Genomic DNA, 1,153,433 nt, shown 5'->3' with positions numbered 1-1,153,433 from the left:
ATCCCCTTAAAATTGTACCCTGTAGTTTACATTATCTGTCTATTTTCTTCCTACTAAAATGCCGAATTGCATTCTTATTGGTAATCAACTTCATCTTTCATCTACCTACCACTCCACCAACTTCTCAAAATCCCCTTGAAGTTCTGCATTACTCTCCTCATTGTTCACAATAGATCATATAGAAACTTTGAAGTTGTTCCTTGCACTGGAAGTTCTAGATCATTAATATATGATCAGGAAAAACAACGATCCCAATATGAATCTTGCAAAACTGCACTCCAAGTCTCCCCTCTCCAACATTAAAAATATCCACCTACCATTACTGGGGCCTCAACGCTTTACAATTTGTGTAAAAGTTTGGATGAAGGGATTGAAGGGAAGGTAGCTAAATTTGCTAACGGCACAAAGACAGGTAGGAAAGAGAATTGTGAATCAGACTTAGGAGTCTACAAAACAGATATAGATAGGTTAAGTAAGCAAGCAAAGATCTGACAAATGGAATACAATGTAGAAAAGTATAAAATCGTCAATTTGGTAGAAAGAATAAAAAAGCAAATATCTAAGTAGTAAGAAGTTGCAGGGATTTGAGATATTTTCATTATTCATTCACAGGATGTGGCCTGTGCTGGATAGGCTAGTATTTATTGCCCATCCCTAATTGCCCAGAGTGCAGTTAAGAGTCCACCACAATTCTGTAGGTCTAGAGTCACATGGAGGCCAGACCATGTAAGGATAGCCATTTCCTTCCCGAAAGAATATTAGTGAATCCGAAGTTTTTTTTCTGACAATCAGCAATGGATTCATCATTACCATTAAACTCTAAATTCCAATATTTTATTGAACTCAAATGCCACCATCAGCTGTGGTAGAATGTGAACTCAGATCCCCAAAATATTATGCAGTTCCTGGAATAACAGCCCATTGATAATACCACTAGGCTACCACTTCCCCCTTAAATGCGCAGAGATCTGGGTGCCCAACTGAATGAATCACACAAGGTCATTACGCAGATACAGCAAATAATCAGAAAAGCTAATAGAATGTTATGGCTTATTGCAAGGAGAATTGAATGTAAAAGTGGGGACGTTATGCTTCAGTTATGCAGGGCTTTGGCAAGACTACATCTGGATTATGGTGTCTAGTTTTGGTCACTGTACACAAAGGAATGTTAATGTGTTGGAAGTAGTTCACAGAAGTTTCATTATACTATTACCTGGAATGAGTGGATTTCTTCATGGAGGAAAAGTTGGACAGATTCGGCCTGTATTCTCTAGAGATTAGAATAACCATAAGTGGATTAATTGAAACAACATTCTGAGGGTAATTGACCAGGTGGATGTTGAAAGCATGTTTCCTCCTGCAGGAATATTGAGAACTCGGGGTCATAGTTTTAAAATAAAGATGAGCCCATTCAAAACAAAAGATGGGGAAACTTCTTTTTCTCTCTCAGAACATTAAAGTGTCTATGTAAATCTCTTTCTATCCTCTATTTCCAATCACTCAGCCAATTTTGTATCCATATTACTCTCATTAATGTTTTTCTTACCTTTTCAAAAAACATCATATTCATTCAATATGATTTCCCCTTTAGAAATCTATGCTGGTACTTCCTAGTCACCCCACCTTTTCTCTATGTGACTACTAATTCTATCCCAAATAACTGTTTCTAGAAGCTTCCACACGACTAAAGTTAAACTGACTGGTTTGTAATTGCTGGGCATCTCCTCACAATTGTTTTTGAACAGGGCAAGTCCCCATTGCAATTTTCTAGTCTTCTTGCACCTTCCCACAGTTTAGAAAAGTCTGGAATATCATAGTCAGTGTGCTGTAATTTCCACTCATTTCTTTCAATAACTTTGGATGCATCTTATGCAGTCCTGTGCCTTGTCAACTTTTGTACCTACATTCTGTCAAACATTTCCTTCCTATCCATTTTGAACCTTTCTAATGACAAAGTTTCCTTCTCTGTCATCATGGCCTGAACAGTGTCCGTCTTTGATAGTGAGAGATATAAAATATTTATTTAATACCTCAACTATACTCCTGCTTCCATGTGTAAATTCTTTTTATTGTTCCTAATTGATCCTACCACCTCTTATTCCAATCTATCCTGCCAATCTCTTCCTGCTACATTGAGGTTGGCTCTTGCCGATTGATTTTTCCTACTCTGATTGACCATCATCCTAAACTATATGATAAAATGACCACTGTTTCTAAATGCTTCCCTATTAACTTTTGATCCATTTAATCATTTCCCAGGAATAAGTCCAACAGTGCAACCTCTCTTGTTGGACTTAATGCATTCTACTCTGGAGAATTCTGCTGAATATAATCTAGGAACACTTGATCCTTACTATTCCTTACGATATCTGTATCCAAGTTTTTATATGGGTAATTAAAGTCCCCTATTATAACTACTGTTGCATCTTTCTGTAATTTCCCTGCAGATTTCCTTCTCTAAATCTTTCGTCCAGATGGTGATCTATAAACTTGGCCTAGTAATGTAATTGTACCCTTTTTGTTCATTAGTTCTAGCCAAATTGATTCACTCCTTTGAAACATCCTCTTTCTTCAAAGCACTCCTTACTCAATATTGCCATCACTCCTCTTTTCCTATCTTTTCTGAAAACTTTACATCCAAGAATATTTAACACCCAGTCTTGCCCATCCTTGAATCGCATCCCTTTTATTGCCACAACAACATATTTACACATGGTAATCTGCAGTTGTAACCCTCCAGTCTTATTTATTCCCCTCATATACCTGCACAGTAATCCTGATTTAGATTTCAGTACTTTCACCTTTTAATCCGACTTCACCCTTTGACTTACCATTCTCTATGTTAGTACTACCTATTGCTTCAATATTTTTTGAACCCTGGTATTTTTCTCTAATATTCTTAGTTCCCACATGCCTACCACATAAGGTTAAAGCCCTCCCAACAGCATGAGTAAAATACTATGAGAAACTCAGCTCCAGCTATGCAATCTTCCCCAGAGCCAGTCCCAGTATCCCAAGAATCTAAAACTCTCTCTCCTGCACTTTCATTCGAATCACATATTCATCTGCCACCTGCAGGTCCGAACGTGATCCACGTGACATTTAAATGTCACAATGCATTCAAATAATGTGATGGCGAAAATTCCATCCACTCAGAATGTATCCTTCATTCAGCAGGAATGAGCCATAAACTTCTATGCAGTTATTAAAGGGTTACAGCACGTATTAGCTCTATGATACCAGCTTTACAATACATTATTCATTTTTATTTTGTCATTTGAACAAACATTGAGATTCTTGCTGCTAAGCACCTGATTCAGAGCTGCAAGTATTATTGGTACCAAGTAAAATTCAGGTATAGAATCCAGTACACCTTGCATAATCACTTGTTTATTCATCAAAAGCTTCTATGTATAGTGATCTGGAATTAGGATTAATGTTAGAACTTGTATTATCACCATTTCATTTATCAAATAGCACGAGTTGAAATAAGGCATGTTAAAGAGCTTAGTGTTCACCAGAATAGCAAGACACAGACAACACGATGCCACATATCTTATCTACAGGCCACACTAACACATAATGACTGTGGTAACTAGTTTGGCAGAACTGTTCCCTCAGCTGGAGGGACACCTGTTGCTGCTTTGCACTCATAGGGGTTAAACACACATGTATCAAATAAATACTTGATGCAAGTCGCAACTGCCACTACCTTTATCTACTTACCCATTGAATAGCAAAGCAACAATGACAAAGCAATTTACTGTATTGTTAAAAGCAGCACAATAGTTCATAGCAACCACGCAGTCCATTCTATGCATCAGTGAGTGATCATGTATTATGCAGATTGTTTGTTACAATGATTTAATTTGGGAACCTCTTTGCTCATCTAAGTGTACGAAGACTTGCAGTTGCAGCTTATATATGATTATGCATGAGTGGTAATGAAAAATGCTGCCAAGTGTAATGCACATCAAACTGGCAGGCAACACCTTGTGGTATGCAAGCTTGGAGCATCTACTTAGTAGATGGTACTGTGCAGTGATTAGGCACTGAAAGGTTTCTGAAGGTATCCATCATTTTTCATTCAAGTTGCTACATTGGCTGTGTGTGCTGTCCATAACATTGACCATAATTTCTGATCAGATATGCTGCATCGCTTTAAATTTGAGAGGGTTATAGGATGATAAACAAAAAAACTGTCTTGGCCTAGTTGTATGCTGCAACACATCTACCTTACCAGTCATCAAATGGTGTTGAGAGTGTGTGAGGTAAGGATATATTTTAGGTAAAGCACTGCTTCATTATTCAGCCACAGATTCCAAATTTTGCCTTCATATTCATTCCCTTTCATGACTTTGTTTTTAAACTGAAATGAGTGAAAATGCAGATTGGACACATGCAGGTTTACACCCTCTATGAAACTGAAAATTGCTCCTCCCCCAGAATGAAGCTCAAAATGATATCAATGAGTGTCCATTACACTGCTCTGTGGTCTTTCAATATTAGCGTTCATTCCTCACCTTCTCAACATTACTCTTAATTAATTAATTGTTCAGGTAACTTGGCACTCACCAATAGTCTAAAATGGGTGACAAGCCAGTTGTTCCCTCCTGAGTTTTATTTATGATAGTGTTTTCAGTGATCTGTAGAATAGATTTTATTAATTCACATTTCTGATGCAGATTTATTTCCACTGAGAACTTAGGTGCAAAAAGCACTGACCCCATGGGTGAAGCTTCACTGCTGAGTGCACGAAATGGTTTGAGGAGCTAACACATATTTCATATTCCTTGTGTGAAGTAGGTCTGCAGAATTTGCTGTTTACTCATCAATCTCTCACATTATCTGTTACTTTTGTCAGTGTGAACAACTAGTTTGGATCAACTTTATCAATCTATCTTCATCGCCATGACAGCTGCCACCTGCATAGAGCAAACATCTCATTGAAAATGCAACAAATGTTATTCCACCTGAATAGTTAGTGTGTTTGAAAGACATATAATATATCTTGGAGCTTAGATGATGGTTTCTGGCATCATTGGTGTTCTATTCCAGAAACTTCAGAGAGATAGAACTGGACTCCAATTTCTAACAAAGAACAAAGAACATTTTTAGCCCAGGAACAGGCCCTTCAGCCCTTCAAGCCTGAGCCAATTCAAATATACTGTCTAAATGTGTATCCCTCTGCCTCCCATCTATCCAGACGCATCTTAAATGAATCTACCGTGCCTGCCTCTACCACCTCTGCTGGCAACTCGTTCCAAACGCCCACCACCCTTTGTGTGAAGTACTTACCGCGTGTGTCCCCGTTAAACTTTCCACCTCTCACTTTGAAAGCATGACATCTCGTTATTGATACAGATACTTTATATCTTTTAGCTACAGAGATATGTGTTACAAACATGCACCATCTAATCCAGAAGCGACAACTTCAGTCTTTTCCTATAAGCAGGAGCGCAAGTGAATTCCCAGTAAATGTCCACTATGAGAATACAATTGAACACCCAATCAATATTAAATCGAATCCTTCATTGAGCTGTAGTGTAGTAGTACACTCCAACCTTTGTGGTGAGCTGTCAGCATAGAACAAATTCCAGATTTTGATATATATGACATGTGAAAATTAAAGTACACATTAAAACCAAATCATAATTGCACCTGTATTTTTACTAACTGTCTCATTTTCCCCTTATCAATTTATTTCTTTACAGCTGTTTGGCTATTGGATTAAAAGCTACATTTGCCAAATGAGGATTGTTCAGCAGCCATTATGGTTACAAAAGCCTTCTATTAAATGTATTGTGACTATAAATTCTGTTCTATCCACTCACCACCCAATAACAGCATCTTGTTTTCTCTTATTCCCCAGAAAGAAGAATGTGAGTCATTACTGGCACAGGCTGCACACATCAGAGATCACAACTCTTAGATCAAAGGATGGGAGCATAATCTCCCATGTGAAATTGCTGCCAAATGCAAGAAGACTGGCAATCAGCTTTATTCTTTACACAAGGATCTCTCCTCTGTTCGTTTTGCTGTATCTGTTCTTGTTAATGCCAAGAAACTTCATAATTGACCAGTAAATGCTATTGATAAAGTATGTGATTAACTAGCATTGCAGTAAAAGTAAGAGAAGTTCAGGAGGGTAGGTGTTACTTTAATCAAACAAGCTAATGGCCAAGCAGTTCCCAGAAGAGGCTTGTGCTGTGCGCAAATGTCCTTCAAAGGCATCACTTTAGGCAGAAATAAAACAAAAAAGAAACAGTGAAGTAATCTGTTGGATGGCTTCCTGCTGTGAAAAATCACCTGATGTGACATTTCCTTCAATCTATGTGATAACTCCATGGATCAGTTCTCCAACAAACCACATTTTCTTTACTTCCTTATGTTTTGGGCAGAAAATGAAAATCACTCCATTTGAAATGTTAGAATGCTTTATTTTAAAGAAAAAGCTGCAGGTGGATTGAATGGTGCAGAATCCCAAAAGGGTTCAGGTAAGAGATATTCTTTAGGCAGGCTTACGTTGTGTGTTATAGCTGCATTTTTAAAGCTACTTGAAATTCGTGGTGAGGCCAGGATCAATATTCTAATCCTAGTTACCATGATCAATTGATATAATAGACTTGACAAAGTGGAGGTCCTGTCTTTCGACACTCTTGAAAGCCTACAACCAATGGTGCTACCTCCTGGCAGGGTAGGGGCAGGACTACTTTGCCAGGTGTATGCTGAGAACATAATCAGTATTGTGAAACATAGCTGGGTAAAAGAAACCTGTTCTCAATGAGCATGACCAAGTCTCATTCTCTATTATAAGAGATTTGAATAGGCATAAATAACCAAGACTACAAGCCGGTAAAACCCATTGGTTTTAACCACTGCTTGCAATGTTGCAACTGTTTGTGCATTTGAACGGTGATTCAGTGGTTAGCACTGCTGCCTCACAGCTCCATGGATCTAGGTTCAATTCCAGCCTTGGGTGACTGTCGGTGTGGAGATTGCACGTTCTCCCATTGTCTGTGGGTTTGCTCTGGTTTTCTCCCACTGTCCAAGGAAGTGCAGGTCAGGTGGAATAGCAATGGAAAATGCAGGGTTAAACGTGATAGGGTCTGGGTGGGATGCCCTTTAGAGGGTCAGTGCTGACCTAATGGGTTGAATGACCTCCTTCTGCTTACAGGGATTCTATTTTTCTAAGAAAGTATGAAGCAAAAGTGTTAGACGATGACCAATACCACTAATACCAACCCCAACCCCAATCCCTCCGACAGGCTTGCAACTTCTGGGTCCGAAGGAATGTGGATGAATTTCTAAACTTCAAAGGATGCAGTGGAGAGCTGGGAAGTAGTTTTACACCGTTACTGTGAGGGTGTGAGGAGCAGCTCCCTTGCATAGTTGTGCTGCCCCTGGGTTGATCTACACATGCCAGTCGACGTGCCAACCATTGGCTTCCACATACAGAATCTGCTGCCATGCACTGACCTCTGAATTCTGCATAGCAGAAAAAGTAATGAGAGGGAACATTGATAGGGTCTGCAGGGAGTGGGGAGGGATACCTCAGGGGACTGATGGCATGGTCAGGCTTTTTAATTCCCCCTGACAGTGGCTACCTCCATGCTTTCCATCTGTTGCTCTAATTACTACCAAATTGAATATTTCAATTGGTAAGGCATAGAATATGGCCTAGCTTATGAGATGAGCTTGATGAGATAGGAAGTTGAGCATTATTAAGGTGAAATGCGTTTTTAATAAGGCATTTAGCAAGTTGTAGTCCTCTGTGAAAGATAATCCTCTGCTATGTAGCAAGTAACTCACCATGCCACTCGGCAAAACCATAAAAGGTAGAACGAGATATTCCCGAAATTGAATTGGCCTTGCCAAACTTCTCATTTGATTCTGCCAAACATATCGCATCACATCATTCACACCCCTATAGGATTTCACCCAAAAATGTCTGATGCATTTTGAAAACTTGGCACAATGCAAATGATCAAATTTCAGAATTCGAATTCCGCTCATATGAACTTCTAACAATAAAAAAGGGATAAGTTTTAAAAATAATTACAATGGAGCAAAAGAGACCAAGGAGCTATAATACCAGGGTGCAGAAAGATGCAGACAATATTTAACTCCACACTGTCTTGTGTTAGAGGCAAGAGAGTCACAGCTCACTCATGAAAAACAAGTTCAGGAGAGCTACCAAATTTTGGAACATATAAAATCACTGTTAAAGTTTAAATAAACAATAAAAAGGAATTTTATTTCAAAAGACCTTGACCTGTTTATTTCAAAACATATCTTTTCTATTACATTAGCCAACTGCATGACACAACAAGGTGATTCTGTGATAGATATAATGAACAGACACACTGAACATTGAAAACTCCAGACACTTACTTTGAATGAGAGAATTCCAATATCCTACAGTGTGAAAGTGAAAAGAAAAGTTTCCTGATTTCATTCCTAATTGGCCAAATTCTACTTTTAATTTTGATAACAGTACATACTGTTCACCATCCAAGGAATTGGTTTCTCTTAAGCTACCTTTCCCAATTGTATTATTACTTTAAATACCTCAATCAGATCATTCCACATGCTCTAATCATTAGAAAATTAAAAAAAACTAAGTTTACGCAACATGAGAGATGTAAGTAATTTAGAAGCTTGCATTCATTTATTGTTGAGAAAGAAATGAGTGCAATATTCATAACAGAATCCTGGCTCAGTGATTACCTGAGACTCCTCATTGTTTCAGGTCACACGTTATGATTGTTAGAAGAACGAGTGAGGAATGTCACAGGAAACTATAAAATTCCAAAAATATGTGACACAGTAAGTGCAGGAAAGATGTTCTCAATGGCAAAGGAGTCAAGAATCAAGGGTTACAATCTAAGGATACATGATAGGACATTTAAGACTAAGATGAAGAGAAATTTCTTCATCGAAAGATGATAGGCCTATGGAATCCTTGAGCACTAGAAGTTGTTAAGGCCAAATCTTTGAGTGTTTCAAGGAGAAGTTAGAAATAGTTCTTAGGGCCAAAGGGATTAAAGAGTAGAAAACAGGAACAGGGTGCTGAGTGGCCTTCGCCTGCTTCCATTTTCTACATTTCTACAACAAAGTCAAACCGTTAGTAACCAGTTACATTGATAGTAACTCAGTGGCAGGCTTGTCATCCATGGACATGACAAGGAAACCTGTGTAGGGTTTCTGGCAGGCTCCTGGAAAGGTCCCTTCTTTACTGATACTCAATGCTCACTGAGACACAGTCTGCCTGCCCATAATTCCCATCCACCTCCCATCCTCACATTGTTGTACAAGATAATGATTTTGAATGGGCTAATGTGGGAGATTGTATTAGCCTCTACACAATCTGAAGATCTCACAAGTTTAATTGAAGAAACTGATGGAATCTGACGTGTCATCTCTGGCTCCAAATGTGTTTTGGCATTATCCTAAAAAAGTCAATAACACTTGTGCCTGTTGCTGTCATGCTATAAACTCCACCTCACTGTTAAGATTCATTTGTGGTATGTCCTCTGCCATTGTTAATCAAATAGACCCTTAAACATGTATAAAAAGGAGGTTTGGTGGCAGCAATCAAATTGTCAATATAATAGGTACCGTCACATATAACAATACGTGTCATAATAACAGAAGCAGGAGTAAGTCATTTGGCCCATTGAACCTGCTTCGCCATTCATCAAGATCTTGGCTGATCTATCCATTGTTTCAGTTCCTCCCACCTCCATTACCTTCATAACTCTTAATTCCTCCCTACCATGCAAAAACCCATTCAACTGTGTCTTGAATATATTTAATGAAACTGCCTCCCACTGCTTCTTTGGGCAGAGAATTCGATAGATGTACTTCTCTCTGGGAAAAGCAGTTCCTCCTCACCTCTGCCCTAAATTTACTCCCCTAATCTTGAGGCCATGTCCCCTCATCCTAGTCTCACCCACCTGCTTTATGCATCTGTAGCCTGGGATTCAGCAATAGTACCAGGCCCTGGATGATTGTTATAAAGAATGTTACCACTTCATGAGTTGTACTGCTGTTCAATAGAGCTGTCAGCCTGTAGTGGTTGGCAGTTCTCAACAGGTGAGATTTCTATCCTGGATCCTTCATTGCAGGAAGACCCACAGATGCCCAAGTTAAATGCCCAAATAGCACTTAATGTAGCCAGCAGATGAGGTTCCTACTGCTGCCTTGAAATGCTGCCCCTTAAGAGGGTGTGGAGTAAATTTAGTGAAATGGTTCAGGGATGAGGATTACAAGACCAGGTTGGAGGTATTGAGATTACTCTCCTTGAGTAAAAGATTTTGAGGAGAGATTTGATAGAGACTTACACCATTATGAGCTTTTTTTAAGTAAAAAGGAAAAAGCTATTCACATCAACTGATGGTGCAAGGATTAGGCATCAAAAGTGTGTAGAATTGGGAAGAGAAATGTAGGAGGGAGGGGAGATTTGACAAGAAAGTTTTTACACAGCAAGTGGTCATGACCTGGAATTCACTGACTGAAAAGGTTGGAGTAAGCAGCGATGCTGGTTTCAAACAGAAACAGGACGAGTGAAATAGACATAACATCTGTCCAGGAATACATCAGCAGAATGGGTCTCAATGAGTTGCCCTACTGACAGCCCACCTGGATTTGAAGGGCTAAATGGCCTCGAGCTGTGCTGTTAAAACTCACAGATCTGATCAGTCCATTTCTAGACAGCTGTCTCAATGTGTGAGTGAGAACTGGCACATCTTCCCATCCCAGACATTACTCATTCTGTGCAAATTTTATTCGAAAGTTCCTATTACACAGGATTGGTATTTCCAAATCGAGCCTACCTTGAAAATGAATGGTCCGGCAACTGAAAGCATTCACTGCCAGAGCTATGAAAGTTGAGCTGCAGGATTGCCCATCTTTCTAATTTACTTCCATTAGCATCACAAGATCATTTTTGTTTTTATTCTTTATATAAGGCTTAATTCAAAGCATCTAAGTTATGAGAGTATGTATTTTGGAAACAGTTGTATTTCTATTATTATTAAATAGAAAACAACTACATATTAGAATACAGCAAGAAATTTAAAAAAAAATGCTTTATGCTGAAAATTACCTGACCTGTTAGATACTTACAAGAGTTTGTGTTTATATTTCAGATTTCCAGAATACATAGTATTTTGATAGAGTATAGAATGAGAAACAATATTTGATTACTCATGTCTCCTACTATAGAAAAAATATTTCTCGGGAAAAATATTGATATGCTATTAGGTGTCACTAAACTTGGGTTTGTTTCATCATCTGCACTTTTTAAGAGGATTGAAGGACTGTGTGAAGTAAGGAAATATTTTTCACTGTTGGAAAAGAGTGGCCAAATTGATCCTTTTTTATTCAATTTACACTATGTTTTATAGTTCACCTCAGGTTTTAATTGTCACAGAAGTATTATGGCTTGCATTCCCTCACTGGGGTAATTTAACTTTTATCTTTGAGGGAGAAACAATGACCATGAAGTGCCTCCCTCTTTTTTTTCTAACAATTTGTGCAAGAGAGTAGATTGGCATTATTGAAATCAGTTGCTCATTTGTTATCACCTAATAGTTGTCCAACCATAAAAGCTAGAATTATTCCCAATTTCTGCTGCTCAACTGTTTTCTTAATACCTCAAAACTATTAGATTCCTTGCTTCACTCAGTCTTTCCTTCCTAGAGTCACAGAGTCACACAGCATGAAAACAGGCTCTTCAGCCCAACTTGTCCGTGCTGACCAGGTTTCCAAAACTGAACTAGTCCCATTTGCCTGCAGTTGGCCCATATCCCTCGAAACCTTTCCTATCCATGAATTTGTCCAGATATCTTTTAAATGACTCTACCAGTCTCTCTGGCAGTTCATTCCATATATGCACCACCCTCTGTGTGAAAAGGTCGGTCCTCAGGTTCCTTTTAAATCTTTCACCTCTCACCTTAAACCCATGCCCTCTAAATTTGGACTCCCCTACCCTGGGGAAAGGACCTTGGCTATTCACCTCATTTATGTTCCACATGATTTTATAAACCTCTCAGGTCACCCCTTAGTCTCCTGTGCTCCAGGGAAATAAGTACACTCCAGCCTAATAAGGTCTTTTTTTTGTAAGCTTTCCAGTTTAATAACATCCTTCCTATAGTATGGCCTACTATATTCCAAATGTAACTTTACCAATGTCTTGTAGAGCTGTAACATGATGTCCTAACTCTTGTATTCAATGCTCTGACAGATAAAGGCAAATGTGCCAAATGCCTTCTTCATCTAGATGTCTAGGTGTGATGCCACTTTCAAGGAACTATGTACCTGCACTCCTATTCTCTCAGTTTGATAACACGCCTCCCTAAAAAACATGATGGAACAAACCCAATTTTGGTGTCACCTAACCATGAATTCTTGATTTAGTTCACCCTCCCTTGTAGTCTTTCCTAACTTGATACTGTATTACACACATCATTTACATTTCTGGATGAGTTATCACAGCATACCTGATGCCAAAAGAACTACTTGATGTCAAATAACTATACACTGACATGACTAAGTGTTGCCATGAGATGAAGAGAAAAGAAAAGGGTCAGAGGAGAATCTGAAAGAAAAGGATCTGGATTATACTGAATAAAAACAATTTAAAAAACACTGAGAATGATGTCTGGTAACTAATTTGTAGAATATTCCTTCCTGATATTCAAATGACAAGCAGCAGTCTTATTTCCAATGCCTCAGAGCTCAGGTAATATCCATATATTGCTTATACAGAGCATCAAAGTGTTTTAATCTGTAATATTATATTAGAACATGAATCCATTGTGAAAGCAATTCTACTCAGAAAGTTAACCTCCTAAAAGAAAGCTAAATACTGGTGGGAATTTTCTCAGGGTTTCATCCCATCCACTTCTACATTGGAGGTGTAAATGGGATTTCAGTGGAATAGGAAGACCTCTCTGAATATCAACTTTGGTTTTTGTCTGCAATTCTATATATAGTAATGCTCAGTTGTTCAACATGTAGTCGTAAAACATTGTTTTTTTTCATGAAGATTGTACCTTTACTGTCCAAATTATACTGAAATTTGATAATCTGAAGTGCCTCAGACAATCCAAAATGTGGGGGATACATTGAAAATAACAATAATAATGCGTGAATATAGTACCATTACTACAGAAAAACATCCACGAGGCACAACCACAAACAAATGAATACTGGGCCAAAGAAAGAAATATCAGGAGGGTGAGCAAAAGCTTGTAGAAGACAGTGAGGTTTGAAAACAATCTGATCAAGCAAGATGAACTGGATTTGGCAAACAGTTCCATATTGTGGAGATCGAGCCATTGAAGAAATGGCTGCCAATTGTGGGGTGGGATGGAGGAATATAAAAGGCCAGAGACAAAGGAACAGAGAATTCAGGTGGGATATGCGTTGGAGAAAGATTACCACTTTCTTCTCCTAAGTCAGCGAAGTGAAAATTAAAAAGCATCCTTGCTCCAGACTATTGTCCAGATTCTGTACAAAATTATATAGCTGTAAAGACTAAGTGAGGATAGGATTGAACTCAGCTATATTATTCCTGAAGAAGGGCTCATGCCCAAAACGTCAATTCTCCTACTCCTTGGATGCTGCCTGACCTGCTGCGCTTTTCCAGCAACACATTTTTCAGCTCTGATCTCCAGCATCTATAGTCCTCACTTTCTCCTCAGCTATATTATTGTCAATATTGAAATATCACAGTCATGACTCATACATAAACAATCTTTACCTGGATGAGCTACCAATGCCCCGTGGCTGAACACTTCACCAGCCCCTCGCACTCCACCAAGGACATCTATCGTCAAACCCTAACCACCCAACACCTGGAGGAAGAACACTTCATCTTCTGCCTTAGCACCCTGCAATCACACAGGATTAATGTGGATTTTAACAGTTTCCTCATTCCCCCCTGCCAACTTACCCGAGTCCCAAACCTCCAACTCGGCACCACCCCCTTGACCTGTCCATTGCCTTTCCCATCCATCTGCTCCACCCTTCTTTCCAACCTATCAACTTGGCCCCTACTTTCATCTACCTATTGTGTTCTCAGCTAACCTTCCCCCCAGCCCCACCCCCTCCCGTTGATCGGTCAGCGCCCCCCCCCCCCAAGTCCACAAGCCTCATTCCTGATGAAGGGCTTATGCCCAAAGTGTTGATTCTCCTGCTTCGCGGGTTCTGCCTGACCTGCTGTGCCTTTCTAGCACCACACTCTCGACAGCATGCCTGATGCCAAAGGAACCACCTGATGCCAAAGAACTATACATCAACATGGCTGAGTGCTTTCAGGGATTGAGATGAAGACAACAGTAAAGGTGGGATGGGGGGTGGTGTGGGGAAGGAGGGAAGAATGTCAAAGGAAAGGAATTGGATATATTTCTTAAAATCTTGTTAACTTCTTTGGAAGTCTACTTACTGTCACTAGTCATGCATTTCTTTGCTAATTTCAAATTGAAAATGGAGAACTCTAAAAATGGATATTTTATAAACCGTGGAAATACAGAAATCAAAACAGAAATAAATAACTGGTTGGTTAACCATGTCATTGCCTGCCACAAAAGATTCACATTAATGCTTTATCTGTAACCTTCATTAGAACATTCAGTTGTAAAACAATTGCTCAACAGTAATTAATATAATTCATTCCAAAGTTGCAAAGAGTTTTCTTTTATTTACATGTAAAAGCAGAATATGGTTTTCCATCAGATTTAGATTGATGTGAAAATTATACATTAAGAACAAGGTATAATGTGTTGATATTGAACACATTATTATTAAAGAAAAATCCTATTTTAATGCAGCCTCACAGAGGGTACTACCGCCAAAACACTAACCTCTTCTCTCTTCTCGGACTAATCTACTGTCCATATTTTACACTTTCTGGCTGTGGTGGGGCATTCTAAAACTATTTTCCATTGAAGAGTTATTTCTAAAATTATTTCAGAAATATTTTGTGTTTGGTTGCTATATTAATTTACTCTATCTGACTCACAGTCTCCTCCCACTTACCAAGTACTCAATGTTTTTTTTTCCCATTTTCAATGATCTTTCAGCAATTTTTCATGCTATTGAACAGCTTTCTAAAATTTCTGTTTTAATGCCACCATTGATTTCATTGCATTCTGCAGTAGCAGTAGTCTTTTCTTTAATGTATTTGCAGCATGTTCTATTTTTAATTAAAGGACAACTTCATCCTAATTACAATAGAATAAACTGAAAGAAAGGTCACTTTAGACAGGGTTATTATTATTTTTTTGCTCTCTATCATCCAACTGAGCAAAGCTGCAGATGACAGAAATTAAGTTCAACTCCTTGATTTATAGATGAAGTTTTAATCTGTAATTGTAATTGGGCATCTTTGCTGTCCTATTTCATTCTGTATCAAATCGTCATTGGCTTTTTCTGTTCCTCAAGTTTCTGGCCATCTACTGATGATGTCACCATTGTATTTCATTATTAATCTGCTTCTCAGTTTAGGTCCAGAATAAAGCTTCTGGCCTCATTTCACAAACATGTGGTAACATATCAATTTAAAACCATTTGTCTTCCCAATATCAGACTGTTTATAAATGTTGGGGTGTGGAAGTGAGGACAGCGTAAGAAAGGTAATCATAGCTGCAATGGCCTGCAGGAAAACAATGGATATAATTAACTTATTTTTTTTAACTGAAAATTTAATATTTTTGAGTCAGAATTAGTTCCTGCCTTTAGCCCTAATCCCAGAAACAGAAGCTGCAGACAGACCTTGACAATTGAAGTTTCTGAGTTGTTAATTCAGCACACAAATTCGGATTTACACAAGTCAATGCACACAATACTTGGAAACTGAAGCACTGCAAAAGCTTGTACTTTTGTTCTTCTGCAAAAAAATATAAATTGAAAAATAGTTGCATGGAAACATGGCAACAAAAAAGTAGACTGGCTTCATGAACTTGCTGCGACACTCAATTTTTATGAGTTCAGGTTAAAAGATTATTTCTGAGGCATTGATGGATGGAAAAATTAATATTATAATATAATTTACACAGGGATGTAAGCACAGCTGTATACTTCAATGTGAATGAACAAATATTAAATTATATTTTTTCACACCACCAGACACTGGATAGATGTAAAATCCAAAAACACCAGAACAATGCCGATGGCCAATAAAAAAATTGATAGATGTCAAACCACTCTCTGGCTGAAGGAACGTCTCCGCATTTCTGTTCTGAATTGACCCCCTCTAATTCTAAGGCTGTGTCCACGGGTCCTAGTCTCCTCGCCTAACAGAAACAATTTCCTAGCATCCACCTTTTCCAAGCCATGTATTATCTTATAAATTTCTATTAAATCTCCCCTTAATCTTCTAAACTCCAATGAATACAATCCCAGGAAATTCAGCCGTTCCTCGTATATTAGACCAACCATTCCCGGGATCATCCATGTGAATCTCCGCTGGACACGCTCCAGTGCCAGTATGTCCTTCTTGAGGTGTGGGGACCAAAACTGGACACAGTACTCCAAATGGGGCCTAACCAGAGCTTTATAAAGAGTTATAAAGAGCACAGAAGAGTTATAAAGTGCAATTTTGCTTTGATGTTACTGCACTAAAAATGCATTCGCATTACAGCATTGCTGTGACAATCAGCATTGAATCCTAACTCTAAATACAACAGCTTACAACCTTCAATATGGCAATGCTCTTTAAGAAAACTGATGTTTATTTCAATACTGACTTTAAAAGAGATCAAATTGTAGGGTCTTAGAGTTTTGTATCAGCCTCAATGAATGAATGCACTCCCAGTGACACTAAGCTATTCATGCCAATAAGTTATCAACTTTGAGAATCAATCTGTGTTCAGGAGTAGTTGACTGAGTGGCTGAAAAGGACACTATGACGGGCTTCAGCAGGGCAAAAATAAGTCTGGTTCCCAGCTCTTCTTACAATCACCGATCCTTGGTAGAGACTGTATACAATTTTGAGAAAAGCAGACAAAACAATTTCACTCACACATGGGAGAGACTCTTCTGGACTTGCTTATGTCAAGCTTGAAGCCAGGAAATGGAAGGAGATAGATGGGATGGTGGCATAATTGATTCCTTCAACCTTTTCAGCTTCTAGTGTGATTATGTTCTGGGTGAGAAAGCCCTTGATCTTGCATCTTTTCACTCCCCTCCAAACTCTCCCACCTTCACCACCATGACACTACTCGCCAGAATTTAGCCTCAGGTGGATAATTAGATGATCACTCAGGGGCCTCACCCCTACATCTCTGGTATTAATCCACTTATAGACAGGTTGGACATTGGGAAGGGGGTGACTGGAAACTGAGAGCTAAGCCCCTGTGTTTGCTGCTGACTCCCCTAACCTCCCTACAGGCCATACACCACAAACTACCTGCCAAGATTACTAATCCATGGCCTGGGTCATTCCACGATCCTGGGGACTCCAGTGCCTATCCTTCGTGTTGCAGCTACAGCCTCCCTAGTGGCATTGCTAGGCACATGAGCCACTGGCCTCTGACTAGCCAAAGCTCTTCATATGGGACACTACTGTCTGTTGGGTCTTGAATCCAGAGTAAGGTCTACCAGTGATCTCACTACTGTTTGATGATGGGCTCATGGTTAAGCAGTCAAACCAAGCCAGCGCAAGTCACTCAAAGCTCTGCAGTTAGCAGGCAAGACCTCGATCACCATAACAAGATTCCTGCAAATGTGGTTGTGATATGCATAGAACCATTATTTTGATCTTGTCCAGCTGTAGATCTGAGAAGCATAAAAAATGCTCATAAGTTCAAAGCTGTTTATCCATATTATAATCGTTTCCATCAGACTGTGTTTTATATAAATGACACAGTGCATATGTCTGTAGCAGACTGACATGACGTAAGTATAAATTGTGATTGTTACTGTTGCACCAGGAGTTTTAAGAAACTTTTTCAGAAACATTACCACAAGGCCTCAGATGGAAAATACAAGAGTGGAATAAGCAACTGCTTCATTTGACTGTGACATTCATATAAACAAGAGCATAATATTTTTGCTCAAGACTGTGACATATCTTGTGAAATAGCCTGCTGGAGAGGAATAAAGGGACAAAGAGCAACTGCTGAATTCGTAGCATTCAGTAAAAAACAATTATCCAAATACGAGTTAACACAATTTCTTGTAAAATGGTAATTGCTAAATTATAGCAGAATATCTATTGTTTTCTGAAACACTATTTTTTAAGAAGAAAGAGATCATGTTTTGTATGCCAATACAAAATTATGACATTAAAACAATATATGTTATACTCAAACTGCAATTAAAACATAATATTCTGAACAGGCTGCCATGAAGGCTTTCATTGAAGCATTAAGTTTCTTTCTTTAGCAGTTCTACATTTTCAAACAAATCTTCCTTTGATATAATTTTTTTGAGTTTATTGCTCTCCTTTTCCAGGTGCTATCTTCTTAGCTGTGACCTTCCTCCCAGCCTCCCCATGCAGCTCACTCTTCTCCCATGCTGCACTGCGCTACTGCCTTTCCTGTATGCATGTCAGGTAGGGTCTAAAATGAAATATTTGACAAGTTGAGAAAGAAATTCCTTTTGCAAAATTTATCGATGCCAAAATTAATCTTTTTATTTTCAAATCCTCCATGACACTTATTCTAGTAATCTCAGTAAAATTACATTTGTATTTCAGTAAATTTTAAAAAGACGTATCGTACATCCATAATCACCATAAATTAGAGTTATAAATCTGTGTCCTTGCTTCAGGTGCCTACTTCATTTTACATTTTTTATTTCTTTGTTGTCTAATACACAGACGTTGATACCTCTCATTAAAAGTCTGTCTGTATTAAAATGTTTTAATTGAAAATTATAACCAATGTTTAAAATCCAGACGCAATTAAAATAAAACATGTTACTTCTACAACTGGTTTCAGTTGCACTATAGATGGGAATTTAATGCTCTGCCTTGCAGAGGGTGAGGGCTGTTCAGTTATAGAGTTGTGCTGAATCAAGCTCATTTCCCTCTCTTTTTCTCCCCAAGTTAGAACACACTGCTTCCTCTCCCTTTCTTTTCTGGCATTGCTTCATCACAGTCAAGAGTTGTAAAAGCGTTCTCTTTAGAAACAGATCAGAAAGCACTCAGTAATAGGAGAGTAAAATATTAAAAATATGGGATGATACAGGAAAAAACAAATCATTGTTTATATTAATGGTATTTCCTCTTGTAGACTCTGTATATAAAGTACACAGTGCTACAGGCACTTGTAAGTACCACATAACATGGTCCTATTACGATGAGGGCTTTTTACTCAAGGCTTAGTTATTAAAAATATACATGTTCAATTTGAGGTAATACTAAATCAGAGAGCCCTTTCAGGAGTTTACATTTATGATGTGATATTAAAATTGCTTCTTCTTTGTCAGAATCCTATTAATAACAACATTCATTTAAAAGGAATGAATTGAAGTATTTTACAGTTTAGGTGACAAGAGCACGTTATTCTCCACGAATCTCCTCCTGTACTGAAATAATACCATAGCTCCATATTCTTAATTTGAACAAGTACAGAAGCACAAAGCTTGCTGAGTTACATGAGAAGTCACATCCATCCTTGAGTGCCCTTTATCCATGAGACTTAAGGTCAAAAGGTTTTGTTACTTTAAGTCATTAATTATAATCCATGTCTCTCATCAAGAAAAGTGGTATTTGCTTTTTAAAGCTTTGCTCAAATAGCTTTCCTTTACCAATTCATTGAGATTTCCCGATCATTTCTATTCCCAGATCAGAGCTCAGATGTATGAAAGACACTGATTAGGCCCCTCTCACTCCCCCGTAAGGCCCCTATACCTCCCCCCAAGGCTACTCTCACTCCTCCCTAAGGCACCTATAACTCCTCTTAAGGTCCTTCTCACTCCCCCCAAGGCCCCTATAACTCCCTCCTAAGGACCCTCTCAATCCCCCCCCCCCCCCCCCCCCCCCAGGTCCCTCTCACTTCCCGCCAATGGCCCTCTCATTCCCTCCCCAAACCCTGAAGAAGTCCTCCCTAAGGCCCCTATAACTCCCTTCTAAGGCCCCTCTCACTCTCCCCTAAGGCCTGTCTCATTCCCCCCCAAGGGCCTTCTCACTCCCCACCCAAGGGCCTTCTCACTCCCCCCTGAGGGCCCTCCCACTCCCCCCAAGAGCCTTCTCACTCCCCCCCAGGGCCTTCTCACTCCCCACCAAGGGTCCTCCCACTCCCCCCTAAGGCCACTCTCATTATGCCCCCAAGGTCCATCTCACTCCCTCCGAAGGCCGCAATAACTCCCTCTAAGGACCCTATAACTTCCCTCTAAGGCCCCGTTCACATCCCTAAGGCCCCTATAACTCCCTCCCCCCAGGCCCCTCTCACTCCCCACTCAGACCCCACTCACTCCCCCCACAGCCCTTCTCACTCCCCCCAAACCCCCCCCAAGGCTGCTCTCATTCCCCACTAACTCCCCACTCACTCTCCCCAAGGTCCCTCTCACCCCCCCCAGACTCCTCTCACTCCCCCCAACTGCCCTCTCACACCACTCAAAGGCCTCTATAACCCCTCCCTAAGGTCCCTCTCACTCCCCCAAGGGCCCATAACTCCCCCTCTAAGTCTGGTTTTATCTTTACTTTCAGAATCTGGGAGATAAAACAAAGAAATCTTTTCCCCCACCTCTTTTCTTTAAGCTGGACCTTCAAGCTGCACTCTTTCTTTTAACTTTTGGGCTGGGAAATAAACTAGTGCTGGGCCAAACACATAGACGTTTGCCATTAGTTTAGAAAATTATATTGAATTACATAAACGTTTCAGCAGATAAATGGGTCATTTGTGCCAAATAGTCAATGTCAGTGTTATCCTGTCTATAATTAAAAAAGAGACGTCTCTGCTCGTGGTTGGGTGGCGGGGGGAGTATGTTTGTGTGCGTTATTCCTGTACTCAACCACCAGGCAGTGCTCTACCCATGACTACTGATCTAGTGATGCTTCAGGCAGGAAAGGATGCTTGGTCTCGGACGAGATTCTTAATAGCGCACCCCAAAGTTTGACAGACCAATGCTTTCCTGCTTAAAAATACTGGGCTTTTCAAGCAACCTTATCTAACAGGTGGTATTACCTTCACTCGCAGAAGATGGAGTATGTCATTACTGACAAGTCACATTTCGTTTCTCTGACACAGCAGTTCATATTCACTGCACCTGCTATTGTGTGTTTACATGAAGCAGGTAGTATTATTTGTATCCATCTGTAATCTATCATTTTCTCCCTTTCAGTCATTTCTTTCTTTCCTTCATCTCGGCTTTATCTACAGCACAGCTGCACCATTTAACTCTTTGAAGGTTGCAGTGACACCTCTTAAAGGCAACCTTTTTTTAAAAAAAAACTAATTTATGCAGAGAGCACTGTGAAAAAGCAGTCCTGCTGGGAAACTCCAGACAGCTCTTTAAGTGTTACTTGGTACTGCTCCTCATTAAAAATTTACTCAGCATTTTCTACACATGCATGTGGCTAAAAATATTTTGAAAGCTGCAAAGCACATCCTGTACTCCAGGGGTTTATTTGCATATAGTATATAAAGGAGTGTTATTAGGTATCTCGACAATAGAGCATTACTATTTAAGGAAAACCCTATTTTTTGGGTGACCTTATTATCACATTGAAGTCATGCCATAGTGTTTCAAAATATTCCTCTTCCTGTCAGCTGTTGTAGAACCACACATGAAAATTCAGGAGTGAGATAAACAGTGCCTTGATGAAAACAATCTTGCACTTTGTGAGGACACACTCTCTAAAAAGAATTGATGACTGCCTCTCAAGAAATATTTTTGCTCCAATATTCTTCTCCTTGCCCATCCTTTGTTTGACTATTAGACTGGCCCAGTCCATCTTAAAATTCTAGCGCACTTCAGGATCAGTGAAAACTAGTTCTGTGGTCGGATCTCACTTTGGAAATCAGTGGTAAGAACACAGTTGTTCAACCCCATCTTCTCAAGACCCTGACCAGTTACTTACACATGGCAGGACCTAAACATGGCAGTCATCCTTATCTGAAGCTTCTGGTTCTAACTAGACCCATTCTCTCATACTTGGCTCAAACATCTCAGGCTATTGAAAAGCTGCAGGAGATCCATTGCAAATGAACATTGTGTAACCACTGAAATTTTATTTGAACATGTGATAATATTGAAATTTGGATGCCATGTGTTACTCAAGCTTTCTGCTCATGATTTACGTCTCCCAGTCCCCATAGTGATTCTGCATCCTCATGACTAACTCATAGCTGTCTATTACTCCTCTGGGTATAGCATTAGTCCAACAGTAGAACCACCAGGCTGTTGTCATTGACTACTGCAGGCAGAGGATACAAACCTCCTTTGACTAGTTACAACAGCCAAGCTCATTAATGTTAAGCCACTCTGCCAATACTATTCACAAGTTAATTCAAGGATAAATGTTTATGAATATAACAATAAAGGTCTAAAGATTATCAGGACAATTATATATTAATGTTTTTACACTGTCAGACATATTGCACTGGCATAACATTCCATTGCCATGATTCTGAGGAGATAAATTTGTTATGAGCTGTGTGTTACTTTATTTATTTCTCATATTATGATCTGCTAATGTTTAAGAAATGTGAGGCACATAGGTACAGGGTAAAGACCTATTACGGAAAAGGTTCTATCTGTTGCAGCTTGGATGAAGCTTATTATAGCTGTTGTAAGGATGAGCTATTTAGTATGTTTTATGAAGACTAAATTGTTCACGCACTGGCTGACTCACACAGATCCCATTGGCAATATTCAGATAGATTATTGAAATTTTCCCCGAAGCACCAGTTGGAAGGGTTGCCTGAAATATTTGCCAAATAACACGGAGGTATGGTGGCTTATCAAGTAGATTATGTTTGAAAATATATTCAACCAAATGCATGGAAAAATTATCAGACAAATCACATGGAATGTTAGCAAGCTGATTATGTGGTTGTGCTTTTGACATATTATTAAGTAGATTATGAAGAGGGAGCTGTCAATATAACACCTGAAAAGGTTATCAAACAGACACATGGAAGGTATCTTGCAAAATATGGAAATGAGAGTTCAACCAAACAGAAACCTTATAGGGTTATAAAATATGCCATTCTCAGCTATTAGAAAAATAACATTTGACAGTTATCTGAAGAAATTATCAGGGAGAATCATGGATGACTCAACCTTTAGAATTTATGTCATGCAATATATTGAAGGCGGGGATAAAGACAGAATGAGAAAGAAAGAAAAATGTGAAATTGTCTTATCTCACGTTTTGCTGTACAATAGATGTGAACTCCTATATCGAGATCAAAACATTTGAATGCAGAGTTCTAAACTTTCTTTCATTAGTAGAGCAGAAACTCCATAACTGTTGTTTATTTAAATAAAACTTTGCCCTTCTCTGATATATGTTTGTATCAGACTATAAAATACAACTCTTCGACAAAAGAGTTGGGGTGAAATAATAAATTACTTTTGTCTTTTAAATGCTGAAGGTAAAACCTTTGGATGTCACCAGCTAGATGAATAACCAATCTCTCTTATTGCTTTGGTATAAACACGAGATAACGTGTATCGCTTGTTAAATTGACAGACTGACACAAGCATTTCTTTCATTCATTGTTTCATAGCAATAGATATAAAATACTTTGTTTTTTCAGATAACGTTATATGAATCCACTGTATTTATAAAGTTAAATTAGTGTCTTTCCTTATAGTTACATAGTCTTGCTTGCCATTTTCATTTGTCATTTATATTTTTTCTTATTTTTGCTGTTTGCTGTCTGACTTCAAAATTCATTCCATTCATTATTAGAGTTTTAAAATTTTTATACAGTGGGCCTCAGTCAAAATTAGCAGATGGTCATAATCAGTGTCAGGACAAGTAATAATCAAGACATGTTATAATATTCATAAACCCAATACAATAACTCATCTGGTTATGAAAATTGTGAATGTAGCCTATTACATTCAAACTAATACTTATCATCTTTGGTTGCAACTTTGTAAATGATTCAATAACACAAACTATGAAAATATCATGCACTATAATGTGGTCCTTTATATGTTTTAGTATGAATATCCTTACCACATGGAAATACTGACCACATTGCACTTCTTTACATGTTGGATTAATTTTCCTTCACCATTCATTTGACACCAGAAATAAAATGTGTATGAACCATTGTTCTAACAAAATTTACAAAATGTGAAGCTGATCCTTGTCTTCTTCTCTGTGCAAAGAAGATTTAATGTGAGCAAAGTAATCTTTTGAGATCAAAATCTTGCTTCACAAATGAAAAGACAGACCTACGGCTCTAACTTGATGTGAATGTCTTTGCTCTACATATTCTAACAGTGACAATAATTTTACATCACTGTAAGAAAGAATAGTATCCTTAGTAATCAGTTACACCCTTCTTTATTTTACCTCCAAAAAAACTTATGACTAAAGAAAACATTCTACTTGGCAATTCTACTTCATAGCATTTTTCTCCATATTTTGGTCTCAGAGGTACAATATATCATAATTTTAAATGAACTGATGTAAACCTTGTTGATGGAAGGCAGGATGGTAAATGCTAATTTCTGCTGTCTAGGCTAAGCATTTCTCCCAGCGCGAAACCACGCTATCCAGTCGTATAGTCAGGGATTAGAAAACTTAATATATTGCAAGATAATAGAATCTTAGTGTCAGGCATCACTGAGATGAGAACCTGAAGACATCGAATATAGAACAAATATGATACATGTTTCACTGCTGCATTGCCTAGTCTTCTAATATCCATCTTTTTGTATTCCTTATTTTTATCTGTGCCAGGTGTCTGCTTGAGAATGAACTTAAATGCTTGGCAACACAAAAGAGATATCTCTAGAGTGCAGCATGCTCACTTCCAACCCCCACCCCCAAAACTCTCATTATTGTGCGACACCATGTGCTCTGCAGCAGCCTGTTAATGAGACATGGCAGATACAGCAGGCTCACAACTCTCATCCTCTTCTGAAAGGAAGCATTTCCTTATTAAGCTCCATCTCATTACTTTCAGCTTCAGCCATTCAATAGACAATAATGAGGAAGTGTAAGTGCTTGCTCGCTTGCACTCTCTGACTCAGATGGAACAACATGTGTAATCATCCCAGCATACATTTTTGCACACATCTTGCACCTCCCATTGGACATTCTTACTGGATCTTCCCTTTTTTATAAAAAAGGCTGCAATTCCTCACAATGCCCCTGAGTTTCTAGCAGGTCAACAAAGACCAAACTATCTCCAATTCATGCAATCAGTCTCTTATTTCTCTGTTATCACACATTCACTCATGCATTAACTTCACACAATATTGTCTTGTTTGTAATCTAATGCACACCGTGTAATGAGATTTCTAATACAAAAATATTGCTGACAAATAGTTCAAACATTGTGAACATGCTCAAAAGATCTGACAAACATGCATTGGGTCTAAGAATTAATTCAAGGAATCATGTGTTCATTTCCTATGTCAGTATTAAATATGCTCTCAGATTAGTCCAAACAAACTCCAACAAGTCAATGAAAGTTAGAAACTGGTCATTTGGATAGTCTCTGCAGTAAGACTGAAAGCTGTATCATGTATAAACCACCTCTAAATGAAATGAAGCCTTTATTGTTTTATATAATCCTCATTAATTCAGGATGCCAACAATATTAGATGTAGATGCCTAAGGTTGCAGCATCACTTTTCTCGATAATTTACTTACCAACTTGAAAATTGATTTCATAACTTCAAAACCAACCAACCAGCCAAACATTGCTAAACAATGAGGAAATGGATCTACAGAAATTAAGTTAGCACTCTTCTCTCATCCTTTTCTTTCTAAATGTCACTACAAGTATACAAGAACCTAAACTTGCAATATCCATGATCTTAATTCAGTTTTCTTTCACTGATATCAAATTGATAATATATAAGAGGTTTTGATTTTAATAACTGTTTTGCAATGTATCTGCATTTGCTGTTTAGTATTTATTGGTGAGCTGAATAAGCTGATGCCATTAATGGTTCTAAAAATGCTTTAGTCACAATGACAAGATACTCATCAAACAATACCTATTCTGATCACTGTAAATGAACAGTATTAACCTTTAGCATGCTAACAAAGATAGCAAGTTGTCAGATTCTATTTTTGATGTGCCATGTAGCTATGAAAAGTAGATGGCAACTGAAAGTCCACAAAAGGATGGTACAGCTTTTGCTTTACACACATGCATGCACAAAGACTGGTCTTTCGGGTCTTAATTATTTGTATCTAATGGCCACCAATTACTGCATAAACTAATAATATTGCCTAACAATATAACAGTGAAGTGCCTGGTGGCCAAACCTCCCCCATCCACCCAGTTGCAAATGTAATTAGGTTTTGGAAGATTTGAGAATGACAGACTATTACATCCAATGAAGAGGCTAAATAAGGAGGTTGTGGGTTGGGGGGAGGGTGTGGGGAAGGAATGCTTTCTAAAAAAAATACTGGGAGGGCTGCTTCATAGCAGTGACAGCTGTTGACTTAAATACATCTCTACAATGGAAATGAAGTAGGCCATGGGAAAGCTGAAGGCTTCTGTATGATAATAAGTTTTGACAAAAGCCACACAGCCCCATGACAGTAGGTGGTTACACACTGAATACATAACGATTCTCACTACAGCTACCAAGTATAAATCTCTGACTCGGTATTTATACACATTTTTAATCAGTACTAACACAGTTTAAACACAGATTGAATCAGAAGTGGCACATGTATGATATTAGTCTTAAAAACTTCAATCACAATTTATTCTTCCCATTGTTACTCTGATGGGGATAACTCTAATACAGTTTTGCCTTTTGCTATTTATATATTTCATTCAGCACGAAACATTATTTCATTATCTATCCGCGCATATATAAAACGTACATGTATGTAAAGTGTACACATATATACATACACATATATATGTATAAACCTATACATGCAATAGACATCGTGGGAGGGATAGGGAGGGGAATTATAAAGGTGACTTAAGGCGCGGGATAGAAGAATTAAAGGATTTGGTAAAGTTTGCATTGGGTGGCATTGAAAATGTTCGAAGTTACGTTACCCTCCAATTAATGAAAAGAAAGGTTATGGAACAATGATCAAGTGCAGAGCGTTTCTTGCAAAGCTTGCATGGCCCGCGTTCCCTCTCAACCCCAAACCGCGCTGGTTTGTAACACGGCTGCTTGGATTTGTCAGCTTGTTATAAAATATGTATTTCCAGCAGCAGAGTTAATCGATGAGAGAGGATGTCACAGCTGATTGCATAAATGATTTTGAAAGCCAATCTTAAAAATGTCCATAATCACACTACAATCTTCCCTTAGCTACATCTTTTAAAAAAAAATACACCCCGTACTGTCAAAGGAAGACAGTCTCAGCTCTTTAAATAGAAAATAACATGCCCATTGTCATCCACGTGGCTCATCTGTACTTGAATATCCTCCTACCTTTTTTAAAAGCTGTCATGTACTCCACCTAAATATAGACATAACATTTAAATACACATCAAAATGACTAGAGGCTGCCTGTGATGCAGATGACGGGTTACACACCCGTGAAACGATGACCATTCCAGAACTAAAAAAAACCTTTCTCTGTTCTCTCTCAAAGCAGTACCATAGTAGAATCCAGGTTCCACTCACACACTCCCATACAACTTGAAACAAATGTATAAATAAATAAAACGTTCAGCACTGCCAATAATACGATGAACGACTTTCATTTTAAAGTTTTATTACTCAAAATCTAAACAGCGCCTGAGGAGATGCGGCAACTTTTGTTTTTGCATGGGAGAGGTAATGGCGCGGATCCATTACTAAGGTAAGAAACTTGAAAGAATTGCATGAACTTACCCCAGGTAATGTCTTCTGTTCATGCAATGCACTCTGGGCCTTCAGAGCAGATTCCCTGGCACAGTACGTTAGGAAGGCACAACCTAATCATTTAATTAGAAACACACACAAAAGACACTGTGTTTAGACTTTTGCCGTCATCCTTTCTGAAATGGTTTTGCTGTTTATCGTCCCAATGTCGTAAATATTGGGCACATGCTACGCTGGTGTCACTAATAGCAATGTGTCTAAATCATTTGCATGTTGTCGAGTACTTTTTTGACTTACATCATTTGCCAGATTTGTCTTGGAATATAAAATACACAAAAGTATAACCACTTTTGAAAATGCTGTCCTCTTGCATCATTGATGCCTGAAGAGTTGATTATAGTAACACAACTGTATGAAACGATACTATTTAATTCCAAAACATACTTCAGCACAGATACAATATACACGTTATATGCACCTTCAGACTTAGCTCAAAGATACCACACAGGACTCATATACTTGTTCACTCTTGGAGATGCTTTAGTACGTTTGACGCACATTTGGAGCAATGTGTTAATTTCATTTAAAAAGGGACACTGGATGCAATTCGATGGTATGGGACGGGTCTTTGACATTAACTATTGAGACTGCGACAGTTACTTGAACAGAGGTCTGGGCTGCCTTGCACAGAGGTCTGCCAGTGGAAGTTAACCCGCAGGAGAGTTGTCACTGATGATACACAGCACACCCCTAGCAACTTCTCCTCTGCAGTTCCAACCCAGCCGTATAGAGTGGACACAACAGAGAAAAAAGGGTCTGTACAAGGAGTTCTCGCCCTGTGACCTGGCTTCTGTGCAGCAGACACCAATAATGTATTTCTTTTTTAAAAAAAATAACTATATTCTGGAAATATTTCAAAGTCTAATATCTGACTGCTCTCAGAAATAAGCTTCAATACTTTTATTTTCCTTAAAATATCTTAATCTGGAAAAGAACAATGTAAAATCATAATATGAGCAGTAATTAATGATCTAAAGCTTTAGAGGAGACTAGTGCTTGGAATCCCACTCCTCAGATCATTGAAATGCTATCCTAGCTTATTGAAAGGAATAAGTAGTCTTATCCGCGCCTGAGTATGCGGCCGGTGAGCTCATAAATATTGCATTTTAAATTACAGATAACCCAAGGCTTTTTTCATATCTTACCTATAACATCTCCCTCTCCCCTCCATAACCTCCCCACCTCATCGCCCTCTCCCCACCACGCAGACTGACTGTGCACCTGCACACTCTTGTGAGCTTTTCTTCATTACACAGCTTCATGTCACTTCGCTTCTAAAATGAACAGTGTAAGTCCTGCAAGTTATTATTGTGTGTGTGTGTGTGGCTGGCGTTTATCACCAGCCGTGTTCACCACCATATGCACTCACACCCCCCTCGCCAACCCCACCGCCCCATGCTCCGCACTCCTCACATAGTTTCAATCGCCACTCATCCCAATCCAAGTCTTGCTAATCATTAAATAAATATTAAAAATAAAAGTTGTCTTCTTTTGACATGAAGACTGTTCGAGCCGGAACAGCTATTCTCCTGAACTGTTAACTCGCAGGGAGTTTCTTTCAACTGGGGGAGAGGGAGAGACTGAAATTATCTAAAGACAAAAAGAAACGGGAGGGTGGCGGGGACAGACAGCTACACTGTTCACCGAGTGCTTTGAAATCTCAAGTTCTATCATTCTGTGCGAAGTGTGCAGAGAGAAAGCAGACTAAAAAGCTCGCCTTCAGCACCCATCAGTTACCGGGCTTCTTTTTTACACTGATTCCGGACCGCTCCTGCTCTTTAACGCGCGCTTTCTTTTTTTATCAGGAAAACTAAATAAGGAGTTGGTGCCTCTCATGTTCTCGCCTGTCACGCAATTCCTCAGCGCCCATTACTAACTGGCCAGACCCTAACGTGAAAAAATAAAGCAGTGAAGAGACAGACTTAGCAACACCAGCCCAGTCAGAAACGCAGCGAGTTTGGGGAAAGACCCGAGTGGCTTTCAGGAGCAGGGGGGTGAAGCAAGTGTGTACAGACCCTTGTGCATGCCAGTGAAGCGATCCTTCAGCACCGTCAGCTCGTAGATCTTGCCAAATTCCTCGAAGAGGGGCTTGAGGTCCTTCTCCTCCAGGTTGCGGGGGATCTGGCCGATGAAAAGTTTGATGGCGTCGTGGTCCTTCATGGGGATGGTGCTGTTCTGGCTGTGGCTGAGTCCGTTCATAGGCCCGTTGGCAGTGCTGATCTGGATGGTGGTGCTGAGACTGACTGCTGCCTGCTGCTGCTGCTGCTGCACGCCGTTCGTTAACGTGGCCATCTTTCTCCCACACTGCGTGACGTCAGGCAACTTTCCTTCAGATTGACTCGGCCGCTTAAACAGAACTGGATGGGCTCAAGGTCGGCGCAGAGCCGGGGTGGGGAAAGCAGCCTGCCTCTCCCCTCCCCCCCTGCACCACCCCTAGCCCACCCCAGCTCACACCCACCCACCCACCGCCCCCCTCCCAAGCTCCCACTCCCCCCCAGCCTCACCACTCCCCTCCCCTCCGCCTCCCTCTTTCTCCACACACAGCAGCACCCCAGACAGTGGTAGCTCCCAACCATAAAAACCCGGCTGGAGCATGTTCCTCCCCCTCTCCACCTCCATCTCATCATCAAGCCCTTCTCTCTTTACTACCAAATTAAAACAAAAACAAAATCACGGAGGAGACACAAAGCGCTCCTTCCATTCCTGTGAGTTCACGGCTTGCTTTAGCTACATTATATATACATACATATATATATTATATATAGATGTGCAAAGACGGAATACAGTTTGGGAGCAGGGCCACGCATTCGGAATGAAATTGTGTTGAAAGGATAATGTAGCGAGATTCCTGACTAGTTGGAGCTGTCTATTGCATGACACCACATTTTTATTTTTCTCTCTCTCTCGTTGTGCCCTGGATCATCACGTTGCAAGAGAGAGTTTCCGAGTGCCGTTCAGAAAACATGCGATCGGGAACAAAGGGAGTCGGTCCCTGCCGGGCAGAAAGCGCCCGGCTTGGGAAGGGGAGGGGACGGGGGTAGCCGGGTTCAAAAGATGTCCATATCAGTTGCTGAGGAGGAGACTTCAAAGATGACAGCATTTTGTTTTACACTTTTTGGCATTGGAAGAGGCGGACTGTCTGCTGTGGGAGCTAGTTATGGGGAGGGGGTGCGGTGATTGGTAATCAATGGCCGGGAGAGAAACAGTCAAGAAACGGGTCTTTTTTGTTTGAAATCTACCGTGCGACTAACGGGTACCTCACATTGACACAGAACGCCTCAATAATTCCCCGCTCCTTCTCCACAAATCAGGCACGTCTCACAGTTACTGTGTCCAACTACAGTACGGTTCATGGGGAGCGGGACTCAGGTGCAGCCAGCAAAAATCGGTGGTTTCGCCCCCGGAACTCTAGTTCCCGATTTTCTCTTGCTTGGATTTGCGTTTTGGGGCGGGGGTTGGGGGGAGAGATTTTGTGACCCGCGTGCTCCCGCTTCCCTGAGTTTATTTTTAGACCAAAAAAAAATCAAACAAGCCGACTGGAACGATCAACGTGCATAGCCCACAGTATGAGAAACGCTCCAAGTCAGATCAGATCATGCCCCAGAAGTCACCTCATACCTCCATGCAAAACTATTACACAATGTTTTTTTTTAAAAGAAACTTTCCAGCTGCACCATGCTGATTATCTGTGTTCCAACAGATTGGCATAGGGGCTAAGGTAAGCATAGACGCACTACAGTTTAAAGTCAATCTATTGTTAAACAATATTAAAAGGGACTGGCTGTGCCAGAGCGAAGAGATGCAAAGCTTTCAGGGTGTAGTGTAGAAATAAACCAATAACAACCAACGCGAACTAGAGGAGCCCTGAAATAACAGCGTCCATCAAAAAGCTTAGAAGGTGGTGTTTGCTTCAGAGGTCTCACATTATAAAAGATATGCTCTTGGTATTGACCACAATCAATCCAAGACCAAATTTGCTTCTTGATAAAAATCTGTTTTCATTCCGGGGAATGGGCGGTCTGAAATACTATGTTAGGCTGGGCGGGTAGATAAATCGGATACTTGCAGCTTTTCCCTATTTCCCTATTCAAAAGACGCCCCTTCTGCCCACCTTCCCGCGCCAAATGAAACGCACAATGGTTGGTTTTATCATTGATTGCCTTCAAGTAAAAGTGTATTTGACTCGTTCCTGAAACCTCAGCAAAGCACAGCTATAAAGCGCTGTCGGGTGGTTTGACGGTACGATCGGGGCGTAGCTAGAAACATTCGTTCTGTCACTTGGTGCTTGGCTACTTAAAAAAAATAAAAAATACAACATGGGGAAATAAAAGTGTGGACTTCCACGAGCTGCCCAACCAGTGGAGGGCTGGTGTTGTCTCTATCCAAGGTGCTGAAACAGAGCCACACGAGTGAAAGCTGTTAGCAAACAGTTTGCTGTTTCGCACATACACGCGGGTTGCTAAGAAACGCAGTCTCTCATACTTTATCTTCCTTTTGTGACCAGCACTGTACACACAAATTATTAAGAACAATTACTCCTGTTATTCATCCGAGTTTCTTGACGTCAAATCTGTTCAAGTTTCATTTGCAGAGAAGGGGGGTGAAGAGAGAGGGTCCCCGAGCACAGATCTAGCTAACTACAGGTCTCTGGGAAGAATAGAAAGCTGTCTTGCTCGGATACAATCTAGGATCATCTTTAAAAAAAAACACATTCCAAGGCGGCAATACATTTTAAAGAGCTCGCTTATTTCATTTTTTGTAGTATACCAGTTTATTTTTAGCAAATGATACTAAATCGCGAATTTCGCCCGAAAGGCAGTCTTTGGGGGGTGGGTGGGTGGGTGCCGTGGAGGGAAACTATGCTTGCCTGCAGGTAATGGGCTGTGTACAGTCTTTGATGTTAACACGCTGTTTTATTTTAACTGATAAAATCACCTTGATGGTTAAATCTAACGCGCCTGTGTTTCCTCCCTCAGTACAATTCACCTTCGTACAGGGCAGCAAGAGGCTTATTCAACTGGGTGAAAATTTTAAGGGAACAATTTGAAGGCGACCATTGTTAACAGGGTCTCTTGGTCAGAGGAAACGGGACCCGGCTTGAAGTGGTGAAACAGATAGATTCACATTTAAAAGCAATGCTTTGAGCAGAAGAAACGGCCGACCATCGGTTTAACTGATTACAAGTCTCTTTCCTCTCAAGATGATCTCTGGAAGACGAACCAAGTAAGCAAGCCCTTAGCAAGTGTCCAAACGCGAGCTCTCTCCAAACTGAGGAACATGTATAAAAGACGCACAGCCGTGTGTACTCATTCTAAATCGACCAAGTTCTTTTTTCCCCATACAACCAAAAGTGTATACTGTTCGCGATTAATCGCAAACTTTGATTTCAAGGTGGGGAATTAAATGACGACTGAAACGTCATTGATTTATTTGCATAACGCTCACCGCTGAACTTACACACAATAGTTTCAAAAATGTTTATTTTGCGTCGTTAAACTTTGAACACGAGTGTGTATTCTAACCAGGGTAATGTAAATCTGCGATAATGAACACTGTTTAATGCTGATCATAAACAAAGTGTAGAATTGTTTTATAGGATTATTAGTCCATGAACGTTAAGCGTATACCACATAGTGTAAGACAGGATCAGCACCTTGTAAAGCAACTTTACATGCCTACACGTGGGATTTCTTCTTTGCAGTTCAAGGTTTTTTTTTACCATGAAAAATACCTTTTATTCAAACATGCATCACATTAAACCGCTAACAACTGATTTATCAATTTGATGTGTGACTACTTTTGCGATTCTGTAGGAAAGTTCCTTTGTGAACACTACAATGCTCCTCGCATTCCGAAGAGCAAATGCTGAGCTTTTCTGTGTTTATTGAATAACATTGGATAGAATTGAAAACATTGCTGGAATATAGTGATGACGATCCTGACCTTGAATTGAAAACTACTTGGAATAAATATTGTGAAAGTGGGTTTCTATGGCATCGTTCAACAACGCGAAAAGAGGGACTGCAGTTTGTGTTCCAAAGCAACTGAGGTAAAACAAAAAAGGCAAAAATAAAAAAAATATGCACTAGAAAACACTTCAACTGACCAACAGTGAAACTCTTATCATTCACCTCAGATTTTCAAAAAATATAACACCACCCAATATACATTATACCAAGGACAAATGCTAATCCAGCATTCACTGTTCGGGAAAGGCTAGAAATAGGGAATGACATCTTTATCCCTATTACCTAGAACTCACTTTCCTTTAAAAAAAAAGCAAACTCGAGTTTTCCATGATAATAATTAAAATCTATAAAGGGAAGTGTTGATTATTTTTATAATTCAGAGTTTTATTCTTCAATCAAGTTATTCCAATTTGATTTTTTAAATAGACACTGTCATATGCAAATATATTACATACTAATGCAGCTAAAAAAAATTTAATCGTTTGATAAATACAGAATTTGTACGCAAATTCCAGTGATTGAAAATGTTAGATGAGTGCAAAAATCAAATCTTCAATTTATGGCTTTTCCCTATATCTTTAAGGCAGCTAAAAGACAAGTGTTCATTTAGTTGCAAAGCAAACAAAATAAAACAGTAGTTTGAGTGCAGTACAATAAAATCAACTAATTTTTTTCTTAACTCAACTTGTAAACTTAGGTTGACTCCTTTATTTTGGTAAAAGCTAACTTTTGAATTTTTATAACTCATCTAATATTAGTATTCATGTTGTCAGAGTGACCGGTGTAAGACTATAAACATTTGAACATGCCTGAATGATGCTATTTTTACTTTCCTTCCTTCGATCTTGCACTTCATCTCAATTTCAAACAAAAAGTGGACAGAATAGTAACCTGTTCCCAGGTTTTGGGATATCTATATTTTTGAGCTGACCCCAATGACATCTTTAAAACAGTACCATGTTTATTTAGATTGAGCAGTTCAATTACGTTCATTTTTTCCCTACAGACTATGGATTGGTAGACATTCAAATATTCTCTGTGCTGGCATTTCCCATTTGATTCTGACTAACAATTTACCATACTATAGTAATTACAGCATTACAAAATCCTATTTATCATTTCTGGAAATAGTTGGAGTGGAGAATTCTATAGTGGCTTTATACCATTTCTGTGTCTGGTTGAGTCATAAAGTTATAATTCTGACCAAATAATTTTGAACAAATTAATTAATTCAGGTCAGTTTAAGGAAATCTGTTTCGAGCAATATTTTAAATAGGTCAATATATTTCTTAAGGTTCCCATGTTGAGAAATTGACATTGTGTTGATATTATTCCAAAAATCTCAAAATTTCTTAAAAATGTTTTTTCCCCAAATTACTTGTGTAGCTAAATAGAAACACAAATATTGAAATGTTCCATAAACAGCCAGATCATAAATAACAAATTTCTAATGGCATTTATTGGGCAAATAGTGTCCCAGTGTCCAAGTCAATCACAGACAGAAAGATCGTCAGCTCAAAGCTTCACTTGAACATCCAAAAACTCTACTCTTTACATATGGCACTGGATTGCATCATTCTAGATTATATATTTATGCCACGGAAGAATGGTTGAGCATGTTTTCTCTGATGGTAATGATCTAGCTTCTGGTTCAGTCAGTTTTGGCTCACTGGTAGCTCTATATCTAAGAAGATCATGGGTTCAAGACACATGAGACATTTAAGCACAATGTAGATTTACTTAAAAATGCACAACACTGAAGTAGTGCTGCTTTGTATGTTTTAGATAAAATGCAACAACATTAACTTCCCTCAGGTGAATACAAAAAGATCCCATGACACTAGAGGAGTTGGCAAATCCTCCCAATGTGCTTGCTAATATTTACATCTCAAATCAAAAACAAATAATTTGATTGTTTACGTGCTATTTTTGGACCTTGCTGACCTTTGCAGTCCCATATTCTATATTAATGACTACACTACAAAAAAACCCCTTGATTTGCTATATATAACTTTGAGATATCCTGAAATTATAAAATAAACTTTCTGAATACAATATGTTTCAATTTTCCAACTGAATCCAGCTGGTACTTAGCACTAACAAAAACATTAAAGTTGTTCTCAAAAGGCCTGAAAAAGTGATGAGGCAAGAACAGCCAATTTCCACTGTTGATTATTATCCAAAAGTTGTGTTTTAGAATGCAAAGTAGATGTTAGGCCATTCTACATTTGGAGACTTGCTATTATTGTGCTTGCATACAAGACTAGCTGTTTGAATTAGATACTGACCAATGTTAGGTATAATCCAAATACATGAGGAAAATTGGAGAGGAAACAACTTTTTAGATTTGCTGGATATTCAACCTGTATTGATAAATTATGCCTGAGGTTGTGTATAGAAGAGTGATATCATTCAAATGTTCCAGTAAACTGTCTCAATACTTCATTTAGTCAATCTGACAAGGCTCAGAAGATGAGAATATAAAAAGGAATTTACAATTTTAGGGGTCAGTATTCTGGACCTGTGTTTAGTATACCATTTACAAGTATCTAAAATAATTTGGTTTGAGAAACCAACAAAGAATGCAAGATTTTCTGCCCATTGTCTCTTTAGTGTGGAGAAAATGCAAATTATATCCCTCATTCATGACAAAAAAAACTTAATTCTTCTTCAATGGAATCAAAGCATCGTCGCCAGCTAATGTTTGTTGCCCATCCTTAATTCACCTTTAGCCTGTTAAACCATTACAGACAGCAAAAAAGAGTTAACCATTTTCTTGTAGGTCTGGTATATAAGTCAGATTAAGGATAATGGATTTTTCCTCTGAAAAGAGTAAGGATTATATTGTGGTTATTAATGAAACCAGCTTTCAATTTTATAGATTCTATTAGTTGAATTTAATTTCCACCAACTTCCTTGGTTGAACTTAAACCCAAGTCCCAAAGTATTAGTCTGGAGCATTCCTGGAACCTTAAGTTTTAGTAAGACCACAGCAGAAGTGTTGGAGGAACTCTGGTCTGGCAGTAGCATTGAACAAGATTCATATGAGACTTGAAACACTAACTATTGCTCTCTCTACAGGTGCTGCCAGACTTGCTGGGTTTCTCTAACACTTGGATTTTGCTTTTGTTTGAATAACCGGTTGAAGACTGTAACTTATCTTATACAACTGAATTGCAGCAATCAAGAAGACCTAGTGAACTTTAAGCTAATAGAAATCATTGGGATGTCTCTCTTCTGATTGTAGTCATGGCTGTTGCCAGACAGTGCATGAAGGAAGATGGTGGTGTTGTGTCTGGAGACCAATCATCTCAGTCCCATGACATCACTGCAGGAGTTTTTTGATATTCATAAACAACTTCTATAGAACCAAATCTAAGCTACATTGTTTATGATGGGAGCCTTCACTAAAAATGGTTTTGTTTCTCTTGATGTGCAGACTTTCAATACTTTTTAATGTAGAGAAACTGCTTTGTCCACTTTAGTACTGTTAATATAGTTTAGTTGTATTTGTATGGACCTTACATGTCCAATTGTTTTCACCTCCTCATCAGTAACAATTGTCACAGGTCCAGAATACTGACCCCTAAAATTGTAAATTCTTTCTATAAAGTTAGAAGGAGGAATGTTCATTGGTGATGGCACAATGTTCAGTTGTCATTATAACTCTTTTGATGATGAATCAACCCATGTGGCAAAATTTGGGCAACATTCAGGTTTAGGCTGATAATTTGAAAGTACCAGTCCTGCCATTCAAGTGCCACTTAATGACCAGTTCCAACAAGATGTATTCTTTTCACATTCAACGGTATTAACATTCTTAAATCCCCACTATGGGCATCCCATTGGACAGAAACTTAACAAATCCAGACATCCATTGTTAAAAGAGCAGGTCAGAGGCAAAAAGTTTGCAATGAGAGATTAATTGGTCTCTCCATAGCCTGTCAATCTTGTACAAGGCACAGATCAGGGGAATGCTACACCTGTCATGTGGAGAGTAAAGCTCCAAAGGCAGCAGACACATAAAAACCACAATTTCGCCTCAAGGTGACATCATACCAATTTGAAATTATCACTTCTCTCTCAGCTTCTGAATTAAAATACTGGATCTCCTTACAGTATAGGACTGTGTATACCTCCACTAAGTGGTTCAAGATGATTGCTCATTACTATTTGCTCTAGGGTATTAGTAATCAGCAATGAATGCTGACTTGTCCTGTGATATCCACATGCCATGAATGAATAAAAATCTGATCATTTAATCCTTTCAGTCGTTTCATGATGAACACTCAGTTTGTTAGCAAATTGCTTTCATGTTTCATTTGCAGACAATTGTTACTGATGAGGAGGTGAAAACAATTGGACATGTAAGGTCCATACAAATACAACTAGACTATATTAACAGAACTAAAGTGGACAAAGCAGTTTCTCTACATTAAAAAGTATTGAAAGTCTACACATCAAGAGAAACAAAACCATTTTTAGTGAAGGCTTCCATCACAAACAATATAGCTTAGATTTGGTTCAAGACCATGTGATTAAACCAATATTGCTCAATCACCACAATTTCGTTTTGTAATCCAGCCACTGTCAGCAATACTACAGTTACCTGAAATGCAATAGCAAGGGACCAATGTGATGTGTGGCGAGTAACACAAAGCTGGCACATTCTGCTTAAACATATACAGCCATTCCTGATGAAGGGCTTCTGCTTGAAACATCAGCTCTCCTGTTCCTCGGATGCTGCCTGACCTGCTGTGCTTCTCCAGCACCATACTCCCAACATACTGCTTAAAGTTAACCTTAGAGGTGCTTTACAACATGAGAAGTGCTGCCAGTTGTACAGATAGTTAACCTCAGCTGGGAGCTTGAAGAGTGGTGTGACATGGGAAAGAATGCATCTGTTTTCTACCTCATCTCCCTGTATCCTACATTGTGCAAATCTTGTTTTGGATGCCCAAAAGTTTCTGCACTGTCAAAGTCTCTCCTGATCAATATTGCAAGTTTGTTTACAGCACTACCACTGGACTGCTGTGGTTTGGAAAGGCAACTCAGCAGCACTTTCTCAAGGGCAACTAGGGGCGAGCAGTAAATAAATGCTGGCCCAACTAGAGATACTCAGCTCATGAGTGAATTAAAAAAAAACTATAAGTTACTGAGCATGGAGAAAAAACAATGGGTGCCCAAAAATATCACACTCGCAATCTTCATATTACATTCTGATTCACCATGTAATTTAGAAAATAGCATGGGAGGTAAGGTCTGGACAATGGACAACATATGGACTGCAGCCAGGGAAAGGTGTAAGAGAGTACAGCTGTCAGCTTACTCAAGGAAAGTATCTGCTGCAGAGCATTGTGGTGAAATAGTCTACAGGAAATTGCTAAAGTGTGTGCAGAGAGGTTTCTGTTTTGAATAAACAAATTAACCAGTTGAGAATATTTAAAATCTTTGTCTTTTATGAATGGAAGTTTATTAACCATATTAGACTTTGGGGCAGAGTTTGTGTGCATACTTAAGGCTGAGATAGGTTCTTAATCTGTCAGGGACTTAACGGTTACAGGGAAAGGACAGGAAAGTGGACGCAAGGAATGTTGGATTACTCATGATCCTATTGAATGGCAGAGTAGACTCAAAGGCTGAATGGTCTATTCCTATTTCTTGCAGTCTTATTCTCTCAGTGGAAGTATGTAGGAATGAGGGTTGCAATAGATTGTTAGAGCAAGGCAGGTTTTCTAGAGAAGAGGAGTCAGTGAGGTCTGCAGATGCTAGAGATTAGAGTTGAGAGTGTGTTACTGGAAAAGCACAGCAGATCTGGCAGCATCCAACGAGCAGGAAAATTGACGTTTTGGGCCAGAGCCCTTTATCAGGAATGAGGCTGGGAGCCTCGGGAGTGGAGAGATCAATGGGGGGGTGGGGGCGGGGGGGAGTGGTGGGGGGGGGTGGGGAAGGGGGGCAGGGGAAAAGGGTACTGAGAGTGCAATAGGTAGATGGAAGTGGGGGCAAAGGTGATTGGTTGGAGAGGAGGTTGGAACGGATAGGTAAGAAGGAGGATTGACAGGTGGGACAGGTCATGTGGACAGTGCTGAGCTGGAAGGTTTGAACTGGGTCAGGTGGTGAGGGAGTGGTGATGGAGGAGGCCCAGGACCTGCATGTTCTTGGCAGAGTGGGAGGGTTTCTAGACAGCCCACCTTAGAAACCCTGTGACTGTTAAGTTCAGCAACGTGCTTGCCTCTATTTTGCACCCACCTCAGACAGAAAGCCATGGCTTTGGGGTATCTTTACGGAGGCTGGCCCAGCAAATCAGGAAATTTCCTGATATGAGCTACTTGGCACAGCAGCCGAAATCTGACCCATTGAGTTTCTCAGTCTCTGGGTCTAATACTATGAGAAGAAAAAGAACCCACCTCAGATGCTGCTATGCCAAGCAGCAGAAAAAGACTGATTTACGTGCCCAATGAAGGACTGGCAAAGAAGGGATTCACATTTGAAGGAGCAAGGCTTAGAAACCATGGAATCACTAGACAATCGTTACCCTTGATTACGTTCAAGGGTAGACTTGTTGAAAAGGACATTGAAAGACTCACTCTGTCAAAGTGTGGAAAATGGGACACTGATAAAAATTCAACTCCTCCTGGCTTAGTTTCAGACTAGATGTCTGCAGGCAGAATTATGCATATACACTCAATGGAGTTTTCTGTTATATCATTGACATAATGGTTCAGGAGACCCCAGGACAAATGGTTTAAGAAAAGGTGTTCAAAGCCCACCCCAGTAGATGGCAGAATTTAAAATTTTGAATACAAAGCTAAATTTGGGAATGGTGATCATGATTATTAATTATTATAAAAATCCATCTGGTTCACTAATGGGAAGGAAATCTGCTATGATTACCTGGTCTGGCCTACATGTTGAAGAGGGTCTCCAGTCACATGGTTCACTCTTAACTATCCTCAAATGGTTTTCAAAGTCAAATCACTTCAAGGACAATTAGGAATAGGCAACAAATGGTGCACACACATCTGAATGAAAGGGATTGATAACTCTTCTGAAACTTAATGCATTACTTGCATATAAAGTAACATACAGTTGGTTGAGTCTTAAAATGTGGAATTCTTCTTTGCATCGGTCACTGGGAATTCACATTTCTTTTCAAAATGTTATCCATCTCTATGTGGATCATGATGTCACATAGACTAGACAAGTAAAGTTGGCAAAGGTAGTCTCGAAGAGAAGTTTGCAGAGAGTTCACACAATAACTTCCTTGAACAATATGAAGAAATCAAACTTGGTGTAAGACTTTATAAACATTTCATATAATGAGGAGTGATTAGTAATTAATTAATAAACCCATTTTAAAAATTCACTGAGAAATAGTTATTATATCCCACTGAATACTGTATTAAAAAGCTTGAAATTAACAAAGCCAAAATTTAAGCCTAGACATAAGGGGACAGTTATGGATAATAAATAGGATTATTGTATTTTAAAAATAAGGAAGTCTGGGTTTTAGAAGATTTTTCAGAAACAAGCAAATGGGAACAAAAAAAATTATTAAAAACTGACTGGGAATAAATGAGCATGTTGAGAGCATTTTCAACTATTTAAAATGAAGAGTAGCTCACATACAGTTAGCTCTTTAGAGCCAAAAGGCTTAGGAAATTATCATGGGAATAAGGGAACAGCAGAGGCATTGAACAAATTGTCTGTTGTTTTGCACTGGAAGATAAGTTGCATACTAGAAGTGGAGTTGGTCTAGAGGCTAAAAAGTGTGAGCGAGCTGATTGAGGTAATTTATTTCAGACAAAAGTACTAAAGAGCCCTTGCAGGGAGTGCAAGCTCAACATAGCTAAGCACTTCAAAAAGCCTGTTGAACTTTTAGCTTTGATTCTTTATTTTTCTACTTTGTACTAAAGATTTTGTACCAAGGTATCTTTATACCCAAGATGATGTCAGAAATGGCAACATTATACATTTTTCACTGTACTTGGAGATAGTGAGGACTGCAGATGCTGGAAAGTTGGAGTTGATAAAATGTGGAGCTGGAAAAAGCATAGCAGGTCAAGCAGAGGAGCAGGGGAGTTGACGTTTCAGGTCAGAACCTTTCATGAGGATTGGGGAGAGGGAAGGCGGATGAGAAATAAATGGGGTGGGGGGGAGTGGGAAAGATAGGTGGTATTGCGATAGGTGGGTGCAGTTAGGAGGTGATTTTGATTGGTCAGTGTGAAGGATGGGCATGGATAGGTGGGAAGGAAGATGCACATGTAGGTCAGGTCAAGGGGCTGGGGTGGAGAGGGAGGGTTGGACTTGGGATGAGGTGATGGGTGGGGAAATTGGGAAGCTGGTGAATTCCACCCCACTAATCTCCAAATTCAGTGATTCATCCTCTGCCATTTCCACCACCTGCAGTCTGACTCTACCCTAACCACTTTCTGCGGGGACCTTTCCCTCTGCTACTCCTTTGTTAGGTCCACTACCCCCCCCCCCACCCCCCCCAACCTCTCCTCCATACCTGGCATCTTTCTCTGTGGCTGCAGAGATCTTGCCCCTACACCTCTCCCCTCATTTCCATCCAAAGCCCCAAAGAATCATTCCAAGTCCAGCAGAGGTTCATCTGCATTTCCTCAAACCTAGTTTATTGCATCAATTGCTCCCGATGTGCTCTCCTCTACATCGAAAAAATCAAGCACAAACTTGGGGACCTGTTCAGGAAATATCTATGGTCCATATGCTTCAATCAACCTCACCTTCCAGTTGCCAGCCATTTCAGTTCGCCCTCCCACTCTCCTGATGACATGTCTATCCTAGGTCTTCTCCACCAACAAACTTAAGGCCACACGCAAGCTGGAGGAAGAGCACCTCATCTTCCACCTCTAGAACTTACAACCATACAGCCTTAAATAGAATTCACCAGCTTTCTACCCATACCCATTTTATCGCAGGTCCAGGTGTCCCTCTCTATCCCGTCCACCCTTGACCTGACCTAACCTGTCCATCTTCTATTCTACTATCTGCTCCACACTTCCCACTGACCAATCACAATCTGCATCCTACCTGCATCCACCAATTGTCATCCTACCTACCCTTCCCCCCTCCATTTATTTGCTGCCTTCCCCCTCCCCAGTCCTGATGAAAAGGTTTGAACATTTTGAGTTTATAATCAGATCAGTTGTAATCTTTTGTTGAATGGTAGAGCAGTCTTTGGCTTGAGGGCATAAATGACAACCCCTGCTCCTCCTTGTGTATGTTCATGTGAGTATTTTGGGAACAATATAGATTGGATAAACTATTCCAATTAATGGAAGGGTCTAGAAGTAGAGCTGAGATTTAAGATAATTGGCCAACGAAACATTTTGCAAAGAAACTAATTTTCACATTCTAAAAATCTGGAACGTACAACTTGAGTAGTGGAGTGAAGTTCAATTGTGATATTCATGGGGAAAATGAATAACTATCTAGAATGGAAGAATGTGCAGGGTTACTGGTGGAAGATGGAGGAATGGTATTAGATGATTCTTCAGCAAGCTAGTATAGACATACTTATCTCGATCAATTCTCTTTTTTAATCACCTACCAGTTGTATCCTTAAACTCTTCAGGAAATACTTGGGAACAGAGAGTCAAGCATGAAGGAGGAACTGAAGGAAATCCTTATTCGCCAAGAAATGGTATTGGGAAAATTGATGGGATGAAAACTCAAGATTTCCTCAGATTGAATACATTGCATTCCAGAGTGCTTAAAGAAATGGCCCCAGAAATAGCAGATGCATTGGTGATCATTTTCCAGCATTCTATACATTATAGAAGAGCTCCAAAAGCTAAAGTAACTCCATTCTTTAAAAAGGGAAGGAGAGAATATGGGGAATTATAGGCCGGTTAGCCTGACATTTGTGGTGGGGAAAATGCTGGAGTCGATCATTAAGGATGTAATAACTGAGCATTTAGAAAGCGGTAACAAAAATGGTCCTTGTTAGCCTGGATTTACTAAAAGGAAACCATGCTTGACAAATCTTATGAATTTGTTTGAGCATGTGACCACTTGTCAAAAGCCTTTTGAAAATCCAGATACACATTATCTGTGACTAGTAAGGAAAATTAAAACTCATGGTATCAAAAGTGACTTATTGACATGGACAGAGAACTGGTTAGCAGGGAGGAAGCAGAGATTTGCAATAAGTGGATCCTTTTCAGAGTGGCCAACAGTGATGAGTGGGGTGCTGCAGGGTTCAGTGCTGGGTCCTTAGCTGTTCAGAATATACATTAAATGATTTGGATGAAGGAATTGAATGCAATATCTTTACATTTGCAGATGACACTAAGCTGGGTGGCAGTGTGTGCTGTGAGGAGGATGCTAACAGGCTGCAGGGTAACTTGGACACACTGGCTGAGCAGGCAAATACTTGGCAAATGCAATATAATGTGAGGTTATCCACTTTGGTGGCTAAAACAGGAAGGCAAATTATTTGAATGATGGCAATTTCGGAAAAGGTGAGGTGCAGCAAGACCTGGACGTCATGGCAGGTCAGTTACTGAAGGTTGTCATGCAGGTACAGCAGGCAGTGAGGAAAGCTGATGGCAAGCTAGCCTTCATCGCAAGAGGATTTGAGTATCCGAGAATATCGTGTTGCAGTTATACAGGGCTATGGTGAGGTCACACCTTGAGTTTTATGTACAGTTTTGCTTTTCTAGTCTGAGGAAGGACATTCTTGCTATTGAGAGAGTCTTGCAAAGATTTACCAGACTTTTTTCCAGGATAGCTGGACTGAAATATGAGGAAAGATTGGAATGACCAAGCTTATATTTGCTGGAATTCAGAGGAAGTCGTGGTGGTGATGTGGGGATGGGGGTGGGGGAATCTCATAGAAACATATAAAATCCTGATGGGACTGGACAGGTTAGATGCAGGAAGAATTTTCCCAATGCTGGGGAAGTTGATAACAAAGGGACCACAGTCTGAGAATAAGAGTTAAGGCATTCAGGACTAGTTCTTCATTCAGTTGTGAAGCTGTGGAATTCTCTCCCACAAGTTGGGGCCAGTTATAGAATCATAGAATCCCTCCAGTGTGGAAACAGGCCATTTGGCCCAATAAGTCCACACCAACTCCCTGAAGGGTATCCCACCCAAATCCATTCTACTACCCTAATTACTCTACACATCCCCTGACTAACGGGCCTAACCTATATTCAAAAGGGAGCTGGCTATGGCCCTAAAGGCTAAAGGGATCAAGGAACATGGGGAAAGGACAGGATGGAATACCGAGATTATATGATCAGCCATGATCATATTGGATGGTGGTGCAGACTTGAACAGCTGAATGACCTACTCCTGCACCAATTATCTATGTTTCTATCTGTATTTCAATCAAGTTTCAAATCAGTGCCTCTATTAAGTCTTCTGTCAAATTTCCCTTCTGCAAGGAAAACTACCCCAACTCTCTAATCTACATAAACTACAATTTATTCATTTAATTCTACCAGCTGTTGTGAGACTTACTCATGTCTCCAGTGTATGCCTCAGGCTCTAGATTACTAGTCTAGTGACACTAATTCCCTGCCTCTGCCTTCCATTAGGATGGGTACATTGATCAATTCACAAGTGAATTGGACTAAAAGAATAAAGACGCCTTGTTCCAGTTGTACAAAAGGCAAGACCATATCCAAAGTATCGATATCTAAAGAGCATTTATGTGCCTTAGAGGTATTAAAGCAAAAGAAAAGATGTAAACTAGAGATTATTATGCTCAAAGACATTGATTGATCGGCGATCTGGTACAGCTTAAAGAAAAATACATCTTGCCACCTGTTCCTCTATTTCAATAGAATTTATTGTTGACATTTACTACAGTTGAATCTATTATGAATGGTTGGCTGAGTTTCAGAAGGCACATCTTGAGCAAACTATCAGTTGAGGCTATTTGTAGGATTGTCTGTCTTGATGCCTTTAATGACTACAAGTTTGTTTCTGTAACAGACTGATCACTGGAAATGGCTTTAAAATCTTCAAATATATTTCATGAATAAAAATGATTTTTTATATATTAAACGCAAGCGTATGAGAGAGAGAGCTCGATTTGATGTTTGGAAGTTTATTTCCTTAATCACTGTAAGGATTTTAAAGTTGACCCACAGAAGACAATAGGTGAGCAGCTATGAAGGTTATGTGATGGCTGGAGGCAGTATGGAGACATGGCTGGTAAGTGTTGAAGATAAGAGCATAGTTCAAATAGCTTTTTAATGTAACTGATTCAAAGTCTCAAAACTGATGTGAGACTTCTAACCACTCACCTCAGCAATAAGTTGCCTCTATAACCACTTTCAAACTAGAGGAAGCAAGTCCAATTTAAATTAAGACCCACCCTTTCATACTACAATAACTGGAATGGCTATCTGGAAATTTTCAGTGGTTCTTTAACTCTATCTTTGCTTGTACCATCATGGCAGCTTTCTTTGTAAGTACTGGTTTCAGGAGAAGACAACATTCTCAGTCAAATTACATATCAACCTAAAATTAGAATCTTGAAGGGAACAGCAAGTTCTGGACATAATCTTGAGCAGACTGGAAGAAAATCTTAGCAGCTCAACCAATTATAATTGTAAAAGCTATTTGAGGGAAATTGTGACATGACAATCTCATATGTAGATTCTAGACATTTAGAGTGCTGCTTAAAGAGGAGATGTAAGGGCAATCCTGTACAAATCAGCACAAAAAGGTAGATACACCCCAGTGAGATCCCAGCTGAACTGCTCGAAGCAATGATTATGGTATGTTAGTTAAGTTAGTTAGTTAACAATTCTAATAGGTTGTGTGAGTTGTTCATGAGTAGATGATACCAAAATCATATTACTAATATTCCTTGGTATTTAGGACAATTAAAAAAATAATTATAGGAGAAAGAAGTAGACTTGACCAACACAGTCTTTCTGAACTGTAGAGTATTCTAAAGCACTAACTCTAAATAGCTGGAGATAATTTTGAAGCAGACTCATGGTAGTAATATAGGAGGAGGAACACAAACAACTTGCTTTTCTATTTAAAAGACAAAAGATCAGTGAATCATAATCAGTTACAAAACAGAAAGTAGTCAGTTGAGTTCACGTCAACTTCCCAGTTAATTTCTTGCCTGCATGGCCTCCTTCCCCTGCAAGTTTCTCTTTCAAGTGGCCATCACTTTCCTCTTGACATCATTGATTCTTCCTGTTTACACCACTCTCATGGGGAGTGGAGTCCCTGTCATTAGCATACCTTCCTCATTCTCCATGCACCTTTTATCTAAAATCTTACATGTCTATACAACATTTAGGGGACAATCAGCTATTGGAAAAAAATATCCTGTCGACTTTCTTACCTTGTGATAATCTCACCCATCAAATATCCCTTCAATTTTCCTGCAAGGAGACCATCCCTGACTTTAATAGGTAAAATCCATCTTTTCACATTTTTCTGAACAAAGTGCAATCACCAGAATTGGATGCAATATTGTGGCTGGGAACTAGGTTCAGTGCAATAAATGTAATATTCTGTTCACTGTTTCTATTTAATCCACAACCCAATATACTTTGATTTATAATGTTGTGCCACTTTCAAAGATTGAGGCACCCTCAGGTTTCTTTGTAAAGATTGCAAGAACAATCATGCTATTAAGTTTACATTGCATCTCCGCATCCCTTCTGCCAAAATGTACCACCTCTCATTTCAGTCAAAAATTACATGTGTGACTTGTCTGCTCATTATGATATTTATCTATGTCATGTCACAGGCAACTTATACCTTTTTGCACCCAGTTTGAGCTTTTTCAAGTTTGGTACCATTGGCAAATTTCAGAAGTTTTACACCAATTACAGACAAAGGAAAGTAGCAATCTTAGCACTGATGGGAACACTAACAGCCTCCAGTTCAAACAAATTACTGTTTTTTCTCCTTAAACTAATTTATTTTAAAAATAAATGCAGTTTGCACACTGGGAATCCAAACAACAGCCTCTGGAATCAGTCTTTTTTTGCAGACCTTGTCAATTCCTTTTATCATATCCATAGATTTAACATATTCTCTTCAAAATTTTGTTACTTCATTAAATCAATCTTGCTCTGTCTTTTAGAAATCTGTGCTGCCTCTCCTTAATTGGCCTAAAGTTTTATAATTTCATACGGATTTTCTTGATTAAAAGCGGTTCTAAAACTTTATCCACCATTGTTTGGCCAGTTAGTTCACAGATTCTTGAACTATTCTTGCAACCTTTCTTCAATAAGGGTCTCACATTTTCCATCCTGGCTCTCGCTGACCCAACTGCCTTTTGCAAACTGGGATGCAAATACTCCAGACCAAGTGACTCACCTATCCTAAGCACAGTCATCTTGTCTCGAATCATTTCCTTTTTGCACATTATCCATTGCTTCCACTACATTGAATACTTCATTAGATTCTGGTTGATGAGTCATTCTTACTTAAACCACTTCTCCAACATCACCAGTGCCAGCCCTTCAGCCTATTCAAATTCCATTGATGGTGCCACATTCCATAGTAGTGGGGGGAAGGGGTGGGGTGGTAGTGGGGAAGCAATGGGCTTCATTAAATGTCCAACTTTTTCCTCAACTGAGAATTCATAACCAGGGTCACAGGGACGATTATCCCCGGGGCACTCTGCTCAAGTCAACTCCCACTGCTTCCCCACAACCCGACAGCACCTTCCCATGCAACTTCAGACGGTTAAAATCTGGATATTTACCTCATCTGTCTTCACTGTCCAATACTCCAACACACTTCCCAGCCAAATCATTGATTTGCCTACACTTTATTAATTTGTATTCACTGCTTATAATGTGGTCTCCTCTACACTGGGCAGATGAAACAGACTCGGTGACCACTTTGTAGAACACCTATGTTTTAGCCACAAAAACGACCAAGCCTGCACTTCAAAACAGATTTGGCTGGGTAAACCGTCTTGGGCTTGCTCCAATGCTCCAATGAGGCTAAGCGAAAGATGGAAGAACAGTACTTCATTTGACACTTGAGAACATTGCAGCTTCTGGACTCAAGGTAGAGTTCAATAATTTTAGGGCCTGACCACCTTCTTCATTGACCTTCCCCTCACCCACACTCTAGGCCTTATCACCACATGAGCTGCTGCATCCAAGCTATTTTCATCCGCTGATGTTCGCCATTCGTACCTTTTCCTTTATCTCAGTTCATTACATTCCTTTTCTTTGTACCCAACTGCTGTTTTCTCTCTATGCTCCATTTTCACCTATCGTTTACATCTTCCCCTCATCCCAAACTTCAGCATATTCTGAGTTACAATCTGTTCTGAACAAAGGTTACTGAACTTTAAATTTGTCTCTCCTCTCGCTCCACAGATGCTGCCAGACCTGTTGAGTTTCTCCAAAATTATTCAGTGCCTTGCTTTCTTCCCTTGGCAAAAAAAAGTACAAAGCTTCAATTATCTGAAAACTAAAAAGATCGATACTTCAACTGTGCACTGTGACAATGCATTCCATGCTCCAAGTCTTGATATCAATAGGTTGTTCCTAACTGCTTTTGTATAATTTTAACTAGATGACCCCAAACAATATTCATTATTTACCATTAAGAAAATCATTCATAAAACATTTTCTTTCACTTTCTAAATCTCATCCACTCCAGAGAAAATATCCACTAACATTTCAATTTTCTCTTCATACATTCTCTCAACTCTGGCATCTTTGTAGTTTTTGTGTTTCGCATCATCCAGTACTCTGAGCCATTAGGAAGGCTCTATGATATGTCAACTTTTATTTTATATCCATAGTAACTTGTGAATGCAGTCGGGGGTGATGACAGCTGTAGGTCAAGTACATTAATCACATTTAGTTGTGTTTCATCATTGGCCTTTCTGCTTGTTGACAGACTGCATTATAAGCTCAGCTTTAAGTGTGTGTGGTCACTCAAAGTGATTAAGCTGTAGGTCATGCATGGCTGCACTGCAAGTATAGATTTCAAAAAAAAAATCAGTCTACTTTGCAAATGACATCTGTAGATTATTAACAAGGTTACATGCTTGGAGAATATTTACTTTTGGTTGGCCATCTATCCTCCACATTTTGATTCATAAAATTGTGGAAATAACTTACTACTTTGATCAAAAGCCATTTCCGTGGGATTTTAAAACTGTAGACCATCTTAAAGGCCTTCCAGGTAGTGGGCAGTTTATAGGAAAACTGCAGGCATATCAGTCACTGGTTGACTCTTCCATTGCAGTAGACATTGTACTGTGGTCAGATACCTCATCTACATGTATGTTCTACTGACTCAAGTACTGTGACAGGACTTTTTTTTTACATGTATGATTGTACATACCTTTGTAAAACCACACTATTAATTGCCTGGAGATCAGGCTAACTTGTTCACATTGACGTTTTCCGACATTTTCAAACCCTGTTTTGACCAATTCCCCTGTGAACATTTTCCATTGTAAAAGGTGAGAAGTTAATGAAGATTTTTAGAGTCAGTGTTGTACAGCATGGAAATAGGCCCTTCAGTACAATTCACCTGACCAGATATCCTAAATTGATCTTTACCATTTGCCATTACTTAGCCCATATCCTCTAAACCCTTCCTATTCATGTACCCTTCCAGGTAGCTTTTAAATGGTGTAATTGTACCAGCCTCCACCACTTCTTCTGGCAGCTCATTCCAAACATGCATCACCGTCTGTGTGAAAAGGTTGCCTTCTAGGTCCCTTTTAAATCTTTCCGCTATCACCTTAAACCAATATCCTCTAGTTTTGGACTTCCCTATCTTGGGGAAAAGAGCTTGGCTAGTTGCCCTATCCACGCCGCTTGTGATTTTATAAACCTCTATAAGAACACCCCTCAGTCTCCGACTGGGAAAAAAGCCCCATATAACTCAAACCCTCCAAATTTGGCAATATCCTTGTAAATTTTTTCTGAACCTTTTCAAGTTTCACAACAACTCTCCCATCGCAGGAAAACCAGAATTAAACACAATATTCCAAAAGTGGCCTCAATGTCCAGGACAGCTGATACTTGACATCTGAACTCCTATATTTGATGCACTGAGCAATGAAAGCATGTGTACCAAATGCATGTTTAGATATTACCGTGAACTAAAGGAGCACTCTTACAGTGTTGCAATATTATCACTACTTCAAGAGTGTAATATTACAAAGGTATGTACAATTATACAGGTAACTTAAAATCCTGCCACAGCACTTGAATCAATATATATAATATACACACACAATATACATGAGGTGTCTGGCTACAATATGATACCTGCTGCAATGAAAGGGTCAACCACTGACTGACGTGTCTGCAATTTTCCTATAAACTACCCACTACCTGCAAGGCCTTCAAGATGGTCTACAGTTTTAAAATCCTATGTTAACTGTTTTTGATTAAAGTGTTCAGTTATTTCTACCATTTTGAAAATACTAAAAATCTTGAAGAACTGTCCCTTTCAGGAAAGTCTAAAACTTTGGCTCATTCCCTTTCTCAATGCATACATGCACAGTCAAGTCATTGCTCTAACTGATCCTGAATGACCCAGAATTTCCACATCAACACATGCATTTTGGGAAAGTGCATTTTAACAGTTCAGCATTATAGCAACATAGTTTACACTACTAAGAAGAAAGTTGAAATTGAAAATGGTATTTTCTGATATTTTTGGCATAGATGTCCATAGATAACTTTTATGCTGATTACAGAAGTTCATTTCAGGAATTTATTAGTCATGGAGCTAACTAAGTTAGGCTCAGGAACATTGCATCAAGTATTTAGCTCCCAGAAAATACATATTTCATAAAGAGCATAAGACTGTAAGATGTAGGAGCAGTAAGATGGCCATTCAACCCATCGAGTCTTGAATCACCTTCCAATGAGATTATTCCGATAACCTGTAATTCTCCATTCTTGCCTTCTTGAGGAAAAGGAGTAAGTCCCTCAGCCCATCAAACTTTCACCCCAAATTCCCCTCTTAAGCTTCAAGATCTTATCTGGAAATATTTGTCCCTTGTTAATTGGTCACTCAGGGTTATAGATAAAAGATGTAAGATCAATCTTATAATCTTCACTAAGGTAAACAACCATAACCCTTTCCAATCTTTCTTCATAGTTCACAGTAAATCTTATGAAACCCCTTTTGTGCAATCACATCTTTCCTAGAATGTGCAGTCTAGCTGTGGTCTAACCAGGATTTTATCCAGTTCCAGTATCACCTCCTTGGTTTTTGTATTCTATACTTTAGCTAATAAATGCAAGTATGCCATATTGTTCCCGAACCACCTACCAGCTACCTTTGATACATACACTAAGATCCTTCTTATCTTCAGTACTTTCCAGGGTCCTATCATTCATAGTATAACCCCTTGCCTTGACCACCTATCCTAGGCCCATAACCTCATTTTTGAAATTAGCAAATTCTTAAGCCATCCTTGCATTGTAACATCATGATTCATGTCTGATGTCCAACATGCTCTACACCATTTCAAACCCAATGTTCTCTTTTAAAAATGTGCCCCTCTTTATATCTTGAACAAAAACAATTCTGAATACACTATATTATTCAGGATCGTAGATCTGAAATTCATTATCCCCTCAGACTGTGTTTCTACTCCATAAAACAAAGTAATACAAAAAACAAAAACGTCTTAGCAACTACTAGCCATTTACTTATCCCATAGCCTCCTAACTTTACTAAAGCCCTCCATTTTGGGACTCAGCCTTTTACAAACGCCTTTTAAATATTCAGAAAGTTCCACTTCGTTTTGAGCTATTTTCTATATACATCATTTTAGCCATGTACTTGGTGCAAGACTTTTATTCCATTATATGCACAAGATTCTATCAGCTTACAAAATGATGCTCCTGCAGGTTTCCTCTCACTACATAATTATCTAACAGTAATTAACATTGAAAAAAAACTAACATTTCTAACACTGGCAACTATGAGGGCTGCTCAGTCACAACTATTACAATCACCAGATTTAACATCTGGGCAAATTGTTTCATGTCACATTCTTCCCTCCATCATTCAAATCAAATTGACCCAATATAAAGTTACTATCATTCATGGTGGCAGGTTATTTTTCTAGACATCCTTAATCACACACAATTACTGCGAGTGATATTAGTGTCTCAACTAAATTGCAGTTTCTGGCATTTAGAGTAGGTCATTCAACCCTTCATGTCTGTACCAGTTCTTTGATGGAACAATACAAACCGAGCGACTTATCTGTTCCCTCGAACTCTTTGAATCAATCACTACCTAAATTATTTAATAATTTTCACAAATGACACTGTCCACTGGAAAATCATCGGGTGAACAGAAAAATGAGGTTGGAACTGGAGTCAGCCTTTTGCAGCAAGGGTAGCCCAGCTAATTACAGACTAGTTAGCCTCATGTCAGTGGTAGGGAAATTATTGGACAGAAGTTCTGAAGGACAGGGTTAATCAATATTTGGAAAGGCAGGGATTGATCAGGAATAGTCAGCTTGGATCTTTTAGAAGGAGATTCTGTCTGACTAATTAAATTATGTTTGTTGAAAAGATGACAAAATATATTGACTAGGGTAGTGCAGTTGATGTGCTTTATATGGACCTCAATAAGGTTTCAGATACATTGAAGACCAGTCGAAAAGGTAAGACCCCATGGGATCTAACACAAGATGGTAGACTGGATCCAAGATAGAAGGCAAAAGGTGATGGAGGGTTGGTTTTATAACTGAAACTATAACCAAGTGGTGCACATAGGCATTGCTGTTGGAATCTCTTCTGTGCTGTTTGTGTACATTAAAGATCTGGATCTAAACAGAGAAGGCTTAGTCAGTTTGTGGATAAGAAAAACTGGTGGCATTGTTGATAACAATGAAGATGGTCTCAGGCTACAGTCTGATGTTTGATCAGTTGTTGAATTCAGCAAAGCAAATGGAACAGTATTTAATCCTAATAAGTGAGATGATACATTTTGGGAGATCTAATAAAGGGAAAGATATGCACAATGAAATTAGAGAGGCAAGTTGTTTGTTTTTTAGAAAACAGAGGGTAAGTGCCTGGACTGTGCTGCCAGAGTCTGATACAATATCAACATTTAAGAGGCATCATGACAGATATGAATAGACAGGGAATACGATGATACAAACCATGTCAAGGCAATAACAGTTTTAAAGTATTAGGAAGGCATCATGTTTCAATGCAGTCTTGGTAGGCCAAAGGGCCTATCCTTGTGCTGTGCTGTTCTTCGTTCAAGTAGAGAGGATTTTTACATGAAACAAATAATACTGGTGGTAACTTCCAGATCGTTTCCTCCGCTACATCGATGACTGTATCGTTTCCTCCGCTACATTGATGACTGTATCGGTGTTTCCTCCGCTACATCGATGACTGTATCGGCGCTGCCTCGTGCTCCCACGAGGAGGTTGAACAGCTCATCAACTTTACTAACACCTTCCACCCCGACCTGAAATTCACCTGGACTGTCTCAGACTCCTCCCTCCCCTTCCTAGACCTTTCCATCTCTATCTCGGGCGACCGACTCAACACAGACATCTACTATAAACCAACTGACTCCCACAGCTACCTGGACTACACCTCCTCCCACCCTGCCCCCTGCAAAAACTCCATCCCATATTCCCAATTCCTTCGTCTCCGCCGCATCTGCTCCCAGGAGGACCAGTTCCAACACCGCACAGCCCAGATGGCCTCCTTCTTCAAGGACCGCAGATTCCCCCCAGACGTGATCGACGATGCCCTCCACCGCATCTCCTCCACTTCCCGCTCCTCCGCCCTTGAGCCCCGCTCCTCCAACCGCCACCAAGACAGAACCCCACTGGTTCTCACCTACCACCCCACCAACCTCCGCATACAACGTATCATCCGCCGTCATTTCCGCCACCTCCAAACGGACCCCACCACCAAGGATATATTTCCCTCCCCTCCCCTATCAGCGTTCCACAAGGACCACTCCCTTCCTGACTCCCTTGTCAGATCCACACACCCCCACCAACCCAACCTCCACCCCCGGCACCTTCCCCTGCAACCACAGGAAATGTAAAACTTGAGCCCACACCTCCACACTCACTTCCCTCCAAGGCCCCAAGGGATCCTTCCATATCCGCCACAAGTTCACCTGTACCTCCACACACATCATCTATTGCATCCGCTGCACCCGATGTGGCCTCCTCTATATTGGGGAGACAGGCCGCTTACTTGCGGAACGCTTCAGAGAACACCTCTGGGCCGCCCGGACCAACCAACCCAACCACCCCGTGGCTCAACACTTTAACTCTCCCTCCCACTCCACCGAGGACATGCAGGTCCTTGGACTCCTCCACCGGCAGAACATAACAACACGACGGCTGGAGGAGGAGCGCCTCACCTTCACCCTGGGAACCCTCCAACCACAAGGTATGAATTCAGATTTCTCCAGTTTCCTCATTTCCCCTCCCCCCACCTTGTCTCAGTCGGTTCCCTCAACTCAGCACCGCCCTCCTAACCTGCAATCTCCCTACTGACCTCTCCGCCCCCACCCCACTCCGGCCTATCACCCTCACCTTGACCTCCTTCCACCTATTCCACCTCCATCGCCCCTCCCCCAAGTCCCTCCTCCCTACCTTTTATCTTAGCCTGCTTGGCTACTCTTTCTCATTCCTGATGAAGGGCTTATGCTCGAAACGTCGAATTCCCTATTCCTGAGATGCTGCCTAACCTGCTGTGCTTTAACCAGCAACACATTTGCAGCCAGATTCTCTTCAAACATCATCAGTTGTTGCTGACTGAACATTTGATACAGAAGTAGTTTGCGACAGTAATCATTTAACTGAAGTAGTAAACCAGAAGCTGAAAATGTGTCGCTGGAAAAGCGCAGCAGGTCAGGCAGCATCCAAGGAACAGGAAATTCGACGTTTCGGGCATAAGCCCTTCATCAGGAATCAGATTCCTGATGAAGGGCTTATGCCCGAAACGTCGAATTTCCTGTTCCTTGGATACTGCCTGACCTGCTGCGCTTTTCCAGCAACAGATTTTCAGCTCTGATACTCCAGCATCTGCAGACCTCACTTTCTCCTAGTAAACCGGAAGCCCATTATGAGGCTCTGGGAAAAGAAGTTTGTGATGATGCTGCTCCTTTAACAAGCTTATGTGGTCCTTGGTATTTTTTTCCCAGAGGTCATAAAGAAGCAGGTTCCAAAACACCTGGGATGGGTTTTTAGGGCCAATTTGATTGTAGCTAATAGATGTTGCCTTGGGCAAAAAGCTTTAAAGTTTAAAAAAAACACTTGTGCAATGAACAGGGTGTGGCCACTTCTCCCAGCTCAGCTTTGATTTGGGTTTTCGCAGTCTGGCTATTCACTGAAAGTAGTCAAGCAGTTTTGAGGCTGCTAGACCCAAAGAAGCAAATCCATGCTGATCCTCCTCGCTCTGACACATCTCCTGTAAGATGCTGTGTTTGATTTTACCTTTTGTGCCAAGGGATGTTTCTGGGGAATGTTGCAAGTATTTGGAACAGCACCATTAAGTTGGTAGCATCTGTTGGGTTTTTGGGTAGGTTATTCTATATTCTGTTCTCTTTTGTTTGTGTTTATTTAGTAATCTTGTAAATAAATCCTGTTTTGTTTAAAACTAAGTGGTTTGATCAGTGGCATTTGTCTTGGAATATCCATTTAACACCGGTTTAAAACAACTAGCAAAGTTAGGCTTTGGGCGACTTTCTTGAAATTTTTGGAGGGAGTCTGGCCTGGTCCATAACAAGTTCAAATCCCAGCAAGGCGGCCTGATGGAATTTAAGTTTACTTAATAACTGAAATAAAACAATAGTCTTCCGTGGTAACCATGAAAGGATCACTGGACATCCTTAAAACCCACTATTATGTGTGTCTCCAGATGCACAGCAATAAGGTTGACACTCAATTGCCCTCTGCTATGGCTGACCAAGCCACTCAGTTCAAGTGCAATTGTCTATAAGCTGTCACTTTAAGAAGGTATTTTGTCCTGGGCTTTTTGAAGAGAGGTCGTAAGTTAGAGATACCTTGCTGGTTACCAGACCACTTGTAGAAAGACCTAGTGGCCTCTTTTTTTTAAAAAAAAGAAACAGCCTGAATGGGTGTGGCCAGCTCTCACAAACCAGGATTTCTGAGCAGCATCAGAAGCCTTTGGGGTTTCAAAAATGTTGGAAGTTTCAGTGAATGTCTCCTGGCTGCTACACTCTCAATTTTCTCTTGATTTTTTTTTCCCCTCCTGGATTGGAGAACTGCATGTGAGAATCTGTGTCTAAATTTGCCTTTTTGCCAAGGGGTGTGTTTATAGGATGTTACTATTTTGAAGCAGTTAATTAGTAGTTACTGTATCTAGTATTTGGTTAAGTTTTCCAATGGAGCTGTTATTTAAAATTCCTCTTCCTTTTGTTTGTATTTTAAATAATTTGTACTTTGCTTAATGCTGTAGTTTGACCAGTCACATTACATCTGGAATATGACACTTCACAACTATGTTTGAAGTAAAAAATGTTCTGGGCTCGGCTGCCTTCTTAAATTGTTTTAGGGGGTGGGAGGAGTTCTGGTCTGATTCCTAATAAGAAAACAAATGTCAATAACATCCACATCATAAATGACAGACTAAAGAAAATATACAATTTGCAGAGCACCTGAAGATTTAGCTAACTAACTTTGGCAGTATTTGGCCAGAGAACACACAGCAGGCAATTGATTGGTCCACGTATTGAGCCAAATTTGCGGTTGTCTATTTTATGTGTGACGGAACGTTCCTTTGAAAAGGATTAAAAAATTACCAAAACAAGGAATTTACTTGTCATTTAAAGTCAATATTCACAACAATAGTATCTGATTGAAAATTCAGGCTGATTGATCTTTTCCAGCTCAAGATTTATGGAATGGAAGCAATTGGTGTTAAAGGACACATGAATTGAGGTTTAATCACTTCTGTTTATAGCTGCACAATTTACATTTAAAGATGCAAGCATTATTCAGAACAAGAATATTACAAAGAAAGCAAATTGAAAACTTTGATTCGACTTGAGCAGATCAGTTTAGTTTCTTCATTGTTACTGTGGTAACAAATCACCACATCCAAATATTATCTTCACTCCTGGAATAAGAAGTTTTCAGCCTCTACGTATTTTTTTTCCCCAAAAAGCTGAGAAAAAGATTTGTCTTCTGCTTTTTAAAGGTCTTTTTAAAAGGTCTATTTGCTTTTTAAATACCAACTTCAGTTTATCTGGGGATATTTGAAATCATTTTGATAAATCAAAGATGTGTTGTTTGGTTTCTGTCATTGACCAGTTTATGAGGAAGAGGGGTAATGTTAGAAGGAAGTAGGCTTGATAGCCCTCAGTTATGCCAGTGACTTCTTTGTTACTATTTCTGCCAGTTGGTGGTGCAAAGCCTGTTTCAGATTTATAAGATCAGGCGAGGAACCAAAATATTCAGATTACATTCACAATCTGCAACAGACACAGCACTCAGTATGCCCATCTCCCTCTCTAAATAGGCAGGTTGCTGAAGGAGGAGAATCATTTATATTGTCAAATGAAGGGGCACATCAAGAATGCTCCACTTCAAATTATCGCAGAGACTTCACTCCTGCATGTTGTATGATTAGAAGATTGACTAAATAGTCAGAAATGAGTGAAGTTAACAGAATTTAAACAGAATTATTAATTGGTAATTATTGTTCGGATTTAATTTATTTAGTCACACATACCTAAGTACAGTGAAAAGCTTTGTTTGTAAGCAGTACAGGCAGTAAGCAAGGACATACAGATCATAGGGAGAAACAAAACTCGCACAGATAGGTACAGGTTACATTGCACAGGGCGCACACTAGGCAAGATCAACATTAACAAGATCAGCCTTATTTGAGGCTAGATTGCACTTTCAGCCTAATCACGGCCAGGAAGAAGCTCTTCCTGAACTTGCTGGTTCAGCTTCTATTTCTTCTTCCCGACAGAGGTTGTAGGAGATCATTACCAGTGTGCGATGAGTGTTTGAAGATGTTAGCAACCTTTCTGTGGCAGCGAGACATGTAAGTGAAGTCCATGGATGGAAGGTTGGCTTCCATGAGAGTTTGGCCTGTGCACACAACCTCCTGCAGTTTCTTCCTGTCCTGGGCAGAGCAGATGTCATACCAGGCCGCCACACACCTGTGCAGTATGGTCTCAATGGTGCATTTGTAAAAGATGGGGAGAGTCCTTATGGACATGTCAAAAATTCCAGAGCCACCTAAAGGAAGAAGATGCATTGTTGTGCTTTCTTGTATGTTGCAGCTATGTGGGAAGTCCAGGTCAGGTTGTCGGTTATCATCACTCCTTGAAACTTGACCTTTTCCACCATCTCAATCTCAGCTCCATTGATATAGATGGGGATATGTTCTCTTTTTTTGAAGGCAATGATCTGTTCTTTAGTTTTGTTTTGTTGGCACCACTTCATGCTCTCTCTCTTATTTCTATCAAATCAGAGGGCAGTAGAAACATCATTGAGGGGAATTCGAGGAGATGGCACTGCAGTCACCATGGCAGTAAATAGACAAGTCTTTTCCCTGGCTTGGGGGATGGGCCCAGAAGAAGAGGGCATAGGTTTAGGGTGAAAGATTTCTGAAGGACCTAAGGGGCAACTACTTCAAGCAGATGGTAGTGCATGTATGGAATGAACTGCCAGAGGAAGAGGAGGCAGATGGTACAATCACAACAGCTAAAAGGAATCTGGATAGATATATATGATTAGGAATGATTTACAGGGATATGGGCCAAGTGCTAGAAAATGGGACTGGATTAATTTAGAATATCTGGTCGGCATGGATGCGTTGGTCTGTTTCCGTGCTGTATGTATCTGTGATATTCAGACCAGTCCTAAAGTGACAAGGAGTAGTTAAACCTGAAACACCACATTAGTAGAGTGTTTCACCTCCTCCTAACCAAAGGAAAAACTCCTGCAAGGAGGACAGGCAAGGTACGATTTTTAATCATTTTTTTAAAGTGTACAAGGATGGAGATGGCAGTTAGGGTAGTGGTATGCTCCTCCTGCCAGATGTGAGAAATCAGAGAATGTCTAGTGTCCCTGACAATGACATTTGCAGCTCCTCACAGACCATGTGATTCAGCTGGAGAATCAGTTGGACACATTGAGGTGCATACAGGGGACAGAGAGTGTGATAGACACTAGCTTTAGGGAGGTGGTCACATTAGAATTCCAGACAGATAGATGGGTGACCATCAGGAGGGACAGACAGTTGGAGTCTCCTGGGGCTATTCCCCTTTCAGACAGGTATACTATTCTGGATACTATTGGGCAAATAGTACAAGCAGCAATCAGGCCTGTGGCACCAAAACTGGTTCTGCTGGAGAGCAGGGTGGGACAAGGTCCAGGCTAGCATAAGTAGGAGGTAATTCAATAGTCAGGGGCACAGATGGGTATTTCTATGGTCATGAGCGAAACTCTAGGTGCATTGCCTCCCTGGTGCCAGGTCATGGAGTGGGTTCAGAACATCCTAAAATGGGAGGGGAAAAACAGACAAAGTCATTGTCCATGTTGGCACAAATGACAGACTGGAAGAAGGAAGAGGTCTTGCCAAGATAATCCAGGGAATTACATAGGGAGCTAATAAACAGGACTACCACTGTAGCAATCTCAGGATTACAATCATGCCACAGACTAGTGAGACTAGGCACACAGTGTGCCTTTGAACATGTGCCTACAGATCTGGTTAGGAGGGAGGGATCTAGATATATGGATCATTGGGATGTCTTCTGGGGAAGATGAGATCTGTACAAGAAAGATGGGTTGCATTTCAACTGGAGAGGCACCAATATCCTGGCCAGGAGGTTTGCTAGAGCTCTTCAGGAGGATGTAAACTTGTGTGGCAGAGAAATGGGAACCCAGAACAACAGGTCAGTAAGTGCAGAGATTGGGGACAAAGTGAGGCTGAGATAGACACAGTGTAGAGTAAGAGCAAGCAGAAGGAAGTCACAGGCCTGAAAGGTACTGGAGGTCTGGAATGCATTAACTTCATTGCAAGAAGTAGAACTGGTACGAGAAATGAACTAAGAACATGGATTATTGTATGAGATTATAATGCTATTGCCATCATAGAGACATGGTTAATGGAGGGTCAGGACTGGCAGCTTAACATTCCACGATGACACATTCCTCCCAGATCACCTCAACACTTTCAATGATCGCTTTGAGCAGAATTTCGGTGGAGTGGTAACACCCATTCCAACAAGTCCTGACAAACCCATCAAAATAGTCACTGCATCAGAGGTCAGATTGATTTTTCTTCATGTGAATCCAAGGAAAGCGATGGGGCCAGATGGAGTACCAGGCCATGCACTCAGAACAAGCACAGATCAACTGGCAGAGGTCTTCTCAGACATCTTCAACCTTTCCATGCAGCAGGTCACTGTCCCTGCCTGTTTCAAGAGAACCATATCACCCCTGTGCCTAAGAGAGCTCATGCAGCATGTCTCAATGACTACTGCCAAGTGATCTTAACTTTGGTGGTCATGAAGTGCTTTGAAAGGCTGGTCATGGCATTAATCAACTCCAGCCTCTCCATTACTTTTGACCCACTCCAATTTGCCTATCGGACCATGTCAGATGCCATATCACTTGCCCTTCACTCCTCCCTAGAACATCTTGACATTAAGAACAGCTACATAAGAATCATACTCATTGACTACAGTTCAGCCTTCAACTTTATTATCCCCTCGAGACTGATTACGAAACTTAGTGATGTCAGACTAAGCCCCACTCTCTACAATTGGATCTTCAGTTTCCTGACCCACAGGCCACAATCAGTTAAGATTGGGGACAATATTTCATCCTTAGTAACACTCAACACTGGAGCCCCCTGGGGCACATACTCAGCCCTCGACTGTATTCACTGTATACCCATGACTGCATTGCCAAACACCAGACTAATGTCATTTACAAGCTTGCTGATGACACCACCATAGTTGGCCAAATCTCAGATGGCATTGAAACAGACTACAGCTGGAAGGTGGAAGACCTGGAAAAATGGTGCACTGAGAGTAACCTAGTTCTCAATACCAGCAAAACCAAGGAACTGAATGTTGACTTTCAATGGGATGTTACTCATGTCCCCCCCCTACACATTAGCAAGACAGAGGTGGAATGAGTGGAGAGTGTCAAGCTCCTGGGAGTGGTCATTCACAACAAGTGCTCTTGGATTCTTCATGTGGATGCATTGGTTACAAAGGCCCAGCAACATCTCTTCTTCCTCAGGCAGCTGAGAAAATTTGGCATGATGGCAAATACCCTTGCCAACTTTTATAGGTGCACCATCGAGAGCATTCTGTCTGGATGTATCACTACCTGGTATGACAACTGTGTCTTTCAAGATCGGAGACGGATATAGAGAATGGTGAATTCAGTGCGGACAATCACAAAGCCCAACCTCCCATCTATAGAATCTATCTACCAGGCCTGCTGTTAAGGAAAGGCTGCCAGCATTCTCAAAGATCCATCCCACCCTGACAATGCCTTTCTACATCCTCTATCATCAGTGAAAAGGTAGGGAAGCCTGAACACATGCAGCAGCCAATTTTGAAACAGTTCCTACCCCATTGTTGTTAAAATACTGAACGGACTTACAAACTCTTAACATTCGCCTGCACCTGTGTTTTTGTTTTTGCCGCTGTTTTGTATTATTTACTTATCTATGTTACTTAACTATGATCTGCTTGTTTGCTCACAAGACAAACCTTTTCACTGTGCCTCGGTACACGTGACAATAGATTCAATTTAATTTGATTCTGAATATTGAGTTTTTAAGGTTGCACAGAAAGGGAAACAAAGAAGGGAGGAAGGGGTGGGGTGAATTTCTGATTAGGGATCACATCACAGCTGTGTTGAGGGATGACATATTGGAGGGATCTTACAGTGTGGCATTATGGGTGGAATTCAGGAATAGAAAGGGTGAAATCACTCTATAGACCTCCCAAAAGCTCACGGGAGAGAGAGGAGCCGATATGTCATCAGACACTGGAAAGTTGTGAGGAAAAAGCAGAGTAGTTGTGGTGGGTAACTTCATCTTTCCTCTTATGGACTGGAGCAATTTGTTAGATGTGTCCAGGAGGACCTTTTTTGACAGTATGTTGACAATCCAACCAGACAGGAGGCCACTGTAGACTTGGGATTAGGCAATGAATCAAGACAGGTAATCAATGTTTCAGTAGGAGAGCACTTTGGGCTAAGTTACCACAACTCCATGAGATTTTGAGTAGTCATGTACAAGGACGAGTGTGGCCATTAGGTGAGGATGTTTAATTGGCAAGGGCTAATTATGTCCAAACTAGACAGAAACTGGGGAATGTGAATTGGGAGCAGCTATTGGAGGGCAAATATATGTCTGGCATGTTGGAGTCTTTTAAAGACCAGTTGTTTATACAATGTTGGTAAATGTGAGGTTATCCACTTTGGAAAAATAGTAGGTCAGAGTATTATTTAAAATTTGAAAAATTGCAGCATGCAGTTGTACAGAGAGACTTAGGAGTGCTTGTGGATTAAGTTGATTTGCAGGTGCAACAGGTGGTCAGGAGGGCAAACAGAATATTGGCTTTCATTGCTAGAGGGATTAAATTTAAGAGCAGTTGTACAAGGTGTTGGTGAGGCCGCACCTGGAGTATTGTGTGCGGTTCTGGTCTCCTTACTTGGAGGCGGTGCAGAGGAGATTCACCAGGTTATTTCGGAGATGAAGGGACTACCCTGTGAGGAGAGGTTGAGCCGTCTGTGACTGTACTTGAGAAAATATAGAAGAATGAGATGGGATCTTATCTATCCCTTTCATACTTTTTAATGTCACTATAAGATAGAGGCAGGCAAGTTGTTTCTGCTGGTGGGTGAGACTAGGGCTAGAGGACAAGGCTTGCAAAACTGAAAAGATAGGAATGGATGACAAAGGAAATGGTAAGCTTCGTCAAAAGGAAGAGGAAGCATAGGTCAAGGTAGCTACAAACTGATGAAATCCTTCAGGAGTATAAAGAAATTAGGAAACAACGTAAATGCAGAATTGGGAAGGATAAAAGGGGTCATGAAACATCTTTAGCAAATGGGATCAAGGAGAATCCCAAGGCTTTTTCTGCATCTATTAGTAGAACGAGGTTAGCAAGGGAAAGTGTATGCCCATTCAAAGGACAAAGGGAAGTTTTGTGTGGAGTCACAGGAAGTGGAGAGATACTTAATGATTACTTTGTATCTGTATTCACCAAGGAAAAGGACATGAATAATGTTGAGGTCAGGTATACGTCTGTGAATGATCTGGAGAATGTTCATATATCAGAGGAGATCCTAAATTGCATTAAGGTGGATAAGTCCCCAGGACCAGGTTAAAGCAAGAGCAAGGGAATAAATAGCCAGGGCAAGAGCAGATATCTTTATATCCTCTTTGACTATGGGTGAGGTTCCAGAGGACTGGAGATTAGCCAATATTGTTCCCTTGTTTAGGAAAGGAAGCAGGGACTTTGCAGGAAATTATAGATCAGTGAGCCTGATGTCTGTGGTGGGGAAGCTCTTAGAGAAGATTCTGATGGACAAGATATATAATGGACTAGTTTGTGACAGGCAGCATCGGGAAGGTCATGGTTCACTAACCTGTTTGACTTTCTTGAAGAGGTGACAAAGATAATTGATGAGGGAAGGGCTATTGCTGCAGTTTATTTGGACTTCAGTAAGGCATTTGATAAAGTCCCACATGGCAGATTGGTATGGGATTCCAGCTGGACTGGCTAAATGGATACAAGGAGAAAGTGAGGACTGCAGATGCTGGAGATCAGAGCTGAAAATGTTACCTGGAAAAGCGCAGCAGGTCAGGCAGCATCCAAGGAGCAGGAGAATCGATGTTTCGGGCATGAGCCCTTCTTCAGAAATGGGGCAGAGGAATCAGTCTTAGGTTCTCTGTTTGTAGTATATATAAATGATTGAGGAAAATGTAGATGGCTGATTAGTAACTTCATCAGATGACCTGAAGATTGGTAGAGTTGTTAATAGAGCTAATTGTGAAAGGATACAACAGGTTATAGATTGGCGGCTTTGATGCAAAGGGCAGATAGAGTTTAATCCAGACAAATGCCATGTGATGCATTTTGGAGAATCAAATTTATATGTGAATTATACTGTAAATGGCAGAACCCTTAGGAACATCAATATACAGATAGATCTGGGCATACAGGCCCACAGTTCCCTAAAAGTGGCAACACAGATGACCAAAGGTGATTAAGAAAGTATTATGCATTCTTGCCTTCATTGGCCAAGGCATGGAGTTCAGGAGTTGGCCAATGATGTTGCATTTATATTCAACCATCATTAGGCTGCATTTAGAGTATTGTGTACAATTTTGATTGCCACACCACCAGAAAGATGTGGAAGCTTTGGAGAGAGTGCAGAGAAGGTTCACCAGGATGTTGCCTGGTTTCAAGGTTATTGGCTATGAGGAAAGGTTAAAAAGACTAGGACTGTTTTCAGCAGAAAAACAGTGGCTGAAAAGAGACTGATGGAGGTCTACAAAATGAGTGGCATAGATAGCCTCTGACTAGCCACCCTTTCTCCTAGTTTTGAAGTTTCAATTACAAGGGGGCAAGTTTATGGGAGATGAGGTTTTTCACAGAGTGGTAAGAGTCTGTAATACACTGCCAGAAGAGGTGGTGGAAACAGGCATGTTGGTGACATTAAAGGGGCATCTGGAAGATTATATGAATGGGGAGGGAGGAGAGAGATATGGAATGAATAAGGGCAGAAGGAGATTTGTTTTTTTAAATCGAGTTGGGAGATGATGATCGGCTCAGGCTTGGAGGGTCAAAGGGCCTGTTCTTGTACTTCTCTTCTGTATTTTTGTTCTGTATTCTGACTATTAGTTGTTAGATATCCATCCCACTAGGTCAGGGTACTGAGGTTTGTGTTATGTTGTGATTTTATCGATAAATAATCTTTAGTTTTCACTTCACGTATTTAGGAAAACCCAAAGCAAATTTTAAAAGGATGGTTCTATACCAACATTACAATGCCAATAAAAATAATGCAATGTCAGATATTATTGGGACAGGGCCTGTGACTAGGGAGTTGTAATTCTAGAGCTCCAGCACAATGTTGCATGATTATTAGCATGAAAGTTTAATTAATGAGCATCTCCCAGTGTACCCATCATGGCCATGGGTAAATTTCATAATGTGGAACACAAAATAGCAGCTCTTTGAAATGGGATCTAATGTTTCTTCCATTCAATTATTTCTGGAAAGAGGAGACTCATGTCATCTAATTTCAGTTTTTAAATGCACTTCTTGATGTATACATCACCTCTACAGTTTGAAATTTAAACCTAAAATCCCAAAAGGGTAACTTTGTATGACAGAACTTAACTATTATGAAAAAAATGCATTGTGACAGAACTTTTCATCTGATTCTCAGGACAATTTGTAACGAGAACCACTGTAAAAGAGAAAACATTAAAAACGAGAAGCTAGCACTTGTTGGTTAGCATGTGGACTCTGATAGAGGTATTGTTTTGAAAATTGCACCAGTTGATGACAACTGACCAGTATTGTTTAAATTTTAAGCTAAACAGTTTTACTGATTGCTTTAACTAGAGAATAGTGGTTATATACAGGCAGTGTACATATTGGCTGTCTCTGCAAAGAGCAGGGCCCTATGCATTTATAGGTGTAACTTCCAGTATACATAACTGCATTATACTGAGAGCTCAACTGAAAGTCAAATTGGTTGTGGGTGTAATTCTTCACACTCTGCATTTAGCAGATGTTATCCACTTATTGAATCAAATCTAATGAGCACACTATGCTTTGAAGTTTAAGCATGCTCTTAGTACACAATATTTTTCTTGTTGCTAACAACTGAAGGGATATGTTGATTAATACAAGCCTCCAGATTTTGGACGTACAGCCTACATAACTAACACCAGTGTGGAAATGCAGTATGGATGTCATACAGTACAAAATGTTGTTTTCCCTGTATATTGGGATGATGAAGGGCTCTGGCCCGAAACGTCGAATTTCCTGTTCCTTGGATGCTGCCTGACCTGCTGTGCTTTAACCAGCAACACATTTTCAGCTCTGTATATTGGGATGTCTTGCACATTGTTCCAATGAAAGTAAGCCAAAGAGTTTTGGCAAAATTGGTGGAATTTTCTAAGAGTGGTAATCTCATGTAGGTGGTAACTCCAGCCCTTAAATTTTAAAGAAAAAAAAAAGAAGGGAGCTTTGCATTTTTTAAGAGAAGATTCAATCAGGGCTCCTTCAGAAATGAAGAGCTATACTTCCATCCTGACAATTTTTTTTGTAAGGCTGAACTGTTAGGGTCAAGCCCAACCATGGTCTCTTTTCGCAGCAATCAGCAGCTGTATTCTGAAATTTACAGAGTCCTAACAACCACATTGACAGCTACAGTTAAAGCTCAAGTATGCAAGACAACGATGATGTTAGGGTACTGGGAGGGTAGAGTGTCAGGAGGATACTTATAGAGTGTCAGCAACAGCAGGGTTTGGGTTAGGTTGGGGGGTTGTATTTGAGGGTAAAAAATGAGGTCTGCAGAGGCTGGAGATCACAGCTGAAAATGTGTTGCTGGTTAAAGCACAGCAGGTTAGGCAGCATCCAAGGAATAGGAAATTCAACGTTTCGGGCATAAGCCCTTCATCAGGAATGATTCCTGATGAAGGGCTTATGCCCGAAACGTCGAATTTCCTATTCTTTGGATGCTGCCTAACCTGCTGTGCTTTAACCAGCAACACATTTTCAGGGCTGTATTTGAGGGTGAGTGTGGTGATTATGGGGTCTGTTGAACAGTTACTCAAGATTTGAGCATGCATTGAATAGCGTAAACTTTTCCTGAGTAACTATTTTACATAACTGTATCAGAACCCTAATTCTTAGATTTAATTGAGACTTTGAGGGTTCCAGCTATCAAGGAATTTCTGACAATACCTTCAGAGGCTGTTACAATATGGATTCCACAGGTTATTATGTGCGACTCCCATGAACAATGACTGGCCAATGGAAAATCTTGACCACTGTCTTTTTAGAAATCTAAATTTTCAATTTGTTAATTTCCAAAAGTTAACAGTACCATAATACATATATTTTCATTAAAATTCACTTAAGATATTTAACCATCGCGCTTAATTTCAGGATGAGAAGTTCTACGCAGACAGGTGGAATGTGGGTGGCAGAGTTGAAGAAGGTCCCTCGAGCTGAAGAGGGATTTGGTGACAGGCATTGAACCACTGCAGTGGTCTTTACATTTAAACCCTATCTCCCGGTCACCTAGCTATCCTACACCTGGGCCCGTTTAAAAAAAAACATAGAGGTTTCAGCTAGAAGTGGAGAGTATCAGTGTAACTCATCCTTCAGGCCAGTAAGACTGAAAGACATTAATAAGTTGATTGATAAGACAAGAAAAAGCCAAGCCCTCAATACTATTTACATGGATATCCAGTGTGAAATGTTTAACCACTAACAGTGTTGTAGTGAAAGTACAAAACAATCACCGGAAATTTCCAACTGGCAAATCCAAAATCCCTGTCACTGGTGGAGTAAGCGAGTTTTGATGACATGGGTATGAAGATGCTCAGGTGCTTTCAAGACCCTCTTGGTGTTTCTCACTTAGCCTCTAACTGGGTTTGTTGGAAATGCTAAAAATGGTTGACATCTTTGTGAAGCTTCCACATGTTTGGATGATCTTGAACAAGAGATTCCTATGAGTCAGGTGTAATATTGCAATTTTTCAGGGACACTGAGGATATCCTTGAAATTTTACTTGGACTTTAGTAAAGCCTTTGATAGGGTTCAGCATGGTAGACTAATTAGTAAAGTTTCATCATATAGGATTTAGGATGAGCTTGCTAACTGGATACAAAATTGGCTTTAGGGTAGGAAATGGAGGGTGCTGAGGGAGGGTTGTTTTTCAGAAATGTGAAATATTGTCTTTAGGTAAAACAAACATACAATTAAAAGAACCTTTTGTAGTGTTGCAGAATAGAGACATTTAGAGGTTCAGGTAATAATTCTTTGAAATTTACATTATGGACAGACAGGATGGTTAAGAAGGTGTTTAGCACTCTTGTCTTCATTGCTCAGACCATTGAATATAGGAAAGTTATATCGTGAAGTTATATGGGACGTTGGTGTCTGGAATGCTGTATACGGTTCTGGTCACCCTATTACAGGAAATATGAACCCTCTTCAATTTATTAATATAAGACATTTATCGGGATGTTGGTGAGAATGGAAGGCTGAGTTATAAAAAGTAGGCCAGGACTTTCTTCACTGGAGTATAGGAGGTGGAGAGGTTACCTTACAGAAGTTTATAAAATCATGAGGAGCATTGATAAGCTAAATAGCAAAGATCTTTTCCCTAAGGTGGGGGGAGTTCAAAACTAGTGGCTGTATTTTTAAAAAGGCGAGAGGAGAAGGATTTTAAAATACATGACAACTTTTGTTTTAAGAGACGCAATGAGTGGTTAGTGTGTGGAATGAACTGTCAGAGGAAACAATGGACATGGGTACAGTTACAACTGTTAAGACATTTGGATCTGTACATGAATAGGAAGGGCTGAAGTATCTGGGCCAGAAGCAGGCAAGTGGAACTAGTTTAGGAACATGGTCAGCATGGACAAGTTGGACAGTAACTGTTTTCATGCTGTATGACTGATAGTCCTTCCATTCTAGTAATCACTTGTCCTGATGGATCTAGAAGTATGGAGCTTGTTTTGTTTGTCTCATATTAAACATGCAGGCAATATGGCCTAAACAATGCAACTAATTGACAATAGCCAATACCCTGATATTGGTGACGTGGTCTGAGAAGGTACACTGAAAGTACACTATCCTTCCAGTGGATTGATAGGATTTTACAGAGGCATCATCGCTACCTCAAATCCTTAATATATTTCCTGTACATTGTCAAGGTTTCTGACATATACAAAAGAGAAAATAACACTGCTACCCTGTAAATCATTAATTTGGTGTGGGACTTTAGGTCTTTGCCCAGTTTGTACAACAGTGTTGGATCATAAAGTCTGTGCTGGTACACTGAAGGAGATGTGGAATTTCATAAGTGAGGTCTTCCATCACTGAGTGAGGAGGATCCCAAGGTGTGACAATTCATTCACATTGCTCATTGACTCACCAGGAATCTTCCAGTTGGGGAATAATATTTCATGGCTAAGGCAGTCTAGATTAAAAACTTTTGCCTTCCAATTGCTGAAGTCCCATTCTCCATTACACCTCCACAAATAAGTCAGTGGTGGGTTGGAGCTCTCAACATCAGCTCAAGAGAGAGAGATTGGGGTGAGGTTGGTTGATCTTTTCTAAAAAGGAACAGCAAGGATCTGTCCAATTCATTGCATGTTGGGCCAAAAATCTTGATTCTGGACTGAAAGCAGAGTTAAATGCCACCAGTCAATATGTTATCCAGTTCAATGACATTTCTAAAATCTTTACAAATTTTATTGCTGTCAATTAATCTAGTTGTAAATCATGCACAGATTTTGGTGTCATTTGTAAACATACTTGCCAGATTGCTGTACCTATCACCCAGATCATTAATAAGGCATGATGAGTATTGAGCCTTGCACTGACACCTAGGACATTCCATTGGGAACAGGTTTTGAAGTATTGATTGACTGGCTTTGTTTCTAGTCAGCTGAGAATAACACTGAATAAACTTGGCCTTCAATCCATGGAAAGGTTGGTAGGATTTTCTTGTCCCTGCAGGGAGGGCAGCCGTCCAATCCCTGATCTGACTGGGAATAGGCTTGAAGCTCTGTGTAGCAGAGAGATGTTATTGAAAAAAGCTCATTCATAGGATGAGGATATTTCTGGCAAAGTGAGCACTTATTGCCCAAAGGATTGTTAAGAGTCAACCACATTGCTGTCGGCCTAGAGTCACATGCAAACCAGACCAGGTAAGAATGGCAATTTCCTTCCCTCAAGGACATTAGTGAACCAGATGGGCTTTTCCAGCCTATCAGCAATGGTTTCATGGTCATTGGACTCTACATTCCAGATTTTTATTGAACTCAAATTTCACCACCTGCCATGGCAGGATTTGAACCCACGTCTCCATAACATTACTTTAGTCTCTGGATTAACAGTCCTGCAACGATGCCACTAGGCTATCACCTCTCATTAAATGCAGCTTGCATATTAACTTTACATTCAACACCATTGGCAATAATTCATCCCATTCCAAGGTGATGAAAGTGCAACAAAGTCTCTAGCACATGGTCCAGAACTACATGGCCCTTGTCTTATTCTGCAAGAAGTCATTGGTACAAATTAACATCAGGTTTCCTAGATTCACAGATTAAACATTTTCATCTTTATATTCCTAGACATAAGTGGCCTATTCAATGATCATTTCAAGTGTAACAACCATAAACAGTCCATTATCTTGGAAGGCCTCTTGTGTTCTCCAATTAATTTTGGTCTCCTTTTTAAAATATTTACTCATTCTATTTTAGAACATTACTATTGAATCTATTGTTTCCAACACCTATTCAGACAAAACAGTCCAGATTTTAATAGCTTGCTGTGTGAAAATTCCCCCCTATTTCACCTCTGGTTCTTTTGTCTATTACTTTAAATAGGTATCTTCCAGTTACTACTGACCTTCTGCTATGGGAAAGGAATTTTCTTACCTACTGTATTAAAAGCTGTCATTTTGAACATTTAGATTTAATCTTTCCTTTGCCTTAGACTGCATTAAAATTGCTGATCTGGAAGAAAACAGTTTACATACACCTAGCAAAGTTTGTGGTCGATATTCCTCTTTTCCAACACAATTGGGTTTCTGATGCTCAAGGGATCTCCAGGCATCCACCTGTGATGCTGCCAATCATCTTGAAGCATTCACACAAATGGCAAGTCAGGATGTTAAATCTCTGTTATTCCTTAAACAGATGGCCGAACAACTCAGTACTTATATAAAAGATTAAGACATAGAAGCTTGAACACCTGCACCAACAGTTCACAAACAGCTTCTTCCCTGCTGTTAGACTGATAAATGGACTTTGTAATTTTAAATAATGCTGATCTTGTTAATGTTGATCCCCCGCCTATGCAGTGTAACCCAAATACCTCACTCTGACCAAGCATTCTATGATCTGTATATCCTTGCTTACTATGATCTGCTTGTAAACAAAGCTTTTCATAGTACTTAAGGCCTAAATTGGAGCAGATAGGCTGTCACTGAGTCTTCCTCACTGCATTTAAACAGGCAGAGGCTGGAATACAGAAAAGCGCCAACTCAATCCCCTTCTTCCAACTTTGCTTTGTTGACACATGACAAAGCAAATTAAAAATAAAATGTGCATTTGATCAGTAAATTTGACGTGTAAATACAAAATAAATCTCTTAGACCCAGTGAGTGAGGTCAGAGGTAATTATGACATTGGCGCGGAGTTGCATCTCATTCAAACTGCTTCTTTTTCAAGGATTTTTGCAACAAGACTAAGAGTTTAGAGTAGAGTAATGGTTCACACTAGTTCAGTCATTTCAAAAGGATTGAAGACATGAGGACATGTTAACAGTATAATCAGTTGAAGCATTACAAACAGCAACTTCTATTTTTTACTGACTACCATAACTCTTAGAAGAACAGTGATGATACCTCAACTTAAAGTAGAAGTTCCTTGCTCTCTAATGGTGGGTGGAACTTTATGCCCTCCACTAAGGCAAAGTTGGAGGAAGAGGGGGGAGTTAAGAGCACTTTGCTGCATTCCAGCCTTTGTCTGTTTAAGTGCAGCGAGGAAGGCTCCGTGACAGCTTATTTTCTTACCAGTTAAGGTCTTAAGTAGGCAATTAATGCATACTTCAGTGGCTCACCCTGCTACCTTACTCAGTGGTAGTTGGTATGCAGGAAGCCTGATGGGCAAAACAACTGGGTCCAAGGGTAATTTTGGGCTTCCAGAAGGTGGTGCTGCTCATTCAAAAAACACTAAGGGACCCTGCATTGGGAAAAAGGGTGACGACTGGCTGACAGCTGCCCCACTGTCTTTGGTGAGACTCCCTCTGCCACCCCTCTGTGACCTCCCACTCCAAAGCCTTCACTTACCAGTGGTCTGGTTTCACAGCTAATCAGAGGCTTCCGTTCTGTATATCAGCAGCTGCTCCAGCTCCTATGACAATGTCTGCAATGTTTGGCAGACAGCTCGAGTCAGGCAGGGTATTGGCTTTCCACTGCCACCCCCCAACTGGATCCTTGATCTGGGGTAAGCCTGCTGCTCACCAGAAGCCTCAGATTCATAGTAGTGGCAAACCTTTCTCTAAAAGACAGTGACATGGGCACTTGCAGCTTACCTGGGGAGTAGGCATTCCCAGCACCAGCATTAAACATTACCCTGCCAGTCAATCATAAAGCCAAGGATGTGTCTGCTTTTTAAACAAGCTTAACTTGTCCTTTTGCCTTCAAAAAGCAATGTTTTGCATGTAGTGAATCGCAAGATTGTTCTCAATCTGACCTCTCTTAACATTTGTGCAGCTTAATTCATATTGCTTCTCATTCATCCCAGCAAAGCAAATCACTTCACAATCCTCCACAGGGAAAATAAAATCCAACTCCATGAATTCCTGGGATGGTATCTACACAAAAGGCCAGCAGCATTTGAGCCAGTGTGCTGACAGACTCCCTCCACAGTATTTGAGCCAGTGTGCAGGTGGACTTTGGCAAATAGAATTAAGGCGAATCAAAAGAGTTTTTACAAATACACTAAGGACAAAAGGGTAATGAGGGAGAGAATAGTGCCCCTCAAAGATCAGCAAGGCAGTCTTTGTGTGGAGCTACAGAAAATGGGGGAGATACTGAATGAGTATTTAGCATCAGTATTCACTGTGGAAAAGGATATGGAAGATATAGACTGCAGGGAAATAGGTGGTGACATCTTGCAAAATATCCATATTATAGAGGAGGAAGTGCTGGATGTCTTAAATCCCCATACCTGATCAGGTATAGCCTAGAACACTGTGGGAGCTAGAGAAGTGATTGCTGGGCCTCTTGCGGAGATATTTGTATCATTGATAGTCACAGATGAAGTGCCAGAAGACTGGAGGTTGGCAAACGTGATGCCACTGTTTAAGAATAGTGATAAGGACAAGCCAGGGAACTATAGACCGGTGAACTCAGTCTTTCCAATTAATTTCAACCTAACTGGGATACTTGCTGCTTCAATTACTCAACAGCATACAAGAGGCATCCAAAAAGCAGGCCGTTTGCCATTTGTCCTGATGGCAAAATATTTTAAGCGTTCAATGTCTTCCCTTTCACTGCAAACTCTATAGCAGCATTCGACACTTGCAAAGGGACTAATGCAGATGTCTCTCTGGTCTAAAGATCTTAAATGAACAACAGCAACACAACAACTTGTGGTTCGGATATGGCAATAGAGTTCGGAAGGAAAGACAGCAGTATCTGGTTCAGAGTGGACAACCTAGTGCTGGAGGTTACACAAAAGCCAGAGGCCCAGCTTAGTGTAACAGCATGATGTTTGTAGGAGATAGTTGAGAATCTACATGAAAATGGGAAGGATGCAGTTACCCAAGGCTAATAGACATGGTTTTGAGTCAGCTAACAAAGTGACATTTGTGGCAAGTCCAATTAATGTGGATAAAAGGGCATGGTGATGTGTAATTCAGAAAGCAGAGGAATGAAGGGTGAGGCAAGAATGGGCACCTAGTAGAGAGGGAAACCACGTCAGCTCATCCAGGGACTGGGTCATTTCTATTCTCAATGCTGGCCATAAATCAGTCAATTGGTCCAATTCAGGTTGGCATGCTTCCAGTGTGGAGCTTGGGCCACAGTTAATCCTGGAAGTCAAGGAAATCATTCAGGCCTTGCTGGTCAGCAAAGTCAAGGATGCTTTGCAAAGTCAAAGTCAATCAGAGATGGATCACAGTAAGGTACAGGGAGGAGGGTGCTTGGTTGGGTTAGTATGTGGAAAGTATGAGGACGCTGTGAATGCTTCAGAGCAAGTCAATCACTCTTTGCGCAATGTCTGTGCAATCTCAGGGTTGGGCTGAATAATGTCCCTGTGAGTCGGAGTGCAGACAGAATAAATAGTGCTTGCAGAGCACAACAAAATCAATTATTTCCTTCCTGCTCTGTACCAGGGTTCACTCATGATGTCCATTTGTGCTGACCTGCACGGCTTTGGGACAAGGCTAGACTGAAGATGGCAGCAGAAACTATTAGTGCCATTCAATGGGAAGAGGTTACTATTTTCTGGGAGAAACCCAGTAAAAACTCAGACATCACTCCCTAGTATTTTTTCCTCCAAGTGTGTTTAGGGTTGAGCAACAAAGACTCCTGTGATACTCTATGTTCACTTGGAATTCAGTTATATCCAAGTGTTTTTAAATAGGTCACCAGAAGCTTAAAACTCAAAAAACATTCTATTAACTTTCTGCATGCTTACCCGAAATGGTGTATTGTTCCCAACATCTCATCTTCATCTATAGAATGAAGTGAAAAGCACATTGGGTCAGATAAATTGACCCATGCCATCACAGGGTAATGATCTCTAACACACTTGATGTTATTCTTTAACTTCAGAATGGGAAAATCCCAACCATAGGATTAGTTAGCAGACAAGAGCAGTTTCTCCCTATTGTTTTACGCAATTGTTAATGAAGATACATTTACAACAAAGTAAGTAAGTTGGCTGCCTTCTATAGATGTCACCTGGTTTATTGCTACTATAACCAGACACAGGAAAAAGATAGGGTGCTTGGTGCTGTGGTGTAAAGATAACAATCTCTCTTTCAACATCAAAACTCAAAAGCTGACTATTGACTGCAGGAAGCAAGGAATAGAGTATGCCCCCAATCTACAACAGAATTTTGGGGGGGGGGGGGGTGGGGGAGGAGGTAAAGAGGTGGGGGAAAGAGATGGTTGAAAGCATCAAGTTCCTAGGAGAAATGCTCACCAATAAACCTGTCATGGACCACCCATGTTGATGCAGTGATCAAGAAAGCAGAACAAAGTATCCTAAGGAAAAAAAGAGAGAGGCAAAGGAAATTCACATGTCCATTAGAACCATCACCAACTTTATAAACACACCATAGAAAGCATTCTATTTGACGCATCATCGCGTAGTATGGCAACTGCTCTGTGCAGGACTGTAGGAAACTACAGAAAGTTGGGAACAGTTCAGTCTATCACACAAGCCAACTTTCCATTCACTGACTCCATCTATGCTTCTCACTGTCTTGGAAAAGCAAACGAATGTCAAAGACTCCACCCACCCAGTTATAAGCTCATCCAACCTCTTTCATTAGGGAGAGTCACAAAAGCTTAAGCTTGTGTACCAAAAGATTCAAGAGCAGCTTCTTCCCCACCATTATTAGATTTCTGAATGGGCCTCTTAAATTCCAAATCTAACGTTGATCTTTCTTTTCAGGCACCTTCTTTGCAGCCATAATTTTGTTTTACTTGCTCTGTTCTATCACCCGAAAATCTTTACATAGTATGATGGCAGCATGGTGGTTAGCACTGCTGCCTCACAGCGCCAGAGACCCAGGTTAAATCACACCTCAGGTGACTGTGTGGAGTTTACACATTCACCCCGTGTCTGTGTGGGTTTCCTCCGGTTTCCTCCCACAGTCCAAAAGATGTGCAGATTAGGTTAATTGGACATGCTAAATTGCCCGTAGTGTTAGGTGAAGGGGTGAATGTAGGGGAATGGGTCTGGGTGGGTTGCTCTTTTGATGGTCGGTGTGGATTTGTTGGGCCAAAGAGCCTGTTTCCTCACTAAGTAATCTAAAAAAATTTAAAATGATCTGCCTGTACTGCATGTAAAACAAAAAAACTTCACTGTATCTATGTTGATGTGACAATAATAAATAAAATGCTACTCTTGATATTATCTGCCTGAGGAAGCTGGAATATACAACCTTCATTTGAACAATCTAATCTACATCACTATGGGAATGAAACATGTAAAATGGGAAAACATCCTGTGAAAAATAACAGGGATGTACAAAGTTAAAAATCACAGCACCAGGTTATAGTCTAACAGGTTTAGTTGGAAGCAAGCTAGCTTTTGGAGCGATACTCCATCAAGTGGTTGTGGAGAACATAATTGTCAGACAATTTATAACAAAAGTTTACAGTGTGATGTAACTGATATTATACATTTAATAAAGAGGGTGGTAAGGACAAGCCAGGGAATGATAGACCAGTGAGCCTGACGTCGGTGGTGGGCAAGTTGTTGGAGAGAATCCGGAGGGACAGGATGTACATGTATTTGAAAAGGCAAGGACTGATTAGGGATGGTCAACATAGCTTTGGCATGGGAAATCATGTCTCACAAACTTGATTGAGTTTTTTGAAGAAGTAACAAAGAAGATTGATGAGGGCAGAGCAGTAGATGCGATCTACATGAATTCAGTAAGGCATTCGACAAGGCTCCCCATGGGAGACTGATTAGCAAGGTTTGATCTCATGGATTAAAGGGAGAACTAGCTATCTGGATACAGAACTGGCTCAAAGTTAGAAGACAGAGGGTGGTGGTGGAGGGTTGTTTTTCAGACTGGAGGTCTGTGGCCAGTGCAGTGCCACAAGGATCGGTGCTGGGTCCACTACTTTTTGTCATTTACATAAATGATTTGGATGCGAGCATAAAAGGTACAGTTAGTAAGTTTGCAGATGACACTAAAATTGGAGGTGTAGTGGACAGGGAAGAGGGTTACCTCAGATAACAGGATCTGGACCAGATAGGCCAATGGACTGAGAATTGGCAGATGGAGTTTAGATTAGATTAGACTTACAGTGTGGAAACAGGCCCTTCTGCCCAACAAGTCCACACCGACCCGCCGAAGCGCAACCCACCCATACCCCTACATTTACCCCTACCTAACAATACTGGCAATTTAGCATGGCCAATTCACCTGACCCGCACATCTTTGGACTGTGGGAGGAAACCGGAGCACCCGGAGGAAACCCACGCAGACACGGGGAGAACGTGCAAACTCCACACAGTCAGTCGCCTGAGTCGGGAATTGAACCCGGGTCTCAGGCGCTGTGAGGCAGCAGTGCTAACCACTGTGCCACCGTGCCGCCCATTTAATTCAGATAAATGCGAGCTGCTGCATTTTGGGAAAGCAAATCTTAGCAGGACTTATACACTTAATGGTAAGGTCCTAGGGAGTGTTGCTGAACAAAGAGACCTTGGAGTGCAGGTTCATAGCTCCTTAAAAGTGGAGTCGCAGTTAGATAGGATAGTGAAAGCGGCGTTTGGTATGTTTTCTTTCTTGGACAGAGTAATGAGTACAGGAGTTGGGAGGTCATGTTGGGGCTGTACAGGACATTGGTTAGGCCACTGTTGGAATATTGCATGCAATTCTGGTCTCCTTCCTATCGGAAAGATGTTGTGAAACTTGAAAGGGCTCAGAAAAGATGTACATGGTTGGAAGATCTGAGCTACAGGGAGAGGCTGAACAGGTTGGGACTGTTTTCCCTGGAGCGTTGGAGGCTGAGGGGCGACCTTATAGAGGTTTATAAAATTATGAGGGGCATAGACAGGATAAATAGACAAAGTCTTTTCCCTGGGATAGGGGAGTCCAGAACTAGAGGGCATAGGTTTAGGGTGAGAGGGGAAAGATATAAAAGAGACATAATGGGCAACTTTTTCACACAGAAGGTGGTACGTGTATGGAATAAGCTGCCAGAGGAAGTGGTGGAGGCTGGTTCAATTACAACATTTAAGAGGCATTTGGATGGGTATATGAATAGGAAGGGTTTGGAGGGGTATGGGCCGGGCTCTGGCAGGTGGGACTAGATTGGGTTGGGATATCTGGTCGGCATGGACGGGTCTGTTTCCATGCTGTACATCTCTATGACACTATGACTTTAATTGTTTGTTGAGGCTCTCGTCTGTTCAAAGACCATGATAGTTTCATTTCTTTCACCACTTGTCTAGCTAACACCAATTGTTATAGTTAACCTGAGAATGCCAGTTTTAAACAAAAGTTTTGCCATTTACACATCCCAGGGAAACTGTCATGGTATTCGAACAGATGAAAGCCTCAACAAAATAGTTAAGGTAGTATTCAATGTATAATTTCAGTTACATCATCCTGTAAACTTTTGCTATAAATTCTGTGTTTGACAATTATGTCGTCCACAACCACCTGATGAAGGAGCAGCACTCTGAAAGCTTGTGCTTCCAATTAAATCTGTTGGACTATAACCTGGTGTTGAGATTTTTAAACTTTGTCCACCCCAGTCCAACACCAGCATCTCCAAATCCCAAGGGATGTAGGTTGGGAAGTTCATAACGTTTAGAAAAAACACGAGGAGAAAAATCTTTTGGAGTTCTTTAACTTCACTGAAAAGGTGAGTGGAGCCGGAGCTGAAAAAAATCTTAAAAATTTGAGTTTGAGTTTAATTGACTCAACAACTTGAAGTTAAATGATAAAATAGTATTTCATTTGCCCGAAATAAAATGTCTAGGAAAACTAATGATGCAAGATAAATAACAAAGAAAATTTACAGCCCAGGAACAGGCCCTTTGGCCCTCCAAGCCTGAGCCGATCCAAACCGGTCTAAATTGGTCAGTCAATTCCGAAGTATCTGTATCCCTCTACTCCCCACCTACTCATGCATCTATCCAGACACATCTTAAATGATTTTATTGTGCCTGTCTCTACCACCTCTGCTGGCAATGCGTGCCACCCTATGTGAAATATTGCCATGTGTAACCCCCTTAACTTTCCACTTCTCACCTTGAAAGTGTAACCTCCTGTCATTGAATCATTCACCCTGGGAAAAAGCTCGTCTCTATCCATCCTGTCTATACCCTTCATGATTTTGTAAACCTCAATCAGGTCCTCCCTCAATCTCCTTTTTTCTTATGAAAATAAACCTAATCTACTCAACCTCTCTTCGTAGCTAGCACCTTCCATACCAGGCAACATTGTTGTAAAAGTTCTCTGCACCCTCTCCAAAGTATCCACATCCTTTTGGTAATGTGGTGACCAGAACTGTACACAATATTCTAAATGCAGCCAAATCAATGACTTGCCAGCTCTTATACTCAATACCCCATCCAATGAAGGCAAGCCTTCTTGACCATGCTATCCACTTTTGCAGCAACATCAGGGTTGAATGGACCTGCACTCCCAGATCTCTCTGCCCATCTACTTTTCCCAAGGCTCTTCCGTTCATTGCATAATTCGCTCTAAAATTAGTCTTGCCTAAATGCATCACCTCACATTTGTCTGGATTGAAATCCATCTGCCACTTTTCCGCCCAACTCTCCAGTCTATCTATATCCTCCTGTATTCGGACGGTCCCTTATGCTTTCTGCTACTCCACCAATCTTTGTGTCATCTGTAAACTTGTTGATCATACCAACACAGTACCCTCTTCGAGCTCATTTATTTATATTACAAACAACGGTGGCCACAACACTGACCCCTATGGAACACCACTGGTCACCTTTTCCATTTCGAGAAGCTCCCTTCAACTACTACTGTCTCCTGTTGCTCAACCAGTTCTTTATCCACCTAGCTAGAACATCCTGTACACCATATGATTTCACTTTCTCCATTAGTCTACCATGGGGAACCTTATCAAGCGCCTTACTAAAGTCCATGTATATGACATCAACAGCCCTTCCTTCATCTATTAATTGAGCTCTTTGAGGAAGTGACCAAGTTAAGTTGGTAAGGCACGATCTCCCCCAAACAAAACTATGTTGCCTATCCCTCAGTACCTTCTCCAGCAACTTTCCCACCACCCACGTCAGGCTCACTGGTCTGTAGTTACCTGGAAAATCCTTATTACCCTTCTTGTACAGGGGAACATCATGAGCAACCTTCCAGTCCTAAGGCACTTCTCCTGTATTTAACGATGCCACAAAGATATCTGTCAGGTCCCCAGCTATTTCCTCTCTCGCCTCCCTCAACAACCTGGGATAGATCCCATCCTGTCCTGGGGATTTGTCCACCTTAAACTCTAGCCTACCCAACTCCTCTTCCCTACTTATGTCAACGTGATCCAGACTAATCAAACTTCTACTTCTAATCTCAACATTCATCATGTTCCTCTCCTCAGTGAACACTGATGCAAAGTGATCATTCAGAACCTCACCCATTCTCTCTGGTTCGACACACAGCCTTCCTTCATTATCCTTTAGTGGACCTTTCTCTAGTTACCTGCTTGCTTCTTACGTAAGAATAAAATGCTTTGGGAATCTCCTTAATTCTGCTCGCTAAAGCTATGTCATGACCCATTTTAGCCCACTTGATTCCTCATTTAAGATTTGTCCTATTCTTCCGACATTCTTCCAGGGCCAGTCCTGTTCTTAGCTGCCTAGACCTTGTATATGCTTCCCTTCTCCTCTTGGCTAGTCGTACAATTTCTCCTGTCATCCACAGTTCACGAATCTTGCCCTTCCTATCCTTTGCTTCAACGGAACATGTCTGCCTTCTATGGAAGAGGTCTATCCTGCACTATTTTTAACATATTTTTGAAAGCTTCCCATATCTTAAATGTGGACTTCCCTTCAAATAGCTGTATCAAATCCACATTTCTCAGTTCCTGCCTAATTTTGATATAATTGGCCTTAGCCCAGTTTAGTACTCTTCCCTTAGGACCACTCCCTTCTTTATCTATGAGTATTCTAAAACTTACAGAATTGTCACTGTTTCCAAAAGAAATCCCCCACCGCACCTTCTACCACCTGTCCTAGCTCGTTTCCAGTACCAGGTCCAATATGGTCCCTTTCTTAGTCAGCCTATTGACATACTGCTCTAGAAAACGTTTCTGGATGCTTCTTACAAATTGTACTCCATCCAGACCGCTGATGCTAAACATATCCCAGTCAATGTTGAGAAAATTAAAATCTCCCATCACCACTACCCTATTGCCTCTACATCTTTCCATAATCTGTTTACCTATTTGTTCTTCTACCTCATGCTCACTGTTGGAGGCCTGTAATACAGCCCCAGTGTGACTGCACCCTTATTTCTCAGCTTCACCCATAATGTCTCACTACCCAAGACCTCCATAGTGTGCTCCTTTAGCACAGCCGTGATTTTGTCCTTAACCAATAATGCAACTCCACCCCCCCCCCCCACTTCTATTTCCCTCCTTGTCCTGTCTGAAGCATCTATATCCTGGAACATTTAATTGGCAATCATTATGCTCTTCCTTCAACCAAGTCTGTTTGCAATCACATCATACTCCCAGGCACCAATCCAAGCCCTAAGTTCATCTGCCTTACACACTATACTCCTTGCATTAAAGTAGATGCATTTCATGCCACCAATTCTTTTACCCTCATTTGCTCTCTGCCTACTCTTCCCTTTATTAAGGCTTTCTTCATAATTCTTACAGTGTCCAGTCTCCACCTCACTGCCTACTTGTTTTTTCTTCTGGTTCCTAGCCCCCCGCCACATTAGTTAAAAAGCTCCCCAACAGTAGTAGCAAAAACTCCCCCAAAGACATTTGTTCCGGTCTGGTTCAGATGTAGACTGTCCATTTTGTAATTGTCCCACCTTCCCCAGAACCGGTCCCAATGTCCAACAAATCTGAACCCTTCCCTCCTACACCATCTCTCAAGCCACGTGTTCATCCTACCTATTTTTTCATTTCTGCTGGCTAGCACGTGGCACTGGTAGTAATCCTGAGATCACTACCTTTGAGGTCCTTCTTTTTAACTTCTCCCCTAGCTCCCTGAATTCTTTTGCATCAAGCAAACTGGTTGTTCACCCTCCCCTTTTAGAATGCTCTGCAGCCGATCAGTGACATCCCTGATCAGAGTACCTGGGAAACAACATACTATCCGTGAGTCCCATTTTCAGCCACAGAACCACCTATCTACTCCCCTTACAATAGAATCTCCTATGACTATGGCCCTATGAATCTTTCTCCCACCCTTCTGAACAGTAGTGCCCACCATGATGCCATGATCCTGGCAACTGCTGCCCTCCCCTGGTGAGCCATCCTCCCCAACAGTATCCAAAACGGTATACCTGTTTTGGAGGGAGATGACAGCAGGGGACACCTGCACTGCCTTCCTACTCTTTTTCTGTCTTTTGGTCACCCATTCACTATCTCCCTCAACAATTCTAACCTGCGGTATGACCTAAATATGCTATCCACGACCTCCTCAGCATCGAGGATGCTCCACAGTGAGTCCATCCGCAGCTCCAGAGTCGTCATGTGGTCAAACAAGAGCTGCAGCTGGACACACTTCTTGCAAATGAAAGTCAGGAATGTCAGACATGTTCCTAAGCTCCCACATCAAGAGGCACATGCTATGGGTCGGAGTTCGCCTGCCATTGTAAGCTTAGCTTTAAGTGAACTAAACCCAACAATTCACTTAAAATATATGAAAAAGAAAGATAAAGAAAAAAAATAGAATCCATACCTTACTGCGTCTTTTTCTTTTGGTTGTTGGGGGGGTGGGGCGGTGGCGGGGGGCGGAGATACTACACGTGTAGTATCTCGGGTTTAGCCACTGTCCAAATATAAATTAAGCCCTTATCTTCCCAGCAGCTTCACTCCACCTTCTCTCCTCGCCGCTCTGTCAAAGATAAAGGAGTAAAATCTACTATGACGTTATATCCGGAAGATAATCACACAATCTCAAACCTGGTGCTGCAATGTAATTGTTTTAGTTTTCTGAACCAATTACTGCTCACGTAGTATAAATTGTGTTTATAATGTTAATAAGTAAATAACTTCTAGTAAAGCGAGAAATCTGGTGCCAAGTCAATTTTAAAAAAATATTTGCTGAAATACTTTTTTACCCTTTTGCGAAATAAGGGTAATTTTCAAACTAGGATCCACGGGGAATATTTTGAGGTCAACAAAAATATGCAATTCAAGATGTTTGTATAGTCATTATATCAGCCAGCCTTGCACTACACTTTTTCTCCATGAAAGCAACTGAGGTCGAAGTGTCTACACTGAGGTGTGGGCATGCAAAGTAGAAACCTGTTGTCTTCGGTATTGTTGAAGCATTTATTGCATGTAACAGCTTCTTATTGTGCATTCAATAGTATTGATGTGGGGTGGAGTCTATGATTACAAATCCATTTCAAAATGAGTCCTTCAATCAAAAGATTTGAGAACCAGTAGCGTTGGATATTTTAGCACAATACAGGTAAAGATTGAAAATGATGGAAATTTGTTACAAAGTATTTTGGAATCAGAAATTTTGTATTCTATGGCAGCTAAAACTCTGACCACCAGCAATTTGACAAGCCATTTTTTTAAAAAAAAACTCATTTGACTATAATTAAAATTTGGCTACACTTAGCCAGATCATTTTAATTTTATTTGACAAACTATGTTCACATTTGGAAAAATATAGTATTTGATTTATTTGGTACACGTGTTTAAGCTTTTGTATGGATTTCTTTATTGAACATAGTGAAGACATGCAAAATCACTGACTCAAAAAGGTTGGAAGTTGTACTGAGAACAATTGACTAAATGCCATATTGAAGTGCACTGACCCAAGGAGGAATATGCAACAGCTAAAGTTGAAACAGTGGTTGAAGTTCAACTTTGGGTGATGACAACTTAGGCGACGTAGAATTAGCTAGCCATTGTGTACTCAGCCGGATATTCCTAAATATTTGTCTCATGCTTCTGAAAGAATCACTATGGTTGGATTATGAGCAATTACTGACATTTAATTTAACTTCAGTGGTGGGAAAGATTCTAGAGGCAATTATTCAGGATAGAATTAAAAAAGTTATCTTTTAAAAAGTCATTAATTAGGAACAGACAGCATGCATTTCCAAGGGGCAATTGTGTTAACTACCTTGGAGATTTTTTGAAGAGATAACAGAAAAAAAACATTGAGGACAACATTAGCAAAATGGACTACATGGACTTATAGAAATTGTTTGATACAGAGCCACATAACTTATAATGTTCAAGTCTGTTGTTATGGAATAAAAGGGGCAGTAGCAATGCCAAACTGGCTTAGTGAAATGAAACAAAACAATTGTCAATGGATATTTTTCAGGCTGGAGGAAATAGTGGACTTCCTCAGGGGTCAGTATTGAAAGCCTTGTTTTGCACAATATGTTAATGATCTAGTAACTTGGAGAGAACAGGGATTAATCAATAACAGTGAGCATAGTCTTGTGAAGGGGATGTCATGTCTGAAAATATTGAGTTTTTCCAAAAATTATGTTGGCTTATTTTACAAACTTAATTGGTTTTTAATACATTATATTTGCTCTGTTTGTTGGAGTGACAAATATATCCACCAAATAATTTAACAATCCCTTGACTTTTCAATTCTCATATCTCAGATGGTGCTGAGTTGAAACTGCTTCTGCCTCAAATCGAAAAGATACCCCTGAAAAGGGAAGTGCAGACAGCTCTCCAGCTAATATCAACACTAACTTGGAGAACTTGGCTAAATCCACAATTACAGAATTCTATTAATTGTGACCATTAAGCAAGTTCTTTTACAATAAAGAAATTAAAAGCTGACACTTCACCTAATGAAGGAACAACACTCTGAAAGCTTGTTATTTTAAATTTGTTGGACCATAACCTTGTGTCATATGACTTCTGACTTTGTCCACCCCAGTATCTCCATATCATAATTAAACCACTTTCAATAAGAACCAGCAACAACTGGATCCTTATTATCTCACAGCTAGTAAGCATTGTCTATATGGTGATGTCTAAGTCGACTATTTAATGCTATGTGCACCAGAGTTCGGGAGTGGAGCAGCAATGAACTTAATGGAAGGAGGATGACGTTTGGTTGCTTTTGTTGAAATAAAAGTAACTGATTAGGCAGTATTTCTAGTCTTTAATGTCAAAGTGAAGACTTCAGTTTGTTTAGGTCTCCAGTCAAATTTCCCTCTTTCTTACAAGTAACTTGATTGGTGTCAAAGTGTTCAGAACAGGAATTCTTCAGTTCTGGGAAAAGGTCACTCAATCTGAAACATTAACTAGTTTCTTTCCATAGAAGCTGCCAGAACTGCAGAGCTATTCCAGCAATTTCAATGGTTGCAGGTGAAGCACATATGGGGATAATTGATAACACAAATTTATGGTAAAAAAAATGGCAGGTCAATTGTGTTGCAGCTGCAGCATATCAAGGTGGACCACAGGAAATACATCGGAAGCAAATGGCTGCTATTTGAGCAATTTTGGATCGAAGTTGAGGAGTTCTTTTTGCTGTATCATGAAGGAAATGGCTACTTAGAAACTTTACTCCAGAGGTTTTGCTGCAGCTCTATAACACCCTAGTTAGGCCACACTTGGAATATTGGATTCACTTCTGATCACCTCATTATTGGAAGGATGTAGATGCTTTAGAGGAGATTCACGAGGATGCTGCCAGGATTGGAGGGCTTGTCTAATGAAGAGAAGTTGAGTGAGCTTGGGCTTTTCACACTAGAAAAAAAAGAGGAAGAGAGGTGACTTGATAGAAGTGTACAAGGTAATGAGAGGCAGAGATAGAGTAGATAGATAGATGGAGACTCTTTCCCAGGGCAGATATGGCTGTCACAAGGGTTCATCATTAAGGTGATTGGAGGAAGGTATAGAGCAGATGTTAGAAGTACATGGTGGTGTATGGAATGCACTGCCAGCAGTGGTAGTAGAGTCAGAGACATTACAGACATTTAGACAACTGCTGGACAAGCACACGGATGGCAGTAAATGGAGGGGTGTGTAGGTTAGGTTGATATTAGATTAAGATAAGTGTCTAGCATAACATCATGGGCTAAAGGGCCTCTACAGTTATATATTCTCAATTCTGTTCAGCCATTCAACAGGATCATGGCTGATTGGACATTTCTCATCCACTTTTTTGCCCTTTCCGCAAAACCCTTGATCTTCCTTCTCAAAAATACACAAGGACTTGACCCCTCCAGATGTGTCAAGGAATTCCAAAGGCACTCAATCTTCAGAAAAAAATCGTTCCTCAGTCTTAAATTGGCATTGACCCCTTTATTCTAAAACTATGTTCTCTGGTCCTCGACATTCCAATAAGGGGAAGCATTGTGGCAGCATTTACCCATCAAACCACTTAAGAATTCCAAAAGTTTCAATGAGATCACCTCTTTCTTCCAAACTCCAGTGAATAGAATCCCAGCCTGCTTAGCTTTTGCTTATAAGACAATCCCTCCTCATCAGGCATCATCCTTTTAAACCTTCTGAACTGCCTTCAATGAAATGATGTCTTTCCTTTAAATAAACTCTCGAAAACTATCCCTAATGAACTATGAATTTGGTTGTCATAGCTACCTTTTGCAATTTGATCAATCCAATCAATATGAAGATCAAGGTCAATTATTACTGTAGTCTTTTTAGATTCTCTTATTTGTTGATTTATAGCATTTCCCACAGAGTGACCATTTGGGCATTTGTACACTATCCCTCTGAATGTCTTCTTTACCTTGTTTTATTTTAAACCTCTGCCAAAATTCAAAAGCCAGCTGGATGGGTATAAGAAGAGGAAGGAAGGGTTTGGAGGGATATGGGCCAGGTGCTGGCAGGTGAGACTAGACTGGATTAGGATATCTGGTTGGCATGGACGAGTTGGATTGAAGGATCTGTTTCCATGTTGTACATCTCTATGACGATTTGTTACTGAATTGTCCTGGTCTAGATCACGTCACAGCTGCCCTCATTTCCATACTGAGACTCCAACAGAGCTACCCCATCTCTTCCATCCTTCCTGTCGCTCTTAAAAAGGCCAATATCCTTGGTTTTCATCTTTGGAACCATGTTTCCAAAATGGCTATGACATATTCATCCGACTTATTCAAAATACTTTGCTCTTTAAAATATCAGTCCTGTAAGTTTTTTTAAATAAATTTTTTAAATTAAAAACCCTTTCCAAATCTTTTATCAAATATAAAAAAGGTAGTACAGCAATGTCATATCACAATACTATGATAACTACCTACTATTCTACCAGAACATACATATCTACTTAACTTAAACTAAACTGCAATCAAATTAAATAAACATTAAATTAAGCTGAATTCAGCTTATCTTAAAGTAATGTGATATAACTTAAATTATCTATTTCACTCACCACACCTCCACTAAAACTCCCACACCTGAGGGAACCAGTCATTGTACTTTTGTAATTATTTTCACCAACTTCCCCCTTCCAATGCCCCATGGGCATCCAAACTGATTCCCACAGCTACACCACTGTCTTAATTAATATTGCCGATAAGTCTGCATCAAAATAATTTAAAAAGGGCCGCCACATCTTACAAGACTGCTCAATTTTGTGGTGCACCATATTTGAGGTAGTCTTGGGGGAGATGCTCCATCACCAGCCCGCCCCACACCATAAGACCTGGGGGTTTTCCAATGTCCAACTCATTAAAAAATGTTCTTCCTCGCACAGTGGGTAAGAATGTTATAGTCTCTTCCAGCATTCCCCCAGAGAATGCAAGTATGGCAACCCCAGAAGTTGGATTACTGGGTCCAATTTGACTTCAATTCCCAGGATTTCCTTCAGCTCCCTTACTATAGCACGCCAGTATCTCTGGATCTTGTAACATGACCAGCAGCCTATACTAATTTTACATTTGGGACATGCTGGAGATGCTCTTTTCTTGAATTTAGCTAGCTTCTCTGGTGCCATATTAGCCCTGTATAAAATCTTCAATTGCTTCAATGGCCTCTGCTTTGTTACATATATGGGAAAATGTAAAGAAAATCTCCATCTTTCCATATTTCCAATGAAATACCCTCTCGTAATTCCAAGTCCTACAGAGTCTCTCCACAACTCCTAAGGCATGTCCTTTCTGTAAAGGATGCAAAGTACTAACTGAAAGAGTGCCTGTGCACTGGAGCTTTCTTCTCCACATCTACTTCAGCTGAGCCAGGAGCGTGGTCTTCATCTGTACATAATCCCTTATCTGAAAGTACTGGGAAAGGTCCCTATTAGACAATCCACATTTCTGAATTAGTTGGCTGACTGACACCAAGACCTCCCCCTTGAATAAATCTCCCAAACAAGAGATTCCTTTATTCTTCCATAGCTTTAAGCCATTGCCCCAGGTATATATTCTTGGACTCCCACCAATGGGGTACATGCCAAGGACTTAAGACAATTGCGCTTGCCTTGCTTCTATATTCTCTGGGCGTTCATCGTATTTAAAATGATTGACTGCTCGATCACAGATTTCATCTTATTCATAAATAATAAATTAACTAGGGGACATTTTGACTGCAGAGTTTCAACAGCAGGCCAAAAAAACTCCAAATCCCCCCATACCCAGTCACCCTCATATGCTAATAGGGCACTTATTTGATATCTCCTCAAATCCGGAAGATCGAACTTCTCTCCCTTTCGTCCCCCCCACCCCTCCCCCCGCCAACTTCAGGGCCAGCACCTTTAACAGAATTTTAAAGGCTACATTCAGCAAAGAAATTGGTCTACATAAGGCACATTCTTCAGGGTCTTTTCCCATCTTTAAAATGAGGGGGATATTAACCTCTCTAAGAGAGGGCAGAAGACAATCCTGTGTATATGAATAGTTATACATCTCCAAAATTGGCTCCACCAACCTGTTTATGAATTCCTTATAAAACTCACTTGGGAATCCATTTGGTCCTGGTGCTTTGCCACCCTGGAAATGCTTTATTGCTTCCTGCACCTCTTGTATCATCAGAAGCACATTTAACAGGGAGACTTAATGGGCAGCACGGTGGCACAGTGGTTAGCACTGCTGCCTCACAGCGCCAGGGACCTGGGTTCAATTCCCGCCTCAGGCGACTGACTGTGTGGAGTTTGCACATTCTCCCCGTGTCTGCATGGGTTTCCTCCGGGTGCTCCGGTTTCCTCCCACAGTCAAAGATGTGCGGGTCAGGTGAATTGGCCATGCTAAATTGCCCGTAGTGTTAGGTAAGGGGTAAATGTAGGGGTATGGGTGGGTTGCGCTTCGACGGGTCGGTGTGGACTTGTTGGGCCGAAGAGCCTGTTTCCATACTGTAAGTAATCTAATCTTAAAAAAAAAACCTGTTCTGCATTTTTACTGTGGAGATCCAGGTTCTCAAACAAGGACTCAGTTCTCACTGCAGTCTTCACTGCCCTCTGACCGGTATAACTCTGCAAAGTATTTCATATGTCTAACATTGATCTTCAACTCATAGGTAACCCTGCCAACCTTCTCTCTAACAGAAATAATGGATTGAGAGGCATTTTTCGTTTTAGCCAGATATGTCTGGCATATCTCCAAATTCAAACAATCTTTGTTTAGCAAAGGAGATCTCATTTTTTGCCACCCATATGTGCAATGAGTCGAGAGTAGCCTGGAGCGCTGTGACCTGCTGCAGCTTGACCAAAGAAGGCCTATTATAATAAGCTTCCTCAGTTACCTTCAGCCAGGTCTCCAGCATCTGTTGCAGCTCCTCCCTCTGCCTCCTTCTAGTCGCAAAATATGAAGTGATCAGGCCTCGTAAATATGCCTTAGTGGCCTCCCAAAGTATTGTTGGATTACTGGCTGTACCGGAGTCGATATCCCAGAAGGCTCCAAACTCTCTTGTAATGTACTCAACAAATTTGCTATCCCTTAACAGGAATGGGTCCATACTCTAGTGCCATTTAATACCTAAATACACCGGCACAGAATTATATTCCCAATTTTGCAAGCCAATATTCTGTCAAAAGAAGCCAATGGCATCAGGAACATGTCAATTTATGTGTGGCACTTGTGTGGGTTGGAATAAAAAGTAAAGTCTCTTATGGAAGAGTGGAGATGCCTCCACACGTCCACTAATCCCAACTCCTCACACCCAGTCCACCAACTGTCCAGACTACTGGGCTGCTTGGCATCCAGTCTACCCTGGGATTCATTAGGCGGTTAAAATCCCCTCCTCTCCCCTCATTCCCCTTCATGAATTTAGCAACTGCATTAGAAATTTAAGAGTGTGTGCCGGGGACAATAAGCATTCAGGACACCATACCCTTCTCCATAAATGAGAGCTGTAAGACTAATGAACCATCCATGTTCATCCTTCATATGCTCAGTTACCTGGAATGTGATGTCCTTTTTTACTAGTATAACCACTCTACTCTTGGAGCTAAAAAGGAGGAGAAGAATACCCTATCATAAGGAACAGCTGAAGCTGCAGTTATCAGTTAAATGCATCTTCTGCAGCAGGGCGATGTCTAACCTTGCCTTTCTAATGCTTACCAGATTCTTTTTAATGGGAGAATGGCTCCCTTTTACATTCCAGATGCACCAGCTGAAAAAAAATATTAGCCATGGTCATCCAGGGCAGCCCACGGTTTCCCAAGAGGAGGAATCTTATTGGAGATGCAGCAAATTAAAAAGATATTAGCTCTGTAAAAAGAGTAAAAACTGCTTCAATAAAAACTACCACAACTAAAAAACTAACCACCGCATTTAATTTAAACATACACCCAAATAAAAGCCAATTTACACGAGATGTCCCCCTTTGCCCATAGGAGGAAATCCTTGCTACCATCCTGGTTCCTTCCAGCTGAGGCCGTGCCCTAGTCCCAAGCAATGCACAGATAAAGACGACATGTTATTTACATTCTGAGGGTTAACAATGGACACCCACCACCACCTTAACCACAGGTATAGCCACCCCCAAATCCAAAAAAAGACAGCAGCAAAAAAATCTGGACAATAACCAACTGACTGAAAGTGATAAATCAATCAGGTTTTATACAGGTAGTACAAAAGCTATAAAACCAACAACCACAGTAAAGGGAGGGAAAGAAAAGAAAGAAAAGGAAAAGGAAAAAGAAAAAAGGAAAAGGACATAACGAAAAACTGTACCACAGTCCATAACAGTGCCCGTTCTCCTCCCCCACTCCCAGAGTCCTCTTTCAAAGAGTACAAAGTCCTTTGCTTTTTCAGCAAAAAAAAACAATTATATAACATCCCTCCATGAGCGAAACAATACCGCCACATACCTCAAGGAATACTGAATGTTCAGATCCCTTAATTTTCTCTTAAGATTATATTGGCATTTGATGAAGTTAACTATGGATCTGGAGTCTTGAAAAAAAAAACATTATTCTTGAGCCTCTGTATGTTAAAGCCTGTGGATCTCTTCATAGTCTTCTTGCTATTTCAATTATTAATAGTTTTTCTTTATAAATGTTAGACTCACACTTGGATTGGGCAGGGGTGTGTGTCTGGCCCAGACCTGTGCATTGCGATCCAGTGGGTCTGCTCTACACTCACCAGGCCCGACTCCAACTCCAGACACAGGAACTTTAGGAGCTACTTCTCCAGGAACCCAACAAAGTCCTTGCCTTCCTCAAATTCTGGGAAACCCACGAGCTGTAAGCTTTGTCTTCTACTTCTGTTTTCCAGGTTGTCCACTTGTTTCCGAAGGACCCGAACCTGATTTTCCACTATTCAGATCCATCCTTCTGAGACCTCCGCCATGGTCTCCTATGCCATGGTCCTCTGCTCCACTGCTTCTACTCTTTGGTCCAGTGTTTGAATCTCCTGCTCATGCTTTCTCAGCAAGGCAGATATCTGCACCATTGTTGCTTCAACCTTCTCTCAGAGTTTGGCAAGCTTAAGAGTAAATGCGGCTGCCCCATTAAATCCAAAGGGGCTATCCTGGGAGTTGGAGTAATGGCAGTAGGAGAATGCCCAGCTTGCTGTACTCCTTTTGCCACTTTTCCTTTATTTGCCTTCATCCTGATGTTAGAGATGTCAAACCACAATTTTAGCAGTTCCAGGTGTTCATTAGCTTTATATTATCAATTTTTCTCCTAGTGATGGTTAACCAGGAGGTGGTGTGGGTGAAGATCCACCTTGCTAGGGTTTGCTACAAAGCCCAGCACAGCAGACCATTCAGACCGCCGCCATCTTGGATCAAGTTTGTTTCAATAAAATTGTATTTCACGACACTTGTGGTTCCTTGGTCAAATATAACATTCATGTTCTGTCCCTTCCTTATTTTATTTTCTGGTAACATTCAACCTCATCACAAACCTGTTATCCTACCTTTTCCGAGGAGAAAGTGAGGTCTGCAGATGCTGGAGATCAAAGCTGAAAATGTGTTGCTGGAAAAGCACAGCAGGTCAGGCAGCATCCAAGGAACAGGGCTTATGCCCGAAACGTCAAGTCTCCTTCTTCAGGAATGAAGGGCTTATTCCTGAGGAAGGGCTTATGCCTGAAACATCGAGTCTCCTGTTCCTTGGATGCTGCCTGACCTGCTGCACTTTTCCAGCAACACATTTTCAGATCCTACCTTTTCCTTTAACTTTGATTTTTATAATCGTTTCCATGCAATTGAACCTAACCCCACTTTATTTCATCTAATGCTCTATCTACAGTCCTAGTCTCGTGATTTGCTTGGACTCTAGTTTCAAGAGGCAAATACACCCTTAGATTAGAGGATTCCAAGTCAAAGTCAACGTCAAAGTCAAAGTCAATCTGTAATCAAGGATAACAAGGTAGGACTGTAGATGAAAAAAGGCACGAAAGAACTCCTGATGCTGGAAATCAAAAAACAGAAACTGCTGGAAAAAACTCAGCAGGTGTGGCAGCATCTATGGGGATAAATCAGTTCATGTTTCAGGTTGAGTGACCCTTCCTCAGGATTGATTCTGAGGAAGTGTCACTCAATCCAAAACATTACCTGATTTCTTTTCATAGATGCTGCCAGACTAGCTGAGCTTTTCCAGCAATTTCTGTGATTGTAGGTGAAACAGGCATGGGATCAGGAGGCTCGAGGAGTCTCGGTCCCTGCAATCACCCACCGGGTGAGGTTCTTGCAACTTATGGGGACAAGAGTGGAATTGGAAGGGGAGATGAGTGAATCGATTGTGACTATTTAGGTGGAGGAAATGGGAACATGCAGTAGTAGTAGGGACACTATACTTAGTGGGACAGTTATGCTCATGGCTGCAGAGTGCGCAGAATCTCAAAAGGTCATGTTGCCTTCCTGGAGAAGGAGTTAAGGACATCTCAAGAGAGACAGGAATGGAGTGAAAAGAGGGACCCAATTATCCCTGGTGGAACTAGTAGCAGTGACAGGACTGGAAGCAAGGTTTTGCTGAAATAATTTGAACAGTTAGGAGCTGTACTAAAGATACAACTCCCAAGGTAATCAGCTCAGGTTTAATTATAATTTGATATGATGAAGCAGGAAAATGGAGCCGAGAATCGTCAGATCAGCCACAGTGTAATTGAATGGCAGAGAAGACTCAACAGACTGAACAGCCTACTTCTGCTCCTGCATTTTCTTGTATTCCTTTCAAAATATGAGCACCGTTTTCTGTTTCTCATCCTTCTCTCACATCCTTAGGTCCTGTCATATTTTAGAATGTCTTGTGAAGTTTGCTCCCAGTGCAGCCAATCCATCTTCAACTATTCTTGTTAGTAGGCAAGAGTGAGGATTGCAGATGCTGGAAACCAGAGTTTAAATTAGAGTGGTGCTGGAAAAGCACAGCAGGATAGGTAACATCCAAGGAGCAGGAAAATCCACATTACGGGCAAAAGCCCTTCATCAGGAATGAAAGTAGCCTACTGAGCATTGAACCTCTTCCAGTTTGTTAGCAATAATCGGTTTGCCTCTTCCTTCTGAGCGATGTCCATGTACTCTCTTAGCTCTCCCCATCCCATCATCAGCATAGATAATCACACTTTCTCAACCGCTTTCAGTTCTGACAATGGGTCACTGGAGTTGAAATGTTAACTGTTCTTTTCTCCTCAGATCCTCACTAACCTGCTGAGTTTCTCCAGCGTTTCCAATTTGTGCTGCAGATTGGGTTTCTTGACAAAGTTTGCTGGTTGGGGCTTTGGATTGTCAGTGGAGTATCCAACCATGACCCAGGTTCTTCTGTGGCTTTCAAAGACCATGAGGGAGAATTTCCACAGGTACATTACGTATCTGCCATAATAGTGGTTGTAGATCATGGAAATCTCAGTGAAACGTTCGCAATAGCCACACCTCAATCAGATCACCTCCAAGTTTCTCTGCTCTAAAGAAAAAAAAACACCCAAACATATCCAACCTTTCATCAACTTAAAAAATCCATCCTTGGCAGGATCCTAGTGAATCTCCTTTGCACCCCTCTCCAGTCCAATCACATCTTTCCGGTAACATGATGACCAGAATTGCACACAGTACTATAGCAATGATCTCAGTAAAGTCCTTATAACTCCAATAAGACCTCCCTGCTTTAAAATCTAAAATCGTGATTGATAAAGGCAAGTGTCCCATATACGTTTTCACCATCCTATTAACAACACTTCAGAGATCTATGGACAAATACTCAAAGATCCCTTTGTTTCACAGAATGTCCTAGAGTCATGTCATTCATTCCTTGTCAAGTTATTCCTTCCAAAGTGTATCACCTCACTTTTCAGAGTTAAATTCAGAGCCACTTACCTGCCCATTTGACCAGTTATATGTTCTTATAGGAGAAAGTGAGGACTGCAGATGCTAGAGGTCAGAGCTGAAAATGTGTTGCTGGAAAAGCGCAGGTCAGGCAGCATCCAAGGAGCAGGAGAATTGACATTTCGGGCATGAACCCTTCTTCAGGAATGTATTTTATATCGCCCAAGACACACAAGCTCACTTCTAATAATCTGCTGAATCTTTGTATAATCCACAAACTTGCTTATCCAAAACCCCTCAAACACAGTCATCTATGTCATTTACATAAAAATGATAAAGAATAGGGGACTCAGTACAGATCCCACAAATTACTTGATCAAATTACATTGTGTCCCATGTACATTTGCCTTCTTGATAAGTCTCCGATATGGAACCTTGTCAAAGACTCTGCAGAAATCCATATAAATGGCATCAACTGCATTATCCTCATCTATACATGCCTGGTCACCTCAAAAAATTATTTCAAATTTGTTAGGCATGACCACCCTCTGATAAAGCTATGCTGACTATCCCTGAGCAAGCCTTGCCTCTAAAGTGGAGATGGACGCTTTCCTTCAGAATTTTCTCCAATAGTTTCCATGCTACTGTGATGCATCACTTGAACATGTTTCTACCTTAGATATTGCTCAGTGGTAGCACTTCAATTTTAAAGACCAGAATCCACTTGGTAACACAATTTTCACAAAATAAAGGATGATCAGTTAAATAAAAACATGCCAAAGTACAAAGTCTATGGATAATTGAAAAAAAAACTTTCAACCATTGTGCATTGGCACAAATAGCATGAAAAGCTACATAACGAACACTCCAGTCTTCCTTATTGAGGGGTACAGGGATTGCCCTCATGATGTTTCAAAATCAGACTCTTGTATTGATCTTGAATGTGTGTTGCTGGAAAAGCACAGACCAGGCAGCATATGAGGAGCAGGAGATTATGTTTCAGGCAAAAGCCCTTGATCAAGATTCAGGCTTATGCCTGAAACATCAATTCTCCTGCTCCTTGGATGCTACCTGATCTGCTGTGCTTTTCCAGCAATACACTCAACTCTGATCTCCAGCATCTGCAGTCTTTCAAAAGATATTCAATCCACATTTACTATCTGCTATTCCATGTTGAAAGGAGTGGCATCAAATGACAATCCACAATACACATATCTATTATTTCAAAGAGATTTATTTGTTAGTAGAAACTGAAACTGTACAAAATCTGTTTGTACAATCTTCTCCAGAGAAGGAACTAGCTCACCTTTTCACATTCAGGAGTTAGCTTCCAGTTCAGAACCAATTTCATGAGTGCAAAATAACACACAAAAAGAAATCATCAGACAGTGTGGCTATTTTATGTCTTACCATAGAAACCAGTGCTTATTTGACCAACAGCTCAGTTTGGCTTTACCAACATTGACTCCCCCCTCCTTTTCTCTTCTTAATAACTACAATTCTTCCAAAGTATGAACACCTGGATGACTGCCTGCCTCAATTTGCAATGCCACAGCTGCATTTGGTTAATAGATTATACTTCAAATTATATGTTTCTTGCAACAAAGAATTTAGTAAAGGCAGTCTATATAATTATTTCCAACCAAACATGTTTTAATTCTCATTCATACACATAAACAGAAATGCTTGAATATTTTGGTAAATTACTATAAAAAGCCTATTTTATTTCAGCCAATTTAACTAAGGCTTTAATGAGGCTCAGCTTAAAATGGTAAAGTTTGCACATGTCACAAACTAATGTACAAGATCAGGTGTCATTTGCATACATTTGTTTTTTATTCTAAATGAAATGTGTAGTTTTAATCTCTCTGAAGTTGAGTTTTATTGCTGATGAGAAGACTTTGGATTTTCCAAATATTTATTGGATCAGCTGCATCAAAATCAAGAAAAAACATGATTAAAACATATTTTATTTGTCATACTGTGAGAACTCAATACACAAAGAATTCATATAAACAAACCATAAAAATTACTACAGAGTGCAATCATCTAACACCAAATGAAAATACGAAGGCAGAGCAACAACAATTTAGAGTGATTAATTTCTGTTTTGTTGGTGCATTAAGATAGTTGACCCTGGCAGCTTCTGCTTTATGGAACAAATAGCATTATTTGTGATGGGTGGGTGGAGATGAGATTTCCAATCACCCCTCACCCAGAGGACCATTTGAGGCCATTGCTGGACAGCTCTGGGAATTCTGCCTCTTGTACTTGCCCCAGGCCCAGTGCAAAAGCTAACAGCTTGGAACTGGTACTCTTATTGTGAGCCCAACAGCATGAATTTATGTAAAACTCTGTTATCTCACTTTTTAGATTAGAATCAATCTAAACATCAGGTCATAGACAGAGAACACAGGGGGCTAACATCTTCAACATATTGTCTAGCTATCGCCATTGTTAACAGCTAACCTGAGAATGCAACTTTTAAAAAAAAGGTTTTGTAATTTACACATGAAAGAAGTGAAACTATCACTATATTCTAACAGATGAAAGGCTTAACAGACAATCAATTTTTCAATGTATAATTTCAGTTACATCATACTGCAAATATTTGCTATAAATTCTGTGTTACGATCGAGCCCCTCCACTATCACCCGATGAAGGAGCGTCGCTCTGAAAGCTAGTGTGCTTCCAATTAAACCAGTTGGACTATAACCTGGTGTTGTGTGATTTTTAACTTTGTACACCCCCGTCCAACACCAGCATCCCCAAATCATTCTCAGGAGGATGTACAGGTTGAATGTGCTCCTTTTTCTTTGAGGAGAGGTGAATCTAGATTAATATCTCTTCTACAGACAGGAGCAATTCCAAATCTCTATAATTGATACCAGCTGTTCATGAAATCTTTGGACAATTAGCAATAAAATGGTGTATCTTGCTTGAATTCCAAACGTTACTGGTTAATGTAAACAGTTCAGCAGACTTCATGACATAGTTACATACTTTTTTACAGACTGGGATCCTTCTGTCAGAACATTCAACAACTTGGTAACTGTGGAGAAACTAGACAGAGAGCAAAACCAAGTACTATCATCCTTAGCAGGCACCAAAAATCACACTTACCTCCCACTAACCCGGACAGAACCAGTTCTCTCTTTATTTTTTCTCTTTTTAATCAGCATTCCCTGTGGTGTGTTGGTTAGAATCGGAACTCCCTTGATTGACTAATTCAACATCCAACCAGCTGCCAGCGCTGCACATAACAGCTCGGTCCTTATTCATCTATGGTATTCTTTGATCAGTAATTAAGTTGCATTAGATTTCCAGGCCACTCCCAAAACATCTGTCTCCTTTTGTTTAGAACAAGCTGCTGTTTCAGGTTCAATTCTTAACTTCAACTCACTGTTGCAAAGCAAAAAGAAATGAGTAAAATTAAACAAAGAATGGTAATGGTCTCCACAATATACTGAATGTTTCTGTGAAGGAGACACTTTCTCTTTCATCAGTGTGTTGCTCTATTTTGTCAAGTGTGTGAGAACATTACCTGCCTCAACTCAGGAATTTTGGATATCTTCTGTAAGCTTTCCTTTTTCAGTTTTGATTGCACTGTGTGACTGCTAATAACCTAGTTTTTGGATCAGCTGTCTCTTTAAGGTAATTTGATTGTTCCAATTCTTTTAGAACTTCTATTTGTTTGAGTTTCTTCCAATGCTCAACTTCAAGCTTAGCCAAGGCATTCGGCATTGCTAAAAGCTCTCCAGTTTCATTCTTTTTCTCCTTATTCATGGAAGCTATGAGTTTTTTTTCCATTAAGTCCTGAAAGGACTCAACAGACAACTGTCAGCTTTTTTGCAGATTAACAATTTTTGAATATTGAAGATGGGTATGATTCAATTTTCTTTTATCTGTTTTAATCCTTTTCACAATATCCCTTAATGTGGGTGGCTTTTTAATTAGTTACTTGCTGCTATTGAATTACCACATCTTCCAAGGAGAATGTCTGGGTCCTCAGTATTTTCTACTTCTTGGACAGGAGTAGGATGTTTTTAATCTGCAGTTTGAAATCATCTCATGCTGCCTTGGCAAGTGACCTGAATGTGGATTGTTTTATTGCATAGCATTTAGAATTGCTGGTTGGGCATGATTTTTCCATCTCAATCTATCCCACGACACTGTGGGCAAGAAGCAATGGCAGGGTGCACTTTCATACCCTGTGTTCGCTGTCTTCATAGTCAAAAGCCATTTGATCAACAAAATGAGTTGAGTTGCAGTAGGCAGCTCCTTAGACAATACTCAGTTCCTCTGATAAGAATTTGGTTTAGCTTGCAATGTACAGCTTGACTCATGCACTGCACTGTATCTGATGATGTAAGGTCTACTTTCGACTGAAAAATATCTGGTTGTGTTTCATTCTGTACCCCTCCTAAGTATTGTACCATATGTATCCTTCTTTTGAGGCTTCATGTTGACAATTATCTACAACATGTTGATGAAAGAATCAATGACCATCCTTCACTCCTGTGCCCCTGTGTGTCATAAATTGGGCTTTTGCTGTAGACTGAAATTGGAGTGGAAGGATTTAATTATATTGTTTTGTAGGCATTGTAGTTTCTTGTATTGGGCTGTGCCTTGTCTGGCGAGAATGACTTTGGCATCTTGCTGATTCCATAAACAATCTGGCATTTCAATGGACCTGAAGCAGTGTATTAGCTGGGAAAACATTGGTGTCATTGTAATCATTACCTGGCTTGTTCAAAACCCTTCTTATTCTCCAGAGACTCTGGTAAAGGCAAGGTTTTCTCCATCATTTGTTTATTTACCATATGCTTATGGGACCAAAGTAATTATTTTCTTCTCTAGCCCTGTAAAGGTTTCTGATTCACACTAATTCTGTAATTGCTATGAGCAACTAATGGTCTTGCTTGTACATACTGTGGATGTTTCTCCCCTTGTTTTTTTCACGTAGGTCCAGGCATTCATTTTGCTTCTCATTGGGCCTTGAAATTCATCACTTGCTACTTCCTATCACTTCTACCATTTCCAGGATCAGATCACTGAGCTGGCCTCATTTCTGAAAAGTGCTGACTCTGGGCTTTAATTCAGGCACTCCTTGTCACTTTTTTCTTCTCTTGATCATCTTCCTGAATCCTCTGCCTGAACAGAGTACTGATTCACAGTACCACGATCTCCAACATTGGTAGGGCAAGGGGTCTGGACCCGAATCCATCTCTGTTAGAACAAGGATCAAACTTCGTGCTGATAACACCAGTCCAATGATACAACCAATACTTTTGATCCTCAATATCTTGTGTAAAATAACTGTGTGTTATTGTCACGGTGGTCAAGCGGAAAGGGCGGTAAAATGATGTTAGCATTTTAATCATGACACTTGAGCCCTTATTTCTTGTCAGGTCCTTGCCTGTTTGGGCAGATACATTTAGCCATCACCAATAGTATGTGTTAGAAAATTATAGCAGCCAATGCAACAGTATGTGAAGAGGACAAAAGCAATCATTTTACTTCCCATCCGAACACAATCCATCAGCAGAGAGACAAAAATCATACCTAAAAATGTGTGAAACACAGAGCTACGTAGAATATTTCAGCACAGAAATGAAATCTTCAGTCCAATAAATCTATCCAAATGTTTATGCTCCACACAAACCTTAATCTGCTATATTTTATCTCACTATATACAAATATTATAATCCTTTCATCCTCATAAGTTTATGGAACTGACTGCATCGAAGCTAATTGACGTTATCACTCCAAGTGGTAGAAAATTAAGACAACATTATTGCAGCATGTACACTAATGTGGAGTGAATCTAAACAAAGTTTCTCTGGATCAACTGCCACAGTTTTATCAGAAGCGTCATGGAAATGCCAGTGAAATTGTACATTTTTTTCAAATCTTTAGCTTATATCTACCCAGAGACTGAAGGTCGCTGCTGGAGAAAACCAGAGGTGAGTCTCAGGCCAGGCTAGTGTGGATGGAGAGTCAAGGTGAGTCCCAGGTCAGGCCGCGGACATTGAGTCCAGGTGAGTCCCAGGCCAGGACGGCAGAGGGACGGTGAGTCCAGACGAGTCCAATGTCAGGCCGACACAGGGACAGTGAGTCTCAGGTAACTCCCAGGCCAGGACGGTGTGGAGACAGTGAGTCCATGTGAATCCCAGTCCAAGCCAGGGACGGTGAGCCAGGGCAAGTCCCAGGTCAGTACAGCATGAAGTTGCTGAGTCCATTTGAGTCCCAGGCCAGGCCAGATCAGTGCAGGGTTGGTGAGTCCAGGTGAGTCCCAGTCCAGGCCAGAACAGGGATGGTGAGTACAGGTGAGTCCCAGGCCAGGATGACGTGGCAAATGTGAGTTCAGGTGAGTCCTATGCCAGGCCGGTATAGGGATGGTGATTCCAGGTGAGACCCAGGCCAGGATGGTACAGGGACAGTGAGTCTCAGGCGAGGCTGTGGGCAGTGATTCCGGGTGAGTCCCAGGCCAGGGTGGCATGGTGGCAGTGAGTCCAGGTGAGCCCACATCAGATTGCTACTGGTTCAGTGACTCCAGGTAAGCCCCAGGCCAGGCTGACACAGGGACAGTGTATCCAAGTGAGCCCCAGGCCAGACTGTTACAGGGACGGTGACTCCAGTTGAGTCCCAAGCCAGGACGGCATGGAAACTGTGAGTCCAGGCTAGTCCCAGGCCAGGCAGGTACAGGGAAGGTGAGTCTCAGGTGAATCCTGGGCCAGGACAGTTCAGGGACAGTGAGTCTCAGGCGAGTACCAGGCTCGGCCGACACAAGGACAGTGAGTCCAGGCTAATCCCAGACCAGGCTGACACAGGGATGGTGAGTCGAGGCTAGTCCCAGGCCAGGTTGATACAGGGATGGTGAGTCTCAGGTGAATCCCAGGCCAGGACGGTACGGGGACAGTGAATCTCCGAGGCAGGTCCTGAAGCGAGGACAGTGGGATGGGTGGGGCCTGGAGGTGGCGGGTCCCTGAGTGGAGGTTTGGTCCTTGTGGACTGAAAATGAGGCATTGAGATTTGAAGCCCAGCGTTTCCTAAATACTTGATCTGGGTGATCTGAAGGCCTGGTGCAGGAATGGACTTGGTGAAAAGACTATGTCTTGTGTACTTTTTCAGAAGAAAACTACTTTTTTTCTTTATTCTTTATCTGAATGTTTATGTCTTTCAAGTCTGTAACACATACTTAAGTATTCTGTACCTCGGTACTCTGTACTTAAGATAATGCTAAAGTGACGACATTGCAAACCTTTCAGTGCACTTACTTGAGTGCATGTGACAATAAAGGCTACTTCAAGTCAATATTTAATAAATGCACCCCTTCTGAATGCTTAGACAATAGCATAGCTGTTGCTTCTAGACTGTGAGAGATGGAAATTTGCTCTGAATCTTTAAGAACTTGCCCAATAAAATAATTGGAATTTCAGGAGATACAAATGATGCCACCCAAAGCATGAAGGCAATCTTCACAATTACAGAAAATCATAGCCAGAGGTATACATTTTAGAATACTGCATACCTTCCTGATTTCCCTGCTATAGGAAGGTCTATAAGGCAACTTTTTCATGCAGAGGGTGGTGCATGTACGGAAGGAGCTGCCAGAGGAAGTGGTGGAGGCTGGTACAATTGCAATATTTAAAAAGCATCTGGATAAGTAATGTTTAGGAAAGATTTCGAGGAATGTGGGCCAAATGTTGGCAAATGTGATTAGACTTGCATGGTCAACATGGATGAGTTGGACTGAAGGACCTGCTGTCATACTGTGCAGTCTCTGATTCTATGGATTGGGAATGACATCAGAATGGCCTTTACACCATGACATGTGTACTGTTGTCAATCCAATGTTTATGTACAACCTGATTTTAAACATTTTTTGAGACTGTTCACAATTTTATTAATTTAATAAAGGGAAACATTTGGAAATTGTGCTGAATTATATTTAGTGATCTTGCTTTTACAATAGAATGCAAAATCTTCATAAATAAATGTAAATTTTATTAAAATTCAAAGATTTATATAAATCTGCATCAATTGGATTAGTTAAAATATTCATGTATAATTTGGATCACTGCTGAAGTGGACTATCGCATAATTAAAAATAGTGGCAGAATCATCTGGATTGCAGTGATACTGACATCCCTTTCCACTTCCCGTACTCTGATTATTTGGTTGTAATTACTGTACACTCGGGTTGAATTAAACACAGTTTTAATGGATTAACACAATAACAAAACTGCCGATTAATCCAATTAGCAAGAGGTAAGCTAGATTAAACAGAATCATGACTATTGAATACTCTGTCATGTTGTGATGCTGTTTGCCCAAGAGATTGGCAAAATTCAGGCACAAATATTTTGCTGTTTTTACTGTTTTTGAGACAATGCTATGCACAGATTTTGAAGTTACTGTTAGCTTTTGAAGTCAATTTTGTTTTGCAAGTGTAAAACTATGTTCATCATGATGTTCAACTAAAAATTCAATGCAGTTAATTTCTTGTAGAATGGTTTTATTTAAAGTATGCTTGGAAAGAACTGAAAGATAGCAGGAAATTCAAACTAGAGGAGATAACATAGCAAGACAGGCATGATAGATCAAACTGTCCTCTTTATGGGATTAAATTTCAATGATCTATTCTGTCAGCTGTGGGCCAGTGGTGGCACTTCTACATCTGAGACAATAGGTTGTAGATTCAAACCCTATTCTCACAAATAGTTTTGTCTGTGCTTTATTACTGTGTTCAAGATGTTGACTTGTGGATGAGAAGATAAACCAAGGCCCTGTCTGTTTCCCCAGGTGAGTGTGAAATATCTATATCGTTATTTTGAAGAAGATGAGGAAAGTCCTGGAGCCCTGATCAGTATTTACCCATAGACCATCATCAAAAGAGATTACCAGGGGACTGTCACATTACTGTTTGTGAAACATTGCCATTATTATGGCCATTCAATCCATTGAGTCCACCCCTGCTTTCTGTACAGCAATGTAATCAATTCCAATCACCTGCTCTAACCCAGCAGCCCTGGAAGGATATTAGCTTCATTAAAGGTACAGCAAGCAATTATGAAAGAAGAGAATATTATCATTTATTTGAATACAAAGCTACAAGATTATTCTTCAGTAATAAAGGGCACCAGTGAGATTACATGCCCGTACAGTAGTAATCATCATATTTATGGTGTAACTGTTGGAAGAAGGTTTAACTAGACTTCAACTCCCCCTCCCACTCCCCGGGACATGCAAATTCTGGCTCTCCATCACTGCCAAATCAAAGCCACCCACCGACTGGAGAAAGAATGCCTCATCTTCCACCTCGGAACCCTCCAACCATATGGCATCAACATCGACTTCACTAGTTTCCGAATCTTCCCTTTCCCAACCTCATCCCAGACTCAACCCTCCAAATCGCCACCACCCTTTTGACCTGTCCTACCTGTCCATCTTCCTTCCCTCACCACCGACTTATTACCATCACTTCCTACCTGCATCCACCTATTGCCATCCCACCCATTTCTATCCCCTCACCCCACCCCACCCCACTCCCTATTTATCTCTCAGCCCCATTTCCCTCCACATTCCTGATGAAAGGCTTATGCCCGAAATGTTGACTGTCCTGGTCTTCTGATGCTGCCTGATCTGCTGTGCTTTTCCAGTGCCACAATTTTCAACCTGTAAAAGGCAGTTTGTTTTATGAGGAATGATTGGACAGGTTAGGCTTATATGTGCTGAAGTATTGAAAAGTAAGGAGCAACTTGATTGAAGCACCTAAGATCCTGAGGTGTCATGAGCAGATGGATGCGGACAGACTGTTTCTTCTTATGGAAGAATCAAGAAATAAAATCAGGGGTAACCCAGTCAAAACAAACCTGAGGTGAAACTTCTTCACTCAGAGGTTTGTGATTATTTGGAACTCTATTCCCGAAAAGGTGGTGGTAAAACAGTCCTTGAATATTCCAAGCAGAGATAGAGCAATTCTTGTTCAACAAGGTTTGTGAATGGTGATCAACAACAGACAGGCAGCTGTTTTTGATTTACAAACAGATCAGCCATGACACTTTTAAATGGCGGAGCAGGCTGGAGGGGTCAACACTTGATCCTTTTTCCTATGATATAACTATCATAGGGAGAAGGTAGTAAAGGTTCATCAGGCTGACAACTGGGATGGCAGGACAGTTCTATGAAGAGATGGTTTGGCTGGGCTTGCATTGACCTGCTTTTAGAAGGATGTGGGTGAGCTTGACTGAAATATCAAAGAATTCTCCCGAGGTTGTACAGACTGGATGCAAGGAGAATGTTTTCACTAGTTGCAGAGTCTGGAACCAGAGAACACAGTTTCTGAATATGGTGTAGACTATTTAGGACTGAGATCGGAAAGAGTTTTTCATTCAAGGGGTAGTGAACCTATGAAATTCTGTACCACAGGAGGATGTCATGGCCAAGTTGTTGAATATGGTCAAAAGCAAATAGTACTTTTTTTTATTTTAAAAGCATTAAGGTTTTGAGATAGTGGATCATCCATGATCACACTGAATGGCACAGCAGGACTAAGGGCTGAATCGCCTACTATTGGTCCTAATTTCTCAGCTCCTATGTTTGATTTATTGAAAATAAGCATTTTTGGCATTTGCATACATTTGTCAATGGTATATTACTTTGTTGTCATTTTGCTTTTTTTTAACCAATATAAACAGTGGGAAGAGAGGAAGGACAGTGGGATGAGATTCCACAGAATTTGACAACATTTGATCAGGTTCCTTCACGGAGGAAAGGATAGAGAAACACATTGCTGCACAATTTGAAACCTTTCAGCACTTTGACCTATCCCCACCCCTCCCTTTGAAAAGTGACCTAGAAAATGAGCAGAAATACTTCTGGGATCTGATCTTCAAGGCCTCAATAGCTGTCCTCAGATACTGTAAACACAAAAACCATGACTAACTTGCTGAGAATGATGAAAACAATTACCTATCTTCTCAATTGGAGTCAGCTTGCACATGGAAGTCTTCCAACAGCCCCACACTCAATATAAAGATCAAATCCAAGGAGACATTGTGCATAGCTCTAACCTAAAGGTTGAAGTCTAAAAGATATAAAAGAAAATGGGTAATAATTGGTGGAACATAAAAGCTGCTGAGCTGCAACATCCACTTCAGTGGCAAGATCCGTGTTTCAGAATGTGTTGAGGATTGTACTTGGCCCAACCTGCAAAACCTTTACTACTGTCCTAACAATTGTGGAAATGAACTAATCATTGGTAAGGTAGCTGCAGTAGCTTTAATGAGAGCACTTTGCTGAACTCCTCAACAGAGAATGGGTATATGAATAGGAAGGGTTTGGAGGGATATAAGCCGGGTGCTGGCAGGTGGGACTAGATTGGGTTTGGGGATATCTGGTCGGCATGGACAGGCTGGACTGAAGGGTCTGTTTCCATGCTGTACACCTCTATGACTCTATGAGAAGCTCCCACATTCCAGAAGATTCTTTGTTTCAATTTGAGCAATTACCTCAGAGGAAAACTTACTTGTTCCTCCTTCCACTGAGGTGTTAGTAAAAGCTATTGAAGCACCCAAACAATGCAAAACCCCAGGTCCAGATGATATTCCTGCAGAGACTTGGCATTTTCATGGCACAGAGCATGTTAACAAACACCACCTTCAGGCAAATCTGGGACCAGGATCAAATTCCATATGATGCTGGAGGATGTCCATATGGTCAGCATTTGGAAGCAGAAAGAATCTAAATGTGTCTGCAACAGCTAATGAGGCATTAGTCTTCTCTAAATCATGGAAAGACCTTCATTAGGGTCCCATTAAACCTTTCACTAGTTATCCTTATATAAAATACCCAGAATCATTGTGTGGTTTTAGTTATTATTATGGGGCAGCCAAATTGGTATTTGTAAGAAAACAGCTATAAGAAAGCCTCCTGATGCTGGTTGGCTTGCTGTGTTCATCCAGCCTCCTGCTTATCTGCATAAGGAGTATGAAGACATAAATATCAGGATCTATATATACTGCTTTTTAGATATAGGTAAATCTTTTCACAGACTGAGTTGCCTTGGTCTATAGCACTTAACACATACCACAGGGTACCACGTAATGCCATGCATGGAAATGTTGATGCCTAGCTGAGATATCTGATGTCCTCATTATGATAATAACCAAGCTAAACTAAAGATCCCAAACCCTTCATTCATTTCTTTGCTGCAATGTCTGAACATGTCACCTGAGAATAGATGGCCAGGATTATCATTAGGTTGCCTTGAGGAAACTCTCTTCAATTTCTCCAGAATGTATGCTTCCACTAACATCACAAAGGCAGTACTTTGAGAGCTCCTGGATACAGGGTGTCAAGCTGTTCACACCAGAAATACATCTGGACTATGGACAAGCCAATTCTGAAGTGATTCTCAACATAACCATTTGTCTTGTGGCTGCAGATAAACATTTATACCTTGATCGTGTGCTCCCAAGTAGTGATGAAGATATTCCTGTGCACACCTAGGAAGGAATTCCTGCCTGTGTCCAGCTCCATGCTGACATATGGCGTGGTGTTACACTGAAGACTAAAAGAAAACTATCAGGCCATTGGCAATGACATACTGCTAAATAACACAGGATTCTGAGTCAGCGATAGGTGACACATCAAAGCTCTGGAACTCTTCTACCAAAGGCATGCGAGGTTCATCATAAGAATTCGATGGCAATGCAAAATCACAAATAATAAGGCCCTTCATTGTGCTGGGCTTAACAGCTTAAAGAGCATCTAGAAAATGCTACTTAGTTAGGCAGGCCTGGTCTCCTGCAATACTGAACACTGAATCCCCAAGCAGATCTTCAATGTGAAACTATCTCAGAGCGAACAAAATCAACATGGTCAGCACAAATGATACAAAAACGAACCTTACAAACTTCTGCTATGCAATCCTGTATCGGGAAAACACTGCAGCGAAATAGAGTGAAGCTCTGAAATTTAAGTCAGTATATGTCAAGACTAACTCTCAACATCTGATGTACTTGAAGGAAGGTGATACAACTGCAAAAGACCCTCCAGCGACAACAACAACAATGAACTTCTGGTTCTGTGGACGTCCATGTCAAACTTGTATTAGACTCTCCACTTACAAGAGAACCTACAGAAGCCGATGAAATCATTTGCAGCTTGGACATATTCAAACTACAAGGAGTCTATTACGAGCTTTGAACAAGCAGGATAGTTCAATGTTTAGGGTTTTCATTTCCTGAAACTATTTCTGTCGTAAATTATTCAGAATAGATAAAGGTTCTTAATAACATAAGAGCACAAAGTGTTGAATGGCATTCAATCAAAATTTGTCATTTCAACAGACCACAAGCAATTTTACTGCCAATGTATCAAAGCCCCTGGGCAAAATGATGAACAAATATGATTCCAAGAAAATAAGCTCAATAAATGTCTCACAGGTAAGAGTATATCCATTTGACAGTATCATTCCCTTTGGCATGACAACACTAATACCAGATTGCTCTAAGTATTTGATCATCAATGTCAACAGAACATTAAATCCTCTCTTAGCCAAATATCTGTCTTTCTCTTATTTAAAATAATTAACCTATATAGCAGCAGTGATTTTTGTTTAAAAAGTTTCAACATTTAAATTTTTAGTTCTCATGATTCTTATAGTGCCTTCAACATTATCATTATTATGTCAGTGATAACATCAATGAAAATCTCGGCAACTGACTGCACAGGGAAAATTTTCTTCAAATCACCAGTGCCACTGTTAATCTTTTTGTCCCTCAAATGACACTTCCTAGTTTAGTTTGGATAAATTAAAACATAAAGTTTTGGGCAAACAGTACATCTGACACTTTAATTTAGAAACGAAGTAGTGCTGCACTGCCCGACATGCTTTCTTTTTAGATGAATATAAAAAAATCCTATGGCACTATACAAGAATTTGCAAAGCGTTCACCTTTTTGTCCTGGCCAAATATATCCCTCGCAGACTAACAGGAGGCTGGAAGATCACAGCAAAACAGATAGCATCAGGAGATGGAGAAGTCAATGTTTCCGGGATAACCCTTCGTCAAAACTGGATGTGGGGGTAGGGGAAGCTACATATCACATTTGAGTGAGGCAGAGAACTTCTTTAAAGTGGACAGTGGTTTAAACTTGTTGGAGACAGAACAACTGCAGATGCTGGAATCGAAGGTAGACAAACAGAGGGCTAGAAGAACACAGCAAGCCAGGAGGTGGACAAGTCAATGTTTTGGGTATAACTCTTTTTCAGGACTGAATGTGGCGGTAGTGGGGGCTACATCCTTCAACTTACATCATTAAAACGGAACAGAATTGGCTGTTGTATTTCTAAATTAGAACAGTACTGAAGTTCTAAACATTAATAGCCATCCAATGTTTCTAAGGTCCTGAGGTAAAGAAAGTTTTTTTTGTTTGCATTCAGAATGTCAAGTTTTCAACGCTTTGCAAATTTGAAGCCAGTACCTCTAATGAAAACAAGGAAAACATGTTATTAAACTAGATTGTACTAGACCAGACTATTGGTTCAAGTTCTCTATCCTAGATAGGCTTGCAATCTATTTTGCAACATAACATCATATTTCAAGTTTTCAAACTGAAAGAGCACACATTCTTCTACTCTCATAAAGTCAAAAAAAGTATTAACAGCCATCATTATGAAGTTCAATAGCACAGTACTTTTTTTATTGAGGGAAAATTCCCTTTTACTCCCAAAGTACTCAGCTAATGACTTAAAAAATTCAAATAAGCTATTAAGAATATGATCATGTTCTTAAGATACCTCACAGCACTTCACCATAGTTCTTGACAATAGTTTTGAATTAATTGGATATTTTCTATGAATGGTAGATAATAATTTCCAAATTATTTTGCTTTTCATCTTTGCTAACGGGAATCTTTTGCACATTTTGAACTTTACCAATTTATATTATCAGCCATTCATTCAAATGAATTCCCTCAAGAAATCTTCATCTTACCTACTGAGTTTTCTCGATTCTTTTGTTCCTTGTCAGTTTTTCCTTTGCTAATGATGCCATTATCAGACTGATATGTCTGAAATATCCTTTTCAGATCCGAATCATGGTGACAGTAGTAAATTTAACTTTGTAATGGTGACTCTCACACATTGGTTCAATTCCTTACTATTTTAAATAATATTGATAATGAATTTCTGCAATACTGCAGCACATTAGCACCATACTGTGGACCCCTCACAATAATCAAATTGGTGAATTGGATTTACATTTTGTCTCAGACAAAAACTTGCCCATTTGTCATAGCTTGTTGACTATTCAGTTAGACAGAAGTTGATCTGCACCTTAACTTAATTTTTCCACCTTTCTCTACATCCCTTGACTTTCAAAATGAATAAAAGCTTGTCACAAAGATTGAAGTATTCTTTTTGAGAAAAAGATTTTTATCTTTCCTGTACCCTTACCGAGGATATACAATGGGTTTTCTGATTTTATTCCTGCGCTTCCTAACTCCATATTTATGATCAAGACTCCTTTTCCTTGACTCCCGTGTCAAAGACATAGCTTCCTTGGGATTGTTTTGTTGAATCCTTTTATCAAATCAACTGCTTCCAAATCCATCATTTTTCAGTATCCTACATTCAAGGGAAGATAAGCTAAGTTCACATAAATAAGCTCTCATAATTTAATACATCAAATTTGGTAGAATTCTGTTAAACTTCCCCATTACCTTCCAGGGCCAATATATACAGTTTGAGGTATGATGTCTAAGACTTAGTGTTGTGTTTCAGATTGAATCGGATCAAGATTCTGTTCAACTGACATATTTAGATTCCAACATGTATCCAAAATAGGAACTGGGTGAAAATGAGGACTGCAGATGCTGGAGACGAGAAACAAGATTAGAATGGTGGTGGAAAAGCACAACAGGCAGGCAGCATCTGACGAACAGGAAAATCGACGTTTCCGGCAGGAGCCTGATGAAGGGCTCCTGCCCGAAACGTCGATTTTCCTGCTCTTCGGATGCTGCCCAACCTGCCGTGCTTTTCCAGCACCACTTTAATCTTGTCTTCAAAGAGGAAACTGTTCATTTACCAGAATTTGTCCACTCACCTAATAGGTCAACTTGATTGCCCATAAGAATGAAAGTCATGGGTTCAAAGTCCCAATTCAGAGATGAGAGCACAACATTTAGGCTGACGTTACGGTGTACTACTGAGGGACTGCTGCACTATCAGCAATACAGTCTTTTGAATGAGACATTAAGGAAAAGCTCCATATGTCTGTAAAGTGAATGTAGACAAGTCGATGGCACTGTTTTGTGCAAGACTATCGGGATGTATCCCTGTTGTCTGGCGAACATCAATTGCTAAAACAATGCCTCCAAAACAAGTGACAACAGCATAATTATAATTAATTTTTAATGTGGGAATTTTCAGTGTGCAAAATGGCTGCTGTACTTCTAACATTATGAACAGTGACTGACTTTAAATGCACTTAATTGGCATCAAAGCTTTTTAGAATGCCTTGAGATTCTGACGGCACAATATAAAACAAATCTGTCACAAGTTGTTTGTAACATCTTGTTCCTGTTTACACAATGTACAGTGCCTCTCATCTTAATGTCATTTGCAAACTGGTATACACAGTTCATGTTCCATAATCAAGTAATGTATATGCATAATGGATATCCCGCTAGTCAGAGTATATTTTCTTCATCCTTACACTTTGTCAGTGATCTCACAACTAGGTTTGTTCGTATTTACAGAGGGAGAAGGGGTATTCAGGACTCTGCTGCTCTTGAAATCAATTTATAATTAATGTCAGTACGTGGGGACAGTACTTCCCAATGATACCTGCACAGGTATCTTCATTAATGTTACTGAAGAAACCCATGCCTGCGCCACAGGTGATTCAAGGTCACGTGGACTGCCCCGTGGGGCGTTGCTGCCATCTGTCTCAGAGCAGCTCTACATTCATGTGTTTTAGCCAAGGATTTTTCATTTTCATGTAACCTCACTGCCTTATCAAAGGACTGTGTCCTCAGAATTGAACTAAGTGACTGTCTTAGACTACATACTCAAGGTTTCAGAACAGGGTTTAGATCCAATGGCCACCAATTCAAAAATGAGAATGCTCCCATTAAGCATCACTGACATTTCTTGACATTTTTCAGTTTTTCTCCTCAGAATCTCTTCTGCAAGCTGTTCACCTCTTTCTCTTGAAATATCTCAAAATTATAAATCACTTAGTTAAAGATGCCCTCTTCCAACACAAATCATTTACAAGAATTGAGTCCTCAGTTTCTAACTAGTTAAACCATTAAATATACAAATTGAAAGCCATTTTAATTAGTAGTTTAATTTACTATTTGAAAGAATTTTCATTTTATTCATTCACAGTTTTTATTGTCATTGCTTTATTGTCCAGAGATGAGTTTAGCAGTCAACTGCATTGCTGTGAGTCTGGAATTAGACGAGGTAAGGTAGACAGTTTCATTCTCTAAAGGACATCAGTGAACCAGATTGGTCAGAGTTCATGTGTTACTGAGGATTATATCTGCAATAAATGCCGTTCATTGTGAATTCTATCAGATCGAATGGATCAGTTGGAATGCTAGTTAGCGGCAATGAGGAATTTACAAGAGCAAGGGGTTGTGATGGATGGCAGTTATAGGAAGGGAGAAAAGTTGCAGATCCAGTCACATTGATGAGTTAACTCGACGAAAGGTAAGAGAGGTAGGCAGGTAATGCAGGAGTCTTCTATGGCAATCCTCATTTCAAACAAGTATACTGTTTTGGAAAATGTAGGAGGTGATGAATTCTCAGGGAAATGTAGCACAGCAGCTAAGTTTCTGCTATTGAGTCTGCCTCTAATGCAATGAGAGGTGAGTTGGGTTCGAAATGATCAATTGTGTTAGGGGATTCTCTTGTCCAAGGCACAGAGAGACTTTTTTGTGGCCAGCAATGAAAAAGCAGAATGGTGTGTTGACTATCTGGTGCCAGGATCAAGGATGTCTCAGAGAGGGTGCAGAATTCTCTCAAGGGGGAGAGGCCCAGCAGGAAGTCATTGTACACATTGGAACCAACAAAATGTGAAGGGAAAAGGATGCAGTTCTGAACGGAGAATATAGAGAGTTCGGCAGGAATTTAAAATGGAGGTCCTCGAGGGTAGATCTTTCATTAAGAACAGGAAGGTGGTAAAAGAGGGGGAGGTGTGGACTTGTTAGTCAAGGATAGTATAACGGTGGCTGAAAGAACTTTTGACGAGGATTCGTCTACTGAGATAGTGTGGGCTGAGGTTAGAAACAGGAGAGGAGAGGTCACACTGCTTGGAGTTTTTTAAATAGGCCTTCGTAGAGTTCCAGGGACATAGAAGAGAGGATTGGCAAAATTATTCTGGGCAGTATCGAAAGGAACAAGGTGGTCATTATGGGGGACTTTAACTTCCCCAACATTTTGAAGATTAGATTAGATTACTTACACAGTGGAAACAGGCCCTTCGGCCCAACAAGTCCACACCGAGCCGCCGAAGCGCAACCCACCCATACCCCTACATTTACCCCTTACCTAACACTACGGGCAATTTAGCATGGCCAATTCACCTGACCCGCACATCTTTGGACTGTGGGAGGAAACCGGAGCACCCGGAGGAAACCCACGCAGACACGGGGAGAACGTGCAAACTCCACACAGTCAGTCGCCTGAGTCGGGAATTGAACCCGGGTCTCTGGTGCTGTGAGGCAGCAGTGCTAACCACTGTGCCACCGTGCCGCCATTGACTGGGAATGTTATAAATCTCGTACCTCAGATGGATCAGTTTTTGTCCAAGGTGTACAGGCGGATTTCCTGACACAGTATGTCGAAGGGCCGACAATAGGAGAGGCCACACTGGCCCTGGTGCTTGGTAATGAACCAGACCAGGTGTTAGTTGTAGGTGAGCACTTTGGAGAGAGTGACCATACTTCAGTTACATTTAGTTTAGCGATGAAAAAGGATAGGTACATGCCACAGGTCAAGAGTTACCGATGGGGTGAGAGCAATTATAACGCAATTAGGCAAGAATTAAGATGCATATTGGGATAACAAAATGCGGGGGATGCAGACAATGGAAATGTGGAGCAGGTTTAAGTAACAGATATTATGTGTCCTTGATAGGTATGTCCCTGCCAGAGAGAAAGCGATAAGGTAAGGGAACCGTGGTTTATTACAGAAATTGCATCTCTTGTTAAGCAGAAGAAGGAGGCTTATGTGCTGATAAGGCAAGATAGTTCAGATGAGGCGATGGAGAGTTACAGATTAGCCAGGAAGGATTTAAAGAGAGAGCTAAGAAGAGCAAAGAGATGACATGAATAGTCTTGAGCAAATAGAATAAAGGAGAACCCTAAAGCTTTCTACAGGTGTTGAGGAATAAGAGGATGACTAGGGTATGAATAGGCCCAGTCAAAGACAGAAGTAGGAAGTTGAGTGTGGACCCTATAGAGATTGGAGAGGTGCTAAACAAACATTTCTTATTGGTTTTTACTCAGGAAAAGGAGAATATTGTAGAGAAGAAGAATGAGGTACGCGATATTAGACGAGATAGGACCGAGGTTAGTTATGAACAGGTGTTATCAATCCTAGAAGGGTGAAAGTAGACAAGTCCCCTGGGCCGGATGGGATTTATCCAAGGATTCTATGGGAAGCTAGGGAGGAGATAGCAGAGCATTTGGCTTTGATATTTGAGTCATCACTGTCTACAGATTTAGTATGAGACGACTGGAGGATTGCAAATGTTGTGCCCTTTTTCAAGAAGGGCAGTAGAGATGACCCAGTAATTATAGACCAGTGAGCCTTAGTTCTGTTATAGGAAAGGTTTTGGAAAGGATAATAAGAAATGAGATTTATAATCATCTAGCAAGTAACAATTTGATTTCAAATAGTCAACATGATTTTGTCAAGGACATGTTGTGTCTCACAAACCTCATTGAGCTTTTTGAGAATGTAACCAAGCATGTAGATGAAGGTAGGGCAGTTGGTGTGATTTACATGGACTTCAGTAAAATCTTTGATAAGGTTCCACATGGTAGGCTGTTGGAAAAAATGCAGAGGCATGGGTTTGAGGATAATTTAGCAGTTTGGAATAGAAACTGGCTTTCTGAAAGAAAGCAGCAAGTGGTATTTAATGGAAAATATTCAGCCTGGAGTCCAGTTACTAGTGGTATGACACAAGGATCTGTTTTGGGACCACTACTGTTTGTCATTTTTATAAATGATTTAGATGCAGATTAGTAAATCTGCAGATGACACGAAAGTTGGTATAGTGGACAGTTTGGAAGAATGTTACAGATTGCAGGGGGACTTAGATAAACTGCAGGATTGGGCTGAGAAGTGGCAAATGGAGTTCAATGCAGCTAAATGTGAGGTGATGCACTTTGGGAAGAATAACAGGAAGGCAGAGTACTGGGTCAATGGAAAGATTCTTGGTAGTGTGGATGTGTAGAGGGATCTTGCAGTCCATGTACACAGATCCCTGAAAGTTGCCACCCAGGTTGATAGTGCTGCTAAGAAGGCATACAGTGTATTAGGTTTCATTTGTCGAGGAATTGAGTTCTGGAGCCTTAATATTATGCTGCAACTAGACAAAACACTAGTGCAGCCAGACTTGGAATATTGTGTACAGTTCTGGTCACCTTATTTCAGGAAGAATGTGGAAGCATTGGAAAAGGTGCAGAGGATATTTACAAGGATGTTGCCTAGTCTGCAGGGAAGGTCTAATGAGGAAAGGCTGAGACTTGGGTCTGTTTACATTGGAAAGAAGAAGGCTAAGAGGGAATTTGACACACAAGATGATCAGAGGATTAGATAGGATAGATAGTGAAAGTCTTTTTCCGAGGATGATGATGTACGAGGGGGCGTAACTGCAAATTGGGTGTGTGATAGATTTAAGACAAATGTCGAAGGCAGGTTCTTTACTCAGAGAGTGCTAAGGGCATGGAATGCCCTACCTGCAAATGTAGTTAACTCAGCCACATTAGGGAGATTTAAGCAATCCTTGGATGAGCACATGGATGATGATGGGATAGTGTAGGGAGACAAGCTGAGAATAGTTCACGGGCCGACGCAACATCGAGGGTTGAATGGCCTGTTCTGCGCTGTATTGTTCTATGTTCGATGTTCTATATTCTAATACCTGGATTACTCCTGATGCTTCGAGCTAGTGAGGGTAGGAATAGGAGGATAGAGCAGATGAATGCATGGCTGAGGAGCTGGTGTATGGGAGAAGGATACACATGTTTGGATCATTGGAATCGCTTTTGGGGTAGAAGTGACCTGTACAAGAAGGACAGACAGGGACAAAGCAGAGAATAAGGTAGGACTGATGAATTAAACTGTATTTATTTCAATGCAAGAGGCCTAACAGGGAAGACAGATGAACTCATGGCATAGTTTGGAACATGAGACTGGGATATCATAGCGATTACAGAAATATGGCTCAGGAATGTGCAGGACTGACAGCTTAATGTTCCAGGTTACAAATGCTACAGGAAGGACAGAAAAGGAGGTAAGAGAGGAGGGGAAGTGGCGTTTTTGATTAGGGATAGCATTACAGTTATTCGGAGGGAGGATATACCTGGAAATGCATTCAGGGAAGTCATTTGGTGGAACTGAGAACATAAGAATGGGGTGATCACCTTGTTGGGATTGTATTGTAGACCCCTTAATAGTCAGTGGGAAATTGAGAAACAAATTTATAAGGAGATTTCAGTTATCTGTAAGAATAATAGGGTGATTATTGTAGGGAATTTTAACTTTCCAAACATAGACTGGGACTGCAATAGTGTTAACGGTTTAGATGGACAGGAATTTGTTAAGTGTGTACAAGAAATTTTTCTGATTCAGTCTGTGGATGTACTGACTAGAGAAAGTGCAAAACTTGACCTACGCTTGGGAAATAAGGCAAGGCAGCTGACTGAGGTGTCAGTTGAGGAGCACTTTGGGGCTAGTGACTATAATTCTATTAGTTTTAAAATAGTGATGGAAAAGGATAGACCAGATCTAACAGTTGAAGTTCTAAATTGGAGAAAGGCCAATTTAGACGGTATTAGGCAAGGACTTACAAAAGCTAATTTGGTGCAAATGTTTGCAGGTAAAGGGATGGCTGAAAAATAGGGAGTATCCAGATATGAGATAACAAGAATCCAGAGACTCTTGTTAGGGTGAAAGGAAAGGCTGGTAATTGTAGGGAATGCTGGTTGACTAGAAAAATTGAAGGTTTGGTAAGAAAATGAAGGAGGCATATGTCAGGTATAGGCAAAAGTGAGGACTGCAGATGCTGGAAATCAGAGTCTAGATTAGAGTGGTGCTGGAAAAGCACAGCAGGTCAGGCAGCATCCGAGGAGCAGGAAACTCAACATTTCGCGCAAAAGTCCTTCATTAGGAATGTCAGGTATAGACAGGATAGATTGAGTGAATCCTTAGAAGAGTATAAAGCCAGTAGGAATATACTTAAAAGAGGAATCAGGAGAGCAAAAAAGGGGACATGGGATAGCATTGGTAAATAGAGTTTCAGAGTAACTAGGGAGAGAATAGAGACCCTCAAAGATCAGCAAGGCGGCCTCTGTGTGGTACCACGGAGGATGGGGGAGACACTGAAGGATTTTGCATCAGTGTTTCCTGTGGAAAAGGACATGAAAGATATAGAATGTAGGGAAATAGTTGGTGACATCTTGCAAAATGTCCATATTACAGAGGAGGAAGTGCTGGATGTGTTGAAATGCAGAAAGGTGGATAAATCCCCAGGAGCTGATCAGGTGTACCCTAGAACTCTGTGGAAAGCTAGGGAAGTGATTGCTTGGCCTCTTACTGAGACATTTGTATCATCAGTAGTCACAGGTGAGATGCTGGAAGACTGAAGGTTGGCTAACGTGGTGCCAATATTTAGGAAAGGTGGTAAGGACAAGCCAGGAAACTATAGAACAATGAGCCTGACATCAGTAGTGGGCAAGTTATAGAGTCATAGAGATGTACAGCATGGAAACAGACCCTTCGGTCCAACCCGTCCATGCTGACCAGATACCTGATGAAGGAGCGTCGCTCGGAAATTCCAATTAAACCTGTTGGACTATAACCTGGAGTTGTGTGATTTGTGACTTTATAGAGGTTTATAAATCATGAGGGAGATGGATAGGATAAATAGACAAAGTATTTTACCTGAGGTTGGGCAGTCCAGAACTAGTGGGTATAGGTTTAGGGTGAGAGGGGAAAGATATAAAAGAAACCTAAGGGAACACTTTTTCACGCAGAGGGTGGTACTTGTATGGAATAAGCTGCCAGAGGAAGTGGTGAAGGCTACTACAATTGCAGCATTTAAAAGACATCTGGATGGGTATATAAATAGGAAGGGTTTGGAGGGATATGAGCCGGGTGCTGGCAGGTGGGACTAGATTGTTTTGGGAGATCTAGTCAGCATGGACGTGTTGGACTCAAGGGTCTGTTTCCATGCTGCACATCTCTATGACTCTCTGGCCCTAATTGAAACGGATTTGTGGTCATCATCAGACTCTTAATTCCAGATTTCTTTAAAAAATTGAATTCAGATTTCACCATCTGGAAAGACATTACCCAGGTCTTAATAGTTGAATGATAATGCCACTTTGTTATTGGCTCCCTTAATGCAGAGCTATATAGATTACAAACTATTTAGCAATAACTAAGTATGACTACAGTGTAGATGTCACAGAAAAAGTAGTCTCACAATGACAGCAAGCACAATTACAATGTAAAACCTATTATGGGAGTTTCAACTCTCTCTGATAAATTGTTACTTCATTTATTCATTCATGGGATGAGGGCTTTGCTTTCCCAGAAGGCAGGTAAGACTCCTGACCACATTGCTTTAGATCTGGAGTCACATTGGGCCAGACTAGGTAAGAATAGTTGTTTCCTTCCCTGAAGGAATAAGTAAACCAGGTGACTTGATTTATTATTGTCACATGTGCCAAGATGCAGTGAAAAATATTGGTTTGCGTGCTAATCAGAGAAATCATACCTATATAAGTACAACAGGGTAATAGAACAGACTGCAAACGTAGTCTTACAGCAAAAGAGAAGCTGCACAGAAAGATAATCTCTAATACATGAAGGATCCATTCATAAGTCTGATAACTGTGGATAAGAAGCTGTTCTTAAATCTGTTGGTCCAGGTTTTTAAACTTTTGTGTCTTCTGTCCAAAGGAAAAGGGTGGAAGAGGATATACCCGGGTTGGGATGGATCTTTGATTATGTTGGCTGCTTTCCTGAGGCAGCAGGAAGTATAGATTGAGTCAATGAGAGGAAGGTTGGTTTTTGTGATGTGGGCTGTGTTCATACCTCTCTGTAGCCTCTTGTGGTCTTGGGAAGATCAGTTGCCATATTAAACTGTGATACATCCAGATAGGATGCTTTGTATGGTTCTCTGATAAAAAATGGTCAGAGTCATTATGGACAGGTCACATTTCCTTAGCCTTTTGATGTGCTTTCTTGACAGTAGTGTCAATGTGGATGGAGCAGGACATACTATTGGTGATATTTACTTCGACCACCTCAACCTCAACATCATTGATACAGACAGGACAGTGTCCTCCACTGTGTTTTCTGTTCATGCTGAATTTGGTTACACAGTTGAGTGTGTAAGGAGTATAGAAATGGGCTGAGTGTGCAGCCTTGTGGGGCATGGTTTTGAGAATTATTGTGGAGGCGGTGTTGTCATATATCCTTACTGGTGTTTTTTTCCAACAATTAACAATGGATTCATGGTCATCATGAGTCTCTTAATTCCACATTTTTAGTGAATTCAAATTTTACCATCTGCAGTGGTGAGATAATGAACCTGGGTCCCCAGAACATTACCTGAGCCCAACGATAATGCCACAAGGCCATTATCCTCCCCCAAGGTGACAAGGAGCAAGGTGAGCAATATTGTTGATGCTTTCACCAATTCAACATTTTCATGCTATTGGTTTGATAATGGATGAGGCTTCCTCTCGACTCCCAAAAGAACCTCATTAAAAAAGACAAAATGGAATCTCAGGACATTATAAGAGCAACAAGTTTGAGTGTGAGTACAGCTCCTAATCCTTTCATCTGTTTCAACAACTGCACTTCTTTTATTTCCTCGCAACACTGTCAACAACTCCCTCCAATCATCGCACCCTTCAGCTTTTAATCAGAATGCACACTGTCACATTTCTCTTTCTTCTTTCAAAAACTAAATCAAAGATCAATATCGTTGGTTCCTCTTAGGGGAACTAACAGCAGTGACCTGGATAGAACTACAATCTTCATTGTACACAATGTAGCACTAATACTATGTGAGATGTCACTACAAAAGCATTGTGGACTCCTCCATATCTGGAGCCACAGTCTTAAAACTCCTTGGTAGACATATGCAAAAGAAGGTCAGGCAGCATCCAAGGAGCAGGAGAATCGATGTTTCGAGCATAAACTCTTCAGCTCAAAGCATCAATTCTCCTGCTCCTCAGATACTGCCTGACCGGCTGTGCTTTTCCAGCACCACACTCTTCGGCTCTGATTTTGAGCATCTGCAGTCCTCACTTTCCCCCACATTGTAAAGTATCTTTGGGAATGCTTCTGTAGTTGCTGGACAGCAGTACCTTCCTCTATACCCTGACTTTCTCCACTAGGACAACCAGTAAGAAATAAGTAATCTGGCGACTGCCCTCAGTCTGTGTGTGTGCTGAGAATAAGCGAGTGTTGCTACTGCAAGTGAGTGGTCAGCTCATTATTCAAAATGGGACCCCACCAGTCTCACATTGGCAATGTCATTGGGATTTCTACTGACCTCTGCCCTTTGCTCCACCCATAAAAATTCCTTGTGGCCTATTCCCACTATAACTAATATCATGCCTCGACTGCCTGCTAACTGCTGCTGGCTGAGCAAATTGCAAGCAGTTAACGAGCATTATTCAATTGAAATGCAACAGTTAAAACCTTCTAGGCATTCAATGATTACTCCTGGGTGGATTGGTACCTACTTCTGCCAGTTGTCTATGAGGAGTTAAAATTGGCCTTTATATTTTTCACACAAACCAAAGTACAAAAATGGGTGAAGGACACCAAGGCTCAAAGGTGGCAATTATGAATATTTAAGTATTTAGAGTGTGAATAAATAAATCCAAATCATTTGGATTTCCTTCACAAATGCTAAAGCTGTGCTGAATTTATATAAATTGTAAGAATATGAATATAGATTAATATTATGCCAGCTAATTATTCAATGTATCTTTGAGGGCATTTGAGTTAATATATTACAAATGCAGAAATAATGATCAGATTTATGTCAAACATCTGTGAATAAAATTTCAGAAACCATTAATGGAGTTAACATTCTAAGCAAGTCAGTCCATTTGAGAACGAGTGACAATCCATCAGGACAATCATGTTTCTTTTATACAATTCCGCTATTGGCAGGATGTGACTAATTACGTCCCACAAGGATCTGTGTTGGGACCTCAAATATTCGCCGGATTCATTAATGACTTAGGTAATGGGATATAAAGTCACATCTGAGTTTGCCGATGGTGCAAAGATAGGCATTGTAAGCAACACAATTGAAGTGGAGAATTAGAGTAAGTAAACGTACAATACTGTGGCAAATGAACTTCAACATGGGCAAATATAAGACCAACCAGTTTAGTCTACCGATAGAACACTTTCTAAATAGTGAAATGCTAGAAACAGTAGCGACACTAAAAAGACTTCCAGCTGTAGAGATTAATAAAATGTTATGAACAATAGGATCAAAAAATGAATAGGCTAATAGAATGCTGACATTTAGATCTGGAGGACTGAAATATAAGAGAGTGGAAGTTGTTTTGCAAGACTTTTACTAACCTGAAAGGGTTAACTGGCAGCATGAAATAATCTCCGCTCATTGGGATGTAAAGGACTCTTCCTCAGAGGAGCTAATTAGTTTCTTACTGATAAAATTGCTGTTCTGGTATTGCATTCAATGTATTTACATAGTAATATACATTTACTCTTAAGTCTAATTTCTAGCAAGAGATCATCATGCAACTCAGATGTAATGTAACTAGTCATTAAGTACTATGTAATAAATGTACAAGATCAAATCTCTCTTCTGAGATTGAATGAGCATATTCAGCACTTAGTGTGAGTAACTTAAACTCTTATAAATAAAGAAGACTGGTGGCTGTGAATTCAACCACAGTGTCAGGTTATTCCAGTAGAAAAGAACGAGACATTTTGCTTTTTAATTCAAATGGGCTTCTCTGGCTAGGCCTAAATTTATTACCTATCTCTAGGTCTTCTTGGGAAAGTGGTGATGAGCTGTTTTCTTGAACCATAGTGTCCATTTGGTATAGATAGATCTGCAATGCTCTTAGGGAAGAGTTCAAGGACTTTGATCCAGTGATACTGAAGGAATGACAATATATTTTGAAGTCAGGATGGTGAGTGCCTTGGAGAGGAACTCACAGTGTTAGCAATCCATGCATCTGCTGCCTTATTCTTCCAAATAGTAACTGCCAAGTGTCAGAGAGAAATCTTTAGAAGCTTTATCAAGGATGTTACAACAAGGTATTTGGATATAGAATCAATATAGTTTTGACAAAGGGAAATCATGTTCAACTAATTTATTTCAGTTCTTTTATGCAGTAACTTGTGCTATAGATAAAGGTGAACCAGTGGATGTATTGTATTTAGATTTCCAGAAGTCATAAAGTCATAGAGATGTACAGCATGGAAACAGACGCTTAGGTCCAACCTGTCCACGCTAACCAGATAAACCAACCCAATCTAGTCCCACCTGCCAGCACTTGGCCCATATCTCTCAAAACCCTTCCTAATCATATACCCATCCTAATGCCTCTTAAATGTTGCAATTGTACTAGCCTCCACCACATCCTCTGGCAGCTCATTCCATACATGTATCACCGTCTGCGTGAAAACGTTGCCCCATAGGTCTCTCTTATATCTTTCCCCTCTCACCCTAAACCTATACCCTCTAGTTCTGGACTCCCTAACCTCAGGGAAACGACTTTGTCTATTTATCCTATGCATGCCCCACATAATTTTGTAAACCTCCATAAGGTCACCCCTCAGCCTCCGATGCTCCATGGAAAACAGCCCCAGCCTGTTCAGCCTCTCCCTGTAGCTCAGATCCTCCAACCTTGACAACATCCTTGTAAATCTTTTCTGAACCCTTTCAAGTTTCACAACATCTTTCCGATAGAAAGGACACCAGAATTGCATGCAATATTCCAACAAAAGGCATTTGATAAATTGCTACGTAAAAGCTGATGGTTTGTGGGGGCAGGGATGTTGTAACATATTGACATAGGCAGAAGATTGGCTTCATAGCAGGAAGCAGAAAATAGTAATAAATGGGTCTTTTTCAGTTTGGAAGGGTATCATGAGTGGTGTGCCACAGAAGTCAGTTTTGGGGCTTTAACCTTTTACATTTCAAATCATTATTTGAATGAAGAGTTTGAAAATATGTTGATAAACATGCTAATGATACAAAGACAGTTAAGAAAGTGAGGACATAAGAAGCTCACAAAACAATTTGGATAGGTGATGTGAGTAGGCATAGCAATGTGCCATTTTAGCAGAAAGAATAAACCAGCAGCATGTTATCTCAATAGTCAGAGGATGCAGAGCTTTGGGATCAGAGTGATCTGAGTGTTCATCATGCATTAATTGCAAAAGGTTAGTATCTAGGTACCGCAAATAATCAGGAAAGCTAACAGAATGTTATGGTTAATTAGAAGGGGAATTAGATGCAAAAGTTAGGAGGTTCTGCAGGGTTTTAGCGAGAGCATATCTGGAGTACACTGGCCACTGTGCTTATGGAAGAATGTTAATGCATTTGAAACAGTTCAGAGAAGGTTTATTCAATTAATAGATGGAATGAGCAGATTGACTTACGAGGAAAGGCTAGACAGCTAGGCCTATATCCTCTGGAGTTTAGAACATTCAAAGGTGACTTAATTAAAGCATAAGAGGTCCTGAGGTGTCTTGACCTGGTGAATGTTGAAAGGATATTTCCTCTTGTGGGAGAATCTGGAACTAGGGTCCATAGTTTAAAAATAAGGGATTTCCATTTAAAACAGAGACGATAAAACATTATTTCTCTCATAGGATTGTGAATCTTCTTCAAAAGGAAGAGGATGCAAAATCGTTATATAATTATTGGGCAAAGGCCAAAAGACTTCATATTGAGGTGATGACAGATAATTGGAGATATGCAGGAATGTAGAATTGAGGTGCAAATCAGATCAGCCATGATTGTATTGAATGGCAAAGCAAGCTGAAAGTGGCTGAATGGCCTACTCTTTCTTCTTGCTCCTATTTTGTATTACATGGGTTTAAAAGGAGATGCTTGGAGAATTTCTGCAGCCCATCCTGTAAATGGTGCAGACAGCTTCTGCATGTGAATGTTTGAGCTTCTGGTGCCAACCAAGTGGGGTGCTTTGTTCTGGAAGGTGTAGAATATTCCATCGCCTTGTGCCTTGTGAATATGAGACCAAATTTAGGAAGTCAGCAGGTGAGCTCTTTGTTGCAACATTCCTAACCTTTGACCTGCTCTCGTAGCCATGGTATTTATATGACTTTATGAGTTCAGTTTTTGCTCAATAGGAATGGAGGAATTAATGATGGCAATGCCATTGAAAGTTAAAGGGTGATTTTGATTTTCTCTTGTGTTGGAGATGGTCTTTGCCTGGTAATTGAGTGGAATGAATGTTACTTGCCACTTGTCAGCCCAGGTCTGGATATTGTCATTCTGATTTTGCCATATTTGGATATGGAGTGCTTCAGTCTCTGAGGAATTGCATTTAGAGCTGTACATTGTCCAATCATCTGCACATATACCCAGTTCTGATCTTATGATAGAAGGAAGTCACTATTAAAGCAGCTTAAAATTATTGGATATCATGCACTACTCTGAGGTGTGATGTACTGGAGTTGAGATGACTGACCTCCAACAACCTTAATCATCCTTCTTTGAGCCAGGTTTGACTTCAATGAGTAGAGAGGCTTCTCAATGAGTTTAATTTCCATTGAGTCTAGTTTTGTTCAAGCTCATTGATGCCACACATCAACAAATGCAGCTTCGATGTCAAGGGTAGTCACTGTCACCTCAACTCTGGAGATCAGCTAGTTTCTCCATGTTTGATCCAAGGCTCAATGAGATCAGGAACTGAGTGGTTCTGATGGAATCTAAGCTGAGTGTCATTGAAGGGTTTTATTGCAAAACATGTGATTCTTAATAGCACTTAATAATGACCCTTTCCATCACTTTGCTGATAGTGCAGAGTAAAATGCTGGGTGGTATTTGACAGGGATGGATATGTCCTGTTTTTATGTGCACAGGACATTATTGGGCAATTTTTGACACTTTCAAGTAAATTCCAGTGTTGTGGTCATATTGGAAAGTTTTGGAATGGCAGAAGTACTTCAGTGCTGTTGTCAGAATGTTCCCATAGCCTTTGTAATATCCAGTGTTGATATACATTTGTTGATGAGACGTGGAATGAATCAACGAGATCTGTGATGCAGGATCTTTGGAGGAGACTAAGCAATTCTGGTCTCCTATAGGAAGGATGTTGTGAAACTTGAAACTGTTCAGAGAAGATTTATAAGGATGTTATCAGGGTTGGAGGGTTAAAGCTATAGGAAGAGGCTGAATATGCTGGAGCTATTTTCCCTGGAGTTTGGAGGCTGAGGGGTGACCTTGTAGAGGTTTATAAAATCATGAAGGGTATGGATAGAGTGAGTGGTTAAAGTCTGATTCCCAGGGCAAGAGAGTCCAAAATTAGAGGACAAAGGTTTAATCTTCTAATTTTGGAGAGGGGCAAGATTTAAAATGGCCATAAGGGGCACTATTTTCACACAGAGGGTGATGCATGCGTGGAATGAGTTGCCAAAGGGAGTGGTGGATGCTGCTATAATTACACATTTAAATATATGTGGATGGGTACATGGATAGGAAGGGTTTAGGGGGATTTGGGCCAAATGCTTACAAATAGGACTAGATTAATTTAGGATATCTGGTCAGCATGGATAAGTTGGATCAAAGGGTTTGTTTCCATGCTGTAAATCTCTATGACTATGACTCTAAGCTGAATCATCTAGTACGCGATTCTTGCAAATGTTTCAGTTTTATCTTTCAAATTGACAAAGAGCGTTTAGTCATCATTCAAGATGGGATTATTGTGGTGCCTTCTCCTGCCATGAGTTGTTTAGTTGTCCACCACTTTTCATAACTGGATGAGGCAGGGCTGTGGAGCTTAGTACTAATCTTTTGGTTGTGGTATCACTGAGCCCTGTCTATTACTAGTTGCCTAGCATGTAAGTAACCCTGTGGGATTTATATCTGGGCTTCTGGAACATTACTTGGATTACTAATCCATTGACAATACCACTAGGCCATTGCCTCCCCATATCCTGGAAGTCATGCTCCAGATGTACTAAAACACTGACTGACCACACCTGAAGTACAGTGGACAATTTTGGAACAGCACACTTCATTGTCCTCTGAGGGTGTGCAAAGCAGATGAACAAGACTGAAACCTGGATTTGAAGGGTTCAGTTACAAGAAGAGATTAAACAAGCTGCAGATGTATTGCCAAGAACATAGATCATCGAATATAGAACATTACAGCACACAATAGGCCCCTCGGCTCTCGATGTTGCGTCGCCCTGTCATACTAATCTGAAGCCCATCCCACCTACACTGTTCCATGTACGTCCATATGCTTGTCCAATGACAACTTAAATGCACTTAAACTTGGTGAATCTACTATCGCTGCAAGCAAAGCATTCCATACCCTTACTACTCTCTGAGTAAAGAAACTACCTCTGACATCTGTCTTACACCTATCTCCCCTCACTTTAAAGTTGTGTCCCCTTGTGTTTGCTGTCCCCATACTTGGAAAAAGGCGCTCCCTGTCCACCCTATCTAACCCTCTGATTATCTTGTATGTCTCTATTAAGTCACCTCTCAACCTTCTTCTCTCTAACGAGAACAGCCTCAAGGCCCTCAGCCTTTCCTCGTAGGACATTCCTTCCATATCAGGCAGCATCCTAGTAAATCTCCTTTGCACCCTTCCCAAAGCTTCCACATCCTTCTTATAATGCGGTGACCAGAACTGTACACAATACTCCAAGTGCGGCCATACCAGAACTTTGTACAGCTGCAGCATAACCACCTGGTTCCAGAACTCAATCCCTCTATTAATAAAGGCCAAAACACTGTGTGCCTTCTTAACAACCCTGTCAATCTGGGTGGCAACTTTCAGGGATCTGTGTACATGGACACCGAGATCTCTCTGCTCATCTGCACTCCCAAGAATCTTACCATTAGCCCAGTACTTTGCATTCTGATTACTCCATCCAAAGTGTATCACCTCACACTTGTCCACATGCAACTCCATTTGTCACCTCTCAGCCCAGCTCTGCATCCTATCTATGTCTCTCTTCAACCTACTACATCCTTCATTACTATCCACAACTCCACTGACCTTAGTGTCATCCGCAAATTTACTAACCCACCCTTCTAAGCCCTCATCCAGGTCATTTATAAAAATGGACCCAACACCGACCCTTGCGGTAAGCCGCCAGTAACTGGACACCAAGATGAACATGTTCCGTCAACCACAACCCTCTGTTTTCTTTCAGCAAGTCAATTACTGATCCAAACTGCTATGTCTCCCACAATCCCATTCCTCTGCATTTTGTATAATAGCCTACTGTGGGGAACTTTATCGAACGCCTTGCTGAAATCCATATTCACCACATCGACCAGTTTACTCTCATCTACCTGTTTGGTCACTTTGTCAAAAAACTCAGTAAGATTTGTTAGGTACGACCTACCCTTCACAGAAGCGTGCTGACTGTCTCTGATCAGATTATTCTTTTCTAGATGGTTATAAATCCTATCTCTTATAACCTTTTCCAACACTTTACCAACACCTGAGGTGAGACTCACTGGTCTATAATTATCAGGGTTGTCTGTACTACCCTTTTTGAACAAGGGAACCACATTTGCTATCCTCCAGTCCTCAGGCACAATTCCTGTAGACAATGATGATCTGAAGATCAATGCCAAAGGCTCGGCAATCTCTTCCCTTGCTTCCCAGAGGATCCTAGGATAGATCCCATCCAGCCCAGGGGACTTGTCTATTTTCACACTCTGCAGTATTTCTAATACTTCTTCCTTGTGAACCTCAATCTCTTCTATTCGAGATGCAAGTATCTCTATATCTTCCTCGCCAACATTTTCATTTTCTATTGTGGACACTGTTGACAAATATTTATTTAGTGCTTCCCCTATCTCCTCTGACTCCGCACACAACTTTCCACTATTATCCTTGATTGGCCTTAATTTAACTCTCGTCATTCTTTTATTCCTGACATACCTATGGAAAGCCTTAGGGTTAACCCTGATCCTATCTGTCACCAACTTCTCATGTCTCCTCCTGACTCTTCTGAGCTCTCGTTTTAGGTCTTTCCTGACTTCCTTGTTACCCTCAAGCGCCATAACTGAGTTTTCACATTTTGTCCTAACATAAGCCTTCTTCTTCTTCTTGACCAGGGATTCCACTTCCTTAGTAAACCACGGCTCACGCATTCTATATCTTCCTCCCTGCCTGACAGGTATATACTTATCTAGGGCACACAGGAGCTCCACATTTTTAATGTGCTCATCCCCTGCAGTTTCCTTCTCCATTCTACGCTTCCTAAATCTTTCCTAATTGCATCGTAATTTCCCTTCCCCCAGCTGTAACTCTTGCTCGGTGGAGTACACCTATCCCTTTCCATCACTAAAGTAAACCTGACAGAGTTGTGATCGCTGTCTCCAAAATGCTCACCTACTTCCAAATCTAACACCTGGCCAGGCTCATTACCCAGTACTAAATCTAAAGTGGCTTCGTCCCTTGTAGGCCTGTCTACATACTGTGTCAGGAAGCCCTCCTGCACACACTGGACAAAAACTGACCCATCTAAACTACTCATACTGTAGTGATCCCAGTCAATATTTGGATAGTTGAAGTCCCCCATGACAACTACCCTGCCTCTCTTACTCCTATCGAGAATCATCTATGCTATCCTTTTCTCTACATCTCTCGGACTATTCGGAGGCTGATAGAAAACTCCCAGCATGGTGACTTCTCCTTTCCTGTTTCTAACCTCAGCCCATACTACCTCAGTTAACGAGTCCCCAAACATCCTTTCTACAACTGTAATATTGTCTCTGATCTACAATGCCACACCTCCCCCTCTTTTACCATCTTCTCTGTTCTTACTGAAAGATCTGAATCCCGGAACCTGCAACAGCCATTCCTGTCCCTGCTCTATCCATGTCTCTGTAATGGCCACAACATCGAAGTCCCAGGTACCAACCCACGCTGCCAGTTCACCCACTTTATTTCGGATGCTCCTCGCGTTAAAGTGCACCCACTTCAAACCAGGTTCTCACTTGCCAGTGTCAGGTACTTGATTTTGAAACTCCCTACTCTCATCCTCTTCTGTACCTGTCCTACAATTTTGGTTCCCATCCCCCTGCTGTATTAGTTTAATCCACCTTAATAGCTTTAGCAAATTTCCCACCAGGATATTGGTACCCCTCTGGTTTAGATGAAGACCATCCTGCTTGTAGAGGTCCCACCTACCCCAGAAAGAGCTCCAATTATCCAAAATCCCAAAACGCTCCTTCCTGCACCATCCCTGCAGCCACGTGTTCAACTCCTTTCTCTCCCTATTCCTCACCTCACTAGCACGTGGCAAGGGTGGCAAACCAGAGAAAACAACTCTGTTTGTCCTAGCTCTAAGCTTCCATCCTAGCCCCCTGAATTTCTGCCTCAAATCCCCATTTCTCTTCCGACCTATGTCGTTGGTGCCAATGTGGACCACGACTTGGGGCTGCTCTCCCTCTCCCCGAAGGATCCCAAAAACACGATCAGAGACATCATGGACCCTGGCACTTGGAAGGCAACACACCAACCGTGAGTCTCTCTCGTCCCCACAGAACCTCCTATCTGTCTCCCTAACTATTGAGTCCCCAATGACTACTGCTCTGCTCGTCTTCCTCCTTCCCTTCTGAGCAGCAGGTGCCCCAGTGCTTTTCCCTGGTAAGTCATCCCCCCAACAGTGTCCAAAACGGTATACTTATTGTTGAGGGGAATGGCCACAGGGGATCCCTGCACTGCCTGCCGGTCCCCTTTCTGTCTTTTTCTTTTATCTGGGGAGTGACTGCCTCTCTTTAAGTCCTGTCAATAACCCCCTCTGCCTTCCGAATGATCCGAAGTTCATCCAACTCCAGCCCCAGTTCCCAAACGCAGTTTTCGAGGAGCTGGTGTTGGGTGCACTTCCCACAGCTGTAGTCAGCAGGGACACTAGTGGTGACCCTTACTTCACACATTCTGCAGGAGGAACATTCCACTGCCCTAAACTCCATTCCCACTATTCTAACTCCCGATGTGACTCCTAAAAAAAAGGATTAGGAAATAAACTAGTTACCTTACCTTGTCAATCAGGCTCCCACAACTTTTTTTTAGGTTAGAGGAGGAAGATAGGTGAGAGACAAGTCCCAAATTCACCCTAACTGGATTGGACATGAAGCCCCATGCTGTTATCACCAATCTTATCCAGCCAACTGAGCCAATCTGTCACCAGAGAAGTTTCTGTGGCAACGTGCACTTTTACATATTATTGCCTGGCATTGACATCTCAAAAGGATTTGCAAGTTTAAACTCAATCTATTTCTCATGTCATGAATATACCTTATTTGTCACCAAATGCTGGAGTGAGACTTGAACTTAGAGGTTCTGGTTCAGAGACACTACTCCTTCAACTCTAGACACCCACACTGCAGTCCTAAATGGAACAGATTCAAAATAGATCAAGCAAATCAAAATTGGTCATTCCTGAGGAGCTGTGACCATTAGCTACAGCAGGATTTTGTTCAAAAATAATCTGTAACCCTATGACCCGGAAGACCAATGCAGAGTGCAGAAGGGCACACAGAAGCAGCACCAAGCATAACTAAAAATGAGGTGGCAACCTTGTGCAGCTACTACAGAGGACTATATTCATGTCAAACTCAGAAGCAACATTTGATAAAAGGAACTAGATTATCTCAAAATGTGAGGCCTGAAGACCAGCCACAGCCAATACAGGTGCAGTACTTAAACTCTTATAATTTTGGTTATGCAAAATTTTGGAATTTCAAGGTACAGTTCAGCCATGGGCAATTGGAATCGAGGAAGATCAGATTGGATCAAGGATCACTTCAATGTCGGTCAGACTAGCACATCTTCTAAACATTGTCCAGCTAATTTATCTTATAAAAAAAGATTTACTCGATCACAATGGATGTATGAAGAATTTAAAAGAAGCCCAGTTTTCAGATGCAGCTCATTTTGGTACAGCTGGATTTGAGGCATTCTGCCTGCAATGAATGTTGATAGACCAGTAGTTGAAGGAGAAGTCTTCATAAAAATCCAAACCTCAGTGCCAGGGGAGACAGCACATCTGTGCAAAAGATGGGATTGAAGCATTTGCAACCATTTTCAAGAATCCAACTTCATCAATGCCAGTTTTCAGCCAATTTGATTCACTTCAAATTGATTCACTAATGTCAAAAATAACTGAAGGCATTGGATACAAGAAAAGTTATGGGCCCTGATATGTTTGCACCATAGTACTGAAGGCTTTGGACTGGCAGCACCCCAAGCTAAGATGCAAAATTAGCATTTGTCCAACAATGTAGAAAATTACTCATTTATGTCTTTTCCACAAAAATGCTGCACAAACTTAATTCAGAAAATAGCGCTCCATCAGTCTGCTCTTGAACATTGGCAAAATGATAGAAGCTGACACTGACAATGTTATCACAAAGTGCTTGCACAGCTATAATCTGCTCATGCTGCTCAGTTTGGTTTCTGCTTCGGTCATTTGGCTCCTGACCTTATTGTAGCCTTTGTCTGAACATGAATAAGGAGCTAACTCAAGCAAAGACTTGTGTTATTTCGCAGAGTATGGCAGCAATGTGCCCTGGCAGGATTGTTGTCAATGGGAATCAGGGGAAGCTCTTCACTAGTAGATGTTATACTTAAATTGGAGGCCAATGGTCAGAGTTCCAGATCAGTGCTACAGGTATTTCTCAGGGCAGCATCCTGGACCAAAATCTTCAGCTGCTTCATCAAAGACTTTCCCTCTATCATAAGATTAGAAGTTGGAATTTCATTAATGATTGCACAATGTTCAGCACTAAAGTGGTTTAATTCCACATGGAAGAAATGGATGACATACCTTGATAATTAACAAGTAACATTGTGCCACTTGAGTACCATGCAACAAAAAGGTCTAGCAAGAGAGAATTTAACAATTTCCTGGCTGAAGGGTGACATTGTAGAGGTTTATAAAATCATGAGGGGTATGGATAGGATAAATAGACAAAGTCTTTTCCCTGGAGTGGGGTAGTCCAGAACTAGAGGGCATAGGTTTAGGGTGAGAGGGGAAAAATATAAGGGACCTAAGGGGCAACAATTTCACTCAGAGGGTGGTACATGTATGGAATGAGCTGCCAGATGGAGTGGTAGAGACTGATATAATTGCAACATTTAAAAGGCATCTGGATGGGTATATGAATAGATAAAAACAATGACTGCAGATGCTGGAAACTAGATTCTGGATCAGTGGGGCTGAAAAAGCACAGCAGACTTTCCAGCCCCACTAATCCAGAATCTGGTTTCCAGCATCTGTAGTCATTGCTTTTACCTGTGTATTTGAATAGGAAGAGTTTGGAGTGTATGGGCCAGGTGTTTGCAGGTGGGACTAGATTGGGTTGTGATAGCTGGTCGGCATGGACGAGTTGGGTCTGTTTCGGTGCTGTACATCTTTATGACTCTTGACTGTGTACCTTCAATGGCATCATTGTTGCTGACTTCCCCACTATCAATATCCTGGGTGTTGCCATTGGCCAGAAACTGAACTGGGTGGGCAATTTGAAAACTTGGCTACAAGAGCAGGTCAGAGGCTAGAAATTCTGTGGTGAGCAACTCATTCCTGCCTACCCAAATGCTACCCATCATGCGTAAGACGCAAGTTTGGTGTGTGATGGAATATACAAATTCTCCACTTTCTGAATCAATGCAGCTCCAACAACAGTCAAACAGCTTGACACAATTCAAGAGAAGGCAGCTGACTTGATCGTTAACCCATCCACTAACTTGATCATTCACTCCCCCTACTACTGGTGGCAGTAATGTATATACTGTGTTCAAAACGCACTGCAGCAACTTCTCAAACTTTTTTGTGGCACTTACCAAACGTCAACCACTTTGTAAGACAAAGGCAGCAAATGCATGGAAACAAAAACACCTGTAAATTCCCCTTGAAGTCACACTCCATTCAGGACTTTGTACAAATTGGCCATTCCTTCACTGTAAAAATATTAAAATCCTGGAACTCCTTTCCCTGCAGCATTGTGTGTCCATAAACCCGATGGATGGCAGTGAGCAAATAAAAACAGTTTGCCACCACTCTCTGGGGGCAGTTAGTGATAGGCAACACATCCAAATGAATAAAATTGGAAGAATGTTTCTCAGCTTTCTTCAGTGGACCAATAGCAGTCAATGAACCTATCTGCCCTCAGCTCAATCTGTCACCTTCTCTAACAATCCAAACCTCTTTCTCAACTTTGTTGATGGCCTCTAAAAATAAGGCAGACAGCTCAGAATTGATGCCAACCTTTGGAAGAGCTAGTTGTGATGGTGCAACTAGTATTTGACACTTAGCCATTCATAACATCCGTCAGGCTAGAGGAGTAATACCAGCCTGTCTGTTTCAGCACTGCATCCTTCCTCTTGAACCTTTTTCAAAGGTCTGTTTTCTTTATTTCAGAGACTACATTGATAAATATTTTCCTGCATGAGATCTCAGGGATAAATGTGTGAGGCAGGACTGCAGTCTTCTCGTTTGAATGCAGATTGAACAATGTCGAGTTCAAGAGTAGGACACAATAAAAAGTGAGTCACCTTCCAAATATGTGGGAGTTGAAAATCTATTTTTGTTTCAAGCAATCAGTGCAGTCATTGAATGATTGACAAGGCAATAGCCATTCTAGTAAAAAGTGAGGTCTGCAGATGCTGGAGATCAGAGCTGAAAATGTGTTGCTGGTTAAAGCACAGCAGGTCAGGCAGCATCCAAGGAACAGGAAATTTCACGTTTCGGGCCAGAGCCCTTCATCAGGAATGAGGAGAGGGTGCCAGGCAGGCTAAGATAAAAGGTAGGGAGGAGGGACTTGGGGGGGGGCGATGGAGATGTGATAGGTGGAAGGAGGTCAAGGTGAGGGTGATAGGCCGGAGTGGGGTGGGGGCGGAGAGGTCAGGAAGAGGATTGCAGGTTAGGAGGGCGGTGCTGAGTTCAAGGGAATCGACTGAGACAAGGTGGGGGGAGGTGAAATGAGGAAACTGGAGAAATCTGAATTCATCCCTTGTGGCTGGAGGGTTCCCAGGTGGAAGATGAGGCGCTCTTCCTCCAACCGTCGTGTTGTTATGTTCTGGCGATGGAGGAGTCCAAGGACCTGCATGTCTTCGGTGGAGTGGGAGGGAGAGTTAAAGTGTTGAGCCACGGGGTGGTTGGGTTGGTTGGTTCGAGCGTGCCAGAGGTGTTCCCTGAAGCGTTCTGCAAGTAGGCGGCCTGTCTCCCCAATATAGAGGAGGCCACATCGGGTGCAGCGGATGCAATAGATGATGTGTGTGGATGTGCAGGTGAATTTGTGGTGGATATGGAAGGATCCCTTGGGGCCTTGGAGAGAAGTAAGGGAGGAGGTGTGGGCGCAAGTTTTGCATTTCCTGCGGTTGCAGGGGAAGGTGCCGGGAGTGGAGGTTAGGTTGGTGGGGGGTGTGGACCTGACGAGGGAGTCACGAAGGGAGTGGTCTTTGCGGAACGCTGATAGGGGAGGGAAGGGAAATATATCCCTGGTGGTGGGGTCCGTTTGGAGTTGGCGGAAATGACGGCGGATGATACGTTGTATACGGAGGTTGGTGGGGTGGAAGGTGAGAACCAGTGGGGTTCTGTCTTGGTGGCGGTTGGAGGGGCGGGGCTGGTCTCACCTACCACCCCACCAACCTCCGTATACAGCGTATCATCCGCTGTCATTTCCGCTTAATTCTGGTCTTACTGATAAGTGGTTTCACCACATCTGCCCTGTCAATCTTGAACATAATTTTAACATATTTTATTAGATCTCGTTTTAGTTTAATCTTTTGAAGAGAAAAGAAGCACAGCTTTCTCAATTTTCTCCAGTTAGTTGCATCATGTCATATTGCCAGAAATCAGGTGAAACAATTAAACAATTCGTAGACAGATGTTGACACAAATGCACAGAATGTGGTTTTAATGAAGGTAACTTAACTGAAAGATGTCTGGAACAGGTCGTTTTGTCTATACCTATCAAATCCTTCAGAAAAGGTCCTCTGGGCAAACGGAAAGATTATAGCATTGAATCTGCACTAAAAGAAGGAGGAAAAGTTTTAAGCATTTGGAACAGGTCAGCAACATCTGCAAAAGCTTGCTTCAGAACAATTATTGCAGGCATTAACAGGTTCAATGGGATAGCCAAATCTTTTATGAGGTGTGGTTTATCTCACTCAATTAAAAAGTGTGCAGTATTACATGACAATATGAAAGTGATGTTCTATGAGAGGATGTTAGACTAAAATGTGTAAGGGGTTGACCAGAGAAACACAAAGTGCATATTGACAAAGAGCAGTACAGCACAGGAACAGGCCCTTTGGCCCATTAAGCCTATGCCAACACATGACACTTTTCTAAACTAAAAACCTTTTGCCTCTACATGGTCAATAGCTCTCTATTCCCTATTTATTCATTTATCTGTCAAGATGTCTCTTAAATGTTGCTCTTGTTATCTGGTTCCATCACCTCCTCAGACCTTGCATTCCAGGCACTTACCACCCTCTGTGTAAAAGAACATGCCTCACATCTCCTTCAAATTTTCTCCTTTGTACTTTAAACAATGTCCCCTTGTGATAGACATTTCTGCCCTGGGAAAAAAAACTCTGACTATCCATTTTATCCATGACTCTCATAATTTTGTAAACTTCTACCTGACTTAGTTTGTAAACTTCTTTCAGTTCAACCTGAGCCTCTGATGTTCAATTGGAAATAAACCAGTCACCCCTCATAGCTAATATGCTCCAAACTAAATAAGATCCTGGTAAACCTTTTCTGTACTCTCTCTAAAGCCTCCACCTCTTTCTGGTAGTGTGGTGACCGGAACTGTATACAAAGCCCAGCAAAAGTTTTATACAACTGTAATATGACTTGCCAATTTTATTGTCTATGCCTGACCGATGAAGATTACCGTGCTATATAACGTCTGGGCCATCTTATCCACTTGCGTTGCCACTTTCAGGGAACTGTGGACCTGTATGCTTTGATCCCTCTATATCCTTATGTTCCATCTATTGTATATTGCCCTCTTGCTTGAGATTTTCCAAAATGCATCATCTTGCATTTAGAACATAGAAAATAGAATGTGACAGCGCAGTACAGGCCCTTCGGCCCTCGATATTACACCGAGTTGTGAAATAAGTCTGATGTCCATCTAACCTACACCATTCCATTATCATCCATATGTATGTCCAATGCCCATTTAAATACTCTTAATGTTGGCGAGTCTACTACTGTTGCAGGCAGGCTATTTCACACCTTTACTACTCTCTGAATAAAGAAACTATCCCTGACGCCTGTCCTAAATCTAGCACCCCTCAATTTAAAGCTATGTCGCCTCTTGTTAGCCTTCACCATCTGAGGAAAAAGGCTCTCACTGTCCACCCTACCTGACCCTCTGATTATCTTATATGTCTCAATTAAGTCGCCATTCAACATTCTTCTCTCCAATGAAAATAGCCTCAGTTCCTTCAGCATTTTTTCATAAGGCCTTCCTTCCATACCATGCAACATCCTAGTAAATCTCTTCCAAACCCTTTCCAAAGCTTCCACACCCTTCCTATAATACAGTGACCAGAATTACACGCAATACTCCAGGTGCGGCTGCACCAATGTCTTGTACAGCTGAATCATGACCTTGTGGCTTCGAAGCTCAATCCCCCGACCAATAAATGCCAATATATCATAAGCCTTCTTAACAACCCTATCAACCTGGGAGGCAACTTCCAGGGATTTATGCATCTCGATACTAAGATCTCTCTGTTCATCTACAATAACAAGAGTTTTAACATTAGCCCAGAACTCTGCATTCCTGTTATTTCTTCCCTTCGGCCCAACAAGTCCACACCGACCCGCCGAAGCACAACCCACCCATACCCCTACATTTACCCCTTACCTAACACTACGGGCAATTTAGCATGGCCAATTCACCTGACCCGCACATCTTTGGACTGTGGGAGGAAACCGGAGCACCCGGAGGAAACCCACGCAGACACGGGGAGAACGTGCAAACTCCACACAGTCAGTCGCCTGAGTCGGGAATTGAACCCAGGTCTCAGGCGCTGTGAGGCAGCAGTGCTAACCACTGTGCCACCGTGCCGCCCACAAGGGAATTTAACTTCCCTAATATTGAGTAGGAATATGATAGTTAAAGTAATTTAATGGGACAGTATTTGTTCAATGTGTGCAGGAGGGTTTTTTTGACGCAGTATGTCGACAAGCCAACAAGTGGCGATGCTGGAATTAAATTCCAGCTACCACTTCTCCACTCAGCTCTGCATCCTACCTATGTTTCCATGTAATGCACAACATCCTTTGGCATTATCCACAACTCTGCCTACCTTTGTGTCATCCGCAGATTTACTAACCCATCCTTCTATGGCCACATCCAGATCATTTATAAAGATGACAAACAGCAGTGGCCCCAAAATAGATCCTTGTGGCACACCACTAGTAACTGAGTTCCAGGATGAACATTTCCATCAACCACCAACCTCCGTCTTCTTTCAGCTAGCCAATTTCTGATTCAATTCGCTAAATCGCCTTCAATCTCGAAACTCTGTATTTTGTGCAATAGTTTACTGTGTGGAACCTTATCAAATGCCTTTTTGAAGTCCATATACACCACATCAACCACTTTACTTTCATCCACCTGTTTTGTCACCTTCTTGAAAAACTCAATAAGGTTAGTTATGCACGACCTAACCGTCACAAAACCATGTTGTCTATCTCTAATCAAATTATTTCTTTACAGATGACTATAAATCCTATCTCTTATAATGTTTTCCAACACCTTACCCACAACCAAAGTAAGGCTCACTGGCCTATGATTCCCAGGGTTGTCTCAACTCTCCTTTTTAAACAAGGAAACAACATCTGCTAACCTCCAGTCTTCTGGCACTACTCCTGCCGACAATGATGACCGAAAGATCAAAGCCAAAGGTTGTGCAATCTCCTCCCTGACTTCTCAGAGAATCCAAGGATCAATCCCAATCCGGCCCAGGGGTCTTATCTATTTTCAGATATTCCAAAATGGTTAAAACCTCCTCAGTGTCAACCGCTATCCCATCTAATCTCGTAGTCTGTATCACCATGTTCTCACTAACATATTATTTTCCAATAAGAATACTGATGAAAAATAATCATTAAGCTCTTCCCCTATCTCCTCAGATTCCACACGCAACTTTCCACTACTATCTTTGATTGCCCCTAATCTTACTCTTGTCATTCTTTCATTCCTGATATACCTATGAAAGGCCTTAAGGTTTTCCATGATCCTTCTCATGTCCCCTGCTGACTCTGTTTAGATCTTTTCTGGCTAACTTAACACTCGCAAGCCCCCTAACTAAGCCTTCATGCTCCATCCTCACATAAGCCTTCTTCTTCCTCTTGACAAGAGCTTCAACTTCTTTAGTAAACCATGGCTTCCTCTCTCGAGAACTACCTCCCTGCCTGATAGGTATATACTTATTAAAGATCTGCAGTAGCTGATACTTGAATAAGCTCCACATTTCAAGTGTGTCCGCCCCCTGCAATTTTCTTCCCCATCCTATGCATCCGAAATTTTGCCTAATTGCATCATAATTGTCTTTCCCCAAGTTATACCTCTTTCCCTGTGGTATATACCCATCCAGCCCATTGCTATTGTAAACATAACCGAACTGTAGTCACTATTGTCAAATTGCTCACCTACCTCCAAATCTAATACCTGGCCAAGTTCATTCTCCAGTATCAAATCCAATATGGCATCGCCACTTGTTGGCTTGTCGACATACTGCGTCAAAAAAACCCTCCTGCACACATTGAACAAATACTGTCCCATTAAATTACTTTAACTATCGTATTCCTACTCAATATTAGGGAAGTTAAAGTCCCCTATAACAACTACCCTGTTACTCTTGCTTCTATCAACAATCATCTTTGCTATCTTTTCCTCTACAGCCCTGGAACAATTCAGAGGCCTAGAGTAAACTTCCAACAGAGTGACTTCTCCTTTCCTGTTTCTAACTTCTGCCCAAACTATCTTAGTGGATGAGTCCTCAATGTTATCTCAGCTGCTGTAGTACTACCCTTGATTTAATAATGCCATCCATCCACCGCCAACATTGTCCCATCTTCTCTGTTCTTAATGAAACATCTAAATCCCAGAATATGCAACAACCATTCCTGTCCGTCATCTAGCCATGTCTCTACACCGAAACCGCATGCCTCAAGTTCACCCACCTTATTCCGGATGCTCCTGGCAAGGAAGTGCACACATTTCAAACCAATATTCTGATTGCTGGTGCCCTCTCGCGACCTTGTAAACCTATCCCTGACCACCCTACCCTCAACCTACTGTGCATTGGAATTACAACTCCCTCCTCCACCATCCTGTAGCCACGTGTTCAGCTCTGCTCTCTCCCTCTTCCTCGCTTCACTAACATATGGCATTGGCAACAAACCAAAGATAACAGCTCTGCTTGTTCTAATTCTAAGCTTCCATCCTAAATCCCTGAACTTTTGCCTTAGATCCCCACCTTTCTTCCTACCAATGTCACTGGTACTTATGTGGACCACAACTTGGAGCTGCTCCCCCTCCACCTCAAGGATCCTGAAAACACAATGAGAGACATCACAAACCTTGGCACTTGGGAGGCAACATACCATTGGTGAGTCTCTCTCATTCCCACAAAACCCCTCCTATCTGTCCCCCTAGCTATGGAGTCCCCAATGATTAAAGCTCCGCTCCTTTTCCCCCTTCCCTTTTGAGCAACAGGGACAAACTGCACCAGAGACCTGTGCCCCATTGCTTACCCCTGGTAGGTCATGCCCCCCCCAGCAGTATCCAAAATGGTATACTTGTTGTTGAGGGGAAGCACTACAGGAGTTCCCTGCACTACCTGCCAGTTCCCTTTCCCACCCTTGATGGTAATCCATCTACCTTCTTCATGTCACTGTGGAGTAACTACTTCCCTGTAACTTCTCATTAACCCTCTCTGCCTCCTGAATGATCCCAAGTTCAACCAGCTCCAGCATCAGTTCCCTAACATGGTTCTCGATGAGTTGGAATTGGGTGCACTTCCCACAAATGAGGGCAGTAGTCACACCAGAGATGACCCTTACCTCCCACATACTGCAGGAGGAATGTTCTACTGCCCTAACCTCCATTCCAACTATTCTAAATTCCCAAATAGACTGCTGAAAAAAGGAATTGTCTGGATTAAACTTCCATTTTTCTGCAAAAGTCTCTAGCCTAAATATATCCTGCTGTATCTTCTGGCAATTCTCACTGTCCTCAGCTCCCTCAATCTTTCTGTTGTCTGCAAACTTAGGAACCATACCACCTAAATTCTCCCCATATCATTTATATACATTGTAAACAACAAGAGTCCCAGCACTGATCCCTGTGGAACAGCACTGGTCATAGATCTCCAGGCAAAAAGAACACTTTTCCACTGCTACTGTCTGTCTTTTATGACTAAGCCAGTTCTATATGCATCTTACCAGTTCATCATGGATCAGTTAGGACTTCACCTTCTCTATCAGCCTGCCATGACAAAGGGCTTGTTAAAATTGATGTTGACATAATGCATAATAATCATTATTAACCATCTTCACTGTCAATGAGCATCCTTTGGATCTTTTACATAATTGAAATAAATGAACCATCTATAATCAGTCTGCCAGTATGCGTGGACTTCCACACTCTTATAAAACACCAAAACTTCCAAACTGCACCAGTATGGCTACAGCTAAGCATAGCAAATCCAGAAAGCTATACCTCGTGATGGTTAATTGCAAAGCTCAAAATGATCATCACCTGAACATATCTAGCTGTCTGTGAGCAAGTAGGTTTCATACCATTCATTGAGGAAGTAATATTCCCAAAGAATGACATCTTCAAAGTCCTCACTTCTACCAGTCTGCTCAAATTTCATAGTCCATCTTCTTGAATTCAGTACTTGCACCTTCCTTCTCCCAAATAAAGACAGATGTGAAGTACTCAATTAGAAGGCTCCCAATGTCCTCTGGCTTCTTAGACAGGTTGCCCCCCCCCACCCCCCCCCTTGCTCCTTAATAGACCATCCCCTTTCCATCATTATTCTCTTCCCATTGATAAACTTGTAAGATATACTTCAAAATGAGTTGAATGTAGTTCTTTGGGCTAAAATGATCAAAGGGTATGGGAAGAAAACAGGAACAGGTAACCGAGTTGGGTGATCAGCCAGAGTCATACTGAATGGTGGAGCAGGCTCAAATGAGTGATTGGCCCACTGCTTCTCCTATTTTCTATGTTTCTGTGTTTCACTTACTGCTACATCATTGATTTTGACACAAATAAGTTAGAGAAAAAGCATTTGTCTCATATCCTCAAGCTTCTTTGTACATTGCTATTTGCCAGCCAAGGGAAACAATGAATGTCCAAAGGCCTACCTCACTTATACAGAGTACAGCTGCTCAGGAAACTTCCTTCAGTGCTGCCTGATCCAGTGGGTTGATATCTTATTCAGAAAATCATAGAGCTGGGAATGTCTATGTCTCTTTGCTGCTGGTTTGGTGTGGCATAGGAATGGGTGAAGAAGAATAGTCAATATATGTCTTCACCTTGTGTGGAATTCATCTTTAGTTTGGAATATTGTCAGAATAGCAAGGGGCTGATGGGTTCTGCTTTGAATACAGTGAAGAGTTTGCCATGTGTTAGCTCGGTGACCTTATTTTTGCTGTGTGAATGGCAACATGGCAATTTGTTATTGCGCAGTAATGTTCTGGAGGGGCTAGTTTCCTTCGGGGCAACTTTGACTAGCTTTCAAATTTCTCTCTTGTTAATGCATACGAAGAGAAGACAGCACAGAAAAATATTGCAAGAATGTCTGTTTGTTTAGCTAGATATTCAAACCTGGTCATTCCTTAAAGATGAGATTTGTAAACCTTTCCAAGGTCACTTGTTGAAATGGGAGTAAGGATGAGGAAGAAATATGAGAGAGGAGTCCCTTTGTGCAGTTCTCAAGTACTCCTCCAAACAGATCGGCCAATGATGCATTTTGCATAATTTGGTTTGGAGACAATGTCATAAATTTTACGATTTATACAATTTGTAGGATCTGATTTCCAAATATGTGGGTGTTAATGGATTATAGGGAGTAACAAGGCAATTAATGCTTTAATAGATTGGAATTTATCATCAATGATATTGTAAAACATCCAATTAAAACTTAGCTTGAATCATTCAACTTTATTTCTTCAAGTACTAATAAGATGTGTTACTTATCCTGATGTATAACGAAAATGACATCCCACTTGGATGACAGCATAGCCTGGAAAATGAAGGTAAAGTGCAAAATCAAAGGGTAAATCTCTTTTATAGAAGGTAACTGCTTATTTTTGTCAAAGAATTTCTGAAATAATGCTGCCTTTTTCAGCATTCCTGACAAAGGGCTTACCCCCCAAAACATTGATTCTCCTGCTCCTCAGATGCTGCCTGACCTGCTGTGCTTTTCCAGCACCACACTTTTCGATTCTGCTTTCTTCAGCGTACAGCTGATGAGAACAACACAGAAAGGAAAATATATGCCTGCTGCATGAGAGTACAGAAAGTCAACAAACTTTGCAAAGCCTTCACTCCTCCCTAGAACATCTCGCCACTAAGAACAGCTACGTAAGAATCCTACTCATTGACTACAGTTCAACACTGTTATCCCCTTGAGACTGATTACCAAACTTAGTGATCTCGGACTAAGCCCCACTCTCTGCAATTGGATCCTCAGTTTCCTGACCCACAGGCTGCAATCAATGAAGATTGGGGCAATATTTCATCCTCACTAACACTCAACACTGGAATCCCCCAGGGGTGCATACTCAACCCCTACTGTACTCATTGTATACCCATGACTGCATCACCAGACTAATGCCATTTACAAGTTCGCTGATGACACCACCATAGTTGGTTTAATTTCAGATGGTGATGAAACAGATTACAAATGGGAGGTGGAAAACCTGGAAAAATGGTGCACCGAGAACAACCTAACTCTCAATGCCGGCAAAACCAAGGAACTGATCATTGACCTTTGATGGGATGTTACTCATGCCCCCCTACACATTAACAGCACAGAGGTGGAATGAGTGGAGAGTGTCAAGCTCCTAGGAGTGGTCATCAACAACAAACATTCTTGGACTCTTCATGTGGACGCACTGGTTTCAAAGGCCCAAAAATGTCTCTTCCTCAGGCAGCTGAGAAAATTTGGTATGATGGTGAATACCCTTACCAACTTTTATAGTTGCACCATCAAGAGCATTCTATCTGAATGTTTCATTACCTGATATGGCAACTGTACCGTTCAAGATCGGAAACAGTTACAGACAGTGGTGAACTTGGCCGGACAACCACAAAGGCCAATTTCCCATCATTAGAATCCATCTACCAGGCCCACAGTCAAAGAGAGGACGCCAGCATTCTCAAAGATCCATCCCATCCTGGCAATGCTTTTCCACAGAGTCTAGATTAGAGTGGTGCTGGAAAAGCACAGCAGGTCAGGCAGCATCTGAGAAGCAGGAAAATCAATGTTTCAGGCAGGAGACTTTCATCAGAACTCAGCATCTACAGTCCTCACTTTTGCCTAATGCTTTTCTACAACTTCTCCCATCGGGGAGAGGTTACAGAAGCCTGAACACACATCAGCTGGTTTCAAAACAATTTCTACCCTACTATTGTTAGAATAATGTATGGATTCACAAACTCTTAGCATTCGCCTGTACCTGTGTTTTTGTTTTTGTCGTTGTTTGTCTATTATTTACTTATGTATGCAATTTAACTATGTGATCTGCCTGTGTTGCTCGCAAGACAAAGCTTTTCACTGTGCCTTGGTACATGGGACAATAAATTCAATTCAATTCACTGGCACAACCGAATTGTAAATCTGTATTTGGACCTCAAATTATTGAAATGGTCGAGAAAACTAAAGAGTTCCAAACATTAGACATTGGGAAGTTACTAGAAGATCATGAAGGATGGTAATGAAATTGAAAAAGGGCAAAATTAACAGAAAGAGATAATGAACAAATGAAGAGCATTGTAACTGGACTATTCAGCTTAGTGGTGTATCCCCTTGATGCAATATTAGAAGAAGCAAAATCTATGCAATGATGTAAAGGGATCATCAAACAATTGAAAACTGACTTAATTAAAAATTAAGCAATTGGATAGAATGAAATCTAAACAGTTGACTACAGGAATTCCTCAGGTTATGAATGCGTTCTGTTTTTTTCTGCTATTTGCAAGCTAAATTTGTGCGTAAGTTGGAAATCATATGGGTTAATTAGTCACCTGTTCGTTAGGACGAAACATTGTCAGTAAGTCAGATTTTTAAAAAATAATTTTTAAAAATGAGAAGTCGGAGGCCAGTTCAAAAGTATGGGGTGCTCATAGGTCAGGCATTCATAACTCGGGGACTTCATGTAGTGAACATGATGTAGAGTAGAATATTTGCAGGCAAAATGCGAGATGAGCTACAGATGTTAATAATATAAATGACTGCATTAATCAGAATGCAGATTGAGATACTAATAGTATAAAGTACAGAGATTGGGAAGTGTTTCTGCAGTGTGTTCAGGAGAACTTTCTATACCAGTATATCACAAGCCACCCAAGGAAGTAGACACAGCTGAATCTGATTCTGCAGAATGAGATAGTATATATGGCTCATGTGTCATTTGAGGGACACTGAGAAAACAGTAACAATTATATTGTAAGTTTTAGGTTCACTGTCAAAAATTTCACAGGGCAATATAGAATAAAAATAACTGGAGGGTGCAATTTTAATGAGTTTAGAATGGATCAATCCTGATAAATTGAAATGAAAGATTGGCAGGCACAACTGACATGGAGAAATGGGTGACCTTTAAAGGGACTATAGTTAGATGTGGTTGAAGTGCAATCCTATGAGGATAAATAGTGGACCAATCAAAGTCCTTTTGGAATCCCTGGATGACAAAGGAAACAGAAAGTAAGATGAAATAAAGAAACTGTGACTAGAAGAAATGTCAAATTGATAATAGAAGTGAGAACCAGGGTGTATATAGAGACTTCAGAGAGAAAATGAAAAAGCTATAAAAAAACTAAAACGTGATTGTGATGACGCATTTTCTATTGAGAAACACGTACTTTCTTTTTGTGCCGTGTCCTGTTGAGAAAAAAAAGTGGGCTGAGGTATGTTCTGAAAATTGATTTCCTGATTATGATAGAATTAGGTTCTGAGAAATGGCCATGTAATCTGTAGTTGTGCACCTTGTCAGTGATAACTGTGTCTAGGGACTTGAGATAGAATTTGTTTGCTGGTAAATGTGAGTCATCGATTGAAATAAATGGATGGAAAATGGGAAATCCTGTGTTGGATGCGTTGGATAGCACATGGTCCACATTTGTGCAGGAAGTAATGTGCCTGCTGGTATTGTGTATCTTTGTTGTATCAACCATTTAAAGCTAAATGTGACAATATCTGAAACATCCTTCAGCTGCTACTCCATGTTTGAATTTTGTTGATATTAATTAGCTTGTTAAAGAAGTTAAACTTAAAAATAAACATACTGTAACAATGTTATTTGCATTAGTATTATTGGGTTTCATTTTTTTTTCTAATGAAGTTATCAGTCCCTTGAAGGTCATGTCATAAGTATGGAATGAAACAGGAAGTTTACATGATGAAGAATCCAAAAGTCTTCAATAGTCATAAAATTAGTGAACAATTTGGCAATGATAGCTGGTGCTAATTAGGAATCAGAAAGGGGATGTGGATATGGAAACCCAGGGCACAGCTAAGCTTCTAAATGAATACTCTACATCTGTCTTTAGCAATGAAGAGCTTCGGTGTGGATTGGTTGGGCCGAAGGGTCTGTTTCCTCATTGTAGGGAGTCTAATCTTAAAAGATGTAAGGGCAGAAATTGTAAAGACATTGGTCATAATCTTCCAATTCTCCTTAGATATGGTTAGGAATGGGATGGCAGGGTGGGGGCAAGGGAGGTTATCTGCGGAATGACTGGAGGATTGCTTCCATTACAACCTTGCTTAACCCAATAACTTAAGCCAGTCAGTTTATTCTCACTGGTCGGAAAACTGTCAGATATGATAATGAAGGATAAAGTGACTATGCATTTGGATAAATGCAGATTAATTAAAGAAAGTCAGCATGGATTTTTTTAAAAGATAAGTCACGCCTAAGTAGATGGATATTTTTGCCAAGGTAATATATTAGTTTGGTTGTAATTTTCTGACACAGTTCATTTCACTATTCACTAATGCAGGTAAGAAGTTCAAAGAAGCTATTTTAATTTTAATCAAAAACTTAAAATGTTACAGATAAGATATGGTATTAGAAAGTATAGTTTCAACCAAAGAAATATTTCTAATTCTTTTAGTAGCTAACAGAATAACTTGCATTTCCAAATTCTGGCCAAATGTTAGGCCTTTTGTTTGCAAATTAATTAAAATTATGTCATTAGAAATTTTTAAGTTTTAAATAACGATAAGAATAGTCCTTGGTGAAAGTACTGAACTGGAGGAAGGCTATCTATGACAATGTTAGGCAGGAACTGGGAATATAGATTGAGAGCAGCTACTTGAGGGTAAATCCGCATATTTCATTCAGGAATCTTCTAAAGGCCAGTTGATTAGAGTTTAGCACCAGCCTGTTCCTATGAAAATAAAAGTTAAGGATGGCAAGATTAAGGAATCATAAATGACAAGATGACTAATTGTGAGCTTAGTCAAAAAGGAAAAGTAAGTATATGTAAGGTTTAGGAAACTGAAGATAGATGAAACCCTCAAAAAAATTAAAGAAAGCAGGAAAGAGCTTAAAGAGAGCATTAGGAGAGCTAAAAAGAAAGACATGAAATGTTCTTGGCAAACATGATTAAGGAAGATGGCAGGGCATTTTATCATTATATATCAAGCAAGAGGGTAGGTATGGAAAGGATAGGTCCACTTCAGGACAAACACAGGAATTTATGCATGAAACCAGAGAAAGTGGGTGAGGTCCCCAACGGATACTTAGCACTGGTATTCACAAAGGAGAAGGACATGGTAAATGATGAGTCTCAAGAAGAATATGTTGATCTTCTAGGGTATCTGGATATAAAAAAGGGAGAGCTATTGTATGTTCATAAAAGCATTAAGATAGGTAAGTCCCCAGGACATGATGGGATCTATCACACACTATTGAGGAAGACAAAGGAGGAATTTGCTGGTGCCTTGTGTGAAATCTTTTTATCCTCTTTAATCATAGGAGAGGTTCCAGAAGACGGCAAAGTAGCCAGTGGTGTTCCTTTGTTTAAAAGCAACAATGAAGATAATCCAAGAAATTATAGACAGTGAGCCTCAGATAAGTGCTAGTGAAATTGTTGGAGAAAATTCTTAGGGACAAGAATTACTCCTGTTTGGAAGAATATGGAACTATTAGCAATAGGCAGCATGGCTTTATGTGGATCATGTCTGACAAACTTGATTACATTTTTTGACAGAGTGACAAAGATGATTGATGAGGCAGGGTGATGGATGTTGTTTACACGGACTTTAGCAAGGCCTAAATCAAGGTCCCTCATGGCAGGCTGATACAGAACTTGAAGTCACATGGGATACACAAGGTAAGATGGATACGGAATTGTGTCGATCACAGAAGACAAAGTAATGGTGGCACGATGTGTTTTCTGACAGGAGATCTGTGACCAATGCTGTTTTGTAAAATTAGTGATGGGACCTCTGTTGTTTGTGATATATATAAATGATTAGGAGGAGAATATAGGTGGGAGGGTTAATAAGTTTGTGGATGTCATAAATTTAGGGGAGCTGCGGATAGTGAGGAGGATTGCCAAAGGAAACAGCAGGACACAATAGATGGCAGAACTCTTAGAACCATTAACATACAGAGACATCTAGGTTTACAGGTCCACATTTCTCTGAAAATGGCAACACAAGGTGGTCAAGAAATGCTTGCCTTAATCACTCAGGGCACAGAGTATAAAATTGACAAGTCATGTTGCAGCTATTTAGGACTTTAGTTAGGCACATTTGCGATATTGCATACAGTTCTGATTGCCACACTAGAAGAATATGGAGGGCTTTGAAGAGGGTAGAGAAAATGTTTATGAGGATGTTGCCTGGTTTGGAGCAAACAGTTGAATTAACCTAATAAACACCACAACCAAAAAATGATCTAGCAATTGAAAGTCTGACATGGTGTGATGTTTACTGAAGAGGATAAAATGGGTGCTAGCCTCATTCTAGTCAAAGAATATCTCTTGACTAAGAATAGGATTCAAGGAAGTTACATTTTTATATCTTCTTCACCAATTGGACTTTATAAATATTCTGTTTCTGGAATTGATAAATCTATTTATTTCCCTTTAGTATTAATTATTTTTGTGTGGCACTGCAACCATATAAAATGGAATGGATTTTGAACAAACCTAGCATTTCAAAATTGGGTATATGCAATCCCCTAGTGGGCATCAGAAGCATCAGGGCTGCATGCAATTCCAATATGGACTGTCACAGTCTACAATATCCACAATTCTACTATTATATCAGCCCAGGCAATAAATTTTCTTTAAACAATTGCAGGAGTGTATTCCAGGAACAGCACTGGACACACCTAAAAAGGAGGAGTCACCTTGGAGAAGCTACAACACAGCACTGCATGTGTGCCAGACATCAGAAACAAGATCCAATAGACAGACCTAAGTGACCTCACAATCAATGGAACAGACCTAAACTCTGGAGTCCTTCCACACTCAGTTTGAAATGGAGCTGGACAACAAAAATAAACTAAAGTAAGGAGGACTTCCTACAAATATTTGCATCCTCAATTTAAAAAAAAGCAAAAGAACTAAGAATGCTGGAAATCGGGGGACAAAACAGAAACTGCTGGATAAACTCAGGAGGGTCTGGAGTCATCTGTGGAGAGAAACCAGAGTTAATATTGCAGGTCCAGTAACTCTTCTTCAGAATCTTCATCAACAAAACTTCCACAAGGTCACCCCTCAGCCTCCGATGCTCCAGGGTAAACAGCCCCAGCCTATTCATCCTCTCCTTATAGCTCAAACCTTCATGCTTGTAAATCTTTTCTGAACTCTTTCAAGTTTCACAACATCCTTTCTTTAGGAGGAAGATCAGAATTGCACAGACTATTCCAAAAGTGGCTTAATCAGTGTCCTGTACAACTGCAACATGACCTCCCAATTCCTACACTCAATGCTCTGACTAATAAAGAAAAGCATACTAAAGACCTTCTTCACTATGCTATCTACCTGAGACTCCACTTTCAAGGAAATATGAACTTGCGCTTTAAGGTCTCTTTGTTCAGCAACACTCCCCAGAACTTTACCATTAAGTGTATAAGTCTTTTGAGATTTTGGCAAAGATTTGTATAAGTCCTGCCCTAATTTGCCTTTCCAAAATGCAGCACCTCCCATTTATGTAAACTAAACTCCATCTGCCACTGCTCGCCCATTTGAACACTCGTTCAAGATCCTATTGTACTCTAAAGTAACCTTCTTTGCTGTCCACTACTCCTCCAATTTTGGTGTCACCTGCTAACTTACTAACCGGACATCCTATGTTCACATCCAAATCATTTATATAAATAGAATATAGAAAGGTATAGCACAGAACAGGCCCTTTGGCCCATGGTGTTGTGCTGAGGATTAATCATATTGTAAAATATTACAACTTAGCCTACTCACCCCTCAATTCACTGCTAACCACATGCATATCCAGCAGTCACTTAAATGTCCCTAATGGCTTCCACCACCATAGGATAGGATCAATGGACAAAGTCTCTTCCCCAGGTGGGGGAGTCCAGAACTAGAGGGCATAGGTTTAGAGTAAGAGGCAAAAGATATAAATGAGACTTAAGGGAACACTTTTTCATGTAGAGGGTGGTCCGTGAATGGAATGAGCTGCCAAAGAAAGTTGTGGAGGCTGGTACAATTGCAATATTTAAAAGGCATCTGGGTGGGATATGAATAGGAAAGGTTTAGAGGGTTATGGGCCAAGTGCTGGCAAATGGGACTAGATTAGGTCGGGATATCTGGTTGGCATGGACAAGTTGGACTGAAGGGTCTGTTTCCATGCTGTACATCTCTGTGATACTAAGTGCATTTGGATTACATCCAGCACTCTGCCCTCATCAATAATCTTCGCTACTTCTTTAAAAATCTCAATCAAGTTTGTGAGACGTGATTTCCCATGTACATAGCCATGTGGTCTATTCCTAACCAGTCCTTGTCTGTCTAAATACATGTAAATCCTGTCCTTCAGGAATCCCTCCAAAAACCTGCCCACCACTGACATTAGGCTCACTGGTCTATATATCCCTGAATTTTCCTTATTACCTTTCCTAAACATTGGCACCACTTTAGCCAACCTCCAGTGTTCAGGCATCGCACCTGTGACTAGCTGCCCACAGAGTTCTAGGGTACACCTGATCAGTTTCAAGACATAAAATGATCTGCCAGAGGAAGTGGTGGAGACTGGTACAATTACACCATTTAAAATATATCTGACTGGGTACATGAATAGGAAGGGTTTTGAGGGATTTGGGCCAAGTGCTGACAATGGGTCTGGATTAATTTAGGATATCTGGTCGGCATTGACGAGTTGGACTGGTGGGTCTATTCCGTGCTGTACATCTCTGTGACTCTAAGTGGAAATTTATTTGCATACCACACAAATGAAAGAGAGGCTCCATCTCTAACAATCTAACCATCTCCCCTGATATTCAATGGCACTACCATCACTGATTCCTCCAATATCAACATTCTGGGAGTTATCAATGACCAGAAACAGAATTTGGCCACCTAAGTATTATGGCCTTAAGAGAAGATCAGAGGCTGGGATTTCTGCGGCAGGTAATTCATCTCCTTCCCAAATCCTGTCCAATATGTGTAAAGCATAGTCAGGCATATGTTTGATTACTGACTATTTGCCTAGTTGAGTGGAGCTCTGCTCAACATCATTCAGGACAAATCATCCCATATGATTGATCAGTGATCAAAATCTTCAGCATTCAGTCCATCTTCCACTGATGCACAGTGGCAGCAGGTGTTGCTATCTACAAGATGCTCAAAGTTAAAAATCACACAACATCAGGTTATAGTCCAAAAGGTTTAATTGGAAGCACACTAGCTTTCGGATCGACGCTCCTTCAAGATGCTCAGTAGCAATAAACCTTTCAATGGCACACAATCCAACCCCATGTTCTCTACAACCAAGAAGTTCAAGATCAGCTGATGTATAGGAGCACCACTACTTGCAATCTCTCTGCCAAACCAGACACCATCTGGCTTGGAGCGAAAGACCTTCTCTTTCAGTCTCACAGGGTCAAAATTCTGAAACCCCTCCATAACATCATCATCACAGGTCTACCTACACCATATAAACTGAATTTTTCAAGATGATAGCTTGCCATCCCTTCCTCAGAGGCAATTATGGATGGGCATAAGTGATGATCAAGACAGCAATGCTACATCCTGTGAACGAAGAAAAGATGTTTACAGTTAAAATTTTTTCCATGCAGAAAGAAGGTTGTGAACTGTTCAAAATTATAAATGTTTACTCTAGTTTCATTAAATTAGGAGACCTTGTCTGTAGAATAAACAAACCCCCATACATTTGGACGTAAGTAATTCTGTATTTCTATTCTGGGTTAACAAAAAAAATCAATGTTAAATAAATTCCTTTTCATTCACCCTACAAAGTGCCTATCCTAGCTTATTCCAACCTGTTTGTGTTAAAACTAATCTCTGGTGAGTTTTATTTTGACTTGTTTGCTGACAGCTAGAAAGATATGGACAAGTAGTGATATCTCCCATATATATCTTTAAATAGAGAGTGACAAATAACGAGCAATGACAAAAATTAAATGAAAGAGTACATTGGTTAATAAAATTAAAATGTCAAACAGAGGAGAATTTTAATTTTAATTTTCAAAAATCAGCTTACTATTCTGCATGTGCACTGTCAAAAATAGTTGGAGGTGAGCATGCAGAATTAGCAATTATCAATGGATCATTGGTGTGAACAAACATACTGTTTGGTTCATTACAATTAGACACCAATTCAAATGCCTACAATATTAGAAAGGGTTGGCGAGGGCAATAGAATTGGTGTAATGTATATGGACTTTGAAGATATTTTGATTATTTGCAAAATAAATTGCAGCAAATTTGAAGTCCATAGCATGAAAGCAACAGTGGCAACATGGATATAATGTTGGATGAGCGGCAGTAAATTGACAGCAATGAAGAATGGCAGTTTTCTGTTGGCATCAAGAAAGGTAGACAGCAAGGTTTGCCAGGTGTTGATATGAGAATATAAAATCAGAAAATGTTGCCCATATGCAATACGTCAGCTAGCAGCATGAAGAGAAACAGAAGTGATAGCCAGAATCTAGTATTCTCTGCTTTTGGTTGGGTTTTTAAAGAGCTGCACTTGGTAGAAGTATTTTTTTTAATCTCCCCAGGGAGGGTGGGGTTTTGTAAGGTTTGTGGCTGGGCTATGGGAGTGGGGTTAGTAGGGCTGGTGTTGGGAGTCGAAAGCAAGGAATAGAGATGGCCTTCAGAATTTACACCCTGCCCCCATCCATGCTTCTGGTTGCTCCTCCCAGCTTGGAGCAATGCCTCAATGGGAAAAAAAATAACAGAAACTGGTATTAAATAAAACCAAATGTAATGAAGCAATGAAGGTAAGAAAAGGAATGATTGATTATAAAGAATTTAATAACTTAATTCAGTACTGAGGACAAGTTAATTTATGATGTGTTATTAGTTATCATATTGTTTTAATTTATGCAATTGAAGTCAGAAATGAATTTAATTTTGTTGTTGCTTTTATCTTCAATAAAGCACTAATTTGTCAGTTGTAATAATAAGTTGGCATATGAGGCATAAGGAAATGTTTTGGAGCTGTCAGAGGAAAAATTGTTGAATAAAGTCAATAAATAGAAAGCTACTCAACTTGGACAAGTTCTTAACTAATAAGGTGAATTTATTCATGTTTTGTATCTTGTTAATATGCTCCAAAATGTTTTGTGCTAAATCTTTCTACTGGACGAACAGGAGTAAAAACAGAGTTTTAGTGAAAGGGCTGTGACTGATGAAAGTCAGAGAAGAAAACAGTAGAAAGTACTCAGTCTGATGATTCAGATATCAAAGCTATGTGCAATTCACAATCAAACAATTCCGGTTGTCTCTACCCCTTGATTTATTGCCATAAGCTTCATATCCTTACTGCTCTAATGATTCCAGTGGCTGTACTAGTAGTATTTATCTTATGGGGAAGGAGCCTGTACAATGTAACATTTAAGACCGAAGTTAAATTCTAAACCAGTTAGTATGAAGAAGTAGATTTCTGAACTTTCTGTTCCATTGTTCCCAAATATATTAGGTCCTTGTAACCTTCATCAGATTGAAACGGTTAGTGAAAGGCGATTGACGCAGATTAAATTATCAATAATAATAATAAAAAAAAGATAAATTGCTGCGAAATCAAGTGCATTTGTTTTAATAAGCAGGTTATTAAGTCATCAATAATTATTTACCTTTGAATAGTCAGTGATTTATGTTGCTTATACCTTATTGAATTGATCAAATTAAATTGCCATGAATATCTGAAAATGACCTTCGATAGTTCAGGTCAATGGAAGGTGGATGGATGGTGCTCACATTGCAAAATCTGTTTCTTTAGACCATTTTATATTTCCAAAGTCTCACATTTCAAAGAGCTTTGCTTCGTGTCTAGCTCCTGGATGGTCAGTTGGATTGCTATGTCAATTCTACAGCGCCCATATGGCCCAGTTGCATTGTTGGCCTCATTAAGCAGTTTCAGCAATAATCCATTGATGTCGAAACAGTACAGGTCACAACAGTGAATAAAAATTATTGCATAGACAAATTTAATTTTTGTCGACCCTTAAAATTAAAATAATTGTTCATGATTTATCATTAGCAGAGCAAGGATAATCCTTACTGTGGTACCCCTAGCTCGGAGAGGCAACAACATACATAAACTATATTCAAGACAAGTTGCAGAAGTCAATGTTCCATAAAGTGATGAAAGAGGCTTAAGATCCAATCTAGAATTTCAATACTTCGAATAAAGAACATGATGCTCAAATCTTTGCTCTGAGGTGAGAGCTGAAATTTCACAGATTCACAATTGATTATATTTTCTCTTAACCTGCTTGCTACTTGTTGGAGTGTGTGGAAGGGAATGATTTGAAAAATTGCCATTTACCAAGATAAATTAAGGACAGAATTCTTATTCCTGTATTTTGCTCCTTGTTCAAATTCAGCAAAGAAATTCTACAGCACAACATGAACACTCACTCTCATGCCGTTTTATATTTAAAATATCATCATGGCCATCAAATGATTTTTCAATAAAACCTTCTTGTGTCCAATATCCCAAAACTGATAGAAAACTGTTCAGACTTGCTCACTTGGGATTCAAAGTAAAAGGCATGTCGAGTTCCCATCAGAGAATTGTTCTATACTGACAATGCTTGGTATTCAGCAATTTTGGTGATTTATTGTGATAAAATGTTGATTCTCCTGCTCTTCGGATGTTGCTTGACCTGTTGTGCTTTTCCAGCACCACAGTCTCAACTCAGATAGAAACTAGACAAAGATAATTCCTGATGTGAAAGTCAGAGTGGGTGCTGGTGACTCCAGTTGAGTGTTTGTTTCTCCACGCCTCCACCAACATCTCAGGGAGTGCTCCATGGGCAGCAACTGAATGCACCCACTGTCCAAAAATGTTGGTAATGGGCACTTGATTGGACACATCAGCTTTATCACACTCTCACTGCACATCTCTGATCTACTCACAATGTGGCTTTGCATTTTGCAGGTGTATGTTGGAGCACACTGGCTTTATGGGAATGTAGTTGACAGGAGAATTTTGCATGTAGAGTCAACCTTTAAAGCATTTCTGCCTTGTCTTGTCCTTTTGTGCTTTGTCATGGTTGTCAACAATCAAAGGGATGGACATATTTCTGTTTGAGATTGTGCTCTCTATTGTGTATGCAAATACACAACATGTGATTCAACCAAATGTCCACGTCTCATAGTCTAGGGCAAATAATCTTTAGTCAGGTCAAGGGAGAGGGTCTTCAGTCAGGGGTTCCAGCACAGTAAGTCAAGGCTTGCATCCATTTTCAATCCAGGGGCTTGCGGAAGGTCAATTGGCTGCTTGGGATGGTTGTGGGAAAGGGGTCTGTACCTTCACAACTTAGGCCATGGTCAGCCCTTTAGGTCCAATGTAACCAGGCTGGATATCCAGTAAGTCAGTCAGGGACCTGTACAGCAATCATTCAGAGCTCTGGTTAGTCATCTTTCAATGGTGAGGAAATGAATAGCAGGCAGGACTTCAGCAGGTGTCCTGGCTCCCTCTGCTCTACTGTGGGACATTGTATCATTTCTGGGAAAAAAAGGGAAGAATTAAATTAAATTAAAGTGGCTGGAACCGCTGTGCTGATGAGGTGGGTGGTGATGTATCCTGTGTGAGTGAGAAGACAGAGCAGATAACATTGCAAGGTTAGTAGGCTGGGGAGTTGGGGTTGACACCAAGTGAGGAAAGATTCTGTAATCTCAGTGGGACTTGGGTGCAGTAGCAGACATAGTGTGGGTGAAAGTTAACAGAGATAAGATACTTATCCTTGCAGCGAGCAGAAGGTTGTTCACTTTCTTGCAGCATTGCTGGGTGTAATCTGAACCATGGCCATAGCATTGACCTGGGTGGCAGCCTCAGAGAGGCTGGCAGGATCTGTTGGCATGATCTCCTCTGCCAATCTTTGGAGAAAAGGATTGCCTTCCACTGTACCACCCTTTCCACAAAGTCCTTCAAGTTCCTGTTGGCAAATCAGAATGCGAACTTGCCTCTGTCTCCATTTCTGGGGCAATTCTTCAGATGAATGAACCATGTAGGGCAGCTTCAGATGGACATCACTTGGCCAATACAACAAATTGTGGACTACCTCTACCTCTGGCAACAGAGAAGATGGGATGACTGGGCACCAAGACAGTGTTATGTATTGGAAATGAGGAAAATTTGGGAGAACAGCATGAGTCATCTTGTAAGACTACGGGAGAAAAACACTCGATAAAACCATTTAAAAGACTTAGCTCAGGTGTCGGGCTTCCATTTGCCAAGAGGTATGAGCAAAGGGATTCTGGGAAGTCTTTAAGTGGGTGAGCTCTAAACCCGAGACCCCAGACCGTAGGGCGTCCTTCCACCCACCCACCTCCTCTAACCTTATTAAGAATCTGTAAACTAGGTAAGTTTGCAGATTGCTTTTTTTTTTCTTCTCTTCCTTTGTTTAGTTTTGTGTGGGCTTTCAGAGTAGAGGGATATGGATGTTAGGGCAGTTGCATGTTCCTCCTGCAGAATATGGCAGGTGAGAGACACTTCATATGTCTCTGCCGACTACATCTGCTGGAAGTGCACCCAACTCCAGCTCCTCGAAAACCGAGTTAGGAAACTGGAGCAGGAGCTGAATGAATTATGGATCATCAGGAGGCTGAGGGGGAAATTGAGAGGATGTATAGGGAAGTGGTCACTCCCCAGACACAGGATAAGTACAGCTGGGTTACTGTCAGGAGAAGGAAAGGGAACCGACGATCAGAGCAGGGATCCCCTGTGGCCGTTCCCCTCAACAATAAATATACCATTTTGGATATTGCTAGTGGGGACAGCCTACCAAGGGAAAGCCATAGTTGTCAGGTCTCTGACGCTGAGCCTGACACTGTGGCTCAGAAGGGAAGGAGGGATAATAGAAAAGCACTACTGGTAGGGGACTCAATAGTTAGACTTATTGACAAGAGATTTTGTGGTCAGGAATGAGACACCTGGAAGGTATGTTGCCTCCCTCGTGCCAGGGTCTGAGATGTCGGCGATCGGGTTTACAAGATTCTGAAGGGAAAGGGTAAACAGCCAGAACTTGTGGTAGATATTGACACCAATGATATAGCCAGGAAAGGGATTGAGGATCTAAAAAGTGACTACAGAGAGTTAGTTTGGAACCTGAAGAGCAGGATGGGTAGAGTAGTGATCTCAGGTTTGCTACCGGTGCCACGAGATAGTGAGATGAGTAACAGTCAGCGAATGCAGCTTAACACATGGCTGTGAGGCTGGTGCAGGAGGCAGGGCTTCAGATATCTTGACCATTGGGATACCTTCTGGGGAAGGTGGGACCTGTACATGAAGGGCATGTTGCACCTGAACTGGAGGGGCACAAATGTCCTGGGTGGGACATTCGCTCGTATGATTCGGGAGGGTTTAAACTAGTTGGACAGGGGAGAGGGACTCAGAACCACATGTCTGAGAGGTGGTCAGTTGCAGATGGGGCAGTGACTGGATATATTGAATCTATCAGGAAGGTTGCTCACACGATGAAACAAAGGGATCAGTTAAAGCGTGTCTGCTTTAATGCAAGGAGTGTCCGAAATAAGAGTGATAACTTAGAGCATGGATCAATACTTGGGGATATGATGTTGTGGCCATGACAGAGATGTGTGTTTCACAGGGATAGAAATGGTTGCTTGATGTTCCAGGGTTTAGAACATTTAGAAAGAACAGGGTGGGTGTAAAGAGAGGAGCAGGTGTCGCATTGCTAATTAGAGAGCACATCACAACTACAGAAACAAAGGTTGTTGAGGAAGGTTTGTCTACTGAGTCAGTATGGGTGGGAGTTAGAAACAGCAAGGGAACTGCCAACGCATTGGGGGTTTTCTACAGACAACTATTAGCAGTAGAGAGATTGAAGATCTCATAGGCAAGCAGATTCTGGGAAAATGCAAAAGTAACAGCATTGTTGTTATGGGTGATTTCAACTTTCCCAATATCGACTGGAACCTTCTAATTGCAGATGGTTTGGCTGGAGCCGTTTTTGTTTGGTCGTGTGTTCAGGAAGGTTTCCTTACTCAGTATGTAGACATATCGATGAGGGGAGAGGCCATTTTGAATTTGGTGCTTGGCAATGAGCCAGGACAGGTATCAGATCTCATGGTGGGAGAGCACTTTGGTGAAAGTGATCACAACTGCCTCACATTTAGCATAGCCTTGGAGAGTGAAACGAGCAGTTACTGAGGGAAGATATTTAATTGGGGAAAAGGAAATTATGACGCTATCAGCCAGGAGTTGGGAAGTACAGACTGGGACTAATTGTTCCACAGAAAAGGCACAGTAGACATGTGGAGACTATTTAAGGAGCAGTTGTTGTGAGTGATGCACAAATTTGTTCCTCTGAGACAGGTAAGAAGGGGTAAGATTAAGGAACCTTGGATGACGAGAATAGAGGAACTTCTCATCATAAGGAAGAAGGCAGCTTATGTCAGGTGGAGGAAGCAAGGATCTAGCAGAGCTTTAGGGGATTACATGCTTGCTAGAAAGGAGCTCAGAATTGGAACTGAGAAGAGCCAGGAGAGGGCACGAAAAAGCCTTGGCAAGAAGGATTAGGGAGAACCCAAAAGTGTTTTACTTATACGTGAGGAATAAGAGCATGATCAGGGAGAAGGTAGGGCTGATCAGGGATAGCGTAGGGAACTTGTGTGTGGAGTCTGAGCAGATAGGGGAAGGCCTAAATGAGTTTTTTGCTTTGGTTTTCACCATGTAAAGGGAACCTGTTGTAAATGAAAACTTAGAGGAGCTGAGATACAGTCTTGAACAGATCAAAATTGATGAAGATGATGTGCTAGAAATTTTGGAAAACATTAAAATTGCTAAGTCTCCAGGGACAGGCAAGATTTATCTTTGGCTGCTCCGGGAAGTGAGAAAGGAGGTTGTTAAGCCACTGGTGAGGATATTTGCCTCCTCACTCTCCACGGGAGTCGTACCAGAGGATTGGAAGGAGATGAATGTTGTTCCACTTTTCAAAAAGGGTAATAGAGAAATCCCTGGTAATTACAGACCAATCAGTCTCACGTCTGTGGTCAGCAAAGTTCTGGAAAGAATTCTGAGAGATAGGATTTATGACTATTTGGCAAAGCATAGTGTGATTAAAGGTAGTCAGCATGGCTTTGTGAGGGGCAGGTCATGCCTCACAAATCCTATTGAGTTCTTTGAGGAGGTGTCAAGAAAGGTTGACGATGGTCGAGCAGTGGATGTGATGTATATGGATTTCAGCAAGGCATTTGATAGGGTTCCCCATGGTAGGCTCACTTATAAAATCAGGAAGTATGGGATACAGGGAGATTTGGCTATCTGGAGTCAGAATTGGCTGACTGACAAAAGGCAGAGAGTGGTTGTAGATGGGAAGTATTCTGCCTGGAGGTCAGAATCGAGTGGGGTCCCGTAGGGCTCTGTTCTTGGGCCTCTGCTCTTTGTAGTTTTTATAAATGACTTGGATGAGGAGGTTGAGGGGTGGGTTAGTAAATTTGCAGATGACATAAAGGTTGGAGGTGTCGTTGATAGCTGCAGCGCAACACAGACAGGATGCAGAGCTGGGCTTAGAAATGGAATTCAACTTGGATAAATGTGAAGTGATGCATTTTGGAAGGTTGAACTCAAATGCTGAATATAGGATTAAAGACAGGATTCTTGGCAGTGTGAAGGAACAGATGGATCTGAGTGTGCAAGTACATAGATCCCTCCAAGTTGCCACCCAAGTGAATAGGGTTGTTAAGAAAGCATATGGTATTTTGGCTTTCATTAATAAGGGGATCGAGTTTAAGAGCCGTGAGGTTTTGCTGCAGCTCTACGAGTCCCTGGTGAGGCCACACTTGGAATATTGTGTCCAGTTCTGGTTGCCCTACTATAGAAAAGATGCAGAGACTTTGGAGAGGGTGCAAAGAAGGTTTACCAGGATGCTGCCTGGACTTGGAGGACTTGCCTAATGAAGAAAGTTTGAATAAGCTCAGACTTTTCTCTCTGGAGAGAAGGATGAAGAGAGGAGACCTGATCGAAGTATACAAAATAATGAGAGGAATAGGTAGAGTCAATAGCCAGAGACTTTTCCCCAGGGCAGGATTGACTGGTACGAGAATTCATAGTTTGAAGATATTAGGAGGAAGGTATAAAGGAGACGTCAGAGGTAGGTTTTTTACACAGAGGTGTGAATGCATGGAATGCTTTGCCAGCTGTGGTGGTGGAAGCAGAGTCATCAGGGACATTTAAGCGACTGCTGGACATGCACATGGATAGAATTGAGTTGAGGGGTGCATAGGTTAAGTTACTCTGTTTTACATTAGGATTAAATCTGGCACAACATTGTGGGCCAAAGGGCTTGTTCTGAGCTGTACCTTTCTATGTTCTATGTTCTAGTATTCCCTGGTGTTTCACTGTTCCCTGATGTTTCATTATTCCCAGGTGTTTCACTTTTCTGTGTGATTCATTATTCCCTGCGGATTCACTGTTCCCTGGTGTATCCTTGTTCCCTGGTGTTTCACTGTTATCTGGTAGTTCACTGTTCCTTGGTGTTCCACTATTTCCTGGTGTTTCATTATTCCTTTGTGTTTCACTGTTCCCTGGCATTTCATTATTCTCTCTGTTTCTCTGGTCCCTGGTGAATCACTGTTCTGTGGTGTTTCATAATTCCTAGGTGTTTCACTGTTCCCAGTGTTATATTATTCCCTGGTGTTTAACTGTTCCCTGGTGTTTCATTATTCCCTGGTGTTTCACCATTCCCTGGTGTTCCATTATTCCCTAGTGTTTCATTGTTCCCTGGTGTTTCATTTTTTCCTGGTGTTTCATTATTCCCAGTGTTTAACTGTTTGCTCGTCTTTCACGGTTCCCTGGTGTTCCACTATTGCCTGATGTTCTAGTATTCCCATGTGTTTCACTTTTCCCTGGTGTTGCATTATTGCCTGGTGTTTCACTGTTCCCTGGTGTTTCACTGTTGCCTGGTGATTCATTATTCCCTGGTGTTTCACTCTTCCCTGGTGTTTAATTGTTCCCTGGTGTTTCACTGTGCCTTGGTCTTCCACTATTCCCTAGTGTTTCATTATTCTCTGCTGTTTCTCTGTTCCCTGGTAAATCACTGTTCTCTGGTGTGTGTTTATTCCCTGGCGTTTCATTGTTCGCTGGTGATTCACTGTTCGTTCATGTTTCATGGGTCCCTGGTGTTTCACTGTTGCCTGGCGTTTCACTTTTCCCTGGGGATTCATTTTTCCCTGTTGTTTCGCAGTTCCCTAGTTTTTCAATATTCCCTGTTGCGTCACTCTTCCCTGGTGTTTCATTATTCCCTGGTGTTTCACAGTTCCCTGGTGTTTCACTGTTCCCTGGTGTGTCATTGTTCCCTGGTGTTTCAATATTTCTTGGTGTATCATTATTCCCTGGAGATTCATTATTCCTTGCTGTTTCACTGTTCCCTGCCCTTTTGTTTTTCCCTGCTGTTTCTCTGTTCCCTGGTGAATCACTGTTCTCAGATATGTCATTATTCCCTGGAGTTTCATTATTCCCTGATGTTTCATTGTCCCCTGGTGATTCACTGTTACCTTGTGTTTCATTATTCCTTGATGTTTCACTGTTCTCTGGTATTTAATTATTCCCTGGTGTTTCACTGTTCTCTGGTATTTAATTATTCCCTGGTGTTTCACTGTTCACTGATATTTCGTTCTTCCTGGTATTTCACTTTTTCCTGCTGATTCACTGCTCCTTGTTGTTTTGCTGTTCCCTGGTGTTTCTTTGTTCCCTGGGGATGCACTGTTCCCTTGTCTTTTACTGTTACCTTGTGGTTCACTATTCCTTGGTGTTTTTCTGTTGCCAGGTGTATCAGTATTCCCTGGTGCTTCACTCTTTTCTGGCATTTCAGTATTCGTAGGTGTTTCATTATTCCCTGGTGTTTTGCTGTTCCCTGGTGTTCCTTTATTCCTAGAGGTTTCACTGTTCCTTGGTGTTTAACTGTTCTCTGGTGATTCATTATTCCCTGTTGTTTCCTGTTCCCTGGTGTTTCACTGTTTCCTGGAGTTTTGTTGTTCCATGGATTTTCACTGTTCCGTAGTGTTTCATTATTCCCTCGTGATATACTCTTCCGTACTATTTCACTGTTTTCTAGTGTTTCAGTCTTCCTTGGGGTTTCAGTATTCCCTGGTGTTTCATTATTCCATGATGTTTAATTATACCCTGGTGCTTCACTGTTCCCTGTTGTTTCCTGGTTTTCTTTGTTCCCTGATTATTCCCTGGGGGTTCAGTATTCTTTGTTGTTTCGCTGTTCACTGCGTTTCATCATTCCTCTGTGTTTCACCGTTCTTGGTGTTTCATTGCTCCCTGGTCTTTCAATATTCCCTGGTGTTTCATTATTCCCTGGTGTTTCATTATTCCCTGGTGTTTCACTGTTATCATGTTGTTCACTGTTCCCTGGTATTTTTCTGTTGCCAGATATATCAGTATTCCCTGGTGCTTCTCTGTTTCCTGGTATTTCAATCTTCGTTGGTGTTTCATTATTCCATGTTGTTTAATTATTCCCTGGTGTTTCACTTTACTCTGGTGTTTCACTTTTCCCTTTCGTTTCATTATAGCCTGGTATATTGGTGTTCCCCAGTGTTCTTTATTCCCAAATATTTCACTTTCATCGGTGTTTCATTATTCCCACATGTTTCACCTTTCTCTGATGGTTCACTTTTCCCTGGTGTTACACTATTCTCTGGTGTTTCACTGCTCTTTGGTGTTTCGCTGTTCCCCAGTGTTTCATTATTCCCTGTTTCATTATTCCCGGTGTTTCATTATTCCCGGTGTTTCATTACTCCATGATGTTTAATTATTCCCTGGGGTTCCATTATTCCCTCATAGTGTCATAGAGATGTACAGAATGTAAACAGACCCTTCGGTCCAACCTGTCCATGCCGACCAGATATCCCAACCCAAGCTAGTCCCACCTGCCAGCACCTGGCCCATATCCCTCCAAACCCTTCCTATTCATATACCCATCCAAATGCCTCTTAAATGTTGCAATTGTACCAGCCTCTACCACATCCTCTGGCAGCTCATTTCATACACATACCACCCTCTGTGTGAAAACATTGCCCCTTAGGTCTCTTTTATATCTTTCCCCTCTCACCCTAAACCTATGCCCTCTATTTCTGGACTCCCTGACCCCAGGGAAAAGATTTTGTCTATTTATCCTATGCATGCCCCTCATAATTTTGTAAACCTCATAAGGTCACCCCTCAGCCTTCAATGCTCCAGGGAAAACAGCCCCAACCTGTTCAGCCTCTGCCTGTAGCTCAGACCCTCCAACCCTGGCAACATCCTTGTAAATCTTTTCTTAACCCTTTCAAGTTTCACAACATCTTTCCGATAGGAAGGAGACCAGAATTGCAAGCAATATTCCAACACTGTTCCTGGTGATTCATTCTTCCCTGATGTTTCACTGTTCCCTCGTATATAATTATTCCTTGCTCTTTCACTGCTTCCTATTGATTCATTATTCCCTGGTGTTTCACAGTTCCCTGTTGATTCATTATTTCTTGATTATTCACTGTTCCCTGGTGGTATAGCATTCCCTGGTGTTTCTATGTTGCCTGGTTTTCCATTATTCACTGCTGTTTCACTGTTCCCTGGTGTTTCACCATTCCCTGATGTCTCAATATTCCCTGGTTTTTCCTGTTCCCTGTTATTTAATTGTTCCTGGTGATTCCTTGTTCCTTGGTGTTTCTCTGTTCTCTCGTGTTAAATTATTACCTGGTGTTTCACAGTCCCCTGGCTTTTCATTATTCCTTGGTATCTTTTTGTTCCCTGCTGTTTTGTTATACCCTGTTGTTTCCTGTTCTCTGGTGTTTCACTGTTTCCTGGTGTTTCATTGTTCCCTGGATTTTCATTGTTCTGTAGTGTTTCATTATTCCCTCATGATATACCATTCCGTAGTGTTTCACTGTTTCCTAGCATTTCACTCTTCCTTGTGGTTTCATTATTCCCTGTGTTTCACTGTTCCCTAGTATTTCACTCTTTCCTGGTGATTCATTACTCACTGGTGTTTTCCTGTTCCCCAGTGAATCAGTGTTCCCCGGTGTTTCATTTTTCTCTGGTGTTTAATTATTCCCTGGTGTTTCATTGTTCCCTGTTGTTTCACTGTTCCCTGGTGTTTCACTGTCGTCTTGTGGTTCACTGTTCCCTGGTGTTTTTCTGTTGCCAGGTGTATCATTATTCCCTGGTGTTTCACTGTTTCCTGGTATTTCATTATTCCCTGATATTTCATTATTCCATGATGTTTAATTATTCCCTGGTGTTTCACTGTTCCCTGGTGTTTCATTGTTCCCTGGTGTTTTATTATTCTCTGGGGTTTTACTGTTCCCTATTGTTTCAGTATTCCCTGGTGTTTCACTGCCTTCTGGTGTTTGATTAATCCCCAGTGTTTCAGTGTTCCTTGGTGTTTCATTATTCCCTGGTGTTTCACTGTTTCCTGGTGTTTCTCTGTTTCCTGGTGTTTTATTGTTCCCTGGTGTTTCACTGTTCCCTAGGGATTCAGTATTCCTTGTTGTTTCACTGTTCCCTGTGTTTCATCATTCCTCTGTGTTTCACCGTTCCTTGGTGTTTTACTGTTCTCTGGCCTTTCAATATTCCCTGGTGTTTCATCATTTCCCGGTGTTTCCTAATTGGCTGGTGTTTCACTGTCCCTTGCTATTTCATTCTTCCCTGATTTATCACTGATCCCTGATGTTTCATTATTCCCTGTGATTCATTAATACCTGTTGTTTTGCTGTTCCCTGGTCTTTCATTACTCCCTGGTGTTTCATTGTTCCCTGGGGATTCACTGTTCCCCTGTGTTTTACTCTTATCTGGTGGTTGTCTATTTCCCTGGTGTTTTTTTGTTGCCAGGTGTATCAGTATTCCCTGGTGTTTCACTTTTCCATTTTGTTTCATTATTGCCTGGTATTTTGCTGTTCCCCGGTGTTCCTTTATTCCCAAGTGCTTCACTTTCACTGGTGTTTCATTATTCCCAGGTTTTTCACCTTTCTCTGGTGATTAATTATTCCCTGATGGTTCACTGCTCCTTGGTGTTACACTGTTCCCTGGTGTTAAATTATTCCCTGTTGTTTCATTATTCCCTGAAGTTTCATTATTCCCTGGTGTTTCATTGTTCCCTGTTGTTTCACATTTCCCTGATGATTCATTATTTCCTGATGGTTCACTTTTCCCTGGTGTTACATAATTCCCTGGTGTTTCACTGTTCCCTGGTGTTTCATTATTCACATGTGTTTGACTGTTCCCCAGTGTTTCACTGTTCCCTGGGGTTTTGCTGTTCGCTGGTGTTTCATTATTCCCCGGTGTTTCAGTTTCCCTGGTGTTTCACTTTTCCCTGTTGTTTCATTATTCCCCAGTGTTCCATTATTCCCAGGTGTTTCACTGTTCCTGCTGTTTCATTATTCCCCGGTGTTTCACTTTTCCGTGGTGATTCATTATTCCCTGATGTTTCACTGCTCCTTGGAGTTTCTCTGTTCCCTGGTGTATATTTATTCCCAGTTCTTTCACAGTTTCACAGTTGATTCATTGTTCCCTGATGATTCACTGTTCCTGGTATTATATTATTCCCTGGTGGTTCATTATTGCCTGGTGTTTCACTGTCCCCTGGTTTTTCATTATTCCCTGGTATCTCATTGTTCCCTAGTATTTTGCTGTTCCCAGTGTTCCTTTATTCCCAAATGTTTCACTTTCACTGGTGTTTCATTATTCCCAGGTTTTTCACCTTTCTCTGGTGATTAATTATTCCCTGATGGTTCACTGCTCCTTGGTGTTTCACTGTTCTCCGGTGTTAAATTATTCCCTGGTGTTACATTATTCCCTGGTGTTTCACTGTACTCTAGCGTTTCATTATTTCCTGGTGTTGCACTCTTTCCTTGTGTTTTGTTATTCCTTGCTGTTTCACTGTTTCCTATTGTTTCAGTATTCCCCGGTGTTTCACTGTCATCTGGCATTTCATTATTTCCTGGTGTTTCAGTGTTCCCTGGTTTTTCATTTTTCCCTGGTATTTCACTCTTCCCTGGTGATTCACTGTTCACTGGTGTTTTCTTGTTTCCCAGTGAATCCGTGTTTCCCGGTACTTCATTTTTCGCTGGAGTTTCACTGTTCCCAGGTGTTTCATTATTCCCTGGGGAATTATTGTTCCCTGTTGTTTCTCTGTTCCCTGGTGTTTCATTATTCACTTGTGTTTGACTGTTCCCCAGTGATTCACTGTTCCCTGGGGTTTTGCTGTTCCCTGGTGTTTCAATATTCTCCGGTGTTTTACTGTTTCCTGTTGTATCGCTGTTCCCTGTGTTTCATTATACCCTGGTGTTTTCCTTTTCCCTGATGTTTCATTGCTCCTTGGTCCTTAGCTGTCCCCTGGTGTTTCACTGTTGCCTGATGTTTCATTATTCCCTGTTGTTTCGGCATTCCCTGGTCTTTGTTTATCCCTGGTGTTTCATTATTGTCCGGTGTTTCATTGTTCCCCGCCATTTCATTATTCCCCTGTGTTGCACTGATCCGTAGTGTTTCATTATTCTCTGGTGTTTCACTGTTCCTTGTTGTTTTGCTGTTCCCTTGTGTTTCAATATTCCCTGGTGTTTCACTTTTTCCCTGATGTATCATTGTTCCGTGGTCATTCACTTTCCCCTGGTGCTTCACTGTTCCCTGGTGTTACATTATTCCCTGTTGTTTAATTGTTCTGTGCTGTTTCATTATTCCCTGGCATTTCACCATTCCCTGGTGTTTCATTATTCCCTGGTGTTTCTCCATTTCCTGGTGTTTCACCATTCCCTGGTGTTTTACTTTTCCCTGATGTTTCATTATTCCCTGGTCCTTAACTGTCCCCTGGTGCTTCACGCTTCCCTGGTGTTACATTATTCCCTGGTGTTTCACTGTTCGCTGGTGTTTCAATTTTTCCCTGGCGTTGAATTTTTCCTGGAGTTTCACTTTTCACTGCTGTTTTACTGTTCCCTGGAGTTTGATTTTTCCCTGCTGCTTCAGTATTCCCTTTTGTTTCACTCTTCCCTAGTGATTCATTGTTCCCTGGTGTTTCATTATTCCCTGGCATTTCAGTATTCCATGGTGTTTCACTGATTCCTGGTGTTTCACTGATTCCTGGTGTTTCATTGTTCCCTGTTGTTTTTTTATTCCCTGGTGTTTTACTGTTCCCTGGTGTTTCACAGTTACTTTGTGTTTCGTTATTCCTTGCTTTTTCACTGTTCCCTTATGTTTCAGTATTCCCCACTGTTTCTCTATCCTCTGGTGTTTCATTAATCCCCGGTGTTTTACTGTTCCCTGGTGTTTCACTATTTCCTGGTGTTTCACTATATCCTGGTGTTCCATTAATCCTTGATGTTTCACTGTTCCCTGGTGTTTTCGTTATTCCCTGGCCTTTCTCTCTTCCCTGTGTTTTGTTACTCCCTGGTGTTTCATCTTTCTCTGGTGCTCCACCATTCCCTGGTGTTTCACTGTTCCCTCATGATTCATTATTCAACGGGTGTCTTATTATTCCCAAGTGTTTCACTGTCCCCTGTTGTTTCGTTGTCCCCTGGTGTTTCATTATTCCCTTTTTTTTCACTGTTCTCTGGTGTTTCATTGTTCCCTGTTGTCTCATTATTCCTTGGATATTCATTATTCCCTGGTGTTTCATTATTCCCTGGAGATTCATTATTTCCTGGTGTTTAAGTGTTCCCTTGTGTTTCATTATTCTCTGGTGTTTCACTGTTCCCTGGTGTTTCACTATTCCCAATGTTTCATTGTTCACTCGTGTTTCTCTTTTCCTTGGTGTTTCATCTTTCCTTGGTGTTTCAGTGTTCCCTGGTGTTTCACTGTTTCCTAGTGTTTTCACTGTTTCCTAGTGTTTCACTCTTCCTCAGTGTTTCATTATTCCATGGTGTTCACTGTTCCCGGCTGATTTAATATTCCCTGGTATTTCACTGTTCCCTGGTGTTTCACCTTTCATGGCTGACTCATTATTCCCTTGTGTTTTACTGCTTACTGGTGATTCACTGTTTCCGAGTGTTGCATTATTCCCAAGTGTTTCGCTGTTCCCTGATGTTTCATCACTCCCTGGTCTGACACTGTTTTACACTGTTTCACTGTTCCCAACTAATTAATTACTCCCTGGTGTTTTACTGTTCACTGGTGATTCACTGCTCCCTGATATTTCATTATTCCCTAGTATTTCATTATTGCCTCATGTTTCATTATTCCCTGGTTTTTCACTCTTCCCTGTTCTTTTTATCATTTCCTATTGTTACACTGTTCCCTGGTGTTTCACTTTTCCCTGATGTTTCATTATTCCGTGTTGTTTTGGTATTCGCTGGTGTTTCATTGTTCCCTGGTGCTTCATCTTTCCCTGATGATCCACCATTCCCTGGTGTTTCATTATTCACTGGTTTCTCACTGTTCCCTGTTTTCTCACTGTTCACTGGTATTTCACAGTTCCCTGGTGTTCCAATGTTTCCTGATGTTTCTTTATTCCCTATTCTTTCACTGTTCCCTGTTTATTATTATCCGATGTTTAACTTTTCCCTGGTGTATCACAGTTCCCTGGTATTTCGTTATTCTCTGGAATTTCATTATTCCCAGTGTTTCATTGTTCCCCCATGTTTTACTGTTCCCTGGTGATTCATTATTCCCTGGTGTTTTGCTATTCCATTTTCTTTCATTATTCCTATGTGTTTCATTGTTCCCTAGTGTTTCATTATTCCCTGGTCTTTCTCTGTTCCCTGTGTTTCACTGGCTTCCTGGTATTTCATTAATCCCTGATATTTCATTATTCCCAGGTGTAACTTTATTCTCTGTTGTTTCGCTGTCCCCTGTTGATTCACTGTTCCCTGGTGATTCATTATTTCCTGGTGATTTATTATTTCCTGGTAATTCGTTGGTCCCTGATGTTTTTATTCCATGATGTTTCACTGTTCCCTGGTCTTTCACTGTTATCTGGTGGTTCATGGTTTGCTGGTGTTTCACTGTTCCCAGCTGTATCATTATTCTCTGGTCCTTCACAGTTCCATGGTGTTTCATTATTCCTGTTGTCTCACTATTCCCTGGAGATTCATTATTCCTTGGTGTGTCATTATTCCCTACTGTTTCACTGTTCCCTGATGATTTGTTATTTCCTGGTATTTCACTATTCCCAGTGTTTCATTGTTCCCTAGAGTTTCACTGTTTGCTGCTGTTGCACTGTGCCCTGGTGTTTCACTGCACCTGGTGTTTCATTACCACCCTCCTGGGTGGCACGGTGGCTAGTACTGCTGCCTTACAGTGCCAGAGACCTGGGTTCAATTCCTGCCTCAGGTGACTGACTGTGTGGAGTTTTCACATTGTCTGTGTGGGTTTCCTTCGGGTGTTCCAGTTTCCTCCCACAGTCCAAAAATGTGCAGGGCTGGTGAATTAACCATGCTAAATTGCCCATAGTGTTCGGTGTAGGGGAATGGGTCTGGGTGGGTTGCGGATCGGTGTGGACTTGTTGGGCCAAAGGGCCTGTTTCCACACTGTAAGTAATCTAATCTAATTATTTTATCGTATTTCATTATTCCACTGTTTCCTGGTGTTTCATTATTCCCTAATGTTTCATTATTCTCTGGTGTTTTGTTGTTCTCTGGTACCTCACTGTTCCCTCGTGTTTCCCTCTTCCCCAGTGATTAACTGTTACCTGTTCTTTCATTGTCCCTGATGTTTCACTGTTCTCTGTTTTTTATTGTTCGCTGGTGAATCAATACTCCCCGATGTTTCACTATTCTCAGGTGTTTCATTATTCCTGAGTGTTTCACTGTTCCCCTGTGTTGTAGTGTTCACGGGTCTTTCACTGTTCCCGTGTGTTTCCCTGATCCCTGTTGTTTGACGTTTAACTGTTTCCTGGTGATTCATTGTTTCCTGGTGTGTCATTATCCCCTGATGTTTCATTGTTCCCTGGCATTTCATTATCCCCTGGTGTTTCATTGTTCCCTAGACTTTCACTATTCTCTGGTGTTTCACTGTTACCTTGTGTTACCCTCTTCCCCAATGATTCATTGATTCCCAGTGTTTCATTGTTCCTGGTATTGTAATATTCCCTGGCGTTTCATTATTCCCTAGTCTTTCATTGTTCCCTGCTATTTTACCATTCTCTGGTATTTCATTATTCCCTGGTGTTTCGTTAATCCGTGGTGTTTCATTATTCCCTGGTGTTTTGGTGTCCTGTGATGTTTCATTATTCCCTGGTTTTTCAGTGTTCCTGGTATTTCAGTATTCCCTGGTCTTTCACTTTTCCATGGTGTTTCAATTATTCCCTTGTCTTTCATTTTTCCCTGATGTTGCCCTGTTCCCTGGTCTTTCATTAATCCTTGCTGTTTCAATATTGCCTTGTTTTCCACTGTTCCCTGGCGTTTCATTATTCCCTGGTGTTTTGCTGTTCACTGCTCCTTGGTGTTTCGTTATTCCTAAGTGTTTCAGTGTTCCCAGGTGTTGCAGTGTTCGTGGGTCTTTTACTGTTCCTGTGTGTTTCACTGATCCCTGCTTTGCATTGTTCCCTGGTGATTCATTATTCTCTGGTGTTTCATTGTTCTTTGGTGATTCATTATTCCCTAGTGTTTCACTGTTTCCTGGTGTGTCATTAGTCCCTTGTGTTTCATTATTCCCTGGTATTTCAGTATTCCCTGGTGTTTCACTGTTCCCTGGTATTTCATTGTTCCCTAGAGTTTCATTATTTAAAACAGATTCGATTACTTACTTACAGTGTGGAAACAAGCCCTTTGGCCCAACAAGTCCACACCGACCCGCAACACACCCAGACCCATTCCCCTACAGCATGGGCAATTTAGTATTGCAAATTAACCCAATTTGCACACTTTTGGAATGTGGGAGGAAACCAGATGGAAACCCACGCAGACACAGAAAGAATGTGCAAACTCCACCCAGTCGGTAGCCTGAGGCAGGAATTGAACCCAAGTTCTGGCGCTGTAAGGCAGCAGTGCTAACCACTGTGCCACCGTGCCGCCCTTATTTGCTGGTGCCTCACTGTTCCCTTGCGTTTCCCTCTTCCCCAGTGATTCATTGATTTCCGGTGTTTCATTGTACCCTGATGCTTCACTGTTCCCTGGTATTTCACTGTTCCCTGGTGTTGCATTATTCTCTGGCGTTTCATTATTCCCTCGTGTTTCATTGTTCCCTGATGTTTTACCATTCTCTGGCATTTCATTATTCCCTGGTGTTTCACTGTACCCCGTTCTTTCACTGTTCCCTGGTGTTTCATTATTCTCTGGTGTTTCATTATTCTCTGGTGTTTAATTTTTCCTTGGTATTTCACTATTTGCTGGTGTTTCACCTTTCCCTGGTGTTTCAGCATTCCCTGGTATTTTACTATTCCCTGGTGTTTCATTATTTCCTGGTCTTTCATTTTTCCCTGGGTTCCATTTTCCCCTGGTGATTGACTGTTCTGTGGTGTTTCACTGTTCCATGGTGTTTCAATTATTCCCTTGTGTTTTATTATTCCCTGATGTTGCACTGTTCCCTGGTGTTTCACTGTTTTCTGGTGTTTCATTATTCCCTGGTGTTTCACTGTTCCCTGGTGTTTCAATTCTGCTTTTGTTTTTCATTACTCCCTGGTGTTTTACCATTTCCTGGAATTTCACTGTTCTCTCATGATTCACTGTTCCCTGGTTTTTCACTCTTCCCTGGTGTTGCACTGTTCCCTGGTGTTTTAGTTTTCCCTGGTGTTTCACTGTTCCCTGGTGTTTAGTTGTTCCCTCGTCTTTCATTAATCCCTGTTGGATCATTATTCCTTTGTTTTCCACTGTTTCCTGGCGTTTCATTGTTCCCATGTGTTTCATTATTCACTGACGTTTCATTATTCCTTGGTGTTTCATTGTTCCCTGTTGTTTCACTGTTCCCTGGTGTTCCATTATTCACTGGTGTTTTACTGTTCACTGGTGTTTTATCATTCTCTGGTGTTTCATCATTCCCTGGTCTTTCATCGCTCTCTTGTTCCTGACTGTTCCCTGGTGTTTCCCTCTTCCCCAGTGATTCACTGTTCCCCTGTGTTTCACTTTTCCCTGATGTTTCATTATTCCCGAGCCTTCCATTGTTGCCTGGTGTTTCATTATTCCCTGGTGTTTCACTGTTCCTGGAGTTTCAATATTCCCTGATGTTTCATTATTCCCTAGTGTTCCATTATTCCCTATTGTTTTACTGTTCCCTGGTGTTTCATTAATCTCTGGTGTTCCATTATTCACTGGTGTTTCACTGTTCTGTGTTGTTTCACTGTACCCCGGTGTTTCACTGCACCCTGGTGTTTCACTGTTCCCTGGTGTTGCATTAATCCCTGCTGTTTCAATATTCCCTACTGTTCCAGTATTCCCTAGTGTTCCAGTATTCCCTGGTGTTTCACTGTTCTGAGTTGTTGCATTGTTCTGTGGTGTTTTATTATTCCTCGGGCATTCATTATTCCTTGGTGTTTCACTGTTCCCTGGTGATTCATTATTCCTTGGTATTTCATTATTCCCTGGTGATTCACTATTCCCAGTGTTTCATTGTTCCCTAGAGTTTTGCTTTTCGCCGGGTGTTGCACTGTTCCCTGGTGTTTTACCATTCTCTGGTGTTTCATTATTCCCTGGTGTTTCAGTGTTCCTGGTTTTTTCATTATTCCCTGGTGTTTCGTTATTCCCTGGTGATTCACTATTCCCAGTGTTTCATTGTTCCCTAGAGTTTCACTTTTCGCTGGTGTTGCACTGTTCCCTGGTGTTGCATTATTCACTGTTCATTCACTGTTCCCAGGTGTTTCACTGCTCCTGGAGTTTTATTACTCCTTCCTGATTCATTATTCCCCGGTGTTTCACTGTCCCCTGGTGTTTCAGTGTTCCCTGGTGATTCATTATTCCCCAGTGTTTAACTATTCCCTGGTGTTTCAGTGTTCCCTGGTGTTTTATTATTCCCTGGTGCTTCACTGTTCCGTGGTGTTTCATTATTCCGTCGTGATTCATTATTCCGTGATGTTTATATTTCATGATATTTCACTGTTGCCTGCTGTTTCACTGTTCCATGGTGTTTCACTGTTACCTGATATTTTATTATTCCCTAGTCCTTCATTATTCCCTGATGCTTCATTATTCTCTGGTGTTTCATTGTTCTCTGGTACGTCACTGTTCCCTCATATTTCCCTCTTCCACCGTGATTCACTGTTCCTTGTTATTTCATTGTTCCCTGGTGTTTTACTGTTCTCTGTTTTTTTTTATTTTTCCCTGATGTTTCACAGTTCTCAGGTGTATCATTATTCCCTGGTGTTTCATTATTTCCTAGTGTTTCATTGTTCCCTGGTGTTTTACCATTCTCTGGTGTTTCACTGTCCCCTGGTGTTTCATTGCTCCCTAGTGATTCATTGTTCCCTGGAGTTTCGTTATTCCCCGGAGTTTCACTGTTTCCTGGTGTTTCATTATTCTCCGGTCTTTCACTATTCTCTCGTGCTTCACAGTTCCCTTGTGTTTCCCACTTGCCCAATAATTCATTGATTCCCGGTATTTCATTGTTCCCTGATATTTCACTGTTCCCTGGTGTTTCACTGTTCCCTGGTGTTGTATTATTCCCTGGTGTTGTATTATTCCCTGGTGTTTCATTGTTCCCTGTTATTTCACTGTTCCCTGGTGTTTTACCATTCCCTGGTGTTTCATTAATCCCTGTTGTTTCATTTTTCACCCTTGTTTTCCACTGTTCCCTGGCATTTCATTGTTCCCTTGTGTTTCATTATTCCCTGATGTTTTACCATTCTCTGGTGTTTCATTATTCCCTGGTATTTCACTATTCTCTGGTGCCTCGCTATTCCCTTGTGTTTCCCTCTTCCCCAATAATTCATTGATTCCCGGTGTTTAATTGTTCCTTGATATTTCACTGTTCCCTGGTGTTCCACTGTTCCCTGGTGTTGCATTATTCCCTGGTGTTTCATTAATCCCTGCTGATCAAGGTGAGGGCCCATGGTGTCTGCTGAACAAGGTGAGGGCCCATGGTGTTTGAGGTGATCTGCTGGGATGGATTGAGGATTGGCTGTCTAACAGAAGGCAGAGAGTTGGGATAAAAGGTTCTTTTTCGGAATGGCAGCCGGTGACGAGCGGTGTCCCAAAGGGTTCAGTGCTGGGGCCACAGCTATTCGCATCATATATTAATGATTTGGATGAGGGGACTGGGGGCATTCTAATGAAGTTTGCAGATGATACGAAGTTAGGTGGACAAGCAGGTAGTACTGAGGAAGTGGGGAGGCTACGGAAGGATCTAGACAGTTTGGGAGAGTGGTCCAGGAAATGGCTGATGGAATTCAACATGAGCAAGTGCGAGGTCTTGCACTTTGGCAAAAAGAATAAAAGCATAGACTACTTTCTAAATGGTGAGAAAATTAGTAAAGCCAAAGTACAAAGGGATCTGGGAGTGCTAGTCGAAGATTCTCTAAAGGTAAACATGCAGGTTGTGTCCGTGATTAAGAAAGCGAATGCAATGTTGTCACTTATCTCAAGAGGGTTGGCATATAAAAGCAGAGATGTGCTACTGAGACTTTATAAAGCTCTGGTTAGGCCCCATTTGGAGTACTGTGTCCTGGTTTGGTCCCCACACCTCAGGAAGGACATACTGGCACTGGAACGTGTCCAGCGGAGATTCACACGGATGATCCCTGGAATGGTAGGTCTAACATATGAGGAACGGCTGAGGATCCTGGGATTGTATTCATTGGAGTTTAGAAGATTAAGGGGAGACTTAATAGAGACGTACAAGATAATACATGGCTTGGAAAGGGTGGACGGTAGGAAATTGTTTCCATTAGGCGAGGAGACTAGGACCCGTGGACACAGCCTTAGAATTAGAGGTGGTCAATTCAGAACAGAAATGCGGAGATATTTCTTCAGCCGGAGGGTGGTGGGCCTGTGGAATTCATTGCCACGGAGTGCAGTGGAGGCCGGGACGCTAAATGTCTTCAAGGCAGAGGTTGATAGATTCTTGTTGTCTCGAGGAATTAAGGGCTACGGGGAGAATGCTGGTAAGTGGAGTTGAAATGCCCATCAGCCATTATTGAATGGCGGAGTGGATTCGATGGGCCGAATGGCCTTACTTCCACTCCTATGTCTTATGGTCTTATGGTCTTATTGTTCCCTGGTGTTTTACCATTCCCTGGTGTTTCATTATTTCCTGGTGTTGCACTGTTCCCTGCTGTTTCTCTGTTCTGGTTGTTTCAGTGTTCTCTGGATATTCATTATTCCCTGGATTTTCACTGTTCCTGGGACATTCATTATTCCCTGGTGTTTTACTGTTCCCTGGTGTTTCATTGTTCCTGGTGTTACACTGTTACCTGGTGTTTCACTGTTCCTTGGTCTTTCGTTATTCCCTAGTGTTCAGTGTTCACTGGCGTTTTATCATTCTCTGGTGTTTCATCATTCCCTGGCCTTTCACTGTTCTCTGGTTCCTGAATGTTCCCTGGTATTTCCCTCTTCCCCAGTGATTCACTGTTCCTCTGTGTTTCATTGTTCCCTAGTGTTTCATTATTCCTTGGGGTTTCATTATTCCCTGGTGTTTCATTGTTCACTGGATATTCACTATTCCCCGGAGTTTCATTATTCCCTGGTGTTTCACTGTTCTGTGCTTTTTCAGTGTTCCCTGGTGTTTCAGTGTTCCCCGGTGTTTCATTATTCCCTGGCATTTCATTATTCCCTGGTATTGCTTGTTCCCTGGTGTTTCATTATTCCCTGTTGTTTTACTGTTCCATGGTGTTTCAGTGTTCCCTGGTGTTCTATTATTCCCTGGTGTTTCATTATTCCCTGGTGTTCCATTATTCCCTGTTGTTTCATTATTCTCTGGTGTTTCAGTGTTCCCTGATGTTTCATTATTCCCTATTGTTTTACTGTTCCCTGGTGTTCCATTATTCCCTGTTGTTTTACTGTTCCCTGTGTTTCATTATTCTCTGGTGTTCCATTATTCCCTGGCGTTTCATTATTTCCTGGTGTTTCATTATTCCCTGTTATTTTACTGTTCCCTGCTGTTTCGTTATTCCCTGGTATTCCATTATTCACTGGCATTTCACTGTTTTGTGTTGTTGCACTATTCTGTGGTGTTTCATTGCTCCTTGGACAATTATCATTTCCTGGTTTTTCACTGTTCACCTGCGTTGCATTAACCCTCCTGTTTCACTGTTTCCTGGTGATTCATTATTCCCTGGTGTTTCATTATTTCCTGGTGATTCACTATTCCCAGTGTTTCATTGCTCCCTAGAGTTTCGCTTTTCACTGGTGTTGCACTGTTCCCTGGTGTTGCGTTATTCACTGTTCATTCACTGTTTCCGGGTGTTTCACTGCTCCTGGAGTTTTATTACTCCTTCCTGATTCATTCCCTGGTGTTTCACCATTTCCTGTTCTTTCATTATTCCCTGGTGTTTTACTATTCCCTGATATTTCACTGTTCTCTGATGTCTCAGTATTCCTTGGTGTTACATTATACACAGGTTTTTCCCTATTCCCTGGTGTTTCACTGTTCTCTGGTCTTTCACTGTCCATGGTGTCTCATTATTCCCTAGTGTTTCACTGTTCACTTGTGTTTAATTATTCCTTGGTGTTTCACTGTTCCCGGGTGCCTCATTATTCCCTGATTTTTTTTCATCATTCCCTGGCCTTTCACTGTTTGCTTGTGTTACATTGTTCCCTGGTGTTTCACTGTTACCTGGTGTTTTATTATTCCCTGGTGTTTCAGTGTTCCTGGTCTTTCTCTGCTTCCCTGGTGTTTCATTATTCCCAGGTGTTTCATTATTTCCTGGTCTTTCATTATTCCTTCGTGTTTCAGTGTTCCCTGGAGTTTTACCATTCTCTGGTGTTTCATTATTCTGTGGTGTTTGACTGTTCTCAGTGTTTCATTGATTCCTGGGGTTTCACTGATCCCTGGGTTTTTACAATTCTCTGGTGTTTCACTGTACTCAGTGTTTATTATTCCTTGGTATTTCACTGTTCCCTGGCTTTTCACTATTTCCTGGAGTTTCACTGATCCCCAGTGTTTCATTATTCTGTGGGGATCACTGATCCCAGCTGATTCATTGTTCCCTGGTACTTCACTGTTCCCTGGTATTTCACAGTTCACCGCTGATTCATTATTTCCTGGTGTTTTGCTGTTCCCTGCTGATTCACTGTTCCCTGGTGTTTCATTATGCCTGAGTGTTTCACTGTTCCCAGGTTTTGCAGTGTCCGTGGGTCTTTCACTGTTCCCTGGTGTTTCACTGTTCTGGATGTTTCATTATTCCCTGGTATTTCACTGTTCCCTGGTGTCTCAATATTCCTTGGTGTTACATTATACCCAGGTGTTCCACTATTCACTGGTGTTTCATTATTCCCTGGTGTTTCACTATTCCCTGGTGATTCAATGTTTTCTGGTGTTTTATTATTCCCTGGTGTTTCATTGTTGCCTGGTGTTTCGCTGTTCCTTGTTTCACCGTTCCCTGGTCTTTCACTGTATCCTTCTTTTTCATTATTCCCTGGTGTTTCACTGTTTGCTTGTGTTTAATTATTCCCTGGTGTTTCACTTTTCCCAGGTGCCTCATTATTCCCTGTTTTTTTTCATTATTCCCTGGCCTTTCACTGTTTGCTTGTGTTACATTGTTCCCTGGTGTTTCAATCTTCCCTGGGTGTTTCAGTCTTCCCTGGTGATTCACTGTTCCTGTTGTCTCAGTGTTTCCTGGTGTGTCATTAATCCCTGGTGTTTCATTATTCCCTGGTGTTTCACTGTTCTCTAGTGATTCATTGTTCCCTGGAGTTTCATTATTCCCTGGTGTTTCACCATTCCTTGGAGTTTCACTATTTTCTGGTGCCTCACAGTTCCCTTGTGTTTCCCTCTTCACCAATGATTCATTGATTCCCGGTGTTTCATTGTTCCCTGATGTTTCACTGTACCCCGGTGTTTCATTGTTCCCTGATGTTTCACTGTACCCCGGTGTTTCATTGTTCCCTGATGTTTCACTGTACCCCGGTGTTTCATTGTTCCCTGATGTTTCACTGTACCCCGGTGTTTCATTGTTCCCTGATGTTTCACTGTACCCCGGTGTTTTACTGTTCCCTGATGTTTCACTGTACCCCGGTGTTTTACTGTTCCCTGGTGTTTCATTGCTGCCTTGTGTTTCATTTCCCTGGTGTTTCCTTATTCCCTGGTGTTTCACTGTTTGCTGTTGTTTCACCTTTCCATGGTGTTTCAGTATTCCCTGGTATTTCACTATTCCCTGGTGTTTCATTACTTTCTGGTCTTTCACTTTTCCCTGGGTTCCATTTTCCCCTGGGGATTCACTGTTCTGTGGTGTGTCACTGTTCCCTGGTGTTTCAAGTACTCCCTTGTGTTTTATTATTCCTGGTGTTTCACTATTCCCTGGTGTTTCATTGTTCCCTGGTGTTTCACTGCTTTGTGTTGTTTCAGTGTTCCCTGGACATTCATTATTCCCTGGTGTTTGACTGTTCCCTGGCGTTTCATTATTCCCTGGTGATTCATTATTCCCTGGTGTTGCATTGTTCCCTGGTGTTTCATTATTCCCTAGTGTTCCACTGTTCCCCATTATTTCAGTGTTCCCTGGTATTTCATTGTTCCCTGGTGTTTCACTGTTCCTTGGTGTTTCCCTCTTCCTCAGTGATTCACTGTTCCCTGGTGTTTAATTTTTCCCTGGTGTTTCATTATTCCCTGGTGTTTCATTTTTCCCTGGTGTTTCATTATTCCCTAGCATTTCATTATTGCTTGATCTTTCACTGTTCCTTGGTGTTTCACTGTTCCATTGGGTTGCATTATTCCCTTGCATTTCATTATTCCCTATTGTTTTACTGTTCCCTGGTGTTTCATTATTCCTTGGTCTTTCATTATTCCCTGGTGTTTCATTGTTCCTTGATGTTTCATTATTCCCTGGTGTTTCACTTTTCCCTGGTGTTTCATTATTCCCTGGTGTTTCATTATTCCATGATGTTTCACTTTTCCCTGGTGTTTCATTATTCCTTGGTGTTTCATTATTCCCTGGTGTTTCACTGTTCTGTGTTGTTTCAGTGTTCCCTGGTGTTTTTTTTGTTCCTGGTCATTCATTATTCCCTGGTGTTGCATTATTCCCTGGTATTTCACTGTTCCCATGGTGTTTCACTGTTTGCTGGTGTTTCGTTATTTCCTGGTCTTTCACTTTTCCCTGGTGTTTCCCTGTTTTCTGGTGTTTCATTGTTTTCTGGTGTTTCATTATTCCCTGGTGTTTCACTGTTCTCTCGTGATCCAATGTTCCTGGTTTTTCACTCTTCCCTGGTATTGCACTGTTCCTTTGTCTTTCATTAATCCTTGTTGTTTCATTATTCCCTTTTTTCCCACTGTTCCCTGGTGTTTCGTTGTTTCCTTGTTTTCATTAGTCCTTGATGTTTCACATTTCTCTGGTGGTTCACTGTTCTCTGGTGTTGCATTGCTTCCTGGTATTTCAGATTTCCCTGATGATTCACTGCTTGCCGGTCATTTGTTGTTTTCTGGTGATTTATTGTTTACTCATCTCAGCCTGGCTCTCTCCCTGCAGTTGCCAGTGTTGGCTTCATATGCATTTAGCTTTCCATCACAATTAGAAATCTCCTTTCATGTTTCTGCTTTCCAACCCAGTGGTACTGTGGTCCAACTGAATTATTAAGCTATTTATGTTAAATGGTTTTTCTCTGCCATTGAAAGTAAATCAAGGAATTGACATTAAGTAAGATAAACTAATTGGTCTGTGGAAAAACTTCAAGATGCTGTGTTTTGGGTTTTCTAGTCACAGACAATAGGATCTTTCAGCCTTGTCAGTTTATTCGAACTATATATTTCTCCGAATGCCAAACATAAAGCAATCACATTTAGAAATTTCAGTATCAACTGGGTGGTACTGACAACTGGACAAGTGACTACATTTTTAACTTTACTTTAAAAGGAGAACTATCTTGTATTCAACCTCAGATTGGCTGCACCTCCATTTGTCCTTTCTCTCCATCTGAGTACAACACTGAATCTAAACATGTCGTCAATCTACATTTCCATTTAAATGCTCAGAAGTGACTGGAGTTGCATAACTTGACTGCATGTGAGGAAAACACCATGGCCCAAATTTTCCTGATTCCCCTGATATCACGAACTCAGATTTATGAGTTTCCAACCTAAGATTTATGACCCTGAACCACCCATGGGATGGGAAAGAAATGGCAAATCCATTGTCTAAATGACCCAGTTTCTGGAACTCTGAGGGAATTAAAACCCTTCTACACATTCTTTGCACATTAATCTCCTATCAATGCATTTTCAAGTCTAAAATAATAAAAATATTTATCTGCTGTGATTATTTCTGGATTTATTTCCACTAAAACATGGATTGCCACCATATATACAGCTTTGTTAACAATACTTATTTAATCTTATCTTTTCAGAATTTCCTCCGGAAATTTTCCTACTTGACCTGTTTCTCAGAAGATTAAGTTTCCTGGGCTTAATGTTTTGTTTGTAAGCTTTTCCAGCATTTATCACTCCTTCGTTGAATAAAGTGGGATTTTCTTATTGGTGTGGATGGGGAAGCATGAATTCCAAGAAGGGTTATTCCACTTTAACTTGGTTGAAATAATTGCAAAAATACTGAAGAAGTGACATAAATGCCAAGTGTACAGAAGAAGACCTGTAACAATAAATCACTCCTTTGGTATATTAATCCAATGTTCCTATGTTGTTAAACCAGTTTTGTGCCATTACTGATGTCACCTTTGTATTCATCTGTGACAATAAAACGAGATCCTGTCTTATTTGTTTTGTTTTTCTAAAGGGATACATTTTGAATTTTACAAAGTGTCTTTCAAACCTTGAGGAACCAGATTCAAAATCCGAGATATGCACCTTCAGTTTAAAATAGAGTTAATGTGAATGAAGACTGACGGCTTAATATCTTCTTATTATATTGCAATATCAGGGATGCTTTAACTATAAAATGCAGATCCCTTGAAAAAAATAGCTGATGTAAAATTCTCTTCACCTAATTTGCAAATGATTGTATCAACTGTGTTATTCCTTTGTTAAGAAGGTCAGGCCATTAGTTTTCACTCAGACGTATTTTCAATATTTGGCACAATGCAGCAAATTGTTGTACAAATTGTTCATCATCAGCTATATTCTTCCTTCCAGCAGAAGAAATCTATCAGTTTGGTTTCTGGTATTTACAATTTCATTTGAGACTCTTAAGTCTCACTGAATGCTTCTTACTTAGTTATGAGTAAGCACCAGTGTGCTAATGCTGTGTTTCTAAAGCTTGTCTGCTTCTGGCTATAAAATTTGCCACTGTGAACATCATGATATAATGACAGGCTTGTTTTCTTGATAGCTATCCAATTTAAGTTGAAAATGTGCATAGATTGTAGGGTTATGTATCTGTACACTTTATATCTGATGCCATCTCTTAAGGCTTTGTCCTTGGCCCATTTCTATTTTGTGTTATACATAAACTATATCCATTATATTTCTGTTAAAGGAAAAAAAAAATTTATGTATGCAGACAATGTTGTCTCTCTAGATAGTAACCCATCTATATCTGTTGTGTCTGATGTTCTTTCCACTGAAAAGTCCTCGGTCTCTCAGTGGCTATCTTAGCACTCCTTACTGTTAACCTTGAGGAAAGAACACAACAGATTCTTTTATAAAATGATCATTGTAAATAGTTTGCTTTTATTGATGGTTACCGCTCAGCTAAATATCTACAAGAACAATTGCATCTTCTCTAGGAGCTTATGTACATGACCCAAGCATCGCGTAGGTATTCAAAACAAATATTATTTCTTTCTGAGTGCTCAGTCTTGTTTCAGTGTACAATTATAATAGTAATCTTCAACTCAGTTATATAACCTGGTTTGGCATCTTGTGATGAAGAATGTGAACCTGAACCAAACTGTTCTTTAACTTTTGATTCTGTGAGCGAATAGGTACTTGAACAGCTGATCGAGAAGCTAAAGTCTTCAATTAGTCAGAAGCAGTGTGAATGGGGAGCAGATCCAGAATCCTAAAACAGAAAAATATAACAGAGCTTGAAGAAACAGCAGTCACAGGGCTCCAAATGATAACAACATCATCACTATCACTTCCAGAGCTGTTCCTGAGTGTTCAAGGCCCACATGCTCACTGAGAGAACTGGTGAAAATATTTTGTCAGAATTGAATAAAAAGGACCAGTGCATTCTGGTTGGTATTCTGTTCTATCAGAAGCATCTTTAGTAATATTTGACCAAACAAAGAGCGAATGAGACTTATCCTCTCACTACTGAGTCCTGGAAGTCTTTGATGGATATTTCAGCCTCCAAAAAGATTGACTGCTACAGTCATAAAGTCATAAAGGAAATGGAAATAGGCCTTTCGACCCAACTTGTCCATGATGCCCTGTTTTCATAATGAGTCTAATCCCATTTGCCTATATATGGTCCCTATCCCTCCATACCTATCCCATCCACATACTTGTCCAAATGTTTCTTAAATGACAAAATTGTTCTCACCTCACCATTACTTCTGGCAGCCTATTCCAGACATTCACCACCCTCTGCATTAAAATGTCCCCTCTGGATCCTTTTGAATCTCTCTCCTCTCACCTCTCACCTTAAACATGTGTCCTTTAGTTTTAGGCTCCACTATCATGGGGAATAGCAGTTGGCTTTCTACCTTATCTATGTCACTCATGATGTTATAATTTTTTATAAGGTCACCCCTCAGTTTCCTACACACCAGCAAAAAAAAAGTTCCAGCCTATCCAATCTCTCCTTATAACTCAAAGCTTCCAGTCCAGGGAGCATCCTAGTAAATTTTTTCTGCACTCTTTCTAGTTGAATTATATCCTTTCTATAGTAGGGCACCCAGAACTGCATGCAGTAATCCAAATGTGACTTCACCCATGTCTTACACAGCCTCAATAAGACATCCTAGCTCTTATACTCAATACTCTGATCGATGAAAGCAAGTATGCCAAAAACCTTTTTCACCAACTGTTGACTATTACAGAGGAAGAGATCAGGAAACTGTTTTCTTTCTCAATGACCTTGACAGAGCAGCTAGAAAGTATGTGTATGATGATCTAAAGAATGAATTACTCTGGGATCTCATAGTCACTGGAAGGATAGATGAGGTATTGTCTGACTTTTTGCAATCAAAGGAGGATCCAATATTCACAAAGTGTTACAGCTCATGAGACAATTAAAGAAACAACATTGCAGATAATTCACAGAAAGTCTGAGGGTCGGTGGAAGAAGCAAGAGAGTCTGTTCAATTTGTGGGCCTAAAAGCAGAAAAGATGCCAAAGTAAAAGCACACCAACAGTAACGAAAGAATGTGATCTGCCATTTTGAAAGCCTTCAGAGTCAACGGAAATAAGACTGTCCAGCAGGGGGAGCTGAATACCACAATTATGGCAAATGAACTCATTTTAAAATAATCTGTCATTTCCACCTGCGACTAATGAATGTAAACTGCAACAAAATGTAACCAGATCCAGGAAGTTGGAGAATCACACTCACGTAAGCTAAACATCCCAGGAACAATCAATGACCTAATCAGTAAATACTGGTCATGAAATCTTGAGGTGGAGAGGGAGCTTCTGTTGAGTTTAAACTAGACCCTGGATCAATTGTTTTCATACTGCCTGGTTTATTACAATGGTTACAACACATCAAGTTCAACCTTCAACCTAACTGCAGGGTTCAGGAAGATCAAGCTTAAATACAGAGGTTTAGATCATGACAAGATTAAAATATAAAGACATTGAAATAAGACATGATAGTTGGAGTTTTATCAGGGTCTCAGCAACATAGGCTATGGTTTGTGGCAGAATCCTGTGATAGATGTCCAGCAAGACATATCTTGATGTCATTACATTTTTATGTTTTGCTGAGTGGTAAGGTGAGTTTCTAACGAGGCAGTGTTGAGTTGCCAATTAGAGGGGGTTTTAGCCTTATCTTATTAGCACAGCAATTCACCTCATTAATATGTAGTTGCCTATCTACTAAATGTGCGGAGTAAGCTAGACACTGAGAACTCTCGACATGGAACTCAGTGTGGGTACCTGGTGACATCAGTTCACCACTGGCTGCAAGGTTCCTCCATGTTGCTCAGCACCAAACAGCAGCTCAGGGCATGATGCACAGGCACCAACCACACACACTGTACCCTCAGTTCATGGACATTGGCAGTGACATCTTTCAATACTCATGATCAACCTGGCACATCTCTGAATTACTTGCAGGCCATTTAGGAAGCACACAACTGCATTGCAGGACACACCAGCCACAAGCACCCCAGTTCATGGATTAGATCAGGCTGCAACTCAGAATGGCTTACTTGGTCTCTTAGTGCTCAGTCACTTAGCACCTACCTACATGCTTCCAGCTTACCTTGCCATGTTTAGAGATGTGTTGGCATTTCAAACAGAACCAAAAGCTATTGGTAATGCTGTTTGATGTGTTGTTCAGCTCAAACATACAGCCAAGCTGCTTGTGAGGCTTGCCTGTGGGGATCTGCCTAGTGGGATGTTGAGGTTGTCTTTATGAATGCTACACCAACAGTCAGCCATATGTGCCATGAGCAGCTTGGCTTTGAGACTGCTGTGCCACTATGTTAGTGATGAGGACAACGCCAGATTGCCAACGCTGGTCCAAGTGTGCAGTAGTCATTTAAACAGGGTTTGATTGCAAGAAATGCCAGTCTTTTGGTAGATATATTATAACTAGCTCCAGGAATGGTTTGTGGTAAGATGGTAAAAACAATGACTGCAGATGCTGGAAACCAGATTCTGGATCAGTGGTGCTGGAAGAGTACAGCAGTTCAGGCAGCATCCGAGGAGCAGTGAAATCGACGTTTCGGGCAAAAGCCCTTCAATAGGAATAAAGGCAGTGAGCCTGAAGCGTAGAGAGGTAAGCTAGAGGAGGGCGGGGGTGTGGAGAAAGTAGCATAGAGTACAGTAGGTAGGGGATGAAGGTGATAGGTCAGGGAGGAGAGGGTGGAGTGGATAGGTGGAAAAGGAGGCAGGCAGGTAGGATAAGTCCGGACAAGTCGGGTTTAGTGTTAGGCTGTGAAGAATGCCAGAAGGATTGGCGTCAATAGTTAATGAGCCAAATTTGGTAAGAAATGGTGAGCCTTCCTCCGAATACTCACTGCATTTTAAACAATTTATCTTTTTTCTTCAAGAATAGTATTACACACACTAATGAATAAAGTGAAGGCAGAGATTGAAGAAATGCAATACTGTTGGATTACTTGTTTGATAGAACTGCCACTAATGTGTTTAGGTTACTGTTTCTAAATCCAAGGGAAGATATTGGGATCTACATTGTCCTGACCCAACTCAATAAACCAGTACAACAGACTAATAAACCATCCATAATCATAAGATGTTTTTATTGCTAATCCGTATGTCTATATGGCACATTCATGAATACAGAATGCTATCTTTATTAATAAATAGTGCTCTGCTCTTTGCAGAAAGGAATAATATGTACACACATTATACTGTTATAGCTCAACAAAATATGCAAGTCATTCTCTGGTTCATGTTTTAGGGCTATGCCTTGACCAATCAATGTCAATCTATGTAGTTTGCATTTAAACAAAGCTTGGCAGTTAACTGGCTGTCAGCAACTGATGCATTCTCCACTACAATGCCTGTGCAAATTGGAGCTCACTTTCCAACCAATTAGTACTCTCCTCTCATACAGTATAAATTGTTGCTCCCCTGTATAATGGTATTCTTCTGAATGTCCTGATGAGTGCAAAGTGAAACGTATTGACAAAATATGTCAAGTCTCAGCAATATTCAAGTTCCCAGCTGCCCAATGACTATTTAATATCTAACTGTCAAATCTATGCTCTCAGCAATCGAGAAAGGAAAGAAAGTTTACTACCACTATTGTTTCCATCAATGCCTCAGGAAGATTTGAAATTTTAATCTTATTATCAATGCATATAGGGTAAATTGTCTACATGATGTTATAGGGTAAAAAATGAGGTCTGCAGATGCTGGAGATCACAGTTGAAAATGTGTTGCTGGTTAAAGCACAGCAGGTTAGGCAGCATCCAAGGAACAGGAAATTCGACGTTTCGGGCATAAGCCCTTCATCAGGATTCCTGATGAAGGGCTTATGCCCGAAACGCCGAATTTCCTGTTCCTTGGATGCTGCCTAACCTGCTGTGCTTTAACCAGCAACACATTTTCAACTATATGATGTTATAGCTGATAAAAGCATTAAACAATTCTATTCAACTCAAAGTGTTCTCGATATGCTTTCAATAGATCAGAGTTCACAAATTTGCCTTTTAGATAATTTGCCAGGAAGTGTAACTTCATTTATATAAGGATTATACCTTACTACCGAGAAGCAAATGATGAATCAGGGAGAAGAGTTTGGACTTTTACAGAAATTCTGAAGAAAAACAATGACATTATTTGGCTCTAATGAGATATAGCTGGTCAACGTTGCAAAATGGATTAACTCCAATAGAATTATTGATGGGAGGAAGGCTGTGAGTGTGATTTCTATAGCTATCTGGAAAATTGAAACCCCATTTTACTATGGAAGACCATGTCAGAATGATAAAAAGTGAGGAAATCTAGAGAGAAAAACAAAGGAAGATTAGACACTAGCATCTAACAAGAGACTGACCAGTTCTTCAACCAGAGAAGGAGTATGGATCCAAGACCAACACCAAGATGGAAAAGAGAAGAGCCAAGATCATATTCAGAATATATATCACAACGTATTATGGGGGAAATCAAACAGCTTTAGCATCTTTGAAAGGAAAACTGATACAAACATGGACGTGCTATTCTGACCTTGAAGGGAGTGGAGACCTGCCGGAAACTACAATTTCCCAAGAATTGCACAGTCAAGATAAAAGAAAAGAGAACACACTGGATAATTAACCTTAGAGACCTTTTTTTTAACAAGGTCAGAGAGAATTGTAAAACTGCTTCAGAGACTAAGTCTAACATTGGAGACTATGGGGTTGGAGACAGGGGAAAATCTAAATAATGATGACAAAGACTTTGGGAGAAATGAGTAAATATGGGTTAACAGCATGAATTTAATGATGATATTATGAATATGTAAAGTTATGTAACCAGTAGAAGAGATTCTGGAAAAAGCTCTCATGGAGGAGACATTCCGAGCAGATATAGAATTCTACTGTGTTAATAGTAAGTCTGTAAATAACAAGGTTCTTGTTGAAATGAATTCAGGCTGTAGTTTGAAAGATGATTAGACCCCCTCTTATCCCAACCAAAAGTCAAAACAATTGCTTCAGCTTCAGCTTCTTTAGGTAAAACAGGTTCAGTCGGACAGGGTGGTATAAATTTTCATTTTTAATTTTCATTATCAAGTGTTTTCACTAGCTTGGAGCAGAATACCTTTATGCATACTCTCTCTGGGCTCCTCTAGTTCTTACGCAAAAAAAAAATCAAATTTAGTGCCAGCCTTAATTGCCTGTTTCCCAAAGTGCATGGTAATTACAATGTTCGCCTCTGCATTTTCTGCTCCAATATATGCAATCTACTATCCACTGGTATCAGTCAGTTCTCATCAGTATTCAAATGGTTACTGTATAGTCACTTACTGTTGAACCATTCCTCTAATCATGACAACTTTATTGGCACTTGTTATAATCATCATACTGTTTACTCTGCTGTACTTTTTTCTTCTCATATTTGTTTTCAATATTTCATTCTTGCTGCGTAATGTTTTATTTATACTTCCCTTACAGTGTTATTATCACATCTGTAAGATCTTATTGTGTGCTATCAGCTGTCAACTAAATATGCTGTGCCATATAAATAAATAACTGTGAAGGCATATAGCATATCTATAATAACAAAAAAAAACTATTCTTAAAAGTGCTGGTTCCTTTCTCAAGCTTAGGTCTTCAACTTGACTTTCAGTCCTTGTTTACCCCCTTCAGCTGAGGAGAGAGAGAGATAGTAATAAGTTGACAAGAGATTTTGTATGTTACTTTTCTTGTCCTTACAGCTAAATAATCCATATGGAGCTCTATCTACCAATCTGATCAAGACACTGCTAGTTTTCAGGAAAAGTTGGGAGCCTAAACTTGTCCCTGAAACCAGTTTAGTTTCAAATGCACTAATCCATCTCTGAAACAATCTCACCTGCCATATTCGTATGAGTATTAGAACAAATTATCATTTTCCAAAAGATGAAACTAATTATTTTGTCTCACTTTACTCCTCCAACTCTAATCTTAATGAAAGCAGTCAACAGTTGCCCCTCATCACAACATGTTCTATCATATACCCAAATATATGTCTGGTCTTCCACTTTTAGATTCCATTAAAAATTCTTACCCTGAACTTAACAATTTTATTATCTTCAAGATGTTTCGATTTGCATTTTTCCATTACAGTCTAATATCAGAATAAGATATAGACCATTTGAGACTGGAATGAAGAAGATTTTCTTCACTCCGAGGGAGATATATCTTTGGAATGTCAGCTCCCAGAAACTACAGAGGCCCATTCATTGAGTATATTGCAGAAAAAAAATCGATAAAATTCTAGATATTAAACACATTAAGATAAATTGAGATTGCATTATAGAATGGCATTAAGGTTGAAGTTAGTTAAGATTTGATGGAGTAGACTTGAGAGACTGAATGGGTTACTCCTGTCCTTATTGCTTATGTTTCTCTGTTCCTATGTCTCAATGTCTACCTGTCCTACTCCATCTTCCTTCTTGTTTGAAAATGTGTCTCTATTCTTCAGAAAAATAATCACCTTTATTCTCCAAAGGACCTCATTTTGATCTGGCATGACTCAAATTCTAAAGTTATGGAGACCATCATCAATTTCAAAATTGTGCATAAAATTGAAAGGTCTGCTCTTAATCTTTGAAATATATTTATGACCTTCATTGGCATTGCCATTTCACTTTCCATTTTCCATTCCTATAATCGCCAATTTCTGGAACTTTGTTCCTGAATATTATTCAATCATCTCTAACTCAGAGTCCGGCACCTTTCTCTGGCCTCAAACAGAAATAATATTCATGGCTAATGAGTGTCTTCTCAAATCCTCCTACTCCACTGCGCTAATGTTTATGGATGACAGTCTGATGATTTTTCAATCAATCTAGTATTCCTCAAGCCCCTCCTAACTTGCTCATTTTGTTTCTTTCACACTGATGACATAATTCACTTTTCACCGAACCTAATCAATCTTTGACTGATGATTCTATTCTGTTTTAGCCAACATCTTTCAGATCATATAACATTAAGCACATGACAACAGCTTTCCTTTTAAAGTGGTGACTGTCTCTTAGAAATGAATGTTATTTAACTACTGGGAAGCTGAATGGTGAATGTTTTTAAGAGGCCCACTCCATTCTAAGGACATGTACGGTCTGCGAGTAAGAAACAGGGCCATATTCGGCAGCAGTTCACACTATTCTGTTGACCTAGAACTTTTCTATTTTGTAATCACACATAACTAACTTTAATAATTGCTTTTTCAGTCTCTTCATACTGCCAGATTTTACTGAGCACAGTGTCCATTGGACTTGACTAAGCCAGTGGATAGTCAAAATAACAGGTCAGGCAGCATCCAAGGAGCAGGAGAATCGACGTTTCGGGCCTGAGCCCTTCTTCAGGGCTCATGCCCGAAACGTCGATTCTCCTGCTCATTGGATGCTGCCTGACCTGCTGCGTTTTTCAGCAACACATTTTTAGCTCTGATCGCCAGCATCTGCAGTCCTCACTTTCTCCTAGATAGTCAAAGTAGCATCAGGCTTCTCGGCATGTTGAGAGTTCTGATGTACATTGGTGAGGATGGGCAGCTTAGCTCCCCAATGGATAAGGCAGCATGTTCTAACTTGCAGGGCATCAGTGGATCAGCTGAGCTTTTTTTTAAATGATATTTTGGCAGATTTGTGTTCTTTTTGCAGCTGCCTATATATACAATGTTAAAATTGATTCATTTTCTTATCCTGTCATGTGTGCATTTGCTCAGTGAAATTACCACTAGGCTAAGCAAAGAGCATAAGTGCTTAATTCTGGGTTGTGTTATACTTTTGGAGATGTTTGCCAAACTTTATGCAGACAGCTGAATTCCCGACACCAACTGCCAGAGCTGAGAGCAGGACTAATCTGAGAGTGAGATGCAGTGAGACACATTGCTGTTAGTGACCACCCCTAAGATTGTGCTCCTGTTTAGTCACAGTTCACTTACTCCCAACCTTCCCCTCTTCTTTCTTCTGTCCCCCGCACAATTGCCACACCTCCGTCACCCCTCCCCAATACCCAACTCATCTCCTGAAAGTGATCCCCATCCAATCAAAAAGGCTGACAGCTCTACATCACCACAAATACAAATGGCTGCAGATGAGGCAGCAAATACAAGGCAAGAATATGACCGTCACTTAGGCATCTTGAAGAGGCATCATTGGAGTTGGGGGTAGCTGGGATCTGACCAGAAAGCCTGAATAAACAGGGCAAGTTGACTGACCTTTTGAGAACATCCTGTTTTCTATTTTCAAATTTCTGTTAGAAGTTTAAGCTTTTCTCAGTCCAGTGTAATTGGGTTTTTAACAGTGATCTCCTGCTGAACAATTGATCTGACCTTGTAAAAGAATTTAATTTTGTGGTTGTTGTTGCATTGACTTCATTATGACTAATTGCAGACTTCTTGAAAATGTTTTTTTTAAGTGCTAAAGTTGGAATATTTGCTGATAATATTTCAGTTTCTTCCTTAACCTCATGTGAATACTTTAATTATTATGTCACTCACCAAAAACTTCTGGAAAAAAAATCTGATTAGTTGTGTTTTTCATTTCCTGGTTGGAATCTGGATACTTTAGTGTGATTGGGTGCATGGTCAGATAGATGATATCATAGGAGAGTGACTTTTCAATTGATTAGATTGGATTCCCTACATTATGGAAACAGGCCCTTCAGCCCAACAAGTCCACACTGACCCTCCGAACAGTAACCCACCCAGACCCATTCCTCGATCCTACATTTATCCCTGACTAATGCACCTAACACTATGGGGCAATTTAGCATAGCCAATTCACCTAACCTGCACATCTTTAGACTGTGGGAGGAAACCAGAGTACCCGGGGGAAACCCACGCAGACACGGGGAGACTCCACACAGATAGTCGCCCGAGGCCAGAATTGAACCCGGGTCCCTGGCGCTGTGAGGCCACTGAGCCCCCACAATTAGCCGCATGTCAGACAAAAATGTTTTTTCCACAGGGATCACTAAATCTCTTGGTGCAGTTTTACTGCAAGTTCAAGAGTGAGGGCTCCTGTTTCATCCCTACTGCATTCCTGACTGCAAAACCTGAGCCCTTAAGCTAGGGCCTCATTTCTCTCTTCAGGAGGATGTAAAAGATTCAAAGGAACAATTTGAAATAGAGTAGATAGTTCTCTCAATATCCTGGCCAACCTTTATCCTTAAATGGCAATATGAAAGTAGATTACTTACTCAATTATCTCAGTGATATTTGTGGAGTCTTGCTATGCCTAGTTTTGGTCTCCATACATAATGCGTGACATCACAGCTTTGAAAAAGGCACAAAGACAGAAAATTAATAATAAACAATGGACAATAAACAATAGGTGCAGGAGTAGGCCATTCTGCCCTTCAAGCCTGCACCACCATTCAATATGATCATGGCTGATCATCCTTAATCAGTATCCTATTCCTGCCTTATCTCCATAACCCTTGATTCCACTATTCTTGAGAGCTTTATCCAACTCTTTCTTCAATGAATCCAGAGACTGGGCCTCCACTGCCCTCTGGGGCAGAGCATTCCACACAGCCACCACTCTCTGGGTGAAGAAGTTTCTCCTCATCTCTGTCCTAAATGGTCTACCCCGTATTTTTAAGCTGTGTCCTCTGGTTCAGCACTCACCCATCAGCGGAAACATGTTTCTTGCCTCCAGAGTGTCCATCCTTTAATAATCTTATATGTCTCAATCAGATCTCATCTCAGTCTTCTAAATCAAAGGTATACAAGCCCAGTAGCTCCAGTCTTTCAGCGTAAGGTAGTCTCGCCATTCCAGGATTTGACCTCGTGGACTTACGCTGCACTCCTCAATAGCCAGAATGTCTTTCCTCAAATTTGGAGACCAGAACTGCACACAATACTCTAGGTGTGGTCTCACCAGGGTTTTGTACAGCTGCAGAAGAACCTCTTTGCTTCGATACTCAATTTCTCTTGTTATGAAGGCCAGCATGCTATTAGCCTTCTTCACTACCTGCTGTACCTGCATGCTTACCTTCATTGACTGGTGTACAAGAACACCCAGATCTCTTTGTACTGCCCCTTTACTTAACTTGACTCCATTTAGGTAGTAATCTGCCTTCCTGTTCTTGCCATCAAAGTGGATAACCATACATTTATCCACATTAAACTGCATCTGCCATGCATCTGACCACTCACCTAATCTGTCCAGGTCACCCTGTAATCTCCTAACATCCTCCTCACATTTCACCCTGCCACCCAGCTTAGTATCATCAGCAAATTTGCTAATGTTATTACTAATACCATCTTCTATATCATTAATATATATTGTAAAAAGCTGCGGTCCCAGCACTGATCCCTGCGGTACCCCACTGGTCACTGCCTGCCAATCTGAAATGAAGCCGTTTATCACTACTTTGTTTCCTATCAGCCAACCAACTTTCAATCCAAGTTAGTACTTTGCCCCCAATACCATGCGTCCTAATTTTGCTCATTAACCTCCTATGTGAGACTTTATCAAAAGCTTTCTGAAAGTCCACGTACACTATATCTACATCTACTGGATCTCCCTCATCTATCTTCAGAGTTACATCCTCAAAAAATTGTAGAAGATTAGTCAAGCATCATTTCCCCTTCATAAATCCATGCTGACTCTGACCAACAGTTCAACTATCTAGTCAACCAAAGAACAGGGGTATTACACTTAAGGGTGACTTGTCCAGAATTACCAGGTAATGAAGTGAATAGAATGAGATGATGCAGACAGTGTGTTTTACCAAAATAAATTAAGGAGTACCAAAGCCATATATGGGAAGAAAGCTATATATAGGTTAGGAGATGATTATTTTCTCACAGAATATTGGAAGCATGGGCAAACCACAATCTCATGTTGTATTCTCACAGATTCATAATGCTGTGGACTAGATTTATCAATTTCCTTACTGTTTCCTTATCTGTGGAGTGTGGGATCCAATTAAATAATCTCAACATTATGGGCGACACAGTGGCACAATGGGTGGCATGGTGGCACAGTGGTTGGCACTGCTGCTTCACATTGCCAGAGACCTGGGTTCAATTCCCACCTCAGGCGACTGACTGTGTGGAGCTTGCACATTCTCCCCATGTCTGCGTGGGTTTCCTCCAGTCCAAAGATGTGCAGATCAGGTGAATTGGCCATGCTAAATCGCCCATAGTGTTAGGTGTAGGGGTATGGGTGGGTTGCGTGTCAGCAGGTCGGTGTGGACTTGTTGGGCCTAAGGGCCTGTTTCCACACTGTAAGTAATCTATTAAAATTTATTGAGTTACAAATAAATGGGTTATTTTTCTCACACATTTATTTTTAATTAAACACAATGTCCCTTGCATTCATTCTCATGCATACAAAAAATTAGATAAAAGTGGCTTATTACACAGTTACAGATTATAATTATCTCAGAACCTGATTTTCTATCTCCAGTCTCCTTTTTGGCAGGCCTATAACTTCTTAGGAGGTTTTGATTATTTATAGTTAAACAGTAGCATTGTAAAATGAAAGGTCCTCAATAGTTTTAAGGCTTTGTGCAGTTGTTTATTCAGGAAGGTGAATTTGAAGTTGGAAAAGGTTGGGAGAGTCCTTCTCTCTATTAGATTCCAAAGATGTGTAGATGAGATGGACTAGCCATGTTTGTAGTGTCCAGGGATGTGCAGGCTCGGTGGGTTACACATGGTAAATTAAAGGTTATAGGGATGGGGTGGAAGCTGCATTTGGGTGGGATAGGTTTTGGAGGATCATTGCATATTGAAAGGGCTGAATGGCCTCTTTCCACACTACAGGGATTCTATTCCATGAGATTAGCATTTCTCACTTCCAAGGTATTACTGTTTATTAAAGTCAAGTCCTGCTACTCATGTGTCACCTTTCTGAAATTTGCTTATTTATGCAAAACATTCTAAGCACGTGTTTGCACATTATGAATCTAACTTTCACTTACCAATGAATTTAACCTTTAATAGAAAACTCACTTTCTGGAATAGAAAGTGTGCACTGTACTCTGTGCATGCGTCTTGCACTGCTCTGCTCATGCACTGTCTGCCATAATCTCCATTCACAAAAATCATTGTTAATGAGGTTTTTGCAGATCATAACCTTCACGGAAGGTGGACCATTTCTGAGCCTTGGCTGATTGGTAACTTGCAGTTAATCATGTTCTGGCTTTCTGACCACTGAATTGTTGATTTAATGGCTTTCTGGTTTAGTTTTGTGTGCAAAACAGGCTGCAGCTCATTTTAAAAGCAAGCAACAACTCTGTCGTGTAAGTCTTTACGTTGCCAATGTCCTTTTCCAGATAAGGAGGTGTATAAATGCTGATTCCAACATTCTATCCTGCTCTTTCACAAGTGGAGAGTTTAGGACAGCCGGGAGCTTTCATTCTGAATGAGACATCCAAAATGATAATAATAACTTTTGAATCATTTCCAAGGGAAGGCATTGATTCGTATAAGTCCATAATGTTAATGTTGTTCCTTTTACAGATTAAGGAGTGGTTTCAATCCAGAAAAGAATTCAGGTAACCCTTAGATGGCCATTTATTCCAGCCTCTGTGTCCAGCTTTAAAGTGTATAAGTATGAACTCAAAATTAATGGTATACTGGGCCATCACAATAAAATACTTCAAGTGAGAGCTGACCTCTTTCAGGCTGGGGAGAAAATTAGATTAGATTCCCTACAGTGTGGAAACAGGCCATTTGGCCCAACAAGTCCACACCGACCCATCAAAGAGTAACCCACCCAGACCCATTTCCCTCTGATTAAAGTATCTAACACTATGGGCAGTTTAGCACGGCCAATTCATCTGACCCGCACATCTTTGGATTGTAGGAAGAAACCGGAGCACCTGGGGGAAACCCATGCAGACTCAGGGAGAATGTGCAAACTCCACACAGTCACCCAAGGCGGGAATCAAACCCGGGTCCCTGGTGCAATGAACTTGCACAAATGGTAGGTGCTGGAGAGTACTTATTAGGGCATAAAGAGTTTGGGGAGGAATGTTTCAGCTTATTTTCTCCTAGCTACATATCATAAATTAGCCTAGTTTCATGCTAGCCTAAAATATAATCAAAACTTTGTTAGAAATACTCAGCATGTCAAGTTGGATCTGCAGAGGATAAGAGTTAAAATTTTATGTTGAGATTACCTGAACTAAAATGTAATGTTTTCAGCCAATGAAAGGAGGGAGGGTGAAGGATGACCAAAAGGGAAAGTAAATAATTCAGTTAATGGCATGTGATATGGGATGTGTTTGGGTATTGACAGTAGATAACATACTTTCCATTTTGACGAAGAGTTCATACAAAATGTTACCTAACTTCTGCTATACATGGGAGCTGCCTCATCTGCTGAATGTTCCAATATCGGTTAGTGGCAAAAAAAAGCGCAGCTGCAAAAATCCAAAATAGACAGACAGGCGCTAGAAGAACACAGCAAGCCAGGCAGCATCAGGAGGTGGAGAAGTCAATGTTTTTTGGGCATAATCCTTCTACAGCTTCTGCTTTTGTTGTATATGCCTCCAAAGGCATCTTTGATTACAGAAAGACTCATGAAATGGACTCTTTTCATTAAACTCATGCCACAGTGGGAGGCAGCCACAGGGATTCTTATCCACCAATCCCGTTAGTTGTAACTCCCAAGGCTAGAGCTCCAGGACTTCAAAAGCTGAAGGCTTTTTGGAAAATTGCTAATTTAGAGTGGCAAATAAAAACAGGTTTAATGAACAAGTTGCAAAATGCTCATTACAAAATGTCGAAGATTGATGTTTAAGAAACAGCACCAACCTTTATTTTCTTATCAAATTGGCACAAGATATACAAGAGGTGTTCTGGCACAAAGCCCTCTCCTTAAGCTTATGATACATTGCTGTTTGTTTGTCCCGGCATTGCACCTTGGAAAAGTAGTTGTGCCACAAAGTAAGTATGTGAAGCAAGATGCCTTATTTTCTGACTCATAGCTACTGGTAGGGATGCTCTGACATGCGGGGACTCGAAGAACTATGCTTATAATATAATCATGATCATACATGCTGAAAAATAAGTACATGTAGTTGCAACCTAGTGCATATTCTTTGCAAAGGCTCAGAACATTTGAAGTAGATTTATGATTAAACATGAATGCCATACATTCTTATTAAAATATATCTTAACTGTTCATGTTTATTATTGATTATTTTTACTCAGTTTATTTCTTATATTGGTCCAAGTGGATTTTTTTCCTACGATGTGTTAATTCTACAAAATGTAGTAAAATGAATCAAGTCTTGGAAAGGTTATTAAATAATTTGGGAGATTTTCACATTAATGACATTTAGTGAAATTTAGTTTATTCAGTTTTATGCCTGAAAATTGTTTTTGTCATTTGTTTTCATTTTGTTGTCACTCTATGGTGCATCTTTTCTATATGGTCATTTTTGAAATATAAAGCAAGGCACATTTTTAAAATTTAGTCATGGGATGCACGTTTTTCTGGCTAGACCAGTATTTATTGCCCAACCATAATTGCTCTGGATATTGTGGTGAGTTACATTCTTTGTTGGATGTAGGGATACCCACACTGCTGTTATGAATGGAGATCAATATGACTTTATAGGGCATGATCGCCCTCACCCAATGCATGCACTTTTTTTCCGGGAGTATTGGACAATAATTGTAAGTTGGAATTCAGACTGATTTCCCATTCTTCTTTCACTCCCAGAAGCAGAGAGATTATTTGCATCACTCAAATGAGGGTTCCAGCTGAGATCAGTTAACACACCATGTATCAGGGATCAAATGTGGAAACACGTCGTTCTATAGCTCTGCACTACACTAGGTGGTCCATTCATATAAAGGGTAGTTTTCCATAACATTTTAAAAATTGTTTGTAACTTGAACTGAGACACACCAGGAAATGCAGAGTTTGCTGCACCACTGTTATATCCAATTTCAGTATATTCAGAACCAGCAGTTTGAAGTAATGGTGAAAACAATGCACCAGTCCTGCTGAAAAAATATCAAATGATTTAATGAGTGTAATTACAGGGGTACGGGGAAGAACTGAAAAGGCAAAGGTAATTTGTTTAGGAGCGCCTCTAAACTGTTATTCATCAATATTCATTCTCTTGAAATGCATTCTGCAAACATTAGAGGAAATTGACACTCCCTGCAGACAAATAAACTGTACAGCTTTGCATGTGACTAGAGGTTACCAATACAGCCATGGTATAGCATGTAGCTGCAGCCAGCATCATTATGATTATGATCCATGAAACCACTTATAGCTTTAACAGATATTGGAGGAGAGTGGATGTTCAATCTGCTCAGATAAAGTGAATTGGACATGTAAGTATTGTCATGAATCTTCTCTTTTGTTCCTATGTTCTAATTTTTAGTCATTCTGGTTTTAAATAATTTGCATAAGGATGGGAGAGGCTTTTCCTCCGACTTTGAAGCTTGGCTGATGTTCCAGGATCTGCCGTCATTGATTTGGGCTTCCCTTCCCGTCCAGGGCTGGTTATGGTCTTCCAGTTCTCTCACCGCAATAGTCTCTCTGGGTCTAGTCAGTCTGATGTCACCACAAGGTACCTGGAGCAGGAGGTGCAGTGCAGTTCAGCTTTGGTCGAAGGTTCTCTCTGGGGATGTTGTTGAAGAAGGTTCAACTGAGAAAGCTGTGGGTCCCCTTTGCCCCTTTTATCCCGCTCATTGCATCCTTCCTGATGATTCGGTGGCCTGTGTCCAATTCTAGCGTAAGGCAGCCGCAGGAAGATCCAGCATGGTGACTATTTTCCATATTTGGAGATCTCAGAACATGTTTTGGAACTTTCAATTGTCAGCTGCTGTATTTGTCAAGCTTTGCCTCAAGGGTGCCAGCAAGTCTGTGTGATGTTCTTGTAACAAAGCAGGTTCATTGTAGAGGTAAGCAATAGTTCATTCTGAAACAGTGTGGTCATTTTCACCAGACCAGGCCTTCCTGGTTTTGAGGGGCAGTCGATTATCTCAGACCCTGCTGCATGAATACTGTATGTTCCAGCTCTGCAGTTTGCAAATTGCACAGTCCAGCTAGGTTTAAATTTGGCTTCTACATTTTGAGTTTTTTATCCATGCTCATGAAAAAATGTCAATATTTCTGTGATAATCTTGGAGTTCATGGGTCACCTGACCATACAGTCTCCTTGGAGATATCTATCCAGCTGAACTTTCACTACTCCATTCCCTTCATTGTGTGAAAGGGGGAAATTTTAGGGGAGAACTGTGGGGAAAACCTTTCACACAGAAGGTGATGGCTGTCTAGAATGCACTACTAGTGGAGGTGGCAACATTTAAGCCACATCTTGATAGAGACATGAATGGAAGGTAATCAGAGGGATAGAAACCTTAGGGTACTGAGTAGTGTGTCTAAATAAGGACTATGAATGGTTGATGGGCCATAGGGCTTCTTCCTGTGCTGTATTATATTGTATTGTATCATGTATTATTGCATTCTATTGTATTTCAGGATGCACTCGCAAGTCACATTGAATTGCTCCTGCAAGGACACTGCACACAAAGGTGTGATCCCAATTCACAGGTTGGACCAGGCTGCATCTCAGGGCTGCATGTTTTCACTGTTTGTGATCAATCACTTCACCCTTGTGCTCACAGAATCCCTAGCTTACTGTGCCTTGTTGTGTTATGCCTTTCAGCACATTGGTGCTTCTGCCAGAACCGAAATGCTCACAATGCGGCTGCATTAACTGCTGTTCAACACAGGCACAGAGTCAGGCTGCTTTTCATACTTCTCAGTACTGATTATTCCATGGATGGGCATATTGCTGTATGGCACTGTTAATCATTAATCTCACACCTATATGCTTATGAATTGCCTGCATGACAAAAACATGGCATGATTTTGTATGGCAATGTGGGAAAATATGAAGTGGGGGGGGTATAGTCTGTCAAGTTGTGGATGCCTGTTGTCATTCAAGGATGGAGTCTGCATACAGTTCAGATGGCTTAACTGAGGTCAGCCATCTTCTTGAGCTGGTCATGGTCAGGTCATACGTCAGACTACAGTCTGGGGAATGGCCTATGATCAGTCCTGTAGGGATATTGCAACCCATCCTGGGAATCGCATACTGTCAGACAAGGTGATGGAAGGACAGTGGTCGGGGTCTGATTGTCCTTTCATGGAGTTGTCCCTCAATGTTGGTCAGATGATTGGAGAACAGTCAATGCTGAAGGTCTGTAGGTTGAAGTGGGGGACGAAGGCGAAAGGGGCATCATGTGTTGATAGGTGGTGGGGTCATTCTAGGCAGGAAGAAAAAGCAAAAGCATGTGTTGAAGTAGGAACAAGGATGGTGACAGGAACATCAAGGTATAAGGGGCAAAGGTCCCTCTGAGCTGTGGAGCCTCCCTTAGAGTTCCTGCTGGCTCATTGGCATGCCAATGCATTGACTTTAAGTTTTTACAGCCACTGCTGTACAGACATCTGAGTCCACAAAGCAGCTGAAGGAATTAGAGGGATGGTTGATGAGGAACTAAATGATATAGAATAGGAGGGCTGGAAGGCCATGGGAATGGAATTGGTAGAAATATCCATCATCATGGCCTCCACAGGGAGAGTTTCCAGGACTATAGTGGCATCATTAAACTGTAATGTTGCGTGTCAGGAGGCAGGAGGAAAGTTGGAGGTGGACCTTTGTGTAGTGGTGATGACATGGGGCAGGGCGAGGATCAATAGAAATGAACAATTCCGGCACAGAAAGGTAAAAGGGCATGTGGAGGCTCAAGGTGACCAGGCCAAGTCTGTTGAGGTGTCCACTGCAAGCTGCATCCCAGCCTTCATTTGCCATTTGCTGGAAATGGCTTGCAAATAGAAAATGACTGTGACAGCAGCCAGTGAGGCTGGAGTCAATGCAGTTTGATCGGCAAAGCATGGACTTTATTGAACAGGGGGAAACTGAGGGGGCCAAGGCATCAATCATGCACTTGTGAGATCCTATAAAAACAGAGCAGACCTGATGGGATGAATAACCTACTTCTACTTCTATTTCTTACTTTCTCATAGTCTTATGGACATGACATACCTGGGTATGTTCTACTGGACGAGCTGGTTTAAGGTGTGGTTAGTCCTGAAGCATGGATTTTCTATGTTAGCATAAGGGAGGTGGTAGTGTGGTGGTAATGACACTATGTTAGTTCCCCAGAGATGTATGTGAATGATCTGTGTACATGGTTTCAAATCCCATCATAGCAACTTTGAAATTTGAATTCAATCAAAATCTGGAAGGAAATACTGGTCTATTTGTTGATTGTTGTAAAAACTCATTTGGATCATTAATGTATTTCAGAGAAGGGAAATCTGCTGTCCTTACCTGGTCTGGCCTGCATATAACTCAAGATCCACAGTAATGATGCCCTCTGAAATGGACTGGAGACCCAATCAATTCTTGGGCAACAAATGCTAAACTTACTGGCATCAGTTATATCCCATACAAGAATGTTGTCTTTGTGATTGGTCCAGAGACTTTAGTCATTTCATGATCTCATGGAATGAATCAAATTAGGTGAAGGCGAGACTCAATAATGTAGCTACTTCAGGAAGAGGCTGCGAGGGACCCTCTACTTGACATTTCTGGCTGAAGTTGCTATAAATGCTTCTGCCTTACTTTTGCATTGATGCGATAGACTCCCTCATCATTGAGAAGAATGGTATGAAGGGAGTCTTCTCTTGTTAGTTGTTTCATTGTCTACCATCAATTGATGACTGGAAAGGGCAGGATTGCAGATCTTAGCCCTGATAATTGGTTTTGGAATCATTTGTGTCAGTCCATTATTCTACCTGGCATGTAACCTGCTGTTTTGTAGCCTCATTAGATTGACAGCTCATTTTTAGGTACCCTTGTTCTTCAGGTACCCCCTACTGCACTCTTCATTGAACCATGGTGGATATCCTGACTTGGTATTAATAGTTGAATGGAGGTATAGTGAGTCCTAATGTTATAGATCATAATTGAATACAGTTCTCCTGCTACTTGTGGCCCACATCACCTCATAGCTGCAGAGTGTTGAATTGCTATATCAGTTTGAAATCTATTCTAGTAAACACAGGGGCAATGCAACATAATACAACTCCTTGCGAGATATCCTGAATGTGAAGGAAGGACTTCAACTCTACAAGAGCTGTGCAGTGGTCTTTCGTATTAATATTGCATTTTCTACAGGTAGATTGGTGAGAATTAGATCAGGTACATTTTTCCCTTCACCATCTGCTGCAGACTGAGTCAACCAGTTATGCCCTTGAGGACTTGAGAAGCTCATTTAGTAAAGGTGCTACTACGCCACCCTTGGTGATGGACATTGAAGTCCCCCATCCCGAGTCTAATCTATCTGTTGTCACCTCTTGGACAGTTTTGCAATCCATTTCCAATCATGTTCTTCAGGGACTTCTTTCACACATCTATTTTTCTTGAAAGTGAACAGATTGGTATGGCACTCATGTCAGAAAGTCTTTTTCTAAAATCATCAATCATTTCAAAGTGCTTGGTATCAATAGAATCTTACTGTTTTATTTTACAATATTATTTTTTTTTAAATTCAAATGAAATAAAGTCTGAACACATGCTAATATAATTTATAACATCAATGAAACAAAACAAAGGACTATGTTGGAACAGTTAATGTACATGCTGTCCAGTGTCAATATTTGTCGGACAATATCCCTGTGAATATTTTACTACCTTAATAGTTTCTGAATGGATGCTCGTTGATAAGAATGAGATGATGATATAAATAGATTTTAAAGACAAAGAGACTTTCAATTTTCCCATTTTCACAAGGAATTATGATATTTTAGCCATTAGATATAATTATTACATCATGTGTAAATGTTTGTAGAGGAGAATGTCGTGGAAATAGTACTTAATATATTGATATGATTATATTATTTAATGATTAATGAACATCATGGAACAGAATAAAAAAGGCAGGGAGTGGACTATAATTATAGCATAAACCTTCAACCTAGTGGATTGCATGGAATCTGAAGCCATGCAAATTAGTTGTGCTTCATCAGTGATTGCAATCAATGTGCATTCTGAGATACAACCTGCACAGCTGAACAAGAAAATTATTGGTGTACATCTCAATACAACAAAGAATTACAGTTGTAATTTATTGTATACAATAAGCTAGAGCAGACAAAAATAAGTGTGAACAATCTGACTGATCATACAATCAGTGACAGTGTGCTGACTGAATACATTTTAGTTTCTATTTCTTACTTATACAATATTACATAAATATGCACTTATTTACTGAAGATTTGATTGGTTTTGTAAAACAAAAAAAACCCTTAATATTACGAATAAATTAAAGACATACAGCCACTTATAAAACATCATTCTGACTTGAAAATATGTTATTGATCTTCAGTGTTGCTGGTCAAAATCTTGAAATTCCTCAACTAACAGTATTGTGGGACTACCAAAACCACACGCAGGCTTCAACTCTTCATGAAGAAGGTGCACCATCACCTTAAAAGGGACCTCATTATAAGGAATAAATGCAGCCTTTCCGGCATTGCTCAGATCACAAGAACTGCCACAAACGACATCATGTAAATGGATTTAATCTATTTTACAAAAGCATACCATAATAAAAAAATGAGCTGTCATTATCATAAAACATGCCTTTCTTTTATAATTTGGCACCATTGGAATGTGACAACTCCTAACTGACCAAAATAACTTCTGTGAACATTAATGATTTCTGAATGATGTTTGATCTTTGAAAGATGATAGACATGATGCATGACATACATATGGTGACCTCAAGGTCCAGCAGGCACAAGCAGTACAGCATCTTCAGTGAAGATATATATATATAGCATCCAATACTGAGTTTTGAAACAGATTATGTGAGCATTCACATAGCATGTTTAAAGTGGCAAAATTATTTGTTTTGATTCACTTAATCCAAAATGGAAATTTTAAAGAGTGGATGTATAATATTTCTGAACTTCATGTGATTCATTTTATATGTCTGCATTTTGCATTTAAAAGCATTTTGTTATGCTCCCCTTTCAATGTCAGTTTCAGCAACATTTGTTTGAAGTCATGAAATTGGCTTCAAATCAACAAGTATTTTTTATATCATTGGTAGTACATATCTAGTAGCTTTAATATCTGTGTTAAAAATCACACAACACCAGGTTATAGTCCAACAGGTTTAATTGGAAGCACACTAGCTTTTGGAGCGCTGCTCCTTCATCAGGTGGTTGTGGAGGACACAATTGTAAGATACAGAATTTACAGCAAAAATATACAGTGTGATGTAACTGAAATTATACATTGAAAAATACCTTGATTGTTTGTTGAGTGTTTCATCTGTTTGAATACCATGATGGTTTCACTTCTTTCATGTGTAAATCACAAGACTTTTTTAAAAACTTGCATTCTCAGGTTGACTGTAACAACTGGTGTTCGCTAGAAAATGTGTTGAAGGTGTTGGCCCCCTGTATTCTCTGTCTGTGCCATAATGTTTAGATCGGTGTTGTATGATTTTTAACTTTGTACACCCCAGTCCAACACCGGCATCTCCAAATCATTAATAGCTTGGGGTGTCATGGTGGCTCAGTGCTGCCTCACAGCACCGGGGACCCAGGTTCAATTCTAGCCTCGGGTGACTGTCTGTGTGGGGTTTACACATTCTCACTGTGTCTGTGTGGGTTTCCTCCCACAATTCAAAGATGTGCTGGTTGGGTGAATTGGCCATGCTAAATTGCCCATAGTGTTCAAGGATGTGTAGGTTAGGTGCATTAGTCAGGGGTAAATATAGGAGAATGGGTCTGGGTAGGTTACTGTTCGGAGGGTCAGTGTGGACTTGTTGGGCTGAAGGGCCTGTTTCCACACTGTTGGGATTCTATAACAAAAAATAGAAAGCAATGTTTAGGACATGGCTAATAACTTGGAAGTTTGGCACAGCTTTACACTTGCAAGCTGCTTTTAGTATTAATTCCACAGGATTAACCATCAGCTTTGTAAATGTGTCGTAATTCAAGAGAGATGTTCAGAGTTCCACATTATTAATTAGTAGTGTTGTAGCCCAGGCAGACGGAGACAACATATGTGATTCACTGCACAGTCCAACTGGTAGTAAATAACAAGCATTAATCATATCAACAAAGTCAACAAAAGGGAGCATTGAGAAGCACCTTGTAGGCAAATGGTAATCACTCAGACATATTGTTACCAAGGAAAAGACAAAGGGGATTAGAAGTAGACAACGACAGTTTAAAACCTTAGAAAGTATTGCAAATTGAAATCTTCTGGCAAATAGGATGTGTGCATTTTTGTTATTATTTAAAGTGAGAATAATTTGAACTTTAAGACCCTTTATTTTGTGCTCTTTTCATAGTCTTCCCTGTTCTAGAGATAAGAAAATGCCAACTGTTCAAAAATGTGCTGATACATAAAATAAAAACAAATAGTAATTCAGCTGGTCCCATTTCTATGTATAATGTCTGGGCATTGTAAGTGTATTGTTTGTAATTATACTGTTAATGTCTTCATAATGGTGCTGAACACTGGAGAAGTGATTGACTTCTGATTCCTCCTGCAAGATTTCACGAATTAAGTGCTCTAACTTCTGGGTACTATTTCTGACCCACAATTCCTCTGGACATTATGTTGGTTACTGAGCAGGATGGCACTGATATTCAAGTCCTTATCAAACCAAGCATTGGGTCAGTTGAATATGTTAATTAGGTCCCCATTTGCCTGATTTGGGGTCATAAAGGTCCATAGCAGAAAATAAAAGGTGCTGCAGCAATCGATCCTGATGTTATATCTGTTGAAAATATGAGTAGGTATTTCTTGTTTTCAGGTCTGCATTGCCTGAAGTACCTCAGTCCTGAAAGGAAGTGCTGAAGTGTGCCAAAGGACAGGTACATTTTTTTTTGTCTTTTCATTTCCCTGGATATGAGGCCAGCCAGTTTAAGGGAGTAACTGCTTCTGCCTTCAGCTTGTATCCCTTCTAGTTTCCTCACCCAACTAGTCAAGAAACCAGTGTGCAGTTATAGCAAACTGTTGAAGGATCCTCAGAAAACACAAGTAATATTTAATCCTGAACTCCTGCCGGTGCCTGGGCTTGCAAACGATGGGTCTGCTTACATTCAATAGAGTCATAGAGTCATAGAGATGTACAGCACAGAAACAGACCCTTAGGTCCACCTCATCAATGCTGGCAAGATATCCCAACCTAATGCAGTCCCATTTGCCAGGACTTGGCCATATCCCTCTAAACCTTTCCTATTCATATATCCATCCAGATGCCTTTTAAAATAGTCTAATTGTACCACCCTCCAACATTTCCTCTGACTGCTCATTCGATACATGCACCACCCTCTGCATGAAAAGGGTCCCTTAAGTCCCTTTTATATCTTTCCTCTATCACCCGAAACCTATGCCCTCTAGTTCTGGACTCCACCACCCCAGAGAAAAGACCTTGTCTATTTATCCTATCCATGCCCCTAATGCCCCTAATCCTCTCTCTATAGCTCAAATCCTTCAACCCTGACAACATCCTTGTAAATCTTTTCTGAACCCTTTCAAATTTCACAACATCCTTCTGATAGGAAGGAGACCAGAATTGCATGCAATCTTCCAAAAGTGGTCTAACCAATGACCTGTACAGGTGCAACATGACCTCCCAATTCTGATGCTCAATATTCTGACCAATAAAGGAAAGCATACCAAACACCTTCTTCACTATCCTATCTACCTATGACTTGTAGTTGAACAATGCTGTACACCAAACATTTGTGGAGATGTGTAAGCAGATAACCATCTTCGATTACAAGTTTATCGAGCAGTGGTCAGAACATAATGCCCTTGAAGACCACTTGGAAAAGGAACAGGCAACCCTGTTAACTGGTTTATAAGCAAGCACCAAGACACAACCTGGCTAAGAGAAAGGCCCTTCCCATCAAATCCTTCCAACATGCCCAGCATCTGACCTCTTCCCCACATGGGTTGTCTGCAGTAAGAAGAACTCATCACCCATGCATTTATGGAATGTACCTTTGCAAAGAAGCTCTGGAGAATGATGCAGTAGTTTTTTCAGGTTCTTCCTGCACAGCTCCATGATGCACTGCAAATTGTTCCAGTATATGTCGTAAATAAGTATTGGCTCTCTCATGAGCATTTTTACTTAATGCCAATGTCTTCCCTTTTCTCTGTTCACTTGCACATTGTATCTATTCATATAATTATCTTGTGGTCTCCTGAATACTTCTATTGAATTTGCCTCCAGTACACTTCCAAATAATCCATTCCAATTATTGATTTTGGTTGAAAATTGGAGAGAGGTAATTTAAAATAAGGCATATGGTTCTAAATAGTGTGTGGGAGCAGAGGAACCTGAGTGTATATATACCATAAGTCATTGAAGGTGGCACCTCAAGTGGATAAAAGTGCACACAGCACAGAGTATTCTCAGCTTCATCATAGGGGCTTAAATTTCAAGAGCAGAAAGATTGCTGACCTTGTATAAATTACTCAGCTGGAGTGTTGTATACAGTTTTTCCTCATTTTCATTAACATTTTTTAAAGATGTGAACGCATTGGAGAGAGTACAGAAAATGTTTATGAGAATAGCTCCACAGATGAGAAATGTCAGTAATAAGGATAGATGGCTGGTGTAGTGGTAGTGACATAGTGGGATTTGAATCCAAGTATAATTTGGACTAATAGAGACTGTGTAACCATTATCAATTGCTGCAAGTGAGTAACTTTTCTAGCACATTAGTAATAATCCTTACCTCTGAACCTGGAAGCCATGGTTCAAGTCCCATGTGGTCTAGAGATGTGTAATAACATTTCTGAGAATATTGATATCGAAAAGTGATTCAAGAATTGGGCTGGTATGAAAGTTGCAGCAACCTGTCTCAGACTGGTTACTGTAGAATGTTTTTTTTTTATTCATTCATGAGACATGGACATCATTGGCTGGGCCAGAATGTTTTGTCCAACTCTAGTTGTCCTTGAGCTGCCTTCTTGAACCACTGCAGTCCATGTGCCTTTAGGGAGGGAATTCATGGATTTTGACCCAGTGACAGTGAAAGAATGCGATGTATTTCTAGGTCAGGATGATAAGTCATGTGGAGGGAAACTTGAAGGTGGTGCTATTGCCCTTGTCCTTCTAGATGGAAGTGGACGTGGTTTTGGAAGGTGCTGTCTGAGGATCTTTGGTGGATTTTTGCAGAATATCATGTAGATAATACATATTGCTGCTACTGAGTGTCAGTGGTGGCGGGAGTATATACTTTTGGGCATAGTGCCAGTCAAGCAGCCACTTTATCCTGGGATGATGTCAAGCTTCTTGAGTGTTGTTGGAACTGCACTCATCCAAGCAAGTGAGGAGTATTTCATTATACTTCTTGTAGATGGTGGGCAGGCTTTGGAGATTGAGAGTCATAGGGTCATAGAGACAGCACGGAAACAGACCCTTCAGTGCAACCTATTCATGCTGACCAGATATCCTAAATTAATCTAGTCCCATTTGCCAGAACTTGGCCAATATCCCTCTAAATCTCCTTCTTCATCTACCTATCTCGATGTCTTTTAAATGTTATAATTGTGCCAGCCTCCACCACTTCCTCTGGCAGCTCATTCCATACTCACACCACTCTCTGTGTGAAAACATTACTACTTAGGTCCCTTTTAAATCTTTCCCCTCACACCTTAAATCTATGCACACTAAGTTTGAACTCTCACACCTGGGTAAAAGATTTTGTCTATTCACCCTACCCATGCTACTCATGATTTTAAAAACCTCAATAAACTCCAATGCTCCAGGGAAAACAGCTCCAGCCTATGCAGCCTCTCCCTATAGCTCAAACCCTCCAACCTGGCAACACTCTTGTAAATCTTTTCTGAACCTTTTCAAGTTTCACGACATCCTTCCTATAGCTGGGAGACCGGAACTGTATGCAGTATTCCAAAAGGGGCCTAAGCAATGTCCTTACAGCTGCAGCATGACCTCCCAAATCCTATACTCAATGCACTGGCCAATAAGGGCAAGCATAATAAACACTTTCTTCATTATCCTATTTATCTGTGACTCAACTTTTAAGGAACTATGAACCTGCACTCCAAGGTCTCTCTGTTCAACAACAATCCCCAGGACCTTATCATTAAGTGTGTAAGTCCTGCTCTGATTTGCCTTTCCAAAATGCAACACCTCACACTTATCTAAATTAAACCCCATCTGCCACTCCACAGCCATTTTAGGAGGTGAATTACTCACCATAATACCCCTCACCTCTGTCTGCTCTTGTAGCCACTGTGTTAATGTGGCAAGTCCAGTTGAGTTTCTGATCAATGGTAACTCTAGAGATGTTGATAGTGAGGGATGCAGTGATGGTAATGCCATTGAATGTTGAGGGCTGGTAGTTAAATTGTGTCTTATTGGAAATCGTCATTGCCTGACATTTGCACGCTGCGAATATTACTTGCCACTTCACAGCCCAAGCCTGGATATTGTCCAGATTTTGTTACATTTAAACATGGACTGCTTCAGCATCTGAGGAATCACAAATGGTGCTGAACATTGTGCAATCATCGAATTAGGACATTGTTGTCATTTTGTACAAGCAAGAGAGAGAGAGAAAATAAACAGAAGGAAAGTTTAAATAAAAATAGATCTCCAACAATACAACTGGAAGGAATGAAACTAGTACTGGTTAATTTTTGATACCAAAGAAATTGATTGACAGTAATAAACAACTAACACATAATTTAAACAATTCTTATATTGAAATGATAAACACTACAGGAGCAGGATTTGATCATTCAGCCCCTTGAGATTGTTCCTCCATTCAAGAGAACGGCTGACCATTTATTTGAACTATTCTTATATCCACTGAGGTCATCATTAGCTAAAACATTGTTAATTTCTATTTCAAACCTATTCAATGACTGAATTTCCACAGTTCTCGGAGGTGGGGGGCACAAAATCTCAAAGCTACACCACATTCTGAGAGAAGAAATTTCTCTTCTACTCAGTCTTAAATAATTTGTCTCTTATTCTGAAACTGGAATATCTGAGTCTAGACCACCCAGCCAGTGGAAATATCTTTCCTGTACTGAACCTTCTTAGTTCATTAAATTCAGATCTATTATGGAAATGCAGTGGCTTTGTAGCATTCAAAGCATTTCGGTAGTGCTCCCAGACAATGCAAAGCTACGTTTGCAAAGCTAACAGCAGAGTGATACATCTAGGGAGCAATATTTGGATTTCTGAGTTTAATTACAGACCTGTCTTTCGCCTGCAGTTACTCTACTGTTTATATGTAAATAACAGTGAATATAATTCATGCTGTTGAAATTTGACAGGAATATCTGAGTTTTTTAAAAACACCAGAAATTGAATTGCTGGTATATGCTCTTTGAGATTGCAGCACTAACTAAACATAAATCAAATTGGTCTAATAAAGACAAGATAAATAGAAAATGTTATCATCACGATCTCCTAATCCAAACTTCCTCATCCTTTCTCTACACCTCTGTCTACATCACACTTTATACTGAATTTGATCATGCTCATTTATGCTTTCTTTCACTTCTTAAGTTGTCAATTTCACAAGTGCTAACAGTTTATTGAGCAGGTCCCTGGGGGAGCAGAGGGACAGCAGCAAATGATTAAAGAGTTAATCTGAGAGGGACTAGTCAGATGAGGCAAGAGCTAATATCATGAGTCTGATAGACAGCAGTGAGATGGGGTGAGAGTTTAAACTGTGAGTCTGAGAGGGAGCATTGAGACAATGGTGAGAGATTTAAGAGCTAGAGTGAGACGATGGTCTCAGAGACAACTCTATTCTAAAATCAAACTGGCATGAAACAAAAAAAATGGAAAATGTTTGGTTGAACAATATTCTTTTTACTTTCTCTAAAATAAATCACCTCAAATTAGAACCTGGAAATATTGATACCTAAAATAAAACGTACCAAGAATGTTGGAGAAGGTGATTATGTTGCAGTTGAAGCATGTGGGAACTGATGGATGCTGGTGTGATTGCCAGTGACCATATCTGCTGTAAGTAATTGCAATTCCAATATTATTGGTTCAGAGTTGAAGAGCTGGAATTGGGGATTAGATTCTGAGAAATAGTTTCTTGAACACTTATGGTGTGAAGGTTTGAGACATCTTCCTGTGGCTGCAGATGAACTTGGTATGGAAGGGAAAGAATCCAATTGAATTGATTTGAATTTATTTATTGTCACATGTACCGGGGCAAAGTGAAAAGCTTTGCCTTGCAAGCAGTACAGGCAGATCACATAGTTAAATAGCATAGATAATGATAAAAATAGGTAAACAGTGGCAAAAACAAAAACACAGGTGCAGGCGAATGTTAAGAGTTTGTGAGTCCATTCAATATTCTAACAACAGTCGGGTAGAAACTATTTCAAAATTGGCTGGCGCATGTGTTCAGGTTTTTGTATTGTCTCCCCGATGACAGAGGTTATAGAAAAACATTGCCAGAGTGGGATGTATCTTTGAGAATGCTGGTGGTCTTTCCTTGACAGCGGGCCTGGTAAATGGATTCTATAGATGGGAGGTTGACCTTTGTGATTGTCCAGGGCGAGTTCACCACTCTTTGTAATCGTCTCCGATCTTGAATGGTACAGCTGCCATACCAGATAGTGATAGATCCAGATAGAATACTTTTGATGGCGCACCTATAAAATTTGGCAAGGGTATTCGTCATCAAGTCAAATTTCCTCAGCTGCCCGAGGAATAAGAGATGTTGTTGGGCCTTTGTAGCTAGTGCATCCACATGATGGTCCAAGGAAGCTTGTGGTGGATGACCACACCCAGGAGCTTGACACTCTCCATTCGTTAATGTGTAGGGGGGTATAAGTAACATCCTGCCGAAATTCAATAATGAGTTCCTTGGTTTTGCTGATAGGCAAATTGGAGTGGCTCAAGCATAGTGGGGAGGCTGGAGTTGATTAATGCCATCACCAGCCTTTCAAAGCACTTCATGACCACTGAAGTTAGGGCCAGTGGGCGGTAATCATTGAGATGTGCTACATGAACCTTCTTTGGCACAGGGATGATGTTGACACTCTTGAAACAGGAAGGGACATTGGCCTGCTGCAGGGAGAGGTTGAAGATGTCCGAGAAGATGTCTGCCAATTGATCTGCGCATGCTCTGAGTGCACAGCTTGGTACTCCGTCTGGTCCCATCGCTTTTCTGGAAAACTGATCTGACCTCTGATGCAGTAACTGTTGGGATAAGTCCGTCAGGACTTGTTGGAACAGGTGTTACCTCTCCACTGAGGTTCTGCTCAAAGTAAGCAGAGAAGGCGTTGAGATGATTTGGGAGAGATAGGTCATCATCTGCTATCTTGCACCTTCTCTTTTTAGACCTGAGATGTCATTCAGTCCTTGCCATAGTTGCCGGGAGTCTGTCTGAGCATAGCCAGAGCTAGGAACGAAGTTCTTCTTCAGGATTACAAGCAGCTGGTGCTAAATTAAAAAGCATAAGCACCAGTTAATAATCTTTGGATTATTACCTGAGCCATGAGTGAATTGTCTTGGGATAAATAAGATAAGGTATATGAACTATAATTTTTAAGATTACAAAATGGATAACATTGATCCAGGCAAATTATTCATTCGAATGAAAGATTGAATATTGTATATTTGGTTGAAACTTGCAAGAAACCATTGATATATATAAATCCCAATTATTATTGGGTTGCTACAGACTACCAGGTCAGCACAAGAATACGTGAGCTCCCAGTGCAGAGAGAGGATTGAGAAAACAAGAAAATTGTTTCAAGGGGGGATGCTTAAATGAATGCAACATAAAATTAGAAAGCCCAAGTAGCTTACAGCTGGAGTCAACAAATTTGATATATGACTGTTCTGTGGTTGAGTGTCTAAAGGAAGCTATGTGTTTCAATGCTTTGGTCGAATGCTAGTTGAAAATGGCATTGATATTTACGAAATTAAACCAGCAGCATCACTAGAAGGAGATTGGCAGTATCTGAGATACAAGAGTGTAGAAATTAGTCTGGACCTGTTCTTGTCCAATTCTGTGGAGGTAGTGATTTACCTACGGAGGATTCAAGGATCAATAAAAATTGGTCCAACAGCCTCACCTGCATTACTGAACTGATTTTGCTACTCATGTCTATCCAGGCAGCTCTCCTGATGGGAGACAGCAGGTTTGAGCCCTCTGCCTGACCTAATTTGAAACTTTGATATAAATGAGATTGCAATCCTAAAAATCTTGAAAGGGTTCAGAGCAGATAATTTCCCAAGGTTAGATGGTACTTAACATAGAGCATTGTGAGGCTTGACACTTATTATGCAAGAGTCACTGGACAATGGAGATGTACCAGCAGATTGGAAACAGGTTACGTGGCACCCATACTGAACAATGATGATAAAATACAGACGACTATGGACCCATTAATCTTGTTTCTATTCGATCTAACTAGTGGAATTGATTATCAGGAGCAAGTTTGAGAATTGTTTGTTCAAAACCTAATACTATTCAGCTTGACCTTTGGATGAATCACTGATCGACCTTGTTGATTTCCTTGAGAAAATGACAACCCAGGTGAAGAGTTGCAACCCCTAAAAAGAAAGGTTCAAACAAATTGGATTAAGTCTTTTTCTGCTAAATAGAGAACTTAACCTTTTTACTAAAAAGGTGCCAACAATATAGACCAGTTTAACTGGCACAGGTGGTGAAACAAGAATTCTTGATGAGTTTCAAAAAGCAATTGGACAGGTTCTTTTTAATGGATGCAATTCAGGATTACTAGAAATTTATTAAGGAAGTAGCATGTATGGGTGCACTGCAGAGTGTAAAATATTATACGTAGGAAGTGCAAATAAACAACTTATATGTTTCACAAAAGAAATTGAAATAGTGACGGATAAATTTGAAAGAAACCACATTGGCTATAATATTTGCTTATAAGGCCTCTCTTAATATAACAATCCATGTTATATTTTGATGTGTCAGTGGACAGAACATGCACCACTGATGGTCCTGAAATTATACTGAAATTGATTTTCTCAATATATAGTTCTGAAATGAACTGTTGTTTAGACTGCTTAAAAAAACAGACTATCAGGTCAACTTTCATTTATGCATTCTTGTTCTTCCTAGCCACATAGTAAAACTTTGACCAGCTTATAGCTCCATTGACAACCATTTAATCCTCTCTTGGCTCCAAACTGCAGCTGGCCAAACCTTGAAATGAAAACATAAGCAGGCCACCAATTATGCAACGCTATAATTAATTGTTTATACATGTGAAGGAACTTACTGCAAAATGGCTTGTGATTTTTGCTTCACAGGCTGAGGGGCGTCCTTGTAAAGGCTTATCAAATCATGAGGGGCATGGATAGGATAAATAGACAAGTTCTTTTTCCAAGGGTAAGGGAGTCCAAAACTAGATATAGGTTTAAGGTGAGAGGTGAAAGATTGAAAAGGGACTTAAGAGGCAACTTTTTCATGCAAAAGGTGGTGCATGTATGGAACAAACTGCTAGTGGAAGTAGTAAAGGCTGGTACAATTACATTTAAAAGGCATCTGGATGGGTATATGGATAGGTAGTGTTTAGAGGGATATGGGCCAAATGCTGACAAATAGGGCTAGATCAGTTTAGGATGGATGAGTTGGACCGAAAGTTTTGTTTTTTTTATTGCATAGCTATAATAACTCTATAACTGTAAAAATTAAAGTGCCTGTTAATAACAGACGGATTCCACAAAGAAAAATATTTACTTCAAGGTTATGGTTATTGAGTATTGGATTTTTTTAGATATTTATTTTACTTAGAATTTTCAAAAGAAGGTTCAACTGGTGTAGAGGAAAATTTACTTCAGTCAGATTATGCCATTTTAAGAAAATAATTTTATTGATTGTGATGAGATGATTATTGCCCTTCTTGAAAGTATTAGTTTTTCAAAGTTCAGTAATGAAAGTCAGCCAAAGAATGTCACCTTTATCTTTCTAACATACCTATAAACTCTTTGAACACTGCTATACTATTTGGACTAACTTCAACAACTCATTGGTTGTGCGTATTGCAAATGACTGTATCTGTGAATAAACATGTTTGGTAGTTTAATTTGCAACAAATGTATCTGTGTTGACTGCTATTAATTCTTCTCTTAAGTGACATGGCACATAATAGAGATCACATATGTAATTCAAAAACAATAAATAGTTTATTGCTTGCCCAGGGCATGTTAGCCTAGATTATTTTGCACTCAAGCTACATTCTGTAGAAGGTGCACACTTGACTGTCTGACACAGCTTTTGTTTTGGACATGAGAAAAATAATTTTGTAAAGCTTCTATCATAACCACATAGAGTGAAGGTACAGGAAAGTATGTAAACAGTTCAATTGTTTCTAAATTTATTCGATGTGTTTGCACTAACATATTTGCTGTAATGTAAAACACAAGGAAACGTGATGATGTGACTGATTGAGAAAATGCACAGAAGAAAATTTACTTTTTACTTCAACATTCAGAGAAAATCACAAATTTTGTGAGGAAATAACTTGCATTTGAGGGAGAGACATAGAGTCATAAAGTTTTAGAACATAGTAAGAGACACTTTGGCCTATCATGTCCATGACCTTCAAAATTTTGTGCACTTAAAAGGATTCCCTCCTCGGTCCTCCTTGCTGTAAATAAATCAACCACAGCCTATCTAGTCTTTCTTCAAAACTGAAATTGTTGAGCTCATGTAGCATTCCAGTACACCAGCTGTGACCTAATTAACATCTTATAAAGTTCCATCAAGGCCTCCCTGCTGTTGTGTGCATTGCCTTGACAAATAAAGACAAGTATCCCATGAGCCTTCTTTGCCATTTTATCCACCTGTTGTTTTGTCTTCAAGGATTTGAGGTCATGCACACCAAGGTCCTTTTGATCCTCTATACTTTCTGGCGTCCTACCATTCATCACATACTCGTTTGCCTTATTGGTTCACCCAAAATGCATCAACTTTCACTTTTCAGGATTATCTTGAATTTGCCATTGTTCTGCACATCTGACCAGTCCATCTCGGTCATCCTGTACGCCAAGATTTTTCTCCTCGCTACTTACCAAACCACCAATTTTCATGTCACCAACAAAACAGACAAAAAATGCAAAATCTACATGAGGGGTAGTAAAATAACCCAAGAAGCTGGGAATGGACAAATGAGAGAGGAAGCAATGCATCCATATATCTCAGAAAACCTCTAATATTTTGGGTTGCATAATATGAATAAGGCAGGCAATTGTGCATTTTCCATGAAACATAACCACTGAACTTGTAGTGTCGATGCTCAAGTTCTTTGCAAATGAGAACTCTGGGATTAATTTTTGGAAGACCTGTTTTATTCATTGCTCAACCTTTGTCAGGATCCTCAGGAGTAAAAGTTAAAATACAGCAAATATGCATGGGCAAAAAGACACAGCTGCTTGCCTTTCTTCATTCATTCAATTCATGGGATGTGACATTGTGTGCTAGGCCAGCATTGTTTACCGTCTTCCATTTGTCCTTAAAAACGTGATCAGCCTTCTCAATTCACTAGAGTCCGTGATTAGTTAGATACACTAACAGTGCAGTTAGGGAAATCCAGAATTTTGATTCAGCTTTGCTGAAGAAACAATGATATGTTTCCAAGTTAGGATGGTAAGTGCCTTCGAGGTCGAGGGTTCAGATGCGTAGATCTTTTAAATACCACAAACAGATGCAGAAAATAATCATGAAAACTAATGGCCTTTACATGTCGAGGACTGGTGTACAAGGATGCAGACGTTGTGCTGCAGCTATACAAAATCCTGGTTAGACATCACTTGGAGCACTGTGAGCAGGTCTGGGCACCACACCTTAGCAAGAATACATTGGCCTTGGACAGAATCCAGTGCAGGAGTGCAATATAAGTTTACAAGAATAATATCTAGACTTCAGGGATTAAGTTACCATTTTTTACCAATGTAACATAGAAAGCATCCTATCTGGGTGCATCGCGGATTGGTATGTCAGAGCTCTGCCCCACAATGCAAGAAATCACAAGAGAATAGTGAATGCAGCCCGCACTATGACAAAATCCGGCCTTCCTTCCATTGACTCCATCTACACTTCCTCCTGCCACTGGAAAGCAGCCAATATAATCTAAGATCCCTCCCACCTTGTTATACTCTCTTCTACCCTCTTCCATTGGCAGAAGATACGAAAGTTTGAAAACATTTACCAACAGATCCTCTCATATATTAGAGTTGATCTTTCTTTGCACCTTCTCTGGAGATGTAACGTTACATTCTGCATTCTGTTCCCTTACCCTGATGTATTTATGTAAGGAATGATTTGTCTGGTTTGTCTGCAACACAATACTTTTCACTGTATCTCGGTACATGTAACAATAATAACTCAAATCAAATCAAATGAGGAGAGGTTCATTATACATGTATTCACAATAATAACAGGAAAATACCTGGTAGATAAAGTGAAACTATTTACACTTTTTAAAGATTCTGGAACCTGGAGGCTTTGTCTGTGAATGAGGGGCAGAATGTTCAGGAGAGATGTTAAGAAGCACTGCTGCACTCAAAGGATGAGAGTGGTTTGCAACTGTCTTCCACAAATGACAGTTTTTGCTAGATCAGTTGTTAATTTCAAATCTGAGACAGATAAATGTTTGTAAAGCAAAGGTTTTCCGGGTTGTGGGTTAAAGGCATATGTATGGAGTTAGGTCACAGATCAGCCATGATCTCATTAAATAGTGGAAGAGCTCAAAGGGCTGAATGGCTTCCTCATATTCCTATGAAGGGAATTTGCATACAACTGCTGACCTTGTTCTTCTGACTGATGAAGGTTATGGATTTGGACAGTGTTGTCCAAGCCTTGGTAAATTTCTGCAGAGTATCATGAGGTAGTTGACCCTGCTGCCACAGTATAGTGTGGGTGAATGTTGAATATGGTGAATGACATCCCATTTTACCTACTTTTAAAGGCACAGTCTTTATCTGTCTGTTTCAAGTTCAAATTGCTGGTCAATGACAACCCCCAAGATATTGACGGTGTGGATTCGGCAAATGTGACGTCATTGAATGTCAATGGGCAATTCTTTCTTGTTTGGAGGTGGACAACATCTGGCATAAATGTGATTTAACAGTTATCAAGCCAAGCCAGGATATTGTCCAAGTTTTGTTATGTATGGATATGGGTTGCTTCAGTTTCTGAAGAGTAGCAAATGGTTTTGAATATTATGCAATCATCAACTAACATCTCCACTTTTGAGCTTAAGAGAGAGGGAGAGTCAGTATTGAAGTAGCTGAAGGCTGTTGAAACTGAGATGATTGACCTCCAACAACCAAAATGATCTTCCTTTGTGAGAGATATCATTCCAGAATTTTCAACCTGATTCCCTTTGATTCCAGTTTTGTAAAGGCTACTTGATATCATACTCAATTAATTGCTGCCTTCATCTCAAGAATGACTACTCTAGATTTTCATTCTGCTGTTTTAACTCAGGCTATATTGAGGTCATGAGCTGAGTAGTGACTTGAGTGAACCCAAACTGAGCATCAGTGAGAAGGTTATTGCCAAGCAAGTACAGATTAATAGCACAGACAACAACCCCTTCCGTCACTTAGCTGATGATTGATAGGTTGTTGATGGAGTATAATGTAGGAAAATGCAAAATTGCTCATTTTGGAAGGGAGAGAAAAGAACTGAATATTACTTAAATGTAGAATAACTGCGGGAAGCTTCAACATAAGAGACATGGGGTACTTGTGCTTGAAACATAGAAAGCTAACATACAGATGTAGCAGGAAGTCTAATAGAATGTTGACATTTATTTCAAGCAAGTTGGTGTATAACTGTAGGGAAGTCTTTCTGCAACTGTACTAGGTGCTGGTCTGGAGTACTGTGTACAGTTTTTGTTCTCCTACTTAAAGAAAGATATTAATTCATTGGAGGCAGTTCAAAGTAGGTTCTGTCGATGATCTCTGGCATGGAGGGCTCAGCTTATGAGCAAAAGCTAAACAAGTTGGGACTCTTTTCACTGATGTTTGGAAAAATTAAAAATGATCTCATTGAAATATCTCAGATTCTTAAAGGTCAATGCTTCAGTGAAGAATCTGGGACCAGAAGACAGAGGCTCAGAATATTAGGGCTCTAATTTAGGACTGAGACAAGGAGGGATTTCTTTTCTCAGAAGGTGATGAGTCTTTGGAACCCCTTGTCACAGAGAGGTCTGGGGCAGACTCCTTCTGTATATTTAAGACTGAGATAGATTTTTGATCAGTAGGGGGAGTCAAGAATTACAGGTAAAATGCAGGAAAGTGCACATGAGGAATGTCAGATCAGTTAGGATCCTGTTAAATGGCAGAGCAGGCTTAAAGGGCTAATAGGAATGTTCCCATTTCTTATGGTGTTATGGTCTTTTTATTGACATAAGACTGATAAGTTGGTAATTAATTGGGCTGTATTTGTCCTGATTTTTGTCGGTAGAACATTTCCAACATGTGGATGACTTGAGTGATAAATACATTCACAGGATTCCAAATCTTTTCTATACCCTGGTCAGTTTTATCAGCAATTGGTTTCAATACCCTAGAGTAAGGTAGGGGTGCTATTTTTAACATAGTTGCTAAAAGGCACCATTCCTTTAAGGCTGGTAGTTGACATCACAACATGTGATGCTATATTATAAAAGGCCTTCACCATCCACTCTATATTGTCAACAGTGAGTTTGACAGACATTCAGTCTGCTAATCAGCCTGTTAGTCAATTACTCATCTATGGAAATCATGTTAACTGTAATCTAAATCAGCATATAACCTAAATCTGACAATACATATTAATGGACAATTAGTTATTAGTAAACTTCCAGACATCTGATTCAGTAAGAACTCAACTTTCTGTGATTATATATTCCTTATAGAAAACCACATTCATACAAAGGAGTAAAATCAATTGCTGATATGGACTGACATCAGTGTGCGTTTTGGCTGACTACAAAAATCTGGTGCTCTTTTTGTTTACATCTTGAAATATTTCACTGTCTATTATCATGAATGTGACCATTGATGTCATAGGTTTTTGAGAAAGACATGTTAAAAGGAAACACTTTTGCTTTAAAAATTTGTACATTGGGAGTCAATTTAAAAAAAAGCCTACAAGGTAGGGATCAGAACAGGTCATGTCAGATCTGCAACACAGATCTAAACAGGGGAGCATTTCAGAAAGTACCTCACTCTAAGCTATGCATGGGTTCCTTCAGAAGTACAAAACTGTGCCTCAATAGATCTCAAGTTAGGAACAATTCAAATTAATAAATATGGCATTTTCAAAGCTGATTACTGCAGCAATGGCTGGGTCTTATCTAAAAATGCACCATATTCATCCTCACATTTGGAAAGATGAGTCTCAGTGTAAAAAGCGAGGTCTGCAGATGCTGGAGATCAGAGCTGAAAATGTGTTGTTGGTTAAAGCACAGCAGGTCAGGCAGCATCCAAGGAACAGGAAATTCGACGTTTCGGGCCAGAGCCCTTCATCAGGAATGAGGAGGGGGTGCCAGGCAGGCTAAGATAAAAGGTAGGGAGGAGGGACTTGGGGGAGGGGCGATGGAGATGTGATAGGTGGAAGGAGGTCAAGGTGAGGGTGATAGGCCGGAGTGGGGTGGGGGCGGAGAGGTCAGGAAGAGGATTGCAGGTTAGGAGGGCGGTGCTGAGTTCAAGGGAATTGACTGAGACAAGGTGGGGAGAGGGGAAATGAGGAAACTGGAGAAATCTGAGTTCATTCCTTGTGGTTGGAGGGTTCCCAGGCGGAAGATGAGGCGCTCTTCCTCCAACCGTCGTGTTGTTACGTTCTGGCGATGGAGGAGTCCAAGGAGTCCTGCAGTCTTCGGTGGAGTGGGAGGGAGAGTTAAAGTATTGAGCCACGTGGTGATTGGGTTGGTTGGTCCGGGCGTCCCAGAGGTGTTCCCTGAAGCATTCCGCAAGTAGGCGGCCCATCTCCCCAATATAGAGGAGGCCACATCGGGTGCAGCGGATGCAATAGATGATGTGTGTGGAGGTGCAGGTGAATTTGTGGCGGATATGGAAGGATCCCTTGGGGCCTTGGAGCCCCTCCCCTATCAGCGTATATTTCCCTCCCCTCCCCTATCAGCGTTCCGCAAAGACCACTCCCTTCGTGACTCCCTCGTCAGGTCCAATCCCCCCACCAACCCAACCTCCACTCCCGGCACCTTCCCATGCAACCGCAGGAAATGCAAAACTTGCGTCCACACCTCCTCCCTTACTTCTCTCCAAGGCCCCAAGGGATCCTTCCATGTCCGCCACAAATTCACCTGCACCTCCACACACATCATCAATTGCATCCGCTGCACCCGATGTGGCCTCCTCTATATTGGGGAGACGGGCCGCCTACTTACGGAATGCTTCAGGGAACACCTCTGGGACGCCCGGACCAACCAACCCAACCACCCCGTGGCTCAACACTTTAACTCTCCCTCCCACTCCACCGAAGACATGCAGGTCCTTGGACTCATCCATCGCCAGAACATAACAACACGATGGTTGGAGGAAGAGCGCCTCATCTTCCGCCTGGGAACCCTCCAACCACAAGGGATGAACTCAGATTTCTCCAGTTTCCTCATTTCCCCTCTCCCCACCTTGTCTCAGTCGGTTCCCTTGAACTCAGCACCGCCTTCCTAACCTGCAATCCTCTTCCTGACCTCTCCGCCCCCACCCCACTCCGGCCTATCACCCTCACCTTGACCTCCTTCCACCTATCACATCTCCATCGCCCCTCCCCCAAGTCCCTCCACCCTACATTTTATCTTAGCCTGCCTGGCACCCTCTCCTCATTCCTGATGAAGGGCTGTGGCCCGAAACGTCGAATTTCCTGTTCCTTGGATGCTGCCTGACCTGCTGTGCTTTAACCAGCAATACATTCTCAGCAAAGATGACTCTCAGCCTGGAATGGCCACTATTAAATTGACTGTACAGAGGAGCCTCAATTATCCAAACGACATGGGCGAGGAGTATTTCATTCAGTTAATAGAATTCTGGATAATCAAATACCAGATAACATAGTTTAGCCAACATCAGGGCCTTGCGATCTTGCTGGACAATCTGATTTTCAGATAATGGAATGCCGGATAATTGAGGTTCCTCTGTATACCTATCTTGGCGAGCAGAACTCCAAGAAGAAAACTTTCAAAATCATGCTCAGAGGGAAGTTTTAACTAAGGGAGAATAAGGGAAAAAAACATAAGAAAGCGCATATGTAACACCTGTAACCATGGGGAATACGTTCTAAGACCTACTGCAGAAACCCAAAATCACGGATAGTAGCGAACCCATTCATTTAAATGGGAAAATTACCTGCCTGGCAGCCCCCTGTTCCCTGGTTCTGGAATGTTCCATGTTATAAGTTCGGGCCGCAGTAAACCACAGGTAACTGAAATCGCAGTAAATAGACCTGCAGATCCCTTCTTCGGTCATTTCTCTATTAGCCGATCAAAGTATGGTTGGTCGAGTTGGATTTGATCTGATTATCGCACAAGTTGGGAAGAAAGACAAAATTATGAGCAAGGAAATACGCTGTGCATCATATTTGCCATGGTACTTGATTGGAAAAGGTTTGTTGAATGTAAGCACAAACACACTCAAATTCTCTGGTGAAGCAATTCAGGATATGTTACAATTGAAGTATGAAAATGATGACTGGGTTGCCACTTGCTGGAGAAGTCATCCTAGATATTTGCATAGAGTGAATGTTATTTGGCATTTTTCAAACCAAATCAATTAATACCTAGTTATTGTTGTATGTAAGCATGGGCTGCTTCAGTGTATGAGGAGCTGATTGCAATGCAATCATCAGCAAATGTCTGAACCTTATGATAGAGGGAAGTTCAATATTGGAGTAGTTGAAGATAATTTGAATTTGGACACCACTCTGAGAAACTCCTTTTGTGATATATTGTACTAGAAGGGCGCTTTAGAGGCAGGAAATGGCATAGATGGCATACATAGCTTATCAGGTTCTGCTACTATGCTACACAATAAACCTACTATACCATAGGTGGGCATCTGCTATCAACATGATAACCAAAAATAGAAGTTCTTAAATCTCATAATTGACATTGTCTATTCAGTTTAGCACAGAGTTATACAGGTCAAGGACTGTTTCTGCAGAAACTCTCAGATCTCAACTCTGTCACTCTTAGCTGAAAATGAATAATAAATGCAAGCATGTCATCAAAGGAACCAAAGTGACCCGATAGTAGTCATGGTCCATGATACCCATTTGCCAACCAAAGATTCCAAGAGCAGATGTAATGAAGCTCAGACCAGATCAGGCACAGAGTTGGAGACGAGGTTGGGGTAGACAGATTCCCAGCAGAGCAGCTCTTAAAGACGGCTACTGTATATATTTAAATTGAATTAGCAGAAAATGCTATAATACACTTTTCAATTGGTAGAACAATTGAGGGAAGAATATAGGAAGCAGGGTCTCACTGGAAACTTTTACTTTTGCTGTAACATCTCTGCAGCTCCCTCTGAATATCAACTGCATCCAAAATGCTTGATTGGAGTTGCTGGAGCCTGTGAATGCAATATCTCATGTTCATTGGTTGTGAGAGTGAGTGTGATAAACCTTTCATGACTCAGAAAGACTGCCAAGGTGAGAGCACCCACAATTTGTCTACTTTAAATATATGCCAGTGGATGTATGCCGCAAGAGTTTACTATGAACTTGATGTAGTTTTACTAAGACACTATGTAAACATTCAGACATCCTTGCACAAAAAATCATTTGGAACAGCTATCTAATGAAAACGTATGAAATATTTTCATTTTTTGTTGGTCCCTTGAAAACTGTGTGCATTATATTACATTATTGTCAAACTTAGTGACAAAAATCCTTAAATTACATTGACATGGCATTCAGATTAATAGCTGACTTATTCAAATTCTAAGTCTTCTCATGAATTGCGCTTAGGAGCAAGGAATGTTTGTTGCTGGAATTTCTGTTCTTATCTGTTTGGGAACTGCCTTATTGACCAACACGACCACCTCATGTTTCTAGAATAATTGTCTTTTCTTTATTTGCAGAGTGTGGGCATTGTTACATTTACTTACCACCCCTACTGAAAAAATGGTGAAAGACATTCCCCTATTAACTTTGCACTTCTGAATTAACAATATGGTGTGCAAAATTAGTCTTATGTAGCTCCAGAATGCAATGGATAGTGAGATTCTTTCCCCAGTCATTGGCTTCCTGAACACCAAAACTGTTTTCACCCCACAGTTACCAGGCATTTAACAACTTTCCATGATGGGAATTAAACTTGTGAGCATTGGATATCGAGCTAAGATTGCTATACCACTGTATTTTATTCTGGGGTTGCTCATTTCATGTTCCATAACTACTTATTTGTTAGAAGTAACACCATTCAAGAGTATGGAGAATATGGATTTAGCATGGGAACAGAAATTCAGCAAAGGATACTGAAATGCTTGTCACAAATTCTGGAAATAACATAGCAGCACTATTTCTTAAAAGAACAAACCACAAATGCAAAGTACTTTGTAATCACATCTACATTAAAGAATATTATTTTGATTTGATTTATTTATTGTTGTACTGAGATACAGTGAAATGTGTTGTTTTGCATGCTCTACAGGCAGATTGCACCATACTGTCTGTAGGTAGCTGAGCAGAGTGCTGCATACTGTGCTTTGGCTGAGAAGCTGCAGAGAGAGATATCAGCATTTGAGAGGTCTGTTCAAAGGTCTGATGACAGTGAGGAAAAGGCTGTTCGTGAATCTGTTCATGCATGCATTCAAGCACTTATATCTTTTGCTCATGGAAGAGAGTGTAATTGAGATGGGAAGGGTCTTTGATTTTGTTGGTTGCTTTCCTGAGGCAGCAGGAAGTATAGCTAGAGTCAATAGATGGAAGGCTGGTTTGTGTGATGGACTGGTCTGTGTTCCTGACTCTCTATAGCTACTTGTAGTCTTGGACGGAGCAATTGCCATATCATACCATGATGCACCCAGATAGGATGCTTTCTAAGGTGAATGCCAAATTTCCTTGGCCTCCTGAGGATACAGAGGTGTTGCTGTGCTTTCTGTAGGTTTATGTAGGTAATCAAGACAGGTTGTTGGTGACATTTACTCCCAGGAACTTGATGCTCTTAATCATCTCCACATCTACATCATTGATACAGACAGGACCAAGCCCTCCCCTCCACTTCCTGAAGTCAATGACCAGTTCCTTCATTTTGCTGACATTGATGGAGAGATTGTTGTCTTTGCAACATACCACTAAACCCTCAATTTCTTTCCTGTATTCTGTCTCGTCATTGTTTGAGATCCAGCCTAAGTGGTGGTGTCATCAGTAAACTTTTAAATGGAGTTGGATGGTATTTGGAAACATAGTCATGAGTGCATAAGGAATACAGCAGGGGGCTGAGTACGCAGCCTTGTGGGACACTGGTGTTGAGGATTATCATGGATGAGGTGATGTCATCTACTCTTACTGATTGCAGTCTATGGGCCAAGATGCTTAGGATCCAGTTATCTGGTAGTGGTGGTGGTGGGGTAAGGGCGGAGTGATGTTGGAACTGAGACCTAGGTCTCAGAGTTTAAGATGAGTTTTTTTGGAATTATGGTGTTGAAGGTGAAGCTGTCATCAATAAGTAGAAGTCTAACATGGGTATCCTTGCTATCCAGATGTTTCGGGGATGAGTGTAGGGCCAGAGAGATTGCATCTACTGTGGATATGTTGCACCAGTAGGTGAATTGTAAAGGATCGAGGCAATCTGATAGGCTGGTGTTGATGTGATCCATGACCAACCTCTTGAAGCACTTCATCATTACAGTGGTCAGAGTCACTGGGCAGTAGGCATTGAGGCACGCTGAATGATTTTTGTTTGGTATCATGATGATGGTTGTCTTTTTGAAGCAAGTGGGGACTTCTGAACATAGTAAGCAGAGGTTAATGAATACTCCCTCCAGTTGATCCACACAGGATCTGAGTGTACGGCCTGAGACTCCAGCCGGGCCAGTCGCTTTCCATAGGTTCACTCTCAAGAAGGCTGATCTGACGCATGGTGACCATGGGTATAAGTACAGCTGATGCTTTTGAAATGTGACATAGTTTCACTGAGCTTCTCTTAAAAACAAGGGTCAAATGTATTGAGCTCATCGGGTAGGAATGTGATGTTGCCTGTGGTTCTGATGGCTTCACTTCGTAGCTCATTATGTCGTATAAGCCTTGCCACAAACCATCAATATTTGTGCTGTTATTCGGGGTCTCAATCTTAGTTTGGTGTTGCTTTTTGGCATCGCTGATGGCCTTGTGAAATTTCCAATAGGACTTCCTGTAGAGATCAGGGTCATCCCACTTGAACATCTCAGTCCTGGACTTAGTAAGGAGTTTATCCATGATTTCCAGTTGGGGAATATTAAGCTTAACTTCTCTGAGATGCAGCCTTCTACACACTTATTAATGAAGTCTGTGATGGAAGTTCTTGACTATGGGCCAGTCCACTGACTCTAAACAAGATCTTCCATTGCCTCAGACTAACACTGCATTACTTTCTGTACTCGTGCATCAATTTCTGCTTGTAAGCCAGGACAAGCACAGCATTATGATCTAATTTTCCAAAATGCAGCAGGGGCATGAAGCAATAGGGATCCTTGATGGTAGTACAGCAATGATCAAAAATGTTTGAACCTCTGATGGGATGGGGAGATGTGTTAATGATATTTTGGTAGCATGTTGGTTGGCCTGGTTGAAGTCACCAGCTATAATGAACAAGGCCTTAGGGTAATTTGTCTCAAGATTGTTTGTAGCCTTGTATACTACATTAAATGAAGTCTTCAGTTCCACCTGGGGTGGTATGTAGACTGCTGTCAGGATGCTGGAGGTGAATTTGAATGGCAGGTAGTAGGGATGGCACTTCACCATTAGATAGTCTAGATCTGGGGAGCTTGCCGGGGCACCAGGAGGAGTTGATTAGGAGCAGACTCCACTCGCCTTGTCTTGCTGAATCCTTAGGTTAGAAGGCACACTCAGGTGCAGCAGGAGTGAGTTATATATCTTTAAAACAGAGAACACAGCAGTCTCTCAATTGTCTTTAAAAGTTGAGTTTAGCTTTAAGGTCAATTGCTTGGACATTTACCAGGACTGTGCTGGGGATAGGACTGTATGAAACAGTATTGTTTCAATCTCACCTGCAGGTCAGCATCTCGCCCACCTCTCCTGGGTAGGTCACTGCTCCTAGCCAACCCTGAGCATACTGATAGGAAGTCTGTTACACCGACAGATAAGTATGTGTTCCTGATGGGGTCTTGCGCACCAGCTGCCGCCATGAGCCTTCCAGAGGGTCTTGTGGTCGGTTCTGTCAAGCCTCCTCAATGTTGGGTCACCATGCGGTCAGGTCTTGATCTCGCGCTGGTCAGGTCTTGAATCTGAGTTTCCACAAGATTGGGAAGGTCAGGCCTACAAGAGGCTGGAAGGCCTCTGATCCCTTGGGCTTGTGGTTCCAGCATGAGCAAGGTACATGGGTGTGTCCGATGGGGTCTTGGGCACTAGTCACATTCACAAGCGTTCCAGCGGATCTTGTAGACAGTATGGTCAGGCCTCCTTGACGTCAGGTCATTGTGGGTTCAGGTCTTGTTCCAGCGCTGGTTGGACATCGGCCAAAGAATCTTCAAATCTCAAAGTAGTTTTAAGAGAGCATTGTTTGTAATTCTGACAGACTTGGAATTGAGGTTTAGAACAATTATAAGATATGGAAGAATAAGATCTGCTGTGATCAGAGTCACCATGCTCCGGGGCCATCTTGATGAAGAATTGATGCTACCTCCTGGTCTTTTCCAAGTCTTGATTTTTTTTTTCCTTTTCTTAATGTGGAGGTGCCAGAGTTGGACTGGAGTAGACAAGGTGGACACGGTCAAAAGTCATACGACACCAGGTAATAGACCGACAGTTTACTTGAAATCCCAAGCCTGAAAGCTTGGACGATAACCTGGTATCTTGTGACTTTTGGTCTTTTTGTTTTCTTAGCAATCCATCAGTATCTCTACCACTTTGGAGTTATGAGGTGATTTGTCAGACTGGTACTGGATGTGTAAAGAAAAACTGGAAGAACTGTGGATCTTGTAAATCAAAATCAAAAATAGAAGTTGCAGGAAATGCTAGGCAGGTCTGGCAGCATCTGTGAAGAGAAATCAGAGTTAACGTTTCAAATCCGGTGATCCTTCCTTAGAACTGTTAGTAGCTAGGAAAAATAGGCAGAAGATAGGGTGGGGGGTAGGGAACAAGGAGTAAATGATAGGTGGGGACAGAGCCCAAAGAGAGAGAAAAACAGTTGGACTGACAAAGGAGTGGATAACAATCTGGCTGGGAGGGTGAATAGCTATTAATAGACACTGCTAGTGGCTAACAATAAGTAGTGTGTAATGGCAGACTATGTGATAATAAGGCCTGGTGTGTGGGAGAAGGTTAGGACATGGGAGAATTCAGGCCCTAAAATTATTGAACTTGATGTTCAGTTTAGAGGGTTGCAGGAACCCCAAGTCGAAAATGGGGTGTTGTTCATCTAGTTTGCACTGAGATTTGCTGGAGCACTGCAGTAAGCCTGAGACAAATGTTGGCCAGGGAACAGGATGGTGTATTAAAGAAGCAGGCAAATCAAAGCTCAAGGTCTTGTTTTGCGAACAGAATGTAAATGTTCTGTGAAGTGGTCACCCAGTCTAAGCTTTGATTCCCTAATGTAGAGGAGACCACATTGTGAGTAGTGAATACAGTGAATATTGTGAGAAGTGCAGATAAAGTGCTGCTTCACCAGAAGGTACATTTGGGCCCTTGGATACTAAGAAGGGAGGAAGTAAATGGGCAGGTATTACATCTTCTGTGGTCGCAGAGGAAGGTGCCATGGGCTGTGAAGGGATGTTGGAATTGACATAAAAATGGACCACGGTGTCCTGAAGGGAACGGTTCCTGTGGAAGGCGGACAAGGGAGGGGAGGGGAATATGTGTTTGGTGGTGACATCACCTGGAGGTGGCAGAAATGGGGGCTGATGATCTACTGGATGTGGATGCTGGAGGGATGGTAGATGAGGACAAAGGGAGTTCCATCGTTGTTGTGGAAAGGAAGAGAGATGGTGGGGGCAGATGTACGGGAGATGTATCAGACCGGCTGAGGACCCTGTTGACAACAGTGCTTGGGAATCCTCAGTTGAGGGAAAAGGTGTACATTTCAAAGGCTCCCATGTTGAAGCTGGCCTCATTGGAACATCTCTGATGGAGGAACTGGGAAAAAGGAACTGAGAGAAAGGAATGGAGTCTTTACAGAAAACAGGGTGTGAGGATGTACAGTGCAGGTAGCTGTGGGAGTTGGTGGGTTTATAGTGGCGATTAGTGGCCAGTCTATCCCCAGAAATGGAAACAGAGATGTCAAGGAAGGGAGGGGAGGAGTCAGACCAGGTGAAAGTGAGGTGGGGGGAGGGGGTTAAAATTGGAAGTGAAATTAATGAACTTTTCCAATTCCAGACAAGAAAGGAAGCAGCATCAATGAAAGAGTTGTGGCTGGGGCCTGGAATAGGATCGGAAAAAGGAATGTTCAACATACCCCACAAAGAGACAGGCATAACTAGGGCCCATGCAGGTCCCTATGGCCAAGCTTGGCCTCACCCTCAACAACTTCACTTTTACCTCCTCTCATTTTCTTCAGGTCAGAAAAATATCTGAGCTTTTCCAGCAATTGCCATTTTTGTACTGGATGTAAAAACCCTGCCACAACGCACCAGGTGTTATTCACTGAAGTTTGTAGATGGAATGCTCAAGACTTCATCCATTTCTTCTGCTGTCTGTAATTGGCCTCTGAGTCGGATATACTCAAAATGTTTGTCAACTTTGCAGATGTTTCTTCTCTAGTTTGTGTGGTCTTCAGCTAGTGTCCAATGATTTGGCAGGAATGTTACACTTTTTCAGAGAAGTTCTAAGGAGAACCCTGAAGTTCTTCCTCTCCCTCCTAGAAACTTCTTGTCATGATGAAGCTCAGAGCAGAGAGCTCGTTGATTCATTCCCATTGCTGTCTCACTGTGTTCTGTGCAGAAGTGCTTATAGTTTCTTGTTGTAAAATTGGCTTTGCACATTGAGTATTCTCTATTCCCCACAGCTTCCCTTTCTTGTGCTATTGCATAACTGCCTTCTAATTTCAGTTTCCATTTGTAGATTATTTTAGAGGATTGGTTTTGATCCTTGTTTGTTGGCTGGCCTTGCGCAGGATCGAGAGGGCCATGTTGAAGTGCACAGACTGAATAATCACATGGGAAACACTTCTGAATAAGTTGTCAGAAATCTTCGCAACCTGTAATTAGACTTGAATAGTTCATTATTGGTCTTAATCAATAGTACGTTGGGCTGTAATTTAGCCTGCAGTTATGAGAAAGACAGAAAAATAAAGGCACAGAGTTAAAACCTACCAAATTTATTACCTGATTGTCACTGGGAGGATCTTCAGCCTGGGTTCAATTTGTGTTTACAATGCCTTCACTGCAGCCACCATTGTGCCCAACCTTAACTGTTGAAACAAAACTGAAGTTGTCAGAAAAACCCAGCAGGTCCAACAACATCTGTGGAGAGAAAGCCGAGTTAAAGCTCTGGGTCCAGTGTTTCTTCTTCAGACCCTTCAAATCCTTTTGTTATTAATATAGGTGCGGTGGTACGACAACTTATATACTTTACTTTTCTTTTTGTAAAAAATTAAAGTGACAACAAATAATTGATGGATTGTCACATAGTGAAGTACAGTGAAAAGCTTTGTTGATGAGCAGTCAAGGTAGATCACAGTTAGCAAGGATGTACAGATCAAAAATACCTAGAGAGAAGCATCTTGGTTATATTGCACAGGGCATTTACTCAGCATGATCAATGTTAGCAACATCAGCATGATTTGAGGCTAGAGAGTCCATTCATCAGTCTAATAATGGCCCAGAAGAAGATGTTCCTGAACCTGCTTCTGCATATGTTCAGGCTCCTGTAGCTTCTGCCTGATGGAAGAGATTGTAGGTGTGATGGGTGAGTGGGTGAGTATTCTTATATGTTGCAGGACCTGTTCAGCTTTCTGTGTTTATTTTGGATTTCCAGCATCCGCAATTCTTTTGTGTTTTATTCACTCAAATGTTGATTGCTAGTCCCAACTGCAACCATGCATTGCTCTCATTCTCACTAATCTTTTTGCCATTTCTGCTGCACTAACAACTTTGACAACTTGTATTTATATAGGGCATGTGATGTCATGAAACATTGCAAGATGATTCAGATGAGTATTGCAAAACAAAAAAAAATGATACTGAACCAATTGGAATATATCAGATGACCAAAAATATAGTCAAGGAGGTCGATTTTATGGAGCATTTGCAAGTGTTACAAATATCTGGTTCATAAAGGAGGAATTTGTGGCAGGGAGATGTAATCGTGGAATTCCAGAACTTATTTTGGTAAAGACGAGGACAACCACTAATGGTAGAGCAGTTATAGAGCCATCTAATAGAACCATAGAAATGATACGGCACAGAAAGGGGTATTCAGCCCACCTTGTCCATGTTGACTAAAAGACACCCAGATGCCTTTTCTGATCCCGCCCTTTCTGATCCCATTGTGCTGCACACAGCTCATACCCCTGCAGCTCACAGCACTTAAGGTGCAGATCCAAGTACTTTTTAAGAGTTTCGGGTCCCTGCCTCCATCACCAACTCAGGCAGTGAGTTCCAGATACCCATCACCCTCTGAGTAAAACAATTTTTCCTCATGTTCCTCTAATCTATCTGCCATTTAGCTCGAATCTAGGACATCTGGTCTTTGAACCCTTTGCAAAAAGTAACAGATTTCTCTTGTATACTCTATCTCTACCCTTACAATCTTGTATATCTCAATCGGGTCCCACCTCAGCCTTCACTATTCCAAGGAAATCAACCACCAACCTCTCCAATCTCTCTTCATAGCAACAATTCTTCAGTCCTGGCAACATTCTAGTCAATCATCACTGCACTCTCTCCAGAGCAATTATGTCCTTCCTGTAATGCAGTGACCAGAACTGCACACAGTACTCCAGTGGTGGTCTCACCGGTGTCTTTTACAGTTTTATCATGACATCCTACTTTTGCATTCTATATCTCTACCAATGAAGGAGGCATTCCATATGTCTTGCTTATCGTCTTATTTACCTGCACTGCTAACTTTTGGGATATGTGCACTTGTGTACTAAGATCTCTCACTTCATCTATCCCTCTCAATGTATTCCCATTCATTGCATATTCTCTTTTACTGTTGACTTCCCTAAGTTCATTACCTCTTACTTATCAGAGTTGAACTCCATCTGCAACTTTCCTGCCCACTCTTCTAATCCCACAATATCATTTTGGAGCTTACAGCTATCCTCTATATTCATCAATACACGGCCAATCTTTGTGTCATTTGCAAATTTTCCAATTGTGCATTCCATGATCAAGTCCAAATTGTTAATATATAAAACAAACAACAGGAATTCCAATACTGAGTCCTGTGGAACACCACTTAAAACAACTTTCCATTTCCAAGGGCAGCCATCCAACATTGTTCTTTGTTTCCTGTTACTAAGTCAAATTTGGATCCAATTTGACACATTACCCTGTATCCCATCACCTTTTACTTTTTGACCAGTCTGCCTATGGAACGTGGTCAAATGCCTTACTAAAAGCTATGTAGACAACATCCACTGTTTTACATTCATCGATCCTCTTTGTCACTTCCTCTAAGAATTCAATCAAATTTGTAAGGCATGACTTTCTCTTAACAAAGCTATGTTGACTGTCCCTGACTAGTCCATGCCTTTCTAAGTGACAGTTTATTCAATCTCTCAGGCTTGATCCTATCGGTTTTCCCATCACCAAAAAAAAGGCTAACTGACCTTTATTTGTTTGGCATTTCCTTTGTATCCTTTTTAAAACAACAGAAGCACATTTGCATTCCTCCAGCACCTCACCTGTGTCTAGTGAAGATTATAATTAGGAATGAACAACGGACAAGAATTAGTGAAGCACAGATACCCCAGAAAGTTGTAAAGGTTGGAGGAGATGACAAAGATCAGGACAGGCATTCACCTGAATTCCTGATGAAGGGCTTATTCCCAAAACATTGAGTCTCCTGCTCCTCGGATGTTGCCTGACTGCTGTGCTTTTCCAGTGCCACACTTTTTGACTCATTCATTTGAATTATTACAATCTGAAAGAGTAAGTGTTCTACTGGGAACAAAAGATGAAAAATGAAAATGAGAGATTGGTTGAACAGATTAAAAGTTGCAGAAAAGTCATTGTAAGTGGAACTTCACATAAGTAGATAGTGCCTGGCCTGATGAGTATATGAGTATTTCCAGCACATTTTGTTCTCATTGTCTTAGTTTCACTAATCTCATCTTATAATTTATGCCTTTCAGTCCAAGTTTCATTGTGATAAATTTGTGTTGGCCATCCTCCTAGGTCACTATATCTTTCCTAATACAGAAGCAATATATAGCCGATGATGGAAAATTGATAAAAGCAGAAAATATTCAAAATACCCAACATGTCAGGTAACATCTTTGGAAAGAGAGAGTTGATGGTGCAGAGCCAAAGCAGGTGGTAATAGGATAGAAGTGAAAATATATATTCAGAAGAGGAATGGATAGCAAATTAATAAATACCTACAAATCCAAATGGCAGAGCAGGAGAAAAACAAGATTATGACCAAAATACTCAAAATAAACAAAATTTTGGCAGAGAATATGATCTGAAATGGTTGCGCTTAATGTCGTGTCAAGAATATTGTAAATGATCTAATCAGAAGATGAGGTGTTGTTTCTGGAGCTTGTATTGATCTTCATTGGAACACTGCCGCTGCTGCATAACCTTACATATTCAAATGGGAAATGACATGCAAGAGCTTGGTTTTAAACAAGTAAATAACTTTTAATACCTACCCACTAAACTTCTGCCTGGCAGATAAGGTTAAAATTAACTCTATTTCAGCAGTTGAACTGCCTAAGTATGATTATTACCTTTGCAGACAATCATATTGTATCAAACACAGGAATAACTCAAAGGAATAACTTCTGTTCATAGTCAAGCATCAGGCAGAAAAATATGAAGTCCTAATGTCAGCCTTCAGAAAGATTGGGGTCTTAAACGGAGGAATTAATGAAGGAGATAGAAGATGTTGTAAGACAAATTTAATCACATGTACTGTGAATGTTACTTTTATTATGTTGTAACTTAAAACTGGAAAGCTATTATGAGATTTATTCAAACTTTTCTTTCTTCCAATACACTGGGGGCATTGAAGATTATATATCACAACTGTAATACTGATAATGTGATACTTTGGGAAGACTGAAATTTCCATTTCTCCTTCACCAATTATCCTTGTTCCACTGGAACTGAACCATGAAAATTAGTGCCCTGCACATTCCTGCAAGCGAGCATCTCTCCTGCCTTTCTAGGTTTTGCAGGAAAGATTAATTTCCAAACTCTCAGCGTGACTAAACTTTTTGTCCACAATAAATCATTTCGCTGCAAATTTCATTAGAAAATGAAATACAATTATTTGTTATTGATGGACTATATCCCTGAGGAATTGAACTGATATCAATTGCAGAAATGTGCAGCATTATATAATTCATTAAATGGAGATTTCCAAACAAACAGCTATTGATCCAAATTTAAGTTTCTTCACCGATTGATTCTGTGGGCTTTTGAGAGAGAGTTATTGGATCAAGGCTGAATGAAATGAATTGCTGGGTTCTCTTCTTTGGTTTGGTGTTCTGGCAGAGAATCACGATCCCATTCCCTGGTTAAGGTTCAGGAGTAACCATGTAGTCGAGCAATGCTACTGTGCAGTATTACCATCTATTTAGTCCTGGAAGAGGTAGCTCGGTTGTTAGCTGGGACAGAAGCATCTTAAAGATCAATGCAGCAGCTGCCAATCAGGACTCAAGGGAAACTTAAGGCAATGTAGACTGCAATCTATTTTGAGAGGAAGAGCATATTACAAAGCCCTCTAGCTTCACTGGAGGAAATTGGCTGAGTGTACATGCAGTAGGTTCATGTTCCGCAGTGTTACTGTTCCTACCTCTAGGATAGAAGGACGGGGTTCAAGTCCCATCTTCTCCAGAGATGTGACATAACTTGCTTGAATAGGTTGATTAAAAACAGATATAGTTACATTTATAAAGTGCTCTTGAGGTACAGAGATAGTCTTTGTACCTCTGGGGAAGACTGTCCAAGTTTAAGTTCCACTTGCTTCAGTTTATCATAACATGACTGAACCAAAGTGATCAAAAATATCAATATGAGTGGTGAACAAGTGACCAGTGTTGTTGGATTTTTGTCTTCTATAAACTGGAATGAAGTCTGACCAGGAAAGTCTGACCATCTTATCCCAGTTTCAACTTTCCAGCTTGGCACTGCTCTTATGACCTGTCCTACCTGTCCTACCCACCTGTCCGCTCCACCCTCCTCTCTGACTGATCACCATTACCCCCACCTCCTTCCACCTATCACACTCTCAGCTACCTTCCCCCCAGCCTCACTTTTTTCCCATTTATCTCTCCACCCCCAAGGCTCCCAGCCTCAGTCCTGATGAAGGACTTTTGCCTGAAGCATCGATTTTCCTGCTCCTCAGATGCTTCCTGACCTGCCGTGCTTTTTCAGCACCACACTCTCGACTCAGAAAAGTAGATGCCTAGACTCAGTCTAACCAACTTTTAACCTCTGGTGTTTTAACATTTGCAGCAGCAGATTGTTAACTGTTTATGAGACAAAGAGAGATTAGGAGAAACCTTTAGAAGGGTGACCGAATCTGTGCATGAAGTGTGAGAATGTGATTACCCACATGCTTTTTGAAGGTTACCTCAGGACCAATGGAAAAATAGAGAAACTGTGCGGATCTGAGTTACCATTTGTTTAACCAAGAAGCAGTTTGGGATTTTCATGACTGTACCAAAGCAAGATAAGTAACAACCTTTTTTTCCTCAGAATTGGATCCTAGGTTTGGACAACTTACATTCATGGCTAAAATTTCTCAACAAATTATTTAATTTTAAGGCATGGTCAGATACTGGCAAATCTGAAAGAATGAAGCATGTTCAGTCGGAGAAAGCAAAATGAAATTGAATAGATTCTAGAGGTTGCTTACAAAGGAAATTAGGAGGGCAAAGAGGGGCCACAAAATATCTTTGCCAAATGGGATCAAGGAAAACCTCAAGGCTTTCTATAACTATATTAAGAGTAGGATGATTATCAGTGAAAAAACAGGGCCTATTATAGACCAATCTGTGCATGGAGCCAGTGAACATAGGTGTGAACCTAACTGAATACTTCTCATTTGTATTCAGAGGAGAAAGGCATTGTAGCAATAATGGTGAGGTTCTAAAATATGTTCAGATTAGTAAGCTGGAAGTATTGGATGCTTGAGCAGGAATACAGGGCCTGATGTGATATGTCCCAGGCTGCTGTGGGAGGTAAGGGAGGAAATTTACAGCATCCTGCCAGCTATATTTAATATTTCACTGGCTACAGGTAAAAGCCAGATGACTGGAGCATATAACAATGACTGGAGCAAAGTAACATGGTTATTTTGAACAAGAAGGGCATAGGGAGAGGCCAGGTAATTACAGAGCAATTAGCTGATGTCAGTGGTAGGGAAATAATTGGAAAAAGTTCTGAAAGAATTAAGGATTATGAAGGATTAATCAATATTTGGAAAGATAGGGATTGATCAGGGATAGTCAGCATGGATTTAATGGAGGGAGATCCTGTCTGACTAATTTAATTGAACTTTTTGAATAAGTAACTAAATATATTGATGAAAGCAAGCGGTTGATGTGGCTGACATGGGCTTCAGTAAGGTCTTTGACAAGGTCCCATATGGAAGGCTGTTCCAAAAGATAAGAGCCCACATAATCCAAGGTCAATTGGCAAACTGGATCCAAAATTGGCTTATAAATAGGAAGCAAAGGGTGATGGTGGAGGGTTGTTTTTGTAATTGGAAGCCTGTGAGCAACAGTGTACCACAAGCAATAGTGCAAGGACCCTTGCTGTTTGTTATATACTTTAATAGCTTGGATGCAAATGTAGAAGGATTAATTAGTAACTTTACAGATGACACAAAATTTGGGGATGTTGCTGGTAGTGAAGAGAATGGTCTCAAGCCAGTCTGATATTGATCCATTGGTAAATGTAATGTAATCCTGATAATTGTGAGGTGATGCCTTTTGAGAGGTCAAATGATGGAAAATGTAAACAATGAATGGTAGGACCTTAGGGAGTACTGAGGAACAAACGGGATCTTGGTGTACAAGTCCATGGATCACCAAAGGTGTCAGCGCAGGTAGACAGGTTGGTGAAGAAGGTATAAGGGATGCTTACCTTCATCAGCTGGGGCATAGAATTTTAGAAGCAAGAAAGTCTTGTTACTATTTTATAAAATATTGGTTAGGCAACAGATGGAATACTGTGTACGGTTCTGGTCACTATACTATCAGAAGGATGCGATTGCACTGGAGATGATGTGGAGGAGATTCACCAGGATATTGTCTGGGATGAAAAGTCTCAGTTATGAGGATAGGCTGAGTTTTTTTTTCCATTTGCATCAGAGGATGCTGAAGGAAATCTGACTCAGGTGTATAAAATTTTGAGAGGCATGGACAGGGTAGATCGTGAGAATGTCTTCCCCATTGGCAGATATGTCCAAGAACAGAGGCCATAAATTTGCAATGAGGACCAAGTGGTGGAGAATTTTTTTTTTAACCTATGTAGATATATGAGAACGTGTTGCCTGAGATAATGATGGAAGCAGGTAGTCTTGCAAAATTTAAGAAGCATCTAAATAATCACTTAAAATGCTGGAGTATAGCAGGTTATGGACCAAGTGCAGGTGAATTGAATATGTGTAGTTTGGTACTTGTAGGTTCAAATAGACATGGTGGGCCGATGGCCCTGCTTCTATGCTTCTGACTCTGTGATTCTAAATGTAGGATTTCAAAAATTTCAATCGAGAATTCCCTGATGAGTGCTTGTGTTTAAGCTTTAGACAGTGCCAAAGTATGAGTTCAGACAGGCTTCCAATTTTGAAAGAAGTTATCTTGCAAATAAGCACACACTGCAGGAATAAGTAAGTAAATCACTGAAAAAAAAACCTTCATTGGATAGTATTCCTTTCCACTAACGTTTGTTGACAAATGGAGAAAACAGTGATCCAACTAAAAATGGCAAACACGATGAGTTTAGATACAGGTCACATACTTTTCCAAAGTGAAATATGGACATAAATATTTTTGCCAATTCTGTGAAGGAAAGAGAATTGGGACTTGCAATAAAATATTGAACCCCAGAAATGCCCAGGGTGTGGTCAGTCAATCTTTTAGGTATGATTCAAAGGACTATTACACTATGAATTGACTCAACTGGTTGAATGGAAAAATCAAAATGAAATACAAAATGGAAGATTCAGAGGAAGAAGCTGGAGATATGGATCAAATAAAGAGAATGGTTTTGGTGAGAAGAACTTTCAGGCCAGTGATGAATGTACTCATGGTTGAAACTTTCAATTGTACTGTATTACTCAGTCAATGAAACTTTACACTGCTTCGAACAGACTGACAAGAAAGCTACTTAGACTCTGAGTAATAAGCGTTACAATAAAATCTAAGGATGTTGAGAGGTCCACAACTTTCAGATTTTGTGTGATAACACATTAACTTTTTTTAAAAAGAGAGTTGACAGGGAAATACCATTGATGGCCTACCATGTTAGGCCATCAATGAAAAATATGCAGATTAACCGGTCTCTGGAGAAGGACAAAACCATTGTATTTGGAAAGTCCGTGAAATTACAAGTTATACAGTCACTCTACTATTGCATTTCTTTAATGAAATACAATTTATCCATTAAAGAAATTAAAGTATTACTGGAATTGGGGCTAGAAATTTTGAAGGCAAAACATTAATTCTGTTAACTTGTCAATCTGAAAGTTGAAACGTTTCAGCAAAGGATCTATGAATAAGAGTGAAGGAGTACAATAAAGAACGAACTACGGATACTGTAATTCAGAAACAAAAACAGAAGTTGCTGGAAAAGCTCAACAGGTCTGGAAGCATCTGATTTCTCTTCACAGAGTTAAGGTTTCGGGTCTGGTGATCCGTCCTCAGACCTGAAATGTTAACTCTGATTTCTCTTTACAGATGCTGCCAGACCTGCTGAGCTTTCCAGTAACTTCTTCATTTTATGAATTACATGTGTGAGATAAGGAAAAAAAAATTACTTATTGTACTTATTCTGCAACCAGGCAACAAAAATTCATTGTTTTGATAAGAAAATAATTGTGCATACGATAAAGGATAGAGACCAAATATGGACCACCCGCAAAACTTTCTCACTAATAATGGAGGCAGTTTTCTTAACCTGAATTGAGAGATATGTGTGCAAATCTGAACATAATAGTCATAAACACGGCAGTAGAACTGGGATTGATAAATGAATCTCGCAGTAATAGACGAAGTGATTCCTTTCTTTTTGGAAAATCAGCTAAACTGTAAAATAATTGACTTCATTAGCATGGACTGTTAATTGGTTAATTAGTTAAAACAGTTTATTAAGAATTAACAGGATATAGTTCATACAAATTAGTTTTCAGTAGAAATCTCAAAATTCTATCAATTCCACACTGTAGAGAATCTAATTGAATCTAATATCAAGAGATCAGTACCCAATTTGGGAAGGGTTCCAATTCGCTTGAATATTTCAGAATATTTGAGTGCATTGCAGATGAAAAAGTTTTTAATAAAGTCAACATTTCAGAATTTGATAAGGTTTATGATAGAAGTTTAAGGCCTTTGGAAACCAGTTTAAATAAGGGAAGCTTTTTTTGTGTATAAAAGGGAAGGTCCTAAAGACTAAAAGGTGTTTTATTGGTAGAGATTGGAAAAAAATAAACATGGGAATCAAATGTTTAAATATATTCTTCAAGATTGTTAAGTATGCATTATAGATTTGCAGACTCTAAATGAGTTATGGAAGATTAAAAAGCAAGATATCCCTCATAACTCTATGTTGCACAGCTAAGAGGATCAAACAGTTTGCTAGGTAAATGACATATCAGTTCTGATAATCAAAATGAGGGTATCAGTTACAAAGGATAATTCACCAAAAAGTCAGGACTATAATCAAATATTTATCAGAAGGACCTAGTCAATGAGGATATATGACTATTATAAGTAAACAAGGGAAAGCCAGGAGAAGATCTACTAACAGGATGATAGGTGGGAGGATAAGTCCATGGATGAAGTGCAAAAGTTGAAGGCATGAAAATTTAGTGTAAGCTCAGGTTGTGGCTTTGGGAGAGAACATGCCCATAGAAAGAGCCCACAAATTGGAGAAAGAAATGTTATTAATAGGATGAGGAGAATTAAGAGTTTTGAAGACAATCTTGGGGATTACCATGTCGGAGTAGATACAGCTTCAGCACCAAAAACCAGTTGAAAGATTTATGTTAAAAGCAAAATACAGTGGATGCTGGAAATCTGAAACAAAGAGATAGAACACTTGGAGAAACACAACAGGACCTGTGCAGAGAGTGAAACAGAAGTAATGTTTCAAATCTGACATAACTTTTCTTTAAAACTGAAATGGTATTCATAAATAGATCTCTTTGAATATCAAGTAAAAATGGAAGGAACTTTGGATGCTGTGAATCAGAAACAAAACCATGAATTTCTGGAAAAGCTCAGCAGATCTGGCAGCATCTGTGCAGAGAAATCAGAATTAATATTTCAGGTCCAGTGACCCTTGGTCAGAATTTCTGTTAACTCTGATTCTCTTCACAGATGCTGCCAGCAACTTCTGCTTTTGTTTCTTCCTGTAGGACCTTTGATAGAGGTAGAGAATCATACTTGAGGTGCCCTTAGTTTCAAAGCAACAACTAGGCTGTTCACAGTCAGCAGGGAGCTGAAGTTGCCAAGTACCCGCTCCGACTTCCACGTTGAGATTTGTTGACATCTAGATTATTTGGTCCATTTGGCTAGATAAGAAACGCGATACTAATGAGGTGAGTTGGGCCATTAATAAGGCAATTAACAGGCAATAACTCCCTTTAATTGGCATCTTATCAATGCCCAGTGAGAAATTTACTTCGCCATTTGGTCAGCCATTGAAATGAATAGTGGGATACGGAAAGAAAAACAAGTAAAAAGATATTATTTTAATTTTCAGGATGGGTAGGGGTAGATGAAGTAGTAACGGGAAAAGAATATTAAAAGATGGAAAAGAACAATGACAAAGAAAATCTGGTCAAATGACAAGGAGAAAAGTGAAAGAAATAGAATTTTATTTGAGTAGCTTAGTTCAGTTCTCGGATTCACACTTTAGAAAGACTGTGAAGTAATGGTTAATGTAGAGAATGGTTCTTAAGATTAGGGACATCAGCTTTGAGAAGATCAAGTTGTAAGTAGATTTTACAATGATGTTCTAAATCATTTACATTTACTTAATGATTGCAAATCCCTGAAGGCAAATAATAGTTCCCTCATTTGCTGAGTTTAAGGTGATAAGTCTGTCATTTGGTCACCAGAGGGATGTATCTCAGTGCAGCACTGTTTGTATCACTCCACAAATGTCTAAGGAATTTATAATGAGGCTCCAGTGATAGAGGTTTGCTGCACAGCGGTCTTGGTCAGTGCAGAACTTGTTTAGAGAGAATTGTAGTAGTTCAAAGCCTTCCAATTAGCAGATAAAGTTTGTTACAAGGAACTTGTTGATGATTTTCCAGTTTTTTCTACTGCTTCCTCCAGAGGAAGATCAAAGGATTATGAGGCACCCCGACAAAGTAGATAAGAAAAAGCACTGGAAGGATTAAGAGATGTAGAACACAGATCTAAGGTGCAAAAACAAAAGTTGCTGGTGAAACACAGCAGGTCTGGCAGCATTTGTGGAGAGAAAGCAGATTTAGCATTTTTGGTCAAGTGAGAGTGAGAGTGAGAGCCCTTGACATCCAGAAGCCTGATTGAAACTGGAATCAATGGGTTTCAGGGGCAAATTTCACTGGTTGGAGTCATACCTGGCACATAGGAGGATGGTTATGATTGTTGGTGGTCAGTCATCTCAGTTCCAGAATATCTCTGTAGGAGTTCCTTAGCATAGTGTCCTCAGCCCAATCATCTTCAGCTGCTTCATCAATGATATTCTGGCCATCATAAGGTCAGAACACACCACCTTGTTCCCTAGCTAATTTCCACATTTCATTTTCCATTTGGGGACCGTGAGTCTTCAGGACTTAATATCTAATTCTTTAATTTTAGGTCCTGAGCACCTTTTTCCATGTCCTTACCCCAATCCCCACACACCAGGCCTGGCCATCACATGGACCGCAATCACAATCATCCCATTGTTGGCTACTAATGATCCTCATTAGCAGCTACTGATTCACCCAGGCTGAACTTTGCCTACTCCTTTGTCTGGCAAACTGTGTGTTTCTCTCACTGGGCTCCAGCTTCACATATCGTTGACTCCTCCCCCTCTCCTTCTTCAACATACATATCAACTTTCTCCTAGTTACAATCAGTTTTGAAGAAGGGTCATTTGACCCAAAATGTGAACTCTTTTTTTCTCTACACATATGCTGCCTGGCCTGCTGAGTTTTCCCAGCAATTTCTGTTTTTCTTTCTGATCTGCAGGGTTTTTTTTGTTACAAATTAAAGGTGATTGACAAAAGAACCAAAAACAACACTAGCAAATATATTTCACGTTGAGACTGGTTAGAATCTTGACTGCTCTAGTACAGAATCTGACGAAGATAGTGTTGAATGGAGCTACATGGCTACAAGGAAGAGTCAGATGAGTAAAACTAGTTGAGTTGTTCTTACAGGGAGCAGCCGAGGGCACAAAAGGCTAAATAGTCTCCTTCTGTAAAGTAAGTATTCAATAATTCTCTGTGGCAACTCACCATTTTCATCTCTATGTCCTTGGGTTTGGTATCTGATAAGAGAAAGTAGGCGTACCCAGAATTGACCTCTTTCATGTACTCATGACACTCCCACAGTAGTTATAGCAGTTGTTGATGAAGCCTGAAGGAAATGGAAGACCATCGCTTCTAAACAGCCGAACAAATTGGACCCAACTTCTAATGTGAGAACAATTTATTGCAGACAGAGCTGCAATATGGCCTTGATCCAAAAAAATATTTTATGAAGAAATGAATTAAAATTAGCACCAGGTACACAGATTGAAAATTGAAGTTGAAATAGATAATAGTCATGGGTTAAGCTAGAATTATGAGGACAGGTTTGAAGGAAGAGGTCATCGTCATAGAGCCACAGACATCTATGGCACAGAAAAAGGCTCTCCGACTTATCAAGCCTGTGCCAGTCAAAAACAGCCACTTAACTATTTTAATTCCATTTTCCAGTGCTTGGCCCATAGCCTTGAATGCCTTCTCAAAAGACTTGAGACCAAATAGTCTCTTCCAGTACTATAACTGTCCAGCCTTCAATTCTTATATTGTCCTGGTTTCTGAGGAATGTAAAAGCACGTCTTGCACATAAGATGCATGTAAGCTTTCGTGTAAAGATAATAATGAAGCTGTGTCAGGAGAACAGGTTAATCCTGCTTAATAAAAAAAAGTTCCATTCTTCCTTATCACAAAGGAGGTAGAGTGTGGGATGAACCCAAATGATGCATCTTGTTTCATATCATAAGCATCTTTGCAGTACGTTTCTGTTATTGCTTTGGTAGCTTGCCAATTCTGCTGCAACTTAAAAATGGCCCCTGCCATTGCAATCTGAGAGAGTTTGTCTGCTGTGTTTGTCTCTTTGTACTGGAACAAGGTAAAAAAAACTACATTCCTGGTTATTATGTAGTTGCCTGTAGGCACTCTGCTGTCAGAACAAATGGTTTGATTGTTTCCTTAGACAGATATGTGAGTTGGCTACTGCAAGAAAGCATCAGAGCTATTACCTGAGATGTCTGTCTCAACAAGGAGCCCTGTTTACCAGATTGACAGGTGGAGAGCTGTGCGTCTGGTACCCAAGAGGCCGCCCTGTTACCTGTGAAAACAAGATTTGATTGATGAGATTTTGACTGCACAGAATGTTTCACGTTGAGTTAGCTTTGATTAATTGTGGATGATATCTTTCTGTCTTCCAATAAGAAGGAAAAGAAAACTGCAAATGTAGCAATCTGAAAATGAAACCAAAAATGCTGGAAAATACATTTCCAATAAATCAGTATCTGTAGCAGGAAATGACAAATTAATGTTTTAAGTAATTTCCATGGAAATCCATGCCCCTCATATACAATCAGCAACTTATTGGTGTTTAGAATTTCAAGGCTGAGTCAGAAGATATATCAGGGAGATTATTCCAGCTGCTGATGACTTTTTGTGTGAAGTATTTCCCTATATTAACCAAATACTTTATTAATATAAGTGCTAATCTGACTATATGTAACATATTTTGATATAATGTGAATATCTTCTTTTCCTGTATTTCATGGAACATGGGAAGTGTTGCAATAGCACTAAAAGGTCATGCATTCTTAATTGTGCCTGAATGAAATGGCTATTTGCTAGGCCACTCGGAGTCACTCATACTGCTGTGGTCCAGAGTTACATGTGGGCTGAACTGGGTAAGGATAGCAGATTTCCTTCTTTTACAGATGACAGTGAAACAGATGGACTTTTACAACAACAAATCAAAGTCACCATTTCTGAAATCAGCTTTATATGTCCGATGGACTAACTGACTTTAAATGTTACTAGCTGCCTTGTAGAAGTTGAATCCAACTCACTACCTCTTGGTTACAATGTCAGTGACATTACTAGTATGCTACCATCTCCACAAATGTACATTGATGAAGGTTTTATAACATGTGACATTGTGTTACGCAGCTACAAGAGTTAGAAGCTATCATAATAAGGCATAGATAAACTCATGATGATGGTTTGTTTTATTGTCACGTGTACCTAAATACAGTGAAAATCTTCATTTCAGAGCTGTACCGGCAAATAATAGTAAGCAAGGACATACAGAACATAGGGTGCTTAGACAGAGCGAGGCATACAGGTTACATCACACAGGAGATGCACAATGCAAGATCAACATTACAAGATCAACATTATCAAGACCAACATTATTTGAAGTTAGAAAGCCCATTCATCAGCCTAATAAAAGTAGGGAAGAAGCTGTTCTTGAACCTCTTGGTGCGTGTGTTCAAACTTCTAGATCTTCTGCCTGACAGAAGAAGTTGGAGGAGATCATTACCGGGGTGTGAGGGGTCTTTGATGATGTTGGCAGCCTTCCCACAACAACATGAAGTGTAAATGGAGTCCATGGATGGAAGGTTGGCTTCCGTGATTGTCTGGGCTGTGCACGCAACCTTCTATAGTTTCTTATGGTCCTGGGCCGAGCAGTTGTCATACCAGGCCGATATGCACTCTGAAAGTATACTCTCAATGGTGCATCTGTAGAAGTTGGTGAAGGTTCTTATGGGCATGCAAATTTCCTTAGCCACCTGAGGAAGAAGGGATGTTGTGCTTTCTTGACCATCACATCTACATGGGAAGTCTAGGACAGGTTGCCAGTTATCTCCACCCTCTCAACCTTTGATGTAGATGGGGATATGTTCTGCTACATTCTTTCTGAAGTCAATGATCATTTCTATAGTTTTGCCAACATTGAGAGAGAGGTCATTATCATTGTATCACAAAAACGAGCCCTCAGTCTCCTTTCTGTATTCTGACTCAACATTGTTTGATATCCATAGAATCACAGTTGTATCTTTTAGAAGGCATTCATTCCAAATTTGACTACAGAGTTGAGGATGTACAGGGAGTACAGTTAGGGGCTGAGAATGCATCTTTGGGGAGCACCAGTGTTGAGGGTTATTTTGGAGGAGGTGCAGTTGTTTATCTTCACTACTTACTGTCTGTGGGTCAGAAAGGTGAGGATCCCATTGCAGAAGCCAGAGCCGAGAGCTAGGTTTCGGAGTTTTGAGATCAGTCTGGGGGAGTTAATAGTGTTGAAGGTGGAGCTGTAGTTGATGAGCAGGAGTCTAACTGAGGGTCCTTGTTATCTAGATGTTCCAAAGATGAATGCAGGGCTAGGGATTGCACTGGTAGGCAAATCGCAGGGGATGGAGGCAGGCTGGGAGACTGGAGTTGATGTGGGCTGAGACCAGCCTCTCGAAGCATTTCGTGGTTATGGAGGTCATTCAGTGTAATCAGTCAGAGCCAACATGGTTTTGTCAAAGGGAAATTATGTTTAACTAATTTATTCACTAGAGAATTAACTTATGCTGTAGATAAAGGGATGGTGTTACTTTTCCAGAAGGCACTTAATATGGGATGGAGATGGGTTAACTGTGTGGGAAAGATATGGCAAATGGAGTATACTCGGGGAAATTATGAAATTGCCCAATTTGGCATCAAGTTTATCAAAGAAGCATATTATTTAACTGATGAGAGACTGCAAATCTTTGAGATGCAGAGGGATCTGAGTGTCCTAGTGCATGTATCAGAGAAGGATAGCATGTAGATGCTATAAGTTATCAGGAAAGCTGATAGTGTGTTATGGTTTATTACAAGTGGAAATGATTGCAGGAGCAGAGAGGATATGCTTCAGTTATGTAAGACATTGGTAAGACTAGAGCTGGAATATTGTGTACAGTACAAGTCACAGTACTTAATGGAAGAATTCTAATATATTGGAAACATTTCAGAGAAGGTTCTTGAGACTAATATCTGGAATGAGCAGATTATCTTGTAATTAATGACTAGACAGACTAACCCTATATCTCCAGAGTTTAGAATAGTCAGAGGTGAATTAATTGGAACATATAAAATCCTGAGGGGGCTTGACCAAGTATATGTGGAAGCTAGGTTTCCTCTTGTTGTAAAATCTAGAACTAGGTGGTTATAGTTTAAAAACAAGGTGCTCTCCCCCTTTAAACCAAAGTTGAGGAAGTACTTGTTCTCTCTGGGGTTTGAGTCTTTGGAATTCCTTTCCTCAAAAAGCAGTAGATGGAGAATCTTTAAATATTTTTAAGGCTGAGGTAGATAGATTCTTATTGACTGAGCAACTGAAAGAGAATTGGGATGTGCAAAAATGTAGAGTTGAGTCTAAACTCAGACCTGCCATAATCTTAATGAATGGAAGAGCATTCAAAGGGCTGAGTGGCCTACACTATTCCTTATTCATATGTTCATAATGCAAAGTTACTGAGCAGCCACAACGAACTGATCCAATTTGTAGTCCTGTGAAATCTAATTAAGAATGGATGTGGACAATTAAACAACCAACAGGAGGAATCCACCAATATCCTTCTCCTCAACAATGGGGGAGTCCAGCATATCAGTGTAAAAGACAAGGCTGAATTATGTGTATTCAGAATTTTCATCTGTTTAGCCAAAAGAGCCAAGTGGATGATTCATCTTAGCCTCCACCTGAGGCCTCCTACATGACCGATTCTTCACTCCAACATGATATCAATAAATGGCTGAAGACATGGAATATTCCAAAGATCTTGAGTTCCAACAAAATTCCAGCAATAATACTAAAATGCTCTCCTTGAATAATAATATGAGTAATAGCCATACATTTAGCCAAACGAGAATCTAATTGTTTGTTGATGTTCATTGCCATGGCTGAATCTCACACTATAAACATTGTAGAGGTTAAGATTGACTAGGAACTGAACTGAATTACACATATAAATACTGTGCTACAACAGCAAATCAAAGGCGAGGAATTCTGCAGTGATTAACTCACCATTTCTCTTCTCAACGCTTCTAAGATACCTGTAAGGTAGAAGTCAGGTACATGATAGTATACTTCCCACTTGCCTGGATGGGTGCAGCTCCAATACCACTCAAGCAGCTTGACATCATCCAGGATAAAGTAGCCCTCAGGATTAACACCACAACTAGCATCTTGATCTTTCACTTCCTTCACTACTGATATGCCACAGCAGCAGCATGCATTATGTGATACTGCAAAACGTACTCAAAATTCCTGATGAAGGGCTTATGCCTGAAAAGTCAACTCTCCTGCTCCTTGGATGCTGCCTGACCAGCTCTGAATTTCCAGCACCACACTCTTTGACTCTAAGACTCTTAATCAACACTTTCCAAACTCCCAGAAACTTCCAGCTAGAAGGACAAGGGCAGTAGATACATGGGCACATCACTTTAAGATTCTACCCCCTTTCTGACTTGGAAATATATGACCATTTCTTCACTGTCACTGGGTCAAAATCCTGGAATTCCCTCTCTGATCGCATTGTTGGTCAATCTACAGCATGTGAACTGCAGCGGTTCAAGTTGCCAGCTCACCACCACCTCCTCAAGGGCAACTAGGTATTGGCAATAAATGTTGGCCAGTCAGCAATGCCCACATCCCTGGAGTGAATAAAAAATAAAGCAGTCAAGCTCTTCTGATACCACCTTCAAAACCCCTGACCTTTATCACAAAGAAGGACAAAAGTGGCAGATGCATGGGAAAATCTATATGATCCCCCACCCCTGAAGCCACATACATCCTTATGTTGAGATATCCTGCCATTACTTCACTAATGCTGTGTAAAAATCCTGGAAATCCCTTCCTCACATTTAACACACACCCATGTGGTGTGTGTGCGTAACACTACCATTCCTGGCTCTTAGGCTGCTTTGGGTATATAAGCTTCACACACAGATATAAGGTAGCTAGCTGTAAAGTCTGATTGATAGTTTAAATACTTCTTTAACTTATCCACTGCGTTAATCAATATAACATGTGTGATAGATTATTAGACCTTTATTATTTTGATTTGATTTGATTTATTATTATCATGTACCATACTCTACTCTGCTTCCTGAAGTTGATGACCAGCTGTTTCATTTTGTTGACATTGAAGGAAAAAAATTGTTGTCTTTGCGCCATGCCACTAACCTGTCTATCTCATCATTGTTTTAGATCTGACCCACCACGGTGGTGTCATCAGTAAACTTGGAAATGGAGATGAAGCAGAATTTGTCCACATAGTCATGAGTATATAAACATATGAGTGAATGTATTAACACAAAATGGTGAACTGTAGTGGAAAATATCATGCTGATGATGTCTAACATGCCCAAGCAAGCATCATGCATGCTAATCTGCAGGCAAAATATATGATCAACATCATTAAACTTTGCAAAATGATGGAAAAGCAAACTTTACAAACTTTGACGTATATGTTCATTATAACATTGGTGAGTTTTGAATGCTTGGGTTGTTGCTAAGCAAATCAATCCTTCTTGAGAGACCATTTCAGAATAACAAGTGACCAGGGGGGTTGCTAGCGAGTAAGAGAAGGTCAAAGGCATGTTATCAAAATATTCACAAAAATTCTTCATTGCAAATTGGGACCCAACAAACCTCTTCAGAGAATGTAAAATGTTTTAAACAGCATTCAGAAGTCTCTGGTTTTTGGATTCAGATTTGTCAGGTGCAGAAATGCAAGCCTAGCTTTGGTACTTAATAGATTTAAAGACTCAACATTGAATTCCATGATTTCAGAAGCTAACTGCATTATTTCTGTTTTCCATTTTTCTCACAGACTGTCCTCCCTCCCAGAACCTGTCTTGTTTATGACTTACTTACTTCACTCTTAGTAAAGAGGTCACATTCACTCCCTTTCAAACACTAATTCATACCCATTTTACATTCTTTTTCTCTTTCATCATCGTTAACAATCATTTCTGTCTTTTGCAATGAGCATCTGCACAAGCAGCCCTTGTCCCTTCTCTCTGCCTTAGTAAAAATGTTTTTCAACTCCTTTGCATCTGAAGAAGAGTCAGACTGAACTTCAAACAGTAGCTGTGTCTCTCTCTTCCCAGATGCTGTCAGACCAGCTGAGATTCTCCTGCATCCCCTGTTTGTTTCAGATTTCCAGCTTCCACAGTATTTTGCTTTTCATTAGCTATTAATACTGATGTGTAAAAGATCCTCAAAAAGACATGAACTACTTTAGAAGACTAATTCAGAGTCAGACTAAACTTTTGTATCCATTGACTAGAATTTATGTCATGTTGCCAGAAGGCTACAGAATCCATAAACAATGTTATGAACAGATGAAGAGAGAAAGACTCATTATATGATTTTTCAGATGGTGAACTCGCAAAAGAATTGCTGAGTTGGTAATGGCATCGACCCCATGGAAGCCTTCCAGATAGATTTGATAGAGAAACCAAAGTCTTAAAACATTGAAGAGTTGCTGAAGGATAGATACAAGTTTGAAGCAAATCACCCAAGTCCTAAATACAAACCCAACTCATTTGAACACTAAATGTAGTGAGATATTTGGAAGGCATGGCCTTCTGAGTGCGCCAAGGAAATGTTGATCTTTCAAATAGGTTTGTGAGGTATGTAGCAAAAAAGGAAATTAGCACAGACAGAGAATTAAGCAAGTGCTGATGAAGCTACAAAGAACCGTGTACTAACAGCATTCATTCCACAAACAAGGAGTATGGTCCAGCCATCATAAAGACCACCTGGTATCCCACCAGTGGTATATACGTGAGTTTTTCAGTAACCTAAAAGTTGATGATGTACACAATGAGACAGATTTTAAACATGTTTCACATTGTTAATCTCGTGAAAATGATCAAAGCAATCCCATCATCCAAAGTATTTGCACACATTCAAATAATCAGTTTAGAGCAAGCTGATGACTATCCAATAATGGCTAAGATTGAAACAGACACTTTAAACATACTTTCCCTGCAAATTTAAGAAACGAAGCCATGACAAAACCTGTAAATGCATTCTGTAAGTTTTACAATGATTCACCAATTTTATATGCAGGATTAATAGTGGGGATACAATGGCCTTGTGGTATTACTGCTACACAATTCATCTAGAGACCCAGGTAATATCTTGGGAGACACAGGTTGGAATTCCACCATGGCAGATGATGGAATTTGATTTTTTTCTTAAATCTGGATTTAAGAGTCTAATGATTACCATGAATCCATTGCTTGTTGTCAGGATAATCCCATTTGGTTTCCTAATGTGAAACTGCCATCCTTATCTGGTCTGGCTTACATGTGACTCCACAGAAATATGGTTGACCTCAAACAATAACTGCCCTCTGGGCCTTTACGGATTGACAACAATGATGACTGAGCCAACAATACCCATATACTATAAATGAATTACAAAAAAGTTGGCAGACAAGTTGCAGATCCTTTCACTGGTGGATCTGTCAAGATGGGATTCTCATGAGAAATGGTTGAGATGTCAGTTTGGTGATTTACTGCCCTGATTAATGTCATTTTTCACCTCATTATAATGTAGCTTCCTAATTTTCCTACCAAATCAGTCAGAAGCAAAGTTCCAAGAATTCCCAAAACAATGTCCGAACGGGTACCTGATGACACCAGCTGGCCACTTCCCTCCTCCTGAATTCCATCTTGGAAACCCAGCACCAGCACTTTGAAGACAGTCTGGAGCATGGCTGCACATACTCTGTTTCCACAGATCATCCAAAAGAATGCCACCCTTTCTGAACCATTTTGGGACATCACTGATCCATTTACATTACAATTCTGGACTCGAATGCTGCACTTTGGATTGCACTGACTCATTTCATGGAAATACTGTTGTGAAAATTCTTTCCACGCAGGGACAGATTTTGGCCCGCAGATTGAATGACACTGCAACTTACGGATTCTCACATGGTCTTTTAGCACAAACTAATTTAACATTGACTTGGCTACTCACAGCTTCTCTGCCTTGCTTTGCTTTGGACACAGTATTCTTACATGAATATGAATAGCTTTTTTTGAGAAAGGATGGAACTAAGGGTTTAAGGGATGCTATAGCATAAGGAAGACAGCAGAGATGAGAAGAGTATAAAGGCAGTAGGAGTATACTGCAGAGGGAATTCAGGAGGGCAAAAAGGGGATATGGAATAGCTTTGGCAAATAAGGTTAAGGAAAATCTAAAGGGATTCTACAAATACAGTGAGGACAAAAGGGTAACTAGGGAGAGAATAAAGCTCCTTACAGGGAGGCTACCTCTGCGTGGAACTGCAGTAGTTCGGGGAGGTATTAAATGAGTATTTTGCATCAGTGTTTACTGTGGAGAAGAATATGGAAAATAGCGAACATGGAGAACCAAACAGTGACATCTTGAAAAAAATGCCCATATTACAGAAAATGCGTAAAGGTGGATTAATCCCCAAAACCTGATCAAATCTACCCTAGAACTCTGTGGGAAGCTAGGGAAACAGTTGCTAGGTCCCTTGCTGAAATATTTGCACCACAGGTGAGGTGCCAGAAGACTGGAGGTTGGCTTATATGGTGCCAATATTTAAGAAAGGTATAAGGAAAAGCCAGGGAACTGTAGAACAGTGAGCCTAACATTGGTGGTGGCCAAGTTGTTGGACAGAATTCTGAGGGACAGGATTTACATATATTTGGAAAGGTAAAGATTGATTAGGGATAGTCAATATGACTTTGTGCGTGGGAAATTGTGTCTCACTACCTTGAGTTTCTTGAAGACGTAACAAAGAGGGTTGATGAGGGCAGAGTGGTGGATGTAATCTATATGGACTTCAGTAAGGTGTTCAACAAGGTTCCTCATGGTAGACTGGTTAGCCAGGTTAGATCACATGGAATACTGGGAGAGCTAGCCACTTGGATACGAACTGGCTCAAACTCAGAAGACAGAGTGTGGTTGTGGATGGTTGCTGTTTAGATTGGAGAACAGTGACCAGTGGTGTGTCACAAGGATTGGTGCTGGGTCCACTGCTCTTTGTCATTTAAATAAGTGATTTTAATCTGAATTTAGGAGTTATGTTTGGTAAATTTGCAGATGACACTAGAATTGGTGGTGTAGTGGACAGCAAAGAGAGTTACCTCAGATTAGAACAAGATCTTGATTAGATGGGCCAATGGGCCAAGGGGTGGCAGATGGAACTTAAATTACATAAATGTGAGTGTTGCATTTTAGAAAGACAAATCAGTGCAGGACTCATACATTTAATGATAAGGTCCTGGGGAATGTTGCTGAAGAAAGAGATCTTAGAGTGCAGGTTCATTCTTCCTTGAAAAGTGGAGCCACAGTAAGACAGGATACTGAAGAAAGTGTTTGGTATGTTTACCTTTATTGGTCAGTACATTGAATGTAGGAGTTGGGAGATCATGCTACAGAACATTGGTTAGGCCACTTTTGGAACATTATGGGCAATTCCGATCTCCGTCCTACAGGAAGTATGATGTGAAACTTGAAAAGGTTCAGAAAAGATATGCAACAACGTTGCCAGGGTTGGAGGGTTTGTGCTATGGAGAGAGGCTGAATAGGCTGGGGCTATTTTCCCTGAAGCATCAGAGGCTGAGGAATGACCTTATAGAGATTTTGAAAATCATGAGGGGCATGGATGGGGTGAATAGTCAAGATCTTTTCCCTAGATTGGGGAGTCCAAACTAGAGGTCATAGGTTTAAGGTCAGAGGAGAAAGACTTAAAAGAGACGTAAGGGGCAACCTTTTCATGCAGAGGGTTGTGCGTGTATGGAATGGCCGGCCAGAGGAAGTCATAATCATAGAGATGTACAGCACGGAAACAGACCCTTTGGTCCAACTCATCCATGCTGACCAGATATCCTAACCTAATCAAATCCCATTTGCCAGCATCCGGCCCATATCCCTCTAAACCCATCCAGATGCCTTTGAAATGCTGTAATTGTACCAGCCTCCATGACTTTCTCTGGCAGCTTATACTATATATGCACCACCCTTTGTGTGAAAAAAATGCTCCTTAGGTCCCTTTTATATCTTTCCCCTCTGTCCCTAAACCTTTGCTCTCTAGTTCTGGACTCCCCCATCCCCAGGAAAAGACTTTATCTATTTATCCTATTCTTGCCTCTCATGATTTTACAAACCTCTATAAGGTCATCCTTCAGCCTCTGACGCTACAGGGAAAACAGCTCCGTCCTATTCAGCCTCTCCCTATAGTTCAATTCCTCCAACCTTGGCAACATCCTTGTAAATCTTTTCTGAACACTTTCAGGTTTCACAAAATCCTTCAGATAGGAAGGAGACCAAAATTGCTTGCAATACTCCAAAAGTGACCTAACCAATGTCCAGTATAGCCGCAGCATGACTTCCAACTCCTGTTCTCAATACTCTGACCAATAAAGGAATGCATACCAAATTTATTCTTCATTATCCTATCTACCTACGACTCTACTTTCAAGGAACTACAAATTTGCACTCCAAGGTCTCTTTTTTAGCAACGCTACCTAGGAACTTATCATGAAGTGTATAAGTCCTGCTAAGATTTGCTTTCCCAAAATGCAACATCTCGCATTTATCTAAATTAAACTCCATCTGCCACTTCTCAGTCCATTTGCCCATCTGATCAAGATCCTGCTGAACTCTGAGTTAACCTTCTTCGTTATACATTACACCTCCAATTTTGGTGTCGTCTGTAAACTTACTAACTATACCTCCTATGTTCACATCCAAATAATTTATAGTGGTGGAAGCTGGTATAATAACAACATATAATAGGCTTTGAGCTGAGTAGATTAGATTAGATTCCCTACAGTATGGAAACAGGCCCTTTAGCCCAACAATCATCTGAAGAGTAACCCACCCAGATCCATTCCCCTATCCTATATTTACCCCTGACTAATGCACATAACAATATGGGCAATTTAGCATGATCAATTCACCTGGAGAATGTGCAAACTCCACACATACAGTCACTCAAGGCGGGAATCGAACCTGGGTCCCTGGCGGTGTGAGGCAGTGCAGTTAAACACTGAGCTGCCCATATGTATACAAATAGCAAGCATTTATAGGGATATGGGCCAAATGCAGGCAAATGGGGCTAGATTAATTGAAGATAGCTGGTCATCATGGATGAATTGTCTGTTTCTGAGCTTCACATCCCCATGACTCTACAACTTTCACTTAAGATATGCTCCTCCTGTGCTGTGTGGAAAATCATGGAAGATTCAGTTGTCCCTGGTGACCATGTATGCAGAGAGTGTGTCTAGTTGCAATTATTGTTTAACCACATTTTGCAGCTGAATTCACATTGAGAATCTGCGATGTTGAGCATGTCATGTATTACATGCTCAGTGAGGTGGTTATACCACAGCTGAGGACAGAATAGGCACAAAAGGCATGGAGAGCCACCGGAGGGGTAGTGGAAAACAAGTGGTGAATCTCCCATTCTGACAGATATGCCATTATGGATATTGTTGGAGGAGATACCTGTGCAGAGGAAAAGAGTGCGAGGCAATTTCATGACACCATGGGTGAGTCTGCTGCACAAAATGATCTGAGGAAGAATGACAGGGCTACAGTGATAGGGGGTTCAATTGTAAGGAGAACAGATAGGCATACTTGCAGTTTCTAAAGAGACTTGAGAATGTTATGTTGTCTCCTTGTTATCAGGATCAGGAATATTACTGAAAGGCTGTTGGCCATTCTGAAGGAGGAGGGCAAACAGACAGAAATTGTGGTACATATCTGTGCCAATGAAAAAGGCAAAAAAGAGATGAGAACCTGCAAACAAAAGTTAGTGAGCTAGGAAGTAGATGTTAAAAATCCCAAAGGGTAGTAAAATTTGGAATATTTGTGGTGCCATGTGATTGTGCTTCTAGAAATAAAAAGCTAGTTGAGATGAATGCATGGCTAGAGAGTTTGGACAGGAAGGAGGCCTTTAAATTTCTGAGACATTTGGTCCATTTTGAGAGCCATGGGATCTATACAAGGTCAACAGATTGGACCTGAACAAGATCGGGACTCAAAATGGCAGAAGCGCTGGAGATGTACAGAATATGCCAGGGAACCTTAAAAAAGGAAATCAGGACAGTGAATTGGGAGAAAGAATGAATAATTGCAGGTAAAATGAAGGAAAACCCTGAGTAATTTTACAAGTATGTTAAGTGTAAAAGATTAACTGAGGAAAGAGTACTGTCCATTAAGGACTACAGTGATAATTTGTGCGTAGGTAGTGTTCTAAATGAATATTTTTAATCTGTGTTCACTAGTGAAGGGGATGGTGTGGGCACAGACAGTAGGAAGAAGGACTCTGATATACTTATAGAAATTAGTATAGATAGAGAGGAAGTTCTAAATGAGCTTGCCTGCATAAAAGTAGATAAATCACCAGGATTGGATGGAATTTATCTCAGGCTGCTGAGTATGGCAAGAAAGGAAAACACAGATGCTGGCAATAACTTTCAATTCCTCTCTGGCCATTGGAGAGGTGCCAGATAATTTGAGGACAGTTAATATGGTACCATTATTCAAGAGGGGAGCAAGGGATAAACCAAGAAATAACAGGCCAGTCAGTTTAACTTCAGTGGTGGGGGAACTGTTGGAATAAATTCTGAGGGACTTAATTAATCTGCACTTGGAGAGGCACAGTTTTGTTAAGAAGACATTATGTCTTCATTGAATTTTTCAAAGAGGTGATCAGGTGTGTAGATGAGGACAATGCTTTTGATTTGGTCTACTAGAACTTCAGCAAGTCTTCTGATAAAGTTCTTCATGGGAGACAAGTAGCAAATCTAAGAGCCCATGGGATCAAAGGAAATTTGGCTAGTTGGATCCAGCATTTGGTGATTAGCAGGAAGCAGAAGATAATAGTTGAGGGATATATTTGTGACTGGAAGTCTGTGTCCAAGTGGGATTCCACAAGGGTCAATGTTGGGGCTATTGCTGTTTGTGTTATACAAAGAATGATTCAAAATCCCTATAGCTCAGAAAGAGACCATTCTGCCCATCAAATCTACACCAGCCCTCCAAATAGCTTCCCATTCAGAACCAGCCCTAGCCCCAGCCCCCTATGCTATCCCTGTAACCTCTCATTTATCACAGCTAATTGACCGCATCTAGATATACCTGAACACAATGGACAATATACCATGGCCAATCTATCTAACCTGCATTTCTTTGAACTGTGAGAGGAAAATGGAGCACCCAAAAAAAACCCATGCAGACATGACGTGAATGTGCAAACTCCACACAGCCATTTGCCCAAGGTTTGGATTGAACACAAGTCCCTGACATTGTGAAGCAGCAGTGCTAACCATTGAGCCACCGTGCCACCCTAAAAACATAGGAGGGAATGATCAGTAAGTTTGCAGATAACGTTAAAATTGGTGGGGTGGGAAATAATGGGGAGGGTAGCCTTAGCTTAAGGGAGGATAAAATTGGGCTAGTCAAATGAGCAGATTACTGGCAAATAAAATTCAACCTGAATGAGTTGTGGTGATGCACTTGGACAGGTCAAACAAGATAAGGCAACACATGATGAATGGAAGGACCCTGGGCAGCACCAAGAGTCAGTGAGGACCTGCTATGCATTTCCTCCAGTCCCTTAAGATTGCATGACACATAGATAAAGTGGTTAAGAAGGCATATGGGATATTTGTCTTTACTAGCAAAGGCACAGAGTTTAAGAGCAGGGAACATATGATGGAATTGTATTAAAAAGTTGATTCAGCCATAGCTGTAGTATTATGTGCAGTTTTGGGAGAGATGTGTTAGCACTGGAGAGGATGCAAGGAAGATTTACCAGGATGTTGCCTGGGTGGAGAGTTTTAGTTTTGAAAAGCAGTTGGATAGTCTGGGATTGTTTTCTGTATAGTAGGGGATTATGATTGATATATATTGAATTATGAGGGGCATAAACTAGGTAGAGAGGAAAGAACTTTTCCCATTTGTAGAAGGAACAATAACAGGAAGTATTGAATTAAAGTAAGGGGGAGAAAGTTCAGAGGTGATGTGAGAAAAAGCTTTATCACCTAGAGGGTAGAGGGAAACTGGAACCCACTGTCTGTAAGGTTAGGAGAGGCTGAGAGCCTCAGAACATTTAAGTATTTAGATGTACCACTTGTGATGCAAATGCACACAAGGCCATGGGCCAAGCCCTGGAAAATGGAATTAGAATAATTAGATGCTTGTTTTTCACTGGCACAGACTCGATGGGTTGATGGGCCTTTTATTGTAGACGTCTCTGACTCGATGATTCTTTTTACGTAGTTAATGAGACAGGTTTACAGTGCTACCAAGAGAAAACATGGTTGTTCTAGCAATGAGAAACTCTCCATGAAACGTGACAAAAATTACACTTCAGTAAAATTTGATCTAGGTCAACTGTTTGTGCTTGAAGAAGAATGGAATTATATGGTCAATTTCCAATGTCCAGTTGAAAGACTAAGTAAAGTTCAAGGTAAATATGATGCAGTGAGATGGAATCTTACAAAGAGTACAGGAACACTTAGAAATGGTACAGCTCAATATCATGAGTCAAAGGGTGGATGAATCTTTGAGAAAATGCTCTGGTCCATGACACCAAAATGCAGCTTTGGAGTGGTGTCCTTAAAAAGTACCCAGTTTCAAAGACCTAAATCCCACACTTGCATGTAACACTTCCTTCTTGAAAGATGATGTCAAAGATGGTTATTAGTCAATGTATCTTGCAGAGGATCCCCAAAAGCTCACAGCATTCCATAATCTATTTAGACAATACAGTTTTTAACAGCACCCTTTCATCTATTTATTAGTCCAGATTTATTTCAAGCATACATGGAGCTCATTATGTCCACTGTATGAGGATAAATCTGTAAGATCATTGCTGTGGTATGAAGAACAAAATGCACTTAATGATGCAACCTGCACGAAACACATAGATTACCTTTATTTTGACCCATTCATTCCAGTATATTCTTGCTCCTGATCCATGTCAGAACAGAGAACATAAAAGCTACACCAACTCCTCAAGACAAAGCTGCTCACTGAAGATGTCTCAGTCACTTTAATATTTTGTTGCAATACATCTTCAAATATCACTCATAAATCTTCATCACTTAGACAATTGTTGACAAAGAACATGCCTTTCCTCCAGAACGAGAACCACTAAGAACGACACATTGGTTCAGTGGTTCATGCTACTGCCTCAAAATACCAGGGACCCAGGTTTGATTCTCATCTCAGGTGACTGTCTGTGCTCTGCTTTCCTCTCATAGTCCAATTATGTGCAGGTTAAATGGATTGGCCATGCTAAATTGCCCATAGTTGTCCGAGATGTGCAGGTCAAATCAATTAGCCATGAGAAATATAGGGTTACAAGGATAGGTGGGGGTAGATGTTCTTTGGAGAGTTGGTATGGATTTAATGGGTTGAATGGTCTGCTCCCACACTGTTGGGGGTCTATGATTTTAAGCACAGAAATGGTGATTTTTATGACGCTAGGGAGTTAATCAATCTCTGGTTTATAATTGACTTGAGACCATTATCATTATCACAACAACAACCAAGTGAGGAGAGGTGCTCATCTCCTCTTTTTAATCCCCTCTCAGTTCATTATAACAAGTATTTTTATTGCTTTTACACTTCAGTTGAAACTTAATTAACTAGATCAAAATGAAGGAACTTAATTCTGTTTCATGAAAGAAAGAGGAAATCTATTATCTGCTAACACCCCCCCAACCAAACCAAACTGAATGGTGGTGGGCAGAAGGATAAGGGTGGAAAGTTGACAACATAGAAAGATAAAGGCAGTTGTAGTTTAAAGTTCTCATTAACCCTTGAGTTACAAGAGTGAAAGTGAATCTAAGCAATTTCATGATTGTCCTATTGCATCAGGATTGGCGACACTTGCAGATGACTTTTTTTATCTAAATAGTGTTTCTTTTTTAAGTTGAAGTTTGATTGATGCTGGTTTCTGAGTTTGAGAGAGAAAGGGAAAGAGGAGCTTTCAGTATCTTCACTGTTATTTGTCCATGTTATATTCTCCTTCCTTTGCTATACTGTAGTTGGTTTACAGTTCCTTTGCATCTCCTTGATTGTGTATTGTTGTTTCATTTCAATTTGGTTGCTGATAGCAAACCTTCTTCTCTCAAGGTTTGAATCTATCATGCATGAGATATGTATTTCCAGACACTTCACTGACATTTGTAACTCTGAAGATGGACGAGGGAGATCCAGTAGATGTACCTGGACTTTCAGAAAGCTTTTGATAAAGTCCCACACAGGAGGTTAGTGAGTAAAATTAGGGCGCATGGTATTGGGGACAAAGAATTAGATTGGATTGAAAATTGGTTGGCTGATAGGAAACAAAGGGTAGTGATAAACAGCTCCATTTCGGAATGGCAGGCAGTGACCAGTGGGGTACCGCAGGGATCCGTGCTGGGACCGCAGCTTTTTACAATATATGTTAATGATATAGCAGATGGTATCAGCAATAACATTAGCAAATTTGCTGATGATACAAAGCTGGGTGGCAGGGTGAAATGTAATGAGGATGTTAGGAGATTACAGGGTGACCTGGACAAGTTAGGTGAGTGGGCAGATGCATGGCAGATGCAGTTTAATGTGGATAAATGTATGGTTATTCACTTTGGTGGCAAGAACAGGAAGGCAGATTACTACCTCAATGGAATCAATTTAGGTAAAGGGGCAGTACAAAGAGATCTGGGTGTTCTTGTACACCAGTCAATGAAGGCAAGCATGTAGTGAAGAAGGCTAATAGCATGCTGGCCTTCATAACAAGAAGAATTGATTATAGAAGCAAAGAGGTGCTTCTGCAGCTGTACAGGGCCCTGGTGAGACCACACCTGGAGTACTGTGTGCAGTTCTGGTCTCCAAATTTGAGGAAAGACATTCTGGCTATTGAGGGAGTGCAGCGTAGGTTCACGAGGTCAATTCCTGGAATGGAGGGATTACCTTACACTGAAAAACTGGAGCGACTGGGCTTGTATATCCTTGAGTTTAGAAGACTGAGATGGGATCTGATTGAGACATATAAGATTATGAAAGGATTGGACACTCTGGAGGCAGGAAACATGTTTCCACTGATGGGTGAGTGCCGAACCAGAGGACACAGCTTAAAAATACCGGGTAGACCATTTAGGACAGAGATGAGGAGAAACTTCTTCACCCAGAGAGTGGTGGCTGTGTGGAATGCTCTGCCCCAAAGGGCAGTGGAGGCCCAGTCTCTGGATTAATTTAAGAAAGAGTTGAATAGAGCTCTCAAAGATAGTGGAAACAAGGGTTATGGAGATAAGTCAGGACAAGGATACTGATTAGGAATGATCAGCCATGATCATATTGAATGGCAGTGCAGGCTCAAAGGGCAGAATGGCCTACTCCTGCACCTGTTGTCTATTGTCCATTGTCTATTTAATGCCTCTTGATTAAAGTAATAATTCTGACTCAGTCAGTTTTGTACACTCCATGTAGATTGTTTGGACTGTACAGATGATGGCAGTGACCACCTTAGATCAAGGGTTATTTTTAATCTATTAAAATTCCAGATATTTAAAATCAAATGTTGTAATTTGAACACTGATATTTATTGATATTTTCATTGAAATTATAGCGCAACCAAATACAGAAAATGTGGACCGATAGCAGAGGAAAAGGTGATAAAATAATGTATCTCACAAAAATGTGGCAGATTAAATAGTTAATACTGAGTTGTTGTCCACATGCATACTTAAGAGTGTTTGGGTTGAATGAGGTGTTTTTGTGAGCACAAGGATTTCACTGCAGCTGATCTCAAATTTAACACTTTCAGCCTTTTATATTCCTCCTCTGAAGGTCAGTTCTTCCTGCTAAACAATCACCTTTTCAAACCTGCCAGGTTGCAGACACAGCATGGTAACTCTTTCACAAGTGGGGAAGAGTCAATTCATGCATATAATGACTCCTAATTGCCTTTTTAAGTGCTTCATTTGGCATCCTGCCAGACTCATCAGGGGTTGGGGGATTGCTGCCGTACTTGCAACTCAAATTCCAATTCATCTTAGCATTTTACAGCTTCTCAATAGTGAAAGTTTTATTTCTATTTGGGTAATTGTCCACCTCATCCATCTTCAAGTCCACTTCGAATTTTCTGTGAAAATTCTGCATTACCTATCTGTGAAGAAGATACTCCTCACATTTTTCTGCCATCTTTTTTTAATGCATTCATGGTAGGTGGGCATTGCTGGCTGGGCCAGCATGTATCATCTATCCCTAGGTGCTCTTGATAAGGTGGTGGTGTGCTGTCTTCATGAACCAGTGCAATCTATGTATAATACGTCAATCTACAATGCCATGGAGCTGAGACGACTGACCCCCATCCACCACAACCATCTTCACCCTACACAGAATCCCAAATGTGTAGAAATAGGCCACACTGACCCTCTGAAGAGAAACCCACCTGGACTCATTCCCTTACCCTATTATTCTACATTTACCCCTGACTAATATACATAACTACACATCCCTGAACACTATGGACAATTTAGCATGGCCAATTCTCCTAACATGCACATCTTTGGTTTGCAGGAGGAAACTGAAGCACCCTGAGGAAGCCCATGCAGACATGGGGAGAATGTACAAACTCCACATAGACAGTCACCCAATGCTGCAATCAAACCCGGATCCCTGGTGCTGTGAGGTAGGAGTGCTAACCACTGAGCTACCATACCAGGTGTGACTCCAACCAGAAGAGAGATTTCCCTCCAATTCCTATTGACTCCAGTCTGCATGAGCCTTGAACTTCACTAACAATCTCAAATCTATTCTTCAAGTTTGTATCTGTGAGGTTAAATCTTACTGCTTTTGGTAAAGTATGATGGATCCTTGCCATGTTGCCCAGCAAGATTTCTCATCTAATATTTTTTTTGTAAAAATGCATCATTAACTATCTACACCAACCCTTGGTGTACTTCATATCAAATTCTTGCGATCTTACCACATACCATTCCCAGAACTACTCACCACTCAGCAGGTACTTGCTAAAAGAACAGCAACCCTTCCACCCGCACATTCTTTGAGAGGTCTCTGTGTGCCTGAGCAAGAGAGGCAACTGAGCACTGTCACTCATTGTCAATGTATTGGCACTTCAGCAACAACGTCATGCTGTACACCATTACAAGTCAGCATGGTTGATGCTTTCAGTTATGAGGATGGTGGTGTTGAGGTAATGTCACTGGACTAGTAATCCAGAATACCGCACTAATGTTCTATGAGACCTGTGCTCAAATCCCATTATGGCAGATGGTGAAATTTGAATGTTAAAATTCTCAAATCAACAGTTGGTCTCATGGTGACCACGTAGCCACTGCTGACAATTGCAAAAGCCCATCTGGTTCATTCAAGTGGGATGAAGATCTGCTGTTCTTATTAGACTGTTTTGCATTTTATACCAGATACACATTTGGTTGAATTTTAACTATCCTCTGGGCAATTAATAACGGAAATTAATGCTGACATAGCTAGCAATATGCACATCCCATGGATAAATAGTAAACATGACTTTTCAACTTAGTCATGGTGGGTGGCACAGTGCCAGAGACCTGGGTTCAATTCCCACCTCAGGTGACTGACTGTGTGGAGTTTGCACATTCCCCCTGTGTCTGCATGGATTTCCTCCCACAGTCCAAAAACGTGCAGGTTAGGTGAATTGGCCATGCTAAATTGCTCGTAGTGTTAGGTGAAGGGATAAATGTAGGGGAATGGGTCTGGGTGGGTTGCACTTTGGACGGTCGGTGTGGACTTGTTGGTCCGAAGGGCCTGTTTCCATACTGTAAGTAATCATTTAAACCCATACCACACCCTTTAACTGTTCCAAGATAGATCCCATCTGAAGACCCTCTTTGAGATCTGCTACATTTTTTTCTCCTAATGCCTGGTGGACACTTATATCCTGTCTGACCTGACACCTCTACCTAGTCCTAAGGAAGGGTCACTGGACTTGAAATGTTAATTCTGATTTCTCTCCACAGAAGCTGCCAGACTTGCTGAGTTTTTCTGATGATTCCTGTGTTTGCTTCCTCTATCCTGACATTGTCCAGTTGGGGAAATCACATACAGTCAATATGTTTGGACAAGTCCGAACATGACCTTTTACTGACAGCCAGTGAAAGGGAACACAAAGGAAACAAATCCAAATTACATTTCACCAGAAGCAAATGCTGGCATTTTGACCTTGACAATCCATGATGTTTTTTCAGCGTTCAGCTGGATCTGTTAGAGTTGGGCACTGATCAGGTCCTGAATTCTTGTGGGGATGAAAAGCAGCTGATCTTTGTCAATGATAAGGAAGGCTTCTTCCTCCTCAATGTCCTCATGCTTCCCTTCAAAAGGCAGCTCCCATTCCTTCAGTTGCTCCGCTTTTATCATATTGTCTTGCTGCCTGCAAACAGCATGCGGGGATGATGTGGCATACTCTGTCAGGATGATACTGGCAAGGAGCACGGTCAGATACAAGCTGTGGAAATGGACCTACTGCAGACCTATCATCTTTTCCACCATGGCCCTTGTTGTACCCTGTGCACTGACAGCATTGGCTAAGTGACTAATACATAATATCCAAAAAAGCATACTTACTCAGATCCCCTTCCCATCCCAGGACCACTTCAATCATTCCACTTTCCATTTCATTCATTAGAGGCATTATCATGCTGACATAACATGTGATGCAGCAATGTTTCTCCTGTCCCACAGTACCCTTGGAAGTTTCACAAATAACAGGGTGCTTTTTCCAGCACTGGGTTCCTTTTAAGTGATTCCTACTAATCGCCACTTCACTGAATTGACAATGTTGATTTGGCCCGCATCAATAGTATGGTGCGAACCATCTTTGACCAGCATTTGATGCATAAAAATTTTCGCCTCGCATTCATCACATTTATGTAAATAAATACCTTAGATTGAAATGTAACTGGAATTTGTGTATTTTCCATTGAAATATCCTAAGGTTCTGATATCCTTTAAGCGCTAGGGAAGAGGGCGCTGTTGGTACAATCAGCAAGTTTGCAGATGACACAAAGATTGGTGGAGCAGCAGAAAGCATAAGGGTCTGTCAAAGAATACGGGAGGATATAGCTAGACTGGAGAGTTGGGCAGAAAAGTGGCAGATGGATTTCAATCCAGATAAATGTGAGGTGATACCTAATTCTAAAGTGAAGTATGCAATGAATGGAAGAGCTTTGGGAGCAGAGAGATCTGGGAGTGCAGGTCCATTGTACCCTAAAAGTTGCTGCACAGGTGGATAGAGTGGTCAAGAAGGTATATAGTATGCTTGCCTTCAATGGACAGGGTATTGAGTATAAGAGCTGGTAAGTCATGTTAAAATTGTAGAAGACATTGCTTCGGCCGCATTTAGAATATTGTGTACAATTCTGGTCGCCACATTACCAAAAGGATGTGGACGCTTTGGAGAGGGTGCATAGAAGATTTACGAGGATGTTGCCGGTATGGAAGGTGCTAGCTATGAAGACAGGTTGAGTAGGTTAGGTTTATTTTCATTAGAAAAAAGGAAATTGAGGGGTGACCTGATTGAGGTTTATAAAATCATGAAGGGTATAGACAGGATAGATAGCAATAAGCTTTTTCCCCGGGTGAAGGATTCAATAATGACATGTCATGCTTTCAAAGTGAGAGGTGGAAAGTCTAAGGGGGATACACATGGCAAGTACTTCACACAGAGGCAGGTACAGTAGATTCATTTAAGATGTGTCTGGACAGCTGCATGAGTAGGTGGGGAGCAGAGGGATACAGATGCTTGGGAATTGGGCGACAGGTTTATACAGTACATTTGGATTGGCTCAGGGTTGGAGGACTGAAGGGACTGTTCCTGGGCTGTAAATTTTATTTATTCTTTGTTTAATCATAGCTGATACCATTAGCACTGAGTCCTGCCTAATCACATAGTTTCTGGGTCCCCTTTTGCCTCAACCCATTTTCACCTAACCCCCAATGTATCCTTCTTGCCCTCCCCAATGTGTCCTCCTTGCCCTCCAAATCCTGACATTACACTTTAGTGGTGCTCGCCCTGATCATTTATGGTCTTCCTGTGGTGTCTAGAATGCTGAATACTGTCAAAACAACCACCTTCTCTGTAGCCTATTGTTCAATTCGATGATCTCCCACATATCTTCATATAATGTGTGTTTCCCCTTCCCTCAAATCCTTGTTCTCTCCTCTGCAAATGCTTCTTCTTTGCAACACCCCAGCCTTGACTCCCTCATTCCTGTTGACAATGATCCTCTTCTGCTTCCATTGCAGCACCCTCCTTAACAATCACAGATACAACCAATGGACTTTCTTCATCTCTGACTTCTGACTGATTTTAAGCAGCGTCAAGATTAGAGTGGTGCTGGAAAAACGCAGCAGGTCAGGCAGCATTGGAGGAGCAGGAAATTTCAGGCATCCTAATTCCTGATGAAGGGCTTTTTCCTGAAACATTGATTTTCCTTCTCCTCGGATTCTGCCTGACCTGCTATACTTTTCCAGCGCCACTCTAATCTTGACTCTAATCTCCAGCATCTGTAGTACCCACTTCGGCCTGCCTGATTTTGAGCAGCCACCTGTGATGACTGACCAGAACCCGTCAACTGTCTTTGCAGTTCCACAACTAACATACAACTATCCCCGGCTGCTGTTTCTGGTTACCAGGTCTGGCTGACCGACTGCTGCAGGACTGAATGTTGCTCACTCTCCAACTGTAGTTGGACAGATGTACTGATGGTGTGCATCCCAACCTAATGACCTTGGTCTGTGCCCACGACTGACTGTATCAGGATGCTCTGATGCACAACACCACACTCCTTCCCCCCCAACGTCTTTGAATAGACTGAGGACAAGACTTCCAGCCACTTTTCTTCATGACCATTTGGTTGAATAAATGTGCAGTATATTTTCCATACTGGCTAGAAATCTGAATATTAATGTGGGAAGTAGGGTCATTAACAAGGCATTTAACAAGCAATAATGTCTTGAGAGAAACACAACATGCTGCTTTACAAAAGCATAAAAGAGGGAGCAAGATGTTCCTGATTTCAAATTAGGCCTTGCCAAACATCTCATGTAATTCTGCCAGGTTCTGCTCATTATCCTTCATTGAGTCATGACTTTCCTCAGTATGAACTATCTCCTCAATATACCGTTATTCACAAATTTTGAAAATGTACTTTGGATTCTCAATATCATATCATTTGTGTAAATAGTGTATTGCACAAAAATGGTCCCAGCACTGATCCATGTGAAGCATCATTTCTAATATTTTTCATGCTGTGTAGCCAGTCTTAACCCCTGACATGTGTTCTGGTCTGTGTGCTTTTACCTATTTAGAAATATTCATGCATCAACTTGATCTGCAATGACATGACCCCAAAAAAACCTAAGCATTTACCCTTCACCTCCAAATAGACTTCCAGATCATTACAAGCATATTTTCTCATCAAAGTTAAGCCAATATACTGCCAATTTTTGCATTGTTCTAATGGCTTTTCCAGGTACATTTTTATATATTGTTTTGTAACTAATGGTATAGCTGGTGCTGATTTTCATGGGTACATTGGAGTCAGTGTTGCTAACTGAAAACCTCAGGTAAAATCCTTAACCGGAGAAAAATCTGAACAACAGCCAGATGACTGTAATAGAAGACCACGTGATATTGAAATGGAAGGTTTTCTCCTACAATTTAGAATGTCGGGAGGTAACTTTTCTCCAGTTTTACAGTGTTGACATGTATTCTGTGCCAAGAACGTTTCGATAATGTTAATCTCAGTCTGCTGCTGTAGCTGCCAGAAAGAGTTATAGTACTGACAATATAAAGGTAATTTTACAAGTCCACAGTACCAGTTCTGAACCTTGCCTCACACAAGCACATTTTGGAATTATGGCCTTGCATTACACATGATTGAAAAACCTTAATTTCAGTTGAAAACTTTGGGGGGGGGGGGGGGAGGGGCAGTGGGGATGGGGGCTGTGTCCTCCAGATTTTCAGATATTATACCAGACTGCTAAATAAGCCTCTATGCTGTTGGTAAAGAGACATAAAATGACCGACATCATTGTTTTTTAAACTGAGTATTGAAGGGTTTAAGGAACAATTGAGTTGTATAATAAAAAAATTCACAACACAAACACTGATTTGGAGATTGATTCTTAACATTTTGCTCATAATTCAATAACTGCTATTTCACTTTGTTTTGATTTATTGTACTCATCAATTCCAATAAAAGAGTGCACTGCAGAGTAATAAAATAAACCTCGAAATAGTTAGCAATGTTGTCATGAGTGAATAATCTGCACAATCAGTGAATCATCTCTGGATTGTTGACTGAGCAGAGCTGTGCTCAAGAACCAGGGCTGTCAGGATGCTTGTGGTGCTCTTCAGCTCATGTCTCATTGAGATACTGGCCCTGAAATCAGATCATGGAACATTAAATTATGCATGCATAATGATTAGTCTGAATTATTTTCTGCATCTTTTTTAGCAGAACCATTAAACCATTCACGATAAACAGGATAAAATTACAGAGACAAAAATCACAGGCAAAGCACTAAGTGTTTGAATATTAGAATCTCAATTGTGGCCCACTGTCTTTATAGATAGCAGTTTGAAGACTTTAATCTTTATTTCCAAAACATTATGATGTGACAATCCTGTTCCTATTTTTAATGAAATATATAATAACAATGTTTTTTTTCTAAGAAACTTGTTCATATCCTGGGGGTTGAATTAGAATGCATGTTACATTGAAACATTCACATATTGTGCATATATATGTATGTAAGATTTTAGAATTTTGTTATATTGTGACATATTTCTGGAACTCCTAAGGTTGATTTTGAGAAGGAATGGGCAATTTTAAAGATTGTTGTGCATGCATCTCATATTCAGCACATATTGAGTTTGAAAAAATACACAACTGAAAAATAAATGGCACTGAAGACGAGTTCAGGCACAATCTCGTTACTGTGCACTTTGAGAAATCAACTTTAGACACACAGTTATTGGAGACTGGATGAATAATAAAATGCAGGCCAAGCTGATAGAACATAGAAGATGGAATACTACAGCGTAGTACAGGCCTTTCATCCCTCGATGTTGCACCCACTTGTGAAACCAATCTGAAGCCTATCTAATCTACACTATTCCATTCTCATCCATATGTCCATTTAAATGCTCTGAAAGTTGTTGGTGAGGGGAATGTTTACTGGAGTTTGGAGCTGTCATCTAGAGTTGTCAATATGCTGCACTGGTATTTGTAAGTTAGGCAACAACATGATGAGCTAAGACTCCTAGTCATGCTATTTGTCCTTTACCTCCTTGAAAATTGCTTCTCTGCTCCTCTAGGGTATTGACATTCAGGCCTTTGGATATAGCCATTTTCTGGATGTGCTGAACTTCAAGCCTCCAACCCACCAATTATGTCACATGGGGAAATACAGAAGGCAACAAAAAATGAAGCAAGTATGACTGTAATTGTTGTAATGCTCAGATTAGCAAGCTATATATTGTTAGCAAATATGTTTATGCTAGATTGGCAGTGATTATCATATTTGAACGCTGAAATGAATTAAATGTTCCAACTTACTCTTTTTCTAACTGAACTAAATGTCTTTCTATTAAGTATCAACCAATAGCAGGAACTAGAGGTTCCTTGTAAACTGGCTGGTGGTCTGGCTGATTCCAAATATTTAACAACAGAAAAGCTGCTGACTTTTTAAAATCAGTTCTCCAGAATCTTTTGCTTCCAAATAGATAATGATATACAATGGAATTAATTAAAGAGAATGACATACAATGGTATTAAGCAGAGAAGTATTGTAAATGCAGCCCAAATTGTGCATGATTCTATTGTTAGAGATGACTACCATATAGAAAGGTGCAGGAGTGGACCACTTGGCCTTTCAAGCTTATTCCATTATTCAATATGATTGGAATTAAAATAAAACAAAGATCTGCTGGAGATCTGAGACAAAACCAGAAATTGCTGGTTAAATTCAGCAGCTCAGGCAGCATCTGTGGAAAGAAAGAGTTAACATTTTGAGTCCAGTAATTCTTCATTAGAGGATTGGAGCTAATCCTTTATCTTAATGCCATATTCATGCTTTCTCCCCCTAACTACTGGTACCTTTAAAATCTAAAAGAAAGTATCTCTTTCTTGAATATGTTCAGTACCTTGGCCTCCTCAGTATTTTCTGCTCGAGAATTCCCCAGGTTCACTACCTTTTGAGTGAAGAAATGTTTTCTGATCTCAGTCCTAAATGATTTACCCTGTATCCTGAGACTTTCCTCCCTGATTCTAGATTCTCCAGCCAGGGAAACCATCCAATCTGCCCAACCCTATTAGAATTGTATACATTTCAATCATATCCCTTCTCATCCTTCTAAATTCTAGTGAATACTCCAGTCAAACCAATCTCTTCTCATAGGACTGTCTTGCCATGCCTTGTGTGGCAAGTACATCCTTTCTTGATGTCACTAAAGCCTGGTTTACTGCAGCAAGATATCCCTCATTCTGAATTCAAATCTTCTTGTAATGAAGGCTAATGTCCCTTGCTTTCTTAATTGCTTGCTGCACCAACTTTAATCCCAGATCCCTTTGTATATTCACCCTTCCCAAAGTATCACCATTTAAATATCATTAAAAATCACACAACACCAGGTTATAGTCAAACAGGTTTAATTGGAAGCACACTAGCTTTCAGTGCGACGCTCCTTCATCGGGTGAAAGAGCGTCGCTCTGAAAGCTAGTGTGCTTCGAATTAAACCTGTTGGACTATAACCTGGTGTTGTGTGATTTTTAACTTTGTACACTCCAGTCCAACACCAGCATCTCTAAATCATGACCATTTAAATAGTACTCTTCCTAGTTTGTGAGAAGATTTGTAGCTCGGGTGCTCGTTGTTGTGGTTCTGTTCGCTGAGCTGGGAATTTTTGTTGCAAACGTTTCGTCCCCTTTCTAGGTGACATCTACAATGCTTGGGAGCCTCCTCTGAAGTGCTTCTGTGCTGATTCCTCCAGCATTTATACTGGTTTGACTCTGCCGCTTCCAGTTGTCAGTTGCTGTCCGCTGCAGTGGCCGGTATATAGGGTCTAGGTCGATGTGTCTGTTGATAGAATTTGTAGATGAGTGCCATGCCTCTAGGAATTCCCTGGCTGTTCTCTGTTTGGCCTGCCCTATAATAGTGGTGTTGTCCCAATCGAATTTGTGTTGTTTGTCATCTGAGTGTTTGGCTACTAGGGATAGCTGGTCGTGTCGTTTCATGGCTAGTTGGTGTTCATGGATGCGGGTTGTTAGCTGTCTTCCTGTTTGTCCTGTGTAGTGTTTTGTGCAGTCCTTGCATGGGATTTTGAACACTATCCCATTTAGTGTACAAATCCCATGCAAGGACTGCACAAAACACTACATAGGACAAACAGGATGACAGCTAACAACCCGCATCCATGAACACCAATTAGCCACGAAAAGACACGACCAGCTATCCCTAGTAGCCATACACTCAGATGACAAACAACACGAATTCGATTGGGACAACACCACTATTATAGGGCAGGCCAAACAGAGAACAGCCAGGGAATTCCTAGAGGCATGGCACTCATCCACAAATTCTATCAACAGACACATCGACCTAGACCCTATACACCAGCCACTGCAGCGGACAGCAACTGACAACCGGAAGCGGCAGATTCAAACCAGTATAAATGCCGGAGGAATCAGCACGGAAGCGCTTCACAGGAGGCTCCCAAGCACTGAAGATGTCACCTAGAAAGGGGACGAAACGTTTGCAACAAAAACTCCCAGCTCGGCGAACAGAACCACAACAGTACTCTTCCATTCCGTTTTTCACACTGAAGTGAAAAAAATGAACTTCACATTTAGTCATCTGCCAAGTGCTTACTCACTCATTCAATGTGTCTAAAGTATCTTGAAGTGTCCTTGCATCTAATTCACAAATCACAACCCCACCCAGGTTTGAGTTGTCAGCAGACTTGGAAAATTTAGTTCCCTCATCCAAGCCATTTGTATACTGTGAATAGCTGGGACCAAAGCACTTTGTAGTAATCTGCTTATCACTGTCTGCCTCTCAGAAAAAGATCCTTTTGGTTTTATCCAATCCCATTAACACTTTTCAAATCTTCTGTTATCACGTCTTTTATAATAGACTCTAGAATTTTCCCATGTTAGGCTCACATGTCTGTAATATTATGTTTATTTTTACCTCCTTCCCTTTTTAAATAGTGTGGTTACATTTTCCATCCTTCAAACTGTAGAGACTGCTGTAGCTTTCATAGAATTTTGGAAGATGACCACCAATGCATCCAACATTTTCAGGGCCACTTCATTTATTACTCTGAGATGGAGATTATCAGGTTTTGGTGATTTGTTAGTCTTTAATCCCATTAACTTACTCAGTCCATTTTTTTACTGTAATGGTTTTCCTTTAATTCAACCCTTTGTTTCTCTTCTTTCTTTGTTCCTCATCATTATTTTCATTTCTTCTGACTGTAACGACTTCCATTTATTTTAGCTAAACACATTTTCTTCAAGTTTTATAGAAGTTTTTAATGGTACATGTTGATGATCTTTGTGGAGCTGGAGTCCCATCTTCACCTTGAGGGTACCCTCCAGCATGCTCTCTCGTCCAAAATGTTATAGTTTTGATAGAGATCTAGCAACCCAAAGCTAAAATTCCATAAGGCTTCATGGGCTTTAGCAAAAGCAACATTGCATTCAACCACAATCTGTAACTTCATGGCCTTGCAATCTCCCACTTTACCATTGCCATCAATATGGCGACTGCAGGAGGATGTTATGAGAATAGCATCTGGCATCCCAAAAAATGTCAACTGAAACTATGACACAGGGCTGCTTGCATACCAAAAGGCAGAACCAGCAAGAGATAGACAGGGTTAACTCATCCTACAACAAATAAATCAGATCTCGGTTCTGTAAAATCCTGCCACTTCTAGTCATGAATTAAATAACTAATAGGACAAGACTCTACAAATATTCCCATTCTCAACATTAAGGAAATCCAGCACTTCGGTGAGAAGAAAAGGCTAAAGCATTTGCATTCACATTGAGCCACCTATCTGAGAGGTCCCCAGCAAATTTCAGCCAATTTCATTCATTTAACATGATATCAAGGAATGTCTGAAGTTTGAAAAAAGATTGTTGCTAATAAATATTAGAAGTATTTTACAGATTCCAATTGGCACTGAGGGAGAGATATGCATAGATAGAATCCCTACAGTGTGGGAACAGGCCATTATGCCCAACAGGTCCACACCAACCCTCTGAAGAGCAACCCACCCAGACCCATTGCCCTACCCTATTACTCTACAGTTATCCCCGACTAATGCACCTAACCTACACATCCCTGAATGTTATGCGCAATTTAGCATGACCAATTTGCCTAACCTGGACATCTTTGGACTGTGGGAGGAAATCCAAGAAGACACTTGGAGAATGTACAAATGCCACACAGTCACCCAAGGCTGGAATCAAACCTGGCTCCCTGGCACTGTGAGGAAGCAATGCTAACCAATGAGCCATTATGCAGTCCTAACCTTGCAAGATGATCCTTGCAAGAATAGGGTCCCAGAAAGAACCATGCAGAGAGTATAAAATCTCTTCCCTTATCTTTTTTTTAAAATTTGGAACTTTGTTTGTAAAATCCTTAGTTTACTTCTTACCACACCATCCATTGTCCACATTGTTTATGTGCAGTGTGAGTATTACTGTGAAGAGGACAGAAACCATCCATAGTTTAAAAACTAAACTATTTTCTGATATATTGATAAGAAAATGCTCTTTTGACAGCTCCTGTCTACTTGAACCATCTGAATTCAGAACTTTGTGTGTAACACATTTTAATTATACTCCCTTAAATAGAAATTCTCCTCTTCCAATGTAAGCAAGTTAGTGAGAGTCCACTGTGGACAACTGAGTAAGTACTGTGTTTTCCAATCCCCTCCATATGGAAATGTGGTTAACCTTCATTTTTTATATTCCTGCAAGCAATGAAGTTAAGATGGAGAACACAATGATAGTAAGAATGATTGGCAAATTGTGCATCTGAATATGCTGCTTGTTTATAAATAACTTATTCATCAGTATCTGTCCCTTGCACTATTTTTCTGCAGTTTTCACACTCCAGGTATGGATATTTTATCTGTTTGGAGCAGCCCCTGGGATCAAATACTTTTGCTTGTAATCTGCTACTTTCCAAGCCACTGTTTATTTTACTGGAACCATGAAAGGATGTACAGTACTGCCTGCTTCATTGCTGATGTCCTATTTTGTACTCGGGTAGAAAGGTTACTCATGTATCCCAAGCAAACATTTAGATTCTACACTTGGTTTGCTTCTCTGTTTAGTAATCTTTTCCCCTGAGTCTTCCTTAAAGAGCAGGGAATTCTCTTCCCTTGTGCGAGAGCACAGTTAGTGACTGTGAGCAATAGCTAATCTCCTGTCCTCTGCCTGTGGTCTGAGGATTTGTAGCTAATTGATGAAAGTAAGTCAGAGGCAGCTGTAAAACTCTGGAGAATGCTGATATCTGTTTGTAGAATTATCAGAAATGTTGTGTCTAATATTTTGCTGTAATGTTATTTGCTTTTATTTCTAAATATGTATGTATTTGTTTGTGTGCATGTTTTTGAACCATTTAGTTTCTACAAGCAGCTGAGTTATTTCGGCAAAGAGTTTTGGGCCCCAATTTACAAATAAATGAGAAATATATTTGTGTAATGTTCCTGATGGGAGTAAATTAACAGTAAATATCAAAGCAAATTAGATGCATCTGTACTGAACTACTTTGGATCTTCTGAAATTGGCAGGAATGCATTCACATTGCACCTCTATGGTCAGATAATTATTATCCCATTATTAATCCTGAATAATTCAGTGGAGTTTGACCATTTTCTAAGCCAATATCTGTTCCAAACCCATTTATAGTGGCTGCCTAATTCATGTTGTTGTTACAATACTTGGATTGGTTGATGAATTTTAGTCATTGAGTTTGAAAGAGAACTTTTAAATTAAAGCAATGAAATGTTTCAACAAAGAAGCAGCAAATATGGCAAATATCTTAAATTAATGTATCATGGTCTTATGTAGGCCAATTTAGTGTTCATGCAAAATCTTCCTCCTACCCTTCATTTAATCCCACCAAACATCTCTCCATCCCTTTTTCCCTAATGTGTTTATTTAGCTTCCTCTTAAATGAATCTATGCTTGTCAACTCAGTTGGTTAGTTCCACATTTTAACAACTCTCTAGGTAAAGAATTTTCTCCTAAGTTCCCTATTTGAATCTTTGATGACTATCTTTTCCTTTTGGGTCCTGGTTCTAGTTTCTGAAGTGGAAGCCTCTGGATACCGATGTATCAAATAGTTTCAATATTTTAAAGACTCACTCAGGTCAGTCTATCAGAATTCTGTTGTGTAAACAATGAGCCTTGACTGCTCAATCTTTCCGAATGGTTACTGACTTTCAATTCTGGCATTACCTTTATTAATTTGCACTTCCCCAGTGTATCTATAACCTATTCATAATATGGAGACTGGAACTGTTTGTTGTAGTACAAGTATGATCTTCAGCATGATCTAATCAAGGCTACATGTAAATGTAGCATAGCTTTTCTATTTTTCAATTCTACATAGTTGCAAAATATGAAAATACAAATCAAGCTAAGAATTTAACCACTGTTCACAGCTATCATTTATAAATTGGCTTCTGCCTGATATAGTGAATGCAAATTTAAAGAAGCATTCATAAATTGAATTAATATATTTTCCAAATTTAGTTCTGACAGGGCTATTGTTTTTGCACCAAGTCAGACTCAGGTAAAAACTGCCAGAGTGGTTCTTGAGAACCGGCCTGCATATGAACTGAAATAAATGAGCTATAGGTTTGATATTTTGTTCATATGTTCTTACATTCTCATGAGAAGACAATGAATTGAGTTATGTTCACAGAAAGTGTCTATAAAATGTGGAGGTGAGCACAAATATTGTAAGCATGCATACATCTCCCAACAATAATGAATTTTACAGGATTAAGCAAAAGAGTTACTTTAAAAGCAACAAATGGGCAAACAACAAAGGAAGAGGTAGAACACTACATAGTATGTTTGCTTCGATTATATTGAGGTGAAGGAGTGAAAGGATTCTGCTATGTATCAGTAATGAACTCAACAGTTTCAATAAACTTTGATGAAAAAATTCAAAACACGTATGCAGAAAGAAATATGACAATATTTTATGGTTCTGCAACACAGCAATGACTGTGCGATTCCACTGTGTGGTGCTGTCAATGCTTTCAGCAGTAGGTTACAATATGCCCATTTTCACGTTATTAGTGAAACCTTGTCAATACTTTCCTGCAACGCGAGGATTGATGCAAAAAAAAGTATGTCCTTGGGGCATTGCTTCTCAAAGCATGGTTACTGCACAGAACGCAAGAACATGGTCAATGTCTAGAAAATGAATTAGCACAATGAGCTGCAAAATCGCTTCATAGCAAACAGCAGACTTCCAGTGGAACGCAGGAAAAAATCTTCTCCTGCCACCAAATTAAATGATAGTTGATCTGCATCTGAATTCCATTTGCCTACTTTTGATCCATTATCCCTAATCACTGGCAGAGTGGAGGTAGAAGAATCAGAATGGAACAGGCTTGGTGACTCCATACCTGCACAAGCTATTGGAATAAATGGCCCAGTCGATGTCCAGGTTTTCATTTCTCTTTGGATGAGAAAGGTCCACACATTGTCAAAACACACTGTAGGCAGACAAGGAATAAACTACTGCCCAATATCCTACAGTATCCTGTTTTTTGTTTTCTTCCCTTCTTAAATAAAGATGCTATATTGGCAGATTTCCAATCTTCTGAATTTTTTCCAAAAACTAAGGATTCCTGAAGCTTGCTAATTATGTCTGTGGTTACTTCCTTAAATATCCTGGGACGCATTCCACTAGATCTAGGTGACTACTCAAACTTTAGTCCCATTAGCTTCCCTAGCACTTTTCGTCCAGTGATAATTTAAAGAAACTCTAGCTGTTCATCTTGATATTATATGAAACTTTACCCTCAAAGTGGCCTTTCCAATTATTAGGTCATCATCTAACCATTGAAGATAGTTTTTTTATTGTTAATTTCAGTTTATTTCAACCAACTCAATAAATTTTAATTACCTACATCTGATTTTCCTTAAACCTACCCCATTTCAAGACACTGCACTCCCCTCACCTATCTTATCAGACCCCACCCTGTTACATCCAATTGTCCCCACAACCGAAAACATTTCCTCAAATAGCCAATGTAACAAGAGTCTAGCTGTCCGCAGCCTCAATGACAACTTTGACAGGTGCTAAAGCCCACCCAGGTTATGTATCAGGCTTTGATTGGCCATGGTCCATCCCCCAGACTGGTTTTGCAGGAAGTCCCAACTCAATTAACATCCCAGATTGATTTCAGTTGGCTTCCACAACTGACCATTGCCCAATCCAAGGACTGAAACATTGCTGATCCCGAGAATTGTGTTGGACCAACCACCTTAGGGACTGTGACCAATCCTCTTGTCTGACAGGAGTCCATCCTGGTCCCATTAATCATGGTTCCCCCTTCCTAGTGAAACATTGCCATGAGATCTATAGGAGAACCAACTACTTTAAGAAACAGAGAGTAATTAGAGCTGCAGGTTGCAAATCTGTCCTATAATTGTCCCTTCCTAATTGGTACCCTCTAGCATGGCAACCTTTATGGTCTGATATCTGCTGTATATTCAGTTTTCCAAAATCTCATAATGCTTTTGGTTTAAAAAAAAATGCATTTCACAAGACAACAAGGACGATTTACAGGCATTTAGTTGTTGCAAAAGCAGTTTAAAAGCAAGCAGATTTTTTAAAAAATTACAAGAGATCTGGGGTCGCTGTGAAGGTCAGCATTTATTGCTCATCCCTAATTGCTTTTGACTCGAATGAATCTATAGAACATTTCAGAGGGCTGTACAGAGCCCACCACACTTCATTGTTTCTGGAGTCACATGTCAGCCAGAATGGGTAAGGATGATAAGTCTCCTTCCTAAAAGGCAGTAGATGGGTTTTTATGCTAATCAATAATAGTTACATGGTCAGCATTAGGCTGGCTTCCAAAACTGGACTCTGTTTTATTGAATTCATCAGCCAGGGCATGGTTTGAACTATGATCCTAATCCAACTTTAACTTTTTTTATTCTGGAGTTATTACAGTATGTCGACAGCAGTTGTTTCGATGAATAAAGATTTGAGAGAGGAAGATATACAACACCAGATGGATAGGTCCAGTACATAAGCCTGGGGCTTTGGATTCCTGTTCAGTGAAATTACCGCAATGTCACTGCCTGTCCATCACTTTTGTCAGTGGCCAACTTTACTGAGGATATTCTGATGCAGCTCCAGAAACTGACTTCACTGGATTCAGACTGACTCGATACATCAAATTGATCCTTAGTTGCTGGAGTATATCAACTTTATATCCAGTCCTGAAGTGCTTGAGGCAATTAAAGGTTGGTGAGAGAAAGATTTACACGACACGATGAATGTTGACAAAGACGCACTTATTATGAATAGACTGAGTGATGTTGAGATTGTGCAAATGGTACAACATAGAAAATAAAAATAAATAAGAGAGTGATGATGAAGAGGATGCAAAAAGGATTTCCATTGATAAATGTATACAGCTGTCCATAGTTTTAAGAACTGCACTGAATCAAAGAAGTTTCGCATTTGTACACATGATACAAGAGAAATTCTTCAAAGAAGATTAGACAAATCAAGCCATAGGATTGTTTCAATAAGACGAACAGAAGCCCTTGACAAATTTTTGTCCAAGAGTGATATTCCTATAGATGAATAGCCTAACAAGTCCCACCATCAGAAATTCTTGTCAAGGAAATGCCTTCAGATCAGTCAGCACCTTCAGTATTGGAGTAGAGAAGGAGTAGAGAAAGAAATAGTTGAAGAACTGCTGTGCTGATCCAGACATGTATCCTCCTGTGGCCTGATGAATTCTTAGGCCAGCAAAGACCACATCCCAAGGTTGTTGATTAGGGAGGCATTACCTGTATTGCTTGAGTCAAGATTGGTTTGAATTTTTCAATAACTGTGTGAAGATGAAAGATGATGGAAGATAAACTGAAAACTTCTTCCAATCTTAATGGCAAAATTATGGAGTAGCCATAGGGTTAAGCAGAAAACCTGAACAAATCAGAGCAACAACACTATTAGTAGTGCTGAAGAAAGAGTGCTACATATGACATTGCACTCTAGACCTCACTGAACAGCAGAAAAGCCAGATAAAGAAATATTGAAGACCTTGAAGATCCATTTTGGATCCTCTACTAACTTTACTCATGAGCAATATATCAAAGTTCAGAAAGAGAGGAAGATTATTGACCATATGTGACTGCACTGACACATCTAGCAGAATTGTCCATATTTTGATAACTAAAAAGCGATCTCGTCCAATACATAGAATTTTCCTACTCAAAAGAAATTCTGCCAGTGTAGTCAGCAGCTATACATCTCTTACTTTGAGTTTTAAACTTTTCAATGGATGCCAGTGAATTACAGTCAGTGTAAATTAATGTTTCCTTGTTCCCATGTCAGATGTAGAATTCAAAGTGCTGAAGAGCCAATAATAATCCAAAAGTGTCTTTTGTTATGATAGAGCACTTTTTCAGATACTGGCTTAGTTTCGTCGAGAAGTACCCCACTGGCTTTTCTGTTCCATCATCCTGTAAAAAGATTGCTCTTAACATGTCACCAGCATCAATCGCCATTTTGAAATGTCAGGAAAAATCAGAGATGGCCAACATAAAAGTTCATTTATTAGAACTGCCCTCAGTTTCTCAAACCCGGCCTGGCTTTCTGCTAGGAGGTCATGTTGCGGCTGTAGAAGACATTGGTTAGGCCACTTTTTGAATATTGTGTTGAATTCTGATCTCCTTCCTATCTGAAGAATGTTGTGAAACTTGAAAGGGTTCAGCAAAGATTTACAAGGATGTTGCCAGAGTTGGATGGTTGAGCTGTAGGGAGAGGTTGAATAGGCTGGGGCTGTTGGAGCTGAGGGGTGACCTTATAGATGTTTATAAAATCATGAGGGCATAGATACGATAAGTAGACAATGTCTCTTTCCTGGGATGAGCGAGTCCAGAACTAGAGGGAATAGGTTTAGAGTGAGAGGGGCAAGGTGTAAGACCATAAGATCATAAGACATAGGAGTGGAAGCAAGGACATTCAGGCCATTGAGTCCACTCTGCCATTTAATCATGGCTGATGGGTGTTTCAATTTCACTTACCCGCACTTTCCCAGTATCCCTTAATTCCTTGCGAGGTCAAGAATTTATCAATCTCTGCCTTGAAGATACGCAACATCCCAGCCTCCACTGTGCTCTGTGGCAATGAATTCGACAGGCCCACCATTCTCTGGCTGAAGAAATGTCTCCTCTTTTCCATTCTAAATTGACCCCTTAATTTTAAGGCTGTGCCCATAAGTCCAAGACTCCCCACGTAATGGAAACAAATTCCCAGCATCCACCCTTTCTAAACCATGCATTATCTTGTAAGTTTCTATTAGATCACCCCTCAACCTTCTAAACTTTAATGAATACAATCCAAGAATCCTCAGCTGAACATCACATGTTAGGCCTACCATTCCAGGGATCATCTGTATGAATCTCTGCTGGACACACTCCAGTGCCAGTGTGTCCTTCCTGAGGTGTGGGACCCAAAATTAGACACAGTATTCTAAATGAGGCCTAACTAGAGCTTTGCAAAGTCTCAGAAGCACGTTGCTGCTTTTATATCCCAACTCTCTTGCGATAAATGACAATATTACATTTGCTTTCTTAATCATGGACTCGACCTGCACATTACTCATTAGAGAAACCTGGACTAGCATTCCCAGATCCTTTTGTACTTTGTCTTTATAAATGTTTTCACTGTTTAAACTATAGTCCATACCAGTATTCTTTTTTCTAAAGTGCAAGACCTTGTACTTGTTCATGTTGAATTTCATCAGCCATTTCCTGGACCACTCTCCTAAACTCTCTAAATCTTTCTGCAGCCTCCCCACCTCCTCAGTACTACCTAACTGTCCATCTAACTTTGTATCATCAACAAACTTCTCCAGAAGTCCTCCAGTCCCTTCATCCAGATCATTAATATATAAAGTGAACAGCTGCCCCAACAGTGAACCCTGCGGGACCTCACTTGTCACCAGCTGCCATTCCAAAAAAGAACATTTTATCCAACTCTCTGCCTTCTGCCAGACAGCCAATTCCCAATCCTTGCCAGTAACTCACTTCGAACACCATGGGCACTTACCTTACTCAGCAACCTCCCGTGAAGCACCTTATTAAAGGCTTTTTGGAAGTCTAGATAGATAACATCTACTGGGTTTCCCTAGTCTAATCTACTTATTACCACTTCAAAGAATTTTAACGGGTTTGTCAGGCATGACCTGTCCTTACTAAATCCATGCTGATTTGTTCTAATCCAACCCTGCACTTTAGAAATCTCATCCTTAATGATGGATTCTAGAATTTTACCGACAACTGAAGTTAGATTAGATTAGATTACTTACAGTGTGGAAACAGGCCCTTCGGCCCAACAAGTCCACACCGACCCGCCAAAGCGCAACCCACCCATACCCCTACATTTACCCCCTACCTAACACTACAGACAATTTAGCATGGCCAATTCACCTGACCCCGCACATTTTTGGACTGTGGGAGGAAACCCACGCAGACACAGGGAGAACGTGCAAACTGCACACAGTCAGTCGCCTGAGGCGGGAATTGAACCCGGGTCTCTGGCGCTGTGAGGCAGCAGTGCTAACTGCTGTGCCACCGTGCCTCCCACTAATTAGTTAGGCTAATTGGCCTATAATTATCCATCTTTTGTCTTAATCCTTTTTGAACAAAGGGTTACAACAGTGATTTTCCAATTATCTGGGACTTTCCCTGACTCCAGTAGTTTTTGAAAAATTGCAACCAAAACATCTCCTATTTTTTCAGCCATTTCCCTCAGAACTCTAGGATGTAGTCCATTGGGGTCAGGATATTTATCAATTTTTAGACCTTACAGCTTATCAAATGCTTTCTCCTTTGTAATGGCCACCATAATCAACTCTGTCCCTTGACTCTTCTTCCATATTGGGGGATATTAATCATGTCTTCCACTGTGAAGATTGACACAAAGTATTTATTATACTCTTCAAGTATTTCCTTATCTCCCAGCACTAGCCTCCTTGCATTAATTTGGAGCGGCCCAATCTCTACTATTGCCTCTTGTTTGTTTCCTATGTGTTGTATTTTATCAATTCCAACTCTTCCATGTCCACATCCTGCCTAGCTAACATAGTAATCCAGATACATCGCTACTGATATTTTTTTCAATAGGTTTCAAAGATCTCTGTTTTCCTTTCATTAAATGAGAACACAGTGACTACCTGTTTCAGTATGACTGTGTGAGCTAATAAAATTGGAAGAGTTTCACTTTGAGTATTTCAACTCATTCTTATTTTTTCTGTCACTATTTCATGACTCTTACCACCTGAAACACTTGTTCCACCTTATCCACTTCCTTACAGTGATACCTTTTCAACATGTTTTTGTGACAATCACAGATTCTTCTTCCTATGATCAGGAGCATCTATCAGGTTGGCAATTCAACAAACCATTCTAACTACTATATATAAACTAATGAATTTTGCTTTCAGAGGTTCATCGCGAAAAAGCAACAATATCAACATTTAATCTCTAACTTGTTTATCTGTTTGTTTATCTGCCCATTCTTTCATTTTGCTCATGAAAATTTTAAATGCTGTCATGCAACTGTACGTGCTCCTGTTAGTCTTTCTAGAAACATAACCATTTAATCCAACACTGAGGAATGATATTTTTGTTATTTTGAATAATTCAGGTATGACTTTGGAAGGTAGCATTAATATCCCTTAAAATCAGGCCAGATTTTCACAGGGAGATGATCTCACATCAAAGGAAAAACAGATCAGTTAATGTGTGATTGGACAGTTAAACAAGTTGTGTGCACTCAAATTAGACTGAGTACCAGTTACAATCTATTGAAGTTGATACTGAAATAAGGTACTGCTGAGGAAGTATTGAAGGCAAGTTAAAACATTGTAAAAAAAAAAAATTCTGAAGTGTACACACACAAGGTTCCAGCCTTGGATGACTCAGAACATAGGAACCTAATTTTTTATAGCAATACTTCACATGACAGTCATCATGACATGTATAAACATTTGAAAGGTGTCATCAGGACTGCCATTTGAGTACAACAAGTATGTAAGGAAAGAATAATGAATGCCATCCATTGGGCATGGGATGCCAAGAAAACAAATAAAAAATGTTTGTCAAAAGCACATTAGCTGGTGTAGTATTAGTGCTGGTAGAAGCTATGGATTCTAGGATATATTATCAAATATTTGAAATGAAATGCTATGGAAAGGACAATCTGTCAAATGTCCATAGGATGTGGATAATCATTCTCTGTGGGGCAATATATATCTGACAAATGGTATCTGAGAAAAGCTTGAGAATTGATCTTGCTGGCATAACACAACTGTTAGGCGGAAAAGAGATTTCCAAAAAGTACTGGGTTGGCACAAGTAACAAGATATAGAGTCATAGTTGTCCGACTGTGTTACTAAAAAACAGAGCTTGCACCAAGAAATTATTGGCGATTCTTGAAGGGGTACTCCTGGTGGTTCGAGGTCATATTAAAAATAACATGAAAAGTCCAATTATTGTGAGTCGCTTTGTAATTTAACTTTTTTTTTGTTCAAAGAAAGAGAAATGCAGGATTGTGTTACATGGAATTTGTTAAAAAAATATTATTCATCAGATGTATTTTAAGTTGAAGATATAGAATATGAAAATAATTCATTATGGTTGCTTTTCATTAGTTTTTAAGGGATAGTTAATATTTTCAAATAAAACTTTCTTATAAAGATGAATCTATTAGTCTCGCAAGTAGTTAAGCAGCTGATGAGTTTAATTCAATGACTGTGTAGATTAAAAAGAAGCAAATAGGACAGGCAGGTACACCCCAGATGGAAATACCAGTGAAATTGATGAACGAATTGCACTGGTCTGATTCATTTTGTATATTTCAAATGGAGGTTCTACACTACCGGCATGCTCATTTCCAGTATAACTCTTTTTATTCTGTCTGGGAAGGATCTCTAAAATGAATAGTTCATAAACTGTATCAACGAAGACATCTATCCTGAGTTCTATCTCACCAGTTGGCTTTTATCTGAAAAGAAAAATGCAACTTCAGACTCTAGTTGCTATTACTCTACCCCTGATCTCTATTGATGACAGTGGAGGAATCAGAGAGTCAGTGAAGTCAAACTCTGTTTTAGAGTGCTACTATAATATACATTTATTTCTCATTAACTTCCACAGAAGTAGATTATTTCTTTCTTTCTTTACAATTACTGGACTTCATAGTATATTGCAGCCATTGATTGTTCACTTTCAATCAGTTGTTATTTTTTTTCTCTATTGTCAATTCAGAGAAAACAATGACATTGTTTTTGAAAAGCACCAGCTGTGATTTTCCAGCACTACACTCTTCAACATTACTTTTGAAGACTGAAAATACTTAATTCAATATCCAGGTGCCATATAATGATTTGAAAACAAGAGAAAATATATTAACCACCTTACTGCTCATAGTAAAGCTTCTTCACCTTCCCTGAATTATCATTAGGTGGAGGGATTATCAGCAGATTGCTGTCTGACATCTGAATTCTTGGCGTGTAATCATACTTATTGCGCATATATACTGAATAAATTGTTCATGCATGCACTTAAGATTTTTTCACAGAAGATACGAATCTTGATGGGTCTAAATTCTGGTGCCAAAATCAAAATTCAAGCAAAGTTAAAATTTAATCAAGAGATCAATTGCTTAACACCAGTGTGCACATTTGAGTCACAAAAAGGATGATTTCATTACCCAGATTGTTATTAAATTATATTTTCAGGATGATATTAATAAGTTCTGCCAAATCTTTATTATGCTTGTATTTTATATGAGATTACAACTATCCATGGAAATGACATCTTGTAGAAAAAGGCAATGAGTGGAGATTTTCAGAGAAAGAAAATAATATGGAGGGTAAGCATAATGCAGGAAATTGTGCAATTTGGAGCATTTGGAATAACTTGACATGGAATGAACTTGACATAACACGACAGCTGGCAGTTCTGCATTGGATGTGCCAAAGTCTTATAGTTATGATGTTTATATTGCCATCTGTCCTGTGAATTTATACTAAAGTGAAGCACATTTGAGTAACTTGAATCATTCTGCTATAATAAATTAAAATCCTCTTAATTTTGTATGCCATATAGAGTCATAGAGTCAGAGAAATGCACAGCATAGAAATAGACCAATTAATTGATTCATTTCTAAAAAATGAATGAATACTACCGTAGGAACAATTTTTCAGATGGGAAAATTACAAAACAACAGAGCTTAGTCTTGAAATTTGAGTTGGATAATGTAGGAGTGAAATCAAGTTCAGCACTGGGACCTTTATTGTTTGTCATATATATAAATTTGGATGAAAATGTTGGTGGTTTGATTTATAGGTTTGCAGATGACACAGAATTGGTAAAGGCATGAATAGTGCTACAGGTTATCAAAGGATACCAAAGGATGAAGACAAATTGGAAAATTGAGTGGAGAAATGGCTAATAAAGTTTAATTTGGACAGGTGGGAGGTGACGCATCTTAGGATCTCAAATATAAGAGAAAAACATGCAGTAACTGGTAGGTTCCTTAGGTGTATCAATACACGGAGGGGTCTTGGGATGCAAGTCCATAACTTCATGAAAGTGGATAAGGTTGTAAAGAGGTGTACTACATGCTTGAATTTATTGGTCAAGCCAGCGATATAAAATTGGCAACTAATGTTGTAGCTGTATAAACATAAGTTAGCCCACATTTGGAGTATTGTGTGCAGTTCTGATCACCACGCTATAGGAAGAATGTAGACGTTTTGGAAAGTGTGCAAAAGAGGTTTCCCATGATATGCCTAGATTGGATTAGCTACAAGGATCGTTTTTTTTTCTGGAGCATTGCAGGTTGAGGGCGACCTGATAGAAGTATAAAAAACTATGAGAAGTATGGATAGAGTGGATAATTGAAGACTTTTCCCAGGGTGGAAATATCAAATACTAGGGAGCATTAGTTTAAGTTGAGAGGAGAAAAGTTTAAAGGAATTATTTTGACACAGACCATGGTAGGCGCCTGGAATGCATTGCCAAGGGAGGTGGTAGAAGTAGATACAATAGCAACATTTAAGAGGCATTTAGATAGATGCAAGAACAGGCAGGGAATAGATGGATTTGGGCCAGATGCAAATGGATTTAGTTTCGAATGGCATCATAGTTCAGCACAAAATTGGTGGGCTAAAGAGCCTGTTCCTGTCCTGTATGGTTCTACATTCTTTCGTCACAGCTACTGTTCAACTTTGTGGCTTTTAGTTGGTCTTAAAGTGACATCTGTGATTTTTGGGGAAAAATTCCTCCAGAAAATTTTGCAGTTTCTTAATCTTCCACGCAGCCATAATTTTCCTGGCAGTGAATCACATCAATGCAACCATCTTTTAACATATAGTTTCATGCCACTCTATGAGATTGGCCTCATTGGTTAAGAAGACTGGTTAAGGCAAAGGCAAAGCCAAGGACCATCTTCAGGCTTAGACTTGAAGATAACACTATTTATTAAACATTAATGCTAAATGTTGAATTAAATGATAATCAAAGACATACAAGCTTCTAATTTATAGTTACACTAGTTAAATACTAATTGAACTTCTTTTTGTGTTTATTCCATTAGCTCTCTGTGTTTCTTCCAAAGTGTTCATTCTTTTTGAGTGCTCTTTATAGGTCTTTATAACTGTCCCTGTACTGTTATATTTATACACCATGATGTGCAGCTCCATGACATCATTACAACGTTGCTTCAAAGTCGTGAAGTTTTTGCATACCAGAACTCATCCTTTACAAACTTATTGATGACTTTGCTTTTGTTAAAAAATTTGTTCGTGGGATGTGGAGTTACTAGTTAGACCAGCATTGACTGTCAAATTTTAATTGTCCACAGAACTATTTCAAGTCAACCACATTGCTGTGGGTCTGGAGTCACATGTACGTCAGACCATGTTGCGATGGCAGATGGATTTTTATAACAATTGATAGAGATTACATGGCCAGCATTAGGCTGGCTTTTTTTAGTTCTCAATTTCTTTTCATTGAATTTAAATTTCACCATCTGCCATACTAGAATTAAAACCCATGGCCTGAAAATGATAGCCTGACTCTTTAGATTACTAATCCAGTGACGTTACCACAATACTTCTTATCACCCTTTATTCTCAGCGCACAGACAAAATCTCAAACCACACTCCCACATATCAAGTCAAGGGATAAACAAGTACATAAAGAGAGGTTTTCACCATCAGTATCAAAGTGAACTTCATAATTGAATGTAACAGAAAGGCAGTAAGAGGTATAATTTTTGCATGTCAAAATAATATTATGTAATGCTGCGTGACCACCTTTCAAGTGATAGTTAATATTTCTGCACACTGTAAAAATATAAACTGCCAGAATCCAATCTCACCCCTTCAAAATAAGGTTACTAATTTTATTTGTGGACTTTTCTTAGTTGACTTGGCTAGATCTCAATTCCATATGAAATGCTGAAGTACTAATTAGTCATTTTCTGGACTATGCTTTGTAGTGGTGATAGAGGTAAGTTCTTCTGTGGCTACAGATGAAATGGCAGTAGAAAAGAAAAGGCCTCTAGCATTGAAAAATTGCCAGTGGCACTAAAAATGCAAGTAACAACACTGTAATAATGATACAACCTGCTGACATAGAATGTAAACAAAGTACTTTTAATCAGAACATTCCCTATGTCATTGCTTTTTCATTTTAGAATAAGGATTCCATTGTAAAATATAATCCAGTTCTACAACAAATTCCCATTGCTTGATGAACTATCAAACAATATAGGTCTGAGAATATGAACAGTAAATCTCTGTGATTTGTCAGTGTCTCACATTCAAAGTTCCTAAGTATTCTTCCGTTCTTACTTCCATAATTTTTTCTAGGTTAATCAACCTTTCTAAATTCTTCAATCCCATGACTGTCTTTTTTTAAAATACACTTGCCCAATCAAGTGGTGCCTGCTTTTCATCCAATTTTCCAAATATATCCAACCTCTCTGCTTCTTTTTCTTCTTTGTCTCTTAAATCCTACTTCTTTCCTGAAGCATTTACCCACTTTTTAGTCTGTTTCTTCTCCTCATCAGGCTTCTATGAAAAACATGTGGATATTCCGCTACATGAAATGAGCAATAAAAATCAAAGTTGTTTGTCCTTGCAACTGTAATGTTTGGGACAAGTTTAGCTACAATGTTTGAATGCTTCAACAAAACTTGTACATGTTAACTTTAATTATCCTAATTTATGTATCTCTCAAGCTAATTGCTGTACATGTAGAAATTCATTTGAGGTTTACTAGTCACTAAATCATGATCAAAAAAGAAACGACAGACAAAATTCTCAGACCAGGTTAGGACTAATCTCATGCCTCTCTTGTTATTGCCTTTATTCTGTGCTTAGTCCCTTGTCCAAGGTCACACAACAAGGACAATCTTATGCTAAGGCATCAAGTATACAGTATTTTAAGAGATTTTTTGCAAGCAACACTTCAGTGTCTCTTTAAAATGAAACAAAATTCTGGACATGATATGTAGGCCATCAGCATATATATCTTTCGTCAGAACTTAAAATTAAATATAAGCAGTCAATTTATGGAAAGAAAGTGAGAGAAAGGGGTGGGGAGTGACAGCAGGAGTTCATATAGGGGAAAAAAGAAGTTAAGGCTGAATGATTCATTTATCAATTAATAGTTAATTATTAAATGATATAACTTATTACCTAAATCAAACATTGGAGAGACATTAAAATGCCAAAACATTGCAGAAGTTACAGGTTAAAAATTTGCAATAAAGACCACAGCAAGGAAAAGTACAGCAAATGGGTGATGTTGGTGATTTTGTTAGCGAAAAATATAATTGTCAACTTGGTGGAAAGTAGAATTATATACTTTTAAAGTGTTTGTGTGGAAACAGACCTCTGGCCAGCTCTGAGATCAGTCAAAAATCCTCAAAGTATTCTGACTCCAATCCCTAAAGAGCTGTTCTGGCAGTCTGCCTTCACCTTCAGATGGGGCTGACAGCGATGATTGTTTTAGAATGAAAGAATCATGACTGTTTGCTGGGAAAGGGACATTGACCTGCATAATGTGGTGCTGATCATCACTGGCCTAGTGCACATTGTTGGAGCAGATTTCAGAAATAGAAATAACTTGCATTTTTATGGCACCTTTAACAAATACAAATGTCCCAAGGCAGGTCACAAAAGCATAATCGGATATAAATAGGCACAAAGCCAAAGGGGGAGGTTTCATTTTTCAGTTTATGCAGGAAAAGGCACTGAATCATGAGGACTTGATCAATAATGCTGTTCACTTTGGAAAATTCAGCAATGGGAATATATTTAGAAGTTTTCTCATACACTTGTGCCTGGTCAATGAAAAAAAATAGTATTAAGTGAGTTAGTCCTTAAAAAGTAATTGGTTTGATGCTGATTTTTTTTTTGTCTGGAGTACTGATTGATATTTTTCAGATGTCCCTTGTAGGACTTTGGAGGGAGTTAACCTCATTAAAGAGCAATAAGAAAAATCATTACAGTCACTGTGGATTCAGTTATTTTTGTGGAGTAACACTTACCTTTACCTTTGCTCACAGGATACTTATTGAGCATATACAAGGAACTAAGTCATAATAACATCTGATCACATGGAAGTGGAGCCTGACTCCATAGGACTCCAGCAGGACTTTCTCTCTCTTTGTTATATTCAATCAAACCTGGTGGAGTTCATTCACAAGTAGTGTAGACCTGGTCTTACCACAATCTTCATGTCTGTTGGCGATCAGCACAACTTTAAACTATCTCCTTACTGAAGAACACCCCATGAAAGCAGATCTCCAATATTACTGGATACTTGTGTCTGAGTCTAGGTGTAGAGTTAAGCACATAAATGAAACTATAAGATCATCTGATATAGGAGCAGAATTAGGGCATTCAGCTCATTGAATCTGTTCTGCCACTTGATTATGGCTGATATGTTTCTCAACCCATTCTTCTGCATTTCAAGAGGGTTAGAATACAAGAGCAGAGATGTACTGCAGAGGCTGTATGGCTCTGATCAGATGTAACCCTTTATCTGCTTTACCAATTAAGAACCTACTTATCTCTGTCTCAAATACACTGAATCACTTGGCCTCCACAGCATTCTGCAGCGATATGTGTCACAGATTCACCACCCTCTGGCTGAAGAAATTCCTCCTTATCTCATTTCTAAATGGTCATCCCTTCATTTGAGGCTGTACACTTGTGTCCTCGTCTCTCCCACTAGCTGAAACATCTTCTCCAAATCCATTCTATTTGGGCCTTTCAGTATTCTGTAAATTTCAATAAAGATCCATCCATTATCCTTTTAAGCTCCATCCTGTATGAGCCAGAGTCCTCAACTGCTCCTCATATGACAAACCTTTCATCCCCAGGACCATTTTTTAAACCTCTTCTGGGCCTCCTTTGAAGCCATGACATCCTGCCTTAGTTATGGACCCAGAACTGCTCAGAATATTCCAAATGCCAACTGATCAGAGCCATACAGCCTCTGCAGTACATCTCTGCTCTTGTATTCTAACCGCCTTGAAATTAATGCTAACATTATGTTTTGCCTTCCCAACTACCGACTGAACCTTAAGAGAATCCTGAGCTAGAATTCCAAGTTCCCTGTGTTTCACATTTTGAAGTCTTTTCCTATTTAGAAAATAGTCTACACCTCTATACTTCCTACCAAAATGCATAACCTCATACTATCCCACACTCTATTCCATCTGTGACTTCTTTGCCCACTCTTCCACTCTGCCTGGGTCTTCTTCAGTCTCTCCTCTTCCTCAACACTCGATCCTTCAACCTTTCTTTGTATCATCTGCAAACATAGAAAGTGCACACTAAAGATTAAACTTTATGATTAAGAAGGGGAGGGATTACTTGTCTCACAACTATATCACTCTGCCTAGTGGAGTTGGCCCTCAGTAACAATATGCTGGGCTAGCTTTATTGTGGGACACTTGCTTCTTAAGGAAAGGAAGCTGACACCAGAAAGAGCAGACAGCTAATTTGGTTGGCTCACAGCTAAGCAATGCTCCTTATTGACCATACTCAGACAACAAGAGAAAATTCATGGTGACTGAACTGAGATGGAAGTCTATGTTTCTTGGTTAACGGGGCTCAAGGAACCCTTGGGGGTTTGAGTGGGAAGAATGTGGGGAAGTTATTCCTTGGAGTGACAGAGGTGGAGGGTAGGGGTGTGAAGTAGAAAGGTTTCACTGATGTGGCCCAATAGGTAACAGGGTTACACACCACGTTTTATCCTTTCACTTCACCTGAAATGATGAAGTAACAGGCTGTTATCATTCATTCTCTCTTCTTCAGCACCAAGTCAAGAAGGAAATAGGCACTGAGCTTCCCATTCAATGGACCCAATGGTTGGCTTGCTGGTATATGCATTTCTTGTGCACTATATACTGGCGCCAAGTTGGTGAGTGGGTGGAAGGTACTGGGCTAGTCAACTGTTTCATTTTATTTGCTTTGAGTAAAAAGTGAGGTCTGCAGATGCTGGAGATCAGAGCTGAAAATGTGTTGCTGGTGAAGGGCTTTTGCCCGAAACATCGAATTTCCTGTTCCTTGGATGCTGCCTGACCTGCTGCGCTTTAACCAGCAACACATTTTCAGCTCATTTTATTTGATGCCACCACCCGCTACCAATCTAGAGATATCTTTCCTGTATTCAATACCCTCCCAGGTGAATGCACATCCCCCCTCCCTCCCAGTGCTGCTAATCCTTAGCTTCTCCATCCAGCCACTTTCTTCTTACCACTCAGCCTCTGAGCTTCATTTCCCCTCTGCAGTTTGAAACATTTCCACACTGACCTGGTCTTACACTCCACGACTTAAACTCTGGGGGCTGCTTGTAGTCCTAATCTTGCAGAATTCAAGGGTTGCTAGCCAATTAGAATGGTTGGCAGCTCTCAGAGGCAGGATTTCTATCTGAATAGTGTTCAGGGGTCCTGCCTCCAATTAATGCTTTCTAAAAACTTAAATAGCTGCAGGGTTGTTGCAAATGGTGAGTTGCATCCTGACTGATTCTTCTGGTGGTTACCTAGGAAAACCCATTGAAGTAACTCCATGATGTCTGGTATTCTGTCACCAAGTCACTCTTTATTTAAACATGCATAGTACATGACATTCACCCAGCTAGCTCAGAGCTGGTTCCTAGATTGAACAGGACCCCATAAGCTCCTGATTTATCTGTCAGCCAGAGCTCCCTGATTGGACAGGATAAACTGCTCCCATCATGGAACTCATATTCTTTGAGATCCACCTGGCTGACATTTTTCCAATCACTGCATCCACCATTCAAATAATCCTAGCTCATGACTCTGGAACTGTTGCTACTGACTAATATTTATGTTGTCTACTTTCTTCTTCTCCTAACTGTACATTTGTTTATTTTTATTATTTTGTAATTTTGCAATCATTTGCATTGTTCATTAGCAACCAACGTATTGCATAGATTAGATTAGATTCCCTACAGTGTGACCATAATGAGCATAAAATCATGAGATATAGAAACAGCAGTAGACCATTCAATCCATTGGATCTGCTTAGTCATTCATTTAGATTATGACTGATATGATATTTCTCAACTCCTCTTTCATTCTTTTTCCCTTTAATTACAGAGGTCTGTGGAAATAGGACTGGAGAATGGGACTAACTGGATTGCTGTTTGGGAGCTAGTATAGACATAAAGGGTCAAATGGCCTCTTTTTGTGTTGTAAAATTCTTTCTTTCCATGATTCTATAACCCTTGGTTCCCTTACTTCTTAAAAATCTGTCCGTCTCAGCTTTGATTATATTTAATACCCCAACCTTTACGCTCCTCTGAGGTAAAGAGTTGTACAGATTCACTACCCTCTGAGAGAAGAGATTCCTCTTCATCTCTGTCCTAAATGTATGAATCCTATTCAGAGATCATGCTGTCTGGTTCTAGACTCTTCCACAGGTAGAAGTAATCATTCCGCATCTACCCTATATGTTCCCTAATGTCTGTTTAAATAAGGCTACTTCTCATTCTTCTATGTTCGAATGAGTACATGGCCAATCCACACAACTGCTCCTCATAAGACAGTCCCTCAATATCTGGTATCTTCCTAGTGAACCTTCTCTGGACTTATTCCAATGACAGTGCATCTTTCCTTAGATAAGTAACCCAAAATTGCTCACAGTTGCACCTTTGGTCTGATTTCTACCTTTCATAGTTTTAACAGAATCATCATAATTTCACACTTCAATCACTTGGAAATAAAAACCAATATTTAATTTTCCCTTAGAACTTGGAAGCTAATTTTTTGTGATTCATGGATGAGGACTCTCTAATCCTTCTGAACTGTAACTTCTGATAATCCTTCTCCAGTTAGGTAATGCTCAGCTTCTCTATTTTTCCTGCCCATGTATAAAACATCACATTTCCCCACATTATGTTCAATTTTCCAAGTTTTTGCCTGTTGTTTAACCTGTCAATATTAAAATCTTTTTCTATCCTCAGTACTTGCCTTCCCACCTACTTGTGGCATTCATAAACTTCTGGGTTAGTGGTGCCGGCAGAGCACAGCAGTTCAGGCAGCATCCAAGGAGCAGCGAAATCGACGTTTCAGGCAAAAGAAAGGCTTTTGACCGAAATGTCGATTTCGCTGCTCCTTGGAATGCTGCCTGAACTGCTGTGCTCTGCCAGCACCACTAATCCAGAATCTGGTTTCCAGCATCTACAGTCATTGCTTTTACCTCATTCATAAACTTGGCTGTCGTCCATTCACTTTCCTCTTCCAAGTAATTGCATATTTGTGTTCTTAGCATTAATTCCTAAAGCACACTACTAGTTACAGGTTGCCATCTTGAAAATGCCCCTCTTACTCTAAGTATTTTCTTCTATTAGTAAACCAATTTTCTTTCCATTCTAATATACCACCTCCAACATCATAGGTTCTTATCGTATTAAGTTGCCCAAATTACAAAATCACATTTCTACTGGAGTTCAGACATATTCAAACGCAAGAAGAATATAAACTGCACATGGGAAATACAGTTTAATATATCTCTCAGCATGTTACAACAGTGTCTTATGATGCAATTGAGTACAATCTTTCATCCTTTCCATTTCTAAAAGAAAGTGCCTGTCTTTCAATCCAGTCCAAATGATCTTGCAACTGAATAAAAATGCAGCATTGCAAAAACAATCGTTCCAATTCTGTAAAACAAAAAGAACTTCTTAGCCTAAACGTGATTCCATTTGAATCTGCCAGAATGTTCTCTTCATGCAGAGCCAAAAAGTACATGGTTAAGTGAAATATGGAAAAGTAGGGGATTACTCAAGAATATGGAGATTGTTCTGATGATTCTAAATAAGTAATGGTGGCCGAATTGTCATTTAAAACCCTATCATTCTAACCCTGAAATCAATGGTATTGAATATCAATGCTGTCATTTACCACTAGCAATCACACTTAAAGAAAACAGTGTTCAACAGCTTATGCATCTTGTTATGATAATGCATTAAAACTCCACAGTATTTATAGACATTTTGTACTTTCCATTCCAAAATGTGTTGTTAAGAAAAACTGCAGATTTAAATCAGCCACCGTCTGGCAAAGTTTTGTGTGAAGCTCACGGAATGGTGCACATGCGAATTGTCAGGGAAACTGTAAACAGGGAGAGATTTAACAAGAAGAGATCATTAGGGAGACAATGTCTCCCTTCTCAGCTCAAAGCCATGTCTCATTTATCACCATAGAATACATAAGGAAAGGGGTTAAAAAGCCTGTTTCAGCTGTACTGAAGGAATTAGTGGGACCAAACACTCTCAAGTATATTGGGCTGGGTTTGAGAATTAGCATGCTTTGAAAGTCACAGTTGAAAAACTATCTTCTGAATAGTTATCACCTTTGTGCCACTCTCTCTAACTCCACATGCTAAAAACCAGTTAAAAAAAACAGAACAACCATGGGCTCTTTCTTATCCTGAACAATGGAAGTCAATCATAGTAGAAAGGCCCCAGAAATACAGAATCTCAAGCAATCTGTAAAACTGAGGACTGTATTACTGGTAACCTCCACTGCAATAACTAGAACTGAACCTATTTACTCCTCAAGAACAACTCAGAGACTGATTTGTATCTCTGTAGTTTAACTTTTTAGACTCACCTCTTACTCAAATCTGTTCAAGCATGTGTTGTCATTAATTCTTTGTGTGTTCAGCAATTAATCTTTGTTAATTTAAGAAAATCTGGTTTAATTAGCTCCTTTTTCTATTCATTCATGAAATGTGGGCTTGCTGGCTGGACCACCATTTATTGCCCATTCCTAATCCATTTGGAACTTAAGTTCCTTTGTTTCTGAAAGATAGATATCCACTGATAAGGGATCCTGTTAAATTAACTTTATTGTAATCAACAAGGGGAGGGGTGAATAAAGAAAGGGGAGCAAGATCATTCCTCCTTTTCTGAGAGCTTAATGTTTTGGGATATTCCATCTGAATTGGGAGACCTTATCCTCTCTTTGACAATAACAATCTCTTCTCAACTCACAAATATTATTGTTAGTATTATTATTGTCACAGGGAACAGTTGTTTTCCTGCAGCAATTTTCAGCATGTCATTCATTATTATTGAATCAAGAGGACATTGCATTGGTAATTACTGAATTATTCTCTCTTAATAAGGCAGACAAAGTCATGATCAGAACAGTCATGATCTTATCACGTGAAGGAGGTAGGTTGGAGGGGTTGAATGGCCTACATCCTACTTCAAAGTTTTATGTCGTTATGTTCACTGTGATTCAGAAATTTTGATCATTGCATTTTACCTTTCTTTTATTGTCTTTTTAAAATCATTTTACAGTGAAATGGCACAAATGCTGTATTTCATCAAAATGTGAAATATTTTCTTAAAGTCTCTCATGTAAATGTTTGAGTTGGGAAGGAATAAAATCAGAAAACATTAAACATACTTAACAGGTCTGGCAGCGTCTGTGGAGATAGAAACAGTATTAATATTTAAGTCTGTGACTTTTCCAGTAAAATTAGAAAAATCATAGACTTTAAACAAGTGAAGTGGGGCAGTGCAGGGAGAAAGTGTCTGTGTTTGGGTAGAAACTAGTGGAGGTTAAATTGCAATATTTCATGGTAAAAGGCAAAGCGGGGTAGTAGAACATAGAACATTACAGTGCAGTACAGGCCCTTTGGCCCTCGACATTGTACCACCCTGTGAAATCAGTCTGAAACCCATCAACCCATTCTCGTCCATATGCCTATCCAATTACCATTTAAATGCCCGTAAAGTTGACGAGTCTACTGCTGTTGCAGGCAGGGTAAGGAAACTGCCTCTGACATCTGTCCTATATCCATCACCCCTCAATTTGAAGCCATGCCCCCTCGTGCTAGCCATCACCATCCGAGGAAAAGTACTAATGGGATAAAGAAAGTCACAAACAGTTTCTTTAGAGAAAGTACGACTGTCAGGATTCTGGATAGTTCTCATCTACAATTAATGAACAGAAAATTGTAGAGAAAGCCAAATGGCAGTGAAATGGGGGTAATAATCCATATCGCTCCAAGTCTGGCCATCTAAACTTGCATCAAAATCACCTTTAAGGTTTGCTGGGAGCCTGTTCTACCACACTGAGCTGGAATATATGGGTCGACATTAATATTACTCCAATGCTCAGTTGGTACAATCCCCAAAGATGCTGATACTTTTTTTTAAAAAAAGAAATAAATGCCTGTGACACCAAGAGAAAGAAACCAATGGTTGAGATTTCACCTTTTAAATCCTTTACTCTCTCAAAGGAGTTAAAATCTGCATAGATCAAATATTGATTAAGAGGAAATTAATATATCAAGATAAGATTGATTTACATTAACTAATTAATTAACAAAAATAAACTTTAGGGTAAGACTTTTACTCCATTGCACACTTCTAGTGAATATCTAGCATTGAAGGAACAGTCTCACTGTCAGCTCTTGGACAAAGGTTCACCTCTCTCTGCTATATCAAGCTGAAATTGTCAGTGTCCTATAATAATTATTGCACATTTAATTATCATTCGCAAAGCACCCTTTGAAGTATCCCTACTCCTGACATTATCAAGTGCCTCAGCTTTGCTGCTATCTTTCTTTTGAAATAGAAACTGAACACTCAAAAATATACTGTTGATTCTTTAAGACAAATAGCTTTTCTTACTTTTGCCCAGTGTACTGCCCAGTGAGACATGTTAAACCAACCACTGAACATTTTAATGGGCTTTATTTGATTTTCTCTCCTCCATGGCAACCTGATATCATATGGACATTTCTTAGAACTGAGGAGTTTACCATAAATCCAAATTACACCCTTTCCAAGTCACTCTTTTATTTTGAAGTTAAAGAGACATTTTGAAACCTAAGTGATTTACAAAATTCAATGATTATGACTCCACATCAAATTATTGCTGCCACTTCAAGTGATGGTAAGTTGAGATCCTGTTTGCTGAACACAAAATTATCAATCTCACACGAGTATGATAAACATAGATTCTATTTATTTGATGAGGTATTACAGGATTGTTTAGCAGGCAGATTAATTATAAATGTTCAACAACCATATTGTTACAGAGAAACTGTGCTCTCTCAGACTTCCTTGCTGTCAGCTAGACTGCATTGGATGCAGGAGACATGTTCGGTATCAATGTTACTTATTCACTTACATATTTTCTCTTAAAGAGATAACACAACAACACTCCTTTCTCCTCAAGAAAATATTCATTACATTAAGAAAGTACGTGATCCTGACTAATGTTCTGAGGAACATGGTCTTGAATCCCATTGTGGCAGATGGTGAAATTTTAATCCGGTAAAAAATTGAGTAAAATACCTAGCCAGTTGGTGACCGTATGTGAGGTTATGCACTTTGGTAGGAAGGATTGACATGTGTTTTCTAAATTTGTAAAGAGTTCAGAAGTGTGAAGTACAAAGGGATTGGGTAGTCCGAGTTCAGGATTTTCTTGAACGTGCAGGTTCAATTGGCAGTTAGGAAGGCAGATGCAATGTTAGCATTCATGTGAAGAGGGCTAACATAGAAAAGCAGAAATGTACTGCTGAGGCTGTACAAGGCTTTGATCAGACTGCATTTGGAATATTGTATGCAGTTTTGGGTCTTACATGTAAGGAGGGATGTGCTGGCATTGGAGGGGGTCCAGAGGAGGTTTACAAGCATGATCCAGGGGATGATGAGCTTTTAATATGAGAAGTGGTTGAGGACTCTGGGTCAGTATAAGACAGAGTTTAGAAGGATGAGGGGGGAATCTGATTGAAACTTACAAAATTCTGAGAGGCTGGACAGAGTGGACATGGAGAAGATGCTTCTGTTAGTAGGAGAGATAAGGACTGAAGGGCACAGCCTCACAGCAAAGGGGCAAGCCTTTAGAACTGAAATGAAGGAGACGTGTTTCAGTCAGAGGATGGTGAATCTGTGGAACTCACTGCTGCAAAAGGCTGTGTATTTAAGATAAGGAGAGCAAGGCCCACAAGGACAAGTAGAGAATGTGGTTGAGAGTGAAAGAAATGTGACATCCTTACGGGCCTGGTTTACACATGACTCCATGAAACAACAATGTCATTGACTTTTAACGGCCAACGTATGCTGAGCTAGATGATGATGCCTAAATTGGCACGGTGGCACAGGTGTTAGCACTGTTACCTCACAGCACCAGGGTCTTGGGTTCGACTCCAGCCTCGGGCGACTGTCTGTGTGGAGTTTGCACATTCTCTGTGCGGGTTTCCTCCAGGTGCTCTGTTTTCCTCCCACACTCCACAGATGTGCTGGGTAAGTGAATTGGCCATGCTAAATTGCCCATAATGTTAGGTGCATTGGTCAGAGGTAAATGGGTCTGCGTGGGTTACTCTTCAGAGGGTCAGTGTGGACTTCTTGGGCCAAATGGCCTGTTTCCATACTGTAGGGAATTTACTCTAAATCTCAAAAAGGAAAGAAAAAAGTTTTAAAACTGATAAGATTTTGGTAAGATTATCCATTTGCAAAATCACAGCAGTTGATACAACTTTTCAGAAGGGGTTGTTGATGGCACTTTGGAAAATGATAGAAATAACATCCAGGGAGAGTAACACTGACAATATCAGCAAGTATGGTCAGCCAGAGGTGTGCCTGGCTGGTCAGCAGTTAAGTTCAAATGGAGCAAAGGAAATAAGAGGTGGTGCTGATAGATGAGAAGATTGCAGAGAAAGTATGATAAGAAGAAAAGAACACCTTTAGTCCTAGGATAAGGAAAGCAGTTTTACAAATGGTCTCAGCTTCAGTAATTTAAAATTTTATGAACTCCTTGAACCACAGAGACAACAGTTGAAAGGGAAAGAGTTAAAAACCTATTTGACAGAAGAGAAAGAATGTTTGCATTACAATTGCTCTCCAGGATGATCTTGGTGTTTCAAGCAATTTTGCCAAAATAATGATATCAATGGTCAGAGTGGGATTTAGATTACATTGGAATGAGAAACATTGTAAAGGGCAGGTGAAACAAGCAAGCAATAAGGGGGAAATTATTATTGGTGATAGTTCTGAATTAAAGATTAAATATTGAACAATTGTATGATATAGTTTCACTTCAGACATATGAGAAAATGATGTCATGCAGGGTGTCCTTGCAAAAAATATCAAGTGAGATGAAATAAAAAAATTTAAAATTCTATTGATAGAGGTTGTTGCTCGGTGTAGTAACATCATCACTTTTCATAATCGCTGCTAAATCACACAAGGATGCTTCTCTATTCTGAAGTAATTTTCTCCTTTTGTTTCCTCTCCCCCCCCCATCTGCCTCATGCTTGTACCATCTCTCTCTCTCTTAAAAAAACACAGCCCTAACCTTGTTGTTGCTTAATGTGTTTATCGGATATTTTTCTTTCCAGAATTTTAACATGAACACCAATCCATTTATCAAGGATTACCATCACCAGTTAAATACTGGACAAAAGAGCACCAGGCAAGAAATCAGTCCACTCCGTCTATGATAGCAGCAGTGAATAAAATGTCTATTTGCATGCCTTCAAAAACGCTTTGTACAAAAAAAACCCAAATAAAATATGTAAAATGACATTCGCTTAGAGCTCTGGCATTATTGAAAAATGATGGGATGGTACAAAAAAAAGTGCCTCATGCATAAACAGGCTTTGCATTAACTGGTAGCATTCATGCACTTCCAATATAATAATTCTGCTTATGATTTTTATGTCTCAAAAATTACCATGATTATTGAGTTTGTATGCATATTCCTGAGAGTTATTTTACATGGTAACACCCAGAGTAGTTTTCTTATTCCAGTCAAGCAGATGACATTTCATAAACTTTTTTAGCTCTAATGCCAGCAATATATTACTATCTTCAGAGGAAACGTCCTGAAACATTTACATAATAATATCACCGGCATGCAGTGACAGATGGAACTCATTGATGTAGAGACACATTGTGTAAAGGTTTTCAATATATTAAAATATCAATATTGTGTTGAATGATATGAATTTATTGCATTACTGTTTCTGACCAAGGTTGAAGCCCAGTCAGAAAAAAAGATTTTATTTGAGATGTGTGAGTCTGATTTGTTTTTTAATCAAATTTATTCATAACGTTCTCTCAAAGGCTCAATTTGCTGCCCAATGTGGAACTGAGCTGCACAAAATAAGACAAACCCAGGTTCTTTCCCCATTCTCTTTTTTTGATTGAGAACTGCAAAGCTTATGAGGTCTGAAAACATTCTGGCAATATTCTGAAGACTTACATTCTAGAACTAACCACATTCGTAGCCAAGCTGTTCCAGTACAGCTACAACACTGGCATTTACCTGACAATGTAAACAAATGTTCAGGTATGTTGTTTATACAAAAAGAAGCTGAAAATGTGTTGCTGGTTAAAGCACAACAGGTCAGGCAGCATCCAAGAAACAGGAAATTCAACGTTTCAGGCCAGAGCCCTTCATCAGGAATGAGGAGAGTGAGCCAGGCAGGCTAAGATAAAAAGTAGGGAGGAGGGACTTGGGGGAGGGGCGATGGAGATGTGATAGGTGGAAGGAGGTCAAGATGAGGGTGATAGGCCGGAGTGGGGTGGGGGTGGAGAGGTCAGGAAGAAGATTGCAGATTAGGAGGGCGGTGCTGAGTTCGAGGGAATCGACTGAGACAAGGTGGGGGGAGGGGAAATGAGGAAACTGGAGAAATCTGAGTTCATCCCTTGTGGTTGGAGGGTTCCCAGGCGGAAGATGAGGCGCTCTTCCTCCAACCGTCGTATTGTTATGTTCTGGCGATGGAGGAGTCCAAGGACCTGCATGTCCTCGGTGGAGTGGGAGGGAGAGTTAAAGTGTTGAGCCACGGGGTGGTTGGGTTGGTTGGTCCGGGCATCCCAAAGGTGTTCCCTGAAGCGTTCCGCAAGTAGGCAGCCTGTCTCTTCAATATAGAGGAGGCCACATCGGGTGCAGCGGATGCAATAGATGTTGCGTGTGGAGGTGCAGGTGAATTTGTAGCGGATATGGAAGGATCCCTTGGGGCCTTGGAGAGAAGTAAGGGAGGAGGTGTGGGCGCAAGTTTTGCATTTCCTGTGATTGCAGGGGAAAGTGCCAGGAGTGGAGGTTGGTGGGGGGTGTGGACCTGATGAGGGAGTCACGAAGGGAGTGGTCTTTGCGGAATGCTGATAGGGGAGGGGCGGGAAATATATCCCTGGTGGTGGGGTCCGTTTGGAGGTGGCAGAAATGACGGCGGATGATACGCTGTATACGGAGGTTGGTGGAGTGGTAGGTGAGAACCAGTGGGGTTCTGTCTTGGGGGCGGTTGGAGGGGCGGGGCTCAAGGGCGGAGGAGCGGGAAGTGGAGGAGATGCGGTGGAGGGCATCGTCGATCACGTCTGGGGGAATCTGCGGTCCTTGAAGAAGGAGGCCATCTGGGCTGTACGGTATTGGAACTGGTCCTCCTGGGAGCAGATGCGGCGGATACGGTATTGGAATTGGTCCTCCTGTACGGTATTGGAACTGGTCCTCCTGTATACTATACAAAAAGAAGAACAAATCCAAACCAGTCAATTCCTAGTCGACCAGTCTCCTTGCGATCAACAGTAAAGTGATGGAAGGTGTCATCAACAGTGATCTCAAGCAGTACCTGCTCAGCAATGACCTGCTCAACGAGTTTGGGTTCTACTTTGATTCAAACATGGACAAAAGAACTGCAGTTCAGAAGTGTGAGTGACAGCCTTTGATATCAAAGTCACTGAGCATTGCATCAAGGAGCCCAAACAAAACTGGAATCAATGGGTATAAGAAGGCAATGGGTTGAAGTCATACCTGGCACCCAGGAACATGGTTGTGATTTTTGGAGGCCAGTCATCTCAGCTGCATGTCATCTAGTAGGAGTTCAACAAGGTTGAGTCATAGATCCAACTACCGTTGATTGCTTCATCAATGACCTCCCTTCCATCATAAAATGAAAAGTGGGGATGTTTGCTGATTATTGGACACCGTCAGCATCATTCATGACTTCTCAGAAAGTGAAGTAGTCCACATCTAAATGGAAGAAGATCTGGACAGCATCCAGGTTTGGACTGACAAGTAGGAAGTAACATCCGTGTCACACAAATGCCAGGCTATAACCATCACAGACAATGTAACAACCACCTCTTGACATTTCCCACTATAAAAATCCTGGGAGTTACCATTGACCAAGTGGACTTGCTGTAAAAATAGAGCAACAACAAGAATAGGTAAGATCTTAAGAACATTGCAGCGAGTAATTCACCTTCTGACTCCCCCCAAGTCTGTCCACGATTTTAAGTCACAAGTCAGGAGTATGATGAAATACTTCCAATTTGCCTGGATGAATGCAGCATCAACAACACCCAAGAAACTTGACACCATCCAGGGTACAGCAGCCAACTTGATTGGCACCACATCCACAAACATCTATTCCCTCTACCAATAATACTCAGTGTCAGCAGTGTGTACCATCTACAAGATGTACTGCAGAAATTCACCAAAGACTCTCAGATATCATCTTCTAAACCTCCTATCACTTTCATCTAAAAGAACAAGGGCACCACCACTTTCAAGTTCTTCTCCAAGCCACTCATCATCCTGACTTGGAAGCATATTGCATTTCTTCACTGTCGCTGTATCAAAAACCTGAAATTCCCTCATTAATGGCATTGTGTACCAACCCACAGCAGGTGTTCTGCAGCGATTCAAGAAAGCACTCACAACCACCTTCTCAAGGGTAACCAGGGAACAGCAAAAAATGCTAGCAATGTCCATTAACCAAGAGTAAAATTAAACATTCTTAGCTGACAAGAGGGAGAACAGGAGATGTCTAAATTATTTCCCTGCCTCATAGCGCCAGGACCTGGATTCAATTCCTGCCTTGGGTGACTGTCTGTGTGGAGTTTGCACATTCTCCCTGTGTCTGCGTGGATTTCCGTTGGGTGTTCGGGTTTTCTCCTACAATCCAAAGATGAGCAGATTAGGTGAATTGGCCATGCTAAACTGTCGATAGTTTTTTGCAAGGTTTGTAGCTCAGGTTGGGGTTTAGGGTGTAGGTTTGCTCGCTGAGCTGTAGGTTTGATATCCAGATGTTTCATGACCTGGCTAGGTAACATCATCAGTGGTGACCTCCAAGTGAAGCGAAGCTGTTGTCTCCTGCTTTCTATTTACTTCCAGCTTCACTTGGAGGTCACCACTGATGATGTTACTTAGCCAGGTAATGAAACGTCTGGATATCAAACCTACAGCTCAGCTAGCAATCCTACATCCTACTGCTATAGTGTTCGGAGATGTGTATGTTAGGTGCATTAGTTAGGAACAAATGGAAGGGAATGGATCTGGATGGGTTTTTTTTGGAGGGTCGGTGTAGACTTGTTGGGCTGAATGGCCTGTTTCCATACTTTAGGGATTCTATGAAAAATTCCATACATTTTTGATTGCAATGTTGGAGGTCTTCACACAGCAGTTTGACATGAGAAGGGAAATGTTGTTCCTACCCAGATGGTGGAAAATTCTCTCCCAGCTGAGTCTTTCAAAGAAATTGAGAACAAAAATGGAGCAAAAGGTTAATGCTGGAAATATTGCATGCGTATCCTGGATACGATATAGAAAGAAGTTGAATAACTCTCTAGGTTTTTCAAGGTAAGACTCACAAATCTTAGCTTTATTACTGTGTTCAGGCAAACATCACTGCCCATCACCCTTCCCTCTCTTGCATTTCCTTATTTTCTGCAGTCACTCAGTCACATTTGACTGAACACTTCTTTCTGTCTTAATGTCTCTCAGCAGCTCCTACTGCCTTCATTTTGGCCTGCATTTTCTCACACTGCTGTCTGTTTCCAAATAACGTGCACAATAATCTAGCTCGCCATACACAATTTCAAGATATCTCGTAAAAATATTCCAAATGTGTTCCCTTTATTATTGTCTGAGAAGATGGCAAAGAAAATCAGGCATATATCATGACACAATCAAGACAAAGTCACCTTCATGACCTGTACCCAGTGAACAAGGCAATGTATGGCATTTTGTGCAGCAGGGGCATCATTAAAGTATGACTTCTGCACAGCTTGGAGAATATATCTTTTATTTCACTTTTTATTGCTATTTCAATAAGTACTCTTTATCAACAGTTATACAGTCTCTCTGACTCTAAAAGCCTAACACATCTCCATCGCTTCCATTTTCAGCACAGAAAAATACATCATGTTCTGAGGGAACAGAGGAAAAAGAGAACAACAGCACCAAAAATGGCATTTCTGTCAATATGGCGTGCACCAGTTTCAAGACTGGCAGGGTACAGAGTTTGGAGAGTGGACAACAAGGGTCTTTGCACCACTGTGCATCAACTAGAGCTTGGGAAAAGTACACACAAAAACAAGATTGATGGAGATTGACAATAAACATGACCCTGCTACCGAGCATTGAAATGCAATCTTTGGAGTCCAGATTACAAAAGAAGACCCATAGTAAGAGATGTAGTAAGAGATACTTTCTCTTAGATGGCTGTCAAATAACTTGTGTCAAGTTTTCATGAAAGACAAAAGACCATGCTGTCAAACATGGCGTGAATTGTTAGCTCCTGAACTACTGTGGAAGGTCCATGAAGGTGGATTAGTTTGTGTCTGCTTAGACATCTGCCATGGATGTTCTGTTATAATAAAACAAAAATAATGTAGATGCTGGCTATTGAAAACAATCAGAAAGTGATTGAAAAAATAAGTTGGCAACTGTAGATTTCAAATATGTATGTATGCATCAGGTGCTGAACCCTTGGTCAATATTTCTATTTGAGGTTCAGTACATTGGAACCATTTATGTAACTTTGGGCCCTAATTTTCTAATTCAGCAAATATTAAGGATTGAATGACGGACTTTCCAGTATGACTGGCTCTGTTTCAAACTGGAAAAACTCTATGAACTATTGAAGCAAACCCTGATGACCTGATATTAAAAAAAAAGGTTGAGTGCACTGGGCCTGAATCAATAAATGTGACAAGAGCAGAAAAGGTCTTCTCACAAAATTATCATACTTTTTATTCTTTCATTGCATGTCAACATTGCTGCCAACATCTGTTGTCCATTCCTAATTGCTCTTGAGAAGGTGATGGTGAGTTGACTTCTTGAACTGCTGCAAACCTTGCCTTGTCAGGACACCCACAGTGCTTTTGGGAAGAAAGTTCCAGGATTTTGATCTTATGCCAGTAAAAGACAAAGATAAAGTTCTGAATCAAGGTGGTGCGAGGCTTGGAGGGAAACTTGTAGATGGTGGTGTTCTCGTTTATCTGTTAGCCTTGACCTTCTGGTTGCAGAGATTGGAGATTTAAAAAGTGCTATTGAAATAGGCTTCCTGAGTTGCTGCAGTGAATAGTGAGAATTGGCAAGTTAACTCACCTTTGAAACCAAGAATAACCTTCTTGATCCAAGCGTAACAATAGTAACTTTAACTATGTATCATTTCCCTACTTTAAAATTGGTTAGAAAATTGTGCCTATCTTCACACAATTCAACTGGGACCACAACTTTATGATCTTGCTGAGCTCAGTGGCTGAGATCCATGTACCAGGCTCTATGGTTACCAGGTGGCCTATCGCAAGAGCACATTATTTTGTTTTTTAAAATCATTCTGCATATGAAAGGAATGCTTAGAACTGGATTCTGTTGCTATTTATAGGAAAAGCAGTTGCCAGGGCAATGCAGCCAGCAATCCATTGTTTCAGGTGGAGAATTAAAGAAATGAAAAGATAATATTGATGATAAATCTTGTTCCTATTCTAAGTCCATTTACTGTGAGGAATGGGGAAGTTAAATATATTAAGCATGTAGCATTACAAATATTCCAGATTGATTAACATTTGTATAGATTGTTGTTACCATTAACCACCTGATTGTTCTGCATTTTCCTTGAAAGGGGCTGTAATGCAGGAATGTAGGGTATGGAATTTACATGGAGTTGCTATGGAATACAATTTAACTGCTGAATTATGTTTGCATTGTGTTGTCGGTGCAGAATGGTTGTACTATATCCTTAAATCAAGTTTCCATGTTTAAACTTTCACAAAGGGGAAAATCAAAGACTGATCTGAAGCCTGTGGATCTTTTACAGAAAACACGGAGCAATGTAAGAGGAGCACTAGGGACAGCTGCTTTTGAAAGAGAAAAAAAAAATTGTAATTTGGAAATTGTTTCAAAAGGGTGCCCAAAATGATACTGGAACAAGAATAGATTTATACTCATATGTCATATTTATGCTGTCGTTTTATTCAACATTTCAGTGCAGAGTTTTGATCAATGTTGTTGTCTGTTGCCATTCCAAAACACAATATTCTTGGCATAATAGCAGTTTATCGCATAGTTTACATAGTTGTTGAAAAGGAATAATTTGTCCTGGAATTATGCATATACAGTATACGTGTGCTTTAATGTATTATAATGCTATTGCAACAAAAATAAAGTACCCTAAGATCTAGATAATAAAAGAAAAAGCTTTCTGAATATTCCAATTTTCTTTAGCTGCCCTCTTAATACATGTTGAACAATTTCCAATAGCTGGACAATATCAGCCATCTTCACAATTGAGCTTTGATATGGAAAGCATATGGTGATTTCATTGGACCGTGGCAACCACCACTATATATGAGCCAGAAATTCAAGTTTGAGCCCCACTACAGGACTTGATGGCCAAGAAAAGTGCATTCATAGTACAGTCAATATATAGTGTATTCAAAATGTAAATCCTGCCATATGATGCCAGTGGCAGTCAGTAAAAATGGGGAAGATTCCTGGCCAGTTATGATATGGGAAGAAATTTGAGCCTCTACCATCAGTATCCATCATTGTATGTTACAGCATGCAAATAAAAGGGCACCCAATTCAGATGCCTTCCGGATTTGTTGGTTCAGTTGGTTGGGCAGCCATTGGCGATCAGATTGTCATCAAAAGCACAAAGTTTGATTCCATGTACTGGAATTCAAACCTGCCTCCTTTTCCAAACTGTGGTGCAGATTGTGGTGGTGTGGACTGTACCTGTCTTCGAGTTGATAACTGAAGAAGAGGAAGGCTGAGTGTATGTTAGATATTCAAACTGGACAGATGTCATAGATGTTCCAGAACCTGTCTTGATCTCAAAACATGCAGTTACAATAGAATTAGAATTAGGTTTTATTGTCATGTGTACTCAAGTACAGGGATACAGGAGTACAGTGAAAAGTTTACAAGATGCCTAGGTACAAAATCAGAGGTAACGAGTGGAAAAATAAAGAAATAAATTAAAAGTTCAACATTATAGTTCTTGTCAGTACAAAGTAGTAAACAAAAAAAAAGTTAAAAGTTTGAGATTACAGTCCCTTCATGAGCCATATTGGTCTGCAGTCACCCACACTGGATTTCCCCATGAGGACTTAATCTCTCTACTGCGCTGCGTTTGATTTCTTAATCCCCCCACCACTACAATGTCACCTGGCCACTGTAAAAGTTACTTGTTACAGAAAGAGCTGTTTAAAAGCCCTTTTAAATAGAATCATTAAATCAATTTATATTGTAACATCATGTTGCAGTTGTATAAGACTCTGGTGCGGCTGCATCTGGAGTATTGTGTGCAGTTTTGGTCGCCATACTATAGGAAGGATGTGGAGGCACTGGAACGGGTGCAGAGGAGGTTTACCAGGATGTTGCCTGGTATGGTAGGAAGATCGTATGAGGAAAGGCTGAGGCACTTGGGGCTGTTTTCATTGGAGAAAAGAAGGTTTGGGGTGACTTGATAGAGGTGTACAAGATGATTAGGGGTTTAGATAGGGTTGACCATGAGAACCTTTTTCCGCGTATGGAGTCAGATATTACGAGGGGGCATAGCTTTAAATTAAGGGGTGGTAGATATAGGACAGACGTTAGGGGTAGATTCTTTAGTCAGCGAGTCGTGAGTTCATGGAATGCCCTGCCAGTAGCAGTGGTGGACTCTCCCTCTTTATGGACATTTAAACGGGCATTGGATAGGCATATGGAGGATAGTGGGCTAGTGTAGGTTAGGTGGGCTTGGATCGGCACAACGTCGAGGGCTGAAGGGCCTGTACTGCGCTGTATTTTTATATGTACTATGTTCTATGTTCTATCACTGACTTCCAAAAACAATTCCTCTTATGAAAGATGCACAGATCTTGCTTTTACAATCAATGATTGTTTACCATGAAGTTATAAACAACAAGAGCCTGAAGTTTGTTTGAGCATATTTCAAAAACTGGATTACACCCAATACTTTGTTCATTATTATTGATGTCAATCAGAATTACTTATCCCTGAAACCTAATCTGAATACTGTCAATAGTATTCAGCTGAGCAGTGTATTGTAAACGTCATATCTGTCTGAATGTCTGAAAAGTTAGTATTCATATTACATTGAGCTCTACCAAATCTGATGATGCTACACAGATGGAGACAGCTGCATATGAGGAGGGTCATGGAAGCATAGAGGTAGGTAGCATGGAAAGAGACCCTTCGGTCCAACTAGTCCACACTGATCATGTTCCCAAACTAAACTAGTCCCACTTGCCTGTGTTTTGTTTACATTCATTCACTGGATGCAGGCATCACTGGCGAGGCAACATTTATTGATAATTTATTGCTAATTGCCCAGAGGGCAGTGAAGAGTCAACCACATTGCTCTGGTTCTGGAGTCACACGGAGCCAGACCAGGTAAGGATGGCAGTTTCTTTCCTTAAAGGACATGAGTGAACCAGATGGGTTTTTCTGACAATCAACAATGGTTTCACGTTCATCATTAGACTCTTAATTGCAGATTTTCTTTTTTGAATTCAAATCCTAAAATCTGCTGTGATGAGATTCAAACCCAAGGTCTCCAGAACATTATCTAGGTCTCAGGATTAACAGTCCAGTGGTAATACCACAAGGCTATTGCTTCCCCCTACTGTTTGGCCCATATCCTGTCAAATCTTTTCTATTCATATACTTATCCAAATGTTCTTTAGATGGTGTAACTGTACTGGCATCTGCCATTTCCTTTGGCAGTTCATCCCATACTAACCACTCTCTGCGTAATCAAATTGGCCCTCATGTCCTCTTTAAACCTTTCTCGTCTCACCTTGAAAGTACACTCTCTGACTTTGAACTCGCTGACCCTATGGAAAAGATCTTTCCTTTCACCTTATCTATGCCCTTCATGATTTTATAAACCTTGAGAAGGTCACTGCTCAACCTCCTATGCTCCAGTGAAAATAGTCCCAGTCCATCCAACTATTTTTATAACTCAAACTCTGTATTCCCAGAAATGTCCGAGTAAATCTGAACCCTCTCCAAGTTAATAATATCCTCCTTATAATTTGTCAACCAGAACTGCACATAGTACTCTAGAAGAGGCCTCACCAGCGTCCTGTACAACTCAACATGACGTCCCAACTCCTATATTCATAGGTCTGAACAATGAAGGCTAAATGCCTTCTTTACCACCCTTTCTATCTGTGATGCAAATTTCAAAGTATTATGCATCTGAGCCCTTATGTCTCTCTGTCCTGCACCCAGGGATCCACCATTAATTGTATAATGTTTGTTTTAACAAAATGCAATATCTTGCACTAATCCAAATTAAACTCTGTCTGCCACTCCTCAGCCCAGTAACCCAACTGATCAAGCTCTTTGTGATCTTAGATTACCTTCTTCGCTGTCCACTTTACCACTAATTTTGGTGTCATCCACAAACTTACTAACCATGTCTCCTATATTCTCATCCAAATTATTTATGTAAATGGCTCACAAAAGTGGTCCCATGAAGGGGAAAGATGTATTCTGTCCTGCCTCTAAGAGTCCTCTGTAATTATACCTAGCAAGTTTGTGTAATATACATGTCGCTATCATGCAATAAGCAACATTTTATATGTTGTTTCGTCGGTTAGACTCACCAGTAATCTATCCTCTACCATTGATAATTGGATAAGCCCTAAGCTAAAAGAAGAAAGGAAGATTGATGACAACAACATAACAACATAGCTCATTCTTGAAGAAGGGCTTTTGCTCGAAACGTCGATTCTCCTGCTCCTTGGATGCTGCCTGACCTGCTGCGCTTTTCTAGCAACACATTTTTCAGCTCTGATCTCCAGCATCTGCAGTCCTCATTTTCTCCTAGTTGATTTTAACCTACTGCAAATCCTCTTGCAAGGATGCCTTCCTTGAAGAAGCTCTCTTCCTCCCTCTACAAGGATTTCAGTGAAAGCTCATTCCTGAAGAAGGGCTTATGCCCGAAACATCGATTCCCCTGCTCCTTGGATGCTGCCTGACCTGCTGCACTTTTCCAGCAACACATTTTTCAACAACATAACAAAACCAATATACCACATGCTGGCATTAGTGGTATCTGAAAATATGCTATATGCAAGAGTGGAGAATATGTTGTGTCATCTGCAATTTTATAATCTCACATAAATGCATTCATTACCACAATAACCAAAAACTATGAAAACTGAAATATCCGGAAAAAGAGAATAAAGAGATAAGGGCACAAATACTGTCAGATATGAAACAGAAGAATAGGTAAAATAATGTAAAAGTTTTAATTAGTAAAATAAGTTCGAGGTTGCAGAGTGTGTGAGGAATGGACGGTAAACAGAGAGAAGGTGATAGAACTGTAAGATGCAAATAAACAAATAAGGGAGTTAAAGACTTGGACTATTATAAATCTATAAGAAGATTTTCAAGACATTGCTAACACTGTTCAAATTGCACAAGACAGGTTAAAATCAGAGCTAGCTTCTCCCATGGCATATCTGTGCAGTGGAAATAACTGGTCTTTTGCACACTTTTAGTGCGGACAGGCTTGAATGCTGACTGACTGGGATTCACAAAATTGAGCAATTGCTTTGTAAAAGCTTATTGCTTGCGAAGCATGGGGAAGTTTAAATTACCTCTTGGCACAACAAATAGGTATTGCTTAAGACAGACACCTTGGAGGGCCTGCCACAGGAGATGTCATGAGGGATGATTGCACTCTTGGTTCCAAAAACAAAACACTAAACTCTTAAAGAGCAGTTCGCTAAAGTGTATGGATGGACAAACTGGATCAAATGAATGCAGTCTCCGTGGCCTGCTGTAATCTGCAGCAAATTCACAAGAGGTTGAGTGATCTTAAAATAAGTACTAAGGTAAATGCACCAATCTATGTATCGGTTATTGTTCTTCATTTTCAGAAAATTGACCCCAGTACAATTTTGTTTTCCCATACTCTTTCTCACAACAGCTTACCGATAGAGAAGTTGCCTCCAATGAATTTGTTCACAACTTTTTGTTAGTGCGTGGGAGATGAGAGGTCCAGAGGCCTAGATCAGACTTAGGGAATGTTCCCAGACTCACTTCCACATGATTAGCTTTCCAAGGCTTAATTTCAATGGTTGAGATCACTTATCACATAGGGGCAGCACGGTGGCTCAGAGATTAGCACTGCTGCCTCACAGCACCAGGGACCCAGATTTAATTCCCATCTCAGGCAACTGTTTGTGTGGAGTTTGCACATTCTCCCCATGTTTGCGTGGGTTTCCTCCAGGTGCCCTGGCTTCCTCCCATATCCAAAAATGTGCAGGTTAGGTCAATTGGCCATGCTAAGTTGTCCGTAGTGTTTGGTGGATTAGTCAGTGGTAAGTGTAGGGAAATGGATCTGGGTGAGTTGCTCTTCGGAGGGTCAGTGTGGACTTGTTGGGCCGAAGGGCCTGTTTCCACACTGTAGGGAATCTAATCTAATCATATTGTTCAGGGTCCTCTCCACATCTACTTCTCCCATGTTCATGACTTGAGTTATTTTTATGCGATACTGGATGCCAGCAAGTGCCTTACCCCGGTGATCATTCTGTTTGTGAACCAACTGGTGAGATGCTGACCTATACAGGTCAGGACGGTACCTGAACTTTGTTTTTAATAATTTCTCTTTTTGTGTCAAGTTTAAGCTTTGCTGTGAACATTGACAGAGATTTGATTGATTACAAACTTTTGAATACCAGGAAATAATAGGATGAGTATATATTTCATTATTTAAATTAATGTTAACTACAACAGAGATGAAATTGAAACTGAGCAAGTAGGTTTGATTAATTACTACCAGATAATTAAATAATCAATTAACTCTTATTACACACTGCAAATGTGTAATGACCTACAGGCAATGAGAGCACCTTGGAGAAGGTAAATATTCATTATTTTTTATAATTATTCAAAGACGTAATATTCCATAATATGCTGTTGCAGTAATTCAAAATGACACATGAAACATAATTCAGCATCACCATATTTATCTTGCCATCTGCTTCAGCTCAGTAAAACTTTAATGAAAATCATATAGATAATCAGGTTATTGTGCCAAATTTACCATATTGTCTTTGGGGACAGGAAGTAAATGGCGTCAGTATGGCCACTTCTCTAATACCAGTTCAGGATCATTCTGCAGAAGCCAACATTGTATTGCAAAGCATGCTATATACATATATATATATATATATGATCATGAGCATTCAGTTGTGAGAGTGTGCATTCCCAGGCAATGATCTAAATTATTGAGGAAGGAAAGTTTTTTTTTGCAGTACAAAATGCGGTTCACAATCTGACTGCCTCTTATATTGCTCAGAGGGGCACTCTGGAGAACATGATTGTTGACAGATTTGGGTGAGTTGGTGGGGAGGGACAGACGGTGTGTGGTGTATTTTTCTGGGGCTTCAGTTGTTATTTTAGAGACCCTAAGTCAGCTTTGAAGCAGAATGTCACAGAGGAAATGCCAGCTAAAAGCAAGAAATCAAAGACAAGAAAAAGGAAAAGTTAAAACTTACTTTAAAAGTGGAAAAAATGTAATACTAGCAAGTATCAACTCCAAACTTCAATTGTGTGGATCTGTATAGTTTATTAGGTTTACTCAATCCCTCTATTTCCCACTTGGTTTTCTCTCTGCCTTGCCCTATCCTGGTTGCCATTTATACAAACACATAGTTAGACATAGTTAAAAGTCACCAGTTTATTGTCCAAGAGGTTTATTTGGAAGTACTAGCTTTTGGAGTGTTACTCCTTCATCAGGTGGTTGTGGACACAGAATTTATAGCAAAAAGTTAGAATGTGATGCAACTGAAATTATAGATTGAAAAAGACCCAGACTGTTTTGTTTAGTCTCCCATCTTTTAGAATGACCATGTTGGTTTAAGTTCTTTCATATGTAAATTTCAGAACTTTTCTAAAGTTACATTGACAAGTGAACTTTATCAATAGGTGCCATGTCAGCTGATTGAAGTTGTGAAGTTCCCTGTGTGAGGCTGTCTGTTTCCCAATGTTCAGACTGATTCTGTTTTTTAAAAAAGATTTACAGAATCTTACATAGATTCATGCAGTTTTTGAGCAAAATACCATGGAATTCTGCAAGTACAAATTCACCCCACAAACCTATATGTGTGTGTGTGCATGTGGATGTGTTTGACTGCGTGTGGGCACAGGTGGGGTGGTATGAATGCCTGTAAGAGAGTGTGTATATGTATGCGTGTGATGTAAAGGGGTATTAGTCTGTATGTGTGTGTGTGAGTGTGTCTATAGTGCAGTGGAATCACCTGTAGTGTGACATAAACTCAAGGTCCCAGTTGAGGTCATCCCTATGGGTACCAAACTTAGCTATCAGCCTCTGCTCAGCTAAACTTTAAACAACGACCAAACCTCAAACAGATCATTGTTCGCAGCAAACTGCCCTGCTTTCAGGGCAACACCAGACAATCTTGTCACAGCAGACGAGTCAGTGTCAACACGGATACCACTGTTACACATGGGGACACCTCCCACCATGTACGTGGCAGGTACTCATGTGACTTGTTCAATGTTACCTATCACATACGCTGCAGGCAAGGATGCCCTGAGGTATGGTACATTGGTGAGACCGAGCAGAGGCTACACCACATAGCAATCAACAGACAGGAATGTTCCCTCCCAGTCAGAGAACACTTCAGTGGTCTGGGACATTCGACTTCGGACCTTCAGGTGACCACCCTTCAGCATAGGCAACAATGTAAAGTGGCCGAGCAGATCTGATAGCCAAGTTCGGTACCCATGGGAATGGTCTCATCTGGGACTTTGGGCTCATGTCACACATCAAGTGACCCCACTGCACTATATAGACACACACACACACATGAATTTGTACTTGCAGAATTACATTTTATTTTGCTCAAAAACTGCATGAATCCTTGTAAAATTCTGTAAATCCCTTTTTAAGAAATCAGCCTGTACATTCGGGCACAGTCTCACACAGGGCACCTCACATCTTCAATGCATTATCTGAGCCGATATGGCACCGATTGTTAAAATTTACTTGAGAATGTAGCTTCAATAAAAAGCTCTGGGATTTACATATGAAAGAACTGAAACCAACATGGCCATTCTAAAAGATGAGAGACTTAACAAACAATCCAGGTCCTTTTCAATATATAATTTCAGTTGCATAACACTGTAAGCTTTTGCTATAAATTCTGTGTCTTACGATCTTATATATTCCACAACCACCTGATGAGGGAGCAGTGCTCTGAAAGCTTGTGCTTCCAAATAAACCGGTTGGACTATAACCTAGTTTTTACAAAGCTACCGTTCAAGGACTGCAACAAACACTACATTGGACAAACAGGCAGAAAACTAGCTACTAGGATACATGAACACCAACTAGCCACAAAATGACATGACCCTTTCTCACTAGTATCCTTACCTACAGATGAGGAAAGACACCACTTTGACTGGGCCAACACATCCATCCGAGGACAAGCCAAACATAGACATATAAGAGAATTCCTAGAAGCATGGCATTCCAACCAGAACTCTATCAACAAACACATCGAGTTAGATCCCATCTACCACCCCCTGAGAAAAAGAATAGGAAATGACATCACCACAGGAAATGTCATCACCAACCCAAAAAAAACCAAATATATAAATAGAAAGCAGGAATTATCGACAGTACCTTGCCTGGAGGCTCACTGATTATGTTACCTAGTAGAGTGATGAAACGCATGGTCATGAATCTTCCAGCTCAGACAGCAAACCTACACCCAGAATAGTTGAGAATCAAGGATACTTAATAGTAGTAATCAAAGTAGAGTTTCTTTGACTGATAGGGCTCTAAAATATAGTATTTTGTATCTCCTCTGTATCTACAAGCATTCAAAGACATTGACTAGTTCATGCAGAACTGAACGAACAAATGAATGAATAAGTGAGTGAATGAATAAATGATTTGAATGAGTGATTTACTGTCATGTGTATTTTACAATGAAATACAGTAAACTACATTGAAAAGATTTAATTTGTTGCCCTAATCTGGGGCCATTTGATAGTTTACAAATAAGAGACAATGAAAAGAAATAGATTAAAAAGAAGTCCATCTATGCATGAATACCAAGCCAATGCAGAACCATCACCGCCGAGCTAAACCCAACATCAAAGTCATTGATCGATTAGACTGGATCGCCACCAGCCGCCCTGGGAATGTTAACATCAGATACTAGTTGTGGTGGTGCCCTCCTGCTAACACTTCACGTCCACAAGTGCAGCATGCAGCCAACAACAAAGTCGTCAAACCTCAGGCACCATTTTTTGCTGCTGGGTCTACTCATTGATGTTGCCTCAGAGCTCATTCTCCCCTCTTTGTGGGCCCTTGCTCACCTCTGTTCTGGACTCTTGCTCTCTTCTCTGTGCTGGGCTCTTGCTCTCCCCACAGTGCTGGGTACTTGCTCTCCCCACAGTGCTGGGCTCGTGCTCTCTCCTCTGCATTGGGCTATTGCTTTCCCCACTACGCTGGGCTCTAGCTCTCCCCTTGCGCTGGGCTCTTGCTCTCTCCTCTGTGCTGGGCACTTGCTCTCCCCACAGTGCTGGGCTCTTGCTCTTTCCTCTGTGTTGGGCTCTTTCTCTCCCCTCTGTGTTGGGCTCTTGCTCTCTCCTCTGTGCTGGGCTCTTGTTCTCCCATCTGCGCTGGGCTCTGGTTCTCCCCTCTGCGCTGTGCTCTGGTTCTCCCCTCTGTGCTGGGCTCTTGCACTCCCCTCTGTGCTGGGCTCTTGCACTCCCCTCTGTGCTGGGCTCTTGCACTCCCCTCTGCACTGTGCTCTTGATCACCTCTCTGCGCTGGGCTGTTGCTCTCTCCTCTGCGCTGGGCTTGCTATCTCTCCTCTGGGCTGGGCTCTTGCTCTCCCCTCAGTGCTGGGTTTACTCTGTCTCCTCTGCGCTGGACTCATGATCACCTCTCTGCGCAGGGCTGTTGCTCCCTCTTCTCTGCGATAAGGTCTTGCTCTTCTGCGCTGAGCTCTTGCTTTCCATTCTGCACTGGGCTCTTGCTCTCCCCTGTGTGCTGGGCTCTTGCTCTCCCCACTGCACTGGGCACTTGCTCTACCCTCTGCGCTGGGCTCCTGCTCTCTCCTCTGTGCTCAGCTTGCTCTTCCCTCTGCGCTGGGCTCTTGCTCTCACCTCTGTGCTTGTCTCTTGCACTCCCCTCTGCGCTGTGCTCTTGCTCTCCCCTCTGCACTCAGCTCTTGCTCTCCTCTCTGCACTGGGCTCTTGCTCACCCCTCTGCACTAGGCTCTTGCTCTCCCCTCTGTGCTAGTCGCTTGCTCTCTCCTCTGCGCTAGGCTCTTGCTGTCCACTCTGTCTTGGGATCTTGCACTCCCCTGTACGCTTGGCTCTTGCTTGCTCCTCAGCATTGGGCTTGCTCTCCCCTCTGTGCTGGGCTCTTGCACTCCCCTCTGCGCTGGGCACTTGCTCTCCCCACAGTGCTGGGCTCATGCTCTCTCCTCTGCATTGGGCTATTGCTCTCCCCACTACGCTGGGCTCTAGCTCTCCCCTTGCACTGGGCTCTTGCTCTCTCCTCTGTGCTGGGCACTTGCTCTCCCCACAGTGCTGGGCTCTTGCTCTTTCCTCTGTGTTTGGCTCTTTCTCTCCCCTCTGTGTTGGGCTCTTGCTCTCTCCTCTGCGCTGGGCTCTGGTTCTCCCCTTTGCGTTGTGCTCTGGTTCTCCCCTCTGCGCTGTGCTCTGGTTCTCCCCTCTGTGCTGGGCTCTTGCTCGCCCCTCTGCACTGGGCTCTTGCTCTCCCCTCTGCGCTAGTCGCTTGCTCTCTCCTCTGCGCTGGGCTCTTGCTCTTACCTCTGTGTTTGGCTCTTTCTCTCCTCTCTGCGCTGGGCTCTGGTTCTCCCCTGTGTGCTGGGCTCTTGCTCTCCCCACTGCACTGGGCACTTGCTCTACCCTCTGCGCTGGGCTCCTGCTCTCTCCTCTGTGCTTGTCTCTTGCTCTCTCCTCTGTGCTCAGCTTGCTCTTCCCTCTGTGCTGGGCTCTTGCTCTCACCTCTGTGCTTGTCTCTTGCACTCCCCTCTGCGCTGGGCTCTTGCTCTCTCCCCTCTGCACTCAGCTCTTGCTCTCCCCTCTGCACTGGGCTCTTGCTCGCCCTTCTGAACTGGGCTCTTGCTCTTCCCTCTGCGCTAGTCGCTTGCTCTCTCCTCTGCGCTAGGATCTTGCAGTCCACTCTGTCTTGGGATCTTGCACTCCCCTGTACGCTTGGATCTTGCTTGGTCCTCAGCATTGGGCTTGCTCTCCCCTCTGTGCTGGGCTCTTGCACTCCCCTCTGCGCTGGGCTCTTGCTCTCCCCACAGTGCTGGGCTCTTGCTCTCCCCTCTGCGCTGGGCTCTTGCTCTCCCCACAGTGCTGGGCTCGTGCTCTCTCCTCTGCATTGGGCTATTGCTGTCCCACTACGCTGGTCTCTAGCTCTCCCCTTGCACTGGGCTCTTGCTCTCTCCTCTGTGCTGGGCACTTGCTCTCCCCACAGTGCTGGGCTCTTGCTCTTTCCTCTGTGTTGGGCTCTTGCTCTCTCCTCTGCGCTGGGCTCTGGTTCTCCCCTCTGCGCTGTGCTCTGGTTCTCCCCTCTGTGCTGGGCTCTTGCTCCCTCTTCTCTGCGATAGGCTCTTGCTCTTCTGCGCTGAGCTCTTGCTTTCCGCTCTGCACTGGGCTCTTGCTCTCCAATGTGTGCTGGGCTCTTGCTCTCCCCACTGCACTGGGCACTTGCTCTACCCTCTGCGCTAGGCTCCTGCTCTCTCCTCTGTGCTCAGCTTGCTCTTCCCTCTGCGCTGGGCTCTTGCTCTCATCTGTGCTTGTCTCTTGCACTCCCCTCTGCGCTGGGCTCTTGCTCTCTCCCCTCTGCACTCAGCTCTTGCTCTCCCCTCTGCACTGGGCTCTTGCTCGCCTCTCTGCACTGGGCTCTTGCTCTCCCCTCTGCGCTAGTCGCTTGCTCTCTCCTCTGCGCTAGGCTCTTGCTGTCCACTCTCTCTAGGGATCTTGCACTCCCCTGTACGCTTGGCTCTTGCTCGCTCCTCAGCATTGGACTTGCTCTCCCCTCTGTGCTGGGCTCTTGCACTCCTCTCTGCGCTGGGCTCTTGCTCTCCCCTCTGCACTGGGCTCTTGCTCTCTCCTCTGCGCTGGGATCCTGGTCTCTCCTCTGCACGAGGTTCTTGCTCTCTCCTCTGCGCTCGGCTCTTGCTCTCTCCTCTGCACTAGGCTCTTGCTCTCCCCTCTCTGCTGGCCTCTTGCACTCCCCTCTGCACTGGGCTCTTGCTCTCCACTCTGTACTGGGCTTTTGCACTCCCCTGTACGCTTGGCTCTTGCTCTCTCCTCTGAGCTGTGGTCTTGCTCTCCCCTCAGCATTAGGCTTGCTCTATCCTCTGTGCTAGGCTTGCTCTCTCTCCTCTGCGCTGGGCTCTTGCTCTCTCCTTTGCGCTGGTCTCTTGCTCTCCCCTATGCGAAAGACTTTTGCTCTCTGTTCTGTGCCGGGTTCTTGCTCTCCCCTTGGCACTGGACTCTTGCTCTCCACTCTGCAACGGGCTTTTGCTCTCCCCTCTGCACTGGGCTCTTGCTCTCATCTCTGTGATAGGCTTTTGCTCTCTCCTCGTTGTTGGGCACTTGCTCTCTCATCTGTACTGGGCTCTTGCACTCCGCCCGGTGCTGGGCTGGCTCTCCCCTCTGCACTGGGCTCTTGCTCTCCCCTCTGCGCTCGGCTCTTGCTCTCTCCTCGGCACTAGGCTCTTGCTCTCTCCTCTGTGCTGGGCATTTACTCTCCACTTTGCGCTGGGCTCTTGCTCTCACCTCTGTGCTTGTCTCTTGCTCTACCTTCGGCGCGGGACTCTTGCTCTCCCCTCTGTGCTGGGCTCTTGTTCTCCCTTCTGTGCTAGGCTCTTGCTCTCCCCTCTGACCTGTGCTCTTGCTATCCACGCTGTGCTGGGCTCTTGCTCTCTCCTCAGTATTGGGCTTGCGCTATCCTCTGTGCTAGGCTTGCTCTCTCTCCTCTGAGCTGGGCTCTTGCTCTCCACTCTGTGCTGGTTTTACGCTCTCTCCTCTGTGCTGGGCTTATGATCTCCTCTCTGCGCAGGGCTGTTGCTCCCTCTCCTCTGCGATAGGCTCTTGCTCTTCTGCGCTGAGCTCTTGCTTTCCTCTCTGCACTGGTCTCTTGCTTTCCCCTGTGTGCTGGGCGTTTACTCTCCCTTCTGTACTGTGCTCTTGCTCTCCCCTCTGCGCTGGGCTCTTGCTCTCCCTTCTGCGCTGGGGTCTTGCTCTCCCCTCTGTGCTGGGCGTTTACTCTTCCCTCTGTGCTGGGCTCTTGCTCTCCCCTCTGCGCTGGGCTCTTGCTCTCTCCTCTGTGCTCAGCTTGCTCTCCCCTCTGCGCTGGCCTCTTGCTCTCCCCTCTGCGCTGGGCTCTTGCTCTCCCCTCTGCGCTGTGCTCTTGCTCTTCCCTCTGCGCTGGTCTCTTGCTCTCTCTTCTGTGCTGGGCTCTTGCTCTCCCCTCTGCGCTGGGCTCTTGCTCTCCCCTCTGCACTGGGATCTTGCTCTCCCCTCTGCGCTCGTCGCTTGCTCTCTCCTCTGCGCTAGACTCTTGCTCTCCACTCTGTGCTGGGCTCTTGCACTCCCCTGTACGCTTGGCCCTTGCTCTCTCTTCTGTTCTGTACTCTTGCTCTCCCCTCTGCACTGGGCTCTTGCTCTCCCCTCTGCGCTCGGTTCTTGCTCTCCACTCTGCACTGGGCTCTTGCTCTTCCCTCTGCGCTAGTCGCTTGCTCTCTCCTCTGCGCTAGGCTCTTGCAGTCCACTCTGTCTTGGGATCTTGCACTCCCCTGTACGCTTGGCTCTTGCTCGCTCCTCAGCATTGGGCTTGCTCTCCCCTCTGTGCTGGGCTCTTGCACTCCCCTCTGCGCTGGGCTCTTGCTCTCCCCAAAGTGCTGGGCTCTTGCTCTCCCCTCTGCGCTGGGCTCTTGCTCTCCCCACAGTGCTGGGCTCGTGCTCTCTCCTCTGCATTGGGCTATTGCTGTCCCACTACGCTGGTCTCTAGCTCTCCCCTTGCACTGGGCTCTTGCTCTCTCCTCTGTGCTGGGCACTTGCTCTCCCCCACAGTGCTGGGCTCTTGCTCTTTCCTCTGTGTTGGGCTCTTGCTCTCTCCTCTGTGCTGGGCTCTTGCTCTCCCATCTGCACTGGGCTCTGGTTCTCCCCTCTGCGCTGTGCTCTGGTTCTCCCCTCTGTGCTGGGCTCTTGCTCTCTCCTCTGCGCCGGGCTCTTGCTCTACCCTCAGTGCTTGGCTCTTGCTTGGTCCTCAGCATTGGGCTTGCTCTCCCCTCTGCACTGGGTTCTTGCTCTCCCCTCTGCGCTAGTCGTTTGCTCTCCCCTCTGTGCTGGGCTCTTGCTCTCTCCTCGGTGTTGGGCACTTGCTCTCCCCTCTGCACTGGGTTCTTGCTCTCCCCTCTGCGCTAGTCACTTGCTCTCCACTCTGTACTGGGCTCTTGCACTCCCCCCAGTGCTGGGCTGGCTCTCCCCTCTGCGCTGGGCTCTTGCTCTCTCCTCTGCGCTGGGCTCTTGCTCTCCCCTCTGCACTAGGCTCTTGCTCTCTCCTCTGTGCTGGGCATTTACTCTCCACTTTGCGCTGGGCTCTTGCTCTCACCTCTGTGCTTGTGTCTTGCTCTACCTTCGGCGCGGGGCTCTTGCTCTCCCCTCTGTGCTGGGCTCTTGTTCTCCCTTCTGTGCTAGGCTCTTGCTCTTCCCTCTGACCTGCGCTCTTGCTCTCCACGCTGTGCTGGGCTCTTGCTCTCTCCTCAGTATTGGGCTTGCGCTATCCTCTGTGCTAGGCTTGCTCTCTCTCCTCTGAGCTGGGCTCTTGCTCTCCACTCTGTGCTGGTTTTACTCTCTCTCCTCTGTGCTGGGCTTATGATCTCCTCTCTGCGCAGGGCTGTTGCTCCCTCTCCTCTGTGATAGGCTCTTGCTCTTCTGCGCTGAGCTCTTGCTTTCCTCTCTGCACTGGTCTCTTGCTCTCCCCTGTGTGCTGGGCGTTTACTCTCCCTTCTGTACTGTGCTCTTGCTCTCCCCTCTGCGCTGGGCTCTTGCTCTCCCTTCTGCGCTGGGGTCTTGCTCTCCCCTCTGTGCTGGGCGTTTACTCTTCCCTCTGTGCTGGGCTCTTGCTCTCCCCTCTGCGCTGGGCTCTTGCTCTCTCCTCTGTGCTCAGCTTGCTCTCCCCTCTGCGCTGGGCTCTTGCTCTCCCCTCTGCGCTGGCCTCTTGCTCTCCCCTCTGCGCTGTGCTCTTGCTCTTCCCTCTGCGCTGGTCTCTTGCTCTCTCTTCTGTGCTGGGCTCTTGCTCTCCCCTCTGCGCTGGGCTCTTGCTCTCCCCTCTGCACTGGGATCTTGCTCTCCCCTCTGCGCTCGTCGCTTGCTCTCTCCTCTGCGCTAGACTCTTGCTCTCCACTCTGTGCTGGGCTCTTGCACTCCCCTGTACGCTTGGCCCTTGCTCTCTCTTCTGTTCTGTACTCTTGCTCTCCCCTCTGCACTGGGCTCTTGCTCACCCCTCTGCGCTCGGTTCTTGCTCTCCACTCTGCACTGGGCTCTTGCTCTTCCCTCTGCGCTAGTCGCTTGCTCTCTCCTCTGCGCTAGGATCTTGCAGTCCACTCTGTCTTGGGATCTTGCACTCCCCTGTACGCTTGGCTCTTGCTCGCTCCTCAGCATTGGGCTTGCTCTCCCCTCTGTGCTGGGCTCTTGCACTCCCCTCTGCGCTGGGCTCTTGCTCTCCCCAAAGTGCTGGGCTCTTGCTCTCCCCTCTGCGCTGGGCTCTTGCTCTCCCCACAGTGCTGGGCTCGTGCTCTCTCCTCTGCATTGGGCTATTGCTGTCCCACTACGCTGGTCTCTAGCTCTCCCCTTGCACTGGGCTCTTGCTCTCTCCTCTGTGCTGGGCACTTGCTCTCCCCACAGTGCTGGGCTCTTGCTCTTTCCTCTGTGTTGGGCTCTTTCTCTCCCCTCTGTGCTGGGCTCTTGCTCTCCCATCTGCGCTGGGCTCTGGTTCTCCCCTCTGCGCTGTGCTCTGGTTCTCCCCTCTGTGCTGGGCTCTTGCTCTCTCCTCTGCGCCGGGCTCTTGCTCTACCCTCAGTGCTTGGCTCTTGCTTGGTCCTCAGCATTGGGCTTGCTCTCCCCTCTGCACTGGGTTCTTGCTCTCCCCTCTGCGCTAGTCGTTTGCTCTCCCCTCTGTGCTGGGCTCTTGCTCTCTCCTCGGTGTTGGGCACTTGCTCTCCCCCCTGCACTGGGTTCTTGCTCTCCCCTCTGCGCTAGTCACTTGCTCTCCACTCTGTACTGGGCTCTTGCACTCCCCCCAGTGCTGGGCTGGCTCTCCCCTCTGCGCTGCGCTCTTGCTCTCTCCTCTGCGCTGGGCTCTTGCTCTCCCCTCTGCACTAGGCTCTTGCTCTCTCCTCTGTGCTGGGCTCTTGCTCTCTCCTCTGTGCTCAGCTTGCTCTCCCCTCTGCGCTGGGCTCGTGCTCTCTCCTCTGCGCTGGGATCCTGCTCTTGCTTCTGCGCTCGGCTCTTGGTCTCTCCTCTGCACTAGGGTCTTGCTCTCTCCTCTGTGCTGGGCTCTTCCTCTTCCTTCTGCGCTGGGCTCTAGCTCTCCCCTCTGTGCTGGGCTCTTGCTCTCTCCTCAGCATTGGGCTTGCGCTATCCTCTGTGCTAGGCTTGCTCTCTCTCCTCTGCGCTGGGCTCTTGCTCTCCCCAATGCGATAGACTCTTGCTCTCCCCTCTGCGCTGGGCTCTTGCTCTCCCCTCTGCGCTGGCCTCTTGCTCTCCCCTCTTCGCTGTGCTCTTGCTCTTCCCTCTGCGCTGGTCTCTTGCTCTCTCTTCTGTGCTGGGCTCTTGCTCTCCCCAAGCGCTGGGCTCTTGCTCTCCCCTCTGCACTGGGATCTTGCTCTCCCCTCTGCGCTCGTCGCTTGCTCTCTCCTCTGCGCTGGACTCTTGCTCTCCACTCTGTGCTGGGCTCTTGCACTCCCCTGTACGCTTGGCCCTTGCTCTCTCCTCTGAGCTGTTTTCTTGTTCTCCCCTCTGCGCTGGTCTCTTGCTCTCCCCTATGCGATAGACTTTTGCTGTCTCTTCTGTTCTGTACTCTTGCTCTCCCCTCTGCACTGGGCTCTTGCTCTCCCCTCTGCGCTCGGTTCTTGCTCTCCACTCTGCACTGGGCTCTTGCTCTCCCCTCTGCGCTAGTCGCTTGTTCTCAACTCTGCACTGGGCTCTTGCTCTCCACTCTGCGTTGGGGTCTTGTTCTCCCCTCTGTGCTCGGCTCTTGCTCTCTCCTTGGTGTTGTGCACTTGCTCTCTCCTCGGTGTTGTGCACTTGCTCTCTCATCTGTTCTGGGCTCTTGCGCTCCCCCCAGTGCTGGGCTGGCTCTCCCCTCTGCGCTGGGCTCTTGCTCTCCCCTCTGCGCTGGGCACTTGCTCTCCCCTCTGCGCTGGGCTCTTGCTCTCCCCTCTGCACTAACCTCTTGCTCTCTCCTCTGCACTAGACTTTTGCTCTCTCTTCTGTGCTGGGCGTTTACTCCCCACTCTGCGCTGGGCTCTTGCTCTCACCTCTATGCTTGTCTCTTGCTCTCACGTCTGTGCTGGGCTCTTGCTCTCTCCTCTGCCCTGCCCTCTTGCTCTCTCCTCTGTGTTCGGCCCTTGCTCTCTCCTCTGCAGTAGGCTCTTGCTCTCTCCTCTGTGCTGGGCGTTTACTCTCCACTCTGCGCTGGGCTCTTGCTCTCACCTCAGTGCTTGTCTCTTGCTCTCCCCTCTGAGCTGTGGTCTTGTTCTCCCCTCTGTGCTGGGCTCTTGCTCTCTCCTCAGTATTGGGCTTGCGCTATCCTCTGTGCTAGGCTTGCTCTCTCTCCTCTGCGCTGGGCTTTTGCTCTCTCCAATGCGATAGACTCTTGCTTTCTCCTCTGTGCCGGGCTCTTGCTCTAACCTCAGTGCTGGTCTCTTGCTCGCTCCTCTGTGCTGGGATCTTGCACTCCCTTCTGCGCTCGGCTCTTGCTCTCTCCTCTGCGCTGGGTAATTAATCTCTGCTCTGCGCTGAGCTCATGCTCTCCTCTCTGAGCTGTGGTCTTGTTCTCCCCTCTGTGCTGGGCTCTTGCTCTCTCCTCAGCATTGGGCTTGCGCTATCCTCTGTGCTAGGCTTGCTCTCTCTCCTTTGCGCTGGTCTCTTTCTCTCCTCTATGCGATTGACTCTTGCTCTCTCCTCTGCGCTGGTCTTATGCTCTGCCATTTGTGCTGAGCTCTTGCTGTTTCCTCTGTGCTGGGGTTGCTCTCCCCTCTGTGCTAGGCTGTTGCTTTGCCCTCTGCACTGGGCTCGTGCTCTCCCCCCTGTGCTAGTCGCTTGCTCTCCCCTCTGTGCTGGGCTCTTGCTCTCCCCTCTGCACTGTGCTCTTGCTTTCCCCCCTGCACTAGGCTCTTGCTCTCCCCTCTGCGCAGGGCTTGCTATCCCTTTTGTGCTGGGCTCTTGCTCTCCCCTCTCTGCTGGGCTCTTGCTCTCCCCTCTCTGCTGTGCTCTTGCTCTCCCCTCTGTGCTGGGTTCTTGCTCTCCATTCTGTGCTGAGCACTTGCTATCTCCTCTGTGCTGGGCTCTTGCTTTCCCCTCTGCGCTGGGCTTGCTCTCTCTCTCCTCTGTGCGGGCTCTTGCTCTCCCCTCTTCGCTGTGCTCTTGCTCTTCCCCTCTGCGCTGGTCTCTTGCTCTTCCCTCTGTGCTGGGCTCTTGCTTTCCCCTCTGCGATGGTCTCTTGCTCGCCCTTCTGAGCTGGGCTTGCTCTCCCCTTTGCGCTGTGCTCTTGATCTCTTCTCTGCACTGGGCTTGCTATCTCTCCTCTGGTCTGGACTCTTGCTCTCTCTCCTCTGTGCTGGGCTATTGCTTTCTCCTCGGCGATGTGTGTTTGCTCTCCACATTGCACTGGGCACTTGCTCTCCCCTCTGCGCTGGGCTCTTGCTCTCCCCTCTGTGCTGGGCTAATTCTCTCTCCTCTGCGCTGGGCTCATAATCTCCTCTCTGCGCTGGGCTGTTACTCCCTCTCCTATGCGATAGGCTCTTGCTCTCCCCTCTATTCTGGGCTTGCTCTCCCCTCTGTGCTGGACTCTTGCTCTCTCCTCTGTGCTGGGCTCTTGCTCTCTCCTTTGTGCTAGGCATGAGCTCTCCCCTCTGCGCTGGTCTCTTGCTCTCCACTCTGCGCTTGTCTCTTGCTCTCCCCTCTGCACTGGGCTCTTGCTCTCTCCTCTGTGCTGGGCTTGCTCTCCCCTCTGCACTGGGCTCTTGCTCTCTCCTCTGTGCTGGGCTTGCTCTCCCCTTTGCACTGCGCTCTTGCTCTCTCCTCTGTGCTGGGCTCTTGCTCTCTCCTTTGTGCTAGGCATGAGCTCTCCCCTCTGCACTGGGCTCTTGCTCTCTCCTCTGTGCTGGGCTTGCTCTCCCCTCTGCACTGCGCTCTTGCTCTCTCCTCTGTGCTGGGCTCATGCTCCCCCCTCTGTGCTGGGCTCTTGTTCTCCCCTCTGCGATGGGCTATTGCTCTCCCCTTTTGTGCTGGGATCTTGCTCTCCCCCTCTGCGTTGGGATCTTGCTCTCCACTCTGCACTGGGCTCTTGCTCTCTCCTCTGTGCTGTGGTCTTGCTGTCCCCTCTGTGCTGTGCTCTTGCTCTCCACTCTGCGCTGGGCTCTTGCTCTCTCCTCTGTGCTGGGCTCTTGCTCTCTCTCCTCTGCACAGGGTGCTTGCCCTCCCATCTGCACTCGGCTCGGGCACGCCCGTCTGCGCTGGGCTCTTGCTGTCCACTCTGTGCTGGGCTTGCTGTCTCTCTTCTGCGCTGGGCTTGCTCTCTTTCCTCTGTGTGCTGGGCCCTTGCTCTCCCCTTTGCGCTGGGCTCTTGCTCTCCCCTCTGTGCTGGGCTTGCTCTCTCTCCTCTGTGCTGGGCACTTGCTCTCCCCTCTGCACTGGGCTCTTGCACGCCCCTCTACACTGGACTCTTGCACGCCCCTGTGTGCTGGGCTTGCTCTCTCTCTCTTCTGCGCTGGGCTTGATCTCTCTCCTCTGTGCTGGGCTCTTGCTCTCCCCTCTGTACTCTGCTCTTGCTCTTTCCTCTGCGCTGGGCTTGCTCACTCCCCTCTGTGCTGGGCTCTTGCACCCTCTTCTGCGCTGGGATCTTGCTCTCCCCTCTGCACTGAGCTCTTGCACACCCCCCTTTGCTGGGCTTCATCTCACTCCTCCGGGCTGTGCTCTTGCTCTCCCCTCTGTGCTGGGCTCTTGCTCTGCCCTCTGCACTGGGATCTTGTTCTCCACTCTGTGCTAGGCTCTTGCTCTTGCCCTCCTCTCTGCACTGGGCTCTTGCACGCCCGTCTGTGCTGAGCTTGCTCTCCCGTCTGTGCTGGGCTTGCTCTCCCCTCTGTGCTGGACTCTGTCTCTCCCCTCTATGTTTGGCTCTTGGTCTCTCCTCTGTGCTGTGCTCTTGCTCTCCCCTCTGCGCTGGCCACTTGCTCTCCCCTCTGTGCTGTGCTCGTGCTCTCCCCTCTGCGCTGGGCTCTTGCTCTCCCCTCTGTGCTGTGCTCTTGCTCTCCCCTCTGTCCTGGGCTCTTGCTCTCTCTCCTGTGCGCTGGGCTCTTGTTCTCCCCTCTGCACTGGGATCTTGCTCTCCGCTCTGTGCTGGGATTGCTGTCTCTCCTCTGCGCTGGGCTCTTGCTCTCCCCTCTGTGCTGGCTTGCACACTCTCCTCTGTGCTGGGCTCTTGCTCTCCTCTCTGTACTGGGCTTGCTCTCTCTCTCTCTTCTGCGCTGGGCTTGATCTCTCTCCTCTGGGCTGGGCTCTGTCTCTGCCCTCAGCGCTGGGCTCTTGCACTCCCTTCTGTGTTGTGTTCTTGCTCTCCATTCTGTGCTGGGCGCTGTCTCTGTCCTCTGTGCTGTGCTCTTCCTCTCCCCTCAGCACTGAGCTCTTGCACTCTCCTCTGTGCTGTGATCTTGCTCTCCCCTCTGTGCTGTGCTCTCGCTCTCTCCTCTGTGCTGGGCTTGTTTTCTCTCCTCTTCGCTGGGCTCTTGCTCCCACCTCTACACTGGACGCTTGCCCTCCCCTCTGCACTCGGCTCGGGCATGCACCTCTGCACTGGGATATTGTTCTCCCCTCTGTGCTGGGTTCTTGCTCTCCCCTCTGTGCTGGGCTCTTGCTCTACCCTCTGTGCTGGGTTCTTGCTCTCCCCTCTGCGCTGGCCTCTTGCTCTCCCCTCTGTGCTGTGCTCTTGTTCGCTCTCCTGTGCGCTGGGCTCTTGCTCTCCCCTCCGTGCTGGGCTCTTGCTCTCCCCTCTGTGCTGTGCTCTTGCTTTCCCCTCTGTGCTGGGCTCATGCTCTCCCTTCTGCGCTGGGCTCTGTCTCTCTCCTCTGTGCTGGGCTCTGTCTCTCTCCTCTGTGCTGGGCTCTGCTCTCCCCTCTGTGCTGGGCTCTTGCTCTCCCCTCTGCACTGAGCTCTTGCACACCCCCCTTTGCTGGGCTTGCTCTTTCTCTTCTGTGCTGGGCTTCATCTCACTCCTCCGGGCTGTGCTCTTGCTCTACCCTATGCGCTGGGCTTGCTCTCTCTCGTCTGCGTTGGGCTCTTGATCTCCTCTCTGTGCTGGGCTTGCTCTCCCCTCTGTGCTGGGCACTTGCATTCCCCTCTGTGCTGGGCTCGTGCTCTTGTGCACTCTCTCATCTGCGCTGTGCTCTTGCTCTCCCCTTTTGTGCTGGGCTCTTGCTCTCCCCTCTGTGCTGTGCTCCTGCTCTCTCTCCTGTGCGCTGGGCTCTTGCTCTCCCCCCTGCGTTGGGCTCTTGCTCTCCTGTCTGCGCTGGGCTCTTGTTCTCCCCTCTGTGCTGTGCTCTTGCTCTCTCTCCTGTGCGCTGGGCTCTTGCTCTCCCCTCTGTGCTGTGCTCTTGCTCTCCCCTCTGCGTTGGGCTCTTGCTCTCTCCTCTGTGCTGTGCTCTTGCTCTCTCTCCTGTGCGCTGGGCTCTTGATCTCCCCTCTGTGCTGGGCTCTTGCTCTTGCTCTCCTCTCTGCGCTGGGCTCTTGCACGCCCCTCTGCACTGGGGTCTTGCACGCCTGTCTGTGCTGAGCTTGCTCTCCCGTCTGTGCTGGGCTTGTTCTCCACTCTGTGCTGGGCTTGCTCTCTCACCTCTGTGCTGGACTCTGTCTCTCCCCTCTATGTTGGGCTCTTGGTCTCTCCTCTGCGCTGGGATCTTGCTCTCCCCTCTGCGCTGGCAACTTGCTCTCCCCTCTGTGCTGTGCTCGTGCTCTCCTCTCTGTGCTGGCCTCTTGCTCTCCCCTTTGCGCTGGGCTCTTGCTCTCCCCTCTGCCCTGGGCTCTTGCTCTCCCCTCTGCCCTGGGCTCTTGCTCTCCCTTCTGTGCTGGGCTTGCACACTGTCCTCTGCGCTGGGCTTGCACACTCTCCTCTGTGCTGGGCTCTGCTCTCCCCTCTGTGCTGGGCTCTTGCTCTCCCCTCTGTGCTGGGCTTGCACACTGTCCTCTGCGCTGGGCTTGCACACTCTCCTCTGTGCTGGGCTCTGCTCTCCCCTCTGCCCTGGGCTCTTGCTCTCCCTTCTGTGCTGGGCTTGCACACTGTCCTCTGCGCTGGGCTTGCACACTCTCCTCAGTGCTGGGCTCTGCTCTCCCCTCTGTGCTGGGCTCTTGCTCTCCCCTCTGTGCTGGGCTCTTGCTCTCCCCTCTGTGCTGTGCTCTTGCTCTCTCTCCTGTGCGCGGGGCTCTTGCTCTCTGCTCTGTGCTGTGCTCCTGCTCTCCCCACTGCGCTGAGCTCTTGCTCTGTCCCATCTGCGCTGGGCTCTTGCTCTCCCCTCTGCACTGGGCTCTTGCTCTCCCCTCTGCGCTGGGCTCATTCTCTCCCTTCTGCGCTGGGCTCATTCTCTCCCTTCTGCCCTGGGCTCTTGCTCTCCCTTCTGTGCTGGGCTTGCACACTGTCCTCTGCGCTGGGCTTGCACACTCTCCTCTGTGCTGGGCTCTTGCTCTCCCCTCTGCGCTTGTCTCTTGCTCTCCCCTCTGTGCTGGGTTCTTGCACTCCCTTCTGCGCTGGGCTCTTGCTCTCCCCTCTGTGCTGTGCTCTTGCTCTCTATCCTGTGCGCTGGCCTCTTGCTTTCTCTCTGTGCTGTGCTCTTGCTCTCCCCTCTGTGTTGGGTTCTTGCTCTCCCCTCTGCGCTGGCGTCTTGCTCTCCCCTCTGCGCTGGGCTCATTCTCTCCCTTCTGCACTGGGCTCTGTCTCTCTCCTCTGTGCTGGGCTCTTGCTCTCTCCTCTGTGCTGGGCTCTTGCTTGCCCCTCTGTGCCGTGCTCTTGCTCTCCCCTCTGTGCTGTGCTCTTGCTCTCCCCTCTGCGCTGGGCTATTGCTCTCCTCTCTGTGCTGTGCTCTTGTTCGCTCTCCTGTGCGCTGGGCTCTTGCTCTCCCCTCCGTGCTGGGTTCTGTCTCTGTCCTCTGTGCTGTGCTCTTGCTCTCCCCTTGTGCAGTGCTCCTGCTCTCTTTCCTGTGCGCTGGCCTCTTGCTCTCTGCTCTGCGCTGGGCTCTGTCTCTCTCCTCTGTGCTGGGCTCTGTCTCTCTCCTCTGTGCTGGGCTCTGCTCTCCCCTCTGTGATGGGTTCTTGCTCTCCCCTCTGCGCTGGCCTCTTGCTCTTTCCTCTGTGCTGTGCTCTTGCTCTGTCTCCTCTGCGCTGGGCTATTGCTCTCCCCTTTTGTGCTGGGATCTTGCTCTACCCTCTGTGCTGGGCCCCTGCTCTCCCCTCTGCTTTGGGATCTTGCTCTCCACTCTGCACTGGGCTCTTGCTCTCTCCTTTGTGCTGTGGTCTTGCTCTCCCCTCTGTGCTGTGCTCCTGCTCTCCACTCTGCGCTGGGCTCTTGCTCTCCCCTCTGCGCTGGGCTCTTGCTCTCTCTACTCTGCACAGGGCGCTTGCCCTCCCATCTGCACTCGGCTCGGGCACGCCCCTCTGCGCTGGGCTCTTGCTGTCCACTCTGTGTTGGGCTTGCTGTCTCTCCTCTGCGCTGGGCTTGCTCTCTCTCCTCTGTGTGCTGGGCACTTGCACTCCCCTCTGCACTGGGCTCTTGCACTCCCCTCTGCACTGGGCTCTTGCACGCCCCTGTGTGCTGGGCTTGCTCTCTCTCTCTTCTGCGCTGGGCTTGATCTCTCTCCTCTGCGCTGGCCACTTGCTCTCCCCTCTGTGCTGTGCTCGTGCTCTCCCCTCTGTGCTGGCCTCTTGCTCTCCCCGCTGCGCTGGGCTCTTGCTCTCCCCTCTATACTGGGCTTGCTCTCTCTTCTGCGCTGGGCTTGATCTCTCTCCTCTGGGCTGGGCTCTGTCTCTGCCCTCAGCGCTGGGCTCTTGCACTCCCTTCTGTGTTGTGTTCTTGCTCTCCAATCTGTGCTGGGCGCTGTCTCTGTCCTCTGTACTGTGCTCTTTCTCTCCCCTCAGCACTGGGCTCTTGCACTCTCCTCTGTGCTGTGATCTTGCTCTCCCCTCTGCGCTGGGCTCTTGCTCTCCCCTCTGTGCTGTGTTCTTGCTCTCCCCTCTGTGCTATGCTCTCGCTCTCTCCTCTGTGCTGGGCTTGTTTTCTCTCCTCTTCGATGGGCTCTTGCTCTCCCCTCTGCGCTGGACTCTTGCTCTCCCCTCTGCTCTGGGCTCTTGCTCTCCCCTCTGTGCTGTGTTCTTGCTCTCCCCTCTGTGCTGTGCTCTCGCTCTCTCCTCTGTGCTGGTCTTGTTTTCTCTCCTCTTCGCTGGGCTCTTGCTCTCCCCTCTACACTGGACGCTTGGCCTTCCCTCTGCACTCGGCTCGGGCATGCACCTCTGCACTGGGATATTGTTCTCCCCTCTGTGCTGGGTTTGCTCTCTCTCTCCACTGTGCTGGGTTCTTGCTCTCCCCTCTGCGCTGGGCTCTTGCTCTCTCCTCTGTGCTGGGCTCTTGCTCTCTCTCCTCTGCACTGGGTGCTTGCCCTCCCCTCTGCACTCGGCTCGGGCACGCACCACTGCACTGGGCTCTTGCTCTCCGCTCTGTGCTGGGCTTGCTCTATCTCTCCACTGTGCTGGGCACTTGCTCTCCTCTCTTCACTTGGCTCTTGCACGCCCCTCTGCACTGGGCTCTTGCACGGTCCTCTGTGCTGGGCTTGCTCTCTCTCTCTTCTGCGCTGGGCTTGATCTCCCTTCTCTGGGCTGGGCTCTGTCTCTGCCCTCTGTGTTGGGCTCTTGCTCTCTGCTCAGCACTGGGCTCTTGCTCGCTTCTCTGTGCTGTGAACTTGTACTCCCTTCTGTGCTGGGCTTGCCCTATCTCCTCTGTGCTGGGCTTGACCTCTCTCTTCTGCCCTGGGCTTGATCGCTCTCCTCTGCGCTGGGCTCTTGCTCTCCCCTCTGTGCTGGCCTCTTGCTCTCCCCTCGGTGCTGGGCTCATGCTCTCCCTTCTGCGCTGGGTTCAGTCTCTCCTCTCTGCGCTATGCTCTTGCTCCCCCTCAGTGCTGGCCTCTTGCTCTCCCCTCTGCGCTGGCCTCTTGCTCTCCCCTCTGTGCTGTGCTCTTATTCTCCCCTCTGCACTGGGAACTTGCATGCCCTCTGTGCTGGTCTTGCTCTCTCTCCTCTGTACTGTGCTCCTGCTCTCCCCTCTGTGCTGGGCTCTTGCTCTCCCCCCTCTGCGCTGGGCTCTTGCTCTCCCGTCTGTGCTGGCCACTTGCTCTCCCCTCTGCACTGGGCTCTTGCACGTCCGTCTGTGCTGAGCTTGCTCCCTCTGTTCTGCCCTGGGCTTGATCTCTCTGCTCTGGGCTAGGCTCTTGCTCTCCCCTCTGTGCTGAGCTTGCTCTCCCCTCTGTGCTGGGCTCTTGCTCTCCCCTCTGCGCTGGGATCCTGCTCTCCCATCTGTGCTGGGCTCTTTCTCTCCCCTCAGCACTGGGCTCTTGCTCTCTCCTCTGTGCTGTGGTCTTTCACTCCCCTCTATGCTGTGCTATTGCTCGCTCTCCTGTGCGCTGGGCTCTTGGTCTCCCCTCCGTGCTCCGCTCTGTCTCTGTCCTCTGTGCTGTGCTCTTGCTCTCCCCTCTGCGCTGGGCTCTTGCTCTCCCCACTGTGCTGGGTTCTTGCTCTCTCCTCTGTGCTGTGCTCTTGCTCTCTCTCCTCTGCACTGGGCGCTTGCCCTCCCCTCTGCACTCAGCTCGGGCACGCACCTCTGCACTGGGCTCTTGCTCTCCGCTCTGTGCTGGGCTTGCTCTCTCTCTCCTCTGTGCTGGGCACTAGCTCTTCCCTCTGCACTGGTGTCTTGCCGCCCCTCTGCACTGGGCTCTTGCACGGTCCTCTGTGATGGGCTTGCTCTCTCTCTCTTCTGCGCTGGGCTTGATCTCTCTTCTCTGGGCTGGGCTCTGTCTCTGCCCTCTGCGCTGGGCTCTTGCTCTCTCCTCTGTGCTGTGGTCTTGCTCTCCCCTCTGCGCTGGGCTCTTGCTTTCCCCTTTGTGCTGTGCTCCTGCTCTCTCACTTGTGCACTGGGCTCTTGCTCTCCCCTCTGGTCTGTGCTGTTGCTCTCCCCTCTGTGCTGGGCTCTTGCTCTCCCCTTTGTGCTGTGCTCTTGCTCTCCCCTCTGCGCTGGGCTCTTGCTCTCCCCTCTGTGCTGGGCTTTTGCTCTCCCCTCTGTGCTGGGTTCTTGCTCTCCCCTCTGCACTGGGAACTTGCAGTCCCTTCTGTGCTGGGCTTGCCCTGTCTCCTCTGCGCTGGGCTTGATCTCTCACTTCTGCGCTGGGCTTGATCTCTCTCCTCTGCGCTGGGCTCTTGCCCTCTCCCCTCTGCGCTGGCCTCTTGCTCTCCCCTCTGTGCTGACCACTTGCTCTCTCCTCTGCACTGGGCTCTTGGACGTCCGTCTGTGCTGAGCTTGCTCTCCCGTCTGTGCTGGGCTTGCTCTCCACTCTGCGCTGGGCTTGCTCTCTCTCCTCTGGGCTGGGCTTGCTCTCTCTCCTATGTGCTGGGCACTTGCTCTCCCCTCTGCACTGGGCTTTTGCACGCCCCTCCGCAACTGGGTTCTTGCACACCCCTCTGTGCTGGGCTTGCTCTCTCTCTCTTCTGCGCTGGGCTTGATCTCTCTCCTCTGGGCTGGGCTCTGTCTCTGCCCTCTGTGCTGTGCTCTTGCTCTCCCCTCAGGACTGGGCTCTTGCTCTCTCCTCTGACCTGTGGTCTTGCTCTCCCCTCTGTGCTGTGCTCCTGCTCTCTCTCCTGTGCGCTGGGCTCTTGTTCTCCCCTCTCTGCTGTGCTCCTGCTCTCTCCTCTGCGCAGGGCTCTTGCTCTCCCCTCTGTGCTGGGCTTGCTCTCTCCCCTCTGCACTGGGCTCTTGCAAGCCCCTCTGCACTGGGCTCTTGCACGCCCTTCTGTGCTGGGCTTGCTCTCCACTCTGCGCTGGGTTTGCTCTCTTCCTCTGTGCTGTGCTCTTGCTCTCCCCTCTGCGCTGGGCTCTTGCTCTCCACTCTGCGCTGGGATTGCTCGCTCCTCTGTGCTGGGCTCTTGCTCTCCCCTTTGTGCACTCTACTCTGTGCTGGGCTCTTGCTTTCCCCTCTGTGCTGGTCTTGCTCTCTCTCTTCTGGGCTGGGCTTGATCTCTCTCCTCTGCGCTGTGCTCTTGCTCTCCCCTCTGCGCTGGGCTTGCTCTCTCCCTTTTGTGCTGGCCTCATGCTCATTCTTCTGTGCTGGGCTCTGTCTCTCTCCTCTGTGCTGTGCTATTGCTCTCCCCTCTGTGCTGTGCTCTTGCTCTCCCCTCTGTGCTGGGCTCTTGCTCTGCCCACTGTGCTGGGTTCTTGCTCTCCCATCTGTGCTGGGCTCTCGCTCTCCCCTCTGTGCTGTGCTCTTGCTCTCCCTTCTGCGCTGGCCTCTGTTTCTCTCCTCTGTGCTGTGCTCTTGCTCTCCCCTCTGTGCTGGGCTCATGCTCTCCCTTCTGCGCTGGCCTCTGTCTCTCTCCTCTGTGCTGTGCTCTTGCTCTCCCCTCTGTGCTGGGCTCATGCTCTCCCTTCTGCGCTGGCCTCTGTCTCTCTCCTCTGTGCTGTGCTCTTGCTCTCCCCTCTGTGCTGGGCTCTCGCTCTCCCCTCTGCGCTGGGCTATCGCTCTCCCCTCTGCGTTGGGCTCTTGCTCTCTTCTCTGCGTTGGGCTCTTGCTCTCCCCTCTGTGCTGGGCTTGATCTCCCGTCTGCGCCGGGCTTGATCTCTCTCCTCTGTGCTGGGATCTTGCTCTCCCCTTTGTGCACTCGACTCTGTGCTGGGCTCTTGCTCTCCCCTCTGTGCTGGCCTCTTGCTCTCTCCTCTGTGCTGGGCTCTTGCTCTCCCCTCAGCACTGGGCTCTTGCTCTCTCCTCTGTGCTGTGCTCTTGCTCTCCCCTCTGCACTGGGCTATTGCTCTCCCCTATGTGCTGGACTTGCTCTCTCCCCTCTGTTCTGGGCTCTTGCTCTCCCCTCTGTGCTGGGCTCTTGGTCTCCCCTCTGCACTGGGGTCTTGCACGCCCTCTGCACTGGGCTCTTGCTCTCCCCTCTGTGCTGGGCTCTTGCTCTCCCCTCTGTGTTGGGCTCTTGCTCTCCCCTTTGTGCACTCTACTCTGTGCTGGGCTCTTGCTCTCACCTCTGCACTGGGAACTTGCACTCCCTTCTGTGATGGGCTTGCTCTCTCTCCTCTGTACTGGGCTCTTGCACGCCCCTCTGTGCTGGTCTTGCTCTCTCTCTTCTGCGCTGTGTTGATCTCTCTCCTTTGCGCTGGGCTCTTGCTCTCCCCTCTGTGCTAGGCTTGCTCTCTCCTCGGAGCTGAGCTCTTGCTCTCCCCTCTGCGCTGGGCTTGCTGTCTCTCCTCTTTGCTGGGCTTTTGCTCTCCCCTCTGTCTGGGATCTTGCTCTCCCCTCTGCACTTGGAACTTGCACTCCCCTTTGTGCTGGGCTTTCTCTCTCTCCTCTGTTCTGGGTTCTTGCTCTCCTCTCTGCGCTGGGCTCTTGCTCTCCCTTCTGCGCTGGGCTCTTGCTCTCTCACCTGTGCGCTGGGCTCTTGCTCTCCCCTATGTGCTGTGCTCTTGCTCTCCCCTCTGCGCTGGGCTCTTGCTCTCCCCTTTGTGCTGGGCTCTTGCTCTCCCCTCTGCACTGGACTCGGGTACGCCCCTCTGCATGGGCTCTTGCACGCCCCTCTGTGCTGGTCCTGCTCTCTCCCCTCTGCACTGGGCTATTGCTCTGCCCTCTGTACTGGGCTCTTGCTCTTTCCTCTGCGCTGGGCTTTTGATCTCCCCTCTGCACTGGGCTCTTGCTCCCTCCTCTGCGCTGGGCTTAGTCTCTACTTGGACCTGGGCTCTTGCTCTCACTCTTCTGCGCTGGGCTTGATCTCTCTCCTCTGCGCTGGGCTCTAGCAATTCCCTCTGTGCTGGACTTGCTCTCCCCTCTGTGCTGGGCTCTTGCTCTCTCCTCTGTGCTGTGCTCTTGCTCTCCGTTCTGCGCTGGGCTTGCTCTCTCTCCTCTGTGCTGGGCTCTGATTCTCTCCTCTGTGCTGGGCCCTTGCTCTCCCCTCTGTGCTGTGCTCTTGCTCTCCCCTCTGCGCTGGGCTCTTGCTCTCCCCTCTGTGCTGTGCTCTTGCTCTCCCCTCTGTGCTGGGCTCTTGCTCTCCCCTCTGCGCTGGGCTCTTGCTCTCCCCTCTGCGCTGGGCTCTTGCTCTCTCCTCTGTGCTGTGCTCTTGCTCTCTCTCCTGTGCGCTGGGCTCTTGCTCTCCCCTCTGAGCTGGGCTCTTGCTCTCCCTTCTGTGCTGGTTTCTGTCTCTCCCCTCTGTGTTGGGCTCTTGCTCTCCCCTCTGTGCTGGGCTTGCTCTCTCTCCTCTGTGCTGGGCCATTGCACTTGACTCTGTTCAGGGCTTGCTCTTTCTTCTGTGTGCTGGGCGTTTGCTCTCCCCTCTGCACTAGGCAATTGCTCTCCCCTCTGCTGGGCTCTTGCACTCCCCTCTGTGCTGGGCTCGTGCTCTCGTGCTCTCTCTCATCTGTGCTGGGTAGTTGCTCTCCCCTCTGCGCTGGGTTCTTGCTCTCCCCTCTCCACTGGGCTCTTGCTCTCTCCTCTGTGCTGTGCTCTTGCTCTCTCTCCTCTGCACTGGGCGCTTGCCCTCGCCTCTGCATTCGGCTCGGGCACGCACCTCTGCACTGGGCTCTTGCTCTCCGCTCTGTGCAGGGCTTGCTCTCTCTCTCTCCTCTGTGCTGGGCACTTGCTCTCCCCTCTTCACTGGGCTCTTGCACGGTCCTCTGTGCTGGGCTTGCTCTCTCCCCTCTGCACTGGGCTATTGCTCTGCCCTCTGTACTGGGCTCTTGCTCCCTCCTCTGCGCTGGGCTTAGTCTCTACTTGGACCTGTTCTCTTGCTCTCACTCTTCTGCGCTGGGCTTGATCTCTCTCCTCTGCGCTGGGCTCTTGCAATTCCCTCTGTGCTGGGCTCTGACTCTCTCCTCTGTGCTGTGCTCTTGCTCTCCGTTCTGCGCTGGGCTTGCTCTCTCTCCTCTGTGCTGGGCTCTGATTGTCTCCTCTGTGCTGTGCTCTTGCTCTCTCCTCTGTGCTGTGCTCTTGCTCTCCGTTCTGCGCTGGGCTTGCTCTCTCTCCTCTGTGCTGGGCTCTGATTCTCTCCTCTGCGCTGGGCCCTTGCTCTCCCCTCTGTGCTGTGCTCTTGCTCTCCCCTCTGTGCTGGGCTCTTGCTCTCCCCTCTGCGCTGGGCTCTTGCTCTCTCCTCTGTGCTGTGCTCTTGCTCTCTCTCCTGTGCGCTGGGCTCTTGCTCTCCGGTCTGAGCTGGGCTCTTGCTCTCCCTTCTGTGCTGGTTTCTGTCTCTCCCCTCTGTGTTGGGCTCTTGCTCTCCCCTCTGTGCTGGGCTTGCTCTCTCTCCTCTGTGCTGGGCCATTGCACTTGACTCTGTTCAGGGCTTGCTCTTTCTTCTGTGTGCTGGGTGTTTGCTCTCCCCTCTGCACTGGGCTCTTGCACTCCCCTCTGTGCTGGGCTCGTGCTCTCGTGCTCTCTCTCATCTGCGCTGGGTAGTTGCTCTCCCCTCTGCGCTGGGTTCTTGCTCTCCCCTCTCCACTGGGCTCTTGCTCTCTCCTCTGTGCTGTGCTCTTGTTCTCTCTCCTCTGCACTGGGTGCTTGCCCTCCCCTCTGCACTCGGCTCGGGCACGCACCTCTGCACTGGGCTCTTGCTCTCCGCTCTGTGCAGGGCTTGCTCTCTCTCTCTCCTCTGTGCTGGGCACTTGCTCTCCCCTCTTCACTGGGCTCTTGCACGCCCCTCTGCACTGGGCTCTTGCACAGTCCTCTGTGCTGGGCTTGCTCTCTCTCTCTTCTGCACTGGGCTTGATCTCTCTTCTCTGGGGCTGGGCTCTGTCTCTGCCCTCTGTGCTGGGTTCTTGCTCTCCCCTCAGCACTGGGCTCTTGCTCTCTCCACTGCGTTGTGCTCTTGCTCTCCCCTCTGTGCTGGGCTCTTGCTCTCCCCTCTGTGCTGGGCTCTTGCTCTCCCCTTTGTGCACTCGACTCTGTGCTGGGCTCTTGCTCTCCCCTCTGGGCTGGGCTTGCTCTTTCTCTTCTGCGCTGGGCTCTTGCTCTCCCCTCTGTGCTGTGCACATGCTCTCCCTTCTGCGCTGGGCTCTGTCTCTTTCCTCTGTGCTGTGCTCTTGCACTCCCCTCTGTGTTGTGCTCTTGCTCTCTCCTCTGTGCTGGGTTCTTGCTCTCCCCTCTGTGCTGGGCTCTTGCTCTCCCCTTTGTGCACTCAACTCTGTGCTGGGCTCTTGCTCTCCCCTCTGCACTGGGAACTTGCACTCCCTTCTGTGCTGGGCTCTGTCTCTGTCCTCTGTGCTGTGCTCTTCCTCTCCCCTCTGTGCTGGGCTCTTGCTCTCCCCTCTATGCTGTGCTCCTGCTCTCTCTCCTGTGCGTTGGGCTCTTGCTCTCCACTCTGCACTGTGTTCTTGCTCTCCCCTCTGTGCTGGGTTCTTGCTCTCCCCTCTGTGCTGGGCTCTTGCTCTCCCCTTTGTGCACTCAACTCTGTGCTGGGCTCTTGCTCTCCCCTCTGCACTGGGAACTTGCACTCCCTTCTGTGCTGGGCTCTGTCTCTGTCCTCTGTGCTGTGCTCTTCCTCTCCCCTCTGTGCTGGGCTCTTGCTCTCCCCTCTATGCTGTGCTCCTGCTCTCTCTCCTGTGCGTTGGGCTCTTGCTCTCCCCTCTGTGCTGGGCTCTTGCTCTCCGCTCTGCGCTGGGCTCTTGCTCTCCGCTCTGCGCTGGGTTATTGTTCTCCCCTCTACACTGGATGCTTTCCCTCCCCTCTGCACTCAGCTCGGGCACGCACCTCTGCACTGGGATATTTGCTTTGCTCTTGCTCTCCCCTCTGAGCTGGGCTCTTGCTCTCCCCACTGCACTGGGGTCTTGCTCTCCCCTCTGTGCTGAGATTGCTCTCTCTCCTCTGTACTGGGCTCTTGCTCTTGCACGCTCCTCTGCACTGGGCTCTTGCACGGCCCTCTGTGCTGGGCTTACTCTCTCTCTTCTGCGCTGGGCTTGATCTCTCTCCTCTGCGCTGGGCTCTTGCTCTCTCCTCTGTGCTGGGCTCTGTCTCTCTCCTCTGTGCTGGGATCTTGCTCTCCCCTCTGTGCTGTGCTCTTGCTCTCCCTTCTGCGCTGGGCTCTGTCTCTCTCCTCTGTGCTGTGCTCTTGCGCTCCCCTCTGCGCTGGGCACCTGCTCTCTGCTCTGTGCTGTGCTCCTGCTCTCCCCTCTGTGCTGTGCTCCTGCTCTCCTCTCTGCGCTGGGCTCTTGCTCTCTCCCCTCTGTGCTGGCCACTTGCTCTCCCCTCTGCGCTGTGCTCCTGCTCTCCCGTCTGCACTGGGCTCTTACACACCCGTCTGTGCTGAGCTTGCTCCCTCTGTTCTGCCCTGGGCTTGATCTCTCTTCTCTGGGCTGGGCTCTTGCTCTCCCCTCTGTGCTGGGCTCTTGCTCTCCCATCTGTGCTGTTCTCTGTCTCTCTCCTCTGCGCTGGGCTCGGGCACGCACCTCTGCACTGGGCTCTTGCTCTCCGCTCTGTGCTGGGCTCGCTCTCTCTCTCCACTGTGCTGGGCACTTGCTCTCCCCTCTTCACTTGGCTCTTGCACGCCCCTCTGCACTGGGCTCTTGCACGGTCCTCTGTGCTGGGCTTGCTCTCTCTCTCTTCTGCGCTGGGCTTGATCTCTCTTCTCTGGGCTGGGCTCTGTCTCTGCCCTCTGTGCTGGGCTCTTGCTCTCCGCTCAGCACTGGGCTCTTGCTTGCTCCTCTGTGCTGGGCTCTTGCTCTCCCCACTGTGCTGTGTTCTTGCTCTCCCCTCTACCCTGGACGCTTGCCCTCCCCTCTGCACTCGGCTCGGGCACGCCCCTCTGCACTGGGATATTGTTCTACCACCTGCGCTGGTCTTGCTCTCTCTCCGCTCTGTACTGGGCTCTAGCTCTCCTCTCTGTGCTTGCCCCTTCCTCTCCCCTCAGTACTGGGCTCTTGCACGCACCTCTGTGCTGGGCTTGCTCTCCCCTCTGCGCTGGGCTCTTGCTCTCCCCTTTGTGAACTCTACTCTGTGCTGGGATCTTGCTCTCCCCTCTGCACTGGGAACTTGCACGCCCCTCTGCACTGGGCTCTTGCACGCCCCTCTGTGCTGGTCTTGCTCTCTCTCTTCTGCGCTGGGCTTGATCTCTCTCCTCTGTACTGGGCTCTGTCTCTCCCCTCTGCGCTGGGCTCTGTCTCTCCCCTCTGCGCTGGGCTCTTGCTCTCCCCTCTGCGCTGTGCTCCTGCTCTCCTCTCTGCGCTGGGCTCTTGCTCTCTCCCCTCTGTGCTGGCCACTTGCTCTCCCCTCTGCGCTGTGCTCCTGCTCTCCCGTCTGCACTGGGCTCTTGCACGCCCGTCTGTGCTGAGCTTGCTCCGTCTGTTCTGCCCTGGGCTTGATCTCTCTGCTCTGGGCTGGGCTCTTGCTCTCCCCTGTGCTGAGCTTGCTCTCCCCTCTGTGCTGGGCTCTTGCTCTCCCCTCAGTGCTGGGCTCTTGCTCTCCCATCTGTGCTTTGCTCTGTCTCTCCCCTCTGCGCTGGGCTCTTGCTTTCCCCTCAGCACTTGGCTCTTGCTCTCTCCTCTGTGCTGTGGTCTTTCACTCCCCTCTGTGCTGTGCTCTTGCTCGCTCTCCTGTGCGCTGGGCTCTTGCTCTCCCCTCTGGGCTGGGCTTGCTCTTTTTCTTCTGCGCTGGGCTTGATCTCTCTCCTCTGCGCTGGGCTCTTGCTCTCTCCTCTGTGCTGGGCTCTTGGTCTCCCCTTTGTGCACTCGACTCTGTGCTGTGCTCTTGCTCTCCCCTCTGTGCTGGGCTCTTGCTCTCCCCTTTCTGCACTCGACTCTGTGCTGGACTCTTGCTCTCCCCTCTGCACTGGGCTCTTGCTCTCCCCTCTGGGCTGGGCTTGCTCTCTCTCTTCTGCGCTGGGCTTGATCTCTCTTCTCTGCGCTGGGCTCTTGCTCTCCCCTCTGGGCTGGGCTTACTCTCTCTCTTCTGCGCTGGGCTTGATCTCTCTTCTCTGCGCTGGGCTCTTGCTCTCTCCTCGGTGCTGGGCACATGCTCTCCCTTCTGCGCTGGGCTCTGACTCTCTCCTTTGTGTTGTGCTCTTGCTCTCCTCTCTGTGCTGGGCTATCGCTCTCCCCTCTGCGCTGGGCTCTTGCTTTCCCCTCAGCACTGGGCTCTTGCTCTCTCCTCTGTGCTGTGGTCTTTCACTCCCCTATGTGCTGTGCTCTTGCTCGCTCTCCTGTGCGCTGGGCTCTTGGTCTCCCCTCCGTGCTGGGTACTGTCTCTGTCCTCTGTGCTGCGTTCTTGCTCTCCCCTCTGCACTGGGCTCTTGTACGGTCCTCTGTGCTGAGCTTGCTCTCTCTCTCTTCTGCGCTGGGCTTGATCTCTCTTCTCTGGGCTGGGCTCTGTCTCTGCCCTCTGTGCTGGGCTCTTGCTCTCCGCTCAGCACTGGGCTCTTGCTTGCTCCTCTGTGCTGGGCTCTTGCTCTCCCCACTGTGCTGGGTTCTTGCTCTCCCCTCTGCGCTGGGCTCTTGCTCTCTCCTCTGTGCTGTGCTCTTGCTCTCTCTCCTCTGCACTGGGCGCTTGCCCTCCCCTCTGCACTCGGCTCGGGCACGCACCTCTGCCCTGGGCTCTTACTCTCCGCTCTGTGCTGGGCTTGCTCTCTCTCTCTCCTCTGAGCTGGGCACTTGCTCTTCCCTCTGCACTGGGGTCTTGCCGCCCCTCTGCACTGGGCTCTTGCACGGTCCTCTGTGCTGGGCTTGCTCTCTCTCTCTTCTGCGTTGGGCTTGATCTCTCTTCTCTGGGCTGGGCTCTGTCTCTGCCCTCTGCGCTGGGCTCTTGCTCTCCCCTTTGTGTTGTGCTCTTGCTCTCCCCTCTGTGCTGGGTTCTTGCTCTCCCCTCTGCGCTGACCTCTTGCTCTCCCCTCTGTGCTAGGCTCTTGCTCTCCCCTCTGTGCTGGGCTCTTGCTCTCCCCTCTGCACTGGGAACTTGCACTCCCTTCTGTGCTGGGCTTGCCCTATCTCCTCTGTGCTGGGCTTGATCTCTCTCTTCTGCGCTGGGCTTGATCTCTCTCCTCTGCGCTGGGCTCTTGCTCTCCCCTCTGTGCTGGGCTTGCTCTCTCTCTTCTGCGCTGGGCTTGAGCTCTCTCCTCTGCGCTGGGCTCTTGCTCTCCCCTCTGTACTGGGAACTTGCACTCCCTTCTGTGCTGGGCTTGCCCTCTCTCCTCTGTGCTGGCTTGATCTCTCTCTTCTGCGCTGGGCTTGATCTCTCTCCTCTGCGCTGGGCTCTTGCTCTCTCCCTTCTGCGCTGGCCTCTTGCTCTCCCCTCTGTGCTGACCACTTGCTCTCTCCTCTGCGCTGGGCTCTTGCTCTCTCCCCTCTGCGCTGGCCTCTTGCTCTCCCCTCTGTGCTGGCCACTTGCTCTCTCCTCTGCACTGGGCTCTTGGATGTCCATCTGCGCTGGGCTTGCTCTCTCTCCTCTGCGCTGGGCTTGCTCTCTCTCCTCTGTGCTGGGCTCTTGCTCTCTCCTCGGTGTTGGGCTCATGTTCTCCCTTCTGTGCTGGGTTCAGTCTCTCTCCTCTGTGCTATGCTCTTGCTTTCCCCTCTGTGCTGGGCTCGTGCTCCCCCTCAGTGCTGTGCTCCTGCTCTCCCCTCTGCATTGGGCATTTGCTCTCCCCTCTGTGCTGGGTTCTTGCTCTCCCCTCAGTGCTGGGTTCTTGCTCTCCCCTCAGTGCTGTGCTCTTGCTCTCTCCTCGGCGCTGGGCTCTTGCTCTCCCCTCAGTGCTGTGCTCTTGCTCTCTCCTCTGCGCTGGGCTCTTGCTCTTGCTCTCCCCTCAGTGCTGTGCTCTTGCTCTCCCCTCTGCCCTTGGCTCTTGCTCTCCCCTCAGTGCTGTGCTTTTGCTCTCTCCTCTGCGCTGGGCTCTTGCTCTCCCCTCAGTGCTGGGCTCTTGCTCTCCCCTCTGTGCTGGGTTCTTGCTCTCCCCTCAGTGCTGTGCTCTTGCTCTCTCCTCGGCGCTGGGCTCTTGCTCTCCCCTCTGTGCTGTGCTCATGCTCTTGCTCTCCCCTCAGTGCTGTGCTCTTGCTCTCCCCTCTGCGCTGGGTTCTTGCTCTCCCCTCAGTGCTGTGCTCTTGCTCTCTCCTCTGCGCTGGGCTCTTGCTCTCCCCTCAGTGCTGTGCTCTTGCTCTCTCCTCTGTCCTGGGCTCTTGCTCTTCCCTCTGCACTAGGCTCTTGCACGCCCGTCTGTGCTGAGCTTGCTCTCTCTCTTCTGCCCTGGGCTTGATCTCTCTCCTCTGGGCTGGGCTCTTGCTCTCCCCTCTGTGCGGAGCTTGCTCTCCCGTCTGTGCTGGGCTTGCTCTCCACTCTGCGCTGGGCTTGCTCTCTCTCCTCTGGGCTGGGCTTGCTCTCTCTCCTCTGTGCTGGGCACTTGCTCTCCCCTCTGCACTGGGCTCTTGCATGCCCCTCTGCACTGGGTTCTTGCACACCCCTCTGTGCTGGGCTTGCTCTCTCTCTCTCTTCTGCGCTGGGCTTGATCTCTCTCCTCTGTGCTGTACTCTTGCTCTCCCCTCAGGACTGGGCTCTCGCTCTCTCCTCTGCGCTGGGCTCTTGCTCTCCCCTTTGTGTTGTGCTCTTGCTCTCCCCTTTGTGCTGGGTTCTTGCCCTCCCCTCTGCGCTGACCTCTTGCTCTCCCCTCTGTGCTGGGTTCTTGCTCTCCCCTCTGTGCTGGACTCTTGCTCTCCCCTCTGCACTGGGAACTTGCACTCCCTTCTGTGCTGGGCTTGCCCTGTCTCCTCTGTGCTGGGCTTGATCTCTCTCTTCTGCGCTGGGCTTAATCTCTCTCCTCTGCGCTGGGCTCTTGCTCTCTCCCCTCTGCGCTGGCCTCTTGCTCTCCCGTCTGTGCTGGGCTTGCTCTCTCTCCTCTGTGCTGGGCACTTGCTCTCCCCTCTGCACTGGGCTCTTGCACGCCCCTCTGCACTGGGTTCTTGCACACCCATCTGTGCTGGGCTTGCTCTCTCTCTCTTCTGCGCTGGGCTTGATCTCTCTCCTCTGGGCTGGGCTCTGTCTCTGCCCTCTGTGCTGTGCTCTTGCTCTCCCCTCAGGACTGGGCTCTTGCTCTCTCCTCTGACCTGTGGTCTTGCTCTCCCCTCTGTGCTGTGCTCCTGCTCTCTCCTCTGCGCAGGGCTCTTGCAAGCCCCTCTGCACTGGGCTCTTGCACGCCCTTCTGTGCTGGGCTTGCTCTCCACTCTGCGCTGGGTTTGCTCTCTTCCTCTGTGCTGTGCTCTTGCTCTCCCCTCTGCGCTGGGCTCTTGCTCTCCCCTGTGCGCTGGGATTGCTCTCTCCTCTGTGCTGGGCTCTTGCTCTCCCCTTTGTGCACTCTACTCTGTGCTGGGCTCTTGCTTTCCACTCTGTGCTGGTCTTGCTCTCTCTCTTCTGGACTGGGCTTGATCTCTCTCCTCTGGGCTGGGCTTGATCTCTCTCCTCTGCGCTGTGCTGTTGCTCTCCCCTCTGCGCTGGGCTCTGTCTCTCCCTTTTGTGCTGGGCTCATGCTCACCCTTCTGTGCTGGGCTCTGTCTCTCTCCTCTGTGCTGGGCTCTTGCTCTGCCCACTGTGCTGGGTTCTTGCTCTCCCATCTGTGCTGGGCTCTCGCTCTCCCCTCTGTGCTGTGCTCTTGCTCTCACCTCTGTGCTAGGCTCTTGCTCTCCCCTCTGTGCTAGGCTCTCGCTCTCCCCTCTGCGCTGGGCTCTTGCTCTCCCCTCTGCGTTGGGCTCTTGCTCTCTTCTCTGTGTTGGGCTCTTGCTCTCCCCTCTGTGCTGGGCTTGCTCTCTCATTTCTGCGCTGGGCTTGATCTCTGTCCTCCGGGCTGTGCACTTGCTCTCCCCTCTGTGCTGGGCTTCCTCTCTGTCCTCCGGGCTGGGCTCTTACTTTCCCTTCTGTGCTGGACTCTGTCTCTCCCCTCTGCACTGGAAACTTGCACACCCCTCTGCACTGGGCGCTTGCCCTCCCCCCTGCACTCGGCTCGGGCACGCACATCTGCACTGGGCTCTTGCAGTCCGCTCTGCGCTGGGCTTGCTCTCTCTCCCCTCTGTGCTGCGCTCTTGTTCTCCCCTCTGCCCTGGGCTCTTGCTCTCCTCTCTGTGCTGGGCTCTTGCTCTCTCTCCTGTGTGCTGGGCTCTTGCTCTCCCCTCTGTGCTGTGCACTTGCTCTCCCCTCTGCGCTGGCCTCTTGCTCTCCCCTCTGCACTGGGCTCTTGCTCTCTCTCCTCTTCCCTGGGCTCTTGCTCTCCCCTCTGCGCTGGGCTCGGGCATGCCCCTCTGCACTGGGCTCTTGCATGCCCCTATGTGCTGGTCTTGCTCTCCCCTCTGCGCTGGGCTATTGCTCTGCCCTCAGTGCTGAGCTCTTGCTCCCTCCTCTGCGCTGGGCTTACTCTCTCCTCTGTGCTGTTCTCTTGCTCTCCCCTCTGCGCTGGGCTTGCTGTCTCTCTCTCTCTCCCCTTTGTGCTGGTCTCTTGCTCTCTCTCCTGTGCGCTGGGCTCTTGCACTCCCCTCTGCACTGGGCTCTTGCATGCCCCTATGTGCTGGTCTTGCTCTCTCCCCTCTGCGCTGGGCTAATGCTCTGCCCTCTGTGCTGAGCTCTTGCTCTCCCCTCTGCGCTGGGCTTGCTCTCTCTCTCTCTCTCTCTCCTTTGTGCTGGGCTCTTGTTCTCTACTCTACGATGGGCTCTTGCTCTCCCTTATGCACTGGGCTATTGCACTCCCCTCTGTGCTGGGCTTGCTGTCTCTCCTCTGTGCTGGGCGCATTCTCTCGCTTCTGTGCTTGGCTCTGTCTCTCCCCTCTGTGCTGGGCTCTTGCTCTCGCCTCTGCGCTGGGTCCTTGCACTTGTCTCTGTGCTGGGCTTGCTCTCGCTCCTGTGCACTTAGCTATTGCTCTCTCCTCTGCGCTGGGCTCTTGCTCTCCCCTCCGTGCTGTGCTCTAGCTCTCCCCTCTGCGCTGGGCTCTTGCTCTCCCTGCTGTGCTGTGCTCTAGCTCTCCCCTCCGTGCTGTGCTCTAGCTCTCCCCTCTGCGCTGGGCTCTTGCTCTCCCCTCTGTGCTGTGCTCTAGCTCTCCCCTCTGTGTTGGGCTCTTGCTCTCTCGCCTCTGCGCTGGGCTCTTGCTCTCCCCTCTGCATTGGGCGCCTGCTCTCCCCTCTGCACTGGACTCGGGCACGCCCCCCTGCACTGGGCTCTTGCACGCCCCTCTGTGCTGGGCTTGCTCTCTCCTCAGAGCTGGGCTCTTGCTCCCCCCTCTGTGCTCTGCTCTTGCTATCCCCTCTGCACTGGCCTCTTGCTCTCCCCTCTGTGCTGTGCTCTTGCTCTCTCTCCTCTGCACTGGGCTCTTGCTCTCCCCTCTGCATTGGGCGCCTGATCTCCCCTCTGCACTGGACTCGGGCACGCCCCCCTGCACTGGGCTCTTGCACGCCCCTCTGTGCTGGGCTCTTGCTCTGCCCTCAGTGCTGGGTTCTTGCACTCCCATCTGTGCTGTGCTCTTGCTCTAGCTCTTCCCTCTGTGCTGTGCTTGCTCTCTCTCCTCTGCGCTGGGCTATCGCTCACCCCTTTTGTGCCTGGCTCTTGCTCTCCCCTCTGTGCTGTGCTCCTGCTCTCCCCTCTGTGCTCTGCTCCTGCTCTCCCCTCTGCACTGGGCTCTTGCTCTCCCCTCTGTGCTGGCCACTTGCTCTCCCCTTTGTGCTGTGCTCTTGCTCTCCCCTCTGTGCTGGTTTCTTGCTCTCCCCTCTGCGCTGGCCTCTGGCTCTTCCCTCTGTGCTGTGCTCTTGCTCTCTCTCCTGTGCGCTTGGCTCTTGCTCCCCCCTCTGTGCTGGGCCCTTGCTCTCTCTCCCCTTCCCTGGGCTCTTGATCTCCCCTCTGTGCTGTGCTCTTGCTCTCCCCTTTGTGCTGTGCTCTTGCTCGCTCTCCTGTGCGCTGGGCTCTTGTTCTCCCCTCCGTGCTGGGTTCTGTCTCTGTCCTCTGTGCTGGGTTCTTGCTCTCCCCTCTGCACTGGGCTCGGGCACGCACCTCTGCACTGGCCTCTTGCATGCCCCTATGTGCTGGTCTTGCTCTCTCCCCTCTGCGCTGGGCTATTGCTCTGCCCTCAGTGCTGAGCTCTTGCTCCCTCCTCTGCGCTGGGCTTACTCTCTCCTCTGTGCTGTGCTCTTGCTCTCCCCTCTGCGCTGGGCTTACTGTCTCTCTCTCTCTCTCTCTGCTTTGTGCTGGGCTCTTGTTCTCTACTCTGCGCTGGGCTTATGCTCTCCCTTCTGCACTGGGCTCTTGCACTCCCCTCTGCGCTGGGCTTGATATCTCTCCTCTGTGCTGTGCTCCTGCTCTCCCCTGCGTGCTGGGCTTACCCTCCCCTCTGTGCTGGGCTCTTTCTCTCGCTTCTGTGCTTGGTCCTGTCTCTCCCCTCTGTGCTGTGCTCTTGCACTTGTCTCTGTGCGGGGCTTACTCTCTCTCCTGTGCACTTAGCTATTGCACTCTCCTCTGCGCTGGGCTTTTGCTCTTCCCTCTGTGCTGTGCTCTAGCTCTCCCCTCTGCGCTGGGCTCTTGCTCTCCACTCTGTGCTGTGCTCTAGCTCTCCCCTCTGTGTTGGGCTCTTGCTCTCTCTCCTCTGTGCTGGGCTCTTGCTCTCCCTTTTGTGCTGGGCTCATGCTCACCCTTCTGTGCTGGGCTCTGTCTCTCTCCTCTGTGCTGTGCAATTGCTCTCCCCTCTGTGCTGTGCTCTTGCTCTCCCCTCTGTGCTGGGCTCTTGCTCTCCCCTCTGTGCTGTGCTCTTGCTCTCACCTCTGTGCTGTGCTCTTGCTCTCCCCTCTGTGCTGGGCTCATGCTCTCCCTTCTGCGCTGGCCTCTGTCTCTCTCCTCTGTGCTGTGCTCTTGCTCTCCCCTCTGCGTTGGGCTCTTGCTCTCTTCTCTGCGTTGGGCTCTTGCTCTCCCCTCTGTGCTGGGCTCTCGCTCTCCCCTCTGCGCTGGGCTCTTGCTCTCCCCTCTGTGCTGGGCTTGCTCTCTCATTTCTGCGCTGGGCTTGTTCTCTGTCCTCCGGGCTGTGCACTTGCTCTCCCCTCTGTGCTGGGCTTCCTCTCTGTCCTCCAGGCTGGGCTCTTACTCTCCCCTCTATGACGGGCTCTTACTTTCCCTTCTGTGCTGGACTCTGTCTCTCCACTCTGCGCTGGGATTGCTCGCCCCTCTGTGCTGGGCTCTTGCTCTCCCTTCTGTGCTAGGCTCTGTCTCTCTCCTCTGTGCTGGGCTCTTGCTCTCTCTCCTCTGCACTGGGCGTTTGCCCTCCCCCCTGCACTCGGCTCGGGCACGCACATCTGCTCTGGGCTCTTGCAGTCCGCTCTGCGCTGGGCTTGCTCTCTCTCCCCTCTGTGTTGTGCTCTTGCTCTCCCCTTTGCGCTGGGTTCTTGCTCTCCCCTCTGCGCTGGGCTCTTGCACACCCTCTGCGCTGGGCTCTTTCTCTCGCTTCTTTGCTTGGCTCTGTCTCTCCCCTCTGTGCTGGGCTCTTGCTCTTGCCTCTGCGCTGGGTCCTTGCACTTGTCTCTGTGCTGGGCTTGCTCTCTCTCCTGTGCACTTAGCTATTGCTCCCTCCTCTGCGCTGGGCTCTGTCTCTCCCCTCTGTGCTGTGCTCTAGCTCTCCCCTCTGCGCTGGGCTCTTGCTCTCCCCTCTGTGCTGTGCTCTAGCTCTCCCCTCTGCGCTGGGCTCTTGCTCTCCCCTCTGTTCTGTGCTCCTGCTCTCTCCTATGCACTGGGCTCTTGCTCTCCCCTCTGCGCTGGCCTCCTGCTCTCCCTTCTGCGCTGGCCTCTTGCTCTCCCCTCTGTGCTGTGCTATTGCTCTCCCCTTGTGCTGTGCTCCTGCTCTCTCTCCTGTGCGCTGGGCTCTTGCTCTCCCCTCTGCACTGGGCTCTTGCATGCCCCTATGTGCTGGGCTTGCTCTCTCCCCTCTGCGCTGGGCTATTGCTCTGCCCTCAGTGCTGAGCTCTTGCACCCTCCTCTGCGCTGGGCTTACTCTCTCCTCTGTGCTGTGCTCTTGCTCTCCCCTCTGCGCTGGGCTTGCTGTCTCCCTCTCTCTCTCTCTCTCCTTTGTGCTGTGCTCTTGCTCTCCACTCCGTGCTGGGCTTGCTCTCTCTCCTCTGTGCTGGGCTCTTTCTCTCGCTTCTGTGCTTGGCTCTGTCTCTCCCCTCTGTGCTGGGCTCTTGCTCTCGCCTCTGCGCTGGGTCCTTGCACTTGTCTCTGTGCTGGGCTTGCTCTCTCTCCTGTGCACTTCGCTATTGCTCTCTCCTCTGCGCTGGGCTCTTGCTCTCCCCTCCGTGCTGTGCTCTAGTTCTACCCTCTGTGCTGTGCTCCTGCTCTCCCCTCTGTGCTGTGCTCCTGCTCTCCCCTCTGTGCTGGGCTCTTGCTCTCCCCTCTGTGCTGTGCTACTGCTCTCCCCTCTGCGCTGGGCTCTTGCCCTCCCCTCTGTGCTGGCCACTTGCTCTCCCCTTTGTGCTGTGCTCTTGCTCTCCCCTCTGTGCTGGTTTCTTGCTCTCCCCTCTGCGCTGGCCTCTTGCTCTTCCCTCTGTGCTGTGCTCCTGCTCTCTCTCCTGTGCGCTGGGCTCTTGCTCTCCCCTCTGTCCTGGGCTCTTGCTCTCCCCTCTGTGCTGGGCTTGCTCTCTCTCCTCTGCGCTGGGCTATCGCTCTCCCCTTTTGTGCTGTGCTCTTGCTCTCCCCTCTGTGCTGTGCTTTTGCTCGCTCTCCTCTGCACCGGGCTCTTGCTCTCCCCTCAGCACTGGTCTCTTGCTCTCTCCTCTGTGCTGTGGTCTTTCACTCCCCTCTGTGCTGTGCTCTTGCTCGCTCTCCTGTGCGCTGGGCTCTTGGTCTCCCCTCCGTGCTGGGTTCTGTCGCTGTCCTCTGTGCTGGGTTCTTGCTCTCCCCTCTGCACTGGGCTCGGGCACGCCCCTCTGCACTGGCCTCTTGCATGCCCCTATGTGCTGGTCTTGCTCTCTCCCCTCTGCGCTGGGCTATTGCTCTGCCCTCAGTGCTGAGCTCTTGCTCCCTCCTCTGCGCTGGGCTTACTCTCTCCTCTGTGCTGTGCTCTTGCTCTCCCCTCTGCGCTGGGCTTGCTGTCTCTCTCTCTCTCTCTGCTTTGTGCTGGGCTCTTGTTCTCTACTCTGCGCTGGGCTTAAGCTCTCCCTTCTGCACTGGGCTCTTGCACTCCCCTCTGCGCTGGGCTTGCTCTCTCTCATCCGGGCTGTGCTCTTGCTCTCCCCTGCGTGCTGGGCTTACCCTCCCCTCTGTGCTGGGCTCTTTCTCTCGCTTCTGTGCTTGGTCCTGTCTCTCCCCTCTGCTTTGGGCGCCTGCTCTGCCCTCTGCACTGGACTCGGGCGCGCCCCCCTGCACTGGGCTCTGGCACGCCCCTCTGTGCTGGGCTTGCTCTCTCCTCGGAGCTGGGCTCTTGCTCTCCCCGCTGAGCTGGGCTCTTACTCTCCCCTCTGTGCTGGGTTCTTGCTCTCCCATCTGTGCTGGGCTCTTGCTCTCCCCTCTGTGCTGGGCTCTTGCTCTCCCCTCTGCGCTGGGATCTTGCTCTCCCCTCTGCGCTGGGATCTTGCTCTCCCCTCTGTGCTGTGCTCTTGCTCTTGCTCTCCCCTCTGCGCTGGGCTCTTCCTCTCCCCTCTGTGCTGGGCTCTTGCTCTCCCCTCTGCGCTGGGATCTTGCTCTCCCCTCTGCGCTGGGATCTTGCTCTCCCCTCTGTGCTGTGCTCTTGCTCTTGCTCTCCCCTCTGCGCTGGGCTCTTCCTCTCCCCTCTGCGCTGGGATCTTGCTCTCCCCTCTGTGCTGTGCTCTTGCTCTTGCTCTCCCCTCTGCGCTGGGCTCTTGCTCTCCCCTCTGTGCTGGGATCTTGCTCTCCCCTCTGTGCTGTGCTCTTGCTCTAGCTCTCCCCTCCGTGCTGTGCTTGCTCTCTCTCCTCTGCGCTGGGCTATCGCTCACCCCTTTTGTGCCTGGCTCTTGCTCTCCCCTCTGTGCTGGGCTCTTGCTCTCCCTCTGCGCTGGGCTCTTGCTCTCTCCTCTGCGCTGGCCTCTTGCTCTCCCCTCTGTGCTGTGCTCTTGCTCTCCCCTCTGTGCTGGGCTCTTGCTCTCTCCTCTGCGCTGGGCTCTTGCTCTCCGCTCTGTGCTGGGCTCTTGCTCTCCCCTCTGTGCTGCCCTCTTGCTCTCCCCTCTCTGCTGGACTCTTGCTCTCCCCTCTGTGCTGTGCTCTTGCTCTCTCCTCTGTGCTGTGGTCGTTCACTCCCCTCTGTGCTGTGCTCTTGCTCGCTCTCCTCTGCACTGGGCTCTTGGTCTCCCTTCCGTGCTGGGTTCTGTCTCTGTCCTCTGCGCTGGGTTCTTGCTCTCCCCTCTGTGCTGTGCTCTTGCTCTTGCTCTCCCCTCTGCACTGGCCTCTTGCGTGCCCCTATGTCCTGGTCTTGCTCTCCCCTCTGCGCTGGGCTATTGCTCTGCCCTCTGTCCTGAGCTCTTGCTCCCTCCTCCGCGCTGGGCTTACTCTCTGCTCTGTGCTGTGCTCTTGCTCTCCCCTCTGTGCTGGGCTCTTGCTCTCCCCTCTGCGCTGTGCTTGCTGTCTCCCTCTCTCTCTCTCCTTTGTGCTGGGCTCTTGTTCTCTTCTCTGCGCTGCGCTCTTGCTCTCCCTTCTGCACTGTGCTCTTGCTCTCCCCTCTGTGCTGGGCTTGCTCTCTCTCCTCTGTGCTGGTCTCTGTCTCTCCCCTCTGTGCTGGGCTCTTGCTCTCGCCTCTGCGCTGGGCCCTTGCACTTGTCTCTGTGCTGGGCTTGCTCTCTCTCCTGTGCGCTTAGCTATTGCTCCCTCCTCTGTGCTGGGCTCTTGCTCTCCCCTCTGTGCTGTGCTCTTGCACTCCCCTCTGCGCTGGGCTCTTGCTCTCCCCTCTGGACTGGACTCGGTCACGCCCCCCTGCACTGGGCTCTTGCACGCCCATCTGTGCTGTGCTCTTGCTCTCCCCTCTGAGCTGGGCTCTTGCTCTCCACTTTGTGCACTCTACTCTGTGCTGGGCTCTTGCTCTCTCCTCTGCACTGGGCTCTTGCACGCCGCTCTGCACTGGGCTTTTGCACGCCCCTCTGTACTGGGCTTGCTCTCTATCTTCTGTGCTGGGCTCTGTCTCTCTCCTCTGCACTGGGATCTTACTCTTCCCACTATTGCTCTGCCCTCTGTGCTGAGCTCTTGCTCCCTCCTCTGCGCTGGGCGCTCTCTCTCCTCTGTGCTATGCACTTGCTCTCCCCTCTGTGCTATGCTCTTGCTCTCTCTCCTCTGCGCTGGGCTCTGGCTCTCCCCTCTGCGCTGGGCTCTTGCTCTCTCCTCTGTGCTGTGCTCTTGCTCTCCCCTCTGTGCTGGGCTCTTGCTCTCCCCTCTGTGCTGGGCTCTTGCTCGCCTTTCTGCACTGGGCTCTTGCACGCCCCTCTGCAATGGGCTTGCTCTCTCTCTCTCTTCTGCTCTGGGCTTGATCTCTCTCCTCTGGGCTTGATCTGTCTCTGCCCTCTGTGCTGGGCTCTTGCTCTCCCCTCAGCACAGGGTTCTTGCTCTCTCCTCTGTGCTCTGGTCTTGCTCTCCCATCTCTGCTCTGCTCCTGCTCTCCCCTCTGTGCTGTGCGCTTGCTGTCCCCTCTGTGCTGTGCTCTTGCTCTCCCCTCTGCGCTTGGTGTTGCTCTCCCCTCTGTGCTGTGCTCCTGCTCTCCCCTCTGCGCTGGGGTCTTGCTCTCCCCTCTGCGCTGGGGTCTTGCTCTCCCCTCTGTGCTGGGATCTTGCTCTCCCCTCTGTGTTGGGCTCTTGCTCTCTCTCCTCTGCGCTGGGCTCTTGCTCTCCCCTCTGCTTTGGGCGCCTGCTCTCCCCTCTGCACTGGACTCGGGCGGGCCCCCCTGCACTGGGCTCTGGCACGCCCCTCTGTGCTGGGCTTGCTCTCTCCTCGGAGCTGGGCTCTTGCTCTCCCCTCTGTGCTGGGTTCTTGCTCTCCCCTCTGTGCTGGGTTCTTGCTCTCCCATCTGTGCTGGGCTCTTGCTCTCCCCTCTGCGCTGGGATCTTGCTCTCCCCTCTGTACTGTGCTCTTGCTCTCCCCTCTGTGCTGTGCTTTCTCTCTCGCCTCTGCGCTGGGCTATCGCTCACCCCTTTGTGCCTGGCTCTTGCTCTCCCCTCTGTGCTGGGCTCTTGCTCTCCCCTCTGCGCTGGCCACTTGCTCTCCCCTCTGTGCTGTGCTCTTGCTCTCCCCTCTGCGCTGGCCTCTTGCTCTCCCCTCTGTGCTGTGCTCTTGCTCTCCCCTTGTGCTGTGCTCCTGCTCTCTCTCCTGTGCGCTGGGCTCTTGCTCTCCCCTCTGTGCTGTGCTCTTGCTCTCCCCTCTGTGCTGGGCTCTTGCTCTCCCCTCTGTGCTGGGCTCTTGCTCTCTCCTCTGCGCTGGGCTCTTGCTCTCTCCTCTGTGCTGTGCTCTTGCTCTCTCCTCTGCGCTGGGCTCTTGCTCTCTCCTCTGTGCTGTGCTCTTGCTCTCCCCTCTCTGCTGGACTCTTGCTCTCCGCTCTGTGCTGTGCGCTTGCTCTGCCTCTGTGCTGTGGTCTTTCACTCCCCTCTGTGCTGTGCTCTTGCTCGCTCTCCTCTGCACTGGGCTCTTGGTCTCCATTCCGTGCTGGGTTCTGTCTCTGTCCTCTGTGCTGGGTTCTTGCTCTCCCCTCTGCACTGGGCTCGGGCACGTCCCTCTGCACTGGCCTCTTGCATGCCCCTATGTGCTGGTCTTGCTCTCTCCCCTCTGCGCTGGGCTATTGCTCTGCCCTCAGTGCTGAGCTCTTGCTCCCTCCTCTGCGCTGGGCTTACTCTCTCCTCTGTGCTGTTCTCTTGCTCTCCCCTCTGCGCTGGGCTTGCTGTCTCTCTCTCTCTCTCTGCTTTGTGCTGGGCTCTTGTTCTCTACTCTGCGCTGGGCTTATGCTCTCCCTTCTGCGCTGGGATCTTGCACTCCCCTCTGTGCTGTGCTCTTGCCCTTGCTCTCCCCTCTGCGCTGGGGTCTTGCTCTCCCCTCTGTGCTGGGATCTTGCTCTCCCCTCTGCGCTTTGTTCTTGCTCTCGCTCTCCCCTCCGTGCTGTGCTTGCTCTCTCTCCTCTGTGCTGGGCTATCGCTCACCCCTTTTGTGCCTGGCTCTTGCTCTCCCCTCTGTGCTGGGCTCTTGCTCTCCCCTCTGCGCTGGGCTCTTGTTCTCCCCTCTGTGCTGGCCACTTGCTCTCCCCTCTGTGCTGTGCTCTTGCTCTCCGCTCTGTGCTGTGCTCTTGCTCTCCCCTCTGTGCTGCCCTCTTGCTCTCCCCTCTCTGCTTGACTCTTGCTCTCCCCTCTCTGCTGGACTCTTGCTCTCCCCTCTGTGCTGTGCTCTTGCTCTGCCTCTGTGCTGTGGTCTTTCACTCCCCTCTGTGCTGTGCTCTTGCTCGCTCTCCTCTGCACTGGGCTCTTGGTCTCCCTTCCGTGCTGGGTTCTGTCTCTGTCCTCTGCGCTGGGTTCTTGCTCTCCCCGCTGTGCTGGGCTCGGGCACGCGCCTCTGCACTGGCCTCTTGCGTGCCCCTATGTGCTGGTCTTGCTCTCCCCTCTGCGCTGGGCTATTGCTCTGCCCTCGGTCCTGAGCTCTTGCTCCCTCCTCCGCGCTGGGCTTACTCTCTGCTCTGTGCTGTGCTCTTGCTCTCCCCTCTGTGCTGGGCTCTTGCTCTCCCCTCTGCGCTGTGCTTGCTGTCTCCCTCTCTCTCTCTCCTTTGTGCTGGGCTCTTGTTCTCTTCTCTGCGCTGCGCTCTTGCTCTCCCTTCTGCACTGTGCTCTTGCTCTGCCCTCCGTGCTGGGCTTGCTCTCTCTCCTCTGTGCTGGTCTCTGTCTCTCCCCTCTGTGCTGGGCTCTTGCTCTCGCCTCTGCGCTGGGCCCTTGCACTTGTCTCTGTGCTGGGCTTGCTCTCTCTCCTGTGCGCTTAGCTATTGCTCCCTCCTCTGTGCTGGGCTCTTGCTCTCCCCCCTGTGCTGTGCTCTTGCACTCCCCTCTGTGCTGGGCTTGCTCTCTCCTCGGAGCTGGGCTCTTGCTCTCCCCTCTGAGCTGGGCTCTTGTTCTCCCCTCTGTGCTGGGTTCTTGCTCTCCCCTCTGTGCTGGGTTCTTGCTCTCCCATCTGTGCTGGGCTCTTGCTCTCCCCTCTGCGCTGGGATCTTGCTCTCCCCTCTGTACTGTGCTCTTGCTCTTGCTCTCCCCTCTGTGCTGTGCTTTCTCTCTCGCCTCTGCGCTGGGCTATCGCTCACCCCTTTTGTGCCTGGCTCTTGCTCTCCCCTCTGCGCTGGGCTCTTGCTCTCCCCTCTGCGCTGGGCTCTTGTTCTCCCCTCTGTGCTGGCCACTTGCTCTCCCCTCTGTGCTGTGCTCTTGCTCTCCCCTCTGCGCTGGCCTCTTGCTCTCCCCTCTGTGCTGTGCTCTTGCTCTCCCCTTGTGCTGTGCTCCTGCTCTCTCTCCTGTGCGCTGGGCTCTTGCTCTCCCCTCTGTGCTGTGCTCTTGCTCTCCCCTCTGTGCTGGGCTCTTGCTCTCTCCTCTGCGCTGGGCTCTTGCTCTCTCCTCTGTGCTGTGCTCTTGCTCTCCCCTCTCTGCTGGACTCTTGCTCTCCGCTCTGTGCTGTGCTCTTGCTCTGCCTCTGTGCTGTGGTCTTTCACTCCCCTCTGTGCTGTGCTCTTGCTCGCTCTCCTCTGCACTGGGCTCTTGGTCTCCATTCCGTGCTGGGTTCTGTCTCTGTCCTCTGTGCTGGGTTCTTGCTCTCCCCTCTGCACTGGGCTCGGGCACGTCCCTCTGCACTGGCCTCTTGCATGCCCCTATGTGCTGGTCTTGCTCTCTCCCCTCTGCGCTGGGCTATTGCTCTGCCCTCAGTGCTGAGCTCTTGCTCCCTCCTCTGCGCTGGGCTTACTCTCTCCTCTGTGCTGTTCTCTTGCTCTCCCCTCTGCGCTGGGCTTGCTGTCTCTCTCTCTCTCTCTGCTTTGTGCTGGGCTCTTGTTCTCTACTCTGCGCTGGGCTTATGCTCTCCCTTCTGCGCTGGGATCTTGCACTCCCCTCTGTGCTGTACTCTTGCCCTTGCTCTCCCCTCTGCGCTGGGGTCTTGCTCTCCCCTCCGTGCTGTGCTTGCTCTCTCTCCTCTGTGCTGGGCTATCGCTCACCCCTTTTGTGCCTGGCTCTTGCTCTCCCCTCTGTGCTGGGCTCTTGCTCTCCCCTCTGCGCTGGGCTCTTGTTCTCCCCTCTGTGCTGGCCACTTGCTCTCCCCTCTGCGCTGTGCTCTTGCTCTCCCCTCTGCGCTGTGCTCTTGCTCTCCGCTCTGTGCTGTGCTCTTGCTCTCCCCTCTGTGCTGCCCTCTTGCTCTCCCCTCTCTGCTTGACTCTTGCTCTCCCCTCTCTGCTGGACTCTTGCTCTCCCCTCTGTGCTGTGCTCTTGCTCTGCCTCTGTGCTGTGGTCTTTCACTCCCCTCTGTGCTGTGCTCTTGCTCGCTCTCCTCTGCACTGGGCTCTCGGTCTCCCTTCCGTGCTGGGTTCTGTCTCTGTCCTCTGCGCTGGGTTCTTGCTCTCCCCGCTGTGCTGGGCTCGGGCACGCGCCTCTGCACTGGCCTCTTGCGTGCCCCTATGTGCTGGTCTTGCTCTCCCCTCTGCGCTGGGCTATTGCTCTGCCCTCGGTCCTGAGCTCTTGCTCCCTCCTCCGCGCTGGGCTTACTCTCTGCTCTGTGCTGTGCTCTTGCTCTCCCCTCTGTGCTGGGCTCTTGCTCTCCCCTCTGCGCTGTGCTTGCTGTCTCCCTCTCTCTCTCTCCTTTGTGCTGGGCTCTTGTTCTCTTCTCTGCGCTGCGCTCTTGCTCTCCCTTCTGCACTGTGCTCTTGCTCTGCCCTCCGTGCTGGGCTTGCTCTCTCTCCTCTGTGCTGGTCTCTTTCTCTCCACTCTGTGCTGGGCTCTTGCTCTCGCCTCTGCGCTGGGCCCTTGCACTTGTCTCTGTGCTGGGCTTGCCCTCTCTCCTGTGCGCTTAGCTATTGCTCCCTCCTCTGTGCTGGGCTCTTGCTCTCCCCCTGTGCTGTGCTCTTGCTCTCCCCTCTGTGCTGGGCTTGCTCTCTCCTCGGAGCTGGGCTCTTGCTCTCCCCTCTGAGCTGGGCTCTTGTTCTCCCCTCTGTGCTGGGTTCTTGCTCTCCCCTCTGTGCTGGGCTCTTGCTCTCCCATCTGTGCTGGGCTCTTGCTCTCCCCTCTGCGCTGGGATCTTGCTCTCCCCTCTGTGCTGTGCTCTTGCTCTTGCTCTCCCCTCTGTGCTGTGCTTTCTCTCTCTCCTCTGTGCTGGGCTATCGCTCACCCCTTTTGTGCCTGGCTCTTGCTCTCCCCTCTGTGCTGGGCTCTTGCTCTCCCCTCTGCGCTGGGCTCTTGTTCTCCCCTCTGTGCTGGCCACTTGCTCTCCCCTCTGTGCTGTGCTCTTGCTCTCCCCTCTGCGCTGTGCTCTTGCTCTCCGCTCTGTGCTGTGCTCTTGCTCTCCCCTCTGTGCTGCCCTCTTGCTCTCCCCTCTCTGCTTGACTCTTGCTCTCCCCTCTCTGCTGGACTCTTGCTCTCCCCTCTGTGCTGTGCTCTTGCTCTGCCTCTGTGCTGTGGTCTTTCACTCCCCTCTGTGCTGTGCTCTTGCTCGCTCTCCTCTGCACTGGGCTCTTGGTCTCCCTTCCGTGCTGGGTTCTGTCTCTGTCCTCTGCGCTGGGTTCTTGCTCCGCGCTCTGTGCTGGGCTCGGGCACGCGCCTCTGCACTGGCCTCTTGCGTGCCCCTATGTGCTGGTCTTGCTCTCTCCCCTCTGCGCTGGGCTATTGCTCTGCCCTCTGTCCTGAGCTCTTGCTCCCTCCTTCGCGCTGGGCTTACTCTCTCCTCTGTGCTGTGCTCTTGCTCTCCCCTCTGTGCTGTGCTTGCTGTCTCCCTCTCTCTCTCTGCTTTGTGCTGGGCTCTTGTTCTCTTCTCTGCGCTGCGCTCTTGCTCTCCCTTCTGCACTGTGCTCTTGCTCTGCCCTCCGTGCTGGGCTTGCTCTCTCTCCTCTGTGCTGGTCACTTTCTCTCCACTCTGCGCTGGGCTCTTGCTCTCGCCTCTGCGCTGGGCCCTTGCACTTGTCTCTGTGCTGGGCTTGCTCTCTCTCCTGTGCGCTTAGCTATTGCTCCCTCCTCTGTGCTGGGCTCTTGCTCTCCCCTCTGTGCTGTGCTCTTGCACTCCCCTCTGCGCTGGGCTCTTGCTCTCCCCTCTGCACTGGACTCGGTCACGCCCCCCTGCACTGGGCTCTTGCACGCCCCTCTGTGCTGGGCTCTTGCTCTCCCCTCTGTGCTGTGCTCTTGCTCTCCCCTCTGAGCTGGGCTCTTGCTCTCCACTTTGTGCACTCTACTCTGTGCTGGGCTCTTGCTCTCTCCTCTGCACTGGGCTCTTGCACGCCGCTCTGCACTGGGCTCTTGCACGCCCCTCTGTACTGGGCTTGCTCTCTATCTTCGTTCCCCTACGCCCTCGGATTAATGAGTTCAACACGCGGCGAGATATTGAACAATTCTTCCGCCGCCTTCGCCTCCGTGCCTACTTTCACAACCAAGACTCCCGCCCACCCTCTGACGACCCCTTCTCCCGCCTCCAACACACCCCATCCACCTGGACACCCGTGCAGGCCTCCTACCCGCCCTCGACCTCTTTATAGCCAACTGCCGCCGTGACATCAACCGACTCAACCTGTCCACCCCTCTCACCCACTCCAACCTCTCACCCTCAGAACGTGCAGCCCTCCACTCCCTCCGCTCCAATCCCAACCTCACCATCAAACCGGCAGACAAGGGAGACGCGGTGGTAGTTTGGCGCACTGACCTGTACACCGCTGAAGCCAAACGCCAGCTCGCGGACGCCTCCTCTTATCGCCCCCTTGACCACGACCCCACCTCCCACCACCAAACCATCATCTCCCAGACCATCCAGGACCTCATCACCTCAGGGGATCTCCCATCCACCGCCTCCAACCTCGTAGTCCCACAGCCCCGCACCGCCCGTTTCTACCTCCTGCCCAAAATCCACAAACCTGCCTGCCCCGGCCGACCCATTGTCTCAGCCTGCTCCTGCCCCACCGAACTCATCTCCCAATACCTCGACAAGTTCCTGTCCCCTTTAGTCCAAGAACTCCCCACCTACGTTCGGGACACCACCCACGCCCTCCACCTCCTCCAGGATTTTCGCTTCCCGGTCCCCAAAGCCTTATTTTCACTATGGACATCCAGTCCCTGTACACCTCCATCCCCCATCACGAAGGACTCAAAGCCCTCCGCTTCTTCCTTTCCCGCCGCACCAACCAGTACCCTTCCACTGACACCCTCCTTCGACTGACTGAACTGGTCCTCACCCTGATTAACTTCTCTTTTCAATCCTCCCACTTCCTCCAAACTAAAGGAGTTGCCATGGGCACCCGCATGGGCCCCAGCTATGCCTGCCTCTTCGTAGGATATGTGGAACAGTCCATCTTCCGCAACTACACTGGCACCACCCCCCACCTTTTCCTCCGCTACATCGATGACTGTATCGGCGCTGCCTCGTGCTCCCACGAGGAGGTTGAACAGTTCATCAACTTTACTAACACCTTCCATCCCGACCTGAAATTCACCTGGACTGTCTCAGACTCCTCCCTCCCCTTCCTAGACCTTTCCATTTCTATCTCGGGCGACCGACTCAACACAGACATCTATTATAAACCGACTGACTCCCACAGCTACCTGGACTACACCTCCTCCCACCCTGCCCCCTGTAAAAACGCCATCCCATATTCCCAATTCCTTCGTCTCCGCCGCATCTGCTCCCAGGAGGACCAATTCCAACACCGCACAGCCCAGATGGCCTCCTTCTTCAAGGACCGCAGATTCCCCCCAGACGTGATCGACGATGCCCTCCACCGCATCTCCTCCACTTCCCGCTCCTCCGCCCTTGAGCCCCGCTCCTCCAACCGCCACCAAGACAGAACCCCACTGGTTCTCACCTACCACCCCACCAACCTGCGCATACAACGTATTATCCGCCGCCATTTCCGCCACCTCCAAACGGACCCCACCACCAAGGATATATTTCCCTCCCCTCCCCTATCAGCGTTCCGCAAGGACCACTCCCTTCGTGACTCCCTTGTCAGATCCACACCCCCCACCAACCCAACCTCCACCCCGGCACCTTCCCCTGCAACCGCAGGAAATGTAAAACTTGAGCCCACACCTCCACACTCACTTCCCTCCAAGGCCCCAAGGGATCCTTCCATATCCGCCACAAGTTCACCTGTACCTCCACACACATCATCTATTGCATCTGCTGCACCCGATGTGGCCTCCTCTATATTGGTGAGACAGGCCGCTTACTTGCGGAACGCTTCAGAGAACACCTCTGGGCCGCCCGAACCAACCAACCCAATCACCCCGTGGCTCAACACTTTAACTCCCCCTCCCACTCCACCGAGGACATGCAGGTCCTTGGACTCCTCCACCGGCAGAACACAACTACACGACGGCTGGAGGAGGAGCGCCTCATCTTCCGCCTGGGAACCCTCCAACCACAAGGTATGAATTCAGATTTCTCCAGCTTCCTCATTTCCCTCCCCCCACCTTGTCTCAGTCGGTTCCCTCAACTCAGCACCGCCCTCCTAACCTGCAATCCTCTTCCTGACCTCTCCGCCCCCACCCCACTCCGGCCTATCACCCTCACCTTGACCTCCTTCCACCTATCCCACCTCCATCGCCCCTCCCCCTAGTCCCTCCTCCCTACCTTTTATCTCAGCCTGCTTGGCTCTCTCTCTTATTCCTGATGAAGGGCTTATGCTCGAAACGTCGAATTCTCTATTCCTGAGATGCTGCCTAACCTGCTGTGCTTTGACCAGCAACACATTTGCAGCTGTGATCTCCGTGATCTCCAGCATCTGCAGACCTCATTTTTTACTCTATCTTCTGTGCTGGGCTCTGTCTCTCTCCTCTGCACTGGGATCTTACTCTTCCCACTATTGCTCTGCCCTCTGTGCTGAGTTCTTGCTCCCTCCTCTGCACTGGGCGCTCTCTCTCCTCTGTGCTATGCACTTGCTTTCTCTCCTCTGCGCTGGGCTCTGGCTCTCCCCTCTGCGCTGGGCTGTTGCTCACACCTCTGTGCTGGGCTCTTGCACGCCCCTCTGCACTGGGGTCTTGCACGCCCCTCTGTGCTGGGCTTGCTCTCTCTCTCTTCTGCGCTGGGCTTGATCTCTCTCCTCTGGGCTTGATCTGTCTCTGCCCTCTGTGCTGGGCTCTTGCTCTGCCCTCAGCACTGGGTTCTTGCTCTCTCCTCTGTGCTCTGGTCTTGCTCTCCCATCTCTGCTCTGCTCCTGCACTCCCCTCTGAGCTGTGCTCTTGCTCTCCCCTCTGCGCTGGGCTGTTGCTCTCCCCTCTGTGCTGTGCTTGCTCTCTCTCTCATATGCGCTGGGCTATCGCTCTCCCCTTTTGTGCCTGGCTCTTGCTCTCTCCTCTGTGCTGTGCTCCTGCTCTCCCCTCTGTGCTGTGCTCTTGCTCTCCCCTCTGTGTTGGTTTCTTGCTCTCCCCTCTGTGCTGTGCCCTTACTCTCCCCTTGTGCTGTGCTCCTGCTCTCTCCCCTCTGCGCTGGCCTCCGGCTCTCTCCTCTGTGCTGTGCTCTTGGTCTCCCCTCTGTGCTGGGTTCTTGCTCTCCCATCTGTGCTGGGCTCTTGCTCTCTCCTCTGTGCTGGCCACTTGCTCTCCCATCTGCACTGTGCTCTTGCTCTCCCCTCTGTGCTCTGCTCTTGCTCTCCACTCTGTGCTGTGCTCTTGCTCTCCCCTCTGTGCTGGGCTCTTACTTTCTCCTCTGCGCTGCGCTCTTGCTCTCCCCTCTGCGCTGTGCTTGCTGTCTCCCTCTCTCTCTCTCCTTTGTGCTGGGCTCTTGTTCTCTTCTCTGCGCTGCGCTCTTGCTCTCCCTTCTGCACTGTGCTCTTGCTCTGCCCTCCGTGCTGGGCTTGCTCTCTCTCCTCTGTGCTGGTCTCTTTCTCTCCACTCTGTGCTGGGCTCTTGCTCTCGCCTCTGCGCTGGGCCCTTGCACTTGTCTCTGTGCTGGGCTTGCTCTCTCTCCTGTGCGCTTAGCTATTGCTCCCTCCTCTGTGCTGGGCTCTTGCTCTCCCCTCTGTGCTGGGCTCTTGCACTCCCCTCTGCGCTGGGCTCTTGCTCTCCCCTCTGTGCTGGGCTCTTGCTCTCCCCTCTGCACTGGACTCGGTCACGCCCCACTGTTTTGGGCTCTTGCACGCCCCTCTGTGCTGTGCTCTTGCTCTTCCCTCTGAGCTGGGCTCTTGCTCTCCACTTTGTGCACTCTACTCTGTGCTGGGCTCTTGCTCTCTCCTCTGCACTGGGCTCTTGCACGCCGCTCTGCACTGGGCTCTTGCACGCCCCTCTGTACTGGGCTTGCTCTCTATCTTCTGTGCTGGGCTCTGTCTCTCTCCTCTGCACTGGGATCTTACTCTTCCCACTATTGCTCTGCCCTCTGTGCTGAGCTCTTGCTCCCTCCTCTGCGCTGGGCGCTCTCTCTCCTCTGTGCTATGCACTTGCTCTCCCCTCTGTGCTATGCTCTTGCTCTCTCTCCTCTGTGCTGGGCTCTTGCTCTCTCCTCTGTGCTGGGCTCTTGCTCTCCTTTCTGCACTGGACTCTTGCACGCCCCTCTGCACTGGGGTCTTGCACGCCCCTCTGTGCTGGGCTTGCTCTCTCTCTCTTCTGCGCTGGGCTTGATCTCTCTCCTCTGGGCTTGATCTGTCTCTGCCCTCTGTGCTGGGCTCTTGCTCTCCCCTCAGCACTGGGTTCTTGCTCTCTCCTCTGTGCTCTGGTCTTGCTCTCCCATCTCTGCTCTGCTCCTGCTCTCCCCTCTGTGCTGCGCGCTTGCTGTCCCCTCTGTGCTGTGCTCTTGCTCTCCCCTCTGCGCTGGGCTGTTGCTCTCCCCTCTGTGCTGTGCTTGCTCTCTCTCTCATATGCGCTGGGCTATCGCTCTCCCCTTTTGTGCCTGGCTCTTGCTCTCTCCTCTGTGCTGTGCTCCTGCTCTCCCCTCTGTGCTGTGCTCCTGCTCTTCCCTCTGCGCTGGGTTCTTGCTCTCCCCTCTGTGCTGTGTTTGCTCTCTCTCCTCTGCGCTGGGCTATCGCTCTCCCCTTTTGTGCCTGGCTCTTGCTCTCCCCTCTGTGCTGTGCTCCTGCTCTCCCCTCTGTGCTGGCCACTTGATCTCCCCTCTGCACTGTGCTCTTGCTCTCCCCTCTGTGCTGGTTTCTTGCTCTCCCCTCTGTGCTGTGCTCTTGCTCTCCCCCTGTGCTGTGCTCCTGCTCTCTCCCCTCTGCGCTGGCCTCCTGCTCTCTCCTCTGTGCTGTGCTCTTGGTCTCCCCTCTGTGCTGGGTTCTTGCTCTCCCATCTGTGCTGGGCTCTTGCTCTCCCATCTGTGCTGGCCACTTGCTCTCCCCTCTGCACTGTGCTCTTGCTCTCCCCTCTGTGCTCTGCTCTTGCTCTCCACTCTGTGCTGTGCTCTTGCTCTCCCCTCTGTGCTGGGCTCTTACTTTCTCCTCTGTGCTGGGCTCTTGCTCTCCCCTCTGTGCTGTGCTCTTGCTCTGCCATTGTGCTGTGCTCCTGCTCTCTCCCCTCTGCGCTGGCCTCTTGCTCTCCCCTCTGTGCTGGGCTCTTGCTCTCCCCTTTGTGCTGGGCTCTTGCTCTCTCTCCTCTGTGCTGGGCTCTTGCTCTCCCCTCTGTGCTGGGTTCTTGCTCTCCCCTCTGCGCTGGGCTATTGCACTCCCCTCTGTGCTGGGCTCTTGCTCTCCCCTCTGTGCTGGGCTCTTGCTCTCCCCTCTGCGCTGGGCTGTTGCTCTCCCCTCTGTGCTGTGCTTGCTCTCTCTCTCATATGCGCTGGGCTATCGCTCTCCCCTTTTGTGCCTGGCTCTTGCTCTCTCCTCTGTGCTGTGCTCCTGCTCTCCCCTCTGTGCTGTGCTCTTGCTCTCCCCTCTGTGTTGGTTTCTTGCTCTCCCCTCTGTGCTGTGCCCTTACTCTCCCCTTGTGCTGTGCTCCTGCTCTCTCCCCTCTGCGCTGGCCTCCGGCTCTCTCCTCTGTGCTGTGCTCTTGGTCTCCCCTCTGTGCTGGGTTCTTGCTCTCCCATCTGTGCTGGGCTCTTGCTCTCTCCTCTGTGCTGGCCACTTGCTCTCCCATCTGCACTGTGCTCTTGCTCTCCCCTCTGTGCTGTGCTCTTGCTCTCCCCTCTGTGCTGGGCTCTTACTTTCTCCTCTGCGCTGCGCTCTTGCTCTCCCCTCTGCGCTGTGCTTGCTGTCTCCCTCTCTCTCTCTCCTTTGTGCTGGGCTCTTGTTCTCTTCTCTGCGCTGCGCTCTTGCTCTCCCTTCTGCACTGTGCTCTTGCTCTGCCCTCCGTGCTGGGCTTGCTCTCTCTCCTCTGTGCTGGTCTCTTTCTCTCCACTCTGCGCTGGGCTCTTGCTCTCGCCTCTGCGCTGGGCCCTTGCACTTGTCTCTGTGCTGGGCTTGCTCTCTCTCCTGTGCGCTTAGCTATTGCTCCCTCCTCTGTGCTGGGCTCTTGCTCTCCCCTCTGTGCTGGGCTCTTGCTCTCCCCTCTGCACTGGACTCGGTCACGCCCCCCTGTTTTGGGCTCTTGCACGCCCCTCTGTGCTGTGCTCTTGCTCTTCCCTCTGAGCTGGGCTCTTGCTCTCCACTTTGTGCACTCTACTCTGTGCTGGGCTCTTGCTCTCTCCTCTGCACTGGGCTCTTGCACGCCGCTCTGCACTGGGCTCTTGCACGCCCCTCTGTACTGGGCTTGCTCTCTATCTTCTGTGCTGGGCTCTGTCTCTCTCCTCTGCACTGGGATCTTACTCTTCCCACTATTGCTCTGCCCTCTGTGCTGAGCTCTTGCTCCCTCCTCTGCGCTGGGCGCTCTCTCTCCTCTGTGCTATGCACTTGCTCTCCCCTCTGTGCTATGCTCTTGCTCTCTCTCCTCTGTGCTGGGCTCTTGCTCTCTCCTCTGTGCTGTGCTCTTGCTCTCCCCTCTGTGCTGGGCTCTTGCTCTCCTTTCTGCACTGGACTCTTGCACGCCCCTCTGCACTGGGGTCTTGCACGCCCCTCTGTGCTGGGCTTGCTCTCTCTCTCTTCTGCGCTGGGCTTGATCTCTCTCCTCTGGGCTTGATCTGTCTCTGCCCTCTGTGCTGGGCTCTTGCTCTCCCCTCAGCACTGGGTTCTTGCTCTCTCCTCTGTGCTCTGGTCTTGCTCTCCCATCTCTGCTCTGCTCCTGCTCTCCCCTCTGTGCTGCGCGCTTGCTGTCCCCTCTGTGCTGTGCTCTTGCTCTCCCCTCTGCGCTGGGCTGTTGCTCTCCCCTCTGTGCTGTGCTTGCTCTCTCTCTCATATGCGCTGGGCTATCGCTCTCCCCTTTTGTGCCTGGCTCTTGCTCTCTCCTCTGTGCTGTGCTCCTGCTCTCCCCTCTGTGCTGTGCTCCTGCTCTTCCCTCTGCGCTGGGTTCTTGCTCTCCCCTCTGTGCTGTGTTTGCTCTCTCTCCTCTGCGCTGGGCTATCGCTCTCCCCTTTTGTGCCTGGCTCTTGCTCTCCCCTCTGTGCTGTGCTCCTGCTCTCCCCTCTGTGCTGGCCACTTGATCTCCCCTCTGCACTGTGCTCTTGCTCTCCCCTCTGTGCTGGTTTCTTGCTCTCCCCTCTGTGCTGTGCTCTTGCTCTCCCCCTGTGCTGTGCTCCTGCTCTCTCCCCTCTGCGCTGGCCTCCTGCTCTCTCCTCTGTGCTGTGCTCTTGGTCTCCCCTCTGTGCTGGGTTCTTGCTCTCCCATCTGTGCTGGGCTCTTGCTCTCCCATCTGTGCTGGCCACTTGCTCTCCCCTCTGCACTGTGCTCTTGCTCTCCCCTCTGTGCTCTGCTCTTGCTCTCCACTCTGTGCTGTGCTCTTGCTCTCCCCTCTGTGCTGGGCTCTTACTTTCTCCTCTGTGCTGGGCTCTTGCTCTCCCCTCTGTGCTGTGCTCTTGCTCTGCCATTGTGCTGTGCTCCTGCTCTCTCCCCTCTGCGCTGGCCTCTTGCTCTCCCCTCTGTGCTGGGCTCTTGCTCTCCCCTTTGTGCTGGGCTCTTGCTCTCTCTCCTCTGTGCTGGGCTCTTGCTCTCCCCTCTGTGCTGGGTTCTTGCTCTCCCCTCTGCGCTGGGCTATTGCACTCCCCTCTGTGCTGGGCTCTTGCTCTCCCCTCTGTGCTGGGCTCTTGCTCTCCCCTCTGTGCTGGGCTCTTGCTCTCCCCTCTGCGCTTGGCTATTGCACTCCCCTCTGCGCTGGGCTATTGCACTCCCCTCTGCGCTGGGCTTGCTGTCTCTCTCTCTCTCTCTCCTTTGTGCTGGTCTCTTGTCCTCCCTTCTGCACTGTGCTCTTGCCCTCCCCTCTGTGCTGGGCTTGCTCTCTCTCTTCTGCGCTGGGCTTGCTCGCTCTCCTCTGTGCTGTGCTCTTGCTCGCCCTTCTGTGCTGTGCTCGTGCTCTGACCTCTGCGCTGGGCTCTTGGTCTCCCCTCTGTGCTGGGATCTTGCACTCCCCTTTGTGCTGTGCTTGTTCTCTCTCTTCTGCGCTGGGCTTGATCTCTCTCCTCTGTGCTGTGGTCTTGCTCTCCCCTCTGTGCCGGGCTTGCTCTCCCCTCTGTGCTGTGCTCTTGCTCTCCCTTCTGTGCTGTGCTCGTGCTCTGACCTCTGCGCTGGGCTCTTGGTCTCCCCTCTGTATTGTGTTCTTGCTCTCCCCACTGCAATGGGCTCTTGCTCTCCCCTCTGTGCTGGGCTTGCTGTTCCATCTGTGCTGGGCTTGTTCTCTCTCCTCTGCGCTGGGCCATTGCTCTTTCCTCTGCGCTCGGCTCTTGCTCTCTCTACTCTGCGCTGGGCTCTTGCTCTCCCCGTTTGTGCTGTGCTCTTGCTCTCCCCTCTGTGCTGGGCTCTTGCTCTCTCTACTCTGCGCTGGGCTCTTTCTCTCCCCTCTGCTCTGCGCTCTTGCTCACCATTCTGCGCTGGGATCTTGCACTCCCCTCTGCGCTGGGCTTGATCTCTCTCCTCTGTGCTGTCCTCTTGCTCTCCCCGCTGTGCTGGGTTCTTGCTCTCGTCTCTCTGCTGGGTTCTTGCTCTCCCCTCTGCGCTGGGTTCTTGCTCTCCCCTCTGTGCTGAGCTCTTGCTCTCCCCTCTGCGCTGGGTTCTTGCTCTCCCCTCTGCGCTGGGCTCTTGCTCTCTCCTCTATGCTGGGATCTTGCTCTCCCATCTGTGCTGTGTTCTTGCTCTCCCCTCTGCAATAGAACATAGAACATAGAAAAATACAGCGCAGTACAGGCCCTTCGGCCCTCAATGTTGCGCCGACCGAATCCTACCTAATCTACACTAGCCCAATAACTTCCAAATGCCTATCCAATGCTCGATTAAATGACCATAAAGAGGGAGAGTTCACCACTGCTACTGGCAGGGCATTACATGAACTCACAACCCGCTGTGTAAAGAATCTACCCCTAACATCTGTCCTATACCTTCCACCCCTTAATTTAAAGCTGTGTCCCCTTGTAACAGCTGACTCCATTAGCGGTAAAAGGTTCTCAGTGTCTACCCTATCTAAACCCCTAATCATCTTATACACCTCTATCAAATCTCCCCTAAACCTTCTTTTCTCCAATGAGAACAGCCCCCAGTGCCTCAGTCTTTCCTCATACGATTTTCCTACCATACCAGGCAACATCCTGGTAAACCTCCTCTGCACTCGTTCCAATGCCTCCACATCTTTCCTATAGTATGGCGACCAAGACTGCACACAATACTCCAGATGAGGCCGCACCAGAGTCTTATACAACTGCAACATGACCTCAGGACTCCGGAACTCAATTCCTCTACCAATAAAGCCCAGTACACCATATGCCTTCCTCACAGCACTATTTACCTGGGTGGCAACTTTCAGAGATCTGTGTACATGGACACCAAGATCCCTCTGCTCATCCACACTACCAAGTAGCCTACCATTAGCCCAGTAATCCATCTTCTTGTTACTCCTACCAAAGTGAATGATTTCACACTTAGCTACATTGAATTCCATTTGCCACCTTTCTGCCCAGCTTTGCAACTTGTCTATATCCCGCTGTAACCTGCCACATCCTTCCTCACTATCCACAACTCCACCGACTTTTGTGTCATCCGCAAACTTACTCACCCAGCTTTTAAGCCCCTCCTCTAGATCATTTATAAAGATAACAAAAAGCACTGGTCCCAAAACAGATCCTTGAGGTACACCGCTAGTAACTGCACTCCAAGATGAACCTATACCATCAACTACTACCCTCTGTCTCCTTCCAGCCAGCCAATTTCTAATCCAAACCTCTAATGCACCCTCAATGCCATACCTCCGTAGTTTTTGCATTAGCCTACCATGGGGTACCTTATCGAACGCCTTACTAAAATCCATATACACCACATCTACTGCTTTACCCTCGTCCACCTCCTTAGTCACCTGCTCAAAGAACTCAATAAGGTTTGTGAGGCACGATCTGCCCTTCACAAAACCATGCTGACTATCCTTGATCACGTTATTCCTATCCAGATGTTCATAAATCTTATCCCTTACAATTCTCTCTAAGACTTTGCCCACCACAGAAGTCAGACTCACTGGCCTATAGTTACTCGGGCTATCCCTACTCCCCTTCTTGAACAAGGGGACCACATTCGCCATCCTCCAGTCTTCTGGTACTATTCACGTTGACAATGACAACATAAAAATCCAGGCCAATGGCTCTGCTATCTCCTCCCTAGCTTCCCAGAGGATCCTAGGATAAATGCCATCAGGCCCAGGAGACTTATCTATTTTCATCCTTTCCAGTATTCCCAAAACCTCTTCCCTACATACTTCAATGCCATCCATTCTAATCACTTGTGACTCAATATTCACACCAGCAACAGTGTCCTGTTCCTGAGTGAATACTGACGAAAAGTATTGATTTAGTGTCTCTCCAATCTCCTCCGCCTCCACGCACAACTTCCCACTACTTTCCTTGACTGGACCGATACCTACCCTAGTCATCCTTTTATTCCTGACATACCTATAGAAAGCCTTTGGATTTTCCCTAATCCTACCAGCTAAGGACTTTTCATGTCCCCTTCTCGCTGCTCTTAGCTCTCTCTTTAGATCCTTCCTGGCTACCTGATAACTCTCAATCGCCCCAACTGAACCTTCACGCCTCATCTTTACATATGCCGCCTTCTTCCCTTTCACAAGGGATTCCAATTCCTTATTAAACCACGGCTCCCTCACAAGACCCTTAACTCCATGCCTGACTGGTACATACTTATCAAGGACACTCAGTAGCTGTTCCTTGAACAATCTCCACATATCATTAGTATTCTTCTCTTGAAGCCTGTTTTTCCAATCCACGCATCCTAAGTCATGCCTCACCGCATCATAATTTCCCTGCCCCCAGCTATAACTCTTGCCCTGCAGTGCACACTTATCCCTCTCCATCACTAAAGTAAAAGTCACTGAGTTGTGGTCACTGTCCCCGAAGTGCTCACCTACCTCCAAGTCTAACACCTGGCCTGGTTCATTACCTAGAACCAAATCCAGTATAGCCTCACCTCTTGTTGGCCTGTCTACATATTGTGTCAGGAAACCCTCCTGCACACATTGGACAAACACCAACCCATCTAACGACCTCGAGCTATAGCTTTCCCAGTCAATATCTGGGAAGTTAAAGTCCCCCATAACAACCACCCTGCTACTTTCACACTTCTCCTGAATCATCCTCGCAATACTATCCTCTACTTCTCTCGGACTATTAGGGGGGGCCTGTAGAAAACACCTAACAGGGTGACCTCACCTTTCCTATTTCTAACCTCAGCCCAAACTACCTCAGATGGCAAGTCTTCCTCCATCGTCCTTTCCACCGCTGTAATACTATCCTTGACAAGTAATGCCACACCTCCCCCTCTTTTACCCCCATGTCTGACCCTACTAAAACATTTAAACCCTGGAACCTGCAACAGCCATTCTTGCCCCTGTTCTACCCACGTCTCTGTAATGGCCACAACATCGAAGTCCCAGGTACCAACCCACGCTGCAAGTGCTGTGCTCTTGCTCTCCCCTCTGCGCTGGGCTTGCCGTCCCATCTGTGCTGGGCTTGATCTCTACTCTGCGCTGGGCTTGTTCTCTCTCCTCTGCGCTGGACTTTTGCTCTCCATTCTGTGCTGAGCTTGCTGTCCCATCTGTGCTGGGCTTGTTCTCTCTCCTCTGCGCTGGGCCATTGCTCTTTCCTCTGCGCTCGGCTCTTGCTCTCTCTACTCTGTGCTGGGCTCTTGCTCTCCCCTTTTGTGCTGGGCTCTTGCTCTCCCCTCTGTGCTGTGCTCTTGCTCTCTGTCCTGTGTGCTGGGCTCTTGCACTCCCCTCTGTACTCTGCTATTGCTCTGCCCTCTGTGCTGAGATCCTGTTCTCCACTCTGTGCTGTGCTCTTGCTCACCCCTCTGTGCTGGGTTCTTGCTCTCCCATCTGTGCTGGGCCCTCGCTCTCCCCTCTGTGCTGTGCTCTTGCTCTCAACTCTGTGCTGTGCTCTTGCTCTCTCCTCTGTGCTGGGCTCATGCTCTCCCTTCTGCGCTGGCCTCTGTCTCTCTCCTCTGTGCTGTGCTCTTGCTCTCCCCTCTGTGCTGGGCTCTCGCTCTCCCCTCTGCGCTGGGCTCTTGCTCTCCCCTCTGTGCTGTGCTCTTGCTCTCTCTCCTCTGCACTGGGCGCTTGGTCTCTGCTCTGTGCTGGGCTTGCCCTCTCTCCTCTACCCTGGGCTCTTGCTCTCTCTCCTCTGCACTGGGCGTTTGCCCTCCCCCCTGCACTCGGCTCGGGCACGCACATCTGCTCTGGGCTCTTGCAGTCCGCTCTGCGCTGGGCTTGCTCTCTCTCCCCTCTGTGCTGCGCTCTTGCTCTCCCCTTTGCGCTGGGTTCTTGCTCTCCCCTCTGCACTGGGCTCTTGCACTCCCCTCTGTGCTGGGCTTGCTGTCTCTCTCTCTCTCTCCTTTGTGCTGGGCTCTTCTCTACTCTGCGCTGGGCTCTTGCTCTCCCTTCTGCACTGGGCTCTTGCACTCCCCTCTGTGCTGGGCTTGCTCTCTCCCTTCTGTGCTGTGCTCTTGCTCTCGTCTCTGGGCTGTGCTCTTGCTGTCCCCTCCATGCTGGGCTTGCCCTCCCCTCTGTGCTGGGCTCTTTCTCTCGCTTCTATGCTTGGCTCTGTCTCTCCCCTCTGTGCTGGGCTCTTGCTCTCCCCTCTGTGCTGGGCTCTTGCCCTTCCCTCTGCGCTGAACTCTTGCTCTCCCCTCTGCACTGGGCTCTTGCTCCACCTCTGCGCTGGGCTCTTGCTCTCCCCTCTGTGCTGTGATCTTTCACTCCCCTCTGTGCTGGTCTCTTGGTCTCCCCTCTGTGCTGGGCTCTTGCTCTATCCTCTGTGCCGTGCTCTTGCTCTCCCCTCTGTGCTGGGTTCTTGCTCTCCCCTCTGCGCTGGGCTATTGCACTCCCCTCTGTGCTGGGCTCTTGCTCTCCCCTCTGTGCTGGCCACTTGCTCTCCCCTCTGTGCTGTGCTCTTGCTCTCCCCTCTGCGCTGGCCTCTTGCTCTCCCCTCTGTGCTGTGCTCTTGCTCTCCCCTTGTGCTGTGCTCCTGCTCTCTCTCCTGTGCGCTGGGCTCTTGCTCTCCCCTCTGTGCTATGCTCTTGCTCTCCCCTCTGTGCTGGGCTCTTGCTCTCTCCTCTGCGCTGGGCTCTTGCTCTCTCCTCTGTGCTGTGCTCTTGCTCTCCCCTCTCTGCTGGACTCTTGCTCTCCCCTCTGTGCTGTGCTCTTGCTCTGCCTCTGTGCTGTGGTCTTTCACTCCCCTCTGTGCTGTGCTCTTGCTCGCTCTCCTCTGCACTGGGCTCTTGGTCTCCATTCCGTGCTGGGTTCTGTCTCTGTCCTCTGTGCTGGGTTCTTGCTCTCCCCTCTGCACTGGGCTCGGGCACGTCCCTCTGCACTGGCCTCTTGCATGCCCCTATGTGCTGGTCTTGCTCTCTCCCCTCTGCGCTGGGCTATTGCTCTGCCCTCAGTGCTGAGCTCTTGCTCCCTCCTCTGCGCTGGGCTTACTCTCTCCTCTGTGCTGTTCTCTTGCTCTCCCCTCTGCGCTGGGCTTGCTGTCTCTCTCTCTCTCTCTGCTTTGTGCTGGGCTCTTGTTCTCTACTCTGCGCTGGGCTTATGCTCTCCCTTCTGCGCTGGGATCTTGCACTCCCCTCTGTGCTGTACTCTTGCCCTTGCTCTCCCCTCTGCGCTGGGGTCTTGCTCTCCCCTCTGCGCTGGGATCTTGCTCTCCCCTCTGCGCTGTGTTCTTGCTCTAGCTCTCCCCTCCGTGCTGTGCTTGCTCTCTCTCCTCTGCGCTGGGCTATCGCTCACCCCTTTTGTGCCTGGCTCTTGCTCTCCCCTCTGTGCTGGGCTCTTGCTCTCCCCTCTGCGCTGGGCTCTTGTTCTCCCCTCTGTGCTGGCCACTTGCTCTCCCCTCTGTGCTGTGCTCTTGCTCTCCCCTCTGCGCTGTGCTCTTGCTCTCCGCTCTGTGCTGTGCTCTTGCTCTCCCCTCTGTGCTGCCCTCTTGCTCTCCCCTCTCTGCTTGACTCTTGCTCTCCCCTCTCTGCTGGACTCTTGCTCTCCCCTCTGTGCTGTGCTCTTGCTCTGCCTCTGTGCTGTGGTCTTTCACTCCCCTCTGTGCTGTGCTCTTGCTCGCTCTCCTCTGCACTGGGCTCTTGGTCTCCCTTCCGTGCTGGGTTCTGTCTCTGTCCTCTGCGCTGGGTTCTTGCTCCGCGCTCTGTGCTGGGCTCGGGCACGCGCCTCTGCACTGGCCTCTTGCGTGCCCCTATGTGCTGGTCTTGCTCTCTCCCCTCTGCGCTGGGCTATTGCTCTGCCCTCTGTCCTGAGCTCTTGCTCCCTCCTTCGCGCTGGGCTTACTCTCTCCTCTGTGCTGTGCTCTTGCTCTCCCCTCTGTGCTGTGCTTGCTGTCTCCCTCTCTCTCTCTGCTTTGTGCTGGGCTCTTGTTCTCTTCTCTGCGCTGTGCTCTTGCTCTCCCTTCTGCACTGTGCTCTTGCTCTGCCCTCTGTGCTGGGCTTGCTCTCTCTCCTCTGTGCTGGTCACTTTCTCTCCACTCTGTGCTGGGCTCTTGCTCTCGCCTCTGCGCTGGGCCCTTGCACTTGTCTCTGTGCTGGGCTTGCTCTCTCTCCTGTGCGCTTAGCTATTGCTCCCTCCTCTGTGCTGGGCTCTTGCTCTCCCCTCTGTGCTGTGCTCTTGCACTCCCCTCTGCGCTGGGCTCTTGCTCTCCCCTCTGCACTGGACTCGGTCACGCCCCCCTGCACTGGGCTCTTGCTCTCCCCTCTGTGCTGTGCTCTTGCTCTCCCCTCTGAGCTGGGCTCTTGCTCTCCACTTTGTGCACTCTACTCTGTGCTGGGCTCTTGCTCTCTCCTCTGCACTGGGCTCTTGCACGCCGCTCTGCACTGGGCTCTTGCACGCCCCTCTGTACTGGGCTTGCTCTCTATCTTCGTTCCCCTACGCCCTCGGATTAATGAGTTCAACACGCGGCGAGATATTGAACAATTCTTCCGCCGCCTTCGCCTCCGTGCCTACTTTCACAACCAAGACTCCCGCCCACCCTCTGACGACCCCTTCTCCCGCCTCCAACACACCCCATCCACCTGGACACCCCGTGCAGGCCTCCTACCCGCCCTCGACCTCTTTATAGCCAACTGCCGCCGTGACATCAACCGACTCAACCTGTCCACCCCTCTCACCCACTCCAACCTCTCACCCTCAGAACGTGCAGCCCTCCACTCCCTCCGCTCCAATCCCAACCTCACCATCAAACCGGCAGACAAGGGAGACGCGGTGGTAGTTTGGCGCACTGACCTGTACACCGCTGAAGCCAAACGCCAGCTCGCGGACGCCTCCTCTTATCGCCCCCTTGACCACGACCCCACCTCCCACCACCAAACCATCATCTCCCAGACCATCCAGGACCTCATCACCTCAGGGGATCTCCCATCCACCGCCTCCAACCTCGTAGTCCCACAGCCCCGCACCGCCCGTTTCTACCTCCTGCCCAAAATCCACAAACCTGCCTGCCCCGGCCGACCCATTGTCTCAGCCTGCTCCTGCCCCACCGAACTCATCTCCCAATACCTCGACAAGTTCCTGTCCCCTTTAGTCCAAGAACTCCCCACCTACGTTCGGGACACCACCCACGCCCTCCACCTCCTCCAGGATTTTCGCTTCCCCGGTCCCCAAAGCCTTATTTTCACTATGGACATCCAGTCCCTGTACACCTCCATCCCCCATCACGAAGGACTCAAAGCCCTCCGCTTCTTCCTTTCCCGCCGCACCAACCAGTACCCTTCCACTGACACCCTCCTTCGACTGACTGAACTGGTCCTCACCCTGATTAACTTCTCTTTTCAATCCTCCCACTTCCTCCAAACTAAAGGAGTTGCCATGGGCACCCGCATGGGCCCCAGCTATGCCTGCCTCTTCGTAGGATATGTGGAACAGTCCATCTTCCGCAACTACACTGGCACCACCCCCCACCTTTTCCTCCGCTACATCGATGACTGTATCGGCGCTGCCTCGTGCTCCCACGAGGAGGTTGAACAGTTCATCAACTTTACTAACACCTTCCATCCCGACCTGAAATTCACCTGGACTGTCTCAGACTCCTCCCTCCCCTTCCTAGACCTTTCCATTTCTATCTCGGGCGACCGACTCAACACAGACATCTATTATAAACCGACTGACTCCCACAGCTACCTGGACTACACCTCCTCCCACCCTGCCCCCTGTAAAAACGCCATCCCATATTCCCAATTCCTTCGTCTCCGCCGCATCTGCTCCCAGGAGGACCAATTCCAACACCGCACAGCCCAGATGGCCTCCTTCTTCAAGGACCGCAGATTCCCCCCAGACGTGATCGACGATGCCCTCCACCGCATCTCCTCCACTTCCCGCTCCTCCGCCCTTGAGCCCCGCTCCTCCAACCGCCACCAAGACAGAACCCCACTGGTTCTCACCTACCACTCCACCAACCTGCGCATACAACGTATTATCCGCCGCCATTTCCGCCACCTCCAAACGGACCCCACCACCAAGGATATATTTCCCTCCCCTCCCCTATCAGCGTTCCGCAAGGACCACTCCCTTCGTGACTCCCTTGTCAGATCCACACCCCCCACCAACCCAACCTCCACCCCCGGCACCTTCCCCTGCAACCGCAGGAAATGTAAAACTTGAGCCCACACCTCCACACTCACTTCCCTCCAAGGCCCCAAGGGATCCTTCCATATCCGCCACAAGTTCACCTGTACCTCCACACACATCATCTATTGCATCCGCTGCACCCGATGTGGCCTCCTCTATATTGGTGAGACAGGCCGCTTACTTGCGGAACGCTTCAGAGAACACCTCTGGGCCGCCCGAACCAACCAACCCAATCACCCCGTGGCTCAACACTTTAACTCCCCCTCCCACTCCACCGAGGACATGCAGGTCCTTGGACTCCTCCACCGGCAGAACACAACTACACGACGGCTGGAGGAGGAGCGCCTCATCTTCCGCCTGGGAACCCTCCAACCACAAGGTATGAATTCAGATTTCTCCAGCTTCCTCATTTCCCCTCCCCCCACCTTGTCTCAGTCGGTTCCCTCAACTCAGCACCGCCCTCCTAACCTGCAATCCTCTTCCTGACCTCTCCGCCCCCACCCCACTCCGGCCTATCACCCTCACCTTGACCTCCTTCCACCTATCCCACCTCCATCGCCCCTCCCCCTAGTCCCTCCTCCCTACCTTTTATCTCAGCCTGCTTGGCTCTCTCTCTTATTCCTGATGAAGGGCTTATGCTCGAAATGTCGAATTCTCTATTCCTGAGATGCTGCCTAACCTGCTGTGCTTTGACCAGCAACACATTTGCAGCTGTGATCTCCGTGATCTCCAGCATCTGCAGACCTCATTTTTTACTCTATCTTCTGTGCTGGGCTCTGTCTCTCTCCTCTGCACTGGGATCTTACTCTTCCCACTATTGCTCTGCCCTCTGTGCTGAGTTCTTGCTCCCTCCTCTGCACTGGGCGCTCTCTCTCCTCTGTGCTATGCACTTGCTTTCTCTCCTCTGCGCTGGGCTCTGGCTCTCCCCTCTGCGCTGGGCTGTTGCTCACACCTCTGTGCTGGGCTCTTGCACGCCCCTCTGCACTGGGGTCTTGCACGCCCCTCTGTGCTGGGCTTGCTCTCTCTCTCTTCTGCGCTGGGCTTGATCTCTCTCCTCTGGGCTTGATCTGTCTCTGCCCTCTGTGCTGGGCTCTTGCTCTGCCCTCAGCACTGGGTTCTTGCTCTCTCCTCTGTGCTCTGGTCTTGCTCTCCCATCTCTGCTCTGCTCCTGCACTCCCCTCTGAGCTGTGCTCTTGCTCTCCCCTCTGCGCTGGGCTGTTGCTCTCCCCTCTGTGCTGTGCTTGCTCTCTCTCTCATATGCGCTGGGCTATCGCTCTCCCCTTTTGTGCCTGGCTCTTGCTCTCTCCTCTGTGCTGTGCTCCTGCTCTCCCCTCTGTGCTGTGCTCTTGCTCTCCCCTCTGTGCTGGTTTCTTGCTCTCCCCTCTGTGCTGTGCCCTTACTCTCCCCTTGTGCTGTGCTCCTGCTCTCTCCCCTCTGCGCTGGCCTCCGGCTCTCTCCTCTGTGCTGTGCTCTTGGTCTCCCCTCTGTGCTGGGTTCTTGCTCTCCCATCTGTGCTGGGCTCTTGCTCTCTCCTCTGTGCTGGCCACTTGCTCTCCCATCTGCACTGTGCTCTTGCTCTCCCCTCTGTGCTGTGCTCTTGCTCTCCCCTCTGTGCTGGGCTCTTACTTTCTCCTCTGCGCTGCGCTCTTGCTCTCCCCTCTGCGCTGTGCTTGCTGTCTCCCTCTCTCTCTCTCCTTTGTGCTGGGCTCTTGTTCTCTTCTCTGCGCTGCGCTCTTGCTCTCCCTTCTGCACTGTGCTCTTGCTCTGCCCTCCGTGCTGGGCTTGCTCTCTCTCCTCTGTGCTGGTCTCTTTCTCTCCACTCTGCGCTGGGCTCTTGCTCTCGCCTCTGCGCTGGGCCCTTGCACTTGTCTCTGTGCTGGGCTTGCTCTCTCTCCTGTGCGCTTAGCTATTGCTCCCTCCTCTGTGCTGGGCTCTTGCTCTCCCCTCTGTGCTGGGCTCTTGCTCTCCCCTCTGTGCTGGGCTCTTGCTCTCCCCTCTGCACTGGACTCGGTCACGCCCCCCTGTTTTGGGCTCTTGCACGCCCCTCTGTGCTGTGCTCTTGCTCTTCCCTCTGAGCTGGGCTCTTGCTCTCCACTTTGTGCACTCTACTCTGTGCTGGGCTCTTGCTCTCTCCTCTGCACTGGGCTCTTGCACGCCGCTCTGCACTGGGCTCTTGCACGCCCCTCTGTACTGGGCTTGCTCTCTATCTTCTGTGCTGGGCTCTGTCTCTCTCCTCTGCACTGGGATCTTACTCTTCCCACTATTGCTCTGCCCTCTGTGCTGAGCTCTTGCTCCCTCCTCTGCGCTGGGCGCTCTCTCTCCTCTGTGCTATGCACTTGCTCTCCCCTCTGTGCTATGCTCTTGCTCTCTCTCCTCTGTGCTGGGCTCTTGCTCTCTCCTCTGTGCTGTGCTCTTGCTCTCCCCTCTGTGCTGGGCTCTTGCTCTCCTTTCTGCACTGGACTCTTGCACGCCCCTCTGCACTGGGGTCTTGCACGCCCCTCTGTGCTGGGCTTGCTCTCTCTCTCTTCTGCGCTGGGCTTGATCTCTCTCCTCTGGGCTTGATCTGTCTCTGCCCTCTGTGCTGGGCTCTTGCTCTCCCCTCAGCACTGGGTTCTTGCTCTCTCCTCTGTGCTCTGGTCTTGCTCTCCCATCTCTGCTCTGCTCCTGCTCTCCCCTCTGTGCTGCGCGCTTGCTGTCCCCTCTGTGCTGTGCTCTTGCTCTCCCCTCTGCGCTGGGCTGTTGCTCTCCCCTCTGTGCTGTGCTTGCTCTCTCTCTCATATGCGCTGGGCTATCGCTCTCCCCTTTTGTGCCTGGCTCTTGCTCTCTCCTCTGTGCTGTGCTCCTGCTCTCCCCTCTGTGCTGTGCTCCTGCTCTTCCCTCTGCGCTGGGTTCTTGCTCTCCCCTCTGTGCTGTGTTTGCTCTCTCTCCTCTGCGCTGGGCTATCGCTCTCCCCTTTTGTGCCTGGCTCTTGCTCTCCCCTCTGTGCTGTGCTCCTGCTCTCCCCTCTGTGCTGGCCACTTGATCTCCCCTCTGCACTGTGCTCTTGCTCTCCCCTCTGTGCTGGTTTCTTGCTCTCCCCTCTGTGCTGTGCTCTTGCTCTCCCCCTGTGCTGTGCTCCTGCTCTCTCCCCTCTGCGCTGGCCTCCTGCTCTCTCCTCTGTGCTGTGCTCTTGGTCTCCCCTCTGTGCTGGGTTCTTGCTCTCCCATCTGTGCTGGGCTCTTGCTCTCCCATCTGTGCTGGCCACTTGCTCTCCCCTCTGCACTGTGCTCTTGCTCTCCCCTCTGTGCTCTGCTCTTGCTCTCCACTCTGTGCTGTGCTCTTGCTCTCCCCTCTGTGCTGGGCTCTTACTTTCTCCTCTGTGCTGGGCTCTTGCTCTCCCCTCTGTGCTGTGCTCTTGCTCTGCCATTGTGCTGTGCTCCTGCTCTCTCCCCTCTGCGCTGGCCTCTTGCTCTCCCCTCTGTGCTGGGCTCTTGCTCTCCCCTTTGTGCTGGGCTCTTGCTCTCTCTCCTCTGTGCTGGGCTCTTGCTCTCCCCTCTGTGCTGGGTTCTTGCTCTCCCCTCTGCGCTGGGCTATTGCTCTCCCCTCTGTGCTGGGCTCTTGCTCTCCCCTCTGTGCTGGGCTCTTGCTCTCCCCTCTGTGCTGGGCTCTTGCTCTCCCCTCTGCGCTTGGCTATTGCACTCCCCTCTGCGCTGGGCTATTGCACTCCCCTCTGCGCTGGGCTTGCTGTCTCTCTCTCTCTCTCTCCTTTGTGCTGGTCTCTTGTCCTCCCTTCTGCACTGTGCTCTTGCCCTCCCCTCTGTGCTGGGCTTGCTCTCTCTCTTCTGCGCTGGGCTTGCTCGCTCTCCTCTGTGCTGTGCTCTTGCTCGCCCTTCTGTGCTGTGCTCGTGCTCTGACCTCTGCGCTGGGCTCTTGGTCTCCCCTCTGTGCTGGGATCTTGCACTCCCCTTTGTGCTGTGCTTGTTCTCTCTCTTCTGCGCTGGGCTTGATCTCTCTCCTCTGTGCTGTGGTCTTGCTCTCCCCTCTGTGCCGGGCTTGCTCTCCCCTCTGTGCTGTGCTCTTGCTCTCCCTTCTGTGCTGTGCTCGTGCTCTGACCTCTGCGCTGGGCTCTTGGTCTCCCCTCTGTATTGTGTTCTTGCTCTCCCCACTGCAATGGGCTCTTGCTCTCCCCTCTGTGCTGGGCTTGCTGTTCCATCTGTGCTGGGCTTGTTCTCTCTCCTCTGCGCTGGGCCATTGCTCTTTCCTCTGCGCTCGGCTCTTGCTCTCTCTACTCTGCGCTGGGCTCTTGCTCTCCCCGTTTGTGCTGTGCTCTTGCTCTCCCCTCTGTGCTGGGCTCTTGCTCTCTCTACTCTGCGCTGGGCTCTTTCTCTCCCCTCTGCTCTGCGCTCTTGCTCACCATTCTGCGCTGGGATCTTGCACTCCCCTCTGCGCTGGGCTTGATCTCTCTCCTCTGTGCTGTCCTCTTGCTCTCCCCGCTGTGCTGGGTTCTTGCTCTCGTCTCTCTGCTGGGTTCTTGCTCTCCCCTCTGCGCTGGGTTCTTGCTCTCCCCTCTGTGCTGAGCTCTTGCTCTCCCCTCTGCGCTGGGTTCTTGCTCTCCCCTCTGCGCTGGGCTCTTGCTCTCTCCTCTATGCTGGGATCTTGCTCTCCCATCTGTGCTGTGTTCTTGCTCTCCCCTCTGCAATAGAACATAGAACATAGAAAAATACAGCGCAGTACAGGCCCTTCGGCCCTCAATGTTGCGCCGACCGAATCCTACCTAATCTACACTAGCCCAATAACTTCCAAATGCCTATCCAATGCTCGATTAAATGACCATAAAGAGGGAGAGTTCACCACTGCTACTGGCAGGGCATTACATGAACTCACAACCCGCTGTGTAAAGAATCTACCCCTAACATCTGTCCTATACCTTCCACCCCTTAATTTAAAGCTGTGTCCCCTTGTAACAGCTGACTCCATTAGCGGTAAAAGGTTCTCAGTGTCTACCCTATCTAAACCCCTAATCATCTTATACACCTCTATCAAATCTCCCCTAAACCTTCTTTTCTCCAATGAGAACAGCCCCCAGTGCCTCAGTCTTTCCTCATACGATTTTCCTACCATACCAGGCAACATCCTGGTAAACCTCCTCTGCACTCGTTCCAATGCCTCCACATCTTTCCTATAGTATGGCGACCAAGACTGCACACAATACTCCAGATGAGGCCGCACCAGAGTCTTATACAACTGCAACATGACCTCAGGACTCCGGAACTCAATTCCTCTACCAATAAAGCCCAGTACACCATATGCCTTCCTCACAGCACTATTTACCTGGGTGGCAACTTTCAGAGATCTGTGTACATGGACACCAAGATCCCTCTGCTCATCCACACTACCAAGTAGCCTACCATTAGCCCAGTAATCCATCTTCTTGTTACTCCTACCAAAGTGAATGATTTCACACTTAGCTACATTGAATTCCATTTGCCACCTTTCTGCCCAGCTTTGCAACTTGTCTATATCCCGCTGTAACCTGCCACATCCTTCCTCACTATCCACAACTCCACCGACTTTTGTGTCATCCGCAAACTTACTCACCCAGCTTTTAAGCCCCTCCTCTAGATCATTTATAAAGATAACAAAAAGCACTGGTCCCAAAACAGATCCTTGAGGTACACCGCTAGTAACTGCACTCCAAGATGAACCTATACCATCAACTACTACCCTCTGTCTCCTTCCAGCCAGCCAATTTCTAATCCAAACCTCTAATGCACCCTCAATGCCATACCTCCGTAGTTTTTGCATTAGCCTACCATGGGGTACCTTATCGAACGCCTTACTAAAATCCATATACACCACATCTACTGCTTTACCCTCGTCCACCTCCTTAGTCACCTGCTCAAAGAACTCAATAAGGTTTGTGAGGCACGATCTGCCCTTCACAAAACCATGCTGACTATCCTTGATCACGTTATTCCTATCCAGATGTTCATAAATCTTATCCCTTACAATTCTCTCTAAGACTTTGCCCACCACAGAAGTCAGACTCACTGGCCTATAGTTACTCGGGCTATCCCTACTCCCCTTCTTGAACAAGGGGACCACATTCGCCATCCTCCAGTCTTCTGGTACTATTCACGTTGACAATGACAACATAAAAATCCAGGCCAATGGCTCTGCTATCTCCTCCCTAGCTTCCCAGAGGATCCTAGGATAAATGCCATCAGGCCCAGGAGACTTATCTATTTTCATCCTTTCCAGTATTCCCAAAACCTCTTCCCTACATACTTCAATGCCATCCATTCTAATCACTTGTGACTCAATATTCACACCAGCAACAGTGTCCTGTTCCTGAGTGAATACTGACGAAAAGTATTGATTTAGTGTCTCTCCAATCTCCTCCACCTCCACGCACAACTTCCCACTACTTTCCTTGACTGGACCGATACCTACCCTAGTCATCCTTTTATTCCTGACATACCTATAGAAAGCCTTTGGATTTTCCCTAATCCTACCAGCTAAGGACTTTTCATGTCCCCTTCTCGCTGCTCTTAGCTCTCTCTTTAGATCCTTCCTGGCTACCTGATAACTCTCAATCGCCCCAACTGAACCTTCACGCCTCATCTTTACATATGCCGCCTTCTTCCCTTTCACAAGGGATTCCAATTCCTTATTAAACCACGGCTCCCTCACAAGACCCTTAACTCCATGCCTGACTGGTACATACTTATCAAGGACACTCAGTAGCTGTTCCTTGAACAATCTCCACATATCATTAGTATTCTTCTCTTGAAGCCTGTTTTTCCAATCCACGCATCCTAAGTCATGCCTCACCGCATCATAATTTCCCTGCCCCCAGCTATAACTCTTGCCCTGCAGTGCACACTTATCCCTCTCCATCACTAAAGTAAAAGTCACTGAGTTGTGGTCACTGTCCCCGAAGTGCTCACCTACCTCCAAGTCTAACACCTGGCCTGGTTCATTACCTAGAACCAAATCCAGTATAGCCTCACCTCTTGTTGGCCTGTCTACATATTGTGTCAGGAAACCCTCCTGCACACATTGGACAAACACCAACCCATCTAACGACCTCGAGCTATAGCTTTCCCAGTCAATATCTGGGAAGTTAAAGTCCCCCATAACAACCACCCTGCTACTTTCACACTTCTCCTGAATCATCCTCGCAATACTATCCTCTACTTCTCTCGGACTATTAGGGGGGGCCTGTAGAAAACACCTAACAGGGTGACCTCACCTTTCCTATTTCTAACCTCAGCCCAAACTACCTCAGATGGCAAGTCTTCCTCCATCGTCCTTTCCACCGCTGTAATACTATCCTTGACAAGTAATGCCACACCTCCCCCTCTTTTACCCCCATGTCTGACCCTACTAAAACATTTAAACCCTGGAACCTGCAACAGCCATTCTTGCCCCTGTTCTACCCACGTCTCTGTAATGGCCACAACATCGAAGTCCCAGGTACCAACCCACGCTGCAAGTGCTGTGCTCTTGCTCTCCCCTCTGCGCTGGGCTTGCCGTCCCATCTGTGCTGGGCTTGATCTCTACTCTGCGCTGGGCTTGTTCTCTCTCCTCTGCGCTGGACTTTTGCTCTCCATTCTGTGCTGAGCTTGCTGTCCCATCTGTGCTGGGCTTGTTCTCTCTCCTCTGCGCTGGGCCATTGCTCTTTCCTCTGCGCTCGGCTCTTGCTCTCTCTACTCTGTGCTGGGCTCTTGCTCTCCCCTTTTGTGCTGGGCTCTTGCTCTCCCCTCTGTGCTGTGCTCTTGCTCTCTGTCCTGTGTGCTGGGCTCTTGCACTCCCCTCTGTACTCTGCTATTGCTCTGCCCTCTGCGCTGAGATCCTGTTCTCCACTCTGTGCTGTGCTCTTGCTCACCCCTCTGTGCTGGGTTCTTGCTCTCCCATCTGTGCTGGGCTCTCGCTCTCCCCTCTGTGCTGTGCTCTTGCTCTCAACTCTGTGCTGTGCTCTTGCTCTCTCCTCTGTGCTGGGCTCATGCTCTCCCTTCTGCGCTGGCCTCTGTCTCTCTCCTCTGTGCTGTGCTCTTGCTCTCCCCTCTGTGCTGGGCTCTCGCTCTCCCCTCTGCGCTGGGCTCTTGCTCTCCCCTCTGTGCTGTGCTCTTGCTCTCTCTCCTCTGCACTGGGCGCTTGGTCTCTGCTCTGTGCTGGGCTTGCCCTCTCTCCTCTACCCTGGGCTCTTGCTCTCTCTCCTCTGCACTGGGCGTTTGCCCTCCCCCCTGCACTCGGCTCGGGCACGCACATCTGCTCTGGGCTCTTGCAGTCCGCTCTGCGCTGGGCTTGCTCTCTCTCCCCTCTGTGCTGCGCTCTTGCTCTCCCCTTTGCGCTGGGTTCTTGCTCTCCCCTCTGCACTGGGCTCTTGCACTCCCCTCTGTGCTGGGCTTGCTGTCTCTCTCTCTCTCTCCTTTGTGCTGGGCTCTTCTCTACTCTGCGCTGGGCTCTTGCTCTCCCTTCTGCACTGGGCTCTTGCACTCCCCTCTGTGCTGGGCTTGCTCTCTCCCTTCTGTGCTGTGCTCTTGCTCTCGTCTCTGGGCTGTGCTCTTGCTGTCCCCTCCATGCTGGGCTTGCCCTCCCCTCTGTGCTGGGCTCTTTCTCTCGCTTCTGTGCTTGGCTCTGTCTCTCCCCTCTGTGCTGGGCTCTTGCTCTCCCCTCTGTGCTGGGCTCTTGCCCTTCCCTCTGCGCTGAACTCTTGCTCTCCCCTCTGCACTGGGCTCTTGCTCCACCTCTGCGCTGGGCTCTTGCTCTCCCCTCTGTGCTGTGGTCTTTCACTCCCCTCTGTGCTGGTCTCTTGGTCTCCCCTCTGTGCTGGGCTCTTGCTCTATCCTCTGTGCCGTGCTCTTGCTCTCCCCTCTGCGCTGGGCTCTTGCTCTCACCTCTGCGCTGGGCTTGCTGTCTCTCTCTCTCTCTCTCCTTTGTGCTGGGCTCTTGTTCTCTCTCCTGTGCGCTGGGCTCTTGCTCTCCCCTCTGTGCTGTGCTCTTGCTCTCCCCTCTGCGCTGGGCTCTTGCTCTCCCCTCTGCACTGGGCTCCTGCTCTCCCCTCTGCGCTGGGCTCTTGGTCTCCGCTCTGTGCTGGGCTCTTGCTCTCCTGTCTGCGCTGGGCTCTTGCTCTCCCCTCTGTGCTGGTCTCTTGCTCTCTCTCCTGTGCGCTGGGCTCTTGGTCTCCCCTCTGTGCTGTGCTCTTGCTCTCCCCTCTGCGCTGGGCTCTTGCTCTCCCCTCTGTGCTGGCCACTTGCTCTCCCCTCTGCGCTGGGCTTGCTGTCTCTCTCTCTCTCCCCTCTGTGCTGGTCTCTTGTTCTATCTCCTGTGCGCTGGGCTCTTGCTCACCCCTCTGCTCTGGGCTCTTGCTCTCCCCTCTGTGCTGGGCTTGCTCTCTCTCTTCTGCGCTGGGCTTAATCTCTCTCCTCCGGGCTGTGCTCTTACCCTCCCCTCTGTGCTGGGCTCTTTCTCTCGCTTCTGTGCTTGGCTCTGTCTCTCCCCTCTGTGCTGGGCTCTTGCTCTCGCCTCTGCGCTGGGTCCTTGCACTTGTCTCTGTGCTGGGCTTGCTCTCTCTCCTGTGCACTTAGCTATTGCTCTCTCCTCTGCGCTGGGCTCTGTCTCTCCCCTCTGTGCTGTGCTCTAGCTCTCCCCTCTGCGCTGGGCTCTTGCTCTCCCCTCTGTGCTGTGCTCCTGGTCTCCCCTCTGTTCTGTGCTCCTGCTCTCCCCTATGCACTGGGCTCTTGCTCTCCCCTCTGCGCTGGCCTCCTGCTCTCCCCTCTGTGCTGTGCTCTTGCTCTCCCCTTGTGCTGTGCTCCTGCTCTCTCTCCTGTGTGCTGGGCTCTTGCTCTCCACTCTGCACTGGGCTCTTGCATACCCCTATGTGCTGGTCTTGCTCTCTCCCCTCTGCGCTGGGCTATTGCTCTGCCCTCTGTGCTGAGCTCTTGCTCCCTCCTCTGCGCTGGTCTTATTCTCTCCTCTGTGCTGTGCTCTTGCTCTCCCCTCTGCGCTGGGCTTGCTCTCTCTCTCTCTCTCTCTCCTTTGTGCTGGGCTCTTGTTCTCTACTCTGCGATGGGCTCTTGCTCTCCCTTATGCACTGTGCTCTTGCACTCCCCTCTGTGCTGGGCTTGCTCTCTCTCCTCTGTGCTGGGCTCTTTCTCTCGCTTCTGTGCTGGGCTCTTGCTCTCACCTCTGCGCTGGGTCCTTGCACTTGTCTCTGTGCTGGGCTTGCTCTCTCTCCTGTGCAGTTAGCTATTGCTCTCTCCTCTGCGCTGGGCTCTTGCTCTCCCCTCCGTGCTGTGCTCTAGCTCTACCCTCTGCGCTGGGCTCTTGCTCTCCCCTCTGTGCTGTGCTCTAGCTCTCCCCTCTGTGCTGTGCTCTCGCTCTCCCCTCTGCGCTGGGCTCTTGCTCTCCCCTCTGTGCTGTGCTCTAGCTCTCCCCTCTGTGCTGTGCTCTAGCTCTCCCCTCCGTGCTGTGCTCTAGCTCTCCCCTCTGTGTTGGGCTCTTGCTCTCTCTCCTCTGCGCTGGGCTCTTGCTCTCCCCTCTGCATTGGGCGCCTGCTCTCCCTTCTGCACTGGACTCGGGCACGCCCCCCTGCACTGGGCACTTGCACGCCCCTCTGTGCTGGGCTTCTTCTCTCCTCGGAGCTGGGCACTTGCTCTCCCCTCTGCGCTGGGCTCTTGCTCTCCCCTCTGTGCTGTGCTCTCGCTCTCCCCTCTGTTTTGGGCTCTTGCTCTCTCTCCTCTGCGCTGGGCTCTTGCTCTCCCCTCTGCATTTGGCGCCTGCTCTCCCTTCTGCACTGGACTCGGGCACGCCCCTCTCCACTGGGCTCTTGCACGCCCCTCTGTGCTGGGCTTGCTCTCTCCTCGGAGCTGGGCACTTGCTCTCCCCTCTGCACTGGCCTCTTGCTCTCCCCTCTGTGCTGTGCTCTTGCTCTCCCCTTGTGCTGGGCTCTTGCTCTCCCCTCTGTGCTGTGCTCTTGCTCGTGCTCTCCCCTCTGCGCTGGGATCTTGCTCTCCCCTCTGTGCTGTGCTCTTGCTCTAGCTCTCCCCTCTGTGCTGTTCTTGCTCTCTCTCCTCTGCGCTGGGCTATCGCTCACCCCTTTTGTGCCTGGCTCTTGCTCTCCCCTCTGTGCTGTGCTCCTGCTCTCCCCTCTGTGCTGGGCTCTTGGTCTCCCCTTTGTGCTGTGCTCCTGCTCTCCCCTCTGCGCTGGGCTCTTGCTCACCCCTCTGTGCTGGCCACTTGCTCTCCCCTCTGCGCTGGCCTCTTGCTCTTCCCTCTGCGCTGGCCTCTTGCTCTTCCCTCTGTGCTGTGCTCCTGCTCTCTCTCCTGTGCGCTGGGCTCTTGCTCTCCCATCTGTCCTGGGCTCTTGCTCTCCCCTCTGTGCTGGGCTTGCTCTCTCTCCTCTGCGCTGGGCTATCGTTCTCCCCTTTTGTGCTGTGCTCTTGCTCTCCCCTCTGTGCTGTGCTTTTGCTCGCTCTCCTCTGCACTGGGCTCTTGCTCTCCCCTCAGCACTGGTCTCTTGCTCTCTCCTCTGTGCTGTGGTCTTTCACTCCCCTCTGTGCTGTGCTCTTGCTCGCTCTCCTGTGCGCTGGGCTCTTGGTCTCCCCTCCGTGCTGGGTTCTGTCTCTGTCCTCCGTGCTGGGTTCTGTCTCTGTCCTCTGTGCTGGGTTCTTGCTCTCCCCTCTGCACTGGCCTCTTGCATGCCCCTATGTGCTGGTCTTGCTCTCTCCCCTCTGCGCTGGGCTATTGCTCTGCCCTCAGTGCTGAGCTCTTGCACTCCCCTCTGCGCTGGGCTTGCTCTCTCTCCTCCGGGCTGTGCTCTTGCTCTCCCCTGCGTGCTGGGCTTACCCTCCCCTCTGTGCTGGGCTCTTCCTCTCGCTTCTGTGCTTGGTCCTGTCTCTCCCCTCTGTGCTGAGCTCTTGCACTTGTCTCTGTGCGGGGCTTACTGTCTCTCCTGTGCACTTAGCTATTGCACTCTCCTCTGCGCTGGGCTCTTGCTCTCCACTCTGTGCTGTGCTCTAGCTCTCCCCTCTGCGCTGGGCTCTTGCTCTCCCCTCTGTGCTGTGCTCTAGCTCTCCCCTCTGTGTTGGGCTCTTGCTCTCTCTCCTCTGCGCTGGGCTCTTGCTCTCCCCTCTGCTTTGGGCGCCTGCTCTCCCCTCTGCACTGGACTCGGGCGCGCCCCCCTGCACTGGGCTCTGGCACGCCCCTCTGTGCTGGGCTTGCTCTCTCCTTGGAGCTGGGCTCTTGCTCTCCCCTCTGAGCTGGGCTCTTGCTCTCCCATCTGTGCTGGGCTCTTGCTCTCCCATCTGTGCTGGGCTCTTGCTCTCCCCTCTGCGCTGGGATCTTGCTCTCCCCTCTGTGCTGTGCTCTTGCTCTCCCCTCTGCGCTAGGCTCTTGCTCTCCCCTCTGCGCTGGGCTCTTGCTCTCCCCTCTGTGTTGTGCTCTTGCTCTAGCTCTCCCCTCTGTGCTGTGCTTGCTCTCTCTCCTCTTCGCTGGGCTATCGCTCACCCCTTTTGTGCCTGGCTCTTGCTCTCCTCTCTGTGCTGGGCTCTTGCTCTCCCCTCTGCATTGGGCGCCTGCTCTCCCCTCTGCACTGGACTCGGGCACGCCCCTCTGTGCTGGGCTTGCTCTCTCCTCGGAGCTGGGCACTTGCTCTCCCCTCTCAGCTGGGCTCTTGCTCTCCCCTCTGTACTCTGCTCTTGCTATCCCCTCTGCACTGGCCTCTTGCTCTCCCCTCTGTGCTGTGCTCTTGCTCTCCCCTTGTGCTGGGCTCTTGCTCTCTCCTCTGTGCTGGGCTATCGCCCTCCCCTTTTGTGCCTGGCTCTTGCTCTCCCCTCTGTGCTGTGCTCCTGCTCTCCCCTCTGTGCTGGCCACTTGCTCTCCCCTCTGTGCTGTGCTCTAGCTCTCCCCTCTGTGTTGGGCTCTTGCTCTCTCTCCTCTGCGCTGGGCTCTTGCTCTCCCCTCTGCTTTGGGCGCCTGCTCTCCCCTCTGCACTGGACTCGGGCACGACCCCCTGCACTGGGCTCTTGCATGCCCCTCTGTGCTGGGCTTGCTCTCTCCTTGGAGCTGGGCTCTTGCTCTCCCCTCTGAGCTGGGCTCTTGCTCTCCCCTCTGTGCTGGGTTCTTGCTCTGCCCTCTGTGCTGGGTTCTTGCTCTCCCATCTGTGCTGGGCTCTTGCTCTCCCATCTGTGCTGGGCTCTTGCTCTCCCCTCTGCGCTGGGATCTTGCTCTCCCCTCTGCGCTGGGATCTTGCTCTCCCCTCTGTGCTGTGGTCTTGCTCTAGCTCTCCCCTCTGTGCTGTGCTTGCTCTCTCTCCTCTTCGCTGGGCTATCGCTCACCCCTTTTGTGCCTGGCTCTTGCTCTCCCCTCTGCGCTAGGCTCTTGCTCTCCCCTCTGCGCTGGGCTCTTGCTCTCCCCTCTGTGCTGTGCTCTTGCTCTAGCTCTCCCCTCTGTGCTGTGCTTGCTCTCTCTCCTCTTCGCTGGGCTATCGCTCACCCCTTTTGTGCCTGGCTCTTGCTCTCCCCTCTGCGCTAGGCTCTTGCTCTCCCCTCTGCGCTGGGCTCTTGCTCTCCCCTCTGTGCTGTGCTCTTGCTCTAGCTCTCCCCTCTGTGCTGTGCTTGCTCTCTCTCCTCTTCGCTGGGCTATCGCTCACCCCTTTTGTGCCTGGCTCTTGCTCTCCTCTCTGTGCTGGGCTCTTGCTCTCCCCTCTGCATTGGGCGCCTGCTCTCCCCTCTGCACTGGACTCGGGCACGCCCCTCTGTGCTGGGCTTGCTCTCTCCTCGGAGCTGGGCACTTGCTCTCCCCTCTCAGCTGGGCTCTTGCTCTCCCCTCTGTACTCTGCTCTTGCTATCCCCTCTGCACTGGCCTCTTGCTCTCCCCTCTGTGCTGTGCTCTTGCTCTCCCCTTGTGCTGGGCTCTTGCTCTCTCCTCTGTGCTGGGCTATCGCCCTCCCCTTTTGTGCCTGGCTCTTGCTCTCCCCTCTGTGCTGTGCTCCTGCTCTCCCCTCTGTGCTGGCCACTTGCTCTCCCCTCTGTGCTGTGCTCTAGCTCTCCCCTCTGTGTTGGGCTCTTGCTCTCTCTCCTCTGCGCTGGGCTCTTGCTCTCCCCTCTGCTTTGGGCGCCTGCTCTCCCCTCTGCACTGGACTCGGGCACGACCCCCTGCACTGGGCTCTTGCATGCCCCTCTGTGCTGGGCTTGCTCTCTCCTTGGAGCTGGGCTCTTGCTCTCCCCTCTGAGCTGGGCTCTTGCTCTCCCCTCTGTGCTGGGTTCTTGCTCTGCCCTCTGTGCTGGGTTCTTGCTCTCCCATCTGTGCTGGGCTCTTGCTCTCCCATCTGTGCTGGGCTCTTGCTCTCCCCTCTGCGCTGGGATCTTGCTCTCCCCTCTGCGCTGGGATCTTGCTCTCCCCTCTGTGCTGTGGTCTTGCTCTAGCTCTCCCCTCTGTGCTGTGCTTGCTCTCTCTCCTCTTCGCTGGGCTATCGCTCACCCCTTTTGTGCCTGGCTCTTGCTCTCCTCTCTGTGCTGGGCTCTTGCTCTCCCCTCTGCATTGGGCGCCTGCTGTCCCCTCTGCACTGGACTCGGGCACGCCCCTCTGTGCTGGGCTTGCTCTCTCCTCGGAGCTGGGCACTTGCTCTCCCCTCTCAGCTGGGCTCTTGCTCTCCCCTCTGTACTCTGCTCTTGCTATCCCCTCTGCACTGGCCTCTTGCTCTCCCCTCTGTGCTGTGCTCTTGCTCTCCCCTTGTGCTGGGCTCTTGCTCTCCCCTCTGTGCTGTGCTCTTGCTCTCGCTCTCCCCTCTGCGCTGGGATCTTGCTCTCCCCTCTGTGCTGTGCTTGCTCTCTCTCCTCTGTGCTGGGCTATCTTCCCTCCCCTTTTGTGCCTGGCTCTTGCTCTCCCCTCTGTGCTGTGCTCCTGCTCTCACCTCTGTGCTGGCCACTTGCTCTCCCCTCTGTGCTGTGCTCTAGCTCTCCCCTCTGTGTTGGGCTCTTGCTCTCTCTCCTCTCCACTGGGCTCTTGCTCTCCCCTCAGCACTGGTCTCTTGCTCTCTCCTCTGTGCTGTGGTCTTTCACTCCCCTCTGTGCTGTGCTCTTGCTCGCTCTCCTGTGCGCTGGGCTCTTGGTCTCCCCTCCGTGCTGGGTTCTGTCTCTGTCCTCCGTGCTGGGTTCTGTCTCTGTCCTCTGTGCTGGGTTCTTGCTCTCCCCTCTGCACTGGCCTCTTGCATGCCCCTATGTGCTGGTCTTGCTCTCTCCCCTCTGCGCTGGGCTATTGCTCTGCCCTCAGTGGTGAGCTCTTGCTCCCTCCTCTGCGCTGGGCTTACTCTCTCCTCTGTGCTGTGCTCGTGCTCTCCCCTGCGTGCTGGGCTTACCCTCCCCTCTGTGCTGGGCTCTTCCTCTCGCTTCTGTGCTTGGTCCTGTCTCTCCCCTCTGTGCTGGGCTCTTGCACTTGTCTCTGTGCGGGACTTACTCTCTCTCCTGTGCACTTAGCTATTGCACTCCCCTCTGTGCTGGCCACTTGCTCTCCCCTCTGTGCTGTGCTTTTGCTCGCTCTCCTCTGCACTGGGCTCTTGCTCTCCCCTCAGCACTGGTCTCTTGCTCTCTCCTCTGTGCTGTGGTCTTTCACTCCCCTCTGTGCTGTGCTTTTGCTCGCTCTCCTCTGCACTGGGCTCTTGCTCTCCCCTCAGCACTGGTCTCTTGCTCTCTCCTCTGTGCTGTGGTCTTTCACTCCCCTCTGTGCTGTGCTCTTGCTCGCTCTCCTGTGCGCTGGGCTCTTGGTCTCCCCTCCGTGCTGGGTTCTGTCTCTGTCCTCCGTGCTGGGTTCTGTCTCTGTCCTCTGTGCTGGGTTCTTGCTCTCCCCTCTGCACTGGCCTCTTGCATGCCCCTATGTGCTGGTCTTGCTCTCTCCCCTCTGCGCTGGGCTATTGCTCTGCCCTCAGTGGTGAGCTCTTGCTCCCTCCTCTGCGCTGGGCTTACTCTCTCCTCTGTGCTGTGCTCGTGCTCTCCCCTGCGTGCTGGGCTTACCCTCCCCTCTGTGCTGGGCTCTTCCTCTCGCTTCTGTGCTTGGTCCTGTCTCTCCCCTCTGTGCTGGGCTCTTGCACTTGTCTCTGTGCGGGACTTACTCTCTCTCCTGTGCACTTAGCTATTGCACTCCCCTCTGTGCTGGCCACTTGCTCTCCCCTCTGTGCTGTGCTCTAGCTCTCCCCTCTGTGTTGGGCTCTTGCTCTCTCTCCTCTCCACTGGGCTCTTGCTCTCCCCTCTGCATTGGGCGCCTGCTCTCCCCTCTGCACTGGACTCGGGCACGACCCCCTGCAATGGGCTCTTGCATGCCCCTCTGTGCTGGGCTTGCTCTCTCCTTGGAGCTGGGCTCTTGCTCTCCCCTCTGAGCTGGGATCTTGCTCTCCCCTCTGTGCTGGGTTCTTGCTCTCCCCTCTGTGCTGGGTTCTTGCTCTCCCATCTGTGCTGGGCTCTTGCTCTCCCATCCGTGCTGGGCTCTTGTTCTCCCCTCTGCGCTGGGATCTTGCTCTCCCCTCTGCGCTGGGATCTTGCTCTCCCCTCTGTGCTGTGCTCTTGCTCTTGCTCTACCCTCTGCGCTGGGCTCTTGCTCTCCCCTCTGCGCTGGGATCTTGCTCTCCCCTCTGTGCTGTGGTCTTGCTCTAGCTCTCCCCTCCGTGCTGTGCTTGCTCTCTCTCCTCTGCGCTGGGCTATCGCTCTCCCCTTTTGTGCTGTGCTCTTGCTCTCCCCTCTGTGCTGTGCTTTTGCTCGCTCTCCTCTGCACTGGGCTCTTGCTCTCCCCTCAGCACTGGTCTCTTGCTCTCTCCTCTGTGCTGTGGTCTTTCACTCCCCTCTGTGCTGTGCTTTTGCTCGCTCTCCTCTGCACTGGGCTCTTGCTCTCCCCTCAGCACTGGTCTCTTGCTCTCTCCTCTGTGCTGTGGTCTTTCACTCCCCTCTGTGCTGTGCTCTTGCTCGCTCTCCTGTGCGCTGGGCTCTTGGTCTCCCCTCCGTGCTGGGTTCTGTCTCTGTCCTCCGTGCTGGGTTCTGTCTCTGTCCTCTGTGCTGGGTTCTTGCTCTCCCCTCTGCACTGGCCTCTTGCATGCCCCTATGTGCTGGTCTTGCTCTCTCCCCTCTGCGCTGGGCTATTGCTCTGCCCTCAGTGGTGAGCTCTTGCTCCCTCCTCTGCGCTGGGCTTACTCTCTCCTCTGTGCTGTGCTCGTGCTCTCCCCTGCGTGCTGGGCTTACCCTCCCCTCTGTGCTGGGCTCTTCCTCTCGCTTCTGTGCTTGGTCCTGTCTCTCCCCTCTGTGCTGGGCTCTTGCACTTGTCTCTGTGCGGGACTTACTCTCTCTCCTGTGCACTTAGCTATTGCACTCCCCTCTGTGCTGGCCACTTGCTCTCCCCTCTGTGCTGTGCTCTAGCTCTCCCCTCTGTGTTGGGCTCTTGCTCTCTCTCCTCTCCACTGGGCTCTTGCTCTCCCCTCTGCATTGGGCGCCTGCTCTCCCCTCTGCACTGGACTCGGGCACGACCCCCTGCACTGGGCTCTTGCATGCCCCTCTGTGCTGGGCTTGCTCTCTCCTTGGAGCTGGGCTCTTGCTCTCCCCTCTGAGCTGGGATCTTGCTCTCCCCTCTGTGCTGGGTTCTTGCTCTCCCCTCTGTGCTGGGTTCTTGCTCTCCCATCTGTGCTGGGCTCTTGCTCTCCCATCCGTGCTGGGCTCTTGTTCTCCCCTCTGCGCTGGGATCTTGCTCTCCCCTCTGCGCTGGGATCTTGCTCTCCCCTCTGTGCTGTGCTCTTGCTCTTGCTCTACCCTCTGCGCTGGGCTCTTGCTCTCCCCTCTGCGCTGGGATCTTGCTCTCCCCTCTGTGCTGTGGTCTTGCTCTAGCTCTCCCCTCCGTGCTGTGCTTGCTCTCTCTCCTCTGCGCTGGGCTATCGCTCTCCCCTTTTGTGCTGTGCTCTTGCTCTCCCCTCTGTGCTGTGCTTTTGCTCGCTCTCCTCTGCACTGGGCTCTTCCTCTCCCCTCAGCACTGGTCTCTTGCTCTCTCCTCTGTGCTGTGGTCTTTCACTCCCCTCTGTGCTGTGCTTTTGCTCGCTCTCCTCTGCACTGGGCTCTTGCTCTCCCCTCAGCACTGGTCTCTTGCTCTCTCCTCTGTGCTGTGGTCTTTCACTCCCCTCTGTGCTGTGCTCTTGCTCGCTCTCCTGTGCGCTGGGCTCTTGGTCTCCCCTCCGTGCTGGGTTCTGTCTCTGTCCTCCGTGCTGGGTTCTGTCTCTGTCCTCTGTGCTGGGTTCTTGCTCTCCCCTCTGCACTGGCCTCTTGCATGCCCCTATGTGCTGGTCTTGCTCTCTCCCCTCTGCGCTGGGCTATTGCTCTGCCCTCAGTGGTGAGCTCTTGCTCCCTCCTCTGCGCTGGGCTTACTCTCTCCTCTGTGCTGTGCTCGTGCTCTCCCCTGCGTGCTGGGCTTACCCTCCCCTCTGTGCTGGGCTCTTCCTCTCGCTTCTGTGCTTGGTCCTGTCTCTCCCCTCTGTGCTGGGCTCTTGCACTTGTCTCTGTGCGGGACTTACTCTCTCTCCTGTGCACTTAGCTATTGCACTCCCCTCTGTGCTGGCGACTTGCTCTCCCCTCTGTGCTGTGCTCTAGCTCTCCCCTCTGTGTTGGGCTCTTGCTCTCTCTCCTCTCCACTGGGCTCTTGCTCTCCCCTCTGCATTGGGCGCCTGCTCTCCCCTCTGCACTGGACTCGGGCACGACCCCCTGCACTGGACTCTTGCATGCCCCTCTGTGCTGGGCTTGCTCTCTCCTTGGAGCTGGGCTCTTGCTCTCCCCTCTGAGCTGGGATCTTGCTCTCCCCTCTGTGCTGGGTTCTTGCTCTCCCCTCTGTGCTGGGTTCTTGCTCTCCCATCTGTGCTGGGCTCTTGCTCTCCCATCCGTGCTGGGCTCTTGTTCTCCCCTCTGCGCTGGGATCTTGCTCTCCCCTCTGCGCTGGGATCTTGCTCTCCCCTCTGTGCTGTGCTCTTGCTCTTGCTCTACCCTCTGCGCTGGGCTCTTGCTCTCCCCTCTGCGCTGGGATCTTGCTCTCCCCTCTGTGCTGTGGTCTTGCTCTAGCTCTCCCCTCCGTGCTGTGCTTGCTCTCTCTCCTCTGCGCTGGGCTATCGCTCTCCCCTTTTGTGCTGTGCTCTTGCTCTCCCCTCTGTGCTGTGCTTTTGCTCGCTCTCCTCTGCACTGGGCTCTTGCTCTCCCCTCAGCACTGGTCTCTTGCTCTCTCCTCTGTGCTGTGGTCTTTCACTCCCCTCTGTGCTGTGCTCTTGCTCGCTCTCCTGTGCGCTGGGCTCTTGGTCTCCCCTCCGTGCTGGGTTCTGTCTCTGTCCTCCGTGCTGGGTTCTGTCTCTGTCCTCTGTGCTGGGTTCTTGCTCTCCCCTCTGCACTGGCCTCTTGCATGCCCCTATGTGCTGGTCTTGCTCTCTCCCCTCTGCGCTGGGCTATTGCTCTGCCCTCAGTGCTGGGCTCTTGCTCTCCCCTCTGCGCTGGGATCTTGCTCTCCCCTCTGTGCTGTGGTCTTGCTCTAGCTCTCCCCTCCGTGCTGTGCTTGCTCTCTCTCCTCTGCGCTGGGCTATCGCTCATCCCTTTTTTTCCTGGCTCTTGCTCTCCCCTCTGTGCTGGGCTCTTGCTCTCCCCTCTGCGCTGGGCTCTTGTTCTCCCCTCTGTGCTGGCCACTTGCTCTCCCATCTGTGCTGGGCTCTTGCTCTCCCATCTGTGCTGGGCTCTTGTTCTCCCCTCTTCGCTGGGATCATGCTCTCCCCTCTGCGCTGGGATCTTGCTCTCCCCTCTGTGCTGTGCTCTTGCTCTCCCCTTGTGCTGGGCTCTTGCTCTCCCCTCTGTGCTGTGCTCTTGCTCTTGCTCTCCCCTCTGCGCTGGGATCTTGCTCTCCCCTCTGTGCTGTGCTTGCTCTCTCTCCTCTGCGCTGGGCTATCGCCCTCCCCTTTTGTGCCTGGCTCTTGCTCTCCCCTCTGTGCTGTGCTCCTGCTCTCCCCTCTGTGCTGGCCACTTGCTCTCTCTCCTCTCCACTGGGCTCTTGCTCTCCCCTCTGCATTGGGCGCCTGCTCTCCCCTCTGCACTGGACTCGGGCACACACCCCTGCACTGGGCTCTTGCACGCCCCTCTGTGCTGGGCTTGCTCTCTCCTTGGAGCTGGGCTCTTGCTCTCCTCTCTGAGCTGGGCTCTTGCTCTCCCCTCTGTGCTGGGTTCTTGCTCTCCCATCTGTGCTGGGTTCTTGCTCTCCCATCTGTGCCGGGCTCTTGCTCTCCCATCTGTGCTGGGCTCTTGTTCTCCCCTCTTCGCTGGGATCTTGCTCTCCCCTCTGCGCTGGGATCTTGCTCTCCCCTCTGTGCTGTGCTCTTGCTCTTGCTCTACCCTCTGCGCTGGGCTCTTGCTCTCCCCTCTGCGCTGGGATCTTGCTCTCCCCTCTGTGCTGTGGTCTTGCTCTAGCTCTCCCCTCCGCGCTGTGCTTGCTCTCTCCTCTGCGCTGGGCTATCGCTCATCCCTTTTGTTCCTGGCTCTTGCTCTCCCCTCTGTGCTGGGCTCTTGCTCTCCCATCTGTGCTGGGCTCTTGTTCTCCCCTCTTCGCTGGGATCTTGCTCTCCCCTCTGCGCTGGGATCTTGCTCTCCCCTCTGTGCTGTGCTCTTGCTCTTGCTCTACCCTCTGCGCTGGGCTCTTGCTCTCCCCTCTGCGCTGGGATCTTGCTCTCCCCTCTGTGCTGTGCTCTTGCTCTGCCTCTGTGCTGTGGTCTTTCACTCCCCTCTGTGCTGTGCTCTTGCCCGCTCTCCTCTGCACTGGGTTCTTGGTCTCCCTTCCGTGCTGGGTTCTGTCTCTGTCCTCTGCGCTGGGTTCTTGCTCTCCCCTCTGTGCTGGGCCCGGCACGCCCCTCTGCACTGGCCTCTTGCGTGCCCTATGTGCTGGTCTTGCTCTCTCCCCTCTGCGCTGGGCTATTGCTCTGCCCTCTGTCCTGAGCTCTTGCTCCCTCCTCCGCGCTGGGCTTACTCTCTGCTCTGTGCTGTGCTCTTGCTCTCCCCTCTGTGCTGGGCTCTTGCTCTCCCCTCTGCGCTGTGCTTGCTGTCTCCCTCTCTCTCTCTCCTTTGTGCTGGGCTCTTGTTCTCTTCTCTGCGCTGCGCTCTTGCTCTCCCTTCTGCCCTGTGCTCTTGCTCTGCCCTCCGTGCTGGGCTTGCTCTCTCTCCTCTGTGCTGGGCTCTGTCTCTCCCCTCTGCACTGGACTCGGTCACGCTCCCTGCACTGGGCTCTTGCACGCCCCTCTGTGCTGGGCTCTTGCACTTGTCTCTGTGCGGGACTTACTCTCTCTCCTGTGCACTTAGCTATTGCACTCCCCTCTGTGCTGGCCACTTGCTCTCCCCTCTGTGCTGTGCTCTAGCTCTCCCCTCTGTGTTGGGCTCTTGCTCTCTCTCCTCTCCACTGGGCTCTTGCTCTCCCCTCTGCATTGGGCGCCTGCTCTCCCCTCTGCACTGGACTCGGGCACGACCCCCTGCACTGGGCTCTTGCATGCCCCTCTGTGCTGGGCTCTTGTTCTCCCCTCTGCGCTGGGATCTTGCTCTCCCCTCTGCGCTGGGATCTTGCTCTCCCCTCTGTGCTGTGCTCTTGCTCTTGCTCTACCCTCTGCGCTGGGCTCTTGCTCTCCCCTCTGCGCTGGGATCTTGCTCTCCCCTCTGTGCTGTGGTCTTGCTCTAGCTCTCCCCTCCGTGCTGTGCTTGCTCTCTCTCCTCTGCGCTGGGCTATCGCTCTCCCCTTTTGTGCTGTGCTCTTGCTCTCCCCTCTGTGCTGTGCTTTTGCTCGCTCTCCTCTGCACTGGGCTCTTGCTCTCCCCTCAGCACTGGTCTCTTGCTCTCTCCTCTGTGCTGTGGTCTTTCACTCCCCTCTGTGCTGTGCTCTTGCTCGCTCTCCTGTGCGCTGGGCTCTTGGTCTCCCCTCCGTGCTGGGTTCTGTCTCTGTCCTCCGTGCTGGGTTCTGTCTCTGTCCTCTGTGCTGGGTTCTTGCTCTCCCCTCTGCACTGGCCTCTTGCATGCCCCTATGTGCTGGTCTTGCTCTCTCCCCTCTGCGCTGGGCTATTGCTCTGCCCTCAGTGCTGAGCTCTTGCTCCCTCCTCTGCGTTGGGCTTACTCTCTCCTCTGTGCTGTGCTCTTGCTCTCCCCTGCGTGCTGGGCTTACCCTCCCCTCTGTGCTGGGCTCTTCCTCTCGCTTCTGTGCTTGGTCCTGTCTCTCCCCTCTGTGCTGGGCTCTTGCACTTGTCTCTGTGCGGGGCTTACTCTCTCTCCTGTGCACTTAGCTATTGCACTCTCCTCTGCGCTGGGCTCTTGCTCTCCACTCTGTGCTGTGCTCTAGCTCTCCCCTCTGCGCTGGGCTCTTGCTCTCCCCTCTGTGCTGTGCTCTAGCTCTCCCCTCTGTGTTGGGCTCTTATTCTCTCTCCTCTGTGCTGGGCTCTTGCTCTCCCCTCTGCTTTGGGCGCCTGCTCTCCCCTCTGCACTGGACTCGGGCGCGCCCCCCTGCACTGGGCTCTGGCACGCCCCTCTGTGCTGGGTTTGCTCTCTCCTTGGAGCTGGGCTCTTGCTCTCCCCTCTGAGCTGGGCTCTTGCTCTCCCATCTGTGCTGGGCTCTTGCTCTCCCATCTGTGCTGGGCTCTTGCTCTCCCCTCTGCGCTGGGATCTTGCTCTCCCCTCTGTGCTGTGCTCTTGCTCTCCCCTCTGTGCTGTGCTCTTGCTCTAGCTCTCCCCTCTGTGCTGTGCTTGCTCTCTCTCCTCTGCGCTGGGCTATCGCTCACCCCTTTTGTGCCTGGCTCTTGCTCTCCCCTCTGTGCTGGGTTCTTGCTCTCCACTCTGTGCTGGCTTCTTGCTCTCCCCTCTGTGTTGGGCGTTTACTTTCCCCTCTGCGCTGGGCCCTTGCTCTCTCGAGGGCGGCACGGTGGCACAGTGGTTAGCACTGATGCCTCACAGCGCCAGAGACCTGGGTTCAATTCCCACCTCAGGCGACTGACTGTGTGGAGTTTGCACATTCTCCCCGTGTCTGCGTGGGTTTCCTCCGGGTGCTCCGGTTTCCTCCCACAGTCCAAAGATGTGCAGGTTAGGTGAATTGGCCATGCTAAATTGCCCGTAGTATTAGGTGTAGGGGTATGGGTGGGTTGCGCTTCAGCGGGTCGGTGTGGACTTGTTGGGCCGAAGGGCCTGTTTCCACACTGTAGGTAATCTAATCCTCTGCGCTGGGCTCTTGCTCTCTCTTCTGCACTGGGTTCTTGCTCTCTCCTCAGCATTGGGCTTGCTCTCCCCTCTGTGCTGGGCTCTTGCTCTCCACTCTGTGCTGGCTTCTTGCTCTCCCCTCTGTGTTGGGCTCTTGCTCTCCACTCTGTGCTGGGCTCTTCCTCTCTCCTCTGCGCTGGCCATTGCTCTGTCCTCAGCATTGGGCTTGCTCTCCCCTCTGTGCAGGGTTCTTGCTCTCCCCTCTGTTTTGGGCTCTTGCTCTCCCCTCTGTGCTGGGCTTGCTCTCTCTCCTCTGCGGTGGGCTCATGATCTCCTCTCTGTGCTGTGCTGTTGCTCTCTCTTCTCTGCGCTAGGCTAGGCTCCTGCTCTCTCTCCTCTGCGCTGGGCTCTTGCTCTCCCCTCTGTGCTAGACTGTTCTTATCTCCTCTGTGCTGGGCGTTTACTCTCCACTCTGCGCTGAGCTCTCGCGCTCTCCTCTGCGCTGAGCTCTGGCTCTCCCCTCTGTGCTGAGCTCTTGCTCTCTCCTCTGCGTTAGTCTCTTGCTCTCCTCTCAGTGCTGGGCTCTTGCTCTCTCCTCTACGCTGGGCTCTTACTCTCCCCTCTGTGCAGGGCTCTTGTTCTCCCCTCTGCGCTGGGCTCTTGCTCTCTCCTTTGCGCTGGGCTCTTGCTCTCCCCTCTGTGCTGGGCTCTTGCTCTCCCCTCTGCGCTGGGCTCTTACTCTCCCCTCTGAGCTGGGCTCTTCCTCTTTCCTCTGCGCTGGGCTCTTGCTCTCCCCTCTGCGCTGGGCTCTTCCTCTCTCCTCTGCGCTGGGCCCTTGCTCTGTCCTCAGCATTGGGCTTGCTCTCCCTTCTGTGCTGAGCATTTGCACTCTCCTCTGCGCTGGGCTCTTGCTCTCCCCTCTGTGTTGGGCTCTTGCTCTCCCCTCTGCGCTGGGCTCTTGCTCTCCCCTCGGTGCTGGTCTCTTGCTTTCCCCTCTGCGCTGGTCTCTTGCTCTCCCCTCTGCGCTGGGCTCTTGCTCTCCCCTCTGTGCTGGGTTCTTGCTCTCCCCTCTGTGCAGGGTTCTTGCTCTCCCCTCTGTGATGGGCTCTTGCTCTGCCCTCTGAGCAGGGCTCTTGCTCTCCCCTCTGTGCTGGGCTCTTGCTCTCCCCTCTGAGCAGGGCTCTTGCTCTCCCCTCTGTGTTTGGCTCTTGCTCTCCCCTCTGCGCTGAGCTCTTGCTCTATCCTCGGCGCTTGGATCTAGCTCCTTCCTCAGTGCTGGACCCTTGCTCTCCCCTCTCTGCTGGGATTGCTCCCCACTCTGCATTGTGCATGCTCTCCCCTCTGTGCTGAACTCTTGCTCTCTCCTCTGCGCTGGGCTCTTGCTTTCTTCTCTGCGCTGGTCTCTGTCTCTCCCCTCTGCGCTGGGCTCTTGCTCTCCCCTCTGTGCTGGGCTCTTGCTCTCTCCTCTGTGCTGGGCTCTTGCTCTCTCCTCTGCGCTGGGCTCTTGCTCTCTCCTCTGTGCTGGGCTCTTGCTCTCTCCTCTGCATTAAGCTTGCTCTCTCCTCTGCGCTGAACTCTTGCTCTCTCCTCTGCGCTGGTCTCTTGCTCTCCCCTCTGTGCTGTGCTCCTGCTCTCCCCTCTGTGCTGGGCTCTTGATCTCTCCTCTGTTCGGGCTCTTGCTCTCCCCTCCATGCTGGTCTTTTGATCTCCCCTCTGCGCTGGGCTCGTACTCCCCATTGCTGGGCTCATGCTCTCCTCTGTGCTGGCCTCACTCCCCAACCATACTGGGCTCTTGCTCTACCTCCCCTCCCTTCCCAAAGAGTTATACAACGCTAGGCTGATACCTAGTGTACATTTGATCAAGCCATCTACTTTAGTTTATACTTAATTTCCGTAATGCTGTTTGCAAGTGTATGTTTTCTGTGAGGTACCTCCTTTTGCATTGATATGCTCCATTGTATTGTTATCACTTTCCAAAAAAAAAATCCTGTTGAATGAACTGTGATGCCAACCACTACCAGCTCGTGGCGAGGAAATTTGTTCCATTATCCTCTCTCCCTGACTGGGTTTACAAGCCTGCCTTTTTGCTGGTGGGAAATGATAATCACTGTGATGCCTCAATGAGAAGAACCACTTTCCTGAAACAAGATATAGTTAGACAGTAATCGATCGCACATGTTACATCAGTAAGTTATAGACTTTTGGGAGAAGTGGATATAGGTCTTTTCCCTCCAAAACAATACGATTTTCCACATTCCCTTGCAAGTCCTTCTGACATCATCAGATTGTGTGTAGCTTAATGCAATCTCCGATGTTTACATTTATCAAACTCCCTTCCCAATAGCATTGTGGGTCTAGCTGCACAAAATAGACTGTGGTGGTTCAAGAAGGCACCTCACAACTACTTTCTCACGGGCAATTGGTGATGAGCAATAAATGCTGGCCTGGCAATTAAACCCACACCCCATCAATGCATTAAAAAATCTCTATAATTTTGCATAACATCTCCCTTCAAGAATAAAAAAAACAAAACAAAAACAAAATACTGGGTGCTGAAAATGTCAAACAGTTCTGAAGAAAAGTCATACTGGTTAACTCAAATGTTAACTCTGTTTCTCTCTCCAATGATGCTATCAGATCTACTGAGATTCTCCACCATTCTCTATGTTTATCTCCCTCCAATGGTTACATTTAAAGACTCATGTGTAGAATTCCATCAACCACTAATCCAGCTTCCTCCACACCTTTGATATCATATATTCAGGGAATCTGAAGATTTCTTCCAGGTTATATACTCTTCAGGCCTGGGAGATTGGTCAGTCTTTGGCTTGAGAACTGTTAGCTGCAATTCTGCAAAGTGGAAGGACTCTTTTATCCTTTTCGGTTCTTTGCTGAGGATATTGCTCCTGACGAACCAAGTAATTTCCTATTAATATTGCCAATCTTCTTCATAGAAAATGGCTGCTCCACTGAAACAGATTTTAATTTTGTTTTCATTATTCTGGATGGCTGGAGGTAATTTCTACTTTTTTTTCTGAATCCATGAAAGTTGCCTATCCTACCCTCAATGTAGTCAAATACTGCCCATCTTCAATCTCATTTGGCCACTTTGGTTGGCTTATTGGTGAAACCAACATTTTTGTGAACTAAGTCATGGCTCCTTGAAGGTTGCTGTTTAGGTCTGTCACTGCTACCGATAACTCTTTCTTAGAGGTTGAAGAATTGAAATATTTCTCTGGGACTTGCAACTTTTCATCATCTAACCTCAAATTGAAATCTGCTATTATAATGTATTCACCAGGCTGCGTTGCTTTTTCATCATTTCAGCTAAATATTGATGAATGAGCTCAATGGGTTCTACTGCAACTTTCTCTTTGCATCTTCTTACAAACTTGTCTGTTTTTTTCATCTAAATTTTCTTCAATTGTAATAGGATTTGGGGTGGGACAGTGGCTCAGTGGTTAGCACTACTGCCTCACAGCGCCAGGGACCCACGTTCGATTCCAGCCGCAGGTGACTGTGCAGAGTTTGCACATTCTCCCTGCGTCTGTGTGGATTTTCTCCAGGTGCTCCAGTTTCCTCCTACAATCCAAAGATGTGCAGGTTAGGTGAATTGGCCATGCTAAATTGCCCATAGTGTTTAGAGATGTGTAGATATGATGCATTAGTCAGGGGTAAATGAAGAGTAATAGAGTAGGGGAATGGATCTGGGTGGATTACTCTTCAGAGTATCAATGTGGACTTGTTGTAAGGATTCTATGATGTTCTATGACTCTATGATTATTTACCATTCCTGACAATCTTCCATAATCACAGATTTCACATTGAGGGAGAAAATCTTCAACCCCTTCAGAGATCTCTGGTCAACATACCACTAACAGAGTCCTGGCTGTTAACCCAAGGATCCACAAATCTCCTCCATGTATCAATTTCAAAAGGATAGCTGTAAAAACTAGCTTCTGTATCACACTGGGTAAAAAATGAGGTCTGCAGATGCTGGAGATCACAGCTGAAAATGTGTTGCTGGTTAAAGGACAGCAGGTTAGGCAGCATCCAAGGAACAGGAAATTCGACGTTTCGGGCATAAGCCCTTCATCAGGAATGAGGAGAGTGTACCAGGCAGGCTAAGATAAAAGGTAGGGAGGAGGGACTTGGGGGAGGGGCGATGGAGATGTGATAGGTGGAAGAAGGTCAAGGTGAGGGTGATAGGCCGGAGTGGGGTGGGGGCGGAGAGGTCAGGAAGAAGGTTGCAGGTTAGGAGGGCGGTGCTGAGTTGAGGGAACCGACTGAGACAAGGTGGGGGGAGGGGAAATGAGGAAACTGGAGAAATCTGAGTTCATTCCTTGTGGTTGGAGGGTTCCCAGGCGGAAGATGAGGCGCTCCTCCTCCAGCCGTCGTGTGTTATGTTCTGCCGGTGGAGGAGTCCAAGGACCTGCATGTCCTCGGTGGAGTAGGAGGGAGAGTTAAACTGTAAGACATCTATGATTGTAAAACACTGTCAATGCTCAAAGGATGAGTTTTACACTAACTAACTGGGTATCTATTCTGGCCAAGCCTCAATACAATACAAATGAATCATAAAACCTTATTACATATTATATTTGCCTGAGCCTATTTTGGCTGCTGGTCATTGGTTCTTCTCATCCATATGAAACATATTTCTTAAATATTCTACCAGTTATCTTGTGACCATTATTTACTAATTGTTTGTTCATGGACCTGATATCCTTTCACTGGTTTGACTTTAGATAGACTTGGAATAATTTTTTTTAAAAATCTGTTTGCTGTTCATTGTGACTAATAGAGTCTCTTTTTGTACTTCAAGGAGATTGATGTCTAGCCTTGCAAGAGTAAGTTTTCTTGATTATGAATTACATACGTATTCTTGACCAAGGCATGCATTGTGTTGCAGTTTTGCATGCAGCATGCCTTTAATTTTGGGACCTACTCCATCGGTACCATGCAGTTTCATCTCTCTAAGTCATAACTTAGTTTCCTAACTGATGCTATATAATCTTATATGAGAGTGACCCTTGACTTATAGAAAGTGAGGATGGCAGATGCTGGAGATCAGAGCTGAGGGTGTGGTGCTGGAAAATCACAGCACGTTAGGCAACATCCGAGGAGCAGGAATTAATTCTTGATGAAGGGCTTATGCTTGAAATGTTGATTCTCCTGCTCCTCAGATGCTATCTAATGTGCTGTGCTTTTCCAGCACCACACTCTCGATCCCTGCTCTTGTATCAAGCTTAAAATTTCTGAATTGTTCATTGATTCAAATAAGTTTTCTCAAACCCAATTTGGTAGTATCACCATGTTGGTAATATATTTTCTAATACCAGTGGCTGTACTGCATTAACATCTTTGAAGAAATTTTTAAAAAAGTACTTTTGTGCTGCTCTGGAACTGTTTCTTACTTCTACACATCTTATGGAAGTGACACTTGGCTTTACAAATATAGTGTTCATTTATTATCCCTAAACATTGCTTGTGGCTTCCTTGTACCACAGCATTGACCATTACTTGAATTATCTGTTGTCTCACTCAATCTTTGTGTTGGCTTGTTACATGAATCTTTCAGGTTTTTTCACCTTATTTTATGAATGGATTCTGTTGCAATTTCATGGTAAAATTGTCCCTCCTCTCTCAGGATTTCTCTGTGATTCTTCCTGCTTCCAGCACAATCTCAATAATTTTCTCCAATTTAAATCTTCTTTGGACTGCAACTAATCTCTTAGGAATTCTGATTTCATCGGTTAGGGTTTTCCACTTATCTGTAGAGATTATAAATGAACTTTAACAATGGATTCCCCTGGATACTCTGTTAAATCCTATTTTTCTAGAATTTTATTTGTACTCAGATTAGAGCAATTATAAAAAAATCTTTGCAGAACTTCAAGAACTGCCTTCTATTTTTGATGAATGGTAACATCAGTCATATGTTTCATTTAATGCAAAAATGCATTTATTTGTTCAGCTTCTGATTTTGTGAGTAGCTTGGATGTAATTCTGCATCCTTATAACTGCTCTCTGCAAGATTGCAATCCTGTGTTCTATTTGGCATACATCTGATATTGAATTTAATATTAAATCGTTCTCCTGCCATTTCTTCCTGATGTAATTCTCTATTCTTCTCACTTTAAAGCTTTATTAAGTCTACTTTCACAATGTAGCTGTTATCACTGGGTTTAAAGGGTTTTCCTCCTGCAATATGTAGTTGCTGCCTAATTTTCCAAATAAATTTAGCAAGATTCCCAAATAATAAAGCAAGATTGTTTTATTTTCCTTGTTTGAAAGATTGTTATTTTTTGTCATATTTAAATGGTATGTCCCTTATACTGCTAATTGTGGCTTTGCCGATGTCTCAGGAGTCAAAATGGAGTTTTCTAGCCCTGCAGCCAAAATAGAAATTTCCTGATTTCTACAGGGAAAATAGTGTTTTGTACTTTCTCCCAGGAAAATTTGAACATTTCCAGACTCTCACAGCCAAATATACAGTAACATCTTTTCCCATGACATATCTAAATATGTCCTCGGCAGAGGCCTCACCTTCATCCCCTACGCTCTCGGATTAACGAGTTCAACACGCGTCAAGACATCGAACAATTCTTCCGTCGCCTTCGCCTCCGTGCCTACTTCTTCAATCAGGATTCTCGCCCAGCCTCTGACGACCCCTTCTCCCACCTCCAACACACCCCATCCACCGTGCTGGCCTCTTACCTGCCCTCGATCTCTTCATAGCCAACTGCCGCCGCGACATTAACCGCCTCAACCTCTCCACCCCTCTCACCTACTCCAACCTCTCACCCTCGGAACGTGCAGCCCTCCACTCCTTCCTTTCCAACCCCAACCTCACTATCAAACCGGTAGAAATGGGAGGCACGGTAGTAGTTTGGCGCAATGAACTTTATACCGCTGAGGCTAAACGCCAGCTCGCGGACGCCTCCTCCTACTGCCCCCTTGACCATGACCCCACCTCCCACCACCAAACCATCATCTCCCAGACCATCCATAACCTCATCACCTCAGGGGCTCTCCCATCCACTGCTTCCAACCTCATAGTCCCACAACCCCGCACCGCCCGTTTCTACCTCCTGCCCAAAATCCACAAACCTGACTGCACCGGCCGCCCCATTGTCTCAGCCTGTTCCTACCCCACTGAACTCATCTCTGCATGCCTCGACACGGTCCTGTCCCCCTTAGTCCAAGAACTCCCCACCTACATTCGGGATACCACCCACGCCCTCCATCTCCTCCATGAGTTTTGCTTCCCCGGTCCACAACGCCTTATCTTCACTATGGACATCCAGTCCCTATACACCTCCATCCCCCATCACGAAGGACTCAAAGCCCTCCGCTTCTTCCTTTCCCGCCATACCAACAGTACCCTCTCACTGACACCCTCCTTCAACTAACTGAACTGGTCCACACTCTGAACAATTTCTCTTTCCAATTCTCCCACTTCCTCCATAACAAAGGAGTAGCCATGGGCACCCGCATGGGCCCCAGCTATGCCTGCCTCTTCGTAGGATATGTGGAACAGTCCATCTTCCGCAGCTACACTGGCACCACCCCCACCTTTTCCTCAGCTACATCGATGACTGTATCGGCGCCGCCTCGTGCTCCCATGAGGAGGTTGAACAGTTCATCCACTTTACCAACACCTTCCACCCCGAACTCAAATTTACCTGGACTGTCTCAGACTCCTCCCTCCCCTTCCTAGACCTCTCCATTTCTATCTCGAGCGACTGAATCAACATGGACATTTACTATAAACCGACCGACTCCCACAGCTACCTAGACTACACCTCCTCCCACCCTGCCCCCTGTAAAAGCACCATCCCATATTCCCAATTCCTTCATCTCCACTGCATCTGCTCCCAGGAGGACCAGTTCCAATACTGTACAGCCCAGATGGCCTCCTTCTTCAAAGACCGCAATTTCCCCCCAGACGTGATCGACAATGCTCCTGAAGAAGGGCTCATGGCCGAAACATCGATTCTCCTGCTCCTTGGATTCTGCCTGACCTGCTGCACTTTCCAGCAACACATTTATATCTAAATAAAGCCTGGTGACTGAGATGTTAATCAATTCCTTCCCCATCCAAACTATGATGTGAATTATGGATCACCCGCTCTTATTATGGCTTAAGTGGTTCTCTTCCACTTTTCTTCTGTAAGACTCTGTCAGTTTGGTCTTTTAAATTGCCTATTTGTGATCTTAATACTGGCTTTTTGCTGCTGGTACTGGTGTGGTATACTCAATTTAAATTACTCCTCTGGCTCTGAATCTCCCAAGTAACCATTTATTATGGAGTCTCACTCAGGGTGAGTTCTAAGTACCCTTGTTTTTAACTTCTGCATCATTATTTTAAAGTTTTTCCTTTGCTGAATAGAGATTTTTTATTATTACTAATGCAACTTTGATGCCAGTTAATTCTTTAGCTAGACCTCTAATTGGGACTGCATCTAGCATTCTCACTTCACAATGCAATCTGCAACTACCCAGTGTGACTAGCTTCTAAGTTATACTTCTTTCCATGTATTTCATCACAAGTCTGATGTGAAATGCTTCATCAAAAGATACAGTTTCTGCCTGGATGAACTCTCAAGCAACTTGCTTTTGAGGGTCTGTGAGCTGTTTGATTATTCAGCTGTTGCATCTGCCAACTGTCTGGATGGGTAGCTTTTAAAGTTATCAATTATCTAAAGCTGTAAATGTCTTATACTGCTCCTAGGTCCACTAATATTCTCTGCTTTTGGATCCAGCATGGTCAACTCGCGATTATGAACAACAGTACCCATCACTGCTGGCATGTTGTTTGTGTTGTGATACCAACCAATATCAGCTTGTAGTTTTCTGCCACCATTCTCTTTCTTTGACTGGGTCAAATCATCAACTTAATTCACATTAATAGAAAACCACTAGTAAGTCTTAACAGGAAGAGGCCCCTTTGTCATTATGAATCAGGCCAGACCTCCTCAAAATATTCTAAGAAGGCAGTCAAGACTCAAATGTTTTCTTATTTTAAAGGCAGATGTGAGGTAAATATTTCAGGTGTGATGCTGCTGATCAAACCATTTGGCATGAAGCAAAACAGAATTTATTTAAACACTACAGTTGAAGCACAAACAAAATAAATGGAATTTAGAATAACTTAACTTTTGGAAACTTAAGAGACCCAACACAGCAACTTAACTAAGGAGCTGTTCCAATTCCTGTAATATCCCAAAACACACCCATTGGCAAAAGGTAAATTCAAACACAGGTTCTTACAGGTAGGAGAGATCTCAGAGAGAGAGGTCAGCCAAGGATCATCAGTTGAAGCATGGAACCTTTTTGCACTGCAACAGCTTCTGTGACTGCTAACATGAAACTAGCAGCTTCTCACTGTTATGACAAGCCAAACTAGAAAAACCGGAACTTGGAGAACTGGCCACTTCCATCCCATTGTTAAACTAAGGTTTTTCCAAACATTTTGGCATTTCTGCCTTTAAGATCTCTCTTTTAAAAAAAACCCAAAGACAAAATAACCTTGTTAAATTCGCAGCATCGTCACAATGCAATAAGATGTAAGTGAATTTTGAGAAGATTCATACCTTAGGTTGAGGTTCTGGATGTAGTTTTGCTCACTGAGCTGGAAGGCTCATTTTCAGATGCTTCATCACCTTTCTAGGTAATATTTTCAATAAGCCTCCAAATAAAGTCTTCATTCGGAGGCTCATTGAAGATGTTACCTAGTATGGTGATGAAATGTCTGAAATTTCCAGTTCAGTGAGCAAATTTACATCCACAATAAGATGTAACTTATTGCAATATAGCGCTCAAGTACAAGTCACATTTCCTGATGAAGGGCTTTTGCTTGAAACATCGATTTTGCTGCTCCTCGGATGCTGCCTGAACTGCTGTGCTTTTCCAGCAACACTAATCCAGAATCTGGTTTCCAGCATCTGCAGTCATTGTTTTTACCTACAAGTCACATTAGTAAGTTAGGCAGTCTTCTTAAGAAAAAAGTGAGGACTGCAGATGCTGGAGATCAGAGCTGAAAATGTGTTGCTGGAAAAGTGCAGCAGGTCAGACAGCATCCAAGGAGCAAGACAATCGACGTTTCGGGTATGAGCCTCATTCCTGAAGAAGGGCTCATGCCCAAAACATCGATTCTCCTGCTCGTTGGATGTTGCCTGACCTCCTGCGCTTTTCCAGCAACACATTTTCAGTCTTCTTAAGAGACATGCAGATGTAAATCTTTACAAAGAGTTGCTAAGAAATTTTGCCTTTCCCCACCTAAGTCCTTTTGACAAAATCAAACTTTGTGGTTAAACTTGCAAATAACATCAAGACCGACAAGAGATTCTTTAAACATATGAAAAGCAAGAGAGAAGCCAAAGTGAACAAAGCCCGCCTTAGAGATTGAAGCTGGAGATTATAATAATGGGGAGCCAAAACATTCTAAGGAATTGAATAAATACATCAAACCATTCTTTACACAAGTAGCATTGCAAATTTCTAAATATTCAAGGAGTAAATGGAGAAGAGGAAATAAATACAATAACCATCACTAGATTAAAACGTGCTATGAAAACTATTAGAGCAGAAGACCGACAGATCTCCTGAACCTGGTGGGATGCATTATAAGATATTATAGCAAGTATCAGTCAAGATAGCGAATGCACTGATAGTAATCTTCCTGGAATCCATAGCTTTTGTAAAAGTCCCAGAGAATTGGAAACCTGCCAATGTATTTCTTTATTTAAAAAAAGAAAGGAGACAAGAAAAGGTATGTATGGGCCGGTTAGCTTAATGTCCACTCTTGGGAAAATGTTGGAGTCTATTTTTCAGAATGTAACATCAGATATTTCAATAATATGTTTCCTTTTATTCTTCTAAACACCAATGAGTGCAAGCCTCATTTACTCAATCTTTCCTCATAAAAGAATCCCTCCAGATCCAGAATCAACCTCTAACGGATTGCTTCTAATGCCAACATATCTTTCCTGAGATAAGGAGATCAAAATTGTTCACAATATTCTCGGTATGGTTTGACTAGTGCCTTGAATTGTATTTATATGACTTACTTATTTTTTATATTCTATTCCCTTTGAAATAAAAGCAATGTTCCACATTTCTTCTCTATCTCCAGACGAACTTATATTCTACCATGTTGTTATTCCTGTAAGAGGACACACAAATACCTTTACAACTGTAGCTTTCTGCAGACTTGCTGCATTTAAATCATATTTTTGAAGAGTTTCTCATACCATCTACTCACATAAAACCTACATTGATGATTCTTCTTGTCCCTTGGCTGTGCTAAGATTAATTTTCCAGGTTCCTTAGATGGTTGTAGAATACATTGCATTGACCAGAAAGATATTTTCTCTCGACATCAGTGAATCACAAAGAACAGAAGCCTTTTCTCTCAGCTGACCATGCCAAGTATAGATCTTTTATCACGTTGGTTTTTTACCACCCCAAAACCTTAGAGACAAGTTTACTTATGTATAGCACAGCTGCTCTTGCCTCTTGTTCCTGGGTGTGAGACTTTTTCACCCTGCTCAACTATTCTTTTGACCAGCCAGGATTTGCCAGCCAGAATTCAGAATAGTTACTTGTCTATTTTGCAATTAATCCTTCAATGATTTACAAGCTGGATTGCTGAAGATTGCGTTATTGCAAAATACAGATAGAAATTATTTGTGCAGGCTTTTTAGTGCATATTGCATTGTTCACTTTTGCTGTGAAGACACTCATTTGATCTAGACTTGTGGGCTCCATTTCACAAACTTTTGCAGGTATCTGATGGGCAGTTCCTCACAGTGACTGTTTCAATAGAAGTGTCAGCTATGATATCCTGCAAGGACTAACAACAATACTTTTTTGGCTGTTATGGTTTGTACTTTCAGGAGCTCAGAAGTTAGATTGGATGTTAATTGTGCTCAGTATGTCATAGAGATGTACAGCATGGAAACAAACCCTTCTGTCCAACCCATCCATGCAGTCCAGATATCCCAAACCAATCTAGTCCTACCTGCCAGCACCCGGCCTATATCCCTCCAAACACTTTCTATTCATATACCCATCCAAATGCCTCTTAAATGTTGCAATTGTACCAGCCTCCACCACTTCCTCTGGCAGCTCATTCAATACATGTACCACCCTCTGTGTCAAAACATTGCCCCTTAGATCTCTTTTATATCTTTCCCCTCTCACCCTAAACCTATGCCCTCTATTATTGGACTCCCCCACTCCAGGGAAAAGACTTTGCCTATTTATCCTATCCATGCCCCTCATAATTTTGTAAACCTCTATGAATAGTCTCCAAGCATTTGAGGCCTTTTTCAATCACTTAAGCAGAGAATGTAGAGACACTGGCAATAATATGAGAAAATATCACATGCCCCTCTAAATGCCTTGTTGATTGTATTGCAATTTTACCCATTATGTTGGCAAAAGAATACTTTAAATAGAGTCATTGAGTCATACATCATGGAAACAGATCCTTTGGTTCAACTAGTCCAAGCTAACTATGTTCCCAAACTAAACTGGTCCCATCTACCTGTGTCTTGGTATTATTCCAACGAAGGAACAATATATGTGCCAGATATCATGATAAATGTTCTTTCCCTTGTGTAGCTGAGGGCCCCTTATAATTAAGGAGAGAGAAAAAATCTTCATTTGCAACATTATGCTGCTTAGTGATGGGTTAAATCATGCCAGCTTCTACAGTCTTTTGCAAAAAGCTAAGCAGCTTCAGGTATGTTTACCTGCTGGGACAACATTCCACATTTATAGCTGGGGCCCTGGGCTCATTGTAACAAAACAATGATCAGCAAGCACCTTCACAGAAAATCAACACCATGGAGAAAGAGTCCCTTCCATTAATTGTCTGCGTCCTCATGTTCCGCATTATTCACATGAGCTGCACTGAACAATTGGATCATTCAGTGTGCTATATCTCTGCACAGAACTGGGCTATGTGGCATAAATATCACCGCTGGTTCCAAAGAAGCAGCATGTGAACTCTCACAGCCCTGACAAATTGCAACTGGAATTGTTGCTTTGAATCTTGGATAACATCCAGCAGGATACTTTCCCTCAATGATGAGACAATTCTCCATTTCCCAATGGAACTTGTGAAGGTCTAAACATGACAACTAGTTCACCTAGAATTAATTCAACTAGAACTAATTCAACAAGAATCACAGTGAGAAACATTACCTATTTCTCTTTCCATAGGTACTACTGACTACGTCCAGCATTTTACCGAATGCAAGCATTAGAGCTGAATTTTTCCAGCCACTGAACAACATTGCCAGTTTGGGAATAAAATGGCAAGATCAGGAAAATGATTTTCCAATATCGAGAAAAAAGAAGTCTGATTTTCCATGGAGGTTTTGAACAGTGAGCTGTGAAACTTGCAAATGAGTGGCGAGAGGACTATTTGTATGAATTAACACCACACAAGCTCATAATCTCACTTTATTTGTAAGTATTTTGCTATTTTTCCTCAGGATGGAAAGAAATGAGGTGGTGAAAATTCCTGACAGAAAAATCAAGGCAGCTTGCTTTTCTAGACTTTCACCTTAATGAGCTGTCTCCACACCAAGGGCTTGCATCCACAGTCCGTAAAAGTGGTGTGCACTTACACCAGCTTCTGGATTTGAATGGTGCTGGAAGAGTGCAGCAGTTCAGGCAGCATCCAAGGGGCAGTAAAATCGACGTTTCGGGCAAAAGTCCTTCATCAGGAATAAAGGCAGAGTGCCTGAAGGGTGGAGAGATAAATGAGAGGAGGGTGGGCGTGGGGAGAAAGTAGCATAGAGTACAATAGGCGAGTGGGGGAAGGGATGAAAGCGATAGGTCAGGGAGGAGGGAGGAGTGGATAGGTTTGGAACTAGGGTTAGGTGGGGAAGGGGAAATGAGGAAACTGTTGAAGTCCACATTGATGCCCTGAAGTGTTCCGAGGCAGAAGATGTGGCGTTCTTCCTCCAGGCATCGGGTGGTGAGGAAGCGGCAGTGAAGGAGGCCCAGGACCTCCATGTCCTCGGCAGAGTGGGAGGGGGAGTTGAAATGTTGGGCCACAGGGCGATGTGATTGACTGGTGCGGGTGTCCCGGAGATGTTCCCTAAAGCGCTCTGCTAGGAGGCGTCCAGTCTCCCCAATGTAGAGGAGATCACATTGGAAGCAACTGATACAATAAATGACATCATCATTGCACATCTCTATCTCACTTAGTGGGTAGTTCTCCACCTCAATACTGTGCTTTGGAATGCAACGACACCTTTCATTGTAATGTTGCTGCCAGACAATTTGCATGTAAATCCGAGCACCTATCGCATGCATTGGAACAGCGTGCATCACATTCCATGTCTATTTGGATGCTCTTGCTGTCTTGAACTTTTTCACCTCACTGAGAAGTTAAAGGCTCACAGTATTTCTGTTCTGTTTTGCATTTTAGCGTAGACACAAAATCAGCAGAGATCAGTCAAGGGCATGGCCATTGTTGCTCTACTACACTGTGAAACAGTAATGTCCTACCTGCAGTACATCACAAAAACCTCGTACACTCCACATGCTCCAATCAAATGGTCATGTGTCAAAGGCTAAGGGAAATTGTCTTCAGTCAAGTCAAGAAGGACTAGCATCTGGGAAAATGATTGTGATTGTTGAAGGTCAGTCATATCAGCTCCAGGACAATTCTGCAGGCGTTCTCAAGATTGTGTCCTACACCCAACTATCTTTACCTGCTTCATTAATGACCTTGACCCTGACATAACGTCAGAAGTGGGGATGTTCATCAATGATTGCACAATATTCAGCATTATTTGTAACTTCTCAGACACTGAAGCAGCCCATGTCCAAACACAACAAGACCTGGGCAATATCCAGTCTTGGGCTGACAAATAGCAAGTAACATTCATACTGCACAAATGACAGGAAGTGATCATTTCCAATAAGAGTCAATCTAACCACTGGCTCTTGACATTCAAAGGTGTTATCCACTATCAACATCCTTAGGGTAACCATTAACCAGAAACTCAGCTGGACTCACTACATTAACACAATGGCTATGAGAGTAGGTCAGAGGCTAGGAATACTGTGGCAAGAAATTCACCTCCAGACTCCCAAAAGCCTGCCCACCATCCACAAGACATGAGTCAGGAGTGTGATGGAATACTACCCCCTTGCCTGGATGGATGCAACTCCAGTAACACTCAAGAAGCTTGATACCATCCAGGACAAAGCAGCCTGCTTGATTAGCACCACATCCACAACCATCCACTCCCTCCACCACCAATGCTCAGTCCAAGCAATGTGTACTATCTACAAGATACACTGCAAAAATGCATCAAATATCCTTAGACAGCATCTTCCAAACCCATGACGACTTTCATCTTGAAGGTCAGGACCGACAGATATGTGGGAACATCACCACCTTCATCATCACCACCTTCCAAATCACTCACGACCCACAGTTGAAAATAGATCACTGTTCCTTCATTGTCACTGTGTCAAAATCCTGAAATTCACTCCCTAATGGCATAATGGGTCAATCTACATGAGGTGGACTGCAGCGATTCAAAAAGGCAGGGGAAATTTCAAGGGCAAGTAGGGATGACCAATAAATGTTGGCCCGCTAATGACACTCACATCCCATGAATGAATTAAAATAATAGGATCATGAGCATAATGCCTTAATTGTTAGGGACTCGACACCACTTTACTGCCTGCCTACAGTAGTGGAATTTGATAGAAGGGAAATTCACTATAGTGCGAACTTTGGCAACAACATCACCAGACAAACCATGTTTAGGGGCAAGGGGCAACTAGCAGATTGCACCCTGTCATGGTATCTGCCTTTACTTAGTTAGCCTACTGCCCAATCATTTGCAAACTGGAGATTGGCTGAAAAATCACAGTTGGTCTTCTTTAACCACCTTTTACAAGTCTGTTAATGAGAATAAGTGGCTTGTAGGAAAATAACCACGTCTTGATTAAGATTAGATTACCTACAGTGTGGAAACAGGCCCTTCAACCTAACAAGTTCCATACCAACCCTCCGAAGAGTAACCATTCCGCTATACCTAATACTATGGGTAATTTAGCATGGCCAATTACCTAACCTGCACATCTTTGGACTGTGGGAGGAAACCGGAGCACCGGAAGGAAACCCACATATACACGGGGAGAATGTGCAAACTCCACAGTTGCCTGAGGCAGGAATTGAACCCGTGTCCCTGACACTGCGAGGCAGCAGTGCTAACCACTGAGCCATCGTCTTTCATGGGATGTGGGTGTTACTAGCTGGTCAACATTTATTGGTCATCCCTACTTGCCCTTGAAATTTCCCCTGCCTTTTTGAATCACTTCAGTCCCATTATGCCATTAGGGAGTGAATTTCAGGATTTTGACACAGCAATAATGAAGGAACAGTGATCTATTTTCAACTGTGGGTCGTGAGTGGGGAAATGAGAGTGGACTCATAATGTCACTAGCCTGAAACTCACAGGTCCTAGCTAATGTTATGGGGACATTATTTCATATTTCACAGTTGAATCTGGTAGAATTTAAATTTAATTCATAAGACATCTATAACTGAAAGCTGAGCTTAATCATTGTAGTCATGAAGTTACCATTGATTGTTGTAAAAGCTTACCTTGCTCAGTATACTGGGTAGGCCATTTAGGAGAGACTTGGTAAAGATGGTTAAAGAAGACCAATTGTGATTTTTCAGCCAATCTCCAGGTTGCAGATGATCGGGCAGGAAACATTTCTTCATTCAGAGAGTGGTTAATGTGTGGAATTCTGAAATAGTAGGGGCTGAGTCACTAAATATGTTTTGATATTAAAGACTTCAAGGGGCATGGAGAGAAAGCAGGAATATGATATTGAAATAGAGGATTTGTTGTGCCAAAAGACCTATTTCTACTCTTGGTATCTATATTTATGTGTTTCTAATGTCCTTCAGAACAAGAGATGTGACCATCATCACCTGATCTGGCCTACATAGAACATTAAAATACAATACCAGCCCTTTGGCCCTTGATGTTGTGCTGACCTATGAAACCAATCCAAAGCTCATCTCACCTACACTATTTCATTATCATCGATATGCTTATCCAATGACCATTTAAATGTCCTGAATGTTGGCAAGTCCACCACTATTGCAGGCAGGGAATTCCACACCCCTACCATTCTCTGAGTAAAGAAACTACCTCTGATATCTGTCCTAAGTCTATCACCCCTCAATTTAAAGCTATGTCCACTCATGCTAGCCATCACCATCAGATGAAAAAGGCTTTCACTGTCCACCCTAGCTAATCCTCTGATCATGTTATATGCCTCTATTAAGTCACTTCTTAACCTTCTTCTCTTTAACGAAAACAGCCTCAAGTCCCTCAGCCTTTTCTCTTAAGACCTTCCCTCCATACCAGGCAACACCCTGGTAAATTTCCCCTACACCCTTTCTATTACTTCCACATTTTTCCTGTAACACGGTGACAAGAACTGTATACAATACTCCAAATGCGGCCACACCAGAGTTTTGCAGCATGACATCGTGTCTCCAAAAGTCAATCCTTCTACCAATAAAAGCTAACACACCATGTGCCTTCTTAACAAACCTATCGAACTGGGTGGCAACTTTCAGGAATCTACGTACATGGACATTAAGATCTTTCTGCTTATCCACACTACCAACAATCTTACCACCAGCCCTGCACATGTGATCCCCTCTGATCTGCAGTACTGACGTCTGAAATGATTTTGCAAGCCAAACACTTCAGAACAATTATGGAAAGGCATCACCCAACACATCACCCAATATCCCTAAATTCCCATAAAATAAAAGATGTATTTAAAAAACCTGTTACTGGCCATTAAGGGGGAGACTAGGGAATGGTACCATTGATGTCACAGGGTTAGGTACTCAGTGTACAGCAAACCTCAGAGGCAGAGAAGAGAGCAACTCTGGTCACTGAAAAAGTCAGGAAATACAATGGCTACCCGTAGGATAGTAAAGAAAGGAAGGATTGAATCAAGTGTTATGGGATGGAAATGTAGAGCAAAAGAGAGGAGGAAGATCTGTGTAATTTAGTTGTCTATAAGATAATTAGCAACCAAACATGTTAGGGGTGCTGGAAACTCATGCTTTGGTTGACCGGAGGAATTATATTGAAGAATTGGCCAAATTGGCAGCGAGATGCACAAATTATTGTGTGAAACAAGTTGGATTGAAGTTGTTAAATATAGAAATGTAGAAACTAGAAGCAGGATTAGACCATTCAACAATTCGAGCCTGCAGTACTATTCAATATGACCATAGTTGATCCTCTATCTCAAAGCCATATTCCCACTTTCTCCCCACGTCCTTTGATGCTTGTAAAATCTAAAACTTTATCTATCCCATTCCTGAACATATTCAGTAACTTGGCCTCTTAAGCTTTCTGCGATAGTGAATTCCATAGGTTCACTACTCTTTCCTCATCTCAATCTTAAGTGGTGTATCTGCATGCCAGGACTACTTCTGGTTCTATATTCCCCAAACAAGGAAAACATCCTCTCTGCATCTAGTCTGTCAAGCCTGGTAAACATTTCATGCACTTCAATTAGATCCCCTCTCATCTTTCCAAACACTAGTGAATATAGACCAAGCCAAAAAAAAAATTGTCTTCTTAAGGCAGTCCTCCAACCCCAGTATTAGTCCAGTGAACCACTGTTGCACTACTCCTCTCTAAAATTTAGCTGTTCTTCGGTGGGGAGAGCAAAATTTCAAATAATATGATCTCAAAGTGTTGCAAAACTGTAGCATGACACCCTTACTTCTGAACTCAAATCCTCTTGTAATGAAGGCCAATATACCATTTTTTATATCATTAATTGCTTGCTGCACCTACCTCTCTACGTTCATTGACTGGTGTGCAAGGATACCCAGCTACCTTTGTGCATCCACATTTCTCAATATATCACCATTTAAATAATATTTTTCCTATCTGATTTTCACACTAAAGTGTACACTTCACATTTAGCCTGCATCTACCATGTGTTTGCCCACGCACTCAACTCGAATAAGCAACCATGATGCCTACTTGTATCTCCTCACAACTCCAAGTCCTGCCTACTTTGTATTGTCAGCAAACATGGGAATATTAAATTTGGTCCTTCATTCAGGACACACATAAATACACACACACAAACCTGTCAGTTGGAAAACAGCCATTTTATTCCTAGTGTCTATTTACTTTCTGTCAAACAATTCTCTATTCATGTCAACATATTCTTGTCTATCCCATGTGCTTTAACTTTACAACTAATCTATGGGGGATCTTATCAAAAGCTTTTTTGAAAATCCAATTACATCACATCCACTGGTTCTCCCTTAACTATTCTACCAGTTACATTCTCAAATAAGCTCCAGTTGATTTGTTAAACATGATTTCCCTTTCATAAACCCACACTGACTTTGTCCAATTCTTGTAATGCCTTCCAAATGTTCTGTGGTGGTGCCATTTATAATACAGGCAGTCCCCTGATTGCAAACAGATTCCATTCCTGAGTCTACTCACACATTGACTTGCACACAAGTCAGATCACAATGGAGGACAATATAAAGCAGGTATCTAAAAGCACAAGTAATGCTTGTATGTCAGATATTTAGAATTACACCAATGTATGGGATCGTGTTCACATGCTTGAGCATTCATAAGTCAGATGTTTGTAAATCAGGGACCTCCAATAAAAGCTAACTTTTTCCCCACTTGTCCAAAGGTAGAGTTAGATACTACTTCAACCTGTTGAACAATGGAAGATGGGTAAAGATGGATAGTGGAGGATCTTGGTCTGATTTGAAAAAGCGTCCTCAAAGTTGAGTGACCCAATCTAATTGAAATCTGTGACTTCTGTTGGAAAACATTTCTATCTCTTCTCTGGAGTTTTAGTGAGTTTACTGCTATTGGGTCATTGTAAAAAAAAAATCTTTGGCAATTTTGCACAATCATGGCTTTATCCTAACCATCTTCAACTACTTCATTAATTATGTCCCCCCATGATAAGGCCAGAGTGGGGATTGTTGCTTAAGCCTGCACAATGTTCTAAACCATTTGTGCGTCCTCAGGATATACTCATGTACAGTAAGACCTGGACAACTTTAGGCTGGAGCTCACAAATTGCAACAGTCAGACCACAGAAGCTCCAAGTATTATCCAAAAAGAGATAATTTGTCCACTACCAACATCCTGAAGCTACCATTGATCAGAAACTGAATTGTACTACCCAGCCTGAAGTTGTCCAAAGATATGCAGATAGGTGAATTGGCCATGTTAAATTGCCCAGAGTGTTAGGTGCATTAGTCAGAGGGAAATGAGACTGGGTGGGTTACTCTTTGGAGGGTTGGTGTGGACTTGGGCCAAAGGTAAAAACAATGACTGCAGATGCTGGAAACCAGGTGCTGGAAGAGCACAGCAGTTCAGGCAGCATCCAAAGTGCAGCGAAATCGACATTTCGGGCAAAAGCCCTTCATCAGGAATAAATGCAGTGAGTCTGAAGCTTGGAGAGATAAGCTAGAGGAGGGTGGGGGTGGGAAGAAAGTAGCATAGAATACAATGGTTGAGTGGGCGAGGGGATGAAGGTGATAGCTCAGGGAGGAGAGGGTGGAGTGGATAGGTGGAAAAGAAGATTGGCAGGTAGGACAAGTCCGGACAAGTCATGGGGACAGTGCTGAGCTGGAAGTTTGGAACTAGGGTGAGGTGGGGGAAGGGGAAATGAGGAAACTGTTGAAGTCCACATTGATGCCCTGGGGTTGAAGTGTTCCGAGGCGGAAGATGAGGCGTTCTTCCTCCAGGCATCTGGTGGTGAGGGAGCCGCGGTGAAGGAGGCCCAGGGCCTCCATGTCCTCGGCAGAGTGGGAGGGGGAGATGAAATGTTGGGCCATGGGGCGGTGTGGTTGATTGGTGCACGTGTCCCGGAGATGTTACCTAAAACACTCTGCTAGGAGGCGCCCAGTCACCCCAATGTAGAGGAGACCGCATCGGGAGCAACGGATACAATAAATGATATTAGTGGATGTGCAGGTAAAACTTTGATGGATGTGGAAGGCTCCTTTAAGACCTTTGTTAGATGTGAGGGAGGAGGTGTGGGCACAGGTTTTACAGTTTCTGCAGTGGGAGGGTGGGTTGTAGGGGGCGTGGACCTGACCAGGTAGTCACGGAGGGAACGGTCTTTGCGGAAGGCGGAAAGGGGTGGGAGGGAAATATATCCCTGGTGGTGGGGTCTTTTTGGAGGTGGCTGAAATGTTGGCGGATGATTTGGTTTATGCGAAGGTTTGTAGGGTGGAAGGTGAGCACCAGGGGCGTTCTGTCCTTGTTACGGTTGGAGGGGTGGATTCTGATGGCGGAGGTGTGGGATGTGGACGAGATGTGTTGGAGGGCATCTTTAACCACATGGGAAGGGAAATTGCGGTCTCTAAAGAAGGAGGCCATCTGGTGTGTACTATGCTGGAACAGGATCTCCTGGGAGCAGATACGGTGGAGGCGGAGGAATTGGGAATACGGGATGATATTTTTGCAAGAGGTAGGGTGGGAAGAGGTGTAATCCAGGTAGCTGTGGGAGTCCGTGGGTTTGTAAAAAATGCCAGTGTCAAGTCGGTTGTCATTAATGGAGATAGAAAGGTCCAGGAAGGGGAGGGAGGTGTCAGAGATGGTCCAGGTAAATTTAAGGTCAGGGTGGAATGTGTTGGTGAAGTTGATGAATTGCTCAACCTCCTCGCGGGAGCATGAGGTGGTGCCAATGCAGTCATCAATGTAGCAGAGGAAGAGGTGGGGAGTGGTGCTGGTGTAATTACGGATGATCAACTGTTCTACATAGCCAACAAAGAGACAGGCATAGCTGGGGCCCATACGTGTGCCCATGGCTACCCCTTTGGTCTCGAGGAAGTGGTAGGATTCAAAGGAGAAATTGTTAAGGGTGAGGACCAGTTCGGCCAAACAAATGAGAGTGTCGGTGGAAGGGTACTGTTGGGGATGTCTGGAGAGAAAAAAATTGAGGGCTTGGAGGCCCCGGTCATGGCGGATGGATGTGGATATCCTTGGAGAAGATGAGGCGTTGGGGGTTGAGGAAAGAGAAGGTTTGGAGGAGGTGGAGGGCGTGGGTGGTGTCTCGAACATATGTGGGGAGTTCCTGGACTGGGGGGGATAGGACAGTGTTGAGGTAGGTAGAAATGAGTTCAGTGGGGCAGGAGCATGCTGAGACAATGGGTCGGCCAGGGTGGTCAGGCTTGTGGATCATAGGAAGGAGATAGAACCGGGCAGTGCAGGGTTCCCAGACTATGAGGTTGGAAGCTGTGGGTGGGAGATCTCCTGAGGTAATGAGGTTCTGTCTGGTCTGGGAGATGATGGTTTGGTGATGGGGTGGTGGTGTCATGGTCGAGGGGGCAGTAGGAAGAGGTGTCCTCAAGTTGGCGTTTGGCTTCAGCGGTGTAGAGGTCAGTGCGCCAGACTACCACTGCACCCCCTTTATCTGCTGGCTTGATGGTGAGGTTGGGATTGGAGCAGAGGGATTGGAAGGCTGCACGTTGTGAGAGTGAGAGGGTGGAGTGGGGGAGAGGAGTAGACAGGTTGAGGCGGTTACTGTCCCGGCGGTAGTTGGAAATGAAGAGGTCGAGGGCAAGTAATAGGCCAGCGCAGGGTGTCCAGGTGGATGCAGTGTGTTGGAGGTGGGCGAAGGGGTCCTCGGAAGGTGGGCGGGAATCCTGATTGTGAAAGTAAGCTCGGAGGCGGAGGCGACGGAAGAATTGTTCGATGTCACGGCGTGTATTAAATTCATTGATGCATGGACGGAGAGGGATGAATGTGAGTCATTTGCTGAAGACTGATCGTTCATCCTCAGTGACGGGGAGGGCTGGACGGATGGTAAAAACTCGGCAGGGCTGGGAGCTGGGATCTGGTGTGGGTGTGGAGCTGGGAGTGGGATTGGAGCCAGTAACTGGAGTGGGTGTGATGGTGGGGGGAATGGGGGTGGAATCATGAGCAGGGGTAGTGTTCCCCTTGGGGTTTTAGGGGGTGGGGATAGTGACAGTGGTGTCTGTGGGGGGGGGTCATGTCAGCAGAATACAGGTGAGTGGCGCTGGTGGGGGCAGAAGTGGCGGTGACCATGGCAGTAGGGGTGGCGGAAGTCATTGAGTGTGTGGCATCAGCGATGATGCGAGGGGCGGAAGTGATGTCATGTGTGATGCATGAGGAATTGTGAGGGGCAGAAGTGGCTGTGGGAGTGGCCATGATGGCGGTGGAAGTGACATCATCAATCAGCGTGGGGGTGGTAGCTGCATGGCTAATGGCATCTGAGTCGTTTCTGAGGCCAAGGGAATCTTCTGGAATGTTTAAGGAGCGCTGGTTATGGAGGTGGGTAGATAAAAGTTTGTTGTACTTACAGTTTTTGATGTTTGAGATGGAATTGAAATACTGTTTGTTGAGAGTATGAATTCTCCTGAGGATGTAGTACAGAGTGGGTCCTTTGCAATTCTGAGAGAATGTGGCCCTTAGCTGAGGCAGGGCTGACTGTAGAGAGGTTAGGTGCCAGCACATTGCCAAAGGGCCTGTTTCCTCACTGTAGGGAATCAAATCTAATCAAAAACCCAGATAAATACTGTGGCTGCAAAAGCAGGTCAGAGAGTGGAAATTCTGCAGCAAGTATCTCACCCTCTGACTCCTCAAAAATCTGCAAGGCTCAAGTGCAGAATGTAAAGGAATACACTCCACTTTCCTGTATAAATGCAGCTCCAATAACACTCAAGGCTCAATGCCTTCCAGGACTAACCAACTCACGTCATTGTCATGCTGTCTAACACCGTTGGCATTTCTTCCCTCCCAACACTTATAATCCCAAAAGATGCAATTCAAAAATTCACTATGGCTTTTTAGTCAACAGCTTCCAATCTCATAACCTCTACCATCTAGAATGACAAGGGAATAAATACATTGAAAAGCCATCATCTGCATCTTTCCTAACAAGCCACACATTATCTTGCCATTCCTTCACTGTCACTGAATCAAAATTCTGGAACTGTCATCCTAAAAGCACTATGGGTGTACCTACACCTAATCACCAAGCACTCCAGTCATCCCTGTTATCTCCATTGCATATAACTATAAGGGCAAATTTAGTTTGCAGTTGTTGTTAAATTGTTGGTGAGAAGCGTACGTAGAGAATAGCTTTTCAATAATGTGACAGTAAGATTAGAGCCTGTTATATCTCAGAATGCTATGTATGCTCGTAAATATACTAGTAATATGCAATAAGCAGAGTTCTAAACAAGCCTAAGCCTGAACACAATTCTTGATGTTGCCTTTATTCCACTTAGTCTGCTTTGAACCCAGACTGTGAAATATAAACATGAAGACTCACCATCACCTTCTCCAGGGAAATTAATTATGAGTAATAACTGACCAAACTGGCAACATTTATATCTCATGAATGAGTATTTTTAAAAATACTTCAAAGATAGGAACTTCCTCTAATTAAATGTACGGTTTTAAATCTAACTTTTTGAGTCTCGTTGAGCAGCAGCAGCAGCATGGAAAAGTATACCTCAAATTATTTTTGTTAAGTAAATTAAGGAGGTTAATTCATACCAATAGCATTGAAACCATGTTAGGCTGGTTGCTTTTTCAAATTCAAATCAATCCTCATTTCTGTTTTAGCAGTTTTTTTGAAGCTGGGTAGCTTTTTGGAGTTGTCCTTCCATGTTAAGCTAATGCTTACTTCTTTGTGGGCTCCTCTTCTTTACTGTAAAGGTTGTCATTTCTCCTGTTTATTATAATGCCCAGTTTATTGTCAGGGGTATCTATCTCTGCAGATTGTTCATATTCTAACTGAGAGAGCATGTCTGTCACTGATAGATTTATATCAACAAATTTCCAATTCCAAGTCAGCCTTGGGCTTCTTGACTGGGGCTCCTGCTGCCTGAGTAAATGGGCCCAGGTCAATTTCCACTGCAAAGCGACAACATTCATTCCCTAACACAGACATCAACATTGAAAATTACGATTGACAATATTATCATATCAAATTTCACTATTGTTATTTTATTGATGCTGTTAGAGCATTAAATCTAAAATGATTATTGGCTATTTAAAATAGCATAGAAACGAATTGTGACCCAAATGTGCAAGGCACTCAAATACTCAGAAGATAAGATTGCTCTTGATAAATTCAAATTTGTTCGGATTCCTTGCCAACTGTTTATCCTTATAATTGAACTCCTAACTCAACCTTTTGCTGCTGCAACAACTTGTATAGAATCCATCTACCAGACCCACTGTCAAGGAAAGGCCGCCAGCATTCTCAGAGATCCATTCCACCCTATCTATGTTTTTCTACAGCCTCTACCATCAGGGAGAAGGTACAGAAGCCTGAACACATGTGCCAGCCGGTTTCAAAACAGTTTCTACCCTACTGTTGTTAGAATATTGAATGGACTCACAAACTCTTAACATTCACCTGTACCTGTGTTTTTGTTTTTGCTGTTGCTTACCTATTATTTACTTATCTATGCTACTTAACTCTGTGATCTGCCTGTATTGCTCGCAAGACAAAGCTTTTCACTGTACCTTGGTACAGGTGATAATAATTTCAATTCAATTCAATTATTTACATGTACCTTTTTGCAAGTTGTTTCACATAAGTGCAATCAGGCAAAATTGATGCTGAGCCAGAAATGAGCTTTTAATATATGTGAATCAATATTTAGTCAAAAAGGTAGGATTTAAAGAGTACTTTAAGGAGAAGTGAAGAGAGGTTTCTGGAGAAGTAAGGAGACGCAGAGAGATTTAAGGAGAGGTTTCTGGAGATTATATCCTAGTTAAATGAAGGACTGGCCACCAACTGTGAGCAATTGGAGTAGCACATTTATAGGAAGCTAGAGTTAAAACTATTTGGAGTTCTTGGGCAGCTGTATTGTTGGAAAAGGTTTCCTAAATGTGGAAGACCTAGTCAATCTAGAGATTTAAAAATGAAGTTGAAAATGTTAACATTGAGGCAAATGAAAGGTTGAATAATACTGCTGCACTTATTGAAATGTAAAAAATTGCCTTATTCACTTATAGTAATGAGAAGGCATAGGTTGCAATGAACAAAATATGTATCACTTAGAACAGCACTTAGTTGAAGTGAAAGTCGTATAATTATGATAAAAAAGAAATTAATTGTAGGAATATTAAATGATATATGATGCAAGCAGAAGAGTGGCATTAGCTTAGGTTGCTAAATAGAGAAAGCAATGAAGCAGGTACTTTCGTTTGAATAAACTGTTAATGCTTCATATATTTGAAGCATAAAACTAGCACTCAGGGCCCTTTGTATGTAATAGAAACCCAATTTCTATATTTAAAATAGGAGCCTGATGCCCCAACAAGCAGTGTCTTCAGCCTTCAGGCTGTTGTGAAAGTTGCCATGGGTTGATTATCAAGGAGAATGGGGTGCCTTTCACCATCAAAGCACTTTAGAGATCATAAATTACCCTGGCATGATTGTTATGTAAAAACATCTGATTTACACAAATGAAATTCCAATAAACAGCATTGTGATAATGACCATTTGTTTTGCTTTTCTGATGTTGGGGACCAAACTATTGGTCTGGGAACTGGGAATTAGTCACCTACTCTTCACCTGCCCCTCGTCAAGATAGTGCCATAGGATATTATTACATCTATCTGAGAAGGCCAACTGGCCATGCTTTCAGAAAACTAAGACCTGCAGATGCTGGAGATCAGAAACAAAAGCAAAAATTGCTGAAGAAACACAGCACGTCTAGCAGCATCTATAGGGAGGAAATAAATGTTAATGTTTTGTCTGTTGTCACACTACAGTGTTTTTCCAGGTCTGCACTGGAAAGTCAGCTTTGATATTTTGTATCAGAGCAATATTCAACTTTTTTTTGTATTACTATGGTGGACAATCATTGTCATTGTTATCCCAGTAATGTAGATTTTGACAGGCTACATTCAACCTCAAGAGAACAGAGGCTGATGATCTAGACTCTAAGTCCTTTTTTTAAATGAACTGGACAACTGCAGAACACTTTATCTTCCTCAGTCTCCCTCTAACAATAACCTTTCAAAACCTAATTTTTTTGTCGCTTAATCTAATTGTAGATTCTGATTTACCTGGAATTTCTTACTGTTCCATTTTGCATTCGTTTGGGCCCTGGTCTTTTCATGTTTTTAATAAAAGTACTTATTGCTAGCAAAAACATTCTTAAATCGCTTGAATGTCCCTTAGACCAAATGTTTGTATTTTGCTCAGAGTCTAAATAAAAAACAAAGCTTGCATCTGACTCATTTGCGCCTCTCAGCATTTTGAGAACTGAGTCACAGTCCCCTTTCAAATAAGCTTAGCTTTGCAAGTTTCTTGTCATAATAACAGTCAGTTCATTTATAAACATTTCTTTAAGTGTGGAGGATGCCATCATTTCAGAATGGCAATAAACCCTTTAAAAAAAAGATTATGCAGCAAATGTTACTTCAGGGGCTGCATGCAGCATGTACAAAATGAGTATTCTGCAATCTAGTCAACTCTTCTCAGGGACTAAATCCTCCAAAGTCATAGACAATCCTTGGAGTAATAGATTATGCTAGACACAAGAAATATTCCTGTTCAAAAAGGAGAGGAGGGATAAACTCAAAATGTTTCCTCCAAAAGATAAAACATGACCTTTTTGGAAGGATAGAACAAGAAAAAAAATGCTGTTTCTATTTATTTTTTAACTTGTTTGTAACACTTCTCCATGGTTGGTCTTTCACTTCAAATGACTGACCTTAAAGTTTGTGAATGTTTGATTTGGTGCTTACCACAATTGTCGGGATAACGGCTGTGGAAAATTAAATATTTGTCCTCTGCTCACCCAGTAGAGGTGGTGATACAGTGGTAATATCACTGGGTTAGTTATTGAGCACTTGACTAATGTTCTAGAGACACAATTATAGAGTCATGCAGCACAGAAACAGACCCTTCAGTCCAACCAGTCCATGCTGACCATAATCTCAAAGTAAACTTGTCCCACCTGCTTGCATTTGGTCCACATCTTTCCAAGCATTTGTTCGGTTTGAATCCATTATTTAAGGTTTGAATTAAATTAAAAACCTGAAATTAAAATCTGGTGTAATAGCACATTGATGTCCTTTAGGGAAGGATATTTGCCATCCTTACATGATAAGGCTTATATATGACCCACAGTTATGAGATTGATGCTTAATTCCTTCTGAAGCAATTAGAGATGGAGAATAACTTTTTGGCTAGCCTGTAATGTCTACACCCAATGAAGAAAAGAATCAAGTTAGAACAGGTCAGATGCAATATGCGCAGTTGTACATTTCCAACTTGACACCTACTCCCTCATGTAGAAATGTGATATGTTCATTTTGGCATCGTTTCTTTAGATAGCAATTAATATTATCAAATTAGTAATGGTTTTGTGTAGAGTTTTGCACATAAGAATTTGGACAAAGATAACCTGAACAATTTTGTTTAGGTATCATGTCAGATTATAAAGAGTGTGCCACAATTCTTTTTATTTGGGCTGGATTCGAATATTCCAGAGCGAAAAAAAAAGGCAGACTCTTACCCACATTGAAAATGGGGAAGGGTCATCAGCTTTCCAGTGTGAGGCCCTGCATTTATATGCTCATCTGGGAGATATTTCCAGATCCTGCTGATGAAGAGAGTTTCTGAGACTGGAAGCACAATGAGAGGTTCTGCTTCTTTGGAAGGATGGTAGCCCCTCCAGCAGTGGTGGACACTGTTGCTGCTGGAAAGGAATCTTGAGGGACCCTCTGAGGATGACTTTTGATTTCTTTTCAGGTAATTTACTTGTCTCCATAGCTGCCAGGCCATACCTGAGGAGGCAAAACTGCTCAACAGGAAGGTTAGTGGCCACAACGCTCATCCATTATCAGTGATGCTCTGGGCGAGGGGATGAGTTAGAAACAGACCCCTCAGTTACTCCCCAGTCCAGAGCTGGCTGCCAATTATCTAGCTTACAAACACCTACAGGCTTTGGATTTGGTGAGGTGGGGAAGGATACTGGACAGGCATGCCAAGAATGTCGAAGTTGCATCCCCAACAAAAAATTATGCAATTAATTATTCACATTTACCAGAGGGGAGGACAGGAGCAGGAATATCTTGCTGCAATTATACAGGGTCATTGGGAGACTGCAACTGAAATCCTTATCAAAGGAGGGATGTCCTTGCTATAGAGGAACTATGGAGAATGTAAATCAAACTGATTCCTAGGATGGCAGGGCTGACATGTGAGGAGAGACCGAATCAGTTAGAATTAAAGTCACTAGAGTTCAGGGAATGGGGGCTTTCAGAGAAAAACTATTAAATTCTAACAGGACTGGACAGGATAGATGCAGGAGGGATGTTCATTGAGGGGGAATCCAAAACCAGGGTTCATGTGTTAGGAATATGGGGTAAACCATTTAGGACTGAGATGAGGAGACAACTTTTGACCCAGAGAGTGGTGAGCCTGTGGAACTTGCTATTTAATAAAGCAGTCAATGCTAAAACATTGTTTGATTTCAAGACTGAAAAGTTATTGCAAGAGCATCTGCAATTTCCATTCTTACTTGATTTCAACAAGGTATTAATATAGTGCATGGTCTAAAGGGATAGAGGCATAGAGATATGCAGCACAGAAACAGACCCTTCAGTCCAACTCATCCAAGCCAAGCAGATATCCTAAATAAATCTAGTCCCATTTGACAACATTTTGTCCTTATCCCTCTCAAGCCTTCTTAGTCATATATCCAACCAGATGCCTTTTAAATGTTGTCATTGCACCAGCCTCCACTAATTCCCTCCAGCAGCTCATTCCATACACACGCCACCCTGTGTGTGAAAAAGTTGCCCCTTAGATCCCTTTTAAATCTTTTCCCTCTCACCTATGCATCTGGGTTAGGTCTCCCCCACACCAGGGAAATACTTTGTCTATTTATCCTATCCATGTCCCTCATGATTTTATGAACCTCTATAAGGTCACCCCTCAGCCTTCGATGCACCAGGAAAATATCCCAAGCTAATTCAGCCCCTCCTTGTAGCTCAAACCCTCCAAGCCATGCATCATCCTTGTAAATGTTTTCTGAACCCTTCCAAGTTTCACAAAATCCTTCCTATAATAGGGAGACTACAATTGCACACAGTTTTCCAATGGTGGCCTAAACAAAGTTTTGTACAGCCATAACATGACGTCCTGGCTCCTATACCCAATGCACTGTCCAAATAGGCAAGCGTGCCAAACATCTTTCTCACTATCCTGTCTACCTGCAACTCCACTTTCAAGGAATTATCAACTTGCACTCCAAGATCTCTTTGTTCAGCAACACACCCCAGGACTTTACCATTAAGTGTATAAGTCCTGCTCTGATTTGCTTTTCCAATATACAGCACCTCACATTTATCTAAATTAACCTCCAATCTTTGTGGCACACCACTGATCACAGGCTTCCAGTCTGAAAAACAGTCCTTCATCACCACCCTCTGTCTTTTACTTTCAAGCCAGTTCTCTATCCCAGTAGCTAGTTCTCCCTCAATTCTGCGTGATCTAACCTTAATAACCTAACTACAATGAGGAACCTTGTTGAAAGCCTTACTGAAGTCAATATAGATCATATCCATCAATCCACCCTATTTATCTTCTTTGTTACATCAACAAAAAACACAGTCAAGTTAGTGAGACACAATTTCCCATCACAAAGCCATGTTGACTATCCCTTATCAGTTCTTACCTTTCCAAATCCATGTAAATCCTGTCCTTAGAATTCCCTCCAACAACTTGCCCACCACTGATGTCAGACTCACTGCTCTATAGTTCCTTGGCTTTTCCTTACCACCTTCCTTACATAGTGGCACCACGTTAGCCAACCTGCAGTCTTTGACACCTCATCTGTGGCTATCGATGATACAAATATCATAGCAAAGGGCCCAGCAATCACTTCCCTAGCTTTCACTGAGTTTGAGTGTACACCTGATCAGGTCTGGGATTTTCCATCTTCATGCATTTTAAGACATCTAGCACATTCTCCTCTGTAACATGGACATTTTAAAGATGTTGCTATTTATTTCCCTATGTCCTCTATTTTTAATATCCTTCTGCACTGTAACCACTGATGCAAAATACTAATTTATTACCTCACCCATCTTCTGTGATTCCACACATCGGTGGCCTTGCTGATCTTTAAGGGACCTTATTCTCTCCTTTTTTCCTTACTGTATTTGTAAAAGTCCTTTGGATTCTTCTCAATCTTATTTGCCAAAGCTATCTCCTGTTCCCTTTTTGCCTTCGTAAGTGTACTCCTACTGCTTTTATAATCTTCTAGGGATTCGCTCAATCTCTGCTGTCTATACCTAACATATGCTTCCATCTTATTCTAAAGCAAAACTTCAATTTCTCTCGTCATCCAGCATTCCCTACACCCACTGGCCTTGACCTTCAATCTAGCAAGAACATACTTTCTCTGGACTCTTGTTTTCTCATTTTTGAAGGCTTCCCATTTTCCAGCCATCTCCATACATGTGCTCATCACTCCCAATCAATTTTTGAAAGTTCCTGCCAAAATGTAAAAACTGGCCTTCCTTCAATTTAGAACTTTCACTTTTAGATCCGGTCTATGCTTTCCCATTACTATTTTGAAACTAATAGAACAATGGTTACTGGCCCCAAAGTGCGCCTCCTCTGACACGCCAATCACCTACCCTGCCTTATTTCTCAAGAGAAGGACAAGTTTTGCACCTTCTCTCGTAGATGTCAAATGATATAAGGGAAAATCAGGAAAAGGCTATTGAATTGAAAGATTAGCTGTGATCATGATGAATGCTGGAACAATATCGAAGGGCCATATGGTGAATTGTACTCCTATTTTCTATGTTTCTATATCTTCTAGAAGCAGGAACACATTCATTTACTGACCCAATGCCCTTCTCTTATGACTTCAGCTCTGCCTTCAAGCCCACCTCTGTGACATAGGGAAGCTTCCACTCAAAGTGACATTAGCAAATCCATCTTTTCTAAAATATATCACTCATCCAATTACTCACCTTATATTAATAAAAAGTTATAGACATCTCTTCCAATGTTTTCTATTAACAAATATTGAAAATGATCATCCATATTTAAGCAACCAACAAACAGAATAGAATGCAGTGGCTGCCTACAGGAACATACTTAGTGTTTGAGATTCTATGAATATAACCCAATTACACAGTTTTGAAGTATATTGTAAGTAAAACTGACTGCATTAAAATACACAATAAGCATTTCTTGGTAAAATTGAATGACAATCAGTTTATACACCTAGAAATATTCACAGTTTTGCTGTTGTCAACTGTTTCAGTGACTTTAATTTTCACTGGTAAGCACAACTCTCAGATAACATTGTCAAAAAAGAAATAAAGTTATGTCATTGAATATTAAAGTGATAAGCGAGTGAATGCCAAAACAAATTGTTTGAATTTCATGCACTATTACTAAACAGCCAATTAAATATATTTCTTTCTGTGAAATCTTGAAGTACCATAGACCAGAGCATTGCAAAAATTAATAGAATCATAGAACCCTGACAGTGTGGAAGCAGGCCATTCAGCCCATTGAGTTCACACCAACCCTCTCACAACCCCTTAAATCCTTCATTTCCATTGCCTCATCCATCAATCCTACACACCATGGACAATTTAGCATGGCTAATCCACTTAACCTCCACATCTTTAGACCGTGGGAGGAAACTAGAGCACAGGGAGAAGGGAGAATGTGCAAACGCCACACAGTCATCGGGGTGGAATCCCTGGGTGCTATGAAGTCGCAACGCTAACTATTGAGCCACTGTGAGAGCAAAAATTGTTTGAGTTTGTCAAATTACAGTGATTGCTTTCTAACTGCAGAGACAGTGATTATATTTGATATATATTTTATATTTTATCTTTGAAAGCAATATTTTCCTGAAATCCACAATTTTAATTTTGAAAATCGTAACTATAAATCTGGAAATATTAGTTTAAATTAGAAACCAAAATTAGAAATGTGGGAATAAGGGGAGGCCACCTCAGCTCTTGACCTTTTCCTGGAGACTGTGAATTGGCGGTGCAGGCTTGAAGGGCTGAATGGCCTACTCCTGCACCTATTGTCTATTGTCTATTGTCTATGGTCTATTATCTGCAACCTAACTTTATGAACCTAGCTTTATCCATATCATTTGGTACAGTTGGCCAACATATATTTGTGTCCCTGAAATTAATGAGCAAAAGTACTATACACAGCCGAGCAGGAACGTTGTATCACATTCTTTGTTCATAAATATTATTCAAGCCTCTACAAACAAGGTCAATGCGCATCAATTATTTTTTGCAAATTTTTAGTTATCCTGTCTTGAAGGCATGAAACTCATGTTTGCACACTTGCCTCCTGTGACTTCACTCAGATGGGTATCATGAGTGAGGTCAAGTAGTTCTAACTCACTCCAAAATTCAATCATACATGGGGACAGTGAGGAAGAACATTCTGATATTAATGATAGTGATGTTGAATCACAACAAACAACAGCAAATCAACCAACTTATTAAACAAGTGCAACAGAGAGCAAGCTGTAACATACCAGACTGATATACAATCATCATATCAGAGTAAGTTGCCAAGCCTCCAAGGTGTTACATTGATCATTGAAATGTTAGTCTTGTAATCTGTTTTACCTGTTTGTTTAATTATCATGTTGGTAGCATGTGTTTATGTACAACCATGTATTGTATCTCTGTTTGGAATAATCTCTTAATCTTTAGAAAAAGGGGGATGTTGTGTTATATCTCATATCAGTAAGCTTTAAGAGGCATGATTATGATATCATCACTGTATCATGGCATGTGACCTGATGGGACCCTCATCCATGGAGTTTGGCATTCAGCTTTCGTGAACCCTTCACAACTATCATGGCACATCTCCTCTCTGGAAGCGCAGAATTGCATTGGTTCTTCAATAAAGTGCATTGAAGGGCTGCAGCAGGACAATTTGTGTTCATGGACAGGCACTTCGCTTAGTGATTAGACCAGGTGGCATCTCAGGGTCTGTGTGGATGGTGCTTGTGTATCATGTACTGAGCTGTATCTTTTATCCAATATGGGGGAGTGGTCTTTTGGAGTGTGCAGTGCACTGAATTCACCAGGTTCATTCTCTCAATGTCTAACCAAAATGCAACAATAGCTTAATGCAAGATGATTGAATTGTCTAACTATTCTTTGTAATTTTAAAGTGATAATGTATCTCATTTAGAGTAAAAAATGAGGTCTGCAGATGCTGGAGATCACAGCTGAAAATGTGTTGCTGGTCAAAGCACAGCAGGCCAGGCAGCATCTCAGGAATAGAGAATTCGACGTTTCGAGCATAAGCCCTTCATCAGGAATAAGAGAGAGAGAGCCAAGCAGGCTAAGATAAAAGGTAGGGAGGAGGGACTAGGGGGAGGGGCGATGGAGGTGGGATAGGTGGAAGGAGGTCAAGGTGAGGGTGATAGGCCGGAGTGGGGTGGGGGCGGAGAGGTCAGGAAGAGGATTGCAGGTTAGGAGGGCGGTGCTGAGTTGAGGGAACCGACTGAGACAAGGTGGGGGGAGGGGAAATGAGGAAACTGGAGAAATCTGAATTCATACCTTGTGGTTGGAGGGTTCCCAGGCGGAAGATGAGGCGCTCCTCCTCCAGCCGTCGTGTAGTTGTGTTCTGCCGGTGGAGTCCAAGGACCTGCATGTCCTCGGTGGAGTGGGAGGGAGAGTTAAAGTGTTGAGCCACGGGGTGATTGGGTTGGTTGGTTCGGGCGGCCCGGAGGTGTTCTCTGAAGCGTTCCGCAAGTAAGCGGCCTGTCTCACCAATGTAGAGGAGGCCACATCGGGTGCAGCGGATGCAATAGATGATGTGTGTGGAGGTACAGGTGAACTTGTGGCGGATATGGAAGGATCCCTTGGGGCCTTGGAGGGAAGTGAGTGTGGAGGTGTGGGCACAAGTTTTACATTTCCTGCGGTTGCAGGGGAAGGTGCCGGGGGTGGAGGTTGGGTTGGTGGGGAGTGTGGATCTGACGAGGGAGTCACGAAGGGAGTGGTCCTTGCGGAACGCTGATAGGGGAGGGGACGGAAATATATCCTTGGTGGTGGGGTCCGTTTGGAGGTGGCGGAAATGGCGGCGGATGATACGTTGTATGCGGAGGTTGGTGGGGTGGTAGGTGAGAACCAGTGGGGTTCTGTCTTGGTGGCGGTTGGAGGAGCGGGGCTCAAGGGCGGAGGAGCGGGAAGTGGAGGAGATGCGGTGGAGGGCATCGTCGATCACGTCTGGGGGGAATCTGCGGTCCTTGAAGAAGGAGGCCATCTGGGCTGTGCGGTGTTGGAATTGGTCCTCCTGGGAGCAGATGCGGCGGAGACGAAGGAATTGGGAATATGGGATGGCGTTTTTACAGGAGGCAGGGTGGGAGGAGGTGTAGTCCAGGTAGCTGTGGGAGTCAGTCGGTTTATAATAGATGTCTGTGTTGAGTCGGTCGCCCGAGATAGAAATGGAAAGGTCTAGGAAGGGGAGGGAGGAGTCTGAGACAGTCCAGGTGAATTTCAGGTCGGGATGGAAGGTGTTAGTAAAGTTGATGAACTGTTCAACCTCCTCGTGGGAGCACGAGGCAGCGCCGATATAGTCATCGATGTAGCGGAGGAAAAGGTGGGGGGTGGTGCCAGTGTCGTTGCGGAAGATGGACTGTTCCACATATCCTACGAAGAGGCAGGCATAGCTGGGGCCCATGCGGGTGCCCATGGCAACTCCTTTAGTTTGGAGGAAGTGGGAGGATTGAAAAGAGAAGTTATTCAGGGTGAGGACCAGTTCAATCAGTCGAAGGAGGGTGTCAGTGGAAGGGTACTGGTTGGTTTTGAGGACCAGTTCAGTCAGTCGAAGGAGGGTGTCAGTGGAAGACTTGACTTTTACTTGCAAAGAAAACACAAAGTTAGCAATAATGAGCTATGCAAATAGCTCAAATATGGGCAAAATAACAAGTATCGATCAAATCTTCAGAATCAACCTTGTCACCTTGGGGCCTGAAGCTAAATAATTCATCACAATGGTGGATTAGTGACCTTTAGACACGAAAAAGATATAGTTTATTTACAATTAGGTCTGTCCAATAAAAAGAAAGGCTGGCCAACCCTCCACTGGTTGTGATCTATAATAGTCATCAGGAAAAGTAGCTATGTAAATCAGGATAAACAGTGGTGCATCAATGTAATGGCTTAATGCTTCATGTGCTTTTCCATTCTACTTTGAAAACAGCTTCAAATTTGCACCATTTCCAATTTATTCTCTTCTAGAACAGGAAGAATTGTGGAACATGCACATTCTCCCCGTGTCTGCATAAGTTTGCTCCGGGTGCTCCGGTTTCCTCCCACAATCCAAAGATGTGCAAGTCAGGTGAATTGGCCATGCTAAGTTGCCCATAGTGTTAGGTGCATTAGTCAGAGGGAAATGGGTCTGGGTGAGTTACCCTTCGGAGGGTCGGTGTGGACTGGTTAGGCCGAAGGGCCTGTTTCCACACTGTAGGGAATCTAATCTAATCTAATTTAAACTGTGTTTGTTCACTTTCTTCTGGATGTGGACTGAGCTATTATTTTATTACTTTTCGTTTTAGCACTCCAGCACTCACAGATTTTCTGTTCATCTCCATTAAATTGAGAATATTTCCTTATACCTAGTAAAATTTCTATTAACCAACCAATGACTGCAAAAACTGTACAGGAGCAATGATTGCTGATATTTTGGTCTTCTTATGGAAATATGACTAGTAGAGCTTATGGATTTCACTAAACAATCAACACCATAAGGCTTAACCTGCACACAGGTATAGCTTAAACACCAGGCTTAATGAATTGTAAAACTCAATATGTAATATTTTTCCAAAGAAATCTGTTGAAATACAAGTTTAACTTGTATTACTTTTACTCTGGCTACTTTGAGCAAGTGTAGAGAGAAATCAATGCTGAGACACCTGTATTGAAATCTGTGCTGAATTAGCTTTGTTTTGCTGTGTTGGAAATGAATCACATATGACCATGTTAAGACAGCTCTGCTACTGGCTTTGCTGGATTGCAATTTTGGCATATAAGTGGATTATTCTTTTCTGTTTTGAAGACTTATTGCCAACTAACATTTTTGCCATTGTACGTGCTTCTCTTCCTGTAATTATTTTATTTACTTCTGTCAGCGCTTTTATAAGACTATTCACACTCCATGTTAATTATGCAATTCAGAAAACAGAAAAGATAAACTGGAACTTGATTTGCAGCTTTTGAGATCTCAGGTTGCCTATGTTTCATTCAGAAGGTTCTACATATGGAACAAAAACAGAAATTGCTGGAAAAGCTCAGCAGGTCTGGCAGCATCAATGCAGAGAAACCAAAGTTACTATTTTGGGTCTGGTGACCCTTCATCAGTATTATAAATGGGAATGAATTCTATTTTTACAATTAAGGAACTTGCCTGAAAAACCAAGAACTACATCCAGTGCAAAATAAACAACAGAAACAGGGACAAGGCAGGTAAATAAAATTTGGAAGTAGTGCATGAGTGAGCACCACAAAGATTTTAAAATCCTGAAAGTTGTTGGAGGGGCAATTAAACTGAGCATACCAAGAAGGCACTGGGATAGAATGGGCCAAATGTTGACTTTCTTGCTACTCAGATGCTGCCTGACTTGCTGTGCATTTTCCAATGCCACACTTTATCGACTCTGACTCTCTAGTATCTGCAGTCCTAACTACCTCCTGGATGATGTTTTGAAATGCACATCCTCTTAGAGTAATTAAAGTCAAGTGTGGTTTAGTGTATAATGCTTTTAAATCTGGCTGGCTCAGTGATGCTGGAACCCTCTGTTGCACTATTACAGGCATGGGTTCCTGCCTGCATCAGAGCAATGATTCAATCCACAAAATTTGGGATGCAGTTAACAGGAGGCTGCAGCACCATTCATTAGGTCGTTATGTGGTACTGTTATTAACACAGTGATGTTACAGAATTTCCTTTGTCCATCTTTATTTAGAAAAGCAAAGAACTTTGGTCACTTCCTTTTTAAAATCAACTTTTAATCAATTTAGAGAATCCTACCAGGATAATTGTCTCTTATCATCTAGGACAATTAATTACAACATTTACCACATATCTTTATTATAACAGAATGGGTGAAGGCACTTCGGAAGGCAGGGGGAAAACACACACTCAGCCAAAAAATACAAGAATTTGGAATAGTGCTGAAAGCTTGTTTAAAGAGTTGTGTTATAAGGGAGACTTAAATGACCAAAGGAAAGTAGGAATATAGAAAGAAGGAGCAAATTGCCTCAAATGAGACTTGAGCAGTTTGAAGTCATGGTCATCAACCATGGAGCATGGAGGAAGAGATTGCAAAAGTGGCTGGATTTAGATTAATGGTAAAATTGAGGAGTTAGAGAAGTTTCATAGTGGTATTGATGTGGAGATGCTCAAAAGCAAGTTTAAACTTGTAAAGAAACAGAAGGACTCAAGTGATCAGATGGTACTGGAAGGTGTTGATTCTGCACAGTTAGTGTGCTAAAAGGGAGGTAGGGAGGAGGGTGTCATTATATGTTAGTATTTAATAGCAATGGCGGGTAATGAGTGGTGGATCTAGTATGCTCACCTGCTGACGAGTCTTAAGAATTCAGCAAAGAACAATGGATGCCAGGGTACCACAGGAACAAACAACTTTTTGAAGAGTTGGTGGAAGTAAGGGAGTGCCTCTGAATGTTATTCATATTGACTTCAAGAAGGCTTTTGCTAAAATCCCTCATAAAATATTGGTAGAAAAACTTGAAGACCATGTAACGAATGGTAAGTTATTGACTTGGTTACATTCGCTGACTGACAAGACAGAGCAACTATTCTAATTGACAGAATGTGACTAGTGATGTCCCATAATGACCTGTATTGGGTCTTCACCCTTATTCAACCCCATTTATTAATGACTAAATGATGGAAGGGAAAGCTACACATCCTTTTGCATCACATACAAAGATTACATTGTAACTAATATAGATTGAAGCATAATTGCAAATAATCATTGATAGAATAAGTAAAGGGACAATCTGTGGCAAGTGGATTTTAACATTAGTGACTGCAAGGTCCTTCATGTTGGACCTGAAATAGACATCAGAAGTACTTTGGACATTCTGAGAAGCTGATGTACAAATAGTCTTATGATGTCATGATCAGGTAAAGAAAATAATCATAATGGTTAATAGCCTGCTTACTTTTATGTCTAGAGAAGTCGAATCCAAGGGGTTTGAAGTGAAGCTCCAGTTATACAAGGCTCTGGATAGACCACACCTCATGGATTTTGAGCAGTTCTGGATGTCACAGCAGATATATTGACCAGGCAGGGAATGTTGTGTACTACCTACGGTAACATGGCTATCAGTAGGAGATTTCCTTGCACACATTTAAGCTGATGCCATGAGACGTTGTGGGGGTCAGTGTAAATGTTGAGGACATCTCAGGAAATTTTCTTCTGATTGTAATGCCACTGACTATCACATCTGGTGGTCCTGTTCCACCAGTGAGACATAGCATACCGAAGAGTGGCATTGTGGTGTGTGGAACATGGTCTGTAAAGTATGATTCTGTGAGGTTGACTATGTTATGTTGTTGTTTTCCTCATCTGAAGTTTGGGACATGGCCACACATATGATTAAATGAGATCTAGTAAGGTTGATAGGCTTGGTTTGTCAACATTACTGGTTCCTAAATGGTTCCTAAGTGATTGCCCATTTCATTCCTTTCAGTTAACTTTATAAGAGTTTTGGTACAACTGTGCAGCTTGCTAGGCCATTTCAGAGGCCAGTTATCAGTCAACATTCTTGCTGTCTGCCTGAATCCCATGGAAATACTCCTGTATTTCCTTCTGTAAAGGATAAAAAGGGCATAAGGAAAATGGATTGATTTTTACAACAGTTGACAGTGGTTACATGGTGGTCACTAAACTATTTGGAGAGGGGACATCAGGCAATCTATAGATTGAGAGTATAAATCTGAAAAGTCAGCTTGGGATTAGAAAGAATGCTGACATTGCAGTAGCCTTGTTTGGCCTGAAACAATCCCTGAGCATGAATGATAAAGTGTGCGATGGAGGATGAGAATATTGCTGCTGTTTAGACTGAGGTAATTAAGGTTCAACTGAATGCTATCCAAGCTTTCTAACAGCATGGTGATCATGAATGATCAGGAAATGTAAAGCAATGGTAGAACTAAGTATCATGTTTTACTTCAACTGTACTTTTCACAGCCAAACAAAAATATGTTTCAATATTTATATCGAGTAAAGAGTTAATTATATGCTTGAAAAGTGTTAATGAATAATTACTGTAGATGAAGCGTAATTGGTTGATATGTTTCAATGATTACTAATGGAAAAGACATTTTCTCTGAAATCAACTAACACTCAAAAAACAATTTCTCCTATTGTCTGGGAATCAACCATATGGATGGAATCTTCTCAGCTTTAAAATTTTTAAGCCACATGATAAATTGTGACTTTGCAGTGCTCATTTTTCTTTATTCTTTTATGAGATGTATGAATTGCAAATGGGTGGTACACAGGTATGGTATGTAATTAGGAAAACTAATAGAATGTTGCATTTTTATTGTGAGAGGAATTGAATGCAAAAGGTTATGCTTCAATTACATAGCATACTGGTGAGACTACAACTAAGTACTGTGTATTTGTTTTGGTCATTTTACTTAAAAGACGGATGTAAATGCATTGAAAGCAGTTCAGAGAAAGCTTGCCAGACTAATACTTGGAATGGGTGAGTAGTCTAATGAGAACAGATTGGATAGGGTCAGCTTGTATCCATTGGAGTTTGGTAGAGTGAGAATTGACTTAATCGAAACATCTAAGATTCTGAGTGGTGTTGATAGGCTGTTTGTGAAAAGGGTGTTTCCTGTTGCTGGGTGACTTGAGAAATAGCAGTCACTGTTTAAAAATAAGGGGTCACCCATTTGAGACAGAGATAAGGAGATTTTTCTTTTTCTCACAGATAGCTGTGAGTCTTTTGAACTCTCTTCCTCAAAAGGTAGTGGAAACAGAGGTTGTGACAATTGGAGCACTACAAAGACCAGTACATGGGCCCTTAGTTGTTCACAATATCTATCAATGATTTGGAGTTGGGGCCCAAAAGTATACTATTTCCAAATTTGGAGATGATACAAAGTTAGGTGAGAATGTATGTTGTGTGAAAGTGTAAAACAGTATCAGGAGGATTTGATCAAGCTTCATAAATAGGAAAAAACATGGCAGATTGATTTTAATGTGGAAACAGATGTGCGCGGTATTTTTAAAGAGCAAAAGCTTGGAATGTGTCAACATACACAGAGATCTAGCTGTCCTTTTCAATGAGTCATTGAAGGCCAACACAGGTGAAGCAAACTATTAGAAAGATAACTTAGATGTTAGTCTTTATCGCAAGAGAACTTGAGTACAAGAATAGTGATTTTTCATTTCAATTGTAAAGGAGCTTGTTAGACTGCAACAGAATTACTGTGTGCAATTTTGCTCTCTGGGCAGATATTATTGCCATTGAGGGAGTACAGCAAAGGTTCACCAAATGTCAAACAGGAATATATTACTGCAGCTGCTGGAAAATGCACACTTCATGTCAACTCTGATGAAGAGTCATCTGGATTCAAAATGTTAGCTTACTCTCTCTTTACGGATGCTGTCTGACCTATTGTGAATTCTAGCATTTTTTTTGTTTTCACCAAACCTTAACTTGGGATGGCAGGTAAATGAAGACAGAATGTGCAAACTGGGCCTAATTTCTCTAGAATTTATGAAGACTGAGAAGTGGTCTCATTGAAACTTACAAAATGCCTCAATTATAATTGTAGGTAAAATGTAGGTAACCTGATTGAGGAGTTTGGAATTAGAGATTATATTTACAATTAAGGGGAATACTACTTTGGTCTGAGGTGGGAATTTTTTCTGCATATTAATTTCAAGTGATTGCCCCTGTAGTATTAGAAATGCTATCTTCAGTTGAATACCATGACCATTGAATAGCATTTAAATCATCCATGTTTTCACGAGGACAACATTGTCAGTGTAGACCTCAACTTCACCCAGTTACAATCAAGCTTAGACAGGCTGATTCGTACAATTGAATTAGACAAAATGGTTTATTGAGATCTGGTATAGCTTACCAGTCAATGCAATGAATTACAAATTGCATTGTGGAAAATTGTTCCTGCATTCTGAAGTTGTAAGTTCACAGCTTACACCCGTATTTCACATTTTGCAAGAGGGTATGTCACACACCATTAGGCCACAGGCTGCACACAACCTTCTGCAGGGAAATGTTATATGTTTGGATACTTTCTGTACTGTATTGATTCCTGGCATTTCCTGTGTTTTGGATTTTGTTCAGCCTATCCCTAACCTGAAGTTATATAGATATATGTATTGATAATCTGCCATTTGTAGAGAGCAAGCACCTTGCTTATAGTGACCTCTTTGTGTAATCATTTTTTAATATCATTTCACTCTTTTGGCAGTGAAACACATAGCAGAGTATTTACTGGCTAAAGCAAGTAAAACTATTGATTTATAATTAAGTGTAAATACAATGTGTTAAGAATTCATCCAGTATGTTGAGTAAAAAGTTGGTAACATAAATTTACTGAAAAGGTCCAGAGTGAATTAGTTATTCTATTTTGAGAAAGGTTCTTGATATATAATAGAATAAACTCTGCTTTACCACATCTCAATCCTTTTATTCTACTGGTGATAGTCCTTTAACTGTGATATTCATAATGCAATCCTATGCCTGATCAAATCTTAGTGTTCAGAAATGAATTGTTGAACTGAAAAACCTTGCAGTTTATAACCTATTGGAATGTCAGGGCTATCTGTCATGGGAAATCTCTAGCATTTCTTTACCCTGCAAGAGCAAATAATGATTCATTAGTATAAGAGATTGCTTTTGATTCCATGGATTCACCCTTTTAGAACCCAGCTTTTAGACAGCTTTCAAAGAAATAATAAACAGTGCTTTATTCGATTTTCTAATAAGGAAACATGATCATTTATTTCTGTCACTGCTATTTTGTGTCGTCAGTAGAACAATAATCTGCAAATTGCTTCCACTATTGGATTTACTCTTCACTTACAGAATTAATGCGATAAAACCTCTACGTGGTAAACATGATTGGTACATGTGTCACAGCTATTGCCAAGTTTTCAAAGTGCAAGTTAAATTGCAGTGAATTGTCAATTGAGTGGAATGTTCCTGTATACAGAAATGACACATTCATCATACACTATCTGCCCTAGAAATATTAGGTTGACTTTTAATGGGCAGTAGGGCCTTGGGATTTGGCGCAACTAGGGCTGGTCAAGAAAGTGAAAGTTGACAGTGTATTAGTAAGTTGAGTCCAACCTGGCAATACATGCATTAATTTTGTGTGAGCCACTCCACTGGGAGAGGTAGGGGTAGTAAGAACAGGTCCATATATAAACGAGTGAGCATTAACAGGTTTTCTTGAACATAACTGTCTACAGGTAATAGTAAAAAAAGGGCATCTCTGGAACATTACAGGTTCAAGTGCCAGTTCCATCTGAAATGCATCAAGTGACTTTGTGAGGAGTTGGCACATTCTCCTCATGTTTGTGTGGGTTTCTCAAACATTTTGTACAATTTTATACTATCCTCATACTCTTTGGGTGTTACAAAAAGCAGGCCTTGCTTATGCAAAGAGTAAAGTGGAGAAAAAAAATTGTTAAAATTATTTATCAGGCATAGAGTCATAGAGATGTACAGCACGGAAATGGACCCTTCAATCCAACCCATCCATGCATCCTCACCTAACTTAGTCTCATTTGCCAGTACTTGGCCCAAATCTCTCCAAACCTTCCTATTCATATACCCATTAGATGCCTTTTAAATGTTGTAATTGTACCAGCCTCCACCACTTCCTCTGGCAGTTCATTCCATTCATGCACCACCCTCTGTGTGAAAAAGTTGCTCCTTAGGTCGCTTTTATATCTTTCCCCTCTCACCCTAAACCTATGCGCTTTAGTAGGTGGACTCTCCATCCCCAGGGAAAATATCTTGTCTATTTACTCTATCCATGCCCTTCATGTTTTTACAAACCTCTATAAGGTCATCCCTCAATCTCAGATGCTCCAGGGAAAACAGCCCCAGTCTATTCAACCTCTCCCTATAGCTCAAATCCTCCTGGCAACATTCTTGTAAATCTTTTCAAGTTTTACAACATCTTTCTGATAGAAAGGAGACCAGAATTGCATACAATATTCCAAAAGTGGCCTAACCAATGTCCTGTACAGCCGCAACATGACCTCCCAACTCCTATACTCAATACTCTGACCAATAGAGGAAAGCATACCAAATGCCTTCTTCACTATCCTATCTACCTGCGACTTTACTTTCAAGGAGCTATGAACCTGCACTCCAAGGTCCCTTTGTTCAGCAACACTCCCCAGGACCTTACCATTAAGTGTATAAGTGCTGCTATGGTTTGCTTTCCCAAAATTCAGCACCTCGCATTTATCAAAATTAAATTCCATCTGCCACTCTTCAGCCCATTGGCCCATCTGATCTAGAACATGTTGTAATTGGAGGTAACCTTCTTTGCTGTCCACTGCACCTCCAATTTTGGTGTCATCTGCAAATTTATGAACTATACCTGCTATGTTCACATCCAAATCACTTATGTAATTGACAAAAAGTAGAGGACCCAGCACCGATCCTTGTGGCATTCTACTGGTCACAGGCCTCCAGTCTGAAAAAATGACCTTCCACCACCACCCTCTGTCTTCTACCTTCGAGCTAGTTCTGTATCCAAATGGCTAGTTCTCCCTGTATTCCATGAGATCTAACCTTGCTAACCAGTCTCCCACGGGGAACCTTGTTGAACACCTTACTGAAGTCCAAATTGATCACATTCAATGCTCTGCCCATTTAAATGTTGTAATTGCTTAAAGCTTAAAGAACTCAAAAATATCAAGCAATTTCCTACAATCTATAAACAGTCTTCTAATTAATGGCCCAGAATTTACTGCAGCATGGCATCTCATTTCATTCCTTGTCAGGAACTTGTCCTCATTCTCTAGCTTATAGGTAGCTTATAGTGTAAGTTGCCTGAAAATATCAGTTAATAATCCCACTCTGAACACAAGGGGATGATGGAACCTGGTGAACAGTCTGAGGTGGAGACGTGGGGGGTGTCACAAGTGTTATGCTGGCAGAGAGAATAGGAAATGAGGCAAGAAAGGGGAAGAAAGAATAAAAGGAGAGATCTGAGTAAGGTAAGTGTGACTAAGTGTCAAGAGAGATGATGGTGTATGCAACAGAATAATAACATGAAAAAGTGAGGAGAAAATTAAACTGTTTCTAAGAGAACTGTAAATGGCGCAGCAGAATTACCATCAGCTGCTGCTATCTAGATAAAATGGGAACAGGAATTATGGTCTGGAATTGTTGAACTACATGTTGAATCTAGGAAGCTGTAAGGTGCTGAACTGAAAGACAATGGGCTGCTCCTTGTGCACCTTAATATACGTGTAAACTGACTTCAGATTTCGAGACATCTTTTCAGCTCTCAAACTCCAGAAATAAAGATCTAGCCACATTAATAAATGTATCAAGAAATTGCACAGTACAGGATTCAAGGGTGAGGGGATGGGAGCTCTGGAAGGCAAGTGTCGGGGAAAGCAGAGGTTATGTGTATAGATCACTTTTTGTTACTTTTAAACCCTTTAGATTAGATTACTTACAGTGTGGAAACAGGCCCTTCGGCCCAACAAGTCCACACCGACCCGCCGAAGCGCAACCCACTCACATCCCTACACCTACCCCTCACCTAACACTACGGGCAATTTAGCATGGCCAATTCACCTGACCCGCACATCTTTGGAATGTGGGAGGAAACTGGAGCACCCGGAGGAAACCCACGCAGACACGGGGAGAACGTGCAAACTCCACACAGTCTGTCGCCTGAGTCGGGAATTGAACCCGGGTCTCAGGCGCTGTGAGGCAGCAGTGCTAACCACTGTGCCACCGTGCCGCCCACTTCTGTATAAGCCAATTGTTTCATCTAGTACAAGTAATTGCTTGTGATCCACTTAAATCTCCTCACATTTTGGTTATTTAAATTAACTATCTATTGCACAACCACCTGATGAAGGAGCTAGTGCTTCCAAATAAACCTGTTGAACTATAACCAGGTATTGTGTTATTTTTAACCTAATGCATTGTAGGTATTCACGCATCTCCACACCAACCATTGTCCAATATTTTCCTGTTGTATAAACTGTAATTCCATTTCGAAGTCTGTTTCCCCATGTCCTGGTCCAAAAAAGTTTGAAAAGCTTTGACTTTGTGTCTCTTTTTGAAATCATTATGTTCTGTACTATCAAGCAATTATTTGTATTAAAAACATTGAATTTGAAAATGGAATGAGGTAACTTGCCTCAGGAAGAACAGCCATTGCACTCATTCCCTTTCTCTGAAATCCCTGTCATTGAATTCAAAATCCACTAGAAAGCCTCCTCACTACCAGTGAAAGATTACAAAATTAGAAACAAAATTTACATGACTGTTTCCACAAAACTAAATACAGTGAGCCACAACTGGTTTAAGAAGGCATCCCAATGCCAATAGCTGATGTGCAAAATCGTATCAGCAAAAGTTATTTTTCCTGAATTTATTTGTACTTGGTTAAATTGCCTTTAAAATAGCTCCTGTTAAGTTTTGATGTTTTTTTCAAACTTAAAAGTTGCATGTGAATGTTCCATGGAAAGTAGTTGTATGTACACTTACACAGTTTAAACCTTTTGTTACTAATCCTTCCACCTTAGCTTGAATAAGTTTTGTTTGCAAGATCCTGGCTGACTTATTCTGATAATGAAATATATACACTTTACTACATGTACAAATAGCAATATCATCTCCCTTTTTAACCTCAAACATCGTTGTGACTAATGCAGTAGGGGGCCAAAAAAAGGAATCATTTTAACATGCAATTGGTCATATTAGTCCATTATCAATAAACCACTCACTTTCCAACTTACAAGTCTCTTATGCTTGAGAGAAAAGTCACCAACAATATTGTCCATTTTTTCAGGGGACATGTAGAACATATGTGGTCTCTTACTGTTCCTTGGATGGCTAACACATTTCCTGGGTGGAATAGCACTTTCTGACAACAGTTGGTTCTTAGGCTGTGACACTCTTAAAGACTTGAATATAGCAGCTGTGAAGACCAAGCAAGGAGAAACTGAACATTTCAGGATTCACTTAATCACAAGCTTTATGAAAGGACGATGAGGAACTGAAATTCTTGCTCTTCATTCCTTCTGAATTTCTCTCTGATCTGTTGATTGAATTAATAAATTAAAAGAAGAACAAAGGGTATTGTGAAGCTAATTATAAAGGCACTCTTTCTTTGCTTATGATTTGTGGATTTCCTGAAAACTTGGTTCTTCCCCGTCACTATAAGTGCTTTTGATTTCTGTAACATTTTCCTTACTTTTGCCGACTGTTTTCTTCCTGTTGTTTAAGCCAATTGTCTGCCATAGCCTTCACTGTCACCTTTTTCAGTTTCTGCTTGGGTTTTCCTACTCTGCGGTTCAGTGCGTAGGTGAGCCTTGGAGTCTGTCAATTGTTGGCCTCTATTCCACTAAGCTTCACTTTAGCTATTTCCTCCATCGCTAAGCACAGATTCCTGGGCTGGCCTCATGATGTATTCCTGTAACATTGTAGTTCACTGGGTTTCACTCTGGGCTCTGACAATGGCGTCACTTATGTTCATTCATCGTTATCAGTAGGTAGTAATGTAAGGTCATAACTAATCTTTATTGAACTTTTCAACAGAAGACGTTTTACCTGGAACCCTGCAGACCCAGGCTTCAGTTCCCCATGATCTGATATCACTTACACCAGCCTTTTTCAGATAGCTCAGTTGCAAAGGTAGGATTCATTTTATTCTGCAGCACCAATAAAATGCTAATTCGTTGCATTCAAAATTAACAACTCATTGGTCTATTTAAGTAATCAGATTATCATAATGTTACAAATTGAACTGAAGATGTGGTGTGGATAAAAAATAACAGCAGTTTAAACAGATGGATGAATTATTCTCTGTTCACACCTGAAAGACTCCCAGTAATGGATCAAATGCTTTCAGAAACGAACTATGATTAGTTTTCTCTTAGTTAGATGTTGCAATACTATTGACATTCAATGTTCTGATCAGCAAACATTTAAACCTATTATTTACATGCAGTCAAACAGGCACAATTAACTGTCAGACTTTCAGAAAATTGTTTTTCACTTGAAATGGCAGTGACATAAACAAAAATAAAAGCAGGTGTAAATACATCAAACTGGATATTACCATCGACTGCAATAGTGGACTGAGCAATAAGGATGAATGTTCATGGGACAACCTATTAGTAGAACAGTGCAAATAATCCAGTGAATTGTGACAGAGGATAACTGCTGGCTAGCATCACTTCACAGAATCAGAGATGGTAAAACGATAGAGTAGAAAGAAATCTTCATCTCATTATGTTTGCATTGTCTCTGAGAGAGCGAGTTAGTTTGTACATCACAGCTCCGTAAAATTCTCCCCTTCAAGTATTTTAACAAATCAATTTTAAAAATTATTGAGTTTATTTCGACCACCCATTCAGGCAATGCAGTTCAGCTTATAATGATTTATTGCACAAAACATTTTTTCCAGTTATTTTGCCAATTATCTTAAATCTCTATCCACTCGTTACTGACCATTTTGTGACTAGAAATGTTTTTGTCTGTTTACACTATCAAAAATCTTCATGATTTTAAATATCTCTTTCAAATCTCCTTACAAGTTCTTTCTTCAAATAATACTTATTTCAATATTTTCTGGCACTGCTATGTTTAATTAATGCTTCATTACTATGGCTGTGATTTCTCGTAACTTCAGGCCTACTGCTGATGAACAGACAATACAAACTTTGAATGGTAAACTTTTATTCTCAGGGAAAAACTCATAATGATATTCCTTTGCAAATGGGCCATCGAAGTGGTGAATTCATAACTTGAATTTATGTGTAATATCAGTGATGAAGTATGGTTAATATTAGGGAATTTAAATTCTAAAGGGGTGGAAAAGAGGATTTTAATTTTCTGTTCTGTTAAGATCAAAACGTCAATTTGAATAGTAAGTTAAACCAGGTTCTTGTGCCGTTAGATAAATAAGTGGTAAACTGTCTCTGATGACAATTGCTAGGGTACTGGCTGACTTTTGTTTTACCACACAGAAATCAAAAAAGAAAATTGCATTTGCCTTTCTAATCGCATCAACTGAATTTGCATGTTAATCTTAAGAGGATCCTGAACCAGGTCTCCCAAGGATCTCTGTACTTCAGAATTCCAAAGCTTTTCCCCGTTCAGAAAGTAGTCTACACCTCTATTCTTCTTATCAGAATGTATAGCCTCAAACTTTGCCACATTGTATTCCATCTGTCACTTCTTTGCTCACTCACTTAGCCTGTCCATGTCTTTCTATAGCCTCCCTGTTTTCTCAACATTGCCTGTCCCTCACCTATCTTTATATCATCTGCAAACTTAGCAACAATACCCTCAGTTCCTTCATCCAAATCGCTAATGTACAACATAGAGACATAGAGTCATAGAGATGTACAGCGTGGAAACAAACCCTTCGATCCAACCCGTCCATGCCGATCAGATATCCCAACCCAAACTAGTCCCACCTGCCAGCACCCGGCCCATATCCCTTCAAACCCTTCCTATTCATATACCCATCCAAATGCTTCTTAAATGTTGCTGTTGTACCACCTCCACCACTTCCTCTGGCAGCTCATTTCAAACATGTACCACCCTCTATGTGAAAAAGTTGCCCCATAGGTCTCTTTTATATCTTTCCCCCCTCACCCTAAACCTATATGCCCTTTAGTTCTGGACTCCCTGACCTCAGCGAAAATACTTTGTTTATTTACCCTATCCATGCCCCTCATAATTTTGTAAACCACTATAAGGTCACCCCTCAGCCTCCGACACTCCAGGAAAAACAGCCCCAGCCTGTTCAGCCTCTCCCTATAGCTCAATTCCTCCAACCTTGGCAACATCCTTGTAAATCTTTTCTGAACCCTTTCAAGTTTCACAACATCTTTCCAATAGGAAGGAGACCAGAATTGCACGCAATATTCCAACAGTGGCCGAACCAATGTCCTGTGCAGCTGCAACATGACCTCCCAATTCCTGTACTCAATACTCTGACCAATAAAGGAAGGAATACCAAACACCTTCACTATCCTATCTATCTGTGACTCCACTTTCAAGGACTTACGAACCTGCACTCCAAGGTCTCTTTGTTCAGCAACACTCTCTAAGACCTTACCATTAAGTGTATAAGTCCTACTAAGATTTGCTTTCCCAAAATTCAGCACCTCACATTTATCACATAGAACTCCATCTGCCACTTCTCAGCCCATTGGCCCATCTGGTTAAGATCCTGTTGTAATTTGAGGTAACACTCTTCATTGTCCACTACACCTCCAATTTTGGTATCATCTGCAAACTTACTAACTGTACCTCTTATGCTCACATCCAAATCATTTATGTAAATGACAAAAAGTAGAGGACCCAGCACCGATCCACTGGTCGCAGGCCTCCAGTCTGAAAAATAGCCCTCCACCATCACCCTCTGACCACACGTTAGTTCTCCCTGTATTCCGTGAGATCTAACCTTGCTAATCAGTCTCCCATGGGGAACCTTGTCGAATGCCTTACTGAAGTCCAAATGGACCACATCTACCGCTCTGCTTTCTTCAATCCTCTTTATTACTTCTCAAAAAACTCAATCAAGTTTGTGAGACACGACTTCCCACGCACAACGCCATGCTGACTATTCCTAATCAGTCCTTGCCTTTTCAAATACATGTACATCCTGTCCTTCAGGATTCCCTCCAACAACTTGTCCACCACCGATGTCAGGCTCACTGGTCTATAGTTCCCTGGCTTATCCTTGCCACCCTTCTTAAACAATGGCACGACGTTAGCCACCCTCCAGTTTTCCGGCACCTCACCTGTGACTATCGAAGGTACGAATATCTCAGCAAGAGGCCCAGCAATCACTTCTCTAGCTTCCCTCAGAGTTCTCGGGTACACATGATCAGATCGTGGGGATTTATCCACTTTTATGCATTTCAAGACATCCAGCACTTCCTCCTCTGTAACATGGACATTTTGCAAGATGTCACCACCTATTTCCCTACTGTCTATATCTTCCATATCCTTTTTCACATGAATACGTGTGGTCCCAATGCTAACCCCTATTGAATTCCACTAATCACCAGCTGCTGCCTTGAAAAAGACCCCTTTATCCCAACTCCTACCTTCTTCCAGTCAGGCAATCCTCTCTCCATGCCACTACCTTGTACCTAACACCGTGGACTGTTATCTTATTTAGCAGCTTCCTCTGTGGCACCTTGTCAAAGGCCATCTGGAAATCCCCTTTGTCTAACTTGCTCATTACATCTTCAAAGAATTCTACCAGATTTGTCAGACATGACCTGTTCTTGATGCAGGTGTGCTGACTCAGCTCTGTTTTAGCACGCACTTGCAAATACTCCATAACCGCATCCTTAATAATGGAATCTAAACTCTTACCAGTGATGGGGCTAACTGGCATATAATGTCCCATCTTCTATCCCTCTCCCTTTTTAAATAGACATATTACAGTTTCCATTTCTAGTCCCCTGGGACTCTCCCTGATAACAAGAGAATGACCCTCCCACGAGATTGAAGATGACACATGTGGATCATTTACTTTAACAGAAATGCAACAGACAGATCCTAAATTGTTAGAACTATATCAAATTGCGTACTGAGAAATTGAATTGGAATGATTAAAACAGTGTATTTTTATTTAAAAGCAAAGTATTAGTGAGGAAATTGCAACACCTCATATACCAGCTAATAGATTATGAGCAATCGTCCCTGGGATGGTACTTCCATCACAGCATCCTAATGAGAATTTACAAATGGCTCATGAAATTCCAATGGTACATCACTTATGTAGTCAGAAAACACAAGCTAAAATATGAAAATATTTTTATTGGCAAGGATTGCATAAAGATGTGGTTAAACTGTATCAGATACGTCATAATGTATTGCCAATTAAACCTGTGTCCTTCATTCTGACACCAGCTTTCAAAGAACCATTTAGCAACATCATGATAGAGAGAAACAAAACCTTCAGCATCTGCAGTTGTTTATTTTATATTATCATCATAGATTGTGTTGGATCCCTATCTAATATCAGAAATAGTAATCTGTATCTTTTGACAATTATGGATAGTTCAACATTTTTTCTGAGATAAAACCTTGGAGTAAATTAAGGCACAAATGGTAGTAGAAAAGGTGATTCTATTTCCAAAGACATGGATCATGCAAGGAAATAAAATCAAATCCAGGTTCAAGTTTGATGTTCAAAGATATATATTCAAATAAATATTCAAAGAAAGAATGAATATTTGGGAATAAAAACAACTTCGGTATTCAATTTCTCAAGCACAGTCTCAACAAGCATGAGAAAAATTGGATTAAATTTTAATAACCATAGTTGAAACTTACAGTCAGGAATGTGTTAATAATTGGGATAAAATATTTCCTTGTAATTGCCATTAGAAATTCCCCCAAAAATCCACAGGAATTAGTCCCTTTTAATTGTTATCAGGACATGAAGTGACAATATTCCTCGAGTTAATTACATGAAAAAAGAAGAAACCAAAGCTCAGAGACAACATCTTCAACATATATATCAAATTTCTGAAAAAAATCCAAAGCATGTGAGTTGGCCAAAAAGTCCTTGAAGACTGTACAACAAATCCTGAAAACTATTACAGTTAAAAAAAGGGCCAAAGCTCTAAATTTTGTTGCTGAAGATAAGGTATTAGTGCTGTTACCTGCCTCTGGGGAACCATTAAAATTGAGGGTCACTGGACCTTATCAAATCATAACGAAACTGAATTATGCAGTGAGTACTCTAGAAATGACAAAAAGTCAGTGAGTGTGCCATATTAATACATTAAAGTGATATTATGACAAGGAAGATAGATAGAAGGATTGGATAGAAATATGTTTGCAGTAGAATAAAGCTATTGGACCAATTTGTGAATTAATTTGAAATTGAAAGTTTGAAAGTTAACACTTCAATAATCAGATTAAAGTATGATCCTGTAGATGGTGGAAATCAGAAATAAAAAGAGCAAATTGGAGAAACTCAACAGGCCATTTGGCATCTCTGGAGAAAGAAAGAGTGAATGTTTCAAGTCCAATATGACTTTTTCAACATCAACAAAAACAGGAATTCTGGACAAACTCCACAGGTCTGGAAACATTTGTGGAGAGAAAGCAGGGTTAATATTTTGGATGCAGAGATCTTTCCTATACCTGAGATAAAACAGAAACTTTGCAGACTATCAGCATGAGTGGATTCCATTGGAAATTCAGTCTGAGTTTGCTTTGTCATGGCTCCTTTAACAGGTTTTGTTTAAAAATAAGGTAAGGATTTTCAAAGAATGAAGGAATGCATTTCACAGTTTGAAAGCTGCACTAACTATCACACAGAATGTAGCTGCACCAAATTATGCTAAGTCATTGAAATTGGATGTTGAGGCCAGTGACATCAGTGTTAGTGCAATGTTATTACAAGAGGACAACATGGAGATCAAATGACTAGTCAGTTAATTTTCATGCAAGTTTAATGTGGACCAGCAGAAATATTCAACTGTCGACAAAAACGTTGAGTTTGGTAATAAAATAAAGTACTGTGGTTGCTGAAGATCTGAAACAAAAACAGAAATTCATGGTGACCCCTTCAGGGTCACTGGATTCAAAAACATTTGCACTTCTTTCTCTCTATAGATGCTTCCAGACCTGATGAGTTTTTCCAGAAATTTCTATTTTTATTTGAGTTGGTAGTGGCTCTACATAATTTTGAAGTTTATATTTCTAACAACTGTGCAGAGACTGCTATTTATACAGATTTTTGCCTTTTAACTTTTGTTGCAAAATAATACAATCAAATTCTGAGACAGTTTCATTGGAATTTAATATTACAACCATTATTTCAATCAAGGGTGAAAGTATGCACTGTCACTATTGTCCCACCACTCCACAAGTCACAATATATAATAAAACTATTTATTGCAGTTACTAAGACGATATATTTACTAATGTCAGTTTTTCTACATAAAAAGATCAACAAACAGGTCTCTTAATAAACACAATTATGGGTTTATGATCAAAACTGAACTTAATGAAAAAAGATGCGGTAATTGGTTAGCAGCTTTTTCATGTAGAGGATAGTACTGAATGGAGGTAATGAAGGCTGGTACAGTTACAACATTTAAAAGGCATCTGGTTAGGTCTCTGAATCGGAAGGGCTTAGAGGGATATGGGCCAAGTGCTGGCAAATGGAACTAGATTAATTTAGGATATCTGGTCAGTATAGATGAGTTGGACCGAAGGGTTTGTTTTCTTGCTGTACAGCTCTATTACTCAATGATTCTCACATATATCTCCAGTAATATAGCTGTATCAGTGATTATCCATTTAATATCCCTAAAACATACATATGCACAAACACATGTGCAATCACTTTTCAGGGAAGTAAAATCTCTGCAGAGATTGACTTTTGAAAGAAAGACATTTTGCCAAAGGGGTATCCTTGAAGGCAGAGAATAAAGTGCACAATGTTCTGAAATCTGCAGCTCTGACAGGCTGGCACATGTAGTCAAGCCACTAAACATTTGCAGTTGTCTTTTAAATATTTTAGACATAGTTTGCTCATGAGGTATAATATCAACATGCTCTTTCAATCATTCTTTCAAAAGAAAAAAAATGGTTTCACTCTGTAGTGATTGGACCCAGGTGGATCTCATTGCCTACGAGATCCTTGACTGAGGTTGTTAACCTGGTCCAATCAGGAAAGCCCTGGCTGACCAGTTAAAACCAGGTGAGCATTGCCCTTTGATGTGAAGGGCACTGTTTGTCATTGGCCACTCGGGTGTTTTCCTATCTTTCTGGTGGTGGAAATTGAATAAAGATTTGTGCACTTTGTGTCTCACACCTGCACACACACACCATGGGTGCTGGGGAAAAATAAGCACTACCGCAGTTAGGCGGTAGTGTGGGGGTTAATTTAAAAAAAAGAAAAAAAAATGTAGTTAGGGCCCGGGTGTCCTTGGAGAAAGAGCACACGGTGTCCACCAACACCCTGGAGTTGTTCAGGGAGAAGTGGGCGCTCCTCCAACTCTATTTTGATTTAGTCCCTGCCCAAAAAAAAATTAAAACCAGGTGAGCATTGCCCTTTGATGTGAAGGGCACTGCTTGTTACTGGCCACTCGGGTGTTTTCCTATCTTCCTGGTGGTGGAAATTGAATAAAGATCCATGCACTTTGTGTCTCTCACTGTGTCTCACACCTATGCACACGCACCATGGAAAAGAAAAAAAAGGAAAAAAAGAAAAAATAAATAAAACCAAGCAAGCCCCAGAGGTGGTATCACCGATGCTGCTGCTGCCTGGGCCTGCTCTGACCACTGCCGCCCGGGGTTTGTCTATAATATAACACTGCTGTTGGTGCCTGAGGCCTGCCTCAATTGCTGCAAGAAAAACAAAACCAGGAGATTAGAATTTCCTCAGTTCAGGTGACTGACTCTGAGTTGACTGACCACAACCAGTGTATTATGCACAAATAAATAAAGGGTTACTTGGTGATGGGATACTGGTCTCTATGGAGTTAGTTCATACCTGAAACTAAAAGAAAATGGGCTTTCTTCTCAGAAGTAGGTGCAATTAACTCACAGCCTGTCCTTTGTGAGCTTTCTTACAAATGAACTAAATAAAAAGCAAAAACTTCTTTAAGACAGTCATAATTTAAAATGACTTTCATTTTACAAGCCTTCACAGAATTCCACAGCAAAGCAAGCAATTATCATCTGCCATGGGATTTACAGGAAGCCTTGTTTAAAAAAAAATCTCCAAAGTCCATAAAGCTTTCAATAACCTCTCTTTAGAGAAACCACTCCAGTTATTTCCACAAAAGTTTAATTAAATCAATTTTCTACAATCCTTCAAAATATAAATCCTCTAGGCAGTGTTAAATATAGTTCATCAGTACAACACTACAATTTGACAATCATTCACATTGCAGAAAGTGACGTTATCGTGGTGGATCGATCATTGGGTCATAGTCACAACGTTCAGTCCAATTTGTCCATGCCTACCAGATATCCTAAATTAATCCAGTCCCATTTACCAGCATTTGGACCACATCCCTCTAAATCCTCCTTATTTGTGTATCCATTCAGATGCTTTTTAAATATTATAATTGTGCCAGACTCCACCACTTCCTCTGGCAGCTCATTTCATACAACATGTGCTCTCTATCCCTATCTGGGGAAAAGACCTTGGCTATTCACCATATCTGTGCTCCTGATGATTTTATAAACCTTTATGAGGTCACCCCTCAGCCTTCGATGCTCCAAGGAAAATAGACCCAGCCTATTCAGCCTCTCCCTATAGCTCAAACCTTCCAACCCTGGCAAACTTGTAGACATTTTCTGCACCCTTTCAAGTTTAGCAATGTCTTTCCTATAGTAGGGAGACCAGAATGGAATGCAGTATTCCAAAAATGGCCTCACCAATGTCCAATAGAGCTGTAACATTTTCAGTGCTCTGACCAACAAAGGCTAGCGTACCAAACATCATCTTCACTATCATGTCTACCTGGGACTCCGCTTTCAAGGAACTATGTAGGAACTCCAAGGACTCTTTTTCAGCAACACTCCCCAGGACCTTACCATTATGTGCATAAATCCTGACCCGAGTTGTCTTTCAAAATGCAGCACCTCTCGTTTAACTAAATTAAACACCATCTGCCACTCCTCAGCCCATCAGATCAAGGTCCCACTGCACACTGAAATTACCGTCTTCACTGTCCACTACTCCGTCAATTTAACAAAAATAAAATAAAGGTCATAAAGGTCATAAAGGTGCAGAATATGATTTCTACGTGAAGTATTTGTATACAGGGGAAACTCTATTATCCAGCATTCGATTAACCAAATTTTGGATTATCCGAAGAAAATCGCCAGGTCCCAATTGTTAGCTAACTATGTTATCCAGCATTTAATTATATTGCATTTGATTATCCAGCATTCGCGTAATTGGCTGAAATACTCCCCGCCAATGTCCTTTGGATAATTGAGTTTCCTCTGTATTTAAATATATTATTACTGCAAAAGTAAAAGCTCCACAACCACCTGATGAAGGAGCAGCGCTCTGAAAGTAAGTACTCCCAATATAAGCCTGTTGGATTATAACCTGGTGTTGTGCGATTTTAAACTTCATCCACCCCAGTCCAACACTGCACCTCCAAGTCAAAGTAAAATCTGCATAAGTTAAATCAAAATCGTGATGAGGAAACATCATAGTAGGAAATTAAAATATGTCTTGATGATAATTTTCAATTTTGTTCTTGTGAGGTATGACCAAGATTCACATTAAATATTTTATGATTTGGAAACTTGAGTTCCAAAGCAGGAGAAAAGTAGATTACAGTTTTCAACCCTGTAATGGTTGGAAGATCATTTTGAACAACCAGCTTCAAAAAACAGCATTTCCCAGAAATCATGGCAATTTAGAAAAAGAAACAGCAACCCACTGAAGAAAGAATTCCTTGGGTGTTTGCTGACTTGAGTTTCACAACTGAGGGAGAAAGCAAGAGGAGATGGCTTTCCTTCAGATAGAAGCAAGTTGATCCATAGAGAAGGGATCCTTTACAGTAAAGGTGATGTTATTAGCAATCCAAGCACATGGATTTGATGAAAGAAAAGTCCTGAGCTGCTTAGAATAAAGTCAGAAAGGGTAAGTTTTCCAAGCAAAAGAGGCAAAGACTTCCTATAGAGCTACTGAAGATGTGAGGATTAATGAACACATGTCAGGTAATAAGTGAGATGAGCACTTTGTTTAAAGGTCAGGAAGAGACAAAAAGTAAAGAAAATAGAATGTACTGAATGTAAACATTTGTCAAAAAGCATCTGATAAATGAACAATGAGTTTTAGAGCAGACATGAGTAAACCTTCACTGATTTTTGGATATCTATCTGCTTGTTAATGGTGTAAAGGGTTGAAACTTTCTTTTTGATACTTGTAATGTATTTTTTTGTTCAAGTAGTCCATATATAGTGCAATGTAGTTTGTTTTTATTTTGTGTAATAACCTTTAAGTTCTTTTGTTGAAAGTACATTGGCACCCTGTTGAGAATATATCATGACTGACTTCCATATTAAACACAAATAAAACATGATCTGTCCCAGGCCAGGTTTCATACTGGGATCTGATATGGATATTAACTGGATCTAACAGTATAGTGTTTTTTTTTTGTCTGTGTCTAAATATGGGCTTTTTGCTTCTACTCATTTTCCATGATTGCCATCAGCATATGCTAGATTTGTATGTCCTGGAGCAGGGTAATTCATAACACTTAAATGAGATTATTAGCAGAGATAATGGATGTTTTTTGATCTTTGAAAATGACCTCAGTTCTTTAACAACCTAAATAGATTAAAAATAAGTGAATTACACTAACTGGTCACAAAATTATGGAAGAATAAAATATAAACCAGTTAAGCTATTATTTATGGACACAGGAACTGTACATTCAGAAAATTAAACTATGATTGACTTCTGTTTGAGAGATTGCCTAACTTATTTTACTATGCAGCTGGAAGAGCAGATAAGGGTAAACTAGTGGAAGTAGCACATTTGGATTTCCAAAAGGCATTTGGTATTCGATATGTTGATATTGGTATAACATGGAGACAGACAGCTAAATCAAATCAACCTGTTATGGACTAGGCCAGACCACTCAAAACATTCTTAAGCAGGCAGCCCAAACCATAACTTTATAATGTGTTTCAGTAAGTGTCAGTGAAAACTACCCAGAAAAAGTTAGCAAGATTGATTGCCAGCTTAAAAACAGACAAAAATGTATTCACAAAATTACTCAATGAAACACAAAGATTAGAATAATGAACCCCTACAGAAATCAGTCTTTCCAAACTGGACTTAATTATGCTGTTCTGAAGACACACAACAGTCCCAATAAGCAAAACCCCTTAGAAACCAGTATAAGTGAATGGAACAGATGCTTGAAGTTAGAAGGACAGAGTAAGAGAGAGTTTGTTTCCACACAGCTCACTGTTTATCTCTCAACTAGTTCTGGACTGAACTGAACTGCTCAGCTAGAGAGCTGACCACTCCCCTTTCTTTATGCAGGTCACTTCTAAAACATGGCCACTTTGGTCTGAAGTCTCATCTGTTGACATATAAACAAAAAGGCCTCTCAATGTCCTTTAATATTTGTACCAAACCAGTCTAATCATTACTGAGAATAGTTTATTACCCCTCTGAAAAAAACTAAGAACATAGTTTCCTTGAGAAAAGAAACAGCTTTTAGAAAAAAAGAAACCAGCTTTGTGACAAACCTCCTTATGCCATGTTTGAAGCACAGTATGAATAATGAGCCTTAAAGTTGCCCCAATTTTCCTAACTGGACTTCTTGAATGACAAATATCAGATACCAAGTTTACAACATAAACAAAAGAATCACCAATTTATTAATAATAAATTTGTTTCTACAAAGAAAATTAACCAACCGGTCTCCCTGTAATGGTCTCTGTTAACATTCAAATTTATGCCAACACTTGAACAGAACACATCTCCAGAACCAAAACATCGACAGTGTTCTTTGAACAAGATTCAACCTACAGTTGGTCTCATTGGTCTCAGGCTTGGTCTCATAAACAAATAACAGAACATTTTTTCTGCTCTTCTTGTTAAAAAAAAAGCTACTCCTCATAGTCTAAAGATTACCTTGAGCTCTCAGCTCACAATTCAAGGTCCAAACCAAAAATAATAAAGTAACAAATTAATTAACAATAAAATATGATAAAAAATAAAGATAAACACTGACAAAATAGAAGACTCGATCTCAGAGGTGTTAGGTAATTTATTACCATATGAGAATGTAGTTAACCAGAAACTCAACTGGACTCACCACAATAGCTATAAGAGCAAGTCAGAGGTTAGGAATACTGTGGCAGGTAACTCACCACCTCATTCTTCAAAACCTCTCCACCATCTGCAAGGCACAACTCAGGAATGTGATGTAATATTTCCCAGGTTCCTGGATGAGTGCAGCTCCAACAATACTCAAGAAACTTGACACCATCCAGGACAAAGCAGCCTGTTTGATTGGCATCATATCCAAAGCATCCACTCACACCACCACCAATACCCACCAGCTGCAGTTTGTACCATCTACAGGAGGCAGAAATTCACCAAAGATCCTTAAGTATTACCTTGCAAATCCATGACCACTTCTATCTGAAAGGACATGTATAGCCAATACATTGGAACACCAGTACCTGCAAGTTTACTTCCAAACCATACATCACTTTGATTTGGAAATACATCACAATTCCTTTACTGTTGCTGGGTTAAAATCCTGGAATTTCCTCCCTCAGGACATTTTGAGTCAACCTACATGGTTCAAGAAGGCAGCTCACTACCACCTTCACAAGGGCAACTAGGGACAGACAATACATTCTGACCCAGCCCGTGATGCTCACATCCCACAAATGAATGAAAAAAGAATTACTCCACATTTCTACCTAATCTCCTTCACTCCTTTGCTCCCTGTTACCAAAAAGCTATCAAACTTTGCCTTGAACACATTCAAACTATTTGCTGCTATCAAACTATATTCAAAACGTTTGCTTCCATGAGCTTTTCAGAGAGTTTCAAAGATTCCCAAAGCTTTGTGAGAAAAATAAATTCTCCTCATCTCTATCTTGAATAAGTGGCCAATTATTTTTGAACAGTGATCCCAAATTCTAGATTCTCTCACACTTGGAACATCTCTCCACGTCTACTCTGTTAAAACCTTGGACCTTATCTGTTTACATTAAGTCCCACTAACCTTTCTAAACTCCAGTAGATATAATGCTAGCATGTCCAATCTTTCCTCACAAAACTACCCACACATTCTAGGTATTAGTCAAGTAAACCTTCTTTAAAACATTTACAACACATTTGCATCCTTCTTCAATACCAAATACCGAACATTGCACTCCAGATGTAATCTCACCAATGTCCTGTATGACTGAAGGTTATCCTCCCTATTTTTCCATTTAACTGCCTTTGCAACAAACAATAAATTTTAATATCTTTCCTAATTAATTGTCGTACCTGCATACTAAGCTTTTGTGAATCATGCACAATGACATCTATATCCATCTCCACCTTAGGTCTCTGCAATCTGCCACCATTTAAATAATATGCTCAGTTTTTTATTCCCCCTACTGAAAGAATAAATGAAAATGGTATGCTAGCTTTCTTTTGTTTGCAAAGTCATTCTGGTACAAAAGTAAAGATGTCTTGCTGCCATTTTATTGGACTTTGGCAGCACCACACCTGTAGTTCTGTGTTCAATCTTGACCTTATGTCTGGAAGGATATAGTTTCTTTAAATGGGTCCAACTAGGATTAATGGATTAATTCCTGGGTTCAGAAGACTGGACGAGGAGAAGAGATTCAGTGGAATGGGATTATATTCTCTGGGATTTAGGGAAATCACATATCATATTATTTATATGTAAATATATCCTTTGGTAACTTCATGGGATGGGTGCTCAGATGTTCTGTTGCCTGGCTGTAATGATTAAAATTAGGAGACATGCTCCCAGGATATGGTGTCAGCCAATTAGATTAGACTTACAGTGTGGAAACAGGCCCTTCAGCCCAACAAGTCCACACCGACCCGCCGAAGCACAACCCACCCATACCCCTACATTTTACCCCTTACCTAACACTACGGGCAATTTAGCTTGGCCAATTCACCTGACCCGCACATCTTTGTGACTGTGGGAGGAAACCGGAGCACCCGGAGGAAACCCACGCAGACACGGGGAGAACGTGCAAACTCCACACAGTCAGTCGCCTGAGTCGCCTTAGTTCTGTGATTTTGGCAGTGCAGACTTGATTGGCCAAAGGGGCTATTCTGTCCTGTATGAATCCATGACTCTATAAAGAAAATTTCTTCATCTAGAAGCTGGAAATCTTTGAAAATCTGAGTACAGTCAAAACACCAGTCAATAGGTGTTTAAGCCATAATCTTCCTCAGAGCCACTGTTGGTCATCAACTGCCTTTCTTGCTCAGCTTACTGATTCTAACTCAATAAATGCAGAATATAAATTCATTCCGCTAAATCATCCCAGAAGTTAGTTAAAAGTGACTGACAACGTTGCAGCAGACACAAATTTATGGCTGTCTCAATGTGAGATGCAATTGGTATCAACAGCTTGTCTATAACATTAAAATGCATTGTAATATCTAAGTTTGGGCAAGATTTGAGCTTCTAAAATCTGGTGCATGCTTGAAGGACATCTTTTATTCTAGATCTGAAAAGAGAAAATGCCAATTAGTACTAGGAAGAGCACTCTGAATTTCAGAAACCATCATTTGATTTTTCTAGATCAGTAAACTGCATTTATCTAAAAATGAGTGCATCAGATATGTTTTCTTACATCACGTGTTGATGCATTGTTAGCTGTAACCAAGGTTGGTGCAGTGCAATGGTACGCTAAACTGGAATCAAAATTGCTAACAGGCATAATTAGGTTTATGTTAATAGGCTGTATTTGTTGGATGACAGATTTAACTGAAATGAAATTTCATTCACAGTATTGAAAAGAAAAATATTAATACAATTGCATCTCTATCTTTGGTCTAGGTACAGTGGGCAGGAACAGTCTGTTTGGAGCTGCAGGAAGGGCTAAGCCTGTTCCATTATTTAATAGAATTACACTTCTTCTTCCAATCCCCATATCTGTTACTTCTGTCAGAATCCAAAGTCTTTCTATCTATCTCAGCTTTGATAACACACAACAGTCCTCTCAATCCAAAGGTTCCCAGACATCTGAGTGAATAAATTCAACCCATCCCAATGTTAAGTCACTGATCCCTTATATTCCCCATTTGTAGAATCCAGTCAGGGGGCATCTCTCAGTGTCAACCTGATGACACATCCCCGCACCAACCACCAACCCCCACCCCCCACCAATCACAGCTGCAGGTTGTTCCCTTACTTTGTGCAGTTCATACACGTCATACACTGGAATTAGTGACTATACTCACTGCCTTCCTTGGGAAGATAAAGCAGAGAATGTGAAAACTTTGATTAAAAAAAAAGTTTATCATAAACTCTTGGAGTAAAACGCTGAAACACCAAAACCATCTCAGTGCCTGTGGAATCAAATTCATTCTTCTACAACAATGAGTATATCTGAACTAAATATTTTTCAGCTGTGTGTGCTACCCTGAAAAATTCCATCAATTTCTCTCAAGAAGATGTGACTAAAAACAAATAAAATATCGTCTAAAATTACCATATAAACTTTTATTTTACATCCAATCTATTTCATGACTAAAGACTTTAACCATATATGACAAAAGACTGACAGCAATAATATCTTACTCTGTGGTGTCAGCCAGCCCAAGAGTAATGCATAAAAAAGGTTTTTTTTGTCGTCTCAGGGGACTTTGACACTTTCAGTAAAAATCTGATGACTAAGGTTTGTCCTTCGTGTAGAGAGAAGCCCGATAATTGGGACAGCAGGCTTGATTAGGTCTATCAGTAAAGAATACAATAGAAGAGTGTCTCACAATTGGTCACTTTTGGAATTTTATTAGTTTGAATTTATATCTATCTGAAGCCTGCAAACTACCTGAAACATCATTGCAAAATATTAATTATGCAGTAGTCATGCTTTTGTATAAAATTCCTCTGTTCTGCATTTTAATGAAGTTATTTATAACATAGATCTCATCAAATAGTTCCAACTTGAAGTTCACTTCCAAATCATAGCACACACTAAAACTGTTCAGAAGTACCATCACAGCAGCACTTAATTGTGGGAAAAGATTTGCCACCCTGCCAACACATAATAGGCCCACACAGAACATAGGAAAGCAAACTTGGCCAAACTATACCAAAAACACCCAGAATGCCTCAGCAGGGATCAAGCAGGCTGACAAGCAAAACTAGACAGCATTCGCAGACAAGGGAATACACTTCCCAGCATCCATTAACAATGTCAGAGCAACACAGCTATCCCAAAACCATGAGGCCAGTTTCACAACCCAGCAATAACAAAGTCACACAAAGAACAGGCCAGACAGAGAGGCACCACCAAGAGTATTGCTCCCAGGACAATGGACGCACCTTACTATTTCAAAGGAGACATCAGCACCTACCTGCGAAGAAGACTGGAATTTCCTGACCTATTGATACTGTCAGGATGTTACGTTATATAGAGAATCAGGACATTCATCCGATAACTGTTTTCCGATTAGCATCATTGTATCTAGATTACTCCATTTCCAGATACATTGTATTTTCCTCATTTCTGATTAGCCCTAATGTACAAGATTAATGTTAAACCGGCCTCTTCCTCACCTCAAGAAAGAGAAATTTTCAGCTACCTGGACAGACTGCCTGTGCTGTTTCAGCTTAGTCAATTTCTCTTTCAGTGATATCACTTGTAATAAACAGCTTGTCAATTTCACCCAATCTGGTTTGTGTGCTCTCTGCTTCATTGGGCTAATTTCTCCAACACTAATCCATATGAATATCTTCACTTTTAGACAACCCACCAAAATCCCAGCCTAGTTCCATCGTAGCAATACAGAACAGAGACAACCCTCCTTCATTCTCGCATTCTCTCTCCCCCGATATACATTGACTATTAGCCTCACTCCCTCCTGATCAGCCTTCGGTTCCTACAACTATCTCCTCCTTCAACACCCAGTTCTTCCCAACTCCCTCCTGACTTTCCAACTCCCTCCAGTCTTTGACTAACTATATTTCACCAATTCACAGAGCTGTTATGGAGCAAAGTAGACCACGTGGCAAAGTATACCTACTCCTGCTCCCTGACCATTTTAACCAGACTCCACCTGAACTCCAAGAGGCATTCCAGAAACTATTTATTCAATGTGTGTAAGCATTTTTGGGTAGCATTGTTAGTATTGGGTGGAATAAGTATAATAATAAATAACTGATCACAGAGTAAAAGTTATCTTAGGAAACATAGATCATAATAGCATCCAGCATCAATTTTGAGAGGGAGGAGCTTGAGTATAAAACAAAGCTTTAAAGCTTTAATACATGTCATTACAAAGTGGAGTTAGCTAGAAAGGAGTTTAGCAACAAAAACTGGATGAGAAATAGTGGAAGATACTTAATATGTGATCTGGCTCACACACAAATAAACTCAATGAGAAAGGAAGATTCTAGGAAGGGGCTAAGCCAATCATAGTAAACAACAAGAAAAAGTACACAATTTAACAAAGATTGGTAGTATGACAGAGGATTGGGAAAGTTTTAAAAAACAACAAAAGACAACCACAAAATCAATAAAGAGGAAGAAGATAAACTTTGAGGATAAATTTTGAAGTAATATCGAGATGAGCATCAAGATCTTCCTAAAGTATACAAAAGGGAAGAGAGACACCCAAGTAAACATAGGCCCCTTAAAGAGGCTGGGAAATGAGAACAGGGAACTAAGAAATGACAGGGTTGAATAAATACTTTGCATCAGTCATAAAAGTAAGAGACACCAATGCTAATCTCAAAACTGCTAAATATTCAAGGGCAAAATGAAGAGAAGAAATAATACAATAACTAGGAAAAAGCATGAGGAAACAAGTGGGATTAAAGACCATTATGTTCTCTGGACCTGAAGGGATGCATTCCTCAGATATTGAAGGAAGCAGCTGCAGAGGTAATGAGTGCACCAGTGGTAGTCTTCCAAAATCTTTATATTTTGTAATAAGTCTAAATGGAGTTGAAAATTGTCAATTAATTACTTCAATTTACAAAGCAAAACTAAACAAAAATAACCAGTAACTATAGGCTAGTTAGCTTAATGTCTATTATTGGGACAATATTAGGGTCTGTTACTAAAGACGTAATAGCAAAGTATTGAGAAATACATAATGTGATCAAGTAGAGTCAGTATGGCTTCATGAAGGGGATATCTTGCCTACAAATTTGCTTTAATTCTTTGAAGAGGTAACAAGGATAAATAAAGGGAAAGCATGTTGTAATATATTTGGATTTTCGGAAGGTGTTTGATGAGGTACCTTTCATTAGGTTACTCAAGAAGACAAGAGCTGATCATGTTGGAGTTAGTACAATAACATCGTTAGAGGATTCGCAAAGTAACAGAAGACAGAGAAATGGGGTAACAGGCATTTTCAGGATGACAACATGCAACTAGTGAAGAACCATTGGGATAAGTGCACTGACTACTATGTTTTACAATATATATCAATGAATTGCATAAGGAAAGTGAATGAACTGTAGCCAAAGTTGCAGATGATGGAAAAATAGATGGGAAGGCAAATGCTGAGGATGATATAACAACTCTACAGAAGGATATAGATAGGCTAAGCAAGTAGGCAAAACATGGCAGATGAAGAGATGTGGGAAAATGTGAGGTTATGCATTTTAGCAGGAAGGGTAAATGAGCTGAAATGGAGACAGACTGCAGGAAGCTACAGGACAGAGTGATTTCAGAGTTCTCATGCATTCATTACAAAAAGCTGGCATAAAAGTCAGTAGGTAATAAGCAAGGCAAATAGATAGATAAGGAATATGATGAATGTGTGGTCAGGAATGTGGCTCAGGGATCAGGTTTATCAGCCAGTTATCACCTCACCCTCCTCCATTATGAACTTCATCTGCTACCTTTCCGCCCATCCTACTAACGTCTCAATGTTTTTATTCAAATTCTACGTCCTTCTTAGTTTACCGTTCATCTCCTATTTTGTGTCAGTTCGAAGCTTTGAACATTTCCACTACACACCAAAATCTAGATAATATATCAGGAATAAGCAAGGTAGCCTATATTGACCTCTGGGAAATTACTACAAGCCTTTTCCAGCCTGAAAAATGTCCATTGACCTTTCATCTTATGTCCCTCTTATTTCATGAAATTTGGCTTTTCTCACAATTTTCTGACCTAATCTGAGCTATGTATGCTATCCAGCTGCCATCCTAACCTGCCCTACTCTCTTATCCATTTACCTCATGCATGCAACCCCATTACACACCTGCACATTTGTCCATTCACACACACACTCCTTCACAAACACACTGAACGTTTAAAAAGCTTACTTTCCAGAATTGACAGCTAATGTTGTAAAAAGGGGGCTTAACTTCTATGCACACTTCCTTCACTGATTTCCCCATGTTTTCATGTGCTACAGGATCCTCCATCAGATGTTTGGCCACAAGGAATGGAGGAAGTTAAGTAGATATCTTGTTTATCATTGTCAGTGTTGAAAACAGGGTTTCATAGAAACCCCACTGTGCAAAAACAGGCCATTCAGCCAATCAAGTCTACACTGACCCTCCAAACAGTATCCTACCCAGACATATTCCCTACCCCTGTAACCCTGCATTTCCCATGGCTAACTCACCTAACCTCCACATCCCTGGACACTATGGGCAATCTAGCATGCCCAATCCACCAAACCTCACATGTTAGGACTGTGGGAGGAAATCCACGCAGACACAGGGAGAACATGCAAACTCCACACAGACCTGAGGAAACCACACTGAACATGAGTTCCTGGCACTATGAGGCAGCAGTGCTAACCACTGAGTCACTGTGCGGCTGGGTTCTGGTGCTAGTTGGGAGATTTAAGCCATTGTATTTCACAAACAGTACAATAAGTTCAAAAGTACTGAATATTCCATTAATCTTAATGAATTTGCTAATCACAATGTGTAAGGCAATTAATTAACATGAATAAAGCTATGTGTCACTATTTATCATTTTTTTTGCCTGCATAAATTATCTTGCACCTCTCTGATATCATTAGACCAAAGCTATTAATGAAACAATGTCCTTCATGTCATCATAAATGAGTTATCCTTCAACATGCATCCCAAAGGTTAGAATCAGCAATGGTAGTGATCAATGACAAGACATAGGTGAATGTTTTGTCTTCAGATGAGTAAATACCATGAGCAATCCCCAGTAATAGGCATGTACTGACTCCAGAGTGGCAATTTAGTCTTCCCAGGATTTTTACAGACACTTCTCCAAAGTGTATAGCCCAAAATTAAACACAAATAAATAATGAATATTAATTGGCTAACTGTCCTGTAAAGCTAATGAAGTTATATCCTGTGATAGTTAAGGAAAATGAATCAATGAATCATAAGGCGGTGAAACTTGTCAACATCAGCAGCAAGAGTTTAGCTAATAATAACTTGGCAGCTTGTTTTTTATAGCAACGGGTTTCTTTTCTATTGTATTGGAACATATGGCCAAGATTTTTGATTTCAAATCACTTAAATTGATAAGCAGCAGGAAACAATTTGTCCTCTTCATGCACATATCCAATTGCTGGTGTAAAGTCCCTATGGAATCTGAATCCACCACCATTTCATACGGTGCATTTTAAACCTTAACAACTGTGAACAATTTCCTTAATCTACCCGATGTTCCTTTAAATGATTCTTTTAAATTTTCAACGTTATCCATTCAAGCTATTTTTCCAGTTAGTTTAAATCTGTAACTTCTACTTACCAACCAATTTCAAGGCGAAACAGTTCACCCTACTTGATATATCAAATGTTGTCACCTCAATAGGATTCTCCTTAACTTTGTTGAGAGTGTGTTGCTGGAAAAGCACTGCAGATCAGGCAGTATCCGAGGAGCAGAAAAATTGACATTTCCGGCATAAGCCCTTCATCAAGAATGTCTGATGAAAGGCTTATGCCCGAAACATCGATCCTTCTGCTCCTTGGATGCTGCCTGTCCTGCTGTGCTTTTCCAGCAATACACACTTGCTCTGATCTCCAGCATCTGAAGTGGCCACTTTCTCCTTCTCCTTTAATTTCTCTGTCTCACTATGGATAACAACCCCTTTTTCTCCAATCTTCCCAATCAACTATGAGTCTCTCATTCCTGATAAACGTTTTCTGTATTCATTCCATGGCTTTGACATCTTCTGAAAGTTTGGGTGTGCAAGATTATATATCATACTCCAACTGAGATATAACCGTAATTAACTTTGCTTCCCTGTTCATTTGTTAAATCTTTCTATTCGCAGTGTTCCTTGTGTTTTCTTAAATTCTTTCTATATTTACACTAACCCTATCAAAGAATTGATAACATGCATTCATTAATCCCTTTGCCCTTGCAACCCCTCAAAATAATTGAACCTGATACATTCCTTCCAAACTGTATTACTTCAAATCATGCATATGTCATGTGCCTGTCCATTTCACTGGATGGCTGAAATACCTCTGAAGCGTGTGGATCACGTTCACTATTCAGCCCATTTTCAGGGCTTGCAACATTTGCGAAACTCAAAATTGTAATCTCAAATACCTAAATACAAATCGAACCAGAAAAGATACCTTCTGATACACACCCCTGGGGGGACCACTGCAAACATTCTCTCCTGTAGGGAAAAAAAAGATCTGTTTAAATTGCTTACTAATACTGGAAACAATTATGATTTAATCAATAATACTCGTGATCTAATACAGTAGATTACTTACAGTGTGGAAACAGGCTCTTCGGCCCAACAAGTCCACACCGAACCGCCGAAGAGCAACCCACCCCCCTACGTTTACCCCTTCAGCTAACACTATGGCCAATTCACCTAACCTATGGGCAATTTAGCATGGCCAATTCACCTAACCTGCACATTTTTGGACTGTGGGAGGAAACCAGAGCACCCAGAGGAAACCCACGCAGACACAGGGAGAATGTGCAAACTCCACATGGACAGTTGCCTGAGGCGGGAATTGAACCTGGGTCTCTGGCGTTGTGAGGCAGCAGTGCTAACCACTGTGCCACCATGCTACTCATGCCACTGTGCTGCCCATTAGTTTGAGTGAGCAAAAAAGATAAAGCCCTGTTTAAGGTATTGTTTTGTGGATGAGATGTTAAACTAGTTAAGTTACTTTAAACAGTAAACTGAATGGAGCCCAGGCTGAAGAAGTGCAAGACAGTTATCCTTGGCTTCCTAGCTAATACTTCATCCTCAAGAATTTTTTTTTTAAAGTAGCAGATGACTTGATCATTCACTTTGCTATTTGTAGAAGCTAACTCTGTGCAATGTAGCTGTAGTACCTCTAAATGTCGGCACTTCAAAACTGTTTCCTTGACTGCAAATTACTTTGAGATTTTCGTGTGTGTGCAAGTCTTAACTGGCTTTTACTATCTGTCACCTACATTTTAGCAAATTATGTATTACCATTCCTTTACTACTTTGTCACAGAGTCATATTGTGAAATAACATTGAAACAGAGCTCTTGTGCCACCATGTCTATGCCGACCAAACAAATACCAAACTATTCAAACCCCATTTACCTGCATTTGCTCCATAGCTTCCTGTGCCTGGCATTTTAAGTACTCATCCAGATCCTTCTTCCGTGTTGTGAGAATACCTGCCTCCACCACCCTCTCAGGCAGGACATTCTGTATAAGTACCACCCTCTGGTTTTCTCAAATCTCCTTTAAATCACTATCTCTTCATCTTAAACTTATAACATAGAACATAGAACAGTACAACACAGAACAGGCCCTTCAGCCCACGATGTTATGCCGACCATTGATTCTCATGTGAGGTAAACCTAATGTACGAACTCTCAAATTTCTGTGACCATATGCATGTCCAGCAGTCTCTTAAATATCCCCAATGACCTCGCTTCCACAACTGCTGCTGGCAACACATTTCATGTTCTCACAACTCTCTGAGTAAAGAACCCGCCTCTGACATCCCCTCTATACTTTCTGCCAAACAACTTAAAACCATAACCCCTCGTGTTAACAATTTCTGCCCTGGGAAAAAGTTTATGGTTATCAACTCGATCAATGCCTCTCATTATCTTGTACACCTCAATTAAGTGAGCCAATGAAAAAAGTCCGAGTTCAGTCAACCTCTCTTCTTAAGATAAGCCCTCCATTCCAGGCAGCATCCTGGTAAACCTCCTCTGAATCCTCTCCGAAGCATCCACATCTTTCCTCTAATAGGATGACCAGAACTGAACACAGTATTCCAAGTGCAGTCTAACCAAAGTTTTATAGAGCTGCAACAGGATCTCACGACTCTTAAACTCAATCCCCCCTGTTGATAAAAACCAAAACACCATATGCTTTCTTAACAACCCTGTCCACCTGTGTGGCAAGTTTAAGGGATCCCGCATACCAAGATCCCGCTGTTCCTCCACACTGTCAAGAATCCTGTCTTTAATCCTGTACTCAACTTTCAAATTCGACCTTCCAAAATGCATCACTTCACATTTTTCCAGGTTGAACTCCATCTGCCCCCTCTCAGCCCATCTCTGCATCCTGTCAATGTCCCGCTGCAGCCTACAACAGTCCTCTATACTGTCAATGACACCTCCAACATTTGTGTCATCTGCAAACTTGCTAACCCATCCTTCAATCTTCTCAACCAAGTCACTAATAAAAATTACAAAGAGTATTAAGTATGCCATCTGGTATTAGGTATGTCTGCCAAGGGAAAAGGATTCTCACAATCAACTCTGACAATGTCTATCATGATTTTTGAATACCTCAATCAGATCCCCAATCAGCGTCCCCTGCTCCAAGGATAGCAAACACAGCCCTTCCATTCTCTCCTCATAACTGAGACTTTTTAATCCCAGGCAGTATTCTGGCAAATTTCCTTTCCACCTTCTCCAGTGCAATCATCACTTTTTGATAATGTGGTGATCAGAATGGCACATGTCATTCCACCTGTCACCTCACCAATATTTTATAAAGTTGCAACAAGACATCCTTGTTTCTATATTTTCTGCACTAGTTAATGAAGGCATGTAACCCATATACCTTCTTCACCAACCTGTCAACTTGTGTTGATACCTTTGGTGATCCATGGATTTGTACACCAAGCTCCCTTTGTTTCTCAGTACTCCTAGATGCTTACCATCTACCTCCCAAGGTAGATCATCTCACAATTATCAGGATTAAATTTTATCTGTTATTGCTCTTCCCAATTTCCAGCTGATAATATCAGATGCTTGCTTGAGATCATAATCCTCACTATCAAATCTATCAGTTCATGTCACCTTACTAATTCTGCCTTCTACATTCACATCCAAGTCATTAAAATACATAATAGACAGCAAGGGTGCCAGCACTGATATTTGTAACACACTTGGGTTTGTTTTCTGACTAAGTCTATGCATATATCACTCATGTTAACTTCATTTGTCCTCTCTATTACTTCATCTAAAAACTCAATCAGGTTCCTCAGATATGATTTGCATTTCACCAATATTTGCTGGCTCTCCCTTATCAATCAATGCTTTACTGTGCAAGAATTAATTTTGTCTGTGACATATCTGAATGTTTGTATATCACATGGTGTTTTTAAAAATTATCATTTGTATTCGAGAAGTTGGACAGCATTATGATACCTCACAAATCATACTCTAATTAGGAGGAAAGTGAACCTCCACTGTAACAGCTGATGAAACCTCTCTTCAAAGAAAAATGACAAACTAACCTTTTGAAAGTCTGATCACCATCATAATATGTTGTTGTTTTCTTTACACGATCGAACTACATGTGACTCCAGACGCATCACAGCAACATATTGGAGTCCGAAATGCTCTCAAGGATGGCTCGTATTGGACAGTAAATGCCAGTGGCACCATATTCTCTGAAAATACATCAATTCAATTCTGCTATAACTATGAATTCTTCATTAGCTCTGGGTCAAAAATCCTCTCTTACAGCCTTTGAGAGAATGGCGGCAATTTAAATGCTTACATTTCATGGACAAATGATTTTAAAAAGTTCCACATGTGACTCCAAATCCAGAACAATGTGATTGGCTACTTTTGAAATGGCCAAGCAAACCACTTAGTTGTGACAAATGCGCTGTACAACTTTTTTAGAGAGAAAATAATAAGTGCTGGCCTCTAATAATAAGTATTGTCAGCAATACTTACACAATGCAAATGCATACAAAAATCTCTCAAAAAAAATTCCCTCTTCACAATCCTAAGTAGAAATGTAACTGCTTCTTGAATGAAAGAAGCTTCACCATGTCAATAAGGTAGCAAAATAAAACTGACAGCAAATATTGACTGACAGCTGTAGTTAACAAAGAAAATACAGAGCATTTGAGGCAGGTAGAAGAGGCGAAAGAATTGTACATTGTTAACCAACATAAGAATGGAAAATATGGGTAATCAATGTCAAGAAAATGGGAGGGATAAAATGTTGCTTTTCTCAAGCAGGAAATCAGGTGAAACTTCAATTAAGGTGAACAAAACAGATTGCTAGTAATTAATGGAGAAAGTGAGGACTGCAGATGCTGGAGATCAGAGCTGAAAATGTGTTGCTGGAAAAGCGCAGCAGATCAGGCAGCATCCAAAGAGCAGGAGAATCGACGTTTCAGGTATAAGCCCTTCTTCAGGAATTCCTGAAGAAGGGCTTATGCCCGAAACGTTGATTCTCCTACTCTTTGGATGCTGCCTGACCTGCTGCACTTTTCCAGCAACACATTTTCAGCTGCTAGTAATTGATAGCCTATAAACATTTATTGTAACCTGAGCACTTGGAACCTCTCAGTATAGAACTGAATTTTGTTTTGAAGTATATTCTGAGACCGGAAGTGGGAATGGAATGGCAGTTCTTTAGAATAACAAACTTTGGCTCATTGGAAAGATTGAGTGGCAAGCACAGCTAAACAAAACAGCTGAAGAAAAAAGCAGTTTTTTCAGGCTATATTGAAGGACGTGAATTAGAGGTAGAATATATTCTGATGTGAAAAAAAAGAATGAAAACTATCAAGAATGAAACTGCAGACAATAAATTGCAGGTCAAGTTACTTCGGTGCAATTCCATGTTAGTATTATAGTATCATTCTTAAACAGAACCACCAGATTTGGGGAATACAAAGCAATAGATGCTGGATGTATGCAGCAGGTCTACCACTTATGGAAATAAAAGAAAGAGTAGTGAACACTTTAGTATCCTTCAACGCACTCACTAGTGAGCAGGAGAGTACTCAAAAAGGCAAACAAAGCTTTGGTCATGCAGGAAAACCAAGAAGAGATTAAGAGGGTAGGCACAGTAGCTACCATTAGAGAAAAGTAAATAGTAGTTTCAATAGTCTGGAATATGCTGGAAAGAGCAAACAATGGAGACTGATACCCTTCGACTTAATTAGACCAAAGATAGTGAAAAACAATAATTTTTTGTTTAAATGTGATAGCATTTTATTTGTACATAAAAGCACCATAACTGCATACATCATTATTGCATTTATGATTACATTTGAGTAATGCTTGATCCAATGGTCAGGTGGGAAGTTAAAATTTAAAGAAATTTGAACCCATCTCAAATCAATAGGGTGCAGTTCAGTCACTGAAATCATTTAAGGAGACTGAATAGCTCCAATTTAATAATATTTGTCGTTTAAATCAAAGTTGGCCCAGTTTCCAAGGCCATGGGAAACTCAGCAGCTAAAAGAGAATAGAAGGAGATAGATCCATCAGCTAAGTCCCTTCACTACACTGGCATGTTGGACTGGTGTGTATAAAGTTAAAAATCACACAACTTACTACACTGCGCATATGCTAGAAACAGCAGTATTGCTTCCTGCACAGCTAGTGAGCAATACTCTCCCAACTTAATGGTCCTAATGGTCTAAATTCATTGCTGAACACTTCCCAGCCACAATCAACCACCCTAACGTTTCTGGTCTTTTTGCACTGATCTAAATCTTTCCCCAATCTCTGATTGCCTCTGATCTCATCTTCACTCATCAAACAATCACAATTACTACCTATCCTCCCAATAATGTTCCATAGATGCCAACAATTGATAATCTTCAAATATAACCTATTTCCTCATGGACTGCAGCCTCTTCTGAGGGTGTTCTTTTCCCTTCATCTGTCTAGATACATAAGCATCAACAACCAAGGCAGTAGATGTTGTCCATCCACAACTGTTCTTGAGAAGGCTGCGGTGAGCTTCCATTTTTAATCGCTGTTGACGAGGCAGTTCCAAGTTTTCCAATGTGAAAAGCATACCTTTTGGGATAATATAAAATGAAGTGACATTATTGAAAACTAAGAGGGGGCCACCTATTTAAGACAGAGAAGTTCTTTGAAACTCTCTTCCTCCAAAGGCAGTGAAAGTAAAGTCTTTGAATAATATTAAGGCAGAGATAGATTGATTCTTTCAGAAGATTAAGGGGAAGTTAATCTCCTCAAATCACAAAAATGATATTGCAAATTCAAGAATTCAGGCACATACAGGACTATATAATAGTACAAATCCTAAGCAACAGATTACAGATGATACAATTTCCAGTGCAACAGTGGATCAGGTTGACAAAGAATACTTAATCCTCAAAAAGATGGAATTATATTCTACTGCAATTACCAGTACATTATAGCTAATGAGACAAAATTTGGAAACTTGGTCAGCTTACAGAGCAGATGCAGAGTGCACAGAGGTTAGACATCACTGTATGGAAAGGTGATCCAAATGCTGTCTAGCAGACCTAATATGGAAATGTTTCATGAACAAAAACAATATTTGACAGCTGTGGATGACCTGTTGTGGACTGGCACAGTTTGGTTATATCAATAGTATTGAGACAGAAAACCGAAAATGACTTAATGACAGACACTTGGAAATCAAAGCTCGAAGTAAGAACTAATATTCCGTAAGGTAATTTGAAGGAAAGGGAAGACATTACGATGTTACAATGGGGAGGATGTAGTGTAGTGGTAATATTATTAGTGAAATAATCCAGCATCTTAATGTATTCAAGACAGGGTTTCAAATCTCACCATGGCAGGTGACCAGGCAACCATTGTCATCTTGTGTTAAAAGCCCATCTGTTTCACTAATAGACTTTAATGCAGGAATTCTATCAATGTTTCCTGCTCTAGCCTACTTATTAACCCACAGCAATGTTGCTGACTCTTAACTGCCCATTGAAATAGCCTCGCTAAATCATTCAGTAATATCAAATTGCTAAAAAGTCTGAAATAAAGGAATGAGTCTAGATGGACCACTTGGCATTGACTGAGTCACTAGAAATATCAATAGCGAAAACAATTCTTTGACCGTGTAAATCCTCCCTTCCAACAGACATGTTACAATGCAGAAGGTGGCTATTCAGCCCGTCATGTCTGCATCCTCACCTTGTGGCTTGGTCCAAAATTGGGAGAGCTACCCACAGACTACACATCAATAGCTGAACATAGTCATCCTCATGGAATTCTACTTTTTAGACACCACTAATGTGCAGGCAACACCAAACATGGATTGGTACTGTCTCACCAACTGCAGCAGCACATAAGCAAGGATTTGCAGTTATTCTTAACATGTCATGCATGGTCCAGGAAACCACCTACTGACTTTTAGCTGATGCCAATATTCCTCCATTTTGAACACCACTGAGAAGAAGGACTGAGGATGCATTGCATTCTGGGTTGAGATCTTCAGTGTTGATCATCACCTGTGGCTCAGTATCATCATAACCAGTTTCACTGGCTGAGTCCTGAAGGACACAGCTACTAACTGAGTCTATGGCAGGAAGTGAGGGAACAAAAGATAGGGAAAAGTCTACTTGACTTTGTCATCACCAATTCACCTCTCACAGAGATGTCTATCTGTGACAGTATTGGTAAGATTTACCTCTGCACAATCCTTGTGAAAATGAATTCACATCGAGGATAAGGTTGCTAAATTCCAACAATTTAAACTAACTTAGCAAAGTTATACAAACCAGAAGAGAATTTTAGAATGTAATAGCAAGATGCATGAAATGCTGGGAGAGGTAGATAGTACTAAAATTGAGAATAGGAAGTTCTCAATTTTAATAATAGGTGAAGTCTGAGGAATGAAGGAAATAAAGACGTCTAAATCAAGCTTACATTACACATATCTGAATGTATGGAGCATTATTAATAAGAGTTGGATGATGAAGATGCCCAGATATCCTGGACCATTGCTACACAATAATGCTACACAATAATCAACAACACCTAGTACACCATTCCCTGCCTGTGTTTTAGTAAATCAGACCATAAGGTTGTGCGCCTTCTCCCAGCTCACAAACAGAAACTGAAACATGAGAATCTGATACAGAAAGTTGGACAGTGCTGGTCTGAGGCAACAGATGAGCACTGACATGACTGTTAGGGTCAGTGCACTGGTCCATCTTCAAGAGCTCAGCAGCTACTGTGAGTATGCCACTATCATCACAGACTTTATCGGTAAGTGAATGAACTGAGAGATTCACTCCCTGCTGAAGTCCAAATTTGATGCATTCAAATTGGATGACCCTGACATATACAGGAAATCTAGCTGCAACCTTTGTAAAGTAATCAGGGATGCCAAGAGACAATATTGGGCTAAACTAGTGTACCAGACTAACCACACAAACACATGTTGTAGCAAGGCTTACATGATTCAACATGCTGCAAAGGGAAGTCAAATAGAACAGCTGACATCAATGCATCCCTCCCTGATAAGCTCAATGTGTTCTATGCTAATCATAAACAGAAGGTCAGTGAAATAATATCATTTGCCCCAACAGCCTCAGGTGTACCTGTACACAAAGTCACTGCCGCAGATGCCACATTGGCTTTCTTGAGGTTGAACCCATGGAAAGGGATTGGCCTGGATGGAGGCCCCAGCTGTGCATCTAGATCCTGCACGGATCAACTGGTGGGAGTAGCGTCCAGAGATGTCCAGTATGAAAAAAGACCATTCTGTTCAACTTGTCCACGCCGACCAGATATCCTAAATTCATCTAGCCCCATTTGACCGCACTCCCTTTAAACCGTTTTTATTCATGATCCATTCAGATGCCTTTTGAATGTTGTAATTGTACCAGCTTCCACCACTTCCTCTGGCAGTCCATTCCATACATGCACCACCCTTTGCATGAAAATGTCACCCCTTAGGTCCCTTTTAAATCATGCCCCTTTCATCTTAAACCTATACCATCTAGTTTTGGACTCCTCCACCCTAGGGAAAGACTTTGCCTATTCACTGTATCCATGCTACTCATGATTTTATAAGCCTCTATAAGGAGCCTCTTAAACTCCAGGGAAAATAACCCCAGCCTATTTAGCCTCTCCCTATAGCTAGGACCACAATGTCTCTTCTTCCTGAGGTGGCTTAAGGAAATTTGACATGTCCGTTAGGACTGTCACCACCCTTTACAGATGCACCATTGCAAACATACTGTTTGGGTGCATAACGGCCTGGTATGACATCTGCTCTGCTCAGGAACATAAGAAGCTACAGAAGGATGTGTGCATAGTCTAGACCATCACAGAACCAACCTTCCATCTGTAGACTCTATTTACATGGTTTGCTGTCACAGAAAGGCTGCCAACATCATCATTCCATCATGGTATTGTTCTCCTACAACCACTTCTGTCAGGCAGAAGATACAGAAGCTTGAACACATGCACCAACAGGTTCAACAGCATCTTTCTGGCTGTTATTAGACTGATAAATGGGCTCTCTAATTTCAAATATTGTTGATTTTGTTAATGTTGGTCTTACCTCGCACATGCTCTGTGCGGTGTAACCTGTGTGTCTCACTCTGTCCAAATATATAAGATCAAAGAGTGACTTGGATAAAGTGCATAGGACAGTATTATTGGTTTGTGATGGATGACCAGTGAACCAGGATTAAGGAGAAGATATCAGAGGTGGAAATAGATGTTATGGGGAAATCTTTCAACCCAAGAACTGTGAGGATTAGGAACTCAATTTCTGAAAGAATGGAAAAGGCAGGAACATTTAAAAGAAACATAGAAATGAACCAAAAATCTATAAACCAAGAGTTGGAAAGTGGAATTAGATTGGGCATCCACTTGTAAATTGTCAAGAATATAATGGGCAGAATGGCTTCCTTCTACTTCAGAAATGATTCAGTTAATATGTTGATGAGCTTTTTGCTAAATAATGTATTTCAATCACCTTCAAAGCTCTCACTATCAATTGTCGCAGATCATAGAGTCATAGAATCCCCACGTTGTGGAATCAGGGCATTTGGCCCATCAAGGTCACACTGACTGTCCGAGGAGCATCCCCACCAAGACCCCCAATCATATCCCTGTAACTCCGCATTTACACGGCTAATCCACTCAGCCTGCACATCTTTGGTTTGTGTGAGGAAAACAAAACCCCTGGAGGAAACCTACACAGACACAAGAGAATGTACACAATCCACCATAAAATTGAACCTGGGTCCCTGGCACTGTCAGGCAACAGTTTGAACCACTGACCCACCATGGCACCCTTAAATTTGTAATCTTGTAAATCAGCTGGAGGAGATACCTCACCTCTTCCAACTTGAGCACATCTTGATCCCCTCCAATCCCTCTCCCCAAACCCCAATGTGTTCAGACCCTCTGCCGTCAGGTGTAGCCTCCCCAAATTACCAGTATGTTTTACTGCCGGTGTCTTTGACTATTGTGCTGTTGGCAGTTAAACTTTATTGTTTTTTGCAACAAGGAAAAAATGTGCCACATGAATAGACATTCATAGGATTCAGTTAATTTCAACACATTGTGTTCGACATTATGTGTGGCTTCAATAAATCTAAATGTCTTCAACAAGCGTAAATGACCTTGACATCTGAAATTCTAATAATTGCCTGGAGAGTGTTGCTATTGTCATTTGTCTGTATGAAAAATGATAATCTTTTGCACCTGCATCTTGTAACTTTCCTTTATGTGACCTGCTCTCATACCTTACAACAACCTTCATTAGTTTCTTTCATGTTATAATTTTGCCTGGTTACTGGATAATTCCAGTCTAACTGTACACTTCACAACAAAATGATGGAAGCTGTCATCGACACTCAATAATAACTTACTTGCTGACACTAAGTTTGGGTTACTTTCATCTCACACATCTCTAATCTTATTGCAAATTTAACAAATATGGAACAAACAGCTGAACTACAGGCATGATGTAAATGTACTGCCCTTGACATTGAGGCAGTAGTTGACCATGTGTGATATTAAAGAGACCTACCAAAACTGGACTCAATGGTTATTGGAGGTCAATCATCTCAGCTCCAGGACATCTCTGTGGGAGCTCCTCAGGTTAGCGTCTGGGGCACAACTGTCACCAGCAGCTTCATATATGGCTTTCCTTCTATTAGAAGGTCAAATGCCAGTTTGCTGGTGACAACTGCATGTTATTCAGCACCATTTGCAACTTAGCACACACTGATGCAGTCTCTGTCCATATACTGCAAGATGTAGTCATTCAGGGTTAGTTGATATGTGATAAGTAACATTTGTGTCACAAAATGCCAGGCAATGACCATCTCCAACAAGAGAAAATTTTAGCATCAACATTCTGGGGTTACCATTGACCAGACCTGGAACAAAATAAGAATGCTTTGGCTACAAAAGCAGATCAGAGGCTGGTAATTCTGAGGGAAAGAACTCACGTCAAGGTTCATCAAAATGTGGCAATCATTTACAAAGAACAAATCAAGAGTTAATGGAATATTCTCCACTTACCTGGATAAGTACAACTTCAAAATTTATTCAAAAAATACAACAACATCCATATTTGATTGGCATTACATACAACTCCTTGAACATCCACTCTGTCAATCAGTGAGACACAGTAGCAGTAATGTGTACCATTTAGATGTTCTACTGCATCAACTCATCTTGGGTCCTCAGACAGTACATTCCAAAGCCATGACCTTCACCACCAAGAAGGTCAAGGATGATGGTGGAGGAGGGAGTATTAACATGTAGGAGTGCTACCACTCGAAAATTTTCCTCCAAGCCACACACCATCCTGACTTGGAACTGTATCATTGTGTTTTTCACTGTCATAGAGTCATAGAGATGTACAGCATGGAAACAGACCCTTTGGTCCAACTCGTCCATGCTGACCAGATATTCCAACCCAATCTAGTCCCACCTTCCAGCATCTCGCCCATAGCCCTCCAAACCCTTCCTATTTAATATAGCCATCCAGATGCCTTTTAAACATTGCAATTGTACTAGCCTCCACCACTTCCTCTGGAAGCTCATTCCACACACGTACGACCCTCTGCGTGAAAAAGTTGGACTCTTTTATATCTTTTCACTCTCACTCTAAACCTATGCCCTCTCGTTCTAGACTCCCCTACCCCAAGGGAAAAAAAATTATCTATTTATCGTATCCAAGCCCCTCATGATTTTATAAACCTCTAAGGTTACCCCTCAGCCTCTGACGCTCCAGGGAAAACAGCCCCAATCTATTCCACCTCTCCCTATAGCTCAAATCCTCCAACCCTGGAAATATTGTTGTAAATCTTTTCTGAACCCTTTCAAGTTTCACAACATCTTTCCAATAGGAAGGAGACCAGAATTGCACTCAATATTTCAACAGTGGCCTAGCCAATGTCCTGTACAGTCGCAACATGACCTCCCAACTCCTGTACTCAATACTCTGACCAATAAAGGAATGCATGCCAAACACCTTCTTGACTATCCTATCCACCTGCGACTCCACTTTCAAGGAGCTATGAACCTGCAATTCAAGGTCTCTGTCACTGAGACAAAATCCTAGAATTCCCTCCCAAATAGTAGTTGGGAATACCTACAGCACTTGGACTATAGTGGTTGAAGAAGGCAGCTCACCACTACCTTCACTAAAGTGAAACTAAAGTTGGACAATAAATTATGGCCCATCACCTATGCTGCTTCCTGTAAATGCATAAAATTAGATTAGCAAAGCTACTCATGCCTGCCACCAGCACATAATCTCAAGCGTATTGCACTAGTGCATGTTTGTTCAGGATGCTCTCTGTCTCATGAGGTACAAACCAATGTCTGGTACAGTGAAGATTAGTAGTCCCAAGGCACTACTTGAGGAGAGAAGAATATTATCCTGACCTCGATTTGTCCTTCAAATAGTACTACCAAAGGAACTCTTTTTATAAGGGTTGTAACTCTGGCCAGCCTGACTTATGGCTTAAATTTCAGTTACCTCTTTCATAGAGCTGCACTTATTCCTCAGAGAAATTAGAGTGTTCAAATCTTAATTCACAAGATGAGAAAGAATAGTTTAAAATTTCAGCTAACATTTCTGTGAAGATGTAGGTGGGTAGTGTTGCACAGATTGGTGGCCAAGAATAATAAAAACTTTCCTTTAAACACTATTTATTCAATATGAAATAGTTTAGTGTGTCCTGAAAGACATGATGATTATAAAATCATAGAATCAGAGAATTTTGCAGTTCAGAAGGAAGCCATTCGACTCATCCCAATGGATCACAGATTCATGGATTCATAGATTTATACAGTGCAGAAAAGACCCTTTAGCCCATTGAGTCTGCACTGATATACCTACCATTAAAACTGTGCTAATCCCAATTTCCTGCTCTTGTACCATATCCTTGAATGTTATTATATTTGAAGTATTCATCCAAATATTTTGTAAAGGTTGTAAGGTTTTCAGTCTCCGTTACCTTCCCAGGCAGTGCATTCCAGATTCCCACCAACTACTGACTGAAAATGTTTTTTTTTCCCAAACTCCTCTCAAATCTCCTGCTCCTAATTCTACAACTATACTGTCTCATGATTGACCCCTCAATCAAGGGGAGCAGCTACTCTCTATTCACCCTGTCCATACTCCGCATAATCTTATTCACTTTAGTCATGTCACCCCTCAGCCTCACTGCTCCAAAGAAAACAATCCAAGCCTAACTAATGTCTCCTCATAGCTCAAGTCCTCCATTCTAGGCAACATCATTATGAATCTCATTTGTACTCCCTCTAGTGCTCGCACATTCTTCCTGTAATGAGGAGACCAAAACTGCACAGAGTACTCCAGCTGTGACTTAACCAACACACTGCACAATTCCAACATTACCTCCTTGCTCTTATATTCTATGCCATTACTGATGAAAGCAAGTATTCTATATAACTATTCTATTCCCAGGCTCTGCCTGATCAGGACCTGATCAGGACTTGATCAGGTGTACCCTAGAACTCTGTGGGAGGCTAGGGAAGTGACTGCTGGGCCTCTTACTGAGATATTCGGATCATCGATAGTCACAGGTGAGTTGCCGGAAGACTGGAGGTTGGCTAACATGGTGCCACTGTTTAAGAAAGGTCGTAAGGACAAGCCAGGGCACTATAGACCAGTAAGTCTGACGTAAGTGGTGGCAAGTTGTTGGAGGGAATCCTGAGGGACAGGATGTACATGTATTTGGAAAGGCAAGGACTGATTAGGGATAGTCAACATGGCTTTGTGCATGGGAAATCATGTCTCACAAGCTTGACTGAGTTTTTAAAAGAAGTAACAAAGAGGATTGATGAGGGCAGAGTGGTAGATGTGATCTATATGGATTTCAGTAAAGCGTTTGAACAGGTTCCCATGGGAGACTGATTAGTAAGGTAAGATCTCATGGAATATAGGGAGAATTAACCATTTGGATACAGAACTGGCTCAAAGGTAGAAGACAGAAGGTGGTAGTGGAGGGTTGTTTTTTAGACTGGAGACCTGTGAACAGTAGAGTGCCACATGGATTGGTGCTGGGTGCACTACTTTTCATCATTTATATAAATGATTTGGATGTGAGCAGTAGAAGTATAGTTAGCAAGTTTGCAGATGACACCAAAATTGGAGGTGTAGTGGACAGAGGAGAAGGTTACCTCAGTTTAAAACAGGATCTGGAACAGATGAACCAATGGGCTGAGAAGTGGCAGATGGAGTTTAATTCAGATAAATGTGAGGTGCTGCATTTTTAGAAAGCAAATCTTAGCAGGACTTATACACTTAATGGTAAGGTCCTAGGGAGCATTACTGAACAAAGAGACCTTGGAGTGTAGGTTCATAGCTCCTTGAAAGCGGAGTCGCAGGTAGATGGGATAATGAGAAGGCGTTTGGTCTGCTTTCCTTTATTGGTCAGAGTATTGAGTACAGGAATTGGGAGGTCATGTTGCGGCTGTACAGAATATTGGTTAAGTCACTTTTGGAATATTATGTGTAATTCTGGTCTGCTTCCTATTGGAAAGATGTTGTGAAACTTGAAAGGGTTCAGAAAAGATTGACAATAATGTTGCCAGTATTGGAGGATTCGAGCTATTGGAAGAGTTTGAACAGGCTAGAGCTGTTTTCCCTGGAGCATCGGAGTCTGAGGGGTGATCTTATAGAAGTTTATAAAATCACGAGGGGCATGGACAGGATAAATAGGCAAAGTATTTTCCCTGGCTTTAGGGCATCCAGAGCTAGAGGGCATAAGTTTAGGGTGAGAGAGGAAAGATATAAAAGAGACCTAAGGGGCAATTTTTTCAAACAGAGGATGTTAAGTGTATGGAATGAGCTGCCAGAGGAAGTGGTAGAGGCTGGTACAATTGCAACACTTAAGAGGCATTTGGATGGGTATATGAATAGGAAGGGTTTGGAGGGATATGGGCCAGGTGCTGGCATGTGGATCTAGATTGGGTTGTGATATCTTGTCAGCATGGACAGATTGGACTGAAATGTCTATTTCCATGCTGTACATCTCTATGACTCTGTGACTCAATAACTGAACTGCCCTCATCCACACATTTGATCACATTTGCAAAAATTCTTACAAATTTGTTCGGCATGACCTCCTTCTGACAAAGCCATGACTATCCCTAATTAACCAATGCCTTTCCAAGTGGATATTAATTTATTCCTTCAGAACTTTCTCCAACAGTTTCCCTACCACTGACATAGGACTCATTGGTCTGAAATTTCCTGGTTCATCTCTATCACCATTCTTGAAAATTGGCATCACACATGCCATCCTCCAGTTCTCTGGCACTTCCCCCGTGGCCAGAGAAGAATGAAAAATTGCGTTTGAGCCCTTGTAATTTCATGCTTCACCTTCCCCAGCAGCCTGGGATGAAGTTCAGCTAGACTAGGCGATTCGTCTGTTTTTAAATCCAATACATTTGCTAATACATTTTAATTAAACCTGATACATTCCCTAATGTCAAACTGTGCTAGTTCTTCACAGTCCCTTTTCCTGAATTCCGTACCTACGTTCTCTTTTTCATAGTGAAGACTGAGGAGAAACATGCATTCAACACCCTTCCAAGATACCTTGGCCTCCCACACACGTTGCTCCCTTGGTGCCCTCAGAACTGATGGTAGCTCATAAAATGTTGGATTATGTGTAGAAGCTAGGGTAAGGGGGGGGTTGAGGAATAAACGATAGGTGAGGATAGCACCCTATCTTCTACACATAATCCAACATTTTACTAGCTATCATCAGTTCTGAGGGCACCAAGGGAGCAATGTGTGTGTGAAGCCAAGGTATTTTGGAAGGGTGTTGAATGCATGTTTCTCCTCAGCCTTCACTATGAAAAGGAAACGTAGGTACGGAATTCAGGAAAAGGGACTGTGAAGAACTAACCTTTTCCCTTTAAACTATCTTTGTGTTCTCCCTAAACCTGTGTGTGGGTTCTCTTACATGCTCCATTTTGTTCTCCTAATTGCTTTCTTAAATTCCCTCTTCCACTTTCTAGATTCTTCTAAGGCTGCAGTTGAATTGCTCCCTCTGGACTTGCTAAAAGCCCTACTCTTCCTCCTCTTCTCATTGTCCTAGATGTCCAGAACACTCTGAACTTGTTGCTGCTGCATTTCCCTCCAAAGGATACACGTTGGATCTGTACTCTCCCAAGCCGCTTTTTAAATGCCTCCCAGTGCTCTGCTGTAGACTGAGCTGTAAGGAGCTGTTCCCAGGCTACTGTGGCCAGTTCCTGCCTTACTTTAATCAAACCTACCTTCCCCCAATCCAAAGCTGTCTTTTGCAGGCCATCGTTTTGTTTGTCCAGGTCAAATTTGAGCTGTACTGTGTTGTGGTTGTTATTGCCTAAACGTTCCCCTACATTGAACACTTGGCCGGCTTATTTCACCAGAACCAGATCCAGCACCGCATTATTCCTCATTGGGCCTTCTACGTATTTATACAAAAATCTCCCCTGCATATATTTCAAAAAGCTCATCCCGTCTAAACCAATAATACTATGACTATCCCAATTTAGGTTGGGAAATTTGAAATCCCCTAGTAAATTACTACTAAATTAATAGTATTATACCACCACCCTTTTTACACTCTCCTCTGCTCTGCCCAAAGGTTCTAAACCTAGGATGTTAAATTGCCATTCCAGCCCTTCTCTCAACCATGTTTCTCTAATGGCAACAATATCATATTCCCAGCTGTCAATCCACACCATTAACCCATCAGTCTTACTTATTATACTGCCAGACTATTTAAATTCCTCCCAGCAGCACTAGCAAACCTACCTACAAGGATATTGGTCCCAATGTGCTTCGGGTGCAGACCACCCCATTTGTACTTGTCCCGAAAATGATCCCAGTGATCTAGGAATCCAAAACTCTCCCTCTTACATCCAACCCTTGATCCACACATTCATCTGTCCTATTTTCCTATTTTTACATTCGCTGGCATATGATACTGGGAGTAATCCAGACATCACAACCATTGAGGTCCTGATTTTTCATTTACTGTTGAGCTCCCTGAATTCTTGATAAAGGACCTCATTCCTTACTTTTCCCAGATCATTAATCACAGCTAAAACCTGCAGTCCTGTTACATCCATTTATGAATGGTGGTGGGCAATCAAATAATTCACTAGATATGGTGCTCCACACATACCTTCATCCTCAACAATGGGGCTGTTCAGCACATCAGTACAAACAATAAGGCTGAAGCATTCACAACAATCTTTGGTTGAAGTGCCATGTGGATGATCCATCTCGACCTGCTCCATTGGTCACTAGCATTACAGATACCAGTCGCCAGCCAATTCATTTCACCCCATGTGATATCAAGAAAATTGGAGGTGTAGTGGACAGCGAAGAAGGTTACCTCAGATTGCAATGGGATCTTGATCAGATGGGCCAATAGGCTGAGAAGAGGCAGATGGAGTTTAATTCAGATAAATGTGAGGTACTGCATTTTGGGAAAGCAAATCTTAGCAGGACTTATACACTTAATGGTAAGGTCCTAGGGAACGTTGCTGAACAAAGAGACCTTGGAGTGCAGGTTCATAGCTCCTTGAAAGTGGAGTCGCAGGGAGATAGGATACTGAAGAAGGCATTTGGTATGCTTTCCTTTATTGGTCAGAGTATTGAGTACAGGAGTTGGGAGGTCATGTTGCGGCTGTCAGGACATTGGTTAGGCCACTGTTGGAATATTGCATGCAATTCTGGTCTCCTTCCTATTGGAAAGATGCTGTGAAGCTTGAAAAGATTTACAAGGATGTTGCCAGGGTTGGAGGATTTGAGCTATAGGGAGAGTCTGAACAGGCTGGGGCTGTTTTCCCTGGAGCATCGGAGGCTGAGGGGTGACCTTATAGAGGTTTACAAAATTACAAGGGGCATGATAGGGTAAATAGACAAAGTCTTTTCCCTGGGGTTGGGGAGTCCAGAACTAGAGGGCATAAGTTTAGGGTGAGAGGGGAAAGATATAAAAGAGACGTAAGGAGCAACTTTTTCATACAGAGAGTGGTACGTTTAGAATGTGCTATCAGAGGATGTGGTGGAGGCTGGTACAATTGCAACATTTAAGAAGCATTTGGATGGGTACATGAATAGTTTGGAGGGATATGGGCCAGGTGTTGGCAGGTCAGACTAGATTGGGCTGTGATATCTTGTCGGCATGGACGGGTTAGACCGAATGGTCTTTTGTCTAGATTAAAGTGGTGCTGGAAAAGCACAGCAGGTCAGGCAGCATCCGAGGAGCAGGAAAATCAGATTAGAGTGGTGCTGGAAAAGCACAGCAGGTCAGGCAGCATCTAAGGAGTAGGAAATTCAATTAGAGTGGTGCTGGAAAAGCACAGCAGATCAGGCAGTGTCCAAGAAGCAGGAAAATCAATTAGAGTTTTACCGAATGGTCTGTTTCCATGCTGTACATCTCTATGACTCTATGACTCTAAACAGTTGGAGGCACTGAATATTGCAATGGCAATGGTCATTGGCAACATTCTGGAAACTGTATTGAAGACTTATGCTCCAGAACTTTCCACTTCTCTAGCCAAACTCTTCTAGTAACCTACAGTACTGCCATGTATCTATCCAAGTGGAACATTGCCCAGGTATATCCAGTACTCAAAAACAGGATAACACCAATCCGATCAATTACCACCCCCTCAGTCTACTCTCAATCCTCATTAAGATGATGCAAGGTGTGATCAACATTGCTATCGAACAACACTTGCTCAGCAATAACCTGCACAGTTACACCCAGCTTGGGTTCTGCCAGGGCCCCTTAGCTAATGACCTCATTCCAGCCTTGGTCCAAACATATACAAAAGAGCTAAATTCCAGAGGTGAGAATGACAGATTTTGGCATCAAGACTGAACTTGATTGAGTGTGGCACCAAGGAACCCTGTCAAAATGGGAATCAGTGGAATTGAGGGAAAACCTCTGCTGCATGAGATAATTTCTAACACAAAGAAAAATGGTTGTGGTTATTGGAGGTCAGTCATCTCAGCTCCAAGACATCTCTGCAGGAGTTCCTCAGGGTCGTGTCCTATCTTCATCATTGACCTTCCCTCCATCATGAGGTCAGAAATGTGGATGTTCGCTAATGATTGCAGAATATTCAGCACTATTCATAACTCCTCAGATACTGAAGCAGTCCATGTTCAAATGCAACAAGATCTGGACTAAACTGAGGCTTACTCTGATATATGGCAAGTAATACTCACACCACCCTACTGCCAGGAAATCAATGTTCCCTTTCAGCTACACACAGCCACTCCAAGTGTCCATGCACCGCAGTCAACAGCTAGCACACCAATTGTGGCACTGACCTCCACTTCTAAATATTACATGGATATCAAAGGGCTGCAGAGCTGGAAAGAAATGAGAGGGAATCTTGTGGGCAATAACTCACTCCAACATGGGAGAACTGACGTGTCAACCCTTGACATTCAATGAATCCCAGTATCAACATCCTACTGGTTATAGAATATAGAACATAGAAAAGTACAGCACAGAACAGACCCTTTAGCCCATGATGTTGTGCCATGGATTATTCCTAGTCTAAAATAAAATGACCTTACCTATGCACCTCTCCATTCACTGCTGTCCATGTGCATATCCAGCAGTCGCTTAAATGTCCCCAGTGACTCTGCTTCCACTCCCACCACTGGCAACGCATTCCATACATTCACAACTCTCTGCATAACGAACCTACCTCTGACATCTCCTCTATACTTTCCTCCTAACATCTGAAAACTATGACCCCTCATGCCAGTCAATCCTGCCCTGGGAAAGAGTCTCTGGCTATTGACTCTATCCATGCCTCTCATCATCATGCATATCTCTATCAGGTCACCTCTCTTCCTCCTCTCCAGCGAGAAAAGTCCAAGTTTAGTCAACCTCTCTTCATAAGATAAGCCATTCAGTCCATGCAGCATCCTGGAAAACCTTCTTTGCACCCTCTCCAAAGCCTCTGTATCTTTCCTATAATAGGGCGACCAGAACTGGACACAATATTCCAAGTGTGGTCTCACCAGGGTTTTGTAGAGCTACAGCAAAACCTCGCAGCTCTTAAACTCAATCCCCCTGTTAATGAAAGCCAAAACACCATATACTTTCTTTGAACAGAAACTGATCTGGACCTGCCATATAAATACAATGGTTACAACAGCAGGCTAGTGGCTAAGAATACTGCAGTGAGTATTTTTAGGTTCATCAAAGTCTTTCCACCATCTACAAAGTACAAGGCAGGAATGCGAAGGAAAATCAAGGTGCAATGCCAATTTAATGCTGACATGTCACTTTGGAGCTCCATTCTCCAGGTGACACCCTTTCTAGTTCTTCTCTTCGCATACATCAAGAAATGATAAGGATACCACCAGTGCTGTTTATAGTGATAATTGATTCATTTATAGGTTCGGTATTGGTACATTTCTTCTGAACACATTGCTATGGTTCCTCTAGTGTTTGGTGCTTTTTCTTACAGCTTTTAAATGTTTAAAAAGTCTTCAGGTTGTAATGTTGCCATGTGCTGAAGTATTCTTTTATTGTATTCCAGGTTTTGGCACAAGCAAGTTGGTCCTAGATGTAAGTATGTTAATGGACATTTCCCTTGGAAGACAGCAAGAAAATTGACACAAACCATATCGAGCAGGACAAACTACTGGAATATTTCGGGGATAAATGTCTCTCAGTAGGAGGGAACCTTCTTCTGGCCAGAATCTTAGTGAAGAACATTATTAAGAAGCTTCTTTAGAAATGTCATCATTAAAGTCCACCACTTGTTGCAGCCACAACTATAAATTTTGAGCAGGACAATGACTGCAGTGTCAGTGGCTGTGAAGATAAGTGTAATAATTAATTCTTATGTGGCTGGTTGTTAAGGAAGTGGAAATATTTCAGTCCAGTTTGCTCTCAACCTTTATGTATGGGAAGTCATTGAGGTTCTCATATTTAAAATTTTTGAACCACAGGCAGGTAATCTCCAAAATTGTGTCAGTATCCTCATGGTATGGGGTGCCATTGACTACGGACATACAGGCTTTTGGACACACCATCACAACTCTATCCTAAATTCTATTGTGTCTCTCTTCACTGCTCCTGGCCCTCTCCTCTCTTCACATGGAGTGTCTACATTTTTCTGCCACATTCTAGCTCCCACTGAAGAACCTACTCTGAACTAGTTCTGTGATCATTCATTAAAGTACTACAGATAAAAGTAGGTACATTGATTTCCTTGACATCTGCCAATTGTTAAGAATAGTCTGCTCCACACAAAATGTCAAAATCTTAAACATCAGATTACTTTTGCAGACTCCCAAAAAGTTTTTACAGTGCCTTGGGGTTTTGCAGCTTATTTTTATGTTCACGTTCAAATCATCCTATATTTCAATGGTCTGAATTGAGACACTTTATGAAAGGACTACAGTGTGAGATTAATGAATTTATTTGTTCAACAAGCTGCCATGAAATCCTCTCACTTTAATATATTGGTGCCATTCAAATTTCTGTTGGTCACATGAAGCAATCTCCAATATTATTCACAAAATGTAGCTTGTTTCTTTAGATTGCTCATCTATCATCTCTTTTGGCAACTGAGTGTCAGTGTTCCTAATTATATGTTTAAAGCACTCTAACTTCAACCTGTGAATGAAGACAGAAATTAATTTATATCATGTTTTGTGCTTGACATTTGCATTGATAACTCTGACATTCCACTTAATCCAATATGTGGCCTTGACATTGACAGTCTAAGAAAAGCTTTATAGTGTCTTGCAAATAATTGCTTCTTTAAGCACTTTACAATGATAGGATGAGATATATCTTGGAATATTTTAATTTGGAAGTGAATTTGTATTTCTTTAAGCATACTTTTTTTTAACTGCATTGAAATCTTGATGATTCATATTCAATCACTTTGGGTAAAGAATCCTTTCTCAATGTGTCAGTGTTAAGTGCAACAATATCAGTAATGGATATATAAAGGTCAAATTTAAAAATGCTTGGGTGATGATTCCAGTAAATGAGACTGAGACAAATAATAATTTATACAATTCCTATTTCTAATTTTCGTTAAGGTTAAAGAAGCAAGCCAATGACCCAAAATAGAAGGAAGTAACATATACATTTCAACTGCTTCTATTGTAATCAGTGCCTATTGAATAATTTGACAGCAATGAATTATGTTAAGTTTGGTTCAATATTTAGTCCTCAGCTCTATACCTCAGCCTATAATCTAGTCTGGTCCATGAGTGTCATACAGAAGCAGTGTTGCTTTATCAAAGGTGCCGTTTTTCAGATGAGAACATAAACTGTGGCTCTATCTATCCTTTCTGTCCTGTGCATTGGAAACTTTTCCCCCATGTCTTAGTCAAAAGTTATAACTCAACCAACAGTCTCAAGAAAAAAAAATGATTATTCGTCTTGCTAGATTTTATGGGACCTTGCTACATGCAAATGGGATGCCATTATAACCTACACTTCAAATGTAATGCAGAGGTAGTAAAGCACTTTGGGACATCTTGAGGACATCAAAGATGCTATATAAATGCAAATTATTTCTTGTTGTATTTTAGTTAGAATTGAATGCTCAGTCATGATTGGTATCATTTGATGTGGTAGGTTCTTTTTGTACTTGATCCTTTAGCTTAGCATCAGATAATGCTGAAAAACTGCATATGCATAAATCATAAATAATATATCAAGCTTTCCTATTGTGTGATTTGGCCATTTCACAATTGAAGTTATTGAATCAATATCACCTAACACTGAATATTCATATCCACTGCAAATGAATCTGAGATCTGCATCTCTGCTTTCTTTTTCTAGATAAGAATGCATTTCACAGCTGAAGGGCATGACTTTCAGACACATTTCCAAGTGCTTTATGCTTAAGATGTGCTTCTGTTCAGGGCCTTTGTTAAATTATTTTATTAAAAAAGTTATTGTGACTGTTAGTGACATCAACTCAGGATACGTATTTGTAATACTAGGCTGAGCTGTCAAGAAACCAGAAGAAGATTAAAAGATGGGTAGGAGTTTTAATTTTGCTGTCACCAATTCTGGGCTTGAAATAGTAAAAGATTAATCAGGTTTCTGGTTCTGATGGAAGATACGTGTGCACATCTCATATACAGAAGAGCATGACTTTACTTAGGATACCTGCCACACCACAAAAACATCCCTTGACAAAGCTGGTTGCATAGTATCATACCTGAAGAAAGGTCATTTGTCCGAAGTGCTAGAGGAATCTTGCAAAAAATTTTCGGACATGATTTGGTGAAAAGATCAGAACACAGATGTGTGGGGAAATAGTAATGTAGTGGTAGAATTCCTGATGAAGGACTTTTGCCCAAAACATTGATTCGCCTGCTCCTTGTTTGCTGCCTGACTTCCTGTTCTTATCCAGCATTCCACTCTCAACTCTGATCACCGGCATCTGCAGTCCTCGCTGTCTCCTGGTAAAATCTTGAGCTGTCTAAAACTGTGGGGTAACAGCTTCAAATCTCATTATATCACACAATTAACTGAATTCAAGTAATTAACAGAATTAGAAAATTGGAAGCTGGTTGCAGAAATAGTAGCTGTCACCAATTGTTTAATCAGCATTGAGAAAAGACCAATACAACAATAAAAGTATTTTGATAAAATGTCATTCAACTGATATTTGATCTCTGTTTTTCATTCTAAAGATGCTGCCATATGTGCTCATGTTTCCAATATTTTCTGCGTTATTTTTTAAGGAAATCCTAATTTTCCCTTAAAGTTGATTTCCATAATAACCAATTTACTATGGACAAAAATGATCATATTTTATATGGCTAACTGTGATCTCATATTAAGTCTATTATGTAGAAAGGGAACATATTTCATTTCACATAATAGGATTTAATTTTCTAAGTTTAATGATATTTTTACAAATGATATTTAATTTTGTTTTTAGATTGTGAGAGACATTCATGGGATTGTCTTGTGCTCAATTCTTCCGGGGGACTTAAAATCTCACCGCCTTCTGACTGTCGGAATGCTAACACCGAGCCAAGCTGACACATAGGGACAGTTTTCCTTTTATTGTACCAATTGGAGTGCAAAAAGCAAGATCAAGAGGGAGTATCACATGATTACTGGTGCCAGCCAGGTTCAATACATTAACGGCACAGAATCTGTTTAAATCTTTTATTAGCAAGTGATCCTCTCAATATGGAATTCAGTCAATCCTTTATCCTTGACTTGACTAAAAAGAAATTAGAGATTGAATCACATGGTACAATGTATTAAAGGGGCAGTAAATCAGAACCCGAAAATTTGTTACAGGCAAGTTGCTGAAAGGAATCAGCAGAGATAGTTGCATTAACGCAACGACAGTGGTCTCTATATCTTCGGTCGAAGTGAGTTGGAAGTCAAGGTGTTGTGAATGAATAAACATTTATTGACTATTTACATTACTTAAAACCTAACCTGTTGCAGGACTTCATCAGAACTTTTCTCTCTCAAGTTTTGTCATATCTGAACTGATATCACTGATTATGCCATGCGATGATTAGAATAATAGCTATAAATCCCCAAGACTGCATCCAGTGATTAGAAAATGAAAATGCTTATACCCAATCTTTAAAGTAAGTGCCATGTGAGCCAAATTTGGAGACAGAATAGGTTAGTTTTTGAGGAGAGTGCTGGAGAGTGAAGTTGCTGACTGAATTTGAAATCTAAATTGATATCCAGTTGGTGATTTCCAACCAATATTATGTAAACAAAAAAAAATTTGCTGACTTTTACAAAAAACAGAAGTTTCTGGAAAAGCTAAGTAGGTCTGGCAGCATCTGTAAAGAGAAATCAGAGCTAACGTTTTGGGTCCGGTGACCCTTCCTCAGAACAGTCCCTCAGTCCTGAGGAAAGGTCACTGGACCTGAAATATGAATTCTGATTTCTCTTCACAGATGTTTCCGGATCTGCTGACTTTTCCAGTAACTTCTGTTTTTGCTTCAAATTTACAGCCTCCACAGTTCTTTCAGTTTTTCTTGCTGACTTTACTTTCAAGAACTTAGCTCTAAGTGTAAGATAATGTCTTCTTGTTGTGGATTAATTCACAAGGAGGAATAACTTTTTATCTACACTACTGAATTATTTTTTCATTGTCAAGAACTAAATTTGGCCACCTTTCAACTAATGAATCTGCAGGAAATACAAGCCAAATGTGTGTAATCTGCCCTCGTGCCTTAACCCTTCAAACCCTGTTCACCTCTTCCCAAAATTGTTTCCACAGATTTGATATTCAGGGTTCAAATCTTTTAGAATTCTTCTTTAAACAATTTGTTATTACGTAAATAGAAATATCTACAGTTAATTACAGAAAAAAGACTTATTTCGCTCACTCTGTATAGTAATATTTCAAACATGTTCAAGAAAGGTTTTTTTATAAAGCGACCATCAGTGCTATTGTTCTGTATTCACAGAACCATAATGCAATGTGAGCTTAATGAGCTGAATCAGATAGTTTTTGTGTCCTACATTTGAACTAATGACTAGTGCACTTGATTTTTCTGAAAGATGACAGCACAAACAATAAGTTACATTTACGTGGTGTCTCAAATACAAATAATCTCCCACAACACTTCATAGAGAAACTGCCACAGCATAGCAGTTTTGTATGTTTACAGAATGTGTTGATATCATTCAGTACAAAACAGCTCATTTGATTGGCATCACATCCATGAACATCCATTTCCCCCCCTCCTCTGCTGATGTTCAGTGGCAGCAATGTGTAGCATCTGCAAGATACACCACAGAAATTTGCCAAAGGTCATTAGACAGCACCTTCCAAACACTACACCAATTCCATCTAGAAGGACAAGGACATTTACAAATTCCCATTCAAGCCACCAAACACTCCTGACTCAGTTTCACATTTATAATCTATTTGGCCTATTTAAAGATGCATCCATCATGGGAAATGAGGAGTTTTCCATCATATTCCTGACTTGTGCATTATAAATAATGCACAGACTCTTGGGAATCAAGAGGTGAGTTATTCGCAGCAGTATTCCTAACCTCTGACCTGCCCTTTGAGCCAATGCATTTATATTGCAAGACCAGATAAAGGATCTTCTCAACCAAATGTGAACCACAAGCTTGATTTCATGTGCATAGTGCGGTTTTCCTTGTTTAATTTTAATATTCATTGAATCATTGAATCCCTACAGTGCGGAAAAAGGCCATTCAGCCCATTGAGTCTGAACTGATCCTCCAAAGAGCATCTTCCTTATCCCCATAACTTCACATTTATCACAGTCAATCCACCTTACCTTTGAACTGTGGGAGGTAACCTGCGCACCTACCAGAAAGTCACACAGACAAGGGGAGAATGTACAATCTCTACACAGGCAGGCATCCAAAGCTTGAATTGAACTCGGATCCGTTGCACCGTGAGGCAGCAGCACTAACCATTGATCCACCCTTTCATTCAAGTTTTTAATGATCTAATGCCAATGGAATAAGAAATCCCTGCTTCACGATCTTTAAGCTGCTCATGAGTTCAAATCACATGTTCCAGATTGAAAATGGCAGAGCTCACAGACAAGTGAATAGGTCTGAAAACCTAATCCAACTATCTCAAAATGAAAGAACCCACGGTGAATAGCCGGTTTAACACATTTATGTAGATCATTACAACCCAGTTAAGGGTAAAAGCCTTTCTCCTCAATAGCATAACTATTCACTGCACAGAGATAGCTTCCTGAGTGTGGATATAGAAGACTGAGGCAATATATTTTCTAAACAAAATGAAGGATACTTTAAGGATGAAACATGTATCTGATGGAAAGATTCTAAACAACAACATTCTAAGAAAAGGAAATCCAATCTTGTTTCAAATTGATATTTAGGTTTAATATTTCACTAATCAACATTTAAAATAGCTTTTATCCTAAATCCCCTAAGTAAACAGCTCTAGAGTTCAGTGACATATTTCAATCCCAATTAAGGGGAGAGCTATCATCACTATACCATAGGAGCAATGCCTTTACTGTTTCTATACTGCATAAGTACGTGTAGGTGTGTTAACTCCTAACAAGTAGGTTCATCCCCTTCTTTTTCCAAATAATGATGCAGAAATATGAAGTTTGAAAATCTAAATTATCTAACTCATAAGTCAAGACTGACCCAGCAGAAGATTAAGAGCCCATGTACTGATCAACATCTTTGGAATTAACAGGATGCTGTGAATTGCAAATGGTAGTAACCAAGAGTTTCCATTGTTAGATTGTGCTAACTTAGAATAGTCCACTACGTCATCTGTATTACCAGTGCCTTATTGAAATGATGAGCCCACGATTTTCAGGAGCTCATTCTCCTTTTCCAGACACAGCCCTATATTAGGGGAATTATGTTAAAATGCTGCAAGGGTTAAGCACTCTTGAGCATAGAAGTGTTCTCTGGCAGGTTTTCAAACTTCTTCTATTCTTTCAGGTAGCTGAACCCTGCTTTCAATTTCATTTCTAAACTTTTAGTCAAATTATCCTGCGAATCTTATCTTCTCACTGTTGTTGGATTAATTCATATCTTCATGCATTGTACCATTAGCATTTGGAATCCTTCCCAGTAGGCAGTGAAGGCAGAGTCATTGAATATTTTCAAACCTAAATTTGTCAGATTCTTTGATTGACAAGGGTTATGGGAAATAGGCAGGACAATGGAGGTAAGGCCATATTTAAGACAATCATGATTTCATTGAAAAGCAAAGCATACTCATACAAACAAATGTCCTTTTTATTGTATTCTTAAATTCTGATTTGTGACCTAATGCTGTATGTCAAAGTATTTGATCTTTTTGAATGGATGGTTCAATTAATAAGTGTTGTACTTTCAGTCTTCCCCACTTAAACAAAAAGGAAATCCTTAATCTGTGCTGCTTCATGACCATTGTCTCGGGTTAAAGCAAACTATGTAATCTTGGTGGCCTATTCAACTCCAGTCTTATATTACGCTTCTCTACCTTACCAAGATAGACATCCATGAACATACATTTGTCTCTCAGCTTCTTTCTTTTTAGTTCAACTCAGAATTCATATGTTATTGTCCCTATTCAAATCAGTTTAGTTGCAATTAAAGCCACAAATGACATCTTCAGTGCTTATGTCCCTTGTGTCTTTTCAGGCATCTTTCTTGACTTCTTGACAACATATGAAATGGTTAATCACTCCATCCTTTTCCAATGTATCTTCATTGTCAAACACAATGGGAATACTGTTACTGGTTTGACTGGCTGTGTCTCTGATAGAATCGTGGGATGTGACTGACCATTCAAATGAAGGTCTTTAGATAGATTCCAAAGAACGTTATAATCAATAATCAAAATCTTTTGGTCAATAGTTTATAATGAAATGAGATGATGGAGGTGGAAAAATACTATCAATGTTGTGATGTGTTTAATTTTATTTATCTATTACAGTTGGATGGTGGGAAGCAATCTATTTTCAATGGCATTATAAAGGATAGAGTACGGGACTGCCCATTGTCTCTCATTTTGATTTAAATAATGACAAAAACAATTGCATTTGCAGCAAATATGCTGAGGACATCTGAATTTAATGGTAAATCTTTCAACCAGTACATGTCAAAAAATTTCAGACCAATTTGTTGGTATATGATAGATGTATATGACGGTTTGTCAGCATCTCAGATTTTTGGATACATTTGGAAACAATCCAAATTTTTGAAGAGTCACAATTTAATAATGTCAAAACCAGGAATTGTCTGCTTCCTAAATCTATTCCCTCCTTAGCCATTGTCTTGGGTCATAGCAGACAACATTGCATTCTGTTTAACACCTACTGAAGCTTTGACTTCATATTTTCTCGATTATGAGGAATGACTTCTTACATCTCCACAACATTGCACATCTCTGTTCCTACCTCAATGTAGGATCAAATTATTGCATGTACTGGAAATTGTACTGAAAACAGAAAATGCTGGAAATCAGAATGTCAGACAGCATCCATGATAAAGAGTCATCTAGATGTAAAACATTAGCTTGCTCTCTCTTCACAGATGCTGCCTGACCTACTGTGATTTCCAATAGGCTTTGTTGTCAGTGTAGGTAAAAACAAGGACTGCAGATGCTGGAAACCAGAGTCTGGATTAGAGTGGTGATGGAAAAGCATAGCAGATCAGGCAGCATCTGAGGAGCAGGAAAATCGACGTTTTGGGACTTTGTTTTTAGTGTATTCCTACCTCAGTCCATCTCCTGCTGAAATGACCATCAATGACTTTTTTTCATCTTTAGTTTCCAGAATTTCATTCGCAAATTTTGAATCATCAGTTTTCATAAATGTCAGCTCAAACTAAACTCTGGCAATAGATATTCTGTCTGGCAATGAATCTAATTAATCTAACTTAGAGTCATAGAGTCATAGAGGTGTACAGCATGGAAACAGATCCTTTGGTCCAACCCGTCCATGGCAACCAGATATCACAACGCAATCTAGTCCCACCTTCATTCTTAATTCCTCAATATCTGCAATTGAAAATGATAATCCTCACATTTAACTGGTTTACGTCTTTGTCCCTCCCTTTAGCTGTAATCTCCTCTGATACTCTCACTGCTCACTTATCAATGATTTTCTTGCATACCATCTCCTTACTCTGCCCCGGTATAGTCATTTGCATCTTCAAGAGTCTGGGACAATCATACTTGAATTTCTGAACGCTTGCCTCTCAATCTAACCACTCCTTTTAAAAAATCATGACCTATTGAACAAAATTTTGGTCAGTCCTTTCTTTGGCTCTGTATCAATATGCTTTTTTTTTAAATCTCTCTGTGTAGTGACCTTGGGACATTTTCAAAGATTAAAATCCTTGGATAGATACAAACTCTTGCCATTGTCTCATCATATAAAACTAGCTTCAACTTGGCTGTCCAGCTATGTTATGTCGACAAGCAGCAGAATAACTCTAACTCAGAAAATTACCATCACAGCAGTCTACCTTCAATCATCAGCAAAGTGATGGGAGGGGTTGCCAACAGTGCAATCAAGCTGCACTTGTTTAGCAATACTCAACTCGTTGACATTAAGTTTGAGTTCTGCCAGGGCCATCCCCCTCCTGACCTCATTACTGTATTGGTCCAAATATGAATAAAAGAGCTGAATTCCAGAGTGGAAGGGAGTGTCATTGCCCTTGATATCAAGGCTGTATTTGACCAAATGTGGTTCAAGTTTCTGTAGAAAATCAGGATTCAATGGGATTTAGGTGAATCCCTCCACTGGTTAGATTCATATTAGGTACAAAGTTGCTATAATTGTTGGAGAAAAGCTCTTGAACATCACTGGGGTTTTCAGGGAAGTGTCCTAGGCCCAACCATTCTCAGTTGCTTAAGCATCAAGATTTCCTCCATCATAAGGTTAGAAGTGAGTATGTTTGCTGATGATTGCACCATTTAGAAACAGATATTTAAGGGGGTATTTCAGAATTCACAAAATAGATACATTCCAATGAGAAAGGAAAATTCCAAGGTTTGGAGCAGCTGTGGTTAATTAATAATGTTTCAATTAGTATTAAACTAAAAGAAAACAAAATATATAATTGTGCAAAGACACATAGCACATCATAAGATTTTGCAATTTAAAAAAAAATCAGCAATGATATGTCCAAAAAAACTTAAAAAGAGAAACATTAGAGTGAAAAACAAAAACAGGTTGTAAGAATATTTAAGGAGAAGAGATTGAGTGCTAGTCATATACAAAGCAAGACTAGAAAATTAATACTGAAAACTAAGGAAATTGCAGGGAAATCAAATCAGTATTTTGCATCACCCTTCTCAATAGAGGCTACTATTAACACCTTAGAAGCAGCAAAATATCAGGAAATGAAAGGGAGGGAGGAACTCCAGAAAATCGCAAACACTAGAGACGTAGCATGCAGTAAATAGTTAGTTGAAATATTTCTGAGTCATGCTGGAATCCATTCTAGGGCCTTAAAAGCAGTGGATTATTGGATGGTTGGTGCATTGCTTATAATTTCTTAAAACCCCCTTGATTCAGTGCCAGTGCCATTTAATTGGACAATAGAGAGCATAAATTCTTTTTTCTTAAAAGTAGGAGACAGCAAACAAGAAATGAGGAATAATTAGTTTAGTATCACTCAGAAAAAAAATGTCAGAAGTGAATATTAATAAAGCTGTAACAGGGCACGTGGATATTTTGAATATTAACAAGCAGAGTCAACATGGTTTTGTGAAAGGGAAATCAAGTTTGACCAACATATTGGAGTCCTTTGAGGTGATAGCATGTGCTATGGTGAAAGGGAAACCAGTGCACATACTGTATTTAGGTTTCCAGAAGACAATTGATAAGGTTCCACATCAAACTTTATTGCAGAAACTAAAAGTTCATGGTGTACGTAGCAGCATATTGGCACAGATTTAAGATTGGAAATGTGTTGCTGGAAAAGTGCAGCAGGTCAGGCAGCATCCAAGGAGCATCCTGCTCCTTGGATGCTGCCTGACCTGCTGCGCTTTTCCAGCAACACATTTTCAGCTCTGATCTCCAGCATCTGCAGTCCTCACTTGCTCCTAACAGATTTAAGATTGGCTGGCTAACAGGAAACAAAGAGTAAGCATAAATGACATTTGTCAGATAGGCAAGATAGACTGTTTATTACAGGAACCAGCACTGGAAATTTGAATATATTTAGAAATGACTTAGAAGAAAGGACAAACTTGAATGGTTTGAATAAACATGGTGATGGCATAACGATAAATAGAAAGTAAGTTGTGAAGAGGTCATAAAGAGAATTTAAGATAATATAGATAGGTTATTTTGTCAATTGGCTATTTTGGGAGGACAAATAAGCAAGTGTATTATCTAATTAATGAGAGTTTGCAGAACTCGCCGATGCAAAGGAGTTTGGGTATCCTTGTGCACAAATAACAAAATGTTAGTAAGAAGGTACATAAGTAATTAGGAAAGCTGCGAGAATGTTATAATTTATTGCAAAGGCAATTGATTGCAAAAGTAAGGAGGTTATGTTTCAGTTATACAGGGGACTGGTGAGATGCGTCTGAAGTTCTGTGCAGATTGTTAGTCATCTTATTTATGAAAGGATGTAAATGCATTGGGGCTAATTCAGAGACATTGATCAGATGGGCCAATAGCCCGAGGAGTGGCAGATGGAGTTTAGTTTAGATAAATGTGAGGTGCTACAGTTTGAAAAGATAAATCGGGGCAGTAGTTATACTTAATAGTAAGGTCCCGGGGAATGTTGCTGAATAACGAGAGCTTGGGGTGCAGGTTATGGGGAGAGAGCAGGAGAATGGGGTTGAGAAACTTCTCAGTCATGATTGAATGGCAGAGCAGACTCAATGGGCTGATTGGCGCAACTTCTGCTTGTTTGCCTTCTCGTCTTATTAAGGTCAAATAGACCTTTAGTGGTTCCGTTCATATCCATCACTCTTGAGACAAATTGAAAGCACAGGCTCAGACCAATTACATGTGCATTGCCAGCACAGGAGTGTTATGCCTATTTTAAAACTGAACTTCTATTTGAAAGAGAGAGACCCTCTGCAGCAACAATAATTATCCTTTTTCAAAATGGAGCCCACCACAGTGTTAATGAATTTGTTCAGCCCCAATCCCATTTGGAGGTACTATTGCTTCATTAGAAGGTAAAGGCAGTGAAAATCAACCTTCTGATGTGTGCTAATGTCAATCATGGAGCAAATTGGATCCTAAAATACAACACATATATAGCTTCTACTTCAGTTTGGTGTTCAGTCATATCTGCCAAAAATCCTTTTGTGTGGAAATTTGAGGGATGATTTGACTCAGTTGTAGTACTTTCCATTGTGATTGACCTGCTGAAACTGAAGGCAACTCTTCATGAGATCATAAGACCGTAAGACTTAGGAGCAGAAATTCGGTCATTCAGCCCATTAAGTCTGCTCTGCCATTCAATCTTGGCTGATAAGTTTCTCAATTCCATTTTCCTGCTTTTTCCCCATAACCCTTGATCCCCTTGACAATCAAGAGCCCATCTAAGTCTTAAATATACTCAATGAGCTGGCCTCCATAGCCTTCTGTGGCAAAGACAGTCATAGATTCACCACTGTCTGGCTGAAGAAGTTTTTCCTTATCTTCATTCTAAAAAGGTCTTCCCTTTAATCTAAGGCCATGCCTTATCTCTTACCAATGAAAACATCTTCCCAACATCTACTCTGTCCAGGCCAGATGTGATGCATTGTGAGTTTTTTTCGGATCTTGGCACAATTGGGTTTTTTTGTCGGAAAGAGATATCATCTTGAGCAGAGAAGAATGCAAGAAATTGTAAAAAAATGATAAGGAATATTGGCTTAGTGGGAAGCCACAATAAACATTGGTATTAACTCTACATTGTGTAGTCAATTGTGCAATAACTTGCTTGTCTGTAATTGTAATGTAACATTGTCCAGGTTTAAAATAGTTTCAGATTATGACTTACTATTGTCTTGAACATGATATAACTTGATGGAAGATTGTAATAACCAACTTAAGAAACATACTTAATGGAAGGTAACGATATCATTTGAGTTGGAGCATGGAAAAAGTGTAATCAATACATAATAAATAAAAACTAAGCAATGATGTAAACCAATTATCAAGGATAAATATAAGGAGTGAGATAAATAATGGTTTTTGATCATTTCTATTCACTGAAGAAGAACTGTCTTCATTGGAGAATGCTCAACCAACCTTGTTATTTGTTTGCCAAACACTTTAAGATGTTAACAAATCTATTATGAAACATATGACTGAAATATAGACCCACTCATATTTACAATAAAGCAATATCTACTTGCTGCACTGTAATATGACAGAACATACCTAGTGTGTACCATCCTCAGGCAGCATAAAGTGTTGCAGCTGGAATTCCTCCACTCACCAGTTTCTTTTCCTTTTTCTTCCTTTTTACTCTCTTTGCTGCAGAGTTTCTTTCCCAACCCCCAACTTTTAACTTCGTAAGCTACCTACCTGGATGAAATGGAGAACAGAGCCCCAGACTAGCTTGGCATGGGAGATGAGTTGGAGACTAGGTCAGTGCAAGAAGCCAGTCTTGGCTTCATCTCGGGAGCTGACAAAACTTGGGCCAACCTGGGTGGCAGGTTCTGGAGCTCAGAGTGTGGAGCAGTATGAGCGTGTACTGAATTCCAGAAGCAAGTTGTGGATGGATCCCAGACTGGGGAGCAGAGTGGGCATGGGCCAGGGGGAGAATGGGTCCTGGAGGTGAGTCGCGGCGAGAGCCTGGAGGGTGGAGCAGAGCGAAATCTCATGCTCTGACATCCAGTGGCCACGGACCCGATGAGAATGGACTATAACCTGAGTACTTCAAAGATCCTTTTTATTATCATTTAGAAACTTAGTAACTCTGTATTCTGATGGTAGTCTTTCTTTTTACTGTTTCAGTTCTATAACAACATTAAAACTATCTGTACCCAGGTAGTCTGTACCTAAGATGGTACTGAGAGGCAACATTACAAACTTTTCACTACACTCATTCGAGTGCACGTGGAAATAAAGGCTATTCCATTTTATTCTATTCTATTGAGTTTAGACTGGCTCAAACCACACATGTGTCAGGCAACAAACATCTCCATTAAAATTGTCTTCTGCTGAAGAGTTAAAGTCTTGGAATTTGCTCACTACCACCTTGTCAAGGCAACTAGGGAATGGCCAACAAATGCTGACCCAGCCAATGCTGCCCATGCCCCTCAAGTGAGTTAAAAAAGAAATATTTGAACCAACTCCTCAGCATTGCTGAATTTTCATCTAGTGGCATCCTGGAGATTCCCATTGACCAAACAAATAACTGTACCAACCCTATAAAAACCGTGGCTATAACAGCAGTTTAGAAGCTGGGAATTCCATGAAGAGCAACTCACTTCCTGATTTCCTTGTCCAAGATCTTCGAGGCATACATCAGGTGTTAGTGCAATATTTTTCATTTACTTGGACGAGTGCAACTCCAACTACAGTCAAGAAGTTACACGCTGTCCACGACAAAACAGCCTGCTTGTTCAGCACCTTATCCACAACTTGAAATACCCATTCCCTTTGTTATTAGTACACATTGGCAATGGTGTGCCCCTTCTTCAAAATGTGCTTCAGCAACTCTCAGACTCCTTCAAATCAATCTTATCTGTAGACAGGAAAAACATTCATCTTCAAGTTCTCTCCTAAGCCATACCCCATTCTAACTTGGAACTAGCTAAAGTCTTCACTATTATTGAGATAGTATACTGGAACTCTTTCCCAATGCACTTATCTGCCCTATTTTAGGGGAAGCAATCCATCCAGACAGCTCATCACCACCTTTTTGGGGGCAATTGCGTTTGGATATTAAATGCTGGTCTTCTCAGTGATGCTCACATACCAAGAATAAAGAAAAGAAAGGAACATTGATGAAACAAAATGATATCCACTTGAATTTTGACTCATTCAATGGCCAACTTGATAAGGAGTAAATAATTTCTGAACACTGAAACGGAAGGAATGGGTCCAGATGAGCTATGGATCCATCTGTGTATTTACATGGATCAGCAGTTGTCATATTCTCCTGCACCTCTCTCTGTAATTGTGTACTAGGTTTACTCAGTGAAATTAAAAACAAAATGACATGATAATGTCTTAAGTTGATTCTACCTTGACTGAAATAGATCAAAGGAAAATCTTCCTCACCAGCTCCATTTCAGGTTAAAAGTGTGACAGCATTTAGAAACTCCTCATCTGACATTGTGTTCCTAAGTGCAATCTTTCCTGCTGAATGATGATACTTTGATTCCAAATACACCCAAACAGGCTCTTCAGTTACAGGACCTTCAACATCTGACTGCAGAATGGAGCCTAGGCACTTTTCAGTTAATATCTGAAATTCAACTTTCGGAGCAATCAGTAGCCACTTAAAAACAGTCAGCACTGCAAATCCTATCCTCCTGCTCTTGGCATGCTCCTCACATCCCCGGAACTACATACTTGCACTGCTGGCAGCATACAGTAATGACTTGACCTCATCTTATCAGGTGAGGTCAGCTCACCATACTTTGGTGGATGATAGTTCCTGATGAGCAATGGACCCATCAGTGCTGCATGAGAGTAACATCATTGGTCTTTTAGTGTTTTTTTTGTCGCAATTGGTCATCCATATCTATGCTTATCTCAATAACCTTCTCTGTGGAAAAAAATGTTTCCAATCTCTAGCTTCACTTGAAGTTTCCAGTTTGTGATCTTGTCAGTCAGCAGAATGGATAGTTACACATGGCAAAGTGTGTTTAGGTAGGTTGTCATTGAAAGCAGTGATGATGCCTGGAACCTTAGAGAGTAAAACTGTTGTGATATAGTTCATGCAAGTATGTCCATTTAGTTCATCGATTGTAATAAAGGTATGTTCAGGTTAATATCTCTTCATAATTCATTAATTAGCAATGATTAAAGTTCAGGTTAAACAGTCTACTTACACTGATGCTGGATGAAACTTTATATATACGAACTTCAAACAGCGAACAATTTAAAACAAAAACGTAGAATTAAACTGTAACATGCACATTTGATTTATTACTCAGATCCCAGGCTGATTAACTGACAAGATCAAAGTATTGAGTCAAAGCATGAGAAACATTTAATTTGAGAATATCTGAGATGAATGAATTGTCATTTAAGGGAATAACATTTTTAACATTTAGAGGAAGGTCCAGAATACAAAGTAGACTATGATGAGTTAAATGATAACAGACATGAGAGTGGCAGGGGCAAAAGAGTTTGCCTCAGTGTCATTTTATTGGGAGAGAGAAAATGATCAGGGCCTTGATATTGATTGCAAACCAGAATTTTGTGTTGAAAGCGTGTTCATGATCAGACGTTAATATTTTCACAATGCTCACCTAGGTGAATGTCAACTGAAAACACCAACCATAAATTTCAGAGATATCATTTAGCTGAAATAATTTCATATTCAGTAGTCCTGTGATTGTGGTGCTCCAGGGTAATAAGGACCAACAATAAATGCTGACTTAGTCCATATCCCATGAATACTTGTATTTTGAGGTAGAACATCATTCACCACCACTTCAATGGAAGGTCACCAGATGTCCCAGTGAAACAATTTAAAAGGGCACTTACATCTCTGTGTAAAATGTTTAGCTGATCATCAACAAAAGTTATAGCAAAGGATTATAGTTGATACTCCAGATGATTGAATTCAAATTCTATTATGGTAAATTATACCTAGTAGGTGGGCAACTCAAAAATTGGTTTGGATCACCAATGCTTTTTGTAACAGGGAAATTTCTAGATTGACCCATTTGATTTAAGCTTGTTAATAACTAATTATTGACAAAACAATTTTCAATCAATATCAAAAGAAAAAAAAGAATTGCGGTATTGAGGAGGTTACGTTTAATTTGTATCAAATATTAGTTCAGTCTCAACTGGAGCATTATGTTCAATCCTGGGTGCCATACTTTATAATGGATATAAAGGCAATGAAGAGGGTGCAGCAGGGATTTAGAAGGATAGTTCCTGGGAGCTAGAGTTATAAAGTTTGGACTGATAAGTGGCAAATAACATTTACACCACATAAATGCCAAATAATGACTATCTTCAACAAAACTGGCAGATGGAGTTTACTTTAAATAAATGTGAGGTGCTGCATTTTGGAAAGGCAAATCAGGGAAGACTTAAACACTTAATGGTAAGGTCCTGGGGAGTGTTGCTGAACAAAGAGACCTTGGAGTGCAGGTTCATAATTCCCTGAAAGTGGAGTCACAGGTGGACAGCATAGTGAAGAAGGCATTTTATATGCTTGCCTTTATTGGTCAATGCATTGAGTGTAAGAGTTGGCAGGTCATTTTGCAGCTAGACAGGACATTGGTTGGGCCACTTTCAAAAGACTGCACTCAATTCTGGTCTCCCTACTATAGGAAAGATGCTGTGACATTTGAAAGGGTTCAGAAAAGATCGACAAGGATGTTGCCAGGGTTGGAGGGGGAGAGACTGAATAGGCTGGGTCTATTATTGCCTGGAGCATCAGAGGCTGAGGGGTGACCTTACAGAGATTTATAAAGTCATGAGAGCATTGGTACAGTGAATATCTAAAATCTTTTCCCCAGGGTAGCAGATAGCAAAACTAGAAGGTATAGGTATAAGGTGAGAAAGGAAAGATTTGAAAGGGACCTAAGGGCAACTCTTTCATACAGAGGGTGGTACTAGTATGGAATGAGCTATCACAGGAAGTAGTGCTGGCTGGTACAATGACAACATTTAAAAGGCATCTGGACAGATATATGGATAGGAAGGTTTTTGAGGGATATGGACCACATGCTGGCAAATGAGACTAGGGTCTCATTTTAACCTGGTGTTGTGTGATTTTTAACTTTGTACACCCCAGTCCAACACCGGCATCTCCAAATCAACACTAGAGGCAACATGGATGGGTTGGGCCAATGGGTCTGTTTCTGTGCCACAGCTCTATGACTTGCTGACTCTAACAGAATCTAGCCATCACTTCTTGACTTTCATTATGATTAACATCATTAATACCACATTATCATCATCATCCCAGGTGTAACCAATGACCAGAAACTGAATTGGACTAGCCATATAAATACAGTGGCTACAACAGTGGGTCAAATACTAGAAATCACCAGTGCTGCAAAACCTGTCCACCATTTACAGTCCCTAAGTCAGGCATGTGATTGAATCATTCACTTGTTTGGATGAAAGCAGATTCAATAACACTCAAGAAGCTAAACAACATCCAAGACAAAAAAAAACACAAAAAATTGTGGATTCGGAAAATCAGAAATGAAAACAGGCACTGATAGAAAACCTTAGCAGGTCTGGCAGGATTTGTGGAGTGATTTGGGTTGGCACGGTGGCAAAGTGGTTAGCACTGCTGCCTCACAGCAGAAGGTCCCAGGTTCAATTCCAACCTTGGGTGACTGTCTGTGTGGAGTTTGCACATTCTCCCTGTGGGTTTCCTACAGGTTTCCTCCCACAATCCAAAGATGTGCACGGTAGGTGAATTGTCCATAGTGTTAGGTGCATTAGTCAGAGGGAAAATGGATCTGGGTTGGGTTACTCTTCAGAGGGTCAGTATGGACTTGTTGGGCCAAAGGGCCTGTTTCCACACTGTAGGGAATCTAATCTAAAGCAGTCAACATTTTGGTCCGGTGACCTTCTTCAGAACTCCAGACAGTCATGCTGGCTTTTTTTTGTGCATCTACAAAGCACATGTCAGGAGTATGATGGAATACTCCCTTTTTGCCTGGATGGGTGCAGTTCCAACAATATTCAAGAAGCTTGACACCATCCGGGACAAAGCAGTCTGTTTGGTTGTAATTATATTCGCAACCATCCACTCCCTCGACCACCGATGTTCAGTAGCAATGGTGTGTACTACCTACAAAATGTACTGGTGAAATTCAGCAAAGATCCTGAGACAGCATCCTCCAAAGATGCTGGCTACTTCCACCTAGGATAAGGACAGTAGCTACATTGGAACAGCACGACCTGCAAGTTCCCCTAACAAGCCACTCACCATCCTGACTTGGAAATCTGTCACCGATTCTTCACTGTCACTTGGTCAAAACCCTGGAATTCCCTCCCAAAGTGCATGGTGGATCAACCTACAGCATGTGAACTGTAGTGGCTCAAGTCAGTCACTCACCACCTTCTCAAGGTCAATGAGAAATGGACAATAAATTGCTGGTCATTCATTGATGTCTACGCGAATAAAAATAAAAGTCATCAATACTGACATTTTATGAGTAAATAAGAATAAAAATTGAAAAGAAACAGTGGGTAGGGTCATGGAGAAGACAGGAGAATGGACACCAGAAAAATCAGATTATCTGGAGGATAATATATTTGCAGCTTGTGGCCACCTTTTTACACACAAGTAAGAAGTTAAGTGGCTCATCAGTATCCTCTCATAAGAGGACCACGAGAGATGGGCAATAAATGCTGGCTTTGCCTAGAATGCCTGCATCCCATGAATGAATAACATTTTTGTCGATATGAAAATTTAACTTCAAAAACAACCAATTTCAATCACTGCACATTATTATTATATTTTGTTTATTTCAAAGTACTGAGTATGATGATTCAAATGACCATTCTTATGTCATGTAAACACTGGCCTTCCTGAGTTAGGTAATGATTTTCCACCACATGTGCAATCACTCTAAGTGCAACCACATGGAAGATTGAAAAATTGCATTTAAAATTGAAAAATACAACTGTCTACAACTCTTCAGATCTCTACCCAAACAGAAGGCTGATTCAGAACATCATGACCTCCATCACAGGTCAGATACAGAGCCTGAATGGCTTCCAACTGGATTGGACATGAATATATTTTCAGCTGACTGTAGTACTGAACAACTTAACTTCCAGAGTGAAATTTGGCTCCATTGATCGTAAATTTAATCGTTTCCACATCCTCTCAAGTTTAACAACATCTTTCCGATAGAAGGGGGACCAGACTTGTACGCAGCATTCTGAAAGTGGCCTGACTATGCCCTGTACATCCACAACATGACATCCTAATTCCTCAATATTCTGATCAATTAATGCAAACCTGCCAAATGCCTTCTTCAACTCCTGTCTACCTGAGACTCAACTTTCAAGGAACTATGCACTTGCACCCCTTGGTCTCTTTGGTCTGCAACACTCCCCAGAGCCATACCTTTAGCTGTATAAGTCCTGCCCTGGTTTGCCTAACCAAATCGCAACACCTCACATTTACCTAAATCAAAATCCATCCGTGACTCCTTAACCTATTCACCATCTAATTAAGATCCAGCTGTACTCTAAGATAACCTTTTTAACTGTCTACTACAACCCCGATTTTGATGCCACCTGAAAATTTACTAACTATACCTCCTATATTCACATCTGAATCAATTATAAAAATAATGAAAAGCAGTGGGCACAGCACCGATCACATCACTGGACATAGGCCTCCTGTCCAAAAAGCAATCATGTACCACCACCCTCTGTCTCCGATCTTGATGCTAACTTTGTATCCAACTGCTCCCTCTGGACCCCATGTGATCCAATTTTATGAACCAGTCTACCAAGTGGAACCTTGTTGAAGTCCATACAAATAACATCTACTGGCCTGCCTTCATCAATCTTCTTTGTCACCTCTGTAAAAACTTCAATCAAGTTTGTGAATCATGATTTCCCACTTACAAAACCATGTTGACTATCCCTAATCAGCCCTTGCCTTTCTAAATACATGCAAATTCTGTCCCTCAGAATCTCCTTCAATAACTTACCCACCACTGACATAAGGCTCAATGGTCAATAGTTCCCTGGCTTTTCCTTACAGCCTTTGGTATACAATGGCACCATATCAGCCACTCTTCCAGCACTCACCTGTGGCTATTGATGATACAACTATCTCAATAAGGGGTCCAGCAATCTCTTCCCTAGCTCCCCACAAAGTTCTGGGAAACATTGATCAGGATTTATCTACCACTAAGGCATCTAACACTGTTCTTTGGTAATATGAACTCCATTTAAAACGTCACAATTTATTGCCTCAAGTTACCTTGATTCAATGTCCTTCTCCACTGTAAATACTAATGTGAAATATTCATTTAACATCTCACCCATCACCTGTGCATCCATGTATAAACAGCGATGTTGATCTTTCAGAGGCCCTATTCTCTGTCTAGCTACTCTTTTGTTATAGAGTTATAGTGTCATAGAGATGGACAACACAGAAACAGACCCTTCAATCCATCCTGTACATGCCGACCAGATATCCCAACTCAATCTAGTCCCACCTGCTAGCACCCGGCCCATATCCCTCCAAACCTTTCCTATTCATATATCCTCCAAATGCCTTTTAAATGTTGTAATTTTACTAGCCTCCACCATTTCCTCTGGTAGCTCATTCCATACACGTACCACATTCGGTGTGAAAATGTTGCCCCTTAGTTCTCTTTTATATCTTTCCCCTCTCACCATAAACCTATGCACTCTAGATCTAGATTCCCCGACCCTAGGGAAAAGACTTTGTATATTTACCCTATCCATGCTCCTCATGATTTTGTAATACTCCATAAGGTCACCCCTCAGCCCCGGACGCTCCAGGGAAAACAGCCCCAGCCTGTTCAGCCTCTCCCTGTAGCTCAAATCCTCCAACCCTTGAAACAACTTTGTAAATCTTTTCTGAACCCTTTCAAGTTTCACAACATCTTTCCGATAGAAGGAGACCAGAATTGTACACAATATTCCAACAGTGGCCTAATCAATGTCCTATACAGCTGCAACATGACCTCCCAACTCCTGTACTCAATACTCTGACCAATAAAGGAAAGCATAGCAAAAACCTTCTTCACTAACCTATCTATTTGAGACTCCATTTTCAAGGAGCTATGAACCTACATTCCAAGAACTCTTTGTTCAGCAATACTCCCCAGACCCTTACCATTAAGTGTATAAGACCTGCTAAGATTTGCTTTCCCAAAATGCAGCACCTCGCATCTGCCACTTCTCAGCCCATTGGCCCATCTGATCAAGAACCTGTTATAATCTGAGGTAAACTTCTTCACTGTCCACTACACCTCCAATTTTGATGTCATCTGCATACTTACTAACTGTACCTCTTATGCTCACATCCAAATCATTTATATAAATGATGAAAAAAAGTGGACCCAGCACCAAACCTTGTGGCACTCCACTGGTCACAGGCCTCCAGTCTAAAAAACAACCTTCCAGCACTACCACCTTCTGTCTTCTACCATTGAGCCAGTTATGTATCCAAATGGCTAGTTCTCCCTATATTCCATGAGATCAAACCTTGCTAATCAGTCTCCCATGGGGAACCTTGTCGAATGTTTTACTGAAGTCCATATAGATCACATCTATTGATCTACCCTCATCTATCGTCTTTATTACTTCTTCAAAATTTTCAATCAAGTTTGTCAGATGTGATTTCCCATGCACAAAATCATGTTGACTATCCCTAATCAGTCCTTGACTTTCCAAATACATGTATATCCTGTCCCTCTGGATTCCCTCCAACAACTCGCCCAACACCGACGTCAGGCTCACTGTTCTATAGTTTCCTGCCTTGTCCTTACCACCTTTCTTAAACAGTGGCACCACGTTAACCAACCTTCAATCTTCCGGCACCTCACCTGTAACTATCGATGATGCAAATATCTCAGTAAGAGGCCCAGCAATCACTTCTCTAGCTTCCCTCAGAATTCGAGGGTACACCTGATCATGTCCTGGGGATTTATCCACCTTTATGTGTTTCAAGACATTCAGCTTTCCCTCCTCTGTAATATGGACATTTTGCAAGGTGACTGAGGTGTCAGTGGGGGAGCACTTGGGGCCAGCGACCATAATTCTATTAGTTTTAAAATAGTGATGGAAATGGATAGACCAGTTGTAAAAGTTGAAGTTCTAAATTGAAGAAAGGCCAATTCTGACAAGAGTAGGTCAAGTTTTGCACCTTATCTAGTATGTACGTCCACAAACTAAATCAGAAATTTTTCTTAATACTTAACAAATTCATCTCCATCTAAACCTTTAACACTATGGCAGTCCCAGTCTAAGTTGGGAAAGTTAAAATCCCTTACCATAAATTTGTTCCTCATTTTCCCTCTCACAAAACACGCCTCCAAGTTAAATTAATATTTATGGCTTATATTTTACATTTAATCAAGAAACATATTTCAATAAAACATATAATCAAGAAAGAACAAACTCTACTAACTACTGCAGACTTACTGTAAGGCCACACTTAAATATTCACTTCTGTTTCTGTGCTGTGACCTCTCCCAAACAGGTTCCTCTAAGATCAGTTGTGAATTTCACTGTTTGTTAATTTTCCCAAATGCACTTCAATGTCCAGCGATACATGAATTCAAACAGCAAAAGCAATAACTGCGCAGGTTCACTGCTCTGTCAGTGTCTTTCTCTCTCTCTCTCCTGCACTGACCTCACCATGTGCTTCCTTTGTCTGTTCCTCTCCCTTTTAAAACTGCTATTGTTTTTAATATACATATAGAGCCTCTTTGGATTCTCTTTAACTCTATTTGCCAAAGCTATCTTATGCTCCTTTTTTGCCTTCCTGCTTTCTTTCTTATTCCTCTGGGGATTCACTCAATCCCATCTGTCAATACCTGATATATATCTCCTTTCTCTTTACCAGAGCCTCAATTTCTCTAGTCATCCAGTATTCCCTAAATCTACCAGCCTTGTACTTCATACTAACAGGCACTCACTATCTTTGAATTCTAGTTACCTCATTTTTGAAGGTCTTCCACTTTCTAATTGTCCCTTGAGCTGCAAATAGACATCTATAATCAACTTTTGAAACTTGCCCTTACTCCAATTTAGAATTTTAACCTTTTGATCAGGTCTCTCCTTTACAATAACAATTTTAAAACAAATAGAATTATGATCACTTACCTCAAGTGCTCCTCTAGTGATAACTCTGTAACTTGTTCTGCCTTATTTCTCAATAGAAGGCACAGTGGCACAGTGGTTAGCACTGCTGCCTCACAGCGCCAGGGACCTGGGTTCAAATCCTGACTCAGGCGACTGACTGTGTGGAGTTTGCACATTCTCCCTGTGTCTGCGTGGGTTTCCTCCGGGTGCTCCGGTTTCCTCCCATGTTCCAAAGATGTGCAGGTCAGGTGAATTGGCCATGCTAAATTGTCCCATAGTTAGGTAAGGGTGTAAATGTAGGGGTATGGGTGGGTGGCGGGTCGGTGTGGACTTGTTGGGCCGAAGGGCCTGTTTCCACACTGTAAGTAATCTAATCTAATATTTTGAATAAGAAAGTTTTCTTGCGCAATTTCCTCCCCTGCCAAACCCTGAACACTATGATAGCCCCAGTCTATGTTTGGAAAATTAAAATCCCCTATGATTATAATCCTATTATTCTTACAGATAATCTGAGATCTTCTTATATGTTTGTTCCTCAATTTCCCACTGACTTCTGGGGCCTATTATACAAACACATCAAGGTGATCATCCTTTTCTTATCCCCTTCTTATCACCCAGACAACTTCACTGAATAAGCTCCAGTGAATATCCTTCCTAAGTAAATCCTTAACCAAAAGTGTCATTTTCCGTCCACTCTTCCCTCCTTTTCAATTCTTCATATAGCATCTGTGCCCCGGAACGTTCAGCAACCAGTCCTGTCTATCCCAGAGACACGTTTCTGGTTTGAATATAACAACATAAAAAACAGGAGCAGCAGCATTCAAGCTCTTGAACCATACAATTAAATAAAACTATGTCTGTCTGTTTGTGGCCTGGCAGTTTCCCACTGCCCCAATAACCTTTGACTCCCTTGTAGATCAAGGCTGATTTTCAGTTTATGCAATGGCCCAGCTTCCACTGCTCTCTCAGAAAGAAATTATGATAGATTATTTTTAAAGGCACTATTCTTTACACACAAGTTTAACTTGCCCACAGAGAGCATCCCATATCTTTCATGTGGCAGCACACTGGCTCCAAAAGTTTCTCCACTGAGTCAACTGTGATTTCACTTTTGCATATCGACATTCATCTGTCTTCCATTCTAGGCAGCATTCTGCTGATTAGTGATAGAATCACAAAGCCATTCAGCATGCTAAGAGACTCTTTGGTCCAACCAATCTGTGCCAACTATAAAACCAAACCAAACTAGTTCCACCTGCCTGCTCCTGGCCTATATCCCTCCAAACATTTCCCAATCATGTGTTTATCTAAATGTCTTTTAAACATTCTAACTGTGGCCACATCCATCACTTCCTCTGGAAAATTACTCTACACACTATGTAATATTTGCCTCTAATTTCTTTTTAAAATCTTTCTCCTCTCACCTTAAAAATATGCCCCTGCAATCTTGAAATCCTGGACACGAGGGAAAAGACACCTGCCATTCACCTTATCTACACCCTAATTATATTATAAGCTTCTGTAAGGTCATCTCTCAATCTCTTACGTTTCAATGAAAAGAGTCCCAGCGTATCCAGCCTCTCTTTATAATTCAAACTCTTCACTCCCGGCAACATCCTGGTAAATCTCTGCCGCCCTCTCTCTAACTTAATAATATCCTTCCTGTAACAGGGTGACCAGAACTGCACACAGTACTCCAGAAGAGGTCTTACCAACGTTCTATACAACTTCAACAAAAAGTCCTAACTCCTATATTCAAAGGTCTGAGCAATGAAGACAAGCATACTAAATATCTTCTTTAGCACGTTATCTATATGTGATGTCATATCCATATTTGAGACTCCTACGTCTCTTTGTTCTACAACAGCACCTACTTTTAATTGTATAAGACTTGTCTTTGTTCGTTTTACCAAAACTCCATACCTCGCATTTATCCAAATTAAACTCCATTTGCCACTTTTCATCCCATTGACCCAATTGATCAAGATCTCTTTGTATATGTAGTTAAACTTCTTCACTGTCCACTGTGCCACCAATCTTACTAACTATGCTTTCAATATTCTCATTGAAATCATTTATATAAATGACAAACAAAAGTGGACCCAGCACCGATTCCTCTGGAGAATCATTGGTCACAGGTCTCCAGTCTGAAAAACAACCCTCCACCGTCACTCTCTGTCACCTGACGTTAAGCCAATTTTGTATCCACTTTTCAAGCTCACCCTGAATCCTATGTGATCTAATTTTGCTAATTAGTCTACCAGTGGAACCTTGTCAAAGGCTTTACCAAAGCTCAATTCAACAATGTCTAACATTCTGCTCTTGTCAAACTTCTTGGTTACTTCCTCAAAAAACTTGATCATGTTTGTGAGACACAATTTGCCTCACACAAAAACCATGCTGATATCCTGAATCATTCTTGCCTCTCCAAATGCATATCATGGCACGGTGGCTCAGTGGTTAGCTCTGCTGCCTCACAGCAGCAGGGTCCCCACTTCAATTCCAGCCTCAGGTGACTGTCTGTGTGGCGTTTGCACATTCTCCCTGTGCCTGTTTGCACATTCTCCCTCTGGATACTCTGGTTTCCTCCCACAGTCTAAAGATGTGCAGGCAAGGTGAATTGGTCATGCTAAATTACCCATAGTGTTAGGTGCATTAGTCAGAGGGGAAAGGGGTCTGGGTGGGTTACTCTTTGGAGGGTCAGTTTGGGCTGAAGGACCTGTTTCCACACTGTAAGGAATCTAATCCTCTTTCAGAATCACTTCTTAACTATTAATTAGAATGAATATTGTTGGTGCTGTTTAATGTCACAGATACTTCAATCAATTAGAAAGTAAATTATGTTAGCCTTTTGAGCAAAGACGTTGATTATAAGATTAAGTTTGTCTTGCTGCTTGTTTATGGGATTTGGTGAGACTATGCCCAGAGTGTTGTGCCCAGTTTCCATCTCTTTAATGTTGGAAGGACGTATTTGCCATGAAAGAGGTAGGACACAAATAATTCATAGGGTGAGCAGTTTAATCTATGAGAAAAGATTGAGTAGAATATTTAGTCTCCGAAATTTAGATCAATGGGAGGTGACATCCTCAAATTTCTTAAAGGGCTTCTCAGTGTAAATGCTGAGTTTGTTTAACATGACTGGAGAATTGGGAACGAAGAACCTCCCTCTCAGATTAAGGGGTTGGCAATTTATGACCACAGTGAAGAGGTGTTTCTTCCCTCTGAGGTCTGTGAATCTTTGGAATTCTCTAACTCTTCATTTTCCTGCTTATTCCAATATCCCTTGATTTCCCAAAATTTGTCATTCTCTGATCTGTATATGCTAACCTTCAATAATCCTTATTATTGATGCTTACTATAGTCAGTACAGAGGCTAACAGATTTTGGGAAATCAAGGGATATTGGAATGGGCAGGAAAATGAAATTCAATCTGATCTTATTGAATGGAAAAGCAGACTTGTTGAGGTGTATGGCTTGCTCATGTTTCTCTTCTTACTTTCTTCAAATATAGTGAAGGCTGGTTAAGGAAATTCTTTACCTTTAAATCTTTTTAACCTTTTGTTCGGGTCTTTAAAAAGACCCTGAGCTTCCATTTGCCTGCCACTTTAACACCCCACCCTGTTCCCTAACTAACATCTCTGTCTCAGGTTTGCTGCAGTGCTCCAGTAACACTCAGTGCAAGCTGGAAGAACAATACCTCATTTTCTGCTTAGAGACAGTGCAGCCCTAAAGTCGCAATATCGAGTTCAATAATGTTAGGGCCTGAACTCTCTCATGTCCTAGCCCCTACCTGACATGCCAGGTATAGTCTGCCATTACACAGTACCTATTGTTAGTGACTAACAGTCTCTATTAATAGCTATTCACCCTCCTAGCCAGATTGATATTTACTCATTTGTCTGTCCAATTGTTTCTCTCTCTCTTTGGGCATTATCCCCATATATTGTTTATTCATTCCGCCTCCCAACACCCCAACACCCTCGCCCCTCCCACCTTTTGCATACAAACTGACACTTTCCTAGCTACCATCAGATCTGAGGAAGGGTCACCGGACCCAAAATGTTAACTTTGATTTCTCTGCACAGATGCTGCCAGATCTGCTGAGCTTTTCCAGCAACTTCTGTTTTTGTTTCTGATTTACAGCATATGCGTGTCTTTTGGTGTTTATTTAGTGTTTAATTCACTGCCACTTCTCTTTAAGGCATCCTGACCTTGAAGAAGTTTTGCTCCTCTCTCTGACAGGTTTTCCATTCCAGTTCTTTTTCTTGTCCACCGACATTAATTTCACTGTCACTCCTGGTGATTGACCAGGTATTTGCTTAAAAAAAAACTCATTTCCACAGCTGCATGACATTCCTCAGTGACTGCCTCTGGCTCAGATTCACCCCACATGGATTCCAACTGATATTTCATCCCTCATGGTTTGAATCCACCCAGGATCACTGGTGTATCCCTGTGATGTTCAACGTTGCACAGACGGCTGCTCCAGTTGTACCCTCAGATCCACACTCAGTGCCAGCAGGTGTCACATTCTCACTCTCCACCTCTCTCTCCAACAGTACTGCATCACGTTGGCTCAGGGCTGTACCACTTCCCAGTTCCAATTCATTCTCTGGTTCATTTGTTGTGCTAACAATAAATGTTTCCTTTACCTTTCAGGAATACAAGATGCAGCAATACAGCAATACCCATGGCTCTCTGGAATCATCATGCCTCCCCTTCTTACTGACTGCATCCCCTCCGCAACCCCACCGCCTGTCGGTTATTCACCTTTCCTCCTAAACTTCCGTCTCCGATGCTGAACTTTCTGTACTCAGCAAAGTTCTCAATTTTATCCCTCTGCATCCCCACCTTAATGAATTTCGGGCATGACATGACGTTGAACTCTTCTTCTGTCACCTTCACCTCTGTGCCCATTTCTTTGGACCAGAGTTCTTTGCCTTGCTCCAACACGCTCGCTCCATCTGCACTCCTCTGTCTGGCCTTTTACCGCACTCGATTCGTTCATTCAGAACTGTTGACATGACATTTGTTGCTTCAGTTTCTCGGCTCCCCTCAGCCAATTCAACCTAACTCCCTCCGATTCTGGATCAGTGGTGCTGGAAGAGCATAGCAGTTGGATGCTACCTGAACTGCTGTGCTCTTCCAGCACCACTGATCCAGAATCTGGTTTACAGCATCTGCAGTCATTGTTTTTACCTCTCTAACTCCCTCCGAACTGACTGCAATCTGTGCTCTCAGATCCACCCTGCCTTTGTTATTAAGTCTGCCATGAAGGGTGGTACTATTGTAGTCTGGCAGACTGACGTCTACATTGAAGAGGCTGAGCACTAACTCTCAGATACCTCCTCCTATCTCCTCTTGACCCATGACATCCCCCTCCTCCCATAACACATCAGGCTATTGAATCAACTATAGTCATTGACCTCATTTCCCACTGCCTCCAGGCTAATAGTCCCTCAGCCCCACATAGCTTGCTCCTACCTCCTTTTAAAAATCTGCAAACAGGACTACCCAGGCAGACTCATTATTTCAGTCTGCTCCTGTCCCACTGAACTCATCCCTTCCTACCCTGATGTAATCTTTTCTCCCCTGTCCAATCCCTGCCCACATACATCGTGATTCCTCTGGCACTTTACGCCAGTTTGGATATTTCAAGATTCGGGGCTCCAGCCACCTCCTCTTACCATGGACGTGCAATCCCTTTCCACATCCACCTCCCACCAGAATGTTCTCTTTCGCTCTCTGCTTCTTCCTGGAACAAAGGCCTGAACCATTCCCACTCACACCTCAGCTTGGCCAAGCTCATCCTCACCCTGAACAACTTTTTAACTCCTCTCATTTTCTTGATGTCAGAGGGTTTGCCATGGTACCCACATGGGCTTCAGTTATGCCTGTCTCTTTGTGGGGCACGTGGAACGTTTCTTGTTCCAGTCCAAATCATCATGTTGCTTCCCTCTCTGGTCTGGAATTTGCAAAGTTCATTGATTTTGCTTCCACTTTCCATGATTTTGCCCTCACTTTCACCTGATCCATCTCTGATTGCTCCCTTCCCTTCCTCAACATCTCTGTTTCCATTTCTGGCAATAGACTGGTCACTCATATCCATTACAAATGCATCAACTCCCACAGTTAGCTGCATCAACTCCCACATCCTTGTACCCTTTTTCCTGTAAAAACTCCATTCCATTCTCCCAGTTCCTCCATCTCTATCATATATGTTCCGAGGCCAACTTTGTCAAGGGAGCCTCCGAAATGTCCTCCTTTTTCCTCAATTGAGGATTCCCCAGCACTGTTTTCAACAAGGCCCTCAACCGGGTTTGATCCATCTCCCATACTTTCACCTTCACTCCCTAACTTCCCTCCCATAACAGCGATAGAGTTTCCCTTGTCTTTACCTACCATCCCTCCAGCATCCACATCCAGAAGAACATCAGCTGCCATTTCTGCCACCATCAGTGAGATACCACCACCAGACACATATTCCCCACCTAGTCCACTCCTCCATCGCACCTAACACCTCTCTCATCACACACGCACCTTCCCATGCAATCGCAGAAGGTGCAACACCTGCCCCTTTACCTCTTCCATGCTCACCATCCAAGGCCCCAGACACCCATTTCAGATTAAGCAGCGTTTCACTTGTACCTCTTTCAATTTGGTCTATTGCATTCATTGCTCCCAATGTGATCTCCTCTATATTGGAGAGACAAAACGCCGACTGGGTGATCGCTTTGCTGAGCACCTTCAGTCTGTACGCAATCACATCCCGGACCTTCCGGTCGCTTGCCACTTCAACACACAATCCTGCTCCCATACCCACATGTCTGTCCTTGGCCTGCTGCAATGTTCCAGTGAAGCTCAACGCAAAATGGAGGAACAGCATCTCATCTTCCGACTAGGCACGTTACAGCCTGTTAGTCTCAACATTGAATTCAACAACTTCAGATGATTTTATTTCATTTATTTTATTTTTTTTATTATTTTTTAAAAACTGTTCTGTACCTCTTGTTTCTTGATTGTCTCTCTTTCTCTTGCTCCCCACTCTCTCGTCATCTTTTTCTCACCCCTTCCCCCTTTGCTACCCTTCTCCCCTGTTTTCCATTTTGCCTCTGTTTCATCCCTCCCCCCTATCCCCCACATATTTTGTCACACAGCACTGGCTTCAGCCTTAGTCATTCACAGCTCCTCATCTCCCTATAATCTCTCTATGCACTGTCATTATCATCTCTTTATTGCTACCTTTGCTTCTGGAGCCATGACTCACCTTTTCTCAGCCTCGTTTAAACACCTCCCTATTTCTCCCCCTTTTTTTAGCTTTGACAAAGGGTCAGTTTGATTCGAAATGTCAGATCTTTTCTCTCCTTACAGATGCTACCAGACCTGCTGAGATTTTCCAGCATTTTCTCTTTTGGTCACATATTCCCCTCCCCTCCCTTGTCTGCTTTCTGCAGGGACCGTTTCCTTGGGCTACTCTTCCTTCACTCCCAACACCACCCCACAGCCCCACAGCCCCACAGCCCCACGGCACCTTCCCCTGCCACTGCTGAAGGTATAACATCTGCCCATTTAACCTTCTCCTTCCTCAGTATCCAAGGGCCCAAACATACCTTCCAGGTGAAGCAGCACTTTTCACGCACTCCTCACAACCTAGTCCACTGCATTCGTTGGTCACAATGTGGTCTCCTCTACACTGGGAAAACTAAGCATAGACTGGATAATCGCTTTGCACAACATCTGCGTTCTGCCCATTAAAAAGACCCTGAACTTCCAGTTATCTGCCAATTTAACACATCACCCTATTCCCTGGCCAACATCTCTGTCTCAGATTTGCTGCAGTGCTTCAGTGCAGCTTAGTGCAAGCTGGAAGAACAACATCTCATTTCCCGCTTGGGGATCCTGCCACATTCCTGACTCAATATCGAGGTCAATAATTTTATAGCCTGAACTCCCCCATGTCGTAATCCCCTACCACACACACACAGGCCGTGTTATCATATCCATAAGACCATAAGACCATAAGACATAGGAGTGGAAGTAAGGCCATTCGGCCCATCGAGTCCACTCCTCCATTCAATCATGGCTGATGAGCATTTCAACTCCACTTACCAGCGTTCTCCCCGTAGCCCTTAATTCCTCGAGACAACAAGAATCTATCAATCTCTACCATTACACACTACCTATTGTTAGCCACTAATTGTCTCCAGTAACAGTTATTCACCTTTTCAGCCAGATCATTATCCACTTTGTTGTCTGTCCAACTGCTTTTCTCTCTCTTTGGGCTCTATCCCTAACTATTGATTACTCCATACCCCATCCTCCCATTCTTCCTTCCACATATAAGCTAACATTTTCCTAGCTACTATCAGTGCTGAAGAAATGTCACTGGACCTGAAATGTTTACTGTGATTTCTCTTCACAGATGCTGCCAGACCTGCTGTGCTTTTCCAGCAACTCCTGTTTTTGTTATCTTTTATTAACCAGGCTATTACACTGCAAACAATCCTCACATTTTCCTCTAATAAGCTATTTCATTGTCTTACATTGTTTGAAGTACGACCAGTCTATAGTTGCCACCTTACCATCCTTTTTGAATATGGATGCCACATCAGTTTGTTCACAGCTATCTGGTATCTTTCACTTGCTATTGACTCCTTCATAATGACTATTAATGTCACATAAATCTCTTCCTTAGTCTGTTAATATTCTGAAATAAATTCTGCCTATCTCTGGGGTTTTATCAGTTTTGTGTCCAATTAGCTTGTTTGGAACAATAGTACATTATGATCACACTCAAAAATCACATCAATAACTTTTGGGATTACTGGCAGTGAAAGATTTTTTTAAAAAAGAACTGTGTTGATAATTAGCTGTACTCTTTCCTTGGACTTTGAACAATTTATTACCTCAATAACAACAGAGTATTGAAGGTAGCATGATTCCCACAATGTATGAATCAAAATTGAAAAAAAAAATCCAGACAAAACTATTCTGATTTTGTGTGGATCCCCAGAGGCAACTTATATTTACCAATTTGTAGAAGTTAAGCAGTTTTTAAAACTGTATAATTAAGCTCTGTCTTCTCTTTATCTGGTGTGTATGAGGCATTAAGCAGTTCCCATGCTGATTAACTGCCAAGACAGCGAGGGAAAGTGTTTAATCAAAGTTTGGGAGTCATTTAATATTGAGAGCACTCTAACTGAACAGAATTTTTAAAACAATATTCTTATGCATCAAAAAAGTCTATAACTTTAAAACAATAACAATATAATTTTATTGTGACAGAATTTCCACTTGTCATTTATCATTTTTGTCAGCTAGTCATCCTTGAAACACCAGACCTATCACTGGTAGCTTCTGTGAAATTCATAAGTGCTGGAGCTTAATCTTCCTCCAGCATATGTATGACTACAAACTGACTCCAAACTAAGGAAGCGTGTCGCTTTATCTAAATTGTAGAGAACAATTTGTTGTGTGGATGTTCACTGCATTGCAGCCCTGTGCTATTCAGTTGATCAAATCCTTTAGTTTACCAGGATTTTATTACACATTGTTACTAACAAAGAAAATTAGCTTGGAGAGCAATAGTTATTCGATGCAAACTTGATCATACAATGCAAGCATTCATTTGAGGTTTAAAATTAACATGGGGTGAATTTATACCATCCTCCAATTAAAAGTGTGTTGAAACCTTTTGTAGTCATTCTTAACAACGAAAGTGTATATTCATAGAGCAATTTTAATGTAATGAATAGTTCCAATAGGATGGTTTATGTACATATTGAAGAGTTGTGCATCTCCAAGCATGATAATCTGAAATGCTGGTACACAGTTTTGTCTTCTGAACTCTTGCCCTGTGCCAAGATTACAGGAGTGGAATTTCTATTCTCTAAATGTCTTCCAATATCTGTCCTGGTATAAGGACAGTGAATTCGTTTCTAACAGGTAATGTCACCTGGTGTGTGAAAGGCAAATTGGAAATTTACAGATTGACAGCCTATGATTTTCTTCTCTAATTAAAGGAAGGAAATTTATGAGCAGTGCACCTGAGAGTTAGCCACATGAACTCAGAAAATTACCTTCTACATCTGTGACAAATGTTCAAGACAGGCCGTTACTTTATAATGGATGTAATAGAATGTGAATTGCAAAACCAAGCTTACACATTTGCCGTAGCAGCAATCACAGCTGTGGTTGTGCTCAGTGGCACACATTTCCTGACTGCATCTGTGAATAGGTGACAAATCATTGGCTCCAAGCAGTGAGTTGGCAAATTCCAGTGTATTTCTTGAATGTTGATTATCTTATAACGTTATAGATAGCACTGCATTTTCATCATTGTACAATAGTTTAAAAAGGTACAGAACAACAGGAAGACAACTAGGCACAATAGGGCAAGAATTTCACCAAACTTCAATTGCTCCTCTTCGAATTTATTTTCAGATATTATTAGAAATTTAACAGAGGGAAACTTAACTCAAAAACAATCATGGTGTACAGGTTTCAGAAGACAAATACTCTAACAGTGTCTCTGCTTCAGCTGCCTGGAGTCAAAGCTTTTCCTCTTCCCACTGAGGGCTGGAAGTTTGACCTTGTGCTTGTTTAAACTGACCAGAGGCTGTGACTGCAGTGAGGCAGCCTCTTTAAAGTCGACCGGTTTGCAAACTACTTTTCGAACATCGCCTCAAATCCATAATCTCAGATGGGGAGCACCGGAGCTATAATAACTCATTGACATTCCAAATAATAAGAAGAAAGAAGAACCCAGCAAAACCATTTCCATTCCTGATTGCCACACCAATTAGCCCCATTGATGCTTGTGCACAGAATGAAGAAAGAGTCAGACCACATTGAAATCAATGGCATCTTTACAGACACATAAGTCAATAACTGGTGGAAAGGATAACCAGACCGGTCCAGCAAACTACTCTCCAAAAGACTAGAAGGATTGCTAAGTCTCCACTTTGGAAAAGTAGCAGAATTTCATGGAGTACAAGTCAGCACTACTCTCACAGGAGCACAGCACTTGTCCTCCATCTACTTTGCCAATGTCCTTGCTGTTGAACTTCAGCAATCAGCCTCCACTGCCATTCAAGTGTCCTCCATAGCTTTCCATCAGCCATGCTACAGGCACTAGGGGAGCACAGGAAATATTGAAGTAGGAACAGGAAAAGGCACATGAAAAGTGGACACAATGGGAGTGAGAACATTGTAATAGTTAGCAACAGGAAAGGTAACAAATGGAACTGCTACTGAAAGATGAAATTGGGAATGCGGTTTATGATATTACCCTGGGATGGTGCTGTCACTTTAAAAGGTTATTTTGTCCTGTTCGTTTATTGAAGAGATGTTGTAAAGGCAGAACAGTCGACCAGAACCACTCAAGTAAATGACTTTGGCATCTTGTGTTTTTGCTTTCATAGCCTGGGTGGGTGTGGCCTGCTCTCAGGTCAGGCTTTTTTTTAGCATTAGCAGCAGAAGCTATTTTGAGGTCTTAGAAGAGTTGGGCCTTCAGTGAATAATTTGTGGCTGCTACTGTCTGTGAAATTTCTCTTGATGATTTTTCCTCTGCATTTGAGAACTGAATGTAAGAATCTGTGGTTGAATTTGCCATTTTGCCAAGGGGTGTATTTACAAGATGCTACTGTATTGGAACAATTAATTAGTGATAAGTACTGTATCTATTATTCGATTAAGTTTTCCAATAGTTAAGTTCTTCTAAATTCCTCTTCCTTTTGTTTGTATTTTAATGATAGTGTTTAAGTGAACTGTTTCTTGTTTAATATTGAGTAGTTTGACCAGTAGCATCGCATCTGGAACACAGCACATTCCATCTAATTTTAAAATAAGAAAATGTTAGGGTTTAGGCTTCTGAAAATACCTTTGTTAAATACTTTGATGTCTGGTCCAATATAACCCTCAGATAAGGTCTTTACAGAAAGGGACTTTATAGGTTGCCCTCCTCTGTGTACTTTTCCTCTACTTCTTTGAGCTATTCCTGCTTCTCAGCTGCTTGCTATATAACAGGTGACAGAATCTCTTCCCTTATGACATCACCATGAATCTTGACAATCAACTCAACTGAGTACTCCAGGGCTTCTCCACAGACAGTGGAAACATTTCCTTCACACAATATTGCGCTATGGCATTTATGTTGCAACATGTCTTTCACTGTCACCGTGATGCATTCACATGCATGACTTGCAAATTGGTGTCATGAGCCATGGTGTCGGTAGATATGTTGTCACTCTGTAACTACCCTATGGTTTGTTAGAAATGGCATTGTGGACTGCTGCTGAATAAAAGCATCATACCTGCTGGAAGGCAACTGGGCCTTTCCCTATAATATTTTTTGCTGGTCACATAGCACTTGTCATTGATGAAGTTGATAAAGTGGAATCACTTTCATTTTCAGTAGAGGACAGGTCTGACCATGCACAAAGCATAAGTACAAAACAAATAAAACTGTATGTTTCTTTATTGAGACTGTGATGCTGGAAAAGCACAGCAGGTCAGGCAGCAACTGATAAGCAGGAAAATCGATGTTTCGGGCAAAAGTCCTTCATCAGGAATGGGACTGGGAGCCTCGGGGGTGGAGCGATAAATGGAAAGGGTGTGGGGCTAGGGGGAAGGTAGTTGAGAGTGCAATAGGTGGATGGAGGTGGGAGTAAAGGTGATAGGTCAGAGGGAAGGGTGGAATGGATAGGTGGGAAGGAAGATGGACAGGTGGGATAGGGCATGAGGGCATTGCTGAGCTGGAATGTTGGAACTGGGATAAGGTGAAGGGTGGGAAATGAGGAAACTGGTGAAATCCACATTTGTGCCATGGGGTTGGAGGGTCCTGAGGCGGAAGATGAGGCTTTCTCCGTCCAGGCGTCAGTTGGTAAGGGTGTGGCGATGAAGGAGGCTGAGGACCTACATATCCTTGGTGGAGTGGGAGGGGGAGTTGAAGTGTTTGGCCACAAGGCGATGCAGGTGTCCTGGAGATGTTCTCTGAGGCCCACTGTGAGTAAGCGTTTGGTCTCTCTAATGTAGAGGAGACCGCATTGTGAGCAATGAATACAGTAAATGCCATGTGGATGTGCAGATGAAACTTTGATGGATGTAGAAGGCTCCTTTGGGGCCTTGGACAGAGGTGAGGGGGGAGGTGTAGGCGCAGGTTTTGCAATTTCGCAGGTGGCAGGGGTAGGTGCCAAGAGGGTTGTTGGGAGGGTAGTGGTCCTGATGAGGTAGTCGCAGAAGGAATGGTTTTTATGGAAAGTGGATGGGGTGGGGTGGGATATATATCTCTGGTGATGGGGTCCATTTGTAGGTGGTGAAAATGGCAGAGAATGGTGCGGTGTATACGGAGGTTGGAGGAAGGTGAGGACCAGGGGTTCTGTCCTTGTTGCTGTTAGAGGGCTGGGGTTCAAGGGCAGAGGTGCAGGAAGTGGATGAGATCCACTGGAGGGCATCTTCAATCATGTGGGAGGGGAAATTGTGGTCTTTGAAGAAGGAAGCCATCTTGTGTATTCTATGGTGGAACTGGTCTTCCTGGAAGCAGATACGGTGGAGGTGGAGGAATTGGGAATAAGGGATAACATTTTTGCAGGAGGGAGGGTGGGAGGAGGAGAAATCTAGGTAGCTGTGGGAGTTGGTGTGTTTATAGGAAATATCAGTGTTGAATTAGTCATGGTTGATGGAGATGGAGAGGTCCAGGAATGGGAAGGAGGTATCAGAGATAGTCTTAAGGTTGGGGTAGAATGTGTTCATGAAGTTGGTGAGCTGTTCAACATCCTTGTTAATAATGAGTAATGTCCTACTGGAATGGCAAGAATGTTGTTTTTGCATGGAAGCTGTGTTTCTGAAACACAGCAATTGCTGTTTATCAAAACAAATCAATGGATATAAAACAAAATAAAACAAAGAATCTGTGGATGCTGGTGATCTGAAAGGAAATCAGAAATTGCTGGCAAAACTCAGCAGATCTAGCAACATCTATTGGAAGAAAGGAGGGTTAATATTTCAGGTCCAGTGACTGATCAGAACTGTTAGCAGTTACCTTTGAAGGCAGTTTTGCTGTGCAAGTGTGTGCATATGCTCTGAACACCACTCATTATTTTCACGAACAAGCCTAATTATTTCTTTCCTTTGACAATGTTACTATTCTTCTTATCTGAGATGAATACTTATTCATGTGACAAAATTTTTGATAAACTTTGATAAAATTTGGGAAATCTGTTGAATAATTGACAACTCTCAACTAAAGGGAAATAAATCAGATAAGTGAAAGCCTTTAATGAGGCTCTTTTGTCTTGGAGAACCAGAGGATAAGCTGCAACTTCATCTTCAGGCATTAAATGAATCAGTTTACACTTGATAATATAGTCCACTTACCATTCAAGACATAGGCCCAGTTTGAAACAAAAATAAATCTCCTGAATACGGATTCGAGAGCCACATGCAAGTGGTTAGCTGAACCCCTGACATTTAGAAAGCAGAATATATGCTTGAAGTCAGGTTTGACCTTCTGTTGATGCAACACTGACCTGGGAAATCAGTCATCAGAAGCTGATATTTCTCACCTTGCTTTCATATCGGAATTAAAGAACAGCGTGATGCTTCTACTGTTTGTGAGTAAGTGACAGAAGCTTGAAGCTCCCGTAATTAGATTCTTCACAAAGTGACAATTTGCAGATCAGCAAAGTTTAGCGAAGAGCAGCGGAATACTAATTTATACAGACATATCTCCATTTGAATACTTATCAGTATTCAGCAAAATCTGTGCAACTGGGTATCATTTCCATAATTTTCAGTTGATGATTAACATCCACATGCAGAAAAAGACAGAAAGGAGGACTGTATTTCAAATCTCTCAACAAATGTTTATGAACCAGGAGGATATTAGTTCTGCCTTCAATCAGAAATGCTTCTCCACTTATTAATCACAAAATAAGCATGAGGTAGATTACATCCCACCATTCCACTTGGAAATTGTGAGCAAATTCCTCAACAACATGTCCCACAGGTAGGAGCCCGAGCCTCTCGATTACGGGACAGTATCATAAGAGATAGGAGCAGAATTAGGCTAATCAGATAATTAGGCTTCATGCCCTTCCTGAAGAAGGGCTCATGCCCGAAACATCGATTCTCCTGATCCTTGGATGCTGCCTGACCTGCTGCGCTTTTTCAGCAACACATTTTCAGTTCTATTCAGATAATTAAGTCTGCTCCGTCATTCGATCATCGCTGATACATTTCTCAACCGCATTCTCCTTCCTTCTCCCTGTAACCCTTGATCCCCTTACTAATCAAGAACCTATCTATCTTAGTCTTAAATAAACTCAAAAACTTGGCCACTACAGCCTTCTGCAGCCCTGAGTTCCATAGATTAACCACCCTCTAGCTGAATAACTTCCTCCTCGCCTTGAAGTTTACACTTAGACATGTTTACAAAAAAGCCCCAAAACAAGTAAAAACTTAAGTAAGGCTGTGACCCCCATCTGCTTTATTTTTGTCTGTGTGTATTGTTACTGTCCAAGTAGTTATTCAGGAGTACAGAACTTATGTACTGTTGAAAAGAAATCTTGATACTTTACACCTTGCATTAATCAGGACAATTCACAAGAACACCAATTCAAAGAGAGAACCAGAATTTAGATTGCAAAAGAAGGGAGTACTGATTGGTTGACAAGTGAATTGTAATTGCTGAATGTAATGCTGCTATAGTCCTGCCATACCATAGGGCTGCCTTCTCATTAGGTAAGAGCTGAAAATGTGTTGCTGGAAAAGCGCAGCAGGTCAGGCAGCATCCCAGGAGCAAGAGAATCGATGTTTCAGGCATGAGCCCTTCTTCAGGAATGAGGAAAGTGTGCCAAGCAGGCTAAGATAAAAGGTAGGGAGGAGGGACTTGGGGGAGAGGCTTTGGAAATGCGATAGGTGGAAGGAGGTTAAGGTGAGGGTGATAGGTCGGAGTGGGGGTGGGGGCAGAGAGGTCAGGAAGAAGATTGCAGGTTAGGAAGGTGGTGCTGAGTTTGAGGGTTGGGACTGATACAAGGTGGGGGGAGGAGAAGTGAGGAAACTGGAGAAATCTGAGTTCATCCCTTGTGGTTGGAGGGTTCCTAGGTGGAAGATGAGGCGTTCTTCCTCCAGCCATCGTGTTGCTATGGTCTGGCGATGGAGGAGTCCAAGGACCTGCATGTCCTTGGTGGAGTGAGAGGGGGAGTTGAAGTGTTGAGCCAAGGGGTGGTTGGGTTGATTGGTCCGGGTGTCCCAGTGGTGTTCTCTAAAACGTTCTGCAAGTAGGTGGCCTGTCTCCCCAAAATAGAGGAGGCCACATCGGGTGCAGCGGATGCAGTAAATGATGTGTGTGGAGGTGCAGATGAATTTGTGGCGGATATGAAAGGATCCCTTGGGACCTTGGAGGGAAGTAAGGGGGGAGGTGTGGGCGCAAGTTTTCCATTTCTTGTGATTGCAGGGGAAGGTGCCGGGAGTGAAGGTTGGGTTGGTGGGGGGTGTGGACCTGACGAGGGAGTCACGGAGGGAGTGGTCTTTTCGGAATGCTGATAGGGGAGGGGAAGGAAATATATCCCTGGTGGTGGGGTCCGTTTGGAGGTGGCGGAAATGACGACGGATGATACGATGTATGTGGAGCTTGGTGGGGTGGTAGGTGAGGACCAGTGGGGTTCTGTCCTGGTGGCGATTGGAGGGGCAGGACTCAAGGGCAGAACAGCGGGAAGTGGAAGAGATGCGGTGGAGAGCATTGTCGGCCACATCTGGAGGGAAATGGTGGTCTTTGAAGAAAGAGGCCATCTGGGTTGTTCGGTATTGGAATTGGTCCTCCTGGGAGCAGAGGCGGCTGAGACGAAGGAATTGGGAATATGGGATGGCGTTTTTGCAGGGGGCAGGGTGGGAGGTGGTGTAGTCTAGGTAGCTGTGGGAGTCGGTCGGTTTATAGTAAATGTCCGTGTTGATTCGGTCGCCCGAGATAGAAATAGAGAGGTCTAGGAAGGGGAGGGAGGAGTCTGAGACGGTCCAGGTAAATTTGAAGTCGGGGTGGAAGGTGTTAGTAAAGTGGATGAACTGTTCAACCTCCTCATGGGAGCACGAGGCAGCGCCGATGCAGTCATCGATGTAGCTGAGGAAAAGGTGGGGGGGTGGTGCCAGTGTAGCTGTGTCACCACACTTCAGACAAGGGGAGGGGTTGAGAAGGAGAGCCGTTCACGGTAACCTTAGCTAATGTGAGAATTGAAACTAGACAGTTATTGTCACTTCACATTACAAACTGTTTAGACAATTGACCTTAACAATCCTCAGAGCTCATTGGTTGAGTTAATGCCAAGGAGAATATGCACTTTCATGCTGATTGACAGTTAACTGCTGTGCTTTGTTATATTTTATCCCAGGCAGATTGGCTCTGATTGGTCAGGGCATTGCATTTAGAAATGAACTATCAAATGGCTGTCACCCACATTGTTGCCTTGAAGCAGTTGAAGTTTGTTCTTTCTATCTGCAAAGACCAGAATCCTGTGCATTAATACATATATTGATTCCAGTACATGCAAGTGCACCACACCGTGAATCCAAATGACAATCCTAAATTACCATCAGCATAAATCCTTGCACACTCGCAATTACTGTATTCAGTAAATGTCCAATTGCAGAATCACATCTAATATTGGGCACAGTGTGCCCAGTCTACCTCAGATTACCCTAGATGGATGAGGCATTTCAAATACTTGAGGAACATGTGAAGGTAGCTGTTTCATATTTCTATTGCATAGTAAGATGGGCAGCATTAAAGAATGCTGCCATCAAGCCTAAAGAATGTTTGTGCATCACACAAATGAATAAAACAGAATAATAATTCTAGTGTTGGTGTGATGCTAGATACCTAGGTCAAAAGTTTTAAAAAATCATAGATCATATCAAACAGCATGACCCTTCATCTATTCACAACAAGCAAGATACTAACTATACCCAATTGGTCTGCACTTGCAAAACTCACAAAAAAAATCAGTATGCTTGAATGACTGAAAGCTACACATATTAATCCATATTAATTTTTTCAGTCAGAAAGAACATATACATGCACTGTGCATTTTCCAACTCAACAAAATAGTTGACAGCTATTTACTATTTATTTTCCGAGAGCAATGCCCCGATTAATCAGAGTCAATGTACCAGTTTTAAAATTTAAACAAAACTTGATAGCAAAATGTCAATCTGCATTAAAGGATGCATTTCCCATGGCAACACCTCTGCCAATCACAGTGCACTTCCTTAGTAACCAGTACTTTCCTGTCATGCAATATAGATGTTGGCTTTCACCTTGAATTGTTATCCTGAAAATTGTCCAGACGAGTTCAAAATGAAATGTTTCAACAAAAATGTGTCTTCTATCAACTACCTTTGTAAGAAATACCTATACATTCTGGGAACTTACTAGCCATCATTTGGAGTATGATTAGATTAGATTCTCTACAGTGTGGAAACAGGCCCTTCGGCCCAACAAGTCCACACTGACCCTCCGAAGAGTAACCCACCCAGACCTATTTCCCTCTGACTAATGCATCTAATGACTATGGGCAATTTAGAATGGCCAATTCACCTGACCTGCACATCTTTGGACTGTGGGAGGAAACCAATGCAGACACGGGGAGAATGTGCAAACTCCAAGGCTGGAATTGACACTGAGTCCCTGGTGCTGTTAGGCAGCAGTGCTAACCACTGAGCCAGCATGCCGTGCCGTGTGTAGCAGCAGTAGCACGCACTGTGATGCAATATGTGATTTGGAAGTGAATTATCCTGTCATTCTTCTATATTATTCTGGAGATATGTCATTAAGATGTTTCCCTTTCCCTGTCCCGATCCAGTCATCACTTCAGGTAGTCTTGCTGGCAATGTTAGTTACATGAGAATTTGGCACAAACAGAGATCTATGTTAACTGACTCTTATTTGAATTTTTGCTTGGTGTTACTTTTATAGAGCAACAGCTCTGTAAACATGCCAATATTCCTTTTGCTTACACACCGATGATAAGGAGTTAAAACTTACAAGCCTCAACCGAAGCTAGACTATTGACCTTTTTTTAATACAATGAGTTTCCTAATCAGAATGGTAACAAAAGATGAGAGCTAAAATCTTGGATTCATTTAGCATCTTTTACGTTCTTATGATATCTCAAAGCTCCCACAACCAATTAATTATTTTTGAAGTGTAGTCACTGCTTCTTTTCAAGCAAATTTGACAGCCATTATGCACACATTACCATTCCACATACAATGAGAGTTAATCTGTTTTGCTGCTATTGATTAAGGGCTAAAATTGGCTTACACACCAAGAGAACTTCAAATAGTATTATGGGATCTTTTATGTTTGGCAGAATAGTCGGACAGATCTTCTGTTCAACATTTCTTCTGAAAGACTGCATCTTAGAAAGAGCCGCACTGTCTGATGTGTCAGCCTAAATTCTGTCTCTTTGTCCAGTAATGGGCCTTGAACTCACAGACTTGTGGCTTTCAGGTGTGAGTGCTGCCATGTAGCCAAGTCAATTAAATAATAGCATGATGCAATTTTTCAGCCGATTCTATTTTTCAAAAGTGCAGATATAAATATGCCCACGTTAAGGCATGCACTGTATGCGCCAGCCACTTTGATAAATAGGTAAAAGACACGCTCAATATAACAAAGGATGACTTCAAGCTAATTATTCAGGTCTTTTTTATCTGCATACTGTAATACCAACTAAGATTCACTAAACAAGCTGAAGCTAGTTAGGTTTGAGTAGATCAGGAGAATCTGAAGAATAGCATTTTGTTTTCTAAATCAGAATACCAAACCTTGGTTTATTTTGACAATTTGCAGGACTCTGTAACACTAATAATCTCAATAGGTTAATGTAATATTTTTGAATAATATTCCCTATGTTCTGAAAAAGTTGAGAGTATCCTATATTGTTCAAGTAGACCACCAGTTTTGATGAATATAAACCTTTGACCCACAGCTAGCATTTCTACTTCTCAGTATGAGACTGCAGTGTTGGAATCCCACTTAAGAGGAACTGGTAAACTCTGAATTTTGAGTTGATATCCATTGTGATCCTCAATTAATGGATTGTTAGAGCCCATCAATCCTTTTTCCATTATAAGTCTAATCTAAGTGAACAGGTGAACATGAAAGCTGGCCACTGCTATAATGGGCTCCATGGGTCCTGTTGTTGCACAGTGGTAGTGAGCATGCCCCTGGGCTGAGAGACCTGCTCCAGAGGTGTATAATAACAAGTCTGAATAGGTCAATTAGAAAAACAGATTTTTAAAAAGTGGGCTCCATGAAATTTTGTAAGTTGTAAATATAAAGAGTCCATTCATTGTGCTCATGATCAAACTGATAACCTTAAAATCCATTTTTCTGCCTAATCCATCAATCTTTGTTTCTTTTACTAATTAAAAATCCATCTATCTTAGCCTTGAATACACTTAACAATCCACACTTGATAGCTGCCTGTGATAAAGAATAGTATTGATTCACTGTCTTTTGAGAAAATAAATTCCTTGTGACTTCTATATTAAGTGGTTGATCTGTTACTCTAAGATTATGTTCTATCATTCTAAACTCTCCCATAAGGGGAAATGTCATTCCATATCTGCCCTGTCATGCCCTTTAAGAATATTATATGTTTTAATAAGGTCTCCTCTCATTTTCCTAAACTCCAATGAGTGTAAACCGAACCATCTCAACCTCTCCTTTTAAGTAAACTCCTCCATGTCCAAGACCAAGCTAAGTGAATCTTCCCTAGACTGCTTCTAATGCCAATGCACCTTTCATTAGATAAGGAAGCCAACACTGTTGACAGTATTCCATCAGTGATCTGACAAATGTCTTGTATAATTTTAGCAAGACCTCCCTATTTTCATATTGCCTTCACTTTTAAATCAAGGCCAAGTGTTCAGTTGCATTCCTTGTTATCTGCTGAACTTGGATGTTAGTTTATTTGTGATTCTTGCATGAGGACACTCAAATACAAGTGCAGTGCAGGTTTCTGCAATCATTCCCCACTTAAACAAAATATATCCCTTCTATTCTTCCCATCAAAGTGCATAAGCTAACATTTTCCCAATCATGCTCTATTTATCAAGATTTTTCCCAATCGCTAAAATCTGTCTATGTCCTTCTGTCGACTCTCTTTGTATCATCCTTATAATTTGGCTTTCCACCAATTTTTGTGTCACTCACAGACTTAGCAATAATACATTCACTTCCATCATCCAAGTCATGATTACATTTAGCAAATAATCTTACCTAAGTAATAATCCCTGTGACACTTCATTTGTAATAAGTTGCCATCCTGAAAATATTCCCCTTCTTTATAGTTTAACATTTTCCCAGTGACTGAAATTAAGCCAAGCTGCTTACAATTATCTGTATTTTGTCCCTATCCATTTTTCAGTAAGAGTGTTTCATTGAGAGCTTTCCTATGCTCTGGGACTGCTCCTGAATCTAGTAATCTAAGATTATTACCAATTTATCTGCTATCTCTGGAGCTACCTCCTTTAAAATCCAAGGATGCAGCCCATCAGATACAGGGGATTTTATCCCCATGATTTTCCCTTGTATTTTATTTTGATTAATAGATATTGAGTTTATTTCCTCTGCTCCCCTTAAGTCTTTTGGTTATTTATTATTTGTGGGATTCTATTTATCTTCCCTACTGTGATGACTGATGCAAAGTATTTACTCAATTCCTCTGTCCTTTCCTGATTCCCTATAATTATTTCCACAGCCTCATTCTCACAGGAGCCTTTGGCCTCTCTCATCCTTTTTACATCTTCATAACAGTTCTTACTATCCATCTTTACGTCAATTGTTAGTTTGTCCTCATTGTTCTTTGTTGCCTTTGTATCATATTTTTGTCATATTCTGTTTTCTAACTTCCATATCCTCTGATTTACCCTAACCTTTGCCAAGTTGTAGGCTTCTCTCTCAATTTGATGCTTCCTTGCATTACCATGACCAATTTAACTCCTTGATGAAATCCTTCTTTATTTTTGGAATATACCTTTGTGATGAGACATGAGCTATTTTCTTTAAAATCTGCCATTGTTCCTCAAGTGTCTTTGTAATAACAAAGCTGCCTCACCACTCTTTCCTTCCTGCCTGACTTTTCAAAAATGTATTTATCTCTGAATATTTAGTTAATCTCCTTCTAACCCTGATGCTATGGTAGCTAAATGATTGTACTCATTCATATCTGCTGATGCCACTAATTCATTTATTTTGCTCTCAATGCTACATCTAAGCCATTTTTTGCCTTTTAAGCATTCTTTCCACATTTGACCTATTGGTCGCTTTATTTTTTGCTTGAATACACTGTCCCACTCTCAGTATCATTATCAAATTTATTGCCCCGCAATGCCACCATATCATTTCATCTGTAAGCCTATGTTAACATTCCCCACTCCCACCTGATGTGTATTGATTAGTTTAAAGCTTTCTCTAAAGCTGCGTTATTAAATATGCAAAGACACTGGTCCCAACATGGTTCAAGTAAAACCCTTCTTCAGTGCTGCATTAGGGTCCGCCCAACAATTCTTGACTGGAATTTGAATCTACAACTCACTGGCTTAAAGAAAAGGAGGCTCCCTCAGAGCCACAACTGACAGCTGACACTGTAGAGACGGAGAAGACAGATCTCATTAGATGTACTCAGGATGTATCTAGCAAAACAAGACTAAATGGGAATCAGGTGGTAGTAGAAATAGGTCTCTGCTGGTTAGAGTTACACTTGCCACCAAAAAAGATATTTGTGGTTGTTGGCGATCAAACATTGCAGATCCAGGAAAACTCTGCAGGAGTTCCTCAGTGTAATGTCTTAAGCCCAAACATTTTCAGCTGCTTCATCATCGACTTTGCTTCCATCATTAAGTCAGAGGTGGGAGTGGTTGCTGATGATTGCACAAAGGCCAGCAGCATTCATGACTTCTCCGATACTGAAGCAGTCCATGCTCACGTGAAAGGTCTGGTCTATATCCAGGGGTAAAAAGTGAGGTCTGCAGATGCTGGAGATCAGAGCTGAAAATGTGTTGCTGGTTAAATCGCAGCAGGTCAGGCAGCATCCAAGGAACAGGAAATTCGACGTTTCGGGCACAAGCCCGATTCCTGATGAAGGGCTCTGGCCCGAAACGTCGAATTTCCTGTTCCTTGGATGCTGCCTGACCTGCTGCGCTTTAACCAGCAACACATTTTCAGCTCTGGTCTATATTCAGACTTGGGCTGACAAGTGGCAAGTAATATGCATAAGTGCCAGGCAACAACCATCTCTAATAAGAGAGAATCTAATCAACACTTCTTGACAGTCAATAGCATTACCATTGCTCAATACCATTGACCAGAACCTACACAGAACTGGCCATATAAATGCTGTGGCTACAAGAGTAAATTGGAGGCTAGGAATCCTGTCATGACTAATTCACATCACTTGTTTTCAACAGCATTCAAGAAGCTTGACACCATTTGGAATGAAACAGCTCACCTGATTAGCACCTCACCTACAAATCTTTGCTCCCTCCACCACCAATACTCGGTGGCAGCAGTACCATCTATAAGTTGGATTGTGGAAGTTGACCAAATTTCCTTAGATCAAACCTTCCAAAGCAAAAAATCAGTACTATCTAGAAGTACAAGGTCAGCAGCTGCATGGGAACACCACCAGCTGCAAATTTTCATCCAAGTCAGTCACCATCCTTATTTGGAAATATATCACTGGTCCTTCACTATCACCAGGTTAAAATCTTGGAACTCCTTCCCTAACAGCATTGTGGGTGCACCAACACAAGGTGAGGTGCTATGACAAGTCACACATCTACTTCTGGGACTGCAGCTCATCCACATTGTTTCTAGATTTGCTGGATGCCTCGGCTGAAAAGGTATTTCAGGGCCTTTAACCTTATCAGTAGTGCAGCCTCAGTCAGCTTTGCAGAAAATTGAGTGTAGTACCATAATGCCACATTTATTAAACTGGCATGATCATACTGAGTTTACTTGCCTTTGTTGAAGTCTCACAAATTATGGCTTCAAAGCTTAACTACAGTTGAAGGAGACTGGCCTGATTAAGCAAAGGAAAATCTATGCCTCTACAAAACTCGTGTGAATTGTATAGGATTCAACAATATAGGAAGTTTCCGACCATGACAACTCTGCTACTAATACTGGATATATGTTAAAATTGCTTAAGCCAAGTAGTGGGCAAGGTGGTTCATGCAGAACCATTGTGGGACCAAGTTTATTTCTTACATTTCCTGCACCTTGCAGGTGCTTGCTAAATAAAGCATCTCTAGCGGATCTCTGGGACAATGCAAAAAAAAAAGGCTTTTTAGTCTTTTGTGGCTCTCACAGTATGCTTGAGGTATTTTGATCAAAATCTTGTAGTTGGCGGTGGAAGGGGATGGAGGAGGAGGTAGTGTGGGACAGATACAAGGTTTAATGCCAAATCTTTCTGGGTTCTGTCATTTTGCTATTGAATAGTTGATCTGTAGTAGGCCCTGTTTGCAAGGCATTAAGGTGCCTGCTGCATGCACAGTTGTTATTTCTTCCTTGATTACGTTCTGAAAACCCTGGGACAACATCAATTTGGCGCAGAGCCAGTGTCATAAATTTCCACTCCTTTCTCCTTTCACCTGTGGCTAGAAAGCATGTTTTACAATGAATAGAAAATCAATGCCCATGTGTTTTCAGCTGGGAAGCAAACAATTCAAGCATCCTTCCTAAAGTGTGGTCCCCAAGGTTGAACATGATATGACATCCTTAAACTTTTATAAGGATTTAGGATAATGTCCTTGCTTCTGTATTGTAAGCTTCTTTTAGTAACACTATGGACTCTAATTGCTTTTTTAAATGTGAAACCCCTTTCTCAATTTATTCTGTCACCATTGATTTGTGTATGTAACATTTAGAGGTGTCCTTATTTGTGCACCTCCTTTGAAATTGTACGGTGTTGTTTCTCTTGACTGTCTTATTTCTTCCTACTAAATGGATCTCTTTTCCATTTTAAATTCCATCTTCTATTTATCTGGCTGTTCTATCCTCCTCATTTATTTTTTATTGAACTTCTAAGTTTGGTCATGTGCAATTATACTCTGTATACCCAGCTCACATCACTCATATGTAACAAAATGTTCAATAAGGCTGAGGAGACAATGGCAAGGCAGAGTTGCTGTGAACATCTGGGTAGGCTCATTGTGAGTATGTTCTCCAGCAGCAAGTGAGAGACTGAAGGTACAGCCAAATCCAGGCCATGAGCTTGGTCTGGGCCCCTGAGCACACAACTTCCTGCAGCCTTACAATGATAATTACTGATTTTTTTTCATTCATTTTAACTCATTCATGGGATGAGTGCGCCGCTGGCTAGGCCAGCATTTATTGCCCATCCCTAATTGCCCAGAGGACAGTTATGAGTCAACCATATTGCTGTGGATCTGGAGTTACATTTAGGCCAGATCAGGTAAGGATGGCCATTTCCTTCACTGAAGGACATTAAGGATTTTAGGATAGGTTTTACTATCAGTCAGCAAAGGATCCATTGTCATCATTAGACTCTTAATTCCAGATTTTAAAAAAAAATTGAATTCAAAATCTACCAAGACTGGAAGCCAGGTCCCCAGAATATCATCTGGTCTCAGGATGAGCAGTCCGATAATAATACCAATTAGTCATCACCTCGTCTGACACTGATGCAGCCTTGAGTGCAGAAGCATACAGCAAATAGATTCTTAGAGGCTATCACATGTTAGATGCCAATGTCCATGGATGCAGAGTGCCCTTACATGGTTGAGCCTGGTGTCCTTGGGGGTCTTTCAATCCAAGCAGTGAACTGAAGTTGCCAAGTACACACTCTGACTTCTGGGATTGTCCCAGAAGTTTGGAAAATTACCACCAGTGCACCTATTATTTCTCCTGCCATCTCTTTTAGCATCCTGTGAGTTCTCAGCATCCAAGTTGTTTGGAATATCTGCTGAAACAAGAAACTGATTATTAATGACGCACATTGTGGCACCAATAAAGTACTTAACAAGATATAACCCCACTTAAATGACAACTTGCTGCTTCCTCAAAAGAAACTCACCATGCCATTTGGAAAAAGCACAAAAGATACCATCAGATGCTCCTGACACTGAGATGACCAGCTTGAACTTTTCATCTGATTCTGCCACATGTCTTGCTATAATGAAGTATCACTAAGCCCCTAAAGACTTCCACTTAATGATATTATCATCAATTGTGATAACTACTCATTTGCTTGATTAATGCCTTTTTATTGAAGGAAGTCTACCATCCTTAGCAGACCTGCCTTACATGTAACTCCATATTCAGAGCAATCTGGTTGGGTCTTAACATAAGAACATAAGAACTCAGAGCAGGAGTAGGCTATCTAGCCCTTTGACCCTGCTCCGCTATTCAAGATCATGGCTGATTTTTCCATGGACTCAGATCCACTTACGTACGCTCCTCACTGTATCCCTTAATTCCTTTATTGTTCAAAAAATATCTACTTTAGCTTTAAAAATGTTTACTGAAGTAGCATCGACTACTTCACTGGGCAGGGAAATCCACAGATTAACAACTCTCTGGGCCAAGAAGTTCCTTCTCAATTCAGTCCTAAATCAGGCCGCTTTAATCTTGAGGCTATGCCCGCTTGTCCTAGCTTCACCTGCCAGGGAAAACATTCTCTCTATGTCTATCTTATCTATTCCCTTCATAATTTTTAATGTTTCTTTAAGATGTCCCTTCATTCATCTAAATTCCACAGAATAGAATCCCAATCAACTCAATCTCTCCTCATAAGCCAACCCCGTCAACTCCAGAATCAACCTAGTAAATCTCCTCTTCACCCTCTCCAGTGCCAGTACATCCTTTCTCAAGTAGGGAGACCAAAACTGCACACAATACTCCAGGTGCGGTCTCACCAGCACCGCGTACAGTTGCAACATACCTCTCTGCTTTGAAACTCAATCCCATTCACAGAAGGATAAAATTCTATTTGCCTTCCTAATTCCCTGTTGTATCTGCAGACCAACCTTCTGTGATTCATGCACAAGGACACTCAGGTCCTTTTGCATAGCAGCATGCTGCAACTGTTTATCATACAAGTAATGATTGTTTTTATTATTACTCCGACCAAAATGTATGACTTCACATTTATTTACATTGTATTCCATCTGCCAGACCTTTATGCACTCATTCAAAGTATCTATGTTCCTCTGCAAAGTTTCACAGTCTTCTGCACACTTCGCTCTTCTACTCATCTTAGTGTCATCTACAAACTTTGACACCCTACATGTGGTCCCCAATTCCAAATCATCTGTATAAATTGTAAATAATTGCGGTCGCAACACGAATCCCTGAGGCACACTGTTAGTCACTGATCGCCAGTTAGAATAACACTCATTTATCCCCACTCTTTTCTTCCTGTTAGTCAACCAACACTCTATCCATGCATCATTATCTTATGCAGCAGCTTCTTGTGTGGCAGCTTTTCGAAGGCCTTTTGGAAATCTAGGTACACCACATCAACTGGGACCCCATTGCCCACCTTGCTCGTAATGTCTTCATAGAATTCCAAAAGACTTGTCAAGCATGACCTGCCCTTCATTAACCTATGCTGTGTCTGCCCAACGGGACAATTTCTATTGAGATGCCTTGTTATTCCTTCTTTGATAATAAACTCGAGCATCTTCCCCACTACAGAGGTTAAGCTAACCAACCTATAATTCTCCATCTTTTGTCTCCCTCATTTTTTAAACAGTGGTGCCACATTTGTTGTTTTGAAATTTGCTGGGACTGTTCCAGAGTCCAGCAAATTTTGAAAGATTACCACCAGTGCACCATTTCTTTTAGCACCCTGGGATGGATTGCATCAGGGCCAGAAGACTTATCAATCCTTAGCTCCATTAGCTTGCCCAACGCTACCTCTTCTGTAATACTGATTGTTTCCAGGTCCTCACCGACCTTTGTCTCTTCATCACTTACTGACAAGGTGTTAGTGTCCTCCGTTGTGAAGACCGATATAAAATACCTGTTCAATGCCTCAGCCATTTCATCATATCCCATAACTAAATGTCCCTTCTCATCCTCTAAAGGTCCAACTTTTACTTTAACCTAATTTTTTGTTTTATATATTTATAGAAACTTTTGCTTTATATTCTGCCTTTATATTCTCTGCTAGTTTTTTTTTCTCATGTCCTATCTTACTTTTCTTTGTAGCTCTTTTTGTGGCTTTCTATTGATCTTTAAAGTTTTCCCAATCCTCTAGTTTCATGCTGTTTTTGACCATGTTGTATGCCTTGTCTTTCAATTTGATAGCTTCCCTTATTTCCTTAGACACCCATGAAAGATTCCCCCTTTTCTAACAGTCCTTCCTTTTCACTGAAATATACTTTTGCTGAGCACTTCGAAAAATTAATTTGCAAGTCCTCCACTGCTCATCAACTGTCCCACCATAAAATCTTTGTTTCAAATTTACTTTAGCTAGGTCCTCCCTCATTTTATTGTAGTCCCCCTCATTCAATCACAGGACCCTGGTATTGGCTTTTATCTTCACACTCTCCATCTGTATTCTAAATTCAACCATGCTGTAATCACTTCTTCCAAGTGGATCCCTAACAATGAGGTCATTAATTATTCCTGTCTCATTACACAGGACCAGGTCTAGGATAGCTTGTTCCCTCATTGGTTCCATTACATACTGTTCAAGAAAATTATCACAGATACACTCAATCAACTCCTCCTTGTGGCTACCCTGACCGAGCTGCTTCCACCAATCTACATGTGTACTTTAAATTCCCCATCTTAAGTGCCATCTGAAGCAGCCTAGCAAACCATTCAGTTCAAAAGCATATCAGGATGGAGAACAAATTTTGGTCTTGCCAGTGATGCGCACATCCAAAGAAAGAATAAATAAAATAAATCATACCGAATTTTTACTTTGAGGATTGTCAACCTATTAACTATCACATCTTTATTTACTTATTAGAATTCCTACAGTGTGGAAACAGGCCATTCAGCCCAACAAGTTCACACCAACTCTCCGAAGAATATCCCACCCAGATCCATTATCCTACCCTACATTTCTCTACATTTCCCTTGATGAATGCACCTAACCTGTACAACCCTGAAAATTATGGACAATTTAGCATGACCAATTCACCTAACCTGCACATCTTTGGACTGTGGGAGGAAACAGAGCACCCAGAGGAAACCCATGCAGACACAGGAGAATGTGCAAACTCCATACAGACAGTCACTCAAGGCTGGAGTCAAACCTAAGTCCCTGGCACGATGAGACAGCAGTGCTAACCACTGAGCCACTGTGCTGCTAAATCTTTATAACTTTAAAATTGTTACCATTTATATTTTTACTGCTATATTGGCATCATCCTCTCTTTGGTGTAGACAGGTGCCAGGACTTTATTTAGTACAGTACAGTAAATCACCTGTACTCAGTCTGATTGCTTCATTTTTGCACCTCCTCTGTACTTTTTGTATTCAGTTTGATGCTTGATTGTATTTTGAAACTTAATATATCCTAAGCCTTCTTTCTGTTTCAAATTTCAAAAACATTTACAATGCAATGAGCTATAGTTTTGGATATACTTCCTTTCCTCCATTTGGAATTATGACCACTTTCTAACTGAATTATCTCCTCTCTAAATGTAATACTTATTCTAATACTCAAGTCTCTTCTTGTTTCCGTTATAGTTTGACTGCCAATTTTTCTTCCCAATTTATCAGTGATGCAGAGGTGCTGGTATTAGACTCGGGTGGACAAGTTTAGAAGTCACACAAAGCTAGGTTTGACATCACAAACTTTCGGAGCACTGTTCCTTCATCAGGTGGAGTGAAGATAAACACACAGGGACAGAATTTATCAGCAGAGAGATCAAAAGATTGTACAAATGGTGTGAGTAGAGTGTCAACAGCTGTGAAAGGATGACCTATAATCTAATTAAATGAAGCTGAGAGATAATTACAAAAGAAGGTGGTGCTGGAAACAAACCACATGGCTGGAATAATATGCCAAGGATCTAACCAAAGCAGCAAGTAATCCAAAATTGTCCAAACTAACTAAGGTAGAGAGATCATAACAAGTTATCAAGGACAGTAAGGAAGATTTTACAGACACAGAACAGTATGATGGGGGTTAGATGTAGCGTGACATGAACCCAAGGACACAGTTGAGACTGTCTTCATACGTATAGAACCTGACTCTCAGTTCCTGCTCAGCGATTCCAAGATGTTGTGTATCTAGAAGGCTACCTTGAAGGATGCTTACCCGAAGATCGAGGGTGAATGTCCTTGACCACTGAAGTGTTTATCTACAGGGAGGGAATATTCCTGTCTGAGGATTGTTATGTGGTGTCCATTCATCTGTTGTTGTAGCGTCTGCATTGTTTTGCTAAATATCATGCCTCAGAGCATCCTTGCCTGTGGCATGTAAGGTAGACAACATTGGCTGAGTCACATGAGTACCTGCCATGCACATAGTGGGTGGTGTTCCATTGTGTGATGGTACTTACCATGTCAATGATCTGGCATGTCTTGCAGAAGTTGCTGTGGCAGGGTTATGTGGTGTTGTCCTGAAAACTGGGTAGTTTGCTGCAAATGATGGTTTAAGGTCTGGTGGTTGTTTGAAGGCAAGAAGTGTGGACGTAGGGATGATCTTGATGAGATGTTTGTCATCATTGATGACACATTGAAAACTGTGAAGAATATGGCTTAGTTTCTGCATTCAGTGGAAGTAATGGATGACAAAGGGTACTCTATCCTTCTGTGTCCTGTGTCTGCCTTCTGAGGCAATTGTTTCGGTTTTTCACTGTAGCACATCCGAACTGATAATCAATCAGTTGAGTATCATATCCCATTCGTATGATGCATCTTTCAGCATCTTTATATGCCTGTTGCATTCATCCTTGTCTGAGCAGATCTTATGTATAAGCAAGGCCTATCTGTAGGAGATGGCCTCTTTAACATGTTTACGGTGGAAGCTGGAGAAGGGCAGCATTGTGAAGTTAGCATAAGCTTGTGAGAAACTGAGGTCCTGAGGTTTCCATTCTTGATGGAAATGCATGTGTCCAAGAATGGGACTAATTCTGAAGAGTAATTCATGGTAAGTTTGACGGTGGGATGAAACTTGTTGATAATGTTGTGTCGTCATTTCAATGATTCCGCGCCATGAGTATAAAGGAAGAAAATGTTGTCGATGCATCTGGTCTATAGTATTGGTTGAAAGTCCTACACAGGAAGTAAAAAATGAGGTCTGCAGATGCTGGAGATCACAGCTGCAAATGTGTTGCTGGTCAAAGCACAGCAGGTTAGGCAGCATCTCAGGAATAGAGAATTCGACGTTTCGAGCATAAGCCCTTCATCAGGAATAAGAGAGAGAGAGCCAAGCAGGCTGAGATAAAAGGTAGGGAGGAGGGACTAGGGGGAGGGGCGATGGAGGTGGGATAGGTGGAAGGAGGTCAAGGTGAGGGTGATAGGCCGGAGTGGGGTGGGGGCGGAGAGGTCAGGAAGAGGATTGCAGGTTAGGAGGGCGGTGCTGAGTTGAGGGAACCGACTGAGACAAGGTGGGGGGAGGGGAAATGAGGAAGCTGGAGAAATCTGAATTCATACCTTGTGGTTGGAGGGTTCCCAGGCGGAAGATGAGGCGCTCCTCCTCCAGCCGTCGTGTAGTTGTGTTCTGCCGGTGGAGGAGTCCAAGGACCTGCATGTCCTCGGTGGAGTGGGAGGGGGAGTTAAAGTGTTGAGCCACGGGGTGATTGGGTTGGTTGGTTCGGGCGGCCCAGAGGTGTTCTCTGAAGCGTTCCGCAAGTAAGCGGCCTGTCTCACCAATATAGAGGAGGCCACATCGGGTGCAGCGGATGCAATAGATGATGTGTGTGGAGGTACAGGTGAACTTGTGGCGGATATGGAAGGATCCCTTGGGGCCTTGGAGGGAAGCGAGTGTGGAGGTGTGGGCGCAAGTTTTACATTTCCTGCGGTTGCAGGGGAAGGTGCCGGGGGTGGAGGTTGGGTTGTTGGGGGGTGTGGATCTGACAAGGGAGTCACGAAGGGAGTGGTCCTTGCGGAACGCTGATAGGGGAGGGGAGGGAAATATATCCTTGGTGGTGGGGTCCGTTTGGAGGTGGCGGAAATGGCGGCGGATAATACGTTGTATGCGCAGGTTGGTGGGGTGGTAGGTGAGAACCAGTGGGGTTCTGTCTTGGTGGCGGTTGTCTCAGTCGGTTCCCTCAACTCAGCACCGCCCTCCTAACCTGCAATCCTCTTCCTGACCTCTCCGCCCCCACCCCACTCCGGCCTATCACCCTCACCTTGACCTCCTTCCACCTATCCCACCTCCATCGCCCCTCCCCCTAGTCCCTCCTCCCTACCTTTTATCTCAGCCTGCTTGGCTCTCTCTCTCTTATTCCTGATGAAGGGCTCCTACACAGGAAAGAAGTCTTGCTTAAACTTGTGCATGAAAATGATGACATATTGGGGTGCAAATTTGGTCCCCATGGCTGTTTATCAGTGTCCAATCCTTCAACTCAATGAATTAAAATTTGTGTGTCTTCTGTGAAGAGTATTGATGCTTAATTGTTCCTTGTCCTTTATCTGATTTGTTCTAAACCTGGTGCTAGTATGCTCACTCTTCTCCAAATGTTGTGGTCGTGAAACAAGCCCCAGTTATGAGAAATGCATTCTCCAGACCAAGATCCAGTTGTGCATAAATGTTAGTTGGAAATGAACTGACCAAGATAAGTCTCTTAAAGACTTCATTGTTTTTGAAAGATTTGGTGACCTTTACAAGGTGTTAAAGCTGTAATGGGAGATTTATAGCTTCAAGAATAGTTGTGAATAGAAGGAAACGCCTGAATAATGTGGGAAAAATTAGAAGTCATCATATATATATAATTGCTCAGAGATAGAATACAATACAACATGAAAATTCTTGCTTGCTGTAGAAATTAATAAGAAGCATATAATACAATTACGTATGCTGATGGGTGGATAAATGGAAACTAGAAGGTTTAATGAACAGGTTTGTGAAATATGTCGCAACTCAGAAGAATTGTGCATTAACATGACACAAATAATGTCACTTTTTAGGCTCAAGGAAAATAGTCTGATCAATATGTAATAAAATTCAGAAAAAAAACAAGTCTTGTGAACATTGACTCTTCATGGACAAAATTGATTTCAGTGTATTAAATTATCAAGTCAGAGTCAAATTATTTAGAGAAAGAGTCTTAAGGGAATGCTTAACTCCCAATGCTCAGCAGGAAGAGGTAAATAGCTGAGTAAACATTGTCATAGTCCACTTACTACCTCATTACCTCTATGGAATCATTTTAACTTGGTCTTTACACTGGATGATCCAAGGATCCTTTTGAATCAGTTCAAATTTCGTGAAGGGTCACTCGACCTGAAATGTTAATTTTGCTTTCTGAACACAGATGCTAACAGGCTTTCAGAGTTTCTCTAGAAATTTCTGTTTTTGTTTCAAGCCTCACTAATGTTTCTAAAAAAACCTCTCACTGGATATGTATAAGATTCTAATACTGTTTTAAAGACCTACTGAACAGCGTATGTGTAGAAAAGCCTTCGGGTTGAGAGGATGATGCTTTGAAAAGGTAGGGTTCGGAACACAAGGATTTAATTTAGGATTGTGAGGCAGGAGAACCTGACATGTTACCATGGGCCTCCATGAAAGCTCTGGGCTTCTCTAATAATTTGTGGTGTTCTGAAGATGTGTTATCTGAAATATTAATTTATAATACTATCCACTGAACATAAATTTATTTTTTTTTAAAAGAACAGTCCTCAAAAAGGATGCTGGTCATGGCAACAGAAGTGTTGCACTTTTATAGAACACAAGCTGTTTGACTGGAGTCGCTAAGTCTACAATATTTTCAGTGAGAGGTCACATCACCCCATTCATAAAATATATTGGTTTGAACATGGTCAAAGGAAATTTTCCACAAGGAAAACAGACTACACCTCCTCTCTTTATCCCTGAAACCCCTTTTAAGTTTTGAGTGTTGAAACCTAATAGGAGACTTCATCACCACAAGTAGAGCATTCTAAGAGTTAAAGTTTAAATTTATACCACTGTGTCCAGGAGAAGAAGTAAATTAACTATCATTTATCTGGCAAGAAACTCCAGTGCTAATTGCTTGTATGAAAAATAATTTTAGCTATAGACCAGAATTTGCGCAAGTTTTGAATGTATTTTTTATTACAAATGTAATTGTTACCTGATCAAAGAACTTTGAAGGTTTTGTGTGTGAGGACATTGAATATATTTTCACATTGTAAATTTTTATTTAATGGTTTTTGCTCGAGTAACTTTTTTCTTCACAGTGAAAGAATAAGGACCTTGGAGAGCAGGTTCATAGTTCCTTGTAATGGAGTTACCGGTAGACAGGAGAGTGAGGAAAGCTTTTGGTATGCTTGCCTTTCGTTGTCAGTGCATTGAGTGTAGGAGTTGGGAGGTCATGGAACAGCTGTACAAGACATTATTTAGGTCACTTTTGGAACACTGCATTCAATTCTGATCTCTCTACTCGAGGAAGGATGTTGTGAAACTTGAACACGTTCAGAAAATGTTGACACGCATGTTGCCAGGCTTGGAGGATTTGAGCTAGAGGTAGAGGCTGAATAGGCTGAGGCTGTTTTCCCTGAGTGTCAGAGGCTGAGGGGTGACCTTATAGAGGTTTGTAAAATCATGAGGGGCATGCATAGGTTGAATAGATAAGTTATTTTCCCCAGGGTGTTGAGTCCAAAGCTAGAGGGCATAGGTTTAAGGTGAGAGGTGAAAGATTTAAGAGACCTAAGGGGCAACTTTTTCATACAGAGTATAGTGCATGCAAGGGATGAGCTGCCAAAGGAAGTTGGGGAGGCTGGTGCAATTATAACCTTTAAAAGACATCTGGATGGGTATATGAGTAGGAAGGGTTTAGAGGGATATGGGCCAAATGCTGGTAAATGGGACTAGATTAATTTAGGATATCTGGTCAAATGTTCAGCACAACATCGTGGGCCGAAGGGCCTGTTCTGTGCTGTATTGTTCTATGTTCTATGTTCTATGGTCAGCATGGACAAGTTGGACTAAAATGTCTTTCCATGCTGTGCAGATCTTTGACTTTATAACTCCAAGGTAAGAGCCCATTGGAACCAAAGCAAATTGGCAAACTGGATGCTATTGGCAAAATAGGAGACAAACAGTAATGATGGACTTTTTTTTGTAATTAGAAGCCTGTGACCAGCGGCGTACCACAGATTTTGGTGCTGGCACCCTTGCTGCTGATTGTTATGTACATTAACAACTTGAATGTAAGTGTAGAAGCTACAATCAGTAAGGTTGCAGATAAGTTGAAAATTGGTGGCATGGTTGATAGTGAGGAATATAGTCCCAGGCTATAGTCCAATATTGATCAGATAGGTAAGCTGATAGTGCAATAGCAGATAGAATTTAATTCATATAAGTGTGATGTGATGCAATTTGGGAGAACTAATAAGGGAAAGATATACAAACTGTATGGTAGGTCCTTAGAGGGTACTGAGAAAAATAGAGACATTGATGTATAGGCCCATAGATCCATGAAGGAATCAGCACCAGTAGGCAGGGTGGTGAAGAAAGCGCATGGGGTACTTGCTTTCATTAACCGGGACATAGATTATGGGAGCAAGGAAGTCTCGTTACCATTGGTAGGTCACTGATAGAATATTGTATACAGTTCTATTCACCGCACTAATGGAAGGAGGTAATTGCTGACAACCACCTGAAAAAGGAGCAGCGCTCCGAAAGCTAGTGCTTACGATTAAACCTGTTGGACTATAACCTGGTGTTGTGTGATTTTTAAAGTAAGTTTGCAGATGACACTAAAACTGGAGGTGTAGTGGACAGTGAAGAAGGTTACCTTAGATTACAACAGGATCTTGATCAGATGGGCTGAGGAGTAGCAGATGGAATTTAGTTTAGATAAATGTGAAATGTTGCATTTTGGGAAAGCAAATCTTAGCAGGACTTATACACTTAATGTTAAGGACCTTAGGGAGTGTTGCTGAACAAAGAGACCTTGGAGTGCAGATTCATAGTTCCTTGAAAATAGAATCGCAGGTAGACAGGCTAGTGAAGAAGGCATTTGGTATGCTTTCCTTTATTGGTCACAGCATTGAATATAGGAGTTGGATGGTTGTGTTGCAGCTGTACAGGACGTTGGTCAGGCCACTGTTGGAATATTGTGTGCAATTCTGGTCTCCTTCCTATTAGAAAGATGTAGTGAAACTTGAAAGAGTTCAGGAAAGATTGACAAGATGTTGCCAGGATTGAGGATTTGAGCTATAGGGAGAAGTTGAATAGGCTGGGGCTGTTTTCCCAGGAGCGTCGCAGCTTGAGGGGTGACTTTAACTGGGATATCTGGTCGGCATGGATGAGTTGGACTCCATGACTCTATAAGTTGTTGGCATTTTTTTAGTGTCTGGAATTCTTTTCCACAAAGGCTAGAAAGAGGTGAGTCATCAAATATATTCAAGTCTGAGTTTGATAAGGGAGTTGAGAATTATTTGTCCCAGGCAAGAAAGTGCTGTAAAGACTCAATCAGATCAACCATCATCCTATTGCATGGTGAAGCAGGGGCAATGGGTAAATTGTCCTATCTTAGCTCCTATTTCTTATGGTTTTATAAATTGGACTTGATGCAAGTTAAGAAATGGTTGGGTTTTGAATGATCTCAAATGGAATGTGGGAGACAGCCAGGAACATTTTCAAAAAGTTAATTCTGGAGAAAATAAAGGTATGAGTTCAGGTTTAAGCAGCAAATGGACTAAGGCATGGGTGAAGATCATTGAATGCACTTGATATTTGCAGACCAATAAAAACTAGTATGATCACTTACACAGTAGTAACAGTATTATAAATATACTGAAAGAAGTAAAAATGTTACAATATTCAGATAGAGCTGGCCCTCAACAGATCATGATTGCAATGTGATGATAACTCACAAATAATAACAAAATATCTTTTGCCAAATGTGTCATTGGCATACAAAATAATACCATTTTACTAAGGCATGCAAAGTCAAAGCAAATGTACTTTTGTCTGACAAGCTATGGTCAGAAACAATATTACGTGGAGAAAGAAAGTGGTTTGTGAATGAAAAATGATTTTTTTAGGATTTGATTCGACAAGAGCTGACTATCACAGTTAGCCATAGGTATGTTCTGTTGCGCCATACCCTCAATTTGCAAAATAAACATAAAATTATGTAAATTGAATAGAAAGTGGGTGATGTATGTTGATCACAATATCACGGCAATAAGGAAGCACAAGATGGTTGAGGACTAACTTATAAGTTCTAATTGCTAGAATTTCAATGTTATATCAGTGCATGAGTACAGCCATCCATAGACTTCCAGACTGTCAACTGTAAGGATTGATCAAAGGAATTGTAAGTAATGACTGGTGATAAATCTTTGTAGGAGTCAGATGCAAGCATTTTCAAATGTTTGACTTGAAAAGTTGATAAAATAACTAATTGCAGGCACTCAGTTGGTCATGTATCCACATAGAAAAGTGACATATGCACTTCATGATAAAGTGCTTTATGAGCCACACAATATAAAAACATAGAATGGTTACAGCACAGAATCAGACCATTCAACCCATTGTGTTCCTGCTGGCTCTAAGCCATTGTAGCTCAATCATGAGCACTCACCTACCTTTAGTCCATAGCCCTGAGTATATATCTTCTCTCCAGATGATTATCTAATTCACTTTTGAAAGCCATTACTAGCAAAGTCTCAAGTATTGTATCCATATCCAAACTAGTCACTACGTGAAAGATATTTTCCTCATATCTCCTTTGGTTGTTTTGCTAATCATATTAAACCATTTCCCTCTGGCCTTTGACACTTGTATCATTAGTAAGAACAATTTCTCTCTATTTATTCTGTCCAGATCCCTCACAATTCGAAAATGTCAAATCTTCTCTAAGTCCTATCTTCCTAAATCAGGACAACCCTAGCCTCTACAATTCATCCTTGTCACTGAAACCACTCATTCCTGGGACTATTTTCAGACATCTCTTCAACCAGCTCTCTTGTGCCTTCATATCCTTCCTGAGTTTTCACACTCCAAATTGAATGCAACACTCTCATGGAGGCTGAGCTAGTGTTTTATAATGCCTTACCATAACTTACTTACTTTAGTGCCCTCTGCCTTTACTTAAAAGTCAGGCAACTTGTGTTTATGAATTGCTTTCTGAACGTGCTATTCATTTGATTGAATACATGCTCAATGTTTTTGCCACATAGGCAGCTGGCACAGGCTTTTGGTGTTCAAACAATGTCTCTTTGTGGTGGACTGTGAGATGTTCTCACTATCCACCTTCAACCAGATCCTGACAGATAAGCATGACAAGTAGCAAATGTATGTGTATGTGCCAAAGAGTGTAATGCCCTCATACTGGTAGCCTTTGGCTCTGGTTAAAATGTTAACAAGCATAGATACTGGGAGCATGCATTAGGCACTAAACAACCTCGTGCTACAAGACCAGGTGAGCAGCCCTGAGATACAACTTGGTCCAATTTGCGAGCAAGGCACCTGATCCTGTTCACTAAGTGTCCGACTACAGTCTTTCAATGCTAATTGTCAGTGCGCCCTGCGATATGGGTGTGTGCTTCCTAAATGGCCTGAAGATGAGTTGGAGAGGTGCCACAGTGATCAGGAGGAGTTCACAAATGTTGATGCTAATATCATGTGGCTGATTCCCATGGATCACGCCTGAAGTGTTTTTTTTTGCTGAGCAACATGCTCATAGCTCATTCTTCCATGTAGAGATTTTTTCTATGTCCAGCTTATTTGGCATGTTTAGTAAGAGGTCAGTTCTAATATTAGTAAGGCATTTCAGCAGCTATGAACTATCCTCCTGGGCAGCCTAGAAAGAAACTCATCTTGTCACTTGGCAAAATCATAATAAATGCAGTGAGATGCTCCCCATGTCGAGATAGGTCCTGCTGAAATTCTCATCTGATTCTGCCGCAAATAACTCCATACCTCATGTCGTTCAGACCCCTATAATATCCTGCCACAAATAACTCCATACCTCATGTCATTCAGACCCCTATAATATCCTGCCACAAATAACTCCATACCTCATGTCGTTCAGACCCCTATAATATCCTGCCACAAGAATGCAATTTGGTCCAAAATGAAAATCAGCAATGCATTAGATTTGAAGACTAAATCCCCAGTGGGGCACGTTTATGTTATGCCCATGCCAGCGAGAAATATCCTGACTGTTTACAGTTCAGGAATAAGTACATTCTGCTAAAAGATAGACTAATGTATAATTATGTACGCCTTAAATTATTTACACTAATTCAATGAAATCATATTCAAATATAGACAAAATATTCAGTTGTACCTGGACATAAAATTATTATATGCATATTTCAGGTGCAGTTCTCTATCTGAATGGAATTCTGATGCACAATGGCAAAAATTCCAAGATGCAGGTCCCAAAATGATTCCAAACTGAATGTGATTCAAATCTCATGATATTAGATACGATCTGATCCACACCAGCCAATTTGCTTCCAAATTGGTTGTTGCCAATCTGTCTGTGGGGACTGCAAGATATGTGCATTCCAGATCCAGCACAGTGTTAACAGCATTAGTGGACTGCTCCAACTTTTGATCCATTTACTGCCTACCTCTGATAAATCTACTTGCAGTCCCTGCGTCTGTCTGTGCCCTTTTGTAAATTCATTAATGTCTGAGAACCAGTGATTACCTTCTGCCTGGATTTAGACATATGCCTTCCTTGCATCAGTTCTCTGAATGTCATAGACCTGGAGCATTCCTTTTTTGGCCCTCTGTTGCAATGTGTCAGTGAATTACACAACAGATTGTGTTTCTGATTCCAATCTGGAAAGATTATGCACTGAGGGAGAAGGTATCTGATTGGTGGTGGGTGTAGATGAAAGCCCTGATGGAACTAACAGTTCTGGCCTCTTTCTCATTGATATTCACTAAGTTCTCACTAGCAACTAAATAAGAGGAGAGGGTAATTAGTTTATAAAAGAGTCTCATAGCAATTACTCTTCCTATGAATTTTTCTTTGATGAAATCTTATAGGTTGATTTGAAATAAATTCTGATGACTCTCATCATGTTTGTTCAATTATAGCAATGTTAACACAAATAAAGGACAGCCAATTGTAAAATGATGAAGTTTGGACATTGTTGTTCCTCCATTATTTGCTTTATTTATTCAATGCATGTTAGTGTAACTAGCCACTTAATTTTTATAGATCATGTCTTCATAGCAAAATTGAATAGTATCAAGCTGGATTCAGAAGGTAGAAAGATTACATTTTTATTTTGAAGCAACTAAACTTGCAGAAGATAGTACAACAGAAACAATAGTTTTATCATGCCTATAACAATAAGAATCTTCTCCTGAGCCGGAATGTAAAGCGGCTGTAGTGTTACTAAAGTGGTCAAAATAAAGGTAACAAATGTGAATACTTGGGGCTCAGTTAACTAGATGGCTAGAGTGCAATGGAGAATGATATCAACTGAGTGGGTTTAATACTCATACCAGCTATGGTAGTTCACAAAGACCTGCCCACTTGCCTTGTACCACACTTGCAAAATTGTGGCTCTCAAGTTATCTGTCATCAATTCTCACTCAAGTGTAGTTAGTCCATGTGCTTATTCATATTTCTTGGTCTGCTTTCCCCAGTGCGTCTTTTTTAATCATCATTATTCTGTTTAACTTCTCTGAGATTTATCCTAAGGAATGATTCTCCTTTCTCACTGTTGCTATTTAGATCCTGCTCTATTATTAGGGTCACCACAACTTATTGAGCTTCTCACCCAATTTAAATCAGCTACATGCAGTGGGTTCCTGCAGTGTTACAACTTCAAATTGGGATGAGTCTGATTTGGATTAGCTAAAAGCTGTCAAACCACAAGAAGGGGGTACTTTTATCTACCAGAGAGCAATGATGCCTCAGTAGGATTTGGGATGCAAGGGAAGAAGAATTGAATTAATGACAATAAGTGAAAAGAAGTAAATTTAATTTAAATGCATTTTATGTGAAGTAGGGGATCAGAGCAAGAAAACAAAAACATGTCCAATCTATGAGATAAATTTTGAATTGCTATTGTGATAGTTGATGAAACAACAAAAAATGTGCTTGCACATAATACAAAGATAATGATATTCTAATGAATATCAGGCTTAAGATACTCTTGCAAAACTGCTAAATGGGGTATTTTAACAAAGTTTTAACCCATTCATCCAAAGTGTGTTAAAAGCATTATTAGCATAGCAGCAAATAATTGTCATAGGATTCATTTAAGTGCTCATCTACCAATAAAGGAAAGCATCAATCCTAACTGGCAGCTTTTCATGTCATAGAGCATATCACTTGTTGGTATATTGCTTATTGCAGCCTTGCTAATAGACAAAACTCATAGAATCCTTATTGCGTGAAAACGGGCCATCTGCTCCAACAAGTCCACACTGACCCTTTGAAGAGTGTCCTACCTTACCCTATCACTCTTCATTTAACCCTAGCCTGCACATCCCCTGAACATTTTGGGCAATTTAGCATGGCCAATTCACCTAACCTGCACATCTTTGGATTGTGGGAGGAAACCAGAGCACCTGGAGGAAACCCACGCAGACACGGAAGAGTTCCACACACAGTTGTCTGAGGCTGGAATCGAACTCAGGTCCCTGGTGCTCTCAAGTAGCAGTGTTAACCACTGGGCAAACTGTTGTTGAAAAGCATTTAGTTCAGTTTCTACCACAATGACAACAATTTTAAATTCATTCCATCATACCTACATTTTTAAAGATTCAAAGAAGTATTCCTAAAAACAATCAAAATACAAAATATCCTTCTGCTCAGCAAGAAGATATTGAAAAATCTTAAAGGCAATCTTAAAATTCTTTCATGGAATGTGACTATTATTCAGAAAATCAGCATTTATTGTCTATTCTTAATTGCCCACAAAAAGGTAAGGGTTAGCACCTTCTTGATCTGCTGCAGACATTACTGATGCAACAGTGAATAAATGGCTGCATTCCAATGGTTTCCACAATCTTATATAATCACATTGATTTTTCCAGTTTCAGTGTGAGATTGCATTTAAGATTTTTCAATATCTTCTTGCTGAGCAGAAGGATATTTTGTATTTTAATTGTTTTTAGGAATACTTCTTTGAATCTATCTGGATTAACAACAAAAACCATGAGAAAAATGCCAGCCTTGTTTTGACTAGTGTTGGGCCCATGTAATAATATTCTAGGTTTGAGAGGCAAATCAGGCATATTTGGTCACGCACCATGGACTTTGAAGTAACCACAAATGCATACATTAGTAGACTGTTGCTCCTTTTTTATCTCATGAATTTGCAACTCTTGATTAAATCCAAAGGTTGTTTTTTTTAGCAAACTCACAAAATGGAAGAGTATAAACTTAGATTTAAATCTATTGTAAAATCTGTTATATTTTTGAATGGGACACGTTTTAAATTACTGTATCCTTACGCAAATATTAACACGGGAGGACTAATTAACAATGACGGTCAATGAAAACTCAAGTCTGAAACAACAACAGCAACAGTTAACTGAGGTCCATGCAGTACCTGGCTGAATGAAATCTGTTTCTACATATTTATAAAGTTGTGTTTGTTTTACTAAGCACTATAATAGTAGAATAATGGCTACACAATCTCACTTCAAAGACTTATTGAATTTGGTCATGTATATCTCTACCTGTTACACTGATAGATTACATGTTGGCAAGAAATTCTTGACCTGGAGGCTGTAAATCCAACATTAATCTCCTGCATTTACAAAAATCAATCATTACTCTATCCTGCACACTACCTCCAAAGGTAAGGGTCATTGCTGGTCCAATTAGAAAGTAGAGTGTTTTATTTATTACAAAGTGCTGGTGATTTATTATGCCTGCTGTGAAGAAAACCAACTATTCTTTCACATTTTCCTCTGTTGGACTGAAATAGTCAAACTCTTGCAAAGAGCCACACCATAAGAGCAAAAGTCATGGCTCTTTTGAATAGTGTCCTGATGCAGCTTCGTTTGTGTGTGTTGGGGTGGTTACTTTCATAGTTTAGGACTTGGTCTGTGTGTGTTGGTTTCCTGTGTACCCTTGTGGTGAATTCTCCGTTGGGTGTTCTCTCTACTAACACGTCTAGGAATGGGAGTTGGCTATCCTTTTCCTCTTCTCTCGTGAATCGTATTCCTGTGAGTGTGGCGTTGATGATTCGGTGTGTTTTTTCTATTTCTGTGTTTTTGATGATTACAAAGGTGTCATCGATGTATCTGATCCAGAGTTTGGGTTGGATTTGTGGTAGGGCTGTATGTTCTAACCTTTGCATAACTGCCTCTGCTATGAGTCCCGAGATTAGTGATCCCATGGGTGTTCCGTTGATTTGTTTGTATATCTGATTGTTGAATGTAAAGTGTGTGGTGAGGCACAGGTCTAGTAGTTTAAGTATGCCGTCCTTGTTGATAGGTTCGGCCTCCTGTGTTCTGTTATGTATGTCCAGTAGGTTGGCTATTGTTTCTCTGGCTAGGGTTTTGTCAATTGATGTGAACAGTGCCGTCACGTCGAATGATACCATGGTTTCTTCTTTGTCTATGTGTGTATTCCTGATGATGTCCAAGAATTCCTGTGTTGATTGTATGGAGTGTTTGGATCCGCTGACTAGGTGTTTCAGTTTTTGTTGTAGTTCTTTGGCCAGTTTGTATGCTGGTGTCCCTGGTAGTGATACTATGGGTCTGAGTGGGATGTCTGGTTTGTGTACTTTGGGTAGTCCGTAGAATCTGGGGGTGTTGTTGCTTTCAGGTTTCATTCTTTGCTAGTCCACTTTGGTTATCTGTCCGTTTTTTTGTAGATTCCTTAGTGTGTTGATTATTCTATTGGTGAGTTGTGGTGTGGGGTCGGAATCCTTCATTTGGAAGGTGTTGGCATCTGCGAGTAGTTGTTGTGCTTTATTGATGTAGTCAGATTTATCTAAGATGACCGTCATTCTGCCTTTATCTGCTGGTAGTATGATTATGTTCTTGTCATTTTTCAGTGCTTTCAGTGCTTCCCTCTCCTTGGTGTTGAGGTTATGTGTATGTCGTTTTCTTATCATCATAGGTACGACCGTTTGTCTCACTGTTAGGACTCATAACAGCACACAAGCCAACTTCCACACTCAGACAACAACTCACTAGAATAAAGGACCCAATAGCCAGCACGAGCCAAACTAACGTAGTTTACAAAATACCATGCAAGGACTGCACAAAACACTACATAGGACAAACAGGAAGACAGCTAACAATCCGCATCCATGAATATCAGCTAGCCACAAAACGACACGACCAGCTATCCCTAGTAGCCATACACTCAGACAACCAGGAACATGAATTTGACTGGGAAAACACTACCATCATAGGACAAGCCAGACAGAGAACAGCCAGGGAATTCCTAGAGGCATGGCATTCATCCACAAACTCCATTAACAGACACATAGACCTGGACCCCATATACAAACCACTACAGCTGAAACTGACACCCGGAAGCGGCAAGAACATCCATCAACAGACACATCGACCTGGACCCCACATACAAACTACTACAGCTGAAACTGACACCCGGAAGCGGCAAGAACAAACCACTATAAATACCGGAAGAAACATCAAAGCAGCGCTTCACAGGAGACTCCAATAGCACTGATGATGTTCCCTAGCCAGGGAACAAAACGTTTGCAGCAAAAACTTCCAGCTCGGCGAGCAGAACCACAACAACGGACACCCGAGCTACAAATCTTCAACCAGACTTTAAATTTTATAAATCATATGATTGTATCAAGATTAAGAGTATAAGAAGATTGCTTCATCTGACTCGGAAAATTAAATGTGTGTGAGAGAAACAAATAAAAACAGATCCTTGAAAATAACAATTTGCTGAGCAAAAAAGATAGTCTGACAGGCAGAAGAAGAAAAGGAAGAAGACTATTAGATGTAATAAAAACAGCTTTTAGTTCTTGAAGAAATTAAAAGAGTTTGAAAATATTTATTAAAATAATACTAGGTATGATGGATCTTAATTATGGAGACTTAGAGAAACACTGAGTATTTGCATTAGAACATTAGAATTTTAAATGGAAATTTCATTGGGTTATTCAAAATCGTGGGATTCTTTAATGGAATGAATACATAAATTCTATTTCAGTTGCAGGAGTGGTGTACTGATCAGATGAAGACCTCATTAGCTCCAGGCTGTAGGTTAGAACAGTACACCTTGTTGCACTGCCTTTAGCTCTCGAACACCACTATATTAAAGGATTGAGTCATTTTTTGGACCTGCAGAATGGTAGATCTGAAGGTTGGGGTTTGATCTTGAGCAGCAGTTGGAATAGTGGGAGAGATTTCATATCCAAGGCATTAACGTTATCGATTGCCCTATGGGATTCAATGTTTCACCCTTGCTCTATCTAATCTCATAAAATTAAGTCAGAATTTACCTCTGGAATCATTTTTAGCTGGGTTGTCAGCTGAAGTTCTGAGTGTGCAGTTGAGTCCTGAATGGCAGGCAAAGAGCTATATATTTCATTGGAACCCTACTTGGCATGCCAAAAAGGCCTACCTGGCAAACGTCAGTACTGTGATGGAGTACTCTCCAGTTGCCAGAATGACAGCAGCTCCATCAATATTCAAGAAGATCAGCACCATCCAGTACAAAACCGTACATCAACTCAGACTGCTACTTCGCCATCTATTCCATGCCTGCATTTTGTGAGTTGTTACGTGTGATTGCCTTCTTGAAATCCAGGTAGATAACATCCACTGTTTCACTGCTATCCATCATATCTGTTACCTACTTAAAAGAATTCAATAAACTTGCCAGGCACAAATTGACCCTTCAAAAGCTAAGCTCTCCCTCTCTTGAATCAAACCATGCCATTCCAGATGATCTTTTGTACCGTCTCTCATATATACTTGAAACACTTTGCCCACAATTAGATTAGAGTCTCAGGATTGCAATTTGAAAGTGCATTTTTATTTTACTTTTACTAAAATGTGGAGCCAACATTTGCATCTTCCCAATTTGTTACACTTTTCAAAGATGTTGGTGGAAGGATTTGCAATCATCTCATCTAACTCCATCAATAATTGTGAATAGCAACTATTGAAGTCTGGAACAATAACCCACTTTAACCAGTCTACTCTGTCTTCCCTTTGATATTAGAACAAAACAGTGGACAAAGACATATCGTTCCCTAATGCACTCAATGCTTGCTATGCTCGGTTTGATCAGAATGCCAGTGGTGCGTGACACCTGCTCCAACAGCCCCGGACACACCTCTGTCACCATTGCAGACATCAGATCGGTCTTCTTGAGAGTAAACCTGAGGAGAGCGACTGACTCAGGCAGAGTCCCCATTTGCTTGGGAAATAGAACATTCTGATGGACAATTCTCCTGTGTAATCCTCTAAAAAAGTCCACTTATGTTGTAAAATTAAATCGTTCCATCATACTTAATCTAATTATTACTCATGTAAATTGGAAGATTAAAAACTTAATCTAACTTATAATTATTACGCAGCTATAATATTGGTGGAATCAGTGAACTGGCCATAGTAGTTGAAAACAGAATGTCAGTGACCACGTGCTGCTTGATAGCACAGTTGAGGATCCATTCCATCAGTTGAGGAAGCACAGCAGGACAGGCAGCATCTGAGGAGCAGGAAAATCAATGTTTTGGGCAAAAGCCCTTCATCAGGAACAAAGGCAGGGAGCCTCTGAGGTGGAGAGATAAATGGGAGGGAGGGTGGGGCTGGGGAGAAGGTAGCCAAAAGTACAATAGGTGGTTGGAATTGGGATGAAGGTGATAGGTCAGAGAGGAGGGTGGAGTGGATTGGCAGGTAGGACAGGTCATGAGAATGGTGCTGAGCTGGCAGGTTGGAACAGGGGTAAGATGGGGGAGGAGAAATGAGGAAACTGGTGAAGTCCATATTGATGCCCTGGGGTTAAAGTGTTCCGAGGCAGAAGATGAGGTGTTCTTCCTCAGGTGGCGAGGGAGTGGCGGTGGAGGAGGCCCAGGACTTGCATGTCCCTAGCAGAGTGGGAAGGGGAGTTGAAACGTTTAGCCACGGGGCGGTGGGGTTGATTGGTGAGAGTGTTCCAGAGATGTTCCCTAAAGTTTCAGGAAGCATCTGAGGAGCAGGAAATTTCAGGCAGCTTTTCAGCACCACTCTAATCTAGACCCATTCCATCAATCTACAGATGATCTATAGTCATCTGATTGGGCAATAACTAGCTTATTTGGATTTGCCTTGCTTGTTGTAGACAAGATATGTCTTGATAAATTTCCACATTTCCAACTGATGACCATGTAGTAGCTGTAGTGGAAAAGCTTGGCTGGGGGCACAGCAACATCTACTGCACTAATCTTCAGTCCTGTCATTGGCATATTTTCATGGTCCACACCTCTTTTCAGTTAGACCATAAGACCATAAGATATAAGAGTGGAAGTAAGTCCATTCAGCCCATCGAGTCCACTCCGCTATTCAATCATGGCTGATGGGCATTTCAACTCCACTTACCTGCATTCTCCCTGTTGCCCTTAATTCCTTACGACATCAAGAACTAATCAATCTCTGCCTTGAAGACATTTAGCATCCTGGCCTCCACTGCACCCTGTGGCAATGAATTCCACAGGCCCATCACTCTCTGGCTGAAGAAATGTCTCCGTATTTCTGTTCTGAATTGACCCCCTCCAATTCTAAGGCGGTGTCCACGGGTCCTAGTCTCCTCACCTAACAGAAACAATTTCCTAGCATCCACCCTTTCCAAGCCACGTGTTATCTTGTAAGTTTCTATTAGATCTCCCCTTAATTAGTTGGTATGGCCTTCAGCTATTTCTTATTGTCATGTCAAGTGACTCAGCGTCAATGATGCTGAGAACCTTCAGAATGGGCCAAGGTGGATTGTCCACTCAAAACTTCTGGGACATGCTCCAGACTTGACCTTTCTTCAGTGATGTGCTGGGCACTCCCACCTTTAGCATGGGGATGTTAGTGAAACCTCCTGCTTCAGTGAGTTGTTTGATTGTCTGCACCTTTCACTATTGGATATGGTGGGACTGCAGAGCAGATTTAATCCACTGATTGTGAAATCTCTTAGCCCTGTCCATCACTTGCTGTTTATGCTCTTTGGAGTGCAAGCAGTCCTGTGTTGCAATATCACCGCTCTTTTCTAAGTATGTTCAGTGTTGCTCCAGTCATGGTGTCCTGCACTATTCTTTGAACCAGGCTTGACTCCCTGGCTTGATGATAACTGTATGATGGTGGATATATGAGGTTACAGATTGTATTTGGAGTACAATTTTGCTGCTGGTGATGACACACAATGAGACATGGACACAATTTGAGGGTTCAGAAAAGACTTATCGGAATGTTGACGGGGCTAGAGGGTTTGGGTTACAGACTCATAGAGGAGTACAGCTCAGAAACAGACCCTTCAGTCCAACACAACCATGCTGACCAGATATCCTAAATTAATCTAGTCCCATTTGCCAGCTTTTGGCCTATATCCCTCTCAACCCTTCCTGTTAATATACCCATCCAGATGCCTTTTAAATGTTGGAATTGTATCAGCATCCTCCACTTCCTTTGGCAGTTCATTCCATACATGCAGCACACTCTGCATGAAAAAGTTGCCTCTTAGATCCCTTTTAAATCTTTCCCCCCTCATGTTAAAATTATGCCCTCTAGTTTTGGTGTCCATTACTCTGGGAAAAGAACTTGGTTATTCACCCTACCTATGCCCCTTACAATTTTATAAACTTTCATAAGGTCACCTCTCAGCCTCCAGGGAAAACAGCCTGGCCTAGTCAGCAACCCTGGCAACAACTCTGCAAGTTTTTTCTGAACCCTTTAAAGTTTCACAACATCGCAGGGAGACCAGAATTACACACAATATTCCAAAAGAGACCTAACCAATGTCCTGTACAGTCACAACATGACCCCCCCACTCCTATACTCAATGCACTGACCAATAAAAGAAAGCATACAAAACGCCTTCTTCACTATACTGTCTACCCACAAACGTACTTTCATGGAACTATTAACCTACACTCCAAGGTCTCTTTGTTCAACAATACTCCCCAGGACCTTACCATTAGGAGGAGAGTTCTGCCCTGATATGCCTTTCCAAAATGCAGCACCTCGCATTTTTCTGAATGAAAATCTTTGGCCCATCTGATCAATCTTCCATTGGACTAGGAGGTAACCTTATTCACTGTCCACTTTACCTTCAACTTTCATGTCATCTGCAAATTTACTAACTATACCTCCTATGATCACATCCAAATCATTTATTTAAATGATGAAAAGCAGTGGACCCAGCACCGATCCTTGTGACACATCACTGGCCACAGGGCTCCAGTCTGAAAAACAATCCTCACTACCATTCTCTGTCTTCTACATTTGAGCTAGTTCTGCATCCAAATAGCTAGTTCTCCTCGTATTCCATGAAATCTAACCTTGATGAACACCTTATTGAAGTACATATAGATCATATCCACCACTCTGTATTCATCAATGCACTGTGTCACTTCTTGAAAAAACTCAATTAAGTGAGTGAGACATGATTTCCCATACACAAAGCCATGTTGACTATTCATAATCAGTCCTTGCCTTTCTAAGTACATAAAAATCCTGTTCCTCAGGATTCCCTCCAACAACTTGCCCACCACCAATGTCAGGCTCACCAGTCTGTAATTCCTTGGCTTTCCCTTATCACCTTTCTTTAATAATGGCACCACATTAACCAACCTCCAGTCTTCTAGCACCCTTACCTGTGACTATCAATGATACAGATATCTCAGCAAGTGTCCCAGAAATCACTTCCCCAGCTTCCCACAGAGTTCCAGGGAATGCTTGATTATGTTCCAGGGATTTTTCCACCTTTATGTGTTTTAAAATGTCCAATACCTCCTCTTCTGTAATATGGACATTTTTTAAGACATTGCTATTTATTTCCTCAAGTTCTCTAGCTTCCATATCCGTCTCCACAGTAAACACTGATATAAAATAACTATGTAATATCTCCCCCACCTCCTGTGTTCCACATACACGTGGTCTTGCTGAGCTTTAAGGAGTTGTATTCTCTCCCTATTTACCCTTTTCTCTTTAAGGTATTTATAGAATTCCTTTTGATTCTCCTTAACCCTTTTGCCCTGTTCCCATTTTGATCTTCTGATTTCCCGCTTAACTATACTTCTACTGCCTTTATGCTCTTCTAAGAATCCGCTCGATCCCTGCAGTCAGTAGCTGACATATGCTTCCTTCTTTTTCTTAACCAGCACCTCAATTTCTCTCACCTTCCAGCATTCCCAATACCTACCAACTTTGCTCTTCATCCTAGCAGGAGCATACTGTCTCTGGACTCTTGTTATCTCATTTCTGAAGGTGAGGAGAGTCTGGGACCTTTTTCACTGGAGCGGAGAAGGTTGTGGGGTAACCTTATAGAGGTCTACAAAATCATGAGGGACATGGATAAGGTGAATAGCAAACGTACTTCCCTCGGCTAGTTGAGTTCAAAGCTCAAGGGCATTAGTTTAAGGTGTAGTGGACAGCGAAGAGGGTTACCTCAGGTTACAACAGGATCTTGAACAGATGGGCCAATGGGCTGAGAAGTGGCAGATGGAGTTTAATTCAGATAAATGCGAGGTGCTGCAATCTTCGCAGGACTTATGTAAGTAATGTGTTGCTGGAAAAGTGCAGCAGGTCAGGCAACATCGAAGGAGCAGGAGAGTCAACGTTTCGGGTATGAGCCCTTCTTCAGGAATCTTTGCAGAGGGAGGAAGAGAACTTCTTCAAGGAAGGCATCCTTGCAAGAGGATTCGCAGTAGGGTTAAAATCTTCTAGGAGAAAGTGAGGACTGCAGATGCTGGAGATCAGAGCTGAAAATGTGTTGCTGGGAAAGCGCAGCAGGTCAGGCAGCATCCAAGGAGCAGGAGAGTCATTGTGAAGAAGGGCTCATGCCTGAAACGTCGACTCTCCTGCTTTTTGGATGCTGCCTGACCTGCTGCACTTTTCCAGCAACACATTTTCAGCTCTGATCTCTAGCATCTGCAGTCCTCACTTTCTCCCTATATAAGTAATGGCAAGGTCCTAGGGAGTGTTGTTGAACAAAGAGACCTTGGAGTGCAGGTTCATAGCTCTTTGAAAGTGGAGTCACAGGTAGATAGGATAGTGAAGAAGACGTCTGTTATGCTTTCCTTTATTGGTCAGAGTATTGAGTATAGGAGTTGGGAGGTCATGTTGCGGCTGTACAGGACATTGGTTAGGCCACTGTCCTGCGTGCAATTCTGGTCTCCTTCCTATCGGAAATATGTTGTGAAACTTGAAAGGGTTCAGAAATAATTTACAAGAATGTTGCCAGTGTTGGAGGATTTGAGCTACCAAAGGATGAAACAGGCTGGGGCTGTTTTCCCTGGAGCGTCAGAGGCTGAGGGGTGATCTTATAGAGGTTTACAAAATTATGAGGGGCATGGATAGTGTAAATAGATAAAGTCTTTTCCCTGGGGTCGGGAGTCCAGAACTAGAGGGCATAGGTTTAGGGTCAGAGTGGAAAGAATAAAAGAGATCTAAGGGACAACTTCTTACACAGAGGGTGGTATGAGTATGAAATGAGCTGCCAGAGGAGGTGGTGGAGGCTGGTAAAATTGCAACATTTAAGAGGCATTTGGATGGGTATATGAATAGAAAGGGTTTGGAGGGATATAGGCCAGGTGCTGGCAGGTGGGACTACATTGGGTTGGGATATCTGGTCGGCATGGACGGGTTGGACCGAAGGTTCTGTTTCCATGATGTACATCTCTATGACTCTATTTAAAAGGGACCTGAAGGAAGGTTTTCCCGCAGAGATTGTTTTGTATATGGAGTGAACAGCCAGAGGAAGTAGTAGATGTGAATATGGTTACAATATTTAGAAGATGTTTGTTCAGGTATATGAAAAGGAAAGGTTTAGAAGGATCTGGGTCAAATGCAGGTAAATGAGACAAGTTTAGTTTGGGAAACCTGGTCAGCATGAACAAGTTGGACCAAAGGTTCTGTTTCCATGTTGTACGTTGTATGACTTTATGACTGTAGTGCAGTATCATTACCACTGTGGTGTGTGTGTGTGTGTGTGTGTGTGTGTGTGTGTGTGTGTGTGTGTGTGTGTGTGTGTGTGTGTGTGTGTGTGTGTGTGTGTGTGTGTGTGTGTGTGTGTGTGTATATACACACACATAGATATCTTTGAATGCTTTTTTCCCCATCATTACAAAAAATTATCCCATTGCAACAAAGTCGGTATTAATGAAATTTAACTTTTTCATAGTGTTTTTAAATAGCGTTATCCTCAATTTTACCTTAAAAAATAACAATGTTTAATCATTAGATTCAGAGCCTCCCTTGATTTAATACAGTTTATTAATTCTTTCTAACTTCTTAGTAGAAAATCCAATATTATTGTTTACCATATGAGCTGTTTAACAAAAGATCCTTGAAGTACATCAATAAATCCTTCTGTGAATACAGGTTGTCCCTTTTGTATGTGCCAATCTATATAAGAACAATTAAAATTTCTCCAATTATCCTGACTGAAATGTTTGCACAAATCTCCCACTGTAATCTCCAAAGCAGATAGTCTTTAGTATACTCCACAACAAAGAATCTCCCCTTTCCATCATACAAGACTTTGAATAAATTCTATTTCTTCTTCTTAGCATTCGATGAGCATTCCCCGTATATTGTAGTAAATTTATTCCCTTCTTCTAACCTACAGGAAGAAATAATGAAAATAATAGGAAAAAAAAGCCCTGACTCAGTTTTCAGCATTCCTGCCTCTAAATTAGGAAACTATGGGGTCAACTGCTACTAAAGACTCTTAATTTAAAAAACATGGACCGACATTGCAATGCAGTGCTGAAGGACTGTCGTACTGTTTCAGGTCCCATTTCTGGATGAGATCTTAAAACTAAGTTTGTTCTGTCAGGTAGTTGTGAAGGACACAAAAGAAATCAAAGACTAGCAGAGGAGTGAAGCCTGAGACCTGTCCAAAATGTATCCCTCAATCAACATACAGTTGGCATGAAGCTACTTTTAGGAGTATAACTTTAAAACAAGGAATTTATTGAATAATCTGAAATGCACATGTATGTCTTTTTTCACAAGTAATTAATATTAAATATGCTATGTTATTAAATAAGTGCCTATTTCAACAGTATTCATCAGTTCTCTACAGAGTCTAATTAAAAGGCAACCAGATCCATAAACAACTGATTGTGCATCTTTTTCCTCCCAATGTAATTTATTTAATATGAGCAATTAATTGGGGATTTAGGAAGGAGGCAGCTAGAATTAAAATAATGTCTCAGTAGCAAAACATAAATGTTTGTGTCTGTTGGGATCGAAAGTTCATCTGGTTATTATAATGCATCAGAAATGCAATGTTATAAGGATCAGGATATGACTTATCTGCAGAGTTTTAAATTATCATATCTTGCCATTCCCACCAGCTTTGTTAATATTACCACAGTGAAGTTGTTAAAAAGATACTGTGGCTTTTCTTTCCATAGTTTAAAATCTGTCTTACTGCAATTGAGTCATAAAGAGAATTAATGACTTATTTTCTGTACTATACTCAGTGAGAGCACACAGATTTGTTTTTATTTACACGAATTGTGAATAGTGCAAGTCTGAAACACAAACAGAAAAGACTGTAAATAAAAAGAATATGACAGGAAAGAAGGGAAGAATAGTACAAACAACAAAGTAGAATCATTTTCATTTATCTTTGAAATTGCTCCACAGAGGCTAGTATCCCATCCCAAGTTGACTTTTATTTACACATACATAGTACTTGACACTGGTCCGGCTTCCTCAGAGCCAAACTGTTGGGGTGAACAGAACCTCTGACACTCCTGTTTGTATTTTTTTTTCCTTTTTTTTAAAATCTCTTTCTTTACCCCCATACTACTGCCTCACTGTGGTAGTGTTTACACTCCTGTTTGTATCTGTCAGCCTGGGCCTTCCTGATTGCACCAGATTAACAGCCACAATCAGTAAACACATAGTCTCTGAGGTCCACCTAGCTGACCTTGTTACAATCATTATAGTCTTCAGCCAGAAGTGTCAATTAGACGATCTGTACTAGCCACATTGTGAGGTCCAAGTCTTTATCAGCCAATTCAGTTCAATCCGACAATCAGACCCCACCACAAAAAAGATATTTTCTTCCCCACCCCATCTGCTTTCCATAGGGAACATTCACTCTGCAACTCCATTGTCAGCTCTACAGACCCCACCAACCTCTGCTCCACATCTGGTACTTTGCCCTGCAGCTGCAAGAGATGCAACTCCTGCCCCGACACCTTTCCTCTCACCTCCACCCAAGACCTTAACAACCCTTCCAGATTCAGAAAATTTTCATCTGCACATCTTCCAACCTGGTCTATTGTGTCCATGGCTCCAGATGAGGTCTCTTCTATATTGGGGAAACCAAACGCAGACTCGGAGGCCGGTTCATGGAGTACCTGCGCTCTGCACACACCAATCAACAAGATCTTCCAGTTGCCATCCATTTCAACTCCTCCTCCCATCCTTGGTGACTTATCCATCCTCAGCCTCCTCCAGTCTCAAAGAGAGGCCAAATAAAAACTGGAGGAACAACACCTTATATTCTGCCTAGGGGGCTTACTGCCCAATGGCCTCAATGTAGAGATCATCAGCTTCAAGATCTCCACACCTCCATCCTCATATCATATCCAGCCCATCCTCTCCTTCCTACAACCTGGACCTGACTTGCCCACCTTCCTATTTGTTTCAACCCTGCCCAATGACCAATCATGATTACCCCCTACCAGCATCCAGCTATCACTATCCCACCTACCCTTTCTCCCAGCTTCACCACCCTGTCTCTATTTATTTCTAGGATTCCTTCCCCCTTCCCCCTGAATACAAATTGCAAAAACTCTGCACCATCCCATTTATCCTGACCACCATTATTTTTGAAATAAGTTACCCAGTTTGATCTCCCCCATTTGTCACTGACCTGAGGTTCAGTGCTATTGCCATGTAGCTTGCATGAAACCCAAGGCACGGTGTCAGAAACATCTCAGCCCTCATTATTCAGGTATAAGTGTCATCCTGCTCTACTTCTTGACCATTTGGATTGTAGTGCTATTTATCCATCATTTACAAAATACATTTATGGCAAAAGTATATTTGCTTGATCCTCTCATTTCACAATGGTTGGCTGTTAATATTATTAAATATCATCTTATAGTGCACTTTGCTGTTTGTGGGGACGTGATCTTTGCAAACAAATCTTCAAGACCAGATTTTGAGCAAAGGGCTGATCCCCAAGTTTAGCTACAATGGGTAAAATCTTGCTATGGTGTTGGAGGTCTCACCTGCTGACTGAAGATCAAGCAATAGGCCAGCACTAACCATTTTTAAAAAGGCCCACTGAACCATATGTGAAGAAGGCATGGAGAAGTCACTGGCAGTACATCCTCAGAAATCAACACTCCAGGGGTGGAAGTCATTGAGAACTGCTGGCCTGTCAAAACCCAATGGGTTGTGTGTTCAGCTGCCGCAATGCAGGGGAAGCAGAGTATCCTTGCACAAGAGACAGGCACCAGAGTTCCAGGACACAAAGTGATCCAGTTTGCAGGCCGGTCATGTGGAGAGGGAGACTTTGTGGTGTGGGGCTTGTGTGGAATGTGGGCTAGTGATTGACTGACAGAGTAGACTCTCTGTAGCCCTCTTGGTACCATTTTTGTTATTTCCTCAAGCTCCATGCACTGCTGATCACAACTCAGCAAGCTCCCAGTTGCTGTGAAAAGCTGGGTATGCTGTCCAACGACAGCACTGGGTTAATCCCAGCAGTGGATGGATAGCCACTTATGAGCCTTATCTAAAAGCAAAATACTACAGATGTTGTTATTCTGAAACAATTGCTGGTGGGGGCTAGAAAGCCTATCGATCTTCCTGGCCGAAATTTTACTCAGGTGAAAAAAGAATGTCACTGGTGAAAACAAAAGATTATAAATATTCTCCTCTAGCCTCACCACAAATTTTGACATTCCTCAGCATCAGATAATAACCAGTAATAACATTGCAAACAGCACTACCATCTTAGACGTTTTACTTAATGGTTCAAGCTGCAAAGAGACTGAAAAGAAACTTTCCTTATTTGTTTTCTGTCATTGGCACTTCACCATTAGTGCTTGTAAATTCTGATGACTATTGCAGGATATTTTCAGCATTGATCAAAATATTCATATGATATTTTGCAAGTGCAATAACTCTGAAGCCATATATTCAGGTCTAATTCTTTTGACAGGTATGACATTATCAACTAACCCAAGACATGGGACTGTCATTACATAAAAACCCATTGCTTTGGACTCAGATAAAGTCTCATTCCCCTACAGATCTTATGCTCGCCAGCTTACATCGACTTTTCAAAACTCTAAGCCTATATTCCAGGTCCTTTTATGTAATCTGTCCATGCTCTACCATCCTCTTAAATAACAGCACTCTCTGACTTTGACACTCTTATGCATCCTGTTTTTTTTATGACTCTACTATTGACTTGGGCTCACAAGGTCCAAGTTTCAGAATTCTTCCTCTGAATCATTCACTCCACCCTTTGTTTGATAGTTACTCCTATAGACTGCTAAGAAATTGATGTGTTTCATTGACTATAATATAAACAAAAAGAAGTTGCTTCTTTTTGTATTCAATTATTAATCTACTTCTCAAATATTTAACAGTTGTGAAAATATTTGAGTTAACAGAATGCAACTCTGCAATGGTATATTTTATTAACATTATCAACTAACACAAAACATAAAATAACAAAAGCAAAATCTCTGAGAAGAATGTGTGAGACAATTATTTTATTCCTCAGCCATCATAGGAATGGAATCTACTCTCTTGCATCTATTTGCTTTATACTAAGATTGGCTTCCATGCAGCATGTAAAATGTGGTGTGTAAACATATTATCATTTGTTGCGGTTTTCTGACCTTTCATGATTCATCTTTCTTCAATTATGTTTTCTCTATTTAACTTTAATCATGCTTTTGTTTGCTTGTATTATTTAACTTTAATAGAGGTAAGGAAAGCATTAAACTATTAATGTTCCTCCAAGAAAATATATGGAAGGCTTCTGCCAGTAATCCTGCGTACATTGAAAAAAAAATGCTTGTCATTCACCAAAATCCATGTGAAATTCTGCCATTCAGAACCAGAAGTAATGTATTCGCCTCAAGTGTTATAATGTTCATTAAAATATATTTCAGTGAAGATCTGAAAGCAGGACTTGAAATATTTGAGCCTGACATTACCCCATGGGAAATGTGTCCAGAAATTTGCTTCACTGCTATTTAAACAGAAACGTTATCTTGTTTGAAATAAATAAGATAATGCTACCATTAATAATAAGAGAAAGTAGAATGAATCTGCTAAAAATCCTTTGACTTATGTATCAAGGAGCCTAGGGCTTTGATCAAATGCTTTCAACAAATTGGAACTAAAACAAAAATAAATTCACATCCCTTGGTCAAAATATATGCTGTCAAAATCATAAATTACAAACTTTATTATTCTCCAAAGTCCTGTTTGAAAACTATGCAACTATTTGAATTTTACTGTACATGAATCTTTGATAAGAAGAATGACACTAGTTTTTCAATTAGTTTACAATAATAAGATATATAGTATCACTTTTGCAAATAAGTTAAATAAACCCAAATTTATTAATTAGAGAACACAGTATTATTGATAGTAGCTGTTTGAAACAATGTCAAGCTCTGTTCGCACAATAACTGACAGGAGGCTGTTGAATGATCAGCCAAAACTCAAACAAATTGCAAACATTAGCAGGGTTCAAATGTTATACACGACCTTTGACAGATAACAAAGATTAAAGATCGCATCTGACTGAAATTTTAGTACCATACGGATTTGTGGCTGGTCACATAAAACCTTTCAAACTACTGCCCCTCATCAAAACAATATTGTGACCTCTAAAGTAATCCTTACAGCACGTCTAGACTATTGTTACATTTCAACTTTTTGTAAGAAAAATAACTCAATGTTGAAAGGATTTTGATTTGACAGTCCAAAGCCATACTCAAAATTTTGACAAATCCCATCTTCTGCTGTGGAGAAAAACAAATATTGATTCTAAACACACCTAATTCATCTCTGTTCATGTAATCCCGAAAGAAAAGGCTTGAGATGACCATAGGGCATTCAATATTTTTCCCATCTTGTAAAATCAACAGCAGTAATTTTGTATATCTCCACAAGCTAAAAGTTAACCAACAAAATAAGATTTTTTTTTGCAATGTTTTAGATACTACCAACTTGATAGGGTTAATTAGGCAAAGTCATAAGCAAATGATTGATGAGATGTTACAATATTTTTTGCTCAATGTTAGGAAAGGTCTATGAACCTCTGATTCTGTGAATTACTACAGTGCCTGGGATGACAGAATAATATTTTCTTTAGATTGCTTAATAGCAAACCAATTGAATAACACTTAGGTGATCTCAACTAAAGCAACGCGAAATTGACTTTATCATGACTATTTTACTGTTAAAAGTGAAGATACAAAACCCAGTTGATGATTTCTCTGACACTTGGATTCATTGTTGAGTAAGATAGCAAAATGACAATGGACTTCATTGGTTTAAATTCCTTATAATATCAAGGTCAAGTAGCAGCACTACATTTGTGCAAGAAAAGTGTAAGTATAAAGATTTTCGATTCAAACATGGCCTCATTTTGATTAGTCCATTTTCAGATGCATTTATGTAAAATTACCTGATTTTCAGAAGAAAAGGTAGGCAGGAGGAACATTGGATTCTGATCATTCAGATCAGAAAGTGCTCACTGAAATTGTACTCTGTGTCTTGGTGCTAGAAGGTAGACAGAAAAGAGAGGGTTCTTTATCTACAGGGTGTCAAATGACTCACCAGGTGAAATGGAAAGATGGATATGTGCTCATACTATGAGTCAAAACCAGGAGCTTTTAGTTCTCATAGAAGCAGAAAAGTGATGGAAGTTCAGATTTCGCACGGTGAATCCTTAGTTGATATAGAGTCCAACATGGAAACAGACCTTTCGGTCCAACAAGTTCGCGTTGACCATTTTGTCAAACTAAAGTAGTCTCACTTGCCCTGGCCCATATCCCACAAACCTTTCCTATTCATGTACATATCTAAATTTCATTTAAATGTTGTAACAGGACCTGCATCAACCACTTCCTCTGACAGCTCTGTGTGAAAACGTTGCCTCTCATGTCTTTTTTTAAAACGTTCTCTATTCACCTTGAAAAAATGCTCCCTAGTTTTGAACTCTCCCATCCTTAGGAAAGAATCTTGCTATTCACCTTAGCTATGCCCTCATGATTTTATAAACCTCTATAAGGTTATGCGCCAACCTCCTACACTCTAGTGGAAAAAGCCCCAGCCGATTCAGCCTATTTTTATAAATCAAACCCTCCATTCCTGGCAACATCCTGGGAAATCTTTTCTGAACAGTCTTCAATTGAATAATTTTCTTCCTGTAGCAGGATGACCAGAACTGCACACAGTACTCCAGAAGAGGCCTCACCAGTGTCGTATGGAGACAAATTTCTGGGGTTTTTTTTGGCTCTTGTTTATGTATTTTATCTGGTGACTGTAGCCAGCCTGTATTTAAGACCGATCAAAGTCTATTCCTGACTGGTGTGATTAAGATTCATAATATATTCTTGTTTTATTTTGCCACTTTGTGTTCTAAAGCAGAGGAGAATGGATTTTACTTTTCAATTTTGTGAAGGTCTCGTCTTTTGTTCAGTGTCTTAATATCATGGAGTTACACAGCATGGAATCAGACTCTTCAAACTAACTCATCCACACTGATCACATATCCACAACTGCTGTAGTCTCATTTCCCAGCATTTGGCCCATATCCCTCTAAACCCTTTCTATTCATATACCCATCCAGATGTTTTTTTAAATGTTGTAATTGTACCAGCCTTCACCACTTCTCTGGCAGCTCATTCTATACATGTACCATCCTCTGTGTGAAGAAGTTATCCCCCAGGTCCCTTTCAAATGTCTCTCCTCTCATTTTAAACCAATGCCCTCTAGTTTTGGACTCCTCTACCATGGGGGGAAAAGACCTTGGCTACTCATGCTATCCATGTCCCTCATGATTTTATAAGCCTCTATTAGGCAGAGGGCAAGGAGTTGGGGGTAGAAAGGGAGTGTTATTTTTATGAATGTCACATTACCATGTTATTATAGTGTGTCATCTAACTGCAATATGCAGACTGAACATATCTTTAACTAAATGGCCATGTCAGAAACTGGGTAGTGGCTCATCCTCAATCCAATCCAGAGAAAGCCCATCAATGGGTCCCAGTACTGTCAATCATGGGCACATTCCACAGACAGTTCAGGGACTTGGCCAATTATCCATTAAAGTTGTTCAAGGTCAAAGGATCTGTCTGGCTATTGTCCAGGGAATCGACAGCAGTCAGTCCTGTAGAGTGAGCATAATCAGGGAGATTACAAATTGTCAGTTGGGAAGCTGAAAACATAGCAATCAAGGCTCTGGTTAATTATGTCCAGGTACTACTCGTCAAAGTCAGTTGAAGATCTGGGGCAAATACAGTTCTGGTGGGGTGCAGACTGTCCTATTAAGGAAGATTGAATGGAGAGGAGGTGGTGGGAGAGCCTATAGGTGAAAAGTAGGGATCACTATCAAAAGAGGTGGGGAAGTCAAGGCCGGGCGCAGAGGTGGTTGAAAGTGGATAACAGAGTCACTCACACAGGTGCATGGAGGATGAGGACGGAGGAAAGTCTTAAGGCATACTTGGGAGTTTGGAGTGTGGAAAGAGAGAGAGAGAGAGAGAGAGAGAGAGAAAACAGCATCAGAGAATTATGCTGGACACTAGTGCAGGAAGCAAAGGCTACAGGAGTGGGAGGTCATCCTTTCAAGTTGTGGTGAATAGACAACACTTTGAACTTCTATGTGACTGGCTCCTTCCAAGGATTGACAGGTGAACTAGGTAGGATCTCTCAATTGTGCGCCCACACATACAACAAGACAGTGACCAGTGCCATCTGTGCAAGGTCATTTTGTTCCTCATGATGAGGTTGATGATGTCGCCTAGGCATGATGATTTGCAAACATTACTGGCAAATCCCCAGATGCAGGGTGCCATCAATTACACACACATCACACCAAGGTTGGCACATCACAACACTGCAGAATTTATCCATAAGAAACAATGCCATTAATGTTCAAGTGATTTGTGATCACTATTATCACTTCCTAGAGATGTGTGTCCACTGCCCTGACAGCTGCCACAATGCACACAACCTGAAATACTCTTCCGACAGCAATCCCCTCTTTTCCCCTATAGCTCTCCCCCCGCCCCACCCCACACTTTGCATTCCCCTTAACAGGATGGTTCCCACTCCCCAGAACTGTATTTGCCCCAAACTTTTGATTGACTTTGACAAGTAGTAACTGGACATGATTGGCCAGAGCCCTGATTGTTGGGTTTGCAGCTTCCCAACTGACAATATATAATTCCCTTGATTGCTTTTGCTCACCCCCCAGGACTGACTGCTGTCCATGCTCTTGGTACAGTTACGGTTCAGGTATTTTACAAAGTTATTACTGGGGGAACAAGGGCTACTCACTGAGACCATGGCTCAGAACAGCATTGCTCAACACTATTCCTGATTTGGAGCACAGACACAACAAAACTTTGACCAGGCCTGTGGTAGAGCAAATGATAGAACTGTTGAAGATGCAGCTCTGCTACTTGGATAGTCCGGAAGAGGTCTTGCAGTATGAGGTGTGTCATCTGCCTGACAAGCTCTCTGCTATCCAACAGGACTTGGTAATGAGGAGCTGGGGGCATGGGGGCAGTCTTTGACAAGGAGGACAAAGACATTGGAGGGGAGGAAGCTCACCTTGTCCATGACAGGGCTCAGCCATGTCAGGTGCTTCAAGCCAGACAGAACCCAACTGACACCCAATTCTGCAAGATGACAGCTGGATGCAACAGATTATTATCTAGCTTTGATCAAAATTCCAGCAGCTGGTTTATATTGTGGGGCTGAACTGCAGCCTTTGTTAGTTTTGTTTGTGTTACCTTTTGGTGGCTGTAAATCTAAACTCAAGCTTTGAATTGTCCAATTACTTGCTTGTTTGTGATGTTCCCCTATGGGACAATGACCAATTACAGGTCCACAGTGGGCACTAGGGACTGAGTAGTGGTGATCGAGACAGGAAATATCTGAGGGCTGGTAAACTGGGTGGCCTGTGGGTTAATCAGTGATTACGGAGAGAGAATTGTGTTGTATGTTTGAAGGGGTGTCAGCTATATCGGTTATGTGCTGTGGGCAGCAAAGGGTTGTGGTTGCTATGCCATTACATTGCTGAGGTGAGGGGCAGTGCTAGATTGCCAATGTCTGTACAGGTTAGACACAAGGGTTTTTCAGCCAAAAATCTGCTGAGTTGCACATTCTTCTGGGAATGGTGCATAGCATGAAGGAGATGGAATTGAATGGGAGGGACACCACAGATATGGGATAGGTAAGTAATTAGACAAGGAGAAAGTGAGCACTGCAGAGCTTGGTAAGATACAGTGAAAAACCCCATTTGGCCTCTCAGTCAAAAAATCCCCACAAAACTCAACATAACTCACACTTAACTAAAAGATGTAAGATTCAGCCTGTCATCCTTGGATAATCCTCATCACTAGCTTTTTGCTTTGTCATAACAGCTCAAATGTAGTTGGCAAACTGAAGGACTGTTACATGTAGATGTCATGAATGCTGTCAGGATACCAAGCAGTGACCCTGCAATGATACACTATGTATGGATGCAAACCAGCTGGATGCTGAGAGACTGAAATCCCTTTAACTTATGGTATATCTCAATTTGGGTATACGGTGCCTGCAAAACCAATGGAAGGTTGAACGATAGGAAGACCTCTGGAGATGCAACACTGACGTTGCCTGCTTCTTTTCAACCAAGGATAATAAAATGTAAGAAGAGTAAAAGACTGAAGATTCTGGGAAACTGTAATAAAACAAAACAAAATATATTCAGCTACCTTGAAACACAGAGCCTCAGTGACCTCTCGTGTGCATGAATAGACAGCAGACTGGATGATGTTGCAAATACCTCCTCCTCCACCCTGGTAAGAACCAGATACCTAGATGTTCATAGTCATGATCAAACTCAGAACCACTGGCAACATCCTCCTTGTTCTGAAGTTATAGTTGTCATTCCAGCAGGTGTCAGATTTCAGTAAGGACCTCCTTAAAAAAGAGTTGATGATGAACAGATTTATCTCTTGCTGGGCTTGAAGAAGAAAAATGGTTTGCTAAACACTTTCCTTGGATATAGTTTCCTGCTGAGACCCTTGCTCCCAACTCCTCTTCCTCAGAGTCAAAGAGTCATACGTTATACAGCACAGAAACAGATGCTTTGGGCCAACTCATCCATGCTGACTAAGTCTCTCAAACTAGTCCCATCTGGGTGCATTTGGCCCAGACCCCTCCAAACCTTTCCTATTAATGGACCTGTCTAATTCTATTTTTAATGTTGTAACTGTACCTGCAGCTATTGTTTCCTATGGCAGTTCATTTCACATATGAACCCCGTGCATGTGTGGAAGACGTTGACCCTCAGGTTATTTTTAAATCTTTCCCTTCTCACCTTAAAAATATGCGCACCAGTTTTGAACTCCCTACCCTAGGGAAAAAAAAACTGTATGCTATTCATCTCATCTGTGCCCTCATGACTTTATAAACTCTATAAGGTCATCTTCCTATGATGAAGCAGCTGAAGATAGTTGGAGTTGCGACAAAACTGGGAACAGATAGAGTTTAAAATACTGTCTGAATTTTTTTTATCAGTGTACCGTAAAACTATTAGCTAAATAGTTGCATAATTTGTAGAGATGCCTGTTTTGTTGCTAACATTTGCAAACTTTGAAGATTCTTACCCTTTTGCTCAGTATAGGAGATATATACCAAGATATAGAAATTCATGTTAAGTTTTCTGCCTGAAGTATGGGAAAACCTGAAAATTATGCACATTGAAAGTAAACAGTAGGGGAAAGGAATATTGCATTTTCGTTTGGGTCTTTGTTATTTTACGAAGTTGAGCAAAATTGTTCGGAGATTTTGGCTTGTATTACATCACTTCAAACTGACCACTAATTTCATGAGGGGCTTGGCAGCATCATGTACCAGTAACTGCATAGACTGCGTGGCATTCTTTGACAATATTCAGGAGGAATTTTGCAAGGGCAGCACAGGTAGCACTCTGCAGTGCAGCCCATCCAAAGGGAATCAACACAAGCATATCCAGTTCTGCTTGAATGTGGTAGGTGTTCTATGTTCTGAAATAAGTACATGTTAGTCTTTCCTCATATGCCCATGCTTATTACTTATTAGTTCGCATGGAAAAATCTCACATCATATAAAGAATTAGACTCAGAAAAAACAATTACATTCAGATGAGTCACTTAATGGAGCAATTATACTGTCATATGGAGTTAACAGAACCCAGAGGTATGATTAACTATGATATTATCAGGATATTGCCATAACATTTTACCACATTTTATAGATTAAACGACCTTCTATAACTGAAGTAAATAACTAAGCAGCTTTTCCCAAAACAGCCATAGCATTTAGTTCATTCTATTAGTATTTCACAAGCTGGGAGGCTCATTAAGCTGTTTGATTAATTTTAAAGTGGAGGATTAAAATATCATCGGGATTGATATTGAGAACAGGCAGTTTTCTAGTTAGTGGTAGACAGGGTGATTGGACTATCCTCCCAGTCATATGGGAAATGAGTGCCACAGGAAACTAGCTGGGACAGCAATGGCGAGAATCCTGTTTCCCTACATCTGGTGGTTCAGTTAGCTGGATGACTAGAACATGGTGCAGAACAAAGCACAATTTCAATTCCTGTACTAACTGTGGGAGTTCATTGAGGCCTGCCTCCTCACCTTACTATGGGTTCAAAACTTATTTACTTTATTAAACTCTGACTAGCCCTATCATATGAATCACATTACCAGTCACTGTGGATACCTTCACAACAGATGTGAATACCATACTACCCAGCTGAAAGCAACTGGAAAGTGTTTCACTCCAAAGCTGACTGCTAGCGGACTGGAGTCAATTGACTGTTGCTTCAGCATAGCCCGTATTTTGCTGCTTAGCCTGCATATGGGCAGCTGGCTCAAACATCTGCATAGTCCTTTACTTGAACCACACTCTAAGTTATTCATATGCTTCTTTTCAGAAAAAAATACAACATCTGGAAGAGGAATTGAACTGGGTAATGCCAGTTGGAAGAGGAAACAGCACAGATTCTACCAGCAGTTAACTTGAAAACATCAGGGATGATGAATTTGGAAGCCACATTCAGCAAGATGCCTGCCTTCTCCTGTTTAGTGTCATGAAGGTGTAGATGCGTACTGTACCTTTAAGAGATTTGAAAAGCTAGCAAGGACTGACAAAGCACAGAGAGTCCTGAACAAGATAACAATGTAACACTTAGTGGAAATAAATAGCAGCAGATGGGTTGCCATGAAACAAAAACAAATTCAAATTCAGATAATCAGTTTAAATTATGACCTAAGATACCAAAATCCAGTTAAATTTGAATTTAGTATTTTGATAGTATTAAAACCAATGAAATTATGTGATGTTTTGGGGTATAAAACTGGACCTTTTGAACATTTAGGGTGAGAACTGCCACGGACCAAGAAATGTACATGGTTAGCTGAAGAACTCTTTCAAAGGCACCTGTCTGTGGGGGGTGCACAGCAGATCATCAAGGCCTGTCTGGAAAGAATGTACAAAGGAGAATCAGCAAAGTTGACTGGTTTTGTAACTTTTTTTTGTAAATCTTAATTGGGATTTTTAAAATCTGACTGGTATTGTAGAGTGAGAGGTAAAGGATATGTTAAAGAATAAAGTTGTTAATTTTTACTTTAAATACCTTTCAAATTTTAACAGATTGTAGTACAAGGTGAATATTTTCTGTGTAGTTGGTTTAAATTAGCAGAGGGATTTACCCTGTGTTGTAACATTAGTGTTGTTCTGTCCGCAGACAATGACATCTGTCGAGCATCTTCTCCACAATTTTTATCCCCTTCTTAGCACGGTTCACACCTTTTCTGCTTCTGAGATTTCTGTGTGTTTTGCATTTAACAAGGGCATTGAAGTAATACTCCTTCTTTAAGGGTTCACTTCGGAGCAGTGAGAGGCTGGAGCCGGGAGGTGGTGACGTTGGTGTGAGGTGATTGTTGGAAAGGCCGGTAAGTATATTTAAACTTCTTACCTTCAGGCCAGCAAGGGAGGAACAAGCAAAGGACTTCTGGGAAGGGTAAGTAGAACAGTTTATATTTGCGTGGTTGTGTTACCCCAGACACTACTCGGGTAGTGTCTCCCACCCATCCTCCTCCTCTAACCTAAAAAAAGTTGTGTGACCCAGATTGACAAGGTAAGGTAACTAGTTTATTTCCAATCCTTTTTATTTCAGGAGTCACTTCGGGAGTTAGAATAGTGGGAATAGAGTTTAGGGCAGTGGAATGTTCCTCCTGCAGAATGTGGGAAGTAAGGGTCACCACTAGTGTCCCTGCTGACTACAGCTGTGGGAAGTGCACCCAACACCAGCTCCTCGAAAATTGTGTTAGGGAACTGGAGCTGGAGCTGGATGAACTTCGGATCATTCGGGAGGCAGAGGGGATCATTGACAGGACTTACACATAGTTAGTCACTCCCCAGATAAAAGAAAAAGACATAGGTTACAGTTAAAGGACAGAAATGGAACCGACAAGCAGTGTAGGGAAACCTTGTGGACATTCCCCTCAACAATAAGGATACCATTTTAGATACTGTTTGGGGGGATGACTTACCAGGGGAAAGCAGTGGGGCACCTGCTGCTCAGGAGGGAAGGGGGAAGAGGAGCAGACCAGTAACCATTGGGGACTCGATAATTAGGGGGACAGATAGGAGGTTCTGTGGGGACGAGAGAGACTCACGGTTGGTGTGTTGCCTCCTGGGTGCCAGGGTCCGTGATGTCTCTGATCATGTTTTTGGGAACCTTCGGGGGGAGGGAGAGCAGCCCCAAGTCGTGGTCCACATTGGCAACAACAACATAGGTCGGAAGAGAGATGGGGACTTGAGGCAGAAATTCAGGGAGCTAGGATGGAAGCTTAGAGCTAGGACAAACAGAGTTGTTTTCTCTGGTTTGCTGCCCGTGCCACGTGCTAGTGAGGTGAGGAAGAGGGAGAGAAAGAAGTTGAACACATGGATACAGGGATGGTGCAGGAGGAGGGTTTCAGGTTTTTGGATAATTGGAGCTCTTTCTGGGGTAGGTGGGACCTCTAAAAGCAGGATGGTCTTCATCTGAACCAGAGGGGTACCAATATCCTGGGTGGGAAATTCACTAAAGCTATTAAGGTGGATTTAAACAGCAGGGGGATAGAAACCAAAATTGTAGGATGGAAGAGGATGAGAGTAGGGAATTCCAAAATCAAGTATCTGACACTGGCAAGCGAGAACCTGGTTTGAAGTGGGTGCACTTCAACGTGAGAAGCATCCAAAATAAAGTAGGTGAACTGGCAGCGTGGGTTGGTACCTGGGACTTCGATGTTGTGGCCGTAACAGAGACATGGATAGAGCAGGGATAGGAATGGCTGTTGCAGGTTCCGGGATTCAGATGTTTCAGTAAGAACAGAGAAGATAGTAAAAGAGGGGGAGGTGTGGCATTGTTGATCAGGGACAATATTACAGTTGTAGAAAGGATGATTGGGGACTCGTTAACTGAGGTAGTATGGGCTGAGGTTAGAAACAGGAAAGGAGAAGTCACCATGCTGGGAGTTTTCTATAGGCCTCTGAATAGTCCCAGAGATGTAGAGGTAAAGATAGCAAAGATGATTCTCGACAGGAGTGAGAGATGCAGGGTAGTTGTCATGGGGGACTTCAACTATCCAAATATTGACTGGGATCACTACAGTATGAGTACTATCGATGGGTCAGTTTTTGTCCAGTGTGTGCAGGAGGGCTTCCTGACATAGACAGGCCTACAAGGGGCGAAGCCACTTTAGATTTAGTACTGGGTAACGAGCTTGGCCAGGTGTTAGATTTGGAAGTAGGTGAGCACTTTGGAGACAGCGATCACAATTCTGTCAGGTTTACTTTAGTGATGGAAAGGAATAGATGTACTCCACCAAGCAAGAGTTACAGCTGGGGGAAGGGAAATTACGATGCAATTAGGAAAGATTTAGGAAGCGTAGAATGGGGAAGGAAACTGCAGGGATGAGCCCATTAAAAATGTGGATTTTATTCAAGGAAAAGCTCCTGTGTGTCCTAGATAAGTATATACCTGTCAGGCAGGGAGGAAGATATAGAACGCATGAGTTGTGGTTTACTAAGGAAGTGGAATCCCTGGTCAAGAAGAAGAAGGCTTATGTTAGGACAAAATGTGAAAGCTCAGTTAGGGCGCTTGAGGGTTACAACGAAGTCAGGGAAGACCTAAAAAGAGAGCAGAGAAGAGCCAGGAGAAGACATGAGAAGTTGTTGGTGGATAGGATCAGGGTTAACCCTAAGGCTTTCCATAGGTATGTCAGGAATAAAAGAATGACGAGAGTTAAATTAGGGCCAATCAAGGATAATAGTGAAAAGTTGTGTGCGGAGTCAGAGGAGATAGGGGAAGCACTAAATAAATATTTTTCGACAGTGTTCACTATAGAAAATGAAAATGTTGGCGAGGAAGATACAGAGATACTTGCATCTATACTAGAAGAGATTGAGGTTCACAATGAAGAGGTATTAGAAACACTGCAGAATGTGAAAATAGACAAGTCCCCTGGGCCGGATGGGATCTATTCTAGGATCCTCTGGGAAGCAAGGGAAGAGATTGCCGAGCCTTTGGCATTGATCTTCAAATCATCATTGTCTACAGGAATTGTGCCTGACGACTGGAGGATAGCAAATGTGGTTCCCCTGTTCAAGAAGGGGAGTAGAGGCAATCCTCGTAATTACAGACCAGTGAGTCTCACTTCAGTTGTTGGTAAAGTGTTGGAAAAGGTTATAAGTGATAGGATTTATAACCATCTAGAAAAGAATAATCTGATCAGTGACAGTCAGCACGGGTTTGTGACGGGTTGGTCATGCCTAACGAATCTTATTGAGTTTTTTGACAAAGTGACCAAACAGGTAGATGAGAGTAAACCAGTTGATGTGGTGAATATGGATTTCAGCAAGGTGTTCGATAAGGTTCCCCACAGTAGGCAATTATACAAAATGTGGAGGAATTTGGTTGTGGGAGACATAGCAGTTTGGATCAGTAATTGGCTTGCTGAAAGAAAACAGAGGGTTGTAGTTGATGGAACATGTTCATCTTGGTGTCCAGTTACGAGCGGCTTACCGCAAGGCTTGGTGTTGGGTCCACTGCTGTTCGTCATTTTATAAATGACCTGGATGAGGGCTTAGAAGGGTGGGTTAGTAAATTTGCAGACGACACTAAGGTTGGTGGAGTTGTGGATAGTGACGAAGGAAGTTGTAGGTTGCAGAGAGACATATATAGGATGCAGAGCTGGGCTGAGAGGTGGCAAATGGAGTTTAATGTGGATAAGTGTGAGGCGATACACTTTGGATAGAGTAATCAGAATGCAAAGTACTGGGCTAATGGTAAGATTCTTGGGAGTGCAGATGAGCAGAGAGATCTCGGTGTCCATGTACACAGATCCCTGAAATTTGCCACCCAGATTGACAGGGTTGTTGAGAAAGCATACAGTGTTTTGGCGTTTATTAATAGAGGGATTGAGTTCTGGAACCAGGAGGTTATGCTGCAGCTGTACAAAGCTCTGGTACGGCCACACTTGGAGTATTGTGTACAGTTCTGGTCACCACATTATAAGAAGGATGTGGAAGTTTTGGAAAGGGTGCAGAGGAGACTTACTAGAATGTTGCCTGGTATGGAAGGAATGTCTTACAAGGAAAGGCTGAGGGCCGTGAAGCTGTTCTCATTTGAGAGAAGAAGGTTGAGAGGTGACTTAATAGAGACATACAAGATAATCAGAGGGTTAGATAGGATGGACAGGGAGATCCTTTTTCCAAGTATGGGGAGGGCAAATACGAGAGGACACAACTTTAAAGTGAGGAGATAGGTGTAAGACATATGTCAGAGGTAGTTTCTTTACTCAGAGAATAATAAGGGTGTGGAATGCTTTGCCTGCAACGGTAGTAGTTTTGCCAAGTTTAAGTGCACTTAAGTCATCATTGAACAGGTATATGGACATACATGGAGTTGTGTAGGTTAGATGGGCTTCAGATTGGTATGACAGGGCGGCGCAACATCAAGGGCTGAAGGGCCTGTACTGCGCTGTAATGTTCTGTGTTCTATGTTTAAACAGTACTTTCACTTCAACAATGTTACTTTTACCTTTCAAAACACTATTTTAATAAACTCTTTTACCTTCAACTTTTACATGATCATTTGCAAATTCACACTGTTGTTTACCCAACTTTCTAAAAGGTTTTTTTATTACAAATACTTTCCTCGCATTGTTTCCCAATGTTAATAAACAAGTATAGTACAGTATTCTTACTCAGCATATTATTTTAAGCCATCTTTCTGCATTTCAGCCTTGAATTTTATTCAAAATTCTTTATCCTTCTACTGAGCAATTTATTCACATTGGGTGTACAATAATGATGGCAGTATAGGGTCCAAAATGTTGGGTTTTATTCTTCATTTGTAGTTCTGGTAAGACTCTCCATGGCACAGTCAAGCCTTTTCACTACCTCAGGTTTTCATGGGTAGATCCAATATCACTAACAGTGCTGCTGGTCCCTTCACTGCTGTCTGATACATTTCTGCAACCAGACAGGCTTTGTGCACTTTTGAGATGCTGAATATTTGAAGGTTCCCTCTTTTTTCTTAAAATTAGAGTTTCAATTTTCTTCCATCTCCTTGGACGGCTGTGCCTGTCTCATTTTGTTAACTCATCCTTTTCAGTGTCAACTGTCCTGGACAACAATAGGCATTATGGTAATCACTTACTACATTGATCCAATGGGATTTGCATGATATGATGCAGAGGGAGCCCCAGGTGAAAGATTGTTCATGATAGGGGGGGGAATGGAGTGTAGAAGCAGCATGGCTTTACTGCACTTTTGTTCTCCATCTGAACAGATTGACAAAACCGCCACCAAGACAGAACCCCACTGGTTCTCACCTACCACCCCACCAACCTCCGCATACAACGTATCATCCGCCGCCATTTCCGCCACCTCCAAACGGACCCCACCACCAAGGATATATTTCCCTCCCCTCCCCTATCAGCCTTCCGCAAGGACCACTCCCTTCGTGACTCCCTCGTCAGATCCACACCCCCCACCAACCCAACCTCCACCCCCGGCACCTTCCCCTGCAACCGCAGGAAATGTAAAACTTGCGCTCACACCTCCACACTCACTTCCCTCCAAGGCCCCAAGGGATCCTTCCATATCCGCCACAAGTTCACCTGTACCTCCACACACATCATCTATTGCATCCGCTGCACCCGATGTGGCCTCCTCTATATTGGTGAGACAGGCCGCTTACTTGCGGAACGCTTCAGAGAACACCTCCGGGCCGCCCGAACCAACCAACCCAATCACCCCGTGGCTCAACACTTTAACTCCCCCTCCCACTCCACCGAGGACATGCAGGTCCTTGGACTCCTCCACCGGCAGAACACAACTACACGACGGCTGGAGGAGGAGCGCCTCATCTTCCGCCTGGGAACCCTCCAACCACAAGGTATGAATTCAGATTTCTCCAGTTTCCTCATTTCCCCTCCCCCCACCTTGTCTCAGTCGGTTCCCTCAACTCAGCACCGCCCTCCTAACCTGCAATCCTCTTCCTGACCTCTCCGCCCCCACCCCACTCCGGCCTATCACCCTCACCTTGACCTCCTTCCACCTATCCCACCTCCATCGCCCCTCCCCCTAGTCCCTCCTCCCTACCTTTTATCTTAGCCTGCTTGGCTCTCTCTCTCTTATTCCTGATGAAGGGCTTATGCTCGAAACGTCGAATTCTCTATTCCTGAGATGCTGCCTGGCCTGCTGTGCTTTGACCAGCAACACATTTGCAGCTGTGATCTCCAGCATCTGCAGACCTCATTTTTTACTTATAAGAAAAGAGTTGATGTGGATCAAAATAATGGCCCAGATCTTCTGAACTGGGTTATAATTCCTATTTCCAACCTGGACCAGGCAAAACAAAAAATCCCCAGCTACATGTCTGAGATTGTTTGGGCCTGTTTTCCAATGTGGGTTATGACAGAACTCGCCAAATGCAGGCATCCACAGAGAGAACAGTATGGAGAATGTTTCTGGCAGCCTTGCCCCCTTTGTATGGCACTGCCTGCCCTGCTCAGGGAAGTTTAAATCCCCAAAGCTTGTTTGACAGGCTATGGGTAATTATGAAGATTGGGGTTAATGGTGGATATGTTGATAGTTAAGTTGGGCTGGGGGATAGTTGGAGGATGTCACTGAAGTAGTAGTAGGGTTGGATTAGGGATGGTGGGAGCCTTGTCATTTGATCAGGGCATAGTTGGGTCACAAACGGAAACAGAAATTGCTGGAAAAACTCAGCAGGTCTGGCAGAACTTTGTCTGAAGAAGAGTTCCTGGACCAAATATGTTAACTCCAATTTCTCTCCATTAATGCTGCCAGACCTGCTGAGTTTTACTCTAGCAATTTCTGAATTTGTTTCTGATTCCCAGCATCTGCAGTTCTTTCAGTTATTCTTATCATTGGGTGACATCAGGAATAGAGGTGCCAGGTTAGGGGCTTGTTAGGACATTGGAGAGTAGTCAGTTCAGAGGAAGGAGAAGGTTTGAGGTTTGATCAGAAAGGGACAATCAGGGGGAATCAGGTGGGAGTAACATTAGTATTGTTATCCAACAATTCAAGCTGTTCTTTAGCCATCAGACATTTTCTGGGAAACTGTCCAAATAAGTAAATTGGTATCTTCTGAAGTCCACAGAACTAAATCAGAGCTGAAGACTTTTTTGAGCAGTTCTGGATGGAGGCTGATTATCCATCAGAAGTTTGAATTTTCCGGGTAATAGCAATGTAGTCAGTGTGCTGGCATATCCAAGGAGTCCCAATGCATCTTTGGGAATATGTCCAATCCTTGATTATCTGAAGACCGAATATTATAAGCCAATTTTGTTTAAGACTGTGTTGAGCACCCTACAAGTGTGTTGAGTGAATTCTATTTTATTTAAAGACAAATGCAAGTTGCTATGTTCCGTATATTATATAATTAGATTGGTCACACTCCCTCCTTTATGCAAAACACTGTTTATTTTTACACATTCAAACAAAAGAAAGAAGAATTGGTATAATTTTAAGTTAACAGAATAACAAGTTATTTAACCACTAAGCAACAACTGTTCCAACGTATTAACATTCCATAAACACATACTTGGCAAAGGCAAATTCTGTAAACTGATTGTCTCATATGCGATGTTTCTCCAGTCCATGTGAAAAGAACATCAAGAGAAATTTCTGGCATTTTGCTGTGTCTGAGTGAGATGTGTAACAGCTTCCACAGAAACCTTCAAAATACTAACAACTGAAAGCTAAACTAAAACTCGGGTTTTGTGAGAGCATGACTCTATTCATTCATGCAGTTTCTAATTTTTTAACTTGAAAAGAAGCCAAGGCTTCACAAGCTGTTTACTTTATTGGCTTGGAAGAGACCACTCAGAACATCTGGCTCAAAAACTCTCTTCAAACGAAGTGGACAAAATACACCTCTTAAAGCTATATTGTCACATCTTCCCCTTAAACAAAATGAACTACCGATATACAAAGATGGCTTCATTTTTAAAATCTTTAGTCGGTAAGCTATTACATTGTAATATTTATACAATACATTGACTCTAAGCATGCAAACATTCCATATTACAGTCTATTTCTGTCTGTTTCTCCTGCCACCAAATCCCTTCACCTTCCTTCATCAAAGTCGTGACAACATGTCTCATTCTGCCACATGTATATTTTTCAAATTAAATGGCTGTAACAATAAACTCCATCTGAACATTCTGGTATTTTTATCCTGACATTTTTTCCAAAACGTTTAAAGGGTTAAGATCAGTATGTACAATTGTCTCAGACCTATCAGTGGCAACATAAATGTTGAAATGTTGCAATACCCTCAGACTCAAGGTCTCCTTCTAAATTGTTGAATATTTCTTTTGATGGATATTTAACTTTCTGGAGAAGGTCTTTCTATCTTCTCATCATCTTTCACAAGTACAGCACTGACACCCACATCACGTGCATTGATAGCCACCTAATTACGTGTGGTTACAACTGGGTGGTGGTTAACACAACTTTCAGGCTGTAGAATGCCTTCTGTTACTCTTCCATCCACTAACTGTTCTGCATTTCTTCAACAAGTCAGCTAGTGGATCAACTACACTGGTAAACGTTGGTAAGAATTTTCAACAAAAGACGCTCAGTCCCAGGAACTGTAGTACTTCCCTCTTCATAGGTGGTTTGGGAAACTTTCCAATAACCTTTGTTTTCACATCCTGTGGTGTCAGCTGTTCATGTCTAATCATATGGCTTGAAGTTTTGCAAACACACTTTTAACCAGTTTTATTACCTAGCCCACCTCCAGAAGTTGATTGAGCGATTGCAATAGATTCTCCTTCCATGTGTGACTAAAAATAACAGATAGTCTATGTACACCATACTGTTGGGTAATTCCAAAATTACTTTATTGTTTAATCTTTGAAATGTAGCTGGTGCATTTTTCACACAAAATGGCATAACTTTAAACTGTTAAAGTCAATTTGGCGTCAGGATAGCCGAAATTTCCTTCACTCTCTTGGATAAAGGTACTTGCTTGTATTCTTTGAGTAGGCTCCGCTTTGAAATATAAGTTGCTTGTCACATTTTCTCAATGCAGTCTTCCAGTTAGATTTTGTAACTACATTGACTTTGAAGTAGTCAATAATTAGGCATTGGGTACCATCAGATTTTGGCACGATCACCATGAGAAGCTCCATTCACTGCAACTCACTTCAGTAATATTAGCTTTGAGGTGCTTTCAATCTTCTTTGGAATTTGTGCCAATTTTGGAGGGTTAGGTCTATGGGGATGTTGCTTAATTGGAAGCATTTCCTATATCTACATCATGCATAAATAGATTTATACTTCCCAGCTTATTCCCACATACCTCTCCAAATGATTGTAATAACTCTTACAGGTCATTTTGATTTTCTTCTCGAAGATAACTCAATAATTTATCCCTTTTTTTAACTTCCTCATTAACCAACTTAATTAGAGGAATGTCAAATTCAAATTTATCTGGATTTGGTTCTTCAGTCTGAATTGTAACCAGTGCCATATTCTCCTTTTGATTTCCTTCCCTGTCAAAATACCATTTGAGCATATTCACATGACACTCTGTGAGCTTCTCTTCTATCGAGCATTCTTGTCAAATAATTCACCTCACTTGATGTCCTTTTGATTTGATAAAAACCATGACACCTTGCTTTTAAATTTCACTCACTGCTGGTGGTAACATTAACACTTTTTCTCCTCTTGCCAAACTACAAATTTTTAATATCTTTTCTGCTTCCTGTTTCATCACATCTTTCAAATGCTGTCTTGCCAACTCTATTTAATCTTTCCCTAAAATTTGAAATATAGTTCAAATATGTGGTCTCTGAAATCTGACTTACTAGTTTTTCCTTAATTAGTTTCAGTTGGTCTTTCACCTCATGTTCAAAAATTAACTAAAATGGATTGAATTTAGTTGATTCATTTGTAAATCCCCAATTTCAACAAAGTACAAATGGAATTCCTTTATTCCAATCCTCTGAGTACTCATGACTATTAGCCAACAACATGGTCTTTAACATTTGATGCCACCATGCTAATTCTATTTGCAATTCTGGATGGTACACTATTGAGTTAATTTGTTTTATTTCTCAGCTATCCATAACTTCCTTGAATAATTTTAATGTAAAATTTTACCCTTGATCTCATTATATTTCTGTGAATGGTCAATTTCTTGTAAAACATTTCAGTAACTCTTCTGCAATCATTTAGGCCGTGATATTATATACTGGAATCTCGTAACCGCATCCATGATGGTCAACAAATATTGGTTTTTGATTGTTGTTTTTGGGAGGGATCCTACACAATCAATTAAGACTCTTGTTTAAGGTTCCTCAAATGCTGGAATAGGCATTAATGGTGGTGGCTTTATAATGATAAAGCCTGAGGTATTCCTATTACCTGATATGTTTGACATGTCTGGCAAAATTCAGCCACATCTCTATGCAGTTCAGGCCTATGAAAATGTTTTGGTATTTTGGACTAAGATTTCCTTACTCTCAAATGACCTCCTCCTGGTAAATCATGTGCTACCCTCACTACCTTTCTATAACCTACTATAATACGACTTGATGAACTTCTGCTCATTTTTCGTTCACCTGAATATTTGATGGTCTCCGTTTCCTCATCAAGTCTTCATTGTTAACGTAGTAACATTCTAGGATATACTTAGGTTCATTTTCTGTATATGGTTTTTAATACGACTGATCTTTTAATTCCTTATTATTGTAATTCAACTAACCTCTCCGAACTAAAACTATTTACTTTGTCCACAACCTATTCTTGTTCTTTCCTTATCCATTTGATCAAACATAGTTTCCAAAAATTGATCTTCAACTTCCTCATCTTTATTTTTTGATTTCTCCTCCTGTTCTAACTTGTGGGCTTTGTCCCCACACAGTCAGGTAAAATCCCAGGATATTTATACATATATATACTCTAACATCTTAGTTGCCTGATTTTCCACTGGCTTTTCAACCATAGTCAGCATCACCCTCCCCTCCCCACCTATGATCTAGCCATATCATTCCCAAGGATAAACTGTTTCTCTGGAACAGAGAATTTCTCTATTATTCCCACCACCACATTTCACCAGACTCTGCAACCTCACCTTATAAAATGGAACACTACTCTTCTTACAATGAATTCCCCATATTACCACCTTTTCTGGTATTACTCCTTCCAAAGTACATATCTCATCATCTCTCACCATCAAAGATTGACTTGCTCCGGTTTCTCTTAAAATTTTAATTTATTTACCTACTCCTCCTAGTTCACATGAGCAAACCTTACCCACATAGTAAATTCTTTGAAGAGATCTGGTACTTTCTTATTAACCAACCCCTGACCAGGCTGTACAATCTCTTGCAGCTCTTTAGCTTTCACTGGGATCTCCTTTATCACTTTAATTAACCCCACTGGATTATCCTGTTTTACCACATCTATTTTTCCAGTGCTTTTCTTAAACCACCAACACTGTGACTTAATGTGGTCAACTTTATTACAGTGAAAATACCTGAGTATGTTTTTCCTTCTCTTTCTCCCTTGTGTTTCCTTAATAATCTGTGGTAAACTATCTTCAACCACACCATTTAAATCCATAAGCCATCTGTTTCTATTTAATTTCACATTTTAAAGAGCGTGCTGAAAATATATTTCTCTGTCTAAAACATAGCTACGAAACAAGAAAGGTTTCAGACTTAGAATTAGCTTTATTGTCACATATACTTACGTGAAAAGTTTACAAGTCACCACTTACAGAGCCACCTGATGTATAAAGACACTTAGGTACAGATGCTTAACTACAGATTTTTTTTGGTATAAAATAGAAAAAAACTAAGAACTAAAAAGTACACAATTTACAACCCTTCCACCCCAGTCCACACAACTCCTGTCCATACCAGACCACAATGCCAGGCTCTGGTCTCGAGGCTGCAAGGGGGCATCAAACACAGTTCACAACAGCGCCTCACCTCCAGTCAGTGTGCTCATGACCCATGATCACACAGTAAACTGTAAAAAATTGCTATTTTCTCCACAAACAAAATCATAAACATGTCACTCACTGTCTCCCCAATATTCACTAAGACCATCTCTTGTACTTTAAAGCATGTCACAGCCTCAGAACTGACAAACTCCTCTGCCATTTGGCAATAAGTTTAATCAGAATTTTTGGCAGTTGTTTTAAGACTGAAATTGGTTGAAGACAAAATTGGCTGTAGGCTGCTTTTCATGCAAGCTTGTTCTCAGAAATATGATCTAAAGAACTTTGAAGTTAAACAGACAGAAAATTGTGTTTTGCATTATTGCACTAGATCAACAGCAAACCATTAATACCTAATGGTTAGTCAAAAGCCACATGACTGGATCTATCAGTTCTGGCCCAGTAGTTAACTAACATCTTTTATGCTTTCTCATAAGCATTGCAACTTATGGAACATTTGCAGCAAATATCTTTGTTCTGAGCAGATTATTTTTCTGTTGAGAAATGTTATAATAATTTACTTGTTTGTCACATTCAGCAAGTTCAATTTTGTCACATAACTCACTGTACTTATAAAAACAATCTTTGGGCTAAGTGTACAAGGATTCAGGCTGATACTAGAGTTTTTCAAATATGCTGGGTAAGACCTCTTTCCAGAATTTCCAGACCCATATTGGTGCCAGGTATTTTCACCACAATGGGGTAAAGTAAGCCTGCATCTTGCATTTCTTAACTGACTACTTTCATTGGAACAGCAAGCATCTCATACACCCAACGATTTTCATTGAATTAGACCAAGTTCTTCATGAGTCTCAGTTCACATTCCCTTCAAAGAGTTTGGACCATAATCTGAATGCAGGAACATTTTGAAATATAACCTCTTTGTTCTGGTTATGTCATTTCATATCTTCATGCCACTTCCATCATTCCTAAATGCCTACTCGCCTAATGTACTCCAATAAGCCATGCTACAATGACAAATCTTTGTATATTCATAAGACACACCCATTCATAAATCTACTTTTAAAAAGTATGTTCCTCTTGCAACATAAAAATGCCAATCAGATATTGCCATTTGGAGCATCAAGAAAATAATATTTTCCCACTTTACACCTCTTAATCTAGTCCAAATAAACATACAGATGTTGAAAAACAGATCAAAGAAAAAATAACTTAACATATCTCATAAAGATGTTCATAAAAGTTAATCTCATGCTCAATTTGCTTCTCAGAACATATTAGACATTGGAAATTTTACAGTGTGTAACTCAACCCCTGACCTTACAAGGCATATTCCTCATCCACCAGGCATAAGTCTGATATGATATACAATATTTTCCATTTGCATGGATGAATGCAATTTCAAAAATAATCAAGACATTTGACACCATCTAGTTACACCAGTCTCACATCCATGACCTAAAGCATTTGCTGCTTCCACCTTGATGACATTTAGTAGGTGAATACTATACACAAAGTACAGTATGATTACTTATCAATTTTGTTCTACAGTATGTGCCAAATTCGCACTACTTCTCATCTAGGACAACAGAGACAGGAAGTAGTTGGAAACACCATCAATTGCAAATTCCCTTCCAAATCACTCACCTGAATTAGATCTAAATCACTGTCTTTCACAATTACTGGGTCAAAAATCTCACACTCCTTTGAGAACAAAACTGTGAGTGCACCCATACCACTTGGACTGCAGTGGTTCAAGATTTCATTTTCTCAATATTAGTTAGAGCTGGAAAAATTATGGAACACCTTAATTCTGGGAAATTATTTTAAAAATTAAATCAACTCTTTTTGTCATTTTAGATGTTCCGGTAGTACACTGGTGTCTACTCAACAAATACTCAGGTTGTGTCCTGTCCACAGAAAGCAAGATAAATCCAATCTAACCCCGTTAGTTTTCTTTTGATCATTGTTTGAAGTGTTGGAAATGGTCATTGACCACTGTAAGTTGCTATAGTACTGGGGGAGATGATGACCTAGTAATATTATCACTAGACTATTCATCCAGAGACCAAGCTAAAATGGCCTTGCGACCTATGTTCAAATTCCCCCAAGAATCTGAACTCAATACAAAATAGAAACTGGGGTTAAGAATCTGATAGTGACCATGAAATGATGCTGATTGTCAGAAAAACCCATCTGGTTCGCTAATGTCTTCTAGTGAAGGAAATTTGCTGACCTTATCTGTTCCGGCCTATATGTGACTCTAGACCTACATCAATGTGGCTGATCTCAACTACCTTCTGAGATGGACAATAACTATTGGTCTGGCCAGTGATGCCCACATCCTGTGACTGAATACAAAGAAAATTGTACGCACAACTGCCACTGTGATTGAAGGTGTTAGACATGATGTCAATTAAGTGACTGTCTTTCCTTGGATGGCATTAGGTTTCTTGCGTATTGATAAATGCAACAAGTCACTTGCAAGGGTGTATAGCTTCCTGACCTCACCAGACAGTGGGGGTGGGACATAAAGAAGAAACGATGTTTGATTGTCAGTAAGACATTGCAATAATCATTGGAGACTGTTACCTATATGTTGATTGGAAAAGTCAGTCAGGCAAAAGTAATTTGCATGAGGGGTTCATAGAGTTATATCTAGATAGATTTTGCAAGCAGCATGATCTGGAGCCAATTAGTATGCTAATTAGTAGCAGTGGGTGACACGGCGTCTCAATCGTTAGTACTGCTGCCTCATAGTGCCAGGGTCCCAGATTCGATTCCACCCTCCGACAACTGCCTGTGTGGAGTTTGCACATTCTCTCCTTGTCTGCATGGAGTTCCTCTGGTTTCCTCCCACAATTCAAAGGTATGCAGCTTTGGTGGGTGGTCTATGCTAAATTGCCCATAATGTCCCAGAACGTGCAGGTTAGATGGCTTAGTCATGGAAGATGGAGGGCTATAGTGATAGGGTAGAGTGGTGAGATTGGGTGGGATGCTCTTTCGAGGGTTGATATGGACTTGAATGGCCAAATGGCCTGTTTTTACACTGTATGGATTCTACTATGGGATTAAAGAAAAAGGAATTAAGAAGTGAACTTTGATCCAATAGAAATTGACACAAGAGTTAATCAGATGCATTGAACAGATAGCTTGTATCAGCCTTCATTACAGAGGATGCAAGTAATATTCCAAAAGGAGCAATCAGTGAAAATTACAATCAGCAGAGAACTGGTACAGAGTGGATGTGTTTATGAGGGTTGGGGAGGGTCATTCACAGTTGCTATGGAGGAGAGGGTTAAATATAACTTTACTATAATGAACATCTGCCTCAGATCACCTGGAACTAAAAGTGTAAGAATTCTGGGATGTCCTATCTTACCATTGATTGTATATATTTATGTTTAATAAAGCTTGTTAATGTTTACTTATTTCAGTGGAGACCTGAGCCTACTACATGGTGGGTGTAGTGACCAGACCCATGAAACTGAAAGCTAGTGGTCAGAAGGATCTGAGGTAGTCAGTGCTGTGGGAGGATTATGAGGACAACCCATCAACCTGCCCAGAGAAGCAGGGCAAAAGTCTAAAAAGCAGCGCAAGGGGCAGTATTGTGCAATGAGTGAAGGATGTTAAAGGAAACCCAATCATTGGGTCAGCCATCTAACCAAAATAGACATCACCACACAAGACAGACTTTAGACGCTGATTATTCCCTGATTGAGTTAAAAACTTCCTGGACCGTACAAATCCTTGAACACACTGTCAAATTTTCCAGAAAGTACTTCTTTTTTCTCTGTTTAACCTGAGATACTCAGGAACATAGTTGATTATTCGGGGGCATAGGTTTAAAGCACGGTGCGGAGAGTTTAAAGGAGATGTGTGAGGCAAGTTTTTTACAGAGGGTGATAAGTGATGGAATGCACCTCCAGGCGAGGTGGTAGAAGCAGTGTTTAAGAGGCATTTAGACAGACGCATGAACAGGCAGGGAATGGAGAAATATGGCCCATGTGCAGGCAAATGGGATTAGATTAGAATGGCAACTTGATCGGCACAGTCATGGTGGCCAAAGGGTCAGTTCCTGCACTGTAGTGCTCTCTGTATTACAAGATTTAGGGCGGCACGGTGGCACAGTGCTTAGCACTGCTGCCTCACAGCGCCAGGGACCTGGGTTCAATTCCCGCCTCAGGCGACTGACTGTGTGGAGTTTGCACATTCTCCCCGTGTCTGCGTGGGTTTCCTCCGGGTGCTCCGGTTTCCTCCCACAGTCCAAAGATGTGCGGGTCAGGTGAATTGGCCATGCTAAATTGCCCGTAGTGTAAGGGTAGGGGTATGGGTGGGTTTCGCTTCGGCGGGTCGGTGTGGACTTGTTGGGCCGAAGGGCCTGTTTCCACACTGTAAGTAATCTAATTAAATATGGATGGCACTGGGGAAAGAAAATCATCATTTATTACCCATCTGCTGTTCCTCATGAACTGAATAGTTTGTTCAATCACTTCAGAGGTTTGTTAAGAACAAACCACATTATTAGGATTCTGAAGTCACATATAGACCAGACCAGGTAAGGATAGATGGTTTCATTCCCTGAATGACATTAGTGAACAAGATGGATTTTTACAGCAATTGATGATAGTTGCATGGTCAACATTGCTGTACCTATCCATATTCTGGATTATTTAATGATTTTAAACTCCACATGCTGCTGTGACAAGTTTTGAACCCATGTTCTGTGAGCATGAGTTTTGGCCTTTGGATTACTCATCCAGTGGCAGAGCTGGTAACCCACTCTAAATTTGACTATAAAAGGGAAACTGATTTTTTTTAAAATTGCATGAAATTGCTTTAAATTTAAGCTGCTCATTGATAAAATTATTTGGAAACAAAAACTTTAAGCTAAGCTCCAGTCATAGTCAAAGAAGCATCTTGAAGCCAGCTTGGTTAAATAGCTGTGGCAGCATTTGTAGGCGAGTGCATTATGAGGCATTCCTGATGCTGGCAATATTGTACATTATGAGAAAAATTACAGAGTTTTACTGCACATCTAATCTTTATTTTTCCAAACTGCGAGTGCTTGATGCTGCATGCCCAAAGTGAGCTGACGTCCATCATCTTGATAAGCACAAACATTTAAGGGGAAATTCACACCAAAGTAGAAAGCAAATGTACCTAAACTATTCATGGAAAGCAGATCCAGTGAGAATTTCAAGACCTGGCACTTTCAACAAAATAACAATTTGTGTGCTGCAGCCTGAGGCAATGATTTATTCAAGATCCAATCTCCTATTTAGAGTTGTACACTCAGAGAACATTGCAAGGAAACATTGGATTGCACAAATTAGGTTTGCTGAATGCTTTCTGCAAAGTTACATAAGCTTGTCTTTCGTGTACAGATCTTGCAAGAACTTTTGCTCTCTATCTATCCATCTGTTTATAACAAAAATGTCTGTGCTGAATACCATACAATTATATTCTTTTAACATATGTTAATTTTCTTTTGTTTTGTTAGACAAGTTTTATTTTTTTCCTTTTCCTTCTCTCTTATCAGTTATTTCCAACATGTCTTTTTGTCTCATCAGACATTTTAACAAAATAATGGCATCAGTCTTGGGTAAAATGACTACCTTGAACACGTATACTGTGAATCATCTTGATAAGTATGATGTTTTCAGGAAAACACATTCTAGATTAATTAGGAGAGAAGTTCTTTTCAACAAACATTTCTCTGTTTACCTCTGAAGAAGGGCTCAAGCCCGAAACGTCAATTCTCCTGCTTCTTGGATGCTGCCTGACCTGCTGCATTTTTCCAGCAACACATTTTCAGCTCTGATCTTCAGCAAATGCAGTCCTCACTTTCTCCCACATAAACAGAAATCCATGCACTTTCTTCACCTAGACTAGGTTTCCCCATTAAATAGCTGGTTGATTCATGAGATACCTTTGAAATTTTTTATACAAACATGGCCAGATAGAGGCAGGACAAGAAGTCAGATTGGGACCCATGGTAGTTTTCAGCTGCCATGTGTTCTTTCCAGAGCCCATAATAATCATAGAGGGAAGGTAATCCCATACTAAACTGAAAAAGCTAGAAAACATAGCCTCCTGATTTAGGTAGAAATGACAACTTAAAGGAGCAATTAAAACATGCTAGAATTCCGGTGGAACTGGATTCTGCCATAAAGATTTGTTTCGCCAAACGGAAATATTTTTGTCCATTCTCCCAAGAAGTTAAGGCCCTTGGGCAATAAAACCATGGGGTTCCAGGATTTTGCACAGGAATAATTGAAAGATGTTTTGAAGAGTATGATTCATTGATTGTACTATGCTGTATGTAGGATCAGTAAATTGAGCAGTGGAATTTAAAATGTATAACATTGTGCAATATAACACAATTTAGAGGGTATGTTATAAGGTACTCTTGTTGGACATCCCTATCTGGAGCGCTACTTGCAGCATGAGTTATCTCACTGCAGGCAATATGTTAAGACATAGTAAAGGACCACTAAAAAGTTGCTTTTATGACCAGTACCCAGGTGAGGATATCCAAACTACTGTGGTTTAAGGTGGGATGTGTTATGAAATAGACCAAACCCCCCCCTCAAAATATATTAAGAACATATCCTAAGCTATAACATTTACTTATTTTTAAAGGCAAGTGTAAGGTATTGTCTTCCAGATACAATCCAATTGGTCAAAGTATCAAGCTTGAAGCAAAACATTCTTCACTCTTGGCATGACTTAACTCAGTTAGAGACCTTAACACAATCATAGATTATTTAACTACTCAACAGTAACCAAAACAGAAACTGGCAGATTACCTACAAAACATCCACTCAAGGAAACCACTGATTCTGCCGCTGTCTGTATTGATACTCCTCTGGGACAATGAATGGAAATCATTTTTATTTCCTCAAAAGCATCCAAAATAAATGTAGAAGCATACTGATTTTATCCACATTCCACTTGCCAGTAACCTTCTGTTATATCTAGGATAGTCAAAAATGTTTGACTTTGCAAATTGTAGAACAATCCCTTTAATAGTTGGCATGGGATAAAAAGCTTTCTTCAGAATTTTTTTTTGACCTTCTGGATCAATGCATATTCTCAGCTTTTTGGGTTGTTTAACTGCTGTCATGCTATTAATCTATTTTGCAAGAGCTATCAATTTATCGGTTACTGTCTCCCTTTCCAGCCCTTCTATGTTGCCGTTCACGCTGGCCTTGAGGTCAGCTGGAAGTTTACTCAGCAGATACTGTATTGGTCTTACACTACCAGATGTTTTGAGGTGATATTCCCCAGCATTTCTGCTGTGCTCTGTTCCTTCATCTTTTTTAGGTGGGGGCAGAGGTGGGGTGGTAGTGGAATTCTTGTAGGAACTTTCATGGCTCTGAAATTGCTATCATTCCCTGTCACCCACGATAAGTTTTTTTTTTAAACAGTTCTTCAACACTTAATCTCAGCTCCATTTCTGCCGTCATGGTCTGCGATCACAAGTCAGCAATCCAGTCTGTAGTGTCTTTAGTCTGTCTTTACTGAAGTATTTGCATCTGGTGTTTGTGCCTCATCCATGGTGGACCAGGAAGAAACTTGTACATAAATGCATACCAATCCTAACACTGTTGACATTGGAGATCTGGCTCTCGAATGGCTTGACATGACTTGTTTACATTGGAGAATACAGGGTTTAGAGTCAATCTTGCTGAGATTTGAAAATAAAGAAAGGTTTAAATGTATCAGTCTATTAATGTACAAATATTCAATTTTCTCTTCTGAAGTTTCTGTCTCCATTATTTATACAAAACATTAACTTATTTATATTCAATTAACAAATAACTGATAGGTTCATAGCTTCTTGAAAGTAGAGTCGCAGATAGATAGGATAGTGAAGAAGGTGTTTGGTATGCTTTCCTTTATTGATCAGAGGATTAAGTATAGGAGTTGGGAGGTCATGTTGCAGCTGTACAGGACATTGGTTAGGCCACTGTTGAAATATGTGTGCAATTCTGGTCTGCTTATTGTTAGAAGGATGTTGTCAAACTTGAAAGAGTTCAGAAAAGGTTTACAAGGATGTTGCCAGGGTTGAAGGGTATGAGCTATAGGGAGAGGCTGAACAGGCTGGGGCTGTTTTCCCTGGAGCATTGGAGGCTGAGGGGTGACCTGATAGAGGTTTACAAAATTATGAGGGACATTGACAGGATAAATAGACAAAGTCTTTTCCCTGGGGTGGGAGAGTCCAGAATTAGAGGGCATGGGTTTAGGGTGAGAGGGGAAAGATATAAAAGAGACCTCAGGGGCAACTTTTCCATGCTGAGGGTGGTATGTATATGAAATGAGTTGCCAGAGGAAGTGGTGGAGGCTGGTACAATTGCAACATTTAAGAGGCATTTGGATGGGTATATGAATAGGAAGGGTTTGGATAATATGGGCCGGGTACTGGCAGGTGGAAATGGATTGAATTGGGATATCTGGTCAGCATGGACGGGTTGGACCGAAGGGTCTGTTTCCATGCTGTACATCTCTATGACTTTATGATTGTATAATTTGATTTATTATTATCACATGTACCTAGGCTCTGTGATAAGTTTTGTTTTCCATGCTCATAACATACAAAGACCACAGAGTAACTGAACAGAACGAGAAATACAAAGTTACGGCTGCAAAGAAGATGCACAAAAAGCAAGACCAACATTAGATTTGAAACTTGAGAGGCCCATACACTAGTCCAATAATACTAGGAAGAAGCTGATCTTGAACCTGTTGGTATGTGTGTTTAAGCTTTTGTATCTTCTACCAGATAGAAGGGTGGCATGGTGGCTCAGTGGTTAGCACTGCTGCCTTACAGCACCAGGAACGTGGGTTCAATTCTTGCCTCAGGCAACTGTCTGTGTGGAGTTTGCATATTCTCCATGTAGCTGCATGTCATTCCTTCTGGTGCTCTGGTTTCCTCCTGAAGCCCAGAGATGTGGAGGTTAGGTAAATTGCCCATTGTGTTCAGGAATGTGTAGGTTAGGTGCATTGTTCAGGGATAAATATGGAGTAAAGATGGATGGGCTGCTCCTCAGAGGGTCAGTGCAAACTTGTTAGGCCGAAGTGTCTGTTTCCACACTGTATGATATTATGATGGGAGGGGTCTTAGATGAGACTTAATAATGCATTCTCAGAAATTTTAACAGACTTAGAATTGAGGTTTAAAAGTGCAGAATGATTATAAGAAATGTGAGGGTAAGATCTGCTGTTCTGAGCTCACAAGTAGTTGCCCTCTGTTGGTGCCATCTTGAATGAGTGAAAGCAATGTCAAGAAGAAGTTCAAACAAGCACATAAAATGTTTGTTCCTATTAAAATCCCATAATTTCTTTTCCATCAACAGTTTGAGATACAAATACATGTTAATATTTAATTGCAATAACTTGGCCATTATATGTCCTTATGATTCAGAAATTTCTTGACACATGCCCTGATATATTTGTCTGGGCTCCATAAATGACCTGATCTTTGATGCAACTCCTCTGAATGCATATAATCATTTCACTCGTTCCGAGGCTCCAAACAAAGACTATCCAAGCACAAATAATGCATGTGTTTCTGCAGCATGGTCAACATTTTCTGAAGAATGGTCACTGGACTTGACACATTAGCTATGTTTTCTCTCCACAGATGCTGTCAGATCTGTTGAGCTTCTCCAGCAATTTCTATTTTGGTATGCTTTTGCATTAGTTTTCCAATCTTATCCCAGGAATCTTCATCAAATAATATTTTATCACTCTTTCTTTCCATCACCTTTGTTTCTTTTTCACCTCTGTGCTGATGGAATTGCAGCTAGATGAATGCTCCTAATGAAAAGGAGCTACCTCTAAAACAACATTGTCAACAAACACAGCTGGATTGCCAATTACGGACAAAATAAACCAACAACATTCTAGCCTCTCACAATGAGTGTGTAAACACCTGACACACTGCAATCCAGAAAGCATTCATTATTTCTGTACACATCGATACATAGATGTCAATTCACTGTGTGGTATAGAAACAAGAGCCGTCATAGTCTGCTGTCATTAGAGAGACAGCTATCAACGTACCCTGGTATCTGCACCACAAGGCAAGGCAAGACAGAAGTACTGTGAGGCTGTAAGTTCTGAATGAGACAGTTGTGTAGAAAAAAAGTAACCTAAGGGAGAGATGGATACCTGTACCTGTGGCCTGACAGCTGTATTGCAATGAGAAGTGTCAGTATATATCAAAGCAAAGTGGAGTAGTCAACTGTATTCTAAGTGAGTTGGAGATATGTTATGATGCTGTGGCAAGGATAGTGCATTTCCAATGCCATCTCTCAAGGACGAAGGATGCAGACAGTCCCTGATATGTTGGGGAATACTGGCTCAGATAAAAGCCTAGCTGGAGCGATCAGTTACCTAATTTCATGTAGGGAATTATCATTGCTTAGTTTCTCCTGACTACCTGAGAAAATAGCAAACTCCATATAAGTGAAGCAAGATCACATAATAATTATGAAATGGAAGTGCCGGTGTTGGACTGGAGTGGTCAAAGTTAAAAATCATTCAACACCAGGTTATAGTCCAACAGGTTTATTAGATTTTTTTTTTGCAAGCTGACCTCTCATCACTCATTAGCAAGGTTTTCACCACACTCTTCAACCTTGGTTGGAAAACCAGACTTCTTCTCTCAACATTGAGAACCTTATTTTTTTTCTGATCTCCCATATTTTGTCAACTGTATCACATTTGCCCATGCTGTTCAGGAAAAGGTTCTGCTCATATGAAGAGATGCATGTGTACATACAGAATCTATCTCCACATACAAAAAATAAATCTTTATGAAGAAGGGACAAGAAGTGTGAAAGAGAAACGTATTTGCAACTAGAATGTGTGTGAGACACACAAAGACAGTAGGAGACTGATTAAAGAGCTAAAGTAGAATCAATGAAGAATATGCAAGAAAATAAAGTAACAGTGAGAAAAAAAGGCAAAAACATTATATACGTTGGCAACATGATCACTGTAGTAATATAAGAAACAGAGTTTTTCATTTATTCTCTCCAGCCTCTTTTCCATTCGCTTAGATCACGGCAAAACAGCAATTTGTCTTTGCTCCAGATCTCTGAAATGGTTACCCCAAAAAAATTTTATCAAATTCATCCTTGAAAGTTAAGTTTACTTGTAATTTATCACTACTACTTGTTGAAAATGGAAAGTGTTCCAAATTTCCTGATGTAGGGCTTACGCCCAAAACATCGATTCTCCTGCTCCTCGGGTGCTGCTTGACTTACTGTGCTTTTCCAGTACCACACTCTCAACTCTGATCTCTGGCAACTGCTGTCCTCACTTTGTCCTGTAATCTGATAAGATTGACATATCAGGACTGTGCAGTAAGTATTCTCTTGCATCAATCTGATTTGATTTGAGTGAATATTACTGCTCAGTGCAAATAGGCTTTAGAAGTATATCAGTTAAATCAGACTAACTACGCACAGATAATTATTTCATTCCTTCAGACGTCTTTTGCATGACATTAAATGACCTCAGGCTATCTGCTATCATCAAGATCCATAAAAATGCTCATTACTAAATAAATATAACATTTGACTAACTTCTTTTTCATAAAGCATTAATTCATAAACAAAATCCTACTTTAAAAACAACATCAGTCTTTTGGGTCGCGGGTTTGTAAAATGACATTTTTTCCGTCTGTTCAGTATTTCAGCTTCTGCTTTTTATGTGCTGTACACCTGCATTATGATTTACTTGTCTGATCTGCAATAATTGTTCATGGTTTCTAACAGACTCAAAGGGCAGAATTTTTCTAGCCCCTGAAGTATGTGGACATTGACAGGTCAGTTTTGAAAACCAGGGACATCAGATTCTTAATGTCAAGGGAATAAAGTTAGATTCTGCAACTAAGTTTTGAAAGGCAAGATGAGAATCTCAAAAGTGAGAGGCTGATTTGCATGTATTTGCATGCCATTAGTAACCACATCTCTGCTCATTGATACAAGGTTTCCTTTTCTCCCAACCACTGGAGAAAAAATATATGCCAATGCCAATCATCCTGAAGTATTGGCATTGGCATTGGCATTGTAGTCAGAGACTTCAGCAGGCCAATTTTAAGAGTTTGCTACCAAAATACCGTCAACACAGATCCCACCAGAGCCCAACACTTTGGACAATCAAGCCTATTACTCTATCCCATTCCCACATTTTGGAAAATCTGACTATAACATTATGCTCCTTCTCCCTATTTACAAGCAGAAACTGAAGCGTGGGGATCCAGTCCAGAAAATCATTCAGTGCTGGTCTGAGGTATAGATGAACTCCTACGTAACAGCTGAGTCAGTGCACTGGTCCATATTCAAAATCTCAGCAGCCAACTGAAATGAGTATGCCACTACTATTACAGATTTCATCAGTAAGCGTGTATTGGGCTGTGTGCCAAAGAAGTTTATCCGAGTGTTCTCCAAACAAAAACCGTGGATGAACCAAGAGATCCATTGCCTACTGAAGTCCAGATCTGAGGCATTCAAGTCTGGGTAACCATGATATATCCAAGAAATCTGGGTATGACTTTCACACAGCTATTAGGGAGGCCAACGAACAATACAAGACTAAACCAGAGTCCCAGACTAACCGCATGAGCATGTCAACTGTGGCAGGCCTTACACAATACAATTTGCTACAAAGCGAAGTTGAATAGAATCACTGATAACAACACATCCCTCCCTGGTGAGCTCAATGCAGCCTATACTTGTTTTGAACAGAAGGTCAATGAAATGATGTCACCTGTTCCGACAGCCTGCATGCCCACAGTCACCAGGGCAGATGTCAGATTGGCCTTCTTGAGTTGAACCCACAGAAAGCGACTGACCTGGATGGAGATCCCAACCATGCACTCAGATCCTGCATAGACCAGCTAGTGGGAGTAATACCACATCTCTTTAACCTCTCCTTACTATGATCTGAGGCTCCCAGTTGTTCCAAGAAGACCACTATCATCCAGGTGTTAAAGAAAAATCTGGCAATGTGTCTGGTGACTCTGACATCCATCATTATGAAGTGCTTCAATAGATTAGTAATGGCATTCATCAACTCCAGCCTCCCAGCCTGCCTTGATCCATTACTATTCACCAACCGTCACAACAGGTTCACAGCAAATGAGATCTCCCTGGCACTACACTCATCCCTGGAACATCTAGATAACAAGGACACCTACTTCAGACTTTAGCTCTGCCTTTAGCACCATAATTCCAATCAAACACATCTCCAAACTCTGAGACCTGGATCTCATCTGCCCCCTCTGCAACTGGATCTTCAATTTCCTGACACAGCGATTGCAATCAGTAAGGATAGGTGACAAAACCTCCTCCAGGATAATCCTCAACATTGATCCATGCAAGGCTGCATACTCAGCCCTTACTATACTTTTTGTCCACACACAAAACTGTGTGGCCAAGTACAGATCCAACTCTGTTTTGACAAATTTGCTGATGACACCATCATTGTGGGTCAGATCTGAAAACGACAATGAAACAATGTACAGAAAAGAGATAGAAAACTTAGTGGCTTGATGTAAAGGCAACAACCGCTCCCTCAATGTCAGCAAAAAGAAGGAGCTGGTCATTGACTTCAGGGAATGGAATGGAGGACATGGCCCGTCTCTCTCAGTGGTGCTGAGGTGGGGATGACCGAGAGGCTCAAGTTCCAAGGAGTAAATATCACCAACGATCTGTTCTGTTCCATCCACACTAATGCTACAGTAAAGAAAGCATACCACTACCTCCTCTTCCTTAGAAGACTAAGGAAATTCAGCATGCTTACAATGGCTCTTATAAATTGTTATAGATGCACCATAGAAAGCGTCCTAACCAGATGTGTCTTAGCTTGGTATAGCAACTGCTCTGCTCAAGACCCCAGAAAACTACAGAGAGTTGTAAACACAGCACAGTCCATCAGGCAAGTCAGCCTTCCTTCCATCGATGCTGTCTATACTTTCCACTGCCTTGGGTAAGCCACCAAAATTATCAAAGACCTCTCTATTAAGGAGAGGTGAAGGAGATGTGCAAATAACCCCACTAGCTGTTCTATACTCTCTTCCACCTCTTCCACCAGGCAGAAGGTAGAAAAGTTTGAAAACAATAAATTCAAGAACAGCTTCTTCCCTTCTGTTATCATACTTTTGATCAGACCTCTCATATATTAAAGTTAATCTCTCTCTGCACCTTCTTTGTAGCTGTAACATTACATATTCTTTATTCTGTTCTATTATCCTGATTTACTTATCTCAGGTATAATTTGCCTGGATAGCATCCAAAACAATACTTTTCACTGTATCTCAGTACATGTGACAACAATCAAATCTAATCAAATCAAATCATTCTTCTAAGCCCCAGTCAATAGAGTCCAAACTGACCCAATCTCTCTTCATATGTCAGTCCTGACATCTCAGGAATCATCCTGGTAAATCTTTGTTGCACTCCCCCCTTAGCCAGAACATCTTTCCTCAGATGAAGAGATCAGACCTGCACACAATATTCCAGGTTTGAGCCTGGAGACTAGAACCCAAAAAAAAAGACAGCCTCAGAGTGAAGATGCAACACTCTAGAACTGAAATGAGGAGGAATTTCTTCAGTGAGAGGGTGGTGAGTCTGTGGAACTCATTGCCACAGAGGGCTGTGGAGGCTAAGTCATTAAGACATCTTTAAGACAGAAATAGATAGGTTCTTGACCAGTAAAGGGATCAAGGGGAGAAGGCAGGAGAATGTGGTTGAGAAGCATATCAACAATGATTGAATGGTGAAAACTCAGTAGGCAGAATAGTCTAACTTTGTACCTAGATCTGACGATCTTATGGTTGCACACCTCCTTTCCCAATCGATAGCCACTCAGATAATGATTGGCATTCCTGTATCCAGATCTGTCCAGATGTGGAGGTCAGAATACTTTGTCATCTGGCCAACATTTTTACAAAATTCTTCCTTCTTACACTAATGCCGCCAAGGACCATAAAATGGCTCCCTCACATCAGGTATCCATGCAAGTCATCACTGTACTGTCCTGGCAAATGACGGCACTTGTTCCTCAGAATTTCTGTTCCCAACAACTTGGAACATAGAACATTAGGACATAGAACATTACAGCACAGTACAGGCCCTTCGGCCCTCGAAGTTGAGCCGACCTGTCATGCTAATCTGAAGCCCATCTCACCTACACTATTCCATGTACGTCCATATGCTTGTCCAATGGCAATTGTAATGTACTTAAATTTGGTGAATCTACTACTATTGCAGGCAAAGCATTCCAAAACCTTCCTACTCTCTGTGTAAAGAAATTACCTCTGACATCCGACAACTGGAGAATGCACCAAGGTTTTGGAATGGATCATGGGGAATCCAGAAGAGCTGCAGCATAGTGCTAGATAAGAACATAACAATGTTCTTCAGATGTAATAGCACCTTCAGCAACCTAGTTGCAACGGTTTCAGACAGCACCCCAGGTAGGACTTCCTTGTGAAACTCATTCACTGGTATTGCATTGTGTGAAGTTACCTCTCATTGATTGTCATTGTTTTGATACTGGTAAGGCCAGCATTTCCTGTATAATCCTGACTGCAAGTGCAGCTTAATACTTTGAACTTTTATGCATTTCATATTGTTTTATGAATATTCAGGTTATAAACGGATGGAAGCCTTCACAACATGTGATACTCCTTCATTCAATCCTAAAAAAAAATCATGTTGGTATAGGCATTTTGGAAAGGATAGCTATCATTCAGGCAGATTGTGGCTCTGTGGATGCCTAGCTTTTGTGCCTTGAATCTTACAGTTTCAAGTAAAATGACATTTGCCAATAGATGATGAAAAGAGAATATATATTTACAAGTGTGGTAACTAACTTACAATTAAATGTCCCCGTGCCATCTATGTGCCTTTGTAAGTTCTTTCCCTTTCTTTCTCACTAATGTGGTAAGGTGTCACATGAGTGAGAAGGTAGATCGGAGGGTATATGTGCAGGGCAATGGAGTTGATGAAAGCAAGTGAAGGATGATGATGTACGCAACAGTGAGAGCCTTGATGGAATGTCTGTGTAGTAGCAAAGATAGAGAGTAAGTGTGTGGTAGTAGAGACAATATGGTGACATTTTTTCCTCACAGAATTGCCTCTCTTGCATCTTATTGTGTGTATGTCCAGAACATGGACATTACATTGACCCAGATGGCATCCTTGGACCTGCGTGGCAGGGTCTGCTGCTGTGGTCTTCTCTAGCAATGCTTTGGAAAGAACATGGTCCTCCTCCACACCACCCTATCTAACACAGTCTCCACGTTCCAGTCAACAAAGCTGGGAGCTAATTTGTTTTTATTGGTTATCTCCAAGGAAGTCTTCCAACATGGCACCCAAGAAGGGCAACTCCAGACTGCAATGCTTGCCCTGGTGTATGACTACAAAATGAAAACAAAACAAGTGCCAGGAGTTCCCAGCAATGCTGAATACATCTACCATTGCTGAGTTCATGATGGTGCAAACAGGACTTCAAACAGGTATAGTGCATTGTTAATGAGACCAGCAGCAGACAATTGGGTGAGAAAGCTCACTTAAGCTTACAGAGAGAATTCCTCCCTGAAAACTTCCCAAAGTTGATACTTCGTGGATTTTTGGTCAAATTCAGCCCAAAATCTTTTCTCATAGTTAACAGTTATGACAATGTTTAAAATCAGTTACTGCTAAACACCTCTGCTTAAACTTACACCTCTAGATTTTCTGATTCATGTTATCTTGATGAAAATTATAGCAATGTTAATTGATGAATTTAAGCTCCTCTAGTAAATGGAAGATATATTATTTTACAAAGAGCTAAGTAATAACATTGGAATACCATACAATGACATTGCTGCTTTAATGTAGCAAATATCGCAAAGTGTCTGACAAAGGAGTCAAATTAAATGAGAAAGAATCAGTTCAACCATAGTTGAATAGGTAGTTGACAGAAACCTTTTTGAAAAGATCGCTTATAAGAAGGCTTTTACAGGTTTCAGTGGATGAGCTTCAAAGAGTTTGTCTGAAAAATGCTTTGTAACTATTGGTAAGGCACAGTTAAAGGCCCAGAAAGCAAGCATTGGAGGAGTGTAGGAGAGGATGCAAGATTATTATAACAACATATAGTAAGAGGTCAATAGTGAGCTCTAATAGGAACAAAAAGGATTTTAAATTCAATTAATTATGCATAGTGAGTTGAGTAGATAGGTAATTTTGATTGCGAAAGATACAGGTTAGTGCTTAGTGACTACATTTTGAAGAGGTTAGAGCTTTTGGAGAACATAGGACTAGAATCTGATGAGGGAGAATTTGTAAGAAATTAAGTTTTATTTTATAATTCTAAGCATTACCAGAGAACGTTTCCCACAATCAATGCAGAACATAAACTTGTGAAAAATTGTACATCCATCAATAATATTTAATTTCAGTCACTACAATTTATTTAAAGATCTTTGAAGTGAAACATTTGTTTCAAGTTATTCTAATTAGAAACTTCCTCACCGGGACTGGGTCATTGTAATGATGATACAAGTGGTATTATCACCATCATTATTCTGTGAAACGGATAAAGACTTCTTGGTGTCCATATTACCACAATTAAATGTGGAAATTCTGAAGTTGCTGTCATCCATTCCTCCACTGTTGAATTCCTTTCATTCAGATTCCAATTAGAAATCACTGAATTTTCTGAAGTTTCATTTTCTTGCTGTTATTTTGCTGTAAAAGCTTTGAAAAATGTTATGACTTGTTACATGTGGTTTTAATGAAGTGCTGTGTCATAAATACTTTGGAACAACCTCCTTGTCCTTGAAAAACTGATTTATATCTACGGAATATCATAGGTCTCCATTACATGAGAGATTTTCAGTAAGACAGTAATTACAGCATTCAAAATTGCTGTCTGTGAATTTTCAGCTGGCAGACAAATATGGCTCAAGATTGTTATTAATATTAATATTAAGAATTGAATTTAAATTCAATAAATGCCTAGAATTAAGAGTTGAATGATCACCAGCATCCATTGTTGATTGTCAGAGAAGCCCATCTGGTTCACTAATGTCCTTTAGGGAAGGAAACTGCCATCCTTAATTGGTCCGGCCGACATGTGATTCCAGACGCACAGCAATGTGGTTTATTCTTAGCTGCCCTGTAGACAATCAGAAATGGGCAACAAATGCTGGCCCAGTCAGTGATGCCAACATTCTGTGATCAAATTTTTAAAAATTAATAATCAAATGTTTGTTACTTTCTGTTTTCAGTCTGTGAAAATTGTTTAATGCAATTGGCTGCTTAACTTACTTTAGGATATCATTGTTGCTGGCCAGCAGAGATGCGCCATTGCTGGTGTTGGAATAAATTAGTGTCAAGAAGGATGAAATCTATGCCAAAGAGTTCACTTTGTATTTGTTAATAGCTTTATTTGAGGTCAATATTATCACTCTGCACTGAATCTTGAAATATCTGATCAACCTGAAGTTATAGTAGAAAATAACCAGCAGATACTTCACTACTTCATCATTTTTATTAGATTTTTCTGAACACTTTATTCTACAGTTCTAATAATTGTCCACTCCCAAAATAGTCACTTTTTCTCATTCAGATTCCAATTGACCTTACCTTTTAATTATTGCATTTCTTGTTTTTATTTCAGATTTCCATCATTTACTTATTTTTTAAACTTGTTCACAAAACATACGTGTAATAGTTACATAGTTTACATAGAACGCATGTAAAGGCCAGGTTATGCCCTGACTACAGCATTGTGTTCACTTACTTCACTACATGTGAAGGTGTTTGAGAGACCGTAGAGCAGATTTACCAAAATTGCCTCATGGGTGTGTGATGTGAGTCATCAGGTTATCTCGGAGGAATTGGAGATGTTTATCTTGGAAGAAAAGCTAGATTAAGGGGAAATTTGATAGAAGAGTAGAAGATTATGATAAGTTTAGATATGGCAGCCAAAGAAAAACCATTAGTATGATACAGAGCTGGAGGAGAAAAAATACAGAGATGTTGGGAGAATAATACGGGTAAACGAAGAATTTCTTTTCACACAGTGGAATGAGACATTTCTCTATAGAAATGTGGCAAAAATTCAATGGGCTGGATAGCCTTCTTCGGTGCCATAAATGTCTCTATGGGTTGGATTTAAAGGTGGGTTCTCGGCTCTCAGTGGTGAAGATTGAAGCACATGGTCCACACTATCCATTCTTGACTTTAATTGCCAAAACAATCTAGTGATAATCAATGAAATACAGCAAAATTCTAAGTTTGGGGCTTGTTCACCCCAATAACATGGCTAATTACTGGTCCAGTGTCAGGATGCCACATTTTACAGATGATGATAGGTTGTTCACATTCTGGTTGTTAAATTCAGTCCTATGACTCTGTAGGTTTAAATTGGTTAAATGTCAACAAAGTATCAGTTGCATGTTATTCAGACCAGCCTTATCCTTGAAACAGGTGTATGCTTAAGTGGAATAATCTGTACGTGCAGTTTTTAATTTGAAGCATTCAAGCAATACATATCATGTCATTTATCTTAACTGTGGAAGCAACACTTTATCTGTTTTTCTTGTGACTAATAAATTATTGAGTTTTGACAGAGTAACAGGAGAACACGCACACAGAGCTATTTATGACGTAAGTGCCATTACACACAGAATAAATTTACATCAAGACTCCATTATGATAACAACACATCTGTTGGAGCTACTATTAACAGCAACGATTAGAAGGGAAGTGCACATAGGAGAAATGTGGCCACAATTGCATTAACACGATTTTATAAATAGATCTTATCATGTGGCATTTTGTAATATTATTTTTACACATGGGTACCATGAACAATCTGGATGAAAATCAAATCCAAAATTGAACTTATGTAAATAATATCATAAGACAAGAAGAAATATGAGTGGGTGTCAGCCATTCAGTGCATCAAACTTGCTTCATCATTCAATAAGATCCTGGTTGATCTGTTTGTGGTTGTAACTTCACTTTCCTTCCTGTCTCCATGACCTTAAACTCCAATTTTAATTGAAGTATGTCTAACTCAGTCTTGAGTATAATCAGTAATCCAGCATCGCGTTAAAGGCAATACACATTTTAAAAGTTCAAGCTGTAGAAACGGCGTCCCAAATTCATCAATCGCGTTACAGCGAATTCACGTTGATGAAACATGTGTTATAACAGAATGAACTGGATGTTTATATGGAATATCACAATTCGCCATTACATGAGACGTATTCAGCAAGACAGTAATAAAAAATTGCTGTCCATGAAATTTCAGCTTCCAGATAAATATGCCTCGATAATTTTATTTATATTAATATTAAGAATTGAATTTGAATTCAATAAATATCAGGAATTAACCATGATCCATTGTCTAATGATAACAACCATGATCCATTGTCGATTGTCAGAAAAGCCCATCTGGTTCACTAATGTCCTTTAGGGAAGGAAATGGCTATCCTTACCTGGTCTGGCCTGCATGTGACTCCAGACCCACAGCAATGTGGTTGACTCTTAACTGGCCTGTGGACGATTAGGGATGGACAATAAATGCTGGCCCAGTCAGTCATGCCAATACCCTGTGAATGAATAAAAAAAACAAATGCTTGTTATTTCCTGGTTTCGGTCTGTGAGAATTGTTCAATGCAATAGGTTGCTTAACTTGCTTGAGGATATCATTGTTGCTGACCAGCAAAGATGTGCCATTGCTGGTGTTAGAATAAATTAATGTCAAGAAGGATGAAATCTATGTCAAAGTATTCACTTTGTATTTGTTAATAGCTTTATTTGAGGTCAATATTATCACTTTGCTCTGAATCTTGACATATCTGATCAACCTGAATTTAAAGTAGAAAATAACCAGCAGATATTTCACTGCTTTATCTCTTTCATCAGATTTTTCTGAACACTTTATTCTGCAATTCTAATAATTGGCCACACCAAAATATTCAACTTTTCTTATTCAGATTCCAACTGACCTTGTCTTTTAATTCTTACGTTTTCTGTGTTTTTTCAGATAACCAGTATTTGTTTTTTTCTAAACTTGTTCTCAAAGCGTATGTGAGCTGGTTATATAGTTTACATATAACCTGTGTAACCCAGCATCCATTTTTCTGCGTGGAAGAGAATAAATTTCTTTCTCATTTCCATTTTAAATGGAAAATGTCACAGCAGAATCTAATTAAGTCCCAACAATGTGGGCAATGCCAATCTATTGGTAAAATAGGACAACAACAGAAAAGTAATATTCATAATATTGAGAAATAAACTCCAAATGTCCACACAAAGTTTGAACAGAGTTGAGAATCTAACTAGTGAATGGTTAAATAGTGAATAGTAAATGATTGTATGTATTAACAACTAGTTATTACTTAATTTTATCTCTTTTCTGTGCAGTTTGCTTTTATCTCAGGCAGTGGAAGGATACGAGATGCTCACAATTCCCAGTCTGAAAGTCTCATTGAATGCATGGCAGTTGCAACTCACCAGCAAAGACATAGTGGACAGAGAAGAAAGTTACCTCAGAATACAACAAGATCTTGGTCAGATGGGCCAATGAGCCAAGGAGTGGCAGGTGGAGTTTAATTTATACAAATGTGAGATGCTGTATTTTGGAAAGGCAAATCAGGGCAGGACTTGTATGCTTAATGGTAAGGATTCTGGGGAGTATTAGTGAACAAAGAGACCTTGGAATGCAAGTTCATAATTTCTTGAAAGTGGAGGTGGCTATGATAATGAAGAAGGCATTTGGTATGCTTGCCTTTATTGAGTACAGGAATTGGGAGGTCATGTCGTAGATGTCCAGAATATTGGCTCAGTCACTTCTGGAATACTGAGTGCAATTCTGGTCTCCCTGCTATAGGAAGGATGTTGTGAAACATGAAAGGGTTCAGAAAAGATTTACAATAATGTTGCCAGAGTTGAAGAGTATGAGCTATAGGGAGAGGCTGAATAGGTTGGGTCTGTTTTCCGTGAAGGGTCAGAGGCTGAGGGAGATTTATAAAATCATGAGGGGCATGGATAGGATAAATAGACAAGGTCTTTTCCTTGGGGTGGGAGAGTCCAGAACTAGAAGGCATAGGTTTAGGGTAGAGGAGAAATATTTAAAAGGGGCATCTTTTTCACGCAGAGGGTGGTGCATGAATGAAATGAGCTGTCAGAGGAAGTGATGGAGGCTGGTACAAATACAACATTTAAAAGACATCTGGGTGGGTTTGTGAATAGGAAGGGTTTAGAGGGATGTGAGCCAAGCCCTGGCAAATGGGACTAGATTAATTTAGGATATCTGGTCAGCATGGACAAATTGGACTGAAAGGTCTGTTTCCATGCTGCACATTTTATGTACATATTAATCATAATTATGACGCTATCTGTTCCAGGTGTCCATCTTGGCCAGCATTCCTCAATCCCTCAGGGCACACATCATGGGCAGCGATTGCCTGTACTGCCTGGCAATGAAGGTTCATTATCAAGCCACCAGGCTCACCACATTGTCAGGGCTCAGAGAGGACTTAATATTAATACAGTTCAGCCCTTTTTAAGTATCCCAGCTGATGTTAATCCTAGGTAGTTGAGGTCCCAGACTGAAAACATATAATCCCTTCAGTGTGGTAGCAAGCCTTATGGCCCATCGGTCTACACTGACCCTCTGAGGAGCACCGCACCCAGACCCATCTCTGTAACCCCACATTTACAGTCACCCCACAAGTGGAATGAAACCTGGTTCCCTGGTGATGTAAGGCAGCAGTGCTAACCACTGTTCTGCCCTATGACTTGACAAATCATAGAATGATAGAATCGCTACTGTGTGTATAGAGGCTGTTTGGCCCATCAAATCTGCACCACCTCTGCAATGAGCCTCCCACACAGACTCACTCCCACTCCTCCACCCTATCCCCGCAACCCTGCATTTCCTATGGCCAATCCACATGTCTGGTCATCATGGGCAATTTAGCATGGCCAATCCACCTAACCTGCACATCTTTGGACTGCTGGAGAAACCCCACGCAGACATAGGGAAAATGTACAAATTCCACACAGACAGGTCACTCAAGGTATTTTAGTTTTGACAAGGTAGCCTTTCATAAAACCATGCTGCTGCTTTGTGTTTAACAACAAAACAGTTTATTATGCAAAAGAAATGAAGATAAAGTAGAACAACCCAAAGTGTTTATGTACAATACAAAGTTGAAGATTTTGAAATACACAATAAAATACAATTGCATTGGTCCCAACAACATTCCTTTGCAGTACTTACATCAAGGAGGATTTCCTTCTCTTTTGCATCTGAATTTTAATTTAACTGTGGTCTAAATTCTGTATTTTGAGAATTGGAAAGTATGCTCCTTTTAACTAATGGCATATGGGTTTTCAAAGTATCTAAAATGGTTTAATAGTTGACTTGTAAGTATTTCTGTGATCATGGTGATTTATTTTAAAACAATTTATTTTTAAAACATTTGGGAGAGATTTCCTGGAGAAATATTATGGATGTGTTTACATTTGGACAGTTTACTTTAATCAGTAAATTTGGAAATAATGCAATGTTTAGGCTTACAGATAAAAGGCTCTGGAATTTTATTTGGGTCCTTGTCTTGTAAATCATGGCATATAACTGAGCTTAGATGTTCTCAACTGTACATAACCACTTCAGGATTTTAACCAAACTCATCTGGTCTGGAAGTTTTAGATTAAACTCATTACACTGAGGTAACATCTTTTTAACAGTCCTTAAACTTCTTTCCTTTCCGAGGGCAGTTGTTGTACTCATCCAGCTTCAGCCAACACATCTGCAAACTGAAACTAAAATGTTATTTTCTAAATTATCGGTGTTTGCCTTATAGAATTCCCATCCGAATTTCCAGCATTTTCTATCTATATTACGACACTGGTTATGTTGTTTCGTCATAAACTCTCCAGTGTAAACAATTCCATTTCCCTTTAAGAAGACTATTCAATGTTTTTAGAAATCGTCATGATGACAGATTTACTTATAAATTAATCAATTAACCCCTTCAGAAACACAGAAAATGGATATACCACTCGTTTAAAATACAGAAAGCCAAAATGAAATATTTAAAATACATGAAGCTCGGATATTACAGCACAACCTCAATACTATGCTTTAAATTCACTGACACCCTACAACGCAATACTGCTGCAAATTGTGACAGGCACATCTCATGCATTGGAAAAGAGTGTTTTTAAGACTTCTTCACTTGTTTCCTTAGCAATCACTCACTTCACAATTACTTGGATATTCACAGCATCTTTGCTTGAACTGCCTTTTAGTTCAGGGTAAAAACAAGGTCTGCAGATGCTGGAAACCAAAGTCTAGATTAGACTGGTGCTGGAAAAGCACAGAAGGTCAGGCAGCATCCGAGGACCAGGAAAACCGATGTTTCGGGCAAAAGCCCTTCATTAGGAATAGAGGCAGGGTGCGTCTATTTTTGTCGATTTTCCTGTTTCTCAGATGCTGCCTGACCTGCAGTGCCTTTCCAGCACCATTTTAATCTAGACCCTGTCTTTTAGCTCAGACAGACAGCCAGGCTGCTTGTCATGTCTGGTAACAATGACCAGTCAAGAGGGTCAATGGCCAGTTAGGGGGCTCATCCTTTATCAGTCAGGCAAGATGAAGAGGAGTCCTGAGTGAGTGAGTAGGGCAGATAGAGCACAGAATGGATTAGTAACTGGGGGTGACAAAAGTGGGTGAGAGTGACTGAGAGATCAATATTTAGCCTTGGTGAGTAAAATGGCACAATTACAGTGAGTGTGAGACAACAGGAAGAAGATGATGGCGCTTACCATTGCAAAACCCAGAAGTTCATTAACATCTTGTGTAGCATTTTGAGTGCTCCTCCAGACTGGACTGACTTCAGACTAGGCTGGCAGCATTTGACATAGAGGGCATTTGATTAAACATAGCACCGATAGAGAGAATGCAGGAATGTCAAGGCATTTAGCTCCTGATGAGCACAAGATAGTATGAGGGCAGTACCATGAAACTATGATACTTAATGAGATGAGCAGCAGAGTATTCCTTGAAATAACTCAATAGACCTCATTGAGAGAAGCCCTCCTTGAAACTAACTGAAAATGACTGGGCTAATTCTTTTGTAAAATTCAAACTGTTCTCACTCTCCCTAATCCCACATCTCTGATGTTTCCCCCATCTGAATCATACCAGACGTCCTCTGGGGCAACTTTATTTCCTGGCAGCATTTCTAATATGTCTTAAGCAGCTTCCTCAGGAATAATCAATTTGGTAGTTATTTACTCATTTCCAAGAACAGCTAAGCACTCAGAAAACCTATATTCCACCAGCATGTAACATAGTAATCCATTCGTATTCAGACCAAAGCTAATTTCTGTAACGCCTCACAGCAAGCATTCTTTCTGTCAGCACTCTACTCAATTAGCCTCTTACAGTTCAAAAGACATTGATTGATTGAGACACTGAAAGTTTTACTTACATTACCTCCGGACTATCAATACACCAAACACCATTAGAGTTCAAAATAAATGAATAAACTTAAACAAACACACTTTTAGAAAATATTCTTAAGAGGTACCATGAAACCCAAGAAGTTCACAACTCAGAATTAGAACTGTAGATTTTCTTTGCTGGAAAAGTTCCGAACTATCTGACTGCACTCTTCCCTTCACATCGCCACATGCCATTTCCTGCTGCAAACAATTAAACACTTTTCTTTGAAATTGCCCCAGAAGGCAGTGGAGGCCAAGTCTCTGGATACTTTCAAGAAAGAGATGGATATGCTCTTAAAGTTAGTGGAATCAAGGGTAATGGGGATAAGGCAGGAACAGGATAGTGATTGTGGATGATCAGCCATGATCATAATGAATGGTGGTGCTGGTGTGAAAGGCTGAATGGCCTACTCCTGCACCTATTGTCTATTGTCTGTTGTAATAGCCCATGCATCAAACAGTCTGTGCAATAATGTACTCCCTTTTCCAACAACTTTATGCATAGAGAATTTTCTTCTAATCCCTCGCCTCAACTGTAAATGTAGGATGGATAAATGTGAAAGTTACACTAAACTGACCTTAAGACACTGTTGCAACCTATTCCTATTATGAGTTGATTAACAAATTAACCAACTTTCATTCCATACAGGTGCGTACAGTCCTATTAAGCTAAATAGCATTTTTTTTAACAATAATGCAAAGCAGCAGCAGCCTGTTCAGTGCAATGACTGTGACATGAAAGATCATGGATCAGTGGTGCTGGAAGAGCACAGCAATTCAGGCAGCATCCAACGAGCAGCGAAATCGATGTTTCAGGCAAAAGCCCTTCATCAGGAATAGATCATGTTCTCTTTCAGTGGAATAAGAAGCTCCTCTCCCAGAAATAGTGGTAATTATTTTCATGAAAGAAACAAAGAGGTGTGAAGTGTGTCCTATACTAATATTCACACCGTTTAAAAATGGTCTTAGCATAGAACTCTCGTTGCTACACTATCAGAAGATGATGACTGCATTGGAGAGGGTGTAGAGGAGATTCACCAGGATGTTGCCTGGGATGAAGAGTCTCTTGGAGCTGAGGGGGAATTTTATAGAGGTATACAAAATTATTAGAGGTCTAGTCAGAATAGATTGTGAGAATATTTTTCCCCCTTGGCAGATGTGCCTAAGATGGAGGGCATAATTTTAAGGCAAAGACTAAGTAGTTCAGAGGAGATCTTAGAAAATGCTTTTTTCACCCAATTGCTAGTGAGAACATGGAATGTGCTGCCTGAGAGGGTGGTGGAGATAGGTACTCCTCCAGAAGCAGCTGGATCAGAATTTAAAATACTGGGACAATGGCTATGGGAATGGTTTGATTTGATTTATTTATTATCACCCATATTTTGTTTCAAAATACAGTGAAAAGAGTCGAATAGTGTCACCATTGTCTGGAGCTGTCTTAAAACACAAAGAAAACAAAAGATAGAATATAAGGGCAGAAAAATAAAGGAATAAAGAAAAAATGTTCAACTTTATAGTTCTTCTTGTTAAGTGCTTCACCAGGGATCTGGTGGCCAGGTACAAGTCCCCTTTGCTGCCCCACCGTGGCTGGAATGAAATTGGCCACTCTTTGACAGCATCTACTTCCACCAATGCCCTCGCCACTATGAGTCCTCACTGGACCTCACCAATACAGATGTCACTAATGGCACCAGGCACAGTACCAGCTCAAACTTGACTCTGCCACCACTGATTCAGCTGCTGCCGTGCTGGTGGGTCACAGACTGGTCCCAAGCTGGTCCCTGCTGGCCCTCCATGAATTTACGCTGGATGCAGATGCCACCAGGAACCCAAACTCACCTTCACTGCAGTAGCCATAGGTCAAAGCTAGCACTGCCTTGCTGATGCCGAAGCTGCCAGGAACCCAAACTCGTTGTCACCTCATATCAAAAGCCCATGACCCTCTGAGGGAAACATTTCAACTAACTTGCATCAAATAAACTGCCCCTGATTTTTAAACAGTTCTCATTTTAGAACATAGAACATAGAACAGTACAGCCCTTCAGCCCACGATGATGTGCCGACCATTAATCCTCATGTGAGGTAAACCTGATGTATGAACCCTCAAACTTCTGTGACCATGTGCATGTCCAACAGTCTCTTAAATACCCCCAATGACCTTGCTTCCACAACTGCTGCTAGCAATTCGTTCCATGCTCTCATAACTCATCAGTCACTCATTTCTAACTTCCAGTAAGAGGACTATCTTTCTCACATACAATTTAAATAGAACTCAAAATACCTTATCGTGACTTACTTACATTCAATCAGTTGATGTCACTCAATGTTCACAGCTGTCCTTCTGGGTTCATCAGAGACATGGGAAATGGTCACTTTGAACAAAATGTTATAGTCAGCTGTACATTAGAGAAAAGAAGTGCACTCCATTAGCAGGGTTCAAACATGGAATGGCTGTGAGGTCATGTATTCTGGATCAGTGATGCTGGAAGAGCACAGCAGTTCAGGCAGCATCCAACGAGCAGCACCTCCACATTGTTTTTACCTTTGTAAGGTCATGAAGCCTGGGTAGCTTGATTCCTATAGTTCCAGTTACAATGACAGCCAATCAGACAGGTGATGTTGCAAAGTAGTCATACATTTTTGAACGGGACCTTCCAATTACAATGAAGTGTCACCTTTACCACCCAACTGCTTTCAGAAGCTTTTACTTTTAACACCACCCCACCCCTCTCCAAAACGTGTACCATGAGGGTCTATTTGTGGCTGGCAGCAATTTCTCGTTCATGGCTGGTTTTCAAATATGGCACAGGGCTGGAAATTCCAGCAGATCACAGCAGTGGCAAATGGTTCTGCAATGGATAAGCACAAGATAAGCATAATGGATATTCTGCAATGGATAAGCACAAGATAAGCACAATGGATATTCTACAATGGATAAGCACAAGCTCTCTTTGGAGAGCAGTATCCAAGGAGGTGTGATACATACATAATGAGGTGAGAAGCTGAGAACTGCATGAGATAACTAGCTCAAGTTCAAAGAGAGATACCCTCTGTGAAAATGCCTGAAATAGGCACTGAGCCAATTTTTTTGTAAAATACAATCCCTCAACTTTCTCTTTGCAGCTGTTCTGATCTTTTTTCCATATAATGTCAATATTTGATTTATTTCTTCCTATCCTAACTTGTTCCTTTCTTGCAGTCATTTATTCAACCCTCACAAAGAATATTTTCGAGCGTTCATTTTTCAAAGTTATTCAGAACAAAAATTGTTGCCACTTTTGTAACTGTCTTTTTATCTTTGGTTCTGGTTCTCTGATCATATTGCTCATTTATCCTTGTGTTTCTCTGTAGTGTTTATCTTCTACATAGTGAGTCAATCTTAGCTCTGAGCATGTAAACATTCCTTTAGTTTTCTTGTATCTGTAAATGTTCCAGTCAGCTCTCAAATTCCCTTCCATAATTATCATTCACTCTTGTCTGCATTGATAAATCACATGACATTGCTGTCACAGTGAGAAACATATTGCATTTAGGTTGAGAAACCTTGGCTAAGGCCCACAACTCAAGGTTAAAAGTGGAGGCAAAAGTGAGGAATCAGAGCAGTAAAGAATTTAGTTATATTCTAAAGGCCCAGAATAAACACATTCAAGTAGAAACTGTGGAATGGGTCCTTGGTCAACATAATAAGGGAGAAAACAGCCCTCAAACATAGACAAATGGGCTTGAAGAAAACCATTGACAGGCTGGCAGATCTCAGTGCTGGTGGTATGATGGAGGAGGAACGTGGTACTATCTGTCACAAGGGCAGCTATAGTGTCTGGAGATCATCTGTGTTAGCCTTAGGTCACCACTAAACGCGAGCACCATCGACTTTCCTGAAGTCTAACAGGAGGCTTCTAGCTTATACCAAACAGACTCATCCCCTATTGGTATGTCCTCGCTACATTGGAAAAATTATGAGGGGATGGGAGTGACCCTTAATTGCTCAGTCAAATGGCTTAATTCGGCTTGTAGTAGGCAAATGATCTGTTAAGTTGTCCGCTGCTGACAAAACGACCTGGTAACTGAAAGATAGTGGGAGCCCACCATCTCCCCAGCATTTTGCCAGCTTTCCCATCTCCCAATCCATCTTCAAAGGGCTCACTAGATTCCTTTTTCAGATCTGTAAGCTTTCATGAGAAACTGGTAAGTTAGAAAATTGATGCCTGTAATTTCTCACAAGGAGCTTTCAACATCGTCAAATATGTTAAAACAATGGTTGAATGTTTAGATCATTGGGCATTTGTATGTTAATATTCAACAGAGTAATTTTAGTGTTTGGTATGATACATTTGTATTAGTGCACTGACGGACACTATAGGCAAACAATTGAATTTAGGTTGGAAAATGGGATTCAGAATGACATTTTTTAAAAATTGATTCTGCCGCACTTATATTTCACCATTTTAGTTTCTGTTTTATGAAATCATAAATGTGTATGCATAATGCTACTACTCTAAACTCATGTCCAAACATAATAATACTAGAGCTCGCAGTGTGGTTTATTTGATTAAACTGAGTAACAGCCACATTAATTTATAAACCAGTCACTCATCCACATGCATGTTCTGCCTTTCTTCAATGCTAAATAGCGATATTAAAAATGTATGAAGTTTATGTATAGCAGAAATGTATGCACTGTAAATGGCAATGTAATGAATTGCTCTTGATATATAGCTGTTCAATTTGAGAGAGATTGTTTTATTTACTTATCAATTTGATATCATAGAAGATATTGATTATAATATTAGTTTTCAAAGTATTACATCATAAACAACACAGAAAGATATCCATTGTGCATTGCAAATAGATGTATCAATATCATTTTCCACTTTACTTTCACTCTTATTAAACATCTTGCTGCTCTATTTGTCAATACTTCAGCCAACGCAATAGTTGGCTTCAACAAAGACTGATCTTTGAAAACCTTATGCAGCAATATCATGGTACTGCGATAATTGGTCTCCAACAATGACAACAATTTTCTTTTGACTCCAACTAAAAGACTGTTTTCCCCTGTTTCACATTGAATATTTTTTACCAGCATACCTTGGTTCCACAGCTGATGTCAAGGGCAGCTGCTCTCAACTTCCCTTTTGAGTTAAGCTCTTCAATCCACATTTAAATCAAGGTCGTAATGAGGTCAGCAGCCTAGTGGCCCTAATGAAATCAGCCCCAGTTTTTCAAGTCTTTTTTTTCTCATGTCAGGTTCTTAATCTGTCTGTGATTGGGAAATCCCTGAGGTTTCACATTTTTGCTTGGGGTATGAGAATTCTGGCCCGCAGGTAACATCTATAAAGGGATAATGTGCAAACTAGATTGGAACCAATGCTTCTAGTGATAGAGTCATTGACTTGATCTGCACAGACTTGTTCTTGATATGCAATTAGAACAGCCTTAGGTACTGTCCACAGTCTGGCATTAACGAATTATATTTATTTAATTAATTAATTGATTAATTAACACAAGTTATTCTCCCTGTTGAGATTTAACTCACCACCTGGATCAAAATTATATATTAATACCCTGAGGACTAAATGGTTACACTGGGGACTGCAGTTGACAGTGGGAATACCCACTGCATGTAAAACATGCTTCAGTGTTTGCACACATTATATTAATCTTTATTCATAATAACTGTGTGATTGTTCATGCCAGAGCCCACCTGATGCCAATGATTTATGCCTTCCATATGCCGCTGAGCTCAAAGCGCAACCAACAGCAGTAGATTTCTCTTTAGGATATGTTATCTAAGTGCATCAGCTACACATTTTGGCCAAGATCTGATCTCAATGTCAAAAGTAACAGCAATAGTTGTCCTTCGTTTCATTAAAATGCTTAAAAATTACCTGCTGATGTAAAAACTATTAGCTAGTTCCTCTAAAGAACAGTCAATGCAATATGCGTATGTGTGTATTTGTGCGTATGGAAGTGAGAGACCAGGCCTTCTTGCATTGTTTTCAATGTGGAAAGCGCAATGAAGGAATGGCTTTCTTTTAGGGAATGTACAATTTACCTCCTCAATCCTATGATCTACCTAATCGCAGAGTGAGATAAATGTAATAATTAGTACAGGGTCAGCAACATCCAACTTCTTTCTATTCTGGATGTTCTTCCGTGTATGAATTTCAGACATATACATGAGAAAAAACCGAGATTACATAACTGATATAATGATTCACATACATGCAATATATCTAATATCAAAAACATTTAAAATCACAATCGTAGAACAAGCTATTTTTGTGGCAACAGCAATTGTAAAACTGAGTCAGACAGGCCAAGATGGATCCCAGGTTGATGTTTAATCTATGCTGACTTGAATTTAACAGTGACAGCATTTGGGATGCTGTAAATGGCCCCAAGTACCCTATCAGGGGAAAACATCACCGACAGTTGCATTGTTCATGGTTCTAATTGTTGACTTCAGATGAGGACAGGATTGAACTTTCCTTTAATTGAACAATTTATAATCCAGATTTATACTTGGGAATGGTCAATGTGCAAAGAACAATATCTCAATATGACTCAGTGACTTTCAGGTCAGAGAGTTGAAAATTGGTGAATATGAGGCTGGTGGTAGTGAAGCAACTCTCTATCGTAGATGTTGAGACCTTCATTTCTGATTGCACAATGCACCATTCATTTCTCTTCAGATAGTGAAGCAGCCATTGTCCATATGCAGCAAAACATGGACATGATTCAGTCTTGGATGTTCGCAGCTCAAAAGAAGCTCAAAACCTTCTAATGTAAATTAGCCTGCACCATCAGCATCCCAGTCACCAACTTAAATATTCACCCATTCCAACACTGATGCATAGTGGCAGTATTGTATATGTAAGGTACGCTGTGTCAGTTCAACAGCATGCTTTCAATCAAAGCTTCCTAAACGTACGCAATCTACCATCTTGAAAGACAATTACAGCAGATATTGGGAAAAACACCACCTGCAAGGTCCTCTTCAAACCATTCAGCATCCTGACTTTGAACCCTATTATCATTGCTCCCTTATTCCTGGATCAAAATCCAGGAATTCCATGCTTAACAGCATTCTGGAAGTATCTGGCTTGGAAGGAATGCAATGGTTCAAGAAGTCAACTCACCAGCATCTTCTTAAGGGCACGTAGGTGAGAATACAAATGCTCAAATAAACAGTGGCATCCATGTGATAGAATCATAGATCCATAGAGATGTACAACATGGAAACAAAAAAGAACAGACCAGGTCATTGGGTAACTTAGTAGATGTGCTTAAAGCTGAGATGGAGGGGATAGGACAGGATTATTACACTGGATTCCCTAAACTTACACCTTTGTGGATTATAGGCAGAAAATAAATTCTAAACTGCTATCCCCAACAAATGCAACAACAACTGCATGGCCTCCATCCCCACCCCCATTCACCTATTGTACTCTTTTGTACCTTCTCCCTAGCAATCCCCCTCCCCCACCCACCACCCCCCAACCCCCATCTAATCTAGACTGTAGTTTCCAGCATCTGCAGTCTTCACTTTTGCCTAGCAACTGCATGGCATTTATCCACCTGTTATCACTGAGTTTGAGATTGTCTGATCAACTGTCTCTCTCACGACCTATCCTACTCTTAGTCCTTGCCTAACGTCCTCTATTGCTTTCACTGTTCTATCCCTAAAAGTGTGACTTTCCCATTTACCTCCCCTGATCAATTATCTGATCTCATTTTGCCTACAGCACCAACTTCTTCTCTCACAGCCTGAAACTGCAGGCTACCCAGCGTTTTTTCCTGACTCCCATGTTAACAATACTGTCTTCTCAGGTACTCCCCTCCCCTTCAAACATTGAATTTAACATGCAAGTGAACATACAAATTAGAAACAGGTTAGGACATCCAGCCCTTCAGCCTGTGCCAGAGTTTGATAAGATTATGGCTGGCCTGATTGTGTTTTCAACTGTACATTCCTACTTGCCCTTCAAGCATTACCTCCCCTGTTATCAAGAATCTATCTAACTACATCATAGAAATATTGATCTCTGGTAAATATCATTCCAAAGATTAAGAGAGCACAGACAGAAAAAAATTCCCATAATTGCTACCCTAAATGGGAGGGTCATTATTTTTAACTAGAGTCTAGATTAGAGTGGTGCTGGAAAAGCACAGCAGGTCAGGCAGCATCTAAGGAGCAGGAAAATCAATGTTTCGGGCAAAAGCCCTTCATCAGGAATAGAGGCAGGGTGCCAGCGGAATGGAGAGATAAATGAGAGGGGGTGGGGGTGGGGAGAAAGTAGCATAGTGTACAATAGGTGAATGGGGGTGGGGATGGATGTGATAGGTCAGAGAGGAGGGTGGAGTGGATAGGTGGAAAGGAAGCTAGGCAGATAGGACAGGTAATGGGGATGGTGCTGAGCTGGAAGGTTGGAACTGGCGTGAGGTGGGGGAAGGGGAAACTGGTGAAATCCACATTGATGCCATGGGGTTGAAGTATTCCGAGGCGGAAGATGAGGTGTTCTTCCTCCAGGCGTCGGGTGGTGAGGGAGTGAAGGTGGAGGAGGCCCAGGACCTGCATGTCCTCGACAGAGTGGGAGGGGGAGTTGAAATGTTGGGCTACAGGGCGGTGGGGTTGATTGGTGCGGGTGTCCCAGAGATGTTCTCTAAAGTGCTCTGCGAGGAGGCATCCAGTCTCCCCAATGTAGAGGAGAATGCATCGGGAGCAATGGATACAATAAATAATATTGGTGGATGTGCAGGTAAAACTTTGATGGATGTGGAAGGCTCCTTTGGGGCCTTTGATGGAGGTGAGGGAGGAGTTTAGTCTCTCACACAAGGGGAAACTGTTTACCATCATCAACCCTGTCAAGTTCCCTTCGGATTTTATAAAGTTAAAAATCACACGACACCAGGTTATAGTCCAACAGGTTTAATTGGAAGCACACTAGCTTTCGGAGCGACGCTCCTTCATCAGGTGATTGTGGAGGGCTCGATCATAACACAGAATTTATAGCAAAAATGTGCAGAGTGATGTAACTGAAATTATACATTGAAAAATTGATTGTCTGTTAAGTCTTTCATTCTATTCTAACAGATTCTAACAGATGAAAGGCTTAACAGATAATCAATTTTTCAATGTATAATTTCAGTTACATCACACTGCAAACTTTTGCTATAAATTCTGTTATGATTGAGCCCTCCACAATCACCTGATGAAGGAGCATCGCTCCAAAAGCTAGTGTGCTTCCAAATGAACCTGTTGGACTATAACCTGGTGTTGTGTGATTTTTAATTTTGTACACCCCAGTCAAACACCAGCATCTCCAAATTAGTATATTATAGGTTTGTTAAGATCATGTCTTGTTACTCTAATGGATTCAGGTCCAAACAGTCTGAACTTCCCTCAGAACACATTCATTCCAGAAATCAGCTGCGTAGACTGCTTCTAGTGCAATAATATCCTTTCTTAAGGAAAATCAAAAATGTTTACATTACATCAGATATGGTCTAACCAAAGCCACGTACCACTACAAAAAAACTTTCTGACTTTTATAATCCATTTCTGTTGCAATAAAGCATATCATTTCATTTTTCTTCCTAATCACTTTTATGTACTTGGCAATTACCTTTCTGTGATTCATGTACCATTATTACATGAATATGACAAAGATAGAAACATCCCTTCTCCATCTTCTCAATATGCCTGCAGCTTGACTATAGAATTTGGTCCATTGCCATTCCATGATCATCCAATTTGATGGGACTGCATTTACCTAGTTCCTTTCTGATTTAATCATTTGTTGTTGTATTGACCAGATAATCACCTGTAATGGATTATCTTTCCAGTCATATAACTTCTCATAACTTCAGCATGTATCGATTCTTTTGCTATTTCTAATCTACTTGCAACCATTTGAAGCCATAATCCAAAAACATTATTCATTTCTACAACTATGCTCAGCATTAACTCCCAGTTAGCTCTCTTAACTATCAAACGTTTTTAATTCATCAACTGTGTGACAATGCTGCTCCTTTAACAAGGTTATTCTGTCCTTGTTTTAAAGAAGGGTCATAAAGGCAGATGTTCCAATATGTCTGGAATATCTACTTGGAAAAGTTTTTAAGTGTTTTCATTTTCCCTTTTTTTAAACAAAACAGATTTATTTGCAGACTACAGAATGAAGCATGAACAAAAGAGAACCGACTTTAGAATAACTTAACCTATCTGAAAACCCAAACAACCCTATTGTAACTTAATGATGCTGTTCCAAATGCTTACAACATCCTCAAAAACACGCCCTTTGCAAAAGGAAGTGAAATAAAACACAGGTTCTTACAGCAGAGATATCAGAGAGAGAGGATCAGCATGGAACTGCTTCTTTGAGTTCCCAACTAAGATGTCACCAGCTGCTGCAAACAAAACAGCTTGCTTAAACCAAACCATGAACTGGGAAAACTAGCCATTCCTCTTTCATTGGACAAATATTAAAAAAAACACTTAAAAAGCTTTTTGCAGTGGATATTACCAGACACATCGGAACCTCTGCCTGAACAACCCCTCTGGAAAAAAACAATGACAGTAAAACCTTTTTAAAGGTGTAGCATCGTCATAACTGCTTGTTCAACATTCAACACTAAATGAACAGAAATTCCAAAAATTAACAGTTTTATAAAGATGAAAGCCATTTAACTTTGACTCACACCACAAACCCTCTCTCTGGCAACTGAGTTTGATCAAAATTTTTACAATCTTCATTCCAGAGATGAAAGGCTTGTCGTATGAAGGAGGGGTTGAGTAGTTTAGGCCTAGAGTTTAGAAGAATGAGAGATTTTATTAAGGGATGTGAGATGCTAAATGGAATTGACAAAGTAGACACAGTGCAGATGTTTCTTCATGTGGGGCCACCTAGAATGAGAGGTCATCGCTTTAGGCTTAGAGGTGGCAGTTTAAACAGGTATAAGGAAGAATTACTTCTCCCGAAGGGTCATGAATCTGCATAATTTACAACCCCATGTGTAAAGTAGATGCTGGGACACTGAAAAGATTTATGAAGGAGATAGATTTTTAAAGTGAATACCAGGTTAAAGCATTATGGGGAGAGGGCAGAAAAGCAGAGACGAGGCCAAAGTGAAATTGTATTTAATGACAGGCAGGTTTCGAGGGGCTGAATTGCCGACTTCTGTTCCTAGTTCTTATGTTCTTATGTAGCCTTCCTTCCATACATAATTTCTGCAAACAATGAATAGACTAAGTGCAAATTTAAGTTTAATTTTATTAGTAAATTTATATTAATACATTATTGTAGAACTAATAATTACTTACATGTTTTATGTGAAAACAGTTGTCGACTGAGTGGAAAGGGGTGATTGTCTTGTCTGTTGCTTACCCCTATTTGAATGATTACTGAGATATGCATTTTACAATCAGTTAATGTTGTGAATTATCAAGTCATAGTGTACTGGTGACATGTGTGTTGACCCTTTCACGTACATCTCATTCCACTTTGCTGAGACCAATTCAGATAACAGTAATAAGATTATGCCATCAAAGATCAAATAGGTTTTGTAAAACTGACAGAATCCTATTTTGCAGAGAAATTTAAGTAGTAGTTAGTAGAATGTACTTGTCAGTAGGATGACTATCAATGTAATTTTCATATAGTATTAAGACAAATATGCATATAACATTGCAATTACCTTCATTTGCATTTATCTTGCCCAGATACAAACATTCGCTGATAATGGTGGCATGTCAGACAATCAAGAATTTGTTTAGTACCCGTTGATTGGAGATTCTGGCCAATATTCTCGCTAAAACAGAGAGATGGTTTTAACAGATGTGTGAACTACTTTCCTATCGGAAAGATTCTGAGCCAACTGCAGACACATTAATTTTGAAGTTTTTATAAATAAACAGTACATCAATTAACACCATGTGGCATTGCTCAGTGAGTTGTTATTTTTGTATGAACAATGGAATATTTTGAAAATCTATATGCCAAGAATGCTAATACTGGGGGTGACCTGAAACGACTGGGATGGCAGGACTTAGCAACTGTGAACAGATAGTTGGTAAAATCTCGAGAAAATTGGAAGAACAATCATGAGAATATTGAACATCAGAAAGAATGCTTTATTCATGTTTGGAATACTGTGTGCAATTCTGGTCTCCCTGTTATAGGAAGGATGTTGTGAAAAGGTTCTGAAAATATTTACAAGCATGTGGCTAGAGTTGGAGGGTTTGGGCTATAGAGAGAGGCTGAATAGGCTGGGGCTATTTTCCCTGGAGCTTCAGAGGCTGAGGGGTGACCTTATAGAGATTTAGAAAATCATGAGGGACACGGATGGGCTGATTGGTAAGATCTTTTCCCCTGGGTGGGGAAATCCAAAACTAGAGGGTATAACTTTAAAGTAAGAGGGAAAAAAAAATTTAGAAAGGACCGAAGGGGTAATTTTTTCATGCAGAGGGTGGTGATTACATGGAATGAGCTGCCAGAGGAAGTGATGGTGGCTGATACAATGACAACATTTAAAAGGCACCTGAATGGGTATATGAATAGGGAGGGTTAAGAGGGATATGGGCCAAATGCTGGCAAATAGGTTTAGATTTATCTTGGATATCTGGGCAGCATGGACGAGTTGGACTGAAGGGTCTGTTTTTGTGCTGTATCTCTCTATAACTCTCTGACTACTGTGTTCCTGAGTGCAGAAGCAAATCAGTTCAAAGATGCACCTCAATTTTGCTCCCAATATCCTTCTTATGTTCCATAAGCTGTACCATCACATGCTCATCCATCCATTACCACTCTATGCCCCTAACATCCCACATGCTGCCTCAAGTATTCTCCACATCCTTTATACTCCAAAGGCCTTTCCATTGTAATGACTACGGGAATTATAAATGGTTGCAATTTAGGTTGTTTTATTACAAGAGAGAATGTAATAAGTGGTGGGGAAGATATTTATTTCATATATCTACCTGCCTACAAGGATGATATGATTCACGTTGACTGGCAGATAAATTTTGGCTCGGGGTAAGTCCATAGACAATCAATGGTAAGAATAAGTTATAGGGTTTCTAATCTGTCATTGACATCACAGACACTAGTCAGTCTGCAGACAGAGAACAAGATATAGAGGCAGCCAGCCCTGCAACTGGAACAGGCAAAATTATGACTGCATTGGTCACCATGTTGAATATGTGTGGAAGCTCACGCTCAGATTAGTGAGGGACATGAGGGTTTAAAGGGATCAGGAAGTTTCACCATGGTTGGGCAACAAAGAAGGAATCTTCAATGTTTTGCTCACAGTGACAGTTAGTCAGAAAGTTAGTCTCTGGGATGAGAGGTTCTTGCTGCAAAGGGAGAAAGGGAATAGGCCATCAGGAATGGAGAATAGCTTTGGCCTGATTATGGGAGAATGAAGTATCAACTTACAACACAGCATAAAGTATAACTGTACGGGGGACTTTCTGTCATGTTGCTTTGCTTGTTATAGTAAAAGTCATATGTTGTAATCCTTTTAGTTAGTTACGTAAAAGTCAAATGCCCTTTTTAAAAGATGCCACCTTATAAAAGATGCCACCTTATAAAAGATGCCACCTTATAAATGCCTCTCCATGAATGTTCTATGCAGATTCCAGGATATGCCCCCTCAATAACCCAGACGTTTTCACCCAGTTATTCACCCAATATCCAGCATATTACATTCCTCAGGGATAGTAATAGACAATGGTGAAGCCAATTATACATTTTCTATAGCCTTGAAAGCATTAAGGCACCTTTTTTTTCCAGCGAGTGAAATACTGTAAAGCATGTCAACAATTGCACAATATTGGCTAATGTAGTGATCAATTTACATTTGCAGCATCAGTCCCTATAATCAATCACTGCACTAAAAGCACTTCTAAATGACAATAAAGAATCCAATCATGATGTTTGAAGGTGACAAAACATTCAATATCTCCCCAACTGAATGTTTCACACTCCTCATCTAGCTTACACCAGTGGTCATAAATTCTCCTAAGAGGTGTGTGAGTGTGTGTGTGTGTAGCTGTATATATAGGGGTGTGTGTCTGTATATATGGTGTGTGTGTGTAGCTGTGTATATATGGGGGGGTGTGTATAGCTGTATGCACAGGGGTGTGTGTCTTTCTGTCCGATACAAGTGGGCTAAGCTTCTGATAATCGTGATACTAACCTCAGAAGAGAAGGATAGGTGTTTTACAGTTAAGGCCTCTTGAGAACATGAATTGGTGTGAACTTTTAATATTAGTCTATGTCCAGTGGATGCACATTTGAGAGATCCATACAAGTTACCCATTGCTCTGTGGAAAGAGCCACATATATAGAGGTTCAAAGTTACCGTTACCTTCATAGCAGGAGAGGTTAGCCTTCCATTCCTGATGCAAACAAGTCTTTCTCCAAAATCTACCATAATTCCATCACCAGACATCTTGAGTGGGCCTGCGGCTGGGAGGCCTCTCTGAGTTAGGAGCTCCTCATCCACTGCAGTGGCCTGCTGCTGCTCCTGCAGTTGCTGCTATCGGCCCCGGCCCAGCTCCTGCATCTGCTGTGACCTTCTTTTCCCCGGGGTTGGCGAATCGAGGACGGGACGGCATCAGTTTAAGATTAGAATGGAAAGAATAATAAGGAACCTGAAGGGAAACATTCTTACACAGAAGGTAGTACGCATATGGAATGAGCTGCCAGTGGAAGTGGATAAGGTGGATATATTAAGAACATTAAAGTGGCATTTGGACAAATACATGGATAGGAAAGGTTTAAAAGGATATGGGCCAAGTGCAGGGAAATGGGATTAGTGTTGATGGGCATTTTGGTTGGCATGGGCCAGTTTGGACCGAAGATCCTGTCTCTATGCTGTAGGGCTGGTATAATTACAACACTTAAAAGGCATCTGGATGAGTATATGGATAGGAAGGGTTTAGAGGGATATCGGTCAATTGGTGGCAAATGGTTAGGATTAGGTTAGGATATCTGGTCAGCATGGATGAGTTGGTCTGAATCGTCTGTTTCTGTGGTGTATATCTCTGTGATTTTATGACTCTATGAATCATGTCTGGCTGTACAGGACATTGGCTGGACCACTTTTAGAATACGAGTATTCAATTCTGGTCTCCCTGCTACAGGAAATATGTTGTTAAACTTGAAAGGGTTCAGAAAAGATTTACAAAGATGTGGCTAGAGTTGGAGGGTTTGAGCGATATGGAGAAACTGAATAGGCTGGAGCATTGGGGGCTGAGGGGTGACTATATAAAGATTTATAAAATCATGAGGGGCATGGATAGGGTAAATAGCCAAAGTCTTTTTCCCAAGGGATGGGAGAAAGGTTTACGGTGAGTTGGGAAAGATTTAAAAGGTATCTGAGGGGCAATGTTTTCATGCAGAGGGTGTGCATGTATGAAACATGCTGCCAGAGGAGGTGGTAGAGGCAGGAACACTTAAACATTTAAAAGACATTTGGCTGGGTACATGAATAGGAAGGGTTTAGAAGGATACGGGCCAAGTGCTGATAAATGGGACTAGGTCAGTTTAGGATATATGGTCAGCATGTGCGAGTTAGACTGAAGGGTCTGTTTCCACGGAATATGACTCTATGACTCTGTAGCATTTGAGCCCTAAGCCCACTCAGTCTGCATGTATTGTAAATGGATGATGAAATGCTTGCTAATTATGTGTAACTGGTGTTTGCAAATTCCAGTTTCATATATTTGTTCCCTCAATGTCCAAGCATCTAGCAGATGTGGATCTCATATCTGTCACCTATCAAAGTGACACTGACTCTGTCCTTCCTGGGCTTTGTCCCAGACATTCCCAGTTGCAATTTTCATTTAGAGAATGGCAAGTGAAGGGCAGGGAATGCAGTTAATCAGCACCGTCCATACCAGGATCGAACTGATTACCAGATCTACCACATCCTCCTTCTGGCTCCACCACCTCCCAAGCCTCTTTGTCCCCCTTTACCTGTCATTGCCTATGAACCCATTTTCACCCATCCCCTCTGCCACCATCACATGAGTGACAACCAACTCCCCTCCCTGAGCCCTGATATTACATCTCAATGAGGCACACCTTGCTGCATTACACTGCTCCTGTGGGGGAGGGGAGGGGGGTCATTGTGTCAATGACTGCCAATAATCTCCCCCAATCTCCTGTAGCCCACCATTTTTCTGATGCTGCAGCTGAAACTGCACTACACCTCCTCACAATTTGGGATTTTCACTGTCACTACCTTGTCCCACCTCTATAATGCCTCTGGTTCTACATGCCCACACTCGCAGCCTTGAATGTACCACCTCCTTTAGTAGTTTCCACACAAACAGCCCAACCCCTCTTTTCACCCCCTTAAATGATCAACGGATAGTGCCCCCAGGACCATATTAGCTCTGGGTCTCTGGCCAACTTCAGTGAGCAAGACTATCCAGGCTCCAGGCTGCTGTGCTTGCAGCTCACAGTCTAACAATCCCCTATCTGCTGGGTGCTGACCCTGCAGGAGTGATTGGTATCAATTCCCCTACATTATATTCCTGAAGAAGGGCTTATGCCCGAAACATCGATTCTCCTGCTCCTTGGATGCTGCCTGACCTGCTGCGCTTTTCCAGCAGCACATTTTTCAGCTCTGATCTCCAGCATCTGCAGACCTCACTTTCTCCCCTACTTTGTAGCCAAACAGACCTCATGACCTTGAGCGGCCCAAGCGGATGACTGACCATGACCAAGCTTCTGGACTGGTTGCAGGTTGTGCCAGTGACTGATGATACTGAAAACCCAACAAGAGACAATGAAAAATATGGTCGTATAGTATACTAGAAGATATTTGATCACTAATTTTCGATGAGGGCGTACATTGGCGATCTGATTCAAAACGAGTACAACATTTGACCTAGTGAGGAGTGGGAGGATTCGAGAAGTAACCGACACCCATTTAATTTGGCATTTCATACCTACAATACATGAAGCAGGTATCGTACATGGCATGGCCTCTGTTCATGTGCAATAACTCTGTACATTTGCTTACAACAACTTTATAATTCTGTCAGATGTCCTACATAAAGAAAATTGACTTATAATTTTGCGAAAGAGTAAAGGGAGCTTAATTCTTCAAATAGCTGTACTGAAGTTGAAGAGTCAATAATGTTGGTGCAGAATTATCAGGAGAAAGGCAGGAGATTTAGAGGGGATTTCAGAAAACTTCAGGCAATATTTCTTCATCAGAAGATGGTGGGAATCTGGAATGAATGGCGTGGGAGTATGCTTGAGGTATGAAATCTCACCATCTTTAAAAGTACTCAAATGAGCATTTGAAATATCAGAATACTCAAGGTTATGGACCGAGTGGTGGAACGTGGGACTGGTATAGAACTAGAGTGCAGACTTGATGGGCCAAAGGGTCTCTTTTGCATGATAAAATTCTGTGCACCTGATCTGGATGCTTTTGATGGTGATACCAGCTGAAGAAAACTGGAAGTACTTCCTTCCCCAAGATCCTGAATTTTGATTAACATAAATGTAAATTTTAAAGTAACTGAATCACCTTTACCAAACACAAAGTAAGTATTAGTTTGAGGATTTGATATCTTTGCACTGAAATCATCTGGATAGGTGCATATCATACTGATATTCTTATGTCATTGCACTCACCTTCACATATATAATCATTCAGCAGGAGCATCAAATGCAGTACAAGGATCTTGGCAACCATTCACTAAACCATTATTGAAATTACAGCAACTGAAATACCACTAAATATATGGAGAACACAAACACACATAAGTCAAAATGGTATTATTCATTATTGATGTTCTTTAGAATAAGTGAAATAGCTTTACAGCCCTAGAAAACAGGCTTGCCACCACTGAATAAGAATCACTGCAAGTACCTGCAAATATTGAAAGGGATATTGCAACCTGTATGGTTTTTGAAAATGTGACAATTATGTCAAGAAGTAATGGACATTCATTGCTTTATATCCATTCATTTGATTTTCATTTTGCATATTTTTGGTCATCATGAGAACCATGAAGTCCACATCAATCCTTCTTGTAGCCATGTGACTTCAAGCTCCAAGTGGTGGTGGTAGAAATTACTTGTGTTGTGCAATAGATAGAGCCAAAACAAACAGCTGCCTTCTATTTGAGGGTTATTAGTAAGAGAAATCAAAATGTCAGTGAGCCAGGAATTTTGAAGGCAGAACAAAAGATTGGATTGAAGAATGTGTTCTTTTTACCGGGCAAATGACATTGGGGCGGATGAAAAGCAAAAAAGCAATTTTCCTGACAGCTTGTGGGCAGACAGCCTTTTAGGTTATTAGGAGACTAACTTTCCCTGAGGCACCAGATAATAAAACCTTTCAAGAGTTGATGCACTCATTTAAGGAATATAAGCGTTCTCTAATTCTGGGATGCTATTGGTTTTACTCAGCAATTTGAGAACCAAGAGACTCTGTACCAGGATTTTTGACTGGGTTAAGAGGACTGGCAGAGGCACGTTTATCCCTTAATGAGATACTAAGAGACCGTTTGGTATGTGGAAGTACATAGACCATAGAACAATACAGCACAGAACAGGCCCTTCGGCCCACGATGTTGTGCCGAACATTTGTCCTAGCTTAAGCACCTATCCATGTACCTATCCAATTGCCGCTTAAAGGTCACCAATGATTCTGACTCTGCCACTCCCACAGGCAGCGCATTCCATGCCCCCACCACTCCCTGGGTAAAGAACCTACCCCTGACATCCCCCCCTATACCTTCCACCCTTCACCTTAAATTTATGTCGCCTTGTAACACTCTGTTGTACCCGGGGAAAAAGTCTCTGACTGTCTACTCTATCTATCCCCCTGACCACCTTATAAACCTCTATCAAGTCACCCCTCATCCTTCGCCGTTTCAATGAGAAAAGGCCTAGCACTCTCAACCTATCCTCGTACGATCTATTCTCCATTCCAGGCAAAAGCTTGGTAAATCTCCTCTGCACCCTCTCCAAAGCTTCTACATCTTTCCTAAAGTGAGGCGACCAGAACTGCACACAGTACTCCAAATGTGGCCTTACCAAGGCCCTGTAAAGCTGCAACATCACCTCACGACTCTTGAATTCAATCCCTCTGCTAATGAACGCTAATACACCATAGGCCTTCTTACAAGCTCTATCCACCTGAGTGGCAACTTTCAAAGAGCTATGAACATAGACCCCAAGATCCCTCTGCTCCTCCACCTTACTACGAACCCTACTGTTAACCCTGTATTCCGCATTCTTATTTGTCCTTCCAAAATAGACAACCTCACACTTGATAGGGTTGAATTCCATTAAAGTAATGATATAAAAATTCAAAAACGCCTACTAAATGAAGCCTGACTGGGCTTCAAACGGGCACTACAACTGGGTTTATCATTGGAAATGACACACGTGGAACCTATGTGTTGCAGGTTATTCTGATAGAAGGGGACACCCTCACCAGGCTGACTTGGGCAACACCACTTGAGTGAAAACTAAAATTTTCTTCAGGATTTGAACAGCAGGTCTTTGAAGTTGCTGTGTAGATGCTGACTCGTGACAGCAAAAATCTTGAAGTCCCACTGGACCTAAATTAAGTAAGAGAACTCAAGGCCAGTATCCAGAAGACTGCACACTCTGGAAAGTCCACCTACATCTGGTTTGGAACTGCTAAATTGCTGAGCAACATCCAAATCAGAAGCAACTAAAAAAAATCTGATTAAATGGTCTGCCTGTTCTAATAGAGATGAATATGGGCATGGCTGTTTCAGTGATTGCAGAATTTGTCTTTAACAAAATTTATTCTGGACTCCAACTCTCAAGTTTGTGCAAGATCTCAGCTATACTGAAAAGCTGTACTGGGGGACGTTTACAGATTCATGGTTCCAGTCTCTCATGAGAAGCAGCTGGTTCAGTTACCACTGGTTGTAGTAAAGAGCCCAAACTTGATGGGGTGCAATTGGCTGAGAAAGATTCACCCAAATTGACTCAATATTTTTCAATTAGAAAATGACTGCTAGAGCGAAATCCTGATTTATTACCCAATTTCTTTTTGGGAAGGACTAAGATAGATAGATAGGCAGATAGGTAAGTCAATAGATACATGTATAAACAGTAGAGGAGTTAAGGGTAATGGTGAGCGGGTGGGTAAATAGAGCTGAGGCCATGAAAAGAACAGCCATCATCTTACTGAATGGAGGAGCAGGCTCGCTGGGCCAGATAGCTTACTCTTGCCTAATTTCTTATATTCTTATGTTTATATGCTCCAAGGACTAGGGACGACTGGAGCCAAGGCCACCTCGCATGTTGACCAGGAAGTAATTCCTTGATTCTGCAAGGCCTGGCCAGCATAGTGGCAGAAATCAGAAATCTGGAAAGCAAAGGATTCCAATTTGCAAAATGGGCAGCACCAGCCATACTGATTGTGATGCTCAATGGGTTGGTTCATCCTTGTGGGGATTTTAAACTAACAGTATACTATTTTCACAGCTAGGTAAATACTCATTCCCACACATGGAAAATTTAAAACTGGCAGGGGCCTGTCCTTCATGAAGCAGACATGAGCCAAGCATATTTGCAATTGCGGTTAGATGAGGATTTCTGGACAATTAATACCCACAAGGGTTTGTATCAATATATAAGACTGCCATTTGGGGTATCTTCAAACTATACAATTTCTCACTGGATACTGAAGGACATTTTACAAGGTCTAGCCCAATGAACTTGCTGTTTATTGAGATGACATGCTAATAACAGGGAAGACCAATAAGGAGCACTTACAGAACTTGGACACTGTGCTTAGATATTTCTCCCAGATGGGCACACACTTTATAAGGGAAAGATATTTGTTCCAGGCACCTCAATTGACCCACTTAAATTACAGAGTTGATAAGATTGGGTTACATCTGTTGCAAGGTGAAGTGAGGTGATCAAAAGTGCACAGCCTTTCACATCAGTACAGAGCTCAGAGCTTTTCTTTGGTTGGTGAATTATTACAAAAAGTTTATACATAACCTGGCCTCCATCCTGACATGTTTGCATCAACTCTTCAAATAATGTCAGCTTTGGAAATAGTCATATCGCCAAGCTGTAATTTTCAGGAAAATGAAGAAACAGCGATCATCCTCGAAGGTGTTGGCACATTATTATCCCAAGCAAGATCTAGTATTGGCATTCAGTGCCTTCCTGTATGGCAGCGGGGTAGTATTAGTTCTTAGGTGACCCACTGGGGAGGCATACCTAATGCTATATGCATCCAGGACATTGGCTAATGCAGAGCATAAATACACTCAGACAGAGAAGAAAGGTTTGGCGGTAATATTTGGAGCCAGGAAGTTCCACCAATACCTCAACAGATGCTACTTTGTAACAATAACAGACCACAAACCACTGCTAGGTCTACATAAGGAGGACAAGGCAGTGCTGCTCTCAGCTTCAGGCTGAGTTCAACAGTAGGCTCTAATACTAAGTGTGTGTGATTACAAGTTGGAATGTAGTCTGAGAGGCCAAGTCGTAAATGCAGATGCACTAAGCCACCTCCCGCTGGCTGATACACCACTGATGGTACCGTCACCAGAAGTGTCTGTAATGGTTTTAAATTTTCTGCACACACTTAAGTCACAGCTGACAATATCAGACGTTGGGCACTGAAAAATCTTTTTTTCTGGCAAAACTGAAACAGCTGTTGGTGATGGGGAAATCCAAGAATGTCACAACCAGAATGGAAACTGTTTTGGTTCCGGAGAGACCACAGTAGAGGACAGCATATTGTTATGGTGAGCTGGAGTGATTGTCCTGAGCAAAGGTCACTGGTAGGTACTGCCTGAACTCCTCCAGGGTCATCCAGGAGTTTCCAAAATTAAGATACTAGCAAGAAGTTATGTCTGGTGGTCAGGATTGTATGCAGGCATAGCTGCATTCATGTGGCAATGGCCAAGATGCCGACAGGGACAAAAATTACCATCATCACCTCCCCCCACATCCCCCACAACCCAGGACTTTGTTTCACATTAACTGTGCAAGCCCTTTCATGAGCTCAATGTTCTTAGTCATTGTGGATGCCCATTGTGCTAAGTGAGAGAGACAATTTACCTCAGGGGACATAGTTTGGTGCAGGAACCATAGGAATGGCCCTGCATGGGTAAGAAGCATGGCCAATATGAGGTCAGTTTCTAGCTGTGTATGATGGTTGGGTACAGTCCGAAACAAACATGTGGACCATATGAAAGCTGCAAACTCACAATCAGTGCAGGAGCAAAACATGTTTGGCTCCTTGACAGCCTCTCTGACTGTTCCAGAACACGCCGGTTCCCCATATTCACCAAGTGGTGAAGATGCTTCCGAATCTGAGATGGACATGGCTGATGTCGAGGGGCATGGGGATAATGCAGGAAAGTGAAATTGAGGGTTTTCAGATCAGCTGTGACTTTATTGAATGGTGGAGCAGTTTTAATGGGCCAAATGGCATACTTCTGCACTTTTGTCTTATGGTGTTCACCTGATTGGCATACTGTGACTCATCTTCCTGAATCAGTGGCCATGGCAAGGTGCATTCCACTCTGTGGGTACATGCATCTGTACCGATATCTAATTGATCAACGACAAGTCAAAGCGGGAAAAGATAGCCTCACATCAGAACAAATGCATAACTACATTGGTTTCCTTCCAGTCAAATAACTATGGTTATACAAAAACTACAAGAACTATAGAACCTGTAACCTTAAAGGAGTTTATGTCTTTTTTTTAGCAATGACAGAGAAAGTTACTCAAAAGTAACTATAATGCTGATATTGAAATGCCTGGCAGGAGATTAAGTGACCTGTTTTAATTTTAATCCACAAAGAACCTTGTATTTGGCTCAGTATTTGTAGCTCTTAGTTTGAAGAGAAAGATTTTTTTGTCTATCCCAGATAAGCACCTCCATGGATATCTGTTTGAAAGAATTAGATGCAAAAATAAAACTCAGCAATATGCTCGTATTTGTAATACAGAGGCTGAATCAACTCACTATAGGGATGGCAGCAAAACTAAGGTGAAAGACCAATTAGCCTTCCTTCAAACTAATCCTGTATAGATCAACTAATTATTTTTCAAGTTCTGACATTGCTCCCAACATCTCTTCTTGATCAATACAATGTAGTTGGAGCTTAGGGTTTCACTCTCACACAGTGCATTGCATTACATTAGAGTTGATTAGACCTGCAGTCAGAGTGCTTGCATGGGCTGCCAACAATCATTCTATAAACTTGCTGAAAATGAACTAGTAAGAATTGACACACTGGGTACACACACTCATTGGGTCCAATGTAATCTTTATTTGAGCTGTAGTGAATAAGTGTTTGGACTGATTACTTCTTTTGTGCAGGGGAGTATATGCCTCCCTTAATACAAAATCACTACAGTGCAAGAGGCCTGTTCAAATTTCAGCCTGTACAAAATAATAAAAGAATGTTAATTACAGAATCACTGCAGCACGGGAGAGGCTACTCTGCCCTTCTTGGATGCACCGGATATCCGTTGGGTTAATTAATTTATTTCAATCCCTTGTCTTCTCTCTGTAACCCTGCACACTCTTCCTTTGCTGACAGCATGACATGGAAGTGCTGGTGTTGGACTGGGGTGGACAAATTATAGTTCAACAAATTTATTTGAAAACACACAGGACTTCACCTGATGAAAGAGCAGCGCTTTAAAAGCTTGTGAGTTCAAATAAACCTGTTGAACTATAACCTGGCGTCATGTAACTTCTGACTTTACTGACAACAATCCAAATCTTTTATCTTTTCTGTATTCATTCTATACACTTTGGAGTGCAGCAGCACCTTTCATTGTGATGATGATGCTGGGACATAGTGACAAGCCTCCCACTCATTAATTATATCAGGGTTCCTCACTTCCTCTCTTAGTGTTTACTCACTTTGTACCTGCTTGGATGCTCATTATATCTCTACCTTGTCTTTTTATGCTTTGGTCCCTCAGCCTTTCAATTTGACTTGCCCTTAGCATAGACACAAAGCCAGGCAGTTTGTCATAGTTATCAGCAGCCATCCATTAGGTGGGTGGGCATATTGTTGAATGATGTCAATGTTACACTTGCAGCATGAGCCAGCAGCATGTGTAGTGAACACACCTCATTGCTTCACCTAAATGGCCATGTTGCAAAGATTAAGGGAGAGTAGTTCTCTGTCAAGTCAAGGGAGACAACTGTCCATCATGGGGAATCCAGTGTACTATGATAAGAGCAGCATTTGCTAATAATACAGGGATTTGGGCACATGGTCAGAAGGTTAGTGCCTCTAAAGTCCATGGTGTCAGCCACGGTCAACGCTGTCGGTCACATACAACCAACTGGAAACTGCATGGATATCAGTCAGTGGTCTGGTCAGTCATCAGTGGTGTCTGTTCATCTAAGTCAGTCAGGGGCATGGGCCACAGACAATCCTTGGGTCCATTCACTAAAAGTCACCCAATTCAGTTTGCCATGTGCCTCCATCAAACCCATCTGCTGTTCTTGTGTCTGCTTGTGCATTTCAATGGAGTGTTACATTGCTGACACCATGGGGGCCTTCTCCTGCCAGGAGCTGAGTAGGTGCCTGGTGTTTGGCAGTCCTCCAAGTTCCTCAGTCAGCTGCGGAGGCCTGGCAGTGATTCATTCAACAGCAGGTTCTCCTAACTAATCCCAACTCAAATACCCACTGAGGTACCTGTATCTGAGATGCTGGAGGGTGCAGGAGACTGTCTTCATGGGGTTTCCTGTGAGAGATCTGTTGCTTCTAGAAGTGATGACTTGCTGTACTTCCTTCTTGACTATGGTATCTGCAAAAAACAAAAGAGAGAATGAGTGTGGAATAGGGTGAGAAGTTCGTACATGTTAACAAGCATTCACAGTAGCATGAACAGGAGAATAGCACAGCAATAGACAATGACTGTCACTTGGTTTCCGCAACATGGAAATTTTAGCATCACCACTGAAACAGCTTTGTTACTCACTGGTCAGATCCAGGAGTCTCACTTGGTAAGGACTGAAGACCTCAATGGCCGACACATAGCTGGGCATTTTCTGCCCCATCATGCATCATTTTCTCCTGGAATGAAACAAAAGAGGGATTGGGTGAGATAAAAATGCTTGTCACAGTTAGTAGTGCTGGTGAAGGTGGGGGAAAGTTGGTGAGATATCCCGATTGATTGACTAGGCAGCGCCATGCAGATTTAATCAACTGAAGGGAATTGGGTGGGTGAGATCGAAGGTATGTGCAGTGGAAAAAATATCAAGTTTTCTGTAAAGGTGAGGAGATGGTGGCTCCGCCTCATGAGGCGTAGAAGGTCATTGACCTTTCTCCTGCATTGCTGCACATTCCTGTGGACCATGCTTAGCTGGATGGCAACCTCAGACCAGGCACGCAGAATGTGATAACATGGTTTCCTCTGCTGATCCTGAGGGAGGAGGATGGCCCTCTTCTGCATCATGCTATCATCAGGACCTCCAGACCCTTGTCAGCAAAATGTGGTATCGATGTCCCTAAGTCTGTCATGTCTGTGGCAATTCACAGGAACAGTACAAGGCATCTCCAGACTGTCAACTCTTTGCCTGTTCCAAAATTGTATGTTAAATATTACACTGGAACAACGAGTCCAGGAAGTCCAGACAGTGGTGTGTTCTTTCGTCTGCTGCATGAGGGAATATAGGTCAAGTGAAACTTGATGCGTGGGTGATCAGACACATTTCAGAAAATAGCATGACACACCTGGCTTAGCTTCATGGAGAGAAATATTCCATGAATCCCACTCAAGTTTAAACTCAGCCAATTTCTGATAAAATTCAGTCCATAGCTTCAATTCATTGGGCTATTGTCAGAAAGTGGGGTCAAGATACAACTTGTCCACAAAATGTTGTGATAAAATATAGTTTTTCACACCCATCTTTTAGTTTTCAATTTTGGAATGACAGAAGCTGAAACACAGTCTGTGAACCCAGTCTTTTTAGTTAATGGGGAAAGCAGCTAGTATCATTTGAAGCTTCATTTGCTTTTTAATTATTTCACCAAGACTTGTTCACTGTTTGCTCACTGTTCACCTAGTTCCAAATGTTGCCAGGAAAGGAGGTGACTTGGCCTCTCTACCATGTTTTGTCTTCCAGGAAGATTAATTTGCATTATATGAACGTGACACTCTTTGCCATTCCTTTTATCCAAGCTGTGCTCTCTCCTTTCCCTCTGATCTCACTCACTGACTCTCTCACTCTCTCCACCATTCCTTTGATTGATCTTTCCTCTCAGCTCTCCTGCTCATCTTACAATGTTGCTAATGATCTCTCTATGTTGCTCATTTATTCACCATTGTTCTTGCATCTCTGTTACTTATTACTTGTTATTGCACTTATTTAAAGTTGAAATAGGAATAGAGCAGTAGACCATTCACTTCATTGACTCAGCCTTGCAATTCTAGATCTAAGCTATTATCTTACTATTGCATTCTATGTCCATATCTGTTGTTATTATTAGCTTCCAAAAACCTATTGGTTTCTGCCTTGAATCTGCACAATTATCAACCTTCCACAACCCCCTGGCCTAGAGAATTCCAGAGACTCTCTACCATCTGAGTGAAGAAATTCCTCTCATCTCAGTTTTAAATGGCTTGCCCCATGTCATGGAAGCTTTCTGAAAATACAAATCCACTGCTTTTCCTTTGTCTATGTTACAACTAACATCTTCAAAATACTCCAATAGGTTTTTCAAGCATGATTTCCCTTTCATAAAGTCACTTTGCCATTCTTTTCTAAATGTTTAATTTTCACATCCATTCTAACATTTTCCTAGTATAACAGCTAACAGTTTTGTAGGTCTCCACAGTCCCTCATTCTCTATTATTATGTCATGGAATTTGCTACCTTCTAGTCAGCAGAAGCCATTCAAAGATCTTTAGAATTATGACAAATAACTGTCAATGCATTTCACTTCCTACTTTCTACTTCCTTAATGGAACTTATCTGGGTCCAGGTGGTTTATCAACCCTTAATTGGATTTCTCCAATATTCTGTTTTGTTTTTGCTTCAGATCTTTATTATCTATAGTATTTTGCTTTTGTTCAGTTGTTCAATTTCTCTGCCATTTCCCATTTCTTCACTGTAACTTTTTTTTCTGTTTCTTTTCTGACCCATAAATATTGGTCCATTTTTTTAAAATCAACTTCATTTTACACATTGATAGAAGCTTTTACAGTTTGCCTTTATGTTCCTCACTAACTTACATGCATAGTTTCTTCTTCCTTTCCTTATCAATTGCTTGCCTCTGTTTCACTTAACCATATTTCTGACATGCTTACAATCCACATCTCTTGATTTAATTATTTTTTTAGTCTTCTTTGCTGACCATAGTTAATTTACCTTTCCCTTTGGATGTTTCTGTCTTAAAGGAATATTCATTTGCCATAGACCATGTAAAATGTCATTAAGTATTGGCAATTACCATTCTATCATCAAATTTATCAGTGTATTTTCCCAATCCACCTCAGCTAACTTCACTCATACCCACAATATCCTTTCCTCAGATTTAAGATTCTAGCTTCATGCTGAATTTCTTCAAACTTTATGCCAAATGTTATCATACAATGGTCACCAGATCCCAAAGGAAATCTTAATTAGCAAGTATCTTGGTTTGCACTTTTCATTACACAGCACTGAAATCCAAATTAGCACAATCCTTAATTGCTCCTCAACATACTGTTCCAGAGCCCCATCTGATACACATTCCAGGAATTCATTTTGACAACATTGAATTGGTTGAGGCAGTCTCTATGCAAACTAAAGTTGTAATTTATCTATTTATTACTCATGTCATATACATTATGAATGCATGGAATTATTTTAAGTTAAAATACTTAAATTATCTTAATACATAAAAATCAAATGGAACTACCATGCAACAAGAAAGAACTGGCAGTTCTTATCATTTGAAAAGGGTGGAAATTCTTTTATAAGCAAAATTATTGCTTATTTCAGAACACTGAGGATGGGTCATATGACCTGAAACATTAACTCTGATTTCTCTGTCTGGATTTGCTGAGTTTTTCCAGCGATTTCTATTTTAGTTTCTGGTTTACAACATCCACAGTACTTTCAGTTTTTATCTCAACTATAGTGGTAAGATATAACTGGTTTAAAATTAGTTAAGTGCTTTATTTTAAACAAAGCATTTATTTGAATATTTAAAGATGAGTATTATTGATCTATGGTAACATTGAGAAAGGCAGGAAGATGCCACTTAAAATAATGATTTTGATTTATATATGCCTTTCATGACCTCAGGATATTCCCAAATCAGTTTATGACAAATGAGGTGCTTTGTTTCCCAATTAGGTCTCAGTTGCAATGTAGGAAATGTTGATAAGCAGGCAATGACAGGACTGTATTTGTTGTCACTGCCCAATCTGCCCGAGTGTGGCAGCAAAATCCACCTGGCAGTGTCAACGAGCCACTCACTTTCACTGTCCACACTCAGAGGAAGTGAGACTGCCATCAAGAAGCAGCTTTCATCTGTAGGCCCATTTCTTTCTCACTTTTGTTGGAGGCTGCCAATGAGAGCAGTCATTGAAAGCAAGAAAGCTATTGTCACTGCCAGTGATTATTGATTCAGATTAAATTCTTCACTTGCTTTAATAGCCCACTCTCAACAAGAAAGAGACAACCATCTGAAGAAACAGTCATTTGGCAGTGACAACATCCGTCTTGCTTTCACTGTCTACTTTTGAATTCAATTTAAGCCCCCAGAGGAGCTAAATTCCATCAACCATTCACAGGCTGTAACACTGTTGGAAAAACAGTCAAATGGAGAAAGCAGCTTTCTTGAAACTCCATACGCCCAATTGATGGAATTACCATTTATTAGAGTCTGGAGGCATTAGTCTGGAGGATGCTAGCAATAAATTCCCACTTCCAATATTGAGTTGCCCTGTTCACCATACCATTTGGCAGAAACTCCTGTAATCTGTAATGCTTAATACTGAGTTAGTGATTATCCTTCCTTAGTAGGGAGAGGTGTGATGTAATCTTTGCACAGTCTCCTTGGAGTGAAGATGGATATATAATGACATGGTTAACAATGCAGCTCCAAATCCAGTCAACTTTCTGCAGCTGACTTAATAATCTGACATCTGAGCCAAGTAAGTCCAAAATATGCTGTGATAATTGAATAGGGAACCTGACTCATTTATGAAATCTGGAGGGCTGGATCTGGCTGCAGGGGATGGGCTTCTTGCCATCTGGCTGAATCTGATGGTGCAATTAAGCCAATGCTCTAATGAATGGGGTGTTCTTGTTCTACACTGCTGGGCTATACAGGTTTACTTTGTTGCACTCTACGTTTGATATTCTCTGCCAATCTATACTCAGGCTCTCTGCATTCCTAAACATAGAAGGTGGGAATTTTTCTGAATCAAGATGACACGAGAGCCATTTAAAAATGTCAGATGGATCCCAATTCTGCAATTTCAAGTCCATTTCTAGGGTTTTCAAAATTCAGGAGTGCCCAATTAAGGTATGGGCTCATTCTGATTGTGAACCAAAAGGCAGTCCTGACCTCTTTATGGACCCATTGCAGGGGTATGCAGGTCGTAGTCTTCCTCAATTTTCATACATCTTGTACAACATTGGTTTCTCAATGTTTCATGATTCATAGTCTGCATAAGACAACTTAAGGAAAGTGGAGATGAAATGGTACACCTCATTTCTTGCATGCCAAGCTGTGCCTCTCCATCTACTCTCAATGCACCTCCATGGGAAACATAAAAGCTGAAGCTACATAACACTGTCATTTACTACCATTATCAAAAAAATCAATGTTTTTTTTGTCTGTGCCAGCATTGTATTCTGTTTTAATCAAGGACTGGAGTAAAATATTCTTCTATGAATGAGTCATGGTAATTTTTCACCAACAATATAAGCACCAGCATGTATTTCTGTAACCATATCATAAATGTAAATGAATACATTATAACTAGGGCCCTTCTCTCAATACATTTGCCCAGCTGAATATCCTTGCAAACATTATTTCCCCATACATTAGCCAAATGATAAAAACCCACAAGCTGGTTGAAAATGTTTGAAAATATTGAAATCAGGCAAGGGAATCTGCCAGCCTGAACATGGAGGAGTGGGAGAGGTGATGGATGGAAGGGATCACAAGTGAGTCAGTAAGTAGAAAGATCAGCTTACCGTTACAACGATAATATAAGTATTGTGCATTAGGTAAAGAAAACCTGCTGAAGGTAAAATGCACATCAGTGTGTTCAATGGTTGGGAGAAGCAGAAAGTGGGAAGTGATGAACAGGATACAGGAATAACTTGATGCAGGAACTAATGATCTGGAGGCAAGGAGGAAGAATAGAATGTTATTGCTGTCATTAAGGGGAACTTTGGACCCATCAGGTTGCTCAACTAAAAGGTGTTAAACATAAATATTGTAGTGAGGATTGGCCTCTTCTCTTATTAGATGTTTGCTTATGGAAAAGCGGTTTCCCATCTATCATGTTCCTTTTTAAGAACATAGTAGGATTACCAAATGAGGGACAATAGTAATCAGATTCACCAGGGAGGGAAAACTTAAGAAACGAGGAAACTGCTGCCATCAACACCACACATGGTTCCCTATCTGAACCACTCAGAACATCCTTGAGGAAAGGGAATGTTTGCCTCTTTACTTCCTCTTAGACAAGACAAGACTCAGGTTTCTTTGTTTAAATGTTTATTTATGGTTCATATGAGATGTAAGTGTCCAAAATGGGATATAGCTCAAATGTTTATTGCAAGAACAGTGATTGCATATTATATTTACTGCTAACAAACATCTAATTGACTATTAATACAAATATAGAAAGCCTTCAATTTTTTTAGCTTTATTTCTTATTTTTCTAACTTATAATATGTACATTTGTAAGTTAGTGTAACTTCTTAAAATTTTTTTCTATTTTTTGAACCTAAGATTTGTACCCAGATACTTTGTATCCAAGATGGTGTCGTGTGTTGGCCATATCGGTTGGACCTTTCAATACCATGCTATCCATGTTTAGTTTTATCTGTACACTTTTCACTCTAGTTCTGTTCTTTTGTAACTGAGTACACATAATAATAAACCAATTCTAATAATTAAATGGTTACACTTTATTCATCTGTATCACTAACCAACCCTATTCACATATTTCACGTTTCGAATTAGTACACATGACTATATTATCTAAATATATTCAAATTAAGACGTGATTTTATTTTCCAATCAAATAGTTATATGTTCAGATCTCCCAGCTGCAGTAAATCTGCACTGTTTATTTTCCTTCTTTCAGTCCATCCTATTGCTTACACTATCTATTTTCCCTTTCACTTGCATTATTCTGGAGAACCTGAAATATCCAATGGACACTTGCCAATGTCACGATGGGTGCAGACTGGAGCTTTGGGGTTCACTTTAAGTTTACTCATAAGACCTGAGACAATTGCAATTATTGACTAAGTTAAGGGAGCCAAACTAAAGGTTACTAATCCTGTTTAGCTGTAAGACTCATTCCAGATGCCAGTATATTTTTACATTTTATAGAATTCACTAATTTACTAAACTTATCATAACAGATAACATATTTGTTATGATAACAGATCAAAAAGATGCTCAATAAAAACAATGGGTTTTTGTCAATTTAATTTGAGACACTAGCTCCTAGTTCTGGCCAGTAGGGTACATGTCTTTGGTTCTCTTCTGTTGACAGCTGCAAATGTGTTGCTGGTCAAAGCACAGCAGGTTAGGCAGCATCTCAGGAATAGAGAATTCGACGTTTCGAGCATAAGCCCTTCATCAGGAATAAGAGAGAGAGAGCCAAGCCGGCTGAGATAAAAGGTAGGGAGGAGGGACTAGGGGGAGGGGCGATGGAGGTGGGATAGGTGGAAGGAGGTCAAGGTGAGGGTGATAGGCCGGAGTGGGGTGGGGGCGGAGAGGTCAGGAAGAGGATTGCAGGTTAGGAGGGCGGTGCTGAGTTGAGGGAACCGACTGAGACAAGGTGGGGGGAGGGGAAATGAGGAAGCTGGAGAAATCTGAATTCATACCTTGTGGTTGGAGGGTTCCCAGGCGGAAGATGAGGCGCTCCTCCTCCAGCCGTCGTGTAGTTGTGTTCTGCCGGTGGAGGAGTCCAAGGACCTGCATGTCCTCGGTGGAGTGGGAGGGGGAGTTAAAGTGTTGAGCCACGGGGTGATTGGGTTGGTTGGTTCGGGCGGCCCAGAGGTGTTCTCTGAAGCGTTCCGCAAGTAAGCGGCCTGTCTCACCAATATAGAGGAGGCCACATCGGGTGCAGCGGATGCAATAGATGATGTGTGTGGAGGTACAGGTGAACTTGTGGCGGATATGGAAGGATCCCTTGGGGCCTTGGAGGGAAGTGAGTGTGGAGGTGTGGGCGCAAGTTTTACATTTCCTGCGGTTGCAGGGGAAGGTGCCGGGGGTGGAGGTTGGGTTGGTGGGGGGTGTGGATCTGACAAGGGAGTCACGAAGGGAGTGGTCCTTGCGGAACGCTGATAGGGGAGGGGAGGGAAATATATCCTTGGTGGTGGGGTCCGTTTGGAGGTGGCGGAAATGGCGGCGGATAATACGTTGTATGCGCAGGTTGGTGGGGTGGTAGGTGAGAACCAGTGGGGTTCTGTCTTGGTGGCGGTTGGAGGAGCGGGGCTCAAGGGCGGAGGAGCGGGAAGTGGAGGAGATGCGGTGGAGGGCATCGTCGATCACGTCTGGGGGGAATCTGCGGTCCTTGAAGAAGGAGGCCATCTGGGTTGTGCGGTGTTGGAATTGGTCCTCCTGGGAGCAGATGCGGCGGAGACGAAGGAATTGGGAATATGGGATGGCGTTTTTACAGGGGGCAGGGTGGGAGGAGGTGTAGTCCAGGTAGCTGTGGGAGTCAGTCGGTTTATAATAGATGTCTGTGTTGAGTCGGTCGCCCGAGATAGAAATGGAAAGGTCTAGGAAGGGGAGGGAGGAGTCTGAGACAGTCCAGGTGAATTTCAGGTCGGGATGGAAGGTGTTAGTAAAGTTGATGAACTGTTCAACCTCCTCGTGGGAGCACGAGGCAGCGCCGATACAGTCATCGATGTAGCGGAGGAAAAGGTGGGGGGTGGTGCCAGTGTAGTTGCGGAAGATGGACTGTTCCACATATCCTACGAAGAGGCAGGCATAGCTGGGGCCCATGCGGGTGCCCATGGCAACTCCTTTAGTTTGGAGGAAGTGGGAGGATTGAAAAGAGAAGTTATTCAGGGTGAGGACCAGTTCAGTCAGTCGAAGGAGGGTGTCAGTGGAAGGGTACTGGTTAGTGCGGCGGGAAAGGAAGAAGCGGAGGGCTTTGAGTCCTTCGTGATGGGGGATGGAGGTGTACAGGGACTGGATGTCCATAGTGAAAATAAGGCGTTGGGGACCGGGGAAGCGAAAATCCTGGAGGAGGTGGAGGGCGTGGGTGGTGTCCCGAACGTAGGTGGGGAGTTCTTGGACTAAAGGGGACAGGACCGTGTCGAGGTATTGGGAGATGAGTTCGGTGGGGCAGGAGCAGGCTGAGACAATGGGTCGGCCGGGGCAGGCAGGTTTGTGGATTTTGGGCAGGAGGTAGAAACGGGCGGTGCGGGGTTGTGGGACTATGAGGTTGGAGGCGGTGGATGGGAGATCCCCTGAGGTGATGAGGTCCTGGATGGTCTGGGAGATGATGGTTTGGTGGTGGGAGGTGGGGTCGTGGTCAAGGGGGCGATAAGAGGAGGCGTCCGCGAGCTGGCGTTTGGCTTCAGCGGTGTACAGGTCAGTGCGCCAAACTACCACCGCGCCTCCCTTGTCTGCGGGTTTGATGGTGAGGTTGGGATTGGAGCGGAGGGAGTGGAGGGCTGCACGTTCTGAGGGTGAGAGGTTGGAGTGGGTGAGAGGGGTGGACAGGTTGAGTCGGTTGATGTCACGGCGGCAGTTGGCTATAAAGAGGTCGAGGGCGGGTAGGAGGCCTGCACGGGGTGTCCAGGTGGATGGGGTGTGTTGGAGGCGGGAGAAGGGGTCGTCAGAGGGTGGGCGGGAGTCTTGGTTGTGAAAGTAGGCACGGAGGCGAAGGCGGCGGAAGAATTGTTCAATATCTCGCCGCGTGTTGAACTCATTAATCCGAGGGCGTAGGGGAACGAAGGTGAGGCCCCTGCTGAGGACTGATTTTTCATCCTCAGAGAGGGGGAGATCTGGAGGGATGGTGAAAATCCGGCAAGGCTGGGAGCTAGGACCTGGTGTGGGACTGGAGCTGGAGCTGGAGCTGGGGGCGGGGTTAGGGGCGGGGACAGAGATCGAAGTAGGGGCGGAGTTAGACGTGGTGACGTTGCTCGACGTGGGGGCGGGGTCAGGCGTCGTGACGGAAATAAGCGTGGGGGCGGGGTTACGTGAAGCGACGGGAGATGGCGTGGGGGCGGGGTTATGCGTAGTGACGAAAGACGGCGTGGGGGCGGGGAAACCTGAGGATTTGTGCTCCTGCAGGTTAGTGATGTCAGTGGGGGCGGAAGTGGCTGCGTCGACGGCAACCGGAGGGGCGGAAATGGTTGCGGCGACGGAGGAGTGGTGGTCATTCCCGTGGCCGCGTGGGTCGCGGGTCCATCGGCGATTGTGGAAGCGGTTGTGTGTGTGGTGGTCACCGGGGCAGTTGTAGGGGCGGCGATCGCGGGGGCTCCGAGGTCGGTGGGGGCGGAAGTGACGTCACGGCTTCTGTTGACTAAAGTTTTCCTTCTCCCCACTCTGTGCACCAAAGAATTAGTCCCTATTGATTGTTGCTGGCCACTGCATGATCAGATGCATCCTGAAGTCTAGTTGACTTGCCAACACATTGATAGTACATGATTAATCTCAGATTGCCTGGCTAGTGCACACCCATTTCTTGATTTGTTTCTTTTAAAATGTTGGTAATCTCACTGATCTAATTTCTTATTAACTCCTGATTTGTTCCTTAAAATGTACATTATATCCTTTTCATGAAAGCATACCTCTCTAAGCTCACTAACTCTACAGATCTCTCCCAAGATTACATTACACAGTTGAGAAATTTGTACATCGACTTTAGTATCCCCCTACTCATCATTCCAAATGACCCAACTGATACAGCTAAGTATTTCATACAATATAACATAGATTTTAACCAAATACAGAACATGGCTCCACAATGACAATTGTGTTAAAGCTAGTTGAGATTCAAAATAATCATACAAAACTAAAATATATAAGGCTGTGTTCCTGGGGTATGAGAGTCCCTTGAAAACTGAATTTTCCTCGTATTTACTTTATAGCATTAGATTCCACTTAACAGCTATTACTGCAGTAATAGACTTTCCCAAATCCTAGCATATGAAAACAAAGGAAAAAATTACAAGAAACACAGATGTCATGATGCCCATTGAATTAGCAACAACAATTTATCCAACACCATTTGCACCCTATTGTCAAAGTGTTGTTTCCAAAAACAAGAAACACTTGTTCTTAGAAAGAAAGGTAAACTAATCCTCAGATGAAGATGGGTAAGTGGATAATGGCCATCCAACGTTATCACCATTGGGCAAGTGGGTTGTTATGGACCAGATCAAACACCCTCAAAATGTTAAGATGATAGCATAGATCCTAACTTTTTCTTATTTTAAAGGCAAATGAAGCTGCATCAGAACATTATTTCAACAAACCAACACCCCAGCAGCACAGAGGAACTACGCAGAGCAGAGGAAAATCATCTATCCTGTGTATTTAAAAAAAATGGGTACCCATGAACACAGTCTGCTGATTTGTCAGCAACAAACCCAAACAAGCAGACAAAACGCATCCAGGAACCCGAGCCACTCTCCCCTACATCAAAGACATCTCAGAAATGACTGCCAGACTACTCAGACCCCTTGGCATCATGGTAGCCCACAAACCCACCGAAACACTAAAACAGCAGCTAATGAACTTGAAAGACCCTATACAGAAAACAAGCAAAACTAATGTCATTTACAAAATACTGTGCAAGAACTGTAACAAACACTACATTGGACAAACAGGCAGAAAACTAGCCATCAGAATACATGAACATCAACTAGCCACAAAATGACATGACCCTCTCTCACTTAGTATCCTTACATACAGATAAGGAGGGACACCCACTTCGACTGGGACAACACGTCCATCCTAGGACAAGCCAAACAGAGACATGCACAAGAATTCCAAGAAGCATGCCATTCCAACCAGAACACTCTCAACAAACACATCAAGTTAGACCCCATCTACCACTTCTGAGAAAAAGAACAGGAAATGACATCACCACAGGAAATGACATCAAAAACCCAAAGAAACCCAAACATATAAATAGAAAGCAGGAATCATCAGCAGTGCTTTGCCCGGAGGTCCACTGAAGATGTTACTTAGTAGGGGGAACAAAACGTCTGGAAATGAACCTTCCAGCTCAGCGAGCAAACCTACATCTTAGACAATCAGTAGCCACCATCTGTTTCTTGAACTTGAATAAAGACATTAGCCAACTTAACAATGTGATTAGCTAGATGCTTGCTCAAATTCTTCAGGTTAGTATCAGTCAGTTTGCTGTTCTCCACTCTGTTCTGATACCTGGATCCTTGCAGTAATAAAACTGACAAAATTGATTTTGTGGCTACAAAAACAATTCAGTGGTGAGGGATTGTGCAGCGAGTACTTACTTCCTGACTCCCCACAGCCTGCCTACTGTCAAAATGTCACAAGCCAGAAGTGCAAGGAATACTCACTAATTGACTGGATGAGTGCAATTTCAACTCAGATAGATCATTACCATCCCAGGTAAAGCAGCCTGTTTTATTGGTACCCCATTCTCCACCTTCAACATTGACATAAAGAACAAAGAGAACAAAGAACAATACGGCACAAGAACATGCCCTTCGATCCTTCAAGTCTGCCTTGCCACATTTTGCCTTCTTATACTAAAACTGTCTTCACTTACAGGATTCATATCCCTCTATTCCCTCCTATTGATGTATTTGTCCAAGTGCTTCTTGAATGCTGCTATTATGTCTGTTTCCATCACCACCTCTGGCAGTGCGTTCCAGGCACTCACCACCCTTTGTGTGAAAAACTTGCCACACACATCTCTGTTTTTAATTTATTTTATTGAAAAAGTAGATATTTTAAATGCTACAAAAATACAAAACAACGCAATTCAAACAATACAAAGAAAACATTTAAAACGTTTTTAAAACCCAACCCACCCTCATGTACAAATGTATAAATGTATATAGAAAAATATAAAATAAAAAAAATCAACTAACTATTTAAATAAATAAATAATAACCAACAAAAAACTAATAGATAGCAATAACTCAACTCAGCCAAACAAAACTCACACGTTTGCAGTTCTTCCTCCCTGGATATTGTACTCATAAAACACAGTCGTTACAGTTGTATAAAAGCTCTTATTAGTGTGGCAGATAAATCTGTGTCCAGGTTTTGCAAAAAGGGCTGCCATGTCTTATAAAAATTCTCAGCTTTGTAGTGCACCATACTTGTGAGAACATCCAAGGGGATACCCTCCATAACAATCTTCCGCCAACCCAACAGGCCTGGGGGCTTTTTGGATACCAATCTAGCAAGATATTCTTTCTTGCGCAGAAAGTGAGGATGTTGAAAAGTTTTTTTCTTATGGGCATCAACAGGGAACATACTGGTACAAAGAAGAAGAGAGATCGGGTCCTTCTCCACCCTTACACACCAAATCCTCTACATTGCACCTACCACAGCGCTCCAGTATGTTTGAAGTCTACCACAGGACCAGAGACAATGGGTGAGAGTGCCCGTATAGACCTTACATTTGGGATATGTTGAAGATACTCCAGTTTTAATTTTGACAAATGGTCTTGAGCCAAATGGACCCTGTGGAGATTCTTCAACTGTAAAGCATTGGTCCTATTGCAAATTGATACCTTTCTTGCATTTTTCCAAATATATTCCCATGCCTCTGAGGAGACCTCAACACCTCCCACACCCTGCAGAGTCAATTGAACTCATCTGAGGGGTCAGCCCCCAATTGATGATATAAAGTGCTGACAGAAAGTGCACACTTAGCACTGAGTACCCTCCCCTCTATGTCGGATTTGTAGGGATCAGTCAAAAATTTAGTCTTTTTTTCAATGAAATCCCTAACTTGAAAAAATTTAAAGAGGTCCCTGTTAGCTAGCCCATGTTTCCGTGCTAACTGACCAAAGGACATTATTGTGTCTCCCTCAAATAAATCACCCATGAAGACACATCCCCAGCTGCTCAATGTTTGAATCCTGAATCTATCATTCTCAGTTGAAAACCTGACATACTCATTATAGGTTGAAGAGAAGATGTTTTGCCACTATTACCTTCCCTCTGGCAAATTGCCCTCCGTGCTTTAACAGTATTGATAACTATTGGATTATGGTAATATTCCTTAAGTGTCCTCATTTTGTCCAAAAACGGCAAGCTAGTAAGGGGGCACCTTGCCTGTGAGATTTCGATATCTAACCATTTTGAAAGAGGGTTCCCACAGACCCAATCACCTCCCCCCCACCCTGCTCACCCCCCGCCCCCCCCGCCCCAACAATCTGTGAGGCAATTGCAGTTTAGCTAATTTAATGAGGAGCCACTTACGATGCCAAATAAAGGAGCTGAACCAACCATTCAGTTTCCTGAATATTTGCTGATTCAAACTTAGGGGGAAGCATCTGTACAGGGTATAATAAACAGGGGAGAATATTCATCTTAATAAGCACTATCCGACCCAACCACGAGACCGGAAGCACCTCCCATCTTTGAAGGTTTTGTTTGGTTTTGTCAAATAATTGAACAAAATTGGCTTTGAACAACCCATCCAGAACTGGAGTAATATCTTCCCCACCTCTGTGACCACTTAAAGTGGAATTGATAGCCGCTCTCTAGACCTAGCACCTTCGTAAGACCACTCATAAGCATAACTTCTGATTTTGCAATATTAATCTTGTACCACAAAAAAGCGCCAAATGCACTGATGCATTTATCAGGCGAGGCACCAAAACTGCTGGAATTGAGAAAGACATTAGGACATTATACACGAAAAAAATGAAATCTTATGTAACTTTGACCCCACTTCTGGAGCAGATATATTGGGATCCCTACGAATGGTCTCCACCAATGGTTCAATGATCAATGTAAAAAGCCCTACCGGCTGCCCCTAAAAATGATAAAATTGCTGGATCGCACCCCATTGGTGACGACTGCAGTCAGAGGGTCACTGTCGAGAACCTTTACCCATCTTGTAAGGTCTTCACCCAAGCCAAACCGCTCCAGAATATAGAAAAGGTACAGCCACTCAACTCGGTCAAATGCCTTCTCAGCATCTAGAGAAATCACCAATCCCTGTATTGACTGTTGTTGACACGCTTGAATTACATTAAGCAGCCTCCTAATATTATTGGAGGATCTGCGGCCCTTTATGAAACTGTCTGGTCCTCTTTAACAATATAAGGTAACACAGTCTTCAGCCTTAACACAAGAGTCTTAGAGAGCATTTTAAAGTCCATATTTAAGAGTGAAATGGACCTGTATGAAGCACAGTTCTCTGGGACCTTTTCTTTTTTAAGAATAAGTGATATATTGGCCTCTGTCAGAGATGGCAGGAGACAATCATGGCTGTATGTGTCATTAAATATGTTGCGCATCAGGCCTGACAAGATGTTTATAAATTTCTTATAGAATTCATTGGGAAGTCCATCAGGACCAAGTGCCTTTCCACTCTGAAGCTGCTTCACAGCTTCCTGCACCTCTTGCTCTGATAAGGGGGCATTGAAAGAATACTCTTGTTCGGGAGTCACACCCAGGAGCTCCAGATCCTTAAAAAACAATTCCATTTTGACTCGCCCTTCCTCACAAACCTCAGATTAGTAAAACTTAGAGTAAAATCTCTGGAATCATTTTGGAGTCACAGTATGTTCTCAGATCCTTCACTAATCGTCGTAATGGCTTGAGGGGCAGTCCGTTACCTGGTGAGATATGCTAAGTATTTGCCAGGCCTGTCACCATGCTCATATAACCTTTGCTTTGCAAAAAGTAAGCTCCTTCTTTGCTGTCTATGGGAGCCAGAATTCAATGCAGAATTCTGTAATCACCTGTAGCTTGAGCAATAAGGGCCTGTTATAATAAGCCTTCTCGGCTGCCTTCAATCATGCTTCGAGGAGACATTGCTGCTCAGCCTTCTGCTGCTTCCTACTGGCAGAGTAGGAAATAGCTAATCCCTGGCATAGACTTTGGCAGCTTCACAAAGGACGGATGGGCTACTAACTGAGCCTGAGTTAATGTCTAGGAACACGCAAAATTCCCTAGAGAAGTACTCCACAGACTTAATATCCTTGAGGATAAAGGGATCCATTCGCCAGGACCTCAAACCCACTGTAACATCCTTAATTTTAACCAACAGGTACACTGGAGCATGATCGGAGATGGTAATGTGACCAATAGTACAAGATGCCACCAAGTCCAGGGTTGCCACAGTGGTCAGAAAAAAAATCAATTCTGGTGTGACATCTGTGCGGATTGGAAAAAGACGTAAAATCCCTGCCTGTAGGGTGGAGATGCCTCCAGGCGTCCACCAACCCTAACTTCACACACAGATCCACCAGTTGTTCAGTTTGTGAAGAGGGTTTTGGGGTGGGGGGGTGGGGCTTTGGGCAACCTGTTGCATCCATGAGACTGTTAAAATCTCCCCCAATAATAATATGCCAGGACTTGAGACTGATCAATTGAGAGAACGCATCTACCAAAAATTTGAGGGGATGGGCCGGAGGACAATAAATATTTAAAACACCATACTCTTCTCCATTTATCAGGGCTTTGAGAATTACAAACCTCCCATGTGTGTCTTTAACACACTCTAATAAATTAAATGTGAGATTCCTCCTGACCAATATAGCTACTCCCCTACTTCTGGTATTAAGAAATGAAGTTTCAAATGCTCCCTGTCATCTAAGTGTGTCTCCTGTAACAAAGCAATGTCCACCTTCTCTTTTCTAAGACTCTGAAGTACCTTCTTTCTATTAATGGGTGAATGACTCCCCTTGATATTCCAGGTGCACTATTTTATCAAGTAATTAGCCATAACCTTCTGCAGTAACATTTAAATTCCAGACAGGAGGAACTTGAACCACAAATCACCGAGTCCTAGTGACATAAGCTCCATCGAACATAAAATCTACATAAACTAAAACCGATAAAGCTATCAAAGATTATATACAACAAAAACCAAAAAACAAACTGACATATAAAGTGCCAACAGCGCTGAATAGGGAAACTCACCCCCTGCCCAAAGAGGGCAACTACCTATCCCAAAACCCAATTTCCCATCCCGCTGCCAAGACTACAGCCCAGGTGTATAAATACCTGAACCGGGTATAAACTGCCCATAAGTAGCTATCTAGCCATTCCAATAATTTTTCCGCCTCCTAACATGAGCCACACTGTAAACACAAGCAGAGAAAAAAGAAAATACAGCATGAAATTGCAATGTGAATAAGGAAAAATTTTTTAAAGAAAAAAGGGTAAATATCCCATCCATCCTTTGGTATAACTTAACTTGGAAATTGACAGTACACATCTCAATCACCACCAAACATAGTTTAAACCAGGTAATTACCAATAAAAAAAGGAAAAGAAAGCCCCAACCAGACTTCCTGTGTTTTACAGAAAAAAAAAACAAAGACATACCCAAACAACATGACTATTTGTACATATTAAATTGTTCAGATTAGGTTAATTTGTCCACAAAGACTCTTGCCTTCTCTGATGTGTCAAAGAAATGTACGGATCTATCTAAGGTGATTCGAAGCACCACCGGTTGTCTCAGAGAGTACTGGATCCCAAGCTCCCTCAGTCTTCTCTTGACGCTGTCAAGGGATTTTCTTTTCAGGGTCACTGCTGCTGAGAAATCTGGGAAGAACATGATCTTAGAGCCCTCATAAATTTGGGCCTTCAAGCTTCTCATGCCAGCCTCCAAGCTAAGGAATTTCAGTAACCAGTCCTCAGTAAAGTCCGTCAGCCGCTCACCTTCCTTACTCTCTGGCAGACTGATGATCCAAATATTTTTTCTCCTGCCCCGTTCTCAAGATCATCCACTTGGTCACGCAAATTACAGACCTGAGTCTCCAGGACTTGAAACCCACCCTTGGAGGAACTGGTATCAGCTTCCACACTGTGACTCTGTGTTCAACCTCATCTATCTTTTCTTCCAGCTGCTGTTCATGCTTCTGCAGGGTGATAGAGATTGGAGCTAGCTTCTCTTCTACCTGCTTACCCAACATTTCGTGAACTTTCGCAAGCTCTTTCACCAGGGCCTGGTAGGCAATCAAGTCCGAGGATGCTGAAGGATGGGCCGCAGGCCTAGCCTCAAGTGTTCCTCTTCCCTTCTTCAACATCTCTGGATGGCGAAAATACAGTTAAGTTGATTTTTCACAGTTTCCTGGGACTCTGGAAAGATTGTGGAGTCCTTGGATGTCACAATGGTCCAAGTTTGGGTGGATTAGAACTTCATCCCGCTCGTGCTGCAGTGCGGAGCTCTGCAGCACGATCGTCCTAGTGTGCCACCATCTTGGATCCCCCTCCACAGATCTCTTTTAAACTTTCCCCTCAGACCTTGAACTTGTGACCCCAGTAATTGACCCTTCCGTCCTGGGGAAAAAGCCTAATACTTTCCACTCTATCAATGCCATTCACAATCTTCTAAACTTCGATGAGATTGCCCCTCAACCTCCTGCATTCCAGTGAAAACAAACCCAAACTAGTCAGCCTTTCTTCATAGCTAAAGTCCCATACCAGGCAACATCTTGGTAAACCTTTTCTGTACCCTCCCTAAAGCATCCACATTCTTCTGGTAGTGTGGTTACCAGTGTGGCCAAATTAAAGTTCTATAAAGCTTCAGCCTAACTTGTCTATCTATATATTCGATGACCCTTCCAATGAAGGCAAGCATGCCATAGGCCTTTTTTACAATCTTATCTACCTGCTCTGCCATCTTCAGTGATCTGTGGACCTGTACGACCAGAGCCCTCTGCATATCAATACTCCTAAGGTTCTGCCATTCACTGTATAATTTCTACCTGTATTTGACCTCCCAGATTAACCTCCATCTGCCATTTTTCTGCCCATGCCTCCAAATTGTTCCACTACTGATGCACAGAAATAACATTGTGCATTATATACAAGTTCCACTGGAATTACTTACCAAGCTTCTTTCAATAGGCCTCCAAAATCCAGTTTCTATCAACTAGAAAGTAAAAGTAAATACCACCACTTTGCAAGTTCCCCTCCAAGCCATACACTGTCCTGACTTGGATCTATATCGCAGTTCTTTTGTCGTTGTTTGATCAAAATCATTGAGTTTCCTTCCCAACAATACTGTGCACCTACACCACCTGGACTGCCGTGGCTCTGAAAGGCAATTCACCAACACATTTTCAATGTTAACTAAGGAAGGGCAATAACTATTCTTTGAATCAGTAATTTTGACAACTTAAGAATTTAAAACAACTTATGACATTCTGCTCCATCTGTGCACTGGCTTTTAAACACTTATTACGAGCGGCTTCTTGAAAATGAGCTGCCACGTCACTTGATTAATTTGTACTCAGTTCTTTCTGTGATGTTTTACCACCAAAGATTTCCTCCTCTTCATATAAAGGCCAGGTCTTGTTTACTCTTCCTTACGAAGAATTTACGTGAAGACAGTTATGATAATGGACTGATCTGATAATTGAGCTTCTTCCTTATTGTGCCAAGGAATTGTGTACATTGTATTTTGTATATCCCACATCTTTATTAACCACATTTTGACACTCATATCAGTTCAATAGCTCCCAGTTGCTTGAGAAACAGTTAATGACCATTATTTCAGGTGTACTGTGTTTGGCTATTAGTTTTGAAATCTTGACTAGGATCATATTTTCCAGAATGGCACATTCTGATGAATTAACTATCAAAGTGCACAATGATCAAACATTGTAGATATTTACTTCATTTTGCTCAAAAGGAAAATACTGTGCATTGTAACTTGTTCTTCGCTAAATTGCTTCTGAAGTGGTTGCAAAGGGGAAAGTAAATTTTCTGTTTTTCACCAAGTTAATGTTATGAAAAATGACATATTATCTACATGTTCATTTCTAAATAGACAGCAAAAGAATATTTCTCAATATTTTTTGTTGTAGTTATGGCATGAAGTAGATACATCAATTGATGTAATTTCTCTCTTGGAAGCAGTTTAAATGCCGGTGTTTCTTTATCCTGTAAACATTCTTTAATTTTTCTCACTCTCCTGACAGTGATCTGACTACAATTCCATTAAGGGAACCTAACAAGTTGTCACATTTGTGGAAAAGACAGCAAATGGTCTTGTATTTACAACATTGACTGTTTCATTAGCAGGGACATATTCAGGGAGTAGATAATTGTCTATTCTGTTTCTTCTAAATTGGAAAGAATATGTTGCAATCATTTCATCTTCAAAATGTCGAGCTTTGACAGATGATACTTCACATTGAAGTTGCAGAAAGTGGAATGAGAAAAAAGAAACCTCATGAATTAACTAAAATTGCCAGCAATTCAAATGGTATCTTTGGTTAGAAAGGAGCAGGTGGAGGTGGCAAGAGTGAGGGATAGTGTGGGGGATGAATTTGAGCAGACAGGGATAGATGAGGCTTGTAGAAGAGATAGGCTGAATTGGGGTAGGAGAGTGAATGTTTCTGAGTGGTGTAAGTTCAAGGATACACAATGATTAGTTCCGTCTACAACCACTTCATTTGGTGGCAGCAGTATTTACTTTGTACAAAATGCACAGGAGAAATTCACCAAGGCTCTTTAGACACGTGGCTCTTGCAGTCCCAGGGCCACTTCCAACTAGAAGGACAAGGACAACAGATACATGGGAATATCATCATCTGAAAGTCTCCTTCCAAGCCACTCACCATTCTGACTTAGAAACACACTGTCGTTCCTTCAGTGTCGCTGGAACACAATCCTGGTACCCCCTCCCTAATAGTATTGTGGGTCTAACTACAGCACATGGACAGAAGTGATTCTAGAAAGCAGTTACCAGCACCATCACCTTCTCAAGGACAGCTAGGGATGGACAATAACTGCTGGCCTGGCCAGTGACCCCCACATCTCATGGATTAATAAAAAAAAATGAAGCAGGGTCAGAGTCATAAAGGTGTACAGCACAGAAACAGACCCTTCAACTTATTCATGCTGACAGATATCCTAAATTAATCTTATCCCAGTTGCTAACATTTGGCCCTTTTCCTTCTAACCCCTTCATATTCATATCCCGTCTAGATCCTTTTCAATGTTGTAATTGTACTAGCCTCCACCACTTCCTCTGGCAGCCCTTTATGTGAAAAAGTTGTCCATTAGATCACTTTTATACTTTTCCCTTCCACCTTAAATTTAAGCCTCGAGTTTTGGATTGCCCTATCCTGAGTTTGGTCAGAAGTAGCTAAAGATTGGAAGGTTTGGATTGTGGCTAGCAAGATGGCATGTGTAGGACATGAGCCATTGTATGCAAGAGGGGTAGAGAGGTGGGGAAGAGAGATAGTGTCTGCAGATGGGAAGAGGTATGCTGGCTGGGACAGGTCACAGAAGAGAAAATGACAATGTCTTGAAATATTTATTCTAGGATCTCGAAATAACATTCAAAAATGCACTATCAATGTAGAACAACTTTATTAAATCTATCTTTCAGCTGCTATCACTAGGGTTTGTCTCAAGTGGCCAGTCCTCAACAAAAACTCATGCATAGCTAGTTAGGCAATGTGTTACAGATGTAGCATTTGGCAGCTAATGGGTGTCAGTGTGATCCACGGTGAGCACATCTGTAGAGAGCATTGGCTACTTGGGGAACATTGGCTCAGAATTAATGAGCTGGAGTGAGCTTGGAGAAACTGGAATGGTGAGATGTAAAGGAATATTGTGTTCCAGGAAGCAGTGACACAACTTAGATTAATTACATCAAATGTGGCCCATCATCAGGGACATGTATGTGTGACTATCAGCAAGACAGGTATCAGGTTCCAAAATTTAGCTTTGGAGGAGCCTCAGTCAGTCTCCCTGATGCCATTGTTCAGGATCTGTCTTCTGGGTTGGATAGTAACTTGATATGGGAGGGAATGAATCTAGTTGTTATGGTCCACATTGTTATTAATCATCCAGGTAGGACTTGGAAAGTGGCTCTGCAGACAGAATATGAGTGATTCATAGCTAAATTATGATTTGATAACTATTACAAAGATGTATTAACCAAATGACCAACCCTGGGAATTTATTAGTCAAGGGTATTTAATGTGATAGAAGAATAGGCAAAAAGGATAATGAGGTGAGGCAGGAAATGGAGGGTTACAGGGATGGGCTGGTTGGGAGTTCTGGGTGGGATGCTCTTCAATGGGTTGGTACAGACTTGATGGCCCCACTGGTCTCTTCTGCACTAAAGGTATTATATGAAATAAGGAATGGTAAGTGAAAGAAGTCATTGGTGGGAATTGTCTATTGGTCCCAAAAACTTATCTCACCGTAGGACAAAGTATAAATCGGGTAAAATTGAGGCATGTCAAAAGGCAGTACAATTGTCATAGGTGAGTTTAATCTGTATATTGACTGGACAAGTCAGATGGGCAAATGTGACAAGGAAGATAAATTTGTAGAGTCTATCAGGGATCTTGTCTTAGAGCAATATTTGACAGGCCATGGGTACAAGCTAATTTCAATCGAGTAACGTGCAATGAGGTAGGATTTGTAAGAGTTCTCATATTTAGATAAACTATTTCCACTAGTTGAGGATTCTAGAACTACGGGGCAAATGAGAGAAATTAATCCTTCAGTAAACAAAGGATGGCAGATGTTTGGAAAGCTCTTCCACAAAAACAGTGGATGTAGGATCCATTGTTAATTTTAAAACTGAGATGGGTACATTTTTGTTAAGCAAGGACATTAAGGGATTTGGGACAAAGATATGTATAGGGAGTGAGGTCTTGATTAATTGATCTCATTGAATGGTGGAACAAACACAAGGGGCTGAATGGCCTACTCCTGTTCTGATGTTCCTATTTTCCTATTTAAGGATCATCTAGGGGATCACAACATGGTTGAACTTCAAACTCAGTTTGAGGGAGAGTGGGGTTCAAACCAATGTCCTCAATCTAAATAAGGACAATTACAGAGGTATAAAGAGAAAATTGTTAGTGTGTAAAAGGAGGCCATTCAGCCAGAATGTTAAAAAAGTATCATTATACAGTGCCATTCTTTTGTTTTTCCCCATGCCCTTAAATACTATTTCTATCTAAACGATCATTCAATGCTCTCCTGAACACAGGCAGTGTATTCCATCCTCTAGCTATTCACTCAGTGAGGACATTTTTCACATCTTGCTCTTGCTTCATTTGCACATCACTGTAAACCTATGCTCTCTCATTCTTGTTTCTTTCATGAGTGGTAGCAGCTTTTTCCTATCTGCCCCATACGTCCTGCTCATCATTTTGAAAACATCTATCGAATCACCTTTTGGCTTTCTCTCTCAAAGGAGAACAGTCTCCACATCTTCAATCTATCCTCATGATTAAAGTTTCTTTTTTCTGGAACCATTTGTGTAAATTTCTTCTGCACTTTCTCCAATGCATTCACATCTTCAGTAAAATGTGGCACCCACAATTGTACACAATACTTCTGCTGAAGACTAACAAGTGTCTTATATAAGCTCAATTACACTTTCTTGCTCTTGTAGGCTGTGCTGTAAAGTTGAGGGCACTGTAAGTTGAGGGCACAGTAAGTACTTTCTAACCAACCTGTGGGGTTTGAACTAGGGCCTCCAGGTCACTCCCACTGCAGCACATTGGCTGTCTCCAAGAATATTAGATACTCTATTGACTGCTCTCTTCATTTGTCCTACCACTTGCAATGATCTGTGCCCAAATACACTAGGTCCTTCTGCTCCTGCATTCTCCTTCAGAATTGTAGTCCCTATTGTCTTGTATTGCCTTTTGATTGAACGAGCAGATAGATTCAGTTTGCAGGGAGCACTGTATGTGCAACAGGATGCCTAAGCAGTAGTAGAATCTCCTTGAACTATCAAAGCAGAATAGTTTCCACGGGCATCAGGTTGCTGAGTCAGGTGATAGCTGACATCTGTACCCTCCAAGATGGAGATCTATTGAATGCTAAAGCTAGTTGCTATGCAAAATAGATACTGTCACTGTGACCATCAGCTTCAACACTTTTCCCTTCAAATCTTTTCATGTCTCTGTCAGAGAGGCATTGGTCCACTATTCAATCACACTGAAGGCAAGCCAGAGGTCACGTGCCTATCAGTGTGAATGATTATGTGAAAGTTGAACGTAATGATGCTCATCAGAATGACCAGGTACACTGCTAACATCTTTCCAATTTTTATTCTGATGGCAGATGACAACCCTTAAGTTTAATCCAGTCCATTATTTGTCATGAATTATTTTAAATTGCTAAGTCACAAGCGCCCATCATCTCAAATCTTACCCTGCTTGAAGATACTGAAACCCAGGGGAGAATTACCAGGTTAAAGTTTTTCAACTTCAAGGATCAGGTGGCAAGTTGAAAGACATGCTGGCTAAAAATGTATTTTGAACAATATTATATTAGGGTGTCAGAAAATCAGCACTCCAATGGATGGTCTGCCTCATTTTGTTCACTGTGCCAAAAAAATTAGAATTTTTTAAGCTCTAAGATGAAAAATAGCTAATTAATCTGAGCAAAGCACTGGCAAAATGGTGCAATTCTTCATTGTATGTCTAAATACATTGATTCAGATTGGGAACATAATTGAAAAGACTGAAGGGTATGCCAATAAACATCAGCTTCATTGTTTCTAACTGTTTTTCGATTCAATATAATCCATGAGCCAAAGTAAATGGTTATTATTGCCTTTCCTTTTGTTTCTCTTTTGCTAGAATGATATTCATGAACCTGACACTCATGTCACTTGCCAGCACTCAGGTTAAACTGATTGACCTGCTGGTGCTGAGTTTCCCCTTATACCCTTTTGTTGAACCATTTCGAGTTCTCCTGTCTTCTGGCACCAGTGGCAACTGAGGAGGAATGAACAGAATGTGCAGTGAATCTGCAACTTCAAATTTTGCTTTCCTTAACATCTTTGGATGTATCTCATCTGCTCTTGGTGACCAAAACTGTGACAGTCCTTGACATCATGCATGATGTCATGGAGTCTTAGCAAAACTGGAATCAATGGGTATTGGGGGAAGACTCTCCACTGGTTGGAATCATACCTTGGCACATAGGAAGATGGTTGTGGATTTGGAGGTCAGTCATTTCAGGTCCAGGACATTACTACACAAATTCCTCAGGATAGTGTTCTGAGTCAACCATCTTCAGATCTCTCATCAATGACCTTCTCTCTGTCATAAGGTCAGAAGCGAGCATGTTCACTGATGATTGCAGAATGTTCAGTAGCATTTGTGACTTCTACAGGCTTGGGATGAAAAGTGGCAAGAACATACACCACACAAATACCAGGCAATGACCATCAGCAATAAGAGACAATTTAATTACTGTCCCATGATATTTAATGGTGTTACTATCACTGAATCCTGTACAATCAATATCCTTAGTGTCACCATTGACCAGAAGCTCAACTGGACTCACCACAGAAATACAGAGCTTACAAGAGCTGATCAGATGATAGTATGTGGCTGGTAACTCATTGTGTGGCAAGTCATACTGTGGCAAATAACTCACTACCTGATCTCCCAAAGCTTGCCCACAGGTGAGGAGTGTGACGGAATACTCCTCTATTGCCTGGATGAATGCAATTCCAACAACCTTCAACAAGCTTGAAACCATCCAGGACAAAGCATGACTTATCTGAAAATCCTCAACTCTAATTTCCTGTCATTTCTCTTACGTCTTTCGTTGCCTTACTGATTAGAAATCTATTATCTTAGCCTGGAATAGTCTTAATGACCCAACTTCAACAGCCTACTGTGGTAATGAATTCCATTCATTCACTATCCTCTGAGAAGAAATTCTATCCATTTGAAGAGAGACTGATTTGATTAAGAATATATTCATAGAATTTAGAAGGATTGGAGAAGGCGTGTAAATCTCATAGAAACCTATAAAATCCGAACAGGACTGAAGAGAGTATATGGAGGAAGTATTTTCCTAATGACCTGGGACTCCAGGACCAAGGAACTTAATTTAAGGATATGGGTGTAAGTCATTTATGTCCGAGATACAGCAAAATGTCTTCATCAGAAAGTGGTGATCCTGTGGATTTCTCTGGTATGGAAAGTGGCTGAGGACAAGACATTGAGTGCTTTCAAAAGAAAAAGGGTATGGGATATTGAATTGGAAGATCATCCATGAGCATATTGAATGCAGCAGCAAGCTTAAAAGGTCAAATGGTCCACTCCTACCCCCATTTTCTATGTTTCTATCTCTGCCTTAAATGGATAACTTGTTAATTTGAAATTATGCCTGATCCTACACTTTGCAACAAGGGGAAGCCACCTCTCAGCATTTACTTTGTTAAGCCACTTAAGAATCTTAGATGTTTCAAAAAGTTCACCTTTAATTCTTCTAAACTCCAATGAGTATAGACATAAACTGCTCAATGTTTCCTCTTAAGAAAATCTCTTCATGCCTCTTCAAGGGGCAGCACGGTGGCTCAGTGGTTAGCACTGCTGCCTCACAGCACCAGGGTCCCAGGTTCGATTCCAGCCTTGGGTGACTGTCTGTGTGGAGTTTGCACATTCTCCCTGTGTTTGTGTGGGTTTCCTCCGGGTACTCCCACAGTCCAAAGATGTGCAGGTCAGGTGAATTGGCCATGCTAAATTGCCCATAGTGCTAGGGGCATTAGTCAGAGGGAAATGGGTCTAGGTGGGTTACTCTAGGTGGGTGTGGACTGGTTGGGCCAAGGGCCTGTTTCCACACTGTAGGGAATCTAATCTAGTGAATCTTCTCTGGGCTACCTCTAATGAAAGTATATAGCTCCTTAAATAAAAGGACTGAATCTGTTCACATTATTCAAGGTGTGTATTATAGTGAGTAAAAAATGAGGTCTGCAGATGCTGGAGATCACAGCTGCAAATGTGTTGCTGGTCAAAGCACAGCAGGTTAGGCAGCATCTCAGGAATAGAGAATTCGACGTTTCGAGCATAAGCCCTTCATCAGGACCATTCTAACGAGGTCCACCTGATGGATCTCATAGGATATGAGTTCCCTGATTAGGGCCATTAATCTGTTCCAATCAAGGAGCCCTGGCTTCCAGATAATGGATATGAGTGTCAGGAGTTCTGTTCATTCTGGGAGCCAGCTCTGAGGTAACTGGGTCAATGTCTTGCACTATGCATATCTGAATAAAGGTTGACTTGGTGCCAGGATAAGTGGTCTTTATGGAGTTATTTCAGTGACAAAGAGAGAAAAACATGCCCTGAAAATATTCCCTTGGGAAAGTCATCTTTGATTTGGGGGAAGCATTTAAGCTGCTACTTAGGAAGCTTGACTTGTTCAAACCTGCTATTAAAGACAGGGCCCAATACGTGGAAATAATTTGTTTTTTTTCTGAGTGAATGACATCAGGCACAGGAAAAATAATGAGTAACTCTCTTGACAGCTTGTGGACCCATAGCATTTTTGGTTATTTGAAGCCTAATTTTCCCTGAGGCACTCAATGCTAAAACCTTTCGACCATTGACAGACTTAACCAAGGAATATAACAACCTCAAACCTCCTCTAATGCAACTAGTTTTACCCAGCAGTTTGAAAGCCAGGGAATCCATATTGGGATTTTTGACAAACAACGACAACTGGCAGAGACATGTAATTTTGGTTTAGCCCTTAATGAGATGCTGAGAGACCTTTTGGGATGTATGACTAATGACATAACCATGCAAAAGTGCCTACTGAAACCCAACTGGACTTGAGCCAGGGAACTACAATCGGCTTTTTCATTGGGAAATGTAGTAAGTGGATCATATGAGTTAGACGAAAATGGACACCCTCGCCACTTAATGGTAAGGTCCTAGGGAGTGTTGCTGAAAAAAGAGACCTTGGAGTGCAGGTCCATAGCTCCTTGAAAGTGGAGTTGCAGGTAGATAGGATAGTGAAGGCAGCATTTGGTATGCTTTCCCTTATTGGTCAGAGTATTGAGTACAGGGGTTGGGAGGTCATGTTGCGGCTGTACAGGACATTGGTTAGGCCACTGTTGGAATATGGCATGCAGTTCTGGTCTCCTTCCTATAAGGGTTCAGAAAAGATTTACAAGGATGTTGCAAGGGTTGGTGGATCTGAGCTACAGGGAGACGCTAAACAGGCTGGGGCTGTTTTCCCTGGAGTGTCGGAGGCTGAGGGATGACCTTATAAAGGTTTACAAAATTATGAGGGGCATGGATAGGATAAATAGACAAAGTCTTTTCCCTGGGGTCGGGGAGTCCAGAACTAGAGGACATAGGTTTAGGGTGAGAGGGCAAAGATATAAAAGAGACCTCAGGGGCAACTTTTTCACACAAAGGATGGTACGTGTATGGAATGAGCTGCCAGAGGATATGGTGGAGGCTGGTACAATTGCAACGTTTAAGAGGCATTTGGATTGGTATATGAATAGGAAAGGATTGGAGGGATATGGGCTGGGTGCTGGCTGGTGGGACTAGATTGGATTGGGATATCTGGTCGGCATGAATGGGTTGGACCGAAGGGTCTGTATCCATGCTGTCCATCTCTATGGCTCTATGACTCTATGACATGGATAGAGTATAAAATATGAGGCTTTTTCCCAGGGTAGATGGGGTCAATTACTAGGGGACACAGGTTCAAAGTGCAGGGGTAGGGGGATGTTTAAAAGAGATGTGCGAGGCAAACTTTTCACACAAAAGGTGGTGACTGCATGGAACACATTGCCAGAGAAGGCAGTGGAAGCAGCCACAATAGCAGCATTCAAGAAGCACCTGGACAAATATGTGAATAGGAAAGGAATAGAGGGATACATATCTTGTAAGTGAAGATTGTTTTAGTATGGTAAATATGTCAGTGTTGACTTGGAGAGTTGAAGGAATTGTCCCTGTGCTGTATTTCTCTTTGTTTGTTGTTCTCTATAAAGGTGCCCCAGCTCCTGTGTCTGTACCAGAACTCATGTCTCTCTTTGGACTGGTGTCTTTGCATCAACTATCCAAAAAGGATCAACTTTGGAAATGGTTGCATAGTCAAGCCATAGCTTTCAGGGAAGCGAAGAAATTGTTATCATCATCTAAGGTTTTGGCACATTATAATCCCCAGCAAGATCTGGTGTTGACATGCAATGCCTCCCTCTAAGGCATCAGGGTGGTATTAGCTCACAGGTGGCCAAATAGAGCAGAAGCCCAATAGTGTATGCATTCCAATGGCTAATGCAGAGCTTAAACATTCCCAGATGGAGAAGAAAGGTTTTCTGATCATATTTGGAGTCAAGAAGTTCCACTAATACCTTTACAGATGTAAATTTTTAATAATGATGGACCACAAACCCCTACTAGGTCTACTTAAAAAAAGGACAAGGTAGAGTCACCCATTGCTTCAGGCTGAATTCAGCAATGGGTTCTAATACAATGTGCATATAATGACAAGTTGGAACTTACAAGAAACCAAGAAGCAAATGCAGAGTCACTCAGCCACCTCCCACTGGCAGATACACCAGTATGGCCATTGGAAGAGTCGGCAATGCTTTTAAACATTTCGGGCACACTTCTAGTAACAGTTGACAATATCATATTTTGGACACAGAAAGGTCCGGCCCTAGCCAAACTGAATCAGCTGGTGGTGATGAAGGAATCCAAAGGCTGTCACAACCAGAATTGCAGCCTTTTTGGACCCAGAGAGACCAGACCACAGTAGAGATATCTTATTATGGAGAGCAAGAGCAAAGATCACCACCAGTTACAGGTTGAACTCCACCAGGGTCATCCAGGGATTTCAAAAATGAAAATCTTGACAAGAAGTTATGTGTGGTAGCCAGGAATGGACAGTGCTTAGAGTGGCAACAAGGACAAAGGTTGCCCCCAACAATATTCCCACATTCATGGGGATGGTCAGGGAAACCCTGGACTCAGCTGTGCAGATCCGTTCATGGGCTCAGTACTCTTAGTCATTGTGGATGCCTACTCATAGTGGCTGGATGTACATAGAGTTCATTCATCAAAGATTGGACGATGATAGAAAACTGTGCACATCTTTTGCAATACACAGGCTCCCAGAAGTTGGTCACAGGTAATTGTTTGACAGCAGGGAATTTGACATTTAAGGACTGCTCCATACCATCCACCATCCAATGGTCTAGCAGGAAGAGCAGTCCAAATTTTGAAGACTGGCTTAAAGAAACAGCCTACGGCTTCACTCAATAGCAAACTGCCCTGGTTCCTATTTGATTAACAGACCACCCCTCAGGCAACTACATGGCTAGCTCTAGCAGAGTTGCTAATGGGGAGAAAATTCCACACAAGACTAAATCTAATCTTCTGGGACTTGGAGGGAGAGGGCGAAATTGCAGCAGGAATGGCAACACCGGATACAAATCTCTGCTAAGTCAGAGGCAGTTTGGTGTCATAATCACGGAATGGCCCTGCATTGCTGTCGGATATAAACATGAGTATCCGAGGTTCGGCTTATTCTGAGTGCTGGTTTTGAGGGAGTATTAAAGACTCTCCATGTTTAAATGAAGGGTGTTTTGGTGACAGGATATCAGCCTCTATGGAGTTATTTCATTTGCACTGTTCTGGGATATTCAACACGAGAACTAAGATGTATGTCAGCATTTTTTAAGTGCAGAGACATATTACATTTTGTGCTGCACAATTTGAAAGGGGTGAAAGAAGATTCAATCATGACCTTCAAGTGGGAATTAGACATAAGTTTGTAAAGGAAAGATTTTCAGAGATAGGTGATAAAGAACAGAGGAGAAATTTTGTATTTCTTTCTTAACATACGGCAAAAGGATGATCAGCCATGATCAAATTAAGGATGATCAGCCATGATCATATTGAATGGTGGTGCAGGCTCGAAGGGCAGAATGGCCTACTCCTGCACCTATTGTCTAAAAGCATGAAGGAAAGAATGGTGACTTTTTGTGATTAAGATTTGATGAAACTATGATCCTTTTGTGTAAAAATGGCCACAAAACCTAGAAACAAACAGGTATTTACTGATGTTTCTAAATGATTGAATTGTACTCTTTTATTTTCAATGCTTTGGTGGTTTGTGTGTGTGTGTGTTCTGTTTTCAAGTGCTGAAAAACTGAACTGTCCAAATCTCAGTTTTTGAAGTTGAATATCAAGATACTTACACATGGTATTCTGACTGCAAGCTGATTAGATGCTTTAAAAATAATGCGTAAGTGTTCCTTGGGTTCAACCTGATTCTCACACAAAATAGTCCTTAAGCAAGTTCATTGAGCAATGCATAGACAATAACCAATATTGAGTTGATGACACAACAGGGACAAACACAGAAGCAGAACACATAAAGGGCATATATCACTAGTACTGCAATTTCTTTTTTCAAATTTGATTCACTTTTAATACATCTTGCAATCCGTCCTTCTTTCATTGCTCAGTAAAGAATGTCAAATGTCCAAAACAAAAACAAATGGATTGAATGTCCTATTGTGCTGCCCTTATGACAAAACAGTTAAGGCTACAATTGACCTTCAGTACAATTGGTCATGCAATTTCTGTCTTTCCCAATTTTCTTTAAAGAATCGAAATGCCACCGTTACTCTCTCCTTAGTAAACCTCAAATTGTAAATTACTGTGTAAACATCTGTATGAAGTTATGTCTGTTTGGGTTCTTACTAAAGTCTCAAAGTAAAATCAGCATGCTATAGTCAGAACTAATTGATCTCACAATGGATCACATCAGAACTATGCAGTCCTTTCACATCCAGTTGTGAATGGTGGTGGACAATCAAACAAATAATGGGAGGAGCAGATGCCATGTATCGTTTCCAACCTCAATAATGGCAGTGCTCAGCATATCCATGAAAACAAATGACAGCATCCTTAGTTAGAAGCGTTAGTGGAAGATCTATCCCCAAGATGTACTGCAGCATCCCACCAAAAGCCTAAGGTTCTACCTTGAAGAACAAGGGCAGCAGGTTCACTGAAACACAATCAATTTCATGTTCTTCTAAAAGCTAGACATTATGATAATTTGGATGTACATTAATACCCTGGCACTGGTCCACAATCTTGCAACTCCATTCCTAATAGCACTCAGAGAGTCCCTTTAGCAAATGGGCTGCAACAGCTTATCATAACCTCCTCAAGAACTGTTCAGAGAGGCAACAAATTCAAGTCTTGGCAGCAATGCTCCCATCTCAGTAAATTAATTACATTTAAAAATCTCCAAGTTTAAGTTCATACACAGAATGGCAGAGTTTCCTCTTCAAACCAGAACATGATCTTGGTGGGGAAATAACTTATCACAAAATTGTGTTACAAAGTGATCACATCTTCTTCCATTTCACTTAGTCTAATGAACCAAGGGAAGTAGAATTCAATGTAGCCAGATAACATATCCAAATTTAATACTAAAAGTTGTGTGGTTCAATAAATATTTCATACCCAGCAAGACATTCTTAAAATGCAAATGTTCATAATCTGTCCTTAACAAGATAGCATGGGTCACTACAGATAAGGCGAGACTGTTACATGTGCAAAATTTCAAATTCTATCACTTTACAATAATATAATGAGCTTACAATGAAAAAAAATTCTAACAGGCACATTTGTGCTTGCCACTTCATTTTTTCCCTAGCCACATTCAGTCATCCACAATTCTAAATTTTTCTTCCCCTGATGTTCTGAGTGCAACATCAAATTGGAAACTGGACACCAATTTGGAAATCCTTTGTCATTTTTTCTCTGCAACCCTGTGAGACATAATCAGGAGATCTCAAACACATTATTTATTTTTTGAAATGTTAACTTGCTTCTAAAATCAGTATGTGTCTTTTCAAAGGTATGCCTATTGCTTCTTAAGGACTGCAAAGAGTCAGCCTCATGATCACTTTCAATATCCTGCTCCACAGATTGATCACTATCTGAGAAAAAGTAAAACTTCCAATATCTAATCTCACTCCCTGCATTCACAATTGAAATGTAGTGAGTTCTGCCACTTCAACTAATCTATCTTCTTCTGTGTTATTGAGGTCCTTAATAACTTCAGATACTCACATTACTAACGGCATTGATCCCAAATTATATTTAAATGCATAATCCTTTTTGCTTCCGGTTACTCACTTTTTAGATGACTTTCATACAATGACCACTGCAAATTTCTTGTCAATATATTTTTTGCTAATTCAAAACAAATTACATTAATGATTCAAAAATGTAGCTTCTGTTTCAACAAAACAATTGAACATATTTTGGACACGTTAAGAAACACCTTCAGGCAGAGGTAATTCTTGTTAATATTTTATAACCGTGAATTGTTTATTGTTGTGCTAGCTGCAGTGTGTAATGAATGATTAAACAAGCTGAAGTACCAATATTGGAAATTGGTCCTCAGAGAGTCCTGAAAGAAGTTGCACTCACCAGTGCTGTAAGAATGTGCTCATTTGTCTCTGTGCATCTCTGTAATTATGTCTGATAATGGATGAATTACCTCACCTGAGTTGATGAAAATAGTTTCCTGTTCGACTAAATGAGACAAAATGTTCAAAGGGTAAATTTGCAGTGCTGTAACTTCAAAAAATGACTGAAGTTTCTTTTATTAAAACTTTTTATTTCACTTTACTGTGATATACAGTTCATTGCAAACTAATCAGTTTTCAAGACCAAAATCTGTTCTATAGAAAGCTTAAGACAGACATATTTTTCATAAACTGTACTGGAAAGCAGGTGTGTGTGTGTGTGTGTGTGTGTGTGTGTGTGGACTCAGTCATTATATTGGGTATTCAAATCTGAACCATTCATCAACTTAGGCAGAACCAAAAATCTATTTATCATTCAGTCAGTGCATCTCTAAATGAATTACTAGTATGCAGAATTAGTATGAATGTTTTTGTTCACACACAATTTTGGATGTAAATGTGATTAATACCACTACAAAAGGTCTAAAAATGATGAATACGATAACAGTGGATTTAAAGCTCGACCTCTACTTTTAGAATAGAATGAAAGCATTACACTGTAAAAGAGCGATTGAATAGTTTAAAGCACAAAGATGTCGGTGGATAGAATTTGCAAGCAGCCCAATACACATACGGACTCACTACTTACTATAAATCAACAGTACTCTGTAGTGCGATAGCTTTATCAAGAGAATGACCTTCAGCTCTACACAATAAATTCAACTCATCCTTTCAGTGTGAACTGCAATTGCAGTTTAAAACAAGCAAAAAAGTGGCAGTGACCAGTCTCTTATCAACTCACTCAAGGGAAACTATTAGGCTTGAAACTATACTGAAGTGATGCATGATTAGTCAACAAGGAAATACATGGAAGGTGAACTAGGCCATGAACAAATTTGGAATCGTCACTCCACCTCATCATTAAGGGACAGTGTTGAAGCCCATGGAAAGAAGTTGAAATTGAGAAACCTTTGGTAAAATTCAGCCCAGAGAGCCTGGCATTCCTGCTGTAAGCTGACAGGAATACAGAAAAATTGGAATCATTTTTAACAAACAACTGAATGATGTGGCAGCATTCATACCTCAGTTCAAAGACACATGGGAGAGAAGAAGAAGAGTATCAAGAAAAATAGATGATGCCCAAACAGTTTTAAAAACCTGTGGATTGTAATGTTGGATACTATTAAATACTAGGTTACTTAGTGTAAAGGTTAAATTAGTTTGAGAGCAGGTCACAATTGTTAAGTTAATATATCTTGTAAATCCTCTTTCAAATGGGCTATCATATGAGACAAAGGATTCAGTGACATCTTAAAGATTAATAACAAAACTTAATGAACTGGGTGAACTGGTACTGCGGATTTGATTTCCCTTCTGAGATGGAAAGGTTAACAAATGCATTTAAAGTCCATTCCTTTTTATTTATTATCTTGAGATGCAAGCAGTAAAGTAGCCTTCATTTCTGGCATGTGCTCATGCTTGATTCCATCCTGTATATCAGTATATTGCTATGCATCTAACATCTACATATTTCATATGTGGGGGAAAAGCAAGAGCATGCTATTCAGTTGGATAGTAAGCCATGTTCAGAATGAATAGCAGAGCATGCTTGAAGAACTGAATGTGTACCCTGCTCCCATTTTCTACGTTTCTATGTGTTGCAATGTAAAAAGCACCTTTGAAAATGTTGGGGTGTTAACAATTTAAAGTACAAATATGCTTTCTCTAAAACATCTGTCTAAAACCTGGAGTTGTCAGAAAATTGGGCATACCACACATAATTTTTTTTTATTTTATTGAACTAAAATTAACTTCATCAATTTGATGAGTTGCTGCATAGCACCAGACTCATTGCTTGTTTCTGTGCTTGCATGCTAGTCTGTTCCTGACTTGGTTTCTTGGGTCAAACAACATCGCCAGTATTACATGGTCTGAGTGCTGCCCTTTGTGTTAGTTCAAGCAACAAATACTTTAATATATCACAATCTAGTTCCTAATTTGTTATTACGGGTTAATGACAACTTAAGTGGAGGCATTGATGTAATCATAATGTCTCTGGACTAGCAATCCAAAAACCTAAGCTTATGCTGTGAGGAATCCTACTGAGGTGGATGGTGAAATTTAAATTATATTAAAATAAAAAGCTAGTCTACTGGTACCAAGGACGTGCTAGCATTCTGCAGAGCATTGTCAGACATGATTTTTTGAGGAACACTGAACATTTTTGAAGCAGTGACAAAGAAAATTGATGAGGGCAGAGCAGTAGACATTGTATATATGGACTGCTGTAAAGCATTCAACAAGGTTCCACATGGTAGACTGGTTAGCAACGTTAGATCACATGGAATCCTGGGAGAACTAGCCACTTGGATACATAATTGACTTGAAGGTAGGAGACAGAGGGTTGTGTTGGAGGGCTGTTTTTCAGACTGGAGGCCTGTGACCAGCAGTGTGTTGCAAGGATCAATGCTAGGTCCAATTTATATAAATAGGAGGCATGGTTAGTAAGTTTGCAGATTTAACCAAAATTGGTTGTGCAGTGGACAGCGAAGAAGGTTATCTCTGAGCACAATGGAATCTTGACCAGATGGGCCAATGGGCAAAGGAGTGGCAGATGGATTTTAATTTAGTAAATGTGAGGTATTGCATTTTGGTAAGGTAAATCAGGGCATGACTTATACACTTAATGGGAGAGTCCTTGGAAGTGTTGCTGAACAAAGAAACCTTGAGGTGCAGGTTCATAGTTCCTTTTAAGTGAAGTTGCAGGGAGGCAGGATAGTGAAGAAGGCATTTGGTATGCTTGTATTTATTGATTAGTGCATTGAGTTTGACAGTAGTGATGTCATTTTCCAACTGTACATTGGTGAGGCCACTTTTAGAATATTGCATTCAATTCTGGTCTCCCAGCTGTAGGAAGGATGTTGCTAAACTTGAAAAGGTGCAGAAAAGACTTACAAGGATGTTACAGAGATTGGATTGTTTGGTGAAGTTGTTAATTACAAGAATATAGTCATCCAAAAAAGGAAAATATCTGTGACAATTTTGCACCACAGATAAGGATGAATCTCTAGTGGAAAAAACAGATCTCTCAGTTGTTGAAGTTGATGGAGTTGACATGTTTCACAAAGCTATCTCGTGGTTTTCCCTGCATCATGTGACCTATATGTATATGGGCTAAAATGTTTTGAAGTCGACATATGGAATTACAAGGATTACTAAATTTGAAACTAACATTTCAAGAGAATCCTAGTTCATTTCTGAATGAGCAGTAAGAATGCATCCATATGTTTAATGCCTTCAGGTACCTGGTGTTGATGTTTTTCTGAGCTGTTGCAGCTGGTCATCATTTATAGTTTGCTGAGTTTGCTCTGTTTGGCTGTGACAAAGGCTAATAAGATTAATGTTGCAGTCTGGAATCTTTCTGTTGCAATTGGGTGTAATCTTTGACGGTGATGTGACCAAATACAGACTGGATGGTTGCCCTGTGGAACATCTGTCCATGAGAATGACCCTGATCTTTCAGTTGCTTACCCTTTCAGTAAACCACCTTGCTCCCATGAAGACTTGTCTGTTGTCAGTCTGCTGAAGTCTCCAGTGATGTCCAACAAAATCATCAAGCATCTTCCTCTTAGGTATTTTACAGCCTTCATGAGTCAACATTAAGTTTAAAAACTTCAAATCATGAGCTTAGTCTTCCATTTTAATTATACCTTCCTGCCCACAGTTTTTTGTTGCATGCGTCTGCTCTCAGTAGAGGTGACCTAGTTTTATGATTAACACCAACTATTGTGGGTGGCACGGTGGCATAGTGGTTAGCACTACTGCCTCAGAGACCCGAGTTCAATTCCTTCCTCAGGCGACTGACTGTGTGGAGTTTGCACATTCTCCCTGTGTCTGTGCAGGGTTCCTCCCACAGTCCAAAAATGTGCAGGTTAGGTGAATTAGCCCGGCTAAATTGCCTGTAGTGTTAGGGGCAGGGGGAAATGGGTTTGGGTGGGTTGCGTGTTGGTGTGGACTTGTTGGGCTGAAGGGCCTGTTTCCACACTGTAAGTAATCTAATCTATTGCTATGTATTCTGCACTGATATCACTTCCCTGTCAGTGTTAACACTGGTTGTCTTTTTTTTTCTGGGCACATCCCTATTAGTTCCACTTTCTACTCCTTCCTTTGTCAATAGCATTAAAAAAAAAGTTCAACCTCCCTTCAGTTCTGAAGAGTTAAATTGAACTTGAAATGAAAATGTTATTTCTCTCTGCACACATACTACCAGATCCATTAAGCTTCTTCAGCACTTTTTCCTTTCATTTTAGATCTCCAGCATCTACAGTCCATTGCTTTTATTAGGTCTAATGGCTTCCTGTGTTGTACATTTTCAATGATTCTGTGACAACCTGGTGGGATAGAGAAAAACCCTCTCACCAGTAACATACAGAATAAGAGTGAAGTGGTCATCTAAATATGGTATCTTTAAAAAGCAAATTAAAGATGGATTTGTGCCGGTCGCACTTAAATAGTAACCAGTGTGAAGCAAATCCAGTTACATGCATAGTATAGGGATTAGGCTGGTACCGGCAATGTCATGTTGGGTTCTGGTGCTGGGATGCTGAAAATCTCAATATGACAGCAGCATTCAAATTGCACAATAACAACAACATGCAACAATCAAGCATTGCAGTCTTTTCACTCTGTTTCATTGAGCCTGTGTTGCTGTGAGTCCAGGAGTGCTTTTGGAACGTATTCATTTTCAAAGCCTTATTATTCCCTGTAGCGGTATAACATTACTTTAAATAACACTTCTGCTTTACGGGGTTTCTGGTACACTTTGTTAGTTAGCACACAAGTCTTGAATTATAGCAAACTATAAAATGTGGCCATTCAGCCTGTCATTCTAGGTGTCTCCGTTTAAACCTGATTTGCCTCGCCTACTCTCTCTATATTACAGTCTATATTCCTCCATTTGAAATAGATATCAACTTTTCCCCCAAATAATTCCATCATCCATGACTGCTGTGAATTTTGTTCCTGAGTCAAATAGCCAGTGTATGCAAACCTCCGTAATCAGACATACTTTCACTGAAAGGGGCTGATAGTGGGGTGGAGGTGATGGAGATAGGGGGCTGTGGGTGGGGCTTACTGATGTTGAGCTCACCATCCCTGGAATACACGGAAGAGGATTCAGCATGGGTTGCACCAGTCATAGAGTCTTAGCGATGTACAGCACAGAAACAGACCCTTCGGACAAACCCATCCATGCCGACCAGATATCTCAACCCAATGTAGTCCCACCTGCCAGCACCCGGCTCATATCCCTCCAAACCCTTCCTATTCATATACCAAATGCGTCTTAAATGTTGCAATTGTACCAGCCTCCACCACTTCCTCTGGCAGCTCATTCCATACACGTACCATCCTCTGTGTGTAAAAGTTGCCCCTTAGGTCTCTTTTATATCTTTCCCCTCTCACCCTAAACCTATGTCCTCTCGTTTTGGACTCCCCGATCCCAGGGAAAAGGCTTTGCCTATTTACCGTATCCATGCCCCTCATAATTTTGTGAACCTCTACAAGATCACCCATCAGCCTCCGACACTCCAGGGAAAACAGCCCCAGCCTGTTGCTAAGGAATACCTCCTGTGAAGCAGATAGCAGGTTAAGTGTTGCCATTGTTCATATTAATTACTAATCAACACTGATCTGAGCATTATCTGTATTATTTGCCAATCTGCCGATAGTGCAAGAGCTGACCCATAATGACCTTGCCATTGGAAAATATAGCAATAGCTGATACCTATTCACATTGCAATGAATAAGCACACTCTACCAAGTTAAAAATCACACAACAAAAGGTTACAGTCCAGTAGGTTTATCTGGAAGCACTAGCTTTCGAAGTGCTGTTTCTTCATCAGACTGTTTAGAAGCGATGTTTCGAAAGCTATTGCTTCCAAATACACTTGTCAGACTAAAACCTGGTGTTATGTGATGTTTAACTTTGTCCACTCCAGTCCAACATCGGCTCCTCTATACCACACTCTACCAAGTTAGGGTTGGAAAAACTCAAAGCAGCCAGAGACATGGCAACATCTTGGCACCATCTTCTGTTCATGATACTTTGCATTAACTCAGGTTACTAAATGCCTAATGAATAACTGATATGTACATATGCCACAATCCATTGGCCTTCCACCTTGCTTCTTTACACTCACCTCTCAAAGTACAGCTATGTAAGAAAGCCTTACGTAGTGCATTCAATGCTGCACACTGAACAAGTGTCAGAGCAGGTAGGGTTATTTGGAGTCAGAAACACAACACGTCATCTGAGAGTAACAGGAACATAGGTTAAGCCACTCTACATTTGTTCAGTCAAATTTCACACTCGCCCCTGCCCCTCCCCCACCATGGCTCATGTAAACAAGCAGACGTATATGCATGAGAATATTTGAAGCTGCAAGCCATATATGTCTCCTTTTTGATTTCTCATGCTTGAATATCATAAAGAAGTAGAGAAGGAGAGCAAAACACAGTAGTCCAGCTCAGTAACTAGCGTACCTCCAGATCCTAGTCAAGGAGGCCATCTCAATATATGATACCCCAAAACATTGTGCATGTAAAGCCCTGCTTCTGATAGAAACTCTTAAAATCATAGAATCCCTATAGTGTGGAAGCAGGTCATTTGTCCCATCAAGTCTACACTGACCCTCCAAAGAGCACCCCAATTACTGCAACCCTGCATTTCACATGGCTAATCCATTAGCCTACAAAGTGCTGGACTCTACAATCTATTCAGTATGGCCAACCCATCTAACCTGTATATCATTGGACTGTGGGAGGAAACTGGAACACTTCGAGGAAACTCACGCAGACACTTGCCCAAGGCTAGAGTTAAACCCGGGTCCCTAACACTGTGAGGCAGCTGTGCTAATCACTGAGCCACCCATTTCCATTCAAAAAGTATCCACATCATTATTAACATAGCTACCTCACTTTGTTTTCCTTCCAGCATCTGTGGAGAGATTGCAGAGTTAATGTTTCAGGTCCAGTGACTCTTCTTCACAACTGTTCATTGCTAGGAAAAGGCAGTATACAATGAAGATAGGGATGGCAGAGTTGGCAAGGAGTGGGGAAAAGCAGTAAGTGAATAGATGAAGTTGGAGCCCAGAGAGAGAGAAGACAGTTAGGAGGACAAAGGGATGGATGATAGCAAGCCAGGGAAGGAGAAAAACTGTTCATGGGGAACATATCTAGCTGAAAATGGTTAGCTAAATGGTCTTTGTTATCAGCTTTACAGCTTCTTTGTTTACTATCATCCATCGCTTTGTCTGCCTGACTACCTTTCTCTCTCTGAGCTGTGTCTTCAGTTATCTGCTTACTGTTTTCCCTCCACCAAGATGATACTAGATTTACTGGGTTTCTCCAACAATTTCTGCTTTTGTCTCAGATCTTCAGCATCTGCTGTTCTTTGTTTTATCTTCGCATTAACTATCTCGAGTTGAAAAATGTGGTGCTGGCAAACACAGCAGGCCAGGCAGCATCCAAGGAGCAGGAGAAAAGCTCTGGTTAGACCCCTTTTGGAGTACTGTGTCCAGTTTTGGTCCCCACACCTCAGGAAGGACATACTGGCACTGGAACGTGTCCAGCGGAGATTCACACGGATGATCCCTGGAATGGCAGGTCTAACATATGAGGAACGGCTGAGGATCCTGGGATTGTATTCATTGGAGTTTAGAAGATTAAGGGGAGACTTAATAGAAACTTACAAGATAATACATGGCTTGGAAAGGGTGGACGCTAGGAAATGTTTTCCGTTAGGCGAGGAGAATAAGACCTGTGGACACAGCCTTAAAATTAGAGGGGGTCAAGTCAGAACAGAAATGCAGAGACATTTCTTCAGCCAGAGAGTGGTGGGCCTGTGGAATTCATTGCCACAGAGTGCAGTGGAGGCCGAGACGCTAAATGTCTTCAAGGCAGAGATTGATAGATTCTTGATGTCTCGAGGAGTTAAGGGCTATAGGGAGAGTGCGAGTAAGTGGAGTTGAAATGCCCATCAGCCATGATTGAATGGCAGAGTGGAGTCGATGGGCCAAATGGCCTTACTTCCACTCCGATGTCTTATGGTCTTATGGTCTTATAGAATCGACGTTTCGGGCATCAGCCCTTCTTCAGGAATGAGGTTGGTGTGTCAAGCGGGCTGAGATAAAGGGTAGGCAGAGGGAATTTGGGGGAGGGGCACTGGGAATCCTTGTAGAGGGAGGAGGAGAGCTTCTTCAAGTTAGGCATCCTTGAAAGAGGATTTGCAGTAGGATAAGATCAACCAGGAAAAAGTGAGTACTGCAGATGCTGGAGACCAGAGTTGAAAAATGTGGTGCTGGAAAACACAGCAGGCCAGGCAGCATCCGAGGAGCAGGAGAATCGATGTTTCGGGCATAAGCCCTTCTTCAGGAACTATCTCACTGACTATTTCTTTTAAGCTTCTTGAATAAAGTCCATCAGGACCAGGGGATTTGTCAGCCCAGAGGTCTAATAGTTTTCTTAGTACCATTTCCTGATGGCTATTTCTTTTGAGTTCCTCCCTCTCTTCCATTTCTGATTTAAAGCTATTTCTAGGATGTTTATTATCTTCTGTAATAAAGATCAAGGGTGAAAAAAAATATTTTCCACTTATCTGACACCTCCTTACTTTTGATTAACAATTCCATAGATTCACTTTCTATCAGACCAACATTCACTACATGCATTTTTTCTTTTTAATGTCAATGTAAGCTCTTATTGTCTTCATATTTCTTACCAATCTTTTTTCTTGGATTCCAAGTTTTCATTCCATATTCAGTTAATCTTTGATTTTAAAAAAATCGCTAACCTGTCATTTATCTTTGCACAATTGTATGTTTTTTCTTTATTTTTGACGCTATCTTTAACTTTTTCAGTTTACTACAGACAGTAGGTCCTTCCATTGAAATGTTTCCATTTCATTGGAATATATCTGTCTTGTGTACCCCCCCCCTCCACCTTGAATGTTTATCTCCTCATCATAATTGATACATCCCTTAACCTAATTTGGCAGTTCACTTCACCTAGCTTTGTTTTCATTCCCTCACAATTGTACTTCTTAAGTGTGAATATCAGTCTTGGGTTTTTAAAAAAATTAATTCTTAATCTTTTTTTTGAAGTGATCTATGCAACAGAATATAAAACATCATCTGCAACTCCATCAAAGTTCTGATAAACTCAATCTTCAGTTATCCTAATTTTGTAGACCCACTAAATATATTTCCAAAAATAGTAAATATGCAGTTAGCTCTCACAGTTCTCAAAATTAGCTTCAACATTAGCGTTAAAGTTCAGTCAGCCATTTATCTGTGCCTTTCTGTATTCCTCATGAACCTTTTGCTAGATCATTTCTGGAAACTCAACAGCAGCTCATCATTTTTTTTATGATTCTCCTTAATCTGATGATCAGAAGCAGATATAATCTATGTATTTAAATTGCTTTGAGTCATGGATGTTATAAATCTAAGCAGGTTATTTGACTTCAACTAAACAGAACTAAACAGCACAGTTTTAAAATTAACAAGATTCAAATGAAACAAAAGGTGAAAGAAGCCATTTCTTCCAAAGAATTATATAATAAATAAACACACCAGAGAAAAAGCAACTGAAGCTTACATAATTAGCTATTTTTAACAAAATACATGGATAAATTTCAATTGAGAAATTAGCTACATGGATTGATATAAACTGTGCTTAGTGAATACCCAACAAAGAACAACAGTTCAGATGCATCTTAAACTGATGTCTGAAGAATGGTAGGGTCATGGAACCTGTCAACACCAATAACTTTTCAAAATAGATACAAATTTCCCAGTGACTGAGGAAAAAAGATCACATAATATTTTTTTTTCACATTTTATGGCATTCACTGTGACAAGCAAACTAAAAGCAACATAATTTAAGCATCATTTTGCATAATATGCTGAACTACCAAAAACAAACTTCTCACATCAACTATTTAACACATGCCACATCTATGCATCATGCCACACACTCAGCAGATACATGACCTTGTAGATGAGGTCCAAAGCTCCTTCTAGATAAGAGAATCTGAGAACCTAGAAAAGTGGACTAGCGTGTCCTGGAGAGAACTACAAACCAACCAATTCCCACAGCTACCTTGACTATACATCCTCATGCCCTACTTCCTGTAAAATCCCGATTTCATTCTCCTAGTTCCTCCATGTCCATCACATCAGTTCTGATAATGCCAACTTTGACAAGGGGTTCTCTGAAATGTCCACCTTCTTCCTCAACCATGAACTCTCCAGCACCATAGTTGACAGGGCCCTCAGCCAGGTCCAACCCATCTCTTGCACTTCAGCCCTCACTACCCCTTCCCTCCTACAACAGCGATAGTATCACCCTTGTGCTCATCTACCATCCCACCAGCATCCAGAGGATCATCAGCCACCATTTCTGCCACTCCCAGTGGGATGCTCCCACCAGCCACTTATTCCTTTCCCTCCCTTGTCAGCCTTCTGCAAGGAATGTTCCCTCTGGGGCACACTGGTCCACACTTCCTTCACACTCAGTACCATCCCCACAGCCCCTTGGCACCTTTCCTTGCGACTGCATAAGGTATTGAACATGCTTGTTTACTTCCTCCTTCTTCAGCATCCAAGACCCCAAACACATCTTCAAGTGAAGCAGCACTTTACCTGCACTTCACTCAAACTAGTCTACTGCATTTACTGCTCACAATGTGGTCTACTCTTAACTGAGGAAACAAAAAGTAGACAGGGTGACTTCTGCACAGAGCACTTATATTCTGTCTGCAAAAAAGATCCTGAGCTTTCAGATGCCTGTCATTTCAACACACAATCCTGTTCCTGGTCAAGAACTCTGTCTCAGGTTTGCTGCAGTGCTCCAGTGAAGCTCAGTGCAAGCTGGAAACACAGCAGCTCATCTTCCGCTTGGGCACCCGACAGCCCTCTGGACTCAATATTGAGTTCAACAATTTTAGGGCTTGATGCATCTTCTCCCAAGCCCTTACCCCAACCCCAGCACACCAGGCCTTGTTATCACATGATCTGCTGTTGCAAAAAATCCATTGGTAGCCACTAATTTGTCCCCATTAATAACTATTCACTCTCCAGGCTAATCATAATCCAATCTTTTGTCTATCCAATTGTTTTTCTCTCTCTTTGGGCTCCATCTCCACCTATCATTTACTCCTTACCCCCTTCCACCACTTCCCAACTCCACCCCCACCCTATCTTCTGCATAAAAAATAATTTTCTGATTTCTCTGCACAAATGCTGCCAGACCTGCTGAGCTTTTCCAGCAATTTCTGTCTTTGTATACATAAATGGGTCTTTGTCTGGCAAATGTGACATGTTGAGTCCTGTGGGAGTCTCTAATAACTTACAGGAGTGGAGGGATGACGTTGTACTTGTATGAGCAGCTGACACATAGGTAGTAAGAAAATGAAGAAAACATGGTAGGCTGATGATTAGGATAGGTTGAATGCATGAACAAAGAATCTGGCAGATGGAGTATAATGTGGGAAAATGGGATGTTGTTCACTTTGACAGGAAGAATGAAAAAGCAGAGTGATGGAGAACAATCCTAGGTGCAGAGGGATTAGGTGTTCTTGTGCATGAGTCACAAAGCACTGGTGTGCAGATAAACGCAGATAATCAAGAAAGCCAATGGTTGTTATCTTTATTTCAAGAGGAATTGATCTGAAAAGTAAGGATGTTGGACTTCAATTATTGAGGGCATTGACAAAACTATGTTTTGAAAATTGTCCGCAGTTTTGGTCTCCTGATTTAAGTAAGCGTGTAAATGTGTTGGAGGTTTTTCTGAAAAGTTTTACGAGACTGACAACTGAAATAAGCAGGGATAGGTTGGACTGGCAGGACTTGTTTTCCCTGGAGAAGAGTGAGAAGTGATTTCATTAGATTGTATGAGCCCTGAATAGTCTTGAGAAGGTGGATGTGGAAAGAGCATTTCCTCATGTGTGTCAGTCTAGAACTAGGGGGCACTATTTTAAAATTAGATATCATCCTTTTAAAACAGAGATGACAATACTGTTTTTCTGTTAATGCATTATGTGATTTTGGAACTTGCTACTTCAAACAGCATTGCAAGTTAGGATCATTGAATATCATTAATACAGAACAAGATTTATTCTTGTTAGGTAGCGAATCAGAATTGTTGGTTGGCCCAGCTGGGAATGGGGAATTTGAAACAGAAACAGATCAGCCTGATCTTAGTGAATGGCAAAGCAATCTTGAGAAGCAGATTAGATTAGACTTACAGTGTGGAAACAGGCCCTTCGGCCCAACAAGTCCACACCGACCCGCCGAAGCGAAACCCACCCATACCCCTACATTACCCCTTACCTAACATTATGGGCAATTTAGCATGGCCAATTCACCTGACCCGCACATCTTTGGACTGTGGGAGGAAACCGGAGCACCCGGAGGAAACCCACGCAGACACGGGGAGAACGTGCAAACTCCACACAGTCAGTCGCCTGAGTCGGGAATTGAACCCGGGTCTTCAGGCGCTGTGAGGCAGCAGTGCTAACCACTGTGCCACCGTGCCGCCCAGATGGTCTCCTATTACTTCTATTTCATATGTGTGGATGTCCATAGAGTCATCGAGTCATACAGCATAGAAACAGAACTGAAGATCTTTGGAAATATGAGCAGGGAAGTGCATCTTGATGTAACATTATTTCTATTACTAACATAGTTATGGTGGTCAATGGAATCACACATTTTTAGTGTACTAAATTACATCAAAAGCACTCTACGCACTCCAAACCTGCTGCTGGAGATTGTTCAACCAGAGGATGCCAGGTTTCCAACACTTCAGCTGCATGCCCCGCATAACATGCATTTTTCCTCATTGACCTGACAAACATTGTTTTATTCCATTCTTCATGAAGGTATTTAGCTTCCCCTATAATGTATCTGTACTATTCACCTATATTGCTCCATGTGGTAGCATATTTCACTATCTAATCATTCTCTAGTTAACCCAGTTACCCCAAATTTCCATGTTGGAGCTATTATTGACAATTTTGTATTTACAACTCCTAGATTTAGGCTTTCCTACTCATGAAAATATATTTTATATGTCTACCCTCTTAACCCCTTCTTCATTTTCTGAAACCTTCATTAGGGAAATAGGAATAATGTTAGGAAGTTGCTTGAAAATAAAAATTAAATGCAAAACATTTTAGCAACTTTGACAAGATCAATGGCGAAAAGATATCAGATCCTTGCTACTAATTTCTTGGCATGTTCAAAGACCAACATTCATGTTATTATATTTCTTTGGACAGGCTGAAAAGCACCAACTCTAGTTAATACAAAATATGTGAAATATGTGCTGCCATTTTAATGGTAGTATTTGCTAGGAAAATTGAATAAATATTGATAACAACAAATGAATTTAATTTCCTATTTATAGAATGTTTTATTTATAATTAGTTAACGAGTAATATTATCTTAATGGATTGACAAAGTTAAGGGGAACCACAGGGATTGTGTGTGTGTGTGTGTGTGTGTGTGTGTGTGTGTGTGTGTTTGCATGTGTTTAGATGCCAGTGTGTGTGTATGTGTGCATTTGTATGGCTCTGCGTGTGTTTATATGCTAATGTACGTGTCTGTGTTTATGTGGCAGTGCATGTGTGTTTATATGACAGTGTAGGTCCACGTTTGTGTATGTATGTGTATATTTGGTAGTGTATGTCCTTGTGTGTTCATATGGCTGTGTGTATGTGTGTGTGTATATACGCAGATGTCTTTATATAGGAGTAAATGTCTGCGTGTGTGTTTATATGGCTGTGTGCATGTGTTTATATAGCAGTGTATATCCAAGTGTATGTATTTAGATGGCAGTGTTTTTCTATGACTGTGTGTGTGTGTGTGTGTGTGTGTGTGTGTGTGTGTGTGTGTGTGTGTGTGTGTGTGTGTGTGTGTGTGTGTGTGAAGATGTTGGAAGGTTTAAATACACAACCATTTCCACTTACTCGTGGAAACTATTAGCAACAGGTGCATTTTCAGGTGAAGGCAGTTTTCTCATGGTGCTCCGCCAGATGCCACTTTTCATTTGCTTCAATGGCTGCCCCATCAGGCATGTATGTACACCTGGTTTTAAAATAACTACAGTGTGCAATCTTTGATGACAATTCTGAACATCTGGAACCTCCTGAGACAGCCTTTTACTCTGTTACAAGGCTTTTATCTCTCAGTACATGCAAAGGAACCATTTTGTTGATGAATGCACAAATATCAGAAATGTCCCCAGGTAAGCCACAGGTGTTGACAAGGAAAAATATGCATCCATTGGTGTTACTGCATGCATATATACACACATACCTTTTAGTAAGACTATCTTCATAATACTGATGATTGCTAAGTACCTGTGGCCACAGAATATGTTTTAGATAAATAGTTCAGATGCCTTCAAAAAGACAGCAGTGGATGGGTATTTGATAGGAAAGTAAAAGGTTGAAAGACTGAATTGAGCTATACAGAATGGGAGGAGATCTTTGTGGAGCACAAACATGGATCTTTCTAAGCTATGCAGTCTACATAATTCTATTCTGAGTCGAGTTTCATCTCTAACGAGCATCAAATGGATATTGGGGAAGTGTTTGTTCTATCTGCCAATAATGGAGGTGGGAGTTGTTATCAGTTTTTATGACTGGACATGCACTGAATCAAGGATAGTTGCTCCTGTCAACCATGTTGTGTATGGATTGTTCGACTTTTGGAAGGATGAGACCTTTGTGAAAGCTTGTGGAAGCATTCTATTAGCAAGGCAGAAACTATCAGAGTTATGGGGTTAACATAAGATTTTTGTTATTATTGGAAATATAAAGAGCTTAACAATAGCATCGTATTAAATGAAGATTTATAAGTCCCCAAAACAATCAACAGATGTCATTGCAGGCAATCTTACATCTTTATGCAAGTGTAGTTTAAGGTCAGTGCAAATGACTGTTTCCCCATCCACCTTTAAGGAGTAGTCTAGGTACTGATTTAAATCCAAAGGCCACTTTGATCCTTATGATTTTAGAGATGCCTAGATTCCCACTGGTTTCAACTAACATCAAATCTGGTTCAAATCCAACATGGCTTGTTCTTGACAGTAATTCAGCAGCTCCTCCATATGAGTTTCTACAAAAATAAATTGTGTAAAATTGGTTGGTATGGTAGTGAAATAAGGCTATTTAAAACCATAAGACATAGGGGCAGAGTGGACCATTCAGCCCATTGACTCTGATCCACCATTCAAAGGGATAGTGGCTGATTTGATCATCCTCAACATCCTCTTTCCATTTTTTGCTAATCGTTGTTGCCCTTACTGACATATTAATTGGCTACTTAGAACCTCAACAGGATAAATTTCAACATATTGCCAGTGAGTTTTGCATTGCACCTTCAAATCCATCAGCTGGGGATTGTAAATTTCCACCCAAAGAGTTATTACTAGAGATGGTGAAATCTGGTCATCTTTAGAACTTTGGACATGGGCAACCAATAGTAGGGTGATTAAAATGGTGGAGACACAGTGGGTTAGAATTATAAAATCATATAGTTCTTATGTTGTTGTAGGATTGGGGATGATAACATGTTTAGAAAGACAAATTGATGAAGGGAACATTTTAAAATTGCAACTCACTGGACAGGAAGACCATATCTGTCAGTAAACACAGAGGTGATGAGTAAATAGATATTGATGTGAATTTGCAGAAGAAATTTGAAAGGGCTTAAATTTATCTAAGGGTAAAGGGTTCAGAGGTCAGTCTGGAGAATGCTGCATCAGCCAAGTCTGATGGTAACAAAGGCGTGATAGAGGATTTCACCAATTATATCCTTAGATGTCATGTGGATCTGATCTTAGTTGTGATCTCCATTATAGTCAAAAATCCTGACAGTATTCGTTATCTGAGCTGAAGAATGAAAAACAGAGCAAGTCTTTGAGAAAGGCATTTTCAGTGGAAACATACTCCAGTATCAATCTATTTCTTTCTAAGAAAATTTGAGACACATGTATTCCTATTCAAACATGAATATTTAAGACAGAAAGGTACTGTGCTCCAAATAATATACAAGAGGTTTTTCCCCATTCATAATTTGCATATTAACATTGCCGAGGCACGAGTGAAAATGGGAAAATCAGGAAAAATACAAGACCCTGCAAATGGATATTGCTTGAGTTTCCTTCGATAAATTTCACAGGCATATGAGATGTTGAGGCAGTGAGGTATGAAAACATGTCAATAAAAAGGCACATGGAACCATTCCCTTTATTGAGTGCAATATAGTATGTAAGAAAGATTATGCTGGAACTTTATAAATCATTAGTTAAGCCATGGCATGAGCACCGTGTACAGTTCTGGCCACTTCATTACAGAGAACATAGAACATTACAGTGCATTATAGGCCCTTCGGTCCTCGATGTTGTGCTGAAATGTGCATCTGAAATGTGAAGCCCATCTAACTACACTATTCCATTTTCATCCATATGTCTATCCGATGACCATTTAAATGCCCTTAAAGTTGTTGAGTCTCCTACGTTGCAGACAGTGCATTTCATGCCACCACCACACTCTGAGCAAAGAAACTATCTCTCACATCTCTCCTATACCTACTACCCCTCAATTTAAAGCTATATCCCCTCATGCTAGCCATAACCATCAGAGGAAAAAGGCACTCACTGTTCACCCTATCTAACTCTCTGATTATCTTATGTGTCTCAATTAAGTCGCCTCGCGACCTTCTTCTCTCCAATGGAAACAGCCTCAAGTCCCTCAGCCTTTCCTCATAAGATCTTGCCTCCATATCAGGCAGCATCCGAGTAAATCTCCTCTGCACCCTTTCCAAAACTTACACATCCTTCTTATAATGCGGTGACCAGAACTGTACACAATACTCCAAGTGCAGTTGCACCAGAGTTTTGTACAGCTGCAGCATAATCTCACAACTCTGAAACTCAATCCCTTGACTAACAAATGTTAACACACCATATGCTTCTTAACAATCCTATCAACCTGGGTGGCCACTTTTAAGGGATTTATGTACATGAATACCAAGATCTCTCTGCTCATCTACACTACCAAGAATCTTAACATTAGCCCTGTACTCTGTAGTCCTGCTACTTCTTTCAAAGTGAATCACTTCACACTTTTATAAATTAAATTCCATTTTCCACCTCTCAGCTCAGCTCTGTCACTTATCTATATCCCTCTGTAACCTACAACATCCTTTGGTACTAAACACAACTCTACCGACCTTCATGTCATCCGCAACTTTACTAATCCATCTTTCTATACCTTCATCCAGGTCATTTATAAAAATGACAAACAACAGTGAACCCAAAACAGATCCTTGCAGTACATTGCCAGTAACTGAACTCCAGGAAGAACATTTCCTATCAACCTTTACTCTCTGTCCTCTTTCAGTGGCCAATTTCTGACCCAAACCGCTAAGTCACCTTCAATCCTATATCTCCTTATTTTGTGCAATACCCTACTGAGGGGAACCTTATCAAGCGCCTTACTGAAATCCATGTAAGACCATAAGACCATAGGACATAGGAGTGGAAGTAAGGCCATTCGCCCATCGATTCTACTCCGCCATTTAATCATGGCTGATGGGCATATCACCTCCACTTACCAGCGTTCTCCCCATTGCCCTTAATTCCTTGTGACATCAAGAATTTATCAATCTTGGCCTTGAAGCCATTTAGCGTCCCAGCCTCCACTGCACTCCGCAGCAATGAATTCCACAGGCCCACCACTCTCTGACTGAAGAAATGTCTCCGCATTTCTGTTCTGAATTTAACCCCTCTAATTCTAAGGCTGTGCCCATGGGTCCTAGTCTCTTCGCCTAACGGAAACCAAATCTTAGCGTCCACACTTTCCAAGCCACGTATTATCTTGTAAGTTTCTATTAGATCTCCCCTTAACCTTCTAAACTCCAATGAATACAATCCCAGGATCCTCAGCTGTTCCTCGTATGTTAGACCAACCATTCCAGGGATCATCCGTGTGAATCTCCGCTGGACATGCTCCAGTGCCAGTATGTCCTTCCTGAGGTGTGGGACCCAAAACTGGACACAGTACTCCAAATGAGGCCTAACCAAAGCTTTATAAAGGCCCAGGAGCATATTGCTGCTTTTACATTCCAACCCTCTTGAGATAAATGACAACATTGTATTCGCTTACTTAATCATGGATTCAACCTGCATGTTTACCTTTAGAGAATCCTTCACTAGCACTCCCAGATCCCTTTATACTTTGGCTTTATGAATTTTCTCACCGTTTAGAAAGTAGTCCACGCTTGTATTCTTTTTTCTGAAGTGCAAGACCTCACATTTGCTCACATTGAATTTCATCAGCCATTTCCTGGACCACTCTCCCAAACTGTCTAGATCCTTCTGCAGCCTCCCCACTTCCTCAGTAGTACCTACCTGTTCAGCTAACTTTGTATCATTGGCAAACTTCACTAGAATGCCCCGGTCCCTTCATCCAGATCATTAATATATAATGTGAACAGCTGTGGCCCCAACACTGAACCCTGTGGGACACCGCTTGTCACCGGCTGCCATTCCAAAAAAGAACCTTTTATCCCAACTCTCTGCCTTCTGTCAGACAGCCAATCCTTAATCCATGCCAGTAGCTCACCTTGAACACCATGGGCCCTCACCTTACTCAGCAGCCTCAAAGGCCTTTTGGAAGTCTAGATAGACCACATCCACTGGGTTTCCCTGGTCTAGCCTACTTGTCACCTCTTCAAAGAATTATAACAGGTTTGTCAGGCACGACCTCCCCTTACTAAAACCATGTTGACTTGTTCTAATCAGACTCTGCTCTTCCAAGAATTTAGAAACTTCATCCTTAACAATGGATTCTAGAATTTTACCAACAACCGAAGTTAGGCTAATTGGCCTATAATTTTCCATCTTTTGTTTTGATCCTTTCTTGAACAAGGGGGTTACAACAGCAATCTTCCAATCTTCTGGGACTTTCCCTGTCTCCAGTGACTTTTGAAAGATCCCAACGAACGTCTACGCTATTTCCTCAGCCACCTCCCTCAGAACTCTAGGATGTAGCCCATCGGGGCCAGGAGATTTGTCAATTTTAAGACCTTTTAGCTTTTCTAGCACAATCTCTTTTGTAGTGGCAATCATACTCAACTCAGCCCCCTGACTCCCTCTAATTGTTGGGATATTACTCATGTCTTCCACTGTGAAGACTGACGCAAAGTACTTATTAAGTTCTCCAGCCATTTTCTTTTCTCCCATCACTAGCCTTCCAGCATCAGTTTGAAGTGGCCCAATGCCTACTTTTGCCTGTCATTTGTTTCTTATGTATTGAAAGAAACTTTTACTATCATTTCTAATATTACTGGCTAGCCTACCTTCATATTTGATCCTCTCCTTCCTTATTTCTCTCTTTGTTATCCTCTGTTTGTTTTTGTAGCCTTCCCAATCTTCTGATTTCCCAGTGCTCTTGGCCACTTTATAGGATCTCTCTTTTTCTTTGATACATTTCCTGACTTCTTTTGTCAGCCATGGCTGTCTAATCCCTCCTCAGATAATCTTGCTTTTCTTGGGGATGAACCTCTGTATAGTGTCCTCAATTATACCCACAAACTCCTGCCATTTTTGCTCTACTGTCTTCCCCGCTAGGCTCTGCTCCCAGTCGATTTTCATCAGTGCCTCTCTCATGCCCTCATAATTACCTTTATTTAACTGTAACACCATTACATCCGATTTTGCCTTCTCTCTTTCAAACTGCAGACTGAACTCTACCATATTTTGATCACTGCTTCCTAAGTGTTCCTTTACTTTAAGATCTTTTATAAAGTCTGGTTCATTACATAGCACTACATCCAGGATAGCCTGCTCCATTGTGGGCTCCATGAAAAACTGTTCCAAAATGCCATCCTGTAAGAATTCCATGAATTCTTTTCTTTGGATACACTGGCAACATTATTTACCCAGTCCACCTGCATATTGAAGTCCCCCATGATCACTGTGACTTTGCCATTCTGACATGCCTTCTCTATTTCCCAGTACATGTTGCGCCCCTGGTCCTGACCACTGTTAGGAGGTCTGTACATAACTCCCATTATGGTCTTTTTGCCTTTGTGGTTCCTCATTTCTACCCACACAGACTCCACATCATCCAACCCTATATTGTTCAGTGCCATAGATTTAATTTGTTGTTGTGGTTCTGTTCGCCGAGCTGGGAGTTTTTGTTGCAAACGTTTCGTCCCCTTTCTAGGTGACATCTTAGTGCTTGGGAGCCTCCTGTGAAGCGCTTCTGTGCTGATTCCTCAGGCATTTATACTGGTTTGAATTTGCCACTTCCGGTTGTCAGTTGCTGTCCGCTGCAGTGGCCGGTATGTAGGGTCTAGGTTGATGTGTCTGTTGATAGAATTTGTGGATAAGTGCCATGCCTCTAGGAATTCCCTGGCTGTTCTCTGTTTGGCCTGCCCTATAATAGTGGTGTTGTCCCAATCGAATTCGTGTTGTTTGTCATCTGAGTGTATGGCTACTAGGGATAGCTGGTCGTGTCGTTTCGTGGCTAGTTGGTGTTCATGGATGTGGGTTGTTAGCTGTCTTCCTGTTTGTCCTATGTATCCCTAGTAGCCATACACTCAGATGACAAACAACATGAATTCGATTGGAACAACACCACTATTATAGGGCAGGCCAAACAGAGAACAGCCAGGGAATTCCTAGAGGCATGGCACTCATCCACAAGTTCTATCAACAGACACATCGACCTAGACCCTATATACCGGCCACTGCAGCGGACAGCCGGAAGCGGCAGATTCAAACCACTATAAATGCTAGAGGAATCAGCACAGAAGCGCTTCACAGGAGGCTCTCAAGCACTGAAGATGTCACCTAGAAAGGGGATGAAACGTTTGCAACAAAAACTCCCAGCTCGACGAACAGAACCACAACAACGAGCACCCGAGTTACAAATCTTCTCACAAATTTAATTTTGTTCTTAACTAACAAGGCCACCTCACCCCCTCTGCCCACCTCCCTGTCTTTTCGATAAGTTGTAAATCCTTGTATGTTTAACTGCCAGCCCTGAACTCCCTGCAGCCATGTCTCTGTAATGCCTACCACATTGTAATCATTCACGATGATCTGTGCTGTTAGTTCATCTACTTTGTTACGAATGCTACGAGCATTCAGGTAAAATGCCTTAATGCTAACTTTCTTATCATTAGAGATATTGGAAGTCATAAGATGTCCTAAGTTATCCTTCCTTTTTGTTGCATTCCTAGTCTGCCTCAAGTTTAAATCCACCTGCATACATGTTATCCTACTGCTTATCTTTCCATTTAACTCCATACTCCCTGTCGCTTTCACTTTCCTTTCCCCCCAACTCGCATCAACCATTTTACCCTCATTCATATGGTTGGTCACCATCTCAAAGAACTCAATAGCATTTGTGAGGCACAACCTGCACTTCATAAAACCATGTTGACTATCCCTAATCAACTTATTCCTTTCCTATCTCTTATAACCTTTTCCAACTCTTTACGCACAACCAAAATAAGGCTCACTGGTCTATAATTACCAAGATTGTCTCTACTTCCTCACTGAAAAAAGGACTAATATTTGCTATTCTCCAGTCTTCAGGCACTATTCCTGTATACAATGAAGACATAAAGATCAAAACCAAAGGCTCGGCAATCTCCTCCCTAGCTTCCCAGAGAATCCTAGGATAAATTCCATCCGGCCCAGGGAACTTATCTATTTTCACACTTTCCAGAATTGCTAACACCTCCTACTTGTGAACCTCAATCCCATCTAGTCTAGTAGCCTGTTTCTCAGTATTCTTCTCAACAACATTGTCTTTTTCTTGTGTGAATACTGATGAAAAATATTCATTTAGCGCTTCCCTTTTCTCCTCTGACTCCATGCACAACTTCCCACAACTAATTTTGATTGGCCCTAATCTTACTCTAGTCATTCTTTTATTCATGATATACCTATAGAAAGCCTTGGGTTTTCCTTGATCCTATTCATCAATGACTCCTCATGTCCTCTCCTGGCTCTTCTCTGCTCTCTCTTTAGGTCTTTCCTGGCGAATTTGTAATTCTCAAGTGCCTTAACCGAGTGCTCATGTCTCATCCTAATATAAGCTTCCTTCTTGCTCTTGACAAGAGGTTCAACTGTCTTAGTAAAACACAGCTCCCCTGCCAGACAACTTCCTCCCTGCCTGACAGGTACATACTTATCAAGAACACACAGTATCTAGCCCTTGAATAAGCTCCACATTTCAATTGTGCCCATCCCCTGCAGTTTCCTTCCCCATCCGAAATCTTGCCTAATTGCATCATACTTGCCTTTCCCCCAGCTATAACTCTTGCCCTGCGGTGAATATCCCTTTTCGTCACTCCAATAAACATAACCAAATTATAATCACTATCACCAAAGTGCTCACCTACTCCAAATCAAAAACCTGGCTGGGTTCATTTCCCCAGTACCAAATCTAATGTGACCTCACCCCTTGTTGGCCTGTCTGCATACTGTGTCAGGAAACCTTCCTGCACACATTGACAAAAACTGAACCATCTGAAGTACTTAAACTATAGTGTTCCCAATCAATATGTTGAAAGTTAAAGACCCCATAACAACTACCCTGCCCCGCTCACTCCTATTGAGAATCATCTTTGCTATCCTTTCCTCTATATCTCTGGAACTATTCGGAGGCCTATAGAAAACCCCCAACAGGGTGACCTTTCCTTTCCTGTTTCTAATCTCAGCCCATACTACATCAGTAGACTAGTCCTCAAATGTCCTTTCTGCAACTGTAATACTGTTCTTGACTAAAAATGCCACACCACCTCCCATTTACCATCTCTCTGTTTTTACTGAAACATCTAAATCTCGGAACCTGCAACAAACATTCCTGTCCCTGCTCTACCCATGTCTCCGAAATGGCCACAACATCTCCATCCCAGGTGCCAACCCATACTGCAAGTTCACCCACATTATTCCGGATGCTCCTGGAGTTGAAGTAAACAGACTTCAAACCAACTTCTTTCTTGCCGGTACCCTCTTGCAACCTTGAAACCTTATCACTGATCTCCCTACTCTCAACCCCCTATATACTCGAACTACAGTTTAGGTTCCCACTCCCACTCCCCTGCTGAATTAGTTTAAACGCACCTGAAGAGCATTAGAAAATATACCAGGATATTTCCCCAACTGAAAAAAAATATAGAGGAAAGATTGGATAGGCTGGATTTGTTCTCTTAAAAACAGAGGAGGCTGAAGTGAGATTTGATTGAGATGATCAAAATTTTCAGTGGCCTGGATCAAGTGAAATGGGAGCATCAGCAGAGACGTCAGTAACTAGGGCAAAAAGAATTAAAATGACTAGTAGAAAGATTGAAAGGGGGTTATGGAAAGTTCGTTTTTTCACCCAGTAGGTATTCGGGATTTGGAATTCATTTTTCTGAAAAGACAGTAGAGGCAGGAACCCTCAAATTATTTAAAAGGTGTCTTGATTTACACCTCAAGTTCTGTGACCTGCATGGCTATGGAACTAGTGCTGGAAATTGGCAGCTCAATTTCCATCTGTGCAAAGATGAGAGGTGAATCGCCTCTTTCTGTGCCATATGCTTCTCTGAACCGTAACACATGCATTTCTTTTATGTGCTTTACTAAAATGATGGGTTGTCCAAGATGATTAAAAACAATTATCTGTTGCCTTTTATTCTTTCTGTTTCAAGTTTAATGGAAGAAGGTGTACAAGGAGATGAAAATTGTGTTTCTTGCTCAATGGCTATGATTGTAGCTTGTGTGTAATAGGGTAACCTCCATTCAGCTTCTTGTTACTCTCAAGGTAAAATTGGATCTGTGCAACAACAAAAGCATAATGCCTGACTTAGATCATCAGAGCTTGAACTGAATTCATTTCTCAATCCAAGAAAATAGTTCTCAGTTATGCTTCAATAAGTTATTTTAGTCAGAAATCCTCTTGAATTTATTCATGAAAGGTAAATTTATGACTCCACAGCACCTATGTAAGATGAAGGGATCCAAAAGTATGACTCCTGCTTACAGACACTTTTTAAACTGGTCTTTGTTTTCCACTTAAAATAAATGGATGTAAGATTCTTGAAAACTTCAATATGCCATGGGCATGTTTCGGTCAGCTAGTAACTGCTATATATTATACTGCAGTCTCAGGGAAACTCGGATATTGCAGACACAGGAAACCAAAAGGACTGAGGCAAAATTGGATTGCCCCTGAATAGATTTCCATTCGAGTTAGATATACCTGTTCATCTTCTCTAGAGACCTGATTGGTGCACATCAGACTTGATTTCTGGTCTTTGATACTAAATAGCTTTTGACCTTGTAAAGAAAATGGATTTAATGTGAAAATTCTAACCGATACGACAGGTTTTAGCACTAAAGTAATTAACAATGTATTTATACTTTGTAATAAAGTCAAAATACTTTTTTTTGTCAACATATTAAACAAAAAAACCCGCATCCTTTTGGGATTGAGGACTCTTTTTGCCCAGTACTCATTGCACATAACAGTTGCACCATAGATGGTTAGGTGCACCCAATTCATAGATTTCCGTTGAGGAATTCAATGGCAATTGACAGAATCACAGACAGAGTGTTAAAGTATTTGGATGGTATCAGCCATTCAAAGACACAGCATAGACTAAATCAAGGCTAATTCTCTTTAACTAATTCATTTGAATAGTTTTGAGAAAGTCACCAGTTGGAGAGTGGAAATCTGAAGTCTTGTTTCCCTAAAAGTTGTGGTCACCAGGTCAATTGACATTTTCAGGACTGAAAACAATAGATTACTAAAGGGTAAAGATATCAAGACATAAATATCAAAGGTGTCTTAATGACATTGAAACACAGATTAGCTATCACCTAATCAAATGGAAGAAGAAGATCAATGGGTCGTAAGTCATAGAGTCATGCAGTATACACAAGGTCCTTCAGCCCATCATGTCTACGCTGACTAACTAACATCAGGCTACACTCATCCCATTTATCTGCATTTAGTCCATAGCTTGCCATTCCTTGACATTTGATGTACTCATTCAGATTTTCCTTAAATTTTGCCGGAGTATCTGCCTTCACCAAACTCTCTGGCAGCACCTTCCATATTTCTGCCACCATCCTTACCTGAAACACATGCCCTCTGGTCTTAGACACCTGGGTCTGCCAAAGGGGAATTATTGTCATGATCTACTCTGTACATGCTTCGTATAATTTTATATACCTCAGTCAGATCTCCCCCTCAGCTCCCTCTGTTCCAAAGAAAACAAACCCACTCCATCCAATCTCTGCTCATAACTCTGATTTTTCACTCCAGGTGGAATGCAATTTCACTGGGCAAGAACAAATTCCAAACTACCTCTTTGAAACTCATCACTTCCTCTTAGTTGAGATTAACTATTATAGTAGGTGAACCATAATACCACACATAGTTGGAGAGTATGATTTTTTTAAGAAGAATCCCTACAGGCCTTTCAGCTCACACTGACCCTCTGAAGAGTATCCCACCCAAACCCATTCCCCTACCCTATTACTCTTGATTTACACCTGACTAGTGCACCTAACCTACACGTCCCCTGAACACTATGGGCAATTTAGCATGGTCAATTCACCTAACCTGCACATCTTTGGATTCTGGGAGGAAACCAGAGCACCCAGAGGAAACCCACGCAGACACAGGGAGAATGTGCAAACTCCACACAGACAGTTGCCCAAGGCTGGAATTGAACCCAGGTTTCTGGTGCTAACCACTGAGCCACTGTGATTCCTCATCTATCATTTTACTGATGTCTCTCAATTATTGCTTCTCATTACTTTTCCTCTTTTGTTGCTCCACACTCTCTTTCATTGTACCATTCTGCTTCTTCTTCTCTCCTTCCAGTGCTTTTAGGTCAGTGACCTGTTGGTGTCCTTGTCCCCTGTGATTAATCTGAGTAGCCCCTTTTGGCTGCCTGTTGTGCATTTCACCCTTAACCCTTATTTCACTTTCACTTGCTCTCCCCAGGTGTTAGTGATGGCAGTCCAGAGATCCATCTCCAACTGGCAATTGAATCCTTTGTAAGTTGGGTGGATATCACATTTTCCTCACTTAATGTTAGGCTGAGTAGGAGGGTGTCTTAAGGGACGACAATCAGAAGAATAAGATCAAAGGTCTTAAACTTGCTACTCCTCAGATTGTAACAGGTGAGCAGGAGAGGGCGGGCATGAGGGAATGGGAGAAGAGTGAAAGCAAGAAATTCATCGAGGATCTGCAAAAGTGTCCATTTTTTCCTCCATTCAATATTCTGGTCTGAACTCCAATCGATGTGATTCTCAGGTCTGCATCAAGTTGTTACTACCTCAGGAGGAGGAGAATAAACTGAGCTCATCAATCAAGTGTAGGCTCAGAGTCGACCACACGGAGCGAATCTCAGGAGAACTCGGCTTGATTTTCAAATAGGAGCATCAGCTCTTTCTGTTGGGTTTCAGTATTTCATTTGTTAATATTTCCATAAAACAGTAAGGAAAACATTCACTTCCACAATAATATTATTAGTTTATAATAGTCACATTTAGTACAAAACAGAATTATTTTTGAACATTTTAGTCTTTGTCTTGTAACCATTGCAGCATATTTGACCATAATTTTGGTATGTGTTGCCCTAAGCTGCATTTCAAAGCATTGCACTATTTATCTATTCTGGCGTGTCATGGAAGTATGGGTGACAAAGTTATATATCAATAACAGGCTAAGTTTTCATTAACTAGCATGATGATGGGGGAGGGAGATTTATATTGAGCAATGGAAATTGCAAATAATTGACTTACTTTTCAAAAATAATGTTCACTAACTTTTTTCGTGCAATTACCCTTTGAGATTATGGATACCTTAAACTTTCTACGCTTCCACAAAATGAAATGGAAATAACTGTTCATCAGTCAGAATCATTTTTGATTGATGTGAAGGTCCTGTTTAAATTTGTATGGGATAATTTGATATCAGTGGAAAACGAACTCCCAAGATATTTAGCTCTATCCTTAGCACAGTGTGAGAGAAAGCAGTTAATCATGGATTTAGCATAGACTGGTCGTAATGATATTCTGATGTTTCCCAATTTATGGTATACTCTTCAATGGTATGGAACATTTTGACAGATTAAAGGGATAAGGTCTGATAAATGTGGGCTCTTACAGACAATAAAATATCATCTACCCTCAACTTGATCTCGAATGAAAAGTCCTTCAACGTCCTTAAGAGCTTTGATACTTGCTCAAATGAAGTCCTGGAAAAGAAATCTAGGTGACAGCAAATATCTCAGCCTGGTTACTGTTCACATGATGAGAAAATAATGACAGAGTTGTTATGATAATCTATGTGAATTAGAAAGTAACTTTCTATATGACAATGTGATAAGTAAACATAGGACATTGAGCATATAATTATTTTGTTTTCACTCTATTGGAGATGTCCTTAAGCTTGACAAAAGAAGTAGCTGTAGAGAACAGAATATCAAGTTTTTTTTTGTTATAAATAGTTTTTATAAATAAACACATTTTATAAATAAATCATTTATTTTAAATTTCATTAACTGCTAGACCAATATTTATTACACATCCCAAATTGGCAAGAGAGCAGTTAAGAGTCTGGAGTCATATGTAGACCAGACCAGGTAAAGGAGATCAGTGAATTAGGTAGGTTGTATCCACCATCAATTAGCAATAGTTTCATAGCAGCCATCAGATTCATAATACCAGACTCCTATTGAACTCAAATTCCACGGTCTTCCATGGCAGGTTTTGAACCCTGGAGGTGGTGAAGATTGCAGGTGCTGTAAACTCAGAGTTGATAAAGTGTGGAACTGGAAAATACACAACAGGTCAAGCAGCATCAGAGGAGCAGGGGGGTTGACATTTCAGTGCGGAACCTTTCATCAGGACCTGATGAAAGGTTCCGATCTGAAATATCAATTCCCTTGCTCCTCTGATGCCTTTTCCAGTGTTTGAACCCCAGTCATCAGAACATTACCTGGGTTAAAATCTAATAGCAATACTACTGGGCCACAGTCTCCTTTCAGGACTAAAGGGTGCACAGAATGAAGTAACTCAGATAAAAGCAAAGAAATTGCAGATGTTGGAGATTGGAAATAAAATCAATAAAATGCTGGATAAACTCAGCAGATCTGGCAGCATCTGTGGATAGAGAAACAAAACTAATGTTTCAAGCCCGATGACATGTTTTGGTTGGTAATACTATGAAATAGCGATAGAATTAAGTGTATATAAGGCTCAGCAAATTACAGTAGCAAAACAACTACCAGTGCTGAGGATAGAGTGCCACAAAAGATGTGGGCGGCACGGTGGCACAGTGGTTAGCACTGCTGCCTCACAGCGCCTGTAGACCCGGGTTCAATTCCCGACTCAGGCGACTGACTGTGTGGAGTTTGCACGTTCTCCCCGTGTCTGCGTGGGTTTCCTCCGGGTGCTCCGGTTTCCTCCCACAGTCCAAAGATGTGCGGGTCAGGTGAATTGGCCAAGCTAAATTGCCCATAGTGTTAGGTAAGGGGTAAATGTAGGGGTAAGGGTGGGTTGCGCTTCGGCGGGTCGGTGTGGACTTGTTGGGCCGAAGGGCCTGTTTCCACACTGTAAGTCTAATCTAAAGCCAAATTGCAGTCTAGATCTCACTGAGCAGAAAAAAAAGGCAGGAGACAACTTGAAGAGGCTTTGGAGACATACTTTTAATCCAATGCTAATGTTACTTACAAATGGCATGTGCTCAATACCAGAGCTCAAGCAGGAAGGAGACTATTGATCTGTATATAACTGCACTGATACATCTCACTGGATTCTGAAACTGGACAATTGAAAAATGATCTAATCAGAGAGAGAGAATTGCCTGAGGCTTAATCCTGCTAAGACACCACGGGAGAGAGGAGAGGTGAAACTTACTCTCAAGGAACCTATTGACATATGAAGAAGTTCTGAGATTGTCAATCACCAGATAAATCATATTGATGGGTGAAAAGTCAAGGCTTTCAATTAAGCCACAAGATGGTCCAGAGCAAATGTGAACAACAAATTGGAAAAAGAAATGAAGAAAAATTTGCAGAAGAGACAGCAAAAGAAAAGTCAAGGCTAGAAGGCTTTGATGATATTTCTGATGAACAATACAACAGGTTAGTATTATTAGATCTGACGGTAGTTTGTAATGTTTTGAATAATAACTATGAAAGGAAAGCATCAAGTGAACATAAAATGTCATATACTTAGTGAATGCTTAGTATAACATGATGAGCTTTGCAGACTTGTGTGAGGTGAACCAAGTTGGTGACCCCAAAAATGAAGCCCCTGCCAGTTCAGTTGAAGCTATATGATGGAAAGGCCAAATTAAAACTGCAAGCCCAATGCAATGGGAAAAAATAAAGATTTGGAGTTCCAGGAAGTACACATTAAACAAAATTCACCCATCTCAGATAAAGCAAGTCTAAAGATAGGACTAGTTACCTTGGACATACCTGAACAGAACATAAGCGATTGCATGGATACCAATATAGATCTTATGTATCTTCCTGGCAGTGAATGTAATCTCTATGTGGATGAATGTGTTGGATAAATTTAACATTTGCTAAGGAAGTTCTAACTGTCCTCATGTTGGGCTGAAGGAATTTCTGAATAGAAGAAGCCAATCAAAAAGGTGATTTTTGACCAGATGAGCAGAATGGTAGCTTTGAAAAAAACCTTGAAAATTGAGAGTATGGCTACATCTAAAGGATCTTAATAAAACTTTGAAGAGATGTCAGAGCCTCATACCAAACACTGAATAAACTTTCCACAACTTGCCACAGTACATGTCTTTACTACCCTTGACATGAAAGATGATTCCTGACAGGAGAAGCTGGATGAAATAGTAAGTAACATTCTAGATACTATACAGGAAGCAAAAAAGATGGTGCATTTCCACGCTCCAGGGTAGTTTCAAGACAAACAACTTAATGTTGTTCACAGAGTGGAAATTATTGCAGATGATCAGCTAGTCCACAAATGTGAATGAATAATGAAAAAAGCCATTGAGGATCACAATCATAATCTGCTGAAATTGATAGAGAGAGCTCACAAGATTAAACTGAAGCTGAACAAGGAAAATATGTGATTAAAATACTTGAAGTCAAATACAAAACTGACATATTGACAGTGAAAGGACTTCACCCAAATCCTGACAAGTTGAGAGCAATAGAAGTCATGCAGAGACCAACAGATGTGCAAATATTGCAATGATTTGTTGTATTCTTGAACTATTTAGAAAGGTTCTTATCTAATTTGTTATCAGTGTGAACCTGTATGTAAGCTCACTGCTCAGGGCATGCAAAATTATTAAGCATTGAACATGAAGCAGCTTTCACTGGAATCAAACAATTAGTGATGACTATGCCAGTGATGACACACAATGACAATCATAAAGTCACATTGCAGTGTGATGTCAGTGAGAAAGGATTTGTAACAATGTTTGATCCAGCAAGGATAACCAGTTGTATTTGCATCCAGAGCATTAATGAATACTGAATGACATTGTGCTCAGCATAAGAAATAGTGCTGGGCTATTGAATGTGTTTGTTGGTATTTTGAATGCCTGTTTGGTAGAGACAAAGTGACAGCGGAGTCAGACCACAAGACGATTCAATGCATCTTCCTCAAACTGATTCTATCTGTTCCTAAGCACCTACAAGTAATCAGGTTGTATATTTATACATTGAGTTGGTAGATTTGTTCTCAGACGTTTCACCACCATGCTAGGTCAGATCATCAGTGAGCCTCCAATGAAGTACTGGTGTTCTGTCTCGCTTGCTATTTATCTGTCTTGATCTGTTGTGGTGGGTGATATCACTCCCAGTTCTTTTTCTGAGAAGTTGTTAAATGGGTCCAAATTGATATGTTCGATGATGGAGTTCTGGTTTGAATGCCAGGCTTCTTGGAAATTCCCATGCGTATCTTTGTTTAGCCAGTCCCAGGATGGATTTACTGTCCCAGTCAGATTGGTGTCTGTCTTCGTCTGTGTGTATGGATACCAGTAATAGTTGGTCATGTCTTTTGGTGGCTAGTTGTACTCATGTATCCTGGTGGCTAGTCTCCTGTCCATTTGTTCAATGTAATGTTTGTTGTAGTCCTTACAGGATTTTTTTTGTATAGAACAAAAAACAAAGAACAAAGAAAATTTACAGCCCAGGAACAGGCCCATTGGCCCTCCAAGCCGGAGCCAATCAAAATCCACTGTCTAAACCTATCGCCCAACTCTTAAGCATCTGTATCCCTCTGCTGCCCACCTACTCATGCATCTGTCCAGGCGCATCTTAAATTATTCTACTGTACCTGCCTCTACTATCTCTGCTGGCAATGCGTTCCAGGCACCTACCACCCTCAGTGTAAAGTACTTGCTGCCTGTATCCCCCTTAAACTTTTCATCTCTCACGTTGAAAGCATGACCTCTCGTTATTGAATCCTTCACCGTGGGAAAAAGCTTATCTCTATCTATCCTGTCTATACCTTTCATGATTTTGTATCCCTCAATCTCCTTTTTTCTAATGAAAACAATCCTAACCTACTCAACCTCTCTTCGTAGCTAGCATCTTCCATACCAGGCAACATCCTTGTAAACCTTCTCTTCACTCTCTTCAAAGCGCCCACATCCTTTTAGTAATGTGGCAACCAGAACTGTACACGGTTTTCTAAATGCGGCCGAACCAAGGTCTTGTATAATTTTAACATGACCTGTCAGCTCTTATACTCAATACCCCATCCAATGAAGGCAAGCAAATCATATGCTTTCTTTACCATTCTATCCACCTGTGCAGCAACAATGGACCTGAACTCCCAGATCTCTCTGCTCATCAACGTTTCCCAAGGATCTTCAGTTTACTATATAATTCACTCTAAAATTAGACTTCCCAAAATGCATCACCTCACATTTGCCTGGATTGAACTCCATCTGCCACTTCTTCACCCAACTCTCTAGTCTATCTATATCCTCCTGTATTCTTTGACAGTCCCCTATGCTGTCTGCTACTCCACCAATCTTTGTGTCATCTGCAAACTTGCTGATCATACCAACAGTACCCTCATCCACATCATTTATGTATATCACAAACAACAGTGGCCCCAACACTGACCCCAGTGGAACACCACTGGTCACTTTTCTCCATTTCGAGAAACTTCCTTCAACTACTATTCTCTGTCTCCTGTTGCTCAAACAGTTCTTTATCCACCTAACTAGAACACCCTGCACACAATCCGACTTCACTTTATCCATTAGTTTACCATGGGGAACCGTATCAAACACCTTACTACAGTTCATGTATATGACATCTACAGCCCTTCCTTCATGTATCAACTTTGTTGCTTCCTCAAAGAACACTATTAAGTTGGTAAGGCACGATCTTCTCTGCATAAACGTATGTTGTCTATCACTGATAAGCCCATTCTTTTCCAAATATAAATAGATTTTATCCCTCAGTACCTTCTCCAGCAACTTTCCCGCCACTGACATCAGGCTCACTGATCTGTCGTTACCTGGACTTTCCCTACTACTCTTCTTGTACAGGGGAACAACATGAGCAACCCTGCAGGCCTCTGGCACCTCACCTGTGTTTAAGGAATGACGTTCATTCTGCTGGTTGTTGCTACGGTGTCCTTTAAATTCATCAATAGCTGTTTCAGTCTATTGATAGATTCATAGGCTGCCATGATGCCTAGGGGCCAGAGTAGTCTGGTCATCATCTCTGAGATGTCTTTAATGTATGGCAGTGTGGCTAGAGTCTCTGGGCATGTTGTGTCTTCCTGTATCGGTCTGTTGCATAGGAATCGGTGGACTGTGCTTATTGGTTACCTGTTGTTCCTGAGTACAATATATAAGTTACAGTAGAATGAAAAGGCAATGATGAGCTGCAGACCAGCATTTACAGGAAAGCCACACACATTTACCAGATATTCAACTACAGGAGCATCATCCCAACACCCACAAATGGAGCTACATCAGGATACTATTTAAATGAGCCACAACACACTACAGCACCCAGGAATTATGAGAAGCCAAGGAAAAACACTTATACAATGTATTCAGGAACAACGAGTATCTAATAAGCGCAGTCTGTCGATTCCTATGCAACAAGAAGACACAACACGCCCAGAGACTCTAGTCACACTGCCATACATCAAAGACATCTCAGAGATGATGATCAGACTACTCTGGCCTCTAGGCATCATGGTAGCCCACAAATCTACTACACACTGAAACAGCTCATAATGAATTTAATGGACGCTGTACCAATAACCAGAAGAATGAATATCATATACAAAATCCCTGCAAGGACTGCAACAAACATTACATTGGACAGATGGGCAGGAAACTAGCCACCAGGATCCATGAGCCCCAACTACCCACCAAAAGACATGACTAACCATCACTAGTATCCATACACACAGATGAAGAGGGACACCAGTTCGACTGTGATAATGCATCCATCCTAGGACAGGCCAAACAAAGACACACATGGGAATTTCTAAAGGCCTGTCATTCAAAACAGAACTCCATTGACAAACATATCGATTTGGACCCCATTTATCAACCTCTCAGAAAAAGAATGGGGAGTGACATCGCTCACCGCAACAGACCAAGACACATAAATAGCAATTGGGACAGAACACTAATGTTTCATCAGAGACTCACTGATAATGTTACCTAGCATGGTGACAAAGCATCTCAGAACAAATCTACCAACTGAGCAAGCAAACGTGCAACCTGATCCACAACCTGAGCTACAAATCTTCTCTGAAGTAGCATTGACAAATAATGTTAATTTACAGAGATATCATCTGGATGTGACATCCAAGTGATGAAACAAATTTATGTAACCAACAGCATGTTGAGTGCAGCACTCCCTGTCAATGAAGTAGAGGATACTAGGAAAGAATGGCAATGCTGAGACCTCCATATCCTGGGAACCAAGTAAGATTCATTTTCAATCATTGCACTGCTCCCCCATTCGAAACATAGACATAGAAACATAAAATGTAGGAGCTTTCGATAATGTAAAGACTTTCACCAGTTTGTAACCTTAACTTTTATTAAACAGGAAAAGTATAAAAAGATCGGAAACCAAAACAGAAAATGCTGGAAAATGTTAGCAGGTCTGGCAGCATCTGTGAAGGCTAATCAGAGTTAACATTTCGGGTCTGGTGACCCTTCTTCAGAACAGCAGTCACTGAGAAATGTGATGTGGCTGTGAAAACATGTTTCAGCAAATACCTGGTCAAACACCAGGAGTGACATTGAAATTAATGACAAGAAACAATTTTTTTTAGATTAGATTAGATTAGAGTGTGGAAACAGGCCCTTCAGCCCAACAAGTCCACACCGACCCGCCTAAGCGCAACCCACCCATATCCCAACATTTGCCCCTTACCTAACACTACGCGCAATTTAGCATGGCCAATTCACCTAACCTGCACATCTTTGTGACTGTGGGAGGAAACCGGAGCACCCGGAGGAAACCCACGCAGACACGGGGAGAACGTGCAAACTCCACACAGTCAGTCGCCTGAGGCGGGAATTGAATCCGGGTCTCTGGCGCTGTGAGGCAGCAGTGCTAACCACTGTGCCACCGTGCCACCCACAAGAATGGAACTCCTGAGGAAGAAAAGAGCAGAACGTCTTCAAGGAGGGCACACCTGGGAGAGAGGTGGCAGTGAGTTAAATGCTAAACAAAAACCGAAAAAAGCTTGTGATGTGCCGAAGGGGTCAGTGCTAGGCCCATTGCTGTTTGTTATCTATATCAATGATTTGGATGAGAATGCACAAGGCATGATTAGTAAGTTTGCAGAGCACACTAAAATGGGTGGTATCATGGACAGTGAGGAAAGTTATCAGAAATTGCAGCAGGACTTTGATCAGCTGGTGAAGTGGGTCAAGAAATGGAAAATGGAGTTTAATATAGATAATTGTGAGGCATTGCATTTTGGAAAGTCAAATCAAGGTAGGAGTTTCATGATGACTGACAGAGCCTGAGGGAGTGTAGTGAAAAAGAGGGACTTTGGAGTTCAGGTGAATGGTTCTCTGAAAGTGGAGTCTCAGGTAGACAGGGCAGTGAATAAGACTTTTGGCACATTGACCTTCATCAGTCAGGGCACTGAGTATAGAAGTTGGGAAGTTATATTGCAGTTCTACAGGACATTGGGAAGGACACACTTGGATTTTTATGTTCAGTTTTGGTCACCTTACCATAGGAAGGATGTTATTAAACAAGAAAGAGTGCAGAAGAAATTTACAAGGATGTCGTCAGGATTCAACGGTCTGAGTTACAGGAAGAGATTGGACAAGTTATAGAATCATAGAGATATACAGCATGGAAACAGACCCTTCAGTCCAACTCATCCTGGCGGACCAGATATCCTAACCTAATCTAGTCCCATTTTTCAGCAGTTGGCCCTTATCGCTCTAAACACTTCATATTCCTGTACACATCCAAATGCCTTTTGAATTTTGTTATTGTACCATCCTCCACCACTTCCTCTGGTAGCTCATTCCATAAACGTACCACGCTCTGTGTGAAAACATTGCCCCTTAGGTCCCTTTTAAATTTTTCCTTTCTCACCCAAAAACTATGACCTCTGGATTCCCTCACCCTAGGGAAAAGACCTTGTCTATTTACCCTATCTATGCCCCTCATGATTTTATAAAACTCTATAAGTCACGCCTCAGCCTCCAAGGAAAACAGCCCCAGCCTATTCAGTTTCTCTCTATAGCTCAAATCCTCCAACACTGACAACATCCTTATAAATCTTTTCTGTACTTTTTCAAGTTTTGTAACATCCTTTCGCTAAAAGGGAGATCAGAATTGAAGCTAGAACTTTTTCTCTTTAGCTTAGGAGACTAACGGGGTATATTATAGAGTCATAGAGATGTACAGCCATGGAAACAGACCCTTCGGTCCAACCTGACCATGCTGACCAGATATCCCAACCCAATCTAGTCTCACCTGCCAGCACCCGGACAATATCGCTCCAAACCCTCCTATTCACATACCAATCCAAATGCCTCTTAAATGTTGCAATTGTACCAGCCTCCATCACTTCCTCTGGCAGCTCATTCCATACACGTACCACCCTCTGTGTGAAAATGTTGCCCCTTAGGTCTCTTTTATTTCTTTCCCCTCTTACCCAAAACCTATGTCCTCTAGTTCTGGACTCCTCCACCCTAGGGAAAATACTTTGTCTATTTATCTTATCCATGCTCCTCATGATTTTGTAAACCTCTATGAGATCACCCCTCAGCCTCCGATGCTCCAGGGACAACAGCCCCAATCTGTTCAGCCTCTCCCTATAGCTCAAATCTTCTAACCCTGTCAACATCCTTGTAAATCTTTTCTGAACCCTTTCAAGTTTCATAACACCTTTCTGATAGGAAGGAGACCAGAATCGCATGCAATATTCCAACAGTGGCCTAACCAATGTCCTGTACAGCCACAACATGAGCTCCCAACTCCTGTACTCAATACTCTGATCAATAAAGAAAAGTATACCAAATGCCTTCTTCACTATCCTAGCAACCTGCAACTCCACTTTCAAGGAGCTATGAATGTGCACTCCAAGGTCTCTTTGTTCAGCATCACTCCCTCGGACCTTACCATTAAATGTATAAGTCCTGCTGAGATTTGCTTTCCCCAAATGTATCACCTCGCATTTATCTGAATTAAACTCCATCTGCCACTTTTCAGCCCATTGGCCCATCTGGTCCAGATCCTGTTGTAATCTGAGGTAACCCTATTTGCTGTCCACTACACCTCCAATTTTGGTGTCATTTGCAAATTTACTGACTGTACCTCTTATGCTCGCATCCAATTCATTGTGTAAATGATAAAAAGTAGAGGACCCAGCACCGGTCCACTGGTCACAAGCCTTCAGTCTGAAAAACAACTCTCCACCACCACCACCTTCTGCCTTCTACATTTGAGCCAGTTCCGTAACCAAATGGCTAGTACTGCCTGTATTCCATGATATCTAACCTTGCTAATCAGTCTCCCATGGGGAATCTTGTCGAACACCTTACTGAAGTCCATATAGATCACATTTACCGCTCTGCCCTCATCAATCCTCCTTGTTACATCCTCAAAATACTCAATCAAGTTTGTGAGACATGATTTTCCATGTACAAAGCCATGTTGACTATCTCTAATCAATCCTTGCCTATCCAAATACATGTACATCCTGTCCCTCAGGATTCCCTCCAACAACTTGCACACCACTGAGGTCAGACTCACCGGTCTATAGTTCCCTGGCTTGTCTTTACCGCCCTTCTTAAACAGTGGCACCACGTTAACCAACCTCCAGTCTTCTGGCATCTCACCTGTGACTATTGATGATACAAATATCTCAGCAAAAGGCCCAGCAATCACTTCCCTAGTTTCCCTCAGAGTTCTAGGGTACACCTGATCATGTCCTGGGGATTTATCCACCTTTATGCATTTCAAGTCATTCAGCACTTCCTCCTCTGTAATATGGACATTTTGCAAGCTGTCGCCAACTATTTCTCTACATCCATTTCCACAGTAAATACTGATGTAAAATACTCATTTAGTATCTCCCCCGGTGTATAAGATCATGAGAGGCATAGAATAGAGTGAATTCACTCAGTCTTTTTCCCAGGGTTGGAGAATTGAAGACTGGAGAGCATTGGTTTAAGCTCAAAAGGAAAAGAATAGAAGGGAACCTGAGAGGCAACTTATTTTACACAGAGGGTGGTACACATATGGAATGAGCTGCCAATGGAAGTTGTTGAAGTAGCTATGCTAATGACATTAAAAGACATTTGGGTAAAGACATGGTTAGGAAAGATTTAGATGATACGGGCCAAGTGCAGGGAAATGGGGTTAGCCTGGATGGACATTTTGGTCGGCATGAACCAGTATGGGCTGAAGGGCCTATCTCCAAGTTGTAGGACTCTTTGACTCTGTAACTGCAGATGCTATATAAATCAGAAACAAAGACAGGCCTTACTGGAAAAGATTGGCAGGTGTGGCAGCATCTGTGAAGAGAAATTAGAGTTAATGTTTCGGGTTCTGGGGAAGAGTAATTGGATCCAAAAGGTAAACTCTGATTTCTCATTACAGATGCTGCCAGACCTGCTAAGGACTTCCTGCAGTTTCTATTCCTGTTTCTGATTTATATAGTATCTGTAGTTCTTTTAATTTTTGTTAAATCTGGTAAACTATATTTGCAGTTAGGATTTTAATGGAATGCTGGCCTCAGCAGCATGAAAAGATTAACAAGTAGTGAAAGCTGACTTCACACCACTCAGTTCCATGTTTGTATTGCTGTGCTTATGCTGCTCTACTATTGGACACTGAAGGTGCTAATCTATCCTAATTTTCATCCTAATTTAACTACTCTGTGCATTGCTTTGGTCTCACGGATTGTCTGTCACTCAGGCTTGTTATGCCCTCCAACTGTTTGGAACAAACCATCCAAGGATTTACCTCAAAGGTAGACTGGGTGATTGAGAAGGCATTTAACTCACTTGCCTTCATTGCTCAAACATCTGATTATAGGAACTGGGTGTCATGTTGAGGTTGTACAGGACATCGATGATGCCTTTCCTTGAGTTTTTAATGTAATTCTGGTTGCCCGATTACGGGAAGGATACTATTAAACTGGAGAGGGCTCAAAAAAAGGTTTATCAGGATGTTGCTGGGAATGGAGGGTTTGAGATATGAAAATAGACTGGGAAGGCTGGGAATTATTTCATTGGACAGTAGGAGGTTGAGGGGTGACCTTATTGAAGTTTATAAAATCATGAGGAACATAGATAAGGTGAATGAAAAATCTTTTTTCTAGGATGGGGGAGTTAAAAACCAGGGTAAATATTTTTAGGGTGAGAGGAGAAATATTTACAAAGGCCATGACAGTCAACTTTTTACATAGAGAGTGGTTTGTGTACGAACGAACTGCCAGAGAAAGTGATAGATTCAGGTATAGTTACAATGTTTAAAATACATTTGGATAAGTTCATGAATAGGAGGCAATGGTCTTGTGTTATTAATGGACTGTCAGTCCATAAAATCTGAGTTCAAATCCCACCTTGGCAGATGGTGGAATTTAAATTCAATAAAAATCTGGAATTAGAAGTCAAATGATGACCATGAATCCATTATCAATAGTCAGAAAAACCCATGTGGTTCACTAATGCCCTTTAGGGAAGGAAATCTGACATTCTTACCTGGTCTGGCTTACATTGTGACTCTAGACCCACAATAATGTGGTTGACTCTTAACTGCTAACTAGGCAATCAGGGATAGGCAATAAGTGTTGGCCTAGCCAGCAATATCCTCAGCTTGTGAATGAATGAAAAAAAGGAAAGACTTGGAGGGATATGGGCCAACAACAGACAGGTGGAACTAGTTTAGTTTGGGAACATGGTCAGCATGACTCTATAACTCTATGATTGTACGATTGAGCAGCATCTTCTGTCTATAGTGTACTGCAATGAAGTCCCAGACGTGACTCGTTGGGAAGCCAAATGGAGGAATCATCTTGTGGCTCTCATTGGACTCAATGGTGAAGTTATAACATTCCAGATACACTGAACATCATGGCATGGCATTTCAATTGCCACCTCTAGACTGGATATAGCAGCCTCTCTCTCATCTGTACAGTGTTCAAAGAAGAAGTGACTGTGGGTGTTCTACATCTTCAATGCTTTATGAGAGCATCTTTAGTTAGAAACTCCACATTATGAGGCTGTCTCATTTGTGTAGGTCATTGATACTGTACCTGGGTTTCTAGACCATGTAATCTTCATCCTTCCCTCCTAGAGTAGCAACCGCAGAATGAACTGCAGCTTTTGTGCTTGGATCCATTGAGGACAATTCCAATAGATGTATATGGTCAATGTCAGAAACATAATTGATCCTCAGTAATGTGATTCTTCAATAACAACAGCACACAATCCTGACTCTAAAACAGCACCTTCAAAGCACTGAGATATAGAGGCTTCTGATACCAAGGAGAGGCCCCTCTGTGAATTCAGATATATGCTGCTCAAACCTTTTGGTGCAATTATAGAGGAGATTGTCATAATAATTAGACTTTCTCAGCCTAACTCCAATCTTTTGTTATTCACTTATGGGACGTGGACATCACTGGCTGATCAGCATTTTATTACCTATCCCTAGTTGCCATTGATGGGTTGGTGTTCAGCTGTTTCCTTGATCCGTTGGAATCCATGTGCTGTGGATTCACCCACAATGCTCTTGGGCAGGAAATTATAGGATTTTGACTTAGTGACAGTGAAGGAGTGGCAATGTATTTCCAAGTCAGGATGATGTGTGCCTTGTTGAGCAACTTGCAGGTGGTGGTGTTTCCATATATCTGCTGCCCATGTCCTTCCAGATCAAAGTGGTCGTGAGCTTAGAAAGTGCTGTTTAATGATCTTTGGTGAATTTCTACCATGTATCTTGTGGATAGTATACACTGCTGTACTTAGCAGGCTGCTTAGTCCTTAATGGTGACAAGTTTCTTGAGTGTTGTTGGAACTGCACCCATCCAGGAAAGTGGGGAGTGCTGCAACACACTCCTGACTTGCACATTGTAGTTAGTGGACAGGCTTTGTGGAGTCAGGAAGTAAGTTACTTACCGTGGTATACCTAACCTCTGACCTGCTCCTGTAACAATTATATGGTGAATCCAGTTGAGTTTCTGGTCAATGGTAACTGCAAGGATGTTGATAGTGGGGGATTCAGTGATGGTAACACTATTGTCAAGGGGTAGTGATTAAATGGTCTGTTATTGGAGATGGTCATTGCCTGGCATTTGCCTGGCAAATATTAATTGCCACTTGTCAGCTCAAGCCTGAATATTATATAGATCTTGTTGCATTTGAACATGGACTGCTTCAGTATATGAGGAGTCACGATTGGTGCTGAGTATTGTGCAAGTATCGGTGAATGTCCCCACTGCTGACCTGGGAAGGTCATTGATGAAGCAATTGAAGGTAATTGGGCCTAGGACACTGCTCTGAAGAAGTCCTGCAGAGATGCTTTGGAGCTAAGATGATTAACCTTCAATTACTACAAACATTTTTCTATGTGCAAGTATGACTCTAGCCAGTGGAGGGTTTTCCCTCAGTACCCATTGATTCCAGTTTTGCTAGGGCTCCTTAATGTTACACGTAGTCAAATACAGTCTTGATGCCAAGGGCGGTCATTCTCACCTCACCTCTGGAATATAACTCTTTTGTGCATGTTTATAGCATGGCTGTAATGAGATCAGGAGCTGAGTGGTGATAGCAGAGCCCAAATTGGGCATCACTGAGCAGATTACTGCTGAGCAGATTCTCCTTAATAAGACTGATGATTACAGCTTTTATCGCATTACCGATGATTGAGATTAGATGGATGGGGCAGTAATTGACTGGGTTGAATTTATCCTGCTGTTTCTGTACAGGACATACCTGTGCAATTTTCCACATTGTCAGGTACATGCCAGCGCTGTAATGATATTGGAACAGCTTGGCTCGGGGAGCAGCAAGTTCAAGAGCACAAGTCTTCAGTAATATTGCCGGAAAGTTGTCAGGGCCCATAGCTTTTGCAATATCCAGTGCCTCCAATCATTTCTATATATCATGTGGAGTGAATTGAATTAGCAGAACCCTGGTTTCTGTAATGGTGGAAATCATTGGAAGTGACAAAGATGGATCATCTATTCGGCACTTCTAGCTGAAGATTGCTGCAAATATGTTGACCTTGTTTTTTGCACTGATGTGCTGGGTTCTTCCATCATTGAGGATGGGGATATTTGTGGAGCCTCTTCCTCCAATGAGTTGTTTAAGTTGTCCACCACCATTCACAACCAGATATGACAGGGCTGCAGTTCTTAGATCTGATTTGTTGGCTGTGGAATGCTTAGTTCTGTCTATCATTTGCTGTTTATACTGTTTGGCACACAAGTAGTTCTTTTGTTAGCTTCACCAGGTTGACACCTCATTTCAGGTATCCTTGGTGTTGCTCTTGGCATGGTCTCCTGCTCTCTCCATTGAATCATAGTGGATTCCCTGGCTTGATCATCATATTTGAGTGGAGGATATGCTGATCCATGAGGTTGCAGATTGACTGGAATACAATTCTACTGCTGTTGATGGTTCACAGCGCCGCATGGATGCCCAATCTTGGGTCACACGATATAGTTGAAAACTGTCCCATTTAGCACGGTGATAGTGCCAGATATTTTGGAGGGTATTCTCAATATGAAGTCAGGATTTTGTACCCACTAGGATTGTGCAGTGGTCACTCTTACTGATATGGTCATGGATAGATGCATCTGCAGCCAGCAGATTGGTAAAGATGAGATCAGATAAGTTTTTCACACTTGTTGATTCCCTCACCACCTCCTTCAACTATATCCTTTAGGACCTGACCAGATCAATCAGTAGTTTATAACCACCACATTAGGAAAAGAAAAAGGCAGGATTGCATTTGGATAATGTTATGGACATTTTATAGATTCTGGACAGCATCCCCCGTTCCCTTGAATGATCATTGCTGGGAAACATGACTGCCTGTCTGACCTTAATTCTGCACTAAAAGGTAAGGCAGAAGTACTCTGTAAGTCCTGAATGAGACAGTAATTCACAAAAAGGCAAGACAAGGCAGAAACTGATGCAAAGTGAAGGATTGCTAAGAGATCAAAAGGCCTTATATGCAACTTGGTCTAACACATGAAACCAAAAAAGAGAAAATGCTGGAAAATCTCAGCAAGTCTGGCAGCATCTGTAAGGAAATAAAGGAGCTGATGTTTTGAGTTGAACTGACCGTTTGTCAAAGCTTTGACAAAGTGTCAGTTAGACTTGAAACATCAGCTCTTTTCTCTCCTTACAGATGCTGCCAGGCTTGCTGAGATTTTCCAGCATTTTCTCTTTTTTGGTTTCAGATTCCAGCATCCGCAGTAATTTGCTTTTATCCTTGGTCTAACACATTAATGGATCCCTGCGCCCAAGGGGACCTGGCAATAGGATTTGAATGCATGATGCCGTGCACTTAAGTTGCCATATCAAAGTGGTTAACTGGATTATAAATCAGTCAGGGATGTTCATGGTCATTTCAGACTAGCGCTTGTCCAATGCCAACTTCTGTGGGTGAAAGATGCTGGTGTTCTCTGCTCAAGGAGAAAGTGAGGTCTGCAGATGCTGGAGATCAGAGCTGAAAATGTGTCGCTGGAAAAGCGTAGCAGGTCAGGCAGCATCCAAGGAACAGGAGATTTGACGTTTCGGGCATAAGCCCTTCTTCAGGATTCCTGAAGAAGTTCTCTGCTCAAGGAATGCCAGCAATGATGGAGACCCAGAGGGGCATGTAGTGACCTGCAGTTGCCAGATACCTGCCCAGGCTTTCATGTTGGGAATTATTGCCATCTAGATTCTTTCTGTCATGTAGGAGAATAGCAAATTCCAAACAAATGAGGTGAGAATAGATACTAATGACACGTAAATGCATATAAATAGGCCTCTCGTTGCTCATTTGCAAGATTTTTGTCTTTTTTTTAAAACCTTGGGTGAAAAATCCGACTTCTTTTCTGAAAAATCAGATTCTAAGGTTGGGGATCTTGCCATATTTTAGCACCAACTTGATATTGCTCATGTCTTCAAGGACCAGGAGGATTACTCCCAATAAGCCAGTTCTTTGTTTGACAATGTTAAAGGGGGAGCCAACACATCAAGGGCAGTTCTGTTAAATGCTTGGAAACACTTTTGTTTTATAACAATTAAGAAATGCTGAGAAGGAAGGAAGTATTTGGCATTGCATGATAAAGTTCTTTTTGGGAAATAGTGTGGAAACTAAGGTCAGAGGGAATGACTTAGAATTTCAATTAGTGTATTTTTTATGTTGAAATGTAATTTTATTAATCAATGCTGCTGGCACACAATGCTTCCGACTAAAATCACCCTCAGACATTTATTTATAGATTTCCATAATTAAATCACATATGCATCACAAATCTATTCATTCCCCTTGTGACATCAGTCAGGAAATTGAGGATTTATTTCAGAGCTCTATTCTGCAGAGATTAAGCCCATTGGTGGGGATTTCCAACTGGGTTACCCTACTGTCTCATTTTTTTCTCTTATCAGTAGAGGATACTTTGCTATGAAAGCTCCCAATTAAAATTGGAGGCTATTATTAATGCATAGTGCAGGTGGCTGCCTAACCCTCTTCTTTTTTTCCCCTTAAGAAGGATGCTAAGTAAAACGAGGACATTTTTTCTCTAAGGATGTTTCAAATAATCATTTAAAAAGACCTGATACTATATTTATCAAATGCCTTCATAATCTTTACAAAAATATTAAATGGAAGTTGATATTTTTCAAATGTGTATATCAATCTCATTGTTCCAAAGTAAATTTAAAATAATTTATTTTCAACTAGATTGAAATATTATTTGCAAAATAGTTTTTTCAAACTTATAACGAACTCCCGTAATGCAATTTGTAGATAAGAAAGACCATTTTGGGAGATAAAAAGTGATTCATTTTGGAATATTTAAGCATAATCCTTGATACTTACCAGCTTAAAATCACTGGTGTTTTTAAAATCTAGCTTGGACATTCAAATGGCAGTAAATTGCATGATATGAGTACTCAACCAATGGTCTAAGAAATTGTACAGATGTCATTAGTTATAATTGCAGCAGATAAAGATAAAATCACAGTATTCACCCAGAAACTTGTCTTTCCAAATCTGATGTTACTGGAGTGCCTCAGAGAAGTATATTTCAGATAATATGTTTAATATGTTGTAAAGTGAAAGGTGGGTAAATGAACTCTGACTAACAATGATGGGTTTGCAATAACCATTTTTAATTCAGGCGCCTTATATAGTGAGATCGACAAAGGGGACATACTTATGACAAACACCATTCCAGACAAAAGATAGACCTTTTCACTCTCACAGAAACTAATCATTTTATCATTATTAATTCTTTTGTGCCTAGTGAGAAGACCAGCTGATGTCAACAGCTAACGTTAAGATTATAGATTTTCTAAAAGAACATTTGAGTTGTTACGGTATTCCAGACATTGTGATGAGTGACAATGGCCCACAGCTCATTAGTGAAGGATTCAGGTACTTGATAAATAATTAGGGTATTAAACACTGTACATCATTTCAACAGTATTCACGGTCAAAAGGAAAGACTAAGATGACAATTACCAAGGTTGTCAAAAATAAATTGGGCATATGTGTTGGAGCCTTGCATAAAGCAATCATTAGTGGAGAAATACATCTTCTGAAGGCATGGAAAACAATCCATCCAAAAATCTATGCCTTCCATATTCAAACTACTCTTCAAATAGGCAAAAACACTACTGAAGCCTTAGTAACTGGTATGGGTAACAAAATTCAGACAAAACATCAGAAAGCCACACCTTACTTTGGTAAATCTGTTAAGTAGCTGAGATCTGTAAGGAGATCTCAGCCATCTTTCAGAATAATAGGGTAGTTATGGTCGGGGATTTTAACTTTCCAAACATAAATTGGGACTGCCATAGTGTTAAAGGTTTAGATGGAGAGGAATTTCTTAAGTGCGTACAAGACAATTTTCTGATTCAGTATGTGGATGTACCATTACAAAAGAGAAAGTGCTAGAAAAGCTAAAAGGTCTTAAAATTGATAAATCTCCTGGCCCTGATGGGATACATCCTAGAGTTCTGAGAGAGGTGGCTGAGGAAATAACAAAGGCTTTGGTTGAGATCTTTCAAAAGTCACTGGAGACAGGGAAAGTCCCGGATGATTGGAAGATCGCTGTTGTAACCCCCTTGTTCAAGAAAGGATCAAGACAAAATATGGAAAATTATAGGCCAATTAGCCTAACCTCGGTTGCTGGTAAAATTCTAGAATCCATCATTAAGAATGAGGTTTCTAAATCCTTGGAAGAGCAGAGTCGGATTAGAACAAGTCAACATGAATTTAGTAAGGGGAGGTCGTGTCTGACAAACCTGTTGGAATTCTTTGAAGAGGTGACAAGTAGGTTAGACCAGGGAAACCAGTGGATGTGGTCTATCTAGACTTCCAAAAGGCCTTTGATAAGGTGCCACAGGGGAGGCTGCTGAGCAAGGTGAGGGCCCATGGTGTTCAAGGTAAGCTACTGGTATGGATTGAGGATTGGCTGTCTGACAGAAGGCAGAGAGTTGGGATAAAAGGTTCTTTTTCAGAATGGCAGCCAGTGACAAGTGGTGTCCCGCAGGGTTCAGGGTTGGGGCCGGAGCTGTTCACACTATATATTAATGATCTGGATGAAGGGACTGGGGGCATTCTAGCGAAATTTGCCAATGGTACGAAGATAGGTGGACAGGCAGGTCGTACTGAGGAAGTGGGGAGGCTGCAGAAGGATCTAGACAGTTTGGGAGGGTGGTCCAGGAAATGGCTGATGGAATTCAATGTGAGCAAATGTGAGGTCTTGCACTTTGGAAAAAAGAATAAAAGCATAAACTACTTTCAAAATGGTGAGAAAATTCATAAAGCCAAAGTACAAAGGGATCTGGGAGTGCTAGTCGAGGATTCTCTAAAGGTAAACATGCAGGTTGAGTCCGTGATTAAGAAAGCAAATTCAATGTTGTCATTTATTTCAAGAGGGTTGGAGTATAAAAGCACCGTTGTGCTACTGAGACTTTATAAAGCTCTGGTTAGGCCCCATTTGGAGTACTGTGTTCAGTTTTGGTCCCCACACCTCAGGAAGGACATACTGGCACTGGAGTGTGTCCAGTGGAGATTCACATGGATGATCCCTGGAATGGTTGGTCTAACATACAAGGAACAGCTAAGGATCCTGGGATTGTATTCATTGGAGTTTAGAAGATTAAAGGGAGATTTAATAGAAACTTACAAAATAATACAGGGCTTGGAAAGGGTGGATGCTAGGAAATTGTTTCCATTAGGCGAGGAGACTAGGATCCATGGACACAGCCTTAGAATTAGAGGGGGCCAATTCAGAACAGAAATGCGGAGACATTTCTTCAGCCAGAGAGTGGTGGACCTGTGGAATTCATTGCCGCAGAGTGCAGTGGAGGCCAGAACGTTAAATGTCTTCAAGGCAGAGATTGATAAATTCTTGATGCTACAAGGAATTAAGGGCTATGGGGAGAATGCTGGTAAGTGGAGTTAAAATGCCCATCAGCCATGATTGAATGGCAGAGTGGACTCGATGGGCCGAATGGCCTTACTTCCACTCCTATGTCTTATGGGCGTATAGTACTGACTACAGAAGGTGCAAAACTTGACCTACTCTTGGGAAATAAGGTAGGGCAGGTGACTGAGGTGTCAGTGGGGGAGCACTTTGGGGCCAGCGACCATAATTCTATTTGTTTTAAAATCATGATGGAAAACGATAGACCAGATCTAAAAGTTGCAGTTCTAAATTAGAGAAAGGCTAATTTTGACAGTATTAGGCAAGAACTTTCGAAAGCTGATTGGAGACAGATGTTCGCAGGTAAAGGGACAGCTGGGAAATGGGAAACCTTCAGAATCAAGAATCAAGATATCAAGAATCCAGAGTAAGTATTTTCCTGTTAGGGTGAAAGGGAAGGCTGGTAGATATAGGGAATGCTGGATGATGAAGGAAGTTGAGAGTTTGGTTAAGAAAAAGAAGGGAGCATATGTCAGGTATAGACAGGATAGATTGAGTGAATCCTTCAACGAGTATAAAGAAAGTAGGAGTATACTTAAGAAGGAAATCAGGAGGGCAAAAAGGGGACATGAGATAGCATTGGCAAATAGAATTAAGGAGAATCCAAAGGGTTTTTACAAATATATTAAGGACAAAAGGGTAACTAGGGAGAGAATAGGGCCCCTCAAAGATCAGCAAGGCGGCCTTTGTGTGGAGCCACAGAAAATGGGGGAGATACTAAATGAGTATTTTACATCAGTTTTTACTGTGGAAACGGATATGGAAGATATAGACTGTAGGGAAATAGATGGTGACATCTTGCAAAATGTCCAGATTACAGAGGAGGAAGTGCTGGATGTGTTGAAACAGTTAAAGGTGGATAAATCCCCAGGACCCAATCAGGTGTACCCGAGAACTCCATGGGAAGCTAGAGAAGTGATTGCTGGGCTTCTTGCTGAGATATTTGCATCATCGATAGTCACAGGTAAAGAGCTGGATGACTGGAGGTTGGCAAACATGGTGCCACTGTTTAAGAAGGTCGGTAAAGACAAGCCAGGGAACTATAGACCGGTGAGTCTGACCTCAGTGGTGTGCAAGTTGTTGGAGGGAATCCTGAGGGACAGGATGTACATGTATTTCGAAAGGCAAGGACTGATTCAGGATAGTCAACATGGCTTTGTGCGTGGGAAATCATGTCTCACAAACTTGATTGAGTTTTTTGAAGAAGTAACAAAGAGGATTGATGAGGGCAGAGCAGTAGATGTGATCTATATGGACTTCAGTAAGGCGTTTGACAAGGTTCCCCATGGGACACTGATTAGCAAGGTTAGATCTCATGGAATTAAGGGAGAACTAGCCATTTGAATACAGAACTGACTCAAAGGTATAAGACAGAGGGTGGTGGTGGAGGGTTGTTTTTCAGACTGGAGGCCTGTGACCAGTGGAGTGCCACAAGGATCAGCCCTGGGTCTTCTACTTTTTGTCATTTACATAAATGATTTGGATGCGAGCATAAGAGGTACTGTTAGTAAGTTTGCAGATTACACAAAAATTGGAGGTGTAGTGGACAGCGAAGAGGGTTACCTCAGATTACAACAGGATCTGGACTAGATGGGCCAATGGGCTGAGAAGTGGCAGATGGAGTTCAATTCAGATAAATGCGAGGTGCTGCATTTTGGGAAAGCAAATCTTAGCAGGACTTATACACTTAATGGTAAGGTCCTAGGGAGTGTTGCTGAACAAAGAGACCTTGGAGTGCAGGTTCATAGCTCCTTGAATGTGGAGTCGCAGGTAGATAGGATAGTGATGAAGGTGTTTGGTATGCCTTCCTTTCTTGAGTATTGAGTACAGGAGTTGGGAGGTCATGTTGCGACTGTACAGGACATTGGTCAGGCCACTGTTGGAATATTGCGTGCAATTCTGTCTCCTTCCTATCAGAAAGATGTTGTGAAACTTGAAAGGATTCAGAACAGATTTACAAGGATGTTGCCAGGGTGGAGGATTTGAGCTATAGGAAGAGGCTGAACTGGCTGGGGCTGTTTTCCCTGGAGTGTCGGAGGCTGAGAGGTGACCTTATAGAGGTTTACAAAATTATGAGGAGCATGGATAGGATAAATATGCTCCTCGGATGCTGCCTGAACTGCTGTGCTCTTCCAGCACCACTAATCCAGAATCTGGTTTCCGGCATCTGCAGTCTTTGTTTTTACCTTGGAGGGATATGGGCCAAGTACTGGCAGGTGGGACTATATTGGGTTGGGATATCTGGTCGGCGTGGACAGGTTGGACCGTAGTGTCGGATTCCATGCCTTACATCTCTCTGACTCTATAAGTCATTGCTATCGATGGGCCTTAGAAGAGCAGTCAGAGTGACAACCATTCAGAATGAACAACTTTCACCAAATCTCAGCCATCAGCATGGTGGCACAGTGGTTAGCACTGCTGCCTCACAGCGCCAGAGACCTGGGTTAAATTCCCACCTCAGGCGACTGGCTGTGTAGCGTTTGTACATTCTCCCTGTGTCTGCATGGGTTTGCTCCGGTTTCCTCCCACAGTCCAAAGATGTGCAGGTCAGGTGAATTGGCCATGCTAAATTGACCGTGGTGTTCGGTGAAGGGGTAAATGTAGGGGTTTGGGTGGGTTGCACTTCAACGGGTCAGTGTGGACTTGTTGGGCTGAAGGGCCTGTTTCCACACTGTAAGTAATCTAATTATAGCAAAAGATAAGGTTGAAGCATACTCAATAATCTTCAGCCAGAAGTCCAAAGTGGGTGATCCATGTCAGTCTCGTCTGAGGACTCTAGCATCACATGCCAATCTTCAACCATTTTGATTCAATTCTAGTGATATCAAGAAATGGGTTGAGGTACAGGATACAGCAAAGGCTGTGGATCTTGCTAACATTCTACTCCCAAAGCTGTAGAATTTTTCTTCAGCATTTGCTGCACTCTCAGCCAAAATGCTCTTGTACAGCTGCAACACTGAGATCTGCACAGTTATGTGGAATATTGCCCATGTATATCCTGTACACAAAAAGCAGGACAATTGCTGGGCCCCTTGCAGAGATATTTGGATCACTGGTAGCTATATGTGGAGTGTCAGAAGATGGGAGGTTGGCTAATGTGATGCCACTATTTCAGAAAGGTGGGAAGGAAAAGCCAGGGAACTATAAACCGGTGAGCCTGACATCAGTGGTGGGCAAGTTGTTAGAGGGAATTCTGAGGGACAGGCTTTACATGTATTTGAAATGGCAAGAACTGATTAAGGATAGTCAACATGGCTCTGTGTGTGGGAAATTATGTCTCACTAACTTGATTGAGTTCTTTGAAGAAGTAGCAAAGAGGATTGATGAGGGCTGAGTGGTAGAGGTGAACTATATGGACTTCAGTAAGGTGTTTGACAAGGTTCTTCATGGTAGACTGGTTAGCAAGATTCATTCACATGGAATACAGGGAGAACTAGCCATTTGGATACAGAACTAGCTTAAAGGTAGAAGACAGAGGGCAGTGGTGAATGGCTGCTTTTCAGACTGGAGGTCTTGGACTAGTGGTGTGCCACAAGGATTGATGCTGGGTCCACTGTTTTTTGTTGTTTATACAAATGATTTGGATGTGAACATATGAGGTATATTAGTAAGTTTGCAGATGACACCAAAATTAGATGTAGTGGACAATGAAGAAGGTTACCTCAAATTAGAAAGGGATCTTGATCAGATGGGCCAATGGGCCGAGTAGTGGCAGATGTGGGTTCATTTAGATAAATGTGAGGTGCTGCATTTTGCAAAGTCAAATAAGAGCAGAACTTATACACTTAATGGTAAGATCATAGGGAATGTTGCTGAACAAAGAGACCTTGGAGTACAGGTTCATTGTTCCTTGAAAGTCGAGTTGCAGGTAGGCAGGATTGTGAAGAAGACATTTCATATGCTTTCCTGTATTGGTCAGAGCATCGAGGATAAGAGTTGGGAGTCATGTTGCGGCTGTACAGGTCACTGGTTGGGCCACTTTTGGAATATTTTATGCAATTCTGGTCTCCTTTCTATCTGAAATATGTTGTGAAACTTGAAAGGGTTCAGGAAAGATTTACAAGGATGTTGCCAGGGTTAGAGGATATAAGCTGTAGAGAGAGGTTGCTGAATAGGCTGGGGCTGTTTTTTCTGGAGTGTCAGGGGCTGAGGGGTGACCTTATAAAGGTTTATAAATCATGAGGGACATTGATAAGGTAAATAGACAAGGTTTCTTTTCCCCTGGAGTGGGGGAGTCCAGAACTAGAAGGTGAGAGAGGAAAGATTTAAAAGGGACTTAAGGGGCAACTTTTTCACACAGTGGGTTGTGCATGTGTGGAATGAGCTACCAGAGGAAGTGGTGCAGGCTTGTACAATTATAACATTTTAAAGGCATCTGGATGGGTATATGAGAGGGATATAGGCCAAGTGCTGGCTAATGGGACTGGATTAATTTAGGATATCTGATCAGCATGGACAAGTTGGACCGAAGGGACTGTTTCCATGCTGTACATCTCTATGACTCTATGACCTTAATCCAACTCAGCTAATTACTGCCTTCCAACACTCTAAAGCCCGTTAGTGAGTGGCTTTGAGGTTAACGTAGAAGTGGTGGTAAGCCCATGTATTTGTTACACATATCCTTCCAGATGGTGGTCATCATGGGTTTGAAAGATGTTTCTTAAAGAACCATGGTGGATTTCTATAGTACATTTTACAGATGGTACACGCTACTGTGACTGAGCATCGAGGGTAAAGGGAGCAATATTTATAGATCTAGTACCAATAAAGAGCAACATGACAGCTTACAACTGCTGTCTCATTGCAGCAGAGACTTGGGTTCAATTCCACTCTCAGGCAATTGTCGGTGTGGAGTCTGCACATTCTCCTTGTATCTGTGTGGGCTTGCTCCAGTTTCCTCCCACAGTCCAAAGATATGCATGTTAGGTGGATTGGCCAAGCTAAATTCCCCATAATGTCCAGGCTGAGTGTATTAGCTATCTGAAATGCGGGTATGGGTGGAATGCCTTTCAGAGGGTTGGTATGAGTTGAATGGCCTGCTTTCATGCTGGGAGAGGATTCTGGCTAATACAAGATAGAGGTCAGGAAAAAAAACAGCTGCTCCTGTTTTGAGGTATTTTAGGTGTTGGAGGTGATTTTCTCGAATTCCAGGAGCAGCAATTATTGTTTTGATGGTTTACTGTTGCATTGTTTTGGAACTTCGGCGAAAAAAAAAAGTCAAACCAACAGCACTTTTAAAAGGGAGAGGCACAGACAAAGGAAGTACATGGTAAGGTCAGTGCAGTAGAGAGAGAGGGAAAGAAATCCACATTAGTAACTGACACAGCAGTGAACCTGTACAGTTATTGTCTTTGCTGTTTGAAGTCATGTATCGCTGGACATGGGAATATGCCAGGGAAAATTAACAACAGTGAAATTCACAACTGATCTTGGAGGAACCTGTTTGGGAGAGGTTACTGCACAGAAACAGATAAGTGAATAAGTGAATATTTTAAGCATGGCCTTACATGTGTCAGCAGTAGTGAGTAGAGTGGGTTCTTTCTTGATTATATGTTTTACTGAGATGTGTCTCTTGATTAAACTTAAATATAAGCCATAAGTATTCATTTAACCTGGAGCAATGTTTTGTAGTGGAATAAGACAGTGCTATTTTCAGGGTCTGTAGATTGAAAAAAGTAAAAATGGCCTTTAGTGGAGTGATATGTTCATCTTGTCGAATATGGGAGTTTAGGGAGAGTTTACGGGTTACTGAGGATTTTGTCTGTTGGTTGTGAATCCAATCAGATTGAATGGATTGGTTAGAGAGACAGTTAGAGGCAATGAGGAATTTACAAAAGCAAGGGGATATGATACATGGCAGTTATAGGAAGGGGGAAAAGACACAGATGCAGTCACATAAATGGGTTAACTCCAGGAAAGGTAAGAGAGATAGGCAGATCATGCAGGAGTCTTCTGTAGCTATCCCCATTTCAAACAAGTATGCTGTTTTGGAAAATATAGGGGGTGATGGATTCTCAGGGGAACGTAGCATGAACAGCCAAGTTTCTGGTATTGAGACTGGCTGTAATACAATGAGGGGACTTTCTAGTCCGAGGTACAGACAGATGTTTCTGTAGCCAGTAGCTAAAAATCAGAATGGTGTGTTGCTTCCCTGGTGCCAGGATCAAGGATGTCTCAGAGAGGGTGCGGAATGTTCTCACGGGGGAGAGGGACCAGCAAGAGGTCATTGTCCACACTGGAACTAATGACATAGGAAGGGAGAAGGTTGAGATGCTAAAGTGAGATAGCAGAGAGTAATGCAGGAATTTAAAAAGGAGGTCCTTGAGAGTAGTAATATCTGGGTTACTCCTACTGCTAGGATCTAGTGAGGGCAGGAATAGGAGGACAGAGCAGATGAATGCATGGCTGAGGAACTGGTGCATGGGAGAAGGGTTCACATTTTTGGATCATTGGAAGCTCTTTTGGGGTAGAAGTGACCTGGAAAAGAAGGATGGAGTATACTTAAATTGTATGGGGACTAATATACTGGCAGGGAGATTTGCTAGAGCTGCTCAAGAGGATTTAAACAGGTAAGGTTGGGGGTGGGGATGGGGTGGGGGTGGGGTACCCAGGGAGATAGTGAGGAAAGAGATCAATCTGAGACTGGTACAGTTGAGAACAGAAGCAAGTCAAACAGTCAGGGCAGGCAGGGGCAAAGCAGAGTCCTGGCTCCGCCCCCACCCCACTCCGGCCTATCACCCTCACCTTGACCTCCTTCCACCTATCCCACCTCCATCGCCCCTCCCCCTAGTCCCTCCTCCCTACCTTTTATCTCAGCCGGCTTGGCTCTCTCTCTCTTATTCCTGATGAAGGGCTTATGCTCGAAACGTCGAATTCTCTATTCCTGAGATGCTGCCTAACCTGCTGTGCTTTGACCAGCAACACATTTGCAGCTGTGATCTCCAGCATCTGCAGACCTCATTTTTTACTACAAGGTAGGACTGATAAATTAAACTGCATTTATTTCAATGCAAGGGGCCTGATAGGGAAGGCAGATGAACTCAGGGCATGATTAGGAACATGGGACTGGGATATCATAGCAATTACAGAAACATGGCTCAGGGATGGACAGGACTGGCAGCTTAGTGTTGCAGAATACAAATGCTACAGGAAGGATAGAAAGGGAGGCAAGAGAGGAGGGAGTGGTGTTTTTGATAAGGGACAGCATTACAGCTGTGCTGAGGGAGGATATTCCTGGAAATACACCCAGGGAAGTTATTTGGGTGGAACTGAGAAATAAGAAAGGGATGATCACCTTATTGAGATTGTATTGTAGACCCCCTAATAGTCAGCGGGAAATTGAGAAACAGACTTGTAAGGAAATCTCAGTTATCTATAAGAATAATAGGGTGGTTATGGTAGGGGATTTTAACTTTCCAACCAGAGACTGGGACTGCCATTGTGTTTAGATAGAGATGAATCTGTTAAGTGTTGAGAAAATTTTCTGATTCAATATGTGGATGTACCTACTAGAGAAGGTGCAAAACTTGACCTACTCTTGGGAAATAAGGCAGGGCAGGTGACTGAGGTGGTAGTGGGGGAGCACTTTGGGGCCAGTGACCATAATTCTATTAGTTTGAAAATAGTGATGGAAAAGGATAGACCAGATCTAAAAGTTGAAGTTCTAAATTGGAGAAAACCCAATTTTGACAGTATTAGGCAAGAATTTTTGAAAGCTGATTGGGGGGGGGCGGATGTTCACAGGTAAAGCGACGGCTGGAAGAGAGGTAGCCTTCAGAAATGAGATAATGAGAGTCCAGAGAAAGTACATTCCTGTCAGGGTGAAAGGAAAGGCTGGTAGTTATAAGGAATGTTGGGTGATTAAAAAAATTGAGGGTTTGGTTAAGAAAAAGAAGGAGGCATATTTCAGGTATAGACAGGAGAGATCGAGAGAATCCTTAGAAGAGTACGAAGGTAGTAGAAGTATACTTAGGGGGGAAATAAGGAGGGCAAAACGGGGACATGAGATAGCTTTGACAAACAGAGTTAAGGAGAATCCAAGGGTTTTTTACAAATACAGTTAGGACAAAAAAGTAACCAGAGAGAGAATAGGACCCCTAAAAGATCAGCAAGGCAGCGTTTGTGTGGAGCTACATGAGATGGGGGAGATACTAAACAAATATTTTGCATCAGTGTTTAAGGACATGGAAGATATAGAATGAGAAATAGATGGTGATATCTTACAAAATGTCCATATTACAGAGGAGGAACTTGGATGTCTTGAAATGCATAAAGGTGGATAAATCCCCAGCACCTGATCGTGTGTACCCGAGAACTCTGTGGGAAGCTAGAGAAGTGATTGCTGGACCTCTTGCTGAGATATTTGTCTCATTGATAGTCACAGGTGAGATGCTGGAAGACTGGAGGTTGGCTCACGTGATGCCACTGTTTAAGAAAGGTGTTAAGGACAAGCCAGGGAACTATAGACCAGTGAGCCTGACCTTGGTGGTGGGCAAGTTGTGAGAGTGAATCCTGAGGGATAGGATGTACATGTGTGTTCTGGAAAGGCCAGGACTGATTCGGGATAGTCAATATGGCTTTGTGCATGGGAAATCATGTCTCACAAACTTAATTGAATTTTTTGAAGTAGCAAAGAGGATTAATGAGGGCAGAGTGGTAAATGTGATCTATATGAACTTCAGTAAGGAGTTCTGGTTCTGCTCGCCGAGCTGGAGGTTTTTGCTGCAAACGTTTCGTTCCCTGGCTAGGGAACATCATCAGTGCGGTGGGAGCCTTGTGTGAAGCGCTGCTTTGATGTTTCTTCCGGTATTTATATTGGTTTGTTCTTGTTCACACGAGGCTCCCACTGCACTGATGATGTTCCCTAGCCAGGGAACGAAACGTTTGCAGCAAAAACCTCCAGCTCGGTGAGCAGAACCACAACAACGGATACCCGAGCTACAAATCTTCAATCAGATTTTAAGTAAGGAGTTCGACAAGGTTCCCCATAGGAGGCAGGTTAGCAAGGTTAGATCTCATGGAATACAGGGAGAACTAGCTTTTGGATACAGAACTGGCTCAAAGTTTGAAGACAGAGGGTGGTGGTGGATGGTTGCTTTTAAGACTGGAGGCCTGTGACCAGTGGAGTGCCACAAGGACCAGTGCTGGGTCATCTATTTTTCATCATTTATACAAATGATTTTGTATGTGAGCATAAGAGGTATAGTTAGTAAGTTTACAGATGACACCAAAATTAGAGGTGTAGTGGACAGTGAAGAAGGCTACATCAGATTACAACAGGATCTTGATCAGATGGGCCAATGGGCTGAGAAGTGGCAAATCAAGTTTAATTTAGATAAATGCAAGGTGCTGCATTTTGGGAAATCTTAGCAGCACTTATACACTTAATGGTAAGGTCTGAGGGAGTGTTGCTGAACAAAGAGAATTTGGAGTGCAGGTTCATAGCTCTTTGAAAGTGGAGTCACAGTAGGCAGGATAGTAAAGGTGCCGTTTTGTATGCTTTCCTTTATTGGTCAGAGTATTGAGTACAGGAGTTAAGAGGTCATATTGCAGCTGTACAGGATATTGGTTAGTCCCGTGTTGGAATATTGCAAACAATATCGGAAAGATGTTGTGAAACTTGAAAGGGTTCAGAAAAGATTTACAAGGATGTTGCCAGGGTTGGAGGATTTGAGCTATAGGGAGAGGTTGAAGACGCTGAGGGGTGACCTTACAGAGGTTTGTAAAATCATGAGAGGCATAGGTAGGATAAATAGGCAAAGTCTTTCCCCTGGGATGTGAGAGCCCAGCACTGGAGGGCATAGATTTAGGGTGAGAGGGGAAAGATAGGGACAGCCACCTGAGGGGCAACTTTTTCATGCAGAGGGTGGTATGTGGATGGAATGAGCTGCCAGAGGAAGTGGTGGAGGTTAGTACAATTGCAACATTTAAAAGCTATCTGGATGGGGATATGAATAGGAAGGGTTTGGAGGGATATGGGCTGGGTGCTGGCAGGTGGGACTAGATTTGGTTGGGATATCTAGTCGGCATGGACAAGTTGAACCGAAGGGTCTGTACATCTCTATGACTCCAAGTAGACTGTTTAGCTTGGTTGCTGTTAAGCAATATCTTATCCAGATAACTGGTGAGTATTCCATCAAACTGCTGACTTGTACATAGTGGACAGCATTGGGAGTCAGCAAGTGAGTTACTTACTGAAGGATTCCTTTTTTCTGACTTGCTATTGTAGCTGCAGCATTTGTCTGGCTAGTCAAGTTTAGTTTCAGCTCGATGGTAACCCTGAGGATGGCATCAGTAGTGGATTCACAGTTGGCAATGCCATTAAATGTCAAGGGATAATTGCTAGATTCTTTGCCCCGGAGATGCTCCTTGCCTGGCATTTGTGTGCTGTCAATTATATTTGTTAGCTATCAGCCCAAGCTTGGAAATTGCCCTGGTTTTGCTGCACTTGAACATGGACTGCTTCAATATCTGGCAAACTGTGAATGGTAAAGTGCAATGTGCAAGCATCATCAAACATGCCACACTTGACGTTATGATGGAGAGGATGTCATTGATGAAGCAGCTGAAGATGGTTGGGCTAAGAACACAACTCTGAGGTACTCCAGTAGAGATGTCCTGGAGTTGGGATGACTCACCACATCATTATGGTAGCACAAAATTGATACCATTGCATTCTAATTCTTAAAAAATTCCAAACAACAATTTCAGTTATCAATGAAAACAATGCACAATCTCATATAATCGTCTTTGTTGTGGGACATCTTATTATGGCTGTACAGGACATTGGTGAGACCACTTTTAGAATACTGCATTCAATTATGGTCTCCCTGTTACAGGAAAGATGTTGTTAAACTTGAAAGGGTTCAGAAAAAGTTTACAAGGATGTTGCCAGGATTAGAACAGTTGAGCTCTTGGGAGAGGTTGAGCTGGAATTTTTTTTTTCCCTAAAGCTTTGGAGGTGAGGATTGATGTTATGGACATTTATAAAATCATGAGGGGAATGATAGAGGGAATAATCAAGGTCATTTTTGTATATTGGGGAGCCCAAAACTAGGAAGCATTGATTTAAGGTGAGAGGGAAAGATCTTAAAAAGGACCTGAAGGGAAACTTATTGACGCAGAAGGTGGTGTGTATATGGACTGAGCTGCCAGAGGAGGAGGTGGATGCTGGTACAATTACAACATTTAAAAGGTATCTGGATGGGTACATGGATAAGAAAGGTTTAGAGGGATATGGGTCAAATGCTGGCAAATAGGACTAGACTAGTTTAGGATATCTGGTCAGTGTGGATGATTTGGAATGAATGGAGTGTTTCCATGCTGTATAACTCTATAACTCTATATGTAACATTTACTAAATATTTTGGAAAAGAAAGTATGGATACTAAATTTTAAAGAAAATATATTCTTTGGAAAATAGAAAAGTCCAATTATATTTTGATGATTACATGTCAAAGCCTTCAATGTTAATTTGCACATTAATTAATAGATGGTTTTATTAAATATTTGGTTTAGCATAGATATTTATCCACATAAAACAGTAGATTGTTAAAACATGCATGGAAAATTAAAGCTCCTCAGTTTCGATTTTTAAACAGATCATATAATAATATATCAAAATTTCAAGTCAATTCTTTTTTCTATTCATGGCCATGATGAATGATTCAGCAGATGTTGCACTGGAATAGAAGTCTTTAGTCACCTAAAGCATTCATCTGTCATCTTATGGTTTAATTGGTTCTGTTCACTATCGCAGCACAGAATCCATGGGATTATTCATTGTAACGTTATTAAATCTGAGACTTTGAGATTATGTGCACACACGAATTTAATAAAACTCATGATTTTGATCCAAAATTTGATCAAAGTCTATTTTCCCTCGAGTTGAACAGAATAAGTGGTGATCAAATAGAAACACATACTATTCTTATGAGGACTGATGTCAGGATAGATGCTGATAAAATGTGCCCACTTGCTGGGGGACCTTTACCGCAGGGAACAGTCTGACAGCAAAGGGTCAGGTTTTCAAATGAGGGGAATTGTTTTCACTCAAAGGTGTTCTGAACATTTGGACATAAGTTGGTGCTGAGCTGTTGAGAGAATACAAGGCAGATTTCAATATATTTTGAATCACAGAGATTTACAACTCAGAAAAAAATGCCCTTCAATCCATCATGTCTGCTCTGGTTTAAAAAAAATCCTAAATATTCTAATCATTTTCTAATGCTTGACCCATAGCCTTGTATTTCCTGGCACCACAAGTGCACATCTAAATACTCTTTAATGTAATGAGGGATTCAGTCTCCAGCACTATTGCAGATACAGAGTTCCAGATTCCCATCAGCTTGTGGGTGAAAAAGTTTATCCTTGCATCTCTTTTAAACTTACTGCCCCTTGCCTTAAATCTATGCCATCTGGTCACTAATCCCTCCATTAATGGGAAAAAAAATATTTCTGTCAGCCCTGTCTATGATAAATTTCTACATCTTAGTCATGTCCCCTCTCAATCTTTTCTGCATTGAAGAGAACAACTCCAGTCTGTCCAATCTCTCTTCATAACTGAAACTCTCCAGCTCAAGTAGCATCCTGGTAAATCTCCTCTGCACCCTCTCCAATGCTATCATATCCCTCAAATAATTTGGATTTAATAAAAACTGCACATTGTTCTCTGGCTGTGGCTGAACCAACACTTTATCTTGTTCCAACAAAATCTTCCTGCTCTTAAAACTGTATGCTTCAGCTAATAAAGACAAGTATCCCATATGCCTTCTTAACCACCTTATCTACCTGCTCTGATTCCTTAAGGAACCAGTATACAAACACACCAAGGTCCTCTGATCTTTAGTGATTCCCAGGGTTCTCTGTTCATCATGTATTGCCTTGCTTTGCTTGACCTAGCCAAGTGCATCACCTTACACTTACCCAGATTGAATTTCATTTGCCGCTAATCAGTCCAACTGACCAGCCTGTCTATATCCTCCTGTAATCTAAGGCTCTCCTACTCATGATTTACCACCCCACCAATTTTTATATCATCTCCAGGCTTTCTGATTTATTTTCCTACAGTAAAGTCTGAAACATTTATATTAAACAAAAATTGTGGATTCTAAAGTAAACAGAATACATGAGGATAGTGTGGGAAGATGATTCCATGGTACAAGATCAGCCAAGTGGAGAAATTTCTCCTCATCTCAGTCTGAAATGACTGACTGTGTATTCTCAGATTGTAACTCCTTGTTTTGGACCCTCTGACCAGAGGAAACATCATCCATGCATCTAATTTGTTGAGCCCTATCAGAAAAGTATAGCTCTCAATACCATTCCCTCTCATTCTTCTGAACTCCAGTGAAAACAATCTTGTCAAGCCAAACTGCTCTCATGTGACAAACCTGGTATTGATCTGGTGAATATTCGCTGATTTCCCTCAATAGCAATATGGCTTTTCTAAGGTAAACAGGCCGAAAATGCAGACAACAGTGCAACAAGGCTCCGCACAAGTGCAGCAAGACTTCCTTGATCTGATGCTCAAACCCTCTTGCAATGTATAAAAGCAAAATAGATGCTAGAAAGTGGAAACAAACTCAGAAAATGCTGAAGAAACTCAGCAGGTGTGGTAGCATCTGTGGAGAGCGAAACAGAGTCAACTTTTTGAGTCTACAACGACATATTTTGAAGTGAAAGGAATTAGAATTTTTAAAAATGTTTTTGGCAGAGGCAGAGGAGGAGGCAGTAGAACAAATGGTAGAGACCCTGTACAAAACACAAAGGGATGACTAATTGAGATGAAAGAGAAACAGTGGCGTAAAATGGGTGTAAATTCAGGTTTGGAAGGTTGAAAATAGGTCCTTTCAGTTGACAGCAAAGTAAACAAATAATATGTTGATTACCACAACTTCAGAGACTGACCCCATGAAATCTGTGCTCCATTTATCCTGCGTCCTTCTTCCTCCCCCGGTTCCTTGCGTTGTTTGTGTCTGTAGTTCTTGATCTTCTATTTCCCTCCTTTTTAAACAGAAGCGTAACATTTTCCATTCTCCGATCGGCCGGGACCTTTCCAGAACTGAATGGCGGACAATAAATACATCCCTCCCTGACATGCTCAATGCTTTTTACATTTGGTTCAAGCAGAATGCCAGTGAAATGACGTCAACTACCCCGATAGCCTCGGATACACCTGTTACCTCAGTCACCACTGCAGGCATCAGATCAGCCTTTATGAGAAGAAATCCATGGTAAGCAAATGGCCCAGATGGAGTCCCCAGCCTTGCACTCAGATCCTATGCAGACCAGCAGGCGAGAGTATTTGTTGACATCTTTAACCTCTCTTTGTCACAATCTGAAGTCCCCACCTGCTTCAAGAAGACCACCATTAACCCGTTACCAAAACAAAATGCATGCTCAATGGCTATTGCCCAGTGGCTCTGACCTCCATAACTGTGAAGTACTTTGAAAGGTTAGTCATGGCTCACATCAACTCTAGCCTCACAGCCTGCCTTGATCCTTTGCAATTTGCCTTCCGGCGCAACAGGTCCATGGCAGACACCATCTCCTAAACTCTTCCCTGGAACATCTGGATAATAAGGATACCAAAGCACTGAGGATGTCACTTAGACAAGGGACGAAACATCTGCAATACAAATTCCCAGCTCGGCGAACAGAACCACAACAATAAGGATACCTCCTTTAGGCTTCTACTAATTGACTTCAGCTCCATCTTCAACACGATAATCTGAACCAAACTAACTTCCAAACTCTGAGACCTAAGCCTCTGCTCTCCCTTCTGAAACTGGATCCTTCACTTCAGTGATCATAGGCAATAGCGCCACCTCCATGACAATCGTCAACTATGGTGCCCCATATGGATGAATATTCAGCTCCTTATTGTTCCTTCTATACTCTCCTGTCTTTGTGGCCAAATTCCATGAACACATTCGCCGACAGCACCACTTTGTAGGCCAGACATCAAACATTGACTAGGCAGAATAATGGAAAGAGATAGAATGCTTGGTGACATGGTGTAAAGATAACAATCTCTCTCTCAATGTCAGCAAAAGTAAAGAGCTGATCTTCAACTTCAGGAAGCAAAGAGGAGGACACGCCCCCTATCTACATCAACAGAGCTGGAGTGGAGAGGGTCGAGGGCATCAAGTTCCTCGTAATAACATCACCAACAATCTGTAATGGATCATCCACATTGATGCGATGGTCAAGAAAGCTTCCTCAGGAGGCTAAAGAAATTTGGCATGTCTATAAAGACTCTCACCAACTCTTACAGAGTCACCATAGAAAGCATTTTATCTGGATGCATCATGGCTTGGTATGGCAACCACTCTGTTTAGCAACGTAAGAAACTATAGGAAGTTGTGAACACAGCCCACTCTATCACACAAGTCGATCTCCCATCCACTGACTCCAACTATACTTCTCCTTGCTATGGAAAGACAGTAAACAATATCAAAGACACTTCCCACCACAGTTACAATCTCATCCATTGTCTTCCATCAGGCAGAAGTTATAAAAGCTTAAACACACATACTTCTCTGTCCAAGAAAAACTTCTTCCTCCTGTTGAGTCATGAGCAAGGGTTACCTTCCACATTCCAACCCTTTTCAGTTTTGAAGAAGTCATATCAGATCTGAACCTTTAACTCTGATTTTTCTTCACAGATGCAGACCTACTAAGCCTTTCCACCAACTTCTGTTTCCTTTCAGTTTTCTTTCCCCCTGTTATTAGAATGAACTTTTCAAATTTGAAATCTAATGTTGATCTTGATTTTGTACATTTCTTTGCAGCTGTAACCTTGTAATCCTCAATCTTTTCAATTACCCTATGGTCTTTTCAATTACCCTATGGTCTTTGTGATTTTGTATGTTATGATCTGCAAAACAAAGCTTTACACTGAACCTGGGTACATGTGACAAAAATGAATCAAAGCAAATCCGAATCCTGAAGTCCAGGAAGTGGAATATATAAGAGCCATGTTAATCGTGGGGAGGCAATTGAGAAAAAAGGGAAGATGTATGAGGAGTATGGCTTTGTCAGAACAGAATGGTGGAGAAAATCGAAGAATGAAGTACTTATAGGAAGGAAGGTGTGAGGAGATATGGCCAAGATAGCAATGCAAGCCATTGGGCTTAAAGTGAATATTTGAAGTAATAAAAACAGAAGACGCTGGAGAAATTCAGCAGGTCAGCCAGCAGTTGTAGAGAGAGTAACAGAGTTAACATTTCAAATCCGAATTTGTGCCTAAAGTAGAAATTGTTTGGTAGCTTATCACTAGAAATGGAGTTAGAAGAGATCAGGAAGAGTGAAAACTAGAAGCAAAGATAACTAAATTTTCCCATTCAGACTAAGAGCAAGAAACAGTACTGATCTAGTTATTAATACAATAGAAAAGAGGTGTATGTAGGACCTGAGTCGGGTTGGAGTAAAGAAGGGCTCATGCCTGAAACGTCGATTCCCCTGCTTCTTGGATGCTGCCTGACCTGCTGCGCTTTTCCAGCAACACATTTTCAGCTTGGAGTAAAGAATGTTATACTTAGACTAGAGTGGTGCTGAAAAAGCACAGCAGGTCAGGCAGCATCCGAGGAGCAGGAAAATTGACGTTTCAGGAAAAAGCCCTTAATTAGAAGAGCTGGGGAGAAGGTAACAAAGAGTACAATTGGTGAACGGAGGTGGGGATGGACTTAGCCTATTTTAGAAAAGCATTTACCGAGTAATTGAGTACAGCAAGTTTAGTTAGCATCTTAATGCATCTATCCAGTGAAATTGTGCCGTCACAGCATCCATTTCTGAAATGCTTTAAAGTTTTGCACATCCACTAGTCTATCTGAAGTCTTTTTTTTCACATATTGCTGAGACTTTGTGTGAAATAACATTTCCTTTCATGAGTTTGAATTTCCAATCTTTTGTTCTTTTCCTGTAACAAAGTGATAATCTAAGTTTACATTTTCTATGATTTAACTATTTTTCATGCTAAGATATCTCTTTTCTCAGCTGGAATAACCCATATTTTGAACTTGAGCAAATTGAGCATTGGTGATTTTAACTAGGTCATATCCATTGGTCATCCTTAATTGCTCCACCAAAAATGTAAAGAGGCCTCCCCTTAAATTGTGTCAGTCTTTATTGTGATGGCGCACTCACAACAGTATTAAGTAGGGAATTCCAGAATTTTAACCAAAACATGAGAGAAAAGCAAAACATGCACAAGTCAGAATGGCAAGAAATTTGTAAGTAAAGTCTTTTCCAAGACATTGCCAGTCTTATCCGTCTCTGCCATCACTTGACAATCCAAGCTTTTCAGATACAAGCAATAGAAGGCCATGGGCTGTTTCATCATAAGAGTAGTTATGAATGGAGTTGGACATTAAAGGATCATTAAGCTGAACATCAGTGCTGACATTGACATATATAGCCAAGAGAGAAAATGCAGGAAAATCTCAGCAGGTCTGGCAGCATCTGGAAAGAGAGAAAGGAGCTGACGTTTCGAGTCTAACTGACCCTTTGTCAAAGTAATTTGCTTTTATTTTGACATATATAGGTCTTTTAAGAAGTTAAGAATATAAGAAATAGCAGCAGATCATTTTACCCCAGGGCGTCATCTGTGCTTATCGCTGGTCTTTTGTCTCAAATTTACTTTCTCCACCTAGTCCCCCTATACCTTGAATCGTTGCATGGTCAGAAGTCTGTCTATGATGAAACATGAACAATACATAGTAGAGAATTCCAAAAATTTATAACACTTTGAATGAAAGGATTTCTCTTCATTTTGGTCCTAAATAATTGACTCCTTATCCTGAAAATGTGACTTCATGTTCTTGAATCCCTAGTGAAGAAAGATAATCTTTCAGTGCCTCACCAGTCAAGACCATAGTGAAATGTTCCAAGCTACCTCTCACAAGTAAAATAAAAATGTTTATCTAAGTAAGATGCTAGATATTCTGATTTAAAAATCACACAACACCAGATTATAGTCCAACAGGTTGAATTAGCTTTCGGAGCATCGCTCCTTCATCAGGTGATAGTGGAGGGCTCAATCCTAACACACAGAAGTTATAGCAAAAATTTACAGTGTGATGTAATTGAAATTATACATTGAAAAATTGATTGTCTGTCAAGCCTTTCATTTTTTAGAATACCATGATAGTTTCGCTTCTTTCATGTGTAAATCACAAAAGCTTTTTTTAAAAAGTTGCATTCTCAGGTTAGCTGTTAATAATGTTGATAGCTAGACAATATGTTGAAGGTGTTGGCCCCCTGTGTTCTCTGTCTATGCCATGATGTTTAGATTGTTTCTAATCTAAAAGGTGAGATAACGGAGTTCTACATGAATGCATGCAGTTTTTGAGTAAAGTACAATGTAACCCTGCAAGTACAAATTCACCCCACAAAATATATGTGTGCATGTGAGTCTTTGTCTGTCTGTGTGTGTGTGTCTGTCTGAGTTGGGGGTTGTGAGTGTGAGAAAGTATATGTGTGTGTGTAGTGAGTGCAGAGTCTCTTAAGTCTGTGAGGGGTGCATGTGTGAGTGTGGGAGTGCGTGTGTCTGTAAGGGTGTGAGTGGGTGTCTGTGTGTGCGTCTATGTATATGTGTGTCCATGTGTATGTGTGTATAGGAGTGCCTGTGTGTGGACGAGAGTGTGTGTGTGTAGGAGTATCTGCGTTTGTATAGTGCAATGGTGGTCACCTATAATGTGACTTGAACCCAAGGTCCCAGTTGAGGCCCTCCCTATGAGTACTGAAATTAGCTATCAGCCTCTGCTCGGCCACTTTCCTCTGCTGCCTGTCCTGAAGTCCGCCTTGGAGGATGGTCACCCAAAGGTCTGAGGTTGAATGTCCTGAATATATTCTGATGTGTGTCTTAAGGAGAATCCTAAAGGGGGATGGATACATTTATTGAGGGAATTCCAGAATTTCCTGCCTTGGTAGTAGAAGGGATAGCTGGCAATGGTGGAACAATCAAAAATTGAGGGTATATAAGTGACCAGAGTTAAGGTGTGTGGGAATCCTGGAGGGCTGCAGCGTTGGAAGACATCACAGAAAAAAGGGAGGCATGAAGCTATTGAGGGTCTTGAAAATCAGGAGAAGCTTCTTAAAATCAAGACAAATCATCATGAGCTATTCAACACTTGATCCTATCACAGAATAAAGGTTACTGATAAAGCAACTGCAGATAGTCGGATCAAATATACCTCCTTGACAAACTCCTGCAGTGATGTCCTCAGGCTATAGTGTCTGATCTTGAATAATCACTCTCATTTCCCTTTGTGCGGGCTGGGGTTTCAGTGACTGGAAGGCTTTCCTTTGCTCCCATTTATTCATCTTGACTGGGACTCTGTTCCTGGTTAAATTCTGCCTCGATGCTAAGGGCAGCCAATCTCTGTCAATACTACCTCAGTTCAGTAATACCTGTTTTATTGTTATTTCAAGAACTGAACAAGATGCAGAATTCATCGAAGCATCATAAAGGTTGATTACGACTTCTCTCCTCTAAACATGAAGCACAATGTTTAATGGGTTTATTGATTATTCTGTATTGGTTAAATGTGTTAAGCCCTTCATGACTTCTGAGTGCCTTTCGGTGTCTAACTTGATTATTCCAACACCAACTAAAAAGTTTACATTTATTCTTTTCTTATGCATACCATTACATCTGTCAGCATTAAACGTTATCCAATATTCTTCTGCCCATTTGCATATCTTGCTCAATATGTTCTGTATTTTTCTGAGCTGGTTCTATTGCCTCTCATATTTAACACTGACCACTTTATAGCGTGTTTCTGAATTTACTGTATTGAAAACAATATTGATTTCTCGCCAAGCTCTCAAGCAACCCCATCCAGTCCTTTTCTCAAAGAGTCACAGTGTCATAGAATCTGGAAACAGACCCTTTGGTCCAAACAGCCCATGTTGAACTTAATGCCCAACTAAACTAGGCCCACTTGCCTGTTTCTGGCCCAAACCCCTCCAAACTTTTTCCTTTTAACAATAATTAATTGTTTTATGACCTTAAGCCAGTTTCTTCAAAATTTGCAAGTTTTATTCTGAATTAATATGGTTCAGAATTTGAATAATAACTTTCACTATGAAACTTTATTGAACACATTTTAAAAAAGTTTGATGTTACTTCCTCAAAGAAGTCAAAGAGGTTATGCAGGCAGGGCATTGTTAACTGCTGTTCATCAGGTTATTGTTAGACAGATGATCCTCAAGTTCAGATCTGATTATCAATTCCATTAGTTTATATGAAATGGAAGGAAGATTAATGGGATAGCAGTTGCATGTGACAGTTTTGTAACCCTATCTGAATATGGATGCCATGTTAACATATTTCTAATCTACTGTTATGTCTCCAATATCCATTAACTCCCTCATAATTATTGTTAAGTCCTCTCATTTGTCTCTCTGAGCACTCTGGGATAAGTAACATCTATCCTTGGAGATTTTTGTATAGTGCTTTCGACTGAATTGTAGTGAAGGCTTTGATTTTGTTTGGATATCTGTGTTTCTTTTAGGAAAATCCATTGCTCAACTCTTTTGTGAATATTTGGAGGAAATAGTCATTTTAGAATATCTATTATTTTATATTCAGCAGTTTTCAAATGGCTTTATGGTTTTCAGCTTTTCTATTTCACCGTTCTTTTGCTGTTGAGATTTAATGTTATTTTTAGCTTCAGTGTCTAGCGTCTTTATGCCAATCTGATCATTCTTTCAGCATGTTGCTGCATTTTCTCATGTCATCTCATTCTCCTTGTTCTCTGCATGATTTATATAGGCTGCATTTAGTTTTGCCAATCAATTTCAGATCACATTTGCTAACTTGTTTTATGAATGTATTCATCTCAACATCATGACATATTTAAAAGCTTTCCATTCAACTCTTACTAAACTATTAAGCCATCATAGTCTCACCAGACCATAGGGTTGCTCTCTCATGAGAGAGGCCTAACTGGTGATAGTTTAACCAGAGGGTCACCACATATCAGGCAAGGGGAGGGGTTGAGAAAGAGAATCCTTCATGATAACCTCAGCTGATGCAAGAGTTGAGCTCATGTTTATTAGTGTCACTCTGTATCACAAACCAGTTCTCTGACCAACTGAGCTAACCAACAGCCATTGGGCTATCATTGACCAAGTTAATTGCTTTTATTGCCTCACATTTAATTAGATGTAGCCCTTTTAAAGTCATGTAAAACGTACTTGACTTCAGTATTTCTGACTTCCAGAGCACATTAAGCATTAAAAATCAATGACTACATATTTTCAATTTTATAATAAGTTCTTCACTAAAATTAGCGGTGAGGCTGCATGCCTTTTTTGTATATGTGTCTGTTGGATTGTTACACTTTTCAATTACCTTTTTTTAAAAAGTCATTTATTACAGTTAAAGTATTCATTGCTGTCATCGTGATTGGAATTTGAATTCTACATTCAACTTGGGTTCTACTTCCAAACCATCAATGAAAATAACCGAGATGGCATAGTATTTAACAGCGAAAATATGCCAAAATGTTTGAAAAAAAATTATATTTTTAGTTATTGCTTTAACCTACTAAAATAGTCTGGTTTATTTTCTTTTACGATTTTAATGGCTTTTGCAGATATTTTGGCCATGGTATTAAGAGATAATGTAGCATTTAAGTGGTCACTTTCTCTAATACTTAAAATTACAATTGACTACAAACAATAGATAATAAGACGAGCACAAAATCACAGAAGTGTTACAGAGCATTCAAAGAAGGCTATTTGACCCATCATATTTGCACCATCTCTTCAAATGAGCATCATTATCTGGTGCCAGTTTCCTGGGTTTTCCCCATACCCTTCCATTATTTTCATCCAAGTAATTATCCAATTACTTGGTGGGCGGCACGATGGCACAGTGGTTAGCACTGCTGCCTCACAGTGCTAGAGACCTGGGTTCAATTCCAGCCTCAGGTGACTGACTGTGTGGAGTTTGCACGTTCTCCCCGTGTCTGCGCGGGTTTCCTCCGGGTGCTCCGGTTTCCTCCCACAGTCCAAAGATGTGCAGGTCAGGTGAATTGGCCATGCTAAATTGCCCGTAGTGTTAGTTAAGGGGCAAATGTAGGGGTAGGGGTATGAGTGGGTTTTGCTTCGGCAGGTTGGTGTGGACTTGTTGGGCCGAAGGGCCTGTTTCCACACTGTAAGTAATCTAATCTAATCCATACTCTCTAAATCTGCCTGAGTTGAACTTGCCTCCGCCACACTTGTAGGCAAAGTAGTCTATACCTTAAGTGCATGTTCTTTGAAAAATTTTTTAAAATCTCAAGTCTTTTTTGCTTCTTTTGAAAATCATTTAATTTCTGTGCCTTGTGATTCTTAGTCCTTTTACAAGCACATAATACCGAAAAACAAAATATTATGGATGCTGGAAGTCTGAAACAAGACCAAGCACATGTTGGAAATGTTTACCAGGTCAAGCAATACAGATGTTTCCAGATATTTCTGTCTTTAAATATCAAGCAAATGGCTTCTAATAGCACATAAAGTTGGGCCTACTGAAAAATTGCTGAATTCTTTCTAAAATTTAGAAGACAGGGTCCAGCCTTTAACTTTTGTTAAAACCTCCAACGGCAAGCCACCATTATCACAGCTTTTAGTGCAATTCAGCTGTCATCCTGTCGGTGCAATTTCCTGTGTTCTAAGTGCTTGTCTGAAAAGCAGAACAGATTGTGTTCTGTCTAATGCTATGAAGGAAATAAGCCAAATCAAAACAAATTCTTGATATTCTCTTTAATGAAGGTCATTGCATTAACTTGAAGCAGTTAAACAAAGTATACTATTTACTTCATCAAAGAAGAGAACACAACTGTGCCAGGAATTTTTTATGTTTATCTCTCATAATTCAGATTGCAAAACTTACTGTAAAACACAAGACTGTAGAGCAATAGTCAGAAAAGTTGTCTGAGATGCTTTCACTCCATTGGTATTTTGTGAGAAATGTAGAAATGGTACTGATGCAAAAAGGAATTCCATCGGATTTTGCTTAGGTTAACCTTGGTGATAAGGAGCAACTCTGATGATTTTCCCCTTTTCATTCAGCAAGTGAGGAATCAAAACTGAAATAATTTTCTAAATGTTTCTCAGTAACAATGTTGAATAGGGTTTCCATTTGCTTTATATACCCAGATCTTTCAGATTACATTGAGGCTGTGTTTGCCCTGTCAAGGACACTATTAGCAGAGGACTTTCTCCTTGGCGTTCAGGCCAACATTTGTCCCTCAATCAAAGTAAAACAAATTATTTGATCATTATCCCTTGTTGTTTGTGTGCTTTTGCTGTCCACAAAATGGCTGCTACGTTTTGTACACATAACAGTGAGTATGCTTCAAAAATATTTAATCGAACATAAATCATTTTGGAAGTCACAAAATCATGAACACTGCAATACTAAGAATTCACCTATTACTGGTATAGAATTTTGTCCAAAAGTATTCTAGAATAATCAATTCGCACTAATTTGCAACAGATGCTCAGAAACAATAACCTCTTTATCCTTATGCACAAGGCGACAGTATTTATATTTTTTTAAGGGATAATAATTGGAAATTAAGACTGTTTAATCATTGTGGACTGGAACTGAAGCCTAGCAGAAAGTGAAGACTGCAGATGCTGGAGATCAGAGTTGAGAGTGTGCTGCTGTAAAAGCACAGCAGGTCAGGTAGCATCTGAGGAGTGGGAGAATTGACGTTTCGGGCATAAGCCCTCCATCAGGAATGAGGATTGTGGGCCCACAGTGCTGAGAGATAAATGGGAGAAGGGTTGGGGCTGGGGGGAAGGTAACTGATAATGCAATAGGTAGAAGAAGGTGGGGGAGAAGGTGATAGGTCAGAGAGGAGGGTGGAGCAGATAGATGGGAAAGACAAAGGACAGGTCGAGGGTGGTGCCAAGTTGGAGGTTTGGGACTGGGATAAGATGAGGGGAGGGGAAATGAGGAAACTGGTGAAATCCATATTAATCCAGTGTTGCAGGCTCCCAAGGCAGAAAATGAGGCATTCTTCCTCCAGGCGTCAGGTGGTTAGTGTTTGGCGATGGAGGAGGCCCAGGACCTGTATGTCTTTGGTGGAGTGGGAGGGGGAGTTGAAGTGTTCAGCCACGGGGCAGTGGGATTGGTTGGTGTGGATGTCTCAGAGATGTTCTCTGAAGCAATCCGTAAGTTGGCGTCCTGTCTCCCTGATGTAGAAGAGACCACATTAGGTGCAACGGATACAGTAGATGACATTTGTGGAAGTATGGGTAAATAAATTTCTGTTGAATGTGGAAGGATCCTTTGGGACCTTGGACATAGGTGAGGAAGGAGATGTGGGTGCACTTCTTCCAGAGGTTGGTGGTGCAGAAGGCGAGTACCAGGGGATTCTGACCTTGTTGCTTTGGGAGGGGTGGGGTTCAAGGGCGGAGGTGAAATTGCGTTCTTTGAAGAAAGAGGCCATCTGGAATTTTCTATTGTGGAATTGGGGTGGAGGTGGAGGAATTGGGAATAACTGATGGTGTTTTTACAGAAGGCAGGATGGGAGGAGGTGTAATCTAGGTAGCTGTGGGAGTCTGTAGCTTTAAGACCATAAGACATAGGAGTGGAAGTAAGGCCATTCGGCCCATCGACTCCACTCTGCCATTCAATCATGGCTGATGGGCATTTCAACTCCACCTACCCGCATTCTCCCCGTAGCCCTTAATTCCTTGTGACATCAAGAATTTATCAATCTCTGCCTTGAAGACATTTAGCGTCCTGGTCTCCACTGCACTCTGTGGCAATGAATTCCACAGGCCCAACAAAGGATGGAGCACGCAAGCAACGCTGTGTCTGCCGAAACCCGGGATTAAACCAGGGATCTTAAGATCTTCAGGCTAATACTCTCCCAACTGAGCTATTTTGGCAGTAAGTTTGTTTTTTTTATAGACTACTTACAGTGTGGAAACAGGCCCTTCAGCCCAACAAGTCCACACAGACCCGCAACCCCTACATTTTACCCCTTCACCTAACACTACAGGCAATTTAGCATGGCCAATTCACCTAACCTGCACATATTTGGATTGTGGGAGGAAACCCACGCAGACACAGGGAAAATGTGCAAACTCCACACAGAGAGTCGCCTGAGGCAGGAATTGAACCTTGGTCTCTGGCGCTGCGAGGAAGCAGTGCTAACCACTGTGCCACCGTACTGCCCACAAAATCATAAGTAATATATTTTATGAACCAGATGATTGCCAGTTAGGTACAAAATCTCCACACAGACAGTTGCCAGAGGTTGGAATTGAGCCTGGGATCCTGGTGCTGTGAGACAACAGTGCTAACCACTGAGCCACTGTACCAACCCTTCATCTATAGTAGATGTCTGTGGTTAGTTGGTTGCCGGAGACAGAGATGGCGAGGTCCAGGAAGGGGAGGAAAGTCTCCGAGATGGTCCAGGTGAATTTGAGATTGGGGAGAAAGGTGTTAGTGAAGTTGATGAACTGTTCAACCTACTCATGGGAGCACGAGGTAGCACCGATACAGTCATCGATGTAGTGGAGTAAAAGGTGGGGAATGGTGCCAGTATAGCTGTGGAAAATGGACTGTTCCATGATGGTGTAGCTGTGGAAGATGGACTGTTCCACATTGGTGTAGCTGCGGAAGGTGGACTGTTCCACATCAGTATAGCTGTGGAAAATGGACAGTTCCATGTTGGTATAGCTGTGGAAGATGGACTGTTCCATGTCTGTGGACTGTTCTGAAGCCTGCAAATGCTTAGTCACAAAATAAGTAACAAGATCAAAGACCTTATGTATACTGCATCAAAGCAGTTGGTTAAAAAAAATTCAGAGTGGTCTCTTATTATGATTATAATTAAATCACCTGGACTTAAAGCTATGTAACAGAATCATAGAACTGGTAAGGAGCAGAAGGAAGCCTTTTGGCTCACCTTGTTTGTCCAGCTCTTTAAATGAGTATGTCCTGCATCTCCATAGCCACTCTCCTGCATTTTCCTCATACCTTGACACGTTACTTTTATCCAAGTAACCATTCAATGGCCCTTTGAATGATTTATTTAAACCTGTCTCCAACACATTTCCAGGCAACATCTTCCATACCTTCACTAGTTGCAGTGTGAAAAAAAGATTCACCTCACATTTGCTCCTTTAAAACTATTCCTCTAGTCTTGACACTTTTACCAGTGGGAACAGTTTCTCCCTACCTGCTGCATCCAGCCACCTCATGATTTTGAAGACCTCTTACCTTCCTTCTCTCCAATGAGAACAGTCCCAATTTCTTCAATCGATCCTTGATAAAGGAATTTCCCATTTGTGGAATAATTCTTGTAAAGCCGATATGCATTATCCAATGAGTTTACATCCTTCCTTAGCAGTAGTGCCCAGAACTATACGTAATACTCCAGCTGAGGTCTAGCAAGTGTCTTATACATGTTCAACTCCACCTGTCCTAAAGAAATGTCACTGGCTTCAAAATGCTAACTCTGCTTTCCACAGATACTGCAAGACCTGCTGAGTTTTTTCCAGCAATTTCTGTTTATTAGATTAGATTACTTACAGTGTGGAAACAGGCCCTTTGGCCCAACAAGTCCACACCGACCCACAGAAGCGCAACCCACCCATACCCCTACATTTACCCCTTACCTAACACTAGCGGCAATTTAGCTTGGCCAACTCACCTGACCCGCACATCTTTGGACTGTGGGAGGAAACTGGAGCACCCGGAGGAAACCCACACAGACACGGGGAGAACATGCAAACTCCACACAGTCAGTCGCCTAAGTCGGGAATTGAACCCGGGTCTCAGGCGCTGTAAGACAGCAGTGCTAACCACTGTGCCACCATGCCCACTCAATGTCACTTCCATGCTCTTGTACTCTATTCCTCTATTCCAGAATGAAGCCAAGTATTCTCTATGTTTTATGAACTGCTCTTTCCACCAGTCCTTCCACCTTCAGTGACCTGTGCACATATATGCCCAGGTCCCTCTGCTTCTTCACTTCTTGAGAATTATTAACAATAATTGCTGGATTTGATTTAAAGAAGTATTGATTTTGATTTTGATTTTATTGTCATATGTATTTTACAGTAAGAATGCAAGACTTTTTCACCTCAAAATGGCACCATTTTGAAAAATTTAAGAGTAAGGTAAAAAAAGAAAAAGAAAAGAGCTTGAAGAGAGTCTATCAGTCCTGAGCCAGCTCATCCCCATCAACGACACCTGTGCCACCATCCCTCTGCCACCACTTCACCGCTATCAACACCAGACCCGATCAACATCGAAGTCACCGATCTCAGGCGTCATGCTTGCCGCTGGGCCGGTACTCCGCCTTTACCACCTCGCCGCCTGTGCCAGACCAAACAATATCAGGGTCGCTTCTCTCGCTGCTGGGCCCACCTCCTCCATGCTGTCATGATGCCCTTTCCATGTTTGAAGGGGTTGCATTTTATGTTGAATTGCATCTCGTGAAAAAGTATTCAATAGAATGTTGAATTAATTGCTGTTTCAGCGTGGAATGACATTAGTTTGGAAAAAGAAAAGATGAAAATGGACTAAATATGAAAGAGAATACCATAATAAAATTAGCTGGATTATCTCAATGATTTTTTCCTAATTTCCAAACCCATTATAGAAACGTCACAATTTTCATTTTTTTTTTCAAAAGCAAGTTGCCTATAATGATCAGTAGATCCACAATGCCAGGCTTAAATACATGTGATACATTGAAAAGCAACCCTTTCTCTCTGATTTGAACCGTGTTCCTGGGTGAAACGACTCAGTGAGAAATTAAGATCTCATTAAAATCAGCATGTCAATCGTCCTGCTTGGGGCATTAATATTAATTTTAGAAATTCTTCTGTGATGCTTAATTAAATTTTCAATATGAGAATTTTAATAATATGAACCAACAGGGTGAAGATTTGGAGCTGGATGCCATTCAAGTTCATAGATCAAAATATTTACATTTCACTGGTGAGTTGATATCTGGAGAGAGGTTAGTTAAACAAGGAACATCCACTACCTATCTGCCACTCTCCTCATTTTAGAATTAGGGATTATCTGGTTGAAGGAATCCACTTTTCAACAGCAGCTGTATTTAGTAGTAAAAGTAGGTTTACAAAAATTTATCACACTCCATCTTTGGTGTGTTAAAGCATGGCAAAGAGTGAAATGTTATATCAATACAATTTTAAAAAGATATAGGATGCAGAAATAAGCTATTTGGCCAAACTAATCCATATTGATGCTTTTGCTGCATACAAGTCTGTTGTCTGTATCAGTCAGACTAGTCCATAATTCCCTCCTCTCTTGTTTGTCTGCCTGGCATCCATTTATAGAGAGTGTGTGTGTGTGTGTGTGTGTGTGTGTGTGTATTTTAGAAGACGAGCAGCTCATGATAAGTGTGCAAGTTAGCTCATTGAGCTGGAAGGTTTGTTTTCAGATGGTTCATCGCCATGACTCAATAACATCATCAGTGAGAGCTTCCGGTGAATTGCTGGTGGTATGTCCCACCTCTCTATTTATAGGTTTTGGTCCCTTGACGAAAACAAAACAGAAATGACATCACCCACCTTAAGAAAGCAAGACCTATAAATAGAGAGGAGGAACATACCACCAGCACTTCACCAGAGACTCTCACTGATGATGTTATCGAGTCATAGTGATGAAACATCTGAAAACAAACCTTCCAGCTCAATGAGCTAACTTACGTACTTTCATCCTTTTTTATCCTGTGGATGTAGAAAGAATGTTTCATCTTGTGGAATAATATAGAACCAGGGATCATAGTTTAAAAATAAGGGGTTGCCCTTTTAAGACAGAGATGAAGAGAAAAGAAGTCTCTCAGAGGGTTGTGAGTCTTTGGAATTCCCTTCCTCAAAAGGCAGTGAATGCAGAATCTTTAAATATTTTTAATATAGAGCTAGGTAGATTCGTGATTACTCAGGGAAGGAAACATTATTGGAGGTGCGCAGAAGAGTAGAGTTGGGGTTAAAATCTGATCAACTGAGATCTTATTGAATGGCAGAGCAGACTGGAAGGGCTTTGTGGCAGTAAGTAGAATAAACATACTAATTATTATAACTTTTGTTTCATAGATGAAGCTGGATCTAAGATGATGCTTAAAATCACAGGAAGAGACAACAAATTGATGGAAATATTTTTAATTCATTAATGGGATATAGGCATCTCAGATTAAGGCAGCATTTTTGGTGCTCACTAATTGCCATTGATAAGGTTGTGGTAAGCAGCCTTCTTGAACTGCTGCAGTCCATGATGGGTAGGAACACAGACAATATTGTCAGGAAGGGATTTCCAGGACAGTGACAGTGAACGTACAGTGACGTAAAGCATTTGAAAACAGGCAAAGGTGGGTTAACAGTTCTGTTACAAATTCATTGTATTTTTATTGACTTTTTGTTTTTTTTTGTTTGGTTAGGTTTTGTTTGATTACAGAATACCGAGAGGCTTGGATAGACTTGGAAAAGATATTTTTATTAATATGAGAGGCGAGGACCTGAGGGCTCAGTCTCAGAGCCAAGGGTTGATTCTTCAGAACTGAGATGAGGAGGAATTTCTTCACTCAGAAGATGGTGAATCTGTGAAAATCATTGCTGCAAAGGCTATGGAAGCCAAGCCATTGAGTGTCTTTAAGGCAGAGATAGATAAGATAGACAGTGATTGGTAAGGGGATCAATGATTAGGATGAGAAGAAGGAGGATAGGATTTAGAAACAATTCCACCATGATCCAGTAGAGCAGACCCAATGGGCTGATTGGCCTGTTTCCGTTCTTAGACAATATGGCTTTATGATAGCTGTCATAGTATTGAGTGAGAAGACTTTACGTAGCAATAAGAGGCAGAGTTGAAGAGTGGTGCTGTAATTATAAAAGAGTGAAGGAAAATGGCAGAGAAGTATACTCTGAGTAGGTTGGATTGGAGGTGTTTCCTTCCATTCTGATTCCTATGAAATTTTCCCATGCTCTAACCATAAATCAATTAATTGTCCATTTAGTTCTTGCTGTTTGTGAGATTTTGTTGTATAATTGCAAAGTCTACCTCTTTTGATTCTCATTTCAAGGTTGGCAAGCATGCAGAACAACAGCAAAATCCTAATCAACCTTCAGTTAAACCCACTGTAGTCAAAAACAGTATTATTTTATTCATGAGAGTAAATCTGCCTTTATAAGTTAATGATTAATATAGCAATCAGACAAGAGCTGCCTGAGGACATTTATTGATGTATTTTTTAGCTTAACACTTTTGAATAACAATTTTATATTGTGAATGAAATTAACCATCACTTTACATAGGCATCAAAAGTAAGTTTCTGAGAAACAAGAGCTCAAATCCTAGATAATTGTACGTAAGGACACAAGAGATAGGAGCATGAGTAGACCATATGGCCACCATTTCATACAAATTTGACTGAACTTGGGTTTCAACTTCACTTTCTCACCTGCTCCCCCATATTCCCCAAGAGTCCAAAATTCTGTTTATCCCAGCTTTAAATATGATTCAATGATAGAAAAGATGTAAACGTTGCACAGTGTTTTAGTAACTTTATTGTGCAGCTTAGCTTTCTTTAAAAGCCCTTTATACTTCATGATTCCTTTTACTGCATACATGATTTAATAAGCAAATAGGATGTTATGAAATGAAGGATGTTGTGAAACTTTAAAGGTTTCAGAAAAGATTTACAAGGATGTTGCCAGGGTTGTGGGGTTTGAGCTACAGGGAGAAGCTGAATAGGCTGGGGCTGTTTTCCCTGGAGCTGAGGTGTGACCTCATAGAGGTATATAAAATCATGGGGGTATGGATAGGGTAAATAGACAAGGTCTTTTGCCTGGGAATGGGGGGGGGGGGTACAGAAATAGACGGCATAGGTTTAGGGTGAGAGGAGCAAGATATAAAAGAGACCTAAGGGGCAACATTTTCTCACAGAGAGTGGCGTGCATGCAGAATGAGCTGCCAGAGAAAGTAGTGAAGGCTGGTACAATTACAACATTTAAAAGGCATTTGGATGGGTATATGAATAAGAAGGGTGTAAAGGGATATGGGCCAAGCGCTGACAAATGGGACTAAATATGTTCGGGTATCTGCTTGGCATGGATGAGTTAGACTGAAGGGTCTGTTTCTGTGCTGTACAAGTCTATGACTCTAAATAAATGATCTAGTGCTTACATAAGCAATACTACCATTACCTTCAAATGCACTGTTTTACACAGCATAAATGCGACCCCTCACAATGATTCCCTAAACTATGTGCACTCATAAACACTTTAAATAGATCTAGACGATCAAGCGAGATGGGAAGCATTTTGATTATTGTGCATGGCACATGAAGTAAAAAGATGAATATCAAAATCCATATCTACTAGTTGATCCCTGTGATTCACTTAAGTACACGTATGTGCCTTCACATTGTGAAACAGATCTATCTGGTCTAATGAGATGAACTACAATTTCATTTTCTTCATCAATCTTCACTGAGATAATACAGTAAATAACATTCTGTCTTATTTATTCAGAATGATTTGTGGGTGGCACGGTGGCACAGTGGTTAGCACTGCTGCCTCACAGTGCCAGAGACCCGGGTTCAGTTCCCGCCGCCGATGACTGACTGTGTGGAGTTTGCACGTTCTCCCCGTGTCTGCGTGGGTTTCCTCCGGGTGCTCCGGTTTCCTCCTACAGTCCAAAGATGTGCAGGTCAGGTGAATTGGCCATGCTAAATTGCCATTAGTGTTAGGTAGGGGGTAAATGTAGGGGTATGGGTGGGTTACACTTCGGCGGGTCAGTGTGGACTTGTTGGGCCGAAGGGTCTGTTTCCACACTGTAAGTAATCTAAATGATTTCTCCAACTTTCTGAAACAACTGGCTTTTTCATTCAAACAAATGAACTCGTAACAAGATGTCGGCTGGAAGCAAAACATCTGAAGTGAAGAGGATGGAATAGCCAATTCAGTTGGACCTCAGATCGAAGTTTATCTGATTTACCAATTCAGTGCAAAATCTTTCATTGCAGCAACATGCCAGTAATTATCATCAGTTAAATGTACATGCACAGCTGAAATAAGAATATTTCATTGATGCCAATCTTCTCACTCTGTCATGTTCATTTTCTACTTTGCTCTCATTCTGGCTGTTGTACAAGCCAATGATGGATTGTGGTGGGGTTCAGTGATGCCACCAATACTCCCTTCTATCATTTAAAATAAACAGAGGACCAAATTAGAATTGACACCTTCTAAGAGACATTGAATCTCAAGATTGATATCTTGCACTTTAGCCGGAATCTGTGTGAAGAGTTGCAACCGTAAACTGTTGAAGATAGGCAACAAGAATTGCAAAAGGCCTTTAGATATGGGTGAATTGACCCTATTAAAGAAATACCTGAGAACATTTGTTCATTTTGGCTTTATAGAGGTGAATTTGGAATATTATAACAAGTCATTTTCCAAGGCAAACAAGTCTTAATATCAAAAGCACAATACTAAGGTGTCATGTACATGTAACATGAGGGATACTTGGCTGGTGAATGCACAAGGCAGCTAGAATGGGAATCTGCAAACTGGCCCATGATGAATCAGAATGTTTAATCACTTATGAATGTACAAGATGCATTGCAAACCTTTCAATTCCAGCAGCAGAGGGAGCCTCTACAACCATATGATGTTCCATCCACATCTTGCATGAAAGTAGCAACAGAACTATTCACAATGTACAGGAAAGACTGCATCCTTACCATAGATTAATTCTCTAAATATCCTATTATCTGATTACATTGCAACACAACAAATGTGATCGTCACTGATATGGTGAATGCTATTTTCAGTTTACTTGATGTTCCAACCGGATTGTCAGACAACAGAATGTCGAACACAGGCAAACTATTTCAAGATGAGTACCAAGTGGGGACTGATCCATATCACATTGTAATCCCATTATCCACAATCAAATAGTTTTGTAGAATACATGATATATGTTGAGGAAAATAATCAAGACTTCTGCCTTACATTGCATTGCTGCACTTCCATGCACCACCAATAGTGAAGGGATCACCATCCCCAGCAGAACTTATGCTCTGATGGCAAATGTGAACAACTTTAATGAGCAACAATGTCTAATCACCCTTTGACAAAGACAGAGGAAGATGAAGGAGATAAAAATAGGAATGTGAGCGGATAGGCAACTGCTGGAACTGTGCAGGGGCAGAAATGACAACTTAGATGAACAAGTATAAATATTCGGATACCAGCAAAGGCTTCTAAAATATGCAATCAACCCCAGTTATAATGAAGTTGACACTGACCATGATGCTACATTGTGAAGGAATAGAAGGTAGCTCTGACCAAAGCACTGCACTCCAAACATCTGCAAAGAGAGTGAGGAAGAAAACTTCAGCAATGATTACTGTATGACGATGTTGAGTGAGAGCAACTGGTATATCATCAATGTATGACAAACATACTAACTCCATTCCTGGCTTGTGCAGAGCCAAATGGACAACTTCTGACTCAGGAGATATAGAAATGGCTTCACACAAATTGAATATGGCTGGAAAGATAAGGGGCTGCCTTGACACACAGTTTTTTTTTCCATCATAAGGATAGAACGAGGAAGTTCACTGACACTTGAAATATTTTTTGATACAATTCACAACTCCTTACATACTGAAGCAGTCTGCACCCAAATTTGGCAAGACCAGGACAACATCCAGTTTTGGGCAGACAAATGAGAAGTAGCATTTGTACGACACAAATGCCAGGTAATGACTATCTTCAACAAGAGAGAATCTAACTATCACTCCTTCACATTCCACAGATTTAGCGTCCATTATCAACAACCTGAGAGTCACCATTGATGAGAAACTGAGCTCAATGTAATGTGGCGCAAGAGCAGGTCAGATTCTAAGAATCCTAGAGCAAGCATGTCATCTCCTGTCTCCCCAAAACCTGACTATCGTCTACAGGGCACAACTCAGGACTGTGATGGAATACTCCCCATTTTACCTGGATGAGTACCACTCCAACAACACTCAACAAGCTTAATACTATCAGGTCAAAGCAACTTGTTTAATTTACACCACATCTGCAGACATTAATTCCCTTCACCATCAATGTTAAGCAGCAGCAGTGTGCACTATTGACAAAATGCAGTGCAAAAATTCGCCAATGCACCTTAGACAGCACCTTCCAAACCCACAACCAATACCAGCTACAAGGACAAGGGCAGCAGATACATGACAACATCAATTGCCAGTTTGGCTTCAAGTCACTCACCATCCTGATCTGGAAATATATTCCTTTGGTGTCACTGATTCAAAATCTTGGAACTTCCTCCCGGTAAGCATTGCACGTGTATCTATATTAAATGCATTGTTCAAAGTCAGTTCCCCACCACTTTCTCATGAACAATTAGGGATGGACAATAAATTCAGGCCCAGCCAGCAACACCTATATCCCATGAATGAATTGAGAAAAAGCGAAGGTGTCAGTAAAAGACCTGTTAACACTAATTAGACAATCTGCGGTGGAGTACAAAAGTTAGATCCAGGCAACAAATGCATCATAAATTCAAATGATCACAGATTCCCAAATAAAAGTTTATGATCCACCCCACTGACCCCATTCTTTACTCCAATGGATTGGTGTGGTTTGAGTCTCAAGGCCACGTAGGCCACAATGAGCTGCGTTTGATGTAGATGGGTGAGTGGAGGTATGATGGAGCCAGCTGGGACTACCCAAGCAGTTTTGGCAGCTTTGGAGGTAGGCACAGTTCTTTCTTGCACACTGGACTTTGTCACAGGCATGGCTTCAGCATGGCCTCCACTGTGCAAAAAAACGCATAAGGTGAAACTTCATTTCAAAATCCCCTAACTAACCATCAATTGGACCAGATGGATGCAGACCTGGCACTGGAAAAGGCTAAATGCGATGGAGACATGTGATCTTCCTGAGGCTGACTGGGAAAGGTATAATTGTTAATCTTCCCACCACCACACAACACCACCCACCAATTCCCATCAAATGGTGAGGAAAAGCTCAGTAAAACAAACTCTCTTCCTTTTGTCCTCCTGTTTGCCTCTCAATCTCTCTCTCCTCTCAAGACAGTACTGGCGGGGAGTGTTGACTTGTGATTTGTTTTCCCTTCTTCTGGTCTAACTACAGCATCAGGAATTGCTGCTGATGATCATATAGAATGAGTTAATTGGCCAGGTCTAGGCTGCGCAGAGGGAGAAAGTGAAGACTGCAGAAGCTGGTGATCAGAGTCGAAGAGTGTGGTCCTGGAAAAGCACAAAAATCAGTGCCTCCAAACAGAGGATCTCTTCATGGGTCTTCTCTTGAGCCAATGCAAGGTGGCTATCAACAGGTCCAGGCAACAAGCCATAGAGGGGGGAGTGGGGTTGGGGGGTGTCATTGCACCCATTACCTTTTTTCCGTGGATACATCTGCACCTGGATTATCTTGAATGGAACACAGTGAGCACAACAGCTCCCAGAGCAATGTGCTTTCCTGATGCATGGAGAAGCTTGACTGAAGATATCTTTCTTCCCTTACCCTACAGAAGCACAAAAGGTCAATCCTCTTCTGTGGTATTTTAAGGAAGTAAAACAGATGACCAAACTAACTAAATTTGAATTGACAGTTCCTCAGGGGCATTGTGTCAAAATCAAATCACAAAGGGAACATTGAGAATTTTAACTTAAAATATAAGTTTGGGGAATGAGGTCCATTCCATTTACTGTGGCAGCCATTGTTAGTGGAAAGCCTGAAGCATTTGTAATGCTCCCACTCCAGGGTTATCCAAGTGGAGATGTATCCATGGAAAAAAAGGTAATGGGTGCAATGACACCCCCAACCCCACTCCCCTCTCTTTGGCTTGTTGCCTGGACCTGTTGATAGCCACCTTGGATGGGGCCAGGAGAAGACCCATGAAGAGATCCTCTGTTCTGCATGCCCTTCTTTGCATTGAGTGCACAAAGATCAGAAAGATTGAGATGAAGAGTGTAATCAAAATTCCAACAATATCTCCTTTAAAAAAAAATGTGCTGTAACAAACTATAATCATTTCAAACAATTATCTATGTATCTTAAAATGGCCCACAGACCCCCATCAGGCTGCACACAATCTGAATTGAATTGAATTTATTGTCACATGTACCAAGGCACAGTGAAAAACTTTGTTTTGTGAGCAAGACAGGCAGATCACAGAGTTAAGTAGCATAGTTAGTAAATAATAGGTAAGCAGCGGCAATAACAAAAACATAGGTACAGGCAAATGTTAAGAGTTTGTGAGTCCATTCAGTATTCTAACAAGAGTAGGATAGAAGCTGTTACAAAACTGGCTGGTCCATGTGTTCAGGCTTCTGTAACTTCCCCCAGACGGTAGGGGTTATGGAAAGATATTGCCAGGGAGGGATGGATCTTTACGAATGCCGATGGCCTTTTCTTAACAGCGGGCCTGGTGGAAGGATTCTATTGATGCGAAGTTGGCCTTTGTGATTGTCCGGGCTGAGTTCACCACTCTCTATAACTGTCTCCAATCTTGAATGGTACAGTTGCCATATTAACCAAATTAGTTCATTCATGATAAAATATGTAAGGCCCGCCAGCCTGATATTGTCACCTCAAGCCAAATCTGGCATTGAAACCAGCCTGAGTTTGAGTTGAAGGTGAGAGTTGTGTGTGTGTGTACTTTTATGCCCCATCTCAGGTCCCGAAGTGTACTGCACAGAGAGGCCTTGGGTAGAACACCAGTGTCTGAATGATGCACGAATGCAAGTTAGTAATGTGTGTGCAGCAGCAGTCCTTCCAGGAAACCCTTTAACATAGTCCAGAAGAATGCAGAGGGAATTTCCTCTATTTGTGGGAGTCAATTTCCAAGGAGAGTTTCAATGTGATTTTCTGTCCAAACAGAGGTCAATTGAAGCTGACATCCAGTCAATGCTAGGGGAGCTTTGACATCACAACTATCTAGGGCATCACTCTGTAAACTGATTTGGCCCAAATCTGGGCATTAACAGATGTCAACAACCTCTTGGAAAATTGAGCCTCTTTCTCTCCCATCCAGCATGTCCTCGAGTATCGTCACCCTAGCAGCTCGAAGTCTGACTTCTGACAGCCAACGAAAACCATACCAGCAGAGCAGATGATTTCTGAGCAGCAGCTCTGTAATGAAAGCTGCTGCTCCTGGCAGTTGGGAGATCTGACATGACACAACCATATCCCAAACCCAAACCAAGTTCTGATAAAAGGCTTGGCAACTATTGTAACAGGTTACCAAAACTGGATTGATTTGCCAGTCGGAGGTGAATGTCACCAATGTGACTGTGCACCTGGGAGAAGAAATCTGTCTCCAGGACACCCCACCTGTGAGGGCGATCAATGCAATGTAAAGTCTGAAAGCAGAAAATTGGCGTTTGCGTGTAAAAGCATTCCAGAGTTTGACTGGCCTCCCTAACTGAAAGATTCTGAACCTCAGCAGTGATTCAGTGAAACATTTCATCCCCGAATAAGTCTATGAGCTTCCCCTGTGGCAACAGTAAATAGTGTAGGCCTGTATCATTGAGACATAGAGGTCTACAGCATGGAAAACAGGCCTTTCGGCCCAACTTGCCCAGTCTGTGCAGTTTTTAAAACTTAAATTAGTCCCATTTGCCTGTGTTTGGTCCATGTCCCTCCAAACCTATCCCATCTATATACTTGCCTAGATGTTTTTTAAATGTTGAAATTTCTACTTACTTCTACTACATATTGTCTTTAACATTTAGATCTCAACTGACTGATCAGGAATGATTACAAAGCCTATCAGAGGCTAGAGATTATAAATGAAACCTCAAGTTAGAACGCCTCTACTTCACCTAATGACAATGTGATATATCAGACTAGGCAGAACTGAATGCAGTTTTAGCATTAACTCTTTCAGAGTCATCATTTTATATAACAAGCATCATTTTGCCATCAGCTTCTTGCAGTGTACCAAAGAGACTTGATGGCAGCTTGAAAAACAACCCTTCAGTTTTCAATTAACACTTACCAACCTATCAAATAAACATCAAGTTTAATAATTTTAGACCATAACTATAAATCCCAACTTATTACTTTCTCTTTACTGGTTTTGAAGTTACTCTCTTGTTTGATTTTAAAACGTAATTATTCATCATTCAGCGATTCCTACCTCCTCAAGACACACCTATTGTTTCCTTAGGAATTGTGAGAGTGTCTATGGGATGGTTTTCTGGGCCAATACATTGAGGATTAAGCAAGAGTAAAGGCCATCCTAGACTGGGCATTGTGCAATGAGAAAGAATAGTTAGCAATCTGGTTGTGTGAGGCCCATTGGGGATAAGCAACCATAACATGATAGAACTTGTCACCAAGGAGAAGAGTGACATACTCAACGCTGAGGCTAGGGTTCTGAAGCTAAATGGAGGAAACAGTTCTGAAGAATGGTCACTCGACCCAAATGTTAACTTTGATTTCTCTCCACTGAAGCCATGAGACTTGCTGAGCTTTCCCTGCAATTTCTATTTTTGGTGGAGGAAACTATGATAGTATGAGGCAGAAGTTGGCAATGATAGATTAGGAAGTGTTTTTTCAAGGTGGAAAGGCAATGGGAAGCATTCAAACAGCACATGGGTGAATAGCATCAATTGCTCATTTTTGTCTATTGCAAAAATAAAATGGGGAAGGCAGCCAGACATAGCATATAAGGGAAATTAAAGATAGTATTAGATCCTAGGAAGAGGCTTACTAATTGAAAGAAAGAAAAAAACAGAGCTGAGAAATAGGAGCAGTTCAGAATTCAGCGAAGGGGAACAAATGGATTAGATGGACAAACAGATTCATTATGAAAGGCACAATAAAGTACAATAGTGAAGTCAAGCAATCATAGCCTTACCAAACCAGAAGTTTGCTAATCATTCAAGAAAGACCAATGATGGTGGGTTTAACCTGAGGGAAGTGGTTGTAAAAGAGAGTCTTCATAGTAACCCCAGTTGGTACAGAAATTAAACCCACAGTATTGGCATCACAAACCAGGTGTCCAGTCAACTTGAATATAGCTATAGATTTTGGAAAACAGTGTCTGGCTTAAACAGGGTCAGCATGAATTTATGAAGGGAAATAATGCTTGATAAATCTATTGGAATTCTTCAAGGATGTAACTATTAGAATTGATAATGGCGAGCCATTAGATGTGGTGTATTTGGACTTTCACAAGGCTTTTCACAATATCCATCATGAGAGATGACCATATAAAATTAAAGTACATGGGATGTGAGCAGGGTATCAAGATGGATATAAAGCTGGCTGGCAGAGAGGAAGCAAAGAGTATGAATAAACATTTTTTTCTAGATAGCAGGCAGTGATTACGGGTACGGGGTACAGGGTACGGGTGAAATGAGCAATTGATGCTTAGCACTGCTACACGCAGAAGACTTGGACAACTATCTGTATGGAGTCTGCACATTCTCCCTATGTCTGTATGGGTTTTCTCTGGGTGCTCTGATTGCTTCTCACAGTTCAACAATGTGCAGGTTAAGTGGTTTGGTTGTGCTAAATTGTCCCATAGTGTTCAAGCATGTGCAGACTAGGTGGATTCTCCATGTATTAGCCATGAGGGGGCAGAGCTAAGTATTCTGGCGATCATCAAGGAGAAGGTGCTAGAAAAACTGAATGGCCTTAAGGTGGATAAATATTCTGGACCAGATGAACTACACCCCAGAATTCTAAAGTCGATAGCTGAAGAGATTGTGCAAGCATTAGTGGCGATCTTTCAGCAAACACTAGAATCAGGGAAGGTCTCAGAGGACTGGAAAATCACTAACAAGACACTCCTGCTCTAAAAGGAAGTTAGGCAAAAGACAGAAAATTATAGGCCGATTAGCCTAACTTCATTGTTGTGGTTCTGTTCGCCGAGATGGGAGTTTTTGTTGCAAACGTTTCATCCCCTTTCTAGGTGACATCCTCAGTGCTTGGGAGCCTCCTGCGAAGTGCTTCTGTGCTGATTCCCCCGGCATTTATAGTGGTTTGAATCTGCCGCTTCCGGTTGTCAGTTGCTGTCCGCTGCAGTGGCCAGTATATAGGGTCTAGGTCGATGAGAGAATTTGTGGATGAGTGCCATGCCTCTAGGAATTCCCTGGCTGTTCTCTATTTGGCTTGCCCTATAATAGTGGTGTTGTCCCAATCGAATTCATGTTGTTTGTCATCCGAGTGTATGGCTACTGAGGATAGCTGGTCGTGTCGTTTCGTGGCTAGTTGGTGTTCATGGATGTGGGTTGTTAGCTGTCTTCCTGTTTGTCCTATGTAGTGTTTTGTGCAGTCCTTGCATGGGATTTTGTACACTACATTGGTTTTGCTCATGCTGGGTATCGGGTCCTTTGTCCTGGTGAGTTGTTGTCTGAGCGTGGCTGTTGGTTTGTGTGCTGTTATGAGTCCTAGTGGTCACAGCAGTCTGGCTGTCAGTTCAGAAATGCTCCTGATGTATGGTAGTGTGGCTAGTCCTTTGGGTTGTGGCATGTCCTCATTTCATTGTCTTTCCTTTAGGCATCTGTAGATGAAATTGCGTGGGTATCTGTTTTTGGTGAATACCTTGTATAGGTGTTCTTCTTCCTCTTTTTGCAGTTCTGGTGTGCTGTAGTGTGTTGTGGCCCTTTTGAATAATGTCCTGATGCAACTCCGTTTGTGTGTGTTGGGGTGGTTGCTTTCATAGTTCAGGACTTGGTCTGTTTGTGTGGCTTTTCTGTATACCTTCGTGGTGAATTCTCCATTCGGTGTTCTCTGTACCATCACGTCTAGGAATGGGAGTTGGTTGCACTTTTCTTCCTCTCTAGTGAATCAGATTCCTGTGAGTGTGACGTTGATGATCCGGTGTGTGTTTTCTATTTCTGTGTTTTTAATGATTACAAAGGTTTCATCCACGTATCTGACCCAGAGTTTGGGTTGTATTTGCGTTAAAACTGTTTTTTCTAACCTTTGCATTACTGCTTCTGCTATGAGTCCAGAGATCGGTGACCAAAAACGATACCCAGCATGAGCAAAACCAATGTAGTGTACAAAATCCCATGCAAGGACTGCACAAAACACTACATAGGACAAACAGGAAGACAGCTAACAACCCACATCCATGAACACCAACTAGCCACGAAACGACATGACCAGCTATCCTTAGTAGACATACACTCGGATGACAAACAACATGAATTCGATTGGGACAACACCACAATTATAGGGCAAGCCAAACAGAGAACAGCCAGGGAATTCCTAGAGGCATGGCACTCATCCACAAATTCTATCAACAGACACATCGACCTAGACCCTATATACCGGCCACTGCAGCGGACAGCAACTGACAACCGGAAGCGGCAGATTCAAACCACTATAAATGCCGGGGGAATCAGCACAGAAGCGCTTCACAGGAGGCTCCCAAGTACTGAGGATGTCACCTAGAAAGGGGATGAAACGTTTGCAACAAAAACTCCCAGCTCGGCGAACAGAACCACAACAACGAGCACCCGAGCTACAAATCTTCTCACAAACTTTGAATAGCCTAACCTCAGTCGTGGGTAAGATCCTGGAATCCATTGTGAAGGATGAGATTTCTGAATATTTGGAAGTGTATGGTAAAATAGGGCAAAATCAGCATGGTTTCATCAAGGGGAGGTCATGCCTGACAAATCTGCTATAAATCTTTGAGCAATGGAGTGATATGGGCCAGGTGCTAGCAGGTGGGACTAGATTGGGTTGGGATATCTGGTTTGCATGGACCAAAGGGCCTGTTTCTGTGCTGTACATGTTTATGACTATTTGACTATAAATATGAGCAGGTTAGACAAAGGAGAGCCAATGGATGTTATCTCCTTGAACTTCAAGAAGTGCTGAATGGGAGTATACTGAGTAAGATGAGGGCCCCTGATGTTAGAGGCAAGGTGCTAGTATGGCAGCCAGTGACAAGTGGTATTCTGCATGGTTCAGTGTTAGGACCACAACTTTTCACTTTATGCATTAACAATCCAGATGAAGGAACTGAGGCATTCTGGCTAGGTTGCAGATGATACAAAGATAGGTAGAGGGACAGTTAGCATTGACGAGGCGGGGAAGGTTGCAGAAGGATTTAGACAGGTTAGGAAAGTGGGCAAAGAAGTGGCAAATAGAGTACAATGTGGGAAAGTGTGTGGTCATACACTTTGGTAGGAAGAATAGAGGTATGGACTTAATTCTAAATGGGGAGAAAATTCAGAAATCTGAAGTGCAAAGAGACTTGGGAGTTCTAGTCCAGGATTCTCTCAAGGCAAACTTGCAAATTGAGTTAGTAGTTAGAAAGGCAAATGCAATGATGGCATTTATTTTGAGAGGACATGAATATAAAAGCAGGGATGTACTTCTGAGGCTCTACAATGTTTCAGTCATTGGAGTACCGTGCACTATTTTGGGCCCCATTTCTCAGGAAGGATGTACAATCCTGGAGCCTATTGAGGAGGTTCACGATAATGGTGTGAATGAAAAGCTTAACATATGAGAAATGCTTGAGGACTCTGGGTCTGCGCTCGATGGAGTTAAGGTGTGAGATGAGGAGAAATTTCTTCACCCACAGAGTGGTGAACTTGCGAAATTCATTACCACAGGAAGCTTTCAAGACCAAAATGCCACACAATATCAAGAAGTAGTTGAAGGGATCAAAGGATAGAGAAGGAAAGTTGGACAGGTTATTAAGTAGGTTGATCAGCATTAATCATAATGATGGTGGATCAGGTTCAAAGGGCTGAATGGCCGACTTCTGCTCCTCTCTTCTCTCTCTATTTCTATATTTTCACTTGTTCCATTACCACACCTTTTGGTCTTGCACCCCCAACCCTTTGACCATTTAATCTCCCTGTCTGTCACTCGATGTGAAAGCTTTCCTCATGCTCTTTCCCCACTCCACTGCCCTCTACATCCCTTATGAGCCCCTTCAATTGCTTGAAACCTTTACATTGCCAATTTTTCTTAGTTCTGCTAGAAAAATCATTAACATGGAATCTTAATACTGCTTCTGTTTCCAATTTTGGTACCTAATCTAGTATTTCCAGCATTTTCTATTTTTGAGTCCAGCATCCACAGAATTTTGATTTTATTGTGTCATTTATATGTTTCTTAATTTCATAATAATTGGAAGAAGGGTCTTTCTGACTTTAAACACAATCCAAACAATTTCTTCACTTTAGTCTTTGCACTTCAGCAATGTTTGCTTTAAGAAGGGATTTTGGGGGAAATTTGATGACTCTGTGTTGGCATTGGGAAACTTCATCCCCAGCAGAAACAGATTTGAAATTCAGTAATTATACATGAAGCACTAACTCTGTTTCTTTCTCTACAGATACTGCCAATTGTGTTAAGTTTTCCAGAATTTTATGTGTTTACATTTGAAATTCAGTTCTGTGTCACCTACAATTAATTTACCATTTGGTCAGGAGATCATAAGCAGTGTTTGTCTGAATTTCTGATTTGCATTGCCAGCAAGCAAGCTGCTACCGTTATCCTGAAGGTCTCTCCAGTCCATCCTGAGAGTTCAAGGAAATGTTAAAGATCCCATGAGACTATTGATAAATGAATGGGGAATTGTGGGTATCTTAAGCAATTGTCTTTCCTCAACAGAATAACTGATAATTTGTCTCATTACTGTTGTGGGTCATTGCTGTGTAGAAAGATGGCTACCAGGGCTGTCTGTATGCCAACAGTGTCTGCAATTAAAACAATTCATTGTATGTGATGTGTGAAGTGCTTTGGGATGTTTCTGGAAGATGTGATAAGCTGCTTAATAATTGTGAGTTTTGTCTTTCTCTCTTAATATGGAATCATGCCAATTATTCTGACTGGATATGAAAATGAGCCTGGCAATAGAAAGCAGAAGTGATGATAAAAGGACAAGGCATTATCTGGGGATCAGTGATGAGTGTAATTCAGCAAGAGTCTGTTCTGGGTTTTCTTCTTTTCATGAATGATGTGAAACAATGAGACTTTCGTAATAATATCACATTTGCAGTTGGCATCAAACAATGTGCCTATATTACAATGCACAAGAATCACTGGTATTCAAAGGTATCAGGACAAATTAATTATAAGGGTCAAAAATGGCAGATGACTTTTAATATGGGATTTAAAGATTAAGGAAGAAAAAGCCATCAAACAGAACCATTCAAGACTAGTGGTTTGAAACTGAAAGATAGGAGCTGTGAAGTGTTATTCCAGCCTATTTTCAGTCCTTGGCAGAAGTTGTTTAAAACTTTGCAGGCTAACAAATCAGTGAGCAATTAGAGTTTAGTATACTATTAACAGCGATGTTTTAGTGGATAATTAGATCTATTTGGAAGAGGAAGGGATGGGGGTGGGGGTTGGTGACAGGCAGTGAGACCATACTCTTGAGGTAAGATTTAGGTTTAGATGTTTGGATTTTATTGTCACGTGTACTCAAGTACAGGAGTCCATCAAAAAGAGTACAATGTCGCCACACATGCTGCCATTTTAGGTACCAGGTACCTGGGTACAAAAAGAAGTTTAGGTACAAAGTAATAAGAGAAACAAGAGTTAAAAAGTTACATATTACTTCACGGAATAGCAGAAAATAAAGAAATGGGAATAATTCATATTAAAGTCTTCGAACAGAAAACACACTAAGAGATTTGCTAGAAGTATTGAGAAAGCTACGTTTAAATCAGGTACAGATACAATTTCTGAAAGTGCTGGAATTGAAATGGAAATAAACCATAAACCAAATTAAAAATAAGAACTGTTGTTACATTGCTGAAAATTTGGCAGAATTCTCTTCCCATGTGAAGACCCACTGTGGAAACTGGAATAAGGGTATGGATGGAATACTAGTCCCCTGGAAATAAATTGTCTGCCAGCCAAAAGGCTTTCAAAATGCTGCTCCACAGCCATAAAATGCTGTGGGTAGTGAAAGTCTGCTCCCTCACTGGGCACTGTGCTCTTTGGCACTCACATCCAACCTGATTGGCTGATATCTTAGTGCCAGCGCTCTAAAATGGGCATCATTAGGACTACAGGCAGACCCAGGAAGGAAACTTAATGATCCCGGATCTATAAAACCAGAACATGTAGGAGCAGGAGTAGGCTTTTCAGCCCATCATGTTTACTCCGCTATTCACTAGGTCGTGGCTCAGCTGATAATCTTCATGCCCATTTCCTGCCTTTTCTCCATAACCCCTGATTCTCTTGCTGACTAACAATCTGTCTATCTCAGCCTTGAGTATATTTAGTGACATAGCCTCAACAGCCCTCTGTGGTAAAGTTTTCTATAGATTCATTACCCTCTGAGAGAAGAAATTCCTCCTCATTCCATCTTAAATGTGCAACCCTTTATTCTAAGATTGTAAATTCCAGGTACATCCAGGCTTTCTTTAGGAATTTAGGAATGGTGGTGGGGTGGATTTTAAAAAAAATACATGTGGGAACAAACAGATGCAGGTGGATTTTTATACAGTTTCTGGGGTTGTTCCCAATGGCAAACTACACCCTCCAATGACATCACTATTCATTCCTGCCATTTCTGCATTTGCATTCCTGCACTTTCAAAAAAGCAGTGAATTCCATTCCATTCCAACTATTCAAGCCAAGCATATTATGGCTAGAGCCATCTATTTGGGGTCAATTATGCTTTTAACAAGGTCAATTGCTCCTTAATTAGTTATTTACATATAGTGGCGATTTTGGCACTTGTGCACACTCTATTATTGGCACAAGCTCAGTGGTTGTGGGAATATGGTGACTAGTCATCTTTCCTATGTGGCATAGCACCTTACCCAAGTCAATGTCAGTGTGGACACATAATATTGGGAAAGGCCTGGGGTTTCCTGTCATTCAAGATTACAGGGGCAGTCAACAGTTTCTGTGGTTTAATGCAATTGTTTCCACAGCTTTTCTTTATTGAAGTGTGAATCCATTTTATTTTAATTAGTTTAACATGTAAACTTAAATAGTACGTAAGGTACGAACATGTTAAAGATTAATGAGTTATGGTCCCAGATCAAATCTTCAAAATTAAAAAAAACATGACATATGTCAAGCTGAAAGAAAGGCAATGATGCTAAATGCTAACTGTTTTTCAAATCAATTGTGGATGGGACATTTTGTGACAGGGTCTTATAACAGTGGTGAACAAGTTAGAAAATGGCTCTTCGAGTAAAAAATTCGAGTATTATTCCTGATGAAGGGCTTATGCTCGAAACGTCGAATTCTCTATTCCTGAGATGCTGCCTAACCTGCTGTGCTTTGACCAGCAACACATTTGCAGCAGAAAATGGCTCTTCCCAAGAAAGTAATAATGGAAAACGACAAAGGGACAGAAATTCTTTGTTTTTCTATACTGGTAGTTAAAAAGCAATTCATGAAAATATGAAAATGACAACAATGTGTACAACTGAAGACTGGTTATAATGGGTGAAACCGAGAATGTTTGAACATGCAAATGTCTGAGGAAAAACAAAATCTTTGATGTTTACTTGTACTCTTTTCAAAGTTGATAACCTCCTCTTCCCTCTCAGCTTGAGGACATTACAACTAAAATAGTGAAATTCCTGAATACAGTTTAATTGGACTTGTAACATGCTTTGCTCAGAGCCTGCCTGAAATCTTTGAACAATGCTGCCAGCTGTGGAATTGGAAGCTAAAGAATAGGACAGGATATGAAGTTGGCTGATGAATAGAAAGTAGAGGGACTTTGAGAGATGGCTATATGCAGCAAGGCAAAATGTTGAATAGAACACTGGAAGCTCTGGCAACAGATTTTATGCTATTTTTCATAAATAGAAGTGACATTGATGCAGAAAGTTCCCATTAAAGCTGCTTGCTATGGTGTTATGGACCCTGTAAGACCAATAAGTTTTGAAAAAGGAATTAGAATTTTCACTCAATATCTGCATGAAAAACGTGTCATGACTTTGTGCTTTACAACATTGATAAGTAACAAATAAATAATACATTGTTACCTAAACATGAACTATGTCAGCAATTCTTAGTTTAAAATTTGGATTTGTTTTGAGTCAAGGTGAGTTTAAAAATTGGAGGCGCATCCTGATTCCTGGATTCTTAACCCTATTCCTGCAGTTTCTGATCTAAAAAAAATGACGAGACAGAATACAGGAAGGAGATAGGCAGCTTAGTGGCATGGTGTAAAGACCACAATCTCTCCCTCAATGTCGGCAAAATGAAGGAGCTGGTCGTTGAGTTCAGGAAGTGGAGGGGATGGCACACCCCTATCTGTATCAATGGTGCTGAGGTAGGTATGGACGAAAGCGTCAAATTCCTGAGAGTAAATCTCACAATCTCTCCTGGTCCACGTACCTTAATGAGACAGTCAAGAAATCACAACAATGCCTCGATACCCTCAGGAAGCTAAGGAAATTTGGCAAGTCCATAAGGACTCTTACCAATTTGTATATATGCACTACACAAAGCATCCTATCTGGATGCATCGCAGCATGATGTGGCAACTGTTCTGCCCAAGACTGCAAGAGGCTATAGAGAGTGAGAGATAGAGCCCAAGCCATCACACAACCAGCCTCCATCTATTGACTCCATCCATGCTTTCCACTGCCTCAGGTAAGCAACCAATATAATCAACGATCCCTCCCATCCTAGTTATAATCTCTTCCATCCTCTTCCATTTGGCAGAAGATATAGGAGTTTGAATACAGATAGCAACAGGCTCAAGAACAGCTTCTATCCCACTATTATTAGATTTCTGAATGGACCTCTCAAATTTTAAACCTAATGTGGATCTTGCTTCTTATGCATTTTCTTTACAGCTGTAACTTTGCATTCCTCGGTTCTGTTCAATCACCCAAAGATCTTTGTATGGTATGATCTGCCTGCACTGCATACACATGGTACCGAGGCACATGTTACAAATCAAAACAAAAATCAAAACTTCTCTGTGTATCTTGGTACGTGTGACAATAAATCAAACTCAAACTCATTTAGATTTCAAGCCCACACTGAGTTTTCACATGGATGAACCTTGGAATGGTAGGCCTAATATACAGTGAACGGCTGATGATCCTGGGTTTGTATTCATTAGAGTTTAGAAGGATGAAGGGAGATCTAATAGAAACTTACAAGATAATGCATGGTTGGGAAATTGTATCTGTCAGGTGGGGATACTAGGATTCGTGGGCACAGCTTTAAATTAGAGGGGGTCAAGTTAGAATGGAAATGAGGAGACATTTCTTCAGCCAGAGAGGGGTGGGCCTGTGGAATTCATTGCCACGGAGTGCAAAGGAGGCCAGAACGTTAAATATCTTCAAGACAGAGATTGATAAATTTGTAATCTTGCAAGGAATTAAGGGATAAGGGGAAAGTACAGATAAGTGGCATTGAAATCCTATCAGCCATGATTGAATGGCAGAGTGGACTTGATGGGCTGAATGGCCTTCTACTTCCACTCTTATTTATTTAAGGTCTTATGGTCTTAAATGACTTTGAAGATAGACATAGCCTATTCCGCCACAAATTTTCTGGAGTCAGGCCTCCACTTTAAAGGGTTATGATCCATGGCACCTAAAAGATGTTGCAGGTAATAGTTTGCTCGAAGGAATCTTTTAGAAAAGTAAGCGTAAAGATACGTGTAGGTCCTCCTCGTATCTCATAGAATCATAGAATCCCTTCAGTGTGGAAACAGGCCATTTGGCCCAACAAGCCCACATCAACCCTCCGAAGAGTAACCAACCCAGACCCATTCCCCTACCCTGTTGCTCTACATTTACTCCTAACTATTGCACCTAACTTACACATCCCTGAACACTATGGGGAATTTAGCTTGGCCAATTCACCCAACCGGAGCACCCAGAGAAAACCCACGCAGACACAGTGAGAATGTGTAAACCCCACACAGACAGCTTCCTGAAGCTGGAATCAAACCCGGGTCCCTGGCGCTGACTACTAAGCCACTGTGCCGCCCCACCACTGCGCCACCATGCATCCCCGTCTGGCCTCCTATACCAGACTATGACTCTCCAGCATGCTTCCTTATGCCTTCCTCAATCAGAAACTTAATGTATCATCACTGAAACAGTATCATCACCTGACACTTAACTTTATTTGTTCATAGGTTGCAGGCATCACAGGTTAGACCAGCATTTATTCATATCTAATTGCCCTGGAGAGGTGGTAGTGAGCTACCATCTTGAATGTCTATAGTCCATAGGTCTACGAGCATCTACACTGCTGTTAAGAACAGCATTCCAGGATTTTGAGCCAGTAGGAGCAAAGCAATGTTTGGATAATTTTGAGTCAGAATGTTGCATAGCTTGGAGGGGAACACATACGGTGGTGGCATTCAATGCAAGTTTTTTTTTCCCTTGAGATGGTAGAATATGCAGGTTTGGAAGGTGCTGCCTTAGCAGTCTTGGTGACTTATTACACTTCACCTTTTAGATGGCACACACTGCTGTCACTGTGCATAGATATAAAGTGAGTGAATATTGAAGGTGGTGGATGGGGTGTCTGTCAAGAGATCTGCTTAGTCCTAAATGGTGTCAAGCTTCTTCTTGGAGCTGCACTCAACTAAACAAGTAGGAAGTTTTCCATCAAACTCCTGACGTGTGCCTTGTCGGTGGTTGACAGTAGAGTCTGAAGATGAGGTACATGCTGTAGAATGCTTAGTCGACAGTGTGGTGCTGGAAAACCACAACATGTCAGTCACATCTGAGGAGCAGAATAATCAACGTTTCAGGCATAAACCCTTCATCAGGAATGATGATGAATTCTGATGAAGGTCTTATCCCTGAAACGTCGATTTTCCTGCTCCCCGGATGCTGCCTGATGTACTGTGCTTTTCCAGCACAACCCTCTCGACTCTAATCTCCAGCATCTGCAGTCCTCAGTTTCTCCTAGCAGAATTCTTAGCCCCTGACCTGCTCTTGTAGCCTCAATGTAGCTTGTCTACAGTTTCTAGTCAGTGGTAACCCCAAGGGTGTTGATAGTGACTGGCTAAGTCTGCTGATCCACAGATAAATAGACTCTCCACCTCTCTGCTGCCCTATGCACCAGCCCCTCCACATTCCAATTTGTGAAGCATAGAGAAAGCCTCCCTGCCCTCTGGCCCAAATCCTCATTGATAATTGTTGAGCATCACAGAGTGAGGGCCAGTTTCTTGCTTGCAGAATCGGAAATGGTGTTTAGCAGAACTTTAAATGTGCAAATGACATGAAAATCAGAAAGTCAGAGCACTTGCTCCTTTCCAGCTCTGCAATTGCCTCAAAACACACTTCAAAGCCCAACTGTATAATTAATATTGTGAAAAGCACAGGACTGTGTGAGTAAAGCTGCTCTGAGCTATCCTGGTCAAGACTTGATGAAATACCTTAATTGAAACTGGGAAAATTGCATCCATAGTTGAGAATTAGACTAAAATGCCAGAAGGAAGGTTTAAAAAAAAGACATGAGGACTCAGAAATACAACAAGCACAACAAGGAATCTGACAAAGATAAAAGATTAAAAGTTATAATAAAAGGATGAAGTAAATGGGTAAGTTTGCCAAACAGAAAGATGGAAGTTTAAGAAAGGAATTGAATGCACAAATATTGTGAATAACTTTGGTAAGCTATGGTTCAAATTGAAGCAGGGTATGATATAATAACATGAACAGAACGTGACTTGGGCCAGGATCAGACTGGAACCTAATAATTTCTTATTACAAAATATTTAGGAGGATCAAAGTTGGAATAAAATGTGTATAGGTGCAAACTTTAATTAAAGATTCCATTACAGCATGACAATATGAGGAATTGTATAAAAATTACATCTATTTTGTTAGCTAAGAAATCAAATACTCTATTCAGAGTATATTGCGGGTTGTCAAATAGCGAAAATGAAATGTGGGGAAAACAATGTAGATGAACCAGACATAAAAATTAGAAATAATGAAAATGCTGATGTTAATTTTTGGACATCAATATGGCGTGAAGAGTGCTGTGAGAAAATCAGCCATTCTTCAAAGTGTCCAGGGAAGTGTTTAGAACCTGAATGACATGCTGCTGGTTATGACATACCAATTGTACGGTAACAGTGAAAATCTTCGTGATTTATGAAGGTAGTCTTATTGCACAAAAGGAGCATGGAGGATAGCGTAGGTATAATCAATAATATCATAGATCTAGAGGTGTTCTGCCATCAAGCAAATCATTGATCCCAAGTTTGTTTCTTTTGAAGCATTCACAGTCAAAAGCAAAGAATTCATCAGTGATCTGATGTCTGCAGGAATGCAGGGCATAACATTACCACGTTCTCTGTTCCTCGCCAACTTGAAAAGAACTGGTGGTATAGCAATAAAGACAGTAATGACTTTATTGGCATGTCCCACTCTATCACAATCACATAGAAGATTTGGAGACATTGACTCATGCAAAAAAAAACACTGCATACCGTCTCAATGATCAAAAATAAGTAATGGTCAAAATCTTGTCACAATGGCATTGTATTTGAACTGCGGGAGCATAAGTCTGCTAAGTCCAACTCCAATGCAATCAAATCTGGCATTGCAGTTGCCTAAAGAAACACTCTTCATACTCAAAGATGCCCTGAAACCCAGTGAAGAACAGGTTAAGTTAGTAATAAGTACTGCAACAGTTACAAAACACAGTTCCCTATCATCTACAAGTGCAAGGGGAATTCAAAAGCTTTTGGTCTGTGAGTGAAACTCCTTTATTCAAAATGGGAGACAGGCAGCAGGAAAATACAGGATATTTAGCATAACATCTGTCACCAGTAAAATATTAGACGTTATTATTAAGGAAGTCACAGCAGCACACTTCGATGAATTCAGGGACAGTCAACAGGGTTTTGTGAAGAGGAGCTCATATTTAACCAATTTCTTGGAGTTCTTTGAGGAGGCAACATGCAGAGGATAAAAGGGACAATATTTAGATTCCAGAAGGTCTTTGATAAGATGCTACATCGAAGGTTATTATGCAAAATAAAAGGCCATGATGTAAGGGGTAGCATAATGATGAGGATAGAAGATTTGTAGCTGTAAATGTGTTGCTGGTCAAAGCACAGCAGGCCAGGCAGCATCTCAGGAATAGAGAATTCGACGTTTCGAGCATAAGCCCTTCATCAGGAATAAGAGAGAGAGAGAGCCAAGCAGGCTAAGATAAAAGGTAGGGAGGAGGGACTAGGGGGAGGGGCGATGGAGGTGGGATAGGTGGAAGGAGGTCAAGGTGAGGGTGATAGGCCGGAGTGGGGTGGGGGCGGAGAGGTCAGGAAGAGGATTGCAGGTTAGGAGGGCGGTGCTGAGTTGAGGGAACCGACTGAGACAAGGTGGGGGGAGCATGGAGGATAGCGTAGGTATAATCATGTACGTAGGTGAACTACATTCCAACCAACAAAATTTGGACCCAACCAGGCAGATTTCTCCAGTTTCCTCATTTCCCCTCCCCCCACCTTGTCTCAGTCGGTTCCCTCAACTCAGCACCGCCCTCCTAACCTGCAATCCTCTTCCTGACCTCTCCGCCCCCACCCCACTCCGGCCTATCACCCTCACCTTGACCTCCTTCCACCTATCCCACCTCCATCGCCCCTCCCCCTAGTCCCTCCTCCCTACCTTTTATCTTAGCCTGCTTGGCTCTCTCTCTCTCTTATTCCTGATGAAGGGCTTATGCTCGAAACGTCGAATTCTCTATTCCTGAGATGCTGCCTGGCCTGCTGTGCTTTGACCAGCAACACATTTACAGCTGTGATCTCCAGCATCTGCAGACCTCATTTTTTAATAGAAGATTCGTAACCTAACAGAGAAACAGAGAGTAGGTATAAGTGATTTTTTTGTTTCAGGTTGGCAGGATGTAATGAGTGTTGTTCCACAGAGATGGGTGCTCAACTGCTTAATATTGATAGAAATGACTTAGTCAAAAAGGGAGACGGTATGGTTGCCAGTTTTTCTAATGACAGAAAGGTAGTTATGAAAATAACATATGAAGACGATATCAGGATGCAACAAAAATATATAGATGGGTTTAATGAGTGGGAAAAGGTGTGACAAATGAAGCATAATGTGGTAAAATGTGAAATTTCTACTTTAGCATGAACAATAAGAACAAGTATATTAACTAAATAGTGAGAGATTGGAGAACTCTGAGTTGTAGTGGGATCCCAGAATCCCTACAGTGCGAAGCAGACCATTCAACCCATTGAGTCTGCACTGACCCTCTGAAGAGCATCCCCACTCAGACCCACCCTATCCCCACAATCCTGCATTTCCCATGGCTAATCCACCTAATCTGCACATCCCTCAACTCTATGGGCAACTTAGCATGGCCAATTCACCTAACCTTTTTTTTGGACCGTGGACACCTGAAGGACATGGAGAGAACATGCAATCTCCACACAGACAGTCACTGGAGGCTGGAATTGAACCTGAGTCCCTGGTACTGTGAGGCAGTAGTGCCAACCACTCACCCCCTGTGCCAGCCTGGGATCAGGATGTCACCTGCATGAATCATAAAAGGATAGTATTTATGGATAGAAAGTAAGTGGGACAGTCAATAGAGTGTTTTCAATTACCACAAGGTGAATTAAATGTAGGAGTAGGGAGGTTATGCTTCCATTTTATTGGACACTGGTGAGATCACATCTGGATTATTATGGCAATATACACCCCTTATTTAAGGAAGGCTGGCAATGTCTTGGGAGCATTTCAGAGAAGTTTTCGATATTAATTACTGTAATAATAAACTTTTTTTATTCGGCAAGATTTGTATCCACTGGGGTTTAGTAAAGTCAGAGTGACTTGGTTGAAGCATATAAGATCCTGAGGGTGGATACAGAGAGTTTATTTCCTCTCATCCAGAACTAGAGTTTTTTAAAAAAAAAGTCAGGGGTCATCCACTGAGAACAAAGATTATGTTTTCTTTTCTAGTGAGGTTCATCAGTCTTTGGTGCACTATCACTGAAAAAGAGTTAAAAGCAGAGTCTTTGAACATTTTAAAGTCAGGGGTAGGTGGATTCTTGTTAAGCAAGGAAGCGAAAGATCATCAGAGGAAGCAGGAGTTTGAATTAGAGGCTACAGTCAGCAGATTTGCAACCTTATTAAAGGTGGAGAAAGCTGAGTAGCCTAATCCAAATCTTTATCTGTATGTTCATATGTATGTTCATATGACTGGCAATCTAAGAAAAGACATTTCAAATGAGCCTGAGACTCCTCTGGAACACGCCAGAAGCCATTGCAGGCAAGGGAAGTTGCACCTTCATTAACATTTTTAAAAAAAAATATTCATTTTTCAGTGAGATGTGGGCATCATCGGCTGGCAGACATTTTTTGCTCGTCCCTAGTTGCCCTTGAGAAGGTGTTGGTGAGCTACCCTCTTGAACAGTTGCTGTCCAGCTGCTGTGGGTTGACCCACAATGCCCTTAGGGAGGGAATTCCAGAATTTTGACCCAGCAACAGTGAAGGAATGGTGCTATGTTTCCAAGTCAGGATGGTGAGTAGTTTGGAGGAGAACTTGAAGGTGGTGATGTGCCCATGTATCTGCTGCCCTTGTCCCTTCTAGATGGAAGTGGATGTGGGTTTGGAAGGTGCTGTCTGAGGATCTTTGATGAATTTGTGTAGTGCAACTTGTAGTTAGTAAACACTGCTGCTACTAAGCTTCGATAGTGGAGGAAATGGATGCTTGTGAATGTGGTGTCAATCAAGTGAGCTGCTTTGTCCTGGATGGTATCAAGCTTCTTGAGTGTTGTGGGGGCTTCACTCATCCAGGCAAGTGAGGAGTATTCCATCACACTCCTGACTTGTACCTTGTCAGTGGTGGATAGGCTTTTGGGAGTCAGAAGGTGAGTTATTTGCCACAGTATTCCTAGCCTCTGACCTGCTCTTGTAGCCACAGCAGGACTTATATACTTAATGGTAAGGTCTGAGGGAGTGTTTCTGAACAAAGAGACCTTAGAGTGAAAGTTCATAGCTCCTTGAAAGTGGAGTCGCAGGTAGCTAGGATAGTAAAGGTGGCATTTGGTATGCTTTCCTTTATTGGTCAGAGTATTGAGTACAGGAGTTGGGAGGTAATGTTGCGTCTGTACAGGACATTGGTTAGGCCCCTGTTGGAATATTGTGTGCAATTCTGGTCTCCTTCCTATCGGAAAGATGTTGTGAAACTTGAAAGGGTTCAGAAAAGATTTACAAGGATGTTGCCAGAGTTGGAGGGTGTGAGCTACAGGGAGAGGCTGAACAGACTGGGGCTGTTTTCCCTGGAGCGTCGGAGGCTGAGGGGTGACCTTATGGAGGTTTATAAAATTATGAGGGCATGGATAGGATAAATAGACAAAGTCTTTTCCCTGGGGTTGGGAAGTCCAGAACTAGAGGGCATAGGTTTAGGATGAGAGGGGGAAGATATAGAAGAGATCTAAGGGGCAACTTTTTCACGCAGAGGGTGGTACATATGGAATGAGCTGCCAGAAGATGTGGTGGAGGCTGGTATATTTGCAACATTTAAGAGGCATTTGGATGGGTATATGAATAGGAAGGGTTTGGAGGGATATGGCCCGGATGCTGGCTGGTGGGACTAGATTGGGTTGGGATATCTGGTCGGCATGGACGGGTTGGACCGAAGGGTCTGTTTCCATGCTGTACATCTCTATGACTCTATGACTATGTGGTGAGTCCATTTAAGTTTCTGATCAAAGATAACCCTCAGGATGTTGATAGTGGGGGATTTCGTGATAGCAATACCTTTGAATGCCACAGGGCAGTGGTTAGTGTTCATGATGATCACACCCTGGCATTTGTGGCATGAATGTTACTTGCCATTTGTCAGCCCAAGGCTGGATATTGTCCAGGTCTTGTTGCATTTGAACATGGTTTGCTTCAGTGTGTGAGGAGTTGTGAATGGTGCTGAATATGGTACAATCATCAGCAAATATCCCCACTTCTGACCTTATGATGGAGGAAGGGCCATTGATGAAGCAAATAAGATGTCTGTATCTAGGACACTACCTTGATAAACTCCTGTAGAGATGTCTTGGAGTTGAGATGACTGACCTCTAACAACTGAAACCATCTTCCTCCTGTCAGGTATGACCATAACCAGCAGAGTGTTTGCCCCCAATACCCATTGATTTCAGTTTTGCCAATGCTCCTTGATGCCACACACAGTCGAATGTAGCCTTGCTGTCAAGGTCTGTGACTCTCATCTCACCTCTGGAATTCAGCTCTTTTGTTCATGTTTAAACCAAGGCTATAATGAGGCCAGGATCTGGAAACCCAAACTGGGCGTCACTGAGCAGGTTATTGTTGAGCAGGTGCTGCTTGATAGCACTGTTGATGACACCTTTCATCACTTTACTGATGATCGAGAGTTGATTGATTGGCCAGGTTGAATTTGTACTGCTTTTTATGTACAGGACATACTTGGGCAATTTTCCACATTGCCGGTAGATACCAGCATTGTAACTTTACTGGAAGAGCTTGGCTAGTGGAGTGGCAAGTTCTGAAGCACAAGTCTTTGGTACTGTTGCTGAAATGTTGTCAGCGCCTGCAGACTTTGCAATAGCCAATGTCTCCAACCATTTCTTGATATCTTGTAGATTGAATCGAATTGGGTGAAGACCGATATCTCTAATGCTGGGGACCATTGGAGGAGGCTGAGTTGGATTATCCACTCAGCATTTCTGGCTGAAGATTGCTGTGAAAGCTTCAGCCTTATCTTTTGCACTGATGTGCTGGGCTCTTCCATCATTGAGGATGGGAATATTTGTGGACCCACCTCCTCCAGTGAGTTGTTTAATCATCCATCACCATTCACAACTGGTTATGACAGGACAGCAGAGCTCAGATCTGAACCATTGGTTGTGGGATCACTTAGCTCTGTCTATCATTTACTGTTTATGCTGTTTGGCATGGAAATAGTCCAGTTTGGTGGGTTCACCCAGTTGACAGCTCATCTTCAGGTGTGCCTGCTGCTGCTCTTGACATGCTCTCCTGCATGATTAATTTTCAAGCAGGGCTGATCCCCTGACTTGATGGTAATGGTTGAGTGGGGGACATGCCAAGCCATGAGGTTACAGATTGTGTTGGGGTACAATTCTGCTGCTGTTGATGGCTCATAGCGCCTCATAGATGCCCAGTCTTGAGTTGCTAGACCTGTTCAAAGTCTACCCTATTTGGCATGGTGATAGTGTCACCCAGCATGATGGAGGTTATTTTCAATGTGCAGGTGGGATTTCATCTCCAGAAGGACTGTGCATGGTCAATTTTGAGCAATAGTGTCATGGCAAATGCATCTACAGCCGGCAGATTTGCAAGAATGAAATCAAGTATGTTTTTTCCTCTTGTTCATTCCCTCACCACCTGCTGCAAACCCAATCTAGCAGCTATGCCCTTTAGGTCCCACCAGCTTGATCAGTAGTGCTTCTACCGAGCTATTCTTGGTGGTGAGTATTGAAGTCCTTCACCCAGATATCCCTTGCCATCCTCAGTTTCAATATGGAGGAGTACTGATTCTTCAGCTGAGGGAGGACAGTACATGGTAATCAGCAGGAGGTTTCCTTGCCTATGTTTAACCTGAAGCCATGAGATTTCATGGGATCCAGCGTCAATGCTGAGGGCTCCCAGCGCAACTCCCTCCCAAATGTATGCCATCATGCCGCCACTTCTGCTGGGTCTGACTGCCAATGGGAAGGGACATATTCAGGGATGATGATGGTGTTTGGGACATTGTCTGTAAGGTATGATTCTGTGAGTATAACTATGTCAGGTTGTTACTTGACTACTCTGTGAGACAGCTCTCCCAATTTTGGCACTAGCCCCATATGTTAATGAGGAGGACTTTGCAGCATCAACAGCGCTGTTTCTGTCATTGTCTTTTCTGGTGCCGAGGCTGATGCCATGTGATCCGTCCAATTTCATTTCTTTGAGACTTTGCAGTGATGCTTCAATTCAGAAGTGGCTAGGTAGGCCATTTCACAGAGCAACTGAGAGTCAAGCACATTGCTGTGGGTCTGGAGTCACACATAGGCCAGACTAGGTAAGGATGGCAGAGTCCCTTCCCTGAAGGACAATAGTGAACCAGATGGGTTTTTCTGACAATTGATAATGGTTTCATGATCATTATTTGATCCTTCATTCCATATTTTATTGAATTCAAATTCCACCATTGGCCATGGCAGGATTTGAAGATCAGTTTGAATGATCCACTCTCAAGTCATCCTCAATACTGACCAGTTAGAAGTTATTGGGTAAAACACCACCCATGCATTTCTGCTGTAGAGGTTCTGATTTCTGAACTGAAACAGCTGATGACTGTCAGGTAAGAAGTACAGATAATGTCAGCTATTTATTTTACCTATCTATTGCAATTATGATCATATTTTGTTGATCAGGCCTGTCTTTGGAGACAAATATATAGAATTACAGCAATTTACTAACAGTAACATTGGATGAATACTTAATGCTCTGTCAATTTTTTTTGCAAACTTCAGAGTAGGTATTAATCTGTTTAGCATATACTAACATACAAGCATTTGCAAGTTACAGTACCAGGACTAGTATAAAAGTGATAATAATTTCAGAACACATTGATATTTCTTGCACTACATTAATGAACTAAAATCCTAATATCACGAATAGAATATTGGCACTTGTAATGATAAAGGCAGTAGATTCAACATGTTTTTATCTGTTGTACACGTTAATGTTTTATTTATCTTTTAAATAAGTTACATAGTAATTACCAATAGGAATTGAAAGGCAATCCTGAAACCAAATATCAACTGAGCTCACTGGAGCTATCTCATTAATATTTTGGTGACAAATTGGCAGGGCTGTACTTCAGACATAGCAATAACATATTATGGCTTCTTTAACCATGTACAGTATAAACTACAAAAACCCCATTTGTACTTTGAGTATATGACCTGATATAAAAATAAACAGTCAGTTCAGTGGGGAGTTAACATGACTAATCTATTTCAGAAAGCAGTGTCTTTGCACTATGTCCCACTCTCTGAGCTTTGGAGAATTATCGTAGCTAGTTTATCATCCCTTAATAAACAAATGCAATGAATCATTATATAATGAATTGTTTATAAACCATAATAAATGCTCAGTTTATACTTCTAATAACATTGCTACTTAGTACAGTTTTTCGTTCAGAATGTCTCTATTGCACTCATTTGGGGAATTATGGACAGATTAGATGTAAGTTCAAGTGACTTCACACAATACCTCACTGTTGATGAGTGGTATCTTGTTTTTATCATTATATAGAGCTGCAAAGTAAGACTGGTTTTCACTTTTGGATTTATTCATCAGATTCAACCTATATTTGATAAAAGCAACTGAAAGCATAGAAAGAAAAAGATGCTGCATAGTAACAGTGAACTGGACCAAGACAGCTCAATGATACATAACTGCCTTTTCAGCTATTCATGAACATTATCTCAAATCTCACTTTGCTGGCTATTTAACTAATTTCCACTTTCTAACATATTACATACACCCATTAAATTAACTTTTCAGTAAATTGAATTGGGATGTGCAAAAATCTATGTTTGGGTACATTTTTCCCTGTGATGTTTCATTGTGAAGGGAGAATATGTTTGATCCTTGGACTGTTTTCTCTGTATCCTGGCAACTAATCAACGTGGGAGATTTGAAATCCTGAATTGTTTTATTAAGTTAGTTTGCGAAAATTGTTTTAATTAAGAGCGTTATCTTTACTCCAGATTTTATCCAGCAAAACAGTTAAAAACACAAACACAAGGTTATGCAGGGTCATAAATGACAACTTTTTGCTGCCTAATTTGGATAGTTCAACTTATTCTGGAACAGGAAACTGAACAACTATATACAAAGCAATTTGGTGCATCTTGCGTTAATACTGAGAAGACTCAGTAGAATTTGTCACAACAAAACACATCAATAATTTGTTTTGCCACGTTACAAACTGTAGCAGGTATACACCCAATTTTCTCTGCCAGATATGCGTATATAATTTACACCAAAATTACTGGCACTTGATGTTTCCATCTCTCAAAACAGATATCCATTAGAAAATCGACACTGTTCATACTTCACTGTCAGTTCCTGGGAGAAAGATCAATTGCTTAATGTATGGAGCACAAAAGATTTGACCACATCATACTTTGTCACTTAAAAGGAATTAACATTTGTCCTGTCATCCATGATTTGTTTATTGTTATTAATGCAACAAATTGTGAATTTTGAATGCATTTGTTTTTATATCAAAAAGAAACAGATAATTATGCAGTATAATGAAAGAACATCAGACATAAAAACTTGCAATGCGTGCCTGGAAGTACTTGAATTTTTATGCATCATTTGGAACTAATTGTAAAAAAAACTCACAAACTCATCATAATGATTACTAGAGGAACAGAAACATTTGAAATATTGGAGTTCCGTTTTAATTCGCAGAGTTGAGGAAGAATTAGAAAGACAAGGATTTATTGCTCAGTCCTAATTTTCCTTGAGTAAGTGGCAGTGGTGTGTAGCTTTTCTGAACCATTTCAGTTCATGCGATGGAAACTCCTTTTAGAGTGAGAGTTCCAGGATTTTGACCGAGCAATGTCAGCAATGTATTGCAGATCAAAATGGAACTTAGAGATGCTAATGCTAAGATATGTGCCTGCTGTCCTTGTCCTTCTCAACAGTAAATGTCATAAATCCAGCAAATAGTTTCAAAGAAACATCAAAATATTGCTTCAAACTATGCTGGAGGTCATCCATATCTCTGCCATGGTGGAACAAATGAACGTGTTCAATGTGCTAGGCACTCATCGTGCAGGTTGTTCTGTATTGGATACTGATGGCTTCTTGAGTGCTGTTAAAGCTGCACTCATCTTGAAAATGGAGCATATTCCTTATATTCCTGATTTAGATCCTGCAAATAGAAAGTCAGGTAATGAGTTGCAATGCAGAATATGCAAACTCTGACCTTACTTTGCAGCAACAATATTTATGTGGCTGGCCTAGTAAAGTTGCCAGTCAATGATAATATCCAGGATATTGGTGGTGGACAAAGTGATGGAAGTATCATTAAATGACAAAAAGAAGTGACTACGTTCTCTCTTGTTGCATACAGTCATTGTCCTAGCACCTGTGTTGTGCAAATGTTACCTGACACACTTTGCGAGCCAAGACTGAATGCTGTTCCCAATTTTGCTATAAGAAAGTAATTGATCTTTGATAAAGCAGAAGAAACTGTTTGCCTTATATTACTCCCCTGAGGAATTCTTGCTTTGCTTTCCCAACATCTAGATGGTTGGCCAACAAAAAACTGCAAAATACTCCCTTGTGTTACTTATGATTTCAGCCAGTGGAGAGTTTTAAACTTGATTTCTATTGATTTCAATTGTACTATACCAGCTTGAAGTCACATATAGTCAAGTATTGTTTTGATGTTAAAGGTATTCACTTTCACTTCACCACTAGAAATTATCTCCTTTTGCTATGTTTTGACCAGGAATAAAATCTGGAGCAGAGCAATTCTGGCAGAGTTCAAACTGAGCATCAGTGAGAAAGCTATTGGCCAACAACTGTCACTTGTTAGCAGTGTTAATGGCTCCTTCCAACACTTTGCTGCTGATTTAGAGTAGCTGATGGGATATTATTGGTACAATTGAAATGGTCCTGCTAATTTGGAAGAGACATAACTGAACAATTGCCAGTTTCATAAATGTACTGGTACATCTTAATAAGGTACATGACTAGTCTTCAGCACCAGAGCTGGGAATGGTTTTTGTTTTAAATTTAACTTACTTTTGCAATCAATCTGGCAAAGACATTATTGCAGTCTGGAGCAAGTGGGACCTGACCCAGGTCTCCTAGTCAAGGGATATGGATGTTACTACTGTGTCTCAAGAGAACTTCTTGGTTGGGTTACTGTTAGGGCTATAAATGTAGTTTTATTTGTTGTTTCTTGTTATAGAATTATTCTAATTGGTTAATATAATCTAAAAGTCCAGTATTTGTGACTGAGGGGATATCAGAAGAAGATAATAATGGATCATTCAATCAGTAAAGTTGGCAAAAGAAAATAAAACAAAGAACTGCAGATGCAGGAGATCTGAGGGAAAAATGGAAATTGCTGTTGAAGCTCAGTAGGTCTGGCAGCATCTGTGGGAAAAAAAGAGAGTTGACGTCTGGTTAGACACCAGTGACTCTACTTTCTTCCCATTGGTGCTGCCAGAGCTGCTGAGTAATTTCTGTAGTTTATTAAATATGTTTGCTAATGCTTCAGTCTCATGTTTTGAACTTATGCTGGGCTCTGTCATTAACAAGGAATGGGGATAGAAACATAGAACATGGGGACAGGAGTAGGCCATTCAGCCCTTGGAGCCTACTCCATCATTCAGCATGATCATGACTGATCATCCAATTCAATAGCCTATATACTTTGATCTCTTTAGCCACAAGTGTGATATTGAACTTCTATGTATCATATATCTTGACCTCCACTGCTTTCTGTGATAGTGACTTACACCAGCTCATCACTTTCTCTTTATCGCTATCCTGAATCATTTACTCTATATGCTTAGACAGTGACCAAGAGATTCTGGACTCTCCATCATTGGGAACATCCTTGTTGCTCTACCCTGCCAGAATTTAATAGTTTCTGAATTCCAACAAATATAATGCTAATCAATTCAAAAATCTTCATGTTGGTCCAGCCATCCCAGGAATCAATCTGGTAAACTCTCATTGAACTTCCTCTATAGCAAGAACATCCTTCCTCAGATAAGATGACTAAAACTACACACAATATTTCAGGTGTGGTGTCACTGAGGCCTTGTACAATTGTAGTAAGATATCTCTGCTCCTGTACTCAAATCCGTTCACTATGAGGCCAAGATATTGCCTCCTTTACTGCACCTGCAAGTTTACCTTTAATAAATGGTTTATGGGGATATCCAGGTCTCATTGCATATTTCCATCTCTCAAATTATAGGTATTGAGATAATAATCCACCTTCCTGTTTCTGCTCCATATTGGATAACCTCATAATTACCAACATTTTACTGCATCTGTCTTACATTTGTCCACTCACTCAGCTTGTCCGCGTCACACTAAAGTAACTCTACATCCTCCCCACAGCACACTATCCTATCCAGCTTTGTGTCATCTGCAAATTTGGAGATATTAAATTCAGTTCACAAATCTAAATCATAATATCTATAGACAAATATCGTGAATAGCTGGGATCCGAGCACTGATCAGTGTCTACCATTCGGTAAAAGATTAATTTATTCCTGCTTTTTGTTTCCTATCTGCTAACAGGCAGGTAGTAGAAATTGAAGTCAAAGAAAAATCTTGTTTAAGAATCTAATGATGACCATGAAACCATTGTCAAATGTTGGAAAAATCCAGCTGGTTCACTAATATTCTTTAGAGAAGGAAACTCGTGTGCTTCACTGGTCTGGCCTAATGTGACTTCAGACCCACAGCAATATGGTTGACTCATAACTGCCCTCTGGGCAATTAGAGATGGGCAATAAATGCTGGCCTAACTAGTACACCCTCATTCTGTGAATGCATAAAGAAAAAAAAATTATATCCATTTCAATACAATATGCCCAACTTTAATATCACACATTAATCTCTGAAGTGGGACTTTGTCAAAAGCCTTCTGAAGGTCTAAATAAATCAAAGCCACGGGCTTCCCTACAATCTCGAAAATTGTAGTAGATTTGTCACAAATGATTTCCTTTTCATAAATCCATGCTGATTCTGTCCCCGCCTGCCATCTCTTTCCAAATGCTCAGTTACTAAATCTTTTAAAGTGGACTGTAATATTTTGCCCACTCCTGACATCAGGCTGACTGGTCTATAATTCCTGGTTTACTCTCTGTATCTATTTAAAATAAAAAGGGTTACATTAGCCATCACACATTCTATAGGAACTGTTCTAGAGTGTGCAGAATCTTGGAAGATGATTACCAATTTATCCCACTATTTCTGCGGCTACTTCTTTAAGTAATTTAGGATGTAGATTATTAGGCCCTGGAGATTTATCCACCTTCAATCCCATCAATTTCCCCAATGCCATTTCTTTACTATTACTGATTTCCTCCAGTTCTTCTCTCCTACTAAACCTGTGTTCCCCAACATTTCTAGTATGTTATTTGTGTCTTCCTTTGTGAAGAAAAAAAACTATGTAAGTTGGTCAGTCATTTCTTTGTTCTCCTGTTTCTGACTCTCAGGGATCTACATTTGTCTCCATAGAGCTTATTTCCTCTATTAGTTGTTTAATTGTTTATCATCATTCAAGCCTGGGTGTGGCACAATTGTAGAACAAACATCTGATTCATTGGTTATGGAATTGTTTGGCGCTGTCTATTAGACTTTGAGCATTTATATTGGCAAGATATAACTGGCTCTATTGCACCTGAGTTAGTGCTTACAATTCTGCATAAAAGAATAGAGTTGCAGAGGCTGTGATTCTAGAGATGAAAACAACAGTAATTACAAGTTTGCTGCTAAAATTCAACAGAAGTTTTTTCATTGATGTTCAAGAGCATATTTCACAAAACATGCTTCTGGCAAAGCTATGTGACATAAGTGCAAAGTAATAAAATATACTTTATGATCTTGAAACATAGTTGCAGCTGCTCTTACATTCAGTCATTGAGTGTCATTCTTACTTAGGATGATGGGGTGAAATGGGCGATATCGATTCAGCTGCTGCTTAAACTCCTGTCCTGACTTTTATTTCCATTGAGGGGACAACAGTGCAACAAGCAGGTGAATTAATATTGGCCATCTTATGCTATCACTCGCATTGTCTTGAGAATTTGATTTACTGCTCATTACTGTGAACTGCCAATGAAACTAGCTCTGTGAAATAATCCTCTGTTTTTGACAAAGCAAATATCTCTATGATGTAGGTCATTGCCTTTTGATTAGACTATTCAGAACCAAGAGATATAAGGTACTGCAGTCCTTTTATCATTTCACTTTCACTTTATAGTTCAAACATAAAATTCCATATGAAAATTTATTTTGTGTACATTGCTCATCTTAGAAAAAATGAAATATAAACAAATAACGATAGAGAAAATACAAAGTTGCTCTATCACAGAAATCTAACTTTAATTAAAATATGTATTAAAACTATTTCAGTCTAATTAGAATGATCAGACAAGTCCACCCTGATTACAAATTCTCATTTATACATCAGTTCCTGTTAAATATTTTTATTGAAAAGGGCACAAATCTATCCTGCATCTGAGAGATTGCAGCCTTTCACTTGAATGCGTTCAACAGTAATAATAACACAAGCGAATATCTTCATTGTTCATGACTCTTTACTTTCATCAGACAGTGCCTTTTCTAACAAATGTTAAGTCACAGCCAGTGATTTATGTTTAACAATCAGGCACTGTTATGTGGCCACTTGCACATACTAAGTCTCACAAAAGCCATAGAAAACATGATCAATGATCTGATTTGCTGATGTGGCTTGAAGATTAAATGTTGCCCAGAAGACCAAGAAAACTTCCTAAGAGTTATTTTAAGTTTTATTGTTGGGTTAAAAAAAAAGGTGATAGTGAATTTGGTGCTCAATCAGCACCTTGTTCAATTTTCTTTTCTGGAAATTAAGAAGAAGGTAAAGAAATTGGAGTCAGACTTTAGCCACACATGAATTCCTGCAGTGACTTTCCATCCCATGTCATTCTGCAACAAAACTGTGCCAATTCATTTATTGGTTAACGTGGTTCTTCATTTCAAGCACCAGCTCAGATTCATTGAGGTAGAACCAACTGGAAATTGTCAATGGTAATGACGTACTGAATGATTCAGAGAGCATGATGGCGCTTTTGACACGGATGTGGCACCTTCCCAGTGAAGGCTGCCAATGCAATCAGAGCCATAAGGCACAAACATATGGCGGCTAGCTGGAATACCATACTTTCAAGCAGCTTCTGAGTTTGGACTGTCAGGATATCATATCAGAACACAAAGCAAATACAGCACAGAAGCTGGCCATTCGGCCTAACCAGTTCATGACAGAGTTTATACTTGCCTTCAACTTCTTTGCATAATCTAAACTGAACATCTTAGCCCTTTGTTTCCTTCTCTCTCAAGTTCTTGTCTAGATTCCCCTTAAATGCATCCAGATAATTCACCTCAAACATGCACTGTGGTAGACAGCTCCACACTCTCATCACTGTTTGGATAAAGAAGTTTCTTCTAAATTCCTTGTCAGATTTCTGAGCATCTATCTTACATTCATTACCTCCAGTTATGTACTTCTATCCAAGTGGAAACATTCTCTCAAAACTTTTCGTGTGTTCTGCTAGGTCACACTTGCATGGATGTGTGCAGCTCCAACAACAAGAAACCTGACACTTTCTAAATCAAAGCATCCACTTGATTATCACAATAGCCACAAATATCACTCACTCTATCATTGACACTCAGTAGCATCACGTCCAAGATGGACTGCAGAAATTCAACAAGGCTCCTTGCATGGCACCTTCCAAATGCACATTCCAAATGTTTCCACCCAGAAGGACAAGGGCAGCAAATACAATAAAACACTGCCATTTTCAAGTTCCCCTCCAAGCCAGCCTTCTAGCAGTTTCGTTAGGAGGGACAGCACACCTCCTGAGGAGCCATAAGGCTATAAGAAATAGGAGTAGAATTATGCCATTTCACTCATCAAGTAGGTTCAGCCATTCGATCATGGCTGATATATTTGTCAATGTCATTCTCCTGCCTTCTCCCCATAACCTTTGATTTCATTATTAATCAAGAACCCACATATCTCTGTTTTAAATATACTCAACCATTTGGCCTCCACAGCCTTCCACAGATTCACCATTCTTTGGCTGAACAAATTCCACCTCATCTCAGTTCTAAAGGGTCAACTCTTCACTCTGAGGCTTTACTCTGAGGTTCTCCCCCCTCCCCATTCCTGATCCCAAACCACAACAAACACAGACTTACAGTTTTCAACCATCCTTCACATGACAAGCCCTTCATCTCCCAAGATCACCACTGTAAACCTCCTCTGGCATCCTCACCCACCACTGCCCATTATGTTGTGATTCTTTTTCTTTATAATATGTAGCAGTGAATAATGACAATGATGTAGTAATGGTGTGGAATTTCCTCTGAGATTATCCTAATTTGCCAGTACATTCACTCCTCATGAACATTAACAGCTAAGTGGGCACTAAATTGGCAGATTCTATCCTTTTACAAATAAAAGAAAAATCTGATGTGGTCAAACAAGGAAATGGAAAAGAGGTGAGTATGTTGATTTCTCACCAGGATATCACAACAAGTTATGTAAAGGCAGATTGATGCTGGGTTCCAAGAGGTTTTCTGTTCACCACAGATACATCATAAATAGGTGCAAGAGTATGTTGTTCAGTCCTTCAAGCCTGGTTCTCTGTTCATTGTTAATTACCCAACTCAAAAGCCTGTTCCTGCTGTTATGGACTAGGCCAGACCACTCAAAAGATTCTTAAGCAGGCAGCCCAGACCATAACCTTGCAATTTGTTTTGGTAAGTGTACAGTGAATTAAGTTATCTGGATTAAGTTAGCAAAGTCGCCAACCCAGTTTAAAACAGGCAAAAAAAAATTCACAAGATTACACAATGAAACGCGAAGGACAAATTAGCGAACCCCTACAGAACTCAATCTATTCAAACTGGACTTAAGTATGCTGTTCCGAACATACACAACAGTCTCAATAAGCAAACCACCTTTAACACATAGTACAAAAGGGGTCAGAAGTTTACAGGTTGAAGTCAAAAGGGCAAAAAGAGAAAGTTTGTTTCCACATAGCTCACTGTTGAACTCCCAACCAGTTGTGGACTGAACTAACTGCTCAGCTCAGCTAGAGACTTGATCACTCCCCTTTCTTTATACAGGTCACTTCTAAAACATGACCACTTTGGCCTGAAGACTCATCTGTTTACACATGAACAAAAGGCATCTCAACACCCTTTAATCTCTGTACCAAACCAAACTGATCGGAGCCCAGCCTGGTTTATTACCCCTCTGAGACAAAATCAAGCATAGTGTATCCTTGAGCCAAGGAGCAGTTTTTAGGGGAAAAAAAGGGACGAGCTTTGTGACACTGCTTTACCCCGTATCCTATGATTCTTTGAGCCTTAAGTGCTGTATTCAACTCTTTCATGAAATCATACAATGTTTTGGTCTCAAATGCTTTCTGTGGTAGCAAATTCCATTGGCTTACCAATCTATAGGTGAAGAAATCTCTCCTCATCTGAACCCTAAATGGTTTACCTAATATCTTTACACTGTGACCTCTGTTTCTGGAAAAGAACCTAGTCACAACACATGAGGCTTATCTGGGATTTGAACCCAAGATCTCCCATTGGCCCACCATCCTTCTGAAGTGAGAATCATACCCCTAGAACAAAGGGCTAATGGTTTGCACAGAGAAGTCTGATTCACTGGGTTTTTTTTTTCAAGAAAGTTCAAATGACCAGGCTCAAGGGCTGATGGCTGATTCCTGCTTCTATTTATTATGTTTCCTCAAATTAGCATTGAATCTATTTTTGGATAAACAGAGGTCTCCTTGTATCAGAGGTAGGTATTCTGTGATCTGAGTCAAGGCAAGTGCAATCTCCCGAATTAACTTCAATGACAAAAGAGTGCCAGAAAAGAATTTTTCCATTTTCCCCCATAATTAGCTTGGTTCATGTTTGAGTATGCACCAAGAGATTAAAATTCATGGTTCTTCATAGAATCCCTATAGTGTGGAAACAGAACATTTGGCCCAACAAGTCCACACTAACTCTCTGAAGAGTAACCCACTGAGACCCATTCCCCTACATTTCCACTGACTATTGCACCTAGCCTACACATCCCTGAACACTACAGGAGTGGCTGAAGGAAACACAAGCAGACACAGACAGATATGCAAACTCCACACAGACAGTGGCCTGAGGTGGGAATTGAACCCAGGTCCCTGGCACTGTGAGGCAGCATTGTTAACCACTGAGTCATTGCGCTAACAACTGTGTCATTGCACTGACCCCTCACCCTCCCACTGTCTGGAAGGGTAGTGTATGTATTCTAATGTACAGGGTACAACTCAGTGGCTAGAGTGGAGGGGAGAGAAATGGATGGAACAGCAAACTTATCTGTTTATCATTTGCATATGTTAAATGATTTCTCACTTTCAACTCCATTGGAAACTTTGTCTTATCACAGGTGATTGCAAAACTTAAGCAATTTGATGCAAGCTAGGACCATCTAAAGCAAGATACGTGTGCCAGAACAATACATAGGTACTTACCAATGTGATATTCTGAACTGATTTATGATGGTAGTGCTCAAGATTTATTTGTAATTCACTATTACTAGTGCAGTAACCTTTATTCCCAGAGCATAGTTCTGCCATATTTTCTGACAGTTTGATGAACATTTATATACCATTTCCTACTCTATCGATTTCTACTAAACAGAAGATTTAGTATCCTTCTTCATGTAGATTGCATTTTCTTGCCTTGCCTTTTCATTCTTCCATCCTTTCTCATCTTCCCCACTAAATGTTTGTTATCTCAATTCTTTCTTGTGGGAATGTCTTTAAATGTTCCAGGAATCAGGACGGGGACACATTTCTTCCACCTCTTTTGCTTCCTGGAATCATAAATCCCTCATTAACTTGGGTTCGAAGTGCAGCGGGCAGGGGCTGAGGCAGGGTTGAAACCTTTGAAGTATCAGAGACAGGCTGCCTGGATTGTTAACTCTGGTCCTTCATAACTGTCCAGGCTGTCCTCTCACTTACACTGGCAATGGGACAGTCCACTTACCCACTATGTTCGGCTTACATCATATTCCAACTCACTCCACTGCCCATTTCACACTCTGTGTCCTCCTTAAAGCAGAAATTAAGACATGTTTTCATCCCTTTCTTTGATTTCTCAATTTCTTCATCTGGAACAAATGTTCCAATGGATAGCTATACCCTTTTCCTTTCCTGGTACCTAATAGTAGATTCTTACTGAAGAATGAGGGAAAAGATAGAGGCATTTCTTTTCCCCGAGAAGCTGCAGGTGCATCCACACACACTTCACACAACCAGCTGCAGAGGACAGATTGTACATTCTTTTGCCTCATATCCTGAGCAATGCTATGAGCTCACATTTTACCATGAAGTCAATGCTCTTAACACAATTTCACTATTCCTGCTATCACAGTCATAGACCCCCAGACATCTGATACATGCATATCATATGTATAGCAAAAATAAACTGAATATTACAGGCAGGCTACATTCTCCAAAACTGAAATAAATTGTTGATGTCTGAAATAATCTCAGGGCCTGGTTTAATTTTTACTCAGTTCGTTTTCATGAGGACAATAGAAATGTATCAATGAAAAACAGCTTTAGAGTTTTTATGCTCCATTTTCTGACCAAAAGCTTTAGAATGTTGAGATTTACTATTTCCCATTGTATGCTAATCAGTCCAATGGGAAATTTTGTCTTAAAAGTGGCTATCCTTAACTCCATATCCATCATGATGTTTCCTCAGAGAAATAATAGACTGTAATATGTCCACCAAATTTCACTTGCCCACCACTGCCTCCAGTGAAGTAAATTTAAAATACCCATCCTCTTAAATATCATTATTCCTAAATAATGACCTATTGCCAAACACTCCATTCCACTGCCTCTGACCTTTTGTTGAATCCCACTTTTTTTCCCCTTGTAGCAGAGTCTTCAACTATCTCAGTTCTTACAATTCCCTCCCTATGTATTTCATCATTGGAAAATGTGCTTTTGGAAGCATCTGATATTAAAAATCTGACACTGTCGGACTTCTGAAACAACATTATTGCAGAGACAGTTTGTAGAGGCAAAATCTCTATCTGATACTTTTACCCAAAATAAATAAAGTGGTGAAGTATTAGATGTTACACATATTCCTACTAGTTAATTAGAACTAAAATTTGACAGAAACTTCATGATGCACTGTCTGTCATTTCCATTGAACTCAATAACATTTGCACTGTTGTGTAGATGTTGGCTTTGTGTGAGAATGTAAAATGGCAGCCCATTTCATATCTCTCTTAGTGAAATTAAAGGAAATAACAATCAGGAGAAATGTAACATGGCTGCTGATTCACTTTCACTATCACATAAAGCCAATATTGCACAGGAATGGGAATTATAATTTTACTCTAAAAATAGGGAGCTGAGCATGTGCAAAAGGATCTAAATCATACCAATGTCAGATGACATGGAACTAGACTCTCTGTTTGGAGAGTGGCGGGTGAGGTAATCTCTCTTACCATCCCCTGTATACTGTTCAATATAGCCGGCTGCTTTGCAATCACAAGAGTGTAGATACTGCATTGCAACAGGTGCCTCAGTGAGTTTTCAGAAAATGCTGCCTTTGGAAGATGAGCATGTATCGACTAACTTTATGGGGATTTTCAACTAAGGCTATCATTAGTAAAAATGACAAGATGCAAAACAATATCTGTAGATAAAATCTTCTTTATGGGTGAATAATTAACTCATTTTCATATAAATCATGCATAAAGCATAATTCTGATTCGGAGGCTGATGGAATTCTGTCTGGTTGCCTGGGTGAATGCATTTCCAACAACTCTCAATAAGCCCAAAACCATCCAAGACAAAATATCACACTTAGTTGACATCTGACCTGACATCTTAAACATTTAATCTCTCTGCTGCTGGCACACGGTGTCTGCAATTACTCACCATTACTCCTCCAATAAAATCTTCTAACTCTTTCTACCACCTAGAAGACCTAAAGGTAGCAGATGCATAGAAGTATCAACAGCAAGATTTCCTCCACGTCTTACATCACCATATATGTGTTCCTTCATTATCACTGGGTTATATTTCTGAAACTCCCAGCCAAACAACACTGTGGTTCACCTACTCCATACTAACTGGAGTGATCAAGAAGGTGCTCACCAATACTTTCACAATAAAGTTTAATAATGCTAGCCATGCTTACATTTTAATTAAAGCAACATATTAATGCTGCCACAATCAAGCCTGGTAGTATCTGCAAAGCGAGACACAGATTCAGGTTTGAAATGACTCTTCTTCAGAACTTTACAAGAGTATATTGAATGAAGTTAGAACAGACTGGATTAGTGTTAAAAAGCGAGAAATGAGACTTGTGAAGCTTGATAATTTTATGGTTTGGCTTTCCTCCTAACTGCTGGTTCAATACCATCATCCCAGACGACACAGTAAACGTCTTTCATCTTAGAGTGTAATACTTGCGCATTCCTTGTTTCTCTACTCACTCAGTTAACTTTATTTAAAAACAGCATCAAAGTTTATGAGGTAGCCAATATTTCTGAACATATATATAATAGTGTAGTTATCGTGTTTACCACTCATTTACCTCGCAGTTGATCCTTAATATTGTATCTTTGTTGCAGTTACTTAGTTCTCCTTGTGAACTCCGACATTCCCTGTTTTTGTATTTACAAAGCATGAGAAGATAACGAACAACTACACAGAAGTGATAATATGTTGTTATTACAGATCTTGTCAGATGAATTCCAGATAACCATAAAGATCTGAAAATATTACACTGATAAGAGATCGCTATGATTCCCTATAATTGAATTTACCCACAAACATTCACACCAACCAAACAACAAATTGCTGAAACTGATAGCAAATAAAAGTTATCTGAGAAGCAATGACATCCTTATTCACTCAGCTGGGCTCAGCATTCACTTCTCAACCAGAACGTTTAGGGTTGAAACCCAGAGTATGGGTTTACGAATACAGTCCATTGTGGAATTTCAATGCAGTATTGAGACATAGGCAGCATTGCCTTCCACAGGAAGAGATTCAGGCGGAAGTTGAGCATCTCTTGATACTATGTGAAAGAAGTGCAGAGAGGTTTCCTGGGGATTGATTTTGAGATATATTGTGTCAGGCATAGATCCTATGGGCCAATTGTCTGCCAAAGAATCATGCGTCCTATAATCAAGCCAGACTGTGAAAGTGGAAATGAGGGTACCTAATTAAAGACTTGACAAGCACTTAACTTAATTCCAAGAAAAATATCACGTCTGAAATAAAAACAGAATATGCTGGAGAAACTTGATAGGTCTGGATGCATCTATGGAGAGAGAAACTTTTAAACGCCTTTTATGGCACACTTTTATGACTCGTCTTTTCACCATTTAAGTTAGAAATTCTCCTCATAACTGTACACTGTACAGGACAATGTCACTTTCTGCCTTTCATTGCCTAGATACAGTGTTTACTGGCTGGAAGGACTTTTTAACGATGAAATAACCAAGAATTCAGAACACAATATATTATGGCTTAATATATAATAACATTATATATAAAGGCTTGCCTAGGTGGGCACTAGAGGGAACCAGATATTTTCATTTTTACAGAAAGACCCTGATCTTTCTGACATTTTCTGCCTTTTGGTCAAATGAAGTACTTGCACTTGAGTGGTATTTGAGTGAAAAATGAAATAGACATGGGGCTGGATTTTTAATAGGACCTCAAGAACTTGACATGATGCCTAGCTCTGGATCCTGGGTCAATAAAGCATGTTTTAGCCACCCACTGGGATTTGGCAGTAAAGGCTAGGTATGCTGGAAGGGCAATGGGATCAACAATGCTCAGATTGGCACTCCACAGGCTGTCAATCTGCAGCATGTGAGGAACAAGGACAAGTATGCTTTCTTCTCTGAATAAAACATTCACAGTGACCTGGACATGCTGAAGGAAGTTCCAGCCGTCCAAGAGATTTCCAGCTGCCACAATTGTGAGTAGAATGCTCTAATGGGTCTAATGGTTTAACATATCCTCACTCTCTGCCTTGAGCCCAGCACAGTTCCCTCACCATGGTTCTATCCTAGGTGGGCACTTTACATTGCCAACAAAAAATACAAGGTAGTACAGGAATGGTGTCTCAATAATCCCATATATTTTCCCACCAAACAGGAGGCCCTTACTCCTCAAGCCACCTCCACTCAGAACTGTTCCCTAGGATAGAATGTTTTGGGGAAATTGTCCGAGGCCACAAACCTTGAAGAGCCCCTCACTGAGACCATAACCATTAATGGATACAATTGCCGCTACTGCCTGTAAACAAAGCTTTTCACTTTACTTAAATACATGTTACAATTAATCAATCAATCAATCAAGGTGGTGCCAACACCGGGCAACTCCTCATGAGCTCCCAACCGTAGATCTTATTCTAACATTTGTTATAATCATTCCATACATTTAAATCTAAATTCCGAATCTGCAAAACTTACTAATAATGTTTTCTAAAAATCTACTTACAAGTCTGAGGATCCTACAGACATCCAGACACAAGTACTATAGATGCTGGATTCACAGGCCGAGGGCACACCTACCGGTTTCCCACAGGACCCACGAGAACACCCAGAACCTAGATTTGACATTGACCCCACAGCAATCCGACCCCGGCCTGGATAGAATTGGCCCCAACAGCAACTCGACCCTGAGAAGGCCCATTCAGCCCAGAACCTAACCCAGGCCCTCAGCAACGCAACCCCAGGGAGGCCCGTCAAGCCCAGGCCCGGGCCCCAATCCTGCAATTACTTGACCCAGAGAGGCGGAGCCAGCCCAATCAGACGTACATACCTGCTGGAGCAGAAGACCCAAACCACCAACACCTGAGACCGTCCTGGAGTGAAAATATTACCAACCCATTCTCTAAGCGGCCAGACTAGTCCAGGCTCAAACTCCTACCTTGCAACATCCTGCTCTGGGGGGAGGCCTAGACCAACTATCATATCTCATTAACACCTGGGACCATCCAGATGCAAGAAACCGACAAGAAAATGGGAGAGATGTGCTGGCCTACAAGTGAGACTGAAACAACATGGTTTCAAGTCCCCCCTCCCCAGCATACTCTGAGCAAATGTCCAGGCTACTAGAAACAAAATGGATGCACTCAGGTCTAGACTTACCTTCCAGAGAGGAATGAGAGACTGCCATGTGCTCTGTTTTACAGAGACATGGTTTAACTCTGCCATACCTAATTGTGCCTTGCAAGCTGAGGGGTTCCCGACATATCACATGGATTGCACAGCATTCTTGTGTAAGGCAGTGGTGGGGGGGTGCGGGGGGCAGAGCGAGGGGTATGTTTCCTAATCAATACATCCTGGTGCTCAGACGGGGTGACCCTGGTGAGCCACTGCTCCCTGGACCTAGAATACTTTACAGTGGAGTACCATCCCTACTATCTGCTATACAAGTTCACCTCTGCCATCCTGCCAGCAATCTACATACGACCCTAGGTGGATGTGAAGAATGCCCTGGACACCATCACAAACACTCTTTTGACAAAATTCCCTGAAGCCTTATTTATCATAGCCAGTGAACTTCAACCAACCAACCTCAAGAGGGTGATGCCAAAATAACACCAACATGTCTCCCGCCCCAGTACAGGACCACTGCTGCCCAACCATCAAAGATGCCTACTGCTCCGTTCCCCCATCCGCACTTCAAAACCTGCCAGCTTATAAGCAGAAGCTGAAACAGGAGGATCTTTCACAAAAAGCAATACAATACTAGTCCAAGGAAGCAAGACATGAATAATATCCCAAGTATTCAAGAGAGTGAGAGGACAGAGCTGCATATAGTGGCCATCACCAAAGAGAAGGTGCTAGAAAAACTGAATGGCTTGAAGGTGGATAAATCAACTGGACCAGATGACTACCCTCAGAGTTCTAAGAGAAATAGCTGAAGAGATTGTGGAAGCATTAGTAGTGATCTTTCAGGAATCGCTAGAATCAGGAATGGTCCCACAGAACTGGAAAATCACTAATGTAACACCCCTGTTTAAAATGGAAGTAAGACAAAATACAGAAAAGTAGAGGCCGATTAGCCTAACCCTGGTCGTGGGTAAGATCCTGGAATCCATTGTGAAGGATGAAATTTCTGGATACTTGGAATTGTATGGTACAATAGGGCAAAGAAAGCATGATTTTATCAAGGAGAGATCATGCCTGACAAATCTGCTAGAATTCTTTGAGGAAATAACAAGTAGGTTAGACTAAGGAAAACCAATGGATGTTATCTATCTGGTCTTCAAGAAGGTCTTTGACAACTGCACAGGAGTCCACTGAGTATGATAAGGGCCCATGATGTTAGAGGCAAGATGTGAACATGGATAGAAGCTTGGCTATCTGGCAGAAAGCAGAGAGTGGGAATAAAAGGCTCCTTCTCAGGATGGCAGCCATTGACAAGTGGTGTTCCACAAGGTTCAATGCTGGGACCACAACTTTTCACTTTATACATTAAAGATCTAGCTGAAGGAACTGAGGGTATTCTGGCTAGGTTTGCAGATGATACAAAGATAGATAAAGACACAGATAGCTGTGAGGAGGTGGAGAGGATGAAGAAGGTTTTGGACAGGTTAGGAGAGAGGGCAAAGTAGTGGTAAATGGAGTACAATGTGGGAAAGCGTAAGTTCATGCACTTTGGTAGGAAGGAATAGAGGCATGGACTATTTTCTAAATGGGGAGAAAATTCAGAAGTCTGAAGTGCAAAGAGACTTGTAAGTTCTAATCCAAGATTCTCTCAAAGCAAACTTGCAAGTTGAGTCAGTAGTTAGGAAGGCAAATGCAACAATGGCATTTATTTTGCGAGGCCATGGATATAAAAGCAATTCTGAGGCTCTATGAGGCTTTGGTCAGGCCACATTTGGAGTACTGTGTGCAGTTTGGGCCCCATATCTCAGGAAGGATGTAGTGGCACTGGAGCATGTTCAGAGGAGGTTTATGACAATGGTCCCACAAATGAAAAGTTTAACATATGAGGAATGTTTGAGGACTCTGGGTCTATACTCGATGTAGTTTAGAAAGATGAGGGCGGGGAGGTGGGGGGGTGTGTGGCTAACTTAAATAGTCAGAATACTGAATGGAGTGGACAGAGCAGATGTTGGGAAGAAGTTTCCATTGATACATCTTCCAAGGCACAGCCTGAGAGTAAAGGGAAGACCTTTCAGAACAGAGATTAGGAGAAACTTTTTTTTAGCCAGGGAGTGGTGAATCTATGGAATTCATTGCCACAGAAGGCTCTGGAGGCCAAGTCATTGAGTATATTTAAGACTGAGATAGATAGATTCTTCTGTAAGGCTTGATTGAATAGTGGAACAGACTCAATGGGCTGAATGGCCTAATTTCTGCTCCTATGTCTTACGGTCTTATTGTCTTATGTACATGTATGTGTTGGATCAAAGGGTTTGTTTCCGTGCTGTGTGACTCTATGACTCTATTCTGGCAATCTAAATGGAATAGATTTCCAATCCAACAAGCAAGTCAAAAGAAGGCATTCATGAGGGAATATGGACCATTAACAACAACAGAATTATATTCAACTGCAATATTTAACCTCATTGCCCGATATAGAGAACAGAATCAAGAGTGTGGCATTGGAAAAGCACAGCTGGTCAGGCAGCATCTGAGGAGCAGGAGAATCAATGTTTCAGGCAAGAGCCCTTCATCAGGAATCCTGATGAAGGGCTCTTGCCCAAAACATCGTTTCTCCTGCTCCTCAGATGCTGCCTGAACTGTTGAGCTTTTCCAGCACCACATTCTCCATTCTGATCTCCAGCATCTGCAATCCTCACTTTCTCCTGGATTAGAGAATACTTTACCATTAACATTAAAAGAGATAATCACCACTGACTCGATGAAGTATGCAAGAGGATGTGCCAGGAGCAGCACCAGGCATACCTAAACAATGAGATTTCAACCTGGTGAAGCTACAACACAGGGAGACTGGCAAATAATACAACACAAGCAGTATTCTGTATGCTATGTGAAGCTATTAACAACATGGACCAACCCTGGTCATCAGTGAATATAAATGAACGGTGTGGGGCTGAGTAACAACACAATTAAACTTCAGATGCTCAACAGTCTATCACTGCAACAGACCAAGCACGGATATAAATGCACAAAGTTGATAGACTAATCCTTACCGAATGTAACTATAATTTAGAGAGTGGTACATTTATCATGACCATGCATACAATATTTAGATGTAATACATAAGTCTCAAGCCAGTTCTTGACTTTTCCTTCCCACCAACTGTCTGCAAAGAACTCTAACTCATAATGTGGTGTCAAACCGCACAATAAAAGGCAGGTCTATGTGATTTCACAACCAATGGTTCAGATCTAAACTCAACAGAGCTGTCATATTTGGCTTAAACTGAGGTGTATAATTGAACAGATAAATTGAGGACACATCAGTGCAAAGTACAAAGTTGAAAGATTTAAAAACATTCCCAAACTGGGAATGTCAAGTAGATGAACTATCTCAGCCTTCTTCTAAGTCCCCATTATCAAGCAGTCTTAAGCTAATTGATTGCACTGTGCATGATTGACGACACCGAATAATGCTACGTCTATGACAATATTTCAGCAATAGTACTGAAGACTTCTACTCCAGAACCAGCTGCAACCCCAGCCAAGCTATTCCACTGTAGCTACAATATTGACATCTACCATGCTACATCTTAGCTTCAATAGGTACAGTAGTTAGAGAATAACTGCAATAGTTGAACCTACAGACCTCAACCATTCAGTTCAACCACTATTGATGTACATTGTCAGAAGTAGGCATCATTTACACGATTCACTACAGCAATTCACTACAGTTCCTTCAGCAGCACCTTCCAAACCCCAAACCATTATCACCAAGAAGGATAAGTATAACAAATGCATGAAAACACCACCTATCTGCGTGATCACCTCCAAGCAAAAGACAACCTGAATTGGAACCATTTGACCGTTCCTTCATTGTTCCTTGCTCAATATCCTGGAACTGCCTTCGAACAGCATTGTGGATGTCTCTATACACCACAGGCTGTAGCAATTCAAGAAGGAAGCTCACCAGCACCGTCTCTAGGGCAATGAGGGATAAGTTATATTGCCCACATTGACTGACTGAATATTATAAAGAAAGAATCAACAGCATAAACTGACTCATAGAATATAAAATTTCAAATCATTTTCTGAATCTAAACTTGATCACTCACAGAAAATTGTATTACTCAGCTACTATAGTCAGTTTTCAAAAGCATTCTAAGTTTTTTTTTTCCATTTATTCAGAAGATGCCATTAGTAATTTCAGCAACCGAGAATGTCTATTAAACAAATGGAGAGTGAAATTGGACATTGTTTCACCCATTTCATGGGAACAAAATATCTGTAAATGGTTCAATTTTGATGACTATGTCCCATGTCCCAGGGACACGAGGAATATTTTGATCTGCTGCTGCAAGAAAGAAAAGGGGATAAAAGACAGAAATTAGAAAAGTAAGAAAAAATTTCTTAGTAACAAAATAAAAGAGTGCAGGAAGCAAAAAAAAACTATCTGGTTGAAAAAAAATGCAATTAAAAGCAATTATGGTAACCCTGCTTAAAGAGTCCAACTTCAACAAGCCAAAAATTAAGATGATGATTTCCATATTTATAATGTAGCCAACCTCAGCATTCAGGAACTGTTTGTGGCGATGGGGTGGTGAATGTGGAGATAGTTAACCGAGACTAAGAGAAATTGATAGGAATTCTGTAAAATTCTTTACTCACCTTGGGCATGGTCTCTCCTCCAATCCAAAATGTACTACCATTAAACTCAGCACAATGCCCATTCAATCATTTCTATACTCACCTCTTGCCATATCTACTTATACAAAGAGCAGAAAAGTGGACAATTATCTTGGTCAAATGTACCTTAATATGTAAATGACAAACACTGATGAATTCCACTTACAAGTTGAGCACAACTCTATCCTTTTTTATTTTACAAATGTTTCCTGACCTGTTGTTATCCGATAGGATTTTCTATTTTGTTGTTACAGTATTAACAGCAAACCTGCATGCATTTCATACAGCAAGCCACAAACGAAGAGCATGCGCCCCTTTGCACATTTAGTTATTCTGGACAGACAAAATGACCACAGACATGGTAACAATTCTCCCTACAGATTAGCAAGGTGGATGATTTCCCTTGTGCATTAGATGTTGTGAAATTGTAATGGCAATTTTTATAAACATGCTTATGATTATTATTATTCGCACACAGAGGAAACCGTCCTGGAATTTTATGACATAGTGCATGCCACATTAGAGAACTGACTTTATGAGGTTGCATGGGTGGTACAAAGTCTCCTTCAGGGTGACAGCCTAATTCATATTGGGCTGCATTCCACAGCGAAGAAAACTGATGCTAATTTATAGACTACATTCTGAGCCAATACAACCTTCAGCAAGGCTCCAATACTATTTAAATTAGGTTCTCTGCTGAAACATAATGGAACTTAAACTTAATGGAAGCAACTTGGATGATCCAGAAATTTAACTGAGGCCGAACTTGAGTTATTTCAGGTTCAAATTCAATTTTGCTAATTTTCAAAACTCATGGATTCTGAGGACAAAACAATTCTTCAAATTAAGCCAACTCATATTAAAGAAAAAAGTGCAAAATGTTGCAGGAGAAAATTATTCCTCCAAGCTCTTTACTTTCGGTGACTTGGGCCTGTCAGCTACAGAATGCTGAATCTGAGGAGTAAACCTTCATCGAAATGTTGCTGAAGGAACTAATTCTTTCATGAAAAATCAACAGTATTTCAGGATTTAACAAACTGCAAATATACAAGTAGGCATCTATTTGACAAAGAAACAGTCTTGTGAAATGAACATACATGTAAAAATACTGTTATTATAATCAAGGAAGGAATTTTAAATATTTACATTTGCTTATTGTTCATGAGATGAAATCAGCTTATCAGTAGCTTAATATGGCCTATCATTTTGTACTGTACAATATTGTGCATTTTCTACTAAAAACTAAGCAGAAAACAAGTGAGTACCAGTGAAAGATGAAAGGAAATACATTCATTTTACAATCCCATAAAGATATGAATTAGAAACTGGAGTTGACCACTCAGCTCCTTGATCCCCATTCCATCATTCAATAATGTTATGGCTTAAAGTCTGGTTGAAGATTTGTAGCTCGGGTATCTGTTGTTGTGGTTCTGTTCGCCGAGCTGGAAGTTTTTGCTGCAAACGTTTCGTTCCCTGGCTAGGGAACATCATCAGTGCTATTGGAGCCTCCTGTGAAGCGCTGCTTTGATGTTTCTTCCGGTATTTATAGTGGTTTGTTCTTGCCGCTTCCGGGTGTCAGTTTCAGCTGTAGTAGTTTGGATATGGGGTCCAGGTCGATGTGTCTGTTGATGGATGTTCTTGCCGTTTCCGGGTGTCAGTTTCAGCTGTAGTGGTTTGTATATGGGGTCCAGGTCTATGTGTCTATTAATGGAGTTTGTGGATGAATGCCATGCCTCTAGGAATTCCCTGGCAGTTCTCTGTCTGGCTTGTCCTATGATGGTAATGTTTTCCCAGTCAAATTCATGTTCCTGGTTGTCTGAGTGTATGGCTACTAGGGATAGCTGGTCGTGTCGTTTTGTGGCTAGCTGATGTTCATGGATGCGGATTGTTAGCTGTCTTCCTGTTTGTCCTATATAGTGTTTTGTGCAGTCCTTGCATGGTATTTTATAAACTACGTTAGTTTGGCTCGTGCTGGCTATTGGGTCCTTTGTTCTAGTGAGTTGTTGTCTGAGTGTGGAAGTTGGCCTGTGTGCTGTTATGAGTCCTAAGGGTCGCAGTAGTCTGGCTGTCAGTTCTGAGACGCTCCTGACGTATGGTAGTGTGGCTAGTCCTTTTGGTTGTGGCATGTCCTCGTTCCGTGGTCTATCTCTTAGGCATCTGGTGATAAAGTTGTGTGGGTATCCGTTTTTGGCGAATACCTATACAAGGAAGACAGCTAACAATCCGCATCCATGAACATCAGCTAGCCACAAACGAAGAGCATGCGCCCTTTTGCACATTTAGTTATTCTGGACAGACAAAATGACCACAGACATGGTAACAATTCTTGTTCCTTGTATAGGTATTCGCCAAAAACGGATACCCACGCAACTTTATCACCAGATGCCTAAGAGATAGACCACGGAACGAGGACATGCCACAACAAAAGGACTAGCCACACTACCATACGTCAGGAGCGTCTCAGAACTGACATCCAGACTACTGCGACCCTTAGGACTCATAACAGCACACAAGCCAACTTCCACACTCAGACAACAACTCACTAGAACAAAGGACCCAATAGCCAGCACGAGCCAAACTAACGTAGTTTATAAAATACCATGCAAGGACTGCACAAAACACTATATAGGACAAACAGGAAGACAGCTAACAATCCGCATCCATGAACATCAGCTAGCCACAAAACGACACGACCAGCTATCCCTAGTAGCCATACACTCAGACAACCAGGAACATGAATTTGACTGGGAAAACACTACCATCATAGGACAAGCCAGACAGAGAACAGCCAGGGAATTCCTAGAGGCATGGCATTCATCCACAAACTCCATTAATAGACACATAGACCTGGACCCCATATACAAACCACTACAGCTGAAACTGACACCCGGAAACGGCAAGAACATCCATCAACAGACACATCGACCTGGACCCCACATCCAAACTACTACAGCTGAAACTGACACCCGGAAGCGGCAAGAACAAACCACTATAAATACCGGAAGAAACATCAAAGCAGCGCTTCACAGGAGGCTCCAAAAGCACTGATGATGTTCCCTAGCCAGGGAACGAAACGTTTGCAGCAAAAACTTCCAGCTCGGTGAACAGAACCACAACAATGTTATGGCTGATCTAATTACTCCACATGCTCATCCACCCCAATAACCTTTCACATGTTTTCTTATCATATCCAGTTTTACTTTTAAAAAAAAATCAAAAGATTTTGCATCGACTACCTTCTGAGAAAGAGTGTTCCAAAGAATCACGACTTTCTGTGAGAGAAAAGAAAAATCCCCTCGGCTGTCTTAAATGGGTGACCCTTTATTTTTAAACAGTGATCCCTAGTTCTAGATTCCTCCACAAGAGAAAGCATTCCTTTCACATTCAATTGCATTCACATGAACAAAGGCAGAAAAAGAGAATACTCCCATAATGATTAAAAGTTAATCCTTTCAAAATCTTGAAAGTCATTTACTGAGGTGGAATTCAACCTGCCACATTTCTGCTCCAGCATAGATGTCTGCACAGCAATCCTCCAAAGGCTTTTATAGATATTAAAGTTGCAAGAAGGCAGCCCCGGGATACTTCCATCAGATATTTCCTTGCTCATATCAAATGACATGCACACAGTTGTGGCCCAGAGCATTCTACAACTTTATACCTTTCAGAATACTTCATTAAGGAAATGTAAGTTGTTATTTCCTGAATGAACACCAGTACAGTAAATACACAGCATTTTCACATTGCTGCAACTAGTTTTACGATTTGAGCTCCAGGAGACAAAATTGATTGTAATTTTGGAACGTCCCAAACCTCCAGCTGTTTTCTCAATGAAGTTTCAAACAAGTTGCTCGACATTGATTGAAACTGAAGGATGCTGTTGAGACCCCAAAGCTATATTGTGCGACTCATCCTCAATTTTGTATGCTTGATGAACTCAATCTCAAACCATATAATGATTGGTAATCTAATCAAATGTTGGAAGCAAGGATTCTATAAAATACAGGACAGAGCCTGTTTATAAAAATGTACTTACAAGTAAGCGCGCTTGAGTTTCTTTCCAAATGTCTGTGATTGTATATTCCATTTGCTCAGGGATCTTTGTTGAACTTATCATAGAATTATAGTCTTAGAAACCCTATGGTTTGGCAAGGCAGCCACAAGCTTTGTAGTATTACTTTAAAACTATATGCACCTCGGAATTTATGGGTCATTCAGGGGTAACATCAGGAAGTAACCTTCCACACAGGGGTAATGCAGAAATCAGGAACTCAGTTACTCAAAAAACTATGAATGCTGGATTAATGATAACTTCAAAACTGAGACCATCAGTCTTCTTAGTTAATCAAAGAACTGGAGATGCTGAAAATCTGAAATTAAAGCACAAATCCCTGGCAAAATTCAGTGGAACGTAGCACTTGTAGCATCTATGGAGCGAAAGCAAAGTTAAACTTTTGAGTCCAGTAACCCTTCTTCAGAACTTAGAAATCTGAACAAAGGGCACTGGACTTGGAACGTTAACTCTGTTCCTCTCTCCACAGTTGCTGTCAGAGTTTTTCCAGCAATTTCTGTATCCTTGTTGACAGTTTTTTGTTAGTTACGGATAATAAGCGACATGAAGTGAATACAGTCATAGAGTTATACAACTCATCCATGTCGACCAGATTTCCCAAAATAAAGCAGTCCCATTTGCTTAAGTTGAGGTTCAGATTGACCATGCTCTAATTTAATAGCAGAGAAAGCTCGAAAGAATAATGCCTTGTTTCTGTCCGTACATTCCTATGTTAACATTGTCAGAATGTAAAGCCAAGGAAAAAGTTCTCCAAAGTTGTCAGAGAGTTTTTTGTACTCAACATCTGAGCTGGTAATGTTTTAGTTTTTCCCTGTTATTGAACCAGCTGTTGTGTTATGGCATGCGTTTAATATATGTCCGAGGAAGCCAGTTCAAAAGCAAAGTGAAAATAAAAGGATCAAATCTGTAACATTAAGATTTATTTTTGTTTATCATGTTTCACCTCATTACATCCTGCTGTTAGCAATTTCAGAAATGAGAGGATGGCCAAAGGCTTCAAGCTTCCCTTCCCATTACCAATACTGCCCTGAAAGCACTCACTAAGGAAAGCCTCTGGTTTTCCATATGCTACTTTGGGAATGTGCCCAGGAGGTAATTTTACAAGTTGTGCTGTTGGCGTAGAGCCTTGCCTGCTGTCAGCTCATACTGGAAAATCATGGGCAGTACAGAGCCAAGCATTTGATCTAGATTTCTAATGATAAAGGCTCCCCAATGTCAGTGTTGATCTGTCCTTGCGAGGTACTTTCCTCAACCGCAGGAAGAGTCTGCACTTGTGAACATATACCCAACATAGTTAACCACTGCTTCAAGCAATCCCTATATTTATTTGGCACATTTACATGTAGGTTTCACACAAACAAATGTATGTAATATTTAAATCAAGAACTTTTGGGATGTTTTCAGACTTTAACCAAAAACCATGGCCACAGGTTTTCAGAAAGAATCATCAGGAAACCAACAAGTAAAGGACCAAGCAAAACTGAGATTAGGATGAAAAACCAGACAAAGAAGATGCAAGTAAAGAAGTAGCACAGAATACTAGCTGAAAACAGCTAGCCCCCAGATTTAAATATTGGGAAAGCAGACAGAGGTAATGGCACATCCTGAGAGGTCCTGCTCACAACGCAGTTTATCATCCTGAATTTTTAAAATGTTATTCCTGTGATGTGATATTACTGGCTAGGCTATTATTTATTGTCCATCCTAATTGTCTTTATCAGGCCTTTTCAGAGGATAGTTAAGAGTCAACTGTAATACTGTGCATCTGGGGTCGTATATAAACCAAATCAGATATGGATGGCAGACTTGCTTCCCCAGTGGGCACTAGCAGCAAGTTGGGCATTTACAGCAGTGGTTACATTGGTCATCATTAGAATATTTTTTAATTGCTTATTTTTATTGAATTCAAATTTCACCATTACTGTGGTGGAATGTGAACCTGTTTCCCCTAAACTTTGAACTCAAACGCTGGATGACACTAGGTTCCATGGCATGACCACTCTGCCACTGCCTCCCCATGATGATAGACTCTTGGGGAAGTACCAAGCTTGTAGCACCATCTGTAGCATGGCTGTATAGGAAAGGAGGAAAAAGAACAGTAACGGCAAATTTGCTGTAGCATTACTAGACTATAGAGCTGCTCTGTCATGAGAAAGAGAGAGAGAGAGACAGACCGAGAGATGATTGGTGATGTTTTAACTTGAGAGTTACTGCATCTCAGACAGGGGGAGAGGTCAAGAGGTGAATACTTCAAGATAATCTTTAGAAGAATGGTAGGACAATACAGACAAGGGATTCTTTAACCATGGAAACAGACAAACATGACTCCAGAATGATGTTTTGTCTCCTTGGTGATGGGGTTAAAGATATCACAAAATGGCTGCAGGATATTCTCCTGGGAAAGGGCATCTAAACTGGCATTGACAACATAGATAGGAAGTGAATTTGTACATCGGCCCATCTATTAGACAATAATTAGAATAAATTCTGCATGAAGTCGATGTGATTAGGAACAGTGTATGAAAGCCAGTTCAAGTTGAATGCTGCAGCAATAAACTGGAGATGAGCGAACTAGGAAGGAGCAGGGCTTAGCTCACTCATTTGACTCAGCTAACTTTACTGCCTTTCTGAAAATTTGCATGAATATCTGTGACAAAAGAATTTAGAATGTGCAGCTGAACAAGGAAGGAACACAGGCGAGGAGTTTGTCATTTCAAAAGGACTCCTGCAAACACCCATTGAATTCTGTTCTGTTGGGCTTCAATGAGAGCAGCAGATTGGTACCACCTCTGAGGAACAAGGCATTGACATGACCAGAGAGCTGATCACCGACGGAAGACATTGAATGTCATGACCTAAATTGGCATGATAACATGTTGGTCAAACTCATAGGGACAACAGTAGATTCTTCAGACCTTTGAATCACATAATTCTATTATGAACTGCAGAATGGGGCTGAGAGGTGGCAAATGGATTTCAATGCAGCTGAATGTGAGGTGATTCACTTCAGGAAGAATAACAGGAATACTGGGTCAAGGGAAAGATGCAGAGGGATCTTGGAGTCCATGTATATAGATCCCTGAAAGTTGCCACCCAGGTTGATAGTGTTGTTAAGAAGGCATACAGTGTGTTAGGTTTTATTGGTAGAGGGATTGAGTTCCGGAGCCATAATGTCCTGCTGCAACTGTACAAGATGTTCGTGTGGCCTCACTTGGAATATTGTGCACAGTTCTGGTCGCCCCATTACAGGAAGGATGTGGAAGCATTGGAAAAGATGCAGAGGACATTTACCAGGATGTTGACTGATCTGGAGGGAAAGTCTTATGAGGAAAGGATGAGAGACTTGGATCTGTTCTCATTGGAAAAAAGAAGGCTAAGAGAGGATTTGGTAGAGACATACAAGATGATCAGGGGACTAGATAGGGTAGACAGTGAAAGTCTTTTTCCTAGCATGATGATGTCAGCTTGTATGGGGGGGTATAACTACAAATTGAAGAGTGATAGATTTAAGACAGATGCCAGAAGCAGGTTCTTTACTCAGAAAGTGCTAAGGGCATGGAATGCCCTACCTGCCAGTGTAGTTAACTCAGTCACATTAGGGAGATTTAAACAATCCTTGGATGAGCACATAGATGATGATGGGATAGTGGTGAGGGACAAGCTGAGATTAGTTCACAGGTCGGCACAACATCAAGGGCCGAAGGCCTGTTTGTGCTGTATTGTTCTATGTTCTATGATTGCCAGTACATTAATTCCATTTACTTGTCTTGATTCCAAATCCCTTGGACATTATGTTATAGTTTCCACCCAGGGAATTTGTAAGCAGGATGCTGATAACATCACCACGTCACCTTTCCACTGCCTTCCCAACTGTGTTTATCTATCAGACAGTTTACTGAGAGAGATGGGGTGGTGCAAGCAGAGCCAAGGACAATCTGCCCACTCTCACCACAAATGAGCCTCACAAATTATCGGTCCCTTAAGGGCCACTTTCTGTCTGCCCACAATTTGGAAGAGGTAGAGGAAAGCCTGGTGAGTAAGTCTGCTTGGAGCCACAGGCAGGAAAGGTGGTGTATTGCCATCATTGGCTCCTACTATTGACTGGGGTAATTAACACCCCCTTCACAGGAGGCTTCCAAGCACTGAGGATGTCACCTAGACAGGAGACGAAACGTCTGCAACACAAATTCCCAGCTCGGCGAACAGAACCACAACAATGAACACCCAAGCTACAAATCTTCTCACAATTTTTGAACACCTACGGGTGACAGACGCTAAGACAAGCCAGGAAATGGGAATGCTCTGCCAACTGCCTAAGTGCCACATATGAACAACTCCGGTTCCTGCACGAATGCTGAAAGAATCGAATCATTCCACCATGTGTCAGATACAGACCACCAGTCAACAACCCACAAGTCAGAGACATAGCCAGACAGAACAGATTCAGGATGATCCAAGTAATGATTACAGATGCACACAACAGACTACACAAATACAGACAAGAAATTGCACGCCAAAAATCATTAATTTCAAAAACCACCAATCAGGAATGAATCCGTACCATAGAACAGGCTGTCACCATAGGACAGAACAGGACTACACACCGCAAAAAAAAGCACTAAAAGAAAAAATGGCCAAACTAACACACAACAGAGAGGACGCCACAACATATACATGGGTTAGAAACCTCTCCCACAGACAGCTCACAGACATGGAAGGAACAATACTGGGCAAGGGACTCGACTCTAACCATAGGGACGCTAAGACAGCAGACTTCCGAGCAGCACTAGAATGCACACTGAGAAACAATGGACTGACAGAAGAGATACAACAAACAGTGAGACAAAGTATCATACCCCTGATAACAAGGAAAAGACAAACCTCAACACCGAGGAGACGGAAGCACTAAAAACACTAAGAAATGATAAGAACATAATCACACTATCAGCAGACAAAGGCAGAATGACGGTCATCCTGGACAAAGCAGAATACATCCAGAAAGTGCAACAACTACTTGCAGATACTAACACCTACCAAAAGAGGGAGTTTGACCCCACCCCACAGCTCACCAATAGGATAAACACACTGAAGAACCTACAAAAAAAAACGGACAGATAACCAGGTTTAACTGACAGAGAATGAAAACTGAAAGGGACACCACCCCCAGATTCTATGGACTATCTAAAGTGCACAAACCAGACATCCCACTCAGACCCATCACTACCAGGGACACCATCACACAAACTGGCTAAAGAACTACAACAGAAATTGAAACACCTGATCAGCGGATCCAGGCACTCTATACAATCAACACAGCAATTCTTCGACATTATCAGAAATATACACATAGACAAGGAAGAAACAATGGTCTCATTCGATGTAACGGCACTGTTCACCTCAATTGACAAAACCCTAGCCAGAGAAACAATAGCCAACCTGCTGGACATACAGAGCAGACAACAGGACAGGGAGCTTATCAGCATAGACGGCATACTCAAACTACTGGACCTGTGCCTCACAACACACTTCACATTCAACAAACAAATATATGAACAAATCAACGGCACACCCATGGGCTCACCCATCTCTGGACTCATAGCAGAAGCGGTAATGCAAAGATTAGAACAAACAGTCTTACCGCAAATTCAACCCAAACTCTGGGTCAGATTATGTGGATGACACCTTTGAAATCATTAAAAACACAGAAATAGAAAACACATACCGGCTCATCAACGGCACACTCACAGGAATCAGATTCACTAGAGAGGAAGAAAAGGACAACCAACACCCATTCCTAGACATGATGGCACAGAGAACACTAAATTCACCACAAAGATATACAGGAAAGTCCCACACACAGACCAAGTCCTAAACTACGGAAGCAACCACCCCAACACACACGAAAGAAGTTGCATCAAGACACTATTCAAAAGGGCCACAGCACACTGCAGTACACCAGAACTGCAAAAATAGGAAGAAGAACACCTGTACAATGTATTCACCAAAAACGGATACCCCCCAATTTCATCAATAGATGCCTAAGGGAAAGACAACGGAATGAGGACATGCCATAACACAAAGGACTAGCCACACTACCATACATCAAGAGCATTTCCGAACTTACAGCCAGACGACTACAACCACTAGGACTCATAACAGCGCACAAACCAACAGCCACTCTCAGACAACAGCTCACCAGGACAAAGGACCCGATACCCAGCATGAGCAAAACCAGTGTAGTGTACAAAATCCCATGCAAGGACTGCACAAAACACTACATAGGACAAACAGGAAGACAGCTAATGATCCGCATCCATGAACACCAACTAGCCACGAAACGACACGACCAGCTATCCTTTGTAGCCACACATGCGGATAACAAGCAACATGAGTTCGACTGGGGCAACACTACTATTATAGGACAAGCCAAACAGAGAACAGCCAGGGAATTCCTAGAAGCATGGCACTCATCCACAGATTCTATCAACAAACACCTCGACCTGGACCCAATATACCAGTTACTGCAGCAGACAGCTGGAACTGACAACCGGAAGCAGCAGAGACAAACCACCATAAATGCTGGAGGAAACATCACAGAAGCGCTTCACAGGAGGCTCCCAAGCACTGAGGACGTCACCTAGACAGGTGACGAAACATCTGCAATACAAATTCCCAGCTCGGCGAACAGAACCACAACAACGAGCACCCGAGCTACAAATCTTCTCACAACCTTTGAACTTAACATCCCCTATATCTGTGACCATTCTCTCCATCCAAGTGCTATCATAATAAAATATTACCCATTCACTACATTTCTGCCTGCACTGTGTATTTCCAGCATTTCTTTACTTCAGATTTTCAGCAGTTGCAAGAATTAGGGATGTATAGCACATGTTTGGATAATTTCAAAATCTTACCGTTTCCATCCACAGTTATCAAAGAGAGTTCACTGACCTTTGGTATTCAAAGACATCATTCAATTTCATTTTTTTTGTCAGTGTCAAGCAGGTCGATAGAGCACAATCAGCCTTCACTAGGATTGCAGGTTTCTCCATTGTGCAGGGTGTTACTGAGTGACTCAGTATATTACAGGCACTGTGTGGCAGTTCTGTCCAGAGCAAAAGGAATTCCAGGTCCTTACTGTCCAGTTGCCATGTGACCACTTAGGTTAGTATGTGATATCCTAATGCCTTCACTCAGTTGCATTTGAGACACCATAGCAAACCAACAAGTGGCTAATGGATGACAATTTTGACAGTGGCCATCAGAAATGTGCTAAATGCCCTGTCCAGCTAATGGCAATACTGGACAAGTCACAGAATTCCCAGAGAGCAGAATGAATCCAATTGGCCCTTCAAGTCTGTATCAGCCCATCAAACTGCCTCCCACTCAAACCTATTCCCCAACCTTATCCCCTTAACCTCACATTTACCATGGCTAATCCACCTAGCCTGCACATTATGGGGCAATTTAACATGGCCAATCTACCAAACCTAATTTTTGGACTGTGAGAAGAAACCAGGGTATCTGGAGAAAACCCAAATAAAAATTGGGGAAAACGGGTAAACTCCACACCGCGGGTCACACAAGCCTGGAATCAAACCCAGGTTCCTAGTGCTACATGGCAGCAACCCAATCATTTAGGCACTGTGTCACTCCAGGCAAATTCCAGACTGAAGACTAGTTTGTTGTTTTTACAATGTAGTTACCATGGTGGTCTGTTACTGAACATATTCATAAGAAGCTGCCAATATGCGTTTAACAAAAGCATGTTGAAGTTTTTTTTATTCATTCACAGGTTGAGAGCATCACAGGCTAGGCCAGCATTTATTGTCCATCCCAGAGGGCAGTCAGGAGTAAGCTACATTGCTGTGGGTCTGGAGTCATATGTAGGCCAGACCAGGTATGAATGGTGGTTTCCTTCTCTCAAGGACATTATGAACCAGATGGGTTTTTTTTGACGATTGACAATGGATTCATGGTCATCATTGGGCTTTAATTCCAGATATTTACTGAATTCAAATTCCACCATTTGCCGGATTTGAACCCAGGACCCCAGAGTATTACCAAGGTCTCTGGGTTAACAGTCCAATGATAATTGCACACAAAAGGAATGAATGCAAACTATTTTTAACCTCGGAAGAACTAGAGCTCTTTAAAATATCAGTAATATCAGTTTTGTTTTCTGTTGATGTGGTGGATTTGGTTTCTTTCAGTCAAACTTCTGCATTCACTCAGTTGGTGTCTCTTCATGAAACCATGAAAAATAAATTGCTTAACACAGTTCACTAATCTCTGAACATGGACTCTTTAAACACCTTTTCCACAGATTTCTCTTTCTAAAGTTTTCTCTTACAGACATTGTACAAACATGTGAACACACAAAAGCAGAGCATTAGTGTGTGCTCTGTCATGGAGTAATATTGTGGCTGATCTATCTGTGTTTTGAATTTTAAATTCTTGTCTCTTCCCGAGTTTCCCTGCCGAACAAGAATCTATCCTTCTCTGCCTTAACAATCTTCAATGTCAGCCCTTTCACTGTCTTCTGAGGCAGAGAGTTCTAAAGTTGCATAACCCACTCAGAGAAAATAAAAATATCCTAATTTCTTTCCTAAAAATCGACCCACTATTTTAAAATAATGCTACCCCCAGTTTTGGACTCGTCCACAAAAAAGTATCCTTTCCATGTTCATTTTGTTGGGGTAATTCAATCAAATTGTCCCTCACTCTTCAAAACACATGGGAAAACAAGCCCAGCCTATCCAACCTATCATCATAAGCCAATTCGTTCATTCCAGGTATTAATCTAATAATTGAACCATCTCCAACGCAGATCACCTTTCCTTAAGCAAAGAGACTAAAACAACACATAATATTCAAGATGTAATCTTACCAATGCTTTACATAATTGAAGCAAAACATCCCTACTTACATGTTCAATTCATTTCATAATAAAGGACAGCATCTCATTAGCCTTCTTAATTATGTACGGTACCTGCATTCTAACCTTTCATGACTCATGCATTAGAATACCTAAATCCCTCTGCACCTTGGATTTTTGCAATGGCTGTCTATTTTATTAATACTCAGCTTCATCATTCTTCCTACTAAAGTGAACAACTTCACATTTTTACACACTATCTTTCATCTGCCAGATTTTTGCCCACTCAATCAATCTATCAATATCCTCTTTAACCTCCTTAAGTGGCATTGCAATCCAACCAATCTTTATGTTGGCTGTAAATTTAGCTACTATGTCTTTGGTGCCTTCATCAAAGTAATTGATATAAATTGTAAACTGTTGAGATCTCAGCACAGAGCTCAACACCCCTCCCAGCCCCCCAAAAAAGGACTCCATTGATCACATCTTACTAAGTGAACAAATTCTCATTTATGAATAATCTCATAACATATAATAATTATGAATAATCTGTTTCCTGCCAGCTAACCAATCATTTCTCCATGCTAATAATCATGAGACCTACTTTCTCACAATGACTGTTGAAGTGGCACTTTATCAATGCTTGCTGGAAATCCAAATGCAGTATAATCTACCAGCTTTCTTTTATCCACAGAGTTGGTAACTCCTTCAAGCAATTTCAATAATTTGATTAAGAATGAAATAAAAGCAGAAATATTTGGAGAAACTCAGTTGGTCTGGCAGCAACTGTGCAGAGAAAGCAAAACTAAGATTTCAGGCCACCTTTTCACTGGATTTGTTGCAGGGAAGGCAGATTATTATCTGGATGGTGATAGAATGGGAAAAGATCGGATGCAATAAAACAGGGATATCCTTCTGCAAATGCATTGGGCCTTGGTAAGACCACATCTGGGGTATTTTGTGCAGTTTTGGTCTCCTTATGAAATCAGGAATCAATTCCCTTCCGTGTGCTGTTCTTCACTATTTGCAAATCAGATTTACTTCCTGCATGACTTGTCATCTGCTGTAGCTGCGATATATCCCATAGGCTGGTTTTAATCAGTGCAGACTAGCTTTTATTAGATCTAGGACGTTTTGGTAGTAGGCTATGTATTGGTGGGTGCAGGTAATGAAAAGCCCAGTTACTCATAGCTGCAAGTAGAAATCATTCAAATGATGCAACACAAGGTCAACATTCTGTTTTCACTATTTTGAACAGTCACAAGAGAAGCACAAATTATGACTGCCACACCAGTTATTGCGCAGTTAACTAATTTAGCCCCTTTGAATGAAAAGAAGTTTTGTGCTCCACATAGTAAAATCTAACCAAGATACATTACTTTGATTAAAGATTTTGTGCCCTACCTTTATGAATCTCAGACATATAGGAGAGAACTTTACTTACAAAGAAATACCAATCCCATGCTAATAATTATCGACTAAAACATATATCAGCGAGAATACTAAGTTTCAATTACTTAACAAATTGTTAGATGTAGATTTACATATTATAGCTTTCAAGGCTAATCATAGTAGACTGTATTGAGAAATGTTCTTTAAAAATTCTTCAAGCTGGCACACAAAAAGTGAATGCAGAAAATATGAATAAAAATTGAATCCACACATCTTTTTTTCTGAATGATCAATAGAGCACGATTATTATTGAAACTGTCTGTAACCATAGTTGTTGAGACAAAGCAATATTGACCTGCTTGAATAGAACTGTTGTTTCAACATTTGAAGGTTTTATTGATGCATTTGCTTGTGTGAGGAGATTGACTGTGATTCCATAAACCCTCTTAAAAGGCTTGCATTAGTCATTTATAAATAAAGAAAAGCAAACACAATACTGTGGAAGTTATAGATGCAAAAAACATGAAAGTGGGATTTGTAGCACTTGTTATCTGGGTGTTACAGGTGTTATCTGGGGGCTAAAATGGGGTCTGTGTTTTGCACATATACAGTTTTAAGTCAAATTATGTCAAACTCCATTCTGTCAAGGGTGTTTGCATGTGTGCAGTGTACATCCACCTAAAGTAATCAGAGCAGGCATGTCATAACATCAATTAGCATGCAATGTTAACTTGACACGTGGGATATCATTTTGGAGCTCAATGCTCTCTCATAACCTGAACATTCATTCAGTAACAGGAGGGAAGACCACCTATGTTATTTAACATTAATATGTAATCAATCGCTTACAGGTTAGTTGCTGGTAGATTTCTTTTAGTTTCTGTTTAGAATCAATAAATATTTGGTTTTTTCTATTGTTGCAAAGGTCTGCAGATAGTTGTGTTGTATGGAAGAATAGCTTATGCACAACAAACTCTCCAAGACATGGGGCACAATAGGAATTTCTCTTGAAATACGACATGCCTTTGGGAATGAACAGAAAGCATCACAAAGTTCTGGAACAGGGAAGGGGTGGAGAAGACTGCACATTGGGAAGTGTTATCTGCCCAGGATATTCAAGAAGCAATTCTCTTATTGGAACTATAGCAACAAATGACGTGAGATATCTGTGCTTCAATAAAGTGGTTCTGGCTCAAACTGCTACCCGTCGTGGCCAACAATAGATTAAGAATAGGCATGACTTAGGTAAGGGGAAATGTGGTCCTGCAATCAGATATAAGGGAGCTAAATAGCAAGTTAGCAAGAGGGACCTAAAATGTTATAATCTACAGATTACTCACTGTGCCACATGAAAGAGAATACAGGAATAGGAGGATGAGGCAGATGAATGCATGGCTGAAAAGTGGGAGTGCTTCAGATTCCTGGGACACATGAACCAGGCACTGGGGAAGGTTGCATCTATCCAAGCCAGATGGGTTGCAGTTGAATAGAGCTGGGACTGAGTTCCTTGCAGAGTGTTTCATTAATACTATTGAGAAGATTTTGAAATAACTTGGCAAGGGTGTCAGAACCAAGGGAAAGCAGTACAGGAGAAGATCAGAGTTCACAAAATATTTAGAGTTAGTTCTGGCACTAACATTGATAATAGCAAGTTGGTAGATGAAGTTAAAGTAAGGAAAAAAATGAAGCCTAAGTCACGATTACTGTGCATATATGTGACTGCACAGAGTACAGTGAGTTACAGGTGTAGATTGACTTGTGGAATCTTGATGTTGCAGCAATAACTGAGATTTGGCTCAAGGAAGTGCTGAGTGATAAATATTCCTGGGTATAAGGTATTCAGAAAAGATAGAAAAGGAAGGAAAAGAAAACTTCACAGAAGAAATGTACATCTACTTTAAGATCACCATTTGAAAATGATATGAATATAGTTAAAATCAATGTGTCAGAGAAGAAGTGATTGTAAACCTTGTGGTGTGAATGGAAAGATGCTTATACTGTTGGGTTTATGACAGATAATCATGTCAGGCTATTATCTTTGTTTTTAGTTAAGAAGAATTTAGGATGAGTAAGTTTTTTTAAAATTAAGTTCAGAAGGAAGATTCTTCAGTTCAGAAAACATTAGCATTCAGTTTTGAAGCAAGTTTTGTTTTTCTCTTCTTTTTCTGAGATAAAGGATTCAGGGTCATTCAAAGGACAGGATAGTTTACTAGAAGGGTTTAGTTTGTGAAATTTCCAAGCAAGGAGAGTTTAATTAAAAATATGTCAGTAATTTGAATTGAGAAAGTTGAGGCTCCTAGATTTGTTGAAAATTCACATTTAGCAGACTTAGAAAGAACTCATTGAAATATCTTCACAGTTCACAGCAAGAAAACTGCCTGGAGTCAGTTACATATAATCCTGAAGAGTTGAGATTTGAGATAATTTCTGTGGACCTGAGTCTCTGCAATGGGCAGTGTCAGGAAATAAGTTGCAAATTAGTTTTGTTATGCATTTTGAAATAATTCTTACTTGTATATATTTAGATCTGTCGAAGTGGAGTGATCTGTTCCAGTTTGTGTCTTGCTGAAAATGTAGTAGTAGCTTGAAACAACTGAATGGCTTACTAACCCATTGCAGATGTCAGATAAGAGTCAAGCACATTGAAGTGGGTCAGGAGTCAAATGTAGGTCAAGCTAAGTATGGATGGCAGATTTTTTTCCCTGAGGTCTATTAAGAACCAGATGGCTTTTCACAACAATTGACAGTGGTTCCATGGCCACTATTAGCCAAACTTCTTAATTCCAGATTTTTTATTGACTTCCAATCTTACCCATTTCCCCCCAATACCATATAGTATTGTGACCTGGAAATGATCCCAGAGCTCTAGCCCCACTACAAAATCCTGCTCCCATTGTCAATAGCAATGTGGAACAGAAGTTAAAGTTGGGAGAGGATAAGACAAAGAGCAATCAAGCCCTAAAGGACCAATTACAATTACAACAGGGCTTTCAATCTAGATTTTTAAAAAAATTCTTGATTCCTTTTATTTGACTAGATTTGGGTCTTCTGTAAGTTGAATGCTATTGTAAATGGTGAGCTTCGTAGCTGCAACAGTGGGAATTGTTATCTTATCATGCAGTAGCATATAAGCATATGCCAGTAGAGTAATTTCCAATTTATACAGAAGGTGCTATGTGTGCTCAAGCCATATACTTTTGATTTCCTGCTCAATAATAGTTTACATTGCAGGATAGATACAGATGTTCATTTGTGATAATCACCAGGCATTCAACATGCTATTCATTTATTTTCTAGTGAGGTTAGCAACATTACCAAATTAACAAGGACCTCTAGGGCCTGATCTGCAAAGGATTTTTCTCAATTATTATTATGCCATTACCTTACCATTTTGAATACATCACTGCTTAAATAACAAAATGTTAAACAATTTGTTAGCTTTTTAACAAGTGTGCAAGAAGTTATCTTGCAACGTGTTTCCCTGTTATTCCTTCTGTTGAAAATGGTATTATATGAAATTGACTGCAACAAAATTACTTTCGTCTACTGCTTAAGGTTTGTTATTCATCAAATTCTTGTTTGCAGCTTTCTGTTGCTTGAGCTATCGGTTTGTGCTGCAATGGACAACTTTATGTTAAGCTTAAAACATAGAAATGGCTCAGCTCCACTCCAGCATGGCTACTCTCTCATTATTTAGAGATACTTGGTGGTAGTTTAACTTGCAAGTTACCATGCATCAGGTGAGGAGAAAGGTTGAGAAGGTGGGATCAGTGCAGGAATTGACCCTACACTGGTAACATCACTGTGCAATGCAATCCAGCATCCAAGCTAACTGACTGTGAAGTGTCAGCTAACTTAGTTGACTGAATGGCTGATTTGTGGTGTGAGTTACACCAACAGTGGGATTCTCGTGAATGACTCTCTTTCTCACCCTCTCTCCCTGCCTGAAGTCTGGTGATCCTCAGACTAAACATCAATCATCTCTCTCTCTCTTTCTAATATGAAAGCAGCCCTATGGTCTGGTAAGAGTATGGTAACTTTATATTTTACTCCAGCCTGCCACACATACTGCAAAGTTAGATACTAGGCTGAGAGACGGAAGGATTTACTGGACTTTGTTTAATCTGCGCCCTATTCTTGGTCAGCTGAGATTTCTGTTCATGCTTCCCTTTTCCAATGTCTTCTCACATAGCCAGGCAACAGAGGTCACAAATCTCACCACGTTTGTTATTATTAATGTCAGCCATCTTTATATCTGACTTGCAGGTGTCTTTGCAGTGAAAATATAAATGTTCAGTGGCCAGATCATTGTACAGAAAGTCATTGGGTATCAAGCCATAATCCATCCAAAGATGTGGTGAAACCTGTGTAAATTTCATTTGGTATATGTTGGAGGAATAAAGAAATCTTAGGACCTCTGAGTTTGGGTGTTGTCCTACCAAGTGATGTCAAGGATACATCTGAGACAGCAAAAGTGGAAACTATTCAGTCAGTCTTTTCTGTCCCGTCGATGTTATCCCAATTTCACAATTATAGAGGAGTGCAGTGAGAATTGGCAGATTTACAGTTTAGTGTCCTCAGCCAGACTGCTGTTATTCTGTTCAGTCTGGACATAGCATTTTATCAAAAATGGGTCATTACCTCTCTTCTCGAAAAAAGAGGCAATTTAACACATGATCTTAGCATGTACTTGAATTCCAATAATAAAGAAGCATGTAGTCCTCAACAAAATTCAAAGACAATTTCTTACTCTTTCAAAATGTATTTAACATCTATCAATATTGCAGGCCTCAATAATTTTGACATCCAGACTTTATAAATTCAGAAACAGAACAATCTTTTGCTTGAACTTCCAAATGAATAAGATGTTAACTTTTATTATCACAGTGAATTGTCTCAAGTTACAGTTAGCCTGAATCATAGAACATATTTTCACCAAGCCATTTTTATTCAGTAACACCTGACACTGACTGATTATTTTGCAAAATAATTATAGACACAGCCATTACGAGTACAATCCCATGAGCTTGATAAGCTCAACTCTGTCTTCCCTGGCTATAGCCATATACAAATATACAATTTCTGACTTTTTTGTGTCCAATAATATAAGAAATGTGTTCACATATTTTGAAAGAGAATCCAAACAAAATGGTTTAGCCTTAATAGTGAGATCCTAGTCTGCATCTAATGATTTGGAGTTAATATTTGACATGCACAGAGAAGGGCAAGGACAGTGAGCTGCTGTATAGATCTATGAAAATGCTTTCCTTTCTTAGGGTTTTAACAATACAAAGCAACTACTTTTTGTCTTTGAGAAACTCACTAATTGCACTTATTCATTGCAAGAATTATAATTTTTATAGTAGAATCTAATTAAGAATTTTAAATATTTGCTTAAGGTTGTACATGTAGTTGTTTTTAAATTATATATGGTGTATGTTTGGAGAGGCAACCTTTTAAAAAAGTCATTCATGTGACATGGACTTTGCTCGCCCGGCCAGTATTTCTTATCCATCCCTAATTGTCCATAAGAATGTGCTCGTGAGAAGACATCACAGTGTGGTTAGGGAGGGAGCTCTAGGTTCTTCATGAAATAATAGTGATCAAATAATGGTATAGTTCCAAGTCAGGACAGTGAGAGTTTTAGAGGAAAACTTGCAGTTGGTGGTGGCCCATGTTTCTTCTACCTTTTTCCTTCTCAATGGTGGAGGTCATGACTTTGTAAAGAGTTGTTGAGTGAGCCTCGATGAATTGCTACAATACATCTTGTGATTGGTATATACTGCTGCCACAATGCACCAGTGGATGACGAGTGAATGAGAAAAGTGTTAGATGGGGTGCCAGTTGTGAAGACTGTTTTGTCTTGGATTGTGTCAAACTTCTTGAGCATTAGTATATCTGCAGTCACCTGGGCCAGTGGGGAGAATTTGATCACATTCCTGGCTTATGCTCAGCAGATGGTGGCAGCGCTAGGGAGTCAGGAGGTGAGTTGTTTGCCAGAGTTTTAGCATTTGGTGTAGTTTTATATATATATATATATATATATATATATATAGCTGGTCTAGTTCAGTTTCTAGTCAATTGATACTGGGAGATTCATTGATGGTGTTTCTGTCTTGTTGGAAATAGTCATTGCCTGACACTTATGCGGTGCGGATGTTGTTTACCACTTATCAGCACAAACCTGAAGGCTGTCCAATTCTTGATGCAGTTAAAAATGAAGTTTTTCCCTCAGATCATGAGTACCACTGAATATGGTACAATCATAGATGAATATCTTGCCTTTAACTTCATGATGGAGGAAACTTATTGATGAAGAGGCCGAAGTTGGCTACTCTGAGGACCTTCTGCAGTAATGTCCTGTGGATTTGATGTTTAAATACCAACAAACACATTTTCCTTTGAGTTAAGCATGACTTGAACCAGAAGACAGTTTTTGTATCCCCTAATACTCATTAATGTTTTGCTAGGGCTTCTTGACACTATACTTAGTAATATGCTGATTTGATCTACCCTGAAGGGCAGTCACTCTCATTATCCTCACGAGACTTGGTCTTTTGTTCAACCAGTTATTTGATACTACAGAACTTGAAAAGGGACATGCTTTGTGTAAGCTTTCCAGCAGGACAATTTGAAAAAGTGCCAAAGTAAAGGGAAAGCAACATTTATTTGGTATGAGAGCTAAGTGCAGATTGGTTGACAAATGGAATCTGTTTGACAGAGGCATCACTGTGAAGAATGTGCCAATTAGATGATGACTGAGAATTAGCTACTGCTTTGCTTATGTCTTCACCTATCATCACTTCACCACCCTATTCCCACCTTCTCCTTTATCTGTAGCTTCCTTTAAACACATCCCCAGTCGTGAAGAAGGGTTATACCCAAAACATCTCCACCTCCTGATGTTACCTAGCTTGCTGTGTTCTTCCCTAACCTCCTCAGACTCCACACACAAATTCCCTATGCTATCCCTGTTGGACATCTATGAACACAGCAGTATCCTATCAAATCCACAAGGTAATGATCATCTTCATCTTAACAGACAAAAAGGTTAACTCTTACCATCCACCTTTCATCTATCCTCTGTCCTGACAATCAATTTTTTTTCCAAGGGAAATCTTCCTGTTAATGTCTCTAAATTCCAATTACAATGCTTAAAATACATTTGGATAAGTACATGGATACAATCAGGTCCTCCCTCAACCTTCGTCTCTCTAATGAAAATAATCCTAATCTACTCAACCAATCTTCATAACTAGCACCCTCCATACCAGGCAACATCCTGGTGAACGTCCTCTGCACCCTCTCCAAAGCATCCACATCCTTCTGGCAATGTGATGACCAGAACTGTACGCAGTATTCCAAATGAGGCTGAACCAAAATCCTATACAACTAATATGACCTGCCAACTCTTATACTCAATACCCCGTCTGATGAAGTAAAGCATGTCATATGCCTTCTTAACCACTCTATCAGCCTGCATTGCCACCTTCAGGGTATAATGGACCTGAACACACAGCTCTCTCTGCACATCAATTTTGCTCAGGGCTTTTCCATTTACTATGTAGTTCACTCTTGAATTGGATCTTTCAAAATGCAACACCTCGTTCTTGCCTGGATTGAACACCATCAGCCATTTCTCCATCCAGCTCTCAAATCTGTCTATATATTGCTGCATTCTTTGACATTCCCCTTCACTAGCTGCTGCTCCACCAATTTTACTGTCATCTGTAAACTTGCTAATCACAACATCATACCTTCTTCCAGATCACTAATGCATATCACAAGCAACGGATCCTTGTGGAACACCACTAATCACAATTCTCTATTTTGAGAAAATCCCTTTCACTACTATTCTCTGTCTCCTGCTCCTCCATCCATCTTGCTAGTATACCCTGGATCCCATGTGACTTCACTTTCTCCATCAGCCTACCATAGGGAACCCTATCAAACACCTCACTGAAGTCCATTGCCCTTCCCTCATCAATCAACTGTGTCACTTCCTCAAAGAATTCTATTAAGTTGATATGACATGACATTCCCTGCAAAAACCATCCTGCTTATCACTGATAAGCCCATTTTCTTCCAAATATAAATAGATCCTATCCCTCAGTATTTTCTCCAGCAGCTTCCCTACCACTGATGTCAGGCTCACCAGTCTATAATTACAGAGATTACCCCTGCTACCCTTCTTAAACAAGGGGACAACATTAGCAATTTACCAGTCCTCCAGGTCCTCATCTGTGTTCAAGGATGCTGCAAAGATATCTGTTAAGGCCCCCGCCATTTCCTCTCTCATTTCCCTCAATAACCTGGGATTGATCCCATTGGACCTGGGGACTTGTCCACCATAACACTTTTTACAATACCCAACATTTCCTCCTTCCTTATGCCAACTTGGAATCAATCATCTATCCCTAACCTTAACATCCGTCATGTCCCTCTCTTTGGTGAATACCAACACAAAGTACTCATTAGGAATCTCACCCATTTTCTCCACATATAACTTCCCTCCTTTGTCCTTGAGTGAGCTAACCCTTTCTCTAATTACCTTCTTGGTCCTTATAGACGAATAAAAGGCTTTGGGATTTTCCTTAACCTTGTTGGCTAAAGATATTTCATGACCCCTTTTAGCCCTCTTAATTCCTCATTTCAAATTGATCCTACTATCTTGATATTCCCAATATCACATTAACGTTTGTGGGAGTTTTCAGCACATAGCCTGCTTGCTACGCTTCCGACATGACATTAATGACTACACTTCAGAGGTATATTATTAAATATAGGAATCTGGTGAAAGGTGCTATAGCTATGCAAATTCTGTTTCATTCATGGACTTTGGTATTTTTATTTCCTAAATGAACAGGTACGCTGATATCTTACTTGGGCTTTATGTGTTGCCAACAAGCAATGTGTTTACCCTATGGCTCATTACCTGTGTCAAGTAATGAACATCAAAAATGCTGCTGACACAGGGTAGCTGTGTGCTGAATATTCAGACTTCCATTAGGTGGCAGCTGGCCTTACACCCACTTTCACACAGGTTGTTTTTTACAACATATGTCACTTCATAAAAAAAAAGCTGAAGTCAAAAGAGATCCTAGGCTGATGCTCTAAGCTTATCTCTAAGGTGCCAGCACTAACAGTTTCCACACAGACTTTAGAGGTGCTTGCATGCAAACAAGAGGAATTCTGTTGTGTTTGGATTTATGGATAGAAGATAAAATAAGGCAGGGCTCAAAATATTCATGCTGCTGGCAGTCCACTCCAACTCAGACGACTAGAAATTTTTGAGAAAGTACTTGGCAGCAAAGAAATGGGGTAGACTCATCATGAATGTCTCTCAAGGCATTAGCAATCTCTACCATGCTCAATTCTGTACAGATGCATGACTGAGGATAGATGGCTAAACACATCACATCATTGTCAGCAGCATGAGAAGTTATTGAACTGCCTTCAAATTTGGAGACAGTCATTGACAACCAGCAGCCACTTTATCCCACACTGGAGCAGTAGTTAAATGGGCCATGTGATTTGGAAATGAAAAGCATGCACCATACTCTGCCACAAAGTCGAAGTGTGATCAAAAGTCACTGAACACAGTGATATGGCACATTGTTGTTGTGAAGAACATTTTGTTTGCTTATTGCTATAACATTCATGAGACTGTTGGACAACATTTTATCTGAAGATGCTCTGAGAGTTCAGCTAAAAAATAAATGTTGCGCTATTTCATTTTATCAAAGTCACCAGGACAAAGGGTCATGCATATCTCACTGATGCCACCCCTGATCTACAAAAGGACTAGGGGAAAGAAATAGAGGCAAGCAGAGCAGCACAAGCTGACGCAGGAGAGAGGGACAAGGTGATGAGAGGGTGATGTGAAGTCCTATAAACTCACTGGGCTGTGGAACAGTGAACTGCAGGTTCAGGTATTTCACTGACTTGTTTCAGCTCAGAATTTAGCAGATACTTAAAGATGGCAGTAGTATGTGACAGCTACTGACAGCTAACCCTGGCCTTCAAAGCTATTTGAGGATTTATGTTTTTGCTATGCAGATAGGTGTCCAGATATTCCAAATCTAGTGCAAGGCTATGACCTCTGCCTATCAGCTTCAGTTCTTGACTGGCATAAAACTGGGACATCATGGCAAATTTACATAGGTAGCTTCTATTTGAAATGTAGATACATTAATTTATAATGAGCAAAATTATTAGATGTAAGATTTGAAAGAATTTTCTTTGCTTGATGGCACAGTGGGAGCATATCTACTTTTCAAATCCACCACTGCCAGAAAGGCTAAATGGGCAAGCCAGCAGGCATTCTATATCCAATTAAGCATGATTTCCTGAGAATGCTTGGACATAACCTCAAAGAACATCATTAATATTTTTGGTCAGACAGTAGGACAGTTCATCCACAAATTAAAACTGGAGTCCTATCATTTCCATTCATTTTGATAACACACATGTCCTGGATGGTTTGAACGTAAACATATACTTCATATATGGCATCATAAAAGTAATACTATAGATATTATTTATAGAATTCTTTATTGTAAGTCCTGATCCTTCAGCTAGATTGGCTTTGGCATATTTAACAAAGCTAACACTCACCTCTGAGGGCTGTACTTTTTTTCCAAAGTCTTTTGGCATACAATTTCCTTTTATCTCACTGACTTCATGCACTGTATTTCCTCAACCAACACTCCTTCCCTAATTGGACGAATTACTTTTCTGATAAATCATGATTTTACTGCAATTAAAACTCTTTTTAATTTATCAGGAAGAGAAAAGATTATTTGTTCTAAGACATGCTGTGTCGAATATAATGCCCTCCATAACTATGTCTGAAAGAGATTGGAGCAGGTCAAATGGTGGTGGTTATGTATTTCACCACCTACCTGTCTTCTTCTGAATTATGGGTAGTCATAGAGTCATACAGACTCTTCAGTCGAACTCGTCCCCGTTGACCAAGTTTCCCAAACTAAACTCGTCACTTGCCTCCATATGAGCCATATATCTCGAAGCCTGATAAAGTTGCCACAGAGAGTCCTTTTAAATCTTAGTCATATCACTTAAAAATATGCCCCCTACTTTTGAACTCTCCTACTCAGGATAGGACCTTTGGTATTCACCTTATCTGTGCCCCTCATGATTTTATCAACCTCTATGAGGCACTTTGCAACCTCCTGTATTCCAGTGAAAAATGTCCCAGCCTATCCACCTCCCCCTCCACCCCCCTCGCCATAACTTAAAATCTTTAGTCCCAGAAATATTCTGATGAATCCTTTTTGAACCCTCCCAAATTTAAAAATTTCCTTCCTGTAGTAGGGCGACCAGAATTATACATTGCTCTCCAAAAGTGGCCTCACCAGTGTTCTACACAACCTCAACATGACATTTCAACTCCTGTTCTCAATGGTCACAGCAAGGAAAGCAAGTGTGCTGAATGCCTGCTTCGAGTAAAAAATGAGGTCTGCAGATGCTGGAGATCACAGCTGCAAATGTGTTGCTGGTCAAAGCACAGCAGGCCAGGCAGCATCTCAGGAATAGAGAATTCGACGTTTCGAGCATAAGCCCTTCATCAGGAATAAGAGAGAGAGCCAAGCAGGCTAAGATAAAAGGTAGGGAGGAGGGACTAGGGGGAGGGGCGATGGAGGTGGGATAGGTGGAAGGAGGTCAAGGTGAGGGTGATAGGCCGGAGTGGGGTGGGGGCGGAGAGGTCAGGAAGAGGATTGCAGGTTAGGAGGGCGGTGCTGAGTTGAGGGAACCGACTGAGACAAGGTGGGGGGAGGGGAAATGAGGAAACTGGAGAAATCTGAATTCATACCTTATGGTTGGAGGGTTCCCAGGCGGAAGATGAGGCGCTCCTCCTCCAGCCGTCATGTTGTTGTATTCTGCCGGTGGAGGAGTCCAAGGACCTGCATGTCCTCAGTGGAGTGGGAGGGAGAGTTAAAGTGTTGAGCCACGGGGTGATTGGGTTGGTTGGTTCGGGCGGCCCGGAGGTGTTCTCTGAAGCGTTCCGCAAGTAAGTGGCCTGTCTCACCAATATAGAGGAGGCCACATCGGGTGCAGCGGATGCAATAGATGATGTGTGTGGAGGTACAGGTGAACTTGTGGCGGATATGGAAGGATCCCTTGGGGCCTTGGAGGGAAGTGAGTGTGGAGGTGTGGGCGCAAGTTTTACATTTCCTGCGGTTGCAGGGGAAGGTGCCGGGGGTGGAGGTGGGGTTGGTGGGGGGTGTGGATCTGACGAGGGAGTCACGAAGGGAGTGGTCCTTGCGGAACGCTGATAGGGGAGGGGAGGGAAATATATCCTTGGTGGTGGGGTCCGTTTGGAGGTGGCGGAAATGGCGGCGGATGATACGTTGTATGCGAAGGTTGGTGGGGTGGTAGGTGAGAACCAGTGGGGTTCTGTCTTGGTGGCGGTTGGAGGAGCGGGGCTCAAGGGCGGAGGAGCGGGAAGTGGAGGAGATGCGGTGGAGGGCATCGTCGATCACGTCTGGGGGGAATCTGCGGTCCTTGAAGAAGGAGGCCATCTGGGCTGTGCGGTGTTGGAACTGGTCCTCCTGGGAGCAGATGCGGCGGAGACAAAGGAATTGGGAATATGGGATGGAGTTTTTGCAGGGGGCAGGGTGGGAGGAGGTGTAGTCCAGGTAGCTGTGGGAGTCAGTCAGTTTATAATAGATGTCTGTGTTGAGTCGGTCGCCTGAGATAGAAATGGAAAGGTCTAGGAAGGGGAGGGAGGAGTCTGAGACAGTCCAGGTGAATTTCAGGTCGGGATGGAAGGTGTTAGTAAAGTTGATGAACTGTTCAACCTCCTCGTGGGAACACGAGGCAGCGCCGATACAGTCATCGATGTAGCGGAGGAAAAGGTGGGGGGTGGTGCCAGTGTAGTTGCGGAAGATGGACTGTTCCACATATCCTACGAAGAGGCAGGCATAGCTGGGGCCCATGCGGGTGCCCATGGCAACTCCTTTAGTTTGGAGGAAGCCTGCTTCACCTTGCTGCCTAACTGTGACACAATTTTCAAAGAGGTATCTACCTGAACCCTTAGGTCTCTCTGTTTGGCAACACTGCCCAGGGGCCTAACATTAATTGTATAACTCTGCTATATTGGCAGAGGAATTGCTAGGAAGGACAAATGCCAGCAAATACTGCTGGATTTGATAATGTACGTCCAATTGAAGCACTGGTAATTGAGTGGGTGGAATTGACCTCAGGAAGCTTCTCTCCTGACATTACTGTTAACTTGACTCCCTACCATCCTCAGGCTGGATTCCTACTTCCTCTGAACTCCTTCCTACTCCACTTCTCTGCCTTGAGGGGAGGTGGGAAGCTTGGGCCTTCAGTGGAAGGGTTACAGCAGGCTCACGTCGGGTCTCCAACCACTGGGCATGACTCATCAGCCTCATCTAATCTCTGCCCATCCCCTTCATATCAAAATATCAACCCTCTGTGTACTTGTTCTTTTCAACCCAAGGGTTATATCTCAACTTAATCTTCTACATTCATGAAATAAATTCCTTTTTGATCAAAAAATGTATTCAGGCATATGGTGAGAAAACTCATCATTATTGAGAGAAATTAAAATACTTCTGAAGGCAGCAACTGAAGAAGATTATGTTGTGTGTTGGATTTTTATACAGTGCCTGCCACCTCCTCCATTCTTCGACTACCCCACTGGACCTGTTGTGAGACCAGTGCCAAATATCCGAAGAGTACTTCACTATTCCAAATTCCAGATTGAGCAGAGCTTATGGTTAGGTTATCAAGTTACCTACCACTAGTTGGACGCCAGAAGCAAGCATATCCCTGACAAGTTGTGACTTTGAAAAGCAGGATGGCCAGATAAGTTTACAAGGCCATTTCTGACACCAATCTTGTCATCTTTTGGCTGACGTTCTTTGATATCACTGATTTCACTCCACAGATGCTGCCAGACCTGCTGAGATTTTCCAGCAAAATTTCTGTTTTTGTTTCAGATTTTCAGCAGTTCTTTCAGTTTTTTAGACCAGCAACTGGATGTTCCTGGACACAAACAAAATAGTTCATCCCAGCGTATTTATTTCTCAATCTCAATTTCCCAACCTAGAGTAACGTTGTTAATTGATCTGACACTTCTTTTCTAATCCTTTTACTTGGGAAATGGGTGATCCCTGAAAGTAAAGATCAAGAAACATGGTCCAGTTTTTCTTGGAAATGTCACCAATGGCATACAGCTGACAGTTAATAATTATAACGTTTTACCTCGGTCCATTTCTCAAAGTAGCAAAAAATATTTATTGTCAGGCATCAGTAAATGTATTGAGGTACATTAACATATTAACAATGCATTTCATGTGTCTGTGTGCACAGTCTGGCACATAATAAAATGCATGCTTCCATCAAGAGCCTTAATGTGGACATCAACGTGCACACCAAAATGGACTAAATTTAAGCAATTTGTATAAAATTTATGGTGCAGTAAATTGTCAGCTGCAAAGGTACATTGACATATCCTGCATATATAAACCTAGTGTAATGAACTGTATATTATGGCATCCTGTACTTGTGATAAATATTAATAGCTATTTTGGTATTTTGGTTATTTACTGCATTCATACATAGAATATAATAAATTGCATTAAAATGTTGGTGGAAACTGGTAGAAAATGGAGAAATGTAATAGCACTTTTAATGGGAATTAGAAAAGCGCCAGTTAATTATAGTTCTGGGTTTTCTAAACAGAGTCATTATTGTTTCTACAAGATTAATGCTCGACACTAGCTGTTTTTATATTGGATTTAGTGGGATGCTGAAGCCATCAGCCCCCAGTACACAGGTTTCAAACAGCCAGCAGCCATCATGAACTAGACGTGTCACTATCATTTAGGTTGCTGGTCAAGACAAGTTTTTTTTTAACCATACCTTTCTATCAGCTGACCTTGAAAAATGTAAGAAACAGAGGCAGAAAGTAACAGAGGCCACCAAATCCAAGGTACATACGTCTCAGAGCTTGAATAAGCAACTCATCCAGTCCCATTAAATGGACCCTATTCATATTCTGGCACTTTTATTTCCTCTTCAGATAATTAATCAATTTGGTTTTGAAAGCCACAATTGAATCCGCCTCCGCCACACGTTTGGCTGTGAATGCTAGATCATCTTTTTCTTGTCTTCTCTAGTTCTTTTGACATTGATCTGAAACGAATGCTCTCTGGTTCTCACTCTTTTCATGAATGGAACACTCTCTTCTTATCTATTCTGACCAAATTCCTCATGATGTGAAAACTTCTGTCAAGACTCCACCCAACCTTCTCATTCCAAGGAAAAGAGACCCAATTTCTCTCAAGTACCTCAGAAGTGGTTTCTTATTTCACTTCAGAATAATCCTTCTATTTGAGATTTAATTACCAGAGGAAATCGCTGCAATATACCTCATGGTTTTTGCAATCAATGTAAAAAGCATTACAGAAGACCACAAGTTTCTGTGTTGGAGTGCAAGACTGATAAGGTGACACATTTTGCTGCAATTTTTAAAAAATCATTCATGAGACATGGGCGCTGCTGGCTGGACTAGAATTTATTGTCCATCTTAACTGCCATTTGGAAGGTAATGATGAACTGTCCCATTGAACTGCTCCAGTTCACATGCTGTAGATGCACCAATGATGCTGGTAGGGAGGAGTTTCAGGACGTTTTAAGACAGTGACACTGAAGGAGGGATGACATATTTCCAAGTCAGACTTGTGAATGCCTTGGAGAGAAATGTGTAGGTGGTAGTATCTTCATGTATCTGCAAATCTTGTCCTTCTGAAAGGAAATGGCCATGTGTTGGAGGGTGCTATCTATGGAGCCTTGATGAATTTCTGCAGTACATCTCGTAGATGGTAGACACTGCTGCTACTGAGTATCATTGATGGAGGGGTGAGTGAATATTTATGGATAAAACTATGCTATTTTCTGTAGACTGTTAAGGTGCAAGAATGGCCTTCTGAATGATGCGTTGTCTCCCTGGTGCCTGGATCAAGGATATCTCGGAGACAGTGCAGAATGTTCTCAAAGGGGAGTAGGACAAACAGGAAGCCATTGTACACATTGGAACTAACAACATAAGAAGGAAAAAGGATGAGATTGTGAAGTTAGAAAATGGAAGTCAGGCAGAGATTTAAAAGGAGGTCCTCAAAGGTAGTAATACCTGGCTTACTCTTACTGCTATAAACTCGTGATGGTAGGAATAGGAGATTGGAGCAGATGAATGTGTGGCTGGTGCAAGGGAGAAGGGTTCACATTTTTGGATCATTGGAGTCTTTTCTGGGATAGGGTGACCTCTATAAGAAGGATGGATTGCAACTGAATTGGAAGGGGACTAATATACTGGCAGGGAGATTTGCTAGAGCTGCTTAGGATGATTCAAACTAGTAAGGTGGGAGTTGGGATTCAAGGAGATGGTGAGGAAAGAAATCAGTCTGCGACTGGTACAGTTGGAAAAAGAAGCAAATCAAACAGTCAGGACAAGTAGGAACAAAACAGAGAATGAAATAAATTAAACTGTGTTTACTTCAATGCAAGAGGCCTAATAGGGATGGTGAAGAATACGGAACTGGGATATCATAGCAATTACAGAGAAATGGCTCAAGGATAGACAGGACTGGTAGCTTAATGTTCCAGGATACAAATGCTATAGGAAGGATAGAAAGGGGGGCAAGAGAGGAGGGGAATGTTTTTTTTTGATAAGGGGTTACATTGTGGCTGTACTGAGGGAAGATATTCCTGCAAGTTATTTGGGTGGAACTGAGAAATAAAGAAGGGATGATCACCTTGTTTGGATTGTACTATAGACTCCCCAGTAGTCAGCAGGAAATTGAGAAACAGATTTATAAGGAGATCTCAGTTATTTGTAAGAATAATAGGGTGGTTATGGTAGGGGATTTTAACTTTCCAAACATATACTGGGACTGCAATAGTGTTAAGGGTTTAGATGGAGAGGAATTTGTTAACTGTGTACAAGAAGATTTTCTGATTCAGTATGTGGATATACCTACTAAAGAAGGTGCAAAACTTGACATACTCTTGGGAAATAAGGCAGGACAGGTGATTGAGGTGTCAGTGGGGGAGCACTTTGGGGCCAGTGATCATAATTCTATTAGTTTGAAAATAGTGATGGAAAATGATAGACAGAATCTAAAAGTTAAAGTTCTAAATTGGAGGAAGGCCAACTTTGATGCCATTAGGCAAGAACCTTCAAAAGTTGATTGGGGACGGATGTTTGCAGGTAAAGGGACAGCTGGAAAGCAGGAAGCTTTCAAAAATGCGAAACGAGATTCCAGAGACAGTATGTTTCTGTTATGGTGAAAAGCAAGACTGATAGGTGTCGGAAATGCTGGATACCTAGAGAAATTGAGGTATTGGTTAAGAAAAAAAAGGAAGCTTCTGACAAGTATAGATAGGAGAGATCAAATGAATCCTTAGAAGAATATAAAAGCAGTAGGAATATACTTAAGAGGGAATCAGGAGGGCAAAAAGGAGACATGAGATCGCTTTGGCAAATAGGGTTAAGGAGAATACAGAGGAATTTCATAAATACATTAAAGACAAAAGGATAACAGGAGAGAATAGAGCCCGTCAAAGATCAGCAAAGCAGCCTATGTGTAAACCTCAGGAGATGGAGAAGATGCTAAATGAGTATTTTGCATCAGTGTTTTTACTGTGGAGAAGGATCTGGAAGATACAAAATGTTGGGAAATAGATGGTGACATCTCGAAAATGTCCATATTACAGGAGGAGGTGCTGGATGTCTTAAAACTATTAAGGTGGATAAATCCACAACCTGATCAGGTGCACCCTAGAACTCTGTGGGAGGCTAGGGAAGTGACTGCTGAGCCCCTTGCTGAGGTATTTATATTATTGGTCATCACAGGTGAAGTGCCGGAAGACTAGAGGTTGTCTAATGATACCACTATTTACAAACAGTGGTAAGGAAAAGCCTGGGAATTATTTATTGGTGAGCCTGACATCGGTGGTGGGCAAGTTGTTGGAGGGAATCCTGACGGACAGGATGTACATGAGCTTTGAAAGGCAAGGAGAGATTAGAGATGGTCAACATGGTTTTGTGTGTGGGAAATCATGTCTTATGAATTTGATTGAGTTTTTTCAAGAAGTAGCAAAGAGGATTGATGAGGATTGAGTGGTGGATATGATCTATATGGACTTCAGTAAGGCATTCAACATGGTTCCTCATTGTAGGCTGGTTAACAAGGTTAAATCTCATGGAATAGGGGGAGAACTAGCCATTTGGATACAGAACTGGCTGAAGGTAGAAGACAGAGCGTGGTGGTAGAGAGTTGTTTTTCATTCTAGAGGACCTGTGGACCAGTGGAGTGCCACAAAGATCATTGCTGGGTCCACAACTTTTGTCATTTATATAAATGATTTGGATATGAACATTGGAAGTATAGTTAGTAAATTTGCAGATGACATCAAAATTTGAGGTGTAGTGTAAATGAAGAAGGTTTCCTTAGAGTTCAACAGCATCTTGATCAGATGGGCCAATGGACCGAAGACTGGCAGATGGAGTTTAATTTAAATAAATGTGAGGTGTTGCATTTTAGAAAGGCAAATCAGGGCAGGATTTATACACATAATGGTAAGGTCCTCAGTAATATTGCTGAATAAAGAGACCATGGGGTGCAGGTTCATGGTTGTGTGTGGAAGTGGAGTCTCAGATAGATACGACAGTGAAGAAGATGTTTATTATGCGTTCCTTTATTGGTCAGAGCATTGAGTATCAGAGTTGGGAGGTCATGTTGCGGCTGAAAAGAACATTGGTTAGGCCATTTATAGAAAATTGTATGCATTTCTGGTCTCCCTCCTAAAGGAAGGATGTTGTGAAACTTTACAAGGATGTTGCCAGGTTTGGAGGGTTTGAGCTAGAGGAAGAGGCTGAATAGGCTGGGGCTATTTTCCATGGAGTGTCGGAGGCTGAGGGGTCACCATACAGAGTTTATGAAATCATAAGGAACATGGACAGGATAAACAAATATGGCTTTTTCCCCAGGATGAGGTGGGGGAAAGTCTAGAACTAGAGGTTCTAGGTTTAGGGTGAGACGAGAAAGATTTAAAAGGAACCTAAAGGGCAACTTTTTCATGCAGACAGTGTGCGTGTTTGGAATGAGCTGCCAGAGGAAGTGCTGTGGTGGAAGTTGGTACAATTCTAACATTTAAAAGGCATCTGGATGGGTATGTGAATAGGGGCTGTTTAGAAGGCTATGGGCTAAGTGTGAGCAAATGGGACTTGATTAATTTAGGATATGTGGTCAGCATGGATATGTTGGACCGGAGGATCTGTTTCTGTGCTGTACATCTCTTTGACTCTATGACCCTAGGTATCCTTCAAGTAGGCTTCTTTGTCATGGGTGGTATCAAGTTTCTTGAATGCTCTTGGAGCTGCATTCACTCAGGTAAGTAGAGAGTCATAGAGTCATAGGTATTGAAGAGGCCATACAGCCCACCGAGTCCCCGCAAACCTGTCTACCCCAATCCCACATTCCAGCATGGGGTCCACAGCCTCGAATATTATGATATTTCAAGTGTAAGATTCCATCACACTCCTGACTTGCACCTTGTGGTGGACAGACTTTGCGGACTTAGGAGCTCAATTACTAGCTGCAGGATTACTTGCCTTGAAGACACAATATTTATTTGGGGAGTTCAGTTTGGTTTCTGGTAAATAATCGCTCCAGGATGTTGATTGTGATGGTTTCAATGATGGTAATGCCATTGAATGTTAGGAGGCAATGGTTAGATTCTCTCTTATTGAAGTTAAAGATGGCTTGGCACTAGTGTGGCACAAATGTGTTACTTGCCACTTGCCAATCCAAAACCTGTACGTTGTCCAGGTCTTGCTGCATTAGGTGATGGACTGTTTCAATATTTGAAGAGTTGAGAGTGGTGCTGAGCATAGTTAAATCATCACTGAACATTCCCACTTCTGACTTTGTGAGAGAGCAAAGGTCAATGGTAAAGCAGCTGATGATGACTTAGGACACTAGTGTGTGGATCAATGTCGCTGATATCCTTGAGGTGAGATGATTGCCCTCCAACAATTACAACCATATTCATTTATGGTTGGTAAGATGCCAAACAGTGGAAGGTATTTCCTTCAATTCCCATTAACTCTATTTTTGCCAGGGACATTGATGCCACAACGTGGCTAGGGGTGTGGCAATTTCTGAAGTACATGTTTTCAGTACTACTGCTTGAGTGTTGTCAACTCTCATAGCCACTGTAGCAGCAGTGCCTTCATTCATTTCTTGATATTGTGTGGACTGTCAAAACTGACAGCTGTAATAGTTAATGCATTCACAGGAGCCCCAGGTAAATCAAATATTGAGCACTTCTGGTTGAAGATTTTTGCAAATGCTCTAGCCTTTTGTTTTGCACTGACCAAGTGGATTCCACAATCATTGATAATGTAAATATACATAGAGCATCCTGTGAGTTCCTTAGTGGTCCACCACCATTCACAACTGGATGGAGAAGGTATGCAGAGTTTAGATCTGCATTTAGGTCCATTTGTTCTGAAATCACTTAGCACTGTCCATCACTTGCTGCTTATGTTGTTTTTCATGCAAATCATCTTGTGTTGTAGGTTGACCCAGTAGGCACCATATTTATAAGCATACCTGGTACTGGTCCTGGCAAGCCCTCTTGTATTCTTTATTGTGCCAGGGTTGATTCCTTGGTTCAGTGGCAATGGTAGAATGGGGATGTACTGAGTCATGAAATTGCAGATTACTTGAGCATAATTCTGCTGCTGCTAATGGTACACAGTGCTGCATGGATACCCAGTGTTAAGCTGCTAGATTTGTTCGATGTCTATGCCATTAGCATGGTGATAATGCTGCACAATATGATGGATACATTCAATGTGAAAATGGGACTGTTTCCACAAGGACTCCCTCTGGTCTCTCTTACCAATGTTGTCATAGATAGATCTATCTGCCACAGGCAGATTGATGAGAATGAAGTCAGTATGATTTACTTCTTGCTTTTTCCCTGACCACCTTCCATAGACCCATTCTAGTACCCATTTCCTTCAGGTCTCAATCAATTCAATCTGTAGTGTTATTGTTGAGTAATGATTGGTGATGGACTTTGAAATCCCCCATCCACAATACATTCTGCACTCCTGCCACCCTCAGTGTTTTCTCCAAATGGTGTTCAACAAGAGGTAGCACAGATTCCCCTGTCAAGGGGATGGTGCATGGTAAAGAGCAGAATGTTTTCTTGTCCATATTTGACCTAATGTTGTGAGAAATCATGGGGACCAGAGTTCTTGAAACAATCTTTATAGCCCATCCAGAATAATAGCTACTTGCTGAGTAACCAACGCAGATTTACAGTGCTACCTAAAAAGTGAGTTTCATCAAGAAACAGATACATAAAACACTGCCATTTTGATAAACATCCAAGTGAATACAACTCATCTCATCTGAAGATGCAGTTAGTGACTGCATCAACGTATACTAAGGTTATTCTGGTTACCACTCAAATTTGGCATTTAGTATGCAGGTAGGATATTAACATTGGCAAGAGTACATTTTGTTGCAAACAGAAACTTAATTTGAGCTTTTTATCATATAAAAACTGCAACTGGGTGAGACAGATTAAAATAAAGCAATGTTAAATTGATAATGCACCAATGGCTAAATGTATATTTGATGGAGTTGAATTTCTATTGGAAATACTTGCCCAACTGGCTATTGCTACATCTGAAGTCTTGCATTACTTGATTGGATGATCAATGGATGTTTGCCAAAAGAGACATTTACCTCATTACCAATATATTTCTTAGAAAGTGTGAAAAAAATGAATAAAATACTTTTTTTCCAACGTTTCCTATGGTTTTTCTCTGGGTTGATCATGAGATTAATCTTCAATCCCTCCAGATGACAAGATAGCCCTGGACTGTAGGCAGCACAAATTTGTATATTTAAATTGAAACCATTTTGAGCAAGTGGACATGATAATTAACCATTTACTATTTCTCGCAGTTTAACACTAATTTTCAGTTAATGACTCGGACGCTGCTAAGGATCTAAAGCTGATTGTGGAAATTACATATCTTAGTCCACCATTTTCTGTCACCAAGGATATTGAGTAGCAAAGGTCATTTGGAAATGAGAACGCATCCCTTTCAGATTCAGTATTTCAGTATTCCACATTCAGTTATTTCAATCATCTACCAGCGAATGGGTTTACTAAAAGAGACAGAAGGTCGTTTCATTTATTTGGATTTTTCTTTCAAATAGACTTTTATATTTTCATTTATTTTTCTGCTATTACCCATTTTATATTTGTTTTCTATTCTACATTGATGGTATTGCAAAAAAAAAATGACTGCAGCTTCATGCTTTCTTGCCCATAATTGTCATGGCATTTTTATTCAGGTTATGGACTGTAGTTTCATGAATCACAATCCAGCAATTTTTTGAACATCAGTGCCCTCAGTGTATTGTTTGACCTTCCCTTGACCTTGTCTGAAGGTGGAACAAGCAGCTTCATGTCCAGATCCTTTGGATAAGAACAGCTTCAATCAAAGAAAATTAATCAAGTGAAACATTTTGAGAAGTTTAGGCTATCTGATAAAGCACTGTGCAAGTGAAATTTTATTATTCATGGAAGGCAATTCTTTCATAATTTTTGAAAGACTTTATAAAAAGAGTTTGAAAAGTGAAACCTTCTAAAAGGACATTTTAGTGTTGTATATGAACAATTCTGAAATGAAACGAATAAAATAAAATTTTGCTCAGCCACCTTGACTTGATTAATTGGTTGGGTACAGGGATAAAGCATTTAAAACCATAACATGTCCGTCCAATTTAATTTAAAAGTCTAATCAGGAATTCAAAGCTATTAATTGCAACTTTGCACTCACCTGCTAAGAAGAATAGCACAAAGGTTTGTAAAACAATTATAGAACAAGAGCATCCAATATGAAAGCAGAACATGCTGTGGAAACCTGGCAGGTCTGGCAGCCTCTGTGGAGAGAGAAATGGAGTTAATGTTTCAAGTCTGATATGACTTTCCTTCATGAGAATGTCGAACCTTTATACACATCAAAACCAGTAAGTCATGTATAATTACGGAATAAAGTGAGCCAATACAAAAAAAAACCTGCAACTATGTGTAAAGTTGACAACTTTTCTTCACACATTCAGGGAAGCAGTTGGTGTTGCTATCACCTTAACACTGGGAAATCGAAACAACATTAGTGTCTGGGCCTCAATAGCATGTGGCCAATAAACTTGGAGGGTTTCAATGGCTGAGCAACTGATAATACAGGTCTGCTTGTACTTTTGGGCAGGCAAACCAGAACAGGGATTTGTCACAGCCCCACATATAAAAGATATCAATTCCTTGCTAAATTATGTTAGGCATCAACTTGAACTGAGTAGAAATTAGTGAGGGAGAAGGCAGAGGCAGAGTGCACATCCTGTTAACTGTTCTTCAAGAATCTTGTTAGGGGTCTACAATGACATAGGACCTAAATTTAAAGCCTTTATTTTAGATATGCATATTGGCCACCCTTTTCATGACTGAACAGATATGACTGGTGAACCTGATATTCAAAATTTCATTTCCTGTTGGGAACACTTTCCCATATACACTGTGCAGGACAAAAAAAAACCCAGAGGGAGATCTCCCACAAATTACACAAGAACTCTATTCACAGATAAAATCTGCCCATATAATCTTTCTTTTTGATATAAGGAGCTCCCGTCCTTATTCCTCCCCAGCCCCATCAATTCTTTCACTCCTATTATACCCTCCCACAATGCCTTGTTCTTTTGTTCCTCTCATTTCATTGCTTGTCTTTGTGTTTCCTTTTCCACGTTTTTTCTGTCATGTTCCCTTATCTGTCCCTCATTGTTACATCTAATTATGGAACCAGCAAGTTGCCACATGAAAACAGGTTGGATAGGCTGCAACTGTTTCCGTTGGAATTTAGAAGATTGAGAGGTGACTTAAAGCCCCTTTAAATTACCTGTTCTTTATCTTCAATTTATGCTCCTGGTAATCGATCCATCTACCAAGGAGAATAAAGTCATCTTTGCCCTTATAATTTTGATCACCCAAATCAGGTCTCCCCTCAGTCTTCTCTAAAGATAACAAACCTAGCTTGTGCCTGATCATAGCTGAAATGCTCAAACCCAGGCAACATCCAGGCAACTCAGTGAATCTCATTTGCATTCTCTCTATTGCAGCCATATTCCTCCCATAATATGATGACCAGAATTGTCCACAGCACTCCAACTGTGCCCTAATTATCACTATATACAGGACATAGAGTCATAGAGTTATGGAGAAATATAACACGGAAACAGACCTTTCAGTCGAATTCATCCATGCCAACCAGATAGCCGAACCTAATCGAGGCCCATTTGCCAGCACTTGGCCCATATCCCTCTAAACCCTTCCTATTCATAGACCTATTCGGATAACTTTCAAATGTTGTAATTGTACCAGTCTCCACCACTTCTTCTGCAGCTCATTCCATACACACACCACCCTCTATGTGAAGAAGTCCATCATAATATCCTTGCACTTGGATACAATGTCTTACCTAATACAGACAAGGTCTCTATGGGCCTTCTTAACACATTATAGAACACAGAACAATACAGCGCAGAACAGGCTCTTTGGCCCTCGATGTTGCATTGACCTGTGAACTAATCTAAGCCCATCCCCCTGCACTATCCCTTCATCATCCATATGCTTATCTAATCTCCTAATGTGAGTTTACTACATTGGCAGGTAGGGCATTCTACACCCTTACCACTCTCTGAATAAAGAACCTGCCTCCAACATTTGACTCAAATCTATCACCCCTCAATTTGCAGCTATGCCCCTTCATGCAAGCTGACATCATCAGCCTAGGAAAAAGACTCTCACCCTATCTAATCCCCTGGTCATCTTGTATGTCTCTATTAAATCACTTCTTATCTTCTTCTCTCCAATGAGAACAGACCCAAGTCCCTCAGCCTTTCCTCATAAGACCTTCTATCCAGACCAGGCAACGTCCTGGTAAATCTCTTCTGCAACTTTTCCAATGCTTCTACATCCTTCCTGTAATACGGTGACCAGAACTGTACACAATATTCCAAGTGAGGCCACACTAGCGTTTTGTACAGTTGCAGTATGACAGTTCTTAGCAGCACTATCAACCTGTGTGGTAACTTTCAGGGATCTACGTGTGGGGGCACCAAGATCCCTTGGCACATCCACACTACCAAGAATCTTTCCATTGACCCAATATTTTGCTTTCCTGTTATTCTTCCCAAAGTGAATCACCTCACATATCTGCGTTGAACTCCATTTGCCACCTCTCAGCCCAATTCTGCAGTTTATCCAAGCCCCACTGGAACTTGCAACATTCATTCCTGACCCTGCTCTATCCATGTGTCTAAAATGGCCACAACATCGAAGCCCCATGTACCTCTCCATGCTGTAAGCTACCTTATTCCAGATACTCCTAGCATTGAAGTAGAAACACTTCAAACCAGCTTGCTGTCTGCCAGCATACTCCTGTGACTGTGAAATCCTGTCCATGTCCTCCCTACTCTCATCCTCCTGTGCACTGGAACTACACCACAGTTTTCCATGCCCCTGCTGAGCTAGTTTAAACCCAACCAAATTGCACTAACAAATTTCCCACCGAGGATATCAGTACACTTATTATTCAAGTGAAGACCGTCCTGTTTGTAGAGATCCCACCTTTCCCAGAAAGAGCCCCAATTATCTATATCCCTGAAACCCTCCCTCCTACACCATCCCTGCAGCTACGTGTTCAGCTGATATCTCTCCCTGTTCTTCACCTCACTATCATGTGGCACAGGTAACATTCCAGATATAACATACCTGTTTGTTCTCATTTTCAGCTTCCACCCTAGCTCCCTGAAATCCTGACTTACATCCCTATCCCTCTTTCTCCCTATGTTGTTGGTACATATGTGGACCATGACTTGGGGTCGGTCACCTTCTCCCTTCAGGACCCCAAAGACATGACCCGAGATATCATGGACCCTGGAACTTGGGAGGCAACAAATCAACCGTGAGTCTCTTTCTTTCCCAACAAACCTTCTATCTGACCTTCTAACTACTGAGTCCCGAATGACTTATACTCTCCTCCTTTCCTCCCTTCCCTTCTGTGCAACAGGGACAGACACTGTGCCAGAGACCTGCACCCCAATGCATGCCCCTGGTAAGTCATCCCCCTAACAGTATCCAAAAAGATATATTTGTTTTTCAGGGAACGAACACAGGGGATTTCTGCACTGTCTTTTCCCCCCCTTCTAACAGTCAGTCAGCTTTCTTTGTGCCGAGGAGTGCCTACTTCCCTGTGAGTAGGCACTCCTAAGCACAAGGGTGGCACATTGGCTCAGTAGTTAGCACTGCTGCCTCACAGCGCCAGGGACCCAGGTTCAATTCCCACCTCGGGCGACTGTTTGTGTGGAGCTTGTACATTCTCCCCGTGTCTGCGTGGGTTTCTTCTGGCTGCTCCGGTTTCCTCCCACAATCACAAAGATGTGCAGGTCAGGTGAATTGACAGTGATAAATTGCCCATAGTGTTAGGTGCATTAGTCAGAGGGGAATGGGTCTGGGTGGGTTGCTCTTTGGAGGGTCAGTGTGGACTTATTGGGCCGAAGGGCCTGTTTCCATACTGCAGGGAACCTAATCTAATGTAATCAAATCTAACTCTTATCTATCACAAATTGTGCCTCCTGAATGATCCAAAGTTCATCTAGCCCCAGTTCCAGTTCCTTAACGTGGTCTTGGAGGAGCAAGACTTGGGTGTACTCCCTGCAGATGTACTTGAATGGGACACTAATGGCGCCTCTCACCTCAAACATCATGCAGGAGGAACATTTCTCTCCATTTGCCAGCCTTGGTGTCTTCAATGATTTCTGGATATGCACACCAAAGTCCCTCTGATCCTCTGGACTTCTTTGTGTACTCACTTGCCTTTTTAATAATCTGAAAAATGATAAAATTCCAATTCTGCAGTTTATCCAAGTCCCCCTGGAACCTGCAACATCCATTCCTGACCCTGCTCTATCCATGTGTCTGAAATAAATTTCAGGCCACAAATAAACTCCACTTCCACTGTTTTGCCTACCTGATAAGCCCATATATGTAGCCTGCTGAGACTTTCTTCCTCACAATGTACTGTACTGACAATTTTGGTGTCACTTGCGAGCTGACTGACCAGGCTTCCCATATTCACATAGAGTCATAGAGATGTACAGCATGGAAACAGACGCTTTAGTCCAACCCGTCCATGCCGACAAGATATCCCAACCCAATCTAGTCCAACCTGCCAGCACCTGGTCCATATCCTTCCAAACCCTTCCTATTCATATACCCATCCAAATGCCTCTTAAATGTTGCAAATGTACCAGCCTCCACCACATCCTTTGGCAGCTCATTCTATAAATGTACCACCCTCTGCATGAAAAAGTTGCCCCTTAGGTCTCCTTTATATCTTTCCCCTCTCACCCTAAATCTATATCCTCTAGTTCTGGACTCCACGACCCCAGGGAAAAGACTTTGTCTATTTATCCTATCCATGCCCCTCATAATTTTGTAAACCTCTATAAGGTCACCCCTCAGCCTCCGACGCTCCAGGGAAAACAGCCCCAGCCTGTACAGCCTCTACCTATAGCTCAAATCCTCCAACCCTGGCAACATCCTTGTAAATCTTTTCTGAACTCTTTCAAGTTTCACAACATCTTTCTGATAGGAAGGAGACCAGAATTGCTCGCAATATTCCAACAGTGGCCTAACCAATGTCCTGTACAGCCACAACATGACCTCCCAACTCCTGTACTCAATACTCTGACCAATAAAGGAAAGCATACAAAATGCCTTCTTCACTATCCTATCTACCTGCGACTCCATTTTTAAGGAACTATGAACCTGCACTCCAAGGTCTCTTTGTTCAACAACACTTCCTGGGACCTTACCATTAAGTGTGTAAGTCCTGCTAAGATTTGCTTTTCCAAAAAGCACCTCGCATTTATCTGAATTAAATTCCATCTGCCATACCTCAGCCCATTTGCCCATCTGGTCAAGATCCTGTCTGAATCATAATTGCTTGAAATGTATAAGATTCTAAATGATCAACGTGGATAACAAGGTGGATGTGTGAAGGATGTTTTCTCTTGTGTGTCAGTACAGATCTAAGGAATACTGGTTTAATATTCAGGGTTGTCCTATTTGGACAGAGATGAAGAGAACAGATCAGCCATGATCCTACTGAACAGCAGAGCATGGGCCAAATATCTACTTTTGTTCCATTTTCATATGGTCATATCCACTATTTGCTGCTGCACTCCATCCTTTAATTTTTGTCCTGTCTTCTCCGACTCTACCACTTTTTTATTTCTGTTTAACAATATAGATAAATTTACAGCACACTATTTCTGTTGAAAGGACCTCTTTAATTTGTAAATGTCATCAACACAGCTCACAAAAAAAAACTTTGCATTACAGGCGTTTCATTAGTCAGGTAGCACACGGGATACTGAAAACATCCAGAATCCCTCTTCCCTTCCCATTATCCAAATTTTCAGAATTTGGGAACATTTTACCATAAATCTGCAAAAGCTCTGGCGGGAAAATAATTTTTTAAAACAAAGTGTCTGAGCAATCTGATAGTCTAATGAATGGGAGACATCACTATTATTTTAATTGTTTTACACCCTTGATTGCTCTGTGGTAACTCATGCCACAGGGTGTGACTGGCTGTCTTTTATGGATGTGCTCTTGCATCTACTATATCTTCCACCCTCTGCTTTCAATGTTTTTACTGACCTTATTTAAGATCAAGATTTTTTGGGCACAATTTGTAATCATCAAAACTACTTTTGCTTCAGAGATTAGAAGACTTCAGAATATTGCATGGGTTGTTGGGATGAAGAGAAAATGATCAAAGAGTCACGAGGGGCAACAATTTTACACAGGGAGTGATTCGTGTGTGGAATGAACTGTCAGAGGAAGTAATGGATGCAAATATAGTTACAATATTAAAAATACATTTGGTAAGTACAGAAAGTTTTCAAGGATATAGGCCAACACAGGCAAATGGGATTAGTTTAGTTTGGGAACATTGTCGATATGGACTAGTTGGATCATAGAACATAGAACATAGAACATAGAAGGATACAGCGCAGTACAGGCCCTTCGGCCCTCGATGTTGCGCCGACCGAATCCTACCTAACCTATACTAGCCCAATAACTTCCAAATGCCTATCCAATGCCCGCTTAAATGACCATAAAGAAGGAGAGTTCACCACTGATACGGGCAGGGCATTCCATGAACTCACAACCCGCTGTGTGAAGAATCAAAGGGGCTGATTCTCTGCTGTATGACTCTGAGTGACGATCACTTTAACATTATTGAATCCTATGTTCTGGATGATGATGCTTACCTAGTCAAACACTAAAGCATGTTGAAGATACTCTGGGATGGCAATTAGATCTGCACAACATGAATTAGATACTAGTACAGTACATGTGCATAATGGAAAGGGAATGCCAAATTTATATTCAGGCCATTATTAGATTGTACTAATGTCAGCTATGGCCAGAATGCAGCATGACAGTCAAGGTAGTGCAGAAAATGTGCATAGCCTGGCAGTCAGAGGCTCAGGATGATCCTGGGTAGGAAACAAGAGGAAGGGGTTAAATATGAGCAGCCACTCATGCAGTTAATATTACTCAAGGGTATTCGCTGATGTTGGATTAGATTAGATTACTTACAGTGTGGAAACAGGCCCTTCGGCCCAACAAGTCCACACCAACCTGCCAAAGCGGCACAGTGGCACAGTGGTTAGCACTGCTGCCTCACAGCACCAGGGATCCGGGTTCAATTCCCGCCTCGGGCGACTGTCTGTGTGGAGTTTGCACGTTCTCCCCGTGTCTGCGTGGGTTTCCTCCGGGTGCTCCGGTTTCCTCCCACAGTCACAAAGATGTGCGGGTCAGGTGAATTGGTAAATTGCCCGTAGTGTTAGGTAAGGGGTAAATGTAGGGGTTTGGGTGGGTTGCGCTTCGGCGGGTCGGTGTGGACTTGTTGGCCGAAGGGCCTGTTTCCACACTGTAAGTAATCTAATCAAAGCGTAACCCACCCATCCCCCTACATTTACCCCTTCACCTAACACTATGGGCAATTTAGCATGGCCAATTCACCTAACTGCACATCTTTATGACTGTGGGAGGAAATCAGAGCACCCAGAGGAAACCCATGCAGACACAGGGAGAATGTGCAAACTCCACACAGTCAGCCGCCTAAGGCGGGAATTGAATCCAGGTCTCTGGCGCTGTGAGGCAGCAGTGCTAACCACTGTGCCACAGTGCTGCCCGTGCTGTTCCCCCTAGCTTCACAATAAAATAAGTATGGACTTTTGGTTTACCTGTTGTGAACCTGCAATGTATACTCTTCAGTTTGGTTACATCCCAGTTCACCAAGCAGCCATGGCCACTTGGTCCGAAATTTCCATATTCCACTGTTCTAACTGCAGTTTCAGATGCATGCTCTGAATAACCCAAAACATTCTTGCAGAAAGCTCACTTCCAATAAAAATGAGGGAATATTTATAGTAAACCATTGTTGACATTTTAGGTGTCCATTTTATACCTGACACTGATGCAATATGAACCTATTTCTAAACTGCTATTTTGCATAAACCATACTTTTGAAAACTGGGTCGTCTTATTGAAGAGGTCTTTAGTATTAATTCTGTTTTTTATAATAACAAAATTATTTTTGGCACGACTTTTCATTAAGTTGCTAACACTGCAATTTTCGAGATTACAACAGTGTGCCCTGTGCTCTGACAATTTTAAACCATGACCTTAAACTTAATTTATGCATGCACATTTTATAATCACTGGGTTAACAAACTCATCGCAGGAAGGCCAATTGATTCATGGCACCTATAGACTCCAGTACACATCCTCAAACAACAAGCTTGACATTTAACTTGACCTTAAGTAGCTTTTGTTTGGAATATAATTGTGGCTGACTTGAGAGTTAGCAAGTGTGTTAAATATTTTCTTTAAATTCTTGGCAAGTAATATTTCACTTTTGCTTCTTTGTTCAGACACACAGAAATAGCATGGATAAAGAAAATCAGGCATCAAGACATGTGCATTGAAAAAAATGATGCATTTTCTGCAGAAGCAGAAGATAGATTGGATTATAACTAAGGAACCAATAAACAGCATACATTACATCAGCAGCAAATTATTCAGATGAAGCTAAATTATCAAACAAGATGAAACTGGTTGCTTCCCCTTTTGATTAAAACACCATAAATATAAAAATAAAGAGACTATCTTGTGCTCATAAGGTTGAGCTCTTCGAGACTTAGTAAATTGTTGTGTCCATATGTCTTTATTAAATTTCACCTTTACTTGAAATAAAAACTGCCAGATTTCGCAAGTTTTAATTATGACCCTTTCACACTCTCGTAGAGCATCTTGTGATTATTGTTGCCACCCTGCCCAGATTGCAGTTCGCTGTTGGAAAATATTTACATTTCATATTTCCCACTACAGCAGTGCTCACTCATTACACTGCCCCCACTCCAATTCTAGCTGATGGCATCACCACCCACATCATGAGACAGAATCATTATTAGTTGCTGCTGCGAGAGCAATCACTGGGATGAAGAGGAGACAGATGGACATGGCAATCACAGAGGGTCAGGAGACAGGTAGGCTTGGACAATGGTGGGAGTTGCAGGCAGAAAGAAAAACAGGCGAATGTGGCCTGGGGGAAAGGGGATTAGGGAATGGGAAGTTGGGGAGACAGAACACTTAAAAAGTGCTGGTTTGGGAATAAGAAGTTAAATATATTGGAGAACATTGGAATGGGAGATTGAGGAAAAAGAGGACGGGGAATAGGAGAATGGGAGATCAGAAATAGAAGAGTGGATTTTTGGGAATGGGAGGTTTGGTATGCCAGATATACAGAACTGGGGTCCAGCCAGACTCTACAGAGATTGTAGGAGTGACAAGTCCCATGAAACATTGCAGCACCTGGGGAGCTTGATCTTACCGTTTATCATGCGGTAGTTGCCAGGTGAATACTAGCATGCAATACAATGAATTAGAAATAGATTTGTTACCAGGGAAAAACTATTATGACCAGTTCCATATAAATTACATAATGTATTACAGCCGGTTACAAAGTATTGCTTAAATTTCGATAAGTCGCTAATCTGATTGCAAGTTCTTTTGGTTTCTCTTTGTGAAGTCCCCTTTGCTGTCAGTTTCCCATTTTCTCCTCCTTCTATTACACCTCCTCATTCCCTGGCCTTGGCTTCCTCTCTCCTCTGTCTTTGACATCAATATTTTCCCATCGTTCCAGTTCCTTCCTTTACTGGTTCATGGAATATTGCTGTGCAATTAAATGCTGATTCCACCAGTGATGCTCACATCCTAGGAAAGAAAAAAATAACTTATTTTTCTTTTAGCTTGTTTTTGCCAAATGGCTGCTGCTGTGAAATCATATACAAGGGGACACATAAATATATTAATAATTGTAGAAGTCATGTAATCAGAAATCAGGTACTCAGCTGTCACATAAACAGGTATCACGTGGCCCGAAGCAAATGTGATCAAACCTCCAGAAATATCTGTAGAGTTGGCAACCCTTCCTGCAATTGAAAAAAGTCAGTGCAATGTTATAGTTTTGTCATGTCTGTGCCATAAAACTAAATGAACGTTAACAGGGTTACAATACATTAGTGACTTGTAAGATAAATCCATTCTAATTGTAATTGTGAATCAGAAAGATCACTCAGAATTTATAATTAGCATGAATATCAAACTAAGGTGATATCTCATTGTCAGAAATTATAAACTGCTCAGACAAGATTTTGAAGGCAAAAGTAACACCACTGACCTTTCAGTTTCTGAGAAGTTCACGCAGCTCCAATCAGGGAAAAAGATTCACCTGAAGCAAAGCCTTGACATTACTTGTTTTCAGTAAGGAGGACAACGTCAGTCCAGAAACTTAAACAAAAACCTCAGCAAGGAAAGCACAATGCATGCTCTCCCCAGTTCATGGCAGGCTTGGCAACAAGGCCTGGAAAAAGTTGTTCAGAAACTGCCTCACGGATCTCCAGGAGACTGAAGTGAATTTTAAGAAGGTGGCTTTAATTTAACAACCGCCATACTTCCCGAGGGCTTCTTACATAAAAGATCATGTAAGAGGCAGAGTTTGTGGCCTAAACGAGTTTTATTAAAAGTGCAGCAAGAATTGGGCTTGTTATAAGTTGAGCTGCAGATATATTTTACTTCCCATTCGGTTTTTGTTTTCCACCTTGCGATAGAAGTTAAGTATTCAAAATAATTTTCGGAAGTGTTGTACTTAGAAATTATTGAAAGCGTGAGCGAATAAATTATTGAAAGGGAAGACGTGCATGAGATTTATTCACTAGCGGAACAAGTCTGCCCTAAATATTTGAGGTTATATAAATATTTAAAATCAACTAATTAATATTAATAGTAGATAAATGCTTTTTGTGTTCGGATGACAATCTTCCGCCTGTTTGTTAAAATAACAGACGGACAATTATCATATGATCAGAATAAACGTTTATCTTTTATTATTGCCAAGGATGGGTACTGAGCAATACTAGTCTTTTGGTGCTGCTAATAACATTTATTTTCTTCTATGAATTGTGTGGTTGAATTTTCGACTTTAAGTTTGGCAGAAGAGCACAGAAATACTGGAGATCTGTATTATCATGATTTCAGACGTTCTTCACTGATTGGGGGACCTTATTAAGGAATTCCTGGTGCATGTCCATCATAATTAACAAAAATCAACTGTATTCAGTATGGACTGCAGGAATGGGCATAGCAGCTATAACTCTACCTATAAGACTATTGGTTATCAAACACTCATTTTCTGGTCAATTGTTAATATTACTCCTCACATTCATTGGATGGTGACAATATATAAGCCAAGATGTCTGGTCCAGTTCATGGAATCATGTAACACAGAGCAAGCCAATTAAGCCCAGTGTGCCTAGGTGAGCTCTTAATAAGGTTAGCCCATTAGTCCCACACTCTTCCATTCTTCTATTCTTTCAGTGCTTTGCAAATTCTTCCTTGTGACGAACATAGCTAAAGCTCTTTGTAAATGCCTATTGAATCTTCTGCACAAGCTTTACATGCAATGCAAAACAAAAACTACATCTCTTCCTTGGTTCCTTTGAAGACTATGTGAAATCTGTGTTTGCTGTGACTCCAAACCTCTTGCCTGGGAAATGAATTTCTTTGGAGTGACTCTGCTCAGATTCTGATACCAAAATTAATCTTAATTTTCTGTGCCCTAAGGAAAAAAGTCCCAACTTATCCACAGTCTCTCCATTTAAATAAAATCTTTCATGTTTGATGCTTTTCCGTAAAGCTCCTCTAAACCCAAATGAAGTGTTGATATCCTTTCCAAAGTGCTCTGCTCTGATTTGGTCAAAGTTCTGAACCTGTTTTTGTAATGATTTATCAAAACAGTCATGCTGCATACATCTAGTTTCAAAGAACAAAACTCTACCTGATAAGACTATTAGGCAGTCTTATCAGCTTGTATCATCTTTAAACATTTGTATATGTGAACTCTCAGGTCTCTCATTGAACCCTGCGAAAAGTGGTCACTATTAAAAAATATTATTTCAACAAATTTCGAAGTGGCAGAAAGTCACCAGGATTTAAACTTACCTATGAAATGTCAGATCTGCGTGTTATATCACAGAGTTATTACAGCACAGAAAGAAACTGATTGGCCCATCTAGTGCGTACAGGCTCTTGATGGAACAATCCAGTCATTTCCATTTCCCTGCTGTTGTCCCTCAGCCCTGCAAGTTTAGTTCATTCCAAAGCCTATCCAATTTCCATTCTGAACTCATTCCTGCCTCCAGGCAATGAGTTCCAGTCAGCACCAACTGCAGCATTAAAATAATCTTCCTTATACTCCCCCTGCATCTTTTGCCTCAAATCTTCAACACATCAACTAGTTTTTGCACCAACAGCTAATGTTGGTGCAAAAACCAACCTTACCTACTTTATTTAAAACTATCACACTGCTGTATACCTCCATCAAGTCTTCTCTCAGTCTCCTTTCCTCCAAAGGGAATAATAATCTCAAATCCCCCCAACCTTGGCACCATCTTGATACATTGCTTTATATACGCTCAAATACTATCTCCGCGTTTTGTGAAACAAAAGTATGCCTATCAGAACCATCGACTTGCATTTATATGGCAGCTTCCACACCATCATAATGTCCCCAAGGGGTCTACAGTCAACAATAAAAAATGCTAGCTGAAAAGTAGCCGCTGCTACGAGGCTGGAAAAAAGCGGGGCTAGTTTGTCCTGCAATTTTCCTGAAAACAATGCAATGGGATTCACATTCACATAAGAGACTGGGTAGGCAAGACTTTGACTGAAACTTTCACCTGTAAAATGGCACCTACAGCAATGCAGCAGTCCATCAATATTGTCCTGAACTGTCAGCAAGATTTTTTTGCCAAGTCCTGGCATGAGACTTCGACTCGAAACCAATAGTTTCTTGATGCACCATTCCACCAAGTTTGATTTGACTATTATTTTAAACAATGTAAACTCAAAGAATAGAAGCCAGTGAATATTTTACTAAATATTTCAAACCACAGACAGGATACTGCAGATGACGCAATTCAGAAATATAGACAGAAAACTGCTTGAAAACCTCAGTCGAGGCAGGCAGCATCAGTGAGGGGAGGACAATTAGTTAACGACTCCAGCAATGGAGATATTGTGGCCAGTAACATTGTGGTAAAAACAATGACTGCAGATACTGAAAACCAGATTCATGATTAGAATGGTGCTGGAAAAGCACAGCAGTTCAGGCAAAATCCGAGGAGCAGGAATTCCTGATGAAGGGCTTTTACCCGAAACGTCGATTTTCCTGCTCCTCGGATGCTGCCTGAACTGATGTGCTTTTCCAGAACCACTGATCCAGTAACACTGTGGCAAACTACGTCTGGGCAGCTCCCCTAAGGCAGACCCTCCCCCGGGCAAGGATCCCAGCAACGGGCAGAAGCTAGACCTGATGCTGGAACCATGGAATCGGAGGGGGTTGTTTTGAATTTAAACTACAGAGTAGACAGGGGCCATTAAGGGGCGCTGCCGGCTGTTCCCCCAGAAGAATGTCCTTTTCTTTAACAGGTGGGTGATCCTGGATCACATACTGTGGCGCCCTCTCCATCCCGGTGCTGCCTCCGCAGTGCCCACTTCTCCTTCACTGGGCAGGCAGTGGTCAAATGCAGGCTGCAGTGGGGAGCCTTGCCTCATGGCAGGGGCCTGAAGCCTGTGCAATGCAGCCTGACAATGTTTGTTTGAGCTGAAATACTGATATATTAGCTTGGTTTGTCTGTCAGCAAATGTTACCTGAATTTCTGTTTTTTTTAAATTCGGATTTAATACAATGCTTTTCATTTCCATTTGATCTGAGTGATTTTAATATCCAGTTTGAAAGTAATGGCATCTCATTGAAAGTTTAAGAGACTAAAAATCTGTGGTGTTAAAGACAAAGACGAAGAATACAGTATTAAGTGATTTCATGGTGCCAGCACAGGATTATTTTACTTTATTTTTGGATCTTAATCTTCAATACGTGACTGGAGTAGGAACTACGGAAATTTTCTGTTTGAATGCAAATCTACCATGAGACCCTTTACTGTATGTACTTGCTAATGCATTCCCACACAATGACTTTTGTAATTTAGAAGAATGCAATTAAAATTCCATGTGATAATTAATCTTGGACTGGTAAAAACTGGTTTTGCAGATTATGAATATAATGCCAAGTAGGCATGGATTTGAATATTCATAGGCTTTTTTATTGTTTTATAGCTTCTCAAGCATACAGCACATTCACAGGAGGAAAAAAATTAAAGCACTATTATTTCACCTTTATTATGTAGTGTGTTCAATTAAATCTACTAAACTCTAAAGGAGACCTTTTACTCAGAACTGACTGCTCTGCCTTCCAAAATAGCACTAAAATTGAGCTAACAAACAAATTTAGATTTATAATTTACTCATTTAGTACATTAAAATATAATGTCGTATGATGTGTTTGTGAATGTTTCTTATATTTTTAACAGTTTCCTTTCACATTTTATTTTTTTTGTCGAATCCATTGCCATAAACAGGGTGACTGGTTTATAGTGACTGAGTAAGACCAATTTCATTTTTTTGAAAGGATAACTGGATTTCTTCTTCTTGTGTTTTGGCAATCACATTCCATGATGGTCCAATCATGCGGGAAAATACTAAAGCAATTGATAAATGGACTGTGGTTTGCTAGAAATTAGGGCCACTGATTTACAATAAATATAGTTTATGTATTACAGGCGATTCCCACAGACTGAAAAACAGTTGCACTCATATAGAACAATAGAGATCCCAAACCGATTTACAACTAATTAAATTACATTTTGGAAAGTGGTTACACAGTTGTCATTACTGTTCCGACCTTGCTTTGGTGAGTCACATTCCATGACAATATTCAGGTTTTGATGAAACTAATTATCTTGAAGTTTCTTATTTTTGATTTGCCTTCCTCAAAAAATTCTGCATTTTAAAAAGCCAATCTTGTCATCCTTTCTTTGCTCACGCCATCAACTTTGAAATTTTATTTACATTTCTCAATTTTAAAACAAAAATGCCTTGACATATTAACCTTGAAATGATTCAAGGGTCCAGAACTTCTCAGCTAACTTTTTCATTTTGCTCTATGTCACTGTTCATTTGGTATATTTGCCTGCCCAAGTTTCTCTTTCTTGAATTGTTTACAAATCGATTTGGTCCTTTTTTTCTGTAACTTACTCTTCAAGGACTTCCATTAAAATGGACTTTCTTAGTATTTTCCCTTGTTTAAAATTATTTCAACTTATTTTAGACTTTGAGGTTCATTGTTCTTTTAGCCCAAAACTTCTCAGCTTTATTCCCTCTCCTGTCTTAACGCTTAGTCCTCCTGGATTCCACTTAGTTCTGCCCAGAGGCAATTTTTTCATCCTTGCTTCCAGTTAAATATTTGAGCTTTGGCTACTCAGTCTCTCTGCATTGTTGTCTGTTTGCATCTCTAGGAAATTCTTTTTCTTTCAGTTTTACTCATTCCTAACAATCACTTCAGGGAACTTCTTCTGGAATTTCTCTCTATTCTTTTATTTTTTTCGGCAGCCATCATGATGCTGAGCTTCAGGGCATTGTGCATTAACAGTGTGAGGAACATACATACATACATTAATGGATTATGGGAATCACCATGCTCACATGTAGAGTTCAGAACAACAACTGTTAACAATATTTTTTCAGCACTATGCTGTTTATGCACTCAACAGCCAAAATGAACATTATATACATCAGATACTGCCCAAACCTAACATAGACATTATGAAGCACCCCTACGTTTGTTCATGCATTTCCCTCAGGTCAGGAAAATTATTATTAAAGTTCTCATCCTTGTTTTAAAATTCCAGTTTGACTTCAGCCCTTCCCTATCACTGTATTTTTCTCCAGAATTAAAAATATCCAAGAAATCAATACTGCACCAATTCTGTACTTTCGGATGTTTCCTAGATTAATCATTCCACTAATAGAACTGTTGACCATAAAGCCATAAACTCTAGGATTAACTCTCCAAACCACTACGATTCTATCCTTTCAGGTACCCTTTAAAATTTATTGCTTGATCATCTTTTAGTTGCCTGTTCTAATCACTCCATATGTACTTATTTATGTCTCAAGAGGATTATGATGTAAAAGCACTGATGTGCTACTAAGACTTTATAAAGCTCTGGTTAGGCACCATCTAAAATACTGTGTCCAGTTTTGGGCCCCACAACTCAGACAGGACGTACAGGCACTGGAGCATGTCCAGCGGAGATTTACATGGATGATCCCTGGAACAGTAGGCTTAACATATGATGAACAGCTGAGGATCCTGGGATTGTATTTGTTAGAGTTCAGAAAGTTGAGGAAAGATCTAATAGAAATTTACAAGATAATGCATGACTTAGAAAGGGTGGATACTGGAAATTGTTTCCGTCAGATGGGGATACTAGGACTCTTGGGCACACCCTTAGAATTAGATGGGGTCAATTTAAAACAGAAATGAGGAGACATTTCTTCAGCCAGAGAGTGGTGTGCCTGTGGAATTCACTGCCATGGAGCACAGTGGAGGCTGGGATGATAAATGTCTTCAAGGCAGAGATTGATAAATTCTTAATCTCGCAAGGAATTACTGGATAAAGGGAGAATGCCAGTAAATGGTGTTGAAATGCCCATCAGCCATATTTGAATGGCAGAGTGGACTCGATGGGCTGAATGGCCTTACTTCCACTTCTATCTCTTATGTCTTATAGTTCAGTGCGAAATTTTGTTTCCTAATATTATTGTGAAGCACCCAGGATCTTTTGCTGCAGTGAAGGCACAATATAAATGCAAGGTGTTGTTTTCTTTTCAAATTTATTCATATAACAGTGATGAATAAATGTAATACGGTCTCTGATTTCAATTAAGCCGAGAGAGGAGAATTGTAATGCACAGAAACTTCATTTATTGCAACATCACCCATTGAATATTTCTTCCTTCCAAACTAACACTATAACAAGCAGAACAGCTTTTTTATGGTATCTTGACATCTTGACCTTTTCCTTTGTCACTGCTGTTTCATGTTCATTGATGCTGTCCTTCTAAGCTCTTTGTAATGATCAATTGTTCTGTGTATGGTTTCATGAGTCTGTTAACTATTCTTGTTTGGTTAAGCCTGGGTGTGTACTGACAAAAAAAAGGAAACAAAACTGTAGCAGTTGCTGGAAACAAATTGTAGTAAGCATGTGGCAAACATCTTTTAAAAATCTCTTTTGAATAAAGTTCCTGCACAAATAGAAGCCAGTATTGTCTCTGTGTAGCACAGAGGCTTAAAATTAATAATCAGTTGGCAAGAAAGATGGTGGAGAGTAATTTCAATTTCCCAGCTCCATGTCCTTTCTTTCTTCACTGGGAGACTGATCCATGCATGGAATGGATGGATTTTCGGGTTAAGGATTTATTTGCTTATTATAGGGTCAAACAGCCATTTACAAGAAAACAATACTTGTATATTGTCTCAGAGCAGAATGCCAACAAGTATTCAAACATTTCAGGATATAGTTATTATATAGTAGTCTCAAGAAATAGTTTGGGTCAAAGACTCAGGGTTGCAGACCCAATATAGAACATAGAACATAGAACATAGAAAAATACAGCGCAGTACAGGCCCTTCGGCCCTGGATGTTGCACCGATCCAAGCCCACCTAACCTACACTAGCCCACTATCCTCCATATGCCTATCCAATGCCTGTTTAAATGTCCATAAAGAGGGAGAGTCCACCATTGTTACTGGCAGGGCATTCCATGAACTCACAACTCGCTGAGTAAAGAATCTACCCCTAACATCTGTCCTATACCTACCACCCCTTAATTTAAAGCAATGCCCCCTCGTAATATCTGACTCCATACGTGGAAAAAGGTTCTCATGGTCAACCCTATCTAAACCCCTAATCATCTTGTACACCTCTATCAAGTCACCCCTAAACCTTCTTTTCTCCAATGAAAACAGCCCCAAGTGCCTCAGCCTTTTCTCATACGATCTTCCTACCATACCAGGCAACATCCTGGTAAACCTCCTCTGCACCTGTTCCAGTGCCTCCACATCCTTCCTATATTATGGCGACCAAAACAGCACACAATATTCCAGATGCGGACGCACCAGAGTCTTATACAACTGCAACATGACCTCAGGACTCCGGAACTCAATTCCTTTACCAATAAAAGCCAGTACACCATATGCCTTTTTCACAGCACTATTTACCTGGGTGGCAACTTTCAGAGATCTGTGTACATGTACACCAAGGTCCCTCTGCTCATCCACACTACCAAGTATCCAACCATTAGCCCAGTACCCCATCTTCTTGTTACTCTTACCAAAGTGAATCACTTCACACTTAGCGACATTGAACTCCAACCATCCGCAAACTTACTCACCCAACCTTCTAGCCCCTCCTCCAGGTCATTTATAAAAATGACAAACAGCAATGGTCCCAAAACAGATCCTTGCGGAACACCGCTGGTAACTGCACTCCAAGATGAAACTTTACCATCAACTACTACCCTCTGTCTTCTTCCAGCCAGCCAATTCCTAATCCAAACCTCCAACTCACCCTCAATGCCATACCTCAGTATTTTTTGCAGTAGCCTACCATGGGGAACCTTATCAAACGCCTTACTAAAATCCATATACACCACATCAACCGCTTTACCCTCGTCCACCTCCTTAGTCACCTTCTCAAAGAATTCAAGAAGGTTTGTGAGGCACGACCGGCCCTTCACAAAACCATGCTGACTATCCTTGATCACATTATTCCTATCCAGATGTTCATAAATCCTATCCCTTACAATTCTCTCTCAGACTTTGCCCACAACAGAGGTAACACTCACCGGCCTATAGTTACTAGGGTTATCCCTTCTCCCCTTCTTGAACAAGGGAACCACATTTGCTATTCTCCAGTCTTCTGGCACTATTCCTGTAGACAACAAGGACATAAAAATCAAGGCCAATGGCTCTGCAATCTCCTCCCTTGCTTCCCAGAGAATCCTAAGATAAATGCCATCAGGCCCAGGGTACTTACTTACATTCACCTTTTCTAGAATTTCCAAAACCTCTTCCCTACATATCTCAATTAATTGTGACCCAATATTCACATCGGCAACAATGTCCTGTTCCTCAGTGAATACTGACGAAAAGTATTCATTCAGTGTCTCCCCAATTTCTTCAGCCTCCACAGGCAACTTCCCACTACTATCCTTGACTGGACCTACTCCTACCTAGTCATCCTTTTATTCTTGACATACCTATAGAAAGCCTTTGGGTTTTCCCTAATCCTATCAACCAAGGACTTTTCATGTCCCCTCCTTGCTGCTCTTAGCTCTCTCTTTAGATCCTTCCTGGCTACCTTATAACTCTCAATCGCCCCAATTGAACCTTCTCACCTCATCTTTACATAGGCCGCCCTCTTCCCTTTAACAAGGGATTCCAATTCCTTATTAAACCACGGCTCCCTCACACGACTCTTTCCTCCCTGCCTGACAGGTACATACTTATCAAGGACACACAATAGTTGTTGCTGGAATAAGTTCCACATATCGATTGCACCCTTCCCTTGAAGCCTACTTTTCTAAGCCATGCATCCTAAGTCATGCCTCACCGCATCATAATTTCCCTGCCCCCAGCTATAAGTCTTGTCCTGTAGTGCACACTTATCCCTCTCCATCACTAGAGTAAAAGTCACCGAACTGTGGTCACTGTCCCCAAAGTGCTCACCTACCTCCAATTCTAACACCTGGCCTGGTTCATTACACAGAACCAAATCCAATATGGCCTCACCTCTTGTTGGTCTGTCTACATATTGTGTCAGGAAACCCTCCTGCACACATTGGACAAACACCGACCCATCTAACGTACTCGAGCTATAGCTTTCCCAGTCAATATCTGGAAAGTTAAAGACCCCATAACAACCACCCTATTACTTTCACTCTTCTCCAGAATCATCCTCGCAATCCTTTCTTCTATGTCTCTAGGATTATTAGGAGGCCTTTGGAAAACTCCTAACAGGGTGACCTCACCTTTCCTATTTCTAAGCTCAGCCCAAACTACTTCAGATGGCGAGTCTTCATCCATCGTCCTTTCCACTGCTGTAATACTATCTTTGACAAGCAATGCCACACCTCCCCCTCTTTTACCCCCACTTCTGACCCTACTAAAACATTTAAACCCTGGAACCTGCAACAACCAATCTTGTCCCTGTTCTACTCATGTCTCCATAATAGCCACAACATCGAACTCCCAAGTACCAACCCACGCTGCAAGTTCACCTACCTTATTTTGTATACTTCTCGCATTGAAGTATACATACTTCAAGCCACCTTCCTGTTTACAGGCACCCTCCTTCGAGATTGATGCCTGGTTCCTAACCTCCCTGCACTCCAGGTCCTGCACCCTAAAACTACAGTCTAGGTTCCCATGCCCCTGCAGAGTTAGTTTGAACCCCCCGAAAGAGCACTAGCAAACCTCCCCCCAAGGATACTGGTGCCCCTCAGGTTCAGGTGTAGACCATCATGTTTATAGAGGTCCCACCTTCCCCAGAAAGAACCCCAGTTATCCAGAAACTGGAATCCCTCCCTCCTGCACCATCCCTGTAGCCACGCATTTAACTGCTCTCTCTCCCTATTCCCCGACTCTCTATCATGTGACACGGGTAACAAACCAGAGACAACAACTCTGTTTGTTCTAACTCTGAGCTTCCAACCTAGCTCCCTGAAAGCCTGCCTAACATCCTCAGCCCTCTTCCTACCTATGTCGTTGATGCCAATGTGGACTACGACTTCGGGCTGCTCCCCCTCCCCCTTAAGGACCCGGAAAACACGATCAGAGACATCACGTACCCTTGCATCTGGGAGGCAACATACCAAATGTGAGTCTCTCTCGCCCCCACAAAACCGCCTATCTGTGCCCCGAACTATCGAGTCTCCAATAACTATTGCTCTGCTCTTTTCATCCTTCCCTTCTAAGCCACGGGGATAGGCTCCGTGCCAGAGGCCTGAACCCCATTGCTCACCCCTGGTAAGTTGTCCCCCCCACAAGTATCCAAATCGGTATACTTGTTCTTGAGGTGAACGGCCGCAGGGAGTCTCTGCACTGGCTGCTTCCTCCCAGTCTCCCTCACTGTCACCCATCTGTCTACAATCTTTGGAGTTACTACTTCCCTAAAGCTCCGATCTATGACCCCCTCTGCCTCCCAAATGATCCTAAGTTCATCCAACTCCAGCTCCAGTTCCCTAACACGGTCTTGGAGGAGCTGGAGATGGGTGCACTTCCTGCAAGTGTAATCAGCAGGGACGACCATGGCATCCCTCACCTCATACATGTTGCAAGAGGAACATTGCACTGCCTTCACTGCCATCCCTCTAAAAGTAACCTTTAAAAAAAACTAGGTCTAAACACGAGAATAAGCAAAATGCAGCACTTACCTTCTTACCACAATGGGTCTTATTAGGTGAGAGGAGGAGGGCGGGTGGGAGACTCTACCTCTGTAGTGCCTCGGTTCCTCTCCTGCGCGCCTTTATAGGAAAACAACTTACCCAGGTAAGCTTGCGCTACACCAGCTTCCGGGTCCGCTCCGCGCTTTTTTAAAAAAAAATTCAAATTTAAACCATTAAACAAACGTCACTGAGCCTTCAAGCAGCCACTGCCAAACAGCCCTTACCTGCTCTGCTGAGAGTGAGCTGATATATGCTGATCATGATCAGATATATTTAAAGTTGCTTTTTCTTAGTTCAAGGGATGAGGGGGTGGGGTCACTGGCTATTTAGAGATAGTGAGAACTGCCCCAAAAAATCATTCCAGCACCAGCAAAAATTCAGGTGCATTTCCTCTAACCTGATGCATTGCAACCATTGCTCCCAATGTGGTCACCTCAATATCAGAGAGACTGAGTGCAAATTTACAGTGTGGTTCAGAGAACATCTGTGGTCCGGACACTCCAATCAACTCCACCTCCTGGCTGCCAGCCATTTCAACTCCTCCTCCCACTCCCACCATGACATATCCACCCTGGGCCTCCTCCACTATCAACACAGCCACACACAAATTGAAGGACTAACACCTCATCTTCTGCCTCGAGAGCTTACAACCATACAACTTAAATAGAATTCACAAACTTTCCAAACTCCCCACCTCATCCCAGGCACAGCGCCCTTAATCTGACACTATCTGTCCCACCATTCCACTGACCAATAACAGCCACCTCCCACCAGCACCACTTATCGCCACCCCACCTCCCTTTTCCTTAGCCCCAGACACCCATTTATTTCTCAGCCTCCATTCACTCCCCCAGTCCTGCTGAAAGGTTCCAACCTGACACATCGACTCTCCTGCTCCTCTGATGCTGCTTGACCTGCTGTGCTTTTTCCAGCTCCACACTTTATCTACAGTGTCACTGGCTAGGCTAGAATGTATTGCCCCTTCCTAATTGGTGGTGTTAGGGAGGGGGAGGGTGCTGATTTAAGTCTCAACCACTTTGCTGTGGTCTAGAGTCACATGTAAACCAGACTCATTAAGCAAAGCAGTTTCCTTCCCTAAAGGACATTAGCGAACCAGATGGATTTTTTTTGACAATTGACAATGGATTCATGGTCATCATTAGACCCTTAATTTCAGATTCTTATTGAATTCATTTTCCACCATCTGCCATGTCAGGATTCAAACTCAGGTTCCCAGGATACTACCTGGGTCTTCAGATTAACAGTCCAATGCTAATACCACCAGACCATCGCCTCCACTTGTGCCAAAATTGTTGAGGTGCTCAGTGATTCATAACTTCATGTTGAGCTTGAGAGGAAAAGTGTGACTAATATGAAAAGAGGAATCTTTTAGCTAAGAAGTGCTGATCATCAATGAAGAGAACTTCATTAATTTGGCACTTGGAGGAGTTTTTCCTGAGGGTAGGTATATACAGCAAAGCACCAGGATATTTTGAGGAGGGCGCTGTGGAGATTATAGACATCTCGGTGTCACTTCTTAACAATGTTGGTACAAATATGTGACATGAGATAGAAAGGGGGAATGCAAATAAAAACAGATTGAGGCAAGTTTGGCCAATGAAACATGAAAGCTGTGATAACTTAGAACGATCAGTAAATGAGTCCATTTGGATTGGGCTGATGAACCAAAAAAGGGACAGTCAAACGTCTATAGTATAGAAATATATTATTGATCCTCAAGCAGTTGAAAGGAAATAAATGAGCAAATACTTCAGTGATTCTCTGCAAAGTGCAAAACCAATAGGATAGTAATGTTCGGGGCTTTTAACTACCTAAATGTGAACTGGAAAAGTTTTAGTGTGAAATGAACTGAGGGATCAGAAATTTTGATGTGTTCAGGAATATATAGTTTGGATACAGAACTGGCTCAATGATAGAAGATGGAGAGTGATGGTGGAGGGATGTTTTTCAGACTGGAGGCCTGTGACCAGTGGAATGGTTCAGTGCTGGGTCCTCTACTTTTTGTCATTTACGTAAATGATTTAGATGCGAGCATAAGAGGTACAGTTAGTAAGTTTGCAGATTACACTAAAATTGGAGGTATAGTGGAAAGCGAAGAAGGTTACCTCAGATTACAACAAGATCTGGACCAGATGGGCCAATGGGCTAAGAAGTGACAGATGGAGGTTAATTCAGATAAATGCGAGGTGCTGCAGTTGAGAAAGCAAATCTTAGCAGGACTTCTACACTTAATGGTAAGGTACCAGGGAGTGTTGCTGAACAAAGAGATCTTGGAGTGCAGGTTCATAGCTCCTTGAAAGTGAAGTTGCAGGTAGATAGGATAGAGAAGGAGGCATTTGGTATGCTTTCCTTTATTGGTCAGAGTATTGAGTACAGGAGATGGGAGGTCATGTTGCCGTTGTACAGGACATTGGTTAGGCCACTGTTGGAATATTGCATGCAATTCTGGTCTCCTTCCTATCGGAAAGATGTTGTGAAACTTGAAAGGGTTCAGAAAAAATTTACAAAGATGTTGCCAGGGCTGGAGGATCTGAGCTATAGGGAGAGGCTGAACAGGCTGGGACTGTTTTCCCTGGAGCGTTGGAGGCTGAGGGGTGACCTTATAGAAGTTTACAAAATTATGAGGGGCATGGATAGGATAAATAGGCAAAATCTTTTCCCTGGGGTCAGGGAGTCCAGAACTAGAGGGCATAGGTTTAGGGTGAGAGGGGAAAGATATAAAAGAGACCTAAGGTAAGAGGCATTTGGATGGGCGTATGAATAGGAAGGGTTTGGAGGGATATGGGCCGGGTGCTGGCAGGTGGGACTAGATTGGTTTGGAATATCTGGTTGGCATGCACAGGTTGTACGGAAGGGTCTGTTTCCATGCTGTACATCTCTATGACTCCATGACTCTATATTTTTGGCCAATATGTTGCAAGTACAACAAAGGAGGGTATGGTTCTGGACTGAGTTTGAGAAAATTAAGATGGCCAGGTGGAAGCAGTGGTAATGGGATTACACTTTTGTAGTAATGATGATAGAAACATATTAATAGAAGCAGAAAATGGCCACTCTGTTCTTCAAGCCCAATCTGCCATGCAACACGATCATAGCTAATCCTTTATCTCAATGCTATAATCCTGTTCTCTCCCATGCCTCTTGACAACTTAAGCCTCAAAAATTTATTTATTTATTCCTTAATATATTGAGTGACTTGGTCTCCACAGCCTTCCATGATAGAGAATTCCACAGCTTCATCATGCTCTGAGTGAAGTCATTTCTCCTCACATTAGCCCAAATTGGCGTAGCTGAGAAGCTAATCCCTTGTTCTGGGCACCCCGAGTGAGGGAATAGATTATCCCTGCACTCAGCCCTTTTATAATTTCATCAGTGAGATTCTCTGTCATCCTACTGACTCCAGCGAATACAAGCCTGATTTACCCAATTCTTCCTCATTTGACAAAAATGGCAGCCCAGGAATCATTTTGGTGAACCTTTATGGCAAGTGTACCTTGAGTACAGAGTCAAGAGCAATGCCATCTCCTCAAATGCAATGTTTAAAAATAGTAGCCCCACATTTCAAAGTTTTGGGCCGGGAAGTGGGCTAACTTGGGAGTTGGGTTGGACAACCAGGAGAGAGGCAGTCCATTTCTGACTTGGGCTGTTTATAAAGCTAGCTTGGTGTTTCTGGCATTGCTTTCAAAGTGCAAAATAAGGAGTAAAACATAAAAATATTCCTTTTGCTTGAACCCCTGAAGTCCAATCATGCTCCATAGCCCATCCCTTCTACATATGTGCCCATACCTATTCCTATAGGCCATCAAGCTACCCATGCCAAATTGTGCCCATCGACCCACCCCTATGATTTCTTGGTATCCTCTGCACTCCATGAAAGTCTATCCACTTCCCATTGCACTTTATACCCTACAAGCTCCTAATCATTCTTTAGCAGAACACCACTACCAAACACATCTTCCCCTCACTCCTCCTGTCAGTATTTTGCAAGGATTGTTGCCTCTGGGATACCCAGTCCATTCTTTGACTAGCAACACTAACCCCGCTTCCCACAACACCTTCCTATGTAACTGCAGATGGTACAACACCTCCCCCTTCACTTCCTCCCTGCTCACCATCCAAGGGCCTAAACAGTCTTTCCAGATGAAGCAGCATTTCACCTAATCACTTCCAATCTTGTGTATTGTATTCACTGCACCCAATGTGGCTTACTCAACATTGGAGAAACCAAACAAAGACTGGGTACTGCTTTGCTGAACACCGGTTTGTGCACAAGAAGGAAACTGACCTTCCTGTAGCTGGTCATTTTAACACAGTGTCCTGCTCACACACCCACATGTCTGTCTCTCAGTATGTTGCAGTGTTCCAGTGAATCACAGCATAAACTGGAGGAACAACATCTCCTCTTCCCACTAGGCACTTTACAACCTTCTGGGCTCAATGTTGAGTTCAACAGCTTCAGACTGTGAACCCACTCCCATTCATTTCCTTTCTTTTAGTTAGACTTGTTACATTCTCTGTCACCTTGTCCTCTCTACCCTACCCCCACTCCAGTGGGACTGCCTGCTCTTCCCAGTCTGGCACAGACACTCCATCAATTTTGCCATTCTCACATTCTGATTACTTAATCTGAACTATTAACATGCTTTCTCCATCAGCACTCCAACCCCTCCCTTCACTATAAACCAAATGCTGCCCCCTCAGCACTTCACTTCAGCTTTGATGAAGAGTCATCACAACTTGAAACGTTAGCTTGCTGTCTCTCTCTCTCTCTGTGGATGCTGCCTCACCTGTTGTGATGTCCAGCAGTTTTTTTTTGTTTTCAACTCAAAGCCTATCATGGCTTCTTGTGTAAAGGCTCTCTGAAATAGCCAGCATTTTTTAAAATTATTGAAATAGTTTCTTGATAACTTTGTGAGTTCCAAGTAGATTATACACTTCTAAAATGTGCAAACATGTCTTTTCAGAATTTCAAAATGCACCTTATCCTCATTAAAGGTGTCTTTAACCTGATCTAAAGGGATACCTTACCTCTGCAAAAAGGGAAAAAATAAAATATTCCACCTTGACCTCTTACCCTCTCTCACTGTTCCTCACATGTAGACATTTCCCGTGCCCTCAACCCATAACAAACAATGAATCCGAATGCCCTCTGCCCATGCCTCTAATCACCCTGTGCCAAGTTAGTACTTATTTCTACCCACTATCTTTACCTCCTTAACCTAACATTTGACTCAGAGTGGCATTTAGGAGTCCCGCAAAATGAGAGTCAATGGGAATTGGGGAAACTCCCTGCTAATTGGAGTTAATCCAAGCACAAAGTAAGATAGCCCCTCCATTTATAGCCACACACAGAGCTACTATCATGTCTTCTAGCTCTTCCTCCTCCTAACTGCTGACCACTCCACTCTATTGATGCCTATCTCAGCCACTGCTAGCAGAATCTAAAGACCCACCACTATTATCATTGACTTCCATACTGCCTAAAGTAAAATGCAAGTTATTTCTAATTTCAAGGCTACCACCAAAAATATTCTCACGATCAGTTATCATCATTTTCAAAACTCCAAGAATATCAAGCTCCTGTCAAGCTAGAGCTGATGCCATTAACCTGACAAATTTAATTTCTTTTATCCTTTTAGGTATGGTGTTGAAGAGTTTTCTTAGGTGCAGTCAGGAAATTATATGCTTCCTTTTGATTGATTTATTTGTTGTCATGAGTACCCAAGTACAGTGAAAAGCTTTGTTTACGAGCAGTACAGGCAGATCATAGGAAGCAAGGATGCACAGAGCAAAAAGACTTAAACAGAGTCTTACAGGTTACATTGCACAGGGCGTGCACTTGGCGAGATCAGCATTAACAAGATCAACATCATTTGAGGCTAGAGAATCCATTCATCAGTCTAATACCAGCAGGGGAGAAGCTGTTTCTGAGCATGCTGGTGTGCATGTTCAGGCTTCTGTATCTTTTGCCTGATGGAAGAGGTAGTCAGAGATCATTAACAGGGTGCAATGTGTCTTTGAAGATGTTGGCAGCCTATCCATGGCAGCGAGTCATGTAAATGAAGTCCATGGTTGGAACGTTGGCTTCCATGATGGCCTGGGCTGTGCACACCACCTTCTGTAGTTTCTTACAGTCCTGGGCAGAGCAGTTGGCCTATACCAGGCAATTATGCATCCAGACAGTGTGCTCTCAATGGTCCATCTGTAGAAGTTCTTATGGACATGCCAACTTTCCTGAACCATCTGAGGGAGAAGAAGTATTGTTGTGCCGTCTTGACTATTGCATCTACGAGGGATGACCAGGATGTTCTCCACCCTCTCAGCTCAGTTCCATCAATAGACGGGGGTATGTTGTGCTCCTTCCTTTCTGAAGTCAATGATCAACTCTTTAGCTTTGCTGATGTTGAAAGAGAGAGGTTGTTCTCATTGCACATCATCACCAAATCCTCCAACTCCCTTTGAATTTTGACTCATCACTGTTAGATATTCATCTTGCTATGGTGGTGTCGTCAGCAAACTTGTAATGGCATTCATTTGGAATTTGGCAGCACAGCTATGGATGTACAGGGAGTACAGTAAGGGGCTGAGGATGCATCTTTACGGGGCTCCAGTGTTGAGTGTTATTGTGGAGGAGGTGCAGTTTCAAATGCTTCTGGAGCACTAGAGCCAAGGCGTCAGTCTTTAAAGCATCAGACATGCAAATATTCAGATCACTGTTTCATTGTTTCAGCTGGCTGACTGAAATGCCACATTCTTAAAACAACAAATCAGAAAGTTGTAACTATGACTTGGCTCCAAATTATAAACAAAGCAGCTGAAACTGAAATAATAAATAGCATGAATTTACTTTTAAGTTTTATAAACTGCAAGTATTCAGCAACTGGCTGCTGTGAGAAATTAAAGATAAGGTAGCAATCTAATGACAAATTTTAGCCAGATCCAACACCAAGACCATCCAAGACAGGGTGATGCTGTGAGGCCAGGTGAAGGTTGTCAAACCTGGGTAAGCAGTAAATCCACAGTGCCTTTGTGGAATCAGGAAGAGTAATCACACCTTTTGTCATTTCACAGAAATGTATTTATGAAAATGTTTTCTAAAGTCATGCACTTTAAGTTATTTCCTTTAGTCTCTACGAAGCACTTGTTTGATCACCGAAGAACAGATGGCGTTGACTGACAGTGGCATGGTGAATTTTTTTTTCCACCTATTTCAATTGGGAATCTACAAAGCATTGCATCTTATTTTCATGGACATAGTACCCCAGATTTGTTTCAGGCAAGTACCCTGCAGATCTAAATACAACTTGGCAATCATTGCAAGATTGAATAAGGGAAAATTATGATCTCAATTTGTTCTTCCCAGAAATCATGAATATATGCACCAAAAAGTCAAGATAATGTTTGCTTTCTTCCTCTCAGATTAGAACTTTTAAGCCTAATACAATTCGTAACAGAAATACATTATGCCACCTTCACTGGTCTCCTACCTGTTGGCAGACTGAGGTTGGAGCTGGTGTAAATTTATCAGTCATTGACAGGCAAGCTGCCCTCAGATTTCAGACAGATATTCACTGCTCTGAGAGATCTGCTCATGTTGTTAACAGCAAGTAAATGTTCTACAAATGTCAGGTTAGAAATGACAATATATTGTTTGCTTGTGTGCCAAGATGTGCAACCTAGTAAGGAAATGAACCTAATAGTAGAAACAATGCAAGAACCACCCAACTATGAGGAAACAACAGGTTTCACACTATGTTATCACAAATAAAGTAACATGCTGCAATTGAATTGCATGTCTCTTCCATTCTGGACAAGTCTGAAACAATAACAGAAATTGCTGGAGAGATTCAGCAGATCTGTCAGTATTTGTGGACAGAAACCTAGAGTTAATATCCTGGAGCAGGTTTTTTTGTGGAAAGGTCATGGGACCTGAAATGTTAGCTCCACTTTTTATAGATACTGCTAGACCTGCTGACCTCCTCCAGCAACTTTTGCTTTTGTTTTAGATTTCCAGCATTCACAATTCTTTATTTTGATTTTGAAAAATGTGAAAATGACATTTTGTAAAATCATCTTATGAATTTCCATCAATTTTTCTTTGTTAGAGCTCCAACTGGAAGCTTTAATCAGTTTAAAATTAACTTGTAAATGTGTTGACTAAAATAACAGCAAGAAGATTTTAGTGCAAATCCAAAAAATCAAATTAAAGGGGTTGTGCCACACAGTACTATTTCAAGCTTTAATTCCCAAAACAGCCCACCAGGAATCAGTCTATTAAAAAAAAAGATATCGCAAAAGTATATGCATCATTGATTATGCTGCAGTGGTTACATTTTTGTGCTCACTTTCAGAAGGATGTGAAGGCCAGTTGTCCATTGCAGAGATCAAATAAAAAATGCTGGAATTGGCCAATAGACTGGAATTTCACTAGGATTCTCCAGTGATATATTGCAAGTTTTTATGTAGGGAGTAAAGTTTGTTGTTCTATCAAATTGCAAGAATCTCCTGCTTTACTTTCAAGTAATGAAGTTAACTGAGCATGGCAATGTCAGAAGACCAGTCCTTCAGAACTGGAAACATTGCAGAAAAAAATTTCAATGAATTGACCCAGGCTTCCTGGGTTTGGTACCATTCAATCTCTCTGATTGTTTTAGAACTATCTTCCACCATCTTACTGTAACAACACCAATGAAAATCCAGATCTCTTCTACTTCATTTTTCTCTCAGATAATCACTGCAATATCCTAAGCATTCCTCCTTCCCTTGCTGTGTCCAAACATTTCCACTGTAACTAATCTCACTGGCGATGCCCAGTCTTGCACATATTTGAAGCTTCCTCATTGACAGCTTATTCTACTGTCTCAAACTGAAGTTCACCATCATCTCTCCATCAATGTCATCAGAATGAAGGAGCTGGTCATTGACGTCAGGAAATGGAGTGGAGGGCACACCCCTGTCTGCATTAATGGTACTGAGCTGGAGATGGTCGAGAGCATCAAGTTCCTGGGCGTGATCATCACCAGCAATCTGTCCTGGTTCACGTACTTTGACACTATGGTCAAGAAAGCACAAAAACACCTCAATTTCCTCAGGAGGCTAAACAAATTTGGCATGTCAACAAGTACTCTCACCAATTTTTATAGATGCACCATAGAAAGTATCCTATCTGGATGCATTACAGTGTAATATAGCAACAAAAACAGAAGTTGCTGAGAAAACCTAGAATGTTGGGCACAGAGAAATTAAAGTTAACATTTCTGGTCCAAAGAGCCTTCTTCAGAACAGGAGAATGACAACTCCTGTTCCCAAGACCACAAGAAACTAAAGAGAGTTGTGAACACAATCCCAGTCCATCATACAAACTAACCTTCTATCCATTGACTTCATCTGTACTTTCTGCTACCTTGGCAAGGCAACCAACATATTCAAAGACCCCTCCCACCCTGGTTATACTCTCATCCAACCTCTTCTGTCAGACAGAAGATGTAACCAGAATGAACAGATTCAAGAACAGCTTCTTCCTTGCTGCTAATAGACCTTAGAATGGACCTCACAAATGTTAGTGTTGATCTCTCCATCTCTGTGGCTGTAACACTGCATCCTGCACTTTGTTCTGCAGCCCTGATGCACCTTAGCTGGTACAACCTGTCTGTAGAGCACACTTGACAACATTTTTCACTGTATCTTGGAAAATGTGACAACAATAAATAAATCATATCAAATTCATATCTCATCAGTGCAATTCTCAGTTGGAAAAATACACAATTTGAATATAAATGAAATGATGGAAGACTGCAGAAAGAAAAAGAATGGAGGGATTCGGAAGTTCTTGTGTATGAATCACAAAAAGCCAGCATCCAAGTTCATTGGGTAAAAGGGAGGGTAAATGAAATTCTGGCCTTTATTTCAAACAGAATGGAGTATTAGGCGAGATTACGTTTGGAGAGTAATTAAAGAAAATTTATGGGGGAAATAGATAAGACTCAATAAACAGGTATATCTTCAAATTTTCTACATTCACTAGTTTTGAATTTACCAACTGTGATTGAACACACACAGTATTCCTTTCTTGTGGAATTGCAATTTTCAGCTCAGATCTCTTTGAGAGAGCTAGAGTTGGTGAAAAACTAAATGGGTTTTGTGCTGTGAAATTCTTTTGTTTCTGCAACTTCATTTCCACTACTCAATGAATTGGTAATATATGGTGCAGTCATCCTGCCAGTTTAAAATGAGTCGCATGGATTTATCTCTCTTGCTTTCATGCAATTTCAACATTCCAGAGGAAATTACAAGTTACAATTCAGGCAACGGAGTACTGTAAGTGGAAGCTCACATTACTTTGCTTTTATTTTTCATTGGCCCTGCAGCTTTTGGAAAACTTTTTACAGCTATTCTGCAAAAGATAAATGTTGCTTTGTTATATTGTCTTAAGAATGAAGGCAGCAAACACAATTAAATATAATTAGTGAAGGCAATTTCCTCACAAAACAATGCATCACTGCACAATGATGCATAGACATTATATTTTTACACATGAAAAAGGATTTAAGAGTTAATTAAATTTACACTTAAATGTGTAAACATCACAAGTTATAAGGACAAATACATTTTCATTGGTAATTCACCTTTCAACTGATTATTTTATTATTTAAAAATAGAACTCCTTGATAAGTCTGGAATTGCAGGTGAGTGTCACTGACTGGCTTACCTTTTGAAGATTTGCGGAAAATTGCTTGTCAAGCCTGATCCAGTGAACACTATGGACACTAACATACATCGATGAAGTACTGACTATCTTCACATTTTTAAAAAATATCTTTAGTTCTAATAGTTATTTGACTAATTTAAGAAAAGGGCCATGAGTTGGTACAAAGGCGACAGTATTAAAAGAAAGACATTTGGAGGAATGCTACATGCACCGTCAGCCAGGAAGTTGTAGGTGAGGTGGCAGACATGTATGTGGGTAAGTGTGGGACATGGGTTGTTGGCTGAAGTGACAACATGAGTGTGGAAGGTAGGTGTGTGAGCGGGTAGGGAGGTATGTGGTTGGGTGGGTAGGAAGGTGGTGTTGGGGAGCTCAGTGAGTGGGTAAGTGGGAGAAAGATAGGGTAGGTAGCCAGGTGAGGTGATCTGATCGATTGATTTATGTCTTGTCACGTGTACCGAAGTACAGCGAAAGACTTTGTTTAAGAACTGTACAAGCAGATCATAGAAAGCAAAGATGTACAGAGCATACAGGTAACATTGCACAAGGAGAGATCAATGTTAGCAAGATCAACATTACTTGAGGCTAGAGTCCATTCAATCGTCTAATAATGGTTGGGAAGCGGTTGTCCTTGAACCTACTGCTGCATGTGTTTAGGTTTCTATAGTAGTGCGTGGATTTCTTTGGTGTGTGGATTAGTTAAGTAAATGGAGAGATCTTTAATTTTATTCATTCATGGGATGCGGGCATCATTGCCTAGGCTAACATTTATCGGCCATTCCTACTACCCCAGGATGCAGATAAGAATCAACTGCTTTGTGTGGGATGGGAGTCATATGTAGTCCAGCCCAAATACGGATGGCAGATTTTCTTCCCTAAAGAACTTTGATGAAGCCGATAACTTTTCCAACAATCAACATAGTTATTGAAACATTTTTAATTCCAGATTTTATTGAATTCAAATTCCAACATTTAATGTGGCAGGATTCAAATCTATGGGAAAGCTGGAGTTCTTAACTATACGGTAAATGAATACAGCCTCCCCCATAGGTCAAGTGGAAGCATGCAAAAGGGTGTTCAAAGAAACTGCTCACTGCTATCACTAGTTCCTGGATATTTCCCTAACTGCCTGGGTTCCTGGATTAACACTATATTGATAATATGACTAAGCCATTGCCTCCCTGTTATTTATTTGGGGATATTGAGGTGGTTGAGTGGGAAAGTGGGTAGTTGTGTTAGGGTGTAAACTGATCATCTCATTAGTATAGTAGAGTGATCAATAATGGTAGTCTGTTTGAGGTGGTAGAGTTGGTCAGGTAGTTGGCAAGGTAGTTGAGTGACAGGGAACGGTTTGAAGTGGTTTTCGGGTGGTTGGGGTCCATTGGGCAGTTGGATGGGTAAGCTAGTTGGATTATTGATGGGCTAGTGGGGGATGGTAACTGTTAGGCTCAGGTTTTGCAATTACTCAGCTATGTGACCAGGTTTAAACAGTCTTATATTTCCTGGGTAAATACCAAGGTAAGTTGCAAGACTTTAGCTTGACTCAATGAGTCTAGCTGAAAATTAAAAACATTCACACTGGGTCAGAGAATTTCCCATCAAACATTTAGACTTCTGGAACAATTCCCACTTATATTCATGTATCAGTAGTTCCATAGTGTTGTGATATCCATCTTCCATCATACAGAAGATTTGGGTCCAAACAACTTAAAAAGATATATTAATAATTTGCACTACACATTGCAATGGATTTATTGGAATCTGCTTCAGCCCTTTAGCACTCTGAGAACTTTGGGTTCCCATGTCTCTTGTTCACCCCCTGCCTCCCTGCCCTCCTCCCCCCAATTACTTCACCCAAACATTGGTACCCATGTCTTCAACCATCGAAGGCCTGAGCTCTGAAACTCCCCCTCGAAATCACTCTGACATTGACGGCTCCCCTGCTTTAATGTTTTTTTCGATCACGATTTTGGCCACCTGTCTGAAAATCCTCTTTGGATTGATGTCAATTTATTTTTCTTTGATTATGAACCTGTGAAATACCATGAAAATGTTTTTCTGCTTTAAATGTATTCATTAACAAGCTTTTAATGTTGGTGCAGAAGGACAAAGTATTTAGCATAAATCCATCATGTATATAAATCATCAATGATTTTATATATTTAGATTTCAATATTAGTTTCAAACCAAACCTGGATGTTTTGAATTTTACTGTGTACAGCATGGTTTAACGTACACATTCACTTGATTTAATAACAGTAGAAAACACCTTCGGAGGTTGAATTTAACAGCATCAGTAAATTCTGTTACTTGAACTTTTACAATTAGTTAAATATTACTTCAAATAACAGGCTAACAAAAATTAGCACAACGAGACTAGATAATAAGTATTTCTTGCATGCTGAAAGGGCAGGGCTGACCTGAGTAGGATTACGTGCTACTTCAAAATTACTTCCAGCTGAAAATGAATCCACGAACATGAGTTTAATTGTGTGGCCCTCAAGAACTTTCATTAACATTTGACCTGATGCACATTTACTTGCAGTTGTTGCCACACTTCGTTTCAGTGATGGAACAGTTCTTCGAATGAAAATTCTTTTGGTTCAGTTGGTAAATACCGCAGTGGCCAGTGTCAAAAGAGAGATTTACTGCCTTATAAATTGTGGATGAAATTTGGAGATTCAGGAGATGAATCACTTTACTTGTAATTTGGATAAAACATCACTATCAGTATGATATGGTTTGATGGATATGTATACGTGACATAGGCCATGTAGTTTTTTTATTGGAGAAATAATTTGAAGTTTATGAGGAGCATCTATTTAAGATGGAGGAAATGCTCTCTCAAGAATAGTGACAATGGAAGGGAAGGCAATAATAGCCAGTTGTGGCTTCCTGCTAGAGGGGACAAAAATGGTGGCTTACAGTCCTTTGGATGTGGATGCTGGTGCTATTCCAAGTCAGGACCAGGTGACCCAATTGTTGTTGTGGGAAAGGAGACAAGGGATGAGGGCAGAAGTGCGGGAGATGGGTTGGGGATGACTAATGATCCTATGAACTGTGAATAGTAGGGAATCTTTGTTTGAGGACAAAGGTGCTTCAAAGGGTTTCACCAACATTTTCTGATTTTGTACAGTTCCGTCCGGGACACCCTGGTCTACACCTCCTCCATCCCCAATACCTCCCCACATCCACATGGCACCGTCCCATGCAAGTACAGAAGGTGCGACACCTGCCCATTTACTTCCTCCTTCCTCACTATCCAAAGCCCCAGACTTATCTTCCAGGTGAAGCAGTGATTCACCTATACTTCATTTAATTTAGTCTGTTGCATTCACTGCTCATAAAGTGATCCCTGTTACATTGAGGAGATGAAACACAGGCTGGGTGACTGCTTCAAAGAGTACCTATGTTCTATCTGCAAAATGACTCTGACCCTGCCACTTCAATGCACCACTGTGTTCCCTGGGCAACATCTCCATCTCGGGTTTGCTGCAGTGCTCCAACAAGTCTCAGCACAAGCTCAAAGCATCTAATTTTCTGCTTTGGCATCTGCAGGCAGTACGGCTCAATATTGAATTCAATAACTTTAGACCTGTTTGTGTAGTTTCATGTTTTTATCTACCTCCACACCTGATTTGTTATTTTTGCCATAACATGGGTTGCTTTCAGCACAGCCTACCCAATGTTTCCTACTCTCAGCTCCCATTATCACGTATTCAGCTTCTCTTCTGTCATAGCTTCCTTATGATCCTTTGCATGTGGATGCTGGTGCTATTCTAAGTCAGGACCTTCTTATATCTTTAAACTCTAAGGTAAAATCCCAACTAGTTCAAATTTTTTTTCAATGCTCTCATTTGCCTACCCTTTTCATATCTCTCTCTTGCTCAGTTCCGTCTTTATCTATGCACTCACCTCAGCCATCTTCCCCAATCTCATCTTCAACATAAATACCAGTTTTTTCTGAACTCCAATCAGTTCTGATGAAGGATCACCAGCCCTAAAATGTTTATTCCACCAGCTCCTTCCAGATGCTGCCAGACCTGTTGAGTTTCAATGGCAATTTCTGCTTTAGTTTCAGATTTCCAGCATCCACAATTATTTGTTTTATTTTAGCGTAGTTTGTACCCTGGTTGGCTCCAGAACATGCTATTCTGAGAATCTATCCAGAAAACATTCTGAACTCTTCATCTAAACTACCTTTGCCCATCTGACTTTTCCAGTTGATAATTAGATTATTATTATGCCTTTCTGACAAGTTCTCATTATTGATTTCTTTATACCCCATCCGATTATATGTTGTGTTTGAGTTTGTGCTGAGACTTGTTGGAGCACTGCAGCAAACCTGAGACAGAAGCCTGTACACCACTCTTACAAGTGACTTCTTATCTTAATCAGTGTAAATTTCTACCGTAACTGTTCCACATCTTGATTTAATCCCTTGTCCCCTCTATTTTGTTTGAAATCATCCCTACTTCCCTTGTTATGTGGCTCACAAGAACACTGTGCCCAGTACATTTCACATGCAGACTATCCCAACTATATCGTTCCCGCTTTCCCCATGATTGTTGCCTGTGGCCAAGAACTGAAACCTACTTAGAGTCATAGAGCTGTACAGCACAGAAACAAATCCTTTGGTCCAACTTGTTCATGCCAGACAGATATCCAAAAGGTATCTATTCCCATTTGCCAGCACATGGCCCATATCCCTCGAAATCCTTCCTATTCATATACCCATCCAGATGCCTTTTAAATGTTGTAATTGTAATAGTCTCCACCACTTCTTCTGGCAGCTCATTTCATACATGCACCATCCTTACTGTAAAAAAAAGACTTTTAAGTCTCTTTTAAATCTTTCCCCTCTCAACCAAAACCAAGTTCTAGACTCCCCCACCCTAGGGAAACGTCCCCATATATTTACCTTATCCATGCTCCTCATGATTTTATCAGCCTCCATAAGATCACCTTTCAGCATCCAGTGCTCCAGGAAAAATAGCCTCAACCTATTCAACCTCTCCCTTCAGCTCAAACCCTCCAAGCCTGGCAACACCCTTGTAAATCTTTCTGAAACTTTTCAAGTTTCATAACATCCTTCATTTAAGAGGGAGACCAGAATTGCACACAATATTCCAAAAGTGGCCTAACCAATGTCCTGTACAGTCGCAACATGACCTCCCAACTCATATGCTCAACACTGACCAATAAAAGAAAGCATACCCAACACCTTCTACCCGCGACTTCACTTTCAAGATACTGTGAGCCTGCACTCTTTGAGCCACGTATTCATATCACTGTTTGTGCATACCCTTTGCCAATTTGCACGCCATTCAAGTAATAATCCAGAGATTATAATCTTTGAGAGTCTTTTTTTTAATCAATTTAGTACCTTGCTCTTTATACTGTCTGTACAGAACCCCTTTCCCAGTTCTATCTAGGTTATTGGTACTTATATGGACCACAACGACTCAAGCAACTCCCTCTCACTGCAAATTCCTTTGAAGATTTAATCAGACATCGTGGACCCTGGCACTAGGCAGGAAAGACAGCTGTCGGGACTCTTGCTGTTTCTGCAAAGAATATTGCAGATTACCTTTTGTGCTTTTTCACATTGTTAAAAAAATAAATATAGTGGGTACAGTGTGACATTCCTCTGTTGTCGCCTTTCTATAAAGTGATGACTATATCTGGTTTGCTTCAAATTTAGGAAGGACGGTGAAGTCTTGTACACTTTTGTTACTTTTCACACATACTCTGAGAAGGAAGATAGTGAAATCAATTGGTATATGGATAAATGAAAGACCTTAACAGGTCAAAGAATGTTTGTTTCCCGCCCACTGTTTACCCTGTGCTTTGCCAGGGGATTGCTTTGCCAGAGTGCAGCTGTTTTACATCACTTCCAAAACACTCAATGTTCTGACTCAATTATATTCTGCTGGAAAGGTTGTGACTCTTGGTGCTGGATAATAGATATCCTGTGCTCCCAAGCACCCTTTTAGACTCATAAATATTCCTTCTCCATGAAGGCTACTGTCCTTTGGCATGTGTTGGAGCTCTTTGGTCTTAAATGGTTGGTTGTAAGCTTCAACTCTGAATATAGATGTTTATTGATGGTTAGTAAGTGTCATCCCAACCACCTCTGCTGCTATCACCTTTTAGCATCAACTAGCTGCCATTCTGATGTAGTTTCATGGTAAAACAATGCCAGAATGTTATGGTCTGAGTGTTGCCTATGTATTAAGGCTTACAACATTTACCACGAAGAGCAGACTCTTTTTGAGACAAATGTCTCGAAATGAATGAACAACACTACTTACTCTGCGATAAGATCTCAGACTTAAATAAGTTTCAGTGCTTACTGCCTACATGAAACAAAGATACAATAAACATGAACAGCCACTACAGTTATGACTGCTACTGCCTTTGCAACTGAATATGAAAAATTCTCGACCCTGCATCCACCCACATTTTGACTGCTTGTTTAGATTAGATTACTTACAGTGTGGAAGTTCTTGAGTTAGATTTTCCTTTGCTTGAAGGAGATCAGTAAGTGATTTATTTAAGGGGCACAATGAAAATTCTGTCACCAATGAGCTCTTGTTGTAAGTTTTCATAGTTGTATGGATTAAATAAGATGTGTAGATCTTAATGAAACTATCTGCAGATTGTCCTAATAGTTGGCATCTGCTTTTGAATCATGATCTCACCAGCACCTGATTTTTCTGGGAAAAAAATAATCAACAGCTGTTCAAATCCGGTCCAAATAATAGTTTCTTATTGATATGTCATCTAAGGAGCAGCTGATTTGATGTTCTTCCCACGTAGCAGAAAATCTTCTTCATTACAGTCATAGAGTCATAGAGATGTACAGCACGGAAACAGACCTTTTGGTCCAACCAGTCCATGTTGACCAGATATCCCAACCCAATCTAATCCCACTTGTCAGCACCTGGCCCATATCCCTCTAAACCCTTCCTATTCATATACCCATGTAGGTGCCTTTTAAATGTTGCAATTGTACCAGCCTCCACCATTTCTTCTGGCAGCTCATTCCATATATGTACCACCCTCTGTGTGAAAATGTTGCCCCTTAGGTCTCAGGGGAGTCTATTTATCCTATCCATGCCCCTCATGATTTTATAAACTCAATAAGGTCACCTGTCAGCCTCCGGCGCTTCAGGGACCTTGTGCTGAAATTGGTTTTCAAGTTGAAGCTGTTCAAAATCTTAGTAACTGCACATTCCCTGTTTTCCAAATTGCTAGTCTATCAAATGGATCTGAAATGTTGAATCTTGGACAGAGTGATACGGATGAGCTGTGTTAAACTGGCTGATCAGGCAGGAAAGGCTTCTTTCAGAGCATCGTTTTTCAGTTGGTTCCTCTGGACGCTTTTGTTTCTCAGAGATATTTTCTCCATTCCTCTCTGTGTAGTTCTGTGGCTTTTCTATTGGCTGCTGGGCTTAAAGCTGTACTAACCATTTTCTGGGGAAAAAAAATTCTGAATTCTTCTGTTTCTCCAGATGGTCTCATTGCTACAATATTCGAGGTCGTGAACCCCAAGCTCACTTCATTTTGTATTGCATCAATTGATGCCACGTTATGACTTAGGATTCTTCACAGATTGGTTGAGGAGAAGGCAAAGTCAAGAACTGTCTTGAGGCTTATGCCTCAAAGTAACACTATTTAATATCAAAATGTTGTGAAATATATTCATCGATATTCCAGAGTCTGACATTTAATCACATTAGGCAATGACTAATTGATCTTCTTCATTTGTTCATTGCATGCACTATTGGTGTTTCTTCCAGAGAGAGAAAGATCATTACAGTCTAGTATGTTTAGGTTTTCTTCCAGCATGTTCCTTCTAGTTTGTTCTAACATGGCTGACATTGTGGTATTTATACCCAGTGAGTTGCAGCTCTATGACATCATTGCAAGGTTCTTTCAGAGTTCTAATCCACGGACGCAAGAGTCACCTTAAAAGTGTTGAGTTGGGAGATTTTTTTGATGGTGATGTGCTTTCTTCTGGAATTTCAACAGACTGTCTGCCACCATTACTATTGATAAACAGTGAAATCAGTTTCAATTAAACCTTTTGTTAAAGTAATAATGCAAACAGTGCATTCAAATTCAGAGATCAAGATCTGAAGGGCACAGATTTGGTATAAATCAGCATGGTATTTAGGAAACAGTGCAAGAGAGCACAGATGATCGAAGTAAATGAAGATTGTTGGTTTAAGAAATAGGTAAATCTGGGCTTTCAGAAACAAAAACAGAAATCGCTGGATAAACTCAGAAGGTCTGGCAGCAACTGTGGAGAGAAGGCAGAATTGAGTTTTGGATGTAGTGACCCTTCTTCAAAACACCTGAAGTCTAGGCTTTCACTTGGTTTACCCTTAGGTCCGACTGAAAAAAATGTAATATAAATTTCTCACTGAGATAGCGGAACCAAAAAAAAACAATGACAACAGTTGACTCAACAAGATCCTCAGTTGTCCATGCCAATATTCCTCAAGGGTCAGTATTAAGCTGAGTGCTCTGAATCTAGAAGTGCAGGTTTCAGCTTAACGGTGTAGCAACCCACTGACTGTACAGCCAAACAGCGCACAATCCTAACATATCTACTAGATACATTCAGACATATTGCTCCTAATAGAAACTTCTGCCCCAGACAGAAATTTAGCAGTATTTGAAAATTAGGACTGAACCGGGACAATCCTTTGTGCTAGGAGAAAGTGAGGACTGCAGATACTGGAGATTGAGATTCGAAAAGTGTGGTGCTGCTGAAGTTAAATAGGAGGGTGGGTGTGAGGTGGGGTGGAGGAAGGAGCTGGGAAGGCAATAGGTGGACGCAGATGGGGCGTAATTGTTATAGGACAATGGGGAGGGTGGAGCAGATAGGTTTGAAGGAAGATGGATAGGTAGGACAGGTCAAGAGGGTGGTGCTGAGTTGAAAGGTTGGATCTGGGATGACTTAGGGGGAGAGGAGATTTGGAAACTAGTGAAGTTGACATTGATGCCTTGAGGTTGAAGGGTCCCAAGGCGGAAACTGAGGCATTCTTCCTCTAGTGTGGATTTGGCAGTGGAGGAGGCCCAGCACATGCAATTCTTTGTGTTCCCAATATTACTGATCTTTGACTCACAATGCCAATATATAAGGTTCAGTTAATAATTGTTACAAACCAAGTTTTGAAAGCTGTTTACTAATTATCATCTCATGTTTGATGAATCATCAAATAACACTACATTTCATCAAAACATACTTTCTTCTCCAGATCATTTTTCTTTATTCATCAAAAATATTTAAAAGACCCCAGATCAGCCTATGATAAAGAATTGATGCAAATTGAATTCCATGTATTGTATTATATCTAATGCAAAACACAAGCAATGCACCCACTGGCTTTGTTTTCATGAATAATTGTCCATTTTGCAATAGGGAAGAGTAATGCTTTATTGTTACTGAGGGATTTCACTTCAATATTGATAGAAAGCTATAAATCACACAAATCAGTAAAGAACAGAACAAATGACAGCCAACACTTCTAATACAAGCATGCAGAATTATATGTGCCATCTGTCTATTAAAAATAGTCAGCTTTACTTTATACTTTTGCCAATAGACAAATTTCATTTTGAACATCAAAGTATTACCTTTCAGTTGTGCGCTACTGTCTATAACATTAAAATGAATTATATTACAAAGCCTCCGGGATGTGATGCTATGGATTAGAACACATTTCTTTCATCCCTTGGACCTGGAGTTGAATCCATCTCAAACTAATGGGATTAAAAGCTTTTCTCTCTGACAGCTGTTAAGGGTCCTACATGGACCTAAATTTGGATAGATGCAATTCAGTCTCCAATGAGCATGAGTCCATAGCACAGAACTGTCTACAATTTGCCACTACTTGGAGAATCCCATTCAGAAAGGTCATAGCTGCTTGAATATAAATGAAAATGTTACACTGGCAGAATAAGAGATTATTCTTCGATAGGCTACAATAAAATGTCAGCAATCTTATTAACCCGCAGTTTACCTGACTTGGCAGCAATTGACAGCAAATCTTTTGATTTTTGCATTACTAATATTTTAATACATCAAAAAAAAATGTTTGCTGGCTGGCCATGAGGAAGTTAAAATGCTCCAATCTTTAAAATTAGATATTCAGAATTTGTTCTGATGGTGTGCCACAAACACACACCACATAATGTCATTGCAAGCTTTCTGCACTAAATGGTAGAAGCAGGACTTTTGACCAGATGACTCACCTTTCAGTGGGAGCACCTTTTGGAAACAGTGATCACAAGTCCTTAAGTTTTAAGATAGCTATGAATAAGGATAACTCAAGACCTTGTGGAAAGGTACTAAATTGGGGGAGGGCAGATGAGAGCGTCGTTATTAGACAGGAACTAGGGAGTTTTAACTGGGAGGAGCTGTTATTGGGCAGGTCCTCATTTGACATGTGGGAATTATTTAAAGACCTGCTGATGAGAGTTCAGGACTGGTATATTCCAGTAAGGAGGAAGGAAGGACAAGGATGGCAAGGTAAGGGACACTTGAATAATGAGGGAGGTTGTGAATTTAGTCAAAATGAGAAAAGAAGCATATGTAAGGTTTAAGAATCTAAAATTAGATAAGGATCATGAAGAGTATAAAGAAAGCAGGAAAATACTCAAGCAGGGAATTAGGAGAGCAAGAAGGGGCCATGACATTACTTTGGCAAGCTGGGTTAAAGATAATTTAAAAACATTAAACACAAAAGGATAACTAGGGAGATGGTAAGACCACTCAGAGGTAAAGAAGGGAACTTGTGCTTGGAGACAGAGGATGTTGGCGAGTTCCTAAGTGAGATACTTGCTAACCCACCCATCTACATTTGCATTCAAGTGATTTATATATATCACAAATAGCAGAGGTCATTCATCAGGAGAAGTTTATGGAGAATAGTGAGATTAGGATGGAGCATGCTAATATGCTGGGCATTTTGAGGTCAAGAAAGAAGTGGCGTTGGGTCTCTTAAAGAGCATTAAGGTAGATAAGTCCCCAGGGCCCGATGTTATCTCCTTCAGAATATTGAGAGAGGCAAGACGGGAGATTACTGGAGCCTTGACCAAGATCTCTTTATCCTCATTAGCTACTGGAGAGATCCAGGAGGACTGGCAAGTAGCTAATGTTGTTCGTCTGTTCAAGAAGGAAAATAGGGATAATCTAGGAAATTATAAACCCGTGAGTCTCACATCAGTGATTAGGAAGCTAGTAGACAGAATTCTTATGGACAGGATTTATGTGCATTTAGAAAAGTATGGCCTAATTAGGAACAGTCAGCATGGCTTTGTGAGGGGCAGTTCATGTCTTAGTAACTTGATTGAATTTTTTGAGGAGGAGACAAAGGTGATTAAAGAAGGTAGAGCAGTGCATGTTGTCTACATGGATGTTAGCAAAGCTTTTGACAAGGTTGATCTTGGTGGACTCTTCCAGAAGATTAAGATTCATGGGATCTATGGTGATTTGGCCACTTTGATTCAGAATTAGCTTGACCATAGAAGGCAGAAGATAGTGGTGAAAGGGTGTTTTTCTGGTCCATGACTAATGGTGTTCCACAGGGACCCATACTGGGACCTCTGCTATTTGTGATATATATAAACCACTTGGATGCAAATGTAAATGGGTGGGTTAGTAATTTTGCAGACCATACAAAGACCGGTGGAGTTATGAATAGTGTAGAAAGTTGTCAAAAGATTCAATGGGATAATGATCAGTTGCAGTTATGGGCGGAGAAATGGTAAATGGAGTTTAATACATGTAAGTGCGAGGTGTTACACTTTGGCAGATCAGGTTTTAAGGAGAAGTATACAGGCAATGGCAGGATCCTGAACAGCATTAATATACAGAAAGATCTTAGGGTTCAAGTCCACAACTCCCTGAAAATGGCCACGCAAGTAGAAAGGCTGGTAAAGAAGGCTTATAGCATGCTTGACTTTATTGATAGTGAAATTCAGCACAAGTGTCAGGATGTCATGTTGCAGCTTTATAAGGCTTTGGTTAGGCCACACTGAGATTATTGTGTTCAATTCTAGTCACCACATTACAGGTAGGATGTGGAGGCTTTGGAGTGAGCTCAGAAGAAGATTCTGCCTGGATTAGATGATATGAGCCTTCAGGAGAGTTTGTTTTCTTTGGAGTGGCGGAAGCTGAGGGGAGACTTGATTGAAGGTTATAAAATTATGAGATGCATACTTTGGGATGATGGCCAGAATCATTTCCCTAGAGTTGATATGTCTAATACTGGGGGCATGCATTGAAGGTGAGAGGGGGAAAGTTCAAAGGGGATGTGAGGGGCAAATGTTTTACTCAGAGTTGTAGGAGTCTGGAATGAGCTGTCAGGGGTCATAATGCAGGCAGGTATGTTCGGGGCATTTAAGGACTTTTAGATAAGTACATGAATATGCAAGGAATGGAAGGGTATGGGCTGAAGGCAGGCAGAAGAGATTAGTTTTATTTGGTGTCATGTTTGGCACAACATCATGGGCTGCTGTACTGTTCTATGTTCGATATTCCATGTTCTATGCTCTATGACATGCAGCTCCAACCCCTTTAACAACACACCCATTCTAACATTCCATCTTCCAGTGGCCATGTCTTGGGATCAGCCTCTGCCATATCTACCAAATTTATAAAGCTTTGTCAGGTTGTTGCAAGATAGATGAACTCATTCCTTACAATACACCACAAATCATACAGAATAAGTTAATCATTTTCTTTACCTAAATGGTTCACTTATTGATCCTTATGATTTGTACTCTTGTGTCAGAATTGAAACTTAGGCAGACAATGAAACAAGTCCACAGAAGCACAAGCATAAAACAACCCTTAGTGCATGACCTGGCATCTGTACATTGGGTTAAAGATATGCAACATCAAGATAATTTTCTTTTGTCTCTCCATGAATAATCTATGAAAGTTTAAATGAATTCTTACAGCCCTTAATTCCAAAATGTTTTCAACTTGTTCATAACAGTAGTAGCGTTTCATAATAATTGAAGAAAATGGAAATGTTTTGTTGAAGGTCTTCACCCTGCACTCTGATTCCTTTTACCTTGGTATTTCTTGTGAATATTCCTGATAAGCAAGATAGAAAACTTCAACAAAATGTCTTCTTCTGTAATACTTAAATTCTATAGCATCAAATGACTATCTTTTAATTTATTGTCCTTTCCACATGTAAATTAATTCATTAAATTGAAAACCTAGATAATTATTCTAGGTTCACAGGTTCAAATCCCTCTATGTCAACTGGTGCAATTTTAATTCAACTAATATAAATTTGGAAAAGAAAGCCAGCTTATGTAAAGGTGACCAAGACAACCTCCATCATTTGTTGCAAGAATACATCAGTTCACTAATGTGCTTTAGGGATGGAAATCTGCCATCCTTACCAGATGACCTCAGATCAACAACTGCCCTCTGAAATATTTGAGTAAGCCTCTTCTTTTGAAGGTAATTGGGGATGAGCAACAAATGTTTGCCTTGCCATTGATACGGAAATCCCATGAAAGGATAAAGGAATGAATTAACTCACAATTAATATATTAAAAGAGTTATAGAGTCATACAGCACAGAAACAGACCCTTTGATCCAAATCATCCATTCAGAACAGGTTTCCTAAGTTGAACTAGTCCCACTTGCTTGCATTTGGCCTATATCCCTCCAAATCTTTCCTATCCATGTATCTATTCAAATATCTTTTAAATGTTATAATTATACTCACCTCTACCACTTCCTCTAGTAGCTTGTTCCATATATGTATCACCCTCTGTGTAAAAAGGTTGCCCCATAGGTCCCTTTTAAATCTTTCCCCTCTAACCTCAAACTGATGCCCTCTCATTTTTGATTCCCCTACCCTGGGGAAGATATCTTTGTTATTCACTTTATATATGCCCCTCATGATGTTATAAACTCTTTTAAGGTCACCCGTCAGCTTCCTATGCTCCAGGGGAAAGATGCCCCAGCCTATTAAGCCTCTCATTATAGCTCAGACATTCCAGGCTCACTAACAACCTTGTAAATCATTTTAAGAATCCTTGCCAGTTTAATAACATCCATCCTAAAGCAGGGCAACCAGAATCGTATGTAGTACTTCAAGTGTGGTCTTACCATGCTGTCCCAGTTCCTCGTAATCAAGGACTGACCAATGAAGGCAAGCATGTCAAATGCCTTTACCATTCTGTCTACTTGTGAATCAACTTTCAATGAACAATGTGCCTGAATGCCTAGGTCTCTCTGTTCAACAATACTCCTGTGTGCCCTGGTTTGTCTTACCAAAATGCAACACTTTGCATTTATACAAATTAAACTCCATCTGCCATTCATCAGTCCAATGGCCTTGTTAATCACAATCCATTGTACTCTTAGATAACCATCTTCACTGTCCAATGTACCTCCAATTTTGATGTCATCTGCAAACTTACTAACTAGTTCCCTATATTCCTATCAAATTTTCATATATAAACAGTGAACCCAGCAGTGAATCTTTGCGATTTGTTTGTAAAATCTGAACTAAGAGTGCGATTATTGATACATCTAGTTGAGGCTGATTAATAAATAGATCTATAAGTGGGCATGTAAACATAAAGAAGGATAAGTGGGCTGTTAAGTAAGTCAGTGTGAGCAATGATGTGATGGAGTAAGCTTGACAATGTGGAAGGAGGACATGGGTTTATACGCACAGCAGAGTGAGCAACTGGACTCACCTTTCCTGACCAGTTTAGGTCAATAAGGTAATTCCTCCACCAAATTCAGAAGTGTGGTTCAATGAACTTGCTGCTGATCTACTAGAACAATTATACTCTTTGTGATGACAGCACGTTGTTCTCTCCCATTGCTAAGAAACAATCTTTCTCTCAAACTCCTCATTGACTCCATTATTATAATAGCCAGTGTATCATTGAACTAAGGCACCTGACTTTGATTGCATCAAGGAACTTCTGCCTCTCTTGGTTCAAATCTCTTTTTCTGCAATGTAATACTTGAATTGCCCCTTGAAATACTGAGGATGAAATCATGCCGTACAAGTTTGCATCAAGCTCCCTGCTGGACTGTTCATGCAAACATGGAAGTAAATAGATAATCAGCTGTCTAAATTGAAATTCCACTGACAGACACATTGAATTTGCAGTCATGTTTCCTGAATGATACACAACCTCCACACACAACTCTCTGAAGCCCCACTCCATGAATATGCCTTCAGGTTCATGTATGAATCAATGCTACCTCATAAAAGTTTTTAAATGAAGAGCTTAGGCCTATCATTCTCTATTTTGGGGAAAATAATTTAAACAAAAAAAGAAAGCTTTGCATTTGAAGAATGCCTTTTTATAATATCAAGATATTCCAAATATTGATAGCTAATGAAACACCGATGAAGGTAAGTCACTGGAGCAGTTAAATAATTCCAATATTTTCTAGCTTTATATTTCCAATGATGAGTAAAGAATTTGCAGGTAGCTTGTACTTGCCTCACACAATTGAGTTTATGGTTTTCCATCATGAGGTAATTTCAGTGGTTTGCGCTAAAGTGCAGTAATTTACCTGCTCGCAGAAAGCATTGGAAGTTTGAATATTTTGGAACATATGCATTTAGTCTAACTTGCCTTCCATTAAACTTTAAATTATTGGAAAATATATTCAGTCACTTGGTCTGTTGATTTTTTTTTTGACCTTCACTAAGCCCAGGTGATTCATTGTACTTACATACCAAGGCAAGAAAATCTCTGGAATAATCTGAAATAAGATCAGACTTCTATACTCGTTGATAGAAGAGTTCTGAATACTTTAGGATGCTGTCATTTCAAATAACCCATTTCTCAAAAAAACCTTGAGATATACCTTTCTTCTAAGGCATCACAGTATTACATTAATATAGATCAGTATGTTAGACCACACAGTGACACGTTGATCTAAAACAGATTCTTGGTACATGATTGATCCAGAATGGAATGCTGTGCTTAATTATACTGCATTAATATAGATCAGTTTCACTAGATGTTAAATTTCTGTGTGAAATACGTTTAACCACTTTCAATCAAGTTCCAGAAACCCACAGCGAGAAACCAGACCTACTTTGGGATTGGTTGACACCAAATTTATCATTTTATTTTGTGAGCTCACAATTATAAAATCATCGAATCAACAGAATGATCAGAGCACAGATGGAGATCATTCAGCCTATTGAGTCCATGTCTGCTGTCTACAAATTAAATCTCATAAATCGCACATCCCCAGCTATGTTCTGTGTAGCCCTATACTTTACCCCTTCAAATACTTCCCTAACTCTTGTATGAAAACCATTATTGAAACTGACTCCACCACTTTCTCAGGTAGTGCATCACAGATTGTTATCAATTGCTACTCAAAAATCTATTCTCCTGTTTCCTTTCATTCCATTTGTACCCTTTGACTCTTGACACTTCTGCCAATGGGCAAGTTTTATATTGGAAAGGGAGTCATGTCCACTATGTGGGAATATGGCAGGAAGCAAGTGTCATATGTCATCCAGAGGTCCAGCATAATTTACTAATTTACTAGATCAGTGTCCGACCTCCTTAAGTCAAAACCAAAGCAGAGCAGAAATCTTGCCCTTCAAAGCTGCCTATTGCGAAATAGGCTAGCAGATTTCCTAAATTCTGAGAGCATTGGAAATTTTGATGCTATAGAAAGCATGCCTCTAAACAAACTTGTTTTTATTTGTATTGAAATTATTGGAAAGAACACTAGGATTATTTACAGAGTCCAGCAGGGACCACTGCCAACAGACAATCATCAGGGGTTACAATGAATCCCTAGAGCAAGGTTAGTGGGGCAGGATGAGGGTTACAAAGGACTTGGGAGTGTGATGCTGACAGGGAAAAGGGTTGACTACAAGGACATAGTGTTGGCTAGAGGTTGCTCACACAAAAAGACATTCACTGTCATTTAAATTTACATGAGCCCTTACTGCTGGTTCGTGGCGATTTGAGCTGCTTCAGTTCTGGGCATGATTTAAGGGGGAAATTCTTATTTATTGGAAGAGTAATAAGGTAGTCCTAAAGGTGTCCTTGGAGTGAGCCTATAGTAGAAAGACACTGCTCTCAGATGAGCTGAGGTATCAACAAGAACAAGACACCACAGTTTGGGAAGTTAAAGGAAAAGGATAAAAATGAAGGATTTCAGTGTGCTATCTCTAGAGACCAACCTTCACAATGTGTGGACCCCACACTTGGAAGTGTGGAGAAGATTCCACCCCCCCTCCCCCCCCCCCCTCCCCACCACCCAATCTGGAGGAAATGCCCGACCAGTGTGACCTTCTATTCTTGGGTATTTGCTTTTATTTTTGTGGACTGCTCAAGGAGAGCGTCATTCGCAAATTAATAGATTGTGTATTTGAATGTTAGCCTTGTATGAATTGCATGCCTGCTGTTAACCTTTTTTGAACCAAACAGTGTGAATTTTATGTCTGTTTTAGCTAAACTAATAAAGGTAATGGTTAGGTTATTCGGATTTGACTCTTTTTCTCTTTGTACCAAACCAATAATGGTTTCGAGGGAAGTAACCGGACAATAGTGTCAAATTGCAACTCTTGCCAACACAAACCAATGGCAGGTGATAGAAGTAGAAAAACTTGCTGATCATCTGTTTGATAAAAAGAAATTGAAGCCATTCCTCTGACTCAGACTTCCTGAATGATCTGTATAACACATAGCCTGCTCTGCCAGCTTCAGTGAGTTACAGACACAAAATTCCAGCTCTCTCAGTTTTTGAATTACCCTCAGAATTGTGCCCTTTATTCAACTACTCTTTCTTCCTGACAAAATAACAACTTCATTCTTCTCTGCATTAGTCATGGCGAATGCCTCACGGATGCAGTATGAAGCATACTTCTGAGGCTGGGATTAAAACCAGTTAAATTGTCAGAATTCAGGGAATTTTCTGCTTCTTATTTTATGTCTGATCTGAAGTACTGATAATGTGAGTTAGAGATGGCAAGCAGGATTTATTATGTTATCATAGATTGTTTTCTAACACAGAAAGAGGCATTTTAGCCCATCGAGTCTGTGTCAACTTCCTGCAAAAATGATGTAGCCAGTTCCAATGCCCATACTTCTCTTTTCTCATCAGGTACTCTCTTTCACAAGCCATGAGTAAACCTGCATCCTTCAGCCTTTCAGAAAGTGAATTCCAGCTCCTAACCACTAACCATAAAAGCATTTTTCCTCATGGCACCTCTGGTTCCTTTGCCAAACTCCTTATATTTGTATCCTGCTGGTTGTGACCAATGGGAACAGTTTCTGTCTATCGACTTAGCTGAGACTTCTAATGATAGTGAACACTTCAATCAAATCTCACCTCAACCTTCTCTGCTCTAAAGAGAAGAAACTTAGCTTTACCAATCAATCCTCCCAACTGAAGATGCACATCTTGTGGGCGGCACAGCAGTTGTGGGCAGCACGGTGGCACAGTGGTTAGCACTGCTGCCTCACAGCGCCTGAGACCCGGGTTCAATTCCCGACTCAGGCAACTGACTGTGTGGAGTTTGCACGTTCTCCCCGTGTCTGCGTGGGTTTCCTCCGGGTGCTCCGGTTTTCTCCCACAGTCCAAAGATGTGCGGGTCAGGTGAATTGGCCATGCTAAATTGCCCGTAGTGTTAGGTAAGGGGTAAATATAGGGGTATGGGTGGTCTGCGCTTCGGCGGGTCAGTGTGGACTTGTTGGGCCACTTGTAATCTAATCTAATCTAAAATCACTGAAAATACTCTTCTAAGTTCTTCCCACTTTGAGTTCAAAGTGCTCCTAAAAGCAATTCCCAGAATTATGCACAATGTTCCACTAGATACCAGTTCAGTGGTTTGCAAAGGCTCCTCACTCTTTTGATTTTGCACACTCTACCTCTTTTTATAATGGCCAGAATCCCCAGTGCCAAGTTCTTTATTTTTATACTGACTTTTTAAACTCATACATGGGATCTGTGTGTCCTTGGCTGGGCTAGCATTTATTGCACATCCCTAGTCACCCTTGACAAGGTTGTGAGCTGTCCTCTTGAACTCCATCCATCTACAATGACTTGAGCATAGATAATCTCAGAACCTTTCTTAGATACAGAACACATAACTGCTCACAATATTCCAAATGCAGCATGGCAGAACCTTACACAACCTCACCAGTATATCTCTGCCTTTGTAGTCTATCCCTCTTGAAATTAATGCAAACATTCCACTTGCCTTCCTATCTGCCAACTGAACCTGCATGTTAACTTTAGGAGAGTCCTGAGCTAGGACTCTCAGTTCCTTTTGTGATTCAGATTTCCAAGGCCTTTCCCCTTTTACAAAATAGTCCACACATATATTCTTCCGATCAAAGTGCATAATCTCATTACATTTCATCTGCCACTGCTTTGACCACTCTTCTCGCTGGTGCAAGTCCTTCTGCAGCCTCCCCGCTCCCTCAATTCTCCCTGCCCCTCCACCAATATTTGTGTAATCCACAAATTTAGCAACAGTGCCCTCAGTTCCTCCATCCACTTTTGGTCCCAACATGGGCTCCTTCAGAATGCCACTAGTCATCAGTTGCCACCCCTTTATCCTTACTGATCAGCCAATCCTCTATTCATATCAATAGCTTGGCCATAAAATCTTGGGCTCTTACTTTATTTAACATTCTCCTGTGTGGCACCATGTCAAAGGCCTTCTGGAAATCCTAATAGATCAAGTCCACTGATCCTTCTTTGTTTAACTTCCTCATCATCTCCTTAAAGAATTCTAACAGATTTGCTAGGCATGTCTTGCCCTTGATGAAGCCCAGTTTTACCAAATACTCTGCAATTTCATCTTAATAACGAACTCTAACATCTTACCAATGGCTGGGGTCAAGCTAACTGTCCTGTCTTCTGCCTCCTGCCCTTGTAAAACAAGGAGTTTCATTGCCTATTATCAGACCAAACGGCAGAGCAGGCTGGAAGGATGAATTGCCTATTCCTGCACATAGTTCTTAAGTTCTTAGAAGATGTGTGAAAATATTTTTACTTTTAAAAATTCTAAGCTTAGACACTAACAGAAGGCTTAATTGCCAATATTAAGCAAATGAACATTGTTAAAATCATTAAAAGTAATCAGTAAAAGTATTGGAAGAAAGGTCACTTAAGAAAATATTTTTTGGACAATAAAATTTGAATAAGTCAAATGAAGAATCTAAGATAATGGAAGAGCAATCAGTATTTTGATGGAAAGAACAATTTTTATTGTTAAATTAAAATTATTGTTTCAAGACATAAGGTCTGTGCAATGTCACTTCTTTTTCCAATCTAAACAGCACAAAAAGCTCAGAGAAGAAATATAAAGGGTACAAATCTACCATTGTGTTAAATTGACCATGAAAATTTTGCTGGAGAAGTAAAACGGAAAAAGATAAGTCTTGCTTGTATTTTGTGAGAAAAAAACAATAAAATCAGTATTTATTTATTTTGAAATATCTTAATGGTCTTTTAAAAGCTTGACTTTTTTTTGCAAAAATGTGGATGCTAGATAATTTGGGGAAGTAAATAGAGATGTCTTGAAGAGTGCCTATGTTATGTAAGAAAAGATACTGGAAGTCTTAAAAAGCAATAAGGTAGATAAATCCCTGAGACCTGATAAAGTACATCCCAAGACTTAGTGGGACGAAATTGCATGGCCCCTATGGTCGACAGCCATTGGTGAAGTCTCCAAAGATTTGAGGGTGTCTAATGCTGTGTCATTATTTAAGAAAGGCTACAGGGAAATGCCTCGAAACTACAGACTGATGAGCCTAACTGCCGTGATGGGTAAGTTGTTGGGAGAAATTCTAAGAGAAAGGATCTATGGGCATTTGGAGAAGCAAGGACTCATTTGGGATAGTCAGCATGGCCTTTTGTGTGGGAAATTGTGTCTTGCAAATTTTATTGAGTTTTTGAAGCAGTGACCAAGAAAGTAGATAAGGGCAGTGTGGTAGATGTTGTCTACATGGACTTTAGCAAGGGCTTTAACAAGGTACTGCATGATAGGTTGCTGAGTAAGGTTACATCTTATGGGATCCAGGGAAAGTTATCCAATTGGATACAAAATTGGCTTGATGGTGAAAGACAGAGGGTGGTGGATAGAAGGTTGTTTTTCAGACTGGAGACCTGTGACCAGCGGTGGGCCACAGGGACTAATGATGGATTCATTGTTATTCATTATTTATATAAATGATTTGGATGAGAATTTAGAAGGTATGGTTAGTAAGTTTACGGATGACATCAAGATTAATGGTAGAGTGAACAGTGAAAAACATTATGGAAGGGAGCAAGATCTTGATCGACTCGGCCAGTGGGTTGAGCAATGACAGGTGGAATTTAATTTAGATAAATGCAAGGTGTTGCATTTTGGTAAGGCAAACCAGGGCAAGACTTACACAGTGAATGGTAGAGCCCTGGGGAGTGTCGTAGAACAAGGAGACCTAGGGGTACAGGTTCATAGCTCCTTAAAAATGGAGTCACAGGTAGACGAGGCAGTGACGTAGGCTTTCAGCATGCTTGGTTTCATCAGTCAGAGCACTGAGTGTAAGATTTGGGACTTTTTGAAGCAGCTGTACAAGACATTGATGAGGCCACATCTGGAGACTGTGTGCAGTTCTGGTCACACTACTATAGAAAGGATATTATTAAACTAGAAAGAGTGCAGAAAAGATTTGTTAGGATACTACCACTGGAAATTTTGAGTTATAAGGAGAAGCCAGAAAGGCTGGAACACTTTCTCATGGACCGTAAGAGGCTGAGGAGTGATCTTATAGATCTTATAAAACAGCCATAGATAAAGTAGACAGCTGATAGTTTTACCCCATGGTAGTGGAGTCTTAAACTAGAGGGCATAAGTTAAATTGAGAGGGAAGAGATACGTAAGGATCCAAAGGGACAATTCTTTCCAAACAGAGCGTGGTGAATATCTGGAACAGGCTGCCAGAGGTAGTCGTGGAAGCAAGTCAATTTTGTCATTTAAGAAACATTTAGACAGGTACATGAATAGGATAGGTATGGAGGGATATGGACCAAATGCAGGCAAATTGTGAAAGCTGGGTAGCAAGGATGAGTTGGGCTAAAAGGTCTGTATCCATGCTGTAGACTTCTATGACTCTAAACAAGGAGATTACCCTGAAATATTTAAAAGTTTTTTTTAACTTTACTTTGTAGAAATTAAAAAGATTTTGAGGAAGGTAAGTTGACAAGATAGGAGTCATGATTCTTCATTGACACAATGAGTCAAATACAACTTTTTATTGCCTTCAAGATAAGACAATTGAAAATAATTGCAAAATTCCAAAAAATAAATTGAAATTTCTTGAAAACAATAAAATTGAACTGCTTGTATATTTTAAAATATTGAACAGCAAAATGTTCATGTACAATGTAGATTTACTGTTCGCAATATTCCAAATATGGTTAAGCTGCAGCATAATTTGCCTATCCTTATACTCAATGCCCCTTCCATTGTAAAAAAAATCCTGCAACAACTTTCAGGTAAGTTTAAGCTTGATAATTATTCAATATAAAACAAAACATACACTCTTAAGAGTGTTAGGAATAAAAAATGAGTCAAAGTAGATCAATATGAAAAGATGTACAAGTCGGTCTCTCAGTGTTTCATGGGATAATGTTGGTTGAACAGTCAATTTTGAGATTACTGGTTTTTCAGGTTAATTGTTTCTTTTTGTCTTGTTTCCTTTGACAGTGGATAGCTGGCAGCACTCAGAGCAACAGCACACCACACTCAAACCCAGGCTGGTATATTTGAATTTCACTTCATAAAAAAAACACCTTCTACTATTAATACAACTTCGCCCATCAGCACACACACAGCAGGGTTGCAGTAAAGCTTAAAACCTCTTTGTACGTTCCTGCAGGGGCAATACATAAATGTCTGCAACAGGTGGATTTCTGCTCAGAGGAAGACAATGAGAAAACATATCTTGGAATTAAAAATTAGAAAAGTCATGTTGTGAATAGTAAAGAGGATTAACAGAGGATACAGCAGGATACAGATCAGTTCCAAGCACAGGCAGAAAAATGGCATATGAACTTTAATCCAGAAATATCTGAGCTAATGCAGTTTGGAAGGTCAAGTCCAGGTGGAAATTATACAGTGAATGGCAGATCCCTCAGGAGTATTGATAAGCAAAGGGTTTGGGTATGCAGTTCCACAGATCACTGAAGGTAGCAGCACAGATAAGGTAGTTTAAAAAAAAGGCATGCTTGCCTTCATTGGAAGGGGAATTGAGTATAAGGATAGGCAAATTATGCTGCAGCTTTATAGAACTTGCTATTGGCCACATTTGGAATATAGCATATATTTCTGGTCACCACACTACCAGAAGAATATGGATGCTTTGGAGATGGTTCAGAAAAAGTTTACCAGGATGTTGCCTGGTATGGAGAATTCTAGTAAATGAAGAAAGTTTGAATTGGCTGAATTTGTTTTCACTGGAATGCAAGAGGTTGACGGACAACCTAATAGAAGTTTATAAGACTGTGAATGGGATGGATAGAATGGGAATTATAAGGCTTTTCTCCCAGGTTGGAGGGTCCTGTTAGTAGGGGGCACAGGTTCAAAGTGTAGGGGGAGGTTTAAAAGAGATATGTGAGGCAGGTTTTTCACACAAAGGGTGGTGAGTGCCTGGAATGCACTGCCAAAAGAGGTGGTGGAAGCAGACATAATAGCAGCATTCAAGGAGCATCGAGATGAATTTATGAATAGGAAGGGAATGGAGGGATATGGATTATATAAGTGAAGACAGTTTTAATATGGAAGGACAAAATGTGTCAGTGATGGTTTGAAGGGCTGAAGGGCCACTTCCTATGCTGTATTGTTCTTTGTTCTTTGTACTTTGGGGTTCTGATCTGTTAGGAGAAAGTGAAGATTGCAGATGCTGGAGATCAGAGCTGAAAATGTGTTGCTGGAAAAGCGCAGCAGGTCAGGCAGCATTCAAGGAGCAGAAGAATCGATGTTTCAGGCAAGAGCCCTTCTTCAGGAATAAGGAAGGTGTGCCAAGCAGGCTAAGAACTACTTGCGGAACGTTTTAGAGAACACCTCTGGGACACCCGGACCAACCAACTCAACCACCCCATGGCTCAAAACTTCAACTCCCCCTCTCACCCAACCAAGGACATGCAGGTCCTTGGATTCCTCCATCGCCAGACCATAGCAACACGACAGCTGGAGGAAGAGCGCCTCATCTTCCGCCTAGGAACCCTCCAACCACAAGGGATAAACTCAGATTTCTCCAGTTTCCTCATTTCCCCTCCCCCCACCTTGTATCAGTCCCAACCCTCGAACTCAGCACCATCTTCCTAATCTGCAATCTTCTTCCTGACCTCTCCACCCCCACCCCCACTTCAGCCTATCACCCTCACCTTTACGTCCTTCCATCTATTGCATTTCCAACGCCCCTCCCCTAAGTCCCTCCTCCCTACCTTTTATCTTAGCTTGCTTGGCATACCTTCCTCATTCCTGAAGAAGGGCTCATGCCCAAAATGTCGATTCTCCTGCTCCTTGGATGTTGCCTGACCTGCTGCGTTTTTCCAACAACACATTTTCAGCTCTGATCTGTTGTAATGATAGTCTTGTCCCACTAAAATCTATCATTCCTAACTACTAGTGGCCCTGATACTCCAGCCACAGGTAATGTGCAACTTTCCTCCAAGAACAGCTGTGAACAACAGAAAGCTGACTTGCCTTCACTGAACAGAAAGTTGTCTCAGTTCAAAGCAAAACACTTCAAATCAGAAATAAAAATTGATTGTATTGAAGAAACTCAGCAGGTTTGTTAGCAACTCATAAAATCCTTACAGTATGGAAGCTGGCCATTTGGCCTATTGAGTCCATATCACCCCTCTGAAGAGCATCCCACCCAGACCCTATTCCTTTAACCTTGCATTTCCCTGTACACGATGGGCACTTTCACATGGCCAATTCACCAAATCTGCAAATCTTTGGACTGTGGAAGGAAACCAGAGCACCAGACCCAATCCATGCAGGGACAGGGAGAACGTGCAAAGTCCATATAGACAGTCACCCAAGGGTGGAATGTAAACCTGGGTACCTGATGCTATGAGGCAGTAGGGCTAACCACTGAGCCACTGTGCAGCCCTGACTGTGGACAGACAAATGGAGATATTAGTTTGAATCTGATCTGTCTCTGCAGCAGAATGATTTCAGACTTGAAACATTAACTCTTTCTCTAATCACAAATATTGCCAAGCCTGCTGAGTTTCTCCAGTATTTTCTGTTTTTATTTCCGTTCTTATAGTTATGCAGGCTTGAGAGCAATTTTAAGATTGAGCTGTGGGTTAGGGCTCACAGTTCTTATAGAGACTAATCAAAAATCTTTGGTGTCAGTGTTAGATGAAAAAGGTTTGGCAAAAATATCTCCACAGAGACAACAATTTTATCTTTGCCTCATGAGATTTGCCTACAAGAACATATGTGTGCATGGGAAGTTATATATCTCAGCAGATGACCTCGCAATTTTGACTGTAGATATTTTACACTAGTGGATAAATAATTCACTGACAACCTTAATACATGCATTTAAGCAACAAAAATGTGGCCAGCAACACAAACAAAGCATAACCTCATCAGAGAGAAACAGAAAATATATCCCAAATAAGTCATCATACATCGCAGAGGCAGTAATGCAGAGACTCGAACAAACAGCTCTGCCAACCATTCAACCCAAGCTTTGGTCCGTTACATGGATGACACCTTTGTCATCACTAACTGAAACAAATTAAAGGAGACCTTCAAGACCATCAATAACACCCTTACTGGCATAAAATTCACTAAAGAGGAGGAAAACTACAACAAACTGCCATTCCTAGGTGTCACAGTAGAGCAAACAGCCAATGGGCAATTTCAAACCAACGTCTACAGGAAAACAACACATACGGACCAAATATTGAACTACAGAAACAATCACCCCAACATCCACAAATGAAGCTGCATCAGAACATTATTTCAATGAGCCACAAACACAGCAGCACAGAAGAACTACGCAGAGCAGAGGAAAATCACCTATACCATGTATTCACAAAGAATGGATACCCAATGAACACAGTCTGCCGATTGCTCAGCAACAAACCCAAACAAGCAGACTAAACACGTCTAGAAACCCTAGCCACTCTCACCTACATCAAAGACATCTCGGAAATGACTGCCAGACTTGGCATCATGGTAGCCCACAAACCCACCAACACACTAAAACAGCAGCTAATGAACTTGTAAGACCCTATATAGACAAGAAGCAAAACTAATGTAATTTACAAAATAACGTGCAAGAGCTGTAACAAACACTACATTGGACAGACAGGCAGAAAACTAGCCACTAGGATACATGAACACCAACTAGCCACAAAATGACATGACCCTCTCTCACTTAGTGTTCTTACATACAGATAAGGAAGGGCATCACTTCGACTGGGACAACACATCCATCTCAGGACAAGCCAAACAGAGACACGCATGAGAATTCCTAGAAGCATGGCATTCCAACCGGAACTCTATCAACAAAGACATTGAGTTAGACCCCATCTACCACCCCCTGAGAAAAAGAAGAGGAAATGACATCACCGCAGAAAATCACATCACCAACCCAAAGAAGCCCAAGCATATATACAGAAAGCAGGAATTATGAACAGTGCTTCACCTGAACATGTTACCCAGTATGGTGACGCAACATCTGGAAATGAATCTTCCAGCTCAGCAAGCAAACCTACATCCAGAACCTCAACCTGAGCTACAAATCTTCTCAAAACTCACTCATCATACATTGATATTCTACAGAGGGTTGGCCGAAAGAAAACATTAATGTCTTAATTAAGACAATATATTACAAACAAAGACAACATTTCACAATTTTTTATGCCTTCTTGGTTCTTTGATGATAGATCTGTCATCCCTCTTTCACAATGAACTAATATTCTTGATGAGATACATTAATCATCTGAGCTCAAGCTTCAGTACCATAGATATGTGGCATTTCATAAACAGATGATCTTAGAACTGATTGTTAGGCATGTTCCATACATTATCATGAAAGAAGGGAATAATTAATTACTCACTTGACTATAGTCACACGTAGGGACTGATCTATTTGTGTTTGAAGGTCATTCTTATCAAACAGCGGCCGACTATTTTTCTCAATGGATTGAAATAAATAAATTAGATTCCACTGTGGTGAACATAGTCACCAAACTACTCCATGAAATAATTCGAACTCTCCAGAATCCCAGGTTTGGTTATATCATATAATGAACCACAATTTTCCAAAGTTGTGAACTTGGTATCCATTTTAGGGTTCCAACAAGTCAACATTTCATCAAGATACCCTCAGTTGAGTGGAAAGGCTTAACGTGGAGTCAAATATTCTAAAGCTTCTTAAAGAAGTGCACAGACTTCTTCACAGCTCTCGCAAAGGACCACCGCAATGCACTCCAATGTGGGTTTTCACCGTCATAGCTGGTAATGGGTAGAAAGCTGATAACTTAGCTCTCTGTCCTCCCAAAGAGATTGATGCCACAAATAGAATCTGCACATCAAAAAAAAATTGTGAGAAAACATAAAAGATTTGTCAATAAGTAACTGACAGCCCGAGAGAGGTAACAGACAGTTTTTCGCCAAGTGTGAAACAAGGTCAAACAACATAGATGAAGGACTTTAACATGCAACATGCATTTTGAGGTCATGTGATCCACACCAAAGAAGCAATGATCATTAATTGATGTTACATCAGAATGAATGAGTTGCCAGAATCTACAGAATCTGGGTCTGTCCACTCCATTTTGAATGGTGGAGGGGGGGGGGGTTGGTGGTGAGGGAGTTTCTGTTTTTCTGTAACATGTTAAATGTTTGGTACAACGATCTTGAAGATTTTCAGATGGGTTGGTTTTCCTGACCTTAAGGATTGGGAACAATGTTTGCATGTATTAGTATGTGATGAATGCACATTAATGTCCCATGCAAGAAGTACATCAGGTGGTGTAGATATTTTCTGCTGAGGTCCAGTCAGGATAAAACTTGGCTCCCTTCAGAAACAAGCAGATTTCTTGTCTAGATGTTTGAGTTGAATGGACTTTCGGCATGTGGAACAGCTCCTTAAGGGTAATAGTCACAAGAGCTCAGGCATTCATACTTTAACTGATTATTATGTTAGTGGTGAAATTTTGAGTGGTCCACTAGACTGCATAATCTAGGCAGCCACACTGCTTCTCTTGTACAAAATGGAGAGGAGTAGGCAGCATGTCTGAACTGAGAAGGGAGATGAACTTAAAAGATAAAACTAGTGAAAAGACAATACAACATAAAACTGGGATTAATAAAACGAACACAGAGATGGGCAGGTTCAAAAGGAATAATAGGGAATCTAACTGGAAGGATGTTGTTAAGGGGAGGAGTTTAAGCTTCATGGGAATGAAGGGAAAATAGTAGGAAAATTAAAAGGAGAGAATGACCATGATAGACAATGAAAGGCTCGTGTATCTTGTTATTGAGGATAGGGAAATAGATAAGCTCTCATGCATTGTTGTGTTGACTGAAATACAGTTAAATTAAATGAGGGGAAGTGTGAGAGTAATGAGGTGTAAGAGGATTTGAATGACTGTACACTCAGCTGGAAGACAAGACGTTTGAAAGGAGACTGAAATTGCCCAGATCAAGAGGTGGGCAGAGAAGGAGAACAAATGGGAAGGGAGGAGAACCAATAAAGCATCTGAAGTAATGGTAGGATTCAGGTGTGAGCAAAACAATGTAATCAATAGAGGAAAGGTAAAGAAAAATAGATTCAAAAGTAACGTTGATTGCAACCATAGCTTTCTTTAATATTCTTCGCAAAATGAAAGTTGATGAAAATGCACAGTGCCATAAGGAAAGTTTGCTTTTACATACTTTGGTAGGATGAAGGCACACCCATAAGAGTTCATCAAAAATAAATCTATAACAACCTAGTGCCAGAGTTTTTCTTAAGTGTTTTCCATGAAAGGCAATCAGTAATTACAAATTGAAGCTAACTAATGATGAAAGCAGCACAAAAGTGAGGACTGCAGATGCTGGAAGTCAGAGTCTAGATTAGAGTGGTGCTGGAAAAGCACAGCAGTTCAGGCAGCATCCGAGGAGCAGGAAAATCGATGATTTGGGCAAAAGCTCTTCACCAGGAATGAAGCTTCATTCCTGATGAAGGGCTTTTGCCCGAAACGTCAATTTTCCTGCTCCTCGGATGCTGCCTGAACTGCTGTGCTTTTCCGGCACCACTCTAATCTAGACTAATGTTGAAAACAGTTGCATGCCAGCCATGTCCCATCATTCAACAGCTTTTCACAAAAAGGGTCTCAACCAATCAGAAGCAGTGATGAAAAAGGGACAAAATCCAAAACTGACTATACAGGACCTTTCAAAGCAGACTATACTTTTTAGAGTCATAGAGATGTACGGGATGGAAACAGACCCTTTGGTCCTACCCTATTGTAATCTGTGGTAACCCTCTTCGCTGTTCACTACATCTTTAATTTTGGTGTCATCTGCAAACTTACTAACTGTACCTCTTATGTTCGCATCCAAATCATTTGTTTATTTTATCCGTTGCTCCCGATTAAAAGCTTTGGAGTTGAGAACAGAAGCATTACAGATGCTGAAACTACCTCTGTGTAAGGACTTGTTGTTAGTGAGAGTTTGTGTTTTCTTATGTTTAACAACTTTGTACTCAATTACATGTAGTAATTCAGCTCAACTACATAATAAATATAATCAAAGATACATTTCTGTACCCAATTGATTGCGATGCAAAAAAATATAATTTAGAGTAATACTCAACAGACTGAAAAAGGCAAATAGTAATAATAGGTTTTACTGAAAGGAGAACATCTTCAGATAGTATGAGGAAGTACCATTTGAACAGTACAGTTTGTTTCACAGGTTTCAGTTCATGATGGGTGGTGTCCTGGCCCATTTTAACCCTTATGTGTTCCCTCTACATGTCTTTCCTGATCAGGATGATCAGAAAACTCTCCACTTCTAACTTGAAAAGAGCCCTTATCCACCACTGCCTCACTTCAACCACATTTTTCTTTGTTTGTCACTCATGGGATGTGAGCATTGCTGGTTCGTCAGCATTTATTCTTATCCTTAGTTGACCTTGACAAAGTGATAGTGACCCTGCCTTCTTGAACCACTGCAGTCCATGTGCTGTACGTAGACTCACAACGCATTGGGGGGAGTTCCTCAAAATATGTTTCTAACTCAGGATGATGAGTGGCTTGGAAGGAATCTTGTTTGTGGTGGTGTTCACATGTACCTGTTCATTTTGTCCTTCTAGATGTTATTGGTGGAGTGTTTGGAATGTGCTGTTTGTGGAGCATTGGTGAATGTTTGCAGTACATCTTGCAGTGCACTGCTGCTCCTGACTAACAGTTGTGAAGCAACAGCTTGTTTTTGGGTGTGGTGCTTTACTCTGGGTGATGTAAAGTTTTCCGAACGTTGTTGGACCGCTCCATACCATGTTTGGGATTCTCCCAAAGACAACAAAAAACAATTTTACTTTAGGCTCAACACAACTCTTTGACTCTAGAACCTTGTGGAAAATTTATATCACAAATGAAATTAATAACCTTTCTTCCATACTTGCTAGTTCCCCAAGAAAGGTGTTATCAGCTTCTCAGTTATGGGAATTACATGAATAATTCAAATCTCAAATTGACACAGTAGACTTCCTGTTCCTGTGAAAAGTTCAAAGAAGGTTACCCATGTTTAATTGTATAATTTCTCACCCTGACCTTATTAAATAATGCTTTGGAAATGTAGTTGCTCCAGGTTTGTTATCAGTTCCTTATCCGTTTCAATTTATCTACTTTTAAGTACAATTTCAAAGTTATTCCTCTAAAGCACATGACTATGAAATTAGATACTTGCAACAGTCTTCAGCTGGTAACCAAAATGGTGATTTAATTTTCTACCAGCCGATGCTAGATTAAGATAATTTTAATGACCTGTCCCATTCAGGCTGTTATAAGTGACAGAAAAGCACTCACCTTGAAGGAACGGCAATTGACAATGTGTAAGGGAGATGGTCAGTTGCCAGATGAAGGGAATCTTCAGTTAAAAACAAAGACCTCACTGGTTTTGGAGCAGTTGCTCCTTTTATCTGTTCAGGTTTCTACAGATGGGTAGTAGTGTTAAAATTGCATTCTGAGTTACAAATATTTTTGCATATGTCTCTGTAACCTAAAAGAAAAGTAAATGGAACAGATTTGCCTTACTCTAGGTTTGCAATGCTAACAATACCATGCCATTATAACTGTGGCACCTATCACACCATACTCCAGAAACCTGGCCAGAGGAACATGTTTGCCTAACAATTGCTGCTTTGATGTAAACAGATTATGGACAAGCAACAGTGGATGATGCTCACTTATATATAAATGACATTCACAGTACACCATTACATATGAATAAAACAAAAGAAAATGAAACAATCATAGAAAGTTCTAAGAGAGAATAGCCTAGAATTCAATTGAGCTAATATTAGCAGACGGAGATTTTATGACCTTGTACAATATTCCTCTGTTCATTTCTATCACAGAGGAATACTTTTAAAAATAAATGTAGTCCATCTGCTAATGAAACTCTCATTCCTGCCCCTGTCATCTTCAGGTTTGATCATTCTCATGTTCTCTTGACCAGCCATAAGTTTCTCTCATCATCTTCCATGCACCTGCTGATTACATTAACTAATGGGTTCACAAGGCCTCCACTTTCACGTTTCTATTGTGGTGCTTCAAATCTATTTCTAAGATCTCCTGCAGCTCCACTCCACTCCCAAGCATCCCATCCTGTGACTTTGACCTTCTTTGTATTCTCTTTCTTTGCCTCACCATTGGCAGCTGTGTCTCCAGTTATCTAGATGAGAGACTATAATTACAAGTTCTTCCTTCACATATATAGCCTCTGTTTCTCCCTACCTCATAGGTATCAGCCTTCACATGGGTTCTTATGTTGGGTCTGTGCATTGAACATTGTCATCAGTGTCTATTGATGTTGTCTGACAGGGGTGCATTTGCCCCAAGGCACTATACAGCCTAGGTAACTTTCTCCTCTGTAGGTGAGCCGAATTATTGATAGATCCAGTGGAAACTCCACAGATGTTATTTCAAAAGTTTTGAAAAGTACCTACAATACAAGAGTTTGGTTTAGTTATTATATATGGATATTTTCTCTTAGTAATGTGAAGGGATCAAAGTGTCTTTGATTATGAGATTTTAATAAGTTATAAATTACAATTGATTAATAATAGAAAATGATTTTTTTAGTAAGACTTACTGCTAGCACATTATTTCAGACTGAGGTTTGTCAATCATTCCAACTCATTTATTAGCAGCTAGATGACTTTTATCGTAAGATTCCTAATATCCCATTTCCTATTTGAAAAGCATTTAAAAAGTGTGTGATTACCTGTTCCAGTTGAGATGTGTTTCTTCACTGCTTGAAAACGTTAATTCAACATAATCAGTTCTGCCAATGCAACATGTTTGAAGACTTCTGATTACAATTCTATACTTTTATTTCATCTTTTACATTGTACTTAAAATAGGTAAGTAACTAAGCTGTTAAAATGCACTGGCTACCATTAAAGAATGTCTGACGTAAGTTTTACTCAGGGGCCTTCATTATTTGGATTGAAGTATCTCTATATTAACTGAACAGATGGTATAACTGCTTGTGAACTCACCCCCCTCAGGGTAAAGTCTAACACCAACCCAGCAAAGTCATCTGGTTCGCTCTTTTGTTTTGAATGGATGGCTGCATACCCTTGCAGGATTCTTTCACAAAACAGCATTCCGCCACTATAAAGGAGCTTTCTACTGCAGTGCAAGATAAGACATGAACATCAAGACCCACAAAAAAAAACAAAGTCGTAAGTAGAAAGATTGCAATAATATCTGCAGAAGCAATGATCTTTGCATCTCTTCACATAAATGTTTAAATGTTTGAAAAAAAGGTCATTTTATGAGTTCATTTACCTTGATGTGAGGAAAAAAAATCAATATATTTAAGATAAAAAAAAACTTTGAAACATCAAAGCGAATGTTGGTAATTCAGAGCAGGAAAGACAGCTTCAGGTTGAGGATGAGAACGTTTGGATAGGATCAATTTTAATTGAGATGGGATGAGTTCTGTTGCAGCAGTCATACACAAAACATAAGATGGAATTTTCTCCTCCATGGAATGGAATGAGCAATGACAGAAAGTTGTAAAATTGGAGTGAGAATATCAAATTGCAACCTTGCTGCTGAGAAAAAAATATTCTCCATTTTCTTCTTAAGTTTTAAGCCCTGTAATCAGAATCTCATTACTCAGGAACACTAAGCCTCTTTCCACATTTTTTACTCTCATTGAATCCCCAAGTCACCTCAATTCTGTGCCACTTCTGTTCTCTTTTTTCCCTGCGAAACCAAACAATGTTCATTATTGACATGAAAATCAAAGTAATCCCTGGCAACAACAGCTCACTGATTGCTTGTTTTAGACATTATGCAACTCTCCTTACCTATCACAAAATCCCTGCATGCCCCATGCACACTTTCCCCCTCCACCATTTGTCCTCAGCAGCCAACTCAGTACGTCACCATCAGTCAAGCATCCTCTCAGTCAAGAACTGAACACCACTGCAGCCCTTCAGGATTTTACTTTGGAACTCAGAAGCACCTACAACTTGCATGATTCTTCCAGATGACTTTGCAGAAAGGGAACCAAATGCATTTAAGTATGGTGTTCCTTATGATGCTTTGCTTAATTTCTTAACAGTCACTCACTGGAATCTGTCAGCATCTTTGGCTTACATTGCTTTTTAGTATAGAGGGAGAGGTGGGTAGCTTGTCATAGTAAGGTGCGCTGAACTGTCAAAGATATGGAAACGTCACTATACTAAGTCAATGTCACAGCTACAGCATCTGCCAGTAGCTTATGTGGCAAATACACTGCTTCAACCAAATAACCATGTCTGAAAGTCAAAAGAAAGCAATCCCTACTGGTGTCATCGAGAACTACTGTCAATTGGAGGTACTGCTCACAGTCAGTCATTGAACTTATCTGATTCCAGCCTAGGGGATTGGCTCTCGTCAATCAGGTACTTGGTCCTTCCAGATTCTGGGGATATGTGTCCTTGCAGTCGAGGGATTGGACCATAACTCTGTTAGTCAAGTGCAACCAACCCAGGAATTACAGGAAGGTCAATCTACTGTAGGGATATCAGTCTTCTCCTGTGATGTGGCAAGAGAGAGATTGAGTATACTGGAAGTGGATAAAAAAAGCAGTTAGTGCTGATGTGGAAGCAGGAGAGGCAGAGAGATATCAGAAGCGAGTGATTAGGAAGCACAAGGGGCAGAAAGGTTTAGGAATTTGGGAGCTTGAGTTTGGTAGAGTTATTGAGTGGATGTGATGTATGCAATAATGAGATTTGCAGGACTTTAATCCTGGTAAAATAGATGTGCAGTGACAGAGTTTAAGTGAGTTCAGGTGTTGTCAATTGCTTTTATTCATGGGATGAGTGTGTCACTGTCAAGACTGGCACTTACTGCCAATTCTTAATTGCCCTGAAGGTAATTAAGAGTCAACCATATCTTTGTGTGTTTAGTGTCACATGTGAGCCAGCTCAGGTAAGATTCCAGTTTCTTTCCCTCAAGGTCATTAGTGAGCATGTGGGTTTTCCCAACCATCGGCAATGATTTCAAGGTCGTTGTTAGACTCGCAATTCCAGATTTTTAAATTGAAATCAAATTCCACCACCTGCCATAGTGAAACTCGAATCCTGATTCCAGAGCATTACCAAGGACTCTGATTAATACATGGGCAATAGAACCACTGAACCATTGCCTCCCCTGTGTCAGAGAACAGAATCAAGATGCCCACACTTAGCTTGGCAGACCACAGAAGATATTCTTCCGAAAGTGCTGAGGATCTAAGGGCATCCCTCCTCTCCAGTATCCCATCCACCAGCACTTCTAGTTTCCTTGACCTTAAAGAGACTAGCAAGCTTTAGCTTTCTGGGCCACGTACTGAGTGATAATAATGGAACACCATTGTGTGAGGGGTGGTTCCTGACTTGCAATTTCTGAAATGGTGTGCACCTGGAATTTAAACAGAGCACCAACAAAGTGAATGTTGCAACTCTCAGCAATAATCAGTTTCGCCACTCCTACTGCACAATTGTACAAGAAGAGCGCTGAAAATCCCAGTTCATAATTAATAAGGTGAAGAGCGGAAGACTGCTCAAGAGAAGTCACTGTGAGCCACAGCAAACTGGGTACCATGAATGAACAATGCACTTTAACTGCAAATGGGAAGATTCAACCCATAAGTTCCTTGAGCTTGCATTGTCTGAATGCTAGCTTTGACTTCTCAAAATTTTCGGTTTATTTGGATTTTTATTAATTTTACTGTTGTAAACAAATGTATGCTTTTTTTCTATAAGATTCAATATAAAATACTGAATACATTGTAAAACATGAGTGTAAACCTTGAGCAGTATACCCCCCCCAATTAATATCTTGAAATATTTCAAACCACCTTTGTAAATAGCTATACTAAACCGGTTTGGTCTCTACTCATTGGAGTTTAGAAGAATGAGAGGTGATCTCATTAAGGCATAGGATTTTAATGGGCTTATTCTCATCATGGGGGAGTCTAGGACCAGAAGGGATAGTTTCAGAATTAAAGGGTAGCAATTTAACGCTGACATGAGAAGAAATATCTTCTTCCAGAGATTTAAGGGTCTTTGGAAATCTTTGCCCCAGAGGGCTGTGGGGACAGAGACCTTGTGTATTTTTAAGGCTGAGATGGATAAATTCTAGAGGAATCAAAGGTTATGGGGAAATACCGAAAAGTGAATGTGAGGAATGTCAGGTTACCCATGATCCTACTAAACAGCAGAGCAGGCCTGTGTATGATAAAACTTCTGAAGATATAAACTTCCCCATGCTCCTACTTCTTATAATCTTTTACTCACTGCAACAGTAGTGAGAATGCAATATAGTAAAATCATATGTGAAATGAGACTTTGTGACTCAGTTACAAAGAACCATAGATATTAAAAGCACTGAATGATATCATTAAACCTAACACATCTGTGATGACTGTGCTAGGATATGTAAAACTAATTCCATTGATTGCTCTTTCCCCAAATTTTACCTCAAAAACACCTTCATTATTTCTGTTCCAATTCTAGTAACAAATGCATCATGCTGTTAACAACTTCCTGTGTTAAGAAATTAATCCTGACCTTTCTTCTCAGTGCCTTTATGAAAATTTTTTATTTAATGACCCTCACAGTGACTCATCAAAGCAGAGGAAATAATTATTTTTCTCTTCACCTTCTGCACTTGAACAGGAATAGTTCCCATATTTCAAGCCTTTCCTCGCCATTGTCATTAATGTACAATGTTTGGTTTCAGTGTATTTAATAACTCTTCCACAATTGACCACACAGTGCTCTGTGGTCTAACCAATATTTTGTAAAAGGAATAGCCATTAAGTTTTCATTCTTTTTGTGAACTACAAAATTCTTTTTCTTTAATGGGCGGCACGGTGGCACAGTGGTTAGCACTGCTGCCTCACAGCGCCTGAAGACACGGGTTCAATTCCCGACTCAGGCGACTGACTGTGTGGAGTTTGCACGTTCTCCCCGTGTCTGCGTGGGTTTCCTCCGGGTGCTCCGGTTTCCTCCCACAGTCCAAAGATGTGCGGGTCAGGTGAATTGGCCAAGCTAAATTGCCCGTAGTGTTAGGTAAGGGGTAATGTAGGGGTATGGGTGGGTTTCGCTTCGGCGGGTCGGTGTGGACTTGTTGGGCCGAAGGGCCTGTTTCCACACTGTAAGTCTAATCTGTAAGTCTAATCTAATCTAATCTATACTTCTATCAGGACCTCAGTGCTCAAGGAGTTATTGTACTTTTGCTCCAAACATGCATAAAAAGAGAATTGCTGAGGTGAGGTGAGAGTTATAACCCTTGGCATCAAGGAAGGATTTGGCCAAGTGCAACATCAAGGATTCCAAGTAAAATTGAAAACAATGTGAATTGGGGAACACTCTCACTCTTTGGAATCATATCTAGGTCGAAGGAAGATAGTTGTGGTTGCTGGAACTCAATTACATCAGCCCCAGCACTGCAATAGCCCTTGAGAATATTGCCCTGGAACCAACTATCTTCAGCTGATTCATCAATGATCATCTCTCCATCAGAATGTCAGAAGTAGAAGTGTTCATCGATAATTGCACAATGTTTATTACTATTAGAATTTGTCACATGCAATGAACCTGAACAGCCTTTATATTTGGGCTATTAGATGGTGAAAAAATTGATGCTATGAAATTGCCAGACAATGATAACCTCCACCTCATTATGATGATTATCTCATTATAAATATTCGCTGCTGGGTGCCGAGACATGCATTAGAACTCTGAAACACATTAGCCCCTGTTTGATTGACAGCTCTAGCTATCAATTTCAGAATGTTTATTTACACAAGATTAAAAGGTTTCAAGTGCCTTTTTCATTTCAGATATTGAGTTATGAAATGATTGACATTTTTATTGCCCAGTAGTAAATGGAGTTTTATTTAACATATGAAATGTTATGACTAAATCACTTCCTTTTAAAGCTATTTTTACTACACCAAATTGTTCCTCTACGTTTATTGTTTCTATTAAATATTATCAAGAATGAAATGACGAGGAAGTACCATATCTTGGCTTGGAGGGGGTGGGGGATGAGGTGGGGAGGGGGGGGGGGGGTGGAGGTGCAGCGTGCACGATAGACCATGGGTGTGTTTGAGGTCAAGAGGAGGCATGAACAGGATTTGATGACTGTATTGGGATTGAAGGGGTGTGAAAGGTGAGAGCTGTAGGTTCTTTCTGTATTATTTTTAACATAGGTGGGGGTGGGTTGGGAGATGAAGCCCGACAGTTCTAAAATAGACCTTTTAAACTATCTGCCTCTGCAGTCCACTGCTCTCCTGGTTGCCTCTGGAAACTTTCTGGGATCCTCTGGCTCACATTCACCACCAACAATCTCTCCCATATCAAAGCACGAATTACATTTTCCCAACTGAGTTATGGAGACAGGGTTGGCCAGGGGTAGGATTTTATTCTTTGGAACGTAGGAGAATGAGGGGTGATTTTATTGAGATGTATACAATCATGAGGAGCATAGATAGGATGAATGCAAATCATCTTTTTCTCAGAGATGGGGAATTGAAAATGGGAGGGCATAGGTTTAAGGTGAGAGGGGAAGGGTTTCAGAAGGACAATGTCTTCACATGGAGAGTGGTACGTATATGGAATGGGCTACCAGAGAAAGTGGTTGAGGCAGGTACAATAACAACATTTGGATAGTTACATGGATGGGATAGATATGAACCAAATGCGAGCAATTGAGTGGGGACCATATTTGAGCTGAAGGATCTGTTTCAATGCTGTATTACTCTATGACCATGACTCTATAATTCTGTCAGGCTGCCTCGAGATGGAAACTTCATCTACTTTTAGGGACACTCATACTATTGGCAATGTTTGGTTGCTGTGCCAGAGTCTTACCAGATCATAAGGGCTACTCTCTTATTAGAGAGAAGCAACTGGTGGTGATTTAACCTGAGGGCCACCAGATCTCATTGAGGGAAGAGGTTGAGAAGGAGAGTCCTTCATGGTAACCTCAAACCAGTGATGGGAATTGAACCCATACAGTTGGCATCACACTGCTCTGCAAACCAACAATCCAGCCAACTGAGCTAAACCAATTCTCTACTGGTATTGTGTCACGTTTGTAATTGAAATGGATAATATGTTGCAACCATAGATACATTGGAAAGTTAAGAACATATGTGAGACCTTGGGACCCACTCAGTTCATATTTTGAAAGTGTGAGTTGGCATTTTAATGCAAATATTATTCGAGACTTGAAGGTAAACATGAAGATATTCAGACTCAGAATAAAGCAGCTCTTCACTGCAACAAGTGGTTTTCTGAAGATTGATTGACATGGACATGTGTTCCACGAGAACAAATCTTTTTGCTCCCAACTAGCCAAAAGGTATACCATTTGGGGTGAAGATTCTAAAGCTAAATCATGAGAAATAATTTAGGATGTAGGTTTGCACGCCTGAGCTGTGCGTTTGACATACAGACGTTTCATTACCTGGATCTGGATCAGTGGTGCTGGAAGAGCACAACAGTTCAGGTAGCATCCAACGACTGCAGATGCTGGAAACCAGATTCTGGATTACCTGGCTAGGTAACATCATCAGTGATGACCTCCAAGTGAAGCGAAGCTGTTGTCTCCTGATTGCTATTTATACCTTTCTCCTGGATGGGGTTCCTAGGGTTTGTGGTGATGTCATTTCCTGTTAGTTTTCTGAGGGGTTGATAGATGGCATCTAGATCTATGCGTTTGTTTATGGCGTTGTGGTTGGAGTGCCAGGCCTCTAGGAATTTTCTGGCATGTCTTTGCTTAGCCTGTCCCAGGATAGATGTGTTGTCCCAGTCAAAATGGTAGTTTTATTCATCCGTGTGTAGGGCTACGAGGGAGAGAGGGTTGTGTCTTTTTGTGGCTCGCTGGTGTTCATGTATCCTGGTGGCTAACTTTCTTCCTGTTTGTCCTACATAGTGTTTGTGGCAGTCCTTGCATGGAATTTTGTAGATGACGTTGGTTTTGTCCATGGGTTGTACTGGGTCTTTTAATTTTGTTAGTTTTGTTTGAGAGTGTTGGTGGGTTTGTGTACTACTAGGATTCCGAGGGGTATTAGTAGTCTGGCTGTCATTTCTGATATTTCTTTGATGTATGGTAAGGTGGTTAGGATTTCTGGCTGTGTTTGGTCTGCTTGTCGTGGTTTGTTCTTGAGGAATCTGCGCACTGTATTATTTGAGTGTCCATTCTTCTTGAATACATTGTATAGGTGGTTCTCCTCTGTTTTCCGAAGTTTGTCTGTGCTGCAGTGTGTAGTGGCTCGTTGGAATAGTGTTCTGATACAGCTTTGTTTGTGTGTGTTGGGATGGTTGCTGGTGTAGTTAAGTATTTGGTCAGTGTTTGTCGGTTTTCTGTATATGCAGGTTTGTAGTTCTCCGCTGTCCTTTCTTTCGACTATGACGTCCAGGAATGCGAGTTTGTTGTCGGTTTCTTCCTCCTTGGTGAACTTTATGCCTGTGAGGGTGTTGTTGATGATGTTAAATGTCTCTTCTATCTTGTTTCATTTTGTGATGACAAAGATGTCATCTATGTAGCGGACCCAGATTTTTGGTGATTGGTGGGGCTGTTTGTTCTTGTCTTTGCATTACTGCTTCTATGAATCCTGATAAGGGAGACCCCATGGGTGTGCCGTTGGTTTGTTTGTAGACTATGTTGTTGAAAGTAAAATGGATGGTGAGGCACAGGTCCACTAGCTTCATGACGTTTTCGTTGGTAATGTGATTGATGGTGGTTGGTGTGTGTGTGATGGTCTCTTCTAAAAGTGTGGTAAGTGTTTCCTTTGCCAGGTCGATGTTGATGGAGGTGAGCAGTGCTTCGTCTTCTTCTTTTTTGGTGTTTTTGATGGTTTTTAGGAATTCCTGGGTGGAGTGGATGGAGTGCTGTGACTCTTTTACTAGGTATTTCAGTCTTGCGTGTAGTTCTTTGGCCAGTCTGTAAGTTGGTGTTCTGGGTAGTGAGACTATGGGTCTGAGGGGGGCTCTTGGTCTATGGATCTTTGGTAGCCCGTAGAATTGTGGGGTGTTGATCCCGTCGGGTTTCATTTTCTGGCAAAGGAAACAATTTGCACAGATTCATAACAGCTTGTAGTTTTGTTTTCAATTAGTTGTTGGGTTTTTGCATTCTGCTGGAGCTGAAAGCTTGAGTTTGCTGCTGCTTGAGCAATATCTTAGACAGAGAGGGTTCCTCTTAAAAATCAAAATGGCAGACTGATTCTTTTGGTTTTCTTTGAAATGGACTAGAGAGCGACAACATGCAAGACAAATAATTGTATTGCTGAATTGCCTTTGCCAAATGTGTATGTGGAATGCTCTTATATTAGAACAGATGATAATTAGTAGTTAATCAATAAATTACCTCATTAAATATTTCAAAAAAGTTATACCAATTCTTCTTTTTCTTGTATTTTAACTGTGCTGTAAGAATAAAGTGGGTTTTGATTAAAGCTCAGTGATGGATCAATCAAATCATATCTGGAACATAAGCCCTCACACTTGCCTTTTAAAAAAAAATAAAAGTTAGGCGCTAGGCTATCTCCATAATGTACTTTGGTAGGGTGGGGTGAAGGGGCTGACATCTGGTGTGTACCATAACAAACTGATCTCACCTTGTGAGGGCATCTGCCTTGCCCTGCCTTTGTTACAATATGAAGTGTGTAGGTTCAAGCTCAGATAGGGTCATGTTAGAAATGTTAGCTTCTCCTGGTTGGTTTTTGTTAGTTAAAAATACTCCCATTAAGATGGCCTCGATCTAACAGGTCTGCCTTGCTGAACTCTGTGCCATAACCCCAGGCAAAGTGGTGCTTTACCCTCCACATTTTATCTATTCTGGGAAAAATAGATAATTTTAAGTGATTAGAATCACTATATGTCCTTTTAAGTGAACTGGGAGGATGACTAAAGGCAAAGGGGCGCATAGATCACAACAAGCAAGGCACTTCCCAGAAGTAATGGGTATACCCAAAGCTCTAGTGTCAGTCTCCATGGAAGCCACACTGGACTTACTTGCTCAGCAAGGCCTGGCTTTGGAGTTTGTTAAACAACGAGAAAAGATTGGGTCAGCAATGGAAGAGACCTGGGTCAGGCTGAAACTGATCTCAACCATGTTGCAAAAGCATGAGAGAGAAATACAGGGTCTTGGGTAGAGTGTGGAGGAGGTCGAGCGGCATTCAGAGGCATCGGAGACTGAAGCTGAATCTTGTGTGGGACGGATCCAGGTTCTGGAAAAACAGGTACAGACCTTAATGGAGAAGGTCGATGACCTTGAAAATCAAGGTTGGAGAAAGAACATTCATGTTATGGGGCTGCTGGAGTGAGAAGAAGGGGATCAGCCAGCCAGTGTTTTTGAACAATGGCTACCGCAGTTTCTGAGAAACCGAGGCGGGCTGTGCAGATTGATCAGGTTCACCGGGTCGCAGTCCACAGGCCCAGGTTAGACCAGGGCCCCTGCCCAGTCCTAGTTCGATTCCAGTCCTAAAGAGGCAAGCAAAAGGTGTTGGAAGCTTCCAGAATGCTCAGGAAGGACTCAGGCCCTGATTTACAAGGGATCAAAGATTATATTTTTTCAGGATTTTTCTGTGGCCGTGACCTTAAGAGGAAAACATTTGATGAGGTAAAGAAGAGGCTGAGAGATCTGGATATCTAACCTGGAGTTTCAGAAAAGCAAACCTTAGCAGGACTTATACACTTAATGGTAACGTCCTAGAGAGTGTTGCTGAGCAAAGAGACCTTGGAGTGCTGTTCCTTGGAAGTGGAGTTGCAGATAGTTAGGATAGTTAAGAAGACGTTTGATTTGCTTTCCTTTATTGGTCAGAGTATTGAGTACAAGTGTTGGGAACTCATGTTGTGGCTGCACAGGGCATTGGTTAGGCTACTTTTGGAATATCGCAAGCAATTCTGGTCTCCTTCCTATCGAAAGGATGTTGTGAAACTTGAAAGGGTTCAGAAAGATTTACAAAGGTGTTGCCAGGGATGGAGGATTTGAGTTATGAGGAAAGGTTGAATAGGCTGGGGCTGTTTTCCTTAGAGCATCAGAGGCTGAGGGGTGACCTTATAGAGGTTTATAAAATCATGAGGGGCATGGATAGGGTAAATAAACAAGGTCTTTTCCCTGGGGTGGGGGAGTCTACAACTAGGGGGCATAGGTTTAGTGTGAGAGGGGAAAGATACAAAAGAGAGCTGAAAGGCAACTTTTTCACACAGAGTATGGCACATGTATAGAACAAGCTGCCAGGGAAGGTGGTGGAGGTTCGTACAACTGCAACATTTAAAAGGCATTTGGATGGGTATATGAATAGGAATGGTTTGGAAGGATATGGGGCGAGTGCTGGCAGGTGGGACTAAATTGGGTTTGGATATCTGGTCGGCATGGACGGGTTGGACCGAAGGGTCTATTTCCATACTGTACATCTCTATGACTCTATGACTCTGTAAGTTACCCGTCAGTGCTCCATTTCAGCCACAGAGGATCCGTACATGTCTTTGATTCATCAGAGAAAGCAGAGAACATTTTGGCCTGGCTGAAAGCAGTGAGTCCGTGTACTTTAATAGGCCATCCAAGATTAAGTAACAGCGAATCACAGCTCTCTGGGCTGCTCTGAATTCCAGGCTTACTCAAACAGTGAAATCAGAGATCTCTTTTGCAAAACAAAGGCTATTTGAGTGTGGGGATAGGCCAGTTAAATAAATGCCTGGCTTATTTGGATAGTAAAAATAGGACTGGAGTGGCTGTATCTTTTTTATGTTCTGGAGCAGTTTCGTCTCAGTGGGGTCTTTAGCAGATGGGTGGAAGTGCTATACAGTGATCCTATGGTAGCAGTTCTTACTAATGGCATAAGGTCTGTCTTTGTGCACTTGCTCGATAAGATAAGGCAGGATTTCCAGCATTGGGAGTTTCTTCCAATATATTGATTTAGCCAAATAGCTATGACTAAAATGAATGTTCTTCCTTGCTTATTATATCCCACGCAAATGCTCCCTCTGATGCTGCCGAGGCGAATGTTATGGAGACTCAACAGTTGGTTTGGTTCTTTTATTTGGCGTCAAAGGCGACCACTTATTAAGCTGACCAAATTGCAGCTTCCCCAGGGAAGGGAGGGCTAGAATTTCCAGATATTAAGACGTATCAATAAGCTTCCTGCTTTCCTTTGTGAATGATTGGGCTTGTGGGGACCCACATTCAATATGGCTAGATATTGAGACCTCCTAGGCGAAGTTCCCCCGTATTAATCTGTTATTCCTGGATAAGTTGAGGACAGTCACAGCGTATTGTCAGAACACAATTGTTATCAAGTTAAAGCATGGAGAGCGATGTAACAAAGCAAAAGCAGTTTATCTAAAACCTCCTTTCTCACTCCGATAGTAGGAATGCCAGGATTTCGGCCAGGATTGATGGACTCTGGTTTAAGTTATGGGCACCCAGAGGAGTCTCCTACCTGGGAGACTTATTTGAGGGGGAAGTCATGATGTCCTTCAATCAAATGAGTCGTAAGTATGGATTGACCAGCAGGGACCTCTTTCGTTACTTTCAGGTCAGAGACTTTATCCAGAAAAAGACTACACTTCTGATTGATCCTTATAGGTCTGACATAGAGAGGAGCCTGCTTCAGACTACAGGTTCTCTCCCGGTTAGTACCCCTTACTATTCACTGGGAGGTGGCACCTCGAAAGATATTAGGCGGCTCCATGGGCCCTGGGAGCAAGAGTTGGGAGTGGAGATTTTATCAGAGATATGGGAGGATATTTGGGAGAATGTGAGAAGGGTATTGACCTGCAATGGAATGCATGCTCTGCAGTTGAAGGTCCTTCACAGGGCTTATCTGGCCCCAGATCGGCTTGTGAAATTCCAAAAAGGAGCGTCTTCATTGTGCTCCAAATTCAAAATAGTTATTGGCACTTTTAATCATTGTAGTATGGATAGCGTTTTTGTTATTATTTGTTTTGTAAAGCAGAGTAGTGGTTAGTCTTTTGTAGTTGTTGTTATATCCTCATATTGTTATACTTTTTGCAATTTATAGTTTTGTAAAGAATAAAAATCTTTTTCAATAAAACAAACTCAAAAAGCAAATTCTCCCATCCTCTCCAAGGTCCGTATCGGATTGTCACATCATCTATTCATCTTGGGTCTCTCTGTTTTTGATCCAATGTATGATTTTGCTATTTAAATTCCACTACCATTTGTTTGGCTGTTCCGTGTGATGGCACGCTCCCCATTAACAGCAGGAAATGCAGCCTGAAACCTGTCACGCTACTATTTACAATCTCAACTCTGCGAAGTAGCTCCAATGTCAGGGGAAGTCACAGGGGTGCATAGAAACATCACTTTATCAAAATGCACCTCAGAAGGCGAATTCTCCACACGCAAGTTGATTTTGGATATTGTAGAAACTCAAGAGTTTCCCAAAACAATGACAAATGGATGCTCATTTGTCTATGTTAGACATTTCCCTTTAGTTTACACAGATTTTTGATTGATCGCATTTTACAGAATATGAGCCTGAGTGCCCCACTTTCTGATGTTAAAAGTTATAGCCAATTACCTGAAAACCTGCTCTTTCCCGGGTTATGGCTGTCACTGGCACAACCAGCATTTGTAGGCCCGATCAGGCAGGATGACAGATGACAGCGCCAGAGACCCGGGTTCAATTCCTGCCTCAGGCGACTGACTGTGTGGAGTTTGCACATTCTCCCCGTGTATGCATGGATTTTCTCCGGGTGCTCCGGTTTCCTCCCACAATCCAAAGATGTGCAGGTTAGGTGAACTGGCCATGCTAAATTGCCCGTAATGTTAGGTGAAGGGGTAAATGTAGGGGAATGGGTCTAGGTGGGTTGTGCTTTGGCGGGTCGGTGTGGACTTGTTGGGCTAAAGGGCCTGTTTCCACACTGTAAGTAATCTAATCTAATTTCTTTCCTTAAAGGACAATAGTGAACCAGTTAGCTTTTTATAGCAATTGACAATTTTTATGACAATGCAATCTTCAGTCTAAATGTGCTGCGCTCAGGTGCACATCAGATCTTGTACATTTATTGTTTCATGGGACATGAAGGCTGTTAGAAAGACCAATGTTATTTACCCAGCCTGGATAGGCCTTGGCTCAGAGTGCAGGTAAGAATTGACCACATTTCTGTGAATCTGGAGTCACATGAATAGCAGATTTCTTGTTGTTACAAGATATAATAGTTATGTGTTCACTCGACTTTTAACAAATAAATGTAAGTTCCACCAGCTGCTATGGCGCAATTTGAATCCATGTCCATAAATCATTAATCATGGCCTCTGGATTACTCAAGGGATGATATTATCGCTACACTTCCATCTCCTCAGTTTGTTACTGATTTGATTCATTTGTTATTTAAACATGAAAGGAATTGACACAGTGGTAATAATATTGAGAGTAAGGGCTATATATTTGGTTATAGTGTGCAAATGATAAGAAACAATCTGTTCCCATGAGTATTGCAATTTCGTTTTATCAGTCTCCTTTCCATTCCTGAATTTGGGAGAACATACATGAGCCAATCCCAAAATACTGACCATCCCTTATGACCTGGGAATCCTGGGAAATACTTTAGACAGTATTCTTGTTTTAGAACATAGAACATAGAACATAAAACAGTACAGCACAGAACAGGCCCTTCAGCCCATGATGTTGTGCTGACCATTGATCCTCATGTATGCACCCTCAAATTTCTGTGACCATATGCATGTCCAGTAATCTTTTAATGTCCTCAATGACCCTGCATCCACAACTGCTGCTGGCAATGCATTCCATGCTCTCACAACTCTCTGTGTAAAGAACCCGTCTCTGACATCGCCTCTATACTTTCCTCCAACCAGCTTAAAACTATGACCCCTCGTGTTAGTCATTTCTGTCCTGGGAAATAGTCTCTGGCTATCGACTCTATCTATGCCTCTCATTATCTTGTATACCCCAATTAGGTTCCCTCTTCTCCTCCTTTTCTCCAATGAAAAAAGTCCTAGCTCAGTCAACCTCTCCTCATAAGATAAGCCCTCCGATCCAGGCAGCATCCTGGTAAACCTCCTCTGAACCCTCTCCAATCTATCCACATCTTTCCCCTAAGAGGGCAACCAGAACTGGACGCAGTATTCCAAATGCGGTCTACCCAAAGTTTTATAGAGCTGCAACAAGATCTCACGACTCTTAAACTCAATCCCCCTGTTAATGAAAGCCAAAACACCATATGCTTTCTTAACAACCCTGTCCACTTGGGTGGCCATTTTAAGGGATCCATGTATCTGCACCCCAAGATCCCTCTGTTCCTCCACACTGCCAAGAATCCTATCCTTAATCCTGTACTCAGCTTTCAAATTTGACCTTCCAAAATGCATCACCTCACATTTATCCAGATTGAACTCCATCTGCCACCTCTCAGCCCATCTCTGCATCCTGTCAATGTCTCGCTGCAGCCTACAACAACCCTCTATACTGTCAACGACACCTCCAACCTTTGTGTCATTTGTAAATGTGCCGACCCATCCTTCAATCCCCTCATCCAAGTCATTAATAAAAATTACAAACAATAGAGGCCCAAGGACAGAGCCCTGTGGAACACCACTCACCACAGACTTCCAGGCAGAATATTTTCCTTTCGCTGTCTTGTGTTGGCCAGCCAATTCTGTATCCAGACAGCTATGTTCCCCTGAATCCCATTCCTCCTGACCTTCTGAATGAGCCTACCATGGGGAACCTTATCAAATGCCTTGCTGAAGTCCATATGCACCACATCCACAGCTTGACCCTCATCAACTTTTCTAGTCACATCCTCAAAGAACTCGATAAGGTTTGTGAGGCATGACCTGCCCTCACAAAGCCCTGTTGACTGCATTTAATCAAGCCATGCTCTTCCAGATGGTCATAAATCCTATCCTATCTTAAAATTTGTTTTAACTAATTTGCCAGATTCCTCAGATAAGCTAGCCCTGTAACACCATCATGGCTCAATCTTTTTTTCAATTCTTATTTATTTTTGTCAGTAAGAATGGCCTGGTGGCTCAGCGGTTAGCACAGCAGCCTCACAAGACCAAGTACCCAGTTTTGATTCTGCCCTCGGGCAATTGTCTGTGTGGAGTTTGCACATTCTCCCTGTGTCTGTACGGGGAGGAAACCTCCAGGTGCTCCGGTTTCCTCCCACAGCTCAAAGATGTGCAGGTTACATGGATTGGCCATGCTAACTTGTCCAGGACTGTGCAGGCTAGGTAGATTAGTCATGGAAATGCAGGGGTGATGTAGGGGGGTGGTTCCTGATGGGATGCTCCACAGAAGGTTGGTATGGACTCAATGGGCCAAATGGCCTGCTTCCTCACTGTAGGGATTCTATAATTGTCACATATATTAAGACACAGTGAAAAGTATTGTTTTGCATGCTAACCAGACAAATCATATTTTATATAAATATATCAGAGTAACAGAACATAATTCTGAATATAGTGCTACAGCTGCAGCGAAGATGCAGAGAAAGATCAACTCTAATATATGAGAGGTCTGTTCATAAGTTTGATAACAGCAGGGAAGGAGCTGTTCTTAAATCTGGTACTTGAGTCAGGATTGGATGATATCATTTTCGGCCAGAGCCATGCACTGATGATGCGATGACCTGATGTATATCAGCTGGTGATTCACTTTAAGTGGATTTCAAAAGTAAAAGTTATTTATTTTCATCGTATCAGGAAGGGAAGTATTTCTCTGAGTTGCAGTACTATAAAACATACCATCATTGCAATTAGTCCTCATGTTCAGTTAGGCCTTTGATAAGGTTCCACATGGTAGGCTGTTGGAGAAAATGCAAAGGCATGGGATTAAGGGTAATTTAGCAGTTTGGATTAGAAACTGGCTTTCTGAAAGAAGGCAGCGAGTTGTAGTTGATGGAAAATATTCAACCTGGAATCCTGTTACTAATGGTGTGACACAAGGCTCTGTTTTGGGACAACTGCTGTTTGCCATTTTCATAAATGACTTAGACTCGGGCATAGGTGGATGGATTAGTAAATTTGCAGACAACACTAAAGTCAGTGGAGTAGTGGACAGCTTGGAAGAATGTTACAGATTGCGGGGGGGCTTAGATAAACTGCAGAATTGGGCTGAGAGAGGGAAAATGGAGTTCAATGCAGCCAAATGTAAGATGATGTACTTTGGGAAGAATAACAGGAAGGCAGAGTACTGGGTCAAAGGAAAGATTGTTGGTAGTGTGGCTGTGCAGATGGATCTTGGAGTCCATGTACACAGATCCCTGAAAGTTGCCACCCAGGTTGGTAGTGCTGCTAAGAAGGCATGCAGTGTGTTAGGTTTCATTTGTAGAGGGATTGAGTTCCAGACCCACAATATTATGCTGCAACTATACAAAACACTGGTGCGGCCACACTTGGAATATTGTGTACAGTTCTGGTCCCCATATTTCAGGAAGGATGTGGAAGCATTGGGAAAGGTGCAGAGGAGATTTACCAGGATGTTGCCCGGTCTGGTGGGAATGTCTTATGAGGAAAGGCTGAGAGACTTGGGTCTGTTCTCATTACAAAGGATAAGAGGAGATTTGATAGGGACATACAGGATGATCAGAGGATTAGATAGGGTAGACAGTGAGAGTCTTTTTCCTAGGATGATAACGTCATCTTGTATGAGGGGGCATAACTACAAATTGAGGGGTGATAGATTTAAGACAGATGTCAGAGGCAGGTTCTTCACTCAGACAGTGGTAAGGGAATGCCCTACCTGCCAATGTAGTTAACTCAGCCACATTAGGGAGATTTAAACAATCCTTGGATAAGCACATGGACGATGATGGGTTAGTGTAGGCGGATGAGCTGAGATTAGTTCATGGGTCAGCGCAACATTGAGGGTTGGAGGGCCTGTTCTGCGCTGTATTGTTCTATGTTCTACATTCAGTTGTATCCTTATGAATGCTGCTTGCCTAATGATGTGGTGCTCTGAAGTCAGCTGGCAGCTACAAGCTATTCATTTATTGCCTAGTCTGTCAGCCCTATTTTAATAAAGGCTAGTCCTCACAATAAGCCAGGCCACTTTTTCTGTTAAATGGATTGAAATTTACCTGCAATTGTCAGACCTTGGCTTGTGTTTCTGATTTTCCACAGGTTAGCCTGTTAGGTACTTTGAGGAAGTCGTTGAATAGAAGTAAAAAGAAATGCTTCTCCAGGGAAAGGAAATGCATAGGAGAATGAACCAATACTGGTCGTCTGCCTGTTCTTTTTGTCAGGGAAGACAAGCAGAGACTCTCCCAGTCCTGAAGAAGGGTTAACACCTGAAACGTTGCTTGTCTACCTTGGATTCCAGCATCTGCAGTTTATTTGTCCCTAATCTATTTGTCAGGGGAGGCATGTATACCTTCCTCAAAACAAGGAAAGAAAGAAAACTTGTTCATCTAAAACTGCTTCACAATGAATATAATTTGCTAAAGTCCAATGTGAACCATTCTGAATGCGTACAAGAGGAGAGAAGAATTAAATAAATATATTTTAAAATAGGAAAAATAACGCTGAACAACAAGTGTTTGGGTTGTTGAAAGGTTCTAATGCAACATTTAAAACATAACATTGAATTTTCCAGCACTCTTTGTTTCTTTATTTTGCAATGAATTTGTTTTAAAATAAGGCCTCTGTGCCTTGTATTAGCAACAGCCCTTTGATTTGCTAATGTCCATCAGTTTCAGTTCCCAGTATAATTAGGGTGATGAGTTTGATTGATGGGTCCAAACTGAGAGCGTGATGTGGTGCCAGATCCCATCTCTGCTGCAGACGTGCATGCCAAGCAAACAGGGAATACTCACAGCCCTGCTGGATTCAAAATAATTGACCTTGTAACCCTTCAAGCTTTGCTTGCTGTGGTTTGCGCTGCACTGAAATCCCAAATAACCACACACCTGGTACTTGTTTTATCCTTTCAGAATAATTTTGCTGAGCATTAACTTATTTCTTATTCATTATACAACACTCTTATCTTAGGGTGCAGAGTTGGCAGCAGATGAGAAACATATACTTGCCTCAAAGAAAACTCTTAAACCAAGTCAAGATAGAAAATTGTTAATCTAAAACAATTCCACACTGCATATAATTTAGCTAGTTCAGTTATAAAAGCATTCTGAATCCTTGTTATATTGAAATCTCCTGTGTATTTTTACATAATGCATGGTACCTCATTGTCTTAGTCAGATTCCAAGTGTTTCTGTCACAATACCATACATATGCATTTTTCACAATGCAATCTATCAGAGTATGCAAGTTAAGAAACTTGTTTTATATTGTAAACTTGGCAACATGTAAGAAGAATAAGGAAATTTAGCATTGTTATCATTGTTAAATGCTTGCCTGTTAATAAGGGTCAAGTGCTGTTTCTTTTTGAAGAGATAAGTTGTCTTTTTGCTCATCAAGTGGAAGAAATGGAACATTTTTGCACAAGGTTCTTTTTTTTTGTTCACATCAAAATGTTTTGAGTTTTATATTTCCTTCAATTATTTTATCCTTGTATAATTTAAAGGCTTAAATCTAAGTTTGGTGTCAAAACCAAATACTTAGCAGATGATGTAGCAAAATACTAGAAATCTAAAACAAGGTTAGAATATATTGGCAACACGCAGCAGGTGATTCTGTGCCTGTGGAGCAAACAGGCAGTTGATATCCTGAGCTCATACTTGAGCACTTCAAAAACATGCTGCTGTTCAACTAAATGTGACAAAGTTGTTTGGGTATAATTTGCAATGTATGATAAAATGACTTAAAGGAGTCGCCAACGGTCCAGAGTACCATTTGGAGAGAGAAATAACCCAGAGGTTCTGCTTCTATTGGCATAGAATTGAATTGTTGGAACAACTGGAATTTAAAATTTCCTCTGCCTGCCGTGCAATGGCAGCAAATTCCAATTGGTGACACTGGCACTTATTCTGCCTTCCTCCTTGAATCCTGGTTGTAGAGCGGAGATAATGAGGGGATGTTTCCACACTCATCCAGGAACCCCAACCTATTTTGTGTTGCAAGAAAAACGCATAACAAACTGAATTGCTAGCAAGATTCAATCAGAAACAAATTAAATATCAAGTTCATCCCAAAGAAATTTGTTGCTCTGCTTCATCTGATTTAGAAGAAAATCCTGTCCATCTTCTGGCTGCCATGCTGGCCTGCTCTACTTCCCCTGAAGCAGTCAATAGTTGCTAACTTATTCTATGCAATCTCCAGACTGGGCACTCAAGCAGCACTGTTTCTACCTGAGCATTTACTGTAGTATGGCATCAGTTCATCTTTGTTGCTTAAAAAATAAATAACTTTGCTGTGGTGAAAGACATGACATATTTTGGAAAAGGCATATTTTGACAAAGCTTTTTGCCATGTACTCATTTGGATAATTTGTAGAGAATACCAGCATAAAGGGATGACAACATTTTCACAAATAAGGAAGAAGAGCTGATTGGTTGATGATTGGCAGGGGTGTTGTCATATGATGACTTAAATGATGATTGACAATTAACTGTTAAATTTGTTTGTATTTTAAAACAGATAGGTTGACTCTGATTAGTGAAGGTTTTACCCTGAGAAATAAACCAGAGAACAGCTATCACCTATTTTGTTGATCCAAAACAGGCACAGTGTGTGCATATGTTTTTTCTGTGATGTTAAATAAATTTTACTTATATTGACTTCTGAAAATCCCAAACAGTTTCCAGCCAATAAACGTCTAACTATTGTTGTGTAAAGTTTGAAATTCAACAGTCACACAGCAAGCTCTCAAAGATGCCAGTGAAACTAGCAACTAAGTAATCTGTGTTAGCTGTTGATTGAGAAGCTACACATTAGCTACAAAACTGGGAGAATCCCCTGCTCTTCTTTGAACAGTGCTGTCGGATCTTTTACATTCAAGTAAAATGGCAGATGCACCTCAATTTAAGATTGTATTTGGAATATGACACTTCCAACAAAGTAACATTCCCTTTCTCCTGCATTTGGTATCAGTCTACATTACGTGCAGAACTTTATGGAGTAGTAGGTCTTTCTGACTGAGACACGAGAGCTACCACAAGCCTGATCCATGACAGGGACAAAGATGTGTGGTGTAAGTTCTAGCATGTCACAAATCTGGAGACACGTTTTGAATGCTTATCTACTAATTACAGATGGATAACAGCATTTGAATGATGGAATAAACTCATTTGAAGTTTTTTTTTTCCAAACTCAATCTTACCCTTTCAAACTGTTAATTTCATGTTGATTTTCAGAAGCATTCTTAATGTACCTATTGAGTTTTTATCATAACATAATGCGCTGGACCCTTGGCTTTTCACCTAGTTTTTTTCTGCTTATATCTGCTGCCATCAAGAATTTTCAAGCATTACAAAGAGCAATCTTTCATTGTTTGCTCTAGTACTTCTATTTCCACTCCAAACCATGGAAAATAACTAACAGTATTTATAAATGAACAATAAGTAAGTCATCATCTATAAGGAGAACGGATAGATTTGATACTTTGTCTGCATATTCTTTATCAGAAACGTAACTGATTCCTTACCCTGACTAGGAATCAGGAACGGATGCCAATTATCATCAAAAACATTTATTTACCCTAAAATAATGGTAAAATCTCATGAAAATGATAAAAAGCAATTTTCTCCTTTTGTTATCTAAATGTGATTTTCATGAAAATGTATATAAATAAAACATCATTGCTGCATTAGATTTTATCATGATCAATTTGGATTGAGTCTGGTCTAAATTTGTTTCTCTTTTGTTACGAGCAGATTTCTGAGAGTGTAACATTTTTTCCTGTCATGCAGCCAGAGTTGTACAGCAAAGAAACAGACCCTTCGGTCCAACCAGTCTATGCCGAATATAATCCCAACTCAACTCGTCTCACCTGCATGCTCCTGGCCCATATCCCTCCAGACCTTTCCCAGTCATGTATCCATCCAAACGTAAAACAAAACTTATATTAGTAAACTATAATGATTACAATAACTGTAAAAAAAAACAAATCTTTAACTAAGCCTGCAATCCCAGGATCAGCTGCAAGATCTGTGCTGCTCCTCCATAGACAGACACTGTTCATTAAAGGATGAAATCAAACCAGCAGCACTGAGACTTTAACAATATTTACTTGTCTTTTCAACAATCCTCTAAGATTTTCTAAATATAAAAAATGTCCAATTGTATTCACACATATGTTCATAATGATTGTGAATTAAAACAGAAAGTGTGAGGAATACACAGAAGCTTGACAAATAAAGAACAATGTTAAGGTAAGATTTGGGCAGTGGTACTTGCTCAAAAAACCCAAATTATAGTGTTAATCCAACATTTTTGTTTCCATACAGATTGACCTGCTGGACAGATTCAACCTGTTTTATTAAAGTGGCATCATTCACTCTAAATACCTGTGATTATTCTATATGGTGTGTAATCTATTTGGAATATATTTACTTATTTGAGCAATTTTAATCTTAAACTAAGAATACCAATCCATGACCATTAAAGCAGTCATTAACTGCGTAAGGCATCATGATAAGACCAGAAATATAAGAGCAGAATTAGGCCATTCAACTCATAATACTCTGCCATTTGATCATTACTGATATGTTTCTCAAAGCCATACTCCTGCCTTCTCCCCGTAACATTTGGTTTCTTACTAATCAAAAACCTACTTGTCTCTGTCTTAATACACTCAATGACTTGGCTTCCACAGTCCTTTGCAACAATGAGTTCCACAGATTAACCATCTCTGACTGAAAAAAAAATCACCTCATCTCAGTTCGAAATTTGATGTCCCATCAAAAATGGAGAACACTGAGGGTCAATGGAAGAAACTCTTCAATGGCTGCATTGCTACTCATTGGAACCTTACCAAATCACGACAAGTGAGACAGTGATACCATGGTATAATTACAATAAAGCTAATGCAATTCAGTTAAATCCAATCCAAATCAATTCAATGTCATTGGATTAGTAAATACTGTGCCTCAGGTTCTAATGATTGGTTGACCTGGGTCTTAGTCCCACTGTGGGAGATGGTGAAATTTGAATTCAATGAAAATTTCCAATCGAGAAAAACAGGTTTGCTGAGAACCATTGCTGATTGGTGTAAAGCTCAATCTGGATCATTAATGTCTAAAGTCTGGTTGAAGATTTGTAGCTCGGGTGTCCGTTGTTGTGGTTCTGTTCGCCGAGCTGGAAGTTTTTGCTGCAAACGTTTCGTTCCCTGCTAGGGAACATCATCAGTGCTATTGGAGCCTCCTGTGAAGCGCTGCTTTGATGTTTCTTCCGGTATTTATAATGGTTGGTTCTTGCCGCTTCCGGGTGTCAGTTTCAGCTGTAGTAGTTTGTATGTGGGGTCCAGATCGATGTGTCTGTTGATGGATGTTCTTGCCGCTTCCGGGTGTCAGTTTCAGCTGTAGTGGTTTGTATATGGGGTCCAGGTCGATGTGTCTGTTAATGGAGTTTGTGGATGAATGCCATGCCTCTAGGAATTCCCTGGCTGTTCTCTGTCTGGCTTGTCCTATGATGGTAGTGTTTTCCCAGTCAAATTCATGTTCCTGGTTGTCTGAGTGTATGGATACTAGGGATAGCTGGTTGTGTCGTTTTGTGGCTAGCTGATGTTCATGGATGCGGATTGTTAGCTGTCTTCCTGTTTGTCCTATATAGTGTTTTGTGCAGTCCTTGCATGGTATTTTGTAAACTACGTTAGTTTGGCTCGTGCTGGCTATTGGGTCCTTTGTTCTAGTGAGTTGTTGTCTGAGTGTGAAAGTTGGCTTGTGTGCTGTTATGAGTCCTAAGGGTCGCAGTAGTCTGGCTGTCAGTTCTGAGACGCTCCTGACGTATGGTAGTCTGGACGTCAGGAGCGTCTCAGAACTGACAGCCAGACTACTGCGACCCTTAGGACTCATAACAGCACACAAGCCAACTTTCACACTCAGACAACAACTCACTAGAACAAAGGACCCAATAGCCAGCACGAGCCAAACTAACGTAGTTTACAAAATACCATGCAAGGACTGCACAAAACACTATATAGGACAAACAGGAAGACAGCTAACAATCCGCATCCATGAACATCAGCTAGCCACAAAACGACACGACCAGCTATCCCTAGTAGCCATACACTCAGACAACCAGGAACATGAATTTGACTGGGAAAACACTACCATCATAGGACAAGCCAGACAGAGAACAGCCAGGGAATTCCTAGAGGCATGGCATTCATCCACAAACTCCATTAACAGACACATCGACCTGGACCCCATATACAAACCACTACAGCTGAAACTGACACCCGGAAGCGGCAAGAACATCCATCAACAGACACATCGACCTGGACCCCACATACAAACTACTACAGCTGAAACTGACACCCGGAAGCGGCATGAACCAACCACTATTAATACCGGAAGAAACATCAAAGCAGCGCTTCACAGGAGGCTCCAATAGCACTGATGATGTTCCCTAGCCAGGGAACGAAACGTTTGCAGCAAAAACTTCCAGCTCGGCGAACAGAATCATTAATGTCTTTTTGAGAAGGAAATCTGTCACCCTTACTTTATTTGGCCTTTATGTGACTACAGATCCAGAGCAGTGTGGTTGACACTTTAACTACCCTCTGAAATGGCCGGGCAAACTTTTCATTTCCAGGGCAATTGGAGATAGACAATAAATACTAGCTTAGCCAACAAACGTCCACATCCCATGAGCAATTGTTTTAAATACTTCATTTGTATGCGTACATCATATCGTTAGCACAGAATTTTATATGCAGCCTAATGGAAAGGAAACTATGATTTAACTTAGGCAATTTGCAGCAAGCTGTTATTGTCTTGCAGTTTTAAACTGATTGGTCTTGTGAGTATTAACAGACTGACAGGAAATTAAGGTATCACGTGCAGCTGAAACTTTAAAGCAAATGTAAGTAACTATAGAAGAAGATTGTAGTTCCTCTGCATGAACTACTTTTTATCCTGTCTCTTGATGAATTTAAGTTAGATTCAGCCCAGATATTCATTTAATTGATATGAACATAAGCTTATATGTTCATCTCGTTCAGTCTTTGAAGATACTTTTTCTAGTATTGTCACAAAGTTAGTCCCTTTTTTTTCTGAAACCTGCTCTTTGGCTCAAGGAGACTCTGTCCTTGATTTTTTTCAGAGGGGTAATAAACTAGGCCAGGGTCTGATCCGTATAGTTTGGTACAGAGATGGAAAGGATTTTGAGGGGCCTTTTGTTTATATATAAACAGATGAGACTTCAGGCCAAAGTGGTTATGTTTTAGAAGTGACCTGTATAAAGAAAGGGGAGCGGTCAGCTCTCTAGCTAAGCTGAGCAGTTTCAGTTCGGTCTTGAACTGGTTGGAAATTTAACAGGGAGCTGTGTGGAAACTCTCTCTCTCTCTTTTCTCCTCTTCAATCTCAACCTGTAAGCATGTGTTCCATTTACATTGGTTTTTAAAGGGAGTTTGCTTATTGGGATTATTGTGTTTATCTGGAATAGCATAATTAAATTCACTTGGATAGGTTGAGTTCTCCAAGGGCCCTTTATTCTGTTCTTTGTGTTTCATTGTGTAATTTTGTGAATAAATTTTTGTCTGTTTTAAAACCTATCTAGCATAACCTGGGTAATTTTCACTGTACCCTTAGCGAAACAAATTGCAAGATTATGGTCTGGGGCTGCCTGCTTAAGAATGTTTTGCGTGGTCTGGCCTAGACCATAAAAGTATATACAAAATACTTCCATTTGAGTGTGACTTAAGATCTTGGTCAAAAGCATAATATTGTTTTAAAGGTAAGTAAATCCAAAATTTCTTGAAAAAATTAAGCCACAAAATTCCCTGTTGCCAACTACAAATTAACACACATATGCAAAACTTTGGTCTGGCTGGCATAAATCTACTGAGGTCATCTTTAAATAACAAAACCAGCAATTCTGTCTTTAGAATCACAGAGTCATAGAGATGTACAGCACAGAAACAGACCCTTCAATCCAACACGTCCATACTGGCCAGATATCCCAATCTAATGTCATCCCATTGCCAGCACTTGACCCATATCCCTCTAAATCCTTCCTATTTATATACCCATCCAGAAGCCTTTTAAATGTTGCAACTGTACCAGCTTCCACCACTTCCTTTGCCCTTTAATGTCTAACAAATTGACTCGCACTTAGATGGCACCTTGACAATTTTGGGGTATCAAGTGCTTTATCAAGTGCCCAGGAAAGGTTATTACACTAAATAGGAGCTCATTGTATTGAAGGTAATGGATTAGCATAGTCCTGAAGATTGATTAACATATGAAAGTCAGAGAATTGGGAATTATAGATTTTTTTTTCAAATTTGAAAAGAAACGAGTTGAGTGTGATAGGATCAGTCCTCATTATTTACAATCTTTATTAATGATTTAGAGGAGACAGCTGAGTATAATGTATCTAAATTTACTGATGATACAAAATAGGTTGGAGGGAGCATACGATGATAGGGAATTATGAATCTGCAAAGCAATATGGACAGATTGAGTGATTAAGCTAAAACTTGGCTGAGTAATCTGATGTAGAACTGTATGAGGGCATGCACTTTGGTAGAAAGAATGAAAAGACAAACTGTAGAACAGAATAGAAATTTATTGTCACGTGTACTTTTACATGAAAAATACAGTGAAAAATTTTATAACTCGCCCCACTGCAGCACCCACATCAATGACTGAAATCATATATAATAAAAAAAGTAAAATTATGGTCAAGTTTATCACATTAATTTAATGTCTCCTGGACTCCGGGAAAGTCAATTGAGGAATGATGGAATATTTGAAAGATGCAGCCAGGATGAGACCACCACTGCTAGATGAGGCTTCCTGCTGGGCCATTGGATTTAATTGCAGATGATTCCAAAGTTAGCAAGCAGATGCAGCAAGTAAATCAATAGACCAGTGGAGTTTTTGGCTTTTATTGCAAGGGGAATGATATTTAAAAATAAGGAAGTCTTTTTTTAATTCATTCACAAGACAAGGGTGTCATGGACTCGGCCAACATTTATTGATTATCCCTCATTCCTCAGAGGGCAGTTAAAAGTCAACCACATAGCTGTGAGTCCAGAGTCACATATAGGTCAGACCAGGCAAGGATATAGTTTCCTTCCCTAATCAACGTTAGTGAACCAGATGGGTTTTTCCCACAATCAACAATGGATTCATGATCATTATTAGTCTCTTAATTCTGGATTTTTTAAAAATTGAATTCAAATTCCACCATCTGTCAGGATGGGATCCAAACTCAGGTCTTGGATCGTTATCTCAATCTCTGGATTAGTAGCCCAGCAATAACATTATTAAATTAGATACCCTACACTATGGGAACAGGCCCTTCGGCCCAACAAGTCTACACTGACTCTTCAAAGAGTAATCCACCCAGACTTATTCCCCTACCCTATATTTATCCCTGACGAATGTACCTAACATTATGGGAAATTTAGCATGGCCAATTCACTGGACCTGCACATCTTTCGATTGTAGGAGGAAATCAGAGCACCCGAAGGAAACTCATGCAGTCACGGGGAGAATGCAAGCTCCACACAGACAGTAGCCTGAGGCAGGAATCAAACCTGGTCCTTGGTGGTGTGAGGCAGCAGTGCTAATTGCTGAGGAGGCTGAATCTAGAATTCTGTTTACAGTTTTAGTCATCAAATTTAAGAAAAGATATGCTGGCATTAGAGAGAGTTCAAAAGAGATTCACCGGGCAGTTTCCTGAGATGAAGGGGTTGAGCTATCAAGAATTGCTAAAGGTTAGGCCTTTGTTCAATTTTTTTGGAGAATGAAATATGATTTATTGAAGCATTCAGGCTTGACAGTGTAGAGATTGAGAAGCTGTTTCTATTGGTCGTGGAATCTTGAGCCAATGGGCACAGTCTTACATGTATGCATCTTATTCTATAACTAAGATGTGAACAAATTTCTTTTTACTGAGGGTATAATTTCCTGGAATTCTCAATCCCAAGAGAGATGTGAAAGCTTAGCCACTGAAAGTATGTAGATAGGCTTTTCAAATATTGGAGAACTGAGGGCAGAGCTGGTATGAAAGAAAGAGATGAGGCCAGGGCAGATTTGCCACTATCTTATTGAAGGGTTGGGCAAGTTTGAGGGGTCAAAACCTAAATCCTGCTCCTATTTTTATGTTCTTAGGGTGAACTAAATTCTTCTGAAATGTAGTCACTTTTGTAATATAGAAACACAGCCACCAATTTTCACACAACCAAGCCCTGCAAACAGCAATGAAACAATGACAGATATTTGTTTTATTAATGTTGGTCAAAAGACAAGTATCATTCCCAATACTGGAAAGAACTTAATTTCTCTTCTCTGAACAGAGCTTTAGGATCTTCAACACCAACTGAGATGGAAGGTAGAGCTCAGTACAGCCCAGGACTGTCCTTAGGTATGAGCCTAGAATTTGTGCTCACATCTCTGACTCAGAGGTTGAGTGAAATGAGAACTAGGTGGTACAAGAAAAGAGAGCTAGTTAGTACAAGAAAAAGTTACTCATAATGTGCATTTCAGCTTATTTCTCAAGATGTATCACCTGCTCTTGAAAGGTGAGTAAATCTGCAAGCCTTTGTTAAGTCCTTTGCTAAGTTAGATAAATTTCAAAGAAGCTCAATTGAATAGCCTTGATCGCAGCTGAAGACATTAATTTCTCTTACTTTCTATGAACAGGACTTTTTTGTTGCTTCACAAAGCAGTCCAACATAAAATTATGATATTTCATTTCAGGTGGTGGAAGTTTATAGCTGTGTTTCAACTCTAGTATGGCTTTTACAAAGTAATCAAAGTGTTCAAAGACTCTATGAACAATGAAAATTAGCTTTTGTTTTCTGGATCTCCTGAACATTTTATTTATGAACTCTAAAATTATAGATACAGCAGTATTAGCACAACAAACTACTTGCTAGCTGTCCTTGTGTTAATGCCATCATCTGTGACGATTGTCCCATCTGCCAAGTTGTAAGGATGTGTCCACTCATCCATCAAGGACTGTAGAACATGAAGGATGTTGACAGCTGTGTGTTAACCTTCTAACAGGGTAACATTCAACAGTGCCAGTCCAAGATAATGATTAACAGAGAATCTGCTGGACCATGACTGGAAGGGTGATCTAGTGATCAATCAGGAACAAGTATGCATTTAAATGTGTTCAAGTTTGTTCCATTTCCTTTTTTTTTCATTTCACACAGCTTGAAGCTCACTTGAACTAGGGGATTTGGAAAATGAAATGAGCATTTTCATATTTTATTGCTATGACTAAGATGGGAGAAATTCACAGCCTTTCTCTTATTCCACTATTCCACAGGTCACAACATAAACTTAATTGTTGTACCATCCATTTGCTTTATTTACATTGGACTTAGATTAAAACATTCCATTAACTAATTAATTTAATAAACATAAAATTATTGAACGACTATAAAATAAATATTAATCCAAAGAAATACTGAATTGTGCTGAAGGCACAGTTTCTAACATAAAAATATCAAGCTTTACCGCTCTAAATAGCACAGAGAAACATACACATATTGCATCAAGCTTGTCTGCCATGTATAGAAGTGTGTCACAAATAGACATATACCTCTGAAACTGAATCTATAATTAAATTCATTAAGTCCAGGGGACTTACCAGCCTTTTACCCCATAGTTTCTCTAGTATACTTCATCTAGTGGCAGTTATTGCATTTATTTTCGCCATTAATCCCTTGATTATTTTATAGTTTTGGATGCCATTTATGTCCTCTACCAGGGAAATAGATGCAATGTATTTATTCAACTTCGCTGCTGTTTCCTGATTCTCCATGATTATTTCCCCAGTCTGATTGTCTGAGAGACCTATTATTCACTTTGGCTTCTCTTTTAAATTTTACCTGTTTATAGAGCTCTTTTTATCTGTTTTTGTATTACTTGCTAGCTTGTTGTTAAGTGTGACGCTGGAAAAGCACACCAGATCAGGCAGCATTCAAGGAGCAGGACAGTTGATGTTTTGGTCATAAGGAATGCAGAGGAGGCGACAGGGAAGGGGGCTGAGAGATAAATAGGAAAATGGAGTTAGGAGGTGGTGGGGGAGGTAGCTATGAAGGCGATAGGTAGATGCAGGTGGAGGGTGATAATGATAGGTCGGAAGGGAGGGTGGAGCAGATAAGTGGGAAGGAAGGTGGACAGATAGGGTAGTTCAAGAGGGCGGTGCTGATTTGGAGGATTGATCTGGGATGAGGTGGGGGGAGGGGAGATGAGGAAACTGGTGAAGTTGACTTTGATGCAGTGTGGTTGGAGGGCCCCAAGGTGGTAGATGAAACATTCTTCCTCCAATTGCTGGGTGGCTTGATTTTGGCAATAGAGGAGACCCAGGACTTGCATTTTCTTGGCGGAGAGGAAGGGAGAGTTGAAATGGTCATCCAGGGCGGTGGGGTTGTTTGGTGTGTGTGTCCTGAGATGTTCCCTGAAATGTTCTGCGAGTTAGCTTGCTGCCTCCCCAGTGTAGAGGAGACCACATCGAGAGCAATAGACACAATAGATGAGGTGTTTGGATGTCCAGGAAAATCTCTGCTGGATGTGGAAGGACTCTTTAGAGCCTTGGAGGGTGATGAGGGGGGAGGTGTGCATGTAGCTTTTACACCTCTTGTGCTGGCAAGGGAAGGTGCCAGGTGATGGTTGGGGGTGGGGGTGGGGGTGGACCTAACAAAGGAGGTGCAGATGGAATTGTCTCTGCAGAATACAGATAAGGATAGGGAGGGAAATATATCTCTGATGGTGGGGTCTGATTATAGATGGTGGAAATGACGGAGGATAATGCACTGCATCCAGACATTATTGGGTGGAAGGTGAGGACTGGGGGTATCTGTCCTTGTTATCATTGGAGGGGTGGGGTTCAAAGACAGAGGTGCAGGATGTTGAGGAGATACGCTGGAGGGAATTGTTGACCACATAGAAGGGGAAATTGTGTAGTAAGAGGCTATCCAGGATTTCCTGGAGTGGAATTGCTCCTCCTGGGAGCAGATATGGTGGAGGCAGAGGAATTGGGAATAGTGGATAGCCTTTTTACAGGAGGGAAGATGGAAGGAGGTGTAATCCAGGTAGCTATGGAATTTGATGGGTTTGAAGTGGATGCCTGTGTTGAGTTAGTCACCAGAAATGGAAATGCAGATGGAGAGGTCCAGGAAGGGGAGGGAGGTGTCTGAGATGGCCCAGGTGAACTTGAGGTCAGGGTGGAATGTATTTGTGAAGTTGATGAACTGTTCAATCTCCTCTTCCCCCACCTCGTCCCAAATCCAACCCACCAATTTGGCACCGCCCTCATGAACTGTCCTACCTGTCCATCTTCCTTCCCACCTATCTGTACCACCCTTCCCTCCGTACTATCTTCATTACTTCCCCACCTGCATCTACCTATCACCTTTCCAGCTACCTTCCCCTCTACTACCATCCCCACTCTCTTATTTATCTCTCAGCTCCCTCCCTTCCACATTCCTGACGAAGGGCTTATGCCCAAAAGGTTGACTCTCTTGCCCCTCAAATGCTGCCTGACCTGCTGTGCTTTTCTAGTGCTATACTTTTCAACACTGATGTCTAGCATCCTCAGTCCAAACGTTCTGTCAGTTGCTAGATTGACATCTTAGTTTCTCTTCTCCTATTTTGGACCATCTTTTGTTAGCTTTTAAAACTACCAATATTCTGATTTACCACTAAGCTTTGTTCCATTATATGTTTTTTTTTGTTCAATTTGATACTCTCCTTACCTGCCTTGGTTACTCTTGGTCAGTTTATCCTATTCCTAGAATCCACCTGTCTTAGTGTGATATATCTTTGCTGTGAGTCAAGAACTGTTTTCTTAAACATCAATCATTATTCCAATTCCAGCCAACTCTGCAATCATCCCCATATAAATGTACTTATTAAAAGTTAAACTCAATTGTTTCTCACTCATTTTCTCACTCTCAAGTTGAATTCTAAAGTCTATCATGTTATTGTCATTATGCCTTAGGAGAATTTTCACTTTGAAATGTATTAAACCTGCCTCATTACACATTATCATCAAAAAAAGAGTCTGATCTCTGCTGGATCCACAAGACAATGTTTCAGGAATCTGTTCCAAACTCACGATGAAGTTTTCCTCATGGCTACCTTTGGCAATTTAATTTTCTCAGCCAACATTAAAATCAAAGTCATCTGTGATTAATGTACTGCCTATTTTACATATCCTCATTATCTCTTCATTTATTATTTGTCCTCCAGAATACAGAAAGATAGGGGACTTTTAGACTATTTCCACCAGTGTCTTCTTTTCTTTGGCATATTTTACCTCCACCTACATGGATTCTACATCACTGAATTTCACTTTGTTCTGACAGAACTACCTCAACACCCTTCCCTTCCTGCCTGTTCTTTTGAAAAGTCACATATCCCTGAATATTTCACTGTCAACTTTAATCTTCTTGGAACAAAAACCAGAAAATAATTGAGAAACTCAACAGGTCTGAAAAGGGGTCACTGGACTCATAACATTAACTTTGCTTTTCTCTCCACAGATTCTACCAGACCTGCTGAATTTCTCTAGGACTTTCTGTTTTTGATTCAGATCTCCAGCATCTTTGATTTATTTTTGCTCTCCTTGTAGCCATGTTTCCATAACGACGAAATATCATATCAATCGACCTCTATTTGTACTGTTATTTCATTTATTTTGTCCATTTAAGTAAAGAGCTATTAATTTTGCCTTTTTACTATTACTCTTTCTTTTTACTCTGTTTATTGTTAATTTCCTATGTTGTACACTCTGTTCCTTCCTGTCCAACTGTGGCTAACAAAATAGTCACCCAGTAATGCTACAATATCTGATTGTTTTGGAAGCCTATGTATCACTTCTCCCCAGCCTTCCCCACCTCTAATTAACTTACAGCATTCTCTACAGCCCCAGTTACCAAGTTATTCAACTTCCCAAGACATTGGTCTCAGCACAGTTCAACTGAGATCCATAAAACTGGAATACTCCTCTTCTACCCAGTACTGGTACCAGTGCCCCACAAAGTGAAATGATCCCTCCCACACCATTCTATAAACCAAAATATAAGCAGAAAATGCGAGAGAAAATAATCAAGCCTATTGGCATCAGTGGTGTGAGAAACAGAGTTAACGTTTCAAATCTGATAAGACTCTTCTTTAGAACTGAATAACAGACTTAAAACATTAACTCTGTTTATTGCCCCACAGATGCTGTCACTCCTGCTGTTTCTCTTGCATTTTCTGTTTTATTTCAGATTTTCAACATTTTTAATGTTTTGCTTTTATTTCAGATCTTCAAGCCATGTGTATCCCCTGAGCCATTTTTATGTTTTAGCTCAGGTAGTAATCTTAAGATTAGGATTACTTTTTAGTTTAGTTCCGAATTTTCAAATTATTTCAACACAATCTCTTCTCCAGTCCCAATCAAAGTTGTTAGTACCAACATGGGCAATGACAGCTGGATCCCTCCCTTCCCACTCCAAATTCTTCTCTCGCTCTAACATGATATTCTTAACTCAAACACCAGGCAAATAACATGGCTTGCATGGCTTACTCTCATAGCTGAAGAGAACATGACATATCCCTAATTGTACTGTCCCCTATTATTGCTATATTCCTATTTTCATCCCTGGTGTAAATGGCTCCATGTAATATGGTGCCATGGTCAGTTCACTCATCTTCAATCTCCACACTCATCCAATTTAAAAGAACCGTGGGCGGCACGGTGGCACAGTGGTTAGCACTGCTGCTTCACAGCGCCAGAGACCTGGGTTCAATTTCCGCCACAGGCGACTCTCTGTGTGGAGTTTGCACATTCTCCCCGTGCCTGCGTGGGTTTCCTCCGGGTGCTCTGGTTTCCTCCCACAATCCAAAGATGTGCAGGTTAGGTGAATTGGCCATGCTAAATTGCCCGTAGTGTTAGGTGAAGGGGTAAATGTAGGAGAATGGGTCTGGGTGTGTTACGCTTTGGCGGGTCGGTGTGGACTTGTTGGGCTGAAAGGCCTGTTTCCATACAGTAAGTAATCTAATCTAATCTAAACCTTGTAACTGTTGGACACTTTCAGGGGCAGAGACCCCCCTCAAGGTCTGCCCCTAGTGTCCCACGTCTGATGCAGTGCAATGCCTACATCACAGGCTCCAGCTCCTTAATTTGAATGCATAATTGCTTTAATTGCAAATGTTTGTGACAAATGCATTCACTTTGGATAACTTTGGTGTCAGCTCTCACACGCTGAAGCTGCAAAGCATCATCTGACCTGTCATCTCATTTGTATTTTATTTAATTTATGAATTAAATCTCCTAGTGTACCCACTTTGAGCCCTTTATTGTACTTTTTTGTACTTTTTGTATGTACAATATCAGTCTTACACACAACAAGTGTTTTGTTGGAAAAAGGAAAAGGAAAAGAATGGAGACCAAAAAATAAACTAAAGACCTTGTTTTTACACTAAGGAGCAGAAATACACACCAATATTACTCACCAATTAGCTACTGTGCTTAGGCAAAAGCAACCAAACACCACTTTCCTTCCTCCTCTGAATCTCCTTGAATTTCTCAACTCCAGCACTAATGTAATTTACTCCCTGAGATACTAAGCTCTTGCACTCCAGTAGAAATTACACTCCTTGAGATTGTTAACTCCAGCGCTCTAGCGTAAATTATACACAAGTGCTGGTCACACTAAGTTGGCTGCTTACCTATGCTATCTCCAAAATGGCAGCACCTGAATGTGGGTAGCTTTCAGGCTCCTGAGCCTGTCAGCTCCAGGAGGGCTGCATCATTCCCTTTCTCTCCTTTCTTGGCTTTTTCTTTTTTTCTTTTTCTCATCTTCTAATGTGGTGGGGAAGTCAGAGTGATGTCTGGCAAGCCATCACAGGTGGTGGCTGTGGATGTAGCGAGGACCTCTGGCTACAGTAGGCCTGAACATGGACTCAGGAACTCGTCAAGTCTTCAGCTGTGGACGTGGCAGTGTTGTGCAAGAACACCATATTTTTCTAGTCATAGGGACAATGCAGTCTTAACAAGTAAATAATTCATAACGCATATGCCCAAGAGAAAGGTCTACCTGAGTCAGTTAATGAGGTTCCAGTTTCAGCTTGTTCTTAAACAAGCTGTTTTTTTCAATGTAACCCCTGAAAATAAACCTGTCCAAAGCTCACAAGTACAATGACTCAAAGCAACAAATTTGGACAAAGTTTTAGACATTTCCTTACTCAGTCCAATCTGAACTGCATTTGTTATCTGAATTTATATGCATCCAACAGAAAAGTACCACTGGTAACTGCCTGTGTTTAAAAAAAATCCAAATGTCATTTTTGATTATTTTGCACTTAGCCAAAGAAACATAAGATTCAGTCTTGTAAATGCATAGTAATGATTATTCTGCAAGTTCCCCTCACTGAATCCATTAAAATAGTTCATGATTTTGAGCATCTTTAACAAATTCCTCAGTTCTTTCACTGAAGCCCTGAGAGAGTGGTCTAATTTTAATGAGTTATTTCTGCGTCTTTCTAAGGCCTTGATATTCATGAAATTACATGGTTGATGTTAGACTTTCAAGGTCAAATACCAATATTTGGTTCACATCCTGGGTAGGAACAGTAGCCTGTATTCATATGATTGCTCCCAGTCAAAAAAAAAGCTCATGTTTGGACTTATCTAAATGCTTCTGTATGTGATGTTCCCTTACAGAGCAATGACAAGCTGTAGGTGACTGCTAGAAACTAGGGAATGTGAATCGGTGACTCAGTGAGAGTCTTCTGACTGGATATATTTGAGGATATGTAAAATGTGTAGCCTGGAAGTTAAGTAGCGATTAGGGTGAGAGAATGGGCTTGTATGTGTGATGGACTATCAATCTTGCCAGCTATTTTTTATGAGCTGTGTGGTTTTCTGGCTGCTATGCCATTACATTGTTGGTGAGGAGCAAGGGATAAAAATGTGTTGCTGGAAAAGCGCAGCAGGTCAGGCAGCATCCAAGGAGCAGGAGAATCTTCAGGCCCATGCCCGTAACGTTGATTCTCCTGCTCTTTGGATGCTGCCTGACCTGCTGTGCCTTTCCAGCAACACATTTTCAGCTCTGATCTCCAGCATCTGCAGTCCTCACTAGTCCTCCTAGAGGAGCAAAGGATGTCTAGATATGAGGTGGTCTGTGCAAAATGGCTTGGATGCAAGGGATACAGGTATCTAGTGAGTGGTGAGTTATTCTGATAACAACAATTTATAAGACAGGGATAGAATCAGATGGCAAGCATGATACATGTAGGGTATAGGAAACTAATGAGGCACGTGTGATGAAAAGTGGCAAAAAATCTTGCTAGGCCTCATTGCAAAAATTCCTTCAAAAATTCAATGTAACTTGCACTTAGTAAAAATTATGGAAGATTTGGCACTCAATCTTTTTGTTTCAAATAAGGAGGTCAAATCTCCACACAGTAATCCCGAAGTTGTCTCTCTGTTCTTACATTCATTCCTTTTCCAGTTGAAAACAACATTCTGGACTCAATAGTCTGAATTATTGGGATAAGTTGGATGAGGTAGGACTTTTCTTTTTTGAGCTTAGGAGGCTGAGGGGGGAATATCATCGAGGTGTACAAGATCATGAGAGGCATGGATAGGTTGAATGCAGTCAGTGTTTTTCCCAGGGTTGGGGAATCGAAGACTGGGCAGCATCAATTAACAGTAAGGGGAAAAAGAATAAAAGGGAACATGAGAGACAAATTTCTTACACAAGAGGGTGATATGCATATGGAATGAGCTGCCAGTGGAAGTGATTGAGGTGGGTGCATTAACGACATTTAAAAGGCATTTGGACAAATACATGGAAGGAAACATTAAAAGGATATGGGCCAAGTGCAGGGTTTGCGTGGATGGACATTTTGGTTGGCATGAACCAGTTTGGGTTGAAAAGCTTGCCTTCATTCTGTAGGACACTATGACTCTATTCCATTCACCTTCCTAATCTCTACTACTTATTTCCTCTTAGTTAACTACTTTTTTATCCATGCTAATATGTTACTTCTTACACCATGTGTTCTTATATTATGTAGCAGCACTTGTTACAACAATTTACCTACACCACATATATCAATACAGGGTGGCACGGTGACTCAGTGGTTAGCACTTCTGCCCCACAGCAGGAATCCGGGTTTGATTCCACCCTTGGGCGACTGTCTCTGTGGAGTTTGCTTATTCTACTCGTGTCTGCGTGGGTTTCTTCCAGGTGATCCAGTTTTCTCCCATACTTCAAAGATGTGCAGGTTAGGTGAATTGGCCATTCTAAGTTACCCGTAGTGTTCAAGGATGTGTACTTTCGGATGAGAGAATGGACATTAGTTAGGGGAAATGCAGAGTAATAGAGTAGGGGAATGGGTCTGGGTGGGATACTCTTCGGAGGGTCAGTGTGGACATGTTGGGCCAAATGGCCTGTTTCCACACTGTAGGTATTCTATGATTCTAATACCATCTATCCACGGTGCATGTTGCTACATCACAAAACTCATGTGTTAGCTAAACATAATTTCCTTTTCATTAAGCCATGTTGACTTAACCTGATCACATCATGATTTTCGAAGCATTCTGTAACAACCTCTTTGCTAATGGATTCTAGCACCTTCCCTATAACAGACATTAGGCTAACTGGCCTTTTCGTTTGCTGCTTGAGTTATAGTGAATTCTGAGGAAGGGTCACTGGATTCAAAACGTTAACTCCGATTTCTGTCCACGGATGCTGCCAGACCTGCTGAGCTTTTCCATCAATTTCTGTTCTTGTTTTATTCTTGCTGTGTTTTTTTCCTTCCTTTCTTCAGTCTCATTGCCTTCTTGAATAAATAATTTATTTTTACTATGTAAGCCATTAAGAAATGTGGATCAGTGAAGTTAAGGCACAGATCATAATTCAATAGTGAAACAAGTCAGAGGGATGTAGTTGCTAACTTTTTTTCCATTGTTCTAATGTAAAGTGAAAGAGCAAACTATCTTGAGCATCATCTAGGACAAAGCAGACCAGTTAAGTAGCAGCCCACCTTAAACATTTACTCCTTCCACTATTCAAACCTCAGGCCCAGAGTTACCTAACAAATGCAGTGTAGCAATTACTAATCTTTTTCCAACAACGTTTCTAAAGTAAATCAAAGGATTGCTCACTGTCACTTCCTCAAGGACAATTAGAGATTAGCATTAAATGCCGCCTTACCAGTGTTAAAGGAAAACAGACACCATCAAATTTCTAGCAAGCTGTCCATTTGTTCCAAAAGGTCCGGGGACAGTCTTGTAACTGCTCGTTCTTATGGGACAATGTGTATGATTTAAAAATTCTGACTTCCTGAATGAAAAGAGCTGAAAACTCTGCTAGAGCTGCAAAATAAAGAAACAACCAGGAAAAAAGTATTGTTGCTTGATGATGCTAAACAATGGTACACAGCAGCTTCATATCAGTGTTGAAAAATAAAATGAGGGTCTGGTCTTTGTAATGTTTAGCTTACGGTAACCATAGGAACCTAAATCTATTATTCTAAGTAAATGACAGATAATGGTATTAAGTGGAAAATAAAATTAGAACAATCTCTGTAACAAAGGTAATGATTATGTTTCTAATTGCATTCATAATTTGTGCATAATTTAATAATTTAATTGTTGCTCTGCATACACATTAATACTATATATAGGAAAACTCAGAAATTCATTTTTATATCTGCTGCCTCCTATATAAGTAATGGTACTTGAGCTTTGATTATTGTTAAAAAAAATAGAATCCAATCATCCGCAATTTTGGGACATAAGAACAGAAGTTAGCCATTCAGTTCCTCAATCCTGTTCAGTCATTCATTTTTAAAATTTGTTCAAGGGATCTGGGCAAAGCCAGCAATTATTTATCTCTATTAACTAGCCTTGAAAAAGTAGTCACGAGCTGCCCTCTTGTTGCATTGCATGCTATGTGGCAAACATGGCTAATCTGTTAACCAACTTCATCTATCTTACCACAGTTTCTTATCCCTTTATGGTCTTTCCAAACAAAAACTAACTAATCTTTGTCTTGAAATTGTGAATTGATCCTGTATAATTATTATGTTTTTGCTAAATACGTAAATTAGTAAAATCCTTGATTGCTCTATGAATCATTTTTGTAATGATCACCATCAGATCAGAATCCTCACAACACACAACTGTGCATTTTAAGAGAACTTCAGCCAAAATTATTTTTTTTTGAATCAATGAAATAACCCTCCTGTGCCATCATTCGTAACAGGCTTTGTTTTCAGACTGTCAACCAGTTTACTGTTCAGCAGAATATGTCTAAATATCAGAATATAAAAAATATATCTTGCAGTTCAGATTTATTCTGGAAAGAAAGAATCAAAGAACTTGAATTGAAATGATGCTTTCCACAACATCAGGGTGTGCCCAAAACACTTCAAAGCCACTGAATAATTATTGGAACATTGCTGTAATGATGTGGCAAGGGAGCCAATTGGCACTGCAAAGTTCTGCAAACAGCAATGAGATAATTCACTAGGTAATCTATTTTGCTGACACTAATGGACGAATAAATATTGGCCAGTATGAGGAGATAATACCATAGCTCTGCTTTGAATAGCATCTTGGATTCTTCTAAGTGTACCTGGGAGGGTAGTCAGGATATTTGCGTAAACAAAAGGCAGTGCAGCATTTTGATCATTGAAGTGTCAACATTGATCATATGCTCAGGTTTCTGGAATAGTAATTGAATCACAACATTCTAACTCAAAGATGAAAGTGTTATCTTTGAGTCTGACATACAATGACCCATGTCAGCTATAATCAACTAATTCATTTACAGTAAAAAATGAGGTCTGCAGATGCTGGAGATCACAGCTGCAAATGTGTTGCTGGTCAAAGCACAGCAGGCCAGGCAGCATCTCAGGAATAGAGAATTCGACGTTTCGAGCATAAGCCCTTCATCAGGCTTATTCCTGATGAAGGGCTTATGCTCGAAACGTCGAATTCTCTATTCCTGAGATGCTGCCTGGCCTGCTGTGCTTTGACCAGCAACACATTTGCAGCTAATTCATTTACAGCACTATTTAAAAAATGAACAAACCTCATTCTAGTTATGGCGCACTTTTGGAGGTGTTTGGATCTGAAACTGGGTCTCTCAGTCCAGGGGTAGGGACACTGCCATTGCACCATAAGAGGACCCTCTCACCACGCCAATTTAAGAGCACAACAATTAGGAGCAGGTGTAGGTCATTCAGCTTGGTCCACCAATTAATGTACCTTGTTGTGGCACAGAGGTAACATCCCCACCCATGAACCAGGAGGACAGGTTCAAGTCCCACCTGATCCAAAGGTGTGTGATGACATTTCTCAATAAATTGATTAGGAAAAATTGGTTCTGGATTAGTGGTTCTGGAAAAGCACAGCAATTCAGGCTTACATAAAGAAATAACCTGAGACTCACATTGTTTAAGATGAAAGCTGGTCCATCATTTAATAAAGTTGTGGTTGATCCAAATGTGGCCTCACCTTCACTTTTATGTTGGTACCTAATAACTTCTGACTCACTTGTAATTGAAAAGTCTACCTGAGTCAGCCTTAAATATATTTCATAAACCAGTCTTGACCACTCGTTTGGGAAGAAAACTCCGCATAATTGTCAGTGAGAAAAAAAGACAAATCTCCTCATCACAATCTTATCAGCCATATGTCTAAGTTTAAACTTACTTGCACTAGTTCTAAAGTCCCTCCAGAAGAGAAGATATCTCTCAGCATTCATTCTGTCAAGTTGTTTTGAAAAGGCTGACTGTCATCATGCTCATCTCTAATTGATATAGACTCAATGTACTCAACCCTACCTCATAAAATAACCCCTTCATCCTAGGAATCGCTGAGGACTGGTTTTACACTTCTTTTCAATTCAATTCTATCATTTTTGAGGTGAAGAGTTCACAATTACAAACAGTACTCCTGATGTGATCTAACTAATTCCCCTGTATAGCTGTAGTACCAAACTCCCGAACTTTATATTCCTTCAAACCTTTGAATACACATCGGCATTCCACTTGTCTTCCTAATCATTTGTTCATCTTCATAATAACATTTATAAATGACATGCTGTGGTACACAAATCTATTTGCAGCATAATGCTTTGCAGTCAAATAATTCACCAATCTTTCCATTCGAGTAATCCACCATCTTTCTATTCTTTCTACCAAAGTGGGCAAGCTCATGTATTTTTCCCACATTGAGCTCCATCTGGCAATTTTTCCCCACTCATTTAAACTATCTCAAACCTTTCAGAACTCTGTATGTTCACTTGATAAATTATTATTCTACCCCTTGTTGTGTCATCAACAAATGTAGCTACCATGCATTCAAGTTATTGATTGCAAATTGTTGAGGTCTTACAGCTGATCCCTGAGGGGCATTAAACTAGTACCTGCTTGCCAACACAAAAATAATTAATTTAACTCTGATTTGGAGATACCGTTGTTGGACTGGGGTGGACAAAGTTAAAAATCACACAACATCAGGTTACAGTCCAACATGTTTATTTGGAATCACTAGCTTTCGAAATGTTGCTTCATCAGGTGGTTGTGGGGCAGATCCAAAAGATGATAAGATATCTTATGATGCTGCTCCATAACCACCTGATGAAGAAGCAGCATTTTGAGCGCTAGTGATTCCAAATGAATGTTGGACTACAACCTGGTGCTGTATCATTTAACCCTAAGCTTTTCTTTCTGCTAACTAATTGTTCCTCTCTCCATGCTGAATGTTACTCCCTACATTGAGCTCTCTGTGTAGTAACCTTCAATATGGCACTTTATCAAATGCCTTTTTAAAATCAAAATGAACCATATCTACAGGTTCTCCTTTACTGACTTTGTCGTTTCTTCTACGAAGTACTAATAAATTAATCAAATATGATTTTCCTTTCACAAACCCATGTTGACTATGTTGGAATATTATAATTTTCTAATTGTCTTTCATGTCCAAAGTTGTGCAGGTTAGCTAAATTGGCCATATTTAAGGTTACCCTGCAGTGTCCAGACGTGTAAACTAGGTGGATTAGTCATGGCAAAATGAAGAGTTACGGGTATAGTGTGGTGGGTCTTGGTGTGATGTTCTTCGGAGGATCAATGCAGACTGGGTAGGCCAAATGTCCACTGACAGCATCATAAGGAGTTTCTGATTCTATGATTATGCCTTTTTAATATTGGATGCTGTCATTTTTGGCTAAAATTGTTATTAGGCTGACTGGAACATAAGTTTGATGTTTTATCTTTGGTTCTCTCCTTTCTTGAATAAATCTATTATATTAGCAATTTTCCAATCTGCTAGGACCTTTCCAGAATCTAGGGAATTTGACAACCAATGCCACAGTTATCAATATGTTTCTAGTGTGGGGAATGATTTAGATTTTTACTTCAGTTTGCTCTCCAATGATTAATGCTGTAAAGCCTATATAGATATCAAGTTGAGGCAACTTCAGGCAAAACTTTGATACCTGATCTAAATGGTCAACCTAAAATTGATCTAAATGATGAGAGATTGTAGAACCCTAAGTTTTAGAAAGATTTGTAAGTCTGAGTGCATGATTCACTGAAGGATGATGTGCAGGCACAGCAAGTCATCAGGAAAGCTAATAAACACTATGGTTTATTGTAAGGGGAATTAAATTCAAGAGTAGGGAGGTTGTGCTTCAACTATACAGAGCATTCTTTCTTGAACTCTTCACGTGTACACACTGGTTACAAAGGCCCAACAATATGTCTTCTTCCTCAGGCAGCTGAGAAAATTTGGCATGATGGCAAATACTCTTGCCAACTTTCATAACTGCACCAGTGAAAGCATTCTGGCAGGATGTATTACAACCTGGTATGGCAACTGTACTATTCAAGATCGGAGGTGGTTACAGGGAGTAGTGAATTCAGCCCGGACAATCACAAAGGCCAACCTCCCATCTATAGAATCCATCTACCAGGCCCACTGTCAAGGAAAGGTCGCCAGCATTTTCAAAGATCCATCCCACCCTGGCAATGTTTTTCTACAATCTCTACCATTGGGGAAAAGGTACAGAAGACTGAACACATGCACCAGCCAGTTTCATAACAGTTTGTTAGAATACTGAATGGACTCACAAACTCTTAACATTCACCTGTACCTGTATTTTTATTTTTGCTGCTGCTTACCTATTATTTACTTAACTACGCTACTTAACTCTGTGATCTACCTGTATTGTTCACAAGACAAAGCTTTTCACTGTGCCTCGGTACATGTGACAATAAATTCAATTCAATTCAATTCATTGGTGAGACCTCATCTTGAATACTGTGTACAGTACTGGTCACCGTACTTACAGAATGATGTTAATGGATTGGAAACATTTCAATGAAGATTTAAAACATAGAACATAGAAAGGACAGTACAGCACAGCACAGGTCCTTCCGCCCTCAATGTTGTGCCGACCTTTTAACCTCAAACTAGCCTACATGCCCTTCATTTTACTATCACCCATGTGCCTATTCAAGAGTCACTTAAATGTCTCTAATGTATCAGACTTTACTAGCACTGCTGGCAGTGTATTCTATGCACTCACCACTCTCTCTGTAATGAACCTACCTCTGACATCTCCACTAAAGCTTCCTCTAATCACCTAAACATTATGCCCCCTCATGATAGCCACTTCCGCCCTGGGAAAAGGTCTCCGGCTATCCATTCCATCTATGCCTCTTATCATTTTGTACACCTTTATCCAGTCACCTCTTATCATTCTACATTCCAATGAGAAAAGTCCTAGCTCTCTCAACCTTTCTTCATAAGACATGCCCTCCATTCCAGGCAGTGTCCTGGTTAATCTCCTCAACACCTTCTCTAAAGCTTTCACATCTGTCCTATAGTGGGGTGACCAGAACTGAACTCAAGATTCCAAGTGTAGTCTAACCAGGACTTTATACAGCTGCAGTATAACCTCGTAGCTCTTAAACTCAATCCTCCTGCTAATTAAGGTCTACACATCATATGCTTTCTTAACTACCCTATCAACTTGGGTGGCAACTTTGAGGGATCTATGGACGTGGACCCCAAGGTCCCTCTGTTCCTCCAAAATGCCTGTAATCTGCATTAAGATTCAACATTCCAAATGAATGACTTCACATTTTTCAAGGCTGAACTTCCATTTTCCACTTCTTGGTCCAATTCTCTATCCTGTCAATGTCCTGTTGCAATCTACAACAGTCCTCCACACTATCCTCGAACTTTCATGACATCAGCAAATTTATTAATTCACCCTTCCACTTCCTCATCCAAGTCATTTATAAAAATCACAAAGAGCAGAGGTCCCAGAACAGATCCCTGTGGAACACTACTGGTCATCGAGCTCCAGGCTGAATACTTTCCATCTACTATCACCCTCTGGCTTCTATAGGCCAGCCAATTCGGTATCCAGGGAGCCAAATGTCCCTATATCCCATGTCTCCTTACGCTGTGAATGAGCATACCATGAGGAACCTTATCAAATACTTAGTAAAATCCATATACTCCACATCCACTACACTACCTTTATCAATGTGTTCAGTTAGGCTTGTGAGGCATGACCTGCTCCTCTTAAAGCCGTGCTGACTACCTCGAATCAAGCTATGCCTTTCCAATTAATCATAAATCCAGTCTTTCAGAATCTTCTCCAGGTAATTTGCCCACCTCTGACATAAGACTGACTGGTCTGCAATCCCCATCATTTTCCCTATTCCCTTTCTTGAACAAGGAAGAACTTTTGCCACACTGCAATCATCTGGTACTACTCCAGTGGACAGCGAGGATACAAATATCATCAGCAAAGGAGCAGCAATTTCTTCCCTCACTCCCAACGTAACTTTAGATATATCCTATCTGACACAGGGGACTTACTTAACCTCATATTTTCCAAAATTTCCAGCACATGCTCCTTCTGAAAATCAACCTGTTCGAGTGTATTAGCCTGTTTCACACTGTCCTCACAAATGACATGGTCCCTCTCACTAATGAATACTGAAGCAAAATATTCAATAAGGATCTGTTCTACCTCTTCTGACTCCTCAAACGATTCCATCCACTATCCCTGATCAGCCCTACCTACACTCTGACCATCCTTTTCTTCCACGTATAAGTGTAGAACACCTTGGGTTTTTCTTTAATCCTAACCTCACGGGTTTTTTCATGCCCTCTTCTAGCTCCTAAGTCCATTCTTCAGTTCCTTCCTGGCTACCTTCTCACCATCTAAAGCCCTTTCTGATCCTTGCTTCCTCAACCTTACATAAGCTTCCTTCTTCCTCTTGAGTAGATGTTTCACATCCCTTGTCATCCCAGGTTCCTTCACCCTACCATCCCTTCCTTGCCTTGGTGGGCAAAGCTATCCAGCTCTCGCAGCAAGTGCCCCCGAATAACCTCCACATTTCTGTTATGCTATTCCCTGAGAACATCTGTTCCCAATTTATGCTCCAGTTTCTGCCTAATAACATTGTAATTTCCCCCACCGTCCCCAATTAAATATTTTGCCATACCATCTGCTCCTATCCCTCTCCATGACGACAGGGAATTGTGATCGCTAACACCAAAATGCTCTCCGACCAAGAGATCTGACACCTGACATGGCTTGTTGCCAAGCACCAATAGCCTTCCCTCCAGTTGGCCAATATACATATTGAGTCAGGAATCCTTCCTGGACACACCTGACAAAATCTGCTTCATCCAAACTATTTGCACTAAGGATGTTCCAATCAATATTAGGGAAGTTGAAGTCACCCATGACAACAATCCTCTTACTTCTGCATTTTTCTAAAATCTGCCTCCCAATCTGCTCCTCCGTGTCTTTGTTGCTCTTGCTATTTACCAGATTAATGCTTGGCATGAGAGGATTGCCCTATGAGGAATGACAAGGCAGACTAGGCCTTATCCTCTGAAGTTTAGAAAAGTCAGAGGTAACTTAATTAAAAGATATAAGATCCTGAGGGGATTTGACTGAATGGATGAGTAAAGATGGTTTCTATTCTGTCAGCATCTGGAACTAGAGGTCATAGTTTAAAAATAAGAGGGTCTCCATTTAGAACAGAGATGAGGAAATAACTTTTCTCTCAATTGCAGAATTTTAAAGTACATTTGTGTGGCTATAGATAGAATCTTGATTACCAAGCGGATGAAAGATTATTGGGATTCAGGAATGTAAAAGTTAAGGTTAAAATCAGATCAAGCATAATCTTTATTGAATGGCTGAGCGGGTTAGAAGGGCCAAGTGACCTACTCTATTCCTTGTTCTTATGTTTGCAAAATCACATGCATATTTCATTGTTAAGCTTACCTACAAAGAATGGAGCAGGGAAGCAACGATTCATGTTAATTATAACTAATGTCCAGGGAGTTATACTGTACATGACACAATATAGCTCCTGAGAGGTTCTGAGAGGAGAGAAGAATTTTTAAAGACTAAGTTTAAGAATGTCGGAACAAGAATAAGGCATTCAACCTAATAAACCTGTTTTATAACTCAGTTAGAACATGACTGATCTAAATCTAAACTCACCTTTAAAAATTTGCAAGTTTTTCAGCACAGATTTAACTCAACTAAAATCATAAAGACACTGAAATGTAAAACCATGAATTCCATTTTGTAGACAAGTAAATAACAATTTTCTATTCAAAAATACTTCTAATTCCTAAACTGGAATATTCTACCTTCTTCTTGAATGACATTCTATTCATTTGGCATCTTTAAACTGTTATACATTAGAATAAGGTTGAAAATATAAAATTGGTGCTCAAGTCTGACTAAAGGTTATGTAGACATGTTGATCAATGCTGCTGATTTCTGGAATGTGGTCTCATTTCCCTAGTTACATCACATTGCATTTTTTTTGGGCTTATGCTTTGAAATTGTAAATGCAAACTATCCTATTCAAGTAGTAAAAGCTGGGTCAGCTTCCACTCCAATATATTAATGAAATCAGCTTAGAGCAATCCCACAGAATCTAAGACCATTAAAAAGCACACATGTATTTATATCACCTATCTCACAACCCAGAAACCTTCAAAGCACTTTGCAATCAGTTAAGTACTATTAATGTTTTTGCAAGGTTTGTGAAGGTTTGTAGCTCAGTTTGAGGTTTAGGGTGTAGGTTTGCTCGCTGAGCTGTAGATTTGATATCCAGACGTTTCATTACCTGGCTAGGTAATATCATCAGTGGTGACCTCCAAGTGAAGGAGGAGCTTCACTTGAAGGTCGCCACTGATGATGTTACCTAGCCAGGTAATGAAACCTCTGGATATCAAACTTACAGCTCAGCGAGCAAACCTACACCCTACACTATTAATGTTTATTCACTGTTGTAATACAGAACATGAGGCAGCCAATTTGCACATAAGATAAAGACCAGGAAATATTTTCTGAGATGTTGATTGACAGATTAATATTAGCCAGGACACTGTGATGACTCACCAGCACATCTTCAAAATAATGCATATGATCTCTCAGGCCTATCTGAGAAGGTGAAAGGAACTTGTTTCAATGTCTCATCTAAAAGACATCTCATGTAATGGAATGTGCAGGAACCTCAAGACCTCTATTAGGAAATTGTTCAATATTGGGCTGAACAGACTAAATGTTCAATGTTTCCAGAATAACAGTTGCAGCAGAGTGAACCAAACAATTTTCAAAGGACAGGCATTGTTCGTGCTATCAAAACAGATTACCCGGAGTTTTATAGGAATCTATTGTTGACATGGGTTCTCCAGAAGATGTCATGGATAAAGTAATGACATATTATGGCACAGCCGAAAATGTGTTGCTGGTTAAAGCACAGCAGGTCAGGCAGCATCCAAGGAACAGGAAATTCGACGTTTCGGGCCAGAGCCCTTCATCAGGAAAGGGCATATACTAAGTAAAGCCATATCAGATATCACACAGTCCCCATGAAAAACTCTTTAATTTGACCTGGACATAAAGGCTAGAATTTTTTCCAAGGCCAAGATATCCCATTACAGGAACTGAAAGTGTTACCGGGGTCAATGTTGGACAATGGAGTCCAGGATACCATTTAGGAGATAACTAACATGACCATGTAAAAGGCTGCCATCAGGAAAGCCATCCAACTGAGGACAGTGGCACAGCTTGCAGAACTTGTTGCCCATGCAGAAAGTCAGCAGTTTAGCAGCATCAGCAGTACCACTACTAGACCTGGCTGCTGCAGGAAGTGACAAGAAGAGAAAGAGGGAGCCAGCATGCTAAGATTTTTTTTATTATTATTATGTTAGATCCAGGCAGGGAGACGTTGGCAATCAGGAGTGAGTTGAAATCTCCAACAACAGTGACAAACTGATGGGCACTGACATTATGGAGGATTCAGACTACTTAGTAATCCATTAGAATCCACCAGGATTAGTCTGGCAATCTCCCCATAGATTTGCATCCCCTTCCAATGTCAGGAAAATGTCATCAGAATTGGTAAACAGTTCCTAATTAGCTGCTTAATCAGTTTCATTATGTGTCTGCCTCCAGGTGGTGAATGGTCATTTTAATTAGATTCCTACCATTGATGTTATTTCTGCAACCAGATAATCAAGCCTTGTACATGGATGTAGGAATGGCAAAGTTAGGCCAACCATTTAACTAGTAGTTGCTCATGTCTTGAAATCTAATTTCCTAGTACCCTATGGCTTTCTTCTGCAATTGATGTGCATATTATGTTGTATTATATTCAGTTCTTATTTAGCTGTGCACCCTCTCTATCACTTAGCATATCTGAAATGTTAAAAAACTGTTAAACACTGATGACCCATGCAGTTTGATGAACATGGGTGATTATATTGTTGAGAGCAGACTGTTATTTTCAGTTCTTTTTTGTGCTGTGTAACTATTAATTTAAGTAGTTTCCTTTCCTTTCGTGGTCATCTATGTTGTCCTTTCTCACCCCCTTAGCATCTACAGGAATGATATGTCCAGGGACTAATTTCCACTCATTAAGTAAGTCTATTTGACTATTTGAATAATTTTATCCACCATCTAATTACTTGCATTGACTTTCCTCTGGTGTTAAGTCGATACTCACTGGAGCTGCAAATGGAGCATGATTGACTCAATAGCAACCCTATTTCCAAATACCCAAAAGAAAGCCTGCAAACTCTTCACTATTCAATGCATTTTTAGCAACCATGTTATAGCTGGATGAAAATATAAGGTATGAACCAAAGGACTGTTGAATTGAAAGGAAACACATATGTTCCTATTTTCAGGTCAAACGTTTACAATATACTGCGGCATTTTCTCAAATACATTACTTTCATCATTAAGACATTCATCAATACATTGAACTGGGATGAGAACACTACAGAAAAGAATAGAGGTCAAATATACTTAAATGAAAACATGAAGAGAAAGAAAACCAAACAAGAGACAGCAAAGACTCATTACTTTAAAAATAGACATGACACATCATCAGAACATAAAATGTATGAAAGTGAGAAAATACATGGTTTTTAATTAAAAAAGGAGGTTGAAGTAAAACGTAGTTAACAAGGATTTATATTTTTTCTCAACTGTTAATTATGTTCCTTCAATTCTGAAATCTATAATCACCATGCTATGAAGTACACAACATCAAAGTGAGTCTACTAGGCAGCTACATAGCATTCTAATTTTGTTGTGGAAGCAAATAATCAATAAAGATCTGTCCACGTTACAAAGATCAATCTGCTTGAGAGTCAGCTCATAGGAAGGAAATGATTGCACTAGCGAGGGTGCAGAAGAGATTCACCAAGATGTTGCCTGGCTTGGAGTGATTCAACTATGAAGAGAGACTAAATAGTTTGGGGTTGCTTTCGTTAGAGCAGAAAAGGATGTGGGAGGTAGGATTGAGGTGTACAATGTTCTGAGGGCCATAGATATGAAGAAAATGTTATCCTCAATAGAAGGTTAGTAACCAGGGGCACAGATTTAAAGTAAGGAGCAGGACAGTTAGATGGGACTTGAGTAGAAATGATTTCACACAGAGGGTGAGGGGTATCTGAAACTCATGGCCTAAGAGAGTGGTAGAGGAAGAAACCCTGAAGAGATTTCAGAATATTTATATGACACTTAAAATACCATAGCATACAAGGCTGTGGGCCAACTGCTGGAACATAGAACTAGAATGGATGACTGGTGTGAACACAATAGTTTGAAGGCTCTCTTTCCACACTATAATAACTCTAAGACTTTTTTGTAAAAGGACTAATGCAAGTGAAATGACTAAATATTACATATGGAAATTCAAGCATGTTGCACTAATAGCTGGAATGACATTGGCTATGTCTACAGATAGATCCAATTCAGTTCAACTAGTCTACACTGTTATTTATGTTTTCCCTTAAGTCTCCTCACATCTTTCTGCTTTTTTTGTTATCATATGAGATGGGGTTGTCGCTAGCTGGCCATCATTTACTGCCCATCCCTGGTTGTCCTTGAGAAGATAGTGATGAGCTGTCTTGTTGAGCCATTGGAGTCCATGAGCTGTAGGTGGACTGACAATGTCGTTCTGGAGGAAATTCCAGGATTTTGATGCAATATTGTATCTATTGGTAAAACTGTATGGTACTTTCTCCTTTCAGATATTTTTGATCAATGCATTCAGACATTCTATGATACACCTCTAGAACAAGTGAGAATAAAACCATAACATGTAAGAGCAGAAGTAGGCCATTTAGCCCATTGGTTCTGTACCACCTTTCGATTCGATCATGGCTGATCGAATATTTCTCAACTCTACTCTCCTGCCGTTTTCCTATCACCCTTGATTCCTAACTGATTAAAAGTCTATCTATCTCGACCTTGAATATACTTGACAACTCAGCCTCAACAGCCCTCTACAGTAAAGAATTTCACAGACTGACAATAATCTTAAGAAGAAAAAAAATGCTCCTCAAAGTCCTAATTGTCTTCACAAATCGTTTTAAATGTGCAATCCTTTATTCTGAGATTATACCTCTGGTCCTAGATCCTCCCAGAATGGGAAACAATTTTTCTACCCTGTCAACTACCCCAAGATCATTTGTGTTTCAATTATTTGCCTCTTGTTCTTCTAAATTCCAATGTGTACAGGCCAAACCTACTCAATCTCCCCTCATAAAACAGTCCCTCCATACCATGCAGCAGCCCAGTGAACCTTCTCTGGACTGCCATCAATGATAGCACATCTTCCATCAGATAAGGGACCCAAAACTGTTTACAGTATTCTAGCTGTGATATGACTAATACCTTGTATAGTTTTAGCAAGACCTCTCTACTTTTGTAATGTATGTCCTTTGAAATAAAGACCAAAGTTCCATTTGTCTTCCCCTTTACCCAATGAACTTAGATACTAGCTTGTTGGGATTCACAAATAAGAATCAACAAATCCTTCTGCTCTGTAGCTTTTTGCAGTCTTCCTGTATTTATTTAATTATTATTTAGCTGCTTTATTCTTCCTACCAAATTGCATAAGATAACGTTTTCTTACATTCTATTTGATGTTGTGATTCTGTTCGCCGAGCTGGAAGTTTTTGCTGCAAACGTTTCGTTCCCTGGCTAGGGAACATCATCAGTGCTATTGGAGCCTCCTGCGAAGCGCTGCTTTGATGTTTCTTCCGGTATTTATAGTGGTTTGTTCTTGCCGCTTCCGGGTGTCAGTTTCAGCTGTAGTAGTTTGTATGTGGGGTCCAGGTTGATGTGTCTGTTGATGGATGTTCTTGCCGCTTCCGGGTGTCAGTTTCAGCTGTAATGGTTTGTATATGGGGTCCAGGTCAATGTGTCTGTTAATGGAGTTTGTGGATGAATGCCATGCCTCTAGGAATTCCCTGGCTGTTCTCTGTCTGGCTTGTCCTATGATGGTAGTGTTTTCCCAGTCAAATTCATGTTCCTGGTTGTCTGAGTGTATGGCTACTAGGGATAGCTGGTCATGTCGTTTTGTGGCTAGCTGATGTTCATGGATGCGGATTGTTAGCTGTCTTCCTGTTTGTCCTATATAGTGTTTTGTGCAGTCCTTGCATGGTATTTTGTAAACTACGTTAGTTTGGCTCATGCTGGCTATTGGGTCCTTTGTTCTAGTGAGTTGTTGTCTGAGTGTGAAAGTTGGCTTGTGTGCTGTTATGAGTCCTAAGGGTCGCAGTAGTCTGGCTGTCAGTTCTGAGACGCTCCTGACGTATGGTAGTGTGGCTAATCCTTTTGGTTGTGGCATGTCCTCGTTCCGTGGTCTATCTCTTAGGCATCTGGTGATAAAGTTGCGTGGGTATCCGTTTTTGGCGAATACCTTGTATAGGTGTTCCTCTTCCTCTTTTCGCAGTTCTGGTGTACTGCAGTGTGTTGTGGCTCTTTTGAATAGTGTCCTGATGCAGCTTCGTTTGTGTGTGTTGGGGTGGTTACTTTCATAGTTTAGGACTTGGTCTGTGTGTGTTGGTTTCCTGTGTACCCTTGTGGTGAATTCTCCATTGGGTGTTCTCTCTACTAACACGTCTAGGAATGGGAGTTGGCTATCCTTTTCCTCTTCTCTCGTGAATCGTATTCCTGTGAGCGTGGCGTTGATGATTCGGTGTGTTTTTTCTATTTCTGTGTTTTTGATGATTACAAAGGTGTCATCGACGTATCTGATCCAGAGTTTGGGTTGGATTTGTGGTAGGGCTGTATGTTCTAACCTTTGCATAACTGCCTCTGCTATGAGTCCCGAGATTGGTGATCCCATGGGTGTTCCGTTGATTTGTTCGTATATCTGACTGTTGAATGTAAAGTGTGTGGTGAGGCACAGATCTAGTAGTTTAAGTATGCCGTCCTTGTTGATAGGTTCGGCCTCCTGTGTTCTGTTATGTATGTCCAGTAGGTTGGCTATTGTTTCTCTGGCTAGGGTTTTGTCAATTGATGTGAACAGTGCCGTCACGTCGAATGATACCATGGTTTCTTCTTGGACAAACTAACCCACAAACAGGAGGACACTACAACACACACCTGGGTTAAAAACCTGTCCCACAGACAGCTCACAGACATGGAAAGAACTATACTGGCCAAGGGACTCAAATACAACTACAGGGATGCCAACACAGCAGACTTCCTAGCAGCACTAGAATGCACACTCAGGAACAATGGACTGACAGAAGAGACACAACAAACAGTGAGACAAACGGTCGTACCTATGATGATAAGAAAACGACATACACATAACCTCAACACCAAGGAGAGGGAAGCACTGAAAGCACTGAAAAATGACAAGAACATAATCATACTACCGGCAGATAAAGGCAGAATGACGGTCATCTTAGATAAATCAGACTACATCAATAAAGCACAACAACTACTCGCAGACACCAACACCTACCAAATGAAGGATTCCGACCCCACACCACAACTCACCAATAGAATAATCAACACACTAAGGAATCTACAATAAAACGGACAGATAACCAAAGCGGACCAGCAAAGAATGAAACCTGAAAGCAACAACACCCCCAGATTCTACGGACTACCCAAAGTACACAAACCAGACATCCCACTCAGACCCATAGTATCACTACCAGGGACACCAGCATACAAACTGGCCAAAGAACCACAACAAAAACTGAAACACCTAGTCAGCGGATCCAAACACTCCATACAATCAACACAGGAATTCTTGGACATCATCAGGAATACATACATAGACAAAGAAGAAACCATGGTATCATTCGACGTGACGGCACTGTTCACATCAATTGACAAAACCCTAGCCAGAGAAACAATAGCCAACCTACTGGACATACATAACAGAACACAGGAGGCCGAACCTATCAACAAGGACGGCATACTTAAACTACTAGATCTGTGCCTCACCACACACTTTACATTCAACAGTCAGATATACGAACAAATCAACGGAACACCCATGGGATCACCAATCTCGGGACTCATAGCAGAGGCAGTTATGCAAAGGTTAGAACATACAGCCCTACCACAAATCCAACCCAAACTCTGGATCAGATACGTCGATGATACCTTTGTAATCATCAAAAACACAGAAATAGAAAAAACACACCGAATCATCAACGCCACGCTCACAGGAATACGATTCACGAGAGAAGAGGAAAAGGATAGCCAACTCCCATTCCTAGACGTGTTAGTAGAGAGAACACCCAATGGAGAATTCACCACAAGGGTACACAGGAAACCAACACACACAGACCAAGTCCTAAACTATGAAAGTAACCACCCCAACACACACAAACGAAGCTGCATCAGGACACTATTCAAAAGAGCCACAACACACTGCAGTACACCAGAACTGCGAAAAGAGGAAGAGGAACACCTATACAAGGTATTCGCCAAAAACGGATACCCACGCAACTTTATCACCAGATGCCTAAGAGATAGACCACGGAACGAGGACATGCCACAACCAAAAGGATTAGCCACACTACCATATGTCAGGAGCGTCTCAGAACTGACAGCCAGACTACTGCGACCCTTAGGACTCATAACAGCACACAAGCCAACTTTCACACTCAGACAACAACTCACTAGAACAAAGGACCCAATAGCCAGCACGAGCCAAACTAACGTAGTTTACAAAATACCATGCAAGGACTGCACAAAACACTATATAGGACAAACAGGAAGACAGCTAACAATCCGCATCCATGAACATCAGCTAGCCACAAAACGACATGACCAGCTATCCCTAGTAGCCATACACTCAGACAACCAGGAACATGAATTTGACTGGGAAAACACTACCATCATAGGACAAGCCAGACAGAGAACAGCCAGGGAATTCCTAGAGGCATGGCATTCATCCACAAACTCCATTAACAGACACATCGACCTGGACCCCATATACAAACCATTACAGCTGAAACTGACACCCGGAAGCGGCAAGAACATCCATCAACAGACACATCAACCTGGACCCCACATACAAACTACTACAGCTGAAACTGACACCCGGAAGCGGCAAGAACAAACCACTATAAATACCGGAAGAAACATCAAAGCAGCGCTTCGCAGGAGGCTCCAATAGCACTGATGATGTTCCCTAGCCAGGGAACGAAACGTTTGCAGCAAAAACTTCCAGCTCGGCGAACAGAACCACAACAACGGACACCCGAGCTACAAATCTTCAACCAGACTTTAAATTCTATTTGATCTGCCAAATTTTTGCCTACTTGCTTAACTGTTTATACCCCTCTGCAGACTCTTCCGCCATCCTCACCACTTGCCTTCCCATCTATTTTTATGTCATTTGGCTATAGTATATTCACTTCCATCATCTAAGTCATTAATATATTTTGTAAGTTGCCCCAGCAATGATCCCTGTATCACTCCATTATTTACAGGTTGTTATCCTGAAAATACTGTCCGTATTCCAACGACCTGCCTTCTGTTCATTAGTCAATTGTCTATCCATACTAATATGCTACCTTCAACACCATAGGACCTTATCTTAAGTTGCCTAATATAAAAATCTAAAGTAAATCCTCCACTGCTTATTACCTCCTACTTGTTACATCCTCAAAGAATTCTCATACATCAATCAGGAATGATCTTCCATTTGTCAAGACACATTGACTCTGTTTGATCAGATTATTTATTTCCTAATGCTCTGCTATTTCATCCTCTAAATTAAATTCTGATATTTTCCCAATGACAAACATTAAGCTAAATTTCCTGTACTTACCTGATTTTTGACTCCTTTTCTTCTTACGTAAAGGTGTTACATTGGCAGATTTTCAGTCCTCCAGAACTTTACCAGAATGTTATGATTCTTGGAAGACCACAACCAGTGCATCCACTATTTCGGTAGCTACTTCCTTTGATATCCTCGGTTCATCCCATCATGTCCTGTGGATTTATCGATCTTTAGTTCCACTACTTACCCTGACACATTTTCCTATAGTGATACCTCCTCTCCTCTTTTTTTCCCTTGATTAATTAGTAATTGTTTGAATGCTATTAGTGTTTGCTGTTGTGAAGACTAATGCAATGTATTTATTCAATTCTTCTGCCATTTCCTGGCTCCCTGTTATTGTTTTCCAAATCTGGTTCTTGAAGAGGTCTATATTCACTTTGGTTTCTGCACTTGAATCCATGTCGTCCAGCTGAGAGGTAGGGACATAGCTCCTATGCCACAAAACCCTTCCCCTCTCGTTAGATGTTTCTCTAATTTCCCCTGCATCTTTATTATTTACCTCAACTACTCTCTTTAGCAGTGAATTCCATATTCTGACCACTTTGCAGTTTGACAACAGAATCATTGTATTCATGTGAGTCATAAGTCAAGCATTAGATTTGGAATTTTCTGTCTTACAGTTGCTGGGTAAGTATCCAGTTGGGAGAAAGTGAGGACTGCAGATGCTGGAGACCATAAGTTCCTGAAGAAGGGCTTATGCCCGAAACGTCGATTCTCCTGCTCCTTGGATGCTGCCTGGCCTGCTGTGTTTTTCCAGCACCACATTTTTCAACCCTAAGTATCCAGTTGGAGCTGTCTAAATTCTCTGACTCTAAATCAGGGTCAAAGACTTCTGTGGATGGTACTGGAGAACAGGTGAATTATCTGCTAAAATTTCAAACTTCCTGGGAAATTGCCACAGAGGTCAGCATGCCATGACTTTTATAGGATCCCAATAGACATTCCAGGTCAAATGTCCAGTCTCTGATGATCTGGACACTAGAAGATCTAGATCAATATATCTGCTGCATTATTCTTGCCTATTCTCTGGTGTCTCTTCAAAGAATTTAATGAGATTATATCAGTGAGACTTTTGCTTTGAAATATGTTGAATTCATTAATATGCACTTGGGGCAGATTTCCCATTCTGTAGTGAAAAAAAGTCAGCATCAAGCTTTTGCTGTGTAACTGTAATTCATGTTGATTAAGTGTATTCATTTAATGCACTGAGGCATATACATGAGCATGACACAGATTTTCTATTCCAATCTGATAGTCCAGTAGCTCTCTGGTCCATGCAGCATTTCTGGGAGCAGTGGCCAATGCTGTCCTCCAAGATGAAAAGACAGGAGCCAACATAAGTAAATTGGGAGTTCTTGATTGGCTCATTGGGATATGTGGGCTGGACTGCAGAGGTTAGTGAGGGTAGGATAGTAGAGAGACACACAGAATGAAGGGAAACTTTGGAGTTCAGTAGCCTCCATTAGAAAAGGGAGCCTTCCCATCCCTTTTCTGCCCAAGGCCCAAGCATGCTTCACGCAAGTTATCATCCTCTGCCCAACATTGAAAGGGTACAGAAGTGTGGGAGTGAGCAATCTAGTGATTATTTATTTTCTATATAAAGACCACATACACAAGAGGGTGGGCCTCCTAAAGCGTAGTCAACAACATATTAAATCTTCACCAGACAGAGGTGAGCCACTAGGTGTCAGTAAGGGCACCTCTGCCTCCAAACCGTCTATGGGAGGCCATAAAATTCGGCGTTATTTTAAATCACTCACGAATGTCGCTGGCCAGGTCAGCATTTATTGCTCATCCCTAACTGCCTAGCAGGCGGTTAAGAGTCAACCACATTGTTGTGGATGTGGAGTCACATGTAATCGCGATCAGGTAAGGATGACAGGTTTTCTTCCCAAAAGGTCATTAGCGAATTAGATGGGGTTTTCAACAATTAACAATGATTTAATGATCAGGGTTAGACCCTGAATTCCAGATACTTTATTAAATTCATATTCTAGCATCTGCCATGGCAGGAATTGAACCTGGGTCCTCAGGGCGCTACCTGTGTCTCTGATTATGGATTGAGACAGCACAGAAACAGACCCTTCAATCCAACTTTTTCTTGTCGACCAGGTTTCCCAAACTAAAACTAGTTCCACTTGCCTGCGTTTGGTCCATATCCCTCTAAACCTTTCTTATTCATGTATTCATCCCAATGTCTTTCAAATGTTTTAACTGTACCTGCATCCATTACTTCCTCTGGCAGTTAAGTCTATACACCAGCTACCATCTGTGTGAAAAAGTAACTCCTCAGGTCCCTTTTAAATCTTTCTCCTCTCCTTTAAAAATATGCCTCCAAGTTTTGAACTCTCCCACTCTAGGGAAAAGACTTTGTTATTCAACTTATCTATGCCCCTCATGATTTTATAAACCACGATAACATCACCCTCAACTGCCTACGTTCCAGTGAAAAACTTCCTAGCCTATCCAGTCCATGCTTACAGCTCAAACGCCCAGTACTAGCAACATCCTGGTAAATCTCTTCTGAACTGTCTCCAATTTAATAATATCCTTCCCACAGCAGGGTGACTAAACTGCATGTAGTACACCAAAAGTGAACTCGCCAATGTCATTAACAACCTCAATGTGACATCCCACTCCTATACTCAATGATCTGAGCATGAAGACAAGTGTGTTAAACACCTTCTCAACCACCCTGTCTACATATGATGCAACTTTCAAAGAATTATGCAATGACTCACCATGCTTCATCTGATTTCACCTTCTAAATCCACGCCCTCTGCCACCTAGAAGGACAAGATCAGCAACTGCATGGGTTCTTCACAATCTTGTAAGTTCATCTCCAAGTTGCACATGATCCTGAATTAGAATAAAGTTGCCTTTTCTTCATTGAGTTATAGACTCATAGAGGCATACAACATGTTGTCCATTCAATATCTAGTATGTCTTTACAACAACATTTTGGGTGCTCCTATACCCTAATCATTGCAGTGGTTTTAGAAGGCAACTCACCAACATCTTCTCAAAAAATAAAATTGGGGATTGGCAATTAAAGCTTGCCTAGCCAGCAACACCAACAATCCATGAATAAATAAATATGTTTGATGAGGAGTTTAAAATTGTTCAGTTTGCCAATTCCTTTAATTCTTTACACAATCCCATGATAACATTTTGCTCTTTTCAGTTTCTCAGCACTTAGTCTTACAGCCAGAGAACATAAGGTAAATCAAAGATATCAAAAACCTTAATTCTTTAAGAGATATTTATGTGTGTCTATTGCCACTCAAGGTATACAGTAATTGTAATCCAGGTCCCATAGAAAGAAAACAAAGATGAATGCAAAAAAGACATGACAGGATGTCAAATGTGTTGGAGCAAAGATTCTGTTATGATCAGATCATTTTGACAAGAGGTCATTTGCTTTAAATGTGAGGTGAAATTTTACTGAGTCCAGTCTCCCACAGTGGATCAAGCTGGCACATGAAGGATCTAAAAATTAGATGCCAAGTCTCCTGTGCCATGCCCATCACCTGACCATCTCTGCTGGGATATTTCTCATGGTGGGGTAGTATTGGATAGAAAACCTTGAGCTAAATAATGGCAAATTAAGGCCTTTCTCCTGCTGACCATGCATTGTTACCAGTAGTAAGAGTTGTCACTGCCACATGGTGAGGTGATTTTTTTTGTTTTACAGAATGGGAGAAACCCCTACAGTTTGGAAACCTTGCACCTACTAGAGCCTCCCCAACATGATTCTTCCCCTCTTGAGTTTTCCCACTCCCAGCCTTCTCCAAACACTCACCTCTTTCATCGCAGCCTGCTAGCTTGGCCACTGTGAAATTCCAGATTGACTTAGACATCTGACAACATTGCTGCTGAGTGATGGGGGTTACCAGTAGACTCAGCAATGGCCATTGATTTTGGAGGCACCACTGGGACAAGAGATCTGCTGGCCAGTTTATTGGCCATCAGTTCTTGTAGCATGCCTTGTTTCCAGATGGGGCTTGAAGGCTTACCTCAAGTCAATTTTTTTTATTGGTTTGTGGAACTACTGACTAGCCAACATTTTTGCCGAGCCCCATCTACCATGGAGAAGGTGGTCATACACTGTCTTCTTGAATCCTTGGAGTCCTTGAAGTTTAGGGACATTCACAGAGCTGGGACACAATGGGACACAACAAAATTTAACAACATCCAGTAATTCAGTCACTGTGGATTGACCCAGTCAAATATATACTGGCTCACTGTTGTCTGTTCATTTGGGGAATGGATTGGCCCATTGCTTCTGGGTAAATTGCTGGGTCTTAGCTTGGTCTCCCTCTCAAATGGTGACAAATATTTCTCACACTTTTTATATTTATTCCAGGCTTTAACACCAACTATATTGGCTTGTATGAACTGGTAACATTGTGCACTCTTTGACAAATTGCCTGTGACTCAGCTGGTTAATGAGGTACTAAAATTAAAAGAATTGTGTTTCTATGACGTTTTATTTCAGAGTTTTCAATGAATAATTGTTCTCATGTGGACTAACATTGAAATCATTTTGTGCACAGCATGATTCCAAAAAATAATGAGCATTCAAACCAATTTAATTAGTTTTTAATGAAATTGGCTATTTTGTTGGTGCGTCAGGAGAATGTCATCTTCATCACCAAATCTTACCATGGGATATTTGATCTCCATACTAAAGAATTAAAGAAGGTCATAGCTGCCTCTTATTTGAGGAGCTTATATCCACTAAAGTGCTGATTGTGCGTGTCAGTCTTAGTCTCTCTCAAGCCCTGGAATGGAGCATGGACCTTTAATCCCTGATCCTGAGCTATCTAAGCTAAACGGTTGACTTGACTGACATTCAGTAACTAATCGGTCAATGCTAGAATTTGAGTTATGGTTCCTTTATATCATACCACTTATTATTCTATTGGGCATAACCTTAAGATAGCATATTTTCTGTGTTAGTTAATTATGATTTCAAAATGCATTCAAATTTGTTACTTAATTGATGTAATCCGGTGGACTTCACAGTTAAAGATTTACTCTACAGCACTTAGCTACAATTCCAATTTCAGATAAGCTTCGAATTTCAGATGAGATTCCAGTTTGAATATTAATGCCTCATGGAATCCAAGTTCAATTTAGGCTTGGAAAGTAACAAATATGTAATAGAAGCCAGGATGTTCTGGCTGAATTGAGTGATAAAATGTACCATCTCGCAAATTCTACTTAAGTCAAAATATATGCCTTGGAATTTTGCCACATAAAGAGGAACCTCGAATATCCAGCATTCAATTATCCAAATTTCAGATTAACCGGCAAGATTGCAAAGGCCTGATGCTTGACTAAGCCACGCTATTCAGCACACAATTATATGGAATTTGATTAAACGAGCGAAATAGTCCCCACCTGTGTCATAGAATCATAGAGACGTACAGCACGGAAACGGACCGTTCAGTCCAACCTGTCTATGCCATCCAGATATCCAAATCCAATCTGGTCTCACCTGCCAGCACCCAGACCATATCCCTCCAAACCTTTACTATTCATATACCCATCCAGATGCCTTTTAAATGTTGCAATTGTACCAGCCTCCACCACTTCCTCTGGCAGCTCATTCCATTCACGTACCACCCTCTGCGTGAAGAAGTTGGCCCATAGGTCTCTTTTATATCTTTCTCACACCCCAGGAAAAATACTTTGTCTATTTATCCTATCCATGCCACTCATGATTTGACTACCACCTGATGAAGGAGCGATGCTCCGGAAGCTAGTGTGCTTCCAATTAAACCTGTTGGACTATAACCTGATGTTTTGAGATTTTTAACTCATCATTTTGTAAACCTCTACAAGGTCACCCCTCAGCCTCCGACGCTCCAGGAAAAACAGCTCCAGCCTTTTCAGCATCTCCCTATAGCTCAAATCCTCCAACTCTGGCAACATCCTTGTGAATCTTTTCTGAACACTTTCAAGTTTCAACACCGGCATCTCCAAATCAAGTTTCACAACGTCTTTCTGATAGGCAGAAGTCCAGAATTGAACGCAATATTCCAACAGTGGCCTAACCAATGTTCTGTACAGCCGCAACATGACCTCCCAACTCCTGTACTCCTGTACTCAATACTCTGACCAATAAAGGAAGAATACCAAATGCCTTCTTCACTATCCTATCTACCTGCGACTCCACTTTCAAGGAGCTATGAACCTGCACTCCAATGTCTTTTTGTTCAGCAACTGTTCCTCAGACCTTACCATTAAGTGTAGAAGTCCTGCTAAGATTGCTTTCCCAAAATGTAGCACCTCAAATTTATCTGAATTAAATTCCATCTGCCATTTCTCAGCCCATTGGCCCATCTGATCAAGATCCCATTGTAATCTGAGGTAACCTTTCTCGCTGCACACTACACCTCCGATTTTGGTGTCATCTGCAAACTTACTAAATATAACTCTTATGCTCGCATTCAAATCATTTATGTAAATGTCAAAAAGTAGAGGACCCAGCATTGATCCTTGTGTCACTACACTGGTCACAAGCCTCAAGTCTGAAAAACAACCCTCCACCACCAGTCTCTGACTTTTACCTTTGAGCCAGTTCTGTATCCAAAAGGCTAGTTGTTCCTGTATTCTGTGAAATCGAACCGTGCTAATCAGTCTCCCATGGGGAGAACACCTTACTGAAGTCCATATAGATCACATCTACCACTCTACCCTCATTAATCCTCTTTGTTACTTCTTGAAAAAACTCAATCATGTTTGTGAGACATGATTTCCCACGCACAAAGCTATTTTGACTAGCCCTAATCAGTCCTTGCCTTTCCAAATTCAAGTAGGTCCTGTCCCTCAGGATTCCCTCCAACAACTTGCCTACTACTGACGTTAGCCTCACTGGTCTATAGTGCCCTGGCTTGTCCTTACCACCTTTCTTAAACAGTGGCACTACGTTAGCCAACCTCCAGTCTTCCGGCACCTCACCTGTGACTATCAATGATGCAAATATTTCACTATCATTTCCCTAGCATCCCACAGAGCTCTAGAGTGCACCTGACCATGTCCTGGAGATTTAACCACTTTTATTTGTTTCAAAACATCCAGCACTCCCTCCTCTGTAATCTGAACATTTTTCAAGATGTCACCATCTATATCCCTGCATTTCATATCTTCCACAGTAAATACTGATGCAAAATACTCATTTAGTATCTGCCCCATTTTCTGCAGCTCCACACAAAAGCTGCTTTGCTGATCTTTGAGGGGCCCTATTCTCACCCTAGTTACCCTTTTGTCCTTAATGTATTTGTAAAAATCCTTTGGATTCTCCTTAACTCTATTTGCCAAAGCAATTTCATGTCCCCTTTTTTCCCTCCTGATTTCCCTCTTAAATATGCTGTTAATGCCTTTATACTCTTCTAAGGATTCACTTGATCTATCCTGACTATACCTGACATTTGCTTCCTTCTTTTTCTTAATCAAAATCTCAATTTCTTTAGTCATCCAGCATTCCCTATACCTACCAGCCTTTCCTTTCACCCTAACAGGAATATTCTTTCTCTGGATTTTTGTTATCACATTTCTGAAGGCTTCCCATTTTCCAGCCGTCCCTTTACCTGCAAACATTTGCCCTCAATCTGCTTTCGAAAGTTCTTGCCTACTGACATCAAAATTGCCCTTTCTCCAATTTAGAACTTCAACTTTTAGATCTGGTCTATCCTTTTCCATCACTACTTTACATCTAATAGAATTATGGTCACTGGCCCCAAAGTGCTCCTCCACTGACACTTCAGTCTCCTGCCCTGCCTTATTTCCCAATAATAGGTCAAGTTTGGCACCTTCTTGAGTATGCACATCCACATAATGAATCATAAAACATTCTTGTACACATTTCATAAATTCCTCTCCATCTAAACTGTTGACACTATTACGGTCCCAGTCTTTGTTTGGAAAGTTAAAATCTCTTACCGAAACCACCCTATTATTTTTATTCATAACTGAGATATCCTTACAAATTTGTTTCTTAATTTCCCTCTGACTATTAGGGGGTTTATAATACAATCCCAATGAGATGATCATCCCTTTTTTATTTCTCAGTTCCACCCAAATAACTTTCCTGGATGTATTTCCAGGAATATCCTCCCTCAGGACAGCCGTAATGTTATCCCTTATCAAAAAGGCTACTTTGCCTCCTCTCTTGCCTTCCTTTCTATCCTTCCTGTAGCATTTGTATCCTGGAACATTAAGCTACCAGTCCTGTCCATCCCTGAGCCACATTTCCCTAATTGCTATGATATCCCATTCCCTTGTTCCTAACCATGCCCTGAGTTCATCTGCCTTCCCTGTTATTGAAATAAATGCAGATTAATTTATCAGTCCTATCTTGTTCTCTGCTTTGGTCCCTGCCTGCCCTAACTGTTTGACTCGCTTCTGTTCTCAACTGTACCAGTCTCAAATTGATCTCTCTCCTCACTATCTCCCTGGGTCCCACCCCCCAACCTTACTAGTTTAAATCCTCTAGTAAATCTCCCTGCCAGTATATTAGTTTCCTTCCAATTTAGGTGCAATCTGTCTTTCTTGTATAGGTCACCTCTACCCCAAAAGAGCTTCCAATGATCCAAAATGTGAATCCTTGCCCTATTCACCAGCACCTGAGCCATGCATTCATCTGCTCTATCCTCCTATTCCTGCCCTTACTACCTCATAACACCGGGAGTAATCCAGATATTACTACTCTGGAGGACCCCTTTTTTAAATTCCTGCCTAACTCTCTGTAATCTCCCCTCAGAATCACAACCTTTCCCTTCCTATGTCATTGATTCCAATTTGTACAATGACTTTCTGTTGGCCCCTTTCTCTGTTGCGAACATTCTGCACCCTCTCTGAGACATCCTTGATCCTGGCATCAGAGAAGCAACACACCATTCTGATTTTTCGCTGCTGGCCTAACACAATTGATATCTTGGAACCCGATGTACCCCTCATTGCATTAGATCAAGTCTCAGTACCAGAAACTTGGCTGCTCGTGCTACATTCCCCTGAGAATCTATCAGCCCCTACATTTTCCATGAACAGCATACTTGTTTGAATTGGGGATAGCCACAGAAGACTCCTGCACAAACTGCCTGTCCTTTGAATAATCGAGGTTCCTCTGTAGTGGTCTGTTATAATTTGATCAGTGTTTAAACCACAGCCCAAAGAAATGTTGAGCAACCTCAAGATTGGCCTGAACATAACATAAAGGCAAAACTAAGGTACACATATGGCAAGGATTGATAGGCTGGAAATTGGGAAACTTTTTAGGGGAAATAAAAAGCTACTAAAAAGAAGTTACTAAAGACAAGTAACAAAAACAATATAGGTAAATTATGAGAGAAAATTGCCTCAAAATATAAAAATCAATAACAAACATATCTGAAAAAGAAGAGCATAGCTAAAGTGCATGTTGGTCCCGTGGAGGACAAGCCTAAGGAGTTAATAATGTAGAACACAGCAATGGTGCAGACACTGAATCAATATTTTGCCTCAGCTTTCATGGTGGAGGAAATTTAAATCATCCCAGTAGTAACAGGTAATGTAAATGTTACAGGAAAAGAGGAAATTGAACCATTCATCATCACTAAAGTGCTATTGGGATTAAAGGCAGACAGGTCACCAGGGTCAGATGGCCTGCATTCTAGCGTCTTAAAGGAAGTGGCAGTAGAGATAGTGGATCCATTTATTTTAATATTCCAAAATCCTTTTCTGTAAAAGTACCAGTGATTGGAAAAATGCTAATGTAATGTCCTTATTTAAAAATGGAGGGAGGCAGAAAGTAGGAATCGATAGGTCAGTTACTAACTTGAGTAAGTATTCCAAAGTTTTCGGAATCCTTTATTAAGGAAGTAGTAATGGGACATTTGGAAAGTCAAAACGCATCAGAGTCAGCATGTCTTTATGAAGGACAATTCACCTTTGACTAATTTGTTAGAGTCCTTCAAAGCTGTAACAAGCCCAGCAAATAACAGGTCCTATATGTGAAGAATATCTGTGAGGTGCTGGATGACTGCAGAGTAGCTAATGCCTTTGTTTCAGAAGAACTGTAAGGAGAAGCTTGGGAATTATGGACCTGTGAGTCTGACTTTGGTGCTGGGTAAGCTGTTGGTGGTGATTCTAAAAGGTCGGGTTTATATGCATTTGAAGAGGCAAAGAATCTTTAGGGATAGTCAACATGGTTTGGATGTGGTAAATCATGTCTCACAAACTTGATTGAGTTTTTTTGAAGGAATCAAGAAGATTGATGAATACAGAGTTATTGGCATTGTTTACTTGAACTTTTGTAAAGCCTTTGACAAGGTTCCACTTAGTACACAGGAAGGTTAGATCTCATGGGATTCAGGGTGAGCTTGCAAATTGGATGCAAAATTGGCTTAACAGCAGGAGACATAGAAGGGTGGTGGAGGGTTGTTTTTCAGACTGGAGGCCTGTTACCGAACATTGTTCCATAGGATTTGTATTGGATCCACTTTTGTTTGTCATATATTTAATGACTTGAATGAGAATATAGAAAGTAAAAAATGAGGTCTGCAGATGCTGGAGATCACAGCTGAAAATGTGTTGCTGGTCAAAGCACAGCAGGCCAGGCAGCATCTCAGGAACAGGGAATTTGACGTTTCGAGCATAAGCCCTTCATCAGGAATGAGAGAGAGTAGCCAAGCAGGCTAAGATAAAAGGTAGGGAGGAGGGACTTGGGGGAGGGGCGATGGAGGTGGGATAGGTGGAAGGAGGTCAAGGTGAGGGTGATAGGCCGGAGTGGGGTGGGGGCGGAGAGGTCAGGAAGAAGATTGCAGGTTAGGAGGGCGGTGCTGAGCTGAGGGAACCGACTGAGACAAGGTGGGGGGAGGGAAAATGAGGAAACTGGAGAAATCTGAATTCATACCTTGTGGTTGGAGGGTTCCCAGGCGGAAGATGAGACGCTCCTCCTCCAGCCGTCGTGTTGTTATGTTCTGCCGGTGGAGGACTCCAAGGACCTGCATGTCCTCGGTGGAGTGGGAGGGAGAGTTAAAGTGTTGAGCCACGGGGTGGTTGGGTTGGTTGGTCCGGGCGGCCCAGAGGTGTTCTCTGAAGCGTTCCGCAAGTAAGTGGCCTGTCTCCCCAATATAGAGGAGGCCACATCGGGTGCAGCGGATGCAATAGATGATGTGTGTGGAAGTACAGGTGAACTTGTGGCGGATATGGAAGGATCCCTTGGGGCCTTGGAGGGAAGTGAGTGTGGAGGTGTGGGCGCAAGTTTTACATTTCCTGCGGTTGCAGGGGAAAGTGCTGGGGGTGGAGGTTGGGTTGGTGGGGGGTGTGGATCTGACGAGGGAGTCACGAAGGGAGTGGTCCTTGCGGAACGCTGATAGGGGAGGGGAGGGAAATATATGCTTGGTGGTGGGGTCCGTTTGGAGGTGGCGGAAATGAAGGTGGATGATACGTTGTATGCGGAGGTTGGTGGGGTGGTAGGTGAGAACCAGTGGGGTTCTGTCTTGGTGGCGGTTGGAGGAGCGGGGCTCAAGGGCGGAGGAGCGGGAAGTGGAGGAGATGCGGTGGAGGGCATCGTCGATCACGTCTGGGGGGAATCTGCGGTCCTTGAAGAAGGAGGCCATCTGGGCTGTGCGGTGTTGGAACTGGTCCTCCTGGGAGCAGATGCGGCGGAGACGAAGGAATTGGGAATATGGGATGGAGTTTTTGCAGGGGGCAGGGTGGGAGGAGGTGTAGTCCAGGTAGCTGTGGGAGTCAGTCGGTTTATAGTAGATGTCTGTGTTGAGTCGGTCGCCCGAGATAGAGAAAGCATGGTTAGTAGGTTTGTGGATGTCTCAAAATTTGGTGGTATAGTGGACAGTGAAGAAGGTTATCTAAGGTTATGAAGAGACCTTGATCAATTAGATTAATGGACTGAAGAGTGGCAGATGGTGTTTAATTTGAATAAATACGAAGAATTGCATTTTGATAAAACACACAAGGGCAGGGCTTATACAATTTAAAATTTGGCCTTGCGTGGTTTTTTTAGATTAGATTATTTACAGTGTGGAAACAGGCCCTTCGGCCCAACAAGTCCACACCGACCCGCCGAAGCGCAACCCACCCATACCCCTACATATACCCCTTACCTAACACTACGGGCAATTTAGCATGGCCAATTCACCTGACGCGCACATCTTTGGACTGTGGGAGGAAACCGGAGCACCCGGAGGAAACCCACGCAGACACGGGGAGAACGTGCAAACTCCACACAGTCAGTCGCCTGAGGCGGGAATTGAACCCAGGTCGCTGGCGCTGTGAGGCAGCAGTGCTAACTACTGTGCCACCGTGCCACCCTCTATGGTATCATAGAAGAGAGAGAGCTAAGAGTATAGGTACATAATTCTTTGAAATTTGCATCACATGTAGACAAGCTGGTTAAGAAGACATTTAGCACAATTGTCTTCATTACTCAGACCTTTTATTATAGGTGTTGGAATGTAATGTTGAAGTTAGTGAGGCCTCTTCTGGAGTACTGCATCCAGTTCTGGTTGCCCTGTTGTACAAAGTGCATTATTAAGCTAGCGAGGGTTCAGAAATGATTTACCAGGATGTTGCCAGGAATGGAGGGTCTGAGGTATAAGGAGAGGCTGGGACTTTTTTCACTGGAGCTTAGGAGATTGAGACATGACCTTATAGAGGTTTATAAAATCTTGAGGGGTATAGATAGCATGGGTGGGGTGGGGGGGGGGTGGTGGGGAGGATTTAAGACAGGGGAGCGGGACATATTTTTAAGGGGCGAGAAAAAAGATTTAAAGAAAGACATGAGAGGCAACTTTTTTGCACTGACAGTAGTTTGTGTGTGTGGAATGAACTTCCAGAGGAAGTAATGGATGTAGGTACAGTTACATTTAAAAAGTATTTCAATAAGTATGTGAATAAGAAATGTTTGGACTGATATAGACCTAGTGCAGTCAGGTGGGACTAGTTTAGTTTGGGATTATGGTCAGCATGGACTGGTTGGACCAAAGGATTTGTTTCTGTGCTGTATGACTATGATTTTAATGTCTGAACTTGCAGAATGCAATTGATAAGATACTACATAAAAAGGTTGATATAGGAGGTAAGATTATACTAGGTTAGGGGTAATATATTAACTTGGTTAGAGGATTGACCAACCAACAGAAAGTAGGCAGTCAGGATCAAAGGGTCTTTATCTGGTTGACAAGTTGTAAACTGTGGCTTACCTCTGGGTTCAGTCCTTGGACTCCAACAATTTGAAATCTGTCTTAATGACTTAGATGCATGGATCAAATGTACTACAGCCAAATTTGGAGATGACACTAAAGTAGGTTAGAAAATAAGTTGCAATGAAGAAATATGAGATTTACAAATGGATAGAAATTGGTTAGGTGAATGGGCCAAAATTTGCCAAATAGAGTTTGACATAGATAAGTGTGACGTTACCTATTTTGGTCAGAGATTTACAAAAGCAATTTATGTTCTAAATGAACAGACACTTCAAAATGGTTTGGTGTAGAGAGATTTGGATGTCCTTGTGCTGGAATTGTAGACAGCCGATATGCAGGTGTAGCATGAACTAAGGAGGGCAAATAGAATTTTGGCATTTATTGCTAAAGAAATGAAGTATAAAAGTGAAGACGTGTTGCAGCAGCTGTAAAGTACCAGTACTATGTTGAGATTTGGTTCCGTTACTTGAAGAAGCATTGCATTGGAGACAGTTTACAGAAGGTTCACTGGATTAATTTCAAAGATAAGGGGTTTAACCTATGAAGAGAGTCTCAGTTGTTTAAGCCTACACTCACTAAAGTTTAGAAGAATGAAATGAGATAGATAAGATGCTAAAGGGGATTGACAAAGTAGAGTGGATGTTTCCACTTGTGGGACAACTTAGAACAACAGGTCGTAGCTTTAAGCTAAGGGGTGGTGGATTTAAAGCAGAGATGAGGAGGATTACTTCTTTCAAAATGTATTGGATCTGTGAAATTCACTAGCCTAGACTGCCATGGATGATGGAACACTGAACAAATTTACGAGGGCAATGTACAGATATTTAATTAGAACTGGGTTAAAGGGAATGGGGAGTGAGCAGGAAAGTGGATTTGTGGCTGAGATTATCATACTAAATGGTGTAGCAGTCTTGATGGGCTGAATTGTCTATTTCTTCCTAGTTCTTACATCTTATTATTCTAACCTGCTCATGAGCAATTCTACTCAAACAGGAGAAGGCGATGAACTGCAGCATCTCCATTGCATGTCTCATAGATGGCACTCATGCGACCGAATCCCCCTATCATTGAGCTCAATTTTACTCTCCTGACAGCGGGTTTCAGAGAGGAATGAATGTTTCATATTAAAGTAAATTAATGCTGTGGGGCATTGGTCAAGAGCATGATCTTGCTCCCTCACCTGACCTTGGAGGTAGTGTGAGGGTACCTGGGAGCAGTGATCCAACACCTATGAAATCCAACGTATGGGAATGCCACACAAAGCATTAGCTGATTTTGGATGCAACACCAATTACTTGCCACAGGGCATAATGTATCACTCGATACACAGTGACCCTCCAAACAAACAGCCCTCTGTCATCTAAAAGTGGATTATCTGTCACTTATTATTTTGCCAAACTAGAGAAACCAGAACGAATAGAACAACCTTCTTCAACATAAACATAACAATTATACTTGAAAAATATCTAATAGTATCTCAATTCTGAGTGACAAACAAACATTCCTATACCATAGCATAAAATATTAATATGTTGATGCTGGAAATGTATTTTTAGTATGTTTTGTGATGTTTGCCTCACACATGCCTGGAGTTCTTGCAACAATATCATTTTAACGCTGCATCATTAAATACGACAAGGCTAGAAATCTCCTAATTTATTTGGAAACCCTGGCACTGTTTTATTCTGCAGCTTGCAGAATGCACTTTCATATTTTTCATCAATCTTTTATTTTTTCCGCATCATTCTGCTCCAGATGTGAGAGCCATGAAGAGTCAGAGCTGCAGAATCATCAAGGACTTCCAGAGTGAGTGCTGATCAGTGTTCTGGCCAGCTTCCCTGCAGCAAGATACATATATAATAGGAGGCTGTATTAAATGAAAACTTACAAAAAGCAATTTGCACATATTAGTAGGAAAAAAACATTATAAACACAATTTTCAACTTCCAATTTAGATTATTAAATGCAAAAATATTTTCATTCAAAGGATAACAGTGTTGCGCATTGCTTGCAACATCTGACTATCAGTTAACTATTAGAGAACTGAATTATCATTGCAGTTTTCATTCTTGTATCAATATACCTGCAAGGCCAGTCCAGTGAAAGCTTCCCATTTCCTTTATTTGTGGTATGGCAGACTAAAAGACTCTTATTCACCACTGAATTTACTTAAGGTGTACTTCCCACCATGTTGGAGATTTCCAGTAAAAGATGGTGAAATTCTGCTTCCCCAACCCCAGCCACAAGGTTAATATTGAAAGATTTCCTCATATGGTTCATGATTAACCACAAATTTCGCTCTCCATCCACCAAACACCCCAAACCCCATCCTACTGACTTTCACCAAATCCTGCCCAAGTGACCTAATGATCCCCACAAAAGTACTTGCTTTCTTGGCCCTTCTCCATGTTGACTGCATCAGGACCTGCTGCAGTTCTGGTAGTGGTCACCACATCAAGCGATGTTATAAAACTGAAGATCCATTGATTATCCAATAGGTCCCAGAGGTGGAAATTCTGCCCTTAACAGTGCAGCAGTTCTGAATGTAGGTTGTTCATCGTCTGATTGATATTGAGAATTCTATCAGTGCTTCGGAAAAATGGCTTCAGCAGATTTGCCCACAGCCTTTTGATTGGTGGACTGGTCCATTAAAACACAGGTGACATTATTTGTAATAAATTAACCCGATTTGTTGACTACAAATTGGATTACAACTGTATCATAACAGTTTGGTGACTGTTTTGTGTCTAACTCTACTACATATTTTGGCAGATTAACCACTATATGGGTGTTCAAAATGCAAGGGTATTCTTTGCAATGATATAATTAAGTGATATAAATTGCCATATTCCAGGGTGCTAGATCATTCACTGTCTGCTTTGGACCTTAGTTTATATTTTTGTTTGGCTCTATTTTCTGGCCATTCGCATTCATCTGTCTTTCTTTTGTGGCCATTTAATTCCTTTTTTTTAACTCAGTAATTTCCTTTTCTGTCCACAGCATTATTAGAACCAGAACCCCTCTGGTCCTCACCTATCACCCCACCAACCTCCTGATACATCGTATCATCATTCGTCATTTCCGCCACGTCCAAACGGACCCTACCACCAAGGATATATTTCTCTCCCCTCCCCTATCAGCGTTCCGGAAAGACCACTCCCTCCGCGACTCCCTCGTCAAATCCACACACCCCCACCAACCCAACCTCCACTCCCAGCACCTTCCCCTGCAACCGCAGGAAATGCAAAACCTGTGCCTACACCTCCCCCCTTACTTCCCTCTAAGGCCCCAAGGGATCCTTCCATATCTGCCACAAATTCACCTGCATCTCCACACACATCATTTACTGCATCCGCTGCATCCAATGTGGCCTCCTCTATATTGGGGAGACAGGCCGCCTACTTGCGGAACATTTCAGAGAACACCTCTGGGACACCCGGACCAACCAACCCAACCACCCTGTGGCTGAACACTTTAACTCTCCCTCCTACTCTACCAAGGACATGCAGGTCCTTGGCCTCCTCCATTGCGAGACCATGGCAACACAACGCCCGGAGGAAGAGTGCTTCATCTTCCGCCTAGGAACCCTCCAACAACAAGGGATGAATGCAGATTTCTCCAGCTTCCTCATTTCCCCTCCCTCTACCTTGTCTCAGTCCCAACCGTTGGATTCATCACTGCCTTCTTGACCTGCAATCTTCTTCCCGACCTCTCCGCCCCCATCCCCTCTCTGGCCCATCATCCTCACCTTAAGCTCCTTCCACCTATCACATTCCCAATGCCCCTCCTCTAAATCCCTCCTCCCTACCTTTTATCTTAGCCTGCTTGGCACACCCTCCTCATTCCTGAAGAAGGGCTCATGCCTGAAACGTCGATTCTCCAAACGTTTTTCCAGCAAAACATTTTTCAGCTCTGATCGCCAGCACCTGCAGTCCTCACTTTCTCCCACAACATTATTATATCAAGAGAAGAGAGATCAAATGGAGTGACCAAAACCTCATGAAGTAACGGAATTTTGTAGGTTTTTAAAGGAAGCAAGAAAGCTGGTGAAATGGATGAAGGGCGTGGTCAGGTGAATGAAGACGCTACAGAAAGAGAAATACTGAGTTTTTAAAAGACATAGGATGGAAAGGTAAAGCTGGGATATAACAAACAAAGAAATAGAGCAGGCTATTCAGCTCCTTGTGCATGTGCTATCATTCATTTAGATTACAATTGATTTGCCCCTTAACTCCAACTACTTTCCTTGTTGTGTGTCCTTTGCAAATATAAGCTGCACTTACTTCACAAAAGTCAAACAATCATAGTCTTGAAAATGCTTATGGAATTAACATTTGTGACCTTGAAGGAGCCATTTCTAGGCTTACATTTTCCTCAGTGAATAGTGTGTTTCTTCTGAAATAGTCCTGCTTTAATTTTAAGATTATGCCTTCTTATATTCTCTTCTTCCATAAGCAGAATTAACTTTTCTGTATGTGCATTTTTCAGTTCTAGAATCATTCAAACTAAAATGACCTGAAAAATTCTTCAATCTCGTATGTTCAAAATGAATTCATGTCAAATAATGCAAACTGATAACTTGACCCTTTAATCAATCTTGGTATAATTCTGATGGATTTACGTTGTTCTGTTTCTGAGATAAGAAAAAATCATAGAATCCCTAGAGTAATGGAAGCAGGCCATTCAGCCCATCACGTCCACACTAACCCTCTGAAGGGCATATCATCCAGACCTACTCCCCTACATTATCCCTGAAACCCTGCATTTCCTATGGCTAATCCACTTAGCCTGCACACCTTTAGACTGTGGGAAGAAACTGGAGTACCAAGATGAAACCCACTCAGACACAAAGCAATGGGCAAACTCCACACAGACAGTCACTTGAGGATGGAATTGAACTAGGTCCCTGGTGTTATGAGGCAGCATTGCTGCCCACTGAGCCACCATGCCATCCCTACATATTAGATTACTTACAGTGTGGAAACAGGCCCTTCGGCCCAACAAGTCCACACCGACCCGCCGAAGCGCAACCCACTCATACCCCTACATATACCCCTTACCTAACACTATGGGCAATTTAGCATGGCCAATTCACCTGACCCGCACATCTTTGGACTGTGGGAGGAAACCGGAGCACCCGGAGGAAACCCACGCAGACACGGGGAGAACGTGCAAACTCCACACAGTCAGTCGCCTGAGGTGGGAATTGAACCCAGGTCCCTGGCGCTGTGAGGCAGCAGTGCTAACCACTGTGCCACCATGCCGCCTTCCCTATTGAGTCGTAACCAACTCTTTGAAGAACATCTCACACAGACCCAGCCTCCCAACCATAGTCCAGGGACCCCGCAAAACCATCACTAACCCACCTAACTTACACGTCTTTGGACTTAAGAAAATACTGGCCATTGAGCTCAGGCAAGGTTTCCAGACTTCTTGGTTAGACAGTTCCAGTTCCTACCTTATCAAATATTTGTTCTGCAGGATGGCACCATCATACCAAATGTTCTAAGACAAAATGAGCAAAGCTTTCTCTGGAACAAAATTGTAATCTATATCTTATCCAGGTCAAAGCCTAGTTTGCAGCCTTCTAAGTCACTCTTTCTCAGTGTGGACTAGAAATGCATTAGACAATTTAAAAGATTGTTTTTAACCCCCTTTTGACTATAACGTCTGAAATTTGTTCACTGGCATTTCTGCAAATAATTTAACAAGATGAAAAAGATACTCCATATGATGGACGAGCAAAATAATAACAGCTATATATTAGAAATTTATAAACAAAATACCTGCTAAAATTGTAGAATTTTCTTCCATTAATACATAATTATAATAGAAACTTGGAGCACAGATAAAGTCCCTCATGGCATGCTCCAAGCTTTGGCAAATCAAAAGACAGTAAATTGAAGTCTTTGAAGTTAGTTTTAATTCAGTTATTGGGAAATGCATTTTAATGCCCTATATTGTATATGTTACTTTACTAGATTGATCATTTTCTAACCAGATTCCCTGACTTTGACTTGCATATCCCTCAGTTTATCAATTTACATTTTCTGCTGCTTTAACTTGAATGAATAAGAAGTGTCATGGCTATACACTATCAAGAAATAAATGTGATGTCAAAATGTTATTTGCAAGAGTTTAAATATAGTACAGATAAATCTAATTCCATATTAAATGGATGATATGAACTGGAGTGAATTAGAGGAAAAAAAATTGCTGGACCATTCAGTAATAAAAGTGTAGTTCTATAATTGAGTCATCATGGGCAATGGAGGGTATTGCAGATTCCATTTAAGATTGGGTGCAATGTTCTGAATAATGGAATTACTCATTTTGGTTTTCAGTTTTATTGATCTCACATGTATTACATAAATATAATTTTAAGCCCTCCAAAGTTTCTGCAGATTTCAACACCCAAACATGTAATGCACAACTTAATAGAGCAACTTATGAAGTTTATTCTAAAATATAACACTTCAACAAGAAAAAATATAGTTTGTCTTCTTCAAGCTCAGTCAAAGCTCATGAAAGGTAATGGGATTACTCATTGATATAATGTATGAAACAAATTACTACAAAGAATAGCAAGAATAAAATGATAATGATTTGAATTTGATTTATTGTAGCCACGTATTCCTAAGTACAGTGAAAATCTTTGGATGCGAGCAGTACAGGTAGATCATAGTAAGCAAGGTCATATTGAAAAAAGGGTGCTTGGGTAGAGTAAGGCATACAGGATACACTGCACAGTAGGTGCACGAAGGAAGGCCAATATTAACAAGATCAATATTATTTGAAGTTAGAGGCCCATTCAGCAATCTAACAACAGTAGGGAAAAAGCTGCTCTTGAAACTGTTGGTGCATGTGTTCAAACTTCTGTATCTTCTGCCTAGCAGAAGAGGTTTAGGAGAGCATTTCCGAGGTGGGAGGAGTCTTAACTGGTATTGACAACCTTTCCACAGCAGCGAAAAGTGTAAATGGAACCCATGGATGAGAAGCTGGCTTCTGTGATGGTGTGGGCTGTGCACACAACCTTGTGTAGCTTCTTATGGTCCTGGGCCATACCAGGCCAGTTTCCATACCAGGCCATTATGCATGCTTTCAAAAGTGCATCTGTATAAGTTGGTGAGGGTCCTTATGGCCGGATATGCTAAGCTGCCTGATGAAGAATAATCTTTGTTTCACCTTCTTGATCATTGCATCTTCGTAGGAAGTCCAGGATGGGCTGTTGGTTATCATTACTTCTTGGAACTTGACGTTCTTAACCCTCTGAACTGCCCTTCAGTTGATGTAGATGGGGCTGTGTTCTCCAAATGTCTTTCTGAAATCAATGATCAGTTCTTTTGTTTTGCATACATTGAGAGAAGGACAAGCATCAACTTTTCAGAGTAACTAGTGATGGGTAAAGCTTTGATAGCTACATCCAGATACCAAGCATAAATGGAAAATCTTTCCGAACAACCATTTTCAATAGTCTTATGTTGATCTGTTAAATACTTCTTCACATTTGTGCACAGTTTTTGAATTCTTCCTCAGAGAAGAATAATCGTTAAGTGCTTGATTTTCAGTGAAGTTACAACATTGCCGTAAATCCTGAGATTATTTATTTTGTTTCTCTGACTTGAGTTACCCTCACAAATCAAGATTTCTAGAACTTTTAACAAATTCCCAATATATGCTCTGCAAGGTGCAATTTATGCCATTCTTTAGTTTCATTTTTACTTGACTGAAATAGAGGTAAAATATAATCTCAGAATATTTATATTTTCTTCTTACATTTAGCCATATGAGTATATTTTAAATTAGTTTACACAAAATACCAATATATATGGGGAATTATTTTAACAAATTATCTGGGACATTAATTCAGGAGAAGGTTATCCTTTCACAGGATGTGGGCATCACTGATTAAGTGACTATTTGTTGTTAAACCATGATTGGCCATCAAGAGATAATGGTGAACCAAAACAGAAGTTGCTGGTGACCCTCAGTAGGTCTGGCAGCATCTGTGGGAAGAAAACTGTGTTCTGATGAACCGGAGTCACCAGATTTAAAATTTTAGCTCTATTTTCTTCCTACAGATGCTGCCAGACTTGGTAGGTTTCGCTCGCAATTTCTATTTTTGTTTTAGATTGCCAGCTTCTGCAGTTTTATTATAGGAGAGGCTGGTGAATTGCCTTCTTTAATCGCTGAAGCCTGGGAGATTGTAAACCCATAATGCTGTTCAGATGGGAGTTCCAAGAGTGTGGTTTGATGACAAGGAAGGAGCAGAGGGACAGTACCTGAGTTTCTTAGGAAGATGTCCTTGGCCCAACCATCTTCAGCTGCTTCATCAATGACCTTCGCTCTATCATAAAATCAGAAGTGGGAATTTTTGCTAATGTTTGCACTATGTTCAGCACCACTTGTGACTATGCAAATGCTGAAGCAGTCCATGCCCAAATGCAGCAGGATCTGGACAATATCCAGGTTTGGCTGACAAGTGGCAAGTAGCATTCACAACATACTAAGATCAGGCAACGACCATCTCCAATGAGGGAGAATTTAACAACTGCGCCTTGACATTTGGTGGGATGATCATCACTGAATACCTAATAACCAGTATCCTGGTGGTTACCACAGCCCAGAAACTCAACAGGGTTAGTCACATGTGCACTGTCACTATAAGAGCAGGTAAGAGGCTGTCCACCATCTGCAAGGCCCAAGTTAGGAGCACACACAGCTAACTTCAAAACATGCTAACAAAATGTACTTGGAAATGGTAATCAATTTTTCAAAGTTGAGGAATATGATCCTGAATACAATACTAATAAGAAAAAAATCCTCTTTTGGGATTTGAATATCTATATAAATCTTTATATTTTTATATATATATATATTTAAAAAACGAGCTATCATTGTTGCTGAAATGAAGTTCTGGGTCTTGCAGTTGAACAGCATTGTGTGTGTGTCTTACATCTTGCAATTGTTCAAGAAAGTGGCTCAGCACTGCATTTCCAAGGGCAATTAGGGATAGACAATAAATACTGCCTTTCCCAGAATATAAGCGATTAAAAAAAAATTGATAATTCTTCAAGCTACATTCCATTACCTTAATTAGAAATTTTGACGACTTCTCAGTTGGAAAAGCATGACAGAATCATGGGCCAACAGGTACAAAAATTACATTAGAATGGAACATAATGCTCATCGTCAAGGAGATCTAGTTGCCTACATACTTCACTAGCTATAGCCTGATAAAAACAAAGAGAGAAACTAATGTATTGAATAGGCTCGTGAGATTATTAACCTGTTCAGATAACTGTGTCATTCTTCTTCCCTTTCCTTTCCAGTTAGCCTCCCATCACTACACAATGTAGAACTGAGAAACCGAGGTACTTCAATTTGCAAACATTATAATGGGAATTGTCAGCAGTCTTTACTTAACCCATCTATCGGTACGCATTACTGATCAGCACAGAATTACTTTTCTTTCAGTTTGAGCCCTCTTCAAGGTAACTTGGTCCAGGATCACCACACATCAGTGAAGAAAGTCTATGTTGCAATACTAGCCATTGTCCAAATTCAAATATAGGCCAGAATATTAATGTTGTGAATCCTGGGCTGTCTCAACATAATATTATTCTGAAGTAACATATACAGCTTATGCTTATTATTTCAAAAATAAATATAATTGGAAGTTTACTGTCAAGAAAGTGCAATGGATTATGTGAAATTCCAAAAATGCCAAACCTTGCTTGCTGCATTTAATTGGATTATTCAAACCATGACCTTGTTAGATTTACGCAGAGTCGCCTGCTTTCTTATGCGCGACAATATATTAATATGTGCAGATAAAATGGGGCTGCACTGGACATGGAGTGCAAATCTGTTCTCTTAATAAGATTCTGATACAGCAGAAAGCACAATAGTGAGAATAAACAATTTATTATCTCAACAGGACTTCTATACTGCAAATCCGGACATGTGTGTTTGCTTTAGCAATTATATCTGTCAGATTGCAGGTTCATTGTAAACTGAAATACCTTGGATTCAATTCAAGTCCAAATATTGGGTTCACAATGTAATTTCTACAATCCAAAGAAACTGTTTAACCTCCTCTTCTTCACCGTAATGCCATCTATTCTTTTAATATCTGACACAAAGGTGATTGCGTGGGTCTCAAAGGGGAAATGATGAAAGCTAGGCTGAAATCAAAACCATAGTTGTATGAGTGTAGATGTTCAGGTGAAAACAAATATTAATGCCAGACATATTCCTTTCTCAGTATGTTTTCTTAATTGAGAAGTTAAATGCTGTACACAGTCAATGCCAAAAAATAGGCAGAGAGTGGGCATAGAATACAAATGCAGGTAGAGGCAGTTGGAGATGAGCAAGGACATGGAGGTGAGCTACCACAAGCAGATTGATGAAAGACTCAGCCTGGGTAATGCTCAATAAATAAGCAATAAAGGTAAAAATGCAACTTTAAACTACAGTTAAAAACATCCTGCACTGCTTGGAACCCAATTAATTGTTAAAAATTAACAGCTTGGTCACTTTACTTAGTAAAATATACGGAAAATGTGAATAATTGAAAACTTTGTCATTCATTCATGGGATGTGAGAATCACAAGTTAGGCACACATTTAGTGTAATTTCAACATTTCAGGTAATGTCGTTCCAGATAGGAACATTATTCAACTTCTTCACGACATGCAACATGGATTCTCGATTGCTGTGATATGTCTCGCCCAAGAAAGGGTGAAAAGAACAAGTTCTGAAAATATTCAGCCTGATGAGTGTGCTAAAATTCACAAATAATGCTGTGCTCTTTGTGAATATGACAAATATCTTTTCAACGGGCAGTTGGTATAATTTCCAAATAACCTCTACAGAAGAACAACCTTACAGTATATTGTCAGTGTGATGTCAATGAGGTCAGTAACTTTAATAATATAAACATACATTGGTCAATTTCAGATTGCTTCACTGATTCCTTACCTTTATTCACTTCACTCTTGTTTCTTCCATATTAACATCATGAATAAGACACAAAATAAAATTCAGTTCATAACATCTTGCTCCAGGTTTGGTAAGTTTTTTTTTAAAGTGCAACTGCTGAAATACTCTTCTTCTTTTAAGAACTGACAACCTTTCAGTAATTCTTCATGCAATCATGGAGATGTACAGCAGAGGAACAGTCCAACTCATCCTTGCTGACTAGATATCCTAACTGAATCTAGTCCCATTTGCCAGCATTTGACCCATATCCCTATAAACCCTTCCTATTCATATACCCATTCAGATGCCTTGAAATGTTGCAAATGTACCAGCCTCCACCACTTCCTCTGGCAGCTCATTGCATACATGCACCACCCTCTGTGTGAAAAGATTGTCCCTTCGGACCTTTTGAAATTTTTCCACTCCCAATAAACCTATGCTCTCTAGCTCTGAACTCGCCCATCCCAGGGAAAATACCTTGTGTATTTATCCTATCCATGCCCCTCATGATTTTATAAGCCTCTACGGTCATTCCTCAGCCTCTGATGCTCCAGGGAAAATAGCCTCAGCCTGTGAAGCCTATTCTCACTATAGCTCAAATACTCCAACCCTGGCAATGTCCTTGTAAATCTTTTCTGAACTCTTTCAGGTTTTACAACCTCCTTCCAGTAGGAGGGAGACCAGAATTGCAACAATATTCCAAAAGTGGCCTAACTAATGTCTCTACAGCTGCAATATGACCTCACAACTCCTATAAAAAATGTGCTGACCAATAAAGGAAAGCATACCAAACACCTTCTTCACAATCCTATCTGCCTACAACTCCACTTTCAAGGAACTATGAACTTGCACTCCAAGGTCTCTTTGTTCAGTAACACTCCCCAGGACCTTACCATTAAGTGTGTAAGTCCTACTTCGATTTGTCTTTCCAAAATGCAGCACCTTACACTTATCTAAATTAAACTCCATCTGCCACTCCTCAGCCCATTGACCCATCTGATCAAGGTCCTGTTGTAATCTGAGGTAACCTTCTTTGCTGTCCATTACACCTCCAATTTTGGTGTCATCTGCAAACTTACTAACTATATCTCCTATGTCCACATTCAAATCATTTATACAATTCTTCTACTTACTTATTTTGTCATTCTGTCCCAATAAAGCTTGAGTTCTTCCTTTCCAAAAAACATATTATTGAATTTGCTTTTTTTTTGTTTTATGCTCAGCCTCAAAAAGTACTGAAGGCAATTTAATCCATGCTGGAGACAGTAACAAAGTGGTAATGTCACTGGTCTTGAAATCCAGAGCCTCAAGCTAATATTCTGGAGATTTGGTAAAATCCCGTCATAGATTGCCTAACGGTGACTTTATAACAATTGCTGATTGTTGGAAAAACATCTGGTTTACTAATGTCCTTTTGGTAAAGTAATTTTCTATCATTACCTGGCTGGCTTACATGTGACTCGCGACCTACAGCACTCTGGCCAAATCTTAACTGATTAATTAGGCATGGACAATAAATGACAGCAACGCTCACGTACCATGAACAACCATTTAAAGTAAAAAGACAGTAACTACTTCTTAAAAAAAAGATTGCTCCCTATTCATTGTAATGATCTGAATTGATGTCAGACTTTTGCTTTTTCATAACCATTAAAATGTAATTATCATACATATATGATTAAAGTACTAAGTCTCTTTTATTGTGCGTGCAGGTTCTAACTCTGTTTAGGTTCCAAGTGTAATACTTTGGAGTCATTAAATTTTCTGCAAGAGATCTTTGTTTACAACCTGAGCACTGTATGTTCCCTCAAGACACTGAAGGAGCATTTGTTCCCTTCCAGTTCTTTCTATGTGCTTGTGACACTGACACCATCATTACATCGTTACATATCATTATCAATATACATGGTGCTGATATTAATTCCAACACTCCACAATTTCTCTCATTGGTAAACAACTTAGAGCAAACAACTTGGATTTGAAGGTGCTTTATCTATACTGCTTTATTTGTTGATGATGTTATACGAGTATTTAGAATATTTAATTGCATCCTTGTTGTAGAGCACTTTATGAGAATTGATGAGTCAATATTTTAATTTCAATTACTTCTCATATTTAAAAAAATCAATTTTTAACATTTCTGTACATTTTAAAAATATTATTTATCAAGATCTAAATGCTATTACACAGAACAAAACACAGAACATTTATAGAAATGCTGAATTTTTTCAGACAACACTTCCCAGTTTGTCTCTTTTATTGCACACTATTGTTATGATGCACTTGCTACTGTTTCCTATTGAATCGCAGCAACATAACACTGAAAATCACCAGATTATTGAATGATGGATTAATTTGCTGAAATAACCAACCCTGACTGCTATTTGATTCAAAAACAGGAAGTACTGGAGAAACTTAGGCAACATCTGTGGAGCAAAAACAGAATTAACATTTCACATTTTTCCAGAAATTTCTGTTTTTTTCTTTAAGATTTCCAGCATCCGCAGTTCTTTGTTTCATTTTGCTGTTCAGTTCAGTGTTACATCACTGCTACCTAGCTCCTATTTCTTATGTTCTTATGTTTATTGTTTAGCACCAGTCTAAGGACCAATGCTGCAACACTGATGATGGGAAACGCTACCCTTAGCAGTGATGAATCTAACTGCACTAGAAACACAGTTGCTTTCAATTCATTGTGAGCTGCTCAGTGCTTATTTTCAAGATTTTATTTTGAAAAATGTGACTGAAGTGAAAGAAGGCTATTCCTCAGAGATTCTTGAGAATAAAATTTTTACTGGGAGAATGTGAGGACTGCAAATGCTGGAGATCAAAATTGAAAAGTGTGGTGCTGGAAAAACACAGCTAGTCAGGCAGCATCTGAGGAGCAGGCGAGTTGACGTTTTGAGCATGAGCTCTTCATCAGGAAGATGGAGAACTCATGCTCGGAATGTCGACTCTCCTCTTCCTCAGATGCTGCCTTACTGGCAGTGCTTTTCCAGAATAGTATTTGTACCAATGACTCTGAAGTACGTTAAGTTCATTTCAGTTCCTTTTCATAGTACCACATGATAATTTACACGATTCGGTTATTTAATCACTTATATACATGTTCATAAGGTGCAGGTCAATAGGGCTGGAAAATTCCTTTAGCCTGTTGCAGCTAGTGACAATGAAGAACATTCCCAGATTCAGCATTACCTTGGTACACAATTAGGAATAGCCAATAAATACTAACCTTGCCAGCACCAATCCTACCCCTTTATAGAATAAGGAAACAATATTATGTACTCCAGCATAGTACTGACTTCAGCTCAAGCCTTTTAAGAGCTACAGTGACTAATGATAATCCATGATTGCTATTTTTTTGACCATTAAGAATTATAGAGAATCGCAGAATAGTGCATAATTGGTTATGCAACAAAATGTTCTATTCATTGTTTTCTATCTTAAGTACATTGCATAGTTTTAGATATATTTCTACTTTGTGAAAATGGCTTTTGGAAATCACAAGGCTTTCACTCTTGCATCAACAAGTTACGACTGAAGTACTGAGCAATGATAACTGAGTCTGGGTCAACTGAACAATCAACCGCCCTCTGACATTCAGGTTTGCCAATGTCACTGGTGATATTTGTAATGGTTTGTCAGCCTTATTACTCCATTGCAAGTTTTTCTTTCATATCTATAACCTCTCCACTACAGCTGTGCTTTGTTACCATACAGGACTCTACACATAATGTTCAAATACTGCTGAGATCAGTTAGTTTTACAGAGTAGAAATTGCCTTTTAGTGGACCTGAGAAGGTAGCATTGGTAGAATATAGAGCAAGGAAAGAAAAGGAAAACATTTGTGGATAACCCCTCTAAATCCCACCCACTTCTTGTGTTGTTTTCCCAGGAAACTTTAAGGCAGCCCATTAATTGCATGTACACATAGTTAAATTCAGATTCCTGGATTAAAGTCAGCTAATGAGCAGCTTACATATTTGAATTGCTGATCCGCCTCTCCCACAGGGGCTCCCATGTGTTGCAGAACACAGTCATTTTGAAGGTGGAAGTCAACAGCTCCTGACTGGCTTCCTGAAACGCCAGCAGTTTCAGCTGTTTTAACATAAGCACCTAGCCAGAAACTCTGACATATTAAAATTCTCTCTATGAATTGTCATGCCCAACTGATCAGTAAAATTAGACCTCAGTTTAAGGTCTCATTCAACAGATAGTCTTCTCAAGGATCAGTTCCTGAGTACCTCAGGAGTTGCATTTCTGATTGGAACCAACGCTTAAAGAATAAATTATGTATTCCACACCTTTACTCTTTTATTAACATTTCTGCACATGGACATACATTTTACCAATGCAATCTTGTAAGCAATTTTACACTTGATTTTACTGTAATAGTTTCTCCAGCTAAGCTGCCACTTGATGATTTGCATTCCTATTGCTTTGTCTAGGGAGGTATGTTTTGGTTGGGTTGTCTCTTGAAACCATGTTACTGTCGCTGCAACCAGAGTTAAAAAGCTGGCTTTTCAATCTTCAAAATAATATACTTTTTTTTTAGAAGACTGCAACATAGTAATAAGGTATGATGTTGACATTATTTGATTTTGACATTTATGGAACTATATCTTCAGTGAACCAAGAGAAAGGGATTCTGCCTCACTAGCAGCAAGAAAGCAAAGAAGTACGGTCTTAAATGAAATGTGAAACATTTGATTCACAGCCTGCTGAGAATTCTGTAACCTTACATCTAGTGTGCTTATTTACCCTGATTTGGACATTTGTTCCGGACATGCTGATATCGTGCTGATTTCTGATTTTAAAATAGTAAATTTTAAATAGCAGTACGTATCAAAAATACATTCAGCACAAAATAAATCCATTCAGCCCATCTTATCCATGCCAGATCAATTTACCGAGTTCTAATCCCATGGCTAATCCTCACAGCCATTTTGCTTCAGATAATTGTCTCATTCTAACTGGAAACTTTAAATAACTTTGCCTCCACCAAACCTTTCATATGTGTTTGACAAAGTTTATTAACCCATTTAGTGGTGGAATGAAATAGATTGAGTTTCTGGGTGTTCAAACAACTTTGAAAAGTTTGTGTTTTTCTAATCTTCTCATGAGAAAATGTGCTTTAATCTAATTGATAGAACATAGAAATTTGATGTAACTATTTCCGTAATATATGCTTACTTCATTCACATGATGTGGGACACCACTGGCCAGGGCAGTATTTATGTTCCTAACTGTTCAAAGGCAGTTAGCAGTCAAACAGTCTGGTGTAGATTTGGAGTCACATGTGGACCAGATCATGTAAGCAAAACAGATTTCTTTCCTCCAAGGACATTTGCGAATCACCAACAGGGCAGTTCCTTATTCTTGATGCTACTGAATATAAATTTCACTATCTGCTCTGGTCAAATTTAAATGCATGCCCCAAGCATGCTGGTCTGTGGGTCTAGATTGCTAGTCCAGCGACATTGCCACAATACCACCATCGCCCTTTGAACTTGTGTGATGAAAGATGAACAGTTGGACTTTTATTTATTACATTATGTTGCAGCAAGTAATGGCAAATTTATTTGTAACTCCATAGTTTGCAGGTTATATTTGATAGTAATTTTTCTGTGCATTTATTTTACAAATGGGTGGGTTGCCTCATCGGCCTAATTTTGGAAGTATCACTGAGGGTAAAAGACAAAATAGGGAACAGAGATAAGGAAATGAGGGAAGGCTGAAATGTTGACAGCAACCAAAGAAATGGTACCTTCCAATGGGCAAGAAAGAGATGGGGTAGGGGTTAAATGTATGCTTGTAACTGCAAGGGATATAGTGAACAAAATAGGGAAATTGAAAACAAATTCTTCTGACATAGTAGCATTGATAGAAATGTGGGTCAAAATAGAACAGGACTGGATATTTAACATCATAAGTTATAAGGCTTTTGGTGGAAATAAGATAGGTAATAGTGGAGGATGTGTAGCAGTCTAGGTCAAAGAGAGTACGCAGTTCCTGAATTAGAATCTATTTGGTTGGAGGTGAGAAACAGGAAGGAAGTGATGACCTTATTCTAGACCTCCAAATAGTGGGGCTGAAGTAGAAGAAAGCATTTGCTGGCAAAATATGAAATCTGCAGGATTGTGATAGTTTATCATTTCAATTAACTTTCCATTATTAATTAGACTAGGACAAAGCTAGAATGAGGGGCACAGAAGAGGAGGAATTCCTGCATTGAGTGCAGAAGAACATTCTGGAACAGTAATTTCCAGTCCTAACCAGGGAAGGGGCTGTGCTGGGTCTGGTCTTAAGAAATGATATAGGCCAAGTAGAGGATATCAGAGTGGGGGTGCATTTGGGAAATAGATATCAGAATACAATAAGGTTCAATATTTAAGTTGTAAAAGGATAAGCACCAGTAAAGCATTATGACACCAGACTGGAAAAAGAGAGATTTTAGCGTTCTTAAAATTGAACTGGAGCCAATTGATTCAAAACACATCTTGCGAGATAAAATAATGGATGACAAGTAGGAAATTTTCAAAAGAGAGATAAATAGGATTCAAGTTAGGTACATAACCAGTAGAAATGAATCAAGGGTACTCAGAGCTAGTGTCCCATGGATACAGATGATAAAATAAGGCAGAGGAAGGAGGCTTATGATACATATTAGAATATTAATAGCATTAGAAATCAGGAAGAATTTTTCAAATGCAAGAGGAAAGTTAAGGTTTGAATAAGGAAGGCTAAGAGGAAGAATGAGGAAAGGATGGTAGGCCATAATAAAACAAATAACGAAATGTTCTTCAAAGGTATTCAAACCAATAAAAATTACTAAAGGATTGAGTGGGGCCCATAAAGAACAAACAAGATAAGCTATAAAAAAAACTGAAAGAACTACAAATGCATAAATCTGAAACAATAACAGAAATTGTTGGGAAAGCTCAGCAGGTCTGGCAGCTTCTGTGGAGGGAAATCACAGTTAACATTTTGGATCTGGTCACCCTCCCTCAGAACTCAAAACACAGTTCTGAGGAAAGAATAGGATAAGCTGTTTACTGAAGCATAAGGTGTGGCAGAGTATTAAATGATTACTTCTGACTTTATGTAAATTAGAAAATAGTGGTTCCCACACTAAACGTCACTCTCTGAAGTAAATTGTTTTTTTCACTTAGCAGAGTCTTGTGTCCAGCATTGGTGCTCTGGATGTCATTTCATCCTCCCTCCCAGGTTCTGGAAGGTGACATTTAATCTGGTGCGGAGTTTTCTCCCCATTAGCAACTTTGCTGGCAGTCCTCCTGCAGTTGCGTGTGGGGTGAACCTGTAATTAAACAGGAACTGAGACAGTTTGGTATTGAGTGAAGCTGTAGGCTGTCTCTTTAAGCCAGTCTTCAAAGTTTGGACTGCTCTTTCTGCCAAACCATTGGTTAATGGATGGCATGGAGCTGTCCTTATACATCAAATACAAATAAGGACAGCTTCATACCATCCATTAACCAATGGTTTGGCAGAAATACTAAAATTTCCTGCTGGTAAATGATGATGCATCATCTGTGACTAACACTTCCAGGAGTCTGTGTATTGCAAAAGATGTGAGAAGTTTTTCTATCATCATCCCTGTATTTGATGAAAGAACTCTATACAAATCCAGTCAGTTTGGGTGGGCATCCACCATGACTAAGAACATTGAGCCTATGAAAAAAATGGCATAGTTGATGTGTAACCTAGCCCAAGGTTTACCTGACCAGACTCATGAATGTGGGGGAACTGTTGTTGGCAGTTCTTGTCCTTGTTGGCACTCTGGGCCAATTTGGCCATTTCTGCATCCATTTCTGGCCACCAGACATAACTTGGAGTCATTGATTCTGACCTATGAAGGAGCAGTGCTCTGAAAGCTAGTGCTTCCAATTAAACCTCTTGGACTATAACCTGGTGTTGTGTGATTTTTAACTAGAGTCATAGAGTTATACAGCAAGGTCTAACTTGTTTGTGCTGACCAGAGAAAGAAAGGACTGCCAGGCACACCATGACATAAATATAACACAACCAGCAGGTGCTAACTGCCTACGCAGCAAACACAGCAGCTAGCTTTCATTTCAGTCAAAGTGGGGGCCACTGTTGGTCAGGGAATTCTGGTTCCATCAGTCAGAATTAGACAGTCCAGCGGCTTGTGCACAGTTAGAGGTCTGAGGGTTCATAAGATTGATATTAGGTGAAGGTCCAACAGGGCGGTCAGGGTGGGGAAATCAATGTCAAAAGGGGTAGGGGAGTCAAGGCTGGCAGAAGGGAAGCAGAGGCATGTGTTGAGTGGAAGACAAGGACAGTGGCAGGAAACTCAAGCCGCATGAGGGAGTAAATGGAACAGCCTCAGAGTGCTTGGTGGGCTGTGGAAGAGGGAGTCATTGGCAGTGAACCTTACTGTGGCCTCAGCAGAGGGAGAGTAAAGGAGTAGAGAGGGCCTCAATAAGGTGTAATGTTAAGGTTCAATGGCAGGAAGAAAAATTGAATGTATCTTCAATGTGGAAGGCCCCACATGTGGCAATGGGAGGAAATATGCTGTCAGGTTAGTGCGAGGTAAGAAAAAATGTCATGGAGGCTCAGTGTTACCTAGGGACCAAGTGGGTGTTGGTGCTGACAGTGTCTACAACAAGCTCCATACCATGCTGTCACTTGGAACTGAAAAATATCTGGAAAATATTTACAGTGGACAGAGTCAGTTTCAGTTTAAAGTACTGAAACCATGTCTGTTGAACAATGGGACATTGAAAAGGTAAATATATGATGTATGGATTGGCAAGCTCCAATAACATTTCTTTTCCAAAGATATTTTCATCCATTTGCAATGCATGCAGAGTGAATGTTCTCACAGTTCAAATGATAATCAAATGAGTTTTGTGCTTGCAAATGTGACATGGTTAGCAGCAGTAACTTAAAAAAAAGAAGCAAATGTTAGGAAAAGTGTGTCCCATCACTTTTGAAAATTCCAAAGGTGCTTTAGAAGGAAGGGAACACGGCTTCATCGTGCATCATGTACATATCCATGTGGATTTTACTGAATACAATGAAAAGTTGAATGATTAATGGGGTCTGAGATGTGAAGGAGGTGGAGCACAATAGACATTCCTTTTTTGATATAATATGTTGGTGACTCAGCTAGTGTGGAACCTTCATCACGTTGGTGCATTTGATGTAACTGGGACTGAGTGGAGGAGGTGATTGGGCATCCAAAGATATGCTTTCAAAGCTTGGGGTTGTCTGAAGAGAGCCTTCAGTATAATGTGGACAGAGTGTTCTGTGTCATTCTGGAGTGCTGTGATTTACACAATTGAAGCAGGCACAGGGACATGTGAGAAATCCTGAGGCTTTGTGACAATGGGACCAACCTTCCAGCGAAGTAGGAGAGACAGAGAAACTCTCCCTTTGCATGACAGAGCTCAGTTGCATCAGGTGCTGCATCAGGCAAGACCTGATCAAGATCCAGTTCTAGTAAATGAGAACTGGCTACAACAGATCATCATGCAACGGTATTTTTACCAATACATGGCTGTGGGTCAAACTGTAGAATGTATCCAATTTGTTTGTGTTCCCTTTTGCTGGCTGCAAATAAAAGCTCATGTTTGAATTGTCTAATTGTTTGCCTTTATGGAATGATCCTCTACTATAGAATAATAAGTTGTGGGTCTCCAATGGGCACTGGCTACAGAGTAGTGGTGAATTACAGAAGGCCTGAAGATGGGATGCACCTAAGAATGGATAAAATGTGTGGCCTGCTGGCTAAAGAACAATGAAGCTGAGAGAATGGGTTGTATGTATGAGCAAGGGTCAGCCATGCTGATTATGGATGTGTGCAGTGTGGTTTTGTAACTAATGTGACATTATATTGCCAGTGAGGGTCAATGCCAGATTGCTAAAGCTTATCTGGGTGCAAAGTGATGAGTTGTTTTGGGAACTGCACATGATAAGGTGGGGCTAGCATTAGCCAAGAGGGATACCACAGAGGTAGGTATTAACAAGAAGAGCCTGGTAAGAGACAGAGAGAGAGTTTACGAGACCTCATGTCGAGATAGCCTCCAAAAACTTTGATGCAACTGACATCTAACCAAAAAAAACAATTAAGGTTCAACGTTCAGATGCTGCTCCCATTAAATTTCTCATCAAAGGAAATCTCCAGGATGTTCATGGAGCTGAATTCTACTACCATTGAACGTCAAAGGGAATGATTCTCTCATGTTAGCGACAGTCATGTCTGACAGTTGCATGCCGCAAATTTTATTTTCCCTTTATTAGCCAGAGCTTGAATTTTACAAAGGTCTTTCAGTATGGACGCTGCATGGACTGTTTCATTATTTAGGGAATTATGGTTGGAACTGAGCACAGTGCAATCCTAACCAAACATTCTCACTTCTGTCCTCATGATGGAGGAAAGTTAATTGAAAAAGCTGAAGATGGTTGGGTCTAAGATCTGTCCTGAGAAAATCTAGCTCTGATATCCTATCAGCAACTCTGCAGTAATGTTTCCTAAAGTTAGGGATCAGGATTGCTGCTTATTTAAATATAACTTAATAACATGTGGTTGGATATACTGGTATAATTTCAAAGCTTGCCAATGACTTGAAACTAAGGAAATGTATAAACATAAAAAATATATAGGTGGATTGGCCATAGTAAATTGCTTATAGTGTCCAGAGATGTGTAGGTTAGGCGGATTAGCCATTGAGAATGCAGGGTTATAGGAATAGCGTAGGGGTGAGTCTGGGTGGGATGCTCTTTGGAAGGTCGATGTGGACTTGAAGGGTTGAATGGCCTGCTTCTGCACTGCAGGGATTCGATAATTTTATAAACAATTGGTGGAAAATAACAGAAGTGAGGAGGAAATAATTTGCACTAGCACACATTTGGAATTTAACAAGAAGGAGTATGTAACGATATACTTTGGTAAAAGGAATGAAAAATGGCAATGTAAACTAAAACGTACATTTTTACAATTTGAAGGTGGCAAGGCATGTTGAGCATGCTTTTGACAAGCTATTTTGAGTCCTTCATTTTATGACTAGGCTAGAGGCAAACTATACTAACTACTAAAATTATGTTGAACCTTGACAAAATAATACTGTGACCTCACCTAATAGTGAGTGTCCTGTACATTTTTATACTACACACTTTAGAAAGGTTTCAATGCCCAAAAGACAATGCAAATGAAATTAACTAGACTGGTGCCAAGAATGAAGGGCATTGTTAAGTGGAATTATGGGAGATTTTTTAGCTGTTCTCCTTAGAGCAAAGAATGTTCAGAGAAAGTTTGATAGATGTGCTCAACGTCATGAATAAGTAAGGAGCAAAAGCATCTTGTGGCAGTTTGGTTATTAACTGAAATCCCAGACCTAAGGTGATTGGTAAAAGAACAGGAGGTGACCTGAGGAAACATGTTTTACACAGCAAGTTTTAGTGATCTGGATCATTGCTTGTAAGAATGCTGGAAGCAGATTTACTCATGACTTCCAAAGGGAATTAGATACATTTTAACAGGAAAACATTTGCAGGGCAATGGGCATGTCACAGGGGAACCTAAGTAATTGGATAGCTCTACCATAGAACTAACAAGGGCATGATTAGCCAAATAGCCTCTTCTGTGTTGTATGTTTCTATGATTCTGTGAACTTATGATCTAACTGATACTGGGATGACTTGGGTGAAGAGTTTGGCCTTGTAAATTGTAGCAGTCAATCATGGATGCAATGTCTGCTGTTTTATTTTGCCATTTCTGGATAGGAAATTGTACAGTTGTGTTCCTGCAGTTTCTAATAAATCACTCTTTCCATAAGTAACATGAGGCTTCAATCAATTTTGCCTTTCTGTTCAGTGTGATGAAAGAGGTGGAAGTCATTGGATCTATAGGCAACTCAGTGTCTTGGCAGAGAAATTTACAGGCAGTCAGATGCAGCTGAAAAACAGTGGCTCGAAATTGAATATGGAGAAGGCATCTTGGCGTCCTATTAATGTGCAAGGCTCACCTGATGCCACATTCTTGAGGCACTGTAAATAGTTGAACAGTCTGTCCACTGAAACAAGAGTAAGCATGCTCTACTGGGCAAACTGTGCTCTGAATTGATTGTTGGATACTGGTGCATGGGCAGATACATGAGGGGTGCTGTGTGATTCTGGATCTATTAATTAGTGCCCACATCTTGACCAACCTTATCAGCAGTCCTTAAAAAAAAGTATCACAGAAAGATTATGGGTTATAGCCAATTCGCTACCTATACCACATATTCCTTTCTATTTAGTTTTATCACAATTTTTCATCTAATAATTGTAACCTCAGATGCCCCTTCAAGGCCAGAAGATGGAATTTATGTTCCTTCTTGAGTTCAATCAACAACTTATTGTTCCAATTAATTGAAAGCCAAACGAGCTTTCGTTTCTCTGTATATTGGATATGATTGTTCTTTTTTTTTCATTTTTTTACAAATGCCTCCTTAACTGATATCTCAAGCATTGCCAGGTCATATGGCACAGATGTTAAATTCAATATTAAGAAAGCTTTTGATATTTTGTAAGCCAATAGATTACTTGGGTTTTGGCTTAAGTATGGGTCAAGCATTGGTTTGGAACTGGTGGCTTCCTTGCTGGAAGTGAGGTTCTATAATGGAAGTCCTTTTATGAGGAAACCAGTACTGTTCAAATCCTCAGTTGGCAGCTCCTCGGAAACGATAAGAAACAAGGAGATGAACGCTTCTGAAATTTGTACCCTTTTGTCATATTTCAATTCACCATATTGGCAGAATTGAGAGATTGAGCTTTTCGATGCTGTTTTGTTTCCCTATTTATTTAACTGACTTGCTTTGATAAAATGTCCATTATACAATTTTCACCTTGTGCTGTCACATGAGATTTATACCTGGATTATATTGAATAAAGGATTTTTTATTGCACTTTTACCAAGCAACCATAAATAACAAAATAAAAACTAGTACATTGGAAGCCTGTTATGAACAGTAAGATTGTTTCAACAAAACATTACACATCACAGTGGAGTTTTATTATATCAGAAGTAGGGTAAAAGAAAAGTACTGAAAAGATGTGATTCTACTGTCCTAACTGATTGGCAAAGATTTGGCAATGTTCAATATAAAAAGTTTCTCATTGCTGCCAGTCTGAGTGGGTCACATATTTCCTAAATGAAGTTATCTATACTGTACTGTGAGTGTAAATTATCCATACTGCATTGTGAACGTAACTTCTGGGAACGTGGGGACCAGCACCATTGGCTCTCAATTAATCTGATTCAAATTATTTCTGCGCGAGCTCAGGAAATCAACCGACCCAACACAGTCCCAAAGTTTTGAAATCGAGAAACTGCTACTCCAATTTCAGAGAGAGGAAGAAAATTATTTGTTTTGATTTAAACTTGCTGCAAATGTGGGAAATGCCAAAGGAATGTTAGATCCCTCACATTTGATTTTCACAAACATCTTCACAGCAAGATTCTACATATGTATTAATTTGATCTCAATATTTGCTTTCCCAATGAGGGATAAATGAGAAATATTTTCAGTGATACGAAATATTTGTTCATGTCTGCAAATGGAAAAATAAGCACAATGGTATCTGAATCGATTGATTCCCCCCACCCACCCGCCCAAAACTATTGAGGGATCATGATATATGATTAAACTACATCTGTTCAATATAACACAGCGCACTAACTTGGTACTGTCCAATCATTTGAATTCTTGCTGCACGCAACCAACACTGACCATACTGTTTGTTGGTTACATGTATCAGCTGGGGGCCCAAAATGTTGAATGTGGCTTGAAGCTGATCTACAATTCTTAAAGGGGAGGTGTACTGTGGTTAGAACAGTTGCTGACAGCTGTGCTCTTTGTTCTAAGGAAAGGTCACCAACCTGAAATGTTAACTCTGGGTCTCTCTCCAGAGATATTGTCTTTTCTGTTTGTATTTCAGATTTCCAGGATCTATGATATTTGTTTTGTTTTTGAAGGAGTGAAACTGACCTTGTAAACAGTGAAAATAGCTCAGGTTGGAGTTCAGGTAGGAATTGAAACTATAGAAATGTCTGATATCTGGAGAAGGCCAGGAAGCCAGGCAAAATTTTGCTGAAAAGGCAGTGCTGAAAATGTGTTGCTGGAAAAGCGCAGCAGGTCAGGCAGCATCCAAGGAGCAGGACAATCGACGTTTTGGGCATAAGCCCTTCTTCAGGAATGAGGAAGGTGTGCCAAGCAGGCTAAGATAAAAGGTAGGGAGGAGGGACTGGGGGAGGGGCATTGGAAATGAGATAGGTGGAAGTAGGTTAAGGTTAAGGTGATAGGCCGGAGTGGGGGTGGGGCTGGAGAGGTCAGGAAGAAGATTGCAGGTCAAGAAGGCAGTGCTGAATCCGAGTGTTGGGACTGAGACAAGGTAGGGGGAGGGGAAGTGAGGAAACTGGAGAAATCTGAGTTCATCCCTTGTGGTTGGAGGGTTACTAGGTGGAAGATGAAGCGCTCTTCTTCCAGCCGTAGTGTTGCTATGGTCTGGCGATGGAGGAATCCAAGGACCTGCATGTCCTTGGTGGAGTGGGAGGGGAAGTTGAAGTGTTGAGCCATGGGATGGTTGGGTTGGTTGGTCGGGTGTCCCAGAGGTGTTCTTTGAAACGTTCTGCAAGTAGGCGGCCTGTCTCCCCAATATAGAGGAGGCCACATCGGGTGCAGTGGATGCAGTAAATAATGTGTGTGGAGGTGCAGGTGAATTTGTCTCGGATATGGAAGGATCCCTTGGGGCCTTGGAAGGAAGTAAGGGGGGAGGTGTGGGCGCAAGTTTTGCATTTCTTGTGGTTGCAGGGAAGGTGCTGAAAGTGGAGGTTGGGTTGGTGGGGGTGTGTGGACCTGAAAGGGAATCACACTGATAAGGGAGGGGAGAGAAATATATCCCTGGTGGTGGGGTTCATTTGGAGGTGGCGGAAATGACGACGGAAGATATGATGTATATGGAGGTTGTTGGGGTGGTAGATGAGGACCAGTGGGGTTCTGTCCTGGTGGCGATTGGAAGGGTGGGGCTCAAGAGCGGAGGAGCGGGAAGTGGAGGAGATGCGGTGGAGAGTATCATCGATCATGTCTGGGGGGAGCTGGTTCCAATACCAAACAACCCAGATGGCCTCCTTCTTCAAAGACTGCACCTCCACACACATCATTTACAGCATCCGCTGCACTCGATGTCACCTCTGGGACACCCGGACCAACCAAACCAACCACCCCGTGGCTCAACACTTCAACTCTCCCTTCCACTCCACCAAGGACATGCAGGTCCTTGGACTCCTCCATCGCCAGACCATAGCAACACCATGGCTGGAGGAAGAGCGCCTCATCTTCTGCCTAGGAACCTTCCAGCCATAAGGGATGAACTCAGATTTCTCCAGTTTCCTCACTTCCCCTCCCCCCACCTTGTTTCAGTCCCAACCCTCGAACTCAGCACCACCTTCCTAACCTGCAATCTTCTTCCTGACCTCTCCACCCCCACCCCCACTCCGGCCTATCACCTCACCTTAACCTCCTTCCACCTATCGCATTTCCAACGCTTGTCCCCCAAGTCCCTCCTCTTTACCTTTCATCTTAGCCTGCTTGGCACACTCTCCTCATTCCTGAAGAAGGGCTCATGCCCGAAATGTTGATTCTCCTGCTCTTTGGATGCTGCCTGATCTGTGCGCTTTTCCAGCAACACATTTTCAGCTCTGATCTCCAGCATCTGCAGTCCTCACTTTCTCACAGCAGATGTTAGATTGGCCTTCTTTAGAGTAAACCCATGGAAAGTGATTGGCCCCGATGGAATTCCTTGCCAAGCACTCAGATTCTGTGGACTAGCTGATGGAAACATTCACAGACATCTTTAACTTCTTCTCACTACAACGTGAGGTCTCCACCTGCTTCATCCCGATGCCAAAGAAAAATCATGCAGCTTAACTCAATGACTACCGCCAGTGGCTCTCATCTCTGTAATTTGAAATGCTTCAAGAGGTTGGTCATGGCTAACATCAACTCCAGCCCACTGGATTATCTTGATTCCTTGCAATTCATCTACTGATGCAACAGGTAGATGCCAATTCCCTGACGCTTAGCTCATCCCTGGAACATGGGATAACAAGGATGCTTTCATAAAGCTCCTACTTATTGACTACAGTTCCACCTTCAATAGCATAATTCCAAACAAACTCACCTCTAAGCTCCAAGACCTCAGTCTCAGCTCCTCCTTGTGTAATTGGATCTTCAACTTCCTGACCCATCAACTGCAATCAGTAAGAGTATGAAACAACACCTCCTCCACCATAATCCTCAACACTGATGCCCTTCAAGGTTGTGTACTCAGCCCCCCACTATACTCCTTATGCACTGTGCAGCTGCATTCCACCCCAACCTCTTTTATAAGTTTGCTGATGACACCACTGTTGTAAGTTAGATCTCAAACAACAACGAGACAGAGAATAAGAAAGAGACTGTATCGTGGCATGAGGTAAAGACAACAATCTCTCCATCAATATCAGCAAAATGATGAAGCTGGTCATTGACTTCAGGCAATGGAGTGGAAGGTGCACCCCTAGCTGTATAAATGGTGCAGAGGTGGAGATGATCGAAGGTGTCAAGTTCCTGGGAGTGGTGATCACCAACAACCTGACCTGTTCCACCTATGTTGATGCGGCAGTGAAGAAAGCTCAAAAAAATCTCTACTTCCTCAGGATGTGAAGAACATTTGGCATATCCACAAACACTCTTAACAATTTTTATGGATGTACCGTCAAAAGCATCCTACCTAGGTGTATCACAGTGTCATCCAGCAACTGCTCTTACTGAGACAGCAAGAAACTACAAAGTCGTGAACACAGCCCAGTTCATTACACAAACCAGCCTTCCATTCATTGACTCCACCTAAACTTTTGCTGCCTTGGGAAAACAACCAACATTATCAAAGACCCATGCCATCTTAGTTATACTCTCTTCCACCCTCTACATCTGGCAGAAGATAGAAACGTTTGAATACACATACAAAGAGATTCTCTTCCCCATGCTGAATGAACTTCTGAAATGCTAGTTCTAATATTTCTATCTCTGCACCTTCTCTGTGGCTGTAACACCATACTCTGCACCTTGTTCTGTTATCCTGATGCACTTTGAATGGTACAATCTGCCTGTAGAGCATGCAAACCAATACTTCTCACAGTATCTCAGTACATGTAACAATTATCAATCAAACCAAATCATTGGAATGCCACAAGCTGAATGGTCATGTTAGACCCAGACAGGATCCCAAATGCAACCTAATTCCAGATGTGGCAGACTTTGTGGGAGTTGCCAAAGAAATTGAAGATTCTTACAGACAATTTCCTGCATCTAGAACTCACTGAAACAGTCCATTAAAGATGGAGAGCTCAGAGGGTACCACTGTGGTTAAGATTAGATTAGATTAGACTTACAGTGTGGAAACAGGCCCTTCGGCCCAACAAGTCCACACCGACCCGCCGAAGCGAAACCCACCCATACCCCTACATTACCCCTTATCTAACACTACGGGCAATTCAGCATGGCCAATTCACCTGACCCGCACATCTTTGGACTGTGGGAGGAAACCGGAGCACCCGGAGGAAACCCACGCAGACACGGGGAGAACGTGCAAACTCCACAGTTTGCACCCGGGTCTTGAATTGAACCCGGGTCTCTGGCGCTGTGAGGCAGCAGTGCTAACCACTGTGCCACCGTGCCGCCCACAAAAAGTTAATGGTTACCCAGGAAAGGGTACTTTAAAAATCTCCTTTAACTCCTGGATAAAGGTAGCCATCTCCAAATTACCACCCACTCCAATGTGCATATCCATCGACACCTTACATCCCCAAACCCCTGACAACCACCACAACTTGACCACAGCCAAACTCCTCATCCTATCTCCGTCCTGAATCCCCAGACACCATCCCACTGCTGGCCTTATCTCCCTGTGGATCTGGCACTATCCCCTTGCCGTCCCAACATCCTCCCATCTCCCCTTCCTCTCCTGGTGCTGGACCTGGCATGTACCCATTGATGTTGCTGACACACAATCTATCCATGACTCTGGCCTCAACAATCCCCAAACCTGACACCCGGTCCTATTGGCTTGTCAATTTCCCCTGTCACCCCGAGCATGCAACCACCCACTTCTTCACCAATCCTCACCCACCATCAGACCCGACACAATAAGCCAACCAACTTTAGTCTGAACTCCATCACCTGTGTATCACCCAAACCCCACCTGCTTACCTGGTACTTTACCAACCTGACACATTACCTTCCTGACACCTTCGACCCAAAAAATAACTTCCATTGGACCTCACATCTACCTTACATACTTCTCCTTTCATAGCTGCTGTCAAAGTGGTTAAGTGTGCTGCTGAATAGTTAAAACATCAAATCTGACTGTAGCAAAAAGGGGACATGACTTGATTTGCCGTGACAATCCTGCACTACAAGGGAACTTTTGATTTCAGGTATGGTTCAAATTTCTGAAGAAATGGGGACCGGAATTCCCAAGTACAAACAGAAAAAATAGGTATGTAGTGGCAATCTGATTCTGATTCCCGGCCCTCAGTATTTCTAGGTGACAATGTCTATAGATATCACAGGAGTACCCGCTGTCCTCCAACAAATTACTGAGATTGTTGAGCTGTCAGCCAAGGTGAATGGCAGTAGCTTACAAAAGCAGAACCTGTTCTTCTCTCTCAGGATGTCAATGTTCATTCATCCATTCCTCCAGGTCTAAGAGTTTGCTTGCTATTGGCTATCAGTCAACCAGCCAAACTGCTGCCTTTCTTACTCAGAAGGTGAAATCTGTAGTTAAGCATTCCAAATTCAGAGGCATTCAAATCATTCTTTAATGCCATATAATTCTGTCATTCACATCTCTTGCTGTCATATTTTCTGTTACTTTGCCTGTTCCATTATGCCTCCATTTGGATTTTCACCATCAATCCTTTTGTCATTCAACCTCTCTATTGCTAACCTTCCCTTTTAACCTTTTTCCAACAGCGTCCCACCACCAGGCCTTTCACACACTTAGGAGCTTTCTAATTTCTTACTTTTCTGATAAAAGAATATCAGTCTGAACAGAAGTGAAGGGGAGGTGATAACCAGTAGTAACATTGCTCCTCTGTTAATCCAGTGGCCCAGGTAATGTTCCGGGGACCTGGGTTTGAATCCTGCCAGGGTAGATGGTAGAACTTGAATTGAATAAATATCTGGAATTATGAGTCAGATGATGACCATGAGTCGATTGTCAGGAAAAACCCACCTGGTTCACTAATGTCTTTTAGGGAAGGAAACTGCCATCCTTACCTGATCTGGCTGACATGTGACTCCAGACCTACAGCAATGTGGTTGACCCTTAACTGCCCTCTGGGCAATTAGGGATGGGCAGTAAATGGTGGAGAAGCCAGAGAAGCCTTCATCCTATGAAAGAATAAAAAAAAAACTGCTTCTCACTTTAAAGATGCTGCCTAACTTGAAGAGCATTTCCAGCACTTTCTGTTATTATTTCAGGTTTACAGCATCTGGAGATTTTTTTAAAATCTAAGAATGAAGTATGGTTAGCTGTGCTTGAATGGAAAGCCTCTGAGACCTTATTCACTTATGTAAGCAACATTAGGCAGCAAACTGTGAGATGTTGTCATTATCTCCAGCTCCAGCCGGGAAGGAATCAGATGCATAAATGTTCATTGCAGCGGTCACCTTCACACCCACAAGCAAAACAGTGCTTGACCGGCTCTCAGGTTGCAGCTACAAGCTTGGGCCACCTACAAACTTTGTACAAAGATGGGCTACACAAATTCATTGTTTCGACTGCAAACAGCTAGGTCACTATGCCTGTGGGTGTCATTGTAAGCAGGAGAGAGAGGGGAGAGCCCTATGCAGAATGATGGACAAAGATGGAGGTATGGGCCTGGGGAAAGGTGAGGCTGAGTAAATGTTGAAGGGGAGGCATCCGGTAGTGGCAGTAACAACGCCACAATGAGGTGTGAACAAGGAGCAAGTCCCAGGTTTAATCTTTCCAGTCCAGACCCACAGGCTGAACTGAGGCTTCAAGGCTGTGGCTAGGCTTGGGTGCCTGATGACGGAGGATCCTGCAGCAGCTGCAATGGCGAGGTTGGCCCAACATGATCTCATGGTGGTCATGGCTTTGGTAGGTGCAAAATGGCACCAGAGAGTGGTGACTCTTTGTTTCAGCCTCTCCAACGCAGTGAAGCACAGATACAGCAGGGCCTTCAGTTTAGCAGCAGGGACTCGAGGATCAGGGTTCAGGAGCTGAGTTAGAAGTGGGAGTTGTTCCAAACACCACCTTACTTTATTGAGATAAGACTATAGGATTAACTTCACTGTTTTATTTTTCTGACTTTATATTCTGTGTTTTGTTTTTTCTGTGTTTTCAGATAATGCCAGAGAATGGCAACACCAAACAAATTTTTCACTATATTTGTCATAAATACATGTGAAAATAAATTAAATCAAATCAAATCAAAGCAAAAGCCTGAAAAGGAGAGTTACACCTGTTTTCCATCTTCTCCTTCTGTACAAATAGTCCTTGATAAGTCAAACAGCATCTTGAGAGAATGGAGGCAGCAGTAGTCAAGGGACTTGGAAATCACTGTCTCAGAGTTTGTTATGATTCCTACCAGCCTCCCAGGGAGCTATGGTAGTTGCTCCAATATGATGATTGTAGGAGACAAGTTATCCATATTGTTGATGGTATTAGCATTTAATGTTAGTTAAATCCAGCTCCTCTGCCACAGTTCTGAAGAGTCATAACAGAGTTGAACCGTTAAGTGTTTTTCTTTCCCTACAGATATTGCCAGACCTGCTGAGTTTCTCCAGCATTCTGTGTGTGTACTGATGTTAGGTGCAGTTCAGAGAGGGTACACTAGTTTGGAAGTGAGCATGGAAGGGTTTCCTAATGAAGAGAGGTTGAATAAGTTGGGCTTGTACTCATGGGAGTTTAGAAGAATGAGAAGGGACCTTATTGATAGTTACAATTCTTTGAGGCTCGACAGGGTTGATGCAGCAGGATTGTTTCTGTGTCTTTTTTCTTTATTACTTATGGGACATAGACATTGTTGACTGGCTAGCATTTATTGTCCATTCCGAGTTACCCTTGAGAAGGTGGTAGTGGACTGCCTTCTTCAAGTGCTGCTGTACATAGACACAAATTGCCATTCGGAGGGAATTCCTAGACTTTGACGCAGCAACAGTGAAGGAACAGCAATATATTTCCAAGTTAAGATGGGAGTGACTTGGAGGGAAACTTGTGGTGGCGATGTTCCCTTATACCTGCTACCTTTCTCCTTCTGGATGGCAGGGGTTTGGGATTTGGAAGGTGCTGTCTATTTGGTGAATTCTGCAGTACATTGTTAAGGTGTTACTGATTGTCAGGGACGGAGGAAGTGGATGTGTGTGGGAAAAGTACCTTGTGAGATAGTTTAGTATCAGGTGGCATAATCTGAGAATAAGCAGTTGCCTATTTAAGACAGAGATGGGCAGTTTTGCTTTCTCTGAGAGGCGGATAAATCTGTGATATCCTTCACTACAGACAATATCAAGGCTGGTTCATTAAATATATTCAAGGCTGAGATGGACAGATTTCTAACATGAAGGGAATCAAGGATTGTGGGGATAAGACAGGAATTTGGAGTTGAGAATGATCAGATCAGCCATGATGTCATCAAATGGCAGAGCATATTCAATGGGCTAACTGACCTACTTCTGCTTAAATGGCGCATGGTCTTATGGTCTAATAGTGCACAAGATGTATATTTCCAGATGTGAACTGACTGTGTCTTGACTAATGTCAAGACAACATAAAATGGAAAAATGCTTGCCCATTTGAAAAACTGCTTTTGCTTTTAATCACTTTTAGTCAATTCCTAGTTCCCATATCCAGACATAACACCACAGTACAGGGAATACTTGTGTACATTTGAAATCTTTTAGTTTGGTACCAAATCCTACGATTATTCATAAACCTCAAATGAATGCTAGAGAGGACCAATAACTCAGAAAAACATCTGGTTAAATTGGCCTAGCAGAACAAAGAAATGACTGTATCGGCGCTGTCTCATGCTCCCACGAGGAGGTTGAACAGTTCATCAACTTTACTAACACCTTCCATCCCAACCTCAAATTCACCTGGACTGTCTCAGACTCCTCCCTCCCTTTCCTAGACCTTTCCATTTCTATCTCGGACGACTGACTCAACACAGACATCTACTATAAACTGACTGACTCCCACAGCTACCTGGACTACACCTCCTCCCACCCTGCCCACTGTAAAAACTCCATCCCATATTCCCAATTCCTTCGTCTCTGCTCCCAGGAGGACCAGTTCCAACACTGTACAGCCCAGATGGCCTCCTTCTTCAAGGACCGCAGATTCCCCCCAGACGTGATCGACGATGCCCTCCACCGCATCTCCTCCACTTCCCACTCCTCCGCCCTTGAGCCCCGCCCCTCCAACCGCCACCAAGATAGAACCCCACTGGTTCTCACCTACCACCCCACCAACCTCCGTATACAACGTATCATCCGCCGTCATTTCCGCCAACTCCAAACGGACCCCACCACCAGGGATATATTTCCCTCCCCTCCCCTATCAGCGTTCCGCAAAGACCACTCCCTTCGTGACTCCCTTGTCAGGTCAACCCCCACCCCCCACCAACCCAACCTCCACTCCCGGCACCTTCCCCTGCAACCGCAGGAAATGCAAAACTTGCGCCCACACCTCCTCCCTTACTTCTCTCCAAGGCCCCAAGGGATCCTTCCATATTCGCCACAAATTCACCTGCACCTCCACACACATCATCTATTGCATCCGCTGCATCTGATGTGGCCTCCTCTATATTGGGGAGACAGGCCGCCTACTTGTGGAATGCTTCAGGGAACACCTCTGGGACGCCCGGACCAACCAACCCAACCACCCCGTGGCTCAACACTTTAACTCTCCCTCCCACTCCACCGAAGACATACAGGCCCTTGGACTCCTCCATCGCCAGAACATAACAACACGACGGTTGGAGGAAGAGCGCCTCATCTTCCACCTGGGAACCCTCCAACCACAAGGGATGAACTCAGATTTCTCCAGTTTCCTCATTTCCCCTCCCCCCACCTTGTCTCAGTCGATTCCCTTGAACTCAGCACCGCCCTCCTAACCTGCAATCTTCTTCCTGACCTCTCCGCCCCCACCCCACTCCGGCCTATCACCCTCACCTTGACCTCCTTCCACTTATCACATCTCCATCGCCCCTCCCCCAAGTCCCTCCTCCCTACCTTTTATCTTAGCCTGCCTGGCACCCTCTCCTCATTCCTGATGAAGGGCTCTGGCCCGAAATGTCGAATTTCCTGTTCCTTGTATGCTGCCTGACCTGCTGTGCTTTAACCAGCAACACATTTTCAGCTCTGATCTCCAGCATCTGCAGACCTCACTTTTTACTCGAAGAAATTTAAATGCAAGGATAGTGCACCTGGTATACTCTAATCCTAATTTCAGTCAACCCTCAGCTAGGAAAATTAGCTTTATGTGTAGCAGCAATGCAGATTTGATATAAACAGCTCAAACAATGTTAATACTTTTAGTATGCAATCTGCATTATAGTGAACCATATTTGTACTTTAGAAATAGCTAGTTCAGAAATAGTTGTAAGAATTCTATAGGCCATTTCCTTCTCAAAGAGAGAATATTTGAAATTGGATCCTGTTAAAACTCAATTTTCTTAATACTTCCTTTTCTTTTATAAAATTGTCAATTAGATCATATTTCAATCTTTGAAATTCAAGGGAATTCAACCAAATTTATGCATGCCATCCTCATATTATGTTTTATTCATTCTTTCATGGGATTGCTGCTGTCCAAGCCACCATCTATTGGCCAAATCTAACTGTCCAATCGACAGTGGTGTTCAGCTGCCTTTTTCAGAGTCATCATTGCAGTTCATCATGGGTAGGTATACCCTACATTTTGTAAGGAAAACAGTTCCAGAATTTTTATACAGCAGCAGTGAGGAATAGGGATGTATTTCCAAGACAGGATGATGTATGATTGGTGGGGAATTTGCAGGTTCCCTTCCCTTCCATTTGCTACCCTTTTCCTTCTAGGTCATGGGTTTAGAAAGAACTATTGAATGAACAGTGGTGAGTTTCTGTGATGCAACATGGAAATGCACATTACAGGTGGAGGGAGTGAATGTTGAAGGTGATAGATCGGGTGCCAATCAAATTGCCTGCTTTGTCCTAGATGGTATTGAATTGCTTGTGTGCTCAAAGTTTGTGAGATTTGTAGTTCGGGTGCTAGTTGTTGTGGTTCTGTTTGCTGAGCTGGGAATTTGTGTTACAGACGTTTCGTCCCCTGTCTAGGTGACATCTTCAGTGCTTGGGAGCCTCCTGTGAAGCGCTTCTGTGATGTTTCCTCCAACATTTATGGTAGTTTGGCTCTGCTGCTTCTGGTTATCAGTTCCAGCTGTCCACTGCAGTGGCCTGTGTATTGGGTCCAGGTCGATGTGTTTGTTGATAGAATCTGTGGATGAGTGCCATGCCTCTAGGAATTTCCTGGCTGTTGTCTGTTTGGCTTGTCCTGTAATAATAGTGTTGTCTCAGTCGAACTCATGTTGCTTGTCATCCACGTGTGTGGCGACTAAGGATAGCTGGTCGTGTCGTTTCGTGGTTAGTTGGTGTTCATGGATGCGGATCATTAGCTGGCTTCCTGTTTGTCCTATGTAATGTTTTGTGCAGTCCTTGCATGGGATTTTGTACACTACATTGGTTTTCCTCATGCTGGGTATTGGGTCCTTTGTCCTGGTGAATTGTTGTCTGAGAGTGGCTGTTGGTTTGTGTGCTGTTAGGAGTCCTAGTAATCATAGTAGTCTGGCTGTCAGTTCAGAAGTGTTCTTGATGTATGGTAACGTGGCTATCCTTTGGGTTGTGGCATGTCCTCATTCTGTTGTCTTTCCTTTAGGCATCTGTAGATGAAATTGGGCGGGTATCCGTTTTTGGCAAATACATTGTAGAGGTGTTCTTCTTCCTCTTTTTGCGGTTCTGGTGTACTGCAGTGTGTTGTGGCTGTTTTGAACAGTGTCTTGATGCAACTTCTTTTGTGTGTGTTGGGGTGATTGTTTTAGATTAGATTTACAGTGTGGAAATAGGCCCTTCGGCCCAACAAGTCCACACCGACCCGCCGAAGCGCAACCCACCCATACCCCTACATTTACCCCTTACCTAACACTACGGGCAATTTAGCATGGCCAATTCACCTGACCCGCACATCTTTGTGACTGTGGGAGGAAACCGGAGCACCCGGAGGAAACCCACGCAGACACGGGGAGAACGTACAAACTCCACACAGTCAGTCGCCTGAGTCGGGAATTGAACCCGGGTCTACAGGCGCTGTGAGGCAGCGTTCAGGATTTGGTCTGTGTATGTGGCTTTCCTGTATACATTTGTGGTGAATTCTCCATTCAGTGTTCTCTGTACCATCACGTATAGGAATGGGAGTTGGTTGTCCTTTGCTTCCTCTCTAGTGAATCGGATTCCTGTGAGTGTGACGTTGATGATCCGGTGTGTGTTTTCTATTTCTGTGTTTTTAATGACCCAGAGTTTGGGTTGAATTTGCGGTAAGACTGTTTGTTCCAATCTTTGCATTACAGCTTCTGCTATGAGTCCAGAGATGGGTGAGCCCATGGGTGTGCTGTTGATTTGTTCCTATATTTGGTTGATGAATGTGAAGTGTGTTGTGAGGCACAGGTCCAGTAGTTTGAGTATGCAGTCTTTGTTGATAGGTTCACCGTCCTGTTGCCTGTTCTGTATGTCCAGTAGGTTGGCTATTGTTTCTCTGGCTAGGGCTTGGTCGATAGAGGTGAACGGTGCTGTTACATCGAATGAGACCATTGTTTCTTCCTTGTCATTGTGTATATTTCTAATAATGTCCAAGAATTGCTGTGTTGACTGTATAGAGTGTCTGGATCTGCTGATCAGGTGTTTTAGTTACTGCTGTAGTTCTTTAGCCAGTTTGTGTGATGGTGTCCCTGGTAGTGATACGATTCGTCTGAGTGGGATGTCTGGTTTGTGAAATTTAGATAGTCCATAGAATCTGGGGGTGGTGTTTCTTTCAGGTTTCATTCTCTGTCGGTCAAACCTGGTTATCTGTTAGTTTTTTTGCAGGTTCCACAGTGTGTTGTTTATCCTATTGGTGAGCTGTGGGGTGCGGTCAAACTCCCTCTTTTGGTAAGTGTTGGTATCTGGATGTAGTTGTTGCGCTTTCTGGATGTACTCTGCTTTGTCCAGGATGACCGTCATTCTGCCTTGTTCTGCTGGTAGTGTGATTATGTTCTTATCATTTCTTAGTGCTTTTAGTACTTCTCTCTCCTTGGTGTTGAGGTTGTGTGTTTGTCTTTTCCTTGTTATCAGGGTTACAATACTTTGTCTCACTGTTTGTTGTGTCTCTTCTGTCAGTTCATTGTTTCTGAGTGTGCATTCTAGTGCTGCTAGGAAGTCTGCTGTCTTGGCGTCACTGTGGTTATAGTTGAGTCCCTTGGCCAATATTGTTCCTTCCGTGTCTGTGAGCTATCTGTGGGAGAGGTTCCTAATCCAGGTATGTGTTATGGTGTCCTCTCTGTTGTGTGCTAGTTTGGCCATTTTTGCTTTTAATGCCTTTTTTTTGCAGTGTGTGGCTCTGTTCTGTCCTATGATGATGACCTGTTCTATGGTCTGGGTCCATTCCTGATTGGTGGTTTTTGAAATTAACGATTTTTGGCACGCAATTTCTTGTCTGTATTTGTGTAGTCTCTTGTATGTGTCTATAATCATTACCTGGATCATCCTGAATCTGTTCTGTCTGGCTGTGTCTCTGGCTTGTGGGTTGTTGACTGGTGGTCTGTATCTGACACATGGTGGAAGGATTCGATTCTTTCGGCATTCGTGCAGGAACCGGAATTGTTCGTAACTGGTGCTTAGGCAGTTGGCACAGGATTCCCATTTCCTGGCTTGTCTTAGCGTCTCTAGCCCGTAGGTGTTCAAAGTTTGTGAGAAGATTTGTAGGACTCATAACAGCACACAAACCAACAGCCACCCTCAGACAACAACTCACCAGGACAAAGGACCCAATACCCAGCATGAGCAAAATCAAAGTAGTGTACAAAATCCCATGCAAGGACTGCATAAAACACTACATAGGACAAACAGGAAGCCAGCTAATGATCCACATCCATGAACACCAATTAGCCACGAAACGACACGACCAGCTATCCTTAGTAGCCACACACACAGATGACAAGCAACATGAGTTCGACTGGGACAACACTACTATTATAGGACAAGCCAAACAGAGAACAGCCAGGGAATTCCTAGAGGCATGACAGATTCTATCTATTCACCCACAGATTCTATCAACAAACACATCGACCTGGACCCAATATACAGGCCACTGCAACGGACAGCTGGAACTGACAACTGGAAGCAGCAGAGACAAACCACTATAAATGCCGGAGGAAACATCACAGAAGCACTTCACAGGAGGATCCCAAGCACTGAGGATGACACCTAAACAGGGAATGAAATGTCTGCAACACAAATTCTCAGCTTGTTTGTGTGCTTGCTGAGCTTTTAGAATTGAAGGAAATAAAACTTACTTTATCACTTGTCTGACTTTTGCCTTGCAGGCAGGCTATTTTGCTCATTGTAGAATTCCTAGCCCCTGACCTGTTGTAGCCACCATATTTATATAGTTGGTCCAATTCAGTTTCTGGTCAATGGTAACTCCCCAGGATGTTGCTGGTGGTTGATTCAGTGAGGAAAATACTGAATGTTGACAGGAGATTGTTAGATTCCATTATGTTGAGGATAATCATTGCCTAGCACTCATGTGGTATGAGATTAATTGTTACTTGTGAGTGTAAGCTAGGATATTTTCCAGATCTTGCTGCATGTGGATACAGACACCTTTAGTATCTGGGGAATCACAAGTCATGCTGTACATTGTGCAATCATTGTGAAAGACTACGTGAGTTCAGGAGTGGTGGCCCTGACAGAAGCAGCACTGGGCATCATTGCCCAGATTATTGCTGAGTAAGTAGACACTTAGTAACACTGTCAATAAGCCGTTCTATCAATTTGCTAATGGTTACAGGTAGACTAAGAATGTGATAACTGGTTGGTTAGATTTGTCCTGTTGCTGTGTACTAGGCATACTGGGCAAGTTTTCACATTCTTGGATAGATGACAGTATTATAGCATTGCTGAAACACCTTTGCTATAGGTGCAGATCATTCTGGAACACAAGTATTCAGCCACTTCTTGGTTGGAGTAAATCAAATTGACTGAAAATTGGCATCCATCATCCTGGGGACTTCAAGCTGAGGCCAAGATAGATCAGCTAAATAGTACCCTGGCTGACGATGGTTGCAATTGATTCAACCTTTCCTTTTACTCTGATGTGCTGGGCTTTCTGTCAATGAGGACTAGGATTTTTAAGGAGGTTCTTCCTGTTGCTGGTTTAATCATGTACTACCATTCATGGCTGGATGTGGCAGGAACTTAGCCCTGATCAATTGTAGACCAGCCTAGCTTTGCATTTCACTTGCTGCTTTCATTTTTAGCATGAAGGTCAGGCTGAGTACCATCTTCACTCGGCTGACACCTCATTTTCAGGTCTGCCTGTGTTGTTCCTGGCATGGCTTTTAGTATTCTTCATTGATCTCTTGGCCTAATAGCAATGGTAGACCAAGGAATGTACCACAGTGTGAGTTTAAGATTTTGGTAAAATACATGTTTGCTGCTGTTGAAGCATCACAACGACTCACAAAGCCCAGTACTGAGTTGCTAAACCTGTTCAAAATCTATCCCATTTAGCATGGTGATGGTGCCACACAACGTGATGGAGGGTTACCACAATGTGAAGACATGACTCTGTCTCCACAGGAACCGTCTGGTTGTTACTCCTACCAATGCTGTCATGGACAGATTCACCTGCCACAGGTAGATTGTTGAGAATGAGTTTAAGTAGTTTTATTTTTCATCTTGTCTCCCTCACAAACTGCTACATAAAGGTAGAGCTGAGTACCACCTTCACCAAAAGGTCATCCCCTTTAGGACTCAGCTAGCTCAATCAGCCTTGGTACAACAATGCTAATCTTGGTGCTAGACATGGAAGTCCCATCTCAGAGCATATTTGGTGCCATTGTTACCTGCAGTGCTTCTTCTAACTGGTGTTTAACATGGAGGAGTACGGGTCATCAGCAAAGGGGTAGTGTAAGTGACAATTAGCTGGAGGTTTCTTGGCCTATGTTTCACTTGGTGTCTTGAGACTTCATGGAATCCAGAGTCTATATTGAGGATTTCCAGGCTAACTCCATCCTAACATTGCTGCTATGTCTTATGGATTTATCCTGCTGTTAGGAAAGTACATATCCATGTAAGGAAATTGGGGACATTCTGTTTGTAAGGTATGATTCAGTGAGCATCTTGTCTCAGTTTGGTGTGACAACTCTCTCAATCTTACCGAGGCATGTGGCTCAGTGGTTAGCACTGCTGCCTCATAGCACCAGGGACCCGGATTTTATTATGCCTCTGGCGACTGTGTGGAGTTTGCACATTCTCCTTGTGTCTCTGTGGGTTTCCTCTGGGTGCTCCCGTTTCCTCCCACAATCCAAAGATGTGCAGGTTAGATGAATTGGCCATGCTAAATTGTGCATAGTGGTAGGTACATTAGTCAGGGGCAAATATAGGGTAGGCAAATGGGTCTGGGTGGGTTACTCTTCAAAGGGTCAGTGTGGACTTGTTGGGCCAAAGGGCCTTTTTCCATAATGTAGGGATTCCAATCTTAACACAAGACATGAGATAAAGAGTTGCCAGGGTCACCAAGGCTGATTTTGCCTTCGTTGTTTCCAATTGCTCAGCTGATGTCAGGTAGCCTATCTGGTTTAATGTCAAAATTTAGATTTGTGAGCAGTTTGATATAATTGAGTGAATTGTTAAGCTCTTTCAGTGTCAACTATACTGCTGCAGGTCTAGAGTCACATGTAGTCCAGACCAGATCTGAATGACATATTTCCTTCCTTTTAGGGCAATGTTAATTGTTACATCAGCAGGAGTCTTATGGTATCCACTAAAATAGCTTTTAATTTCTGATTTATTAATTGAATTCAAAATCCATCAACTCCTGTGATGGACTTGAACCGATATGCCCTCCTTAATTTGAGCCTCTGGAATGCTAGTCCGGAGACATCGCAACAATGTCATCATCTCTATCTTAATGCTGTGAGCTCTGATGTAATCCTTGTGAATCTGTCTTTCAATGCTAATGTAACTTTCCTGTAGATTATTGTACCAAGCTTTTGCAATTCATCAAGGTCGATGTAACCATGGCATTGTGTAAGTGAAATATTGTATTGTCACTTTTAAATGTAAATCCCCAACATTCCATTAGCCCTGCTGATTATGCTTTTTGCATGCACACTACGTTTTAATGACTTCAATAAAAGGACACCCAAATCCCATTGTTTCTCACTCTATTCCCTTTCTAACACCATGAAGAATATGTTCCAATTTGTATTTCCAAGATCCAAAGTGGATTAGCTCATTCCTTTTCACATTTATCTCAATCCATTACCATGATACCAGTTCACTTTGTATGCCTTTGTGCCTGATATTCACTTGTTTGCTGTATTTTGTTTTAATAAAATACATTTGCTCTGCAACTGCACTCTTTATCATCTTTAAAAAAAAGGTGATTAGCAGCAACTTGTGTATACTGTGGATCAAACATAAGTTTAGTTGATTAATTTTCTGCCTTACAATTAGATTGGAGAAAAAAAAATTCAGCGCTTTTTTCTTTTTTGGCTGGGCATTCTTCACGAGCTATAAATCTTTTATGCAGCTTCCAAACCTTTTACTATGTCTTCAACATCAAGCTCACTCTAATGTTCAAAACAATTAAGCAAAACCTCAAACACTTCCTATGTTTCATGCAGGGACATTGGCAGGAGAATGGGATTTATCATAATCCCACAAGCTGTCATCTTCCACACCGTCAGAAGCTACTTCTGTTTCGCTGACAATGCTGCGATTTCTGTGTTTACTTGATTACTTTAATCCATCTCCTCAGTTTCTCTATTTTCATGTACCTCAAAGTAGTCAGGAGCAGTGTCTAGAAACTGGAAATTCATTTGGTTTATTAATCTCTGCAGTTCTCCTGTCATTATTGGATTCTACTGGTCAGGAGAGTAGTGCTCTCTGCAGTATCAGATAGCATTCAAACACACCAATAACGGTTGTATATGATTGTGTTTTTTTTTACAATGTTCCAAGCAGCCTGTACAAAGTACATTGCTTACTTCAGGTTGATACATGCATCCCCTTATTCTTGTCCATCATCTCAAGTTGATGTTGAAGAAGAAGCTTCATATATGGTACTTAACAGAATCATTTTCACGCAACTCATAGAGGGCAGAGCCTACATTCAAAACTATTTCTAATTTGCTCTTAACTGAAGCAGAGACACCACACTGATATCACTGGAGAGAGTACAGAGGAGATTTACCAAGATATTACCCGGGCTGGACAGTTTTAGTTATGAAGAGAAATTGGACAGACTGAAATGGTTTTTCTTAGAGAAAAGGAGATTGAAAAGGGGACATGTTTGAAGTGCATAAAATTATGAGGGGCATAGACAGGAAGAATCTTTTCCCCTGGATGGAACCAGGATCAGAGATGTAAGGCAAAGTGCAGTAAATTTCCAGGAGATGTGAGGAAGAACATTTTTACCCAGACAGTGATGGGAATCTGGAACTCTGTGACAGTGAGGATGTTAGAGACAGAAATCCTCATAAAATTTAAGAAGTATTTAGATGTGCACTTGTGATGCCAAGATGTGCAACTGGACCTAATGCTGGAGAATGGTCTTTGAATATTTAGACAATTATTTTTGACTGTGGGGATGTGATCGGCTGAAGGGTCAATTTCTGTACTATAGATCTCTGTGACTCTGACAAACTATTTCTCATCTACCATAAGCTGGATCATGAGAGAACACAATTTCAACTGTTAGCTGTGGAGTACTCGTTGAATAGTGTGAGCCTATAAGATCATGATGCTGTCGCGTGCAACATTACGTGACTCAGAGAGAACTGGAGAAAAGTGTATCCTCATGAAGGGGACCATTTGAGCTACTTAATTCAAAATTTGCCAGTGTTGTTCATATGTAAATGAAGGTTGTGTTAAAATTCAACAAGAGGACTGCAGAGTAATTTAACAGAAAACAAGATTCCCCCACCCACCCCGCTACACAAACCCCTCCCTCACTCCCCCTCCATTCCCACACCCCACCCCCACACTTACCTGAGGATGAAATTTAGTACAAGCAAATTGGTCATATTTGGAACTGCAGTATTGTAGAGAAGAAACAGTAAACAAGATAATCTATAATGGTGGAAAACCATGGTAAAATTTCAATTATGGTTCAAGGGTAAAGCAGAGGGCATTTGTTTCACCAACAAGCAACCAAAAAGGTAATGTGAATACTCTAGTTATTCAGAACCTTCGACTGATATGTAACATTGATCCATACATCCTATGAACCAAATATAATTTTTACATGATTAATCTTCTGCCCCACAATTAGGATAGTGAAAAAAAATTCAGTACGCTTTACTCGTCAGACTGGATATTCTTCATAGTCTATAAATCTTTTATTCAGCTTCCAAACCCCTTATTGTGTCTTCAACATCAAGCTCACTCTAATGTTCAAATACTTAAACAAAATCTCATTTTGGAAAGCAAATCAGAGCAGGATTTATACACTTAATGGTAAGATCATGGGGAGTGTTACTGAACAAAGAGATCTTGGAGTGCAGGTTTGTAGTATCTTGACAGTAGAGTCACAGGTAGATAGGATAGTGAAGAAGGTGTTTGCTGTGCTTTTTAAAAAATTGATCAGAACATTGAGTTTAAGCGTTGGGAGGTCATGTTGTGACTGAACAGGACATTGGTTAGGCCAATTTTGTAATATTGCATGCAATTCTGGTCTCCCTCCTATCGGAAGGAAGTTGTGAAACTTGAGAGGGTTCAGAAAAGATTTACAAGGATGTTGCCAGAATTGGAGGGTTTGAGCTTTACGGAGAGGCTGAACAGGCTGGGGCTGTTTTCCCTGGAGCATCAGAGGCTGAGGGGTGACTTGTAGAAGTTTACAAAATCATGAGGGGCATGGATAAGATAAATAGACAAGGCCTTTTCCCTGGATTCCAGAACTAGAGGGCATAGGTTTACGGTGAGAGAGTAAAAATATAAAAGGGACCTAAGGGGCAACCTTTTCACACTGAAGGTGGTGTGTGTATCGAATGAGTTGCCAGAGGAAGTGGTGGAGACTAGTACAATTACAGCATTTAAAGGACATCTGGATGGGTATATGAATAGAAAGGGTTTGGAAGGATATGGACCAAATATTGGCAAATGGGACTAGATTAGGTGAGGATACCTGGTCAGCATGGATGAGTTGGACCAAAGGGTTTGTTTCTGTGCTGTACATCTCTATGACTCAAACACTTCCTCTGCTTCATGCAGAGACATTTGCAGAAGGATGGGATTTATCATGATCTGCAATGGATTTGAATTCTCTCATAACAGGTGGTGGTATTTGAATTCAATTAAAAATTTGGGAATTAAAAAGCTAAGCTAATTATAACCATTGTGGATTGTTGTAAAAATGCATCTGGATCATAAATGAAAATCTGCTATCTTACTTGGTCTGGCTTACATGTAATTCTTAGCCATAGTAAATATGTTGACTCTTTATGGCACTCTAGACATTTAGAGATGGGGAATAAATGCTGAACTAGCCAGTTATGCCCACGTCCCATGCACTAATAGCACATAAAAATGTGTGCTACTCTGATATATTGTAAATGGGCTGTGTGAATAAACTTTGAGACATCTGTTTCATCAAGAAACTGACTCTCAGTGATATACCGGATATAAAGCACACAGAAAACCAGAACGGACATCACATTGGCAGTGATGGTAGAAGTTAATGTTATTACTAAAAGTAAATTATGGAAGTAATTGGGTCCCAAAAGGCTGAAAAGATGAATGACAGTTTGAACAGTCATTTTCTTAGCAGTCATCTCGCAACCTGCTTGAGTTAAAGCAGAAGTTCCAGTTAAAATCAAGATACAAACAAGACTAAAGGCTACACACCTGTACCAAAGCACAGCAAGTAGTCAATCACTCTTTCAAAGTTGTCAATGTTTCAGAGGCCCAATGTAACTATTTGAAATTAGAATACTGAAGGACAATCTTTTTATTCTGGAACAAAAGACAGAAAGCAATCACAGAAGAAATGTTTTCTAGACTAACAAAAGCCTTGTACGTGTTCAGACATCAATTATCATAGCAAGTATGAAAACATGGCTCAGGGATGGGCTGGACTGGCATTTGAATGTTCCAGGATACAAATGCTACAGGAAGGATAGAAAGGGAGGCAAAAGAGGAGGGGGAGTGGCATTTTTGATCAGGGATAGCATTACAGCTGTTCTGAGGGAGGATATTCCTGGAAATACATCCAGAGAAGTTATTTGGGTGGAACTGAGAAAGAAGAAAGGGATGATCACCTTATTGAGATTGTATTATAGACCCTGCAATAGTCAGAGAGAAATTGAGAAACATACTTCTAAGGAGATATCAGATATCTGTAAGAATAATAGGGTAGTTATGGTAGGGGATTTTAACTTTCCAAACATCAACTGGGACTGCTATAGTGTTAAAGGTTTAGGTGGAGAGGAATTTCTTAAGTGTGTACAGGACAATTTTCTGATTCAGTATGTGGATGTACCTACGAGAGAAGGTGCAAAACTTGACCTACTCTTGGGAAATAAGGCAGGACAGGTGACTGAGGTGTCAGTGGGGGAGCACTTTGGGGCCAGTGATCATAATTCTATTCGTTTTAAAATAGTGATGGAAAAGGATAGACCAGATCTAAAAGTTGAAGTTCTAAATTGGAGAAAGGCCAATTTTGACAGTATTAGGCAAAAACTGATTGGAGGCAGATGTTCACAGGTAAAGGGATGGTTGGAAAATAAGCAGCCTTCAGAAATGAGATAACAAGAATCCAGAGAAAGTATATTCCTGCCAGGGTGAAAGGGAAGGCTGGTAACTATAGGGAATGCTGGATGACTAAAGAAATTGAGGGTTTGGTTGAGAAAAAGAAGGAAGCATATGTCAGGTACAGACAGGATAGAACGAGTGAATCCTTAGAAGAGTATAAAAAAAGTAGGAGTATACTTAAGAGGGAAATCAGGAGGGCAAAATGGGGACACGAGATAGCTTTGGCAAATAGAATTAAGGAGAATCCAAAGGGGTTTTACAAATATATTAAGGACAAAAGGGTAACTAGGGAGAGAATAGGGCCCCCCAAAGATCAGCAAGGCAGCCTATGTGTGGAGCCACAGAAAATGGGGGAGATACTAAATGAATATTTTGCATCATTATTTACTGTGGAAAAGGATATGGAAGATATAGACTGTAGGGAAATAGACGGTGACATCTTGCAAAATGTCCAGATTACAGAGGAGGAAATGCTGGATGTCTTGAAATGGTTAAAGGTGGATAAATCCCCAAGACCTGATCAGGTATACCTGTGAACTCTGTGGGAAGCTGGGCCTCTGTGGAAGTGATTGCTGGGCCACTTGCTGAGATACTTGTATCATCGATAGTCACAGATGAGGTGCCGGAAGACTGGAGGTTGGCAAACGTGGTGTCACTGTTTAAGAAGGGTGGTAAGGACAAGCCAGGGAACTATAGACCAGTGAGCCTGACCTCAGTGCTGGGCAAGTTGTTGGAGGGAATCCTGAGGGATAGGATGTACATGTAGTTGGAAAGGCAAGGACTGATTCAGGATGGTCAACATGGCTTTGTGCATGGGAAATCATGTCTCACAAACTTGATTGAGTTTTTTGAAGAAGTAACAAAGAAGATTGATGAGGGCAGAGCAGTAGATCTATATGTACTTCGGTAAGGCGTTCGACAAGGTTCTCCATGGGAGACTGATGAGCAAGATTAGATCTCATGGAATACAGGGAGAACTAGCCATTTGGATACAGAACTGGCTCAAAGGTAGAAGACAGAGGGTGGTGGTGGAGGGTTGTTTTTCAGACTGGAGGCCTGTGACCAGTGGAGTGCCACAAGGATCAGTGCTGGGTCCTCTACTTTTTGTCATTTACATAAATGATTTGGATGCGAGCTTAAGAGGTACAGTTAGTAGATTTGCAGATTACACTAAACTTGGAGGTGTAGTGGACAGCGAAGAGGCTTACCTCAGATTACAACAGGATCTTGACCAGATGGGCCAATGGGCTGAGAAGTGGCAGATAGAGTTTAATTCAGATAAATGCGAGGTGGTGCATTTTGGGAAAGCAAATCTTAGTAGGACTTATACACTTAATGGTAAGGTCCTAGGGAGTGTTGCTGAGCAAAGAGACCTTGGAGTGCAGGTTCATAGCTCCTTGAAAGTGGAGTCACAGGTAGATAGGATAGTGAAGAAGGCGTTTGGTATGTTTTCCTTTATTGTTCAGAGTATTGAGTACAGGAGTACAGGAGTTGGGAGGTCATGTTGCGGCTGTACAGGACATTGGTTAGGCCAGTTTTGTAATATTGCATGCAATTCTGGTCTCCCTCCTATCGGAAGGAAGTTGTGAAACTTGAGAGGGTTCAGAAAAGATTTACAAGGATGTTGCCAGAATTGGAGGGTTTGAGCAATACGGAGAGGCTGAACAGGCTGAACAGACTGGGGCTGTTTTCCCTGGAGCATCGGAGGCTGAGGGATGACTTTGTAGAAGTTTGTAAAATCATGAGGGGCATGGATAAGATAAATAGACAAGGCCTTTTCCCTGGAGTCCAGAACGAGAGGGCGTAGGTTTAGGGTGAGAGGGGAAAGATATAAAAGAGACCTAAGGGCAACTTTTTCACTCTGAGGGTGGTACGTGTATGGAATGAGCTGCCAGAGAATGTGATGGAGGATGGTACAATTGCAACATTTAAGAGGCATTTGGATGGGTGTATGAATAGGAAGGGTTTGGAGGGATATGGGCCGGGTGCTGGCAGGTGGGACTAGATTGGGTTGAGATATCTGGTCGGCATGGACGGGTTGGACTGAAGGGTCTGTTTCCATGCTGTACATCTCTATAACTCTATGACTCTAATTGGTTCTTTCAGTCTTATTTCCCCTGAACCAACTCAAAAATAAAGATAACGTAAGATTTCAACTTACAACTTCATCTGAGGTGCTAACACTTAAAATAAAAGAGCAGACAGGTCAAGAAAAAAGCATTACATTTTAACATTGTTGTTTTTGTCCAAATATTTCAGCGTGCACAATTCTGTGCAAAAGAAACATGGGAAACAAGTATTTCACCATGGAATGGCAATTCATTGACATTCTGTCAGAACCTTAATTGTTTAAACAAATAATCATTTTTTACTTCATTTATCAGCAGGTAGCTGACAAAGAGCAACAAACTTTCAATCTTGCAATAAAGAAGTAAGAAAAATTCCTCTGGTATTTCTGAGATTGACCACAAGGTTCCTGAAAATGTATTCAAATTTTAGATTATTAATTAAAATTTAAGTTAATTTCAAGATTCAAGGCTTAAGAGTATTTCATACTAACAGCAATCAGAAGACACATATGAGCTATTTTTAGAATGACATCACAAGGTATGATTTTGCTGAAGCTAATTTAGTTGAATGACTTATGGAACTGGGGATCTTTTCTGCACCCAACAATTCATTCAGAAAAAAACACTTCTGGACAGTCCACTGGAAGAAACATTTGCAGATTTGAAGCAGTCATTGCAGGCCAACAGCATCTGCAAACATTCCACTCTGCAAGAATCATTGCAACAGTCAATAGACTTCAGTGGAACATAAAATCTTGCAACAGATGTCCCTTGTCTCACCCACCAAGACAGTATCCAGCATTCTGTGACATATATAAGCTCTGTTCTACAAGACAATATTGAGTTATTATGTGCAATAAGTCAATCACCCAGAGAAACCCTATATTAAACACAATGCTTCACAGGCACAGGTTAAGAAGAGCCAACTAAGGAATGATACCACAGAAGCTTCCAAAGTTCCATCATTTGTAAATATGGTAACAAAGTCGAAGAGGTAACTACAACATTACAGTTCGCATGTTTCAATCAGACAGTACTTTCAAAATACCTGAAATCCACATGGATGCTATCAACTGAAGCCTGTGTTTCCATCCAAGGGATATGTTCCAAAAGGAATAGACAACATGCACAATATGCCAATATTGATTCTGGTGCAAGAACAAATGTCATAATTTTTTATATCTTACATGGGATGCAGCAGGAACAAGACATAGAGTTGAGATAATTGGCCAGCAGGGGAGTTGAAGGCAAGAGTGTGGAAAATGTAATTTTATGAAATGGAATTGTTTTGAACCTGAAAGTAATGGAAGCAAACAGCAACTGAATTTAAAAACAATCAGACTCAAGAAGTACAAGAATTATCAGATATGTTTGACATCTATGATAGATCAATGATCCAGACAGTAACTACTGGGTTGTAATTCTTGATGAAGAGGGACATCCCTACTGAACGACAGATATTGGTCTATTGTCTGATAAGTTCAAAATGCTAAAACAAAGTTCCAACTTTCTTCAATCAAAAGGCAACTGCCATGAGGAATCAGCTTGAAAGTCAAAGGTTAGATTGTGGCAAGATTGAAGAAATGAAACTGCACCTTATAGGATTACGAAGGTTCACTCCTCAGAAAGTCAGCATAGATGGGATCAAAAACAAAAACAGACATTGCTGGAGAAACTCAACAGGTTTAGCAGCATCAAGCTGAATTGTCCATAGAATACAGGGTAGGCTGATTAGCCATGGGAAATGCAGGGTTACAGTGAGGGGTAGATCTGAGTGGGAGTTCTTTCGAGGGTCGGTCTGGATTTAATTGGCCTGCTTCCACACTGTAGGGATTCCATAATTCTATGATATGTGGCAAGGAAAACAGATTTCGTGTTTTGAATTCAATAACCTTTTGTAAGAACTGAAAACAGGTGGAAAATGGTGGCATTTATGCTGATGACTTGGTGGGGGTGGTTGGGTGTCAGCTTAGGGGAGGTAAATGAGTGAGTCAAACAGATGGAGACGTTGCCCAGAAAGAGAGAGAGAGAGAGAGAGAGAGAGTTCTAAATGCTTCAGATTAAAGCTGATTATCATAGTTGCTCAGGAAGTTAACAATATTAAATTTAGAGAAGAATTTTCAAAAATGTTTTCAGGACTATGTAAATTTTGAAAAAATGAAAATCACATCACATTGCAGCTGAATGCAATGCCAGTTTTTCTCTTTAGTCAAGGAAGACAGCACATGCACTATTGGATAAGCAATTGAGAAAAGGCAGGAGCAGGAGGTAATTTCACTAATCATGGTTGCCTCTTTGCAATAGTACACACTGGAATCAAGCTCCAACAATCCTGAAGTGGTCACAAATATTAAAGATTTATAAAAGTATTCAAAATTTCCCAATTTCCTTATCTTTTAGACCCAGGTTGACACAAAGCATGGACTAGGTATGTGCTTAACAAGAATGACTTTTATTATATAAATAGATTTTAAAATATATAATAAAATATACACAGGTAAACATTCAGAACTGAGGACATATAACGGCGGCACGGTGGCACAGTGGTTAGCACTGCTGCCTCACAGCGTCAGAGACTCGAGTTCAATTCCTGCCTCAGGCGAATGACTGTGTGGAGTTTGCACATTCTCCCCCGTGTCTCATGGGTTTCCTTCGGGTGCTCCGGTTTCCTCCCACAGTCCAAAAATGTGCAGGTTAGGTGAATTGGCCATGCTAAATTGCCCTTAGTGTTAGGTGCAGGGGTCAATGTAGGGGAATGGTCTGGGTGGGTGCGCTTCAGCGGGTCGGTGTGGACTTGTTGGGCCGAAGGGCCTATTTCCACACTGTAAGTAATCTATCTAACTCTACTCATTAGAATAGATCTCTAAACATTTTATAAAGCTACTACACACACACATACAGACAGACAAAAAAAGAATGCTGTTATGTGTGGAGGGGAAAACTGGGAAGGCAGTTCAATGATCTGTTCCCAGTGGTTTCAGTAAGATGATCATTTTGACCTGCCAGGGCTTACAATTTTACAGTGGTACTGGAAAAGCACAGCAGGTCAGGCAGCATCCGTGGAGCAGGAAAATCGATATTTCAGGCAGAAGTCCTTCATCAGGAAATTATTCATAAAGTGCAACAATATTTTTCCACTATGTGTGCTTTGATTTAAAAAAAATAGTTCCAATTTAAATCACAGTCAAAAAAATAAAAAGACAGAGAATAAAAAAATGGTCTTTACACAGTACCCGATAAATGATGCTTAAGCATGCTCACTATTCCTAAACTAAATGAATATACCAGAATCTGTGTAGCTCTGGCACAAGTTAACAAGTTGGTACAGAAAGAAATTCAGCTAATTTCATTGTTGATGAAAGTTTTGCAGACTTGGTGAAGAGCACATTTGTTACTCAATTCCACACAAATAATGGATTCTGCCAAGTTCTATAGTACTACAGTGTGTGGCTATGATCAGTGCTTGATAACATGCAAAGACGACTTGGATGAGGGAACAAAATGCAATGCTGATGAAACAAAACTAAATGTGATTATGCGTTATGCAGAGGATGCTGGGATGCAAGATGGTTTAGATAAGCTGAGTGAATGGACAAACATATGGCATTTCCAGGACATGAATAAATATAAGGTTATATACTTAGGTGTGAAAAACAATAACAGGGTATTATTTAAATGTTGATATATTGGGAAATGTGACATACAAAGGGATCTGGGTGTCCTTCAATAAAACTAGATATTAAAATAAAACAAGGAACTGCAGGTAGTGATATAAAAAAAACAAAAACAGAAATTGCTGGAGAAAGCAATAATTCTGGCAGCATCTGTGAAGACAAAAACAGAGTTCTTGTTTCAAGTCCAGTGACGTTTGTTTAGAATGTGGAGGAGCTGGTGTTGGACTAGGGTGGACAAAGTTAAAAATCATACAACACCAGATTATCGTCCAACAGGCTTATTTGGAAGTCCAAGCTTTTGGAGCGTTGCTCCTTCATCAGGTAGCTAGTGAAGGAGCTACCCGATGAAGAAGCAGCGTTCTAAAATCCAAATAAACCTGTTGGACGATAACCTGGTGTGGTGTGATTTTTAATGTTCAGAACATTACTGATTCCAGCAGAATCCACAGTTTGCATTGAATTGAGAGAAAATTAAGCTCTTGACCAATTTTGCAAAACTTTCACCAATTAATGATAGTAGATGAGCTTTCTTCTATATCAACATGTTGAGGTGTGTTAGATCTACACTAATTGGGAAAGTTGACAGGTAAGTGCAACAGACAGGCAGGAGGCTGGAAGAACGTAGAAGCCAGACAGCATCAGAAGGTGGAGAAGTCGATGTTTTGAGTGTGACCCTTCTTCAGTACTGGAGGTGGGTTTTAAGGGGAGCTGCACACAAAGGGGGTGGCAGGGGCAGGGTGGTGAAGTGGGGATAGGTGAAGACAGGTAGAGAGAATGACCTGGTTGGTCAATGGGAGGGATGAATCTGGTAGGTGGCAGGGAGGAGTGGAAGCAGTGGGGGTGGTGGGGTGAAGGGGGATAGCATGGGGGTAGGAGGGGAGTCAAAGGGAAGGTTATTCGAAATTAGAGACCGATATGAGGAGTTGGCATATTGGCAGGTTTTGCATCATTTCCGGTTGCAGGGGAAGGTACTTGGGGTTCAGGCGGTTTGGTGGGGAGAGTGGCACAAACCTAGGATTGTCAAAGGGAGTGGTCCTTGCAGAAGGCAGAGAGGGGTGGGGAGGGGTAGATAGTCTTGGTGGTGGGGTCTAATCGTGTAATAGTAATAGAAATGGTGTAAGTGTTTCAGGATGTAGCATTCAATGAGGAGACTGATTGGGTGGTAGGTGAGGACATGAAAGATTGTCTTTATTGCATTGGGAGGGACAGGGTTTCGAGCAGTAGAATGGAGAATGGAGGTAGTGTGGTGGAGAGCTGTCTGAATGACAGACGGAGGAAAAGCATGTTGTTCAAAATAAATGGACATTTGGGATGTTCGCGAGTAGAATGAATCCTCATCCAGGCAGATGTGGTGGAGGCGGAGGAATTGGGAAAATATGAAGGAGTTCTTGCAGGATACTGGGTGGGTGGAGGTGTAGTCCAGGTAGTTGTGAGAGTCTGTTGGTTTGTAGTAAACTTCCATCTGGAGACTATCACCATGGATGAAAATGGGAAGGTCAAGAAAGGGGAGGGAAGTGCTCCAGTTCAGCCTGGGTGTAGGACACAGCACAGATGCAGTCATCGACTTGGTCCCCAATTTCCACCTCATCCTCAAGTTGACTCAGTCAATCTCGGACACTCCCCTCCACTTTCTTGACCTCTCCATTTCCATCGCCAGTGACTATCTCCAGGTGGACATTTACTACAAACCCACCGACTCCCATAACTACCTGGATTACACCTCCCCCCACCCAGTATCCTACAAGAATTTCATCCTATTTTCCCAATTCCTTCACCTCTGCCACATCTGCTCAAATGAGGAGACATTCCACTCGTGAGCATCCCAGATGTCCACTTATTTCGAACAACATGCTTTCCCTTCCTCTGTCATTCGAACAGCCCTCCACAGTACCACCTCCATTCCGCATTCTATAGCTCTAAACCACCCTCCAAATGCAATTAAGACAGGTGCCCTTGATGTAGTCTTATCTACCTGTGCTCTTCCAGTACCACTAATCCAGAATCTGGTTTCCAGCATCTGCATTCATTGTTTTTACCTAGTCTTCTCTACACCAGGGAGACCAAACGTAAACTTAAGGAACAGTTTGACAAGCATCTCAGCTGGGCCCACAGGAGCTGACCGGACCGCCCAGTCACTGCCCATTTTAATTCCCATTCCATTTCCGACATGGCCATCCTTGGTCTTTTCCATTGAACCACAATGAACCAAACTGCAAATTGGAGGAATAACACCTCACCTTCCGCCTGGGCAGCCTACAGCCGAGAGGACTCAACATTGACTTCTCCAATTTCAAATAATCTCTCTCCCTCCTCCCTTCCATCAACTGGATTAATTCCTCTCATTGACCAACCAGGTCATACCCTCTACCTGTATTCACCTATCCCCACTTCACCACCCTGCCCCATCACCCTTTTTATCTGCAGCTCCCCCTATACCCAGCCCCAGTCCTGAAGAAGGGTTACACCCAAAACGTCGATGTCTCCACCTCCTGATGCTGCCTGGCTTGCTGTCTTCTTCCAGCCTCCTGCCTGTCTACTTTGGATTCCACCATTTATAGCTTTTTTTGTCTCTAGGTAAGTGCAGCAAGTGGTGAAGACAAGTGGTATATTGGCCTTCTTTTTTTTAGATTAGGTTAGATTACTTACAGCGTGGAAACAGGCCCTTCGACCCAACAAGTCCACACTGACCCGCTGAAGCGCAACCCACCCATACCCCTATATTTACCCCTTTACCTAACACTACAATTCAGTAGTCTCCAGTTGAAAGGTTAGTAGGGTAGCTGACTCACCTGATTGAGGGACAGTTATCAGTCAATTACTTGAAACCTGAATAGGACCTCAATTATGTTGATTACTATTGAAGCATAACTAGTGTGAGTTATCTCTGATCACCTCAGCTCTATTTAAAACAGACTTTATTAAAATCACACTAAGTTTTTTGCAATCAGGAAGGAGAGATGATATTTGAAGTAAGGCAAAATATGAATGATTATATATCTCTGGAATTTTGGAGTAGCATAGGAATTCAGTGCAGAGGGGAAGAGGTGCTTCTAGTCTTTTTTTTTGGTTCATATTTGAAAAGTATTTTTACAAGGATAAATTGAAGGCCAGCAGAAAATAAAGTAAAATCATCACAGTAAAATCATCAACTCATTTGTTGGTAATAGCCACTAACCTGATGATCTATATAAGTTGCTTTAAGATCAGAGGTAAATAGGAGAAACATGTTATAGATTAATAATGAAAAAGACCAAGAGACAATTGCAAGAAAATATTAAGAACTAAGTGAATAAAACAGAGATGCAAGAGTCAGACAATGTGTTGAACCTGCATGGTGGATCCCATTGGGGTTCATAGAGGCCACATCTGTAGCAAGTTAGTTGCTTGAGGAACTCTGGTTCAGAGTTGATGAGCTGGAGTCTAAGCTTTGCAAACTACAACACACCCGGGAGGAGGAGAGTCACCTGAATGCTGTGTTTCAGGAGACAGACTCACCCCTTAGATTAACAAACATCACCAAATTTGATCAGTCTTCAGGGGCAGGAGAAAGGCAGGCAGAGGGATCCAAGAGGCAGTGCTGAAAGAACCTCACCTCTTTGAGCTTGTCTAACAGGTTTGGATTCTTGCTCCCTGTGTGGATGAGAGCTGTAGGAAGGATGATCAAACTGACCCTGGTACATTCAAGATGGTGAGAAAACAAATGTAGTTGTATTTGAGGATAATATATTCAGGGAATAGATACTGCTCTCTCTGGCCAGGATTGAGAGCCCCAGTGGCTATGTTGCCTGCCTGCAAGATATCTCATCTGATCTGCAGAAGAATGTGAAATAGGAGGGGAAAGATTCAGTTGTCATGGTCCATATGGGTATGAACTATGTAGGTAGAAGAGGAACTAGGTTCTGCTGAGGAAATATGAACTGCTAGGGGCTAAATAAAACAGCAGGACCAAAAATATAATAATCGCTGGATTAGTACTTGAGCAACAAGCAAGAGCAACAGGTCAAAGTTGAGGCCTCCCAAACAGCTCAGTTGTACAGCAGAGAAATAAGAAAGAAGGAACAACAGAATGAGACAATTCCTTATTTAAGGGAACAGATAGACCTTTATGTGGTCATAGATATGACTCCATGGTGGTATGTTGCTTTTTTGGTGCCATGGTCAAGAATGTCAGATTAAAGTTGGAAGATATTCTTCTTGGTGACAGTGAAAAATCAAAGGTTGGGTGGCCCATATTGGTACCAATGACTTGGTGAGGAAAACAGATGTGATCCTGCAACCAGAATTTAGGAAGCTATTTAGAAAATAAGTAAGTAGAACCTCAAGTATATTAAACTCTGAATTACACCCAGGGCTATGTGCAACTGAATATGAATGAAGAATTATAGAATATTTGACTCATCAAATTTTACAGTATTGTGGAGGCTATTTGACCTATTGTGTATGTACTAGCTTCCAAAAGAGATACCTATCTAGTTTCATTCCCGCCCTAACTCTGCAGCCCTCTAAATTAATAGCTTTCAACTATATATTCAGTTCTATTTTGAACCCTCCTATGAAATCCACCTCCACCATTCTCCCAGGCAACACATTGCAAATCCTAACAACTCTCGGAGCAAAGAAGTTTCACCTCACATCACTCACAGCTGTCTTGCTGACAATCTCAAATTTGTGACCCTACTTACTGACATATCAACAAATGTACAGAAACTAATAAAGAATATTAGAAAGTAAACCAGGGTGCGCAAATAATTGGAGAGAGATTGCACACTTATTGGGAATAAAATATCAACCAGAGAAGTTGGCATAGGGAAGAAAATGGTGAACCCTAAAGCAGGGTTACAAGGCGCATATGTGAATCGACAGGATGGAGTAAATAAGATTGGGGAGATACAGGGGCATATTCCATGTGGAAACATGATGTTGTGGCGAAAACAAGGAGCTGACTCCAGGAAGGGCAGGACTGAGTGTTAAATATTCATGAGTACAAGGTGTTCGTAAGAGATACGAAAAGGATGAAAGGCAGAGGAATGGTTAATGATGCAATGCTGATGAAAGAGAAACTCCTGGAAGGATAAAGGACAGAATCAATCCAACAAGCTAATGAATAAAAAAGGGTGCAATTGCATTGCGTGGTGTAGTCTATAGTTCACCAAGCATGTGGAAGAAACAAATTTACAAAGAAATTATATGGTTGCTAATATTATAGAGTGGGTATAATTGGGGGCCTGAATGTACACTGGGTCAATGGTAGTACTGAGGGCAAAGAGGGACAAAATCTCCTAGACTGCGTTCAGAAACTCTTCCGACAGCAACTTGTGTCCAGTCAACCTAGAAAAGACACACAGTTTGACTTGATTCTTGGGAATAAGATGGGCCCAATAGATCAAGTATCAGAGTGGAAACATTCAGGAGATCATTGATAATCAACACAACAATCATTATATCACAAGGTTTAGGATGAAATGGCCAAAAGACAATCCAGAGTAATAATATTAACCTGGGAGGGCCAACTACAATGTGCAAAAATGGAGCCAAGCCAGACAGACTGGAATAAGAGGTTGATGGATAAAAACTAACTGAACGATGGGCTATCACCAAAGCAGAGATGGTTTGGATACAGTCAATTTATATTCCCTCAAAATGGAAAGGAAAGGCTATAAAATACAGAGCTGGCTAGATGTGAAAGGCACTTTAAATTAAAATAAAGAAGAAAATAGAAACTAGAACAGTACAGCACAGTACAGCCCATTTGGCCTTCAATTTTGTGCCAACCTTTGTCCTACTCTAAGATCAGACTAGCCTACATACCCTTCATTGTACTATCTTCAATATACCTAGCCAAGAGTCACTTAAATGTCCCTACCATACCTGGCTCCACTACCACTGCTGGCGGTGCATTCCACACATCCACCACTCTCTGTGTAAAGAATAGTGTATTTAGTGTAGATGTCAGGTAAAATTCAGAATTGAAAATGAAGAGGAATACAGAATGTTCAGAAGGGAGGAGAAAAGGCATATTAGTGAAGATTAGCTGAGTGATAGCAAACAAAAGGTATTGACAATGGCTTTTTTTGGGTTGAAGGAAGATTTATAGAGGAGTTCCTCGGGAATTGTGATTTGAACCCATGCTTTTCCTGATCTGTGTTAATGATCTAGATATTGATATGCTGGGGATAATTTCAAAGTTTGAAGATGACACAAAACTTGGAAAAATTGTAATCTGTGAGAAGAACAGTGTACTGGCATGGATAGAGAATTGGCTGACTGGCAGTAGGGATAAAGAGGTCTTTTCAGGTTGGCAGCTGGTAACTAGTGGAATTCCATCGGGCTTCATGATGGGACCACAACTGTCCACATCAAATGTTCACAGTCTGGATGAAGGAACTGATAGCATTGTTGCTACATTTTGGATGACACAAACATAGGTGGAAGGACAGGTAATGTTGAGGAAGTGGGGAGGCTGCAGAAGCACTTGGACAAGCTAGGAGTGTGGACAAAGAAGTGACAGATGGAAGACAATGTGCAAATGTTTGAGGTTATGCACCTTGGTAGGAAGAATAAAGGTGTAGACTATTTTCTAAATAGGGGAAGGTTTCAGAAAAGCAGCACAGTGGCTCAGTGGTTAGCACTACTGCCTCACAGTGCCGGGAATCCAGGTTCAATTCCCACCTTGGGCGACTGTCTGTGTGGAGTTTGCACATTCTCTCTGTGTCCTCCCACAATCCGAAGACGTGTTGGTCAGGTGAATTGGCCATGCTAAATTGCCCATAGTATTAGATGGAGAAAGTGAGGACTGCAGATGCTGGACATCAGAGCTGAAAATGTGTTGCTGGAAAAGCGCAGCAGGTCAGGCAGCATCCAAGGAACAGGAGAATCGATGTTTCAGGCATAAGCCCTACGTCAGGAATAGTATTAGATGCATTAGTTAGGGGTAAATATAGGGTAGGGGAGAGAGTTACTCTTCGGAGGGTCGGTGTGGACTTGTTGAGCCAAAGGGTCAGTTTCCATTCTGTAGGGAATTTAATCTAACCTAAACTCTGAAGCACACAGCAATTTTGGAATCCTAGTTCTCTTAAGGTTAACATGCAGGTTCAGTTAACAGTTAGGAACATATACAATATTAGCATTCATTTCCAGAGGGCTAGCACAGAAGAATAGAGATGTACTGGTGAGGCTATATACAACTCTGGTCAGACGGAATTTGAAGTGTTGTGACTAGTTTTGGGCTCCATATCTAAGGAAGGATTTGCTGGCTTTGGAGGGCATTCAGAGGAGGCTTACAAGAACGATCCTGGGATGAAGGGCTTGTCCTATGGGGAGTAGTTCAGGATTCTGGGTCGATACTCGGTGGAGTTTAGAAGAATGAAGGAAACTTAATTGAAGCTTACAGAACATTGAGATACTGGTAGCAGACACTAGGACCTGAGGGCACAGCCTCAGAGTGAAGATGACCCTTTAGAAGTGAGATAGACAGGGATTTCTTCAGCTAGAGGGTGGTAAATCAGTGGAACTCATTTCAGTAGAAGGCTGTGGAGGCCAAGACAGAAATAAAGAGAGAGAGGTTGTTGATTGGTAAAGGGATCAAGGGTTACCAGGAGAAAGCAGGAGAATGAGTTTGAGAAACATACCTGATTACAAAATCAAGATGGGTATAAACAGGAGTTGATAGAGACAAGCTTTTTCCCAAGGTGAAGGATTCAATAACGAGAGGTCATGCTTTCAAGGTGAGAGGTGGAAAGTTTAAGGGGGATACACATGGCAAGTACTTCTCACAGAGGGTGGTGGGTGTTTGGAACACGTTGCCAGCAGAGGTGGTAGAGGCAGGCATGGTAGATTCATTTATGATGCGTCTGGACAGATACATGAGTAGGTGGGGTGCAGAGGCACACAGATGCTTAGGGAATTGACCGACAGGTTTAGACAGTACATTTGGATCGGCTCAGGCTTGGAGGGCTGAAGGGCCTGTTCCTGAGCTGTAAATTTTCTTTGTTCTTTGTTCTAACATATCCGCCATGATTCAATGGTGGAGCAGGCTCAATGGGCTGAATGGCCTGATTCTGCTCCTATATCTTATGGTCTTCTAGAACTCTAAGAGGGTAGAGGCAAGGTGAGTTGAGTGGATAGGTGGGATCTGGTGGTCAATGCAGAGAGGTGTGAGGTGATGCATTTTATTCAGAAAAAGAAATCTGAAGAAAACATAAAATGAGGGTTACTGTAAAGGGTATAAAAGTGATTTGCAAGACTGACTCCGGGATGAGAAATTTCAGTTATGAGGATAGGTTGAAATGATTCAGACTGTTTTCTCTGGACAGGAGAATGCCAAGAGGACACCTGATAGTGGTTTTTGAAATCATTAGTGTGTTTTGTAGAAGGAATAAGAGGGAATAGTTCTGTTCACAAAAGGAATGAGAAGAAGAGGGCTTAGATTTAAAGTGATTTTATCACACAGCAAACAGTTACAGTGAGGAATGCACTGCCTGTGATGGAGGTATTCAAAATATTCAAACGGGCACTGGACAATGATTTGAATAGGTGAATGTGTGAGGATAGGGAAAAGGAAGACATTAGCACTAGGTAATGACATTCAGTTGAAGAGTCAGACATGATGAACTGAATAGCCTCCTTAAGCACCATAACACATACATAGAGTCACAGAGTCATACAGATGTACAGCTTGGAAACAGACCCTTCAGTCTCTTAAACGTTGCAATTGTACCAGTCTCCGCCACTTCCTTTGGCAGCTCATTCCATACACGTACCAGCCTCTCTGCAAAAAAGTTGCCCCTTAGGTCTCTTTTATATCTTTCCTCTCTCACCCTAAACCTATGCCCTCTAGTTCTGGACTCCCCCACCTCAGGGAAAAGACTTTGCCTATTTACCCTATCCATGCCCCTCATAATTTTGTAAACCTCTGTAAGGTCACTCCAAAGCCTCCGACACTCCGGGGAAAACAGTCCCAGCCTGTTCAGCCTCTCCCTATAGCTCAAATCCTCCCCCTGGCAACACCCTTGCGAATCTTTTCTGAATCCTTTCAAGTTTCACAACATCTTTCCAATAGGAAGGAGACCAGAATTGCATGCATAATTCAGTGATTCTCAGGATATAAATGCTTTCGAAGCAGTTTAGCAGATATTTACTCAGCTGATACCTGTGGTGGGGGAATGTTGTCTTATGAGGAAATGTTGAACTGGCTTGTCTGTAATCATTGAAATTTGGAAAATGAGCATTGATCTTATTGAACCATGGAAAATCCTGATGGGGTTTGATAGACTGAATGTTGAAGTGATAAGAAAGACTGGGAACTAGGAGGCAATTTAACAATAAGGGTCGTTTAAGATTGAGATGAGGAGAACATATTTTACTGAGTACCGTGAACTCTCTTTTGCAAAGAATGATAAAGATAGGTTCAATGAATATTTTTAAGATGGAGGTAGATAAATTCTTAACAAGAAAATGAAAGTACCTCAGTGATCCAGATGCCACAATCGGAACAGTCATGTTTTATTGACAGGTAGAGCAAGCTCGAGGGGCTGAATGGTCGATTCCTCCTACTAATTCAAATATTTGGATGTTTGTATAATGGTATCTATCACCACACAGAATCTTCTCCTGAGTCTTCTTCAACAGTCGGAAATAAAAATCATCTCTACTTGGGTTCATTCTATTGAGGCTTTTTAATTTCACTAAAAACTGCTTTCTCATGTACACAGAAGTTATGATTTTGCTTCCATTATCTCCACTGGGGAAAACATGATGCTATGTCTTCCCTTGCGAAGCCTTGGAAGAACAAATTATTCTGAATTTTTATTATTCTTCCCTTTCTCATTTTCAAGCCTGTCTGCATCTTTTATATTTGTTTCATTTCTCATAGGGTACTTAGTATAGCAATATTGAAAGAATTTTCTTTGCTGTTATCCTCAGTGTCTACAGCTTTGAACTTTTTCTGGATCTCCCTTGGCCACTCTGATCACTCTTGTTTCTTAATTTTGTTATATTCATCACAGTGAGTCTGTTCACCTCTTGCCCTCTAGGATTTGGAGAGGTTGTTTTCCTGTCTTTGTTAATCCATTTAGTGTTATGTTTGTTTAAGCTGAGCTGGTTGATTTTCTGTACATGTTCATTCTGCGTGCTCAGCATAATACCTCCGAGAATCTGTGAAAGGGCAGCCAGCAACTCGCAGGTAGATCAATTTAATGAATTCTTCAGAGCAGGAAGACTGCTCCATATGAGGAATAGCAATTTGGCTGCTGTTCCTGACATCAGCCAGAAGCATAAGATGATGCCTCCACTCTGTGATGCCTCAAGTCTTTAATGAGCAAAAAAAAATCAAGCAGTTTCCCTCCTTCAATTGAGTTGGTGGAATCGCCAATGCATTTAAATTGGAGGGATTGAGAAAAGCACTCATTCACCAGAAAAACAGATGGACACCTCATTTATATTGCAGCAGGGCAGGGATTAAAAGTGACCCCAGTAACCCGAACTTTGCAAACAACATTACTGCACAAGCAAAGTATACTAATTTTGAATTTGGGAATTTCATGAAATACTTTGTTTTCACAAGTTTCTGGTGAGTGTTTAACAAGTGAGGGAAACACCTTATTTCAAAACAGTTAGGAACATAACTTGAACATGTTAGTGAAGTCATTGCATGTTTGTCTAACCATTTTGGACTAACCAACATCTAGTACCTCAAGGAATCTGTTGCACTCATCCCCACCACTCTCCCGCTTCTGCACTCACAGGCATCTGATAGCCCTCAGCTTCTCAGAACCAACATGGTACCTTTTGATTCACTCAAAGGACACTTCTGTATTTTAAGGTTGTACTTTGGACAACTAACCTTGAAATTTGCTGCTTACAGAGTGGTCTGTGCTGTATCTCAGAACTATTCATTTGCTCTAATATCTCCTCACCTAAAGGTATCCTGCAAGCTCATTGTATCCCGTTTTTATTTTCTCCTAGAACAACCAGTCTCACATTATTTCCTGTCTTTCCTTGCCATAGAGCAGACATAAAACCAGGAAGCTTGGCTTGGTTGTCAACAACCCTCAGTCACGTCAAGGGATTTATTAAAGGGGCCGCAACACAATAAATCTTGGCCTCTAGTCCAGAAAATGAAACACTGTCAGCCAGCCATTCGGGGCTGTCAGGGTCAGCACCACTCCTCATTGGGGCTGAAGAATTGAATGTAGATCAGCACACTACCCATTCTGGCTCCTTCTGTCCTATTGTAGGCTGTTTTTCAGGCTATGAGAAAAAGAGAAGGATTTTTCAGGCTATGAGAGAAAGGGAAGGATTGTGAGAGATCAAAGTGGCTGGCACAGCTTTCAGCACGCCTGTAAGTTGAAGAGAAGTGGTGAGGTGCCCTAAGTGTAGGGTGTTAGGACAGATGAGTGAGGGACGATGTTGCATGCAGTAGTGAGAGTGCTAGATCATAGAGCTAGGTGGGCAGCAGGTGGAGTATCTCAGGGAGAGATAGAGTGAATGCGAGATATTGGATAAGTAGCATTTATGCTGGTGGGTGGTAAATGTACAGGACATTGAAGATGCCACTTTTGGAATATTACAGTCCACCAATTTCTCTGGCAGCTCATTCCATACACACACCATCCTCTGGTGGAAGCATTGCCCCTTAGCTCCCTTTTAAATCTCTCCCCTCTTACCTTAAACCTATGTCCTCCAGTTCTGGACTCCCCCAACTCAGGGAAAATACCTTGTCTATTTACCCTACCCATGGCCCTCATGATTTTACAAACTTCTATAAGGTCATCCCTCAGCCTCCAATGCTCCAGGGAAAACGGCCCCAGCCTATTCAGCTTCTCCCTATAGCTCAAACCCTGGAACCCTGGCCTCATCATTGTAAATCTTTTCTGAACTCTACCAAGTTTCACAACATCCTTCCAATAGGATAGAGACCAGAACATTGTAAAATTGGCATAACCAATGTCCCCTTCAGCTGCTACATGACCTCCCAACTCCTACGCTCATTACTCAGGTTGGACCATTGCCGTAGGGACAGGGCAGTTGGTTAGTGAGGATAAGGCAAGAAATCTCACCAGACGTCCGCAGAGAAACCCTCTGTAAAACTTGACAAAATTGACACAGCCAAAATCTGATAAGATTCAGGCCCTACTTTGGGTTTCAGAGGTTCCAACATATCAGAAAAGTCTTGTCACTGACAGGCCTACTTAGCAAATATTTGTCCCTATGTGAATGATCTCTATTGGGTACCAGTTAGGGGTAGAGATGGCAGGGGCCCAGAACTCAGAATGAATTACAGCAGACAGATGGGTAATAGATTATGTTGGCAGGACCGTTGACTTATGTTTTTATCATGAAAATGATTTGGACATCAATGATATAATTTTTTTAGTTAGCAAATTTGTTTTTTTAAAACCAATTGGTTCATAAAAATAGCCCCGTTTAGTATTTAATATCTTGGAAATACACAAAGACGACATTAGGTAGAAGGTAGAATTTGAAACCTAATCTTCAGAAGACAAGCCTGGATTTCTGGATTATTAGCCTGATAACAACCACAATTACAGCACTGTCTCCCCCACAGAGATATTGCAATCTCTGCAGACAGTTTAAGGAGGATTTTTTAATAAAACAGATCACAAGGAAGTGTCATTGTTATGATATTTGAAAATAAAGAAAAACATGACTTACTTCAGATTCATGTGGTACCAAGGGCCTAAGTCTGCTGAGGAGGCTGGATCCTACTACTGCACTTGCACTACTAGATATAGGGCAGAAGGATCAATAGGTAATGTCATAGACTGATCAAGCAATTGGCCAATTGCTTCTATACAGCATCAAAGAATATCACAGATTTGGAACATTTTTTAAAGATCTAGCCAAATCCTTACAGGAAGAAAGCTTTTCTGTTACATTTCATTGTTGATGGACAAATTATCGGCCTTGACATTCTTAAACGATATGAATCATGCTTTCTCCATTTCCTTCTACATCAGGCTGTAACTTCTCTTTGAAGCCTTGTCATTTCGTTCAAATGCTCGGCGCTTTTTAACTTCAAAATATCACTTAGCATTGATCTTCCAATCATTCTTCTATGTTTCCCACCATTATCTTGTGGACAACATTTTGCTGTAGCCTGAGGGTGCTCAGATTTGTAACAGCAGATGAGGTAGCTCACAGCTGCTGAAAAAATCACTTCTTCACCAATTAGCCATTTCGGAAGCTATTTCTAAACTGCGAAGAGTTGCAGTACACTGCGCTCAGTACTTTCCCTTTCAATTTTATTGTTAAACTATCTGACAGATCGAAACATGATTCAGTGGTTCATGGCCATTCTGTGCGTCCACCAAAAATATTCTTCTTTTTACTGAAGTCTACAATAATTTTTGCTCTTAGGGAATGCTTTCAAGCAGTCAGGTTATCAAAGTCCGAAGTGAAAGTAGAAATTGAAAATGGAAAAGCTCGGCAAGTCTGGCAGCATCTGCAGAGAGAAATCAGAGTGAATGTTTCAGGTCGAGTGACCTTTCCTCAGAACTGATGGCAACTAGGAAAATGTCGGTTCATATGCAGAAGATAGGGTAGGAGGAGGGGGTAAGGAGTAAATGATAGGTGGGATAGAGCCCAGAGAGAGAAGAACAGTTAGCTAGACAAAAGAGTGGATGACGATCTGGTTAGGAGGGTGAATAGCTGTTAATGGGGACTGTTCATGGCTGACAATGGGTAGTGTGTAATAGCAGCTATGTGATAATATACCCTGGTTGTGGGGATTGGGGTAAGGATATGGGAGACCTCAAACGCTAAGTGCGAAAAATAAACATTTTCTTTTCCTTTCAGGCATCAAGGCCCACAAGATGCAACAACCTAGAAATGCCCACAGCCCTCCAGAGCCTTCATCCCCGCCCCTTTACTCTGACTCCATGCCCTCTTCAACCTCACCATTTCTCATTATTCACCATTTTTCCCAGCCTTCTGCTGTCAGATGCTGGATGTTTTGTACTCAGCAAAGGTCTCAGTTTTATCCCTTTGTGACCCCACCTTAATGAATTTAGGGCACAACATGACAAAGAACATTTCCTCCAATACCTTCATCTCTGTGCTCATTCCTTTAGATCAGAGTCCTCTTCCTGTCCCACGGAGCCCTTTGCCCAGCTCCAGCACTCTTCCTCCACCTGCACCCTTCCCTTTAGCTTTTTACCAGCACTTGATCCGTTCATTCAGAACTGTCGTGTCCTGTTGGTCGCCTCAATTTCTTTGCCATTCCCCCACCCCTCATCCAATCCAAACTATCTTCCCGGGAGATGACTGCATTCCATGATCTCAGATGCAACCCTGACTTTGATATTAAGCCTGTTGAAAACGGTGTGGCTGTTGTGGTTTTGCGTGCTGAGTGCCAGCTCCCAGATATCTTCTCCTATCACCTCCTGAACCGTGACCCACAGTGGAACATCAGGCCATTGTGCCAACCACGATCACCAACCTCATTTCATCTGATAATCTGCACCCCCCCCACCCACACTGTCTTCAAACTAATAGTCCCCTGACCCCACACAGCTAAATTCTACATCTTTTTGAAAATCCACAAACAGGACTGCCTGGGCAGACACATTATTTCTGCCTGCTCCTGCCCCTCATCTCTTCCTATCTTGACTCAATCATACCTTCCCAGTCTAGTCCCTGCTCACTTATATCCGCGATTCCTCTGATGCTTTTTGCCAGTTTCAGAATTTCCAGTTGCCGCTTCTTTGCTATAGGCGTGCAATCCCTTTACACACCTATACCCTACCAGGATGTTCTCAGGGCTCTTGAGAACAAAGGCCTGAACCATCCCCACCGATTTCCAGCCTCTTCCACTTGTCCGAACTTGTCCTCGCCTGCAACAACTTCACTTTTAACTCCTTTCATTTTCTTCAGGTCAGAGGGGTGGCCATGGGTACTCACACGGGCCCCAGTTAAGCCTGTCTCTTCATGAGTTATGTGGAACATTCCTTGTTCCAGTCCTATTCAGGCCCCTACCCACATATCAATGATATATCAATGATGTCTTCGATGCTGCCTCCATCTCTCATCCTGAATTGGAAAGGTTTATCAATTTCACTTTCAATTTACACCCTGCCCTCACTTTCACCTAGTCTATCTCTGACTCCTGCCTTCCCTTCCTTGATGTTTCTGCTTCCATTTCTGGGGATGGATAGGCTACCAATATGCACAACAAGCTCACCAACTCCCACAGTTGCTTGGACTATACATTCTGGTGTCCTGCCTCCTGTAAAGCCTATATGCCATTTTCCCAGTTCTTCTGTCTCCATTACATTGGTCTGATGTTGCCAACTTTGACAACGCGGCCTCTTCAATGTCCATCTTCTTCCTCAACCGAGGATTCCTGAGCATCATTGTCGACAGGGCCGGGTCAACCCAGTTCGAACCATCTCCCACACTTCCACTCTCACCCCATTTGTTCCTTCCCACAACAGCAATAGGGTTTGTCTTGTTCTTACCTACCATCCCACCAGCATCCACATCCAGAAGATCATCTGCCTTTCATGTTGCAGCTGTATAGAACTCTGGTGTGGCCGCACTTGGTGTATTGTGTACAGTTCTGGTCACTGCATTATAAGAAGGATGTGGAAGCATTGGAAAGGGTACAGAGGAGATTTACCAGGATGATGCTTGGTATGGAGGTTGGTCTTATGAGGAAAGGCTGAGGGACTTGAGGCTGTTTTCACTAGAGAGAAAAAGGTTAAGAGGTGATTTAACAGAGGCATACAAAATGAGCAGAGGACTAGATAGGGTGGACAGTGAGAGCTTTTTCCTTGACTGGTGATGGCTAACATGAGGAGACATAACTCTAAATTTAAGGGTGATTGCTATAGGACAGATGTCAGAGGTAGGTTCTTTACTGAGAGAATAGTAAGGGCGTGGAATATCCGGCCTGCTGAAGTAGTGGATTCGCCAACACTGGGGGCATTTAAATGGTCACTGGATAAACATATGAATGATAATGGAATAGTCTAGGATAGATAGGATTTAGATTGGTTTCACTGGTTGTGCAACATTGAGGACCGAAGAGCCTGTACTGTACTGTATGGTTCTATGTTCTATGTGCTATTTCCGCTACCTCGAGCATGATGCCACCATAGGGCACATATTCCCCTCCCCTCGCCTGTCAGCCTTCTGCAAGGACTGTTCCCTTGGGACACCCTGGTCCACTCTTCATTCTCTCACAAGATCCCCCCCAATGGCACCTTCCACTGCAACATTTTTCTGTTCACTTCCTCCCTCCTCAGTATTCAAGGGCCCAAACATACCTTGCAGGTGCGGCAGTGCTTTACCTGCACTCCACACAATCCAGTCTACTGCATTGTCTGCTCACAATGTGGTCTCCTCTACGTTTGGCAAACAAACTCGTATGTTCTGTTCACAAAACAAGACCCTGAAATTCCAATGGCCTACCACTTCAACACACTACCCTGTTCCCTGGCCAACATCTGTCAGACTTGCTGTTGTTCTCCTGCGAAGCTCAGTGCATTTCTACCTCTTTTTCTACTTGAGGACCCTGCAAGCTTCCAGATTCAATATCAAGTTCAATAACTTTAGAGCTTGAGCTCTCCCAAGTCCTTATTCCAACCCTAACGTCCAGGCCTGGTTATCCTATAGCCTGCTATTACACACCACCCATTGTTCACCAGTAAAAGTCCCCATTAACAGCTATTCACCCTCCCAGCCAGATTGTTATGGACTACTTGGTGCGAAGTATTAACTCTGATTTGTCTCAACAGATGCTGCCAGACCTGCAGAACTTTTCCAGCAATTTCTATTTTTGTTTCGAATTACAGTACCCACTGTTCTTTCTGTTTATATCGAAAGCAGATTTCACTTAAAAAATATTTCTGTGCTATTGCTCCTATTTCCTGAGACAAAAGCTGATGAATTCTGAGGTAAACATGAACAGTAGGTTGCAAAACACTTTACAACACTGAAGCACCTTCCATTGAGTTATTTGTAATTTACTACTGAGCAACTTACATATCTATTTTGTTTACAAACCTGTCTGGTGTAGGGAGAGTCTGGCCGTGCAATTCCTGATGGAGATATTCAGTGTATTTGATTTCTATTGACGTTATGAAGTGTACAAACCTTTAGAGATAGAGATCAATGACTGGCTTTTTCAATGGAGGAAGAAAATTTTCCAGCTCTCCCATTCCAATTTTATTGGTTGGAAATTCCCAAGGTTATGTCTCTGAAATCTCTTATCAATGTTTTCAAGTATTTTAATAGAGGAAAAGCCTGGCAGTCACCGAAATATTTCTGTCTCGTCCAGGAGGACTGTATCTAATGTATGTACTTGCTTTGAGAAGCAGTCAAACTCTCCTCATCAGAGGCGAACTTCCAGGGGATGTTTGATTATTGCCTGGTGACTTTTTGTTACCTAAAATAGCTATTCACAACCATAATAAAAAAAAATCTTTCTCACACTGGTTGGATTTAATACAGATCTGACATCTCACGCCCCACCTTGGTGCAAAGGTCAGGATGAGGAGGAGTTGGGGGAAGACAGATCCATTCCCACACTTGTGACTCACCCCACAGGCATCCAACACTCAAAGGAACATTCATTGGTTCTTCCATCGCTCCTGTGCAGGAAGGCAAACCTCTGAAAGCTGCCCGTCAAGTTGACCAGCAACTCTCTGCACGGTGGCACAGTGGTTAGCACTGCTGCCTCACAGCGCCTGTAGACCCGGGTTCAATTCCCGACTCAGGCGACTGACTGTGTGGAGTTTGCACGTTCTCCCCGTGTCTGCGTGGGTTTCCTCCGGGTGCTCCGGTTTCCTCCCACAGTCCAAAGATGTGCGGGTCAGGTGAATTGGCCAAGCTAAATTGCCCGTAGTGTTAGGTAAGGGGTAAATGTAGGGGTATGGGTGGGTTGCGCTTCGGCGGGTCGGTGTGGACTTGTTGGGCCGAAGGGCCTGTTTCCACACTGTAAGTCTAATCTAATCTAATCTCTGGTCTTTGTAGTGGCCATTGCTAGGTTGATAACTATGCCCATTGTCAAGTAGCCAGAGCCAGAATGAACGCATAGCTGAGTGGTGGATGAGGGATGGATGGGGAGAGAGATGGTACAGCTGGGGGCCAGGCTAGGAAACCCCAGCATGATTAGGAAATGCAGACAGAGGTGGAGATTGATTTGGGAGCAAGGGAAAAACAACCTGGGTCCCTCCTGATTAGATTCATGTAGGTAGATATAGAGAGAACGAGAATTTTATGAGTAGTGGCATTCCAATGCATCTGTAGCCCCCGCCCTTCCAGGTGGTAACAGTCAGGGATTTGTAAAGTTCTGGTGAGTAAGTGTCGGATGATTCCTGTGAAGATAAAAAGTCAACAAGAATGACAGGGACATCAGAGTTACAACTGAGCAAGGTAATCTGGAAGCTAAAAATGGGATTCAGGTGCATGGATTGACTTGCAAGATTTCTACAATGGTAGTGAACTACTGCTCCACCACAGCAATGAGTTCTGGCACTCCAGCAGATGAAACCTAATACCATTTTGCATCTTAACATGAGGAGGAAAACTGGACCCAGGGAGAATGTGCAAACTCCACACAAACAGTCACCAAAGGCTGGAATTGAACCTGGGTCTCTGTCACTGTGAAGCAGTAGTGCTAACCACTGAGCCACACCCAAGATTAAAATGTTTTAAATCATTCACAGGATGAGAATGTTGCTGTTTAGGCCAGCATTCATTGCCTATCATTCATTGCCTATCCTTCATTGCCCATCCTTCATTGTCTATCCTTCATTGCCCATCCTTCATTGCTCAAAGAGCAGTTAAGAATTAACCATGCTGCTGTGGATCTGGAGTCACATGTGTGTCTGACCAGGTAAGGATAATGGCTTGTTTCCTAAAGGACATTCATGAACCAGATGGGTTTGCCCAACAATTGACAACAATTATCCCGACAACCTTAATTCCAGATTTTTAAAATGGTAACTGTTTTGATTTCCTTGCTCTTCACCCATTTTGTTGATTAATTGATTAACGTTATTTTTGAATCTTTGTTATTGTAAAGATGGTTGTTGTAGTAATACCACTGACAGCTGTTGAAGTTTCTGTTGTTTTAAATGTTGTTTTCAATGTCAAGTTTGGACTACTTTTACCAACATGGCATCCTGAGAGAGATGAATGAAGACCTTACATTTCCAAGTTGGTTAACAAATTTCTAAAAGATATTTGTGTAGACAGTTTTTCAAAATGATTTCACTCAATAAGATTCATAGATTTCTTTGACCTCCTCAGAATGGCAGCCATGATGTCTCTTTGTATCCAAGGATTTTTTGGCTAAATGTAATGCCATGAGATCAGATTGACACATTTTCTTTATCCAATATCCTGTATATGAATAAATTGATTTGATAACACTTCTTAGTTGCCAAACAAAACTTTGCATTAGTTGTTCAAACTGTAATAGTGAAAACTTCACTAACATGGCTCTGGTATTTTGAATTGCAATAACAAATTTTATTTTTGTTTTTCTTTTAGTTTTTCAATTAATTTTATTTAAGGCTGTAACTGAAGAATTGTCTTAAGTTGCTGTTATTAACTTTGTTCTCAAGTAAATATTTCATAAGTTTCTTACTTCAATGTGAGAAACTTAAACTTTAGTCCTCAGCGTAATTTTGCTGGTGGAAATATAATTAGTCTTTTCCTGCTTTTGAAGGTTAAAATCCACTTTTAAGTGTCTAGCAATGTGACTGTTTTCACCAGCATTCAATTTGGATTTCTTCTCATATCTGCTTGTAGGCATTTTATGATCGCACTGTTTATTTTAAATGATTAATTCTTGTGATGTGGACATCACTGGCTTGGTCAGTAATTATTGCCCAACAGAAATTGGAGAAGGTGGTTTGAATTTTTGTCCCTTTGTAAACCTTGGCATGTAGGAAAGTGACAATGCTGTTAGGAAGAGAGTTCCAGGCTTTAGATGCAGTGACTGAGAATGAAATAAGTTAAGTCAGAGGATCTGTGATTTGGAGGGGTTGTTGCAGATGCTTCCTCTGCATCTGATGCCCTTGTCCATCTCAGTGATAGAGGTGCTGTCAGAGAAACATTGGCGACAAGGTTAAGGGGTTGACATCACATTGTGCACGGTACTATCACTTTTAGAAATTGGTCTCAACGACAGTGCAACATGTTATCATTATACTTGCTTGCATTAGATAATTAAATTCTCTACAGTGTGGAAACAGGCCCTTTGGCCAACGAGTCCACATCAACCCTCTGAAGAGTAACCCACCCACACCCAACCCCCTCAGACTAATATACCTGTCATGATGGGCAATTTAGCACGGCCAATTCACCTGACCTGCACATCTTTGGATTATGGGAGGAAACTGGAGCACTTGGAGGAAACCCACATGGACACGGGAAGAACATACAAACTCCACAGAGGCAGTCTGCCCAAGGCTGGAATCGAACCTGGGTCCTTGGCACTGTGAGGCAGCAGTGCTAACCACTGAGCCACCGTGCTGCCTCTGATTAGCTGATTAGGAAACCTGAACTTCTGATGCAAGTATACACTGTTGAAGTTTCTAGATTTCTAATATGTTGCCAGCTTCATCTGTTACCAATGGATATGAACAAAGAACAAAGAAAATTTACAGCCCAGGAACAGGCCTTTCGGTCCTCCAAGCCTATGCTGATCCAAATCCACTCTCCTAATTCCTAAGGATCTGCATTCCTTTGCTCCCCACCTACTTATCATCTGTCTAGACGCACCTTAAATGGATCTACTGTGCCTGCCTATACTACCTCTGCTGGCAACTCGTTCCAGGCACTTACCACCCTCTGTGTAAAGTACTTTCCGTGTGTATCCTCCTTAAACTTTTCTCCTCTCACCTTGAACGCATGACCTCTCGTTATTGAATCTTACACCCTGGGAAAAACATTATCACTATCCATCCTGTCTGTACCTTACATGATTTTGTAAATCTCAATCAGGACCCCCCTCAATCTCCTTTTCTCTATTGAAAACAGTCCTAACCTACTCAATCTCACTTCATAGCTAGCACCTTCCATACCAGACAGTATCTTCATAAATCTTCTCTGCACCCTCTCCAAAGCGTTCACATCCTTTTGGTATTGTGGCAATCAGAACTGTACATATTATTCTAAATGCAGCCAAACCAAAGTCTTGTACAATTTTAACATGCCATCTCTTATGCTTAATTTCCCATCCGATGAAGGCAAGCATACTATGTGCCTTTTTGACCACTTTATCCACCTGTGCAGCAACCTTCAGGGTACAATGACCTGAATTCCGAAATCTCTCTGCTCATTAACTTTTCCCAAGACTCTTCCATTTACAGTATAGTTCACTCGAGAATTAGACTTCCCAAAATGCATCACCTCACATTTGCCCGGATTGAACTCCATCTGCTACTTCTGTGCTCAACTCTCCAGTATATCTATTTTCTTTGACAGTCCCCTATGCTTTCTGCTACTCCACCAATCTTCGTGCCATCTGCAAACTTACTGGTCAGACCACCAGTGCCCTCTTCCACATCATTTATGTATATCACAAACAACAGTGGCCCCAGCACTGATCCCTGTGGAACACCACTGGTCACCTTTTTTTCCATTTCAAGAAAATCCCTTCAACTCTGTCTTCTGTTGTTCAACCAGTACTTTATCCACCTGGCTAGAACACCCTGCACACCATGTGACTTCACTTTCTCCATTTGTTTACCTGATTAAACACTTTACTAAAGTCCATGTATACGACACCTGCAGCCCTTCCTTCATTTGTCAACTTTGCTGCTTCCTCAAAGAACTCTATTAAGTTGGTAAGACATGATCTTCCCTACACAAAAACATGTTGCCTATCATTGATAAGCCCATTCTATTTCAAATATGAATAGATCCTATTCCTCAATACCTTCTCCAGCAACTTCACCACCACTGACTTCAGGCTCACTCATCTGTAGTTACCTTGAATATCCCTACTATCCTTCTTGAACACGGGGACAACACTAGCAACTCTCCAGTCTTCCAGCACCTCACCTGCATTTAAGGATGCTACAAAGATATCTGTCAGGGCTCCAGCTATTTCTTCTTTCGCCTTCCCTAGTAATCTGGGATAGATCCCATCTGGTTCTAGGGATTTGTCTACCTTAATATTCTTCAGCCTACCCAACACATCCTCCATCCTTGTGTCAACGTGATTCAGAGTAAACAAACTTCTAATCTCAACTTGCATCATGTCTCTCTCCTTAGTGAACACAGATGTAATTGTTAAGAATCTCACCCATTTTCTCAGGTTCGACACACAACCTTCCTTCCTTATCCTTTAGTGGATCAACCCTTTCTCTAGTTATCCTCTTGCTTCTTAAATATGAATATAAGGCCTTGGGATTATCCTTAACTCTGCTCGCTAAAGTTATTTCATGATCCTTTTTAGCCTGCTTGTTTCCTCATTTAGGATTGGTCCTACTCTTCCAAAATTCCTGGACCTTATGTACGCTACCCTTTTCCTCTTGCCTAGCTGCACAATTTCCCCTGTCATCTATGGTTCACAAATCTTGCCTTTCCTATCCCTTGTTTTCAAAGGGACATGCCTATCCTGCACTATCTTCCACCTATCTTTAAAAGCCTCCCACATATCAAATGTGGACTTCCCTTCAAATAGCTATCACTAAGACACATTTCCAAGCTCCTGCCGAATTTCGATATAATTGGCCTTGGCCCAGTTAAGTTCTATTCCTTTTAGACCACTCTCATCTTTGTCTATGAGTATTCTAAAACTTATAGAATTATGGTCACTGTTCCCAAAGAAATCTCCCATTGCAACTTTTACCACCTAGCCTGGCTCATTTCTCAACACCAGGTCCAATATAGCTCCTTCCCTAGTTGGACTATTGACATATTGCTTTATAAAACTTTCCTTGATGCTCCTTACAAATTCTACCTCATTCAGACCTCTCACACGAAGTGTATCCCAGTCAATGTTGGGAAAATTAAAATCTCCCATCACCACCACCCTGTTACCTCTTTGTCTTTCCATAATCTGTTACCTATTTGATCGTTACCTCACGCTCACTGTTGCAAGGCTTGTAATACAGCCCCTACAATGTAACTGCACCCTTCTTATTTCTCAGCTCTACCCATAATGCCTCACTGTTCAAACCTCCATAGTGTCCTCTTTTAGCACAGCCGTGATATCATCCCTGACCAGCAATGCAACTCCTCCCCCCCTTTTACTTCCCTCCCTGTCCTGTCTGAAGCATCAACGTCCTGAACATTTAGTTTCCAATCATGTCCTTCCTTCAACCAAGTCTCTGCCATCACAATAACATCATACTCCCAGGCAACGTTCCAAGCCCTAAGTTCATCTGCCTTGCCCAGTATACTCCTTGCATTAAAGCATATGCAGTTCAGACCACCTGTTCCTTTTCATTCATCTGCTCTGCTTACTCTTCCTCTTGGTAATGCTAACTTCATGAACCTGTTCCTTACAGTCTCTAGTTGACACCTCATTGTGTACTAGTCTTCTGTTCTAGTTCCCAGTCTCCTGCCACATTAGTTTAAACCCTACCCAACAGCAGTAGCAAAAACTTCCTGCAAGGACATTAGTTCCAGTCTGGTTCAGGTGAAGACTGTGCAATTTGTAATACTCCCACCTTCCCCAGAACCCGTCCAAATGTCACACAAATCTGAACCCTGCCCTCCTACACCATGCCCCAAGCCATGTGTTCATCCTGCCTAATCTTTCATTTCTACCCTGGCTACCACGTGGCACTGGTAGCAATCCTGAAATCACTATTTTGAGGTCATCCACATTCATTTCTCTCCAAACTTCCTGAAATCTGCTTTCAGGACCTCATCTCATTTTTTACATATATCATTGTTGCATATATGCACCAAGACAACTGGCTGTTCACCCTCCCCTTTCAGAATTCTCTGCAGCTGATCAGTGACACCCCTGACCCGAGCACCTGGGAGGTAACATACTATCCAGGAGTCTCGTTTACGGCCACAGAACCACCTATCTACTCCCCTTATAATAGAATCCCCTATGACTATGGCCCTATGAGTCTTTTTCCTGCCCTTCTGAACAGCAGATACCACCACGGTGCCATGATCCTGGCAACTGCTGCCCTCCCCTGGTGAGCCAACCCCACCCCCCAGCAGTATCCAAAATGGTATACCTGTTTTGGAGGGAGATGACCGTAGGGGACACCTGCACTGCTTTCCTACTTTTTCTCTGCTTTTTGGTCATCCATTCTCCTTCTCCCTAAGCAATCGTAATCTGTGGTGCGACTAATTCACTAAACATGCTATCCATTACCTCCTCAGCATCGCGGATGCTCCACAGTGAGTCCATCCACAGCTCCAGAGCCAGCATGCAGTCAAACAGGAGCTGCAGCTGGACAGAATTCTTGCAAGTGTAACAGCCAGGGACTCAGCCACATCTCTGAACTCCCACATCAAGCAAGAGACACAAATCAAGGGTCTGAGCTCCCCTGCCATTGTAAGCCTTAGCTTTAGTTTTAACTCAACTAATAATACCAAATAATGCACTTAAATATATATAAGAAAATAAAAAACCTTACCTTACAGACTCCTTTTCTTCTGGTTAGAAGAGGATGGTGAGAGGGAGATACTACACGTGTAGTATCTTGGGTTTAGTTGCTGCCCAAATATATACAAAGTCCTTACCTTCTCGGCAACTTCCTGGTCCCACGCCTCACCTCCACTCTGTCTCCCACTGCTCCTGGACAGGAAAAAGGCCACAGGTTTCAAAGGTAAGTATTTATACTGAGTCCTTATCTTCCCGGCAACCCCCGGTCCCAAACATCACCTCTGCTCTGTCTCCCATTGCTCCTGGACAGGAAAAACGTTAAAGTTCAGGCCTGGGTGACTGAGAGCAAAAAGATATTGTCACAGTGGTGTGAAAGATAGTCAACAGATTGGGATAGCAAATGTGGAAAAGAGATGCTATACATTTCTATATGCATATCAAGGAACATCAGAACTAGGAGTTGAAGTAGGCCACTCGGCCCTTCAAGCCTGCTGCAACATTTAATAAGACCGTGGCTGATCTGACTAGTTCAGAAGCTTGCCTTTCCTGATAAGTTTTCATGCCCTTGATTTGTCGAGAATCAAGTTCACTCTGCCATAAAATGATCAGTATCTGTTTCCATCTCATTATGTGGAAGAACATTCCGAGGGTCCATAACCATGGAAGAGAGTGGTGCCTGCAGTGTACTGACAATGAATGGGAGGGAATTTATGGTATCCTGGTGGAAATGATGGGAGATAATCCTATGAAAGCAGAGAGTGGAAATTGATAAGTGAGAATGAGGGAAGTCAATTATTGTTCTGGGAAAGAGGGGAAGGGGTGAGAGCAGAAGAGTGGGAGAAGATCCTGACAGCTGTGAGAGCCCTGTCCACCACTGTGGGAGAGAATCCTCAGCTAAGCAAAAGAAAGACAGGCAAAGCCAAACTGGTGGATGATGGTATCATCAGAATAAACACAGCAGAAACAGACAAACTGGGAAAATGGAACAGAGTCCTTGGAGGACAATGATGCTGGAGTCCCTGCTCATTCAAATAACATGAGAAAGTATAATGGCAGCCTTGCTATGAGTGAATGTCTAGGGACTGTTGAGAATGGTCAGAGAGCATATTGTTAACTGTCTGAGTACGGTGCAATTTAAAATAGTGTTCATGCATAGAAAAGGAGTAAAAGAAAGATTTTTATAACTTTCGAAAGATAGGCAGTTTTTCAGCTTCCAGCAACCACCATAAATCTAAAAGATATGTGATTTTCAGAATCCAAAATGTCTCAATTTTCCTTCAATTATTGAGATTACATGTGTGAGGAAGTGTCATCAAGTTAACTACGGAAGTTGTTCGATATATAGTCCCTCTGGAGTATATAAGTTTCAATCTAGTTTTGTTTTAGTCTTTGAAACTCAAATGATCCAAACCACAGTGTTATGCCTCTCTTAAGCCAACCTGTCCCTTCCAGATTTTAGACTAGTAAACTTTCTCTGAACTGCTTCCATTTACACCCATCCTTAAAATATCATTAATTTGCTGTAGTCTCAGCAATACCTTGAATAACTGAAACACAATCTCCTTACTTTTGTTTCCAATTCCCCTTGAACTAATGATAACAGCTGATTAGATTTCGTAATTTCTTGCTGTACTGGCATACTATTCATTTTATGATTCATACACATTGACACTCAAATCCCTCTGTATCTCTGTCACTGGGTTGAATTCTGGAACTCTCTCATTAAATGCATTGTGAGTTTACCTAAAGCACATCGACTGCAGCTGTTCAAGTAGGCAGCTCACCATCATCTTCTCAAGGGCAGCTATGGATGGGCAATCAATATTGGCCTAGCCAGCAATGCTCACATTCCTTGAATGAATAAAGAACACCTCAGAGTTCTTTAATTTTTCACCATTCAGATTTGTTTTTTGTATTCTTCCTGATAAAATAGACAGTTACACATCTTTTCACATTATACCTGATTTGCCAGATATTTGTGCTCCCATTAACCTATCTATATCCTTCATAACCTTACGTTCTCATCACAACTTACTTTTATATCTACCTTTGCATCATAAATAAATTAGAAACCATATCTTCAGTCAGTGTTTTTTTTATATTTAGCCCAATTTTCTGAACGACAACACAATTTTGAGCAATTAAATATGTTTGCCTTTCAGGTGAGGCTACCTTCATTTTTTTTTTAGTTACTGACAGGCAGTCTGTCAACCTCTTTGAGTTTTCTTTCTCACTGGAATGTATCTGTCCTCTGAAGTATCCTCTTAGCTGTCTGCCACTGTATCTCTATTGACCTGTCCCTTGCTCTAATTTCTCGGTCATTGTATGGTGACATAGGAAACAATATATACAAGGATAATACAGACTTAGAAGACATAGCTGGCAAATTTAATGGGTTCTCTCATAGAGATAGAATGGAAGGTGGGGCAGCTATAGAGATTGAAAATACAATGATGTTATTCAAATAAACAGGTCGGGTTCACAGATTGAGGATCTGGAAATATTTTGAATCAGACTGAATGGCAGAAAAGAGAAACAGCTTTAGAAATATGTTTCATTTCAAGAGACCAAGCAAAGAATATTGATAGGGAATGTTATATTCAAATCAGAACCGTGTGTATGAAAGTTAATTTAACTGTAATGAGCAATTTCAATTGCCAGGATCAAATAGGATGATGATAATAGGAATAAGAAAATCAAATTATGATGCTGGAGTGCCTGCTCATTCAAATAGCCTGAGAAAGTACAATGGCAGGCTTGCTATTAGTGAATGTCTAGGGACTGTTGAGCATGGTCAGAGAGCAGATAGTTAACTGTCTGAGTATGGTGCAATTTAAAATAGTGTTCATGCATAGAAAAGAAGTAAAAGAAAGATTTTTATAACTTTCGAAAAATAGGCAGTTTTTCAGCTTCCAGCAACCACCATAAATCTAAAAGATATGTGATTTTCAGAATCCAAAATGTCTCAATTTTCCTTCAATTATTGAGATTACATGTGGCTCTCTGCAGAACAATTAGCTTAGATGTTCAAATATATGTGCTAATGAACTGCATAATCTCATGACTATGGGTCTGAATACTTAACCACTGTGGGAAATGTGTTAAAATGTGTTTCTTTTTGTTAAAAGAAGGTTGGTACAGTCAAAAATACCTAATTATAAATTAAGTGGCTGACTGCAGAGAGAAAGAGAGAAAGAGAGAGAGTGACAGAGACAGAGAAGTTTGGAATGCATATCTATGGAGGCAAAGGGAACTTCAAATAACTGCTTTCAAAGGAGAGGAGTGGTCAGACAAATTAGACTGGACTGTGATCTCTTATGGGTAAAAAGTGAGGTCTGCAGATGCTGGAGATCAGAGCTGAAAATGTGTTGCTGGTTAAAGCACAGCAGGTCAGGCAGCATCCAAGGAACAGGAAATTCGACGTTTCGGGCCAGAGCCCTTCATCAGGAAGGGCTCTGGCCCGAAACGTCGAATTTCCTGTTCCTTGGATGCTGCCTGACCTGCTGTGCTTTAACCAGCAACACATTTTCAGCTCTGATCTCTTATGACTGTGAAGATAATGAGGGTCTGATGATCACATGCCCAATAGCGAGTCATCAATCGCTATAGATTATGTTTCAAATGTGTACACTTTTTGAGATTTTTCCCTTTGAAGAATACAGAAGGACAACAGTTGAAAAGTAATTATTAATGATAATGGAGTGTGCTAGAGTGACTGAATATTCTTATATATATGAGCCTAAATTTAATTGTTAGCATTCTGTGAAGGTGACAGTTGAGGAGCGATCTCTTAGTCACCCCTGTGTTTCAGTAAAGGAACATCCCTTTTCAATGTGAGTATGGCAAACTAGACAAAAGGGAACAGGACAACAAAAAGACTTTCTCTTACCCTGATTGCAGGAATTCAATCATAGTCAAAAGGATTCAGAAAAAGGGAATTTCAACTAATCTGTACAATTAAAGATTAAGAAATGTACTGTTCAATTACCACCATCAATGCTAATTCTAACCTTAAAAATCACACAACACCAGGCTATAGTCCAACAGGTTTAATTGGAAGCACACTAGCTTTCAGAGCGATGCTCCTTCATCAGGTGATAGTGGAGGGCTCGATCGTAACACAGAATTTATAGCAAAAATTTACAGTGTGATGTAACTGAAATTATACATTGAAAAATTGATTGTCTGTTAAGCCTTTCATCTGTTAGAATACAGTGATAGTTTCACTCCTTTCATGTGTAAATCACAAAATCTTTTTTAAAAAGTTGCATTCTCAGGTTAGCTGTTAACAATGGTGATAGCTAGACAATATGTTGAAGGTGTTGGCCCCCTGTGTTCTCTGTCTATGTCATGATGTTTAGATTGATTCCAACTCCTGCTTACCTCGTCTACATATTTCCGTTTTTCGTGACATACACTTCCTCCAAGACTGATGCTCAGTAGTAGCAGTATAGAGCATTTACAAGAAATTCACCAAGGCTCCTTCGAGAACACCTTCCAAATTTCAACAGTCGTATCTAGATGGACAATGGCAGCATATACATGAAAACAACGCAACCTTCAAAATTCCCTCCAAGCCAGTCACCATTATGATTTGAAAGAACTTCACTGTCTCTGCATCAAAAACCTGGAACTCCAACTTTAAGGGCATTGTGGTTGCACCAGCACCATACGGACATCAATTGTTTAAGAAGTGAGTTCACCACCACCCTCTCAAGAGCAACTAGGAATGGGCATAAATGCTGGTCCAGCCAGCGATGCCAAACCCCTGGAATAGGTAACATACTCCTTCCCAATGAAATCACTTGGGTTAATAGAAAGGTGATCTATGTAGCAAAGATTGAAGATTCATTTTGAAGGTTTGAAGTAACACAAAACAAGGTGACAATAGAAGGAAATTCTTTGCAACTTCTGTAGCTACCCCAGTATAATATTGGTTTCTGCTAAAGTCCATCAAATGTACAATAGGATTTCCTGTACACATTGCTACATCTGAGTCTGAGGAGACACAGGCTCTGAGCTTGAGGAGACACAGGCTCTGAGCTTGGGCGATGGCTGGTACTTGTTGCCTGCTTAAACAGGTATTGTTGTCAAGTAGATCAAGTGCCCATCCTTTAATATTCACCCTGAGTTTATTTGTATCCGGTTACATCAATGATTCCATTAGAGACATTTGCAGGATCGTGCATTTGATAGTCCACAGGCACTTAAAATGGATATCTTGTGACCTGTTTCCAAGATCAAGCAATTATGTCAATTTTGGAAATGATGATGCCATGGAAATAAGCAGACAATTTCTTTTGCACTTTTTGCTGGCTGCTTAAGGAGCAGAGCACCATCAGCACTGTGCGTGTGGCAATTAAGAAGCCCAGATCACTCAGGATTGGTCATTACCTGCAAGAGCTTCAGTCCATCAAAATATTAACTGGTGTGCAACTATAAGAAGATCATTACGCAGGCATGCACAAGATGTCCAGGAGGATCATGACTCTTCCATACCTTGTTTTGTATACCTCAGAACTGGATGACCAGCATGTTCATCTCTCAATATTACTGTGTTTCTAACTTGTATTTCCCTCTGCCCTAAAATGGAGGAAAGGTCATTAATGAAGACTTGACAATGGTTGGGCCTAGGACACTACCTTGAGTAATTCCTGCAGAGATACTCTGGTGCTAAGGTACTGACCTCTAATAACACCAATTATCTTGCAATGTGTCAGAAATGACTCTAACCAGCAAAACATTTTCAACCTGATTCCCATTGACTTCAATCCTTTTAAAGTTCCTTGTGCCACACTCGGTCAAATGCAGCCTTGATGTGAAGGACAGTCATTTTTGCTTTAGCTCTGGAATTCAACTCTTTTGTTTATGTTTGAAGGGAGGCTGCAATGAGGTCAGGAGCAGAATTCCCAACTAGGTTTAAGTGAGCAGGTTATTGCAAAACAAGTGCTGCTTAAGTTCACTGATGACATGTTCCATCACACTACTGATCAATGAGGATAGACTGATGGGACAGTAATTGACCGAGTTAGATTTGTCCTGCTTTTTGTATACAGGACATACCTGGGCAAAATCCCATATTGGTGTGTCGACACTAGTGTTTAAATTGTATTGGGAACAGCTTGGTTTGAGGTACAACAGGTTCTGGAGAACAAGTCTTCAGTGCTATTGACATAACATTGTCAGGACCTACAGCCTTTCCTGTTTCCAGTAACTTCACCTGTTTCTTGATTTCACCTGGAGTAAATTAAATTGGCTGTAGACTAGCATTTGTGATGCTTTGGGTCTGTGGAGGAGATGGAGATAAATCATCCACTCAATATTTCTGGCTGAAGATTACTGCAAATGCTTTGGCCTCATTTGTTGCACAGACATTTTTTTCCTATTTGATTCTATTTTACTCCTAATTTATTCCTATGAGCGATAATGCAGGAATATTTATTTCTTGACTTAACCTTTTTTTTCATTTTTAAGAATTTGAGCTTAAGTATCTGTACATAGCTACCTTTGTACCTAAGATAGTGCTGTAATGTGGTACTGTAAACTTTTGACTGTGCACATTTGAGTACATGTGAAAAAAAAAGCTAATTCAATAATTCAGTTCAATGTGCTGAGTTTCTCTATTATTGAACATAGATTTATTTGTGGAGTCTCCTCCTATTCTAGGCTATTAATTGTCCACCTCTATGTAGCAGGACTGCAGAGTTTGTTAGTGTGTACTCTCTTTGGTCTGACTACAACTTGCTGCTTTTTGGCATGCATGAGTCCTATTTTGTAGCTTCACCAGGTTGAGACTTCAGTTTTAGAATTGACTGTTGCTGCCAATGGAAACCACACAAAAGATACAGACCTGCTTAATATTTCTTACAACCAACTTCCTCATATTTAAGTTGTTCCCACTAATTGGAGTTCAGAAAAGAAAATCAGAAATGATCTTATAAAGTCCTGAGGAGATTTGGCAGGATGGATCCCTTTACAGAAGGGGTTAAAAATGGGGATCACAACTTAAGAATGAAGAGTGAAGATAAGATTTGTTTTCTCCTAAATGCTCAGTAGTCTGTGCAAATCTCTTTCCCAAATACCAGTGGAGTCAGGATCATTGGATAATTTTCAGGGCAAATAGATTCTTGATTGAAGAAGGAATAGATATTTCTGGGGATTAACAAGAAAGTGGAGGTGAGGTCACAATCAGAGTTGTTATGTTTTTATCAAATCATGGACCACATTCGAGAAACCACATGGATATTCCGGCTTCTAATTCATAAGACATTTAAACCCTACATCATGGTGAGCAAATTGTCCCAAAAGGCTTTGTAAATTCATCTGTTAATGTTGAAAATCAGAATGAAACAATCATACATCCTCTATTCTTAGCTTTCTGTCATTGCAAAAATCATTCTGTCTGTAAAAATTACAGGTTGAAAAATATGATTTTCAAAACATTTCTGAATATTCCAGATGCGCACTAAATTGAAAAAAAAAGTATTTGTCAGACTTGATCACCATAAATCATTCACTATTCTAATAGCTTAAACATCTAATACCCAAAACCATCTGTGTTATTCTCCCCCAGTTTGTTTTAAGGACACTTGATGCTTGCATTAGTATTTGCTGCCAGATTAAGAATTTGCATTGTCAAGTAACAGTACATTATCATCATGATAATCATTATTGTTGTGCTGGTTTGAATATGCACCCATAACATAAACTTACAGAAATTAATTGCCACTATTAAAGGCCAAGTGGTCAGGTTCTTATGACATTAAACCAATGGACATGTCCGCATTACATTGGAAATCAGGATTTGGCATTCATTTGGATTTGTTTCCATTCCAAATGCACCTTGTATTGCATCATGTAAATCTGCTTCCATGGGCAGCTTTCCAGTTTTGATCATGTGCGCAAGTCAGGAATTGCCAGGTCTGACTTCCAAGTCAAATCAACTTTTTTTTCCACAACACAGTCTGTTCAGATTCAAATCCACATGGTCCCTTTAAAAAATAAAACGCACAGAAGACCAGTTGACTCTGGCTGACTATGTCCAATGTCATTTTGTAATTTACAGCATGACTGACATCAAGCTGTGGAAAGACTCCAAAGTTAAATGATTTAGTTTTTCTTCTCTAACTTACAATCCTGGGCTCCAGTGCCCATTTACCAGATTGGCCTTGGTGTCTTGGTTAAATTAGGGTCATATTTTTAGTTGTTAATGTTTCTTGAACTGCATATGGCTGCCTCCTGGTGTTTTGACTAAAGAGCATTAGTGATGACATCTGTGACGATGTGTATGCCCTTCTTGCCCCATTGAGCAGAGATCCGAATGCAGAGATAAATATTGAATGGGGGTGGGTATATAAGAAAGTGAACAAATCCAAAAGACAGAGCCTGTATGATTTATAATATTTTATACCAGAATTCACTGAGGTACCAGACCTTTAATTAAACATTATCACCTTTGCATTAGACCTTGAAAAATTCAACAAATTTGCCATGCATTATTATGATTATATTAAATTATGCTTGAAGGCACTTTATTTAAACTGAAGCAAAGAGGAGAAAAACAATAAGCTTTACACATGGATCAGGTGTGTGATTATTCTAGTTTCAGTTCTAATTTAAAATGTTGCATTCATAATGTTCTTAACTGAAAACAGGATTCTGTAAAGAAGAATTCCAATTCTTTCTCTCAATAAAGATTTTTTTTTCATGGATACAATGATATTGACATCCAGCTTCTTCCACTGACCTTCATGTTGGAGTGAAAGTTGTGGGGCCAAGTAAAGCATAAATTAGATTCAAGTAATAATATTGCTTCCATCACCACCGCTGACCCCTGTCCCCCCTTGCTTCATGTACATATCACCTTGTGTCCTATTTTAATTCAGACATCAGAACACATTTCCATTATTCTAATGCAAACATCAAACCTCAGATGTGTCTGTAGTTGTGGAAAATCCTGTGAAGTCAAGACGAAATGAAATGGCTTTATGAAAACGGAATAAAGTTCCTTTGGAAATGCTTCAAAGGGTGTGAGTGCCAGCAATCAGATTAATGGCATGCTGCTTGCCCAGCCAGATGTCACTTCAAAAATCTTTTAATGAGGCATAAAGCGTAATGGTAGGCAAACTGTTAGGGTGAGCAACTGTGGGGTGGAGTGGGGGACTGCTGGTTGAGGAGAGATAAAAGGGAAATATGTGTCTTTTATTCACAATAGATTGCTTACACTAAATTAAGTGACACAGCGACTAAGATGTTCCTTTTTTCTTCACTTGCCGTAGAGAAGAAGAAAACTTCTGTTCAAAAGCCTGTGATTACTGTCACTTAAATTAAGTATAACACATTTTATTAAACTTTTCATCAAGAATAATTATTACTTAAATCAGATATTTCACTGGAATTTAAAATGCAATTGTGTTGATTTGAATGGTTCATGATAATGGAAAGATTACAAAAAAATAGAAATGGGCTTTGAACACATTTTGTATATCAGTATAATTTAAATGACTAGAGATCCTACTTTTTTTTTGTAATTTCGATCCCCCAGCCATGTCTGAGTCTAGAACAGTCTGTTCACAATTTTGCTGTTGTATTGAGTCTGTACAATCTTTCAACACCACATTCTCACCATCCCTGAGAAATTCTACTTTGATCTCTACATATCATCCAACTTCACACTCTCATCAGCTCATCTACTGATGCAACCCTGAACAATATGTTTGCTAATTTTAGACTGAACAATTCTATGCAGGCTTAACTAATCTCCCTATTCTACCCTCTGTAAAGGTAATTCAAAACTCTGCTATCTGGCTTTTAACCAGTATTAAATCCCATTCCTCAATCATGCCCCATCCTCATTGAACTAAATTATCTCCCAGTCAAGTAAAAAATGAGGTCTGCAGATGCTGGAGATCACAGCTGCAAATGTGTTGCTGGTCAAAGCACAGCAGGTTAGGCAGCATCTCAGGAATAGAGAATTCGACGTTTCGAGCATAAGCCCTTCATCAGGAATAAGAGAGAGAGCCAAGCAGGCTGAGATAAAAGGTAGGGAGGAGGGACTAGGGGGAGGGGCGATGGAGGTGGGATAGGTGGAAGGAGGTCAAGGTGAGGGTGATAGGCCGGAGTGGGGTGGGGGCGGAGAGGTCAGGAAGAGGATTGCAGGTTAGGAGGGCCAGTCAAGCAATGTTTTTGCTTAACCCTCATTCTTGTTTTAAAATGCCTGCTTGGCCTCAGTCTGACCTATCTGTAATGTCTCCAATCCTATGAACCACTGATGTTTCTATTTCATTCTCAGTCTGACCCCAGGGCATCAACAATTTTAATCACCCCAACATTTGTGCCCATACCTTCAGCTATCCAGGTTCCAAAACCAAGATACCTGACTCCAACCAAGCTACATTTTTTCTGCATCTCTAAATCATTTACATATCTTAAGTTACTCTTTTAAAACCCCACTTCGATTCAGCTTGTGCTTATCTGGCTTAAAATCTTCTTGACAGACTTAGTGAAAGTTTGATTCCCAATGCTCCGGTGAAGCACCTTAGGACATTTTAATAGATTAAAGTGTCGACATAAGTAATAGTTTGAAATGTCCATATCCAAAATCTCAGGCAACACCAAGACTGAAATAAAAGATAAGTCTGCTAATAGTTTGATGAGGGGGCGGTTGGGTTGGTTGGTGCGGGTGTCTCAGAGGTGTTCTCTGAAATGTTCCGCAAGTAGGCGGCCTCTCTCCCCAATGTAGAGGAGGCCACATCGAGTGCAGCGGATACAGTAAATGATGTGTGTGGAGGTGCAGATGAATTTGTGATGGATATGGAAGGATCCCTTGGGGCCTTGGAGGGAAGTGAGGGGGGAGGTGTTGGTGCAAGTTTTGCATTTCTTGCGGTTGCAGGGGAAGGTGCCAGGAGTGGAGGTTGGGTTGGTGGGGGGAGTGGACCTGACGAGGGAGTCGTGGAGGAAGTGGTCTTCCCTGAATGCTGATCTGGGAGGGGAGGGAAATATATCCTTGGTGGTGGGGTCTGTTTGGAGGTGGCGGAAATGACGAAGGATGATACAATGTTTCTGGAGGTTGGTGGGGTGGTAGGTGAGGACCAGTGGGGTTCCATCCTGGTGGCAATTGGAGGGGTGGAATTCAAAGGCAGAGGAGAGGGAAGTGGAGGAGATGCAGTGGAAAGCATCGTCAACCACGTCTGAGGGGAAATTGCGGTCTTTGAAGAAGGAGGCCATCTGGATTGTTCGGTATTGGAACTGGTCCTCTTGGGAGCAGATGCAGAGGAGGCGAAAGAATTGGGAATATGGGATGGCGTTTTTACAGGGGGAAGGGTGGGAGGGGGAGTGTGATCTAGGTAGCTGTGGGAGTCGGTTGGTTTATAGTGAATGTCCATGTTGAGTCGGTCGCCCGAGATAGAAATGGAGAGGTCTAGGCAGGGGAAGGAGGAGTCTGAGATGGTCCAGGTAAATTTGAGGTTGGGGTGGAAGGTGTTAGTAAAGTGGATGAACTGTTCAACCTTCTCGTGGGAGCCGAGGTAGAACCGATATAGTCAACGATGTAGCGGAGGAAAAGGTGGGGGGGTGGTGCCAGTGTAGCTGTGGAAGATGGACTGTTCCACATATCCTACGAAGAGGCAGGCATGGCTGGGGCCCATGCGGGTGCCCATGGCTACTCCTTTGGTTTGGAGGAAATGGGAGGATTGGATAGAGAAGTTGTTCAGAGTGAGGACCAGTTCAGTCAGTTGAAGGAGGGTGTCAGTGGAAGGGTACTGGTTGGTGCGGCGGGAAAGGAAGAAGCGGAGAGCTTTGAGGCCTTTGTGATGGGGGATGGAGGTGTACAGGGACTGGATGTCCATAGTGAAAATAAGGCGTTGGGGGCTGGGGAAGCGAAAATCATGGAGGAGGTGGAGGGCGTGGGTGGTGTCCCGAACGTAGATGGGGAGTTCTTGGACTAAGGGGGGCAGGACCATATTGAGGTATGCAGAGATGAGTTCAGTGGGGCAGGAGCTGGCTGAGACAATGGGTCGGCCGGGGCAGTCAGGTTTGTGGATTTTGGACAGGAGGTGGAAATGGACAGTGCAGGGTTGTGGGACTATGAGGTTGGAGGCAGTGGATGGGAGATCCCCTGAGGTGATGAGGTTATGGATGGTCTGGGAGATGATGGTTTGGTGGTGGGAGGTGGAGTCATGGTCAAGGGGGCAGTAGGAGGAGGTGTCCGCGGGCTGGCATTTAGCCTCAGCAATGTAAAGATCGGTGCGCCAAACTACCACTGCGCCTCCCTTGTCTGCCCGAACACTTTAACTTCCCCTCCCACTCCGCCAAGGACATGCAGGTCCTTGGCCTTCTCCATCGCCAGACCATGGCAACATGACGCCTGGAGGAAGAGCACCTCATCTTCTTCCTAGAAACCCTCCAACCACAAGGGATGATTGCAGATTTCTCCAGCTTCCTCATTTCCCCTCCCCCCACCTTGTCTCAGTCCCAACCCTCGGACTCAGCACCGCCTTCTTGACCTGCAATCTTCTTCCCGACCTCTCCGCCCCCACCCCCTCTCCGGCCTATCACCCTCACCTTAACCTCCTTCCACCTATCATCCCTCCCCAAAGTCCCTCCCCCCTACCTTTTATCTTAGCCTGCTTGGCACACCTTCCTCATTCCTGAAGAAGGGCTTATGCACGAAACGTCGTATCTCCTGCTCCTTAGATGCTGCCTAACTAACTTGCATTTTTCCAGCAACACATTTTTCCGCTCTGATCTCCAGCATCTGCAATCCTCACTTTCTCCTAGTTTAAAAACCTGTTGTCAAGAAAAAAACAAATAAATGTGAAAATCTTTTAAATAATGTGGGATTTGTCGTGCTGAATTTGTTGGTCTCCTCTTTAATTGTGCTGAGAAGGGCAACTTTCTTGATCTACTGCAGATTTTAACTGTGTCAGCATTTGCATGAAGATTCTCAGGATTTGACACTGGAGCTGGAATGTTAGCAGTTAAGATAATCAGTTAATTAATGGATGTGAGTGAAGTGCTGATACTCCTTACAATTTCAAAACCATCTTGCACTTTTACGATACCCAGTGTTGGGATTATGTAAATACTTTCCTTGCGATTTTGTCTTTCTATCTATATGCCAATCGTTCTTTACTTACAATCATCATCCACCTGTAGTCTATAGTCTTGTCTTCCATTTGTTTTGCCTGTACTTATCTTATCTACTGGAGGTATGTAAGACTACAGTTTTGTTATAACATAGCCATTTCTTTTTACAAAAGAACAGTGACCAAATTGTACCAGCATGCTTTGCAAGGCCAGAGGATCTTTTCAAAGTAAATTGTTTTGCTGAAGTCTGCAAGCTGTTTGTTCCCAGATAAGCATGAGCCACTGGACTATGATGGAATACAGGACTTTTGAAGAAATGATATTTCTGACTGTGAGGCCCACTGCTATTAAAGAGAAATAAAAAAAAAGCAGATAGCCACACACTGGAGTCAATGAAACCTCAAAAGCTATTTATTGCAGGCCTGACATGGAATATTTCAATCCAGGTTTCAAGCTAGTCCTGGGAGATGGCAAAAGATGAGTTATGACAGAATTTGATTGTTCAAGACTCTAAAAGCTCACAAAGTGGATAATCTCTTGGCAGACCTTAACTCAATGGTTTAAACAAATAATTCAAATGCAACATTAGCATTTTCCGATTAAGTTGCACATTTATAGTACAGTGAGGCTCTGGACAAGCTGTACAACGTAGATGTATCCCTGAAAATGGGATAGAAAAAGATGAATATGAGAAGATAATCTGCACTGCATTCAGAAAGCTGTGATTGGGTCAATCACACAGAAAGATCTACAATTAATATTGAACCGTCTATTCAGTTGCTTATAAGTATGCTTTCTCTTATAACATTTTTAGTATTTTACACAAGTTATGGTCAAGAATCTGATTGTAAAGTTAAGCATTTTGTGGGTCAGGAAGAGAAGAACTGCTTTCTCTCTGCCCCAGAGTTTGTCTGTCTCCCCAGCGTCACAGCAACTTCTCTGAAACCATAAGAATATAAAACTTAAATGCAGGTGTGAGCAATTGGCTTCTTCAGCCTGCTCCACCCCTCTCTAAGGTCATGCTGATCTCTACTTTCCTGTTTCCTCTGTAATGGAAAATTAACATTTATTGTGAAATCTATAAAAGCATGGTTGAAGCAAAGAAGTAAAGGCCTGACTTTGCAAAGCATTGCAGACAGACAAACCATAAAAGTTAAACCGAGAATAAGGAATTACAAGGACAGTAAACTATCATATCAACAGTCAAGGGATGAGAAAAACAACTCCATATATGGAAAGGAACTTGAATGTTCCAGGCTCCTGCCTTGATTTGTTGATAAGGAGAAGCGAAGGATAGTATAAAGGGAATAGGTGAAAGCCATCAGGCACCCCATACATGAAACGTCTTGCCAATGTATCAGGTCGACTTTGCAGAGTCCAAAAATAAACATTTTCTTTGCTCTTGCTAGCATTTGAATTGAGTTGATTTAATTTCCACAACACCTCCTCCACCCTTTGGTTCCTTTGCCAGTCAGGACTCTATCTCACTCAGCCTTAAGTGTATGAATTGATTCTATCACCATTGCACTCTCAGGAACATAATTCCAGTTTGTGAGAACAAAATTCTCCTCATCTCCATCTTAGACATTAGACATCAAACCATAAGTTGTAGAGGCAGAAATAGGCCAATTAGCCCATTGAGCCTGCTCTGCCATTTGACCATAGCTAATACGTTTGTCAACTCTATTCTCTTGCCTTCTGCCCATTACTCTTGATCCCCTTACTAGTCAAGAACCAACAATCAATGTCTTAAATACATTCTATAACTTGGCCTCCACTGCTGTCTGTAGCAATGACTTCTACAGTCATTACCTTCTGGCTGACAAAAACCTCCTCATCTCAGTTCTGAATGATCATTCCTTCAACCTTAGATGGAAAATGTCTTCTTTTTAAATTTTGTCTATGAGTTCTGAACTGTCTCAACAGAGAAACATCTGCTGCCTGTGACAAAGGATCAAATCCTTTATGAGGACTGGATCCCTCATTGCAAATATCCCATCATTCTAAGCATAAATTAATGCCTAATGTAGGCTACCTACCTAGAATAAGGCATCATTGGTGAAAAATAAGAAGTTATCCATTAAAGACAGAGCTAAAGAGAATATTCTTTTGTCCTATGGTCATGAATCTTTGGAACTTTCATCGAAACAGGTAGTGGGAACAGAGTCTTTCAATATTTTGAAAGCCGAGTTGTAGATTCTTGATAAGGAATGGGGTTGAAATGTAGTCAGAGTTTAAGGGGGATGTGGCTTATTCAGTTCAACCATGAGTGGTGGAGAAAGCTCAAGAGGCTGAATGACCTAGTCCTGCTCCAAATTCATTTGCTCATATTTATCTGTGCTCTGGAGCATTCCCCAACTACTTAGGAGCCAAATTTGTTAATCAGAACTCCAGTTTGGGATCCTGTTAAGCTATGACTATAGTGCTGTTGTTGGAAATCTGCAGAGTTTCAAGGGAAAAGACTGCAGCTGGCATTGGATGCGATGTTGAGTCACTCTGAGATGAGAAGGCATGGCTTTGGACAGCACCATCATGACATAGACGCTGGCAGTATTGGCTGGCAAACACCAAGGATACTAAGAGTCTCCATTCATGACTCCTCAGATACTGAAGTAGTCCATGTTCAAATGCAACAAGATCAGGAAAATATCCAGGTGGCAAGTAGTATTCACATCACATAAATGCCAGACAATGACCATCTGCAACAATAGACAATCTAACCACTGCCCCTTAACATTTAGTGGTGCTACCATCACGGAATCCCCACCATCAACATCCTGGGGTCATCATTGACTGAAATCTAACTGGGCTCACCACATAAACACAGTGATGGTAAGAACAGGTCAGAGGCTAGAAATTCTATGATACATAACTCATCTCCAGACTCCCCAAAAGTCTGCCCACTCTCTACAAGGCACAAGTCAGGAAGGTGACGAAATAGTCCCCACTTACCTTGATAGATCTAGCAACACTCAAGAAGCTTGACACCATCTAAGACAAGGGAGCCTGTTTAATTGGCATCGAATCCACAAGCATCCACTCCTTCCACCGCCAAGACTCAGGAGCAGCAGTGTGTACAAGATGTACTGTAGAAATTCACCAAAGATCGGTCGATAGTACCTGTCAAACATTCATCTAGAATGATAAGGGCAGCAGATACATGGAACACACAACCTGCAAGTTTCCCTCCAAGCCACTCACCATCCTGACTTGGAAATAAATTGCCATTCCTCCAGTATCACTGCATTAAAATCCCTCCCAAATGGCATGGTAGGTTAACCCACAGCATGTGGGTTGCAATAGTTTCAGAAGATAGCTCATCACCACATTCTCAAGGGCAGTTAGGATGAGCAATAAATGCTGCCCCAGCCAGCAACCCCACATCCCACAAGTGAATAATAAAAAAAAATTACTGGCAGAGTGATTGTGATGAGAGGGTGAGTTGTGTCATCCCGGGAAAGAATCATAAGTCCACAGAATCTCTGCTACCTCTCCTGTCACCATCGCTATCTGTTGGCAAGCAGATTCCTTAATAGCTGTCATTCTATTTCTTTGATCTCCCAGCATCCACACCTTTGATGGTAGCAACCCTAGTTACCATTGCAGCACTCAGATGGTGAATGTTTTTGTGCAATATTATGTCATCAGTTAGGACATTCTGCAACTGGGCCAAACGAGTGAACCACCAGTTCCATGCTGGAAAGAGTGGAATGAGCTGATTCTGTATTGCAGGCTTGCCAATGCAGCAAGCATTTAATTGTCTGTGCTCATCAGCCTCTTTCGTTTTTCTAGTACATTGAGTTCCTTAACTGAGTCCTCTTCAATAAAATCCATGTGCAACTTTATTCTCAATGCCCTGGTGTCTTTTCTATTTTTGTTCTCTGACTTGACTTGAACAAATTACGTCCCGATGTACCTATGTGTGGATTTGTACTCTAAGATGCACAGTGCCAGAATCTGAACTGATGCCTGTGGGTGTAAAGTCAAGTGATGTTGTATCTTCATCACCGTGGTCTGCTTGGCTTTCACCCACTTCCTGATGTATCTAAAATTAAAGAAAAGGACAAGGTTATTGTGAGGGGAAGTTTAGAGATGTATGCTTGCACCATCTGCAGTTTGTCAATAAGGAAAGATTGTGGGATAACAGAGGGATGGGATGATAGAAAGAATAGTGTGAAGGTGTGTTACTGAAATGGATTCACCCATGTTACCGGCTATGATCTTTGAATTATTAGTGCTATTATGTCCAGTGCCATTTCTTGCAAGGAGGTTCTCCCCATCTGGTTAATTGCTGCCAATTCCATCTTCTCCTTCAATGAAGAGGGAGCTATCTCAGTGAGTGATCTACAATATGTTTGGATGTTGTGACTCCCATGGTCGTATAGTTTAGCAAGTTGGGATGTGGGGATGCATCTTGGTAAATCAGTAAGTATATAATACTATGTCATCATTAATGCAAATTGTTGATGTATAAGCGATGACTACATGTTACTTTGGGCTGTGCCTGACACAATATCATTGTAATTTATTTGACTGTTGTATAGGCCTCTGAGATCTGTGCATGACAATGACTTTCAGAAGCAGATGATAGTCATCCACATAGTAAGTGATGTGCACATCTTTTCATGGCCAATCAGTTGAGTGAGAATATTGGTGGTGTGATATGATGTTTGAAGAAGTATTCTCTGATCTTGAACATTCTTTCAAAATTCCTGAATATCTTTGCAGTACCATATTCATGTGCTCTGAGTTAAACTTCTGGCATTTACTTCAATCTCAACTTGTTCCAACTGTTTTCTCATCATATGTCCAGAAAATCTTTTGTCTCTCCCTGAATGTAAAGGATCTCTTCTCCCTTCCAGCAGCTCCACCAAGATTTCAATACAGAAAAGTATGATGCACGCTCTTTTGCGTTGTCCTCCATTATTGACTATTGTGCAACACAATTCCCAGTGATTTCAGCAACTCCAACAACAATGATGCACCTCACCTTTAAGAGGTGCAGACTAACATTAAGCAATGTAATAGCTGCTGTGGTGCTTCAATTAGCGTTAGTACATGATTTTAGGTCCTTTTCTGATGTATAAAACCAATGTACTACATGATCAGTGCTGGCTGCGAAATTGTTATGATAAGAAGACAGAATACTGCCCAATGATCAGACATGGGGTAATCATACAGCACACTCCCTACACCCACCTTCAGGACCTATCCAATTTAGCTGCTGCTGTATTACTGAAAGCTAGTATACAGAATGAATTGTGAGTTAGTAACCACCAGCCGTTCAAAAATAATTCCAAAAGTTAATCAAAATGATCTCTTCTAAACATGTAGGTCTGGCCCTAAACATTTCAAGAACAAGGAATTATTTGATGCTTCTCTGAATTGACTAATTTTGCCTTTCTGGAAACACAATGTAAATCTCATTCAAAGATATGAATTAAAATTATCAGCAGCCCATCTAAATGCAACTGCAGTAAGATCAGACTATTTCAGTATTGAGCAATTTTGCTGGTATTGGATGCTGGAATGTTGATGGCAATATCAATAATAACAAAGCAATCAACAGTAGGAGATGATCTCAACAGTTTAGACTCAAGGAGTGTCTTAATTACTTTGCTGAACTCGTGCCTGACTGAATCTGTAACAGGCTGCTCCAAGATACAACAATGTGCATGACTGCATACATGTATGGGCACAGTTCATTCCCAAACACAAACTAAGAGATGGACAAATGCTATTAAGATTACCTAACCGTGGAGGGACAATTTTCAGAAGGAGTGGTGATGCATGAGTAGAAAGAGCCTGGTAAGGGTAACATGAAAAAAAGCTGTTCCTCAATCCCGAGTTACTATTAGCTGAAGCTGCCCAACACACTGTCATGGTCAGCTGCAAAGTTAGTCACATCTTCAGAAAAACCCTTATTATTCAAATGTGGATGGGTCACCACTTTCAATGGATGCTCTTTAGAACTGACAGAATAACCTGAACTCAATGGCTCGGACACTTCAGCCTGTCATATCCTCTTCTATCTCCAATACTCTTACTGCACCTTTTGTGAGGCACTTGCGGAAAAACACTGTCATTAAACAAGTCTGTTGCTGATATTTTTAAAGAGATAGCATTATCTTTTGTCCTGCCTCATATATTTGATGGAAAATAAGACAGTCTCTGAAGACATTCATATCCTCGCACCTTGGAACTGGAGACTGTACAGATTTGCCAATTACCCTTGATCAGAGAAATTAGCTTAATCGGTATTACATCTGTGAATGTTGCTCCATCATTCCTTAACTGAGGCAGTTAACAAGGAGAAATAAATGGATGCAGAATGGAACTTTATGCAAGCAGAGGAAAAATGCTCCGCTGTTCAAAATGAATGTAACAGCGTAGTGAACTTTCAATTTTCACTAAATGCTGAAATGAAATGATTACTGACTTACTCTAAGTGACAAGACTAATTCTCTGGCCTGGGTTTCAATACAGATTTTGCATTAATTTACTCTGCATAAAAATAGAACTACCCACATTATAGGGTGAAGAGGTGATATAAGTAATTGTTAGACTAGAAGGGCAGAGGAGGTAGAGAATATTTGCAGCCGTGCTTTGTTCTCTCATTTGAAAAATGGTTAGCATGACTGAGCATGAGAAAGTCATCCTGACTTAGGCCAGATGCATTTTTACTGCTATCTCTCATCTCCTGCTGTCTTCTCAACTAAATGGATGTCCCTTAGTTCTGCTCATTTAAGAGAAATATTAAGATTCATCTTTATCCCATATCCATATCTTTGTTTGGAATTTTTTAAAATGTATTAGCAATGAAAAATTATTGTGTGCTTTATGATTATTTTCTGTAATGTATTGCTTGTGATGTTCAAAACCTTTCTCCTGTGACGCTGACAGTGACATCAGTTGAATGACAGATAGAATATTCATAACTGCATGAACAAATTTGAATTTTACAAATGTTTCACATTACACAGCTGCTTACAATCCCAATACCAACTGAGGGCCACAAACATGCTTAAAGATCCTGCCAGTGCTCCCCTATTCTTCTACACTGATCATCTTTTTATCACAAATGCTGTAAAAAAAGCTACATTACTTTTCATTTCCTTTTTGTAATGCTGGATAAGGCCTCTCCTGAAGTTAGACTTCACTCAAATAAGTCATGATTTTCTTTTTCCTTCAATTTCCTTGCTCATTCTGAGGATAACGCCAACACTGCTGTCAAACTGTCAATTTCTGTGTGAACTGAGACAGTGAATGCCCTATTCAACCATGGGAAGCATCACAGTTTAGCCTAATCCAGTCTTCACTCTCCACCAATGTGTGAACATGGCATATTGATATTTTAACAAGAATATGCTCTGATTTTTCCCTGTTCTAGTCCCCAGTTTATGCAATTGCCAATTTCTGCATTGTTACTGTTGTCAGGACACCAATCTTGGTTAATGGATCATCAAGTGACTGAATCAGCCAATTCTCAACTCACAAACCTTTTAGCACAACGTGGCATGGTGGCTCAGTGGTCAGCACTGCTGTCTCACAGTGCTAGGGACCCAGATTCAATTTCATTCTTGGGTAACTGTCTGTTTGGAGTTTGCACATTCTCCGTGTGTCTATGTGGGTTTCTTCCAGGTGCTCTGGTTTCTTCCCACTGTCTGAAGATATGCAGTTCAGCAGGATTAACCATGTTAAATTGTGCAAAGTGTCCAGGGATATGCAGGTGGGTGGACTATCCAAAGGAATTGCAGTGTTACAGGGATAGGATCGTGGAGTGGGATGCTCTTCAGAGGTTTGGCATGGATTCGATGGGCAGGGATTCTAGGGTGTCCCCTAAGAATGACTGTGATACAGGAAGCTTCCTGTTCTGTTATGTTCATACTTATCATTAGATGTTTGACTTTGTGCATTGAACAGACTCAGCAGGTAGAATGCTTATGTCTGCTCCTATGTCTTGTGATCTTATAAACAGGGCTTCTCTTCTTTTGGCCCTGACTTGGGGTCAGGAGACTGCATCCAAAAAAAAAGGTTTGTTTGGCTCTTTTACCCAATATTTTAGTAAGATGGTCCTTCATGCACAGCTGAAAATGGCAGCTTGGAAGCTTTCTCAATTAGTAGCTGGGTATATCCAACCTCCCTTTCAACACAGTATTTTAAAAAAATCATTTGGGGAAAGTGGGCATTGCTAGCTGACCAGCATTCATTGACCATCTTTCGTTGCCCTTGAGAAGGTGCTGGTGAACTATCTTCTTGAACTGCTACAGTGCATGTGCCTTAGGTTGACCCACAATATCCTGCGGGAAGGCATTCCAGGATTTTGAAGGAATGGCAATGTATTATTCCAGTCAGGATAGTGAGTGGCTTGGAAAGGAACTTGCTGACGGTGGTGTTCCCATGTGTCTGCAGTCCTTGTCCTTCTAGATGGAATTATACAATCCCTACATTCAGCCCATTGAGTCTGTGCTCACCCTTTGAACAGCATCCCACCTAGTCCCAACCCCCACCGGATTCCTGCAATCCCACATTTACCATGACTAATTCACCTATCTTGCACATCCATGAACAATACAGGCCAATTTACTGTGGCTAATCCACCAAACCTGCGTATCTTTGGATTGTGGGTGGAAACTAGAACACACAGTGGAAACTCACCCAGGCACAGGGAGAATGTACAAACTCCACACAGTTGTCTGAGGATGGAATTGAGGCCAGGTCCCCAGTGCTGTAAGACAGCAGTGCTAACCACTGAGCGACCGTGCCCCTGTGGAAGTGATTGCAGATTTGGAAGTGCTCTATATTGATCTTTGGTGAATTTTTGTACTGCATCTTGCAGATAATACACACTGAGGCTGTTAAGCGTTGGTGATGGAATGAGTGGGTGCTTGTGGATGTGGTGCAAATTTACAGGCTGCTAGGGCTTGGATGGTGTTAAGCTTCTTTGCTGTTGTTGGAGTTGTACCCCTCCAGGCAAGTGGGGAGTATTCCATCACACTCCTGACTTGTGTTTGTAGATGGTGAACAGGCTTTGGGAAGGCAGGAGGTCAGTTATTCCTTACCTCTGACCTGCTATTGTAGCCACTGTGCTTATGTGGTGGGTCAGGTTGAGTTTTTGGTCAATGATAACCCAACGATGCTGATAGTTGGCTATTCAGTGATCAGAACACCATTAAATATTATGCGGCAGAGGTTAGGTTGTCTCTTATTGGAGAAAGTCATTGCCTGGCAATTCTATGCCATGAATGCTACTTGCCATTTGTCAACCCAAGCCTGGATATTGTTCAGATCTTGTTACATTTGATCATGGACTGCTTCAGTATTTCAGAAGTCACAAATGATGCTTGAACATTGTGCATTGGCAAATATCCCCACTTTTTATAAAGAAGAAAGGTAATTGATGAAGGCGCTGAACATGGTTGGGCTGAAGACTATCCTGAGGAACTCCTGCAGAGATGTCCTGGAAACAAAATGACTGACCTCCAGCAACTACAACCATCTTCCTATGTATCAGATAACCAGCAGAGGGTTTGCCTCATTATACACATTGAATCCTTTTTTGCTAAGGCCATACTGGATGAATGCAACCTTGACATCAAAGATTGTCACTCTCACCTCACGTCACCTCTGGAATTCAGCTCTTTTGTTCATGTTAGAACCAAGGCTGGAATTAGGCAAGAAGCTGAGTGGCACTGGCGGAATCCAAACTGGGGATCACTGAGCAGATTAATACTGAGGATGTGCTGTTTGATAGCACTATTGATGATACTTTACATCACTTTACAGATGATTAGGATGGGATGGTAATCGGTCAGTCTAAATTTGTCTTGCCTTTTGTGTATAGGACATACTTGGGCAATTTTTCACATTGTTCGGCAGATGCCAGTGTTGTCACTGTACTGGAAGAGCTTGGCTAAGGGAGTTACAGGTTCTGTAACACAAGTCTTCAGTACTTTTGCAAGAATGCTGTCAGACCCTTAGCCTTTGCAGCATCCAATGTCTCCAACTATTTCTTCATATCAAGTGGAGTGAATCGAATTAGCTGAAGACTGGTACTTGTAATGCTGGGTACCACTGGAGGAGGCCAAGGTGGATCATCAACTTGACATTTCTGCCTGAAGATTGCTGTGAATCCTTCAGCCTTGTCTATTGCACTGAATGGTTGGGCTCTTCCATCATTGAGGTATTTGTGGAGCCTCCTCCTTCAGAAAGTTTCTTAATTTAATATTCTCATTCGTTAAGTAAAAAAAAACAGAGAATGATGGAGAAACTTAGGAAATCTGACAGCATCTGTGAAGAGAGAAATAGAGTTGTTTTGAGTCAGATATGACTACTTCCTTTTTTTTCCAGATTTCCTGGATTTTGCTTTTACAATCCCTTTCCTTTCCTGTCAAGTATCTTTGGCACCCTGTCATCTGCACATTTGCATTGGTTTTGCAAGGTTTTATCTGCAGTAGTAGAGAAGCATTGAGAGACATTAGCATGGGTACATAAGTGCTTTGTCTGTATTGCTAGATAAAGAGAGTTGTCAATCCCCAGGGCTGTGATTGTGTGGAATAATAGGAAGGAGACTGTTATGGGGAATTTAGGAGCTAAAGGGCACTGATTGAAAGATGTCACTACGTGATGCAAATCAATAAAGAATTATGTGATACATGTGCCTGAGGTGTTCATCCTAAAGCTACTTTTCCTGGTAGATATCCTTGTTCCGTACAAGCCTTTGGTGAAATATTATCAGATGTGTATATTCAGTGATAAAAGTTCAGCGAGCTTATGCTACATGAGCAGTTGTGTTATAGCTTCTTTTCTGACTTTAGCATGAATTGTGGCAGATATATGAGAAACCATTGTGTGCCAACTATTGCTACAATGCAGTATAGTGACAGGCATTGACTACACACTGACAGACGTACCATACATCCAATTTTGGTGTCTGAGGACTATAATGTGAAGGCGCCAGTGTTGGACTGAGGTGAACAAAGTCAGAAGTCATACAACACTAAGTTCTAGTCCACCAGGTTGTGAATTTAAATATACCTGCTAGACTATAACCCGGTGTTGTGTGACCTCTGACTTTGAGGGCTATAGTATAAGGCTATAGTATACTACAGATGTACAGAACCCTGTTTACATCCCAGTTGGAGTACTGGGAGCAAATCTGAATATTACACCTTAGAAAAGATATATTGACCTTGGATGGAGTACAATGTAGTTTTACATGAATAATACCTGGACTTCAGTGGTTAATTTATGAGGAAAATGTGTAGAAATTATGCCTGCTTTCTTTAGAATTTAGACGTTTGAAGGGGTGATCTGATCGAAGTTTTTGAGCTATTAACAGGAGATGACAGGATAGATAAAGATAAGCTATTTCCACTGGTTGGATTGCTAGAATTCAAGGACAGTCTGACAATTAGAGCTAGACTGTTCAGTGTGATAAAAATCAAAAGAACAGCCGCGCTATAAGTCAGGAACAAAAACAGAAATTGCTGGAAAAACTCAATAGGTCCTGCGGATAGAAATCAGAGTTAATGTTTTGGGACGAGTGACCCTTCCTCAGAACTGATGGTAGCTAGGACACTCAGTAGAGATGTTAGGAAGAAATGAGAGGTTTGGAATGGCAGTGGATACATTCTTGTTAAGCAAAGGGGTTTGGGCCAAACACAGGTCTAAGGAGTTAGGACATAGATCAGCCAAGACCTGAATGAATGGCAGAACAGCTCGAGAGGGTGAATGGCCTGCTGTGTTTCTATGTTCCTATGTGATGGTCTTGCGCAATGGCAAACCTACAATGCTCACACACTTGCCAAGTCATGAAGCATTGAGCAGACAGTGGGACATACCCTGGCAGTGTGCAGCACATCACTCATAGTCTTGAAGTCAGGTACTATTGAGCTATCCATGGATGCTGACCTCCACAATCACCTGTGTCCAGCCTGCCTTTGTCAGTCGGAATATCCTCCTGATTCTATGCCTATGGAAAAGCAGCTTTATTTTCTCTTGAGCACTTCAGGGAACCATTGCTGATCCGTTTCACTGCATTCTGCCAAGTCTCTGATATCTCTGGGGCTGCTGGAGGTGACGGGCAGAGGTTGAGTGATGCTCCAAGGTTGCAGAGAGTAACTTGTCTTGGCGCCTTTCAAAAATGATGCTAGCAGCAGACTGTCTTAGCTGCTTCTTCATAAAATTGGCCTTTTATCCATGTTTGAATGCACAATAGGTGGAAAAAATGTAATTGCAAGAGAAAATCTGGCCTGCTCCCAAGTGAAAGTATTGACTGCTCTTAGACCCAGCTTTAATCTCAGTCTCAATAAAAGTACAAAATTCTACCCCTGAAGTTTGTTTTCAAAACTTTTCTTGGATACTTTTCTGGCAAAGAAGACCACTCCAGAAGCTTCTGAGCTGAACAAATCCATTTGTAAGCCAAGGAGATGATTCCAATTAATCAAGCTGAGCTAAAGATCTGACCCAGACACAATAGGCTGCATGGCATCATTCTGTGCTGCATAATTCTATGGTCTATAGGCAAACTCAGTACAAAGCCGGAATTGAAACAGGAATTTCTTTGTTTGGTCATATTTAATTCCACATTGGACTGAGAACCCACCACTTGGAGCCCTCTGAATGCACCTGTCATTTACACTAATAATAATTCCTGCTAACAATCAACCACATGATTTTCAGACTATTACAGTTCATAATGTTGCACAGATTTTAGGAGCTGTCATGTAATTTAAACAGCATGGGCCACAAAATCAAATGCAGGGATTCAAAATTACAGAGTTCCTAAAAATATTAGATAACTATCTCTGAGTAGTTTGACAATTATATTGTTCCCAAAATAGTATGTTTCTAAATTGCAAATGTAATCTTCCATAATTTGTGCTGTACATTATAATTTTCTGTCAAAACGCAAATTGTCCTGAGTGAGAGTCTGACGTGTTTTACTCTTTGTTACATTCGATGAAAACCTTCAAATGAATTGGCACTGAAATGACTGTAAATGACAAGGATGGGTTATCATTTTTGTAAAGTGCTATAAATCTCTACTATGCTGTATGTGATTACTACACTTTCTAGCTGATGTGCACTTTTTCTTTAAAAGGTACAAAATTATTTCCAAATACAATTCTCAGTTACTTATGTAAAAAGGAATTCAGAACTGTCAAAAGGGAGCTTTCAGAAATGAAAGGCTAAATGAGGCTCTATCTGTCTGCTCAGGTGGGATGTTGAAGTTACTATGGCACTATGGGAATTATCTCCTCTATTGTGGACAATATTTATCATATCTATATTTATCAAACAACATGACAAAAACAAATAATCACTCAGTGGTAATAATTATTACTACATTGCTGTTTGGAGGAGTTTGCTGTGCACAATGTGACTGCTGTGTTTCCAACATAATAATACTACAGTTCAGTAACTGACAGGCATAATTAGCTGTGAAAAGTTTGGAAAAGCCTGGTGGCTATGTGAAACACTATATGAATGCAAGCCTTTCTTTCATTTGATTATACACTGACAGGTTGTGTGCATCATTGGCTAGGCCAGCATTTATTGCCCATCGTTAATTTAGAGTCAATCACATTGCTATTGGTCTGAAGTCACAGGGAGCCAGATCAGGTAAGGACAGCAGTTTCCTTTCCGTAAAAGGCATTCATCAACCAGATTGTTGATGCTGATTATTAAACTCTTAAATCCAGATTGTTGTTGAACGCAATCTCCACAATTGACTATGGTAGGATTTGAACCATTACCCAGTTTTTTCAGCCACTGAGCTTCCCTCTATTCCATGTTTTTTTTTAACAGTCTGCCATGTAGGACCTTGTCAACTACCTTACTAAATCCATGTTAACAACATTCACTGTGTTGCTCTCATCAATCCTTGTTATTTCCTCAAAAAATTCCAATAGGTTAGTGAGATCTAACCTTCCATTGCTGGCTATCCTTGAATAATCCATTTCTCACTGAAGAATATTTAATCCTTTCTTCCAATAATTTTCTCATCACTTTACCCTGGATCCCCTCCCCCCACTGCCACCACTGCAAAGGATGGGAAATGTCCAGAACTAATATTTATTAAAGGTTTAAAGGGTTTAAAGCAATTTTAGAAAAACATGTATTAAACCTTTTTTCTTGACTTCAGGAGACACAGATTGGTTTTCGTTTTTCCTCCCACACAGTCCTCTGCACCATTGCGTCCCATTATTGATTTAATCTTGCATCAGCCCAACTCTTTCTCTTTACTTTTAGATTTCAAGTAGATTGACATAACAGATTGTTCATTTCAGAGGGGAGTTTAGAGTCAGCCACATTGCTGAGGGTCTGGAATAACATGTAGGTCAGACTGAGTATGGATGGTGGATTTCCTTCTTTAAAGGATATTAGTAAAGCAGATGGGATTTATAACAATTGATAATGGTTACCATGAGACTAAGCAGAGAAAGCAAAGAATGGTTACACTTGCAGGGTAACATCCTCATTTGGCATACCGGTCTCATTTTGAAGTACATAAGGCAGATGAGACCAGTATGCCTCATTTAGAACATAGAATATTACAGTGCAGTATGGGCCCTTCAGCCCTCGATGTTGCACCGACCTGTGGAACCAATCCAAAACCTATCTATCTGACACTATTTCATTTTCATCCATATGTTTATCCAATGACCATTTTCACTATTTTTATTTCCTCTTTTTTTTCAGATTTTTAAAAACTTAATTCAAATCTCATTATGTGATACAGCAGGATTCATACCCCTGCTCCCAGAACATTGACCTGGGGCACGCAATGACGCAATAACACTGTAACGGCACTGCCACCTCCCCATGCGCTGTTGTCAGCTCTGCTGTATTAATAGGGCCACTAGATTTCCAGTCCAACAATGATGCTATGCTGCACATCAGCATTCAGAACTAATATCTGTGCAAGTAGTACCCACCATCAAAATGGATTGTGTTACTTCCTGACAATACTCAAATTAGATTCTCGACACTGTGGAAACAGGCCGTTTGGCCCAACAAGACCATACGAACCCTCCGAAGAGTAACCCACCCAGACCTACTTCCCCCTGACTAATGCACCTAACACTATGGGCAATTTACCATTGTCAATTCACTTAACGTGCACATCTTTGGATTGTGGGAGGAAACCCAGATATGGGGAGAATGTGCAAACTCCACACAGACAGTTGACCAAGGCTGGAATTGAACCTGGGTCCCTGGTGTTGTGAGGCTGTAGTGCTAACCACTGAGTCACCGTGCCACGTCCCCCCCACCCCTCCCCCAAGTGAGAATAATACCTGTAGACCAACGAGGGGGCCCCTCCATCTGTTGCATACCTAATAGATACATGGGTCTTAAGTTTCATATACCACAGGTTTTAGTATTCAGAATTAGGCAGGATTTTGCTTAAGGTCTCCAGCTCAGTGCCTTTGTACAACTATGTGATCTTATTATCAAGATTGCTTTCATCAGGAAGGGCTGTCCTGAAGAAGGGTTTATGCCCGAAACGTCGATTCTCCTGCTCCTTGGATGCTGCCTGGCCTGCTGCGCTTTTCCAGAAACACATTTTTCAGCTCTGATCTCCAGTATCTGCAATCCTCACGTTCTCCTTTCATCAGGAAGGCCAAGGCCATAGATTCAATCTCATCCTCTGCAGAGTGTGTTGATATCTGTTAAGACAGCTGAGCCCTACAATTTGTTTCAGTCCTCTGTGTTTGAGAGGATAAAGTCTGTGAGGATTTCTATTCACATTTATTGTCCTATAGCTTGTGCTGGAAAGGAGCATTTGAGAACTGTGGGTGGCATGGTGGCACAGTGGTTAGCACTGCTGCCTCACAGCGCCTGAGACCCGGGTTCAATTCCCGACTCAGGCGACTGACTGTGTGGAGTTTGCACGTTCTCCCTGTGTCTGCGTGGGTTTCCTCCGGGTGCTCCGGTTTCCTCCCACAGTCCAAAGATGTGCGGGTCAGGTGAATTGGCCATGCTAAATTGTCCGTAGCATTAGATAATGGGGTAAATGTAGGGATATGGGTGGGTTGCGCTTCGGCGGGTCGGTGTGGACTTGTTGGGCTGAAGGGCCTGTTTCCACACTGTAAGTAATCTAATCTAATCTAAAAAGAACTGGAGGCAATAGACTTTTCCTAATGTCATAAAGCATGGGTGTTGCCTGAGGTGGATTATTGCAAAGCATCCAAAGCATACAATATTTTTACTAAGTCAGAACCTTCAAGATGAGAAAACTGTAGCGACAAATATAATAATTAAAAAAGCAGAAGCATCACTGTCATATACTCCTCTCGTTATAGGTGGTGAATTCAGTTTAAGTCAGCAGGTAGGAACAACACCAGCTTGCAGAATATGGGACTGACAAAGATGATACAAGACATACGTGAAATAACATGACACCAGAGCTGTGACATGCCTTTGGAGTTCAGCTACAGAGCCCCCATTCTCAGTTGCTGACATACTCAGATCGCCTCCCATTTATGGTGCTGCTCTGCATTATGTTCTCACTTACATTTAATTTGACCACACAACTTTTACATTATTAGGTGCATCTCAATAACAGAAATGTTGTTTAACCTATCTGACAAATTGGAAATTCTAATAACACAATACATTAGTAACAATACATTTATTGCATTATGTGTGTATGTTATAATCCACTGCATTTTGATAAAATAAAATACATTGTGCTTGAGGTGCCCATTTGCATTTACTTACATTTTTTACTCAACTACAACTTGGTTATTCGCTTTTTCTTTTGAGTATCAGGTGAGCAGGTCAGATAGCTGAGTAACTGTGACATTGTAAAATCCAACACCAAGCCATAATTGCATTCACATCAGTAAGCTTTTAGACTTCACTTACCATAAACGTGTAAAGCACAAATGGGATTTTATAGAGCAGTGCCACAGCAAACATTATTATTAATTCATTGCTGTGACATTATGACTCATAGGATAGAAACCAGTAGACTACTAGGTCCATTTCTTTTGCTAAACATGTAATAATAAATGAAGTGCCCTTTCAAGGGCAAAGATCCACCAGCCTCCTACCCTCAAGGGGAAATTCAACACAGAAGAACTGACCTTTCCCTCAAAAAGAAAATGAGACATTTTGTAACAGTGGTGCAGCTTCATCCCAAAGGTACCTCACATATATCATGAAAATTTCACTTCTGAAGCAAACCATTGAGCCTATGTACCGATGCCAGTGGCAGCTTCCCCACTGGAACTATCTATTTTAATTAATTTCTCCACTCTTCTCCAAACCCCCTATGTGTATGTTATTTGAGTATTTCATCTGATTCCCTTTATATATATTTCAGAAGTCATTTTTGAAACTGCATCCTTAATGTTAAATGGGTAATTTTTCCCAGTTCTCTGGTTTCCAGATAGTACCAGGCCTGGAAGATGACTTACTCATGGTGACTCCTTGGAATTCCTAAAACACAAACTCCATTGTGAATTGCTCAGAAATTTGAACATCCAACAAGCAATGTCCCGCTCTGAGACCTCAGAAAAGGTCTCCAAGTCTGAGCTGATCTCAGAGACTTTGGAAGGATCAAACCCATTTAACTAGAATGGAAATGTTAGACAGGAATACACTTTCTTTGCCTCCTGAGTAACAATACAACTGACCCCCAATGAAGTACACTGAACCCCTTAACTCCCCAGTTGACCAGCAAACTACCCACATGATCCTGAAGAAGGGCATATGCCTGAAACATCGATTCTCCTGCTCCTCGGATGCTGCCTGGCCTGCTGCGCTTTTCCAGCACCACACTTTTCAACACTACCCTCATGACCTACCCCTCTGACCTAACTGATCTCGAGCTCCAATCAGCTGACCACATCATCCTATCCCACACCTTTACTACCTCAATAACACAATTTGACTACCCCCGTCACTGACACCTCCCTGAACCAAACCTAACTCTTCCCACCTACCCACTCACCAACTTACCATTCTATTCACATGATACTCTATCATATTTTCTACCTCACCCACCTACTTTTCCACACACCTAATGGTCTACTGATTTTCCAAGCTTGCATCCTACAATCCTCCTACCTACCACCCTGACCCCATTCATCCTAAATACCTTCCACTCTGTTACCATCTGCAACTTCTGCAACCTGCATAGTGCCCACCCTGTCAGTTTACCTTGCTGTCACAGTCCCCAGCTAAGTTACACATCTATCATGGTTATCACAAACCACTTTCCACTTCACTCACCTGTCATCATGCCACCCTATCCACCATAACATAATCCTCTACCTGCTTACACATACAACTAATCTGCACGTTCCTTTACCTACTATTCTTACCCAGCCTACTCTCAATGCACGCTGCCTCCTTACACTTTTATCCTCTCTCCATAATTATTCTTAGAAGATTTGGGATGCTTAAACTGACTTATAGATTGCAGCAGTTGTACAGTAAAAAGAACCCATCGATTATCTTCTTCTTATGATGCAGCATTATGATGAAACATCTCCATTTCTGTATTTCCATGAACCTGGAATTGGAAGTCCCAGCTCAACATTATGAGCTCAGTTGGAGGCAAATAGGAACAGATCCTGGTTCCTGCTCCTCAGAAAAACAAGACCATAAGGAACTAATAGTGCCCCTTCATACTAATTCATTTCAAACAATTTTCATGCCTTTTCATAAATTTGAATATTTCTCTAGTATTCCCCTTTAGTGCTTTTGTTCTAAAAATGTGGTATTTTTATGTCTTTCTCCAGAATTATGTTCCTTTATCACTAGTATCAACCTATATAAAATCAGTGCTGTTATAATAAGTTGTCAAAACTGCATAGAGGACTCAAATGTGACCTTAAATACTTCACCATCACCTGCTCAAGCATCTGATGAGATGTTGATTTGATACAGGTTATTGTTTTAGTAATATTCAGTTGTAAACAGAGTCTGAATGTCAGAAGATGTTTCCTGGAGGTTTCAGCCTCATGCTTGTTGTAGGTTAGATAATATTTCATCACAGAGTCTTGTGCTTTTTCAGATCAAGTATAGAATAGAATGCACTTATTTTGCTCTTCTCATGTCTAAGGTATGTCTATGTGCTTCACAGCCAATGAAGCACATTCTGAAGTGTATTTGCTGTCGTAAGGCAAGCTAATTTTTCAATTTATATACAGCAAGGTGTAGTAAATGGCAGTGAAAGAAATTAGCAAGTAATCTGGAAATGTGATGTTGATTGAAGTGTTAGTCAGGTCACTGCAAGAATTCTCCTGTTTTTTCTTCGAATCGTGGAATTGAAGTCGGGCAGAGTATTACTTGATCACTTAAAGTGTAGTACTGATCATGCAAAAATACAAATCTAATAATGAGATTTGTAGAGGTTGATCTCTAATTATCATGCTGTGGATGTTTGCTTCCCTATTCAGGTAAGTAGGTCCTTTTGTAATTAATATTTAGCATGGCTTTTGTAGTCTCCAGGATTGTCATCTGCAATGACTGAATGAATGCAAGAGCACATCATCTTGTCAACCTTCTCTGTCCTGCCTCCAATACCAGTACATCTTTCTTAGGTAAGGAGGTCAAATATTATTCACAATATTCCATCCTTGTGTAGTTTTAGCCAGACTTTTATACTCCATGCCCATTGAAATAAAAAAAAATTCCTTTTCCTAATACCTACTGAAATTGGATGCTAGCTTTTTGCGGTTTATGCATAAGGACTCACAAATCCCTGTGTTTTAGCTTTTTGCAGTCTTTCTCCATTTAAATAATATTCCTGCAAAAGTTCATGAACTTACATTTCTCACATTTCCCATCTGCTAAGTTTTTGCCAAATCTCTTATCCTGTCTACATCCCTCTGCTGACACCTCATACCGTTCTCCATTCACTTCTCTCATCCAGGTCAGTCAAAGATATTGTAAATAATTGTGGAAACTGCATTGATCGCTTTGACAATATGCTAGTTACAGTTGCCCCCTTAAAAATGTCCCCTTATGTCAATTCTCTGTGTTCTATTAGTTAGCTAATCCTCTACCCATGCTAACATGCTACCTCTAACTCCATAGACTCTTATAACATTAAGTAGACTCTGCTTTATCATATATATTTCCAAATTCTCTGCTAAAACTTAAAAGGGAGCACTATAAATAAAAATACAGTTCAGAGTCCTAAGGTGTCCTTATGGGAGATGGTGAACGGGTTATGAGTTAAGATAAGTGAGTAGGTGGTCAGCATATGGTGGGTAAGTTGGCATGATGATCGGTGGATGAAGCGAAAGGGAGTTTGTGATCACAGTTATAGGTGTGTGGTATGGAAAGTAGGTCAGGTCGTGGTTGGGAATGGTGGCAATTAGGTAGACTGGGCAAGAAAGTAGGAGAAACTGAGGACTGCAGATGCTGGAGATCAGAGTCAAAAAGTGTGGCACTGGAAAAGCAGAGCAGGTCAGGCAGCATCTGAGGAGCAGGAGAATTGATGTTTGGGCATAAGCCTTTCATCAGGAATGGCTTGGCAGATTGGTAGGCAGATTGGTAGGCAGAAAGATGGTTGAGTGTGTAGGTACAGAGTAACAGAGCAGAACGTGTAGAAGATGACTGGGGTCAGGGTGGTAGACAAGAGGGATGGAGGGTGCCAGGGTAGAAGTAATTGGTTTTTAACCTGAAACCATGTTTGTTCAGTTGGATGCCATCAACAGCAGCAGTAATATTGCAGCTAAGTTTGAAATTATCAGACCCTTGATACTTTCTCTCTGACTGTTTCCATGGGAAATTGGCCAGTTTCTGAGAGAAAGAGAGGTCAAGACAATAACTTACAATTCAGAAATCTCTAGGGTAGCATGGTGGCTCAATGGTTAGCACTATTGCCTCACACCACCAGGAACCCTGCTTTGATTCTAGCGTTGGGTGATGGTCTGTGTGGAGTTTGCATGTTCTCTCTGTGTCTGTATGGGTTTCTGCTGGGTGCTCTGGTTTCTTCCCACAATCTAAGAGTGTGCAGTTTAGATGGATTGGCCATGGGAAATTACCCTGTAGTATCCAGGGATGTATGGGGTAGGTGGGTTAGTCATGAATATTATGCGGCTTGAATAGAATGTTCTTCAAAGAGTTTATGTTGATGAATGGCCTCCTTGTGCACAGTAGGGATTCTAAGATCTGGAAATCTTCCTTGAAATGTTAGTACCTGAGTGCATTTCCAAATGGTTATTTTTGATGTCTGTCTGTGACAGCCATGGTGTCAATATCTAGTTCTTTGTCTTTGTTAATAACTTCTTCAGACCGAAATGTGTTTCAATGATTATCTGAATTGTAGTGAGTCTCTGTTTTCACACCTTCCTCCCCCCAGGAGAAACTGTTTTCTTCTCTCTCTTTCATCTTGAGATAGCTTTGTATTTTTGAGCAGGATACCTTGTTCAAATTCCACTTCCCATACTTCCAATTCATTAGAAGTTTCAGAAATCTTATTTCATAAATAAGATATGCAGCATAATGACAAGCTAGTCATGGTCCGGGTACACAAAGATCTGGAAAGTCTAGTCACCCTTTCTGTGCCTCCATAAAAGGAGGGCAATGGGTCATTCTGAGGCTTCTTCCAGGGATTCCAAAGATTCCAACTCTCTACAACCAAGAACCAAACTCTTTGATCTTTTGACAGGTTCTGAGAACATCCCTAATAGTATGGGTGCCCAACCTGACATATCTAATGTTGATAATTACTGCCAACTTGTACATTTGACTCTTAAATCAAGATTTATGGCCCACAGATTTTCATACCTATCACACAGATTGTGATGTAGAGGAGCCAATGTTCGAGTGTGGTGGACAAAGTTAAACATCACAAAACACCAGGTTACAGTTCAACAGATTTATTTGGAAGCAGTAGCTTTCGGACCACTGCTCCTCAGGATGATGAAAGCTAGTACTTTCAAATAAACCTGTTGAATGATGACCTGGTGTTGTGAGATTTTTAACATTATAGAACATAGAAAAGTACAGCACAGAACAGACCCTTAAGCCCACGATGTTGTGCCGAGACTTAATCATAATGTAAAATGGAGTAACTTAACCTACACACCCCTCAACTCATTGCTATACATGTGCATGTCCAGCAGTTGCTTAAATGTCCCCAATGACTTCGCTTCCACCACCTCAGCTGGCAACACATTCCATGTATTCACAACTCTCAGCGTAAAGAACCTACCTCTGATGCCTACATTATACCTTCCTCCTAATATCTTCAAACTATGACTTCTCATACCTGTCAATCCTGCCCTGGGGAAAGATCCCTGGCTATTGACTCTATCTATTCCTCTCATTATTTTGTATACCTCAATCAGGTCTCCTCTCTTCCTCTTTCTCTCCAGAGAGAAAAGTCCAATCTTATTCAACCTTTCTTCATTAGGCAAGCCTCCAGTCCAGGTAGCATCCTGGTAAACCTCCTTTGCACCCACTCCAAAGCCTCTGTATCTTTCCTACAGTAGGGTGACCAGAGCTGGACACAATATTCCAAGTGTGGTCTCACCAGGGACTTGTAGAGCTGGAGCAAAACCTCACGGCTCTTAAACTCGACACCGCTGGTAATGAAAGCCAAAACACCATTTGCTTTCTTAACAACCCTATCCACTTGGGTGGCAACTTGGAGGGATCTATATACTTGCACACCAAGATCCCTCTGTTCCTCCACACTGCCAAGAATCCTGTCTTTAATCCTATATTCAGCATTCAAGTTTGACCTTCCAAAATGCATCACTTTGCATTTATCCAGGTTGAACTCCATCTGCCATTTCTCAGTCCAGCTCTGCATCCTGTCTATGTCACGCTGCAGCCTTCAGTAGCCCACTATACTATCAATGACACCTCCAACCTTTATGTCATCTGCAAATTTACTAACCCACCCCTCAACCTCCTTATTCAAGTCATTTATAAAAACTACAAAGAGCAGAGGTCCAAGAACAGAGCTCTGTGGGATCCCATTCAACACAGTCTTCCAGGAAGAATGCTTTCCATCTACAACCACTCTCTGCCTTCTGTCAGCCAGCCAAATCTGAATCCAAATAGCCAAATCTCCCTGTATCCCATATTTCCTGACTTTATGAATGAGCCTACCATGGGGAACCCTATCACATGCCTTGCTGAAATCCATATACACCACATCCACTGCTCAACCTTCGTCGACCTGTCTTGACACCCCCTCAAAGAACTCAATAAGATTTGTGAGGCATGGACTGCCCCTCACAAAACTATGCTGACTGCCTTTAATTACACTATGCTTTGCCAAACAGTCATAAATCCTATCCCTCAGAATTCTTTTCAAAACATTGCTGAACCACAGACATAAGACAGACTGGTCTGTAATTGCCAGGGATTTCCCTATTACCCTTCTTGAAAAGTGGAGCAACATTCGCCTCCTTCCAATCCTTTGGTACAAGTCCCATGACGAGTGAGGAGGCAAATACGCTCACCAGTGGCTTAGCAACCTCCTTTCTCGCTGTCTGGAGCAGCCTAGGATTATTCTGGTCTGGCCCTGGGGACTTACCAATCTTAATGTTTTCCAAAATTTCTAGTACATCATTTTCATCAATCTTGACCTGGTCAAGACCCCAGCTCTTCTCTTTACATTTACCTGTTAATTTATTTCTTTAAGTTTCCCCAGCAATTTTAATTCCTGTGATCAGAAAGCAACATTTACAGTAAGTTCCCTTTCTTTGGTGAAAACCAAAGCAAAAAACTCATTTAGGGCTTTCCTTATTTCCTCAGACTCCACGCACAAGTTCCCTACGCTATCCCTGATTGGCCCTACCTTCTCCCTGATCATTCTCTTATTCCTCACGTATGAGTAAAATGACTTTGGGTTTCCTCTAATCCTTCTTGCCAAGCCTTTTTCATGCCCCCTCCTGGCTCTCCTCAGTCCATTTCTGAGCTCCTTACTAGCAAGTCTGTAATCCTCTAAAGCTGTGCTAGATCCTTGCTTCCATAAGCTGTCTTCTTCCTTTAGACAAGAAGCTCCTCTGTTCTCGTCTTCCAAGGTTCCTTAATCCTATCCCTTCTTACCTGTCTCAGAGGAACAAATTTGTGCATCACCCGCAACAACTGCTCCTTAAACAGTCTCCACATGTCTGCTGTGCCCTTTCTGTGGAACAATTGCTCCCAGTCTGTAGTTCCCAACTCCTGTCTGATAGCATCATAATTTCCTTTTCCCCAATTAAATATCTTCCCTCGGTAACTGCACCTTTCACTCTCCAAGGCTATGGTAAATGTGAGGCAGTTGTGATCACTTTCACCAAAGTGCTCTCCCACCACGAGATCTGACACCTGTCCTGGCTCGTTGCTGAGCACCAAATCCAAAATAGCCTCTCCCCTCGTCAGTCTGTCTACACACTGAGTAAGGAAACCCTCCTGAACACACGACCTACAAAAACCTGCAGATCCCAACCATCTGCATTTAGGAGGTTCCAGTCGATATTGGGAAAGTTGAAATCACCCATAACAACAACCCTGCTACTTTTAGCATTTTTCCAGAATCTGCCTGCCTTTGAAATCTTCAATCTCTATACTGCTATTAGGTGGTCTGTAGAAAACCCCCAATGTAGTGGTTGATCCCTTGCTGTTCCTAACTTCCACCCATTCTGACTCAGTAGACAAACCTTCCTCAACAACTTTTGTTTCTGTAGCTGTGATATTATATTGATTAAAAACTTACATCAAGTAGAATATACTTCCCCGAGATCTCCATCCACTTTAAGCAAAAACTGCAATTATTGGCAGAAACTTACCATAGAAGCATGTCTCCTCCTTAAGTGAGCAAAGGTTGCTCTCTGACCACAGGAATTAAAATTGCTGGGGATAATTAAAGAAATGACTTAACGGAGTAATGGAGCAAAACACATATTGTTTGCTTTAAAATCTGTTTACATCAGACCAACATCTAATACTCATGCTTCTTAAATTTTCAAGGAATACATCGACTTGGTGCTAATTCTTTAACTATTAAGTGCAATATGAAATGAAATCTCAGCATCAAGTAAAATACTTGAAAGCGACAAGTGCTTTTTACTTTTTTTGTACAGGTCTGGGCCTGGATCTTGGTCAAGCTTTAGCTTGTAATCCATTTAATCAGAATAAATGGGCTGAATTTAACCTGCTTCCAGGAAGCAGATGAACCATAAAATTGTGGAGACCATGTGGAGTATTTAGGGACAGAAGCTGGGGACTCTGCAAAATTTTCCATCCTTCAGAATTTGGATTTGTGGTGGAAAACAATCTGTGTTACCTACTGATTCCCATGTACTAATTTTCAGAATGTGTTCCGCTATGGAAACCATAAACTTTAAGAAAATATTCAAGAGATTATTTGCTCCTGATACTTAACATATTGATGTAAAAACCATATATTAAAAAGAGTGGCTGGGAGACAATCTTGAAGTTGTGATTCAGCTGCTTAAACATAATCTGGCTGTCATCTGGCTTTTATATGATGCAGCATTCTAATGGGAAATTTTGACCCTTCCATTCCTATTTCATGTATTATAGATGATTAATCTATTAGTCTGGAATTAAAAGAGGTAACCAGTCACTGAAAGTTGGTAGTGCTCTTTAAACGTAACCAGGCTAACCAATTTGTTAAATGGTGACCTTATCTGGATAAGCAGTGAGCAGCCTGCCTGCTGTAATCATAAGCTTCATTGTTATGATTGGTTAAAGTCCCAAAAGTGTTCTTAAATATTCGTGAAGTTCTGTAAAGCTTCATTACTTTCATAATGTACCCAAGCGGAGTGAAAGTGCACAATCCAAAGTGAGAAAACAGATGTTTATTGGTAGTTTTTTTTTCTCTAAAATTGTTCATAGGATATAAATGAAGGTGCAAAACTGGCATTGATTGTGCATTCATAGTAGAGCTGAATAGATGCTAGTGACTCTTCTTGTTTAACACTGCACTGTGACAGGGTAACACTGAAAGTAGAATCAGAGGTTACAGGACTGAGAATTGTTATTGAAGTTCTTGCAAGCTGCTCCAGTACATCTTGTAGATTATATACTGCAGCTGCAGTGCACCACTAGATAAATAAGAACAGTACTGCACCCTTAATAAAATATTGTCACTAAACTATTTTACTTGTACAGTGAGATTTGTACAGAATAAATCTGTGGTATCTGTACAATTGTCAAGTCATCATTGAATATCATTAAATTCAAATTATTTCAAACAACCATGCTCATTCTTCAAATCTTGTTCTTCTTTTGTAAAATGAGGTCAAGGTATAAAATGGAATTCAGAATTCAATTTCAGCTTACGCTTTATCCAAACCTCAGCACTGCTCCCACCGCATATTTCTGCAAGCATTATGACAGCCTTCAACACTGTAAGAAATTGGGATTGAATTTCTGTTGGAATTCTCCAGACTTCATGACATAGCTTTGGAGGAGGATTTGCAGAAACCAGGAAAAATTGCTGCAAAATTACTGATATCATTTGTCTGTATTTTCTATGCATCTTCTATTGAATTTATGGCAAATGATCAGGAGGAACTCTATGGAATCTGCACCCTTTATCCTTTGGTTCATTTTGTTATTTTTTTTTAGCATAAAAGGAAGACTTACAGTAGCAGAAAGCATGACAGAAATACTGCCTTGTGTTGGTATTCATCAAAGCTTTAATGCCATCTATGTTTTCACTAAAAGTGTCCACTGTTAATTCAACCATAACTGTAGGTTAACTATCTTGCAGTGGCACATGACATCAGCCATGCCTACGGCAAATTTTCTTTTGGAACAAAAAAAAGGCACAGAAACAATTAATCCCACCAAAGGAATAACCAGTACCTGTCTATTGGCAGCTGGAAAAGATGCCCTTTTCTCTTTGTAAAATTCTCATGGCAAAAATTGTAAAATCTGAATTAATTTTCCTCCTTTTTAGCAGGTTTGAATTGAAAGTTTTTCCAAACCAGAAATAATGCCGACACTGGTCACCTTGGGAAAAATTGTGCCTCTTGTCCCAGAGGTGAATCAACAGCACTGTGGCAAACTGAGCCATTGAACCATGCAATCCTCATTTGACAATGATTAATGACATCATCCTTCTTAAGCATTAATGGGATTCTGGAGCACCAGTTGTATAGCAGGAGATATAATCTATCTGTCCAGAAAAGGGATAAGAGACAACGTAATGTATTGTTTAGAGTGTTTGTATGGATGTGTGGTGGGAACGTTAACCTTCTATAGTTTACTGATTACGATTCTCCATTCTCAATTTGAAGCTGCTTAAAGAATTTCAATTAGCAATTTGTTTAATTTAAAAATTGTTGCAAAATAAACCTTTTTGCTTTGTTATATATGAAACACAGTACTTCATCTTTCTAATTTGATTATTTTGATTTTGCTCAAGCTGAAAACATTCTGAACTACGAGGTGTGGAAAAAGAGTCAGAAGCCAAAATGATGATTTAAAACAACTTTGTTACGGTTGGAAATAATTTTTAAAATTTCTGACATATTTATTTCCTGCAAAATATTCATCATTGAGAATTGTGTATTGGTAATGAAGCTCCAAGCTAACATTAAAATAATTGTTTAGTTAATTTCTCTTAATTTTATTGAACTAAATACTTTATAAGCTTACTGTCTTAACAGACATTGCCTCAGGAATGAAACTGCATTTCACCAGTCCATGAAGGATAGGAAACATTTGCTTAGAATTTGAAGTAACTGATCATATTCAGGCTTGTTTAACACACAACCTAAGTGCATACTAAACAAAGGAAAGCCAATATGTCAAATTGACTGTTAAATAAAATGTCACTTCACAATGTTATTTACAAGTTATAGTATAGTGTCACCTGGGGATGGGAAGGAAAGTCCATGTAGAAGAATTACATATTATTGAAAGGAAAGAGACAATTTTGTCCCTTCCTTAATCTGAGTGTAAGTATAAGGTAACAGCTTCGGTCTATTCAATCTGCCTTGCAAGTATTAGACCAGATCTGTGTTAATGGAATGTTAATGCATTCTTACAAGGCAGCTAGCACTCACTGAGAAAAACATAAGCTGCACGTAGTGTAAGGTTATGGCAGGCCCTCAGGGCAAAAGACACAGCTACGATGCAGCACTTACTCTTTATCATGCAAGCAATTACTTGCAATTTGTTCTGGCCAGTAAAACTTCTGATATGATCTTAGTTGCTAAGCAATTCATTTTGAAATGATGGCATTTTCAAAATAGATGATTGGTTAATCACCAATACTAGACCAGGAATAGAATCGCTATTATTATGCCTGAGGATAGGAATTTTCTGGCAATTTATTTAACTGCCAAAAGGGCCTTCTCACTATCTCTAAACATTTAACATCTGCAGAAAATGTTTGAATTAATGTTAAGAAATATAGGGCCATATTTAGTTGAAGTACAAGCTAAAGTATTTGATGGCTGCTAAAACTAGGAGAGGAGTGATATAGTCTAGTTAATCCAAAGCCCCAGGCTAATGTTCTGAACATGTGGATTCAAATCTCACCATGGCAGATGGTGAGCTTTTAATTCAATAAGTGAGCCTAATGGTGACTATGATTATTGCACAAATCCTTTTGGTTCACTGATGTCCTTTAAGGAAACAAATCTGCCACCATACCTGGTCTGACCTACATGTGACTCCAGGACCACAAAAATGTGGTTGACTCTCAACTGCTGCTTTGGTAAGTAAGGGATGGATGCTAAATGCTGTCCTAGCCATTAATGCCAGTGTAAGAAAAGTTTCAGTGGAAATAAAAAGATAAGTATAAAGTTCTCTTAAAAGACTTTCTATTTAAAGGATATTTTCATTTGTGAGGAAAGTCTAACAGTCAATAATTTTGTGACAGAAGAATGTCAACTTTTTAACAGATGATAAAGAAAATTAAGAGATGGCTGAAGAGAGTAAAACAATTCTAACATTGTACAATTTCCTAATCGAATGATGATGGGGGCACACTAGAATAGTTACTTGGCAAGGAACCTCAAAGTCTGGACAAATGAACTTGAGGCAATACCACTACAGCAAGGGACAATAAATTAGTCACTTAAAAATATATTTTAAATAAAAGGCTATTACTAGTGATAGCGATTTAACAACTGTATTGTCATTAAAAACCCATTTTGTTCGATACCCTTTAAGAACGGAAGCACTGTGTTTGAATCCAATCTGGAGTATATGTGGCACCAGTTTCCTCCTCAAGTTGATCTGACTGCTGTTGAATGTGACTTAGCACACTACTCAGTGAAATACAAGATGTTTGCTCCCTTCCACCTTCTCATGGACAGATGAGGATTGGCAAAAATACCTGGCCAGTGACGTCATAACCCATGTAAGAATAAAACAATTTTGGAAATCTTTGTCCTAGTTAAAACATTTGAATCCATGTGGGATTTCCTGGAATTGCTATGACTTCAAAGCATTGTTTTCATTCATTTTATAGTTTCATCACATTCCAAAATTATTTATACTTTGCATGAATTTTTATAAATGATACAGTTTAAAACCTTTATGATTAATTTCCAGTATACATCATTAATAAATCATGCATATTGTTTCTTTAATAGCTTCACAGTTTTACCCATTGAATAGTGTTAAGGTAGGTTTATAATCATGGAATCCCTACAGTGCAGAACGAGGCCATTTGGCCTATCGTATCTGCACCAACCCTCCGAAGAGCATCCAACCCAGACCTTGCCTCTTACCCTAACCAAATCTCCTATCTATCCCGCATTTACCATGACTAATCCACTTAGCTTGCACATCCTTGGACACTATGGGCAATTTAAAATGGTCAATCCACCTAATTTGCAAACCTTTGGATTGTGGGAGGAAACCAATGCACCCAGAGCAAGCCCACACTGACACAGGGAGAACATACAATCTCCACACAGAGAGTCACCCAAGACTGAAATCGAACACAGGTCCCTGGTTCTCTGAGTGTTAACCACTGTGCCACAGTGCCACTTCAAAATCTCAAGTATTATAGATCAGCCTCACCACAACCCTCATGTTCTCTCTTCATTGAGTTGATATCCATTAAAGAGACTTTATTAAAGTATTTGAGAAGGGGCATTACCTCTTTACATTTATACGCCAACACATGGTAAAGTGCTTAATAATGCAAATCACTTCAAAGACGGGTGAAAGAGTCAATGAACCACCCAAGCTGGAGGTTATGTACTCGTGAAAATAGAGATTCCCAACAAGTCAAACTCATCACAGTCACACGAACACATTAAAAAATTCAAAATGTTAGACATTAATAACATTGCTGTCATAGATTGATCCATCTAAAACAACATTTTTTGAAATATGGTCTGGAAACAATGTTTCAAGAAAGGACTGAGAGCTTTCAGAGACTACTCAGAGGCAGATTGCTATCTCCCTACTCTCTCTCTTTTTCAAATAAACTGATTCCCATAAAATATCCAGAAAAGAAGCATTAGGATCTTTAAATAACTACAACATTCACATTTCTGACTGCATCAAAGAAATCAGTGACTAACCTTGACTTCAGCTTAAAACGCCATGCCTCAAAAAAACCAACAAACTGAGCTAAAGATTCTTTTAACTTTCTTTGTATAGAGTACCATCTCCTTTAAACTCTGTGTGTTTGTGTGTGTGTGTGTGTGTACATGTGTGTGTTCACGTGTGTGTGCATGCATGTTTCTGTGTATTGTGTGTGTTTTTAAGTATGAGTGTGTAGGTGTATACGTGTGGGTGTGCACAAGTGTGCGCGTGTGCGAGTGTGTGTGTGTGTGCGTGTATATGTAACTCTTTTTTATCTTTCTTCAGGTTACATTTACTCTTTTGTGAAGTCATAAAAATATTATGGTTGACTCCTTATTGATTAAAGTAAAATAGATAACTGCCTTTTTATTGAAGAGAGATTTATTCTGATGCTAAAAAGATCGTTAACCTTTGATGGCAGGCAGAATGGAGGGGAACCAATTCATCCCTGCTCATCTCATTATAACACCCTTAAAATATCCCAAAGCACCCTTTATGCAATAAATTACTTTTAAATGGTAATCTCTGATACAACTTGAATGAGAATCATGGTTAATTTTGCATACAGTATGGTCCTAAAAAACAACTTAGATAATCTATACTTTTTCAATAATATTGATTAGTGGAGGAATGTTGTCAAGGAAAACTAAAGGAACTTCTTACTTTAGTTCAAATATTGCTTTTGAGTCAGAACAAAAATTCAGCATCTTGATTTAACACCTCATCAATTAGAAATACTCTAAACAATGGATTTTACATTTCATACCAAGGTTCTTAAGAGAGTAATTACAGTTTATATAAGGGCCTCACCTGCTGCTGATTTAACATGTAGTGGCAGAGGCCTGTACTGAATGTAAAGTCTGTGTGTTTTAACCTATGGGTTACTAGCTGTGAAGGAGTGGGGTATGGGGGAGTTCTTCCTCCTTTATTCTTATAATCTGGACATAATTTGTCCTATCCATAGTTTCCAACTTCAATTTCTGTAAGGATTACATCAAACTCTCCATTTAAGCTGTTTACATCAATAATAATGTTTGTTTTTCCAACTAATGTCCTTGCAATGAAATTTTGCATATGTTTCAATTTTCCCTAATTGTGTTGGAAAAGATTGAATAAATCAGACCGTATTCATAATTTGTGAAGTGTAAAATTATATAAATTGGTAGCTATACCCAGATGCACATTAACATTTATCTCCTTGAATAAGTTTTTGGTCATCTGTCCTTCCATCACCCAAAATAGTTTGGTGTCAAATGTCCCTCCATAGATCACCATCTTAATGTGGTGGAGAGCCTTGTATACTTCAAAGATCCTTTGAGTGAGTCATTACCCCAGCTAAGCCTCTCAAGGAGGCAGGGCTGGTGGAGGTGCTAGACAACATGTGTTCCAAAGCATTCCTCAATGGCAGAATGAAAGAAGGAATACGAAGTGTCTCATCAAATACTAAGGCTGGAGAAGACTCCAACAGTGAGGTTCTGGTCATTGTTGTTTGACAAAAACTAAAATCTGAGGAGCAATCCATCAAGATCATGTGGACAAGGGCATTGCCACAAGGTCTTTTCACTCAACAAAGTCATGCACATGCTTTTCCAGGATCTACTTACCACATTTCAGTGGCAAGAGAGCACTGACGACGGGGACAGATTTATGACCCTAGGGAATCAAGATAGGCATTCTTTTCACCCCAGATAGAGAAGGGGTTGGAAAGGATACATTTAAAATAGGTGATCTGACTTTCTCCTGGCTGGGGAACTACATGCTGTGGGACCATCCTCTTTGTGACTAAAGAAAGATATGTTTCAATTTGAAATGTTAAAAGACTCAAGGTCAATCATTTGAACTTCAATGGCACAACATCAAGAACCTGAGTAGACATCATCCTTGAATCAAGGGATTACTGACAATCATGATGGCAAATTCTACATTTTGAGTGAAGTGATTTTAAGTGAAGCGTTTATTCCCATTATAATCCATGTGAATATTGGAGTTAAGCTCCCTAGAGTCTTGCTGAGCAGAAAAAACAATTAAAACACCTTACCTGTATCTTCTAAATGGGAATAAAGTGCCTTAATTGTCCAAACTGGCAAATGAAATAGAACATAAAAGAAAAATATAACATTCTCTTCCAATTGAACAATGCATCCTCTAAGAGAAAAACTAGGTACATTGAGCCCATAGTCTGCATTGAATGAGGTGTGATGAGAGCTTTCCTGACTGGGATCCAAGTGTCTTTTCATGGTGTGTTCATGCTTTGGACACTTTGACCAATTTATGTAATATTAACACTTTATCCAAGCATACTTGTCATTGAGGACAAAAGGATGCAGAATTTGGTTTGCAATTCAACTTGCTTTGTACTAATAAAACATTCCTTATTGAAACACTATGTGAGCATTTTCCAATTTTCTACTCAATATTTACTCTCTATCCAACTCTTCCATTTGAGAAGGGATATTGTTCGCAACAGTCCACATGTTTGAGCTAGGCCATTGGAATCTCCTTCCTCTTTGATGTGGGCTGGCTCTCTTCAATAAAGGTGAATCTCACAGGTCAGGATGGATCTCTCTCTTTGTCTCTGCTGCTGGGTCAGGTCACGTTTTCATTATGTCTTCACTATAGACCTGCCTTCTCAGTATGTGTGTTTTTATACACCTCTTACACCGGACTTCCAGAATATTCTATGGCCTTTGGCCAATGTGGTTATGAGCTGCATTCTATTCATCCAATAGAGTTGCGTCAACACTTTTCATTGTTGGCATGCCGGGAGGTGTAAAGTGCACATATTCAGGCAGTCAAGATGCCAGGACATTTGCTCGATACTTCGTCAAAACATAACCTTCAGGCTGATTGTAACTGGTCCCCTCTGAACCTTTATGACTTTTTTGATCTTGGTGTTCAATATATGGACAATAGATGCTGGCTGCTGCTAAATTTATTTTGTCTAGTTTTGTCTGGTTGTGGGTTAATTTAGAATGTCCAATTTTAAGCTCATGGTTGCTTGACTGTATTGGCCATCTTTCTCTCTCTCTCTCTCTCTCTCTCTCAATCTGTGGAGCTGGCCACCACTGTCAGATTTTAGTGTCACGTCATATTTTGTGGATGGTGGGGATGTGTGATGTAGCTCTTGAGTTTTATCCAGGGTAAGGAATGGCCACTCTGGTCCAGGCAGAGTTTGGTGATTCTCCTGCATTGTTTGGGAGGCTACGGAGCACAGTCTACCATTCCTTTTGAACTTGACATTATTGTGGAATCACCAGTGTGCAACTAAAATCCTAAACTTTCCTGAACAGCGGTGAGGCCGGAGAAATTTGTTACTGTTCAAGAACACAATGGCATTACACATCTGACAATTTGTCTGACATTGAAGTGGTGGTGTACCTACCTTAATAGGATTTCAGAACCTCACACTAATGGTCCTAACATTCTGCACAGCAAGGAGCATCCATGATCTAGCAATGCCTTTGGAATGATAATTCCCTCAGATATTAAAAAATGCAGAAACACTTACATGCCATTCACAACATGATGCAGTAGCATAATATTCAGGTCAAGTAGCTGTTAACAAGCTCAATTGCACAATTTATTTCTGGCAAATTGATAAGGAGAGGTGATGGCCTGGTGGTATTATTACTGCACTGTTTAGGTTAGATTAGACTTACAGTGTGGAAACAGGCCCTTCGGCCCAACAAGTCCACACCGACCCGCCACCCACCCATACCCCTACATTTACCCCTTACCTAACACTACGGGCAATTTAGCTTGGCCAATTCACCTGACCCGCACATCTTTGTGACTGTGGGAGGAAACCGGAGCACCCGGAGGAAACCCACGCAGACAACGTGCAAACTCCACACAGTCAGTCGCCTGAGTCGGGAATTGAACCCGGGTCTACAGGCGCTGTGAGGCAGCAGTGCTAACCACTGTGCCACCGTGCCGCCCATCAAGCTGTTAATTCACAGCTTCAGATAATCTTCTGGGGATCCTGTTTCAAATCCCACCATAGTATTTGAATTCAATAAAAGTCTGGAATTCAGAGTCCAAAGATGACCATGAATCCATTTTTGATTGTCAGGAAAACCTATCATTTCTTTTAGAGAAGGTAATTGCCATGTTTACCCGGTCTGGACTACATTTGAGTACAAGTGCATTGCAATGTGGTTGACTCTTAACTGCTCTCAGGGCAATAAATGTTGGCCTTGTCAGTGATCCTCTTGTCCTGTGAATGATAAATGAAAATAAAACTGCTGATTATTGGAAATGTCTGTTTTCTATAGTAAGGGAATCCAATATGTTGACATTTGGTTTGTGATCAGACACCATGATAAAAGACCTTACTCATACTTGGGATGACAACAGTCCCCAAATTGAGAACATCAAATCCTGATCTTCACATGAGATATTTTCCGGACAAAGTGAGCATGAATACAGAAAAAATACTTCATTTGTCCTGAAGTTTGCACTAAAATTATCACTGGGAGGAATTTCATCTCTTAGAGTATGAGAAGCCATATTGAAAATTATTAATTGTACAGTCATTTTGTTGAAAAAGGAAACAAGCCAATATTATCGCATCAAAGATGACTGACTATTCTTCATTTTGAATATGCTCTACTGATTAACAGTCGCACTGGTTGCTGCTTTAAAAATAAAACAAAAGATAGTTTTCAAACAAAACTAAAATCCAAAGATACTGGCAACCTAATGAAAAAACTGAGTGTGCTAGAAATACTCAGCAGGTACTTGTAATTGTTCTTTTTGCAGGTGCTGGTTGAACTTGCCTCTCAAGAATTCTTTTTCAACTACAAACTTGCTATCTATGGCTATTTGTCTCATTGTCAATCCTTCTGTACATTTCTTCTGGGAATAACATAAAGCAGCACAAATAATGGAAAAGAAGCTCATTTATAATGCGTGTTTCTGTAGGTGAACAATGATATTTGGTTGGTGGGCAGTCAATCAACTAATTAATTGTAAAACAGCAAAACGAAATTTGTAATAAAAGAATGAATCCTCAAAATTACATGTTGATGATATAAAGAGTCAATGCAAAGAAGAATGGATTATTAAGTCACATTTACAATGTGCAGCTTAACAATAAAGCACTGATAGCAGTCGAAAATGACGTCCAGTACATTTCTTCACTACAGTTCAGAGTGTATGCTGAAACAGATGTGTATGGATTTTAATTGATATTATTTCACTGCTCTATAATCATTGTATTTAGAACAGTTGGTACCACTGTGCTCATTTCTGTTTCCTGTCCAGTTACATCACTACATTTTTATTCCAAGAATTGTGCTTGATACACATAGGATTTATGCAACATTTTGTTTGAGTATTTTGAGATCTACATTTACTGCAAATGACATTCCTTGTTGGCTAAGAGCAGCATATTGAACTCCAATCTAAACATGCATGTTAGATTATTGAATTTTTCTTCGTGTTTTGACATCCCTTACTTCCAAAGATCACCATTCAATATTCCTGGGATTTGTGAGACAGGTCAGATTCTCTCTTCATTTGCTTAGCTGGTCTCAGACCTCGACCATAAGAGAATACCATCTGTTCCTGGATCAAGTTGATGTTTAATGCTGCAAGAATTGACATATCTGCTCTCAGCCCACATTCTGTCAAGGGTACAGCTGTCACTAATCTGCAAAATAGGCATAGGTCTTTAACCCATCTTCTCTGCTACCAGGTGGTTGGAGACTTTAATGTACCACAGGTTTAATAACATTCATCCATCAAGAACATAGACAGAAGTTTTCTGAACTGACTATTACGTACAGTTTTGGATAGTTATTTTGACACTGGTCATATTCCAATCATATTTTGAATTGGTGCACCAATTTCCCTGTGGAGACTGCAACACTGTAATGTTAATCCTTCAACAGCTACTTCTGAAAATATTTTCTATGAAGTTTTCTTTTTGTCCTGACACTGAAGTATTGACTGAAGAAATAAAATGCAAAATGCACCAAACATATTTTAGGAATATTAATGAATCATTAGATTTAACAAGCTGTTCTTGCTTTTATTGATACATCTACTCACTTTCTCACTGATGCTTCCCCAACCTTGACCACACAGATCTGCATCTTTCTGTCATGTCAGGAATAATTTTATTTGAGAGATAATGTATCGGCAACCCTTTTTACATACATCTAAATTTTGATTTCCTCTAATATTATGAGTTGCCTTGTTCACCTATTGTATAATATCACACAAAGTCAAACTAACCGCAATTGTCTGCTTTACAAAATGAAGAAACCACACTAGCACAAAGCACTGAGCATCGTTTTCAAAAGGATTTCTAAATTTCTCATATCATTAAAGAAATACAAAGAACAGGTTGTTAAATGGTCCATTTTTAGATGGGAAATTGCCAAGAAAGTAAATAGATCATTAAGCCAGGTACCCTGCAGACTTCAGTCAGGTTAAGGAGCCAATTAAAGTTTCATTACTGGTAACACTGCAATGTCTAAGAATTGTAAGCTGCTTACTCCTGAACCTTGCATTCCCAAAGTGATAAAATAGAAACAAAAAGGCAATATGGAGCAAACCACCTTTGCTCAGTGATCTTCATGGAGTTTCATTGCACAGTAGCTCATTAATGTTGTAATTCAAATATTGCTGGAAAAGTCTCTTCCATTTCAGGAATGATTTAACTTATTCTCACTCACTGTTTGGGAAGGTAAATACTGGTACACAGCACTGTTTAGCTCAGTAGTCAGTCTTTAACCTGTCAGTTCTTCAGGTGAATTGGCAGGGGTGGATTGGAAGGTGCAGTGATTATCTCAGTTGGAGAGATTGCTGGCTCACCTTGCCCCATACTTGTGAAGTGATGCCCTTCAAGTTAAATATAAACAATTTTCATTTTCTGAAGATGAGGACATCTGTCTCATGGGAGACACTAAGCTGTGCCCAGAATGTAAGTCCCTTTCTGTTAGAACATCATGTGTCATGGCTTAGCCCGGAGGAAAAGGAAGTAAAAATTAGAAATTTCTGAAATTGGTCCAATGTGATTTTGTATCCTTTGGAATGAAATTGCAATTTGGATATTTAGCCATCATTTCACGTTTTACTGAAATTCAGCGGTTAATTCAAGATAAAGAGTCCTTTCTGAAGATAGTGCAAATGAATAACATTGGCTTGAGGTCAATTGGTTTTGTTTTCCTCCCAGCCAGTTCTCTTTGCTCCCTCTGTTAGTTTTTACCACAGGCTTCTTAACAGCTTGTCATGAGGTATTCCAATCAACAACAGGGACTTCCCTCGCATCCATTCCAATTCCAGTCACACTTACTGACATTCTTGTATGATAGTCATGGGTGACCTGTTAGTCTTGTGATGATATCAAACTCCTAACAGAGCATCTCTTTGGTAATGTGGCTTTTATCCATTCATTTCACATGAGCTAATGGAGAGAAATTCCTGTGATTCCATGTTCATGATAGTTTGTTACCTATCTGAAATTTTGATGTTCACAAAATAAGACAGATTATTTTATTTAAGTCAGATAATTCAATGAATATAACACAAAGCCTACTGAGTAGCTTTAATTGTCTGCATCATTAAGATAGTTACCAACAGTGCACACATTTTGCTCTTCTATTATCTGAAACTGTAATAAGTGGGTTTGTTTTATCTGAATATGCTCGGCATTCTCTCTAAAGAAAATAGAAGGTCAGCTGCTACCTTGAAAGAGTCTATTACTAGATTCAGTGTTGTTACGGTAGGTCATGGTTCACAATATTCTCATGTCTCACTAGTATAGAATGGGTATATAATTGGCAAATTAATATCATTATATGTAGGTGTGATGCATTACATTCTGAAAATTAAGGAGGTCAAATATAAATAGATTTAAATGAAGTAGAGGAGAATAAGGATCTGAGACTACAAATACACAATCACTACATTTCAACTTGAGGTGACAAAGGAAGTAAGTCAAGTTTATTTTTGTAGAAATAAAACTGAGAAATACAGAGGTTATGTTAAAGATTTACCATGCCTTGGTTAGACTAGACTTGGGGTACTTTTTTAAAATTCTGGGCAGCATATTATAGAAAGGAGGCACTGGAAAGGGAACAATATATTTACAAAAATAATGCCAGAACTGCAAGTTTATATGAATCATTAAAGGATGAACTGATTAAGCTTTTTTTCCTGTTTAAAAATTGTCTCTAATCTTGAAAATTATGACAGGGTTGATAAAGTTTACACAAAGAGAATTTTTCCTCTTTTATGGAAGAGAAAAACAAAAGACCATCAATAGAAGATAATCATCAAGAAATCAAGTTGGGTATTCATAAGAAACTTCTTTCCCCAGAGACTGTGGAACGCACTGTTGTAGGGAGACATTAAGGCAACTGGTGTTGATAAAAGCCACAGTTAGAGTAATATATTTCAGAGAAGGAAGTACAGTGTGATGTTGATCTATTATAAATAATGCAAAGAGGCTTAAGTACGACATGAACTGGATGGGTCAAATTAGCTGTTCCTATCCCTGTTTTCTATGAAACTCCATGTAAAAGTGCTTTTGTAGTAGTATGACCTCCACTAACTAAGTGCCTGTATCTGCAATATGTCTAATTGAGGACCAGCCACATAAAGTGCTATGATGTAGCACAGTTCCATGCATATGATAGAATGCTATTCTATCTTATGACTTAAGAAATATTTTTGATAAAAAATCCTAACAAGAGTTGCCACATTTTAGAAAATTTACAACCAAATCTGATTAAGCAATAGACAGCATAATAGACACGTAATAGGAATCTGAAGCTGAATTTCACCAACATGTTATCCAATACACCATTACATCCCCCTAACATGTTGAGTTACGTACCTTCATAATGATTGTCCCCTCTGCCTTTCAGATGCTGCCTCCAATCCCAGAATTGACTTTCCCAGCTTCATGAACACAGTCTCTTGATTCTTTCTGAGATAAGCCCCAGGACTGACAGTGAACCACTTCCCTCATCGATTAATGACTGACCACACCCCAACAGATATCTATATAGCTCTCACTTGATTCCCTGGACTGGTCACATTGGACCTGCAGAATGGACCACAGTCCACTTTCCACACTTCAGAGATATGGACCCCACACCCTGACCACTCTAAGAGGCCAATGGACTGTGTCCATGCCCCTGGACTGATTGTGAATGATACTCACAACTGATTGTGCAGGGAAAATCCAGACTGAAGACTGGCTCCCCTGGCCTGACTGAGGACTACTATTTTTAGACTTTGTTTGAAACCCATAATACCAGGAGAAATAGGGACTGGAGTCGGCCGTTCAACCCCTCAGGCCTGCTGCATCATTCAGTGGGATCTTGACTAAGCTGACATTCCTCACATCCATTTTCCTGTCCTTTCCCCATAGTCCTTGTTTCCCCTACTGTTCATGAAGCAATCTAACTCAGCCCTAAATATACACAAGGCCTCTGTCCCCACAGCCTTCTGTGTGGCAAGGAGTTACAAAGACTCACAAGTTTCTGAGAGAGCAAATTTCTCCTCATCTTCGTCTTAAATTGGTGACCTTTATTCTGAGACTATATCCTCTGCTCCTAGACTCCCAATGGGGGTAAACAATCTATCAGTATTTTAACTTGTCAATCTCCTTAAGAAACTTATGTTTCAATGAGATCACTTTTCATACTCCTAAAGCCCAGTGAGTAGAACTGCAACCTGTTAATCTTTGCTCATAAGACAACCACTTCACACAGGAGTCTCCTTGTGAATCCTCTCTGAACTGCCTCCAATAAAATGATATCCTTCCTTAAAGAAGGGGATCACAGAACTCTAGGAGTAGCACATTGTATATTCGCAGTAAGACTTCCTTCCTCTTATATTCCAGACCCATTGAAATAAAGGCCAAAATTCCATTAGTAATCCTGATTAGCTGCTGCATCCTGTGTGTGCTAACTTTTTATGGACAAGTACCCCCAAGTTCGCAGTTTTCTGCACATTCTCTTCATTTCAATAATGCTCTGTTCTTTGGTTCTTGTCGGGGTTGGAAATAAATTATGCAGTGGGTGACTCACTCAAAACAGGAGAAAGTGAGGTCTGCAGATGCTGGAGATCAGAGCTGAAAGTGTGTTGCTGGAAAAGCACAGCAGGTCAGGCAGCATCCAAGGAGCAGGAGATTCGACGTTTCGGGCATAAGCCCTTCTTCATTCCTGAAGAAGGGCTTATGCCCGAAACGTCGAATCTCCTGCTCCTTGGATGCTGCCTGACCTGCTGTGCTTTTCCAGCAACACACTTTCAGCTCACTCATAACAGTCCAATTTAGGAAAAGTAAATCGAGCCACACAAACTTTAAGTTATTGACTGTTCATTCATGAGCTCACGGGGAGAGACAAGTCAACCGAATAGTCACAAATAACTCAACGAGATCAGAGAGTTGTGTGATTATGTAGGTTACAATCGTTTAACAATTAGCAAACTTTTAATTACAGCATTATGAACAAGCTCGCCACCTTGCTCAGTCACTAGCTTCAGTCACGTCATGTCTGGACAGTGTTGGTTAGTAGCTAATAAGCAAGTCTTAATATTCAGTAGGTCCTTGCAAAGAGAATAATATTCCCATGCAAGGAAAGAATTTGTTTATCAGGTATCAAAACAGCTGCAAGGCCAACCGTCTTCGCTGGGCATGGGAAACACAAGCTTTAGCAAGCAGACACTAAGATGAGATTCTAAAGTGGTTTCCAGGTTTCTAATATGTGACAAAATGGCTGCCCAAAACCTAACAATTCACCTCAGTTCTCCAATCCAAACCTAACAACTTTACGCTTTACCACATTATACTCGCTTACTAACTTGTTAAACACTTAATTAATCTATCAATTTCTCTCTCTGGAAACTGTTTCTAATGCTCCAACAACTTGCCTTTCAACCTCTTTTTGCATTTTTTGAGCAAATTTGTTGTTCAATGCTTCTTGCTCTTAAAAATGCAAAACAAATTGTGTAATATAAGAAAACTCTTTTTCACACAACAAATCATTTGGGTATGGAATATACTGACTGGAAATGTGGCAGAGGCAAACTCAATTGGGCAAGAGGGCATTCGATGATGATTTGGATAGAAATAATGTGGAAGGATATGAAGAAAAAGCAAGAGATTTGCACCAGCTATGATGCTTATTTGTTGGGCTAGTGCAGATATGGTGGCACAAATGGCCTCCTTTGTATCGCAACATTTCTGTCATTCGCTGCTAATGCTGATCTCGCCCAATTTTTCCAACGTCCTCGTCAATGACCACATTGCTCAGTGACTAAGATGATCCTACTCATGGTTTCAGGAAAACACCATGCTGCTCTCAACAATTTAGCTGCCAGGCACACATGCATACGCATACCTCTTAGCGATGAGCGAGATATGGTTAAACATTGCTGTTAAATTTTCATTCATTAGTAGAAATACTGTGAGAACATTTACAATAAACTAGAAGGGGAAAAAAAATCATTTCTCCAACAGCAGAGGAGAATTAGGGAGTTTAGTTTCACACTGAGCCATGCAGAAGTGCCTTTAGACACTGGGGATTAAAAGAACTGCAAGCCTATTATCAGTGCGATTCTATATTGATCTCCCTTTTTGTGTTATATAATTTATGATTTGGTCATAAATGTAGGGGCATGATCATGTTGCTTTTAGATAAAGTAAAGATTGATGACATGGTTGATAGTAAGGACTGCCGGCTACTTGGATATATCAATGAACATGGCCAATTGCTGAAAAGTGGAAAATGGAATGCAACCCACAGAGGGATAAGGTGATACATTCGGGAAGGCCAAACAAGATAAAGAAGAACACAATTAATTGGAGATTACTGAGAAATGTAGAGGAAGTGAGGGACCTTAGGCTGAAATTCCACAGATTCCTGAAGGCAGCAGGACAGGTCAATAGATGATTCAGCGATGTACAAAATCCTTCCCTCAATTGATCTGGGTATAGCATATAACAGCTGTGACGTTATACTAAACTATATAAAGTATTAATAGTCAAAGCAGAACGTCCACAGAAACTCAGCAAGTCTGGCAGCATCTATGGAGAGAGAAACAGAATTAATCTTTGGTGCCCAATATGATTCTCCTTTGGAACTAAATTATTTGTTACACCAAATTTCAGTTAATGTGTGAAGTTCTGAATTACAAAAAGGATGCAGTTGCACTAGAGAGGCTGCAGAGGAGATATACAGAGATATTGAAAACACTGAAAATATATTTCCAGTTGGAAAGTTTGGATAGACTGGGCTTCTTCTCCTTGGAACAGAGGAGTTGGGAGATTTGATTGGGATGTTCAAAATTGTGATGAGCCTAGATAAAGTGGATGGGAAGACCACGTTCAGCTTAGCAGAGAGGTAGGTGATTAAGGAGTATAGATTTAAAATGATTGTTAGAAAATGATTGACAGAAAAATTAGAAAGGAGTTGAGGAAAACTTTTTTTAACTCAGAAGTTGGTAGAGGTGTGGTACTCACTGTGGAAGTATAAAAGAAAGAGAGAAACCTTTAGCTCATTGGGATTCAAGTGCACAACCTATAGGATTATAGCCCAATTGCTGTAAAGTCAATTTAGGCTAGGATTTGTTTTTCAACTGGCATGGACACAATGAACCAAGTGGTGTTTTCCTGTACCAAATACATTCCATCATTTCTAAGTCCTGACCAACATCCTTCTTGCTGTTTGCATGAAAGAGAAAATTGCATCAAAATTAAACAGGCAAATACCCCTAATTTGCACTTGAATAAATGTCTATGGTTTTGAGGAGAGAAAAACATTTTACTGACTCTTGTGTTGCTCAATGCAAGATCTGACACCATGGGTTTGATGGAATCAAGATTTACAGATACAGACTAGAAAGTAGACCTGAGACTAATAACCTTAGCAACCATGATATTATTGAATGGTAGAACAGGATTTAAAGGGAATCCTACACTTTCAAAGTTATTAAAACAGACAAGAATTTTTACTGTCTCTTTCACCATATTTTTGTTTTAAAACAGTGATCTGGGCCCTAATTTACTGCCAAATGGACATTCCCTGGCTTTTTTTTGTTTAAGGAGGTTTGAATTTGTTTGGCTAGTGCTTTGTTTGATCTCTTGTCACAACATTGTAACACCTCAAGATGATGGGAGTTAACATTTCTCGTCTCTTAGTTACTAATGCTGAATTATGCGACTGAATCAAGAAGATTTATACCAACTGTGGACTCTCAGCCATTCTCGGAGAATTGGTAACCTTATGACAAAGTAAATTAGGAAAGAAAAAATATACATTGAGACAAATGACTGAGGTTTAGCAGCAGGGCAGAAATAATTGAGATCCAAATATTCAACACATTCAGTCTGAGCTCGGATTGATCCTATAGTAATTTATGCTCTTGCAGTATCTTCTGAACACATAATTAAAATGGTGTTTCAGCTATTTTGGCTTCATTAATTTCAAACCTGATCATATTAAACCAAGAAAAATATTTCCTATACACTGAGAGTAACTATTTTATCTATTCTAATTTTATTATGCCAAAGAGGATTCTGCTACATACAATGATGATTTTCTAACGGTCTGGTTAACTAGTTTTTCCCAACCCATTCTCCCCATCCATTTTATTCCCTTGAATTTAAAAAATCCAAAAGGGAGCACCCCCATGACATCATCACAATATTTCTCCAAGGACTTAAACTGCTTACATAACACCCTCCTCAAAGTGTTATTCCCTGTCATAAACATAAGAAATATATTTTTTTACTCTCAAATTAGTTACCGAGATAATTTCATTTTCAACATTTACTATGCATCTATGTCCTTCCTTTACCCCACCCCCTCCCCAAGTTTTTGATTTGATTCATTTGTGATGATCGATGAACAGAAAGTCTATCACAAGTTGTGGAAATACTTGAACTCAAATTTCTGAGCTGTTTTTCTTTTCTCTGCTAACTTCCACTAGGTCAGAGAATTAGTCAGTCTTGTGACCTGAGTATACGGTCGAATTGGTAGTACTTGCTGAAAGGCTATGTGTTGATGTAACAACAGGAAAGTATGAGAAAATTAGACTGTTTCTTCGTCTCTATCAAAGGCTTCTTGATCTGTCAGTGGTGTTACTTCATCTGAGAAACAAATGATGTTATTCCTCATTGATCTGTTGTATATGTAATTCCCAACAATCAAGGCTATGGGCCTAGTGTGGGAAAATGGGAGTAGTGTAGATAGTAGTGCATTTTTGGGGTGCAGACTTGATGGGTTGAATGGCCTCTTTTGCACTGTATGATTTTACCATTCTAGTAATAATAATTTAATGTTTTCATGTAGTAGAGAAGTGTGCTACCAGTGTTGGGTGACTGTCTGTGTGGAGTTTACACATTCCCCCATGTCTGGTAAGAGACAGCATTGCAGCTGTGTTAAGGGAGGATTTGCTCTAGCAAATCTTCCTGCCAGTATATTAGTCCCCTTCCAATTCAGGTGCAATCCATTCTTCTTGTACATGTTACTTCTACCCCAAAATAGCTACCACTGATCCAAAAATGTGAATCCTTCTCCCGTACACCAGCTCCTCTCAACTGTTCCCTTCCAATGTCGTTGGTTCCAATGTGGACAATGATCACCTGCCGGCCCCTCTCCCCCGTGAGAACATTCTGCACCCTCTCTGAGACATCCTTGATCCTGGCACCCGGGAACCAAAATGCCATTCTGATATTTTGCTGCTGGCCACAGAAACATCTGTCTGTATGTCGGATTAGAGAGTCCCCTAACAAAATCGATCACTTGGAACTCAACATATCTCTCGTTACATTAGAGCCAGTCTTAACACCAGAAACTTGGCTGTTTGTGCTATATTCCCTTGAGAATCCATCACCCTCTATATTTTCCAAAACAGCATACTTCTTTGAAATGGGGATAGCCACAGGAGACTCCTGCACTACCTGCCTACCTCTCTTACCTTTTCAAGAGTTAACCCATCTTTGTGACGGTATCTGAGACTTTCCATCCTTCCTATAACTGCCATCCATCACACCCTCTTGCTCTTGTAAATTCCTCATTGCTTCTAACTGCCTATTCAACTTTTCCATTCGATCTGATAGGATTTGCAACCAATGGCATTTATTGCAGATATGATCCTCAGTAACCCATAAACTCTCCCTAAACTCCCACATCCAGCAAGAAGACATATCACTCTACTATAGGCCATTTTTGCTTCTTTCAACCTATAGACCCAGAAAATAGCACTGTCTTATTCCTCTATAAAAAACTTTGCTCCAGGTTTAATTAATACTTATGACTTATATTTTAAGTTTAATCAACAGACATAGCTCAACAAAACATATAATATTAAAGAACCCACTTTAATCACTACTGCAGACTTTTTTTAAGGTCTAGCTTAAAATCCACTTATCTGCTATTGTTCTGTGACTGCTCTCAGACCGATTCCTCCAAGATCAGTTGTGAAGTTCACTTTATAGAGTGCTTGCTTTCATTGGTCAGGGCTTAGAGTATAAAAATGAACAAGTCTAGTTGCAGGTGTATAGAACTTCAGTTCAGCATGTTTGGAACGTTGTGTACATTTCTGATTGCCACACAACAGAAAGATAGAGGCTTTGCAGAAGGTACAGAAATGGTTTGCCATTTGGAGGTTATTAACTTTGACAAAGCGGGTGGACAAATGTGTTTTGTTTTCACTTGAAAGTCAACCAGATAGAATTTTACAAAATTATGAGAGGCACAGACAGACTGGATGTTGGAGTCCTTTTCTCCACTATGATATATTTTCTTGAGAGTCATGAATAATTTTCTTAAAGGTCTGTCATTGTTCCTCAGCTGACTTTTCTACTAAAATCCTTTCCCAGCCAACTCTGCCCTCATCACTTTGTAATTATCCTCCTTCAAGCTTAGCATATTTGCTACTAAGTTTATCACTTCCAAACTGAACACGAAATTCAATTATGGCATGGTCACTATTTCCCATGGGATCTTTTATTTTGATATCAATTATTAAACCTGCCTCATTACACATTAGCACATCTAAAATAGTCTGATTCCCAATTCAATCTACAATATATTGTTTGATTAAACTGTCTGAAGATGAGTTTTTTTCCCCTCAAGTCTAGCTCTGCCAGTCTGTCTATCCCAATCTGCATGAAGTTTAAAGTCACCCATGATGAACATACAGCCTTTTTTATATGCCTTTATTATCTCATTATTTAATCTGTGTCTTTTAGTACAGCTTCTGTTAGAGGTGATGTGTGATGGTGTATGATGGTTCTATAAATCACCCACTAATGTCTTCTGCCCCTTATTATTTTTTACCCCTACCCATATGGATTCATCCTCATCAAATCGAGGTTATTACTATTGTTTACATCCTATGCTGCACCGACAAAGCCACCAAAGTACTACGAGAAATCAAATACTTCTGAATACAGTATTCAGTTCCCTGCTTTAAATCTTTACAACCATGTCTCTGTCATGACTTTAAAATCATACACTTAAACCTTTATTTGTTCCATTAGTTTATTTATTTTACCCAAATGCTGTATGTGTTTAAGTAAAGAGCCATTTTTTTTGCCTTTTTATCATTCTTTTCCCCTTTGCCCCGACTTGCTGCTGTTGTTTTGTAGACCCTATCCCTTCCTCTTCTCTCTGGGTATCATTGTCGAAATATTTCTCCTGCAATGCCACCACAGTCTTTTGCTTTGTTAGTCTATGTATTTGGACTCTTGAACACTGACAGCCCAAATTATGTCATGCTTGAGATACAAACTTCAAATTCAAATTCAAATTCTTTTCTTGATCCCATGGGCTCTTACGTTTGCTGTCAGCTTCCTTTATGGGACTTATTAAAAGCACTCCTGAGGGCCAAATCAACAGTGTGGAATCATTACTATCATCTGGTCACCTCTTCGAAACATCCAATCAAGTTGGACAGATGTGATCTTCACTTGACAAAACTATGCAGGCTGTTCTTGATTAATTCCTGCTTCTCCGAGCGCAGATTAATTTTGTTCCCTCAGAGTTGCTCCCAGTAGTATCCACATCACCAAAGTTAGACTGACTCAGTCCTCAGTCAAGCCAAGGAAGACACATTTCAGGCAGGGGCTCCGAATTCAGTTAGGGAATACATCATCCAAAATCAGCCCCGGGGGTTGGATATAGTGAAACCAACCAGGGTAACCAGGATCAGGGGGTTAGTATCTCTACAATCCAGGGTGTTGACCACAGTGAGCCATTTGTGTCCATTGCAAGCAGGCTAGGAAGTCACAGAACAGAGATATGGAGCTGTACAGCTATTAGTCAGGGGTCTGGTCACTCAGTGATTAGAGATGCCTGTCTAAGTCACTTTAGTGGCCATCAGTCAGGCCAGAGGATTTGACTACCAAAGTTCAAGGGATGGGAATGGGTTGTCAGGGCCAACTGTAGCTTGCGGAGAGGCTGGAGGGTTTAATTATGGACATTGGAGCATGGCCACTAGAATACAGATAGGATATAGTAAAGAAGAGAGAAAACTCAATATGTGAGGGAGAGAGAGTATAGAGCACAGAAAGAAGCAAGGTAATGTAGGAAGGGCCTCACCTAGATTCGATAAATGGCAGTGGAGTAGTTGGTCTGTCATGAATACTTGATATCCCTGGGGTTGCAGGTAAAGTGGGCAGATAATGATTCACCTAAAGAGGTTAAGTAGGGACTCAAAGAAGTTCAAGGCTTCTAGGGTTGATGGACAGGGCTACTAAGAAGAGAATCTTTACACTTAGAGGTTCATCAATAATAAGAGGCTGAGATGCGCAGCTTTTATTTCTATCCATCGTGTTGTAAATAATGAGTGATCAATGGAGATGGAAATGACTGCTACCACACTCTTAGTATTCCCTTTTATAAAGGAGAGGGCTTCAATTTTGAGCAATAAAACAGCAGCATTAATCTGACATCAATACAGTAAAGCTGGAAAACACCTGCAAGCACTATGAACTGTGAGAACCTGAAACATGAATCTGGTGTGTCAACTGTGAATCTTTGTATTAAACTCTCCTAACCATATCTTGTAACATTACAAATGAATGGTATGGTGGCTCAGTGGTTAGCATGGTTGTCTCACAGCACCAGGGGCCCAAGTTCAATTCCAGCCTCAGGCATCTGTCTGTGTGGAACATGCACATTCTCCTTGTGTCTACATGGGTTTCCTCTGGGTGCTCCAGTTTCCTCCCACAATCCAAAGATGTGCAAGTTAAGTGAATTGGCCATGCTAAATTTCCCGTAGTGTCAAGTGAATTAGTTAGAGGGAAATGGGTCTGGGTGGATTACTGTTTGGAGGATCGGTGTGGACTTGTTGGGCCGAAGGGCCTGTAGGGAATCTAATTGCTGTGATGTAATCGTGTTGTTCAGCCACCTGAACAGTTTAACTCTATTTGCCAAAGTAGCAAGTTACTGCAACTTTCTCTGTTAATGGTGCAGGACGGTTCACTTTATGCAAAGGCCATCAAATGTTGTGTAATGTTAAGATTAAAAGAATTCTGCTTTCAGTGTTGTAATTGGGGATACAAAGTTAAAAATCATGCAACACCAGATTATCGTCCAACAGGTTTAATTGGAAGCACATTAGCTTTCAGAGCATTGCTCATTCATCATAATGACCTCCTCAGGAGACAGACACATGCTGCAACCGACGGGGTACCCTTCGTTGTTCAGTATTTTCCAGGAGCTGAAAACTTACACCATGTTTTTCCTGACCTGCAACACATTATCAATGAGGATGAGCACCACACCAAGATCTTCCCCATACCTCCACTATTTGCCTTTAAACAACCTCCAAGCCTCAAACAGATCTTTGTTCGTAGCAAGCTGCCAGCTCTTAGGACAACTCCATACAGCCCCGTTGTACATCACGCTGCAAGACGTGTCAGAGTGTGGACATAGATACCACCATTACACGTGGGGACACCTCCCACCTTGTACATGACAGGTACTCATGTGACTCAGCCAACGTTGTCTATCTTAACTTTGCAGGCAAGGATGCCCGGAGGCATGGGTACATTGGGGAAACCGAGCAAAGGCTACGACAACGGATGAATGGGCACCGCACTACAATTAACAGACAGGAGTGTTCCCTCCCAGTTGGGGAACACTTCAGTGGTTCAAGACATTCGACCTAGGACCTTCGGGTGACCATCGTCCAAGGTGGACTTCGGGACAGACAGCAGTGAAAAGTGGCCGAGCAGAGGCTGATAGCTAAGTTCAGTACCCATAGGGAGGGCCTTAACCGGGACCTTGGGTTCATGTCACATTACAGGTGACCACCATTGCACTACACACACACACAGATACTCCAACACACACACTCTCACGCACACAGGCACTCCTATACACACATACACACGGACACACATATACACAGACGTGCATACAGACACCCACATACACACACGCTCACAGACTTAAGACACTCTGCACTCACTACACACACACACACACACACACACACACACACACACACACACACACACACACACACACACACACACACACACACACACACACACACAACCCCAACCCAGACAGACAGACAAAGACACACATGCACACATACATTTTGTGTGGTGAATTTGTACTTGCAGGATTACATTGTACTTTTCTCAAAAACTGCATGTATTCATGTAGAACTCTGAGCTCAAAAGCTGCATGAATTTATGTAAAACTCCATTATCTCACCTTTTAGATTAGAATCAATCTAAACATCATGGTATAGACAGAGAACACAGGGGGCCAACACCTTCAACATATTGTCCAGCTATCACCATTGTTAACAGCTAACCCGAGAATGCAACGTTTTTAAAAAAAAGGTTTTGTGATTTACACATGAAAGAAGTGAAACTATCACGGTATTCAAACAGATGAAAGGCTTAACAATCAAATTTTCCATGTATAATTTCAGTTACATCACACTGTAAATTATTGCTATAAATTTTGTGTTACGATCGAGCCCTCCACTACCACCTGATGAAGGAGCGATGCTCTGAAAGCTAGTGTGCTTCCAATTAAACCTGTTGGACTTTAACCTGGTGTGTGAGTTTTAACTTTGTACACCCCAGTCCAACACCAGCATCTCCAAATCATAATTGGGGATAGACAGACATTCACACTTACAGCTGATGAAGAAATGTGATTATCTGTCCATACATGTGAAAAATTATTTACATTAATGCCACAACTGTGCCCTTAAATGGTCTTCTTTTTTTACACCCCATTATGTCACAATGCAGTCTTGGTTTTTGCAGCTGGATAGAAAGTGGCCTGTTGTACAGTTGAAACTGTTGGTCTCATAGGTTTTGTCTGATGATCTCCAAGGTTATGCGTATGGGTTGACCCAAATATACTAAATATGTCCTGCCTGGGGCTGAAATTGATGTGGTGGAGGGATAAGCTCCACCTCTCTTTGGAATTTCCAGAAAGGAGACTTCTGGGAGGCCTGTTTTTAGTTATTTCTCCGACTGAATGCAAATGGACTCTCGGGCAGTTCCAGTAGGTTAGAAAACAGCAAACGAGATGCCAATTTTAAGAAAGGAGGTAGACAAAAGATGGAGAATTATACACAGGTTGGCTTAACTTCTGTAGTGGGGAAAATGCTTCAGTCTATTAGCAAGGAAAAGTAAGCAAGGCATCAAGTTAGAAATTGTCCCATTGGACAGATGCAGCAAGGGTTCATGAAGAGCAGGGCATGCTTAACTGTTTTATTGGAATTCTATGAAGACATTACGAGAACAGTGGACAACAGGGATCTAGTAGATGTGGTACATCTAGATTTTCAAAAGGCATTCAACAAGGTGTCGCGCAAGAGACTGCTGCATAAGCTAAAGATGCAAGGTTAGATTAGATTACTTACAGTGTGGAAACAGGCTCTTCAGCCCAACAAGTCCACACTGACCCACCAAAGCACAACCCATTCAGATCAATTCCCCTAACACCCCAGGAAATTTAGCATGGCCAATTCACCTAACCTGCATATTTTTGGATTGTGGGAGGAAACCGGAGCACCCAGACATGGGGAGAATGTGCAAACTTCACACAGACTGTCACCTGAGGCAGGGATTGAACCCAGGTCTCTGGCACTGTAAGGCAGCAGTGCTGACTACTGTGCCACCATGCTACAGGAAACGTATTAGCATGGATAGAGGACTGGTTAACTAACAGGAACGAAGAGTGGGAGTAAATGAGTGCTTTCCTTGTTTGAAACCAGTGACTAGTGGTGTGCCTCAGGGATCAGTGTTGGGACCACAATTATTTACAGTTTATATAATGATTTGGAGTTGGGGAGCACGTGTAGGGAGTCAAAATTTGCAAATGACCTTAAGATGAATGGTAGAGCTAAGTTTGCAGAGGACTGTGAAACTTTGCAAAGGGACATAAATAGTTAAAGTGACTGGGCAAAGGTTTGGCAGATGGAGTACAATGCTAATAAATGTGAAGTCATATATTTTGGTAGGAATAACAGTAAAAGGGGATATTACTTAAATGGTAAAATATTGCAGCATGCTGCTGTGCAGAGGGATCTGGGTGTGCTCGTGCATGAATCACAGAAAGTTGGTCTGCAGGTGCAAGTATTAGGAAGGCAAATAGAATGTTGTCCTTCATTGCTAAAGGGATTGAGTTTAAAAGCAGAGAGGTGATGTTGCAGCTGTACGAGGTGCTGATGAGGCCACACCTGGATTACTGTGTGCAGTTTGGTCTCTTTATTTGAGAAAGGATGTAGTGACATGGGAGGGAGTGCAGAAGAGGTTCACTAGGTTGATTTCGGAGTTGAGAACATTGGCTTATGAGGAGAGACTGAATAGATTGGGATTCTATTCATTGGAATTTAGAAGAATGAGGGGACATCTTTTGAAACACATAAAGTTATGAAGGGAATAGATAGGATAGAAGTAGAAAGGATGCTTTCACTGGCGGGTGAAACTAGGACAAGAGGGCACAGCCTCAAGATTAGGGGGAGCAGATTTAGGACTGAATTGAGAAGGAACTTCTTCAACCAGAAAGTTATTAATCTGTGGAATTTCCTGCCAAGGTTGAGACTTACTCATTAATTGTTTTAGTGCTAAGATAGTTAATTTTTTGAACAGAAAAGGAATTAAGGTTATGATGAGATGGCGGGTAAGTGGAGCTGAGGCTGAGAAGAGATCAGCCATGATCTTATTGAATAGCGGAGCAGGCTCGGCGATGGGGGAATGGGGAGGTGGGGGGTGGTTCTGGCCCTATTCCTACTCCTTACTTTTGTGTTCTTATATTATTTTAGTATCGCTCTGTCTCCTTGTGAAGGTAAGAGCTACTATGAATGAAGTTCACTGCTCCTCATCCTCCTGTCACCTTTTTGTTGGTGTTGAGTATCAAGAGCTAGATTGATGGCATGCACCTGTCTGAGAGACTGCTAGACCTAGCTCTCAATGGCAGCCATCAAATTGTCCAGCGGCAGTAAGGTGATTCATTGCCTGAGGCAGTAGGGTCCCAATTCCCACATTTTTTCCAGTCTAGCAACATTCATGTCTGGTTGCCTCCTACCCCCTTCAAACCTGCTTGCAACTCTAGTATCAGTTGCACCTTTTTATCAGTTCTAATATTACTGCAAACACAGTAGGGTCCTTTCATTTTTGGGGCTGAACAGTACCTGATCTTTGAGAGTTCTTCAAGTCCCAGATCTGTGGTATTTCTTCCTCAGCCTGCTATGGAGATGTGGCAGTGAAGTGCTCACCATTATGTGCTACTGACTCTAATCTAGATCAAATACCCACTGCGAGTCAGTCTGAGGTGGTGAGTAGGCATGAAGCAGTATCATCATGCTTTTTCTGTGATCTCTTCCTCAAAGATGGAGGGGGTATCTTGTGGGGCTCCCTCTGCACCGCACAGATCATAGAAATCTCATTGGTGCCTGCAGGAGTCAAAACAGAGCGTATATTGCTGTCAAGCGGTAGAAATTATTACATGGAAATAATATATTCACATTAGGGTAATGGGAGTGTAGTATCGTAATGAGCAAAATGTTTCATTGGATTACTGTGACATGGATGTTTCAGAATCTCCGTGTGAATGGACTGAGTCCTCACTCACCAAAGAACAAAGGACAAAGAAAATTTACAGCCCAGGAACAGGTCCAATGGCCTACCACGTCTAAGCCAATCCCAATCTATTGTCGAAACCTGTCGCCCAATTCCTAAACATCTGTATTCCTCTGCTCCTCACCTACTCATGCATCTGTCCAGACGCATCTTAAATAAATCTACTGTGCCTGCCTCTACCATCTCTGCTGGCAATGCATTCCAGACACCCACCACCCTCTGTGTGAAGTACTTGCCGCATGTACCCCCCTTAAACTTTTCACCTCTCACCTTGAAAGCGTAATTTCTCGTATTGAATCATTTACCCTGGGAAAAAGCTTAATACCCTATCTATACTCTTCATGATTTTGTAAATCTCAATCAGGTCCCCCCTCAATCTCTTTCTTCTAATTAAAACAAACCTAACCTATTCAACTTCTCTTCATAGCTAGTACCTTCCATACCAAGCAACATCCTCATAAACCTTCTCTGCACCTTTTCCAAAGCGTCCACATTCTTTTGGTAATGTGACAACCAGATCTGTACATGGTATTCTAAATGCAGCTGAACATATGTCTTGTACAATTTTTACATGACCTGCCAGCTCTTATACTCAATACCCCATCCGATAAAAAATGAGGTCTGCAGATGCTGGAGATCAGAGCTGAAAATGTGTTGCTGGTTAAAGCACAGCAGGTTAGGCAGCATCCAAGGAATAGGAAATTCGACGTTTCGGGCATAAGCCCTTCTGATGGGCTTATGCCCGAAACGTCGAATTTCCTATTCCTTGCATGCTGCCTAACCTGCTGTGCTTTAACCAGCAACACATTTTCAGCCCCATCTGATAAAGGCAAGCATACCATGTGTCTTCTTGACCACTCTATCCACCTGTGCAGCAACCTTCAGGGTACAGTGGACCCTGATAAAAAGAAGTGGGGGGTGGAGTTGCATTGTTGGTCCGGTATGATATCACCACTGTGTTAAAGGAGGATACTATGGAGGGCTTGGGTAGTGAGGCATTATGGGTAGAGCTGAGAAATAAAAATGGTGCAGTTACATTGTTGGGTTTATATTACAGGCCACCCAACAATGAGAATGAGGTAGAAGAATAAATAAGTAAACAGATTATGGAAAGATGTAGAGACAATAGGGTAGTAGTGATGGGAGATTTTAATTTTCCCAACATTGACTGGGATACACTGAGTGTCAGAGGTCTGGATGGGGTAGAATTTGTAAGAAGCGTCCAGGAGAGTTTTCTAGAGCAGTATGTCAATAGGCCGATGAGAGAAGGGATCATATTGGACCTGGTACTGGGGAACAAGCCAGGCCAGGTGGTAGAAGTTGTGGTGGGGGATTTCTTTGGGAACAGTGACCACAATTCTGTAAGTTTTAGAATACTCATAGACAAAGATGAGAGTGGTCCGAAGGGAAGAGTACTAAACCAAGGCCAATTACATCACAATTAGACTGGAGCTGGGAAATGTGGATTGGACACAACTATTTGAAGGGAAGTCCACATTTGGTACATTGGATGCTTTCAAAGATAGGTTAAAGATAGTGCAGGATGGGCATGTCCCGTTGAAGGCAAAGAATAGGAAAGACAAGATTCATGAACAGTGGATCATAGGAGAAATCTTATGACTAGCCAAGAGCAAAAGGGAAACATACATAAGTTCCAGGCAGCTAAGAACAGAATGCGCTGTTCTTCAGGATGATGAAGCCCGCATTGACCCCATGACAACCTCAGTCCAGGCTGGCAGTATCTATTGCTATAGTCTTCTCTGCTGGTCCTTCAGAAAGAGAATATCCCTCCTCTACATCATTTCATCCATCAGGATCTCTGGGTCCCATTCCACAAAGCAACCTGCCAGTTTTCTCTTGTATAGCAGGTCTAGAGCAAATGTCTTCAACTACACTGAGCAGGAACAGACTGCAAGTGCTTGACTAATACTCAGCAGTCCTTTAAAGGTGCCAGGGATACCCAGATATCCTGGCAATGATGAGTGCTTCCACCATGACAAGTGAGAGAATCCAGTTGGCATCAGATGAAAGGAATATCATAGGTGTATGGTACTCTGTTAATGAAGTGAGTTTGGAGTGATTATGTGAGAAACTTTGATAGACCTTGCAACCTTCCATGGAACTCAGTGAAGCTGACACTAAGCCTATTTCTGGTAAAATTCAGCAATCTGTCTAACTCATCCTTGGTGATATCCAATGATCCAGATTGTACTTCTTCGTGGAAGAAACTTTCAAAGGCTAACAACATTCCAGGAGAGGAAATTCCACCTCATTCCACCATTGTGTGGAACAACTTATTTTGGGACGACTCCTTGATTCTAGATTATCCATGAGGGGAAATATCTTATCTGCAGCTACCCTGTCAAACCTGCTGAGAATCTTACACCTTTCAATAAGTTCACCTTGCATCCTTTTGAACACCAATGAGTTTGGGTCCAACTTGTTCGATCCTTCCTTACAAAGCCACACCTTCATTCCTGAAATCAACCAAGCGAATCGGCATAGAACAAGTTCCAACGCAATCATGTCCCTCCTTAATTTACACTGCCAAAACAGCACATAGTACTGTAGTTGTGGTCAAAGCAACTCCTAACAATTTTTATAATCCATATCCCTTGAAGTCAGGTCCAACATTCCACTCGCCTTTTGATCATCGATGTACCTGCATACTGATGTTTTGTGATTAATGTGCAAGCTCATCCAGTCTCACAATATTGCTCTGTACTGAAGTATCTTTCCATTCAAATAGTATTCTCCTTATCTGTTTTTCCATGGGAGTGGACAACCTCACATTTTCCCACATTAGGCTATGTCTGCCTATCTTTTCCTCACTCACTCCTTAAAGACCCTTTAATCAGAGGTGAATAATTCCTTTTTTCCTTGATTCCACAGCATTTTACCGAACCTATTCTGTCTTCAGTAACTGTGTAACATAATTGTTAATACTTCTAGTTCAGCTTGACTCTGAGGCTCTTTTAACACAAAGTTCTCTAATGTAATGATATTTATCTTTGCACACAGGCCATGATTAATTAGTTCACTTAGTATGTACTTGAAGCTTTACCGAGTTGATAAAGTGATTTCCTGTGATTTTATTAATGCATAATTTTAGCAAAACTGCTTTACCTTGTCAGTAATTTGGATCAAGTATAATCTAATTGAACAATTATTATGATTTTGATGAAATATTTTGTATTTTTTCATTTGAGAAAAAAATTGTTTTGTTTTGAAAATAGTAGAACAACATATATGTATTTGGGATTATTTTCTGACTTGCAAATGTTGGTGTATTCCCAGCATGCACCAGAAATATCAGATATGAACTGTAGCTTTCTGGACCAGTTTTGGAAAGTCACGAATACCTGTCTAGACTTTTAAGCCAGTCAACTGTGACATTGATGGGAGTTCTCCTTTGGTCCTCCAACCATGTGCTATGAGAAAGGTTGCTGGCACATTGCTGTGCTTTGGAGCCACTCTATAGGAAAGCCACTCTATGGATGATACCTTGTAAAGAGTAAGTTTCCCAATGTTAAGGATGCCCCTCCTCTGTCCTGCAACTCACACATTTCACATCGAGCAAGAAAAGTCGAGAATTGCCTCTCATTGGCACCATATATATAAAGTTTGATGGTTTTACTTTTTTAATTGTAGTGTTGGATCTACTTGGAAGGAGTTACATTTCAAGTAAAAGATTTAGAGTTAGTGTTGCAATGGAAAGGATCACTTGTAATTGCAAATTTTACAAGGTAGAGTTTGTTTTGGTACCCAAAAAAAAGTGAAATAAACTTCTGTTAGTTAATTTCCTTCACATTAAACATTGTAAGAATATGTTATTAGTACAATGTCAATAGCTCGATTTATGATTGTCACCCAACTATTCTTTATAATAGATAAATGTTCCTCGGATGCTGCCTGAACTGCTGTGCTCTTCCAGCACACTAATCCAGAATATTCTTTATAATAGCACATGTTATGATGGTGTTTGATAATAGCTTTTCATTTATTGAAAATGACAAGTGGACAGGCAAGTACTAATACAACCTGACTCCTAGGATGTGATCACTGTAAAGCTATGTCATGTTCAAGTACAAAATGTCAACTTAGAAGCTAGGTTCCTAATTCTTAATTTATAACAATCAGGTCCTCTGTTGTGTTTGACCCAACAAGATACAAACAACCAGTTTCTATGAAACTAGCACAATTAATTCAGCAAGGTTTCATAAAAACTGAATCATTAAGCAGTGAAGACAGCATGACATTTCTTCAACCTTCAAGGCGCAGGATACCTGTAATTTTGCCAGTTCAAGTGATGTCTTTCTTCTCTTGTTATTGAAGTAATGTTATCTGTGACATGTTATAATTCTAGCTGATAGCAATACTGGACATGTCAGATCTCAAAGTGAAATCTGATATGAAAGACTTTCTGTTCTCTTTTTGTTTCTGCAGAGGTCAGTCGCTGGACACATTCCCAAGAGGCTGCCAATGTACTTTTAACAAGAGAAATAAAAGATTACTACACAAATGAAAAAAATAAGAGCTATATTAAACTATACAAGAAACAATTGAAATTAATTCATTACAAACATTAGAAGGAGATATTCAATCTTTTAACCCACAACATTCTTACACTCAAAACGTACTGAACGATCAACTCTATCTCCAAGCTAGCTCTATGCCTGTTCAATTGCATGGCTGTAATTCATTTTCTTTTCAACAAATCTCCTTGCATCACTGAATGCTACTTTCTTTCTCTGATATCTTTAAATGAATTCCTAACTCAGTTCACTTTTAAAGTTGAACATAAGTTTCTTAGTCCCATGTATTCAAGAGCCATGTAGGATATCTCCCTCTCTGACAGCTTCATGGCCTTCTGCTCCTGATAGTTTCTTTCTATTGAACTCCAGGATGTCTCCCCAGCCCTGTCCTAATTGTTTTGAAGACTGCTACTATTATCACCTTTGCAATTATATACCTTCTCTCCAACATTCCTTCTTTCTCATTCTCTGGGTTATAAAAATCAAGCAGGAAGTACCTTAGCAATTATCTCCTCAGAAAGCTTGCTGTACATTTAGCTATAATAATGACTTTTTCTAGAAATGTTGTTTTTAGCTCATTATTCAGAATGACTTTCTGACCTTTAATGAAAAGTCAGACCTTCAAAGAACAGAAAATTAAAATTTACTTTCCTCAACTTTATAGCCCAAGTTTCCAAATAATATAAATGAATCATGACACTTTATCACATTTTGAAGCCATGATAAAATTGTAACACAAAAATCTCTGAGTTTCCAAGCCATCTATAATTCCAATGACCTCTTTTTCATTCTTAGGGAATTAACTTCTTCAATTGGTTTAATTTAAAGATCATCAGGTGTCATCACACATCAATAACCAAAGTCATATGGATTAAATAAATGTTCATGTTTACATTTAGGCTCCAGGAGTTTACATTTCATCATTAAAAAAAAATATCCTTTTTAGATGCAGACCATTCACCTATCCATTCCAGGAATACTAAAGCAATTAATAACTCATATTTCAATCAGAATAACATCATATCCATTTTAAAATGTTGATCTTTTTTGTTCAATGAATAGTTAATTGACCAAGTCAATTAGCATACGAATTCCTTTTTCAAAATGCATGATCATTTTAAGTTAGTTTTCATACTCAGTTTAAGCTGCTAAGTAAAACCTTTTACTTACTTATTTATAGCCGACAAAAAAAGATCTTGAATTGCACCTAGTACCACTAAAACAAACACAATTGCTTATCACAGACCTTTGACACTTATGGGTTATTTAAAGCCAGTCTTGCACACAGCTGCCCTAAATGTTAATTGCATCTCAAGCAGAAATCCAAACCAAACTATTTTTTAAAAATAGCTAGGGAAACATCACAAAATGTTATTTCAAAACAATATGCAGCCCCTAAAAAAAAATGGTAGTTTTATGAAAATCTTGCACTACTTTGAGGTACACACTGATCCAGGAGAACAATGCATCCCATTTCCTAAACTCGGAATGATCAGTTCTAGATTTTCACTGTGGCTAATCTTCCCAAGGTTTAGTGGGAATCAATGTATATTCTAATATTATATCACTGTACCCACACATTATGTATCTTGGACATACAGCTGAAGCCAAATTTTAGGTATTTTCCCCACTTCTAATCTTTTATAGTTTGTCTTTGTGGCACAAATGTTGTGCATAATACAACATGTAATAGACATAATTTTTTAATCTTCTAATGAGGTAGTGGAGTCTTGGTATCTCGGCTGTTATAGGGTAGAAGCTCTTTTTGACTTGGCATTTCAATTCTCTGATATTATATTTCCAAACAGGATGTTGATCATACATAGAAAGAAGATTACAATTTCTCTTTCTCCTACATTTGGTCTAAGACAAATATAGAGTCATTTCTTAAAATATTCTAATGATTGGTGTATTATTCTGTCTCCTTGCAGCATGATCTGCAGATCTGTGAGTGGGAGAGCCATTGTTACACTCTTCAATGATAAAGCCGATGCTGCAGCTTCCTCCCTTGGAGACCTATCAGTCTCTGACAGTTTGTAGGTCAGCCTCATTAAAATTGTGAGCTTTTGTTTCCTTCATCTATGTAATTCTCATCCTTCTTTGGCTGCATCACCTAGATTTCCAGTGGAAAACATTACTTAAAAGTTGCACAACTGCACACTATCGAGTCATGTAACAGTCCACTCACTGAGTGCAGCTCTTCCCTATTTGCCACCTACTTTCCCAAACTACTAATCATGCTTAGCCAGAATGTCTGCAGTCTAATTGTCAAGAACCCCGGAGAAGTTCTCCTGCTTAACACAGTGTCTGTGCTACACAGCTGCCAATTATTATTTTGCATTAGCTGACTGTACAGTTTCTGGAGGGGTTAGCACTGCTGGACATAAATCCCAATTCAGTGAGACAAACCAGAATAAATGACGTATCGAATTTCATCTCCTGCTTTTGATGTCATAACATGTTAGGCTGGGATAGACAAGGCCAGATGTCACGCTACACCAGGTTATAGCGCTATACATTTATTATGCTGGCCTTCATAACAAGAGGGATTGAGTATAGAAACAAAGAGGTTCTTCTGCAGCTGTACAGAACCCTGGTGCGACCGCACCTGGAATATTGTGTGCAGTTCTGGTTGCCAAATTTGAGAAAAGACATTTTAGCTATTGAGGGAGTGCAGCATAGGTTCACGCGGTCAGTTCCTGGAATGGCGGGACTATCTTATGTTGAAAGATTGGAGCGACTGGGCTTGTATACCCTTGAGTTTAGAAGACTGAGAGGGGATCTGATTGAGACGTATAAGATTATTAAAGGATTGGACACTCTGGAGGCAGGAAATATGTTTCCGCTGATGGGTGAGTCCCAAACCAGAGGACACAGCTTAAAAATAAGGTCAGAGATGAGGAGAAACTTCTTCACCCAGAGAGTGGTGGGTGTGTGGAATGCTCTGCCCCAGAAAGCAATGGAGGCCCAGTCTCTGGATTCATTTGAGAAAGAGTTGGTTAGAGCTCTCAAGGATAGTGGAATCAAGGGTTATGGAGATAAAGCACTGATCCTGGAGATAAGGATACTGATTGAGGGTGATCAGCCATGATCATAATGAATGGTGGTGCAGGCTCGAAGGGCAGAATGGCCTAATCCTGCACCTATTGTCTATTGAAATCATAAGCTTTCAGAGCGCTAACCCTTCTTCAGGTTACTTCACCTGATGAAGGGACAGTGCTCCAAAAACTTGTATCATTCCTGATGAAGGACTTATGCCTGAAACATCAACTCTTCTGCTCCTCAGATGTTGCCTGACCTGCTGTACTTTTCCAGCACACAGTTTTCTACTCTGACCTCTAGCATCTGCAGTCCTCACTTTCTCCATTTCATAGGAACCTACTGAACTATAATCTGGTGTTGTGTGATTTCTGACCTTCAAAATGGAAGCATTTTACATTTCCAAAATGCAGATCTTGGATTATCTTTTCAGTTTCTGTTCAGCTGAATAAGATCTGAATCTAATCAACACTGGTAAATATTGGTGGGGGTACTGAAATGAAAGCCAGCATTAGGAGCAGCAGCCTACATTGCATGCCTCTGTGATGTGTGAAAAGTGAGATAATTTTTTGATCATTACTGACCAACAGTTTTCTGCAGGGTATACTTGAGCTGCAATAGTTACATTCGGGTTTAAAGTTTCACTCTTTGACTTAATGTTGAGCATATATGCACATTCCTTTCAACAGGATTTAAATGAAAAAATTGTATTTGATAAATGATTATCTTTTCTCTCACTCTCTCTTTCTGTCTCTATCCATGGTCATTTTTTCTCTTTAGTTAAGGTTACCATAACCAGAGTTTTATTAAACGTTGCCCTCCATTTTCATGTTGCAAATATTATAGCCTGCATGTTTTAATATTTTCTGTATTCTGAGTGTATCAGAGTTCAGGAGACAGTTCACTATTGTAGTTGAACATTGTGAAACTTTTTAACGTATGTTCCTGGGATGTGGATGTCATTGGCCCGGCCAGCATTTATAATCCATCTCTAATTGCTTTGGAGAAGTTGGTAGTGAGCTGTCTTCTTGACCCTCAGAAGTCTTTAGGTCTGTTCAGGTACACCCATAATGCGTTTGCAAAGGGATTTCCAAGATTTTGTCCCACTGTCAGTAAAGGAATGATGATATGGTTCCAAGCCAGGACAGTGTGTGACTTGGAGTAGAACTTGGGAAGTGATGGCATTGTCATGCTGTCCATGTCCTTCTGTTTGATAAAAGATATAGAGTTTGGCAAGTGCTGTCAAAAGAAATTTGGGTCATTGTCACAGCAGATGATACACACTGCTACATGCTGTGTTGGCAATGATGGGAGTTGAAGTTGGTTGGTAGCATGCCAATCAAGTAGATTGTGTTGTCGTGGATGTTGCTGACCTTTAGCTTGCTGAAGCTGCACTTGTCCAGGTATTCCTGACTTGTGCATTGTAGATAGTGGACATGCAGATGGATGGTGGATGAAGGTGAATTGCTTGCTGAAGAATTCTCAGGCTGTAGCCTCCTTCTCTATCTACAGTACTCAGGTGGCTGGTCCAGTTCAGTTTCTGGTCAACAATAGCTCGAATAATGGTGAAAGATGAAATGACAACATCACATTTTAGAAGTAGTACATTACAACTGGATATTAAGAGATATTTGATACATGTCACATAAACAGATGCATACACCAAAAGCACCGTGAAAAACAGATGTAAACCACTAAACCATCAGAAGAAACATGTCCCTAGCACTAAACCATTATGACAAATGTGTGTCTCACCAAATCATCTTACAAAACAGATGCTTACTACTAAACCATTACGTAAAATGGATGTGCAATAATGAATCATTCTTTGAAATAGTCAATCATCACTAAACCACCATGAAACCTGTATACCTGAACGTTAGCCAAATGACCTGTTTTAATGCGCACACTGGTGCTCAACTTGACAGCACCTCCCATTGTACAGAAAATTGAACAAAGAAACGATCCCGGTAGATAGAAGAGTAATATAAACCAACAAATATAAACTACCTCTGTTTTATGCCCCATTGCTCCATTTTAAAATGTGCACCCAAATCTGAACTGGAAAGGGAGGGTTTGTCTCCCTTTGTCTTCTGCTGAAGCATTCTCATTCTCAGGACAGAGCACTACATTTCAACAAATGAAGTTGGCTGGGTACTTCCCATTACATAGACAATGCATACAACTACAATGAGTGTTCACTAAAGAAACAAAGTTTTCTGACAAACTAGTTTATGTCAGTGCTTATACTCTACACAATTTTCCACTTTCTCCTGTGCGTAATTCGGTCTCTCTAAATGCATCAAAGCATATGGGATCAATGTCTTTATTGACAGAAACATTGAAAGTGAAAATGTCAAAGTTGGCCTAATTCTTAATGAATCATAAAATTATAGAACCTTGTAGTAAGGATGAGGCCATTCAACCCATCATGTCTTTGCCAGCTCCTGGAAAAGCCACCCATCTAGTCTTATCCACCAGCTCTATTTCTGTAGCCCGCTAAATTCATCATTTTAAAATATATATTCAGCCCTCTTTTGAAACCTCCTATGGAGCACATCCCAAATCTTAACAACTCCCTGAGTAAAGAATTTTCGCCTCATTTTTCCTGATCCTCTTGCTGGCAATCTTACAATTATGACCCTTAGCTCTTGACATACCAATTAGTGGAAACAAAGTGTCCTTCTTTGAACATTTCAATAAGGTTACATCTTAATTTTCCCACTCTAAGGAGATAAAGCCCAATTTCTCCAACAAAAGCAAAATTGTTGGAAAAGCTCAGCAGGTCTTTCAGCTCAATAAGTCCATACTGACTCTGAAAAGTTACCCACACAGACCCATTCTCCTATTATCCAACCCTGAGTAATGCATCTAACCTACATATCCCTGAAAACACTATGGGCAATTTAGCATGGCCAAATTACTGAAACTGCACATCTTTAGATTGTGGGAGGAAACCTATGCAGACACGTGGAGAATGGGCAAACACCACACAGACAATTGCCAGAAGTCGGAATCAAACCCAGGTCCCTGATGCTGTCAGGCAGCAGTGCTAACCACTGAGCCACTAGGTGGGATAGAGCTCAAAGAGAGAGAACAATGGTTAGACAGAACAAGGAATGGATAACAAGCTGTCTAAGAGAGTGAAATAGCTATTAATGGAGATGGTTAGCAGCTAACAATGGGTTGTGTGTAATAGCAGTCTGTGTGATAACAAGGCCTGCTGTGTGGAGGTAAGGATAAGGACATCGGAGAGTTCAAGCCCCCAAATCAGTGATCTTGATATTGAGACCGGAGGGATGCAGGGACCCCAAGTGGGAAATGAGGTGTTGCTCTTCCAGCTTGCGCTGAGCTTCACTGGAGCGCTGCAGCAAACCTGAGACAGAGATGTTGGCCAGGACAATTCAGAGGCTCCCTTGTCAAAGCTGGCACCACCAGAACATATACAATGGAGATGGAGGAACTGGGAGACTGGAATGGAGTCTTTCCATGAAACACTGTGTGAGGACATATAGTCCAGGTAGCTGTAGCAAACAGTGGGTTTATAGTAAACATGGTGGCCAGTCTATCTCCGGTAATGAAAACAGCAGTGTCAAGGAAGGGAAATGAGGAGTCAGAGATGGAACAGGTGAAAGTGAGAATGTGGCAGATTTTTGGAAGCAAAATTGATAAAAGTTTTCCAATTCCTGACAAGAGAGGGAAACAGTGCTGATGATGTTATCAATATACAAGAGAAAGAGTTGTGGCTAGGGGTCGGAATAGAACTGGAACAAGGAATGCTCTACATACCCACAAAGGGACAGGCATATCTGGGGCCCATGCAAGTACCATGGCCACCCTTCTGACATGAAGAAAATGATAGGAGTTAAAAAGAAGTTTTTGAGGGTGAAGATGAGTTTGGCCAGGCAGAGGAGGGTGGTGTTGGTTCAGGTGTTTGTTCCAGGAAGAAGCAGGGAGCCCTGAGGATAGATGTGTAAAGGGATTGTACATCCATGGTAAAGAGAAGGCTGTGGCCCACAAACTGGAAATTCTGAAACTAGTGAAAATGTCAAAAGAATCACAGATGTAGGTGGGCAGGGACTGAACCAGCAAAAAAGGGGCAAGAGCAGACAGAAACAATGGGTCTACCTGAGCAGTCCTGTTGGTGGATTTTTCTGTAATCTTTGGATTTATCTCTAATCTAATCAATTTCTCTCATCTTTCCTTGCATCTAACTCCCTCATTTCTGGTCTCATTTTGGTAAATCTACCTTGCACTCATCCAGAGTGTTGACGTACTTCCTTAAAGAAGGTGCCCAGAACTGAGCACAATTCTCATTGTTTGGTTATAGGTGCAGAAATAGGTCCAATTCTAGGTGAAAATGTGTTGCTGGTCAAAGCACAGCAGGCCAGGCAGCATCTCAGGAATAGGGAATTCGACGTTTCGAGCATAAGCCCTTCATCAGGAGCCACACCATTGAAATAATTCAAGGTTTTACAGAGATTGTGGAAGAGATCTACTAGATGACACAAGCTAGGGTAGATTGTAGTAATTAGGAGAGACTAGTGAAGCTTGGATTTTTCTCAAATTGACAAAAAAGAGTTTAAATAAAGTAAATATGGAGAATTATTTGGTATATGTATGCACCAGGAATCAGATAACCCAAGTTTATAATAAGTAGAAAGATAAACAAAGGGTAAGGTGGGAAAACTTGTTTGCAGAGGGAGCTGTTTATTTTCTTGAATGCATTGCCTGACAGGGTTAGTTGAATCAGATACTATGGTGACTTCCAAAAGGAAATTAAGCATATACATTAAACAGAAATAAACCAGTTACACTAGATAGCTTTTTCAAAGAGCCATTATAGGTAGAATCGGCCAAATAGTCTTCTTCTGTGCTGTTTGATTCTATGCTTTACTCTGTATGCAGCAAGTTCCATAATTTCATCACTTACTATCTTATATTTCCTGAGCATCCTGTTATTTTGTTATTGAGTGATCCTCAGCTAGCAATATTTCATCAATGTGGCGAAAGAAACAAACAATATTGGCAATAATGACTTTGGTGGCCTTTTTAATGAGTTGATATTAACTTGTAATGCACACTTGGTTCTTTTTTGCAAGAAGTTAGCATAATCTGTTGAGGAAATCTGTCAGGAGTCATATTTCATTGTTACCTATTTCTTTTGGGACCTGTCTTCTGTGTTCACTGCACTAAAAGGTAAAATGTGATTATTTTAACAAAGTAAGAACATGCTCAACTCAGGTCCTCAGCTTTGTTTAACTAAAACCGTTCAATATTTAGAGCTTCAATGTGAGTTAAATTGAAATATTTTGTGAAATGATTCAAAATTCTAGGGTTAAATTACATGATAGAATTGAATTTCTTTAGAAAAGGGCAGAGGTGAAAAGTAGAACAAACCATTCTCCATATTCAGTCTGCGGACACATATTATTCATTGACCATAATTTGCAGTGAAAATATAGAATTATTTTGCTGTCATGCAAGTGGATATCGAACTAAATTGATTCATCAAGGTGAGTTTTAATTTAAAGTCTCTAACATCTTTTTAATGTAGAACTTAACGTTGAGTTAATATGTGAACAAACAAGGTCATTGTTGGTGAAACATATTACCAGAAACTGGTGGAGTGAAAAATGCCTTATATGTGCAAATTAAAGATGCTTAGCAACAACAAGTGAAGCATATTTAGTAAAGAATAATAACTTCTGCATTCCTGTTTGATGTTTTATTGATAAGCATAATTTATGTTATTTAATCAATTGATCAAATCATGCAAATATAATTGTTTACCAACTAGAAATGAATCACTATTCCTTTGTTATCAAGAGTGTTTTCTTACCCACAAACAGTAAATCAAGAACAGACCTAATTTAAAGTTATAATGAGGAAAGAATAGATTTTTAGAGAGGTTTTGTTATTTATGAACACACAACATGGAACAAGAGTAGGCCACATGGCCATTCAAGCCTGCTCCACCATTCAAGGAAATCATGGCTGATATGATATTAACCTCTGTATAGGATGGGCCAAAAGGCTAAAAGTTAGTGATGATATTCAATAACTGAATGAAATGATAGATTGTCTAGGATGCGCTGAATGGCTTAAATTGTTGGTGATACCTGATAAGCTGCATGATCTTGAGTCAGTCCTGTGAATCCAGACTTGTTTTCTGTACCTGCAAGCACTTTTGTCTTCTGCATCTGTGCCTTGCTGTTTGTTACATTGTATAAGAGAGAGAGTTTCTTTCTGAGTTGTTGAACTTCACCTCGAACTGGAACTGTGAACGGTGGCAAGACCGAACTAAGCCTCTAGACCAGCCATCGATTGAGGTGTCCCTGAGGTGCAGGAGGGCATGAGGCTTATTGCTTTCTTTTCCTTCCTTTTCCATTTTCTGTATTACACAGTTCAGTCACGTATTTTTCCTTTCTTTTCCATCATTTATTATTGCTCAATAAATGTTCATATTTACGCAAATTGAATTTTCTCTTAACTACGTTTAACCAAATCGGAAAAGAACCGTTTAGATACCTCCTGTGATCTAAGACAACTTCAACTCTACATTTCTGCATATTCCTGATAATCTTTCATCCCCTTGGTAATCAGAATCAATCTGCCTGGAGAATGTTTGACGATTCTGTCTACTCTGCCCCTTAACAAAGGGAATTCCAATGATTCACAACCCTCTGAGAGAACAAACTTGTTGATTTTACAATTCTAAAGTAAATTCAGAAAAATGATCAAATAATTTGAGTGCAAATATTCTTCTACAATTGTCCAAAGAGCTGGAGAAACATAAAGGAACAAAATAAGTTTTTAAAATATTCCATAACAAAAATAACATTAGGGTGCTAGGTATGCTCTTAATAAGAATATTACTGCTGTTAATGTAGTATAAATATCAGCAACAGAAATATTGGTTGTTTGCACAATTTAATCCAATGAGTAGCTGGGAAAATTATACATTGAATTTATGATCCGTGCTGAGTTTATTGATTATTACCCGTGCCTGGAAGGGTAGGTTTAGTGGAAGCAGTATAATTTGCCTCATTTGGTACATGGCTTAAGAAATGTAATATCGGCTTCAACTCCTGGTTCACATTCTATTCAAAGGACATTGGAAAGAAATAATCTGACAGCAACTTAACATTAAATAAGGATTAATCTATGATATATGAAGTAGCATAGTAAATATTTAATTTAATATCTCAACATTGTTCATGACGAGAGGTGGAAATAAACTGAACAAATACTGACTAAATTGAACAGGGTGGTGAGGCCATTGACCCTGTTTAGAAGCCATTAGCTCCCTTGTTAATACAAAGCCAAGACAGTGAAAAAAAAAACAGCCTCATTGGGTAGTCTACTGAGAATGGGGCGGAAGTGAGTAAATGTCTATCAGTCAGTGTGGTTAGATTCAGCAGCAGAAAATATCTACATTTATTCAGTATTCCGTTCACTTTGCTCATGGTTTTTTTTAACAAAACAAAGAAAACTGTTTTATTTAGTATTATTTTATGTGGCTTAATAAACTAGAATAAGCCATTTAGCAAAGTTACTTAGAACATGTAGAACATTACAGCGCAGTACTGGCCCTTCAGCCCTCGATGTTGCGCCAACCTGTGAAACCGATCTAAAGCCTATCTAACATATACTATCCCATTATCATTTATATGTTTATCCAATGACCATATAAATGCCATTAATGTTGGCAAGTCGACTACTGTTATAGGCAGGGCATTTCAAGCCGTTATTACTCTCTGATTAAAGAATCTACCTCTGACACCAGTCTGATATCAATCACCCCTCAATTTAAAGTTGGGTCCCTCATGTTAGCCAGCACCATCTGAGGAAAGAAAGCTCTCACTGTCAACCCTATCTAATACTCTGATCATCTTGTATACCTCTATTAAGTCACCTCTTAACCTTCTTCTCTCTAACGAAAATAGCCTCAAGTTCCTCAGCCTTTCCTAAGACCTTCCCACCGCACCAGACAACCTCTGGTAAATCTTCTCTGCACCCTTTCCAATGCTTCCACATCCTTCTTATAATGCGCCAACCAGAACTGTATGCAATACTCCAAGTGCAGCTACACCAGAGATTTGAACAGCTGCAATGTGACCTATGGCTCCGAAACTCAATCCCTCTCCCAATAAAAGCTTACACACCGTAAGCCTTCTCAACCATCCATACAAGCCTTCTTGTTGCATGATGACGAGAATGGCATTTTGATTTTTCCATCCACAGTTTTGGGATTATATAAATGCAAGAAAGTCGATAAGATGCTCAGGATATCAAATCAAAATGTTTTCCCTTAGCATTCAAAGTTACAATATATTTAAATTTGTTTCATTTATGGTTCTCCTGGAAAATGAAGAACATTTAAGATGAAAGTGGGTCTCCTGTGGAAAGGAGCAAAAATTGGCTCAACTTTATTTGGAACTGTTTCTGCCGGGTAGGATTTGTGCTCGTTACATATTTATTGGTTATTAATATTTTAAATTTTATCAGGTCATCTCTAAAACAAATTTGAAATAAGTCAACTATAACATGAGCTATTAAAGATTTAAATGCTAGAAAAATTATATTAAAGAGATCAAAAGCATTTGACCAATTAGTTTGCACAATCTTGCAGGTTTCCATTTATTTGATTTTTTCAATGTGAAACTTAAATCTCCATTTTAAAATGTTACGTCCCCATTTTTCCCAAGTCCTTCATAAAGTGAGTGAACAATAAGCTATGGCATTCAGTGATTGATTATTGTGAAGTGCAGATGGTGTGGCATGCAATATACATTGAAGGTCCTATATAAATGCAAGTTATTGTTGCTGCAGGCATTAATTGTAATTTTTTCTCCTTCCTGTTGCAGTACCAGAATTGATTGTACCATAATGGTAAAATTGCTGGGTGAGTAAAACAAAGGCTCAGGCTGATGCTTACAAGTTCAAATCCCATAAAATGGCAACTTATGCAAAGTAAATTCAATATATAAAACTATACACAGTAACAGGGGCCATAAAAACTTTCATTGATTGTTGATTCACTTGTATCTTTTTGGAAAGGAATCTGCTGTCCTTACCTGGTCAGGTCAGATAGGATAGTGCAGTTGATGTGGTTTATATGGATTTCAGCAAAGCCTTTGTCAAGGTCTCTACAGGGAGATTGATAACGAAGGTAAAAGCAGATTGTATCCAGGCTAACTTGGCAAGTTGGATACAAAATTAGCAAGAGGTAGGAAACAGAGGTTGTAGGTAGAAGGCTGTTTGTGTGACTGGAAGCTGGGGTGTCAGGTGAGTACCACAGGGATCAGTGTTGAGTTTCATCTTGTTGTAATATATATAAGCGATTAGATTAGATTAGATTTCTTACAGTGTGGAAACAAGCCCTTCGGCCCAACTAGTCCACACCAACCCGCCGAAGCACACCCACCCAGACCCATTCCCCTGCATTTACCCCTGCACCTAACACTACGGGCAATTTTAGCATGGCCAATTCACTTAACCTGCACATTTTTGGACTGTGGAAGGAAACCGGAGCACCCGGAGGAAACCCATATAGAAGAAAACTTGGGATGACAAGTACGTTTTGCAAACAGTGGCTGGTTAGTTGACAATGTGGAAGAAGGATATAGATGGATTGGTCGAATGGAATGTAACACCGATAATTGTGAGGTGATACTCTTTTGAAGAACTAACAAGTCAAAGAAGTACTCAGTGAATGGCAGGATGCTAGGAAGCTCAGAGAAACAGGGATGTCGGGATGCTTGTCCGCAGATCCCTGAAAGTGGCAAGACAGGTTAGTAGGGTATTTAACTGCTCTCTGGGGAATTATTAAGGTTGGGCAATAAGTGCTGGCCTCATCCCATGAATGAATTAAAAAATTCCTGGTCACCTCTGAAAAATCCAACCAAATTTGTTTGCATAGATTATAAAAACAGGAGTTCATGATGAGATGTACGAGATTTCGGTTAGGTCACAGCTGGAGTACTGCTTGTGGTTCTGGTGCCACACTGGAGGATGGATATGATTTCACTGGAGGACCTGCAGAGCAGATTAAGCAGAATTTTTCCTGTGATGGAGCAGTTTGGTTATGAAGAGAGATTGAGTAAGCTCGGCTGTTTTCTTCAGAGCTGACATGGCTGAAGGGGACGCAGTAGGAGTATATAACATCAATGAGGGGTATGGACAGAATGGATTGGAAGTAGTTGTTCCCTTTAGTTGATGAGTCCATATCAAGGGGCATAATTTAAAGATGAAAGGTCAGAGGTCCAGAGGGGATTTTGAGGAAATGTCTTTCTTCACCCGAAATGTGATGGAAATCTAGAATGTACTGTCTGGGAGAGTAATTGATGTGACAGGAAACTTCACAACCTTCAAAAAGTACTTGGGAGACTACTTGAAATTTCATAATATTCAATGCTATGGGCCAAGTGCTGGAAAGTGAGACTTGTGCAGATTTATAATAATTTCTTTTGGCAGTGTAAACTTGATGGAACAAAGGGCCTCTTCTGTACTATAAGATTCAATGATTTTATGATTAGTTAGACTGCACTTGAAATACTTCTGCCATTTTTTTCTCAGTGTTCCACCCTAACTAGTGCAAATTCAGCAGAACATGTCCATAAACAGAACACAAAGGAAGTGATCCTGGGATCCTATTTATTGTCAGAGCTCTTCTCCAGTAATTAAATGGGCCTCTTGTTCTTTGGAAGAATAATAGTGGCAAATATCCAGTGACCTGGTTCTACGGGTAAACACACCCTTATAGGGATGCCAGCGAGACTTGGATGATAGTGCACATAAAAGCTGCCCTCCCATTATCCCTACTGTGGAGTTACTGGCAATTTGTGATTGTTGGTGTCTGTTGATTCCATTTATACTAGATTTCCTCTGACTAAACTTGCAAAACCTTAACAGACATTTATTACCACCAGGTCTGATTTTATCTCCATGCAGCTAGGTGATTTTGTAGAGCTTAAATTTGAGATAATTATGTCTGTATTACATGGCCGTACTTCTAAAAAGAGCCTGTCAAAACAAGGTTAGAGAAAACTGGGTGTTTTGGTGGAGCTGAGGAACCTAAGAGCAATTATGATGGCTAGTTAATTGGGTGATTAGCAATGAAGACAATGTCCAAAAGTTATGAGTTGACAACAAGAGATCAAAGCAGTGAAATTCAACTTCATCAGAGAAGGAAAACTGTCAACAGCTCTGATCTGCCTGTTAAACAGCTCATCCAATCTTCCAGAGGTTGGCATGAGTGCTGCCCAGTACACTTGGCAATATGCAAAGGCAACCAACAGGTTGGTTTATATTTTCTTCACATTATTTCACTATGATTTACAGCTAGATATCAAAATTTATACTTTCCATACCTATGTAACTTTATTTTATTATAGAATTCTTTTTCTAATATTAAATTGTCTAGTTTCCATTAACCAGAGAAAAAAACTAATCTTAAAAATGTTCTTTATAATTAAGATATCATTCCTTTTTAATAACTCCAGTAATGTTTAAATGTTTTTATCTGAGTGAAGATATTTGTCGTCGGAGATGGATCCCAAGTTGCTATTCAGCTTTCAAATTGGAGCAAAATGCTGGAAAACTGAAATAAAAACATATCCTACAGGGGACTGTGGCAGCATTTGTGGGAGGAAAACAATGTTGCCATTTCAGTATGAAGGAGAGTCATATCAGATTCAAAACAGTGTGGAAGGAGGCCATTAGGCCTATTGTGTCTGCACTGGCTCTTCATGTGAACATTACTGCCTAGTGCCGATCTTCTATCTTTTCCCTTTCACAGTTGTTTTTATCCAAATTGAATGCTTCAATTGAACTTGTCTCCACCGCATGTTCAGAAAGTGCATTCCATGCCCTAATAAATCCCTTCTTGATTCTTTTGCAAATCACTTTCAATCTATATCCACTTGTTCTAGTTCTGTTTACCAGCAGGAACAATTTCTTCCTACCAACTTTGTCTAGCCCATTCATGATTTTAAAAACATTCATCACCTCTCCTCTTATTCTTCTTCTCTCCAAGGCAAACAGTCTTAATGTCTTCAATCTATCCTCATATCTGAAGTTTCTCAGATCTGCTGAGCTTCTCCAGCATTTTCTGCTTTTATTACAACTTAAATTTGTTCAGTGCTTCATTTTCCCATGATGTAAAATGATCTGAAAGTAATATCATAGTAAAATATGGCCCAAAATGGTATTATTTCATTTTGATTGTATAATTCAATGTGCTGGTTACATCCATGTCTTAACCCATTCCCCAATTTCCTGCTGTCCACCCACACCCAACAACTATGACCTCTGTCATCAGTATTTCAGTTTCTTTTTCAGAATGTTTGTTCCATGATTTGAGTGACATTTCAGCTGAGTGTTAGCAAGAGTGAAATGAGTCTGAAGGTGAGTCAAGGAAGAGAATTGAATCACTCTCCCTCCGGTTGGGAAGTGGAATCAACATAAAGTTCGAGTTCATGAAGAAGGCTTTTGGCACACTGGACTTCATCAGTCAGGGCATTGAGTATAGAAGTTGCAAAGTTATGTTGCAGTTATACAGGATGCTGGTGAGACTGCATTTGGAGTATTATGTTCAGTTGTGGAAGGATGTTTTTTAGATTAGATTACTTGCAGTGTGGAAATAGGCCCTTCAGCCCAACAAGTCCATACCGACCCACCAAAGCATAACCCACCCATACCCTTATATTTACCCCTTACCTAACACTATGGGCAATTTAGCATGGCCAATTCACCTGACCCGCACTGATTTATTGGGCGAGGTTTGACAAGCTAGGACATTTTTCTTCAGAGACTGAGGGGGCTCTTATAGAAGTGTATAAGATCATGAGAGGTATGGATAGGGCGAATGCATTCAGTCTTTTTCTCAGGGTTGGGGAATTGGGGACCAGAGGGCATCAGTTGAAGATTAGAGGAGAAAGAATAAAATGGAACCTGAGAAGCGTCTTTCTTTTTTAAGCAGAGTGTGGTATGCATATGGAATGAGCTGCCAGTGGAAAGTGGTTGAAACAGGTACAGTAACAACATTTAAAAGAGATTTGGATAAACACATGGACAAGAATGGTTTAGAAGGATAGTACAGGGAAATGGGATTACCATTGATGGATATTTTGGTCAGCATGGACCAGTTTGAGCCAAAGGGCCTGTGTCCGTGCTGTAAGACTCTATGATTCTATGACACTAAATAATTTTTTGCCAAATAAAGCCCTGATGTACAACCCAACAAATGAACTATGCACATCTTGAAAACCAAGTATGAGTTGAATATGAACAGCATAGCATTATTGATTTTACATGTTGGATGAGCTGTCAGTAGATATTGTATTGTTGATTTTGACTTTCATAGCAGACACGCTTCCTTTAATTGCAGCTTTGTTTGTGAATAGGAGGAGGATACCTGTGCTGATCTGACTGTGATAGATTAGCATCGTTTAATGTTTGTCAATATTTGGTAAACCCATGGGCACCCAACAGTTCTGCCATGCTTCATCTTAAAGCTGACACATAAGCATACTGTGGGATTTTAATGCGCAGACCATCTTATACATAATTCAGCCAAGAGGAAAACCTATTAAATTCTGATTTTCTTTTCCAAGCTAGTTTATGATGGAGGACATGCACAGTGTCCCATCATTTCTTGTTAATGCAGACTTCTCTACAAACAAAGTGATTCTTTTAATGGATATGGAAAATTTGCATTCGATAGCAAATAGTGGAAAATACATGGCCAGTAAACATATAAAAAATGCATTAGGTTTCCACTCGCTGTCTATCATTTATATCATAACAGTTTTAATCACTGCAAAGCACAAATTCATAGATGAAGCAGTACATTTGTATTGTTGGCATCTATATACACATATATAAAGAGCTCAAATGCACAAGCTTTCTCTCTCTTCATTTTAATACGTCAGCCACTGTGAAAAGTTGGTGGGTTTTTTTCTCCCCACTGAACAGAATAATATTTACACCCATACGACTATACCTTTTCTGCCATTTTTGTTCCCCTCTCTCCAACAATATTAAATGATCTGTACTGACTTGTCCCAGGATATTATGCATACTCAGATATGTATCTAATGCCTCACCTAAAAGGTGTTTTCTGTTGCATTGTCAGCTTTTTTTTAAATTGAATCATTCATGGGACGTATTGAACATTGACAAAGCCTGTCTTTATTGCCCATCTGGTTTGTGACAGTTTTCTTAAACTGCAGCAGTCAGTATTGTGGAGTGGGTTCATGCAGTGCTATTAAGGGAGAGATTTCAAAGGTTTTGACCAAGTGATGATGAAGGAGCAGCGATACATTTCCAATTCAGGACAGTGTATGATTCAAAGTGGAACTTGGATGTGGTACTGTTGCAATGTGTCTGCTATCTTGTCATTCTGTGTAGTCCAGTTTGTGGCTTTAGGAGATGCCGTTGGAGAAGCCTCTGAGTGTTGCTATAGTTAGACATGCAGATGTTACATATTAAAGTATAATGGTCTGACAGTGTGAGAATGAATGCTTAAAGTTGTGGAATATAGTAATAATCAGATGATTTAAATTGAACCCTGCGGAATTCTTAAGGGACTGATGAAAGTAGAAACAGAACTGATTTTTCCCTGTGCTGAAGGTAAGAACACAGGGGTTACAGTCTCAAAGTAAGTGGAAAGCCATTTGGAACAGTGATGAGAATCCAGAAGAAAAAAAACAGTCAAAATGGTGAATGAGATATTCTAGCTTGACTAGTTTTGTATACTTCAAATTAGAGGTTGAGTACATGCAGTTTATTCATCTCTAATTATTTTTTTTTCTGGTTTTTCCATCTGGGGAGGAATTTTGCCACTAGGAAGATGGTAAATCTTTGGAATTCTTTATGCCAGATAATTGTGGAGGATCAGTCATTAAGTAAGTTTAAGACAAAGATTGATGGATTTCTTGTTGTGAATGTGATTGAGGGATATGGAGGAAGTGCCAGGGTGTGTTGTTGAGGAAGATGACTGGCCATGCTCTGGGATTGCAAAACAGGCTCAAGGGGTTGAATATCGCACCCCTGCTTTTATGTTCCCTTTTAAATATTGTGATTGCAAGTGCAGGTCAGATACTGGGAAATCTGTGCTAAGTGAGCCCTCTCCTGACTTACCTTTGTGTCAACTACAAGACTCAAGTCAGGAGTACGTAATGGAATGTACTTCAATGAGGGGTGATAGATTTAAGACAGATGTCGAGGCAGGTTCTTTACTCAGAGAGTGGTAAGGGCGTGGAATGCCCTACCTGCCAATGTAGTTAACTCAGCCACATTCAGGGCATTTAAACAATCCTTGGATAAGCACATGGATGATGATGGGATAGTGTAGAGGGATGGTCTTAGATTAGTTCACAGGTTGGCACAACATCGAGGACCGAAGGCCCCATTCTGCGCTGTATTGTTTTATGTTCTATGTTCTATGTAATGTTCAGTTTTATCAATGACATTCAGTCCATAAGAGTTTGAGATGTTTGGTGATTATTACAGAATATTCACAATACCATTTGTTACTCCTTAGGTGCTAAAGCAATCTCTGTATATATGAAGCATCACCTGGGGACATTCAGGCTTGAGATGATAAGTGGTAAGCAACATTCGTATCGGACAAATGCTAAGCTATGACCATCACTAACAAGAGAGATAGCAACCATCCTCCTTCCACGTTCAATTACGTTTTTTTATCATTCACAGGAAGATGGCATCACTGGCTAGGCCAGCTTTATTTCCCATCCATAATTCCCTAAAGGGGCAGTTAAAAGTCAACCACATTTTTGTGGGTCTGGATCCACATGTAGGCCAGACCAGGTAAGGATGGGATGCCAATTGAAGACTGAAATGAGAAGGAATTTCTCCTTTCTGAGAGTCTTGAGTCTTTGGAATTCCTTGCTATAGAGAGCTGTAGCAGCAGTCCTTGTGTATGTTTAAGGCTGAGATAGACAGAGTCTTGATTTGTAGGGGAATCAAAGATGATGGGGAAAATGCAGGGAAGTGAATTTGAGCAGTGTCATGTATGTGGAGGCAATAGCCTAGTGGTATTATTGCTATTATTATTGTTAATCCAGAGACAGAGGTAAAGTTCTGGAACTCAGTTTTAAATCATAGCAGATGGTGGAATTTGAATTCAATTAATAAAAAACAGAATTAAGAGTCTAATAATGACCATGAGTCCAATGTTGATTGTCAGAAAAACCCATCTGGTTCACACTTCTGAGGAAGGGTCACCAGACCTGAAACATTCACTCTGATCTTTCTCCAAAGAGGCTGTCAGGCCTGCTGAGCTTTTCCAGCAACTTCTCTTTTTGTTCCATCTTGTTCACTCGTGTTTTTTAGGGAAGGAAACTGCCATCCTCAACTAGTCTGGTCTACATGTGACTCCAGACCTACATCTGTGGTTAACTCTTAAATACCCTCTGGGTAATTAGGGATGAGAAATAAATGCTGGCCTAACCAGTGATGCTTCATCCCATGAATGAATAAGATAAAATGCCAGATCAGAAATGATCATATTCAAAGGCGAAGCAGGCCTGAGGAGCTGAACAATCTATTCCCATTCCTTTTTTTTATGGTCTTAATAAACTTCTGAAAATTTAAAACCAGCACATCCACTTGTTATCCTTTATCTAATATCTTCTGAATATCTTCAAAAAAACTCTAATGAGATTGTCAGACATGATTTCTCTTTCACAAATCTATGTTGACTCTCTCCTATCAGATCACTACTTTCTAAGTGTTGAATTATCATCTCTCTTACGACAGGTCCTGTATTGACCTGCTATTGATGTTACATCAACAGGACTTTAATTATTGTTTGTGCCTCCCTCTTTTAAATGAGGGGGTCACATTTTCAAATTTCAAATGTGTAATCACCATTCCAAAATCTACAGAAATTTGACAGATAACCACTAATATATCTATTTTCTATCCAGTTCCTTCTTTCAACAATCTGGGTAACAATTCATTGGGTACTCGGATTTGCCAACTTTTAATCCCATTAAAATCTCCAATACTACTTTTATTTTTTAAAAGGTAATTGCATTTAATTCTGCATGCTCATTAGATCCTTGGATCCCTCCTATTTCTAGAAGATTTCTTGTTTTATTCTCTGTGAAATCTGACACAGAGAAATCATTTAGCTGCTCTTCCATTTTTGACTAGAAATATTACTTTTTTATCTGAAATGAAATCACATTTGTTTCTGTATTTTTTTCCTTAGAAGCTCTTACAATATATCTTTCTGTTTCTTGCCTTGTACCACTGAAAACTACATGGATGAACACTTGAAATATTACATCATTTAAGGCTACGGTCCAAATGCTGGTAAGTGGGATTAGTGTAGATAAGAGTTTGTTTTTCATTTTGCTGGCCTTTTCTGCTCTGTACCATTCAATGGTTGTAACTTAAATGGAGAGAGTGTGTATAAATCCGCAGAGCAGAGGGATTTTGTTTTTGTACATGAATCACAAAAAGCTAATATATATATATATTCAGCAAGTAATACAGAAAGCAAATAGAATCTATATTTTTATTTCAAAGACTATAAAGATAAGGAGCAAAAACAGGAATTGTTGGAAAAACTCAACACATCTGTCAGCATCTGTGGAGAGAAATCAGACTTAACATTTCGAGTCCAGTCACCCTTCCACAGAACTGATGGTAGCTAGGAAAAATGTGTTTTTTCTGCAGATAGGGTTTCGGGGGATTGGGGTGGGAGGTGGAGGCAGTGGGGAGAGGAGAAAGGAGTAAACAATATGTGAAGATGGAGTCCAAATAGAGAGAGAGAAGAATAGTTGGATTGACAAAGGAGTCGCTAAAAAGATCAGCCCAGGAGAATGAATAGTAACCAATGGGGACTATTTGGCCCGCTTTAAAAAAAGTCTTGCTTAAACTATACCAGGCCCTATTTAGATAATAGCTGGAAAACTGTGGGCAGTGTTGTTCCTCTTGTCTCAGGAGAGAACTCCTGGCATTCTCTGGTGTACCAGAGAAGGTACCCTATGTGGTCCTAAGTATGGAGGAACTGTCTTATGAGGAAAAAGTTGTGCCTATACTCACTGGAGTGTAGAAGAATGAGAGGTTATTTATTGAAAAATACATTATTCTTTGAGGACTGGACAGGGTAGATGTTGAGAGATTATTTCTCCTTGTGGGAAAAGCTATGACCAGAGGCATAATCTCAGAGTAAAGGGTAACCAAGTTAGGACAGGAATGAAGAGGTATTTCTTCTCTCAGATGATAATGAATCTACAGATTTTTTTTAATTGCAGAGGGCTAAAGCAGTAAGCAGTTTATCATTTAATTTGTTTCCCTTTTCTATGTTTGTTATGTATTCCATCTTTTTTGTGGACTCTTACTTTGCAACAACACCCTGATAAAGTTCGAGACCAGAAGAAGAGTTTACTTCACACATTGACAGATGTGACCAATGTTTGCAGCAGAAACAACTAAAAAATACCCATTTCAGAATATCCTTGATTTTAAAGATGAAATCCAAGGTTAATTTAGTACATTGAAATTCCTTTGTGGGGTGGCTAGTTGAATAGCCAGCTCTTGAGGAGTTGTAGGCATGTTTTGTTCTCTTTAAATATCTTTGAGAAAAATCCTCCGAGGAAGTTTTGCCAGAGTGTAATTTCTATGTTACAGCTTTTATGAGAACAAACTTTGCTTGCAGAGCACAAATACAGCCTGTTCACTGTTTTTCCAAGCTAGAGGCTTTTTCCTTTGTACTGCCAAATTAGAGACATTGATATTCAATCTATATTGTATGGGATAGTGTTGACGACTGAAGTGTCTGCTGTTTCAGAATCATATATATTTAAAAATTAGTTGGATTCAAAATTGTTTGAGTTATGTGACCACCTGATGTGGTCAAGGGAGATGGAAAGCAGTTACCTTCCAGACAGAGCCCTGATTTGCAGATAGCCACTGGTTTGTCATTCATTCCAGTGGAAAGCCATTAACATATCTTCATGTAAGTTGTACATAACATGTAACTCTGTTCTTTAGCCAGAAATGATTGTTTCTGTAGCAGATCACAAAAAAGTAAGCATTCAATACCCATAAGGAGATACCTGAGGGTTACTTTTTGGATTTGCGCTGACTTTGGAGAGGGTTCTTGAAGATTATTGCCAAGTCTAGTCACTTAATTATTGTAGTCCATTAGGTGAGCTGTTTAATGTGTTTTTAAAACAAAATATATGCATATAGATATGTATTAACAATTGGCTTCTACTCCATTTGTGACATTGTTAATGCTTTTGAATTTGTCGTGGAAATCTTCAAATTCCTTCTTGTTAGAAGTATTCAGTGTCTGACTAGATGTGAATGTTATTTTCCATTAATCATTGTCAACCCAGGTCAAATGTTGGCCTGGTCTTGCTACTTGTGAGCACCTCCTCATGTGTTACTCATTATTCAACTTACTCATTGTTCATTATTGTGCTAGCTCTTATTCAAAAAATTGCAAATTAAACAATATGTCCATAATGAATATCAGCAGGCTCCTCAACAAGAAAAACATCAATATGAAAAAGAGCTGTGGAGATGAAATTCCAGAATCGAGGACCTAAAAATCGTCCACAGCTGAAGTCACAATTGTTTATGATTGGGTAAAGATGGCGAACATTATTGAAGAGGCCATCATTGGAGAACATGCTGCACTGGCCTTTGGCTAGCAGCCACTGAAGGCTTGTCATTGGAATAGTTCCCTATTTTCAATCCTCTTTTCTACATTGAATCCTTGGGCCTGTGTAAAAATCAGGTTAAAAACTTAAGAATTTCAACCAAAAGATGCACTTGTCTTACATAACAAGGTGTAGTTCATTGCAATGACAACAGATGCAATTGTTATTAGATGGTTAGTTAAAATTACATTGGAACTTCATGCAACACTGACTGATTCAACACTAAAAATTGTGCAATATCATCAAGAAAAGGTAGAGCTGGTTCATGGCAAAGAATTTGGGCTTTGGAGCAGTAATTTTGTTGGGGTATTTTATCATTATAATATCCCATTGTCCCTTTTCCCAAGGTTTTAGCAGAGATGAATATATCCTTGTGGGAATTTTCTTATGCAACTTGTGTAATCAAAAGCTAAATAAAATAACCACGCATATACAATGGCAAAAGAAACAAAAATATCTTGGGCATGACAATTCTGAACAGGTTGATTTAAAAATATTCAGAACTCCTGTGGTGCAGTGGAAGCATCTGAGGTCACAGGTCAAGATGTTTGTTTCTGTTAAACACCTAAATAATGGAGAATATGAAGCTAAGCATTTATAATGGAACCTACTTAAATGAGCTGCATACATTAGAACATTTTGCTGGCATAAGATTATAGACATTGCCACTTACCTTGAATTGCATTCGAGAAATATAGAACATTTTGGGTATGTTTTTAGATTAAATCAATTTTCTAATGTGATAATAATCCTTTTTCCCTCTTTTGTATTCATTGAGACAAAAGATATTTGCTGGGAATTCTACACTTTTCTCCATTTTCACACTTTTTAGAATATAAAACACTCTTAAGTCAGGACAAATCAAGTGAGAGATAATAGACGAGAATTTCTACACAATCTCATAATATATTTTAATACCAACCTCAACCAAATATTCACAACCCATGCTCGGTGACATTGTGATGCCACGCTTTTTCGAAAGTGTGCATTTTAAGGTATATTTTTTGTGCTGTTTAATTGACTTGAAGCTGGTTAACATTTTTGAGTGATTATGAAATCCTGAGTCTGGGCTGAATACAAACCCCCAAGTTACAGAGACTTAATGAAAATGTGGTGACTTATTACACATTGATGACTTTCTTTCTGTCGTAACAAATATTAATTCAAGTCTTACATGTTTAATTATGATTCATCTTTCAAATACATGCTAGACAGACAAGTAGGTAAATGAGGATTGGATATCTCAAAATTGTTATCAACATTGTTTATGTCTGAAGACAGAATTCTGGTAGGATGTGGTTCCCTTACCTCAGGAATGCTGACCAAGAAGAATGCTAGTTTCTTAAGGATTTTATTATTGAGTGCTATAAAAGCAAAACAGTCCATGCATAAGTCATACAGACGTGTGGCTGAGCACCAGTGGCCCACTGACAAGAGGGAAGACATTATTTCGTGTAGCATCACTTCCAGCACTATGTGCAGACTTACACTGATCCCCTGGGGGGCAGTCAGCATTGCATGAGCCTCCATATTAAACACCATTATCTTTGAAAAATAGAGCTTGGTACTGCCTGCCACTAGAAATCAATGTAGCTTAGTGCTGCTACACAAACAAATGTCTTATAGAAGAGGTTGTCTGTATGCTATATTTATCACCCTGGGCAATACATTCTTTTAAAATTTCTGTATGTTCTTGCATATCAAGTCCCATGTCTATTGGGACTAAGAGGCTGTGGAGTCTGGAGGTGATAAGAGTATGGACATGAAAAATTTATCGCAAGAAGACAGGTGCCATAGACCTCTGGGTGTGTAAAGGTGAAGAAGTGTTTGAAAAATCTCTACTCAAGGGAAAACCTATGTTTCACTAATGATGTTAGGAATAAGGACACAAGAAACTAATATTCTGGAAATTGAAGAAGACTTGTCCCAGTGATCTACCAGATGGGGATAAACAGCTGAGCTTGCAATTTAAATGGACAGTGAGGTTGCATGTCATTGGTTTTAATCTGAGAGGTTGATGAAGCCGGATCCAGTTATTATCTTTTCGGAACAAACTTGAAATCTACTTGCGGCTTGGACTCGATGTAATGCAGAGAAACAAGTGGCAATCACAGCTGATTGTGAGATAGTGAGGACTGCACACGCTGGAAAGTCAGAGTCGATAAAGAGTGGAGCTGGAAAACGCACAGCAGGTCAAGCAGCATCAGAGAAGCAGGAGAGTCGATTTTTCGGGCAGGACCCTTCATCAGAGCTAACTACTCTTGAAGGAAAATGTTCGCAGGGGTACTATGTAAATCAAAACCAAGTTCTGAAAAAGGGTCCCTTGACCCAAAACATTAGTTCTAATTTCTCTCCACTGATGCTGCCAGACCTACTGAGCTTTTCTGGCAATTTCTGTTTTTTGTCTTCTATGTAAATGATGAAGGCCCAGACAGTCATAACCTCCCAAAGTCAAGGTAAATGTAAAGTTCTGCAAGGCTTATAAAAGATATATCTGTTTTATGGAAATATGGTTTCAAACAATGCTAGCATATATAACTGAGACTAACTTAGGGCAAATACAGCTACCCCCAATTTTCAATTTTACTGCCAGCAGTGACTGTTCAGGCCCCTTTGATTTTTCTCCTGAATGTGATTTAATTCAGAACAAACATTCGACATTCAGAGTTTCTTTCCTAATCATTGTAAATTAAATATTGAAATTTAAAGGTTTAAAGGAACTGTAAAGGTTTACAGCATAGATAGATCCATCAATAGATATTAATAGCTTCTATCCAATCACATCTGTGCTGGCTCTTTTCAAATATAAATCAAACTAATAACACCATACTGCTCTTCTCTAATATCTTGGCACCTTTATTTATTTCAAATATTTATTTAATTTTCTCTTAAGATGTGTCATGGGCTCTGATGCAAATATTTTCCACATGGTACAGTATTCCATATTCCAGCAACCCTCAAAGAGAAGGAATTTCTCATGCCTTCTCTCCTCACTTTCTTAAAGGCAATGTTATATTGGTTACCTTTTCTGGATAACTTCCAATGTTCAAAGAATAAACTTTCTCTACCTTAATCTATGAATACTTTTGCAAAAGCACCCTAACTATGACCTAACCAATTCATGAGCCCAACATATTAATTTATTATACTTATACTCAATGACCTATATATAAATCACAATGTGACTGGATTTTGCATACTTTTCTGCAGACACATTTTGCAGGTATTACATATGCTTTTCCATACAAATTGCTGACAATTACTCTTCGACCACATACGATAGTGCCACTATGATTTCTCATAAACTGTGCGAATTCCCATGAAAATGTTTCAAATGATTGTTTGTGCCTACATTTCCTTTTTATTCAACTCTTCTCTTTCAAGACCCGCACTGCAAATGATTGTTTCCTAAGACTACAAAACTAAGGAAATCCTTTTTTATTTATCCTTCCTCTTACAAACTGCAGGCCAATAAAACTAATGTCTGGCAATATTTCATGCAATTTGCAATCATTAAAAACAAATCATTTTTAACCATGGTAGTGGCCTGAATGTGCTTTATTAATAAGAAATGAACTGAAAATTCAATTGTAAGAATCTGAACATTTAAATTAATTGAAATAAAAGCCATTGAAATCTGTTCATAACCAAGTACAGACAATTAAAAATATTACCTGTCTCCACTTTAATGAAAATCATGCTGTGATAGAAACAAGAAAGAGGGTAAATAAAAGGATTCAAATTAAATTATCTAATTGCAGGAGGTGAGATACTTGTAATGAGAAAGTTCCTTTCTCAAGTATAACACTTCAATGATGAGGTGATGCTTTGTCAATTGAACAGTGATTTATATTCACTTAATTCACAGCAACAGTAGTGCATAGAGTATCCAAAAACATCAGCCTAGCTCCATGCAGTAAACAAAAATATGCATTGTAAGTAATTAAATACTTAACAGCAATCGAGATTTGTTCAATACATCGCATCAGTTGTATGACACTTTGATGATTTACTTTAAATTCTGTGCCCTATGACCCTGTCCCCACCAGCTACCTGACAAAGGAGCAGCGCTTCAAAAGCTTGAATTTCCAAATAACCTGTTGGACCATAACCTGCCGCTTTGTCATTTTTAACTTTGTCGACCTCAGTCTTACGTAGAGAAGAGACGTTTAAGTTCCAATTCCAATTTAATAATTCAGTTCAGAAAATACTTACATTAAAAAAAGAACAAAGAAAATTACAGCACAGCCTTACACCGATCCAGATCCTCTATCAAAATCTGTTGCCTATTTTCTATGGATCTGTATCGCTCTGCTCTCTGTCCATTCATGTATCTGTCTAGATACATCTTAAATGAAGCTGTCACACCTACCTCTACCACCTCTGCTGGCAACGTGTTCCAGGCACCAACCACCTTCACTTTCCCTGCATATCTCCTTTCAACTGTTCCCCTCTCACTTTGAACTCATGAACGCTAGTAACTGGGTCTCCCACTCTGGGAAAAAGCTTCTTGCTATTTACCCTGTCTATACCTCTCATGCTTTGTCGACCTCAATCAGGTCTGCCCTCAACCTACTTCTTTCTGATGAAAATAATTCTAATCTACTCAAACTAACTTCATAACTAGCACCCTCCATACCAGGCAACATCCTGATGAACCTCCTCTGCACCCTCTCCAAAGCATCCACATGCTTCTAGTAATGTGGCCATCTGAACTGTATGCAGTATTCTAAATGTGGACCATCAAAAGTTTAATATAGCTGTAACATGACCTGCCAACTCTTATACTCAAAAGCCTGTCTGATGAAGGAAAGCATGCCATATGCCTTCTTGACCACTCTATTGATCTGCATTATCACCTTCAGGGTACAATGGACCAGACCACCCAGATCTCTGTACATTAATTTTCCCCAGGATTTTTCCATATACTGTACTGTTCGCTCTTGAATTGGATGTTCCAAAATGCATCAACTCACATTTGTCCAGATTGAACTCCATCTGCCATTTCTCTAACTTTCCAATCTGTCTATATTCTGCTATATTCTCTGACAGTCCCCTTCACTACCAACTATTCCAAAAATCTTAGTGTCATCTGCAAACTTGCTAATCAGACCATCTATACTTCCTCCAAGCCATTTATGTAGATCACAAACAATAGTGGTCCCAACACCGTTCCCTATGGAACACAACTGGTCACAGTTCTCCATTTTGAGAAACTACCTTTTACTACTACACTCCGTCTGCTGCTTCCTAGCCAGTTCTTTATCCATCTAGCTAGTACATCCTGGACCCCATGAGACTTCACTTCTCCAACAGCCAACTATGGGGAACTTTTTCAAATGCCATACTGAAGTCCATATATATGATATCTACAGCTCTTCCCTCATCAATCAACTTAGTCACTTCCTCAAAGAATTCTATTAAGTTGGTAAGACATGACCTTCCCTGCACAAAACCATGTTGCTTATCGCTGATAAGCCCATTTTCTTCCAAACGGGAATAGTTGTTATCCCTCTGTGTCTTCTCCAGCAGCTTCCCTACCACTGGATTTTCCTTACCCTTCCCTACCCTTATGCGGGGGGACCTAGAATCAGGGGATGTAGTCAGTTTGGATAGAACTGAGAAATACTAAGGGTAAAAAGACCCTCTTGGGAGTTATCGACAGGCCCCCAAACAGTAGTCTGGATGTCGGATGTAAGTTAAATCAGGAGCTGAAATTGGCCTGTCGCAAACATGTTACTACAGTTGTTATGGGGGATTTCAATATTAAGGTAGACTGGGAGAATCAGGATGGTATTGGACCTCAAGAAAGAGACTTTGTGGAGTGCCTCCGAGATGGATTCTTAGAATAGCTGGTGCTGGAGCTGACCAGGGAGAAGACAATTCTGGATCTGGTATTGTGTAACGAACCAGAATTGATCAGGGACTTTGAAGTGAAGGAGCCATTGGGAAGTAGTGACCATAATATAATAAGCTTCAATCTGCAATTTGAGAGGGAGAGGGTACAATCGGAAGTGACAATATTTCTTTTGAATAAAGGGAACTATGGAGCTATGAGGGAGGAGCTGGCCAAAGTTCAATGGTGCAATACCTTAGCAGGGATGACAGTGGAGGAACAATGGCGGATATTTCCGTGTATAATGCAAAAGTTGCAGGATCAGTTCATTCCAAAAAGGAAGAAAGATCTGAGGAGGAGACATGGGTGGCCATGACTGATGAGGGAAGTTAAGAAACATATAAAGTTAAAAGACAGAAAATATAATATAGCAAAGATGAGTGGGAAAACGGAGGACTGGGAAGCTTTTAAAGAACAACAGAGGATTACTAAGAAGGAAATATGCAGAGAAAAAAATGAGGTACGAACATAAACTGGCCAATAGTATAAAGGAGGATAGTAAAAGTTTTTTTAGGTATGTGAAAGGCAAAAAAATGGTTAGGACTAAAATTGGGCACTTGAAGACAGAAACAGGGGAATGTATTACGAGAAACAAAGAAATGGCAGAAGAATTGAATTGGTAGTTCAGATCTGTGTTCATTGGGGAAGACTCAAGCAATCTCCCTGAGGTAACAGTGCTGAAGGACCTGAACTGAAGGGAATTTATATTTGCCAGGAATTGGTGTTGGAGAGACTGTTAGGTCTGAAGGCTGATAAGTCCCCAGGGCCTGATGGTCTACATCCCAGGGTACTGAAGGAGGTGGCTCGAGAAATCATGGACGCGTTGGTGATTATTTTCCAGAGTTTGATAGATTCAGGATCAGTTCCTGCGGATTGGAGGGTGGCTAATTTTTACCACTTTTTAAGAAAGGTGGTAGAGAGAAAGCAGGAAATTATAGACCAGTTAGTCTGACCTCAGTAGTGGGAAAGATGCTGGAGTCTATTATAAAGGATGAAATTACGACACATTTGGATAGTAGTAACAGGATAGGTCAGAGTCAGCATGGATATGTGAAGGGGAAATCATGCTTGACTAATCTTCTGGAATGTTTTGAGGATGTAACTCTGAAGATGGACGAGGGAGATCCAGTAGATGTAGTGTACCTAGACTTTCAGAAAGCTTTTGATAAAGTCCCAAATAGGAGGTTAGTGAGCAAAATTAGGGTGCATAGTATTGGGGGCAAAGTACTAACTTGGATTGAAAGTTGGTTGGCTGATAGGAAACAAAGAGTCGTGATAAACGGCTCCATTTTGGAATGGCAGGCAGCGACCAGTGGGGTACCACAGGGATCAGTACTGGGACAGCAGCTTTTTACAAAATATGTTAATGATAGAGAAGATGGTATTAGTAATAACATTGGCAAATTTGCTTATGATACTAAGCTGGGTGAGCAGGGTGAAATGTGATGAGGATGTTCAGAGATTACAAGGTGACCTGGACAAGTGAGGTGAGTGGTCAGATGCGTGGCAGATGCAGTTTACTGTGGATAAATGTACAGTTATCCACTTTGGTGGCAAGAACAGGAAGGCAGATTACTACCTAAATGGAATCAATTTAGGTAAAGGGGCAGTAAAGAGAGATCTGGGTGTTCTTGTACACCAGTCAGTGAAGGTTAGCATGCAGGTATAGCAGGTAGTGAAGAAGGCTAATAGAATGCTGGCCTTCATAACAAGAGGGATTGAGTATAAAAACAAAGAGGTTCTTCTGCAGCTGTACAGGACCCTGGTGAGACCACATCTGGAGTACTGTGTGCAGTTCTGGTCTCTAAATTTGAGGAAAAACATTCTGGCTATTGAGGGAATGCAGTGTAGATTCACGAGGTCAATTCCTGGAATGGCGGGATTACTTTACACTGAAAGACTGGAGCGACTGGGCTTGTATACCCTTGAGTTTAGAAGACTGAGAGGGGATATGATTGAGAAATATAAGATTATTAAAGGATTGGAAACTCTGGAGGCAGGAGACATGTTTCCGCTGATGGGTGAGTGCCGAACCAGAGGACTCAGCTTAAAAATATGGGGTAGACCATTTAGGACAGAGTTGAGGAAAAACTTCTTCACCCAGAGAGTGGTAGCTGTGTGGAATGCTCTGCCCCAGAAGGCAGTGGAGGCCCAGTCTCTGGATTCGTTTAAGAAAGAGTTGGATAGAGCTCTCAAGGATAGTGGAATCAAGGGTTATGGAGATAAGGCAGGAACAGGATACTGATTAAGGATGATCAACCATGATCATATTGAATGTTGGTACAGGCTCGAAGGGCAGAATGGCCTACTCCTGCACCTATTGTCTATTACCTATTGTCTATTGATGTCAGGCTCATCAGTCTATAATTACCTGGATTTTCCCTGCTACCCTTCTTAAACAAGCGGACAACTTCAGTGATTCTTCATCGGGACTTCAACCATGTTCTGTTGAAGCCTCAGCTATTTCCTCTCATGCTTCCCTCAGTAACCTGGGATAGATCCCATCTGGACCTGTGGACCTCTCCACCTTAATGCCTTTTAGGATACTCAAGACTTCCTCCCTCCTTATGCCAACTTGACCTAGAGTAATCAAACCTCTATCCCTAACCTCAACATCCATCATGCCCCTCTCCTCGGTGAATACCAAAGCAAAGTATTCATGAAGAATCTCACCCATTTGCTCTGACTCCACGCATAACTTTCCTCCTTTGTCCTTGAGTGGACCAACTCTTTCACAATTGACCCTTTTGCTCCATATACATGAATAAAAGGCTTTGGGACTTTCCTTAACTCTGTTTGCTAAAGATATTTCATAATTCCTTGTAGCCCTCTTAATTCCTCATTTCAGATTGGTCCTATGTTTCCAATATTCTTACAAAGCTCTGCCTGTCTTCAGTCGCCTAGACCTTATGTATGCTTCCTTTTATCCTTTTAGCAAATCTCACAATTTCACCTATCATCCATTGTTCCATAATCTTGCCATTTCTATCCCTCATTTTCACAGGACCATGTCTCTCCTGCATTCTAATCAACCTTTCTTTAAAAGTATTCCACATATTAAATGTGGATTTACCCTCAAACTGCTGCTCCCAATTCATATTCCCCAGCTCCTGCCAAACTTTGGTATAGTTGGGCTTACCCAATTGAGCACTCTTTCTTTAGGACCACTCTTGTCTTTGTCCACGAGTATTTTAAACGTACGGAATTGTGATCATTATTCCCAAACTAATCCCCAACGGAAACTTCAACCACCTGGCTTGGCTCATTCCCCAACAATAGATCCACAATAGCCCCCTTCCCAATTTGGACTATTTACACACTGCTCCAAAAAGCCTTCCTGGATGCTACTTTCAAATTCAGCTCCACCTAGATCTCTAACACTCAGCGAATCCAGGTTAATGTTGGGAAAATTATAATCTCCCCTCACCACCATGCTATTGCTCCTACACCTTTGCATAATCTGTTTACATATTTGTACCTCTATCTCACACTCACTGTTGGGAGGTCTGTCGTACAGCCCCAACATTGTTACCGCACCCTTTCTATTTCTGAGCTCTGCCTATATTGCCTCACTGCTTGAGTCTTCCATAGTGCCCTCCTTCAGCACAGCTGTGATACCTTCTCTGACCAGTAATGCAACTCCTCCACTCCTTTTACCTCCCACTCTATCCTGCCTGAAGCATCAATATCCTGGGATATTTAATTGCCAATCATGCCCTTCCCTCAAGCAAATCTCAGTAATAGCAATAACATCATACTCCCAGATACCAAATCAAGACCTAAGTTCATCTCCCTTACCTACTATACTTCTCGCATTAAAACAAATGCAACTCAGACCACCAGTTCCTTTGCATTCATCATCTGCTCCATGCCTACTCTTCCCATTAGTCATGCTGACATCATGATTTAGTTCCTTACAGGCTTTAGTTACTATCTCCTTACTGTCCACTAACCTCCTCATTTGGTTCCCATCTCCTTGCCACATTAGTTTAAACCGTCCGCAACAGTGTTAGCAAAAACATCCCCTAGGACTTTTGTTCCAGTCCTGTGCAGGTGTAGACCATCCGATTTGTAATAGTCCCACCTCCCCAGAACCTGTCTCAATGTCCCAAAAGTCTGAACCCCTCCCTCCTGCACCACTTCTCAAGCCATTCATTCATCCTGCCTATTCTTTCATTTCTATTTGACTAGCACATGGCACTGGTAGCAATCCAGAGATTACTACCTCTGTGGTCCTACCTTTTAACTTGGCTCCTAACTCCCAAAATTCTGCTTGTAAGACCTCATCTGTTTTTTACCCATACCATTGTTGCCTATATGCACCTTGACAGCTGGCTGTTCATCCTCCCCCTTCAGAATGTTCTGCAGCCAATCTGAGACATCCATAACATGTGCATGTGGGAGGCAACATACCATTCGTGAGTCTCATTTTCAACCACAGAACCTCCTATCTACGCTTCTTACAATTGAATCCCCAATGACTATAACCCCTACCACTCTTTTTCCCACCCTTCTGAACAGCAGAGCCAGCCATGAACCTGGCTACTGCTGCCTTCCCCTGGTGAGCTATCTCCCCAAAAAGTATCCAAAACGGTTTACCTCTTTTGGAGGGAGATGACCGCAGGGGACACCAGCACTGCCTTCCCACTGTTTCTCTGCCTTTTGGCCACCCATTCCCTTTCTCCCTTAGCAATCCTAATCTGCAGTGTGACAAATTAACTAAACGCACTGTCCACAACCTCCTCAGCATCAAGGATGCTCCAAAGTGAGTCCATCCACAGCTCCAGAACTGCAGTTGGACACACTTCATGCACGTGAAGGAGTCAGGGACATCAGCCATGTCCCTGAGCTCCCACATTGAGCAAGCAGAACATATCACAGGTCTGAGATCTCCTGCCATTTTTAATCTTAACCTTAACTTAGTCTTAACTTGATAAGTGCAAAAGGAAAGGAAAGTTCTTAAAAATCACACAACACAAAAAGAAATAGAAAAACCTTGCCTTATCAACTCACTGTAGAGTCTTTTTCCTTGGTTAGAGGAGGAGGATGGAGTGTCTCAGGTTTATCCACTGTCCAAGTATATTGGTTCATTCACCTTCCCAGAGTGCAATTGGACAGCTCCCACTCAGCTCCTTGCTCTCACTGCTCCTGCTGCTGCTGCTGCTGCAAATGAAGGCCACTGACACTCGTGATAAATCCTTTTAAGTTGGAAATTTACCTTCCCAGCAAACCCCTGGTCCTCGCTCTCCACACTCCCAAAAAATATAATCAGGATTTTATGGAAAGATAAGTAACTTATTACATGAAGAGAAGATTATCATTTATTCTTATTTCTCTGTACCTGACCAAAGCTGAGTAAACTGAGTCTACTTTTCTGCAGATAGATTGATTTTTGACATGTTTTAATGCTTTCTGTTAATGGGAAGTTTTAAAGCAGAGTAATTTCAAGTTCATTTATGTTTAGCTTTGAATGTTTGGAAGTAACATTTCATTCCTACAGTTTCATTTTTAAATGTTCTTGTGATTCAGTACCGAGAAGTCTGGATGTTTGTTTCAATTATGTGCATTTTGATGAAGTTTTACAACCTTGCCTTGAAAAGCTGAGGTCTTAACAGCTCCATGCTGTAAACAAACATGTGCAGTTGCCTAAGGACAAAAGTCCAGTGACACAGACAAACACAACAATCAGTGTGGAGAACGTAAAAAAGTGAAGGACTTTGGGATAGTGAGTTTAGGCATTAATTTTTACATGTAGTTTATTTTAGGTGTAAGGAGCATATCTTTTTATTTCTCTTGTTTTGCTTGTGGAATGAAATGGGAAAAGAACTATTTTAAAAACTAAGAATTGCTGAACAATTTCTACGCTTTTTAAAAGAAAGTCACCTGAGCGATGCATTTTAAGTGTTGTTTACACAGCTGCCTGATCAAGCAATTGTTGGTGTTGGAAAAGCACAGCAAGTCAGGCAGCATCCGAGAAGCAGGAAAATCGATGTTTCGGGCAGAA

The 1,153,433-nt window shown here is 42.0% G+C and overlaps 3 protein-coding genes across 20 annotated transcripts in view; all 3 read right to left on the bottom strand.

The window, feature by feature from the left end:
• celf4 (CUGBP, Elav-like family member 4) overlaps window positions 1–30,210 on the bottom strand; it is a 1,146,342-nt gene extending 1,116,132 nt beyond the window's left edge. For 16 of the 18 annotated variants that reach the window (XM_060829456.1, XM_060829519.1, XM_060829435.1 and 13 more), the window contains exons 1-2: window positions 30,015–30,198; window positions 27,970–28,052 (exon numbers count right to left, since the gene is read on the bottom strand). In XM_060829456.1, coding sequence (XP_060685439.1) covers window positions 27,970–28,052; window positions 30,015–30,198 — 267 coding nt within the window. Of the gene's footprint in view, window positions 1–27,969; window positions 28,053–30,014 lie in introns of all 18 variants that reach the window. The other 2 variants (XM_060829380.1, XM_060829389.1) reach the window with 2 other exon arrangements.
• Window positions 30,211–166,435: 136,225 nt separating this feature from the next.
• On the bottom strand, window positions 166,436–167,303 carry LOC132821810 (mucin-13). Its single transcript, XM_060835038.1, has 2 exons — window positions 167,003–167,303; window positions 166,436–166,932 (listed from the first exon to the last, which is right to left on the bottom strand). Exons 1-2 carry the CDS (start codon window positions 167,301–167,303, stop codon window positions 166,436–166,438), a joined length of 798 nt encoding a protein of 265 aa, XP_060691021.1.
• A 182,195-nt stretch (window positions 167,304–349,498) lies between these two features.
• LOC132821024 (uncharacterized) lies at window positions 349,499–349,845 on the bottom strand (the record flags this gene model as incomplete). Its single annotated transcript, XM_060833905.1, has 2 exons — window positions 349,499–349,656; window positions 349,779–349,845. Coding segments are annotated over 2 exons (225 nt in total), but the record flags the coding sequence as incomplete, so codon positions are not given.
• Window positions 349,846–1,153,433: the final 803,588 nt, after the last annotated feature.

The sequence above is a fragment of the Hemiscyllium ocellatum genome, chromosome 1 (assembly GCF_020745735.1).
Source record: "Hemiscyllium ocellatum isolate sHemOce1 chromosome 1, sHemOce1.pat.X.cur, whole genome shotgun sequence".
Classification (NCBI taxonomy): domain Eukaryota; kingdom Metazoa; phylum Chordata; class Chondrichthyes; order Orectolobiformes; family Hemiscylliidae; genus Hemiscyllium; species Hemiscyllium ocellatum.
The sequence above is the reverse complement of the archived record's forward strand: the minus strand, read 5'-3'. Positions and strand labels throughout refer to the sequence as shown.

Coding starts and splice junctions, on each gene's coding strand:
- LOC132821810 (XM_060835038.1), bottom strand. CDS start 167,303: ATGATACATCAGGGAAAAAGTGAAACACCAGGGAATATTGAAACACAA. Junction 166,933..167,002: donor GGGAAAAGGAAAACACCAGG/GTATAATGAAAC, acceptor TTGAAACACCAG/GGAACAGCAAAACCCCAGGG.